Below are 927743 nucleotides of genomic sequence, written 5' to 3' on the forward strand. Positions count from 1 at the left end.
TATGGGGATGTGAAATGACAGGGGGACATTTTTTGTGCACCTGATCACTGCACAAATATTCTCTGTTCCAATGTGTCTGAATTTGATGCATAAGATGGCATCATAAAGAACTGACAAGGTAATGCAGCACTATTAGAATAATGGTCAAAGCTAAGTGAGTAAACTTTTCAGGGTTTACCTAGTATTTAGATATTTTAAAGAAATAAGATTGGATTACACTCTACTGCCATCTTCCAATATAGGGTGCCCCTTTTGGACTAAGTTGGTCTCCAGTCAGCTCAAAGGTGGTTGGCCTCCCTCATGCTCCTCTTCATTGTTTTTAGCTATGCCCTGATCCTTGATACAATCAGCTGTGACTAGGTTTCAATCAAGGCATATGACACAAACCATGGTAAAAAATGAAATGAAGATGTGCTTCCGGTCACCCGCAGGCACTCTGAAGTACGATAGCCTGACTAGCACACAGACCTATAGCTGTGTATTACTTTTTAATAAATGACCCATGGTAACAAATGACCACAAACCGTGGATTAGAACAACAGAAATTTATTCTCTTACAGGTCTGGAGGTCTGGAAGTCCAAAATCAAGGTGTCAACAGGGCCATGCTCTCTCCAGTGACTCTGAAGAAAGACTTTCTTGACTCTTCCTAGCTGCTGCTGTTTCTTCTCCTTCTCCTTCTCCTTCTTCTTCTTTAGAAACAAGGTCTCTTTCTGTCACCCAGGCTGGAGTGCACTTACGTGATCATAGCTCACTGCACCTTCTAACTCCTGGGCTCAAGTGATCCTCCCACCTCAATCTCCTGAGTAACTGGGACTACAGGCACACAAGCCACCACACCTAGCTAAGTTTTTAATTTTTTTTTTTTTGTAGAGACGAGGACTTACCTTCTTGCCCAGGCTGGTCTTGAGCCCCTGGGCTCAAACCATCCTCTTACCTCGGCCTCCCAAAGTGCTGGGATTAGGTGTGAGCCACCGTACCTGGCCTCTTCCTAGCTTCTGGGGGCTCATGGAGACCCTTGGCATTCGTTGGATTGTATAACTGCATCACACCAATCTCAGCCACCATCTTCCCGTAGCCCTCTTCTTAGTGACTATGTGTGTCCTCTCCTCCTCTTATAAGAACATGTCATTGGGTTTGGGACCCACCCTCATCCAGTATGATCTCATCTCAATCTTAAACCAATTACATCTGCAAATAACCTATTTACAAATAAGTTCAAATTTTGAGGTACAGAGTGGACATGAAATTTTAGAGGACACTACCTAACATGCTACAAGCTCTAAGGTAGATATTGTTCTTCCGACTGTATGTTCAGCCTTTGAAACAAGTGTGAATTTATTTTTAAAAGCCGAATGGTATACTTCAAAAGAAAAACTTAAACAAGCTCCTTTAAAATGCCAGGGAAGGAAGTCTTCACAGTCACTTATGTGAAACTGGAGAAGCTATGATTCATCTGGGCCTTAAGGATTAGATAAAATTTCCAAATGGAAATGTCAGTGGGACTTGATCATTTTGCAAAAAGGGATCAACATTAGCCAATGTGTAAGAGTAGATTTACTCATCCAAAAAATAGGAGATGAGCAAGAAAATTGTACTTAACAGTGGGCTTTTGGATAGGAGAAAAAGGAAGTTTTCTGGGGAGGGGTGTCATTATTTGTTAATACAGTAGGAAGTGCTCATTTTTCACTTATTATTTGTGCTTTCCTTTAGCTTAATTAAGAAATTTAATACCATAAAAGTATTGTTCTGCATTTTATTTTTAACATTTTGTTTTCCACACTTACTTTTTTTTTTTTTGGAGATGGAGTCTCACTCTGTCATCCAGGCTGGAGTGCAGTGGCACAATCTCGGCTCACTGCAACCTCCATCTCCCAGGTTCAAGCGATTCTCCTGCCTCAGCCTCCTGAGTAGCTGGAACTATAGGTGCACACTACCACGCCCAGCTAATTTTTGTATTTTTAGTAGAGATGGGGTTTCACCATTTTGGCCAGGTTGGTCTTGAACTCCTGACCTCAGGTGATCCGCCTGCCCCAGCCTCCCAAAGTGCTGGGGTTACAGGAATGAGACACCGTGCCCGGCCCATGGTCTTTAATGGACCTTATAATTGATTTTTTTAAAAAAATATGAGGTAGAGATCTCATTTATTAATTTGGAAAAATTGACATTGTAAACAGGAATATGGTGTGACTCTCCCTTTAATTTTCCTTCATCCTTTCTGGCTTATAAAACACTTTTCTAACAGTTTTGTCACTTATGGACAAGAAAATATACAAGAATATTCATTGCAATATATTTCATAATAGTAGATGAAACATCCCCCAATAATAAAACGAGTAAATAATTTTCATTATATTTATAAGGCAGTGAAAAAAACTGAACTGGACCACACATATAAAGGGAAACCTTAAAATTATAATGTTGAAAGAAAATTAAAAGTTCTAGAATGATATTCTTTGAATCTATCTAGTATAAACAACAGCAAAAAGTGAACAAGATAATTCCATATGCTTAATAGGTGGTAATAGCATAAAAATGTGCATAGGAATAAGAGACGCCAAACTCTGATGCAAGCTCTGGGTAACAAGAAAGGGAACAGAATCAAGAACAGGTACATGATGATGTCTCAGTTTTAATTCTATCTGTAATGTTTTAACTTAAAAACAAAACAAAAACCTGAGCAACAACAACAAAAAAACCAAAATTCATTTCTCCTGGATACAGCATGGTGTTACAGGACAGAGGGGTAACAAGCTGGGTGGAACTGGATGGTATAGAATTGAGTTTGGAATGCTCAGGTGTTTACTATGTATTGTCTGTGCATGACTAATAAAGAAGAAAAGAGAGAAGAATCAAACAGACACAATAAAAAAATGATAAAGGGGATATCACCACTGATCCCACAGAAATACAAACTACCATCAGAGAAAACTATAAACACCTCTACACAAATAAACTAGAAAATCTAGAAGAAATGAATAAATTCCTGGACAGATACACCCTCCCAAGACTAAACCAGGAAGAAGTTGAATCTCTGAATTGACCAATAACAGGTTCTGAAATTGAGGCAATAATTAATAGCTTACCAACCAAAAAAGTCCAGGACCAGACGGATTCACAGCCAAATTCTACCAGAGGTACAAAAAGGAGCTGGTACCATTCCTTCTGAAACTATTCCAATCAATATAAAAAGAGGGAATCCTCCCTAACTCATTTTATGAGGCCAACATCATCCTGATACCAACGCCTGGCAGAGACACAACAAACAATAAAAGAGAATTTTATACCAATATCCCCGATGAACATCGATGCAAAAATCCTTAATAAAATACTGGCAAACCAAATCCAGCAGCACATCAAAAAGCTTATCCACCACGATCAAGTTGGCTTCATCCCTGGGATGCAAGGCTGATTCAACAGACACAAATCAATAAACGTAATCCATCATATAAACAGAACCAAAGACAAAAACCACATGATTATCTCAACAGATGCAGAAAAGGCCTTTGACAAAATTCAACAGCCCTTCATGCTAAAAACTCTCAGTAAACTAGGTATTGATGGGACATATCTCAAAATAATAAGAGCTATTTATGACAAACCCACAGCCAATATCACACTGAATGGGCAAAAGCTGGAAGCATTCCCTTTGAAAACTGGCACAAGACAGGGATGCCCTGTCTCACCCCTCCTATTCAACATAGTGTTGGAAGTTGTGGCCAGGGCAATCAGGCAGGAGAAAGAAATAAAGGGTATTCAATTAGGAAAAGAGGAAGTCAAATTGTCTCTGTTTGCAGATGACATCATTGTGTATTTAGAAAGCCCCATCATCTCAGCCCAAAATCTCCTTAAGCTGATAAGCAGCTTCAGCAAAGTCTCAGGATACAAAATCAATGTGCAAAAATCACAAGCATTCCTATACACCAACAACAGACAGAGCGAAATCATGAATGAACTCCCATTCACAACTGCTTCAAAGAGAATAAAATACTTAGGAATCCAACTTACAAGGGATGTGAAGGACCTCTTCAAGGAGAACTACAAACCACTGCTCAACGAAATAAAACACAGACAAATGGAAGAACATTCCATGCTCATGAATAGGAAGAATCACTATTGTGAAAATGGCCATACTGCCCAAGGTAATTTATAGATTCAATGCTATCCCCCATCAAGCTAGCAATGACTTTCTTCACAGAATTGGAAAAGAAGTACTTTAAAGTTCACATGGAACCAAAAAAGAGCCCGCCTTGCCAAGACAATCCTAAGCCAAAAGAACAAAGCTGGAGGCATCACACTACCTGACTTCAGACTATACTGCAAGGCTACAGCAACCAAAACAGCATGGTACTGGTACCAAAACAGAGATATAGACCAACGGAACAGAATAGAGCCCTCGGAAATAATACCACACATCTACAACCATCTGATCTTTGACAAACCTGACAAAAACAATAAATGGGGAAAGGATTCCCTATTTAATAAATGGTGCTGGGAAAACTGGCTAGCCATGTGTAGCAAGCTGAAACTGGATCCCTTCCTTACACTTTATACAAAAATTAATTCAAGATGGATTAAAGACATAAATGTTAGACCTAAAACCATAAAAACCCTAGAAGAAAACTTAGGCAATACCATTTAGGCCATAGGCATGGGCAAGGACTTCATGACTAAAACACCCAAAGCAATGGCAACAAAAGCCAAAATGGACAAATGGCATCTAATTAAACTAAAGAGCTTCTGCACAGCAAAACAAACTACCATCAGAGTGAACAGGCAACCTACAGAATGGGAGAAAATTTTTACAATCTACCCATCTGACAAAGGGCTAATATCCAGAATCTACAATGAACTCAAACAAATTTACAAGAAAAAATCAAACAACCCCATCAAAAAGTGGGCAAAGGATACGAACAGACACTTCTCAAAAGAAGACATTTATGCAGCCAACAGACACATGAGAAAATGCTCATCATCACTGGCCATCAGAGAAATGCAAATCAAAACCACAGTGAGATACCATCTCACACCAGTTAGAATGGCGATCATTAAAAAGTCAGGAAACAACAGGTGCTGGAGAGGATGTGAAGAAATAGGAATGCTTTTACACTGTTGGTGGGAGAGTAAACTAGTTCAACCATTGTGGAAGACAGTGTGGTGATTCCTCAAGGGTCTAGAACTAGAAATCCCATTTGACCCAGCCATCCCATTATATACCCAAAGGATTATAAATCATGCTGCTATGAAGACACATGCACACGTATGTCTATTGCAGCACTATTCACAATAGCAAAGACTTGGAACCAACCCAAATGTCCATCAATGACAGACTGGATCAAGAAAATGTGACACATATACACCATGGAATACTATGCAGCCATAAAAAAGGATGAGTTCATATCCTTTGTAGGGACATGGATAACGCTAGAAACCATCATTCTGAGCAAACTATTGCAAGGACAGAAAACCAAACACCACATGCTCTCACTCATAGGTGGGAACTGAACAAAGAGAACACTTGGACACAGGGCGGGGAACATCACACACCGGGGCCTGTCATGGGGTTGGGGGAGGGGAGAGGGATAGCATTAGGAGATATACCTACTGTAAATGATGAGTTAATGGGTGCAGCACACCAACATGGCACATGTATACATATGTAACAAACCTGCACATTGTGCACATGTACCCTAGAACTTAAAGTATAATAATAAAAAAAATAAAAATTTTTTAAAAAAAATCATAGATGACACAAACGAATGGAAAAACAATCCATGCTCACGGATTAGAAGAATCAATATTCTTAAAATGGTCATACTGCATGAAGCAATATACAGATTCAACACTATTCCCATCAAACTACTATCATTTTTCACAGAACTAAAAATAACTGTTTTAAAATTAATATGGAACCCAAAAAGAGCCTATAAGGATCTTAGAAGAAACCTGGAAAACACCATTCTGGACATCAACCTTGGGAAATAATTTATGACTAAGTCCTCAAAAGCAATTGCAACAAAAATGAAAATTGACAAGTGGCATCTAATTAAACTAAAGATCTTCTGCATAACAAATGAAACTATCAAAAGAATAAACAGACAACCTACAGAATGGGAGAAAATACATGCAAACTATGCAGCTGACAGAGGTGTAATATCCAGAATCTAAAAGGAACTTAAGTAATTGAACAGGCAAAAACCAAATAACCCCATTTAAAAATGAACAAAAGACATGAACAGACACTTCTCAAAAGAAAACATAGAAGCAGCCAACAAGCATATGAAAAAAATGCTCCACCTCATTAATCATAAAGGGAAATGCAAATAATCAAAACCACAATGAGATACCGTCTCACACCTGTCAGAATGGCTATAATTGAAAAAGTCAAAAAATCACAGATGCTACTGAGGCTGTGGAGAAAAGGGAACACTTACACGCTGTTAGTGGTATTGTAAATTAGTCCAGCCACTGTGGACAGCAGTTTGAATATTTCTTCAAAGAACTTAAAACAGAACTACCATTCAACCCATCAACCTCATTACTGGGTATATATCCAAAGACACATCTTCCTACCAAAAAGACACATGAACTGGTATGTTGATTGTAGCACTATTCACAATAGCAAAAGCATGGAAGCAACCTACATGCCCATCTATGGTGGATTGGATAAAGAAAATGGGGTACATATACACCACGGAATACTATGCAGCATAAAAAAGAACAGAATCATGTCCTTTGCAGCAACGTGGATGCAGCTGGAGGGCATTATCTTAAGTGAATTAACACAGAAACAGAAAATCAAATATTGCATGTTCTTACTTGTAATTGGGAGCTAAATACTGGGTACACATGGACATAAAGATGTGAACAACAGGCACTGGAGACTATTGAGGGGAGGGGGGGAGGGAGACAAGGGCTGAAAAGTCAACCATTGGGTACTATGCTCAGCACCTAGGTAGTGGGATCATTCATACCCCAAACCTCAGCATCACGCGATATACCTAGGTAACAAACCTGCACATATACCCCCGAATTAAAATTAAATCTGAAAAAGACACCTGAGAACTGTAGGAGGCCAAGGACCATCAGCCTCCCTTAAATTGAACATAAATGAGGAGAAAGTCTGGATTTCCACGGGATGTCAAAGTGAGGGATCTAACACGATTTCCACTAGATCTCAAAGAGCAGCAATGCCCATGGATGAATACTGGGTGATAGCAACATCTCAATACATAAAACAGGCAAAAACTGGGCTCAGATGAAGTGGGCAGGAGTGGGTGAGGTGGGGTGGGGGCAGGGAGAACAGAATGAGGAGAGGTTGACTGGAGCCCTTGCTCTCAGCCTCCCTCCAAGGCTTTCCCCAGCAACTGAGGGACTTCCGTGAAAATGGTTGAGAAACAGTGTGCAACCCATTTTACAGATTTGGAAACAGGCCTAGAACAGCGAAGTTACCAGCCCAACGTGACAGTTAATAAAAATAAATCCGGCCTCCTGGCACCTGGCTCATACACTGACCCCCTGGCCGTGACCATGCACCACCCGTTGATGTGAATTGCTTCACGGCGTTCATTAAGTAGAACCGAGAAGATCAGAGCCTTGGGGGAATAAAACATGGTTCATTTCATTTGGGCATGAGTATGAGGAAGTCAGAAATTGGAAAGGGAGTCAGGAATAGGACATCTATGAGAAGGAACTGAATGGGGTTAGTGACAAGAAAAAAAGACAGGGGCCATAGGGCGGTAAGAATGTTCTTAAGAATTTGCATAGGGCTGAATGGCTGCAGAAAAAAGAATGATGGGACCCTGCCAAGCCCAGGCCCGCATGCTCCCATAAGGTTTGTGGACAAATTGCCTCCTCTCAGCCTCTCTGCGCCTCCTAATAAGCCCATGGGAAGGTTTATGGTTGCTAAAGGAACCGCTAAAACAGGTCAAAAGATATATTTGGTGTCAAGACACCAACAATTTGCCTTGCTTTAATTTCCACCTAGTGCCTTCCTGCCTATTTTTATCAGGGCACATGAAAAAGCCTTTCACTAAAGAGAGCAAAGCCAAGAGACAATTGCTTCTATGATCTTCTTTTGACTGCTTTTCTCCAGGTGACTGAAATGTGAGCAGGATGCAGAACTGACAGTCCCCAGTCAGCACACTCTTTATTCTGTTTATGTTGTTTTCATTTTTTCCCAAACTCTGGAACTTCTGAAGGTTAAAACAGACTTTGATTACCTTGGCTTAAAAAGCAGAGCTGGAAATACCAACAGGGAAATTGATCATAAGTTGATCATGAAGTTTTCAAAACAATGTTACTCCACTCTTCTTCAAGGAATATTATGCCTCCTGTTTACTGCTATAAGTAGTAAAAGGTTATAAAGACCACCTAAGTCAACATTTCCCTAAGAACAGCAGCCAAACGTTTACAGTCAAATTCACAGTGATGCAACAATACGGGGCATCTCTAGGTACCATTCCAATGTTTGTCCTCTTTACCCAGTCCACATGAGAACAACTTCTGCCTGTCCTAAGTGCATACAAGAGTGGCTTGTCAACCTAGCATCTTGACAGCCAGACCAAATCTGAGCAGCCCTGGATGATCTGGCAGTTGTCATTAGATTCTGCAATCCTCAGCTCTTGGAAACCATCAGAACACATCATACAGCTCCATTAGAATCAGCTAGGAGTGAAGGACTTCTCCATCCCTGAGCATTTTATTGAGAATGCTCCAAAAAATCACCCACTCCCGGTACCCCAGCTTTCATCCAGAAGGGTCCCGAGCAGGCAAAGAGGCCCATGGAAATACATTTTGAAAACATTGATTTCCTGCAGAACCTCCATATCCTCCTTGCTACTATTATCATTCTCAGTAGTTACCATTGGCACAGTAACACAGTGATGATGACTGTCATCCATTACATATCTTGGGGCAGGGAGGTGTGGTGAGAAGTTCATTGGCCCAGGTCTAGGAATCCTACTGTCCCTGCCCAGCAGCCATCTGCGCGACGACTGTGGACATAACACTCTATCTCCATGACTGACTCCATAACAGAGCATGGGATGATCTTGCCTGCCCCTCACAAGAGCGCATCAAGCAAAACAGAGCATGTGTGGGTTTCACAGCTCACTGCAATGCATAGGCATTGCCAGCTGTGTGCACAATTACAGAACTCCTCTTCTGACCAAAACTGAGGAGAATGTGAGAGGTGGCACCATTATTTAGACAGAGCATAGGGTTAGGCATGGTGGCTCACACCTGTAATTCCAGCACTCTGGGAAGTCAAGGTGGGAAGATGGAGCCCAGGAGTTCAAGACCAGCCTGAGCAAGATGGCAAGACCTTGTCTTTATTTATTTATTTATTTATTTATTTATTTATTTATTTATTTATTTATTTTAAAAAAGAGAGAGCAGAGATGACAGGAAAAGGCATTGGTTATGAGTACTGACTCCAAGGTCAGGTGCTTGGGCTCAAAGCCAACTCCAGGACTTGTTAACTGTGTGACTTTGAACAGGGATCCTCTTCTCCCAGTGCCTCAGTTTCTTTCCTCTGCTATAAATGGGGATAATAATAGTTACTGTGAGTATTAAATGAGATTATACCTGTAAGGTCTTTGGACTATCTCCTGACATTCAACAAGTGCTTCCTTTTACTGTTCTGCAGATTCAAACCTCAAGATTTAAAATGTATCATATGTATTTGTATGTTTCCACAATCCAAGACCTTTTCGCACTGAACATGGAATCAGAAAAAAGATCCAGTGTTCTGCCCTTAAGCAGCTCTGTGACCATAAGTCAGGCACTTACACCATCAGTTACGGTTCTCTCATTTTTTAAACTATACGTGATTATGAACATTCTTCCCTCTTTTTAAATTTTTGGTCATTTAAATTTCATTAATCAAAAGCATATAGCTTGCTTAGTTTTTTAATGCCCATCTTTTTATATTCTGGAGATATTTCATCAGAAACAACACAAATACTTTCACACTTTGGCATTTATAATGACAGTTCCATTATCGCCATGGTGTCTTCTAATGTGCAGAGGTTTCGGATATTTAAATTTTCTACAGTCAGTATTCCAGTAATCTACTGCCACATGACAAACCACCCCAAAACGGCAGCATGATATAAGCACTGCTTTAATGAGCACGGATTCTGGGGATTGGGAATTCAGACAGAGCCCACTTCTTGTCTCTATTCTGCTATGCCTGGGGCCCCATGTAATAAGTCACAAACAACTGGGGGTGACGTGAATGGCTGGGACTTTTTCACTTGTGTGTGGCACCTGGGCTAAGATAACTCATGGGTAGACACACTTCAGAGTAGTCAGATTTCTTATATGGTGACTCAGAGTTCCAAGGGTGAATATTTTAAGGAACAAGCTGAGAGCTACATGGTCATTTATGACTTAGCATCAGAAGTCACACTGCATCACTTCTGCCATAGTCTACTGGACAAAGCAGCCACACGTCTACCAAGATTTAAGAGTTCAGTGCATTGTCCTCACCTCTCAATGGGAGGAGTGCCAAAGAAGTTGCAATCATCTTAAATCTTGTTTTGAATTTTTGTGCTAATACCACTATTCTTAATTGGAGGCCACTCCTGGAAGGCGTTCAGAAATGGGTGACAGCCTTTTAAGCACCCACAATTACAGAGCAGGGAGGTGCTGACATTTAGTGGGCAGGAGTCAGGGATGCCAACTGTCCTGCAATAATGAAGACACTCCCACACAATGAAGGAGTGTCTTGCCAAAACGCCAGTGACAAGTCTGCCAGAAAACCTGCTCTAACATTCTCCACCTTTGACATCATGGATAACAAGGCATTCTTCGCTCCAAGATGAAATATCCATTTATACTGTGCTCCATTATGCTTACAACCTGATTACTTTAAATCCTAAATCTTTGATCCATCTGAAACACATTTAGGTGTATAAAGTATAAGGTATAGATGTGACGGTTAATTTTATGTGCCAACTTGACTGTGCCACAGTGCCCAAATATGTGGTCAAACATAACATTATTCAGGATGGTTCTGTGAGGGTGTTTTTGTATGAAATTAACATTTAAATTAGTAGACCAAGTAAAGCAGATTGCCTGGCTTTCCACAAATGTGCCCGATGTAGGTGGGCCTCATCTAATCAGTTGAAGGCTTGAATACAACACAAAATTGACCTGCCCTTAGTAAGAAAGAATTCTGCAGCAGACAGCCTTTGTGCTGGAACTGCAACATCGGCCCTTTCAAGGTCTCCAGCCTGCTGACCCATCCTGTAGATTTTGGATTTGCCAGCCTCCGTAATCACATAAGCCAATGCCTTAAAATAAGTCTCTCTCCTCTCTCCTTTCTCTCTCTCTCTCTCTCTCCATATGTACGTATACACACACACACACACACACACACACATCCTATTGGTTCCATTTCTCTGGAGAACTAATACAAAATACTTTTACTTACTTCCATTTGGTGAGTCATTTGTTTCAATAGTCTCTATTGTACAATCCAACCTTTCTCTAATATTTAAAGTTACCAACTTTATCATATGATAAAATATTTCATATATGCTTGGGCTTATTTCTGCATTTTTAAATTCTCTTTAATGTTTCTGTCTGCATACTTTTTTGGTAGAACCACGATGACAAATTATTGTCACTTTAAAATACATGTTAATAACTAATAGAGAAAGCTCTCCATCATTATCCCTTTCTACAAATTTTTTGTTTTCTCAGCAGTTTATTCAATCAAGTGAATTTTGTAATTGTGCAATAGTTTCCTAAAAACTTATCTTAGAGACTTCTGCTGGTGATGTGGTAAACATCTAAATTTATCTGGAGGACATTGACATATTTATAATCTTCCCCAACATTCATTAAGTGTCCCACCCAATTAATGAAAAATTATTTTCTATTCATCATTAAAGCTTTATAGTTTAAATAAATGCAGCATATTTCTTGTTAAATGTATTCCTAGTTATATTTTTTATTGTTTCTGTTTTGAATGAGGTTTCCTTTATATATTCTGGGTTACTGTCAGTCTCTAGGAAAGTTACTGATTGTTATATTTTTATTTTGAAATTAGTCCCCTTACTAAACTCTTATTTCAAATACATTTTTAGTTTATTCACTTGGGTTGTCCCAGTAGATTAAAAAATGTCATCTACAAATAAAAATTTTGTCTCTACCTCTTCAATATCTCTGTCTTCTGTTACATTGGTACTACCCTGGCAAAAATACTTATAATAATATTGAAAAACAGTGTTGATAGTAACATTTTTTAAAGTAGCATTTAAGAAATTTTACTATGGGTAGTATGTTTTAATTCTGCAAAGTAGTTTACATATCTTTTCCTTTTTATCCTTCAAAATAACCTTATGAGTTAAAAGAAGTTACTTAACCTTTCATATTCTCAGTTTCCCATCTACGAAGTGGGAATAATAACATACCTACACCATAGGGTTGCCATAGAAATTAAATTGCTGTAAAACACTTCTTTAATTCCCAACACAGCCAGCTTCTATTATGGCAGCAATTAACTCACTCAGTGACTGTCATTTTATCATTGTTTTACATTGTTTATTTACACTGTTTTACATGACTATTACTATCTTGTCATTATTTTGCAGGTGGAAAAATAAGATACTTTGGAGAAATCAAGGTCACACAGCTACTATGGATGGAATTGGGACTTGGGCTCTTATCTGTTAAACTCCTAAATTTATGTGCTTTCTCCAGTTTTTCTTTTCACTTTGATGGAAATTTTCTAGTGTTTCAATGTTATGCATGACAGGCAAGTTACTGTTCAACTCCTAGTTAAGAAGAAGCATTTGCAATGAATAGTTATCTAATTTTATCAATTGTATTTTAGGGTATTGAGATGATTACAGTTTTTTTTGAATTTTCTAATATACTAACAAAATTTATTTTATGGACAGATTTTATAATGTTAAACCATCCTTGCATTTCTGAAATATACTTTATTTAGAGAAGGTTGTTATTCTTTTTATATATGGTGGGATGCAATTTGTTAATTTACTCCCCTTGATTAATTTTCTCATGTAAGACAAGTCCTTATCCATTTTATTTTTAGATTTTTAAGTACTTTGTTTTAAATGTGTGTCTTTTAGAAACAGAGTTGAGCTGAATTCCTTTTTTTTTTTTTTTGGTTGATTTAAGAATATTATGGGTGATAGGTGCACCAAAATCCCAGAATTCACCACTAAATACTTCATCCACATAACAAAAAACCACTTATATCCCAAAAGCTATTGAAATTTTTAAAAATAAAATAAATAAAAAATGATGCACATCAAAAATATTTAAACATTACAACTGCTTATATTTAAGTTTTCTTTCAATATACTTATTATAGTGTAGTATATATTATGACCATGAAAATAGGAGAGATTAGTACACATAATAACTTTCATGATTTCTCACCCAACCTCTCCTGCTTCTAAATATTGTAACTGGGCTTTTCTTTTTTACCCAGCTTCTTTATGACGAGTTGTTTTTACTATATCATGACTCTTTTATTTGAAGAGTTACCTGCAGCATTTAAATTCTCTTTTGTAACCATATTTACAGCAATTATTTAGATTTCATTCATCCTTAAAATATTTTAGGGCTTTCTTGTGTTCCTTTTGTGCCATGACTTCTCCATGCTTGAGTTCTTTGTTTTGATTTATCCCATAGTTGCTTGGTATTTATCTTCAAGTAAAGTTTTTGGGAAGAATATGGGGGCAGTATATTTTCTAAGAGCTCGCAAAGCTGACAATGTCTTTCTTTGCTTCTACTCATAAACCATAAATTTGGCTGTGAATAGTATCTATGGGTCACAGCACTTTAAACACAAAAGCCTATCGATCTCACTTGGCTACTTTCTGTCATTAAATTACAGTCACCTCCCACTTTATTTACATCTTTGCTATAGCATTTCCTATATTACACAGCGATATATCTTGTTGTATGACACCCTGCTACTAGACAATGAGCTTTTGAGGACTGTGACCATATCTTATTGATCTTTGATTCCCCAAGACCAAGCATTAACCCAGCACATTACAAGTGCTCCACAAAGGTTACTTTTATTAGGGAATGTATGAATAAATGAGTTTCACAAATCATAATGTTCTACATGAATATAAGGGCAGGGCCATCATGAAAATCTCTTCAGTATATATAAAATCACATAAAATTATGTTTCAAAGCCTTTCTAGTGAAGTTAATATTATTATACCTTAATTGTGTTTATCGATGAATTGATTTTTGCAGAGAAGACAATGGATGAGGTTAAAAGTCGAGTCAAACAAAAAAATACTTGCTCCTAGGACTTTGTTGGTAAAGGTTGTGACTTCTCATTCGGAGACTTGATAACCAGGAGTGACCATTTAATGAAGGTTAAGTTAGATTTGAAAACAGCCCAAAAGAAAAGCAACCGTCAGAGAAAGCTGATATACTATTACAATAGTGTCAAAAACCAAGCAAACTTCATTCACACAATGTAAGGCTAGCACAGGACATGGAGAACATGTATCAGGAATAGCCAAACATCTTTTCTAAAATAGCATAAAAGAGTTCACAGACAAGTTTCAGAGTCTGAGAAACCTTGGCATAGATGCTGCCTATCTAGTATGGGATTGTAACATGTACCAGAAACTAACCTTCAATTTCCTATTAAAATGAATAAGATAAGGCATCGAAAGGACTTAGCACAATATCTGAAAAACTGTAAGTGCAAAATTAATCAGAATTCCATTTCCTTGCCATCCATGCACAGGTCTTAAATACAGGCACAAATTAATGGATAATTCAGGTTTAGGAGTTTGTCCAATAGTCATGAAGAACATTTTACATGGCCATTTATCACTAATACCCATTTAGTGAGTTGCAAATCATTTTTTGTTTAGGACTGGACAAGGTGCTATGAAATTACAGATATTTAGAATTTGATTTTTTAAATACCATCTTTATGATTTAGTTTATTTACCATAACAGAAAAATTTCATACATCAGAGTAGTGTTTTCAAACAAAGGCCCAGGAATCCAAAAGACATAGATGTGCTTTAAGTTTAATACAGGTGGTTTAAGAATTATCATTTCACTGTCCCCTTTTCCAGACTGGTTGTTATAAAAACTATACATATATACACATATATATGTATATATATATATGTATATATATATGTATATATATATACATATATATAGGGTAAAATATTCTTTGAGTACTAGAGAATGCAAAGGCAATGGGAAAAAAACTAAAATATATCAATAACATACATGTACCTTCCTAAAGAAAAACTAATTCTTAAAGAAATACCCAAGTAAACAAAGAAATACATAAAAATAAAAAATGCAAAAATGAGAAATATATTGTCTAAAAGCAAAAGTGATGAGCAAATAAGTCAGAAAATTTAGAGTTGATATCTAAATAATTATTAATATGATTATAAAACCTATGTAGGCCAGGCACGGTGTCTCAGCCTATAATCCCAGCACTTTGGGAGGCCGAGGCAGACGGATCACGAGGTCAGGAGATCGAGACCATCCTGGCTAACATGGTGAAATCCCTTCTCCACTAAAAATACAAAAAATTAGCCAGGCATGGTGGTGGGTGCCTGTAGTCTCAGCTACTCAGGAGGCTGAGGCAAGAGAATGGCATGAACCCAGGAGGCAGAGCTTGCAGTGAGCCGAGATTATGCCACTGCACTCCAGCCTGGGGGACAGAGCGAGACTCCATCTGAAACAAACAAACAAGCAAACAAAACCTATGTAAATTTCAAAGAGCATTCTTGGAAAAAAGATTCATGTATAAATTAACAATATTTGACTTATATTATTTAATTCCTTTTACTTAATATTAACCAACAAAAATATTGGTTAATATAAAGTCTTAGATATTCACATACATACCCACACAAAACATGAAAATAAAACATAAAAGATATGCAAAGGGTAAGGATGAAGTTAAAGCATGATAAATTTCTCCCAAGATGCTTGGCTATTCCTGATACACGTTCTCCATGTCCTGCCTCCATGAGGCAAATAAATGAAATATTTTTTATTTTTGCATTCAACAGAAATATATCTGATCTGATACGAACATATTTGTATCTCAAATCACTATAATTAGAAACCATATGTACATTTTCTAGAATACTAGAAGGAAAAAAGGTCAATAAAATTTGAACAAAAACTAGTGCAAGAGGGAAGGAAATCAATCAAAAAGAAAAAAATTAAAGAAGCAAAAATAGAAAGTACAAAATAATTAAAATCAGGCACATCCATTACCACAAGAAATATAAATGTATTAAACTCCTCAGTTAAAAAGGTAAAGTCTCTAATATTTAGTCAAATAATGAAATTCAGCTTTGCTCTTTGGGAGAGACATATCATATTTAAAATAACATACTTAATATTTAAAAAAGGAGAGAAGAGATATCCAGCAAAATAAAAAAGGTATCAATATTATTAACAGACTAAAAAATTCTGAGCAAACAACATTTTATAATGATAAAAATAAGTCAAAAATGAATGTATAACAATTAAGAAACATTGGCCAGGCACAGTGGCTCATGCCTGTGATCTCTGTACTTTAGGAGACGGAGGTAGAAGGATCACTTGAGGCCTAGAGTACAAGATCATCCTGGGCAATGTGCAAGACCCTGTCTCTACAAAAATTAAAAAAATTAGCCAGGAATGATAGCACATGTCTGTGGGTCCAGCCTCTCAGGAGGCTGAAGCAGGAGAATTGCTTGAGCCCAGGAGTTCAAGGCTGCAGCTAGCTGCTATGATTGCCACTGCACTCCAGCCTAGGTGACAAAACAAGGTCCTGTCTCTAAAAAAACAAAAAAGAAAAAGAAGAAAAATCCATTAAGAAACATATTTTATATAATTATCATGAAAAAATTTAAAGCCAATCTATTAGAATTTGAAGGAAAAGCGGACATAATCACAATCACAGTGAAAGAGCTTAATCAGCATGTCTTGTGTTTGAAAGATCAATTTGATCAAAATTATATGATGATATAGAATATTCTGATAATAAAATCAATAAAGATTTTTAATAGCTACAATTTTTTAACTTTGCAGTTCAAACACAGTTTACATATTATTCCCAATATTTCTAGAGAATTTATAAAAATTAATTTTAAATCAGAAATAGAACATGTGACATTCTTTTGTGACAATTCAAAACGAAGTTTTTGAGCAAAAGTTGGAAACAAAAATTTATTCAAAGAAATCCAAACACTTGGGAATTCAAAAATACTTTTTAAAACAACACACTAATATTAAAAAGGAAATAATGGTCCCTGTTCTGAGATGAACTTTTTTATAATTCACACAAAGTCACCCTATGTGCTGGTAGCAGCCAGGCTGTGGGCTGTGGTCATGCTGTTTGTGCATTCTTCCTGGGAAAGAGATGGTGGGTGCCCTCTCCCCCTAGCTTCCCATCTCTATCTGGAGTTTCTATTATTCCTCCCTGCCTGCCAAGGACTTAAGGTCCTGCAGTGGGAAGTCAAAGCACATGTTTTCTTCTCAACGCCTACTGAAATTCACTTTGACATTTTTATGCTCCCACAGTTTGAAGTCTATTTATTTTGGAAGATTGGCTCTTTATGTATTATTTCAAAACTCTTGTATGACCCCAACATAGCAGTAACCTTTTTATTTTCTATCTTTTTCTATGTGATCCCTTTCCTAAAGCTGCAGACTTTAAATGTTCTAGCCATGAATTGGCTGAATCTAAGAAGGGCAAGATAAGAAGAAATTTAAGAGAGTATTTCTATAAAATGATAATATAAAATCCAATTTTTATTCTGCAACATGAGAACAATCTTGATTTTTTAAAAATCCAACATATCACACACACATGAAAATTAGGCCAATCTCACCTAAAAATATAGACGTAAATATATTCATATATTGTATATTATATGAACATATATTAACATTATGTGACCACCTAAAAATATAGATGTAAATATATTCATATATTGTATATTATATTAACATATATTAACATATGTGACCACCTAAAAATATAAATGTAAATATATTAATATATTATATATTATATTAACATATATTAACATACATGATCACCTAAAATTGTAGATGTAAATATGTCAGTATATTGTATATTATATTAACATATATTAACATACGTGATCACCTAAAAATATATGTAAATATATTAATACATTGTATATTATATTAACATATAGTAACATATGTGACCACCTAAAAATATAGATGTAAATACATTAAATATTGTATATTATATTAACATATATTATCATACATGATCACCTAAAATATATATGTAAATATATCAATATATTGTATATTATATTAACATATATTAACATATGTGATCACCTAAAATATAGATGTAAATACATTAAAATATTGTTTATTACATTAACATATATTATCATACATAATCACCTAAAATATATATGTAAATATATCAATATATTGTACATTATATTAACATATATTCACATGTGATCACCTAAAAATATAGATGTAAATACATTAAAATATTGTATATTATATTAACATACATTATCATACACGATCACCTAAAATATATATGTAAATATATCAATATATTGTATATTAACATATATTAACATATGTGATCCAGAAAAAATATATTAACAAATATAATTCAGAGGTATACAAAAGGGAATAACAAGATATGCCACAAACTGGCAAAAATATTGATAATCATTGAAGCTGAATATAAGGTTCACTATGCTTTTTTCTCTACTTTTGCTTATTTTTGAAAATGTTCATAATAAAATCATTTTAAATATTCAGACCATGTTAAGGTAGTTTACTCCATTACATTATAAAATGGTTCAATATTAGGAAATCTTTTTTTATAGTTCATCACATGAAAGGGGAAAAAAAAGAAAAGATATTTGATATTGAACATTTATTCCTGAAAAAGCTCTTAGTCAACTAGGAAAATGCGGTATTTTGTTAAAATGATAAAAATATTTTAAGCTAGCAGACATCATATTTACAGATAGAGGCAAGCACTTATAGAGGACATATTGAATGTCCTCTATAAGTATTTTACACATGTACGTGTATTTAGTTTTCCCAAACAATCCATGAGTAACATACTGTTGCTATCACCTCTTTACAGGTGATGGAGTCAAGAACAGAGAAGTTATGTAACTTGCCCAAGTTCACACAGCTAATCAACAGAGGAGCTGGAATTAGGATGCAAGTACTTTGGCTCCAGAGTTTCTCTCTCAACCAGTGTGCCTTGGCACCTCCCTACACTGTGCTCACCTGTAGTACAACTCCAGAGAATTTATCATTGCCATCAGGACCACGTCGGAATGACCCATGATCATCACAGCTGTTCAGTATTTTTCTGAAAGCTCTAGCAATTAAATAGCACAAAAAAAGATGCAGAAATATTAGAAAGAACCTGACCAAATACCACTATTTGAAAGTAAGAAAATCATTTCCCTGGGAAATTCAGGATAATCAATTGGAAAATTATTAGAACAAATTAGCAAATATGAAATAAGTCGTTCACGAAAGAATGTTTCCTACATTCCAGAGATAATTAGTTAGAAAGCATAATGAAAAATAGTTTCCCTTAGGAATGGCAAGAGAAAAATATGAAATGCCTAGAAATAAAGATAACAGTACACATGCTGTTCATAAATGAAGGAAACCACAGATTTTTATTTAAAAATATAAAATATGACTGGAAAAATTATAACACATGCCACGTTCCTGGAGCCAAATTTTCCATATCACAAAGATCTCAATTTCTCAAAATTAATTTACAAAGATGACACAACTCCAGTTACAATTCCAGTGATATGGAGTAAATTGTGTCACCTCAAAATCCATATGTAAAAGCCTTAACCCTCAATGTGATTTATGAGGATGAGGCTCTAATCCAATAAGACTGTAGCCTTTTAAAACTGGGAAGAAAGATCTCTCTTTCTCCCTCTCGCTCTCATGTTCCCACAACACCCCCATCCCCACCATGTGAAGACAAAGTGAGAAAATGGCCATCTACAAGCCAAAAAGAGGGCCCTCACCTGAACCCAACCCTGTTGGCACCATGATCTCAGCTTTTCAGCCTGCAGAACTGTGAGAACATTGATTTCTGTTGTTTAAGCCACCCGGTCTATGGCATTTGATTGTGGCAGCCTGAGCTGAGCTGATTAATACACCCAATAAGGTTTTCTGTTTAAATATTTAACACAATTGTTCTTAAGTTCATCCAAAAGACTAAATTCTTCGGAGTTATATTCTAGAAAATTATCACTTGGCAACTCTCGTAGTAATAATTGATTCATGGAAGAATCATTAATGGATGCTAAAACTAGTGGTGAAATCTTGATGGGCAATAGAATATTTATAGAATTTCCAAGGATTTCCCCACATGATATTTATTAATTACAAAGGGAAACTAATAACTTAATAGTAAAAAAGCCTGGTATGAGGTGCCAAGGTACACTGGTTGAGAGATAAACTCTGGAGCCAAAGTACTTGCATCCTAATTCCAGCTCCTCTGTTGATTAGCTGTGTGAACTTGGGCAAGTTACATAACCTCTCTGTTCTCGACTCCATCACCTGTAAAGAGGTGATGGCAACAGTATGTTACTCACTGATTGTTTGGGAAAACTAAATACACGTACATGTGCAAAATGTTATCACTAAGCTATCACCTTCACTAGTAATATAACAAAAAGATTTGCTATGTCTCCTAATAAGATGCACTGAGAAGAACACAGCATCACTTCTGTGATATTCCTGCCCCAAACTGCACAACTGGAGTCTAAACATGAGGAAACATCTGACAAATCCAAATCCAAATCGACAAACATCCTCAAAATAACTGACCTGCACCTTTCAGAAAAAGTCAGATTTTTGAAAGACAAGGGAAGACTGAGGAATTCTTCAAAAAATAAAAAAGACCACAGAGATATGACACCTGAATGTAGTGTATGATCTGGGATTTTCTTTTGCTACAAAAGACATTATTGGAAAATTCAGCAAAATTGAACAAGGTGTGTAGATTGGCTAATAGTATTGTATCAGTGTTGCTTTTTTGTGGTTACATAAGAGATTGTTCTTGTTTTTAGAAAATATACCTTGAAGTACTCAGGGGCAAAGGGACTTCATTTCTGCAACTTACCTTCGGAAAGTTAAAAGGAAAAAAAATACACACACACACATATGACTTGAAATGTGAAATGTTACACACGTGTGTATACACACACACGTGTACGCACACACACGTGTGTATACACATATATACACACACACATATATGTTCCAAGAGGTGATATTTCCAGAAACATGGTATATGTCCTAATTATGTATGGTAGTAAGGCATGGTATATGTCTTAATTGTGTGTGTGTGTGTGTGTGTGTGTGTGTGTGAGAGAGAGAGAGAGAGAAAGTACATGTTGTAAAATGTTAAAACTTAGAAAATCTGCTGAAAAATACATGGAACTTTTTTGGTGCTCTTCTTGCAACTCTCTGTAAATCTGAAATTACATCAAAATACAAAGTTTAAAATAAGGGTTGCATCCCAAGGATAGCTTTAGCTCCAAGTTGTGATGGGGACACCTAACTGTTGTCCTCATTCTCAGATTGAAACTATTCTTAGAATCAAACACTTTTATAAATGCATATGTGCACACATACCTATAAATTTGGATATATGCAAACATGCATAAATCTAAATTATGAAAAAATGGACCTTATTTTTCCTAGAAATCATTATAACCATGTTATAATCCTTAATTTTATTCCTATATAAGAATTTGATATCAACATGTATCTCTGACAAAAAAAATATATCAAACAAAAACATAAGGAGACTAAGACTTTTAACTATTTTAAATTACAAAAGTAAACTCTCAGATCTAAAAACAGGCACCATTATATTATGCATGCATTGTCTAAACAGATTTCCTATACAGCACCATGTGGTGGGACAGTGTGGGCATTAGAATCACCCAGCTGTAATTCCAACCCTGGGCCTAAAACTCACCGCACTTGGACAAGTCACTGCCCTTCCATCTACCCTAAGTCAGATTACATCTTTCCAGAACTCTCCCCTGAACATGCCTTTCTCCATCCTGAACTCTTTCAACATTGATCAGGATGCACCTCTGATTTTTAGCATTTCATGGCTTTCAATGTTGTTCTATTATTTACAAGTTTCACGATGAAGTAACTCTTTTTCAAAAATAAAATAGAATTATAACAGTTTTGAAAAAAATCTTTAGCTTCAATGAAGTGAGAGGGTCAGATGGATAATGAAAACTAAATGTGTGTGTTTGTCTAAGAAGAAGCGGGTTTAGGAATTAAGATTTGATCTCTGGAATCATAAATCCTCAAGCCCTCAAGATTAGAAAGGACCTTAAAAGTGATTCTTTTCGGCTATGTTCCCACCCAGAAGTATTCAGATTATACCAGAATACGTGCAGTGATAGAAACTTATTACCACTACAGGTAATAAGAATAATTAAGCATTCATCATGCATCAAGCCCTGTGCTAAGCCTTTTGCACACATTATTTCATTTAACCCTCACAACAACCTCAAGAGGCAGACACTAGGATTCCCATTTTACAGAAATAGAAAGTAAGGCCAAAGTGGTTAAAAAACTTGTCCAAGATCACAGAGTTGGCCTTTGAAGGAGCATAGATTATAGAGCAACTTAAAGTTTGGGCAGAAGTCGAAGCTTGAGGCAGAAAAAAAAAAAGTGTCAGGGAACAAAAGGCCAGCGGGAAAGGAAGGGGGATGAGTGCCAATCTGGGATGTGAGTGTTCAACCAAGAGGCTACCTTCTAAGAAGGGTAAGGTTGGTGCCAAGGTAATAGCATCCGGGAATTCTGCAAACACAATTTGGGTTGCCCAAGTGCATGTGAAAAGTTCTTACATCTGTGCAGTGTGCCTAGGAATCAAAGGAAAAAGACCCCAGTTTTTCAGAGATTCAAGAATTAAGAGGAAAATTATAATAAACTGGAAGCATGCTATGGTGTGGGAAGCACAGGTGTTGGTGTTGGACGGACCCACTTACCACCTGTGTAAGCTGGGCAAATAATTTCACCTCTCAACCTCAGCTTCTTCAACAATAAAATGAGAATAACAGTAGTTACTTCAGAGCATTTTATAGGATTCAATAGTTAATATATGTAACATTTCTAGCATATAATAGTTACCTAGTAATAATAGTTCTTTTCCTTCATTCTTCCTCAGAAGAAAGAACCATTATCTCCAAGTGCCTCAATCAAGGAGGACATTAAGAGAGGCCTAGATATTTGAAGATGGTAGATATTAGTAGAAGGCTAGAGGAAGATAAGTAATTATTTAAACCCACACCAGCCGACAAGGGCAGCAATAAGCCTCCCAGCTGGGCTTGCTAAGATGTAGCCAGTCTTGAAGGGCAGAGGTGACAGAGGCTTGCCGAGCACACGGCCCAGCATCCAGGCCCTCCACTCCATGATGTGAATACCATGGGTCAACCAGTTCTCTTGTCTACCTGCCCACTCCTGACCACTTGCTCCTGGAGCTCTCCCACTTGCTGCCTTATTTGTTTGGCTTGTTCTGGTTTGTTTTTAATCGGATCTCACCTAGCCCAGAACCTTCAGCTACCAATGAGGTCTTAGCTGTGGACCGTGAATATGGCTATTAGAATCGTAGTGGCCTCATTACACAGAGAGGGAAAATCGGGCCCTGTAAGGGGCAAGAGCTAACCAGAGATCACAGAGACAATTATGATCATATCCATATCATATCCAGGAACGGAACACACACGTCTTGACTTCTAGAGTCTCCTCAGGACACCTTTTGAGTACTTTGAAAAACAAAGATCTGGCTGGGTGCAGTGGTTCACACCTGTATTCCCAGCACTTTGGGAGGCCAAGGCAGGCAGATCACTGGAGGTCAGGAGTCCAAGGCCAGCCTCGCCAACATGGTGAAACCCACCTCTACAAAAAATACAAAAATTAGCTGGGCGTGGTGGTGGGCACCTGTAATCCCAGCTACTCAGGAGGCTGAGGTAAGGGAATCCCTTGAACCTGGGAGGTGGAGGTTGCAGTGAGCCGAGATCACTTCACAGCACTCCGGCCTGGGCGACAGAGTGAGACTTAGTCTCAAAAAAAAAAAAAAAAAAAAGGGAAAAATAAAGATCTCTAGTTCTCATTGATGATAAGGATGAGGGCAGAAAACAGTTCCCAGGAAAATGACAGCAGGAACGCCTGTGGGCTGGCCTCTGATTAAAGGTTAACTGACCCACGCAGACAGGCAGATTCATGCATCACACATGTGTGTACATGCTCCAAGCTCTCCAGTACAGTAAGTCCATTGGGCAGGGGCACTGCTGTTCATCATTATTCTCTACAGCCAATGCAGCACTGAGTCCAATGCTGTCACGTGCTCAGAAAATAATGGTTGAGCTATATTAGGCTTCTGTTTCAGTTTTGGAGAATGTCCTCTGGCTCTTTCAAATTAACTTCCTCTTTCAAGAGAACAGAGAGAGACACCTACAAAAAGATGAACAGCAAAGCATAGAAAGGTAGAAAGTGGGCCAGATGTGGTGGCTCACGCCTGTAATCCCAAAACTTTGGGAAGCTGAGGCGGGCAGATCACGAGGTCAGGAGTTTGAGACTAGCCTGACCAACATGGTGAAACCCCATCTCTACCAAAACTACAAAAATTAGTCAGGCGTGGTGGCACATGCCTGTAGTCCCAGCTACTCAGGAGGCTGAGGCAGGAGAATTGCTTGAACCCGGGAGGCAGGCGAAGTTGCAGTGAGTCGAGATTGTGCCACTGCACTCCAGCCTGGGCAATAGAGCAAGATTCCATCTCAAAAAAAAAAAAGAAAAAAAAAAGAAACTGCTAAAACTACAAGGTCAACACTTTATTCATTATATATTCATCTAGCACTCTGCAGTGGAGCAGAGTTACTCAAGGTGTGGTCCACAGATCAGCAGCTTCAGCTTTTCTGGGAACTTTTTCAAAATGCCAATTCCAGGACCTCACTCCAGATGTCCTAAATCTCAGTCTCTCATAGTTAGGCCCAGGAATCTGTACTTTAAACAGTGCTCCAAGGGATTCTTATGCACACCAAAGTTTGAAGCCACTGCAGTGGAGGACAGAGGGAATGTGAATTGAGCTCCTCTGCCAAAAATCAACCAAAGAGAAGAAAGGGCCCGACCGAGACCAGCATGGCTGTGCAAAGGATTAGCTCATATCCTGATCACCATTTTCGTTCTGCATACTTAGTAGCCGAGGAGTGAGAATGGATATCCCCTCCCCTGCACCTCCACCCAAATACAAAGACAGTAATGGAAGAGTGCATATCATTGTCATGACTTGCAAGTTGCCTTTATGGTGGGCTTTTTTAATTTGGTAGATTATGTTTTGCTCATTCATTTTCATTTGAAATGAGATTGATCCAGCCATTTCTGTAAGCAGAATGTTAAATGCAACCAATGTGGATGTTCTGATACAACTGTGGTTAAGGCACCCTGCATAGTCATCACAGTTCCAAACTGCCCAGCAAATCTTCAGCAAATCGCTAATGCTAGAGACAAGCGAAGGAAGCAATGGACATGTCGATAAATCATGAAACCTGTTTGTACCAAGTGAGAAACCCAGTCAATACTAAATCTCTGAAATGCTCTTTAACTCTGCCAAAAAGAATAGGCATGGTTAATTGCATTTCCAATTTAGGCAATTGTTAGAATTTGCCAGTTACACGTCATCATTCTATAGGATGAAAATAGACATAAAAAAAGCTTCCAGATTTTAAAAAAAAAGGTTAGCTTTCTACGTGTGTGAACTGATGGGGTGACCACAAAAGTCAATTCAGAGACAAAACAAAATTCCATTAGCATGGAAGAAACAAGTAGAGGCAGCCTGAACTTGAACTCATCATGGATAACCAAGGCCCAGTGGTCACTCTCAATGTTGTGATTCTTTTGTTGTACTTTGCATTGAATCGGAATGGGGTTAAGAAATTTTTTAAAAACTTTGATGAAACCTCTACTACTCTGATGGTGTATAGCTGTTATGAAATTTCAGTTGTTGATCATTTTGCAGGAAGCTAATATTTTAGCATTTCAAGAACAAGTGGGGAAGGAAAGAGATTGGACCTGAAGTTATAGAATCTCATTATTTAAAATGGCCTCATTTCACCCAGCTCAACTCCTCACCTTATAAATAAGGTTACGGAGGTTCAGGAAGAGGCGGTGGCTCACCTAAGTTCCCACAGTGCAAAGTGATGGAGCTATGACTTCCATGCGCCCAGGTCTAGGCTCTCCCATTAATAACTTCATTGTGACAGGTTTTACCTTTAAGATTTTTAATTTCAGGGCCAGAGTACGCTGCTGCCTTATTTTTCCAGCATCACCAGCTGCCCCAAAGGCAATTTTCCAGATGAATGAATCTAACCCTTCTTAAGTACCAGATTTTGAAGCACTTTGGGGATGAAAATATTTCTAAAATAAATTGCTCTTGCCCCACCACATTCCTAAACCAAATATTAAAGGTAGTTTGCTAGGCAGAGCACTGGCCCCCAAAGGTGTCCACATTCTAACATGTTAATATGTTAGTTTACATGGCACAAGGGACTTTGCGGATGCAATTAAGTTTAGGATCTTGAGATGGGAAGATTATCCTAGATTATCTGGGTAGGCCTGATGTAATCACAAGGGTGCTTGTAAGAGGGAAGTCAGGGTCAGAGAAGGAGATGGGATGACCTGACAATGGAAGCAGAGGTCAGAGTGATGTGGGTCACAGTATCTCTAGAGGGAGTAATGTTTAAACTGAGACTTTAAAGAGGAACAGAAATTTACCAGGCAAAGAGGAAGTTTTAAGGAAAATCATTAAAGGCAGAGGAAACAGCATGTGCGAAAGCCCAGTTTTTGGCAAGTGTGGGACTAATTCAAGGAATTAAAAGCTGATGGCCAGCATGGCTGAACTAAAAACCACAAGGGATCTACCAAAAAAAGTGAGGGCTAGATCCTGAATGGCTTTGTAGACCATCTGAAGAATGACGAACGTTATTCCAAGGGCAATGGAAAGCCAGTGGAGGGTCTTATTAGAGTTACATTTTGAAGTGGTCAGTTTGACATCGTGGTAAAGAGTCGACTGAAGAAGGTGCAGCAGCAGAAGTAGGTAGCAATCCTGAAGAGGGACAATGCGATGTACTTAAGGAAGGGTGAAGGCAATGGGCATGGAAACAGAGGATAGACCTGAGTGGTCTTCAAACATCATAATCAACAGACCTGTATGACTATTAGGTATGGAGAGTAGGGGAGAAGGTGGAATCACGGATGTCTGCAAAGGGCTTCCAGTTTAAACAACTAAACAGAGAGTAATGCTATTTCAAACAGAGGGGACACTGGAAGAGAAGAAGGTTTGGTCATTTGGGAGAGGGAAGATGATAAGGACAGCCAGCTTTGGACACACTGCTTTTAAAATCTAAAGGTCTATTAGAATAGTAATAGATCAATAAACTATTATATATGTTTATTATGGGATATTCTGCAGAGTTTATATGAAAAGATGTGGAATATTCTCCAGCAAAACACAGTGTAGAGTGTGCCACAATTGGGTTTTGTAAACATGTGTGTCTGCACTTATTCCCATAAATAAGCATAGAAACAGAAATATAAAGAAACTTTTTTTTTTTTTTTTTTTGAGAAGGAGTCTCACTGTGTCACCCAGGCTAAAGTGCAATGGTGTGATCTCAGCTCACTGCAAGCTCCGCCTCCCAGGTTCACGCCATTCTCCAGCCTCAGCCTCCAGAGTAGCTGGGACTACAGGCGCCCGCCACCACGCCCGGCTAATTTTTTGTATTTTTTAGTAGAGACGGGGTTTCACCGTGTTAGCCAGGATGGTCTCGATCTCCTGACCTCGTGATCCGCCTGCCTCGGCCTCCCAAAGTGCTGGGATTACAGGCGTGAGCCTCACCCAGCCTAAAAGAAACTGTTAGTAGTAAAAGTGATTATCTCTAAGGGAGATATTGTAGGACTCAGGGAGAGGAGGACTTACTTTTCACTGTATAGTTGTGTGTTGTTTGAATGTTTCAACACGTGTATGCATTGCTCATTTATCTAAGTTGAATTTCAAATACATATACAAATAGACTTAAAATACGTATCTTCCTAAAAGAATAGAAAGCATGAGATAATGCCAAGCAGGAGAAAACAATAGAAAGAAGTGGATTTAAGAGATAAATTAGAATTCCTGACAAAAAACCTTCAACAGGCTAAAGTGGGTTATTTTGTGCTGAAGAAAGATACCATGCAGAATGAATTTAGAATGATCATAAACATTTATGTATTAAATGTCATAAAATCATATAGAATTTTAAAACTAGAAATATGAAGATAAATTGATAACTAAAATCAGAAAAAGAAACAAAATGTCTGCTTTTAACAACTGTAGAATAAAACAACAGGAAATAAACTGCATAATAAAGTCTTGTTTTAGTTATAGAAAATAATAAACTTCATAATTTACAGTCTATTCATCCTTTTCAAATAAATGTGGAACATTTATTTTAAGATTATGTTCTAGGGCAAAATGAAAATTAAATAAATTTCCCAAAGTTAAAACAATATTTACTCTTCTCCCAAAACGATGCAAAATTGGAGTTAATATTTAGAAAGCAATTGCTTGGAAAATTTTTTTTAATCTATGAGAGAAAATCTAAATTGCAATTGTATATTGTTTGGATAATAACAGCAGGGACACAGTTATTTTCCATATCATATATTCCATATCAAAACTAGTGACTAAAAGAATATGGAGATATATTCCATATCAAAACTAGTGACTAAAACTGTGCTTGTAATATCTATAGCCTTAAGTGTTGTTATTTACAGAAAGAAATAATTTAAACAATGACTAAACCTCCCTCAAGATCAAAAAGCTAAAAATGAAAGCAAGAAAATAAATCCAAGGCAGCATTTACCAAATTGTTTTTTATGAAATATGAGTCAAAGCTCCCGTGTTCACTAGCAACACACACTTTGAGAAGGAAGGGGGAGTTCCATCCTTACGCAGTTGGTAAAACTTTTAATAGTATAACCTCTCTTGGTTAATCACCAGTATAGGTTAGCATGTTACAACTCTGAAAATTTTTACATTTAACTTTATTTAATAGCACAATAACAGCATCATCTTACCTAAGAAGTAAAAATATAAATTGGGATAATTTTTGTTGAGATAAATTTGTCAATATGTATCTAAAGACTTACAATTTCATGATAATTTGACTCCTGGGAAAATACTCTAAAGACGTGTGCAAATACCTAGCCAAAAGGACTTTATAAGCATTATTTTAGTGGTAGAAATTGAAATACTCTAAATGTACAGAAATCAGAGATCAAGGACTGATTTATGGATCAGCTGTTCAGTAGCATCCTATGTATCCATTCACATTCCTTTTGATACATTTATAATTAGGTGGGAAAAGCAGCTTACAAACTCAACACACAAAGTCTCATTCTTGTAAAATGCCTTATTTAAAAAAAATTAAAACGTCATGAAAAAGATACAGAGATTTCCAAGTAAACCTGTCCTTGATATCAGGAGAATTAGTTCCTAGTTCTAACTATATTTAGCTGCATTATATGGGAAAAATAAAGTCCCTAGATCCAACCCCTTATCTGAGGGGATTGACTTAAACTATCCCTCCCAGATTTAATAAAATATTACAATTCTTGTATTCTATGAATTCAAAATGATAAAATCATTTTCGGTACATACTATAATAAATTCAGATCTCAGTATTTATATTTTGTGAATGACTGCTTTGTGCAAATCACTATGGTATAGACCAGATCAGGGGGGTGCCTACTTTTCAAAGATCTGATGCAATCCCCCAACTCAAAGGTATACTAACGGTCAACTTACAGTAAACCAACTTTTATCTTATGGCAAAGGAAGAAAGCAGAGTGTTAATCCATTCAACCATCTACACTTGAAGACAGTTGAAGAAATATTATTTTGCAGATAAAGCCAAGATGAAACATGAGTTCTGGTTATTTCACATCATAGTTTTAATAGCTCTGTTTGTTCCATTCCTCAACTTTCAGGTTAGTTTAATTCAGCCAAATCTAATTATTGCAGCTTTCCAAGGTACATGGTATATTTATTTAGCAATCTGTGTAACAATCTTCTCCCTTAAAAAATGATTTCTTATCTTTCTCTAAGAATAAGAATTTCGAGAGTTTTAATTAAAGCTTCTAAAATTTAAAAGATATCTGATTCTTTGTTCTCTTTCATTCTTTTTGTTTTTTTTTCTCATTTCCCTTATTTCTGAGCTCGAAATTCAATTTTCAGTTTCTAGTGTCTCAATGTTCTGCAGTGATCAGATAATTTTCCCTTGAATTTATAAGTGTGATGTAAATTACACTGTGTTTCAGGCAGTGGAGACGTTATTTTCTCTAGGCTGACTAACTCCTTGTGGGGAACTGGGAGTCAGGAGTCTTGACTTGAGTACCCGCCTTGCCACTGTGTACAAGTCACTTCCCATCCCAGGTTTCAATATTCATATCTGTTATTTAACACAAAAGGGAGGCAGAAAAGTAGGGAGCTTGTTCTAAGGATTGCAAACCGGAAGTGCCTTCAAGAACCGAACCAAACAGGTGACACAACGCAGTGGCCAGGTGAGGACTGGAACAAAATGGAAGAGTTCCTGCCCCATCATAAGGCAGTGGCTGTTATTTAGCATCCACCAAAAACCCAATGTTGCATCTGATTTTTTCCAGGGATACTAGACATATACGTTTTCATATGTAATAGCTCAGTTATTAAGCAACGACTACTAATTCTGTATTTTAACAAGGTGTAAGCCAGACAAAATATCTATAGCCCAAATTCAACCAGTAGGACAACAGTTGGCTGCTAATCTGTAAAACTATAAGGGCCATTCTAGTTTGAAGTTTCTATCTCTATGGACTTGTCTACAGTTTATTCATTCACAGGATGGTATGCCTTTCATCATACCCATAACAAACCTGCAGGACGCACCTACTGTACACAGAGCATATGCTTATCATTGGAGATGTGACACAAGCACATTTCTCCATCTGAACCCTAACGGACACAGATACCAAAGAACCTTCAGCTTTTTGGGGACAATCTGAGGGACAAGGGCATATCTCCTCCTTTTTGTAGACTTCCCTGACTCATCTCCCACGATGACCCAATACCAAGCAGAAGAAATTCCTCTCTCTTTTACCTTCTTGCAGCCAGCATCATGCTCAAAACTCTCTAAGTAATATATTACACATCATCCTTATTTCAGTGTCCATCATTCTCCACAGTCTGTGAGCGCACTGAGGGCAAGAACGTGCCTTTTTCTAGTTTGTACCCCTAACATTTAGTTTAGGGCCTGTTACACCATGTACATACAAATGAATTGGCCCAGTAGGAACACAGAACACACGCAGTCTGGGTTTGATGCCTGTTTTAAAATGTATGTTTTATTATCATTTGGGTCTGGTGAGGCCACCAGAGCAAGAGACAACAGGCATTGAAAAGACAGTTTATTCTCACAGAGCGCAAGAGGAGGGGGCATACTGTGTCACAGGGGGCACACAGAGAAGCACCAGGGGTGGTCAGGAGGCAGAAGGGGTGAGGGGAAATGTGGACCACAGCCTATTGTGGTTTCCATGGGAAGGAATGAATGAGGCAGGGTAAGCAGACTTAGGGTTGACTGGCTCGAATAATTTCATCAGGCCCTGGAGCATAGCGTCTGTCTCTAGTTGTCTGGTACCTGGTCTTTGAGTGATGAGGACAAGGAAATAGTGAAGGTACTGGGGTGCTTATGGCAGGGGAATACAGACCCTAGTATAAGAGTTCAATGAAGGAGGTGGTTGGGGTATGGGCTCCGGATTGGTCAGTTTGCTTATGAAAGGAGTGCTCATAGGCTTGTTGTTTGCTATTTCTAGGAATTAGCTACCCCTAGAAGGCATAGTTCCTCCAGGGTCAGCAAGGTCCCAAGATGAGAAAGCATCAAAGCTACAAAATAAAAAGACACGATCAATACCATGCCCAGTATGAGGAGCTTCCCTAGAGAAATGCAGAGTTCAGAGGTAGATCCTTTCCTCAAGCTGGAAGAGGAAAAGGGTGGCTTTGTGCAAGGGATGCGGTGAAACCCAGCATACATCTTTGAGACTACAAGAGTTTGTAAGCGAAGGGAGGAAAAGCTTTCCTCTCCTTGGCTCTGCACTCTCCAACCAGAGTTCAGAAGGACCAACATCATTTAGGTCTAACCAAGATGCAACCGGGGTCTCCTCTTCCCTCAAAAAATACCAAAATTGTTATGAAACCTCAAATTCTAAAGCTCATGTCAGCTCAGGAAGCTCGGAGTCTCAGGACCACCTCTGCCTCTGGGCTTCAGCCTATTTCCCACGTGCTTTCTATGGTTGTCACCATGTTGACCCAGATGTGACACTGGCTCCTCCTCTAGTTTTCACACATCCTGCAGGCGACAACAGCTGCCTCGCACAAGACACAAGTCAATGTGGCAAAGGACTGTGAGACAGACAGAAGAAGTCCTCACATGGCAACGACAGAAACAAACCACAAATCACGTTGCAAGTCTTTCTACTGTCACCTCCTCCGAAACCCTTTGTTATTCACCCGTCAAACCCACGTGAACACAAAAACCATGTATAACTCCAGCCATTTCCTTACCTCATAAGTAATTTTCCTGGGCCCCTCCCTCCCCGTTCTTTATGCTTCTTCCATCAGTCCATGCCAATCCACCCCTTCACCCAGAAACAGGGTCCAAAATTCAGTTCCTTCTTCTTGCCTTTGCCCTCTTCTGTGGCTTGGGTTATTGGCAGCTCCCAAGAGCTCAAAGTCTCTCTCCCTTATCCCAGTGCCTCATCATAGACTTCACTACACACAGGCAGCTTCCTCCTTAAGATGAATCTCCCATCTGCAGTGCTTCCCACCATATGACAGAGCCTATGGAAAATCTGACTAATGCCCCAGGACAGGCCCCACAAAGGCTATCGTCAACACGGTCCTCACTTTTTTTTTTTTTTTTGAGACAGAGTGTCACTCTGTCACCCAGGCTGGAGTGCAGTGGCGCATTCTTGGCTCACTTCAACCTCCGCCTCACGGGTACAAGCGATTCTCCTGCCCCAGCTTCCCGAGTAGCTGAGACTATAGGCACCAGCTACCACGCCCAGCTAATTTTTGTATTTTTAGTAGAGACAGGGTTTCACCATGTTGGTCAGGCTGGTCTTGAACTCCTGACCTCGTGATCCGCTTGCTTTGGCCTTCCAAAGTGCTGGGATTACAGGCGTGAGCCACAACACCCGGCCAGTCCTCACATTTCAAAGTTGAGGACCTCAAAAGGGAGCGAACTTACTAGGACTTGTCCTCACCCTGGGCACCTTGGTACAGGACACCAAAGGATCTTTTGCAGGACTGGGGATTTTTTCTCTCCATTTTTCAGAGATATTTGGTAGCATAGCTATGAGGCTATGAAATCACCTCTTTTCTACATTTCCTTAGTTTTCTTGAGACCGATTGGGAGAAGAGAAACTAGATTTCCTAAGACTGATCCAAAGAAGGGAAGATTTAAGGGAATTTGGAATAAATTTGGCTCTCCTTTTTGCTTTTCTGCGGGAATGAAAATAACATCTAAAAATCTCATCATTAGGCACTGGCTGATCAGGAAAGCATCTCTTCAGCTTCGGGCCCAAATGTGACCCCAGTGGCAGCCTCAGAGAGGTGAGGGCAGGGTGAGGGCAGGATGAGGAGTCTCACTATGAAGAATGGTTCACTTTGCACTTAACACTGAGCAGAGGCTCTTTGCTGTGGGGCCTCACACTTTAACATAAATGTCTGCATTCACTAGCCCAATTCAATTTTATTTTACTTCATTTTCTAAGCTAATGTAGTATTTTCAATATGATTCCACAGTGTCTTGGCATAGGAAAGACCATGATGTCATATTTGAACTATTCATTATGATTCTAATATGTGAGGGGAAGTGGCCAATTCTCTTCTGGCTCCGTGTGTGATGGCAGTATGAACATTCTCTATCCTTTTACGAGTAAATCAAGTCAGAAAAGACCTATAATTTCCCCCAAAGAGGGCTGAAGCAGACAGCCCACATAAATTCTGAGTTGCTTACTTGCAGGATATATAAACTTGGTAATTATTTTTAGGACTAGATAACTGTGATCAAATTAAAGTGCTCTATTGATAGAAAAGAGGGAAAGAGAGGGAATAAAACAAAGAAATAAGAAAATTGAATCAGTCTCAGGAATTTCATTCTCAGGAGGGAGAGAGGAAAGAGAAGAGATGCCAGAAAAATAGAGTTGCAGGGATAACTTCCATGCGGGTTCCTTCACAAATGGGCCCCTAGAGTCATAGTCCATTAGTCCTGGAAGAAACTGAGGCCCAGAGATAGGCGGTAACTTGGCCAAATCTCTTGAGGGAGTTATGCCAGAATGAGAATAAGGAAATAAGTCTTCTGCCCTCAAGTATAGTGGTCAACTGTTCACCTTTCACTTGAGCCCTCAGAGTTTCAGGAGCGTGTGTATGAGTGGGGTTCACCTGAGTCATTTTTGCTATTCCTTAACTTAGAGAACTGCCTTTCAGACACCAGCTTTTTGCCACTACCTAAAACAACCCCAAAAGGGCATTTTCCCTCAAGAGCAATGAGGGGGTGGGAAGAGGAGGATGCAGGACCAGAAGGTCAGGATCCTGTCTCAGGCCTTCCTGCCCTGTGTTCAATGAGTCTTGGTCTTCTTTTCAAGATAAATGAGCCCCTCACACCTGCCCAGCCTGTCTCACAGAGTTAAGTGAGAATCAAGGAAGGAGGGGGCAGGAGAAGTGTTCCATCAATTGCATAAAGTGTAAAACAAATGTTTGGGGTTGACAGTGTTGCTAGTGAGATTAAGAACATGATAGATGCCAGGCACAGCAGCTCATGTCCATAATCCCAGCACTTTGAGAGGCCAAAGCAGGTGGATCACTTGAGCCCAGGAGTTCAAGACTAGCCTGGGCAACATGGCAAAACCCCACCTCTACAAAAAATACAAAAAGTATTCAGGCATATGGGCATACCCCTGTAGTCTCAGATACTCAGGAGGCTGAGCTGGGAGGGTTGCTTGAGCCTGGGAGGCAGAGGTTGCAGTGAGCTGAGATTGCACCACTGCACTCCAGCCTGGGTGACAGAGTGAGACACTGTTTCAAAAAAAATAAGAAAGAACATGATAGAGAGGGTCTTCCAAAAAGAGTATAGGAGCCACGGCCTTAGGCTTTGGGGTCATTTGTGCATGCAGCTTGGCAGCTGGAAGAAGAGGGCCCAGAGACCAGATCCTTCCCCAAGAAAGGGAGCCAGAGGAGCCAGAGGCTCGGACGAATGGATAAGGCTGCTAGGACAATGTTCTCCAACAAGATGCTGGAACCTCCCTGAGGAGGGTGCTATATCCTGCATGCCTAGCTTCAGGTCATGCCCAGCCCCAGGTAAACCAGAGTTACAGCTCACTCAGTTCCAAAATTATCACAAAAGGTGAGACTCACAGAGCCAACTTTTCCTTTGAAAATCCCAACTCAATGAATCTAACACATCCTCTTTGTTTTGTATTGGATTGGAACAGATTGAGGTCTCCCTGGTTGGGCCGCTGAAGAAGTAATTTGGCCTATACTGTGCAAAAAGTATGCAAGTTTAAAGACTAGAATCATACTCAAAGGGCTGAGATGGTCCAAGTCTGGGAGGCTGTGGAGATTAGGTGGGCTGAGAAGGCAGACAAGTCATGTTCTCCAGCTATGCAAACTCAGGAGAATAAGCTCACTGAAGAGAACAACGGGCGAAGACCCCACTACCATTTTAATGTTCCCTTTCTCTCTCCTCTCCTTTCCACTTGGGTTTATAGCAGAGTTACTTATGTGAAAGATGCCTTCTATGAAAACGTGTTGGAGCCCTGACCCAGTCTCACTGGATCATTCCCCTCAACTTTGTAGCCTGTTGAGATCTCTCCAGCACCAAGATGTGTGTTATGAGCTGGCTCAGTCAGTGGGCTCAGGAATGGTCATGGGGAGCCCCTAACTGGGCTCTCTAGGGATCCTTTTCACCTTTATGGGTAGGTGTTCTAGACAGCCAGGTGGAAGCCTTCTGCCATCAGTCTTTCCATAAGTCCCAAGGCAGAACTTGTATCAGACCCCCAGCAAAGTACTCAGAGGGATGTGTTGAAAATTACTCTAGTTAAAGAACCCCCTATCTCTTTCCCTGGCTCTTCAGACAAGAGCTGTCTGAGCTGAACAAATCCCATCCCCTCCAGGGCTCTATAAATAAGAACAATTGGACTAGATGATCTCTAGCCATCTCCTGTCTCCCATCTGGACCAACAATGTGTTGATATAGGCTGGAACTAGACAATTTCAAAAAGAGGCAACAGGCTGGACACATCCATCTTCAGCTACACATGACTACAACCCTGAAATTTTTTAAGCATCAATTTGGAGCCCCAGATTGAAAAACATGGGAATAAGATGTGACTGAGATCCAAGGCCCTAAGTGAGGGGCTAGGAGTGCTGCTTTACTACTGAATACAAGTCCCTTGTTTATTGCATTTAACAAATATTTAGGTAGCACCTACTACTGCCAGACATTGTTCTGAGATTTACAAATATCAATTCACTTAGGCCTGGTTCCAACCCCATGAGGAAGGCACTATGATTATGTCCATTTTACTGATGAGAAAACTAAGGCACAAAGAAATTAAGGAACTTGCCTGAGATCATACTGTTAGTAAGTAAGGACTCATTAGCATATTTGCTCTGACATTAATATGACTAATGTTCACATCAAGGGGCTGGAGAGTGGGAAGCAAAATCCCCGGGGAGGAAAAAGGAAGAAAGCTGGGAAATCCACCCAGGCTCTTTGACCTGCAAGCCCATTCTTGAGCCACCTCCACTGCATTTCTTATCATTTGCTGTATTGGTCCGTTTTCACACTGTTAGTAAAGACATACCCAAGACTGGGTAATTTATAAAGAAAAAGTAGTTTAATGAACTCACAGTTCCATATGGCTGAGGTCTCACAATCATGGCAGAAGACGAAGGAAGAGCAAAGAGACGTCTTACATGGTGGCAGGCAACAGTGGAGTCATGCAGGGGAACTCTTCTTAATAAAACCATCAGATCTCGTGAGATGTATTCACTATCACAAGATCAGCACAGGAAAGACCCGCCCCCATGAGCCGATTACCTCCCACTGGATCCCTTCCACGACACATGGGAATTGTGGAAGCTACAATTCAAGATGAAATTTGGGTGGTGACACAGCCAAACCATATCATTTGCTTTTTCAAAAGATATGAATGGGCATTTTTCCAACTACGAAATGGAGGTCTGGATGGGGTTTCCATGAAATGTTGCAGGCAGCTGGCTATAAGGCTTCCCGGAGCCTTTACTCTGCTGCTCTGCATTATGATCTCCAAGGCAGCATGATGGAATGCAACTTCTCCCAAACATGTTTGCCAAAGGAGCCCCTCCCTTTTTTTTTTTCAAGGAATATCTCAAAAAACTAAAATTCTAACATACGCACTTTGGAAATATCAGCTTGATCAGTGGAAAGTTGATCGTGTTCATTACATCTGCCAAATGTAATAATCAGAACCCTATGTCCCATGGGCCTCCTCTGTCTTTCACAGGACTAACTTGCCACTTACTGCTACAGTTATGGGCATTCTTGTCTTACCTCCACTACAAATCAAATGGGGAACTTCTCATGGCAGAGCCTTGTCTGGTTTATCTCAGTAGTCTTCACAGTATTGAACACAGTTTCTTGCACACAGCAAGCACTCAGATGTTTGCTGAACAAATAAGTGAGCATGTGTAAACTATTTCCATATGAGAACCACAGAAACTGGTTTCCCAAGGAAGGAAAGAGAAAGCCATAAAATTAAAATTCAAGGCATCCATTTTTGGTTGGGTTTTTATGGTGATGATGGTGTGAAAAAAAGCAAAGATCATGAGAAAAATCTTATTCTCACATAAGAATTAGTTTGTTGGTAACAGAAAGGGTAGGGGAGCAGGGAAATAAGTTGCAGGATTACCGAACATTTAAAACTGCAGGGGACATTCCACCTCATACCCATTAGAATGGCACCTAGTTTTTAAAAGTACGAAAATAACAAGGATGTGGAAACATTGGGCCCCTGTGCACTGTTGGTGGGAATGTAAAATGGTGCAGCTGCTATGTAAACAACATAATGGTTCCTCAAAAAACAAAAAATAGAACTACCATATGATCCAGCAATTCTACTTCTGAGTATCTACCCAAAAGAATTGGAAGCAAGGTCTTGAAGAGATATTTGGACACTCATGTTCAGAGCAGCATTATTCACAATAGCCAAAAGGTGAAAGCAAGCCAAGTGCCCATGGACAGATGAATGAATACACAATATGTGGTATATACCTACAATGGAATATTATTCAGCCTTTAAAAAGAAGGAAATTCTGTCCCAGGCTACAACATGGATGAACTTTGAGGTCACTGTTCTAAGAAAAATAAGCCAGTCACAAAAAGATAACAAAATGTGTTATATACCTACAATGGAATATTATTCAGCCTTAAAAAGGAAGGAAATTCTGACCCAGGCTACAACATGGATGAACCTTGAGGTCATTGTTCTAAGTGAAATAAGCCAGTCACAAAAAGAGAAATACTGTATGTTTCCACCATATGAGGTATCTAGAATCTAAATTCACAGAAACAGCAAGCAGAATGGTGATTACCAAGGACTGTAGGGAGAGAGAAAATGGAAAGTTGTTTAAGGATATAGATTTTCAGTTTGTAAGATAAAAAGAGTTCTACAGATGGGTGGTGGTGTGGTTGCACAACAACGTGAATGTACTTAAAACGACTAAACTGTACACTTAAAAATGGTTATGCTCTAACCATTTTTATATATTGTGTAAATTTTATGTGTGTTTTACCACAATTAGAAAAAAAACTGAAGAAGACATTGAAGATACACCAACCAGAGCCTAACATTGATATGCGAGCAAACTGAGGCCCAGAGGTACATAATGACATCCTCTAAGCCAAAATATATCAATCTTCAGACTTTAATAATACTATCAAGGCTATAAATACAAGGGATCATTCACAGGTGACCTCCAGAAATTATTTTTAAGAAAATGTTATTATAAGTAAGCAGGAAAAAAATCAATCCCTTATTAGATTCTCCTCCAATTTGGAAAGAGCATAGGACAATCTGATTTGGAAGGGCCAAAGGGCAATATTGCCATCAGTTCTGAGCTCCCGAGCAAGCCCTCCCTCTTACATCACCCTGCTCCTATCCAGTTGCCTGGTCCAAGCTCAGATCCAGGCTGTCTAATGGGAGAGTGACCCGCAACTGCCAAGCCCGAGTTTCCATCCGTCTGTACCAAGCCCACAGAGTGACGAGGCTCACAGTAGAGAAACTGCAATTTCCATTGCTCGCCAATCAGCCAGCCTGCTTGGTGGATCATTTTTCAGCAATCTTGGTAAGAATTGAAGTAAAAATCATGTTTTTTACTCAGATCTAAACCAAATTGTCAGCAGCTGACTTCCTCAGCCTAGGCACAAAACTGCAGTCATGAAATGTGAGAAGGAACAAAGGCCATCGAGCCAGAATATTTTCTGGTTTCCTGTGAAATATCATGTTACCTTCCCATGTCCTGGGGTTCTCTCAGTGCTGATGGAAAGAAACCTCAGTCAGCTATGGGCAGGGGGCAAAGAGATGCCACTGAAATTCAGGGCCCGGGCTAAACCCTACACACGGGTGAGCTCAGGGGACAGTTGTCTTTAAGTTCTTCTGAGGTCAAGGATATTTGTTTGTGGATATGAATGTTTGCTGAGAACTGGCTGCAAGAAAGTGGGATGTTCCCACACACTGCTCTTTAGAAAAAGTCATGATTGATGCTGCACTAGCCCTGCTCAATTTAACCAGATATGCCAACAACACCTGTCTGAAAAATTTGGTCATGCTCTTCTTGCTTAATGGAGGACAGACTTACATATAGACATTTGGACCAAAATAGAGGGAAGGTACCAGAACACAAGACAAAAAAAACTATGTCTTTGTAAGCAAGAATAAACAGCAAGTCGAATTTCTAATGTCTTTCATACAGAAGGGGCAATGTTTACTTTTTTTTCCCTTTTCTTTTCTTTCTTTTTTTTTTTTTTTTTTTTTGGAGACAGAGTCTCACTTGGTTGCCCGAGTGCTGCTGGAGTGCAGTGGTATGGATCACAGCTCACTGCAGCCTTGACCTTCTGAGCTCAAGCAATCCTCCCACCTCAGCCTCCTGAGTAGCTGGGACTAGAGGCTCAAGCCACCACACCAGGCTAACTTTTTGTAATTTTTGTAGAGATGGGGTTTCACTACATTGCCCAGGCTGGTCTCGAATTCCTAGAGTGAAACTCCTGAGCTCAAGCGATCCTCCCACCTCGGCCTCCCAAAGTGCTGAGATTATGGGTGTGAGCCACCACACCCAGCCAATACTTATATTTTTTAAACACTTTTATTCATCTTATCTCATCTGACTCTCACAGTATGAATTGGTGCTAGTTGTAGTAGTAGCATTAGCAGTAGTTGCACCGTTGTACAAACACTGAGGCCCAGAGAGGTTAAAGAAACTGGCCAAGGTCATACAGGGGATGACAAAGTCAAGATTAGGAGAAGGTTGAACCCTCATTCTGTCCAATTCTCCCTATACTGGGAAGATTCAGTTGTACGTATATGACTTCCAGACAGTATTTATTAGATTCAATGGATCTTAAAGATGACATTCAAGTGCCTTGCTACAGAGAAAAAATTACCCAAAGCGTGATTTCAGTCAGTGAATCCATTCTAAAAGAAGTTCTTTATGGCTCCCCGGGCTCGCTGCCTGCAGGGTGAGAGGGCTGCCAGGTGCACGATGGTTCCTGGAGTACAACCCCATGACAGAAGCAGACAGGTGCTGGGGCACAGGTTTCCTGCAACACAGGAGTCCATTCAGGTTCATTGTAAACAACTTTTAATAGCAGAGTGTGGCTATTAATAGCTTCTATTGCCATGTCCAGAAATCAAGTAAAAATTTATAGAGTAAACCAGCAACATGCAGTTTGGCCATTTCCATATTAATTTTCAAAACCAGCATTTAATCTATCCCCAACCTTCTCTCACACTAAACTAGAAAACAGTCTTCCAGGGCAGAATCCTGTAACTGACAGGGCTGTGGCACACACACAGCTCTGGCTCTGACCGCAGGTGTTGGCTTCTGCCATCTCTTGCTCAGCTTCATTCCAGGTGTTAAAAGCCTTTGCCTACCACAGCCTCAGCACAGCACAGCTCCTGAGCTCATCTTGACCAGGCAAAAGGGTACGTTTGGGAGCCTTGGCTTCTCCTGTGAATGTGGTGTACAAAGAGTTTTGCTGCTACAGATCTGTGCACGCAAACGGGTATTCATGCATGTATGCACACACACACACACACACACAGAGCACACACTTCAAAGAAGAGGGGCCTGGAACGTATTAAGTATCAACTAAGACACAAAAATGAGAATCCATTTCCTTCCCCAGGATGAGGGTTGAACTTTGAATAGAAGGAATGAAGCAATTTTAAAACCTCTTAGACAGGGGCTGTTTTCCCAGCTAATTCCACTACGCTGGTAAACTTCGGGTTTGCTAAGCATATTGATTTAGACCTGCCCATGAGGTATTATCATAGTCACATTTCACTGAAGCTAAGAAACCACAACTTGCTAACAAATATAATTAGTTTTATATTTGTTTAAGAAAAAAAGAGTCACTTCCAATTAAACTATGGCAGGCTATCAGTGGTAAGAGGTCACTCAATTTAAGAAATGTTAAAATGTAGAAAAAGTGACTTAGAAATGATAAAATAGTGTATGTTCATTTTGGTCACACAACTAGCATGAATCTCAGATGTAAATCCAATTGTATCTGACTCCAAAGTCAAGATTCTTTCTACAAAACAACAGTATCACGTTCCAGCCTCCCAATCCAACCTTTCAGATGACAAGGCCTTCCAGAACCAACTAGATTCCCTAGAACATTATGTATTAAAGAGTTGATTCCAGGCTGGACATATTGGTTCACGCTTGTAATCCCAGCACTTTGGGAAGCCGAGGTGGAAGGATCACGAACCCAGGATTTCGAGACCAGCCTGGGCAGCATAAGGAGACCTGTCTCTACCAAAAAATATACATATACTTTTCAATTAGCCAGGCATGGTGGCACATGCCTGTGGTCCCAGGTACCTGGGAGGCTGAGGTGGGAGGATCTCTTGAGTCCAGAAAGTCAAGGCTGTAGTAAGTTGTGATCACACAACTGCACTTCAGCCTGGGAGACAGAGTGGGACTCTGTCTCAAAAATAATATCACTAATAATAATTCAATGAAGAGCTAATTCCCACCACAGGGAGCAGCAGCATAGCAAGGCAGCTCCCCCAGCCCAGGGCTGGGTTTGTCTCCTCCTGACTGCCCATTTCACCAAGGTCCTCTGTGCCTTATGCCTGGGCCTGCCCAACATGACAGCAGGTCTACAGGTCTGCGCTCTAATGCAGTGATGCCAAAGAGATGCTGGAGGCATTTTTTTTCTAGCACAGTAGACCAGGGTTCTTAATAGAATAGACCAGCGCTGTTGATATTGGGCTGGATAACTCTCTGTTGTAGGGGCTATCCCATGAACCTTAGAGCATCCCTGGCCTCTACCCAGTAGATATCTGTAGCACTCTCTGAGTTGTGACAACCAAAAATGTCCTGAGACACTGCCAAACCTCCCCTGGGATGGGGTAAGAAGCAAAATTGCCCCCAGTTGAGAACCACCAAAATAGACCATTTTGGGCCTCTTTTTTACTTAAAAAAAAAAAGTCAAGCCATTTCCTTAGCACCCCACCTTAGCCTCCAGAGTGCTGCCTTGCATCTATCTCCACCACAAATGGGAAAAGGAGAGGAAGCAGAACACAGATTCCAACTACGCTGCAGGTCCACAGTGATTACATTTGCCAATCAGGAAAAGTACAGTGTGAAAAGAAGGTTCCTCCCCCTTCCCATTAACTATTTTGTCAATGGCACATTATTTGTTAAATAGATCATATTCTAGTTGTAACCCACTTCTGAAGGATCAAGCTGCAATTTTACAGCTTGACACCAATAGTCTCTAAAGACAATCTGGCTTTTATTTCTTGAACATAATCTTCACAAATGCAATTAGTGAAGTAACATACAACCCAGTTGTTAGAATAACTGACAAAGAGTCTACAACTGGGTAACATTCCCACTTGTGTGGATTCAAGTTCAAATGTTTTCTCCTTTCCGTTTCCACCTTAGTAACTCATTTAATCTAAACAATGGCTGGATCTAAATTAGAAGCAGAGTCTAATGGCTTGATTTAGATTCTAGGGAGTTAATTCTCTTAGGATGGGATTTGAGATATCAGCTGAGTTCTCATTTACTCCCTTTCAAGCAAATCCCTGAAGCATGAATTTAGGAGTAAGTTTAAATAGTCTTTGTATAATTTTAATGGTTATTAGTTTGTATTATCTTTCTTGTCAACTGCCTAGAGGCACACAGTGTGTTGTTATAACGCTAAGGTAAGGCTAAACTAGCCCACTAGATACTAAGGATGAAGGTGCAGTCAGCAAAATAGAGCCTTATCCTGGTTTGCATATACTGTATTTTTTCTCCATGGCTATGCAAATTACCCCAGAAGGAAACTGCATCTGAGATCCAAGAAAACTAAGAAAATAAATATTTAGTCAGGGCGAAAGGGTTTCTATTAAACAGGAAAAAAAAATTTTGACCCATGTATTCCTTCATTCATCCATTTATTTCTTTTTCATTTTAAAAATATATATTAAGCCCCTACTCTGGGTCAGATGCTATGCTAGGAACAGGGGAGATAATAGAAGCAATTTAAACAAGCCCTCAGAAAGCCTATACTTGGAATCAGACAAATAAGTATTATTGAATGGGGTGATTATTGTGATGTGAAAAATATATGTAATATGGGCAATAAAAAGCATTAACTTAATCTAGGAGAGGTGGGGGAGAAGGGCGGGAAGATTTTCTGGAGGAAGTGATCTTTAGGTTGAAATTGGAAGAGAGAGTGACTCCTTCCATCACAGCTAAGGGATGGGGCAAAGGAAACGTGTTCTAGTCAGACAGAACCTTGAACTACAGATTGTTAGAGGTTGACAAGACCTGAGAAACTTCCTGATGCAATGTCTTTATTTTAAGTATAGGAAACTGAGGTTCTCTGGACACCACTAGCAGAGCTAGGACTAAACCAACTCTTCTGACTCATCCTCCACGGTTTACTCCATTACACCAGGCTTCCACGTGGCTAGAATGACTGGCCAGCTTATTTCTCCTGATTTGTGCATTCTTATTGCCATTTAAGTATGTATAGACAACCTCTATGTGCTCCTGATGATAAAAATGTGAGTTAGTCACACACTCTGCCTTCAAGAACCTTATAGTAAGTCACTGTGATAAAAGATAAAAATTGCTTAATGCAAAAGGAGAGGTTCTGGTGAGGATGTGAGGCACCCCTTAGTTCAAGCTGCTAGAAAAAATTACTGTAGACAGGGTGGCTGAAACAACAAATAGTTATTTCTCACCATTCTGGAGGCTGGGAAGTCCAAGATGCCAGCAGAGCTAGTGTCTGGTGACAGCCCTCTTCTTTGCAGATGGCTGTCTTCTTGCTGTTCCCTCACTTGGTAGAGACGAGAGAGAAAGCGGGAGAGAGAGGGGGCGGGAGAGAGAGGGGGCGGGAGAGAGAGGGGGCGGGAGAGAGAGGGGGCGGGGGAGAGAGAGCGAGCTCTCATGTTTTTTTAAAAGACACTATCCCATTCATTAGGGCTCCACATTCATGGCATTAATTACCTCCCAAAGGCCCCACCTCTTTTTTTTTTTTTTTTCCAATGGAGTCTCGCTCTGTCGCCCAGGCTGGAGTGCAGTGGCGCCATCTCGGCTCACTGCAAGCTCCGCCTCCCGGGTTTACGCCATTCTCCTACCTCAGCCTCCCGAGTAGCTGGGACTACAGGCGCCCGCCACCGCGTCCGGCTAATTTTTTGTATTTTTAGTAGAGACGGGGTTTCACCGTGTTAGCTAGGATGGTCTTGATCTCCTGACTTCGTGATCTGCCCGCCTCGGCCTCCCAAAGTGCTGGGATTACAGGCGTGAGCCACCGTGCCCAGCCCAGGCCCCATCTCTTAATATCATCAGGTTGGGGGTTTGGATTTCAACATATTACTTTGCGGGGGGACACAAACATTCAGTTTATAACAAACAGGAATTCTCATTCATTGCTGCTGGGAATGCAAAATGGTGTAGTGACTTTGGAAGACAATTTGACGTTTTTTTACTCTTACCATAAAATTCAGCAATCATATCTTTGGTATTTACCCAAAGGAGTTGAAAACTCTTGCCCACACAAAACCTGCACATGGATGTTTATAGCAGTGTTATTTATAATTCTCAAAACTTGGAAGCAGTCAAGATGCCCTTCAGTAGGTGAATGGATGAATAAACTATGGTACATCCAGACAATGGAATATTCGTCAGTGCTAAAAAGAAATGAATCATGAAAAGATATGGAGGAACCTCAAATGCATATTACTAAGTGAAAGAAGCCTGTCTGAAAAGGCTACATACTGTATGATTCCAACTATATGACATTCTGGAAAAGACAAAACTATGGAGACAGTAAAAGGGTCAGAGGTTGCCAGGGGTTGAAGAGAGGAGGGATTTTATGGGAGACTATTTCGTACAATACTATAATGGTAGATACAAGTCATTTACGTTTGTCCAAACCCATAGAATATAGAGCATCCAGAGTAAACTCTAATGTAAACTGTGGGTGACAATGTTGTGTCAGTGCAGGTTCATCAGTTGTAACAAATGTACCACTCTAGTGCAAGATTTTGATAGTGGGGGAAGCCATGCGTGTGTGACATATGTGAGGGGTGACAGTATATGGGAATTCTCTACTTTCCACTTGATTTTGCCATAAACCTAAAACTACTCTAAAATAGAGTTGATTGAAAATTGAAAAATAAAAGAGAGGTGCAGATATGAAGGCCGCAACATTTGATTGGTGTTGAAAGTATGTATTAATTAGAAGATAATATATTATTGGAATCAGGAGATCCCCAAATATCAGTAGCTTAAATAACAGTAAAGTTTAGTTCTCTGTCACATAACAGTTCAAGATGAGCACTTCAGGAAGCTCTGCTCCAATGGCCATGTATCCCAAGGATGTTGTCCTCATCCACTAAGTCCAAGGTATGTAGACCAATCCAGGGTCCAGCTGCAGAAAGGGAAAGAGGACTCCTTCTGCCTTAGTCTGTCCCTCCCGAAGTGAAATATAACCTCCACCCCCGTTCCATGGGAGAGAACAGAGCCAGATGGCCTCAAGGGATTCTGGGAAATGCATCCCTACCTAGACAGCCATGGGCCCAGCTGCACATCTATTACTATGGAAAAGGGAAAATGGACTTTTTAAGACAGCCTACGGTCTCCAGCACCAAAGGGACTTCAATTATGTAAAAAACAATAAGATAGCTCTCTATTCCCCAAGGATCTGAGAGTCTTAGATAACGCTAAATTCTAGCCCCAATGGGCCGGGCGCAGTGGCTCAGGGAGCCACTTTGGGAGGCCGAGACGGGCGGATCACGAGGTCAGGAGATCCAGACCATCCTGGCTAACACGGTGAAACCCCATCTCTACTAAAAATAGCAGGGTGTGGTGGTGGGCCCCTGTAGTCCCAGCTACTCGGGAGGCTGAGGCAGGATAATGGCGTGAACCCGGGAGGCGGAGCTTGCAGTGAGCCGAGATCGCGCCACTGCATTCCAGCCTGGGCGACCGAGCCAGACTCCATTTCAAAAACAAAAAAAAAAAATTCTAGCCCCAAAGTCTAGAAAAACCTGTCCCTGTAAGATTTCCCCAGGCATGCATCCACACGTGCACATCAACAGGAGAATGAAGGTGGTGCTCTAGCACACTGCTTTTCTGGGCTGTGTCCGCCCAGACCCTGCAAGGCAATTGTGTTGGGGAGAAGGTGGAACTAAAGAGATACAGCAGAAGGAAGCCTAGAGATCGTGGAGTCCATCAGCTCACCCCTTGAGAAAAGAACACTGACCTCTGGAGGACTTAAGTAGCTGGTCAAAGGCATATAAAGGTTTAGTGCAGAGCAGAGAGAGCTCCTTAGACTCCTAACTCTGAGTCTTTATTCTTTCTGCAGCGTTCTCACCATGGGACTCACTGTCTGAAACCCCTGGAGGAAGTTTGTGACTGATGATCACCAAAGCATGACCTGAGATTTTCGAGAGGCGGTACCCTCTAAGCCAGCAAGTGACAGATGCAAAAGGAACTGAAAAAGAGGCAGCAAAAATCCTACTTTCCAATGTAACGAACCAGGGTTCCTCTGAATATTATCATTCCCTTAGCATTTCAAGGACTTAGTAATAACCACAACCCTCCACTCTCATTATTTTTAAGTTTGCTTAATGTCTTTACTTAAATAAAATTGTTTTAAAAAGAAAGTTTATATCCCTGCCACAAACAGGAACCTGTATAATTTGTCTTAAATGGAAAGTAAAATATGAAAATAAGTAACCATTACAATAAAAAAGACATTCCTGTATGTACTACCTAAAATCTTCTTGCTTGTCATCAGGGGAGCGCACGAGGGAAACACTGTCCTAAACCATAAGGGTGACTTTGAGTTACAAAGAGCTTCACCCGGCATCCATGGGCATCCCAGGTTTCTCACTGAGAAGTTTCAAGCACAAGGATGAATGAAAACCAAGGACCAAAGCAAGCATTATGGTAAGTTCCGCTTGAAGAACATAACAAAGTGAAGTGGAGGCACGCATTCACCTTTGCCATCCTGGGAAGATGGCGGAGGCTGAGTGGCCATGTCACCCTGGGACACACACAACAGCACACAGCCTGAGAAGGTAATGGATGCCCATTCCGGGACATTCAGGGCTGGGTCAATGTCCTTTGCCAAGCATGACCTGGCAGCCTGAGTTTTAAGTTTAATACCAGAGACTCCAGGTTCCTAATGCAAGGCCGGGTCCTGAGAGTTCTTTAAACTGTTCAACTCTGTTGTGCTAAATGAATGGGAAGAAACAAGTGTAATGAAGTGAGGGGAAAAAAGTCTTATCAAAGTAACAGCTGGTTCTAGCATTTCTTTTGGGAAGGCAACTGTGTTCATTAAGGAAAATAACTTGATATGTATTTTGAGTTGAAGGTGATTGAGGGGCTTGAATGAGTCCCAAACTACCAAAGGAGAAATAGGTTTGATGATCCAGAGACAGGAGGAGAAAGGAAGAGAGAGACAGAGAGAGATAGAGAGACAGAGACTCAGAGAGAGAGAGAGAGAGAGAGAGAGACTCAGAAAGAGAGAGAGAGAGAGAGAAAGGAAGGTTTAGTAAAGCATGAAGAAACTGCTCCCCACTGTCCAGTGGACTGAATGCATGCAAACCAAAGTGACCCAGAGGCTAATGTGAACTTGTCGTCTGGTGTCCACAGTGCCTCTCAGTCCTCAGGCTCTTCTGGCCACCTCTTAGAATGGGGACAGACAAAGAGATTTTAGGGCATCTGTCCCTACCAGCAGGGTGACTGCCTAGAACACTCCCTTATGCACAGTAGAGAGATGGTGTCTGCCATGGTGCAGAGAGGGTGGTTGGCAAATATGCCACTTTCTTGTCATCCCTGTTCCAGCAGAATCATGCTCTATATTTCTTTTCAAGCCTTTGTCTATTGCTTAAATTCCATGCCTACATCAGCTTCTCATGTATAAAATGGAAGTGATAATAATAGTGCTTTCTTATGAGGTTGCTGTGAGGATGAAATGAATTTAATCTAAGAAAAGGTGCCTGGTTCAATGAGTCTCAATGGTAGCTAAAGTTAGTATTATCCTTATCTTTTCTATTATCCCATCTCTTCCCGTAATAGACAGGAAATGTTGACTGTCTAGTAAGAGCTCCTTTAATTTATTTCCCCTTGCCCCTCAAGTATCATATCTACTTCTCTCTTTATTTGCTGCCCTGTGTCTTACAAAAGAGTCCCTCCCCTGCTCAAGGCTAATGCTCTCACCTAGGCTCTGATGCCATCTCTTTCTCCTCCGGTTCTTCCTCCTCCTCTTCCTCTTTCTCTCCATCATCTCCATCAGCAGCAACCTCACTATCATCATCTCATTGCCATCATCCTACCTATCTTCCTCCCTTTACTCTTTCTTCGGGATGTCACCCCCATCAATACCCTCCTTCCTCTTTCCTGTCTCTTTGGCTGACTCTCTTATGGCTCCTTCTGTTCCCCATAAACATGCTCAATTGTATCCCACGCCTAGGAAACAGAGCACCTTCCTCCAACCTTCTCTCCTCCCTTTTCCAGAAACTACTGCTGTATTTCTCTTCAGGTCTTCACTATCAAAATTCTTTTTATTTTTGTTTTTTACTTTTGTAGAGACATGGTCTCACTATGTTGCCCAGCCTTGTCTCTACCTCCTGACCTCAAGTGATCTTCCTGCCTCAGTCTTCCAAAGTGCTGAGGTTATAGGTATGAACCACCATGCCTGGCCCAAATTATTAATATTATTGTTATTATTATTTTGGTAGAGACAGAGTCTCACTCTGTCACCCAGGCTGGAGTGCAGTGGTGCAATCTCGGCTCACTGCAACCTCCACTTCCCAGGTTCAAGCAGTTCTCCTGCCCCAGCCTCCCAAGTAGCTGGGACTACAGGCGTAAGCCACCATGCCCGGCTAATTTCTTTTGTATTTTAGTAGAGACCGGGTTTCACCGTTTTGCCCAGGCTGGTCTTGAACTCCTGAGCTCCGTCAACCCACCCACCTCGGCCTCCCAAAGTGCTAGGGTTACAGACATGAGCCACCCTGCCTGGCCTTTTTTTTTTTTTTTTTGAAACGGGGTTTCATTCTTGTTGCCCAGGCTGGAGTGCAATGGCATGATCTTGGCGTCGGCTTACTGCAACCTCCACCTCCCGGGTTCAAGCGATTATCCTGCCTCAGTCTCCTGAGTAGCTGGGATTACAGGCACACACCACCATGCCTGACTAATTTTTGTATTTTTAGTAGAGACGAGATTTCATCATGTTGGCCAGGCTGGTCTTGAACTCCTGACCTCAGGTGATCCACCTGCCTCGGCCTCCCGAAGTGCTGGGATTACAGGCATGAGCCACCATGCCTGACCTTACAATTCTTAAAAGAGTAGTGTACACATACTACAACCACTTCACCTCTCCTTCACAACTCAACTCTCTGCAATCTGGATTCAATCCTGACATTTCCTCATGTCTTATGGGCACGAATTTCACCTCTATGCAGCATTTAGCAATAAGTAACAACAGCTGGTAATTATTGAGTGTGCACATTCTGCCAGTCACTGTGTTAAGCACGTCACGTGCATTTTGGTTGATGCTTCCCAAGCTACAAATCAAACCCAATCTTTTTTCCAAGCTCTAGACTAGTATAGTGACAGGCACCACAAATCCATACAGATGAAAACAGAGCTCATTAGCAAAATCCCACTGCTGGATGTCTCCTGCTTGCCCTTCTAGTTCCACTTGCAACCCTTCCCCAACCTGCTCTGCACTCCGAGAGGCTGACCTTTGTGAATGGCCTCCCTGGACTCCCATGCCTCTAGCTTATGTTTGAAGAACCCAGTGGAGAGTCCCAGCAGAAAGCTGGAAGAAGACAGGAGAGTGAGGTAAGTGTATTGATTCCTCAGTCACCATCTGCTGTGGCCGTGTGGGCTGGCTGGGTCCACTTGGCTGTGTCCCTCTAGTGAAAGGCACAGCCGCTGTCATGCAGCCCTCATCGCATAGAGCCCCCCGGATTCCAGCAACTGCTCCCTTCTCTTTTCTCCTTCAGGAGTCACAGCCCCACTGCCAAAGCCACAGGGCCATGCACTGTCTCTGGGACATCACCCTACACCTGCCCGCACCTTTCAAGCAGCCTTTTTATTAAATGCTCCTCCTGTTACTTAATTGGAGTATGTCATCTTTTCTGACCAGAATGACGACTGACACATGCCCTCCCCATTCTCTATCTCTTTTTTTTAATTATTATTCTACTTTAAGTTCTAGGGTACATGTGCACAACGTGCAGGCTTGTTACATATGTATACATGTGCCATGTTGGTGTGCTGCACCCATTAACTTGTTATTTACATTAGGTGTATCTCCTAATGCTATCCCTCCCCCCTCCCCCCACCCTACAACAGGCCCAAGACGGTGTGTGATGTTCCCCACACACAGTGTGGCAATTCCTCAAGGATCTAGAAGTAGAAATACGATTTGACCCAGCGATCCCATTACTGGGTATATACCCGAAGGATTATAAATCATGCTGCTATAAAGACGCATGCACACATATGTTTATTGTGGCACTATTCTCTATTTCATTTAACGGAGTTGCTCCAACGTCATATTCCTAAAATGGAAACCAAGATGACCCTAGACTTCTTCACCCTCCCCTTTATACCCAGTAAGTCCTGCCCATTTTCCTTCAGGAACGCATTCCCCAAATCCACTCTCTCTTCTGAACCCCTGTTCTCATTTCGCTCACTGCGTCAGATTTCAGTTCTCCCTTCTCACTCCAGAAAGTTACAGTTCTAAAATGACAATCTGGGGAGAGGAGCCAAGATGGCCGAATAGGAACAGCTCCGGTCTACAGCTCCCAGTGTGAGCGACGCAGAAGACGGGTGATTTCTGCATTTCCATCTGAGGTACCGGGTTCATCTCACTAGGGAGTGCCAGACAGTGGGCGCAGGTCAGTGGGTGCGCGCACCGTGCGCGAGCCGAAGCAGGGCGAGGCATTGCCTCACTCGGGAAGCGCAAGGGGTCAGGGAGTTCCCATTCCGAGTCAAAGAAAGGGGTGACGGACTCACCTGGAAAATCGGGTCACTCCCACCCGAATATTGCGCTTTTCGGACCGGCGTAAAAAACGGCGCACCACGAGATTATGTCCCGCACCTGGCTCGGAGGGTCCTACGCCCACGGAGTCTCGCTGATTGCTAGCACAGCAGTCTGAGATCAAACTGCAAGGCGGCAGCGAGGCTGGGGGAGGGGCGCCCGCCATTGCCCAGGCTTGCTTAGGTAAACAAAGCAGCCTGGAAGCTCGAACTGGGTGGAGCCCACCACAGCTCAAGGAGGCCTGCCTGCCTCTGTAGGCTCCACCTCTGGGGGCAGGGCACAGACAAACAAAAAGACAGCAGTAACCTCTACAGACTTAAATGTCCCTGTCCGACAGCTTTGAAGAGAGCAGTGGTTCTCCCAGCACGCAGCTGGAGATCTGAGAACGGGCAGACTGCCTCCTCAAGTGGGTCCGTGACCCCTGACCCCCGAGCAGCCTAACTGGGAGGCACCACCCAGCAGGGGCACACTGACACCTCACACGGCAGGGTATTCCAACAGACCTGCAGCTGAGGGTCCTGTCTGTTAGAAGGAAAACTAACAAACAGAAAGGACATCCACACCAAAAACCCATCTGTACATCACCATCATCAAAGACCAAAAGTAGATAAAACCACAAAGATGGGGAAAAAACAGAACAGAAAAACGGGAAACTCTAAAACCCAGAGCGACTCTCCTCCTCCAAAGGAACGCAGTTCCTCACCAGCAACAGAACAAAGCTGGATGGAGAATGATTTTTACGAGCTGAGAGAAGAAGGCTTCAGACGATCAAATTACTCTGAGCTACGGGAGGACATTCAAACCAAAGGCAAAGAAGTTGAAAACTTTGAAAAAAATTTAGAAGAATGTATAACTAGAATAACCAATACAGAGAAGTGCTTAAAGGAGCTGATGGAGCTGAAAACCAAGGCTCGAGAACTACGTGAAGAATGCAGAAGCCTCAGGAGCCGATGCAATCAACTGGAAGAAAGGGTATCAGCGATGGAAGACGAAATGAATGAAATGAAGCGAGAAGGGAAGTTTAGAGAAAAAAGAATAAAAAGAAATGAGCAAAGCCTCCAAGAAATATGGGACCATGTGAAAAGACCAAATCTACGTCTGATTGGTGTACCTGAAAGTGATGGGGAGAATGGAACCAAGTTGGAAAACACTCTGCAGGATATTATCCAGGAGAACTTCCCCAATCTAGCAAGGCAGGCCAACGTTCACATTCAGGAAATACAGAGAACGCCACAGAGATACTCCTCGAGAAGAGCAACTCCAAGACACATAATTGTCAGATTCACCAAAGTTGAAATGAAGGAAAAAATGTTAAGGGCAGCCAGAGAGAAAGGTCGGGTTACCCTCAAAGGGAAGCCCATCAGACTAACAGCGGATCTCTCGGCAGAAACCCTACAAGCCAGAAGAGAGTGGGGGCCAATATTCAACATTCTTAAAGAAAAGAATTTTCAACCCAGAATTTCATATCCAGCCAAACTAAGCTTCATAAGTGAAGGAGAACTAAAATACTTTACAGACAAGCAAATGCTGCGAGATTTCGTCACGACCAGGCCTGCCCTAAAAGAGCCCCTGAAGGAAGCGCTAACCATGGAAAGGAACAACTGGTACCAGCCGCTGCAAAATCATGCCAAAATGTAAAGACCATCGAGACTAGGAAGAAACTGCATCAACTAACGAGCAAAATAACCAGCTAACATCATAATGACAGGATCAAATTCACACATAACAATATTAACTTTAAATGTAAATGGATTAAATGCTCCAATTAAAAGACACAGACTGGCAAATTGGATAAAGAGTCAAGACCCATCAGTGTGCTGTATTCAGGAAACCCATCTCACTTGCAGAGACACACATAGGCTCAAAATAAAAGGATGGAGGAAGATCTACCAAGCCAATGGAAAACAAAAAAAGGCAGGGGTTGCAATCCTAGTCTCTGATAAAACAGACTTTAAACCAACAAAGATCAAAAGAGACAAAGAAGGCCATTACATAATGGTAAAGGGATCAATTCAACAAGAAGAGCTAACTATCCTAAATATATATGCACCCAATACGGGAGGACCCAGATTCATAAAGCAAGTCCTGAGTGACCTACAAAGAGACTTAGACTCCCACACATTAATAATGGGAGACTTTAACACCCCACTGTCAACATTAGACAGATCGACGACACAGAAAGTCAACAAGGATACCCAGGAATTGAACTCAGCTCTGCACCAAGCGGACCTAACAGACATCTACAGAACTCTCCACCCCAAATCAACAGAATATACATTTTTTTCAGCACCACACCACACCTATTCCAAAATTGACCACCTACTGGGAAGTAAAGCTCTCCTCAGCAGATGTAAAAGAACAGAGATTATAACAAACTATCTCTCAGACCACAGTGCAATCAAACTAGAACTCAGAATTAAGAATCTCACTCAAAACCGCTCAACTACATGGAAACTGAACAACCTGCTCCTGAATGACTACTGGATACATAACGAAATGAAGGCAGAAATAAAGATGTTCTTTGAAACCAACAAGAACAAAGACACAACATACCAGAATCTCTGGGATGCATTCAAAGCAGTGTGTAGAGGGAAATTTATAGCACTAAATGCCCACAAGAGAAAGCAGGAAAGATCCAAAATTGACACCCTAACATCACAATTAAAAGAACTAGAAAAGCAAGAGCAAACACATTCAAAAGCTAGCAGAAGGCAAGAAATAACTAAAATCAGAGCAGAACTGAAGGAAATAGAGACACAGAAAACCCTTCAAAAAATTAATGAATCCAGGAGCTGGTTTTTTGAAAGGATCAACAAAATTGATAGACCGCTAGCAAGACTAATAAAGAAAAAAAGAGAGAAGAATCAAATAGACACAATAAAAAATGATAAAGGGGATATCACCACCGATCCCACAGAAATACAAACTACCATCAGAGAATACTACAAACACCTCTACACAAATAAACTAGAAAATCTAGAAGAAATGGATAAATTCCTCAACACATACACTCTCCCAAGACTAAACCAGGAAGAAGTTGAATCTCTGAATAGACCAATAACAGGAGCTGAAATTGTGGCAATAATCAATAGTTTACCAACCAAAAAGAGTCCAGGACCAGATGGATTCACAGCCGAATTCTACCAGAGGTACAAGGAGGAACTGGTACCATTCCTTCTGAAACTATTCCAATCAATAGAAAAAGAGGGAATCCTCCCTAACTCATTTTATGAGGCTAGCATCATTCTGATACCAAAGCCGGGCAGAGACACAACCAAAAAAGAGAATTTTAGACCAATATCCTTGATGAACATTGATGCAAAAATCCTCAATAAAATACTGGCAAAACGAATCCAGCAGCACATCAAAAAGCTTATCCACCATGATCAAGTGGGCTTCATCCCTGGGATGCAAGGCTGCTTCAATATATGCAAATCAATAAATGTAATCCAGCATATAAACAGAGCCAAAGACAAAAACCACATGATTATCTCAGTAGATGCAGAAAAGGCCTTTGACAAAATTCAACAACCCTTCATGCTAAAAACTCTCAATAAATTAGGTATTGATGGGACGTATTTCAAAATAATAAGAGCTATCTATGACAAACCCACAGCCAATATCATACTAAATGGGCAAAAACTGGAAGCATTCCCTTTGAAAACTGGCACAAGACAGTGATGCCCTCTCTCACCACTCCTATTCAACATAGTGTTGGAAGTTCTGGCCAGGGCAATTAGGCAGGAGAAGGAAATAAAGGGTATTCAATTAGGAAAAGAGGAAGTCAAATTGTCCCTGTTTGCAGACGACATGATTGTATATCTAGAAAACCCCATTGTCTCAGCCCAAAATCTCCTTAAGCTGATAAACAACTTCAGCAAAGTCTCAGGATACAAAATCAATGTACAAAAATCACAAGCATTCTTATACACTAACAACAGACAAACAGAGAGCCAAATCATGAGTGAACTCCCATTCACAATTGCTTCAAAGAGAATAAAATACCTAGGAATCCAACTTACAAGGGATGGGAAGGACCTCTTCAAGGAGAACTACAAACCACTGCTCAAGGAAATAAAAGAGGATACAAACAAATGGAAGAACATTCCATGCTCATGGGTAGGAAGAATCAATATCGTGAAAATGGCCATACTGCCCAAGGTAATTTACAGATTCAATGCCATCCCCATAAAGCTACCAATGACTTTCTTCACAGAATTGGAAAAAACTACTTTAAAGTTCATGTGGAACCAAAAAAGAGCCCACATCGCCAAGGCAATCCTAAGCCCAAAGAACAAAGCTGGAGGCATCACACTACCTGACTTCAAACTATACTACAAGGCTACAGTAACCAAAACAGCATGGTACTGGTACCAAAACAGAGATATAGATCAATGGAACAGAACAGAGCCCTCAGAAATAACGCCGCATATCTACAACTATCTGATCTTTGACAAACCTGAGAAAAACAAGCAATGGGGAAAGGATTCCCTATTTAATAAATGGTGCTGGGAAAACTGGCTAGCCATATGTAGAAAGCTGAAACTGGATCCCTTCCTTACACCTTATACAAAATTCAATTCAAGATGGATTAAAGACTTAAACGTTAGACCTAAAACCATAAAAACCCTAGAAGAAAACCTAGGCATTACCATTCAGGACATAGGCATGGGCAAGGACTTCACGTCCAAAACACCAAAAGCAATGGCAACAAAAGACAAAATTGACAAATGGGATCTAATTAAACTAAAGAGCTTCTGCACAGCAAAAGAAACTACCATCAGAGTGAACAGGCAACCTACAAAATGGGAGAAAATTTTCACAACCTACTCATCTGACAAAGGGTTAATATCCAGAATCTACAATGAACTCAAACAAATTTACAAGAAAAAAAACAAACAACCCCATCAAAAAGTGGGCGAAGGACATGAACAGACACTTCTCAAAAGAAGACATTTATGCAGCCAAAAAACACATGAAAAAATGCTCTCATCACAGGCCATCAGAGAAATGCAAATCAAAACCACAATGAGATACCATCTCACACCAGTTAGAATGGCAATCATTAAAAAGTCAGGAAACAACAGGTGCTGGAGAGGATGTGGAGAAATAGGAACACTTCTACACTGTTGGTGGGACTGTAAACTAGTTCAACCATTGTGGAAGTCAGTGTGGTGATTCCTCAGGGATCTAGAACTACAAATACCATTTGACCCAGCCATCCCATTACTGGGTATATACCCAAAGGACTATAAATCATGCTGCTATAAAGACACATGCACACGTATGTTTATTGCGGCATTATTCACAACAGCAAAGACTTGGAACCAACCCCAATGTCCAACAATGATAGACTGGATTAAGAAAATGTGGCACATATACACCATGGAATACTATGCAGCCATGAAAAATGATGAGTTCATGTCCTTTGTAGGGACATGGATGAAATTGGAAATCATCATTCTCAGTAAACTATCGCAAGAACAAAAAACCAAACACCGCATATTCTCACTCGTAGGTGGGAATTGAACAATGAGATCACATGGACACAGGAAGGGGAATATCACACTCTGGGGACTGTGGTGGGGTGGGGGGTGGGGGGAGGGATAGCATTGGGAGATGTACCTAACGCTAGATGACAAGTTAGTGGGTGCAGCGCACCAGCATGGCACATGTATACATATGTAACTAACCTGCGCAATGTGCACATGTACCCTAAAACTTAAAGTATAATAAAAAAAAAAGAAATAAAAATTCTAAGGAAACATGAAAAAAAATAAATAAATAAAATAAAATGACAATCTGACCGTTTCAATTGCTTATTACCTATCATCTCCATGGTCTGAAGAATGAAGAGAGAAGTTACAACTTACACAAGAGGTTGTATGAAGGCAAGTCTCTTTGAAAGCTATAAACTAAGGACCGCTGTGAAACAGAGAATTTCTACATAATTATGCATTTACCTTTACCTACATACCATTTTACCTATATCAAAGCAATACACATGTGATTATGTTTCATTAAATGTCCTGATAGCATTGAGGAGTTATTTCATGCTTTAGCATAAGGCCTGCGCAAATTTGATTTCTAATACCTCACCCAAATAATAACTACAACAGCAACGATATAGATTGTTTCATCTTTCCAGGTCTGTGAGAGAAAATAAATAACAAATCTCAAATCTGGGGAAAATATTTGCATCCTATCCAACAAATAAAAACACACCTGGCCGGGTGCAGTGGCTCATGCCTGTAATGCCAGCACTTTGGGAGGCTGAGGCGGGCGGATCACTTGAGGTTAGGAGTTTGAGACCAGCCTGGGCAACGTGGTGAAACCCCATCTCTACTAAAAATACAAAATTAGCCGGGTGTGGTGGTGGGTGCCTGTAGACCCAGCTACTCAGGAGGCTGAGGCAGGAAAATCTCTTGAACTTGGGAGGCAGAGGCTGCAGTGAGCTGAGATCACACCACTGCCCTTCAGCCTGGGCGACAAAGAGAGACGCCGCGGGGGGGTAAAAACACCTAATTCTCTCCAGCCAACAAGTGACAATTGTCATAAAGCAATGCAGCAAAGGGTCCAATAATTCTATTTAGTTTTTCTTTACGGGAAGGTTTTATTTTGTGATAATTTTTGTGCAATCCGCCTCCCCCCACACCACCGCCAGATGAATAATTGAAGCAGAAAAAAACTAACCCCTGAGCCGGACTTAGATGCCAGCCAGTCAGTGGGCCCTCCAGAGAGGGTGTGAGGCCATGCAGTGCAGCATCGCAGCAGGTCCAAACGACAGCAGCCAATTAGAGAGCAGACTTCTGAGCCACTTTGTTCTCCGCAGAGCAAACAGAGCCGAATGTTTTAATTCCCTGGGAGCGAAAATCTTTCACTGGAGAGACTCGCATAATTTCTTATTTAGGAAAGGTTTAAAGAGATTTGTGCTGGAGTATTTAATCCAAAACCTTGCAACTGTCCCAGCAGTGGGTATAGATTAGGGAACAGTTGACTTCACACATTGATATTCAAAATAGAAAGGCGTTTTTCATCAAACGTGGCAGGGAGATTGGGGAATGACAGCATCTAACACCAGCTGTGCGGGGGCATAGATCTTGCTCTCTCACAAACTTCAGGAGCTCCTGTATCTATTGGCAAGCCAGCTCCCGCTTAACAGAGGACTCCCCTGAGTCTTTGGAGGCACAGTACTTTGCAAAATTAACCCCACGGTCCTGATTGCTCTCAAGGAAATAGCTCTATCCTCTCTCTATCCTCTCTCTCTCTCTCTCTCTCTCTCTCTCTCTCTCTCTCCCCCTCTCTCCCCTCTCCTCTTCTCTCTCTCTCTCTCTCTCTCTCTCTCCCCCTCTCTCTCTCCCCTCTCCTCTTCTCTCTCTCTCTCTCTCACCTTTTCTATTCTATTTCACTGGGTTTTCATGCCACAGACTAGGAATGCTTGCACTTGGCAGTGAGCCCACAGTCATAAAATCCAAGAAGGATTGTTTATTTATAAGAATGCTCCATTTAGGGTAGGCTCAATAGAACATTTCAGTTTAAAATAAGCAAGAAACACTGGGCAATCCATCACCAAATTATATTTTCCATTGAGAGAACAGCATGTATCACTCTCTGCAAATAGCCACATCCTTACTCTCAGGGTTTGCCAAGTCAGATGCCCACCCAGTGAATGGTAGACAACCTTGAGAGAAAGTGAATGCATAAATCAGATCCCTGGATTTTATAGACAGCATGCAGAGAGCTACAGGAGAGGCCCACAGACCTTGGAAAGAAGGTGACCCCTGACATTCAGAGTTCTAAGAATTGACTCTTTTTTTTTTTTTTTTTTTTTTTTGAGACAGTCTCGCTCTGTCACCCAGGCTGGAGTGCAGTGGCGCGATCTCGACTCACTGCAAGCTCCGCCTCCCGGGTTCACGCCATTATCCTGCCTCAGCCTCCCGAGTAGCTGGGACTACAGGCGTCCGCCACCACACCCGGCTAATTTTTTGTATTTTGAGTAGAGATGGGGTTTCACCGTGTTAGCCAGGATGGTCTCTATCTCCTGACCTCATGATCCGCCTGCCTCAGCCTCCCAAAGTGCTGGGATTACAGGCGCGAGCCACAGCGCCCAGCCAGAATTGACTCTTAATGCTTACTGCTAGCCTTAAACAGAAGCAATTCACCCCAAGAGGCAGGGTGTAAGGTGTAGTTACAAGACTCAGGAAAACCCAAGTCCAGTCGGTGACATAGTGCCAAGGTGGTAGGTCTGGAGAGTGGGAGATGTCCAAAAAGGCTGGCAGTGTGCCCCAACAGAGAAATACCATATGAACAAAGAAGGGAACAGACAGCACAAACACGACAAAGGAGACCCAAAGAGCAACAAGGTGTGGGTTAGTCCCAGAGCCCAAGTCCTAGCTTCTGGGTTGGTAGACCAGTGAGTGAAAACCCAGTCACAGAAACTCCTCCAAAGTAAAGGACCCCATAAATTCCTGTTGGAGCAGCCAGGTAGCTCTGCCTCTTTCTTTCTTCTGTCTCTCATCTCTGTGACAAGTTGATGGCTTCCATCTCCTTGAATGCTTCTCTTTTTAACCCCCATCCACCCACCCAATCCCAATCTACCTATCATAAATCCACATTATGTCATTCTAAAGGTACAATGCACAAAGGGATGGATGATGGCCAAGTACTTGCAACAGAATAGAGGAGAAAGGCAGAGGCAAGGCCAAGGTCTAGACTCACCCTGGTGCTGGGGCAAAATGCACCACAATATTAACAGGAGTACACAGAGGAGTGGTTTCTGATGGTTTTCTATATATTCCAAATATTACGGTGATACTTAGGGGGAAAAATAACAAGAACTAGAAGTATTACAAGCAACAAGCTACTAAAACAAAAGTCCAAGAAACGGTTTAAAAAGGGATTGATGTTTGGAGATAGAGGAAGAAAAATTTTATGAGGAGACATAGGCAGAACCTAACAGAAAGGCATACCAATAGATATTCAGGCAAGTGCAAAATCCAAGTATTAACAGGCATTAGGCCTCTGCCAATGGACTTGGGGTTGGAGATAGCCATACCCCATGGAAAGAAAAATTAAAAAGGCAAAGCAAGAAGCTGGTTCTAATCAGACATGAGGATACAAAGTAGTTGTCCTTAACAGGAAACAGAAGATGTTGAGACAAAATCATAGTAATGAGAACTAAGATATTCCAGAGACACAGGGGAGAAGAGACTGAGGTTTCAAAATTGAGCACCAGGTCCTAGTAAGATGAGTTGCAAGTGATGGAAGGGGGATAGTTTGCCTCAGGTATTTTGGTTATTTTTGTGCTAAAAATAACAAAACAATCTCAGTGGCATAGGAAGGTCAGTATGTATTTAGCTCACTCATCTGTGGATTGGTGGAGGGCCCCCTTATGTAGGCTGGTCTCAGCTGGGGACTCTGTCAGTCTTGGTAAGCTCCCTCATGCAGCTGAAGTTCATCTGGGCTTTGATGGACGTAGGCTCAGCATGGCTGGGCTGTGGGGCTGGTGTCACACTGCTCCACACGCCTTCTATGCTCCTCCTGGGACCAGTGGGCTAGCCCAGTCATGTTCTTCTTATAGTGAAAGCAGAAGTGCCAAAAAGCAAGGCCAGTTGCCACCCTGCATTTTAAACTTTTGATAGAGCAAGCCACTAACATTCCACTGGTCAAAGAAAATGACAGCCAAGCCCAACGTCAAAGAGTAAAAGTGTACTCCACCCACGGAGGTGGCAGGAGGGTGGAAGGAATAAGTACTTCTGAACAACAATCCACTAGCCCTCTGGTTTTAAAACATAATAAACCTAAACGCTATGAGGAACAAAAGGAAGGATGCAGAAGGAAAGAACAAGGCTAAGTCTAATTCGATGGTCCTTTTTGTCAGACAAGCCACACATTCGCCAACCCCTCCTCAAAGGTAGCAGGAGACATAGTCCAGATGTTGATACTTGTAATTTTTCTTCCCACAGCTGAGACCCCATTACCTCCATTTGCATATTTAGCCTTGCCTAACAATCTTGCTGCAGTCAGGTAGCTTTTAAAAGCTAACCTCATTCTCACATCCTGAACGTCCATGGTCATCCTATGATGCATACCGTTCAGCTGTCGCCCTCTGAATAGTTGGCCCATTTCCCAGAAATGATTATTTTTTAAATGTGGAGTAGGGATACATTATTATTTAAAATCAATTAAAGGTCGAGTATGATTAGAAGCCAACATAAGGACTTGGGATCAAGATAACATAGTGATTGGTGCTAGAGAAATACTTCAAGACACTTGCTCAGCACTAAATACTTAATGGTGATGAAGTATTGAAATAGGAAAGTCAATGACTGCCCTACTAAAAATGAAACAAAAATCTCCATGGGCCAGAAGTGGAACAGAAGTCTAATTAATGAAGAGAAATGAAGTGGAGGACAGCTTTAAATCCAAAAGAAGGTAGCAGCGTCCAGGAGTTCAGCTTATGTGAGAGTAACGAGGGTGAATGTTTCCGTAAGAACTGGGGTAAGAGCCAGGCACACTACATGAAGTCAGGGACTGGACTGGGGCACCCCACCATGCTTTAAAGAAGGCTGAAAAAATATTGCTGGTGACATCCTCCTAAGGCTGCTATTTCATGGAAACTAGGTTTGGTGCTATGAATAGAGATAAATACTCCAGTGGCTCTGCAGTTGGATATGTGATATCCTCAGTAACACAACTGGCCTTGAAGCCATTACAAAATCTGATTCTACACCATGGGCCTAGGGGTGGAGGTGGGAATCATATAGGGCCTGTAGAAACACAGCTGGATTATTAGACAAATAGGAAAGCGTGAAAAAAAACGAAACCAAACTAAAGTTAAACCACCCACTCAAAATGAGCTTTCAAAACAAAGTTAAAGAGCTAAGAGGTTGTCTACAGAGAAGCAAAATCTGGTGCAAAATTTTGGATCCTGAGGAAGGAAGGGCGGGCACCCACAAGCAGAGGGGTCAGCCAAACACGATGTGTTGCAACATGGATAGGATGAAGAGACTTGCACACAAGGAACAGCAGCAAAAATAACACCTGTGTAGGGAATGGAGTGGTGATGGTGATAGGAGATTAGTTACATAAAAAGAGATTAATCAAGTAAGCAAATGTATTGAGGATAATGAGAACCAGCTTTCTCACTGTCAAAGAAGGAAGGAAATTATAAATGTGAAAAGAGAGAAATATGGAATTAACCCTGTAATGTTGAATTGGAATCGAAAGTATTGTTGTAAACTCGTGTATGTATATAAACTCATATATGTATATACATACAATTTGTATGTATGCCCAAATCTGGCACAATTTGAGCATCAAAATAAATAGTGGCATGACTAATTACAATCTATTGAATAAAATTAAAACCCACAAGTCCATACATACTGATAAAAATAGATCATTGAATAAATTGAACATTTGATGAAGAATGTGATATTTACATCCTTTGAAAGTACCACCCTTCAAAATACTTTTTAATTATAAATGTTGAAAGGATAACTTTTCCAGGAGAAACCACCTTAATTTACTAATTATAGTAAATATAATCGGTAATAGAACAAATATGAATTGGGTGCCACCTGATAAGATATGATGAAATAAACACAGTGTCACTTTTGTCATATTCCTGCCAAAAATGCACGACATGAGTCTGAGGGGGACATTTCCAATAAATTCAAAGTTGTCAAGAAGCTAAATGCAAGGCACGACTATAGAATGGAATATTTTGTTATAAGGAGCGTAACTGGGACAATTGATGAAACCATATGGGGTTTGATGATAAGATTGTCATAATGATTCAGTGTTAACTTCTTGATATTTGTAGTTCTTTGTGGTTATGTAGGAAAACGTCCTTGTTTGCAGGAAATACACACTGCAATATTCAAGGATGATCATGTCTGTAACTTACTCCCAAAAGATTCAGGAAAAAAATCTTTGTACTGCGCTTGCTTCTCTACTTTAAGCCTACAATTATTTCAAAAATTTTTAAATTAATAAAAAAACTAAGTAAATGAGAATTAGAGTTTACTCATGAAAAAGAAACACAATTACACAACACATGAAGAAATTTAATATTTAGAGAAAGCCAATAAAATACATCAAGATATAAATTCACTTCAGATGAAGCATATTTTAGAAGATTCTGATAAAAATATTTAAATAATCACGTTTAAGATAAGCGAGTTAGGATTTGTTATACAACAGTCTTTGCTAATACCTGGTTAACAGGAAAAAATAACTAAATAACTCTGGACATTAAACAAGTGAATAATTTAAATTATTTTTTAAATAGGATATGATCAAAGATTAAGTTCATGGTTTAAAAAGATGTTAAAGAATCCCTCCAGAACAGGCACAGAAAAAGAGATTTCTAAAAATTCAACAGCATTTAGGAGGCATAGAGGATGAAGAATCTCAGAAGAAGAGAATGAAAAGAATAGCAGAGAATCAATAATTAAAGACATAAGAGCTGAGAATTTTCCAAAATTGAAGAAAGCCATAATCCCTCAGAACAAAAGTGCATTCTGACTGCCAAGCAGGTGAATGCACATTATGATTGTTTATGGTGAAACTAAAAGGACATCAGTGATAAAGAGGAAATGTCATTGCTGATGGTAGGTGGGAAACTACCTATTAAGAAATTTAAACTCTGCTGAACTACTACCCAAAAATGAGGACAAAATAGGAAAACATTTTAAATATAAAAATTAAAATGTTGTATCACTTACAGAATTTACTTAAACAATTATTAAAGAAAATTCTGAACCTAATACTGTATAATACATAGAAATTAATATTTTAATTGGTAAATTGAACAAACCACTCAATGTAAAAAATGACAATAATACTTTTTGTATCAAAATAAAGAGGTTAACCTAGAACCCCAGGCAACAATAACAAGACAGTGGAGGAGGGTATTTAATGAGCAAAGTATGTTAAGATATCTGTTATGTTCAGAAACAGAATATTGTTCGAATAATTTATATTTAAGTACATAGATTAAAAATGTAAGAGTAGCCACTGAAGTTATAGTGATAAATTTTAAAACAAAGCAAAACAGAAAAGCAGCCTAGGCACATGAGAGTGACACTGCTGGAAACCAGAGACAAAGAGCCAGTCTTGAAAACATCCTCCCTTGAATTCAAACATGTTACCTTGAATGAAGCAGTAATAAGACTGATAGCGTTCTAAGGACCTTCTATTGTCATAAAAGTGGTGAAAGCACTAATTTCTATTATAGTTTAATAAGTCAGGATTTCATGCTGTATTCTCAAGAGTAACGACAAAAAGTCTAGTAAATGGACTAAATATTCCAATAAAAAGACACAGCTTTTCAGACTAGAGTTTTAAAATCCAATTATGTACTGCTTACAAGAAATGCATCTTAAAAACAAAGATACAAAAAGATTGAAAGGAAAAGATGGAAAAAGATTTACCATGAAAATACTAACCCCAAGAGCCTGGCATAATTATATTAATATCAGACAAAATAGACTTTAAGGTAGGAAATATGACTGGAGTTAAAGAAGGGAAAATAATGATAGAAGATTCAGTCCACCAGAAAGATTTTACATGTGTAAATTCAAATGCTCCAATAACAAAGGCTGAAAACATAGGAAGCAAAAACTAATCATAACTACCACAGTAATTTTTTAAACTACATCTTTCAAGCAGGTAGAGAAAAATCAAAGGAATTAACAGCAACAAAATCTGATCAATTAATTAAATGGAAAATTTTTTCAAACAACTCAGCTTTCCAAATTTGTTTTGCCCTTGGCAATTTCCTTTGTTATATTCCTGGCTTAGCAATCGTTAAAGTTATGTACGTGTGCTATCTTTAGTTGTATTTTAACAATAGGGGCTTTCAGGATATCTAGTTCACCATACTGCCAGAAGCAGAGGCCCCTTTCACAGCCCTTCTCACTGTTAAAATTTTACATTCTTATTGTGATTGTTGGGTTAATATCTGTGTTTTCCACGACACTATACATCATTAGATTTGAGGATTATGTCAGCTTTTACTCACTGGTATCCGTGCCTAGCACAGTCATCAGCAATTAATATGAAAAATCTGATCTTTGCTTTGAGAAGTTTAACAGAAAGGCAGTTATTATACAAATAATAATATGCAATCAAATAAATCTACGTGTGCTAAGTGGTAGGAAGATGTACAGTTTGCTAAGGAGTACATAACAGGAAAGCTGACCTAGCCTGGAAGGTCAAAATGAGATGGTGCCAAATGGAGGTTGTACCAAGTGCTCAACTCATGCATAAAGAGGCTGAATGCTCCTAAGGAGAATTCCTCAGCACAGGTCACCCTCACTGGATGAAGCTTCCATTATCCTGCCAAAATGGGCTCTCATTGCCTCAAGCCTAGTGACACCAAACGTCAGTACCGATAGGACTGACCCATTCCACAGATCATGTGTTCAGGGGTCAGCCATGACTAGATAAGACAGACCTAACTAGGTTAGCAGTCTACCCCTGGGAACACCTTTCCTACAAACATATTCTCATACCAATGGGGGTTTTCCATAAGTGGTAAAGGGCCTATTTCCATTTAAAGCATCATAGTTCTAAGAGAATTTGGCTACTTTATTCTGTCATCAGGAAGCACAGGTTTTGGAATCAGACCAGGTTTGAAACCCCACTAAACTATTTCCTATATACTTTTGGACAAATTGCTTATCCTCTCTAAGAACTGAGTTCCTCTCTGGCAAAACAGAAAAGCAGTGGCACATTGGCTTACGAGGACTACGTGAAATATGAGTCAAGTGCTTAGAGGGGATCATACCCATCTTGCTCAGCACTGTAAGACATTCAGTGCAATGCTTAGCACCTGGTAGATGTCAAATAAATGAAAAACTTTCTGCCCCAGAGGTCTCCAATAATGTATTCTGAGCCTCCATAGTCACTACTCCCCTATTAGACATAAAGGGGCCTCAAACTTATTTTGGAGTTATATTTTTCAATATTTATTTCTGTAAAATACAATGGGGATGGCAAAGTGTGATCTGTTCACCGCTCAGAGCTTGTTCCATGATGCCTTCTGTGTGAAGCAGAGAAAGGGAAGAGGGACCTGTGCACTGTGCATAACCCACTGTGTAAGTCCAGAGGGAAGATGTGAGCAAGTAGATCATTTTGCTTCATAAAGCTCACTTGGCAACATCATCAGTGGATTTCACAAATTGGATTCTCGGTTGGGTAGAAGAAAAACATAGAGAATGGGAATGTAATCTTAAATTACTATTTCAAGGTGGGCCATCAGTTATAGAAGGAAGGTAGAAAACGGATGGATGGATGGATGGATGGATGGATAGAGTGGATGGGTGGATGGGTGGATGGATGGATGGATGAATGCATGGGTGGATGGATGGATGCATGGGTGGATGGATGGATGGATTGAATAGATGAATGGGAGGAAAATGTTTACAGATAAAAGAAAAAAATTTCCACATGACACATGATCCAGTTAAGACTGTGTGAAGGGGAGGTTTGCAAGACATGTAATGTAAATTGAGGATTCGGGAGTTTAGAATCTAAGAATAAAAGGTTTGGCCAACAAGTTACACTACCATTGCTTGCCTGTGCTGCAGAACCATTTATAGTGAGCAGTTTATTGATTTGGTAATCATTTCTCCTAGCATGAAGGTAAAATGGTCTCTAGGAACCCTTCACTGACGTGTACAAGGACAACTGTGTTTCCTTTTATTTAGAGTGGACCAGGGAAAAATCAGAAGAATTTTCTTCAGATAGTCTTACAAAGTGAAAACCGGGGGATCAGGTAACGGATAGGAAGTGTGATTCATGACTTGTGTGCGTGTGAAGTGGAATTCAGTATGTGGCACCAGCCGTCTCTCTACATGATGAAATAGCACGAATACTTAGCTCCTTCTTATGTAGCAGAGACATTTTTCACATGTGCTGCAGCACAGGAATAGGGAGAAGTTATACCTCTAAAATCATTTGGGGATTGAGGGTACATCAGATGCCTGTGTGTGGACAGTACTTTAAAGTGTAAAGTTCAGCAATGGGATAAATCCATCGGAGCAAATTCAGTAACTACCATAGTCTATTTCCCCAAGCTCAAATTATTTTGACACCTTCATGAAATATTCTGGTACATATGAAAGTTACATAGGTAGACACAGGTCACAGGAGTTTGCTGCACAAAGTATTTCATCACCGAAGTATTAAGCCCAGTAACCAACGGTTATCTTTTCTGCTCTTCACCCTCCTCCCACTCCCTCCCTCAAGTAGAGCCCAGTTTCTGTTGTTTCCTTCTTTGTCTTCATAAGGTTCTTATCATTTAGCTCCCACTTAAAAGTGAGAACATGCAGTATTTGGTTTTCTGCTCCTGCATTAGTTGGCTAAGGATAATGGCCTCCAGTTCCATCCATGTTCCTCTAAAGACATAATCTCTTTCTTTTTTATGGCTGCATACTATTCAATGGTGTCTATGTACCACATTTTCTTTACCAAATCTGTCATTGATGGGCATTTAGGTTGATTCCATGTCTTTGCTATTGTGAATAGTGCTGCAGTGAACATTCATGTGCATGTGTCTTTATGGCAGAATGATTTATATTCCTCTGGGTATATAACCATAATGAGATTGCTGGAAAGAAATGTAGTCCATGGTTCTTTCCTCCTCCCACCCATCCTCCCTCACTAATGTAGGATGGTAACCCATAGAAAAGTCTACCCCCTACCCCCACAAACATTATAAATACATTTGCACACCCAGATATGCCCAATTAATTTTGGAAGAAACCAGGAGTGTTCTCACAAGTACATACCAAAAAATCCAATATGTTACCACGTGTCATCTGCAATTTTATTCTTCCTCTCCTATGACAGCCCTCTCTACTGACTATCCCTGGAACACATCCAGAACGTATGAAGAAGGGCCCTCTCTCCCTCAATATCCTCTGCATGCTCATATCTGCTCAAGGCCCCAATGTCTTGCAGACTGTTTACTGAGCCATCACTTTCAATATAGATGGCTCTCTACTTTCCACCATAGCACTCAGACATGAATCCAGTTGAGACTGGGCTGGCAGACAAATCCAAGTAAAAATACAGCAAGCTTGACTCAGAATGGCTCTTCCTCACTGATGACTCAGTTTTTGTTACTTGGCCAAGGTTGTTCTCTTTCTTTAAATCTGATTCTCTTCCATTAGGGTGAATTATATCCTAGGGGTGGGGGACTCCTCACTCCCTCAAACACATCATCTCCTGGCAGGTCCACCCCACAGTTCCCCAGGCACACCGAGGCAGGTCTGAACCCCAGGGATGGGCCCAGCTGAGGCTCCGTGTGGGATCCCTGCTATCATCATCAACAACAACCTTTGTTTTAAAATTAGGCCAAAAAAATATTTTAATGAATTGTTTAGGGTTGCAATCTGAATCCTGACAGTATTTAAAATACCTCTTGTGGGAAGAACAAATGTTTCTAAAACCTAAAATAGACAAATTGCACTGGCCTACTTTACAACAAGTCCTAACAAGTCATCAACAATAAAAACTTCCCATTTTCTTTTGGCCTTAACCAGACTAGGAAAGCACTGAGCTTTGGTTTGCAATTTTCCACTGGTCAAAAGAGAGCACTTTCTTGAATCACAGCCTACAGACATAGGCATTCTATGGCAGTTTCAAACTCTGGGGTTTTTCCCCCCAAAAGAAGGGCCACAAATAATCTTTCTGCTCATGGTTAATAAATTTATCATTTGAAAGAAATGTATCTTCATGGATAGGATCAATGACTTCTCTAATGAAAAGCACATTTCTATACATGTTCCTAACAAGATCTCATGGAGGGCCCATGAACGTTGAAGCAGCTGAAGCCTGCACAGCTTTCAAAACTAACTGCTTCCAGGTGCCCAATGAATACAACTTGAGCTCAGCTACAGCTATTTTCAACCTAGTGCCTAAGCGTCTTGTTCTTGCAAGTGTAAAGTTTCCCTCATTCTCCTTTTTATGGCCACAGGTTTCTGGGTTGCATAACACCCAATAAGAGAGCACCAAAGGGCTTAGTTTTATTGTTTTGTTGTGTTTTATTGACTAGATGTTTTATCCAGCTAATGTGTGCTGGAGAGGCAGGCAATAACAGCCCAATTATATCACTCATGCTCTTCCTCTCCTCCAAGTGCCCAGCGACCTAGCACACTTTTATTGCATCCACACGCAGATGTTAAAAAAAGAAGAAAGGAACGAAGGAGGACTGGTTAAAGTGTTAAAGCTGGAACCGCTCCTTTCCCAAGTGATCCTTGAAGGCCAAGAGCCTTCCAAAGAATGGCAGTTTGTTCCTGCTTGCGGTCATGGAGTCAGTCACCAGATCTCGTCTTGGGAAAAGAATGCTGTTGCTCTTTGGAGAAACGCCAGAGGAAACATTCTCCCCATTGGGAGGATTTGGGACTCCAGGATTGTGCCAGGAGTGCCTAACAATCCCTGAGTCTTTCTGCCAGCCTTGCAAATTCGATGGCATTTCAGTAAAGATAGAGGAGTTCACTCACACCCACTTAGATTTCTCAGTTATTAATTTTCATAATGTTTTAAAATAATTCATAGGAAACTGTGTAACCAAAGGTTTATTTTTTTGGAAGACAAAGTAAACAATTTTATGACTGAATAAGCGTTAAACCAGAATGCGATGTGCATCACAGGCAGTCCACTACAAAGACAGAATCTTACTCCCTTGTACAGCTGAGTGGCTTCAGCCCATCACATTAGTTAGGTTTTGCAATTTGGAGTCAGGTGACAAGTTAGGCCCTTGTCCTACCAGGAAACTGAAAGTGTGGGCCATATGTCCCTTGAGAATTACATTTCAAAGAGACAGCTCCCAGGAAACATTCCTGAGTTGAGATTGGTCATAGGTTTATTTACCCATTAAAAAAACTTGCATATATTTGAAAAGGAGGGAGAATAAAATTCTGAAAGAGAAAGAGAGTGGTATGGAGGGGACTCTTAATTTCCACAGGGAGAAAAAAGCCCAATATTTAATTTGTATTTGCCCTTCTACGTGCATCACCTTTCCCATGTGCTAGTCCCACAGGTAGGTTCCTGTCCATTCCCAAGGCCCTGCTTCCCTGTCTTCTTCAACCTGGTTCTTCCAAGGCTATGTGGCTGCACTAGGAAGACCCTGCATCCCCGCTGTACTCAGATATTTCCCCTCTTACCTGTACAGCCATCGTAGGGGAAGCCATCCGGGGCTCAGCACACTTCTCCCAGCTGGGCTGCCAGGGCTCTGTCCTGTTCCATGCCCTTTTAGCTGTGGGGCCCTGGAGAGATTACATAACTCCAGCCTTCAATCACTAAAGGGGTACCCAAGGGCAGTGGAGCAACTTCACTGAGTGGACACACAGAATCCTCATGATGCCTCCAACCCTCCCTGCCCCATCAACTTAATCAACGCTTTAGAATCAGAGAGGGTGGGATTCAAATCCCAGCTCTGTCACTTCCCAGTTCTCTGATCGTGAACAAATGGCCTAAGCTCTAAGCTTCAGTTTCCTCATCTATAAAATGGGAATCATGTAACTCGCCTCAGGGTTGCTGTGAATATTTAATAAGATACTTACACAGCACGTAGCATATCACCTGAATTCACACCACTTGGTAGTATATTATACTTTTTACATCTTTATAAACAGATGCATTCAATTTTTATTCTTTGCTTGTCATCTCTTGTTCCATTAAAAGTATACCTGTGATTTTACACCCTCTTGTTAACATTGTTTTCATTGCATCATCATGTTGTACTTTTAGCCATTTCATCATTGCTAAATATCTAAGATTTCACTAATATCCATGTAAACAATGCTATAAAATGCATGTTTGTGTGCAAAATTAATCAGCTTTAATTATTATACCCTTAAAATAGATTAACAGATGAGGACTTACAGGATCAAAAGTTATGAATATCTTTAAAATTCAACACATATCACAAAAATATTTTCCAAGAAGATTCTCCTTACATTTTACAACAATGCTAGCATCTCCTATCAGCCATCAGAAAAGGGAAGAAATAGCCCAAATTTGACTTCTTTCTTTTATGAAAGATTTGTGTTTGGACATTAGGTTCACATTCCTTTCTACATAGCAAGAAGAACAGAAAATAGTGGTAACTATGCAGCTAATAAAACTTATCCATAAGATTGAAAGAAAAGTAAAACCAAGCTGTCTGAATATTTTCTTAATTCTCTACATTACATTTCCAGACATAATCTCAATAGCACAGAATTATCATTTCTACATTTTAAGGTCCAAATGTTTTCATCCTAAAGTAAAAAGAGTTCCAAGCTAAGGCATCCAGCAACCTGATGGGGTCTTCAGTACTCAGCAGGTAGAAGAACATGGGTACCCAATAATGAATTTGAAGGTTGTGTAGGAAATGGGGTTTCCAATATGACCATTGATGTAAGGTTATTATCACAGTGGAATAGAGTTTACAAATGATCCATCTCAATATTTTTGTAAGTAAGTAAACTGAAACCAAGAGAATGCAAGGGATTTGCCCAGTTACAGGATTTGCCTAGTAAGTGACAGAATAAGGACCATCCCGCAAGCAGTGCTTGCCCAGACTGTCTTCCTCTACATGGCAGCATCTACACCACCCTAGGTGATGATCACCACCACTTTCTGATGATGATCACACATCCCTAGAGATGGCCTGGTTCTCAGATCTGCTATCCACCTAATGGAGATATCCTCATGGGAACTGAGAAATAAGCCCTGATGAGGAAAAGCAGTAAATCATTAACTGACATATCCATGTATTAGGATAATATACTATTGGAGCCTACTTTATCAATGGGAGGCAGACAAACCCCTATATGCTTGCCATTGTTTACTGCCTTGTTTAACTATATCAAATACAAGGCTATTTCTTATGTGAGTTGATGAATCAGTAAGCAGTAATTGTCCCAGGGGGTCTTATTTTCTTTCTTTTCTCTCCACTCGTCTTATCTTACAACAAAAATTATTTAGTTTGTCCATGAGCTCAATACCATACAGACACCTTTGAGTTTTCCAAAAATATGCATCCTTTGATACATTTGCCTTCCATATATTGTTTCAATTCAAAAGACAATGAGTCATTGTAGGTGATCTGGAAATAAATATAAACAAGCTTCATATCACTTTAAAATGAATTTTTATTTCAGATTCAATATTATGAGTAAAAATACCTTTCATCTGTTTAAGATTTTATAGGTTATAAAAAAGCGTATATGTAGTTGACCCTTGAACAAAGTGGGGATTGGAGGCACCAACTCCCTGCTCCCCATTCAGTCAAAAATCCACTTACAACTTTTGACTCCCCAGAAACTTAACTATTAATAGCCTACCTTTAAATGGAAGCCTTAACCAGTAACATAAACAGTCGATTAACACATATTTCATATGTTGTTTGTATTATATACTGTATTCTTACAGTAAAGTAAGCTAGAGAAAAGAAAATGTTATTAAGAAAATCATAAGGAAGAGAAAATACATTTACTATTTATTAAGTGGAAGTATCAGAGAAGACTGAGTAGAAGCCACAACTTTCATGACTACCAGCTGCTAATAAGCCCCCACCCCACACTGACCTGTGGGAGCTGGAACTCCCATCCTGCCCATTTACAGACAGGAAACCTCTCCCCCTCTTCAGGTATCAACAGAGCTGAGTGGGGAAACTTGACTTCTACCTCGCCTGGTAAAAATAATATATAATATATATATTATATATAATATATATGCATATATATTATATATAATATATATGCATATATATGTAAAAAGACTGATAAAATAGGCTTACATAAGATCCAGGGTCTTATAACTTAATATTAAAATGTCCAGAATTCAATCAAAATCACTTATCATGCCAAGAACCAGGAATATCTCAAAATGAATGAAAAAAAATCAACAGATGCCAACACCGAGATGAAAGAGATGTGAGCAATATCTGACAAAGATTTTAAAGCACAATAAAAATGCCTCAATGAGCACTTATAAACAGGTTATAAACATGCTTGAAACATGAAAAATAGAAAGCCTCAGCTAAGAAATAGAAAGTCTTGGCAAAACACATCTCATTGGCCAGAATTGGGTTAGTTCTGGTCAATGAGATGTGTTCTGCTAAGACGATTACTAACTCCAGGGGGTTAGTTCTCCCTTGGAGTTAGTAACCATCCGTGGCTACAAAGGAGTCTGAGAAAATGCCTTAGCTTCCTAGCTTCTTGAGTAGAGGAAAATGAGGCAAAACAAGGTTTGGGGATAATAAATCCATGCTGTCTTCCACAAACCTACTTGCAAAATATTTTTACAACCTGCTGTTTTATTTTAAATCAACAAACTAAAGTTAGCTTTTCTGTGTATCTTCTTCTCCGGTTCTTCTGGTGTTTGTTGTGTAAACTTGTGTATTTGGCCCCAGTCCTTTGTGGAAAATAATAAGAAAATGAATCATTACCTCGCAGTTGGGTGATGATTAATGATTATTGATCAATGGTCTCTGTGAGAAAATACTATAAAGACTGGAATCCTTTCACTTTCACATTGATATTTTAATGACTGATTTTAAACAAGCTATTAAAAGGTTAATATTTCAGAGGAAATATACAGATGTTTTTTGAAACTGTCATACCAAAGGCTGTGTGTTTGCTATGACAGCAGAGGCCATAACAAACCTTTTTTCTAAAGTGGCTATGTAACACATCCACTCAAACAAATTAATGTTCCCCCGACTGTCTCCTATTGCCAGAATGACATCACAAGTCAATTTGGATGGAGAGGCACTTTACCACTTTATAACAGATGAGCACAGGCACCTCATTAAAAAAATAAAAAGTGGGTCTGCATCACTAATATTTACCAAAGGGGTAGGGGATGAACGGAGAGTGGAAAAATACCTGGATATTTCTAAGAACAGAAGAAGCCCCCATGATTCCAAACTGAAGCCCTTGTTTCATGGTGTGGGGCTCAGAACAAGAAAGCTGCTAATTTTTTTTTTTTAGAAATTAATAAGAATAAAAAATGTAGTGAAAATATTTTGCTGATTACATATCTTATGAGGTTGTGTGTTAATGCACCTTCCAAAAGTTTAATTTGAGAAAAAATGTATTTATAATATATGGTGCTTCGAATACAAGTCGCAACAGAGTGAGGTGCTGTTGAGGGAGAGGTTAGTAATGATGGGAAATCAGGCAAGGGGTTTTGCCTGGAAAAAAATAAACTAGAAGAACAGGCAAGTGGAGAGAGACTTTTCTAGAAGGGGAAGTAACAGCCACTGGATAAGGGTGATTGTGCTCAGAATCACCCCCCACTGGCCTCTGAGGGCGTTTACCTTGCCAGATGGGTGAGAAAGGCCAGGGCTGTGAGAAAATGTGTCCTGCCCTTGGATGGTCTCCCTCAGGGCTAAGGAGAGCTGGAGGCCTGCTTCAGGTCTTCAGGTTATATCTCTTTGAGTGCAAGTTACAGAAACAGCCTCCAGCTACCAAAGCACTAAAAAGAATGGAGTTGCAAGGGCCTCATCTCAATAAATCAGCACCACACATCTTCCTTCAAGGTTTAAATGCCCGGGAGAGAGCACCTGATCAGTGTCCTGTGGGCCAGATGCCCACCAGCTGGCCAAGGACTTGATTAAGACTAGAAAAATTGTAGCAGTGACCATCGTCACTGCTCCGTCCAAAGATGGAGTCATTAATGCCCCATAGGCCAAAAAACCAAAGATGTCCAGTACGCTAGTACAAGTCTCAGAGGAGTAGGCTAATTATGAGAAGGTCAAATCAGAGAATTTGGAGTTTAAGATGAATTGGTCAAGTTATTTTCAGTCAATGGAGTTAAAAATGGAAATTAGAAGAAGCAGGCAATGAACACCACCAAGAAAGAGGAGAAAGTAGGTTGCCCATGGTCTTATTCTTAGCACATGTGCCAGGCACTGTGCCATGAATTTTATGGGCATTACCTCTTCCATCCTTACAACAACCCCGTCAAGGAAGTACTAATATTTATCCCTATTTTACAGATGAAGAAAGTAAGCTTCGAAGCTCTTAAGGGATTTTCTTAAAAATCTCATAATAAGGGCCAGGTGTGGTGGTTCACACCTGTGACCCCAGCACTTTGGGAAGCTGAGGCAGGAGGATTGCTTAAGCTCAGGAGTTCAAGACCAGCCTGGGCAACATGGTGAGACCCCCATCTCTATAAAAAAAAAATTTAAAAATTAGCCAGGCATGGTGGTGGCAGATGCCTGTAATCTCAGCCTCCCGGGAGGCTGAGGCAGGAGAATTGCTGGAACCTGGGAGTTGGAGGCTGCAGTGAGCCAAGATAACACCACTGCACTCCAGCCTGGGTGACAAAGTGAGGCTCCATCTCAAAAAAAAAAATTAGCCAGGCATGGTGGCATGCATCTGTGGTCCCACTACTCAGGAGGCTGAGGCAGAAGGATGGCTTCAGCCCAGGAGGTCAAGGCTGCAGTAAACCATGACCACATCACCGCACTCCAGCCTGAACAACAGAGCAAGACCCTATCTTAAAAAAAAAAAAAAAAATCACACAACAAGTAAAGAGATGAGGGAAGAAGCTGGGGGTCCGCGAGAGCTGACCCTCTTGTTAAGAGTCGCAGAGTTAACAAGTAACAAAGCAAATGCACAGACCCATGTAACTCCATCCCGCTCCCTTCCTTGGCTGTCTCTCACACGCCCAGCCCCGCCACTGGAGTTCTGTGTAAGATCTTTTTCTTGGAATACAGAATTGGCTCTGTTGCTAAATATACAACAAACAAACAAATATTTGTAAAACCTCTGATAGGTTTTAGACACTTCTAGATTCCAGCCCCTAAATGGATGGCAGGCATCATATAGGGATTCTATAATGTATTGCTGAAATGTATGGGCAGAAGCATTCTTTGACAAGAACTGCAGTAACAGAAAATGACTTTAGCAAGTATTTTATGCTACAGTGGCAGGGGGATGGAATCTGTATTTGGTTAAATGTCCATGTTAATTCCTTACAATTTGCCTGTTGCTACAGTATATGACTCACTGAGCATATTTTCGTTTTCAATCCTAAGCATAGTAACGTATTATATAGTTTAAAGTTGAAGTTTTTAAAGACAGAGTCAAAATTAAAACCATTTTCATAAAAGGCAGAAAATTATTACATGTCATCTTGATGCTTTAAACTATATATTTAATGTTTTATTTTTTATATCAATTATTGGTATGAAATGTTATCTATTTGGCACTTTTTTTCAACTCAATGCACTCAAACTATATTCTTTAGTACTCATATTAATTGGAAATATCCCACTATATCTGATTTTGTGTGCAGGAACTGTGCTCTTGTAACAATGACAGTATTCAATTTTTAAGTCTTTTCTATATTATTGTATAGGGTATAATTTGTGCCCAAAAGCTTTTGTTAGTATTTCTACAAACTGTGATTCTTTTATGTGGGTTTCATTACACCATTGATCTCCAAAAACTGAAATGCATGCCCATGTCTCCCCTGCCTTTACTAAACAGTTCAGCTTTCAAAATTCCTGTTTCTGAGTCCACTGCAACCAAAGGATTCCTGCCTCTGGCTGTGACACCAAGGAGCTCACATAAAGCCTTTGGAGGGAAAAGGATGCGGAACAATGGGTCTGTGACTCCTGCATTTTATTTCTGGAGTTTCTCTGATCATTTCTAAATGTGAGATGCAGTAGAAGAATCATAACTGAGGGTTGGAAATTCAGGTCTCCATGGCTAAACTCCCTGGGTCACAGTCTCTTCCTCTGTGAAATAGAAATAGCGAGTCTCGCCTCTCAGCTCTTTGGATCTCTGTTCTAGCAGAAGATCTACAATCTTTTGTGACTTTTTAAAAAAGAATGTGAGTTGTGAGGGGAACTAAAATGAAGTTGTGATACTACATGTTTAGCAAAACTATTAAAGAACATTTGCATGATGCTTCACAGGTGACAAAGCCAGGTCACATGCATGTTCGTATTTGAAGGATTCAATACTCCTGTCTGGCAGAGAGGAGAGGTAGCTAAGAACGTGGGTTATGCCCTGCCTCCACTGTCAATAGCATTTTGACTTTGAGCAGCTTACATAACTGCTTTGCACCTCAATTTTCACATCTCTAAAATGAAGATTGTAATAATGCAAACACCTTGTTGGGAGGATAAATTGAGTAAAGACACATACGCATAAAAAATGTCAAACAGCACACGGTGTTTGCTCAGTGTTTATATGGAAGCCAGCTGTCATCACTATCATCGTGACCATCATTATTATTATGCCGACTGTGCTTATAGGGAGTCTAAGGTTCTGAATGGTAGATACTGTGGATTGCCTCATGCAATTCCCATCCCAGCCTACTTCCAGTATGCCTCCCTGAAGTCACAGTCTGCAAAGCTAAAAACACTTCCCAGAATCCATTAGAATAGAGCCCTAAATGATTTCTGTTCCACCATTCAGATAAATTCAGGCAAGGCTCAAGGCGTTTACTTTAATAGAGGGGAGTCCAGCAGAGGAGTGTGATTCCGGAGCTGGCATGACCATATACAGGCAGAAGTTCCTTAGATGACTCAGTCCAGTGGCATGGCTTTTGGGGGTGCTCTCAGAAGCACAAGCTAAAGTTTGTTTCTTTTACACTCCCTATGATATTATGAGCTATGTATGTCTCTTAATCTATCTCATTTTCTTAGACCAGGTAGAGAGGATTCTGTTTGTCTGCTACTAAGAAGGCTGGTCATTCTGGGAGGTAAAACCACTTTAATTAAATCATAGGCATCAACTGTAAAGGATCAAACCAGGTTGATGACTCTTACGTTAGTGCTCATTTTACTACTTTAGCCAACTTTAATCCAAATTAATTCATTAAGTCTGAGACATGATTACATTCTTCCTCTAATCCAGGAACTGTGCTAGGTACTAGGAACGTCGCTGAGTTAATATGCAGCTAAGTTACTTGCCCTCAAAGAGCTTTTAATCAATAGAAGGGACAAAACTAAAGCAAATAATAAATATAATATGTACAGTAGGAACATAGAGAAAGTAAATATATCAGGAATTAGTAGGGTGGAATTCTCAGGTGAGGGGGACAGAAAGGATAGATGGGGAGGAAGTAATTATGGCCAAAGGGAACAGCCCGCACGCACAGAGGCTCAGAGGGCATAACCGTTCATGGCAAGGTTGTTTTAATATTCAAATAAAAATCAACATGATTTTATTTCAAGATTGGGTGCCTTTAAAATTGTACATCACAACTGTTTCAACCACCTTGGCTCCATTTATTACAGCACATTCAAGCAATCAACATAGAAGCCATAGGCTACTAATTAGTCAAATAAATGCACATGGCTATAAAGCTTTTTGGATTATTTAATCACATTAGCATAAGCTGTCGTTCTCTTTAGAGGAACACCAGAAGCCATTGTGAGTTATAATTGTAAAGATACTATATTCAATCCACAGGTATTCCCTTTTTTTTTTTTTTTTTTTTTTTGAGATGGAGTCTTGCTTTGTCACCCAGGCTGGAGTGCAAAGGTGCGGTTTCAGCTCACTCCAACCTCTGCCTCCCAGGTTCAAGAGAGTCTCTTGCCTCAGCCTCCCGAGTAGCTGGGACTACAGGTGCATGCCACCACACCCAGCTAATTTTTGTATTTTTAGCAGAGATGGCGTTTCACTATGTTGGCTAGGCTGGTCTCGACCTCCTGACCTCGTGATCCGCCCACCTTGGCCTCCCAAGTCCACAGGTATTCTTGAGTACTTGCAATGTGCCATGTGTTGCTCTAGACTAGGAATGCAACAAAATCCTTGCCCTGGAGAAAATGACATTAGCTTTTTGTTTTATTTTTCTTAAAAGATTCATGGCCAGGCATGGTGGCTCACGCCTGTAATCCCAGCACTTTGGGAGGCCGAGGTAGGGGGATCACTTGAGGTCAGGAGATCAAAACCAGCCTGGCCACTTTGGTGAAACCCCATCTCTACTAATAAAAAAAAAAAAAAAGTAGCCATTCCTGGTGGCGCACACCTGTGATTCCAGCTGCTTGGGAGGCCGAGGAAGGAGAATCACCGAAACCCAGGAACTGGAGGTTGCACTGAGCCGAGATCATGCCACTGTACTCCAGCATGAGAAACAGAGTGAGACTCAGTCTCAAAAAAAAAAAAAAAAAAAATTCACTGACCACTAGTAGGAAGAAGAAAATGTTATAACTTCTCCTCCCCATGCCTTTGCAGAACTTTGGACACATATTATTCTAAATAACCCTTATTTCATTCCTGACCCTGAGGTCAACATTCCAACTGCTAACAGGCTTTCCGTGCTTCCTTCTCTACTCTCTTCCTTGCCTAGCCCTAACACTTAAGCATCTCTCAAAACTTTCTTTTGATTGGTTCCTCTCCCCTACTTTCTTATACTGATTTCTTGCTTAAGATCTCAAGAAAAGTCTGTAGCATGTTGTGATGAAATTAAAAAAGAAATGGGAGTCAGGAATTCTAGGTTTCTACAGCTGTGAGACAGTTATATCCCTATTCTGGGACCCCAAGACTCTAATCGGAAAATGAACTCACTGAGATAGATGACCTCCCAAATTCCTTCCAGTACTGACAATTTGAGTGCTTGTGCCTCTGTGGACCAGGGGAGCTTCTTTCAGATGCAGTTATAATTGTGTTTGCAGAGTATAATTGAGATGGAACATGAGCCATAAAACATTTGTTGTTTAAATTTGTTTACAACCAGAGGAAACTGAACTAAGGATAGAGCTTCTCCACTTCTGATCTAAGGAATTCAGGGGGAAAAATCAGACCAATGCTGGAAATTCCCACTATAGAAGCATCTGGAGATCAACTGGATGGAATAAATTGTATGCACAACCCCTATAGAATAAATAACTAAAAAATTGATTGCTATTCCTAGTGAAACATAAACGTAATTTTATAATTTGGCCAGCTGGTTTTTAACAGGCTTCCGTCATCATCTTGATATAGAATATTTTTTTCAAATCTAAAGCAGAATAACACAAGCTGAAATTAAATTACAATGCAGCCTGGACATCATGACTTCCAGGGACTGATGAGGGCAGAGAAGTAGTCAGAAAACCTGGTTCTGCATCTGGTTCTGCATCCTTACTTGTTGTATAATTCTAAGTAAGCCACTCAAAACTCTGAATTCATGCCAACCCTAGTCACAGGGCTGTTGTGAAGTTCAGTAGAGACCACAAAAGTGAGATAGAATTTTGCAGGCTGTAAAACACTGTACCTCTTTGGGGAATTCTTATTGTCTAAGAATCCAGAACATTCCTGTTTTATCTTGTGCTTAAGAGGGACTTCAATGCATGGGTCTTCTGTTGTTCCAGATATTGAGCTAAGGGCTTAAAATACATTTTGATTCTCAAACAGTCCTCCTATCCCCATTTTATAGATGAGGAAACTGAGATTCAGAAAGATGAAGTAACTTGTCTAGGTTCACCCAGCTAGTTAGTAAAAGCAGAGTCAAGACTCAAACTCAGATCCGACTGGCTAGCACAAGTAGAAGTTTGTCTTGTTTACGAATGCATATCCTTTTCAAGGTAGAGTCTCTTTTTCAGAATAAGACTTGAGGATTCGTTATTGGATTTCCAAGTGATAAAGGAGGCAAGAGCTATTATTTGTCTATGAATGGTCCAACTCTGTCATTTTCCCAGGCTGCACGTTTCCAGGATCTTCTCAATTCCTATAGAAAAGCACTGTGACTTCCTCCCAGGTCTCACAGGTGCTGGCCTTTCCAGATATCACACGGAGATTGCAGTATCGTGGCCCCTTAGGAGTACCCTACACATTTCCATGACTGGTCAGCCATATTGGTCTGAAGATATTCAGCTCCCTGGGTTATCACCATATTAGATATTTCCCATGGGCATAGATTTAGAAGAGAAAGCCTCTTGGTAAGTGAAAGGGGGCCAGAACATGCCATGCCAAAATCTGACACTTTGGCATATTGATTATTTTGAGATGAAGGCACTTGAGAAACAGCAGATGCAGGAAAGGCTCCCTGACCTCCCCCTTTCTACCTAAAAGTAGTTCATAAAATTTCCCATGAGAAAGGTGTCCTCCCTGTACCAGGAAGAGAAGGATATTCTTATCACCAGAGACTGGGAGTCAATGGACCTGTACAAACAAACCTACTAAAATAACCCTTATCTCCCATTAGTTTCCCCCATATATTTCCTAGTCACTGTCCCACAGTTTACTGCCCTGAGTCCCAGCCCCTTTGTCTTGTCAGATCCTGCAATTTATCGTTCTTTGTGTAAAAAGGCATATGAGCTTTTGGGCTTCGTGGCTTCTTCGGGTCTTTATTTCCCTTTTGAAGACTCCTGTGTACACATAAAAATATCGCATAAAATGTGTATGCCTTTTCCCTGTTAATCGGTCTTATGTCCATTTAATTCTTAAGCCCAGACACAGAACCTAGGAAGACAGAAGGAAGTTTTCATTCCCCTAGATAAGCATATGGAGAGGGTTAAGAGTATTCCAGCTGAATGACGAGATGCTAAGGAAAGCTGGGGCCCACATGGGCCAGCTTCCCCAGGCTGCCATCACACATCCCGGGGAGGATGCAAGCTACACCTCGTACCAGCCTCTGCCCTGGAGGCATTTACACTCAAGTAGTAGAGATAAGACAGATGTGCAATTGCTCTTTAATGAATGCAGCAGATTTCTGGGCCTGTAATGCATCTCATTTCTATATAAGTGAAGCCTTGCTATTAAAGGTGTGGCAAAGAAACAGAACGAAAGAAGCATTTTTTAAATAAACTGATAAACAACTACTTGTCTAGTCAGGAAATTCGTCTGACATTCATATTTATGCATGGCTTAAAATCCATGGCAAGGATTGACAGCTGTTTGAAGAATTCAGAATGGTGAATGTCCAACACCACTTCCCATTTGTACCACAAAAAATAGGAGACTGTAGCCACAGGGAAATACATCATTTACAACATCCATTATTGTTCTCTTTCTCAGAATGCTAGGAGTCTTTATAAGAAAGAGGAGAAAGGAAAAGAAAAATATAAGAAATCCTGTTTCTAGAATCACAGCATCATTCTCTATTGGAATGTTTGTAAGTGATATTATAAAATGCCTTGTGGCAACTTTTCACTTGGCAAATGAGAAAACTGAGGCTCAGGGAGAAGAGATGGCTTCCAAAAATTCCACAGCTAAACAGCCAGGGCTAGAGCATCCGGCCTGTTTGAATTCACTTGGCTTATAAATTAGTTTCTGTCGATCTGAAGAGAGGAACACTGATGAAGTAAAAAGAAGGAAGGAAGAAGGAGGGAAGAAGGAAGGAAGGAAGGCAGGAAAGCAGGAAGGCAGGAAGGAAGGGAGAGAGGGAGGGAGGGAGGGAGGCTACCCTCTTCTAGAGAATTCTCCAGGTAGCCAGGACCACAAAATTCTCTGCCCAACTGTCCTTGAGCTCACACACCACCAGTGTGTGAATCACCATGCCCAAGAGGAGACCAAAGTGGGGATGTGACCAGCGTGGGCTTAGCTAGGAAGCAGAGGCTGGGAGGTCCAAACATAGACATGAAATAGGACAAACCCAGAGATATGGGGAGAGCAGGGTTGGCCACTCATCAGAGTCTGGGAAACAAATCTTCTTGACAGCCATGTACTGATGCCAAAATCCAGAAAGTCCAGATTTTAGTTCAAATCTAAATTCTAACTTAGTTTTTCAGGTCATCATGAATGAGGGCATATTTCTCATGGTAAAAATATAGGACATATTGATTTAATAATGTGTTAGCTTGACTGCTAATGTTTAAATGTTAGGACATCTCGTAAGTGGGCCTCCATTTGTACTCTTACCTTGGACCCAATAGATGAAGCTTCAAGTTGTCTTCTGCCTCAAAATGCTTTCCTTGCTGTGAAGAAAGCATTGACTTTATGCTAGTTCTGGTGTTTTACTACCAAACCTGAAACCAGCCACAGTGGAGAGGAGGGGACCTGGTTGTTTCTTCTTATTCTTGGTGTCATCTCTCATGAGGAGAAAGCTCTGTTACTCTAATACTCCTAGGCTGTCTATCCTTTCACTCGATCCTGCCCAGGAGAGATGGAGTGAGTTCTCCAATATACTTCTTCCCCTTTGCTATTGGGATGAAGTTTCTTAAGAGGAACAGGAATCCTCCTCTTTCTTCCATGCATACATCTGTTACCTGTGACTGGATAGGTAATTCTGTTCAATAAACTACAGGCTAATATCTAAAAAATATAAATACAAAAATTTAAACAAATTGAATTCAGATATCAAAGTATATTGTATAGCCACAGTAAGATTTATTCTAGAAATGAAAGGATGGTTTGTGAAATGTATCAGTTATATTAGTAGGTCAAAGGAGAAAAATCACATGATTAACTTGATAGATGTTCATTTGATAAAAATCAAGATGAATAATTGATGAAGCTCTTTGTAAACTAGAGATAGAATGATACATCCATAACATGACACAGAAAATATTAAACCAACTATACCCAAAACATAAAACACTAAACAAGGCTTCCCAAGATATTTTCAGCTAAGCAAGAGCTCTGTGAATGTGCTGTCCACTACCTTCCCTCTCCCCATCTTACCTTTCTTCCCCAGATTTGGGGAAGATGTTTGGAATCCATGATGAAAAGAATTTAGAATGCCAGCCGTGGTGGCTCACACCTGTAATCCAAGCACTTTGGGAGGCTGAGGCAGGTGGATCACCTGAGGTCAGGAGTTCAAGACCAGCCTGGCCAACGTGCTGAAACCCTGTCTCTACTAAAAATACAAAAAAACTAGCCTGGCGTGGTGGCGCACGCCAGCAATCCCAGCTACTCGGGAGGCTGAGGCAGGAGAATCACTTGAACCCAGGAGGCAGAGATTGCAGTAAGCCAAGATGGCGCCATTGCACTCCAGCCTGGGCGACAAGAGCAAAACTCTATCTAAGGAAAGGAAAGGAAAGGAAAGGAGAGGAGAGGAGAGGAGAGGGAATTTAGAAAAAAAATGCATACTACATCCTTATTTTTTTAGTAAAATAACCCATTCGGAATGATGAAATGCAGTATAAAAAGTTTTGAAAATGACTACAGTGAATAAAATTTAAATCTTTAACCATAAACACTTTGACCATGGAAGCTTTTATCATTAATGTCCCCAGGAATGGACTACTATAGAGCACATTTTGTAAACTAATGTGTAGCATGTCATAGGGTCAAAAAGAAAGCAACCAAGCACATTATCCTACGATTTTTTTTTTTTTTTTTGAGACAGTCTCACTCTGTCTCCCAGGCTGGAGTGCAGTGGTACAATCACAGCTCACTGCAACATCCACCTCCCGGGTTCAAGGGATTCTTGTGCCTCAGCCTCCCAAGTAGCTGGGATTAATAGGCATGTGCCACCATGCCCAGCTAATTTTTGTATTTTTAGTACAGATAGGGTTTCGCCATGTTGGCCAGGTTGGTCTTGTACTCCTGGCCTCAAGAGAGCCACCTGCCTTGGGCTGCCCAAAGTGCTGGGATTATAGGTGTGAGCCACCAAGCCCAGATAATCCTACTATTATTTATACATTTCTAAATGAAACAAGAAAGAATAATAGAAATAAGTACTGAACATTAAGAAACAAATTATTGCTATTTGGAGATGATGTAATTGTCTATCTGGAAAACCAGGGAAGTCAGCTAGAAAAACTAACACAACTAATTACAATTAATGAGACAGTTCAGTAATACAGCCAGTCACAGAACAATATACAATAATATATAGCACTCCTGTAAGCCAGAAACAATCAGTAGTAGCATAAAAAATTTTAAATCATTACAGCAACAAAAATATGTTAATATCTAAGAATAGCCAAAACAAAAATAAACCATATACATAAAAAGAAAAACTATAGACCTTTACTGAAAAAAAACACAGAACAAGAGTTGAAAAAATTAGAAGACACAGCAGATTCCTCTTTTTGGAGAATCAAAACAAAAACATCAGCTAAGCTCAAATTATCTAATGGATTTAAAATGATCTCAATACAAATTTCTAAAGGATTTTTAAAAATGTGTCTAAAAGTATTTCAACATTTATCTTGAATAATAAATAAGACCAAATGTGTTTTATTAATTAAATAAAAGAGGTACCCTGCTAGATATTAAAATCTAATATAACTGTAATAATTAAAACATTGTGATCTGGTATTGGGTTAAACAAAAAACAAAGACCAGAAATAGAGCAGTAAACACTAAAACCAACCCAATTATAATTAAGAATTTAGTACAATCTCCAACATTTTTTAAGGCCAAAAAAAAGAATTCAGCAGTAAACAACAAAAAAGAATATATTCAATATAGTTTTGGGGCAATTGAATAATCGAAAATAAGAAATGTAAATCCTTTCTCCCCACACCTTTAAAATAAATTTTAGACAAATACAATATTTTAATTTAGAAATTAAAATATTTTTATATAAACTTCAAGTAAAAATGATTTTAAAGCAGGATACCAAAAGTAGAAATAATAAAGGAAACGATAAGTGGAAGTAGATTTAAAATTCAATGTATACCTTATCAGACATCTATTAAACATCTACTGTGTATCAGGCATTGTATAAGACCCTGGCCTCACCACGTTTGTACTCTAGTATACTTACTCTGGTAGACTATATTTTTGGCTGCTTTATATCTGGATATAGCCATGTGACTGAGTTTGGGCAATAAAATATGGAAGGAAGAGATGCAAGCTACTTCCAGGACTGGCTCCACTTAAAAACAACAACAACACAAACTTCCTCTCTCTTCCCTGTTTGCGGTAACCTTGGTGGCCACATACTGGTGGTGGTATCACATTGGTGGAAGAAGCCTTAACCTAGAGAAGCACCATATGGAAAAGGACCAGCTGGGAGAGCCTCCTAACCATGAAAATAGCGATGGAACTTTGCATGAGCAAAGAAGACGTATTTATGACATTAAGCCTTTGAGATTTGAGGCCGTTTATTACAGCACTTTGCTTTTCCTGACTAGTACAAAAATCATTACTGAAAATGGGATTGGCTTAGGAGGGAGTAGTGGTAGCAGTGAGGAAACATAACAGGCTGGAGGCTGGATATCATGTTATTCAGAAGCAAAACATTTGGAAAACCTGACATCTGAAGTGACTTAATAGGTAGTCCATGTGTCTACGGACCCTAGAGGAGAGAGAAAAGGTTAGAAAACAAAACACTAGATGTGGATGCTGGTTGTTATTTGCTGAATTTGGCAAGGTATTATGAGAAAGAGCTGCACTGAGGAAAGAAGTGGCTGGCTTATATACAAAAATAAAAGAGAACAGAAAGATTTCAGATATTTGCAGCAATGAGGAGTGAAAAAGCCAACTGCTTCTAGACCCCAAATAGGACAAGTCAGAATTTTTAACGGCTTTGAGTCACAAAACCCAGTAAAACTTCACAGAGGAATCAAGAGACTCCAGGCTATGTTTATAGTAAGGATGTATCCTTCTTGATATGGGTTGGCTGTGTCCCCACCCAAATCTCATCTTGAATTCCCACATGATGTGGGAGGGTCCCACTGAGAGGTAATTGAATTATGAGGGCAGGTCTTTCTTGCAATGTTCTCACGATAGTGAATGAGTTGCATGAGACATGATGGTTTCATAAGGGGGAAACTCATTTGGCTTGGCTCTCCTTCTCTCTTTGCCTGCTGCCATTCGTGTAAGATGTCACTTGCTCCTCCTTGCCTTCCACCATGATTGAAAGGCTTCCCCAGCCAAGTGGAACTGTAAGTCCAATTAAACCTCTTTCTTTTGTAAGTTGCCCAGTCTCAGGTATGTCTTTATCAGCAGCGTGAAAATGATTTGTACACTTCTCAAAGGTTGTTCTAGATACATTCAGGTAGATGCCTTTATTAATAGTGTGGTTTAAAGTGGGGAAGCAAAGAAACTGATAAAGAAATGAGGGGAGGGAGTGGTTGCTTAGCACATAGTACTGAATGAAACCAAAGAAATCAGAAGTCTTCCAAGTTTTAAAGGGAATTATGAATTGCTAAAGAAGCTAACATTAAGCAAAAAAACTGTTCAAGATATAGAACTTTGGCTTCAAGTTGCAGGAGTAAGAAGAGAGCAGAAGCCAGATGCAGTGGTTCACATCTGTAATCCCAGCATTTTGAGAGGCTGAGGTGGGTGGATCACCTGAGGTCAGGAGTTCAAGACCAGCCTGGCCAACATAGTGAAACCTCATCTCTACTAAAAATTACAAAAATTAGCTGGGCATGGTGGTAGGTTTCTGTAATCTCAGCTACTCGGGAGGCTGAGGCAGGAGAATTGCTGGAACCCAGGAGGCGGAGGTTGCAGTGAGCCAAGATCGTGCCACTGCACTCCAGCCTGGGTGACAAGAATGAAACTCCTTTTCAAAAAAAAAAAAAAAGAGAGAGAGAGCAGAAAAAGCTGTGTAGCTCCCAAAGAGAACCATTGCCTCTATACCCACTTCTCATATGGTCAAGGAGGATAAGAGAAAAGGAAGTCTACCAGAGAGAGGACCAAGGACCACAGAGTGCAAGGCTAGAGTAGCCTTTTCCAACCAGGTTCCCTTCCAGGGGAGAATTAAGTCCAAAGCATATCTTGTAAGTAACCAAATTAACTTTTCTCCCTATCTGTCTAGGATGGTTCTAGCTATATACCAAGCTTGGGAGAATTGGAAATAGTCACTGGGATCATTTTCTGCTTTATTTTCTCATGGAACCCCCATTAATAAAGGATTCCAGAGAGTTTCTTCCAGAAAACCAAATCTGTTTCTAATTAGAAAATTCCTCCACTTCCAAGACAGGAGACTTCAGGATTTCAACCTTGACATGCACCAGGAACAGCTATGTGGAAAGTCAACACTTTTGAATTATACTGATGGCTTTGAAAATTAAGTCAACATTTTTTGGGATAATTCAAAAGGTCTTTCAAAATACGCATCTCTTTTAATCCTGCAGTTCCACTTTTAGGATTTCATCTCAACAAAATAAGTTTGTGTATTTGCAAAGAAATTCACTGAAATGTTAGTCATGGAGCAAGTTTCTTATGTGTAGATTTGGGTATGCAAGAAATATCAACATACTTTATAAGCTTAAATCAAACTAAATATAACAGCCTCCCCACACAATCCTACCAAGAAGGTGAGAAATCAGTCTTGGCCCTTTTTGAAACCTCCTCTCTCTTCCTGGGGTCTCTGGTGGGCACTGATGATTTCCTTGTCCAAGCTGGCATGGTCTCTTGGAGGCAATGCACCTTGCCTTCTCTGCCTTGCTTGGAGACAGGATTATTTGCCAACACCAAGAGGCTACTGCCCAAGGTCACCCCTCCGCAGCTGTTCCTGGTGAGGTCCTGCCACCCCCGGGGGCCCTGTCAGGCCCAGACTCACATCCTTCTACTCTCTCTGCTTCCTTTGATGACTCCAAAACTCCTCTTTCAGACAAAGCCCCTTTGTACTTGCTCTTTGCATGATCCCCTCAATAAACTGAGACTTACTCAAACAAAAGCCAGGAAGAATGTCTTCATGCCCCTGCAGCAAAGAAAGTGTTAAAAGGAGGGAAAGTCAAAATGGGGGAGAATGGAACTCAAAGACCTCTTTTCCTTTCATATCCTTCCACAGAGACAAAAATAAAATAGAAAATCATCTTTGTAAATTGTTCTGCACTTTTATGAGAGCGAAGCTATCAGCAATAAACTAAATTATTTGCAATGTAAGGGTTTTAAATTTATTACAAATTATCCAATGTAAGGCATACCATGCAGCTGTAGAGCATACAACTCTACATACACACACACACACACACACACACACACACACACAAAAGCATTTGCCAAGTGATGTGGAGGGGCAACACCCACCCTTTGCCCCTTATTGGAGACTTCTCTCTCTTCTTGGGGTCTCTGGTCCAAGGAATCCAAGAAGCTTACATTGAGGCCAATCTGATGGGCACTCATGGCTTCCTTTTCCAAGCCGGCATGGTCTTGGAAGCAATGAATCTTGCCTTCTTTGCCTTGCTTGGGGACAGGAATATTTGCCAACACTAAGAACCTACTCCCCAAGGTCAGCCCTCAGCAGCTATTCCCAGTGAGGTCAGGAACTAAACATAATGTAGACTATTTAATAACAGGAAAACAACAGAAAAAAGGTAGGAAAGGTAAGAAACAGATGACAAGAAGTATTTAAATATGTTGCCACTTTTATAAACCCAAAGTTTATAGAATAGAAGGGAAACTATAGTGTGCATATATACACATCTATAAGCCTATGCATGCATGTACAAGATATGCAAAGACACCCTGCATAGCACTACACCACATGGTGGAATTACATATTTTTTTCTTTTCACTTTCATCTACGTAATGAAATTTTATAATGACATATTTTACTTTCATGATCAGGTTTGTATACAGAACCCAGAACCCATTTCCCCCCGCTGCCACCCGCGCCCTGCCTCTGTCCTGCTTAGCTTAGGGCTCTGGCAGCTGCTAACTCAGACTTTGGAAAAGCAGAGCCCAAGTCATGTGAATTATAATTGAAAACATTCTTCAAGGGCTTTGAAAGCACTGTTGGTTGTTCATATTGTGCTGAGGATGGGCCTGAGTCTGGGCTTCACAGGGACCCAAGGGAAGGCAGGGAGGGAGCAAGGTTCCTGTCAGATCTAGAGGACCAGGGAAGGAAAGGAAGGGAAAAGACTGAGGAGCAGAGAGGAGGGGGAGGTGGGCAGCAGGATGAAGAAGGAGGGGCCAGGCACTTCCTGACTGTCTTTTTTAAAGAGGAAGCAAAATATTAGGTTGATGCAAAAGCAATTGCTGTTGCATCAACTTAATATATGGAAAAGGCACAGGCTTGGATCCTTGCCTGTTGAATGTAAATAATGCCTGATTCATGATGTGGTGCTGAGTATTTTACAAGAGTGTAATTTTGGAGTCTAGTATTTACCCTGCCCCAAAATTCATCTTACTGTGCATGAACCTGTGGTTACCAAAGTGGCATCAATGAATCCTTATGGCCAAACCAAATTAAAGGTTTCTGAAGTATGGTCTAAGAAAATGAATGCTACGAAGGAGCCCTGGGGCCAACATGGGCTTGCTGCTGACAAGCCCTGGGGCTTCGGGTAAGATTCAGCCTCCTGGCACCACTGTTCTTCCCTGAAATGAGAAGCCGAGGCCAGGCTGGCCCAGGGATTGTCAGGGCCAGCTGTAGGAACCCATGTTCCAAAACCTCCAGAGACCCCCACGGGACCTCGTGTGTGTGTGTGTGTGTGTGTGTGTGTGTGTGTGTGTGTGTGTGTGTCTACAGCTGAAATATGGTTTGCAAACTATGGCACTTGATGACTTTTGCATTCCCTTTCTCAACTGTCGTTTGGTGGTTTTTTAAATTGATATAGAAGCAAGGAGTGATTCAGTACCAACGCTGGAAGAACACCTAAAGCAAGACAGCAGCACAGCACAGGTTCCTGTCCCAGGTCAGCCTCAGCCGCTCCACTAATTATGTCTCCTTAGACAGATAATTTTAGGCGTTAAACATGGATTCATAAGAAGGAAGAGAGAAATAAACAAAGAGAAAGGGAGATTGAGAAGGACCGAGAAGAGAGCAGAAGGGAGGGAGAAGGGAGAGCGCCTGTGATCTTTGGCATTGACAGAACACGGGCTGGTGGTATTATGACTTCCACGGGCCCTGGGTGCTTTTAACTTCATGGGCTTCTTCCTCCATAAAGCAATATTAAATATTCTATTTTATAAGTGCACTGATATAAAGAAAAATATACTCCAGCTCTGATTATATTCATTTTCTTTCTGCTAATTTTAGAAGAAATTAAGGCATTTCCAGGGGCTCCTAAAAGTACAGAGAGCCCTGGGCATTGGGCCTGCTGTGCTTGGTGGGGAAGTCGGCCCTGAGTACCCCCTGTCTTGGCCCCTTATCCACCTTCAGCTCATTCTGGGATGGACTTGTCCCTATCCTGACCCCAAGCTTGAGGCAAATGTCTTAAAAGAGGGATCTAGTTTTAAAATGCCCAGAAGACAGAAAGTTCAACACAATGTTCTGTAGGAATTTCTGTGGATCTCTGGGAGAAAATGATCCTAAAAATGATAAATACATTCGAATTAACAAACTCTCTCCCTCCTCTTCCCCTCTAAATCCCTTCACAACTGTGAGGAAAAAAGTAGACAAATAAACAAATAACAGTTTGGAAGAAATTAACAGATCATTATGGTATGATTTTACTCGGTTTCTGCAAAGTGCAGTTGGCATTCTTTCTAGTGTAACAGGCAATTAAGTCCACAGTGGAGACAAGAGGCAGAGGCTCATTATAAAAATAAACCTGTGACCAGAGCACCAAAAGGGAAGAGGCAGGGCTGCATATCATCACAGTTGGGGCTTTTTTAAAATAACTTGAGCTCAGTCCAAGTGTTTAACACACAAAGTGAGCCAGAGGCCTCAGAAGGCCCCCATTTGAGGACAGGAGTTAACTATGGGAGATCAAAGTAAAAAGGAGAAATGCAGCAGGAGAAAGACAAAGAAAGAGAGGCAAAGGGGCTGTCGGGTTCCCTGCCATGCTGAATGTCAGGGTGAAATAGGGAACTCAGGCACCATATTTGCACAGTACCACCAAAGAAGAGAGTATGAACAATCTTTTGAAGACAGTTGGCACTGGGTGGGTGGGCAGCTTCCATGCTTGCATTTGGAAGGCAGAACACTGCCAAAGAGGTGAAGGGCATTGGCTTGGCAGGGCCCTTGGACAGGCAGGCTTTCAACATTATCACGAGGTTGCTGGGTGACCTGGGTTCACCTCTGCTCACTGAAACTCTGTTTCTTCGTCTGTAAAATGGGGATAATTCCGTTACCTGCCTCTCAGGGTTGTGAAGATTAAATGAGAGCACGCATATGCACTACCCGGTTTAGAATAGGAATTCACTAAGAGGTTGCCATCATTATCATCATTCATAATATTATTATCATCAGTATTTACAGACATAGCCAGCTCTAGCAGGGATACTATGGAGAAGTGGTATGGCAGAGACTTAACTTTTGGTGCTGAGGGCCCTCACTTACAAAGGCGTATTTAAGATTTGGGGGACTGGAGAATAGGACTGGGGAGGAGCCATTAAGATTTATTAATTGTGCTCTTGCTCTCTCTCTCTCTCTCTCACATACACACACACACACACACACACACACACACACACACACACTCTTAAACTACTTCACACAAGTTCCTCATTGCTTGTTGCAGTGAGGTCAGGAGATGAAGCCTCACGTATTAATAACATATTTCTGGATATCACCAGCAAGTGCCAGCTCTCTCTGTCCTCTAAACCTGTCAAACTCTAGCAGGATCCAACGCTTTCTGCACTGACAGCTTGCCACCCTCTGAATCCCACACCCTTCCCTCATTCCCTACAGTCTTCTAGCCACCTCTGAGCTCTCCAAGTGAGAGAGTCTATGACACCAAAGAGTAAACAAAGAAAACAAAGACCTGGCTCCGCTGAGGGGAGAGGCACAGGGCTGGGTAGGATAAGGGATGCTAGAAACAATTCCCAGGACCCCTGCTGACCCAGCCCAGGGCTGACCCAGCCCAGGGGCAGCCCATCCCCAAAAGGAAGCCCTGAAAAATAAGGTGCTGCTGGCCTCCCTCCTTCCTGACCTCCTTCTGTCCCAACTTTCTTTTTGTTGTTGTTGTTTTTTGTTTTTTGTTTGTTTGTTTTTTAGACAGAGTTTTGCTCTTTTGCCCAGGCCCAAGTGAAGTGGCATGATCTCGGCTCACAGAAACCTTCGCCCCTTGGGTTCCAGTGAGTCTCCTGCCTCAGTCTCCCAAGTAGCTGGGATTATAGGCACCCACCATCATGCCCAGCTAATTTTTGTATTTTTAGTAGAGACAGGGTTTCACCATGTTGGCCAGGCTGGTCTCGAACTCCACCCGCCTCGGCCTCCTAAAGTGGTAGGATTACAGGCGGGAGCCACCACGCCCAGCCTCTGTCCCAACTTTCACTGAGCCTCTGCCATCACATCAGACTTGTCTCCTAACTGCTGAGCTATGAGGGTTCATGAAAGTTTCTAACTGTATGTTTAACTTTTTCTGAGAAAAAAAAAAGAGCAAATTCTTATTTCCTTTTTCTAAAGTTAGCCAACTTTTTACTTTTCCCTTCATCACCTGTCCAGCTCTAGCCCTGAATCCTGCATTTCCACATGCTATTCATTGTGAGGCTCATGCTAAAATCAACAGCCAGAGCTGACTACATGCTTACTATGTGCTAGGCGACGTGCTATGCATTTTATATGCATTATCTTTATTATCTCATTTACATATGTTGGAAGCAAAGCTCAGAGAGGTTAAGTTACTTATGCGAAGCCACACGGAAGAAATTAAGCAGAACTCAAAGCTGTCTGACTCCAGCGTTCATGCTTGGAACACTAACTACCCTCTACTAGTTCATTAGAGGCAACTGGGTAAAAGTGGAACTAGGTGTGCCCGTGATAAAGCCTGTGATTAAGTAGTTAAAATGAGGATGGATTCCGGTAAGCCAAACGTACACATAAGGTTTACGGCACTACAGCCTCTGAGAACTAGACAAGTAACAGGCTAGAACTGACACCTGGTGAAGGTGGAAGAGGGTTGGCAGGCTTAACTCTGAGTTTAGCTTGATGAAGCAGGAACAGGATAAAGTCTTGAGTCTGAAAGTAAACAAATTCTCAGCTACATAAACTCTATGGCATTGAATAAAGGTCAGTGGGTTTGAATAAAACCCAAGATATGGATAAAACTTTGAGAATAATCAGAATAATCCAATAAACAGTTCTGGGGAGAGCATCTGAAGTGAGAAGTAGCCCGGATATACAGTAAGTCTGGGGTCCACATGAAGCCCAGAATGTGTCTGAAACCCAGAGACTGGTGAGAGTAAGTAAAACCTGAACACTAATGAAGTCTGGGGCTCGGGTGCTGGCTGAAGTGTATGCTCCACTAGGAATCTGCTCTTCTCTGTGAGGCACTGCTGAAGAGCATTCCTAAAGGACCATGGTCCCCACCAACCAGGAGCCTCCACTGTCCCTCTTTCCTTTCCTGTGGGTGGCACTGCCTTAGGCTAAATCCTCTTCTCTCCTAGAGGCACGAACAAACACTCAGTTCCTTTGACACTTTCCCAGAATGGGACAAGAGAACCCAGTCCATATGCTTGAGGCCACTCATCCTTCCACTTTCTCCCAAGATTCCCACCAGTCCCAAAGAAGTTTTTCTTTTATCTTCTTCTGGGACATAACTGGAAGGAGCCCTTGCCTCAGTGTCCCTGACTTTCAGCCTTTATATAGGAGGACAAAGCTGACCCCAGGTCTCCCAGCTCCATGAGCTTGCAGTTTCCTCCAGGGTCTTGACTCAAACCTCTAATGATGCAGCCTTCTGGAGGGAGGGCCTCCCTTTGCCCAGCATCTGAAAGTGATCAGACAGGGCTTCCCCTAGGTATCTCAGGACAGACAAGCAGCTCTCCTGGCCAGACTGGATTAATACAGTCCCTGAGTGGCTTCAGTCTTCTGGGCCCCACTGGAAGTCAGAGCCTGGGCTCTGGGCCCTGGCTCTGCCCCACAGGTCAGAATCTCACCCTCTGTCCTGTTTTCCATCTCCACCACCAGGGAGTTCCAGGAGATGAGCATGGCCCAAGCTGTTTCACAGACCGCCAGGGGCCCAGGGAGTTCCCAGGATCTCAGTGAGTTCTACTACTAACAGTTTTCTGTATTGGTTTTTACTGCCTGCAGTTTCATTCGAAGAAAGATCTCCACTGTGTTAAAGGGTTTGCGAACCACTGGGCCATATGGTCACTCAAATCCCTTCCAGCTGTGGCCTCCCATCATTCTATGACAAGTCCCTTCAATCAGTCATTCCCGGCACCAGATGTGGGGGGCCCTGCTGGAGCAGGCCAACTCATATTGATTTTCTTCTGGCCCCCAGCCAGGAACTGGCACGGCCTCTGCTCCATGGCACTCCAGGGACCAGCCCCAAGGGAGGCTCTGGTTAGCTCTCTGGCTGATGGACGACAGCTGGCCAAATGCTGGCAGCAATTTCACGGACCTAAAGACTCACTCTCTCCCCTCCTCCATCCAGTAAGATCCTAGTCCTGTCATTGGGCCATGAAGCTTCGGCCAGCTTCCTAATGGCCTTTGGAGCCTCAGGAAGGTTAAAGAAGACAGACACAGCCAGAGGCTGGGACGGCCAGAAATAGCCACTGTGCCCTTTGGAGGGAGAGGTGAGCCTGGGCCAGCAGGCAGCCTCATGAAGCAGGCACAGCTTCAGGAAACCCTGCCCTATGACCAGCTTCACTCTGCGTTGTCCAGCCAGTGTCAGGCTAGAAGCCTGGCTGAGGACAGGAACCCCTGCCAGTGGCCTCTTCCTTGTGTGGAAGCCAGGCCAACACTGAGAATCCCATTGAGCCTGCTCACCTGCTTGGCCTCAATCAGACCCGCATTTAGAATTTGAATCTTGGTTCTCCGACTTATTAGGTAGAAGAGCATGAAAAGTTGTTTTGCCTTTCTGAGCTTCAGTTCCCGCATCTATAAAATGGAGGTAATAACATCTATTTAGCTGGGTTGCTTGAGAAGCAAAACCTAATGCCTGCATATAGTACTGGTTTTTTTATTATTACAATTGTTTGATGAGATGTGTGCATTTTAGCCCATTTGGGCTGCTATAACAAACTCCCATAGACTGGGTGGCTTATTTCAGGGAAATTCAAGATTAAGATACTAGAAGATTTGGTGTCAGGTGAGAGGTCACTCTCTGCTTCATAGAAGGCATCTTTTTGCTGCGTCCTCACATAGATGAAGGGGCAAACAAGCTCCCCTGGGCCTCTTTTATAAGAGCCCTAATCTCATTCATGAAGGTGGAACCTTCCCAAAAGCCCCACCTGTTAACACCAGCATAGTGGGGAGTAGCTTTCAGCACATGAATTTTGGGAGATACTAACAGACCCCAGTAGTGTGCCTCTGATGCTCTTAAAACTGAAAAATCTCTTCCTAAGTGCATTCCTTGGAAGAATCTATAATATAAGCATTTATCACAGAGTTCAGATGACCTCCCCGCCAAGCCCGTCTCCAGTCCCACCTTTTCTACTTACAAGTTGAATGACCTTCACTGAGTCTCTAAAGTAAAGGGGCTCGACTAAGTCAGTAGTTCTCAAACATTAGCATGTGTCAGCTTCAAAACATCAATTTCTGGAGGTAGAGCCATTGGCAAATGATTAGGTCATGAGGGTGGAACCCTCATAAAGGAGGCCTAAGGGAACTCATTCATACCATCTGCCACGTGAGAACACAGCGAGAAGTGCCATCTATGAGCCAGAAAGTGAGTCCTCACCAGACACCAAATCTCCTAGCACTTTGATCTTGGACTTCCCAGCTTCCAGAACTGTAAGAAATAAATTTTTGTTGTATCTAAGCTGCCCAGTTTATGGTATTTTATTACAGTAGTCCAGACAGACGAAGTTTAGCATTTTGCAAGCTGGAGACTTAGGATGGGTGGTGATATGTTTCCAAGGCCTAGAAAGAAAGTCCCTGGTGTAGATTAGGTCTTCAGACCTGAGAACCAGGAGCTCTGAGAGCTGAAGAAGGTTAATGTCCTGCCTCAGTAGTCAGGCATGGAATAAATTCAACTTTTCTCTGCCTTTTTGTCCTATTCAGGCCCACAGCCAATTGAATTATATCTATTCACATAGAGGAGTCCCATCTGCTTTTTACTCAGTCCACCAATCCAAATGCTAATCTCTTCTGGAAACACCCTTGAGACACACCCAGGAATAATGTGCAATAAACTCTCTGGGCATCCCATAGACCAATCAAGTTGTCAGGTAAGATTAACCAACACTGTGACCTTGAGAAAAATGACTTATCCTCTCACCAGTTTTCTCATTTATAAAATGAGGTAATCACAATACCATACCTTATGTAATTTGATGTGGAAACTGGGGTTCACATCCTTAATCCCTCACAACAGAACATCCATTTTGTGCCCAGCCACAAGATGTGGATCATCACTAGCCAAAGCCAGTTACATTCCTCTTTTGTCAGAAACTGTTGCCGGGGTAGGGGGGTGAGTGTTGTGATATAAATTGGTTTCCATCCACAGTTCCTGGCTTTTAACTCCCATCACCCGAGATAGTTTTTTGTTATAATGTTGAATGTGTTCAGTCTCAGAAAATAGAATCTCCTGCCCTCCTTTCACCTTCCCCAAGGCAAAACTCTCATCTTTCCCCATCTTTCTGATTGTGAGTCTTAAGATCTTCCCCAGGGAGGTCCCCACTCCAAACCCTGGAGTAAGGAATGCTGACATCATGAAGCTTCCATAAAACCCAAAAGGTTTGGGTTCCTGGAGCTTCCGAATCCCATGGAGGTTCCAGGAGAATGGTGCATACAGGGAGGGCATGGGAGCTCCATGACACTTCCCCATAGCTCACCCTATGCATCTCTTCATCTGTAACCTTTGCAACATTCCTTATAATAATCCACTAGACATGTTTCCTTGAGTTCTGTGAGCCACTCCAGCAAATTAGTGGTACACAAATGACATGGTTTGGCTGTGTCCCCACCCAAATCTCATCTTGAATTGTAATCCAAATAATCTCCATGTGTCTTGGGAGGGACCTGGTGGGAGGTAATTGAATCATGGGAGCAGTTTCCCCCATGCTGTTCTTGTGATGTGAGTTCTCAGGAGATCTGATGGTTTTATAAGCATCTGGCATTTCCCCTGTTGGTACTCATTCTCTCTCCTGCTGCCTTGTGTAGAAGCGCCTTCCACCATGATTGTAAGTTTCCTGAGGCCTCCCCAGCCATGTGGAACTAAGAGTTAATTAAACCTCTTTTCTTTATAAATTACCCAGTCTTGGGTATGTCCTTATAGCAATGTGAGAACAGACTAATACCAAGGTAGTGGAGCACTGCCATAAAGACACCCAAAAATGTAGAAGTGACTTTGGAACTGTGTAACAGGCTGAGGTTGGAACAGTTTGGAGGGCTCAGAAGAAGGCAGAATGATATGGGAAAGTTTGGAACTTCCTAGAGACTTGTTGAACAGTTTTGACCAAAATGCTGATAGTGATATGAACAATGAAGTCCAGGCTGAGGTAGTCTCAGATGGAGATAAGGAACTTCTTGGGAAATGGAGCAAAGGTAACTCTTGCTATGCTTTAGCAAAGAGACTGGTGACATTTTGCCCCTGCCCTAAAGATCTGTGGAACTTTAAACTTGAGAGAGATGATTTAGGATTTCTGGCAGAAGAAATTTCTAAGCAGCAAAGTGTTCAGAGGAAGCAGAACATAAACGTTTGGGAAGTTTGGCTGGGCATGGTGGCTCATGCCTGTAATCCCAGGAGTTTGGGAGGCCAAGGCGGGTGGATCACCTGAGGTCAGGAGTTCAAGACCAGCCTGGCCAACATGGTGAAACCCCATCTCTACAAAAACACAAAAATTAGTCAGGCATGATGGTGCATGCCTATAACCCCAGCTACTTGGAAGGCTGAGGTGGGAGAATTGCTTAAACCCAAGAGGCAGAGGTTGCAGTGAACTGAGGTCATGCCATTGCACTCCAGCCTGGGTGACAGAGTGAGACTCCATCTCAAAAAAAAAAAAAAAATGTTTGGATAGTTTGCAGCCTAATGATGCAATAGAAAAGAAATACGCATTTTCTGGGGAGAAATTCAAGCCTGCTCCAGAAATTTGCATAAGTAACAAGGTGCCAAATGTTAATCACCAAGACAATAGGGAAAATGTCTCCAGGACATGTCAGAGACGTTCACAGCAGCCCCTCCCATCAGAGGACCAGAGGCCTAGAAGGGAAAAATGGTTTCTGGGCCCTGCATCTCAGTTGCTTTAGTCCCAGCCATGGCTAAAAGAAGCCAACCTATAGCTCAAGCTGTTGCTTCAGAGGGTACAAGCCCCAAGCCTTGGTAGCTTACATGTGGTGTTGGGCCTGCAGGTGCAAAGAAGTCAAGAATTGAGGTTTGGGAACCTCTGCCTAGATTTCAGAGGATGTATGGAAGTGCCTGGATGTCCAGGCAGAAGTTTTCTGCAGGGGTGGAGCCCTCATGGAGAACTTCAGCTAGGGCAGTGCAGAAGGGAAATGTGGGGTCAGAGCCCCTACACAGAGTCCCCAGTAGGGCACTGCCTAGCGGAGCTGAGAGAAGAGGGCCACCATCCTCCAGACCCCATAATGGTAGATCCACAGACAGCTTGCACTAGGCACCTGAAAAGGCTGCAGACACTCAATGCCAGCCCATGAAAGCAGCCAGGATGGGGGCTGTACCTTGCAAAGCCACAGAGGCAGAGCTGCCCAAGGCCGTGGGAGCCCACCTCTTGCATCAGCATGACCTGGATTTAAGACATGGAATCAAAGGAAGTCATTTTGGAACTTTAAGGTTTAATGACTGCCCTATTGCATTTTGGACTTGCATGGGGCCTGTACTCATTTGTTTTGGCCAATTTCTCCCATTGGAATGGGTGTATTTACCCAATGCCTATAGCCCTATTATGTCTAGGAAGTAACTGACTTACTTTCAATTTTACAGGCTCATAGGCAGAAGAGATTTGCCTTGTCTCAGATGAGACTTTGGACTTGGACTTTTGGGTTAATGCTGGAATGAATTAAGACTTTGGGGACTTATGGGGAGGCATGATTGCTTTTGAAATATGAGTACATGAGATTTAGGAGGGTCCAGGGGCAGAATATGATTAGGCTCTGTGTCCCCACCCAAATCTCATCTTGAATTGTAATCCCCATAATCCCCACGTGTCAAGGGTGGAACAGGTGGAGATAACTGAATTATGAGGACTGTTGCACCCATGCTGTTCTCATGATAGCGAGTGTGTTCTCATGAGCTCTGATGGTTTTATAAGAGGCTTCCCCCTTCACTTGGCACTCACTCTGTCCTGCCACCCTCTGAAGAAGGTAACTGCTTCTCCTTTGCCTTCTGCCATGATTGTAAATTTTCTGAGGCCTCCCCAGCCGTGCTGAACTGTGAGTCAATTAAACTTATTTCTTTTATAAATTACCCAGTCTGGGGCAGTTCTTTATAGCAGCATGAGAATGGACTAATACACAAAGAAAGGGTCTTGGGAACCCCAAGTTGAAGTTGATGGGTCAGAAGTTCTGGAGGCCTGGACTTGTGACTGGTGTCAGGTGGGCAGGGGACAGTCTTGGGGACTGAGCCCTCAAGCTCTGGGATCTGATGCTATGTCCAGGTAGATAGTGTTGGAATTGAATTGGAGGATACCCAGCTGGTGCCCGCTATTTGATGTGTGAAGGGAAAAACCCTGCACCTTTGGACACAGAAGTCCTCTTCTGTGTTGACAATTGTTGTGGTGGTGTGAGAGCAGAAAAAAAATATGGTTTGAGAGAGATTTTCCCTACACAAGTCCCTCCCCATTGTTTCAAGTCCCTTCCCATTGTTGCAAGTCCCTCCCCATGGTTGCAAGTCCCTCCCCATGGTTGCAAGTCCCTCTCTATTGTTTCAAGTCCCTCCACATTGTTGCAGGTCCCTCCCCATTTTTGCACTCCCTCCCCATTTTTTCAAGTCCTTCCTCATTGTTGCAAATCCCTCCCCCTCTTGCTGAAGTGACTTCCAGGGGGATTGAAAAGGTTGGTGCTTTTTTTTCCCCTTTATTTTCATCTTTTTCTACTTTGAGGAGCTAGACATTACAGACTAGGGCATTCAAAATCAGTTGCATAAACAGGAGAAGTTAGAAAATTACTGCACATGCCCAGGAAAAGGCATCAGCTCAGAAAAGACCTGAGAGGGTGTTACGTTTACACCTGAGGCTGATTCTTGGCACAGGGACAGCCTAAAACATTTTTAAGCAAAACAAAAGTAAAAAACAGCAAACCCTTGGGGAGGCAGAGAATCTGACTTCCAGAGTTACCACATTATTACATTCAAATTTTTCAACAACAACAAAATCACAAGGCATACAGAGAAACAGGAAAGTATGGCCTGCTAAAAGGAGAAAAACAAACCAACAGAAACTATGTCAACGAAGAAACAGATAACAGACCTGCTAGACAAAGACATTTAAACAACTGTCTTCAAGATGCTCAAAGAACTAAAAAAAAAAGTAGAAGTCCAAAAATGCTGTACAAACAAAACAGAACTATTAATAAAGAGATAGGAAATCCAAAAACAAATTATAGAACTATAAAGTACCATAATTGAAATAAAAAATTCACTAGAGGGAGTCAAAGACTGATCTGAGAAGGAAGAAGTAAAAATCGGTGAAATTGAAGATAGGACAACTGAAATTATTGAGTCTGAGAAAAAGAAAGAAAAAAGCATGAAGAAATGTGAACAGAGCCTAAAGGACCTGTAGAATGCAATAAAGCAGACCAACAAATGCATCATAGGAGTCCCAGGGAAAAAGAAAGAGGAAATGGGGCAGAGAGATTGTTCTCTCTATTGGAATAATGACTGAAAACCTCCCAGATTTAATGAAAGACATGCATATAAATATCCAAGAATCTCAACGAACTCCAAATAAGATGAACTCAAAAAGTCTGACACAAAGACACAGCATAATTAAACTGTCAAAAGTCAAAGGGATGATTTCTTCTCTCTCCTTTCTCTGTTTTGAAAGCAGAGAGAAGAAATGATCACATATGAGGGGTCCTCAGTAAGATTAACATCAGATCTTTCATCAGAAACTAGAAGGTAGTGGGCTGATATATTCAAAGCACACACACACACAACGCTGAGGGAGTTCATTACCACTAGACCTGCCCTGCAAGAAATGTTCAAGGAAGTCCTACAGGTTGAAACAAAAGAATACTCGTCAGTAACCTGAAGCCTTATGAAGAAATAAAGATCTCTGCAAAGGTAAATAACATGGGCAGTTAGAAAAGCTATTATTGTATAACAACAGTTTATAGCTCTACTTTTTGTTTTTAACATGATTTAAGGGACTAAAACATTTTTTAAAAAGTAATTATTAGTCTAAAAGCTAGTATTATTGTAACTTTGGTTTGTAACTCCACATTTGTTTTCTACATAATTTAAGAGATTAATGCAGAAAAACAATTATTAATTTATGTTTTTGGACACATAACATAAAGATGTAATTGTGTGACATTAATAAATGGAAAAGATGGGGTTGGAACTACAAAGAAGCAGATGTTTTGTCTGTTATTGAAGTTGGTATAAATTCAAATTAGAATGTTTTAATTTTAGGATATTAAATGTAATCCATGATAGCTACAAAGAACATAATTATAGAATATACACAAAAGGAAATTATAAGGAAATTAAAACATTTTACTACAAAAAGTCAACTAAGCACAAAAGGAGACATTAAAGCAAGAAATGAGGGACAGAAAAAGGTATCATGCATGTAGAAAACAAATAGCAAAATGACAGAAGTCCCTCCATATCAGTAATTACTTTAAATGTAAATGTATTAAACTCTCCAATCAAAAGACAGAGATTGCCAAAATAAATTTTTAAAACATAATCTAATTATATACTATTTACAAAAGATCCACTTTAAATAAAAAAACACAATAGTTTGAAAATGAAAGGATAGAAAATGATATTCCATGAAAATAATGACCAAAAGAGACCAGGGGTGGCTATACTAATGTCCAACAAAATAGACTTTAAATTTTAAAAAATTACAATAGGCAAAGAAGGACATTATACATTAACAAAAGTTTCAACACAACAGGACAATATAGTAACTATAAATAATTACACACCTAACAGACCATCAAGACATATGAAGCAAAAATTGACAGGATCAGTTGGGTGCAGTGGCTCATGCCAGCACTTTGGGGGGCCAAGGCAGCTGGATCACTTGAGGTCAGGAGTTTGAGACCAGCCTGGGCAACATGGTGAAACCCTGCCTCTACTAAAAATACAAAAATTAGCCAGGCATGGTGGTGCACCCCTGTGGTCCCAGCTACTCAGGAGTCTGAGACACAAGAATCACTTGAACCAGAAGGTGGAGGTTGCAGTGAGCCAAGATCATGCCACCACACTCTAGCGTGGGCTACAGAGCAAGACTCTGTCTAAAAAAATAAATAAATAAAAATGACAGGATTAAAAGGAGAAACAGACAATTTTACAATAATAATTGGACACTTCAACACCCCACTCTCAAAAATGGGTGGAACAACCTGACAGAAGATAAATAAGGAAATAGAGGACTTGGACAACACAATGAACAAACTGGATTTAACAGACATACACAAAAAATTCCACCCAACAACAACAGTATGTACATTCTTCTCAAATGCACATGGACATTCTCCAAGATAGACCATATGTTAGGCCACAAACTGAGTCTCAATAAAGCTAAAAATATATGTATTATACACAATATTTTATTATATCACAAGATAAAGTTAGAAATCAATAACAAAAGGAAAACTGGAAAATTCATAAATCTGTGGAAATTAATCAACATACCCTTAAGCAATCAATTGATCAAAAAAGAAATCACAAGAGAAACTAGAAGCAAAAAAAAATATGTAGGACAGATGTGGTGGCTCAGGCTTATAATCCTAGCACTTTGGGAGGCCAAGGCAGGAGGATCGCTTAAGCCCAGGAGCTCAAGACCAGCCTGGGCAACACAGAGAGACACTGTCACACAAAAAAAAAATTAAACTAAAAAAAAAAAATTATATATATAATTTCCATACGATTTGGCAATTCCACTTCTGGGTGTGTATCCAAAAGAATTGAAAGCAGAGTCCTTAAGAGTTATTTCTTTGATAGCAGTGTTATTTACAATAGAGAAAACATGGAAGAAACCCAACAAATGAACAGATAAGCAAAATATGGTATTTACATGCAGTGGAATATTTTTCGGTCTTAGGAAAAAAATTCTGACATGCTACAATATGAATGAACTTTGAGAACATGATGCTAAGTAAAATAAACCACTAACAAAAAAACAAATACTGTAGGATTCCACTTACATGAGGTACCCAGAAGAGTCAAATTCATAGAGACAGAAAGTAGAACGGTGGTTGCCAGGGGCAGAGAGGAGCAGGGAATGGGGTACTGTTTTTGAATGAGTATATAGTGTAAGTTTTGCAAAATGCAGAGTTTAAGACATGGATAGTGGTGATGGTTGCACAACAATGTGAATCTACTTAATTACACTGAATTGCATACTTTAAAATGGTTAAGATGGTCATTTTTTATGTTGTATGTGTTTACCACAATTTTTAAAAATTTCATTGGCTGTAAGCATTGCAGCTAGAGGACATTTCTCAGAGTCTGCCAAGGTCTGTTCTCTGTGGAATGTGTTGTTCAAGAGCTGTGGGGCTGTGCTACCTAGGTTTGATCCCAGCTCTGCAACTCACTAGCTGGGTGACCTTGGGTAATTTATTCAAATGCTCAGTGCCTTGGTTTTCCTATTTATAAATGAAGATAATAATAGTCCCTACCTAATAGAGTACTCGTAAGATAAAATGTTGAACTGTATATACAGACCTAATCAGAATTCCCAACCCATACTAGATCCTCAATCATTATTATTATCATCATTGCAGAAAAACAAGCATTTTAGAAGAAACCAGTCAGGCCCCAAAACTCATAATTCTACATTCTTCTTCTGTTTTCCACTGTTTTCATAGTCCTTTTAGTGGTCTCCCTTCCTCCAGTCTTGACTCCTTCCAATCTGATATTCACCTTTAGGCTAAGGAAAACTTTCATAATGGCAAATCTGATCATGCACCTTCTCTGTCTAAGACTGTTCAAGTGCTACTGCCATGATCTGGCCCCTGTCAGGTTCTTGAACCCTACCTCTTGCTGTTCTCCAAGACTTCACCCATGCTGCATTTGCACTGAACTGCTTGCGGTTCCCTGAGACTGCTTTTTTGCTTCTCACACCTCAGTGCTTTGTCCACACAGCTCCCCTCACGCCCCAGGGAAGTCCTTCCATGCTTGGTCTACCTGGCAAACACCACTGATCTTTGAAAGCACAGCTTTACGGTCACTTTTCCATGAAATGTTTTCTGGCTGCCTTGGCAGTTGATCACAGAAACTGTAATACTTGAGTGCATTACTTGTCTCGCTCTGGCAGGAGCTGATGCTTATTCCACTTCATGTGCCCAGTACTCAGCATGGGCCTGGCATATACTACATAAATAACACAGAATGAATGGACCTACTGTGCACCAACCAAGACAAGCAGACCTAAGTCATGGTGTCTGCTCTCAAGGAACCTAATATTGAATTAAGGTTAGAGAATAATCCCAATCAATAGTTCAGAAGGGATGCAGTTAAATGTCTCATGAGGGTGCAAAGAGAGTCTCACCTTCAAAATGATGGCATAATTTGGGGAGATTTTATAAACATTAAAACAGCGGCCAGTATGTATCAAGCACATTTATTATTTGTCAGGAACATGCTAATTATGTTAAAATTATTATGTAAATTAAATCTTTTTTTTTTTTTTTTTTTTTTTTGAGACAGAGTCTCACTCTGTCACCCAGGCCAGAGTGCAGTGGCGCGATCTTGGCTCACTGCAACCTCTGCCTCCTAGGTTCAAGCAATTCTCCCTGCCTCAGCCTCCTGAGTAGTGGCACCTGCCACTACACCCAGCTAATTTTTGTACTTTTTAGTAGAGATGGGGTTTTGCCACATTGGTCAGGCTGGTCTTGAACTCCTGACCTCAGGTCCGCCCCCTCAGCCTCCCAAAGTGCTGGAATTAAATCTTAATATATTAAAACATCAGTTTGAGCAGATAGAAATCAGACACTGACATTTTACATAATTGAACTTACATCAGGCAGTCCTTGGTTATTACATCCATTTTCTCTTCATGTGTATATGTGTTGATTTGTATTTATTAACCCTGTTATAGAAAGAATGCAAACAGAAAGAAAAGACTTAATGTAATCTTATATAATCTTGGATTCTACAGAGGAGCAATGGTTTTGAAAGCCAAACTTTAAAAAAATAAAACCAGAGGAAGGGTGACCTTACCTCCAAATACTTCTTGTTCACGTATCAGAGGCAATGCTGGCCAACTTGGAGGAGATAGTTGTACTGTAAACTGTGGATAGGGGGAACCCAGCTATGAAGTCAGGGAAGTTTCTGCCACGAGGAAAAGGGAAAGCCCATCCTTTCTGGCCCTCTGGAATGTGGGGAAAAGAGAGATGCAACAAGAGGTGAATCGAAGATTCCAGAGCACTCATCAGTTTCGCTTAGAGTGAAACCTAGAGGTAGAGGAGCAAAACCTTTATATGGCTATGGAAGAATTCAAAAATACTGTGTCCAGGTTTGCTTCCCTGGACACAGCTTGAGGAAAGCTGCAGATCTAGAGAAACTCCACATTCAGCCTGAAAACACATCTAAACTGTCATAGAAATAAGAAGGCAGCTCTGAGTGAAAGAGGTAGCAGATCTTTGATTTTTCCAACCGTGAAGGGGATCTGGAAGTTCCGTGTGTCCCAGAGGAGACCCCAGAGGGATTGGAAGGGCGTATAGATACATAGCTTTAGAGGTGGGTCAAAGGGACTGCAGAACATGGGCCTCAGGATCAAAGGAAAATGACCCAGACCACAGTTTTCAGCATTAGGTGCTAATGCAAGATCCCAAAGTACCACATGACTTAGTCACACCTAAGCGGACACTCTGCAAGGATCCAGGAACAGGGTAAGACCAGTCACCCAGCAGGGAAACCAGTAAGGACACAGAAGACACCATAAGATCCTATACTTGCACAGACTGAGATGGACCTCCTTTCTCCAGGGCCATCAGGTCTTAAAATCTCTTACTGTAGGCCCAAATCATCTGGGGACAAGCAAGGAAAGAGAAAGAAAATCTGAATGACTGAACATTTAATCAAAAGAGATTTATCTGGATGGGCATGGTGGCTCATGCCTGTAATCCCAGCACTTTGGGAGGCTGAGGAGGGTGGATCATTTGAGGTCAGGAGTTTGAGACCAGCCTGACCAACATGGTGAAACCATGTCTCTACTAAAAATACAAAAAAATTAACAGAGCGTAGTGGCACATGCCTGTAGGCCTGTAGACCTAGCTACTTGGGAGGCTGAGGCAGGAGAATCGCTTGAACCTGGGAGGCAGAGGTCGCAGTGAGCCGAGATCATGCCACTGCACTCCAGCCTGGGTGACGGAGCGAGACACTAGGAACCACAAAGACAAAGAACCTACATGCATAGATCTTGCATTCTGGTAGATAAGACACACACACATCATAAAAAAAAAAACAAAGAAAGTATGTCATATATCAGAGGGTGATGAGTACTAAGGAGGGGGTTGAGAAGTGCAGAAGGTTGCTATTTTATGTAGAATGGACAGGAAATCCTCAATGATAAGGTGGCATATGGGCAGAGATCCGAGAACGTGAGCAGGGAGCCACAAGGATGGCTGGGAGAAGAAAGTTATGGGTACAGGAAACAGCAGGTGCAATGTTCTTCTACTAAGAGTATGTTCTGGGTGTTCAGAGAAAATCAAGGAGGCCAATATATCTAGAACAGACAGACCAAGGGGAAGAGTTGTCAAAGAAAAGCAAGGGGCCAGATCATGTAGGTCATACGGGCTTCCATAAGAACTTTAGCTTTTGTTCTGAGAAAAATAAGAAACAAATGATGGATTTTGAACAGAAGAACGGCATGATCTGACTTATATCACAAAAGGATCACCTGTTGGCTAAGAAATAGTAATAGAGGCCGGGCGTGGGGGCTCATGCCTGCAATCCCAGCACTTTGGGAGGCTGAGGCGGGTGGATCACGAGGTCAGGAGATCGAGACCATCCTGGCTAATAAGGTGAAACCCCGTCTCTACTAAAAATACAAAAAATTAGCTGGGCGAGGTGGCGGGTGCCTGTAGTCCCAGCTACTCTGGAGGCTGAGGCAGGAGAATGGCGTGAACCCGGGAGGTGGAGCTTGCAGTGAGCGGAGATGGCGCCACTGCACTCCTACCTAGGCGACAGAGCAAGATTCTGTCTCAGAAAAAAAGAAAGAAAGAAACAGTAATAGAAGGAAAGAAATAAAAAGAAGCCAAAGAAAGACAGACACATAGTAAATTCATAATAAAGTGATATGATTACACATACGCATACATCAATAATCACAAACAATACAAATGGACTAAACTCTCTAGTTAGAAGACAAATACTGTCAATAAGGGTAAAAACATCAGCTGCATGTTGTTTATAAAACACGTTTTAAACATACAAACACAGAAAAATTTGAAAATAAAAGAAGAAACTGCTAACCAAAAGAAAATTGTCAAAATAGACTTTAAAACAGAACGCATCACTAAAGATAAATGAAGTCATAAGTGATTAAAGGTTCCCTTCATCAGTAAGATATAAGCATTCTGGTGGCCTCCATGCTTTGTAGATTAATGAAAACCTCTCTGGAGGAGAGCACATCCATGCTAAGCCTTAGGGAACTTCACAAACGATACTTCAAGGGAAATGGTGAACACGCAGTCGAAGATAACCAAAGATAAAGACCAAGATTATTGACGAAAACATTCAACTATCCACTTTTCATAGAAAACAGCTAAAACTAGGAAAATAGAAAGATTGAAACTAAAAAGATACCACTTACGAAGCAGCTAAAAATAAAAAGAATACAGAACATGAATAGAATCGAATATAGGAAGAAATCTAGCATAAGGTAGGTAAGGCTTGAGGGACAAATTGTAATACTTACTGAGAGGCACTTTAAAAGGGTAAGTGATTGGAGAAATGTACAATATTCCTGGATAGGAAGATTCAATATTGTACATATCGGTTCTTCCCAAACTATCTATAGATTCAGTGTAATTCAAAATTAAAATCCAAGAAGACATTTCATAACTGGACAGTTGATTCTAAAATTTATATGGAAAAGTTAAGGGCCAAAAAAGAGGCAAAACACTACTGACAAAAGACCAAGACAGAAGGCATATGTAAAGACATATGATTAAACTAAATAGCTACAGCAATGAGGAATCAATCAGAAAAGATAAATAGATAAATAGAAGGACTAGAGCGTCTAGAAACAAATCCATACCTATATGAAATTTTCTGTAGGAACAATTGCCAATCAGGAGAAAAAAGAGGTGAATTTTTAAATGAATGGCTCAGAGACTGTGATAATCCATATTTTAAAAATGAAATTGTATGTTTATATCATATCATACCAAAAATCAATTCCAAGATGTCACAAGACTTGAATGGAAAGGAAAATTATAAAACTTCAAAAGACAACATATATTAATATCTTTGTCATTTGGGAATAAAGAAGGGCTTCTTAAAACATAAAAATTATGAAACAGAAAGTAGAGTATTTAAAAGACAACTACATTCAAATTAAGAACTTCTATTTTTGCATGTGATTGAAATTTTCCATAAAAGAATCTTAAATGTAAAAACTCTGGCAATCCAAAAGCACAATAAAGATAGTACAAAGTAGGGGCCATAAATTAAATGACTTAATTTAATGCTATGAATTAAATTATAATGAATCAATATACAAAATATGTAAAGAATTTCAATGAATCAATCAAGAAAAAGACAAACAATCCAAAAGAAAATAGACTAAAGACATAAAGCAATGTCATAAAGACAAAATACAAATGGACCATAAGCATATGTTCAATTACATTAGTAATCAAAGAAATGCCTATTAAAACCAATGAGAAAACTTTTCAAGTCCACTCAGTTGGTAAAAATTGAACAGTTGGACAATACCAACCATTGGCTAGGATGTAGTACAACTGTGACCCGATGCCCACTGCTGAAAATACTTTGCAATCAGTTTGAAAAACAATTTGGCATTAACTAATAAAATTAAACATGTACATATCCTAAGGCCCAGATATTCCCCTAAGGCTATATCCTGAGTAACTCCTACACATATGCAGCAAAAGATGCACACAAGATTATTCATAACCACATGTTTTTAACAGGGGTCAGTACACTTCTTCTGTAAAGGGCTAAATGGTAAATATTTTATTCTTTGTGGATCATCGAGCAGCCAGTCGACTCTGCCATTGTAGAAAGAAAGCAACCTTAGACAATACATAAAGAGATAAACATGACTATGTTCCCATAAAACTTTTCTATGAACGTTGAACTTTGAATTTCATATATTCACATACCATGAAATATTCTTCTTCTTTTGATTTTTCCAACCATTTAAAAATATAAAACTATTATTATGTTGTGGGCTATACAGGATCAGGAGGATTTGGCCCATAGGACTTTTTTTTCCAGCCTCTGGTTTATAATGCAAAAGAAAAACGAAAAAGAAACAACTCAGTGTCCATCAACAGACAAAGAGCTCGATAAATTATGATATATAAACAATAGATATTATACAGTGGAGAAGAAGAATGAAATTCACACATTAGCATGAATGGAACACAAAAAGAAATAAGCCAAAAAAAGACTACTGTGTTAGTCTAAGTCTTCTAAGAAGCAGACACCAAGACAGAATTAAATGTGTAAGAGTTTTATTCCGGGGAAATACCTACGGTAAAGAAGGTGGAGCAGGAGCTGCAGAAAGTCTAGAAGAGCCATCAGACTGCAAGTCTGACCCCAGGTGAAAAGGAGGAAGAAAAGTCTGAACATGTCTTAGACAGCCATGCAGCCTAAGAAAGTTTATTCAGGGAGTCCTTGAGCCAAGCTGGTCCACAGCAGGCTTTTTACTTTATGTTTTTTTATTTTTTTATTTTTAGAAATAAACTCTCCCTCTGTCACCCAGTCTAGAGTGCAGTGGCATGATCATAGCTCATGGTAACCTCAAACTCCTGGCTCAAGCTGTCCTTCCACTTCAGCCTCCTGAGTAGCTGGGACTACAGGTGTGCACCACCATTTTTTTTGTAGAGACAGAGTCTCACTATGTTGTCCAGGCTGGTGTCAAACTCCCGGCCACATATGATTCTCGACCCCTGCCTCCTAAAGCGCTGGGATTACAGGCATGAGCCGCTGCACCCAACCAAGTCTACTTTAGCAGCCTCGCCGCAATGTCACTGCCAGTGAACTGCACGTGGGAGACAGGCACTGACACCCATGGATTTCAGAGTTCAGCAGCTAAGCTTTTGGTCACTTGATCCCTTGCAGAAGGAAGTCTCTGAGGTGCATTCCCATGGCCATTGTAGCCACATAGAGTATACAACCCACTCATATAAAGTTCTAAAACAGGCAAAACCAAACACTGTTTTGTTTGTTGATTTACACGTAGATACTGAAACACAAAGATAAGCAAAGGAATGATAAACGTAAACTCAGGATGGCGGTTTACTCTGTGGGGGAGGGTGGGGAAGTAATTGAGGAATTTCACACCATGGCTCATCATTAAGGCACTGGAAATATGTACTTAAGCTGGGTGGAGGGCACATAGGTATATATTGTTTTATTATTCACTAAGCTATACATAGAAATTTTATATGCTTTTTTGTATGCGTGATGTATTGTCTGATAATTTTTATTGTAAAATATCCTTTGCATATCTAAGGAGTAGGGTGTGTAAATATTCAGTCATGCTACGAGTATAATGGCTATGTGCTTGGATGTTGTAAACTTTCAAGATTAGGTATGTAAAGCAACCTAGTTGAAGCTCAACAAATCATAGCTCTTTTCCTCCTTTCCCTCCTGCCAAAGGCTTCAGTACTCTTCTGTATTTCTTCAGGTTCTTCTAGGAAATGGTTCTTCTGGTTTTACTGAGGAAATCAGTCGACGCAACCTAATGGTCGCCATCCAGTGGGATGTCAAAAAGCAGCCTCTCCATCTTTCTCCTTCCTTTCATCATGGTAGATGTGGGCAGAACAGCATGATTCTGCCACCTTCCTGATCACTACTCACAGGTGTAACTGAATTCATTAAGGACAGATAGTCCTCCATTGGTAAAATATGTGTGAATCTGACCTGCTCCAATATTAACTTCCTCTAAAATTCAGAAGCATAGTCTGTATTCTCACAGTGCTTTATATTCCCAACCAGCTCAACCCATTGTAATTCTAAGAGGCTCTGCATTGGACTAGTTGTTAAGACTCTTGTCCTGAGACAGAAATAAAGAGAAACTTGATACTGCTGAGGCAGAATTTCCCATTCCTAGTTCATTGTTGTTCATCAGTAATTGAATTTAAATTTTAACAGATTCCATTTTTGCTACTATTGAGATTTTCTTGATCTATGGATATATGTTATAGTAAAATATTTCTTTTTTTTTTTTTTTTTGAGACGGAGTCTCAGTCACCCAGGCTGGAGTGCAGTGGCGCGATCTCGGCTCACTGCCAGCTCTGTCTTTTTATTTTTTTTCTTTGAGACAGAGTCTCACTCTGTTTCCCAGGCTGGGGTACAGTGGCCCGATCTTGGCTCACTGCAACCTCCGCCTCCCCAGTTCAAGCGATTCTCCTGCCTCAGCCTCCTAAGTAGCTGGGATTACAGGCACGAGTCACCATGCCTGGCTAACTTTTGTATTTTTTAGTAGAGACGGGTTTTGCCGTGTTGGCCAGGCTGGTCTTGATCTCCTGGCCTCAAGTGATCCTCCCACCTTGGCCTCCCAAAGTGCTGGGATTATAGGCATGAGCCACCACACCCGGCCTTCTAGTAAAATATTTCTAACATCAAATCATTATTGCATTCCTTGAATGCCGTTAATTTAGTCATGAATGTATCTTCATTTACTAGAATGCTGTTCTCAATTTGCTAGTGTAATTTTTTACAATTTTTGTTTATTTTCATAATTCAAGTTGGATTATAATTTTTGTGTAAAGAGAGAGTAGCTGTGTCAATTCTGTTACTGAGGTTATTTGTATTATAAATGAATAAGGAAATTTTCCATGTATCTTCTTGCTGTTTCTTGTACATTTGAAAGAACCTAACCCATAAAACCGCCCATTCATGCCCTCATATCCTTTCCTAAATGTACCTTTTGACATCTCTAGAAATGGGTCCTTACTTATTCTACCTTTCTAGATTTTCCATATCTAATGTAAATTTCTGTAGCTACAGTTTCCTCAAAATCAGTTAATATATTGAGATGTTCAAACTTATTTTAATTATACAGAAAGATTTCTTTTTTTTTTTTTTTTTTAGACTGAGTCTCGCTCTATTGCCCAGGCTGGAGTGCAGTGGAATGATCTCGGCTCACTGCAATCATCGCCTCCCAGGTTCAAGCAATTCTTGTGCCTCATCTTCCCAAGTAGCTGGGATTACAGGTGCCCGCCACCACACCCTGCTAATTTTTTGTATTTTTAGGAGAGACAGGGTTTCACCATATTGGCCAGGCCGTCTCGAACTCCTGACCTCAAGTGATCCACCCGCCTTGGCCTCCCAAAGTGCTGGGATTACAGGCGTGAGCCACCGTGCCTGGCCCAGAAAGGTTTCTATGTTTTAATTTATCTCCTCATCAAAAAAAGTTTAAAGAAAAAATTGACTTCATGACAATTTCCATAGTTTATTGTCTTTTAATTGTTCATGTTTGGCTTAATATTATTCCTTCTTTTTGTTGTCATAAAATTTTATTTGCCTTTATTCTTCACACTCGGATTGAATCTTTGGTCAGTTTCATTCATTTCCCAATTCCTATTGTTTACTTTCATTTTTTAATTTGAAATCTATTTCTTTCATCACTGTTTTTATAGTACCTGTGAGTTTGATATGGAGAACTCTCATTTTCACTGTTTTCTAAGATAGATAGATGATAGATAGATAGATAGATAGATAGATAGAGAGATAGATAGATAGATAGATAGATAGATAGATAGATGTGTGTTTTTGTTTTGGGTTTTGTTTTTGTTTTTGTTTTGTAGAGACAGGGCCTCGTTTTGTTGCCAAGGCTGGTCCTGAACTCCTAGGCTCAAGCAATCCTTTCATCTTGGCTTCCCAAAATGCTGGGATTACAGGCATGAGCCACAGAGCCCAACCTATAATATCTCCAAGATATTTTAAACCACAAGTTTAAGTTGAGGGTTTTTTTTTTTTTTTAAGGGGATTTCGCTCTTTTCCCATGTGATTAAGGTTTAGGATAACAGAAAATGCACATATAATTTCTCCCATTGGAAATGTATTAAGGTTTTCTTTGTGATCTAATTACATCTCATAGTTGTTCAATGAACTCCTAACAAGGAGTATTCAACTATTTGTAAGATACAAATTTCAGACTGGGTGCCGTGGCTCACGCCTGTAATCCCAACATTTTGGGAGGCTGAGGAGGGTGGATCACGAGGTCAGGAGTTTGAGACCAGCCTGGACAAGATGGTGAAACCGTCTGTACTAAAAAAATTTTTAAAAATTAGCCAGAGGCTGAGGCAGGGGAATCGCTTGAACCCGGGAGGCGGAGCTTTCAGTGAGCCGAGATGGCGCCACTGCACTCCAGACTGGGCGACAGAGTGAGACTCCTTTCAAAAAAAAAAAAGACACAAATTTTAATTTAGTCTACTTAATTAAACTTAGTAATGTTATTATCCAGATTCACTACGTTCTTTTTTTTTTGAGACGGACTCTCGCTCTGTCGCCCAGGCTGGAGTGCAGTGATGCGATCTCCGCTCACTGCAAACTCCGCCTCCCAGGTTCACGCCATTCTCCTGCCTTAGCCTCTGGAGTAGCTGGCACTACAGGCTCCCGCCACCATGCCCAGCTAATTTTTTCGTATTTTGAGTAGAGACGGGGTTTCACCGTGTTAGCCAGGATGGTCTCGATCTCCTGACCTCGTGATCTGCCCTCCTCGGCCTCCCAAAGTTCTGGGATTACAGGTGTGAGCCACCGCACCTGGTCCAGATTCACTATGTTCTTAATTTTGGCTGCTTAATCTTTCAGAAATGTAGAAAACTATGCTTAAGTCTTTCTCTTCTGGGCTTTAAATTTTTTTCTTCTTGTGTACCTTATATAAAAATCTTTCACTGTATATGTCAATAACATGTTATGGATTGGATGAATATTCCTGATCATTATGTCTGTAATGTGCCTTGTACTTTTCACAGGAGTAAAATGACCCTTCCATCACTTTTAATGCTTTTATACTTTTAATTCTTAATGATATATTAATATAGGAGTCTTTTAGTCATGATTTTTGCTTTTTTGTTTGTTGTCTGCACATATTAATGAACCCAACATGTTGGTTTCAATCTTACTGGGTGTTTTATTCGTCTTTTCTTTCTTAATAGATGTATCCTTTACAAATAACACATAATAAGATTTTGTTTGCTGGGGTTTTTTTCCCTATACTAAGGGTAATTTTATTTTACTCCAATATCTTGACCTATTTATGTTTACTGTCATGAATATGTAAAATGTATAAAATGTTCAATATTATTTATGTTCATCTTATTTCATGCTTTTGGTTTTGGGAGAAATCTTTATTTTTTTTCGTGTTTTCTTATAGTTTCACATCATGTTCTATTTATTGTGTCTTCTGCAGTGATATGAAAATTGTCAATTTTAAAAATGTATACTGGTGATTACCCTTGAGTTTTACATTAAGACTTGAAACAGGCCGGGTGTAGCGGCTCATGCCTGTAGTCCCAGCACTTTGAGAGGCCAAGGTGGGTGGATCACTTGAGGTCAGGAGTTTGAGACCAGCCTGGCCAACATGGTGAAACCCGGCCTCTACTAAAAATACAAAAATTAGCCAGGTGTGGTGGCAGTCCTCTGTAATCCCAGCTACTTGGGAGGCTGAGGCAGGAGAATCGCTTGAACCCGGGAGGCAGAAGTTGCAAAGACTCGAAACGTCTTATAGTTAAGTATTATTTCCTAGTTGATACTTTCCTACTACAGCAACCCTATTTTTTACTTATTTTGGTTCATTTCTTGGCCATCTTCAGTCTTGTGGATAATATCCCAGAGAAAGGGTTCATGGGTGTTTTACATTCTGGGCCTTTTAGTGTCTCCTAACACCCCTACCCACCAAAGAAAAAAGAAAAAAGGTCTCATTGGTGCCTTCACTTATGAATAATTTTGCTAATACAAAATTTAGGGACTCAGATTTTTCTTTCAAAACAGTAAGTTCAAGAAGACTAGAGTTAGCCTGGATAGAAATAAGTAAACTGCTGTCGTGTTTTCCCTCCCGGATTGGATAACTATAGAGCGATCTATGGGTATGGATATGGACACATCTTTATGAAGGTACGACAACACCAGATGGCCTTCCTGTTTCCTTATCTTTTATTTTATTAATTGTATTTGGTACTTCTTGGGCTTCAGACAGGTTTTCTTCTAGTTCTTTGTCATTATTGCTTCTCTTTCCTTTGATCTCTTCTCCGGGATTTCTATTACTTTCAATACCACGCTGTGCTTCAACACTACGTAGCGCTTCAACACTACACTGTGCTCCATGTCATCTTCTCTTACCATTATCTTTTTTTTTTTTTTTTTTGAGACGGAGTCTCACTCTGTCACCCAGGCTGGAGTACAATGGCGTGATCTCGGTTCACTGCAACCTCTGCCTCCTGGGTTCAAGTGATTCTCCTGCCTCAGCCTTCCAAGTAGCTGGGATTACACACAGCCGCCACCACGTCCAGTTAATTTTTGTATTTTTAGTAGAGACGGGACTTCACCACGTTGGCCAGGCTGGTCTCAAACTCCTGACCTCAGGTGATCCACCTGCCTCAGCCTCCCAAAGTGCTGGGATTACAGGCATGAGCCACCATGCCCGGCCAACCACCATCGTTTTTTTTTGTTTGTTTGTTTGTTTTTGCACTTTTCTTCCAAACATTGGGAGCCTTTCTTAATTTGATTTAACATGAGGAGTTTTCTATTAGTTTTAGCCATAGAAACAATTTCCAACAAAATCTGATGCCCAAATTATACAGAATTATTTTTTTAAAAAAGATCAAAAATAAGCTGCTGTGGTTGTGGTTGAAGTGGGGCTAAGGAGCCCTTGGCCCCTCCCTAAAACCCCTTCACCCCCTACCCCAGCCTCTGAGACCCTACCAGGTGGCTCTAAGGTGCTCAGTTTGAAAACCACTGCATTTCTGATTAAATTTTCTGCAGGGTTAACTTGCTTTTTTACTACTTCTAATGCTGATTTTGTGTCTATGATTTCATTGTTAATACAAAATACTGTTCTGTGTATTAGACTCATTCTTCACTTCCTAAAGTTGTGTATCTAATTCCTGTATACACCTGTAACTTTAAAAAGCTTAGACTCTACATATAATTAACAACAGAACCAAATACTTCCAGAGAAGTAAGATTTATTAACATTTGGAGAAATTTTAATAGCACATTTGGCATTCATTGATGGTATGTCTCCTTGAAAAGCCAGAGTAGTAAAAAAGGAATCTATTTAACAATTTTCTATTCATGAAAAGAGGCTAAATGTACATTTTTAAAATAAATTTTGAACTACTAAAAACATCTGTCCAAAGGTGGGAGGATTACAGGATGTAGAATTAGCCCTGGTAACTACATAAATTAAAAAAGAATGCAATAGGCTAGGTATTTGTTGTTAAGTTTTTGCTTCCAGATCCGTTATCAACCATTTAAAAAGTCATTAAATTTTAGTTTCCTTAAAAGCTTTCCTTATCAAAATAATCTCCCTTTTCATCAAAGTCTATTGTGTTTTCATCTCCTCCTTGCCTTCCTGAAGTTTATTGAGCTCAAATTAGATGTTTTCTAAAATTTTCTGCTCTTTCCTATAATAAATTTTTTCCACGGAACACTATTTCTCTGCCTCTCCAGTTTTATGTTTTCTCTCTTCCACGTTCAATCCTTTGATCGGGGAGAGATCTGTTTTGATATTTGCTCATAAAAGCACGTGTGGTTTTGCTTTGGTCCCCATGCCTGTCTCTCTGCCTTCTGTTATAAACCAAATGTCTCTGCCCATTCCAAGACAACTTTCCCATGATTGCAACTTACTTAACCTACAGAAGGATCTCCAGGTCATCTCTCTGGTCTGAAGCAGTGTATATTTCCTTGTCAAAAACATTGAATGAAAAACTTAGTCTCCTATTTGTACTAACCCCTGTTTATTCAGTTGCCAAATTCTCATCTCTTCATTAGCATTATTGGGAATTGTAGCCCAGGAGTAGGTGAAAGAGAGAGATGGAAAGAGGGAGAAAGAAAGAGAGGAAGAGAGAGACTCTATAATGGAGAAAGAATTTCCTATGACCTCTTTTTCCCTACATGGCCTTACTTTGTTCCTTGAGGCTTCCTCTAAGTTCTGTAGAGTAGAAATTTCTCCTGGCTTCCAGTAAGTTATTAAGTAATACTTCTGGCTTCCAACTCTATTGGAAATTTGAATACCTTTCTATATTTTCATAATTATGTCAGTGGGAAGGTGGGAGGGGTAAATGGGAAGTCTCTAGTATCCTGCCATCATACCACAAACTAGTGTGGTAATTCAAATTCATCAGGCCACTGATCAAACCTGCGATCTTCCCTGAAATTTTGGAATGATTGGTAGTATTGAGTCTGAAATTTGTGAACATGTACAAAAGGGAAACGTTCAACCCTAGGCAACCCTTGAAAGTGAAGAAGGCAGTGGAGGACTTGTGTGTATGCATATGTGTGTGCCCGTGCATATGACGTGGACATGTCCATGTCCATTTATATACATGATGCGGAGATGGTAAAAAAGAAGGCAAGGGGTGAATAAGTAAGAAATTTAATAACATTTAAAATCGGTTTGTATACTAACTTCTGGAGTGTTCTTTGGGGAAACACTTGAAGGTCATTCATTTTCCTTTCCTCTGGACTCCAATCTACTTGGTGCATAGAATTGCGAGGTGCTTTGGTGGTGAGCCACTCAGCATCCACTCACCTCTCTCCCATCTTAACGGCACCCAATTTTTGTTCAAATCCTCCAGCTCCCTCACAGAGCCCTTGTGCTTTGAGGAACATTGACCTAACACTAGTGCCCCAGGTGAATCCTGATTGGTCTAATCCAATCAGGGTCATCCCATCTCCCTACCACAGGGGTTAACCAGGTAATTGGCCTAAGCCAATTAGTGCCAGGCTATCCCCAGCCTCAGCGACTGATCTTCATAACCTTGGCGTAGGCCAATGTTTCTTTTAAAACACACACACACACACACACACACAAACATAAAGGAAAAGATTGGCAAATTGAGCTTCATTAAATGAAGACTGTCTATTTATCAAGACACCATTAAGAGAGTGAAAGGCAAGCGACTGAGTGGGAGAAGAGGATTTTCATGCAGCACGTATAAAGAACTCCTACCTATCAATCTTTAAAATGAGAGACAACATGTTCAACCCTAGGCAACGGTCTTGAACAGGAACTTCACAAAAGAGCATATCCAAATGGCCAAAATCCATGAAAAGTTTCTCTACATTATTAGTCATCAGAGAAATACATGTTAAGAACACAATGAGACATCTCTATACATCTGCTAGATCATGTTTAAAAATTTCATGTAACAATACCACTTACAGACAAAGATGTTGGGCAAATGGAACTTTCATAGACACCTGGTAGAAGTAGAAAGTGATACAGCCACTTCAGAAAACTATGCCAGTATGTACTAAAGCTACAGGTATGCCTACCCTATGACCCATCAGTTCTATTCCTATACACATATCCAAAGAAATCGCATACATATATACACCAAAATACATTATAAGAATATTCCTAGTATCATTATTTTAATAGCCAAAATTGGGAATGATCCAAATGTCCATTAATAGTGGAAAAGGCATCTGGGGTGTTGGTAATATTTTATTTATTAATCTGGGTAGTGTTTATACAAGTACTTGCCCACATTGATCTAAAAAGTGGAAGGATTTCAAACTCAAGTATATCTGACTTCAAAGGCCTGTCAATTACAGTATTTTAATAAATGTGAGTATGTAGTGGTGATGAGGTCGACTTTAAAATGTGTATGAATTGAAACATGTTCCAATTACGTCTCCTTTTATCATCCTTTTGGTGACCAAAATTATACAACCATGACTAAGAAACTACTGCCACCTAGTGGCACCCTTCCCTAATTGCAGGATAAATTATTGTGAGCGTGACTCAACTTCAAGCGTGTACAGTCAACTTAAAATAGCATGATGACAACAAAAACTTTCGTTAGATTTCCCCACACCCACCCAATATTTGTTTCTACTTATGGAAAGCAATCACTTCTTACTCAGATAGCTTCATCTGAGTAATGTAAACATTTTGTCTTTATCCTATTCTTTTTATATATAAAAATAGTTAAAATGATTACCTGCCAATCATTGAGCAGTTACTACATGTCAGACATTGCATTAATACCTTTGCATGGATTATGTCATTTAGTTGTCATAACAATTCTCTAAGGAGTCTACTACTATTATACCCATTTTAGAGATGAATAGACATAGATATGTTGAAGTTTCCCAAGGTCAACATAGCTAAGTGATCAAGTTGGAATTTTAATCCAGATCTGCAGGATTTCAACCCTCTTGCTCTCCTATCTTCCAAGCATCCAAGTTGGATATTTTTTCTTCAAAGTAGGGAATCCAGAAATGTGAGTTCCAGTGCTGGAGGTGACAAGAACTCACTGTGGACCATAAGCAATTCACTTCACTTGTCAGAGACTCAATTTTCTTATCTGTAAATTAAAAATCTTGCCCAGGTGATCTCTGAGCCTCCTTCCCACACCATCACCTAATAGCTCCTGATCACAGAAGAAAGGCATTAATCTAAGCCACTGGCAATATGTTTTTGTGGTTTGGTGCAACTATTTTTAGACCATCACAGAATAAGAGCTCATTTCATGGAGCCAGTCACAAATTTCCCACAATCTTTGGGGGAAATCCAAGCCTGGGTGATTCTGGTGCTTAATGAGATGATGTAATGCAGGAAAATATATAGCTGGAAGAAAATTTTATTGGTGTGAGTAAATGTGCATTTTCAAGTGAATTACAAGACCTTAAGAAGTAAATGTATATGCCCCAGGGGAGAAATCACCTAAGACTTTAAAACAGAGCATGTAGTGTTCATTTGTAGGCATTCTAAGAACCTTTGCAGATGTGAAGGAAAAGGAAAAATTGTGCAGAACCTTTAACCCTAGAAAGAAAAACAAATGACCTCAGAAAAATATCTTCAACTAAGTAAATTGAGGATACCCCATGACAGGTGCAACTGTCAGATAAAGGGGCTTTATAATGCAACATGAGCTAACATATTCATTCAGGAGAGGTGCACTTATGTAAATCTGCTAATGGGAAATCTACAGGATTAGCAACTTTAAAGAATAATGCATGAAACTAGTCTGGCATTTAAATGATGAAGCATGCACTCTCTAACATGCCTATGTTTTTTTTAAAAAAAAAAGGCATGTTGTCTGACGCAAACACAAGAAGTAGCATTCTGAGTCATGTAAATTTCTTGAAGTTTTTCTAAACTGCCACATACCTATAATACATTTGGCATATACATCCTAGCAAATTCCAATCCTGTGATGTCCATTTCAGAGTGCACAATTTTGACAGACTGTTAGTGACTGGGAAGTTTGGGGTTTTTTTCCCTTTATTATTTCAATAGCTAACTTTAAGTAGATATAATAAATAAGGTAAAACATTGCACAATGAGAAAGATGGCCAGAGAGATGCCTTTTTGTCCTGTTTTGCCTGTTTTATCTCTGCAAAGGCACTCCTGGTATTTTTCAACCACAAAACAAGAATTTATCAGTGTATAAGCTAAGAATCAATTCAGACAAGTCCATCTTAGGAAATACCACTCACGGATGCTTTCAAAATCAATAGAGCATTGCAAGGAATCAAGGGCTGCACCATAAACTTGACAGGACTAAGGCAAATAACACATCTCCGCTCTGCAGTTACCACGCTAAAACAATCTGGCTCACAGCATGCAAATGGCCATTGTGTACACATTTACAGACTAGAACACTGAAGCACAGCAGGACAGCTAAACTGTGCCTGCCTCCAACAGACCCAACTGCTGACGCCTCCAAATGTGACCTGAGGGCTCCTCTGCAGAATGCTCCTCTGATCATTTCAGTCTTGCTGCTGCTGTTCACACCTAACCCAATGGCAAACACCATCTCCAGGTGTCATCTAGCTCCCCATACTGCTATGCCCCTCAATGCTTGCTCTAACTGTAGAGGGTTTATCTCTCCCTTGCTCAACAGGGATCATAAATCTATGGGAATGCTACAGTAAGGATAGACCTTCAGGATATCTAGCCGTCTCTCTTTACGTCAGTTCAAGTCTACAAACATGTATGCAACTAGCATAGTGCTTGACACAGAATAGAGTCTCAAAAATTATGTATTGGGTCTATGGATTTGCAAATTGTTTACATTTACAAGATGAGCAAGACCTATCTTCTGCTTTCAGTTAAGGGGATGGGACATGTTAAGAGTAACTATACTTGAAGAATAAGAAACCACAGCCATTCAGGGAGGCCCATGGAACGAGGTGGCATTTGAGGTAGACCCTACAGGATGGATGGCAAAGTATAACAGAGAGATAAGAAAATGCTTCCTCTTTCTTTAGAATCTTTCTCTTCTAGTTTCCTTGCATTCTTCTGAGAATTTCAGCCTCTTTGCTTAAGTTTTATCTCCACTCTCCAAATAGACAGGCTCATAAACAATCCCCACTGAGTGCTTGTGGGTTGGATAGATGAGTGGACAGATGGATGAAAAGTGCTCCCTGCTTAAGTTTTGCAATAGCTCCCTATTGTCTACCATATTGCATTTAAGCTAATCTTCATTGACCTAATTAACCAAACCCTAGTCACAGTTTCATCTTCACTGTGGTCTAGCAAATTTCCTAAACATCTTGCAGAAATCTTTGCTGTACCCCATCTTTTGATCTGCCTACTGAATTCTTCTGCTGTAAAATGGCCTATTTACTTTTTCAATCTCTTCATCCTCCAAAGTTAAGTTCAAGTTTTGCTTCTTCCAGGAAGTCGTTTTGGCCATAGTAATCCACAGGGAGTCCTCCTTTCTCTGAATTTCTGCAGGACTTGCAATGGGTGCCAATCTGTTCCTAAAGCATAATGCCCAGAATCTCCTCTGACTATTTCAAATGACGTCAGATTGTTCTGTAAGTTATTTCTCTCTTCATGCACAAGAAACATTTTGCGTTTATGATGTATCCTTTCCTAGACTTTGCATAGATCTTGACTTACAAACTGCTGAGCAAGGCACAGTGAGGAGGGAGGGAGAGAATGGATGGATTCTGAGCTAGTTTGAAGCCCAGATCCCTCACATACATGTCATTATTTTCTGAGACACTACTTCCTCATCTGAAAAAAAAAATGAGATCAAGGTCCTTCTATTGCAAACATGGTATGACAATCAAATGAGACAACCTATGTGAATGCACTTAATATGGCATTTAGCAAATTTGAGTCATTCAACAAATGACTGAGTCCCTCTTCTATTAGAACTCTAAGATGCGGAGGTGGGTTGCAGGTAAGGCAAAATAGCCTGCTTTCTCCAAGGGTTAATATTACCAAATTCTGAAACTAATTGTCTGGTATTTAAATAATTCTTTTGAAGACAACTGAAAAAGTCAAGCCTTAAACTTGAAACCTGTTTTGCAAGGTCAGCCCTCATTCTAGAAAAACAAAACAAAAACCCTGTAATCCAGGAGAGAACAGGATGGTGTTCTGTGCAGGCAATATAAATGTGCCACAACTCCACAGAGTCAAGGATTTATCAAAACAATGCAGTTCTCCTACCAGCCAAGTTCCTGACAGCTACATTGTAACTCTATAATTATCTATAAAATGCCTGCAGATCATAACGGTGCTTCATTCTTTTCTATGTCAATGGCAGCCTTTCCCTGACATTGGGGCCCTTCTCTTGCCGCAGACATGAGCAGCCACTCAAAACAATGTGCTCAACTTTGTGGTCCTCAGTCAGAAGAGAACCCACACACATAGTGGCATCTTTCACTGGCCCTGTTTACAAACCCCTGTGGCAGAAATCTAAACTTGCTTAAGCAAAATAATAATAAGGCCGGGCGCGGTGGCTCACACCTGTAATCCTAGAACTTTGGGAGGCTGGGAGGCCGAGGCGGGTGGGTTGCCCGAGCTCAAGAGTTCGAGACCAGCCTGGGCAACACGGTGAAACCCCTTCTCTAGTAAAATAAAAAAGAAATTAGCTGGGCGTGGTGGCACGCACCTGTAATCCCAGCTACTCGGGAGGCTGAGGAATGAGAATTGCTTAAACCCTGGGAGGCAGAGGTTGCAGTGAGCCGAGATCACACCACTGCACTCCAGCCTGGGCGACAGAGCAAGACTCCATCTCTACAAAAATAATAATAATAATAGGTGATGAGAGGGAATTGTTTTTATCCATGCAGTTAGGAAAGGCCAAGCGGAAAGTTTCCCTGCACTTAGTCCACACTTCCAGATTCTGTTTCTCTCTGTGCACTGATTTTTTTCTCCTTCTATACATGGGCTTCCTCCTAGGACTTCCTCCAGTTATCCTCTTATTTCTTTTTTTTCCTTTGTAGTCATATTTCTTGAAACCATAGTCTACACAAGACAGCTCCATGTACTCCTCTCTCACTCTCTCCTCAAACTATCCAGGGCTCCTTTCTGCCCTACTGCTTCATTCTGAATCTGCTCTCATGCCAGCTATCAATAATCTCCTAAGTGTCTGCTTTGGCCATACTTTGAATCCTACTAGGTTTTTCTTGTATTTCTTCTTATTGGCTCTCTCTCTCTTTTTTTAAATGTTTTTTGTTTGTTTGTTTGTTTGTTTTTTGACAGAGTCTTGCTCTGTCACCCAGGCTGGAGTGCAGTGGCACAATCTCAGCTCACTGCAACCTCTGCCTCCCGGGTTCAAGCAATTCTCCTGCCTCAGCCTCCCGAGTAACTGGGATTACAGGCACCCACCACCAAGCCTGGCCTTTTTTTTTTTTAATTTAGTAGAGACAGGGTTTTGCTTTGTTGGCCAGGCTGGTCTCAAACTCCTGACCTCAAGTGATTCGCCCGCCTCGGCCTCCCAAAGTGCTGGGATTACAGGCCTGAGCCACCGCTCCCAGCCTCTTTATTCACACTTATATTTTTCAAATTATCTGCAACTTACATGTATGACTTTTTAAATTTTATTTGTAATTGACAAATAGTACTTGTAAATATTTACAATGTTTCTGTGTATCATACTCTCTGGTCTCTTTCTGGCAGCCCCTTTTCAGGGTCGTTTACTAGCTCCCTTCCTCTACCCATCTCTTAAATGTTGTTATTCCCCAGGGTTCTGAGATAGGAGGTGGAACTCGACTCAGGGCCACTTGAACTCGAGTTGTTTCTAGTTGTCCTCAGAATAAAGTGTTAAGTTTTCTTATCTGCCCCATGCATGCCTCACCAGCCTCATCCTCCTCCCCTGCGGTCTCACGATCTGGCCTCACCAACTCTGTGGAGTTGCTCAAATGTGGATACCCCTCTCCCACCTCTGCACCTTGGCCTGGGCTGTTTCTCTTTATAAAGTGCTTTCCCCTTTGTTCACCTAGAGGAATCCTACTCATTCTTCCAGGCTCAATTTAGCCATTGTGTTAGTTTCCTGGGCTGCTGTAACAAAGTATCTCTCGTTGGGTGGCTTAAACAAGAGAAATGTATTGCCTCTTGCTCAGCTCTGGAGGCTAGAAGTCTGCAATCCAGGTGTCAGCAGGATGTTTTCTTCTGAGGGCTGTTGGGGGTTGTGGGGAGTGTTCCATGCTTCTCTCCCAGCTTCTGGTAGCCTCACGTGTTCCTTGACTTGTAGATGGTGTTCCCTTTGTGTATTCACAGCATCTTCACTCTATGTGCATCTCTCTCTGGGTCCAAAACCCCTGCTTTTTTTTTTTTTTTTTTTTTTGAGACGCAGTCTCCCTCTGTCCCCCAGGCTAGAGTGTAGTGGTGCGATCTCGGCTCACTGCAAGCTCTGCCTCCCGGGTTCACGCCATTCTCCTGCCTCAGCCTCCCGAGTAGCTGGGACTACAGGCGCCCGCCACCACAACCGGCTAACTTTTGTATTTTTAGTAGAGACGGAGTTTCACCGTGTTTTAGCCAGGATGGTCTTAATCTCCTGACCTCGTGATCCGCCCGCCTCGGCCTCCCAAAGTGCTGGGATTACAGGCGTGAGCCACCGCACCCGGCCAAATTCCCTTCATTTTTTAAGGCCACTAGTTATATTGAATCAGGACCCACTCTAATGACCTCATCTTAACATGATCATCATCTGCAAAGACCGTATTTCCATATAAGGTCGCATTCATAGGTACTCGTGGTTAGGACTTCGCTGTCTTTTAGGGGAGACACCATTCAAACCATAGCAGCTAATATCGTATCTTATCTAACGCTTTTTCTTCTTTTTATTTACAATGACATCCCACTTCTACACTTAGACGTAGGAAGTCTTCCTCCCATAATTAACAAGGCAAAACTAAGAAGACCAGAGCCCAGGGAGACAATCCAGCCCTGCTAGCCATTTGTTCTTGCAGGGAAACAACTATTCTTTTGATGGCTTCCCAGGCCAAGAACCAAGGGATAGAAGTAAAAGCCAAAGGTCACCTCAAAGTTAGGAGTCTGATAGAGCTCTTAACCCCACATTATGCCATGATAAAGAAAGTCCCTGGGGTGAGAGTGAGCCACAGGTAAACTGGACTCCCTGCCCCCAAACCAGCACTGCAGTTCAGTTGCTTTGGTGCCCAGCAGTGAAGGGAGGGAAGAAAAGTAAAGGGGTAAAATCTATTTCTAAAGGTAGTGAACTAACATCAGCCCTTAGGAGGCAGGAAAATAGGTCCGGAGGCAGGGAACCTAAGGCCATTTCATGCTGAATTCCTAGAACTAAGTTGACAGGAAAACCCTACCTTTCCACACCTAAGTAACAAAAGGACCAGAGACTACTCCCTTTGCAAAAGCCCACCTTTTCTGCAGGGCAGATGGGAAATTGAAAGTTCCTCTGATTGGTTGAATTTGCAACCAGTAAGACGTTTGCATAGGAGTGTAACTTTGTAACTTCATTTCAGCCTCTGATTGCAGGCCAAGCCTTCATTTGCATAGAAGCGCAACTTAATAACTTCAGTTTAGCCTCTGATTGGTTGCTTTCCACAACCAATCAGACGTTTGCATAGGATTGTGACCTTTGAAACTTCACCTTTGTAACTTCACTTAAAGTGCAGGCCACCACTTCATTTATAGTAGTTGAACACCAAGTGGCCAATGGGAAACCTCTAGGGGGTATTTGGACCTGAAAAGATTCTGTAACTGGGGCCCTTGCAGCACTGCTCAGGCCGCTCCCACACTGTGGAGTGTACTCCATTTTCAATAAATCTCTGCTTTTGTTGCTTCGTTCTTTCTTTGCTTTTTTTATGCGTTTTGTCCATTTCTTTGTTCAAACACCAAGAACCTGGACACCCTTCACCGGTAACACTAACACAGAATCATCGCCCAAATTCTCAACATCAGGGTAGTCTGAATGCCTCATTCGCTCTCTCTTCCTCTCATATTGAGCCATTGAAGCTTAATCTGAAAGTACCTATGCACCCAAGGAAAATACAGGGACAAAAATGAACGATGGAAAAAATATATGGCATCTTTAGAACAAAAATCAATTTAAATCAAAACCATGTAATATTAACACAGGGAAGAAAGGAGAGTGAGTAGAAAACTCTTTAGGTTTTTGGCTTGCTGCTTTTAAAATTCACATTCTAATAGTGTATTGTTTCAGTTATTAGAATGATATATAATAAAAATTCTCCATTCCTCTGATATCTGATTAAATTACTTCACTTCCTCCTTTTTTTTTTTTTTTTTTTTTTTTTTTTTTTTTTTTTTTTACTATTTGGGCTTTTGTTGGCAGGAGGTATTGTGACATTCTTGGTGAAAATTTTACTGCTTGGAATCCAGTGATTGTGAAAACATTAAGAAGCACCAATGTTTTCATAATGTCACAGTCAAAACAATTCTCAGGCGATGAGTTCTACCACCAAGCAGGCAGCCTCTGCATCCATGGCCTCAGGAAGCTGGAAACCTCCTTCAGGAAGTTTGAAATATCCTTCTTCACCTCCACTTTACAGAACAATGTCAGCCTCCCTGTTAGAAAGCAGGTGGTAAGTGAGATAACGGGATAGCTGTCAAATAAAGTGAGGCATTTTGGACCTTGAAGGGGCCTTAGAAATCAATTTTCTGTAAAAGCTTAAGCAAGTCCTTTTGTAGGACGCATGTGGTGGCTATTGAGCTGTTTCTGGCACAACAGAGGCCCAGGTAGATGAAGCCAAGGTGGACAGCTCATAGAACAGCTTAGAAAATAGAGGCACTGGCCAGGCATGGCAGCTCACGCCTGTAATCCCAGCACTTTGGGAGGCCAAGGCCGGTGGATCACCTGAGGTCAGGAGTTTGAGACCAGCCTGGCCAACGTGGCAAAACTCTGTCTTTACTAAAAAAATACAAAAATTAGCTGGGCACGGTGGCAGGCACCTGTAATCCCCGCTACTCAGGAGGCCGAGGCAGGAGAATCACTTGAACCTGGGGAGGCAGAGGTTGCAGTGAGCCACGATTGCGCCACTGCCCTCCAGCCTGGGAGACAGAGCGAGACTCCGTCTCAAAAAAAGAAAAAAAAGAAAAAAAAAAAAGGAAGTAGTGGCATTGCCTGAAGACTTTGGTCCAAGCCACGGACAAGTTTTCAGGTAGTTCTCAAGCTCCGGAATCCCCTTATCACTGTTGCTGCAAGTTGAAGCAGAGCCCTGTGCACCTAGCAGGAGGGACAATGATCAAGGAGATAAGCCTCCCCCAGGGAAGGCACAGCTAGGGCAAGTGGTTTGCATAGCAGTGGTTGAAGAAGCAGAAGAGCATCCCAAGATTCTTTAAAGTTCAGGTGTACACAGATCTAGAAGTAGCATATATGGAACAAAATAGATAACAGTTATATAGCTGGTAAGGGCTTGGTAAATGAAATGAAATTTGAACTATCTCAAATAAAAAGACCGAAAACTGGTTTTAGCATGCAGGTACAAGGGAGAGCCCATTCTCAAACAGGCCACTGTGGCACGTGGCAGTGGGTAATGTGTTAAAGAGAATGCACGAATGAATCGGAACCAGAATGATTCAAAAGGATGGGAAACCAAAAGGCCCAAGAGAGAGAGCCATTTCCCTTAGCCACACCTAGTTAAACTTGCCCACAGTTCCCTAGTGAAGTTCTTAGCTGGTAACATCAGACCCACCAGTGCAGGAAGTGAAACTTACTGAAGATAGGTCGGGCGCGGTGACTCACGCCTGTAATCCAAACACTTTGAGAGGCCGAGGCGGGCAGATCACCTGAGGTCAGGAGTTTGAGACCAGCCTGGCCAACATGGTGAAACCCTGTCTCTACTAAAAACACAAAAAAATTAGCCAGGCGTGGTGGCGTGCACCTGTAATCCCAGCTACTTGGGAAGCTGAAGCAGGAAACTCCCTTGAACCTGGGAGGTGGAGGTTGCAGTGAGCCGAGATAGCGCCACTGCACTCCAGCCTGAGTGACAGAGTGGGACTCCTTCTCAAAAAAAAAAAAGAAACTTATTGAAGATAATTATCCTCAGTTGACCTCTTAAGGAATGGTACAGAGTTCTCTTAGAATAAAATGGGTTCATATATGCTCTTCCTCTAGTTGTCCTTTGTTAAGGAGGCCCTAGGGTACTGTGAGAACCGTACCTCTTCTGAACTAGTAGAACCCAAATAACAGGCAGAGCCATTGCTGGCCAGTGGGGCAGACCAGTTAAGCACATCCTTCCCCAAACTATGCTTATTCTTTCCTGAGTGTCTACGCTGGGCACTTTCACCCCTCTGGGCTTCAGAGTCCTCATTTATGTAACAAATGGGTTGGGCAACATTATTATTTTAGTCCCTTTTAGCATCTTGATTATACTAGTTTTCTATTGCTTCTATAACAAATTCTCACAAATGTGGTGACTTAAAGCAACACAAATTTGTTCTCTTTCAGTTCTGTAGGTCAGAAATCTGAAATGGGTCTTGCTGTGCTCATATTAACTTGTGGGCAGGGCTGTGTTCCTTCTCTGGGGGAGAATAGGTTTCCTTGCCTTTTTCAGCAGAAGCTGGAAAATGAGAGGCTGCTCATTTCCTTGGCTCTTCTTCCTTCTTCCAGCAATGCCAGGGTAAGCCCTTCTCCCAGCAATGCCAGGGTGAGCCCTTCTCCCACTTGTCATCGCTCTGCTTCTCTCTCTCTCGAGGTTTTTTCCAATTCTGTGGACTCTTGCAATTCCACTGGGGCCACCCAAATAATCCATGAGAATTTCCCTATCGTAAAGTCCGCTGATTAGCAACCTTAATTCCATCTGCCACCTTAATTCCTCTTGCCATTTAACCTAACACATTAACAGATTCTGGAGATTAGTACACAGACATCTTTAGGGGGCCATCATTCTACTTGCCACATCAGTAACACCAACCTCTTTTTCTATAATAATCAGCTTTCACTCCTATCACTAACCTTAACTTCCCTAGGGCCCAAAGGGTGAGTGTCATTTAAATAAAGAAGGAACAAATTGGCTTATGAACCACCTGCTATTGAGAAGGCAAAAAAGAAGACACTGACATGTATTGAGCATCTAATATATATCAGCTACTGTGTTACATGCTTCATCTACAGAAACTACCTGTTACACACAGAACCCTGCAAGACAATCATTGGGACCACCATTTTTAGGAGAAAACTAAGATTCAGACAGTTTAATTAAAACGTCCAGGCCAGGCGTGGTGCCTCACGCCTGTAATCCCAGCACGTTGGGTGGCCGAGGTGGGTGGATCACTTGAGGTCAGGAGTTCGACACCAGCTTGGCCAACATGGTGAAACCCCATCTCTACTAAAAATGCAAAAATAAAAATAAAAATAAATAAATAAATAATAAAATGGCCAGTAAGTGGTAGAGTCAGAATTAAAATCATAAGCATCAGAACAGCTTCAGAGTTTACGGTCTTTTTAATACATTAGTCCTCTGACAGTCCCTTGGTCTATGTGTTCAGGATGGCTTTCCAAAATGCAAATATAAGAACAATGTAGCTGAATATACTCAATTCAAAAAGGTTGTCCTTTATTTGGAGTTTTTTTCCTTCCTAGTTTTTTTTGGTTTCAAAGCTATTTTTAGTTTAAGGAATGCTGGGGGTGGAAAAAGAAGATTGTTGGAGTCATACCGACCCAGACTTGAATATCAGCACTGCTGCTTCCTGCCTGTGTAACAGCAGAGGCTGGAGCCTCTGTTTGCTTATCTATAAAACGAGGATAATGAGGCCTATCTCATAAAGCTGTTTTGAAGATTGAGATAATGTGCAGTGCCTGACAGGTTGCCTAATCCACTGTTGATGTTCATTCTCTCACTCCACCGTCTTTGCAACGCCCACCAATCACTTGGCTCCGTCCATCGCTTGCATGTAAATGAATCCTGCATCCACATTGTCAGGCCTTTCCTCTTCCTGGTCCTGGCCTTCTAAGCACCTCCACCCCCATGCCTTGCCAGTGTCTCAGGCTCAGCATATCCAAAGCTGAACCCTCCCACCCCAAAACCTTCTTTCACTCCTGTTTCCTTTGTTTCTGTTGATGACACACCCATTGGCCCTGTCACCCAAGCCAGTAAACTTGAGAGTCGTTTTTGATTCCCTTTTCCTGTACAACTGATGGGCTAACATAGCCAACAGTCTCACCCTCCCAATTCTCACCGCCACTCTCCCACGCTGGTTCTTAGATCCCACACAGGGACCACACTCACTCCCAATGCCTTCACCTCCAGCCTCTCTGCCCTGGATTGCTTTTTGGGAGGTAACATCACATCCCTGTCCAGAAGGCTTTAGTCATTTCCAAAGGCCTCGAAGATCACATCCAGACTCCTTAGCCTAGTTCTCAAAACCCTCTGCAACCTCACACCACCGTTCCTGTTTTACCATCTTTCTCCTACCATCCTGTGATACACTCTAAACTCCAGCCAAATTATCAAAGACCCACTTTCTGCCTTCATCTCCCCCAACGAGGTCTAGCCCCATGCTTTTGCATATGCTCTTTTTTTTTCCACCAGATTTCCTGATGTCTATTTTTTAATGGGGTACATGTGATATTTCAGTACACATAAACGACGTGTAATGATCAAACCATGGTAACTGAGATATCTATCACATCAAATATTTATCACTTCTTTGTGTTGGGAACATTCAAAAATCCTCTCTTCTATCGATTTTGAAGTACACAATAAATTGCTGTTAACTGCAGCCCGCCCCACAGAGCGTGGGAATTTATTCCTCATATCTAACTGTAATTTTATACCCATTAACCAACCTCTCCCTGTCTCCCCTCCTCCATACTCTTCTCAGTCTCTGGCAACTACTATTCTACTCTCTATTTCTATAAGTTTAGCTTTTTTAGTGCCCACATATGAAAAATTGCCTAATATCTTGATGAGACATCCCCAGGAGGATCCCCTCCCGAAGCCCTAACACTCTCCAAGCAAATGCCAGCTTGTTAGAGCTCAAATGAGCCAAGATTCTGCTCTTTTTAGTAGTCATGTAGTCATGTCTATAGGTCTTAAATATAAAGCTGGCTAAGTATGATACATTACTTCAAATTTAGTCCTCAATGCTTTGTTTGAAATATAAGTAGGTAAGTTGGCTTTCAGTTATATATTCAGAAAGAACAGGTGCATCACTTATATCCTGGCAACCAAGCTTCACCATACCTGGCCCGTGTCAATAAGAGTTAGGACTGCACCCACTTACTCTGTAAATCAGGGGGCCCAGTGGTTCTCCCTCTGGGACAGCCTGAGGCTACAGCCTGAGGCACACCACTCCTCTGGCACCCACCAAGATCCAATAGGGAAGGTATCACCTCTCCTCTGACTGGATGAGAAAGAGCTGGTTTGCTAGGGGACAGGGGCTGTGGGAACACCCCAAAATCCTTTTTCTTCCCCATCAGACCTGGGGAGACAGAAGGCAGCATCAAGCTTTTCTTATATCCACACCTCCACCTTGTGAATCTGCATTCTCTCAAGGGACCCACTGGTGTACAGGGAAAAGAGCAACTCCTAGCTCTACTCCTGAACCTAGAAAGTGAGTCCTTAATGGAATCACTAATCCTTCCCTTTCTCCCATTTCCACATGCTCACGGGCTCCACCTCTATCACGTGCCAGTGCTAAAGCCACACAGTGCTGGAGGCCTCTCCAGTGCCATCTCTGAGCTGGCTCTCCTGCTGTGAATTTCCACTGCCCTCCATCAGGGTCGTTTCTAGTCGTGATGCTGCGTTAGAATGATCCATGGAGCTCTGCAAGTGCTGAAATTCCCACCCCTGCCAGGCCCAACCATAACCTCCAGGGGATTGGGCCAGGTGTCTGTACTCTGTATCATTGGAGCACCCTTATTTGTAGTTTGGCATGGAGAGAATGGGCCCACAACAGTGTCCTGAATTACAATATTAATGCCCACATGAGTGTAAAATTTAGTCACTCTCCCTTCGGAACGGCCCCTCCTCCAACACATACCACATGTCTGGGAATCCCCCGCATGCCCATCATTTCCAAAGCTTACCCTTTCCCAGAGCTGCCCCACGGGATGCACAAAGGCCCCTGGTGAGTGTGGTGGACAGTCAGCTCAGTGCCCTGCCAGCTTGAAGAAGCCCAACATCCTCTTCACGTGGCTCTCCCTGTATCCCTCATGGGAGGGGGCATCATTCACGGTTTTTATAATGCCTTCCACATTTGCAAATAAAATGAATTCCGCTCCACCTTAAGAACTAAGTCAAAAGAAAGAAATCAATTTTTGAAGCCAAATTCAATGAACTAAATTCGTAATTTAAAATAAAACCTTTTAGATTCTTTCACTATATTTCCCCCTCTAGTTACTTTTTATTACTACATTTCAAATTCCTACTTCTGACATCCCTTTTTCACTGAAGTTCAACCAGTTAATTTTTTTTTTTTTTGAGACGGAGTCTCACGCCCAGCCTGGAGTGCAGTGGCACCATCTCGGCTCACTGCAAGCCCCACCTCCCGGGTTCACACTATTCTCCTGCCTCAGCCTCCCGAGTAGCTGAGACTACAGGCGCCCACCACCATGCCTGGCTAATTTTTTGTATTTTTAGTAGAGACAGGGTTTCACCATGTTAGCCAAGATGGTCTCGATCTCCTGACCTCATGATCTGCCTGCCTCGGCCTCCCAAAGTGCTGGGATTACAGGCATGAGCCACCACACCTGGCCCATTTTTTAAAAATATATATACTTCTATTAAATGCCAAGAATGATGGATCCAAACCAACACCAAAGATAAATGCACGTTATCCTGTTCCTGGAGGAAATCGGCTACACACATTGTTTACTTCAAACCCCAGCACTTGATTCAGTTCAAGTGCCACTATTTTTGCTAATTTAAATTATCTTGCAAAAAATTAAAACATTCTGAGATCCTTTGCTACTTGCTTTAAATATTATTCATATATTGTCCAAAAAATTCTTGATTTTCTTTGTGTGCCTTTTCTGAATAAATAGTTTTCCCTCTTTCTACAAGGTGACTACATTTTGTCTTGAGATCAAAATATTTCCAAAGAAACATATGGCCAATGTCATGGAAAAGCCCTCCCCATATGTCAGCGTTTGATTTACATGCCACATATCTACCTTCGGGGGGTGGATATGTAGATGAGAAATAGTCACGGTGGCGGTTCCCCGGTTCATCTTTCCCTTGAAGCATCCTAAACTCTGGGGAAGAGAAAAACAAGTGTTTTAGAACTCTGGATAAGCATCAGCAGGACATTTCTGGGGACCCACTTTGTAGTTCAGGTGCAGAATGGTCAGGTTGGTATCGCCAAAACAGGGACAAGCTGCCCATAAACATCATGGCACTGTAAAAAGGCGGCCAGGCTGAACTGCAAAGTCATCTAGGAGAAAAAAGAACTAAAATCTTTCAAGCTCCTATGATGCTCTGGGCACAGTGTTCGTCCTACTTATCCCAGTAACATTAAGAGAGAAGCAGGAGACTTTGTTGTCGCCAAGGATATATTGTGAAAAATCTCTAAAAATACATTTCAAACTTGCAGCTTACCAAAAAATTGTTACCAAAGGCTGTGAGAAATGAAGACCCTTACCACTGCCCTACACCCATCATCAGCATTATTTCCTAAAGTGTGGCTGAGGCCGAGGGATGTGATGAAGTTCATTGAAGAAATGATGAGCAAACAGGAGTTAAAAAAAAAAATGGCAGGTAAAAGTGAGGGAAGGGCTGGAAGCTAGGGATGCACATTGGCTACCTATTGCTGAGTTTAAAATTACCCCCAAAACTTAGTGACTTAAAACAACAAACATGCATGGTTGTTGTCACAGGTTCTGTGGGTCAGGAATTAAGAAGTGGCTCTGGGCCGGGCACAGTGGCTCCCTCCTGTAATCCTAGCACTTTGGGAGGCCAAGGCAAGTGAATCACTTGAGGTCAGAAGTTCGAGACTAGCCTGGCCAGCGTGGCGAAACCCCATCTCTACTACAAATACAAAAAAATTAGCCGGACGTGGTGGCTCACGCCTGTAGTCCCAGCTACTCAGGAGGCTGAGGCAGGAGAATCATTTGAACCAGGGTGGCAGAGGTTGCAGTGAGCCGAGATTGTACCACTGGACTCCAGCCTGGGTGACACAGCGAGATTCTGTCTCAAAAAAAAAAAAAAAAAAGTGGGTCTGGCTCCCTTTTGAGGTTACAGCCAAGATGTCAGCAGGAGTTCAGGTATCTAAAGGCCTAACGGGGTTCTCAAACTCTCTGGCGCCTTGTTAGCAGGAGGCCTCAGTTATTCACTGGTCCTCGGACAGAGGCCTCTGCTCCCTGTCACACAGGCCTTCTCATAGGGCTTCTTGAGTGTCCTTATGACATAAAAGCTGACTACTCCCAGAGCAAGTGATTCAAAAGAAAAAGCACAAAAGAAGTCTTAATGCCTTTTATGACCTCGTCTAAGAAATTGCATGCCATTATTAGCACTTTTTTCTATCCATTAGAAATGAGTCACTAGGTCCAGCCCACATTCATAAGGAGGGGAATTAGACTCCACCCCTTGAAGGAAGAGTATCAAAGAAATTGTATGTATTTTAAAACCACCACAGAAAGGGTGAGGGAGCAGGAATAGTTTGGTAGCAGGGAATTTTGTTGTGTGCATAACTTGGCAATAAAAACACGACTTTTACATTCTAACACAGTTGCTTCCAAACAGCCAGTCAGACCCTTTAGACCCATTTATGATCACTTTCAACTCCAACAATCTATGACTCAGTATTCAAGCAGTCTTGCAACTCACTTTATGTTTGGGTGCTCAAAGCCAATAAGCAATTGTATCAACCTTATTAAGAAGGTCTTACAGGTCATGAGCCTGTAGGGAGGCCCAGACTAAGTTCACTGTCCTCAGACTGACCTCCCAGATTTCATTGACTGTTGCAGTTAAACAGAATGTGTTGAACAATTTGCACATTTGACCCATGTATTAAATTCATATAATTTTGTAGCAAGAGATGGCTTTGTCCCTGCAAAGGCTCTCTCACTCCATCTCAGATAAAAATAAGCAAAGCTGCTTTTAGAAGCTTTGTATACTTTTTCCCCTTCTGACAGCCTTCAAGTGGCAGCATATGATTTGGTCCCTGAGACATACAAAGTGTTTTAATTAAAGGTTGTCTAAAAATACAGAACGTTTCCACAACCACATCTGCCATTAACTCTTCTGGCATCCTGGTGGCATTAAGTCCTAGAAAATTCTTACATATTAAAAAGAACCCAAGTATGCCTCTGCTGTCTGTTTGCTCCGACAAAACCAAACAGCATGTTTGTCGTTGGTGACCACAATAATTACAGGCACTGTGGGGCCTGCTACAATTTGTTCTTACAACTTGAGAACCAAGCGTAGAGATTTTGTGGCATTTTGCTGAATGGCTTTATTTAAACATTCTGTGTGGAGGAGTAATGGCTTAAGTGTCCACTAGACCAATCCAGGGTACCAGCTTTCTGTGACTTTGGACAAGTCCATTAATTCTGGTGGGCCCCAGTTTTTGTTTTTAATCTATCATTGCCATTGAACAATGACAACATGCCAAGGGCCATGTAAAGTGCTTTACATCGATGATAGCACCTAATCCTGTCTCATCCTCATGAGACAGGTCCCACTATGCCCATTTTATAAGTGTTCTTCATCTTGATTGTTTATGCCTTACCTGATGTTGAAGAAAGGCTTTCCAGCAGGGTTCAGTGGCTCAAGCCTGTAATCCCAACAATTTGAGAGGCCGAGGCAGGAAGATCGCTTGAGCCCAGGTGTTCGAGACCAGCCTGGGCATCATAGTGAGACCTCATCTCTAGTTTTTTGTTTTTTTTTTTTTTTCTTTTGAGATGGAGTCTCACTCTATTACACTGGCTGGAGCGCAGTAGCACAATCTCAGCTCACTGCAACCTCCGCCTCCCGGGTTCAATCGATTCTCCTGCCTCAGCTTCCTGAGTAGCTGGGATTACAGGCATGCACCACCACATCTGGCTAATTTTTGTATTTTTAGTAGAGACGGGGTTTCACCGTGTTGGTCAGGCTGGGCTCGAACTCTTGACATCAGGTGATCTGCCCGCCTCAGCCTCCCAGAGTGCTGGGATTACAGGCATTAGCCACCACGCCCGGCCTAAAATTTTTTTAAAAAAGAAGGCTTTCCTTTGAAAAGCAATGGAGGGTAGTGTAAACAGCATATATATTGGAGAGAGAGCACCTAGGTTCAAATGCTGGCTCTGCAATTTACTATACAGCTGAGTGATCTTGAGCTAACTACTTAACATCTCTGTGCCTCAGTTTTTCCCATCAATAAAATTTGAGTCTCAAATTTAACAAGACTTATAGTCTTGTTAACATGAATTAAAAAAGTTGAAGAGCTTAGAACAGTGCTTGGTACATAATAGTTTGCCCCAAGAACAGTAAATCCGGAATGACCTTGAACCAGTCCTTCACTGCACCAAAGAGGTAGACTAGGGAATTCGATCCTTGATTAGTCAAGGGAGAGGAAAAATACGCTTTCAGGAATGACCTCTGTGCACAGCCACCTCTAGAGACACCAACCTGAGCCAGAAAGAGAAGAGCCTTAAGGCTTTCCTGCATGCCAGGTTATCTGGGAGATAAGGCGGAGCCTGCAGCAGTGTCTGTCTTCACTTGGCAACAGGGCCATGAATGGCAGCAAGGCCCTGTCAGATGCACCTCAACAAGGGCCACCTGCACTGTAGGACAGATGTCATGACATTTCATGCAGAATTCCAGCTGCTGGTGCCCATTAGGCCCATTATGAGACTCCCTTCCTCATTCCCTGTAATCTCTACAACAACCTTGTAATCGATCAACACCCAGAAGCCTGAATCCAACTTTGGCTACAGGCTTGCTTTGGCCCACAAATGCACAGCAGCAATACATGAATAAAATCTTTGTTCTTTCCTTCCTTCTTTACCCCAGATATTCTTCCCAACAAATGAGATGCTGCCATAAATATTCCCAAGACTGCTGTGGGTAGTATAGGAGACCTGGTCTTTAAGATAATAGGCTGAATGTTTCCCTAAACAGGAACCCACTTTATATATCTTTGCAAAGGTAACAAAAGATAAACATTTCATTCACTGGAACCTGAGGAGTGGAGTAAAAAATGTAAATTACTGAGAGAAGAGCACTTCAAATGGGAGAGAAAAACTACATTTCACAAGGGGCTTTTGGCAGCTGGAGGTCATGAATAGCACGTATATCTGCATTGAACAGAGGACTGTTCAGGGAAGTAAATGGGATGAGAGCAAGAGTAGAGATAGGATCTCAAGGAAAATCTCACTCCTATTGAGCTGAGCATTGTGTTATGGGAACAGCTGCAGTCCACATGAAGGACACTTAGAGAAGGAGACATGGAAAAGAGAATTTCTAAGAAGTGTTGCCATGCACTAAGAATCTCCCCCTCCTTCCTCCAAACCACCCCTTGGAGACTTTTCGAGAGACTAAGTAAAAACTGGAGGTGTTTTTAATTATCTTTTTCTGAGGGACTTTTAATTCTTTTTATTGATACTATACAAAGTTGGGGCCACATGGGGCCCCAGTTATAGTTAGGTTATATATACAAAACTCACTAACTCAATAGAATCTCAATCCTGGGATTCCATAGTTCTAAGAACACAATATCTGGGCGAATATTACCTAAGCAGTAGTGTTTGTGCCAAGCCCCCATAAGAAAATGTGCCTTTTCATCTTGTGGGGCCCTGCAACCTATGTGAGGGACAGCACAGAAGGCAGATCGCTAGGGGTAGAAGAATGGGACTTGCAAGACTCTCACGGAGACCTACACTTATCAGGAAGTTATGGGGTTCCAACAAATCCCTGTGGATTCAAAACCAGTGAGCTCTCTCTGGTTACCTTTGTTATAAATCTCCTATACTCCTAGGCCAGGAAAAGAGGACTACTCATTAGAATTCTTTAGCCATAACACAATGTCACTCATAAGACATAAGAGCACACCATTAGTGTAAAAATAACTGGAAGGAGCTGAGCCAGGGACCACGTATTCTTCTATCACAAGAATGAGCTATCTCTCTTCTCCATCAAAACAAACATTTTCTCCACTTTCTCCTCTTCCCTTTACTCTCAAATCCTAGAGATGTTTGTGAGCCCGTCATTCCGACACTGATGACTCATGTCAATAAACACCACAGACATTACCTTTTTTGATTTTTTAAATTTTTGTGGACAGGTTCTCACTCTGTCACCCAGGCTGGAGTGCAGTGGCACAATCACAGTTCACTACAGCCTCAGACTCCTGGGCTCAAGCTATCCTCCCACCCCAGCCTCCTGAGTAACTGGGACTACAGGCACATGCCACCACACCCAGCTAATTGTTTTATTTTTTGTAGAAAAGGGGTTTTACGATGTTGCCCAGGCTGGTCTCAAACTCCTGGGCTCAAGTGATCTTCCCATGTCAGCCTCCCAAAGTGCTGAGATTACAGGTGTGAACCACCGCCCCTGCCCTCACAGATATTATTGAGCCCTCATCAGACAAAGCTTCTCATCAGCCTTCAGTGCCAGTGACACCCCCTCATCTTAAACAGTCATCCCTCCCCCTTGGCTTCCATGGTGTGGCACTGCCTTAAGTAGTTGCCCTAATCCTAATCCTCTGGCTGGGCCTTTCCTACCACATTGCAGGCTCCCATTCCTCTACATACCCATTTTATTTTCCTTCAAGGACTCCATCCTAAGCTTTCATTTTATTACCCTGTGTCTCTTCCCTGGGCAGTCTCAATGCACACGGCTCCATTACCATCCAAAATGTCAGAGCACTTAGAACTCAAAAGTGCCCTAATTGTACACTTTAAATCTCCACTTGAGCATCTCCAAGAGGATTCATATTCAGTGTGTCTAAAACTGAACATGTTATCAACCCTTCAAACTTGGTTCTCTGCCAATATTCCTCCCCTCAGTAAATACCAAAAATAATAATAATGATAACAAATATACACTCTCTGTTTACCATATGCCAAGCACCTACACATATTACACGTGACTTCTATAAGTCTCTTACTTTGTGCAGAAACTCTGAGGGGTCGCACTTTATTCGCTTTATATTACAAATAAAGAAATGACAAGAGGTCAGGTGATTTTCCTGAGGCACTCTGTTAGTAAGCAGTGGGTTCACAGTCTGCATAGTTGTTGATATGGTTTGGCTGTGTCCCCATCCCAATCTCATCTTGAATTGTAGCTCCCATAATTCCTATGTGTTGTGGGAGGGATCCAGTTGGAGGTAATTGAATCATGGGGGCAGGCCTTTCCTGTGCTATTATCGTGATAATGAATAAGTCTCATGAGATCTGATGGTATAAAGGCGAGTTTCTGTGCACATGCTCTCTCTGGCCTGCCACCATGTAAGATGTCCCTTTGCTCTTCCTTCCTCTTCTGCCATGATTATGAGGCCTCCCCAGCCATGTGGAACTCTGAGTCCATTAAACCTCTTTTTCTTTACAAATTACCCAGTCTCAGGTATGTCTTTATTAGCAGCGTGAAGACAGACTAATACAGTTGTCAAGCCAGAAACCAGGGAGGCATCATTGACACTTGCCCTTGCTAACACCCTAATTCCTCACCAAGTTCTGTTTATTTTTGCTTCCAAATAGATGTTGATTCTCTCTGTTCTCTCAATCTGTGTGGCTACCTCCCTATTTCAGCTTCCAGTGCTTCTTGCTGAGATGCCTGCAATGGCCTATCCATCTTCCTATATTCCCTCTTGTCTATGTCTAACACATGGGAGGCACAATGACTCTTTCAAAATGTGAATCTGATCACTTATGCCCTTAATGTCTTCCCCCTTGCTTATTAAATAAAAACAAACTCCTAATGATAAGCCACACAGATTCTGAGGGTCTGCTGCCATCCCCCTCCAACTCTCCAGCATGACATGTAAACACTGTCTTTCTTTCTTGTTCTCTAGGCTGCAGCCACACTGTTCTTTCAGTTCCATGATTGAAATCTTCTTTGCTTCTTGCAATCCTTCTTCTTCTTCTACCCCTGCTCTTCCCTCTGCCTAGAATGTTCTTTACCAGCTCTCTACCTAGTTAACACCTACCTGTTCTTCAGACCTCAGACCAAATTCATTTTTTCAGCAAAGTTCCTTTGCCCCCAAATGGTGTGTGTGTTCTTTTCTTCATGGTGCTAATCTCATTTAATAATTTTACAAGCATCGTTTCACTATTGGATTGCTCTCTGTCTCCCTCACTGGTTAGAAGTGCCTTGAAGCCACCAACCATGTCTGTTTTGTTTACCACTGCATCCTCCTTTAACCAGCACGAGACCTGGAGAATAACTGGCACCCATTGATGTCTGTTGGATGGATAGATGGATGGATGGATAGATATGAAATGAAGAGGGACAGTGAGAAGCCCAGCCTACTGCCCATTTTTGTCCTCCACATTCATCTGAAAGATGATCTTTTTTCTTCTTTGCACACTTAGCCATGTCTTTAGTATGCAGTGTGGGTGTTAAGCACTGGAAGACAAGTGATTCCTATAAACCTAAAAAGAGGCTGGCTAACAGGCTCATGATAGCAATGAATAAAACTGGAGGAAAAAAAAAACCAGTTCTGATCACCGCAGGAGACAGTGTGAAGAGCACTAACACGATGTCTACAAATGTGTTTCCAGGTACAACTTTGTCATACATTAGCTGCGTGACCCTAGAGAAATCTCTTTGCTTACTTAGTTTCTCCAAATGGTATTTTTTCAAAAAGATGGAGATATAATGTTGCCTTTACCTTTAGAATTCCTGTTTGCTTATTAATGTTTCAGTTATTTCTATTATAGTATTTGAATTCATTACATAGAGCATTTCCCATAGGTTATAAAAGGGAGGTTTGAAATTAGAAAATGTATATAAAAAATAAGCATGGCTTTTAAAGTTCATTTGGCATTGTTTCCACACCAGGTACTACTAGTGTTTTGCTGCATTTTAAAATAGCAATTAAATGTTCCACCCCTTTTATTCACTGTAGCCATATAGTTGCCACTCTATAGACTTTAAACTAACATGGAAGAAGCCATGTTACTTAATTATCAAAATTATTAATTTGTCTTTATCATAAAATGTTGCTGAGTAGAATTGGTTTATATACTACTATTCAGGGCTGCAGCATATCATCTATCTTCAATCATCAAAACACATTTTCTTTTTTAAAAAAATCAATAAACTATAAGCACCACAAGTTGAGCTTCATCTTCTTGCTGAATTCTATTTGTACACTTTCCAGAAATTACCTCTGAAAGGGAAGAAAAGCAAACTTCAGATCTATGTTGAGTCTAATTAAGATAAGTACATTGGGTAACTTGGAATGAGACCCACACCACCAGGAAACTTCAGTTCATTTCCCAAGTGTAAATAAACACATCCACTTTGCTGTTAATAAAAGCAATGGCAGGGCAATAAAAAGCTTGGCTGACATGAATAAAGATGAAGTTGTGAATACTTAATGACAAAAAGCCCCAGTTAAGAGACACAGACCTGGAATAAGTTAGTTGGAATACATGTGAATTTCCACCAGTGAGGGGCAGGACCTGTAAGTTTCACAGTAATGCTGAGCTTCAAATGTGTGAGTTCCATAAATTCACTTTCAAATAAGACTTTGGGGTTTATTTTAGATCTGGCATTTAAAATGCAGGAGAGATGCAATGCTCATGGATGGCGTACTTGGTGTTTCTTTATCAGGTGGTGGGTGAACATGGGTTGACGAGGAGGCCAAGTTGGAGATTTATAGAAATTCAACCCCCTTTTATATAAAGGTTAATTCCAAATGTACCATTTTAGAAACCTGTTTAAAAGTGTTCATATCCAGAAAGCAAATGAGGGATTTTATCTAACAGGAAGGAAGAGAGATACAGGTGGTAACCATATTTTGTTTAGGGCTCGTACAAATTTGTAGATTGGCAAACAGGTTTGTAAGCATCAGCTTACAAACTGGTCTTTGGGCAAGTCCTTTCCCCACTATGGGACTCAGTTTTCCAAGCAATACACTTTTTATTTTAAAATGGATGTCTTCCAAAGTCCTTTCAGCTGTAATATTGTAGGATGCTATAAGATTATTTTAATGATTTCATGGAAGCATGAGTTGAATTATTTCTGCCTCTGAGTTTTCATTAATAAAGATTTGCCTTCTGATTTGCACATGAGTATCTTGTAAGTTTGGTGGGTGAAAGTCCTTCCAGACAACTTGATCTACTGTACGGCACCATTCAATCATTAATTCAACAAACACTTATTGAGTGCTAGGAACCACGTCTCCAACAAGTGTCAAGAGCTCCTCGACTGAAAACCAAGCTTAGAAATGAATGCTTTCATTTGAATGTGGTCACTAGGGAGGCCCTCTCCGTTCAGCAGATGATCCCCACAATCATCTTTATTTCAGTGTTTTCTAACTATATTGGTATTCCCAGTATTGATCTATATAACCAAAATAAAATTTACTTATGTCTAAATCTTTGTTACAGCACCAAACTGGACAGACTTTTAACAAATTTAAGGAGAATATTTGGAAGAGCCAACTGTATGACAGCCAACTGTATGATAGTACATGAAGAACCTGGAATTTACTTTGAGTGCCCTAAGAGTATACTGAGAGATAGGTGGCCCTCCTCAGAGGCAGCTAAAACTAAGGTTCAACACGATGTCCCGACACCTGCCAATTAAGAAATAGATACATTAGGATACTGTGAGATAGAAAACAAATACTCATTTCAAGTATTAGTCCCAAATTCCAAGAACTGATTTACAGTCAAGCTGTTTCTTGGCGAACAGCTCTATGTAGCATGATGAAGTGAAGTGACAGCAAAAGTTTACTTATTTAAAGATGATTAACAGTTCTCCCAAGTGGCCGGGCGCAGCGGCTCAGGCCTGTAATCCCAGCACTTTGGGAGGCCGAGGTGGGCAGATCACAAGGTCAGGAGTTCAAGACCAGCCTGACCAATATGGTGAAACCCTGTCTCTACTAAAAATACAAAAATTAGCTGGGCATGGTGGCACACACCTGTAGTCCCAGCTACTAGGGAGGCTGAGGCAAGAGAATCACTTGAACCCAGGAGGTGGAGGCTGCAGTGAGCCAAGGTTGCACTACCGCAGTCCAGCCTGGACGACAGAGTGAGATTCTGTCTAAACAAAAAAACAAAAACAAAAAAAAAAACAATTCTCCCAAGTAACACTGAAGGAGTCATCTACAAAAGTTACTTATTTACCTCCATAAGTAATCTGTATTTAAGTAAATATAAAACAAACATTTATTAGTAAGGGTACTATGTGGAAAGCAGAAGATTAGCGTGCATTAAATATGATCTCAACCCTCTAGCCTGTAAGTTAGAGAGAAAAGATAGTGACGTAAATAACTATTCTAGATATCCAATTTTTAATGGCAGAGTAATGATAGTCCTGCTCCTTTGATGTCTTTGAAATCACCCAAAAACAACAAAGAAAGAGTAAATATAAATGTGCAATCCAGAATTTGGACACACACAAACACACACACACATACATTACATTTGCAGGAAACAATTCATTGTTGAGGAATAACAACCTCCATTACAAGCAGCCTTATTTCTGCCAAGCTTTGTTTGAGAGGTGAAGCCAGCTGGACTTCTGGGTCGGGTAGGGACTTGGAGAACTTTTCTGTCTTACAAGAGGATTGTAAAATGCACCAATCAGTGCTCTGTAAAAATGCACCAATCAGCGCTCTGTGGCTAGCTAGAGGTTTGTAAAATGGACCAATCAGCACTCTGTAAAATGGACCAATCAGCACTCTGTAAAATGGACCAATCAACAGGACATGGGCGGGGACTAATAAGAGAATAAAAGCTGGCCAACCCAGCCGGCAGGGCAACCTGCTGGGGTCCCTTTCCATGCTACGGAAGCTTTGTTCTTTTGCTCTTCACAATAAATCTTGTTGCTGCTCACTCTTTTGGTGTGTGCCACCTTTAAGAGCTGTAACACTCACTGCGAAGGTCCGCGGCTTCATTCTTGAAGTCAGTGAGACCATGAACCCACCAGAAGGAACCAACTCTGGACACATGTTGAATAGGTAGTAGTTTGAATCCTAAAACAATTCACCCACGTGTACAAAACCCTGAGTAATGAGAAACCAGGGACAATTCCTGCTGGCCTGAAAGACAGTCCTGGACTGGGGGCGGTGGGTCACGCCTGTAATCCCAGCACTTTGGGAGGCTGAGGTGGGCAGATCACGAGTTCAGGAGATCGAGACCATACTGGCTAACATGGTGAAACCCTGTGACTACTAAAAACACAAAAAATTAGGTGGGCGTGGTGGCAAACGCCTATAGTCCCAGCTACTCGGGAGTCTGAGGCGGGAGAATGGTGTGAACCCAGGAGGAAGAGCTTGCAGTGAGCCAAGATTGTGCCACTGCACTCCAGCCTGGGCGACAGAGCAACACTCTGTCTCAAAAAAAAAAAAAAAACACACACACACAGTCCTAATATCCCCCACTGAAACTTCCTAAAAACAGCTAGTCCAGGAGAAACTTTTCATATTTGAAACTGAGTAGGAATTTTTTGTAAGAAAAGATTACACAAAAGTGTCATAAGAAAAAAAAATGGGTAAAGAATCTGGAAGAATAAATGACAAAGAACTCTCATTAGAAAACATGAAAGCAGATGAAAATTATAATCAACATACTGCCATGAATTTTTAAAACTGGAAACAATTACAACTAACAAACAAGAGCACAAGGCAAAAACAAAGAGCTAGAAAAGCTATGACATTATAAGGAAATGATATATTAACTGGTAGAACTCAGGAAAGAAGTAAAACGGATAAATCATTATTAAAAAGGGTTATATTGCGGTGGCTCACACCTGTAATCCCAGCACTTTGGGAGGCCGAGGCAGGTGGATCATGAGGTCAGGAGATCAAGACCACCCTGGCTAACACAGTGAAGCCCCATCTGTACTAAAAATACAAAAAATTAGCCAAGCATGGTGGTGGGCGCCTGTAGTCCCAGCTACTCCGGAGACTGAGCCAGGAGAATGGCGTGAACCCAGGAGGCGGAGCTTGCAGTGAGCCGAGATCATGCTACTGCACTCCAACCTGGGCGACAGAGCGAGACTCCATCTGAAAATAAATAAATAAATAAATAAAACAGATACAAAAATTAGCTGGGTGTGGTGGCAGTTGCCTGTAATCCCAGCTACTTGGGAGGCTGAGGCAGGAGCAGTGCTTGAACCCAGGAGGCGGAGATTGCAGTGAACTGAGATCGCACCACTGCACTCCAGCCTGGGCGACAGAGCAAGACTCCATCTCAAAAAAAAAAAAAAAATCAAGTGATTTCAGATTTGTCTGCTTCAACCTAAGAAGTGCCCCACTAGAAAAATGCCTACAAAGATTTTTGAGGAATAAAATATGACTCAAGAGTTTTAAACTCAGCCAAACTGTCATTCACATATAAAACCTATAGATAAATATATTTCCCATGAGACTTTTCTGAAGAAACTACAACAAGAGAAAACTCACTTAATCAATGATAAACGGAGAAACTACACTGAAATAACAGACACTGAACATTTAATCCACTTAACTGTTTGGCTACAACTAAAGTAAACATAGAGATAAAGACTACATAAACAAATGTAAATGGGAGTGGGAGTCCAGCACAGTGGCTCGCTCCTGTAATTCCAGCTGCTCTGGAAGCCGAGGCAGGAAGATCACTTGAGACCAGAGGTTCAAGATCAGCCTAGGCAATATAGCAAGACCCCTATCTCAAAAAGAAAAAAAATTTTTTTTAACTAGCCAGGTGTGGTTGTGCATACCTGTAGTCCCCATTACTTGGGATGATGAGGTCGGGGGATAACTTGACCCCAGGAGTTTCAGGCTGAAGTTAGGTGTAATCACACTACTGCATTCCATCCTGGGCAACAGACTAAGAACCTCCTCTCTTAAAAAAATAAGATAAAATAAAATAAATGGTATACACTCTCCTGACAACATAAAAAATGATTAAACAATAAGATTGAGAGACATAAAAAAGACAGGGAGTTACATAATATAGTAATTTTCTCATATTTATAAGCTAGAAAATTAAGAAATAGTGGTAATAAAGTTATAAGTAGATGTAAGGCTATAAAAGTGCATGTTAAAAATATATATAAGTAATCCAAAAACTAAATGGAAAGCAGAGGAAATACACTGATTTCAATATTGAGGAAAAATACAAACACAGAAGGAGAACAGTACAACAAAAATTTCACCCACAGAGATTACATGGAAAAAAAATTTTGGCCAGGCAAGGTGGCTCACGCCTGGAATCCCAGCACTTTGGGAGGCCGAGGTGGGCGGATCACGAGGTCAAGAGATCAAAACCATCCTGGCCCAAATGGTGAAACCCCGTCTCTACTAAAAATACAAAAATTAGCTGGGCATGGTGGCAGGTACCTGTAGTCCTAGCTACTCAGGAGGCTGAGGCAGGAGAATCGCTTGAATCCAGGAGGTGGAGCTTGCAGTGAGCCAAGATCGCACCATTGCACTCCAGCCTGGGCGACAGGGCCAGACTCCGTCTCAAAAAAAAAAAAAAAAAAAAAAAATTAAGCACTAAAAACAGAATTAACATAAAATATAGTGACAGAACAAAGTTGAAGTCTATCTGTATAGCAGCAAATGATTTGATGAAATACGTTTACTAAAAGAAAATGATCCAAGCAATGAAGCACCACATAGCAGTTTTTGAAAAATAACTATCAAAATCCCAGCTGCCTTTCTCGCTGAAATTGAAAAGCCAACCCTAAAATTCATCTGGACATGTGAAAAACCCACAATTGCCAAAAACAGTCTTAGAAAAAAGATGAACAATGTTAGAGGACTCATAGTTCCTGATGTTGATACTTACCACAGGGCCACAGTAATCAAGACAGTATGGTACTGGCTTAAAGACAGAAATATAAAACAGTGAAATTAAATTGAGAGTCCAGATATAATCCCCTACTTCATGATCAACTGATTTTTAACAAGGGTGCTAACACATTTCAGTAAGAAAAGAATAGTCTTTTTGACAAATGGTGCCAGTACAACTGACTATCCACATAAAAATAAATAAAGATGGATCTCTACTTTACAAAAAAAAATTAACTCTAAGTGGATCAAAGATGTAAATGTAAGGGCCAAAACTACAAAGCTTTTAGAGGAAAACGTAGGAGGAAATCTTTCTGATCTTGGATTAGGGAATTACTTATTAGATATAATACGAAAAGCATAAGAGACAAAAAAAGTTAAACTGACTTGAACAAAGTTAAAAAATTTTGTGCTTCATAAGGCATCACCACAAAAGTGAAAAGGTAACCCACAGAATGGGAGAAAATATTTGCAAACATTTGTAAATATCTGCTAAAGGACTTCTATCAAGAATATATAAAGAACTCTTACAACTAAACAATAAAAGGACAATTAGCCCAACTTTTAAAATGAGGAAATGATCTAAGATTTGAATAGCTACTTCTTTGAAAGAAGATACACAAATGTCCCATAAGCACATGAAAAAAAAAAAGTTCCACATCATTAGTCTTTAGGGGACTGCAAGCCAAAACCACAATGAGATACCACTTCTCACCTACTAGAATGGCTAAAATCAGAAGATGGACAATAACATCTGTTGGTGAGGATGTAGAGAAATTAGAACCCTCCTACACTGCTGGTGGACATTTTAAAATGGTGCAGCCACTTGCCCAACAGCTTGGTAAAACCTCAAAAACGCTAAATATAGAATTATAATTAGATCTAGCAATTTCGCTCTTAAGATATCTGTCTTAATTCTTTCAGGCTGCTATAATAAAATGTCTTAAACTGGGTAGCTTATAAATAACAGAAATTTATTTTCTCACACTGCTGGAGACTGGGGAGTTCAAGATCAAGGCTCTGGCAAATTTGGTGTCTAGTGAGGCCCCATTTTCTGCTTCATAGATGTTTGTCTTTGTGCCATAATCTTGCACAGTAGAAAGGACAAGGCAACTTTGTGGGACCTCTTTTATAAGGGTAGTAATCCCATTCATGAGGACTCTGTGCTCGAGACTTAATCATCTTTCAAAAGCCCCACCTCCAAATACCAACATTTGTGATTAGATTTCAACATACAAATTTTGGGGGAACAAAAACATTCAAACCATAGCAATATCCAAGAGAAATAAAAACATATGTCCTACCAAAACTTTGTACATAAATATTCACAGCAACATTATTCATGATAGCCAAAAAGTAGAAACAACCAAAATCTTCATCACATGATGAACTGATAAACAAAATGTTATATTCCTACCATGAAATATTACTCAGCCATAGAAAGAAATGAAGTACTGATACATGCTACAACATGAATGAACCTTCAAAATATTATGCTAGTGTTTTAAAGAAGCCAGAAACAAAAGGCCACAGATCATATGATCCCATTAATAAGAAATGCCCAGAACAGGCAAATGTATAGAAACAGAAAGTATTTTAATGGTTGCCAGAGACTGAGGGGAGGGATGACTGGGAGTGGTTTTTCATGGGTATGAGCCTTCTTTTGGGGGTGATGAAAATATTCTGGAATTAGATACTGGTGATCGTCTGCACACTCTGTAAATATATTTTTTAAAACCCTGAATTGATCACATTGAAAGGGTGAACTTTATGGCATGTGAATAACTTCTAAATAAAGCTGTTATTTTTTAAAATGAGAGAGAAGGAGGTGTTTTGACGTGATCATCAAAATATGTATAATAAAGGAAAAAAACAAGTTGATATAGTATGTGTAATATAGTACCATGTGTGTAAAAACTAGATAAATGGGCAGAGATACAGATTATGTATAGATAGGGAGAGAAAGAGAGATTTACCGATAGGTGTGGGAGGGCAACCAACATTTTATTCTATACCCTTTTATGCTTTTTGTTGTTTGAACTATGTCCAGGTGTTATATCTATTAAAATAGTATGAATTCAATGGCTTACTCTAAGGAAGACCATGATCACCAGCATATGAGAGGCAGACGAAACGCTATCCACAGCAAGATGAACACCTACACAGCAGGGAGAACATGGGAGGATTCAAGGTGGTAAGAAAATTTAATACAAGTCTAGGCCTGGTGTGGCGGCTCACGCCTGTAATCCCAGCACTTTGGGAGGCTGGGGCGGGTAGGTGACCTGAGGTCAGGAGCCAAGACCAGCCTGGCCAACATGATGAACCCTGTCTCTACTAAAAATACAAAAAAAGTAGCCGGACGTGGTGTTGCATAACTGTAGTCCCAGCTACTCGGGAGACTGAGGCAGGAGAACCGCTTGAACCCAGGCGGCAGAGGTTGCAGTGAGCCACGATCGCGCCATTGCACTCCAGCCTGGGTGACAGAGCCAGACTCCATCTCAATTAAAAAAAAAAAAAAAGAAAAATTAAAGAAAAGAAAAAAAGAAAATTTAATACAAGTTTAGAAAGATCTGGCCAGGCGCAATGGCTCATGCCTGTAATCCCAGCACTTTGGGAGGCCGAGGCGGGCAGATCACGAGGTCAGGAGATCAAGACCATCCTGGCTAACACGATGAAACACCGTCTCTACTAAAAATAAAAAATAAATAAATAATAAATAAATAAAAATTAGCCAGGCGTGGTGGCGGGCACCTGTAGTCCCAGCTACTTGGGAGACTGAGGTGGGAGAATGGCGTGAACCCGGGAGGGGGAGCTTGCAGTGAGCTGAGATCGCACCACTGCACTCCAGCCTGGGCGACAGAGCAAGACTCCATAAAATAATAATAATAATAATAACCCTCATTGGGGACAGTAAATGCCAAATTGATGTTGCAGAAAATTGAATTAGTAATGTGAAAAACAACTAGAAAATCATTCTCAGATTTAAAAGAAAGTGATCATTAGACTAGAACGATGAAACGATTTATAAAAGATCATGGAACAGTGTTCTGACATATACATGATTGAGATTCCTAAAAAGCATACCATAACAAAGAAGAAAATAATCATCTAAAACATAATAAAAGAAAGTTTCCTTTAGATCAGTAATTCTCAAAATGTAGTCTTCAAACGTTTGTGGGTCCCAGGACGCTTTCAGAGAGTACATAAAGTCAAAACTATTTTCATAATAATGTGATGACATTATTTGCCTTTTTTCACTGTTTTGGTAGTCACAGTCATAGCACAAAAGCCATAGTGGATAAAACTCTAGCACCTTAGCTCAAATCGAGGCAATAGCACCAAACTGTATTTGTAGCCATTATATTCTTTACCCCCATGCACTTATGTTTTTAAAAATGCCAGTTTCATTTAAGAATGTCCTCATTTAAACAGTGAAAGTATTAATTTTATCACATCTTAGCCTTTGCAAACAAGCATTTTATATTCTGAGTGATGAGTATAGTATGGTATTCAGCCTCCAAGCCAATACAGGGAATCTCTCCTCCTAGGATTCACACTCGTGTATAGGCTTCTCTCACACTGACCAGGGATGACCTATGTAACCAACAGAATATTGCAAAAATAATGGTGTGTGACTTCCAAGACTAAGTTATAAAAGATAACTTTTAACTTTTCTCTCTTAGTTTGCTTCCTCTGGAGAAGCCAGCTGCCAGGTTATAAAGACCCTTAAGCAGCCCCACGCAGAGGTTTCCATGAGAGGAGTTGAGGTCTATCACCAATAACCGGCATTAACTTGCCAGGTACATGAATGAGCCATCTTGGAAATGGATCTTCTAGCCCCAGTCAACGCTTATGATGAAACTGTGTGAGATAATAAACGTTTATTTTTGTGTTAAGTTGCTAAATTTGGGGGTAATTTGTTATACCCTAAAATCCTTTGCCACATGGCATAGTACAATGGTTGCTCCATTAGTGTGCAAGAAAGGTTAATTTCTTGCTCACACTACAGGCTTTTGATGACACAGCCATCCACTTTGGAAATTTGTAGTTATCATGGCAGAGGGGAAGGAGGGAAAGCATGATTTGGTTTCAGACTTTCATCTGGAAGTGACCCATGAGTCTCCTGTTTATAATGGGGTTATTTTTTAGGTGAATTAATTGCCAGTGGAATCAGCCAATTCCTTCATGAAATAGCATTTTTACTGACAAACTATGGGTATTCATATACGGGCATGTTGCAGACATTTTTCTCAAAAATGAACAAATGAATCTGTCACTTCAAGGGCAACTGACAGCATTTGGTGCAAATGATAAAACTTGGGCTTTTAAAGGAAAATTAAAATTTTGGAAAATGTATATCTGCCACCATGAATCTGACAGTTTTCCAATATATAAGGTTTTTCTGATAAAATAATGGCAATATTAAACAATGTGACTTTTCTAACATAGTATAATGAAATGTGGCAACTTTCAGAAGATCTATAAAGTTCGGTAAATCAATATTTTCCAAATGACCAATGCATCCATTCTAAATGCAAGATAGAGCAATGGATTTTAATGTAACACAGGACAAACAGATCATTAATGTGATTTTCACAGTTCACGTTGCAACTCACCCTTAAGAAACTACTACTTGCCAAGTTTTGGCGAAATATCAAAGAAAAATATCCATAATCATCCCAAAAGGCTTTTAAATTATCCCCCTCTCTTCTCTAATTACATAGCTGGGTGATGCTGGGTTTTCTTCATATGCTTCAGTCAAAACAATGTCATGCAGCAAAGTGGATGGAGAAGCAGACATAAGAATTTCACCATTTGTTATATAGTCCCTCTTAAAGAGATTTGCAATAATAAAAAACAATGCCACTCTTCTCATTTCATTTTATTTTGTTTGGGAATATATAGCCGGTTTTCATAATGGGCTAAGATACAATGGGTTTTTTTATGTGAATTAATAAATAAGTATTTTAAAATTCTCTGTTTTAATTTTTAATATGGCAAATACAGATAGATATATCACACACAAACAAAAGCTTGGAGAGGTACACCCTTTAAACTTGAGAACATAAAGTTTGAAAACAACTGCCTTGGCCAAAGAAAAAGACATGTATATGCCTAAAGGAAAAGTTTACCATATCTGTTACTCAGAATGGGCTTGGTTATGCTGTGGTAACAAATGCCTCCAAAATCACAATGTCTTACAGCAAGAAAGGTTTATTTATTGCTCAAACTATAGGCTCTTGAGGAAACAGTACCACTTGGGAAATTTGCAGTCATAATGGCAGAGGGGAAGGAAGGAAAAGCATGATTTGGTTTCAGACTTTCACCTGGAAGTGACACATGTGTCTCCTGTTCATATGTCATTGAAAAAGGTAAGTCACAAGGCCAAACTTGACTTTGCATGAAAGGGCACTAGATTAGATATGGTGAATTGTAATGGGGTCTATCATACCACATTCTAGGCAAAAGTCAATTTGAAGAACCCACATCATAGACACATCATAAAAAAAATTAATGACAGAAATAAAATAATACAAGTATACATGCAGAGGGAGAAAATATTGCAAGAAAGAAAGAGAAGGAAAGAATAAAAGAAAAAAGGAAGGGAAGAACAGAGGGAGGGAGGGAAGGAAGGAAACAAGGAGAAAGGAAGGGAAGGGGAGTGGAGGGTGGGGAGGGAAGGGAAAGGAAAGGGAAATGAAGGTGGGGAGGGGGAAGAAGAGGAAGAAAGACGGGGAAGGGGGTGAAAAGGAGGAGTAAGTTGGGGAGCTGGGTGGGGAAGGGAAAGAGAAGGGAAGGGAAGATCGAACTGTGCTCAGTCTTCTCTGCAACTTTAAATGCCAAACGACAATGGATAGCTACAGAGTTTTAAGGGTAAAATCATGTGACCCAAAAATTGTGTTGGTCAGATTTCAAAGCAGTAGAAAGCCATTTGAGATGTTTAAGGATTTAGAAATATACCACCCTTAAATACAACCTCAAAGGTATTTTCTAAATGACTGAAAAATTAACAACATTAAAAGCTGAGAAATGAGAAAGCTGTGTTATGAATAAAATGTCAGTGAGCCCTGAAACCAGATAAACTAAAATAATGCTAAATATTTATTTGTCATATATCTGAGCATAAAATGGAAGGCAAATAACAAAAATTATTTTTGCAAAGGTGTAATACTCTGTTCTCATGCTGCTAATAAAGATGTACCTGAGACTAGGTAATTCATAAAGGAAAAAGGTTTAATTGACTCACAGCTGGGGAAGCCTCAGGAAACTAACAATCATGGCTGAAAGGGAAATAAGCATGTTCTTCTTCACGTGGCAGCAGGAAGCAGAAGTGCCAAGCAAAAGGGGGAAAAACCCAACCATCAGATCTCATGAGAACTCACTCACTATCTCTAGAACAGCATGAGGGTAACCACCCCCATGATTCAATTACCTCCCACCAGGTCCCTCCCATGACAAATGGGGATTATGGGAACTAGAATTCAAAATGAGATTTGTGTGGGGAAACAGCCAAACCATATCAAAAGGAAATAGTATATAAAAAGTAACAGCTTAATAATAGCAGTTGGCAGGGCATGGTGGCTCACACCTTAATCCCAGCACTTTGGGAGGCCAAGGCGGATGGATCACAAGGTCAGGAGTTCAAGACCAACCTGGCCAATATGGTGAAACCCCATACTAAAAAATACAAAAATTAGCTGGGTGTGGTGGCGCCCACCTGTAGTCCCAGCTACTCAGGAGGCTGAAGCAGGAGAATCACTTGAACCCAGAAGGTGGAGGTTGCAGTGAGCTAAAATGGCGCCACTGCACTCCAACCTGGGTGACAGAATGAGACTCCATCTCAAAAAAAACAAAAATAAAACAATAATAATATTAAATAAATAAATAACAGCAATCAAGAAATTTCAGATATCTTTCAGATAAACAGACTATGAAGTGGGAATTGAATGAGACACAGTTTTAAAATTTCTATTTCTGAAATCAAATGATATTACTTCCCTCTTGAGTCTGATAATTGGGGAAACATAGGCTAAATCTTTAAAATTTTTCAATGTAGTTAATAATCAAAATAAAGATTACATATATATCTTTCAAATAATATAAAAGATTAAAACAATGAAACCCTTTAATAAAGATACAAGAAAAAAGCAATACAGAGAACAAAAAAAGTTAACTTTTCATAATGTTTGTGGAGAACAAATTTATTATCTGAATTTTAAGCCCTTTAAAACGACTTCTAAGATTTTTAATTTGGAAAAATCACAAAAGAAAAGAGATCAGACAGAGAATAAGAATTATCAAAATAGAAATAAAGGTTGAAAAAAATTGTTTAAGCAGAAATAAAAAACAACTTCAGGTAAATTGAAATATTATATTATACTTCAATTCATGCAACAAATTCTTTCCTTTTAACATAAAAGATTGAAAAAGCCGTCTAAATTTTTTTAAGTGACATCATAAAACATTGAAAGCAACTACACATATTTATGGAATCTTAAGGCAGAAAAGTCCTTTGAAAGCCTGATACCTAAGGGAAAGATTTGAACACAGAAATTCTAAGATTTCCTCATGTTAAGAAAAAAACTCACAAACAACATTAAAAGAGAACATAAAATATTCGCAAAGTATATGAAAAAGAACTAAAATGAACACCCAAAAGAAAATTAAGCAATGGGTATAAACAGATAATTAGCACACATAAAATATTGCTAAATTTTACTAGTGATCAAAGCAAACTCAAAAAAATCAGTTATTATTTCTTATTAGATTGGCAAAAATGAAAAAAGTGATAATGTTCATTACTGGTGAAGGAGTGAGAAAACACAAACAGACTCATACACAGCTAGTGGGAGTATCAGTTGTTACCACCTTTCTAACAGGCACTTTGATCTTTCAAATATACCTTAAAATCTCCAAAAATGTACTTAAATTTTGACCCAAGAATCCAATTTTTAGAACACTATTGTAAGAAAATAATAATCCAAGTGTACAGTGATACTTATACTTGAAGGTTTATCACAGAGGAACTTATAATTTTGAAAGGTTGAAAACTACTGGAATATTCAAAAGATGAGTTTTATAAATTAATTACACTATCATCTACACAATGAACTATTATTTAGGTGCTAAAATAAAGGTGAAGTCTGACATTTGTCTACCTCAAATTATGCTCTCTTACAAGTGGAAAAAGTTGAGTAAGGAGATTGAAACAGTAATTAACAATGTCCCATAAAACAAAAACCAGGACCTAATGGCTTCATAAGTGAATTCTATAAAATGTTTGAAAAAGAATGAATACCAATCCTTTTCAAATTGTTTCAAAATACTGAAGAAGGAGAAGCATTTTCAAACTTATTTTACAAGGCCAGCATTACCCTCATATCAAAGCCAGATAAGGATGTTACAGGAAAAGAAAATTACAGTCCAATATCACTGGTGAGCACAGAAGCAAAAATATTCAATAAAATACTAACAAACTGAATGCAACACCACATTAAAAGGACCATAAACCATGATCAAGTGGGTGGGATTTATCCCTGAATGCAAGCATGGTTCAACATAAACAAATCAATACATGTGATACACCATGTTAACAGAATGAAGGGTAAAAATCATACGACAGTGTCAATAGATGCAGACAAAGCATTTGACAAAATTCAACATTCTTTCATGATAAAATTAGAAATAGAAAGAACATACCTTAACATAATAAAGGCCATCTATGAAATGCTCACTGCTAACATCATACTCAACAATTAAAAGCTTAAAGCTTTTCCTGTAAGATCAGGAAAAAGAAAAGGGTGGTCACTCTTGCCAGTTTTATTCAATGTAGTACTGGAAGGCCTAGTCAGATAAAAGGCATCCAAATTGGACAAGAAGAAGTTACATTGTCTCTCTTTGAGGATGACATGATCTTATAATAGAAATCCATAAAGACTCAGCAAAAAAATAAAAACTGTTAGAACTAATAAATGAATTCAGTGAAGTTGAAGAAAATCAAATCAGTTGCAAAAATCAGTTGCATTTCTACATACTGACAACAAATTATCCAAAAATGAAATTAAGAAAGCAATCCCACTTAGAATAGCATCAAAAAAAATAAAATACATAGGATTAAATTTAATCAAAAAGGTGAAAGACCTATATACTAAAAACTATAAAACACTGATGAAAAAAATTGAAGAAGACATACATAAATGGAAAGCTATCCCATGTTCATGTATCAGAAGAATTAATAATGTCAAAATGTCCCTACTACCCAAAGCAATCTACAGATTCAACACAATCCCTGTCATTCCAATGGCATTTTTCACAGAAATGAAAAAACAATTTTAAAATTTATGTTGAAAAACAGGAGATCCTCAAATAGCTAAAGTGATATTGAACAGGAACAAAAAAGCCAGAAGGATCACACTTTCCGATTTCAACCTATATTTCAAAGCTGGGCATGGTGGTGTGCATTTGTAATTCCAGTGACTCAGGAGGCTGAGGTGGGAGGATCAATTGAGCCCAGGAGTTTAAGGCCAGCCTGGGGAACACAGAACCCCAAATCTTTTTTAAAAAACTATATTACAAAACTATAGTAATCAAAACAGTATGACATTGGCATAAAAACAGATACATAGACCAATGAAACAAAATAGAAATCCCAGATATAAACTCATGCACATAAGGTCAATCAAGCTTCAACAAAGGTGCCAAAAATACATGATGGGGAAAGAATAGTCTCTTCAATAAATGGTATTGGGAAAACTGGATATCTACAAGTATAAAAATGAAATTGGACCCTTATCTTACACTGTACAGAAAAATCAAATCAAAATGGATTGAAGACAACATAGGACCTGAAGCCATAAAACTCCCAGAAGAAAACATAAGAACTTGGTTCTATCCCTCTCCTCCTCTGTCTATTCTACCTTCTGGGTAATTGCAAGCAGTTCCTTTACTTCAATACCCTCTGAATGTCAATGACCACCTCAGTGAGCCTCAATATGCTTCAGACTCATAGATCCAAGCATATCCTTGGCATCTCACATTTGATATGGTCCAAAAAATTATTTCTTTAACCTCTCAGTGAATGATAAATCCATCAAACCAGTAATTTTAATCAAAAGTATAGGATTTGTCCTTGATTCCTCTATTTCCTATACATCTACAGAAAAAGTTATTTGAGGGCTCTACCTCCAAACTGCCTCTCCCTTAGTCCCCTTTCCTCCTTCTTCAGGGCTGTTGCCTGAGTCTTTATCCTGCCAAGTGAGCCCTGCATGGCAACTACCCTCTCCCTCCACCACTATGATCTAATATCAGGACTTTTCACTTGCTACTACTTCTGCCCAGAGCATTCTATACCTGACGCCTTAATTGCTGGCTTCTTTCTGTCATTTATGTCTAGGATGTATTACTGCCTCTTTTAAGACATCTTTCCTGAACTCATTCTCCTCTGTAGATATTCTCTATCCTATCACTGTTTTATTTTATTTATCTGAAAGCACTATATTTACTTACATTTTTATTTGCTTATTGTACGTCTTTCTCCTATTGAATGTAAGGTCCTTGACAACAGGAATCTTGTATTTCCTTTCACTATTATGGCACCTTGACACAGAGTAGGGAATGAATGAGTGAATGAATTATTTAATTAATGCCTCAAATTACATAAGTTAAGAAATTTGTGTTAGAACGTTTTGGATTTATAGAAAAACATTTTGGATTTACAGAGAGTTCCTATATAATATACTCCACACCCAGTTCCCCCATTATTAATATCTTAATTAGTATGGTACGGTTGTTAAAATTAATGAACCAATACTGGTATAGTGGTTTGTTTTGTTTTGTTTTGAGACTTAGTCTCCCTCTGCTGCCCAGGCTGGAGTGCAGTGGTGTGATCTCAGCTCACTGCAAGCTCCACCTTCCGGGTTCACGCCATTCTCCTGCCTCAGCCTCCCAAGTAGCTGGGATTTGTAATCCCGGCTAGATTTTTGTATTTTTAGTAGAGATGGGGTTTCACCGTGTTAGCCAGGATGGTCTCGATCTCCTGACCTCGTGACCCACCCGCCTCGACCTCCCAAAGTGCTGGGATTACAGGGGTGAGCCACCGCACCTGGCTGATATCGTATTATTAACTAAAGTCCACAGTTTATTGATACGTGCTTAGTCTTGACCTAGTATCTCATATATGGTTAGTCTGTGTCCCACCCAAATCTCATCTTGAATTGTAGATCCCATAATTCCCACGTGTTGTGGAGGACCTGGTGGGAGGTAATTGAATCATGGGGGCAGGTCTTTCCCCTGCTGTTCTCCTGGTAGTGAATAAGTCTCACTAGGTCTGATGGTTTTATAAAGGGGAGTTCCCCTGCACATGCTCTCTGACCTGCTGCCATGCAAGATGTGACTTTGCTCCTTCTTTGCCTTCCACCATGATTGTGAGGCCTCCCCAGCCATGTGGAACTGTGAGTCAATTAAACTTCTTTCCTTTATAAATTACCCAGTCTCTGGCATGTCTTTATTAGCAGCCTCTTTTTTGTTCTGGAATCCCATTCCGGATACCACATTTCATGTAGTTGTCGTGCCTCCTCGCCCCTTTTAGCTGTGATTGGTTCTCAGACTTCCCTTGTTTTTGATGACCTTGACAGTTAGAGGAGTACTTGTCAGGTATTTTGTAGAATGTCCCTTAATTTGCATTTGTCTGCTGTGATTCTCATGATTTGACTGTGATTGTGTGTTTTGGGAGGAAGATCATGGCAAAGTGCCATTCTCATCAAGGTATGATCTAACACCATCATGACTTATCACTGTTGATGCTTACTTGACCTCTTGGCTGAGGTAGTGTTCATCAGGTTTCTCCACTAAAAAATTACTTTTATTTCCTGTTTTCACACCATAATCTTGGGAAAGAAGTCACTGTGTGCAGACCACACTTAAAAAGGGGAATGTTACTCACTGCATACTTGACAGTGAAGAATCTACATAAATTATTTGGGATTATTCCACATGGGAGATTTGTCTGTTCTCCTCCATTTATTTATTTAGTCAAATCATTATTTATATTAGTGTGGATTCATGGATATTTATTTTATACTGTGGGTTATAATCCAATACTACTTTATTTAGTTTGCTGCTCAAACTGTTCCAGCTTTGGCCTTTGAGAGCTCTTTCCAGTTGGCGCCTGTGACTCTTTGACATACTCCGTTTCTTTGTTTTGTTTTGTTTTGTCCTTTTTTTTAAAGCATTTCTTTACTTTTTAGCCCTACAATGCTCCAGGCTTATCTTATATGTTTCCTCCCCCAGACCAACAATCAGCATTTCTCTAAGGAGCTCTGGTTCCATTGGTCAGAAAATGGTATTAGAAACCAAGATATGGGAACTGGATATTAAATTACCTTTTTAAAAATATGATTCGATGCTGACAGGATGTGTTAAAACTAGAATTTTTATCCATTACTGGTGAAGGAGTAAACGATACAATTTTTCTAGGAAAGCAATTTTTCAATGTGTACAGAGCCTTAAAAATTGTTATATAAATTTTGATATTATAGTCACACATCTGACACTCTAAAATGCAAAGATTTTTTCATATTACTTATAATAGCACAATATTAGAGAAGCCAAACAATATAGAAGGGGTTAAATTTAAAAATAAGAGTCTTGCTCAAAAAGTAAGTTTAAACCACCTTAAATTATTTGTTGTATAAGGTGGAGAAATAAATAGATACACAAATTTATGGATGCCATGGACACATCAGTTTTATGTGAAGGAGAAACAGTAATATTATATATACATACATATATTTGCTTGTGTGTGTGTCATATAATTTGTTTATTTTGTTTTTTAGTTTAGTTTTGTTTTGTTTTGAGACAGAGTCTCGCTCTGTTGCCCAGGCTGGAGTGCAGTGGCACAATCTCGGCTCACTGCAAGCTCCACCTCCCAGGTTCACGCCATTCTCCTGCCTCAGCCTCCCAAGTAGCTGGGAACACAGGCGCCCGCCACCACGCCCGGCTAATTTTTTCTATTTTTCAGTAGAGACAGGGTTTCACCGTGCTAGCCAGGATAGTCTCGATCTTCTGACCTCGTGACCCACCTGCCTCGGCCTCCCAAAGTGTTGGGATTACAGGCATGAGCCACCGGGCCTGGCCTGTTTATTTTGAAATATATGTATTATAATTTGTTTACATGGAAACATGTTTAAAAATGGAAGGAAAATTTCTAAAATATTCATAGTTATGCTCTCTAGATGACAGGATTATATTATGTTTATTCCATTTCTTTATATTTTTCTGTTTTCAAGTATTATTTTAAATATGGGTACTTAGAATCCTAAAAAAAATACAAAGTAATTTTATCATTTCGTATAGCTATGTAGCAGGAACATCTAAATAATTATTGCTGGCTATTCATAGTTTATAGACTGATTTACCCAATCGCTGAAGGGCACCATGATTTCTTGACAGTAAGCCCCTTGTCTGCAATAGAGGAGGGGGGCCTTAACCACGAGATGTTTCTCCCCAAATCACACAGCAAATTGGTGGCAGTAATCGAACTCTTTACAGCACGGGGCACTAGAACACACAGGATGAAAGGTTAGGCAGTCAGAACTCCTCTGGATTGATTAGTTTTGTCATTCTTCTCCCAGCCTTGCTAACGTCTCAGAAATGGATGCACTTTCCTGGGTCATAGGGAGGGCTGGGGAAAGGAGAAGATGAATCTCAAAGTATTGCGGGGAGTGAAGCATGTTGAAATTACAAAGTCAAACAAACTTGCCTTTCAGATGATGGCAAGGTGGGTAATTAATTCACATGGGACTTTGAGTTCTGGATTTGTTTTTCTCTTATGTGAATCTTGGTTTGTTTTGGTGAAGTAAGTAATAATTTTGTGTCGTTTTCCCCAGCTACAGAGCTAGGTCACATGACCCAAAGTTTTACCAAAAGCAGCACTTTTATTCTGTAAAGTTGCCAAGGCAACACCAGCTGCTTATGACATCATGTGACTGAGGGGACACAGACTGATTTTAGAAGCCTAAAATTATCACTCAATCTGCTCACCAAAATTCTGAAACAGCCAAGACGGCCCCAAGCCCAAGGAAAGGCTTCAACAACACTGTTCTGTGAAAATGATGATGGCAATGAATTATGCATTGTTCTCTAAAGTCTGGTACCACGGCCTCAAATCACATACTAAAAACATACTCAAGATCAACATAAGCTGGGCATGCAGGACACACCTGCTAATCTGTTTTCAATTAAAGTTTTCCCATCACCATGATGGATAAAGGTAATTTTTAGCTTTCGTTAAATGAACTTTAAGATTTAAAATCTATTTTTATGTACGTCAAAATTACATCTCAAATTATTCTAACTCAAGATACACCGAAGATAAAAATTAGGAAGAACATTTTGTTTTTCTATTATCATATATAATTATACAGTAATTAGAGATGTATTCGCATAATTGTTTCAATATTTTTATAATAATAAGCAACAGTCCGTGGACCATACTAAAAGTCTAAATTTTACGGGTTCCCAGAGAGGATTAACTACATAGACAGATTCAAGAGAACCATAATATAATTCAGAATTGATCATTTTTCAGGCATTTAGAAGCAGGGAAACTGGTCTCAACCTTATGTCATCCCCTCCCAAAAAAACAAATAAATTAGAATGGAAAGTAAAAATTGGACTAACTGGATTATGTTGCCCAGGGCTCACCCCTTTTTGCTCTCAAAAAACTCACTCTTAAATAAAGATGGTTGCATTGCAATTTATACTTCTACTGGCAAAATGAGTGATATTGTTCCTAAAGGAAAATATCCAGAATATAAATACTTCTTGTAAAAAGAAATACTTCCCTGATCTTTGTAGTTCATTTCGCAATCATTAACAGATGATCTCCTACTAAGTGCAGGCCAGTGTGCACTATACTAGGTTATATCGAAATAACGAGGTGGATTAAAAGTCATCCTTTCCTCCAAGGAGATAAAATAAAGACACACGTAACTAAACGAAGATATAAATAACTAAAACTAAAAGCAAAAGAGCCATGGGAACACAGAAGCAGCAAAGATCCCTTGTGGCTCGAAGGACCGGGGGACTTCACGGAAAAGTTGGCATTTTGAAATTGCACCTTGAAGGATGGGTAAGTCTTTAAGAAGTTGATTAGGGAAGGTCATGCTAAGAAGAAAACAGCTTAGGCAAAGATCAAAGGAGGTAAGGGGAGAGCTTGGTTGGGAGGCAAATATATTTAGGAAACTGATGGAGTATAAGAGTAAAACATAGATTGGGACCACATCCTAGCAGAAGCTGATACCATTCTGAGGAGACTGGACTTGACTCTGAGAACAGAAGGAAGTCACTGAAGATTTTAGGCAGAAGAATGACATGTACTGTAGGAAGATGTATTTGGGGACTGTCCATTGAATGAAGGGTGACATGGGAGCAGGTTGCATTGAAATTCTATCAGGGGCCCGTGGAAACAATGGTGGTAAGAGGCAATGCGGATGGGAGCTGGGCGAGGAGAATGAGCAAACAGATGGACGTAAGGCACACGTGAGGGCGTGATTGGCAAGACGGGGTAGCCAGCTGCATGTGCGTGGGCGGAAGGGAGTATTTAGAGACAGTCCCTTGAAATGTGTTCTCAGAAGTAGAATTGCTAATTTAAACGCAATTTGATCTAAATCAAAATGTCTTCACCTGATATATAAAATCAATCTCTCCCATTTCTAATTTTGGGATATCTGATAGGAAAGAACAAAGGATCATGAAAATTCATGCAGTGGCCTTCACCATTATATCATCCTCTCTTTTTCTGCTTTTCTCATGTGAAGTAATTAAGTGCTAAAAGCAGGAAGGTAAACTGAGGCTGGTGCCAAATGAACTGTTGTGCCAGAGAGCTGATTAGACACTAGAGGGAAGTGTATGAGGGGCACGTGTTTCCCCATCTTGTTTCTGAGCATGAGTCTCTGGTTTCTACACCCAGTTCTGACAGCACACGACACTGACAAAAATTCTTTCCTTGACCAAACTCCTGCCAGGCTCCTCGGAGCCCTCCTCTTGATGAGGCCTCAACCTCGGCCTATAAAGGGATTGAACATACACTAACACAGTTTCTAACCGCTCGAGGCTGTTAGGATGACCTAGACTGCCTTCTTGAGAAAACTCATGGCTGCCAAAGCAATGGACTGTTTGTTCCAGCCATCACCTGAAGATAGATACCCTGTCTCCTAGCCTCTGCGCAAGGGTAGGAGCCTGACTTCAATAAGCGCCAGTTAGCAAACCCAGAGGGGTTTCACATGGACTAACTCCAAAGCCCCTTCCTGCTTTTTGTAATTGTTCACTTCCCTGACTCTACTGAGGCCCCACACTGCCCTATCCATATGCCTTCATTTCTCCCTTTAAAATACCCAGTCACCTCCGAATAAACTAAAGCTGAGGTCAGTTCACATGGGACTCTTTTCCCAGTTGCAATAGTGGACCACAGGTTACAATCTGCCCTTGCCACTTCAACCCAGCATCCAGCTTTGGTTATCTTTGACAACATCTGTCTGAGGCTTTGCCTCGACCTCCCCTGTCTATAGTGCCTCAGGCCCATCCCCCAATGCCCCAGAGTCATGGGAAAAAGCCATAGCAATGAACTCCGATTCAACAAACTCAGACCTAGATGGTGCCATATCAATATGTGTCTCCAAAAAAACCAAAACAAAAAAGCACTCTAGTGCTTAAACAAAGTGAACAGGTTTTCTTGATTGAAGATTTTCTCAGAGCCTTTATAGTGCTATTATACTCTGTGAATTTCCAAAAGGGAGATACAGTATATACTACTTTCCAAACTTGTTTGACTATAAAACCCTTTTTCTCAGGACTTTTTGAAGGTCTATGGATTGATAGGAAAAATGTTAGGAACACTGTATCCCACATTACCGCTTCCTCCTCCCTTCTACCCAACACGTTCTCGTGTTCTATCAATCCCTCCAAAATGTTGAAGTTCACTCACCAGCAAAGCACTATGCTAGTATTTTTGAAACTAAATAAGCAGGTGGTCACTGCTCTCTGTCCCATTTATATCTCTTTTGTAAACCCAGATTAATGAATCTTTAGCCTTCAAGCCACTTTCCTAACAGAATCTTTATTCTGCAAATTGTTCTCTGGTAAACACATGCGTATTTAGAAAGATGTATACAGCATGTATCAAGAACAGCATATGTTGGCCGGGCACAGTGGCTCACGCCTGTAATCCCAGCACTTTGGGAGGCTGAAGCAGGAGATCACGAGGTCAGGAGATCAAGACCATCCTGGCTAATATGGTGAAACCCGTCTCTATTAAAAATACAAAAAAAAAGGTTGGGCATGGTGGCTCACGCCTGTAATCCCAGCACTTTGGGAGGCCGAGGTGGGCAGATCCCCAGGTCAGGAGATCGAGACCATCCTGACTAACATGTTGAAACCCTGTCTGTACTAAAAAAATACAAAAAATTAGCCGGGCATGGTGGCGGGTGCCTGTAGTCCCAGCTACTCGGGAGGCTGAGGCTGGAGAATGGCATGAACCTGGGAGGCAGAGCTTTCAGTGAGCCAAGATTGTGCCACTGCACTCCACACTCCAGCCTGGGTGACAGAGCAAGACTCTGTCTCAAAAAAAAAAAAAAAAAAAATTAGCCAGGCATGGTGGCGGGTGCCTGTAGTCCCAGCTACTTGGGAGGCTGAGGCAGGAGAATGGCGTGAACCCGGGAGGTGGAGGTTGCAGTGAGCCAAGATTGCGTCACCACACTCCAGCCTGGGCGACAGAGTGAGAATCCATCAAAAAAAAAAAAGAACAGCATATGTTTATATGTTTTACACTAAAGCTGAATCCACTTCAAGATCATCAGCCATTCATTATGAATAGGTAAGTAAAAAAGGTAAACCAAATATTAAATATCACTGGAAGCAAAAATATATAATAATCTGGGTTTAAGCAAACTGCAGACCTTATGGCTCACAATGTAGACATCTGAAAATGAGAACCTGAAAATGCAAAGCCATTTTAACACATTATTTAGTAAGTTAGTTTTCAGAAACTAAGATGTACACCTCCTTAGCAGTCAGTAAACATATTTTTTCCTTATGAAACCAGGCTATAAATGGCTAGTGTGGATAAAATGAAAGCATTTGGTGAAGTCTGTCTCTCTTGGGATTTCTGCTTAACTGAGGAATACATTATATTCAGATATTTCCTCAGACATAAATACCATCTTGATTAAGACATAAAGTTCCCTGGTTACACATCATGGAAATGGACTTTGGACTCAGACCATCACCAGTGATGGCCGATGTGTTTAGGGTAAAGCTTTGTTTGCAGAAAGAGCCATAACTTGAGCATAAATTATGCGTTGGAGTCACCACTCCAATTTGCCTATTTTTTGTTAGAAACTTTATGTGAAATTTGAGGTTGAGGGATAGGGGTTAGAATTGGCATCTTAGGCTGGTTTCCCGCAGTGCACCCACAACAAGGCTGCTGTGGACAAAGGCCTCAGAATCTGGCTTCCCGGAGTGTGGGTGGAGCTGAGCTACAAGTGCATGCCCAGTACCAAGTGGGGTCCACCAAGCTTCCATAACTAGAACCCTATGTAGACAAACCCCTCAGCTTCCAGAGACTAAATGCTAGAAAGCTTAAGCATTCCATGAAATGAAACCAGCAACCATAGCTTGGAAAGTAATACAGGCAAAAGCTCAAGAATAGAGATCATAATGTGTCCTAATGGGTCAACTCATAGCTCCAGCTCTTGGATTCTGTGGAACAGGATAGATTTCCAAGAGCTGGAAGGCACTGCTGAAAGGTAAAGATAGAGAAGGAATGGGAATGACCTGGAAAACGGAGAACCCAAGAGGGCTTGGATCCAGAAAAGGATTGCCCAGTAATCCAGGCCTTCCCAAGGAGATAGTTTGCTTCTCTCCTTTTCCAGAGTCCTTCATGACCAGAAGCTCTCCTGTTAGCTACCATGCCTTGCTCCTGTTTCTTATCATTGTCTGTGTCTCAGCACAACCATTGTTGGGTTTTTTTTTTTTTTTTTTTTTTGAGACGGAGTCTCGCTCTGTCACCCAGGCTGGAGTGCAGTGGCGCAATCTTGGCTCAGTGCAACCTCCGCCTCCCAGTATCAAGTGATTCTCCTGCCTCAGCCTCCCGAGTAGCTGGGATTACAGGCGCCCACGACCATACCCGGCTAATTTTTGTATTTTTTAGTAGAGACTGGGTTTCACCATGTTGGCCAGGCTGGTCTCGAACTCCTGATCTTGTGATCTGCCCTCTTCGGCCTCCCAAAGTGCTGGGATTACAGGCGTGAGCCACTACGCCCAGCCCACTGTTGGCTTTTGACTACCACGAATTCTGGCTAGGGAGTTTCTGAAGGTGTCAGAGGTTGTCACAGATCAGGCTTCCCTCCTTCTGATCATAGAGTGATGGTTCCACCATTCTCCCAGCTCATGACCTAGAACTCAATTCCAGAGTTTCCAACTCCTTCTCCAAATATAATTACCCGTAAAACTTTGAAACTCTCCTCATTGTCCTTCATACCCACAAGACATACCACTTCCTGTGCTCCCAACCTTTCTTGAAAATACTGCTTATCACACTAGACTCTGAGACTTGTGAGATCAAGCCCATGTCTAATTCATCTTTCTAATTCTGGCTCCTGGTACAGTGCCTGACTCATGGTTGACTTAGGGATGTTTGGTTGAAGAAGTATGATCCGGCCAACTTTTCTGTTACATGTGTTTCCTCCCTTGCTTTATATTCCTGCCAACACCTTCATCATCTTTCAGCTAGACACTCAATAATATAATGATTAACGTTCAGATAGAGAATGCTGTGAAGGAAATAATGTATAATAAGAAGACCGAAGCAAGAGGTGGAAGGGAGGTACCATTTTAGATGAAATAGTCAAAGATGTCTCTGAGGAGATGACATGTGAGCAGAGATACAAACAATGAAAAGAAGAGAGGCATGTGGTCATCTGGCTGGGGAGGCATTCCAGAGGGAAACAAGAGGAAAGTTAAGGTCCCTGAGGTAAGGATGAGTATGTCCTGTTTCAGAAAGAGCAGGAAGGCCAGCCTGGCTACAGTATGGTAAACTGGAGGAAGAGGAACAGATAAGGCTAAAAAAGTCGGCAGGGTCTAGATCCTGTCTTTGTAGGTATGTCAGGAAATTTGGATCTTAAGTGTAATGAGAAGCCATGGCATGTTTTAATTAGGGAAATTAGGTCATCTTAAGTTACTTACTTCAAAAAGTTACTCTAGATGCTGTCTGCAGAATGGATTAAAGGGGACAAGAATGGAGAAATACCTGTTAGGGAGTGTATGCAGAAATTTAGGAGAGGTGATTATGGATTGTTCTTGGGAAGAAAGAGTGGAAAGAGAAGTGGTTGGCTAAAAACTAAATTTCAAAAGAAATTTATTAAAAAAAAAATAAATTTTCCAAGACCAAAAAATGTGTTAGTAGATTGGATATGGGGGATGAGGAAACCAGAAGAACCAGGGAGGACTCCCATGCCTTAGGTCTTGGGTAAAAGGTGGGGCCATTAGGCCATTACCTGAGATGGAGAAGACTAGGGGAGGGGCATTCTTTACAAGGTGAATGGGGTAAGAAGCCAATGGAAGGAAAATCTATTTAGGATAAAGTGAAAGTGTCATGTGGGCAATTAGATAGCATGCATCTGGAGCTTAGAGAATAGCTTGGAGAAGTCCTCAGAATGTAAATTTTTGAGCCGATAGTGTATAGAAGGTATTGAAATCCATAGAGCTAGAAGAGTTCAATGCAACATGTTTTACAGTCATGATCTATTCTTTGGCCATGAGCCACTCAGGCCATAGTGCATTAATGGGATTATTTTTACACCTTAGAACAGTTTGTCTTTTACACCTACCTCATAATCCTTTTAAAAAATTATTAAACTTTAAGGAACACTTGGAGAAAATGGGATAAAAGCAAGAGGAGCAAGAACCTCAGGAATTCATATGGCCTTTATTGAGGCAACACCAGAATGCACTGTCTACTGCAAAAAGAAGCAAGCAAAGTTGTAGAAATTCTCTAACAGGTGTGGCTCAGGCCAAATTGTCTTGGCAGGAGCAACAACAGCAATGACCCAGGAAACAATGCCAGTAATTCAGAGCCAGGGACAAGCCAAGCAGATGCTCTAGAACCTCTGCGTCTACCAATCTCTTAGTCTAGGAATATCCAGTTTCCCTAGACCTTCTCCATCCAGACCCTTGGGAATTTTCAGCAGCAGAATTTATTCTCTTCAATCACAGCCAGGCCTGGGATGCCCCAGTTCAAGCATTCCACCAGGGGTTCTGGCACCCATGGACTTCATTTTAGAGTCTGAATGTTTCCTTGAGTCCAAAGTGCACCCTTTACTGCAGACCCCTTTAGTGACCCCCATATCTCTCCCTACTGTTTCCTGCCATAATACTTTGGCCCCAAGGTGGGACTGACTCTCTGGATGAGAAACATCAGAGCATGGAGACATTTCTGAATTTACAGAAGAGTCAGTCCTCTGAAATGTCCTGTGGATACCTTAGGGAAATCACAAAAAACACTATGACAACAGAATATGTTTCTGAGACTCATTCATGTTGTTGGCAAAAGCTATAATTCATTCATATTTATCTCTGTAGAAATAAAATTCTACAGCCAGAAACAGAGAGAAATTCTGTTCTTAATCTTTAAAGTCCATCAGAATTATCTGAAAGGCTTCTTAAAATGTAAGTTCTGAGTTCTGAGCCCCACTCTTATAGTTCTTATTCACTGGGTCCAAAGTGAGATTCAAGAACTTGCATTTCTAACAAGTTCCCAGGTGATGCTGATGTTTCTGGTCCATGGTCCATGCTTTAAGAACAACTTTTATAAAGTGTTTCATTATGTGACAATACAACAACTTATTCATTTTATTATGATGGACACCTTCGCTGTTTTCAATTGGGGGCTATTATAGTGTTTCCATGAATATCCTTGTATATGTCCTTTGGTTCACACATGTAACACATTTCTGTTGGGTCCTCAAGAATTGCTGGGTCGTATATGTTCAACTTTGATAGATACTACCAATGGGTTTTCCAAAATCGTTTAATTCATTTTCATTCCCACAGGCAATAAATATTTGAAAGTTTCTGAAACTCAGGATTCCTACCAACATTAGGCTTGTGAAGCTTTTACATTTTTGCCAGTCTGGTGACTGCATGTGTAATTTTCATTGTGGTTTTAATTTTTCATTTCCCTGACGACTAATGAGGTGGAGGCCTTTAATATGTTTATAGGACATTAGAATTTCTTTTTACATGCAGTGCCTCTTTACGTTTTTTAACCCATTTTTCTAACTGACTTGAATGGGTTCTTTATACATTTCAGATACTAGGTCTTTGTCAGTTATATGTGTTGCGAACATTTTCTTCCATTGTGTAGCTTGTCTTTTCACTCTTTACAGTATCTGTTTATGAATAGCATTTCTTAATTTTAATGGAGCCTATTTCAGTGTTTCTCAGACTCCCTGTGGTAAGGGACCTATTTTTTTTCCAAATCAATTGAGGACTGATATTTTTGAAAACACACAAAAAAATGCATAATGTAAACATGAAAAAAATTAAAGGTATTCAAAAACCTTAAGCATTTTATTTTCAAGTAATGTGTTCAAGAGACCTATCCCTAAGCCTCACCCAATTTTCTGACAATCCTGTGCTCGAGAATAAAACTCAGGCATCAGAGTGGAGACGTTGACATTTGTACTTAACAATTAAACAAAAGAACGACAAACTACCAAGTATTTTCATTGCAGGATAAAGGTCACAATAGACATCCTTACCTTGCTCCCCTACTCTTTAATTTTCTCCCACTCTGTTCTTGACCTTCGTTCTATTTCTGTCCCCATTCATAAGCCTCTATCTTCCTTGAAGAACATAGATGGTTAAAGTCATGATGTGGTAAATGTACCTGTACACATGATACTTAGTAATAAAAAAAAAAGAATTTAAGGTTTTAAAGTACTGTCAAAATTTCCTCACAATTTTTTTCTTAAATCTGAGACAAAATGTCATGTTGACTAGGTGAGTGTTATACTCACAGTACAGCTTGATTTTAGCAGAGCATTTAAAAACTCTTCAGTAAGATATAATTACAGATAAAATGGTGCAATAAGAGCAGGAAGACTGCACTGTTAGGTCATAGAAAAGGGAATATTTCAGCAATATTATTATATAAAAAGAAATTCAGATGTGATGGCTGACTTAATTGATGTTACCTTTACCTTCTCCTTTGTTAAAGGGACTTCAAAGAATGATTTTGTGGTTCATGGCTTCTGCATCTATCTCCCCCTGACTGTAAGCTTCTTGAGGACAGGAATTATTTCTTATTCACCTTTGCAGTAGATTTTTTTTATAGACAATCTTTAACAGATTATGACATTTTCTTCTATTTCTAATTTGTTAAAAGTTGGCCATGGGAGAGCAAAGCAGGATCGCAGAATAGGACTATCCAGTGATCGTCCCCACCAGAAACATCAATTTGAACAACTATCCACACATAAAAATACCTTTATAAGAACTAAGGAAGCCAGATGAGAAATCATAGCACCTGGTGATAGCATAATAATTTTAAAAGATGCATTAAAGATATAGGAAGAACAATTTTACAGTACCCACATCACCCCTCCTCCATATCTAGGCAGCACAGCAGAGAGAGACCTATCATTCACTTGGAGGAGAGGAAAGTAAACATAAAACTTTGCTTTGGACACCAAGACCAGCCCTGCCATGGTAAAACCCAGCACCAGGCAGTCCCTACGGCCCCTATCTCTAGGCCAGTGACAGAGCCTATAGATCCACTCCAACACAGGATAGGAACCTATAGCCACTGCAAGATGAACTCAAGTCCTGGCTTGCATCAACACTAGTCAACTACAGTGGCCCAGGGCTCTGAATAACCCACAGTAACAGACAGGACTCAGCAGCCAAGGACTACAGACATGCCCCAGTGTTGCACTAGTCTCAGTGGCTGTAGGCTTTGGGTGTGCTCAGTGTGTGCCAGCCTTGGCAGCCACTTGATTCTAGCCCAGCAGTGCACTTGGCATGGCAGTCCAGGTCTTAGGGCAACCCCCTAGCACAGCAACAGCTACAGCAGTTATGGGCTTAGGGACTACACCAGATAATCGGCCCAGAATCTCTGAAGAAGCTTACTGCTAAAGGACATTCCCAGATAAAGCCAGGCTGTGAAGACTGGAATAAATACCTACTTAAATGCACAGAAATCCGTACATAACCGCAAGGAACAACCAGGGAAATGTGACCTCACCAAATAGACAAAATAAGGTGCCAGTGACAGACCCTAAAGAGATGGAGATGTATTAATTGCCTGGCAAAGAATTTAAAATCGCTATTTTAAAGATGCTACTGAACATCAAAAAATACAGAGAAACAACTCAGTGAAATTAGGAAAGCAATAAGTGACTAGAATGAGAAACTTAATAAAGAGATTAAAATAATTTTAAAAAATCAAACAGAAATCCTGGAACTAAAAAATACAGTGAACAAGATGGAAAATGCAATTGCACCAACAGCAGAACTGATCAAGCAAAAGAAAGAATCTATAAACTTGAAAACAGGTTATTTGGAAATATATAGTCAGAAGAGAAAAAGAATGAAACAGAAGAAAGTTTATGGGATTTATGGGATAGCATCAAAAGAGCAAATATACAGTTCATTGTGTTCAACAGGGAGTAGGAAAGGATAAAGGAGTAGAAATCTTATTTAAAGAAATAATACCAGAAAACTTTTCAAATCTGGAGAAAGATATGAATATCCAGGGACATAAAGGCCAAACACCTCCCATCAGATTTAATCCAAATAAGACGATCTAAGACATATTATAACTAAAAGGTCAAAGATCAAAGAAAAAGAGAGGATCCTGAAAGTAACAACAGAAAATAAGCAAATAACATATAAGGGAGTTCCAATCCTCCTAGTAGCAGCAGAAACTGGACAGGCCAGGAGACAGTAGGATACTATATTTAAAGTGTTAAAGGAAAAAAACCTGCCAACCAAAAATACTGTAACTAGCCAAGCTATCCTTCAGAAATGAAGGAGAGATAAAGATGTTTCTAGACAAACAAAAGCTGAGGAAGTCCATCACTACCACACCTGTCTTAGAAGAAACCCTAATGGTAGTCTTCAGACTGAAATAAAAGGTTGCTGATGAGTAACATGGAAACATCTGAAAGTCTAGAACTCACTGGTAAAAGTAACTACACAAGCAAATTCAGAATACCCTAATATTGTAATGATGGTGTGTAAATCACTTAACTTTTTAGTATAAAGGTTAAAAGACAAAAATTATTAAAAAACAAAAATAATTACAATAATTTATTGAGAGATATGCCATATAAAAAGATGTAAACTGTGTCATCAAAAATTCAAATGGAGAGTGGGGTTAAAGTGTAGAAGATTTGTTTTTTGCAATCAGTTGTTATCAGCTTAAAATAACCTACTGTAAGACGTTTTTGTAAGCTTTGTTGTAATCACAAAGCAAAACCTGTAATAGATACACTAAAAGTAAAAAGCAAGGAATCAAACATACTACTAGAGAAAATCATTTAACCACAAAGGAAGACAGTAACAACAGAAGAAATCATTTACAAAATAACTAGAAAACAACTCAATGACAGTAGTAAGTCCTTACCTATCAATAAGTACCTTGAATATAAATGGATTAAATTCTCAAATCAAAAGACATAGAGTGGCGGAATGAATTTTTTTAAAAAGACCCATATATGTCTGCCTACAAAAGACTCACTTCACCTGTAAGTGGACACACACAGACTGAAAGTGAAGGAATGAAAAGATATTTGATGCAAATGGAAACCAAAAGAGCAAAAGAGTAGAAGGAGTTATACTTATATCAGATAAGTAGATTTAAAGTTATTTGTAAAAAGAGACAAAGAAGGTCAGTATATAATGATAAAGGAGTCAATTCAGCAAGAGGATATGACAATTGTAACTACTGCACCCAACATCAGAGCACCTAGATATATAAAGCAAACATTACTTTGAAGGGAGAGACAGACTGTAATACAATAATAGTAGGGGTCTTCAACACTCCCATTTTAGCAATGAAAAGATCATCTGACAGAAAATCAACAAAGAACTATCAGATTTAAACTGCACTCTAGACCAAATAGACCTAGCAGACATATACAGAACATTCCATTCAACAGCTGCAGAATACACATTCTTCACAACAGCACATGGAACATTCTCCAAGATAGATCATATGTTAGGATCACAAAACAAGTCTTAACAAATTTAAGAAGACTGAAATCAAATATCAGGTATTCTTTCTGACTACAATGGTATAAAACTAAAAATCAATAATAGAAGGAACTTTTAAAAATTAACGAATACATGGAAATTAAACAACATGCTCCTAGAAAAACAATAGGTCAATGAGGAAATTCAAAGGAACATTTTTAAATATCTTGAGACTAATGAAAATGGAAACACAATGTATCAAAACCTGTGGCATACAGCATAAGCAGCTCTATAAGGAAAGTTTATAGCAACAAATGCCAACATCAAAAAGGAAGATCTCATACAGCCTAACACTGCACCTCAAGGAACTAGAAAAATATGGGCAAACTAAACCCAAAATTAGTAGAAGGAAGAATATACTAAAAATCAGAGCAGAAGTAAATGAAATACAGAATAGAAAAAATAATACAAAAGATAAACGAAGACTTGGGTGTTTTTTTGAAGATTAACAAAATGAACAAACCTTCAGCTAGGCTGAGAATAAAAGAAGACTCAAATAAATAAGAGATGAAAAAAGAGACAATTGATACTACAGAAATACAACAGATTTTAAGAGACTATTATGAACAACTATATGCCAACAAAATGGGTAACTTAGAAAAAATGGAAAAATATTAGCCGCATACAACCTACTACAATTGAATTATGAAGATACAGATCTGAACAGAACAATAACAAGTAAGGAGATTGAATCAATAATAAAATGTCGGGGGGGGAGGAGCCAAGATGGCCGAATAGGAACAGCTCAGGTCTACAGCTCCCAGCGTGAGTGACGCAGAAGACGGGTGATTTCTGCATTTCCATCTGAGGTACCGGGTTCATCTCACTAGGGAGTGGCAGACAGTGGGCGCAGGTCAGTGGGTGCGCGCACCGTGCGCGAGCCGAAGCAGGGCGAGGCATTGCCTCACTTGGGAAGCGCAAGCGGTCAGGGAGTTCCCTTTCCGAGTCAAAGAAAGGGGTGACGGACTCACCTGGAAAATCCGGTCACTCCCACCCGAATATTGCGCTTTTCAGACCGGCTTAAAAACCGGCGCACCACGAGATTATATCCGGCACCTGGCTCGGAGGGTCCTACGCCCACGGAGTCTCGCTGATTGCTAGCACAGCAGTCTGAGATCAAACTGCAAGGCGGCAGCGAGGCTGGGGGAGGGGCGCCCGCCATTGCCCAGGCTTGATTAGGTAAACAAAGCAGCCGGGAAGCTCGAACTGGGTGGAGCCCACCACAGCTCAAGGAGGCCTGCCTGCCTCTGTAGGCTCCACCTCTGGGGGCAGGGCACAGACAAACAAAAAGACAGCAGTAACCTCTGCAGACTTAAATGTCCCTGTCTGACAGCTTTGAAGAGAGCAGTGGTTCTCCCAGCACGCAGTTGGAGATCTGAGAACGGGCAGACTGCCTCCTCAAGTGGGTCCGTGACCCCTGACCCCCGAGCAGCCTAACTGGGAGGCACCACCCAGCAGGGGCACACTGACACCTCACACGGCAAGGTATTCCAACAGACCTGCAGCTGAGGGTCCTGTCTGTTAGAAGGAAAACTAACAAACAGAAAGGACATCCACACCAAAAACCCATCTGTACATCACCATCATCAAAGACCAAAAGTAGATAAAACCACAAAGATGGGGAAAAAACAGAACAGAAAAACAGGAAACTCTAAAACCCAGAGCGCCTCTCCTCCTCCAAAGGAACGCAGTTCCTCACCAGCAACGGAACAAAGCTGGATGGAGAATGACTTTGACGAGCTGAGAGAAGAAGGCTTCAGACGATCAAATTACTCTGAGCTACGGGAGGACATTCAAAGCAAAGGCAAAGAAGTTGAAAACTTTGAAAAAAATTTAGAAGAATGTATAACTAGAATAACCAATACAGAGAAGTGCTTAAAGGAGCTGATGGAGCTGAAAACCAAGGCTCGAGAACTACGTGAAGAATGCAGAAGCCTCAGGAGCCGATGCGATCAACTGGAAGAAAGGGTATCAGCAATGGAAGATGAAATGAATGAAATGAAGCGAGAAGGGAAGTTTAGAGAAAAAAGAATAAAAAGAAATGAGCAAAGCCTCCAAGAAATATGGGACTATGTGAAAAGACCAAATCTACGTCTGATTGGTGTACCTGAAAGTGATGGGGAGAATGGAACCAAGTTGGAAAACACTCTGCAGGATATTATCCAGGAGAACTTCCCCAATCTAGCAAGGCAGGCCAACGTTCAGATTCAGGAAATACAGAGAACGCCACAAAGATACTCCTTGAGAAGAGCAACTCCAAGACACATAATTGTCAGATTCACCAAAGTTGAAATGAACGAAAAAATGTTAAGGGCAGCCAGAGAGAAAGGTCAGGTTACCCTCAAAGGGAAGCCCATCAGACTAACAGCGGATCTCTCGGCAGAAACTCTACAAGCCAGAAGGGAGTGGGGGCCAATATTCAACATTCTTAAAGAAAAGAATTTTCAACCCAGAATTTCATATCCAGCCAAACTAAGCTTCATAAGTGAAGGAGAAATAAAATACTTTACAGACAAGCAAATGCTGAGAGATTTCGTCACGACCAGGCCTGCCCTAAAAGAGCTCCTGAAGGAAGCGCTAAACATGGAAAGGAACAACCGGTACCAGCTGCTGCAAAATCATGCCAAAATGTAAAGACCATCGAGACCAGGAAGAAACTGCATCAACTAACAAGCAAAATAACCAGCTAACATCATAATGACAGGATCAAATTCACACATAACAATATTAACTTTAAATGTAAATGGACTAAATGCTCCAATTAAAAGACACAGACTGGCAAATTGGATAAAGAGTCAAGACCCATCAGTGTGCTGTATTCAGGAAACCCATCTCACTTGCAGAGACACACATAGGCTCAAAATAAAAGGATGGAGGAAGATCTACCAAGCCAATGGAAAACAAAAAAAGGCAGGGGTTGCAATCCTAGTCTCTGATAAAACAGACTTTAAACCAACAAAGATCAAAAGAGACAAAGAAGGCCATTACATAATGGTAAAGGGATCAATTCAACAAGAAGAGCTAACTATCCTAAATATATATGCACCCAATACAGGAGCACCAAGATTCATAAAGCAAGTCCTGAGTGACCTACAAAGAGACTTAGACTCCCACACATTAATAATGGGAGACTTTAACACCCCACTGTCAACATTAGACAGATCAACGAGACAGAAAGTCAACAAGGATACCCAGGAATTGAACTCAGCTCTGCACCAAGCGGACCTAACAGACATCTACAGAACTCTCCACCCCAAATCAACAGAATATACATTTTTTTCAGCACCACACCACACCTATTCCAAAATTGACCACATACTTGGAAGTAAAGCTCTCCTCAGCACATGTAAAAGAACAGAGATTATAACAAACTATCTCTCAGACCACAGTGCAATCAAACTAGAACTCAGAATTAAGAATCTCACTCAAAACCGCTCAACTACATGAAAACTGAACAACCTGCTCCTGAATGACTACTGGATACATAACGAAATGAAGGCAGAAATAAAGATGTTCTTTGAAACCAACGAGAACAAAGACACAACATACCAGAATCTCTGGGACGCATTCAAAGCAGTGTGTAGAGGGAAATTTGTAGCACTAAATGCCCACAAGAGAAAGCAGGAAAGATCCAAAATTGACACCCTAACATCACAATTAAAAGAACTAGAAAAGCAAGAGCAAACACGTTCAAAAGCTAGCAGAAGGCAAGAAATAACTAAAATCAGAGCATAACTGAAGGAAATAGAGACACAAAAAACCCTTCAAAAAATTATTGAATCCAGGAGCTGGTTTTTGAAAGGATCAACAAAATTGATAGACCGCTAGCAAGACTAATAAAGAAAAAAAGAGAGAAGAATCAAATAGACACAATAAAAAATGATAAAGGGGATATCACCACCGATCCCACAGAAATACAAACTACCATCAGAGAATATTACAAACACCTCTACGCAAATAAACTAGAAAATCTAGAAGAAATGGATAAATTCCTCGACACATACACTCTCCCAAGACTAAACCAGGAAGAAGTTGAATCTCTGAATAGACCAATAACAGGAGCTGAAATTGTGGCAATAATCAATAGTTTACCAACCAAAAAGAGTCCAGGACCAGATGGATTCACAGCCGAATTCTACCAGAGGTACAAGGAGGAACTGGTACCATTCCTTCTGAAACTATTCCAATCAATAGAAAAAGAGGGAATCCTCCCTAACTCATTTTATGAGGCTAGCATCATTCTGATACCAAAGCCGGGCAGAGACACAACCAAAAAAGGGAATTTCAGACCAATATCCTTGATGAACACTGATGCAAAAATCCTCAATCAAATACTGGCAAAACGAATCCAGCAGCACATCAAAAAGCTTATCCACCATGATCAAGTGGGCTTCATCCCTGGGATGCAAGGCTGGTTCAATATATGCAAATCAATAAATGTAATCCAGCATATAAACAGAGCCAAAGACAAAAACCACATGATTATCTCAATAGATGCAGAAAAGGCTTTTGACAAAATTCAACAACCCTTCATGCTAAAAACTCTCAATAAATTAGGTATTGATGGGACGTATTTCAAAATAATAGGAGCTATCTATGACAAACCCACAGCCAATATCATACTGAATGGGCAAAAACTGGAAGCATTCCCTTTGAAAACTGGCACAAGACAGGGATGCCCTCTCTCACCACTCCTATTCAACATAGTGTTGGAAGTTCTGGCCAGGGCAATTAGGCAGGAGAAGGAAATAAAGGGTATTCAATTAGGAAAAGAGGAAGTCAAATTGTCCCTGTTTGCAGACGACATGATTGTATATCTAGAAAACCCCATTGTCTCAGCCCAAAATCTCCTTAAGCTGATAAGCAACTTCAGCAAAGTCTCAGGATACAAAATCAATGTACAAAAATCACAAGCATTCTTATACACCAACAACAGACAAACAGAGAGCCAAATCATGAGAGAACTCCCATTCACAATTGCTTCAAAGAGAATAAAATACCTAGGAATCCAACTTACAAGGGATGTGAAGGACCTCTTCAAGGAGAACTACAAACCACTGCTCAAGGAAATAAAAGAGGATACAAACAAATGGAAGAACATTCCATGCTCATGGGTAGGAAGAATCAATATCGTGAAAATGGCCATACTGCCCAAGGTAATTTACAGATTCAATGCCATCCCCATCAAGCTACCAATGACTTTCTTCACAGAATTGGAAAAAACTACTTTAAAGTTCATATGGAACCAAAAAAGAGCCCGCATTGCCAAGGCAATCCTAAGCCAAAAGAACAAAGCTGGAGGCATCACACTACCTGACTTCAAACTATACTACAAGGCTACAGTAACCAAAACAGCATGGTACTGGTACCAAAACAGAGATATAGATCAATGGAACAGAACAGAGCCCTCAGAAATAACGCCGCATATCTACAACTATCTGATCTTTGACAAACCTGAGAAAAACAAGCAATAGGGAAAGGATTCCCTATTTAATAAATGGTGCTGGGAAAACTGGCTAGCCATATGTAGAAAGCTGAAACTGGATCCCTTCCTTACACCTTATACAAAAATCAATTCAAGATGGATTAAAGACTTAAACGTTAGACCTAAAACCATAAAAACCCTAGAAGAAAACCTAGGCATTACCATTCAGGACATAGGCATGGGCAAGGACTTCATGTCTAAAACACCAAAAGCAATGGCAACAAAAGGCAAAATTGACAAATGGGATCTAATTAAACTAAAGAGCTTCTGCACAGCAAAAGAAACTACCATCAGAGTGAACAGGCAACCTACAAAATGGGAGAAAATTTTCGCAACCTACTCATCTGACAAAGGGCTAATATCCAGAGTCTACAATGAACTCAAACAAATTTACAAGAAAAAAACAAACAACCCCATCAAAAAGTGGGCGAAGGACATGAACAGACACTTCTCAAAAGAAGACATTTATGCAGCCAAAAAACACATGAAAAAATGCTCATCATCACTGGCCGTCAGAGAAATGCAAATGAAAACCACAATGAGATACCATCTCACACCAGTTAGAATGGCAATCATTAAAAAGTCAGGAAACAACAGGTGCTGGAGAGGATGTGGAGAAATAGGAACACTTTTACACTGTTGGTGGGACTGTAAACTAGTTCAACCATTGTGGAAGTCAGTGTGGTGACTCCTCAGGGATCTAGAACTAGAAATACCATTTGACCCAGCCGTCCCATTACTGGGTATATACCCAAAGGACTATAAATCATGCTGCTATAAAGACACATGCACACGTATGTTTATTGCGGCATTATTCACAATAGCAAAGACTTGGAACCAACCCAAATGTCCAACAATGATAGACTGGATTAAGAAAATGTGGCACATATACACCATGGAATACTATGCAGCCATAAAAAATGATGAGTTCATGTCCTTTGTAGGGACATGGATGAAATTGGAAATCATCATTCTCAGTAAACTATCGCAAGAACAAAAAACCAAACACCACATATTCTCACTCATAGGTGGGAATTGAACAATGAGATCACATGGACACAGGAAGGGGAATATCACACTCTGGGGACTGTGGTGGGGTGGGGGCAGGGGGGAGGGATAGCATTGGGAGATATACCTAATGCTAGATGACGAGTTAGTGGGTGCAGCACACCAGCATGGCAGATGTATACATATGTAATCAACCTGCACAATGTGCACATGTACCCTAAAACTTAAAGTATAATAAAAAAAATAAATAATAATAAAATGTCTCCCATCAAAGAAAAGCCCAGAACCTGATTGTTTCAGTGATGAATTCTACCAAATATTTAAAGAAAAGCTAATATAAATTATTCTCAAACTCTTCCCAAAACCTGAAGAAGAGGCCCTTCTTCCAAAGTCATTTTTTTTTTTTTGAGACAGATTCTTGCTCCGTTGCCCAGGCTGGAGTGCAATGGCATGATATCGGCTCACTGCAAGCTCCACCTCCCGGGTTCAAGCGATTCTCCTGCCTCAGCCTCCCCAGTAGCTGGGATTACAGGCATGCGCCACTACACCCGGCTAATTTTGTATTTTTAGTAGAGACAGGTTTCTCCATGTTGATCAGGCTGGTCTCGAACTCCTGATCTCAGGTTATCCACCTGCCTTGGCCTCTGAAAGTGCTGGGATTACAGGCTTGAGCCACTGTACCTGGCCCCAAAGACATTTTATAAGGACAGCACCCTAACATCAAAACCAGACAAGGACACACACACACACACAAGAAAACTACAGGCCAATATCCCTGATGAACATAGAAGCAAAAATCCCCAGCAACATGTTAGAAAATCAAATTCAACAAGAAATTAAAAAGATCACTCATCATGGTTAAGTGTGATTTATCCCAGGGATATAAGGATGGTTCAATAAATGTAATACATCACATTAATAGAGTGAAGGACAAAAACTATAAGATCATTTCAATAGATGCAGAAAAAGCATGTGACAAAATTCAACCATCTCTTCACGACAAAAATTCTCAACAAGTTAGGTATAGGAATGTACCTCAATGCAATAAACGTCATGTATGACAAATCCACAGCTAACATAATACGGAATGGGGAAAATTTGAAACCTTTTTTTCTAAGAACTGGAACAACACAAGAATGCCCACTTTTCCCCACTTCTATTCAACATAGTACTGGAAATCCTAGCCAGAGCAATTAGGCAAGAGAAAGAATTAAAAAGGCATTCAAATTGGAAAACAGGAAATCAAATTGTTCCTCATTGCAGACAGCATGATCATATACCTAGAAAACCCTAAAGACTCTACCAAAAAAACTGTCAGAACTAATAAACAACTTCAATAAAGTTGCAGAATGCAAAATTAATACACAATAATTAGTAATGTTTCTATACACTAATAGTGGACTCTCTGAAAAAGAAATCAAGGAAACAATCCCACTTAAAATGGCTCCAAAAAAAGATACCTAGAAATAAACTTAACCAAGGAAATTGAAAGTTATCTACAATGAAAACTGTAAAACACTGATGAAAGAAATTGAAAAGGATACAAATAAATTTAACAATATTAATTGGAAGAATTAATATTGTTAAAATGTCCACACTACCCCCAAAGCAGTCTACAGATTCAGTGCAATTCTTGTCAAAATACCTATGGCATTCTTTAAAAAAAAAAAGAAAAAAAATTCTAAAATTCACAGGGAACCACAAAAGACCGCAAATACCCACAGCAATCTTGAATAAGAAGAACAAAGGTGGAGACATTGCACTCCTAACTTCAAAATATGCTGCAAGGCTATAGTAACCAAAACAGCATGGTACTGGCATAAAAACAGAGACAGAATAAAGAGCCCAGAAATAAATCCAAACTTTTACAGCCAACTGATTTTCACAAAGGTGCCAAGAACACACAATGGGGAAAGGACAATCCCTTTAATAAATAGCATTGGGAAAACTGGATATACATATGTAGAATAAAATTAGACCCTTATTTCTTAACATATACAAATACCAACTCTAAATTGGATTAAAGACTTAAATAGGCTGAACGCAGTGGTTGATGCCTGTAATCTCAGCACTTTGGGAGGCCAAGGCAGGCGGACCACCTGAGGTCAGGAGTTGGAGACCAGCCTGGCCAACATGGCAAAACCCTGTCTCTACTGAAAATGCAAAAATTAGCCGGGCGTGGTAATGCACTCCTGTAATCCCAGCTACTCAGGAGAGTGAGGCAGGAGAATTGCTTGAACCTGGGAGGAGGAAGCTTCAGTGAGTCGAGATTGTGCCACTGCACTCCAGCCTGGGTGACAAAGCGAAACTCCGTCTCAAAACAAACCAAAAAAAACTTAAATATAAGACCTGAAACTATAGAACTACTATAAGAAAACACGGGAAAACTCTATGAAATTGGTCTGGGCAATGATTTTTTTAATATGGCCTCAAAAACAGAGGCAACAAAACCAAAAATAGACAAATGGGATTGCATGAAACTAAAAACTACTGCACCGCAAAGAAAACAATCAACATAGTAAAGAGACAACCTACATAAGGAGAGAAAATATATGGAAACTACACATCTGATAAGGGGTTAATATCCAAAATATTTAAGGAACTCAGACAAGTCAATAGCAAGAATACAAATAACCTGATTTTAAAAATAGGCAAAAGACATGAATAGACGTTTTTCAAAAGAAGACATACAAATGGCCAACAGGCATATGAAAAAGTCTCAATATCACTAATCATCAGGAAAATGCAAATTAACCACAAGGAGCTATCACCTCACTCCTGTTTGAATGGCTGTTGTCGAGCTGGGTGCAGTGGCTCACGCCTGTAATCCCAGCACTTTGGGAGGTCGAGGCTGAGGTCAGGAGTTCAAGACCAGCCTGGCCAACATGGTGAAACCCTGTCTCTACTAAAAATAAAATAAAATAAAAAAAAAAATAGCCAGGTGTGGTGGTGGGTGCCTGTAATCCGAGCTACTCAGGAGGCTGAGGCATAATTGCTTGAACCCAGGAGGTGGAGGTTACATTTAGCCGAGAGCATGCCACTGCACTCCAGCTGTGCAACAGAGTGAGACTCCGTCTCAAACAAAGAAAAAAAAAAAGAATGGCTCTTGTTAAAAAGACAAAAGATAACAAGCTGGCAAGGATGTAGAGAAAAGGAAACTGTACACGCTATTGGTGGAGATTGAAATTTGTATAGCCATTATGGAAAACAGTATGGCAGTTCCTCAAAAAATTAAAAACAGAACTGTCAGTCTTATGACTTGCACTTTTTTATTATTACATATTGATCTTCTTTGTCTCTAATAATGTTTTTTACCTGAAAATCTATTTTGTGTGATATGGCTACACCTATACATGGTTTGTCTGATATAACTATACCTGCTTAATATTTACCTGGAATATCTTTTTCCATTCTTTTACTTTCAACTTTATATTTTAAGTGTGTCTCTTATAAGCAAAAAATGGCTAATCTTTTATTTTATATATATATGTGTGTGTATATATATATGTGTGTGTATATATATATATGTGTGTGTATATATATATATATATATATATATATATATATATATATATATATATAGTTGTGTTTTTGAGATAGGCTCTCACTCCGTCACCCAGGCTGGAGCGCAGTGGCACAATCACAGCTTACTGCAGCCTGGACCTCCAATCCTCCCACCTCAGCTTTCCAAGCATCTGGGACTACACGCATGCAGCACCACACCTGGCTAATTTTTTTGTTTTTTGTAGAGAGGAGGTCTCGCTATGTTGCCCAGATTGGTCTTAAACTCCTGAGTTCAAGGGATCCTCCCATCTTGGCCTCTCAAAGTGCTGGGATTGCAGGTGTGAGTCACCGTGCCTGGCCTAATCTGTCTTTAAAATTTCATGTGACAGTATTTACTTTTAACTGGATAATCGATTCCATTCACATATATTGGGATAAATGGTTAATTAATATTTATTTTATTTTGTAATTTCTATTATTTTTTGCATTTTCATTTTCTTTTGTTTAACTATTATTATCATTCCTTTCTTCCATTCTTGTGGATTAATTTTATTTTTTACTTTATTTTTTCCTTTACTAGTTTGAAAGCTTTGCACTCAATTTCTATTCTTTCGATGACTACTCTAGAAATCGTAACATACACATATAATTTAGTTAAATCTTATGATACTAAATACTCACCTCTTGAACAGATCAAGGACTTTAGTGTACTTTAACTCCGATTAATCCCATTGGTAGTTTAGCTTTATCTTGTCTTTATTTAAATTAGTTGTTATTTTTGTTAAATGGCTAATGTTTGTTTTGCCCTGACCAGTCTTAATTCCTGCATTTTCTTGCTTTGGGCATCTGAAGAGTACTCCTACTTTCTTGCTAATTTAGCACTTAAATAATTTTTAAATATAGCATATGAGATGTATTGCAGCAGAAGGCTTTTATGGATGTATCCAGGATACCAAACTACTTGGAATGGACATCTCCTATTCATCTTTGTAATCCTTTTGTCTCATTCACTGTCTGGTATGTAGTGAGTGCTTAATTAATCATCATAGAATGAAGAGAAAAAGAGTTTTAGCCTGTGGGCTTGAGAAACTAGCTACCACTGATGGAAACAGGGACGCTTAGTAGCAAAAATAAACTGGGCTTAAACCAGAAGATTCTAGATGTATTGAGTTTGAAGTTGACTGTGGGATTTGCAAGTAGCAATGTCCGACTGAAAGTTAAAGATATTATAAAATCTTACATTTGGAACCTAAATAGTCATAACATCCAAATAAGTACCCACCACAGGAATCCTAATGATAAAGATCATTACAGCCTATACCTTAACACTAAAAAAATAGTCTTCACCCATTAATGCTAGAGTTGGACATCTCTAACCTTAGAAAATTCTACATTAAGTACCAAAATCTGTCCTATTTAGGTTTAAACTCTTTTTTATCTGACTTCTAAATTAGTGCAGATTATGTCAACTCTCTTTTCCTGGTGATAGTTCTTCAATGTGAGTTCTCACTGACCTACTCCACTAGGGGCTCTCTTTATACCCTCCCATCTTTTCTAGAACCTTCCATTTGTACAAACTAATATTCACCAGCTGGTGATGTTAACATTGAAAGCAGGAGCAATTTCACTAATGGCGGCTTATATACATAAGTGGCTTATGTATATACCCTATATATGTGGGCTGACAGAGTCACTCATTTAATGCAGATCCTTTTACTAAAGCCTAGCAATTCAGGATTGAGGGAAGCCTTACCTTGTAGCTTGAAAGAGGTAGTTGAACCTGAGAGAATATTGACATAGCTTGAACCTATCTTGAAAAAGTCTTAGGGAAATTCCTGAACAGCATATCATTGACATATGCAAATCCCTCTATAATTTGCTAAAAGTTTTCGTGTGCATTACCTTACGAGGGAAGAATAATCATGATCCATGGTGTGCAGATGAAGAAAATGTCTTAGAGTGTAGATGACCCAAGGTCCCAAAGCATGAGGGAAAAGCCTAGAACTTGAATCCAAATCTTCTAGTTGTCCACCACATCATTACTCACCCAATTTAAGTTGTTAGAGTAGATAGAGTCATTCCAAGAAGATGGCTTTAGATCTTTGGGCCTCATTTCAAGGACAAGGATGACACCACTCTCACTCATACCTTGACCCCCTTAATGAAAGCCTTTTCTTTCTACCATCTGTGGTAAGCAGATAATGCTGCAAAGATGTCCGTGCCCTAAACCTGTGAATATATTACCTAACCTGGCAAAAGAGAATTAGGCTGCAGTTGCAATCAGAGTTGCTAATCAGAAGATTTTGAGATGAGGAGATTATTCTGGATTATCCAGATGGGCCCACTCTAATCACATGAGTTCCTAAAAGTGGAAGAAAAAGCTGAAGAGAAACCTGCAAAATGACAGCATGAAAAAGACTCAACCCACCCATGCTGGATTCAAACATGGAAGAAGGAAGCCACAAATCAAGGAATACAGGTGGCTTCTAGAAGCTGGAAAAAGCAAGGAAATGAATTCTGCCCCTAGAGCCTCCAGAAAGGAACACAGCCCTGGTGACACTTAGATTTTAGCCCAGTGTGGTCAAAAGCCCAGTGTCAGACTTCTGACCTACAGGACTGTAAGACAATCAATTTGTATCATTGTAAGCCACTGTTGTAATTAGAAAATAATATGCCACCTCTTAACGTTAGTCTTCCTAAAGATTATTTGACCTTCAAATTTTATAGCTACTTAGGAACACTTTTAAGATTTAAAAAATAACTACAAGCTGATGCCTCCAAAATCAACATCTTTAGCCCTGACATTCTCCCCAAGCTTCAAATGTCTACATCCAACTGCTTATGGGGTATTTCCGCTTCCATGCCCCATGTTTCCACAAACTCAGTGCATCTTGATGGAACTCACCTTCATTCTTTCCAATCCTACTCCTCCTTGTATAATATATCCCCTTATCTGAATTAGGGGCTGTCAATCTACACCAGAAACTCAGGAGTCCTCTTTCACGGACCCCTCAATTCTCCCTCTCTCCCACCAGTCAGTTGATCACTACGTGCTCTTTATTTTACCTCTGAAGTTATTTTTTCCTCTGCTGTCCATCCCAGCGATTTACCACCATCCTAGTTCTCACCCTCAGTATCTTTATTGTAACCTTCCTTTCTCTGATCTCTTTGCCTTTCAGCTGGTCCTTCGGAAATCCAACCTCCACAGAGTTGAAAGTGATACACCTAAAGTTTAAATCTGACCAAATCACTCTCCTATTTAAAAATGTTCAGGCTGGGTGCAGTGGCTCATGCCTATAATCCCAGCACTTCGGGAGGCTGAGATGGGAGGATCCCTTGAGCCCAGGAGCTGAACACCAGCCTAAGCAACATAAGAAGACTCTATCACTAAAATAAATAAATAAATAAATAAGCAAGCTGGGCATGGTGGTGGTAGTCCTAGATACTCGGGAGGCTGAGGTGGGAGGATTGCTTCAGCCCAGGAGGTCGAGGCTGCAGTGTGCCATGATCACAGCAATATACTCCAGCCTGGGTGACAGAGTGCTCAAAAGAATAAAAAATAAAGAAATAAAATTAAAATTAAAATGTCCAAAGGCCACACTTCTTCCCATGGCCTTTATGCAAGATGTCTCCTGGCCTGACCTCCCACTCTCACTCCCGGGGCCATCTCTTGCTATTCTCTGCTGTCCTTTCTCCCTGCCTTTAGCGTCTCTGCTGTGTGAAATGGCTATATAGCATGTTAGAGCTGTGAAAGTAATTTTGCAAATAGTATCTCATTTCTCAAAATAACTAACAAGAGAGGTAGAAAAAAAAACCTTGTATTCTCATTTTACAAATTAAAAGGCTGAAGTTCAAAAAAGCTAGCTGATTGCCGAGGGCATACAGCCAGGAGGAAGTGGAAGAAGACAAGAATCCCTTCCCTCCCCATACCTTTGGGCACATTGGCCAGTGCTTGTTCTAACTGTTTTAAATGACAGCATAAGAAAGCGGACTCTACCAATTAGAATATGAAGGCAGAGGCTGGCGCGGTGGCTCATGCCTGTAATCCCAGCACTTTGGGAGGCTAAGGCAGGTGGATCACTTGAGGCCAGGAGTTGGAGACCAGCCTAGCCAACACGGTGAAATCCCCTCTGTACTAAAAACACAAAATTAGTCAGGTGCAGTGGCGTGTGCGTGTAATCCCAATTACTCAGGAGGCTGAGGCAGGAGAATTGCTTGAACCCAGAAGGCCATGGTTGCAGTGAGCCAAGATCACGCCTCTGCACTCCAGCCTGGGCTACAGAGTGAGACTCTGTCTCAAAAAAAAAAAAAAAAAAAAAAAAAAGAATATGAAGGCAGAGAATGAGGGGAGCATGAGTGAAAACAAAACAGAGAATAGCACGTTGAAGGTCTGTTTGGTTTTTGTGTTTTTGAAACACTGTGATTATTCCTCACTGTCCAGTTCTAAATGTTTGTTCAAGCATCCAGACGTCTTAAAAGACAGATGCTACAGCCTGCTGAACTTTTAGTCCCTTGAAGATGAAAACTTCTGCTTCCTGAAACTGTCAATTATCAAAAATAATTGTGTGGTGCTGAATAAATCCTCACTGATGCAGTCAGCACATGGGCACGGCAGTGTATTAGATCTCATAGAATAAAAATGATTACACCAAACGTGCTACTACCAAGTCCTTTCTCAATAGCTTCCACTAGAAAATATACATCCTTATTTTCTACTCCTTATTTCAAGATAAAAAGTAGAGCACATTAATAAATGGTCTTATACAAAGTAATACTTATTACATGATCTAGCCAAATGTCCCTGTCAGTGTCCCCCAGACGACCTTTGTCTACCCCAGGAATTCCGGGCTCTTTTGTGTACCTTTAGCTGTCACAGAGTCCTCTTCAAGACTTTAACTCTTCCTCTCTCCTGACACACCAAGAGTCTTTAATTCTCATCCTAAAAGCAATGAATTTGGCATCAGATTGACAATTGTGCAATTCCAGAAACCCCATCCATCCCTTCGTCAGTGCAGCCATGCAGCTTTCGGGACACCTCACATCTCATCTATCAGAAAGAAGTCACTGTCCCCAACACCCCCAGGGCCTCCTACAGCCTCTGCCTCCGTGTCACAGCAGTGACTTAATCTTCTTCTTCCCGCCCTCTAAGCCAGAGTCATACCCAAAGGCCACACGTTCCTGTCCCACCCCTGAGGCCCAGGCAGTCTCCTCTCTCTTCCAGTTTCGTGGCTCTCCTGCTTTAACCACTGCTGGAATCTCATCTTCCAGGTTCAAATCTCAGAGGCAGTCAGGCAGCCCTAATAGGGCTGCTGAGGAAAGTTTAAGTGCGCACCATTATACGTCTACATCACACCCTGGAGCTCCTCCTCAGCAACGACTCCATCCATCCCCACTGCTCATGGAGGTTCCCAGGTCTGGAAAGACTGAGCTAGCAAGTAGAGACGTCATCGATGCAGCCTCTCCATGAGTAGGTGACAGGTGTACTCTCCTCTCTTCCCTATCCTCTTTTTATCCTCAGAGGACTGGATTCAGCCTTGGGTCCCTGTCCTCTGGGTTCCTTCACCTTAGTCACAATAAATGCTCTTGAATAGAGTAGGAAACAAATGGTGATCACCATCTCATATTTTTCTGCCAGGCAGAAAAACTTCATGACAATTTTATAGGATTCAAACACCCTTTCCCATGGGGTTAGAAATTTCTAAGTGTGCCCTTTTCATGGGCTTAGAAAATTCTTTTTTTTTTCAGTCTTTCATATGATTTTATTTTCTTCATTCAACCATAATAATATGATATCCAAAGTTTGTCTTAACTGGTGGGTCTGTAAACATAGGCTTATCTATCCCACTTATAGGCAAGGCAAATGCTGCTTCTTGAAATGGTCCCTCCATGGACCCTCTGGTCATCTAACCCAAGTCTCCCTCTTGCCTGGCTTTATCTTCACTATATTGTGTGGCCACTCCATTGAATCTCATTCCAGACTTTAACTTTTCCATGGCTTCCATGATTTTGCCATGTTTTTCACATAGAATGTGTGTGACCTTTACTTCATTGCCACCACCTTTGGGACCTTGAGCCTTCTTGTCAGTGCTGTCACTCCCAGAGGCTGCTCCCCCTTTTCCCCCTTTTCCAGAATCACTTTTTCCTTTGAGCGGCATCTTGGAAAGTTGCTGTTGTACCATCCAGGCTTAGAAATTTCTAACCCCATGGAAAGGGTGTTCTAATCCTGTGAAAATGTCACTGAATCTGAAACATAAAATTGTTATATTTTCCAGGCTCAGTAAAGATCTCATCACAATAAAGTCTTCCAGAATCTACCTCTGAATCCCCCTAACACATCTCTCCTCTCTTCTTTCACTTACTAGAACCAAGAGTAGCTTCAACCAGAACAGTATTAATTGTGGGAGCCTCCCGCTGAGACGGAGGCACAATTGGAAGAAAGAGAAAGTAAAAAAGAAATTGCTGGTTGCAGAGAAGTTGCTCCTGAAGGGGTTCTGTGGACTGCTTGACTGCCCCTACATATCACGCATTAGCATCTCATCCTCAGCTTCCATCCTTAACCCTGCCCTCTTCTCTCTGAGAACCTCATCTCGAGTTCCCTTTAGAATATTACCTCCTTCCAGGCAACTGCAAATTACGTTATTTCTGCATTCATCTTCATCTTTGCCCCAGTTTCATTCCTCCTGTCCAAGACTGTTACCCACACCTGTGCCTTGGGCATCCTCCCTGCCTCACCTCCTGAAGAGCTTTCTTCATCAGTCTTTACATCTCTGCCTTAGGCCTGAAATCTCTCCCTCCCTCCTGGCCCTTTCCCCTCAGTGAATAAACATGTCTGTATCTCCCATTTTTTAAAAAAATCCTACCTTAATCCTGTATGGTAGACAGAATATTGCACCCCTCACCAAAACATATCTACCTCCTACTCCCTGGAACCTATGAATGTTACCTTACATGGCAAAAGAGGCTTTGCAGATGTGATTAAGGTAAAGATCTTGAGATGGGGAGATGATCCTGGATTATCCAAGTAGGACCAATGTAATCCCAAGGGTCCTTACTTAAGGGAAAGAGGAGGGCCCGAGTCAGAGAAGGAGAAGGAGATGGGACAACAGAAACACAGATCAGAGTGATGCCATTGCTGGAAAAGGGGCCATGAGCCATGGAATACAGATGGTCTCCATAAGGTGGAAGAGGCAAGGAAGAGCTTCTCTTTTAGAGCCTTAAAAAAAAAAAAAAACAGCCTTGACGACACCTCAATTTTAACACTATAAAACCCATTTTTGAACTTCTGATATCCCACAATTGCAAGACAATAATGTTTTTGTTGTTGTTGTTGTTGTTTTGGAGACAGAGTCTTGCTCTGTCGCCCAGGCTGGAGTGCAGTGGCTCAATCTCGGCTCACTGAAACCTCCACCTCCCGGGTTCAAGTGATTCTCCTGCCTCAGCCTCCCAAGTAGCTGGGACTACAGGCGTGCGCCACCACGGATGGCTAATTTTTGTATTTTTAGTAGAGACGGGGCTTCACCATGTTGGCCAGGATGGTCTCTATCTCTTGACCTCGTGATCTGCCTGCCTTGGCCTCCCAAAGTGCCAGGATTACAGGCATGAGCCACCGCACCCGGACTGTTTTTGTTGCTTTAAGCCACTAAGTTTGTATAATTTGCTACGGCAGAAAGTGGAAACTAATACACCCCACATCCTTCTTTAGCTAATTTTCAAACACTGTCCTCTCTTTCTCATGCAAACTTCTTTATCAGCTCAATTTCTTTTCCCATTAATTCTCCAAATCACTGTAATCTCTCCCCAGACTGCACTCAGTGTATTTTCCTACCAATTCTCATCCTGGAATATTCCTATCACTAGAATTTCATCTCTCTGTATCCTCAAAGTATTAGCTATAGGCCAGGCGCGGTGGCTCACGCTTGTAATCCCAACACTTTGGGAGGCCAAGGCAGGCAGATGGCTCAAGCTCAGAAGTTCAAGACCAGCCTGAGCAACACAGTAAAACCCTGTCTCTATCAAAAATACAAAAAGTTAGCCGGGCGTGGTGGTGTGCACTTGTGGTCTCAGCTACTCAGCAGGTTGGGGTGGGATAATCACCTGAGCTCGGGAGACAGAGATTGCAGTGAGCTGAGATCAGATTGTGTCACTGCACTTTCTAGCCTGGGTGACAGAGTGAGACACCATTTAAAAAAAAAAAAGTACATAATAAACGTAAAATTTTCTCTGAAATCAAAAACTATTGCCTCTGGCCCTAGTTGCCCTGAGCCTTGTTTTTCATAAACAGCAGACCCTCCTCTGCTCTTGGGGGTTTTCTGCTTTCTATGGATGAAAATCTCTGTGCAAGTGGATTTCTTGGAAGAAGGGAGAACATGGAAACAACTGGCAAAAGTTATTTTACTCATTGCTCGTGTCCTTTCACATCCCCCTGTGCCCTCTGTCAGCCCTAGTGCCTCACCCTGCACAAAGCTCAGCCCACCATTCCTTCACCCAAACCAGAGTCCCTTATTTCTTAAAGCCCTCCTCCAGCCTCCCGTTGTCCATCAGAACCCCGCGCCTCTCAGCCACTCACAGTATGGCTCGTCCTTGACCTCCTGAGGATTTCAACATGTAAACAAGGCCCTGGCTCCTCTTCTTTCCCCAGGGTCAAGGTGTCCCTCTGAGCCTGTCCTGGTCTCTGAGATCGCTGTTCTGTCCCTTCCCGATGCACTGTCTCCTGGACCCCACACTGGTGGTGCCACCTGGGTAGATGAGGTAGATGGTGCATTGAAATGTCTTGAATGTCACTGAGTAGAGGCTGTTCCCATAGGTACCGAATCTCTCTCTTTATTATTTGCTACATCAGATTGAAGGGTCTGGGTGAGTCCTCTGTAGGCATCGGCACCTCCATTGAAGAAAAGCGACTGCCTCTTATCTCTGCAACTGTTGTGTCTGCTTGGCCCGCTTGCTTTTTACACATATCATTTTTGGCATCTAGTTTTCTCAGCTTGGCTGACACTTGATGTTACCACATCTCCAATTTTTTTTTTCTATTTGGACTCCAAGGTTCTGAGACAGAGAGTCTTGACTCTAACTCCTCCTTGAAGAAGACTCAGCAGCTGAAAATATCCTCCACCCCATGCAAGTGTGCTCTAGAATGGTCTCCTGGGGGACAGACAGCAGCTGGACATGCAGCAGAAGCCACACTCTGTGCCGACTAGCTTCTTCAGGGTCTCTTCTCTTTTCCCTGGTTAAGAACAAGCTCACGTTTTTCAGCCATTACCTCCTCCACCAAAGACCTGATGGGACTGACAAAAAGCAACAACCGATAAACAAGAGCAAGCTTTAGCATCTTAAAAATACGCTCGCCAGAGTTTATTTTACATTTTCAATTGAAGGGTGGCAAGATAAAAGTGAGAGACTCTTGTACGCGTATGCCTCAAGCTCAGAAGATCAAACAATTCAAATATAAATTCCAGAAAGATCTTTTAGAACAGGGAGAAACCTAGTCAAAAATGAAAGGAAATTTCCCCCAGCTACAGGGAAACACTGATTTTCAAATTAAAAGGCCCCATAAAGTGCTGGGGCAGGATGACTGAGAAATGACCCCACTCAGACGCATCATTGCAACATTTCAGAACACCAAAAATGAAGCAAACAAGTCTAAAACTTCTAGACTCTAGAGAAAGAAAAATAGGTTACTTAAAAAGAAAGAAGAGGTCGGGCGCAGTGGCTCACTTCCGTAATCTCAGCACTTTGGGAGGCTGAGATGGGTAGATCACCTGAGGTCAGGAGTTCAAGACCAGCCTGGCCAAGATGGCAAAACCCTGTCTCTATGAAAAATACAAAACTTAGCCGGGCATGGTGGCAGGCGCCTGTAGTTCCAGCTAATCAGGAGACTGAGGCATGAGAATCGCTGGAACCCAGGAGGTAGAGGATTTTTTTGTTTGTTTGTTTTTGTTTTTGTTTTTGAGACGGAGTCTCGCTCTGTCACCCAGGCTGGAGTGCAATGGCACGACCTCGGCTCACTGCAACCTCTGCCTCCCGGGTTCAAGTGAATGTCCTGCCTCAGCCTCCCTAGCAGCTGGGACTACAGGCACGTGCCACCATGGCCAGCTAATTTTTGTATTTTTAGTAGAGACGGGATTTCACCATGTTGACCAGGATGGTCTCGATCTCTTGACCTCGTGATCTGACCACCTCGGCCTCCCAAAGTGCTGGGATTACAGGCATGAGCCACCGCACCTGGCCCCCAGGAGGTAGAGGGGACTCCGCCTCCAAAAAAAAAAAAAAAAAGAAAGAAAGAAGAATTAAATATAAGATTCCCATCAGTGATACTTGTTGACAATAGAACACTCCGCTCCCCTGATGGAACAGTTTCTTTAAAAGTTTAGATAACTGATTAGTCAGAAGAAATGAGATCCAGGAAACAATAGCTCCAACCCAGCCCAGCCATAAAGGGATGTCCCATTATGACACTAATGCAACAGGCCTGGAGAAAAAAACACTGCAAATTGCAACAGACTGATTGAAGTAAATTTACATTATAAATTCAATGATCTCACCTTATGTCCACAAATATCTATTACACACCTATTATCCAGCCAGCAAGGCACAGAGGATATGGTGATGAGAGAGACAGACTGTCCCTGCTCTCATGAAGCTTACAGTCTAGCCCAGAGGACACTCTCTGTGGTCGGTCCCAGCTATGACCTTCCAGATACACAGTCTGGCTGTTCTCTGGCTCCGTCCCAGGACTGCAGTTCCTTGGCATCTTGGTGAAGCCATATGTGACTCAGCTGCTCTTAGCTGCTGGCCGTTCAGTGGGAATAAGGATTCCAGGGATGGCATTCCCCTTCTGACCTATGGCCCATCCTTCTGCCTTCCAAGCCAGGATAGTGTTTCCTCTCATCCTTCACCAGCCCACTGCTTCTTAGAAGGAAAGCCACCAGTTGGTGATCAGTGCCCTCCTTCAGGCTGGTCCCACTGTACTCAACTTGGCAGAAATTCCTCCAAAGTATGGCCCGTGGATGACCTCTTCCCTGAGGCAGATGCTCCCCGATTTTATGTTCTTTTTGATTTTCAATCAAAATGCAATGAAAGCAAAGTGAAATGGAGAAAGTAATTCGATGCATATGATAAAGCTGCCATTTTACCCGGAATCAGGATGAGCTGAGAGATTAAGGAGAGCAAGAAAGAAAATTGGAAGTTAACTGCTACTTAATAGCAGAATAAGGAACTGAGAATGGCTTGCTTTACTTATTATCAGTCCTCCCTGAATTACAAAATAAACAGGATAAAACTTAGTGTTTTCTCTATGCAGAATAAAGGGTGACATTAAGAGGCTCTGGTAATTAAATTTAATTGGAACCAGATTTATAAAACAGACTGTGAGCTGTTGAGGACAAGGACTCTGTCTTATTCACCTTTGTCTTCAAGTAAATGCTAGCTATTGTCACTGCTGTTGATGTTGTTATCTAATTATTATGTGTAACAGAATATAGAAATCAGTGCCTCAGAGGATGCACAGAAAAGGATTTTACTTTCATTGATAAATATTAGATTTTTCTATGCTAAATCGTGGCTGAATAAAAAGAACATGTACCGCTTTTCTTTGTTTTTTTGTTTTGTTTTGTTTTGTTTTGAGATGGAATCTCACTCTGTTGCCCAGGCTGGAATGCAGTGGTGCGATCTCAGCTCACTGCAACCTCCGCCTCCCAGGTTCAAGTGATTCTCCTGCCTCAGCTTCCCCAGCAGCTGGGACTACAGGCGTGTGACACCATGCCCGGATAATTTTTGTGTTTTTAGTAGAGACGGGGTTTCACCATATCGGCCAGGCTGGCCTCAAATTCCTGACCTTGTGATCCACCCGCCTTGGCCTCCCAAAGTGCTGGGATTACAGGCATGAGCCACCATGCCCAGCCCATGTACCGCTTTTCAAGGGATAGCTTTATATAGCAGTGTTTTTATTTAAGCACTAGGAATAATATTTGTGTGAAGGCTCTTATAAGAATTCATCATTTAAAAAACTCTTTCTCCTCCTTGATCACCTGAACATCACACTATTGATTCATGAAAAATAAAACTTCGTCTCTCTGAGCACATTCACCTGCTCCTATTGCAGATTGACCTTCTGCATCAAGGCAAATGAATGCTTTGTTGGGAAAACCAGAAGCAAGTCCACATCATCACAAGGAGGACGTCCATAGTGCAGAGGGTAAGAATGCCTCTGTGGCATGGCCTGGGCGGCAGGGAAGCACCAAGGAGGAGGAGCAAGGAAGAGGGAAGCCAGGAGGACAGAGTAAAGGGCCAAGGGAAAATGGGAACAACATAAGGCAAAGGAGAGAGAGCCTTGTGAAAGTAGAGGATGTAGCTTGGAAAAAGAGAAAAGGAAGCAAGAGTCAGAAACAGCAGAAAGCCAACCAAAAACCTGAGAGAGAAGACATGCCTGTGGCAAGGGATGCTGGTCAATATCGCATGGCTGTGTGTCCAGAGAGAAGAAGTGGGCTTGGTAAACAACCAGCAGTGTCTGCCACAAACCACCCCTCTGGGCACAGAATACCTTTTACTCCCTTCTCAGGACACAGAAAACAAGGGGATGTTTTCTGGGCCAAGGGGATGCTGAGGCAGGAGTCACCCTTTATGCCTGGGTCAGAGCACCAGGAGGATGGAAGAGAAGGCTTGTGGGGAGAGAAATGGACAGTAAGTTCTCTTCCTCCAGTTCCAAATTTTTCTTGAGGCAGGGACAGTGTTATATACATTTTCATCCACGTAAGCAGGCATAATAAATGCCTAACATAGGACAGAACAAAATAAGACTAATAATTCTAAAACTAGCATTTACTGAGCCACCATGATTGGCCATGCCTTCCACCAGGCATGATGCACAGATTATTTCATTGAATCCTCATAACTAGCCTGTGAAAGGGAGGTTTTTCTATTCCTCTGTTACAGATGGGAAAAATAATTCTGAAGGAGATTAAATATTTTTCTTCATGGTCAAACATTAAGTGATGTGTGTGTCTAAATACAACAAGACCTAAAGAATCACACAGTGCTTTCAAAGTCTGACAACAGCTTGATGAGTCTTATTACATTTGCTTTAAACATTTACCTAGTAAAATAGTCAGATTACTTATTAATACTCTCATTGGACAAATGAATAAAGAGGGGTGCAAGTCACGCAGCCAGGAGAAAGTGACAGAACTGTGGCTATGGCCAAATCTCCCAATTCCCTGATAAATTATTTTCCACACTTCTTCAAGTTGACAGGAAAGAGGGGAGATCGACTCATCCATGGAAGTGAGCATGGTTCTGAAAGGAGCAGAGAATCCCCAGCGAATGAGGGAAAGCAAACGTTGTTCCTTTACAGTTATGTGAGTTGAGGTCACTCTGCTGCTGAAACAGATAAACCCCCAAATCGCAGCAGAGTAACAACCAGGGGATTCTTTTTCATGTGAAGTGCAAAAGAGGTGCTCTCAGCCATCAGGTAGCTTTCTTCCAAGTGGCGATTCCGGGGCCCAGTCTCCTTCTATCCTGTGTCTCTGCCAACTTCAACACATGGCTCCCACGGTTGCCATGACTGGGAGAAGAGAGGATGGGTGGGAAGGTTTTATGGGCTGGGCCTGGGAGTAGACCTGTCACCTTCACCCATATTCCAGTGGCTTAAAACTCAGACATGCCTGTGGCAAGGGATGCTGGGCAATGTGGTGTGGCTGTGTGTCCAGGGAGAAGTGGGCTTTGTGAACAACCAGCAGTGTCTGCCACAGGCCACCCCTCTGGGCACGGAATATCTGTTTCTCCCTTCTCAGGATGCAGAAAACAGACTCATGCTCACGCCAGCCACAACAACCAGCTCACAGCCCAGGATCTCTGGGTCCAGATGAGGCTGTTTGTGGTGCAACAACCAAAGAGCCAGAGGACAGACTATCTCCTCTCCACATACATGCCAGTCAAACCATAGTGGAGTAGGAACCGGAAAACCACAATAAGTCCCAGCCAGATATGAGAAGAATGGGAGACCCACAGCGACACAGGTCCAAAGCAGTGATGCAATCCTGCCTGGCCCCTTCCCCTGGCCCTAGGGGAAGTTCCTTTTCTAACCCTGATTCTGCTTCAGGGAAATACTCTGTGTCCCTTGTTCTCATGGCCACTGGCTCAGCCTTCTGGGAGGGTTTTCCTCGCCCACTAACCCATTACCCTCCGGGGTCACTGTTGAAGTGGGTACGGGTGAGTATGAGGTCCTGCATTCGCAGCAGCCCACCTCCACTTGTGCAAGGCTTGCATAGTGGGGATTGTTTTAAGTCTCAGTCAAAACCTTTTTAAATGTAGGCTACCGGTTTCCTTGGCAATCCAGTGATCTCAAAAACTTGGCAGGTTTCTGATGTATTTTCTTCCAGGTAGTTCCATGTGCCAGGAATCATACCCCAAATTCTTTCTTAGATGTAATTTTCAAGTCTGATGTCTTTATTGCCTCTTCGCCTCCATTCCATCTCTCTACCTAACGCTGCTACCTTGAGACCATCGCAAACAATAGGTAATAAGGCCACACCTTTCCTCTGATCTTCACCACAGAACTCAATCACTGTGTTTCACTAATATCAGCCTTATTTTTTAATATGTATTGTCTAAAAGCATTGGCTTTTCTCTATATTCTTTTTCATTTATGCTTGCTAATTGGCCAAACATTTCCTGAGTGTGTTTGTATCTCATAGTAGAACACAAAAAGTAAAAAGTAAAAGCCAACACATTTTTTTCTAGAGCCACAGTTTTATTCAATATGTAGCCTGCCTTTAAAATGATCAAAGGTAATAGTTTTACTAAATGTTTTGGCACTGCATGACACAGAGCTCCATCTTTCCATCACCTGATAGCAATTTTCTCACTCCATGGCTAGAGGGTAAGCCAACACCACATATTTTGAGTTTTGTTACAGAAACACCTCGCTTCAAGGTACCAAGTACCAGTTTCTCAACTAGGTAACACTAGATGTAATGTAGCAGGTAAAGCACAAAATCTCAATGGCATCATATAATATTAGTTTATTTCTGGCTCATATGAATCCAAAATAGGTGTTTGTGATCAGCAAATAACTCCTCCAGTGGTGAGTCAGGGACCCACAATCCCTCCATCTTGTAGTTCTACCTTCTCCAAGGTTAACACAGAAGGTCAAGAATGTATGGGAGCCCAGAACATAAAGCAAATCCCTTCGCTCACATTCCACTGGCTAGAACTTGATCGCATGGCCCCATTCATTGCAAAGGTAGCTGGGAAGTGTCATCTAGCTGTATTCCCAGGAAGAAGAGAAAATGTATGCAGTAATTAGCTAGCTCTGCCATATACATCCAGTTCCCAAATTCTAATTTAGCATTCTCTTCTGGTTTCTAGATATAGAAAAAGCCAAAATAATTAAGGACTATTTAAAGCAATTTTGCTTCAAACATTTATTGAGCATATACTATAGGCAAATAAATGGGCAAGACAGGGTATGAAATCTGGAACAATGTATGTGCGTGGAAGATGCTCTGTAAGAACCCTTGTTTTATTACTGCCTTCTTTCCAAAAGCAGAAAGAAAAGATACACACTGTGTGCCCTGGGCCTTATTTTAGGATGGAAAATGAAAGCAACTGTTTTGACTGAAGCCCCCTTTTAGTGGGGGAAAAAAGGAATGGTCTGGCTAAATGGTCCTAAAATAATTCCCATTTCCAAGGGAGCACTGCCCACCCCAGAAACGTCATCTCCCTCTCTGAACTTCCGGGCATCAGGACTTTCCTTCCTGATTTTCAGGGATAGGCAGATATCTCCCTGCCTCTCCTCTTCTCTCTGTCATACCAAGAAGTTCAAACACGGCAGTCAGCAGATGACTGGCACTGACGTTTCCCTGCGCCCACTCCTCTCTCTCCATTAGAAACCCAATGCCTTCCAAGATGGCTTCCCTGAGCCACACTTCAGATTCTGTTCCCGAGGCTTGGGTCGTTAATACTAAAAGCTCTAGGGCTTCCTAGCGCATCTGGCAAATATAACCTGGGCATTTTTTGCCCACCCACTAGGCTGGAGCCAACTGAAAGGGACGCATGTCCCTATCCCTCCTTCTAGGATCCAAATGGTCTCTTTGCTCCAATATCCAACCAGCCTCCCTTCTCTCCTGTCCCTTCAGGCACAGCTTGTTTCATTCTAGACCTCACATCTCAGAACGAATCAAGCCATCCCAAATGAAAAAGGAAACCTCAGATATGATCACGTTCCTGTCCAAAGCCAGCCAAACCCATAAAATGTTCTAAGTCATTGATAAGCCTTCTCATCCCAGAAGCTCCTTGGGGATTCCAGGGAACACCAAGTCAAAGCAGTGCCCAGAGAGACTGATGATGTCATAAAGCCAATATCCATATGAAGAGATTCCTCCTTTGCTACTGCTCCACATGCTGTCCCTGAGCCTTTTCTGTGACAGGCTGAGCTCATCCAGGCACCCCTGGATTTTGTTTTGGCCTTTAAGCTCCTCCCCACTCTGAGCAATCTTTGTCTCAGTGACCAGACAGCAATCAGAATTGGAGTTGGAAGCAAAGGACCACCACATGGGCTTCCTCCTCCAGCCCCATGTTTCCCTGCAAGAGGCATCAGGCAGCCTCCAGAAGACAGTGGAGAGGGTGCTGACAGAGCCCAGCAGGCCTTCACTGTGCAAAGAAGCATTCACCCTTTAATTAATTAACTAATTCATCTGATCAATCCACAAACATATGCTGATGCTTTCTCTCTGCCAGTCCCTGTGCTGGGCAATGGAGACAGGATGACTCACACAGTTTCTCCTCCAACACCTCATCCCAGGGAATTTTCCTATCAGGAGTCTCTTGGTCCATGCTAGCACAATTCTTTTTCTGAAGTGTTCTGTAGGACCCCTTCACAGGACACCGGACATCAGTTAGAGATAAAAATTTTAATGGATTTTCCCCCCTGGGCGTATGGGTGAGAGACTTAAATAAAAACAATCCTCTTCAAGCCAAATAGCCTTGACTCTGTGAACCTGAATATTTTCCTGAATCATGGGCTCTCCTCAACTCCTTGCATGGTTCTCAGGAGACAGATTCTGCTCCCTGAATGGAGATTGCTGGGAAGAAATGGGAACTCGATGGAATTTGGATAAAGGGATATAGACCCATTTTTCCTACCCAGTAAGATATCCACATGGCTTGGTGACTGTTCTGGCTCTTTACAATGCAGAGAATTTGGTCAAAGATGAGTCCCCTACACAAACATAAACACCAGACACACACACACACACACACACACACACACACACACACACACACACACTGCTTATGTTCTGAGGGCCTCTACTATCCACTTGTTTCTCATCAAAATCTCCCTCACACAAGACAGTGAGGCTCATGCTCAGATGCTGAAGGCTTTGCCTTCCATAGGAGGCCCTGGTTCCACCAGTTCTCCTGGGCATAGGTGTCCCTTTAAAGTCAGCTCTTCCAAGCCTCCTCTGAGAACACCTGCGCCTGGGCTCAGTCTTGCCCTGCAATCCGGAGACTGGATGTGTGCTGGATTCAAGTTCCCTTGGTACAGATTTTTGAAAAAGAGGATGAAATGCCCCACTATTGAAATCTCTTTCAAAGCTGAAGAATCTTATCCTCAGTCCTTAGGCAATAGTTCTTCTCATCTTGAGAGCAGGGGATTCCTTTTCTTCATTCCAAGCCTCTGTTTTTTGTTGTTTCTTTTTTTCTTTTTTGCAGCCTGTCCAGCTGTTTTTCCAGCCTGAGCAGCTGCTGTCTCTGCTCACCCGACTGCTCTTGCAGGTCTCAACATGTTTCTTCCTTTCCCTCCTCTCCTATCTTGGCAGCAGGCCCAGTAAAAGAAGACACCAATAGTAACCAGCTACTCCAGCCAGGGTCACTGCCTGGGCTTTCCTCCTACTCCCCTTCAGGAACAAGCTCTGCTATTTCAGATTCTGTCTCATCTTCAGAGGTTCCATTAGAACTGACCAGGGGTCTTCTGTTAGTGTTGCCTGTTGGAGAACAAATGCTGCTGTCTCCTGAAAGCTGAAAGATTTGGTATGAGGGGAAGGGTTCCTCAATGAGCATAAATATGATCTCTGCTTCCCATTCAATCACCCCCACCTGCTTCTCTAATGCCCCACAGGTACAGCTTGTTGGCTTTGAGGGAGACCCCCCCACAGCTACCTACTGGGCTTTCCTGGGCCTGGTGGGATTCTTGGTTTGGAGGATCTAGAGGATCTAGCCAAGAATATCTTTCCTTTTCCACTAATGGAAATCCCCATGAGGTCTCTGGATCTCCTTCCTCGTTTATAATCTAAGGCAGATTCTGTACCATTGGCGATTTCCACCCACACCGCACCCCTCGGGAACATTTGGCAATGTCTGGAGACATTCTTAGTTGTTATATGTGGGAGGAGGGATGCTGCTGACATCTAGGAGGCAGAGGCCAAGCATGCTGCTAGGCATCACACAACACACAGGAAAGCCCCTGACAACAAAGAATAACTCTTCCCCAAATCTCAATAGTGGAGAGGTTGAGAAACCATGCCCTAAGGGTTTTCGTCTTAAGGAATCCATGAGGTTATGGCCAACCTGCCAGTCTATGAAATCCCATCAATTTCCTCCAACCCTGACCCCAGAGGCTTCCCCTCCCCTGATGATTTGAACTCCAGAGAAATATCCAATTACAGTGCTTGATTTCAAATAGACCAGTAATAGTAATAACCTAATGACAAAATTTGATTCACCTTAAAGAAAACAAACCTTGCTTATATGTAGGTTGCCATATTTTGTACATTTTCCATTTGTAGAGTACATGTGAGTTTAAATTTTTTAACATTTCAACTCATTTGTTGAATGTTGGATGAAGCCGTCCTTTGAGACTTGGGGAAAAAATTGTTTTACTAAAACTTCGTGATGCAGTTTTATCTCAATGCAGGAATATGTGATTTTCCTTAGTAATTTTGTAGTGAAGTAGAAGAAATACTGACCTCTTTGAAGGTAAGGTGTTTTACATCAGCAACAGTGTTTAAAGAATGAGAATGAATCTTATCTTTCTGTAAAGGCTTTTGACAAGATGTAGACGTGTTCTCCTTTCCCCTTGACAATGGTAGAAGAGGTTATCTATAGACTGAAAAGTAGTGAAATTGCCTTTCTCCAAACATTTCCTCTCAAGCCAAAGTTCTTGAATTCAGATTAGCCTCTAGAGTGACGTTGAATAACTGACATCTATTGTATCTGAAAACTTTGACGTCAGAAGCCAATTGCTCAGTCAAAAGCAAGGCCCAGAAAATGCAAAGGGAAGAAGAGTGTGTGAGAGTGGCATGCGTGATTGCAGTGGCCTTGAGCAGGTGCTCGGGTGTGTTAGGAGAACAGGGCCTCTGAAAGGAGAGAGGGTGTCTACCAGGAGAGGAAAAGAGGCGAAAGGAAGGCAGCAGGAAGAATGAAAGGGCCAGAGAATGGTGATGGTCAAAGAGGAGAGTTCCAGAAAAGATACGGGACAGAAGGACAAACAAACCAGGAGACGGAGCAAGGAAAGGGGATAGCAGAGGGTCACAGGGATGAGAGAACAGGAGAGACGCACAAGGAAAAAAACATGGCAGCATACTCAATGTGGAATTAGAAATTCCACATTCTCCAGTTAGGCAAAGCAGTTTTGTGTTTTCTTTGTTTGTTTGTTTGTTTGTTTGTTTGTTTTGAGATGCAGTTTTGTTCTTGTTGCCCAGGCTGGAGTGCAATGGCTCGATCTTGGCTCACTGCAACCTCCGCCTCATGGGTTCAAGCAATTCTCCTGCCTCAGCCTCCCCAGTAGCTGGGATCACAGATGCCTGCCACCACGCCCAGCTAATTTTTTGTATTTTTAGTAGTGATGGGGTTTCGCCATGTTGGCTAGGCTTGTCTTCAACTCCTGGCCTCAAGTGGTCTGCCCACCTTGGCCTCCCAAAGTGCTGGGATTACAAGCGTCAGCCACCACACCCAGCCGGGATTTTTTTTAATTGGAAAAAGATGAAGTTTTTCCTTGAGAGTTTCTTGATCCCTGAGTGCTGGATGGATGGGAGAGACAGAGAAGGGTAGGGAGACTGGGAGCCAAGGCTGAAGGGCCTTCCCAGCCACAGTCTTTGACCTGAGTCCATCCTTGCCTCTGCAGTGTTAGGACTCTTGTCTTCCAATTACAGCAACATTGGAGCTCTAGGTTTTGTTGAGATGCTGTGTGCTCTTGCCCCATCCTACTCCTTTGAACTTCGGTTTTCTCTGAGCTTCCCTACCTTCTTCCTCTCCTCTGCCTCTTAACTCCCATCCAACCAACAACCACTTCTCTAAGAGCTCAGCTCTGATCAGATTTCCCCATCTCACACTCCTTGGTTTCAGATATTTATCTTCCTTTCCCTTTCACCTATAATAGAAAGTCGATAATAAAAATGCAGGTTTTAGAATATTTAACCAGCATAGATTAATTGAGAGTCGTGGCAGGCAGTGGCCCCCTCCTGACAGTTATTGACATGCAACTTATCACTGTGCATAGGCTAACTAAATGACAATGGAGGAATTAATCTATGCTTAGTCTTACCTTAGACTCACAGCAAGATTCATAAGTAAGACATGCTGGAATGGATATATTATATGAGGCCAAAAGACCCACTAGAAGATTATGCTCCATGGGTAGGCTCAGTGAACCCATCATTCAACAAGGCCACCAGGAATGAGCTGGCAAGAGGTTCACAAAGAACACTAATCAATTCAGTGATACCTGTCCTCAGCAGGCTGGGTAGGGCTAACTGTAGATGAGACACTCACAAAGCTGGACTTATTAATGGTTATTTGCAGAATGGGGCCCCAAATAATGGAGCCCTGGTAGCAGTCCCTCACCACCAGAAGTGGGGGGCCACAATTACTACAAAGTCAGAAGGGTAGCCAAGGGGGCTTGACCCACAGGGAACTGTGGAGATGGTTTATAGAACATGGTGCACCGAAGGGCAAAATAGGCAGGAACCAACAAGGGTACTGTTTGACATCTATAATCAGAAGAAGTCAAGAATGAAAGAGTAGAAAGCTGATGGTGATCACCCCAATAAAAAAAGTCATGATCCTTCATTCAGTTCCCAGACCTGAAGATCTTCAATTTCAGATCCAAAACCCATTGACTGAGGAGTTGGCCAGGTGTCCTAGAGAAAGGACCCTGCAACACCACAGGAAGTATATACTGCAATGAATCTCTCAGTCCTTCATCAAAGGACCTACGAGCAATACCCTAGTGACTACACACTGGGGAAGGGGGAATGCCCAGGTGTTTCAGGTATTACTGGACAGAGGATTTAAGTTGACATTGACACCAAAAGACCCAAAGCTTCATCATGACCTCCTTGTCAGAGTGAGGGCTTACAAGTACCACGTAGTCAGTAGAGTCCTGGCTAACATCTAGCTTACAGTTGGTCCACTGGGTCAATTGATACAACTGGTGGTCATTTTCCCAGTTCTAGAGTGCATAGTTGGGGTTGATGCACTTGTCAGTTGGGGTAGCCCCTGTAATTGTTTCCTATTATGCTGTAACAAATCACCACAAACATAAGTAGTTTAAAATGACAAACATTTATTATCTTATGGTTCTGCAGGTTAGAAGTTCAAAATGAATTTTACTGGGCTAAAATCAAGGTGTTAGCAAGGCAGTGTTCCTTCTGGAGGGTCTAGGGAAGAATCTGTTGCAGGGTTGTTGTTTGTTTGTTTGTTTGCCTTTTTTTAGCTTCTAGAAGCCACCCACATTCCTTGGCTTAAGGTCTCTTCCTCTACCTTCAAAGCTAGCAATTGCATCACTCCAACCTCTGCCTCCATCATCCCATCTCCTTCTCCGACTCTCCTGCTTCCCTATTTCCCTTATATGAACCTTGTGATTACAGTGGGTCCACCAGACAATCCAGAATAATCTCCCGGTCTCGAGGTCCGTAATTTACATCTGCAACGTCCCTTTTGCTGTTGAAGTAGCATATTCACATGTTCTGGGAATTAGGACATGAGTATCTTCAAGGAGCCATCCTTCTGCCTGTCACAGCCCCACATGGGGTTCTTGGCCTGTGGAGTAACAGATATCATAGTAGAGAAGGCCAAGTGGAACCCTCTGAATTTGCAACCCCTCCCCTAGCCCTGGCCAAAATAGTTAATCAGAAACAATGTGCTATCTAGGGAGATGCCAGATATTAGTGCCATCTTTAAGGATTTCAAGGAGGCAGGGGTGATAGGCCATAACATATATCAGTTTCATTCACCAGTCTAGACCCTGCAGAGACCAGATGGATCCTGGAGAGTGACTATAGATTCCCACAAGATCAACTAAGTAGTCTTGATTACAGCTGCCCTGCAGAAGGCAGTATTATTGCTAAAATAGATTAATAAGGCCTCAGGTACAAGATATACCATCATTGGTTTGGCAAGCTCATTTCTATTCCACTCAGAAAAGAGCATCAGAAACAGCTTTCATTACCATAGATAAGACAATAGTATTCATTTCCAGTTTTGCCTCTAGGCTGTTAACTCTCTCAGTCTCTATCATAATATAGTCTAAAAAATCTAAGGCACTTGGACGTCCCATAGAACAGTACACTGATTCATTACACCAATGGCATCATGCTGATCAGACATGACCAGCAAGAGCTGGCTAGTACTCCAGAGCTCCAGAGGTCTTACAAGGTAAGACATTTGCAATCTAGAGGTGGGAGATAAACACTACAAAGATTCAGAAATCGGTCACTTTGATAATTTTTTAAGAGTCAAGAAGTCAGGCATGTTCTGGGATATTACCTCCGAAGTAAAAAACTAATTGATGTATCTTTTATTGCCTAACCTAAAGAAGAAAGGTGGGCCTCTTTGGGTTCTACATCTAGGAATACTGCTTGGGCCCACCTACCGGTCAACACAAAAGACTGACAGCTTGAAGTGGGGCCCAGGTCAGGAAAGAGCTCTGTGCAGCCCTGCCACATAGTCCAGTCTAGCAGACTGCATGATGTTGGAGGTATCCGGTGCATTAGAAGATGCCGTGGTGGAGTTTATTGCAAGGCCCATTGGAAAAATTGCAAGCAGGTCTCTGGGGTACTGGACCAATGCCACACTATCTACAGCAAAGATTTATACGCCTTTCAATAAACAGTTCCTGGTACATCATTGGACCCAGGTAGAAATGGAACACTTGATTTGGGGGCAAATGACCATGCATCCACCACAGTCCATCATGAGCTGAATTCTCCAAGTCCTGCATTGAAATAGGCTCAGCAGCAGTCTATCATAAGATGAAAATTATACCTCTAAGACTTGGTCTGAGCAGGACTGGGGCCATGAATAAACTTCATGAGCAGGTAGCCCAGAAGCTTAAGGCACTCTCAACAGTTTTTTCAACTCATCGAAGCCATATGGGTCCCATATGATCAACTGAAGGAGGAGAAAATGTCTAAGCTTGGTTACTGCTGTATCAGCTTGCTATGTAGGCATGAGCTGAAAATGGGCAGCAGCTGTATTACAGCCACTGAAAGACAGGCAAGAGGGACAAATCTTTCCCGCAGAAAAGCTGGATCCTCCTAATACACTTTGTGAGGAAGAAAAGTGGCTAAGAGGAAAACATACACAGATTCCTGAGCAGGGGCCAATGGCTGAACCAGCTGGTTAGGAACCAAAATGAAAGCATTGGAAGATTAGAGACAAGGAAGTCTGCAGTAGAGGCATGTAGATGAACATGAATATGAGAGTGGGCTCAACCTCTGGTGATATTTGAATTATAAGTTAATGCCCACCAGAAAACATCCATCATGGAAGAGAAAATAGAAAATAGACAACCAAGTAGACAAAATGATTTGGCCATTTGGCCAAAATCTAAATTTTTGTAGGGTTGATCTACCACCTCTAGATTGCAAATGTCTTACCTTGTAAGACCTCTGGAGTACTAGTCAGCTCTTGCTGGTCATGTCTGATCAGCATGATGTCATCGGTATAACGAATCAGTGTAAGGCTCTTTTTTTTTTTTTTTTTTGAGACCAAGTTTTGCTTTTGTTGCCCAGGCTGGAGTGCAGTGGCACAATCTCAGCTCACCGCAACCTCCGCCTCCTGAGTTCAAGCGATTCTCCTGCCTCAGCCTTCCTGAGTAGCTGGGATTACAGGCATGCACCACCACACCTGGTTAATTTTGTATTTTTAGTAGAGACGGGGTTTCTCCATGTTGGCCAGGCTGGTCTCAAACTCCTGACCTCAGATGATCCACCCGCCTTGTCCTCCCAAAGTGCTGGGATTACAGGCATAAGCCACTGCGCCCGGCTGTATCAGTGTAATGTTCTATGGGAGAGGAGGCAAGCCTGTCATTGGCCACCCCAGAAGTGGTATGATGGGCACATAAATGGAGAGATGGAAGCTATGCATAGGCCCAACAGCATGCATTCCCACTGACTGTGACCAGTGTAGCCACTGTCACCTCTGAATGTCCAGTCTACTAGCAACAGAGGTCAAAGCTAAGCCTTGGAAATGGCACTGTTCCTGGAGGAGACCACAGGGCCACAGAGTGACAAGTCTGCCTGTATTGGGCCCCTCCATCTTGTAAGAGACAGCTGTCCAACCTCTCTCTAGGTTTCAGGTCTCATTCCCTTCCCTAGACTGGCCCTTGCCCCACTCACAGATCCTATTAAACTACCTGGCTGGTGACTTCAGCCTTGACCCTTACTTTGGCAAATTCCCAGCCCTTCCAGTCTTAGCTTCGGAAGTATTACTGCTACTTATCCAATATTTATCCCTCTTTACCTTTTATCTTTACAGAAATAACACAGACTTTGTTCAGGATGACATTGCTTAACTATAAATGTTTGATTTTCCAACCATATGAACAGTTCTGGCCAATGAGAGATAGTCTCTGAATGAAAAGGCAGAAGCTCACCAGCAAAGTGCCTCTTTACTGGCCATCCTTGTCATTTCACTAAACTTTTCCCTCCTTCTTCATGCTTGGACTATAGACAAGAGGTCTGGGGTTGTGGCAGCCATCCTTTGACCCTGAGGCATTTAACAAATGACAGAGCAGAAAGATGTAAAGAGCTGTGGATCCTGGTTGTGTCTCTGAGAAACCAGACCAGCCCTGATCTGCTTACTTTGGGGCTGCCTGTGTGTAAGGCCAGTCAAACCCTGCTTCAGCCACTATAGGAGGTTTTCATTCATTTGATCTCTTCTATGGAGTGGAATTGCTTCGAATCTGGCTGGCACTTGGCCCTAAATAGTATTAATAGATACTGAGCTATTGAAATGAAACTTTTATGACAATAACACATTGATGTATGTGCTCCTGCAAAGGGATTTGAAATACTACTAATAATAAATGAATCTTAAACTGAAAAAAGATATGCTGGAGTCATAAACCCCAGTATCTCAGAATGCGATCTTATTTGAAGATAGGATCTTTTTACAAAGATAGTCCAGTTAAAATGAGGTCATGAGGGGTGGGTCCTAATTCGATAGGACTGATGTCCTTATAAGAAGTGGAAATCTGGGGATATACATACACAAAGAAGACAAAGTGAAGGCGGGAGAAGGCAGCCACATACAAGTCAGAGAGGCCTGGAACAGATCCTTCCCGCACAGCCCTCAGAGGAAACCAGCCCTGCTGACACCTTGATCTCAGACTTCTTGCCTCTAGAACTGAGAGACGATAAATTTCTGTTGTTTAAGCCACTCAGTTTGTGGTACTTGGCCCCCCTACCAAATGAATACAGGAGGGTGTTCTGTTCTTTGAAACTGGATATATCTCTGTATGATACAGCTAGGCAGTCTCCCAGCTCTGCCACCAATCCCACACCCACCCTAAATGTGACTTCAACAATCATCAGATATAATTCAACATTTGGAAAAATCTCAGTGACTAGACAACTGTCCAGTGGACTTGTAAGGACAGCCAGTAAATCTAAGCTTAATGAGCCATTAAGAACACTGAATAGCTGGAGAGATTCTCTGCACTTTGCCTCAGAGTTCTTAGCAAGGGGCAGGGGTTGAGTTCCTCCCTCTCGCACAGGGAGCCCATGCCTTCCTTAATTGCTTCAACTTGTGTACAGACTGCCTGTGGCCATAGAGTCCTAGCTAGGTCTTGACGCAGTAAGATAGCACCACACAATGATGTGGTTTTGCTTTTGTACTGTCCTGTGCTCTAAATCCTGCCTACTTTGCTGTTGTGAGAAGCTTCTGAGTTTAATTGATTCATTTTGGAGATTGGTCTGCATGCAAAAGTTTCAATGTTCTGATCATTAAGGAAGGATTAATTGAGTTGCCCTGGAAGGGACTTCATTGGACTAGTTTCCAAATTTAATATATGGCCTAGTTCCACCAAGAACCTGGATTATTCACTCTCTTATAGTGAGCTACTTGGCAGCCCCAACCTTACTAAGCAGAGGGCAAGATATTTAGGCAGTAAATTCAAAATTCCACTCCTTCCACCATTTACTCAGTCCCAAACTTCTCATAAATTTTCAAGTGAAATTCAAGAAAGTTTTTCTTCCTAAATGGGAAATATAGATTGGAGGTTTTCATTCATTTTGATTTCTTCTTTGGAGTGGAATTCCTAGAATCTGACTGGCACTTGGCCCTAAATGGTATTAATAGATACTGAGCTATGGAGATGAAACTTTTATGACAATAACATATTGATGTATGTGCTCATACAAAGGGATTTAAAATACTACTACTAATAAATGGATCTTAAAAGCATCCTAACAACTGTTGGTCTTTGATACTTACTTAATGCTGGCTGGATCCAGTGCAAGATACACTGCTAAGAAAATCCTAATAGTTATTTTTAAAATAATAATACATTTATTTATTCATTCTTACATGTCATTTAAATACGATTAGCAATCCTTTTTTATTCTCAGAGAAAACTCTTAGTGAGTCTGAGGATCAGATATGTCCCCAATATGTGTTCATACTGCTTAGCGTGGAATTGCATATGTTCTTTGCAGGTTTTGGCTGTGTGCAAATCGTGTGAGCGCTTTTTACAATAGAGAAAGCATTTTGGACAGATATTGAAATGAAGCTTCTCCATCATGCAGCTTTTAGAGTATTTGTCTCATGTGTTTTAACCCCTGTTCCCAATATCTTGTATTTCAGTGCTCACAGCTGAAGCACATGTCCTATTTTATGCCCTTCCTCATAACTACTGCTGATTATTTTGCATCTTGCACATCTAAATGTTCAGTTTTTCTTCCTAATTCCAATGATTCTCCTCATTTCTCAATGTCCTTTGTCCATCTTTGCTGCTCCATTTGCACTGCCTCCCAAAGGTCACTGTGGCTCCTTCTCTGACTTCCACAGTCAAGTTACACTTCATAAAAATTCTAAGCTCATTTTCAGAAGCCACAAATCTATCCTTCTTTAAAGTCTTCAAACTTTGATTGTGTAAATAAATACTCAGAAACAAGATTTCTAAAAAAAAAAACACTATTGGCCATCGTATGTTCAAAGGAGATAACAAATGTTTAACCTTATATGTTGTAGGCTTTCTAAACTTAATTTCAAAAAAAGACTAAATAAACAGTGTCAATATGTCTATAAACTCACAACGAAAATTTTCAGATCATCCAATTGTGTATTCATTGGCCGGAAACAATCATGTAAAAACCACAGCCCTGGAGCTGGGTAGCATAGAAACAAGAAGATTCAGCATTTCATGGTTGGTGACCTCAAATCTCTAAAGGGTTGTCAGGTTAAAAAAAAAAAAAAGAAAAGAAAAGAATAGAAATTTGACCTGATCTATAAAAATGAAAGTCGCTGGGCAAAGTTTTGGCTTTTCACTCCTGACAAAGATGAGCTCTCTCATAGGTAGACCAAGGCACACGAGTGATGACTTTCGTGGCCCCAAAATTCTTCAAGAAAATAGTAGATTGAGGAAGCGATCTGCGCATTGATAGAGGTGCTGTTTGAACTGGATGACATTTAAGCTTCCTTCTTTCTCCAAGATTCTGTGAGGCCATGAAGCATGCTATTTCATCCCCACTCCAATTGCTGTCTCCCTGGCCTGGTGCCCTTACCACCTCAATCTTGGGTCACTGATCTCTTTTGCAAGAAATCAGTCCTGCCTACCACCTGCAACTTCATCTTCCTAAAATGTCACTTTCCTTAAGGCCTGCTCTGTTCAAAGGCCAGTTCCCAGCCACACCAATGTAAATGCTTGTATTTATCGTTGATAAGCTCTTCCCACCCCATGAGATCATGAACTCTGCTCCAGGTAGACTGGCTTTTTTTGCTGTGTCCCCCACCCCGCCGCCCCCACATCTCACTAGTCCTCCACAGGGATCTTTACTTTTTTTTTAAATCAACACATTTCCTAGGCAGAGGAAATGTTTCAAGCAAAGGCACAAATATATAAAAACACTAGATGTATTCAGGAAATCGTAAGTAAAAGCATTTGCTCTATGACTCCCAGCTAGGTCTAACACTACATTTAGTTATCGCTTCTAACATCCTCATTCTTCTATTTTTAATAATAGTGCCCAACCCACCAAGGTTCTAAATCCGCAAATCTCCTTGTCCGTCTTCGCTCCCAGATATGGCCCCTGCCACCTAACATTGTCAATTTAATTGGGTTGAACCGTATGAAATTGCCATTACTGAAGGTAAAAATGGTCTGGTATCAGCAATTTCACATGATTCAACCTAATAGTTTTTCGAGGTCCTTAAAACTCTCTCCTCTTCTCTTCTGACCATCCCAGACACTCTTCTGCCTCTCGCCTCTCCAGCCACCTCCTGGATCAAGGCCTTCGCTCCTCACTGGCCTCCTGGCACTTTCCCAGCCCATCCAGCTCACAGGTACCAGAAAACAATATAAAACAGTGTTCTCCAATGCCTGCAAGACACACCCCAAAACTCTCAGTTGAGCCTCCCAGACTCTCTACAATCTGCCTCTGACTTGCTTTTCCAAACTTATTTTCTACTCTTCAGCTCACCCAAAATCTTCACTGGAAGAGACCCTAGAGCTCACCTAGTCTCATGGTTCCCAAACTCAGCTTCACAGCAGAATCCCCTGAGGAGCTTTTACTTTATCGGTCATTCTATCTAGCTCTCTAGCCATACATTTATTTATATATGGGTTTATCATGCCTAGCACTTAAAAATTTTTTTAATTAATAGACTTTCCTTTTTTTTTTTTTTTTTTTTTTTGAGACAGAGTCTCGCTTTGTTGCCCAGGCTGGATGCAGTGGCGCAATCTCGGCTCACCGCAACCTCTGCCTCCCTGCAACCTCTGCCTCCCAGGTTCAAGCGATTCTCCTGGCTCAGCCTCCCGAGTTGCTGAGACTACAGGCGCCCGCCACCACGCCCAGCTAATTTTCTGTATTTTTAGTAGAGATGGGATTTCACTGTGTTAGCCAGGATGATCCGCCCTCCTCGGCCTCCCAAAGTGCTGGGATTACAGGCACGAGCTACCGCGCCCGGCCAGCTTTACTTTTTAGAGCAGTTTTAGGCTTACAGCAAAATTAACCGGAAAGTACAGAGAGTTCTCACATTGCCCTACCCCATACACACAGGCAGCCTCTCTACCATCAACAACCCACATTAGGGTGCAGGCATTACAATCAATAACCAACATTGACACATCATTACCAACAAAAGAAAAATGTTTTTGAATAGGCAATACATACTTTAAAAAAAAAAAAGGATCCAAGCAGTATAAAAAGATATGCAGGGAAACGGAAGTCTCTCCAGCTCCTGATCCCTGAAGCCGCAGTCTCCCTCCCTGAGATATATTCTATGTATATGATTATACTTGTAGGTAGGTCTTCATCTACAATTTTAATACAAATGAAGCATGCCATACACCTGTAATGAACCTAAATTTTTTCCTATTTATTTATTTATTTATTTATTTATTTATTTATTTATTTTGAGACAGAGTCTCGCTCTGTCATCCAGGCTGGAGTGCAGTGGCACTCGGCTCACTGCAAGCTCCGCCTCCCAGGTTCATGCCATTCTCCTGCCTCAGCCTCCCGAGTAGCTGAGACTACAGGCACCCGCCGACACACCCGGCTAATTTTTTTTTTTTTTTTTAAGTAAAGACGGGGTTTCACCATGTTAGCCAGGATGGTCTCCATCTCTTGACCTCGTGATCTGCCCGTCTCAGCCTCCCAAAGTGCTGGGATTACAGGCGTGAGCCACCATGCCTGGCCAATTTTTTCTTTTTAATAATACATATTGTTGATCAGTGCAGGAATTAGGGGAAAATTTTTTAATGCATATTGAAGATTGTGCAATATCAATACAAATTACACTGCATCATTCTTTTTAACAGCATTTTGCCAAGTCATCTAAAGTATATATTTACGTCTTTAACTCATCATCCCCTATTGACAGATATAAGGAACTTTTTAAACTGTTGGTTTCCAGATCTCATCCCAAAATTATTGAATACGAATTTCAAGAGGTGAACCCAGAAATTTGTATTTCATACATCTTCTCTAGGTTACTCTCATGTAGGCATCTCACAAGACTAGTTTACAAAGCAATAAAATAGCTCATCCTTCTAATTTTCCAAATAAGAAAACTAGGTTTAAAAGATATAAAGCGATTTTCTCAAAGTCTCACAGCAGAGAAGTTAGAGGCAGAGTTAACTGTACAACAGGGCCCCCTGAATAGGAGGTGTGGAGGAATTAATTCATCTAGGATATACACCATAAAAATGTGACTAGGATAAGTAACCCCAAATACCCTAGTCCCGTTTATCAAGAGGTTTTAAGTGATAGTGTTCTTGCAGTACAGTCGCTGATGTTCATGATGAGGACCCTGAAGTGCCTTCTGAGTCATCAAAGGGCTAGTAAGGTAATGCCATCATGGATTTAATGAGAAGTGTGTTTTAAAGCCTACATCCATGGGTGGTAGGCTTGCATATTATCAATAAACAGCATATTAAACTTATTCATAACTCATTAAAATCACTTCTGGCTATTCCATAAAAGCAGAAGTTTTCTGTATATCTGCACAGGGAATGTTCTAGAAAGATCTTGGTTTCCAGAAATCTCTAGTCTCTACTTTAGCATTTAAGCTCAGTTTCTTCGGCTATAAAATTAGGATAATAGTACTATCCATATTATCCACTACCTCATGGGGTTGCTGTGAGACAATTTATATGAAAGGATTTTCAAAAGCATAATATCTCCTATACAAAATAAAATAATAGTATTTTATCACTTTTAAAGATATGCATCCAACAAAATGCTCTGATGGAGAAGATTTGGCCCAGGCCAAATTGACTAACACCATTCATGCATCTTGCTTTAAATTTTTAAAATTCTTTCTAACCTATGAATGTAATATAATCACAAGGTTAAAAAAAATCCAAAGGTCAAGAGAATATAAAATGAAAAGACAGTAATAATAGCATAGGTCTGGATTGAGAGACATAGACAGATAGCACTTATCACATGCCATGCATATGGTAAATGCTCCTCAGAAAAACTCTTTGAGGTAAGTTACTATTATTATCTGCATTTCATAGATGATCAAACTGAGGCACAGAGAAATTTAGTAACTTTCCCAAGTTACACAGTTAGTAAGTGTCAGAGCTGGTTTTCTGTCATCACCCCCCAAATACTAGTCTTATTCTCTAAAGATGACCACTGTTTCACAGTCAATTCCACATCTGTATGAGTTTTCTATTTCTGCACAACAAATTACCCTAAAATTTAGGGCTTAAAACAATAAGCATCTGGCCGGGTGTGGTGGCTCACGCCTGTAATCCCAGCACTTTAGGAGGCCGAGACGGGCGGATCACGAGGTCAGAAGATCAAGACCATCCTGGCTAACATGGTGAAACTCCACCTCTACTAAAAATACAAAAAATTAGCAGGGCGTGGTGGCAGGTGCCTGTACTCCCAGCTACTCGTGAGGCTGAGGCAGGAGAATGGCATGAACCCGGGAGGTGGAGCTTGCAGTGAGCCGAGATCACCCCACTGCACTCCAACCTGGGCAACAGAGTGAGACTCCGTCTGAAAAACAAACAAACAAACAACAACAACAAAAACAACAACATAAGCATCTATTAACTCACAGCTTTTATGGATCAGGAATCAGGGTGTGGCTTAGCCAGGTGCGTCTGACTTAAGATCTCTTATTAGGTTCAATCAAGATGTTGATAAGGGCGGCAGTCTCATCTGAAGATTCGTCTTGGGGAGGATCTGCTTTAGGTTCATTCCTGTGGTTGTTGGCAGGTCTCAGTTCCTCATGGTCTATTGGACTGAAAGCCTCAAGTACTCGTGGACAGAGGCAGGGGCCCTCTTCAGTTTCTCACCGCATAGATTTCTCCACACGACTGCCTCCATCCAGAGTCAGTGATGAGAGAGAAAGACAGAGGGAAAGAGAGAGATCACACCAAGACAGAAGCCACAGTATTTTTATAACCTAGTCTCAAAAGTGACATCCTCTCACTTCTGCCATATTCGGTCATTAGAAGCAAGTCACAAAGTCCAAACCATACTCAAGGGGAGAGGGTCACACAAGGAGGTAGGGATCATTGGGGGCCGTCTTAAAGATTGTGCACCATGACAGTCCTCTAGAACTTTTCTATACAAATAAAACTTTTTTTTACAGAAATTATATCCTTTGCATTTTGCCTTTACGGATATCAAAGTGATCCCCTCATTTACTAGTACAGCTAGAATTCCATGTGCAGAAGCTACATAATTTCACAAGCAAGTCCCCTATCGATGGGCATGTAGGTTATTTGAAGCAAAACACCCCTTTCACTGATTTGCTAAGTATGCACTGAACATCGCTGTGAACCAGGCTCTGTGTTGGATGGTGTTGGAGGCACAGAGATGGGGGATAAGACCCCTGCTCTGAATACATTCTCAGCCTAGAGGGAGAAAAGACAGTTAAGCAATTGTGAAAGGGCCTGGAAGATATCACTGTGGAAGGGGTATTAGGTATCAGGTAAGGGGCTGAACATGTCTGATAACTCCAGAAGTAAGGACACCATCTCACTTTGCACAGATGAGTAAACTGAGTCACAAATTTGCCATTTGTTTCACCCACACCTTCCATAAAAACATGAAAAACATGTGCTACAGTTGGAACCAGCGCTAAAGACTCATGGGGTGGGTAGCACCCATAATGCCATTTTTAGACCGTGCCCAGATCCTGCAATTCTAATACATGCCCTGAAAAATTAAGTCAATAAAATAAAATTAAAAAATCAGTCAAACAAAGACCTTGGCATTTGGGAGACCATACGATTGACTACGTTTCACTTTTCAGTCAGGGTTCTGGCATCTTTTAGTCACTGTCTAAATTACTTCATGTGACATTTTTATTGAGCTTTTTTTAAAACAGAGAATTCTGTATTCATTTTCTTCTCATCCAATGGTAATTTTTCTTTGTCCACCTGAAAAGAATACATTACAGAATAATATTTGATTGTTCACAAGACAGTCAAGGCTTTATTTAGAATTAATGTCAAAGAAATGCCCTGTGCCCATAAGGTGCTATTCATGTTCTCGGTTCTCCTCACGTGGCCTGGCCGCACCACGGCAACTCCGCCGGGCTCTATTTTTCAAGTCAGTTACACGTATTACTAAAAGGAACATCATTCTCTTAGTTGACTATTTTATGACAAATGAGTGCTTGCTTTTTCTCAAAATACCTCCTATAAAAGCCATTTTTTTCTGAAGTGGTAAAGATAGAAACATTGGATTTAGGTAGACCCAAGGTTGGAGTCCTAAGTCCAACACTTACTGACTGTGTGGCCTTAGGTAGGTAATTTAACTTCTACCTAAGTTTCCTTGTCTCTGAAATGGGTTTACTCAGACCTACCCCATAGGGTTGGACCAATGTAGAGTGCCTGGGTCAGAATGAGAGGCTCAGTAAACTATAGAAATTATCACTGACCTTCCCTGAGCCAATGTAAGTGATGCTTAACTCTTCCCACTCTCCCTTCCTGGAAAGCTGGTTGGTCTTAACACTTGGGGAAGAGATCCTTTAGCACTTTAAGCATCGCTTGTGGGCAAGGTCAGGTTTGACTAGGTCAGGGAAGGGAGGAAGCCAAAGGGGAGGCAGTGTTGAGTGTTAGAAGGGCCCTTGTTCCCTAGCCAGGGAGGGAATTACTCTTTTATGGCGAAAAAGAGTGAATGTGCCCAATGCAAATTCCCTTCCTTCCCGAGTTACCTTGCTCCAACAAAGCGTCTGGACTACTACTCCCAGCCATTGCATTGGCCAGCAGGCTCAAAACCCACTTGAGAGAAGACTTTGTTCATATTTTGTTTGTTTGTTTGAGACAGAGTCTTGCTCCGTCCCCCAGGCTGGAGTCCAGTGGCGCGATCCCGGCTCACTGCAAGCTCTGCCTCTCGAGTTCACGCCATTATCCTGCCTCAGCCTCCCGAGTAGCTGGGACTACAGGCGCCCGCCACCACGCCCAGTTAATTTTTTGTATTTTTAGTAGAGACGGGGTTTCACCGTGTTAGCCAGGATGGTCTCAATCTCCTGACCTCGTGATCCGCCCGCCTCGGCCTCCCAAAGTGCTGGGATTACAGGCGTGAGCCACCTCGCCCGGCCAAATTTGTTCATATTTCTTAGAAAGATAAGACTTAAGAGATAAGAGCTCTGCATCACTTAGTGACTGTAATTCACTGAAGATATCAGAACTTTTCCCAAGAGCCCATTTTGGTAGTATAAGGAGTACCCATGAAATAGGGAAAGGGGAAGAGATGCTAGCACAGACCCATTTGGAAATTTCTCCGTACATTTTATCTCATAGTTACAGGGAACCGAACAAAACAGAAAGAGGCCGGCTAGATCTGGAAACGGAGGTTTGATTCTGGGTAAGGGGGCTGGGACTGTGTTTTGAGTAATATTTGTTTTACTGCAAATAGGCACAGTAAAATCTCAGGGCTGCCTGCCTCATGGTTGCAGAAAGGCTCACAGGAGAGAATGGAAATGAGAGTGCTTTGAACATTCCATGTAATCATTATTATCATTCATTGGGTACAATCTACCACTCTGGTGAATAAAAAGAGTCCCTTTGTTGTGACCTCCTATGCTCAGACATCAGCCTTGACCTTGCCCACAATGTTCCTGATATAGAGCTACACTGGGTCGTGGGTAATCCTAGAACGCCTTTAGGCACGTAAATGCTGGAAGAAGTCCACCAACTTCAAGGCAATGAATGAAGGGAAGAGAAGATATATTTGCTTCGTCTACATCAGGGCTTCTCATCCCTGAGCTGGATAATTCCGTGTGTGGGGGCTGTCCTGTGCAATGTAGGATGTTTAGCGGTATCCCTAGCCTCTACCCACTAAATGTCAGTACAATTACACATTTTTGTCATAAGCAAAAATGTCTCCAGAGATTGCCAAAATGGAGGGGTGCAAAATCATCCCCTCCCCTACCTCCACTGAGAGCTATTCTACCTAAAGAAATAAAACATGGAACAGTAATTAGGGGAAAAGGTGTCCGTTAGCTGGTATTTTGTTGCTGCAGAAAGACACGTTTCAGAGGGGTGGAGAAGTAGAAAAGGAAGCTGCTCGTAGCTGGAGGACATGAATGCGGCACCGCTCATCTTTCTGGCCAGAGGACTGTCACCTCCACAGCCAGTGGTCATGTCCACGGAAGTCACCTGGGGAAGCTGGAGGATGGGACAAAAGGCTTAACTCAAACCAAAAGTGACTGCCATCTAATATTAGCATGTGCCCACATCCGCTGCTGGTAACAGAGACCTGGGCTTAGCACGGGAGACCCATGTTAGAGAGCAGACTCTCCTCTCAAGAAGCCTAATTTTATTAATAATATAGCCCCAAACTTTATGTCAACAAAGGGAACCTCTCACTATAAAGAAAAAAAAATACAGGCCATCCTAAAGTATGTTGGCAGCCTTAACATCTGATCTTTTTTCAGTTCCCAAAGTGGCACATGAACCACAAAAATATATGAATGAGTAAGGGCCCATTAGATATCAACCAATCAAGGCTTTTTTATTTTTTCCTTGCATTGTCTGTAATTATTCTGCTAAAGCAGAAAAGCAAAGTTACATGACTAAAGAAAGTTACATGCAAAAAGAATCTTGGTTCTGTTCTAGGCATTTCCAGACAGCTGAAGGAAAGGGGGACTTGGACATGGTGACATTTCCCCTTGCCAGGCCTCAGCTAACCTCCAGTCCTTGAGAGAGAAGCGAAGGGGGTAAACACTGCCTGGGAACTTTCCAGAGCTGAAGATGATGCCAGAAATTTTCCAAGCAGAGCCACTCCTTTTACTCCTCCCACCCCAAAGACCTGTCTACTGCCTTCACACACATCGTGTAAACCAACTGAATCAGGAGCTATGTAGGCAGTGACTAAATTATCAAACAGGTAAAAATTAACACAAAAGGAAGAAGGACTACCAAGATCAATTTATACTAATCTACTCTTCAGATTCACCTGCTGAGATGAAAATAAATGCCTGCCATACTCCAGTCAGATACTGTTCTCCAGGGGCAACTCAGCCAGGAAGTTTGCTGGAAATTCAGTGGCATGCTCTGGTCATTCCTAAATACTCTCTAGAAGACTGAGTTCAGGTTAAGTGACAGCACGTGGCTCCTCCCCTTGACAAAGCCCCACAGCCAGGGAGCAGGTGGAGCCTGCCAAAAGCAAACAAAAACTTCCCTCAAAGGACAACAAACACTTGACACCGGCAGCCTGTCAACACCAATTAGTCTGCCCTACAAGCAGAAGCCTATTAAGACCAGTGCTCAAATCCAGGAAGGTTCTCTGCAAGCAGAAACTGTCATCCCTTCTTCCTTCTTCGGCTTCCCCAAGGGAGTGACCTTCAGTGGAAACTCGCAACAGAGCTGAAACCAACTTCTCCCTGCCACAGAGCAGGCATAGGGCCTTAAGACCCACTATCCTCTCAGGGGCCCATGCCAGGTGGAATGATGACATTCCCTGGCCCTTTTTGCCTTCCTCACTAATAAAATCCATATTAATATTTATTTTTGATATCTTTAATTTCAATATTTTTCTTAATGTTTCAGGCAAAATGAAATGGTTTGTGGGGCTGAAAACTAAAACAGTTTTTGAATATGTTAATTTCCTTTTTTTCTAATTTTTAAAATAAATTAAACACTTTCCTGAACCCCTAAAAGTATCATGCGCCCTAGGCACTGTGACTTGTGTGTCTAATGGAGGCCCTAATTCAGTAGATACCTGCAATTTTTAGAAAAAATACCATTACCCAAGGCCACCCATCCAACCAGACACAACCCTGGCCTGTTTTGAAAATCCATTCTATTCATAATATACAAAATGTACCTGGGAATTCCATATTTCAACTTGTCAATTTAAAGTGATCCCTTACAGTTAAGATTCCAAGAGGCTTAAAAAAAAAGTCACCACACAAGATAAGATTTTCTTCAATATTTTATTTATATAGAAATACTTAAAAAATGAAGTAGCACCATTACTTAAGTTTTACCTTTATTATGTAGAACTTTAAATGTCAGAAAAATAAAACTCTTGATACAATTTCAAATCTTGTCTCAGCAAATATAATATTAGTATTTGACCATGAGGTTAAAGGCCCTTTATCATAAAATAAAATATACTTTGTTTTTTAAACTTTGCTCAGTAAAGTACATTTAAGCTCAAGTAACATCACCTACATATACATAAACAAGTGGTAAACAAATGTATTAAAATAGAAATACTAAAACTAGAGTGGTGCAACAGAATTTTTGTAACTTGCACTGAATTCTATTTATACAAATGTTAGAAAGCATCAACAGTTCTTTTTGACATGTTTATACATTTCCGTTTTTGTAATAATATAGAATAAAATATGCTTTATATCACTGAATAGAAAATATGCTGGGTGAAGCAGATCTAGAAGATTTGTCTGAACCTATAAAATCTCCATCCCAACAGAATACTGTTCAAAACATTACACATTTTATGGTTGTAATTCCGTCACAATTGTGTGATTATTAAAATAATACAGTGTTCTTTGCCATAAGGCCATACTAAAATAAAAAGATTTAACCCAGCTACAAAAAAGTTCACTGAACTTAAATTAAAATACTTGTAAACATCTTTGCAATATGAAATATAATTTTTCAAGTCAAAAAAGAATAAAATACTTCAATCTGTATTAATGCAATTTCTCTTTAAAACTTTTAAACGTTTTTAATATATAAGAGATATGTTACAGTTTCTTTAACTTTAATAAAGCTGCAGTATCCTGGTTTCACAGGAACTCCTGGCCCTTCCACGAACATTCAAAAAGGATCCACTGTGTTCTATAATAAGTATCATAGGAACCCACCCACAAAGGGGAACACACTAAACAGTCCACACATCCCATAGCACTACTATCATCTTCATCATAATTATTACTGTTCATTTTTTCCTACTTTAAGAAAATGGAAAACTTGTGGGGTTTTCTTCTTTTGGAAGCTTCCTATTAAGTACAGTGTAAAAACTATCATTACTAGAATGTCGCCGTTCCTATTATTTATAGAGCATGCATTTCAGGTGTTCAGGTTTCCCAGGCTACAGTACTCTTGATGCAGATATCCTGGCAAATTCCTTTACTTAAAAATTAAATTTTAAAAATGAGCGGATACTACAGCTTTCCAAGCTCCTCTCGGATCTCAGAGTGTTGGTGGGGCCGGGAAGGAGAAGGGAGAGGGGGGGCACCCAGGGAGGCAGGCGAGCGCTGGGGAAAGAGGGTGGGGAGGGGTTCCCCCTTCCCCCAGCACGGTGCGCACTAGCAGCGCCCGCTGCCTTTAAGAAAAGATGCGGATGGCCTGAGTGACCGCGGTGTGGCAGACCGGGCACTCGGGCTCGCTCTTCTCACAGATGCGATTGGCGCACTCCATGCAGAAGAGGTTGTGGCCACAGGGCACCAGCGCGGCAATCACTTCGCTCTCGAAGCACACGGAGCAGTCGCGGCTGCCTTTACGCCGAAGCCCGGAGGAAGAGGATGAAGAGCTGGAGGAGGAGCTGGACGAAGAGGAGGAGCCCGACGTGTCCGACGGCTGCAAGCCAGGCAGCTGTGCCCCCAGCCCGTTGGCATAAGCGGCGTAGGCCAGGCCTCCTCCACCCGGGTCGCTGCGCACCCGGCGAGCCAGGTGGTGCTCTCCCGCCCCCGGGGCCATGTGCAAGGGTGGAGACAGGCGCGGGCAGCTGGTGCCAGGGTGCAGCCGGCGGTGCACCAATAGCCCCAGGTTGGCGTTGGAGGGCGCACTGGCGCCACCCCCGGGGAAGACCACGGAGGAGGAAGAAGCAGACGAAGATGCAGAAGAAGAGCAGGAAGAAGATACCGGAGCTGCAGGTCCGCCTCCCGGGGACCGCTCGAACTGGGCCCAGATAAGTGGTGCCCCAGGTGGGGGAGCGGGAGCCGGGTCAAAAGTGGGCTGCAGCTCGGGGCAGCCGTCGGGGGATGGCACTGAGGCTTCTCCCCCCGCTGTGTAGGTGTACCCATTGCCGTTATTGTTATTGTTTCCGTTGTGCGCAAAGCTCAGGGCGGGGCTAGGGGGGCTGTAGTCCGCCAGGCGCTGGGTAGCCGCTGCGCTGCTGCTGGTCCCGCCGCCGAAATAAGAGTCTGTGGAAGCACTGCCAAGCGAGCTGGAGCTGTCGTTGCGGTAGCTAGAGAAAGGCTTGCGGCCGGGGGTGGGCGTGATGCTGGGGGTGGGCTTGCTCCAGAGGCTGCCTGGGCCGGACCCGCCGGACCCATGATGCAGATCGAAGCCCACATCGGTGCCGTTGGCGTGGAAGTCGTTCTCGTCTGTGAGCTCAATGATGCCGCCGGTACGCAGAGCAATGTGCGCCTCAATCTCCTCTCGAGCGCGATCCACGTTCTCTGGCATGCCGGTCACCTCGAACACCGGCTCCTTATCCCGGCTGGGCGTCACGATGTACGTGTGCGTCTGCTGCTGGATGCGCTTGATTGTGGCGCCTTTGGGCCCCACCACGAGCCCCACCACGCGGTAGGGTACCCGCACTTGGATGGTGGTCTGCCCGGGCAGGTTGGGCGGCCCAGGCACCGCGCCGTTGAGTGCCGTGTTCTTATTCCGGGAGGCGCGGATCATGGAGAAGTGCTCGGCAGCAGAGATGATCTCCCTCCGAGCCATGGCCACATCCTCCTTCCTGCCCGTCACAACAAAGACAGGCTCCTCCCCGCGAACTGGGGTCTTGATGTAAGTATTGGTCTTCGCCCGCAGCGCTTTGATTTTACAACCTACGAACCAGGGTGCGGAGGAGGGAGTGGGAGAGAGAGACAGACACGCCCATTATCCTGGGGTAACCGCGGGGACCGGGGACAGCCCGCGTCCAGGACAGCGAGACGGCAGGACAAGAGATGGGCGGAAAGGGGGCGTCTCCCTCACTGACCTCGGGCCGCGCCACGGGCTGGGCAGCGGATCCCACCCGCGAGGCGCTCGAGGAACAGCCCATTGGCTGCCTGGCCCTCCCCCAGTGACTGCAGTCGTCCCGAACCAAACCCGAGAATCCCAGAAAAGTCATCTGGGGAGATGCCGCTGGGATCCAGCTGGGCGCGCCGTCAGCTCTGAAGACACGGGGAAGGGGCTCGGGGAAGGCAGCTGAAGTCGCGATGCCTCAGCGCTGGTCGACTGGGGGTAGGGGGTGGGGTGTGAGTCCCGGGACCCATTGTTCCTCCTCTGGGCTCCATTCCGCTTTGCAGAAATCCAGAATCCTCCTCCCATCCTATGCTCACTCCTCCTCCTTCCTCCTCCCAAAGGACTGATCAAAGGCCCCCTCCCCCAAGCATCTTACATTTAAATTGTCTTTCTGGAGGTGGGCTGGTTGGGGGGCGTTAGGGGAGAAGGCAGTGATTTTAGCAGAAGAAAGTGCATCCCGCCAGGGCAGCGGCGCGGCTCCGGGAGACAGCCTGCCTGCACTTTCTTTGTCTGGGGCGCCGGCCCATCGCGCGGCTCTTCCTCTCTCCCCAAGGCACCCCACGCCGCGGATCCCGATACTGAACACGCCTTCCCCTCGAGGCAGTGGCCTGAGACCCTACACCACCCCCACCCACCTCCCCATCCCTCCTCGACCTACCTTGCCGCCCCACGATCTCGGCGACATGCTCAGAACTGGGTACTGGCACGCACTCGGTCATGTTCACGCTCTTCTTGCGCGGCTCGCTGTCGTACAGAGAGGCGCCCTCGTCACTGTCCAGCCCCAGCAGGGAGAGCTGGTCGAGCGCGAGCTGCAGGGCTCTTTGGTCATCCAGGGTCTCTCCCCCTCCGCTGCTGCCGCCGCCGCCGCCGCCGCTGCCGTTGCGCTCCAGGTCTGCGAACAGCGAGCTGGGCATCGCTCGGCCGTGCGCGCCGCGCCCCCGCCGGCCCTCGGCTCGGCGGCGAGAAGCTGCGGCCACAAAGGCAGCCGGGAAGCGGGTGGTCAGGGGCGGGGAGGCCGGTCGCCTGCTGAGGGCTCCGTTGCTTCTTCCTCGGTGCTGGGAGGAGTGGGTCGCTCCGTGCGGTCCGCACCGGGCAGTGGCTGCAGGAGCCCCCACCTGGGTCCCCACCCCAGACCTGCTGGCGGGTGGGGTGGGGGCAGAGCTCTAGCGGTGGCCGCGCGTGCCCCCCGAGTGCCCGGCTGGCTGGCCGCAATGCCGAGCGAAAAGCGAGCAGGCGAGCGACAGAAGCGTTTCTTTAAGGAGCCCCTCCCCGGCTCCTCCACTCCCTCCCTCCCGCCCGCCCGCCCGCCCTCACTCAGCGCTTTTTCCTCCTCTCCTCCCCGCCTCTTGACTGAGCCTCTGCAGCCAGACGACTCCGGAGGGGGACGAGGGAGGCGCAACGTCACAGGCGGGAGCTGACACCACAATGCTACTGACACTATCGCTGGGGGAGGCGATTGGCGCGCGCCAGGCCGGGGGCGGGAGGAGGCCGCGGGTTGAGCGAGCGGAGAGAGAGCGCCACCCCCCACCCCCGCGCTCGCCGCAGCCCGCCCCGTCCTCCTCCCGGCCGCGCCCCTCCCCCGCCGCCGCTAACGCCTCTCTTTGTTGTCTAATGCGGGACTGGCAGGCTCGGGACACTTGGATGTACCTATCAGCCGAGGACAATCATTGTCCCTAAGTCTCCTCCCTCGCCTGACTGAGAAAAGAAAACGCGCCCAACTCTGATGCCTGGAGCCGGGCTCTAAAAGAGCGGTCCTCAGGAAGTCCCGTTAGTGGCTCCAAATAAACCATCCGTGGAGCCAAAGCTTCCTCTGTGAGAAGAGTCTGTAGTCCGCCCAAAAGGGCGACCCGAGCCCTCCGACACGGAAAACGGGACTCCAGGTCTTGGGGCGCACGGGCAGAGTGACTCCCGGCGCGGGTTGTCCACCTGCGCGGGAGCGCACGAGACACAAAAGCACACGCCCGCCCACACTGGCAACCGCGCGCGCGCGCGCCCGCGCCTGCATTTCTGTCTCCTTGGGCAGCACTTCGCCCAACTGGCCCTGAAACTGAGGATGGGAAAGCTAAAAGCTGGCTGCCGCGCGAGCTCGGCCCGCCCGGCCGCTGGCGACCTCTGGAATGCATGGCACCAGTGTCCAGCACACGCCCGGCGCCCGGGCCGAGACCCTGCGGGTTCTGACACGCGCACGAGCGCCGCGCCGCCACCGCGGGGACGCAGGCCACAGCGCCAGCGGGCGGCGCGGGCGTGCGCGCCCGCTGTTCCCATCCCTCCCCTCCGTGCCCCGCGGCCGAGCATGCGCAGTGCGCGCGAGGAGCGGGCGGGCCCTTTAAGGCGGGCGCTGCGGAGCGCGCGCCGGCCCCGCCCGCGGCCCCGCCCCGACGGGAGGTGAGCGCTCCCTGCCCGGCCGCTCTTTGTGCGCTTCTCGGGGTGGGGGTGGCGGCAGAGGGAGGTTGCGACGGCACTTGCCGGCGAGGACGGCGAGCTGCGCCCCCTCCCGGATCTCCCAGGGACCGTCTCCGAGTGCGAGAGAGAAGGAAGGAGGATTTGAGGGGCGGGCCGGGGCGGTGCGCGCTGGTCCTCTCCGCGCGCATCCCCCTCCGCCGCCCACTAGGGCGGACGCCCCTTCGGGCCCCGCGCGCTCTGCTGTCCTTTGTTCCGGGAGCCGCCGGGCTCGCCGCGCCCTTTGCGTCCCGCTGCGGATCGTTCCGCAGAGCGGCTGGGCCCGCGGTTCATAGAGTCGCCCAAGATCCTCACAGAGGGACGTCTTCCCAAAACAATGAGGCCATGCGGCCGCAGCCGCACACGGGCTGACTGGGGAGATCTCGTGGTGCCGCGGGGCGGTCCCGGGGCTCGAAGGCAGAGGCTCCCCTAGGTGTGCCCTGCCTGACCCCGGCTACAGGAACGAGCGCTGTGGGCCTCGGTTTCTCACCCGTAAAATGAAGAAAATAATCCCCGCCTTTACCACCTCGTGGGTCGTTCGGAAGATTAAATGCGACAGTGGATGGGCGCGCGCTTACAAATCAGTAGACAGTTCCGCAAGCGCCTTTACTTTTGAGAACGCGGTGGTGCAGCTCCCTTCACCGCTTGCTTACCTGGAGCTGTCTTGGGAAAGAGGTGCTGATTATTTCCTTGGGGAAATGGGTTTAGAAGCCACTTACAGTGGTTATTTCCTCAGGATGTTTACGTCAGCTTCCCGGAGCCTGGTGTGTGTTTTTCTTAAAAAGGAATGTTCGATGGGAGGAGGCAGGTGGGAGGATGGTGCCGAGTCCTCCGTGAAAACCACCACTTAGAGCTCCAGTAGGAAATTACTGTATTCTTTTGACCCGGTTTATGGACTTGGAATCCAACTAACTTGGGAATGAGGGTTCTTGCCGAGATGGAGGGTTTTGAGTAAGGGGTCCTGGCTGGGGAGAGCCAGAGATGAGGCCCAGCCTCCCGCGCTCACGCAAGGCCTGTAAACAGAAAGCAGACTGGAAAGGCGCTTGGAGCATTTCCATCTTTTTAACACAAAGGGCTAGTTTCTCGCCTCTTAGCTCTGTTTCTTTGAAATTTCATAGCCTTCGGATTGGGCCTGCTGAGGTTTCTTTTTTTTTTCCAAGTAGAAAATATGGTGACAGTAAAGTTGTTCCTCCGCTGATAAGGAGCTGTGCACGGATAATGGGGTGTAGGGAGAGGTTGCTTCTGCTAGGGAGCTTGGCCGCTAATAGTTTCAGACCTGCCATAACTCCTTCTCCTTGCATCTACAGCGATAAGAATTCAGATGGATTAATTCTGAAACGTGTTTAAACTTAGAGGATTGGATATTTCAGAGGAGTCCCTGGGTGGCTGGGTCATTACCCGGAAGGTGAATGCAACATTTCTCCAAGGTGACATGTTTAATGTCATTCTTCCCTGCTGGATCCTGAAGGCAGGACTTGTACTTGGCTGTAACTGCCAATGTTCAATGAAATCATACATCTTCACCCACATGAAGGATAAGCTGAACCCCTTACCATAGGAATTCATGGAAAGCTGCCGATCCTGAGGTGCCCATGTTCATGTAGCCCAGGTCACCCTCCACAGAGAGGAACACTTGAGTAAAACCTATACAGAGATCCGCATGCTTTTCTGAAGACACCCACAAAAGCGAAGGCACTCTCAAGAGCATGGGAGGGTGGTGAGAGTGATAGAAGCAGTTACTATGTCTGACAGATCTAGTTTCCAGCCCCAGCTGTTCTTCAGTGTTGGCTGTCAAAAGAGGACGGCATCCAGCTTCCCACCTACCTCATAGGGTTGCTTTAGCGAGACGGATAATGATAGCAAAAGCTAACTCGTAAATTCCCAGGTACTCAGCAAATGTAGTTGGCGCTTTACTCACAGCTACTCCTTGCCTTCTCTATTTGTATACCTTACTGACTGGTCAGGATATTTTCCGACACTTGACTGCTGTTGTAAAAGTAACAATCCAGAAATTTTAATTCTCAGTTAGTGGCTTTAATAAGCCAAGATATTGTAAAACTTGCAAAGTCCGGTTCTGTTTTTCAATAGATAATACATCCTAACCCCATAGTTTCTGGATAGACTTTCCCAGGCTCCTTTAGGACCCCAGAGCTTAATTACTTTTCCTGATGCAGAACACATTCCCTAAGGACTTCTCGATGTGGCCATAATATTTTTTATTAGCACAGGAGAGAAGCTTGCAGAATGAGGTCTGGCAGTATAATAGAGAATTTCAGTTGTCATAAAATGAGAAAAAGTAAAGTTATCACACAAAAACAAGATTAATGATGAGGCAACCTTGTTTTGTTTCCAGATGTCTCAAAACTATTTTGTGCACATCTTGCTTACTTTTGCAAATTAAATAGCTTGCAAAAGAAACGGAAATCTTCCTGTGAAAACAAACACATGCTCAGTCAACTCATTTAAGATTATTGAGCACCTCCATACTGTATTATAGGCACAGAGAGAAGTATCGATTATACTGAACTGAAATGAACAAAGGTGGCAGAGGGGCAGGATAATGTCTTTTCCTTGAATACTAGTGATGTCCAAACCCAGTCACACAGAGAGATAAGTGCCCAGATAGTAGTGAGTCGGCTTAGGGTCCTAGAAGGGCTTCCCAGAGGAGGGGATACCTGAGTTGTGCTTCCAGTGAATGTGGTGTGAGAATGAATTGAGACTGGAGCCTAGCACAGTGCATAGCATCTAGCAGGAACTCCTAAATGCTTATTAAATGAGTGAGTGAGCCAAGCTGCAGCATCTTGAAGGTGTAACTTTAGGTATGTACAGGAATCGCTCAGTCTCTGGGAAGCAGCTCAAATGACACCAGCCACAATGACATGATTTTGAATAAAATTAGTAATCACAGGTGACCCTTATTAAGCACTTATTATGTGCCAATGTGCCAGGAAGTTTACAAAATGCTTTACAATACAGTATCTTGTTTAATCTTTCTAACTACTCAGAGGCAAGCACTTTTATTATCCCCACTTTACAGATGAAAATAAGTCACTTACCCAAATAAAGGCAGATTTGCCTCCAAGCAGATGAAATGAAGCTACAGGGCTCCTCACTTAACACAGACCCTTCCAAGGCCCTGGAAGAGGTCCTAGCAATATACTTACAAGATCACATGAAATCACTAAAATTTTCACAGGTAAATGTTTTATTATTTTCTTTAAGGAGAACCCCTAAAATGATACAGGCTTCGCGCCCCACAAATCTTAGATCCATTATTGTGCCCAGGGTCACACAGCTGGTATGTGGTACCCCGAGCCTGTGATCTTAACCAACGTTAAGTTCCTTCCTGTCTCTGAGCTATGCATTTTCAGCTGGAAGTTGGAAATATTTCCAGTCCTGCTTCTCACACAGGATTATAAGGATCACATGTGTGAGGGGACGTGAAAGCATCTTGATTTTTGATGTTCTCCTGTGTCTTTGTGTGGTTAAAAGTGTGTGTGACATATAACACATGTAACACACACACATTTTTAAAAATATTTTAATAATATAGGAAATGCTATCCTTATGTTGAGTGAAGAAGGAGACAATGTGTGTGTGTGCAGTGTGTATGTATGTGTTACTAAACACTTAGTAAGCATTAGAAACAGTGAATGAGTAGGCTACAAGGAATTGCATCAAAATTTTAACAATGCTTGTTTTCTTTTCCTTGTGATGGAGTCTTGCTCTGTCGCCCAGGCTGGAGTGCAGTGGCGCAATCTCTGCTCACTGCAACCTCGGCCTCCCGGGTTTAAGCAATTCTCCTGGCTCAGCCTCCCAAGTAGCTGGGATTGCAGGCACACGCCACCATGCCCAGCTAATTTTTTTTGTATTTTAGTAGAGATGAGGTTGCACCACGTTGGCCAGGCTGGTCTTGAACTCCTGACCTCAAGTGATGCGCCCGCCTTGGCCTCCCAAAGTGCTGAGATTACAGGCGTGAGCCACCGCACATGGCCAACAATGGTTATTCTTTAAGTAATGAGATCACAATTTTATTTGTATTTTACTTTTCTGTGTGGTTCAAGTTATGAACATACATCTTTATTCGATTAATTTTTAAAGTAATACGTCCTGAGTTTTAAAAATTAAATCATGCTAAAAAGCTTAATAAAATAAAACCACTCCCCAGTCCTGTCCTTGCTGTAAATAGAAGCAGAAAACAAATCTAAAGCTAATCCTAGCACACATTTATATGGGCCCTTACAAGTAGCTTGACTTCTAAAATTAAACATCACTTAGTTAATAATTGGTAATAACCATTTTGCAATATCAGAACAGAGTAAGAAAAATAGAAAGTAATTTTAAAATCTCTCAGAAATCAAGGAGACCGGAAACACAAACTTCAGGAAGAAGGTGCCATTTTTTCTTCCTGAGCAGAGATAAAATAGATCAGTGGAATTCAAATGTTTTTTACAGTTGAATCCTTTGTTTCCCAAAGTCGTAGGCTGAACTCATATCTATAAAACTGATGAAATCCATAGAAGGTTAGAATCGCAGGATGCTAGAGAGTGTGTGGTCCAACACACTCAGCTGACCGCAAGCTGAAGGCCAGAGTAGGAAATGGCTCCCCCCAACGTCAATTGCCCGTTGATATGGAGCCGGGCAGGAAGCCAGAGTGAGACATCCAGTGTGATGTGCTCTGTTGCTTTGTGATTTAAGGAAATCTGGTATTGTCCCTAGTGAACACCTTCCATGTTTCATGCTTTGGCTTTGGGGTAGTATCATGAGTCAGTATTGCTGATATCAAACCTGAGAGGTTGCTAAGAGAATCACTCCCCAAATGTAGATAGTAGACAATAAGGAAGGGGGCAGTAGTTCAGGATATTTAAAGACGGTCTCACTCACCATTCCTCTCCACTTTCCTTTCCCTGAGCTGAGGAATGCCTTTTGGTGAAGGGAATGTCTCAACGAACTATATAACCCTGCTTGGGGGAGACAGAGGAGGGACCAGCAGCCAAAGTTGTTCCACTGGGCGAATATCCTTTTTTTTTTTTTTTTTTTTGAGACAGTCTCCCTCTGTCGCCCAGGCTGGAGTGCAGTGGCGCGATCTCGTCTCACTGCAAGCTCCGCCTCCCGGGTTCACGCCATTCTCCTGCCTCAGCCTCCCGAGTAGCTGGGACTACAGGTGCCCGCCACCATGCCCAGCTAAGTTTTTGTAATTTTTTTTTTTTAGTAGAGATGGGGTTTCACTGTGTTAGCCAGGATGGTCTCCATCTCCTGACCTCGTGATCCGCCTGCCTCGGCCTCCCAAAGTGCTGGGATTACAGGCGTGAGCCACCGCGCCCAGCTACAGTGGGCGAATATTCTTAAAAGGACGTCCATACCATGGAAATAAAATAAAATGAGCAGTATGCATTAGCACATGATACCAGTCAGGCACAATGCTAAATACATGGACAACTTCTCATTTAACTCTCACACCATACCTGTAAGATATGTATTATCATTTCTGTTATATAAATTAACGTTTCTAAGATCACGTTTCTAGGAAGAATTGGAGCTAGCATTGGAATTCAGTGATTCCAGAATCCAGATTCCTGCTGACTTTCTCAAATAGAAATGTGCTCATAAAAAGACAGCCAGGACTACAAAAGGACTCAAAATCATCATATAAAATAAATAATTAACGGAACTATGACTTAGAGCTGCCTGCAGGCGGGGTGGCCCACCTCACTGCGCGCGCACGCGCGCGCGCGCGCACACACACACACACACAAACACACACACACTCCACTTAATTAGGAGACATCTGCCAAGGATGTGTGCACTGGCTGGATAGACAGGTGAATTTGGTGAGTGGTGACATTTTGAGTTTTCTTCAATTGGTCTGCTGACATTCAACTAGTCACTTAGCCTCTGAGCTTTGGTTTTCTCATCTGTAAAACAGGAATAATAGTTCCTACTTAGGTAAGTAACTCATATGGGCCCTTCTTTCCTGCCAGTGAGATGTAGATATGATCTAGTGAAATGAGGGTTTTCTTGTCAGCCTTCTTATAAAGCAGTAGAATATAGAGTGGAAAATATTTAAAATTGTTTCATCTTTACTAATACTTTATGTGATCACACCTGTTGTCATAACATTTTTTTAAAACAGCAAGAATTGCCTTTACGACCTAAAGAATTGTTGTGTCTCTATTAAACATCACCTTAAAAGTCAAGATGCTAATGCAATACAGCCACGATATTCTCACAAATAACTTTGAACTATCATCCTCTTTATTCTTATGATAAAATTATTTCTTTTCCATGCAATTTAATTAAAACAATAAAAATTATGTCAACAGTGCTGCTGAAATTTTAGCTAATAATAGAATCATTTTTATGTTCGTAAACTATATCTTATACAACTTTATTAAAATTATCCAGTTATCATTGTACTAAAATGTGTATGCAGCCATATAAAGAGTCACTGACCTTGAAAACCAAAGAAATAGCAGTTAAAGAATGCTTTCGGGTAAGCACAATTATTAGTAAACCTAGCCAAAGAGTTTAAAATATGAACCATGGTAAGTTCCACATCTCAGAAAAAAAGAAAGAAAATAGTCTGTAACCAGAAAACTTTAAGAAGCATTATAAATAGAAAGTATATAACGAAACACAGGGAAACATATGAAATCATTAAACAACCAAATAAATAAAACAAATACTAAGAAGTCAGTAATAATAGATATGAGGAGAAAATGCTCCGACTTGAAGGAGATTGATTCTCAGGTTGGATCTGCCCCACTTTGCAGAGGTTATGATCGTGGTCCCTGCAGCTAGACTGCCTGTGTTTCACTGTTCCTGGACCTGCCTTGTTTTTGTGACCTTGAGCAAGTGTCTCTTCTTTCTGTGCTCAGTTTCCTCATCTGTAAAAGAAGGGTGCTTATGGTACCTCCCTCGTTGCCGATACAGGAGACATTTGCAGATTCTAGTGGTGATGCTCACATAATTGATCAACTTTGAAAAAGAAGAAAAATGGCCAGGCACAGTGGCTCATGTTTGTAATTCTAGCACTCTGGGAGGCTGAGGTGGGTTTGAGCCCAGGAGTTCGAGACCAGCCTAGGCAACAAAGCAAGACCACTGTCTTTACAAAAAAAAAAAAAAAAAATTAGCTGGTCATGGTGGCGCACCCCTGTAATCACAGCTACTCAGGAGGCTGAGGTGGGAAGATGGCTTGAGCCCAAGAGGTTGAGGCTGTGGTGAGCTGTGATCACGCTGCTGCACTCCAGCCTGGGCAACAGAGCAAGACCTTGTTCCCTTCCCCAACCCACCCAAAATAAAAGGGAAAAACAAGAAAACTAAGCAGCCCTTGCGCTCTGCTGTATTAACTGTTATGCACCTGCAAGAATTAAAACGGTATATACTGGCATCAAAAGTTAACTAGATCATTAAAATTGACTTACAGGTTTAGAAAGAAACCCAAATTGAAAAAAAGTATTAACTATGTGACAAAGGTAGAAATGTAAATGAATGATGAGGGGAAAGATTATTCCAAAAATGATGCCGAGACAACTGGCTTTTTAGAAACATTATATTAGATTGATTTTTTTTTTTCTTAACCTCACAACAACACCGCAATAAATTCCAGGTGGGTTAAGGAATTAAGTTTCAAAAATGAAATCATAGAGAAGAATCAAATGGAATGTATGTGACTGCTTCTGTAATTGTGGAGTAGGGGAAGGGCTTTTTGAATATGGTCCTAATAGAGGAAATCATTTTGTGAAATACCTATATAAGGCCAGGCATGGTGGCTCACGTCTGTAATCCCAGCACTTTGGGAGGCCAAGGCGGGTGGATCATGAGGTCAAGAGATCGAGACCATCCTGGCCAACATGGTGAAACCCCATCTCTACTACAGATACAAAAATTAGCTGGGCGTGGTGGCACGTGTCTGTAGTCCCAGCTACTCGGGAGGCTGAGGCAGGAGAATCGCTTGAACCCGGGAGGCAGAGGTTGCAGTGAGCCAAGATAGCGCCACTGCACTCCAGCAACAGAATGAGAATCTGAAAAAACAAAACAACAACAAAAAAACACCTGGGAAACCACTGGTATCAATACACATAAACTTGGTGTGTATGTTTTAAAAGGAAATCAACTTGAACTAAAATAGTAAATGAATAATATTATAGTTAGTTCTCAGATTGAATAAGAAATATACATAATGGCCGAGTATGGTGGCTCACACTCCTAATCCCAGCACTTTGGGAGGCCGAGGCAGAAGGATCACTTGAGCCCAGGAGTTCGAGACCAGCCTGGGCGACATAGTGAGAGCTCATCTCTACAAATAAATGCAAAAATTAGCCAGGCATGGTGGTGCACATCTGTAGTCCCAGCTACTCAGGAGGCTGAAGTGGGAGAATTGCTTGAGCACAGGAGTTCGAGGCTACAGTGAGCTAGGATCACACCACTGCACTCTAGCCTGGGCAACAGAACAAGACTTTGTTGATAGATGATAGATAGATAGATAGATAGATAGATAGATAGATAGATAGATATAATGCAAGTATTTATGAGTGAGTGAATATGTCTTCATGCATGAAGTGAAAGGAGCAGGAAACAATTGTTAGTTTATAATATGCATGGAGCACTTATATTCTAGGAGTATGTTAGTTGCTCTCTTTTAATAATGTCAATAATCCAACTAAATAGGTACTATTGTTGTCTCTATTTTTGCCCTAAGGAAACAGTTTAGCTGGTAAGTGGCAGGCAGATCCATGCTGTCCAAAGTCAGGGTCCTCCCTCACTTTTCATCATCAAGGTACACTAACAGGTGAACTATAGAATTATATATGTACACACACGTGCACACACATGCCCACACATATAAATGCACAAATATACATATATATGTGTGTGTGTTCCTATTTGCCCACGTGGAATACATCTAAATATTCAAAAGTTATAAACCAAGCTATCAGCTGCTGAATAGGACTATTGCAGGAGGTTTGAACCTCTTACCCTGACAAATAGACCTTCATCATGACCTGAAAGGCCAGGTTAGAAGCTACAACTTCCAGCCTCCTGAGGTTCTGCCCTGAACCCTGGCCACACAGAGAGAGGCGGGCCTGGGTCAAGAGCCATGATTCACACCTCCCTTCATTCCCCCTACTGAACTGCAGGCTCCATCCCACAATGGGAGAGGGTCTTAGGCACATGTGTGCAGACACCACAGTTCCATCCATGGCTCATCCCCTACAAATAGTCACTCCTTGGACACCCCTTGGGCCTAGGGCATGCACACTTGTGGTGGAGACCTGCGTGAACTGTCGGGGAGAAGTCCCCACAGATGCGGAGGAAGGGGAAGGGGAGCATAGGCTTAAAGTCCCACCGGGACTTCATACTCTAGGAAGGGGCACAGCCTGAGGACAGCGACAGTGAGATCCTACAAAGCATGGGCCCAGAGCAGGGGCCTACAAATGACTTTTAACTATTTGAGTTAGAAAATAACGTAAAATAACTATTGAGACAAGGACTATTATCTCCATCTTATGTATGAGAAAAAGATCACAGGCAAACCTATATACTGTTGGGCAGGATGATTGTAAAAAAAAAAAAAAATCCTTCCACCTGGAACATTTCTTTTTTTCCGTTTTCCTTTCTCCCTTCTGTTCCTTCCTCCCTTCCTTTTCTCCATTTCTTCCTTCTTTCCACAGATATTTACAGCATGAGCTATGTGCCAGGTACTGTGTGGGCACTGGAGTTCAGGGTAATTAAGACAGAAAAGCTCTCAGGGAGTTTAGAATCCAGTGAGGAGACTAGCATTGATCACACACAAATAAATGTATAATTACAAACCAGGGCCAATGTGCTGACAGATAATCATGTTTGATTTGTTGGTTGCCTTTGATTGAAGACTCCCTGCTGAGACAGGGAGGAATGTAAATCTGTTTTTCTCCTGAAGCCGGGAGCCTTGCATATTTTCACAAACCTCCAAAATGGTTGCATTTCATACAGCTAACTGGAATTGGGTATGCTTCCTACAAGCATAGAAGCTAATTTTATTCAAACAACTCTACCACTTTATTGCTTCTGTAGAGCTTCCCTAGAAACTTCAGAGGCACGAATTCCTGCCGTGATACAAAGCCAATTGTCCAATTGTAGAAGCTGGGGGGTTTACCAGAAGACTCTGATGCCAAATGCTTATGGAAATGCAGGAGGTGGAGTGGGGGAGGATCTCCAAGCACTTACAGGAGACTCATTTTCCCCTCAGCATCCCTGCACCACAAAATAGAAGAGGCAGGGATATGATGAATGGCACTTGGTATTCCATTACTTTTCTTCCAGTTACCCTACACTAGAAGATGTCTAGTAAAACAATGCTCAAGGTGTGGGGGATGGGCAGCAGTCACTTCAGAATGAGGGCAAAAACCCAGCCGGATACTTCGGTCAGCAAAAAGCAGTGGGTTGGCACCAGCTCCTTTCAGCTGTGGCCAGTTTAATGAAGTTTGTACGCAGCTATTAGTGCTCCCCACGTGGGTTTAGGCAGGGAAGACCTAGAGGCATTTTATTTCAAAATAGGTTTGTATTGAGAATCCTAGAAGGAAAATTCACCTGTGCCCTTAACACTGGCAGTGTGCATTTTTGATTGCCTGTTGATCTTACATCTTTTCACTAATGCTTTTCCTTGTTTTCGGTAAGGAAGCAACTCCCACACAACTTTCCTTTGGAAAAGAACAATTCTACCTTTACCAGTTGGGCAAACATTCCCCAAGCGGCAAAAACAGCTACTTTCTCCCACCTCTTCTCCCCACTGCAGAGAATATCCAGCAGAGGAAACCCTTAATCGTTCATTTATATTTTAGCACACACACGTGCATGCGCACACACACGCTTTTCTGCACCTTCCCTGTTCAGGTTTGGCACAGGTGTCCCAGGCTGGAAGGCGCCCGTGGGACCTGGCACGCCCTGAGCTGAGTTTCCAGCGCCTCATGAGAGTGTCCTCTGCTGCGGGACAGACGCCCGAGGCTGCCCTAGGGATCCTGGCCACTGTGAATGAGCTGCGCTTGCCCTCTGAGGGGTTGGTTGTATGGTTGTATCCCACTCCATCCCTGCACCCTGCCGGGTAAGGAACCACCTGAATGCATTTCCTTTAAATAACCTACAAACTGCACAGTGAGTAGAGGGATTTTCTTCTTTCTTTGCCGAGTTGTGGGAAGACATCAAACACCAGAATCAGAGCCGAGAAAGGAGTGAGGAAGTGACTGAGGAAGATGCACTGTCTTGTCTCCAGAGCATCTTTTATCCAAACAGCCTACGCCTTTTTATAAACTTTTCAAGTGCTCCCAAGCAAGGAGTGAATACTAATGCTATCTGCCTGCTTGGTCAAGGCTAAGGTAGAGTAGGATAGAAACCACGCTCCCTAGAGAAGCCTCTGATGCCTCCAGGACTAACCCCTAACCCCACTCCACCCTCTCCTCCCCCTCCTACCTCTTCTCCCATCCTCCCTCTTCTCCTCCTCCCCCTGCCTATTTTCATTCCTCCTCCTCCCTCTCCTCTCCCTTCTCCCCTTCCTCCTCCCCAACTCCTCCCTCCTCTTCTCCCCTCTTCTCGTTTCCTCCTCTTCCCTCTCCTCCCTCCTCTTCCCTCTCCTCCCTCCTCTTCCTTTCTCTACTCTCCCTTCCCCCTTCTCCTTCCTCTCCTCTCTCTTCCTCTCCCTCCTCATTCCTCCACCTCCCCCTCCTCATCCTCTCCCTCTTCCCCTTCTCCTTTCCCTCCTTGTCCCCCACTCCTCCTCCTACCTCCCTCCTTCTCCTCCTCCCCCTCCTCCCTCTTGTTTTCTCCCCCTTCCCCCTTCTCCTCCCCCTCCTTCTCCTCTCCCTTCTTCTCATCCTCCTCCCCCCTTGCCCCTCCTTCTTCTTCCCCTTCTCCTTCCACTCTTCCTCCTGCTGCTTCTTCCTCCTCCCCCTCCCCTCCTCTCCTTCTCCTTTTCCTCTCCTCCTCCCCACTCCTCTTCCTCTTCCTCTTCCCCTCTCCCTCCTCCTCCCCCTCCTTTTTCCTATTATTACCATCATTTCACTATTATCATGAAGCACTTTCTAAGCTTGTGGGCTTTGTTACCACACTAGATGCATGTAACCTTCCATGGATGCCTCCATTTACCCTAAAATGAGGATGCTAATAGGGCTCACTTAAGAAAACTCCTGTTTCAATGAGTTGATTTATCTAAAGCGCCTCTCACAGTTCCTAGCATATAGAAAAACTCAATAAATGACAGTTGTTATGATCTCAACTCCTATTTTGTTTTTTTACCATGTTTTCTCGACTCCATTGGAAAGCTCTTTATGATTTTCCTTTCAAAATTCTTATCATCCTGTTAGTCTCCACGCAAATGCCACCTCCCCAATAAAGCCTCCTACCCCAGAATCAAAAGTGGCCACACTCCTTTTCACTTCCCAGCCAAGATCTTGGGTCTCTCTTGGCACCTCTTTCCTCCAACCTGATCCAATGTTCCTCGTGGATCTTCTTACCCCTCCTGCCAGGCTGCAAGTTTGTTTAGGAAATCTCTGCTACATATTTTTTCTATGTTACCTCAGAAACCACTTAACCTCTGTGTCACAGTTTTCTACTTTTGGAAAATGGGGGGCACATTAACTGCACCATGTTCAATCAAGTCAGCCTGAAAGCTAAAAATAAGATGCTGTGTGTACGCACATGACACAGTCCCTAGCAAAAAGGATGCAATCCCAAGTAGAAGATGCTCAGAAAATGCTTGTGGGGTGACTGTAACAGCAAAATGACATTCTAGTACTTCGAAATTGACATTCTAACGCTGAGTTGCATGCACTGCGTCCGGGAGGTCTAGAATTGGCCATGCACAGTGTTGCCCTGGTGAATGGGACCAGCAGATGCAAGGCCACAGATAGCCTCGACTGTTCCCACTCACAGTGGGCGAGTTTGCAGTCACACAGATGCTACTGTCCACACAGCACTGTGAGCCAGAGGGGGCCCCTTCCAACTGCAGGCCCCACTGTTCCTGAGGGAGTTGCATCTGTGGCTGGAGTCGTGCCACCATATGTCCCTCTGTCCTAGCACGTGGCCAGGGGCTTCTCCAAGCACAGGCACCACTGTCCTTCCCGCGGCACATCTGCAAGGAAACCCAATTGCCTCTCAGAGAACTGGGCCAGCTGAACTGTAAACATATTCAAGACACATCAATAGGTAAAGAAAACCAGCCATTGCAAGTCAGCCTGAAAGAAACCTCATGCCACTGTCAGACACTGACCGGCCCTGCCAGCTCTTGCTCACTGTATTTCAAAGAAACACTCTCATTACACCTTCCTCTCAGGGATGTTCATTTCTTCCAAGGTCGTTTGGACATAATTTCAAACTTGCAGAAAATTTGCAAAAATAAGAATAATATGAAGAATACGCATCCATTCTTTGTTCGTTTTGTTTTTGAGGTGGAGTCTTTCTCTGTTGCCCAGGCTGGAGTGCAGTGGAGCGACCTCGGCTCACTGCAACCTCCACTTCCTGGGTTCAAGTGATTCTCCTGCCTCAGCCTCCCAAGTAGCTGGGACTACAGGCGCATGTCACCACACCCAGCCTTTTTTTTTTTTTTTTAGTAGAGACAGGGTTTCACTGTGTTGGCCAGGCTGGTCCCAAACGCCTGACCTCAAGTGATCCGCCTGCCTCAACCTCCCAAAGTGCTGGGATTACAGGTGTGAGCTACTGTGCCCAGCCAGAATATGCATTTATTTTTCACACAGATTCATCTATTGTTAACATTAGTCCCTTTCACTTCCTCATACACAGACGTACATACAAACCACACACATGCACACACACTTATTTTCTGAGACATCCGAGTCAGTTGTGTGCATTATAGCCCTTTACCCCTAAATTCTTCAGTGTGCATTTTCTGAGAATGGAGATATTCTCTTCCAAAACTGTACTACAGTGATGAACTTTAGTAAATTCAACATTGATACAGTATTTTAACCCAGTCTGCTACTGTCCTACGCCAATGTTGTTAATAAAGTCATCATTTCTTAAATTCTCTTCCAAATTAAAAAAAAATGACAATCTCAACTAAATGGAATAAAGTCATATTTATTTTAATATCCTCAGTTTTTGAAGTAAATGAAAACACACACATAACTGACAGTGCTATAAGCAGCCCACGTAGGTTTACCTTATATCTTTTTATGTCTTTATTGTCATTAAAAAAAAAATCACCTCAGAGCCCTGTGCGTATGTGTAGGCTGGTGTCACAGGTGTTTTAACCAGGGAACACCAGCAGGTAATTAATGCCCCCAGGGAATGATTTACCTGGAGTGAGGTCTGCCAAAGCCGGTAGCAGTGATGTTATCCATTCTTTTGGCAATGGATAACTGCTAAATAATTATCCATCATTATCCACTGAGCATCTCCTGTAGGCTGGGCATTGAAGATACAAATTCGAAAAGACAGTCTCTCTCAGGCAGGGTGCGGTGGCTCACGCCTGTAATTCCAGCACTTTGGGAGGCCAAGGTGGATCATTTGAGGTCAAGAGTTCGAGACCAGCCTGGCCAACATGGTGAAACCCCACCTCTACTAAAAATACAAAAATTAGCTGGGTGTGGTGGTGGGCGCCTGTAGTCCCAGCTACTCGGGAGGCTGAGGCAGGAGAATCGTTTGAACCTGGGAGGTGGAGGTGCAGTGAGCAGAGATTGTGCCATTGCACTCCAGCCTGGGCAACAGAGCAACTCTGTCACAAAAAAAAAAAAAAAAAAAGAAAAGAAAAAAGAAAAAACACTTTCTGATTGAAGTTTGCTCACATGGCAGTTAAGAGCACAAACTCAGAAGCAAGATGAACCTGGATTGTATCACACGTAAACCATCTACTTGTAGTGAGAGCTGGGCAGGCTACTATGTTTGAGCCTCAGTTTCTTCCACTGGGAAATGGGAGTCACAGTAAAAGGTACCCTGTAGGATTGCTGCAGTGATCAAATGATGACATCTACCAAGTGCGTGTTGACTATATGAATGGTGGGGAGACAGGCACAAAAGCACACCATCGTAATACACTCAATGAGTTGCTATAATGACAGTCTAGAGTGCCTGGTCGAGGGATCCCAGGAGATAGATGGAGCCCCCGAGTCTTGCAAGTGGAGAGATGGTCTCAGAGGAGGCTTTTGAACTGAGATTTGAAAGGTGACTTATAAGCTTGCTGGCAGGAGTCTGGAAGCTGAAGGGAAGGAAGAGGAGGGAAGGGGAGGTATTTCATATTCCATAGAGAGGAAACTGCATGTGCAAAGCATGGATGACTGAGAGACTACAAATTAGTTCATTGTGACTGGACTCAGAGCTAGAGGTACAGTTCAGTAAGAGATGAGGCTGGAAAAATACTATGGCCACGATGGCACAAGTGATTTCTAGGTAAAATGCCTGCGAACAATTGCACACTAATAGAATCAACCACACCATCTTTCAGTCATGCACTACCAGGCACCGTCTACCAGCTAAGGCAAAACCACAGCAAGCTAAGCTGCCGTGTGCAGGTCTGCTCATCCTCCCTTTTCATAGCTCAAAATAGCTATTTTTCACACACACACAAATTCTGATTGTCAAATTAGTAACGCTCATTATAGATTATTTTGAAAATATAAAACAAATCTCTCTTCCCCCTTTCAATTAAGAAACTCTCACTTAGTAATAGCTTTGTTATCTGGCATGTCAAGTTAATTAAAAGGCTGGTTAGCTGCATATTAAGTCATATAACTCCCTGCAGTCGACTTTCCCTCCTAGGACGTGAGGAGAAACTGCTGCCCTATTGTCCCAGCGCCGTTTCTCAGGGGTTGCTTATTTCATTTCCGGGGAGAGAGTCCCATCCTGGCATGCAACATTGCTGGTTTTTCTAAAGGCGGTCCATTTTAAAAGCAACAGATTTTGCTGAGTAAAAACCTGAGCTTTTAAATAAGGCTCATTAGCCTTCGTGCTTAACCGGAAGCTTGAAGCGGAATCACCTGGAGAGCTTTTCCAGCTCACACAGGCAGGATCCCTTCCCCTCTCAGTAAGGCTGGTGGGTGGGGCTGGGCGTGTGTACTGGGCTACAGCTCCCCAGGTGATGCTGCTGCACACCGTGGTTAAGGACCTCTCCATCGGGGTGTTTGTTTATTTGCTTCACGCTCAGCCAAAAGGGGCCCAAGAAGAACTAGGATAGTCAAAGCCCCCAAGCTGGAGTCCGTCATTAGAGCGCCACTCACCCCATTGTTCTTTTAAATAGACCAGTCCCCCGGTGCTTTTAAAATGGCACACGTATACATATGTAACTAACCTGCACGTTGTGCACATGTACCCTAAAACTTAAAGTATAATAAAAAATAAAATACAGTTTACTCTCAAAAAGTAAGTGCTCGCTCCTTGTCTTCCAGCAACAGATTTGCTAAGGTGGCTGAAGCACAGCTTTATAATCAGGCCGCAACTCGGCTCTGTCAGCAATTAGTGAAAGCAGAACAAAGCAGAAATTTGATTCATCCAGCTTATTTGTCTTGTCAACTTTGCCTTTTTTAAAAAAAGCTTTTTTCTGATTTTTAAAATATTGCCTTATATAAATGCTGATTAACAGGTTGTGTTTCACTTTTCTAGAAGAGAGATTTTAACGGAAGCGTGTAGGTTCTCTCCAAGCACTGAAAATCGGGCTCCGTTTATAAACACTGGTTTGACGTGAAATTCTTTGAGAATGTAGCTTATGCATTGAGATAGCCGCAGCTGCTACAGATATGGCGTGGATGTCCAAAACTCTCCACATTGGTGCTAGCACAGTCCACCTCTTGGCAAAAGCGGTGTTGGGGTAGGGGGTACAGAGTAATGAGCATTTCCCTGCATATCTCTGCCCAGAGGGTCTCCGTCCCCATCAGAGCTGCAGGGATGCAGAGCTTCTTGCTCCAGACCTTGAACTCAGCCGCCTTGTCGTTCCACGTGCACGCTTCCCTATCCCTTCTCTGGATGTTTGTGAAAAACTAAGATAAAAATCACAACAGTCTTGAGAAACACCTGACTCAATTCTTACATGTTAGAAGAAAAAACAGCATTTCCCCACCTTTATGTTTTTATTGTGTTTTGTTTTATTTGTGGTTTGTGGAACAGCAAACTGTTAAATCCAGCTGTAACACACACACACACACACACACACACACACGCGCGCGAAAACATGTTGGAGGGACCCAGGAGTCTCTACCAAGGGCAGGAAATACAGCTGAGCCTTGCAAGGCACTGGAGCCACTGGCTGGAGGGAAGGAGTCATAGCTCTTGGTCTATCTGGGGCTGCCTGGTCTCTGGTGTTCTTTGCATTTCCGCTTTATTCTCTCACAGACCACCTTTCTCTGCTTATCTCCATGTAGATCCTCAGTCCAAGTGTCTGACAGAACTTGCAGTCTCTGAGTCACAATGTCTAAGTTGACTGTAGTGAACATCTGCTTTGGAGCCAAGGAGAGGGTAGGGTGGGTACCCCTGACCCACAGCTCGCTCAGTGTGGCTGCGTTGAGGGGGCAGGATTGGCTTCTCTAGCACAATTTTCCACCGCACCATTTCATCGCTGTCTTTCATAAATATTTGTATGTTTCTGTTTCCTTTGTCCTCATAGTTCATGTGGTAAGCATTGCTGGTGAAACATCTGTTGATTTTGCCTACATAGCATCCTTCTTCCAGCATCAGAACCCCTCTTTTCCTGTTGGAAATACCCTTTGCCCCACACTGCCCTGTGGTTCAGGCGAGTCCGCCGTCTTCCACTCCCCCAGCTTCCTGGCAGTTGAGTCACAGTGATTTGTTTAGAGGATGAGCATGTAACCCAGCCAGGGCCAATGAGAGGCTTAGTTAGGATTTTTGCTGAACCTATTAGGAAAGGAATGTTCTCTTTTGCTGAAGTTGCCAAATTCAAGCTTGGAGGTGCTTGTGGCCATCTTGGCTTGCCCCAAAATGAAGCCAATAGAGAAAAAAAGCTGAGTCAAGAAATAGGGGCCGGGCATGGTGGCTCACGCCTGTAATCACAGCACTTTGGGAGGCTGAGGTGGGTGGATCCCTTGAGGTTAGGAGTTCAAGACCAGCCTAGCCAACATGGTGAAACCCTATCTCTACTGAAGATACAAAAATTAGCTGGGCTTGGTGGTGCATGCCTGTAGTCCCAGCTACTCAGGAGGAGGCTGAGGCAGGAGAATTGCTTGAACCCTGGAGGCAGAGGTTGCTCTGAGCCGAGATCCTGCCACTGCACTCCAGCCTGGGTGACAGAGCAAGACTCCATCTCAAAAAACGAAAACAGAAGAAGAAATAGGAATAAATTATGGACAACATGGTGTTTGAGTAACTAAATATGAACATGTCTGAAGCAAGTGAACAGAAAGAATCTCTCTTTTGCTTAAGGTGATTTGAGTTAGATTGTTGTCCCTTGCACTGAAAAGAATCCCACCTAAAGCAGCCATGGAAAGAAGTTGCCTACATTTTTCTTCATCAGTTTCAGCCTCATCAGCCAACATTCAAAGAAAGAAAGAGCTGGACCGGCCAGTAGCCCTCAAGGAGCCCAAGGCTTCCTGGTACAGAGGAGCTCCAAGCCTCAGAGGTGAAGAGATTTGCTTAAGGCAGCTCAGCCCCTAACATTTTCACTCAGAACAAGATCACAAGTGGGAGACCCACCTACTCCATGTCTAAATATTTAAACATTACCAATCAAACTAACAAACCTTTTTTTTTTTTTTTGAAATGGAGTCTTGCTCTATCACCCAGGCTGGAGTGCAGTGACGTGATCTCAGCTCACTGCAACCTCTGCCTCCCGGGCTCAAGAGATTCTCCTGCCTCAGCCTCCCAAGTAGCTGGAATTACAGGTGCCCGTCACCACACCCAGCTAATTATTTTGTATTTTTTTTTAGTAGAGATGGGGTTTTACCATTTTGGCCAGGCTGGTCTCGAACTCCTGACCTCAGGTAATCTGCCCACCTTGGCCTCCCGAAGTGCTGGAATTACAGGCGTGAGCCACCATGCCTGGCTGAAACTAACAAAACTTTTAAAGATAACATATCCTTCTACCTTGATATATATGCACACCTTCATTTATGACCTAGAAGACTAGATCCAAGTTAAGAGTTCTCAGGCTCCTTGGAATTTTTTCCCGGAACACGTTGGCATGGGGAGAGCCAGCTGCCAGCACATGATACCACCTCCTTTCCCATCCCACTCCCTCCAGCTCCATCTTGCACTGAGAAAGTCCTCACATGCACCTGGGTGCACATCTCGGCCCACAGGTCCAAGTTCTGCTGGCCGTCTCCCCACAAAAAAGCTGCCCCTTCTTTAGCCTAAGGCTTCAGTATAGTCTGCCCTCAGGAGGATGGACCAAGCAAAGAACCTGGGCAGGTCCTAGAAATAGGCCCAGAACATTTGAGCGGGGAATCCTGGGTATCCAGAGAATGTTCTAAAATAGGGAGGCCCAGGCCTTGAGGGATACATTCCTTAGCCCGGCATTTCCCCCTAAGAAAGGAGCCACACCTGCAGGAGAGCAGATCCTTGAAAGCATGGGGCCAGAGGAGGGCCCTTGTTGCCAGAATTAAGGGCAGTTCTAGGCTGAGGTTGTTAAAACAAACTAAACGTGGCCTGAGAAGGACTGAAGGACACAAGGACTGAAATACAGAAGTACAGAGTCCTGGTTTCTACCCCACTATTGCTATTTTTGTTTGACTACAGTTTCCATATTCTACATTTATATAGAACATTTAGGATCTGGCTTACTGTTTGATTATGCAGGGGGCTACTGGGTTGCCAGGAACTTATTCTGTCAGGGAAAGGTGTTTGCACAATACTTCTGATTGCATCTCTTATGACAAGGTGAGATTCTGTGGTCCCATTGGCTGAAGACATGTTTGTATTACAAATTCATTTTGATAGGAATGGTCCTGAATAGGCACAAGGTACACACCACACACTGTAAGACAGTCCTAAGGGCCAAGTCACTTGCAGAATTGCAACTCGATTTACTTCCTAATTTCTCAAAGCACTCTGAATGATGAATATGTAAACAAAAGTCTCTTTTATCGGCTCTGCTGGGAAAATATAGGCATCTGCAGCTATTTTCAAGATATTCATGCTTCAGGATTATTACAGATATATTACTGGGGGGAATAAGAGTTTACAATGATGATAGACCTGTGGGATTCAACAAATAAAACTTGGAAGTTCATAAACCGTTTGGATGGTCTGAGTTGGAAGGTGTGACTTTTGTTTTTGCCATTGGGCAAACACTCTTGAGTCTTATTAACGTAGAATGTTCTGGGCTGCAGTGGCCCTTGGAGATGGCCAAGTGCATCTTCCCTGTTACATCTATGGCAGGCCTGGGGCCAAGGTCATCCAGTCAGCTCCCTACAGATCAAGACCAGCAGGTCTCAGGATCTCAACTACCTAGCCCACACCAAACCTGCCTTCCTAAAAAAATTCCAATGGACAGTGCTCAGAATGAGTAAATAAATAGGAAACTAGACAGCTGCTGTTTCTAAGTCCCCAGCTCTGTTACCTCCTGTAATCTGTGTAATCTGATCCTGCAGATATGCTTCCTGGTAGGACATATCCCAGGAGAGGTTCTCCCTCACTCAGCGACATCTTTTTTTTTTTTTTTTTTTTTTTTTTTGCTCTGTTGCCCAGGCTGGAGTGCAGTGGCGTGATATCGGCTCACTGCAAGCTCCGCCTCCTGGGTTCACGCCATTCTCCTGTCTCAGCCTCCGGAGTAGCTGGGACTACAGGCACCCGCCACCATGCCCGACCAATTTTTTTGTATTTTTTTTTAGTAGAGACGGGGTTTCACCATGGTCTCAATCTCCTGACCCCGTGATCCGCCCGCCTCGGCCTCCCAAAGTGCATCTCTTCTTAACAGAACCCTAATGTCCTGTTTAACACGGTAAGTTGAAAAGGACCGCATTAGCACCAAAGATAAACTACACAGAAATGCCTCTAAGGAAATAAGCACCAGCCCCTTTTCTACAGGGTTTGAGAGTACTGGGCAGCATTCTTACCCTGGAATAGCCTCTCAGAGTCAGGGCAGGCTTAAACCACTTCCAGCGTTTGAGGATTCTAATATAGTTACTTGTTTGTTTTTTGAGACGGAGTTTCGCTCTTTTTGCCCAGGCTGGAGTGCAATGACATGATCTCCGCTCACTGCAACCTCCGCCTCCCAGGTTCAAGCGATTCTCCTGCTTCAGCCTCCCGTGTAGCTGGGATTACAGGTATACGCGACCATGCCTGGCTAATTTTGTACTTTTAGTGGAGTCGGGGTTTCACCATGTTGGCCAGGCTTGTCTTGAACTCCTGACCTTAGGTGATCCGCCCACCTCAGGCTCCCAAAGTGCTGGGATTACAGGCACAAGCCACTGCAACTGGCCTTAGTATAGTTTTTGATACAAGGAAGAAATGCCAACCCAGAATTATAAAAACTATCATATCCAGGATATTAAATATTTACTTCAACCAACTATAATGCAACATATTTTTTTGGTTCCCAGATAAGCGTATGATTTATTTTTAAAATATTCAGACTGCATCAGAGTCAATACAGCTCAGTCATAACACACAAGTGTAAAAGTCCTGGTTAATTTTTTTTTTTTTCGATCTTACGGGTGGCTCTCTGTGACAGTATTCATAATCTCATTTGGAGATAACTCCAAGCCTAAACTTGAGGCTGTTTCTGAATGGCAGGTCAATTCACACAGCCCTCTATCCCCACCCCGGGCTTTTGCCCCAGTCCTAGACTCATACTGATCCCAGATCCCAGATTTGGGGTGGGTGATCTGAACTCTGACCTGTGGTATTAGCTTCTGGAGACCAACATGGTCCCTCCAGACCAGGGCTGCTGTTCTGCCAGTGGGTTTTCAGCACGTCTGTCTACAGGTACCCAGAAGTCTACTTAAAGAAAATCTTTTCTGCCCCACCATACAGAATTCAGAAACAGCCCTGGTCATTTATTAACTCACTTTCTTTCTGCTCCTACTCTTCTTACTTTTTTCTTTTATTATTTTTATTTTTTCTAGATGGAGTCTCACTCTGTCGCCCAGGCTGGAATGCAGTGGTGCAATCTCTGCTCACTGCAACCTTCACCTCCCAGGTTCAAGCAATTCTCCCGCCTCAGCCTCCCAAGTAGCTGGGACTACAGGCGTGTGCCACCATGCCTGGCTAATTTTTGTATTTTTAGAAGAGACGGGGTTTCACCATGTTGGTTAGGCTGGTCTCAAACTGCTGACCTCGTGATCTGCCCGCCTCGGCCTCCCAAAGTGCTGGGATTACAGGCATGAGCCACCGTGCCCAGCCACTCTTTTTACTCTTTTACCAAATCCATGCACCACACTCTTTCCTTCCAACCACAGTTCTTTCCTAAGCTGCTACAGAGTTGCAAGCACTTGCTAAGTAATGGAGCTAGAATCCCACCAAAAGCAGTTGGTTCTGCAGCAGCTCTCCGCCCATGGAAGGAGACAATGTGTTTGTAAAGAGATCATGGCCATGCAGTTAGGTAAGTATGGAATTTTGTGTGTGTGTGTGTGTGTGTGTGTGTGTGTGTTTTCTTAACTTTACTCTTTATCTTCCCATTAGACTCGAAGCTCCATGAGGATAAATGGCAGCTGTTTTGTTCTCTTCTGTCTCCCCACGACCTGGCTGGCCCTTAGTAGGTGCTCAGTAAATATTTATTTGTTGAATAGACCAATACTTCACAGACTTTTATATTCTGCTATTTCATTTGACATTCTAGGAACTCAAAATGTCATTAAGTATTTTTCCATAGAATTATATGATCTTTGCAGCCAGGCATGGTTGCTCACGCCTGTAATCCCAGCACTTTGGGAGGCCAAGGCGGGCGGATCACCTGAGGTCAGGAGTTCGACACCAGCCTGGCCAACATGGTGAAACCCTGTCTCTACTTAAAATACAAAAAGTAGCCTGGCATGGCAGCGGGCACCTGTAATCCCAGCTACTGGGAAGGCTGAGGCAGGAAAATTGCTTGAACCCGGAAGGTGGAAGTTGCAGTGAGCAGAGATCGTGCCATTGCACTCCAGCCTGGGGGACAACAGTGAGACTTTGTCTGAAAAAAAAAAAAAAAAAAAAAAGAATTATACGATCTTTGCACACATTAGCTTTAATGACCTCATGATGGCATTTCATTATATTTCCTCTATCAGTATTTTCCAAATGTGTCTGAAGATAAGAATAGCCTAAAGTGCCTTTTTAAAATATAGATTCCTGGGCACCATCCCAGAGGTACAGAATCAGAATTTCCCAGGGAGAGGAACTTGCATACATGGTAAGTACTTTGGGTGATTCCCATTGTCAGGAAAATCTGAGATATTCCAAAATCTAGTGATTTATCAAGGCTTACTTAATCTACTTCTGTATAGATGCTTCTTAAAAGTTTGCTTTTTAGCTTATGGAATGATTTCTTTAGGATTTATGCCACAAGTATAATTACTGGGTCAAATGCAGCAAAATGCTTTCCAACAGGACTATACGAGTTTGCGGGCTATGGGAGAGCACCTGTTTCACTCGCTTCAACAACAACAGCATTCACAACCTCTCAACCTTTGTTCTTCTTATATAACTATGTATCTACTTGCTTTCATTTGCATTGATATAAGTTCTAAGACTGGACGTTTTCTATGCTTGTATACTAAATGTATCTTCTCTTCTGAGAACTTTCTGACCCTGCTTCTTGCCTGTTTTATTCTTGGAGCCTTAATGTGTTTGTTTTCTAATATTATGAACATTTTATGTATAAGGTAGCAATTCTTTGTTTTTCATGTTTGCTGCAATATGTCCACCCTTGTTGTTGGCCTCTTCGTCTGTATTCTTTTTTGGACATGCAGAACCTACAGAGACACAGACAAACAGACACAGAAACGTGCAGAAACACACAAACGCATCTTTTCCTTTGTCACTCCTGTCACTTCCTTTGTTCCTGTATCCCTCCGTGGACAGTCTCTAAGTGTCAGGCCAGACATCAGGGCTGGAATTATGAACATGGGAGTAGAAATGGCAACACTCAGTGGCATTAAAGGCTAGAGACTGAAAGATCTCATAGGAAGAAAACCCTAAAAGAGAAGGAGTAAAAAAAAATTGAGACCCAAAAGGACTCCAACATATAGGGATTGGGGCTCAGAAACAGGGGGAGCCGGCCAAGAAGACTGAGAAAGACTGGCCAGAGAGGTAGGAGAAAAACCAGCAGCCTAGGGTATCATGGAAGTCAAGAGGGGACAGTGTGAGGAAGACGGATGTTCCAGAAAGAGTGTGTCTAGGGATAGACAAGCCTTCACTTTCTCTTCTATTTGTTCCACAGGGTTCAGTATTTAATTGTCTGATCCATCTGTAGTTTTTCTGGAGAGACCCTGTTTCTACTAAAAAATTAAAAATGAAAATAAATTAGCCAGACGTGATGGTGCATGTGTGTAGTCCCAGCTACTTGAGAGACTGAGGTAAGGGGATTGCTTGAACCCGGGAGGTCGAGGCTGCAGTGAGCTATGATTTGTGCCACTGCCCTTCACCCTGGGCAACAGAGCAAGACCCTGCCTCAAAAAAAAATTGTTGTTTCCCTAATTGTGAAAGGATGCGGTTTCCTGAACAGACACAGCTCTCTCTGCCTTTCTCTCCCATTCTCATCAGATGCTTGATCCTCACTTGAGTGCTTGAAATTAAAGTAGAACTGAGGAGAAAAAAATATTGACCATACTCATTTTTTTTACAATAAACCATTTTGGTTTTGTTTTTTGAGATAAGGTCTTACTCTGCCACCCAGGCTGGAGTGCAGTGGTGCAATCTCAGCTCACTGCAGCCTCAACCTCCCTGGGCTCAAGTGATCCTCCCACCTCAGTCCCTGTAGCTGGGACTGCAGGCACACGCCACCACATCCAGCTAATTTTTGTTTTTGTGGTAAAGATGGGGTTTCACCGTGTTACCAAGGCTGGTCTCAAACTCCTGGGCTCAAGTGATCTCATCAATCTCAGCGATCTTAGATTCTTATAAGGAACACACAACCTAGATCCCTTAGACGCACAGTTCACAATAGGGCTTGTGCTCCTATGACAATCTCATGCCACCGCTGATCTAACGGGAGGTGGCGTTCCGATGAATGTTACAGGATCCTTGGGGTGTTGTTTTCCTAGCCAGAAACCTCTGTGGCCAGTGATGTTTTTACCCAAGTTTTGCTCAGGCCTGCTGGGCCTGGCAGGCTGTACTCAGTTCACACTGCTGGCCTGGGTCCCACGCCTGCCAAGGGTGAGTCGGGTGTGGAACAGTGAGGGGTGTGTGAGCGAGCATGGGGTCCGGCCACTGCTCAGTCAGACATACTGGTGGCTGCTGTGGGGCAGGCAGCTACAGGTGCCAGCAGCGCTCTCTGCAAGGTTGTGGCTGGACCAGGTGCACTGCAAGCCACTTCCCTGGCTGGCACTGGGGAATGCAGTGGCACCCAGAAGCTTGCAGATGCCAGGAACCACAGAACCCCAAAGAGGGAGTCACGGCTCTGGCTCAGGGAGCTCCCAGGTCTGGGATCCCTGAAGGGCTGCAGCTCTTCTCTCCTTCTCTTCACCCACAATGTGGCAAGCAAGGGGCATGTTTCAGCCCTGTTTGTGTTACAGCAGCTCTTTTAGCCTCACCATTCAGTGGGTCCCGAGTTCTTGTCCTGCAACATGGAAGAATAAGGTATGTGGACAAGTGGAGGGTGAGCAAGATGAAGAGGAGCTTTACTGAGCAATAGAACAGCTCAAAGAAGACTTGCAGTGGGCAGCTCCTCTGTAGCTAGGGTGTCCTGACAAGTGTTTAGCTCCTAGCAGAGAGGGTAGCTCCTCTCTGCAGGCTGGTTGTCCTGTCCTCTGTAGTTCCCTGATGAGAGGTTATCTTCTCTCTGCAGCTGGCTATCCCAGTGTCTCTCCGTCCTTTCCTCTGCTCTGGCTGAGCCCAGGGCTTTTATGGGCCTCAGAGGGGAGGAAGTATGTACTGATTGGTCCAATGAGTGGCCATGGATGAGCCCAAAAAAGGCAGCACAAGTCCCCACTCTGGTTCACCAGACTGGCAGCTGGGCCCACAGACTTCAGACCCTCCCTGGCCTGAAGGTGGGGCCTCACCAGGACCCACCTCCTTCTGCCCAGGAACTTGTCTGCCTGCTATGCCTGGGAGGGCGGGGCTCCCATCTGCAAGAGGCCTGGGTCTGCAGCTGCCATTTGGGCAGCTGAAGTGGCACCCAGGGAGCTCCAGCCCCAACTCGGAAGAGGTGGAGCTCCCACTTGTCCCTGGTTCCCGCTGGCTTCATGGAGCACACAGCCCCACTTGCGCATTCCTGCTGCAGCCAGTATGATGGCAGCAGACACTCCAGATGACCTGCCATTACCATCAGTAATGCTTGCTTACCTGCCACTCACCTCCTGTTCGTAACAGGCCACAGACCTGTACTGGTGCATGGCCTGGGGGCTGGGGAGCCCAGCTTTAAGGAACATCTCTGATCATGACATGGGCTTAGGGAGACACAGACCTGAGGTGAGGGAGAAGGTCTGACAGGCATTTGATTCAGGTGGCCCCATGGCTTTTTGAGTAGATATGTTCTGCTTTCTTAAATGAGAGACTTCTCTAGGGACGGCTTCTCTCTTGGTGGAAAGAACAGGACTCTATCGCCACGCCAGGTGGCTGTCACAATGTGAGACTCTTCTTCTGTGCCCTGAGCTCAGACTTAGCAAGGCCAACAGATTTTGGTCAGTTTTGGGGTTTAATCACCCAACAAATGAAGCAAGTATATACCTAGGGACACCAAAAAATTCTCATAAAATAGTCGGATACTATTTTAGAAAAACATGTAGTTATCATGGAGGGAATTAGAACTCTGTTGGACTTGCTTTCACTCAGTTTTGAGTTCAACAATGTTTAATATTTTGGATTATACAGAGGGGTGGCTGGGGAAGGTACACTGTAATGTTTTCAGTATTCAGGACCTCTAAATATATTTTCCCTGCCTTGGTTAGAGCTCATGTTTCTGAAGAGGTCTTGCTCTGCTCCTCTGCCATGGTATGGAAGTAAGAATTTGAGACCAGGCACTGTAATCCCAGTGCTTCGGGAGGCCAAGGCAGGAGGATCACATGAGCCCAGGAATTTGAGGCTGCAGTGAGCTATGATCATGCCACTGACTCCAGCCTGGGCAACAGAGCTCGAGACCCTGTCTCTAAAAAAAAAATTTTAATTAAATTAAATTAAATTTAAAAAGTAAGAATTTGAATTTAAGGCTTCAGCTAATATCCTAGCTTTGCTCAGGGGATCGATAATATGTACTTTGTAGGATTTGAAGTAATCTAGGTAAGTAAAGCTTAACAATCGACATGCAGAAGCTACTCAAACAATGAAAGCTGGGTTCAATTATCACTAAATAACTAGGCCTGTAGTCTTCTTCCATTTCAGGGGTCAGCAAAGTCTTTCTGTAAAAGACCAGATAGTAAAATTTTTCAGCTTTTCAGGCCATATGATCTCCCTGTTACAACTCCTCAACTCTGCTGGTATAGTGCAGAAGCTGCCGTAGACAATACATATGCACAACTGAATGTGGCTGTGTTCCAATAAAACTTTATTTATAGATCTGGAGACTGGAATTTCATGTAAGTTTCACATTTCCCCCCACCAACCATTTAAAAATGTAAAACCCATTATTTAGATCATGGGACATATAAAAACAAGCAGTGGAATAGATTTGGCTTGAAGGCTGTTGTTTGCCACCCTCTGTTCCATGCTAAAATCAGCTCTTCCTTACCAAAGGCAATTATCAAATTTTTTTTTTTTTTTTTTTTTTTTTGAGACAGAATCTCACTGTTTCCCAGGCTGAAGTACAGTGGTGCTATCTTGGCGCACTGCAGTCTCGACCTCCCAGGCTCAAGTGATCCTCCCACCTCAGTCTCTGAGTAGCTGGAACTATAGGCATGCACCACCACACCCGGCTAATTTTTTTGTAGAGTTTTGCCATATTGCCCAGGCTGGTCTTGAACTCTTGAGTTCAAGCAATCCTCCCACCTTGGCCTTCCAAAATGATGGGATTAAAGGTGTGAGCTACTGTGCCTGGCCTTTTTCACTCTTATAAAATATAAATTAAATACCAGAGTCTTTTCATTTTTAGAACCGTGGGGACAGTCGAGTGCCCAGAAGTGCAATTGTTAATTTATTTGTGCTACCACTATCCCACATCTATGGAATATTGTTTTGATTGAGTTCCTCTGGCCCCATGGGACACTAGAAGCAGTTTGTGGGGAGAAAGGGAACACTGCCTTTTGATTTCCCAGTGTACGTGCCCAAATGGAAGCACAGAGTTTCAAAGGCTGGCTTCTCTGCTTGCCAACTGCGTGGTGCTGGACCAGCATCTCAGTGTCCAAGTCAGCCATGCTGAGGCTCCCATCTCACCAGGTTGTTGCGAGGACTCAGTGTGACATGGCCCGTTCCATACCCAGCCCATGGCAGAGCTTCACACGCGCAGCAGAGACTATCCTGGGCATCCAGAGCAAACACTGCACGCGTGGTTTCTGGGTGTGCTGGCCCCTGGAGAAGGGCTCAGGGCTGGGAGGACTCAAGGATATCTTCAGCCCACGCAGAGAGGGAGTGTGATTAGCTAAAGTGCTTTTCTGGCTTCCATGCAGCAGGTAGCAGGTTCTTATCTCCAACTCCTGAGTAGAGTTGCACAAAAAACTCCAGTCTAACCAGCCAGCTCTTACCCATTAGTTCCTGAAAAGTCCCTGCTTCTCCCCAGCCACAGGAAAGAGACAATTTTGGGAGGAAAATCTTTCAGCTGCCTGAAAGAGTTCAACCCTCTTTGAGGCAGCTGTTCTCATGTCTGCAGGTTGACTTCCGCATCTCACCTAGGGCGCACAGATGTTTGCACAGTTGCCAGAGTTCATTTACTATTATATCTACACATAAACATTATCCCATGTTATGACATGGTTGTCACATGTGCCAGTGTTGGTGGTAGCATACTACTTCTCTGAATAGCTTTATCATTGTTGTCTTAACATTTCCCTACTGTTGAACATTAGATTGGGTTTTTTTAGTGTCAAATGCAACACAGTGATACTATCTTTGTGCCCGTAGCCTTTTTATTCTGCTGAACTATTTCTTTCCTTTGGATGGACTCTAAGGAGTACTGCAGTGAGATCAGGCAGGGGGTGTCCCCCTGGCCCTCCTTGGGCTGCGTCCCTCCCACCTGGTGAGGAGTCTGCAGGCCAAGGGAACATGCCCATTGCAAATCCACGTCCTCCCTTTTAGACCATTCTCCAGGTGCCTAGGACTCCCAGAAGTCCCTGCCCACTGGCCCCATGCTCATCTCCAGGGCCTGCCCAGCCCTGGTCCCTGAGTCTCTCCTCCTGAGATCCAATCACACCACCAGTAGACACACCCGGATCTGAGGAGTGGCCACAGGCAGGGGGTAGTGAACAGAGTTTGGACGCATGGGCTAGGCTGTCCACTCACATTCACATGAGGCCCCCTCAGTGCTGGACAGACTTAGGAATTGGAAAGACAGTGGGTCTGGGGGCTAGCAACTGGCTCTCCCCATGCCGTCATGTTCCAACACAGGATGCAGAGGCATCTGAGAATTTTTAACTTGAGCCCTTCCAGGTGGTGGTGACAGTATATTTGCCAAGGCAGGAGGCTAGAACATATTTTCATTTAACAGTTTGTAACCTGATTTCTAACTTTAAACTACTTATACATATGGTATGTGAGGCTCCATTTATACCCTTGCCTGGAACCCTGCAAATCATTAAGAGGAGGTCTGGGCGAAAGGTTGTGACCATTTCTGCAGTCTCTTGCTGTGTCTATATTGCTACGTTGCTTTTCCAAATAGCTGTACTGGTTTACAGTTTATGAATGTACCGGTTTCAGCACACTCTGTCAGGCACTGGGGATCACAGTTGTTGCCGATTCAGTAGGTGTGAAATCATTTGCCAACATTGTTTGACTCTGCATTTCTTTGATCACCTGCAAGAATAATAAAAGCTACTTTTATTGAGCTCTTACTATGTATCAGGCAATCAGGCACTATGATAAGGCACTTTGCCAGTATTTTCTCATTTACTCTTCCCAGGAACCCCTTGAAGTATATATAATTAGGATTCCTATTTTAGAGATTGGAACACAGAGCTTGAAGGAATAAAGAAATTTGCCCAACATTGCAGTTAGCAATTGGGGCAGCCAGGATGAGAAACCAGGTACGTCCGACTCCAAAATCTGTGATTTTCAGTTATGTTACACATGTCTTGCATGTATCTATGTCCTAAATGTACTTACTTTTTGGTGATTGACTTTTTAAAAATTATTTTAAACTTTTAATTTTGGAATAATTTTAGATTTACAGAAGAGTTACAAAGATGGCATATATGATTCTTGTATACCCTTTATCCAGCATTGCCTACTAGTAACATCTTACACAATCATGGTACATTTGTCAAAACTAAGAAATTGTTATTGATATAATACGCCTGGGTGTGGTGGCACATGGCTGTAATCTCAGCACTTTGGGAGGCCGAGGTGGGCAGATCACAAGGTCAGGAGTTCCAGACCAGCCTGGCCATCATGGTGAAACACCGTCTCTGCTAAAAATCCAAAAATTGCCTGGGCGTGGTGGCAGGCGCCTGTAGTCCCAGCTACTCAGCAGGCTGAGGCAGGAGAATCGCTTGAACCTGGGAGGCGGAGGTTGCGGTAAGCCGAGATCACACCACTGACTCTAGCCTGGGCGACAGAGCAAGACTCCATCTCAAAAAAAAAAAAAAAAAAAAAAAAGCCTCAGACCATTTTAAACAAAACAAAGAGGGTCTCAAAATTCTCACCAACTAAAGTCACCCAGTCCCATTAGTATTCAGATCTAGCTCCAAAGTCATCCCAGCTGATCAGCACTCAGAGCCTCACTAGCTATAAATTCATTCACAACATTGACCACGTGAAATTGGTTCGCAAATTTTCATCTCAGAAACTGCATTGCACTCCTGAGTGACAGTCGCAAAGTTCCACTTCTCCAGCAGGAGACCCTCAACAACGCTCTACCGCCTTGAACCTGTGAGGGAAACTGTCTTCCCACACTATTCCCCTGAGCAAGCACAGAAAACAGAAAGCCAGGGAAGAAAGGGAAGAACCAGTCTAGGAGCATCTGGGCATCTGGATGGAAAGGGAACCCGAAGCCCCAAGAGAGCAAAGGAACTCCTCTGAAGTGAAAAGACTACACAAGGACCCATCTTCTATCTGGTCATCAAATACACGTCCACCTTCAGTGTCCAGCAGGAACGACAGACCGAACCCTTACTTCCCTTACCTGATGTCATGCTCACCTCCCTGTGCCTGAGCTCTTAGAAATTTGAAATGTGGCTGGGCGTGGTGGGTCACACCTGTAATCCCAGCACTTTGGGAGGCCGAGGTGGGCAGATCACAAGGCCAGGAGTTCCAGACCAGCCTGGCCAACATAGTGAAACACCGTCTCTGCTAAAAATACCAAAAGTAGCCGAGCGTGGTGGCATGCGCCTGTAATCCTAGCTACTGGGGAGGCTGAGGCAGGAGAATCGCTTGAACCCGGGAGGCGGAGGTTGCAGGGAGCCAAGACCGTGCCACTGCACCCCAGCCTGGGTGACAGAGCAAGAATCTGAATCTGTCTCAAAAAAAAAAAAAAAGGAAATTTGAGATGTAGTGTTCAGAATTCTCACCTGTTTAGAGCTAGCTATGCAGCTGTTTAAGATGTGGCCAAAGCTGCAAGTGAGTAAAAAGGTTTCTGAGCAGCCAAGATATTAATAAATGATATATAATTCATCCACTGAAGCTTAATACCCATATTCAAAGGCGAGCCTCCCAACCTCTCTCCCAGAGCCCATGCACTTTTGCATAACAGGCCCAGGCTGGAGTGCAGTAACGTTATCATGGCTCACTGCAGCCTCAACCTCCTGGGCTCAAGCAATCCTCCCACCTCAGCCTCCTGAGTAGCTGGGAACACAGGCACACACCACTCCCAGCTAATTTTTTTTTTTTTTTTTTTTTTTAGAGACAGGGTTTCACCGTGTTGCCCAGGCTGATCTCAAACTCCCGAGCTCAGCAGTCCACCTGCCTTGGCCTCCCAAAGTGCTGGGATTATAGGTCTGAGCCACTGCTCCCAGCCCCTTTTTAATTTTTTAATTATTATGGGCATATAATAGGTGTATATATTTATGGGGTACATTTGATTGTTTCCTTTGCTGTTCAGAAGCTTTAGAAACCTATCTTTTTGCTTCACCATTCTTATAGCATGTGGCTTTCATCTTCAAAGTCAACTCATAATCACAAAATGGCTGCTGAAATACAAGTCATCACATGTAAATTCCAGTCAGCAGGCAGGAGGAAAGGGAAACAGCAAAAAGGCATTCTTCTCAATCCCTTTCAAACAGCTCTAACAGCGCTTTAATCAATTTTGCTTACATCTCATTTGCCATCTCTCTGTGCAAGAAGAATGGGAAATGTAGCTTATTACTTCAAACCCCAACAATACAGAGGTTCTGTTGGTAAAGAAGAAAAGAAGAGGTATTGGGAAGGCAACTACTACAACCAGGCGCCATGGATGATGTAGAGTTATGTAAGACACAGCTCTGCCTTCAAGGAGCTCAGGCTTTAGGGAGAATACTTTCCTCCCAGATGGTTAAAATAACAATGATGTCTCAAGACACGCACTTTCATCTAAATGAAGAGACTCGGTAATTTAGTGCAGCTCTTTCCCAGAAGGTTCATGACTGCTGAGACTTTTGCTGAGTTTGCTTTGTTTGTTTGTTTTATTTCCATCAGAATCACATTTCTGTCTATGGAATCTGCCCAGGCGCTGCTCCCATCCAGCAGCACGTACACTCCTCATAACTCTGGGGTAGGAAATGGGAGAGTGTCTTGCTGATAGCAAGTATCTACAGCAGTTCTCAGCCAGATTTCCCTGAAAGACAAATGGCATGCAGAGGCAGAAGGCATTGTATTCCTGTCTGTCTGCCCCACCGCCCCGCCCCATAGGCTTATCCTAATCTTAGTTAGGTTGTGAGCATCCATGGCTGTGTCTCTTCTTTTGTGGCAACTTTATAAGGAGAAGAATCCTCCATGAGGGGTGTAAACCCTCTGAATGTGCATTATGTGGCTCCAACTCCACACACACAAGAGACGCATTTTTCTCTCTCTGCCATTTTGAGTAAATTTGAGGTTTCCTTAGATAAGGTGAATGTGTTACACTTTGATGGTTTTCTGTCTCAGAGGAAAGGGATGGATTTTAAGCTGGTTTCTCCTATTTCTGTCTTGGCCAGGGGTAGGAATTTCCCTTGAGTAAGACAGGAATAGAGGAAACCAGCTTAGACTCCAACCCAAACCACCTGAACAGGGGGTGAACACCTCACTTCTGGCACATTGTACCCCTGCCATCCACCTGTGCCACCTGCCCCTGATTCATCAGGGCCATCCTGTAGGTTCAGTGATAGGTGGCCCTGGAGAAAGAGTAGAGCACCACAGACTGCCTGGGGCGCATCAGTGAGAAGTGGGACCTGGGGACACAGGAGGAACATGAGCAGAGTCCAACCAGACACCCACACAACTTTGAGAATGAATCACACATCATTGCAGGTGCATCTGACCCATTTTTCATTCATTCATCTTTTACTGAGAGCGTTCCTGCTGGGCAGCAGATCAGGCATTAGACAATCAAAGTCCCTGCCTTTGTGGAGAGAGGAAGAAGTTACAAGGAGAGCGTGGTGCCCAGCTCAGTCCCTCATGCCTGTAACCCCAGTACTAGGGGAGGCCAAGGCGGGAGGATCGCTTGAGCCCAGGAGTTTAAGACCAGCCTGGACAACATAGCAAGACCCCTTCTCTGAAAAAAAAAATTTTTAATTAGCCAGGCGTGATGATGCATGCCTGTGGTCCCAACTGCTTGGGAGGCTGAGGTGGAAAGATCACTTCAGCCCAGGAGATCAAGGCTGCAGTGAGCTATGATCGCACCACTGGACTCCAGCCTGAGTGACAGAGCACAATCCTGTGTGGAAAAAAGAAAAAAAAAAGAGAGAGAGCTTGGTGGGAGCTCAAGGAGAAGCCCCACACTCAGACTGATGGTCACAGAAGCCTTTCTGGAAGAGATCTCCCAAACTGGGTTCTGAAGAATGGATGAGTCAAGCAGAGAAGGGAGAGAGGCAGAGGTTTTGTGGGTCAGTTAGATTGGAGTCACGCCTCCAACCAGCTGAGAATATATGGATCTGGTCAGGAGAGAGTTGGGGAAATGTACCAAATCCTACCTTCCTTTGCTGCACCCCATAGCTCTGCGGACAAAATGTGGTTGTCCCTGCAGTAAATACACATAAGTTTCCACTCATGAGCAGAAAGTGCCATAAGAAAGAATGAGAAGCCTTAAAAAGACAGGGGGGCATTATCTTTGGAGGTTTTCTTATCACTTACAGCAGGGAAACAAATCATTTTCATAGGTACCTCTTCAGGAAACCCTGATAGGTACTACCTGTATTTGACTCATAATAAATCAGAGGACAGGAGAGGGAAAGTGACTTTCTCAAGGTGACCCAGCCAAGTACTGACGAAGATGGGGCCAGGTTCTGGTTTTCCAATTCATGGGTCAGGCCCAACAAGGGAGTTTAACCTAGTGGTTAGTTAGTACATGGACTACGGAGTCAAGCGAATCCAGGCTTGAATCTCAGCTCTACTACTTACTGATCTCTCTGAGCCTCAGTCTTGTCTGCAAATTTGGGATAATGATTCCACCTTCACGCAGGGATGCTGTGAGGCTTGAGTGAGATAATACAAGTCTATAACACACTTCAGACTGTGCCTGGCATTTCAAACTATTCCATTATTGTTGTTGTTATTCAGTAACACACCTGGAGGGGGCCCTGTTGAACAGCTAATCTTAGGAACACAGCATGAGGACTGGGAGTTCGAGGGAGGGCCAGTCAATGGAGTGCAGACTGTGGACTGGCTTGTTTTTTTTTAACCCCGAGCATCAGAAAAGCTGAGTTCATCCTCCCTCCAAAACTGAATGCAAACCAAGTCCTGGTCCACAACTGGGGGTTGAGGGAGAATTTAAACCACCCTCTGGTGGGCCTGACTGGTACTTGTGCCAGCGTAAGACACCCATGGTGGATACAAGCCGGGCTGCTGGGTTTCGGACCCTCTGGGCTCAGTGACTCGGGACACACTTCCCAGCCCTGCTCTTCCTCCTCCCTTTCAGCACAATCCAGCCCCTCCAGGGATCAGACTCTGTGGCCCAGGAGTGGGGCAGCTTTTGGCAGGAGATCAGAGCCGTGGCCTCAGGCAGGGACGTGGACAGGAGCAGGCAGGAGGGGTCCCAGCCATGGGCGAGTGAGGTGGGAGGGAGGGTGAGAGACATCTCTCTGGGCTCTGCAGAGCCAGTGCCCAGGCAGGCCGAAGGTCTGACTCAGCCTGGCTCCTTCTTCTGGGCCCTCATCACATGTTTGTGGTCTGGACCACAGGCCCCAGCGACGACAGTGTTTGACCATGAACTACACAGCAGACAAGTCGTCCATTCCATTTCTGGTAGAGTCCTGTAGGATTTCTTGAAATCTTGTTCATGTGGTTGCTATGGACCAGACACTCTTTCAGTTCTAAAATTCAAAAGTAGCTTTTTCTTTAGAAAAAAAAAAACCGCCACAATTCAAAGTGAAATTTGTTTCTATAAAAAGGAAAAACAAATAGTGCCTTTTTAAAAAACCATAGCCCAAACTGGAACACTGAAATATGAGACTGATATGTAAATATGCATACCCTCTCATAAAAATAGGGTGGTTTTGGTTTATTTACTTTTCCCCCTTCATTTGTTGAATGTCATTGAAAATCCACCAAGAGCCATCCTGTAATGAGGAGAGTGAACGCAACACTATTCACACCTCTCCCTGTTTACAGCAGATAATTTTTTGTTTTTTTTTTTTTGAGATGAAGTCTCGCGTTGTTGCTCGGGCTGGAGTGTAGTAGCGTGATCTTGGCTCACTGCAACCTCCGCCTCTGAGGTTCAAGCGATTCTCCTGCCTCAGCCTCCCAAGTAGCTGGGATTACAGGTGCCTGCCACCACGCCTGGCTAATTTTTTTGTATTTTTAGTAGAGATGGGGTTTCACTATGTTGGCCAGGCTGGTCCCGAACTCCTGACCTCATAATCCACTTACCTCAGCCTCCTAAAGTGTTGGGATTATAGGCGTGAGCCACCATGCCTGGCCAGCAGACAATTTTTAATCCAGGGAATGGATATCGAGCTGCTTACAGGGGCATGGTTTGTTGTTGCAAAAATTATCCAGTTACCCATTCTTTATTCTCTGGTAGGGAGGTGAATTTCCAAAGTCCCAAACAGCTGAAGTGGCCTGAGGGAGACAGTGCTCCAGGATCTACCAGAGGGTTTTGAACGAGGCGCACATGGGGAAGACTTGGAGGTCTGTATCCTCCTCAAAGAGGCCCTGTGATCGTTCTTGCCCCAGGTGGAGACTGGGAACTGCCCCCTCAAAGGCGAGGCAACTGCATTGCATGGGGTTCAGGTGCTGTTCCCTGCTTCTTCTCTGTGTGGTTCTGACCTGGTTATTTAACATTTCTGAGTCTCTGTCAAATGAGAATATTGCTATCCACTCAAAGGTGTGCTGCAAGGAATAAATGAAAACATGCTTTTGCAGCCAAGGAGGAATGTGGACACTCACTGGGTTACCCATGGAGAGGAGTCAATATTCTTGGCCCTCTGGTAGTTGGGACATTCACGTTTTTTAAATCTCAAACAGATTTGAAAACAGGAGCAAGAATAACCAAGAGCAGGGGTGAAATGAAGAAAAGGGAGTATCTTGTCATGCTACCAAGAAAGAAAGTGACCACACACAGAGAGAGAGAGAGAGAGAGAGAGAGAAACAGAGATATGGGGGTATGCAAAGGTGCAATGGAGCCCATTGAAAGAACCACCCAGGGTCAAAGCAGGAACAATTTGAACAAATAAATCAACAAAGTTGCAATGGATTATAACCCAAAGCATACAATAAATACCCGTGAGTCCATACCATATAAATACCTGACTGAATAAATTAACACATTTATTAACAATTTAATAAATTTAAGAATGTGCAAGAGACAAATTCCCCATGCAGACGAATTCTACAGAACCTCTGTGGATACTCCATTCTCTAAGAGGTAGAGCATGATTCCCCACCTCGCAAGTGTGAGCTGTGTATGGGGGCTTCCTCCCAATGCATACCGCCTGGAAAGAGGGGCTAAAAGGAGTGACTTGACAGAGGAGGAACCTGACACACATTCCCTCAGCCAGACGCTCCAGGCCAGCATCCACAGTGATCAATCATGCTAATAGCATGCAGCTTCATTGCAACAGGATGAAAATGACACTTTACCTCTGCCATCTTCCTCGAAAAAACCCATAACCCCAGTACAAGCAGGAGTAAAACATCAAATACATTCCACCAGAGGGGTGGCCTACGAAATACCTGACCAGCAATCCTCAAAACTGTCAAAGTCTTCAAAAACAAGGCAAGTCTGAGAAGCTGTCACTGCCACAAGTCACCCAAGGACACCAGACGACCCAGTGTAATGTGGGATCCTGGATGGGATCCTGGAACATGAAAAGGACGTTAGGTAAAAACAAAGGAAATCTGAATAAACGGTGTGCTTCAGTTAATAATGATGTATCAATAGAACTGCATTAATTCTAACAAATGTACCATACTGGTATGTAAGATGTTAACAAGAGAAATTTGGTGAGAACACAAAGCAAGGTATATAGGAGTTGTCTTATCTGCTCAATTTTTCTGGAAATTTAAAACTGTTCTAAAAAACAACATCCATTAATTAAAAGAAGAAGGAGGAGGCGAAGGAGGGTTCATTCTTTCTTTTGACATGTCTCAATAAAGGGCTGGCCTGAGGGAGGCCGTGGACAACATGCCAGGTGAGGTGGGCTCAGACGAGGGAAGATGGGGTATCGTTATACACCTTATACACACCAAAGTTGTGGAAAGGTGGGCAGACCTCTGAGGGGAGCCAGGGAAAGGAGGCTGTGTCAGTGACCCAAGTCCACAGACTGTTTGTTTGCCTCATGTTCAACATCAACATACAAGGCGAAGCGTTTGGGGGCCGTTAAACGTAATTCAGCAAAGGAGGAAAATGTCTATGCCATTAATAACCATAATGCTCTTCTAAGGAAGGGACATCCTGTCCTATAAAGATCCTTTTGTTCAGCCAAGCACCTCCATGGATTCAGATATGCCTGGAGCCAAATTTGGAAGATAACAGGAGAGATTGGAAGAGAAGAGAGAGGAAAAATCTTGCAAAGTGGCAGAAGGCTGGGGGCTCCACAGATCAAAGGCAGTGAGAAGCCCTCCTGGGAGACTGGCTGAAAGGGTTTCTGCAACAGGACTCAAAGTGGTGGCTTTAAGTCGTTTGTGCTCAGTTCCATCACGTGAACTTACTTGGTGGCCCACAACTCATCAGTACACATTCTGCTGACATGACAGCCCAGGGCATCCCCATTTGCTGGGTTGGGAAGGGAAACAAGGCAAAGAGTTTATTTTGGTGCCTACTGGGGTAGAGATAAAGAAGCAACTGCAGGACACAGAGCAGGAAACAATAATTCAGTAGGTGAATTCACAGAAACTGGCTATTTGGTGAACGGAGATCCCCTGGGGGCCCTCTGGTACATCTTCGGAGAGAGTTGAGCCTTCCGTGTATCCTTCCTGGGAGGGTTTGCGTCGATCGAATAGAGAGCAGAGGCCAGGAGATACCAGCTGATCTGGGCTGGAGGACTCCAACTCAGTGCAAGGGGGACTGGGTCCATGTGGTCAGCATGGCTGGGTATTCTATGTTCATATGGGCCTGTGGCTTCTCTGGAGAAGATAGGAGCCTGGAACTTGCAAACACACAGCTCTCAGAACAGGCCAGGTGTGTTGGCTCACACCTGCAATCCCAGCAGTCTGGGAGGCCGAGGCAGGCAGATCACCTGAGATCAGGAGTTCAAGACCAGCCTGGCAAACATGGTGAAACCCTATCTCTACAAAAAATTAGCCACATGTGGTGGCGTGCACCTATAATCCCAGCTACTCTGGAGGCTGAGGTGGGAGAATCGCTTGAACTTGGGAGGCAGAGGTTGCAGTGAGCCGAGATCCCTCTACTGCAGTCCGGGCTGGCCGACAGAGTGAGACTCAGTCTCAAAAAAAAAAAAAAAAAAAAAAAACAACGAAAAGAACAGGCCCTGCACCTAGTAGGTCTTCAGCACACCCTAGTTCCTCTCCCACCATAACTCTGCCTAAAGAATGCACCAGCCTGGATGGGCCCAGAGAACACGGTGCCGTGCTGTTCCTGTATCTGGGTGCCTGTTTGCTGTTGCTGACAATCAGCTCTCGTGGGTAACAACTGAACACACTATTCACTAATTAACACCCCCTAGAAAACATCTGTTTTTCTTCTTTCTGGCTGATTTTTGAAAATGGAAATCACTAAGTAGCTAAACTGATCGTGTGTGTTGTGTGTGTGTTGTGTGTGTGTTGGCGGGGTGGGGAGTAGGAGAGGAGGGAGGTACCCAAGAACGACTCAATTTAAAATCCCCACCACCACCTGCACCACACTGATAACGGGCACAGGTTAGGCTTTCAGTAACTGGTGGCTATTGTTGCTGTTGTTAGGAGCCACTGGAGGGTTGGGATGGGAGATGGCAGGGGACAAACGCCAATGCTTCCATGTCGAAAGGTTTATCAGATGGGCAGCAAGAAGGACGGCAGAGAGCTCTGGGAAAGAAGGGGCCCTAGAGAATCAACAGTGGTTCAGAGGGGGTGGCGACAAGTCAAGGAGGTGGAGGAGGATCCAGGGCAGATAGGAGTGAAGATGAGATGGAAATGAGAGAGAGCCATGATTAGCGGACAGGGTCTCCAGGCAGCTGAGAAAGGGAGCATTTGTGCTGTTTGGTGCCAACCACAAAGCACAGGTGTGGTCTTACCAGCACCCAAAACAGCCCCTCGGGTCAGCACTTGGGTCACACTTCCTGAGGTTCAAAGCCCTTTTCATAGACTCTTCCCCTCCATGTACCTCTCTGTGCCTAATGACTTTTTACACATGTGGCTGCTAAGCCAGCCCCTGTCCTGGCCTGGATGCGGTTGTCAGCCTCATGGCAGCGCTCAGGCCCACCAAGGTATTTTCTAGATCCTAGCTCTGTCTTTCTGTATCTCATCCATCCAGCCCTCAGGGAATCTGTGAACTCTGTCCGCTGACAGTCAAAGAGCACCTCGTTCTCTGCAATGAGTTATTTTAAAAGATCCCCCAACTTTCAACTCCCAAGCAAAGAGGAGCCTGCCCTCCCAGGCTCATGTTGCTACTGTTCCCGAGACTGTGTGTTGCTGGGGTCAACTGCTGGTACCTGTCAGCTTGGTCCCCCTGCTCTGGGCCCGCCTCACTCAGTAAAGCTGGCTCCGGCAATCTTTTTCCATAGGGGCTGCAGCTGAGTGCTCTCCACCAACCCAGCAATCAACATCCTCACGACTCTTTCCAGGCCTTTCTTCCCTTTTCCATCCCAAAAATGAAAAGCCCTAATGGATCTTCTGGAAATTTTTTGGCTAGAGAGCTCTGCTTCCCACTTGTCCCCTGCAGAAGAAAAAAAAAAAAGCAACCCCATTAACCTTTGGGGTCAAATTGTCAGTAAGGAAAGCTCAGGCATTAGAAATACAGTGCTAGTCTCCTCCTGGCTGCAATATGTGATATCTAATATGTATCACATAGGCCGGGCACGGTGGCCACACCTGTAATCCCAGCACTTTAGGAGGCTGAGGCGGGAGGATCACTTGGGATCAGGAGTTCAAGATCAGCCCGGGCAAAATGGTGAAACCCTGTCTTACTAAAAATACAAAAAAAAATTAGCCAGGTGTGGTGGCAGGTGCCTGTAATCCCAGCTAATGGGGAGGCTGACACAGGAGAATTGCTTGAACCTGGGAGGTGGAGGCTGCAGTGTGCCGAGATGGCACCACTGCACTCCAGCCCAGGCTACAGAGCAAGACTCTGTCTCAGAAAAAAAAAAAAAAAAAAAAATATATATATATATATATGTGTGTGTGTGTGTGTGTTTGTGTGTGTGTGTGTGTGATGGATATGTAGTAATATCCGATATAATATGTAGCATATGATGTATAATACGTAACATATAATATGTAACTGTGTGTGTGTGTGTGTGCATCCGAGGAACTGGCATATACTAGGTTCTCAACAAATGTAACAAGAGTTATTTTTTAATTCAATCGAATATACTATACCACTTTTCTTTACAATAAAATTTTTCTACAACAAGAGAAATTCCAGCTCCCTGGCAGATCTATTATTATGCACTTTACTCATTGTGAGGAGTTCTTAAGTTCTAATGAGGTAAGGAAGTTCTACTTTAGTGAAAGAATGAAACTTCCTTACTGTTCACTAACCTACGTCTCAATTACCTCCCAACATGTTTGCAGCAAGTACCCTGTCGATGGTAGGCAAGAGGAAGGTGTGACCCACAAAGATCAAGGAATCTAAGCCGGCCAAGGTTTGCTTTTTTATAGCTCAACCTTCCCAACATTTAAAAGGAAGGCAAGTGGGGTCTAACCCATAGCCCACGCTGTTGGTCCTGCTCTTTGTTAGAGAATCAGTCTCACGTCCTCAATACCCTCTGTACTTTTCCAAAACCACCACCACCTGAATATATTTTTTTAGAACTTTTCTAACATTGAGCAATGGGGACACTGGGTATTGTCAGTTTTCTTAGATTTCAAAGGAAACTTTCAAGACATTCTCACAAGCGAAAAAGGGGAGGACGTGGAGGAGGTCAATGTGATTTCAATCCCATGGTTAGAAAAATTACGAAAGAGATAAGAACATAAAGGATACAGTTCTGACCATGGAGTGTCCTTCAGTCCTAATGATGGCGATGGAGGGTGGCATGGGAGTGGAATTGTCCATGGAAACACAGAGATTCTCAAGAGCATGGAGTAAGGGGCGGTGCCAGGACATCCAATCCAAGTTGCAATCTATAAGCCCGAAGCCTCGAGTCCCCTTTCCTTCAGTACCCAGATGTTCACAGGGATGTAATAGGAATGGTTCCATAATCCATGCTGGGAATACTAGGGGAAAATGCCCCAACTTCTTTGAAAACCCAAGGAGTGTCAGTCAGCAGGAACGGGTGCCAAAGAGTTGAAGAGAAAGATCCCCTACCCACCTGCCATTCTTCACTTTGGAAGGCCGATCCTGCCAGGAAGGAAGGGAAAGGACCCAGCCGAGTCCTTCTCCTGATCTTGACTCAAAAAATAAATGGAGGTTGGGCACAGAGGCTCACGCCTGTAATCCCAGCACTTTGGGAGGCTGAGGCAGGCAGATCACCTGAGGTCAGGAATTCGAGACCAGCCTGGCTGTCTCTACTAAAAATACAAAAATTAGCCGGGTGTGATGGTACAAGTCAAAAAAAAAAAAAAAAAAGAAATGGGATCCTGGAATCCTGAGTGGGGAGCAAATCTTAAACTCATGTTGCCTCCAATTGGTGCTTTGTAATCTGCTTTTGTAGCACGCATCATTGAGAACATCTCCCTATGTCCATAAATGTACGTCTACAACATGATTTTTAATTGTATGAATGTGCCATATTTTATTTAATCATTCCGCTAATACCAGACACAGATTTCCTCCTAATTTTTCACTATAATATATAGTGCTGCCAAAAGTCTGACAAAAATATCTTTGCCCATTTGTCTGATTAATTCCTTAAAAAAAACTACAAATGGAATTACTAGATAGGCACATTGATAAGACTACATTTAAAGGACCGTATTGCTAAATTTCCCTCCAGAAAAGGCGTAGCATCTTACAATTGCATCAGTGACATAGGAGAATGCCTGTTCTCCTCACATTCACTGAATGGGACTTGCCACTTAAGATAAAAATGCTTGCCCAAGTTTTTCAAAGTGTATATGCATATGTCCTTTGATATACGAACTGCTCTTTTAGGAGAGTACCCTAAGGAAACATTCATATGAGTTTACAAAGATATATGAACAAAGGCATGTAATGCAACAATGTGGTGAATAACTAGCCAGTTTCTGCTATAGAGTCCCTTTGGCTGCTGGCTAAGAGATATCCCATCTAAATCCTGTTACCTTGTCTTTATCAAGGATAGCACTAGTTTTCCCACTTCTTCATATTAGTATCGTTAGTGTCATTATTATTAGTATGTAGGTCTTAATTCTTTTCCTCACCCTCCATATTCAGATACCAAATAGCAATGTTTTCATTGAAATACCATTGGTATGCTTTGCACAGCCCTGCATTCCTGGGGCGGCCACCCTCACAGCCTTTGACCCCAGGCTCCCTTATTCAATCAATCAGACATATCACTGGCAAATCAATCTTTCTTTTTTTTTTTTTTTTTTTTTTCAGACGGAGTCTCGCTCTTTCGCCCAGGCTGGACTGCAGTGACGCTATCTCGGCTCACTGCAAGCTCCGCCCCCCGGGTTCACGCCATTCTCCTGCCTCAGCCTCCCAAGTAGCTGGGACTACAGGTGCCCGCCACTGCACCCGGCTAATTTTTTTTTTTTTTTTGTATTTTTAGTAAAGACGGGGTTTCACTGTGTTAGCCAGGATGGTCTCCATCTCCTGACCTCGTGATCTGCCTGCCTCGGCCTCCCAAAGTGCTGGGATTACAGGCGTGAGCTACCGCACCCGGCCGCAAATCAATCTTTCTTAAAAGCTGCTTGTAACACATCACATCTTGGCTCAAAAACTTTTAGAGATTCCCTATTTTTCACCATATGAAGTCACTGACCTGGTTCTCCATTAACATTACTCGGCTCTCTCTCCCTAACCCTTCCCCAGCCCTCCTTCCTCAGGCCCCAAGATTAGCATCTAAGAAGCCAGCATCCAATCTGTTAGCAAACAAACCACACCTGTGAACAACCTTGGCTCTCCCTCTCTCCCCGTCTCGTTTCCTCCCACCTCCACTCCTGGCCCTAGCCATTCTGGAAAGACCTGGAATACTTAGAGCATCTGAAGATCTGAAATGCAGGAAGGGAAGGCACTATGAAAAGCAGACATCCAATTCTGGGTGAGGCTTGACCTCCCTATCCTTGGTGCCCAAAGTTATCTTCATCCACTCAGCGTAGTTTCAGATTTCATTTCCTCACTCTGATAGTCCACCCAATTAGAAATTCATGTAGATGGGTCACAAATGTTCTTTTACATGTAAATACTTTCCAGAGGGTTAAGGTATGAAGAACTGAGAATGAAGCTCTTAGCTCAATCAGAGCTGACTTCAAACTCTAAGCAGCTATCCTGTGGACTTGGGGACTGGTGAGGGTACGCTGGGGTGCATGGTGGGCGAACAGTAAGGTTGCCTTTGCACAGCATGGAAGACCTAAGGGATATGATAGGGTGGGGGAGAGGAAGGGGCCCCCCAAAAGGGGTGGGGGAGGGGAAGGAGCCCCCCAAAAGAAAGCATAGAAAGCAAAGCAAAAGGATGCCAAAACTTATTTTGCTTACATCAAAATTTCACTTTACAGGTTAAGCATGAATCGAGGAAAGGAAACAGAAATCCTCTTCCTAGTCCTCTTTCCTCTGTTTTCTCCTCTGGGTACCAGAATTGCGACAGAGTGGGACAGCTCAGGCAGCTGCAGGTCTTGGCCAGTGCTCTTCCTCACCCAGGCCATGCAGCATCAACACAGTCACCGTAGAACTCCTCTTAAGACAAGCAAAGGAACTTTCCAACCCAGTTGAGTGCACTTTTCCCAAGTGTGTGGTAAAAAGTTAAATGACACTTTGTGAAAGGGATCCTTAAGCTACAAAAACATTTTCCCCCATCACACTAAGCACTTGGTTTTGTCCTTGTAGTTGCAAAAGGGGCTGGAGTCATTTGATGAATTCTGAATGTTGTAAGGCTGCTTTTCTGGAAGGGTAAACAGGGAACCTTTTAGATGCCAAGACCTTTTAGAATAACGACCCTTCAGAGGAAACTGAAGTGCAAAGGATTGAAGTAACCTTCCAGAAGGTACACAGCTGGTGAGACAAAGCCTGTACTGGGTCCCAAGCCTGCCTGACTCCGGACTCCCACACCCCACAGTGATACCAGAATCACCCTGAAAATGGGAAACATGCTGCAGCTGCTGTCCTGATTCCAGCCTCTGACCAGGAGAGCTGGATTGACCAGGAAGCCAATGAAGCTAAGTTTCAGGGCCCCCTGTCTGCCTAAGGCCTCTCCCAAGGCCCTGCACCAAAGTTTCTATTTGTGACTTTGTTTTCTTAGAAAAAACTCCTCAATTATGTGAATTCACCTCTGCTGACAAGTAACTCCTTAGAGGACGTGAGTTTTAGAAGGACAAGCTCCAAAAGCATCTCTAGATAGCCTCCAGAACCCTGCTGGTGTGACTCTTTTTGGAACTAGGTACAGAAAACCCCAGGCAGATGGACTGGCCTTTGGGGATTAAGGGAGATGTTCCAGAGCAGCTCAAATGATCTCTGGTGCCTGACTTTTGAACATCCAGTTTATAAACAAATCCAAAGTGGTTTCTTTCCTGTCTTCATTTGGGACCTTCTGTAGACTCCAAATCCCATTTGCATGACCCAGGCCCATCGATAACCTCCTCCCATTCAGTCCATTCTCTTGTGGGACTAGAAGCCTAAGGGGCATCTCCAGGTCAAGGAAAGGGGGCCGGGGAACGTGTAGAGGGAGGGACAGCAGGAGGAGAGAAAGATGTGTCTAAAGATCTGGAGTCAGAGATCATCATGTGTTGTGGACATTGGAACAAATTTGGTGTGAAGGAAGCTGAGACTGAGACTGGAGGGGCTGTCTTAGCCCATTTGGGCTGCAATAGCAAAAATGCCATAAACTGGATGGTTAATAAGCAACAGAAATTTCCTTTTTTTTTTTTGAGACGGAGTATCGCTCTGTTGCCCAGGCTGGAGTGCAGTGGCACCATCTCAGCTCACTTCAAGCTCTGCCTCCCAGGCTCAAGCCATTCTCCTGCCTCAGCCTCCCGAGTAGCTGGGACTACAGGTGCCCATCACCACGCCCAGCTAATATTTTTGTATTTTTAGTAGAGACGGGGTTTCACTGTGTTAGCCAGGATGGTCTCGATCTCCTGACCTCGTGATCCACCCACCTCGGCCTCCCAAAGTACTGGGATTGCAGGCGTAAGCCACCATGCCCAGCCCAGAAATTTATTTCTTACAGTTCTAAAGGCTGGAAAGTCCAAGACCAAGACACCAGCAGATTCAGTGTCTGGTGAGAGCCCACTCTCTGATTCACAGAAGGCTTCTTACTGTGTTGAAAAGGCAAGTGAGCTTTCTTGGGCCTTTTTGATAAGGGCACTAATCCTATTTGTGAGGGTGGAGTCCTCATGACCTAATTATTTCCCAAAGGCCCTACCTCTTAATACCATCACGTTGGGGTTTAGGATGTCAGCATATGAAATTTTGGGATGTGGGGCGGGGGGGTGGGGGATCCCCAGACAGCAGTCTGGCAGAGGGTAGAATATGAAGGGACTTTTACACCACGTTCAGGGGGGGTGTCAACTTTATCCCCCAAAATGAGGAGCAGCTTAAGCAAGGGAATGATATAAAGTAGTCCTCCCTTATCTGTGGTTTCAGTTACCCATGGTTCAGTGAGGTCCAACAATATTCAGTGAAAAATTCCATAAATAAACAACTGATACGTTTTGAATTGCATGCCGTTCTTAGTAGTGTGATGAAATCTCGCGCCACCCAGCTCCATCCTGCCCGGGATGTGAATCATCCTTTTGTCCATCGTATTCCTGCTGTAGACATGACTCAACCCACCCATCACTTAGCAGCCGTCTGGGTTATCAGATTGACTGTCATAGCGGCACAGTGCTTGTGTTCAAGCAACCCTTATTTTACTTCCCGATGGCCCCAAAGTGCAAGAGTAGCGACGCTGGTGATTCCGACATGCCAGAAAGAGGCTGCAAAGTGCTTCCTGTAAGCGAAAAGCTGAAAGTTCTCAATGTAATAAGGAAAGAAAAAGAAATCATATGCTGAGGTTGCTAAGATCTATGGTAAGAATGAATCTTCTGTTTGTGAAATCGTGGACAGTGTATTGTGTTACTTGTTCTGTTTTGGTGTTAGTTGTTGTTGTTACTCTCTTACTGTGCCTAATTTATAAATTAAACTTTATCCTAGGTAGGTTTGTATGTATAGGAAAAAACATGGTGTACGTAGGGTTCAGGACATCCACTGGGGGGTCTTGGAATGTATCCTCTGTGGATAAGGGAAGACTATTGTACTATTTTATTTCTCATTTGAGAAGACCACTCTGGCTACAGAATGGAGACTGTGGTTCAGTAAAGAACGTGGCCATGCCCTGCACCATGATAATGCTGGCCTACATCCAGGCAGAGGCAAGGTGATGGGAAAAGTGGATGGATTGGAGCACACTCTCACCACCGTGACCCCTGGAGTTTTTTGTGTTGAGAGGGATTCCAGGAACCAGTGTGTGGCTGGAGGGTGGCCAGTGGGGGAATTTCCACCTGCCGTCTCTACCTTCCCCTTCTCCCTTTAACCCGGGTGGCTCTACTTTGATATGTTCTGTGTGTTAGGGTACCACGCAAGTTTCTGTTTGAGAAGGAAAAGCCTATTTCTAAAAATAAGTTTGGAAAAACTATTGGTCTGGGGGAATATTCAGGAGATAGACTAGAAAGGACTTGGTGATTGTGCATGAGCAAGGGAGGGGAGGTGGGAAGAATGATAGGGGAGGAAGGGGTGCCATTCATTGAGTGGGGAAATGCTACAAGAGGATCCAGAATGGTGGGGTCGGGAGGGTGATGTGGAGTCAGTTCCAGACTTTTGCCCTGCGGGACCTCCAGAGTACACTGCCTGCTGGGCAAGGGGACCAGAGTGGGGAGAGGCCGTGGGGGGTGCTGGGGCAGGAGGATCTTGCGTGCCAGGGGGATGTGTAGTGGTAAGCTCCCTCCAGGGCCTCCTGAAGAACTCACATTTGGCCCCCAGGAGGAGTGGCCCTTGGACTCTGGCTACCAGAGGCATCCCAGCCAACTGGGAAACTTCAACAGCTTCAGGTGGATGAGAGAATGTAGTCTCCTTTCCTCTACTACCTCTACCCTCTGTCCTGACCTTGACCACTCAGAGGCAGAGGTGAGCAGAGGAGGGTAAAAGCAGAACATGCCATCTCCTTCCCCTCCCACCTCCTTCCAGCCTAGGCCAGGCAAAGACCAGGGCAAGGAGATGAGCTCTCCGTTAGATTGGAAATAAACACTGAAATCTAGACCAGATGTTTTCATACTAACAGGTACTCAGGGAGTTTTGAGATTTTCCAAGATGCCATCGAGGAACTGAAAAGTGCTGCCCAGCTGCAGTGAGGGCTTTTTAAAGGCAGTTTCATGTCTACACCCCACTGAGTTCAGACTGTCCAATGAAGCACTGACATTGTTACACATGCGTGTTGTGGACAACTTGAGAAAACACTTGTCTGCAGGAAGATGAAATTAAAATCAAGTGTGATCCTACCACCGAAAGATAAGTGTTACTGATATTTTTTGTTAATAACATTCCAGTTTTTTATGTAGTTTTGGGGTAGCTTATTATTTTCATGTGATTTCAAACTTGGAGAAAGTTTCCAAGATGAGTCCAAGGAGCTCTCATATGTTCCTCACCCAGATCCACCAACTGGCCACATTTTGTTCCATTTGCTTTATTATTCCTTCTACCTCTCTCTCTCTAAAGTATTATTATATGTTAAATATATCTTAATATAATTATAGTTATGTTAAATATATCTTAATATAGTTACAAATAATTATGTTAAATATATCTTAATATAATTATGTTAAATGATGTTATGAATATTAAAAATTATAATTTAAATAATATTCTAATATAGGCAGACATTTAGTTTCTGAACCATTTGGGACCATGCTGAAAACATCATTTTCCTTTACACCATTTTCCTTCAGTGCCAGAGGGGAACAGAGCAGTGAGAGGTTGTGGGGGGATCCTGGGCCAGGAGCATCCCCATTTCCTGGAATAAGATAGTTCTCTTAAATAACTACAGTACCAACATAGAAATCAGGAAATTTAGCATTGACACTATTAACTAATGCACAGCCCATAAACAAATCATATCAATTGTTCCAATAATTTGTGTTTGTTTGTTTGTTTTGTTTTTTTAGACGGAGTTTCACTCTTGCTGCCCAGGCTGGAGTGCAATGACTCAATCTCAGCTCACTGCAACTTCCACCTCCCAGGTTCAAGCGATTCTCCTGCCTCAGCCTCCCGAGTAGCTGGGATTACAGGCATATGCCACCACACCTGGCTAATCTTGTATTTTTAGTAGAAACAGGGTTTCTCCATGTTGGTCAGGCTGGTCTCAACCTCCTGACCTCAGGTGATCCGCCCTCCTCGGCCTCCCAAAGTGCTGGGATTACAAGCGTAAGCCACCGCGCCAGGCCCCAATAATGTTCTTTATAGCAATTTTATTTCCTGGCTGAGCATCCAGGCCAGCATCCCCCATTGCATTGACTTTTCAGGTCTCTTTAGTCTCCCTTAATCTGGAATTGTTCCTCAGTCTTTATCTTCCATGACCTTAGCATTTTTAGAGAATATAGTCCAGTTATTTTACAAGATGCCCCTCAACTGGGGGTTGTCTGACATTTCCTCATTATTAGATCCAGGTGTTGCATTTCGGGAATACAAAATCCCCAGAAGTGATGTTGTTTTCTCAGCATGTCATAGCAGGATGCAGATGAAGCGGGCCTGCCCCACCATGGGTGGTGTTAATGTTCACCACTTGGTTAAGGACAGAATTTTTTTTTTTTTTTTTTTTTTTTTTTTAGACAGGGTCTCGTTCTGTCGCCCAAGCTGGAGTGAAGTGGTGCAATCATGGCTCACTGCAGCCTCAAACTCCTGGGCTCAAGCAATCCTCCTGCCTCAGCCTCTTGAGTAGCTGGGACCACAGGCATGTGCCACCACACCTGGCTAATTTTTTGTGTGTGTGTAAAGACGGGGTTTCCCTGTATTGCCCAGGCTGGTCTTGAACTCCTGGGCTCAAGTGATCCTCCCACCTAAGCCTCCCGAAGTGCTGGGATTACCAGCATAAGCCACTGTACTCGGCTGAAGGACAGATATTTTTTAAGAAAATTCAGATCACACTGAATATGCTGTTTTATTAACTCCTTTTTCACTTACACTATTATAAAAATTTGGCTGGTTCTAAATATTCTTCTAAAGCATCATTTTTTTCTTCTTTTTTGAGACAGAGTGTCTCCCAGGCTAGAGTGAAGATTTCAGCTCAATGCAGCCTGGACCTCCTGGGCTCAAGCGAACCTTCTGGCCTCAGGCCCCCTGAGTAGCTGGGACTACAGACGTATGCCACCATGCCCTGCTAATTTTTTGTATAGACAGGGTTTCACCATGTTACTCAGGCTGTAGAAACATTTTAATAGCTGCATAATTTCCATGATGCACACCGTGTTTACTAATTATAACTCCTATGGTTTTGTCAAATTTCAACATTTTGTCAAGTTTTGCTACCATTAACAATGTCGCACAGAACATTTTTATAGATAATTCTTTATGTCCATCAGAGATTATTTCCTAAGGGTAAATTCCTAGAACTGGAATTGGCAGTTAAAGGTTACGCTTTTTTTTTTTTTTTTTTTTTTTTTTTTTTTGAGATGAGTCTCGCCCTGTTGCCCAGGCTGGAGTGCAGTGGCACGATCTCAGCTTACTGCAGCCTCCACCTCATTGGTTCAAGCAATTCTTCTGCCTCAGCCTCCCGAGTAGCTGGGACTACAGGTGCCTGCCACCATGCCCAGTTAATTTTTGTATTTTTAGTAGAGATGGGGTTTCACCATATTGGCCAGGTTGGTCTCAAACTCCTGACTTCATGATCCGCCCACCTGGGCCTCCCAAAGTGCTGGGATTACAGGTGTGAGCCACAGCCCCTGGCCCTGGTTATGCATATTTTTAAGGCTAAAAAGTGCCACTAGTAGGGCCCTGCCTCAAAAGCATTTTTCAAATTTCCGCTCCCCATCTTAGTGTGTGCAAGGGCCCATTTTGCCATCTGCCTCCCTCCAACATAGGGTTTGGTCATTTTCCAAAATCTTTTGTTGCTTTAATTTGTGTTTCTTTAATTAGAAAATTTGACTTTTTTTCCATATATTTTGAGCCATTTATGTAACTCCTTTTCTTGAGTTTCCTATTTATATCCTTCGCTTATCTTTCTGTTGAGTTTTCCTCTTTTGTTAAAACATATGTAGATTTCATGGTTACTACTGTATGAAAACTTTGTAAATTCAGCCGTGAGTTCTTTGCTGACTGAAGAGTTCTGTGCTTTTTGTTTTATTTTGTTTTAATTTCCAAATAGCATTTCCTTTATTGGATTTGTAATTAATTTTTCAAGTTATGTCTTCTAGAAAAAGAGCAGGACCTGGAAGCAGGAGAGTTGAAAGGTCAAGAGCACATGCTTTGGGGTCAGGCAGACCTGCTTCTGAGTCCTGGCTCTGCTAGGGGACTTTGGTAGGGGCGGGGGGCCCACGTCACTGGGTGTCCGTTTTCTCATCTGTAAAGTAGGAGATAATAGTAGGGTCCTGGTGAAGACTAAATGAGACACTGTGTGTAAAGGGCCTGCTGCATGGCCCTTAGTCAGCGTTGCTTGCGACGACGGTTGTTTCGTTATTGTCACTCAGTCGCCTGAGGGGAACATTCAGAGAGACTTATCGGCAGGACGTGTACAAAGAGGACAGAAGAGCAGATGCAGCCTCCAAGAATGAGCTGCTGAGGACGAGAGGTGGGTTTCTCAGGGAAGCTTGAGGGTGGGTCAGGTCCGTGGCTTGTTGTGCGGTGTCTAACATTGGCATGCTGCAATGATCCTTCTAGACGGTTAGTCACAGGACTGACACTGCTCTCAACCCTGCTAGGCTTGAAGTTAGGGTGTCTGAGTGGATACACAGTTGTCATTTTGATGGGTTCACTTTCTATGCTGCACAGATGACATTTTCCTTTGGCGACATTCAACAGCTTCTTAAGGTTCCTAGACGTAGATCTGCAGCTGTGGACTTGGAGTTTTAACCTAAGTCAATGAGCACTTATGGGCCTCTAAGTGGGGAATGAACTTGGAAAACACTGAACCTAGTGTGCAGCACATAGTAGGTACTCATCTGCAAGCTACCTCCCTTTCTCCCTCCCTCTCTCCCTCCTCACCCTCTTCCTCAGGGATGCAGCCAATGACCTGAAAGAGCGTGAGCCAACGTCTGTCCAAGCTCTGGTCCTGCTTCGTGCCTGCCCTGTGATACTGGGCAAGTTGCTCATCCCTGGACTTCTTTCTCCTCCATAAAACACGGCTTTGGGAGCAACTTGCTCTCCAAGGGCCATTCCAACTCTAACATTATAATTTTATCATATGGGATTTGGCATAATTGGTTATCTCTGAACACTTACACTTTTTTTTTTTTTTTGAGATGGATTCTTGCTCTGTTGCCCAGGCTGGAGTGCAGTGGTGCAATCTCAGCTCACTGCAAGCCCCACCTCCCGGGTTCACGCCATTCTCCTGCCTCAGCTTCCCGAGTAGCTGGGACTACAGGCGCCCTCCACCAGGCCCAGCTAATTTTTTTTTGTATTTTTAGTAGAGACAGGGTTTCACCATGTTAGCCAGGATGGTCTTGATCTCCTGACCTCGTGATCCGCCCACCTCGGCCTCCCAAAGTGCTGGAACACTTATACTTTTAAGGTATTTGTACACATACACGAAGCAAAACAAGAGGCAGGAGGTGCAAACAGCCCCACGAACAAATGGTCCAGGGTGTTTAGGAGAAACCCCGCACCTTGAACCTCTCTTCTCACCCAACCTGCTTTCCAGACCTTCCTTCCCTCCTGGCTAAATGCCCTGTAGAAGCACTAATGTGTCTATGTGCCTCTGGAAGCCAGGCTTTCCCTGGAAGCACAGCTGTAGTAGCTGACTACTCATAAGACCCTAACTATGCTGATGTTGATGGAAAGGGCTGAATTCTTTGAAGCCTCATGGTGGAAATTTAAAGAAAATAATGTGAGAGCGTCACAGACAACTGCACATTCACCACCACAAATGGTGCCATCCCAGAGACAAATATGTAATAGTTCAGAACTTGGGAAAATGGCCCAGGATCGAGCCATGCTAAGAATGGGAGCAATTTGGCTGATACATGGCTGCCCTGTGCTCCAGCAGGGGAAAAAAAAGGTTCTAATTACCCAGCCGCAATCCTGTATTTAGATGTAAAAGGGAGGAAATAGCTGAGCTCTGTTCTAGTCACAGATATGCCAAACGGGTCAAGAGAAAAGCCTTCTGCCCAGACCACTGCTGAGCCCACGGCTGGCCTGGGCCCAGGCTACTCAGCCGATGAGCTTCAGATGGACCTCCAGAAGGCCACAGCGGCCCCACTTTATCCTCTGCCTATTTTGCCAGGACATCAGCCTCAGACAATTTCCTCCTCAAAGTTTCTTCACTCTCTTTGGTGTTCTGTTTCATGCAAATCTGTTGGGGATGGGAGGAATTAAGGACAGCGAGATCAAATGACAACCCCTGCCTCCTCAGTGATTAAAAAAAATCAGAGCTCACCCATATGGCAGCGGCATTTCTGACCTGGTCCAGCATTCCTCCCTCACCCTGTGCTTTCTGAAACTCTCATGCATCTTCCGAATGTCACCTGCTGCCATGAGGTCAGCATGGACGAGGGTCAGCGTGGATCTCCAGTTCTACTAGGCTGCCAAAGTAGCAGAGACAAGCTTCAATCCGAAGATATTTACGACCTGACAAATACCCCATCTCAAGAACTTACAGAAACCTCAGCATGGACAGCCTGGAGTGAAAGGATGCTTACTTCCTAGGAAGGGCATTTCTGCTTGGGAAATGCTCAGCTGTGCCTCAGTTTCCCTTAGTCTTCCTCTGAGCTGCAGGTAATTGAGACTGAGAGGCTTTCCACACTTCCCAGAAGGGGCAGACTTGATGGTGCTTCCTATCTCCACGCAAGAGCAACTATTGTGGATCCTCACCTCCGACAGTGCTGATGGAAACACCCACAACTGCTCGCAGCGGGTCTGGGCTTTCCTAGTCAATCATTTTACTTTCAGGGCGTAGAGGTAGGAGAATGAAACAGATTGCACAGCACTGGTGAAAAGAAAAGGAGAAATTCAGGGAGGAGGAATGAGGGATCCTCTTTCTTGTGTGTGGGTGTTAGCTTGCCTCCCAACCACACTGACACTTGCTGTGCCATTGATTTGACTTTTCTCCTATCTTAACAATAACAAATCATTAAAAAATCAGTTTATCAAAATATAAAATGGAAATACATGTGCTTGTGGTATTTTCCCCTTCCCACAGCCTAGCAAAGCAAATCCCATCTCTGGTCACTGTCCCCCTGCCCTTCCTTCGTTGGGAGCTCCTGGGTCTGCCATCTTGGTTCCTGAGCTTCTTCTCTTCTGACAAAACATGATTCTGCTCGGGTTCATGTTATTCTCCTGCCTCAGCCTCCCGAGTAGCTGGGACTACAGGCGCCCGCCACCAGGCCTGGCTAATTTTTTGTATTTTTAGTAGAGACGGGATTTCACCGTGTTAGCCAGGATGGTCTCGATCTCCTGACCTCGTGATCTGCCCGCCTGGGCCTCCCAAAGTGCTGAGATTACAGGCATGAGCCACCAGGCCCGGCAAAGCTGATTTATTAAATACTTAATTGCATTTAGAAAGGAGCAGGAAAATTGTTTATAGGGGAAAAAGAAGAGATTGAGAGTGGGAGTGGGAAGAGAAGGGAGGGAGTGACAGGCCAACCGGAGTTGGGTTCAGAGAGAGTTTCTCTTTTGTGCTGAGGTGAGAAATTGAGAACGAAAGAGAGGCACTGTTTTTTTTTTTAGACGGAGTCTCGCTCTGTCACCCAGGCTGGAGGAAAGAGAGGCACTTTAAGGTGGCTTTGGGATGTGAGAGTCGTGAAGAGCCACCGTAGTAGGAAAACAGGATGTATGGGTTGTGAACCTCTCCTTCAACAGTCTGTGAGGGTTCTCAGTAAAGATGTGGAAAGAAAACTCAACCTCTGACCAATAACGCTCATCAAAAGCCACCTCCAGAAAAATCTTTAAAATGATTTCCTGGCAACCTCCCATGTCTCTGAATTCCCAGTAGGTTAAGTCCCATCTCAGTCCCTAGAGTATAATAATCTCTTCAAAAGTGACCCACGGCCTTGTGGCATTGGGCTGGGGCTGGGTTGAGCAAGGAGGCCTGCTGCCTGCATGCTCCACCAGTTCCTCATGGCCTGGGTAACACATCCAGGAGAGCTGAGCCTCCAGAAAGTGTGTCCTCAGTGAGCTTTGGAACCACTGTTAGGCAGATCAGGAATAAGAGCAACAACAGTAATAATAAAGGGCGCTTATGATGTGCTAGGCATTGGGCTAAAGGCTTTACTCTCAGATCTCAGTCCTTACAAAAGCCTGGAGGCAGGGATATTATCTCCTCTTACAATGAGGAAATTAGGGCTCAGAGATGTTGAGTGGCTTGTCCAAGTTCACCCAGCTTGTAGATGGTGACATCAGGATTCAGACATTGAACTCTCTGACTCTAGTTTCCAATTCCTTATTCATTTTGACACAGGAGCACACCCATCCCATATCTGTTTCTTGGTGTGACAGAGGAGGAGGCCCAGGCACACGCAGATTAAATCACAGTCCCACGGTTACACAATCAATGATTGGTGGAGATTGGACTAGAACCCCTGCTTCTTGGCAGTTGCAGGAATAGCCTGCGGTCTGAGGGCCCTGAGCACCCGAAGAGAGTGGCCTCCTTTGTAATCCCAGCACTTGGGGAGGCCAAGGAGGGCAGATCACGAGGTCAAGAGATTGAGACCATCCTGGCCAACATGGTGAAACCCTGTCTCTACTAAAAATACAAGAATTAGCTGGGCGCAGTGGCATGCCCCTGTAGTCCCAGCTACTTGGGAGGCTGAGGCAGGAGAATTGTTTGAACCCGGGAGGTGGAGGTTGCAGTGAGCCGAGCTCACACCACTGCCCTCCAGCCTGGTGACAGAGGGAGACTCTGTCTCAAAAAAAAAAAAAAAAAAAAAAGTGACCTCCCTGAGGGGAGAGGAGGCAGGGACCATTCTCCAAAAGGGGCATCTGTTCTATGACTGCTCTTTATGACCAAGTGGAGATTGTTAGGAGAGCACAGAAAAGAGGCTAGAGGAAGTGAGGAACTCAGAGACAGTAGAGAAAGCAGGCAGAGGATGGAAGCTGTCCTAAGTGATCAGATCCCAACCCAGCCACGCCTGGCCCCTGACTGTTTCAGGACCTGCTGTGAGAGCTCCTGAAGCTGCTGTCCTCAGGAAGTGTCACCTGAACAAATTGGCCACCAGGGAACATTACTGAAAGAGCTTGCCCAAACAGATCAATACTTAATTTCTAATGAGCAATTTTCAATTAGATCCTTGATTTGACTGATGTCTGATCATTCGCCTGTAACCACTGCAGGTCTTTTGCTCCCCTCGGTGGCCAAAATGCAGCAGATGATACAGCCATGATAACCTGAGTGTTCTATCCCATAGTCTCAGCCAAATCGAAAGGCTTAGGGCAGTGGTTCTAAACGCGGGTGAGTTTGCCCTCAAGGGGATGTTGCACAGTGTCTGGGGATATTTTTGTTTGGCACAGCCAAGGGGTGTTACTGGCACACAGCGAGTAGAGTTCAGGGATGCCACCAAACATCCTACAATGCACAGGACAGCCCCACAACAAAGAATTATCACCCCGAAATGTCCACAGTGCTGAGGTTGAGAGGCACCGCCTTAGGGCCTCCTCTGTTTGTCGATCACAGTTACCTCGGTGATCGTCTCCCTGATCGTCTCCAACCAAACGCACTCTTAGAAGCATCCCCGCTCAGGCCACACCCACACTCACATGCTCACATGCACACACACCCCTTCACAGCATTCATCACCTACAATAATGCAGACCGAACCCTGCAACTGTTTTTGTTTTGCTTTGTTTGTTTTTGAGACGGAGTCTCGCTCTGTCTGTCGCCCAGGCTGGAGTGCAGTGGCGTGATCTCGGCTCCCTGCAAGCTCCGCCTTTCCGATTGACGCCATTCTCCTGCCTCAGCCTCCCGAGTAGCTGGGACTACAGGTGCCCACCACCACGCCCAAGCTAATTATTAGCCCAGGCTAAAAAAATTAACCAGGCTAATTTTTTTGTATTTTTAGTAAAGACGGGGTTTCACCGTGTTAGCTAGGATGGTCTGTATCTCCTGACCTCGTGATCCACTCAGCTTGGCCTCCCGAAGTGCTGGGATTACAGGCATGAGCCACGGTGTCCAGCCAAACCCTGCAGCTGTTTAAGGCCCTACAACCCCTGGGCCCACATGCTTTCCAACATTTTCCCCCATTTCACTCCACTCTCTGAACTGCTGTCCCTACCCTGGTGACTCTCAAACTGGAGCATGCAAGAGAACCACCAGGAGGATTTGCGAAAAAGGCAGGTTGCTGGGCTCCATCCCCAGAGTTTTTTGATTCAGCCCAATTTGCATTTCTTCAGACGATGCTGAGGCCACTGGTCTGGGGACCAGACTTTCAGAATGGCCATCCCACAATAACTTGCCCTCTTCACCTCTGATCTTGGCCCCCAGCTGCTGCTCCTGCCTAGAGTACCTTTGTGCTCACATCTGAGTTCCATCTTTGGGGTCTGATTCTAGTGCCACCTCCTCCACTAGGTTGTCTCTGATGCCCAAGTGGAAGAAATATCTCAGCCGCTGCCCTCTCTCAGCACTGCTCACCCCTCTGTAGCCATTCTTTTCTTCTTTCATTGACAATGTATTATTATTATTATTATTATTATTATTATTATTATTATTTTGAGACAGAGTCTCACTCTGTTTCCCAGGCTGGAGTGCAATGGTGCAAGCTCGTCTCACTGCAACCTCTGCCTCCCAGGCTCAAGCCATTCTCTCACCTCAGCCTCCCAAGGAGTTGGGATTACGGGCACGTGCCACCGTGGTGGCTAATTTTTGTATTTTTAGTAGAGACAGGGTTTTACCATGTTGGCCAGGCTGATCTTGAACTCCTGACCTCAAGTGATCTGCCCTCCTTGGCCTCCCAAAGTGCTGGGATTACAGGCATGAGCCACAGCCCTCAGCCTCACTGACAATTATTTTAAATCATGCTTTACCAATCAGGCACACACACGAGGAGGATCTGGAGAGGGTTTAATGACAGGGACTATTTACAAAGGTGTGGGCAGAATTAAGGGACATTAACCAGGATGACGAAGCACCCCAGAGCTGTTAGAAGTCAAAGCTACCCTGAGGACTAGGGACAAGAAGGAGCAGGCACTAGAACCAGGAGAGGGTCACCTGACTGGAGCTGTGGCCTTGGGAAAAGAAACACAGAGGTTGCCAGGTGACAGCCTTGCAGGTAGGGAGCTGGGGGAATAACCACCCTGGCCTCGCTCTCCTCCTGCCCTCTGATGTACTGTGGGTGCCTCCCACTGGCTGAGCCCAAGAAAACAGAGGGTAGAGAAACCTCATGATGCTGCCCACACAGGCCAGCCTCCTGGGGCTCAGAGCAGGTAGAGAAGGGCACAGAGAGATCTTGTGGGGCAAACAAGGTGTCCCCAGCGCCCCACCTTCCTCCCGACTACCCAATCCTAGAGCACAGAACCTATGTCAGAATTGCCCCCGAATCCATGACAAGCCCAGGACCTTGTATCATATAACAGATTATTAATAAATATTTGAGGAATGAATCATTTATCATTAGCTGGTGTGCATGTCTGCTGATGAATTTTCAGACATTTTGTGGAATTCGGTCACTCAGAATATTCTAAGAATGTTCCCAGCACTACAGGAAAACCTGCCAGCCAAGGCCCCATGACATGGCTGGGAAAACCAGCTTGTCATATTTCCCAACTCCAAACACCAATTTCTCACTTATCTATCACTTTGTCGTTCAAAACAAACAATAGAAAGTAAGGAACAGTGATTTTCTCAGCTTTCAAGCAATCAAAGAAAACACCAAGGAAAGGAATCAACAACAGGAGTATCAATTTTTTATAAGTGAAATATAACCAAACTGAAATGAAAGGGGGAACAGTGAAACTGAAGTACTGGGAAGTTAAGCAAATTGCGCAGGTTCTTCTATCCAGAATTTAAATCCAGATCTGCTTAGTCAAATCCAATTCTCACTAGAAAATAGATAGTTAGGCCGGGCGCGGTGGCTCACGCCTGTAATCCCAGCACTTTGGGAGGCCGAGGCGGGCGGATCACGAGGTCAGGAGATCGAGACCATCCTGGCTAACACGGTGAAACCCCGTCTCTACTAAAAATACAAAAAATTAGCCGGGCGTGGTAGCGGGCGCCTGTAGTCCCAGCTACTCGGGAGGCTGAGGCAGGAGAATGGCGTGAACCCGTGAGGCGGAGCTTGCAGTGAGCCGAGATCGCGCCACTGCATTCCAGCCTGGGCGACAGAGCGAGACTCCGTCTCAAAAAAAAAAAAAAAAATAGTTAAGAGTCAAAACACGAATCACCGTAAAAACTCAGATTCAATGACTGTACAAGTGCCATTTTAACCTACAAAATGAGCAAAGCACTTTTTAATAAGTATTATGAGGAACTTCCACTGCTGAGGAGGCACTGGTGAAAGGTGTACTCCCATAGCTGGCGCCATGAAGGATGCTTTCATATACATGACTCAGAAGCACCTAGGAGTGGCTTCCTCCAAAGGATTGGAGTGAGGGTGGGGTACAGCATCCATCAGCTGACTGGGTTTATCAGAGACGGGATACAGTTCTGTTGAAGACTTGGGACTGTGTGCCTCAGGGTCTAGAGCCCAGACAGAGGGCACTGCTGCATTCAGAGCTGTTTCCTTTCCCAGAAGTCTCGCTTCATCTGCTCCCAAGCCAGGCTTTCACTGACCTGGCCATGGCTGGTCCCAGGAGTGACAGACATTGAGCAGGTGGAGTGAGGTAGCAGGGGTGGAGGAGCCACCTTGAGAGCATTACACCCCACCACAGGCTGGAGAAGTTCCCTGCCAGGAATGCCAGGCACTGCAAGGGGTCTCTAACCTTCCCCATCTGGACTTCTGGAAGCAACACAGGGGCTGAGTACATTCACTCCCTCTCTGTTATCTCCCTGCTTGATGCTGCCTCTTTTTCTTTCTTTCTTTTCTTTCTTTCTTTCTTTCTTTCTTTCTTTCTTTCTTTCTTTCTTTCTTTCTTTCTTTCTTTTCTTTCTTTTCTTTCTTTTCTTTCTTTCTTTCTTTTCTTTCTTTTTTCTTCTTTCTTTCTTTTCTTTCTTTCTTTCTTTTTCTTTCTTTCTCTTTCTTTCCTTCCTTCCTTCCTTCCTTCCTTCCTTCCTTCCTTCCTTTCCTTCCTTTCCTCCCTCCCTCCCTCCCTCCCTCCCTTCCTCCCTTCCTTCCTTCGTTCCTTCCTTCCTTCCTTTCCTTCTTGCTTTCTTGCTTTTTTGAGATGGAGTCTTGCTCGGTCACCCAGGCTGGAGTGCAGTGGCGCGATCTCAGTTCACTGCAACTTCCCCCTCCCAGGTTCAAGCAATTCTCGTGCCTCAGCCTCCCCAGCAGCTGAGACCATAGGCACGCACCATCACACCCAGCTAATTTTTGTATTTTTTAGTAGAGAAGGGGTTTCACCATGTTGGCCAGGCTGGTCTCGAACTCCTGACCTCAAATGATCTGCCCGCCTCAGCCTCCCAAAGTGCTGGAATTACAGGCGTGAGCTACCATGCCAGGCCTGTGTCACCCCTTTATTCAGCAGACTACAGTCCTGTGTTTCAATCCCACCTCTGCCACTTTCACTCTATTTGGTCTCAGGCAGGTCACTTAAACTCTCATCTCCCTCCTCTGCAAACATGAGTACCTGCCTCACAGTTCTTTTTTTTTTTTTTTTTTTTTTGAGGTGGAGTCTCGCTATGTCGCCCAGGCTGGAGTGCATGGTACGATCTCAGCTAACTACAACATCCATCTCCCGGGTTTAAGTGATTCTCCTCCCTCAGCCTCCCGAGTAGCTGGGACTACAGGCATGTGCCACCATGCCCGGCTAATTTTTGTATTTTTAGGAGAGACGGGGTTTCACCATGTTGGCCAGGCTGGTCTCAAACTCCTGACCTCAGGTGATCCACCCGCCTTGGCCTCCCAAAGTGCTGGGATTACAGGTGTGAGCCACCGCACCTGGCCCTGCCTCACAGTTCTATCATGAAACAACATACATGAAGTGTATAGCAAGGGCCTAACACATTACAGGGACTTCATAAGTATGAGTTTCCTCTCCCACCCCGTCCTTATTTTTATCCTGTCAACAAATTAGGGCGAAAGCACCTCTGTAGGTCTTCATTTTACGTGATAAGGCCCACCTTTTTGGGTCTTTAACTTCCCTCACATTTTTCTGATAGGGCCAAGTGGCTGTTGCTGGCAGCTGCTTCCAGCTCATGAAGTCAGCCAGGGGCCAGGCAGGGCAGTACGGCAGGGCTCCACCAGAGGGGAGCAGAGAGCTGGGGCTGGGGCTGGGGCTGCGCAGGTGAACCTCAGCGGCAGAAAGGAGGCAGATGTGGCACATGGGCTGGGGGAGATCTCCGGGCTCTATCATTAGAGGCTGAAGGTTTGGGGGTGTGGACTGGTGTCACTCAACTGAGGACCCCAGAGGCAAAGTCTTACATGAGGGTGAGTCTTGAGTTAAACAGGAAGTATTCCAGAGAGTCTAGGAGAAACCTTCTTTAGACAAGGGAATGATCACAATAGCTGCTATTGATTGAACGCTTTGCTCTAGTAAGGATACGATCTTGGGGGATCTTAAGTCAGTATATTTTTATCCAGGGTGATGGCTAGTGCCAAGCCGAGTAGGCCCCAGCCCTAAAGTTCTTCTAGAATGTAGAGAAGACACCCTAGCAGTCAAGGGGATTGCAGCCTAGGGAAGGGAAGGGAAGGGCATTGAGTAAGAGGAGATTCTCCCAGACGGGAAGGAGAAGTAGAAATCCTGCTATTTCCCTTTGATGGACCATGGAAGGGAGAGGGACAGAGGAGGAGAAGCAATGGCTGAGACACAGGCATCGTGGCTTCCTCAGCCAAAGTCCCAGGATGTGGTGGGGTGGGGTGAGGATGTCTTTTTTTTTTTTTTTAAAGACGGAGTCTCGCTCTGTCGCCCAGGCTGGAGTGCAGTGGTGCAATCTCCGATCATTGCAAGCTCCGCCTCCTGGGCTCACGCCATTCTCCTGCCTCAGCCTCCCCAGTAGCTGGGTCTACAGGTGCCCGCCACCAAGCCCGGCTAATTTTTTCGTCTTTTTAATAGAGACAGGGTTTCACCATGTTAGCCAGGATGGTCTCGATCTCCTGACCTCGTGATCCGCCCGCCTCGGCCTCCCAAAGGGTTACGATTACAGGCGTGAGCCACCGCGCCCGGCCTAGGATGTCTTGAGGTGACGCCACCAGTGGAGGGGCTTGTGCATGTCATCTGGGCTGGGACTCTGGGTACAGACCCCCTTGTATGGAGCTGCCATGTTTACACGGAGCAGCCAGAATCAAATGGAGACCCGACCCAGTGGGGTGGAGAGGTCTGGGTTAGAGCTCCACAGCTTTCCCTTGGCATGGAAAGGGCCAGAAGAGCCAGTGGAAGGGACCTGCCATGCTAAGGGGCGAGGTGACCCCATGATGAAGGCCACAGAGTGTTTAACTTAGTAAGGGTCAGGTGGAGGGTGCATCTGAAGCTCAGAAGGCCGAGCAGAGCAGTGAGGAGCTGGGATGGGGCAAGTCGGCAAGGGAAGAAGACAAATTTCAGGTTCATCTCCATACTCCGGGAGAGAAAAGCCAGAAGTAGCCCATGGACCAGGCGTCTCTGCCTCTACCTCCTGCACCTTCTCCAGTTCCAGCCACTCCCGTTCCCCCTTCACTGCAGCCACACCAGACTCCAGCCCTCAGTGCTGCCTTGCTGCCTTTGGCCACAGGCCTCCGCACCTCCCTTCTCTCCTCCTGTCACACTCAGCTTCCTAGATCTTCTTGGCTTGGTCATTTTCCTCTCTCTCATACTCTCTTTTATAATGCTACTCATTTTCTTTGGTTGTAACTTCTGCATTTATCTTTGCAGTTCTTTAACACCTGCTTCCTTGATAAGATTTTAAGCTCCACAGGGGCAGGGGCTGTGCCTGTTTTCTCTTATCATTGTGTGCCCAGCCCCCAGCACAGACACTGGCAAGCTGTAGATCCTCAATCAGTATTTGTTGAATGACTGGATAAATAAGTAGCGGAATAAATGAATGGATGAATGATCTGTGACAGTTTCTTTGCAGGGCAACGAATTCTCCATTCATTTTCAGATATGCGTCTAGCACCGAAGGTTGGGGAGGCCGGAACAGTAATGGTGCAGGCTCCAGCCCTCACAGAAGAGAGCTGGTCTTTCCCCATGTCATGCTTGTTCTGCCTTTACCTCAAAGTTAGGGCAGCATTTACTTTTTCAGATAAAGAAACAGGATTTCCAGGGTCTTTGAGTTTTGTTTTTACTTTTCATTATGAACATTTTCAGCATACAGGAAAAGTAAGGAGAACCGTATAATATCCTTTGGAGAGGATGTATTTTAAAATAAATTATCGGCTTGGTGAGGTGGCTTCCGCCTGTAATCCCAGCACTTTTGAGGCTGAGGTGGGTAGATTACTTGAGGTCAGAAGTTCGAGACCAGCTTGGCCAACATGGTGAAGTCCCATCTCTACAAAATTACAAAAAAATTAGCCGGGCTTGGTGGTGCACGCCTGTAATCCCAGCTACTTGGGAGGCTGAGACAGGAGAATTGCTTGCACCTGGGAGGCAGAGGCTGCAGTGAGCCAAGATCACGCCACCGCACTCCAGCCTGGGCAACAGAGCAGGACTCCAACTCAAAATAAATAAATAAATAAATAAAGTAAATTATCATTATCATGACAATTTACCCCCAAATACTTCAATTTGTACCTCTAAAAAATAAGCATACTTCCCTACTCCACTAAAATACTGTTATCACTCCTAACAAAATTAACTGCAATTTTCTTTTTTTTTCTTTTTTTTCTTTTTTTTTTGTGACAGAGTCTCACTCTGTCACCCAGGCTGAAGTGCAGTGGTGCGATCTCGTCTCACTGCAACCTCTGCCTCCTGGGTTCAAGCAATTCTCCTGTCTCAGCCTCCTGAGAAGCCAGGACTACAGGCACGTGCCACCACGTCCAGCTAATTTTTTTTATTTTTAGTAGAGACGGGGTTTCTACTAAACCGTTGTTCCAGGCTGGTCTGGAACTTCTGACCTCAGGTGACCCGCCTGCCTCAGCCTCCCAAAGTGCTGGGGTTACAGGCGTGAGCCACCGCGCCCAGTCAATTTTCTTAATATTATCTATCTTGGCTTGTTTGTGCTGCTATAACAAAATACCTGAGACTAGGTAATTTATGAAGAACAAACATTTATTTTCTCATAGCTCTGGAGGCTGGGAAGTCCAAGATCAAGGTGCCAGCAGGTTTGTGTCTGGTGAGGGCTGCTGTCTGCTTCCAAGTCCTCTGGAGTGGTGGAACGCTGCATCCTAACACAGCAGAAGGCTGAAGGGCAAAAGGGATAAACTCTCTCCATCAGACTCCTTTATAGGGGCACCTACTCCCATTCATGACTCAACCATCTCCTAAAGGCCACATCTCTTACTACTGTTGCATTGGGGATTATGTTTCAACATCAATTTTAGGGGAGACAAAAACATTCAAACCATAGTATCATCTAATACTCAGGCCCTATTCACATTTCCCCAGTGGTGTCTAAAATGTCTTCTCCAGTTGGTTTCCTGGATGCAGGATCCAATCAACATTCTCACCCAGAGCAGCGCATTTTAAAAACCATCTCAAATGTCTTAATTCAGACCATATGTTTCCCAATGTAGAACACAGAGAGAACCAGACGTCTCCCATTTACATTTCAGCAGCCTCAGTCCTTTTTCAAAACTGCCTTGTGCGGTGCGGTGAGCAGGTCCAGGAATGAACGGCCACAAAGCCTAGATATGCAGTGACGCACGGCTCTGCAGACCCTCCAGGCGCCCAAGGCAGCCACACAGAGCAGGCGACATGCAGCCACACTGCAGAGGAGCAGAGAGATGAGCCACAAAGAAAGTATTTTCTCCTTCTACATTTCCGTCCGGGAGACCTCACCACTATTCTAGATGGCGCTGCCCTCAAGCAGGGCCCAAGAGGCAACAGTGTGAGTCCAACCCTTGGAAAGCCATCCACTTGAGGGATAAAGTCCCTTCTCCATCCAGCTTTTAGTCTTCAGGCAGCTCTGCAGGCTCAGCCCTGCCCGGCCTTCTTGCTGGAGGCCTGGGGCCAGGCAGAGAGGGCTGCAGACACAGGCAGGTGCCACCATAATGTTCTGGTGTCGGGGTTGGAGCTGTTCATGACTAGCTGTGCCAGGAAAGTTTTTTGTTTTTTAACTTGATGGAAATGTTGTGGTTTTCACATTGTCTTGGGACAAACAGGAGCTTGGTTTACAGTCCCGAAGTATGTATCTGCTGAATTGTCCTTTAGTTGATTCTCTCGGGTTTCCAAGTTATGCCTTTTCCCCTTGGGCAGCCGAGGGAGCACAGCTTCTCCACTCAGCCCCTCTTTGGTTTGCTTGCCTCCACTGTCAGGAAATTCCACCTTAAGTACCCTAACCCTCTCCCTGTGATGATGGGGTTTGGACAGACTGATGGGCATAGGACTCTTCCCAGTCGCTCCCTGTGCTCCAGAAAAGCTGAAGGCAGACTGGAAACATATTAAATACCTGCAGGAGCCCCACTCACCAGGTGAGCACAGAGGCGGCCATTCACAAGGCCACGATTCCACTTCTGCCTTGGGCCGTGGTTACCATTAGGCACAGCCCCCCAGCACCTCCATGCCCTTCAGGACAGAGCACCAGGAAGCCTGTGGGAATCAAACAGGATGGGAAAGCCTCTCTGCCCCCTCCTCCCACCCCATTTAGATCCAGATACTTCCTCGTCACAGGGGGCCTGTCCTGTGCATTGCAGGATGTTTAGTAGCTCCTCAGACTGTACCCACTGGATGCCAGTGTATTTCCAGACATTGCCAAATGTCCCTGGGGGACAAAATCATCACCAGCTGAGTGCTCCTGTTCTGAGTCTTAAACAAAGGACCCATTTGTAAAGCCAGGAAAGTTCCAGGACCACTCACACCAGCTGAGTGGAGCAGTGTGGGGAGAACCTCAAGCCAGGCATTCTCAGTGTCTTGTTCTGAGGAAGGGAAATGCAGAGCAGCTGCCAGGCCAGGTCTGTCTTTAGCCCTCTGCTTCCCTCTATTCACATAGGGGAAGCTGTACCAGAGCCCTGGCTTATGATCTGAAGGAAACAATACTGTCACTGAGATAGGATTGATGGGGCATTTTCCTCCTGGAAGTGCTGATCCATGAATCATTTCCAAGCAAACCACCCATGGCATCCCCATTCCCTCTACTCTCTCCTCCTCCCTTCTTTCTTATATCCTACCACCCCCAGCTGACATCTAGCCTAGGCCTCTAACTCTGTCCACCCCTGGGCTTGACCCCACACTGGACAGCTTCTCTGGCCACAGCTAGAATAGCCATGAGTTGCACCTGCGGGCCCTCCCACCACACTTACTGCTCTGTCACCTCCTTCTCATTTCCCCAGAGGGGCTGCAGTGGGGTGAGAGCCCTGCATTAGAAAGCCAAAGGGCCTGGGTCTGAATCTGAACTTTACCAATCACCGGGCAGGAAATTCAAGTCATGCATGTAAACCCCTTAGCACAGTGCCCGGCACACAGAGCAGTTCTTACGTGTCAGAATGGGTTTCTCTCCCTCCTCCTTCCCTCTTCATCTATCTGGGATAGTGAGGCAGCCCCTTCCTTAAGGGGCACAGGAAGTACCCGCAGGATTGTGAACCTGGTTATGTCTGCAAATGCCACCCCAAGGCCACTTTCCTCCTCTCCCCAACCATTGCAGGATCCACAGCAGGCTGCATTAGGGGTTCCAGATGCAGCCAAGGACGGAGAGCCTACTCAGGAGGAGGAAGGAGTGAGAATAAAAGGACGTGGGTCTGAGGGGACCAGGGAAAAGACACAGAAGTCAAGAGAAGCGGTTCTTCTGATCAACCCGCTGGAGGAGAAGGGAGATGGTGCTGGTGGCCTTGAGAATCAAGGGCTGAGAACCCAGGCTTGGTAAGTGTGAGCACCTGAGGAGGAGAAGCCCCTGGAATAGGGGGAGGGGCCACAACACTCCAAGCCTCCCCCATGGACTCCATATCAGGGGTTAGACTGGATGACTCAAAATGGACCATTTTATACACTCTTCCCATCTTCTGTGGGTACAAGAATGGCCTTGGAGGAAGCCCTGTTGGGGCTTAGACCATATTCCCTATCCCTTCCAGCATGATGCTGGTGGGTAATACCCTGGGTATCAGAAATGGGGAGCAGTTGATTATTATTCTCACTGAGGTGAAAGTGCAGGATCTCCCAGAGGAGGTCAACATTCTCCAAAGATTAGCCCTCCTTTTGTGCCTTCTTCTTGCCTCTCCCAGTCCCTCCTGCCACCAAACCTGCTTTCCACCTCACTGAGAACATCCCGCCTTCTTGGTTCTCTGGCTTCTCCGGCCCCTCATGGCCTTATGCCTTCCTCGCTACCTGGGCCTCAACAAGCAGCCTAGACTCACTTGCCACCTCCCGCCCCACACCCTGGCTTCTATGACCACCCTGTCATCTCTGGCCTCACCCTCAGCTCCACCTGCCAAGTGCAACTTATTTAACCTCTCTGTATCTAGTTTCCTCAAATGTAAGGTGAGCACCCACGTCAGACAATTGTCAAGAGGCATTAGAATGATTGGCATATAGTAAATTATTAATTATTTTGGAGTATTGTTAAATGCTTGGTAGAGTGCCTAACGCCTAAGGGCTCAATGCATGGCAGCTGCTATTATTGTGTGAGTTCTCTCATTTGCCAAGAGCTAGAGCAGCCAGGTCTTTTGGAGCCAGCCTTCTGTGTGGACACGCAACCCATGGGGAAGACTCTCCTAAGATGACCCGAGAGAATTACAGACTTCTTGTGTTACAGCAAGTAATGCGTTTTCTGGTGTCTTCAACCCCTTCACCTGGCTGCCTCGACCATGGGTGCAGCCAAAATCTTAGAGAACCAAATTAAAAACAGAGTGAATTAAAGGAGGAATAATTACTTTCTACCCCAATTTTAAAAGTTCAACTTTATAGATAAAGATAAGGAGAGAAAAACCAATAGTCAAATAATCAATAATGCTTGCCCCTCTGTGTCTGTGTGTTTTCCAGGTGAGAACAATAATTTGTAATTATAGAAAGATTTGATCAAACATTTTCCTATTTGGTGAAAGATGGCAGCCCCAACATCATAACCTATGGGGAGGCAAAGTCTGAGGCCAAGCTGCATATGGCTGAGGCCTCACCTGGACCACTCTGGATTCCAGCATCCATGCCACCTGCCATGGTTCATGACATCCATTCCTTGGAACATTGGGGAGTAGATTCCAATTGACCAGTGTTAGGATCGGGCAACTGAGAGGCTCACAAGGGCCCTCTTTGATACGAGAACAGAAATGATGAGACATCCCAGGTCTCTCTGATGCTAGCTGTGTGAGCAAGTTTATAAACCAATCTGTGCTTTGGTTTTCCCAGCTATCAGAAGAGGTTATCTGGGAGTTACGGTGACATTTAACAGAGGCAAGCCATGTAAAAAATAAAGTGCCTAGAATGGTATAAGGGCACAGGGTAGGAGCTCAAAAACAATATTTATTATCAGTGTTACTAGTCTTATCATAAAAGAGCTGAATCGTAATGTGGCAGAGTAAATACACTTTGTGTGAGACAGGCACATATCTCAGAAAGACTCTATAATATTAGGTAACATCAGCGTGCTCTTTTCATCTCTATCCCCGCCAAAACTGTGTGAGGGTATCGGCTCTCTAAGATCTATATTTCTTGTACATGAGTAATATTAAAATCCAGAGGGAAGGTAACCAAGGGTCACTACGTTTTATTTTTATTTTTTAGATTTTTTTGAGATGGAGTTTAACTCTTGTTGCCCAGGCCCAAGTGCAATGGTGCAATCTCAGCTCACTGCAACCTCTGCCTCCTGGGTTCAAGCGATTCTCCTGCCTCAGCCTCCCGAGTAGCTGGGATTACAGGCACCCACCACTACGCCCGGCTAATTTTCTATTTCCAAGATGGGGTTTTACCATGTTGGCCAGGCTGGTCTCGAACTCCTGACCTCAAGTGATCTGCCTGCCTCCGCCTCCCAAAGTGTTGGGATTACAGGTGTGAGCCACCGTGCCTGGCTGGGTCTCTACATTTAATAAGAGTGTGTGTGTGTGTGTGTGTGTGTGTGTGTGTGTGTGTATACATATTTTCCCAAAAGTGGTAAGATTTGGAAAGTGTACCATTTGTGTAAGTTGAACTTTGCCAGGCCACACTGTCATGGGGAAACAGAAGGAATCCCATCCCTTTGCCTCCTACCCATCTGCTATTGCATGACCTTTAGTTCTTGGAAAGGGGGCCATGATTTTTGCTCAGTTCTCTCACAGTATCTTAGAGGTGAGTCCCTCAAGGTATAAAAATGGAGCTGTGTTCTCTAGAGCACACGGTGTGTTGAGACCAAGCTGTGCTCTGGGCAGGCATGGAAGAGGTGGCCTCTACTCTCTCTTGGGCTGCCCTTTGTATTAGAGGAAGGAAACTTCACTGTCTCATCTCCCAGGGGCTCAGAGATTTCATAAGACAGCTTTCCAGTGTGTGCTTGCAGCCTGCAACGAGTTCATGGAAGGTTGGGCCAGGAGACAGATCTGAAAGGCAAATCCCAGGTGAGCTCATGAGAATCAGCAAGAGAGATGGCCGGCCTGTCCCATTTCTGACTTGTTAGGTCTGAGGTGGGGCTGAGACTATGCCTTTCGGACCAACTGTCAGGTTATGCTGAGGCTGCTGATCAGGAGACTCCAGCATCTTTGGAGAACCCCTGGCCTAGGACTTTATTATTGCATCAAAGTGTCTGCCTAAGTTCTCTTTCTAGAGAAGACCTTGGGATCTGGGGCACATGTATGCAAGTCACCTTAATTACCCTCATTCTTGCAGATGCAGAGAGCTTGGTGAGGAGTCAGCAGCCAACTAAACTGGCTGCTTGAATCCTACAGCTGGTGACAGTGGAACTGGATATGGTGTGCATGTATGTGATTCTCAGAAACCAGCAAAGGAGACGGTGCATTCCAGGGAGACGCTGAGGGTGTCACCCAATAGGGATCTACAGCTGTTGATTTTCAGATGTGCTCCACAGACCCCCTGGGGGTTCCATGGACGCCACCAGGAGCAGTCGACTACTTTTGGGCCCAGGTTTGAGGGTCGTGAAACAGGGCAATTCCACTTTGACAACTTTTACACTGGAACATCCATGTTAGGTTTCTTCTGGAGAAAGCACTTTGGCTAAATCAGTCAGAATGGCCCGGAACTAGGTAGCCTCCATGTGTGCCTATTTCAGGAAAGAGCAGACATCACTCAGCTTTCCATATGGAAGGGGGTCGAGATGGCTTAAGCTGACACAGGGAAACGAGGAGGACAGGATCTTGTCTGTGCAGCCAGGCCTCCCGGGAACCTAGGGGAAGAAGAGTCACCAGGCGCCAGTGTTGGGAGTGCAGCATGGCCAAGTTGCTGGGAGGCGAAAGTGAAACGTGTTTAGGGTTAAAGGAGGCCAGAGGACTCAGCAGCAGAAGCTGAGCACACGGCTTCAGTCTAGTGACTTCACAACTCTCTCCACCTCCGCCTCCCCCGGGGGTGCTTCTCTTTTCTCCCCCTTTCTCTCTTCCAACTGGCTAATTATCACTAGACTTCCCCATTCAAATTCCTGGGAAACATGGCCAGGGCCTGTCATCAGCTTTCCTTGGTCTTTTTACTTGTGGCACAATCCTGTGGCTCAGAATGCAACCAATCCCGTGCCAGGAGAACCCTGGGGCTCCCAACCCCAGCAGAGGCTGTAGAGGTGCCACAGATTCCCTTGGAAGGGCAGCAGGTGATATAAGCAACTGGGATGTCCTGTCTGTGAGGCTTCCCAGGCATCGTGACTGACCTGCCTGAAGGCCTGGCTGGCATTGTGCTGGCCTACCTAGGACATTCAACTGTTTGCTTGCCAGGCTCTCAAGGCCTTCTTCCTCTTGATGCAGTTCCAACAATGTCCCTACCTACCACAGCCTATTTCACATGCAGATGCTGGTGCACACACCCCCTCAGCCGCTGGTTGGTAGGATCCATAAGTGATGGTGCGGGACTACATTATTATTTTATCTTATATAATCATGCACCCCATAATGACATTTTGGTCAACAATGAAGTATATACACAATGGTAGTCCCATGAGATCATAATGGAGCTAAAAAATCCCTATCATCTAGTGATGCCATAGCCATTATAACATCGCAGTCCAACACATTACCTTGTCTATGTTTGGATTCACAAATACTTGCCTTTGTGTTATAATTGCCTACAGTATTCAGTACAGTAACATGTTGTACAGGTTTGTGTCTAGGAGCAATGGGCCTATATAGCAATAGGACCATATAGCCTAGGGGTACAGCAGGCTATACCATCAAGGTTTGTCTAAGTACGTGCTATGATGTTTGTACAATGATGAAATTGCCTAAGGACGCATTTCTCGGAATGTATCCCCATTATTTAATTTTATTTAATTTAATTTAATTTTAGAGATGGAGTCTTGCTCTGTTGCCCAGGCTGGAGTGCAGTGGCGCGATCTCAGCTCACTGCAAGCTCCGCCTCCCGGGTTCGAGCCATTCTCCTGCCTCAGCCTCCTGAGTAGGTGGGACTACAGGTGCCCGCCACAATGCCCGGCTAATTTTTTGTATTTTTAGTAGAGACGGGGTTTCACTGTATTAGCCAGGATGGTCTCGATCTCCTGACCTCGTGATCCACCCGCCTCAGCCTCCCAAAGTGCTGGGATAACAGGTGTGAGCCACCGTGCCTGGCCGTATCCCCATTGTTAAGTGATGCATGACTATATGATTCTGATTACCAAAGTAATATATGTTGGATGTGCAAAAGTAAAACTGTATAGAAAAAAATTATGTAGAAAGAAAAAGTGCTCCCTAATTAAACCCATAGTCGATAAATTCAACAGGTTTGTGAATGTATCTTCAGAGTTTTTCTAGACATTTACTTACTTATTATTTTTCAGAGGTGGGGTCTCACTATGTTGCCCAGGCTAGAGTGCTGTGGCTATTCACAGGTGTGATCATAGGCACACAACCAGCCTCGAACTCCAGGCCTCAGGTGATCCTCCTACCGCAGTCTCCTGAGTAGCTGGGACTGTAGGCATGCACCACTGCACCCAGCTTCTAGGCATTTAACAATGTGTGCATATATTATAAATACATAATAAAAATGAATTCAAACAAAATATAGTTTGTAACTTGGCTTTTTACATTTCAATATATCTTTAAATTCTGTATCATTAAGTAGAGATCTTCCATCTTTCTAATGGCTATTAGTGATCCACTGTTCAAATGTATCATAGTTTAAGCAATTCTCCACTGAGAGAATTCTTCCATTTGGGAGCTATCATACAAAGCCTGGTTTGGATATATCTGTGTTGTGTACATGGTTTTGTAGGAGAGACTGCTAAAAAGATGGCTAGGTTAAAGCATATGACTATCTTACATTTTAACACATATTACTGAATTGGGCAGGGCCTCTTCCCAACGCTGCTTGTCAGAGTCAGAGAATACAGTTGCCCACAATGTCCAGCTCCTCTCTAGCTCCCTTGATATCATGTCCAGCTGTTAATCCTCACCCTGCTGCCACCTATGGATGAACTCGATGGACATCCATGTAGCCAATGCTACCACCGTATTATAAAATATAATGACAGTTGTGGGGGGTCTCCTTAGAAGGAGCTACACATATAGCAAGGAGCCAAATTAAGCTGTTCAGAACTGATGCCAAAACTCCTATCTTATATTTGCTTTGGAAATTGAGATTCCTTTTAATGGTTAAAGTTGCAGGTCTGAAAATATTTTGATCATTAAAAGTGAATCAGACTAAACTTTTCAGGGCACTGCATAGAGCAAATATGAAACCAAGAGCATGATCCCAAATACACTTTCTACAAGCTATTTTAAAATGTTAATTTGTCTCACTAAATCCTAATAACTGATTTTGAAGAGCCTGGACAGAGTCAGATCTGAGTTAGCAACCGGGCTCAGTGGGGCAAAGACTGCTGGTTAGCTAATAACCATGCTGCCCTTCTCCCCACTAATGAACTCTAAAATGGACATGTTTCCCAACTTACCTTGCCCACCGTAACCTGGGCAGCTAATGGAATGTCAATTAAAGTTGTTGGTGGGGCTTCTGGAAGACTTTACAGAGGGTTGTCTCAGCTGAAGACCTTTTTGCCCTTCCTACCCAAAATATCGAAGTAAAGTTGAGGGCTCCAGTCACCACCACAAATCACGAGCAAACTTGAGGATGGAAGCCGTCTGTAGGGCAGTGCATCAGAAAGACAGAAAGAACCTGGGTCCCTGATGACTCTGTAGTCAGTCACCCTACCAGTTTTGAACAGCCTCGCCAGATTTCTCTTATGTGAGAGGAACAAACATCTTGCTGAAGACTCGTACTTAGGTTTTTGTCCCATACAGTCGAACAGAGTTCTAAGTGATATATTTCTCTACTTACTAGGCTGTGTGACCCTAGGAAAGGTAACTCCATCTCTTTGGGCTTCAATTTCTGGAGACTGGGTAATAAACAGCGGCCACTTAGTGGGATGGCTGTGATAAATGAGAGGACATGTACTTAGGGCAGTGGTTCTCCAAGTTGGTCCCACATTAGAGTCACCTGTGGAGCTCTTAATCTCTTGATGCCCAGGCCATACCCAAAAACTCATTAAATCAGAAATTCTGGCAGTAAAATCCAGGCATCAGTGATTTTTAAAGCTCCACAGGTCATTCAAATCTGCAGCCAAATTTGAGCCACACGGGTTTAGGAGACCTCAGGTTGTTTATTGCCGAGGTGCAGGCTTGCTTGGGCTTGCCTGATGGATGGTGGGACAGGACCTAAAAAAGTCTATTTGTTGGGGATTCTGAGGGACCTTCTGGGAGAAACAGATACAATGAGAAGGTGGCAAACAATTGGCTGAGTAACAGAAGGGAGCAATAATTTTGAGTATAGCTGATACTATTTGAATCTGTCCCAAGTTGGGCTGTAAGGACACCTCTCTGGATTCTAATAGAGAGCAAGTACCAAGATGCCAATTCACTCAAAACTCCATAAATCCTTGCAACACAGAGCCCACTGCTTTGAGACTTCACCAATACAATGCAAAGGGGAAAAGACAAAAAAAAAAAAAAAAAGTCCATTTCCACAGCTCTGGCAGCAGCATGGGATAGCAAAAGCTGGTAGGGACTGGGGTGCAGTGAGAAATAGTGAAGAAGCCACAGGTTGGGGAGGGGTAGGAGCAGTGGTGCCCCTTTAGAACAGTGCCCAGAGAAAGCAGATTTGATCACGAGCCTATGTGGGACACCCTCGGGAGCCCCCTGAAATATTTGGGAGTGGGAGGAAGGGGCGGGAGGTCCTACATTAACAGGGCCATTAGGCCAGTGATCTTGTCAGACTGGCAAATTCAGGTTACATTTGAGTAGGGCTCCTTGCACATTACTTAGGAAATCTTAACCTTTTCAGAGGAGGAAATTAGCTCTCAAAGAGACAAGCCCAGAGACCAGGAGGTCTCAGACTTGACAGTACTTCTGCCTTTTTCAGAGAAAGAGTTGACCAGTGATCACCACTTTTTCTGTATCAAACTCCATTCCAAATGCTAAATCCTATTAATTTGGAACAACTGGGGGTGGGGTTGGCAATTAAAAAAATACTTCAAAGCCTCTGAAAACAGCCAAATGAATTCACCTGTAATTGACATTCTCAAAAGTGAAGTTATTTGAATAAAAGAAAATGCCTTTGAAAGAAAAAGTATATGAAATGAAGTGTATTTTCAATGATCTCACATGAAACACGTGACAGAAAAATTCCCCAGCACTGATTTTTCTAGATATTTTCTTAAAAAAAAAAAAAGATAAAAGAAGGGAGGGGGGTATAAAAACTCACAACTAGACAGCTCATAAGGTCACTTTTTTTTTGAATTAGGGCGAATAAAAAAGGAAACATCTAAATCTGATGTTCAAACAACCTTTTCCGTTTGATTCAATCCTTTCTCCTTAAAAGTACTTTTATAAGTGCCCCAGATCTCTGAGCTGGTAAAGACACTCCGTTCCTCCCTTTCTGGTCCCTACTGGGTTTGAAAGGCAAACAGCTCCTTCCTCTGTCCATCAACATTCTGCCCAGAATGAACACTATATGGATGCTCTTTAAAAAATTAAATAGACTTTTTTTTTGTGAGTTCTCTCACCTTTAGTTTGAGAATCCCAATCCTAAAATAACCGTGTATACATTCAAAAAGACTTAAGAATTTCTGTATCTACTGTGAAGTGGAAGAAAATTAATTACCCAAATGACGCCTTGCAAATTTTACTTAACATGAGACTCAAGATGAATAGTGTGCATTTTTATCTGTAAATCATGAAGTAGTTAAACATTTCAAAAAGGAAATATATTATGTAAATGTCAACTGAAATCTCAGCACTGGTTCTCAGACTGGAGCATGTGTCAGAGTTACTTGGAAGGCTTGTTAAAACACAGCTTGCTGGGCCCACACCCAGAATTTGATCTGGGAGGTCTGAGGTGAAGGCTGAGAATCTGCATGACTCACAGGCTCCCAGATGATGCCGATGTTGCTGGTCAGGGGATTGCACTTTGAGAATCCTGCTTTATAACTTGTCCAGACTACTCAGACTTTTCCCTCAGTAAGCGTGACATACTGGGAGAAGCACTGGAATGGGAGCCAGGAGACCTGTGTTTTTGATGTACTTTTACCTGACTACATGTATATTCGTAGCCTAGTCACTACACGTCTACTAGGGTTTGCTGAGCAAGGCACAGAATGGTAGGAAAATCTTTACACTCAAGGGGCTTTCAAATAAGTAGATGGGGTAAGATCCATACACAAATCACTACTACACTTATCAGAACATGTTGGATACCATAAAATAGATAAAAATAATATGGGCTTCAGATAAAGATAAGCTCAAGTTTGGTTAGCCACAGGGAAGGTGACATCCTAATGAAGATGGCACTAGAGACAGATTTTGAAAGATGAAGAGGAGACAGGACAAGGGTGTGGGGACAATGGGGAACCACCAAACATTTTTGGGCAGGCGGGTGGCATGATCAAAGGTGTTATATTGGTCAAGAATCTTCATTACTTGTGATGGACACTCATCTCAAATTGATTTAAACAAACAAAAGGGGAACTTATTGTCTCATGAAACTAAAAGTCCAGGGGTAAGGTACAGAATTCAGATGCTCAAAACAATGCTATCAGAAATTGGTCCCTCCTCATCTCTCAGCTCTACTTTCCTATGCTAGCTTCCTTCTCTAGTAGGATCATGTCATGTGACAAAGATGGCTGCCAGCAGCCCAGGTGTTTTTACTGACATAGCAGTTTTAATAAAAAACTGTGGTATGGCCAGGTGCAGTGGCTCATGCCTGTAATCCCAGCACTTTGGGAGGCCTAGGCGGGGAGTTCATCTGAGGTCAGGAGTTTGAGACCACCCTGGCCAACATGGTGAAACCCCCTCTTTACTAAAAATACAAAAATGAGCTGGGTGTGGTGGTGGGCGCCTGTAGTCCCAGCTGCTTGGGAGGCTGAGGCAGGAGAATCACTTGAACCCAGGAGGCGGAGTTTGCAATGAGCTGAGATTGCACCATTGCACTCCAGCCTGGGTGACAGAGTGAGACTCCTTCTCAAACAAAACAAAAACAAAAACAAAACAAAAACAAAAAACCAAAACTGTGGTGCTTCTTTCCCACAAGCCCTGAGGCTGACACTCACTGGACCATCTTGGGTCACATGTCCATTCCATTGATACCAAGGGACTTGAGTGACTGTCCAAGCCTGGATCACATGCAGGTGTGGTACTGTCAAACCCACGCAAACCTCATGGACTGAGTAGAGATGATAAGACTTCCCGAAAGCAAAGCAGGGTGCTGTTTCCAAAGGGTCTCCCCTCCTGCCTACTGCAAAGGAGAAAACTTAGAGTTACTGTAGATATGAATAACTCAAACCTAGGATCCAACAGGTATCGAGGGGCCCCAATTTAACAAAATGTCCCTCCCACCTCTCAAGTCCTTTGCCAATGGACTTTGTACAACTTGGCATCGGTCCCTTGGAGTCTGGTCTAGGGCAGCTCCCTGGCCCTTGTCCCCCTCTTACAGCCTCTCTTCTCTATAGCAGCAGACGTCCTGCAGGGGGAACTGTTCAGCTTGGGGGTGGGGTGGGCATGTGCGGAGGTGAGCTCCTCTAGACTAGGCTTTGAAAGCCATTACTGATATATCGGTTGCCTCCAAATGTCCAATCAGGCCAGGGCAGGGGCTGTTCATCCACTGTAGAGATTTACCCCCTCAGCCTTGAAGCCCACTGTCACCTTCCTAGAAGGCTCTGGTCCTTTCCTGTCCCTGCGGGTGCTGCTCATCAGGTTCCTCCTGCTGGGCTCAATTCACTGGGCACCAGGCTGCCTGTGCTGCCCCACGTGGTGGGTGCCCTGGGGGCTGTTCCTGAATGACTACAGCACCCACACATACTACCTTTCTATGAACTGCTTCCTCTATGGCTTCCTGGCCCTCCTGCTCTTTGAAAGGAGGGAGGGGCCACGGTGGCAGAGGTACTGAAGAGGTGGCAGGGGACTGAAAGTAAACTTTGGCTCTGGCAATGAAGGCAACAGGTGCCTCCAAGAAAGTCAGTGTGGGGAGATGGCTGTGTTGAGTGGCGTGGCTGGATGGGGAAGATGAAGATCAGTGTGTTGGTGAGCCTTTGGACAGACTGGTATTGGGGTCCAGGCTGAATGAAGAGCAAAGAAAATGAAGCCAAAAGGGGATAAAAAGGTGAGAGAAATGGTGGGCTGGCAGTTGTGGGAAGACAGGTGAGAATGAAGCACAGCAGAGTTTAAAGTTTCTAGGTCTGAGGCAAGGTAGCCGTGGGTACCTTGAGTACCAGAGTAGCGTTGGGTGCCGCTGCCAAAGCAGAGGGGAGAGAGGGAGTTGGGGGCAGGGTTGTTTCAGGAACTGGGAATGCCAGGGAGGGCCATGCAGACAAGAAATTGTTTCTTGTTCAACACTTGCTAGGTCAAGCCCACATGGTGCTGCTAAGCACTTCCCAGTAGCTCCTCTTTCAGCTGTCACCAGTAACTGCTGGGGATTCACAAGGAATGAATGAATGAAGGGCAGCCGGCAGCCCTGTGCGTATGTGGACTGGCATGGGGTGGGTGGGCTTATTTGCTTTGTTTTGAGTAGCAGGGCCACTGTCCAAAAGTCAACTGCCTTGGGGTCCTCAGGTAGCCAGTCCCACTTGCTATGCCTTGGGGACAGACAGCTCCTAACCTGACAAGGGCATTGACTACAGTGTAAAATCTGACCTCTAGGAAACGCAATGGAATAGAGTGTAGGCCATCCTCCTTCCCAGGCCTAGACTGTTCAAGACCAGCTGGACAGGAAGGCATAAAGAAAAATAGAGTAAATATACGGTTTGAATTTTTGCCACACTAGATTAACTGATTCTTTAATTGGTCTGAATTCATATACCTTCTTAGTGCATTTGCACTGCCTAATAATTGTAATAAACACAGCAACAACAATTAAATATATTGGGCACCATATACCAGGTACTGTGTCCTAACACAGATTATTTCAGTTACTCCTCCCCACAACCCCTTACATATGGGGAATTATCCCCCACCTTACATATGAGGTTATGTCAGGTTTAAAGAGATTGAGTTGCCCTGGGTTGGCTAGAAGTGACAGAACCCAGGACTCTCTGGCGTCTCAACTCTTGCTTCCTTGTACCTGATCCCATCGCTATACAGTACAACATCAGGGCTTTGTGGCTCAGCTGGAATGTTTTCCTCAAAAAGACAACAGAAATAATTCTTTGGAAAAAATTCTACAATTTGAAAATAGTGGAATTTGTAAATTAATAAATAAAAATTCAAGATCATTGATTCTGCAAAAATGTAGAAGCTGCAGCTGAGGTAAAAAGGCATTTAAAACTGCACATTAAAGGTTGATTCTTTCGATGAGATCACAGTGAAATCTGGGACAGGAGAATTAGAGCTGTTATGCCTTTTTGCCATGAACTTGAATCATACAAAATAATCTTAGGCATAGGCAGATCCAAAGACCTGGCAGAGATGTGTAAAACCCACAGGCTAAATGTAATTCCCCAAGCCAAACAATCCCAGCCCTTGAGGGTGGTGAGGGTGAGGTAGACCAAGGGAGGACCTGTGGGGCTGAATCCAATGGCTTGGCTCTCTGGAATTTCCTCAGTAAGGCCAGAAGGCCCAGAGGACCTGTGGCTGGTAAGAAATCCTATCCCCATTATTCACGATCAAGTCTCTGCGCCTCACCTCTGGCCCAGGGATGTCCAAGTTGGTAGGGCCAGGCCCTTTCTAGTGTTTCTGGGGAACCTATATTTCTGTTCCTCCCCCTCACTCCTTCTCGCCCCTCTTCTCTGGTAGGAGCTACCTTGGCTCCCTAAAGGCTACTGCAAATGGCTCTGCTTGTGACCTGAAAGACAGATGTGCTGCAGAGTGGAAAACCTTCCCACTGTTTATTCCTAAAACTAGAAGATGCCCTCTGGGTTGCAGGTTCTGTATACATAAAACAGGATCAAAAGAAGGTCTTAGTGCTTCCATGGTCTGTTTCATGCGTTCAGGCTGACATTCATAATCTTGTTTTTAAAACCTGATCTAAATTACTGTCTTTGGCCAGGTGTGGTGGCTCATGCCCGTAATCTCAGCACTTTGGGAAGCTGAGGTGGGCGGATCACTTGAGCTCAGGCATTTGAGACCAGCCTGGGAAACATGGCAAAACCCTGTCTCTGCAAGTAATATAAAAGTTAGCCGGGCATGGTGGCATACGCCTGTAGTCCCAGCTACTAGGGAGGCTGAGATGAGAGGATCACTTGAGCCTGGGAGGTCGAGGCTGCAGTAAGCTGTGATGGCACCACTGCCCTCTAGCCTGGGCGACAGAGTGAGACCTTGTCTCAATAAACAAACAAACAAACAAACAAATTCTTGTCTTTATTTTAATGAATTTTTTTTCTAGCTCAGCAAGTGTATAATGTTCTTTGCCTTAATAAGCCTGGGCAACAGAGACCTTGTCTCAATAAATAAATAAATAAATAAATAAATTCTTGTTTTTATTTTAATGAATTTTTTTCTAGCTCAGAAAGTGTATAATGTTCTTTGCCTTAATAAGAAAGGAAGAGTTTGACTACTTGACAACAGAAGACCTTCTAATTCCCAGATTTGATAATCTGTTCACCTGAAGGGCTTTGACTCCTGGGACAAGCTCACCATAGCTCTGAGCCTTATTTGGCTGTTCTAAGGTAGAATAAAAGAGATCTTTTACATCTAGGTCCCTATTCTCAGCTCCAAGTACAAAGGTTAACCTAATTTCTGAATTCCATTATTTTTCTAAACTTACTGGTCAATAAAACTGAGTCAGTCCAGATAATGATTTTGTACCTTGGACACTGGTAGCTTTACCTAAGTTCAAGGCAGAATAGAAATAAAGATGCCCCCAAGTCCTCCTCTACCATAGTGAATATTCAGCATCTACTGATAACTTCTCTGATCCTAACATGTATCAGGCAATAATCATGGGAATCCTTGTGTGATGCACTACAGCAGAGCTTGCCAAGAGGTATGACGGAATGAAAAATGGGACCGTGGGCTGTAAACTTAACTTTCGCCAGGCTCTAATGAATTTCCTTGCCCATTTCATACAACAAGTGTGAGGATCAAATACATATAAAAAGTCCCTCACCTGGAGTTCGAGACCAGCCTGGACAGCATGGTAAAACCTTGTCTCTACTAAAAAGACAAAAAATTAGCTGGGCATGGTGGCGCGCACCTATAATCCCAGCTACTCAGGAGGCTGAGGCAGAAGAACTGCCCTCTCCGGTGCCAGGCATTCTTCACAAAAGTCCCAATAGAAGGGAATTTCCCTTCCAGTCTGTGGAAAATCTGATACAGGAAAACAGGCTCTTCACAGCCTCCCAATCAGAGGGCAATGGTGATGGTCTCCATGCTACTTGCAGCTCATCCTCCAGTGGGGGCTGGAGCCCAGGCCCTTCCCAGCCTCTCCTCCCCTCACCCACCGACTCCAGGATGTCTGGGAAAAGGCATTATGTTGGTGTTGCCTATGCCTGTCCCCTGAGCAGAAGGATAGCTGCCTCTGGACCTCAATACAAATAATTCTCCAGGAGTGAGAGCCGTGGTTTTGTGGCTTCCTCAACCTAGCCTTCCTCACTGTCTCTGAAGCCTATCTATAAATGAGTGTACAAAGCCAGCCCCTCTGTAAGAACAGGAACACTCTCACTTCTACTTGTGGACTGACAACATTTTGCTTGGCTTCTACTGAATTCAACAAACAGAGGCTAGGGTTTGGACATGGCATTGGGCACAGTACAAACGTAGTCTTACTATGCTGTCACAGAAGGGGACAGGGTTTCAATGACTGAGGTCTCGTCATGAATTACACAATAAGGTAGATTATTTAGATGGTAGATTGGCTCTATCCCTTGGTCTGCCTCTTTGTGGCCACTTTCCTGCTCATTATTACCTCTCTCAAACATGGAGAAGGAAGACAGACAATCTATCAACTCGACATGTCACTTCCCCCACACTGGCACATCTGTCAGGGCCCAACAGACTGCAGAAAGTGCAACTTTTTCTCCAACTTTTTCTGGGTTATGCCTCTTTTCTCTATTAAATGCAAAATGTGCTGATCTAAGTATACATTTTATAGCACATCTGGCAGTTTGAATGATGTTATTTACAAATGCTATAAATCGAAGTGCTAGTTTTTCCTATGTTATCAAAGTTTTCAAATAAACCAATAGATGATATAACTCTCCTAAACTAACTCATATATTATTATCTGTTGAAATTAAACAGACAGTGAATTATCCAGTCACATTTTCCCCAAAGTCTAGGCCAATTAGATTTGACCAGCTATGCCAGGGCCCTGAAGATTTAGAGATAAAATGTCTACAACTAGTATTAAAAATGACCTAGTTTATTAAGAAAACCCATTAAAGTATTTCAAAAACAAAGTCTGGTCTGATAATTTTATGCTATGAAAAGGAATCCTTCTTTTAAGTGGCTATAAAAATTATTATGCAACATCAAAAAATATAAAATCTATTTTTGTCTGAACTGCATTTGCTCCTTAAATGAAGATCACCCTGAAGGAGGCAACTGAGATTTAGAAAAAATATTTACAATAAAGCCATAACCTCATGCACATTAGCTAAGTAAGGCTAAAAGGAAATAGCAAATAAAATTATAGAAATTTACCTTTTTTTAAAAAAAAAGAAAAAGGTACAGGGATAACACCCATTAACACTGATTTAAATAGGAATGATAAAATTTATGAGTGGGTGTAAAAGCAGAAGATTTACAGGCTAACTATTGAACATGATACTGTTTTGCTAGACAACACCATAAGATGGATGAGCTGTAACAGTGACTTGGTTTAACTAAAAAGCAGCTGCTCTCTCAAGTATGCGGTCTCTCCAAACAATGTTAAATGCTCTGATTCACTGATTAAATATGAAATGTTTCCACTCCGAAATTCACACATGATGTTTATGTGGAGGATGTACTCAGAATTATGACACTGTGATGACAGGCAGAGACAGTGTGAGCCCCGGAGTGGCCGCTCAGTGCAGAGGAGACTGCCCACTGTGGGTCTGCACATCACCTCCCCACCACCAAGAGGGTAGCCCTGACCACACGTCTTACTGCTGGGGGTTATACACAGGGCAGTCATAAATCATCACTGCAATATTTATAACTTCTTGCCTTGAACCAGAACCAATTAAAAACACACTTGGAAAACATGTTCTCTAACATCCTCTTTAAAATATTTATATGGATCAACTTTATTGAAAGTGAATAAACAGAGATAATGTGGCAAAAAGAAATTTTCCCAATATTAAACCCTTGATGATACTTTTAAATTCACTATAAGGAAAAGAATCCACCAGTAGTAGGTAGCTACTTATTTTTGCTGAGTGTCCTCTGCTTTTCTGCATGCTCCACAATCTTTTCTTCCACATAAAGCCCCTTCCGCTTTCGTACTGCGTTCATGTACTTCCGGGCTTGGTTCTCAGAGTCAGCCTTCTCCCCAAAGTGCAAGTATTCCTCCTCAGTAGTTGGCACCCAGAAGGGGTCACTGGGAATGATCTTGTAAAAGAAGATGACAGAATGTGCAAGGTTAGGCATTTTTAATTTCAAACCTTATTCACTGAGCTCCCCAATTTATATAGTCTTAGCTAATGAAAAAAAGTTAGGCAATGAACAGCTAAGCTTGCTAGGAATGGTAATAAGTATGAAGAATCGGCAGGGTGTGGTGGCTCACGCCTATAGTCCTAGCACTTTGGGAGCCAAGGCAGGTGGATTGCCTGAGCTCAGAAGTTCGAGACCGGCCTGGACAACATGGTGAAACCCCGTCTCTACTAAAATACAACAACAACAACAACAACAAAAATTAGCTGGGTGGGGCGGCATGTGCCTGTAGTCCCTGCTACTAGGGAGGCTGAGGCAGAAGAATCACTTGAACTCGGGAGGCAGAAGTTGCAGTGAGCTGAGATCATGCCACTGCACTCCAGCCTGGGCGACAGAGTGAGGCTCCAACTTAAAAAGAAAAAAAAAAGTATGAAGAATCATGGGAGGTGTGAACAAATGGAAGTAGATTCAACAAAACTTGTAACATACATTATTATTCTTTGCTCCTAGCGCCAGTTCATAACACTAAGGAAGAAAGAAAACTATTAATTTTTCATAATATAATTTTTAAAAGCTTTCATTTTTGCTAGGATATATCTGAATGTTAATGTCTTTGCCATCAATATTTTGCCTTTGTCCTCAACCTCAACAAAGATCAACACATGTAACTACACTCTTATTATTATTACATATATTTTTTTATTTAAGAGACAGAGTTCTGCTCTGTTGCCCAGGCTGGAGGGCAGTGGTGCAATCATACTCACTGTAGCCTCAATCTCCTGGGCTCAAGTGATCCTCCTCCCTTGACCTCCCAAGCAGCTAGGATTACAGGTGCATGCCACCATGCCCAGCTAATTTTTAATTTTTTTTCTGGAGGTGGTGGGTGCATGACATTGTGAATGGGAAAAATGCAGCAAAATGTTTATTTAAAATGTTCAAGTTTGGGGGAGGCTGAGGCAGGTGGATCATCTGAGGTCAGGAGTTTGAGACCAGCCTGACCAACATGGAGAAACCCTGTCTCTACTAAAAATACAAAAAATTAGCCAGGCTTGATGGCGCATGCCTGTAATCCCAGCTACTTGGGAGGCTGAGGCAGGAGAATCTCTTGAACCCAGGAGGTGGAGGTTGTGGTGAGCCAAGATCACACCATTGCACTCCAGCCTGGGCAACAAGAGTGAAACTCTGTCTCAAAAGAAAAAAAAAAGTTCAATTTTATGTTGTATGAATTTCACCTCAGTACATTATTTTTAAAAAGAGAGACTTAAAGAAATTTCCCTGAATACAGAATACGGCACAGAGAGATGGAGATTAAAAAAAAAGTCTCAAAGGAAAGTCAAGAGCCATCAAGTATGTATAGGGTATATCTAACAGGAGTTCTAAAACCAAAAAACAGAGAACAGGATGAGAGTCTTCAGATGGAAAAACCTCACTGAGTCTGGACCAAGATAATAAAATAATCCACCCCTTGTGACAGTGTTGAAATGCTGGAAATCTGTGGGCACCTGCATCTCCTGAGGCTCGATTCTGACCCACTAGACACTATAGAATGGGAGGTGTGAGCCACAACTGTGCTTCTTGCTCTTGAACAAAGGTTGGAAACAAAGCAGCTGCCTGTGTCCTGGTGCTGAGGCAGGTACAGAGAAAATCAGAGAGAAAAGCCAGATCTAGAGAAGAACATGAATCAGACCAACGAGACGCTTCGCATCAGCAACAGCAGTTGCTGGGACACAATGAAGTCCTTCAGAGTGCTAAGGAGCCTCAGTGTGAGCCTACACGTCTTTATCTAGTTAAATAAACCATTATCAGCGAACCAAAAAAAGCCTCTGTTGGACAGACTTTAAAACATATTACCTCTCATGGACACTCAACAAAAGAACTAGAAATATCCTTTCAAAAAAGAGTCCCCGGAAGGAAAAGGCAGACAGTAGAAGTGAGAGCAGCCAGGGGGCACAGAGGCATTATCAGCACTAGAGTAATAACTCTGGTGGGTGACAGCAAGTCTAAGGAGCGTCTCGAAGTGGGAGCCCAGTTAGAGGTTGGGCAACAAGGGGCAGAAAAGGAGACAAGGTCCAGGAATTGGGGGGGGGGGGGGGTAGGCAGAGTGGCAGACAAGGGCGAATGGATGGAATTTAGACGAGAAACGGCAGTTAAGAAGGAGGAGTGGGGAGGAAGCTCAGTCCTGTGGACTTGGTCATCTGAGGGGGTTCTTCTGGGTCAGAGGGTTTGTGCTATAATTTTGTGGGCACAACAGTCCCAGAGACTCAATTCTGATTCACCAGCCACTGGGCCTAGGATAGAAAGGCTCATTCCAGATCATTCACCAGCAAACAATGTCAACACGATACCAGTAGGGCTGAGTCAGTATGGGCTCAGGGCCTGGGCAGGAGGAAGGGAGGGAAAGTGGTTGCCACTCAAAACAGCCTGACTGGTCAAAAGCCACCCACCCAGGGTGAGGGTAGGTGTAGCTATGTAGGGGGAGCATGAGGGAGCCTGTGGTGATGGAACAATTCTGTATCTTGATTACATAAAGCTACATATGTAATACACTTTTATAGCACTAAAGACACACAAACTCCCATGAATATACAGAGCAGAAGAAAGGGAGCCTGCATCTTTGATGGTGTCCCTGAGCCATGGTACCAGCCCTACTTGCTTAAACAATTACTATTCTGGCATTATGGTTCTTGCGGCTGAAAACACTCATAATCTATCAACTGATACAGGGTTGTTGTGAAGACTGAAGAAGATATTATATGAAAGTCATATGGTAAAGCACCTGGCATATCCTAGATTTGTCTGGCTCCAAAGCCTGCCCTTTGCCATGTTTGCAGACTGCCATGAAGACTGAGTTTATCCAAACATAAATTGCACAATGGTACTAGCTAAGTCAAGTGCATTTATTATAACTGGTGAAACCTGAACAAGTGCTATGGGTGTATCAATGTCAATGTACTGTAAGAGATGTTAACATTGGGGAAGGAGGGGTGAATGGCACATAGGACCTCCTTGTACATATTTTTTGGTAACTTCCTATGGAAAAAAACTATTGTAATTTTTTTAACAAATTCTTTTTAAGACACCCGGCCACAAGTTATAATTCTCTTTTGTCTGGAGGTAAAATTCTCAACATTCATAAGAAACACAAACTGTTTTCAGAATTGGTTATTCTGCTTTGCTGGTGGGAGGACAGGGTGAGAGGGGTGGTGTCTGTTTCCTCATATGCGAGGAAACAGGCAGAGAGACTGCAATGAGCGAGAAGAACCAAGTGAGTCTGTGTGGAATCAAACCCAGAGAGTGAGGAGTCGGGGGTTGGCACTTCACTGAATCAGGAGCAGGCACTGAGGCCAGAGTGAACGTGGTGTGAGGGTCAACTGCACTGGCTCTGGAGCCAGGCAGTCTCCCTTCAATGCCAGTTCCCTACTTGCTTAGCTGTGCGATCTTGGGCAGCTTATTTCGAACCATTTATACCTGGGTTCTTCTATTTGTAAGGATGGAATGTTAAAAGTCCCAATATCATATGACTGTATGAAGACATCTTCACTACTCCTGCATCTGTGTGGACAGCCTGAAGCCACTTGCCTCAACATACCCAACAAACTCTGAGAACAGGGGAGATGGAGTAACACTCGAGTGCTCGAGGCTGGTTTTGAATTTCCTTAGTGGAGCAAAGACAAGGCTACCCTTTTATGGTTGTCCAGCTTGTGCTCTACAGAAAGGACCCTCCAGGCCACAGAGAGGGGCTTGATATCAAACTGAAGAAAAAGGTGCTTTTTTTTTTTCCCTCACTGCCTCACCCAGAATTCATCGGCCTAGAGTGAGAATGTATTTTTGCAATTCAACAGCCTGAAGGGGATGCCATTTTCTAATCATAAGAAGGCACCCAAGTGCAAACTGTTACCCTAGGCATTAAGGGAAAAGAAAGCCTAGAAGGAAAAAGCTCTGGGTGCTCCATTTCAATTTTCTGCCCAGTTTTCACGATGATTACTGCTGGCAGGTGGAAAATACCATGTCCAAAATAAGCTTGTTTGGTGCTATTGTAATCACTTCACCCGGTATGAACTTTAGCCCACCCCTCAGGGTAATCTCAGTAATAAGCGATGAATCTTGAGGTTATGCTGACATACATGTACAACAGCACTGGTTGGTAATATTTTTTCTTTCTGTGTCTGTTATTAGCTCCTTTTCTTCCTTTTTCATAGAAGGGTAAAACATAGAAAGAGAAATTATGAGATTGCTGACTTCAAAGGTTTCCTCATGGAAAAATGCCTGTAATTTTATTTTCTCTATTTTTTGAAGCACTTTCTCTCAAAAGCTCTTGATTGTAAATTATATGGTGTGGTAGAATACAAATGAAAAGAAGTGCCTTGGAGTGAGAAGCCATATCTCAACAACTGTGTTATTTCTAAACCTAACTATGGGGGAAAAACCAAGACAGCCAAAATATATCAGATCAATGACATTTAATTATAATGTAGTTTTTAAGATTTCAAAGATTTGAAGCTTTTGGGAACAGGACCACGACAGGTGGCAAGGACATGGCAGAAGGATGGTACAAAACTGGGGCAAAACTTTTCTTGAGAATATTTTTCTCTCAAGTTATTTATTTAAGAGACTTATTTTTAATAACGAGATGTAGCTAAGCCAGAAAGTAATATTTTTTAAAAAAAGTATTACATGTATAAGATCAATTTTAAGATTTTCTTTTTAAATTTCTGAAGGATAAAGGAGACGGACAACCATCAAGGCTTTCAGGTAACAAAAACTGCCTATTTGGTAAAATCTTGCTGTTTTTATACTAGTTGTCCCTAAATATCCGTTCTCTACCTTTCTTTGGTAATAGATATTTCAGGTAGGCATATAGCCACCTAGAGTCCGAAGGTGGGGGCATACTTTTCCTATAAAGAGCCAGACAGTAAATATCTTAGACTTTGCAGGCCATATATTATTTCTATCATAGCTACTTTACTCTGCTTAAAAGCAGCCATAGAAAATACATACATGATTGGGTACAGCTGTATTCCAACAAATTTTATTTATCAAAACAGACAATAGGCCATAGATCTAAAGACTACATTTCCCAGCCTCCTTCTTAGGTGGGGCCTTGTTAGATGTGGTCAGATGACTGGTTTTGGGCATTGGCATGAGGGTGAAGTGATGTGTGCAAGATTCAGTTTGTGTCCTTAAAGGGAAGGAGTATATCTTATTCTTCCTCATCCCTATTCTTATTGGCCGGAATGCAGATGTGATGCGGGAGGTAGAACGGCCACTTTGGACAATCAGTGGGAGCTAAGTGTTGAGAAAGGCAGCAAGCCAGAATGGGCCTGGGCTCCTACCACAGTGAGTCACATGTCAGCCCTAGTCTGCCTCCTTAGACTCAAAAGAGAAATAATCTCTGCCTTATTTGAGCCACTATATTTTGGGATCCCTTTATTAGAGCAGTCTTACCTGCTTCCTAACTAATATATCTGACAACTAAGAAATGAAGGGAACTTTATACATTTTTCTAAAAAAAAAAGCTTTATAAAAATCACTTTTGAGGATAAGACTGTCAAATGATGAGATTTTAAAACAAAAAATTGAATATACGAATTCAAATGAATCATTCTTCCAATAATGATGCCATTACAACAGCTCTGAATGCCTATTTGGGATCTGCATTTACAGACAATCCCAGTGATTACTTAACCTACATCCTCTTTGTTCTGATCAAACATACTATAACCCAGTTTTATGCACAAGTGTTAATCAAGGCCATCTTCATGAGATGGATGACTTCTCATCTCTAAGATATTCAGAAGCATGACTTGTGAATTCTGAAGGCAGTTTGCAGCAACAGTAACGCCAATGAAGAAAGCATTCTTCGTCTCAAGGTCATTAGGTTGAAGTGGACTGAATCTCTCTGGTTCTAAATATCATTTAGCTGTATTGCTCTGTAATCACACATCTGGTCACTAAAACCTGTGGTAGAGGATGCTGTAATGATTTTTTCATTAGAACCATCAGTAATACATTTGCACTACAGACATAGTTCTATTTTTCAGGCACTGCCTTTTAAAACCCATCCCTTATATTTCTTACTTGGTTTGTGTTCTTATGTAAAAGTTGAATGCCAAAAACCAAAACCAAAACTAAAAAGCTAGAATTTTGGATAAATGAGAAATTACTACCCACAAGCACAGGAATTAAAAAATAAATGTTTGGGGGGTACTGTTTTCTACATAATGAAATTCAGCAATATCGCATCAGATATAAGCCAGCAAAGCCATCAAAACACCATTAAGTTTTCAGAGAAATATGCAAAAGTCAAGAAAAGATTCATAGTAAATTACTGTTAAAACCTAGAGTTTGTACTGACCAAAAAAACGTAACCTAAATCATAGCATTAACCTTGGTTCTGTCAAGCATTAAGAATGTGATTTTTTTTTTTTTTTAAAGGAAAAGCAGACACAATGGTGTGCTCTGGGCTAGCAACTTCACTTGCATCAATTTAGATGATATGAACTTGCTGAATTAAAATCAAATTTGCCCTGTCCAAAGTCAATTTTTCTGAAGTGCCACCCTTCTTTACTTCACTGATTCACTTGATTATAAATTTCATTTTAAAAAGAAAATTCTCCCTCAATTATTCTCATTTTCCATTCTCTTCTAAATTTAAACTCTTCTTAAAGTGTTCTGGAAAAATGGACCCATTAGGCTAAAGAAAGTGAGAAAGATAACAGCTTAGCATTGAAGCTAAATCATGAGTTCTGCTGAAATAGAGTTTAAGAAAAAAAAACCATGGATTATCTGTGTGAAGCCCTGTGCAATGAATGCCACACCGCTGAGAGCAAGCCAAAATGAATGTGGTGTAGACTCAGAGAACGAACCACAAGGAAACAATCTTCGCATCAGCAAGGGCTGGTCAGCCACAATGTCAGGAACTAGGTTAGATATTTGACCTAGGGGTGAAGAAAACTCAGGGAGGGTCCATGATTTGTCCAAATAAATAGAAGAATATTTGAAACCAGGACTCTCTGACTCCAAAGTCAATGGTTCTTCCATTACCTTACAAGCCTCCATGGTAAAAGGGAATAATGTGAAGTTATTTCAATTCCCTGTAAACAATAACAACAAAAACTGCTTTCTTAAAACAATCTTTCTACTTATATCCTTGAGTTTACAATTTGATTCCTGACCTTAGGCTTTTTCTTGAAAAGTAAATTGTTTTTTGCACATGCCCTGCAGTTTGTTTTTACCAGCCTTTTCTCATGCGGCACCTTCTGATTGAGTGTCCTTCTTCTTAGCTGGTTAATGTCTACTTTTCCTTTACAGATATGTTCAGGACAGCTGGTCTGACCTTATCTTTGCCACTTGTTATTCTTTTTTCTCTAACTTAACAATGTGTTCACAATCTTTCCTTCTCTCCTCCCTCAGCAATGTGGATCTGTTAAGTTTTCCTTTCTGATTACAGATAAGGTTTGCCTTTTCACCTACCTTTACCTACACTGACAATGAAGGGTTCTGAGTAGCCATTTCGTTCCATTCTCATTCCACAACACCTGAAAGCCACAGAAACCTTGAATCTCCATAATGGGGACTGAAGAATATACAGTACATAATAATTTAAAGCTACCCCTTGCAAGAAGTGTAACTGTTCCCCTCTAATTACTGGAGATATTTTTTTTTCCCCTAGAAGAAAATATTCTTAAAATTTCACATTCAAAAGGTCTGTGATTTTCTTTTAAAAATCTAAAATATATATTTGGATGAAAAAAGGATTAAATTTTCAGCATCTTAAATTTTATATTGAATAAAAAGGACAAATGAGAGAGAGAGAGAGAGAGTGTATGTGTGTGTGTGTGTGTGTGTGTGTGTGTTTATTATAAACCACAGATGATCTCAGGCTCATTCAATCTGGATGAAAAAGCCATTTGCTTTCTCCTGTCCATTTGACTGAGTTGAGCCATAGGAAGGCCAAATGGCATGATCTGTGTTGTTTGCTACTCTTGGCCTCCTCTGTAGGGAATGTATCCATAGATGAGAAGGAAGGAATGAATGGGAACTTGGATTTTTACCTCCCAATGGCTGAATACTAGTTGTGGGCTGGCCAGGCCACTTGTCCTCTTCCTGATTTCATCAGCAAAACCAAAGCTTTCAGCAACAGGCAGCACAGCCTTGATGATGAACATGTCTGTCCCTTCTTTCATTTCTTCTTGAAGTACCCGACCTTCTCTCTTTGACAAGACAGCATAGACTCGACCTGTAAAACCATAAATCTTTTAAAATCATGGATCAATCATATGGCTTGAGCCACACCAAGACATGATTACCCATATACTCTGTAACAATCCATAAATGATTAAATTTGTTCTCAATAATGTTGATTTACAAAAGCAAGGAACACTTTTTAAGTGTTTATTTAAAAAGCATGAGATTTATAGAAAAATTGGAAACAAAAAATAACAAAAAGTTAAATCACCCCAAACTACACTGCTCATAGACAAACTCCACAAAACAGCATGAGAAGAAGATTTGTAAAAGGACCTTTCAATGCAGTTTCACCTATAAGCTATCTTTGGGTCTGAAATCCAATGAGATGAGTGACTGGGCTTCATAAATATTAAAATATTTGAATAATTTTGAGACCTTATTGACATGGCAATGATAATTAAGATGGCATAGGCTATTTGGGCTTAGTAGGCAAGCAACTGGCATTTTTATACCAAAAATTAAAACCACACACATATATATTTGTTCATAGTTTTCTTAAACTGGTAATATTTAAGTGGTATGAGTATTAAGTGTTTTATTCCCCTGAAAACTGATAGGTTTGGAATCTTTAAGGTCTGGTAACAATTTCTAGTGCCACAGCACAAGAATTCCACTAGCAAATTCTCTTGGATGACTCTTTCAATTCATCTTTAGGCACAATTCTGCCTCACACTCAGGAGGGAAACATCTTCCCCTCTGACTGGTGTTCTGTATGAGTGTCTCTGGGTATGCAATGTATCCTTTCAACTAGTAAGGAGAACAGACCCTGCAAAGAATAGAGATACATTGAAAATCACAGACAATCATGAAGGACTTGCTGTAACCAGCAGATACTCTCTTTAAAGCCTTCTCTTTCACCTGCTGCCTAAAAAATAATTTTAGTTACATAAGTGATCTATTGCATATATTATCCTTAAACATTTACAACACTGCTGCTAAGCAGGGCTAAAGTATCCTTTGACCACCATTGAGTCCTGGACCCTTCTCTCCTAACTGCCAAGGTGATGAGTCTGGAGTGTCTGCTACCCACTTACCTTTATTTATTTATTTTTTAAACTAGAAACTGACGACACAAAGCCAAAATGTCTGACTTCCAAACTTTTCTCTCTGATTCAGATTTCCCCCTAGTGGCGGTTATTAGGAACGGAAATAGGAAACAAATGGCAGAAAATCTATTGTGTCACAACGCCTCAAGGAAAAAACCTAAACTAAAATCTCTGATGAGCCTTCACCATGTTTAGGTTTAGCTTAAAAACAAATTAACACTCCATTCGTAATGAAAGGCACCCCCTTTCCTCTTGTCTACTTCCCCAGCTAGCTACTACATTCTCTCCTTCCTTGCTTCCTCACATCTTAAACAGGTAGCTTCTCATTTCTTCACTATGTGCTCTTTCTTTAACATCTAGCTCTCCTGGTTGCTTCAGGAAACTGCTTCCTTGAAATTTCACAATAATTTTCATGTTCCTAACCTAAATGCTTTTTTCCCCCAATTTTCATTCTCTGTGATTTCTCTGTGGTATTTGAAGCTACTGATTAATGTCTACTCTGCCTACTGTCTCCAATCTTAGTATTATTCTCCTTACACTCCTGGCCTTCTGACCATCATTCTCTTTATTTCAGTATCTCCTGAACTTCTTCTTATGAGTATTCTTTGAGGCTTCATACTCTTTGAACAAACTCTCCACTCAGCGAGACAACTAATTTATAATTTGTGTGGTTTAAATTAACTAATTTTATGCTTGGGACTCCTAAGGCCATCTCTAAGCCAGGCCTCTCCTTGGATCTCCAATACCACTTTACAATGGATGCCAGGGCATCTCTGCTGTGGAAGCCAACTTCCTTTCAAATTTAACATGTCTAAGAATATATTATCTACTTCAAAAGGCAATTCCATTCTCCCCATTCCAACTATTTCCCCCGTCATTCATACCAGAAACCTCATAGTTACAGAATCACACAACAGTGGGGTAAAAGGAAACTTGAGGGTCAAGAAGTTCTACTAAAGTAGCTGTTTAAGCTCTCCTTGTATACTCTAAAACTCATTTTCTCCCAGGGTAGCCCATTCCATCTTTGGATAACTGTAACAGCTGACAATTCTTGAGTCCCAAATATGTTCCCCTGAAGTTTCTGACCATCAGTCCTAGTTTTTATCACATGGGACAAGTTTAATCCCTCTCCCACAAATTACCCTGTAAGCTACTCAAAGACAGCTGTCTCATGTTCACTTTTCCAGGCCAATCTTGCTGTGACTAGACCTGTATTTCCTGTTTTATCGTGGCCACTCTCCTACTTGAACTACTATGATTTATTTACATCCCTCTTGGTATTTGGTACCCGGAAATGAAAAACAATACTTCAAGTATAGTCTGAAAAGGTCCCAAAACAGCAGAATGATTATTATTTTCATTAGTGATCCCTTTTAGTTATATATTATTTGTCTGAGATATATAGAAAAGAAATCTTACCATAACACCTAACATGTGTGAACTAGTAATCTTTACTCCCCTATCTCATTCGCAGAAATGTTTTAAGGGCCAGGAGAGCGGTGGCTCACGCCTATAATCCCAGCACTCTGGGAGGCCAAGGCAGGCAGATCACTTGAGGTCAAGAGTTCAAGACCAGCCTGGCCAATATGGTCTCCACATCGCCACTAACACTACAAAAATTAGTTGGGCATGGTGCTGTGTGCCTATAATCCCAGCTACTCCAGAGGCTGAGGCAGGAGAATCGCTTGGAGGAGAACTTGGGAGGTGGAGATTGCAGTGAGCTGAGATCGTGCCACTGCACTCCAACCTGGGCAATAGAGTGAGACTCGGTCTCCAAAAAAAAAAACCAAAAAAAAAAAAACAAAAAAGAAACGTTTGAAGGTAGTTTATGGAAGTAAATACAAAACAATAAAACAATAGGGGCAAAAAAGAATGAGGAAAGTGGGGCAAACAGACCACGAATAAGGGGCCAGTGGGGACAAGCTGCCTGACTGCTGCTGCATGGGTCATGCCAGCAGGCTTAGATCAATAATTGTAATTGAAACTGAATATAGTTAACATGTAATTTTGATCCATTCAATTTTAATTCCATGAAAACTATATGTTGATACTGGGGCATAGTTATGGATCACCAAGCATAGGAAAATACTATTATAAAACCTTCCAAACACACTTGGTTCTCATGATAGGTGTGTTCAATGCTTGGATGCATTCAAAGACCCTAAATGTGCCATTGTCATCACTGAGAAATTAACACAGCCATATCAATAAGAATTTCTGATCATGTGGCTCTTGACTGCAAATACTTTCATACCCTTTCCACTGGATATCTGTTCCATCATGATCACTTGTTTGTTCAGTCACTTAAATAAAGATCAGAGTTGGTTGAGTACAGCGGCTCATCACTGTAATACTAGCACTTTGGGAGGCAGAGGTGGGAGGAACGCTTGAGACCAGCCTAGGTAACAAAACAAGACCCTGTCTCTAAAAAAATTTAAAAATTAGCCAGGTGTAGTGGTGTGCAACTGCAGTCCTAGCTACTTGGGGGACTAAGGCAGGAGGATCATCTGAGCTCAGGAGTTGGAGGCTGCAGTGGACTATGATTGTGCCACTGTACTCCAGCCTGGGTGACTGGGCAGGACCCTGTGGGAGGGAGGGATGGAGGCAGGAAGGAATTGACAGAAGGAGGTACCAGAGTACCCTACTGTATGAAAGGAACCAGGGAAGAGGAATTCATCAAGGAAAAAACCAGCAACAAAAAGATTAATCAATTAAAACAGTATTGATCAGTGCTCAACTGTTAATGACTACACTATAAATATCTCAGCCTGTATTCAAGGCAGTAACCCACCCCTTCAGCTTCTCTAACTGCCAGATTCTGGAGTACACAGGGCACAGCCTCTCCAAGCCAAGGTATATCACTCACTGTCCACAGGCAAAACCATTTGAGGTTTTGCCAACTCTAAGCTCACAGTTTCTTTAACCTAGAATACTCTTAGTCCAACCCTATATTCAAATCCTTTTCATCATTCAAGGCCCATTCAAAAATTACTTGTTCCATGAAGTCTTCTCTAATACCCAAGCTCAAAAAAGTCTCTTTACCATTTGGGTGAACATTATCTGTTCTTTTATGGCCCTATGGATTCTCATATATACATTTTCTTCTTCCATAATATTAAGATTAACCTGTACATTCTACAGTCTTGAAAGCTAGAAGTTTGGTGATTAAAGGTATGTTGTTTTTTTCAGAATTTAGGAAAGGGAATAGTTGTCCACAGCAATGTTTTCTTTAACAGTAAACAATCAGGAAACAATGCAAATTTCCAATTTCAGAATAATAAGTAAACTGTATCATATCCTATTGATAAGATTACACGCAGAGGTTAAAATGAAAATTATGAATTCTAAGTAGCCAAATGAAAGCATGCCTATAAAATAAATAATAAACCTAAAAAGCAAAATATTACATTATTTCTATCATAAGGTTACAGTTATGCAAAATGTACTATTATGGACAAGGGTTGTAAAAGAAAATGGGAAATAAAGTTGGATTCCAAGGAGAAAGAGCATTCTTTCACCTTGTGATTTGTTATTGTTGGTAACACTTATGCACTAACTTTAATTAAAAACACACATACAAATAAATTGGTAGGTACTTATTCTTATACACCAGGTCACACTAACCTCTTCCTTTTGTCACAGAGCTATAAGACTGCTGAATCAGGCCAACGTGGTTGACAGGATACAGATGGGCTTCAATCAAATAGGAGATAAAGCATGCTGCAGACACAGTGGGGAACGTAGGCTGGTTGCTACTATATAGATAGATCAGCTACAAGTTTATAGATAATTGATGTTAACAGGTCAAACCCACTGTGGAAAGTTGTCCTTAGTGAGTCTGCTAGCACCTCTTACTATTATAATCAGTGACTTAAAAAAGAAGGCACAATGATCAAATCCAAAGTTGACATGAAGTTGGCTGGAAACAAACACTGTGACACAGTCAAGATAACTGGGCAAGGACCCCAGTTTTTTTTATTTTTTAGATAGAGGGTCTTGTTATGTTCCCACAGCTAGATTTGAATTCCTGGGCTCAAGCGATCTCCTGCCTCAGCCATGCAGCTGGGACTATAGGCATACGCTCGCACGCCTGGCTAGGACTTGAAATGCAAATTGTGTTAAACCAACCAAGTGTCCAGGATTTGAGAGGTCAAGCTGTTGGAGACCAACCTGGGCAACATGGTGAGACTCCGTCTCCACAAACATTAAAAAGTTAGCAGGGAATGGTGGCATGCCTGTGCTTCCTGGAGGCTGAGGTGGGAGGAGCGCTTTGAGCCTAGGAGGTTGAGGCTGTGGCAGTGAGTCATGTTTGCGCCACTGTACTCCAGCCTGGGTGACAGAGTGAGACCCTGTCTCCAAAACAAAAAAAAAAAAGGAAGGTCATGCTGAACAGCAGTTCCTATAAAACCAACTAGAAATGAGTTTACTTTAGGCTTAATAGTAGTCTTCAATGTGCTATGGTACAAAGAAAGCCAACTTAATACTAAGTTGCTGAATACAAAATTATTCCATCAATCAAAGCCCATTTCAAAGTACCATGACTTTCAAGAGACCTACTGTTTCAAATTTTGCTAATCCCAATTTCTCATAAAGCTTCCCTAGAAAACCATGTTTGTGCACTAAATAATATTGTATTTTACTTTCTAATTACTTTATATAATTAAGCTTTGTCACCTTAAGTTATGTCTCAAAGCAGGAATCACGTTTAACACAGTATTGGCACATGCAGCTCATTAAATCTTTGTTGAATTGAATTACAAAATGCTGAGGAAATGTAAAAAGAACCCTAAGTATAGAATAAGAAAAGGTTTAAAGGCTAGGCGGGTGGCTCATGCCTGTAATCACAGCACTTTGGGAGGCCAAGGAGGGAGGATCATGAGGTCAGGAGATGGAGACCATCCTGGCCAACAGGGTGAAACCCTGTCTCTACTAAAAATACAAAAATTAGCTGGGCGTGGTGGTGCGCACCTGTAGTCCCAGCTACTCTGGAAGTTAAGGCAGGAGAATTGCTTGAACCTGGGAAGCAGAGGTTGCAGTGAGCCAGGATCGTGCCACTGTACTCCAGCTGGGCAACAGAGCAAGACTCCAACTCAAAAAAGAAAAAAAAAAAAGGAAACAGCGAGGCCAGGCACGGTGGCTCACGTCTGTAATACCAGCACTTTGGGAGGCCGAGGCGGGTTGATAACTTGAGGTCGGGAGTTTGAAACCAGCCTGACCAACATGGAGAAACCCCATCTCTACTAAAAATATAAAATTAGCCGGGCGTGGTGGCACATGCCTGTAATCCCAGCTACTAGGAAGGGTGAGGCAGGAGAATAGCTTGAACCGGGAAGGTGGAGGTTGTGGTGAGCTGAGATTGCACCGTTGCACTCCAGCCTGGGCAACAAGAGCGAAACTCTGTCTCAAAAAAAAAAAAAAAAAAGTAAACAGGGACACTTATAAAGAATGTTTCTGATACGTTAAAGTACATGTGTTCCAACAATATTGGCATTTATTCCTATGTGTAAAAATAAAAGATTAAAACTATCTCATATACTCCATAAATATACCTACTACATACCTATAAAAATTAAAATTATTTTAAAATAAAAATTTAATAAATAAAAGGAAGAACTACAATAATCACAGCTGTAATTAAAACTCTTAACGAGGCTGGGCACGGTGGCTCATGCCTGTAATCCCAGCACTTTGGGAGGCCGAGCTGGGTGGATTACCTGAGGTCAGGAGTTCAAGACCAGCCTGGCCAACAAGGTGAAACCCCCATCTCTACTAAAAATACAAAAAAATAGCCGGGAGTGGTGGCGGGTTCCTGTAATCCCAGCTACTTGGGAGGCTGAGCCAGGAGAATTGCTTGAACCCCAGGGGAGCGGAGGTTGCAGTGAGCCAAGATCGTGCCATTGCTCTCCAGCCTGGGCAACGAGAGCGAAACTCCATCTCAAAAAACCAAAAAAAAAAAAAATACCCCAAAAAACTCTTAACTAGTACTGTCTAACAAAAAGAAATATTTTTAAAATGTGGTTATTACCAAAGATTTTTTAAAAATGAAGAGCAAAAAAAAAAGATTAACAGATTAGAAGGAAAAAATACAAAAAGAATTCAATGACAAGCAGGTAAAACCTCAGCAATAATCAAGCTCATTAGAGGGAAATTTCATGAGTAAAAAATGATAATAAACCACATCTTTAGAAAAGTGGATTTTAAAAGTATAGAAAGACATTTTCCTGAAATTATTTCCCCAGATAAAATGATTTTGAGATTATTTTCCTACAAAATTTCCCATTTTGACCATATGCAAGTCTATCCATTTATAGGATTTCTTGTTTTAATAATCTATGTAGAAAAAACTAACTTTTAAAAAAAGACTAAGGAAATTCATTTTGCTAAATAAAAAAGACCTGAAATCAACTTGTGCCGATTCTTGGAGAATCAAAACAACAGTCAGCAAAGTCTGAAGTCTTCTCAGAAGATCTCTAAATATCCAGACAGGAAGCAAAAGGCCTTAGGAACACAGAAGTTCTTTTCATTTCTTTCCAATTGAAGGTGTTGATTTAGAAAGAAAAAGGAAAACACAAGTGAACAGCTGACTGCATTGATAGACCCTGGACACTAGAAATTGGTTATCAATATAAAAGAGTCCCTCAAAAGCAAAGAGAAAACAGGCTTCAGAGGACATTCTCCAGTCTAAGCAAGAGGACTTCAAATCAATTCGAGAAAAAAAAAAAAAAAAAGCCAGACTGACTCTAAATGTAACTTCTTTTAAGGCAGTGGATGTGGTAGTTGGTTGGTCTCAGGGGCAAAGTATTAAGAAAGTTGACCAGTGACAATGGTAGAGACTGCATACCAACCCACATACACACAGTTGCCGCACGCAGGGTAAATAAATGGGGCTTCATAGAAGGCAGTGAGGCCCAATACAGTGACATTTGTACCTGGGTGAGGAAAGTCAAAATGATCCTTTGCTCCAGAGAGAGGTGACAAAGAACCCTGAGGGTTAAAATATATATTTCTTCCTGGAAAGTGGCAGAACTGACTGATGGCCAAGTGGGGAGTGCCAGGATAAAAATATAAGGATAGGATGACAAATGATATTTTGAGGTATTATCCTAGGGTGGCCTGGTCACATGCCGTGTCCAGGTGGTGATTTTCTAATAGAAATGAGAAAATGAACACAGAGGGGTGACTCAACAGGGGTGACTCAACACTATGCTAGGAATTCAGTCTGATAAACACCAACAGCTGATTCTGGCTTCACGTGTTGTGCTGAAAATTCATCTTCCCAGAAAACAAAGGACAAATGCCACTCCAAATGAATAATGTAGAAGAGATGGCAATCTGGGGAGAAAACAGGTGCTCCCATTATTTTGGGAGGAAATACATGTTCCCATTATCTTGAGAGCACGGATAGGCACAGACCTATGCGGGCCCTGGACTTCAGAAAGGATCATTTTGGCCAGATGTGGTGACTCACGCCTGTAATCCCAGCATTTTGGGAGGCCGAGGCGGGCGGATCACTTGAGGCCAGGAGTTTGAGAGCAGCCTTGCTAAAATAGCAAAACCCCATCTCTACTAAAAATAACAACAACAAAAAAAAAATTAGCTGGGCGTGGTGGTGCACGTGTGTAATCCCAGCTACTTGGGAGGCTGAGTCAGGAGAATTGTTTGAACCTGGGAGAAGAAGGCTGCAGTGAGCTGAGATTGTGCCACTGCAGTCCAGCTGGGGCAATAGTGAAAAAAAAAAAAAAAAAAGGAAAGATATCGTTTCAAACACATAGAGGGACAGGAAAAAAAATACAACTAACACACACCATAGGTTCTAGGATAACAGACCCTAAAATAAAATTCCTTTGCAGAGTAATGAGAGTCTAAAAGAAATCAATCATGAATGATCTCAATGACAGAAGAAGGAAGAAAGCCCCTCCTCAACCCCTATTTTAAGAGGACATGCACAGTAGAAGGAAGAAGAGGATACCAACTCAGGTGGATCAGTAGCATGTCCAAGATGCTCAAAATCAAAACAAGCTGAGTGTATGTACCAAAGTAAAAGAGCTAAAGACAGTGCAAAGAGCTTTTTCCAATACTGGTTGAATATCTCTTCTCCAAAATGAGTGGGACCAGAAGTGTTTTACATTTTTTATTTTTTTAGATTTTGGCATATTTGTATTATATACTGTTTGAGCATCCCAAATTAAAAAATAAAGGCTGGGCAGGGTGGGATTACGCCTGTAATCCCAGCACTTTGGGAGGCTGAGGCGGATGGATCATGAGGTCAGGGGTTCGAGACCAACCTGGCCAACATAGTGAAATGCCGTCTCTACTAAAAATATAAAAATTAGCCAGGTGTGGTGGCATGCGCCTGTAGTCCCAGCTATTCGGAAGGCTGAGGTGGGAGAATTGCTTGAACCCAGGAGGTGGAGGTTGCAGTGAGCTGAGACCATGCCATTGCACTCCAGCCTAGGTGACAGAGTGAGAATCCATCTCAAAAAAAAAAAAAAAAAAGTTTCAAATTTTAGATGATTTGGGATTTTGGATTTTCAGATTTGGGATACTCAACCTATACTTTCAAAATAAGGAGACATGTCTTGTCTACAACTTATAGAAACTAGTATCATGTTACAGAGGATAGCAAGAAAATAGGGGTTCGCAATACCTATGTTACCTATCTTTCTCTTCAGTGAGGAGAATGGTGAACAAACTATAGCAAGTGGAACAAGTTGAAGTGGGAGAACACTGAAGTTCACGGTAGCTCAGCAGTTGATGACTAAGTGCTTGGCCTTCTTAAATGAGTTCAAGTCTCCAGGACCAGAATTATATCTCACCATAATAAGAGAATTTGCCCTTTTGAGAAATTATGAATAGTAAGGTAGGTGCCAGACTATAGGAAAAAGGTAAATAATGACTAAACTTTTTGAGGATATAAACACTGCGTTCCATAAATTGCAGACTAGAAAGCCATATGCTAATTTTCTGTAGAATTTTAAGGAAACACTATAGACATTTGTACATGTTTATACAAGTATGAGGTAAATCTTGGGAGACAACATGGACTTTCTAATACAAAATACTAACCTAAGCTTTTTTTTTTTCTAACATGATTGGTAAGCTGATAATTGGGGGACTGTTATAGATGTAAAGGACCGTAACTTCATCGAAACATTTGATTTTCTACCTGTTGAGTTTTATTTCTCATCAGACAAGGACACATGAAAAAAATGAATAAGAAATCAATGTGTTAAGATGGTGGTGATGTGACTTCTTTTTCTTGCCATTAAAATTTTTCTCCTGTTTACTGTTGTAATGCTAATTATGTTATATAACTTAAGAAAAAAATTAAGTGTATAGACTCAGTACTCATAAGAAAAAAATTAAGTGTATAGACTCAGTACTCATACACAAATAAATATAGGAGTTCATACAACTACATGATTTCTACAGTCTAGTCAATTACCAAAAATTTGGATTCTGCTTTTTGGGGAACAGAGTGGGAAAACATAACTTTGTTTTGAAAAAAAAGAAATAGGGTTGATCTTGACTTCTCATATGAATTAATGAGAAGACGTAATTGTTAAATTTCATTAAAAGAAGAATGTTGTATTTCATGTAGGAGGTAACAGTGTAGACACAGACATGTTCTCTACTGGTTGGAGGGTATGTGAGGTGCTGTGTTCAAATATAGTTGCTTTAAGAGGGATGCTGACCAAATAAATTATGTCCAAAAGACAGCAACTGAAATGGTGAAAGGATACAGAAATCCTAACAGAAAAACAGGTGAAGGATTTGGAGTTTTTCTCCTGGATATAAAACTAGAAAACTAATGATTTATTTCAAATACATAAAAGAGTTGTTGCATGGAAGAGAGATGAATGGTGGTACAGATGATTGGAAACTAGCAGGTGACAGACATTTTGCTCAATATAGAAAAAAACACCATTAAATCACGAAGCTGGCTGTGCACTGGCCATCAATAGAAGTATTCAAATAGTGGTGGTATAAGCATTTGTCGGGGTAGGAGAGGCTGGAGAAAAGCTCTTAGGTCTTCTTCAAAGATTTGAGGGATTAAGATTTGATTTTAACTCTTACTTCCGCCTTAAGAAAGTTCTCAATGAAAATGAAAAATAGCATCTGAGAATAGTCTAGATTGGTGTTTCCCAAACAAATCTACAAATTCCATGGCTGTTAATAGGCATGCTATATTCAAATAAGGTTGAAAAGCACTGTATATGACATGCTGTATTTGGAGATTTGATTCACAATGCATACTGGCCTTAACCCAGCTATTTTTCAAATGCTGCTAATGACGCTCAGTCTCACAAAAACCTTAATGTGATGGAAGCCTAAATTTCTTTTGGGAAAAAAAACAAACAAACTTAGATTTCTGCTTTCAGGAATTAATCAGCAAAAGAACCTTCCTAAAAAGAATGTAATTAACCACATATTGACTCAAAGGGCCTCAGGGTTAGAGGAAACTTAATAATTTGGCCGATTCTCTCATCCAGGGCTCAATCCTCCTTTATATTCTCTTCACTACTGAAACAGTTCCATGATCTTGAGAGAATAAGAGAACTACTGTGTGCCAGGTGCTGTTCTGGGCACTGTATTTAAAAAAATTGTGTTATTTTAATCTTCACAATCTGTATGAATTATTATCCCCTTTCTTTACCTATGTAAAGAAACTAAGTCTCAGTGAACTAATACCAGTGAAAAGTCCAAAGAGCTACTAAGTGCCAGGGCTTCATGTCTCCTGGGATCTTAAAGGTTGCTTCTCCCAAAGAGAGAAAAATCAGGAATAGGATTTGATATAATGGTTAGCAGTGAATAAAGCCCCAAATAATTTTCTTTCTCAGAAAGAACCCAGAATTCACAAAAGCCCTTTTGTGTTATGAGTACAAGAATGTTGCCTTATTCTTTGATCATTTTCAGAACAACTTTGGTTACCCAGACTGATATGGTTATTTGCTTGAGATAAAATATGGCACAGGTTTGGATGGTAACACATATGAGCAGTTTAAACCTCATTTAGCAGACCTCTCATTACGGAAAGGATTCTATTTGTTGCAAAAGAAAAGATCTTTAGTAGTCATGTTTTTCCCCTCTCAAGATTTTAATACTTAAGATATCTGGCTTTCAAAGATCTTAGTTTGTTAGTAAATCAGAAGATGGTACAGCTTCTGCAAAACATACTAAACGAGTTTAAGATTTTTGGGTCTGCCAGGTGCAGTGGCTCACGCCTGTAATCCCAGAACTTTGGGAGGCCAAAGTGGGTGGATCACTTGAACTCAGGAGTTCGAGACCAACCTGGGCAACGTTGCGAAACTCAGTCTCTACAAAAAACACAAAAAAACTTAGCTGCACATGGTGGTGTGTGCCTGTAGTCACAACTACTTGAGAGGCTGAGGTGAGAGGATTGCTTGAGCCTGGTAGGCAGAGGTTGCAGTGAGCCGAGATTGTGCCACTGCACTCCAGCTGGGGCGACAGAATGAGACCCTGTCTCAAAAACAAGATTTTGAGTCTAGGAGACTTCACTGTTATTCAGGGCATTTCTCACTATCTTTACCTTTTCTTCCTTACCGAGAACATCACCAGTGGCCATGATGTCACATGTGTACATAGCTGCCATCAGGCGCTGAGGTTTCACTTGCAGTGCATAGCGACATGCTTCTTTCATGGTGGCAATTAGCTGTCCTGAGAAAGGTCCATAGCAGTCAGTGAGTGGAGATTCTCCTTTCTGTGATGTCCTCTTCTCAAAGGCCTCAGAGCAGCCATCTTGTAGCTCTTGGTTTTCATTTCCACCAGAACAGGTTTCATTTTCCTCCTGTCCCTCTTTTGCCAGATCACTTGCTCCTTGTTCCTCAAATTTACTTAGGTCCCATTTTTCCAGAACAAAACAGACACCCATGAGAGGCTCCTCACACATGGGGCCAGAGAGGGTTGCTAGTTGGAAGCCACTCACAATGCTATTGCCCAAATCTCGGTATCTACTGGCTTCTTTTGAAGCTTTGTCAGCTGGACCTGTCCATACTGAGTTCTGAAAATCTTCACTTTTATTGACTAGTATGTTGGGCCCACATTTTCTTGGGCCAAATGACCAGATTTGGTCAACAATGTTCCTCCATCTTCTCCCTGTTAGGTGTTGCTCCAGTTTTCCTTTGAATTCCCAAATTTTCTCTTGGGTCTTCTGATGAATCATGTGAGTATTTTCACCCTCATTCAAAGAGGATGTCAACTGCTCCATAGAACGAATCAAATCACTATTTTCTTCCAGAATCTGGGTGACTTCTTCTGGAAGGGGCATGGCTCGAACACTGAGCGTGGCAAGTTTATTGGGAGTTGTTATGGTGATTAGCCCGTCAGAGTCAACTTGGATTCCTTCAGGGATTTTGCTTTGATCTTCTTTCATTTGGTGTATGACTGCAACTTTTTGCTGTTTGCCTATTTCTTCATTGACCATGTCAACTTTTGGGGGTTTTGTGATTGTTTCTCTGAATGGAATAATAGGTTCAGATACACTGATATGAATCTTTGCAAACCTACAGACAAATTCAAGAGAAATAACAGAAGGTTAAAATCAAAATAGCATCAAAGCTCCTGTGTAGAAATTACTACACAGTGGAGATTCTGTAAAAACATAGGAACATAAAAATTATCTTACTATGAAAGATCTGCAATTTACATTATATAACATTCAAAAACTGCTTTCTTTCTGATTGAAAAGACTACTTCTAATGGGAATATACCTCCAGGGAAATCCTTGCATGTACTGGAATTTCACTTTTTTTTTTTTCATTTTCAAGATATATAAACCACCCATTTAGATAAGAATGTTTTGAGCAGAAAATAAATGTTTTAATATATGAAATATGAATGCTTTAAAACAGTATTTGCCCATCTAAGAGTGTGGAGAAGAAAAGCTCAATGATTAAAACTCTAAATAGACATAGAATCACAGAACCTCAGGATAGCTAGTCAAATCTTCACAATGTATTTGGCTTTGATAATGAGGCTTATAGCAAGGCTAGCATGATCCATGAGTTTGTCTAGAGCAGCACTTTCCAAAAGAACTTTCTGCAATGGTGGAAATGTTCTATATGTTTATTGTGATTGCTGAGCCCTTGAAATGTGGCTAGTACAGCTGAATAAATTTTTAATTTTATTTAAATTTAAATAGACACATATAGCTACTAAGCATTTGAAATGCGGCTAGTATGACTGAGGAACTAAATTTTTAATTGTATTTGATTTTAAACAGCTGCATGTGGGTAGAAGCTACTCTTCTGGACATCATAGGTCTTGAGCCCCAGTCTGCCACCAAGTTCAGAAAGCCCCTTTTCCCACATAATATCAAATTTGATATTGTTGTATATTGTATATTTACAATCTTTTTGTATATTCACAGGATATACAACAAGATGGACCCGACATTGTATGTTTTTAAAACTACTTTGATATTCAAACCTGACAAAGACAGTATATATACACAAAACTGCAGTTCAATCTTACCTAAGAATTCAGATATAAAATCTAAGATAAAATAACAAAAACTATGGATATGCAGGTGTGTGCATTAAAAAAAAACTTATTATGTATGAGGCACTGTGTTAAGTGTTTTACATGTAGTATTTCTTTAGTAGGCACTAGTACTATCTAATTTTGTAGAAGAGAAAACCAGATAAGAAAGATTAAGTAATTTCTCCAAATAGTCTGTAAGTGAAGAAGCTAGGATTCAAATTTAGGTCTGACTTCAGAATTCACACTCTCAGTCATTATGCTATACTGAAAAATGAAGTTACTCAGTACATTAAAGGAATAATTTACTACAACACTACGAAGTTTGTATTATAGGTTATATGAAAATTAATTTGTATTAGATCTGTTAATACCACATTAAAAATATCAAATAATCTATGTAGCCACTTTTAAATATGCTAAATTGGCATTCAATAAGATTCAATACCTATTCTTGATTTTAAGAAAAAAGCCACTTAAAAATCTTAGGAATAGGAAAATATTTCTAAAATTATCATTACATAGAGAAAAATATGCTCATATACTTAGAACACTCAAGAAAACCAACGGCAAAGCTTCTGAAACTACGAGAGAGAACACATCTACAACACTGCCCTCTTATTCCTGTAACATAGTCAAAAGAGCTATGAGCCACTTTAGTCCTTCTAATTCCTGAGGCTCCCAAGAAGTCTCCTGTAGTAATCATTTATATGATTAATTAAAACCACTCCAAGCTGTGGAAGGAAGTGTGTGATGGTTGCCACACTCACAAAGCACCTCAGGACCAAAGGTTCTTTAAGTCCTAGCAATGCAGAGCCTGTGATGACACTAAAAAAAGTGCGGTAGGCTCAGGCTACATCATGGCAATTTCCTGTGGCTTCCTGCTCTGATTATTACTACCTTGAGATCTGGATGCTAAGAATTCTGACAGTTTCTCTGGCCTGGAGACAATATAGTCTCCTTGTCTCCCATTCCTGGACATAATCCATTCCTGAAGATGTGTGTAGAAGTTGAAAAAGATTATATACTACCAAAAGGTAGGCTCTGTCCTATGAGAACTAAACAAATTCTATAACATTATACACATTCTTAATGTAAGCATAATTGTGAAATGTAATAGTCATATAGAACAGTGCACAAAACAAAAATCTACTGATCTATGATAACTTACCTCAAAGTGAACACCCATGTAAACTACATGGTATAGTCAAGAAACAGAACAGTCTTAGCCCTCAGAGGGCCCCAATGCCATTAAGTATGAAGGTAACTGCTATCCTGATTTTTATTGTAATAGCCTCCATTTTTTTTAAATCACCTAACCATGTAACCCCTTATACTCCACAGTTCAGTTTGGACTGCACTTCTTTTTGTTCTTTTTTAAAAACAGGGTCTTGCTCTGTCACCCAGCCTGAAGTGCAGTGGTGTGATTACAGTTCACTGCAGCCTCGAGCTCCTGGGCTCAAGCAACCCTCTTGCCTCAGCTTCCTGAGTATCTGGTATTACAGGCATGCACCACCTGCCCGATTAATTTATTTTTATTTTTTTAGAGATGAGGTCTTGCTATGTTACCCAACCTGGTGCACTATGTTTTGAACTTCATATAAATACAAACAAACACTTTTTGGGGGAAGTGAAGTGGCTTCTTCTGTTCAACATTATATTGTGAGATTCACCTATGTTTTATATAGCTGTAGTTTTGTTCACTGAGATCATTCTATAGAATTCCATTGTATGAATACGCCATTATTTATTTATTTATTTATCCATTTAAATGTTTGAGTTGTTTCCAACTTTTGGCTACTAAAATTTTGTTGCCATGAGGCCAGGTATGGTGGCTCACGTCTGTAATCCCAGCACTTTGGGAGGCCGAGGAGGTTGGATCACTTGAGGTCAAGAGTTTGAGAACAGCCTGGCCAAGATGGTGAAACACCATCTCTACTAAAAATATAAAAGTTAGCTGGGCGTGGTGGCGTGCACCTGTAGTCCCAGCTACTCAGGAGGCCGAGGCAGGAGAATTGCCTGAGCCCAGGAAGCGGAGGTTGTAGTAAGCTGAGAGTGGACCACTGCATTCCAGCCTGAGCAATGGGAGTGCCTTTTCTCAAAAAAATAAAAATAAATAAATAAATAAACTGTTGCTATGCGTATTCTTGATGCACATTTGCCTAGCTTTGTGTTGTGTATATACAGGTACAAATGGGAGTAGATTTGCCAAGCCACAGGAAGTGCCTATCTCCCATCTTAGCAGATCATACCAAATCATATTCCAAAATAGTTGTACCAATTGATATCCCCACTAGTTGTGTGGGTGAATTCTTGTTGTTCCACATCTTTGCCACCACTTGATAATATCACTTAAAAATATTTAACCACTCTAGTGGGTATGCAGAAGTATCTCACTTTGATTTTAATTTGCATTCCATCAATTAGTAATAAGTTGAATAGTCTTTCATGTTTATTGGCCTTTGGAAGCCTCTTTTATGAAGTACCTCTTCAAGTCTTTGTACAGTTTTTCTATTGGATTGCTGCTCTTCTCATTTATTTGTAGGAATTCCTTCCATATTGGGGATATAAGTCTGTTGTCTGTTACAAGTGGTATAAAGGTCTTCTCTAACCCTGCGGTCAGCCTCCTTATTATCTTAATAGTGTCTTTTGATGATCAAGGTTTTCCTTTGTCATTAGTGCTCTTAACATGCTATTAAGAAGCTTTTTGCCACCCTGAGGTCTTGAAGATATTCTCTTATACTATCTTCTAAACACTTCATGGTTTTGCCTTTTACATTTTAACCAACAACTCACCTGAAATAAATTTCTGAATACATCATGAGGTAGCGGTCTAGTTTCTGGAATCTGGTAGAAGCTTCTACAAAATCCCACATAAATGCAGCAGCAGTTATTCTATTTTTTTTGAGACAGAGTCTTGCTCTGTTGCCAGGCTACAGTGCAGTGGTGTGATCTCAGCTCACCACAGTCTCTGCCTCCTGGGTCAAGCAATTCTCCTGCCTCAGCCTCCTGAGTAGCTGGATTACAGGTGCACGCCACCACATCCAGCTAATTTTTGTATTTTTAGTAGAGAGGGAGTTTCACCATGTTGGCCAGGATGGTCTCGATCTCCTGACCTCGTGATCTGCCCGCCCTGGCCTCCCAAAGTGCTGGGATTAGAGGCGTGAGCCACCGTGCCTGGCCAGCAGCAGTTATTCTTATTCTATTATTAGTACCAGGTGTTGTTGTATAGTTACTACTACCACCGATTTTACTGTGGTATAAAGATTGAGATAAATAGTGCTTAACACAGTGACTGTTATTTAATATATGACTATATCAATCATTTATAATTATTATTTTTGTTATGATTATGATTATAGTCCCAGAAATTTTAAAAACAAAAAGAAGGAAGGCCATTACAGGGCAGTTTATAATTTTTTCTACTAGTAAGCACAGAAATGTATATTAACCATGAATATCTTTCATTTGTCTTCAAGATTGGTGAAATTTTTAGAAAATGATAAACTATGCAAAGTTGGCAAAAGTTTGAGAAGAGGCAAGTTCAAATATTTATTGCTAGTTATAATGTAAATTAGAACAGTCTTTCTTGAGGAAAATATGGATCATAATCCTTAAAAATATGCATACTTTTTGAGCTAGCTATAATACTTCCAGAAGTTTATCTTAACCAAATAATCAGAACTGTGTATATAGATATTTGTGTATATTTGAATATGCATAGAACAGTGCAGATTTATGAATCTGAATGTAATGGTGGTTATTTCTGCATGATAACTGAATGATTCTTTTTCTTCTTCTGCATTTTCCTAATTTCTGCAATAAACATACATTATCTTTGGAACAAAGAAGAAAAATGCCCGTTATAAAAATTTGGGATGCCCATTTTATAATACATATCATCTTTATAGAAAAACATAAAGATTTCCAGAAGGTTTACATTGTAAAGACCACATCAATAAGAGAAGAAGTCTATCCTAATTACATAGCCAACATTTACAAAATAATATCTTGTTTTGTTGTCCTGGTATTTTGTGTGTTTTGTGTACATGCTTAAAGTAAAATACATACACAGAAAAACATTTTATGACTTAAGCTAAAAATGCAAAATTATTCAAGTGTAGGCAGTGAATGCCATTTTTCAGTTATTAAAAAATAAGTCTACAATCGAATAACTGTTCATGTCTGAATTGAGGGCATTTCATTTTTCTCCAAAAATAAGCCGCAGTCTAAGTTCAACTGGTTTAGGAAACACTAAAACATCCCATTGATTGAGAGCTATCATTTCTCCATCGCTATCATTTTCACCTAACCTTTCTTTTAAGTCATCCAGGCATCGCTGAAGGTGGACTTCTCCTGCTGTGACTAAAACGTGCTCTCCCGTTTCCTGAATTAAAATCTGGACACAGGGATCAGCCTGGTTTAACAGTTTCATTCCTTTTACGAGCTGAGGCATTTCACCTAGGTTAACAAAACGAAATAGATTAAATATGATATAAGAACTAACACAATTCAAAGACAATGGCTCTGGCTACTGAAGGGAAAATTACATTGAAATAAACTCTTAAAACAACAATTTATTTTTCTTCCAGATAGTGTAGTGATGTGAAGAAAACTACCTTCTAGTAATTTTTTTGTACAGATAGCAAACATGACACATCCGCAAGCTTACCATCAAGACTCCCAAAGCTGATCTATATTACTTCTTCAAATACTCTGCAGATACAAGCTACCATCTTTTTACTTGTGAATTCACCTAAATCTTATAACGAATGTATACATTATATACCTAGAAATGAAACAGAGCATTTCCTCAAACATCGCCTATAAAATCAACAAATAAGCAAAAGAAACATTTAATGTGATATTCAAGAAACTGTACCAGAGCCTCATATTAAAAATAATTATTTGTGAAACTGCTTGCTAGAACTTGGGTTTTAGAATACCCTAACTAGCTACTTTATCTGGTGAGCTAAAGGCATCTTCTGCATTGTGTTCTGCATGTATTTTTCATATATAATTGCTTTTTCCTGGGAGTTGAGAGTAGGGATAGGGACTGTGACCTACATCTTGGGTTTAGCTGCTTTTTCACCCCCTTTCCACATACTCAACTGCTACTGCTCCCTCAAGGCAGGTCCAAGGAAGTCTCTTGCAGCTGCCTTAGCAGAAACCTTGGTCTTAAAGACGTTTTTATGCAGTCTTGTTTCAATTCTACATTTGAAGAAAAGACTTAGCAATTCCTCAATGCTTGGTTTTCAGCATGTCAAACAAACAAAATCACAGGAACTTTCTGCAATGCAATGATTTTCAACATGCCTTATAAAAGTCGATTAACTGGGAGCAGGAATATTAGAACTTCTATACCTATTTATTTTTGAAATAAAGTTCTAATAATAACTAACATTTCATAGCACTAACAATGTGCCAGACAAGCACTTTACATATATGAGCTCATTAACGATGAGGCGGTATGATGATTGTTCTCATTTTATAGATGAGGAAACAGGTATAGAGAAACTAATAAACTTGTGTTCAAGGTCCCAGACTAACTAAGTGGCAGAACCTGGTTTAGAAGCTGGGCAGCCAGCCAGAGAGCCCATGCTCTGCGGATGGATGTCAGCACACTTGTAGGTCAGGTGATCAAAAGCCACATATGGAATGCAAAGAATCCCAAGGGAAGACGGAAAGTGGGATTTCACTGTGTCCAGGGTTGACAGAGGCACCTTCATTTGTTCCTTTTTGGCATACTGTAATTTTTTTTTTGTCTAATTAAGTGGATTTTCAGATATTATCTAGTGTTAACTAAGCCTTCACAGAATTTTAAACCTGGCTTAAAAGGATTCCTGCAAAGATATCACTGATAATACTATAATACTAATAACATAAGCACATGGGAATAATAAAAAAAGAAATGGCAAAGCTTTTTGTCAGCTCTCCATCAAACAAATTATAAAGTAAAAACAATGGTTATCACCAAGATGAGATCCCAACAAATATTTCTGAAAAAATATATACACACTTAAATCTGTCTCTTCAAGGTAAAATAAAGGTAACAGTTTAACAATAAGAAAAGTTTTTTTTTTTTTTTCAAAAGAAATTTGAAACATGGAGACAACATTTTGAAATTAGGTGTTTGAAAATGTTGCCGCTGACAGCTATTTGGTTGCCAAAGATAACATAAATACTTCATGTATAATGTATAAAAACCTCTTACAATTTGGAAGGTGATTTTCTTAACCTGTTCTTAAAATCACCAAATGGATAGTTCAATAAAGATATAAGAATTAACAAACCTTCTAATTAGTGTAAGAAAAATGGACTGCCATCAGGAAAACTAGATGTTCACTATATACATTTTACCAAAACCTTTTAATAATTGGGAAAATGGAATACTAAAATGGATAACGTGACTTAGTAAAGGAAGCCAACGAATCATTCTTCCCTTTGGACTATGCAATTTTGTGAGGTGCCTTTTCCAGTGATAATGGTCATTAAAATCAAGTGTTTTAACAAATGGAACCTAGAAGCCGACCTTGGAATGGCTATATCACAAAGTGTTCAGGCAAGACCTTCAAAAAGAAGGAAGCATTATTGTGGTAGCCAGCCTCCAAGATGGCTCCAATCATCCTTGCCTCCTGATATTCACATTCCTGTGCAGCTCTCTCCAACAGTGAGTCATGGCTGGCCTGTGTGACCAACAGAACACTGTGGAAAGGATGATGTGTGATTCCCAAGGCTAGTTCACAAAAGGCATTATAGCTTCTGCCTTAGTGTTTTGGAATGCTGGCTGCAGCCAATCACCATGCAGGACACTCAAACAGTCATGTAGAGAGGAACTGAGATTCCCCAGCCAGCACCAACTTGTGAGCCCATGTTTGGAAGTACAGTTAAACCTTCAGATGGCTACCGCCCAAGGTGATGTATGACTACCACTACTTGAGAGACACGATGCTGAACGCTTCCAAATTCCAGACCAAGGGAACTATGAAAAATAAGTGTTGTTTCAAGCCACTAAATTTTGAAGCAATATGTTACATAGTATTAGGTAACTAAAATAATTATAAGCCACAATCACAAATCAATATTATCTATAATTATATGTACATACTGTATGTATCTTCATCAAATACAAATAAAATTAGGTATTTGATTTTCATCTTAATTTTTAAATAACTTCTATTTTGTGCTTCATAATGTATATAAAACAGCACAAAAATTCATATATCTATATAAGCATAGGTATCAAAAATTTTTTTTAACTAATATGGATAAAGGATAAAACAATTCTAGAAACAAATTACTCTGCTCAGATAAACAGGATTTCTTGGATTCCCACAAGTGAAGATCCAGCATTGTCTCTGAGGCAGTGATCTGAATTCTGACCTCACTGCTTCCTAACTGTATGGCCTTGGGCAAATTAATTAACTTCTCTAAGCTTCAGTTTCCCTCATGTGAAGATGAGAATAAAAAGAGTATCCTAATAAACAGGGCTTTTGGGAGGATTAAATGAGATAATCAATGTAAAATCCTTAGTACAGTGTGTGGCATACAGCAAGGTTCAATTATAATGAAGAAAATAATAATTGCTTTGGAACATTTGTAGTTCTCTGTGTTGAGTTTGTAGTTGACCTGTGGGCATGAAGTAGAGGGTGGCTGCCATGAGATTTTGACCCCCACTTGGGAAATTAGAGAAAGAAAAGTGGAAGAACAAATGCTCACGATTTGCTTCTCCCTGAAAGAAAAGAAGCAAACTGTTGTCTTCTGGATTAATCTAGTTGTCACAATAAAAAAAAAAGAGAGGACATGGGGATACGTGGTCTATTCAAGAAAAACAATGAATGTGTCCAGTGCCTCTCAGAGGCAGTATTACTGCAAAGTCTTTTAAGAGAGTGAAATATCCCAATAGTCGTCAGACATGTAATCTACGAATAAGGGGGTCACTGCCCCAAAATAAGGATGAGCATAAGTTACTAGGGCAAAGAGTAAACAGAAAATAAATATCCTCTGAAAGCTCATAGGAACAAGGAAGGGAAGTTTCCCCAGACATTCTGAATGTAAAATAACATGTGGACAATGTAAAAACACCAAGAAGGCAAAACAAAGAGTACAAAATTCAGACACTGAAAAATCAAATGGGGTGCTTCAGTAACACAGTCAATAAATGCAAGGTAAATCCAGTAAAAACAATATACTTAAAGGGAAGAAAATAGCAATACTCCTTTTAAAATTATGAAGAAAATTATGTGCCCCTTCTAACCATTTTAGTTTACTTTTTACAAAGTTCAGATAAATTTAATGTAAACACATGAGGAAGTACACTTTGGCCTACAAATTGATAATCCTGAATAATTCCATTTATTAGACTATCTCATTTATGGAAAGGAAAGGAACTTAATCTTACTATGAATCAGCTATAGTACAGGAAATACACTAGGTACTAGAATCCTTCATCTCATGTAGCCAGTCCTTCAAAGAAGCTGGTTCTTTAGGGTTGGGCTTTTACTTAGCTTCCATAACAGAGACCACAGACTAGCACATAACCATAACAGAGCCTTTTAAAAATTATAAATTTCTATTATTAAAATATCACATCTTAGGCCAGGCACAGTGGCTCACACCTGTAATCCCAGCACTCTAAGAGGCTGAGGTGAGAGGACTGCTTAAGCTCAGGAGTTTAGGACCAGTCTGGGTGACATGGGGAGAACCCATCTACAAATAATGAAAAAAATTAGCTGGGTATGGTGACATATGTCTGTGGTCCCAGCTACTTGGGAGGCTGAGGCAGGAGGATCTCGTGAGCCCAGGAGGTCAAGGCTGCAGTGAATCGTGATTGTGACTGAGCCACTGCACTCCGGCCTGGGTGACAGTGAGATCTTGTCTCAAACCAAATAAATAAACAAGTAAAATTATGGCTTAAATTATTTTTTCCTATTTTTAAAATGTATGTGCAAATGCAATAAACTAAGTAAGAAAGAGGATACAAATAAATAGTAGAAACATCTACGAATAAGCTATGGTTGCCAGACTCAAATATCACAACTTAAATAAAACTGAGCTTTCTTGTATGTATTTCTTAGGATTGAACACGGTAGACAGGGGTTAGAGCCAGCCTAGTGAGTAGAATAAAAGAACAAAATCACGAAAGGCCAGGATCTGAACAAGCCTAAAAGAGGAAGCATGTTTTACACAGAATGGGATAAATCCGTGTAGCAACCAAGGCACTGTGTCAGTCCACAGTGACAGCCCACAAAAAATTCCTATCTCGAGGCTGAAGGCAGATGGCTATTTACTAGGGCTGGCCCCAAAGGTCAGAGGTCCAGTCCTCCAAGTATCTGCTCTGGGGATCCAGGGATCCTTAATGGCTAGGGGTATGTCTTAGAACTTGAGACAGCAATGAGTTCAGAAGGCTTAGCTCCAGGGAGAGGAGGGATACATATGTTCAGGAGCAATGAGGCCATTGTACACCTCAACAGAAAACTACCATTTTACCATTTGTCCTTTGGTTTCCCTAAGGCATGGTCTGGAGATTCTTCACTGACAATCACTAGCACTGGAATAGCAAAGTCACAGTGATTCAGGATTAGCAATAGTCATGGGACGTGAAATACAAAAGTAAAAAAGGATTGACTAGGCAAATACCATAAGCCAAAGACTAAGGAGTTGTTATTATATGGTCAGGTATATGTGAATGTCAGGTGGCCAGCAGGAAAGGTGCAGAAAGTGGTTTCTAAACAGACGGGAAATTCTCAGTGTGCAGATAATCTGTCAAACCTAGAGGGAAGAGGCAAATGATGAATTCTGAACTAAGGAGCTTGAGATAAGATTCCAACTAAGAAGAAGTCACATAAAACATGAAATTTGGCCGGGCACTTTAGTTCACGCCTGTAATCCTAGCAGTTTGGGAGCCCGAGGCAGGCAGATGACCTGCGGTCAGGAGTTCAAGACCAGCCTGGCCAACTGGCGAAACCCCGTATCTACTAAAAATACAAAAATTAGCCAGGTGTGGTGGTGGATGCCTGCAATCCCAGCTATTCAGGAGGCTGAGGCAGGAGAATCGCTTGAACCCAGGCAGCAGAGGTTGAGTCAAGATCACACCAGTGTACTCTAGCCTGCGCAACAGAGTGAGACTCCGCCTCAAAAAAATAAATAAATAGATAAATAAACATAAGCTTTGCTAAGCTACAATCCTATGCCAGGGTTGTGGGGGATGTAGAGATGACCTTGTCTTTGCCATCAAGAAGATGCAGTCTCCCTGGACAGCAAAGGTACCTGTAACCATGGCATGTTCCTAAGACAGAAGTTAGATGCCCTTTGAAGAGTTGCTTCTACTATAGACCTCAATGAAAATTCATTATATACTGCTGAAACAAGTCATGAGGAATCAAATACTAAATACATGCATATGCTTTAAAAGTATAATAAACATATGCTTTTAAAAATAAGGTCATCTTACTTGGATGTTTTGGTTCAACAGCAACTCTCACAATAGGAGTGGCTTCGAAGTTGAGTGGTATAAATGGTGGGCAGGATGGCAGGCTACACAGTGTTGCAGATTTCAGCACAAAATCTTGAAGGCCTCCTATTCCTGTAGGAAGAAAAGATCCATACGGTCAATAAGGGATGATAAATTCTGAATTTATGTCAGAAAAACAGCAGCATCAACCCAGTATATGTATCACAGAGCCAAATGCTTCCAAAATGTTGCAAGAAATGAGGCGGACCTGCACTGTTTTTTTTTTTGTACACCTGGATACCATTTGATTGCTGTCAAAATACAGAAATTCTGCCTTTTGTTTCCCACATGTACAAATCCTATTATATCAGATTGGGCTAATGCATAGCTACTTTGACCACAGAAATGATCACTTCCAGATATATTTGTCTGAAAACACTGATTATTTCTAACACTTAGTTGGTTTTTAAAAATATATTAATTTGATGAAGATGGGTCTCTACTGAAATAATCTTCTGCCAAATCCATCTGCATATGAGTAAAGGGAATTTAGAAACTTAAAATGTGATGTTGCTATGTAGTATGTTACCCTAAGCTACCCTCCATACTCCCCCTGTTTTAGAAGAGAATCCTAGTCAACCCCTTCCCCCTGCCATACACTCACTTCAGACTTTTGGCTGATGATTGCATGAGACTCTGAAGGTTGCATATTTGTCTTTGAGCAGATGGAAGCAAAAAGAATGTCTTAGAAAGAGTGATAAGGGGCCAGGTGCAGTGGCTCACGCCTGCAATCTCAGCACTTTGGGAGGCCGAGGCCGGCGGATCACAAGGTCAGGAGATCGAGACTATCCTGGCTAACACGGTGAAACCCCGTCTCTACTAAAAATACAAAAAATTAGCCGGGCGTGGTGGTGGGCGCCTGTAGTCCCAGCTACTTGGGAGGCTGAGGCAGGTGAATTGCTTGAACCTGGGAGGCGGGGGATGCAGTGAGCCAAGATCGTGCCACTGCACTCCAGTGTGGGCGACAGAGCGAGATTCCACCTCAAAAAAAAAAAAAAAAGAGTGATAAAGAGGCATATTGAATCTCACACCCAGACTATGAGTAGACAACATTTTAGAACAAATTAAGAAACACATACAAAGGGCCAGTGCAGTGGCTCATGCCTGTAATCCCAGCACTTTGGGAAGTCAAGGAGGATCACTTGAGGTCAGGAGTTCAAGACCAGCCTGGGTAACAGAGTGAGACTTCTTGCTACAAAAAATTCAGCCAGGCATGGTGGTGCACACCTGTCTATAGTCCCAGGTACTTGAGAGGTTGAGGTGGGAGGATCGCTTAAGCACAGGAGTTCAAGACTGGGTGACAGACTGAGACCCCGTCAAAAAGGACAGGAAAGGATAGGACAGGAGAGAGAAAAAGAGAGAGAGTGAAAGAGAGAGAGCGAGAGAAACACACACACACGGGCCATTTTTGTGCTTTTGGGTTGAAGAAAGGAAACAAAGAAAATCACTTTGCTGTCCTTAGTTGACCAATTGATGTAAAGGTACAGGGTGATGGGAGGCCACCGAATCACACATCCAGACTGGTGGAGAGGAACTGAAGCAGAGGCTTCAGGTACACAAACTTGGAGGATAATTTAGAGGTTTCTTGTTGTCCGACTACACAGTATGGAAACCTCCATCTAACATCCACCTGAATATCTACGGTCTGACAGCCACTAGAATTTATCACCTCGCTACATTAACAGATAGCTCCAACTTTAAGAAAATCTTCCTTGCAGTATTCTAAAATCTGTCTTTCCCCATCTCCACACATCGTTCTTAGTGTGTGGAACCTCCAAAGGTTCACAGAAAATGTGCTTCTTTCACTTTCACCAACTACCTTTTGGATTTTGAAAGCATTTGTCAGATCCTTTTAACTCTGTTCTGCCTCACATTAGGTATCATTAGCTCCTTTAACTAATCAGCACAGGACATGATTTACAGACCTTTTGTGTGCATGGGATCCTCTTCAGACTAAAGTTTCTAGGATGTTAAATTCCTCCTGTGCCTCCAGTGTACTTCTTTGGTCAAAGTCTAAATTTCTTATTATTGTACCTCTTAGCTCAGCACACACAGTAATACCTGGCTATAGCTTCTTGTTTACATCTCCCATTGGTACTATGATGTAACAGATCTAGGTCTAAGTTTCCACTAAGTCTACTAGAAATAACATCTCCCTAGAGGCTAAGGGTTTAGGAAAACCCCATAGTAAATATTCCCTTTCAAACCTCATCCATCCTGCTTCTGACCTCTGACCAGCATGCATTTCCTTCCTACACACACAGCACATGGTTTCAATGAAAAGATAAATGCTGGTCTTTCCTCTGTATTACCAGGGATGCAGACTGCAGATGGTCAGTATATTTTAAACACTGTCTCTTTGAACTTCTGGTTTACATTTTGCTGTTCCAATTACCGAATCTACTCTTGCTATTTAGATATGCCCAGATTTGCTAACATGATTATAATTCTCCCAGAAACAAAAAGTCAAGAGACCACAATGTTCATAGCTAAGATTAGAATTTATGGAAAAAGCAATGCTCCAAAGATAGTAAAAACTTCACTACCTGTACTACATGTCAACATTTTTACTTATTTTTAAATATAATTTTAAAATCTAGGAAAGGGAGGACCATTAAGATGATCTAGATGAATCACTATAAAGTGACTTTAAAATTCCTTTTCAGAATTTCTTGATTTGCTATCAATTATTAAATGCACAACTTGTTCTTTACACAAAATACAGTCTGAAGCAACTTTTTGTTTTTAAAAATAACATCAGCAAGTACCATCTTGAAAAAGGACATTATACCCACAATCCCATCATTCTAATATTGCCACTATTTTCATTTTTATATTTCTCTTTTTTCTTCTCTATTGTCACACATAATTTACACTGTTGTAATAACCATAAACTTCTTGTCCTTCTTTTTTCTAATTAAATCATGTGATTTTCATTTCAGTCACTTTAGTGAAAATTATAACAATTAGGGACAAAGAATTTCTTCACAGAAAGCACATTTGCTAAAGCATTTTTCAACTGGAATTGGGGGATGAGAAGTATGTTCCCTCCGGGTAATCATTTCAGAATTCCCAGGGTAGGAAGAGTGATAGCACGGGGGAATAAAATTCAAAATTAGCGTGCCATTGATTTGATTTTAGTCACTATATTTATTTTCACATTTCATGGATTATAGAGGGCACCAGTATTTTTTTATGTTTATCAAAAAAGTACATGTGATTTACAAGAAATAAAAGAGAAAGCAGGTTGAGGAACATGGAGCTAAAGCAATTTACTAGATGCCAAGAATTCTAGTTTTTATAGAAACACCAGTACTTTTGTCTGATTGAAGATAAGTGATCAAACCCAAGCCCTTTATGATCCTGATTTTTCTCTATACAACAAATAAAATTAAATAAATTGGCATGTGAACTCTATGTTCACACAGACTGGAATGACAACTGGGTACATAGGTCCTTGCTAGACTGTATACTACACCCTTCAAATTCCTCATAATCAAAAACCAGTATTTTGTAAAGACTGTTGAGCCAAATTTTTTTTTCTAGGCTGTCCCAAATGTTTCCCTTTAAGAAGAATTTCAGAAAGAAATATTAAGGAGAGTATCTTTTATGATATGAGACTGAAAAAAATTGTGTGAGGCTTGAGAGATGAATTCACCTTCTGTTGAAAACTTTTTTACTATTCTTAACAACTCCCTGTTGCACAGGTTTAATCAATCTAGGATGAGGTTACACTGGCAAGCAGGAAGATGGTAAAACCATTAGTGAATACTAACACTGCTTTCTGGGGGCGAGCCTGTTAGCTGTCTGGATAGGGAACAGAATTACCATCTTCAGGCAAATTTGGATTTGTAAAGTGCTCTTTCATTGTACTGTTACAATTTAATTCTAACATTATTAGAATTTTAAAAATTTGTGGGAAAAAACGTTAGAATATGGTCTCTTAATCACCAAAGTTTTATTTCAAACTGACTTTAACATTCTTCACCCAAGAACCATCAACCTGTTCCTGTTAACCTGTTTAAGCTGAATTAATGGATCTCTTTACACCTTTGCAGTAAATGCAAGTCATATGTCATGAACATCCATACAGCCTCATGCCTGTGAGAGAACATCACTTTGGAAGAGAGATGAGGATTTTTTTTAAGTACAAGCTCCCCAGGTAGTGGGAATCTAGAGAACCCTTAGTTTTGAAAGACCATCTTCTGCTTTAGGCCCCCTTGCATTTGGATACCAAAGCAGCTCATATCCTCTGTTTCCAATTTTATGCCTTGGTTTTGTATCTTTCATCAAAACTCAAGATTCTGCACTCTTTGACTCAACTACAAAGAATAACAGGGAATCCACACGCTTTATAACTCTTGTCACCCTTTTCCAAGCCTGCTTGGCCAGCATCTCCAAAGTGGATCAGTATTGCTTAGCTAAGGTTTTCAGAAGATGGGTCAAGTCTGTCCATCATGCTAAACAAGTCCATTAAATCAACTGCCCTTTAACTTCTTGGTGTTATAGTAGGCCTTAGGGAAAAATCTTGCAACAATGACATCACTATGTCATAAATTTTTTTCTTCTCATAGGAACAGACTGAGCTAATAACAGTTTTCTGTCTGTTTGTTTTTGAGACGGAATCTCGCCCTGTTGCCCAGACTGGAGTGCTTGTGGCGCGAGGTCAGCTCACTGCAACCTCCGGCTCCTGGGGTTCCAGCGATTCTCCCATCTCAGCCTCCCAAGTAGTTGGGATTACAGGCACTTGCCACCACGCCCGGCTAATTTTTTGTATTTTCAGTAGAGATGGGGTTTCACCATGTTGGCCAGACTGGTCTTGAACTCCTGACTTCAAGTGATCCGCCCTCCTTGGCCTCCCAAAGTGCTGGGATTACAGATGTAATAATAGTTCTTACACATATTACTTCAAGATCTGTGGGCCCTTTTCTCAGAAGAGAAACTACCCAGTAAAATGAGAAGAAAAAGTAACACCTAAAGAATGAAAACTCTTTTTTCCTGGAAATATGCTGGCTTACTATCTTTGTATTTGAGAAGAGGTAGAAACTTGTCCCTCAGTGTCCTGAACAAGTTGAGTTTTATTATGTGTCACTGTAAGGTCCCAATTTATGCCCCAAGAAAGGATCCTGAGACAGCCAGACTACCATCATTCAATTAAGAACAGACTGACCCAATGGAGCTTGGTTCTCATCAAGGGAATAACGCGGTTCTCAGTGTGGGGGTCTAGGATTAAAACAGTGGAAGAAATTCCATCTGGGGCTTGGAAACAGAGTAGAATGCCTGAGTGGGGCATAGTATTTTATCATGTCTTGGTGTGTCCTAACAGGACAAAAAGAATCTACAGAGGATCTACCCAAAAAGGATCTACCCACACTCACAACTGTATCATTTTCCTGGTGAGAATGAAGCTCCATTTGGGTCAGTCTGTTCCTAATAGAATGGTGGTGGTCTGGCTTTCTTATGATCCTTTCTTGGAGCATAAATTGGGATCTTACAGAGAAATTAGAGAGAACTGAGGTAGAGCTGCTAAGTCTTGGTGGTTTTTTAGGAGCTGGGAAGAAGGGACAAGAAGGAAACAAGAATAAAATCCAGATTCCTGACATGGACAACTAGGCAGATAAGTTACTAGTTCAAAGCAGTTGTCTATTCTTCTTTTAGGTTTATAACTTTTATCATTCATATTAGTTCTTTATGTAATAAACATTTGAACTCTTTCATATTTTTTTTTCTCCAGACTATAGTTTCTCTTTTCATTTTGCTTCTATTTTTTTCTCTACAGTAACTTTTTGAGCTTTTTCCATTTGGCGTCTAAGTTTCAAAGCTCAGGAAGCTGTGCTTTCAAATAATTGATAAACAGTTATTCAACTTTCTGTTAGTCTTTCAATGAGTTCAGTTTTAACGGCAAGGACCAAAATAGGCACTTCATAGATTCCTCAATGAATGAGTGCACATAAGCACAGTTGCGGTCTTCACAGAGTTTAAAATCTGGTGAGGGACAAAGGCAAATACACAGTTAATTACGATACAATGTGACACATCTTATAATAGGAAAAGTATACTTTTTGTTCATGTGAAGACAGAAACCGAAAAGGTTATGGGCCTCCTGGAGAAAATGGCATTCAGGAGTATGGAAATAACCACACAGAGGACATGGGAAGGAGTGATGAGGTGTGGAAATGGCACCACTGGATGTCTTTTTTTTTTTTTTTTTTTTTTTTTTGAGACGGAGTCTCGCTCTGTCGCCCAGGCTGGAGTGCAGTGGCGGGATCTCGGCTCACTGCAAGCTCCGCCTCCCGGGTTCATGCCATTCTCCTGCCTCAGCCTCCCAAGTAGCTGGGACTACAGGCGCCCGCCACTACGCCCGGCTAATTTTTTGTATTTTTAGTAGAGACGGGGTTTCACCGTTTTAGCCAGGATGGTCTCGATCTCCTGACCTCGTGATCCGCCCGCCTCGGCCTCCCAAAGTGCTGGGATTACAGGCGTGAGCCACCGCGCCCGGCCCCACTGGATGTCTAAGTGAGAAACCAAGGTCATTATTGACAGCTGCAGGGTGGAGCACAAGGCACAAGTGAAAAGACTTTTCCATCCCATTCTTTTTCTTTTCTTTAGTCAACATGCATTCTTGTTATGTTCAATTTGGAATCCAAGGAACTTGAATGTTATAAAGTTCTAACCTTATGCAATAAGTGGAAGTAGTGGCAGTGGTGGTTCTAACAGTCAGAGTAGCAGTGGTTTTATTCATAGATTTGTTAATCAAATTTAAGAGCTATTTTGGAGTATGACATAAATTGCATATTTAATTTTTTTGTATATATTGTTAACTACAAGGAAAGCTGTAATAACTTCTTTATGAGGCATAAATTCATATTCAGGATCAGATCCATTTATGAGTTTTGTATCCTGTCCCATTTACCTAAATTTATATTTTATATAGTAACACATGGTTTTAAGTGATACTCCTTTAACATGTGCTGCATTCCAATTCAAATGACTTAAATAAATGGGGGAAACACACAAGATTCAGTAAGTCAGAAGCACAAAATGCTTAGTATAGTTGAAAACAATGCTGGAAATTTGTTTTAAGACAAAAAGAAAGGGGAAGAGATACGGCTTTACACAACCAGGAAATCATAACTGAATTCCTTCTACCTTTAAACCCTAAATATTTCCAATTAAAATCAGGAAACAGAGTCACTTCTGGATGAAATGGCAACTTCAGCACAGGTATACAAATGGTCCTGATTGAAATGATCAAAGAAACAGAAAACTAAAGAAAAGCTGAATGAGTAGGTGAAAACTAGAGGAGGGCACCTTGAACTGTGAGCTATTTCTGTTAGTCGTGGATCAGATTAAAGGAAAATATTAAGGGTCAGTTCATAACTCTCTTCTTGAGCAAGTGGCACAACCTCAGGGGATAAAAATAAATAGGCAGTGTAGTGACAGCGGTCTGTTAGACAACAGATCAATGGGAAAAAATGAAGAGCCCAGAAAAAGACCAACACGTGTGGGAATGTGGAAATGACGAAGGGGCAACAGTGGCAGACAGGCAGGCCTATTCGGTAAACAGCATTGAAACAATTAGCCAATGAAATGTGAAAAATGATATAATTGCATCTGCGTCATACCATCTAGAAAAAGAAATTTCATGTAGATCAAAGGCCTAAATGTGAAACATAAAACCTGAAAGCACAAATCATATGATACCATAAGACTGAAGATTTGTAAGACTCACTACATTATTTTAAAAACTTCAAAACAAAAGATACCAAACAAATATGGGAACAACAGACGCTGTGGACTACTAGAGAGTGGGGAGGGAGGTTGGATAAAAAACTACCTATCAGGTACTAAGCTTACTACCAAAGTGATAGAATCCATACTCCAAACCTCAGCATCATGCAATACTCTCATGTAACAAATCTGCACACATACCTCCTGTACTGAAAATAAAAGTTAAAATTTATATATACACACACACACACACACCCTGTAAAGATAAAAGCTACAAAGAGATGCTTTCAATGTCGAAAGGGGACAAAAAATTTTAAGTATATGTAAACAACTAGTACAGATCAATGAAAAAAGGCAACCCAATAGGAATCTAGACAAAGAATATAAATAGTCCAAGAAAAGACATTAAAAGAAAAGAAAGCCTCAGTCAAAAAACATTAAAAAAAAAAAGAATCTCATTGATAATAAGGTAAATGCAAATTAAAACCAGATACTATTTCACACCAATACAACTGGTATAAGTCTGAAGAAACCACGTGCTGGCAGTTATGTGCAGAAAAAGTAGGTCTTATGTACTGTAGACAAGAACAAAAATTGTTACAACTATGAGCGAGAATAAGCTGCATTATTCATTAAAGTATGATTAGACTGCGCAACTCACCAATGTGATTTCTAGTTGTATATCCCAGAGCAGTGTTGAGAACAGGCACAATTGTGTACCAACAGCACATCACCCACAGCCATACAACCCCTCTCTAGGTGATTTAGTGAGTGACTGGTGGGAGCGTTTCTGATTGGGGCCTACTACTGGCAGTTAGTGAGCAGGGGCCAGTGCTTTGCATGTGTGAAAATATCTTCCCGTACAAGAATTACCCTCTTTGTACAGCTTTTGAATATTCTGCTGGACAAACCTGTTCATAATAATCTGAGTTTAAATCTAATTCCATTTTAATAACAAAGACTTTTTTGTAGTTTAATATACACCGAATTTTCAGAAATGGAATTACCACGTAAATCAAAGGAAGAATGAACTTGTTCTGAAAACAAGCTGTTCAACATTTTATCGACAGTCACTCATGGCGTATGAGTCATCAATACCATATATCTGTATCAAGCTTCATCTGTGACTGTCACAGAAACATGGTGACTACAAATATCTGACTTAACTCATGTAGTCAAACTGGAACATTTATATACTAAAATGCATGTTATTTTATTGTAAATCACTTCACTTTTATTTATCCCTTACATTAAAGTATTATACTGATATTTTTGAAATTATGCAGGCAGGCAGATTATTTTATCTTTGAATTTCATTCCTGGGTAGTAAAAGTGATGTCAGAATATTTGTTATGAAAAGAAGGTAGAGTTTGACAGGGTTAAGAAGTACCCCCTAGAAAAACTCATCTATGTGCACAAGGAAAAAAATGTTCAAAAGTATTCACGGTAATGTGTTTGTCACAGCAAAAAATCGAAAGCACCCTTCAATATCCACCAACAGGAGATTGAAAAAATAAATTATAATGAATTCATACAATGGAATCAACATAGAAAAAAAATCTGTAAAACATAAAACAGTACAATAATAGCATGTTACAGAAGGTCATGAACAATATGATACTATTATGCAAAGTTTAAAAATTAAAAAAAATATATTGCTGACACCTACTGAAATTACAAACAAGTTTTAAAGCATTGGAAGACAAACTTACACAGCAAGTTTCAAGAAGTGGTACTGCTGAGGAATATGGGAGTTATTGATGGGATAAGGGACTTAGATAGCTAACATTTCACCAGGTATAAAGAAAGTTGTACAATTAAAGAAAAACATGAAAATTAGTTGAGTCTGGATGGCAGGTACATGAACGTTCATTATATTATCTATTGTCTGAAATACTTTAAAGTTTTAAAAAGTGAATGATTGTTTCAGTCAGCTCCTGGTTTTTATCTTTTTATTTCTGTAATTTGCAAATATTCTATAATTAACTTGTTTGTAAAAAAGTATATCTTTCCTCTCTTAAAATGTGTGTACTTTAAAATTACAACTTTAAATGCATAAATAAAATATATAAGAAAACATATATATGCACAGAAAAAAAGAGCTGGAGGATATATTCCAAAATGTCAATAGTGGCTACGTCTGGATAGTGGGGTTAAAGGTCATTTTCATTTTATTTTTTCTATATTTAAACAAATGGTCTCACCAAATGTACTATTTTTATGATGATAAAACAATCTTTTTTTCTTTTTAAAAAATACATTTGGGCCAGGCGCGGTGGCTCACACCTGTAATCCCAGCACTTTGGGAGGCCGAAGCAGGCGGATCACGAGGTCAGGAGATGGAGACCATCCTGGCTAACATGGTGAAACCCTGCCTCTACTAAAAATACAAAAAATTAGCCGGAGGTGGTGGCGGAAGCCTATAGTCCCAGCTACTTGGGAGGCTGAAGCAGGAGAATGGCGTGAACCCGGGAGGCGGAGTTTGCAGTGAGCCGAGTTGGTGCCACTGCACTCCAGCCTGGGTGACAGAGCGAGACTCCTCTCAAAAAAGGAAAAAAAAAACCATTTATGTCAGGGGAGAAGGGGAGAGCACGAACACAGTTCTCTCTACCACAAAGTATGCAGTAGAGCTTCCCACATTTGGGGAAATCGCAGGGGTCAGCACACCTGGAGTGTACTGAATAAGCCTCGCCCTGGGAAACCAACTTTGTGATCTTGGTATCTCCCCTACCAAGTAAGTACCTATGATGATTAAAAAAAAATGTTTAAAAATAACTAGAAGTTAAAAAAAGCCTTTTTGTTATTTCTGTGCCTTGAATGCTCACATTGTTTGAATTACCACAGGGCAATGAACCTGGGATTATACTGTAAATGGATTACATTTGCATTAATCAATTTAGACCCTAGAAACTGAAACTGTGGTCTCACCTCTGGATTGCCAGACTTGGATTTCATGGTGCCTGGTGTCCACAGAGGGAGTCTTGGATTCCTATCTGATAGGGAACTGGAATGTTTCTTGAGGTTAACCAAGGTTCTGAGAGTGAGGAGTCTTAGCCTTCAGTTTAAGAAGGCTGTGTTGAACCTTAGTCCCACTGCCAAACCCTAATCTCCAGATCTACTCACAGGCCACCGTGGAATTATATGTGGGCCTGCATCACCCGATGCCACTCCTGTGTCCTTTACCATTTGCAATGATCACTTTTCCAAAGGTTAATATTTTCTACGAAGTCAATTCAGGAATTATGGAATTTGGAGGGTCCTGTAGAATCTTACACTCTAGTACACTATGATTTCCTTGAGCGCAGGCTCTGAACAGTTGCTGAAAGAATATGTCATATGTCTTCTGTGCTTTTTAGATTTATTTCATTAAGTGTCTAGTAATGACTAATACTTATAAACTTATGCTGTGCACCACAGGGGAGACAGAGATGAAGACAGAAATCCCACATTCTATTTTCTCACATTTTCTTATTGTAAGTGCTCCTGAAGCATTTTTACAGTGCAGTCACATTATTACTGAGTATTTATTCCAATCCCAAGCTTCAAAAGCTTGGGATTTTTGAGACTATTGCCCTACGTCTGCATCTTGATGTGGCACAGGTACTGACTATGACACTGATACAGCTTACTTGAAGTAACAATATTAGGCAAAAGTAACAATATTAGAATGTTAACTAATTTTTAAGCAAATACAGATCATTTCAAGTCAAGCCAGTTATCTTTTCCAGGGCACGCATTACTTCCTGGTGAGAAGCAGCACAAGAACAGAAGCAGTTCTGTTATTGTGGACTGAAAAAATACAACCTTCACATTTTCTTTCTTACTTAGTAGATCAATGAAATAACCAGAACTACAGGTTGAATTTTTGGTATTAATACCATTTTCAATATGAATGGGGTTTTATACTACAGTAGTTATGGGTTTTAATTTTATGTTATAAAAACACAGTATTGGCCGGGTGCAGTGGCTCACGCATGTAATCCCAGCACTTTGGGAGTCATGAGTTAAAAGACCAGCCTGGCCAACATGGCAAAACCCCGTCTCTACTAAAAATACAAAAATTAGCCGGCAAGGTGGCAGGCACCTGTAATCCCAGCTACTCGGAAGGCTGAGGTGGGAGAATTGCTTGAACCCAGGAGGTTCAAGACCTGGGCAACAGAGCAAGACTACATCTTAAAAACTGAATTTTGAAGATTACTTAGAAATAAAGTAGAATATGTAATTCAATGTAAATAGGATGATATAAAAATAGAATAATAATAACTAAAATACAAACTGTAGGAATGCTAGTATTGAGATTACAAGTAATCTTTTAAAACCAAAAAATTATAATTTTTACCAGGAAAAGTTATTAGACACAAGCTACTATAATTTTTGAATTAAAGAGCTGCCATTATTGAAGATGTAAACTACACAAACTGATATTTGGCAATGGTGACACTGCAGTACAGTGGGGATGTGATAATGGTTCTAAGTCAACCAGATACCTGATTGAAAAAAATAATTGACATTGACTCCCACCTGACCTCTGTTACAAAAACCAATGTCAGACGGATTGCAGATCTAAATACAATAAGTAAAACAAAAAAAAGCTTATGGAATAACAACATAGAATATCACCATGACTTTGGAATAAGCAGATTTCTTAAACAAGACACAAAAAGCGTTAGTCGTAAAAGAAAAAATTGAAAAATATTAGATTATATTAAAACTAAGAACTTCCGTTTATCAAGAGACATCATTAGATGGCAGAAAGATAACTCGCAAAGGAGAAAATATTTGCAATACATATACCCATCCAGGGACTTTTATGCAGAATATATAAAGAATGCCTATAAATCAATACAAAAAAGGCAGAGAATCTATAAGTGGGTAAAGACTTAACAGGCATCCCACAAATCAGTAAACAACAATGGTCAATATATAAATGAAAAGGACCTTTCACTTCTCTAGTCACCAGCAAAATCTACGTAATATACTACCCCATACACACAAAAATGACTCGAATGAAAGCAAAAACAAGTATGGACAAAGATACAGAGCAACTGGAACTTTCAGATACCCCTGGTGGAAGCATAAAGTGGTACATTGACTAAGCTTGAGCATATGCCTACTCTATGACCCAATAATTTCTCTTCCATCAGAAAGCAGACACATTAACCAAAAGACATGTATAAGAATATTCAAAGTGACAATATTCATAATAGTCAAATACTGGAAATTACTTAAATATCCACCAACAGAAGAGTGGATAAATAAACTGGTAGTCACACAACACAGTAACATGAATGAGCAAATCACAACCATGTGCCATGACATGGATGAACCTCATAAACAGAATGCTAAATGAAAAATGCCCAATGCAAGAGCACATTCTATATATAAAGCTTAAAATCAGGTAAATCTAATAGGGTGAAGGGGTGCGGTGGCAGTAATTCGAAAGGAGCTTGGCTTCTGGGATGTTTGTAAGGTTCTGTTTCTGGGTCTGGGTACTAGTTACACTGGCATATGTTCAGTTTATGAAAATTCATCAAGCTGTGCATTTAAGATTTGCATACTTTTCTATGTGCATCTTATGCATCAATAAGTATACTTAAAATGTTATTTGACACAAATTACATGGGTATTTTAAGTGTTTCTGAGTCTTTTAGAGATGCTAATAACTGCAACTAATAAAAATAAACCATTTCAGAACCTTTAAAAAAGAACTGGCAGCAAAGGGGAGAGCACATGGTTCATCTCCTTGTATCTTTTTTCTCCACATCCTCTAATGACTAATAAAATGTGGCTTTCATTGCGAAGTCTTTACACTGATTCTCCTGGCCAGGTCTGTCCTCAACCAAATCACTTCCTTATTCAAGTGCGTGTAAACAGCCTCCTCCTGGCTGCATACTTCTGTCTACCCTCTGGCTCCTGACATTGTGGTTCACATGAAGTTTTTGGTCTTTTAAATACCCATTGGAAGACGCTCAAAAAGGCTCAGAAAACTGTTCCTTGATTTTGGTCTGCTTCATTTTTTGGGAAAGCAAAACAAGTCCCAGCACCACATGCTTCTCTACTGCTGCCTTTATTTATTTATTAAAAAACATCCAACACACTACCCAAAGAATTTTCAAGTGTCTCCTTCCACTTTTACCATCTACCACTGCCAAAATCTAACCACTAGCAGAGTAAAATAATCTCAGCTCACATCATGGGAAATATTTCTTTGGCTCTGAGAAAACCAGAGAGAAAGTGCTGCAAAATGTAGGTTAGGAAAATAATGTGAAAGTTATTTCAAGTTGATGATTTCCATAGTATGGAATGTGATGGTCTTGCATATGTGACTCTCTGAATAAAGACCCCAAAAATACTGTGAGGTAAGATTGTCATTTTTAATTGGCCCCAAATAGAAGAGTCATAAGGGATTTTCAGGGGAAGCCCCTTTACTCTATCAGGGATACTCAGGTGTCTTTTCTCAATAAGCATTCTTTAGATTTATCAGCAACAAACTAAAGAATTCCACTGTAATACAAAGCTAACATGCTGACAGAGCATCTTTGAAGAAGCTTTCACAAGACAGACTAATGTAAACAATTTTTTCAAGGCTTCCCAGCCTATGACTACCAGTGAAGTCTGATTAATAATAACCACCAAATCACACTGGCTCTCTGTCCACACCAGTTCATACGGGGCCTTATTTGGAATGTGTCTATCAACTAATCTGGGCATCCTAGTGGAAATTCCTCATGGGCCCACGAGCTCACACTTGCCATAGATACATGAACACTAGGGTTGTCAGGGTGCCCAAACTCTGCAGTAGTTTCTGGAGTAGTGGAAATGCTCCTTCCTTGTGCTTCACTCTCTTAGAGGGAAAAAGGCATTGTGGTGACCCAATGTCTTACAGAGGTCAGTTCTTCAGGTTTTACTCTTGCCTTCCAAAGGTCTCAATCAGCGGAGCAATAGGGCTGGGCCAAAAGGCAAATCAAGTGACAGGCAGCACATCATTCCTCCCTCTTGAGACTAAGGCTTGACTACTGGATTACCCTGTCATGCCTGGTTTCTTCTCCCTTAGGAGGAATTTCATTCCAGGAGGTATCCCAATCACTTTCAAGAGCTCATTCTACCAATTCTCTGGACATGCCCCTCCTCTGAACCCTAGAAAATAACACAGTCTATACTGAAGCTAATCCTTGGTACTTAACTGTTTGCATTACTATTCTCCATAAAGAAAATGGGCTTAGCATGGTGGCTCACACCTATAATCCCAGAATTTTGGGAGGCTGAGGAAGGAGGCCCAGGAGTTCAAGACCAGCCTGGGAAACATAGCAAGACTCTGTCTCAAAACAAATAAAAAATAAAAAAATAAAAATTACCCAGGCATGGTGGCACACGCCTGTAGTCCCAGCTACTTAGGAGACTGAGGCAGGAGGATTACTTGAGCCCAGAAGTTCGAGGTTACAGTAAACTATGATCGTGCCACCGCAATCTAGCCAGGGCAACAGAGTGAGACCCTCTCTCTAACAAATTAAATAAATAAAAAAAAGAATGGCTCATTGGATTTGGCTTAGGTAGCAGAAGAGGTGGCAATACTTCCTAGTATACTCAGGTAATGAGAAAAGCCTTCAGGGAGATATGGAAGCAGTCAGGTCTCCAGACCCAGTACCTCATCAGGTAAACAAAATCATCTCTAAAATGGTCTGTTTTAGTTAACATGAATTTTTTTTTAAAGCTTTGCAAGCAAGTTTTATAGTTTGCTTGTAAAACAGCACTGTCTCTGATTGATTTTAAAGACAGAATGACAAAAAAGTAAACCCCAACTTAGATTGCACCTACTTTACTAATGAGGAATCTGAGGGTAGCATGGGGAAAGGCTCATCCCAGACAATCCCTGGCAGTTCTGGAGAGAGCCCAGTTTTCCTGACTTCTAGACCACAGCTTTTTTTCCTCTGTACCATGTTTCCTCAGTATCTCCCAGATAAGAAGGCTATATTTTCTAAGGCTAAGTCATAATATATACTCTCCTTTCCACAATCATTGAAATCTCCTTCACAGTGGCCCTCCCTCCCTCCACTGAAAGAAAAGTAAAAATGCCAAATGTGGCTGGTAGAGAAGGAAAAGGGAGTTGGACTAACTGGTGGGGACAAAGAGGCAGGGGTCCACCCTCACTTCTATATGGCTGGGTATGCACAGAAACGGGGCGGGGGGCGGGGACATCAAGGTGGAGAGGGTGAAACAATAATTCCAAAGAGACCAGTATCTAAACCCTGAATCATCCTTACAGAAGAGCAAAAGTGCTGGGCAAATAAATACTAGGTCCCTGGTCTACAAATATCTCCCTACAGGTAAAACTGGTTTAAAACTAACATTGACTGGAACTAAGTGAGGGACTAAGTACCTTGACAATCTAAATAGAATCAGGCAAGGAAACTGTGAGAGAGTACTAACTCTATTCTATCCCAGCTTCCACACCTCTACTGATCACACTTAGGAAGACCTCAGGTGTTGCTTCAGCACCTCCAGCTATGCTATCTTCTTTTCTCTAATCTCTTAACTCTTCCCCGTCCCCACTCCCCAACTCCTACTCACTATGGCCTTACTGTCTCTCTACTCAGATACTCACCAGAATTGCTATGCTTGGCATCTAGCAGATCCTCCACAGATATTTGTTGAATGAGTGAACCCAATTTGTGTTACATATTGGTTAAAATGAAGCAGTAACTGCGATTAAACTGGCAAAAAAAAAAAAACAAAAAAAAAACAAACAAAAAAAACCAGCCAACCACCACCACAATAAAATATAGTGATTATCACTGAAACACTGCCTCAAACAGGAAAAACAATGACCATGGCAATAGACTAATTATCCATTAAAAGGGACTAGTTTTAGAAAAACATAAAATTTATTCAGCCATGAGAAATCATATGGTCAATCTGAATGTGACAACAAATTCTATGATCCAGTAGCAAAAAAACACTAAGATATATTTTGATTTTTATAAAAAGTAAAGTAGAATAAAATAACATTAATCATATAAGATCCTTCCCTCTCCCCTTTTAACATAAAAAGGTATACTTCTTGGTATACTTGGTAAGAAGATACACATGGTATACGGGTAATTTTTCTTTCTTTTTTTTTTTTAAGACAGGCTGGAGTACAGTGGTTCAATCATGGCTTACTGCAGCCCCTACCTTCCCAGGCTCAGGGGGGCCCTCTCACCTCAGCCTCCTCAGTAGCTGGCACTACAAGCTCAGGCTACTATCCTGGTTAATTTTTGTATTTTTTGTAAAGAAGGGATTTCACCATGTTATCCAGGCTGGTCTCGAACTTCTGGGCTCAAGCAATCCGTCTGCCTCGGCCTCCTGAAGTGCTGGGATTACAGGTGTGAGCCACCGCTCCTGGCCTAAATTTTTTTTTTAATTGACCAATTATCAAGAATATCAGCTAGATTCTTAAAAAGTCTTTCATAAAAAATATAGAATGGATAAAATGGTATCCCAAGTTACTTTAAGCTCTAAATACCTAGGGTCTTATGAGTCTATTAGCAAATTTCCCTTTCATTTATATATGGTACCTTCTGTAACTCAATATATGGTTTTTCCTAAATATAACTGACTGTGACAAAATGCTCTCCAGATGACCAATAAGATTGAAGTTAATTTATATTTCTGCATTTTGCATATCCAGGAAAATAATATTTAAAGCTTCTGAAAATCATTTCAAACTTTGTGACTATACTTGACATGGGATGGACAGAAAAATATCTGTTACCTGATATACATTCACTATCCTCAGTAACAACAGAGAAAAACACAACCATGTAAACACAGAGCTCTAGAAGTGGAAGGAGCTTGACAGTTTACTTGCTTTAAAACAACTTGCCTGCAATGTGGAATCTCTTTCATAATATCCCCAAGAGAAGATGGTCACTCTTCATCGGGAAAGTATGGCAGCATATTTTCCTGATGAAAAGCATGAATTCTAATTTATGTGTGTGCATGTGTGTGTGTGTGTGTGTGTGTATATATATATATGAATTCACTTATTCATCATGAACATCTCCTGCATAACAAGTTCTCTGGTAGGCCAATGAACGTGACACTGTGCCTCCATCCCTCAGGCTCTTCCCAGTTTTCCTGTGTTACATTCAAATCACGTTCCTTATTATAACACCACTGCTTCTAGTTTTACTTTCTGGCATAACACAAGCCTTTAAATTCTTGAAAGCTGGCTATCACATCTTCCCAAATACTTCTTTTTTCATAACCTCCCGCCCTCTAAAAACTTCCAGTTCCCTCCGTGCTCCATGTACAAAATTAATGAAGCATTGCATTTAGTTCAAAAAATCAGCTGTGGCTGGGCACGGTGGCTCACGCCTGTAATCCCAGCACTTACGGAGGCTGAGGCAGGCAGATCATGAGGTCAGGAGTTTGAGGCCAGCCTGGTCAACATAGCAAAACCCCATTTTTACTAAAAATACAAAAATTAGCCAGCTGTGGTGGCACACACCTGCAGTCCCAGCTGTCAGGAGGCTGAGGCACAAGAATCGCTTGAACCCAGGAGGCAGAGGTTGTAGCGAGCTGAGATCATGCCACTGCACTCTCCAGCCTAGGCGAAAGAGCAAGATTCTGTCTCAAAGAATAAACAAACAACCAACCAATTGCACAAACAGATATATTTTTAGGCAGCTATTTGTGTGGGAAAAGGTCTTCAGTTTGTGATTGACAATAGGTTTGGTGTGAGCTAATAGTCTGAAGTAGCTGCTAACTCAATCTTAGGTTTTCCTTCATGAAGCACAGGGACAGTTTATAAAGTAACAGGTTCCTTTAATGGTCACCTATATCTGAAGTATTATTCTGTTAGAAACGACAGGTTGGGCCAAAGAGGATGGCAAGATGCCTGTAAATCATATCTTACAGGCTGGGCGCGGTGGCTCATGCCTGTAATCCCAGCACTTTGGGAGGCCGAGGCGGGTGGATCACGAGATCAGGAGATCGAGACCATCCTGGCTAACACGGTGAAACCCCATCTCTACTAAAAAATACAAAAAAATTAGCCGGGCGTGGTGGTGGGCGCCTGTAGTCCCAGCTACTCGGGAGTCTGAGGCAGGAGAATGGCATGAACCTGGGAGGCAGAGCTTGCAGTGAACCGAGATCGCGCCACTGTACTCCAGCCTGGGCGACAGAGCCAGACTCCGTCTCAAAAAAAAAAAAGAATCATATTTTACAGGTATGAAGGACATGGAGCCAAAATGTGGTATGAAGTCAGAACAGTCAGCCAGTGAAGGCACCAGCGTACGAACAATCGTGAGGAAAATTAGGCATCCAACCTTATGCCAGCATTGGAGCTGCTCTGGTACTGGGGCATTTTTAGAGGGTCTGAGGTGGAAAGACAACAAGGAAGTCTGCAGGTGAAAAAGGCCAGCAAGGAGGAAGGGGAACTGGGAGGTGACAGCCCACCTGATACCGAGGTTTGCTGAGGAGATGGCAAAACCAGGGATTTGTCCAGAGAATTTTACCACAGAAGCCCTCTGGCTATATACTCAGCGGCAAAAAGTACCAATGTCTCAAATGTAGGGAGAAAGAAAAGTTGATAATCATATAATAATTTTGTCCTTAAAGTAAACTTTGTGTTCTTGAGTAACTCAAACAAAGCATTGCATATTTCAGGGTACATCTGCTTAATCTTCAAACACATGAGATAAAAATAAACTTGGCAGCAAAGTTTGTTTTTTAGCAGGCAGCTTTCTCACTCCCTCCTTTGGGATGTTAATCTCCTTATTTTGGGGGGAAATCCTTGCCTCCTCCAGATCTGGTTTCATGACACCACTTAAGGGCATCTTTCAGAATTAATAATCACTGGCCCAATTGTCCTTGCTCTGCTGAATATGTCACACTACTGCTCCACAGACAGCAACAGGGGCCAGCTGAGAACAGGTTTGGTGATAACTTGCACCACCCTCCCTAAATCTGATGGAAGGAGCTGGGAGAAATGTAATAATAAAGGTTCTAAAGATGGTCTAGCAAAATGTATTCTGTAGCTCTGAGGCACTGAATATTTAGCCATTTTGAATATTATCACTGGATTTACAATAGGCCCTTGTGTTCTCTGTTTGTGAATAGGGTCAGTTGGCAGCTAGTTAAGTTTCTTAGGGAGTTATTGAAGCCAGCATTAAAATAAAACCAAGCACAGGATTCCCTAAAAACTGCAAAGCACTGGGAAGTCTGCCTAGAACAATATCAGGTCATCTTACAAGTCCAAGAGCAGAATACTTGAGCAGTATGTATTAGTAATAGAGGGCTCACCTTTCAACAGTGGCTAGAACTGGTCATGCCTTCATGCCTGTGTCCATGGTTTTGGTTTACTTTCTACGGGGCTTCAGAACTCTGGGACCTCAGAGGTGGGTAAAGATGTGAATCAGGCTAGATAGTGGCTAAGAAAAGTGACCTAGTCTTACTAGCTGTCACTATAATCAGTGGTTAATAATTATTTTTAGCCAAAATATTTCATCATCTTTGCATCTGTTAGAAAAGTCATTATAAATGTCTATCTTTGAAAGGTCCAACTGCTATATTACTGTGCAAAAGATCTGTAGTTGAGATACACAAGATTCTGGACAGTAAACAATAGTCCTGGTACCCACAGGAAAACTGCAGAAGCATGAGGTAAGTAATAAAGCAAGTTCAAACCATGACCGGTAGCACACATTTACAGCAACCTCAGAGAGTGATTTAGAAGCATTAATTACCTCCAGGAAAGGTATTATAACAATGGAAAAGACAAAATCCTGCAATCAGGTTGACCTGTGAACCATAAGCTCAGTTGCCTGGTGGAAGTAAGCATTAATTACCACAGTGAGTCCTCTCCCTGAGGAGAAGGAACCTGTTCCTTCTACTACCGCATAAGTCACATTTCACATTAAAGCAGCACCCACCTGTACCTTCCCAGCAGGACCAACCACAAAAGTAAACTAAAAGCATAGTCTAAAATGAGATGAAGAGCAAACTGCCCAAGTTAGCATAGATATTTGCCCTACTAAATGGTTTTCTCTGGCCTTTCATGTTCATGTTATTTTGGGAATTTTCCCCCCACATTTGGAAAAGAAGTGGAAGCTAAGTAAACTGTAAGGAAGAAGATGAAACTTCCAACTCCCAAATTCCTCACAATTTGACAGATAAGGGATTATTGGATGAAATAGAGTGAAACAATCTACTATATGGTGAAAACATGTGCAATCATAAAAACAAAGAAATGTAGAGTTTCATTATTTGAGGATTTAGAGACAAGAACAACTTAGAGTAGTGTGAATAGTAAGTCCATTGTTTAGCTAATAAATAGGAGACCTTCATTTCCCCAGACTGTGCTAACATGAAGCAAATGTTTTAGTGAAGGAAAAGGAAAGAAATCTATTTTTATATCCCCTGCTACAATGGATTTTGTCTGTTAGAGACAAAGTTAAGTTTTGACTATTTACAAATGAACTCACACATACATATTACCCCAACTCAGAAGACATACAAATCCTTAGGAATGTTTCATGTGTGGCTGTGTGTGTGTGTGTGTGTGTGTGTGTGTGTGTGTGTGTGTGTGTGCGTTCCTCAATTCACGGAGTGAAAACACTGGGTCACCTACTTTCAAAACTAACAAATTAAAGTTAAAATTGTATCTCTACTCCATACCATAAACCAAGATAAAAATCTAGATGGATTAAAAAGTGACACATATGTGTGACTATTAAATAAAATTAAAATGCATATCTTCATAAATGAAAAAGTAAAAAAGAAAAAAGCCAAAAACCCAAAAACAAAAAATCCAACTTGTAAATACTTTAAAGACATTCAGAAAAAAATTTTAAAAAATTAGAACTTTTCCCATAAATTTTTACTTTTATGGCAAAAAATCAAATAAACAAAGTTAAAAAGCAAGTCAAAAATGGAAGAGAATTATCAGAACACAGATGAATAGCTTCCTATAAAAAGCTTTTACCAATAAATCAGAAAATGAATACCACAATTTAAAAACACAGCCAAAGAATACAGACAATTAAAAAAAATACAAGTGGCCAACTTACATATAAGGTAGTGTTCAACCTCTTTAATAGTAAAAGCAAATTTAAACTAAAACTCGATACCTTTAGTTACTGACATATTCAGGACTCTACTGTTGAAACAGTTTTGTAACATTTTTTCCCTAGAAAATCAAGGGGCGTATTTGCATATGGAAATTAATTAGCCTTGAAAAGTATACAGTATTTTCTTAAAATTTAAAATCTCTATGTTTATTACTTCATTCCCACTCATTCCTAACTTGCTTGTTTTCCCCTTTCCTCAGTGAGACATTTAACTATTGTACTCATCTTTTTAAATACATCTGCTATTTACTTATCAATTCTAGGGAATTTTGTTGTATAAAATTTAATTTTTGCTTTTTTCTTTACTAGTATCTTCTTTTTTTTTGTAAGGGGGGACTTGTCATTCTTTCTCTGATTACCTCAGTGGAATGAATAGTTGCTTGTTTTTTTCTTACCAAATAATAAAAGCAAAGGCTAGCTTTTTATACTCAGAGTTTTGGAATCACATCTAAAGGCTTTGATATGTTGAATTCTGACTTTTGTCAGTGTTTAAATCCATATAGGCACGCTCCTTTCCATCTTTAATTAATATCTATAATATGCAAGGGGTAAGGTCAAAAAGCAATAAGGGGGAAAGGCCATTAACATAACACAAAAATCTTCTAGCCTAAAGTACTATATTGTCTGGCTCTTTAGTAAAGCCCAACCTAAAAAGCACATCTCTTAACCATAGAAAACGGCAAAAGAATGGATGCTCTGGCAGTTAAACACTCTCTCACAAACTGAATCATTTCCAAATACCAGGTGTTCCAGTTTCACTGTGTTTTGATATTGTCAGAAAGGCTAGCCACTTTTTTTTGCTCCATTTAAGCATTCATTGCCTTTATTTTTAACATAATTAACTCGATTATAAATTTATGTGATTTAATCTTTAATAATGGCCAAGTTTAACAACTGGTTAACAAATTTCCTGAAAATTTAGCAATCTGCTCTTATGAGCCGACAGTTTTCCTTTTCCATTTCCAGACCTGAGTGTTCTATTCCACCCTTTTGGAGGTTCTAGTCCCACATGACTCAGTGTTGGTCTTGTTCCTGTATCTGTTTCTAGTCTAGAACCTTCACAGTACTTGAGTCCTCTTTGATGATCGAGGCTTGTTTTGCTCTAAATTGCAGGTCCCCTGGAACTGACATCTCAGCGCCTCAATAATTCAGGCGCTTCTTAGGTAGCCTTTTGAGCACTCCCTCACTGGAACCTCAGCCTGTAGTGATTTTAGACTAATTTCTAGAGGTATGTTGTTTGTCATTTCCTTGAACTCTGAGTAGACATTACCATGCCCTTTGGATATTTTGTTATACCTTCTTACAGAAGCTATTTTTATCCATTTTAAAGAGTAATTGAAAAAATGTTCTTTATTATACATCATCTTACAAAGGAAGTTTGCAGGGGATGATAAGCACTAGTGCTACTGTAGTGCTTTCCTACAGAGGCGGCACTTGTCAATGAGCAAAGAGGCCAACATTGTGACATATGCCTGGAGCTTCAGTTTCACTTCTTTCTAATAGCGAAAACAAATATTGTAAAATAGGCGTAATTTATCCTTAAGCTGTTTGGTTAAAGTGAAATGCAAATGTTTTAAACCAAAGGATTGCTCTACTCTGTAACTGCAAATTTAATTTCTACTTTGCTCTAAGAGTGACTTAGGAGATTGTATTTTAATATCTAGCTGATTAGAATTATTTTGAACAATTTTTTATTATTAACTTTGAGTTTTAGTTTATTTTGGTCAGAAAATAATAGCTTGTGCACATTATATTTTGGAGATTTTATTAAAACTTTTCTTGTGACCTAGTAAATTCAATTTTTAAATTTAATTTCTACTTAGAGTACAAAATTTTATATCTACCTATTAAACGAAGCTTATTGTTTGTATTATTTAAATATTCTATTTCCATATTTATCCTCTACCTAATTTACATGTCAAATTCTGGAAGGCATGTCCAAGTCTTCTAATACAATTTCTATTCTGTAAATTCTAATTTTTATTTTAATGTTTTGCTTTATATGCACAGTATCTAAAATGTCTAGAGGAGGGAATATTTGTTAAATTTTTATATTTTACTCTTTTTTACCTACTTAATCTACTTTGACTTAATCTCAGTCATATTATTCTATCATTATTCTTTGGAGCAATATACACTGAGATTTTGTCCTATATTTCACGGTAATAACTATAACAGTGAAAAAAACAGCCCTGTGTTTCCAGACTTTTAGGATACTCTGTATTTCAGTGCTACCTTACTTGGGACATAAAGACTTATGACCATTATAATTTTAGTTCCAATTGAATTTTTCTTTAATAAAATATAACTCTTTGTCCTGTTGAATGCTTTTCCTCTTGAAATTTCCTCTACCTAACACTAAATTTGTATCTTTATCTTTACAAAATTGTTTACTTTAAACAATTGTTGTCTTTATCTTTTATTTTCAAACTTTGAACTGCTTTATTTCACATGGTTCCTGCAAACAGCATGATTCTCTTGAGTTTTTTGGAGTGCCCAATATAAGCGTCATTGTCTTTTAATTAAGTTGTTAAGTTCCTTCACATTTACTGTGGTAATATATTTGGTCTTGGGTCTAGCCTACTTCCATTTTCTTATCTTTTTTCCTCTTAGTTTTTTTGTTATGTTTTGTTTTACCAAATGAAGTTTTCTTCATTCCTTTCTAGAAATCTTCACTTAATTGGAAATTACATATCTTATTTCTCTCTCTGACTAGTGAGTGCCTTAAAGAAAATCTAAATCTATCTGTCTCTACCTGTATCAAGAACAATGTTATAACCGTTGCTTCCTCGTGGGGAAAAGTTAAAAATTCAATGTGTTTTAAGTTAACTTTTCTTTTACCTTACAACCCTACTCTATCTACTTTCCAGGTCTTGTTAAAACAAAGATTCTACATTCAGATTTTTTAAAACAATGTGCCTCTTCCCTTTCAACAATTATTTTTAAAAAGACCTAAGCTTGAGAAACTATATAAACACTTAGTTGGCTTAACCTGTTCACATTAATAGTTTTGTTGTTCTCTATTCTTTCCTCTATGTTGTTTCACATTATAATTCATTTCTTGGTTAGCTGCAGTACTATTTTAAGCAGTTCTTTGTTAAAAGGAAAGGTATATCAATGGTAAAGTTTGTGAGATTTTGCAATGTTAGAGAATGTGTTTATGCTTTTTTTTTTTTTTTTGCTCATGCATCCAATCATTCTACAAATACAGTCATGCATCGCTTAACAACAGGAACACATTCTGAGAAATGCAACCTTAAGCAATTTAATCACTCTGTGAACACAGAGTATACTTACACACAAATTTAGATGGTACAGCCTACTACACACCTAGGCCAATATGGTGTGTAATGCTCCTAGACTACAAACCTATACGCCGTGTTACTGTACCGAGTACTATACACAATTTTAAGACAATGGTAAGTATTTCTGTATCTAAACACAGAAAAGTTTCAGTAAAAATAGGGTATGATAATCTTATGGGACCACCATCATATACGTAATCCTTCACTGAATGAAACACTGTTATGCAATGCATGACTGTATTTACTGAGCAAGTATCATATGCTAAATGTTTTTCTAGATACAAGAGGTACAGTAGGGAACAGCAGATAAAAATCCCTACCCATATGGAGCTTACATTCTAAGAGTCTAGAAGATTAGACAATTCATGAATCACATGTTTTTTCCTCTCAAATTCTGCAGCCAAGAAGAGATGCTTGATGTTGACTTCATTTTCTTTTCTTTAACTATTATTTTTTAAACTGGGCATCCTGCTTCAAACCATCTGGATGTTCTAGAATATTTTCTTTAGTCTTCAAATTCATATTTTTCTCTGGATTATTTCAAGGTCTAGGTTAAGGGTCTTCTTTCTCCCAATGTCTCCCCTGTACTCCAACTATGCCTGTTAGTAAGGGTGTTCTTTCAATGAGAGCCCAAGTCCTTAAAAATTCTCTCTTATTATTCTTCCCAGTATAAACACACACACACACATATACATTAGTATATACATTTATTTATATTGAATTATCTGTATCTATTTTTCATGTTTCCAGTCTTTTCACTTAAAATTTTCACTGGGCTGAGCACAGTGGCTCACGCCTGTAATCCCAGCACTTTGGTAGGCTGAGGTGGGCAGATCACCTGTGGTCAGGAGTTTGAGACCAGCCTGGCCAACATGGTGAAACCCCGTCTCTACTAAAAATACAAACATTAGGCGGAGGGGGATGGTGCGTGCCTGTAGTCCCAGCTACTTGGGAGGCTGAGGTAGGAGAACCACTTGAACCCGGGAGGCGGAGGTTGCAGTGAGCCAAGATCACGCACTCCAGCCTGGGCAACAGAGTGAGACTCTGTCTTAAAAAAAAAAAAAAAAAAATTCATGTTACTTTCCTTTGAGTTCTATCAGAATTTCTTTAGCTTTCTTCTCACTCGCTAATTCAGGTTTCTTCAGTATTGAATCTGTTCCTCACTGCGTTGTTTTAAAATTCTGTAACCATGTTTTTAATTTCCACTAACTTTTTCTGTTCTCAGTTCATTTGTTTTTCTTATCTGCTCTGATTTTAATCAATGCAATGCCCTCTTAATTTTACTTTGAGTAATAACTCATTTTTCTCAGTTTTCTCCTATTTTGTACAAGAAGTCTGTTTCAGACAGAAATATCACTTTTGTCGGTCAAATTGGTCTTTACTTTTGAATGCTACATCTTTCTATATATCCATGGATTCTTCTATGTTCATTCCAAGAGAGGGAAGTATCCATGTTTGTTTTGTGAGTCATAAAGAGTTGTGCCAGATAGTGTGTAAGTGTTCAAATCGGTGGTCTCCATAAAAAAAGGAGGATAGATTTTAGTTTTATTATAAATTTATTTGCCATGTTAGTGATCCAATAATTTGTATAAAATAGTAAGTGGCTGGCAAGTAGAATCACAATAAGGGATTTTACTTTTGTTCCAAATATATATTCCAGGTCTTGAGTAAACTAAGTGATAATACTGATTAATAGGAGCATCTATTATACATGTGTTATGTATGTGTATTATCCATAGATATATAATACATGTATATCTGGATTTATTATATGTGTATATATACAGATACATACGTATGTATGCAAATTAACTTTAATATCTACAAAACACTTAAAAATGGATATTAGATCACAAGTACAGCCTCAACAATGCCACCAAAATATATATACTGTGCAGGTATTATTTTATTCTCCAACTTTCCTTGATTTTTGTTTTTCCATCTTATTGGTATCCCTACTGTAATAAAAAAAAAAGGGGGGGGAGTTTATTTTGTCAAGTAATTGCTTAAAATTCCTTTCCATCTCCTCAGATATTTAAAGAAAACTCACAGTTTTCTTTGTCCCATCTTTTCTCCTTGGCTACTTCCCTACTTTTCCCTACAAATACTATGCATTATTCACATTGCAGTAAGTTACACCCATTCACTGTAAAAAAGAACAATACAACACACCCTGAAATCTTTGGGGCTACTAATTTCTAAAAAGGTTACTTCAAGCGTAAAGTTTTCTTTTATAAAAAAGAAAGTTTAAAGTTTCATCACTCAAATGTAGCCTATCTAAAACACCTGGAAATGATTTCAAAGTTTCAAAGTCACTATTCTGATAGGTATTACTTCCAACCTAACCATTACTGGCCTTTGAAATATAGAAGCTAAAAGCAGACTGCACGGATCAAATACTATAGATAAAAGCATTTTGAAAAGCATACGGTACTATGAAAACATAAGGTGGTAGTATTAAAAATGGATTTCGACATGAAATCCCAAACTCATTCATTTCAGTGATTCCTTAGTGCTTGGATGAGGGCAAGCACTCATCCAGTGAGTGCTTTCATCCAGATCCAGTTCAGCATCTTACTGGGATCATTTCAGGCCAGTCAGCTTTAATCAAATTACACTCTATCCATACATGATTAGAAACAAACTGAGGTTTTGGTCAAGTGCCACAGTTTTTCACTCAGGGCCATCATGCTCACTTTCTTGGAAGACACTTGGAAATTATGTGATCAAATCTGAAAGTAACTTTTCAAGAGGTGTGTGTGGTCTTTCTGACAAAGAAGAGCTTTATATTTGCGACTGAGTTAAAATCTCTGGCTGTAACTAATTAGCGATAAAATAACAACAATGAACATGGAATACAAGCTAGAAGAAATCTTAGACTCTAAAACACATGTTAACAGAGTGAAATTTATAATATCTGCTATTATATCTCGTCTATCAAATATAGCCAAGAATATGGAAGAAAAAAATTGTTAAAGATAACACCTAGTAGGAATTTTTAAAAAACATCTGCTGAGACAAAGAAGGCTGGGCATATTGTATGTAAAAGTAAAATTACAGGCCAGGCACGGTGGCTCATGCCTGTAATCCCAGCACTTTGGAGGCCGAGGTGGGCAGATCATTTGAGGTCAGGAGTTCAAGACAAGCCTGGCCAACATGGCAAAACCTCATCTCTACTAAAAATACAAAAATTAGCCAGATGTGGTGATGGGTGCTTGTAATCCCAGCTACTCGGGAGGCTGAGGCAAGAGAATTGCTTGAACCCGGGAGGCAGAGGTTGCAGTGAGCCGAGATCGCCCCACTTGCACTCCAGCCTGGGTGACAAGAGTGAAATTCCGTCTCAAAAAAAAAAAAAAAAGAGTAAAAATACAGTAAGTAAAATGAGGTGTTTTGAAAACGTATGGAACCTACCGAAATAATTAAAATATAAGCAGAGGGAGCAGATTTAGCAGTGACAAAAATTAGAATTATTCATGGATAACCAATTCTTAGTAATCATGCAGTCATAGCTCACTGCTTTATGCTTAACCAAGAGCTTTAATAAACATTACATTATTTGGGTTTCACAACACCATGAGGTGGAAAGCCCTTGTGAACTTATAAAGAGAATAGCAACAGTAATGAATTTGAAATACAACAAAAGAGAATCTGAGAAATTGCCCAGGGACAGAGATTATACACACTCATAGCACAGTGGCTCTTGACACCACGTAAGCAAGAGCTCAATACATATCTGTTGAACTGCACCAAACTGATAATACATTCAATACCACTTTTATTAAAAAAAGAAAGAAAGAAAGAAAGAAAGAGGTAGGAAAAAAAGTACAAAAGCACCTGTGAGAGGGGAGCACTACAGGAAAAACTATGGAAGGCTATAAGGTGATTTGTGATCAACGGTTATGTCAGAGAAGTGGTGGCAAAGATGAGGAGACTGTTATTTTGACACTTCTTTATTGTCTGGATTTTCACAATAAGCATATATAACTTTTGAAATTCAAATGAGTGAAACCAAAATAAAAATGTGCCAGCTAAATTTGTTAACAAAGAATAGGTATTGCTTTTAAAACAAAAAAATTCAAATTTTGTATTTTTTAAAAATGAAAGCTAAAACACCCTAGGATTTTGCTATAGTTTGTGACTACTGGATCCTGAAAATGGAACAGTTAACTTAATGATCAAATATACTTGACAGAGATCTTGGTGGAGAAAGAAATTTAGATTCCATTAATACATATTGAGCACCACCATCAGATATTAGACACTGTATTAAGCAGCTATGCAGTAACTTAGGACTTAGAAAGTACCTCAACTCAATTCATGCACATCCTTCCTTATCTATAACCAATTATATCCCCTTCCAGCTTTATAGATAAGCAACCCCTATACTTTGAACACAAAGTCAAAGATAACTATTTTCTAGTTATCAAAGGCTTCTATTCATGAGAGTCCATGGCATTATTACATTTAAGAACAGTTAACTTGTCTTTATTTTGCCTAAGCTTGGAGGCACTTAGCTAGAGTAAAATTTGGCAAAACAAAAAGATGACTCATTTTGTCAGGCACTGTAAACTGCCTATCAGAGGACAAGGTGTATTTTGCAACTTAAATTCTGAAAAAGGTCATTCTTCCCTCCTCTGGCTCGTAAGTGATTGACTGTTAGGGACTACACCTAGCTTTCTATTATATGTCTCCTTTAAATTAAGAGGACAAATCTATTATTTGGAAATACACATGGCTCAATCAATTGAATGTGCTTACAAAAATCTTCAACCTCTTTCAAGAACTCTTTACATGCCGTGCAAACTATTGTTGCATTTGGGCTCTCCCACCCAACTCGCCGCCTTCACTCTCCTCATTCTGGAAAACAGTGCTGTCGCTAACACGGTGAGCAGCCACAGTGGCTGAACCAGGCTACTCTCTGTCTGTCTTTGCTTGGCACTGGAAAATTCCTTTGTCTTTATACTTAGCAGTAGTGTAATCTTAGAGAAAGAACTTTAATTGAAGAAGACTTTACTGAAGACTCACTTGGGAGTCCCTAGGTGAGTTTAAAACAGATCATTGAAATCTTTTCCACAGCTGGGTTTGGTCAGTAGTGCCATTGGGCGGACTGGATCTTCAGCCCAAGCACAATCCCAGTTCCTTTATCGGGAGGTATCTATACCATTCTAGACTAGACCAAATTTCGCTCTTCATTTTGATAAAACCAAACTGCTTCCTAAGATTCATTCCATAAATATTTCTTGAGTATTTTGTGCAAAGCAGATTACTAAATACTGCCAGAGACACAAAAATGAATCCGGCGCCATTCTCAAAGAACTTGTAATGTCTAAGTCTTAAATTGCTAGGACACAAAGGAGAACATTTCAGTACTGACTTACATTTAAAGAATGATCTGAAAAACACAAAAAGCAGCTACTAATAGAAATAAAATAGGATATACCTTCCAAAACATGAGAATTTAAAAATGCAGAAAAGTATAGTCAAAAATGCACTTACAGAATTATTAAAATCAAAGCATAAAATAATCAAGGACAGAATATATCAGTGATAATAAGGGTGACCACATAGAACTTATCATCCGAGCTACGATTTTAAACGGTGAAAGGCGACACTATTAATAACTTCTCCAAGATGACAGGCATAAACAGGATGTCCTCAGCAACCCACGTTGTAAGGCCTCCCTAGTTATGAAAATAAATAGCTTGCTTTACTCAAAAAGATAGATGAAGTTAGTGGGTTCAAATGCTCAGCTTCTCTACTTTTCCACAAAATCTAGTAGTCAATGTTTTCGGAATCTTGTAATCAATGAGGCAAAGAAAACAAAATAGGATACACAGAAAGATTCTATGATGAATACAAAGAACAAAACTATGGATCTGCTATATTTTAAAATAAACTTAAACTTGGTAATGACTTGTGACCTTGGGAAATAATGTATTTTTATATCACGTAGCGTTCAATATCAATACATTCAAATTATTGTTATAATTTTACTAATAAACTGTCACTTTCTACCTGTTTGGGCTTTTCTTAAAGACAATTTTATATTTTAGCATAGGTTTAATGAACTTGGTTTCGGTTATAAACTTGTCTAACCTCATAAGGGGAAATTTTTCAAATGTATTATCCAAAAAACTCTGGATGTATCTGAATTATGTAGAAATCAGACTTTAATGAGCCAAACTCAAATCCAGAAAACACTCAAAGTTACTCTGAGGAGTGAAGATATTTAGAAAGACCTAAGTAAGACTAATGTTCTGTTACCCACAAACTCTTAGAGCTGTGTTTTCAGGCTGTAAACCGTGCTAGTGTATCTCATGTCTGGGCAGATTAATATATCTACTAATGAAAAACACACACCCAACCTCGTTGCCTACTCTAAACTGATGTAGGCCCTTGGGAGAAATTAATTCTTGGGGAACACAGTGAACATGAGAATCAACGAAGATGTACACAAGCTGGTGGCCACATCCTAGAAACTCAAGTTTCCTAATAAGCTGGACCTCCAGTCTCTCTTTGTGATTTGCTGTCCCTCAAGTTTCCCATATGTAACCTAGAAGCTAAACGCCAACAAACTAATGAGTAACTGTAAGAATATCTCCTAGAACTTCCACAGACTCCATTTTCCTCCTGCTCAAACTTCTATTCCATTTCTGTGCTCAGAAGCAGCACCTGGGAGGGGAGCACACAGTCATTCATTTATTCATTCCCACCCACACTTGAACATGCATCCTAGTAAAGTGCACCCAGGCTCAACATCAGAGATATGCCTAAAGAATGAGGACCCTTGCCCCAGGAGCTCCGAGACACTAACTGAAAACACAAACAATGTAAAGGAATCAATGTTCTAAGGGAGATCTATTAAAAGAAGTACAGGAACTCAAAGAAAGGAAAGAGCCAGATGTATCTGTCTGACGCAGTTGGGGAAGGCTTCCAAGAGGCGGTGACATTTAGCTGGCAATGAAGGGAGAAAGAACACTTGAGGAGAAGAGACAGCGTGTACCGAGACACAGAGGCATGAAAATCGTGGTATATTCAGGAGTGCTGAGAACTGAAGCATAGGGAGGTCAGAAGAAGCAGACAGTGAAGGGTCTCTTTCCAAACTGAGCAGAACTGACGAATCCTCACTGTCAGCTTCTCTCTTCCTTTTGAGGAGCCCAGCTATTTCTCTGCCTGTCCTTTCCAGTGGTTTTGCCCCTTACAAAGGGAAAGACCCGGGTTCTAGATCAACTCTCAAACTATCAGCTGCCCAAGCTTGGAGGAGACCCAGCCTCTCTGTGAGTCTCAGATTATTTATAGGAGAAAGGGCCTACAGAACCTATGAAACTCAAGGGTTCTATATGCAGAGTATCAAAAATCATTAGAGCATATTTTCATTTTTAATAATCATAGTAAGTGAGAAGAATCAGTAACAGTGTTTCAAATAATCTCAGCTATACAACTACACAGAAAATAAAATTATAGCTAATAAGCAATGGCTGGGATAGTGTAATTTGCTGAGCAAGTCAAAATCCTTTCAGTTTTTTAATATGCAAAATGAAGAGAAATTTACCACTAAAGTTTGTTTCAAGGCTTAAGTAAGAAAACAAACAAAACTGACTCAGTGAACACCTGGCATGCAGTTGGTACTAAATAAACGTTGGTTAAATCTAATTTGATATATCTTTCAAGTGCATTAATAATTGTGGCTTCGGCCGGGAGCGGTGGCTCTCGCCTGTAATCCCAGCACTTTGGGAGGCCAAGGCGGGCGGATCACGAGGTCAGGAGTTCGAGACCAGCCTGGCCAACATAGTGAAACCCTGTCTCTACTAAAAATACAAAAATTAGCCGGGCATGGTGGTGGGTGCCTATAATCCCAGCTACTCAGAAGGCTGAGGCAGGAGAATCGTTTCAACCCAGGAGTCAGAGATTGCAGTGAGCCGAGATTGCACCATTGCACTCCAGCTTGGGCGACAGAGCAAAACTCCAACTTAAAAAAAAAAAAAAAAAATTGTGGCATCATTGTTAGTATCAGTTAACAAAATATATGCAAATATAGTGAAACTGATTATGTAAACTGTTTAGAAAGTGAAAATTTACTATTGTCATTTTAGAAAATTGAAGGCTTGTGGTTTTGAAGAAAAACAACTATTATACAATAAATCTACTAATTGCTCATTTTGTTTAGAGCTAAAAAAAATGTTCCTCTTTCCTTTCCACCCCTATTCCCAGGGGACAGAAAATTTACCTTTGATTTCCAAGCATATCTGATTTCTTCCAGTCATTATAGAGTCAAATAATAAAACAAATTCAGATACAACAGTGAAGGAATAACAACTTTTACTTCAATTCTACACTTGAATCAATAGACTCAAATCCTTAGAAATATGATCATCAATGCAATTATGTGCTGAACTGCTAAATTAACAGTCATCTGGGAAACATAAAACAAAACTAGTGACAATGTGCTTCTAATTGCATGGGGGTTCAGGATATTAGTGATATTTTATATTCTGCTTCATTGCTCACTAAACAGCATATATTTTCATAATAATGCTTTTTTCCAACTAGAAACAACCAAAGGTGTCATAACTCAATTTCCAAGATGAAGAGAAAACAAAAATAGAGAAAATATATACAGTTGAAACAATGCCTTTAGTAGTTGGAAGAGGGGTAGGAGGGGCAAGAGAATGAAAAAAAGGGCCAAAATAAATTTAAATGCCTGCTTTGAAGTCATTCTTCAGGTTGAAACAGCAGGCTAAATCAATTTCAACTCCTCTATATTAATGATTCAGTCATCTCTAAGCCTCCAGTAATAAAAAGTGCCTGCCTGCCTGCCTACCTGCTGCCTGCCCTGCCTGCCAACCTGCCTGCCTGCCATGTGTAAGACTCTGGGCTAGGCAGGGGGATATAGTCTATAACCTACAATGAGAAGTCCTGGGTTGTGTTAACGAAACTGTAGCACAGTAAAGCACAAAATCTACTGAGCATTCATATGCCGTTAACCCTAAGGCCCTTTATAAACAGTTACAGGCTACACGTTTTACACATGGGCACTGGTGTGGACAGAGCACAGGCTCATGCATGCGCTGACATTGAAATTGCACTCTGTTTCTCTGTGATTTGATGAAAATCTGTGGGAAAGGCTGCCCCCTTGTGTTCATCTCAGTGCAGTTGTGACCCTGCTAGAGCTGGAACATTGCAGATGCCTTTTACCATCATCCCATGATGGCTTCAGAGAGGGGACTTCGGCCTGCTCAGTCTCTACCCAAAATCAAGGCCAGTGTAAACGAGAAAGTGCCAATGCTTCTGAGCTCGTTCAAGTCCAAGAAAGCCATTCTGGACCTCTCCCGAGGCACAGCCAAGTGAGCTAGTCCTCATGGATCCAATCAGGATAACTATTTTGTTTTGTTTAAAAAACAAAAAACTCCTGCTTATGAGAAGAGATCTTTGGAAGGATGGAATTCCTCTATGTCAAATGGCCTCTGGACCTCTGGCTGTCTGAATGTCACTTAAAGCAACCCACAGATAGAGAAGAGGGCACAGAGGGTACTGAAAACAGCAACGTAACTAAGAAATACAGGAAAACCCAAGACATGGACAGTGGAAAAGGTGAGGAAGGGTCCTGGAAAACCAACCAGGAGAGAAAGGAAGGCCATAGAGATTCATCTACCTCAACTTCCTTCTATGCAGATGCAGTTTCAGGTCTGGAAATTCCCACAAAGTGGCCAACTTGCCAGAGGTCCCACTGGTAAAATCCAGTGCTGTTTCTCCAACCAGAGGATGCCTTATTTACTAGTTTGCGATCAAAACTGTGAAGCACCTACAAATAATTTGGAAGACTAAGCACCCAGTATGAGAAACCTAACCTAGTGATCAATATAGAACCAAACATATAGTAAGCACAAAATAAATGTGAGTAAATGATTAGGATATAAAATTAAGCCAATAAAGATTTCACTTTTCAGAGGAAAAAATAGTTCACTGCATTAAAAAAAAACAAAACCTGCTTTTTTTCTTTTTAAAAATCTTTGGATCCTGAGAAAGGAAGGCTTATGAAAGACACCTTATATTCCTTCCTCCCTCTCTCACATCCTTCCACCTCCAAATCCCAAGTCCAAAAACAGATAAAATTAGGGAGAGGCTATGTCAATGCAGGAAAAGGTCTTATCCAAAAGCCAAAAACTTTGAAAAATGGAACTAGATTAAAGGCCACCCAGGTATATTAGAATTAACTTATGACACTAAGATAGCAGTTGGTTGCTCCAGAAGTTGAGAAAGAGAGAGAGAGAAAGAGAGAGAGATCCTGGGCTTCACAAATATCCGAGAGTAAGAAGGCCAAGGGCATAAGTCTTTGTCTCAGGGAAGACCCTCAGGCAAAAGTAGTTCTGGCTGCTGCCTTCTGGCTCAATTGGAGACAGCTAGGACTGCGGCCCGCAAAATAAGACCTTGTATGAAAATGGAAAAGGCTACTCCCTCAAAAGAAACTAGTGCTGGGATAATTTTAACTGTTTCAAATCATTTATTTGGTAATAATAAAGAAACCAGAACAACATAATGCTGGGTTTAAGCTGCAGTCCCAGCTTTAGCTCCCTAGTGAACTTATTTAAATTCACACACATGAATTTATTTCTTACTATGTATGCATGTATTATGCATAGATAGAAGTCTGGAAGAATACACCGATAACACCTGTAGGAATCAGCCCTAGGAAGGCAACTTGCTTAGCTTTTTCTATATAATTACCTTTACAGTAAAAGAGTGGTCATAATTTACTTCTGTAAATAAGATGTCTTAACATAGACATTTAATGTATCGCAGGAGATAAAATCATTTCAAGTTTATATAGAATAAATGTTTAAAAATAGCCCCCAATTATTAAAGCTAAAAGTGACAGAACCAGATTCAAAAATGAATTATTGATACCCTCAAAATCAAACAATACAGGCTTGCAAATACAGCAGAATAGAAAACAGCATCCAGAAACAAACTACAGTTGTATGGGAAACGTGGTAGTGAAACAGCGGGGAAGGAAGCAGGGGCAGGGGCAAGTTTATTTGATATACTGTGCTGGCACAACACCTATGCATCGGGAAAAAAACAAACCTGAATACCCAAGCTTATGCATTACCTGGGTCATGCCCTAGAAAGGCTTAGCCAGGCACATGAGAGTTATAGAACGTAAAACATTCAAAGAAAAACACAAGGAAGAGTACAAATGCCAAAATAAATGGTAGAAAATAAGAGAATTTTTTTAAAAAAGAGGGAAAGCAGTAGTGGAGCTTAAGTCTATACAGCACACCTATGAGAATACTATACAAAATAACAACTTTAGGCAGAGGCAATTGAGTCTTGCCTTCCCTTGGCAGCAACCTTAGCTCAGGAGACTGGAAACCGGCTCCAAGCAGCTTCTGGGGGGTAATCTTGGCTTTACAAAAGCCTGGGACAATGTTCTCCCCTCCTGTTGACTGGACCATGGCACAGAGAAAAGAACAGAAAGATACTCAGAATATTTCTGCTTCTCTTAACATCAAATGGCCTCACCTTTTTCAGTCCAGGACATACCTGGGAGCCTCCCAGAACACAGTGAGGGCAGGAAGAACCAGTTAGTTTCAGTGTACTATCTGAGCTAAACAAAAAATCCCCAGTGATAACATCATCTTGGCTCTGGGAGTTGAATAATCCGAACACATTAAAACATCACTACTCTGATATTCTTTAATAAGAAATGTTCAGACCAAGAAAGTATTTTGCTTTCACCTAAAATTCCAGTAGATTTATACTGAAAAGCCAATGTATTCACTTCTAAAGAAATATTTCTATACTTTCTATCTCCCTTATGTACTTGAGAATTTTTTTTTTAAGACAGTGTTCCACTCTGTCACCCAGGCCAGGGTGCAGTGGCACGATCACAGCTCACTGTAGCTCCAACCTCTTGGGCTCAAGCAATCTTCCACCTGGGTAGCTGAGACTACATGCAAGTGCCACCATGCCTGTTTTTTTATTTTTCTATTGTTTGTAGAAACGGGGTCCCACTATGTTGCCAAGGCTGCCTGAGAATATTTTAAACTTTGAAGAAAATAAATGATGAACACTAAATAGCTTCTGGCTGCTCATGTATTCCCTCGCCTAAGCGTATTAAGTGATTAATTGATTCATGCATTCAACCAATATACATTGAACACTCAAGAGATCTTCACCAGGAATAATTAAGTGTGAAGATTTGGGAGGCCCAGTCCTTAGGGAATTTGCAGTTAGTCCTCTCTAAATCAGCAGGTCTGGGTGTTAGGAAGGTAAAAGCTCTGTGCTCATCTACAAAGGAGAGGGGGACTTTCTTCCCTAAGCAAAGATAACTAACTCTCCTCACTCTATGTATAAAACCAGAAAAAGGCCAAGTGTTTTTTAAAAGACCATAATATATTGTGTTCCAGGGAAGAATCTACGTGCTTGCAACCCCTACTGCTCTTAACATAATTCTGGAGGTTCAGTTGAGGATTTTCCTTGTAAACGATATCTTAAAAGAATAAATATATCCTTTTATTTTAATAAAACAAATTATACTGCAATTGTGTGGGCTGCTTTGTATTTGTGAACCATTATTTTGTCAGAATATCATTTTAGAAGAACATATGCCCATTTTTATAGTTAATAACTTCTTGCAAAAAAAAAAAAAAAAAAAAAGAACTCAAACTTTCACTCTGAATCTACCCCACACAGCTAATGGCTTTGTTGAACAGGCATATGGCTTGTCAGAGAAGAATCTGGGACAATATGGTTACTACTGTTTCCTTCTCCACTTTGTCTGTAAGCTTGTATTAATACATATGCCTCCCAGTAGAAAACTCTCTCCCTCCTCCTACTTTAAGCCACAGGTTCTGCATCAGCCACTCCTCCTTCTCCAAAATGTCTACTTGCGGAGTCACACTCCAACCCGAATCTGGAGTGGGGCTCCAACATCAATGTTGACAATTCAGGAGTTTTAAGGATTCACTCCTTTTGCCTTGGTTCTCAGAAAAACTAATTCCCTCTATCACCTCTGCTATTTCAAACTTCCTCTTAAAAGCTATCAAAAAGTTTTGAATCTTTGCAACACTGAATAAGAATGGAGAGGGAAAGTCAGAGTTTCAGCAACAGACAGTGAATCTGATTTCTTTTCTACATATATTGCTGGACGACGTCTTTCAGATCAACTTCACTAGAACAAAAGAGTACTTTTCCCCCAGAAAAGTACTCTTTTCCTATTTTTTTTAGTAGCCTACTTAAATTCTTTGGATTAAAAAAAATTGCATTTAAATAAATGACATTTTTTAAAAGGGGAAAGCATTCTTTAATCTTCATAATTAAGTGCTTCACTTATCATTTTCTTTCTTTATGTGTGACTTTGGAGGTCTATTTGTTAATTATAATATTTCCCAAGGAAATCAGTGATAACAATTATGTTGCTTAATTGACATTTTGCTTTTTGATATTTTTTTGAAATGAAATAATGTGCATCATCCCACAGGATCTTCGGAGCTGCCTTCCATGATCCTCAGCTCACAAATAAGAAACCAAGGATCGGTGAGGCAGAAGAGAGGATCAGAGAGGTTGAAGAGAAGATCAGAGAGGCCTGTTGCCCAGGGCTACAAGGCTTAAAAGTTAGCTGAACTAGAATTTTAACCCAAAATATTCTATTTCCAAATTAAACACTTTTTACCTCTCTACTCAATTATATGGGATAAATTCTACAAGACACCACCAGCAAACTCAAGGAAAGATATTAATAGTGTTCCCTAATTTTTTTTTTTTTTTGAGACGGAGTCTTGCTCTGTCGTCCAGGCTGAAGTACAATGGTGCGATCTCAGTTCACTGTAACCTCCGCCTCCCGGTTTCAAGTGATTCTCCCGCCTCAGCCTCCCGAGTAGCTGGGGTTACAGGCATGTTCCACCACACCTGGCTAATTTTTGCATTTTTAGTAGAAATGAGGTTTCACCATGTTGGCCAGGCTGGTCTCTTAACTCCTGACCTTGTGATCCACCCACCTCAGTCTCCCATAATGCTGGGATTACAGGCGTGACCCACCACGCCCAGACTGTTCCCTAACTTTTTGAAGAAAAAACTCGTTAATATTTAAGATATAAAAACAGGTAAAAGAAAACTAAAACAGACAATATAGGTCCACTACTCATCTTAAGAAACAGACCTTAACTAATACTTGTGTATTTCTCCTCAGTCATGTCCTCTCTCAAGACAACCATTAACTTGTACTTACTGTTTATTTCTCTGTGCATTTATTTATTTTTTATTGCATATATATCTGTTCTTAAACAATATATGGCATGTACATGTTTTGTTTTTTGGGTTTTTTTGAGACGGAGTCTCGCTCTGTCGCCCAAGCTGGAGTGCAGTGGCGTGTGGCGCAATCTTGGCTCACTGCAACCTCTGCCTTCCGGGTTCAAGCAATTCTCTGCCTCAGCCTCCGGAGTAGGTGGGATTATAGGTGCCCACCACCACGCCCGGCAAATTTTTGTATTTTTAGTAGAGACAGGGTTTCATCATGTTGGCCAGGCTGGTCTTGAACTCCCAACCTCGTGATCCACTCACTCCCCCTTGGCCTCCCAAAGTGTTGGGATTACAGGCGTGAGCCACCGCGCCTGGCCACATGTTTTTAACCTTTATATAAGTGGTCTGCAACTTGCTTGTTTTTAAAATTAATTCTATTTGTGAGACTGACTGAAGTTGATACATATAATGTACTTCATTCATCTTCACGAATGTATAATATTCCATTGTGCACCATAATCTACTTATCTATTCTTCTGCCAATGGATATTTAGGGTGTGTCCCTTTTTCTGCTTTCATAAACAGTGCTACTATAAATATCCTTGTACTTGTCTCTTTAAGAGTGTACTTAAAGCTCCTCTAAGATACACACCTAGAAGTGGGATTGCTACATCCTGTTGTCAAGTATTTTTTCAAGTGGTTGTATCAATTTACAACAACAGTTTACAAATGTTTGAACTGCTCCATATCTGTAACACAGAACACTGTCAGATTTTAACATTTTTGTCATTTTAATGGTTATGAAAGGACATTTCACCGAGATTTTAAAATGCATTTCCTTGATTACTTCACATCTAATGTCTGCCACATGTCATGTTTCAGGTCATACTAGAAACATGTTTCTCTATCCAGTATCACCTTTCTCCTAATCATATACTTTACATTTTCTGGAAAGACCGAAAGACCTGCCAAGTCTTTATAATAACTGCCACTACTCAAAATTCATACTTACTGTTATAACTGAAAATCACCTTTCCCCCAAGCTATCTTCATAGTCTTTAAAAAATACCTTTCCTTTTGGAAATCAAAAAAAAAAAATCTACTTAACCAATTTACCCCTGTCTTACAACTTGCACTCCAATCAGACTATATCAATTTATGGGCGTAAGAGAGTATATTTCCACCTTCTTCAAAGCCCTTTTGACAATCACTTGCTTTTCTGTTGGAAAAAATCAAATCTGAACTTATCAACCAAAAGACTATTGTGTGAACCATCAAGGATATCTTCCTAACCTGCATGAAACCATATAAATGTCAAATTATTTCTCCATTCTGTCATGTGCCAAAAATACTAAGAATAGAGGTCAAATGTCTCACTATCTGTTCCTTGAGCATGACCTTTGCTTGGCTCATTACCGCCCACCTACTCTTTCCTCCTTCCTATATCTGACATTTGACCTGCTAGTGTCTTATTAGTTTAGCTAAATTCCAGGCTCTGGCCTCTCTGGCCTGCCCAGTGTTGGCATGACAACTATGCTGATAAATACTCAACTCACGAAGTATGTTTCCAGCATATCTTTGGAAGAGAATATGATCTGCAGTCTATTCATTATTATGTGCAAGTTCTAAATACAATTGTTCACTTTTTCAACTACTGTACCTGAAATAGGATTAGTAGGGCCAAAACCACAGATGGAAATGAAGAAAACTGCAACAAGCCTATCAGCTGAGTTTGCAGGAGGTGGCTCTATGGCAGGGGAGACTGTCCCCTCTTTCCCAACAGGAAGCAAGAGGACCTAATGCTTGAGAGAAGATGGTCTCACGAGCATTTCCTCCAAGCTTGTAACTAGGGAAGCCCCAAATCATGAATAGCCTATAGTCCCTCTGGCACTTTACTCAAGACAGTCTTATATTTCAATGTCTATGCAATGCTCACTGGACTACCCATCTCCACTTCTTCCCAGAACCTCATTACCGTCCAATTTAGTCAAGGTATAATCTAATGATTTGCTAGCAAATGCTCGTTGTGGCTTTTCCATGCATCTACCAGTTTTCAGAATCTTATTCTGTCCAAAACCTTCCTTCTTAACAGATGGCTATGTTTTCTACATTGTTGAGTTGGAAGAGACTATAAACCTTGTATTATTGACCATTTAAGTTTTTCATTGCATCTTTTATCTTTCCTCTTTTCCTACCTATTTTCCACTGATACAACAAGTATAATCAAACTCCAGTAAATACACACACACACACACACACAAACACACTCCTTTGACTCAACTATTCCTTCAAACTGTTAACCCATTTTGCTCCTTTCTTTAACTGACAAATTTCAACAAAAACTGTTCCAATTATCTCTCATTTCATCTTCCCTAATTATCTGGCCTCTACATTGTTAAATGTCATTTAAGAGTAAAAGAGGAATATACTCTTTGAAGATGGAGGGGAAGAGAATTCCCATCAAATAATCCTTTGTTCTTATACAATATCTATGGCAGCAATGGGCTTATTAGTAGATAAACAGTTATTAGATTATGAAGCTGTATTAATCTATGTGTTCAAAAGAACTTATATAGTCATTGCCAGTTACTTCAGACAGTGAAAATGAGAATTAACAGACACATCTTAAGTTGTAAAATAAGCATTTTATCAACCTGTATGCTAACAATCTGATCTGGGTGATAGACAAGGGGACTCCCACCTTCCCATAACCTGCTCAGCAGCTTCAAGAGCTAAAGAAATCAGTGGCTTGTCACATCTGTAAAAGGCAACTGTAATCCACTAGTCGCAAAGCATTGAATTAGAGTACACATAAAAATATGATAAAGAGAATATAGCATATCAAATAAAAGAAATTCATTCCAAATTATACTAAGATTCAGACCATAAATGATTTCCTTTGAGAAAAAAACAAACCAAATCTCAATTAGAAAATTAAAATATAAAGTCATCTATGATAAGCAGGAACCAAGACTTAAAGATGATACATAATATATTAGAAGAATTGTAGTATATAAAGAATGGGTTATTTAAGGGCAGAAGGAAAGATACAATGTAACAAGTCATCAATAAGACATCAAGAGAAAAGGAAAAAAACTCAAGTAATATGGAAACATATTAAATAACTACAGATACAGAAGTAAATATCCCATCTTAATAAATATTATTATGGGATCAAGGAAAGTTACTTAATCTTTGTGTCAATTTTCCCATCTGTGAAATGTATGTATCTCATTTGGCAGGGAATAAAGAAGATAATCACTTCCGAATATTTAGTATAATTTCTAGCACATAGTAAGCTCTAACTGATGTTAATTATTGTCATGAATATAATCAGTATTAACACTGGTCTCCATTACAAATAAACTGGATAGTCAATCTGATTACCTATGAGCATAAAGTACCAAAACTGACATAAGAAACAGTAAAAAGAACCTGAAAGGGACAATAACAATTAACAACTAACCAAATATAGCTGACTTCATGGGTGCTAATATCCAAAATTTTAGGGACCAGAAAATTGCTATGCCATTTAAACAGACTAGAGAACAATAAAAACCATCCCCTAATTTGTGATTTGTTTCATGCACCTAATATAATGCTGATATCAAAACTCCACAAATACAAATATACACAAAAAACTACAGACCAAACTTACAAATATAAACGTTTTACTAAACTACTGACAAACTGAGTTCACTGCTCAATAATATACTTGAAATACACTCACCTAATACTGTATTCCAGAAATAAAAACTGGCTTAATATTAGGAAATGTGTTAATATGATTCATGGCATAAGAGGATCCAAAATAAAACCCTCGTATGTGTCACCTGAAAGATGTAGAAAAGACCATTTGATAAATCTCATTATCTACCCACATTTTAAAAATTAACCTAGTAAACAGAAAAAGGAGGATACTTCCTTTTCATTATAAAAAACTAACCCTAATCTCAAGGTAACATATATATATATTTATGTGTGTGTATATATATATATATATATATACACACACACATATAACATATATAGATAACATGTATATATAAATTCCTCTAACTTAACAAATGAAACAAAGATTCTTATTGCACCACTATTTAACACTGTTCTGAAAGTTGCAGCAAATGCATTTAAACGAAGGCAGGGAAAGCTATATTCAAAGAAGGGATTGTCTCCAAGAGAAAAATATACAGGTTAAAAAACAGTATAGGAAGTATGATTTTTAAATTAAAAAATGCTACTGAACTGTGTACTTTTTAAAATAGTTCAGATGGTAAATTTTATGTTGTGTTTTCTTACCACAATTTTAAAAAATATGCATATATATGGACAGAAAAAGACTGATGGTTACCCCTATAGTAAGCAATAACTCTTATTTAGCTTATCTGCATTTTCAAAGTTGAGAATAATTGATTGATTGATTTTTTTTTTTTTTTTGAGAAGGAGTTTCGCTCTTGTCACCCAGGCTGGAGTGCAATGGTGCGGGCTCGGCTCACTGCAACCTCTGCCTCCCCCGGGTTCAAGGGATTCTCCTGCCTCAGCCTCCTGAGGAGCTGGGATTACAGGCACCCGCCACACACCCAGCTAATTTTCTATTTCCAGTAGAGATGGGGTTTCACCATGTTGGCCAGGCTGGTTTTGAACTCCTGACCTCAGGTGATCTGCCTGCCTCGGCCTCCCAAAGTGCTGGGATTACAGGCGTGAGCCATGGCACACAGCCTTATCTGCATTTTCAAACGGACCAGTATGATGGTTTACACTATACTGAAAGTCATCTTTTAAAAAGAACTTTAAAACATTAACTATATATAAAACTATATTAAAATAAAAAGACAAATTTCATAATAAAGAAATCGAACAAGAAAACACAAATATACAGAACTGAAAATGAGAAAGATAAAGTTTACCAGATGGAAAGAATCAAGTATTTTATGCACCAAGCCCAGTTAGTTTTGCAAGTGAACTATTTCAAAACTTTTGAAGAAAAGGTAATTCTTACGTCATATACACATTTCTCAAGAGCAGCACTATACAATACGGCAACCGCTAGCCATACATAGTTATTAAGCACTTGAAATATGGCTAGTGCAACTGATGGGTAAACTTTTAATGTTATTTGAATTCAATCTATTTAAATTTAAGTAAGTGAATGTACCTAGTGGCTACCAAATGGAGAGTGCAGCTGTAGAGGGTAAAAAAACGAAAGCTTCCCATTTTAGTATTATGATACCAAGAAACTAATGGCCATTTTAACTTATAATGCAAGAAAAGTCTGGATAAAATGCTAGTATGTTGAACCTAATAGGGGTTGAAAAGAATATGCAATGATCGAGTGCTGTTTTTTTTAACGCAGGAATTCAAGGACGCCTTAATAATCAGGAAATTAAATATAATTCATGACATCAATTACAGCAAGGAGAAAAACTCTATAACTTTGTCTTCAGATGCTAAGAATGCATCAATAAAATTCAATATCCATTCCCGATTATTAAAAAAAAAATACTTTCCCGGCACAATAAATAAGAGACACCATGAATCGACAGGCATCAGCAAACCTGAAACTAAAACACCAGAAGTATTCCCATTAAAGTCTGGAAGGAACTAGACAAAATAGCAACTGTAATTATTATTATGTACCATATTCTTATAAGCAATATGAAAATAAAAAGAAATATGACACATAACTACTAGGAAAAAAGAGAATAAAATCATTACTATCTGTAAAAGAAAAGCCATTAAAATCAGTTGAAACTCTTAAAACTAAGAAATGACTATTAGGTTTTCACTCATTAAAATAGATTATCTTCAAATGGAAATGCTGATAATAAAGTACATTTAAAAGAAATTCACTAGTAAGTGAATTTAAAACATTATAAAAGTATCACAAAGTCTTAAGAACCAAATTCTACTGAGCTTTCCCTTGAAATAAATTAAATCAAATTTGCTAGTAAAACCCTTCAAAGGTTTCTGACGCCTAGGTTACCCCACATGACTAAGGATTCACACACAGACACAGACACACACACACACACACACACACACACACACACACAGATTATCAACACTGACTTCCTATTGACCCAGCAACCAACCATGGCAGACCTAAAACCAGTTCAGAAAAAGGCTAATTAATATTTATTTTCCTCATGCTGTGAAAAGAAGAATATCATGTTTCCTCTCAGAATATGTCCTTGAACTTTTAAAGATTTAACCATATGGAAGAGATCTAAAGGAGTATATGAAAAGGCTAAAGATTTGGAATCCTAATTCAATTTCCCCTCACATTTTAATAGGAGCCTGCAGCAAATATTTATTTTTAGAGATATTCTCAGTAGGGAAAAGAACAAAACGCTATTGTGTGCTAAACATGGTGAGGTCTCTCTGGTCCCATCTATACCAACTTTATAAACATCAGGTTAGAATTAAATAACTTTAAACTTTAAATCAACTATTTCCAGACCACAAAATCTATTCTACACTTATCGGCACACATAAGTTCTCTAAGTGACTTATAGCTGAGTTCAAATGTGAAATCTGGATTTTTCAAGTGCCAATAAAAGAACTTTCCTTCGGACTTTGACTGAATAATGCTGAATTGTCCAAGAATGCCATGTAATGTTTTCATTTCCTTTTCCAACAAAAATTTTCATCTGCACTTGATAAATTTACTGACTCCGTATCATTTATGATGAAAAGCATATGGGTACCGATCATATTGGTCTCCACTATTTTCTTATTAAATAGGAATTACAACTTTTTCTCAAAGTTTAACAAAAGTAAAAAAAGATGAAGTTTACAGGTGTGCCCTGATCACTATGAACATCTCTTTATATGTGTCCTGTCATGAGTCTGTTAAAATGCAAAAGGAAACAAGAAATTATCTACGATTAGCAATGTGGTCATTTTAAAACATAGCCACAAATACTTTGACATGCCTCCCATCAAAAGGCAGAGTCAGTTCCCTCCCTTTGAACATGGGCCAGCTGCAGTGACTCACTTCTAATAAACAGAATGTGGCAGAAGTGGGGCTGAAGGCTTTGAAGGCTAGGTCATAAAAGGTGATATACCTTCCTCCTGGCTCTCCCTGTTGGGTTGCTTACCCATAAAACTTTGCCACCATGCTGTAAGGAAGCCAAGCAGCCATATGGAAAGGCCTTAGTTCTACTCCCAAACAAGGTTCCAGACAACAACTGGCATCAGCCCCGAGACATGTGCTTGAAATAGCCTCCATATGACTTTAGCCCCCAGGCTTTGGGCCATCTCAATAGACACCACGTGGGGCCAGGTGCAGTGGCTCATGCCTGTAATCCCAGCACTTTGAGGGGCAGAAGCAGGCAAATCACCTGAGGTCAGGAGTTCAAGAGCAGCCTGGCCAACATGGTGAAACCCCATCTCTACTAAAAATACAAAAATTAGCCTGGCGTGATGGTGGTTGCTTGTAATCGCAGCTACTCGTGAGGCTGAACCTGGAGAATCGTTTGAACCCAGGAGACAGAGGTTTCAGTGAGCTAAGATTGCACCATTGCACTCCAGCCTGGGCGACAAGAGGGAAACTCCATTACAAAAAAAAAAAAAAAAATAGACACCACGTGGAAGAGACAAGCTATTCCCACCAAACCATGCAAGAATGGCAGATGCTTGAAAAAATAAGAACCATCTTTATTTTAAGCCACTAGGCTTTGAGTGTTAATTATTATGCAACAACAGGTAACTGGAACACATAGATTATTTCAGCCCAATGCAGCCATCTTATTCTTTCCATTTCAAAACTACCTGAGAAGACAAATCTGTTTCAAAGAAAAAAAAAAAAATGTTGACATTCCTGGTCTCAGTCAACTCACCCTAGAAAGCCAAAAGCTGGAATCCCAGCATTTATTACCTGTGGCTGCCAGCTAGCCTTCTCTTGGGCAGTTTTCTTCTCACTCCTTAATATACCAGACTCTCGGCTGGGCGCGGTAGCTCATGTCTGTAATCCCAGCACGTTGGGAGGCCGAGGCAGGCAGATCATGAGGTCAGGAGTTCAAGACCAGCCTGGCCAACCTGGTGAAACCCCATCTCTACTAAAAATACAAAAAATTAGGTGGGCATGGTGGCACATGCCTGTAGTCTCAGCTACTCAGGAGGCTTAGGCAGAAGAATCGCTTGAACCTGGGAGGCGGAGGTTACAGTGAGCCGAGATTGTGCCAATGTACTCCAGCCAGGGTGACAGAGTGAGACTCTGTCTCAAAGAAAAAAAAAAAAATCTATATACACACACACACACACACACACACACACACACTAGACACATACTAGACACACACACACACACACACACACTAGACTCTCTGGCCTCTTCTGTCCTGTCTTAAACTTACTCCTAGCTTTGAAAAGTTGCTTTTATTAAACACCCTGGCTTATGAGACTGCTGCTACTGCTAACATACGCTACACATTTTTAATCAAGGAACAAGTAAAATTTGCCTAAAAAAGTAATTCTATGACTTTGAGGCAGGTAACCAGTTCAAGATGTTTTAATGAAGCCATTAAAATGGGTTATCAATCAACCCAAATAATCATATCAAAACATTTACTCTTCCTCCTAATAAACACTAGGGAGGGAAATATCCTAATTACTCAAATAAGGTTTTTCTTAAAGAAACACAGCCTAAATGTTAAAAGCTAGAAGCAATCGTGAAGATAATCTAGTTTAGAACTTTTTTTAAGCCACTGGGAAACTGACAAAATCCAGGGAAGATCTTCATGACTTAAGTAAAAAATGTCTACCTCACTCCATCTCCACCTAGGATGTCAACCTGCCATCATATAATGACAATTTGAAACTTCAATTCTGTTTGTATTTTACCAAAAAAATTACAAATACAATTTTGTTAGTATTTTATAGCTACAGCAATAAAATGTACTCCATGCAATGTTATTTAATGTTTTATCTTTAAAGTTTAGGATTATGACAAATCCCAGTTAGGATAAACAAAAGTATCCCTGGGAATCCATAGTCTTCTTATAAAAAATTAAAAGTGGCTGTTCTATTTCTATCATAAGAAGTATTAGTAATCATTGCCCTAGTCCAAATCATTTGGGAAAACAAGCCCAGCAAGGTTACATAACTGGCCTGAGGCCATAAAACTAGTTAGTGGCAATACTATGGCCAGAATTTTGGTATACTCATGCTTCCTAGTCATGCAGGGGACTCAACCAGATTTCAATTAATAAAAGAAAAACAATTACTATATGTTTCAATTCAAAAAGCCCCATCAAAGTGGCTGGCTGCATTTCAGTTCCTTCAATGTTACACTCAAAATCCTTCTGGTAGACTATCTTTCTCTTTAATGTAAAGAAAACAGAACCTTAATGGAGGCACCTCAGGCATCACCAGGTGAATGGAAGGCGAATGCAGCCAAGAGTGTGGACTGGCTATTCAAAAGCCATTCACAACCCCAATATCTTTTGCCTTAACTACAGAGGCTGGAAGAGTAAAACACTCAATCCCAGGGCTCCCTGGCAGCTAGAGAGGATATATGACAAAATTACAAAAATGAGCATATATACAGAAGTCACTAGAGAGGCATTTCTTTCCAAATAAAAACATTAATCCTGTTAGAAGGTCTTGACCCTTGTGCTCTCTTCCTGCGAGGAATGTGGGTATGATTCTCAGAGATATAAGGCCATCTTGCTTCTACGGGGACAAAAGCCACATGCTGAGCCACTGGCTCCCTGATGACACAGAAGAGTCATGACACCAGCCCTGGACTGTCCACCCTTGGGCTTTCTACTGAGTGAAGTTTAAGACTATGCAGTTGGTTTTCTGGTTACTTGCAGCTAAATACAATCTTAACTCTTATAGGAAATAAATCTGGCTTTTCCTCTTCAATCCATTTTTTCCCGAAGTGGTTGGTTGTCCATCAGGCTTAGTCTTATATAAGTAAATTTGGTAAACAAAGATTTAGTCACCTTCATCCTTACCCCATGTTGTGCTACCATCTCACTTTTTTAAAAGGTCAGTAAAAGACATCAAGGTATATCTCTTCTCCAAGAATAAATGAAAAATTTTAGCTTATAGTAGGTTTGTCTCCCCGTACCATATGGCAGAGCCAAGGCTGCCTTGGGAAGCAGAAGAGAGAGAAATGGTATCTCTCCTTATACACCACTTAACCTCAATCCTGGAAGGCATCTAGAAATTCAGCAACAGAAAGAAAACCAGAAACTAATGCATGCCACAGTCTCATCCTCTACTAGGGAAAGAACACAAGCACCAGGCCTTAATTAGAGAAGATCGTATAAAAACCATTCACTCAGCAGAATGCCTTTTCTTTCCCTTGAGCATCATGCTGGAGATCTTATACCTCATGTTCCATTTAATTTGAGCAATACAGTAATCTCAAGGAAGGCTTATGAACAAAAGTAGGGTGTTTTCCATTCTTCCAATGTCCTTTCTGATAAAGCTGGCTGTGGCAGCTTAATAAGATGTATCAATTGTTAAGGTTAAATGGCATTTTCCAAAGGGATGGAAGAAAATAGGTAACACCGATGAGAAGCTAAGCATTCTACAAATTTCATGCCAAAAAATTAAATAAAGAAAAGAATATATCTCTGTAGGTGAATAGCAAAATGCTTTGGCAAATTTTTGGGATTCAAGTTTATAAAATCCAGACAAACCATTAGCTATTCTGGACCAACAGACTAGGCCTTTTTTAAAAAAGTTAAACCTTTTTCTAAAAAGCGGAGAATTCCCAAACCAAGCAATCACTCAATAAATAGCTCTATAGCTGACAATGACCCTAAGGGTTCAGAATCTAACAGTACAATGGGATACAGTATTCTACAATACACTCTGGATGCAAGAGAAATTTCTTAATCTGAGTCTTTAGGGTTGCACTAGAAAACTCAAAAAGTGAATTCTGCACATGGGGGACAGAAGTCAAACAAGTGATAACATTAAGGAGATGAAGAGTAATATTTACAGATATAAACGACGATCAACTAATCTTAGCAAAGCAATATTCAAAGGATAAAAGCATGCGAAAAAAGCAATGAGTTTAAATAGACCTTTACATCAGAATAGTTTCTGACAATTTAGAACCTAATCTGTAGAACCAGAAATGCCTTAGTCATCTAGATTGACTTTATGTGAACAGGAATTTCCCCTCTCGCTCTGAAATAAATGGAACTCCAGCTTAGGCTAGAGCATTTACTAATTACTTAAGCAATACATTTTTAAAACAGAGCGACTATAATTTACAGCAAGAAACTGATCTCCATGTGAGTTACTCCAATGTACTAAGTTAAAGATACCAGAAAAAAAAATTATCAAACTAAAGAATAAAGTTATTCCCTTCAAAAATTTCACTAAATTTTCAGTGACATGTTAGATAATCTCCTAGAATGGAGTAAGGATAAAATAAACAGCATCACCCTACCTAGCACATTTCCTGGAGGTACCTCCTCTAGATATTCCAGTTCCCTTCCCATCAGAAGATACAGGTTTTCCAGAGCACAGTATGCCATGTGGGGGACTTGGGGGAGGCCATCTGGTGGAGCTGAGAAGCCTAATGGTACCTGGGCAAAGAAAAATGATGGAAGACAAGTTAGGAGGCATTTGGAAGCATTAATTGGTATTTGTAAAGTTACTTCTATTCATCAGTAAGATATGGTATAGCAACATTTCATGTAAACCTGAAATATGAACATTTGAAATGGTGTGATAAAATATGCCTCACTTTATGAATAAAATCTGAAATACTCAAACTTCTCAAATACTAAAAAATTGTCTAGATTCCCATTTAATCATAAGCTTTATGGCTAAGTAACATAAATTCTGTTGTGACCTGGTATTGTCACTTTAGCTGATCCTCACAGTCCCTTGTTATTTATGTGAACCACATCATACACCAGTTCTGGTGACTACTGTGCTATCATTTGAACACTCATTATTACTATTATCCTTTCAAGTTGTTTTATTTATAATGTTCTTCAAGTATTCAACAAGGGCTGGTGCTAGTGCCAAGTAACATATAAAAATAACTTTGGAAGGGTAGTTAGATGTGATAAAAATGCCAAAAAAAAAGGCCTAACTGCTATTATATGCTATATTGTTCATATGGAAGAGCATGCTGTGATATATTAGGAACACTAATGAGAGGACAGAGTACATTTACAGCAAAAATATACAAGTACAAGTACATTAGATTTATTAGCTCCCCATACATCATATTTATTCTTATGGAACTATTGTCTCAAATGATTCAAATTTTGCATTGTGTGAAGTCTTCAGAAATATACCCACCATATAAATGCAAGTATCCAGAAGGCATTTCAATTAACCAACCAACCAATCTTTGGTGCTCATAGGCCTGGGGTGCTGCCCTAATGCTATGAAGGGAAAAAAATGGCTGAGATACAACATAAACAAAGAGATTAACATCACAAGCATAGGGTGACCAACAAAAAGGTAGTATAGGCAAGTAAATTCATAAAGGTTCAGAGGAAGGAGAGGCCCCTGTGCTAGGGTAGACTCTAGAAATTTCATGAAAATGATGACCTTTCAGGCACATGTTACATCTAAATGTATGTGTTCTGCTAAAATGACAACTCTCAAAGTAGCTCTAAAGATGGGCTGGAGAGATAGAAAAATTATAAGAACTGAATAGAAAGAAATGGAATTATCTACACAATATGACTGTCCACTTAAAACAAGCTACGGATAAATTATAATTAGTGAGACAGCTTAGCAAGGTGGCAAAAATGCAAGATCAATATACAAAAGTTAATTATACTTCTATAATTAGGAATAGAAAATGCATAAATAGAATAGCAATAAATAGAAAATATGTGTATTTAAAATGATTTTTAGAATAGCAACAAAATCTAACAAGTGATCAAAACTCTTTATAAATAAAACTATAAAACTTCATGAAAAACATTTAAAATGACCTAAATAAATAGATAAATAAACCTAATACATTCATGGATGGAAAGATGCTGTATTATAAAATGCTGATTCATGCCAAATAGGTGTATGGACATAAAGTAATTCCAATCGAAGCCTCAACAGGGCTTTTCATAGAAGCTGACAAGCTGACCATAAACTTGATATATAGGAGCAAATAGGAACAAACAAGACACTAACAAAGAAAAACACGGTAAAGGGATTTGGTCTTTTTGATGTCAAAACATTTAAAAATGAAGACAGCACTGAATAGAGATAGTTAGAGACAACCAGAAAAAAATAAAATTAGTCCAGAAACAGACCTATGTACATAGGTAATAATCTGATTTCTGACAGAGTGGACAAAGCTAATCAGTGGATAAAGATGGACTATTCAATAATGTTGGAACAGCTGGACATTTAAATGAGGAAAAAATGAACCTGGATGCCTTCTTTGCAAACAATGAATTAAATATTTAAACATGAAAAGTAAAATATTAAAATTTAGAAGAAAACATAAGAGAGTTTTGTGACTTCAACATAGACTTAATTTCAATTTTCTTAGGATACAAAAAGCAAAACCCATAAAATAATGATAATTCGAGTACATTTACATTAATAACTTCTGCCTATTAAAAGGTACCAAATGGAAAGTAAAAACAAGTTCTACACTGGAGAAGAAATTTGCAAAATTCAAAACTGACAAGGAATTAGTATCCAGAATATACAAAGGACATCTGAAAAGCAGTATTTAAAACAATAAAGTACCATAATAGAAAAACAGGGAAATGACTCCAAGAACTATTAATATCTTCACACGAGAACACAAGATTGACCAATAAACACATTAAAAGAGTTATAAAGAAAATGTAAACTAAAACTGCAAAATACCGTAATATACCCATCAGACTGGCACAAATCAAAAGCCTAACAAAACCAAATTTTGGTGAGCATGTGGAACAACTGTAACTGTTAAACACTCCTATTGGGAGTGTAAATCAGAACTACTTTGGACAATAAATTGGAATTATCTTGTTAAGCAAGAGATTACCAAGGCAACTCCACTATAGGTATATTCCCTAGAATTTCTTGTAAAAGTGCATAAGGAGATATATACAAAAATAATCAAGGTAGCATTGATTAGATTTGAAAAAAAAAAAAAAAAAAAAAACGAAAACAGCAAATATATAGTGACCAAAACACTGTATAAATAAAATGTACATTTAAGTAAAGGAATCCTATGCCACACTGAACAATAAACGAGCTACGGGAATAGGCATTAACATAGATTAATCTCACAAAGTTAAAAAAAAAAAGGCAGGTTGTAGAATAACTACAATGAAATTCCATTTATACAAAGTTTCAAAAGCATGCAAATGTGACAATATTCTTTAGAAATACGTACACAGGTTGTAAAACTATAAAGAAAAGCAAGAGAAGGATGTGGCAGACAGACTAAAAGTGCCCCTCCCATGATGCCTGCTTCCCAGTGTTCACACCTTTGTTTAGAAATCTCCTTCTCGAGTGTGAGTGGGACCTGTGACTTGCTTCTTCTAACAAACGGAATATGGCAAAAGTGATGAGATGTCACACTGTGATTCTATACCATCATACAGGACTCTGTCTTGCTAGGAGATTCCTTCTACTCTCTTATATGGCTTGATGAAGAGGGCCTCCAAGTTGGGAAGGTCCATATGACAAGAAACTGTAGGTGGCCTCTAGGAGCTGAGGGCAGCCAAAGGCCAGAAAAAATCTGGGACTCTTAGTACTGCAGGTGCAAATATATGAATTCTATCAACAACCTTTAGTGAGCTTGGAAGCAGGTTCTTCATCAGTCAGTCCTCCAGATGAGAATGCACCCTGGCCAACATTCTGATTGTGGCTTTGTGAGACCCTAAGGAGAAGATGTGGCTAAGCCATGTCTGGTTTTCCAACCCACAGAAACTGTGGATGACAAAATGTGTAATGTTTCAAGCTGCTACATTTGTTGTAATCTGTAATATGCAGTAGCAGAAAACTAACACAAAGGATGAACACAAATTCTGGGTAGGGGTTACTTTGAAGGTAGGTCTGAAATATTTCAGGTTTTTTTTTAAGCAGTTGGAATTAGGTTTTATGGTGCTCTGGTTACTGAAATAAGAGGCCATTTGAGCTGTCAATGTATTGTATCATTCCTGCTTAAGACATGAGACACATAAGCAACTGATTTCAACCTGTAGCAAAGACACATTATGCAGAGATAAAGTGGATTGTTCATGGAATTTGTAATGCCAAATAAATCAATGTTTCACTAAATAACAATTTCTTGCTCACTTACCTTCACAAAAAAGGAAAAAATTAACTGATACTTGACCCTTACTGATAAATAGCAAACTATCAAGCCAAGATAATCACAGATTACGTAGATGTATAAAAAATCATAGATGAGTTTTTATACATATCACTTTCAGACTCCCATAAAACATAACCCTATACACACCAAGTGCTGCAATCTTTCTTGCTAAATTAGAACATGCCATAGCTCAACAAGGACTGCTTCACTGCCACGCAGCTCTGCACTCTCCAAGGATTAAACTGCTAAAACTCATGGAATAAGCATTCAAGGCAAAGAAAAACTGATGGCAGAGACTTACTTCAACTGCTACCTCCTTCTCTCTCACTTGTAGCCAAGTACCACAGCTTCCCTGGTTTATCTACAGACAGGCTGCTTCCTGCACAGAGAGGAGCATGGGTTTTTGTGCTCATGATGCTCCACGGTGCCAGCTGACAATTTCCTAGCTTACTGCTTTGTGCTGATCCAGACTGGCTGCTTGGACCTCTGGCACTGTCTTCATCCTATGACCTCTATTATTTAATTATGATATAATTATAATGTATATATCTTGCTTACTTCCAAAAATGTTCTGAGACATCTCTAGCCTGTGATCCCTGTTTCGCCCCTTGGCTCAGGCATTTTTAGATGCTGCCTGTTCACCTACTTACAGACCCTCCTGTCCAGACTCAGGGTCTGTGTGCCATGCAACTCCTGCCTATCCCCTGCTCACTGCCCACACCTTTGGCCTAAGCCAGCTAGTTTTTGGATCTTCCTATTTCTCAAAGACCGGCCATTGCCCTGGCTCCAGCATGACATCTGCTCTTATCAGTTCTTTTCTCTAACCACAAGGTGACTCTTGCCTAGAAGAGAAAAGCCTTATAATTAAACAAGGCCTGAAAATTTGGTCCACATATTGGTTTCCTAAATGCTACTAATTGAGACATATATGACAAATGTTATCAAAGCAACACAAAAGGATACACAGTCACTCAAGTGTGCCTTTCCAGAGACAAACTAAATCTACCAACAAGATAATCACCAGTCCCAACAAAATGTGAAAAGATATCAGACCCTCGAGAAACAATATATAAATATTTTACTTTCAATTCTTACCCTTCGTAAAAACTCAAGAGGACTGTATTTGGGCCCCAAGACAAAAATTTTCTTTCCTCTTCGAGCCACACCACTGAACACCCGAGCAAATGCAATAAAAGACTCTTGGTTGTTTTCTTCCTGGAGCACAGGTTTAGGGGTCATACTTTCCACCTGTTGCTCGTCACCTGACAGAAACAAAAAGATAATTAGTGCCAAGAATGCCCTCTTAATTCAAGAACTGTCTGAAATATAGAAGGAGGAGTGAATATGATATCTTTCGTCAAGTTTCAGGAAAAAAAAGAAAACAAAACAAAACAAGAATGGAAAGAATATTGATAAAAACTACGATTAAAGCTTAAAAATCTCAAGAACTAAAGGATGAGTGTCCCAAGTTAAGCAAAAAGGCAAATACTTTGCAACAGAGCCTACTTAGGAAAGCTATACCTCTTGGCTCCTCTCCTTTTGGACATGTTTCAATGGCACTCCCATCTTGGGTGGGCTCCAAGGGTGCCTGTCCCTGTGCTGCTGCAAGCTTCTCTGCATGCCTTTGTCTTGCACGCTCACGTCTCTGAGCAATTTCTTCTTGAGTGAGAGGCCTACAGGATATCACAAATATGCTGTCATCTCTCAGTTCATCCAAGTAGGGAAACAGCAAGCATTGACATGGCTGGGTAAGATGAAGATTGGTCCCAGCTCCATTCCAGGCAATTTTGTCCAAGTCCTCTCCCTGTCTGTAGCAATAAGAGAGGGCCTATCAGCCTCTCTCTAATAATGCTGTGTCCCAACTATTCTGAGCTTATGAACTGACATGCAAGAGCCCAAGTCCCCATCTGGAGCAATGTACAATAGTATGGAACCTTTCTCAGATACCTATATTCCTTCTGGAAAAGGCAAAGAACAGGAAGAAGGAAGGGAAACAGTGACAGATACTAGGGTTTGGAACGACTCTGGCAGGGAAACAAGCATAAGGCCTCAATAACTGGGGTTCAAGAGGAAGGGTTCAAGGTCAGGATGAGTACTGGCAATTCATCAGGACTAGAAGGTCAAACTGAAATATCAGCCACTGTGTTAGACCTAAGAAGTACCATCACAGAAAAGGCAGTGTGTGGGTGTGTATGTGTGGTTTTCCATGGGGGTGAGAATGAGAAGGGGTGGGGGAGGTAATTAAGCTCTTTTTCCTAAAGAACTACCCTCATGTCTGTCAGGACGCAGAGAAGGTATTTAGAGTTTTAATACTAAAAAGGTGTTGACAAAAGGGGAATACTAAGTTGAATACAAATTCTGTTTGGGAGTTTGGGTTTGGAAGGTAGAAACCAGGCCGGTAGACTGTTTCCTAGGACTTGGCTCCCTTCCCACGTAGAGGTCCTTATGAACCTACCTGCATGCTCAACCCCAACACATGAACAAGACCAAACCCTGTCCTAAGGCTGATAGATTAACAGCATCTTCTGCCCTATACTCTGGGAAGTGAACATCAAAGCACTCAGGCTAGTCCTCTGGTCCTAACTTTATGCTCCAGCTCTGGAAGCTGGACAACTCTTCATGGTCCCAACACTTTGTGCCTCTCTCCCGTGTTGTCCATCACCTTTGATATTATGATTCCTGCTTTATTTGCCAATCTCAGACTTCACACCTAACTGATAACCTTCATCCCCACTTTGCCATGCCATATTCCCCTCCTCTCTCCGTAAGCACTGGAAGCCATGCAGGTAACCATTCTCCCTACTTGTCTTCCAAATGGCCACAGACCCTTAGGGCTCCTGATGCAAAGTGGCCTAACTCCTTCTACCTTTCTATTTCACGTAAGCTAACCTGCAAGGTGACTGCTTAAATCATTGACTGTCCACTGCTATACTCTTCAGATATCCGCCTGCTGGACAAGACTTCTCTAGTCCTAGTATCCAGGACTAGACACTACTTCTGCCTTCCTTAGCACCTGTCCCTCAAAATCAATGAGTTTAGTTCCAAGAGTAGGCCCTTCCACTCACACCCACTCTGCTGCAGGTCACTGGGCTGTGCAATAGAATACAAAAATATGAGAAACAATCCTTGAGCCTGGCTTGGTCAGGTGTCTTGTTAGGCAATCAAAACTGCTGGCACTAGGGGGCCACACTACCACTGCAAGAGACAAGCTCCTCATTATAGGAAGCTCTAAATGTCAGAACTTTCAAATACAGAATGAACTCTGCTTCCTCACAATTTCTAGCCATGGCCGCAGTTCTCTCCTCCGGAGCAACATCTAACAAACCTACTTCCCTCTCCTTTCCTTTGAATCACCAGCATTCATGCCTTCCCCACCTTCCTTCTCTTCCCCAGGCTGACCATTCTAGCCGTTCCTTCAACCAATCCTTTGACAACTTTCCTTGTTTCTAGACTTTTGCTAAAAACTCATAAGAATATCTGAAAAGTGTGAATTAAAATATAAATGCAGAACACATTTTTATTATTAGAGTAGGAAGGAAAAAATACCAGAGGTACCTGCTAGCATCTAAAGAGAAATGGTCTCTTCCAACAGGTTTATCACTATGATCCAGAGACTGTTAATCACTTTACATATATTATAGCACATAATTTATCACAACAATTAAATGAAGTAGATATCGTATTCCTATTCTACATATAAGAAAAGGGAGACTGGAAACTTAAGTAACTCGACCCAAAGTCACACAGATATTAAATGGAGGAGCCATAATTCAAATCCAGATCTGTATGGCTCTGAAGTCTATGCTCATTATCACCAGGTTATGTCTTTCCTTCAAGAGGAATTAAAGATAAAATTGTCATCTTATGTAAATGTGATTTCACTTTAGTTTTAGTGAAAAAAGAAGTGTATTTGTTCACTTGCAGATTAAATCCTCATCTGTCTAAGTTCATGAAGTGATCTGGAATAATCAGCATGTACAGTCATTAAGTAAGCATCAACTGTATAGATGCCTGCTGTCTATCTATGTATCTATCCATCCATCCAGTTAACAACTACTGTGTGCCACACACTGCTGGGCACTGGGAATGATGGTAGCGGGGAACAAAGCAGATAGTAATCAGCAAGGATGTGTAAAAAGTACCCACTGTGTATCCAGCATTTGTTGAGAACAAAGAAATTTAATTACAAGAAAATGGGGCCCTACTAGTGAGGAAACAGTTGTGAGTGTTAAGTTATTTAGGCTATAGTTAAACTAACCATGGATGTTACTTCTTGAAGGGGCAATAGTTACTAATACTGAGATGAAGGAGACCAGAGGTGAGAATGTTGACCGAAGATTCAAATGTCAGGTTGGAAGGTGAATTTGAAGAAGCAAAGAAAAGAGGCAAGAACACAAGAACAGAGGAGAAAGTCCTGTAACAGTCCCACACTTCATTTACAACCACAGTGGCACTGTTGAGCAGTGAGTAAAGGTCAGTGTCTTCACTAAGTTAGGGAAAAAATTTTTTAGGCTTTGTGGGCGCCGAATCCTGTTTCCTGCCTTACTTTTCTCCCTGGCACATATCACTAATACATTGTACTCTATACTAAAGGAAAATAATACTCTGCTATTCCTGGCTTGTATGTCTAATACAATGGAGATGAAAATGCTATCAAACCAACTTCCAATGGTACATTTTCCCAAATTTAAAAAATAAAACTTAAATGAAAAAAAAAAATCAGCTAGAAGATGGAAAAGAACAAAGTAATGGTGATGACCTTGCCCAGGTATACCTGAAAACACTATATTATTATGTAACAATTGTTGAACCTGATATACTGGTTAAAAAACAATGACAAAAATAAAATCAGTAAAAAAACTTCATGGAATAGAATGGATTGCACTATCAGAAATATACTAAAATCAGAAAAGCATATGATGAATTATTAGGAAAAACATTCACAGAAAATGTAATTAACAGTAGAGGCATAATAATACTATTATTCATCAGCAAGAAATGAAGGATGGGTAGAGCTAGGAATTTTAAATGCTATAAATACATGTATTTCAAATCTTAACAGCAAGTTTTCCAATTCTCTGATATTCCCTATGATTCTACCAGAATCTCTCAGATACTCCCAATGGCCAAAAAACATCCAATATCCTACATTTGTTACTACAAGAAATTGTTACTACATGTAGCACTGAAATATTATCTGGGAGTAGCCTAGATACATAATTAGACATTCATTCATTCCATTATTCACTCACTTACTTACTCAGTTAGCCACTCATTCACCCATTCACTGACCTGTTATTCCCCCATTTGGATATTCACTCATTCATTCTTCATTTACTCACCCATCTATTCCTTTACTTATCCCCAGGACAAAAATTATTGAATACACTTAATGTCCAAATCACTAGGGAAGTACTAAAAAACAAAGCATAACCTTTCCCCTGAAGGACAAACAGAATTTTATCAGAGGAAAAGAAGCCTTCTCAGATGGAGGAACAGCACAAGTACAGATAGGACATTTGTTCAGACACTAGTATATTAGAGAAACAGAAATAAAAATCTAGTCGAAACATGGTTTGGGGTCAGGTCATGGTGGGTCAGAAATGCCACTAAGACAGGTCAAGTTTATTTCACGGGCTGATGATCTGACCTTCAGTCACTCACATATCATTTTCATGATTTCTGCTATATCTGCATATTATTATTTAATACTTATTTAAATGCACAAACATTTTTAACTCAATAAAACTTTAAAATCTCATCATGGTAAAGGCTTTATCACTTGACATACACAGGCAATACACACAAATACACATTAAAATAAATATGACAACTAATTATATTAAAACTTGTTTCCCTAAGTACCACTGAAATCATCGCCAACACTTTACACTTGAATCAAAACTGCTCAAGACAGTGAGGATCATTAAGGGTTTTTGAGCAAGAGACATATCTTCATAGCTGAGTCTTATAAAGATCACTCTAAAGAAAGAATGGCAAGTGGATCAGTGGAACTAAAGATGGGGCAGGAGAACCAGCTAGGAGGTTGCTGCAACAATATCCACAAGAGATGATCAGAATCTAAACTAGTGGGGAAAGCAGCAGAGACAGAAGGAGGGGAACACACATAAAAAACAGGAAATGTAGAAGACACAGATTCCCCAAGACTCTGGAACTTGAGGAATATCCCTCTCCTACACCTATCACACCTGTGCACACATAATACACACAGGGAAGCAGAGATCCTCATACATTCATAATCTCTACTGAGGTAGGCAGAATTAGATGAGACAAGGCAGACTTAGATTAGAACTTGCCTGACATGTTTAATAAAAGTTAATTGTTGCTACTACTGCTAACATACTCTTCAAACTTACATCACTTCAATTCAATATTCCAGAGCTGATTTCAACAACTTTCTCCTACAGAGGTATCACAAAAGGATATACTACTGTATAAATTGTATGTTACCCTGGGGGTTGGCTTGATATGAATTCTGGGTTGAGGAGGAAAAGCATTATCCGTGCCCCCCCTACCCACAGCCCAACTGCATCCCACCAAACATACACCATATTCCTAGCCCAGCCCAACTTTCCCCTTTCCCTTACCTTGGCTTATTCTGAGGCAAGGCCTTAGCATCAACTGCAAACATTTTGGAAACAAATATAATAACTGGAGCAGTGTCCTCACTTCCACATTTCATAAAAGCTAAACAAATAGGAAGTAAAAATGTCACTATTTTTCCCATTATTAAAAAAAAAAAACAGATTTTTCTGGAAAACAATTAAAATGTTTAGAACATGGATGGCATCATCAAAATACACCAGAAGTCCATAACTTTTTCCAACTATGATAAAAATTTTAATTAGAAAAGGGTAAGATTGCTAGGAAAGAATAGCAGAGCAAGAGCAAACAGTTGGCAGAAATAAGAAAAGAAAAGCAAGCAAATTTGACAGGGTGAGGGATCTCATATGAAAGCTAAAGCTATGCAATGAGGTTAACCACCTACCATAAGCACTAATACATTTTTCACTGTATCAAGTATAGAAAATAGAATTGAGGAATGTTACCAAAGGCCAACAATCAACAAGGTAGCTTGTTAATAAGATACATAAAAATCAATAGCTTTCCCAATCCCCCACAATAACAAGTTAGAAAATAAAATGGACAAAAATACTGTATTATGATATTAACAAATTCTTAGAAATAAATTAAGATTCAATACTATTAAGATACCAATTCTCCCTAAATACACAAATTTTAATGCAATTTCATATTAACATATGAACATTTTCCTTAACCTATACTGGAGGTAAAAAAACATTGATTAATGAATTTTTTTAAAACAATTCCATCACCTCACGTTAAAATAATTTATATATAAAGAATTCAACAGTAAAATACAAACAAGAAAAAAGAAAACCACAGGAAGTAAGAATCAAACATGTATCAGAAGTCTTGCCAGTGGAAGCTTTGAATGAGGAACAGAATGACATGCCCTGATTTATATCTTAAGAGGATCACTCTGTTTTGTCTGCAATAGTTGAGAAAACACTAACAGGAATCAAGAGCAGAAGCAGGGATACTAGTTGTTTCATTGTTGTTGTTGTTGTTTGTTTGTTTGTTTTTTCAGATGGAGTCTTGTTCCGTCGCCCAGGCTGGAGTGCAGTGGCGTTATCTCGGCTCACTGCAACCTCCGCCTCCCAGGTTCAAGCGATCCTCCTGCCTCAGCCTCCCGAGTAGCAGGGACTACAAGCGTGTACCACCACGCCCAGTTAGTTTTTGTATTTTTAGTAGAGACGGAGTTTCACCATGTTGGCCAGGAAGTGAAAACATTGGGAAATAGTTGAATTCTGTATTTCAAAGGAAGAATAAACAGGATTTGCTGATGGACTGGATGTTGGAGTGTGAGATAAATATAAGGGCCATAGATGACTCCAAGGTTTTTGGACTGAGTAAATGAAAAGATTGAGGTCTCCCTAACTGAGATGGGAATGACTAGGTGAGCAGGCTTGGGGATAAGATAAAAAGTCCAGTTGGGGATATGTTCAGTTGAGATGCTTCTTAGACAACACAGTGTAGAGGGAGTTCTAGATATCAGTCCAGAGTCCAGAAAACAGACATGCTCTGAAGACACATAATCGTGGGAATTATGAGTATGTAGCTGTCATTTAAAGTCTTGAGATTGGGTACAATTATCAAAAGAGGGACTACAGATAAAACAGATGAGGATCAAAGACTTGAACCTTGCTTGAGGCACCCCAAAGTTAAAAAGCCAGGGAGATGGGGAGGAATCACAAAAAGAGATATTAAGGATAAGCAGCCAGGGAGACACGAAGAAAAGCAGAAGCAAGGGAATGAAAGCAATGGAAGCCTAAAAGTCAAGGGACGAAAGTGTTTCAAGGAGGAGTGATCAATTGCGTCAAATGCTAGTGACAGATCTAGTCCTGTGAAGACTGAAAACTGGCCATTAGATTTAATGAACCGAAAGTCAATAGTGATGCCAAGAATAACAGTGTAGTGGTTTGGGGGCAGGGTTACAAAACCAATAGAACTGGAGGAAAAGAATTAGAGATAAGAAAATACGTGGAGACAAATTTCATGGAACCTACAAAGCCCAGAATGGGAGCTTCTTTTCTCACGAGGAGCATGTGTACAAGTCGCTGGTCTCACCCTACTGCCTGAGCAAAATGGCTGTAACAAGAAAACCTTTGGGGTGAGGGTGGGAGGCAAAACTGGTGAAATGGTCATTTGTGAAACTGTTCATCTGTGGAAGTGGACATTTGGCAAATTGGCCATTTAGCAAACTAGCGTTCAGCAAACTGGTCTAGAGCAGCCTGGATGGAGGACAGTCAATGACATGGTATATTCCAACAGGTCCATCTTTCCTCACCTGCTTTCAGTGCTTGAGTTTCTGGTGGAAAAGAGTCAAAAGTTTGTGATCCTGTGCACATCAGTCTCTCCACTCTCTCAGCTGTAATATCAAGGGGACTAGGAAGTTTCTGACACACCATAGCTGAAGTCTATTGTTAAGGACTGAAAACCTTGAGCCAGTGCCTCCCACCAAGGCGAAGATTCACTGTATGCACTAAATATTGAGGTAACAAAGTCTGTCCATACAGAAAATGCCTGTGCTACAAGGCAACACTGCTTTATGCATCACATCTCAAAACATGCATACAATTTCAGGGAGTTCACAAACTCCTTAAAGCTCAGAAAGGATCCTCATGACAGATACTTTAACACTGAGGCCCATGAAACAAATGAGAACAGAGCTTAGCAGGTTGGCTACAGGTGACCTTGAAATGAAACAGTTATCTAACACAAACATCTAAATCATCTACTTATATTTGAATCTTAGTGTAAACATTTTTATTTTTATAGATTACTAAACAAACACAAAAAGAATAGTCTTCCTAAAGAAGTTCACTATTAGTAATGTTAACACAAATTAGTATTAGTGTATTAATTATCAAAGTATTTAATACAGTTTCATGGTAGAACACTAAATAAGCAGAGAAGACTTATTTTGGATTGAATGTTATTTCCAGAGAATTTCTTGGTTACCATAACGCATTGTTTTTTCTAGCTTTATCAAAACTATTTCATTAAAAACCATTAGAATAAAGGATACCAAGAACAGCATGGGATATGGGTAGCCACTGACTGCAAATGGCGTTGATCTGAACTTTAGGGTCTGAATGTCGTGCCTCCCGGGCTCCAATTTTTAATCCTAAAGAAGTCACTATTTTATCAATTTTGTCTTTGTCCCTGTGGTAAACACAAGATTGGAGAGGGGAAATGTCATATGCAGATATAAACAGGCAGTGGAACCCAACATTATTTGGCATATTTTTACCCTAATGTGTTACTTTTTCAAAAAAAGCTAAAAATGATTGAAGGGAATCCTGCCGCCACACAAGGGGCCTCCCCAACCTCTACTCTTACACTTTCAAGTGAATCCTTCTTTAAGATTTCCCAGGAAGTACTTCTCCACCATCTCCTCAAGCAAGCTATACCAAGTGGTAAAGCAGTCTTACAAATAAGTGCTAACAAGTCATTATTCCATCTCAGGAATAACTTAGAAAGCAAATTTACTAAAGCAAACTTATACCAGAAAAGTTATTTCTCAACTTCCCCATTAATGATCCTAGCTATCAAGCACCTTTTCTACTTTAATAACTATTTTTTAAAAGTGGGTTTGCATAAACAAAGACCCAATGTTTCTTTCTATCCTTTCATCTCTTCTCCTCAGCACTCTATAAAATATTGCTATCCTGTCCCTCCAACATCACCCTTTAGCTGGGTTACATAGGCTTCTTTAAATTGCTTCCAAGCCCTGTAATCAACTCATCTGTAGAAGCTCTGTTCATTTTCTCAGAAAATCTCAGCTTTCTGAAATATGACTCATCAAACTGGAAAGTGAGACAAATTATACTGCCTAAAGATGCCTAAAGGTAAACAATAAGAGTCTTACTTTTTCAAAACAGCATCATACAAACTCCATATATTTTCCAGGATCAACTGTACAAATAAAGGTTTCTTTCCTTTGGCCTGTACAAAAGAACATACGGGCTTAAGTTCCTGAACATTTAATAGGCATTTATATATTCCTTCTTGACATGCTTTTATTATCAATATGTTTCATTTCTACTTGAAAATATTTATTCAAAAATAAAGTAGATGAAAGTAGTTATAAGAATGCACTAAACAGTCAATAATCCACAATCAATAATAATCCACTGTTCTTTCCTCTGGGAACCATAGACTTTACAAGTGATATGACCATTTGTGGGTCATATTACCATGGCTGCCATCAAACAAATACACACAGCACACAAGCCAAGAGCTAAAACTTCACTCTGCACATGCGGGCTCTTTCCATGGACTTCAGTCTAAAATTATGTTACAAGAAACATAAAGCATTCTTAAACATATTTCTAAAGGTTCACAAGGATAGGAAAATTTTGAAAACCCAAAAAACCCCATCATTACTCTTAACAAACTATGCAAAAAGTTAATAGCAAGAGCACCTTGAGGGGTATACTCTTCCATACACGAGATGGGATATATTAATAAATTGATACCTCCTTTCTGAAGAACTACTGGCAACAGTATTAAGAAATTAAAAGTCATTGGCTTAGAATGCTCAGTTTTAAAAAAAAGCATCATGAAGACATAAAACTTATGCACAAAGATGTCTATCATAACTCTACAATATCAAAACATTTGAAAAAACTATGTCCAATCTTAAGAGAATGATTCATAAATGATAGTGCTCTCACAAAATAAAATAACAGGGTGCTTACTGAATTATTTCATAGAATCATAACTATCCTATGAGATAAGTGCTATTATCTCAATTTTACAGATGAAATAACTGAGATAAAAGTCATAGAGCCAATAAGTGGTGGAGCCAAAATTCAAACACAGAGTCAACTCTCAAGGCATGCTCTTTCCCACTTAGCTATATTCACTCCCTTTAAAATATATTGTTTATAAAAAAGCTTTTAATGGCAAGGGAAGATGTTCATGATATGACAAAAGCAAAAGGGCAGCTACGTTGTATAAACAGCATATCTCAACTGAGGGATGTATATATCTATGTAAAAAGGATGAAAGAAATTATAAACATCTACTAGCAGTGCTGGCTTTGATTTTTTTGTTTACTGTGGCTTTATACTTGTGAATATTTTCTCAAAGCAATGTATATGATTTTCAATGAGAATAAATTTATGAAATCCTGGTTTTAACATTAAAAACACAAAGCTCCAAGAAAAGTATCCTTTGAGGGTATATGACAGCATTCCTACACCACCTCTATCTATAGAAGGGGTTTCAGGGAGCACCCACCTCTCCCGATCTACACTGCACGATGACCAGCATGCAGTGAGATAAGGCCTCAGCTGACACTAGAAAGACAGTGTGAACCATACAGGGATGTCTAGAAGAGACATCTCTTTATGGTGACAGGGACAAACAAATGCACAGCACAAAATGTGTGTCTTCAGGTGCCCAAGATCTAAGATTTTTGGTCTTCTGAAAAAAAAAGAAAAGAAAGAAAAGAAAAGGCAGTTCTTTGCTCACTATACTTAAAAGGACTAAGAATTCTGTATGAATAATACCTGTATATGGACTTGTAAGCCTTTCCCAATTATATACAGTAAAAAATCCCTCATGAACTCACCTGCATAAATTAAAGCTGAATTACATTTATTAAAGATATTACAGTATAGGTTTTCATAGGGCAAGAATATGACCAACAACCAAAAGGGACATATACCACATTACCTGATCACCCTTCATGATCTTTTTAGCCTTCATATTTATATAGTAATCTCCCCACAAGGTTTTCATAAGAACTTCCTTTTTGATGCCAATTTTTTGACTGTAGATTCTGGCGAAGTGCTCAATTCTGAAAGAAGACCAAATGTTCATGTTATTAATAACAACGATTATTGATTTCTGTGACAGGTACTGTTCAAACTTCTTTACACGTGTATTACTAAACTTAATCCAGTATCCTACAAAATTTCCTCATTTTACAGAAAAGGGTAATGAAGCAGAGATATCACACAGGGAACAAGTGAGGTGGGGATTTAAATCCAAGCGGTCTGGCTCCAAAGCCCATGTTCAGGTCTACACCAATATGAATTGTACTACATGCTATAGCTTTCTTTCTTAATTTTGCAGGTGTAAAACAAGATAAAATTAGGGACAAGAAAATGCAAGCTCCAGCTGCCTGTCACAACTATGCCAACAATAAAATTTTATTTCAGCTACTCACTGCTGTTAAGTGACAGCTGCTCACAAATGAAAGAAATTCTTGAGCCACAACCTGCCAAAACAAGATTTTTATTATCCTAGATTAATGGTAAACATACACACACTGACTTAACTCGCATCAACCCACAGAGAAAAACCACTTACCACCGTGGTCTCCAGTCACAGGAAGACAGTCAATCAACAACTAAGGGTCCTATATACAGCATCTGCATTGTCTGGATAAAGGACCTAAGAAATACCTTTTCTTTAGAGAACAATCTAGTTTAAGGTTTGAGATTAGAATTTTCAAAGTACCAGCATCTTAAAAGATGCCTGCTCAGGAAAAAAAAAAAGGATATCCCCAGTTTTTTCCACACCATACTGAAAGCCCAACCTAATGCAATCGCACAAGAAAAGGAAATAAAGGGTATACTGATTAGAAAAGAAGAAATAAAACTATCTTTGTTCACACGTGACTCTTTAATCACTCTTCCACAAATGAAGACAAGGTGAAAGGCTGAAATCCACTGGTAGAGTTCCTATGCCTCAAAAAGAAAGCAGGCTCTGCCTTGCTGCCTACTCTGTGGATCCCTAAAAAGATTCAGGCCTCCTCCTGGCTTCCGGTGTTTCAGCACACCCAGAACGGCACACAGAGCCTTACTTCCAGATGTTAAGTCAGGATACCCTTATCTCTGTGGCTTTTCATTTATAAATACCCAGTTTTGCTAGGCAGGCTGCAACCTGCCATGCAGATTTGCAAATCCAATTCAGGACCTACAGGCAGGTCCAAGGTCCACATATGGAAAGAAACAATAGGAGGCAACCACTGTGGACTGACTTCCCAGGCACTCTCCAACCTAACCTTAGAAGGGAGCCCTATTTGTTAGTAGTGATGCTCCCTGGGGCCTCAATAATACAGCTGAAGCTTTGCTCTCCATATTGGCGACTTGGGTCTATTCTTAGATGGTTAAAACCAGAGATAATGACTGAGCGATGAATACATGAAACCTGTGACATTTTCTTTCTTTTAAATTTGAATTATTTTTTCACCTGATATAGGACCAATTTTTGTATATCCTTCACTGACACTTAAATTCTGACTTTAATTATTCTATTCATATGGTTCATGTTCCTGTCTACTAACCTGTGAAAATCGCCCCCAAACCATGTGCCTACAGAGTTCTACTTATAGTTCTATTTTTGCCTCATGCACTTTGTTGTTATGATAATTGATAGTTAATCTCTTCACTAGTAAATGTGTCAATTATCTATATGAAAATGATCCTTATGCCATAATTCATTTACCATAAATCCTATTTTATTGTTAATATTGCCAAACCTCTCTTTTCATTCACATTTGGTTGACATAATCTGAGCTAAAGCTTTGGTATTTAGCCTCTGTCCATTATGCTTTAAGTTTATCTCTTTTATGTAGCAAACTTATGGATTTATTTTTTTAATAAAATTTCCTTTCTAAAAAATATCTCCTTAGTAGGGGATTTCATACATTTATTGGTATAATCATTTATTGGTACAACTGTTTTGATCAGTTAGATTTCTGGTGTGGTTTCTATTCTTCCAGGATTTTTTTTTAAATGTTGATTTGTGTTACCCAGACTGTATTATACATTATTTTATCTTTTATAATATGTCAGATAAATATCCTGCTCTTAATTCTGAAAGTGGTAAACTTAAAGATTTTTATAAATAAACACTCTAAAACCTCTATCAAAATCATAAATTATAGTAAGACATTTGCCCATTTGCTTAGGCTAGGCTCTTCTAGTCCACCATATTAAATATTCACACATGTGTACACATACGGGTACACAAATCTTTCAAAAATCTTGTTGCTTATCCTTTTCATTCTTTTTTATCCCGTAGTTACTACAAAATTTGCTTAACATCAACCCATTCGACATTACTGCTAGTGTTTTTATTTATTTTTGTCATTAGTTACAATTTTTAAACACTGACAATTTCTAGCACTTCCCCATTCTTGAATTCTATTTTAATTCATTTCCTCTACAGAGTAACTGCAAGCAAGATTCTAAGAGACCTGCAGAAAGATTTATATTCCAAGACTACTGATCTATTCATTGCCTATCTTCCTGAATGACAACTCAGTCAAGTATGAAATTACTGAGCCACACACACCCTTTTGCCCTCCAAGCTACCCAGTAGATTAATGTTAATTACAGAATTCTAATACTCAGTTACACAAAGACAAGTAAATCTATTACAAAGGGCTTTTCATTTCTCTTCTCTCCTGTCCCTCTTCTATAAGGTTGAGGACTCAGTTCTATGTATCTAAAACAAGAACTTAGATTCTTGATGCTACCCATCCAAGTCAATATGCTTCTGCTTTTCAGAGCAGACTCTCCCAGATTAACATCAATTAACAGGATAGATTTCGGGAGAAGACCTAGGTTCAGCCTCTAGTCACACTTCTTAATCCTTTCCCACTGCAGAGTTTATAGAACCATCTTGCAAATTCTGGAATGTGCTCATTTTCCACCTTTTGTGACACATGCAGCTGTCAACTTGGCCTATTCACTGACATTTTAGAGGAAAAGGGGAAGGAAAAAGTCTCTGGTGCTTTCATTTCCACCACTACTTTCCCATAAATTCACATATCAACTTGTTGAGAACAGACAGTAGCCAATCTCTAAATCTGACCTTGTCTAATACAGGGGAACATTCATTTATTGGCTGATAGTATCTAAAAATGTCAAAAGTAAGGGCTATGTAAATTACCCTTATTCTATCCATTCAACTTTCTCCCTATTCCCTGTCCTTCCACAATAAACTTCCCCCAATTTGTGTGATTTAGACTAAAATTAGCATAAAACATTGAATTACTTATGAAAATCAATGTAAGAAAGGGACAAGCCTCCCATCTTGTGGCTTATTAGCAGAATGCTCACAAATCAGGAAATCAACAAGTACGACCGTATTATATGACTGAATGAATCACTGTGAATGAATCTAAAGAAAGTCTTGAAATCATCTTAGCCCAATATTCTTGTTTTTTCAGATAAGTAAACTGAGGCCTAGAAAGGTGATAATGACAACCCATCAACCATATATGAAAAGTACAAATTCTCAGCAGGTTCACAATTTCTATTTTCATCATATATGCATTACTTCAATTTATTTAGCTCTAGTATCATCTTTCGGGCATCAAATGGACTAAGATATCTATAATTTATTACAAACAGAAAATTATGATATTATATTACACTGCCCTGCCCAAGACAAAATCTGGTCAAAGGGAAATTGGAGAACAAGTTCCTGTAAAAAGGAAAATACATTTTAAAAAACGGAGCCAGAGATTTGTTAGGCTACACCCAAGCCTTGCATTCTAGTCAGCTCCTGATCCTTTCTTTCTTTCCAATTCTAAGTCATACTGATATAAATTTCATGAAGAGACTCTGTTTTCTCCTAGTGCATCATTTCTAGTTCTATGATCCCTGCAAATTACATGCAATATCAAGCCCACAACTAAAGTTAACTACAGTTATGGTCCCACTACTATTTATCCAAACCACAGACATTTTTCTCAAAGTAATAATCTTTTAACTACATTTGGATTTTTTGATTCCACAAGTCAGAAACTGTTGCAGTTTAAAAAATGTGATCAATTACCTACTCCATTCTGAAATCCAATGTCACTGTTAACATGGCCTCAGCATGTGCAAATTCGGGAGAGGCAATAAGAAGAAATAAGGATCCTTATACCCCATAGGGAAGACACCAAGAGAAGAACCATGTCAAGAAAACACAGGCTTCAGACTCAGGCAGACTTTAATCTTAATATCAACTCTGCCTCTTAGCAGCTGAGTGATGCTGAACAAAAGTTACTTAATGTTCTTGAGACTTAGATAATAGATAGTAATATCTGTTTCAAAGGAGTGTTGTCAGAATTTGGTGAAATAATTTAAATAAAGTGAGTAACTCAATATTTAGCATATGTACATCCTCAATAAAGCTAGACTAACTTTTGCTACTGTTGGTATCAAAGTTGATATAAATATATTTGTTCATCTATGTACAAATAACTTTAAGAAGATAAACAAAAAACTGACATGAAATAAACTGAGCTAAGGAATAAGGTGGGATCCCTTTGTGGTATACATTTGAATTTACTCAAGAATAAAGTTAAAGTTAAAAATCAATTGTATATAAAATCTATAAAGAAATGCAAGACTGGCTCAATATTAAAAAACATCAATCAATGTAATATACCATATTAACAAGCTAAAGAAGAAAAATCATACAAATATATTAATTAATACAGAAAAGGTATGTGACAAAACTTGACACATTCATAATAATGACATTCAGAAAAATAAGAATATTAGGGGACTTCCTCAACTTGATAAAGGACATCTAAAAACAGCCTGCAGTCCTAACATTATTTCTAACGGTGAAAGGCTTAATGCTTTCCTCCTAAGACCAAGAACAAGGCAAGGATGCCCACTCCCATCAATGTCAGTCATATAGTGCTGGAAATTCTAGCCAGTGCAATCAGCAAAAGAGAAAACAGCATGCAGATAGAAAAGGAAAAAAATACAACAACCCCTATTTGCAGACATGATAGTCTCATAGCAAATTCCAAAATATCTACAAAGAACTGCAAGTGAGTTCAGCAAGGTGACAGTATACAAGATCAACATACAAAAATTAATTGTATTTCTATATACTAGATGAATGTGCTAACACCAAAATTAAAAATATCATTTATAATCATTCAGAAAAATGAAAAATTAAGTGTAAATCTAACTCAACATGTACAGCACTTGGATGCTGAAAACTACAAAATGCTCATAAAAGAATTTTTAAAAATTTTAAATAAAAGGAGAGGCATAGTGTTCATGGAATAGAAAAAATTCAACATAGCAAAGATGTCAAAATTCTCCCCAAATTAACAGGTTTACCAATCAATTTCCATCAAAATCCTAGCAAAATGTTTTTGCAGATATAGGTAAGATTACTATAAAATTTACATGGAAAGGCAAAGGCCTTGAACAGCAAAAGAAATTTTGAAAATTAAAAATAATGTGGACAGAAATAATCTACCTGATTTCAAGACTTATTATGCAGCTACACTAATCAAAATTATGTGGTACTGTTGGAAAGACAGACACATAGATTAAAGGAACAGAACAAAACACTCAGAAACAGACCCACACAAGTATGTCCAAGTGATTTTGACAAAGGCACAAAAGCAATTCTATGGAGAATAGATAACCTTTTCAACAAAGCGTTCTAGACTAAATGGAAATCCAAAGGCCCTCTCCTCCCACCAAAAGAAAACCTTAACCCAAGCCTCACACTTTATACAAAAATTAACTCAAAATGGGTCATGGATTAAATGTAAAAAGTAAAACCAAAACTTATAGAAAAAAATGAGAGACAATCTTTAGGATCTAGAGCTAGGCAAAGAGTTCTTCAACTTGACTCTAAAATCAAGATCCATAAAAAGAAAAAATGATAAACGAAACTTCAGCCAAATTAAAAACTTTGCGGACTTTGATGGCTGGGAGCAGTGGCTCATGCCTGTAATCCCAGCACTGTGGGAGGCCGAGGCGGATCACTTGAGGTCAGGAGTTTGAGACCAGCCTGGACAACATGGTGAAACCTGGTCTCTACTAAAAGAAACACAAAAATTAGCTGGCAGTGGTGGTGCACACCTGTAGTCCCAGCTACTCAGGAGGCTGAGGCAGGAGAATCGCTTGAACCTGGGAGGCGGAGGTTGCAGTGAGCCAAGATTGCGTCACTGCACTCCAGCCTGGGCAACAGGGCAAGACTCTGTCTCAAAAAACAAAACAAAACAAACAAAACAAAAAACAAAAAATAAACGTTGCTCATTTTGAAAGACACTGTTAGAGGATATGAAGTCAAACTACAGACTGGGAGAAAATATTTGCAAAGCACATATGAGACAAAGGACTACTGTTTAGAATAGAAAAAACTCTCAAAATTCAGGAGTACGAAGAAAACACATTAAGAAAATGGGAAAGGATGTGAAAAGACTTTTCACCCAAGAGGACCTACAGATGACAAATCAGCACATGAAAAGATGTTCAAGGTAAACCAGCTGTTAGGAAAACGCAAATTAAAACCACAATATCATATTAGTACACACCCAACAGAATTGCTAAAATGAAAACGGTGACAACACCAAACGTGAACATTTGGAGAAACTGGATCACTCACGCATGCACTGCTGGTGAGAATATAAAATGGTACAGTCCGTCTGGAAACAGTTTGGTAGTTTCTTTAAAAACTAAACATACAACTATCATATGACCCAGCAACTGCACTCCTAGGCATTTATTCCAGAGAAATGAAACTTATGTTCACACAAAAACCTACACATGAATGTTTATAGCAGCTTTACTCATAATGGCCCAAAAAGGAAAAAAAAAAAAAACACCAGATGTCCTTTAATGGGTGAATAAACTGGGGTACATCCACACCATGGAATACTACTGAGCAACAGAAAGGAACCAACTACAGTATTAATGCATGCAATAACTTGGATAAGTCTCTAGAGAATCATGCTAAGTGAAAAAAATCAATTTAAAAAATATTACATATTTTTTGGTTCCATTTCTATAACACCCTTGAAATGAGAAATTTGGAGATAAATGGTTGTCAAGGGTTAAAAAGGGTTTGAGGGTGGGAAGGAAGTAGCTGTGGCAATATAAGGGCAACGTGAAGGAGCCTTGTGGTGATAGAAATGTTTTGTATATTGACGGCAAATGGCAAAGTCCTGCTTGGTTATTGTACTACAGTTCTACAAGATGTTATCATGGATAGGAGGCAGTTACTGGGTAAAGGGCACCAGAGAACTCTCTGCATTATCTCTTACAACTATAGGTGAATCTATAATTATCTCAAAATAAAAGTTTCACTAAAAACAATCAACTGCATATAAAATCTGCAAAGAGATTTAATCAGATGCAAACAGACTTACCCAAAGCCCCACCCATCTATTGCACTGGTAAACACCACATTTCCCTGTTCTGGAGAGAAGTAAAGGTGAGAATCATCTGTGTCCTCCAAGCCAGTGCTCCAGTCATATACTTGCTCTCCTTGTTCAGAATTTGGATTCACTTGGGATTCAGTCTCCCTCTCTGCTCTTTCTTCTAGGACTTTAGAAGTAAAAAGAGTCCCTGTGAGCGCATTAATCTAGGAGAGATGGTGAAATGGCAGAGCGTCATTCAGATGCTCAGCATGCTCACGGCAGGAGAAACACTGTTTAACCTGTGTTAGGGCTAGAATCATTAGTCAGTTTGGGCTCATTAAGCATACATGAATGGAGGTGACATTCATAATCAGTGAATAACTTAGATGTATCCATTCTTCCTAAACTCAGCATAACTAAATTATAAGGTTTTTGGAAGGTTATTTTGTGATTATTATTATTAGTTTAATGTAAATGTTAATGTGTCATATCCTTAATTTGTTTCTCAGTGCTGAGGCCTAGTATCACAAAGTACTCATGATTTCCAACCCCACAATCCTAGTTTGTAACCTTAGTCCACTGCCTTGCCCATCTCTCACATCGGCTGTCTGAAATGTGCACTACCCTCTTCAGGCCCTCTTCCCAACTCCTAATCCTCAACTCTACTTTCACTCCCAAATAGGCAGTAATCTTATGTCCTACCTCAGAGAGAAAATGGAACCTATTACTCAGATTTCCTTCAAGTGCCCCACATCCCAATCTACAAGCTCACTTATGTCTGCAAATACCACTGACCTTTCTCCTGCCAATGCAGGGCAGGAGTTATTTTACCTGTTCCTAATTTTTTTCTTTTTTCTGAGGTGGAGTCTCGCTCTGTTGCCCAGGCTGGAGTGCAGTGGCGTGATCTTGGCTCACCACACGCTCTGCCTCCCGGGTTCACACCATTCTCCTGCTTCAGCCTCCCTAGTAGCTGGGACTACAGGGGCCTGCTACCACGCCCGGCTAATTTTTTGTATTTTTAGTAGAGACAGGGTTTCACCTTGTTCGACAGGATGGTCTCAATCTCCTGACCTCGTGATCCACCCGCCTCGGCCTCCCAAAGCGCTGGGATTACAGGTGTAAGCCAGCTCGCCCGGCCTACCTCTTCCTATTTCTACAACGAATGATATCCATCCATCATTCTTTTTCACTGTTCTACTTTTATTGTTTCCTGCCTTTAACAAATAAATATACTCAAGTTGCTCTCATCAACAGCTTTCCACTGTGTTGAGGAAGACATTTCAAACTCTCACGCACGGCATATCAGGTTCACTGACATCTAAATCCTATATCCTTTTTCCCATCTCTTGTAACTGTTGCAAACGATCTAATTCTTCAGCTAAAAAACAATTTGCAGTTCCTTAAATGAAACACTGTACTGTGCTTTTTCTTGCCTTTATGACTTTGCCCATCGTATTCCTTCTCTTTTGAATGTCCTTTTCCTGTCTACCTGGCAAACACCTACTTTACTTCCATCTCAAGGCTTCCATTTTAAGACTTCTAACTCATTCTTCCCTCTTGACCCAGACTGGGTTAGATGGCCCTTATCTATGCTGTTATATCACACCCAGGACTTATCTCATTGTTCTCCAAATATCTCTTTGTCTCCCCTACTATACTGTGAGCTCCTTGAAAATAGGGATTCTGACCTGTTCATCTTATATTCACAATCCCTAGTGCACAATGGACATTTGATAATTCATTTATTCAACATATATCTATGAAATATTTGCTGAATAAATAAATGAATGAATGCTTGGGTAAAATTTCCTGTAACGACAGGTAATAAAATACTACAGACAGGTAATAAAATCCTAATATGGCTTCACTTTGGAACCAAGATACAGTTTTAAACAAGAGAGCCTATTGTCCAAGCTTTATATGATGGGTGATTCCAAGAGATGGAAAAGACTACTGAGAACATGCTTTTTCTATTGCCTCTCTTGTAGAATAACAGCAACACGTATGAATCTGAAGTGGAAAAGTTCCCTTTTCTGTAGCAACGGCTCATACCCAGCTCAGTAACTTCCTTACAACTCTTCTTCGTGGCTAAATTTTTTAAATACTAAAAATTAAAATACCTGTTCTAAAATATTCTTGAGGTGAGAATAGGCCTCTTGTGGGGTGAATTTCAGTTCCACTATCAAGCGATCAATCTTATTAATCACTAAAACCGGACGGATGTTTTCAAGCCAAGCTTGTCGCAGAACTGCCTGTGTCTGATAAAAACAGAAAGAAAAATGTAAAACTCATGATTTGAAATAATTAGAGCACATTAGAAAATCGTGATTAATAACCACTCTAGACTATGCCAGTCAGACAAAGGTATTCATTAGGCATTCACAAACTATGTATACAGCGGAGTAGCAAAGAACTACACATAAGAAATCATTGTTGCCTTTATGCAACTGACAGTTAAGAAGGATAAATAAGGCCGGGCATGGTGGGTCACACCTGTATCTCAGCACTCTGGGAGGCTGAGGCAGGTGGACTGCTTGAGGCCAGGAATTCAAGACTAGCCTGGCCAACATGGCAAAATCCCGTCTGTATTAAAAGTACAGAAATTAGCCAGGCATGGTGGCACATGCCTGTAATCCCAGTTACTCTGGAGGTTGAAGCATGAAAATCACTTGAACCCAGGAGGCGGAGGTTGCAGTAAGCCAAGATCATGCCACTGCACTAAAGCCTGGGTGACAGAGCAAGACTCTGTCTCAAAACAAACAAAAACAAAAACAAAGTATGTTAAATTAAAGTCATCATCTCTAAGATCCCTTCAGAACTCTGGTGATTTAACTCCTTCACAGACTGGAACGTTACCAAATGTGAAATATAAAACCAATGTTGTGATTGTCAGTGAAATGCCTAAAGTCAGTCAGTTCCCCCTCTTTCCTCACCCTTAACCATTTAAGTATTTTCTCATCACAATCCATTACCTGTGGACAGACTCCTTCCACAGCATCTACCACAATGATGCATCCATCACAAATGCGAACAGCGGTTGATACTTCTGAGGAAAAGTCCACGTGTCCTGGAGAGTCTATCAGATTGATCAGGTACTCCTCATTACCTAAAATACAATTTGTAAACACACATTTTCAGTTGTCCAGGTACACAATGTTCTTCCTCAGGCGTTCTAGAATAAGAAAGCTGAAAGCTTCTAAGAAAAAACTGAACAAAGCTAAAGGAGTTGAAAGCTCAATCCAGAGCTACCATTCCAACTTTTCCCACTGATGGGACTACTGATTCCAAATAGCATCTATATAAAATGTTAAAGGACTTTATTATTCTAATAGTTACCACTTAAGAGCTTATTGGGAGCCAGCCACTATGATACTCACTTTTAATGTGCTAATCACATATTATTGAATCCTTACAATATCCCTATGAGATACATATTACTATTCTCCTTTTACAGGTTAGGAAATTGAAACTGAAAGAAATCAATGCCTAAGGGCCTGACAGTAAGAGCTGTTCAAAGGGCCAACAAAGCAGTTGGCCAAGTTCTTCCCTACAGTTTGTCAAAGAGCAGTGTATGAATCTGCTCAATCAAGATTTAGACTCAATTCTACAAAAACTTAAGGAGCAGTTACTATGTGCCAAGCAGTGTGCTATGTGCTCTCCCATTAATATCTCCTTCAATAGTCTCAACAGACAAATGTATTAAACTTATAGTAGGGTGATGACACATCCTGAGTTGTCTGGTTTTAGCACGGAAATTCCCACATCCTATCAAAGCCCTTAGTCCCAGGCAAACAAGAAAAAAAAAGATCATCTTAGGTTATAGAGAGTTATCACTAAACATAACTTAGTATACCATGCAGAAAATTAGTTAATACTTTAGAATTCTGTACTCATTCCCCATTATTGATAAATTTGATATAATTCTCTTTTAAAGGCAGAATAACTATTAGAATGCTCAAACATATACTTTACTTTTGCTCCTCCCCTTAACTCAGTGTTTATCAACTTGAATGCACTCAAGAATGACTACAGGGTTGAGTATCCTTTATCTGAAATCCAAAATGCTCCAATGAGCATTTCCTTTTTGTGCCATGTTGGTATTTGAAGAGTTTTGAATTTTGGAGCATTTCAGATTTTGGATTTTCAGATTTGGGATGCTCAACCTGCAATTTATGGGCCATTTAAAGGATTTTCCCCCAATATAATTTTAATGACTTCGCTTGTGCCCTAGGTGATACTGATGATAAACACCACCACAACAATAACCACAACCAGCGCTTAACATCTGTGGACTGCCTATTCATGGCTGGCATTGTTCTAAGCATAATACAGAAATTATCTGATGTTTACTTACAACAATCCCCTGTAGTAGTTACAACTATTAGCCCAATTTTATATAGCAGGTAACTAAGGCACAGAAAAGTTAAGTATTTTTCTCAAGGACATCCAGCTAGAATCCAATTCTGAGGTTGACTAAGATCACACAATTCAAAATGATAGAGCATAAGTTCAAATCCACTTAACTCCAAAGACCATACCTCTAACCACTACACTCAGAAGGCAGTAACTTTCACCTCACATGCCAAGATTCCACTGCTAATGAATTCCTAAAACACTGGGTGAAGCATTCCCAAGTGTACTGAGGCTCAGTGGGAAAGACTGCCATCAGTTAGCAACAGACTGCCTTCTTCAGTACCACTCCTCCCCGCTGCCTCCTGGTCTTTTCATGCAAACTGCTTTATGAGGAACCATTGCTCTGCTGAAACCACCAGAGAAGGCTCCAACCAGAGAAGACCATGGAGATATCCAGTGAAAATCCAAGAAGTCAAATAACCAGAGCCCTGGAGCAATGGCCCACTGGACCTCAATCGAGCCTTTCACTGTCAGATCTCACACCAGTTCTCCTAGTCAACATTTTCGATAAGTATCGTGATCTCAACCAAGTACACCAGAGAAAAAGGAGCATGTCTAGTAGTGGTCTAGGGTCCTATCATACAAAATTAAAGCTGTGAGATTCTTAGAATCACTCAGCATTTTCTCAGCCTAAGCCTTTATTCCATAGAAAAACATGCTAACGCCCTCAAAAGGTAAGAGACTGACCCAAGGTCCCAAAAGAAGCAAGCCAGAAATACACCCAGGGCTATCGAACCATCTTAGTCACTTCTCGGGTCTTAGATTCCTTCATACTTTGCAACTGGGGAAACAACACTTGCCTATTCATCTGGCTAAACTCCAGACTTTAGAGTGGGAGAACTTCAAGCACTTTTCCATCCTTTGTGATACGACCGGGACCTGATACTGAAGTTTCAGAGACTGGGTCTCCAGTCAAGTTCTTTACAGAGTCTAAAAATGCACTCGTACAGACATTTCAGGCTTCCTATACAACAGTGCTCTTACCTTTTATTGGAGTTACAGACCTTTTAGGGAATAGTCAGAAAAACGAATACCTATCTACTTATCTATGCTCCCCTAAGTACGCGTCCATTTCCAGATTCTTTGAAATTCATTCAGGAAGGGCAGGTTCAGATCTAGAGAGGAACTGAAAGCTAGAGATACACCAAGTGTTTCCACCCGACAATCTACATCCTAAAAAATAAGTGTCTGATCAAATAATATAGCTGAGAAATAAACAGCCAGCCTTGGAGCTCACATCACACATACATATTAAAGGTTCAGAGAAGCCCTGTAAAAGAAGTTTGTCCAATTCTGTTTAACCTGGAGTTTCTCAAATATATTTAATGGTGAGAAGGAGGAAATGCCATGGTCAGTTACACAGCTGACAAAGGCTTGGCTCAGCTCTGAGCCAGGCCTCCCAATTCCTCCTTCAATGCCTTTTTCATCTTAACCCTTTCCAAACAACGTTAACCTAAATTTCAAAGGTTGGGGACAGAAGTCCCATATCCATTAGAGAAAAAACGTCCCCAAGCACAGCTCTTCTGCTGTGACTTCAGCCACATTATGTCTCTTTAAAAAATGCCACTTACCACTTTTGCGTGTGTGTGATCAAATTAAAAAATACATAAACGCAGTTATAGGGGTTTACCATGGTAGATATTATTGTTATTGCCAGTATTAATTATTTAAAAAGTAGAGAATGCATAACACTTTTCAAGAGACAAAATTTTTTAAGCATGCTAAATGATCTTTCCGATTTGTAACAAAGTCCTGAAGCTATATGTTGAATTAATCCCTGCAATAGCATTCAGGGACAGAAACTTCTGCTGCTTTACTTCCCAGGCATTCCAAACTAAACGGCTTCATTTCAAGGCACAGATCTAATCAGTCAAGCAACAATCCAATCTTTTTATGTTCCAGGGGGCTGAAAAAAAAGTTGGAAGAACTGAAGTTAATTATGGGAGATATCTTCCAGACAATTTCTGCTGCTAATAGGGAGTTATGGGAAAAGAATTCCTCCCTTGCCCATGGTTTTAAAGTGCCATGGATAATTGTCTCACAGAAGGTGCACATTTGTCACTAGGACCTGCCAAAACATCTCTGTATTCAGTAAAACTTCATGTAAGGAGTTTAGTGTTCAACTTCCAAAACACTGGAAATGCTCACTAAAGCATACATAGAAAGCTGATGAGAGAAAACTTTCCATAAAATAAAAAAGAAAAACTGAAGTTATGGAAGAAGATCTGAACCTCCTGAAAGTGTCCTTTATGTGTCAGTGTATTGGTAGAGTATTTTGCCTGACAACAAAAATAACAGAAATATAGGCAGAACCTGAGTTATCTGAAGACATGTTCCTACATTCCTTATGTATGAACTTCTAACAATTATATACAAAAATTGTACCCCAACTATATATAAAGTAACCACAAGTCTCCCTCCACAGGAAATACTACTTTTTTTTGTTTTTTGTTTTTTTTAGAGACAGGGTCTCACTGAAACATTCAGGCTGGATGCAGTGGCACAATCATAGCTCACTGCAGCCTCAAATTCCTGGGCTCAAGCGATCCTCCTGCCTCAGCCTCCCAAGTAGCAGGGACTGCAGGCACACAAGGGTAACTTTTATTTTTTGTAGAGATGGGGTTTCACTGTGTTGCCGTGGCAGGTCTCAAACTCCTGTCCCTAAGTGATCCTTCTGCCTCAGTCTCCCAAAGTGCTGGGATTACAGATGTGAGCCACTGCACCTGGTTTCCTTTTATATCTTAAATCACTATTATCCTTTTATATTTTAAATCAATGTATAACATTATAAGTTATAAATCAACTAATACGACTTATTATTTGACAGAACTGTAAAGCACAATTGTAAAGCTGACACAGGTAACAGGGTAACTATCTTTATGAGAAGCCTGCCACAAGGAGAGGTGAAGGGTGGTTGACTCTGATAGTATGTGTCAAAACTGAGATGGGGTCAGGCACAGTGGCTCATACCTATAATCCAAATGCTTTGGAAGGCCAAAACAGGAAGATCACTTGAGCCAAGACCAGCCTGGACAACATGGTAAGACCATCATCTCTACAAAAAAATTTAAAAAATTAGCCAGGCATGGTGGCACATGCCTGCAGTATTAGCTACTCGGGAGGCTGAGGCAGGAGGACTGCTTGAGCCTAGGAGTTCTGGGCTGCAGTGAGCTATGATCACCACTGCACTCCAGCCTGGGTGATAGAATGAGACTCTTGTCTTAAAAAAAAAAAAAAAGTGACAGGGGTTAGGAAAATGAGAGGAAAAATGATCTAGAAACAACTATGAATAGCAAACTGATTAAGTTTTCTTTTGCTGCACAAACCCGACCCGAAGACCTCTCCAGACCTTCCTCCAACATGAAACTAGACCACGTACAGACCACTTCTGATTACATTTGGCCTCACCCGCTTTTGGTTTTTCTCAGTATGATGCCAGTCCACATCTGCCACCCAGTACTGTGGCCACACCCTGAACTCTGACATCACTGAGAACTTCTCCACCTTTCAAGGCCTGCTGCGTAGATAGTAAATCTAATAATTACACATCCACATTGTCTTGATTCCTTTGATCATTGGCAGTTTTGCTTGGAAGGGTGTAAGAACCAGAATAAGAAACCCTGGAGTAAAAAAAAGGTTGATGTTTACTTCTTATAATCTCTCTATGCTTAGCATCACCCTGGAGAGAAGGTCATAGATCAAGGACCAATTTCACACTGCTAATGCATGTCATTACTGTAAGGTGCTAGTCTCATTATCGGAGTAATTGAGAGAGTAATTGTAGGATAACTTTGACTAAGAAGGGGGAAGAGGGAAAATGCAGAGGAATGTGGGGCTGAAAGAAGGATTTATGTATTTTTTTAAGACAAGAAAGACAAGAAAGACTTGAGCATGCTTAAAAGCTGATGGATACAAGCCAGTACAGAGGGAGAGGTGGAAGATACTGAAGAAAAGATCATTAAGTCCAGAGCACAGGTTTTTGCCAGTGACAGGAGGCAAGCAAAAAATGCCCATACCATTACGTTTTGAGATACAGTGGCAAGCAGGTGAGAATTCTTCTCTTTTCTGTGAAATAGAAGGTAAGAATGTCTGCTGAGATTGTGGAGGAGGGGATGACAGGTAGGCTGAAAGAGACCAGAAGGTTTAAAATAGGTATTGGGAAGAATGAGCAAGACCTAACAGTGAGAGATGGGAAATCTGCCAGCAGTCTGGAGGACCACTTGAGAACCTAGCCCAAATGCAAGGATGAAGACGTGTAGAGAATTAGCTTTATCAAGGGTTAAAGTTTTGTTGGGAAAAATATGACAGAAGGTCAAGAACCAAAGAGACTGAAGACGCTGGCAAGACTGTCAGTGAAATGACAAATCTGGGCTGTATGAAGCAGGAAATGAATGAAGAAAGAGGCTGTGGGGAGTCAAAAAAACTAGAGAACATTATGAAGTCAAAGAATGGGTACCTCATTAATCAGGTGAAAGAAAGAGCTGGGAGAATCAAAGATTGTAGAGAAGGAAGTATTTAAGTTTGAAAGGTCGAAGATGGATAGCTCAAGGTGATGCTAAAATCCAGAAAGTATTCATGACAACAGGTAGGTGAAACGCAGAATCAATGTTGTTGAGAGGATAAGCTGTTGAAGAAGTCATTCTCAGGGATGGTGAAAAGCCACCTTAGAAGATTCAGGTAAAAAGAACAATTATGAGTCCGGGTGCCAAATTCACTAATGAACAGGAACCATCACCAGGAGCTGACAATGACTGGAAAGGTGAATAATTGGATGGTCTGAGTCTTGAAAGAAGAAGTTTGAAAACAAGGGTAGAAGAATTAACTTTTGTAATCAGATCTGGGAACAAAAAGAATGGCAATCCCATATGCTAACCCAGAGATACGTGGAACATGAATGAATGAGTAGCATTCACTTGGAAAAGGTACAAGGCAGGCAATGTCATCAGAAGACAGCCAGGCAGAAGGGGGAAACGTCAATAAAAAGACATTGAGGATGTAGCGATGTTTGTTTCTCTTGGAATGTTTTCACAGTAAGTTTTGGTAAGGAAGGGAATAATGGGAAATTGAAAGAGGGTGTCAGAATCACAGAGAAACATGGGGAAGAGACTATAAGAGAGGCCAGATCATGTGGCTTGCATCGTGGGCAGTGACTGAAGACCACAGGGACGTAGGTAGTGTTGGCCACAAGACGTGCATAACAATCCCTAGTGGAAAGGAGATAACTCAAGCCTCAGGAGGAATTAGTTGTGGCCTGACTTCCAAGAGACTAATGGTCCAAGTGAATATGCTGGAAATGTGGGTTCTAGGACTACTACCACATGCTAGAAATTACTCTGTCCTTGGGAAAGTGTCTTCACCTCTCTGAACTCCATTTTTGCACATGTGTAAAATCAGAGTAATACCCATCACAGAGTTGCTGTGAAGATTAAACAAAATCAGGCATATGAGACACCTAGCTCAGAAGTGAACTATCGTGTACCTAGTTTCTTAGGCCTGGCATCAACTGAATACTTCACAAAGTAAAGCATTCATTGTCTGACGAGAACAAAATCTACCCTTCAGTCAAATGAGGGGTAATGGAACTCTTCCCTCCCAGCCTCATTCTGGAAAGAATAAGGCAAGTTAGGACCATGGGTAAACGTTCACACAGCCAGAGGAAAAGGGAAGCTACTGCCTCTGAATAAGAGATGACTTTCTGCTACATGCTGGCCTTGTCTGTAATTAGATGGCATGAGTCAGTGTCTCCATGGCCTAGTCTTCGGAGTATAAAACCAGAGAGCCACAGAGCTGAAATCAACACATGCGTAAATCCTCCTTCTGCCCACAACCACTAACCCTATCCTAACAGAGGTATTTACAAAGTGATCAACTTGCATATGGACCTCTTTGCAGAAGACTGCTATATCCTTGGTCTCCCTGTTTGGAGGACAACCTCACTGCATATGGCTGACTCTTGGGTGAATCCCAAGTGTACCACTGAACCAGGCTATTAGCTAGACTATATGCCTAAGGTTACTAACTAAAAGCTCATAAGCTAAAGCCCACTGCAGTGTTTTCCATATGGTGTTTTACAATTTTTAAATAAGTTGGCAGCATTTTGATACTTGGAAGATTTTACCGAAAATCCTGATGCCAACTTTTCTTGAAAAAAAAAAAAAATCACTCAAACTGCCTCACTTATGCAGAGGTGTCAACACCATGTCAGGAACTAATAATATTGTACTTAATAATCACATCTGACAGGTGTTAGAATAAGTAAGCTATTTGGGGGGAGAAATAAAGTTAGATAGTTACCTCACAGTGTGTGCATACACATACAACTTGCATTAAATATAAAAATTGAAAATATAAAATAACTGGTGATGAACTGAGAGTGATTTTTATTTCATTTTTGTGTTTTACTGTATATTCTATAACACACACTAAATTTTCTATAGTAAATATAAACTTGGGCCAGGTGTGGTGGCTCACAACTGTAATACCAAAACTTTAGGAAATAGGTAGAAGGCTTGCATCCACGAGGTTGAGACCAGTCTGGGCAACATAGCAACATCCCATCGCTACAAAACATTTGAAATATATATATAAATAAATATATACATTGAAATATACATACATATATACTATATATGCAATATACCTAATATGTATGTATGCATATAAACTTGTAAATTTATTTAAAATATTTTAAAAGATGAATTAGATAAAAACTTCAAAAGTTCAGCAACAGCAATATTTGCTCAGATATAAAAAATGGCTATACAGTAGAAACGACTGCAGTATTCCTTTTGATGAATTTCAAATTATTTAACCCATGTGAATCTATTTCTCTCTTCTGTATCTGGATTCTAGGCTAAAGGATTCAAAGGCATTACATCCCCTTAGGATATTTTACAGAACGTATATTGTTAGGAATACTTCCTAACTCTTGAGATGACAAGATAAATGTATGGTATCCTTGTGGGTGGGACACAAAGAGAGGTAAGAAACAGGCAAATAACAAGATTTAATAATATGATCCCAATATTTGTAGCAAATTTTGGTCACAAACGTAAAGATAATAGAGGTTCCATTTTCTCAAAGAAAAATTAGGTTCCTGGAAAATGCTGAGATAGTGTATGACCTTGATGGTTTTCAACACCACTTCTATAATGTGCAGGATTTATCTGTTTACTTTAAACTAGAATAAGACCCTATATTTCAACCCAAATAAATATTTGAAAATACTTTTGAAAGCTCGGTAAATTAAGAGTCAGAACCACAGAAAGGGCTTAACTTGCATTTAGTACACAGATTCTCAAATAAGAGGGCATTCGAAGTGGGTGAGAAGGAGGGGAAGGCATGGTATAAATAAAAGTCACCTGTGGAGTTTCTTCAATCATCAGGTTTCCCTCTTTTTCTCCCATCTAGGTTCCCCTTCAGACGTCCCACCTTCAGAACAGGAAATACCCCATTCTGGAGAATCAGTACTAAGATACAGATAAAAACATATCTCATCTCTCAAGTGCTCTGAGAGGATATGTCCCAGTCAACATTCCTAACTTCTATCCCCATAAGGCTCTGCACTGTCAAGTGTGATGACTGCTCGGCCCAAATTCCCTTCTAGGCAGTAATCCCATGCTCACAAGAAACATGTTTGACACTTTGTGACTCCACTCCGATCACCACTGATTGGATTAGGAGGTGACTAACCAACCCAAGCGCAGCCAATCCATAGGTGCAACCTCTGTGATGGGCTGGCATGAAAAGATAAGCAGAGCCGCATCCTGCTCTTGAGCCTGTGTGCTCAGAAACACAAGAGATTGAAGCAGTAGGCAACAGAAATAAGGTGAAAACAGACAGGATAATAGGGTAAGAAGTCAGGGCAAGGTGAATGTACAAAGATGAAGACATGACAGTAGGCAAAAGCTATGAGACAGAGAAAAGACATACAGGATAATAGTGGAAATACAAACAGACACCCAAATCCAAGGACAACAGTGGAGTTCCAGAGGAAGGATCCATAAACTTTTACTGATACGGTCTCTAGAGCTATCTTGGATCCAGAATAAAAATCTGGCTCCAATTTTTATGAGACATCACTCCAATAAGACTCCTGTTTTTCCGTTTTCATGAATATTATTTCCAATATCATTTCACACATATGCTTTCAATAATCTATCCCACCCCAACCCAAGCTAGCTTAAGTCTCTGGTCTATGCAATCAAGAAAGCATACCTGGCTGGGCGCGGTGGCTCCCGACTGTAATCCCAGCACTTTGGGACACCGAGGCGGGCGGATCACCTGCGGTCAGGAGTTCAAGACCAGCCTGGCCAACATGGTGAAACCCCGCCTCTACTAAAAATACAAAAATTAGCCGGGCACGGTGGCATGCATCTGCAATCCCAGCTTCCCAGGAGGCTGAGGCAGGAGAATCGCTGGAATCCGGGAGGCAGAGGCTGCAGTGAGCTGAGATCATGCCACTGCACTCCAGCCTGGGCGACAGAGCAAGACTCCGTCTCAAAAAATAAAAAAGAAAGCGTACCTAAAACAATCTGATCTGTGAGCAGCCAAGGTCAAGGTCACAGAGCTCGATAAAATAGAGTTCAGACCATTCAGTTCCCAGGGTCCTATAGCAAATTCTCCTACAATACTACACCAGAAAGATAAATGTGAATTGGAACAGGTGAATTTTATGGTATATAAATTAAACCTTAATAAAGTGGTTAAAGGACTCAAGGGAGGGGGACTAGAGACAAAGTATAGAGCAGAACAACTAAAACTGACACCAGAGGAATCTTCAAATAAAAACAGACTAATAATCTGAGTAAGGAAGAAGGCAGCCTTCAAATCTCTTGAAGTCTATAAAACGAGATAAGAAATCAATAGACCCTTAACCTCATTCTCTGGATCACAGGATGAGAATATAACCTTTAAAATGTGAGAAGTGGTTTAAAAAAAAATGAAGCGTTAAACATTAAACATCGAGAAATCATGTGCCTAAGAGCTTCAAAACTGGTTTGGTACAACAGCCATGCCCCACACAGTACATCTTTTGGTGGCAGTGTCAAAGATATGACACTTGTGAAGGATGAACCACATGTAAGTCCATTAGGGAAATAAAATTTATCTTTATTATTTTCTTCTAATTACAAAAATATACATTTTGTGTAAAATTTTCACATACTACAAAAATAAATATTTTGAAAAGTGCAAGTTTCTCCATAATCTAGCCCCTGCAGAGAGCTACTGTTAAGGGTTTGGTATGTATCCTTCCAGACACCTTTATCTGCATATATAATATATTTTTATTACCTAAACACATTCATATCTTACAAAAATACTCTGCAATTTGTTTTCTGTCTCTGAACATACCATTTTCCCCTGTACAATAACATATATATTAAACATTTGTTTTAACAGCTGCACAGTATTTCACTGCTTGGATATATCAGTTTATTGAACCATTCTCCTATTGACATTCAGGTTGTTGTTATTTTTTTCACGAATACAAACTTTTTAGTGAATATCAGTGACATGTATCTCATATACTTACATGACTATTTCTGTCAGATAAATTCCTAGAAGTGTTACTATCAATGTAGCATCCTCATTTGAGGACAGCAAGCTGGTACTGATCACGGCAGTCTACCTTTAATCTACTCCAAATCTAACATGCAGGCCAGGCCATGAGGCAGAATAGTAAGGCTGAACCAGCTAAAGTCCTAGGGCTCCTGACTTTCCTTGTGAAGGAATCCATATAATCACCTGGTGGAGGGGGCAGGTGTGAATTGCCAGTTCTTCTGCCCTCAAACCAGTCAGAGGTTTCCATCTGCATCCAAGCCTGGACAGCCTGACTCTGACAACAGATCATGTGGAGAGGCCAGAATAAAATACGTGGAATATAAGCAAAGAAACTGAGGCATGCAATTAATTCAGAAAGACAGAAGAGGACATGAAAGATGCAAAGCTGTGTTTCGTTAAAACACAGACTGATTTACCTGTTGCATAATGTAGGGAAATGGCACTGGATTTCATAGTGATCCCTCGGATCTGTTCATCTTCTCTGCTGTCCATGTACCTTAACTGGAAAAATGCAACATATGCATCTTCACTTCCCAAAGAATTAAAATGTAACATTAAAATTTGCTAATTTAGATTTTTGTTTTAAATACTTATATTTAATTTGTTATTTTTATTTATTTTTGTAGAGACAGGGTCTTGCTATGTTGCCCACACTAGTCTTGAACTTCTAGCCTCAAGTGATCCTCCCACCGTGGCCTCCCAAAGTGCTGAGATTACAGGTGTGAACCATCATGCCCAGCCAATACTTAAATTTTAACCTATATAGAGCCTTTTTTTTTTTTGAGACAGAGTCTTATTCTGTTGCCCAGGCTGGAATGCAATGGTACAATCTCGGCTCACTGCAAACTCTACTTCCCAGGTTCAAGTGATTCTCTTGCCTCAGGCCTCCCAAACAGCTGAGATTACAGGCATGTGCTAACACACCTGGCTAATTTTTGTATTTTTAGTAGAGACAGGGTTTCGCCATGCTGGCCAGGCTGGTCTTGAGCTCCTGACCTGAGGTGATCCACCCACCTCAGTCTCCCAAAGTGCTGGCATTACGGGCATGAGCTACCGCGCCTAGCCCTCTCTCTTTTTTTTTTTTTTAAGATGATGGGGGTCTGGAGAAGTGAAGTTGATTGAGGGGAAGGGAACATGAAAAATTGAAAAACATAACCACTAGGAACCATAAATGTATTGAAATACTGCATACCCTCCCCAGAGTGTTGCTCATCCAAATATCAGCCGTGAATGATGGGGCAGGTCAAGAACAACTTACGGACAGTAGCATTTGAGGGAATTCTTTCTAAACATCAATAACATAGCCATTCTTTTCCTATTTATAAGCTGTTTGACAAATTCTGAGCAGAGACTGAAACAGAAGTCTCTAGAAGCAAGAGAAGTCTTTATTCCTTTCCCAAATTAATAGATTTTGAATACATCTTTTTTAAAAAAAGAATACAGTAGAAAATATTTGTAATATGACCATTTAGTTGATGACTTTCATAACACTGTAATACCCACCAATGAGTGTCTACATCTCATTTTCTAGGCCTTGCAGTGCATCAGTACTGACAGTGGTGTCGTTTAAATAAAGATCCCATCCCTTTCCAACTCCTTAGCCCTAAGCACCAGACTAACCTTCTCCTCCTTTCTCCAGAATGATTTTCCCTTACCCTTCCTCCATTCTCTCCACTGTCAAACTTTTGAAAAATTCTTAACCTGTCTATTTTCTCCTTTCTTTCATTCAAAAGCACCAAGAATTATCTGTTGATATGAACTGCCACATTTATTCATCCATATTAATTCTGAAATTTTCAGAAAAGCTTCCATTTCCACAGCTCTGGCAAAATCAAAGTCCTAAAAGCTATCAATGACCTCTGGCGAAACGCAATAATCATTCTCAATCCTCATTTTTCTTGATTCCAGTGCAGCATGACAGTTACCCTTTGTGTGCATGTGTGTTACGTGCATATGTGAAATTCTTCCAAGAGTCTGAAACCTCTTAATTTACCTCCATCTCTCCTTAGATCCCACTGCTGGTTTCCCTTCACCTCTCCAACCTCTCAGTCAGTCCTTCCTTCAGAAAGTCTCAGTCCCTTGTCAGTTTTCTATAATGTATGTTTTTAAGCACTGAATTGGTATGAAACGTGTAATACATAAATAACAACACAATGAACCCCTGTGTATGCACCATCCCATTTCAAAAGGAAAAAAAAAAATGTTTGTTACTTTTGAAGTACCCTGTGCCCCTGGCTTACAGGTAACCACTATCTTGAATTTTATCTTGATCATTTCCTTATTTTCTTTATAATTTTTAAAAATGAGTGTGTCACTAAGCAATATATCATTTAGAGTGGCAAGTTTTAAGCCTTCTATAAGAATCATACTTAATATATTATACTGTCACTTTTTCTCTGCTCAATATTGTTTTCCTGAGATTCAGCCACATTGACGTAATTTATTCATTTTTATTACTGTAGGACTCCACCTCACAAATCTACCAGACCCATTCGTCCATTGTAGAGAATGAAGGAAGGGTAAGGGAAAATCATTCTGGAGAAAGGAGGAGGAGGTTAGTCTGGTGCTTAGGGCTAAGGAGTTGGAAAAGGATGGGATCTTTATTTAAATGAAACCACTGTCAGTACTGATGTACTTCAAGGTCTAGAGAATGAGATGTAGACCTTCAACTGGTGGGTACTGATGGACATGGAGACTGATTCCAGTTTTTTGTAACTATTACTGAGTTGATATGAACAGTTGTGGGTCTCTTGTACACTCCCTACCAGTAGAATTTCTGAGTTATTAAATCTGCACATCCTCAACCTAACTTGATATTTCCAAATTATTTTCCAAATTGTTGGACTGATCCACAGTGGAATAGTGCGTTTCTTGATCCATAACCTCCACAGCTGATATTGCTGGACTTTATTTTCTAAGTAAGATGGGTGATAAATAGCATCTCATGGTTTTAAATTTACATTTATCCTATTATTAATGGGATTAAGTATCCTTTTGTAAGTTTTTTACTGGCCATTTAACATTCCTTTTCTGTGAATTGCCTATACAAGGCTTTTGTCCACCTTCCTACTGGTTGCAATACAGATTTATTTTGTTTTGGATAGGAGTTATTTATAGTCTCTGAATATTAGTCCTTTGTCAATTATATGTGTGTTATTAATATTTTTCACAGTTACCAGGCTTGTTTTTTCCATTTCTTTCTGGCATCTTTGATGAATATGTACTTAATTTTAAGTAGTTTATTAACCTTTTATAAAATTGTTTGCACATTTTTGTCTTAAGAAATCTTCCTTTAAGGTCATAAAAATATTAGCCCATATTATTTTCTAAAAGCTTTAGTTTTTAAATAAAAAAGCTTTTAAATAAAAATGTCTTAACTGTGCAATTTGTGTGTGGTGTTAACTAGAGGTCCAATTTTTTTTTCCACAGGGATAACCAGTTGCCCAAGAACCACTTGAAAGGTTCATCTTTTTCCCACAGATCTGAAATGCCAGCCTACTATTCTGAGCCGTCAGTCAATTTCATGCCTCAGCCGATTCCAGGCCACAGGTTACAACACATCAACACATTGATAAGTCTTGCCAGTGGGTAAGATGTATTTCCATATCTTACTCTTCTTCAGTCCCGGCTATTAATTGGTTTATTTGCTCTTCTGTATATATTTTTAAATCAGCATATCAAGTTGAAATTTTTAAAAATCTGTTGGAATTTTTACTGGAATTGCTGAATCTACAGATCAATATTTTTTAAATGTCATTTAAAAAATAGACAGCCAATACGTAAATATGGTATATCCTTCCATTTAAGTTTTCTCCAATATCTCATAGGTTTTGTTGTTATTGTTGTTGTTTTTGAAGAGATGGCGTCTTGTGCTATCCACCAGGCCGGAGTGCAGTTGCTGTCACAGCTCTTTGCAGCCTCAAACTCCTGGGTTTATGCAACTGTCCTGCCTAGCTTCCCAAGTAGCTGGGATTACAGGCATGAGCCACCATGCCCGGCACAGGTACATTTATTATGCTATTTAAATGGTTTACGTTTTTAAATTACTGTATATTACCTATTTATTGCTCACGTATACTTCTTTTCAACAGTTTTCGTATCCTGAAACCTGCCAAATTGTTACTAATATCCTAGCAATTTATCTACATTTTTGTTTTCTTCCTTTCCAAAATTCACACTTTTTATTTTTCTTTCCAGCTTTATCACTGCAACTAGAACCTCCAGTACAATCTAAAGTAGAAGTTATAACACAATGAGCAGAAGGGTGTGACAGCCATTCTTGCCTTATTCCTGGCTATGAATAGAGAAGTTTTAACACTTCATCATTAAGTTCAATCTTCATTTTAGGTTTTTTATAAATATCCCACATCAGATTACAGAAGTTCTCTTCTGTAACTACATTGCAAAGAGGTTTTATCACAATAGATGTTGAATTTTACTACATGTCTTTATATCTGTTGAAATGATCATGATTTTCTTCCTTTAATCCATTAATATAGTGAAATTACATGTTAAACCAATCTTGAATTCCTTGGGATAAACTCGATTTGGATATGAATAATCATCTTTTTATACTATGCTGAATTGTTTGTTAATGAGGATGATAATTTTTGCATCCATAATCATAAGGTTGGTATATAATTCTCCTATATTGTACTATCCTTAACAGACTTTTGGTATCAAAGTTATGCTATCTTCATATGATTTGGAGAATACTGCCGATTGTTGGGTTTTTCTCTGCTATATTTTGAAATGGTTTAAGTAGGACTGAAATTATTCTTTGAATGTTTGGCAGAACTAGAGAGTTAAACCATCTGGGTCTTTACTTTATGGAAAGATTTTTGCCAGCCAATTCAATTTCTTAAATGACTATAGAATAATTCAAGTTTCCTATTTCTTCTTGACTCCATTTTAGCAAGTTATGTTTTCCAGACATTTTTCCATTTTAGCACTTTTAAGTTTACTGGCACAGAGTTGTTCATTATATCCTATTATTACCTTATTAACTTCTGCAGCATTTTTCTTTCTGGGTATCACATATTTCTGCCTCCTCTCTTTTCTTCTTGATCATCTTGCTGGTGTTTTGTCAGTTGTGTTACTCTTCTTTAAAGTCATTCATTCAAAAATATTTATTTATATATACTATGCTTTCTATATGTCCAAAGTACAGTGAGCCACATTAGGAACATTACCAGGTCAAAAGTGTCAAATGTTCCTCAACAATGTCAATGAAAAACAAAACAAAAAAGTTTCCTAGTCAAGAGAATCAAAAATTGTCTATATTGCTAGTAATTGTTTAAATTAATAACTTTATATTTTTAGAGCACCTTTAAGTTTACAGAAAAATTGACTGAAGGTTCCCACATACTCTCTCCTCCCACCCACACAGTTTCCCCTATTATATCTATCTTGTATTAGCATATGGTGTGATACCTTTGTTACAACTGATGAACCAATATTGATGCATTATGATTAATTAAAGTCCATAGTTTACATTAGGGTTCACTCTTTGTATTTGTTAGCTGGGTTAATCTTTTCCAAAAACAAACTTCTGGCTTCACTGATCCTTTCTATAAAATGTCTGTTTACTATTTCATTAATTTATGCTTTACTATTTCCTTTCATCTACTTACTTCAGTTTTGTACTTTCTCTAAATTCTCAAGTGGGGAAAATATAAGCATTTCATTATTTCACTCAACCTAGTTTTCTTCAGCCTCCTCTAGATAGTATCTTGGGCCAGCTTCCCTCCCAACCCACACATCAATTCCCAAATCGATCTTCAAGTCTATTGGGTCTACCCTGTGGATTCAATTTTGCTTCTCCGTCTCCTCTTCTCTCTATTCTCTGTCACCTGATAAACCCTATTGATCATATCCTAAATTCATTATGGAAACGAATATATCTTTATTTTTCTACTGCCAAGTAAATTATTCCAAGCCCTTTCAACTCATAGCTACAAATAAAGATCTCTTTAATTTTATTTCCTCAAACGCTATTTTCAGGCTAGGTGTGGTGACTCACACCTGTAATTCCAGCACTTTGGGAAGTCAAGGCAGGAGGATTGCTTGAGCCCAGGAGTTCAAGATCAGCCTAGGGAACATGGCAAAACCCTGTCTCTACAAAAAATTAGCCAGGTGTGGTGGTGTGCACCTGTAGTCCCAGGTACCCAAGAGGCTGAGGTGGGAGGATCACCTGAGCCCAACAGGGCGAGGTTGCAGTGAGCCGTGCATGATCACACCACTGCACTCTAGCCTGGGCAACAGAGTGAGATCCTGTCTCAAAAACAAAAACCAAAAAACCCACTATTTTCATCACAATCCTCAGGCACAAGCAGCTTTCCTTTGATACTTAGGTTAACTTTTAAGGTCTTCTATAATCTTATTCTCCCTGCCAGTATGTTTTCTCTGTCACTAGTCTCTAGGCAAACACTCCACTCAAATAGAGCACAACACACAAATTAGCCTTTATCCGTCTTATTTCCCACTACCTGGTAGCTTTTCTGTCTTCTCCTCAAACCACTCAACTCATTCACCTACAAAGAATCTCTTGCGCTGTGAAATCTTCCACAATGGTGTATCATTTGCTTGCTGCAAAAACTCACTTTTGCACTTAGGATAAAGCAATACAAAGCAATACAGAAGTAACTATTTTTCTCCTCAGCATTTTTATCTTGCAAAATGGATTGGCAGCTTTTAGACGCAAGAATTATGTTTTATACCCTTTTGGATGGCTGAAGAACACAGAAAATGGTTCATCACATTGTTGATAGCTAATACTGAAATGCAACAAGTATTTATAAAATAATAACATACCTTGCCTGCTAGGCGGCTGGAGATGATTCCATTGCTAGATATAAGACAGTCAGCCAGAGTAGTTTTTCCTGTTAAAATAGCAACATCAATTCAAATCTATATCTTTTTTAAAAGGGGTCATGGATCATACCTATAGATTTAAAATCTGGTCATAAGAATTGGTTTAGTAAAGATTTTCTATTTACCTATGCTAGGTGACAAAAGAGATTTATTAGACTTTTGAACAGAATATCATCTGGAAGGACACAGAGGCTAGCACTCTATAATGCTGTAATCTTATCTCCAACCCTGTGGATCTACTCAACCTCATCTGAAAAGTTGTCAAGTAACTTTAGAGAACATACTCTTTTGCCATATTTCCCCATGCATGGCCTCAGCTGGAATTTGCTAAACTGTCTTAAGAAAATACTTACTTATCAAAGAAATTCAGGAACATTATCCATATCTCTTACTGTTTGTAATATAGCATGTGGAGGGCATAAACATACTGTAACAACCAATGAAACCTAGTATCCAAATCTAAACCTAGGAATCTACTTTAAAGCAAAAGAATCTTCGAATATATTTATAGTTACTTTTATTAAGCAGACTACATACAACTAAAGTCTATGAGATTTTATGTGATATAAACAGGTGATTCTGTGTAAAGAATGTCAGGGGTATGCATAATTACTACAACTGGGTTGGAGTAAGCAAAGGAGGGTTTTTTTCCTTCAAGACAAGTCTTTATTGCACTTTAGGAACTTCAGCAAAGCTATGGAATCTCTGTATTGTTCAAACCAGAGACCAATGAGTAGGAGAACTGAAGATATTTAACACTGCTATCTGTCTGCAATGTAAATATGTATTAGCATATAATCCTAGAGCATCACTTTCCTGCTACCCAGTAAAGCTGAATTTATTCTAAGTACACCAAGTATATACCTCCCTAGAAAATAATTATCAAGCAAGCAGGAACTTTGCTTTATTCACAGCAGTATCCCTAGGACCAGAACAACGCTTGTCATATAGAAGACCTTCAGAAAATACTTGTTGAATGGATGAATCCCAGGTTTTTTAGGATAGTAGCAGCTTAACATAATTTTAAACAATACATTTAAAGTAATTTGTTACACCCCACTAACTTTCCACTTGAATAAATTCATAAAGAAAAAAAAAACCCTTTTATCAGCCTTCACATTCTCAAAATGTGAGCAGTAAAATTATAAAAACTCATGGAGGCAGGGGTTACTCACTGGATTTGTACTAAAACTCATTCACAGCTGGCTTCACTTGTAAGTGATCCACTATCTGTCTTTCTGTCAGTTTCCATACTCACATTACTTCAGCTCTTCTATCAATGACAACAGCCACCTAATCTCTGACTTTGGATCCATCCTAAGCATGTCTACCAATCTAATCTTTCTCATGTTTTATTTGATTACATCATTCCTGCTCCATGTTTTCCCCCAAAGGCTCCCTACTGCCTAATAGTAGACATTAATGATCGTTTTCATGGTGAAGCGTTTACCTTCCCTCTCATTATTATCACATTTAATCCTATAGCCTATAAAGCAGGTATAGTTTTCATCCTGTTTTACAGATGCTGTATATTGAAGCTCAAAAAGGCAAGGTATGTAACTTGAAAATGGAGATCTGAACTTAGGTTGTCTAACTCCAGAGCTGGAGCACTCAACTCTTATCCCAGTTCCTAGCTGGCATGAGCAGCTCTATGAGATATGACTCAGCCTGCTTCTTCACCTCGCCAACTGGTCCTTCATCTTCAGGATGGTAAATATGTTTTATTTCATATGCCCATCCCAATCACTTTGCTGTGGTTACCTAAACTACCAAGAGGTTTGAAATCAAGAGGAGGCTTAGCATGAAGGAGCGCTATGGAGTTACAGCAGTATCTGTCAGAAGAACATACCATGGGTTAGCTATCTCTGCCTTTCCCATATACTGGGCTTTGACCACATATATTTCCCTCTCCCCTTGATGACACATTCCCACCTGTAATGATTATCTCCATTTGTCATCTTGAGCCCCCTTCAAGTGTCATCTCTAATACTAATTATGTTGTGAGGTCTTTTCCTAACCCCTCACTTCCTAATCCTCTAGTTCTCCCAACCTTAGAGTCTACTTTTTTCTCTTGTTTGTCTCATTTTGCTCTGCTCCCCGTTAAAACCTCCCCTGGGCTAGTGCCCTACTCATAAATCTCCACCTTCAGACATACTAAGCAAAATATCTTGAACTTAACAGACGTTTGATAAATATCTGATGAATTAAATAGGATCACATACCACAGACTCTAAGGACATTATGTCAAGACTACAGACATTTTATATGTAAAGCCATTTCAAAAACAAAAAATTCAAGTTCTGCTTTAAAAAACAACATGACATAATATATAGAAGAATGCTACTCACTAGGTAACCGTGTTCATTTCAAATGCTTTATAGCAAAGCAGGCTTCCCTAACATCACACAAAACTTTTAAAGAAAGAAGACTTGCTTCTTAGCAAACATCACTCTCAGCTGTCCACAGCTTCACTCCACTGAGACATACAGAGACACATCTCCCTTATTTATCAAAATAAGCCATTTAAAAAGTATTCTTACCATGGTCAACATGAGCCAAAACACAAATATTCCTGATGTTGGCAGTGTTTTTCTGGAGTTGAATCATCTTATCCAAACTGTTGAGCACCATGATTACTTATTTCCTGTGACTAAAAATTAAATATGTATTACAAATGGCCCAGAGGCTAAAGGTCGGGGCAAAAGAAAAAAATAATAATAAACGCTGGGAGGTGGCAAGCTTCTCAAACCCCTTAAACCAAGAACCCAGTGAATGTTTATTGATGAGATAGACCACCAAGGCCTAAGTCCAGTTCGAGCACTAAAGTCAGTATCCTACCACGATTACACTTAAGGAGTTTGCTCATCCTTCCGGATCCAAAGGCTGCGATGAATCACGCAGCTCGAGGGGACTGGGTGCACAGTGACACCAGTAACCCTGCCGGTGGAGGAGTACTCCAGTAAACATCTCCAGGCCAATGACCACGTACAGGAAGGGTTGCATCCAGGAGGGAGAGAAAATGCTGAAGAAGATGCTCCCTTTCTCTCTTCAGTCTTCCCCCAAGTCCCTCATTCTGACATTCTCGCTCGTCCTCGCGCGAGGTCAAATACCCAGCTTTATTCCTGCCCATGGAGCCCGAACAAAGTTTTGGGTCACGTGCTTATTATCCAAGCAGGTGCACTGCCGGTCTTTCATTCCTTTCTAAATAAAAAGGAAAAACCTCTACACTACATGCCCTTCATTTCTGCAGGGTCCCAGATTCGTTCTCTTTGAGGATCCTGGGTCCACACAGACAGGCGACCGCCCCGGCCCCAGACGGGAAGCGGCACTCCGGGGACCGAAGCTCCCAGCCCGCGCTCGGCCCCAGCCCCTGTTCCCGCCTCAGAGCCGCAGCGAGCGGGTTCCTCCGGCACCGCCCAAAGGCTGGCCTAGGAGGTTCCAGCCCCCAGCGCCAGCCCACACTCACCGGCTGCAGCAGCCCCACCAGCCCCGCTCCTTCTCTCGGGTCGCACCCACACCGAGAGCTTCCGAAAGTCCGAGAGCTCTGCGGGTCCGACACGCCCGCGCGCCAGGGGGCGGGGCCGGCTGTCGCTCGACCTTTCACCCGCACGTCTCTGACGCCGCCGGAAGCCGGCGCCGAGTCTGTCACCGGGCATCCCTCTGTTGCCTTGACTACGGCGGGCGCTGTGGGAGTGGAGAAGCTGCAAGTGCTGAGGCGCGGTGGAGGAAAGCATGGGAGCCAAGAGTATGAGGAGCTGGTGTCTGTGTCAGATTTGTAGCTGCGGGTAAGAAACGGCTGGTGTAGCGGCGGGCCCGGGCTTGGGAGCCGACCTAGGGCCTAGGTGCACGGAGCCGGCTCCTCGGGAACCCTGAGAGTGGCCGTCCCCCGGAGATGAAGGGACGAGGGCGCAGCGACATCCCCACTTATCCCGCTCCGCGAATACTCGCTCCTCACCCGCCTGCTACCCGGGGGTAAAACGTTTGTTCGTAGCCCCTGAGACTCCCAATCAAGGATGCAAAGTAAAATGCCACCCGGGCCAGGTAAGTAATATATGTGAAGCCGCGACGGGATATAACGCTGGTGAGTAGTGGGATGTGATCCGACTGGGAGAGTGCATTTCCACCCCATAATCCCCCACCACGAAGATGAGAAAGAACAGTGCTCAAGGCCCTGAGTCTGCAACCCATATCACATTTTCTTTCATCTGTAGCTTTCTGTCCTCCCAGCCAGACCATATTCCCATTCCCGTCCAGGCAGCAGTTCTTTGGGATCCGCCTGACTGAAAAGTCAGTAAGTAGTCCCTACCCTGAAATCTAGAATCCAACTGTGAGTCCTGCCTAACAACCTTCCATCACCTGTAAACACAGTCCTCTCCTTCCTCAGCTTCACTATTGACCCAGGGATTAGATCATTATTTGCTAAGTAAATATGAACGTTGTCAATCCCTGGTGTATTTGTAATCCCATTCAAAGAAAACACCTACATGTTGATGGAAAGCAGTTTTTTTAATAGTCTCATAATAAACACAGTTCATAATTATATATAGATTAAAATATCAACAAATTAACTTTGGGTGTATGAATCCTCAGACTGGTGTGCAGGAGAAAATTTTTACTTTTCTCCTAATTTATATTCAACGCAAGTTCCTTTCTCATTCAACTGTAAGGAAATTCAGTCTTCATTATGTTGAGGGCCACCATTGGAATGGCGTGATTTTACTTCTTGTTTGTTTGTTTTGGGCTGTGGTTGTTAGTTTTGTCTTTTTAAGGGTTTATTTTTATTTTTTGACAATGCAATAAATACACAAGAAGTATCATAAAAATCTAAGCAAAAATATCTATAATATTGTAAAACGCCTTCATAATTCTATCTTCCACAGATAACAAATGTTCTTTAAGACTTGTTTTACATATGCATTGATTTTTTTTTTTTTTTTTTTTTGAGACAGAGTCTGGCTCTCTTGCCAGGCTGGAGTGCAGTGGCGCAATCTCGGCTCACTGCAATCTCCGCCTCCCGGGTTCAAGCAATTCTCCTGCCTCAGCCTCTCTGAGTAGCTGGGATTACAGGCTCGTGCGACCACACCCAGCTAATTTTTGTATTTTTAGTAGAGACGGGGTTTCACCATGTTGGCCTCCATCTCCTGACCTCATGATCTGCCTGCCTCGGCTTCCCAAAGTGCTGGGATTACAGGCGTGAGCCACTGCGCCTGGCCTGCATTGATTTTTTTTTTTTTTTAACAAAAAAAGAGAATATTCTGAGCATACTATTCTACAATCCGGTTTTTTACTATTTACAATCTCACCAACTTCCAATGATCATGCATAAAGACCACCCTCATTCTCTTAAATAACTGTATACTATTAGCTTATATGATATATTGGTCAAGGTTCTTAGTTGTGGATAACGTAATCTCCTCTGGTTAGTCTAGGCAAAAAGGAATTTATTAAGGAGTATATATATAGTTCACTTGGAAGAACTTAAGAAATCATTTTCAAAATAAGCTTCCACAAAAATTTTACCACAGACCAGGACTGACAAGGGAGCCACTGCCTCTGCCATAATCAGAAAATTGCAACAGAGCTGTAGACTCCAGAATCACTCGTCTCTTCCAAGGTCAAGAAGCTGCCAAGTTAGGAAACCAGCTTGCAAATCAAGATGCCGCCTAACAACTTCTAGCTCCAATCTCTTGTTGCCTCTATTATGTTCCATGCAAGCAAAATAAATGTTGTGCCTTGACTCTCTCCTTATGTAGCTCTCTTCTGAATCAAAGTATCATGTGAATACACATAGTAGGTGAAACCTAAATTGTATGTGGAACCTTTCTGCAAGAGCATGGGAAATTCCCTATTAGCTTTTCAGCTTCTATAGTGTAAGAAGACACTAAATTGTTATGAGACACTTAATTGCTGTGCTTCCACCACATAGGGATAGACCATTATTTATTGATTGTTTTTGTAAACACCATTACAGAGGAAACAGTTTTTGGGGGTTTTTTTGTTTTTAGTTTTTTGAGACAGAGCCTTGTTCTGTCACCCAGGCTGGAGTGCAGTGGCAGGATCTTGGCTCACTGCAAGCTCCGCCTCCCAGGTTCACGCCATTTCCCTGCCTCAGCCTCCTGAGTAGCTGGGACTACAGGGTACCCGCCACCACGCCTGGCTAATTTTTTTGTATTTTTAGTAGAGACGGGGTTTCACCGTGTTAGTCAGGATGGTCTCGATCTCCTGACTTTGGGATCCGCCTGCCTTGGCCTCCCAAAGTGCTGAGATTACAGGCGTGAGCCACTGTGCCCGGCCCAGTTTTTGGTTTTTTAGTAAAGCTCTAGAATTTAGAAATTGTGAGTTTATTAGAGGTCTCTGATTAAAACGCAGTTATAACACAAAATTTTTTTAAGGTTAATCTTTCAGTTTATTTTTTGCACAGGCGACATCATTGTCCACGTGGAACCACAAGGATTTATGAAAATTCTGGGGTGTTTTGCCCTACAACTGAATATTTGGAAAAATATCCTATGTATGACAATGTTCTTCCACCTCAGAGTCTTAAAGCCAAGCAAGAAATTCGAGCATGCCATGGTAAAATGGAAGGAATAACTACATTTAAGTAAATATTTAGTAACTATTTGCTTTACTTATTTTTCTCTCAACTCTTCTGGTGTCAATAAAGTTTTCTAGCTATTTAAATTGAACTGTTCAGTTGATTTAAGTTGAACCAATCTAATAGTCAAGAGACTAGTTAAGTCACAACTTGAAAAAAAAAAACAGAAAAATGAGAATTAAGTTAGGTTGACAAAGTGTGAGAAGAAAAAAGGGATATAAAAAGTTCTATTTTTTTTTAACTTCTTAAAATATCTCATATTTATCTACTTTCCACTGTCACCACCACCTAGAGTAGGGTGTCTAATCTTTTGGCTTCCCTGGGCCACATTGGAAGAAGAATTGTCTTGGGCCACACATAAAATACAATAACACCAACCATAGCTGATGAGCTAAACAACAACAAAAAAAAAATCACAAAAAAATCTCATAATGTTTTAAGAAAGTTTACGAATTTGCATTGGGCCTCATTCGAAGCTGTCCTGGGCTGCATGCAGCCCATAGGCCGCAGGTTGGACAAGCCTGACCTAGAGGAATGCAGTCACTTTCTAAGTATAATATCTGAATCTACTCTAGTTTTTGCAGTTTGATCTGTTTTCAATACTTCAGCCTGCCCAAATAATTTTAAAATGCAAACCAAACCCTATCACTTCTCTGCTTAAGATACTCTTAAACTTTCCCATTATCTTTAATATAAACCAGAATCCTTACCAAAATCATGTAGAGGCATGGTTTGCTCACTATTTACTTCTCTAATTCATTTTCACTGTAGTGTCCTTTTCACTCTTTTATGCTCCATTCCATGGGCCATTTTTCATTTCCTTGAAAGTGCCAGGTTTCCCTTGTCTCAGAGTCTTCCAAGATACTGTTTTCCCTACCTGTAGTTTTCCTTCCCTCTCCTAGCTAATGCTCATTCAATCTATAGATCTCAACTAAATTATCACTTGAAAAAGCCTTCTCTGAGACTTTTCAGATTAGGTAAAATTCTTCTATGTAAGCTCCCAAAGCACCTTCCTGTTATTTATCATTAGATTAGTTTCAGTGTTTCATGAAAGCAGGAACTAAGTCTATTGTTATCTCAGCATTCTATTTTTAGAAAACGAATACAATGCCTACTAGCACATACTAGGTACCCAATATTTGTTCAGTGAGTGATGAACAAAAATCCTCTTAAGTCTATACTTTTCATTTGGACTTACCTTTTTTGATCTCTGTATTTTTGTCAGGTGGATTAAGTATTACATTTACTCATTATTTTATTTAAACTGTTAATGTATGTGCTGTATTCAAGGTACAATCTTAGTGTTAAGTATAAAAATGTCAAGTTTGTGAACCCCAAATATCTGAGATAGGTGTCAGTTAATTTAGAAAGTTTATTTTGCCAAGGTTGAGGGTGCATGCCAGTGACACAGCCTCAGGAGGTCCCAATAATATGTGCCCAAGGTGGTCAGAGCACAGTTTGGTTTTATACATTTTAGGGACACACACATCAGTCAACATATATGTAAGATGAATATTGGTTCTTCCGGAAAGGCGGGACAACTGGAAGCAGGGAGGGAGCTTGCAGGTCATATGTAGATAAGAGACAAATAGTTGCATTCTTTTGAGTTTCTGATGAGCCTCTCCAAAGGAAGCAATCAGATATGCATTTATCTCAGTGAGCAGAGTGGTGACTTTGAATAGAATGGGAGACAGCTTTGCCCTAAGCATTTCCCAGCTTCACTTTTCCCCTTAGCTTAATGATTTTGGGACTCCAAGATTTATCTTCCTTTCACAAGTTGAAGTTCCTGCTTTCAGGGAACTCAGACATCATATTTCTATAATTTAGGGTTTTAAAAATGCTCTGTAATAGCTTTAGATTTTGGTGTTAGTTATTTTCATTTCAGATGCAGCTCATTCTTATATAGCAAAGGTGGAGACTTTCCAACTTTTAGTCTAATATTTATATTTTTAACATTTCAGGCATTCCTTGCAGTAATAATATTTTGGTGACTCTAGTTACTAGTGTAGGGGTATGGCTCTTCCATAGATGGAAGATTTTACTTAGTCCTCAGATTTTGGTATGCAGTAGTGCCATCTAGAAGTGTTAAAATTGCAGACTCCAGAGCTCTATCTAAAAGAGCCAGTAGATAATAGAGTGGGTCTCAGGAAACTGCATTTTTAACCAGCATTGGTGGTGATTCTGTTGCCACTGATTGAGTGCAGCAGGTCAGGCACTGGACTGCTTAATGAGGATGACATGGAACATAAAACAGAGAAGGTCTTTGCTTTACTGTTGTTTATAGTCTGTGGGAAAGTCCAGAAATAAAAATATCAGCTAAATAACTAAGATAATTATGGATTATGATAAATGAGATGAAGAAATTGAATAACTGGTTGAGATTGATTAAATGGGAATGGTTGTTCTTTTTTCTTCACTTTAATTTATTAATATTTTTTTCTTGATGCCTTAATGGTTCATATTAGAGATTTGAAATAAATTTTACAATATTTGTGTTTATTGAACAAAGATTTTGCTTTTAACCAGTTCTAAATGTAGAAATTGAGAAAATTTAACCTGCCATATCTTTCTTTTAAAAGGCTTTCCAATTCTGGATTTCCCCTGTTGACTTATTCAAGTAAGCCTTAATAATTTAAAAAACAAAACAAAACAAGAAATGTCCCAAAGGTCCATATATGCCAGTAAAACTAAAATATTTGTTTATTAAAGTGTCATCTCTTCACTTAGTAAGACATCGGATCTTTTCTTTATATTTTCACTGGGAAACTAGCAGTATTTCTAAGAGTCATAATCTAGGAGCTTGAAACTCTTGCTTGACTCTCTCATGTTGGCTGTGTTGACTAGGCAGTAGAAAGTGGATTTATCTGTACAAACAAAGAAGCATTCTGTACCTTTGTATAGTACAGGAAGTGACTGTGTAAAGAGGTGTCTGAACTTGTACAAGATTTTGGATCCTTTATAGCAGTACAGTTGTAGCTCACTTAGATGACTGCCAGAGTTGGCAGGAAGCCTGCCCTGAACGAGTAGGATTCTAGACACATCAAATGTTTCAGGATATATCAGATGAATAAGACTGCATTCACCCTCTACTACTACTCCATAGAAAGCTGCTTTGGGTTTGGAGGCATACTTTCTGACACTTAAATAGTCTAACCAGAGAAACTGGGACTTCTGAGCTTACTCTTTGCTTTTCCCTTCCTGATTCTCTCACTTCCTGACTGCATTTTAGCCTATTCCCCTCTAGTTCGTATTTGGGAAGAGCAAAGAACAACTCAGATGTCTTGACAAGCAGAGGTATGTGATTTCTACTACTCTTCATCCATTAAATAAAAAATTATTAAGCATTTATTAAGCATGAAGCACTATACTAGTCACCTGGTATACAGTGGTGAACAAAAGCAGTCATGATCTCTGTGCTGACAGATATTACAATCTATTAGAAATGGCAATCAAAACATTACTCAAAATAACTCTAAAACTGCAACAGTGATAAAATCTATGAAGGACAGGCACAGGTACCTTGACAACCAGACCAAGAGTTTGACTTTATCAGGGGAATGAGAAAAATGAGTCAAAACCTGAAGGATGTCAAATTAACTGGATTAAGAGGGGGAAGGAAATGCATTCCAAGTAGAGAGAGAGAGTAGCTTGTAGCAGGAAGGAGCATGGAAAGGAGAAAATTGTCAAAGAAAGCCAGGTGGAGCAGAGAAAGCAAGAGGAAACAACGGTGAGAGTTGAGGCTAGTGAAGAAGACCAGGCAGAGCCTTTAAACCATGTTCAGTGTTGTCTATGTCCTACAGTAATAAGAAGCCATGAAGGTTTTTCTGTTTTGTTTTTTTGGTGGAGGGTGGAGGGTGGACTTGGGGAGGAAGAAAGGTAAGGAAGAGGCTAGGGAGATGAGGGCAGGAATGACTTGATCAGATTTACATGAGAAAGAATTACTTCAGGTGCCATGTGGAGAAAAGATTGGAGGGAGAACTAAAGTGGATGTGGGTAAATGAGTTTCGAAAGTTATTAAAGTGATTCAAATGAGCTGTTGCAAAAACTTTGCATATTATGGTGGTGGCAGATGTGGAGAAAAGTGGTTAGATTTGAGGGATATTTATGAGGCAAAATTGACAGTAGTTGATGATGGACTAGATAGGGGAGAGAATTGAGGTATAAAGGGTGAGTCCTAGATTTCTGACTATGCGTCTGAAAGGATGGTGATAGTGTTCACTTAAATAGAGAAAAAGCAAAAAGGACCACATTTATTGAGGGGAAATAGCGAGTTGATTTGGGACGTATTAAGTGTTGAGTTGCCATCGAATCCAATGGCATTGAATCCAAGAGACCATCATAGATACTGGTATGAAGCTCACAGAAGAGGTCCAAGCTGAGATGTAAATTTGAGGGTTATTTCGATCTAGGTAGTGATCTAAGTTGTGGGAGTAGAAGAGTTATCCTCAGGAGTGAACAGTGGATGAGAAGAAGAATGTGTAGGTAGGTCCAAGTCTTGAGGAACGCTAACATGTATTTAATGATGGAGTAGAGGTAGATGAAGCTACATAGGAAACTGGAAAGAAATAATCAGGAAGTCGGGAAGAGAAAGTTTCCTAGAAACAGACAGTGTGCACAATAATGTCAATTACTGTTGGAGAGGTCAGGTAAGATGAGGACTAAAAATGTTCGATGAATTTAATCACATGGAAGACATTGTGAACTTTAGAGCTGTATTAGGGAAGTGGCAGTGCTGGAAACCAGACTGAAATGGATTGAAGTGGGTGAGAAAACAGTTAATTAGTCTAAGAAGTTATGTTGTGAATAGAAGAATTCAGTGAGGGTTTTGGGTTTCTTTGGGGAACTTACAGACATACGCAGCAAATATTGGTTAATACAAGATAGTTTAATCACAAAATGAGTCACGTGTCAATAGAGTCCAGAAGAAAAAAGCAATCCCTGAAGTCTTGGGGTAGTAATAGTGGTGGCTACCATATTGATCTTACTATGTACGAAGCAGTCTTCAAAGCATGTGTGTATATCCTTAAAACAACTCTGTGAGATAGAAGATATTATTGTTCCATTTTATATATAAAGAAACTGGGGCATAAACAGGTTAATGAAGTTATCCAAGGTCCTGCAGCTAGTAAATGACAGAACCAGGATTTGGACCTAGGTGGCCTGATCAGTCTAAGTTTGTGGTCTTCTCCATTCCTCAGTTTTTACCTCAGTGTCTGCAGTACTACCTCTGTCACATAATGTTACATAGTACCCAGGTTGGCTGCGTTACCATCTGGCATCCATCCATGACAAGGACTTCTGGGAGATCCAAAGATTAGGAACACTCAAATCTATAATCTGAATGTGATTTATGTCTAAAGACCAGAGTTACTAATCATTTAACAATAAGCGAGAAAACAGCATGAATTCAAAAAGAAGAAAGTATGCCAAAATAGTTTGCTGGAGACTGTAAGTAAGATGAATAAGGACTTTGACAAAGTGGACTCAGGGGTAATATATTTTTTAAACTTTTCAGGTTTAGTAAATTTTACCTGAAATTTCCTTCCAGGTTAGAAAAAAAATCAATTACTTGAGGATATTATTTACTGAAGATCCGATTAACTGAGATCTATTGTAATGATGTTTTAAAAACTAGGATTTTTGATATATTTACTTTTCTCAAGATATTTAGTCACTGGATAGGACCTTATAAGAAATTCAGTTACCTCTTTCAAGTAGTTTATCAACTATTACCATTTTAATATCTTCTCAGACTTTTCCAGTAAAAAAGAAAAAAAAGCCTTGACATTTTCCATACTTCATTGAAATAATTAGGAATAAAAGAACTTGTGAGGCTATGTTTCAAATTTATATATTTCAGGTCGGATTATTGTCCTTATGAAATAGTTAAACAGCCTCGCCATGTGCCAGAAGAATATAAACCAAAACAAGGGAAGATTGATCTTGGTACTACCTACAAACGGGATTTGAATTCGTATAAAGTGCAGCCTGTGGCAATAGTCCGGCCTTTGGAGAGACAAGTTAAAAAAGGAAAATTGGACACTGTCCCAACCTATAAAGGTAACTTGCTGTTTCATACATGAAGGAGCCAAAAAACTAAAACTCACTTCCAGCTTTAACATCTAATATCAAATTATAACTTTGGTGTGCTGCCAAACTTAGCCTCCATGGCTTAGGAAAGAACATTTCTCTCTTTGGCAAAATAGTATTGTATAGTAACAAAAGAAAATAGGCCATTTGTCTGATTGAGTGGTAAAAGACCCACAATCCCATCCAAATTCATCTACTTTGTTAGTTTTCTGTCTCAAAACATGAAAAACAAAGGATGCCATTAAAGAAGCATTATGTCACATTTGTCACTTTGTGTCACATTTAGTTGGCATTGTTCTTTTCTTCCCATCCTAGAAAAAGTTGAAACTCTACCGAGAGTATTGGGATCTTTGAGGTCAAATAAATAGCAATGCTTTTCTCCATTCAAGTCCTGAACCAACCTATAAAGCAAAAGAGTTGCCAGATGGAGAAGCAAAATACTGCTTTTACACTGATAAAGGACAAAGTAGAGAATGAACTTTTCATCTGTAAGCAGACGCTTCCTGATACTGAACCTCAGAATTAGATAGGCTTATCTACCCCATGATAGACAGTGCTAGACTACCACATAGGGGTCCTGCTCCTCTAAGAATTCTGGGATGGTGGAAGGGTGAGAATACTTTCTCTTTGCAGGCAACTGACTTAGAGGAGTACAAGTTGGGCCATGTATGCTTTTCTTTCCAAAAACCTGTTTTTTTGTTGTTGTTGTTGTTTTTGGGTTTTTTTTGTGACAGAGTCTCGTTCTGTCACCCAGGCTGGAGTGCAGTGGCACGATCTTGGCCCACTGCAACCTCCACCTCCTGGGTTAAAGCAATTCTCCCACCTCAGCCTCCAAAGTAGCTGGGATTACAGGTGCACACCACCACGCCCAGCTAATTTTTTGTATTTTTAGTAGAGATGGGGTTTCACCATGTTGGCCAGGCTGGTCACGAACTCCTGACCTCAAGTGATCCACACACCTCAGCCTCCCAAAGTGCTAAGATCAAAGGCGTGAGCCACCACGCGTGGCCCAAAAACCTGATTTTAAAATACTCTAGTACTTTTGAGGAATGGGGTCTTTGTTTTTTAAACACAGGCTGTTTTTTTTTTTCAAGATGGAGTCCCACTCTGTTGCCCAGGCTGGAGTATAGTGGCGCAATCTTGGCTCACTGCAACCTCTGTCTCCTGGGTTCAAGCAAGTCTCCTGTCTCAGCCTCCTGAGTAGCTGGGATTACAGGCACCCGCCACCATGCCTAGCTAATTTTTGTACTTTTAGTAGAGATGGGGTTTCACCATGTTGGCCAGGCTGGTCTCAAACTCCTGACCTCAAGTGATGCACCCACTTCGGCCTCCCAAACTGCTGGGATTACAGATGTGAGCCCCTGCACCTGGCCTAAAAATAGGCTATTTTAGGCCTATTTTGATTTTGATTTATGATAGTAGATATTACTTTTATATCTTTTTATTAATAATGTAATTACATATATAGGATTACATTTTTCCATTGGTTATGTAAAATAGCTGAATGGATATGTCCTAATATAAAACACTTTTGTAAGAGTGATACCATCAATAATCAAAGTAATGATTCATACTTTATTTAGGTAATAGTTAAATGCCTATTTTATCTTTAAATTTCACGCCTACCCATTCAACGAGTAAGTAAAGTGCAGGATATCAATATGCTTTCATCTATCAGCCTACCTATTAGGGAGGTCAAGAAAATGTTTTTTCTGTTTTTTAAATCTTTGAGCACATAACATACTACACAAAGAACAAATTGTGAAGACTATGTGAATGGTGAAGAAGTATATTATAATTAAATGTAGCATAGAGTAATTGCTGATAAATAGATTGATATGCGTAGGAGAAAATGTACTGTGCCAAATTTGGCATAAATAATAATTGATGAAAATGAATTTGTTCTTTTTTTGTTTGTTTTTTGAGATTGAGTCTTGCTCTGTCACCCAGACTAGAGTGTAGTGGCATGATCTCAGCTCACTGCAACCTCCGCCTCCCGGGTTCAAGTAATTCTCCTGCCTCAGCCTCCTGAGTAGCTAGGATTACAGGTGTGCGCCACCACGCCTGGCTAATTTTTGTATTTTTGGTAGAGACAGAGTTTCACCATGTTGGTCAGGCTGGTCTCAAACTCCTGACCTTGTGATTCGCCCGCCTTGTCCTCCCAAAGTGCTGGGATTACAGGCATGAGCCACTATATTTGGTCTCTTATACAATCACAGTAAGATTTTCTTTTTTTCTACAAGATCCATAAGAAAAATACCAGTAATACTGTTGTCCCCGATGCTGGGAACATGTACACACAATACACGCACACACTTATACCAACACTACTAGCTTTCCATGACCTGGGTTTCCTGTAGATTCTGATACTTCCACTCCTATGGTTGTAGTTCAAGGATAAAGAATTTTGAGTTCCTCTGGCATTCTCACTACTGAACTTTCTTAGTCAACAAAGGTGATATTTTGTATTTCAGATTTTCAGGCATGAGACAACAAAAACACTAAGAGCCAAGGTTGTACTTCCACACTCTGTATGAATGTGCTGCAGGTTTTGTAGATAACCTATTTAAAAACAATTCTACAGCTGAAGAGAAGCCACAATGGGAAGATACTCTCACTGTCCTCCTTTGGGAGGCCAAGGCGGGTGAATCACAAGGTCAGGAGTTTGAGACCAGCCTGGCCAACATGGCGAAACCCCATCTCTACTAAAAATACAAAACATTAGCTAGGCATGATGATGGGTGCCTGTAATCCCAGCTACTCAGGAGGCTGAGGCAGGAGAATATCTTGAACCCGGGAGGTGGAGTTGCAGTGAGCCAAGATTGCACCACTGCACTCCAGCCTGGGCAACAGTGCGTGACTCTGTCTCAAAAAAAAAAAAAAAAAGTATTTGAAATAAATAAAAATAGAGACACAACATACCAAAACTTCTGGGATGTGGCAAAAGCAGGGTTAAGAGGAAAGTTTATAATGCTAAATGCCTACATCAAAAAGATAGAAATATCTCAAATTAACAACCTAACATTGCAACCAAAAGTACTAGCAAAATAAGAACAAACTAAACCCAAAGCTAGCAGAAGAAATAATTAAAGTCAGAGCAGAACTGAATGAAATTGAGACCCTCAAAACCATGCAAAGGATCAATGAAGCAAAAAGTTCATTTTTTGAAAAGATAAGATTGATAGACCACTAGCTAGATTAACAAAAAAAGACATCCAAATAAGCACAATCAAAAATCACAAAAGTGACATCACAATTGATCCCACAGAAATACAGAAGATCCTCAGAGAATATTATGAACTTCTCTAGGTACACAAATTAGAAAGTCTAGAGGAAATGGATAAATTCGGAAACACAAATTCCCAAGATTGAACTAGGAAGAAACAGAAATCCTGAACAGATCAATAACGAGTAAGGAAATTGAATCAGTAGTAAGAAACCTATCAACCAAAAAAAAAAAAAAAAAAAAAAAAATGCCCCAGACCAAATGGGTTCACAGCTGAATTCTACCAGACATAGAAAGAACAGCTGGTACCAATCCTAGTGAAAGTATTCCAAAAATTGAGGAAGAAGGACTCCTCCCTGACTCATTCTGTGAAACTAGTATGATCCTGATAACCAAAATCTGACAAAAACACAAAAAGAAAAAGAAAACTACAGACCATGGTCCCTGAACACAGATGCAAAAATCCTCAAAAAATACTAGCACACTAAATCCAGCAGCACATCAAAAAGTTAATTCACCACAGTCAAGTGGGTTTTATTCCTGGTATGCAAGGATGGTCCAACATATGCAAATCAATAAATGTGATTCACCACATAAACAGAGTTAAAGACAAAAATCATATGATCATCTCAGTAGATGCAGAAAAAGCATTTAATAAAATCCAACATCACTTCATGATAAAAACTCTCAACAAACTAGGCATTGAAGGAACATAACTCAAAATAGTAAGAGCCATCTATGACAAACCCACAGCCAACATCATACTGAATGGACAAAAAACCGGAAGCATTCCCTTTGAGAACTGGAACAAGACAAGGATGCCCACTGTTATCACTCATATTTAACATAATCAAGCAAGAGAAAGAAAAGGCATCCAAATAGGAAAAAAGGAAGTCGAATTATGTCTCTTCGCTGACAATGTAATTTATACATGGGAAACCCTAAAGATTCTGCCAAAAGACTCCTGGACCTAATAAATGACTTCAGCAAAGTCTCAGCATACAAAATCAATGCACAAAAATCAGTAGCATTTCTATACACCAATAATCTTCAAGCTGAGAATCAAATCAAGAACATAATCCCATTTATAATAGCCATACACACTCACAGTACCTGGGCATACATCTAATGAAGGAGGTGAAAGATCTCTACATGGAGAAGGAAACCATAGACTACACAAATGAAAAAGCATTCTATGATCATGGATAGGAAGATTCAATATCATTAAAATGTCATACTACACAAAGCAATCTGCACATTACCAATATCATTTTTTTGCAGAATTAGAGAAAAACTATTCTAAAATTTATATAGAACCCAAAAAGAGCCTGAATAGCCAAGGCAATCCTAAACAAAAAGAATAAAACCAGAGGCATTACATCTCCTGACTTCAAACTATACTACAAAGTTACAGTAACCAAAACAGCATGGTACTGGTACAAAAATAGACACATAGACCAATGGAACAGAATGGAGACCCCTGAAATTAAGCCAGACACCTAGAACCACCTGATTGTCCACAAAATTGGCAAAAATAAACAGTGGGGAAATTGTTTATCCCTATTCCATAAATGATGCTGGAAAAACTGGCTAACCATATGCAGAAGGATGAAACCATATGCAGAAGGTGCAAGAAGGATCTAGAATTTTAAAGCCAGCAAATCTGAAAACTGTGTATCTAGTAAAAATAGCCTTTAAAAATTAAAGCAAATTAACAATGTTTTCAGACAAAAAAAGAAAAAGCTGAGATACCTTCTACAAAAAGCATTAAAGGAAATTCTTCAGTTAAAAGGAAACTTATTCCAGATAGAAGCATGAAATGCAGGAAGGGATGAAGCACACAGAAAGGGTACATATGTGGGTAAATATGAAAGAATATTGACAAAGTCAAAATTACTATATTATGTTTTTACACAAATATAAAAGTAAATTATGTTAGAACAGTAGTACAAAAGGCAAGAGGATTTAAATAGAATTAAATTGCTTACAGGTTCTTCCATGCTAGAAGTGGTAAAAATATCCATTTAAGTTGGAGCCAGAAAAATCTCATAATAAGTCAAAAATTCATTTTTATTTTTAAAATATAGAAAGTTAAAATAGTAAAGTGGAATAATACAAATGCCATTTATTAATACAAAAGAAGGCAAGAAATAAGGGGTATGGGAACAAAGAAGGGAAAAGTCAAAAGCAAATAGCAATACAATCAACTTAAGCCCAGCTAGATCATTGCATTAAGTGTAAATGAACAAAATATTGTGATTAAAATTCAAAGATTGATTTTTCACACATTAAAAAGATATTATTTTAAAAAATATGCCAATAATTTACAACTTACATAAAATGGATAAATTTTTTGAAAAATACAATTTACCAAAAGTAACCCAAGAAGAAATAAAAAGTCAAAATAGCCCTATATCTATAAAGGAAATTGAATTTGTAGAATTGAAGGTGTAATTTTAAACCTCACCATAAAGAAATCCAGAATATTCAGATTCTGTGTAGGATGCAGAAGGCTAGAAAGATTATGTTGCCAACATAACAATAAGAAAAAGCCAGATAATCTACAAAATCATAAATGTTTATGAATCCTTTAGAAAGCTGAGATCACAGGTTAACCAATTAGCCTGACATCTGAGGAGAAACAACTTCCACCCAGTTGAGACAGGAGGCAAGCACTGTTTCACCCAAAGCAGGGCATGGAATGAAGACTAGCTGTTACACAAGTGAATAAAATAATTCATTACATCTTTAATTGCTAAAGACTTGAGTATGAGCTACTGCGAGAGTATAGAAGCTCTGAGAACTTCAGACACTAAAGGGAGAGTTCAAAACCACTCATAGACTCTTCCCTATGGATGTTCACTGTGTGATCATGAGAAAGATTGGGAGAAAGGCTGGAGACCACAGAAAGTTTCCTTCATAGTGCGGGCATGGAGAGAAAAATGGTTGTTTTTGCAAAAGAAAAAAAAAAGCAGGAAGCTCCATTTGAATGCCTCTAACCTACAGAGCAAAAGCATTAATCCACTGCAGGAAAGGCACCACTCTGACAACCCCAAGGAATAGGTGAAGATGTATTGCAACTTGATGAAAGACAAAGGAAAAACAAGAAGAAGAAGCAAAATAAAACCAAACCTTGAACATGAAGAAAGAACAGGAAACTGTCTTGGGACCAACAATTAGAGACCTACTACATCAAGTGAAAGGGCAGGTGCTCTGAGAGAGCCCTGCTTCTGAGACCCAGGGGCACAGGGCCTGCCTAAGATTGAAGCTGGACTGGGACAACAGAGAAACCACCACACACCCGCTTTCCATTTCTCAAACACAAGATCCTAAGCTTCAAATATACAAAGCAGCAAGAATTTATAGTACTAACATAAGAAATGTGAAAATATGCATTTGTAGTTGGAGACTTCAACACTGTCTCTAAGTAATCTATAGAACGTAGACAGGAAATGAATATGGATATAAAGACCTGAACGACACTATCAACAATGTTGTCCAAATTGACATTTGTAAAGCACTTCTGTCAACAATAACAGAATATACATTCTTTTCAAGTGCACTTGAAAGCTTCATCCAGATAAACTATATTCAGAGTCATAAAAAAAACCTTAACAAATATAAAAGACTTGCAGTCGTGCAATGTGTGTTTTTGATCATAACAGAATTAAATTAGACATCAATAATAGAAAAAAATGTGGAAAATCTCCAAATATTTGGAAATTAAACAGCAAAATCCTAAATAACTAATGGCTTTAAGCAAAAGTAACAAAAGAAATTAGAAAATATTTTGAATTTAATGAAAATGAAAATATAGTACATCAAAATCTGAGAGATGCATCTAAAGCAATGCTTTTCAGAAAATTTATAGCATTTAAGGTTCATATTAGAAAAGAAAGTCTTAAATCAATAGTCTAAACCTTCATTGCATGAAACTAGAAAAATAAGAGCAAATTAAATCCAAAGCAAAGCAGAAGGAAATAAATGAGGATAACAGCAGCAATCAATAAATTTGAAAACAGAAAAATAATAGAGAAAAACAATGAAACCAAAAATTGGTTCTATTAAAAGATAATGAAGTTAATAAATGAAAAGAGAGAAGACACCAATTACAAATATCAAGAATGAAAGAGAATAGACCTTATAGACGTTTATTTTACATTGTGGCCTCTTCTTTTTTCTTTTTCTTATTTTTGACAATTTTATCAGGTTGCCATTCATTCCATATTTGCTTCAAGAAGGAAGACATTAATATTTAGAAGGTAATATCAACAGTATTTGAAAACCACTTGAAAAGGAGAGAAGGAAATGAGGGAGAGAAAGTCAATTAAACAGAACCTTAGCCTGAGATGCCAAATTCATAATAGAAACTTTGTTGATGTGTTATTTTCTGGGGAATGTGAGTCTGAGTGAGATAATTAATTGGGGCATGCTAAGTTTTCATTTATCTGAGGGACATCCAAATAAAGATGTCTAGTAGGTGGATAAATATGTGGGTTGGTGTTTGAAGGGAGGTCTGAAGTAGGGATTCAAGTTTGGGAGTCACCACCTTACAGGTAGTATTAAAACCATGGGAGTAGATTGGTGATATGTAGATTGAAAAAGCTGAGGCCGAGGATGATGTCCCCTTACTTTCTAAAAGTAGTTTCCAATTCCTCGGTACCACAAGACACCACAGGGAGCAGTCCCAAGTACCAGGAAAAAGAACTAGCATAAGCAACTCAAGACTTTTGTCCTCAAAGAAGAACCTAGAACAGCTCACTATATTAAAATGGGGTTGGAGCTGTGTATACAAATAGTGGGCAAGTGCATGCAGGCACTTCTTGGACTTAAACCTGTTCAGAAGAGAATAAACTTTCTAACCAGATTTTAGTGGCTAGACATAAAAAGTGAGCTGAGGAAACATCTAACAAGGGCGATAGTGGAGCTGCCACATAACCAAACTGTATTGTTAGACATGGACAGCATTGTTTTCTTGTTTTTCCATAAGTATCATAAAACACTAAAAACAGATGATAATGATTATGATGTTTTAAAGATACTGCTAGAATGTTATCAAATATTCCATAACAGATAATAAATATTCCAGGCATATGAGCATAGGCATATTTATAGGGAGAAAATCAATTTTCTGCAATTATGTAGAACTTACATTCATACTATTGTATGCTATCACATCCATCTCTCAGTGTCCAAATTCTTGCTTCCATTTTGAAAACCAAAGCTGGTTTGGTGAGGGAGAAATATTCTCTTCTGTTTACTCTCTTATAATGAAAATCTTTTTTCTCTTGTGTGGTAGCAAGAATTCTCCCTATATGATTGTGTGGAACTATAAACCTTCAATAACATCTATGATTCCTTTTAGCTAGTGAAAAATAGTGTTATACTTTTATACTGTAGTTTGCAAAGAAGAGAGATTCCCTCATGGTACCTCAAGAAAAAAAAAAGACTCTGGTAAAGCTTCATGTGAACTGAAAATGGAAAGCTATCAGGTGCCCAGGGAGCTTGAAGGAAGAGCTTTTCCCTTCATCTCTGCAATAAGCTACATGATTTCTCTCACAGCATCTTCACTTCCCTTCACTCATCTGCTCTGATTGCCACTTTACTAACTGGCCACCTCTGCCTAGTTATCATTTCTGTTTCTTTACAGGTCTATTTTGAATGTAACTTCAGCTTTCCATAGCTCTTAGCTTTACCTCCTGGCATCCTTTTCAATTCTCCCATTTCTATCTCACTCATTATTTTCAATTTTAGGTTTACAAGAATAACAATGCTTGATCTAGCTCATCTTTTCTGTCAGTTTGTCTTAAAGGTCTCTGCTGGCCTAAAGGTCACCTATTCTTGAGTCAGGTACACGCTCTCATCCAGACATCAGTAACTTAATCATTTAGTCCAATACTTGGCCATTTTGGCAGAAATGGATACGCATTTTTTCTCTTCAAAGAAGATATCCACATAATAAGTTTTCAAAGTTTGACCTTTCCTGTAAATATTGCATAGACTTTAGTCCAGATTTTAGTACATTATCCTGTGTAATAAATTTCTATCTTTTATAAATTAACTTTTGGTATTTAGAAATACATATTTTGGGGTGAAGTCAATTCTATGGTATTTCCTAGCTTACTATCTTCCTCATGGAGAAATAGAAAACACAAATAATCCTTAGTTGAAATATAAACATTTCAGTTTTAGTGAAGTGTACTATCACCAACTTGTAATGGTGTTACAAGTCATCATTCTGCATACACCAGAGTGACCCAAAATGCTCCACAGTCTAGGTAAACTGCAGGAGTAAGCTTAAGGTTATTTAACTTCCAAACCCCAGATCTCTGCTCTGATGGTCACTTGAAATTCTACAATTTCAAACACCTCTGAAGACATTCAGTTAAGGCCTCTGGCCTCTAGATGGCCCTCTATCTTTTGGGAATGCCTTAAAGTCCATTTCATGAGGGAAAGTTGAAGCCAGTGATCTTTCTGGGATAGCACAAGTTACCCTGTATCTTTGCTCAAGGAATTCTTTCTGTAGGCTTCCTAGAGTATACCAGAATTAAATTTTTCTCCCCTTTGATGAGTCTCTCCAAAGCAAGGAGTAATACCTGTATTACTTTTGCCCACCCATGAAGGGCACTTGATTTTATTTCAAGCCCTGGCTTTTAGACGTACCTTAGCATTTTGTGAGTTGTAATTAAAATCCCAACCTCTTCCTAGGAATACAACCATAATCTCCTAAACTCTGTCCTCACCTCCAACACAGTCCTTTTGGCTTTCAAGAACTATCCACAATCAGGCTCAGATGTGCTTTTCCTTTGTTATGTAATCAGATGAATCTGAAAGTGGAAAGTTACATGTATTAAAGTGAGGAGATGGGTAGAGGAAGGTGGAAATGAAGAAAAAGAACGAATCTGAAAGGAATCAGAGAAACTGTATTCTGATACTATTGTTTAGATTTCTAAAGGAAATGGAAAGATGTTTGGCAATGAGAGAAGTCAGTTATGATTTTTAGAAGATGGTTGTTTTCTTCAGCATTTAAAAATGTTTTTGCTTTGTTTTAATTTTCAAGACGATTATAGAGCTTGGGACCTTCATAAAAGTGAACTTTATAAGCCAGAACAAACTTACCACCCGCCTACTGTGAAATTTGGAAATTCAACTACATTTCAGGATGATTTTGTTCCTCAGGAGATAAAGCCTAGGCAAAGCTTTAAACCCTCCTCTGTGGTCAAACGTTCTACAGCCCCTTTTAATGGTATTACAAGTCATCGCCTTGATTATATACCTCATCAGCTTGAACTCAAGTTTGAAAGGCCAAAAGAAGTTTACAAACCAACTGACCAACGCTTTGAGGATCTCACAACTCACCGGTGTGACTTTCAGGGTCTCATTGGTGAAACTGCAAAACTCTGCAGACCTGTACACACCAGAGTGACCCAGAATGCTCTGTTTGAAGGAAGCACTGAATTCCGTGAAAGTTTTCAACCATGGGAAATCCCACCACCTGAGGTCAAGAAAGTACCAGAGTATGTGCCTCCTACAGGTAGCATGCTGTTAAACAGCACAAGCCATCTTGACTATGTTCCATATCAGGCCAACCATGTTGTTCCCATCAGGCCAGTTTCTCAAAAAAGAAGTAACAATTTTCCTTTCCAAGGAAAAAGCATCATGAAAGAAGATTTTCCAGCATGGGAAAGTTGTCGTCAAGGACTTATTAAGAAGCAGCAGCAGATTCCCAACCCATCTGGAAAATTTGATGGTTTGAGCACTTTCAGATCTCACTATGTGCCACATGAATTGATCCCAACAGAGAGTTGCAAACCTTTAAATATTGCTTTTAAGAGTTCTGTTCCATTTGATGATGTAACCATGTACTCTGTAGAGTACACACCGAAAAGACAGGAAATTTGCCCAGCCAGCTATCCCTCTCCTCCAGGTTATATTTTCGACAATACAAATTCCCAAGGTCATAAATTCTTCCGCAAGATTATTCCTGCAGTGAAGGCCTTCTAATAACCAAAATGTGCTTAAAAGGAAGGTACTAGCAAGTTGTTGTTTTTCCAAGAGAAAACTCAATTTTTATAGTTAAAAAATTTATGATATAATAAATCATTTTTTATATTTTTAAACAAGAAAATTGGAAAATATATTATAAGAAATCAGAATCTTAAAACCATTTTTTATTGATATTTTAATCAAGATTGTTCTTTAATGTGCATTTCAGAAGGTTGAATAATATGCATTCCCATGAGAACTATTTTAGTATTCAACATACTGCTTAGTAGCTTGTCCCCAGTCTATTATCATTTGTAATTCTGTTTATAATTATGGCAATTGTATGGTTATTCACATACCATTTGTCATTTATCAAGCACATCAGGATTATCTAGAACAACATTGAAAATGATACATGGATTCCTCTTCCAAGGCAACAGGATTCATTATACTCAGACTTCACGGCATCTACATAGCATCCACTGAATCAAGTTTTGGTTGGTGGTATACAGACTGCTGCACTGCTCCTCACCATGTTCAAGTTAGCAAGAGGCACTGTGGTGTGGCAAGGAAAGGCTCTGTGTGCTGGGAATCGAAGGACTTGAGTTCAAGTTCTGACTAATAATTATTATTATTTTTAGAGACAGGGTCTCACTGTCACCCGTGCTGGAGTCCAGTGGCATAATCACAGCTTACTGCAGCCTCAGCCTCCTGAGCTCAAGTGATCCTCCTGCCTCAGCCTCCCAAATAGCTGGGACTACAAGGGTGTGCCACCACACCTGGCTATTTTTTTTAAACATACTTTGTAGAGACAGGTTCTTGCTGTATTAGTCAGGCTGTTCAATCTATTGGCCAGGCTGCTATTGAATCCCACCTTGGCTTCCCAAAGCACTGGGATTACAGGCATGAGCCACTATACCCAACCTGAGTTTAAGTTCTAATAATATAGATTTCTATTTGTACTACCTTAGGCAGTGACTCATATCTCTGAGCCTCAGTGTCTTTATTTGTAAAATGATGTCTGTTCTCAAAAAGAGTTTGTTTTGAGCATCAGACTGTATGGTACATTTTAATCCTTAAAGTACAAATGTGGAGGATTTTTTTTTAAAATTGCTCAATCTCTTTTTGTACTTGTTTTCTCCTTTTCAAATTAGGATAATTACTTACTCAATGCTCATTTTCTGGCCTGTAGCAAGGATTGTAAAATAACCTAATTTGCTTTGAGCTTATGAGTAGTATATACTTCTGAGAGGAGTCTTGTCCTTTAAAACTTCATGAGCACCTGAGAAATTCTTAACAGAGAATGGAAAGCTTGGAATGGGGTAAATACAGTGGTTTGAATAACAGTATTTGCAGAAAGGAAAAAGTATTATTTGCTAGGGTAGTTTTAGGAAGACTGACAGCTCTGAAGAAATCTTTAGGGTAAATGTAGGTAATTTTGCACCTAATTGCCAGGCCAAGTCACTGTTTAGAGGAAGAACCAGCCCCAGCAGGGGGCATAATCACCTGGTTCACCTCTTCCGGTGTGAAGATAAGTGATAAGGTAAAGAATGATGCCAGTAAGTATAGTAGAAACACTCTATTGCATTTATAAATGCTAAAAATTTCCGAATGAATTAAACTCTTATTGGGTGGTTTCTTTTTTTAAAAAAATTAAATAATTGCATTATGGGAGAATATGATTTATTTTAGCATAAAGTGAATTTTAGTCTTTTATGGCTTCAGAATTATTTCAAAATATACTTTATTGAAAATCAATATTTGGTTATTTTAATTGTTCAAAAGTAATTTGTTCTTTACATTTATTAGTAAAAGTATGGTGTGTGAAACTATATTTCCATGCAACATAATAAAATCAATAAAAGGAATGGATTTTCAAGAAATCATTTCTTTACCTAATTTTTTTTAAGAGAGCATTTTAATAAAGTCCTGTCTAGGTTAACCTATACATAAGTAGATGTTCTTACTTTTTAAATACAAAACAATGTAATCAGAATTAAAAAGAAGGGAATACTACAGCACTCTGTCATCCCGTCCCATATTCCAATGCTGGATATTCAAATCACTCTGTAATTTAATAGGGGTGGTCTCCTCCCTGGACAAAGGTCACCCTTAATAAGACATCTACTAGAGTTTCCAGAGGCAATTTGCCATGGGATAAGGATTGAAGATGAATAATGGCGTTTCCCCATAATCTAACACTCAGTATAACAGGTGTGAAAATAGAGATTGAAACAGAGAACAATGTAAGACATTCAGCCTAGGAGTTCAGGAAAGTCTGCCTTAGGGAGAGGATGGACAGGTGAGCTGAATCTTGGAAGATAAGTAGGAAATTGCCAGATCAAGAAAAATGGGAAGGTGGGAACAGCATAAAAATAGGTACAGAGGGACCCTCTATCTCTGTGAAAGAGTTAAAGGGACTTCCAAGCTACGTTGGTGGAAAGCTAGCAATCCCTGAGTCATTCTCCTGTTAGGCCTCCTTGAAATACTATGTGGAAACACACACAAAAAACATTTTAACAGGGCTGGAAACTAGTAATATTACTTAGCAATCTGCCAGATTCTAGAAGGAATTTCCACTATGCTAAACTTGGATAAATCTAATGAAGAAAGGAGGAAAAATTCAGAGAGAAAAGTCAGTAGGTTTCTACCCCAGTCCCATCCCATTTCCACCCTATCTCTCTGGAAACCCTTGTTGTGTAAAATAAGACCACGGACTGAAATGAGAAATAAAGGCTTTATGATTTATAAAAACTGCACAGACAATGTAAGGAGTGAACCCTAACCTACACTATGGACTTTGAGTGATAATGTGTCCATGTAAGTTCCTCAACTATAACAAATGTACCACTCTGGCTGGGTGTGTTGATAGTGGGGGAGGCTGTGCATGTGTGTGGGAGGAGGGGCGTATGGGAACTCTATATTTTCCACTCAGTTTTGCTGTGAACCTAAAACTGCTCTAAAAAAATAAAGTCTAGGCCGGGTGCAGTGGCTCACGCCTGTAATCCCAGCACTTTGGGAGGCTGAGGCGGGCGGATCATGAGGTCAGGAGATCGAGGCCATCCTGGCCAACATGGCAAAACCCCGTCCTCTACTAAAAATACAAAAAAAATTAGCCGAGTGTGGTGGCAGGCACCTGTAGTCCCAGCTACTCGGGAGGCTGAGGCAGAATGGCATGAACCCGGGAGGCGGAGCTTGCAGTGAGCCGAGATCACACCACTGCACTCCAGGCTGGGCCACAGAGCAAGACTCCGTCTCAAGAAAAATAAAAATAAAATAAAATAAAGTCTATTTTGAAAGTTTTCTTAAAAGCCCTTCAAGGCAGGAGGGAGGTGTTCACTCAGAGGCTGGGAAACCCACATCCCAGCTTCTGAATATCTCACGTTTGCAGGCTTGCCTTTATACAAAACTATAATCTAAGGCCTTCTCTGAGAATCGCTGTGTGAGAAGATCCTCATGATACTCAGGAAGCAGAGGGGAGACCTCTGAAAGTTCAACAGAGTTGAGGAAGTGAACCTTGCAATCATGAGTGAGTAACTTCAAAAACGCTGTTTAAAAACATGCTGATAACATGCTTTTGAAAGTGTTGCGGTGTCCAGTGAAACATCAGGACTCTTTCATTTTGTTAAGGCTTTCGCTTTTTTCCCCTGTCATTCAATGCTCTTTTGCATGCAAGTGCAGATTTTCACCCTGTATCACAGACACAGGACTTTCATCAATACTATCCCTCCCCAGCCTTCTCATAAACACAGCACACAGCTTGATAGATGCTCTCTAGGGTGGCCAGGGGTACTTCCCCATCCCATCCAATATCTGTGTTAAGACTTCTTTTTCTTTTCTTTTTTTTTGTTTCTTTGTTTTTTTTTGTTTGAGACGGAGTCTCGCTGTGTCACCCAGGCTGGAGTGCAGTGGTGCGATCTCAGCTCACTGCAACCTCTGCCTCTTGGGTTCAAGCAATTCTCCTGCCTCAGCCCCCCAAGTACCTGGGACTACAGGTGCATGCCACCACGCCTCACTAATTTTTGTACTGTTAGTAGAGATGGGGTTTTGCCATGTTGGCCAGGCTGGTCTAGAACTCCTGGCCTCAAGCAGTCCACCTGCCTCGGCCTCCCAAAGTGCTGGGATTACAGGCGCGAGCTACCACACCTGGCCAAGACTTCTTTAATTGTACCCATCAAGGAACTATAATGACTAAGAAGGAAATGTGGCTGGGAGGTGCTTACAGACAGTAAGCAAGCAATAGGAAAACCACACCAAACCACAAAAACATAGGTAAAAGTTCTAAACAGATACTTCACCAAAAAAGATACACAGATAGTGCATTAATTTGCTAAGAGTACTATGAAAAGTACACAAACAGGGTGGCTTAAACAATAGAAATGTATTATCTCTCAGTTCCAGAGACCACAGATCCCAAGATCAAGGTGTTGGCAGGGCTGGTTGTTCTTTGGCTTGTAGAGCTCTGCCTTTATCTTCACACAGCGTCCTCCCTGTGTGCATGCAAATTCCCCTTTTCAAATTTCCCCTTTTTATAAGGACATCAGTCACATTGTATGAAGGCCCATGCAGATAACCTCACCTTAACTTGATCTTTTGCAACGACTCCATTTTCCAATAAGATTCTAGTCATAGACACAATTCAACCCAGAAAAGATGGCGAAGAAGCACATGAAAAGATGCTTAACATCAAGTTATTATGGAAGTTCAAATTAAAAACTGAACTAAGATACCACTACATACCTACTAAAAAGGCTTAAAAAAAAATACCACCACACACACAAACCTGATAATACCACTTACTAGCAAAGGTCTGGGACAACTGGAACACTCACACATTGTTCATTAGAATGCAAAACGGTATGGCTACTTTGGAAATCAGTTTGACAGTTTCTTATAAACATGCATATATCATATAACCCAGAAAACTCACCTCTAGGTGTTCATCAAAGAGAAGTAAAAATGTAGGTTTATGCAAAAATGTGTATATGAATGTTTATAGAACTTTATCTATAGTCACCCCAAACAGGAAACAACCCAGATGTCTTTCCACTGGTAAATGAGTGAACATCTATCCATATATAAAGCCAGTTCAAGGAACAAACAACATTTTGTTGTTTCAACATTTGTTGATTCACCCAACAGCATGCATAAAACTTAAATGTATTTTAGTAAGTGAAAAAAGCTAGACCCAAAAGACTACATGTTCTATGATTCAAGTTATATAAATTTCTGGAAAAGGCAAAACTATAGGGACAGAAAATAGTAAATGATTGCTAGGGGTGGGGGTAGGAGCAATTGACTACAAAGAAGCAGGACAAAAGAATTTGGGGTGGAGTGGAACTAAGATATTGGTTGTTGAATGGAATACTATGCAGCCATAAAAAATGATGAGTTCATGTCCTTTGTAGGGACATGGATGAAGCTGGAAACCATCATTCTCAGCAAACTATTGCAAGGACAAAAAAACAAACAACCAAACACCGCATGTTCTCACTCACAGGTGGGAATTGAACAATGAGAACACATGGACACAGGAAGGGGAACAACACACACCGGGGCCTGTTGTGGGGTGGGGGGAGGGGGAAGGGATAGCATTAGGAGATATACCTAATGTTAAATGACGAGTTAATGGGTGCAGCACACCAACATGGCACATGTATACATATGTAACAAACCTGCACGTTGTGCACATGTACCCTAAAACTTAAAGTATAATAATAAAAAAGTAAATAAATAAAGTAACAAAAAAAAGAAATTGGTGGTTGATACACAACTCTGTATTTGTCAAAACCATTAGAATCCACTGAGTTAATTTCACAGTATGTAAATTATAAAAACTGTCTCCCAGGATGTGGCATTGAGAAGAAAGGAGATTACCTAAGTAACTTCGGACAAGTGTTCAGATTGGATACTATAAAGCTAAAGACAAAAATGATTGTATATAAACACTGTACTCCAGTTTGTAATTTTTTTTCTCTGACAGAGGTATGTGTTATCAATTCTAAACTATGAGTATAATAAGGTTGAACTGAAAAAATATAGTGTAAATAATGACAGCCAGGCTTCTATCAGAGAAATAAGTTACAAATAAGAAAAAGATGCAGATAGCACTATTCACAATAGCAAAGATATGGAATCAACCCAAATGCCCATCGATGATAGACTGGATAAAGAAAATGTCATACATATATACCAAGGAATACTACACAGCCATAAAAAGGAATGAGATCATGTTCTTTTCAGGGACATGGATGGAGCTGGAAGCCATTATCCTCAGCAAACTAATGCAGGAACATAAACTAAATACTACATGTTCTTACTCATAAGTGGGAGCTGAAAGATGAAAACACATGGACACAGGGAGGGGAACAACACTTACTGGGGCCTGTCAGGGGAGCGTGGTCGGGGAGAGCATTAGGGAAAAGAGCTAACGCATGCTGGGCTTAATAATTAGGTGATGAGTCGATAGGTGCAGCAAACCACCATGGCACACGTTTACTTATGTAACAAACCTGCACATTCTGCACATGTACCCTGGAACTTAAAATAAAAAGTTGCGGATTATAATGAACCCTGTGGTGCTGAAATAGTGTCCAGGGTTTCAGTATGAATTCACAGATACACAAAAAAATAGATGTGTGTGTGTGTGCATTCACAGGTTAGTATATATGCTCTGTATATATGGGCAGTTTAATCGGAGATGGAAATTGTAAGAAAGAACCAAAAAGAAATGCTATAGATTAAAAACACTGTAACAAAAATGAAGAATGCCTTTGACAGGCTTATTAGCAAACTGGATTCTGCTGAGGAAAGACATCTCTGAGCCTGAGACTATCTCATGGAAATCACCAAAACTGAAAAGGGGAAAAGAGTGAAAAAAAATACAGAGTATGCAAGAACTGTGAGACAACTGCAAAAGATGTAACATACATGTGATGGGAATTCCAGAAGCAGAAGAGAAAGAAACAGGAGAAATATTTGAAACAATAATGACTGAGAATTTCTCTCAATGTGAGACACCAAACCACAGATCCAGGAAGCTCAGAAAACATCAAGCAGGATAAATGCCCACAGAAAAACTGCATCTAGCCACCTAAGTTACAAACTATGAAAAAAAAAAATCAAAAGATGAAGAGAAAATTCTGGAGGAACCTAGAGGGAAAAGAAAACACACCTTACCTACAGAGAAGTCAAGATAAGAATTACATCCAACTTCTCAGAAATTGTATAAGCAAGAGACTGGAGTGAAATATTTAAAGTGTTGAGAGAGGGGGAAAAAAACCCCACCACCAACCTAGAATTCTATATTCTGTGAAATTACTCTTCATAAGTGAAGGAGAAATAAACACTTTCTCATACAAAAATTGAGGGAATTAGTTGCCAGTAAACATGCCTTGAAAGAAATGTTAAAGAAAAGTTCCTTGGGAAAAAGGAAAATGATACATGTCAGTAACTTGGATGTATATCAAGAAAGGAAGAGCACTGGAATAAGTTAATATAAAATGAAAATTTTATTCTTCTTATTCTTAATTTATCTAATAGATCAATTCAGATCAAACTGATCAATAGATCAAACATCATTTGTTCAAAATAATAATTAGCAATAATATATTTGATTATGTATATATTTTTTGTATATAAATGATGTGTATGTTTGTATATAAGTGAAATGAATGATAATGATACAAGGGACAGGAAGGAAGAATTAGGACAATTTTGTTATTATAAGATACTCACACTACCTGTGAAGCAGTAGAGTGTTATTTAAAAGTGCACTTAAACTAGTTGTAAACGTATTGCAAATCCTAGGGAAAACAGTACAAAAAGAAGTATAACTGATGGATATGCTAAGAAGGGAAAGAAAATGGAATCATGAAATGCTCAATTAAAGCCACAAAAGATGGAAACAGAGTGGAAGTCAAAAATAGAAACAAAAACAAGGACAACAAATAGAACACAGTAACAAATATGGTAGATATTAATCTTACTATATTGATATAATAATCACTTTGAATGTCAATGGTCAATCACCAATTAAAAGAGAGAAATTGTCAGAGTGGATCAAAAACAAAACCCAACTATACACTATATGTTGCCTACAATAAACTCACTTTAAATATAAAGATACATATAGATTAAAAGTAAATAAATAGAGGAAAAACATACCATGCTAACACTAATCAAAAGAAAGCAGGAATAGCTATATGAATTTCAGACAGAGCAGCTTCAAAGCAAGGAAATTTAGCAAGGATAAAGAAGGGCATTACAGAATGACAATGGGAATCCATTCTCCAAGAAGACATAACAATCATTAATGTGTATGTGCTAACAACAGAGAATCAAACACCCTGAGGTAAAAACTGATAGAAGTGTAGGAAACATAGATGGATCCACTATCATAGCAGGAGACTTCAACACGTCTCTATCAGAAATGGACAGATTCAGCAGGCAGAACATCAACAAGGACTTAACAAGGCCATTAATTAACTGGATATAATTGATGTCTATAGACAACTTCATCCCACAATAGCAGATTACAATTCTTCTCAAGCTTACATGGAACATTCATCAAGATAGACCACATTCTGGGCCATAAAACACACTTTAACACATTTAAAATCATAGAAATCATACAATGTCTGCTTTTATGCCACAGTGGAATTAAATTATAAATCAATAACAGAAAGGTAACAGGAAAATCCCAAAATATGTGGAAATTAAACAACTTTCTTTCTTTCTTTCCTTCCTTCCTTCATCCCTTCTTTCCTTCCTTCCCCTTCCCCTTCCTTCCTTCCTTCCTTCTTCCATCCTTCCTTCTCTCTCTCTCTTTCTCTCTCTCTTTCTTTCTCTCTCTTTCTTGTGGGATACAGTAAAAACAGTGCTATGGGGAAATGTAAGGCATTGAATACATATATTAGAAAAGAAGACAGATCTTAAATCAGGATTCTAAGTTTACACCTGAAGAAAATAGAAAAGAAGGGCAAATTAAATCCAAAGTAGGTCAGGTGCTGTGGCTCACACTTGTAATCCCAGCACTTTGGGAGGCCGAGGTAGGTGGATCACGTGAGGTCAGGAGTTCAAGAGAAGCCTGGCCAACATGGGGAAACCCAGTCTCTACTAAAAATACAAAAATTAGTTGGGCGTGGTGGCTCGCACCTGTAATCCCAGCTACTTGGGAGGCTGAGGCAGAATTGCTTGAACCCAGCAGCCAGAGGTTGCAGTGAGCCAAGATCGCGCCATTGCATTCCAGCCTGGGTGACAAGAATGAAACTCTCTCTCAAAACAAAAACAAAAACAAACAAACAAACAAAAACAAAAACAAGTCTTGGAGTTGTAGCTTCCGTGAACTGTGATCCTTGAGAAAGTTAGGAAATCCCCCACTGGGAGTGAACCTAGGAAGTAGTTCTTCCCTATCTCTGTTATTTTCATCTCCTTGACCTGGGCTCCCCTCCTTATGTTTTCTGGCCTGGATTCTCAGATGAGGAAACTGAAACTCACAAATATGCAGTGACTCAGATTATACAACTATTAAACGGCCCACTTGGGCCTGCCCTGGGTCTTGTTACTTTCAAAGCCCACGCTCTTGACAGTGCATTATTTTGTCCATCCATTGTCTCCCATTTTACAAAACACATGCCTGGGCCAAGATTAAACTTCTTGTTGCCCATTCTTACTTTTGGCTTTTCCCCACTTCTCTGAGGGTTTACCACACAGTGCCCCTACCACCAAGAGGCCCTCCTTGTCTTCACTGTTGAATTAACATATGTTAAGGGACATCTCAAATGCATCCTCCTTGATGAAACTTTTCTTCATTCCAACGCATTCATAAGGTGCCATCCCTTCCCCTTGCTTGGACCTTGTCAGCACTGTGCCAGAGTGGGGGTCTTGGGTCTACCACACCCATTTTTCTGCTTTGTTTTCTGTTTTTTTGTGGGGGTCAGAGTCTCGCTCTGTCATCCAGGCTGGAGTACAGTGGCACAGTCTCTGCTCACTGCAACCTCCACCTCCTAGGCTCAAGTGATCCTCCCACTTCAGCCTCCAGAGTAGCTGAAACTACAGGCATACACCACCACGCCTGGCTAATTTTTGTATTTTTTGTAGAGATGGGATTTCACCGTGTTGCCCAGGCTGGTCTGGAACTCCTGAGCTCAAGCAATCTGCCCTCCTCGGTCTTCCAAAGTGCTGCGATTACAGGTGTGAGCCACTGCGTCCGGCCATTTCTCCATTTGAAGGCAAGGATGGTGTCTTATCCACTGTCCTGGACTTTGGAGCACCTAGTGCCCCCTCACAGTTAGTAGCCAAGGGTCACATACCAAATGCCATGGACTAGGCAGGTAACATAAATGAGCAAACGAGGTGGGTAGGGAGACAGATTTTTCCTGAAACATGGGGCTTCTTGGCCCATCTCTTGTTTTCCCACTTTTGTTAGAGACTCAGTTCTTTACTGAGTGAAAGGAAACACAAGCATGATGGGAAAGGGAGCCTACTTGCAGCCACAGTGCTGGGAATGAATAGGGAGTGGTGGGGACTGAGGACCGGGGAGCATAGGCCCTTCCTAAAGGGAACTCACTGCTCCACCCCAGCCACTTCTGCCAGGGAGCAATTTAAGCCTGACATGGATGGATGATAAGACTTTTCAAGAAAAGCTGAAAATTGAGATTTTTGTACAAGATCATGTGATTCCTAAACATTGGCAATTGACTAAAACATTTTTCAATATTTGTGTCAGCCAAAACAAACCAAAAAATCAATAACTGATCAACACAAGCAAATCTGCACGCTGTGGTTGAGGAGTTGTAGTCCCATATGTCCTTATTAGGATGTCAGAGCAAGAAGTCACCTTAAATCATCCAGTCCGGTGGTTTCTGAATGCCAGCCTCTGAACTGGCTAGATCAGAATCCCTGGGAAGGTCTAGAAAAACACAGAAAATACACATTCTAGGGCCCCCAGAGCCCTGGATCTGTGGAACTAGAATCTCTGGGCTGGGTCCTGGGCATCTGCAGTTTTTCAGAGCTCTCCACGTACTGCTGATGACCAGCCAGGTTCACTCCCAGTGGGGGATTTCCTAACTTTCCTGAGGATCACAGCTCCCGGAGGTTCTTGGTAAAAACAGCTTCCTAGTCCCTAGTCCTAGTTTCCTGGAAATGCTGGTATAGTGAGTCTGGGATGGGGCCTGGGAATTTGTTTTTAAGAAACTCATCTGTGAGATCTGGAAAATCCTTGCACTAGTGGCCCGTTGAGGCTCAGTGATGAGGAAGACTTGCTCAGAGCCACATAGCACGTTGCCCCAGCCCATCCAACCTCCTGACTCTCAGAGAAAGCTCTTTGAGGCCGGCACTGCTGGGGCAGTTGTGAGCAGTGGGAGATGCTCTCAGCAGGGGCACAGCACTGACGTGTGCAGGGCACTCTACATGCAGTTTGGCAGGGGACAGACTGGAGGGCGGGTTTGGTTTCCGCAGCCTGCTGGGATGGAGCTTTGGGCTGGGCAGCAGCAGAAGGAATCCTGGTGGGATGTCAGCAGGGCACTCAGGCATTCATGTGAGCCCGTGGAGTCTATTGTCGTGAACAGCCAGGATCCTGGGAGCTGGGTATAAACCCAATCGAGAAACTCCAGATTGCCAAGTTCCCTAACTGTGCTCTTTAGAGCCTGGGAACTGCAGAGAGGGAAAAGAGTGGGAAAAGCATGGATGCCAGGGCTCCCCCACCCCCGGCACATGAGATTTCTTTTGAGACTAGACCTGGTGGCCAAAGAGATTTGAGAAACGTGATCTAATTCAACTCTTTCACATTAACGATGGGGAAACTGAGGCCCAGTAAGGGATGGACTGTTGAGAATATAAAGCAATGTTACTGAAGAGACTGAAACCATTTGGGGGACTTGAGTCCCAGTCTCAGCACTGCCACTCTCACTGTCACTGTGTGGCTCTAGGCCAATCTCTCCACCTCTCTGAGCCTCCCTTTGCTCTCTCACCTAGGAAGCAGTCTGGACACCCTACTGCAGGTGTCCTAACCTGGGGTCCACAGCCTAAGGGACCGTGAACTGAGGGGATCCATGAGCTTGAATGGGAAAATATTACATATTTACTTTTTGTAACCTCTCAATGAAATTTAGTATTTCCCTCAATTATGAATATTATTAGCAAATCCCAACAGCACCTGTGATTTTGTTACCAATAGAACAAACCAAATATTTTTCTATCTCATTACAGTTGTTGCATGTATCTTGAAATAAGGTTTACGTTCATCACTACTTCAAAATTTCCGTAGTTGCTGGGCATAGTGGCTCACGCCTATAATCCCAGCACTTTTGGAGGCTGAGGTGAGTGGATCACTTGAGGCCAGGAGTTCAAGACCAGCCTTTCCAACATGGCAAAACCCCATCTCTACTAAAAATACAAAAACTTGCTGGGTGTGGTGGTACGTGCCTGTAATCCCAGCTACTTGCGAGGCTAAGGGACAAGAATTGCTTGAACCTGGGAGGCAGGGGTTGCGGTGAGCCAAGATTGAGCTACTGTACTCCAGCCTGGGTGACAGAGAGAGACTCTGTCTCAAAAAAAAAAAAAAAAAAACCATAGTTGTTTAATTTGCCAGAAAATCTTGTTTAAAGTATAATTCCACACCCTACTTTTTAAATTATTTTTTGTTTTGTTATGTTTTGTTTTTGAGATAATGTCTCACTCTATCACCTAGGCTGGAGTGCAGTGGCATCATCATGGCTCACTGCAGCCTCGACCTCCTGGGCTCAAGAGAGCCTCCCATCTCAACATTCCAAGTAGTTGGGACTACAGGTGTGCACCATCATGCCTGGCTAATTTTGTATGTGTGTGTGTGTGTGTGTGTGTCTGTGTAGCGACAAGGTCCCATTATGTTGCCCAGTTGGTCTTGAACTCCTAGGCTCAAGTGATCCTCCCCCCTTGTTCTCCCAAAGTTCTGGGATTACAAGTATGAACAACCTTGCCTGGTCTTAAATTATTTTGATAACTGTATTTCAATATAATCAATTTCCTTGGTACTCCTGTGCATTTATTTTATTTATTTTATTTATTTTTTATGGCAGGGTCTCCCTCTGTCACCCAGGCTGGAGTGCAGTGATGCGATCTCGGCTCACTACAACCTCCACCTCCCAGGTTCAAGCGATTCTCCTGCCTCGGTCTCCTGAGTAGCTGGGATTACAGGCATGTGCCACCACGCCTGGCTAATTTTTGTGTTTTTAGTAGAGACAGGGTTTCACCATGTTGGCCAAGCTGGTCTCAAACTCCTGACCTCAAGTGATTTGCCTGCCTCGGCCTCCCAAAGTGCTAAGATTACAGGCGTGAGCCACCGGGCCCAACCACTCCTATGTATTTTATTTTCTGCATTTCAAAATATTGTTCTGAGAAGGAGTTTGTGGCAAAAAAGGATAAGAATCCAGGCCTTATTGGGAAATCCTAGAGGACAGAGCAACAGAGAGGGGTTTTTAAACTGCAAGGGCCTGAGCAGAGGTCTGCCAATTTTTTCCATCCCTGGAACCTTTCTTTAAATGAATTCTTCCATGTAAAAGAAAGAAACCAGAGCCACTCTGTTGAAGTGGCAGTTAGGGGCCAGGCAGCCCCACTGGGGTGGTCTTTCTCTGTCTCCCCATTCCAGGAGGCCTGGAGACACTTGCAGAATGCTCACGCACCTGAGAGCACATTTTTAAATCCATCAGGCTAATAATAATCATAACAATCATAATTGCCATCATATTCAACCAGTGGTTCAGGCACTGCTAAATGTGGAGTAGCTCACCTGGTTTAATCCTCACAGCAGCATCAAGAGTGTAAGTGCTGTGGTTATCCACATTCTACAGAGTCATTCAACAAATACCAAAAAAGGACTAAGTTCTGGACACTTCCTCTGACACTTAAATCTTCAACAAAGAATATAAAGGGCCAAGTGTCGTGGCTCACACATGTAATCCCAGCACTTTAGGAGGCTGAGGTGGGAGGATTGCTTGAGGCCAGGAGTTCAAGACCAGCCTGGGCAACATAGCAAGACTCCCATCTCCACACACACACAAAAAAATTATCCAGGACCAGCTGCAGTGGCTCACACCTGTAATCCCAGCACTTTGGGAGGCCGAGGTAGAAGGATCACTTGAGCCCAGGAGTTTGTTTGAGACCAGCCTGGGCAACATAGTGAGACCCCATCTCTATTTTAAAAAAACTAAAAATAAAAACATATTAGCCAAGTGTGGTGGCACCCACCTGTAGTCCCAGTCCCTCCCTACTTGGGAGGCTGAGATGGGAGGATGGCTTGAGCTCAGGAGTTGGAGGCTGCAGAGACCTATGATTGCACACCTGCACTCCTGTCTGGGCGACAGACCAAGACCCTGTTTCCAAAAAAGCTGGGGGCAAAGAATATAAAGATTTTTGCCTTCCTAGACTACATTGGGAGGGGAGGGAGAAAACAAATAAATAGAAAAAATAATGAAAATGCTAAGTGATATGGTATGTCAGAAGTGCTATGGGGAAAAATAAAGCAAGGAAGAGGGATACGGAGAGCCAGGGAGTTGCAATTTTAAAATAAAGTCATTATAGGAGGCCTCATTGAGAAGGAGACATTTGAGCAAGAACTCAAAAGTGAGTGGTTTAGCCACGTGGAAAACAGAGGGAAGAGTGTTGCAGGTGTAGGGAACAGCAATGCAAAATCCTGAAGCAGCAGCATGTCTGGCCTGTGGAGGAACTGCAAGGAGGCCAGTGGGCGGAGTGGAGGGAACTAAGAAGGTGTAGCTGGAAATGAGATTGGACAGGTCACCTTGCCTAGCGTCTCATACAGGCCAGAACTTTGTCTTTTGCTCGAGTGAGATGGGCACCATTGCAGGATTTTGAGCAGAGAAGGACCATGATCAGGCTGGTTTTGAATGACTCTGGCTGCTATATTGAAAACATGAGGGGAGGGGCACCTGGGGTAGGCAATAGTGGAAACAGAGAGACCTGTTAAGAAGTTACCGCAGCAATCCAGGCCGGGCAGCAGTGGCTCACGCCTGTAATTCCAGCACTTTGGGAGGCTGAGGCCAGCATATCCCCTGAGCTCAGGAATCTGAGACCAGCCTGGCTAACATGGTGAAATCCTGTGTCCACTAAAAATACAAAAATTAGCTGGGCGTGGTGGTGCGTGCTTCTAGTCCCAGCTACTCCTGAGGTGGGAGAATCGCTCAAACCCAGGAGGCGGAGGTTCCAGTGGGCCGAGATCGCGCCACGCACTCTAGCCTGGGCGACAGAGCGAGACTATCTCAAAACAACCAACCAAAAACCCAAAATACAAACAACAACAACAAAAGGAGTTACTGCAACAATCCAGATGGAGAAACTGAGGCACGGAAAGATGAAATAGCAGAGTTAGTAGATAGCCCAGCGAGGATTTGAATCCAGATACTCTGACTCCAGCAGCCCCCTCTTGGCCGCTCCCCTCTGGTCCCTGGCCACCAGCAAGGACCCCGGTCTGCCCTGGGCCTAAGGCCTTTGTGGTTCCCTCCCTGCAGGAAGTGTAACCGAGGGCCGGGCGGCACCGGATATCGTGCACCAGGTTCGCGTGGACGCTGGGGGGTCCTTCCTGTCCTGTGAGCTGCGGCCCCGCGCACTGCGCAAGCGGGATGTATCTGTGCGCCGAGACGCGCCCGCCTTCTACCCGCTGCAATACCGCAGGCGCGAGCTGCGCTTCAACCTGACCGCCAATCAGCACCTGCTGGCGCCCGGCTTTGTGAGCGAGATGCCGCGGCGCGGCGCCCTGGGTCGCGCGCACATCCGGGCCCACACCCCCGCCTGCCACCTGCTTGGCGAGGTGCAGGACTCCGAGCTCGAGGGTGGCCTGGCGGCCATCAGCGCCTGCGACGGCCTGGTGAGTGAGCTGGGACATGTATACTTGGGGCAGTCTCGGGTGGTGGGATGTGGAGATTGGCTCTAGCCTTGCCACGCACTTGTCTGGTGGCTTTGCCCAGTGCACTTTTTCTCTGCCAGCCTCGGTATTCACGCCTGTAAAGTGGGAGTGACAACGCAGGCCTCGTTCATCTCTAGGACAACAGTTCTCAAAGTTTAATGTGAAAGCCGGGTGGTGGTGCACCTGTAGTCCCAGCTATTTGGGAGGCTGAGGCGAAAGGATCACTTGAGCCCAGGAGTTAAAGGATGTAGGACGTAGGGTGTGATCATGGCGCTTAGCTGGAGACACAGCGAGACCCCAGGCACTAAAAAAAAAAAAAAAAAAGAAAGAAAGAAAGAGAAAAGAAAAGAAAAGTTTAATATGAGCTCAAATCACCTGCAGGCCCTGTTTAAACAGAATTTTTGCAGGGTAGGTCTGGAATGGCGCCCAAACACTTGGATTTCTGAAAACGTCTCAGGTAATATTGAAGATGCAGGTCCAGAGATCCCATTTTGAGAACCTCTGTTTGACTGGACTAAGTAACTGAAAAAGCAGTTGACTTCTCTTCCTTGGGGCATCAGTTATGACTGTTCCTTCACAGGTCCCTTTAGGCTGCTTTTCTCCAGGAAAGCCACCCCTCACCCTGTAGCCATTCTGCAGGGTGTGGTGAGGAACCCCTTTCAGCCCCTCTGCTCGGATCAGAGCTCCGGGAAAAGCAGGCCTCAGCTTCCTGGTTTCGACTGGCTGAAGGGTGGTGCTGGCTACTGCAGCCCTAATTGCTCCCTGATTGGGTGCTGATTAGAGCAGCTTCCACTCCAGGCAGAGTAGGGCCCCTTTCTGTTCGTGTTCAGGTGACCAGCCCCACTCTCCCAGCTCTGGAGGGTGGGGGTTTGGGAGGAGTAGGGGATGTGTGCACACTCTCAGCGTCCACTGTTCCCAGGAGGCCCTCAGCTTAGATTGCTCAGGCAAAAACCATGGGCTGTGGCCGCACAGGGCCTAATGACAGGGCAGCCCACAACGCAAGCTGCACAACGTCTGGACCTTTGAAGGCCCATCTGCCCTGCACAGTATTCCCATTTATGGAGCCTGTGCCTGTCCCTTAATGTACAATTGATCTTGTTGAGCCTGTGCCACAGCTGTGCACATGGGGCATCATTCCCATTTCACAGATGAGGAAACAGGCTCAGAGGGGAACTTGCCCAGGCTCACCTAGTCATTCAGTGAGTGGTGGGCGGGAGGGGGGGACTTCGCATTCATACCCAGGTCTCCAGACCCAAGAGCTGATGCACTCTCCAGCCCTCCCTCCAGGCCCCCTGGTCCTGTGTGACTCAAGGGGCAGAATTGGTGCCTATGAGGGGAAGTCCGAGGGATGTAAAACCTTCTTTCCTGTTGGAGCCCTGAGCTTCCTCAGGAGGTAGTGGGCATCATAGATGCTTCCTGGGGCCCCTCCCCTCCCTGGACTCTGAATGTTGGCGGACATGTCCAAGACACTCCTGCCAGCTTCCCTTCTCTGGGCAGCCCTGGGCCCAGAGAACAGGGTGTCCTGGTGGCCGTGGGCATCTCCGCCACTCGGGTGTGGGTGTGGATGCTTTTGGAGTGATTCATTACCTTAGGGAGATAGAGGGAAGGTCAGAAGCCCTGGCCAGCTGGGAGGGAGCACAGTGCTGGAAATGGCTGGCCTGCAGAGAAGACGCAGAATAGCCTGGAGGCCTGGGCACAAGCTGCCCTGCTCAGGACAGCTGTCTGGGACTTTGGAAGACACCATTTTGTCAGATTTGGGTGCAGACCCGTTTTCCTCTCCTAATAGGGTGGGTGTGTGGGGCAGCATCCCCAGGGGCGGAGGCTTCTGAGCTCCGCTTTGAAGGTTTGGCTGTGTGTGAAATGGCAGAGAAGGGCTTTCCAGATGGAGGCTACAGAGTGAGCAAAGGCCCAGCAGGCGGAAAGTGCAGGGTGTCTGTGGGCAGTCACAGATGATGTGGGCAGTGGGGGCTCAGCTGAGCAGGATGGGCCTCTGGGACGTGCAGGAAGAGCAGCTGAGGGCCAGCCCTCCCTGTGTGACCCTGGTGCTTCTTCCCTAGAAAGGTGTGTTCCTGCTCTCCAACAAGGACTACTTCATTCAGCCCCTGGACGGTGCCCCAGCCTGGCCCAGCCATGCCCAGCCCCATGTGGTGTACAAGCATCCGGCCCCGGAGAGGCTGGCACAGCGGGGTGATTCCAGTGCTCCAAGTACCTGTGGGGTGCAAGGTATGCTCTTCTACTCCCAGTTCTCAGGCAGGTGCTAGGCCTGGGGACATGAAGGGGCCTTTCTAGAAGCCCCTCGTAACATGCCCATGCTCGGTGTCCCTTAGACCAGAGGATACAGACAGACAGACGGATACATCACTATAGCGTGTGCCCTTAATTGTGCCACAAGACTGTGTCCTCTGCCTTTCAGGCCTGTCCCAGTCAGTCCCCTAGACTGACCTCCCTCTCTCCATCTCACCTACTTCTCCCACCTTGGGGCTCAACCTCCCTCTTGCTCCCTCCCCACCAAGCCTATGGCACCTGGCTCTGCCAGCCATTCTCCCTCCAGTGTCCAGACCAGGTGAGCCATGCCCAGCTCCAACAGGGCCATTAGCCAGGAACCTCCCTCCCCATGCCACCCTGCTCCCACCCTAGAATAACTAACCTCTATTATTGGGACCTGGAGTGTGGTACCCAGTGCCTCCTCTGCAGAGCAGCAGTAGTGCCGGCCAGTCCAGGTGAAGAGCTGCCTGCTAAGGGTTGCTGGGATTTGGGGAATGCTTGGCTGGCATGCCAATCTCAGGCTGCCCACAGCTCTGGTACTCCATTTGCTGGAGCACATATCCACAGAGGCATGCTTCTTGGCCTCATTTTCCCCAGCTTCATAGATGTGCTTCCTCTTCTGATCTGGAGCAGCCTGGGTCAGGGGAGCAGGCTCAGTAGGGCAAGCTGGGCTGGGTCTTGGCCAGCCTCCCCAGGCTGGGGTTTAGAGGGTGGGGTCAGGGGTCAGTGTTGAGATGCACTAAGCCCCCAGGGTGGGAGGAAGTGACACGGGGAGATAGGGGCCCAGTAGCCAGCTTTGTCAAGCCCAGGAGTTCCCCTCCCATGGACACAGTACTTTACTGCGTTTATATCCACCATTTCATTTACCCTTTGAGGTCCCCCCATGAGGCAGATCAACTTATTCCTATTTTTAGTCAGGGAATCTCAAGATCAAAGAAAGAAAGTGGTCAGGCAGAGCCACACAGCACAGGTTTGGGGCAGAGCCAGGAGGGGAATTCAGGCCCCTCGCCTCTGATCCCTGTGTGGTTCCCAGTGCCCCAGAGAACTCGCTGAGGAGAAGCCCTGGAGACGTGTGCCCTGGGCCAGGATGGGCCAGAAGGATGGGGAACAGATGTTCCCTCAGGATCAGATGTTTATTTAAGACTGACTTGTTGAGAGCCATCGCTCTACCTGGGATAAGGTGATGGATGTGGAAGAGCATGATTCTGCATGTGGGGACTCTGTCTCATTGTAGCATTTCCCAAGGAATATTTCAGGGAGTGTGTTCCAAAGAATGCCAGTAGTGCACTGTGAAAAAAAAAGATGCTGCTGTTGAATAAGTTTGGCCACACAGGGTTAAAAAAAGTAAAACGGGCCAGGCATGGTGGTGCACACCTGTAGTCCCAGCTACTTGAGGGGCTGAGGTGGGAGGATTGCTTGAGCCCAGGAGGTCGAGGCTGCAGCGGCTGCAGTGAGCTGAGATCATGCAACTGCACTCCATATGGATGACAAAGTGAGACACTGTCTCGAAAAAAAAAAAAAAAAAAAAAAGGTAAAACAGACTTCGTTACTACAGGACTTCTCAGAGCCCTCAAAGTAAATATTCATTGAGAATCCCCAACAGAATAGGCAGGCAGCATTCCCCAAATTTAGGAAATAAGCAGGGGCTTTGAAGCAGTGAAACCTGGGTTCTGAGCCCAGCTTCACCCTCTCTTTGAGCTTCAGTTACTTCATTTGTAAAATGAGGATAATTGTGCCTACCTCAGAAGTAAGATTAAATGAGATAATGCATGCTAAGCCCCCAGCACAGGGACTGTACATGTTAGGCTCGATCAAGGTTGGCTGTGGCTATTTTTTTGGCTGCTGCAGTATCTGACCCACAGCCACCTTCAGGACAGCCTCATCTTTCTTTACCAACGCCACCTACAGACCCCAATTTATCAGTGTTCTCCCTGTGCTAGACTCAGATCTGAGTCCTAGAGCTTGGGTGGGTTTGTCCCAAGGATAGCAAGACAGGTCCCTTTTCACCCTATTTTCTTTTTTTTTTTTTTTTTTTTTGAGATGGAGTCTCACTCTGTCCCCCAGGTCGGAGTGCAGTGGCGTGATCTCAGCTCACTGCAACCTCCGCCTTCTGGTTCAAGCGATTTTCCTGCCTCAGCCTCCTGAGCAGCTGGGACTACAGGCGCATGCCACCACACTCAGCTAATTTTTTTGTATTTTTAGTAGAGATGGGGTTTCTCCATGTTAACCAGGCTGGTCTCGAGCTCCTGACCTCGTGATTTGCCCACCTCAGCCTCCCAAAGTGCCGAGATTACAGGTATGAGCCACCGTGCTCAGCCAGTTTCACCCCATTTTCACCCCCAATTCTGTTCTTACTCTCTGAGGCCACAAGCCCTTTTCGAGGGGCTCTTGTCACACTTTCAGCTCACCAGGAGCCTGTGGTTATCTGTAACCTCCAGATCTTACCTTCACAAACACTGCACACCTCTGGCATGCTCTCCAGACCTGCAGCAGAACAGGGCTGGGCTTCCCTGGATATCATTTATCCAGTTGAAACACCCCACATTGACCTTGGGCCATTAACCAATGTTACTTGGTTGAGTTGATCAGCCAATTAAGACCCTGCCTCCCTCCAACATCTCCCAATGCCTGTATTACCCCCATAGCTCCTGGGAGACAGTGAGGTTATATATGCTGAGGGAAGGCCTTTGTGGTGGCACTAAGCTGCCCCTAGCCCTGACTCAGAATATAGCTTGGGTCAGTCCTCAGGCAGGCAGAGCAGACCCTCAGGGGCTTCTGGTCCTCTGGAGCCACTTTGCTGGGGACTGATACCAAGCTTACCTGTCTGTGGTCTAGGAAAGATTTGTGGTCTGGGAAGGGGCGTCGGAGGCCTCTTGTCCTCTGTAGGTTCTGCTGCTGCCACATTGGGGCAGTGCGTGTGAGGTGTGGGGACACTCATGCATTGGTGCATGTGCATTGCCTATCCGCTGTGCAGCCTGTGTGCACCCGTGTGAGCGTCCCTGTGTGTGAGCACAGGTGTGCATTGCCCTGGGTGGGTGGGTGGCTTGGGGTGGGCATTGGCTGCTTGTATCCTTCATCCTGGTGACAGCCTGACCCCCTCATCTCTTGGGCAGGTGGCTGGCCTGTTTCACGACCCCAGCATTGGGAACCCCATCCACATGACCATTGTGCTCCTGGTCCTTCTGGAAGATGAGGAGGTGAGCGGTCATGTGGTCCCACGCTGCCTGGCAATGGCTTCGGCTGCCAGAGCCCTCCTGCCCCATGACCTGTGCTGCTCTGTATGGAAGGGCACAGTGAAGGCCTCCTTGGACTGGACTGTGTCCCCTGCCACTCCCTGGTTCCTGACTGACCCTCTCTCAGGTCCCAGGTCTCCTGCAGGAGGTTCCTACAGGAGGGGTGGTCAGGCCGGAAGCTGGACTGGTGCCTGCGGGCCTCCCACTGCCCTGCTGGGCCTCTGTCTCCTGCCTTTGTATGGGGGAGAATTGGGCCTGACCTTCTTGGAACTCAGGGGAGGCATGAGCAGTCACTCTCTCTGCCCCCAGGAGGACCTAAAGATCATGCACCATGCAGACAACACCCTGAAGAGCTTCTGCAAGTGGCAGAAAAGCATCAACATGAAGGGAGACGCCCACCCCCTGCAGCATGACACTGCCATCCTGCTCATCAGGTACTGCAGCTGCAGGAGGGTGGGAGCCTGCATCTCAGGGAGGTGCTTCCCAGCCCTAGGGAAGAAGCCCTGGTGGAGGAGGGGGCCGTGCTGTCAGGGAGCCCCATTTTGAGGAGAGTTTGCGCACCTTTGGCCCAAGGCTGGATTCTGTCCGCACTTAGGGAGGTCTTTTTATTTTGAAATAATTGTGGATTCTCACACTCTTGTCAAAAATAATAGAGAGAGGGCCTGTATAGCCTTCATCCATTTCCCCCGGTGGTAACATCTTGCATGACTACAGCACAGTATCCCAATCAGGAAACTGACACTGATACCATCCACAGACTTACTCAGGTCTCATCGGTTCCACATGTACTTCCCTGTGTGTGTGTGTGTGTGTGTGTGTGTGTGTGTGTGTATTCAGTTCTGTGCAGTTTCATCACTGTGGGTTCACCTACCCACCCCCACAGTCTAGATACAGATCTGTCCCATCAGAAGGATGTCTCGTGCTACCCGTTTATAGTCACAGCCACCTTCCTCCCTCCTCCCCTAACCTCCGGCAACTGCTGATCTGTCCAGAGGCAGTTATTTTCCCTCTGCTGGACTCTGGCAGCTTCTGTCAGTGCCCCTGCTGGATAGTAACCAAAATTATTCTGTGCAGGTCTGTGTTCCTGAGGGCCAAAGAGATGCCCAGTGGCTTGTGTGTGAATGAGAATACCTCCTTCCCAAGTGGCCACTGTGCTGGCCTCATGTCACAGAATGGTGGGAAGGACATCCTTTTCACTTGGGATCAACTGGGGGTGACCCTTCCCTGGCCTTAACTCAGGTGGGCCTGGCACTCGCTAGGTTAGCCTGAAGGCCGCTTCTCTGCCTGTGCAGGAAGGACCTGTGTGCAGCCATGAACTGGCCCTGTGAGACCCTGGGCTTGTCCCATGTGGTGGGCATGTGCCAGCTGCACCGTAGCTGCAACATCAAGGAGGACATGGGCCTGCCGCTGACCTTCACTGTGATGGCCCCTGCAAGCTCACTGGCCTCAAGAACAGTCTTGAGCACAGGTACCGTGCCTGCCCCTATTGCTACACTGAGAGTCGAGATTCACCCTCCCAGCCTGAGAGCACTGGGTATCCAGCCTGTGGGTCACAAAGTCCAGGGGAAAGGAAGCTCTCTGGAGAAGAAGCCCCGACTGTCTGGCCATGTGCTGCCCCTGCACTGTGCCCTCCCCACAACCAGGCTTCCCTGTTAAACAGGAGAGAGTCCTGCCTGGGCATCTCTGGGACTGGCCTGGAGGGAGTCTTATTTAAAGGGGAGTTGTGATGGGCTGGAAAGTCATTGTAGGTCTTTGGCTGTCCCTCCCCATTGCCCTCAGTGCTGTATTTTTTACTCTCGATCCCTGTCCCTGTTCCTGTTTGCTCTGTGGCCTGGGCCAGTGCCTGCCCTCTCTGGGCCTCTGTGTGCTTCCCATAGATTGAGGGGTTTGGATTCAGTGATGTCCAAGGCTCCCTCTATCTGACACCGCTGCCTAAGGCTCCTGTCTTCACAGGCCTCCAGCCACCTGTGCCCTGGCTGTTGAGCTGGCGAATATGGCAGCATCTTAGATTGTCTAGAAAGCCATCAAAGGCAGGCTCCCAGAGGGTTCTGTGGGTCAAAGCTGTTGGGGTCATCCATTCAGATGTCCGGGTTTTGTGGGTGATGGCCGTGCCTGCAGGACCTTGAAGCTGCTTATGGCTGCAGAAAGAACAGCCTGCCGCAGTACTACAATTTCCTGGCTGTGTTACCCTGGCTAGTTCCTTAGACTCTCTGAGCCTTCCTGAGGGTAATAATGAGAACTGAGTGAGACTGTGTTTCTGAAAGTGCTTAGCATGGCCCCGGCACATAGTAGATGCTCAGGAAATAATTTTTCTCATGTCCTTCCCAAGGATGGTCTCTGGAGACCTTTCTGTGATACAGCAGCTCAGATGCCTTAACTCAAGTGCACAGCCTTGGGACAAGGACCTGTGAGTGGGAACCGCTGTCAGACTGTTCTTGAGGCCAGTGAGCTTGCAGGGGCCATCACGGGCCCACATCTGTGCCACCTGATTTGCCATTGCTGGCCAGTCCCCGGGCTGGAGCAGGGCTGCTCTGGGTCCCTGGCCCTCATTTCAGGCTCAGGCCGGAGTAGGAGCCCTTGGGATACTAGCTGTCATACCCTCATTTTACATTAAAGAAACTGAGGCTCAGCGAGAGAATGTGACTTTCTCAAGGCTGTGGCCATTGAGTGGCACAACCAGCCCTGGGAACTAGGACTATGCACCTTGTGGTTCTCCAGGGTAGGGCAGGCTAGAAGCCTCCCGCCGGCTTACCCGCCCTTGGGGCCTGTGCTCTCACACAGTTTTGGCATTCAGCATGATGGAAGCAGCAATGACTGTGAACCCATTGGAAACAGCCTTTCATCATGTTTCCACAGCTCCCGTACGACGCCGCTCCCCTCACCTGGTCCTGCTGCAGCTGCCAGTACATCACCAGGTTCCTTGAGTAAGTCCCTCCCCCAGCCCTGAGCCCCTACGCCTTGATCCATGAGATCAAGGTCTAATGGGGGAGATGCAGACAGTCACACTGCAGGGTCGGGGTAGAGGGAAGCAGAGGGGCAAGGTCTCGATCCATGAGGTCAAGGTCTACTAGGAAAGATGCAGACAGTCATACTGCAGGGCCGTGGTAGAGGGAAGCAGAAGGGCAAGGTCTTGATCTGTGAGGTCAAGGTCTAATGGGGGAGATGCAGACAGTCATACTGCAGGGCCAGGGTAGAAGGAAGCAGAGGGGCATCTGGCAAAAATGTGCTGGCATCCCAAATGTCCTCCTGGAAGGGACACTTGAGCTTGAACTTGGAGAAGGAGTGAGAATTCACACATGTGCAGAAGGGAGAAGAATGGCGTTCCTGGTAGAGGAAGCCTGAGAAAGGCCTGCAGCGGTAAAGGAGTGGGAGAGCTTTCAGGGAACGGCAGAACCGTAAAGGAGTGGGAGAGCTTTCAGGGAACGGCAGAACCCTGAGCGAGGCTATGGGAGCCAAGGCTGCGTAGGAAATAAGGCTGGAGGAGGCGAGGGCCAGCCACAGTGTCCAGTGAGAGGCAGGAAGAAGGGGCCACTAAGGGAACTGAAATACAAAGCTTTCTCCTTTTTTTCATGTTCTCTTCACTTGTTCTGATGTTCTTGTTGTTGTTGTTTGTTTGTTTTTTGAGACAGAGTCTCACTCTATTGCCCAGGCTGGAGTGCCATGGTGCAATCTCGGCTCACTGCAACCTCTGCCTCCCAGGTTCAAGCGATTCTCCTGCCTCAGACTCCTGAGTAGCTGGAACTACAGGCATGTGCCACAATGCCTGGTTAATTTTTATATTTTTAGTAGAGACGGGGTTTTGTCATGTTGGCCAGACTGGTCTTGAACTCCTGACCTCAGGTGATCTGCCCACCTCGGCCTCCCAGAGTGCTGGAATTACAGGCGTGAGCCACCATGCCCAGCCTGTTCTGCTGGTTTTGTTTTGCTTTGTTTTGCTTTTTAATTTGCTATTTAATGTTGTTCTAAGTAAGAAAAAGTTTTACATTTAAATTATTAGCATAAATTTTACCATTCATCTTTATTTTGTGCAGTGCCAGTTTTAAATGCAAATGTAAGAGTACAGTTGACCCAGAACAACTTGGGGGTCAGGGGTGCTGACCTCTGTGCAACTGAAAATCCATGTATAACTTTGACTCGCCCAAAACTACTAATAGCCTACTGTTGACTGGAAGCCTTACTGATAACATAAACAGTTAATACATATTTTGTATGTTATATATAATATATACTATATTCTTACAATAAAGTAAGCTAGAGAAAAGCAAATGTTATTGAAATCATAAGGAAGAGGAAATACGTTCACTGTTAATTAAGTGGAAGTGGATCATCATAAAGATCTCCATCCTCATCCTCTTCATGTTGAGTACGCTGAGGAGGGAGGAGAAAGGCAGGGGGTGATCTTCTTGTCTTGGGGTGGCAGAGGTGGAAAAAAATCCACACATAAGTGGACCCCGTTGTTCAAAAGTCAGCTGTATTAACTTGTATGCAGGGTAACCAAAATTACACAATTCGTCTTTTGTAGCTGATATTTACTAGATGATGAGATAGAATAAAACTATCTCAATTGGTTTGATCTCACTCCTTGATATGTGCACATTCTACCCAGGCTCTCTACCTTTTCTTACCGATGAAGATGGAAAGACTGAAAGGAGAAGGAACTATGGGGTTCTCTTTCCTCCCATGTCTTCATTTTCTGCATAGCAGTTGGCTAATACAGGGGTGTTAACATGGGAGAGAAAGGATGATGGGGCTTCTTGGTCATTGTCTTCTTTCTGCATTTGAAGTAATGGTTCAAATGGAAAATGCAGCCTCTGGGCCTGTCAGTGCCCCCTGTCCCTTACTCAGTTGTTGACATAACATGTTTATCTTCTAATTGCTTTGAGTCTCACCGAACTCCTACACATTATAGATTCTGACATGGACCAAAGTAAATGTTAGATGCAAGTGGGGCAGCAAGGAATGGTGGACACAGACACTGCCTGTGTCTCCTCTGTTCAGACACAGGCTTCTTTGTCCCATCAGACCTTGCTTACTGGCCAGGCGCAGTGGCTCACGCCTGTAATCCCAGCACTTTGTGAGGCCGAGGTGGGTGGATCACCTGAGGTCAGGAGTTTTAGACCAGCCTGGCCAACATGGTGAAACCCCCTCTCTACTAAAAATATAAAAAATTAGCTGGGTGTGGTGGCGGATGCCTGTAATCCCAGCTACTCAGGAGCCTGAGGCAGGAGAATTGCTTGAACCCGGGAGGTGGAGGCTGCAGTGAGCCAAGATTGAGCTGCTGCACTCCAGCCTGGGCAACAAGAGCAAAAAAACTCTGTCTCAAAAAAAAAAAAAAAGAATAGAAGATGGCAACAGCAGAGCATTGCATACCTGCCCCACTTCTCCCCACCCTCCATTGCTTTTTGCTAGGCAAACACCTTCAAACTTAACACTTTTAGCTCTTTCTTGTGTTTACTTTCCTATTTCCGAAAAGCACTGCTAGACTCTCATTTATTGATTTTCCAGTTTAGATATTATCTAGAAGGTTGGGATTTAGCACCCTTGCATCACTTCCTATACGTACATTTGTCCCCTCACCTTTCATCCCAATTTAGTGTTAACATACTTGGATTAAGTCCATATTCTGCATTTTCATTATTATGGCTGTAAATCTTGATGGCTGAACTAAGTGTTGTAATAAGATGGCATTTCTTTTTTTTAATTTATTTTTTATTTTGAGAGTGTCTCATTCTGTTGCCCTGGCTGGAGTACAGTGGTGCAATCTCGGCTCATACTGCAGCCTCCACCTCCCAGGTTCAAGCTATTCTCATGCCTCAGCCTCCCAAGTAGCTGGGATTACAGGCACCTGCCACCACGCCCAGCATATGTTTGTATTTTTAGTAGAGGCGGGATTTCTGTGTTGGCCAGGTTGGTCTCAAACTCCTGACCTCAAGTGATTCGCCACCTTAGCCTCCCAAAGTGCTAGGATTACAGGCGTGAGCCACTGTGCCCCATCTAGACGGCATTTCTTTGTAAGAACAAGCTTTTATTTGCTTGGTTTTCATTGCTTCTCCAGGCCTTCCAGATCCTTTAACAGTTTTATAAGATGTCTCTTAATCCAGTTTTCCCAAAGGTAATCTCTACCAGATAATCCAGCCGTTCCCTTCTTTCCTGGACCCTCCTCCCAACTTCCCTCTGTCCTCCAGTTTAGACTGGATGCTTTCTATGCCTGCCCCAAAATATTCATGGAGGGTCCTGTTTCTCGGATCCCATGCTACTTTTTTTTATGGGCAGGTACCTTTTTTTTTTTAATTTGTTTTGGTGGAGCACATCCTCAAGTAGCTTTCTGAGAAAGAGCGCATGGAGGTAAATGGTTTGCCTGTCTCAAAGTGTCTTTATTCTTCCCTCACATCTGATTGATATTTTGATTTGATATCAACTTCTGGGTTGGAAGTGACTCTTCCTCAGAATGTTGAAGGCATTTTTCTGTTGTCTTCTAGTTTCCAACATTGCTCTGAAGAGGTCCCATACCATTTGGATTTGAATGTGACCTTTTAAAAAATCTGGAAGCTTTTAGGACTCTTTCTCTTTCTCTCTCTCTTTTTGGTGATTTTAAATTTTAAATATATGCCTTGGTCTATTTTAATTTGAGGGAGCACTCATTGGACTGTTTTAATCTAGAAACTTGTGCCCTTCAGTGATTGAACTGTTGGTGTATTATTGATTTGATAACTTTCTTACATTTTCTCTTTCTGGAACCCTTAATATTCAGCTATTCTCTCACTTTCTTATTTTTAAACATTTTACACTTCTTCATCTCTTTCTCTTTTCTTTTCTATCCTCCCTCTCTCCCTTCTCTCTCTTTCACTCCCTTCCTCTCTCCCTCCCTCCCTCCCTCCTTCCCTCCTCCCTCCCTCCCTCCCTCCCTCCCTCCCTTCCTTCCTTCCTTCCGTCCTTCCTTCCCTCCTTCCTTCCTTCCTTCCTTCCTTTTGAGTCTCGCTTTGTTGCCCAGGCTGGAGTGCAGTGCCACAATCATGGCTCACTGCAGCCTCGAGCTCCCAGGCACAAATGATCCTCCTGCCTCAGCATCCCAAGTAGCTGGGACTACAGGTGTATGCCACCACACTCAGCTAATTTTTTAATTTTTCTGTAGAGATGGGGTTTTGCCATGCTGCTTAGGCTGGACTTGAACTCCTGGAATCCTCTCTCAGTCTCCCATAGTTCTGGGATTACAAGCGTTAGCCACCGTGCCTAGCCATCTCTATTTTCTAGGAGGTATCTGACTCTACTTTACAATCCCTCTATTAAATTTTTGATTTTTTTCATTGTACTTTTAATTTCTTGAACTTTCTCACTCACTAAATACACATTGCGTGTCTCATATCTGAAATACTTGGGACCAGAAGTGTTTTAGATTTTGGATTTTTTTTTTTTATTATTTTGGAGTATTTCCATTATACTTACCAGTTCAGAATCCCCAGTCTGAAAGTCCAAAATCTGAAGTGCTCCAAAGAGAATTTCCTCTGAGCATCATGTTAGTGCCCAAAAGTTTTGGATTTTGGAGCATTTGGATTTTGGGATTGGAGATACTCAACCTGTGCACCTTTTGATCCTATTCCTGTTTTGTGGGTACAGTGTGTTCTCTTATCTCTGTGAGGTTATTACTTACACGGATTTGACTTTTTTCTTCTGTTCCCTGAAATGTTTTTATTTCCTTTGGGTTATTTAAAAAAATATATTTGTTTCATGTTAACAGTTTTCTTGGCCAGGCATGGTGGCTCACGCCTGTAATCCCAGCACTTTGGGAGGCCGAGGCAGGCAGATCTCTTGAGGTCAGGAGTTCGAGACCAGCCTGACCAACATGGTGAAATCCTGTCTCTACTAAAAAAAATACAAAAAATTAGCTGGGCATGGTGGCTCATGCCTGTAATTGCAGCTACTCAGGAGGCTGAGGCAGGAGAATCGCTTGAACCCGGGAGGGAAAGGCTGCAGTGAACCAAGATTCTGCCACTGTACTCCAGCCTGGGCAAAAGAGAGAGACTCTGTCTCAAAGAAAAGTTTTCTTAAAATGCATTGGCTGTATTTCATATATAGCAAGGAGATGCAGAGACACTAATTGGGCAGTTTGTGGACTTGGGCAGGACTTTTCCAAGTCACTGCTGAAGGACTGGTTCAGATGGGGCTATTTTGGGGAGATCCTCTAATGTCACTATCTGAGGTCATTTTTCTGAGTGATTCAGTTTCCTGAGAGGAATCCTCTCGACTTTTCCTGGGAGAGTGTATGTCTGGCTGCAGCATTCCAGCATCCAAGTGGGAAAGGGGCTTGGCGTGTTTCTTACCCTTCAATGTGTAGACTTTTGCTTGTCCCCTTTTCTCTGTAGGTCCTTCTGCCTTGGGCCTTCATGTGTGTCCACCGTTCCTGGGCCAGAGCCTCCTGGTTCACCCTCTCCAGGAAGTGATCCCTGGCCCTCTGCTGGGTGGCAGGTGGCCGTCACTTGGCTACTCAGGGTTGGGGAGGGGATCTAGGGTCTGATCGGTTCTTACAGACTTTCAGCCCTACTGTCTTCAGCCCTCCTGGCCGTAAGGCCCTGAGGAGTCCCTGCAAACTCAGTTCCTGAGCCTTTTCGGGCTTCTGCTTCTGGGTGGTTCCCCCCTGCAGGAATCTGACTCTCAGCTTTCATCACTCTAGCAAGTCAGCTACTGCCTGGCCATCTGCTTCCCAGCTTCCAGAATCTTGTTGACATCCTTCATTACTCATCATCACCCCTTATGGATTTATGCCTTGTTTATTTCCTCTACTGTCATTATAGTGGAGTCTTGGAAGGAAGCAGCGATAAATCTGTCTGCTCAATGTGCCATGTTTTTCTAGAAGTCCACTCACTGTGGGGCTTAAGCAGGGATGTGACCAGGTCCATTAGGGATGTAAGAGCAAGGATACTGGCCTCCAGTGGAAGAGGGATTACTGGGGTGGGGGGTGGGATTGGAAGCAGAGAAGAGTTTTGTTTGGTGGTTAAGAACCTAGACTGGCCTGTCCAAGAGGGTTGACCTGAAGAACTCTAAGAACCTTTCTGGGCTGACAGGTGCTTTATGGGACCTTGGGGAGAGGTCACAGCATTTCGCCAGTGTCAACTTGGACCTGGGTGGGGAGGAGGGGAGGCCCTGGTCCCTGGTTTCCTCAAAGCCAGCATTTCTACAGGGAGAGAGGCAGGCTAGGTAACATGTGGGGTCCTTCACTTCACCCCATGGACACCCCATGCAGTGACTCCATGACCAGATCCCAGGGGTGGCCAGGGGAGCGGGCCCACATGTCTCTCCTGTCAGTGGTGGGCAGCTCTTTGCAGTCTTGAGGTGAGAGTGAAGCTTCTGACTGGAGTCACCTACTGTCTGCTTTGACCTCTTGTGGGACTGCCCAGCCCTGCTATAGTTAGCTTAAGGAGGGGCGTGGAGGGGAAGGGCTGATGGTTTGGGGGATCCGGGTGTGTCGGCAGTGCAGAGAACCTGGCAGTCAGCCTGCCAGAGGAAGGAAGGGCTGGCTGACGGCCACCTTGAGTTTCTGACTCCCAAGACAGCACCTGGGCCTGATTCTGGCAGTGGATTCTGTGAGGGTCACCTTATGCTCCCAACTTCTCCCAACATCCAGGGTGGGCTGAGAGGTTGTTGCGGCTTCAGCTGCCCAGCAGCAGGCCTGCAGGAGCCACATGTGCAGCGAGTCAGCACTGGGGCAGCCAGGAAACAAAAGGGCTCGGCTGCAGCCCAGGGACTGTTGGTGCCGGGATGAGGCGCATTGGACCCCTCAGCCCCTGGGTCAGAGGACCCCCTGGCTGGGATGGGTGAGCCCCCAGTCTACCTCCTCGAGCCACGGAATGATGGCGGGAAGGAGGGAGCCCAGGGCCAGCTGACCCCACCACCCCCGGCTGACACTCTGCCCCGGGTGCAGGCCCAGGGAGGCTCAGGGAGCCCCAAGCCGCAGGAGAACTTGGGACACTCCTTTCTCCCTGCCAGGCCTCGCTGCCATGGTTTTGAACTTGTATGTGGGGTGAAGTATTTGAGGCCAGGCTCGCAGTTGAATGGGAGGAGCCCTGCACTGGGGGTAGCCCAGTGAGTAGACACAGCCTGGTGCAGGCAGCCTGGGCCTGGCTCCAGGTCCTGGCCATCACGTCCCTCTTGCGCGACCCGGGACAAGTGACGTATGGGCCCTGAGTGCATGAGGGAAGATGATGGTAGAGTCTGCCCAGGATGTTGTGAGGAGCAAATGAGAGGGTATGCCCCCAGCACCCTGGACCAGTCTGGCACGTGGTCATCTTGGGCACTAGGACTGCATCCAGCAGCTGCTCATCTGCCAACGCCCATGTTAGAGGATCTGTTTCCAGCCATGATGGGCAGTCTGAGTGATTCCAGGAGGATTCCAGGGTTCTCAGTAGAAGTCTGGTCACCTTGGCTTTCTTCTCTGCAGCTCTGGGCAGAGTCAGGGGCCTGTCACTGGCCAGGGGACTTAGGAGACCACACAGACCACCCACCCCACCCTGGGTCTCCCAGCTGCCAGGCCCCCTCCTCTGAAATCTGGGCTTCGGGATTCCATGGTCTGATCCACCCTCCTAGCCTCTCTCCACACCTGTCTTCAGCACTCTTGGCCCTGTTTCCTGACCCTTTCGTGTTCTCCCAGCCTCTCCACATCTCGGAGTGTCTCTTTCTCTCCCTGCTGGACTCCAGGATCCATCACCTTTGCCCTTCTTCCCTGTGCGACCCCCTGCCTGTCCCAATCAGGACTGTATGCTCATCCCAGCCATCTGGCCTGGCACCACCTACCCTGAGTCCACCCAGACTGGAGAACTGGAGGGATTTTGCCTCCCCATCTCCCCTGCCTGGCTAGAGGCCCCAGGTCCCATGGGTCCTGCCTCCTTCCATGCTTCTGCCCAAGTCGTGGCTGCCTGGGTCATCCCCAGCCCCGCATGTCTGCATGGCTCAATTCTCCCCAGCCACTGCTGCCCCGCAGAGGGCCCCAAACCTTCCTCCAGGACAGCAATGAGCTGTGGGTGGGCTGGTCAGCATGCCAGGGCACTCCTGCTGCTAAGCCGTTGTAGTGGCCGCCTAAGGTCCAGCAGGTACAGCAGGCTGGTCACTGGTCCCAGAAGCAGTAGCATGCCTGAGGGCTGTACAGAGTGAGGCAGGGGCAGAAGCAGGTGCCAGCTGGGCCTGGGCCGCCCTCCCCAGGGCCCCGGACTCCACGCTCGCTGCCTCGTGGTGGTCTGGGCAGCCTTGTCTTCGCCACACCGCAGCAGCAGGAGCGTGTGGTGGACACAGATGGCACCTGCTCGTGTCTGCCAGTTTCCCCGCCACCGCTGCCAGGGAATGCCAGCTGGAGGAAGGCAGGAGTAGATAGGGTATGACAGAGGCTGGAGGCCAGCCCTGTTGGGGAGTGGGGGAAACAGGGGACAGGCACGGATGCCCTAGGCTCTCTCCCAGGGGAGGGGCTGCTTTCCAGACCTTGCCCTTCCACAGATGACCCGAGGTCTCTGCCTGGGTGGGGCCGTCGGAGGCTCTGTTGTGTCAACTGTGATGTGATATTCTCCGGATCCTTGTCGGGCCTGGCTCCAGGGTCTGGGCTCAGACACGGAGGCTGCAGGGTCGGAGAGCAGGGCCACATGAAGGTTTGGCGGTCCAGGAGGCCTTCTGAGGGAAGGGCCCTGGCAGCGTGTGCAGAGGCCTGGGATTGGGGTTGGGGTTGTTTAGCCAGCTGGAGTGCCCAGGAGGTGAGATGAGATTGGCTGGGAGGGCCTGTGCTACTGGCTGCAGGTGGAGGATCGGCTGAGCCGAGCGGGGAGGCTGGAGTTTCCTACAGTTGTAGGGCTCTGTGCCCCCTCCCACCTCTCCTCCTCTCCTGGCCCCACCGAGGCTTCTCCGATGGGTCTCACAGGCTGCGCCCCCCTCCATCCTCCCGTCCCATCTCTAGCCATGGGTGGAGCCTGTGCCTGGATGACCCGCCTGCCAAGGACATCATTGACTTCCCATCAGTGCTGCCTGGGGTCCTCTATGATGTGAGCCACCAGTGCCACCTCCAGTATGGGGCCTACTCTGCCTTCTGCGAGGACATGGATGTGAGTGGGGCCGGTGTGGGTGTGGGGGTGTGGGGACCCGACAGGAGGGCTTAGGGGACAGCTTTCACCAGCCTGTGGATGCCAGCTTGGGAGCAACCTCGCCTGGGCTGGGCTACGCCCCTGAGTGACACTGTGAGACGTCAAGTGGCCTGTGGGAGAGGCCAGGGATGGGCGGCCACAGACCCAGCTCTGAATTCTGGGTCAACCATGGACCGACTGTGACCCCTCGGGCAAGTCCCTTCGCCTCTCTGGAGCTGGCTCATAAGAGGGAAAAGGAACCCCTGTGGGGAGGGTCTATTTATCCTGGCGAAGATCGCCTGAAGTGATCTTCTAACAGGAGTGTTTCCAGAGGAGGCGCTGGGCCGGGAGAGGTGTGGACAGCTGAGGACCACTCTGAGCAGTGCAGCCCCGGGCGCCCCACACCACCACGTGGTCTGGGGAGGAAGGTGGGAGCAGACACACAAGAAGGGACCTCTGGGGGTCTGTGGGCCCCTGCCATGTGGAGGGGTGCCCAGGGACCCTTGGGGACAGGGAGGGGGGCAGGGTGGGTGGCGGCACTGGGGAGGGGGTGAGGCTATGGCCCATGCCCTCCTCCTCGCAGAATGTCTGCCACACACTCTGGTGCTCTGTGGGGACCACCTGTCACTCCAAGCTGGATGCAGCCGTGGACGGCATCCGGTGTGGGGAGAATAAGGTAGGCGATGTTCCCAGTCCCGGCAGTGGATGTGTGAGAGGCCAGACCTCCTGCTGTGACCGGGCCCTGGAGTCAGCCCCGGCTCACAGAGAGCCCCATGCCCTCTGCAGCCCAAGCCCCCGTCTGCAAAGTGGAGGCATTGGGGCCAGGGCTTGATTCCATGATTCTCCAGGGTGTCTTCAGCTGAGTCAGCACGTGGGCTGTTTTACTCCCTGCTCAGCGCCTCCATGTGGCCTGGGTCACAGATGATTGTGATGATTGCGAGGGGGCCTCTCTCACCTTCCATCCTTCCCCTCTGTGCCTTTTGCAGCATTCTCACACACCTTGTTCTCACTAGGGTGAGGATGACTGATAGGCTTGGGGGTGGGGTGGCTCTACCTCCGTCTGTCTCGGTAGTGGTGTCTCAATGGGGAGTGCATACCTGTGGGCTTCCAGCCCGAGGCCATGGATGGTGGCTGGTCTGGCTGGAGCGCCTGGTCCATCTGCTCACGGAGCTGTGGCGTGGGCATACAGAGAGCCAAGCAGCAGTGCATGCAGCCTATGTGAGTGTGGGGCCCAGGGTGCCCTGGGCAATGGGACAGAGGGACCCAGGCAGTCAGCCGATTGCAGGAGCTTGGCTCTGTGCCAGCCCCTGGCTCTTAGAAGTGTCCTCATAATGGTCAGTCTGAGTGTCCAGGCCACCTTGAGTCACTTTCAAGGAGTGTTCTGAGGGCTGACAGGGTCCCCACTGCTGACCCCTTTGCAGAAAGGGGGACACTGAGGCCCAGAGACTGGAGAGACTCAGCAGAGGCCACGTGGCAAAGCAGCTGCTGGCTGGAAGGAGGCAGGAGAGGGCAGTGGGGAAGAGCATGGGCCCTGGACCTTAGATGGCTCAGGGTTCGAATCCCCTCTTCACCCCTTCTCTGGGCCTCCGTTTCCCCACCTGTATAATAGCAGTGCCCATCCAGTAAAGTTGTAGTCAGGGGCAAATGCAGTTTATGCAGGCCAGCCCCTCAGCCCTGCAGCTCATCTGTAGTGGGCACTCAGCAGGAGGGGCTTGGTGGCCTCAGAGGCACAACAAGGGCCTGAGATGAGATGGAGCAGCTGGGAGGATGGGACAGCACTGAAGGGGTGGCCTGAGGTGAGTGACTTCACCTCTCTGGATCTCTGTTTCCCCATCTAAATGGGGGGGCGCAGGGGGTGTGAAGATCTGGTGAGAAGCAGAGGCCAGTGGTACTGTAGACCGAGGCACTACCCGGCTGATCTTCACTTCAGGAGGCCACCCGGGGCAGGCATGGGGTTCACAGTCGGCCCCACCCAGGGCCCTGCGCTTACCCAAGACTGGCCTGTGCCCCTCCCTGCCTCCTGGCCTCCAGGTCTGAGCTGAGTGGAGGCCAGCGACCCTGGCCTAAATGTGGAGGATTTCAGGAGCTGTGCTCCATCATACCTTTCAGCTGGCTGGGGCCCTGGGCGCTTCCTTTAGACCCAGGCTGGGGGTACTGCCACCAGGAGGAAGGCTGAGGACTCAAGGGCTCGTTAGGATGCTGGTGTCATGGGCTGGAGACTCGGATTAGTCCCTCCAGCCAGTGCCAGTCATGCCTGCAGCTTGTCCCAGCTTCTCAACAGCCCTCTGCAGGGGCAGCCCCAACCCCACTTTATACATGAGGAAACTGAGGCCCAGAGGGTGGCCGAAGACTTGTCCACGATCACACAGCAGGTTGGGGGCAGAGCTCAGGCTTCCTGCTGCCACCTCCCCACAGGTCCCTACAGACAGGGAGGGTGTGTCTGGGCCACAGGGTGGGCAACCCAAGGGAGGGAAGCAGCGTGCACAAAGCTGGGCAGCAGGGATCTTGGGGTGTGGGTGCAGGAGGAAGCTGCTTGCTCTGGGCTGTGGCCATGCAGTAGCACTCACTGGGCCCTCACTGGGGTCCACCCCGGTTCTCCCCACAGGCCCAGATACAAAGGCAGATACTGTGTGGGTAAGCGGAAGCGCTTCCGCCTCTGCAACCTGCAGGCCTGCCCCGCTGGCCGCCCCTCCTTCCGCCACGTCCAGTGCAGCCACTTTGACGCTATGCTCTACGAGGGCCAGCTGCACACATGGGTGCCCATGGTCAATGACGGTGAGTGCTGCCTCCCATGGAAACATTGAGACTCAGAGGGCGGCGAGCGGGGTGTGGGTCCAAGGTTACCCTGTGATGCAAGCAGGAGACCCAGTCTCCACCCCAAGCCTGGGCCACTCCCACTGTCCCCTGGGGCTGCTGCTCGCCCCTAGCTCCCCAGTCTGCAGCCTTGCAGATAGCTACCAGCCCAGCCGGAGCCTCCAGCATGTTTGTGCTGCTTGGGAGCCTCCAGCCTGCCATGGATGTGTGTCACGGAGGGGTCTTCCTGGTGGCCTCCATACTCCCGCTCCAGCTGTTGCTGATGACTCTTCTACTTGGGCCCCCAGTGAACCCCTGTGAGCTGCACTGCCGGCCCGCGAATGAGTACTTTGCCAAGAAGCTGCGGGACGCCGTGGTTGATGGCACCCCCTGCTACCAGGTCCGAGCCAGCCGGGACCTCTGCATCAATGGCATCTGTAAGGTGTGCCTGGTTAGGAAGAGGCTCTCCCAGCACTGCCTGCCCCCAGCCCCACTGGCGGGCCCCAGGTTCTCTCCTGGTCCTCCTCGGGCCACCCTCCCCATGCTCTACCATTGGGCTTCCCAGCCCCTACCCTCTATGACCTCTAAGGCAAAGCCCCTACCACGCCTCCTGGCACTGGGGACCCCCCCCAGTCAGGCCTCGCCCCACTGCGTCTCCTTGGATGCCTGCACCAGCACCGCCCCAGCCAGGAAACCGGAGCCCAGGCAGTGGCTTGACCTCTTGCTGGCTGGCTGACCCCAGGCAGTGGCTTGACCTCTTGCTGGCTGGCTGACCCCAGGCAGTGGTTTGCTCCCTGATAGAGGGGTTAAATGAGGTGGCACAGGTGACATGAAGGGCTCTGAGCCCCGAAGAGTAGGCCTCAGTGTTTGGTAACAATTTATATTCTTATTTTTAATAACAACGATGGCCTCTCCTCTTTACCCATGTCTCCAGCCACCTACTTGTCCTTGCTTCTTGCCCTCTAAACCACTGGGGTATCAAGGCCTGGGCTCCGAGGAGGACCAGGAGGGAGGTGCCAACCCCCAGTGCCTTTGACGTTGAAATTCCCTGCACGCGCTGCTCAGGAGCCCGTGGCGTGTCAGATCCCCTGCCTGCCCGCAGGCTTTGCAGAACTCTTCCCTTCTCTTGTCTCTTGTGATGCTCATGACATGCCTTTAAGGGAGGGGTGGGTCTCCCTGTCTCACATCTGAGGAAACTGAGGCTCAGGGAGGTAGAGAAGTTCACCTGGGTCAGAGGCACAGCTGGGGTGGGGCAGGGCCAGAGAGAGGCCTCCCGACCCCCACTCCCAGCTTTCTTCTCCTGACCCTGGCTGGCCCCCGGGGCTGGGGCCACAGAGGGCTGGCCGCCAGCACCAGGGGCCTCCCCTCCTCGTGTGTTGCAGAACGTGGGGCTGTGACTTTGAGATTGACTCTGGCACTATGGAGGACCGCTGTGGCGTGTGCCACGGCAACGGCTCCACCTGCCACACCGTGAGTGGGACCTTCGAGGAGGCCGAGGGCCTGGGTATGGGGTGGGACCACTGTGGGGAGGGGTGTGCTCTTCACCTGGTGGCCCCTTCCCCATCTCCCCCGGGCCCCTGTCCTTGGCCTCGTGGCCCCCACCCAGCCTAGAGATGGCTAAGCAGGGAGGGCTTGCTGGGGTGGATTCTTGCAGGAGTCAGGGGACCCCTGGCCCACACGCAGAGACCTGTCCCCATGGGGAGTCTTCCTGTCCCAGAGACCCCAGGCAGGGCCACCCCGACTTGTGTGTGGCCCCTGGGCCTTTCAAAGAATGGTCGTCTCCTCCTGAATCTTCTGAGACCCCCAGCTCCATGCCCTCACCTCTGGTCTGTTTTGCACATGTTGCTGAAGTACTGACTGTGTGCTAGGTGATGAGGACATGCAGGTGAAGCGCTCAGTCCTGAAGGGGGACAGAACCTTCTGGTGTGATCAGTGCAGTGGAGGGAGGCCCAGAGGGCTGTGGGAGCACTGAGGAAGAAGGTCCTGGCCTGGGGAAGTCAGGGAAGGTTTCCTGCAGGAGGCGGAAGTTGAGCTGAATCATAAAACTCAGAAGAGATGGAAGGGGCATTCCAAATGGAGGAAAGAGCTTGCGCCAGAGCCCTGGAGGCAAGAAGGGAAGGCAGGGCCAGCTATGGGGCCTTGAGTGCCAGGCTGAGAAGCTTAGATTTCATCCCAGAGATGCAGTGCAGTGTGGTGGATAAAGCACTGGCCCTGGAGGCTGCTTATATTGCAGCAGGACGCTCATGCACGTTACTCTCCCTGTCTGCCTCACTTTGCTCATCTGTAAAATGGGGTTAACAATAGTACCATGCTATAGGGCCATTACCCATGAGCTTACACATGTGAAGTGCTGAGAGTAGTGCCCGGCACGTGATGGGTGTGATGGAAGTGAATGAATAAAAGCAGGCTGCGTGGGGATGAGGAGGGTGTCCCAGGAGAAAGGCCTGGGCACTTTGGTTTTTTTTAGAAAGAGAATGCCAGCCGGCCCTTAGAGTAGGGGATGGATCCAGCCTTATGATGAGACCAGTTTAGGTCCCCAAGAGAGGAGTGACGGGGCATGGCCACGGGGTCAGGATTTGTGGCACCTCCGCAAGGTTTTGGTGACCCATGACAGATCCGAGCAATTTGGGGAGCTCAGACTTTAAAGCTAATGGCGAAATCTTTGGCATCAGCAGGCGGAGGCAAGTGGGGAGAGATGTGAGGGGAGCAGGTGGGGATAAGCAAGCTTCTCACCCCAGGCACAACCCTTGCCTGACAGGGTATGTGGACGTGGGGCTGATCCCAGCCAGCACACGTGAGGTCCGCATCCAGGAGGTGGCTGAGGCTGCCAACTTCCTGGCACTGCAGAGCGAGGACCCGGAGAAGTACTTCCTCAATGGTGGCTGGACCATCCAGTAGAACGGGGACTACCAGGTGGCAGGGACCACCGTCACATACGCACGCAGGGGCAACTGGGAGAACCTCACGTCCCCGGGTCCCACCAAGGAGCCTGTCTGGATCCAGGTGCCTGCCTCCCGAGGCCCAGGCGTGGGGAGCAGAGGTGGAGTCCCCAGGCCCAGCACCTCCCATGGTAGGTCTCGTCCTGGAGGAGTGAGCCCTGGGTTAGTCACAGAGCCTGGCTCTGAGCCAGACCCTCCTGCTGAGGCCTCTACCTCGGTTTCCCCATCTTTAAGATGGCCCAACTGTGTAGCTGCAGTTCACAGAGGTGGCTGGGGTCAGCTCCTTTAAGACTGGGTGGATGGAGAAGACACCTCGTGCTCACGGGCCCCCGCCTGCCCACCCAGCTGCTGTTCCAGGAGAGCAACCCTGGGGTGCACTACGAGTACACCATCCACAGGGAGGCAGGTGGCCATGGCGAGGTCCCGCCGCCCGAGTTCTCCTGGCACTGTGGGCCCTGGACCAAGTGTACAGTCACCTGTGGCAGAGGTGAGAAGTGGGGCAGGCACAGCCCCGCCAGCAGGGGCTTCATCTCTGGACAGGGACACCGGCTTCAGCTCCCAGCTCACTGCTGGGCCACCATGGGTTTAGAAGTTTGCTTCTCTGAGCCTCAGTTCCCCATCTGTGAGATGAGGCTAGCAACCGCCCCATGTCCCAGGCCCACTGGGAGGGTAAATGGATGAGGCAGGTGGGTGCTGGCTCGCGGCGTGTGCTCAGTGTGCTGCAGCTCTTGGCGTTCTCCCTCCAGTGGACACAGCTCCCCCTTGATTTTGTCCTTGCTCAGCTCCGGCAGGTTTTGTGCCTGCATTTCTGCTGCGTCCCGGAGACCAGCCCAGGCCCCTCACCACATGACTTATTTCCCTGAACTATTTATGAAAAGTAGGGCAATTTCATTAACTCCGACTCTTCCTCCCCATATTTCCCTCAGTCTCCCCCCATGCTCCTCAGTCTCCCCTCTCTGTCTCTTTGTCTCCTCCCCACTGCTCCTCAGTCTCCCCTCTGCCCCTCCGTCTCCTCCCATACTCCTCAGTCTCCCCCCATGCCTCTCAGTCTCCCCCCATACCCCTCGGTCTGCCCCCATACCCCTCGGTCTCCCCCCAATATCCCTCAGTTTCCCTCCGGCCCTCCAGTACCCCCGCCACGCCCCTCAGTCTTCCTCCCCCGGCTCGGTCTCCCCCGCCATTCCTTGGTCTCCCCCCAGCCCCCCAGTCCCCCCCGATGCCCCTTGGTCTTCCTCCCCCTGCTCGGTCTGCCCTGCTGTTCCTCGATCTCCCCACACCTCAGTCTCCCCCTTTGTCTCTTAGTCCTCCCCTTTCCCCCTCAGTCTTCCCATCGTTGACACTCAGTATCCTCAGGGTCTCAGAATCGGGAATCTGATATACAGACGTTTGAGCATTCCTTCAAATGCTATTATGATGACAAAGTGAAAATGGAGAACTGGGCAGTTACCTTCCAAAGCTAGGAAACCCATTTTATCTAATACAGCTGTCTTTATTTTATTTTATTTTGTTTTATTTTATTTTATTTGAGATGGAGTCTCACTCTGTCGCCCAGGCTGGAGTGCAGTGGCGCGATCTTGGCTCACTGCAGCCTCCGCCTCCCAGGTTCCAGCAATTCTCCTTCCTCAGCCTCCCGAGTAGCTGGGATTTACAGGCACGCACCACCATGCCTGGCTAATTTTTTATTAGTGGTAGAGATGGGGTTTCACCATGTTGGCCAGGCTGGTCTTGAACTGCTGACCTCAGGTGATTCGCCCGCCTTGGCCTCCCATAGTGCTGGGATTACAGGCGTGAGCCACTGTGCCTGGCCTAATACAGGTGTCTTTAATTGGACAAACGTGAAAACCAACAAATACATTTGCAGCACTAGACATTTGGGGAATTGCCTTTCAGCAAATTGGCTGCTTCGCAGGTGGACCACTTAGGAGCGTCTGCAGAGGCAAGTGCCCTGTGGTGGCTGGAAGAGACAGGGGTTCTTTGTCTCAGGCAGGAAGTCCCAGGTGCACAGTCCAAGCTGGCGGGACCTGGAGCTGACTGGCCCTCAGCCACACCATCCTTGCCATAGCAGCCTCCCCTCCACTCCTGCTTGCCACAGATGGTGTCCTCCCTTCCAGGGCTCTTGCAGTGTTCTAGGCAAGAAGGAGAGAGGAAAGGGCTGACTCCCAGCGAGGGACTTGTGCCTTTTTCTCCTGAGCCAGGACTGTGTCCCAGACCCCCCTAGTTGCAAGGGAGCGGCAGTGGGGTGTGTTTTCAGCAGGTCCCACTGCTGCCTTGAACAAAATCAGACTCTGTTGGTGAGGAAAGAGGGGGATGGATGTGGGACTGGCAGCTCAGGGGAGGGACAACTTACTCTCGGGACCACGGGGCAGGGGGTGGAGCAGAGAAGGCAGAGCCACCAGCAGACGGGGTCCTGCAGCTGGGCCTCAACAGGCAGTATGGAAGTGAGTGTCCAAGGTGAGGAACGTGGCTGTGCAAAGTCCCCAGGTTGGACAGTGGCAGAGAATGTAAAGGACTGGAGCAGTGCCAAGGCTGGTGTGGGGATGGAGAGCAGGGGCTGTCCATTGATGCCCCATTTCTTGTCCAGACATTCTCTGATCCATTGGGAAGGGTGTGGATGGTGGGACCGTGTGTCAGTGGTCCCTGGACACACTGGGCCCTGAAGGCTCAGGCAGCGGCTCCTCTAGCCATGAGCTCTTCAGTGAGGCTGACTTCATCCTGCGCCACCTGGCCCCATGCCCTTCACCCGCCTCATCACCCAAGCCAATCCCAGGAAGGAGCAGAGGGAGCTGGTCTTTCATTCTCTTCCCAAGGCTGAAGCCCCAGACCCCGGTCACCCCTCACTCCAGCCTGGGCCACCCTGGACACTTATGGTCCTCCTCTTTGGGTCCCTGGATGTGGAAATAGGCCTCAGGTCACATTCAGTTTCCCTGAGGGGAAGGTGGCAGGAGCCACGGCTGGGTTTGCATGCTAGCAGCAGCTGGCATGGATCGAGCTCCTAGGATGTGCCGGGCACGGGCCGAGCCTGCACATGCAAGAACACATGCAGTCCTCCCTCCAGGACATGGAGGAGGCAGGATTGTTGCTCCCACTTCACAGAGGAGGACGCTGAGGTTCAGAGAGGCCAAATGAGCTGCCCAGGCATCTCAGCTAGGATGCAGAGGGTCTGGGCACCCAACCCACTAAACCTCCACACTCTGCCACCCCTCCAGGGGCAGTCAGAGGGGAAGCTACATAGGAGAGGGGGTGGGTGAGAACCAGGAGGACAGCAAGGAGGCGACGGTGGAGGTCTGCCTTCATCCTGACATGGGCAGTAAGGCATCCTGACATGGGCAGTAAGGCGCTGTTCTGGGAGGGTTCTGGCAGAGAGGGTGTCTTTGGGTCTTGGGCGGTGGGCACCTGGGTGCCAGTCCCAGGCTGAACGCCATGGCCCCTAGGTGTGCAGAGGCAGAGTGTGTACTGCTCGGAGCGGCAGGCAGGGCCCGTGGACGAGGAGCACTGTGACCCCCTGGGCCGGCCCGATGACTGCCAGAGGAAGTGCAGCCAGCAGCCCTGCCCTGCCAGGTGAGCCCGCCCCCATCCCCTACCAACTCCCCACCCCCAGGCATCCTGGGTCTGCCACAGGCCCCTACATCTGGGTCCCCAGAGGCCCCAGGGAGGAGCAGAGGGAGCTGGGCTTTCATTCTCTTCCCAAGGCTGAAGCCCCAACCCCCGGTCACCTCTCACCCCAGCCTGGGCCAGCCTGGACACCTATGGTCCTCCTCTTTGGGTCCCTGGATGTGGAAATAGGCCTCAGGTCATGCTCAGTTTCCCTGAGGGGAAGGTGGCAGGAGTGGAGGGGCTGTGCCTTGTCACCAGACTTTGAGGGCAGGACACTTACCTGAGCTTGGAGCTCTGGAGAATCATCCACTGGCTTCTGGCACTGCCCAAACCCCGAGGGCCTGGAAACCCAGCCTGGCCCTCCCTGCTGGTGAGCCTGTCAATGCCACCTGTCTGATGCCATACTGATGACACCTGTGTGCCCTCAGCAGGTGGTGGGCAGGTGAGTGGCAGCTGTGCTCCAGCTCCTGCGGGCCTGGGGGCCTCTCCTGCCAGGCTGTGCTCTGCATCCGCAGCGTGGGGCTGGATGAGCAGAGCGCCCTGAAGCCACCCGCCTGTGAACACCTTCCCCGGCCCCCTACTGAAACCCCTTGCAACCACCATGTGCCCTGTCCGGCCACGTAGGCTGTGGGGAACTGGTCTCAGGTGAGTGTGGGATGGGAAGGTGCCCGCCTCCAGCCCCACCCTTGGTCTTCAGCTACAGGGAGGCAGACAGCCTTCCTGGAGACCTTGTGGGTGGGAGGGAACCTGGGCATTCCAGGGTCCAGCCCCTGACTCTAAAGCCTCAGGGATCAGGAAGCCCCTGGCAAGCATGGCCACAGTCATGGCCTTGAGCTGGGAAGGGCCAGAGAGGGCTGGCTGGGGTCTCTGCCACTCTGACATCAGGCAGTGGACAGGTTACCCAGCCTTGCCCCAGCGTCCCCTGGCAGCCTGCCTCCCAGGCTAAGCCCCTCACCCTGGCTTCCCCTGCAGTGCTCAGTGACATATGAGGAAGGGACTCAGCACCGAAATGTCCTCTGCATCAGTGACACCGGTGTCCCCTGTGACGAGGCCCAGCAGCCAGCCAGCGAAGTCACCTGCTCTCTGCCACCCTGTTGGTGGCCCCTGGACACACTGGGCCCTGAAGGCTCAGGCAGCGGCTCCTCCAGCCACGAGCTCTTCAACGAGGCTGACTTCATCCCGCGCCACCTGGCCCCACGCCCTTCACCCGCCTCATCACCCAAGCCAGGCACCATGGGCAACGCCATTGAGGAGGAGGCTCCAAAGCTGGACCTGCCGGGGCCCGTGTTTGTGGACGACTTCTACTACGACTACAATTTCATCAGCTTCCACGAGGATCTGTCCTTACGGGCCCTCTGAGGAGCCCGATCTAGACCTGGCGGGGACAGGGGATCGGACGCCCCCACCACACAGCCGTCCTGCTGCGCCCTCCACGGGTAGCCCTGTGCCTGCCACAGAGCCTCCTGCAGCCAAGGAGGAAGGGGCAACGGGACCTTGGTCCCCGAGCCCTTGGCCTAGCCAGGCTGGCCGCTCCCCACCCCCACCCTCAGAGCAGACCCCTGGGAACCCTTTGATCAATTTCCTGCCTGAGGAAGACACCCCCATAGGGGCCCCAGATCTTGGGCTCCCCAGCCTGCCCTGGCCCAGGGTTTCCACTGATGGCCTGCAGACGCCTGCCGCCCCTGAGAGCCAAAATGATTTCCCAGTTGGCAAGGACAGCCAGAGCCAGCTGCCCTCTCCATGGCAGGACAGGACCAACGAGGTTTTCAAATGATGAGGGACCCAAGGGCTGCGGAGCACCCCACCTGCCCCCGAGACCCAGCCCCACGCTGCCCACTTTGTACCCGGTCAGCAGCACCCACTCCTCTCCTAGTCCTGACGTGGCGGAGCTGTGGACAGGAGGGACAGTAGCCTGGGAGTCAGCTCTGGAGGGTGGCCTGGGGCCTGTGGATAGTGAACTGTGGCCCACTGTTAGGGTGGCTTCTCTCCCTCCTCCTCCCATAGCCCCTTTGCCAGAGATGAAGGGCAAGGACAGTCCCCTGCAGCCGGGGACTCCCACCTTCCCAACCCCAGGACCAGGCTTATGGGACCTTCAGACTGTGGCAGTGTGGGGGACCTTCCTCCCCACAACCCTGACTGACCTCGGGCACACGCCTGAGCCTGCCCTGAACCCAGGACCCAAGGGTCAGCCTGAGTCCCTCAGCCCTGAGGTGCCCCTGAGCTCTAGGCTGCTGTCCATGCCAGCTTGGGACAGCCCCGCCAACAGCCACAGAGCCCCTGAGACCCAGCCACTGCCTCCCAGCCTGGCTGAAGCGGGGCCCCCCACGGACCCGTTGGTTGTCAGGAACGCCGGCTGACAAGTGGGAAACTGGAGCGAGGCAAGTGGTGTGGGCTGGGTGGGCAGGGAGTTTGCGCAGGACCTTGGTGACTATTTCCTCATCTGAAAATGAGCAGAGTGGGACGCAGGCGCCGTCTGTCTCGCCTTCCTTGGGGCGGGGGTTCCCAGGATTAGGGGAATGAGGGGACCTGGGGCCCATTCCTGGGCAGCACAGGGGGCCTCAGGGAAGGCAGGGGCAGGCACACTCTGGCAGCACAGCATGCCCCAGGATGGAGCTGGCTCAGACAGCTGTGCAGTGGGGAGGGTCCCTGTGTGGCCACCAGGCCCAGTCCTGCCCAGCAGGCAGCAGCTTCCCTGAGGCTCTGTCTGGCTCCTCCAGGCTGGACTCAGCCCACTGCTACCTGGCTCTGCCCTCAGTGGCTCCACCCTCCTTTGGCAGTGACCTGCAGACGTCTGAGCTGCATGAAAGAAGCTGGCTAGTGCCCCCTCCCTGGGTCCCCAGATGGTCACTGCAGGAGAAGCAAGCTTCTGTTCAGATTCCTAATTTTGGGGTGGGAAGGGGCAGGCTGAGGCCCACAGGGCTTGTTTTGCGCGGGGATAGGCAGCGATTTGGCTGCTGGTACCAGGACCCAGCCTTCCTTCCCTGGTGCCTCTGGGAAGCGACGAGGCTGGTCAGGATAGCTGGTCAGGGGTGCCCACAGGGTCTCCTCCCCCGAACCTCTGCACCAATGACACTGGCACACAGGCCCTTTGTCCCATGTGAGCAGGGACGGCTGGTTGCTGGGGGGATTTGACTTTTCATTCTCATGGTCTTCCTGGGAGGTGGGTGAAGGAGCCTATTTTGCAAATAAGGAAACTGAGGCCCAGAAGAGGGCCCCTGTCTTGCTGAGGTCTTGCTAGCCTAGGTGGGTAGTTTCCTGGCTGTGGAGGCCTGGCGAGGATGGGCTCTGCCTGGCTTTCACGGGTCTGTGCCCCGCAGTGCTCCACCACCTGTGGCCTGGGTGCCCTCTGGAGGCCGGTGTGCTGTAGCTCCAGCCGGGATGAGGACTGCGACCCCGCTGGCCGGCCCCAGCCTGCCCGCCGCTGCCACCTGTGGCCCTGTGCCACCTGGCACTCAGGCAACTGGAGTAAGGTGCATGAGGATGGAGCCAGGACAGGCATCCCCAGGGCATGGGATGGAGCCCTGGTTCCCCACGGCCTGTGTTCCGAGAGCGGCAGGGAAGGGGAGGGCTCCAGGCTGCATGTCTATGTGCCTGATCGCACCGGATTCCGAATCTCTTGGGAGTCATCTCATCTTTGTCTGGCTTGGCCTGTCTCCTTTCCTCTGTATCTTTGACCCCATCTGGACTTGTTCCTCCCTTTCTCTGTCTGTCCCAGCCCATGGCAGCCCCTGGCCATGCCACCTTTTGCCTGGGGCCTGCCAGCCTTGGCCTCTCGCTGGGGCTCTTCAGGGATTTGCCCCCGGCTGGGGCGTGGGTCTGATGCCTTTCCTGCCACACGCCTCACGGGGTCACGCCTGTGGGCCTGCACGTGGGGATGTGTCCACACAAGTCTCTCGGTCCCCAGTGCTCCCACAGCTGTGGCAGAGGTTCCTCAGTGTGGGACATGCAGCATGTGGACACATGGGACCTCTGGCCACTGTGGCCCTTCCATTGTCAGCCTGGACCTGCCAAGCTGCCTGTGCACTGGCCCTGCGGGGCCCAGCCCTGCCTCAGCTGGTACATGTCTTCCTGGAGGGAGGTGAGGCCTGGGCGTTGAGTTGGGGGGAGGGGACACCCTCAGACCCTGGCTGTGCCCTGACTCCTTCCCTGCCCACCCAGTGCTCCAAGGCCTGTGGCGGTGGTGAGCAGCAGCGTCTGGTGACCTGCCCAGAGCCAGACCTCTGCGAGGAGGCACTGAGACCCAACACCACCCGGCCCTGCAACACCCACCCCTGCACACAGTGGGTGGTGGGGCCCTGGGGCCAGGTGAGCCAGGCTGCGGGGGGGAGCAGGGAGCAAGTGCTTGGTAGCGCCTGGTCAGTCCTGGGTTGGGTGAAGGAGCTGTGGAGTGTGTGCTGTGAGCCAGGCTGTCTGTGGCCCCTGCACATGCAGCAGTCACTGGACAAAGCCCTGCCATGCTGGTGCTCACACCTGACAGGGAGAAACAGACAAGGAAAGGGCATGTGTGCTGTGATGTCAGGGAAGGCCTTCCGAGGAGGGGTCTGGGGTTGAGACCCGAGGGAGGAGTCAGTGATGCCAAGGACAGGGATCGAGGGGGGACAGCAGGTGTGAAGTCTGAGGCAGGAATGATGAGCTTGGGGAGATCAGGGAGCCCAGCAAAGGCCAGCGGCAGAAGGGGGCAGAAGAGGGGCCTCGTATGGGCAGGACACCTTCTGCTGGGCCTGTTTGGAACTGAGGGGTTCAGAAATCTCAGATTTGGGCCCTGAGCTGGGTCCGGGAGTCAGCTGGGCCAGCGTTTGAGTCTGTCCGACTGGCTGCTGAGTGACTCTGGGCAGGTTGCTTTGCTTTGCTGGGTCAGTTTTCTCATCTGTAAAATTGGGACGCTTTGGGAGAGGAGGGTCAGGAGGATTAAATGGAGGAACGCAACAAAGCACAGGGCCGGGCACAGCACGACACTGGCACAGACTCAGCACATGTTTAGGGCTTTCAGACCTGCACCTGTTAACAACAAAGCCTGGCGGGCTGGGCCCCGGCTGTGAAATTGTCTCCACCCCTCCTGCCCATGGGCTGCGGCAGGTCCTCTGCCCTGTCCCTCGGGCACAGCGGTGTCTCGCCCACATCTCTGCCCACTGCTGCATCAGGGCTCCATCCCGGGGCCCCTGCCCAGGCCTCTCAGTCATGTCCCGTGTGAGGGGCTCACTGCCCTGCCGCCCCAAGGGCTGTCCCATGGTTCTCATGCCCCTTCCCTCTGCAGCAGCCGATCCCACAAGTGAGAGTGGGGTTCCAGCACCAAGTGGGCTCTAGGAATGGGAACAGGTCCTCCAGGAGGCACTGAGAGGGCGGCTGGGAGCAAGGGCAGGCCAGTCAGGCACAGGGCGCAGGGACGGCTTCCCAGAGGAGGTGTCCCTGCCCCCACTGCTAGGGCTGGCCCTGGAGACACTCATTCCTCCCCTGCTCCCCCCAGTGCTCAGGCCCCTGTGGTGGTGGCATCCAGTGGTCACACACTGGTCAAGTGTGTCAACACCCAGACGGGGCTACCCGAGGAAGACAGTGACCAGTGTGGCCACGAGGCCTGGCCTTGTGAGCTCCCGGCTGTGTGGCACCGAGGATTGTGAGCCCGTCGAGCCTCCCCGTGAGTCCCCCGACCCCAAGCTCTCTGCTGAAGTGAGGTGGGGCGGGAAGGGTGATGGGGAAATTGGGTCTTCAAACCATTGCACCCACGGCACCGGCTGGCTCCATCTGTAGTCTGGGCTCAGGAGCCACTGAAAATCCTGATGCCACAGGATCCCATGCTGGAGGCTTGGCTGTGCTGGGAGTCAGTCAAGAGAAGTCCCAGCTACACAACATCCTGCAGGCAGCTTTCTGACCTCCAGTGAGTAGAGAGAGTGGCCTTGGCCCCTGATTTGCTGTGTGAACCTGGGTAAGCTCTTTCCCCTCTGGGTCTCAGTCTTCCCATAGTGAGACCAGGGATGTCCCTGAAGCTGTGTGAAAACTGGGCCTGGGTGAGTCCCTGTCCCCTCCCCAGCCCTAGCCTGTCCATTCCCTGGCCAGAGGACTGCCTAGAGTGAGCAATGGAACCACAGGAAGGGCCTCCCTTCCAGGGTCCTGCTAATCCCAGTGGTGGGGGGTTTCCTGGCCAGCTGGGTCCTGGTGGAAGGGCCTGAGCTAGAGGTGGTTCTGGATATCCCAACCCCCCACCTCCAACACACACACACACACACTCACACACTTCCTGCAGCCCCAGCTGCTCTCAGCAGTGCTGAGGGCAGGAAATGGGGTGGCCCTGGAGTGTCACCTGGGCTCCCCTCACCAGCTGTGTGGCCTTGGGCTCCATTTCCCTCTCAGGGCCTTCATGTGCTGAATAAAGGGGCTGCCAAGCCCCATCCTTGCATAAGTGAGGTCTGGGCATGAAGGGCACAGCACTGCGTGGGGATCCAGGTGGTGCTCAGGGAAGGCGGCTTTTTCCCCTCCCGCAAAGCCACTGTCATCCCCCATTGCAAGGTCAGGGAGAGGGCCTGGGGCTGACCCTGCCAGTCTAAGGAATCCAGGAGCTGTGGCCTGAAGAGCTGCGGCCCCTGTGCTATTGGCTGTCTGCCCCCTGACCCTAGGACAGAGTCCTCAGCCACGGCCCTCAAACTGGCATTCGGGGCCCCCTGCAGTCTCCCCAGTCTGCCTTCTCCCCTTATCCAATGCGCCTTCTCTACCTGCGCTGGCTCCTGGGCAGCCCTCATTTGGGCTCAGAGTGGCCCCTGCCATGCCTCGCTGCCATGCCTTGCTACCCTGCCTCTGGCAGGGGTGGCCTTCCTGCCACAAACCCCATTACCTCAAGGCCAAGTGGCAGTGCCCCCACCCTGTCCTGCCTGCCCTCAGCACGCACCCAGCCAGCATCTCAGAGCACTCCTGTGTGCTGCCTGAGCTGGGTGCTGGCATCACATCTCTCGCCTTCATGGCTAGAGCTGGCCACAGGGAGTGGGGTGGTTATGATCCCAGGGGATGAGGACCAGATGGAGCAGAGAACAGGAACTGAGGCCCCTGGGGGCCTAGAACCAAGGACAGATGGCCCAGGAGGCTCTGGGCTTGTAAGGTCTCCCAGGGGCGGGTATGAGTGGGCTGCAGGGAGTGGGCTATGGGGGCTGGTTAGGTGGCTGAACTAGAAGCTGTCCTAAGTGAGGAGTTTTCTGCCACCAGTGAACAGTGGAGGGGCAGCTGGGAAGGTGTCTTGGACTTTGAGACCTGGAATTCCCAGGATGTTTTGCTGGTCTGTGGGACAGTTGGCGGGACGGGGGAAAGCCAGGAAACTCCAGAGTGTGCGGTCGCTGCAGTGACACAGCATGGCCACATCCATTTGCTGTGGAGGTGGGGTTGACAGAGGAGGGAACCAAGGCCCAAGAGGTGAAGCAGCTTGTCTGAGGTCACCCCGGGCGACCAGGATGCAGGCCTGCAGATGTGCACTTTGGAGCTCTGCCTGGAGCTGGGGTGGAGGAGCCTGCCTGCTGCCTCGTGCCCTCTGCCGGGCCTGAGGGATGTCCCTGGCACAGGGCTGGCTGCTGTCCTCCTGCTCTTCCTCCCCAGGGAGGTCTGCTGGAGTAAGCAGGGCCCAGGCGGCAGGTGGGGGCTGTCAGCAGTGGCAGTGGCATCAGGAGCAAGGCCAGGAGGCTGGAAACAAGCCACTTCCCAAAATAGCTCTGATAACCACGGGGCAGGAGGGCCCAGCCAAGCCTCAGCCCTGACAACCACAGCCTGCAGCCGGCCTCCCTCCCCACTGGGCCTGGGCTTAGTCCCTGGTTTCCGCTGACAGCCTGTAGGGCCCACTCTCTCTAGGCTTCGTGGCCCACCTGGGAAATGGGAGGCTGGCCTGGGAGATGCGACCTGTGACTCAGAACCCGAGGCTGAGTACAGCCCCTGTGGCTGGAGGTGGTCACGGAGGCCTGGCAGGACAGATGCACTGGGGCAGGGGGCGGTGGCGGGAGTCGGGGGCAGAGGCCACTGCAGGCTGGCAGGAGGCCCCGGGACCGCAGTTCTGTGCCAGGATCTGTCGGGGAACACCAGGGGTGAGCAAGGATGGAGATGGGGTGGCAAGGCGTCGCCCTGGGCAGGCTCTTTAACAGGCATGTGAGGGGGTCAGGGTGCGGTCTCAGGACCTTTCCTCCAGAAACCTCAGCCCAGCAGCGCCCGTTCTCGAGTCCTGGGGTCGGCCGTGAGTAGGTGGGACAGAGACACCAACAGTTGGAGACCTGCAAGTCCAGTTTGGGAGCCGCTCCAGAAACTGGGGCTCTCTGCTTGGTGGGGAGCTGCTGGAGCCTCCTTGAGGTGGTTGGGGTGGGGAGCCAGGTTCTGGGTACCCCAAACCACTGGTTCTGATGCCTCTCTGCCCCCCCACTCCAGGCTGTGAGCGGGACCGCCTGTCCTTCGGGTTCTGTGAGACACTGCGCCTACTGGGCCGCTGCCAGCTGCCCACCGTCTGCACCCAGTGCTGCCGCTCGTGCTCTCCGCCCAGCCACGGCTCCCCCTCCCGAGGCCATCAGCGGGTCACCCGCCACTGACGGTGCCAGGATGCACAGACCGACCGACAGACCTCAGTGCCCACCACGGGCTGTGGCGGAGCTCCCGCCCCCTACGCCCTAATGGTGCTAACCCCCTCTCACTACCCAGCGGCAGGCTGGGGAGCTCCTCCCCCTCGAAAAAGGTATTTTTTTATTCTAACAGTTTGTGTAACATTTATTATGATTTTACATAAATGAGCATCTACCATACTAAAGCACAGTGTGACTTCATCTTGGATTTGGGGAATCTTAAAAGTGAGAAACTCTTCCCCCGACCCCTCTGCCCAAAACTCCACCGCTGCAGCACCTCGGCAGGCGCGGCTTTTCACCTGCTCCTCTGGGGCAGATCTGCAGGGGGCAGCGTAGCAAACGAGTCCCTGAGAGCATGGCATCTGGTGAGGCACGGAAGGCCTCGGAAGCCAGAGGGCTGCTGCCCAGGGAGGCCTGTCTGCAGAGGGTGGGGTTCTGGGGGCAGGAAGGTCTTCTGGGCAGGGGCACAGCTTGGCCCTTACTTGCTGCCTGCCTTCAGCTCAGGCTCCCAGCCTTCCCTGGGGCCCCACTCTGTGGTCCTCAGAGACCTGTTCCACAGGGATTGAGCCCACCTTGTCACTTGCAGGGACTGCCCCCTGGAGTGGTGGGGACTGGGGCCCCCATGGGCACCTCCCTGGCTCTGTCTGTTCTATCTGTTGACTCTTCTGCAAAAAGCGGGCAGAGAGGGGAAGAGCAGGCTGGCCAATTTTGCCCTACTGTGTCCCCACGTGTCCCTTCATCTCTGTGCCCAGAGATAGGGCTGGGCTAATTGCCACTGCCTTGGGTTGGCCCCTTTCCCACCACCAGCCCAAGCAACAGGTTCCTACCATGCTGATCTATGGTCCAGCACCTGGCACCTGCCTACCCACAGCCCCTTCCCCTCCCATAAAATCTAGTCCCATGGAGCCAGACAGTAGTGCCCACAGCAGGGAACAGATGGGCATGAAGGTGCTTTGAAGAGGGTCCTGGCCTGACCAGGGGCGGGAGGCTGGAGAAGGGGCGGACACTGTCCTCCCAGGCCCAGGCCCAGCCCTGGATCCGACCCTGGCCTCTGGCTGTGAGCCTTAGACTCAGCCGTTGACAATTTCCTCCTCAGCCCTCCCCCTGGAAGGTGTTACGCCCCTTCTACAGGTGGGGGACACTAAGGTTCAGAGAGGCCACCCTGCAGCCTACAGGGGTCACCTCTCACATTCTACTCTCCAGCGTATGACAACCCTGGACGAAAGGCAAATGTAGCCCTGGAGCCTGCATGTGGCAGCCGCGGCCACTCAGGGCTGGGTGTATGCTGGGGATGGAGAGGACACCACTGAAAATCACTCCTGGCTGGGCGCGGTGGCTCACACCTGTAATCCCAGCACTTTGGGAGGCTGAGGTGGGCGGATCACCTAAGGTCAGGAGTTTGAAACCAGCCTGGCCAATGTGGTGAAACCCCATCTCTACTAAAAATACAAAAATTAGCCGGGTGCAGTGGTGGGCACCTGTAATCCCAGCTACTTGGGAGGCTGAGGAAGAAGAATCGCTTGAACCTGGGAGGCAGAGGTTGCAGTGAACTGAGATCACGCCTTTGCACTCCAGCCTAGGCGACAGAGGGAGGAGACTGTGTCTCAAAGAAAAGAAAAGAAAAGAAAAAAAATTACTCCTTAGGGACTGAGACCAAGAAAGAGCATCAGAGGCTGAACCCCTTGGTGAAGAGCGTCTGTCCCAGGACTTGGAAGGGAGGGAGGGGAATGTGGCCAGGGGGGCTGCCTGCAGGTGTCTGTCCTGCTGCTCCTCAAATCAACATGCTCACCTCATTTCACACCAACACGCCCCATTCTCAGAGGAGGAGCCCAAGGCCCTAAGAGGAAGTAACTGGCCCAAGGACACATGCCCTAGTGACACAGGCCCATCCTAGGCGCCGACTGCCCACCTCCAAGTTCCAGGCCACTCTGAGCAGGTGAAAGAGGGAGAGGGCCCCAAGCAGGCCCCAGCTATGGCTTTGCACAGAGAGGGCAGCCTGCCAGAGTTCACGCAGGAAAGCAAGTTGCTGGGAAGGCTAGCGTGAGTCCCAGCCCCGCTGTGCTGACCGAGGGTGGAGGAGCGTCAGACGTGCTTCCTGTCTGTCTGCAGCAGCCAGGCTGGCCCAGCAAGACCTGGGGACCCACGCTCTGAGTCATGGGTTCCCAGGCCTTAGTCAGAACTGCCCCTGGTGGCAGTCCCTTCCAAGGGGTAAGGAGCAGGGCCTGTCGACTTGCTCCTGACCCACACACTGAACCAGTCCCTAGGAACATCATCCTGGGCATGCCATACCTGTCGTGCAGTCTCAGTCATGCTGCCAGGGCAGGTATCCAGCTCCCAGCCTGGGAGTGCTGAGAGCCAAATCCACTGCAAAGCAGGGCTGATAGTCAGGGCCCCACCTCATCTATCTGTCGGCAATCCAGTGGTATCTAGGTGAGAGTCCCATACACACGGTCATCCCACAACACACTCCACACTCCACAGGCCAGGCGGGGACACACAGCCCCCTTCCCTCCCTCCCAGGTACCACCATAGCTGCTAGTGTGTGACCGAAGGCAGGGTCCCTGGCCCCCGCTGAATCACTATCGCCGACCAGCAGGCTCACACACCTTGGCCTGTTGCTCCTAGGGGTCGCCTGTGCTATTCAGCCAAGGGGACCACAGTGCCTGCTGGCCCAGCTGAGCTCCGCCTAGCGAGCCCACCTGCCTCTCCTGCCATGGACTCTCCCTCTTCTGCTTTTCCCAGCAGGAAGGGCCCAGCCTCACCTATGCAACCTGCAGCCCCACGCCCGCCAACCAGTTGAGGCTCCCCTCTTAGACTTATAAGTCTATGGCCAGTGGCATCCAGCTACCTGCCCTCCCTGCCTTCCCCAGGGTCCCTTCAGAGGACCCTGGGATTTTGGACCACCCAGAGGGGCCTCTGGCACTCACTCCAGTCATCCATCCCTTATAGCTTCACCATTTTTGGTTCAAGCAGTGTTCCCTTTCTATCAGGCCTGGTGGCTGTTGGGTGGGGCTCCCCAAGCAAGAGGTGGCCCTGGGCCGTGAGTTGGAAGACAGGGTGACCAGAGAAGAGAGAAGCCCGAGGGGGCTGAGCATTCATCTGAACTATGGGTGGACTGCCTGGGTGCCATGAAAGAGGCCAGCGTGTGTGGGGTGGGGAGGGCCGCCGCAGTCCCCAGGCACTACCTATGAAGCTCCGGCTTCTCCCTCCATCTTCCTCCCCTTTCTCTTCCAGCCCCTCTTTTCCAGGAACCTTGCCATGCCCACACCTACGCCCTCCCCTCCCCGGCCCTCCACAGCTGCTGCAGCGCACCCATACTCTGCACTTGCCTCACCAGCTCTGGCTTTTCTCTAACCCGTTTTCTCTCTGCTTTCTCTCCAACTGCCAGCTGATTGGGTCAGGCAAGTCCATCCCATCCGGGGAGCCCCAGGCCCCACTTCGACCTCTAAACAGATTCCTCCTCTTCTCAGAGACCTCCCTTTCCAAGCCTGCCTGGGTGGGTGTCCTGTGACTTGACAGTGGCTCCCCCAGCCCCAAAGCCAGCCCCCTTCTTCTGTGACTTAGTCTGTTGTAGTGGTGAGCTGACACATCCAGGTGTGACCGTTGCTGAAAACTTGTGCCCCCTCTGTGGTATGCCCCTGCCCTGTTCTATAAATAGCTATAAATTATCATATATATACACATACACAAACTCACACACACACACACATATATATATATACACATATACATGTGGTCGACTGCCTCGCCTCTAGCACTGGGAATCAGTCCCCGTGCTGTGCTTGTGGAGTCTTGTAGCCCAGCAAGAGGAAGCTGTCTCCTGACATCGCCCCTCCAAAGTGCACCACCTCCAGTGAGCTTCCGGGACATGCGCGGCCTATGGACAGCCAGCCCCCGCCATCCCTCCCGCCCTTCTGGCCAAGCATGGCGGTGCTGTGCAGGCAGCTGTGTGGCCTGACAGTCTCTACCAGTCCTGCTGTCCCTCGGCTGAGAAACCCATTTCTGAATGACAGAGAATGTGTCCTCTGCTGGCTGTGTTCTCTATGGAGCTCAGGGGAGGGAAGAGGCCAAGCCATTTTTAGGGTGCTGTTGGCAGCAGTGAAAAGGTCACACCCTTTTCAAGGGACACTTTTCCTGGAAAGTCCCTGGAGCTTAGCTGGCTCTTATTCTGTGAAGCCGGCTCTGGCCAGTAGGGCACAGGGCCCTGAACTCAGCCTGGAAGGAGCCTGTGGGGCAGCCGGCACTCTGGAGGGACAGACAGGCCACCCGGTGCAGACAGGAGAGGGAGGCAGGGGGACGGAATGGAAGATACGTGGGGTGGATGGAAGTCAGTGCCCTTGGGCACTGGTATCTGTCTTCCTGACCACAGCTAGATCAGGCTTCTCAACCTGTTGGCTCTCAGGGCCGGACTATACTCCAGAGGCGCCATGGCAGTCCTCGTGAAATCCACCAGGTATCACCAGGCAGCATACAGGTAACAGGCCTGGAAGATTCCCCACAGCCCAGCTGGACATGCTGAGACACTCTGGGGCTCCTCATTGAGTGGGAAAAACTGCAGGACCCAGTGAGGGAAACAGGAACATGCCAGGCCGAGCAGTATGGCTAAATCCATTTATTCCAAAATCAAAAGCGAACCAAAACAAAAACAAAAAAACAAAACAAAACAAAAAAGGGGTCCCATCACCAGGGAGCCATGACGCCATCCCCACCCCCATCATCGCTCCTATGCTAACAACGAATAAGTTTCCCAGCCGTGAATAATTATAAGAACCTCTTCCTCATATGCCAGCTGCAACCTCCGCTAGGTACAATACAGAATGTTACACAGCTACAGTATGTACACGGGGGAAGGGGGGCCACCCCCAGCAGCCTGTGCCCTGGCCTGGTCTACAGTTAACTCCACTGTCCCGCCTCAGCTGCCTCTCTGAGTAAGAAGATGGGAGCCCCCTTGAGGGAAAAGTTGCTTTGGTGAGAGTAAGAAGGCCGTCAGACCTCCTCCAAACAAACCAACTCCACCAACCTCTGGCTCTTAAATAACATCATCATCCAGAAATGTAAGGACTCAGCCTTGGTCAAGGTGGTAAAGGGTCTGTTTGTCTCCCTCCATTAGACAAGGGTCTTGTCTTGCTACCCTAATGGTAAAGGGCTGACTGGGGAGGGGTTGTAGGGACATGGTGGGGGTGAAGACTCCAGACCCACTTCTCCAGGCTTATGCTGACAGGGGCCTGCTTTTATTTATTTTTATTTTTATCCCATGATGTTTTTTTAAATCCCGTAACTTCTTTTTCAGAACTTTTTAAAAAAACTTTTCATAAAACTTTTTTTTTTTACTTTTTTCCCACATCTTTTTTTGCCACAACTTTTCCACAGTATTTTTTATCCCGTAACTTTTTCATCCCACAACTTTAATTCCTGTAATTTTTTAGTTTGTGTTCTTTTAATAAACACACTTACATGGTTACAATTTTGTAAGAATAAAAACCGATTATCTCATGCCAAGCATGCCCAGCATTTGCACAGTCTCAATACCTTTAATACTATAGTTTTCAAGACACACAAAATTTTTAGGCAAAACAGCACCTTGAAACAATCTAATAATTTATTACATTACAGTAGCATCACAGAAGCAGTCAATAATGCCACTTTAGACAAAAATCAGTATTTCCATCATGCATTCTGTGTATAAGAATTCATAAATCGGTAAAAGTCGTTCTAAGAAAACTTGGCAAATACAGCTTTGGACTGGAATTGGCATTTCTTTCTCTACTTTTCCTTCCCCTAGATTCTTTGTTTTAAGCTACAGTATTCGTATTTTAAAATGTTTTAAATTATTTTAAGACATTAATTTAACAGTTACATTTTTGAATAGTTATTTGAAAGTGACTGTAAGATAAAGTTTTAGAGAATCTATTTTGGATAGGGTTGATTTACATTTTCACATTTTCTAAAAATCAGCTTTGGTTTTAGAACTGATTGTTTTTCATTTCAGGAAAACCTATCAGGTTTAATCTATTACTTTAAAAATAATTATCATATATTGCAGTCTTTAAATAGGTATTTTGATTCTTTACTTCCTACAGAAATTCAAATTTATTCAGTCAAACTCACATTTTAAAATTCTCTCTTTCTGCTGAACTCTAACCTTCTAATATTGCCTTCTAAGCAAATTGAAAGCTGCCTTATACTGAATGAGGAAGAGAACAAATACTTGGCTGAATGAGGTACTGCAAGAGACTGCATGCACTTTGAAGAAAGACTTGAGTTATTGTCATAGGATTTCCATTCTCTTTAGCTTTTTCTTAAACATATGACAAAATACCTACACAGAGAGTGGTATTTGAGTTAATATAGTACATTTATTTTTCAGACTGACATTCAGCTTAAATATGCCAGTATGTGATTTAATCCACAGGTACCTGATGAACACATTATTGTCAGATTGGTTACAGTTGCTAAACGCTATCTGAAGGTCATTCCTAGTCATTTATACGTGTCAGGGTAAAAGTGAAGCGATTTGAACTATAAAAATACCTTTGAAATAATTTATCAATGTATTAGATAAGCTCAGTTTCAGAATGATAAACAAAAACTGTTAGACCAAATAACGTGGCTAATTAACAGTGGTACGATTTCTAGCCCGAGGGTTTAAAATGGAGTTAAAGTAAGTGTCTTTAAACTGAACTCAAAGAATGCAAAAGCGGCAAGTTCAGACAAGGCAAGAACAGGACCTTTAGTCCATTTTAAGCCATAAATATTACACAAAATATGCCTCTAACTGAAACTGAGAGGTATAAAAACATATTTCACTCTTCGTAAAGAACTTTGTGAGGAAATATAACTCTGTGATTGTATAGACACTTTCCTCATGACACTTTGACAGTCACAAACAGTAGATTGCGCTGCAGTTTGTAAACATTTTACGTTGCATAAACTGCTCCTTGATTTTCAAATGTAGTATAATACTGTCTACTAAAACTCCTTTTTGTTTCAACTAAGTACTCTCACATATATTAGTTTATAATAATGTTTGTTATTATTTTTAAAGTGTTCTCCATTCAAGGAAAAGAAGTAAATTCCTATGTCAGATGGTTGAAGACTAGCTATTAGCCAGAGAGGTCTAGATGGTAAAATCCATCTTCTAGCCTCAGATAAGCTCCATGAACACAGAGGAATGCCAGGTGTCACACAGCTTTCCTTCACTCGAATTCATTCTTGACTAGAGCCTGTATATGCCTGTTCCAGGGGCATTTAAACTCTTAAAGGATTTCTTCTGATCTTTACTAAATACATTAAGGAGAACGCCAACCAGTGCCCTTTTGTGTACTGGGACATGTAGTCATGTGATTAAAACAGGGAACATGAACTCTGACTTTAAAATGTATTGTAGATATAAATGCTCTCAGCTAGAAAAGGTTTTCCACATCCACAGTCATGATGGGAGCCTTTCATTCCTCAGAAATAATCCCTTTTCAGGTCATCAAAAAAGAGTACAACTGCCACAGCTCATGAGGCAGTATCTTCATGAGCCCAGAGCACATACAAATCCTAAGGGAACTACCGTAGTACAGCGCTCATTCTTGGCACCGGAACAAATGAAACATATTCTATCCTGCACACACCTGCCAAAGCAGGCCACTTTCCTCTTCTGGGAGATTTAAAAACCTCCCCAAAATGTTATTACTCCCATCCCCAATACACAGAAAAAGGGGGAAAGGCTGTTTCCAGTGCTCCACCTTTAAACAACTGTAAATGTCAGTACTCACAGTGGCATATTACAAAGTAATAGACCGCGCACTTGAGGGCAAACCACATATTGAGCTAATGAAGAGCTCACTGTGATTAGGATTCGATCAAACATAACAGCAGAACATAAGGAAATTTTATCTGAATTCCGTAATGAATATACAGGCTGTACTAACATTAAAAAAGCATGGCAGCCTATCCCAAACCAGCAAGAACAGTTGTGTGCATACAGTGGGTCTTTGTGTGTTTGAACTCCCACCACATAAGGGCAAACTCGATATGCATGCTAACGTCCTATAATTATCAAATTAAAAAAATGCTAAAAGATGCCAGAGTGAACATGAGAGAAAGACCCACTCTCATTTAACTTTTTACAAATAAATTTAAATTATAAATTAGAAACACAAATAAATTTAAACTATAAATTAGAAACACAAATAAATTTAAATTATAAATTAGAAACACAAATAAATTTAAACTATAAATTAGAAACACAAATAAACATAAGTGGCTCTAACATTCAAATGAAGTAAATGAATTGTGTAGGATATTAACCCCTTAAATGTTTTGTTTTTTTTTTTTTCAATTTCTTGACCCGCTCTTAGATGATGGTGATGTTTAGCTCCCTGTTCTCCGCAGCCCGAAAAGAATGGCATGCAGCCTCTTCTGCTCCTCCTGCCGCCTCTCCTGTACCAACAGCTTCTCCACTCAAGCCTGGGTGCTCCTGGGGAGTCCTGCATTAGAGGAAGCAGCTGCTGGATCTGCTGTGCAGTGGGGTTGTCATGGGGGAGAACCCTCCCTGTCCTCTCCCGGTGCAGCCTCCATGCTATCAGTGAGGCTCAGCTCACTAAGATCTTCAGAGAGAGGGAGGGGGTGGGAATCTGGGCACAGTGCGAGCCTCCCCTGCTCCTGCCTGCCCACCCCGCCTGAGGGCTCTACTCACCACCCTGCTTGTCCGCACATCCAAGCTCCTTGTGGGACTGGGGCTCCAGGTACTGGTCTGGCTGCTGCTGCAGACTCGGAGCCTCTTGGCTCTTCAGCTCCACCTGCCGGAAGACCCTGGGCATGAGGACATGTGGTGGCTGGCTTCCAGATTCCTGGCCCATTAATAGGGTAGCGAGGGCACTGTGGGGCTCTGTGGCCTGCCCAGGCCCCTGGCCCCTTGCTCCAGGCCTAAGAGACTGTCTCCCTTGCCTAGAACCCCATGCCTCCTTCCCTAGCATCAAATCTCACGTCCTTTTTCCCAGCATGTAAACTGTAGGCCACAGACTGGTGGAAAAGCAGGCGGAGCCAACCACCATCTGCTAAGTGTGCTACATGCCTAATGTTTCCACGTATTATCTCATTTAATCCTCAGCACCTCTGCAAGGAAAAGGCTAACTTCCTTTTGAAGTTAAAGAAACAGAGACTTAGAGATGCAAAGTAGTTGAATTATGACCAGTGGAACCGAGGCCGGAATCCAGTTTGAATCTAAGGAGTCTTTTTTGTTTTTCTGTTTTGTTTTGTTTTGAGAGAGTGTCACTCTGTGTCCCAGGCTGCAGTGCAGTGGTGCAATCTCAGCTCACTGCAACCTTCATCTCCCGGGCTCAAGTGATTCTCGTGTCTCAGCCTCCTGAGTAGCTGGGATTACAGGCATGCACCACCAGGCCCGGCTAATTATTATTATTATTTTTAATTTTAGCAGAGATGAGCTTTCACCATGTTGGCCATGTTGGTCTCAAACTCCTGACCTCAAGTGATTGTCCTGCCTCAGCCTCCCAAAGTGCTGGGATTGCAGGCGTGAGCCACCACACCCGACATAAGGAGCCTCTTATACCACTGTCTCTTCCTCTGTGATTGGGGGGCTCCATGCCTCTAGCTGGGATGATGATGATGTCCAGACCTGGGAGGGCCCCAGGGCTACCCACCTCTAAAAGTCAGAGGGCAGGAAGCAAGAAACAGTCATAGGACTGCCCCGGAGGGTGCTGGGGTCACCTGTCCCCAGGCTGCAGCTGCCTGTGGCCTGGCACCTCCCCTCCCCAGAGGCTGGTGCCCGCCTCCCACATCTTCTTGGATGGGTCGGAGGTTACAGTCTCTTTCAGCTCACCCGACTTCTCCAGCTCCTTTACTTGCTGCTCCAACTGCAGTGTGCTCTTGTTCTCGTTGTTCTGGACAGAGAGAAGCAATCAGTGGCCACCCACTAAAACTGGAGACCCCAGAACTTAGTGTCTGCCTCCCATGGCACCGGGAAGGGTGGAGGCAGGTTAGAAAAATATCCCCTCTCTCCCACAGCCATCAGAGCAGGGCTCTGGCTCACAGATGCCTTTAGAAGTACCATTTCATGTGAAGGCTACAATGCCCCATTTTACAGGTGGGGAAACAAAGGCCTTGAGGGCTAGGGAAGAGGGCAGCCTCCCCAGGTGGGGCAACGTACCAGCTCCTCGAAGCCGCTGCGTGGCTCGGCCCGCTGCTCGTACAGGGCTTCCCACCCCAGCTCCAGCATCCTCTCCAGCTCCCGCAGCCTCTCCAGCTCCCGCAGCCTCTCCAGCTCCCGCAGAGTCTCCTGCTGCCACAGCCTCTCATCCTGTTGCCGAAGCCTCTCCTGCTCCAGGAGCTCCTCCACCTCGTCCAGCAGCCTCTCCCTCTCCAGCAGCCTCTCCTGCTCCTCCTGCCGCCTCTCCTGTTCTAACAGCTTCTCCACCTCTTCCAGCAGCCTCTCCTGCCCTGGCAGCTTCTCCTGTTCACACAGCCTCTCCTCCTGTTCACATAGCCTCTCCTCCTGTTCACATAGCCTCTCCTCCTGTTCACGTAGCCTCTCCTCCTGTTCACACAGCCTCTCCTCCTGTTCACATAGCCTCTCCTCCTGTTCACGTAGCCTCTCCTCCTGTTCACGTAGCCTCTCCTCCTGTTCACACAGCCTCTCCTCCTGTTCACGTAGCCTCTCCTCCTGTTCACACAGCCTCTCCTCCTGTTCACGTAGCCTCTCCTCCTGTTCACACAGCCTCTCCTCCTGTTCACGTAGCCTCTCCTCCTGTTCACACAGCCTCTCCTCCTGTTCATGTAGCCTCTCCTCCTGTTCATGTAGCCTCTCCTCCTGTTCACGTAGCCTCTCCTCCTGTCTCCTGTTCAGGAGACTCAACATCTGATTGTTTTCCACCTCAGCCTGGAGCTGTCTTCCCACACTCTCTAGCTCCTTCCTTAGGTGGTTGGTCTCATCTTGTAGCTGCTCCACCTTAGATGGCCCTGCTGGGGGCTCTGGGGCCAGGGGTTCAGCTGAGAAAGCAAGCAGAGAATAAGGGCCTCTGGATTCTCAAAAAAAAAAAAAAAATCCTCCCTTTGGTGCACAGCTCCTCCTCTCAGGCTTCCCAAACTTGGCCTCACTGCTAATGACTCCTCACACCCGGATGGTAGACAATCTTCCAAGTCACTTTCAGATAGAGAGCACTGTGGGTGGCTGACAATGGGCACTCCTCCCTCTTTACTGATGGGGACACTGAGGCTCATGGAGATGACAAGACTTGTCCTCCCCTGGCACAGACCTCTTTCCCTCTGCCTCAAAGCCCTTCCATCCACCCACCTCCCTGGGGCATTCTAAGTCACCCCCACAGCCCTCTAATGCCAGTCCAGCTGCCAGGTCATGCCAGCCCCATCTTACCCGTCTGGTTTTTGAGTTTGAACAAGCTCCTCCCAAGCTTCTGTACCAGATGTATCTCATGCTTCTTCTCCTCCTTAGATGTGCGAACCTGCCCAAAGCAAAGGGGGAAAAGGGCCCTGGAGGGAGGGGCTGGTGAACGTCCAGAGACAGAGTTTGAGAAAGGCCCACCCCCCTTCTGCCAGTTTGTGATTTAGAAACGTGCATTCATTCAACAAACATTTACTGAGCATCTACAGGCCAGGTACAGTTCTTCATAGCAGAGATATAAAACAGCAAAGGACAGACAGGAGCCCTTGGCCCTGAGGTTTCCATTCTAGGGGCCTTTAAATCTCTGACTTTCAGAGCTAACCAAGACCTTTGATACTCTCTACCTCCTCCAGAAACACGAGCATAAAGAGGAGAGATGGCTTGTCCAGACTCAAAAAGCAAATTAGGGACTGAGGCAGGGCAGAAATATGGACCCCTGACAACCAGTCAGGCTAGTGCTTCCCAGAGAGGTGACAACCCCAGGGCATGTGTGGCAAGGACTAGAGCAGGGGTGTCTGGAGAAGAGAGAGTCAGCAAAGAGGGCAGTGCAGAAGACCCATGCTGCATGTTCTGTGCTCTGGGGTCCCTCCAGGTGAGACCTGGGTGCCCAGCTCCCCATTTGCCCTTGGCATCAGGGGCCCCTAGCCCCTTTCTTCAGGGCCCCAAGAGGAAACTGGAGTCCAGGATTGACCAGCTGTAATCAGGGGACCCCACTGGACTCTTACCAGTGAATTGATGTTTTCAGTGAGTTGACTGATTATTGCGGAGCTTGAATCCAGGGCCACTGCTAGTTCTTGGTACTGGCTCTGAGGTGCATGCAGAGAGAAGGAGTTGGAGGAAGATTGTGGCGAGGGGTAGAGAGAATAATCATTAGGGCTGGTGGGGGTGTGTGGGCTGCCTCAGCTGGCAGAGGGGCAACAAGCCCCTGCTGTGGGAGGAGGTTGGAGGGCTGGCCTGCAGGGTCACTGCACCTCGGCCCAGGGCCTCTTACCTCCAGATCCTGCAGGGTAGTAGAGGATGCACGGCCCTCCCCGTAGATACCTGTTGCTGACTGCAAGAGATGAGAGTGCACATGGAGATGTTCTGTCCCCCCCTCACTGTCTAAGCCCTCTGACTTCCTTTCTTCCCCCATCAACTGGCAAAAGCTTCTTTTCTGCCTATCTTGGACCCTTTTCCCCATAACTCCTTTGTGCCAACTTCTCTCGTGGTTCTTATCTCCCCACCATCCCACCCTGGGGCCCTTTCAGTGACTCCTAAAGGGACAGCCTGATGGCAAGTGGCTCTTCTCATTGGCCTGGCTTCCCCTTGAGACTGGGGATGAGGAAAATCAAACAGCAACGACCATTTCCTCAGTGTCCTGGGTGTTTGCAGCAGGCCATGTACTAAGGATTCACATAAAAGCAACAATAACGAATCTCATTTAAACTTCACAAATGGAAGTCAAAAAATACCACCTCTATTATACAGATGTGAAAAGAGAGGCCCAAAGACCTCAAGCAACTTGCCCTAAATCATATGCTAATCAATCCCTAATCAATTCTTAGCAGACGGAGAGGCAGGATTCAAATCCAGAATTCTTAACCAGTACCCAACAGTCCATCTACAATCTTAACAATTACCCTCTACTGCCCCTTGGGCCCCCTGTCCCCAGGAGCCTGGCCCGCCGAGACTCACATCCCCAGGTGAGTGGTAACCACCAGAAGTGGCTGTGTCAGGGCTACTGCCATTGACTTTCTTTTTCCTGTTAGCTCCTGCTGGAATGCCAGGGCTCTTCCTCTGCCAATATGCTTTTAACTGTGGGAAAGAAGAGCAGTAACACTCATGAGAATGATCAGCCCCTACAGCCACATCCTCCTTTACAGTTTTGACAAAATACCCTTATATACCATCTGATGTAATGCCACCAACAACCGTACAAGGTGTTGTCACAATCAGTGACTGAGAGGGATTCATATCATGGATAGAAAAAAAAAAAAAGAAAGATCAAAAAAGGCAATACTGGAACTTAAACTCAGTCCTCTGACTCCACGCTCTGGGGTTTTGCCATGAATCAGCAGCTTCCAGGGACCAAAACCAGGGGCAGAGGTAGAAAAGCACACATTAAGCAGGCAGGAACTGTAGGCCGTGTGGTTTAGAGTCATACATCCTCACAGGTCTGCTAGCGTGAAGAAGCGTACCAGTACCTCTCACACTTTCATATCAATGTGTCCTCATGGCAGAAGGCAGCTTTTCTATTAAATCTGGGAATTTATCAGAAAGAGGACAACCCAAGCCTCATTTCAGAGCAAAGTCTGGTATACGCTTGGAAACCTATGTGTCTGTCATCCCCAAGTACATTAATGCATTTTCTCAAGAGAATCAAGGGAAAATGATGCTTCAGAAAGATGTCCCGCATTTATCCTGTGGCACTCAAAGTACCCCAGGTTGAGACGATATGAGGAAGATTCAAGCTGTCAAGTTCAGTTTCCCAAGATCTATTCCACAGAAGATGAGCAAATCTCACTTCAGAGGCCACTGACTGAAGGGCAGTCTGGTCCCAGAACCGTGGAGAACTCAGAAAAAAATGTTAAAGTCTCTCTGGAAAGTAGAAGCCTGGGAAAAAACCAAACCAAACCCATTCTCCCATTGCCACCCAGAGATACTGTGAACATTTTGAGCTCACAGGGGAAGTGTAGGCTTTTCCCACTGTCAATGTCTATGTTAAGGGAGTAAGGCAGCCTGAAACCTCTTGCTCCTAGGTCCCATAGTCTCCACTCCCCTTCCAGCTGGAAATTTGTGCTGCAACCAGAGGAACCAGAAATGGGGTGAGAAAACTTAGGGGACTGGGTTGTAAGATCAAAGGCTGGTCTTGCAGCAGTAATGACAGTTCCTAGGGGCACTGTGACATCATTGCATTCCACTCCTCCCAGGGGAGGGGACCACATCAGCGCGATGCCCGAGTCGCTGCTCCACGATGGGGGAGGGAAACACACGGTTTCGACCCAGGTCCTCAGAGACGCCAGCCCAAGAAGCCTAGGGAGGTCGAGCTTGGGGCAGCAGGAGGGGAGGGCAGAGTCTGCAGTAGGGAGCCCCGGGAGTCACCAGCCCAAAGCCACCCAGGGATGACTGGTGAGGGCAGGGCCTGGGGCTGGGGGACCCAGGTCCTGGGAGACGCAAGCCCAAAGAGCCCAGGGAGGTTGGGCTTGGGGTGGCAGGAGGTGAGGGCTGATTATGGAGCAGGGAGCCCCAGGAGTCACCTGCCCAAAGTCACCCTGGGGTGATTGGCAAGGGCAGGGACTGGGCTGCTTGCTGAAGGGGTGGGGCTGACTGACTAGGCTTTGGTTGGGGGAGCCCAGAGGGGCTGGGGTTGGGGGGCCCCATCTGGTATGCCTCAGGAGTGGTATGGACTCTGGCACAGGTCTTGTCATCGGAGGGGATCTGTGGCTGGGTTGGGGGCCATGACCTGGTGTGTTTTACCTTTTTCTTGGCTGCGGCCAATTTCCCCTGTTGTGTTTTTTCTGACATCGCGGGGTGGGGAGGGAGGCGGGGTTGGGGCCACATCAGCGAAATACCAGTGAGCACTGCTCAATGCCTCCAGTCACCTACCAGGCAGCTGTGCAACTGAGCCACAGGTGGCGTAACCAGGGCACCAATGGAACGCAGAATAGGGGCGTGGCCTTAATGCTCCAAGCCCATTGGTCAGTGAGAAAGATGAAAGGGAAAGGAGGCGTGGCCAGGCGCAGCATGTCCAGAGGGACCTGTGGCATCATAAGGAAAGCTGCCCATGCAACCGCTGTCCCCGCCCACTCAGAGAAAGGGGAGGGGCCGCCCACTCTGGGAGAGGGGAAGGGCTGGGTTTTGCTTTAAAACTTTTAAAACTGTAAAAAATAAACTTTAAAAAATATATGTGTATATACTTTATATATATGTGTGTCTGTGTGTGTGTATCTATGTGTTCCTCCAGAGCTGTCTTCATTATGCAGCTTCTGTGCAAAGTCTGTGATTTTGGCCTATATTTTTCATCTTCAAATGGAGTACAAGAATTACCAGTATTACCTTAACTGAGATATAGATCCTATAAAAATGGAAAATCCATAGCATGCTTGATGATTAATGAAGCCGACTATAGTATCCGACATTCCAATAAGACAAAATAATCACAACAATTTCTCTTTTTTGGAAAAATGTTTGTCTTATTCTCCTACATTATTGTTAAGATTTCTTTTAAAAACAAGAAACATGTCTAATATCTTTAAAAACACAAAGCTTTTGGGCCGGGTGCGGTGGCTCACGCCTGTAATGCCATCACTTTGGGAGGCCGAGGTGGGTGGATTGCCTGAGGTCAGGAGTTCGAGACCAGCCTGGCCAACATGATGAAACCCTGTCTCTACTAAAAATACAAAAACTAGCCAGGCGTGGTTGCGGGTGCCTGTAATCCCAGCTATTTGGGAGGCTGAGGCAGGAGAATCACTGGAACCCAGGAGATGGAGGTTGCAGTGAGCCAAGCTCACGCCACTGCACTCCAGCCTGGGCGACAGAGCAAGACTCCATCTCAAAAGAAATAAAATAAAATACAAAATAAGTAAGAACACAAAGCTTTCAATTTAATAACCACTTAAAGCTCTTTACTGGTTTAAGAGAATTACAAGGCCCATTTTTCTAGAATCACCTGGCCTCTCTAAGCCTTGCAAATGAAGCTGAATTTCTCACTTGATACTTGGCTATCACTTGCAGTCATGAAAACCAAGAATTTGTTATGTCACTGTGTATTGCTTGTTACCTGAAATCCACACTAGGCTGGGATCAAGGGTTGAATCTTTCATGATTTTCTCCATAACCTGTGTGCTTCTTATCCCACACCAAACTAAGCTTTTTTTCTAGAGCTCTGCAACTTACAGTTAGTATATGAGAGCAGTTCTCAAAAATGTAGTCTCTGGACTAGCAGCTCCAGCAGCACCTGGGAACTTCTTATAAATACACATCCTCCGGCCCCACCCTGGACCTGATGAATCAGAAACTCTGGAGTAGGGCTCAGCAATCTGTGCTGCAGTAATCCCTCCAGGTGTTCAAGAACCTCTGGCATACAGCAGGTAGAAAAATGTGTTTCCTTCTGTAGGTCCAAAACCAGGGATACTATATGTTCTGTCTCTATATGAAACAATGACGTGCAATTAAAAGACATAAATCTCCTTCCTGCTCCCACCTTCCAGCCAATGAGTTTTATTTTTATGAGTTAAATAAGAAAACAATCAGAGATTTCGTCTAAATCGCATATTTACAGGTATCAGTTCTCATCCAGCCTGATCTTATCCAATATCATTTATATTCTCTTACATGTGAAGTTTTAGAGAAGGATCTTCACAATGTAAGACTCAGGCACACTAGGAGTTCTGTAATAAAACACCAAGTAGATCAGAATGTCCAAACTTACTGGAGAAGAAAAGTGGAATCATTGGCTATATTTTCAAATGGCAATAAACAGGAAATTAAAGTTTTGAATTTTTTTTCACCTTCATCCTTCCACGTTAATAGAATTAAGCCAAAATACTTGTCTTCCAAAGCCTCTAGCCAGGCAAAATTTTACTATATTACTTCTTGCTTTTCAATGGCTATAAAGCAGACTCCTGGTAGGCACATTTGGTATACCTGCAAAGATGAAGAACTAAACAGTTCCATCTGTTCAATACTGAAACAAAAGTCCTGCCAACCTCGGATGGTGAGTGTAATACTTCAGCACTAGCACCAAAGCCTCAAATATGAAAAGATACCAAGAACACCACTAGCAAACAAAACTAAACTCTCGGCTGGGAGCTCTAGTTCATGCCGTAATCCCAGCACTTTGGCAAGCAAAGGTGGGAGGATTACTTGAAGCCAGGAATTCAAGACCAGCCTTGGCAGCATAGTGAATTCACACCTCTACAGAAAGTTTTTAAAATTAGCTGGGTGTGGCAGCACACTTCCCGGGGCTGCTGTGCCATTGCTGGAAACTTCTCTATGGAGAGTACCAAGTACTTCTACCTGTAGCATTTTCCCTGGCTGGAATCCTGCAATTATCACAGTAGCCTGAGATCCAAGAAGGCAGGGCAGGAGCATCCTGTCCCCTTCCCAGCAGGTGCAAGGGAGGCTGGGGGGTGAGGCACAAGCCAGTGGGAGGGTGAGGAGCAGGAGGGATGCATGGTGAGCCTCTGTTGACTGCTTGCTGCCTCAGCTGGAAGGTCAGGACCCAATGTCTATTACAGGTTAAATTACAGAAGTATTTCAGATTTTGGATTTTTTTCAGATTTTGGAATTCGAAAATCTGAAATCCAAAATGCTCCAATGAGCATTTCCTTTGAATCTGGCCTTCGAACATCATGTCGGCACTCAAACAGTTTTGGATTTTGAAGCATTTCAGATTTTGGATTTTCAGATGAGGGATGCTGTATTATCTTCTGAATGAGGCCACTCATTCAGGAAAGCCCAGAGCTTGGGGACGTGGAGCTGCAGACCAAAGAGGTGATTTCTGTAGTGGCTTTCAGTGCGGAAGGGCCCACAAAGCGGTTTAAAGCAAGCCACAAAATAGGAAACCCAATATTTAGCTAATGGAACTCTGATAAAACCTGCTCAAGATGTCTGTCTCTACTAATTCAGATGGAGCCAAGCCAAAGCATCATTATTATTTTAAAAAGGCACCAATCCCTCTGCAAAAGCACTGAATTATATCATGATACAATCATCAATTGTACCATGAATCACCATCAGCGGTGGTCTTTTAGGGATATGAAGAAGGGGTTTTCACAATACATCGCATGACACACCATCTTCCAAATCTCTAAACATTTCTCTCCACAGCCCAGTCCTCTCCATAGTTGTCCAAATCCCTCCCTCTTTTCTCTTGTTGTCTCCAAAACTCAAAACCATGCTCTGACTTTCTATATCCTGCCCTCCCCTTCTAGGACCACGTGGGAAGTCCCCTGCTTCCCCAGGGTGTCCCCTCCTCCCCTTCTGGGATCAGTCATCTTTCCTCAAATGGACCAGTTCGGCCTCTCTTAGTTTCTCCAACTCTGCATCTCAACCTTTCTCCCTTCACTACACAATAATGTCCAGGAGGCAAAGAGCCCACAAACCTGGGAACCTCCCTTTCCAGAAGGGAGGAGAGAGGTGACTACAAATATTTGGTTATGATTTTCTTCCCTGCCACGCCTGTTTTCATGGGCAGTGCTGAGCCCCAGTCCTGGCAGAGCTCAGAACCAGGCTCTCATGAGCTGGGGCAAGTGGGGCCTAGGGAACCTCTGGGTTGAGGACCTTGCACCCCACTCTGCAGCTGCCCTGCTGATTTGGCTCATGCAACCTCTCCTCCTGGGCTCAAGCGATCCTTCTACATCGGTCTCCCAAGTAGCTGGGATTTGGGCTACCACGTTTGGCTAATTTTTGTATCTTTTAGTACAGATGGGGTTTCACCTGTAGCCCAGGCTGGTCTCGAACTCCTGGGCTCTAGTGATCTACCCTCCTCAGCCTCCCAAAGTGCTGGGATTACAGGTGTGAGCCACTGCGCCCGGCCTTGTGCCAGCTTTTAAATATCAACAAGGACAGATTAGAGAACAGTGGAAGAGGGTGAGCAGCATGATGAGGTGATACAGAAATAATTTCACATGAAGAACTGGGCATGCTTGGCCTTTTTTTTTTTTTTTTTTTTTTTAAGCCATTCTGGGTTGGGTGCTGAGGCTCACACCTGTAAGCCTGTAATCCCAGCACTTTGGGAGGCCGAGGTGGGTGGATCACCTGAAGTCAGGAGTTCGAGACCAGCCTGGCCAACATAGTGAAACCCTGTCTCTACTAAAAATACAAAAAATTAGCTGGAATTGGTGGCATGTGCCTGTAATTCCAGCTACTCGGGCAGCTGAGGCAGGAGAATCGCTTGAACCTGGGAGGCGGAGGTTGCAGTGAGCTGATATCGTGCCATTGCACTCCAGCCTGGGCAACAAGAGTGAAACTCTGCCTCAAAAAAAAAAAAAAAAAAGGAAAGAAAGAAAAGAAAATATATCTATGCACCAGAGCTCAACACGAGGTTAGGAGCATTTCTGAGATTTGGAGCTATTCAACCATGGAAGTTCCTGGCACATACATCAGGTATTCACAATACCCTTTCTCAGGTGTTTGGTCACTGCTAGTGAGCCTGCCTGGATCAGTGTTTCCCAAATGGCAGTCATTTGCATCTTTGCATTTTTTTTGGGGGGTGGGGGGGTTGTGGGGGTATATTCCATACCAGATTTTTAAAAAATTGACATTAAAAATACATGTATAAAATGTGTAAAGTGCACTAATCTAAAGTGCACTGGATGTATTTTTTATTGATGTACATACTTTTGTTATCCATCACCCAGGTCAAAATACAGAATCAGCACCACAGAGGGTTCCCTCCTCCTCCTTCCCAGCCAATAATCTTCTCCTCCTACCTAACCAACTGTTCTTACTTCAAGCACTGTCAACTAGTATTTTACATTCTTGAACTGCATATAAAGTGTCTCAAGTTTCACTTAACACTTTTCTTGAAATACACTTGTTTTTTGCCACTTTTTATTTGACCTAAGAAGTAACATTAATGAAACAATGATTTGACGTGATAGGCATTTCCCTCCTAATGAGCACTAAAACACTTAACTATTTGAAAAAAGAAGTTTCTCCGTGTACCAACTAATATATTCTCCTCGGCCGCCGTTGGTACACGGACCACATTTTGTTTCTCAAAGCAATCCGATGATTTCTGAGGTCCTTTGCAGCTTGAACACGGAACGACTGTGGTGATCGAGTAGCCAAAAGTTCACGGAATGCACTGTCACAATTGTGATTCCGCCATAGCGCCGTGCATCCATCCAACACTTGTTTAATACCTATATTTAATACCTAATACCTTAGACTGTCCTAGGCTGTGGACACACAAGACTAAACCCCACTTCCTGAGTTGAAGTGGGGGAAATAGAGGAGTAAATCATTTCACGATGTGTGGTTAAATGCTACAGCTCAGGTAACCACGAGCACACAGAGAAAGGGCAGTTTCTAGAAACAGGGCGGAGAGGAGACCGTGAGTGGGCATTTCCCAGAGCAGTCTCTGCCAGCCACCCTGCTGTGATCACTTTGCCACAGAGCAGCCCCGGCGGTCAACCTCAGCCTCCCTTAGCAACCTGAGCGCCCCGCCCAGGTGCCTTACTATTGGTCTCGTGGAGCGGGATGGGCAGCTCTGCCGTGCAATCCCAGCTCGCAGCCCTTGCTCCGCGTGTACTCACGGGAGGACTCGCAGACGTTACTGCCCTCTTGCGTGCCCCGGCCACCCCCGGGCGGCTTGTAGCCGGTGCGCGGGGTGGCTGGGGCTACGTGCAGAGCTGTCGCGGAGCCGGAGCAGCAGCGGTGAAGGCCCTCGGCTCGGCCGAGACCGCCGTGCCCATTGCTCGCCTCGGTTGCCGCCGCTTTAGCCGCAGCCGCTGCTGCCGCCGCCGGGGGAGAGGCAGCCTATTGTCTTTCTCCGCGGCGAAGGTGAGGAGCTGTCTCGGCTCGGCCCGCGGGGGAGCCCCGGGAGCCGCACGGTGAGAGCGCAACTTAGTTGGCGGAGTTGGGGGAAGTTTTGTGATTTGAGGAGGGGTCGGGGTGCGGAGCGCGGCCCGTCCCCTGCGGCCGCTCGGTGGGGCGGGCCCCAGAGGAGGGTCGGGGGCTGCGCGGGGCTTCAGGGGCGGGCGGCACGGATGGGTAGCCGGGCGGCGCGGGGACCTCAGCTTTGCGGACCCCTCCTCCCTGCGCATCACCCTTCTCCCGCATTGTCTGCTTGGGGCTCGGCGCGCCTCCCACTCCGCAGCCCAACTTGGGGGCCGTCGCCGCTTTCCGGATGGGGGGCGCGCCCGGCGGCGGATGGCCCCGAACCCTTGCCCCGGGTCCCCGGGTTGGCGCCGCTGGGGCGGACTCACTCCTCCCCTGGGGCGGGCGGCCGCGGTGTGGAGTCCGCGCCGCGAACAAGTGCTGCGGGCGCGAGGGAGCGGTTCCCCGGGGCCGACGCGGACGGTAAACCTGTCCGGCGGCGCCCGCCTGCTGGGGCCTCTCCGCTGTTTCTCGCGGGCGCGGCCCGGCTGAAACTGCGACCGTCGGAGGCGAGCGGCCCTCTGGGACCCGTGCAGCCGGTCCACCTTGCAGCTATACTTTGAGACTAAACAATTTTTTTTTTTTTGCAAAGGCAAACCGGTATGTGAAGTTGAAAAAATCAAAAACCCTCAAATTTTCCTTCTTTTTTTTTTTTTTTTTTTAAATCAAGAAAGGGGGTAGATAGGTTTGTTTTGTTTTGGAAATAGTTTTTATAGCAGAGTGATACCGTCACATTTAATGATCCTACTGTGAATTCAAGAATTCACGATGAAAGTTGGATTGAGCGGTATTTTGGTGTTCATTCTTTGCTGATACTCATTAATGAAGTTAGTTGGAGAATTTATTGCTTCAGTACAGTAAAAACCAGTGTGCCTTTTTTTTTGTTACTACTCCCCCCTCCCCGCATTGTTTTATTTTTCGAAGAAGCACTTTATTCAGTTTTTCTAAGCCACGGGATTGCCCAGATGAGGACCAACGGTGCAGTTCTTGAAAGGTCATTATTGGCAAGTTTGTGAGGGAGCTAAGATGAGTTGAGATAAACCAGTGTTACTGTTCTTGTATTCTGTCGTGGACTCTTGGGGATTTGCAGGCTGCATTAAGTACAAGTCTGGTCCAGTTTTGGGTGCACGTATTCCACTGAATTTGGTTCGTCTGGCTTATTATATGAACATGATTCTGTTTCACTTCCCCAGATGGAACTAGCTTAAATGTCTATCATTTATAGTGACAAATGATCAAAATGGCTAGAGTGTCATTTATTAACTTCAGTTGTAGTCCTTTACCTTACCTTCTGCTAAATGAAAAAGAAAAATTTGACAAATACTGTGTGCGTCATTTTGCTCTGAGTGATTTCTCGTGCTAAGTGAGTCCTGTGGAGAAGCGTTCCTGGGCTTTTCTGGTTTGGTGGGCCTTGTGTTATAAAACCAATTTTCTTCACCTGATGAAGCTAAAGACAAATTTTCTTCAGGCACAGGCATTGCCCTTTTAAACTACAGAGCCACTTGTAGGATTCACAATACTCACTCAATGGCTTCCCTTCCTGGCAGTGTGGTTTTGTGTGTGTGTGTGATTGTGGGGAAGGAGGCTGACAGAGGTTGGAAGGGATTGTCAGGGAGGGACATCATGTAAGCAAGTACTAACAACATAACGTGACGAGGGCACCAGTTGCTTTCCTTCTGTGGGCGGTGATGGCATGTTATACTGTAGGTACTATTGTTGTAGGATTTCTCACAGTTCGTTTGCCTTGACTAAATGGTAACTGCACACATACTATACTATAAATGGACTCCTCCTCTAGTCCTTTAACTCCTTGAGGGCTGTGATAGACCTTATTTAACTTTGTATCCTCTTTGCCAGTGGTCTTAACATAGTGCAGGCACGGTATGTGTTTGAATTGGGTAAATTACTTTTACTGCCTAGTGGTAGCTGGTGTACACAGGAGAGGGCCACCAACTCTGGGGACTTGTCCAAAATGACAGTTCACTTGCAGATCTCTGATGAAATTTACTTTAAAAGGATTTCTAACCTTTTTTTTAATCTGTCGGTTATTTTTTGAAAAGAAGTGGGGCTTAACTAGTGCTCTAAGGATTTTAACAAGAGATTCCGATTTAGAAATCTGTCCCCCCTTTTGGTGAAATTCTTATTTTTTTTAGAGTCAGAATCTTCACTGTTGCCCAGTTGTCTCCCCGGGACCCAAGCCGTCTTCCCACCTCAGCCTCCCACAGTACTGGAATTACAGGCGTGAGCCACCCCACCCAGCTGGTGAAATTATTAAAATTGTAGTGAAAACTCTGCCTCCATTGTGAAATTGGAAAAAAATTAGAAATTTTAGAAAAAAGTACGCCCTTTGGAGCTAGGTAGAGTTCAGATCCCCACATTTCCATTGAGTAGTTGCATAGCCTCTCAGAGCTTCAGCTTCCTACTCCTTAAGGGTTAGTAACATGCTTTGCAGTGTTGTTAGGAATCAGTGAAACTGTGTGAGATACTTAACTGCAGTATCTAACATGGAGTAGGTAGCTATTTCCTGGTAGCTGTAATGATAATAATTTTGATACGTTTTTACATGACTTAAGCATTCTGAAAAGTCTGATGCTTCTGAGTATGGAGGCTTAGCTATTTCTTTCATAAAGAAGGGGCCCTGAGACTTGTGAGTCTTATCCAAATGCATTTCTTCAAAGGTGTCAGATGAACTGAAGGATAATGGAAACAATAGCAAATTTATCTTCTCAGTCACCTGTGAGTCTTCCTTTGAGAGTGGGACTTGCAGAGTACTTGGTAGGGTAGAGCTCTTTGTGACTATGCTATTTAGGAAATGGTGAGAGATGGATTGTTTTCAGTACATCAGTCATAAGAGGATATGAGTGAGTTCCAACTTTCCTTATTTTACCTTAGTCTTGACAAATAACAAGTATGGATTATGTCTGTATTTCTCCGACTTGTTTAAGGTAGAACTGGACTGGGTGTTAACAGTGTTAGTTCAGTAGAGACATGAGCAAATCACTCACTTCCCCTTCAAGATAACACTTTAAAGGTGCCACCATTTGCAGAAGAAAGCAGTGATTTAAAGCAGCTATACTAGCACAGTTTAGAATACTTACACTAGCTGATGGAGTAGATACATTCTAGAAATATTTACCTGTAGTGGGAGTTGAACAGTGAGAACACACGGACACAGGGAGGGGGGAACATCACACACTGGGGCCTGTTGGGGGTTGGGGGGCTAGGGGAGGGATAGCATTAGGAGAAATACCTAGTGTAGATGACGAGTTGATGGGTGCAGCAAACCACCATGGCACGTGTGTACCTATGCAACAAACCTGCACGTTCTGCACATATACCCCAGAACTTAAAGTATAATAATAAGAAAGAAAAATAAATATTTACCTGTTAAGGACATTTCTGTGTATTTTATTCCATCTTTCCAATAGTTTTCTTATGAAGAGATTATAGTAAACCTTTGAACTTAACAGATTGAGGGTAAACCTTTAAAAAATATATTTGGTCACACTTACAGACTGAGGGTAAAAACATTCCTGACAAAGCTAGGCGAAGACACTTGGACTTTTTTTTTTTTTTGAGACGGAGTCTCGCTCTGTCACCCAGGCTGGAGTGCAGTAGCACGATCTTGGCTCACTGCAACCTCTGCTTCCCCGGTTGAAGCGAATCTTCTGCCTCTCCCGAGTAGCTGGGACTACAGGCACACGCCACCATGCGTGACTAATTTTTTATTTTTAGTAGAGATGGGGTTTCACCATATTGACCAGGCTGGTCTTGAACTCCTGACCTTGTGATCCACCCGCCTCAGCCTCCTAAAGTGCTGGGATTACAGGCATGAGCCACTGCACCCGGCTGAAACTTGGACTTTTGATGTTTCCTTCTTTTAAAGTTAACATCTAGCACTTGAATAGACTTGGTTATTACTGATGGGGACAGGCATCCATTTGGAAGTAGCTTCCCTCTCTCTCTCTTTCCCAGGTTAGGCTGTCTTACTGCTGTAAATGGGGAGAGAAGAGAAAGCCGTGGGTGGAAGAAAGTGTTTCATGGCCTGGTGCGGTGGCTCATGCCTGTAATCCCAGCACTTTGGGAGGCCGAGGCGGGTGGATCACTTGAGTTCAGGAGTTCAAGACCAGCCTGGCCAACATGGTGAAACCCCGTTTCTACTAAAAACAGAAAAATTAGCTGGGCATGGTGGCGGGCACCTGTAATCCCAGCTACTTGGGAGGCTGAGGCAGGAGAATCACTTGAACCCAGGAGATGGAGGTTGCAGTGAGCCGAGATTGCACCACTTCACTCCAGCCTGGTCGACAGAGCGAGACCTTGTCTCAAAAAAAAAAAAAAAAAAAAAAGTGTCCCACTCAGTTGCCCAGGCTGAAACGCAGTGGCAGGATCACTGCTCACTGCAGCCTTGAACCAAGCGATTATCCCACCTCAGCCTCCCAAGTAGCTGGGATCACATGCATGCACCGCCATGCCTGGCTAATTTTTTTATTTTTGTAGAGACAGGGTCTCTCTATGTTGCCCAGCCTGGTCTCAAACTCCCGGGATGAAGCAATCCTCCCACCATGGTCTCCCAAAGTGTAGGGCTTACAGGCGTGAGAGCCTGCTGGGGTTTTTGATTGACATTGCATTGAAACTGGAAATCAGTTAGGAGGCAACTGACATTTTAATAATGAGCCATGAACATGGTATATCTATTTATTTAGACCTTCTTAGATTTTTCGTCAGTGTTTTGTAGTTTTTAGCAGTTGGATCTTGCTTGTATTTTGAAATCTTACACATTTATTTCATGTTTGTGGTACTGTTGTGAATGATACTTCTCAATTTCCAGTTGGTGATTGCTAGTATATAGGAAGGTGATTTTATGTTATATGCTGACCTTGGATTCTACAACCTTGCTAAACTCATTTTTAGTACTAGAAGCTTTTTTGTAGATTTTTGGAATTTTGTGCATAGACAGTAATGTCACTGGCAAATAAGGGCAGTTTAATTTCTTTGTTTTCACTTTGTATACTTTTATTTCCTTTTTTTTTTTTGAGATGGAGTTTCTCTCTTGTTGCCCAGGCTGGAGTGCAATGGCGTGATCTAGGCTCGCTGCAACCTCTGCCTCCTGGGTTCAAGCGATTCTCGTGCTTCAGCCTCCCCAGTAGTTGGCATTACAGGCGCCCGCCACCACGCCTGGCTAATTTTTGTATTTTTAGTAGAAATAGGGTTTCACCATGTTGGCCAGGATGGTCTCAAACTCCTGACCTCAGGTGATCTCCCCGCCTCGGCCTCCCAAAATGCTGGGATTATAGGTGTGAGCCACCGCTTCCGGCCTAAGAGGACACAGTTTCTTTGGCTTATTAAGAGGTATTTGGTTAGTGTTAGACCGGGGGTTGGTACATTATAGCTTGCTGACTGGATGTACCATGCTGCCTCTTTTTATAAATGAAGTTTTATTGGAACACAGCCACACCCATTCATTTACATATTGTTTAACAGAGACCATATGACCTACAGACCCTAAAATATTTACCACTTTGCGCTTCGCAGGCATTTTGCTGGCTACTGCTGTGGACACCAATTTTAATTTAGGTAGATAAACTTTTTTGTAGCTTCTGAGGTTTTGCATTAATTTGCTCAGGCATATAGGTTGGTGGAAGTGCTTTCTGTTCCTTCTCCCAAACCAATCACACAGCCATATAACTTCATGCCTGAGTTTCTGTGTGGTCCTCTATAGTGAGTGAGTTTTTACATACTTCTTTGCAGCAGCATGAATTTCAAAAATCTCAACGCTTTTGCTCTTGCTAATCTTTGTAAACTTTGTACACCCAGTGCTGGTACATTCTGATGATAGTGCCCACACTGCACTCTATGAAGAAAAGACTGATGATTGTTTATATTAAAATGCAGGAAGAGAATTGTAGCGGCAACTTTTGCTTCTCTAATCAGCAGCATCATAAGAGACTTACTATGTGTGGGCAATGGGGGAGAACGTTAATTTATACATTGAGATAGTTGTATTAAAATTGAGTGACTCTTACTGTGACATAAAGTGAATGTGTCTCTTATACAGCAGAAAACTATTAAATTTGTTTTTTCTCAGCAGTATAAAATAAAGTGGAAAATGTGGGAAGAACACAAATCCTTAACTTCTGTGCTTCTGCTTATTTCACACCCCTCAAATTTCTGATTCCTTTCAACTGTAGCTGGCTTTACTACTGAGTGGTGAAATTGCTGAACATACTTAAAACTACATCATTTAAGACTTTGAATTTTGACATCTCCTCCTCTTCACAGTCTTTCAAATACTAGGCAACCTGTAGGGTTCCACTGTGTCTGTCATGTGTTGTCCCTGTGTTACATGAAAGCAGCCCCAGTGAACTTGTGAATTTGCTCAGTCATTTCACTGGCTACTGGGTGAGGAAGAAGTAGGATTTTCTCTCTTAAAATTCCTTGGTGAAATCATTGGATGGGCACGGTGTGTTTCTTTAATTTTCCTTTTGGTCAAAAATCTGACAAAGCAAAGACTTTCAGTTCTTGGTCTTTCAATAGGTTTAGTTTTTAAGTGTGTCTACTCTGACCAAAAATTGCCTTCCTGTAATATGCTCCTTCCTTTAGAACACAGTTCTTAAGTAGAGTTTGTTTGTTTAAATGTATAAAAATAAGTTAATGCATTCTATGCAGCGAGGTTTTGCATCAGAACCCTGAGTTCTCAATGTGGCAGGTTTAAGTGTCTAGAACACCTTTTACCTGTTTTTTCTATTACTTGCTTTTTTATTTTTGGGGTAAATGATATCTTTCTCAGGGAGGCCTTCCCTCAGCACCATGTTTAAGAGGGCATCTCCCTCATTTGCTATTCCTTCTTCTGTTTTATTTTGCTATATGGAATTTGCTACTATGTGAAAACTATTTTAATGTTTTATTTACCTGTGTTACCCCTAGAATAATATCTATGAAGGTAGGGATTTTTATCTGTTCCTTCTGTGCCTACAGAGTGTTGAGGAGTATGGTGTCTGGCACGTTGTAGGTGCACAGTGACAGCTGAATTAATAACGTCAGGGAGAGTTTGTAGGATGGGGCTCAAGGTGTAGGGCAAGTCAGTTTTTAGATTTGAGGTTATTAGCAGGAGACGATGTGGGGGGAAAACACATGTTTTAATGTCAGACTGGGTTTGAATCTGGTCTCTCCAACTTACCCTTTGACCTTGGTGTTAAATAATTTAACCTTTGAAAGATCAACTTTTTCACTAGTGAAACGGGAAATAGTATCTTTTTAATGGGGATTAAATGTAATATCAAATATAATGCTCTGTAAATGTTAGTTTTGTCTTTCCCCTTGTGTGCCAGCATTGTGGAAGTCTGAAAGCAACCTGAATTTACCAGTCTGTTTCTGGAGCCTTCTGGGGTCATTACTTTGATTACTTTTGACAGATACATTCTTTTCAGCAGCCTGCATTGCCAGCATAACAATGACCTGTCCCTTTGACCAGTGTGGGGGACAGACACTTTGTCATCCCTCTTTTAATCCGTGTATCAGAACAACTCCTACAAGTTCTGGCTTTGAAACATGTTTAGAGGAGTTTATAATTCCGAACAGTTCAGATGACATCAGCCCTTTCTTAGAGTCCTCTGAGTTTGCTCAGCTTCCTCATTCCAGTGTGGCGGGAACCATTCAGTTAAATTGATGTTTGTGGTCTTTACACATAGTCATCCTAAGTTTCTTGCAAATCATGAGCTATCAGAGGGCTACTAAGTCACTAGTTTGTCTCTGTAGATTTCTCTAATCCAAGCTTGTCCAACCGCGGCCTGCAGGCTGCATGCAGCCTGTGAAGGCTTTGAATGTGGCCCAATACAAATTCGTAAACGTTCTTAAAACATTGGCCGGGCACGGTGGCTCACACCTGTAATCCCAGCACTTTGGGAGGCCGAGGTGGGTGGATCACCTGAGGTCAGGAGTTTGAGACCAGCCTGGCCAACATGGTGAAACCCCGTCTCTACTAAAAATACGAAAATTAGCTGGGCATGGTGGCACACGCCTATCATCCCAGCTACTCGGGAGGCTGAGGCAGGAGAATGGCTTGAACCCAGGAGGCAGAGGTTGCAGTGAGCCAAGATGGTGCCACTGCACTCCGGCCTGGGTGACAGAGTGAGGCTCCACATCACAACAAACAAAAAATTATGAGATTTTCCTTTTTTGCAATTTTTTTAAAGCTTAGCAGCTATTATTAGTGTTCGTGTATTTTATGTGTGGCACAAGACAATTCTTCTTCCAGCGTGGCCCAGGGAAGCCAGAAGATTGGATCCCGCTTCTTTAAGTTTTATGGATTAACAAGGGGTTAATTCCTGTATCAGTTTCACTGATGTTTCTTCTGCTTGATGCAGGAACACTTGACAAGTTAGTTAAGGTAGATTGGTCCATAAATTTATAGGTTCTTTCATTCCCATGTCCTAGGCAAGTCTGAGCAGGACCTGGAAAGCTGATTAAAAGGCCAGTGAGCACAGTGAGCTTAATTGTAAATTAAATGGATATTTAATACATTAAGAAGGCACTCAAGCCTTTCAATCTTTCATTTTCATCCATGCTTGCTATTTGAATCTGATGGGCTTGATATTGACCTTGTTCTTCTTGTAAAAATGTTGGTTATTGCTGCCTTTCTCAAGCTTGGTTTTCAGTGTGGATTTCTGCAGATAATTTTTGCACCTAAAAGTACAAAGTCATTAAGTGAAGGCAGTCAGGAAGGAAAGAGTGCCCTGAGCCAGGAGGTCTGTTACAGCACATGGGGTGGGCAAGAAAATGAATGGACATGGGCATGGAGGTGGTTCAGTCAGTGTGGGAAGGCCACCTGCTTGTCAGCTTTCTACTGCGTTGTCCAGCAGAACACGTTGAAGCTTGGGGCCTGCAACTCGTGTAGAGATGATTGCATTTAGGAGGCTGAGGTAGATTTTTTCCCTCTTAAGTGTGTGCTCACTGCTTTTTGGCGAAGTCTTGACCCGAGACATACACAGCTTGATCTGTGAGGATTTTAACATCGAGATGGTTCTGTTATTTGAGTTAGGCATGGCTAGGCTACCAAGGCATTGCTTTTCAGTCCAAACATTTGGTCATTTCAATTTATTGTTAGTGAGGTTTTTGCGATTTGTTAGAACACAGAGTTTGGGATTTTGTCTGTTTTTTGCATGTGTGAACGACACTTGATATTGTTGTTTATATTGCTGGTTAGTATGTGCCTTCATTTACCTATTGTGAGTAAGAAACTTCCTCAGATCAAATTATAGTGAAGTCGCTTGGTTCTGTTTCTCTGACTCTTAAGAGGATGAGATCACTTTATACACAAACTCAAGCTGTTTGGTAAAGGACCTACCATTCTGAGCATTCATAGCCTAGATGAAGTCCTGGTCCAATCACCAAGTTAAACTTTTAAAAAACATGCTGTTCTTAATGTTCAGGAATTCAACCCTGGAAGCCTTCTCTAAATCTTAATGAGAGTTTTATGAGAATTCATTTAGTGAAAATATCTATCAGGGAATCCGGCTATTAACTTTGAGGAGGGTCATGCCTTTTAGTGGTTAGAGAGGCAAGCTGTAGCCTCCCTTCTCAGAGAAGGGGAATTGAGGAAGAGGGTTCTAGTGGTCCCTTGCAATCCTCCCCTCACTTTCCAGGTTCCCTAGTAAGACCGGAAGAAGTCCCTGAGTAAACAGCATTTTGTGAGTTTGAGGGACTATGTAAAAATGTAAGTGAACATACAATGGTTTTGCTTTGATAACTGTTTTAAATATCCTGTTGGTTGTTGAAACTTCTGTGACGGTGAAGCCTTTTTTGTCTTTATTTTTCAATCGGAAGATCTTTCTTCCCCACTTGAAAAGATTGAGTCTGGGGTCAATCCCTGACCCCGCTTCCTTCCTAAATCTCTTAGTGTATAGCATACAGCTGGGCATATGGTAATCTCAGGCACGGGATTGTACTCATAGAGCTATGCTTGACACCTAGGTCTTTAGATGGCTTCTATATTTTTGATGACAACTTTTAATTTTATTCTCATTTATTCCATTTCTGTTTCAGTGTCCTGGGTCATGAAACTTAATCCACAACAAGCTCCCTTATATGCGAGTAAATCATACGATTTCTTTTCATTTTGTATTTATTTGTTCTGTTTACTTGTTATAATAAGCCACACTCTCACATGATAGATCCTCAAGGAAAATTTTAACCATATGTGCATGAATATATTGGTGTAAGACACTTCAGAAATTGAGTTTGATTTAGTAAGTACTAAATGGCTAATCTGTGCATGGAACTGAAAACAAATAATACCTGTAAGACTTGAGAGTTAATTTAGTCAGGGCGATAGTATGCACGTATGAAACAAATTGTCCTGCCAAACAGTACTGTAGCTTCTTATTTTTTACCTGCAGTGCATTCCTGTAAAAGTAGTGTGGAGATCCTCCTACTGCCACTGTGATTTACGTTATGTTGCCACTAGGTGGCACTATGTCATTGGCAAGAGTGCTGTGTTCTTTAGGACTCTGGGTGAAAGCTGATATATCATCTCCCTGAAGTGAGGGACTTTGAAGATAAAATTGATAAATGATTGAATCAAGGCTGGAAAAGGTAGGCTGTAGGCGACTATTCTTCATTATTGTAAGAGTGAATTAATTGAATTTGGGTGGTGAAAAGTACCCGTTTGATGAGAAGCCAGCTTAGGGTTGTGGATGGTTAGAGCTGTGAGAGGCCAGTAGATGCTGGGTTGCTATGCTCTGGAGAGGGTGAGAAAATATATTTGTAATAGGACTTGATTCCAGCCTTCAAGAATATGGATCATTTATTTGGACAAAACGTCCCCAGAATTAGTTGAAGACAAAAGGCAAATGGTCAGGAATGGGAGGCAGTGAACATAGTGTTGGATGAATAGTGGGGGGATGGTCAGTGGAAACTCTGGCCCACCCAAGTTTGTGTCAGGTAATAATGGGAGATAAGCCTGAAAAGGTGGATAAAGCTCAATTGTGAAGGAAGACAAAGGTGTGAGGATTTGGTTTTGTGACCACCGAGGAGCCATTGATGGTGTTTAATTTAAGGATGCTTTTCCTTTTATGCGTTTGTACATAAAAACATAAATGTACTTAACCATTCTGTATTAATAATAGTCATTTACCTTTCCAACATAAAATGTTCATGTAACTTCTGCATAGCTGATTTTTACGTTAAATGTAACATGTAAAGAAATATATGTGTGTTTTTAGAAGACGTCTTATGTGCTCATTTTCTTTCTAGATTACTTGGAGATAATTTATGTTTACCAGTGGTTTTGCATGTGAACTGGGTACCTTGGGTTATTTATTATTATTATTATTATTATTTAGAAAACGGGTCTCGCACTGTCATCCTTGTTGGAGTGCAGTGGAGCGATCATAGCTCGCTGCAGCCTTGAAGTCCTGGGCTCTAAGCAGTCCTGCTTCAGCCTCCCGAGTAACTGGGAGTACAGGCGCATGCCACCATGCCGAGCTAAATCCTCCCTTTTAAAGTGTGTGATTCTTTGGTTTTTCGTGTGTATACAGTTTTGTAATTGCCATTGTCTGACCAGAACATTTTCATCACCCCCCAAAAAAAGTGCCATATCCATTAGCAGTCACTCACCATTCCCTGCTCCTCTCAGGCTGTGGCAACCACTTGTATACTTCCTGTCTTTATTGATATACCTATTCTGGAAAGTTCATATATATGTATGATATATATGATGTATATATGATGTATATATGATGTATGTGGTATATATATGATAGATATCATATGATATCATATATATCATGATATATATATCATATGATATCATATATATCATGATATATATATCATATGATATCATATATATCATATGATATATATCATATGATATCATATATAATATATCTATCATATCTATCATATATATCTACCATATGATATCATATATCTCATGATATCATATATCTCATGATATATATCATATATATCTCATATATCATATGATATATGATATATAATTTTTGTAAATATATATGATATATCATATATATTTGATATATATGATATATATGAAAAATATATATCATATATGATATATAATTTTATATATTTATATATAGAAATTTATATATATAAAGTTATATATAATATATAATTATATATATATAAAAGTTCATGTATATATAAAATCATGCAATACACGGCCTTTTGTGACTGGCTTCTTTAATTTAGCATAGTGTTTTCAAGATTCACTCATGTTAGAACATGAATCAGTACCTTGTTCTTTTTATTAATGAATGACAGTCCAATGACTGGTTACATCACATTTTACTTATCCATTCACCAGTTGATGGGCAGTTGAGTTGTTTCCACTTTTGGTCTATTATGCATAATGCTGCTGTGAACAGCAAGTTCTGGTGAAGACATATGTTTTCATTTCTCTTGGGTATATACCTAAGAGTAGAATTGCTTGGGTGTATGATAACTGTGTTTAACATTTTGAGAAATTGGAAAACTGTTTTCCACAGTGGCTGCACCGTTTTACATTCCTACCAGCAGTGTATAAGGACTTCAGTGTTTCCATGTGCTTGCCAACACATGTTATCTGACTTTCTGATCTATAGCCACCCTAATGGGCGTGAAGTGATACCTCATTGTGGTTTTGATTGCATTTCCCAAATGGCAAATGATTTTGAGCATCTTTTTATGTGCTTATTGGCTGTTTTTCCGTATCTTTGGAGAAATGCCTATTCACATCCTTTGCCTGTTTTTAAATTGGGTTGTCTTATTGAACTGTAAGGGTTCTTTGCATATTCTGACTACAGGTCCCTTATCAGATACATGATTTGCAAAAATTATCTCTCATTCTGTGGGTTGTCATTTCACTTCCTTGATGCTATCCTTTCAAGCAAAATTTTCAGTTTTGATAATGTTCTGTTGTTGATTTTTTTTTGGCATCATATCTAAGAACAATTCTTTGCCTAACCCAGAGTCACAGAGATTTACTCCTATGTTTTCTTCTAGAAATTTTATAGGTTTAGCTCTTACATTTAGGTATGTAATGTGAGAGTTCATTTTTGTGTGTTTTGTAAGGGAAGAGTCCAACTTTTTTCTTTTGCATGTGGATCTCTAGATGTTCCAGAAGCATTTGTTGAAAAGACTATTCTTTCCCCAATTGAATTGTCTTGGGCATCGTTGTTGAAATTGATCATAAATGTGAGGAATTTTTTCTGGATGCTGAATTTGATTCCTTTCATTTAGGTTGTCTTTGATTTCTTTCAACAGTGTTTTGTAGTGTTCATTGTATAAACTTGGTACTTTCTTGAAATTTGTTGCTTATGATTTTATTCATTTTGATGCGATTGTTAATTTTGTTATCTTAATTGTTCAGTTTTTGATTGTTCATTGATTATATATAGAAATACTATTGATTTTTGCATACCGGTCTCTGAAACTGTAGCCTTGTTTCAGAGGTCAATTATAGACTATAATCTGGCTTGTTTGTTTGGCAACAGCTCTTAAGTGGATGCCTTAGGATTTTCTATGTACAGGATGAAGTAGTTGGAGATCGTTTTCTTCCTTTCCAATCTGGATGCCTTTTATTTCTTTTTCTTGCCTAATCGCCCTGAGAAGCATCTCTGGTACAACATTGAATGGAAGTGGTGAGCACAAACATCCTTGTCTTGCTACTGATCTTAAAGAGAAAGCATCCAAGCTTTCCCCATTAAGTATGATGTTGTTAGGTGTGGGTTTTTCACAGGTACCTTTTGTTAGATGAGGACGTTCCCTTCTATTCCTACTTTGACCATTTTTATGATGAAAACGTGTTGGATTTTGTCAGGTGATTGAAGATGCTACACTGCTGGCTTAGAACATGGAGGAAGGAGCCTATGAGCCACAGAATGCAGCTCTAGAAGCTGGAAATAGCAAAAGAACACTTTCTCCACATAGAGACTCTAGAAGGAACACAGCCCTGCTGGCACTTTGATTTTTAAACAAGTGAAAGTCATTTTGGACTTTTGACTTCCAGAAATGATAACATGATAATAAATTTGTGTTGTCTTAAGCCACTGAGTTTGTGATAATTTGTTGTTAACAGCAATAGGAAACTAATAGAGTAGTAGTTTGGGGAAATTAGTGATAAAGGATAATTGGGTAGGAGAGGATAAATGTAGTTAGGTCAGTTTGAGTTCTCTGTGTGTTTCACTGTGTGTGTTTTGTAACATTTTAGTTTTTCCTAAAACCAAAGGATTAATTGACCTTCAAAAGGCAGCTACTTTTTGATTTTAGTCCGTAACCTTTTATCAAATCAGTATTTTCCCCAAATAGGGTTGACAAGAAGCATTCTAAATTATCTCCTAATAAGTTGTTTTGACTTCAGATATTGAAATTGCAGGCCCGTCTCCCACCCGTCTCTGTTTTCTCACCTTTTTTGTACGTTTTATAATAAGCCTTACATTGAAGTGTATGTGTCTGTCTGTCTCTCCCTCCTTCCCCCACCCCCTCCCTCTCCTTCCCCACTCTGTGTGTGTGTGTGTGTGTGTGTGTGTGTGTGTGTGTAATTACAAAGAAGTTGTAAAGGCCTTTTAAAGTAGTTATGATGTGATTTCCCCTCCTTTTAAAAAATAAAATATGTTAAGCATAAGTATTAACATCTTAGAGGGCAGGTAGGTGGAGACTTTGACTTTCTACTTTATCTTTGAATCGCTTAAGTGTTTACAGTGAGCGTGTTATTTTTATGGTACATAGTAATTTTTGATGAAAACATTTTGAAGGCTGAAAAGACTGTCCTGTCTTTTGAAAATAAACCCATCTTTTTGTGCTAATTAACACCGGAGGCCAGCTAAAGCTTTATAATAAAATATTGCATTCAAAATACCTATGAAAGTGGCTAGTTGAAGACTATAATTTGCTTTGAAACGTAGCTTGAAATGGAAATACATTTCTAATAATGAAAGGTGTTGCTTTAGTAATAAATGAAAATAAAATATCCCATTATTATCCCTTCATAGAAAACAAATACAACCCTAAATGACATTTTAATTAACCAGTGATTTTCCTCTAAAGCTGAGATTTGTTTTTTTAATATGTAGGTAGGATTGGCAAATAGTGTACAGAAATCTGGACATCCTTTGAAGATAATTGTTGGGGTGGAATGGGGGCATAGAGTACTGTTTTATTGTGTTCATTTTTATTAATGAAACTGAATTTAGACCAAGCAGTGATTTCAAAGTGGAGGATGGAACAGGATGTTTAGTAGGTTTTGTAGACTGTTTTTGTAAAAGGCTTTGGTGCAGAACCTTTCATAACATGAAATATTTTTTCAGCATGTCTGTTATTTACTTTTAGAATTCAGAGCAAGGGTTCTTGTTTGAAGAACTACAAACCTTTATTGACTCCAGATTTGACTCAGCTCTTTTATATTTTCTTTCTCACTGATAAGGGAAGGTACTTTATAAAGTAGATTTGTCATTAAAAAAGAAAAAAAGACTACATTTACCTGGTCAGAAGTTCTTTTGGGTTTAAAGAAAAAGATTGCAGCCCAGGTTGCAACAAATGGTCTGACAGTTATAATATGTTCCACCTTTCTTTTTTTTTTTTTTTTTTTGTTTTGAAATAGAGTCTCACTCTTTTGTCCAGGCTGAAGTGCAGTGGCACAATCACAGCTTAGTGCAGCCTTGACCTCCCAGGCTCAAGTGATCCTTCTACCTCAGCCTCACAAGTAGCACTCACCATCATGGTGGCTAATTTTTTTTTTTTTTTTTTTTTTGGAGAGACGGTGTCTCCCTATGTTTCCCAGGCTGGTCTCGAACTCCTGGGCTAAGTGATCCTTCTGCCTCCACAAAGTGTTGGGATTACAGGTGTGAGCCACCACGCCTAGCCTCAACAAAAATTGAACTATGTACTGTAGCCACCCTCAACAGTGATAAACTTTTGGCAAATCTTATTTCATTTATACTCCACTTTGGATTATTTTGAAGCAGATTCCAGACAGATCACTTCATCTGTAAATATTTCTGTTTGTATCTCTTGAAAGTAAAGACTCTTTTAACCATGGATGAGTGTTTTGATCAAATCAACATGGCTTGTTCATGTCGATACCATTTGCTCAGAGGGGAAAGATTAAGGGAAAAATGGGGTTGGATTTCAAATGCCAGGACCTGTCTACTGGGTTTGTGATTTGTTATTCTCTAAAGTTGTAGCTCTTAAAACAAAGAAAGGAGTGAGTTTGGCCTATTCATTAACTTTTCCTCTTTAGACAGTTCAAATGTTTATTGAGTTCTTCTACAAGCCAGGCACTGCCTTCTTCTTGCTTACCAAGAAGCATTTTTATGCGGTTTCTCTAATGTTTGGGTGAATGGGACCTCATTAAGTTGTTTTTCACACAGGTGCGTGCTCGTTCCTGAAGAGCCCTGTCCAGGTGCTCTGCCTGCTTTTCCTTTCAGGCTTCTGTATCAGCTGCTGTTTCCCTATAGAATGTGCCCTGAACTCCACCCCTTAACCCTACCCAATTTGTCTTTACATGTCTGACCATCCATGAAGGCTCTTCTGGGTCATATTCAGTTCATGTTGATATTTCCCCTTCCTCCCCTCTTTAGTCCTTACTATTTTTGCTTTGGTCATGTTGTCTTGTGCTATATTCTGTAAGCCTGTTCAATTTCTTTATGGTGGCAGGGGAAAATATTTTATAATTATGCTTTGTGCTTTTTATCTTCCACTCAATAAATGCTTGGTAAATATTTGTTTCATTGAGTATATGACACTAGTCTAGCTATATTGTGCTTGAACAAAAATCTTTTTTTTTTTTTTCCAAATCAATAGGTCTTTTATTGCATCATTTAAATATCACAAGTAGGTCTTAAGTGTCATCTGGCATCTTCTTTCTGTAGCCAGGTAACTCTTAGATCTTATTCATCAGCCTGCTGAACAGTTCCTTTTTCAGAGACATAGATACCATCCAAAAATTTCCTGATATCCTTGTTTTTAACTGTTGTGGCTTGCTGAATCAAAGCCGCTGAATTTGAAACAAGCTCAATGTCATTTCCTTCAAGGATTAATTCATCTTTCTGGGCTTGAGATACTGAACAAGCAACACCTGGTCTCATCCGAACCCTGCGGATGTATTTTTCACCCAAGAAATTTCGGATTTCAACAAGAGACCCATTCTCCTGGATAACAACGTTGATGGGGAAGTGAGCATACACAGACCTCATCTTGTAACGGAAGCCCAGTGTAACACCCTTGATCATGTTCTGTACATGACTACAAATAGTCCGAACGGTAGCCAGTTCCTTTCTGTTACCCCACCATTTGTCAACCCGGAGCCTCTTTTTTTTCTTTCCAAGAAGGCTGAGTTCTACATTGATGTGATTGAAGTCCCTCCGCAGGGTTCCTCTGGGGCCCTTCACGATAACTGTGCGTCCCTTCAGAGTAATGTCGACATTTTCTGGAATGTCGACAGTCTGATTGCTGAGAATAGTCTTCATTCTCGCAGTAGACGCAGCAAAGAAAGCGAACAAAAATCTTAACTGCCTTGTAAGTTAACTGCTAAGAATTTGTCAAAAGTGCAGAGATAACATCAAGAGCTTGTCATGGATAGTACAAAAAGGTCTCTAAGGGCTTGATGGAAGTCTGTAAATTGACTTCCTATGAAAGAGAGTGTAAGAAGTGAAAAAAAGCAAAACAGAGTAGATGTTTTACTCTGTTTGCCAAGGGATTTGTGCTATTTTTTTTTCCTGTTTTATAAATTTGTCCTAATCTTAAATAATGAAGGGAAAAGAGCACTCTTTTTCAACCTCAAGGAATCCTTTTTATACTTCTTTTCTATGAAGCCATGTTATGAAAGATTGTTATACCAACTTAAGTATAGTTTTTCCATCTTCAGTAACAGACGTGATTGCCATCTAGTTACTGGTTCTGATCACCCCAAAATGCAAAGCAGCTTGTTCTAATAACTTATGCAGGCCTATTGGGAGCTAGTATATGGCTTTGAGTCCTTTTGAAGTATTTAACATAATTTGGCAATTCCATTACTCCTTTTATGGACTTCTTGGCATCTGTGAACTCTTGGTAGGGAATCACTGTTTTAGAATGAAAAATATCTCCCAGGAAGTAAATTAGCCAGTAAACAAATGAAACTTCATTTTTTATATGACTTGTAGAGCCTAAATTATTACTCTTTCTGCATAAGTGGCTGCTTTCTAGGCTGCTTTTAGCGAGATTGTTAGAAACAAATGATCGGTGCTGTGAGGAAGAAGCAGCACTCAGGCAAAAAAGTTTTCTCAGCAAGACAATTTGCTTCTGCAAGTATGCTGCTTGCATTAGTCATGATTGCAAGAGCACACCAAACGGGGTGGAGCAGGGGTTCTTATCCCTAACACAGCCCCTGCCTCTGTGTCATTCCAACATGGGCTGGGGTAGGACTGCACAATCTTAGCTGACTCAGTTGGATATTGTGAATATTTTCTCTAATAAGAAAGGGAGGGGGAATGTGAGTTACAGGTTGGGACTGGTAGGAAGAGTTGCTTACAAGGCAGGTTACTAAGCAGGTAACTAAGCTGGTAAGTAGGTTCGAGAAGGTACAGGGAAATTGTTCTTAGGAACAAAGAACAAGGAAGTTGAACAAGTTAAACCTTTGAAGAGGAACTTACTGTACCTAACAATTCCCCCCTCTTAATTTTTGTAATTCTTCCTCTTCAAACTTTTTTAGCATGTCTTTGCTTTGCTGTTCTGCTTGGTTTTCTAGAAGGAAAAGCTTATCTGAATAGGGTGGAGGAGAGTTAGGAGAGGTTTTGGTAAGTTCTGTGTCTATGAGTCTTTGCAGTAGTCCACGAATGTATGGTATGATACAGCATCCAACAAGAATAAGCACACTTATAACGATTGCAAGAGAAGTAAATATTGAGGACGTTAAGTCTTTCCATTTTCCAGACCATTTCTCCATTAAACTTGTAAAGGGATCATTTATTCCAGAATTGCTTGCTAACTCATTGGATAAGGAGGTTAGGCCCTGCAAAGCTTTTGTTACTGTTCCGTCAGGGGCTGTGTTATTAGGAATAAAAGTACATCATTGGACTCCAATCATGACACAGACACCACCTTTTTCTGCTAGCATCGTATCTAGGGCTATCCTGTTTTCCCAGACTATTTGGTTAGTGGGACCTAATTGGTCGGCTGTTCCCTTAATAGCATGTCTTGTGTAGTTAACAAACCTTTGTTGGTTGTAATAAATGTAGTTTATCCACTCTACATTTTTATTTACAGTTGACCACCAAAACAGCACAGATTCAAATCCTGCAGCTGTTTGATTTCGGGCCTTAAATTTATCTGCTACTCCTCGTGGAACTCCAATAGCCCCTATATAAATGTGGGAGTCAAAGGACCCATGAAGGGCACTTCTTCTCTTATGATTTTCTCTTCTATTATGTTAATGGAATGCTAGGGTGAAAGGGATGGCCAGTTGGACTAGAGCAAAAGTACTACTACAGTTACTTGGTGGAGTGTCCAGTAAGGGTCCACCACAATACCACCATACGTATGCTCGAGGATGAACAAGGGCAGACTGACTGGTAAGCTCTTGGGAACGTTTAAGTTCACCACATCCCTTTAGGTCTCCATGAAATGCCAAGTTTTCCCCTTGTTGTGAGAGACCCGAGGTAAAAATTGGTGTCAGTAGACGGAGGCTGGATGGCTCTCAGGGGCTGACCTGCAGGGTGTTGGACTTCAGGGAATAGCAGAGAGAGAACTTGGCAGGATTCATTACCCCAGGCTGTGGGGTCTTGGAGAAGAGCTACCATACAGCTCATGCCCAGTTGGCTGGAAGACCATCCGAGTGGAAAGGGGACAACCTGGGCCTCTGGCTTACTGTGCACACAAGTCTAACAATTGCTTTTGTTTAGAGTGCGGACAGAATATTTAATCCATTCTAACCAAGCATTTGCATCTTGGTACCCTGTCTCAATTGCTATGGTTGGTTTCAAATTTTTAACTTCTACAATGGCTACCTTGATTTTATCCTTGGTTGAAGGAAGAACAGTGGTTTCGTTTGGAGAGAGTGTAGAAGGAGGTGGAGGAGGTGAGAAAGTAATGAAACACATTTCAAAGGATTCTATAAGATGTGTCCCTGCTATTTTGGCTCCCATGCCGTATAAGCGACTTAAAGTAGGTTTAGGGTTGGCAGAAGTGGGGATAAGAATAGAAATTTGCACTGGATTACATTGGTTATACTGGCAGTTGGGGGGCGGGGGATGTTTCCTTTAACAAAGCAAACATGGTTTTAGGGACTTACTGTTGACAAGGTCCAGCCCTGATGTTCAGTTGTCCACATAATATCATTCCAGCTATGGCAGGCCTGTTTCCCTAAATTTCTTAAGGAACAAGAGTCGTAACGGGGGAGTCTTTTGTCTGAAAGGGGCAGAGATACTTCTCTGAGGCTGAGAGTTGCTTTTGACTTTGGAGATCTCCACAGGGTATAACAAGGCAAGCATCAAAGGTAATAGTTTGGGGTGAGCTCGACCTAGTTACATTAATAACGAGAGGACTAGCAATAGAAGGGGAAAAGAAATACAGCATAAGAGGATCAAGCCCGTTTTAGCTTTAACTTGGTTGGAGTTGGCCCTGAAATAGCTGTCCATGATTCTGGAGTGGGTGGTGCTCTTTTGACTCAGGTATGGTGAGTCCATTCTTTTTTGGTGGTGTGGAAGACTGTCTCAGTCATTAGAAACACTGGATAAGGATAAAGTCCCTCCCAGGTGGGCTTGAGCTTCCCTTCTTTCTAACCTTTGATGAGAATGTGGTCTCTGTCCGGGCTGGTGGTGGTGAACTGGAAATTCAAGGGGTGGTGTATGTGCCAAGAGGCCTTTAGTCCTAAGGAAAGAGAAAGTGGAGGATAGACCAAGTATATAGTTCTTGAGAAACAGATCTTTTGTTTCGAACGAGGAATGTCAGCAGTGGAGTGTAGATAAGGCAACTCATAGAGCATTTCATAAGGAGGTAAGCCGACATCTTTCCTAGGGGCAGTTTGGAATCTTCACAAGGCCATGGGGAGGCATTTAGTCCATGGCAACCGAGTCTCTAGGACTAATTTGGTTAGGTGGTTTTTCAGAGTCTGATTCATTCTTTCTACTCTTCCTGATGAAGGTGGGTGCCAGGGGTTATGGTAGTCCCATGTTATATCTAGTACTTGGGCTAGTTTCTTAAGAACATGTGCAGTGAAATGAGTCCCATTGTCTGAATCAACATTTTCTATTAATCCAAACCTGGGTATAATATTTTCAACTAATGCCTTGAGTACATTACTAGCAGTTGCACTTGAAAAGGGAATAGTTTATACCCAATGAGTAAGGTGATCTATCACTAATAAATATTTTAAGTGACCAATTGGGGGCATTTCGGTGTAATCAATTTGGACACTTTGGAACAGCCTTAATCCTGGATTTCTCCCTCCAACAGGTGGTTTTCTGAGGATCTGCTTATTAGTCTTCTTACATACTAGGCAACTATCTGTAACTTGTCTTGCCAAAATATAAATTCCTATATATCTGTAGACCCCGAGGACTGCATCACACGTAGCTTGAGGTCCCTAATGAGTCCCGTGATGCAGATGAGAGAGAATTTCCCTCATGAGGGGTTTGGATAACATTTCTCTTTGGTCTGGTGACACCCATTTCCCTTCTGAATTTTCTTTGGCTCCTATTTTTGTTAATTTTTCCTTTTCAGCGGGAGAAAAGATGGGGACTGCAGTCGAGGGAGGAAGGCAAGGGGCTAAGTGAAAAACAGGCATTTTCAGAGGAAACGGCAGTGTGTTTGGCTATTTGATCTGCTAGGTTATTCCTTCCGCTTTGAAAAGAAAGACCTTTCTGATGTCCTGGAACATGGACAATAGCTATTCTGGCAGCTGCAGGTTATCTAATTCTTGGATGATTAATTCTTTGTGGCGCAGGTCTTGGCCTTTGCTATTAATAAGACCTCGTTCAGTCCAAATTTTTCCAAAGGTGTGAGCTACCCCAAAGGCGTACTTGGAATTAGTATAAATAGTCCCTTCTTGGTTTTGCAAGTGCTTTAAGGCTTGATTTAATGCAAACAATTCACATGTTTGGGCAGACCAATTATTTGGCAGTCTTCTGGACTCTGCTTCTTCAAGTGCCTCCCCATCTACGACTGAGTACCTATTATGCCTTTTTCCTTCAATTACTTGGGAAGAGCCATCTATAAGTCCTGCCCCGTTTTGTAAAGGGTCTCTCTTAAATCAGGCCTAACTTGTGTATGATAATTAAATCTAAACACTTATGCTCAGGTCTCTTTAGATTTGGATCTCCAGTCAGGAAACCTCTGGGTTAAGTGAATTATCATTAGTGTTAAATCATCTCTTTCTAACAGGATAGCTTCATACTTTAAAATTCTCAAGTCAGTAAGCCACCTTCTTGGCTTTTAATTTAAGATGGTTCTAACCTGTTGGGGCATGCTTACAGCTAACTTTCCCCCAAAGGTTAGTTTTCTGCTTTCTTTAGTTAAGAAGGTGATAGCTGCAATGAATTGAAACATTCAGGCCATCCACAGGTTACTGGATCTAAAACTTTTGATAGGAGATCCATGGGTTGCTGGTGACCTCTGTGTTCTTGGGTAAGGACACCTAAAGCTACCCCCTTATTTATGTTAACAGAAAGGTGAAATGGCTTTTCTAGGGAAGGCAAAGCTAAAACAGAGGCAGTTATAAGCAGATGTTTTAGCTCCTCAACCTGGTGGAGTTCTTCAGAAGTCCACAGGAGAGGGTTAGGCTTTTCTTGGGTGAGTTTTAGGTAGAGAGGCTTTGTGACTAGGGCATATTAGTCAGTCTATAAGTGGCAATATCCGGCTATCCCTAGGAATTTTCTGAGTTCTTGTTTAGTCTTAGGCAAAGGTATGGATACAATCCCTTCAACCCTCTCAGGCCCTATCCTTCGTTTGCCGTTACTTATAAAGTGTCCTAGGTATTTAACTTCAGGCTCTATGAATTGAAGCTTTCTCTTTGAAACCCATAGTCCCTCTCCTTACAAATGGTTAAGGATATGGATGGAGAGAGCAGATACCTTTTCTATAGCTTAACCGGATATTAATAAGTCATCTACGTACTGGAGCAGACATATACATTTTGGGGTATAAACTTGTTCTAACACTTGTTCTAGAATTTGACCAAAGAGATTAGGGGAATCTGTGAAGCCTTGGGGTAGAACTGTCTATCGATACTGTTGCTGTCATCCATAGTGGGGATCTTCCCATTCAAAAGCAAAAATGTCTCAGCTGTCCTCATCCAAGGAACATGCTCAAAAGGCATCTTTTAAACCTATTACTGTAAACCATTGATGTTCATATGGAATTTTACTGAGAATGGTTTAAGGATTAGGGACAACAGGATGGGTAGTCTAGACTGTCTGGTTGATGGCCCAGAGGTCTTACGCTAGTCAATATGACCTATCTGGTTTCTTCACAGGCAGTATTGGGGTGTTATAAGGAGACATAGAGGGTTCAAGGAGCCCATCCTTGATGAGGCTTTCAATTATAGGTTTCAGGCTTATTCTGCCTTCTAAAGGAATAGGGTATTGCTTTCTTCTTACTATTTCTCCATGGGTTTTTAACTTTATATGTATAGGGGGCATTTGGAGTTTTCCCCAATTTCCTTCCCTTGCCCAAACATCAGGATGAATGTATGTTTTCTTCTGCAGTGGTGAGCAGGTTTAATGAAGTGTAGAATCCTTCTGAGCCAATACGTAAACCTATACCTAATTTTAACATTAAGTCTCTTCCTAATAGATTAGTTCCTGGAATTAACAAAAATTCAACATTAGCTGAGCAGTTTTTACATCTAATTTCTGTTTCTTCTAAAATTTTTAGTTTGATTCCCTCTCCTTTTACCCCTGAGACTACAAGCTCCTCTGAGGACCAGGTTATACTGTGGGGAAGGTAACAAACAGGAGCAGGCTGCTCCTGAGTCTACTAAAAAGGTCGTAAGCTCAGATTTGGGTCCCACTTGTAAATTTATCAAGGGCTCTTGGTGGGTGGGATTCAAGGTAAAAGAGAGAGAGCCCCTAACCCCCTATTCCTCCTCAAAGGTCGTAAGTGGGACGACTTCTCTTTCTGATTTTAATTCGGGACAATACCTCTTGAAGTGGCCTACTTTCTCACAATTGAAGCATTGATTCTGTCTCATTTATTTTTGGGTTTCTCGGCTTTGCCTCCTTACGTTCTTTATATGGCTTAGGAAGTGGGGGCCTAGGATCTTTATAGGTTTTGGCTCTCGGGAGGCTTTGTTTGGGAGTGTGTGGGTCTCCGGGTAACAGAGAGTAATACTGGTGTGTTTTATCCTTTGGGGCCCCCTGTTGGAAGGTGGATAACATAGTTTTCATTTTTTCTTTTTGCTTCTCCTCATCCCTCCTTACACACACTTTTTGAGCTTCTCTAAGAAGTTCATTCATGGGACGGTCGTTCCAATTTTCTATCTTTTGTAATTTCCTTGTGATATCTGGCTGTTAGTAACAAAATGAAGCTTTAACATTCACTGCCTAAGAGGATCTTCTAAATCTAGAACAGCATATTTTCTCATTTGTTCTTTCAAGCTGTCTAAAAGTTTGATAGGCCCTTCATCTTTCCTTTGTTGTATGTCGAATGCTCGAGTAAGATTTTGGGTTTGGAGTACTGACTCCTGAATCCCTTTTATTATCATTTCCCTAAGTTCCTGCATATCCTCTTCAGTGGGCTGTGTTATTATTGTCCCACCGGGGGTCTTGGTTGGGGAATTTTTGATCTGCTGCATGAATGTGTTTTGGCCAGGAGGGTGTTCATGTTCCCAGGCTACCATAGCAGCTCTACAGATGATGCTTCTTTCTTCCCCTGAGAAAAGGATGCCTAGGATGGACATTAACTCAGCCCAAGTATATATAACTGTGGTCCTAGAAATTGGTTAATTTGATCTGCTGTTCCACAGGAGTTGTCTAATAGTGCGGCTTGAACTCTGTTTTTAGGTTTTGGACCTCCCAGCTGGTTAAAGGAGCATTTACAAAGCGAATACTTCCTCCTCCTAGGGACACCTGTCTTAAGGGGAAGAGAGGTGGAGCTAATTCTCCCGAGGTAGAGGGGAAGGGGAAGTTCTGAATATCCCTTTTACATTGCTCTATCTCACATTGAAATCCTTTCAGGGAAGAGTACTTAGGGTGGTAGTGAGCAGGCTCTTGGGACGATTCCCAGGAGGCAGGGTTATACAGAGGGGGAACAATGTGGGTAGGAAAAGGGTCTGGGACAACTGCCTCTGCTTGAGGGGGAGGGAGGTTAGGTTTAGGGGTATTGGACGGAGGAAGGTGGTGGAGGAGGTTCCATGTGTTGGTGAGCTGTCTAGGAACAGGGACCTTATCTTTCTCAGAGGAGTTAATTTCTGACTTGCTTTTCAGGATTGATTCCTGAGTCCAAATGAAACAACAATATTTTATCATTTGCTGCTTTTTCTTGTATTGAGTCCTTTCATTCTCTTTCCAATATTTTAGCATAAGCCGTAGGGGACTATCAGGAGGAATGTTATTGTCAACTTGTACAAAGGAAAGAAACAAACCTTGATTCAGGAGCCTAGGACTTTTTCTTTGGTTTGCCCTCCTGGGACAGATTACCGTTCCAAATTGAATTTGTGGAGGAGCGTTGGGAAATATCAGAACTGTCATATTAAGCACCTCAGTGGTACTTTTAATAGAGGAGTTATTCAGAAATTATATTAGGCAGATAGAGAGGGTAAGGAGGCCTCAGTAAGGCTTTCCCTTTTAATAGAAACAACTCCAGAAACATTTCTTTTTCTTTTCTTTTTATCTTTTTTTTGGAGACGGAGTCTCGCTCTGTCGCCCAGGCTGAAGTGCAGTGGTGCGATCTCAGCTCACTGCAGCCTCTGCCTCCCAGGTTCAAGTGAATCTCCTGCCTCAGCCTCCTGAGTAGCTGGGACTACAGGCTGCCAAGCTTTGATATGCAAATGCCAGCGCTTAGAAACTGTGTCCATTCAACATGGAGATTCCCACCCTCTTCTTCTAGTCACCACCTCAAGGTGACACCTCCAGATGACCCCACGTGTGCAGGACAACATGGTGACCTACATTTGCATATTAAAAGGCTAGGGTGGGAGGGCCACGTTTTTCTCGGGCTGCATGAATGACCTGCCTGGTCAAACCAATACCCTGGTCCCTGTGCAAATCAGACACCACCTCCTCCAGCCTCCCAATATAACCGAGTACTGTTCTGCCACACACGGGGCTTTTTCTCTGTTCGGAGCCCCCCTTTTTCTGTACCGCAGGGAGCCTTTCTTCTTTCTTGCCTATTAAACTTTCTGTTCCTTAAAACCACTCCTGTGTGTCCATATCGTTTAACTGACGTGACACAAAGGACCCCGATGTTTCTCCAGTCATCAGAGCCATATCACTTTGAGTCCAGAGGAATTATTGTTTTCATTTATCTGAATTTATAATATAGAGTCAAATTCCTAGTGGTTATCCTCTCTCATCCCCATTTTTATAGCCTTCCTTGAAAGGAACAGGTATATGAAGAGGAGACAGGTTTCCCTTTTGTGAATAGTATATCCCTTAGTATCTTGATTTTTTTTGGTGGGAGTCGGGGGAGTTAAACTTACTTAGACCTGGTAAAGGGCAGTATTTGATAAATGTCAGCTAGTTTAGGGTTAGGGAATTGAGTTGAATGGAGATAGTCACTGCCAAATGTAAAGCATGACTGGAGAGCCAGAGTGATGAAGCCAGGGTCCCTTTCTCCAGATCCTTTGTAACAGTGTTATGTGATCTCTTCTAGAAGATCGTGCTGAAAGATAATGCCAACTCAGAACCTAGGAAACCATCCAGTGGGTTTCTGCAGCTTAGGTGTTTCAAATCCTCATCAGCAGGTTCGTTTTCTCTGCCTCAGTTTGCTTACAATGATGTTCTCAGTAGCTGTAATTGCTGTCTGTCTTTGAATACTTAAGCATTTTATTTTAGCTCACAGGGGTATGTATGCATTTTTCTTTTACCAAGTGTTAGAACTTTGACTCTGCTTTTGTGGGCTCTGGGTTAGCAACTTGGTTGTTTAGTTGTAAAATGATTAGCAGGGAAAACCGTGTGTGTGTGTGTGTGTGTGTGTGTGTGTGTGTGTGTGTGTGTGTGTATTTTAAGTTTCTTTTGTTGTCAGAGCACTTCGAATTTTATGTGGAAATTCTGTCAGTTTACTTGATTCTCCACCCCACAGTTATTGAACAGGAAAGTGTGAAGGTAACGCGTCCCATAACCAGCCTTCAGAAGAATTACAGCTGCTGTATCTCTGAACTTTCAAGAAGTTTGTGCATCAATTTTCAAAAAATTATGAAATCCCTGAAGATAGCTGTGTTCTACATTTGGAAAGATACAAAAACTGAACCTTCTAGCAGGCCGTTTTGCTTGCTGGTGCTTGAGATAGAGCCACACACTGGTCTCAGTGGATTTGTGGAGAAAAGTAGGTACAGAAAGTTATTTCTAAATAAGACCAAAAAATCCTTTTCTTAAGCAGTGACAGGTAAAGAGGTTGTCTTGGCTAACCTTGAATTGTGTTGCCCTTGATAGAGACAGTTTTATGATGGGGATGGTAGTGATGATAAACTTGTTGGAAATTTGTCCACTTATGGTAACCTTTGTGGTAGCTGTCACAGACAACTTCATCCTCACAGGCCCTAAAATTACTATAAAACTAATAGAATGGAGGAGAAACAAAGGACCTGAATAATTAGATGCTTGGATAATTGTTCTGTGTTTTCATAACAAGTGAAAAAGAGCAGTGTTAGAAGTACTTAAACATTCCATGTAAGGAACACTGCCTGAATTTATATTGTGATTTTAGAGCATCATTCACTGTTTAAAAACAGGCATATTCTAGGTAATATTTTAAAGACAAATAGAAAACTTACCTTTTCAAGATGGATATAAAGCTTAACCTTATCAAAATTACAAAATGTAAAGCATACGATTGAAAAATATTAATGCATAGGTTTAAATATTGGTCATCATTTTAGATGTCTTTCAAAGTAGGTTGTCTCTTAAATATTAAACTGAACAAACATTGAACTTGTTGTAGAGTTTGTGCTCAAGGTTAAGTTTCCTGGGGTGATGGATATTTGATAATATGGATAACAAAAAGTTCTTATTTTAAGAAATTTAGAAAATTTTTAGGCAAAGCTAGAAAATAATACCAATAATTCTACCACTCAGAATGTACCACTATCAGAATTTTGTATCTTTCAGTCATCTGCTCATCTCTTTTCTCCTTTGCTTGTATGTGTTCCCTCTCCCTTAAAAAAATCAGATTTTTTATTATAATCTGCATTTTCACTCAACAATATTGTAGATCTGTGTCATAAGTTATTCCTCTACAGTGCCTTCAGTTATTGTGTGCTTTGTGTTGGATAACTATACCATCTAGTCTTTCATGTTTCCTGGTACTGACTACATAAGGGTGAGAGAGAGAGAGAGAGAGAGAGAGAGAGAGAGTGTGTGTGTGTGTGTGTGTGTGTATTTTTTTTCTACCTTAACTAATGCTTTGGACATCAACAGGTAGAGCTAAATCCTTGAAACCTTCCAAGTGGTGGCTTTCAGTTATTGCTGAATTGGTTTTTAGAGATGGAACAAATTATATTGTATGGAAACTTTTTTTTTTTTTTTTTGAGACAAAGTCTCACCTTGTCGCCCAGGCTGGAGAGCAATGGCATGATCTTGGCTCACTGCAATCTCTGCCTCCCAGGTTCAAGTGATTCTCTTGCCTCAGCCTCCCGAGTAGTTGGGATTACAGGTGCTTGCCACCATGCCCGGCTAATTTTTGTCTTTTTACTAGAGATGGGGTTTCATCATGTTGGCCAGGCTTGTCTCGAACTCCTGACCTCAGGTGATCCACTCACCTTGGCCTCCTAAACTACTGGGATTACAGGCATAAGCCACCATACCCAGCCTTTTTTTCTTCTAGGTACCAGCTTTTATTTATCAGATTGGTATAAATGTTAGAAAGCGTGCAATGAAATGGGCATTTTCACAGTCGTGGCAGAAAGTATAATTATCTTTGACTTTCTAGAAAGCAGTCTGGCATTCTAGAAACTTGCCTAACCTCTTCCCATTTAGGCAAGATGAATTCTCACTACCCGTAGGTGGCCAACCTTGTCCTTGTGATTCCGTATCTTCCAGAAAGAGAGGTCTAGTCTCAGGGAAAACCCAGATTTTCTTGGCTTAGCCCACCTGACAGCTAATCACTGGAAATGAGGTGGGCCGGTAGAGTCCTTTGGTCAGGTTTTGTGTCAAGAGAGGAATGTGGAAAGATGGGAGGGAGGTAGCAAAACTGGCCTCAATGGAACTATGTAAGTTAACATAGAATGACAAAGGAATGTTTCTTCCAGGGAAGAAATTCTAGGGAAGGAAGAAAGTGGAGGGGAAGGCAGCAGTTCTCAAAGTTTTGGGGTCAGGATTCCTTTACACTCTTAAAAGTATATTGAGGGCCCAAGGAGCTTTTCTGTATATAGGTTATATCTATTGGTATTTATCACTAAAAATTAAATCAGAAATACTTAAAATATTCCTTAAAAGCTCACCAAATTTTGTTATAAATGCTTTTATGAAAAGAAAATTTCTAAACCCAAAGTAGTACAATCTTACACCTTTTGCAAATTTCGTTGATGTTTGATATGTCATTTGCACCTGCATTCAATTTATTGTGTGATATTTGCTTGAAAAAATGTGAACAAAGAACAATCTCATACAGATAGGCATTTTAGATCCTTATGGATATTTTTTATTTTTTATTTTTTTTTATTTTTGAGATGGGGTCTTTCTCTGTCTCCCAGGCTGGAATGCAGTGCTATGATCACGGCTCACTGGAGCCTCATTCTCTGGGGACTCAGGTGCTCCTCCCACCTCAGCCTCCAGAGTAGCTGGGACTACAGGTGTGTACTACTCCACCTAGCTAATTTTTTGTATTTTTTGTAGATACAGGGTTTTGCCATAGGTATTCAAATAGAAAGTTTTGTTTTTGTTTTAGTATATAAAGAAATATAACTTTCCATGTTGAAAAAATTTTAAAAACCTTTTTTTAAATTATAAAACTCATAAGCAACCATTGTTGAGAAAATTAGTAAAGTACAGAAAAAAGAAAAAAATTAAAGTCTCCCATAATTTCTTTACCTAATATAACCACTATTGACAGTTGACATGATGGCCATTTTCTACCAGTATATGTTTTTTCTTTGCTGGTAAAATACATAACCCTTACATATATGTTTAAATAGTTGAGGTCGTATTCTCCATAGGTTTATATTCTTTTTTTTTTTTTTTTTTTGACGCGGAGTCTCACTTTGTCGCCCAGGCTGGAATGCAGTGGCGTGATCTCAGCTCACTGGAAGCTCCACCTCCTGGGTTCACACCATTCTCCTGCCTCAGCCTCCCCAGTAGCTGGGACTACAGGCGCCCGCCACCATTCCCGGCTAATTTTTTGTATTTTTTAGTAGAGATGGGGTTTCACCATGTTAGCCAGGATGGTCTGGATCTCCTGACCGCGTGATCTGCCCACCTTGGCCTCCCAAAGTGCTGGGATTACAGGCGTGAGCCACTGTGCCCAGCCCTTTTATATTCTTTTAAAAAGTATTTACTGTATTTTCCCATGATGTCATAGTCTTTATAGAAAAATAACAATCATTATTTTCAGTTGACATGATTGTTTACCTAAAAATATCCAAAGGAACCAACTGAAAAAAAACAATTTTTAAGATTACTGGTTAAAAGTTCTTTTATATAAAAATCAATAGCCTTCCCCAATGTTAGCTATAATCACATAGAACATATAGTGATGAAGTATTTTTTCAGGTATTTCAGCAAAAATTAAATACCTAGGAATAAACTTAGATGTGCAGGGCTTTTATCAAGGACATGACAAAATTTTGCTGAGAGGAATGAAAGATTTGCATTCTATGTTCCTGAATGAGCAGATTTCATGTTATAAATATGTTATCACCATGTCTTCATATTAATTTATAAATGTAATTTCTGCTGGGCACAGTGGCTCATACCTGTAATCTGAACAGTTTGGGAAGCTGAAGTGGGTAGATGACAATTAGCTGGGTGTCTGTGGCACACACTTGTTCCAACTACTTCTGAGGCCGAGGTGGGAGGATCACTTGAGCCTGGGAGGCAGAGGTTGCAGTGAGCCGAGATCTGCCTCTGAACTCCAGCCTAGGTGACAGAATAAGACCCTGTCTCAAAAAAAAAAAAAAAAACACACAGGAAAAAAAAGGGTGTATATATATACACATTTTATATTTCATATATATATTTATATATAAATTTTGTATATATATGTATATATACAAATTTCAGTAGAAATTCCAGCAGATTTATTTTTGGCATTTGACAAAATGACTCTAAAATTTGTTTAGAAGAGTAAATAATAAAAATTAATAAAGTATAGACTCTTTCAACCAGATATTAAATAAAATATTGTGGACTAGCCCTGGGCCAGACAGATAAAGGCAATGAAAGTTTAGAACCAGAGTCATGCAAATGAGAATTTAGTGTAAGGAAAAGGTGGTGCTTTAACTTAGTAGTGAAAAGACAGATTATTCTGTAAATAGTTTTAGGAGAACTGGCCATTTGAGGAAGTTTGAGTCTTAACTCCAATTTTTGTCAAAATAAGTTGTAGTTGGTTTAAACACATCTATTCTTAAAAATTAGAACAGAAGAACATCGATTTGAAGATATTTTAAGAGTTAAGGCTGAGGCTGGGCACAGTGGTTCACGCCTGTAATCCCAGCACTTTCAAGGCCAAGTTGGGAGGATTGCTTGAGCCCAGGAGTTTGAGATCAGCCTGGGCAACATAGCAAGACTCTCTCTCTCTAGATATAGATATACATATAAATATACATATAGAGATACAAAAAAAGAGTTAAGTTTTGTATGGAGAGCCATGAAGATAAGAGGTGAAAATTAAAGGCTTGATGGACACATGTTTACATCTCCAGCAAGGGGGTTGATGGGAAAGACTGATAGACATAGCTCCATTACTGCTACCTCCTTTTAGGAAGTTGCTTCTGAATATCTAAAGATAACAGTTTTATAATAGCAGAAATGAGGTTTTTTTCAGTGTCTAAAACATTACATGAAATACATACATACATAAACATGTTCAAAAGTTAAATGAAGTAGGATATAAAATTGGGCCTAGTGTTTAAAACAATAAATATATTTACATGAAGGAGAAAACAACTCACTTCCCACTCTTACAGCCTCTGCCAGTTTATCATAGCCTAGTTTCTTGAGAGAATAAGCTACATGTCTTCACCTTTTTTCACTGAACTCATTATAATCTGGATTCTGCCTTCATCTTTGCGCTAAAATTTATCTCCTCGTTTCCAAATCCAGTGGCTCCCCTCTTAGTCCACAAATTGACTCCTCTGCAGTATTTTGTTAATGTTGATTGTTCCTTTGTTGAAACATTCCTCCGTTCTTAATGTCCACCAGCAAAGAGTTGGTTAAATAAAAATTATAGTGTACAGTTTTATAATAGAATATTCTGTTATAGACCAAAAAAAATGCAGCCAGTCTTTCCATAAAAGCATGTGCAAACTTCTAAGATGTATTAAGTAAAAAAGTAAGGCATAAAATATTGTGTATAATCTGACCTCTTTAGTATACAGTGTAAAAAAATCTATGTCTGTGCTAGTTTATACTTACTTTTTTCTCCCCTGGTGGATACAGGAAATTGTGAGTAGTAGAACACAATTAAAAAAGACTGTGTGGCTTCTGTGCCAGGACCTGTGATAGTTGATAGTTGGGTATAAAAGACAAAAAAGGCATGTCCCTGTCCTCTGGGAAGGGACATGATAGTCGAATGGGACTTTTATCAGATTGTTTTCTCCTGTTTTGATCTTATCACCCTGCCTTGGTCTCCTCCGATCTCTTCTTCCTTGTCCTACTTCTTTCTTCTCTTCTCATTCTGTGCTTTCTCTGAGTAATCTTTGACTCCCATTACTTAAGTCATGACCTGTGTTCCAGGGACTCCTAAATTTGTATTCATCTCCGGAGTTTCAAACCCATATATCTGTCTGTATATCATATATGTTAGGGAATCTCACTTGGAGTGACATGGGTGTTCAAAATGATGGTATTTAAATTTTCATGTATTCACCTCCTAGCACTCTATCAGCCCCATCATGTGTCCCATCAGTAATTGTCCTTGTCATTGTGAGTGGGACAAAATGAAATAATCAAACTAGTCACCCATGCCTCAACCTGGGAACTGTCTTAGCGTTCTTTTATATGCTACTGTTCTCTGACCTCCCCCCCAAAGTACGTTTCTAAGACCTGTCCTTCTAAATGTCTCTTACTATTTTCCCTGTGATCTCAGTTTCTTCTTCCCATCCCTCAAATGCTTTTTGTGTGTGTGTGGTGGGGGAAGAGAGTAAAATTGAAATTCGTGGAAAATGTACTACCCTGTCTTTCTTCCTTTCTTTCTTTCTCTCTTTCTCTCTCTCTCTCTTTCTTTCTTTCAATGAAGTCTCGCTCTTGTCGCCCAGGCTGGAGTACAATGGCACAATCTCGGCTCACTGCAACCTCCATCTCCTGGGTTCAAGTGATTCTCCTGCCTCAACCTCCTGAGTAGCTGGGATTACAGGCACCTGCCACCATGCCCAGCTAATTTTTGTATTTTTAGTAGAGATGAGGTTTCATCATGTTCACCAGGCTGGTCTCGAACTCCTGGCCACTACCCTGTCTTTCTTGTTGCTTGGTATGACTCCACTACCCTGCTCCCTCTCTCCCCCTGCAGCGGGATAATTTAGGAATCAGAGAGACTGAAGGGTTGAGGAGGATATATATTATTATTATTTAGGTGCACCGGCCCAGTCAAATTTAACATCTAAAGGACTGAGCCCTGAACAAAGAGTCAGGTTACCTTTTAAACATTTTATCGGGTCGGGGGAGATCTGTGCAGGGGGAGGCATATTACAGAAGCAAGAAACAAAGACAGTTATTCAGTTGAGACATGCATTACATTATTTCTTACTTTTCAAGGAAAAACCTGTTTTTCGACTGAGTTTATCTGTCTAGTGACCTTGCAGCTGCACAGCTAGAGAATCAGGGTCTTCACAATGCCTGGGAGACGAGGAGAGATAAGGTTCACTAGCCTCAGAAAAACAGACAGTTAATTTTTAAAGGACTCCACCTCTTTTTCTTTCTTAGGGGGAATTGGGTTTTTTTTTTTTTTTATAACTGAGTTTTTGCTTACACATTCTTTTTATTATTATTATTATACTTTAAGTTCTAGGGTACATTTGCATAACGTTCAGGTTTGTTACATATGTATACATGTGCCATGTTGGTGTCCTGCACCCATTAACTCATCATTTACATTAGGTATACCTCCCCCCTCCCCCCCACCCCACAACAGGTCCCCGTGTGTGATGTTCCCCATCCTGTGTCCAAGTGTTTTCATTGTTCAATTCTGACCTATGAGTGAGAACATGCAGTGTTTGGTTTTCTGTCCTTGAGATAGTTTGCTCAGAATGATGGTTTCCAGCTTCACCCATGTCCCTACAAAGGACATGAATTCATCCTTATGGCTGCATGGTATTCCATGGTGTATATGTGCCACATTTTCTTAATCCAGTCTATCATTGATGGACATTTGGGTTGGTTCCAAGTCTTTGCTTTTGTGAATGGTGCCGCGATAAACATACGTGTGCATATGTGTTTATAGCAGCATGATTTATAATCCTTTGGGTATATACCCAGTAATGGGATGGCTGGGTCAAACGGTATTTCTAGTTCTAGATCCTCGAGGAATCACCACACTGTCTTCCACGATGGCTGAACTAGTTTACAGCCCCACCAACAGTGTAAAAGTGTTCCTATTTCTCCACATCCTCTCCAGCACCTGTTGTTTCCTGACTTTTTAATGGTTGCCATTCTAACTGGTCTGAGATGGTGTCTCATTGTAGTTTTGATTTGCATTTCTCTGATGGCCAGTGATGATGAGTGTTTTTTCATGTGTCTGTTGGCTGCATAAATGTCTTCTTTTGAGAAGTGTCTGTTCATATCCTTCACCCACTTGTTGATGGGGTTGCTTGATTTTTTTCTTGTAAATTTGTTTTAAGTTCTTTGTAGATTCTGGATATTAGCCTTTTGTCAGAGGGGTAGATTGCAAAAATTTTCTCCCATTCTGTAGGTTGCCTGTTCACTCTGATGGTAGTTTCACATTCTTTAATTTCTTTTAATTCCTGTTTCACCCCAGCACTCCTGTAGCCCCTTCTGTGCCAGAGGTCAGAGTGTCCAGGTCTGTGTCCAGATCACCCTGCCTCATCTTCATTATATACTTAGCACAAAACAGAGCACATTGGGTGCATAATGAATCCACACTAGGCCTTGGCTTCCTTTTAAGCATGAGGATTTTTGGTGTATCCTAATTTACGGTTCAACCTTCCTGTTTCCACTTGCTTCATTGTTCACTTTGGGAAGGCTTATTCTTTGCTTCGTTAACCCATTCTAATCCTGTGTCTTCTTACTTTGTCCTTTGTAAACCTGCTTCTTTCTCTTCATCTCTTTTCTTGGTCAGAGACACCCAGAAAATTGTTCCTGACCAAGTGAAGTGAGTTGCCTTATTAGATCCCATTTGAGTCACCTTATACATTAAAAAACATTTTAAACAATGAAAACCACATTTGTGCACATAGTTTACCTTGTTTATTTCCTTAAACATGCTTACAACACAATTTGGACGTAAACAGGGAAATTTACAGTTATTCTTTGCAGTTTCCTAGTGAATGATTATTTTTTAGACAGACACTTAAGAGCCTACTAAGTATCAAGTGTTTCACAGGTTTCATTTAATCTTTACTATTCTGGGAAAGTTTTCATTTCTTTGTTTTACAGATGAGTAGACTCAAACTCAAGGAATTAGATATGATATCCAAGGTCATCTAGATTTCCAGGCTCTGTCTGCTGGATCACATTTGCTTTTGTACTTTTAACTATGACTGGAATATATAATTTTATAATCCATGTGTAACAACACTGCCTGTGTGTGGTTTTTTTTCTTTTTTTTTTTTGGGTGGCCTCATTAATGCAGTAATGTTCTCTTGTTTGAAGTTGTAAGTTTCTAAGAAAACAAGGTAGCAGTGCGAAATTGGACAATGTCTGGAACTTCCTTCCTCTGCCTTTATTCTTGTCGTTCCATTAGGTATCAGTTGTAGTGATTATAGCCCAAGCCATAGTAACTTTCTTAAACTAGAGGCTCCTGAAAATATTTCAAAGAGTTTTTTTAAAAATCTGTAAGCTGCAGTTGAGCAGTTACAAACTTTTTTATTTCCTACTAGATTGATTGCAGTAGTCATAACATTATTGCTGTCTTCTAAGGGCTCTTTAACATAATGCTTATTTACTGAAATGTGTTTTGTAGCTTCATCAGCAATTGAAGTGGTTGATATGTGGACTCTGCAGGTTATATAACCTTCCTAAGCACCTGGATGTTGAGATGCCAGATCAACCACTACCCATGGGTCAGCTAAAGTAAAAATTCTCTAGTGTTCAAGAGCTAAAATAAATTGTCTCAAACAAAAGTCAAACTAGGATGATTTTTTAAAAATTATTCAACTTATTTAGAAGTTAGTTTTTCTGTACCTGTTAAATTGTTTGTTCTGTTTTAGATACTAAAAATAACCTTTTCATTCTTTGGAGCTGCTGGTATTTAGTATGGCAGGCAAACAATTGCCCTTTTCCCTAACAGCAGCTTTTTGTTGTGAATATTCCTGGTGTCCATAAATGTTCTTGCTTTTTTCATTGCTTGTCTTTGCTCATTGACTTGCCTTTACCTAGAAATGCCGTCTCCTTAAGTCTGTCTATGCTTCTTAAGGACTTGCCCAAATGTTATCTCCTGCAAGCAACAGAAATCTCCACTAGCTCACCACTACCCCTAACTTCTTCCTGGATTTACCTATTTAGGCATCAGCTATTGACTTTTTAGTATAATATGTGAGAATTTAGCTCTTATACCACCCACTTTCCCTTCCTCTTTAGTCATATAAGTAATCACTAATTATCATTAGGACTTTGTAAAGCCAAGTTTTGTAGAATATTTAGGATAGGATATTTCTTTCCTTGGTGTTGCTTTTTGTTTTGCAGTGTCTTCCTCATAACAGTAATTTTTAATTTAAAAAATTCTGTTGTAGCCCTTTCTGTGAGATCTCCTTCTCTTCCAAAGCCTTTGGCTCCTCTGTGCCCATTTTGGCAGGTTGTTCTTCGGGTTGGCTGTGCACATGTCATCTTGAGGTTTTTCTCATCTGCTCGCCTAGAGTACATCCATTGTTTCCTGGATCCCATGTCATCTTCTTTGGCTTTCCCTTTGTCATTTTACCTGACTATGTCCTCAAGTAAAACCCTAAGAAAGCATGGAGTGGTATATTTTCTGATCTCTAGCTTCTGAAAAAATACAATCCAGTGTTTGGGTTTTGGAGCCAGTCTGAGATAGGTTTGAATCTTGGTTCTACTACTTATTAGCTGTATGCCCTTGGGCAGATTCCCTAATTGCTCTATGCATCAATTTCCATTTGCAAAATGGGGGAACCAGTAATAGTATTAGTACCTATGTTTCTAGGGAGCTGTGAGGATTAAATGAGTTGGTACATGTAAACCATTTAGAACAGTGCCTGGTGCTTAGCCCATCCCCATCACTATTCACTTTTGTCATAGTCTACCCTCACACTTGATTGATAGTTTGGTTGATTATGTATTTCTAGGTTGAGGATAATTTTACCTTAGAATTTCAAAGTCTGTGCTGTTGTCTTCTAACCAGTCATGGTGGTGAGGCCTCATGTCACCCTGAGTTTCACTCATTCATGCATGACTTTCTCTCTGGAAGCTTTTAGGAGTTTGTCTTTTCCTTGGTGAGCTGAAATAGCACAACATTGTACTTAGTGTGTGTCTTTTTTCATTCACTGTGCTGGGTACACCAAATGGATAGGCCTATGGATCGTCTCTTTCAAAGTTGGAATCTTGAATCTTGTCATATTTTTGTTAACTTTCTCCTTTCCATTTTATTTGTTCATTTTGAAGTGTCTGTTAATTGGATTTTAGTCCTCTTGTTTGAGTCTTGTATCTCACGTCATTTCTAATTTTTTTTAAATTTTAAGTTCTGGAATATTTTTCTTATTTTTTGACTTTTAGGAAATTTTATTTGGACAGTCATAACTTTAAGTTTTGTTTTGGTTATTTATTGTTGCTTAACCAATTTTCCCAAAACTTAATGGCATAAAACTACACATTTGTCTATCTGTCACTACTGTATGGGCTAACTGGGGGTAGCTGGACAGTTTTTCTGCTGGTCTCATTTGGCATCTCTCACTGTGCGGTTAGACGGTGTCAGAGACTGGTCATCTGGATGCTCAGCTGCAGTGGAATGTCTGAGACGGCTGCTTCACCCACAGGTCTGCTGCCTTGGTGTTTCTTCTTGTGGCCTTCTCCTCTGCATAGCGTCTCATCCTCTCAGGCCTCTTTGTGTGGTTTCTCTTTCTCCAAGAGGATAGTCAGTACTTATTTTGGCTACTAGAAGCACAGAAGTGGAGCTGCCAGGTGTTCTTAAGGCTTAGACCTGGAACAGGTCCAGTGTCATTTCTACCAAATTCTATAGGTTAAAGTGAGTCTTGAGGCCAACCCAGATTCACTGTGGGATGGGCCTGTCCAGGGACATGATAACAGGAGGTTAGGCTCATTGGGGACCAACTCCCAAGATGAACCCTGAGTTCTAAGAACTTTTTCTTCTCTGATTATTCCATATTCATATTCTAATTTTGTTTTATTCATGTAATATATTCACAAGTGTCCTTATGAAGTGATTTTGATGCTCTTTTGTCTTCTCCCTAGCATCTCTTTGTTCTTTAATAAATTTTTTTCTTAGTTTATTTTGGTCTTATTTTTCTTTTTAAAACCTTTCCTTAAATATCTATTCTATGTTGCTTATCATTTGTAGTCTTTTTTTTTTTTTTTGAGACGGAGTTTCGCTCTTGTTGCCCAGGATGGAGTGCGATGGCGTGATCTTGGCTCACCGCAACCTTTGCCTCCTGGGGTCAAGCGATTCTCCTGCCTCAGCCTCCTGAGTAGCTGGGATTACAGGCATGTGCCACCACACCTGGCTAATTTTTGTATTTTTAGTACAGAAGGGGTTTCTCCATGTTGGTCAGGCTGGTTTCGAATTCCTGACCTCAGGTGATCCACCCACCTCGGCCTCCCAAAGTGCTGGGATTAAAGGCGTGAGCCACTGTGCCTGGCCTGTATTCTTTTTTTTTTTTAAATTCCCTTTTTTGTTCATTCATATTTGAGAGAGGTACTGAAAGACTGGGAGGCTGGGTGTGGTGGCTCACACCTACAATCTCAGTGCTTTCGGAGATTGACGTGGGAGGATCACTTGAGCCCAGGAGCTCAAGAGTAGTTTGGGCAATATTATGAGACCCCATCTTTACAAAAAATAAATTAAAAAAAAAAAAGCCAGGTGTGGTGACACCCACCTGTAGTCCCAGCTACTTGGGAGGCTGAGGCAGGAGGATCGCTTGAGCCCAGGATGTTGAGGCTAAAGTGAGTTGTGATCATGCTGCTGCATTCCTGCATTCCAGCCTGGGTGAAAGAGCAAGATCCTTTCTCAAATAAATAAATAAATAAAATAAATAAATACAAATAAAAAAATAAAGAATTGATTGGGAGTTCTGCATGGCGAAGACTTGGCAACTGATAGCTTTTAGGGGGGAATGTATGCTGATTCCTAATTGTTATCCTCTACCCCTCTATCTTATCTCCCAGTGCAATCATAAATGATGGCTGGAACTACTCCATTCCTCTGGAGGTGAAATCTACATTCTCTTGTCTGAGGTAGATATGTTTGCTTGGGTTCTGCTTAAGGAGATGGAGGAGAGCAGTGTGTTTCAGGGCCTGGAAAAGGTGTTCTCTATATAGGCTTTTGGTTAATCTCTGTTTTCAGTCTTGCCTGTCAGTCCCACTCTCGGGGGTACCTGGTGTCTGAGTCTAGAACCTTTCCAGGTTGCTGTGGGACAAATTAGCTTCCTTGTTTTTGGTATCCCCCAACCTCCACTTTTGTTTGCTTGCTCCATTAATTAACCATTTTCCATTTACTGTCATTTTCTAATGGAGGTGAATTCTCTTCTGTGGGTAACCCCATTTCTTTTTTTTGTAATTGTTTGTTTATATATTGTTTATTCTTCACTGTATTTCTAGTGGAGCCTCAGGACAAAGAGCAGATGGTGGAAATATGTGTTCAGTGTTCAGTTTTTTTCTGTAAGACATCTGCAACTTGTGTTTTTCACTGAATATCACGTGGACTTAATGCATATAGAGCTACCTTGTTTTTCTTGATTGTGCCTACAATTCTATGGAGAAATATAATTTGTGAATTACCTGATGAAATTTTCCTAATTTTGAATCATCCTTGCATTCCTATAATAAACACTGTTAGAATGGCTATGGTAATATTTTATTTTTGCATTTTTACTTCTTTATAAAATAAGATTATAGTTTTGTTTGTTTCTTTTAAGGCTCTTATTTCAGTATCAAGGGTATGCAGGGCTAACTCGGGAAGCTTTACATCTTTTTTCTAAGACCTAGGATGTAGATCTAGTTTACACAGTAATTTTCAACTGCAGGAATATTTTGCCTCCCATGGGACATTTGGAAATATCTGGAGACATTTTTGTGGTCACAACTGGTCACGGTCGGGAGGTCTTATTGGCATTCCGTGGGTAGAGGGGATGTTACTAAATGTCCCACAACACACCAGGAGAACCCTCACAAAGAATTGTCTGGCCCAAGATATCAATATTGCTGAGGCTGACAAACCCTGGTTTAAATAAATGTCCAATTTGGAGGATGAGTCTGTCTTTTTCCTTCTTCTGCGTATTGGTCTCCAGATTTTCCATTTCTTCAGTTAGTTTTCGTAACTGTAGATTCTTAAAAGAAATGAACACTTCTCCCATACTTCTAAGGTGTTGTAAAGATGTGTAAAGTTTTCACTTTTTGCATCATATTCACATGTGGCTATATGCCCTTTTGTCTTCAAAGTTTTCTTTATCTTGATCACTTATCAGAGGCGTGACTGTTTTATTATCTTAGTCTTTTGAAAGAATCCTCCCTTAGTTTTATTTTTTAAATTTAGTGGGTTGTTTTCACATTTTCCTTGTGTCTTAATTATTTCCCCTTTTTGTTTATTTTGCTTTTTCTAGTTTAGTGGATCAATGTAATTTAAACTGCTTTTTAAACAAACCTGTAATGGTATACATTTTCTTTGGGTGCTGTTTGACTTTATTGCACAAGTTTTAAAATCTATTTTCTAAATAGTTTGTATTTTCCAAGTCATTTTATTGCATCCTCTGTTCACATTGCTCTTACTATTAAAACTTTTTATTTGCCCGGCATGGTGGCTTATGCCTGTAATCCCAGCACTTTGGGAGGCCAAGGCAGGTGAATGACCTGAGATTGGGAGTTCGAGACCAGCCTGATCAACATGGAGAGAGCCCGTCTCTACTAAAAGTACAAAAATTAGCTGGGCATGGTGGTGCATGCCTGTAATCCCAGCTACTTGGGAGGCTGAGGCAGGAGAATCGCTTGAACCCAGGAGACAGAGGTTGCAGTGAGCTGAGATCACGCCACTGCACTCCAGCCTGGGCAACAAGAGTGAAATTCCACCTCAAAAAAAAAAAAAAAAAAAAAAAGACATGTATTGAAATTATGTAAAACATAAGCTTAGTGTAACATATAGTTAGAGCGAGTACTTGGGAACTAATACCTAGCCAGCACCAAGGTGAAGAGAAGGCACATTGCTTGCACTACAGAAACCTTCTGCAGGCTGCTTCCTGATCACCATGCCTCTGTACGCTCATCTTGCCTTATATTTCTCTAGTGTTATCACTCATATATGCATCCTTCAACAATACGGTGTAGTGTTGCCTATTGTTTGAACTTTTGAAAATCATACTATATGTATTTTTTCATATCTTTGTTGTGCTCAACATTGTGTGTGAAATTTGTTCCCATTGTGTGTAGTTATAGTTCTTTTGCATTGCTGTATTTACTCCATTGTTTGAATATACCATACCATTTATCCCCTTGACTAGATACAGACATGTGGGTTGTTTCCAGTGTTATTAGGAACAGTGATTGCTGCTGTGGTCATTCTTGTCTGTATTTCATGGTATCCTTGTGCCAGCATTTCTCTGGGGCACATACTTAGGAGTTGGATGACTGAGGCATGAGGATCAATTTCTTCTTTTACCCAAGAGTTATCTAGAAAAAAAAAGCATTTTCAGGTGGCTTTTGAGGTGTTTTTAGTGCATCAGTGTGGTCAGAGAATATGGCCTGTGACCTTTCAGCGAGATTATCAGCAATCATTTAGACTTCACTATTGGTGTTACTGTTGCCTTTGCTTATTGCTACTTCTTGTATCATGTCTCCTGCTCCCTGCCCCTCGAGTATATCCCTGAATAATATCCTGGGTTTTTGTTTTTTTTTTTTTCCTAGAAAGGGTTTGTGGGGATGTGTATGGAGTGTGTTCCATGAACTTGCTGTCTGTTATCATTTGTTCAACAAATATTTGACTCTGTATAAAGTACTCCATCCATATCAGTGTGGAGAATCCAGAGGCAAACATACACAGATACGCTTCCTGTCTTGACGGAGCTAGATATAGAATTCTGAGGTCATAATTGAGTTTCTTTCCAGGTCTTTATACTTTTATGTTCTGATATTTATTGTTGTAGATGAAAAGTCTGATGCCTATCTGATTCTTAGTTCTTTCTGATAGTTAGTATGATTTTCTGTGTAACTGTAAAGTGTGGGGGTTTTACTTCTTTTTTTTTTTTTGAGACAAGAATCTCGCTCTGTCAGCCAGGCTGGAGTGCAGTGGTGCGATCTTGGATCACTGCAACCTCCACCTCTCAGGTTCAAATGATACTCCCGCCTCAGCCTCCTGAGTAGCTGGGATTACAGGCATGTACCACCATGCCCAACTAAATTTTGTATTATTAGTAGAGATAGGGTTTCACCATGTTAGCCAGGATGGTCTCGATCTGCTGACCTCGTGATCCACCCGCCTTGATCTCTCAAAGTGCTGGAATTACAGATGTGAGCCACCTTAATGTTTTGCTGAGTCACGTCATTGTGTCCTGGCCCTTCTGCAACTGGTGTGTTGTTTTGTTTTTTTTTTTTTTTTTTTGGTTTAGAGGTCTTATTTTTACCTCCTAGAATTGTCTTTTGCATAGTAATCTGTTTTGTATTTTGTGGATACAGTATCTTCTCAATTACTGCTAAAGATTCCAATTAGGTTTTAAAATTCTGCTTGTTTCCTTCATTAGCAGTGCTTCAGGTCATTCGTGCTTCTTTGACTTGGCACCTTCCTTTCAGGTTGCTAATTTTCTTCAACTCTCTGATAATACATGGTTATCTGTTCATTTATAGATGAGGTATACCTTTGATCAGTATGAGTTGTTATGAGTGTCTTCAGAATTGTTACTCTTTTCTGCTGTGGCCTCCCCCTCCTGGTTTGCAGACCTGTGCTCTTCCTGTGGCATGAGGGTGGGGAGGTGCTGGCCAGTGAGCTTTCCAGATTTTGAGCTAAAAGGAAGAGGCAGAGTCTGTTATAAGATTTTGCTGCTGCATTGAGTTATATTAAAAAAACATTCTGTCTTTTCTCTCTGGTTTTGTCACTGATAGTGAGAGACCATCAAGACAGGCTTCCTATTACCAGAGTGATCCTTACCAACTATAGTTGGGACAAGTACAGTGAGGAATGATCCTTCAAACAAAAGTGGTCCCTCCATTATTTGGATTGGGTTTGTGGCTTTCTCGAGCCCAGCAGTCTGATTCCATCTGCTTTGTATCTTCTAGCATGTCCTTATAGTTTTGGTTCACTAAGGGTATTCTTTTTGTATTTGTTGTTTTGCTGCTGCTGCAGCCGACTTACTCTCTTTTATAAAATTCTGTCATTTCAGTGGGGTTTTAGAAAGAGGACCAGGTCACATCTTGAAATGAAATTAATCTTAGGATTTCACAGCCCTAACTCACTTTTTGTTTTGATTAAATTACTTCCCCTTTTTGACGGGATAGGGGCTCAGCTTTCTCATGTGTAAAATGAAGGCTAGTAACTGGGCTAGTGGTGACAGACCCAGATGCATGTGAGAATCACCTCAGAGAGATTTTGCAAAAGAGATTCTTTGGGTAGGCTTTGAAATTAGCATTTCAAAAATGCTCTTTCAACCATTGATGCAACCAAATTTTTTGGGACTTTGAGGCTAGGTATATATTCTTTAGATACCCAGAATAATTGGCTTTGGAATATAAGAATTTAGGGAAATGAAGAAGGGGTGAATTACATTTTGGAAGCTTCTGCTTAGATACTGCTGAGACCTTTGTTGGTCTTGATTTCTGGATCCTAGTTTCTAGATCTTTTACATATTCTGAGTTCTAATCTGAACTGGCCTTTATGGTTAAAGCTGCATATATATACTGTGTCCTGGCCAGGAAGCTTGTCTTTTGACCTTTGCCCGAACTGGGTACGAAAGCCCCTCCTAAAAATTCATTAGATTCATTTCTGAACTTGATAATTGTAATTTGTGTTAATTGGTAAATTGTGTCTTGTAGAGAGATATTCGATAGTAAATTACATGTTTTTAAAAAGACAATTTGCTTTATAGTGAGGTGGTAATCAATTCATAACTCTTAGTTTTGGGGAGCGTCTATTGTAAGTAACACATCTGACCTCTTAAAATGTAAGGAAATTGAATTTATGTAATGATTCAGGCTTTTCAAAGTTAAAAAGGTAGCTGTTTTGAGGAACTGATAGTTTGGAATATTTATTTTAAACAAAATAAGCCTTTGATCTTATGCACATAGCCGTACAAGTAAAATGTTTTCTTATTTTAAATTAGATTATGTTTTAGAATTTTTTTCAGTTTTGCTTTATATTTGACTGATTGCTTTTCTTTATTCCTAAGGCATCCATTAAGTTGAATTGTTCAAAATTGTTTCATTTTTAAAAGCTGAGAACTGTTGTTTGTCAAATCAAAGTTGGATTTAAAAATGCATATTTTAATTTTAATAAGCTCTTTGGTAGTGGGACTGCAGTGACAGATGGTTGGGAGTTTGTCCCTAAAGCTGTGACACCAATCTTCTAATGTGCATATTTGTTCTGTGTAGTTCTGGCAGATTCTTTCTCTATTTCAGAATGGGACAACAGAAGAAGTGACTTCAAAAGAAGACGAAGAGGAAGAGATGGATGAAGTGGGTATTTTATATAAGAATAACATTATGGCCAGGCGAGGTGACTCATGCCTGTAACCCCAGCACTATGGGAGGCCATGGTGGGTGGATCACCTGAGGACAGGAGTTTGAGACCAGCCTGGCCAACATGGCGAAACTCTGTCTCTATTAAAAGTACAAAAATTAGCCGGGCATGGTGGTAGGCACATGTAATCTCAGCTACTCCGGAGGCTGAGGCAGGAGAATTGCTTGAATCCAGGAGGTGGAGGTTGCAGTGAGCCAAGATCGTGCCACTGCACTCCTGCCTGAGTGACGAGCAAGACTCTTGTCTCAAAAAAAAAACCAAAAAAAATCATAAAATATCTTCAGTTTTGGACATTTGAGTAATTCTCTAATCTCCTTTATAAATAACTATTAATATGGAATAATTGAAAGCACGTCGTATTTGGAATGGAATGTAATTTATAAATTCTGGCTTTACCTCTAACTCATGATATGCCTTCGGGCAAATTGTTTTATCTGAATTCTTGGATTTGATTTTCTGGAAAACAAAAGCTCTTAACTTTTAGCACTAAAATTATATTTAATACTAATCAGTACTTAACCTGTATTTGGTTATTTTTTGGAAGAGAAACTACTGAGTTTAAAAAATTTTATGTTTGCATAAAAGGAGAATTTCAGAATATTTTAGAGACTACTTGCCAGAAGTAGTGAAACTGTCTCTTGCTGAAAAATCATTCAAAGAAATTTGTCTTAGTCTGTTTTATAGTATTGTAACAGAATAACAGAGAGTGAGTAATTTATGAAGAACAGTCATTTATTTTCTGACAGTTCTGGAGTCTGGGAAATCCAAGATGAAAATATCAACATTTGGTGTCTCAGGACCTTCTTGTTTCATCCTCACATGGTAGCAGGCAGAAGGGCAGGAGAGCAAGCTAGTCCAATGTGTGAAGCCTCATTCATAAGGGCCTTAATCCCATGAAGGAGAAAGGAGCCCTCTTGGCCTAATCATCTCTTAAAAGTCCTACCTCTTAATATCATCACATTGGCAACACTTGAATTTTGGAGGGAATACATTCAAACAGTAGCAAATTTAGTAGAGCAAATTCCAAAGACATTGAGCCTAGGCCAGCTGTCAGTCATGGGTATAATTTTAGATGTTTTCAGGCTCTGAAGCTTTGCACTTAAATTTGAACTTCAGAACAAAGATCTGTGTCTCTGCATTGACCAAATAGAATGTATGTGAATTCCATGGTGTTGATTGTTTTAAAAGATTTTTTTCTGTTTGGGGTCTTATAATTAATTTAGGCTTTCATTTTCTTGGTTTGGAAATTATTAATCTAAAATGTACTTTAGAGTGCTTCGGAACTAAAAAGGTAGTGTTGTAGGCTTGTTTTTGTTTGTTTTTTGAGACAGGGTTTCACTGTCACCCAGGCTGGAGTGCAGTAGCGCCGGCATGGCTCACTGTAACCTTGAACTCCTGGGTTCAAGCGATCCTCCTGAGTAGCTGGGACTACAGGCCGGTGCCCCACGTCCAGCTAATTTTTTTTTATTTTTTTGTAGAGTTTGAGTCTCACTCTGTTGCCCAGGCTGGTCTTGAACTCCTGGCCTCAAGTGATCCACCACCTCGGCCTCCCAAAGTGCTGGGATTACAGGTGTGTGCCACTGTGCCTGGCTGTAGGCTTGTTTTATGAGTCTGGGAGTAAAATACTTCTTAAAATTGTCCAATTAGGATGAGAGTCTGTTTTAATGTTTTTATGCAGTTTAGCTTAGGTGGAATAAACTGCATGAAAACATTAAACCTTTTCCATGGGTCAGGCAGCCATTGTACTAAAGTTCATGAACCCTTTCATTTTCCCTTGACAAGATAATAAACAAGGGACCGCAACTTTGAGGGAAATCTAGAAAGGTAGGAGACTGGACTTTGGAGTTGTCAGATTAGGACAGGTGAAAAGCAGATATTCTAGGCTCCTAAAATAATGTGGGAACAGGCCCAGAGCAACTTTGGACATGGTGTGTTTGGGTGCATTGGATGCTTTTCTTTTGAGAAGGAAGGTTGATGTGTTGAAGTCATGGAAAGCAAGATTGTCCAGAAAAGACAGATGGACAGAAGTCTTGAATTTGAGACAGGCATGTTTCTATTTGGTATGTTTGTTGATAAGAAGGCCTTAAGCAGGGAATCGTGTGCTGAGAATATTGTTTTAGAAAGATATGTTGAATTCTGTTTGGGATGTGCTGATTAATACTTAGGTGGAGAAGTTTTGTGGATGGGAACATGACTGAGGTTGAAGGTACAGGTGGAAATACAGGCCAAAGGCATTTGTGAGCATTGTGGGAAAACAAGTGTGGGTGGAAGATCAGGGCTGAAAGGTGCACACAGGGAGAAGGGAGCTCCATGAAGTACATGGGCAGAGTTTGAGTGAAGGTAGTCAGTAATCTGGTCTAGAAATTGGTGAATTAAGCGGCTTGGGAAAAAAGTCGAGATAAATATAAACTACCCCTTTAGAGATTTTGGCAATTGAAGTAGAAATATAAGGTAATTGAAAAAAGTTAGGATTTAAACAATTCTGCATATATTTGCGTATGTGTAAGAACAGATAGTATGGGAAGGGAGGGAGCAGAATGATGTGAATAAAGATGTTGTTCTGCAGGGTATTATTCAAATTCTTTTGAAATTATTATTAGTTTTTGAGATAGGGTCGCTGTCACCCAGGGTGGAGTGCAGTGGCATGATCATAGCTTACTGCAGCCTCGAACTCCCGGGACCAAACAGTGCTTCTATTTCAGCCTCCTGAGCACCTGAGATCAAATTCTTTTTCTAACTTATTTTTAAGTTATTAACATCAATAGGTGCTTACTACATAAAACCATAAACTTGGAAATCAGGGGAAAGCACCAAATGTCTCCAGAGATAACAACTAAAATTAATTGAAATTAACATTTCAATGTAAGTTGTTCTGGTCTTTTTCTGTGCTTATTTCAGCATAATTGAAATTCTCTCTATTCCTTTGTGTAATCCATTTTTCATTTCAAAGTTTTTCGATACAGGAGAAATTATGCCGTGTTGATATTTCAGTGGCTGCTTAATAGTTCATGGAATTGAGTTAACTGTTTTGCTATTTTTGCACATGCAGATTTTGTGTTTGTTTTTGTGGTTGCAAGGTTGAAATAGGTATTCTTATGCCTAAATTTGTGTTTACCTCTTAGACTAGTTTCTTGTAATACAATTCTAGAAGTCGAGTTTCTGGAACAAACTATGAACAGTTAAGGTTCTTGACACCTGCTGCTAAACTGTTTCAAAGGTTCCTCTTAGGAGATTTAAAAGATGGCTTGGCCAGGCGTGGTGTCTCACGCCGGTAATCCCAGCACTTTGGGAGGCTGAGGTGGGCAGATCACTTGACGTCATAAGTTTGAGACCAGCCTGGCCAACATGTTGAAACCCTGTCTCTACTAAAAATACAAAGAAATTAGCTGGGCGTGGTGGTGTACGTCTGTAATCCCAGCTACTCAGGAGACTGAGGCATGAGAATCACTTGAACCTGGGAGGCAGAGGTTGCAGTGAGCAGAGATCGCGCCACTATACTCCTGCCTGAGTGACAGAGTGAGACTCTATCTTACAAAAATAAAATAAAATAAATAAAGAAGTAAATAAATAAATGATGGCTTATTTCATAATAGTTGTGACTTTGTAAAGCTTTTAAATCTGCTTTCCCCAGAGTCTAGCTTTTAAATAAAATACAGGATATAAAAGGTGGGAGCCTCTTGAATGGAATGTGGGGGCTTTTTCTTTCTCCCCATAGGATAGATATATTCTGTTTCCTGTCCCCCACCAAGTCAAGAATAATTTAAGTTTTGGCATAAGAAACTGCTGAAGGAAAGTGGGTTGAATCGGCTAATATTTTTCTTCTTTTTGCAGGATATAGAAGACTTAGATCACTATGAGATGAAAGAAGAGCCTATTAGTGAGAAGAAGTTGGAGGATGAAGGAACTGAAAAAGAAAATTGGGCAATATTAGAGAAAATTAGGAAGACTGAAAGGCAAGGCCATTTAAATGTGTAAGTGTGTATAAATATCTGGACTTTTTGGTTAAGTAATTATAGTTAATACCAGGCAATTCATGAACATGCCGATGTCAGCTGCTCTCCTCCTCCATTCCTGCCTTAGTGGTGGATTCAGTCATGTGTTTATTGGTTTTGAGACAGGGTCTTGCTCTGTCGCCTGGGCTAGAGAGCAGTAGCACAATCATAGTTCACTGTAGCCTTTATCTCCCAGGCTGCAGTGGTCCTCCTACCTCAGCCTCCCAAGTGTCTCAGATTATAGTCATGTGCCACCACACCAGGCTAATTTTTTTGATTTTTAGTAAAGATGAGGTCTCACTGTGTTGACCATGCTGGTCTTGAACACCTGAGTTCAAGCAGTCCTGCTACCTTGGCCTGCCCAAGTGCTGGGATTACAGACATGAGCCACCATGCCTAGCCATGCTCATATGCTTTGTTGCCGAAGGTTATCTTTCTCATCTATGAATAGCCACGTTTTACCCTGTTCATCTGCTCTTCACATCCTGGAACCACCTGCTGATCCCTGTATATGCCCCTTTCCAGCTTGTCTATGCTGTGTTCTCTGCTTACCTTCTTTCTGTGGCATCTGTAAATTCAAGTTCATTCTTTCCTACAAAACACAACTCAAATTATTTCTCCTTCATGAAGCTGACTTTGACCCATCCTGCTCTGACCAAACCAAAAGTAATGTTTCTCTTTTGACTTAACATCTCTTTTATGTGAAGCGGCAGGATGGGAAAGGAACACTGAGTTTGGTGACAGACACACCTTTTATGGTTTCACTTTGCTCAACCCTAAAATATGGAGAGACAGTACATATCTTTTGGATGGTTGCTATGAAAAATAAATTAAAATGATGCATGTATATACATAAAATGCTTAGACAGAGTAGGGAAACATCAAATGATTGTCTGAACAGTTACTGCTTCCTGCCTTGTATTAGAGCTATTTACCAACTCCACAACATCCGAGGACCAGTTACTTTGTCTTGGGCACAGGTTCTCCAAAACAGGGAATGAATTGTTAGGCAAGCAAATGCCAGATGTTGAAATCAGATAACTCTCCCTCCTTCAATCTTATTTGTATATTAATTTAATTGGTAATTTTTCATACAGCAAAGAAATTTAGTTAATCTCCATATCTTGATTATTTAAAAAACTAAGATTGTAGCATTTGAATTAATGTTACTGTACTTCCTGTGTCTTGTGATCAATTCCAGTTTGAGTTATCTTCAAAACAAGTAAAAATTATAATTTTGCATGACCGATACTATACTAAATACTTTATACTAATAAAGATCTTTTCATTTAGTCATCATAGCCACTGTGTGAAATAGGTGCTGTTTATACTTTAGAGATATGAAAAACTTTTCATATTTTATAGATATGAAATGAGTTCAGGTTTACATAGCTAGGAGGTAATATTTTTATAAACTTGATTTTTTTCCCCCTTCAAAGTCTAGTGCAGTCTTTAAAACCTCTAGTTTCACATGACCAAAAAGTAGTTCCATTTCTGTTTAGTCTTAGGATAAGATATGGATGTGTTTTCATCTTTAGAGAAGTCCCTGCACTGAAAAACTGAAACCAGTTGCATGTAGGCACACGTGGTTCTCAGTGTCTTAATGTGTGAACTAGACCATCTGTGTAATATTCTTGCTTGTAGTCTTATGAATGGAAGCCTATTTTACTTAATATTGTGTCACCTTGAGTATTTTCAAAAATTGCTGGGGTTTGGAATAGACTCATACTGAATTCTATGCTATCGTGGAGTCCATGGTTATCTGAACATGTTGGCTAGAGTTTTTTAGGTGATAAGAAAAAGGAAATGAACCAGACTTGTGTCTAGTTTTATATTCTCTTGAAACTTCATAATGCTTCATTTAATTGTCTTTTTTTTTTTTTTTTTTTTTTTACTTCTTAAATTGTTGAGTGGTGATCCATTTTTATTGTAATCTTTCTCTTTTTTCTTTTTTTTTTCTTTTGAGATGGAGTCTTGCTCTGTGGCCCAGGCCAGAGTTCAGTGGCACCATCTCAGCTCACTACTACCTCCACCTCCCAGGTTCAAGTGATTATCTTGCCTCAACTTCCCGAGTAGCTGGGACTACAGGCACATGCAACCATGCCCGGCCAACTTTTGTATTTTTTAAATCAGAGATGGGGTTTCATGCTGATGACCAGGCTGGTTTCAAACTCTTGGCCTCAAGTGATCCACCTGCCTCGGCCTCCCAAAGTGCTGGGATTATAGGTGTGAACCACTGTGCCTGGCTACTGTAATCTTTTAGAGCAGGTTGAAATACCTTAAATCTTTAAATTAGTTGGCTCAGTAGACCCTGGTAAACAGCGGCTTTTGTGTTTCCGGCTGAAGTGTCTGGGTCAGTGCAAGCTTGCAAGCTTCAGATAGACTTATACATATACAGGGCTCAGGGACATATACAGATCACAGAGTTATAAGACAGGTAAGGATCTCTAAATCCCTTCTCTTATTGTTCTTTTGTTCTTTTCTGTTGTCAGATTATAAATGTCATTTCTTAAAGCTGGACAGAAATGGAAATGTTTACTAGCTTTATTTTGTGAAACTCAAATGCAATCAAGTTCCAAAAGATGTAGGGGGTAAGATAGGATGAGTTTGCTTGTTTTTGGATTTAAAGAAATTGTTTTTATAGGTCCGTTGGAATTTTTTTGGTCATCCTCCTGATAGAGTGAACATTTACATGATTTTTATCTTCTGGCAAAAAGCTTGAGCAATATTGCTTGATAAGTAAATAAGAGTAATACATTTCATTATACAGAGAATGATTGCCAAGTTGATTTTTGTGATTTTTCCCCCCAGTTTTGAAAGCAACATAATCAACTCTTATTGTGGAGGTAGTTATGTTATTACTTTAAAAATATATAGGTGGAGTACACCTGTTGTCCTAGCTACTAGAGGTGGTGGGAAGCTGAGGCAGGAAGATCTTTTGAGCTTGGGGAAGTCAAGGCTGCAGTGAGCTGTGATTGCACCATTATATTCCAGCCTGGGTGACAGAGTGAGACACCCTGTATCATAAAACAAAAACAAGGGGGAGTGGAGGGTGGGATACATATTGTATATGTATATATAGGACAGTTGTAGAAAAATACCGATTTTTTAGTGATTTAACTTTTGACGGTTCCGTCCATGGCAAATTTTTCTCCTTGAACACCTTGGCTAATAATACAAGTTTAGGAAAGCATATTAAACTGTGTTTGAATTCTTGAGAAAATTATATACATATGACTGTTTTCCTTTAGAATGACTCCAAACTCTGAACCCCCTTATTAGATTAGATTTAGGGTATTGTGATCCCTTTGGGACATTTATTCTAAAGGAGCTGGAAACTATAGTGGCCTCTATTTTTCCTGGGGATATAGAGCAGCTTAAGATCTCCTCTTTCTGGAACTTATCCTAGGTGCTCTATTTTAGCTTTCAGATTGGTTCATTTTTGAGTTAGTTAAAATAATAATAATAATAATAATCTTTTTGTTTGAATTGTTTTTTGTTTTGGAATTCTCAAGGTTGACCCTGATAGTCCTTTGCACAGTGATCTTTAGATCTTAAAAAGAAGCGATAGGAGACATTTTGCTTATCTTTCAAGGTAAGAAAATGGTTATGAGACTCTATATCCTTCTAATGGGGGTGTGTATTTGTACAAGTGTTTTGGAAAACGGTTTGGGAAAGTGGAAGATACTCACACCCTATGGTTCAGGAATCTCGTGGATATATACTCCACAAGAAATGAGTACATAGGTGCCAGGAGACACAGGAATGTTCAGAGCAGCATCGTTTATAATAGCCCCAAACAGAAAATAACCCAAATGTTCATTCCAATAAAATGGAGAATTGTGGTATTCATAAAATGGCTTACAGTCATGTGGGACAAGATGAGCGAATCTTGAACACTATGTTAAGCAAAAGAGACCAGACCCCCAAAACCTATTTTGTACAATTTCCTCTATATAGAGTTCAAAAATAGGCAAAACTAATGTTGGTTAGGGCATACATTCTTAGCGGAGGCAATATCGCCTGCAGTGGAGTGAAAATTGGTCCTTAGAGTGAAAGAAAATCTGACCTATTATACTGGTCTGCTGCCCTCCAAACGGCCATAGAACATAAATGAAAAGAAAACTGAGAAACACTTCTTTATGGGTTCATACTTGGGCAGTAAAACTATCAAGAAAAAAGAGGTGATTAGACACAGGGTAGAGTAAGGAGTCCATCTAGGTGGGAGGTAGGGAGGTGTGAACTGAAAGGTACATCTGTGGGCTTCTTGGATACTGGCTGTAATATATTTCTGGACCAGGTTGGTGGTTACATGGGCAAATAATTTAAAATAACTTGTTAAGGTCTACCTTAAGGTATCTTTTGTGTACTTTTCTGAATGTGTTATATTTAATAAAGTACTTTTAAGATACCAAAAATAAAGGTTACAAAAGAATAACAATGGAATCTAGAAAAAATGTTAATGATCTAATATGGAATCTAGACAAGATGTAATGGCTTAAAATCTATGGCTATATGAAGTATTTTGATGAAAAAAACAAAGACATAAAGGAATACTTTGTTGTACTTACTCTAAGGATGGTAGTAGTTTTCTAAAAGCTTACTTAGCTTTTTCATGTGTATATTTTTCCTTGGGGATATATCTTATGATTGAACTTTCTTGAAATGACCCTAATGTTAGTATTTTCTCTCAATTTTGTTATCATAGAAACTGTTGTGGTTGTCAACTGGGTTGTCTTCCTAAAGTATGAATCCAGTATAGGCTGAAGTTGCTAATGGCTACTTCTTTACGGATTCATATGGGTGAACGAATGAAGCACTCAGGCCTACAACAAAAAACACACACACACACAAAAAACAGGAAGATACCATTTTTAAAAAAAAACATTAAATCATATGAACATATGCACAACACCAAACTTTAAAGAAATAGAACCTTTGGCTGGGCATGGTGGCTCACGCCTGTAATCCCAGCACTTGGGAGGCCAAGGCAGGTGGATCACCTGAGGACAGGAGTTTGAGACCAGCCCAGCCAAGATGGTGAAACCCCATCTCTACTAAAAATACAAAAATTAGCCAGGCGTGGTGGCAGGTGCCTGTAATCCCAGCTACTTGGGAGGCTGAGGTGGGAGAATCACTTGAACCTAGGAGGCAGAGGTTGCAGTGAGCCAAGATTGCACCATTGCACTCAACAGCCTGGGTGACTAGAGTGAAACTCCATCTCAAAAAATAAAAATAAAAAAGAAATAGAACCTTATCAGTACCTGTAGCACCCTCTGTGCCCCTCCCTTGTCATGTCCTCTTTGGGAGGTATCTTGAAGGGAATGTGACATCTTGGCCAGGAAACTGGAGGATTTGTGACTGCAGGTGGTGTTTTCATTATTTTTTCCTGCTGTAGTTAGAACTTCAGGGAGGGGATGATCTGGGAGGTAAATGGCTGAAATGCTATTGGATTTGTGTTTGTGGCCCATGGCTCCTGATACCAGAAAGAAGGGCCTTTTCTGGGGTTGGAGTATTTCTTAAGACGCCTGGGAAGAATGTGATTGCCTTGAGCTAACTGACCTTCTGAAGAGGACCTTAAACTGAATTGCCAAGTTATTAGTATTGGGATTCACAGACTTTGGAGAATAGCAGGTATGACTCAGAAAGATTTACAGGAAAGAGCCAGAACAATATGTTTATGGCCTCTGATGTCCGCAGTGACAACTTGAGAGTCGTGAATAATAAGCAAAATTGAACTTGAGATAAAGTATAACACAAAGATGGGAGTGACTGCAGGAGGGAATGCGCCCTGGTCAGCAACTTGGTAAATCCAACTTGCTGTACTTTTAAGGAAGTCGTTTTCAGATGTTACAGGCAACATCAGAGTTACTGAATTGAATTCTGAGGTAGTACTTTAAGAAAGGTCTACTTAGATAAGGTTAGGTTCATTTAGAGAATAATAGCCAGGATTGGGAAGAGATTCTTTTCCATGTCCTAGGATAGCTGGTGAAATTATGGATTTGGAGAGGAAAACATGGGGGTTCTGGTTCATGATAGATTGTCTTCAACTATTTGAAGGAGTATGTATATGGAAGCATTAGTTTTTATTTGTTTTTGGTGAAGACAGGGCATAAAACTAGAACTAATAAGTCAAATTACAAAGAGGTGATTTTCAACTCAATGTAAGGAAGTGACTTGTAACTATTTAGACCCATCTGGTGATGTAGTCTTTGAAAACTAGAATGTTCTTCATCTTTAAGAATAACTTAGAAGGCTGAGATGTTAAATGGGAAGTCAGATAACTTCATGAGATCCTTGTAGAGCCTGAGAGTCTCGTTCTGAGTTAAAATATACTAAGGTAACTCAAACTTAATTTTACCAGTCACCCTCAACCTTTATTTTCCCCTCCCTGAAGAACTCTTTTTATTTCTGTAAAATCTTGATTCCTGAGTTCCAGGGTACAGAGCTTATGGAATAGAGTCCCCAGGTTTTGATGTAGGATCCTCTTTCTCCTGTCTGAAAATATCCTTTAGTATTTCCCTTAGTGTGAGTCTGCAGATAGAAAAAATCCTTATTTTTTATTTCATTATTAAAGAGTATCTTCATTGAGCGTAAGTCTCTAGATTGGCAGTTTCCATCTTTCAGCACCTTGCAGATATCATTCTGTTATGCTAGCTTCCATTGTTTCTCCTGAAGTGTTTATGGTGGTTAAATCTTGTGAAGTCTTTGATCAGTTCTGGAAAATTCTCCACAACCATATCTTCAGCTCTTGCTTCTGTCCCATTCTTTTTTTTCTTACAGGGCTCTACATATATGATAAACTTTTCAATATATTGTCTTATTTTCTCAATTTTCTACCTTTTTGTCTTTCTGACCTTTTTCCGGTTTACTGAATCTGTCTTCTGCTAGGTTACTGCTGTGGTTAAGCTTATCCATTATGTTATTAATTTCAGTTTTGGTAGTTCTAAATTGCAGAATTTCATATGGTTCATTTTATAATTTGCATTTCTCTGCCAGGTTTTCAGTCTTGTCCTGTCTTTCCTTGTCTTTCAGCAGAGTTATTTTGAAGTGTGTCTGCTAACTCTGTTATCTCAATCCCTTGTGGTTTTGTGTCTGTTGTTTGCTTCTCTTGTTTTCTGTTATGTCATCTTTAAGTCTCATGTGGCTTTTTATTTTTAGTGATAGACATTATATATGAAAAATTGCAGAGCTAATTTGAAGCCTTGGATGATATTCTTCTCCAGAGAGGATTTACATTTCCCCTGCTAGGGTCTTGGAAATTCACAATCAGGGATTGAGACGATTAAAGCTGGCCATCATTCCCTGTTGGGGCATTTTGCAGTTTGTTCTTCAGATTCCCAACCTAAGGAGTGGGAGACTTAGCAGGGCCTCTCCTCAGTGGATGCTGAGCTCCAATGTTTAACTCCCTGTGAGCTCTGTGAGGCTGTGAGTTCTAGCTCAGCTTGTTAACCTCTTCTTCTCTGCTGTCATTGGAAGAAAACCCAAGGGGGAGAAAAGAAGACCCTGTTCTCTGCTATTCCCTTTTCTCAGCCCTGTAATCATTACATTTTGTCCATCTTTCTAGTTCTCAGTGAGAGGATTGATCTAAGTTACCTACTCTATCATTATTGGAATGGTTCCTTTATATAGTTCTAGTGAAGTGAAACCCCTTCATATGTTTCATAAGTTTACCATAACACTGTTCTGTTTGGGCCTCATTTTAACTTCATTTTTATTTGCTTTGGTTTTCATTTCATTTTTTCTGTACTAATTTTACTTTTATGACTCTCACCCATTATCTGATAATAAATGTACATATTCTTTTATAGACTTTTAAAATCTTCTAAATGGTATATAGTATTAACGATGTTCTTAAAATTAATTAAACTTGCTTATTTGCTTTTTAGGATAACTTTCCATTTGAGCCTCCATTTGTTTGAGTGGTATTACCTGTTCTCTCAGGAGCATAAGTTTAAGTGATTACTTTAAATGTTTTTTTTTTTTTTTTTTTTTTTTTAGTTTAAAAAAATTTTTTGTAGAGATGAGGTCTCACTATGTTGCTCTGGCTGTTCTTGAACTCCTGGGCTCAAGTGATCCTCCCACCTTGCCCTCCCAAGGTGCTGGGATGACAGGCATGAGCTGCTGTGCCTGGGCTACGTTTTTTTTTTTAATATAGCGTGCACCAGAATCATTTGGAGAGCTAGTCCCAGGGTTTCTGATTAAGTAGGCCTGTGGTGTTGCCTGAGCATTTACGTTTTTAAGAAGTTCCCAGGTGAAACTGATACTGTTGTTCTGGGGCCTACATCTGGAACCACTGGTTATAAAGCATTATGTTGTTGATAGGTAGAGATTTTAGTGTTATATATATGCATATATACACATATATACACACACACACATATTTATACATACACACACACATATATATATTCATACATACTTTTTTATCATAAAAACCAAAGGTTTTTCAAATGTAAATTGTGATTGAAGGTTTAGAGAATGTTATGATTACAGAGTGGTCCCCCCACATACCTGTAATCCTAATTAGTACTTCTAGGAATAATCATGGGAAATCCCATGGACCTATGGAGCTGGCTAATTACTTCTAGAGGTGATAGTTGCAGTGTAGTAGAATCAAATGGTAATTGTCATGCAGTTTTACTGAAATTTGTATTGCTTCTTTTTTGTGATTGGAAGTCTTACAGAAGTGGGGAAAAGATCACAGTTTGCTAGGTTAGTTATGAAATGTTCTGTAGACCCTCAAAGTATGAGCAATTTAAAGTAACTTGAGGATTTTCAAACACTCAGCTGACTAATTCCATTATGTGACATAATCCACATTATGGTGATTAAAATCTAAATATCTCCAGCCCTTACTTTGATCATTTCTATGGTTGAGATAGTAATAGTTGCATTTAGGGTAAAAATATGAGTGACTACTTCACACTTCAGAACTTTCTCCAGAAGAGCTTTGTTGCTACAGTTATTTTTAGTTGTATTTGCTTTACATACTTATGTATGTGTTTTGGGGGCTAAGATCCTGTTAAGAATCATTCTGCATAATCAGAATACATATTAACTGTGGTGCTGATACTACGGAATAGTTGTCTGGACATGATATCCATGTGTAAAAGTTCAGAGAAACAAGAAGTGTGGGTTTAAAAAAAAAAAAACCTTAGTATTACATGTGGATGTGCTGAGCTCATTTTGAGTTTCCCCACACAGTAAAGGAATATTGGTTTTATTATTTAATTACTTAATTTTATTGAGACAGGGTCTTTGTCTGTTGCCCCAGGCTGGAGTGAGTGGTGCAATCACAGCTCACTGCAACCTCTGCCTCCCGGGCTCAAGCCATCCTGCCACCTCAGCCTCCTGAGAAGCTGGGACTGCAGGCATATGCCAGCACACCAAGCTAATTTTTGTATTTTTGATAGAGACAGGGTTTCACCATGTTGCTCATGTTGGTCTCGAACTCCCAGGCTAAAGCGATCCACCCCACTGAGACTGACAAAGTATTAGGATTATGGGTCTGAGCCACTTTGCCCAGCCCAATGTTGTTTGTTAAAATTTTTTATTTATTTACTTATCTTTTGCTTTTCTGTTTTAATTTTTAAATTTCTATTTTTTCAATATTGTGTTTTAAGAGTCTACTTACCCGACGCCTGCAGCCTAATCTTTGCCATATCTTCCCAAATGTTCTGTGAGTGCTAATATAGTGGTATGGTAATAGATATTTGTTTTGTGGGGATTGCAAGGTTTTGGGGAACCAGGTTCAAAATGTCTTTTACCAAAGGACTTCTTGGAGCCTTAATGCCATTTTCTGTTTTTCCCAAATTTGTTTATTAGTGTTCCTGACAGCATCTCAGAGGATGGTGTCCTCTGGCTTACTCTCTGGGAAATGCTGCTCTGTTGGAAATCCGGAGTTCTGAGTGATCCCCATGCGTTTTCTGCTGCAGAGCAGGACATGCTGAAGTGATTCCTTCGTGAGCAGATGTTAGAGGTCTCCCTTTGACAGCTTGTTACAAAGTTGATCACGAATATACTATTACGGTGAGTGGAAGTCCCAGGTTGGGTGTGAAGCAGAGTTGTTTAGAATTGTGTACTATTTTGTTACCTTTAAAGCTTCTCTAGGCTGTTTTGGTTTTGGCAGTAAAATTGCTATAAAAAGTACTTCTCTTGGCATACAACCTAATGGTCAGTTTTGGAAGTTCAGTGTTAAGTAACCCAGCCAAATACTTACGTATACAAAATAAACACAAGACTGAAAAATAGTAAATGTTTAACCTTTGCTCACTACAGCAGGCTTTTTACTAGCCACCAAGCCATAGTTCTTTTGTTTTTCATAGTTGAATGTTAAAATGTCTTTTTAATGAAGCCCTTACTGATTGGGGAGAAAGGACATAAGTATTGTGCTTTAGTTTTATGTGCTGGTTTATAAAATTGTGTATGTTGACTCAATATCCCCATAAGCATAGGGAAAGGAAAACGGGTCATGTTTTGTTCAGAATCTTATTTGAGAAAAAAAAAGATCAAAGAAAAGATTTGGATAAAAATCTGCAAATTCAGGATAAATGTATGAAAACATTTTAAAATGTGATTATGAAATAGACCAGTATAGCTTTTCAACATTTTGTTGTAAGAATCCCAAGAATGTAAGTTTATGATCTTAGTATACCACCTAGAATCGAGACAAATACATGAAGTTATGAATCATGCCATTTTCAGTTTTAAAATCTGTTACATAGTTTCTTCATTGATTCTTTTTTGCCACAGTGTGTTATGGTCCTCATTATTTGGATGAATAATTTGAATAATAAGTCAGCTTGTGACTTAGCCAAATAAATCTTCTGATTCCTAGTAAAGTGTTTTTCATTATACGAAATGCCAGCTATGTAAGAGGAGATTAAAAGTACTAAGAACTGTAAGTACTCCATTGATTATCATATGCTAACCATGGGCCAGGCACGGTGGCACACACCTATAATCCCAGCACTTTGGGAGGCTGAGGCGGGTGGATCACTTGAGGTCAGGAGTTCAAGACCAGCCTGGCCAAGATGGTGAAACCCCTGTCTCTACCAAAAATACAAAAAATTTGCCAGATGTGGTGGTGCATACTGGTAATCCCAGCTACTCAGGAGGCTGAGTCAGGAGAATCGCTTGAACTCGGGAGGCAGAGGTTGCAGTGAGCTGAGATCGTGCCACTGCGCTCCAGCCTGGGTGACAAAGATAAACTCCATCTGAACAAAAAAGAAAAAGAAAAGCTAAGCATGGACTTAATTTCTCTGAGATTTAAAGCTGCAAAGAGTTGCTCTTCATGAAGTAGATGGGATCTCAGCTGGGCAGTGAAATGTGAGTGGGGTTTGGTCAGCTGGTGGAGGTTGCAGGAAAATTATTTACATAGGTGAAGAGTAAGCGCAATCAGGTATCTAGGAAAGAATGAGGGGTTCAGAGTATACGAAACCAATTTGAGCTATAACACAAGGAGGGTAGGATTCATGTAGAAGAGTTGTAGGAAATATTGCTGATGTAATATTTTGTACTCAAACAGTTCTGTGGATTGGTGACAGATTTTTTTTTTCAGGTAAGTAAACTATTACCCCTGGATATTCATCTTTCTGTGTAGCTGGTTGAGAAACAGGGGAGTAACAGTAAAGAAACTGTTTTAGAATAAATCTGGTGACAGCAGAAGAGAATATGAGACACATTGTGCTCACAGAGCCTAGAAGAGTGTGACAGTAGTTGAGGGCACCGCTGTTGTCTTAGAGTGAAGTGAGGAGAACCTACATTGGTGTGGTAGTCATGGGAGTGGAAGGAGGAATGAAATGTGAAAGCCCATTGGAGGCAGAATCAAAATGCCTTGGTCTTAATAGTCAACTATTAAGGAGAAATTATTGGCTGACTTAGGAAGAAGTGAAAAATGTGAAATACCAATAAAACACCAGGCTTGTGATTTTAGTCAGGGTAAAGCTTAAGCATTGTGTGATTCTAGATAGATTACTGAGGAGTTTTGTTCCATTTATTTTATGTCCATATCTTTGAGCTATGATTCTATCCTTTATTTCTTGACATACCCAAACATTTTTTAAACTATTGTGATACAGCTTTTATATGATAAGTCTCACTCTTTGAAGTGTACAGTTTGGTGGTTTTTAGTATATTCAGAGTTATGCAGCCATTACCACTACCTAATTTCAGAACCTTTTCTTCTCCCCAGAAAGAAACCCCATGCCCATTAGCAGTCACTCTGTATACTCGTCTCCCCCACCGTTGATCCTGGCGACCTCTGATCTAATTTCTGTCTCTGTAGATTTGCCTATCCTGGACATTTCATATAAATAGAATCATACAAAATGTGGCATTTTGTAATTGACTTTTCTTTGAAGTGATTATAAAGCAAATGCCTGAAGAGGCCAAGCTTAGGATAGTGTTTGCTGTACAGCTTTGACAACTGAATTTTTTTTAAGTTGAAAATATTACTGTGTCTGTATATGTGGCATATTATCCTTAGATGACCGTTACTTCAATTATTAGAATTTTTTTCCCTAGTATTCTTGAACTGTCTCAATATTCAGTAGGAACCCTTTGGAGACAAAGAGCAGTAAGAATTTGGAACACATATTGACGAAATGAATGTCATTTAATACAGTAGTAGAGTCGACCACTTTTAGGTGTCAGTGCTGCTGGAAGTGTATATTAAGGAAAAGTTTACTTATCTTACTTATGTAGTGAAGGTACTAGAACTACTTCTGTCTTCTGTTTAGATTTCAACAAACATTTGCATAGGTATTATGCAGTTGTACAAATGTACTGTCTTTTGACCTGAAAATGCAAAAACTTTCTTCCTACTTTCTGAGACTCTGCAACCTTAAAGGAAGAGTGGGGTACTTTAAAGGAAAGGTGGTGTTGGTTGGATAATGGGTGACAATGTCTGCCATATACTTCCTTTTCCCAAAACAAGTTCCTGTCTACCATCAGCATCTCCAAAATTTGAAGATCAAGTGTGGTGTTAACTCATTAACTAAATGACTAGACTTTGAGCAGTTGTGGAACCAAAATCTGAGTGAGTGCCTGGATGTTCTAATTCTGTTAAATCAATGAGTGCACATTATATACAATACTCTCTTAGCCCAGTGGCAGATTTAAGGAGTGAGAGAGAGATTTCAAATGTTTCAGAAATCAAATACACAAAGAATAAAAATTTGTAATCCCATGATTCTTTACCTGAGTTTAATTTTTCGGAGAGTTTTTCTTTTAGATTTTCTTTTCCTTCCATTAAACTTTCACTTTGAAAGCTCCCAGGGTTTGGGCAAAGCAAGTGGGAAAGACACTTGCTTGGATTCTCCAGGGCAAGGGAGTTAAAGAGGGCTTCTTTCCCTCATTTTATTATTGAATAATGTCATGAAAACAATTATTAAGGTGAATGGTCTACAGTAGAAGTTTTTAGATGCCTTCTCTGCAAAATAATTTGGTTTAGTCAATGCAAGGATGCCTTTGGTTAGCTGGAATGGAAGATGCGCAGGCTAGAGTGGTCTTGGCAAGTCTTCTGGGGGGAAATACAGCATTTGGAAGGGTAGGAAGCAGAAGGAATCTCAAGCAAGGGAAAGGTGTGGGCAGAGCCCCGGAGGACAGAACCGTTTGTGGTGGACTTGGTGTCCACATAGATCTAATCAGTGGTCTTAGCTTTTGTGCTTTCAAAATTACCACAGTTTTTGTTCTAAAACTATCATTCCCTTGATTTTACTTTAGGCATGCTATCTGTGTATTTTGAAATTTAAAATAACATTAAAGGAGAAATGAAATTATTTTGTTTGAGAAAGAATTAAAAGGTTAAAACATCTTGATCTAAATAATTTTCTAATGGGAGATTTGGTACATCCCCAGAAGTTGTCTTTGGTTCAGAGAACAGTCTTCAGACCTAGAAAGGACTTGAGGAGTCCCAGAGAGGAGCCACATGGTGTGAACCATTCGATTCTCACAACAGAATGGATAAGAACAATTTCAACCATGAAACCGTGCAGATGTTCATATTTTGAATAGGGTAAGATCGGTGCCATTGTCAGAGGAAAAACTCCTGGCCATCACAGGTTGGGAGAGAAAGTTTCCATTGTAAAGAACACTCAAATGCCATTTAAGGAAATGGGTTCTTCTGCCCTGATTCTTTGGAATATTTAGGGCCACGTTTTTAGTTTTTGACATCATAAAAATTTCAAAGTATTCTGTTCTGATTGCCATTTCAAACAATTGACTGGAATTTCAGAGCAATTTCATAAGAGTAATACCATTAGAATTTTTAAATTACCTATAATCCTATATGCCTAACAAGTATGTTCATGCTTACGTGTTCTCTTCTTGTCTTTACTGTGTGCATACTTTCTTAATAATGCCACATGGAAATTGTTTAAGCAGGAATACTTCTCAAGATAATTTTGTATGTTTCCTTTTTTCTTTTTAAGGTATGTATTGGGTGGAGGAGCATTATGTATGGAACCTCTGGTGATTATTTTATTATTATACTCAATTTTCACCCTCAATAGAGTGTTTTGATTATGTAAGTTAGATCGTAAGTAGACGGTTCTCTTAAAGACATTTTAGTGTTTTTTTTTTTTTTCGTAGCTCCTACTTTCAAGAATGAAAAAGGTATCCCAGCAGTTTGGGAGGCTGAGGCAGGCGGATCACGAGGTCAAGAGATCGAGACCATCCTGGCTAACACGGTGAAACCCCGTCTCTACTAAAAAATACAAAAAAAATAGCCGGGCGTGATGGCGGGTGACTGTAGTCCCAGCTACCCGGGAGGCTGAGGCAGGAGAATTGTGTGAACCCGGGAGGCAGAGCTTGCAGTGAGCTGAGATGGTGCCACCGCACTCCAGCCTGGGTGACAGAGCAAGACTCCATCTCAAAAAAACAAAACAAAACAAAACAAAAAAAACAGAATGAAAAAGGCAAACCAGTAAAATAACATTGTGCTTGGTGCTGAATTTATGCTAGGATAGGCGTTAACAGTGACCTTTATTTAAGGTTTTAATTTGTTCATGTTGGGCACTTAGAACATTGGTTTGTTGTTTTTTTGTGAGATTCTGGAAACGTTCCAATTTTACCTTTTCCCCTTGACTCCAGACTTTTTAACACTGGTCTGCTACTGTTAAGTTATATGCCATTTGGTTAGGCCTTCTCAAGTGGGAACCAGGAACGCTGCTGTGTTCTAGAGATGTTTTGTTCTTCCTGTAGGGCTGAAGCAGTGCCTACTCGATAGAATCAGTCATCATGCAAATAAAAGCCACCTGAGTCAAAGGCAAAGCCAGAGTGCAGCTTGGAGCAAAGAAGGTAATTTTATTAAGAATTTTACATAAACCATAAGATATATTTTATGCTACTTTGTGAGCCTTCTTCCTATCTTAATTCTTTTTGAGAGAATTCATTTCATTTTCATTTGGTTTGTTTTCTTTTTGTTACAAAGATGATCTATAGAACATATAGAAGTATAAGAAAATTAAAGTTACTAACTGATAATCACTTAATGATTTAGTATCTGATTGTTTAGTCTTTGTTATATTTACTGTAGAGAAACATGTCTACAGTTGTAAATTTATTATTGTTATGTATACCATAGTAAAAGTTATATGTACTTTGAAGTTTTGCAAAATTGAGTTCATGTTATAAAATTAATTCCTGATGAACTTTTATGTGCTAGGCACTAGTCTTTTTATTTACTTATTTTTACTTTTTTTGTTTCCCTCTGTGCCTATGCTTACCAAGTCTTTTTATTTTTTACTTTTTATTAGCTCTTTCAGTCCTCTTAATAACTTTAAAAGAGGGTATTATTAATATCTGCATTTTATGGATGAGGCAACTGAAGGTAGGTAACTTGTCCAAAGTCACAGGTGGCAGAGCAAGGATTGGAACCAGACAGTCTGACTGCCCTAGGCCCAACCAAGAGGAGCTGAGAGCAAGCCACGGGGCAGAAGGATGTTGGAGGCTGGTTTTCTGTTCAGTTAACATGAAATGCAGGCTGTAACCGTAATTCCAGGACATTACTGAGAAAGCCTTCCAAAGCCAGAGGGGTTTTTTTTGTTTTGTTTTGTTTTGTTTTCCATGACCATGACTTTTGAGCAAAAATTTGGTTTTGTTTAAAGGCAATATGGTGCTCTAAGAAACTTCCACTCACACTTATGGAGGGAATGGTAGTTGAGCTAAATAGTGAAATGCTGTAGCACACAGCCTTTAGGGCAGCTTCTGACCTATTTCTATGGTCAGGAAAGACACCTATCTTTGCCTGCTGCCCACAGCCTCTAGTTATTCACCTTCAGAATTTCCTAGTCTGTGATCACATTCAGATGAGAGATCCGTTTTGTTTTTTCCAGGGTAGCAGGAAGTGAGTCACCACCTATGCTAAGCAGTCTAGTCTTCTGTGTATAAATGAGCAAGGGTGGGGAGCCAGATCTGAGAACCTTGTGTAATGCTGAGATGCTCCAAGAGAATCCAAGAGGATGTCAGGATTATGCATGGTGGTAAAGTGGTCTCATGTTAGTTGTACCCACAGCTCTCATCAGAAGCAGACACAGATACTTTTTGTAGGAAAACATCTCTAACTTAAGCCTGTAGGATTCCCAAAGATTAAAAGCAGGCAAATATGAATTCAGTCAAATCATAGCATTCAAGTAGTCTCAACCCAACATATTTGAGAATTGTTAGAAACAATGAATATGTTTCCCAAAGACTAGGTTTTGGAATTATCAGATACAGAACACAGACTTCAAATATTAGAATTGTGAGAAAATAGTTACATGTCAAACCTAATATAAAAGAAAGATGGACTCATTAAATTGAGCAACAGAAAGGCCACCAGGAATGAGGAGGAGGACCTGAAAAGAAAATGGATGAACTAGAACTTACAGAAATAAAATATATAGCTGGGTCTGGTGGCTCACACCTGTAATCCCAGCACTGTTTGGGAGGCCGAGGTGGGAGGATGGTATGAGCCCAGGAGTTGGGGAGACAAGCCTGGGCAACATGGTGAGAACTCGTTTCTGTAAAAAATACCCCAACACCACCAAAAAAAAAAAAAAAAAAAAAGTAGCTGGGTATGGGGCACGTGTCTGTAGTCACAGCTAGTCAGGAGGCTGAGGAGGGAGGATCACTTGAGCTCAGGAGGCAAGGGCTGCACGTGCATGCCACTGCAGTCCAGCCTGGGTGACAGAGTGAGACTCCGTCTCAGAATAAAATGAAATAAAGAAATAAAAAATGTAATTGTTGAAATAAAAAACTCAGTGGATGGATTAGACATCAGAAGAAAGAATTAGTTGGTTAGACAATTATCTCCCAAAAGTGAGTCAGTATGTTACACAGAGAGACATGAGGATAGATGATAGGGCAGAAGTTGGTGGGGTTGTAGGGGGAGGGAGATCAGAATGAGGTCTAAAATATGTCTTAGTGGAATCCCAGGAGGAGATATTAAAATTATATTAGAAAGTGAGAGAAATAGAAGTTCTAAAGGCAATAGAAGGAAGTCCACATAAATCAGTCACAACAAATGTAAATGGACTAAAGTTACCAGTTAGGTGGAACTAATAAAAGAATATCCAGCTGTTTTAATCCATCATATTTAAAATATAAGGATATGAGAAGATTGAAAGTTTTTATAAAGGAGAGAGAGTAATGAAGATATGGCAGTATACATTAACCAAAAACAAGTGATGGAGCTTCAGTATCAAAAAAGGATTTTGGAACAGAAAGCATTAGTAAGAAACTTGATGCTGACTGTTAATTAGGAGGATGTAGCAATTTTCATATTTTATGTACCTGTCAAAATAGCCTCAAAATGCAGGAGAAAAACTGATAAAACCACAGGGAGAAATTGACAAGTCTGCCAGCATATTTGGAGATTTCACCATACCCTGCTTACCATAAGTAAGTTACACAGAATGCCCATATGTAGATTTGAATAACCAGTGAATGGACATGGTGTAATGGACAAATATAGGCCTTTGTACCCAATAATTAGATATTCTATATTCTTCTCAAGCATATGTGGACTGTGGGAGAAACATTAATTATATATTAATTCGTAAAGCAAGTCAGAAGATTTAAAAACAATTGGTACCATCCACACCATATAATTTATAATTTAAATATGAAGCAATTAAGGTTAGAAGGCAATAATGAAGAGATTAACAAAAAGCTACATGAATTTGGAAATTAAACACCCTTGTAATTCATGGTATAAAAAACTCAATACAATTTTAGAATGCTTAGAATTGAACCATAGTTAAAATATGAAACTTCTCTCTGTTCCTGTCTCTCTCCCTCTCCCTCTCTCTTCCTATCTGGAACATTCAAGAAGCTAATCTTTTTCAATGAAGAACACCCCAAATACTGAAAAGTAGGAAAAAGACAGATGGCATTTCATGGTAATCCCTTCCCCCAAGAGTGTAGAATGTTTCTTTAGCTTCTTTGATAGTTTGTTTACTTATTTATTAAGTACTTACTATAAACCAGACTCTGCTTTAATTTGTGATGAACAACCTAGAGATTAAGTCCTGCCCTATGGATTTTATATTAGAGTGAGAAAAACAGATAGCTAAGTCTGGAGCTCAGGGGTGAGGCCCAGGTTGGAATTATAGATTCACTTGACCAAGGTGAAACCTGGTGTGCCCCCTCCTACTTCACATCCCCAGACATACTTCTGGAACATTTCTGTTCTATTCTTGTGTATAAACTCTTCCTTTTGAGCCTCTCTCCATTAATGCATGTCAACCTCTACTTGTCTTTTGTTGATTTTGAGGCCACTTGCCCATATAACTTGGAGGATATTGAAGAAGAATCATACCGACCTGGTTCTGCTACCTACCAGCTGAGTTACTTTGGTCAAGCTCTTGGACTTCTGAGGCTGTTTCCTAATTTCAAAAGTGGGTATATGATGTGTTAGGCCCTGGTGGGTTGCAAGGAAGAGGTACACACATACCACCTTTGATGATGAGGGCCGAATGTTAACTTGGATGGAAAGTCATCCAAACAGCGATATTGTCTCTGGCCCTAGTAATTTCAAAACCTCACAGAATATTAATTTAGCAGTATTTAGGATAGGGTTTGAGCTCTGAAGACCTACAGTATGGTTATTTGTTCATATGGCTGTTTTCCATACTAGACCATGAACTCCATGAGGGCAGGGTCTACAGTTTCATCTTTCTCTCCTAGGCACTCAGTTCAGTGCCTGATACATAATAATAGAGGCACAAATGTTTTAAGAGTTGAGGAATTTTCAACTCTTTCTGAAAGAATAGGAAGATATAAAGGCTTCTCAGAGACGGTATTATTTAAGCTGATTTTGTTTTTGTTTTTGAGATGAAGTCTTGCTCTCTCGCCCAAGATGGAGTGCAATGGCGTGATCTCAGCTCACTGCAACCTCTGCTTACCAGGTTCAAGTGATTCTTCTGCCTCAGTCTCCCGAGTAGCTGGGATTACAGGCATCCACCACCACACCCAGCTATTTTTTGTATTTTTAGTAAAGACGAGGTTTCACCATGTTGGCCAGGCTAGTCTCAAACTACTGATCTGAGGTGATCCGCCCACCTTGGCCTCCCAGAGTGCTGGGATTATAGGCATGAGCCACCATGCCCGGCTTATTTAAGCTGATTCTTTAAGGGTAAGTAGAAATTTTTTCCAGGTGAATAAAACCTTGAGCTATTATTCCAAGCAGAGACCAGTAGGTGCAAAGACACAGGGATATAGAGATGTTGAAGTTTACCAAACACTGCTAGATTAAAAAAACAAAAAGGAAACTATCAAAATCAAAAATTAAAATTAAAAATCACCTATAATACAAGCTATGAATGGGCTTGGCCAGAGGTCAGATCGCAACTGAGTTAACTATGACCGTAGACACTCAGTAATCGATGGAAGTTTTAGGGAAAACACATAACATTCTCAGGTTGTTGGCAGAGTATCTGGAACAATTTACAAATACGGGCATTGAATTCTGGGAATAATTACACTGTAGTGATATCATTTCCTTCTCTGCGTATGAAGCATGTATGTATTGCACACTGTTCAAGGTGCTGAAAATCAGACTCTTCTCGAGCAATCAAGGGAGATGGATGGGTGAGCAACTGATTATCATGTGACAAGTGAGGTAACAGAGATATGACTAAGATGGTATCTAAACAAGAAGAAAGGAATTATTCATAATATATGGAGTTCTGGGGAAATATTTCTCAAATGAAGCCGGCCGGGCCGGATGGCTCCCACTTGTAATACCGGCACTTTGGGAGGTGGAAGTGGGAGGATCCAGGAGGATCTAGGAGTTCAAGACCAGCCTGGTCAACAGAGCAAAGCCCTGCCTGTTTCTATATTTGAAAAAAAATAAGTAAATTTTTTTAATGAAATGATATTTGAGCACTCTGGAGCACCATACAAATATAGGACAGACTGAAGGAATGTACCTGGCTTGAGTTAACATTTATTGAAATTTTATATTGCAAAAATAGTACATATTCACTGTTTTGAAACTAGAAAGAATTGATAGGCAAGGAGGGCTGTCTACAAAGCACTCCATAGATCCACCATACTGAGACAATGCTTAATGCTTTGATGGATTTATTGTATACTATCTATGCATATGCATGTATTATATACATACATGTGCATGGTTAAATAGAAATATTTCTCCTTGGTGTTAATCCATTTATTGTTATGCAGTAAATCCCCAAAGAGCACATTTGCTTTGCCCAAGGGAGTCTTTTGCTACATACTGCTGTACATAATGAAAACTAAAAAATTGGCTAACTTTTCAGCCTTGTGACCTTGTGGTGATTCAAATAGAGGCTTCATCAAAGGCAGATTCAGAAATGAACTTGGTATGTGGGTGGTTATGCTTGGCATTATTGTTTGTAATAGTATGATAGGGATGACTTCAGTGTCCACCAACAGGGAACTGGTTAAGTAAACTGTGGTACATCCAAACGATGAATACTGTGCGGTTGTAAAGAAGAATGACAAAGACCTCTGTACTCATGTAGAAGAACTCACATATATTGTGTGTGTTTTAAGAGGAACAAGGAATGGTATAGTATGTATGGTATGCTACTTTTTGTGTTGAGAGAGAAGAGTAGAATAAGAATATACGTGTGTATTTGCAAACATAAATTCTGAAATGATATATAAGAAACCAATTAAAAGTGTTTGGCTGTAGAAGGAGAATAAGACTGTGAATGGGATTTGGCCACATACTTTTATAGGTAGTTATATTTAAAAATTTTCTGAACCATGTGTTTGTACACATGACCTTTTTAAAAATAAGTGAATGAAGGAATGAAGTAGGATTATGAGAAAGAGATAAGAACAAATGATCTAAGGGGCTGCCCATCTTTTTAGTACCCAGTGAATATTAATATATAACAATAGCAGCAAAAATTGGAAGAGTAGCCCCAGGAGGGTAGGGAGTCAGCCTTTCCTTTGTCTTTTCCTCAATTTCATATATTAAACAAAATAATCTGAGAACGATAAAACAATTTGAAATAAAAAATGTCTCCAGATCTCTTAAAAGGAAGCTGGGGCAGCTTTCTGTAGCGCACTTCCCAAAAATGGGCTGATTTACCTCAAGAGGCAGGGATTCTAGCCTACATGGGATACATACAGGAGAAAACAAAATCAGAAAAAGAAAAGATATTTAAATATAAATAAATGAAAATAACAATTCTCCCTCATTATAAAGGAAATCATTCTTTTTGTAATAATTTGGATGACAAATATTAAGAAAAATCTTTAATTTGCCACTCAAAACATTGTGGTTTGTTGCTTTTTATACGTTTTTATGCACATAAACCTTTTAAAAAGTAGAATCGTAGTATGTAGTCTTTTGTCACTTACTATATTTTGGGCATATTTCTGTGGCAGTAAATATATCCTGGCATCATCATTTTTAATAGCTGGATGTATATTAAGTTAATCACTGCCACCCCAGAGGTGAATTTTCTTATACACACATTTTAATGGGCTCGAGCAAACATTTTTGGACTGAATTCATAGAAGTAGAATTTCTGGAGGAAAATAATTTTTAGGGTTTTTAATAGAAATTTTCAAATCATTCTCCAGGAAAAGTGACTCAGGTTATACTCCCACCAACAAGGACAGAGCTCCAGGTTCCCCTTTCCATTTGTCATCTTTCCTGCCTTTATACAGAAAATCTCATTGTTTTCATGACATTTCTTTGATTTCTTGTGCTTTTGAATCTTTGTATATGCCACTGGCCATTTTTATTCTTGTGAGAAGTGCCAGTTTCTCCATTGCCCATTTTCGGTTGAAAATCATTTGTTTTTTTTTCTCAGTAATTTTAAAGATTTCTTTATAGTCTAAGGATACAAGCCTTTTATCTGTCATTGAGGTGACAAAACTTTCTCCCAGTAAGTAATTTGTCATTTCATTTTTTCTTCTTTTCTTTTTCCTTTCCTTTCCCTTTCTTTCTTTTCCTTGTTTCTTTCTTTCTTCTTCTTCCTTCCTTGCTTTCCTTTTCTTTCTTGCTTTCCATTCTTACTTTCTTTTCTTTTCCCTCCCTCCCTCCCTCTCTTTCTTTCCTCTTTCTTTTTCTTTCTCTCTTTTTCTTTCTTCTTTCCCTCTCTCTCTTTCTTCCTTTCCTTTCTTTCTCTTTATTCCCTCCCTCCCTCCTTCTTCCCTTTTTTTTCTTTCTTTCTTTCACTAGCCAAGCTCCAAAGTCACATTTCACTTAATTTTTATCCTGCCAAATTTGAAAGCCTTTTAACTTCGTGATTTTAGTGTAAACAGGAGCAGGAGAAAATGTAATTATCTAAGTCTCGCTGTGTCACCCAGACTGGAGTGCAGTGCCATAATCATAGCTACTGCAGCCTTGAACTCCTCGCCTCAAGCAATTTTCCCACCTCAGCCTGCCAAGTAGCTAGGACTACAGCTGTGTGCCACCACACCCAGCTAATGTTCAAAAATTTTTGTGGAGATGTGAATTCTTTATGCTGCCCAGGCTAGTCTTGAACTCCTGACTTCAAGTAATCCTCCCACCTCGGCTTGCCAAAGTGCTGGGATTACAGGTGTCAGCTCCTGCTCCTGACTGAGAGTTTAGTTTTGTTTGCTAGTGGTGTTCTTGGTATCTTTTCATATTTGAGGTTTTGGGCTAGTGCTGAAGTATTACACTCACCATTCGAGGTCTACAGGACTTTTGGTTTAATATTGAACAGATGGAACTGTTTAGTTCTGCATCTTTGCAGGTATACAGAATGTGCCTACCAGGAATCTGCTTTATATCCATTGAAAGCAAGAAATAATACAGTAAAACTTTGCCTGGCTAGAGGCTTTGAAAGAATGGCGTATTCTGGTTTAATTCTATTACTTTGGAAGTATAAAGGTGAAAAAAATTCAAAACTTAAATTTCCTGTTGAATGCAATTTGAAAATATAGCCAATGATTCCACTTTTCTTCTCTAGTAAGGTTGGACATTCTGATCTACTTGGTGTTTTATTATAGAACTGCTAGTGTGCGTGAGTCTTACATTGTGAAGATACTTTTTTAAAACTTGAGATGTAAGAGGATGTAAACGGTTTTGTAGGAGATCAGGCTGGATGAGAACGGACACTTGTAAACATACTTTTTAGACTAAATCTCTGATTGCCGCTTGTTTTTCTTATGGAACTCATACAAATAAAACACATTGGATGGAGGGTGCGAGTAGGAAGGAGATTCTTGTCTTTTAATTGCATGTCATTGTTTCATAACAAGGCAGAACATATGGTAACCCTGGCTTTGGACCTACAGAAGGAAACACATTTTTCTACCTGCTGTATGCCAGAGGTTCTTGAACACTTGGAGGGATTACTGCAGCACAGATTGCTGAACCCTACTCCAGAGTTTCTGATTCACCAGGTCCAGGGTGGGGCCTGAGAATTTGCACTTATAAAAAGGTCTCAGGTGCTGCTGGTGCTGCTAGTCCATAGACTACATTTTGAGAACCACTCTTGTCTATTAAGTGTAAATTGTAGAACTCTAGAAAAAAGCTTAGTTCAGTCTGGGATAAGAAGCACACAGGTTATGGAGAAAAATCATGAAAGATTCAACCCTTGATCCCAGCCTAGTGTGGATTTCAGGTAACAAGCAGTACACAGTGACATAACACAATTCTTGGTTTTCATGATTGCAAGTCATAGCCAGGTATCAAGTGAGAAATTCAGTTTCATTTGCAAGGCCTAGAGTGGCCTGGTGATTCTAGAAAAATGGGCCTTGTATTTGTTTTAAACCAGTAAAGAGCTTTAAGTGCTTATTAAATTGTAAGTTTTGTGTTCCTACTTATTTTGTATCTTATTTTATTTTATTTTATTTCTTTTGAGATGGAGTCTTGCTCTGTCACCCAGGCTGGAGTGCAGTGGCATGAGCTTGGCTCACTGCAACCTCCATCTCCTGGGTTCAAGTGATTCTCCTGCCTCAGCCTCCCAAATAGCTGGGATTACAAGCACCCACCACCACACCTGGTTAGTTTTTGTATTTTTAGTAGAGACAGGGTTTCTTCATGTTGGCCAGGCTGGTCTCGAACTCCTGACCTCAGGTCATCCACCCACCTCGGCCTCCCAAAGTGATGGCATTACAGGGGTGAGCCACCGCACCTGGCCCAAAAGCTTTGTGTTTTTAAAGATATTAGACATGTTTCTTGTTTTTAAAAGAAATCTTAACAATAATGTAGGAGAATAAGACAAACATTTTTCCAAAAAAGAGAAATTGTTGTGATTATTCTCTGTTATTGGAATGTCGGATACTATAGTCAGCTTCATTAATCATCAAGAATGCTATGGATTTTCCATTTTTATAGGGTCTATATCTCAGTTAAGGTAATACTTGTAATTCTTGTGCTCCATTTGAAGATGAAAAATATAGGCCAAAATCATAGACTTTGCATAGAAGCTGCATAATGAAGACAGCTCTGGAGGAACACATAGATACACACAGACACACATATATAAAGTATATACACATATATTTTTTAAAGTTTATTTTTAACAGTTTTAAAGCTTTTAAAGCAAAAGCCAGCCCCTCCCCTCTCCCAGAGTGGGCGGCCTCTCCCCTCTCTCTGAGTGGGCGGGGACAGCGGTTGCATGGGCAGCTTTCCTTATGATGCTACAGGTCCCTCTGGACATGCTGCGCCTGGCCACGCCTCCTTTCCCTTTCATCTTTCTCACTGACCAATGGGCTTGGAACATTAAGGCCACGCCCCTATTCTGCGTTCCATTGGTGCCCTGGTTACGCCACCTGTGGCTCAGTTGCACAGCTGCCTGGTAGGTGACTGGAGGCATTGAGCAGTGCTCACTGGTATTTCGCTGATGTGGCCCCAACCCCGCCTCCCTCCCCACCCCGCGATGTCAGAAAAAACACAACAGGGGAAATTGGCCGCAGCCAAGAAAAAGGTAAAACACACCAGGTCATGGCCCCCAACCCAGCCACAGATCCCCTCCGATGACAAGACCGGTGCCAGAGTCCATACCACTCCTGAGGCATACCAGATGGGGCCCCCCAACCCCAGCCCCTCTGGGCTCCCCCAACCAAAGCCTAGTCAGTCAGCCCCACCCCTTCAGCAAGCAGCCCAGTCCCTGCCCTTGCCAATCACCCCAGGGTGACTTTGGGCAGGTGACTCCTGGGGCTCCCTGCTCCATAATCAGCCCTCACCTCCTGCCACCCCAAGCCCAACCTCCCTGGGCTCTTTGGGCTTGCGTCTCCCAGGACCTGGGTCCCCCAGCCCCAGGCCCTGCCCTCACCAGTCATCCCTGGGTGGCTTTGGGCTGGTGACTCCCGGGGCTCCCTACTGCAGACTCTGCCCTCCCCTCCTGCTGCCCCAAGCTCGACCTCCCTAGGCTTCTTGGGCTGGCGTCTCTGAGGACCTGGGTCGAAACCGTGTGTTTCCCTCCCCCATCGTGGAGCAGCGACTCGGGCATCGCGCTGATGTGGTCCCCTCCCCTGGGAGGAGTGGAATGCAATGATGTCACAGTGCCCCTAGGAACTGTCATTACTGCTGCAAGACCGGCCTTTGATCTTACAACCCAGTCCCCTAAGTTTTCTCACCCCATTTCTGGTTCCTCTGGTTGCAGCACAAATTTCCAGCTGGAAGGGGAGTGGAGACTATGGGACCTAGGAGCAAGAGGTTTCAGGCTGCCTTACTCCCTTAACATAGACATTGACAGTGGGAAAAGCCTACACTTCCCCTGTGAGCTCAAAATGTTCACAGTATCTCTGGGTGGCAATGGGAGAATGGGTTTGGTTTGGTTTTTTCCCAGGCTTCTACTTTCCAGAGAGACTTTAACATTTTTTTCTGAGTTCTCCACGGTTCTGGGACCAGACTGCCCTTCAGTCAGTGGCCTCTGAAGTGAGATTTGCTCATCTTCTGTGGAATAGATCTTGGGAAACTGAACTTGACAGCTTGAATCTTCCTCATATCGTCTCAACCTGGGGTACTTTGAGTGCCACAGGATAAATGCGGGACATCTTTCTGAAGCATCATTTTCCCTTGATTCTCTTGAGAAAATGCATTAATGTACTTAGGGATGACAGACACATAGGTTTCCAAGCGTATACCAGACTTCGCTCTGAAATGAGGCTTGGGTTGTCCTCTTTCTGATAAATTCCCAGATTTAATAGAAAAGCTGCCTTCTGCCATGAGGACACATTGATATGAAAGTGTGAGAGGTACTGGTACGCTTCTTCACGCTAGCAGACCTGTGAGGATGTATGACTCTAAACCACACGGCCTACAGTTCCTGCCTGCTTAATGTGTGCTTTTCTACCTCTGCCCCTGGTTTTGGTCCCTGGAAGCTGCTGATTCATGGCAAAACCCCAGAGCTTGGAGTCAGAGGACTGAGTTTAAGTTCCAGTATTGCCTTTTTTGATCTTTCTTTTTTTTTTTTTCTATCCATGATATCAATCCCTCTCAGTCACTAAGTGATTGTGACAACACCTTGTACAGTTGTTGGTGGCATTACATCAGATGGTATATAAGGGTATTTTGTCAAAACTGTAAAGGAGGATGTGGCTGTAGGGGCTGATCATTCTCATGAGTGTTACTGCTCTTCTTTCCCACAGTTAAAAGCATATTGGCAGAGGAAGAGCCCTGGCATTCCAGCAGGAGCTAACAGGAAAAAGAAAATCAATGGCAGTAGCCCTGACACATTCACTTCTGGTGGTTACCACTCACCTGGGGATGTGAGTCTCGGCGGGCCAGGCTCCTGGGGACAGGGAGCCCAAGGGGCAGTAGAGGGTAATTGTTAAGATTGTAGATGGACTGTTGGGTACTGGTTAAGAATTCTGGATTTGAATCCTGCCTCTCCGTCTGCTAAGAATTGATTAGGGATTGATTAGCATATGATTTAGGGCAAGTTGCTTGAGGTCTTTGGGCCTCTCTTTTCACATCTGTATAATAGAGGTGGTATTTTTTGACTTCCATTTGTGAAGTTTAAATGAGATTCGTTATTGTTGCTTTTATGTGAATCCTTAGTACATGGCCTGCTGCAAACACCCAGGACACCGAGGAAATGGTCGTTGCTGTTTGATTTTCCTCATCCCCAGTCTCAAGGGGAAGCCAGGCCAATGAGAAGAGCCACTTGCCATCAGGCTGTCCCTTTAGGAGTCACTGAAAGGGCCCCAGGGTGGGATGGTGGGGAGATAAGAACCACGAGAGAAGTTGGCACAAAGGAGTTATGGGAAAAAGGTTCCAAGATAGGCAGAAAAGAAGCTTTTGCCAGTTGATGGGGGAAGAAAGGAAGTCAGAGGGCTTAGACAGTGAGGGGGGACAGAACATCTCCATGTGCACTCTCATCTCTTGGAGTCAGCAACAGGTATCTACGGGGAGGGCCGTGCATCCTCTACTACCCTGCAGGATCTGGAGGTAAGAGGCCCTGGGCCGAGGTGCAGTGACCCTGCAGGCCAGCCCTCCAACCTCCTCCCACAGCAGGGGCTTGTTGCCCCTCTGCCAGCTGAGGCAGCCCACACACCCCCACCAGCCCTAATGATTATTCTCTCTACCCCTCCCCACAATCTTTCTCCAACTCCTTCTCTCTGCATGCACCTCAGAGCCAGTACCAAGAACTAGCAGTAGCCCTGGATTCAAGCTCCGCAATAATCAGTCAACTCACTGAAAACATCAATTCACTGGTAAGAGTCCAGTGGGGTCCCCTGATTACAGCTGGTCAATCCTGGACTCCAGTTTCCTCTTGGGGCCCTGAAGAAAGGGGCTAGGGGCCCCTGATGCCAAGGGCAAATGGGGAGCTGGGCACCCAGGTCTCACCTGGAGGGACCCCAGAGCACAGAACATGCAGCATGGCTCTTCTGCACTGCCCTCTTTGCTGACTCTCTCTTCTCCAGACACCCCTGCTCTAGTCCTTGCCACACATGCCCTGGGGTTGTCACCTCTCTGGGAAGCACTAGCCTGACTGGTTGTCAGAGGTCCATATTCCTGCCCTGCCTCAGTCCCTAATTTGCTTTTTGAGTCTGGACAAGCCATCTCTCCTCTTTATGCTCGTGTTTCTGGAGGAGGTAGAGAGTATCAAAGGTCTCGGTTAGCTCTGAAAGTCAGAGATTTAAAGGCCCCTAGAATGGAAAGCTCAGGGCGAAGGGCTCCTGTCTGTCCTTTGCTGTTTTATATCTCTGCTATGAAGAACTGTACCTGGCCTGTACATGCTCAGTAAATGTTTGTTGAATGAATGCACGTTTCTAAATCACAAACTGGCAGAAGGGGGGTGGGCCTTTCTCAAACTCTGTCTCTGGACGTTCACCAGCCCCTCCCTCCAGTACCCTTTTCCCCCTTTGCTTTGGGCAGGTTCGCACATCTAAGGAGGAGAAGAAGCATGAGATACATCTGGTACAGAAGCTTGGGAGGAGCTTGTTCAAACTCAAAAACCAGACGGGTAAGATGGGGCTGGCATGACCTGGCAGCTGGACTGGCATTAGAGGGCTGTGGGGGTGACTTAGAATGCCCCAGGGAGGTGGGTGGATGGAAGGGCTTTGAGGCAGAGGGAAAGAGGTCTGTGCCAGGGGAGGACAAGTCTTGTCATCTCCATGAGCCTCAGTGTCCCCATCAGTAAAGAGGGAGGAGTGCCCATTGTCAGCCACCCACAGTGCTCTCTATCTGAAAGTGACTTGGAAGATTGTCTACCATCCGGGTGTGAGGAGTCATTAGCAGTGAGGCCAAGTTTGGGAAGCCTGAGAGGAGGAGCTGTGCACCAAAGGGAGGATTTTTTTTTTTTTTTTTTGAGAATCCAGAGGCCCTTATTCTCTGCTTGCTTTCTCAGCTGAACCCCTGGCCCCACAGCCCCCAGCAGGGCCATCTAAGATGGAGCAGCTACAAGATGAGACCAACCACCTAAGGAAGGAGCTAGAGAGTGTGGGAAGACAGCTCCAGGCTGAGGTGGAAAACAATCAGATGTTGAGTCTCCTGAACAGGAGACAGGAGGAGAGGCTACGTGAACAGGAGGAGAGGCTACGTGAACAGGAGGAGAGGCTGTGTGAACAGGAGGAGAGGCTGTGTGAACAGGAGGAGAGGCTACGTGAACAGGAGGAGAGGCTGTGTGAACAGGAGAAGCTGCCAGGGCAGGAGAGGCTGCTGGAAGAGGTGGAGAAGCTGTTAGAACAGGAGAGGCGGCAGGAGGAGCAGGAGAGGCTGCTGGAGAGGGAGAGGCTGCTGGACGAGGTGGAGGAGCTCCTGGAGCAGGAGAGGCTTCGGCAACAGGATGAGAGGCTGTGGCAGCAGGAGACTCTGCGGGAGCTGGAGAGGCTGCGGGAGCTGGAGAGGATGCTGGAGCTGGGGTGGGAAGCCCTGTACGAGCAGCGGGCCGAGCCACGCAGCGGCTTCGAGGAGCTGGTGCGTTGCCCCACCTGGGGAGGCTGCCCTCTTCCCTAGCCCTCAAGGCCTTTGTTTCCCCACCTGTAAAATGGGGCATTGTAGCCTTCACATGAAATGGTACTTCTAAAGGCATCTGTGAGCCAGAGCCCTGCTCTGATGGCTGTGGGAGAGAGGGGATATTTTTCTAACCTGCCTCCACCCTTCCCGGTGCCATGGGAGGCAGACACTAAGTTCTGGGGTCTCCAGTTTTAGTGGGTGGCCACTGATTGCTTCTTTCTGTCCAGAACAACGAGAACAAGAGCACACTGCAGTTGGAGCAGCAAGTAAAGGAGCTGGAGAAGTCGGGTGAGCTGAAAGAGACTGTAACCTCCGACCCATCCAAGAAGATGTGGGAGGCGGGCACCAGCCTCTGGGGAGGGGAGGTGCCAGGCCACAGGCAGCTGCAGCCTGGGGACAGGTGACCCCAGCACCCTCCGGGGCAGTCCTATGACTGTTTCTTGCTTCCTGCCCTCTGACTTTTAGAGGTGGGTAGCCCTGGGGTCCTCCCAGGTCTGGACATCATCATCCCAGCTAGAGGCATGGAGCCCCCCAATCACAGAGGAAGAGACAGTGGTATAAGAGGCTCCTTATGTCGGGTGTGGTGGCTCATGCCTGCAATCCCAGCACTTTGGGAGGCTGAGGCAGGACAATCACTTGAGGTCAGGAGTTTGAGACCAACATGGCCAACATGGTGAAAGCTCATCTCTACTAAAATTAAAAATAATAATAATAATTAGCCAGGCCTGGTGGTGCATGCCTGTAATCCCAGCTACTCAGGAGGCTGAGACACGAGAATCACTTGAGCCCGGGAGATGAAGGTTGCAGTGAGCTGAGATTGCACCACTGCACTGCAGCCTGGGACACAGAGTGACACTCTCTCAAAACAAAACAAAACAGAAAAACAAAAAAGCCTCCTTAGATTCAAACTGGATTCCGGCCTCGGTTCCACTGGTCATAATTCAACTACTTTGCATCTCTAAGTCTCTGTTTCTTTAACTTCAAAAGGAAGTTAGCCTTTTCCTTGCAGAGGTGCTGAGGATTAAATGAGGTAATACGTGGAAACATTAGGCATGTAGCACACTTAGCAGATGGTGGTTGGCTCCGCCTGCTTTTCCACCAGTCTGTGGCCTACAGTTTACATGCTGGGAAAAAGGACGTGAGATTTGATGCTAGGGAAGGAGGCATGGGGTTCTAAGCAAGGGAGACAGTCTCTTAGGCCTGGAGCAAGGGGCCAGGGGCCTGGGCAGGCCACAGAGCCCCACAGTGCCCTCGCTACCCTATTAATGGGCCAGGAATCTGGAAGCCAGCCACCACATGTCCTCATGCCCAGGGTCTTCCGGCAGGTGGAGCTGAAGAGCCAAGAGGCTCCGAGTCTGCAGCAGCAGCCAGACCAGTAGCTGGAGCCCCAGTCCCACAAGGAGCTTGGATGTGCGGACAAGCAGGGTGGTGAGTAGAGCCCTCAGGCGGGGTGGGCAGGCAGGAGCAGGGGAGGCTCGCACTGTGCCCAGATTCCCACCCCCTCCCTCTCTCTGAAGATCTTAGTGAGCTGAGCCTCACTGATAGCATGGAGGCTGCACCGGGAGAGGACAGGGAGGGTTCTCCCCCATGACAACCCCACTGCACAGCAGATCCAGCAGCTGCTTCCTCTAATGCAGGACTCCCCAGGAGCACCCAGGCTTGAGTGGAGAAGCTGTTGGTACAGGAGAGGCGGCAGGAGGAGCAGGAGAGGCTGCATGCCATTCTTTTCGGGCTGCCGAGAACAGGGAGCTAAACATCACCATCATCTAAGAGCGGGTCAAGAAATTGAAAAAAAAAAACAAAACATTTAAGGGGTTAATATCCTACACAATTCATTTACTTCATTTGAATGTTAGAGCCACTTATGTTTGTGTTTCTAATTTATAGTTTAAATTTATTTGTGTTTCTAATTTATAGTTTAAATTTATTTGTTTCTAATTTATAGTTTAAATTTATTTGTGTTTCTAATTTATAGTTTAAATTTATTTTTGTTTCTAATTTATAATTTAAATTTATTTGTAAAAAGTTAAATGAGAGTGGGTCTTTCTCTCATGTTCACTCTGGCATCTTTTAGCATTTCTTTAATTTGATAATTATAGGACGTTAGCATGCATATCGAGTTTGCCCTTATGTGGTGGGAGTTCAAACACACAAAGACCCACTGTATGCACACAACTGTTCTTGCTGGTTTGGGATAGGCTGCCATGCTTTTTTAATGTTAGTACAGCCTGTATATTCATTACGGAATTCAGATAAAATTTCCTTATGTTCTGCTGTTATGTTTGATCGAATCCTAATCACAGTGAGCTCTTCATTAGCTCAATATGTGGTTTGCCCTCTGGAAACAGCCTTTCCCCCTTTTTCTGTGTATTGGGGATGGGAGTAATAACATTTTGGGGAGGTTTTTAAATCTCCCAGAAGAGGAAAGTGGCCTGCTTTGGCAGGTGTGTGCAGGATAGAATATGTTTCATTTGTTCCGGTGCCAAGAATGAGCGCTGTACTACGGTAGTTCCCTTAGGATTTGTATGTGCTCTAGGCTCATGAAGATACTGCCTCATGAGCTGTGGCAGTTGTACTCTTTTTTGATGACCTGAAAAGGGATTATTTCTGAGGAATGAAAGGCTCCCATCATGACTGTGGATGTGGAAAACCTTTTCTAGCTGAGAGCATTTATATCTACAATACATTTTAAAGTCAGAGTTCATGTTCCCTGTTTTAATCACATGACTACATGTCCCAGTACACAAAAGGGCACTGGTTGGCGTTCTCCTTAATGTATTTAGTAAAGATCAGAAGAAATCCTTTAAGAGTTTAAATGCCCCTGGAACAGGCATATACAGGCTCTAGTCAAGAATGAATTCGAGTGAAGGAAAGCTGTGTGACACCTGGCATTCCTCTGTGTTCATGGAGCTTATTTGAGGCTAGAAGATGGATTTTACCATCTAGACCTCTCTGGCTAATAGCTAGTCTTCAACCATCTGACATAGGAATTTACTTCTTTTCCTTGAATGGAGAACACTTTAAAAATAATAACAAACATTATTATAAACTAATATATGTGAGAGTACTTAGTTGAAACAAAAAGGAGTTTTAGTAGACAGTATTATACTACATTTGAAAATCAAGGAGCAGTTTATGCAACGTAAAACGTTTACAAACTGCAGCACAATCTACTGTTCGTGAATGTCAAAGTGTCATGAGGAAAGTGTCTATACAATCACAGAGTTATATTTCCTCACAAAGTTCTTTACAAAGAGTGAAATATGTTTTTATACCTCTCAGTTTCAGTTAGAGGCATATTTTGTGTAATATTTATGGCTTAAAATGGACTAAAGGTCCTGTTCTTGCCTTGTCTGAACTTGCCGCTTTTGCATTCTTTGAGTTCAGTTTAAAGACAGTTACTTTAAGCCCATTTTAAACCCTCAGGCTAGAAATCGTACCACTGTTAATTAGCCACATTATTTGGTCTAACAGTTTATCATTCTGAAACTGAGCTTACCTAATACATTGATAAATTATTTCAAAGGTATTTTTATAGTTCAAATCGCTTCACTTTTACCCTGACACGTATAAATGACTAGGAATGACCTTCAGATAGCATTTAGCAACTGTAACCAATCTGACAATAATGTGTTCATCAGGTACCTGTGGATTAAATCACATACTGGCATATTTAAGCTGAATGTCAGTCTGAAAAATAAATGTACTATATTAACTCAAATACCACTCTCTGTGTAGGTATTTTGTCATATGTTTAAGAAAAAGCTAAAGAGAATGGAAATCCTATGACAATAACTATGACAATAACTATGACAAGTCTTTCTTCAAAGTGCATGCAGTCTTTTGCAGTACCTCATTCAGCCAAGTATTTGTTCTCTACCTCATTCAGTATAAGGCAGCCTTTAATTTGCTTAGAAGGCAACATTAGAAGGTTAGAGTTCAGCAGGAACATAGAATTTTAAAATGTGACTTCAACTGAATAAATTTGAATTTCTGTAGGGAGTAAAGAATCAAAACACCTATTTAAAGACTGCAAAATATGATAATTATTTTTAAAGTAATTGATTAAACCTGGTAGGTTTTCCCAAAATGAAAAACAATCAGTTCTAAAACCAAAGCTGATTTTTAGAAAATGTGAAAATGTAAATCAACCCTATCCATAATAGATTCTCTAAAACTTTATCTTACAGTCACTTTCAAATAACTATTCAAAAATGTAACTGCTATATTAACGTCTTAAAATAATTTAAAACATTTTAAAATATGAATACTGTAGTTTAAAACAAAGAATCTAGGGGAAGGAAAAGTAGACAAAGAAATGCCAATTCCAGTCCAAAGCTGTATTTGCCAAGTTTTCTTAGAATGACTTTTACCGATTTATGAATTCTTATACACAGAATGCATAATGGAAATACTGATTTTTGTCTAAAGTGGCATTATTGACTGCTGCTGTGATGCTACTATAATGTAATACATTATTAAATTGTTTCAAGGTGCTGTTTTGCCTAAAAATTTTGTGTGTCTTGAAAACTATAGTACTGGGTATTGAGACTCTGCAAATTCTCGGCATGCTTGGCATGAGGTAATCGGTTTTTATTCTTACAAAATTGTAACTATGTAAGTGTGTTTATTAAAAGAACACAAACTAAAAAAGTTAACAGGAATTAAAGTTGTGGGATGAAAAAGTTACAGGATAAAAAAATACTGTGGAAAAGTGGCAAAAAAAAGTTGTGGAAAAAAAGTAAAAAAAAAGTTTTATGAAAAGTTATTTTAAAAAGTTATGAAAAATTAGTTACAGGATTTAAAAAAAGTCATGGGATAAAAATAAAAATAAATAAAAGCAGGCCCCTGTCAGCATAAGCCTGGAGAAGTGGGTCTGGAGTCTTCACCCCCACCATGTCCCTACAGCCCCTCCCCAGTCAGCCCTTTACCATTAGGGTAGCAAGACAAGACCCTTGTCTAATGGAGGGAGACAAACAGACCCTTTACCACCTTGACCAAGGCTGAGTCCTTACATTTCTGGATGATGATGTTTGTTATTTAAGAGCCAGAGGTTGGTGGAGTTGGTTTGTTTGGAGGAGGTCTGATGGCCTTCTTACTCTCACCAAAGCAACTTTTCCCTCAGGGGGGCTCCCATCTTCTTACTCAGAGAGGCAGCTGAGGCGGGACAGTGGAGTTAACTGTAGACCAGGCCAGGGCACAGGCTGCTGGGGGTGGCCCCCCTTCCCCCGTGTACATACTGTAGCTGTGTAACATTCTGTATTGTACCTAGCGGAGGTTGCAGCTGGCATATGAGGAAGAGGTTCTTATAATTATTCGCGGCTGGGAAACTTATTTATTGCTAGCATAGGAGCGAGGAAGGAGGCGGGGATGGGGTCATGGCTCCCTGGTGATGGGACTCCTGTTTTTTTTTTTTTTTTTGCTTTTGATTTTGGAATAAATGGATTTAGCCATACTGCTCGGCCTGGTATGTTCCCATTTCCCTCACTGGGTCCTGCAGTTTGTCCCACTGAATGAGGAGCCCCAGAGTGTCTCAGCATGTCCAGCTGGGCTGTTGGGGACCTTCCAGGCCTGTTACCTGTATGCTGCCTGGTGACACCTGGTGGATTTCATGGGGACTGCCATGGCGCCTACGGAGTACACTCTGGCCCTGACAGCCAACTGGTTGAGAAGCCTGATCTAGCTGTGGCAGGGAAGACAGATACCAGTGCCCAAGGGCACTGACTTCCATCCACCCCAGGTGTCTTCCGTTCTGTCCCCCTGCCTCCCTCTCCTGTCTGCACCGGGTGGCCTGTCTGTCCCTCCAGAGTGCCGGCTGCCCCGCAGGTTCCCTCCAGGCTGAGTTCAGGGCCCTGTCCCCTAGTGGCCAGAGCCGGCTTCACAGGGTAAGAGCCAGCTAAGCTCCAGGGACTTTCCAGGAAAAGTGTCCCTTGAAAAGGGTGTGACCTTTTCACTGCTCCCAACAGCACCCTAAAAATGGCTTGGCCTTTTCCCTCCCCTGAGCTCCATAGAGAACACAGCCAGCAGAGGACACATTCTCTGTCATCCAGAAATGGGTTTCTCAGCCGAGGGACAGCAGGACTGGTAGAGACTGTCAGGCCACACAGCTGCCTGCACAGCACCGCCATGCTTGGCCAGAAGGGCGGGAGGGATGGCGGGGGCTGGCTGTCCACAGGCCGCGCATGTCCCGGAAGCTCACTGGAGGTGGTGCACTTTGGAGGGGCGATGTCAGGAGACAGCTTCCTCTTGCTGGGCTACAAGACTCCACAAACACAGCACGGGGACTGATTCCCAGTGCTAGAGGCGAGGCAGTTGGCCACGTATATATATGTATATATGTGTGTGTGTGTGTGTGTGTGAGAGAGAGAATTTATAGCTATTTATAGAACAGGGCAGGGGCATACCACAGAGGGGGCACAAGTTTCAGCAACGGTCAAACCTGGACGTGTCAGCTCACCACTACAACAGACTAAGTCACAGAAGAAGGGGGCTGGCTTTGGGGCTGGGGGAGCCACTGTCAAGTCACAGGACACCCACCCAGGCAGGCTTGGAAAGGGAGGTCTCTGAGAAGAGGAGGAATCTGTTTAGAGGTCGAAGTGGGGCCTGGGGCTCCCCGGATGGGATGGACTTGCCTGACCCAATCAGCTGGCAGTTGGAGAGAAAGCAGAGAGAAAACGGGTTAGAGAAAAGCCAGAGCTGGTGAGGCAAGTGCAGAGTATGGGTGCGCTGCAGCAGCTGTGGAGGGCCGGGGAGGGGAGGGCGTAGGTGTGGGCATGGCAAGGTTCCTGGAAAAGAGGGGCTGGAAGAGAAAGGGGAGGAAGATGGAGGGAGAAGCCGGAGCTTCATAGGTAGTGCCTGGGGACTGCGGCGGCCCTCCCCACCCCACACACGCTGGCCTCTTTCATGGCACCCAGGCAGTCCACCCATAGTTCAGATGAATGCTCAGCCCCCTCGGGCTTCTCTCTTCTCTGGTCACCCTGTCTTCCAACTCACGGCCCAGGGCCACCTCTTGCTTGGAGAGCCCCATCCAACAGCCACCAGACCTGATAGAGAAGGAACACTGATTGAACCAAAATGGTGGAGCTATAAGGGATGGCTGGCTGGAGTGAATGCCAGAGGCCCCTCTGGGCCATCAGAAAGCCCAGGGTCCTCTGAGGGACCCTGGGGAAGGCAGGGAGGGCAGGTAGCCAGATGCCATTGGCCATAGACTTCTAAGTCTAACAGGGCAGCCTCAACTGGTTGGCGGGGGGCTGCAGGTTACATAGGTGAGGCTGGGCCCTTCCTGCTGGGAAAAGCAGAAGAGGGAGACTCCACGGCAGGAAAGGGAAGTGAGCTCTCTAGGTGGAGCTCAGCTGGGCCAGCAGCACTATTGGCTGAATAGCACAGGCGACCCCTAGAAGCAACAGGCCAAGGTGCGTGAGCCTGCTGGCCAGCAGTAGTGCTTCAGCAGGGGCCAGGGACCCTGCCTTCAGTCGCACGCTAGCAGCTATCATGGTACCTGGGAGGGAGGGAAGGGGGCTGTGTGTCCTTCCATGGCCTATGAAGTGTGTTGTGGGATGACCGCGTGTATAGGACTCTCAGGCTTTTATCCTAGATCACCACTGGATTGCTGACAGATAGAGGACGTGGGACCGTGACTATCACCCCTAATCTGCAGTGGATTTGGCTCTTGGCACTCCCAGGCTGGGAGCTGGATACCTGCCCTGGCAGCATGACTCAGACTGCATGACAGGTACGGCGTGCCCAGGATGATGTGCCCAGGCCTCTGGCCGCCTGAGTCCAGCCCCCCACACAACCCCCTCCAAGCTCCCAGCCCCTACACCATAAACCATGAGCTCTGTGCCCTCTCTGATGGTTCCACATCTGCCACCTTCGGCATGGAGCCTGTTGTAAGAGCCCCCAGGCTCAGCCATGGAGACCTTGAGCAGTGGCACTGAGTCCCGTGGCTCACAGGGAGCAAAGTGAGACAGCCAGCAGCACAAGGACAGAAAGAGGAAAGAGCAAGTCTGCAGCTCCAGAAGGGAGGGGCAGGGAGCCTGGCTCTGAGGCTCCAGGTATGCCCCCTGTGTGGAGCTGGGGCAGCGGGGCAGGCAGACCATTCATGCAGCAGGCAGTGAGGCATGTACCTACCATGGCTGACGCTCCTCAGGGGCCACTGATAGTGATTCTGAAAGACAGCTTCAAATCACATGGCAGGTCACATGCATGGGTGGGGCAGGCCTGGGGGTGGGGGACACACGCACACGCCAGATTGTGCACACACATGCTGTGAGGCCCCACGGCCCACATGCACACGCTAACACACATGCCCACAAACAACACGCATACGTCGCCCTCCCCGCCACCTCCCAATGCCCAGCACCCTCACCGGCCGGCACGTGCCACATGGATCTGGGGCGTGCAGCCACACGGCACGCTGAAGCACATGCGTGGGCAGAGTCACAACACAGATGCTCACCCGCACACAGAGGCATTTGCACCAGCTCCCTGCACACTCGTGCCTGGCGTGCTCAGAGGACCACCCATGCTGCTCACGGAGACAGGGCTTGCTCACTAATGTCCGGCTGTCATTTCTCCACCTCAGAGCCTTCCATGGCTCCCTACTGCCTACAGCGTTGAATCCCAACAAGTCATACTCTTTGGACTTTGAAGGTTCTCCACCCTGTGCCCCACCCTCCCCACAGAGCTCTTCCTCATTCTGTCTCTGTTCCCTGCTTTGGCCAGTGGCTATCCGCGATGTGACCCACACTACACCTCTGCCCACACTGCAGCTCTTTACCCAGTTACCCTCCAGTTCCTCACCATGTATGCCTACCTCAGTCATGCCCCAGACTGCATTGAAGCCAGGCTGCCTTGAAGAAGCTCTCCCAGACTGCCCTTTTCCCCAAGGCAGGGTCATGATTTACCAAAGGTTTCGTGTGTGTTAGCAAGACTGGAGTCGGAGCAGGCATCAAACTTTACATCCCATATGTCACACCTCACCATAGATCTGGGTGCCAAATAGCCTGAAGAGTCTGAACTCACGCTGGAAGTTAGCAAAGTGCTCCTACAGCCGCATCTGCAGTTAACATAGTATCCCTATGGCCACTGTCTCCCTTGATCCCCACAGCCATCCTAGGAGAAAGGCAGAACGTCATTTGCTAGAAGGGATGCTGAGGCTCTGGGAGGGAAAGGGACTTGCCTAAAGCCCCAGGGTGAAGCAGCATCTCTGGACTCTCATAGACAGCCTAGAGCTGCCAGCATTCCCTTAGGATCTGTGCCCTCGGGCCTGGCTTAATTTTTTCCTCTGCAAAGAGCCATCTGTAGGGCCAGAGGCTGGCAAAGCCTGACTCATTACTGGACGCCAGTTCCTTTGCCTGACTTTCAGTGATTTCTACCTTACCCTGGGGTTTTATGTTGCTTGTCTCAACACTGTCACTTCTCATTCCTCCACAAGTTGAATTGCTCACTCCAGCCACTTGAAGCATGCTCTTCTTAACACAGTTAGCTCTAGGCACATGGTTGGTGCTAAAAAGGAAAAAAAAAAGAAGAGCATTATGTCAATTTCATTGATTAACAAAAGCGATGGCTCCACTGCAAAGCAAAGTTGATACTCCTGGGCCTCTGAGTTCAAGAGCCTTTTAGACAAATGGCTCTGAGCTAAAACATGATCATGCATGCATATGCATCTGTCTTGGTCTGATGAGATAATCTGGATACTTGCTTGTTATCCTTGAGCATTTTCCTGCCTCATTAATGTATGTGTAGCCACCACAATAATAATCATAGCTAATAATGGCTACAGCTGAGGGCTTTCCTGAACCAGGCAGTGGTTTTAAAAACTTTAACCCCTAAAGCTGAGGACTTTCCTAAGCTAGATAGTGGCTTTGAAAACTTTAAAGTTTTCACATAGACTGTCATTGAATAATTTCTGTTTTTCAGATCAAGAAACTGAGACTTACTATCATATTTGGGATTAAGCTAAAAAAAAAAAAGAAAAGAAAAGAAACAGAGGCTGAACGCTGTCAAGTATTTCACAGCCAGCAGGAAATCGGAACTTGAACCCAGGCAGTCTAGCCCTGGGATCCTTTCCCCTTACCCATTATCCAGTGTTGGCTACACAAAACTAATGAGTACATATTTTCAACTATAGTTTAAGTGGGTGACATATTTTTCACTATATTTTATGTAGGTGACTTTCAGTTTGGGGGTATTCTACTTACACAATCTATTGAGCTGGATATTAACTGAGAGCAAACAGAAACTAATGAACTCTGAAAAACATAAAACATGAGCAACATGACGTCACTGCAAGAGACAAAACAGCACATAGCCTTCTTGTGACTGTATTTTGCTGACAGTCCATGAGCTGATAGCCTGAACTCAGCAGTGCTGTTCCCTTGGGAGACACACACACACACACACACACACACACACACACACACACACACACACGAGTTGGTGGTTTTCTGCCCCCCACCCCCACCCCAACACACACACGAGTTGGTGGTTGTGCTGCCCGGAGCCTCCAGTCCGCGAGTGTGAAGAACGGACCAGATGGGTCCAGCAGTGCTGGGTCAAGGCGAGGAGGGGGCAGCCGGAAGCGCGCGCATGCTCTGGACTCCTGCAGCCGCCGAAACGGGTGCGCAGGGGGCGCGCGGGTTGAGGGGTGAGGGGCGACGGGTGTGAGGGGCGAGAGGGACGGGAGCGGGGTAGGGGCAGCCCTTTCCCAGGCGGTAGCGGGGACTGTGGTGCTGTTGCCCTTTTAAGCTGCGGCTTGACAGGAGCAGCGTCTCCTGTCGGTGGAGTCTGTTACAAGGGGAGCAGCCGCCCAGGCCGCCACACAGCTCCCCGCAGAGGCCTCGGTGCCCCTTGCCATTTTCCAGCCCTACTCCGAATAGAGTTGAGGCAGCAGGGAGAGGCGGAGCTGGGAGAGCGCCGCCGAGAGGTCCCGCGGGTGGTTGCGGCCGTGACAGCGGCTCCCGACGGGCTCACCTTCCGCGCCCCTCCCGCCAGAGGTGAGAGTAAAATGTCCGTGTGAGGGTTCAAGGCCAAGCTGAGGTTGTTGGCCTCTATCTTCCACAAGAACCAGGAGCCCCCGCCGCAGCTCACGCTCCACTGCAACATCACGGTGAGGCGCCCAGTGGCGGCCTCACGGGGCAGGGCGAGGGCGGAGAGGAGGCGCCCAGAGTCCCGGGACAAAGGGGAGCCTGCCCGGGAGAGGCCCCGGTTCCCCAGGCGGGGCGAGCGCGCCCCTTTCTCCCGCGTCTGGCCCGCCCCGCTGTGTGAGGCTTGCGTGGGAGGAGGGGGAGGGCGCGTCTCTCTGGCTCCTTGCCGCGGGGCTGGCTTGGGGGCTGCCGGCACCTCTCGCCCCAGTCGCTGCGCCCTGAGGTGGGAGCCCGCGTCGCCCGCAGACCTTTTGGGGCCCATGATCGCCCTCAGTCAGCTAGCCTGCTCCCCTGGACCGCGACGGGGCGTGGCAGGGCGGCTCCCGCTGTTGTTTGAGCCCAGTGAGGGAAGGGGAAAGGCCTTTAAGATTTTCGGTTTTTTGGCCGGGCGCAGTGCTCATTCCTGTAATCCCAGCACTATGGGAGACTGAGGCAGCTGGATCTCCTGAGGTCAGGAGTTCTAGACCAGCCTGGCCAACATGGTAAAACCCTGTCTCTACTAAAAATACAAAAATTAGCCGGGCATGGTGGCAGGCGCTTCTTGAGATGGAGTCTCACTCTGTCGCCCAGGCTGGAGTGCAGTGGAGCGATCTCGGCATACTGCAGCCTCCATCTCTTGACAGTCTGTGGGTTCAAGCGATTCTCCTGCCTCAGCCTCCCGAGTAGCTGGGATTACGGGCGCCCGCCACCACGCCTGGCTAAGTTTTGTGTTGTTTAGTAGAGATGGGGTTTCATCATGTTGGCCAGGCTGGTCTCGAACTCCTGACCTCAAATGACCCATCTCTGTCTCCCAGAGTTCTGGGATTACAGGCCTGAGCCACCGCGCCCAGATCCAAGGCCCTTAAGCTTAAATGCCTCGTTCTTCAGTCAGGTTTTCCTTGTTCCCGCATGTTCAGCCAATCGTGTTTAAGGAGAAACTAACAATGAAAACGGACTCGTTGATGGAGGAAAAGTTGGAATGCAGCCTCTGGTGCTGTTTGAGCGATCCCTCTACCCCGGGTCGCTGCTGTGTTCTGGAAAGGCGCATTGTACCCTGGATGCAGCAGGTAAGAGTCCTGTCCAGGTGCTCTGCCCGCTTTTCCTTTCAGGCTTCTGTATCAGCTGTTTTTCCCCTGTAGAATGTGCCCCTGACAGCCACCCCCTAACCCTACCCAATTTGTCTTTACGTGTCTGACCATCAAGGCTCTTCTGGGTCATATTTAATTCATGCTGATATTTCCCCTTCCTCCCCTCTTTAGTCCTATTTTTGCTTTGGTTATGTTATGCTATATTCTGTAAGGCTTTAAAAAAATTTTTATGGTGGCAGGGGAGAATGTTTTATAATTATGCTTTGTGCTTTTTATCTTCCACTCAATAAATGCTTGGTAAATATTTGTTTTATTGAATGTATGACCCTATTCTAGCTATATTGTGCTTGAACAAAAACCTTAACTGCCTAGTAAGTTAACTGCTAAGAATTTGTCAGAAGTGCAGACATAACATCAAGAACTTGTCATGGATAGTACAAAAACGTCTCTTAAGGGCTTGGTGGAAGCCTGTAAATTGACTTCCTATGAAAGAGAGTGTAAGAAGTGAAAATGTAAAGCATGACTGGAGAGCCAGAGTGATGAAGCCAGGGTCCCTTTCTCCAGATCCTTTGTAACAGTGTTATGTGATCTCTTCTAGAAGATCGTTCTGAAAGATAATGCCAACTCGGAACCTAGGAAACCATCCAGTGGGTTTCTGCAGCTTAGGTGTTTCAAATCCTCATCAGCACGTTTGTTTTCTCTGCCTCAGTTTGCTTACAATGATGTTCTCAGTAGCTACAATTGCTGTCCTTGAATACGTAAGCATTTTTTTTTAGGTGACAGGGATATATGTGCATTTTTATTTTACCAAGTGTTAGAATTTTGACTCTGCTTTTGTGGGCTCTGGGTTAGCTACTTGGTTGTTGTAAAATGATTAGCAGGGAAAGCTGTGTGTGTGTGTGTGTGTGTGTGTGTGTGTAAGTTTTTGTTGTCAGAGGACTTAGAATTTTATTTTATATGGTAATTCTGTCAATTTACTTTATTCTCCACCCCACATTTATTGAACAGCAAATTATGAAAGTAATGTGTCCCATAAGCAGCCTTCAGAAGAATTACAACTGCTGTATATCTGAAATTCTTTTTTTTATTTTTTATTTTGAGATGGAGTCTCACTCTATCACCCAAGCTGGAGTACAGTGGTGCAATCTTGGCTCACTGGAACCTCTGCTGCCCAGGTTCAAGCAATTCTCCTGCCTCAGCCTCCTGAGTAGCTGGGATTACAGGCACCTGCCACCGCACCTGGCTAATTTTTGTAGCTTTAGTAGAGACAGGTTTCACCATGTTGGCCAGGCTGGTCTTGAATTCCTGACCTCGTGATCTGCCTGCCTCAGCCTCCCAAAGTGCTGGGATTACAGGTGTGAGCTACCGCACCTGGCTGAACTTTCAAGAAGAAGTTTGTGCATCAGTTTTCAAAAAATTATGATATCAAAAGATAGCTGTGCCCTACATTTGGAAAGATACAAAAACTGAACATACTGGCAGGCAGTTTTGCTTGCTGGTGCTTGAGATAGAGGCACACATTGGTCTCAGTGGAATTATGGAGAAAAATAGATAAAGTTATTTCTAAATAAGACCAAAAAATCCTTTTCTTAAGCAGTGACAGGTAAAGAGGTTGTCTTGACTAACCTTGAATTGTGTTGCCCTTGATTGAGACAGTTTTATGGTGGGATGGTAGTGGTGATAAACTTGCTGGAAATTTGTCTGCTTATAGTAACCTTTGTGGTAGCTGTCACAGACAACTTCATCCTCACAGGCCTTGAAATTAGTATAAAACTAACAGAATGGAGGAGAAACAAAGGACCTGAATAATTAGATGCTTAGATAATTGTTCCGTGTTTTCATAACTGGTGAAAAAGAGCAGTATTAGAAGCACTTACACATTCTATAGAAGGAACACTGCCTGAATTTATATTGCGATTTTTGAGCACCATTAACTGTATAAAAACAGGCATATTGTAGGTAATATTTTAAAGACAAACAGAAAATTTATCTTTTCAAGATGGATCTAAAACTTATCAAAATTACAAAATTTAAAACGTGATTGAAAAATATTAATGCATAGGTTTAAATATTGGTCATTTTAAATGTCTTTCAAAATAGATTGTCTCTTAAATATTCAACTGAACAAACTTTGAACATGTTGTAGAGTTTGTGCCAAAGGTTAAATTTCCTGGGGTGATGGATATTTTGTAATATGGAAAACAAAACCTTCTTATTTTAAGAAATTTAGAAAACTTTTAGGCAAAACTAGAAAATATTACCTATGTAATTCTACCACTCAGAAGGTGCCACTGTCAGAAATTTGTATCTTTCCAGTCATCTGCTCACCTCTTTTCTCCTGTGCTTGTATATGTTTCCTCTCCCTTAAAAATCAGATATTTGTTTGTAATCTGCTTTTTCACTCAACAGTATTGTAGATCCATGTTATAACTTACTCCTCTACATTGCCTTCAGTTATTGTGTGCTTTCTGTTGGATGACTTTACCATGTAGTCAGTCATGTTTTCTGGTACTGAATACATACGGGTATGTGTGTGTGTGCGTGCGCGTGTGTGCGTATTTTTTTGTAACTTAACTAATGCTTTAGACATCAGTAGGTAGACGTAAATCCTTGAAACCTTCCACGTGGTGACTTTCAGTTCTCATTGCTGAATTTGTTTCCAGAGATGGAAGAAATTATATTGTATGGGAACTTTTTTTTTCTTTTTTTTTTTTTTTTTTTTTGAGATGAAGTCTTGTTCTTGTCACCCAGGCTGGAGTGCAATGGCGTGATCTCACTGCAACCTCCACCTCCTGGGTTCAAGCAATTCTCCTGCCTCAGCCTCCCGAGTAGCTGAGATTACAGGCGCATGCCACCATGCCTGGCTAATTTTTGTATTTTTAGTAGAAACGGAGTTTCACCATGTTGGCCAGGCTGGTCTTGAACTCCTGACCTCAGGTGATTTGCCCACTTCAGCCTCCCAAAGTGTTGGGAATACAGGTGTGAGCCACTGTGCCCAGCCTTTTTTTCATCTCAGTACCAGCTTTTATTTATCAGATTGGTAAAAATGTTAGAAAGTGTGCAATGAAATGGGCATTCTTACAGTCATGGCAAAAAATATAATTATCTTTGACTTTCTAGAAAGTAGTTTGGCTTTCTAGAAACTTGTTTGAATTCTCCCTGTTTAGGCAGGATGAATTCTCACTACCCCAAGGTGGCCAACCTTGTCCCTGTGATTCCATCTCTCCCAGAAAGAGAGGTCTAGTCTCAGGGAAAACCCAGATTTGTTTGGCTTAGCCCATCTGACAGCTAATCACTGGAAATGGGGTGGGCTGGTAGAATGCTTTGGTCAGGTTTTGTGTTGAGAGAGAGGTGGAAAGATGGGAGGGAGGTAGCAAAACTTGCCTCAGTGGAACTATGTAAGTTAATATAGAATGGCAAAGGGATGTTTCTTCCAAGGAAGAAATTCTAGAGAAGGAAGAAAGTGGAGGGGAAGGCAGCAGTTCTCCAAGTTTTGGGGTCAGGATTCCTTTACACTCTTAAAAATACATTGAGGTCCCAAGGAGCTTTGGTTTATGTAGGGTATATCTATTGGTATTTATCACTAGAAATTAAATCAGAAATATTTAAAATATTGTTTAAAAGCTCACCACATATTGTTATAAATGCTTTTATGAAAAGAAAATTTCTAAACCCAAAGTAGTACAGTCTTACATCTTTTGCAAATTATTTTGATGTTTGATATGTCATTTGCATGATGTTTGATATGTCATTAGCAAATTGATATGTCAGTTTGCTTCTGCATTCAATTTATTGTGTGATATTTTCTTGAAAAAATGTGAACAAAGGCCAATCTCATACAGATAACCATTTTAGATCATTGTGGATATATATATTTTTTTGAGATGAGGTCTTGCCCTGTTGCCCAGGCTGGAAGGTAGTGGTGTGATCACAGCTCACTGCAGCCTCAGTCTCCAGGGACTAAGGTGATCCTCCCACCTCAGCCTCCAGAGTAGCTGGGACTACAGGTGTGTACCACCATACTTGGCTAACTTTTTGTATTTTTTGTAGAGACAGGGTTTTGCCATGTTGCCTAGGCTTCTTTTTTGATACTCCATCAAATCTTGGTTTTTCTTGAACTTTGGATCTTCCACCCTTGCATGATATTACAACATCGTGCATTGGTCACTTATAAAACAGTGGTTCACTAAGATCTTCTACATGTTGATACATTTGTACAGTATCAAAATACATTCATCAGTACCACCATCAATCTCATCAGAATACTTTTGGAAAGCGATGGTGGGCATAAGTTTTCTAAAATTCTAATTTTTTGTTCAAAAGCTTGAATTTTATTAGTAATTTTGTTATTGAATTTTATTATAGCCTGTCTGTTGTTTTCCTTGAAATGACAGAATCTCATGTTTTGAGAAAATATCTGCCAGAAATGCGAGTTAAAATAACATTTTTTGTCAGTCAGCCTTTCAAGTAAAAATGGTATTCCATTAAAGTGGTTAATTCACTTCATGACTTAGTCACTCAAGGGTTTTTCCTCAGGCAGCCTGTAGGAATGCTCATGTATACTTCCCATTTCATCACTTGAAATATTAAAAAGATATATTCAATGATTTAGATATAGTAAAATATTCACTGCTTCATCATAGACATTCTTTTTTTTTTTTTTTAATTTTCGAGACAGGGCCTTGTTCTGTCACCCAGGCTGGAGTGCAGTAGCGTGATCACAGCTCACTGCAGCCTCAACTTTCTGGGTTCAGTCAATCCTCCTGCCTCAGCCTTCCAAGACGCTGGGACTACAGGCATGCAGCCACTGTGTTCAGCTAATTTTTGTATTTTTTGTAAAGATGAGGTTTCACCAGGTTGCCCAGGCAGGTCTTGAACTCCCGGGCTCAAGGGATCCCCCTGCCTGGGCCTTCCAAAGTGCTGGAATTACAGACATGAGCCAAAATTCCCAAACTTATCATAGACATTCTTAAATGAAACTGACCTTTTGTTGCCCTTCCTTTTTATTTTTATTTTTGGAGATGGAGTTTTGCTCTGTTGCCCAGTCTGGAGTTACATAGGTGCAATTTCAGCTCAAGGCAACCTCTGCCTCCCAGGTTCAAGTGATTCTCCTGCCTCAGCCTCCTAAGTATTTGGTAATACAGGCATGCACCACCACACCGAGCTAATTTTTGTATTTTTAGTAGAGATGGGGTTTCACCATGTTGGCCAAGCTCGTCTCAAACTCCTGACCTTAAGTGATCCATCTACCTCAGCCTCCCGAAGCACTGGGATTACTGGTGTAGGCCACCATGTCCCACCCACCCTTCCTTTTTAAACCTTTCCTGTGCATAATGAAGAATACCATGACTACTAGTAGTTTGGTGTTACTGCTTTTGTTTGTGCTAAAGTACCAGCATTTTTACCCACCATTGTATTTGCACACTTACAGCAAATGTCACCATGTTAGTATTCCTGTCAAAATAGTTTGGACTTGGGGGTCTGAGGGCCGCACTTTGGGAACCATTGAAATAGGTACTTAGACGTACTAGATATCATATCTTTTCATCTACAAGGTTTTTAAAAACTTGATTTCAGTTAATTTTTTTTTGTAATTTTTAAAATATGGTTTTGAGGGGTTTCAGTCCAGAGCAACAACACGTATTTTATTTTGCTTATGCTGAAGTTTACTAGAAAATACTAACCTAACAGAATGAAGTCCTAAATCTAATTGAAATTTCCTTAGCCAAAAGTAAAAAAAAACGAAAATTAAAAGTGTAAAAATAGTCCATATGGTGTATTCTCAGTGTATGCTGAAGAATTTATAGAAGAAAATGCAATACTGAGGAACTGGTGTTCTTTAAGAATAGGGTTGGCTGGGCGCAGTGGCTCATGCCTGTAATCCCAACACTTTGGGAGGCCGAGGTGGGTGGATCATCTGAGATTAGGGGTTCGAGACCAGCCTGACCAACATAGAGAAACCCCGTCTCTACTAAAAATACAAAATTAGTGGGGCATGATGGCACATGCCTGTAATCCCAGCTACTCAGGAAGGCTGAGGCAGGAGAATTGCTTGAACCTGGGAGGTGGAGGTTGTGATGAGCTGAGATCGTGCCACTGCGCTCCAGCCTGGGCAACAAGAGCGAAACTCGGTCTCAAAAAAGAAAAAAAAGAATAGGAGTAATTCTGAAGAGTTTCTTTTAGCCTGTAAAGAGATTTGGAACACAGTAAGAGAGGAATGAGAAGAATGAGAATAGTAAAATAAACCATTATTGAAGAGATATACTGTTAATGATGTCCTCCATCAATACAACTTGTTTTTCTTTTTGTTTGTTTGTTTTTTGAGATGGAGTCTTGCTCTATCGCCAGCCTGGAGTGCAGTGGACATCTCGGCCCACTGAAACCTCTGCCTCCTGGGTTCAAGTGATTCCCCTGCCTCAGCCTCCTGAGTAGCTGGGACTACAGGCACCCGCCAGCGCGCCCAGCTAATTTTTTTGTATTTTTTTAGTAGAGATGGGGTTTCTCCGTGTTAGCCAGGACGGTCTCGATCTCCTGACCTCGTGATCCGCCCACCTCGGCCTCCCAAAGTGCTGAGATTAGAGGCGCGAGCCACCGTGCCCGGCCCATCTTGCTTTTCTTAAAAAGGAACCTTCAGTAAATATTTGGTTTCTGTGGCTTCAGCTTTAACTCAGATTACAGTTTTCAAAGCAGTGTTGCCTAAAGTTGTTTGTGCAAAATTGTTTTCTGTGACTTGAACCTAGTTATTCTGAAACTAATATATAATAATAATGGTTTTTCCCCAATTTATAATAGAGAACAGTACAAAGTAACAGCGGGAACGTCTGTTAGTGGGTGAAAGCACATAATGCATAGTTCATTAGCTTTTTTAAAAAATCACATGTAATTGTGTTACAAAAATATATGTATAGTAATGGCATTTACTTGGTATTACTTGGTTTGTGTGATAGAATAAAATATTAGAATTTTATGGTGTTTGAGTTAGTTATCTATTGCTCTGTAACAAATTGAGCAGCTTAAAATAACAAACATTATCTCAGTTTCTGTGGGTCAGGATTCTGTCCAGTTTACCTTGGGTTCACTGGCTTGGCCTCTCACCAGGCAGTGAAGGTGTTGGTGGTGGCTGTGATCATCCCAAGGCAGGATAGGGAGAGAATCTGTCTCCAAGCTCAGGTTGGCAGGATTCATCTCAGAGGCTGCTGGACTGGGCCTCCGTTTCTAGATGGCTATTGGTCAGAGGCTTTTTACAATACCTTGTCACGTGGGCCTCTCCATAGGGCACCTCATCACATGGCAACTGGCTTCCATCAGAGGGAGCAATGGAAAGAGCAGGAGAAGGGTGACTAAGGCAGGCATCGTAGTCTCCTTGTAGCCTCACCTCAGAAGCGATGTTACTTTTGCTGTATTCTCTTTGTTAGAAGTGAGTCACTAGGTCCAGGGGTGGAATTTTACAAGGGTGTGAATGGCAGGAGGTGAGGGTGATCAGGGCCATTTAAAGGCTGCCTACCAGTGTTGAAGAAAGTTGTTGACTTCTATGAGCTGTAGCAGCAGACAGTGCTATGCAAGGAGAATGGCTGTCTCAGAAGTCCAGCTCCTCACATGGGTTTAAACGTGTTGCCTTTTCCCCCATACATTTTGTTTAAATCCATGGTCATCTTGCCATTTAGTGGTGTGGTTTAATTGCATATTTGGGTTAGTCTGTATGTAAACATTTAACATAGGTGTCTCTGGGTTAAACAGGAATCCTATTCATCTTCTTCACCGATATGGTCTGTGGACTCTGATGAGCCAAATCTGACATCAGTTCTGGAACGTCTAGAAGATACTAAGGACAACAGTTCGGTAAGGAAAGAAACCAAGCTATTTTCTCTTTTCCTCATGAACATTATATTTAGAAATTAAATGTTAAATGATAATATTATATAAAAACATGATTAATAACTATAATCTTAGAGGAATTAAAGTCTGGGTATTTTAAGTCCTCCAAATCTTATTTACTACCTGGTTTCTCTTTATTATTTCCCACATGTATAATCTTAGTTTAGATTAGCAATTCGGGATCTCTTTTTCCCTGAATTCTAACCATTAAGCCAAGCAAGCATTTTGGGTGGAGACCACTAGCCAAGGTGGGAAGTAGAAAGAAGACCAAGGTGGAAGTGAAGGGAGAGATGGGGAGAATGACACCAGAACTAGTGGGAGGGAATTGCCTTTTCTTTCAAGGGTCTGTAAGTCTGCAGTAAAAGTCAAAGGTATTCAAATAGGAAGTTTTGTTTTTGTCTTTAGTATATAAAGAAGCATAACTTTCCATTTTGCAAAAACTTTAGAAATCTTTTTTCTTGATTATAAAACTTATAAGCAACCATTATTGAGAAGATTAGTAAAATATAAAAAAATAAAAATCTCACATAATTTCTCTACCTAATATAAGTACTGTTGACATGATAGCTAGTTTCTATCAGTATGTATTGCTTCTTTGTTATCAAAGTACTTATACCCTTACAGATATGTTTAAATAGTTGAGGTCATATTCTATAAATATCTATAAATAGCTGGGTGCTGTGGCTCACACCTGTAATCCCAGCACTTTGGGAGGCCGAGGCAGGCAGATCACAAGGTCAGGAGTTTGAGACCAGCCTGGCCAATATGGTGAAACCTCATCTCTACTAAAAATACAAAAATTAGCCCGGTGTGGTGGCAGGTGACTGTAGTCCCAGCTACTCGGCAGGCTGAGGCAGGAGAATTGCTTGAACCCAGGAGGCAGAGGTTTCAGTGAGTCGAGATCGCACCACTGAGGTCCAGCCTGGGTGGCAGAGCAAGACTCCATCTAAATAAATAAATTATGTATACACACACATACACACACCCTCATATATATATACACACATATGTGTGTGTATATACACACACACACACACACACACATACACCTACACATGACCGATTGCCTCGCCTCTAGCATTGGGAATCAGTCACCGTGCTGTCCTTGTGGAGTCTTGTGGCCCAACAAGAGGAAGCTCTCCCCTGACATTGCCCCTCCAAAGTGCGCCACTTCCAGTGCGCCCCACTGTCATGCCCGGCCTGTGGACAGCCAGACCCTGCCATCCCTCCCACCCCCGACCAAGCATGGGGGTGCTCTGTAGGTAGCTGTGTGGCCTGACAGTCTCTACCAGTCCTGCTGTCCCTCAGCTGAGAATCAAACCCATTTCTGGATGACAGGGAATGTGTCTTCTGCTGGCTGTGTTCTCTGTGGAGCTCAGGGGAGGGAAAAGGCCAAGCTATTTCTAGGGTGCTGTCAGGACCGATGAAAAGGTCACACCCTTTCCAAGAGACACTTTTCCTGGAAAGCCCCTGGAGCTTAGCTGGCTCTTATCCTGTGATAAGCCAGAGGCTCTGGGGGGTGAGGGAGCAGAAACCCTCCTCACCCCAGCCAACGGGGACCTGTATACCTCTGCCAGTCTCTCACTTGGCCTTGCTGCTGTCCTCTGAGACTGCCTGTTCCTCCCTCTCTGTGACTCTACACCACCATCACCTCCTCCAGGAAGTCCTCTGGATTGACTCCTAGCTTATTACATCTTTATTGTGCAGACCCTCTCCATTCAAAGCCCCTCTTCAACTGCCCCCCGCCCACTACCTCCAAGACAGAGATTCTGGGTTCTTGCAACTGCAGCCCCTCAGAGAGTGTAAGAGGGGCAGAAAAAGGAGATCAGGAGGTGAGGGAAGCAGCGCTGTCAGAGTTTCCAAAGCCCCGGCCAGCAAGGCCTCAGAGGCCTCTGTTGGAGTGGGGGCCTCCCTGGCTATGCGCTCCAGCTGCACAAGGCAGCCTCTGTGAGCCTCTCCCACTCAGCCCTACAGGAAGCAGCAGGGCCCAGCCTCAATGGACCCATTCAGACCCCAGCGCTCCGGAAAGTACCTCTGCTTCCTGCCACCATTCCACTCTGGCCAAACAGGCTCTACTCTCTTCTGATGGGAGGAGGCCGCAGGCAGGTGGTTCAGTGGTTAGGGCCAACCATCTACTTCAGTTCCTGTCTGGCCCAGATCTCTGACCTTGACCATGCCCTAGTGGGTGTATGTATACCTTTAGTGCAAGGGTGGTGTGACAGTTAATACTGAGTGTCAACTTGATTGGGTTGAAGGCTGCAAAGTATTGACCTACTGGAAGTGTCTGTGAGGGCATTGTAAAAGGAGATAAACATTTGAGTCAGTGGGCTGGGGAAGGCAGACCCACCTTTAATACTGGTGGGTACCATCTTTCTAATCAGCTGCTAGCGAATATAAAGCAGGCAGAAAAACATGAAAAGGTAAGATTGGCCTAGCTTCCCAGCCTACATCTTTCTCCCATGCTGGACACTTCCTGCCCTCTAACATCGGACTCCAGGTTCTTCAGTTTTGAGACTCGGATTGGCTCTCCTTGCTCCTCAAACTTGCAGACAGCCTATTGTGGGACCTTGTGATTGTGTAAGTTAATACTTCATAAACTCCCCTTTATATATCTATCTATATCTATATCTATTATCTATATCTATATCTATATCTATTATCTATATCTATATCTATATCTATATCTATATCTATATCTATATCTATATCTGTCTATATCTCCTATTAGTTCTGTCCCTCTAGGGAACCCTGATTAACACAGGTGGGTAGGCACAGGGAGATGTGCCCCCTTCCCCGTGGGTGCTGGGTAGGTAAATGTTTCGCAAAGGGCTTTGTTGGGGAGAGGGAACCCTGATTTTCAGTATTTGCCTCTTTTCCTGGTATAAATATTCCCACTGTGGGCAGTATCACCTGCCTCTCAAAATTCCTGAAAATTCAACAGTTGGCTCCTGGCAGCTGCTGTGAGCCGTTCCAGCCGGTGACTGTGGTGGCTCCATTCTGCAGGGCCATGTGCCCCCACCCCTTGTGCTATGGCCTCCCTCACTTTAGTGTGCTGTGTTTTGCTCTTAGGAATCAATGTCTTTGCAGATAAGGCACCCCAGTAGCTGGCCGCCACCTGCAGTTCCCTGGTCTGTCTCTTGCTGGCACCAAGCTGTGCTGTGCCTGCTGAGACTGCTGGGCCACCCCCGTGCAGATGGTCTGCGGGGCTTGCTTGATTCCCTTAGCTTCCCAGCCAAGGTGCTGGTGTTGCCAGCAGTGCTGGCAGGAGGAGGGGATAACTAGAGGGGATTTAACTCAACCCGAGGGGCTCTTACGGGATCTTTCCTGGATATCCCTCCAGGTGGGACTGGCTGCCCTGAGGGTATACAAACCTCCAACTCCTCCAATGGCTGAAGCTACTTCCTCGAGCAGATGGCAGCTGGCTCAGGCTGGCTAGGGACCAGTGCATGTGAGGTCGGTGCTGGATCACCCCATCAAGGCCATCAGCCTGTGCTTGTTCTTGGGGTTTGAGGGAAACCCAACAGGGATGAATCACAGTTTTTAACCTGTGTTTGTCTGCCCCCCAGCCCTGGACATCTGCAGGCAAAGTTAAAGTTATATTTGGCTCTTATCACCGCAAAAGGCATAGACCAGAAATTATGGCATCGGGTTGGAAGTCAGGGAGGCTAATTTGGGGAAACTGCCTGGAGGAAGCAGCAACTCAAAAGAGGAGGAGTCCCAGTGTGGGACAGAACAGGCCCTGCATAAGAACCACTAATCCCAGGCAAGCCCAGACATGGCCTTCTGCCTGGGGAGGCCCTCTTTGGCCTGCTCAGCAGACCCTCAGCCCCTTCTAGGCCCTGTCTTCAGCCTCAGACTGAGTGGTGGCCTGGGGAGGTTGGGAGCTGAGCTGTTCTCATCCCTGGTTCCTTGGCCACGGTGGAAACAATGGGGCCGGATCTGACTGCTCAGCGGGGACTGTGAATAGCTCTCTAGCAGGAAGCAACAGCAGGGGTAGTGGAGGAAGTGTGGGCCCACTTTGGTTTGACACTGCATATGGTCCCCATCTGGCCTGAGAGCCTTTACTCCTTGGCAAACTCAGGCCAATAAGCTCCTGCCCCCACCCTCAATGGCAGCTGGAAGAATGGCCTGAGGGAGAAGCAGGGATAGGTGGGCTGCACTGACATCACCCCCAGATCCCAGCCGTGGCCCCAGCCAACCCATGGAGGTGGGGCATGGCACGGCAGGTGCTGCACAGGAGCCCAAGCACAAGGGCACTTAGGAGAAGGAATCTGAGCAGGGATCAATCTGGCCTGGTGGTGATTCTCCAGAAACTCCATTCCTCAGGGCTGTGACCACCAAGCCAGGTGATCAGGCCAGTGATGTTTCCCTTTGGGCCAGGTCGGGGAGCCAGACCTGGGAGGGAGACTCCTCTGGGGCCCAGGGGAGGTGAGTCAGAGCTGGCAGAGGCCTCTGGCTCCAGGAACCTCCAAGGAGGAGACCTGAGTTGCTGGGAATTTCTGGGTCTGACCTCCTGCCAAGTCAAGGTCTGGGCTGGACACAAGGTGAGGCTGTGCCTTCTGGTGCCAGGACCAAGGAAATGCTGGGATCTGGGCAGTGCTCAGAGGCAGCACCGTATGGCAGAACCATGAGGGTGCACCAGCACGGACCCCTTTCTGCAACCCACCCATCCCTCCCTGCAGCACCTCGCCTCCTCCAGGCAAGAATCTGAGCCTTGACCACAGCTCCCTCTCTCACACAGCTTCCTTCTTTGGTTAGAACCACCCGGAGGTGACTGTGGCCATGGCTCTGACTGACATAGACCTGCAGCTGCAGTTCTCCATGTCCCAACCCGAAGCCCTCCTTCTCCTGGCAGCAGGCCCAGCTGACCACCTCCTGCTGCAGCTCTACTCTGGACACCTGCAGGTGAGTGACGTCCCCCTGGGATTGGGGCGAGATTCCTTGTCTAGCTTTGAGTGAACCCCAGCTGGCTGTTGACCTTGTGTAAGTCACTTTTCTTGGGGTCTCAAGTTCTCCACTGTGGGATGGGCAGCAGCAGCTCAGAAATGGTAAATCCTTCATGAACTGGCTCTGCCCACCGGCTCCTTCCAACCATGTTTCCCACCACAAGCCCTCACTGGCCCTTTGTGCTCTGACTGCACTGAACTGCTTTCAGTTCCTGGCCATCTTATGGTCACTTGCTGCCAGGCCTTTGGTCATCACACTCCTCCTGCCAGGTGTGTGACCCACCCATTCCCTGTACCTGCCGAACTCTAGTCTCTCCTTGAAGTTTCAGTGTGGGCATCCCCTCCTCCTCGGCGAGACCCCCTCCTGGGCCCCCATGACCCCTGCGCATCCTGGTGGCACTGCACCAATTTATCTGCAGCACCACTGTCTGTCCATGAGAGTAACAGCACCAGTACTGCCTCAGCTTCATTTTTCCATTTCATCCTTCAAGACACCACAAGCTTTATTATCAAGGAGTCTTGTGGCTCCTACTTGAGTCTTACCCCATACCAGGAAGAGTTTAAGAACCCAGGGTCTTAGTCCAAATTTGGGGCAGGCTGGGTGCAGTGGCTTATGCCTATAATCCCACCACTTTGGGAGACCAAGGTGGAAAGATCACTTGAGCCTAGGAGTTCAAGACTGGCCTGAGCCACACAATGAGACCCCATCTCTATTTTAGAAGGAAAAAAAAAACAAATTAACAAATTTGGGGCAGCCATCTCTTTCCACACCCCAGTGGGAAGAGGACTAGGGCTTGGTCAGTCTGCTGCTGTCATTGCTGCTCATTGCCACAAGGTGTCACTGTTGAACACCTATGTGGTGCAGTCTGGTGCTGATGGCTGTTGAGCTCTGCAGGTAGTGATGCCACATCCCTACAGAGATGCACCATACCAGGACTCCAAGATCATGGTTCTTAGTGTTCTGCCTCTGCAGTTCCCATACTCTGCCATCACCTATTCTAGCATCTGGGAGCACCATACCAGAGCCATTTCTTGTGTCAATGTCATGGTGACAGAACTATGTCCTTCATCTCTCCTTGAGATATTCCTCCACCACAGGTCAGGCAGCTTTTTTTTTTTTTTTTTTCCCCAGAACACAGAGCATCTGCCTGGGCTCCCTGTCCCTGAACAGTTAGCCTGGCTTCCTTCAGTGACCTTGAGAAACTTTGCCAAACTTAGGGGGACTGATCAACGGATTCTCAGTTACCCATTATTCCAGGGGTGAAATCTAGATTCCAAGACAATATTTCTGGTGCTTTTCACTCAAGGAAAGAGGAGGAGAATTTAAAAATACAGGTTGGGTTTCTAGAAGAGCATCTTGCTATATGTCAGTTCCTTGTGGGCAAGGACCACATCTGATTCACACCAGGGTCCCCAGAGCCCATCCAGGCCTGGCCCAGAGTTTCCTTTGGTGAGTGTTTGGAGGATGAATAAAGAGATGGCAGGAAGGCAAGAGGAGTGGCACCAGAGGCCCTTGTCCTAGGTTTTCTGCTCTGGGGCCCCCTGTGGGGAACCCACTGTGCTTTTATAAGGGAAATGATGGATTCAAAGTGCTGCCCCCCATCTCCCATTCCCCGTCTCTCCTCAGGTCAGGCTTGTCCTGGGCCAGGAGGAGCTGAGGCTGCAGACCCCAGCAGAAATTCTACTGAGTGGCTCCGTCCCCCACACCACAGTTCTGACTGTCTCAGAGGACTGGCCCACATTGTCAGTCAATGGGTTTCTGAATGCCTCCTCCGTAGTCCTGGGAGCCCCCCTAGAAGTCCCCTATGGGCTCTTTGTTGGGAGCACTGGGAGACTTGGCCTGCCCTACCTGAGGGGAACCAGCCATCCCCTGAGGGGTTGCCTCCATGCAGCCGCTCTCAATGGCTGCAGACTCCTCCAGCCTCTGACCCCCAATAAGCATGAGGGCTGTGCTGAAGAGTTTTCTGCCAATGATGATGTGGCCCTGGGCTTCTCTGGGTCCCACTCTCTGGCTGCCTTGCCTGCCTGGGGCACTCAGGATGAAGGAACCCTGGAGTTTACACTCACCACACAGAGCTGGCAGGCACCCTTGGCCTTCCAGGCAGCAGGCTGGCATGGGGACTTCATCCATGTGGACATATTTGAGGGCCACCTGTGGTCCATGGTTGAGAAGGGCCAGGGTACTGTATTGCTCCTCAACAGTGTGCCTGTGACTGACGCACAGCCCCACAAGGTCAGCATCCACATCAACATTCACCAGCTAGAAATCTCCATGGACCAGTACCCCACACGAACTGAGGAGTCCTCAGCTACCTGGAGCCACGTGACAGTCTCCTTCTTGGGGAGCTGGTTGCAGAGGCCTCTCATCACCTCCAGGAACACCGCTCAGGCCTGACACCAGGGGCTGCCAATGCCTCCCTGCTGGGCTGGCTGCATGGAAGACCTCAGTGTCAATGGCTAGAGGCAGGGGCTGTGGGAAGCCTTGCTGACGCACAACATGGTGGCTGGCTGCAGACTGGAGGAGGTAGACAATGCCTATGGCCATTATGAAGCTTTCTCCACCCTGGCTCCCAAGGCTTGGCTGTCCGTGGAGCTAGCTGAGCCATGCGTGCCTGAGCCAGGGCTACCTCCTGTCTTTGCCAATTTCATCCAGCTGCTATCAGCGCAGTGGTGGTGACCGAGGGTGGCACAGCCTGGCTTGAGTGGTGGCATGTGCAGCCCATGCTGGCACTGATGGAGGCTGAACTGCGTAAATCCCAGGTGCTGTTCAGCGTGACCTGAGGGGCACACTACAGCGAGCTCGAGCTGGATGTCCTGGGTGCCCAGGCATGAAAAATGTTCACCCTCCTGGACGTGGTGAACTGCAAGGCCCGCTTCATCCACGATGGCCCTGAGGACACCTCTGACCAGCTGGTGCTGGAGGTGTCAGTGATGGCTTGGTTGCCCATGCCCTCATGCCTGTGGAGGGGCCAAACAGACCTCCTGCCCATCCAGGTCAACCCTGTCAATGACCCACCCCACATCATCTTCCCACATGGCAGCCTTATGGTGATCCTGGAACACACACAGAAGCCTCTGGGGCCTGAGGTTCTCCAGGCCTATGACCTGGACTCTGCCTGTGAGGGCCTCGCCTTCCAGCTCCTTGGCACCCCCTCTGGCCTCCCCGTGGAGCACCGAGACCAGCCTGGGGAGCCGGTGACTGAGTTCTCCTGCTGGGAGTTGGAGGCCGGCAGCCTAGTCTATGTCCACTGTGGTGGCCCTACACAGGACTTGACATTCCGGGTCAGCAATGGACTGCAGGCCAGCCCCCCGGCCATGCTGAAGGTGGTGGCTGTCCAGCTGGCCATACAAATCCACCGCAGCACAGGGCTGCATCTGGCCCAGGGCTCTGCCATGCCCATCTTGCCTACCAACCTGTTGGTGGAGACCAGCGCCGTGGGGCAGGATGTGACCGTGCTGTTCCGTGTCACCGGAGGCCTGCCGTTCAGGGAGCTGCAGAAGCAGGGGGCTGGTGGGGTGGAGGATGCTGAGTGGTGGGTCACACAGGCGTTCCACCAGCAGGATGTGGAGCAGGGCCACGTGAGGTACCTGAGCACTGACCCACAGCACTACACCGAGGACACCGTGGAGAACCTGGATCTGCAGGTGCAGGTGAGCTGGGAAATCCTGAGCAATCTGTCCTTCCTAGTGACCATCCAGAGAGCCACTGTGTGGATGCTGCAGCTGGAGCCACTGCACACTCAGAACACCCAGCAGGAGGCCCTCACCACAGCCCACCTGGAGGCCACCCTGGAGGAGGCAGGCCCAAGCCCCCCAACCTTCCACTGTGAGGTGGTTCAGGCTCCCAGGAAAGGCAACTTTCAACTACAGGGCACGATGCTGTCAGACGGTCAGGGCTTCACCCAGGATGACGTACAGGCTGCAGAGGTGACCTATGGGGCCATGGCACGTGCCTCAGTGGCAGTGGAGGACACCTTCTGTTTCCATGTCACAGCTCCACCATATTTCTCCCCACTCTGTACCTTCTCCATCCATATTGGCGGTGACCCAGACATGCCTGTCCTCGTGGTGCCCGAGGGTGGTGGGTGTGTCCTCTCTGCTGACCAGCTCTTCATCAAGAGTCTCAACAGTGCCAGGTACCTCTATGAGGTCATGGAGCAGCCCCGCCATGGGAGGTTGACTTGGCGTGGGACACAGGACAAGATCACTATGGTGACATCCTTCACCAATGGAGACCTGATGCATGGCCAGCTGGTCTAGCAGCATGATGACTCCGAGATCACAGAAGATGATATCCCATTTCCTGCTGCCATCAGGACCAGAGCAGTGGTGACGTGGCCTGGGAGGAGGTATGGGGTGTCTTCTGAGTGGCCATCCAGCCTGTGAATGACCACGCCCCTATGCAGACCATCAGCTGCGTCTTCCACGTGGCCTGGGGTAGGTGGCGGCTGCTGACTACAGACAACATGGCCTTCAGCAATGCTGATTCGGGCTTTGCTGAGGCCCAGCTGGTGCTGACCCACCAGGACCTCCTCTCTGGCAGTATCATGGCCACGGATGAGCCCATGCAGCCCATCTGCCGCTTCATCCAGGAGGGGCCTCAGGAAGAGGCGAGTCCTGTTCACACACTCAGGCTGACCACGGCTGGATCCCGCTGCAGGTGTCCGATGGGCAGCACCAGGCCATCACGGTGCTGGAGGTGCAGGCCTTGGAGCCTTACCTCTGTGTGGCCAATGGCTCCGGCCTCATGGTTCCTCAAGGAGGCCAGGGTACCATCAACATGGCCGAGCTCCACCTGGGCACCAACCTCAACATCTGCAGTAGGGATGAGGCCCACTACCACGTCACAGACAGCCCTCACTGGGGACAGTTGCTCCAAGCCACTCAGCCAGCCACAGCCTTCTCTCAGCAGGACCTGCTGGTTGGGGCTGTTTTCTATGGCCACAATGGCAGCCTCAGCTCCCGCAACACCCTGGCCTTCTCAATGGATGTGGGACCAGTGCACACAGATGCCACCCTACAAGTGACCATTGCCCTAGAGGGCCCAGTAGCCCCACTGAAGCTGGCCCAGCACAAGGAGATCTACATCTTCCAGGGAGAGGCAGCTGAGATCAGAAGGGACCAGCTGGAGGTGAGGAGCTGGAGGTGGTGAGCGGGGTGTGGACCAGGTAGAGGGCCTTCCTCCCAGCCTCCATGCCGGGAACACATGTGACTTGGGCTGTACCTGTGGTGGTCCCAGCTTGCGTGTGTGCACGTGCCTCAGATGTGCTCCCATATATGTTGTGTTCCCAAGAGTTTCTGGGGAGCTTGCTGTACACCCATCCTCCTGGGAGTGGTGTGTGCCTCTAGAGCTGGTGTCCACTCATGTCCATGGCATGGCTGAGCATGCAGATTCCTGGACGCCACCCAGCCCTACAGAATCTCTGAAGTGGAGCCCGAGAATCTGCATTGCAGTCAGTTCCCTGGGAGGGCATCACGGGTCCTGAACTTTTGGGATTGCTGGCCGTGGAGACAGGCCGCTGCCTCTCAGACCCCTGTGTACCCCGCTCTCTTCTCAGAGCCCAGACCAGGACCAGGAGGGTCTGTCAAGGGCTTCTGCTCACCCAGGAACCCCACAGAGCAGCCACGGGCCTTCCAGAGATCTGACATGCCCTGTGACCTCAGGCCAGTCCTTGCCCGCTCTCAGCCTTACTCTTCCACACTGCTTATTTCGGAGACCCTTCTGGTCTGCATCTGGAGCTTGGGGCCCATGGTGAGCCAGCAGATCTGGCATCAGGAAGGCCTCATGGGAGGAGGCAGTGTTTGGGCCGGGCTCTGAAGAGTACAGGCCATTAGGAGCAGAGAATGGGGAGTGGTATTCCACGCAAAAGGAACATTCCGGCCGAAGGCACAAAACAGGAATGTGAGTTTGGAGGCAGTTTAGCCTCTTGTGGATGGCCCATCAGGTGAGGGAGCCCATGTGGCCTTTGGGGTGTGAGCTCTGTAGGGCCTGTGCTGGGGGTGCCTGTGCCTCTAGGAGGGGTGGGGTGGGGTGGGGCAGGGCACCCTCTGATGGTCCTGGGTGGTAATAGCAGGGGTTGGGGAGGATGCTGCCAGCAAACCAGCCACAGGCCTGAACAGATCCTGAGCAGGGGGCCTGTGTGCGTGTGCACACACGCATGTGTACCTGTACCTGTGTGACTGCGTCAGCATCTGATGAACTCATATGTCTGTGTCACTGAGTCTGGGGACATGTGATTATGCACCTCCCTGAGGGAGTGCATCTCAAGCTGTTGACCGACACCCCGTAACCATGTGTGGGGTGGGTATTAACATGTGACCAGCTGGGGCAACCCAGTGAAACCCCATCTCTACACAAAACATTTAAAAATTAGCCAGGCATGGTGGCACATGACTGTGGTCCCAGCTACTTGGGAGGCTGAGCCCTTGAGCCTAGGACGTTGAGGCTGCAGGGAGCTGTGATCACACCACAGCACTCCAGCCTGGGTGACAGAGTGAGACCCTGTCTCAAAAAAACAAAAAATGTGACCAGCTGCATGTCTGGCTGCTGTGTGTGTGAACCCACATGTGTGTGTGTCACTAAATGAGCAGTGGTATCTGGGGAAATAAGTGGAGCAAGATCAAGGCTGTTCTGGCTGCTTAGGGCCACAGTGGGCCCCTCTGAGACCCCTCTGCATTCCCTTGTGAGTCCTCATGACCTCTGTTAACCAGGTAGCCCAGGAGGCAGTGCCGCCAGCAGACATCGTTTTCTCAGTGAAGAGCCCACCGAGTGCCGGCTACCTGGTGATGGTGCTGCGTGGCATCTTGGCAGATGAGCCACCCAGCCTGGACCCCGTGCAGAGCTTCTCCCAAGAGGCAGTGGACACAGGCAGGATCCTCTACCTGCACTCCCGCCCTGAGGCCCGGAGCCATGCCTTCTCGCTGGATGTGGCCTCGGCCTGGGTGCTCCCCTTGAGGACGTCACGTGGAGCTGGAGGTGCTGCCTGCTGTCATCCCCACTGGGGGCACAAAACTTCAGCAGTAGAGGGGGCACAGTCGCAGCTGCACCCTGGCCCCTCCACTGCTCCGCGTTGCCAGGTCCTACTTCCCCACTCTCCCGGGCCTTGGCCTGCAGGTGCTGGAGCCACCCCGGCATGGGGCCCTGCAGAAGGAGGATGGGCCTCAAGCCAGGACCCTCAGCACCTTCTGCTGGAGAGAGGTACGGCTGTGAGAGAGGCCCAGGGGCTGCAGCCCAGCTCTGGGGGCAGAGTGGAGGGAGCCCCGGGGACTCCCAGTCCAGGGGTTATACAGAGAGGAGACAGGGAGTCACATTTCAGAAAGACCTATGCTTTAGATGCTGTATCTCGGGCTGGGCGCTGTGGCTCATGCCTGTAATTCCAGGACTTTGGGAGGCCGAGGTGGGCAGATCAGGAGGTCAGGAGATCAAGACCATCCTGGCTAACACGGTGAAACCCTGTTTCTACTAAAAATACAAAAAATTAGCCGGGTGTGGTGGCCCGCACCTGTAGTCCCAGCTACTCAGGAGGCTGAGGCAGGAGAATCGCTTGAATCTGGGAGGCAGAGGTTGCAGTGAGCCGAGATCACACCACTGCACTCCAGCCTGGGCAACAGAGCGAGAGACTCTGTCTCAAAATAAAATAAAATATCCCCTTTCTTCCTCACAACTCCTCTGGGAACCAGAACTTATGGTCCCCATTTTCCACCAATGGAAGCTGAGGCCCTAAAAGGGTCAGTCTCTTCCTGCACCCAAAGGCAGAACATGAAGGGTACTGCTGGGGCCTGACTGCCAGCCCTGGGCCTGCCCCTAGGTGGAAGAGCATCTGATCCAGTACCTGCACGATGGGAGCAAGACACTGACGGTTTTGTCCTGATGGCTAATGCCTCTGAGATGGACCGCCAGAGCCATCCTGTGGCCTTCACTGTCACCATCCTGCCTGTCAATGGCCAACCCCCGACCTCATACAAACTCAGGCCTGCAGGTGAGCATATTCCTGGGACCACCCCCCATGTCTGCTTTGAGAAAGAGGCCAATGTCCCCTACTTCCCGGCACAGATCTCCCCCCCTCTGAGCCTCAGTTTCCTCCTCTGCAAAATGAGGACACTACTGTGTGCCTCACGCAGTTGTTGGAAGGAGAGATGTGAGATTGTGCTGAAATAGAACACAGGTGGGAGGTTTTGTTATTGGACATTTGCAAGTACGGTAGGCAGACTTCTGAGCAGCCATGGGTGGCTCTGCTGTTCCTTCTCCTGTGGCTTAGGACCAGAACACCTGAAAGAATCACTTACAAGCCCTTAAGGGCTGGCGTCAGGGTGGGACCGTTAAGCTTCCCACCTTCACCCCAGCAAGTGGAGGCCTCAGCTTGGCTTCCCAAACTCCTGCCCCTTGTCCACAGCAGAGCAGGGCCCCCATTTGGCAAAGGTGGAAGTTGAGGCCCAGAGATGGGATGGAACTTCTCCATGATTGCAAAAGTAGTTCTGGTGGAACAGAAAGGGCATGGCTTTACTAAGCCCACGTGGCAGGGCTTTGAACCCCAGCTTCTGGGGCGCGTCCTCCCCAGTCAGCAGAAGCCACTGAAGGTTCCGCAAGAGGGCTGACTTGGGCTGTCTCTGACATGGGGCACCGGGGGGCTTTGGTGGTCTAGGATGTGCCTGTAGGGGGTGGCCTCATGGTGCGGACGCCACAGAAGAGTGGGACACAGCACCCTGGAACCACAGGCTGGGATGGCTGTGTGGCAGTGCGGCCACCAGGTGGTGCCATCTACCCGTGTTTGTTCCGGGAGCCCAGTGATGGGGCCCTGCCTCCCACAGTATGGCCCCTCTTGCCAAGGCTCGGCCTGAGGGCTCCCTGCGGCCAGGGGAGGAAGCCCAGGAATGCCAGAGGGCTGTTTTCTGGGCATGTGAGTCCCACTGCAGCACTGCCCACAAGTAATTGACCCAGCAAGAGTGGTACCAGGACCTCAGGAACGGGTGCCTGTTCTGCTTGCTAGTGGGAGGCCTGAAAAGGGGCCCCCTTTGCCCAACACGAGGAGGGCCCGTAACTGCTCTGGAAGCACCTGGGCCCATCCCAGCACTGCTTCTGTGCTGCAGGACAGTGCCAACCATCAGGCTTCAGCTCTCTGCGCCTCCCACCCCTCCCTTAGCTGGAAGGAGTGCTCGTTTCTAAAATCACTGTTCCCACCTGTGCCCAGCCCCTGCCAGGCACACATGGAGGGTCTGAAAGGAGACTGCTGCCCCACCAGTGAGCTAGATTAAGGAGCACTGTTGGTCAGCGCTGGGGGTTTCTGGGGGTGAGAACTTGGTGACGGTAAGAGCTAGGGCCTTCCTGGGTTGGGTACACAAGCTGGTCTTGAGGGACACACAGGACTAGGACAGATGAAGAGCAGGGATGCTGGGCCTGGAGGGTGGCCTTCCCTGGGGTGACAGGGAAGGTGAATGCAGGGAGGCCATTTGTGCAGGGGAGCCACAGCAGCGCCAGCCTTGATGCCACCTGAGGGCCTGAGCCTCAGTGGGGTTGGAGCCCTGGTGGCAGCCCAGGGCCGGGGAGGAAGGGGTGGGTAAGTGTGGCAGGGCAGAACCTTCACAGGCCTGTGTCCCCAGATGTGGGAGGGGGCCACCGTGCCCATCCCTACAGAGGCTCTGAGGAGCACGGATGGTTACTCTGGGCCCAAGGACCTGGTGTACACCATTAAGCAGCCCAGCAATGGGTGGGTAGTGCAGTGGGCGGTGCCGGGCACTGAGGTGCGCAGCTTCATGCAGACCCAGCTGGATGGTGGGCTCGTGCTGTTCTCACACAGAGGTGGGTGCTGAGGGCCGAGCCCCAGGTTTCTGCTGCCCACGGGGGCACCCTGAGGTGGGGAGCCAGTTCAGGCCAGCTGGACCCAACACCCTTGTCCCCAGGGGCCCTGGACGGAGGCATCCACTTTGGCCTCTCTGACAGTGAACATACTTCCTCCAGACACTTAGCTTCTGAGTGACGGCCCAGAAGCAAGTGCTTCACTCGCTGGAGGGCAGCCGGACACTGACTGCCCAGGTGGGTGTGCTGATTGTGGGCGTTCCTGGGTGCGGGGGGCTGGGGCAGAGCTGAGGGTGGCATGCCAGGGTCACACTGCCTCTCTGCAGCCACAGGCCTCGGCCTGGATCACAAAGGCTGATGGCCCCTTTTGCCTCTGGCAGAGTCCGTCCAGCCACTCAGCAGCCAGAGCCTCAGAGCCAGCAGGCACCGACCCCCAGCTCCTGCTCTACCATGTGGTGCGGGGCCTCCAGCTAGGCCGGCTCTTCCACGCCCAGCATGACAGCACAGGGGAGGACCTGGTGAACTTCACTCAGGCAGAGGTAAGGGCCCCACTCTGCAGCCACCACTCAGATGCGCCCAGCCTCAGGTGGCCACTGTGCCATGGACATCATGTGGACATGGGCACCAGCTCCAGCATCACCGGCAGCAGACACTCCCAGGCCTGCCATGGTCCAGGACCTGGTGTCCTGCCCTCTAGGAGTCATCAGGCTGGCAGGGCAAGTTCATGTTCCCAGAAGGAGGGAGAAGAATGCAGGAAGTCGGGGATACAGGGCCCCAGAGCAGGGCTGGGGTCTTGGGGTGTGGCTTCCCGAAGGAAGCTAGAGCTGGACCCAAGGGTCTGGAGAGGGAGAACCATGTAGGGGCACTAGTGGCACCCCAGCAGCTGGTGAGGGGCAGTGCTTGGTGGGGGATGGAGTCGGAGGTGAAGCAGCTGCTGGGGCCTGTGGGCAGAGGTGTGAGCCTCGGGCTCAGATCAGGTGCCAGCCAGAGGAAGAGTGGATCCTAGGAGCAGATGAGCTGATGAAAGGCAGCTGAGTCGGCCAAAAGGGGGAAGCCACTGTTCATCTGTCCTGGTGGCTTCAGAGAAGAACTAGAGCTCTCAGCCATGGGTAGTGGCAGACTCTCTGTGGTAACTGTGCCATGGGGGCCAGCCCACTCATGGTTTAAATGAACACCTCTCCCCAAAGGCAGAATGGGAGTTGTTCCATAGCAGAGCAGGGCAGGGCAGGGCAGACTCTTGTGGGCCGCCCTGGGCAGGCAGCACACCTGATGCTCCCATCAGGAGGCTGCGTGAGCATCTGGACCCAGCACATGATCACAGTGAGTTCTCGGCAGGGAGCGGTCTTGTGGGGCGCAGAGCTGACTCTGTCACTCAGGAGCCACGGCACGCAGCACTGCCCCAAGTACCTCCAGAGGGGATCCCTGTCAGCCCTTGAAAATGGCAGAGCCCACCCCAGCCCCCTTTTCAAGCTCCCTTGCTTCGGCAAGGACCTCCTGAGCCTGGCGCTCTCCCTCCTGAGAGGTGCAGATGGTACTCAGCAAGTGCAAAGCCGAGGTTTCTTGGGCCTCTCACATCAGCACCTCCCAGACCTCGGTTCTGTATTTCCCTGGAGCTCCACTCCTGCTATGGTGCCCTTCCCACAATGAGATATTCATCAGGCTGGTGTCTACAGCTGCTGCGTACCCTCAGTTGCTGGGAGCCTTTGTCAAGAATGCCCAGGAATGAGGAGGGCACAGGACCCAGACCATCAGCAACCCTCTTGCACTCTATAGTCCCATGTTACTCAGAGCTTCCCCATGCTCCAGCAAGATGAAGGACTAGATTGAATGGGCACCAGGCTGGCAGTGCCACCCAGGAAAGCTGGGAAGAGGCTACATGGGCTACCTGGCCCACTCAGGGAGGAGGGCAGGACTGGGTATTGTCTTGACAGCAACCCTGTCCCACAACACTGAACTGGGCAGGGAAGGGGTCAGGTGTCCTCATTTTTCAGATAAGAAAACTGAAGCTCCCAGAGGGCAGGTAAATGTATTCAGAGCACATGGCGAGTAAGAGGCAAATCTTCTGCCAGCAAGTCCAGGATTTTTTTCACCAGAGGACATTGCTTGGTCCCCAGAGCTCAGGACCCTGTGTTTTGTCTCACTCCCACCCACAGAGCTCCTGTATCCAGGCATCAACTCCAACTCCCACTCCTGGAGGCCGAGGCAGGAGGATCACTTGAGCCCAGGAGTTCGAGACCAGCCTGGGCCACATAGTGAGACCTTGTCTCCACACAAAAATTTTAAAAATAGCTGGGCTTGGTGGTGGCATGTGCCTGTAGTCCTAGCTCCTCGAGAGGCTGACGTTGGAGGATCACTTTGAGCCCAGGAGGTGGAGGCTGCAGTGAGCAGTCATCACTGTACTCCAGCCTGGTGACAGAGCGAGACCCTATCACCGCCCCCCGCCCCACCAAAAAAAAACTGAGTAGACAGGTGTCCTCTTGGCATGATAAGTCTTAAGTCCCCTCCCAGATCTGTGACATTTGACAGGTGTCTTTTCCTCTGGACCTCGGTGTCCCCATCTGAGTGAGAAAAGGCAGTGGGGAGGTGGATCTTCCAGTCGAAGCGGTATAGAAGCCCGTGTGAAAAGCCATACTCCAAGGGGCTCCAAGTCCAGCGCACAGTCCCAGAAGGGCCCAGCAAGGCAGCCAGGGCGGCACAGGCACCAGGTCCCAACCTTCTTCCCTGTTTGCCCACTCTCAGACCCCGGAGTTCATCATCTCGGAGCTGCTGGCCAATATGTACTCATGTGGGAACCAGAACACACTGATGGAGGAGTTGGCAGAGCAGGCACAGCAGCACGACGAGATGCTGCACATGCACCACGCGCTGAAGGAGGCGCTCAGCATCATCGGTGACATCAACAGGACCACTGTCACCATGCCCATGCCCCCGCCCGTGGACGACACCTGGTTGTCAGAGCATCCCTGACGAACACAGGTACCAAAGACTGCCCCCCACGGCCCCAAAATCCCCCACCCGGGATGCCCAGAGGAGTGCCCTGGGGGCAAGTGGCACACCCCCTCACCGGGGTGGCTCCCACCTGGAGTGACGGGGGGAGCTTGACAAGGAGCACTGGCTGCGGGGGGGGGGGGGGTGTGGAGCTGGGATGTTCTCGCTGCTGGGGGCGGGGCTTAAGCTCTGGCAACTGCCTTGGGGTGTGGCCGGCACTGCGCTGGGGCGGGGTCGCCCATCTCTCCCCTCCCTGTGCCTCCCAGGTCGCCCAAGTCCAGCGTCAGGATGCCCAGGCCCTGCCATGTCCCTAGCCCGGCCTGGGTGGCAGGGCCCAGCTCCTGGGCGGCAGGACCCAGCTCCTGGGCTTCCTCCTGCCGGGTCCGCCCTTGGGGAAGCGTGCCCCATACCCTCCAGGCCAGAGGCTTCCCCTGATCCCTTTGGGCCCTACCCCCCTGGTGCTCTCGTGCCCCAGCCGGGGTCCCCAGGTAAGTAGGGGCTGAATGCGGCTGAAGAGGCCGCTGGACAGGCGTGGCCAGGAAGGAAATGGGACTGGATTCCAGAGCACCACATCTGGCCGCCAGAACTGGCCGTCTCCATCCAAGGCACTGGGACCATGGGTGCCGGAGCCACGTGTGGCCGAGGGCTGGCAGAGCCTGCCCCCCAGGGATCACTGAGTCCTGGAGGTGGTCGTTTTTGAGGAGGGGGCTGTGGGGCTCGTCCCACCTGCCGCCTTCTGTCCAGCACTTGCATGACACTTCCCTCTATTTTCACTCTTGGCGGCTGCCCACACTTTGCATTTCTCTTCCTTTCTTCTCGCTGTCCTCCATCCTCCATTCCGTCCAACTCCTAGCCCAGTCCCGGGGGCGCCTACTTCAGGTCTGAGAGTCTGAACTCCGAGATGCTCTGGGTGTGTGGATTTCCTTCAGCTACCCTGATGTCCCCACTTCCAAGTCCTGACTCCTTTGAGCCATCCCAGGGGGTGTCCGGCCACTGGACCACAGGAGCAGAGGCGAGTCTGTGACTGTGTGACCAGCAAGGTGTGTGATGTGTGCGTGAGCGAGCACACGAGTGTAAAGAATGGCACCCAGACCTGAGCTAGGACAGAGGGAGCCTGGGGGCCACAGGCAAGCTCATTTCTTCTCCACACCCCTCCCCGCCCGACCCTGTCTAAACTAATGGGGTAGTGGTAGCCGCGAGGGCAGGGATGGGAGTGGCTGAAGCCTACTTCACTCCCAAAGATTTCTAAGGAAAATGGTTCTACTGCATCCTTTGGCTGGGCCTTGTTGACCCGTGACCCTCTTTCAAGAACATTCACTCTGATTTCCAGTGTGCCGTCTCCACTGGCCACGTTCTCTAAGGAAGAACAATAGCATCTGTTTTTGTTTCCAAATGGCTGGAGAGTGGGGCTGTGGGACCAGCGCCCATATATAAAAATGAAGCAGGGATTGGGGCTTGCCCTGTGATGTGCTGTTGACCAAGTTAGAGGGGTATAGGCAAGCAGCAAAGTATTGGGCAAGATCACTGGACTGGGAGTCCAGAGATGCTGCTTCACCCTGGGGCTTTAGGCAAGTCCCTTTCCCTCCCAGAGCCTCAGCATCCCTTTTAGCAAATTATGACATTCTGCCTTTCTCCTAGGATGGCTGTGGGGATCAAGGGAGACAGTGGCCATAGGGATGCTATGTTAACCGCAGATGCGGCTGTAGGAGCACTTTGCTAACTGCCAACGTGAGTTCAGACTCTTCAGGCTATTTGGCACCCAGGTCTATGGTGAGGTGTGACATATGGGATGTAAAGTTTGATGCCTGCTCTGACTCCAGTCTTGCTAACACACACACGAAACCTTTGGCAAATCATGACCCTGCCTTGGGGAAAAGGGCAGTCTGGGAGAGCTTCTTCAAGGCAGCCTGGCTTCAATGCAGTCCGGGGCATGACTGAGATAGGCATACGTTGTGAGGAACTGGAGGGTAACTGGGTAAAGAGCTGCAGTGTGGGCAGAGGTGTAGTGTGGGTCACATTGAGGATAGCCACTGGCCAAAGCAGGGAACAGAGACAGAATGAGGAAGAGCTCTGTGGGGAGGGTGGGGCACAGGGTGGAGAACCTTCAAAGTCCAAAGAGTATGACTTGTTGGGATTCAACGCTGTAGGCAGTAGGGAGCCATGGAAGGCTCTTAGGTGGAGAAATGACAGCCGGACATTAGTGAGCAAGCCCTGTCTCCCTGAGCAGGATGGGTGGTCCTCTGAGCACGCCAGGCACGAGTGTGCAGGGAGCTGGTGCAAATGCCTCTGTGTGCAGGTGAGCATCTGTGTTGTGACTCTGCCCACGCATGTGCTTCAGTGTGCCGAGTGGCTGCACGCCCCAGATCCATGCGGCACGTGCCGGCTGGTGAGGGTGTTGGGCACCGGGAGGTGGCGGAGAGGGCGACGTATGCGTGTTGTTTGTGGGCATGTGTTAGAGTGTGCATGCGGGCCGTGGGGCCTCACAGCATGTGTGTGCACAATCTGGCGTGTGCGTGTGTCCGCCACCCCCAGGCCTGCCCCACCCATGCATGGGACCTGCCATGTGATTTGATGCTGTCTTTCAGAATCACTATCAGTGGCCCCTGAGGAGCATCAGCCATGGTAGGTACATGCCTCACTGCCTGCTGCATGAATGGTCTGCCCGCCCCGCTGCCCCAGCTCCACACAGGGGGCATACCTGGAGCCTCAGAGCCAGGCTGCCTGCCCCTCCCTTCTAGAGCTGCAGACTTGCTCTTTCCTCTTTCTGTCCTTGTGCTGCTGGCTGTCTCACTTCCCTCCCTGCCAGCCACAGGACTCAGTGCCACTGCTCAAGGTCTCCATGGCTGAGCCTGGGGGCTCTTACAACAGGCTCCATGCCGAAGGTGGCAGATGTGGAACCATCAGAGAGGGCACAGAGCTCATGGTTTATGGTGTAGGGGCTGGGAGCTTGGAGGGGGTTGTGTGGGGGGCTGGACTCAGGCGGCCAGAGGCCTGGGCACATCATCCTGGGCACGCCGTACCTGTCATGCAGTCTGAGTCATGCTGCCAGGGCAGGTATCCAGCTCCCAGCCTGGGAGTGCCGAGAGCCAAATCCACTGCAGATTAGGGGTGATAGTCACGGTCCCACGTCCTCTATCTGTCAGCAATCCAGTGGTGATCTAGGATAAAAGCCTGAGAGTCCTATACACACGGTTATCCCACAACACACTTCATAGGCCATGCAAGGACACACAGCCCCCTTCCCTCCCTCCCAGGTACCATCACAGCTGCTAGCATGTGACTGAAGGCTGGGTCCCTGGCCAGCACTACTGAAGCACTACTGCCAGCCAGCAGGCTCACGGACCTTGGCCTGTTGCTCCTAGGGGTCACCTGTGCTATTCAGCCAAGGAGACCACAGTGCTTGCTGGCCCAGCTGAGCTCCGCCTAGCGAGCCCACCTGCCTTTCCTGCCACGGAGTCTCCCTCTTCTGCTTTTCCCAGCAGGAAGGGCCCAGCCTCACCTATGCAACCTGCAGCCCCCCGCCAACCAGTTGAGGTTCCCCTCTTAGACTTATAAGTCTATGGGCAGTGGCATCTAGCTACCTGCCCTCCCTGCCTTCCCCAGGGTCCCTTCAGTGGACCCTGGGCTTTCTGACTGCCCAGAGAGGGGCCTCTGGCGCTCACTCCAGCCAGCCATCCCTTACAGCTTCACCATTTTGGTTCAAGCAGTGTTCCTTCTGTCAGGCTTGGTGGCTGTTGGGTGGGGCTCCCCAAGCAAGAGGTGGCCCTGGGCCAGTGGGTTGGAAGATGGGGTGACCACAGAAGAGGGAAGCCGGGGGAGTTGAGCATTGGTCTGAACTGTGGGTGGACTGCCTGGGTGCCATGAGAGAGGCCAGTGTGTGTGGGGTGGGGAGGACTGCCACAGCCCCCAGGCACTACCTATGAAGCTCCGGCTTCTCCCTCCATCTTCCTCCCCTTTCCCTTCCAGCCCCTCTTTTCCAGGAACCTTGCCACGCCCACACCTACGCCTTCCCCTTCCCGGCTCTCAGATGATGGTGGTGTTTATCTCCCTGTTCTTGGGAGCCCAAAAAGAATGGCATGCAGGGGTTGCTGCCCATGCCTGGGTGCTCCTGGGGAGTCCTGCATTACAGGAAGCAGCTGCTGGATCTGCTGTGCAGTGGGGTTGTCGTGGGGAGAACCCTCCCTGTCCTCTCCTGGTGCAGCCTCCACGCTATCAGTGAGGCTCACCTCACAAAGATCTTCAGAGAGAGGGAGGGGGGGTGGGAATCTGAGCACAGTGTGAGCCTCCCCTGCTCCTGCCTGCCCACCCCGCCTGAGGGCTCTACTCACCACCCTGCTCGTCAGCACACCCAAGCTCCTGGGCTATTGGGGCTCCTAGAGTGGGCTCATCAGCAGGGTTCTGGGCAATGGTCAGAATTTGCCATGCCCCTCCTTGTGGTCTCCCACAAGCTGCAACACCTGCCCCGCAGCTCCTGCAGGTTCACCTGGAGGAAGGGGTGTTAGCTGCCATGCCGGTGCCAGCACGCACGTTCACACCCACCCCCACCCTCCCCCACCGAGATGTTGCACACCCTACCTTCATCTCCTCCTGGTCCTGGGCCAGCCTGACGATGTCCTCCTCTCCCAGTGCTGCGTCTCTGACACTGCCCCCTGGCTGATGTACTTTCCTGCAGGAGGACATGGCTCAGATGCTGGGGCCCCTCGGACGGCCTGGCAGCTCCCCCCAGCGGTGCCCTAGCCTCTCACTCCCTATGGTGTCTGTCTGTCCTGAGAGGTGGATGAATTGAAGCTCTAGTTTCTCTACCCGCTCCTTCAGGTCCACCTTCTCCTTCCATAAAGTCGCTGTGGAGCCAAAATAATGGGGTCACATGTCAGGAGTCACCTGCCTTGTCCTGCCCCCCCGCCCCCCTTGTTGGCCCATGCCAGGACCTACTCACCTGCAGCTTCTCCATGGCCCCCTGCAGGGCCCGGTGGGTCTCCCCAAACACAGACTCACCCCCACTCTCTGGGGCTGGGGCCGCTACCTCTGGCTTTTTCTGGGACGAGGCCACTGGGTGAGCCAGGGGCTGGCAGCACACCCTTTGTTCCTCCTGGGCATTGGCTCCAGCGGAGTTGAAAAATGCCACCTGAAGACAAGAGGTGAGTATTCTTGTAGGGGTATACACATAACAACTGGGGCAGGCAGATGGAGCATAGCCCCTTCCTTTCGGGCCTCACAGAGTGCACCTGTTGGTCACAGGTGAAATGGTGTCTGACCACTGGCTCCCAGAAGCAGAGAAAGTCCACAGAAGTCAGAAGGCGGGGAAACCAAGAACATAAGGGGGTTTCGGAGGGACCACAGAGGAAGGTGGCAAAGTAGGGGCAGGGAAAGTCAGGCTCACCATGGCCTCCCGGCTCTCCAGGTCCCCTGGGATGTTCGGCATGGGCCGAAGCGCCTCCTGCTCACTGTCCAGATGTCCTCCTCCATCTCCTGTGGGGGGTGGCCAGAGGGGTCCTCAGACAACCCAACAAGGGAGGTACAGTGGGCCCGCCTCTGCCCCCACACTCACTGTGTAACCTTGAGCCAGCCCCTCCCCAGAGGGGAATGAGCTGTTCTTTATTTTGAATTTTAAGAACCAAGATCTTGCTATATTGCCCAGGCACAGTCCCACTACCGATTGGTGCAGGAATTCTGACCTGCTCCCTTTCTGACCTGAGCCAGTTCTCCCATCCTTAGGCAAGCCGATGACCTGTTCCCAGGAGGTCACCATACTGATACTGAACTTAGTGCGGACACCTTGTCGGCATAATGACCGACACAAAATGCTTAAAAGGTAACCTGACTCTTTGTTCAGGGCTCAGTCCTTTAGATGTTAATCTGACTGGGCCGGTGCACCTAAATAATATATATCCTCCTCAGTCTCTCTGATTCCTAAATTATGCTGCTGTACGGGGAGAGAGGCAGCAGGGTAGTGGAGTCATACCAAGCAACAAGACAGGGTAGTGGCCAGGCATGGTGGCTCACACCTGTAATCCCAGCAATTTGGGAGGCCAAGGCGGGTGGATCACCTGAGGTCAGGAGTTCGAGACCAGCCTGGCCAACATGATGAAACCCCATCTCTACTAAAAACACAAAAATTAGCTGGGCATGGTGGCAGGTGCCTGTAATCCCAGCTACTCAGGAGGCTGAGGCAGGAGAATTGCTTGAACCCAGGAGATGGAAGTTGCAGTAAGCCAAGATTGTGCCATTGCACTCCAGCCAGGGGGACAAGAGGGAGACTTCACCTCGAAAGACAGACAGACAGGCTAGTACGTTTTCCACAAATTTCAATTTTACTCTCTTCCCCCACCACACACACACACACAAAGCATTTGAGGGATGGGAGGAAGAAACTGAGATCACAGGGAAAATTGTAAGAGACATTCAGAAGGACAGGTCTTAGAAATTTACTAGTTTGGGGGGGAGGTCAGAACAGGTGTATATAAAAGAATATTAAGACAGTTCCCAGGTTTAGGCATATGTGACTAGATAGAGTGCTAGGAGATGGATACGTGAAAATTTAAATATCATCATTTTGAACACCCATGTCACTCCAAGTGAGATTCCCTAAATATATGATATACAGACAGATATATGGGTTTGAAACTCTGGAGATGAATACAAATTTAGGAGTCCCTGGAACACAGGTCATGACTTAAGTAATGGGAGTCAAAGATTACTCAGAGAAAGCACAGAATGAGAAGAGAAGAAGTAGGACAAGGAAGAAGAGATCGGAGGAGACCAAGAAAGGGTGATAAGATCAAAACAGGAGAAAAGAATCCGACAGAAGTCTCATTTGATTATCATGTCCCTTCCCAGAGGACAGGGACATGTCTTTTTTGTCTTTTATACCCAATTATCACAGGTCCTGGTGCAGCAGACACACAGTTTTTTTTTTTTTTAATTGTGTTGTACTATTCACAGTTTCCTGTATTCACCAGGGGAGAAAAAAGTAAGTATAAAGAAGCACAGACACAGATGTTTTTACACTGTGTACTAAAGGGGTCAGATTATACACAATATTTTATGCCTTACTTTTTTACTTAATATATCTTAGAAGTTTGCACGTGCTCTTATGGAAAGACTGGCTGCATTTTTTGGTCCACAACAGAACAACAGAATATTATAAAACGGTACACTATAATTTTTATTTAACCAACTCTTTATTGGTGGACATTAAGAATGGAGGAATGTTTCAACAAAGGAACAATCAACAGTATCAAAATACTGCAGAGGGGTCAATTTGGGGACTAAGAGGGGAGCCACTGGATTTGACAACTAGGAGATAAATTTTAGTGCAACGATGAAGGCAGAATCCAGAGTATAATGAGCTCAGTGAAAAAAGGTGAAGACATGTAGCTTATTCTCTCAAGAAACTAGGCTATGATAAACTGGCAGAGGCTCTAAGAGTGGGAGGTGAGTTGTTTTCTCCTTCATGTAAATATATTTACCTTTTAAACACTAGGCCCAATTTTATATCCTATTTCATTTAACTTTATGAACATATTTATGTATGTATGCATGTATGTATGTATCTCATGTGGTGTTTTAGACACTGAAAAATAACTCATTTCTATTATAAAACTGATATCTTTAGATGTTCAGAAGCAACTTCCTAAAAGGAGGTAGCAGTAATGGAGCTATGTCTATCATTCTTTCCCATCAACCCCCTTGATGGAGATGTAAACATGTGTCCATCAAGCCTTTAATTTTTACCTCTTATCTTCATGGCTCTCCATATAAAACTTAACTCTTTTTTTTTTCTATTTGTATATGTATATTTATATGTATATCTATATCGAGAGAGAGAGAGAGAGAAAGAGTCTTGCTATGTTGCCCAGGCTGATCTCAAACTCCTGGGCTCAAGCAATCCTCCCACCTTGGCCTCGCAAAGTGCTGGGATTACAGGCGTGAACCACTGTGCCCAGCCTCAGCCTTAACTCTTAAAATATCTTCAAACCAATATTCTTCTGTTCTAATTTTTAAGAATAGATGTGTTTAAACCAACTAACTTATTTTGACAAAAATTGGAGTTAAGACTCAGACTTCCTCAAATAGTTCTCCTAAAACCATTTACAGAATAATCTATCTTTTCAGTATTAAGTTAAAATACCACCTTTTCCTTATACTAAATTCTCGTTTGCATGACTCTGGTTCTAAACTTCCATTGCCTTTATCTGTCTGGCCCAGGGATAGTCCACAATATTTTATTTACTATCTGGTTGAAAGAGTCTATACTTTATTAATTTTTATTACTTATTCTTCTAAACAAATTTTAGAGTCGTTTTGTCAAGTGTCAAAAATAAATCTGCCAGAATTTGTACTGAAATTTGTGTGTGTGTGTGTATATATATAATACACACACACTATATATAAAATATAAAATGTATATATACAATTTATATATATAAATATTTATAAAATATGAAATATATATATATACACACACACTTTTCTAGTTTTTTTTTTTTTTTTTTTTTTTTTTTTGAGACAGGGTCTCACTCTGTCACCTAGGCTGGAGTTCAGAGGCATGATCTCGGCTCACTGCAACCTCTGCCTCCCAGGCTCAAGTGCTCCTCCCACCTCAGCCTCAGAAGTAGTTGGAAATACAAGTGTGTGCCACAGACACCCAGCTAATTGTCATCTACCCGCCTCAGCTTCCCAAACTGTTTGGATTACAGGTATGAGCCACTGTGCCCAGCAGAAATTACATTTACAAATTAATATGAAGACATGGTGATAACTAACATATTTATAACATGAAATCTGCTCATCCAGGAACATAGAATGCAAATCTTTCATTCCACTCAGCAAAATTTTGTCCTGTCCTTGATAAAAGTCCTGCACATCTAAGTTTATTCCTAGGTATTTAATTTTTGCTGAAATACCTGAAAAAATACTTCATCACTATATCTTCTATGTGATTATAGCTAACATTGGGGAAGGCTATTGATTTTTATATAAAAGAACTTTTAACCAGTAATCTTAAAAATTGTTTTTTCTCAGTTGGTTCCTTTGGATATTTTTAGGTAAACAATCATGTCAACTGAAAATAATGATTATTTTTCTATAAAGACTATGACATCACAGGAAAATACAGTAAATACTTTTTAAAAGAATATAAAAGGGCCAGGCACAGTGGCTCACGCCTGTAATCCCAGCACTTTGGGAGGCCAAGGTGGGCAGACCATGAGGTCAGGAGATCGAGACCATCCTGGCTAACACGGTGGAACCCCATCTCTACTAAAAAATACAAAAAATTAGCCGGGAATGGTGGCGGGCGCCTGTAGTCCCAGCTACTGGGGAGGCTGAGGCAGGAGAATGGTGGGAACCCAGGAGGTGGAGCTTGCAGTGAGCCGAGACCACGGCACTGCACTCCAGCCTGGGTGACAGAGCAAGACTCTGTCTCAAAAAAAAAAAAAAAAAAAAAAAAAAAAATATATATATATATATATATAAAAAACTATAGAGAATATGACCTCAACTATTAAGCATATGTGTAAGGGTTATGTATTTTAATAGCAAAGAAAAAATATATACTGGTAGAAAATGACCATCATGTCAACAGTCAATAGTGGTTATATTAGATAGAGAAATTATGGGAGACTTTAATTTTTTTCTTTTATCTTTTCTGTACTTTACCAATTTTCTCAACAATGGTTGCTTATGAGTTTTAAAATTAAAAAAAGGTTTTAAAAATTTTTCCAACATGGAAAGTTATATTTCTTTATATACTAAAACAAAAACAAAACTTTCTATTTGAATACCTATGGCAAAACCCTATCTCTACAAAAAATACAAAAAATTAGCAAGGTGGGGTAGTACACACCTGTAGTCCCAGCTACTCTAGAGGCTGAGGTGGGAGGATCACCTGAGTCCCCAGAGAATGAGGCTCCAGTGAGCCGTGATCATAGCACTGCATTCCAGCCTGGGAGACAGAGAAAGACCCCATCTCAAAAAAAAAAAAAAAAGAAAGAAAGAAAAAAGAAATATCCACAATGATCTGAAATGCCTATCTGTATGAGACTGTCCTTTGTTCACATTTTTTCAAGCAAATATCACACAATAAATTGAATGCAGGTACAAATGACATATCAAACATCAAAGAAATTTGCAAAAGATGTAAGACTGTACTACCTTGGGTTTAGAAATTTTCTTATCATAAAAGCATTTATAACAATATTTTGTGAGCTTTTAAGGAATATTTTAAGTATTTCTGATTTAATTTCTAGTGATAAATACCAATAGATATAACCCACATACACAAAAGCTCCTTGGGCCCTCAATATACTTTTAAGAGTGTAAAGGAATCCTGACCCCAAAACTTTGAGAACTGCTGCCTTCCCCTCTACTTTATTCCTTCCCTAGAATTTCTTCCTTGGAAGAAACATTCCTTTGCCATTCTATGTTAACTTACATAGTTCCATTGAGGCCAGTTTTGCTACCTCTCTCCCATCTTTCCACATCCCTCTCTTGACACAAAACCTGACCAAAGGACTCTACCGGCCCGCCCCATTTCCAGTGATTAGCTGTCAGGTGGGCTAAGCCAAGAAAATCTGGGTTTTCCCTGAGACTAGACCTCTCTTTCTGGGAGATACGGAATCACAGGGACAAGGCTGGCCCTGTCAGAATTCATCTTGTCTAAATGGGAAGAGGTTAGGCAAGTTTCTAGAATGCCAGACTGCTTTCTAGAAAGTCAAAGATAATTATACTTTCTGCCACGACTGTGAAAATGCCCATTTCATTGCACGCTTTCTAACATTTATACCAATCTGATAAATAAAAGCTGGTACCTAGAAGAAAAAAAGGCTGGGTATGGTGGCTCATGCCTGTAATCCCAGTACTTTGGGAGACCAAGGTGAGTGGATCACCTGAGGTCAGGAGTTCGAGACAAGCCTGGCCAACATGATGAAACCCCATCTCTAGTAAAAACACAAACATTAGCCGGGCATGGTGGCAGGCCCCTGTAATCCCAACTACTCGGGAGGCTGAGGCAAGAGGATCACTTGAACCTGGGAGGTGGAGGTTTTAGTGAGCCAAGATCATGCCATTGCCCTCCAGCCTGGGTGACAAGCTGAGACTTTGTCTCAAAAAAAAAAAAAAAAAAAAAGTTTCCATACAATATAATTTGTTCCATCTCTAAAAACCAATTCAGCAATAACTGAAAGCCACCACTTGGAAGGTTTCAAGGATTTAGCTCTACCTGTTGATGATGTCCAAAGCATTAGTTAAGGTAGAAAAAAAATACACACACACACACACACACACACACACACACACACACTCACCCCTATGTAGTCAGTACCAGGAAACACGAAAGACTAGATGGTACAGTCATCCAACACAAAGCACACAATAACTGAAGGCACTGTAGAGGAGTAACTTATGACACAGATCTACAATATTGAGTGAAAATGCAGATTACAAAAAAAAAATCTGATTTTTTAAGGGAGAGGGAACACATACAAGCAAAGGAGAAAAGAGATGAGCAGATGACTGAAAGATACAAAATTCTGATAGTGGTACATTCTGAGTGGTAGAATTATCAGTATTATTTTCTAGTTTTGCCTAAAAATTTTCTAAATTTCTTAAGAACTTTTTGTTATCCATATTATCAAATATCCATCACCCCAGGAAACTTAACCTTGAGCACAAACTCTACAACAAGTTCAATGTTTGTTCAGTTTAATATTTAAGAGACAACCTATTTTGAAAGACATCTAAAATGATGACCAATATTTAAACCTATGCATTAATATTTTTCAATCATATCCTTCACATTTTGTAATTTTGATAAGGTTAAGCTTTAGATCCATCTTGAAAAGATAAGCTTTCTGTTTGTCTTTAAAATATGACCCACAATATGCCTGTTTTTAAACAGTGAATGATGCTCTAAAATCACAATATAAATTCAGGCAGTGCTCCTTACATGGAAAGTTTAAGTACTTCTAACACTGCTCTTTTTCACTTGTTATGAAAACACAGAACAATTATCTAAGCATCTAATTATTCAGGTCCTTTGTTTCTCCTCCAATCTATTAGTTTTATAGTAATTTTAGGGCCTGTGAGGATGAAGCTGTCTGTGACAGCTACCACAAAGGTTACTATAGGTGGACAAATTTCAAACAAGTTTATCACCACTACCATCCCCACCATAAAACTGTCTCAATCAAGGGCAACACAATTCAATATTAGCCAAGACAACCTCTTTACCTGTCACTGCTTAAGAAAAGGATTTTTGGTCTTATTTAGAAATAACTTTCCGTACCTATTTTTCTCCATAAATCCACTGAGACCAATGTGTGGCTCTATCGCAAGCACCAGCAAGCAAAACTGCCTGCTAGAAGGTTCAGTTTTTGTATCTTTCCAAATGTAGAACACAGCTATCTTCAAGGATTTCATAATTTTTTGAAAATTGATGCACAAACTTCTTGAAAGTTCAGAGACACAGCAGCTGTAATTATTCTGAAGGCTGGTTACGGGACACATTACCTTCATACTTTGCTGTTTAAGAAATGTGGGGTGGAGAATCAAGTAAACTGATAGAATTTCCATATAAAATTCTAAGTGCTCTGAGAACAAAAGAAACTTAAAATACACACACACACACACACACACACACACACACACACGGTTTTCCCTACTAATCATTTTACAACTAAACAACCAAGTTGCTAAACCAGAGCCCACAAAAGCAGAGTCAAAGTTCTAACACTTGGTAAAAGAAAAATGCACACATACCCCTGTGAGCTAAAAAAAAAAATGCTTAAGTATTCAAAGACAGCAATTACAGCTACTGAGAACATCACTGTAAGCAAACTGAGGCAGAGAAAACAAACGTGCTGATGAGGATTTGAACCACCTAAGCTGCAGAAACCCACTGGATGGTTTCCTAGGTTCCGAGTTGGCATTATCTTTCAGAACAATCTTCTAGAAGAGATCACATAACACTGTTACAAAGGATCTGGAGAAAGGGACCCTGGCTTCATCACTGTGGCTCTCCAGTCATGCTTTACATTTGGCAGTGACTATCTCCATTCAACTCAATTCCCTAACCCTAAACTAGCTGACATTTATCAAATACTGCCCTTTACCAGGTCTAAGTAAGTTTAACTCCCCCCACCCCCACCAAAAAAAAATCAAGATACTAAGGGATATACTATTCACAAAAGGGAAACCTGTCTCCTCTTCATATACCTGTTCCTTTCAAGGAAGGGTATAAAAATGGGGATGAGGGAGGATAACCACTAGGAATTTGACCCTATATTATAAATTGGTCAGATAAATGAAAATAATTCCTCTGGACTCAAAGTGATATGGCTCTGAAAATGGGAGAAACATCGGGGTCCTTTGTCTCACGCCAGTTAAACGACATGGACACACAGGAGTGGTTTTAAGGAACAGAAAGTTTAATAGGCAAGAAAGAAGAAAGGCTCCCTGCGGTACAGAAAAAGGGGGGTCTGAACAGAGAAAAAGCCCCGTGTGTGGCAGAACAGTACTCGGTTATATTGGGAGGCTGGAGGAGGTGGTGTCTGATTTGCACAGGGCCCAGGGCATTGGTTTGACCAGGCAGGTCATTCATGTAGCCCGAGAAAAACGTGGCCCTCCCACCCTAGCCTTTTAATATGCAAATGTAGGTCACCATGTTGTCCTGCACACATGGGGTCATCTGGAGGTGTCACCTTGAGGTGGTGACTAGAAGAAGAGGGTGGGAATCTCCATGTTGAATGGACACAGTTTCTAAGCGCTGGCATTTGCATATCAAAGCTTGGCAGCCTGTAGTCCCAGCTACTCAGGAGGCTGAGGCAGGAGATTCACTTGAACCTGGGAGGCAGAGGCTGCAGTGAGCTGAGATCACACCACTGCACTCCAGCCTGGGTGACAGAGCGAGATTCCGTCTCCAAAAAAAAGATAAAAAGAAAAGAAAAAGAAATGTTTCTGGAGTTGTTTCTATTAAAAGGGAAAGCCTTACTGAGGCCTCCTTACCCTCTCTATCTGCCTAGTATAATTTCTGAATAACTCCTCTATTAAAAGTACCACTGAGGTGCTTAATATGACATTTCTGATATTTCCCAATGCTCCTCCACAAATTCAATTTGGAAAGGTAATCTGTTCCAGGAGGGCAAACCAAAGAAAAAGTCCTAGGCTCCTGAGTCAAGGCTTGTTTCTTTCCTTTGTACAAGCTGACTACTTTTTAATCATAGTAAAAATGAGAAAAATGCAAGATGAAGTTAACAGCATTGCTTTATTTCCCATGAAAAGCTGTTATAAAGCATTCTCAAAATAAACTGTTATTCAGCCACAAATGACACCATCACTTTTTTATTCATAGGGCACAGTATCGCTGCCAAAGAGCTTTCCTCTATATGCTCTCTTGCAGGGCAAAAAATATTATCTATGTTATACAGAAACACAGTAAAAAAAGTGATTTACTTAAGGTCCTAACTACTAAATAAAAGCTAAACTACTCACTTCCTCCTAGATTCAGAGAGAGCTCCAACATTTTCTAAAATGTGGTATCTTGTTGTTGGGGTAGGCACTTTTTGGCAATAATGAATAGACATTTAATTAGCCAATCAAAAAAACTTATTAGGTACAGTAAGTTCCTCTTCAAAGGTTTAACCTGTTCAACTTCCTTGTTCTTTGTTCCTAAGAACAATTTCCCTGTACCTTCTCACCCCTATTTACCTGCTTAGTTATCTGCTCAGTTACCTGCCTTGTAAACAACTCTTCCCGTCAGTCCCAACCTGTAACTCACATTCCCTCTCCCTTCCTTATTAGGGAGAATATTCGCGATAGCAAATCAAGTCTGCTTAGATTGTGTAGTCCGACTCCAGCCCATGTGGAAATGATAGAGAGGTAGGGACTGCGTTAGGGATATAAACTCCTGCTCTATCCTGCTCGGTGTGCTCTTGCATTCGTGACTAATGCAAACAGCAGTCTTTTGCAGAAGTAAGTTGTCTTGCTGAGAAAACTTTTTTTCCTGAGTGCTGGTTCTTCCTTGCAGCACTGATCATTTGTTTCTTTTTTCTTTCTTTTTTTTTTTTTTTTTTTTTTTTGAGACAGAGTTTCGCTCTGTTGCCCAGGGTGGAGCACAGTGGCTTGATCTCAGCTCACTGCAAGCTCCACCTCCCAGGTTCACGCCATTCTCCTGCCTCAGCCTCCTGAGTAGCTGGGACTACAGGCACCCACCATTGCGCCCAGCTAATTTTTTTGTGTTTTTTTTTTTTTTTAGTAGAGACGGCATTTCACCATGTTAGCCAGGATGGTCTCGATCTCCTGACTTCATGATCCGCCCACCTCGGCCTCCCAAAGTGCTGGGATTACAGGGGCGAGCCACTGTGCCCAGCCTGATCATTTGTTTCTAACAATCTGGGGGCTCGTCTGGAATTCCCATTCTCCTCTGAGAAAAGGGTCTCCAGTCACCAATAGTGAGGAGAAGCATCCCACTGCCTCACTGAGGTGGCCTCATGGTGAGGGATCAGGACCCACCCAGTGTGATGAATAAACCCGGACTCTCAGCAGTCTGGAAAGGAACAGACCAACAACTTAAGAGAAAAGGATCCTCACATACCATGGTGACCAGGTAACTATGTGCACAGACCAACGTAAGAAACATCACAAGAGCGACAAAGTATTTTCTTGGTGGTTGGGATATCTTGGAGATTGAAAGTGTGTGTTGAGACTCACAATTGAGTGCAAAGCAAGTGTTCAGTCCAGATCTGCAGTTCTGTGGTCACCTTATACAGCTTAAGGTAGCCCTTCTGTAAAGGAGTCTGGGTCAGGGGTTTCTACTGAAACAGCCATTGCTAAGAGGAAACCAACGTTCCCATGAGGGAAGCAGCCAGAGAAGGATGAAGCGAAAGGAGAAAAGTGCAAGAAACCTCCAGCAGGGGGGTTGAGCCTCGGAAAGGAAAGGGAAAGGAAAGGGAAAGGGAAAGGGAAAGGAAAGGAAAGGGAAAGGAAAGGAAAGGAAAGGGAAAGGAAAGGAAAGGGAAAGGAAAGGAAAGGGAAAGGGAAGGGAAAGGGAAGGGAAAGAGAAGGGAAAGGAAAGGGAAGGGAAGGGAAGGGAAGGGAAGGGAAGGAAAGGAAAGGTGAGAAATCTCCAGTAGGAGAGGTTGAGCCTTATACAAACCTCTCGTAACTGGGAAGAAATTTCTAGTAGGGGAAATTGAGCCTCACCCCAATCCCTTTTCAAGATGGGAAATACCTCAAGTAATGCAGGGGAGAAAAAGGATAAAGCTAGCAACAATAACATTCCTCCTGATAGTCCCCTAGGGCTTATGCTAAAATATTGAAAAGAGAGTGAAAGGACTAAATACAAGAAAAAGCAGCAAATGATAAAATATTGTTGTTTCATTTGGACTCAGGAATCAATCCTGAAAAGCAAGTCAGAAATTAACTCCTCTGAGAAAGATAAGGTCCCTGTTCCTAGACAGCTCACCAACACATGGAACTTCCTCCACCACCTTCCCCCGTCCAATATCCCTAACCTCCTTCTCCCTCAAGCAGAAGCAGTTGTCCCAGACCCTTCTCCTACCCACATTGTTCCCCCTCTTTATAACCCTGCCTCTTGGGAATTGTCCCAACAGCCTGCTCACTATCACCCTAAGTACTCTTCCCTGAAAGGACTTCAGTGTGAGATAGAGCAATGTAAAAGGGATATTCAGAACTTCCCCTTCCCCTCTACCTCGGGAGAATTAGCTCCACCTCTCTTCCCCTGAAGAGAGGTGTCCCTACGAGGAGGAGGTATTCACTTTGTAAATGCTCCTTTAACCAGCTCGGAGGTCCAAAACCTAAAAACAGAGTTCAAGCCACACTATTAGACAACTCCAGTGGAATAGCAGATCGAATTAACCAATTTCTAGGACCACAGTTATATATACTTGGGCTGAGTTAATGTCCATCCTAGGCATCCTTTTCTCAGGGGAAGAAAGAAGCATCATCTGTAGAGCTGCTATGGTACCCTGGGAACATGAACACCCTCCTGGCCAAAACATTCATGCAGCGGATCAAAAATTCCCCAACCAAGACCCCTGCTGGGACAATAATAACGCAGCCCACTGAAGAGGATACGCAAGAACTTAGGGAAATGATAATAAAAGGGATTCGGGAGTCAGTACTCCGAACCCAAAATCTTACTCGAGCATTCGACATACAACAAAGGAAAGATGAAGGGCCTATCGAACTTTTAGACAGGTTGAAAGAACAAATGAGAAAATATGCTGGCCTAGATTTAGAAGATCCTCTTAGGCAGTGAATGTTAAAGCTTCATTTTGTTACTAACAGCCAGATATCACAAGGAAATTACAAAAGATAGGAAATTGGAAGGACCATCCCACGAACGAGCTTCTTAGAGAAGCTCAGAAAGTGTGTGTAAGGAGGGATGAGGAGAAGCAAAAAGAAAAAATGAAAATTATGTTATCCACCTTCCAACAGGGGGCCCCAAAGGATAAAACACACCAGTATTACTCTCTGTTACCCAGAGACCCACACACTCCCAAACAAAGCCTCCCGAGAGCCAAAACCTATAAAGATCCTAGGCCCCCACTTCCTAAGCCATATAAAGAACATAAGGAGACAAAGCCGAGAAACCCAAAAATAGAGAGAAGAGACAGAATCAATGCTTCAATTGTGAGAAAGTAGGCCACTTCAAGAGGTATTGTCCCAAATTAAAATCAGAAAGAGAAGTCGTCCCACTTACGACCTTTGAGGAGGAATAGGGGGGTTAGGGGCTCTGTCTCTTTTACCTTGAATCCCACCAAGAGCCCTTGATAAATTTAGAAGTGGAACCCAAATCCGAGCTTATGACCTTTTTAGTAGACTCAGGAGCAGCCTGCTCCTCTGTTTGTTACCTTCCCCCACAATATAACCTGGTCCTCAGAGGAGCTTGTAGTCTCAGGGGTAAAAGGAGAGGGAATCAAACTAAAAATTTTAAAAGAAACAGAAATTAGATGTAAAAACTGCTCAGCTAATGTTGAATTTTTGTTAATTTCAGAGGCAGGAACTAATCTATTAGGAAGAAACTTAATGTTAAAATTAGGTATAGGTTTACGTATTGGCTCAGAAGGATTCTACACTTCATTAAACCTGCTCACCACTGCAGAAGAAACATACATTCATCCTGATGTTTGGGCAAGGGAAGGAAATTGGGGAAAACTCCAAATTCCCCCTATACATATAAAGTTAAAAACCCCTGGAGAAATAGTAAGAAGAAAGCAATATCCTATTCCTTTAGAAGGCAGAATAGGCCTGAAACCTGTAATTGAAAGCCTCATCAAGGATGGGCTCCTTGAACCCTGTATGTCCCCTTATAACACCCCAATACTGCCTGTGAAGAAACCAGATAGGTCATGTCGACTAGCATAAGACCTCTGGGCCATCAACCAGACAGTCTAGACTACCCATCCTGTTGTCCCTAATCCTTAAACCATTCTCAGTAAAATTCCATATGAACATCAATGGTTTACAGTAATAGGTTTAAAAGATGCCTTTTGAGCATGCTCCTTGGATGAGGACAGCTGAGACATTTTTGCTTTCGAATGGGAAGATCCCCATTCTGGATGACAGCAACAGTATCGATAGACAGTTCTACCCCAGGGCTTCACAGATTCCCCTAATCTCTTTGGTCAAATTCTAGAACAAGTGTTAGAACAAGTTTATACCCCAAAATGTATATGTCTGCTCCAGTACGTAGATGACTTATTAATATCCGGTTAGGCTATAGAAAAGGTATCTGCTTTCTCCGTCCATATCCTTAACCATTTGTAAGGAGAGGGGCTATGGGTTTCAAAGAGAAAGCTTCAATTCATAGAGCCTGAAGTTAAATACCTAGGACACTTAATAAGTAACGGCAAACGAAGGATAGGGCCTGAGAGGGTTGAAAGGATTGTATCCATACCTTTGCTTAAGACTAAACAAGAACTCAGAAAATTCCTAGGGATAGCTGGATATTGCCGCTTATGGATTGACTCATATGCCCTTGTCATAAAGCCTCTCTACCTAAAAATCACCCAAGAAAAGCCTGACCCTCTCCTCTGGACTTCTGAAGAACTCCACCAGGTTGAGGAGCTAAAACATCTGCTTATAACTGCCTCTGTTTTAGCTTTGCCTTCCCTAGAAAAGCCATTTCACCTTTCTGTTAACATAAATAAGGGGGTAGCTTTAGGGGTCCTTACCCAAGAACACGGAGGTCACCAGCAACCCATGGATCTCCTATCAAAAGTTTTAGATCCAGTAACCTGTGGATGGCCTGAATGTTTCAATCCATTGCAGCTACCGCCTTGTTAACTAAAGAAAGCAGAAAACTAACCTTTGGGGGAAAGTTAGTTGTAAACATGCCCCATCAGGTTAGAGCCATCTTAAATTAAAAGGCAGGAAGGTGGCTTACTGACTTGAGAATTTTAAAGTATGAAGCTATCCTGTTAGAAAGAGATGATTTAACACTAACCACTGATAATTCACTTAACCCAGAGGTTTCCTGACTGGAGATCCAAATCTAAAGAGACCTGAGCATGAGTGTTTAGATTTAATGATCATACAAAAGTTAGGCCTGATTTAAGAGAGACCCCTTACAAAACGGGGCAGGGCTTCTTTATAGATGGCTCTTCCCAAGTAATTGAAGGAAAAAGGCATAATAGGTACTCAGTAGTAGATGGGGAGGCACTTGAAGAAGTAGAGTCAGGAAGCCTGCCAAATAATTGGTCTGCCCAAACATGTGAATGAATTGTTTGCATTAAATCAAGCCTTAAAGCACTTGCAAAACCAAGAACGGACTATTTATACTGATTCCAAGTATGCCTTTGGGGTAGCTCACACCTTTGGAAAAATTTGGACTGAACGAGATCTTATTAATAGCAAAGGCCAAGACCTGGGCCACAAAGAATTAATCACCCAAGTATTAGATAACCTGCAGCTGCCAGAATAGCTATTGTCCATGTTCCAGGACATCAGAAAAGTCTTTCTTTTCAAAGCGGAAGGAATAACCTAGCAGATCAAATAGCCAAACACACTGCCGTTTCCTCTGAAAATGTCTGTTTTTCACTTAGCCCCTTGCCTTCCTCCCTCGACTGCAGTCCCCATCTTTTCTCCCGCTGAAAAGGAAAAATTAATAAAAATAGGAGCCAAAGAAAATTCAGAAGGGAAATGGGTGTCACCAGACCAAAGAGAAATGTTATCCAAACCCCTCATGAGGGAAATTCTCTCCCATCTGCATCAAGGGACTCATTAGGGACCTCAAGCTAAGTGTGATGCAGTCCTCGGGGTCTACAGATGTATAGGAATTTATATTTTGGCAAGACAAGTTACAGATAGTTGCCTAGTATGTAAGAAGACTAATAAGCAGATCCTCAGAAAACCACCTGTTGGAGGGAGAAATCCAGGATTAAGGCTGTTCCAAAGTGTCCAAATTGATTATGCCGAAATGCCCCCAATTGGTCACTTAAAATATTTATTAGTGATAGATCACCTTACTCATTGGGTAGAAGCTATTCCCTTTTCAAGTGCAACTGCTAGTAATGTACTCAAGGCATTAGTTGAAAATATTATACCCAGGTTTGGATTAATAGAAAATGCTGATTCAGACAATAGGACTCATTTCACTGCACATGTTCTTAAGAAACTAGCCCAAGTACTAGATATAACATGGGACTACCATAACCCCTGGCACCCACCTTCATCAGGAAGAGTAGAAAGAATGAATCAGACTCTGAAAAACCACCTAACCAAATTAGTCCTAGAGACTCGGTTGCCATGGACTAAATGCCTCCCCATGGTCTTGTGAAGATTCCAAACTGCCCCTAGGAAAGATGTCGGCTCACCTCCTTATGAAATGCTGTATGAGTTGCCTTATCTACACTCCACTGCTGACATTCCTCGTTCGAAACAAAAGATCTGTTTCTCAAGAACTATATACTTGGTCTATCCTCCACTTTCTCTTTCCTTAGGACTAAAGGCCTCTTGGCACATACACCACCCCTTGAATTTCCAGTTCACCACCACCAGCCCGGACAGTGACCACATTCTCATCAAAGGTCAGAAAGAAAGGAAGCTCAAGCCCACCTGGGAGGGACATTATCTAGTGTTTCTAATGACTGAGACAGCCGTCCACACCACTGAAAAAGAATGGACTCACCATACCTGAGTCAAAAGAGCACCACCCACTCCAGAATCATGGACAGCTATTTCAGGGCCAATTCCAACCAAGTTAAAGCTAAAACGGGTTTGATCCTCTTATGCTATATTTCTTTTCCCCTTCTATTGCTAGTCCTCTCGTTATTAATGTAACTAGGTCGAGCTCACCCCAAACTATTACCTTTGATGCTTGCCTTGTTATATCCTGTGGAGATCTCCAAAGTCAAAAGCAACTCTCAGCCTCAGAGAAGTATCTCCGTCCCTTTCAGACAAAAGCCTCCCCCATTACGACTCTTGTTCCTTAAGAAATGTAGGGAAACAGGCCTGCCACAGCTGGAATGATATTATGTGGACAACTGAACATCAGGGCTTTGTCAACAGGCAGTTGTAAGTCTCTAAAACCATGTTTGCTTTGTTAAAGGAAACATTCCCCACCCCCTGACTGCCAGTATAACCAATGTAATCCAGTGCAAATTTCTATTCTTATCCCCACTTCTGCCAACCCTAAACCTACTTTAAGTCGCTTATACGGCATAGGAGCCAAAATAGCAGGGACACATCTTATAGAATCCTTTGAAATGCATTTCATTACTTTCTCACCTCCTCCACCTCCTTCTACACTCTCTCTCAACGAAACCGCTGTTCTTCCTTCAACCAAGGATAAAATCAAGGTAAGCCATTGTAGAAGTTAAAAATTTGAAACAAACCATAGCAACTGAGACAGGGTACCAAGATGCAAATGCTTGGTTAGAATGGATTAAATATTCTGTCCGCACTCTAAACAAAAGCAACTGTTACACTTGTGCGCACAGTAGGCCAGAGGCCCAGGTTGTCCCCTTTCCACTCGGATGGTCTTCCAGCCAACTGGGCATGAGCTGTATGGTAGCTCTTCTCCAAGACCCCACAGCCTGGGGTAATGAATCTTGCCAAGCTCTCTCTCTGCTATTCCCTAAAGTCCAACACCCTGCAGGTCAGTCCCTGAGGGCCATCCAGCCTCCATCTATTGACACCAATTTTTACCTCGGGTCTCTCACAACAAGGGGAAAACTTGGCATTTCATGAAGACCTAAAGGGATGCGGTGAACTTAAACTCTCCCAAGAGCTTACCAGTCAGTCTGCCCTTGTTCATCCTCGAGCATACGTATGGTGGTATTGTGGTGGACCCTTACTGGACACTCTGCCAAGCAACTGGAGTGGTACTTGTGCTCTAGTCCAACTGGCCATCCCTTTCACCCTAGCATTCCATTAACATAATAGAAGAGAAAATCAGAAGAGAAGAAGTGACCTTCATGGGTCCTTTGACTCCCACGTTTATAAAGATGCTACTGGAGTTCCACGAGGGGTACCAGATAAATTTAAGGCCCGAAATCAAACAGCTTCAGGATTTGAATCTGTGCTGTTTTGGTGGTCAACTGTAAATAAAAATGTAGATCGGATAAACTACATTTATTACAACCAACAAAGGTTTGTTAACTACACAAGACATGCCATTAAGGGAACAGCCTCCCAATTAGGTCCCATTAACTAAATAGTCTGGGAAAACAGGATAGCCCTAGATACGATGCTAGCAGAAAAAGGTGGTGTCTGTGTCATGATTGGAGTCCAATGATGTACTTTTATTCCTAATAACACAGCCCCTGACGGAACAGTAACAAAAGCTTTGCAGGACCTAACCTCCTTATCCAATGAGTTAGCAAGCAATTCTGGAATAAATGATCCCTTTACAAGTTTAATGGAGAAATGGTCTGGAAAATGGAAAGGCTTAATGTCCTCAATATTTACTTCTCTTGCAATCGTTATAGGTGTGCTTATTCTTGTTGGATGCTGTATCATACCATACATTTGTGGACTACTGCAAAGACTCATAGACACAGAACTTACCAAAACCTCTCTTAGCTCTCCTCCACCCTATTCAGATAAGCTTTTCCTTCTAGAAAACCAAGCAGAACAGCAAAGCAAAGACATGCTAAAAAAGTTTGAAGAGGAAGAATTACAAAAATTAAGAGGGGGGAATTGTTAGGTACAGTAAGTTCCTCTTCAAAGGTTTAACTTGTTCAACTTCCTTGTTCTCTGTTCCTAAGAACAATTTCCCTGTACCTTCTCGACCCTACTTACCAGCTTAGTTACCTGCTTAGTAACCTGCCTTGTAAACAACTCTTCCTACCAGCCCCAATCTGTAACTCACATTCCCCCTCCCTTTCTTATTAGAGAAAATATTCACAATATCCAGCTGAGTCAGCTAAGATTGTGCAGTCCTACCCCAGCCCATGTTGGAATGACACAGAGGTAGGGAGTGCATTAGGGATAAGAACCCCTGCTCCACCCCGTTTGGTGTGCTCTTGCAATCATGACTAATGCAAGCAGCATACTTGCAGAAGCAAATTGTCTTGCTGAGAAAACTTTTTTGCCTGAGTGCTGCTTCTTCCTCACAGCACCGATCATTTGTTTCTAACAATCTCGCTAAAAGCAGCCTAGAAAGCAGCCACTTATGCAGAAAGAGTAATAATTTATGCTCTACAAGTCATATAAAAAATGAAGTTTCATTTGTTTACCGGCTAATTTACTTCCTGGGAGACATTTTTCATTCTAAAACAGTGATTCCCTACCAAGAGTTCATAGATGCCAAGAAGTCCATAAAAGGCGTAATGGAATTGCCAAATTATGTTAAATACTTCAAAAGGACTCAAAGCCATATACTAGTTCCCAATAGGCCTGCACAAGTTATTAGAACAAGCTGCTTTGCATTCTTGTGTGATCAGAACCAGTAACTAGATGGCAATCAGGTCTGTTACTGAAGATGGAAAAACTATACTTAAGTTTGTATAACAATCTTTCATAACATGGCTTCACAGAAAAGAAGTATAAAAAGGATTCCTTGGTTGAAAAAGAGTGCTCTTTTCCCTTCATTATTTAAGATTAGGACAAATTTATAAAACAGGAAAAAAATAGCACAAATCCCTTGGCAAACAGAGTAAAACATCTACTCTGTTTTGCTTTTTTTCACTTCTTACACTCTCTTTCATAGGAAGTCAATTTACAGACTTCCATCAAGCCCTTAGAGACCTTTTTGTACTATCCATGACAAGCTCTTGATGTTATCTCTGCACTTTTGACAAATTCTTAGCAGTTAACTTACAAGGCAGTTAAGATTTTTGTTCAAGCACAATATAGCTAGAATAGGCTCATACATTCAATAAAACAAATATTTACCAAGCATTTATTGAGTGGAAGATAAAAAGCACAAAGCATAATTATAAAATATTTTCCCCTGCCACCATAAAAAAATTAAACAGGCTTACAGAATACAGTGTAAGAAAACATGACCAAAGCAAAAATAGTAAGGACTAAAGAAGGGAGGAAGGGGAAATATCAACATGGACTGAATATGACCCAAAAGAGCCTTGATGGATGGTCAGACATGTAAAGGCAAATTGGTTAGGGTTAAGGGGTGGAGGTCAGGGCACGTTCTATAGGGAAACGGCAGCTGATACAGAAGCCTGAAAGGAAAAGCGGGCAGAGCACCTGGACAGGCCTCTTCAGGAACGAGCACGCACGTGCGTGAAAAACAACTTAGTGAGGTACCGTTCACCCAAACATTAGAGAAACCGCGTAAAAATGCTTCTTGGTAAGCATGAAGAAGGCAGGGCTCGCCCTGTAGAAGAACTCAATAAACATTTGAACTGTCTAAAGAGTAAAAGTTAATGAATAGGCCAAACTCACTCCTTTCTTTGTTTTAAGAGCTACAACTTTAGAGAATAACAAATCACAAACCCAGTAGACAGGTCCTGGCATTTCAAATCCAACCCCATTTTTCCCTTAATCTTTCCCCTCTGAGCAAATGGTATCGACATGAACAAGCCATGTTGATTTGATCAAGACACTCATCCATGGTTAAAAGAGTCTTTACCTTCAAGAGATACAAACAGAAATATTGACAGATGAAGTGATCTGTCTGGAATCTGCTTCAAAATAATCCAAAGTGGAGTATAAATGAAATAAGATTAGCCAAAAGTTTATCATTGTTGAGGGTGGCTACAGTACATAGTTCAACTTTTGTTGAGGCCAGGCATGGTGGCTCACACCTGTAATCCCAACACTTTGTGAAGTGGAGGCAGAAGGATCACTTAGCCCAGGAGTTCGAGACCAGCCCGGGAAACACAGGGAGACACCGTCTCTCCAAAAAAAAAAAAAAAAAAAAAAAATTAGCCACCATGATGGTGAGTGCTACTTGTGAGGCTGAGGTAGAAGGATCACTTGAGCCTGGGAGGTCAAGGCTGCACTAAGCTGTGATTGTGCCACTGCACTTCAGCCTGGACAAAAGAGTGAGACTCTGTCTCAAAACAAAAAACAAAAAAAAAAAAAAAAGAAAGATGGAACATATTATAACTGTCAGACCATTTGTTGCAACCTGGGCTGCAATCTTTTTCTTTAAACCCAAAAGAACTTCTGACCAGGTAAATGTAGTCTTTTTTTCTTTTTTAATGACAAATCTACTTTATAAAGTACCTTCCCTTATCAGTGAGAAAGAAAATATAAAAGAGCTGAGTCAAATCTGGAGTCAATAAAGGTTTGTAGTTCTTCAAACAAGAACCCTTGCTCTGAATTCTAAAAGTAAATAACAGACATGCTGAAAAAATATTTCATTTTATGAAAGGTTCTGCACCAAAGCCTTTTACAAAAACAGTCTACAAAACCTACTAAACATCCTGTTCCATCTTCCACTTTGAAATCACTGCTTGGTCTAAATTCAGTTTCATTAATAAAAATGAACACAATAAAACAGTACTCTATGCCCCCATTCCACCCCAACAATTATCTTCAAAGGATGTCCAGATTTCTGTACGCTATTTGCCAATCCTACCTACATATTAAAAAAACAAATCTCAGCTTTAGAGGAAAATCACTGGTTAATTAAAATGTCATTTAGGGTTGTATTTGTTTTCTATGAAGGGATAATAATGGGATATTTTATTTTCATTTATTACTAAAGCAACACCTTTCATTATTAGAAATGTATTTCCATTTCAAGCTACGTTTCAAAGCAAATTATATTCTTCAACTAGCCACTTTCATAGGTATTTTGAATGCATTATTTTATTATAAAGCCTTGGCTGGCCTCCAGTGTTAATTAGCACAAAAAGATGGGTTTATTTTCAAAAGACAGGACATTCTTTTCAGCCTTCAAAATGTTTTCATCAAAAATTACTATGTACCATAAAAATAACACGCTCACTGTAAACATTTAAGCGATTCAAAGATAAAGTAGAAAGTCAAAGTCTCCACCTACCTGCCCTCTAAGATGTTAATACTTATGCTTAACATATTTTATTTTTTAAAAGGAGGGGAAATCACATCATAACTACTTTAAAAGGCCTTTACAACTTCTTTGTAATTACACACACACACACACACACACACACACACACACACACACACAGAGTGGGGAAGGAGAGGGAGGGGGTGGGGGAAGGAGGGAGGGACAGACAGACACATACACTTCAATGTAAGGCTTATTATAAAACGTACAAAAAAGGTGAGAAAACAGAGATGGGTGGGAGACGGGCCTGCAATTTCAATATCTGAAGTCAAAACAACTTATTAGGAGATAATTTAGAATGCTTCCTGTCAACCCTATTTGGGGAAAATATTGATTTGATAAAAGGTTACGGACTGAAATCAAAAAGTAGCTGCCTTTTGAAGGTCAATTAATCCTTTGGTTTTAGGAAAAACTAAAATGTTACAAAACACACACAGTGAAACACACAGAGAACTCAAACTGACCTAACTACATTTATCCTCTCCTTCCCAATTATCCTTTATCACTAATTTCCCCAAACTACTACTCTATTAGTTTCCTATTGCTGTTAACAACAAATTATCACAAACTCAGTGGCTTAAGACAACACAAATTTATTATCATGTTATCATTTCTGGAAGTCAAAAGTCCAAAATGACTTTCACTTGTTTAAAAATCAAAGTGCCAGCAGGGCTGTGTTCCTTCTAGAGTCTCTATGTGGAGAAAGTGTTCTTTTGCTATTTCCAGCTTCTAGAGCTGCATTCTGTGGCTCATGGGCTCCTTCCTCCATGTTCTAAGCCAGCAGTGTAGCATCTTCAATCACCTGACAAAATCCAACACGTTTTCATCATAAAAATGGTCAAAGTAGGAATAGAAGGGAACGTCCTCATCTAACAAAAGGTACCTGTGAAAAACCCACACCTAACAACATCATACTTAATGGGGAAAGCTTGGATGCTTTCTCTTTCAGATCAGTAGCAAGACAAGGATGTTTGTGCTCACCACTTCTATTCAATGTTGTACCAGAGATGCTTCTCAGGGCGATTAGGCAAGAAAAAGAAATAAAAGGCATCCAGATTGGAAAGGAAGAAAACGATCTCCAACTACTTCATCCTGTACATAGAAAATCCTAAGGCATCCACTTAAGAGCTGTTGCCAAACAAACAAGCCAGATTATAGTCTATAATTGACCTCTGAAACAAGGCTACAGTTTCAGAGACCGGTATGCAAAAATCAATAGTATTTCTATATATAATCAATGAACAATCAAAAACTGAACAATTAAGATAACAAAATTAACAATCGCATCAAAATGAATAAAATCATAAGCAACAAATTTCAAGAAAGTACCAAGTTTATACAATGAACACTACAAAACACTGTTGAAAGAAATCAAAGACAACCTAAATGAAAGGAATCAAATTCAGCATCCAGAAAAAATTCCTCACATTTATGATCAATTTCAACAACGATGCCCAAGACAATTCAATTGGGGAAAGAACAGTCTTTTCAACAAATGCTTCTGGAACATCTAGAGATCCACATGCAAAAGAAAAAAGTTGGACTCTTCCCTTACAAAACACACAAAAATGAACTCTCACATTACATACCTAAATGTAAGAGCTAAACCTATAAAATTTCTAGAAGAAAACATAGGAGTAAATCTCTGTGACTCTGGGTTAGGCAAAGAATTGTTCTTAGATATGATGCCAAAAAAAAATCAACAACAGAACATTATCAAAACTGAAAATTTTGCTTGAAAGGATAGCATCAAGGAAGTGAAATGACAACCCACAGAATGAGAGATAATTTTTGCAAATCATGTATCTGATAAGGGACCTGTAGTCAGAATATGCAAAGAACCCTTACAATTCAATAAGACAACCCAATTTAAAAACAGGCAAAGGATGTGAATAGGCATTTCTCCAAAGATACGGAAAAACGGCCAATAAGCACATAAAAAGATGCTCAAAATCATTTGCCATTTGGGAAATGCAATCAAAACCACAATGAGGTATCACTTCACGCCCATTAGGGTGGCTATAGATCAGAAAGTCAGATAACATGTGTTGGCAAGCACGTGGAAACACTGAAGTCCTTACACACTGCTGGTAGGAATGTAAAATGGTGCAGCCACTGTGGAAAACAGTTTTCCAATTTCTCAAAATGTTAAACACAGTTATCATACACCCAAGCAATTCTACTCTTAGGTATATACCCAAGAGAAATGAAAACATATGTCTTCACCAGAACTTGCTGTTCACAGCAGCATTATGCATAATAGACCAAAAGTGGAAACAACTCAACTGCCCATCAACTGGTGAATGGATAAGTAAAATGTGATGTAACCAGTCATTGGACTGTCATTCATTAATAAAAAGAACAAGGTACTGATTCATGTTCTAACATGAGTGAATCTTGAAAACACTATGCTAAATTAAAGAAGCCAGTCACAAAAGGCCGTGTATTGCATGATTTTATATATACATGAACTTTTATATATATATAATTATATATATTATATATAATTTTATATATATAAATTTCTATATATAAATATATAAAATCATATATCATATATGATATATATTTTTTCATATACATCATATATATTTACAAAAATTATATATCATATATCATATGATATATGATATATATCATGATATATATGATATATGATATATATCATATGAGATATATGATATCATGAGATATATGATATCATATGATATATATGATATAGATATCATATGATATATATATAATATGATATATATGATAGATATATTATATATGATATATATGATAGATATCATATTATATATGATAGATATGATAGATATCATATTATATATGATAGATATGATAGATATCATATTATATATGATAGATATGATAGATATCATATTATATATGATAGATATGATAGATATCATATTATATATGATATCATATATATACCACATACATCATATATACATCATATATACATCATATATATCATACATATATATGAACTTTCCAGAATAGGTATATCAATAAAGACAGGAAGTATACAAGTGGTTGCCACAGCCTGAGAGGAGCAGGGAATGGTGAGTGACTGCTAATGGATATGGCACTTTTTTTGGGGGGTGATGAAAATGTTCTGGTCAGACAATGGCAATTACAAAACTGTATACACACGAAAAACCAAAGAATCACACACTTTAAAAGGGAGGATTTAGCTCGGCATGGTGGCATGCGCCTGTACTCCCAGTTACTCGGGAGGCTGAAGCAGGACTGCTTAGAGCCCAGGACTTCAAGGCTGCAGCGAGCTATGATCGCTCCACTGCACTCCAACAAGGATGACAGTGCGAGACCCGTTTTCTAAATAATAATAATAATAATAATAAATAACCCAAGGTACCCAGTTCACATGCAAAACCACTGGTAAACATAAATTATCTCCAAGTAATCTAGAAAGAAAATGAGCACATAAGACGTCTTCTAAAAACACACATATATTTCTTTACATGTTACATTTAACGTAAAAATCAGCTATGCAGAAGTTACATGAACATTTTATGTTGGAAAGGTAAATGACTATTATTAATACAGAATGGTTAAGTACATTTATGTTTTTATGTACAAACGCATAAAAGGAAAAGCATCCTTAAAATAAACACCATCAATGGCTCCTCGGTGGTCACAAAACAAAATCCTCACACCTTTGTCTTCCTTCACAATTGAGCTTTATCCACCTTTTCAGGCTTATCTCCCATTATTACCTGACACAAACTTGGGTGGGCCAGAGTTTCCACTGACCATCCCCCGACTATTCATCCAACACTATGTTCACTGCCTCCCATTCCTGACCATTTGCCTTTTGTCTTCAACTAATTCTGGGGACGTTTTGTCCAAATAAATGATCCATATTCTTGAAGGCTGGAATCAAGTCCTATTACAAATATATTTTCTCACCCTCTCCAGAGCATAGCAACCCAGCATCTACTGGCCTCTCACAGCTCTAACCATCCACAACCCTAAGCTGGCTTCTCATCAAACGGGTACTTTTCACCACCCAAATTCAATTAATTCACTCTTACAATAATGAAGAATAGTCGCCTACAGCCTACCTTTTCCAGCCTTGATTCAATCATTTATCAATTTTATCTTCAAAGTCCCTCACTTCAGGGAGATGATATATCAGCTTTCACCCAGAGTCCTAAAGAAAACAGCACTCTTGCCAATGACATAGTGCCACCTAGTGGCAACATAACGTAAATCACAGTGGCAGTAGGAGGATCTCCACACTACTTTTACAGGAATGCACTGCAGGTAAAAAATAAGAAGCTACAGTACTGTTTGGCAGGACAATTTGTTTCATACGTGCATACTATCGCCCTGACTAAATTAACTCTCAAGTCTTACAGGTATTATTTGTTTTCAGTTCCATGCACAGATTAGCCATTTAGTACTTACTAAATCAAACTCAATTTCTGAAGTGTCTTACACCAATATATTCATGCACATATGGTTAAAATTTTCCTTGAGGATCTATCATGTGAGAGTGTGGCTTATTATAACAAGTAAACAGAACAAATAAATACAAAATGAAAAGAAATCGTATGATTTACTCGCATATAAGGGAGCTTGTTGTGGATTAAGTTTCATGACCCAGGACACTGAAACAGAAATGGAATAAATGAGAATAAAATTAAAAGTTGTCATCAAAAATATAGAAGCCATCTAAAGACCTAGGTGTCAAGCATAGCTCTATGAGTACAATCCCGTGCCTGAGATTACCATATGCCCAGCTGTATGCTATACACTAAGAGATTTAGGAAGGAAGCGGGGTCAGGGATTGACCCCAGACTCCATCTTTTCAAGTGGGGAAGAAAGATCTTCCGATTGAAAAATAAAGGCAAAAAAGGCTTCACCGTCACAGAAGTTTCAACAACCAACAGGATATTTAAAACAGTTATCAAAGCAAAACCATTGTATGTTCACTTACATTTTTACATAGTCCCTCAAACTCACAAAATGCTGTTTACTCAGGGACTTCTTCCGGTCTTACTAGGGAGCCTGGAAAGTGAGGGGAGGATTGCAAGGGACCACTAGAACCCTCTTCCTCAATTCCCCTTCTCTGAGAAGGGAGGCTACAGCTTGCCTCTCTAACCACTAAAAGGCATGACCCTCCTCAAAGTTAATAGCCGGATTCCCTGATAGATATTTTCACTAAATGAATTCTCATAAAACTCTCACTAAGATTTAGAGAAGGCTTCCAGGGTTGAATTCCTGAACATTAAGAACAGCATGTTTTTTAAAAGTTTAACTTGGTGATTGGACCAGGACTTCATCTAGGCTATGAATGCTCAGAATGGTAGGTCCTTTACCAAACAGCTTGAGTTTGTGTATAAAGTGATCTCATCCTCTTAAGAGTCAGAGAAACAGAACCAAGCGACTTCACTATAATTTGATCTGAGGAAGTTTCTTACTCACAATAGGTAAATGAAGGCACATACTAACCAGCAATATAAACAACAATATCAAGTGTCGTTCACACATGCAAAAAACAGACAAAATCCCAAACTCTGTGTTCTAACAAATCGCAAAAACCTCACTAACAATAAATTGAAATGACCAAATGTTTGGACTGAAAAGCAATGCCTTGGTAGCCTAGCCATGCCTAACTCAAATAACAGAACCATCTCGATGTTAAAATCCTCACAGATCAAGCTGTGTATGTCTCGGGTCAAGACTTCGCCAAAAAGCAGTGAGCACACACTTAAGAGGGAAAAAATCTACCTCAGCCTCCTAAATGCAATCATCTCTACACGAGTTGCAGGCCCCAAGCTTCAACGTGTTCTGCTGGACAACGCAGTAGAAAGCTGACAAGCAGGTGGCCTTCCCACACTGACTGAACCACCTCCATGCCCATGTCCATTCATTTTCTTGCCCACCCCATGTGCTATAACAGACCTCCTGGCTCAGGGCACTCTTTCCTTCCTGACTGCCTTCACTTAATGACTTTGTACTTTTAGGTGCAAAAATTATCTGCAGAAATCCACACTGAAAACCAAGCTTGAGAAAGGCAGCAATAACCAACATTTTTACAAGAAGAACAAGGTCAATATCAAGCCCATCAGATTCAAATAGCAAGCATGGATGAAAATGAAAGATTGAAAGGCTTGAGTGCCTTCTTAATGTATTAAATATCCATTTAATTTACAATTAAGCTCACTGTGCTCACTGGCCTTTTAATCAGCTTTCCAGGTCCTGCTCAGACTTGCCTAGGACATGGGAATGAAAGAACCTATACATTTATGGACCAATCTACCTTAACTAACTTGTCAAGTGTTCCTGCATCAAGCAGAAGAAACATCAGTGAAACTGATACAGGAATTAACCCCTTGTTAATCCATAAAACTTAAAGGAGCGGGATCCAATCTTCTGGCTTCCCTGGGCCACGCTGGAAGAAGAATTGTCTTGCGCCACACATAAAATACACGAACACTAATAATAGCTGCTAAGCTTTAAAAAAATTGCAAAAAAGGAAAATCTCATAATTTTTTGTTTGTTGTGAGGTGGAGCCTCACTCTGTCACCCAGGCCGGAGTGCAGTGGCACCATCTTGGCTCACTGCAACCTCTGCCTCCTGGGTTCAAGCCATTCTCCTGCCTCAGCCTCCCGAGTAGCTGGGATGATAGGCGTGTGCCACCATGCCCAGCTAATTTTCGTATTTTTAGTAGAGACGGGGTTTCACCATGTTGGCCAGGCTGGTCTCAAACTCCTGACCTCAGGTGATCCACCCACCTCGGCCTCCCAAAGTGCTGGGATTACAGGTGTGAGCCACCGTGCCCGGCCAATGTTTTAAGAACGTTTACGAATTTGTATTGGGCCACATTCAAAGCCTTCACAGGCTGCATGCAGCCTGCAGGCCGCGGTTGGACAAGCTTGGATTAGAGAAATCTACAGAGACAAACTAGTGACTTAGTAGCCCTCTGATAGCTCATGATTTGCAAGAAACTTAGGATGACTATGTGTAAAGACCACAAACATCAATTTAACTGAATGGTTCCCGCCACACTGGAATGAGGAAGCTGAGCAAACTCAGAGGACTCTAAGAAAGGGCTGATGTCATCTGAACTGTTCGGAATTATAAACTCCTCTAAACATGTTTCAAAGCCAGAACTTGTAGGAGTTGTTCTGATACACGGATTAAAAGAGGGATGACAAAGTGTCTGTCCCCCACACTGGTCAAAGGGACAGGTCATTGTTATGCTGGCAATGCAGGCTGCTGAAAAGAATGTATCTGTCAAAAGTAATCAAAGTAATGACCCCAGAAGGCTCCAGAAACAGACTGGTAAATTCAGGTTGCTTTCAGACTTCCACAATGCTGGCACACAAGGGGAAAGACAAAACTAACATTTACAGAGCATTATATTTGATATTACATTTAATCCCCATTAAAAAGATACTATTTCCCGTTTCACTAGTGAAAAAGTTGATCTTTCAAAGGTTAAATTATTTAACACCAAGGTCAAAGGGTAAGTTGGAGAGACCAGATTCAAACCCAGTCTGACATTAAAACATGTGTTTTCCCCCCACATCGTCTCCTGCTAATAACCTCAAATCTAAAAACTGACTTGCCCTACACCTTGAGCCCCATCCTACAAACTCTCCCTGACGTTATTAATTCAGCTGTCACTGTGCACCTACAACGTGCCAGACACCATACTCCTCAACACTCTGTAGGCACAGAAGGAACAGATAAAAATCCCTACCTTCATAGATATTATTCTAGGGGTAACACAGGTAAATAAAACATTAAAATAGTTTTCACATAGTAGCAAATTCCATATAGCAAAATAAAACAGAAGAAGGAATAGCAAATGAGGGAGATGCCCTCTTAAACATGGTGCTGAGGGAAGGCCTCCCTGAGAAAGATATCATTTACCCCAAATATAAAAAAGCAAGTAATAGAAAAAACAGGTAAAAGGTGTTCTAGACACTTAAACCTGCCACATTGAGAACTCAGGGTTCTGATGCAAAACCTCGCTGCATAGAATGCATTAACTTATTTTTATACATTTAAACAAACAAACTCTACTTAAGAACTGTGTTCTAAAGGAAGGAGCATATTACAGGAAGGCAATTTTTGGTCAGAGTAGACACACTTAAAAACTAAACCTATTGAAAGACCAAGAACAACTGAAAGTCTTTGCTTTGTCAGATTTTTGACCAAAAGGAAAATTAAAGAAACACACCGTGCCCATCCAATGATTTCACCAAGGAATTTTAAGAGAGAAAATCCTACTTCTTCCTCACCCAGTAGCCAGTGAAATGACTGAGCAAATTCACAAGTTCACTGGGGCTGCTTTCATGTAACACAGGGACAACACATGACAGACACAGTGGAACCCTACAGGTTGCCTAGTATTTGAAAGACTGTGAAGAGGAGGAGATGTCAAAATTCAAAGTCTTAAATGATGTAGTTTTAAGTATGTTCAGCAATTTCACCACTCAGTAGTAAAGCCAGCTACAGTTGAAAGGAATCAGAAATTTGAGGGGTGTGAAATAAGCAGAAGCACAGAAGTTAAGGATTTGTATTCTTCCCACATTTTCCACTTTATTTTATACTGCTGAGAAAAAACAAATTTAATAGTTTTCTGCTGTATAAGAGAGACACATTCACTTTATGTCACAGTAAGAGTCACTCAATTTTAATACAACTATCTCAATGTATAAATTAACATTCTCCCCCCTGCCCACACATAGTAAGTCTCTTATGATGTTGCTGATTAGAGAAGCAAAAGTTGCCGCTACAATTCTCTTCCTGCATTTTAATATAAACAATCATCAGTCTTTTCTTCATAGAGTGCAGTGTGGGCACTATCATCAGAATGTACCAGCACTGGGTGTGCAAAGTTTACAAAGATTAGCAAGAGCAAAAGTGTTGAGATTTTTGAAATTCATGCTGCTGCAAAGAAGTATGTAAAAACTCACTCACCATAGAGGACCACACAGAAACTCAGGCATGAAGTTATATGGCTGTGTGAGTGGTTTGGGAGAAGGAACGGAAAGCACTTCCACCAACCTATATGCCTGAGCAAATTAATGCAAAACCTCAGAAGCTACAAAAAAGTTTATCTACCTAAATTAAAATTGGTGTCCACAGCAGTAGCCAGCAAAATGCCTGCGAAGCGCAAAGTGGTAAATATTTTAGGGTCTGTAGGTCATATGGTCTCTGTTAAACAATATGTAAATGAATGGGTGTGGCTGTGTTCCAATAAAACTTCATTTATAAAAAGAGGCAGCATGGTACATCCAGTCAGCAAGCTATAATGTACCAACCCCCGGTCTAACACTAACCAAATACCTCTTAATAAGCCAAAGAAACTGTGTCCTCTTAGGCCGGAAGCGGTGGCTCACACCTATAATCCCAGCATTTTGGGAGGCCGAGGCGGGGAGATCACCTGAGGTCAGGAGTTTGAGACCATCCTGGCCAACATGGTGAAACCCTATTTCTACTAAAAATACAAAAATTAGCCAGGCGTGCTGGCGGGCGCCTGTAATGCCAACTACTGGGGAGGCTGAAGCACGAGAATCGCTTGAACCCAGGAGGCAGAGGTTGCAGCGAGCCTAGATCACGCCATTGCACTCCAGCCTGGGCAACAAGAGAGAAACTCCGTCTCAAAAAAAAAAAAGGAAATAAAAGTATACAAAGTGAAAACAAAGAAATTAAACTGCCCTTATTTGCCAGTGACATTACTGTCTATGCACAAAATTCCAAAAATCTACAAAAAAGCTTCTAGTACTAAAAATGAGTTTAGCAAGGTTGTAGAATCCAAGGTCAGCATATAACATAAAATCACCTTCCTATATACTAGCAATCACCAACTGGAAATTGAGAAGTATCATTCACAACAGTACCACAAACATGAAATAAATGTGTAAGATTTCAAAATACAAGCAAGATCCAACTGCTAAAAACTACAAAACACTGACGAAAAATCTAAGAAGGTCTAAATAAATAGATATACCATGTTCATGGCTCATTATTAAAATGTCAGTTGCCTCCTAACTGATTTCCAGTTTCAATGCAATGTCAATCAAAAACCCCAGCAGGCTCTCACGCCTGTAAGCCCTACACTTTGGGAGACCATGGTGGGAGGATTGCTTCATCCCGGGAGTTTGAGACCAGGCTGGGCAACATAGAGAGACCCTGTCTCTACAAAAATAAAAAAATTAGCCAGGCATGGCGGTGCATGCATGTGATCCCAGCTACTTGGGAGGCTGAGGTGGGATAATCGCTTGGTTCAAGGCTGCAGTGAGCAGTGATCCTGCCACTGCGTTTCAGCCTGGGCAACTGAGTGGGACACTTTTTTTTTTTTTTTTTTTTTTTGAGACAAGGTCTCGCTCTGTCGACCAGGCTGGAGTGAAGTGGTGCAATCTCGGCTCACTGCAACCTCCATCTCCTGGGTTCAAGTGATTCTCCTGCCTCAGCCTCCCAAGTAGCTGGGATTACAGGTGCCCGCCACCATGCCCAGCTAATTTTTCTGTTTTTAGTAGAAACGGGGTTTCACCATGTTGGCCAGGCTGGTCTTGAACTCCTGAACTCAAGTGATCCACCCGCCTCGGCCTCCCAAAGTGCTGGGATTACAGGCATGAGCCACCGCACCAGGCCATGAAACACTTTCTTCCACCCACGGCTTTCTCTTCTCTCCCCATTTACAGCAGTAAGACAGCCTAACCTGGGAAAGAGAGAGAGAGGGAAGCTACTTCCAAATGGATGCCTGTCCCCATCAGTAATAACCAAGTCTATTCAAGTGCTAGATGTTAACTTTAAAAGAAGGAAACATCAAAAGTCCAAGTTTCAGCCGGGTGCAGTGGCTCATGCCTGTAATCCCAGCACTTTAGGAGGCTGAGGCGGGTGGATCACAAGGTCAGGAGTTCAAGACCAGCCTGGTCAATATGGTGAAACCCCGTCTCTACTAAAAATAAAAAATTAGTCAGGCATGGTGGCGTGTGCCTGTAGTCCCAGCTACTCGGGAGAGGCAGAAGATTCGCTTCAACCGGGGAAGCAGAGGTTGCAGTGAGCCAAGATCGTACTACTGCACTCCAGCCTGGGTGACAGAGCGAGACTCCGTCTCAAAAAAAAAAAAAAGTCCAAGTGTCTTCGCCTAGCTTTGTCAGGAATGTTTTTACCCTCAGTCTGTAAGTGTGACCAAATATATTTTTTAAAGGTTTACCCTCAATCTGTTAAGTTCAAAGGTTTACTATAATCTCTTCATAAGAAAACTATTGGAAAGATGGAATAAAATACACAGAAATGTCCTTAACAGGTAAATATTTATTTTTCTTTCTTATTATTATACTTTAAGTTCTGGGGTATATGTGCAGAACGTGCAGGTTTGTTGCATAGGTACACACGTGCCATGGTGGTTTGCTGCACCCATCAACTCGTCATCTACACTAGGTATTTCTCCTAATGCTATCCCTCCCCTAGCCCCCCAACCCCCAACAGGCCCCAGTGTGTGATGTTCCCCCCTCCCTGTGTCCGTGTGTTCTCACTGTTCAACTCCCACTACAGGTAAATATTTCTAGAATGTATCTACTCCATCAGCTAGTGTAAGTATTCTAAACTGTGCTAGTATAGCTGCTTTAAATCCTGCTTTCTTCTGCAAATGGTGGCACCTTTAAAGTGTTATCTTGAAGGGGAAGTGAGTGATTTGCTCATGTCTCTACTGAACTAACACTGTTAACACCCAGTCCAGTTCTACCTTAAACAAGTCGGAGAAATACAGACATAATCCATACTTGTTATTTGTCAAGACTAAGGTAAAATAAGGAAAGTTGGAACTCACTCATATCCTCTTATGACTGATGTACTGAAAACAATCCATCTCTCACCATTTCCTAAATAGCATAGTCACAAAGAGCTCTACCCTACCAAGTACTCTGCAAGTCCCACTCTCAAAGGAAGACTCACAGGTGACTGAGAAGATAAATTTGCTATTGTTTCCATTATCCTTCAGTTCATCTGACACCTTTGAAGAAATGCATTTGGATAAGACTCACAAGTCTCAGGGCCCCTTCTTTATGAAAGAAATAGCTAAGCCTCCATACTCAGAAGCATCAGACTTTTCAGAATGCTTAAGTCATGTAAAAACGTATCAAAATTATTATCATTACAGCTACCAGGAAATAGCTACCTACTCCATGTTAGATACTGCAGTTAAGTATCTCACACAGTTTCACTGATTTCTAACAACACTGCAAAGCATGTTACTAACCCTTAAGGAGTAGGAAGCTGAAGCTCTGAGAGGCTATGCAACTACTCAATGGAAATGTGGGGATGTGAACTCTACCTAGCTCCAAAGGGCGTACTTTTTTCTAAAATTTCTAATTTTTTTCCAATTTCACAATGGAGGCAGAGTTTTCACTACAATTTTAATAATTTCACCAGCTGGGTGGGGTGGCTCACGCCTGTAATTCCAGTACTGTGGGAGGCTGAGGTGGGAAGACGGCTTGGGTCCCGGGGAGACAACTGGGCAACAGTGAAGATTCTGACTCTAAAAAAAATAAGAATTTCACCAAAAGGGGGGACAGATTTCTAAATCGGAATCTCTTGTTAAAATCCTTAGAGCACTAGTTAAGCCCCACTTCTTTTCAAAAAATAACCGACAGATTAAAAAAAAGGTTAGAAATCCTTTTAAAGTAAATTTCATCAGAGATCTGCAAGTGAATTGTCATTTTGGACAAGTCCCCAGAGTTGGTGGCCCTCTCCTGTGTACACCAGCTACCACTAGGCAGTAAAAGTAATTTACCCAATTCAAACACATACCGTGCCTGCACTATGTTAAGACCACTGGCAAAGAGGGTACAAAGTTAAATAAGGTCTATCACAGCCCTCAAGGAGTTAAAGGACTAGAGGAGGAGTCCATTTATAGTATAGTATGTGTGCAGTTACCATTTAGTCAAGGCAAACGAACTGTGAGAAATCCTACAACAATAGTACCTACAGTATAACATGCCATCACCGCCCACAGAAGGAAAGCAACTGGTGCCCTCGTCACGTTATGTTGTTAGTACTTGCTTACATGATGTCCCTCCCTGACAATCCCTTCCAACCTCTGTCAGCCTCCTTCCCCACAATCACACACACACACAAAACCACACTGCCAGGAAGGGAAGCCATTGAGTGAGTATTGTGAATCCTACAAGTGGCTCTGTAGTTTAAAAGGGCAATGCCTGTGCCTGAAGAAAATTTGTCTTTAGCTTCATCAGGTGAAGAAAATTGGTTTTATAACACAAGGCCCACCAAACCAGAAAAGCCCAGGAACGCTTCTCCACAGGACTCACTTAGCACGAGAAATCACTCAGAGCAAAATGACGCACACAGTATTTGTCAAATTTTTCTTTTTCATTTAGCAGAAGGTAAGGTAAAAGACTACAACTGAAGTTAATAAATGACACTCTAGCCATTTTGATCATTTGTCACTATAAATGATAGACATTTAAGCTAGTTCCATCTGGGGAAGTGAAACAGAATCATGTTCATATAATAAGCCAGACGAACCAAATTCAGTGGAATACGTGCACCCAAAACTGGACCAGACTTGTACTTAATGCAGCCTGCAAATCCCCAAGAGTCCACGACAGAATACAAGAACAGTAACACTGGTTTATCTCAACTCATCTTAGCTCCCTCACAAACTTGCCAATAATGACCTTTCAAGAACTGCACCGTTGGTCCTCATCTGGGCAATCCCGTGGCTTAGAAAAACTGAATAAAGTGCTTCTTCGAAAAATAAAACAATGCGGGGAGGGGGGAGTAGTAACAAAAAAAAAGGCACACTGGTTTTTACTGTACTGAAGCAATAAATTCTCCAACGAACTTCATTAATGAGTATCAGCAAAGAATGAACACCAAAATACCGCTCAATCCAACTTTCATCGTGAATTCTTGAATTCACAGTAGGATCATTAAATGTGACGGTATCACTCTGCTATAAAAACTATTTCCAAAACAAAACAAACCTATCTACCCCCTTTCTTGATTTAAAAAAAAAAAAAAGAAAAAAGAAGGAAAATTTGAGGGTTTTTGCTTTTTTCAACTTCACACACCGGTTTGCCTTTGCAAAAAAAAAAAAAAAAAAATGTTTAGTCTCAAAGTATAGCTGCAAGGTGGACCGGCTGCACGGGTCCCAGAGGGCCGCTCGCCTCCGACGGTCGCAGTTTCAGCCGGGCCGCGCCCGCGAGAAACAGCGGAGAGGCCCCAGCAGGCGGGCGCCGCCGGACAGGTTTACCGTCCGCGTCGGCCCCGGGGAACCGCTCCCTCGCGCCCGCAGCACTTGTTCGCGGCGCGGACTCCACACCGCGGCCGCCCGCCCCAGGGGAGGAGTGAGTCCGCCCCAGCGGCGCCAACCCGGGGACCCGGGGCAAGGGTTCGGGGCCATCCGCCGCCGGGCGCGCCCCCCATCCGGAAAGCGGCGACGGCCCCCAAGTTGGGCTGCGGAGTGGGAGGCGCGCCGAGCCCCAAGCAGACAATGCGGGAGAAGGGTGATGCGCAGGGAGGAGGGGTCCGCAAAGCTGAGGTCCCCGCGCCGCCCGGCTACCCATCCGTGCCGCCCGCCCCTGAAGCCCCGCGCAGCCCCCGACCCTCCTCTGGGGCCCGCCCCACCGAGCGGCCGCAGGGGACGGGCCGCGCTCCGCACCCCGACCCCTCCTCAAATCACAAAACTTCCCCCAACTCCGCCAACTAAGTTGCGCTCTCACCGTGCGGCTCCCGGGGCTCCCCCGCGGGCCGAGCCGAGACAGCTCCTCACCTTCGCCGCGGAGAAAGACAATAGGCTGCCTCTCCCCCGGCGGCGGCAGCAGCGGCTGCGGCTAAAGCGGCGGCAACCGAGGCGAGCAGTGGGCACGGCGGTCTCGGCCGAGCCGAGGGGCTTCACCGCTGCTGTTCCGGCTCCGCGACAGCTCTGCACGTAGCCCCAGCCACCCCGCGCACCGGCTACAAGCCGCCCGGGGGTGGCCGGGGCACGCAAGAGGGCAGTAACGTCTGCGAGTCCTCCCGTGAGTACACGCGGAGCAAGGGCTGCGAGCTGGGATTGCACGGCAGAGCTGCCCATCCCGCTCCACGAGACCAATAGTAAGGCACCTGGGCGGGGCGCTCAGGTTGCTAAGGGAGGCTGAGGTTGACCGCCGGGGCTGCTCTGTGGCAAAGTGATCACAGCAGGGTGGCTGGCAGAGACTGCTCTGGGAAATGCCCACTCACGGTCTCCTCTCCGCCCTGTTTCTAGAAACTGCCCTTTCTCTGTGTGCTCGTGGTTACCTGAGCTGTAGCATTTAACCACACATCGTGAAATGATTTACTCCTCTATTTCCCCCACTTCAACTCAGGAAGTGGGGTTTAGTCTTCTGTGTCCACAGCCTAGGACAGTCTAAGGTATTAGGTATTAAATATAGGTATTAAACAAGTGTTGGATGGATGCACGGCGCTATGGCGGAATCACAATTGTGACAGTGCATTCCGTGAACTTTTGGCTACTCGATCACCACAGTCGTTCCGTGTTCAAGCTGCAAAGGACCTCAGAAATCATCGGATTGCTTTGAGAAACAAAATGTGGTCCGTGTACCAACGGCGGCCGAGGAGAATATATTAGCTGGTACACGGAGAAACTTCTTTTTTCAAATAGTTAAGTGTTTTAGTGCTCATTAGGAGGGAAATGCCTATCACGTCAAATCATTGTTTCATTAATGTTACTTCTTAGGTCAAATAAAAAGTGGCAAAAAACAAGTGTATTTCAAGAAAAGTGTTAAGTGAAACTTGAGACACTTTATATGCAGTTCAAGAATGTAAAATAGTAGTTGACAGTGATTGAAGTAAGAACAGTTGGTTAGGTAGGAGGAGAAGATTATTGGCTGGGAAGGAGGAGGAGGGAACCCTCTGTGGTGCTGATTCTGTATTTTGACCTGGGTGATGGATAACAAAAGTATGTACATCAATAAAAAATACATCCAGTGCACTTTAGATTAGTGCACTTTACACATTTTATACATGTATTTTTAATGTCAATTTTTAAAAAATCTGGTATGGTATATACCCCCACAACCCCCCCCCCCCAAAAAAAATGCAAAGATGCAAATGACTGCCATTTGGGAAACACTGATCCAGGCAGGCTCACTAGCAGTGACCAAACACCTGAGAAAGGGTATTGTGAATACCTGATGTATGTGCCAGGAACTTCCATGGTTGAATAGCTCCAAATCTCAGAAATGCTCCTAACCTAGTGTTGAGCTCTGGTGCATAGATATATTTTCTTTTCTTTCTTTCTTTTTTTTTTTTTTTTTTTGAGGCAGAGTTTCACTCTTGTTGCCCAGGCTGGAGTGCAATGGCACGATATCAGCTCACTGCAACCTCCGCCTCCCAGGTTCAAGCGATTCTCCTGCCTCAGCTGCCCGAGTAGCTGGAATTACAGGCACATGCCACCAATTCCAGCTAATTTTTTGTATTTTTAGTAGAGACAGGGTTTCACCATGTTGGCCAGGCTGGTCTCAAACTCCTGACTTCAGGTGATCCACCCACCTCGGCCTCCCAAAGTGCTGGGATTACAGGCTTACAGGTGTGAGCCTCAGCATCCAACCCAGAATAGCTTAAAAAAAAAAAAAAGCCAGGCATGCCCAGTTCTTCATGTGAAATTATTTCTGTATCACCTCATCATGCTGCTCACCCTCTTCCACTGTTCTCTAATTTGTCCTTGTTGATATTTAAAAGCTGGCACAAGGCCGGGCGCAGTGGCTCACACCTGTAATCCCAGCACTTTGGGAGGCTGAGGAGGGTAGATCACTAGAGCCCAGGAGTTCGAGACCAGCCTGGGCTACAGGTGAAACCCCATCTGTACTAAAAGATACAAAAATTAGCCAAACGTGGTAGCCCAAATCCCAGCTACTTGGGAGACCGATGTAGAAGGATCGCTTGAGCCCAGGAGGAGAGGTTGCATGAGCCAAATCAGCAGGGCAGCTGCAGAGTGGGGTGCAAGGTCCTCAACCCAGAGGTTCCCTAGGCCCCACTTGCCCCAGCTCATGAGAGCCTGGTTCTGAGCTCTGCCAGGACCGGGGCTCAGCACTGCCCATGAAAACAGGCGTGGCAGGGAAGAAAATCATAACCAAATATTTGTAGTCATTCCAGAACCTCCCTTCTGGAAAGGGAGGTTCCCAGGTTTGTGGGCTCTTTGCCTCCTGGACATTATTGTGTAGTGAAGGGAGAAAGGTTGAGATGCAGAGTTGGAGAAACTAAGAGAGGCCGAACTGGTCCATTTGAGGAAAGATGACTGATCCCAGAAGGGGAGGAGGGGACACCCTGGGGAAGCAGGGGGCTTCCCAGGTGGTCCAAGAAGGGGAGGGCGGGATATAGAAAGTCAGAGCATGGTTTTGAGTTTTGGAGACAACAAGAGAAAAGAGGGAGGGATTTGGACAACTATGGAGAGGACTGGGCTGTGGAGAGAAATGTTTAGAGATTTGGAAGATGGTGTGTCATGCGATGTATTGTGAAAACCCCTTCTTCATATCCCTAAAAGACCACCGCTGATGGTGATTCATGGTACAATTGATGATTGTATCATGATATAATTCAGTGCTTTTGCAGAGGGATTGGTGCCTTTTTAAAATAATAATGATGCTTTGGCTTGGCTCCATCTGAATTAGTAGAGACAGACATCTTGAGCAGGTTTTATCAGAGTTCCATTAGCTAAATATTGGGTTTCCTATTTTGTGGCTTGCTTTAAACCACTTTGTAGGCCCTTCCGCACTGAAAGCCACTACAGAAATCACCTCTTTGGTCTGCAGCTCCACGTCCCCAAGCTCTGGGCTTTCCTGAATGAGTGGCCTCATTCAGAAGATAATACAGCATCCCTCATCCGAAAATCCAAAATCTGAAATGCTTCAAAATCCAAAACTGTTTGAGTGCCGACATGATGTTCGAAGGCCAGATTCAAAGGAAATGCTCATTGGAGCATTTTGGATTTCAGATTTTCGAATTCCAAAATCTGAAAAAAATCCAAAATCTGAAATACTTCTGTAATTTAACCTGTAATAGACATTTGGTCCTGACCTTCCAGCTGAGGCAGCAAGCAGTCAACAGAGGCTCACCATGCATCCCTCCTGCTCCTCACCCTCCCACGGGCTTGTGCCTCACCCCCCAGCCTCCCTTGCACCTGCTGGGGAGGGGACAGGATGCTCCTGCTCTGCCTTCTTGGATCTCGGGCTACTGTGATAATTGCAGGATTCCAGCCAGGGAAAATGCTACAGGTAGAAGTACTTGGTACTCTCCATAGAGAAGTTTCCAGCAATGGCACATCTGCCCCAGGAAGTGTGCTGCCACACCCAGCTAATTTTAAAAACTTTCTGTAGAGGTGTGAATTCACTATGCTGCCAAGGCTGGTCTTGAATTCCTGACTTCAAGTAATCCTCCCACCTTTGCTTGCCAAAGTGCTGGGATTACGGCATGAACTAGAGCTCCCAGCCGAGAGTTTAGTTTTGTTTGCTAGTGGTGTTCTTGGTATCTTTTCATATTTGAGGCTTTGGTGCTAGTGCTGAAGTATTACACTCACCATCCGAGGTTTGCAGGACTTTTGTTTCAGTATTGAACAGATGGAACTGTTTAGTTCTTCATCTTTGCAGGTATACCAAATGTGCCTACCAGGAGTCTGCTTTATAGCCATTGAAAAGCAAGAAGTAATATAGTAAAATTTTGCCTGGCTAGAGGCTTTGGAAGACAAGTATTTTGGCTTAATTCTATTAACGTGGAAGGATGAAGGTGAAAAAAATTCAAAACTTTAATATCCTGTTTATTGCAATTTGAAAATATAGCCAATGATTCCACTTTTCTTCTCCAGTAAGTTTGGACATTCTGATCTACTTGGTGTTTTATTACAGAACTGCTAGTGTGCCTGAGTCTTACATTGTGAAGATCCTTCTCTAAAACTTCACATGTAAGAGAATATAAATGATATTGGATAAGATCAGGCTGGATGAGAACTGATACCTGTAAATATGCGATTTAGACGAAATCTCTGATTGTTTTCTTATTTAACTCATAAAAATAAAACACATTGGCTGGAAGGTGGGAGCAGGAAGGAGATTTATGTCTTTTAATTGCACGTCATTGTTTCATATAGAGAAAACATATAGTATCCCTGGTTTTGGACCTACAGAAGGAAACACATTTTTCTACCTGCTGTATGCCAGAGGTTCTTGAACACCTGGAGGGATTACTGCAGCACAGATTGCTGAGCCCTACTCCAGAGTTTCTGATTCATCAGGTCCAGGGTGGGGCCGGAGGATGTGTATTTATAAGAAGTTCCCAGGTGCTGCTGGAGCTGCTAGTCCAGAGACTACATTTTTGAGAACTGCTCTCATATACTAACTGTAAGTTGCAGAGCTCTAGAAAAAAAGCTTAGTTTGGTGTGGGATAAGAAGCACACAGGTTATGGAGAAAATCATGAAAGATTCAACCCTTGATCCCAGCCTAGTGTGGATTTCAGGTAACAAGCAATACACAGTGACATAACAAATTCTTGGTTTTCATGACTGCAAGTGATAGCCAAGTATCAAGTGAGAAATTCAGCTTCATTTGCAAGGCTTAGAGAGGCCAGGTGATTCTAGAAAAATGGGCCTTGTATTTCTCTTAAACCAGTAAAGAGCTTTAAGTGGTTATTAAATTGAAAGCTTTGTGTTCTTACTTATTTTGTATTTTATTTTATTTCTTTTGAGATGGAGTCTTGCTCTGTCGCCCAGGCTGGAGTGCAGTGGCGTGAGCTTGGCTCACTGCAACCTCCATCTCCTGGGTTCCAGTGATTCTCCTGCCTCAGCCTCCCAAATAGCTGGGATTACAGGCACCCGCAACCACGCCTGGCTAGTTTTTGTATTTTTAGTAGAGACAGGGTTTCTTCATGTTGGCCAGGCTGGTCTCGAACTCCTGACCTCAGGCAATCCACCCACCTCGGCCTCCCAAAGTGATGGCATTACAGGCGTGAGCCACCGCACCCGGCCCAAAAGCTTTGTGTTTTTAAAGATATTAGACATGTTTCTTGTTTTTAAAAGAAATCTTAACAATAATGTAGGAGAATAAGACAAACATTTTTCCAAAAAAGAGAAATTGTTGTGATTATTTTGTCTTATTGGAATGTTGGATACTATAGTCGGCTTCATTAATCATCAAGCATGCTATGGATTTTCCATTTTTATAGGATCTATATCTCAGTTAAGGTAATACTGGTAATTCTTGTACTCCATTTGAAGATGAAAAATATAGGCCAAAATCACAGACTTTGCACAGAAGCTGCATAATGAAGACAGCTCTGGAGGAACACATAGATACACACACACAGACACACATATATATAAAGTATATACACATATATTTTTTAAAGTTTATTTTTTACAGTTTTAAAAGTTTTAAAGCAAAACCCAGCCCTTCCCCTCTCCCAGAGTGGGCGGCCCCTCCCCTTTCTCTGAGTGGGCGGGGACAGCGGTTGCATGGGCAGCTTTCCTTATGATGCCACAGGTCCCTCTGGACATGCTGCTGCCTGGCCACGCCTCCTTTCCCTTTCATCTTTCTCACTGACCAATGGGCTTGGAGCATTAAGGCCACGCCCCTATTCTGCGTTCCATTGGTGCCCTGGTTACGCCACCTGTGGCTCAGTTGCACAGCTGCCTGGTAGGTGACTGGAGGCATTGAGCAGTGTGCTCACTGGTATTTCGCTGATGTGGCCCCAACCCCGCCTCCCTCCCCACCCCGCGATGTCAGAAAAAACACAACAGGGGAAATTGGCCGCAGCCAAGAAAAAGGTAAAACACACCAGGTCATGGCCCCCAACCCAGCCACAGATCCCCTCCGATGACAAGACCGGTGCCAGAGTCCATACCACTCCTGAGGCATACCAGATGGGGCCCCCCAACCCCAGCCCCTCTGGGCTCCCCCAACCAAAGCCTAGTCAGTCAGCCCCACCCCTTCAGCAAGCAGCCCAGTCCCTGCCCTTGCCAATCACCCCAGGGTGACTTTGGGCAGGTGACTCCTGGGGCTCCCTGCTCCATAATCAGCCCTCACCTCCTGCCACCCCAAGCCCAACCTCCCTGGGCTCTTTGGGCTTGCGTCTCCCAGGACCTGGGTCCCCCAGCCCCAGGCCCTGCCCTCACCAGTCATCCCTGGGTGGCTTTGGGCTGGTGACTCCCGGGGCTCCCTACTGCAGACTCTGCCCTCCCCTCCTGCTGCCCCAAGCTCGACCTCCCTAGGCTTCTTGGGCTGGCGTCTCTGAGGACCTGGGTCGAAACCGTGTGTTTCCCTCCCCCATCGTGGAGCAGCGACTCGGACATCGCGCTGATGTGGTCCCCTCCCCTGGGAGGAGTGGAATGCAATGATGTCACAGTGCCCCTAGGAACTGTCATTACTGCTGCAAGACCGGCCTTTGATCTTACAACCCAGTCCCCTAAGTTTTCTCACCCCATTTCTGGTTCCTCTGGTTGCAGCACAAATTTCCAGCTGGAAGGGGAGTGGAGACTATGGGACCTAGGAGCAAGAGGTTTCAGGCTGCCTTACTCCCTCAACATAGACATTGACAGTGGGAAAAATCCTACACTTCCCCTGTGAGCTCAAAATGTTCACAGTATCTCTGGGTGGCAATGGGAGAATGGGTTTGGTTTGGTTTTTTCCCAGGCTTCTACTTTCCAGAGAGACTTTAACATTTTTTTCTGAGTTCTCCACGGTTCTGGGACCAGACTGCCCTTCAGTCAGTGGCCTCTGAAGTGAGATTTGCTCATCTTCTGTGGAATAGATCTTGGGAAACTGAACTTGACAGCTTGAATCTTCCTCATATCGTCTCAACCTGGGGTACTTTGAGTGCCACAGGATAAATGTGGGACATCTTTCTGAAGCATCATTTTCCCTTGATTCTCTTGAGAAAATGCATTAATGTACTTAGGGATGACAGACACATAGGTTTCCAAGCGTACACCAGACTTCGCTCTGAAATGAGGCTTGGGTTGTCCTCTTTCTGATAAATTCCCAGATTTAATAGAAAAGCTGCCTTCTGCCATGAGGACACATTGATATGAAAGTGTGAGAGGTACTGGTACGCTTCTTCACGCTAGCAGACCTGTGAGGATGTATGACTCTAAACCACACGGCCTACAGTTCCTGCCTGCTTAATGTTTACTTTTCTACCTCTGCCCCTGGTTTTGGTCCCTGGAAGCTGCTGATTCATGGCAAAACCCCAGAGCTTGGAGTCAGAGGACTGAGTTTAAGTTCCAGTATTGCCTTTTTTGATCTTTCTTTTTTTTTTTTCTATCCATGATATCAATCCCTCTCAGTCACTAAGTGATTGTGACAACACCTTGTACAGTTGTTGGTGGCATTACATCAGATGGTATATAAGGGTATTTTGTCAAAACTGTAAAGGAGGATGTGGCTGTAGGGGCTGATCATTCTCATGAGTGTTACCGCTCTTCTTTCCCACAGTTAAAAGCATATTGGCAGAGGAAGAGCCCTGGCATTCCAGCAGGAGCTAACAGGAAAAAGAAAATCAATGGCAGTAGCCCTGACACAGCCACTTCTGGTGGTTACCACTCACCTGGGGATGTGAGTCTCGGCGGGCCAGGGTCCTGGCGACAGGGGGCCCAAGGGGCAGTAGAGGGTAATTGTTAAGATTGTAGATGGACTGTTGGGTACTGGTTAAGAATTCTGGATTTGAATCCTGCCTCTCCATCTGCTAAGAATTGATTAGGGATTGATTAGCATATGATTTAGGGCAAGTTGCTTGAGGTCTTTGGGCCTCTCTTTTCACATCTGTATAATAGAGGTGGTATTTTTTGACTTCCATTTGTGAAGTTTAAATGAGATTCGTTATTGTTGCTTTTATGTGAATCCTTAGTACATGGCCTGCTGCAAACACCCAGGACACCGAGGAAATGGTCGTTGCTGTTTGATTTTCCTCATCCCCAGTCTCAAGGGGAAGCCAGGCCAATGAGAAGAGCCACTTGCCATCAGGCTGTCCCTTTAGGAGTCACTGAAAGGGCCCCAGGGTGGGATGGTGGGGAGATAAGAACCACGAGAGAAGTTGGCACAAAGGAGTTATGGGAAAAAGGGTCCAAGATAGGCAGAAAAGAAGCTTTTGCCAGTTGATGGGGGAAGAAAGAAGTCAGAGGGCTTAGACAGTGAGGGGGGACAGAACATCTCCATGTGCACTCTCATCTCTTGCAGTCAGCAACAGGTATCTACGGGGAAGGCCGTGCATCCTCTACTACCCTGGAGGATCTGGAGGTAAGAGGCCCTGGGCCGAGGTGCAGTGACCCTGCAGGCCAGCCCTCCAACCTCCTCCCACAGCAGGGGCTTGTTGCCCCTCTGCCAGCTGAGGCAGCCCACACACCCCCACCAGCCCTAATGATTATTCTCTCTACCCCTCCCCACAATCTTCCTCCAACTCCTTCTCTCTGCATGCACCTCAGAGCCAGTACCAAGAACTAGCAGTGGCCCTGGATTCAAGCTCCGCAATAATCAGTCAACTCACTGAAAACATCAATTCACTGGTAAGAGTCCAGTGGGGTCCCCTGATTACAGCTGGTCAATCCTGGACTCCAGTTTCCTCTTGGGGCCCTGAAGAAAGGGGCTAGGGGCCCCTGATGCCAAGGGCAAATGGGGAGCTGGGCACCCAGGTCTCACCTGGAGGGACCCCAGAGCACAGAACATGCAGCATGGGTCTTCTGCACTGCCCTCTTTGCTGACTCTCTCTTCTCCAGACACCCCTGCTCTAGTCCTTGCCACACATGCCCTGGGGTTGTCACCTCTCTGGGAAGCACTAGCCTGACTGGTTGTCAGGGGTCCATATTTCTGCCCTGCCTCAGTCCCTAATTTGCTTTTTGAGTCTGGACAAGCCATCTCTCCTCTTTATGCTCGTGTTTCTGGAGGAGGTAGAGAGTATCAAAGGTCTTGGTTAGCTCTGAAAGTCAGAGATTTAAAGGCCCCTAGAATGGAAACCTCAGGGCCAAGGGCTCCTGTCTGTCCTTTCCTGTTTTATATCTCTGCTATGAAGAACTGTACCTGGCCTGTACATGCTCAGTAAATGTTTGTTGAATGAATGCACGTTTCTAAATCACAAACTGGCAGAAGGGGGGTGGGCCCTTCTCAAACTCTGTCTCTAGAGGTTCACCAGCCCCTCCCTCCAGGGCCCTTTTCCCCCTTTGCTTTGGGCAGGTTCGCACATCTAAGGAGGAGAAGAAGCATGAGATACATCTGGTACAGAAGCTTGGGAGGAGCTTGTTCAAACTCAAAAACCAGACGGGTAAGATGGGGCTGCCATGACCTGGCAGCTGGACTGGCATTAGAGGGCTGTGGGGGTGACTTAGAATGCCCCAGGGAGGTGGGTGGATGGAAGGGCTTTGAGGCAGAGGGAAAGAGGTCTGTGCCAGGGGAGGACAAGTCTTGTCATCTCCATGAGCCTCAGTGTCCCCATCAGTAAAGAGGGAGGAGTGCCCATTGTCAGCCACCCACAGTGCTCTCTATCTGAAAGTGACTTGGAAGACTGGCTACCATCCGGGTGTGAGGAGTCATTAGCAGTGAGGCCAAGTTTGGGAAGCCTGAGAGGAGGAGCTGTGCACCGAAGGGAGGATTTTTTTTTTTTTTTTGAGAATCCAGAGGCCCTTATTGTCTGCTTCCTTTCTCAGCTGAACCCCTGGCCCCAGAGCCCCCAGCAGGGCCATCTAAGGTAGAGCAGCTACAAGATGAGACCAACCACCTAAGGAAGGAGCTAGAGAGTGTGGGAAGACAGCTCCAGGCTGAGGTGGAAAACAATCAGATGTTGAGTCTCCTGAACAGGAGACAGGAGGAGAGGCTACGTGAACAGGAGGAGAGGCTACGTGAACAGGAGGAGAGGCTACGTGAACAGGAGGAGAGGCTACATGAACAGGAGGAGAGGCTACGTGAACAGGAGGAGAGGCTGTGTGAACAGGAGGAGAGGCTACGTGAACATGAGGAGAGGCTGTGTGAACAGGAGGAGAGGCTATGTGAACAGGAGGAGAGGCTACGTGAACAGGAGGAGAGGCTGTGTGAACAGGAGGAGAGGCTGTGTGAACAGGAGGAGAGGCTACGTGAACAGGAGGAGAGGCTGTGTGAACAGGAGGAGAGGCTACGTGAACAGGAGGAGAGGCTGTGTGAACAGGAGGAGAGGCTACGTGAACAGGAGGAGAGGCTGTGTGAACAGGAGAAGCTGCCAGGGCAGGAGAGGCTGCTGGAAGAGGTGGAGAAGCTGTTAGAACAGGAGAGGCGGCAGGAGGAGCAGGAGAGGCTGCTGGAGAGGGAGAGGCTGCTGGAAGAGGTGGAGAAGCTGTTAGAACAGGAGAGGCGGCAGGAGGAGCAGGAGAGGCTGCTGGAGAGGGAGAGGCTGCTGGAAGAGGTGGAGAAGCTGTTAGAACAGGAGAGGCGGCAGGAGGAGCAGGAGAGGCTGCTGGAGAGGGAGAGGCTGCTGGACGAGGTGGAGGAGCTCCTGGACGAGGTGGAGGAGCTCCTGGAGCAGGAGAGGCTTCGGTAACAGGATGAGAGGCTGTGGCAGCAGGAGACTCTGCGGGAGCTGGAGAGGCTGCGGGAGCTGGAGAGGCTGCTGGAGCTGGAGAGGATGCTGGAGCTGGGGTGGGAAGCCCTGTACGAGCAGCGGGCCGAGCCACGCAGCGGCTTCGAGGAGCTGGTGCGTTGCCCCACCTGGGGAGGCTGCCCTCTTCCCTAGCCCTCAAGGCCTTTGTTTCCCCACCTGTAAAATGGGGCATTGTAGCCTTCACATGAAATGGTACTTCTAAAGGCATCTGTGAGCCAGAGCCCCGCTCTGATGGCTGTGGGAGAGAGGGGATATTTTTCTAACCTGCCTCCACCCTTCCCGGTGCCATGGGAGGCGACACTAAGTTCTGGGGTCTCCAGTTTTAGTGGGTGGCCACTGATTGCTTCTCTCTGTCCAGAACAACGAGAACAAGAGCACACTGCAGTTGGAGCAGCAAGTAAAGGAGCTGGAGAAGTCGGGTGAGCTGAAAGAGACTGTAACCTCCGACCCATCCAAGAAGATGTGGGAGGCGGGCACCAGCCTCTGGGGAGGGGAGGTGCCAGGCCACAGGCAGCTGCAGCCTGGGGACAGGTGACCCCAGCACCCTCCGGGGCAGTCCTATGACTGTTTCTTGCTTCCTGCCCTCTGACTTTTAGAGGTGGGTAGCCCTGGGGTCCTCCCAGGTCTGGACATCATCATCCCAGCTAGAGGCATGGAGCCCCCCAATCACAGAGGAAGAGACAGTGGTATAAGAGGCTCCTTATGTCGGGTGTGGTGGCTCACGCCTGCAATCCCAGCACTTTGGGAGGCTGAGGCAGGACAATCACTTGAGGTCAGGAGTTTGAGACCAACATGGCCAACATGGTGAAAGCTCATCTCTACTAAAATTAAAAAAAATAATAATAATTAGCCGGGCCTGGTGGTGCATGCCTGTAATCCCAGCTACTCAGGAGGCTGAGACACGAGAATCACTTGCGCCCGGGAGGTGAAGGTTGCAGTGAGCTGAGATTGCACCACTGCACTGCAGCCTGGGACACAGAGTGACACTCTCTCAAAACAAAACAAAACAGAAAAACAAAAAAGACTCCTTAGATTCAAACTGGATTCCGGCCTCGGTTCCACTGGTCATAATTCAACTACTTTGCATCTCTAAGTCTCTGTTTCTTTAACTTCAAAAGGAAGTTAGCCTTTTCCTTGCAGAGGTGCTGAGGATTAAATGAGATAATACGTGGAAACATTAGGCATGTAGCACACTTAGCAGATGGTGGTTGGCTCCGCCTGCTTTTCCACCAGTCTGTGGCCTACAGTTTACATGCTGGGAAAAAGGACGTGAGATTTGATGCTAGGGAAGGAGGCATGGGGTTCTAAGCAAGGGAGACAGTCTCTTAGGCCTGGAGCAAGGGGCCAGGGGCCTGGGCAGGCCACAGAGCCCCACAGTGCCCTCGCTACCCTATTAATGGGCCAGGAATCTGGAAGCCAGCCACCACATGTCCTCATGCCCAGGGTCTTCCGGCAGGTGGAGCTGAAGAGCCAAGAGGCTCCGAGTCTGCAGCAGCAGCCAGACCAGTAGCTGGAGCCCCAGTCCCACAAGGAGCTTGGATGTGCGGACAAGCAGGGTGGTGAGTAGAGCCCTCAGGCGGGGTGGGCAGGCAGGAGCAGGGGAGGCTCGCACTGTGCCCAGATTCCCACCCCCCTCCCTCTCTCTGAAGATCTTAGTGAGCTGAGCCTCACTGATAGCATGGAGGCTGCACCGGGAGAGGACAGGGAGGGTTCTCCCCCATGACAACCCCACTGCACAGCAGATCCAGCAGCTGCTTCCTCTAATGCAGGACTCCCCAGGAGCACCCAGGCTTGGGTGGAGAAGCTGTTGGTACAGGAGAGGCGGCAGGAGGAGCAGGAGAGGCTGCATGCCATTCTTTTCGGGCTGCCGAGAACAGGGAGCTAAACATCACCATCATCTAAGAGCGGGTCAAGGAATTAAAAAAAAACAACAAAACGTTTAAGGGGTTAATATCCTACACAATTCATTTACTTCATTTGAATGTTAGAGCCACTTGTGTTTATTTGTGTTTCTAATTTATAGTTTAAATTTATTTGTGTTTCTAATTTATAGTTTAAATTTATTTGTTTCTAATTTATAGTTTAAATTTATTTGTAAAAAGTTAAATGAGAGTGGGTCTTTCTCTCATGTTCACTCTGGCATCCTTTAGCATTTTTTAAATTTGATAATTATAGGACGTTAGCATGCATATCGAGTTTGCCCTTATGTGGTGGGAGTTCAAACACACAAAGACCCACTGTATGCACACAACTGTTCTTGCTGGTTTGGGATAGGCTGCCATGCTTTTTAAATGTTAGTACAGCATGTATATTCATTACGGAATTCAGATAAAATTTCCTTATGTTCTGCTGTTATGTTTGATCGAATCCTAATCACAGTGAGCTCTTCATTAGCTCAATATGTGGTTTGCCCTCAAGTGCGCGGTCTATTACTTTGTAATATGCCACTGTGAGTACTGACATTTACAGTTGTTTAAAGGTGGAGCACTGGAAACAGCCTTTTCCCCTTTTTCTGTGTATTGGGGATGGGAGTAATAACATTTTGGGGAGCTTTTTAAATCTCCCAGAAGAGGAAAGTGGCCTGCTCTGGCAGGTGTGTGCAGGATAGAATATGTTTCATTTGTTCTGGTGCCAAGAATGAGCGCTGTACTATGGTAGTTCCCTTAGGATTTGCATGTGCTCTGGGCTCATGAAGACATTGCATCATGAGCTGTGGCAGTTGTACTTTTTTTTGATGACCTAAAAGGGGATTATTTCTGAGGAATGAAAGGCTCCCATCATGACTGTGGATGTGGAAAACCTTTTCTAGCTGAGAGCATTTATATCTACAATACATTTTAAAGTCAGAGTTCATGTTCCCTGTTTTAATCACATGACTACATGTCCCAGTACACAAAAGGGCACTGGTTGGCATTCTCCTTAATGTATTCAGTAAAGATCAGAAGAAATCCTTTAAGAGTTTAAATGTCCCTGAAACAGGCATATACAGGCTCTAGTCAAGAATGAATTCGAGTGAAGGAAAGCTGTGTTACACCTGGCATTCCTCTGTGTTCATGGAGCTTATTTGAGGCTAGAAGATGGATTTTACCATCTAGACCTCTCTGGCTAATAGCTAGTCTTCAACCATCTGACAGAGGAATTCTTTTTCTTGAATGGAAAAGACTTTAAAAATAATAACAAACATTATTATAAACAAATATATGTGAGAGTACTTAGTTGAAACAAAAAGGAATTTTAGTAGACAGTATTATACTACATTTGAAAATCAAGGAGCAGTTTATGCAACTTAAAATGTTTACAAACTGCAGCGCAATCTACTGTTTGTGAATGTCAAAGTGTCATGAGGAAAGTGTCTATACAATCACGGAGTTATATTTCCTCACAAAGTTCTTTACGAAGAGTGAAATATGTTTTTATACCTTTTGGTTTCAGTTAGAGGCATATTTTGTGTAATATTTATGTTAATGTGCATGATCAATGAATTATTTCAGTCATATGTTGCCTATATCATAACTGGAGGATGCTTGGGGAACAATCAACAGCTAAAACTTCATGAAGTTCTAATGTCTGTGTTCCAAAATACATCATATCATTAGGATGTAGGGAGAGATGTATCTGCACTCCCTGGGGTGGGCATTTCTAGTTACTAGACCATCTCCACTTTTAGCATTGGGCATCCTCATGATACTTTTATAAATATGACATTAATAGGAGATCAATAATACGATTTTACAGATTGAATAAGAGAATTGCCTGCATTCACTTAAAGATTGCAAATATTGAGCCCTTGTGACTTCAACTGACTCTTCCAAATTGTATGAATTTATCAATGTATTAGAGAAACTCAGTTTCAGAATGATAAAGAAAAACTGTTAGACCAAGCAATGTGGCTAATTAACAGTGGTAGGATTTCCAGCCCAAGGGTTTAAAATGGACTTAAGGTCCTGTTCTTGCCTTTTATTTTCTGAACTTGCTGCTTTTGCATTCTTTGAGTTCGGTTTAAAGACAGTTCCTTTAAGTCCATTTTAAACCCTCAGGCTAGAAGTCATACCACTGTTAATTAGCCACATTATTTGATCTAACAGTTTTTCTTTATCATTCTGAAACTGGGTTTACCGAATACATTGATAAATTATTTCAAAGGTATTTTTATAGTTCAAATCACTTCACTTTTACCCTGACACGTATAAATGACTAGGAATGACCTTCGGATAGCGTTTAGCATCTGTAACCAATCTGACAATAATGTGTTCATCAGGTACCTATGGATTAAATCACATACGGGCATATTTAAGCTGAACGTCAGTCTGAAAAATAAATGTACTATATTAACTGAAATACCACTCTTCATGTAGGTATTTTGTCATATGTTTAAGAAAAAGCTAAAAAGAATGGAAATCATGTGACAATAACTTAAGTCTTCCTTCAAAGTGCATGCAGTCTTTTGCAGTACCTCATTCAGCCAAGTATTTGTTCTCTTCCTCATTCAGTATAAGGCAGCTTTCAATTTGCTTAGAAGGCAACATTAGAAGGTTAGAGTTCATCAGAAACAGAATTTTAAAATATGAGTTCAACTGAATAAATGTGAATTTCTGTAGGAAGTAAAGAATCAAAATACCTATCTAAAGATGGCAATATATAATAATTATTTTTAAAGTATTTGATTAAACCAGATAGGTTTTCTCGAAATGAAAAAAATCAGTTCTAAAACCAAAGATGATTTTTTGAAAATGTGAAAATGTAAATCAGCCCTATCCATAATATAATTTCTCTAAAACTGTATCTGTCATTTTAAAATAATATAACTATTAAAAAATGTAACTGCTATCTTATTGTTTTGAAATAAGTTAAAACATTTTAAATATGAATACTGCAGTTTAAAAGAAAGAAACCAGGGGAAGGAAAAGTAGAGAAAGAAATGCCAATTCCAGTCCAAAGCTTTATTTGCCAAGTTTTCTTAGAATGACTTTTACCTATTTATGAATTCTTACAAACAGAATGTATAATGGAAATACTGACTTTTGCCTAAAGTGGCATTGTTGACTGCTGTGATGTTACTGTAATGTAATAAATTATTAAATTGTTGCAAAGTGCTGTTTTTGCCTTAAAATTTCGTGTGTCTTGAAAACTACAGTATTAAATACTATAGCATGCAAATAATGGGCATGCTTGGCATGAGATAATCTGTTTTTATTGTTACAAAATTGTAACTATGTAAGTGTGTTTATTAAAAGAACAAACAAAGTTATGGGATGAAAGAGTTACGGGATAAAAAATGTGGAAAAGTGTGTCAAAAAAAGTAGAAAAAATTGTATGAAAAGTTATTTAAAAAGTTATGGAAAAGAAGTTATGGGATTAAAAAAAGTCACGGGATATAAATAAAAATAAATAAAAGCAGGCCCCTTCCAGCATAAGCCTGGAGAAGTGGGTCTGGACTCTCCGCCCCCACCATGTCCCTACCACCCCTTCCCAGTCACCTCTTTACCTTTAGGGTAGCAAGACCCCTGTCTAATGGGGGGAGACAGACCCTTTGCCACCTTGACCAGGGCTGAGTCCTTAAATTTCTGGACGATGATGCTTGTTATTTAAGAGCCAGAGGCTGGTGGAGTTGGTTTGTTTGGAGTAGGCCTGATGGCCTCTCTACTCTTGCCAAAGCAACTTTTCCCTCAGGGGAGCTCCCATCTTCTTATTCAGAGAGGCAGCTGAGGCAGGACAGTGGGGCTAACAGTAGACCAGGCAAGGGCATGGGCTGCTGGGGTGACCCCCCCTTCCCCAGTGTATATATTGTATCTGCGTAACATTTTGTATATTCTGGGGAGTGGGGCTGCCCCTGTATCGTACCTAGTGGAGGTTGGAGCTGGCATATAGGGAGGAGGATCTAATAATTATTTGCATCTGGGAAACGTATTTATTGCTAGCATAGGACATAGGAAGGAGGCGGGGATGGGGTCGTGGCTCCCTTGGTGATGCGACTCCTGTTTATTTTGCTTTTCATTTTGGAATAAATGGATTTAGCCATACTGCTCAGCCTGGTGTGTTCCCGTTTCCTTCACTGGGTCCTGGAGTTTGTCCCACTGAATGAGGAGCCCCAGAGTGTCTGAGCATGTCCAGCTGGGCTGTTGGGGACCTTCCAGGCCTGTTACCTGTATGCTGCCTGGTGACACCTGGTGGATTTCATGGGGACTGCCATAGCACCTATGGAGCACAGTACGGCCCTGACAGCCAACAGGCTCAGAAGCCTGATCTAGCAGTGGCCGGGAAGTCAGATACCAGCACCCAAGGGCACTGACTTCCATCCACCCCAGGCATCTTCCCTTCCGTCCCCTTGCCTCCTTCTCCTGTCTGCACTGGGTGGCCTGTTCTGTCTGTCCCTCCAGAATGCCGGCTGCCCCTCAGTCTCCCTCCAGGCTGAGATCATGACCCTGACCCCTAGTGGCCGGAGCTGGCTTCACAGGATAAAAGCCAGCTAAGCTCCAGGGACTTTCCAGGAAAAGTGTCCCTTGGAAAGGATGTGGTCTTTTCACTTGCTCCCAACAGCACCTAAACATGGCTTGGCCTTTCCCCTCCCCTGAGCTCCACAGAGAACACAGCCAGCAGAGGACACATTCTCCGTCATCCGGAAATGGGTTTGATTCTCAGCCGAGGGACAGCAGGACTGGTAGAGACTGTCAGGCCACATGGCTGCCTGCACAGCACCCCCATGCTTGGTGGAGGGTGGGAGGGATGGCGGGGGCTGGCTGTCCACAGGCTGGGCATGACAGGGAGTCTCACTGGAGGTGGCACACTTTGGAGGGGCGATGTCAGGGGACAGCTTTCTCTTGCTGGACCACAAGACTCCAAAAGGACAGCACAGGGACTTATTCTTAGTGCTAGAGGCGAGGCGGTCGGCCATGTGTAACTGCATATATATATATAGCTATTTATAGAACAGGGCAGGGGCATACCACAGAGGGGGCACAAGTTTTCAGCAACGGTCACACCTGGATGTGTCAGCTCACCACTACAACAGACTAAGTCACAGATGAAGAGGGCTGGCTTTGGGGCTGGAGAGCCACTGTCAAGTCATAGTACACCTGCTCAGGCAGGCTTGGAAAGGGAAGTCTCCAAGTAGAGGAGGGATCTGTTTAGAGGTCAAAGTGGGGCCTGGGGCTCTCAGGACGGGATGGACTTGCCTGACCCGATCAGCTGGCAAGTGGAGAGAAAGCAGAGAGAAAACAGGAGAGAGAAAAGCAAGCGGATTGCTGGTGAGGCAAGTGCAGAGCATGGGAGTGACACAGCAGCTGTGGGAGGGCTGGGGACGGGAGGGCACAGGTGCGGGTGTGTAGTAAGGTTCCTGGAAAAGGGGCTGGAAGGGAAAGGGGAGGAGGATGGAGGGGGAAGCCGGAGCTTCACAGGTAGTGCCTGGGGGCTGCAGCGGCCCTCCCCACCCCACACACGCCTCTCCCATGGCATCCAGGCAGTGCACCCACAGTTCAGACCAATGCTCAGCCCCGTCAGGCTTCCCTTTTCTCTGGTCACCCTGTCTTCCAACCCACTGGCCCAGGGCCACCCCTCGCCTTGGGGAGCCCCAAGCAACAGCCACCAGGCCTGATAGGGAAGGAACACTGCTTGAACCAGGATGATGAAGCTAAAAGGGATGGATGGTTGGAGTGAGCACTGGAGGCCCCTTTGGGCCATCAGAAAGCCCAGAACCCTCTGAGAGGACCCTGGGGGAGGCAGGGAGGGCAGGCAGCCAGATGCCACTGGCCATAGACTTATAAGTCTAAGAGGGGAGCCTCAGCTTGTTGGGGGACTGCAGGTCACATAGGTGAGGCTGGGCCCTTCCTGCAGGGAAAAGCAGAAGAGGGAGAGTCTGTGGCAGGAGAGGCGGGCAGGCTCACTGGACAGAGCTCAGCTGGGCCAGCAGGCACTGTGGTCCCCTTGGTTGAATAGCATAGGTGACCTCTAGGAGCAACAGGCCAAGGTGCATGAGCCAACTGGCTGGCAGTAGTGCTTCAGCGGGGGCCAGGGACCCTGCCTTCGGTCACACACTAGCAGCTGTGATGGTATCTGGGAGGGAGAGATGGGGTCTGTGTGTCCCTGCCTGGCCTGTGAAGTGTGTTGTGGGATGACCGTGTGTATAGGACTCTCAGGCTTTTATCCTAGATCACCACTGGATTGCTGACAGATAGAGGAAGTGGGACCCTGACTATCACCCCTAATCTGGAGTGGATTTGGCTCTCGGCACTCCCAGGCTGGGAGCTGGATACCTGCCCTGCAGCATGACTCAGACTGCACGACAGGTACGGCGTGCCCAGGATGATGTTCCCAGGCCTCTGGCTGCCTCAGAATCCAGCCCAACACACACCCCCCTCCAAGCTCCCAGCCCCCACACCATAAACCACAAGCTCTCTGCCCTCTCTGATGGCTCCAGAGAGCACCCACATCTGCCAGCTTGGGCATGGAGCCCGTTCCAAGACTCCCCAGGCTCAGTCATGGAGGCTGGGGGACTTTGGGACCGTGGGGGCCGGCCCTGGTACCTGCGTCCAGCCAGGATGCTCTGCACCTGCAGCCAAGAGTCATCCACGGGCCCCCATGGGCATGCTGATGGTGATCATGTTGATGTCGCTGATGCTGCTGAGCACCTCTGTCAGCATATGGTGCATGCACAGCATCTCATCGCCCCGCTGTACCTGCTCTGCAGACTCCTCCATCAGCGTGTTCTGGTCCCCATGCGAGTACAGGTTGGATAGCAGCTCCAAGAAGATGAATTCCTTGGTCTGAGAGTGGGCAAAGAGGCAAGGAGGGTGCAACCTGATGCCTGTGCTGCCCTGGCTGCCCTGCCGGGCCCTGCTAGGACTGTGCGCTGGGCTTGGAGCCCCAAGTACGGCTTTTCAGGCGCAGCTTCTACACCACTTAAGACTCGAAGATCTGCCTCCCCACCGCCTTTTCTCACTCAGATGGGGACACTGAGGTCCAGAGGAAAAGTCACCTGTCCAAGGTTACAGATCTGGAAGGGGACCCAGGACCTATCATGCCACCAGGACACCTGTCTACTTGGTTTTTAAAAATTTTTTGGAGATAGGATCTCACTCTGTCGCCAGGCTGGAGTACAGTGGGTGAGATCACTGCTTATTGCAGCCTCAACCTCCTGGGCTCAAAGTGATCCTCCAACATCAGCCTGTTGAGTAGCTAGGACTACAGGCATGTGCCACCACCAAGTCCAGCATTTTTAAAATTTTTATGTACAGACCAGGTCTCACTATGTTGCCCAGGCTGGTCTCAAACTCCTGTGCTCAAGCGATCCTCCTGCCTTGGCCTCCCAAAGTGCTGGGATTACAGGGATGGGCCACTGTGCCCAGTCCCATGTTATATTTCTATGGGACAGCTCTGGTCTTGACCATGCCTCCCTCCCTGGACCTGGTCCCATAGGGCTGGTCGGCATCTCTCCCAGGCCAGCATGGCCACCTCCATCCCCAGTGCCACAGTCGCCCCCTGCCCCCATGGGGCAGTGCATGAACATTGTTGATCATGAGGTGCATGATGGTCCTGGGCAGGAGACCAACCATGAGGTCCCACACTGTCTTGTTGACAATGGCTGTATAGGAGTCTACCAGGTTCTGGGTGGTCTCCTTTAAGATCTATTTGCTTAGAATAGTGTTTACTAGAGGTGAGGAAGGGGGAGGAGGTAGCCAAAGGTTGGCTAACAGATTAACAGATATAAGAGTACATGGCTGAATGTGGTGGCTCACACACTAGTGTAATCCTAGCTCTCTGGGAGGCTGAGCGGGGAGGATCACTTGAGGCCAGGAGTGCACGGCCAGCCTGGGTAACACAGGAGGTATTATGTCTACAAAAAATTTAAAAATTAGCTAGGCATGGTGGTCCATACCTGTGGTCCCGGCTACTAAAACCCAAATTGAAAGACAAAATAAATCAACCATGACTTTTCACATTTTGTGAATGTGACCAAAATGTGACCAAGGACTGACTGAATTACATAGTATTACATCAGTTACATTTCCTGATTTTGATCATTGTATTGTGGTTATATAAAATAATGTTCTTGTTCTGGAAGTAACACTGAAATATTTGGGAGTAAATGGGCACATCTCCAACTTAACTTCAAGTGGAGCAGAAAAAAAGTTGTGTGTGTCCATGGAATACTATGCAGCCATAAAAAAGGATGAGTTCATGTCCTTTGTATGGACATGGATGAAGCTAGAAACCATCATTCTGAGCAAACTGTCACAAGGACAGAAAACCAAACACCGCATGTTCTCACTCATAGGTGGGAACTGAACAATGAGAACACTTGGGACACAGGATGGGGAACATCGCACACCGGGGCCTGTCATGGGGTTGCAGGAGGGATAGCATTAGGAGATAGACCTAATATAAATGATAAGTTAACAGGTGGAGCACACCAACATGGCACATGTATACATATGTAACAAACCTGCACGTTGTGCACATGTACCCTAGAACTTAAAGTATAACAATAATTAAAAAAAAATAAATCGTTAAAATAAAGAATAAATGTAATAGACTTTCTTGAATATAAAAAGTTGTGTGTGTGTGTATATATATATATATATATATAAAGAATATATGGCCTGGTGCAGTGGCTCACACCTATAATCCCAGCACTTTGGGAGGCTGATGCAGGTGGATCACCTGAGGTCGGGAGTTCAAGACCAGCCTGACCAACATGGAGAAACCCTCTCTACTAATAATACAAAATTAGCCAGGCGTGGTGGTGCATGCCTGTAATCCCAGCTACTTGGGAGGCTGAGACAGGAGAATCACCTGAACCTGGAAGGTGGAGGTTGCAGTGAGCCAAGATCCTGCCATTGCACTCCAGCCTGGGCCACAAGAGCGAAACTCTGTCTCAAAAAAGAAAAAAAAAATTAGCTTTGTGTGGCGGTGAGCGTCTGTAATCCCAGCTACTCAGGAGGCTGAGGCAGGACAATCACTTGAACTTGGGAGATGGAGGTTGCAGTGAGCCAAGATTGTGCCACTGCACTCCAGCCTGGGTGACAGAGTGAGACTTCATCTCCCCCCCCGCAAAAAAATAAAGCCATTGAGGCAAAATGTGAACTGGTAAACCTGGGTGTTCTTTGTACTATTCTTGCAACTTCTCTGTAAGTTTGAAATTATACAAAAATTAAGTTACAAAACACATTAAAAATGTCTGCTGTATTTATCTGCTTGACAGAAATAGATATGTAAGAATCACTTTAAGGCTAGAGCTTTCCCACTTGCTGGCTGCTTTTTTTTTGGAGACAGGGTCACACTTCGTCGCCTAGATTGTAGTGCAGTGGCATGATCTCGGCTCATCGCAACCTCCACCTCCAAGGCTTAGGCAGCCCTCTGACCGCCTAAGCATGTGTAGCTGGACTACACATGCACATCACCATGCCCAGCTTATTTTCTACCTTTTTAGTAGAGAGGAGGTCTTGGTATTGCCCAGGCTGGTCTCCAACCCTCAGGCTCAAGCAATCCCTCCCACCTCAGTCTCCTGAAGTACTGGGATTACAGGTGTGAGCCACCATGCCTGCCTGTTCTCCTGGACATGCAGCCAGCTAAGCTTGGCTCTGCAACAGCTCCTTGTCCCACTGGAGAAAAAGAGCCCACAGCTTTCCTCATATGCAAGGGCATGAACCAACCAAGTGCAGCCCAGCTCCTGTGAGACACACACACACGTGGTTAACTGACAGCGACAGAGAGCCTAAATAAAGCTCAGAGTCCAGGGTAGTCTACCCAGGTTGCAGCTGGTGAGCTCTGCCTCCGGTTAGGCTGAAGCATCCCAGTATCAATCCTCCCATACACATTTATTCACATTTGTTGAGATCTCCTATGTTCTAGGCATTGGGCTCAACATTGGACACAAAGACACCATTCATCCTAACTCCCACTGAAAGAAAGTCAACCTCTGATACACGATAATCCTGTTGCTACCTTCTGAACATGGGCAAGTTGGCCCAAATTGTATGTACCCAGCAGGGGCTGAAGACCCAGGGAAGCAGGGTGGAGCTGCCAAAGCAGCTTTCCAGGCTCATACTGCAGACCACTCTCAACACGTTCAGGCTTGCCCTTGCTCCTTTACTAAACTCTGGTGAACCCACTCCCCATAAACCAGATGCAGCAGCACCTGAATCCCAGACAAGTGCCAGCTGATCTGTTGCCTCGAGAGCTCCTGCCTTTCCTCTACCCACACACAACTGCAAAGATGACACAGGCAAGGCTGTTGTCCCAGATTTATTGAAAATAATACAGCACTACAGAAAAAATTCAAACAGGTCCCCGAGGCGTTTTGAAATTCATCCCAACTGTAGGCTGAGTGACCTGAAGGTTGGACAGACTGCCGAAGTCCTGGAACGAGAAAATGGATTCAGTGAGCAGTTACTGGTGAGATCTGTGAGTGGACCCCAGAAGAAAACACAGGCCCCTAGAGCCACAGCACTCTCAAGGGGGTCCAGAGGCGACCTGAAGGACCCTTTAAGAGCCAACAGGGTTCTCAATGCCTCCCACTTTTCCAGAGTGATCTTCCTTCAACACACACCTGACCATGTGGTATCCCCATTTACAACTCTATGACTTTTACCCAATGTACCATGCCATTTGTATCTGTTTTCACAACCCCTTCCTATCAATCACTCTAAAACACCGTTTCTCAATCTTGGCAACGTAGACATCCTGGGCTGGACATTCTTTGTTATAGGCAGCTGTACTGTGTATTGCAGAAAGTTTAGCAACATCCTTGGCCTCTACCCCTTAGAAGTTAGCAGGTATCCCCTGGCTATGAGAACGAAAAATGTGTCTGGACATTGCCAAATGTCCTCTAAAGCAAAACTCTGTCCCTTTGAGAATACACAGTGCCACTTGCTTTCCAGGACCAGCCCTGGGTAAGAGCTATTACTAATCTAATCAACATTTGTGAAGGGCCCAAGTACACAAGGCATCAAGCAGAAGGGAGGGAGGCAAGAGCAGACCCTGCCCTCAAACAAGTTCAGGCTGGTAGGCAGGGCAAGAAGCCAAGGGCCCAACTTATACCTGGAACTCCATGTCCTATTTGGTCCTCAGAAACCCATTTTAGTTTCAACAAAAATGCTGCATTCAGCGCAGTGGTTATTTCAGGAAGAAAAGACCCACAGCGGGGCTGTAGCTGTACTGGTGATGTTTTTCTGAAGCTGGGAAAGTACATGTGAGTTCATTTTGCTACTACCTTTTTGAGTGTCTTAAACATTTAATGACCATAAAAATAGGAAAAATGAAGTTGTTCAAAATCACCAACCGCCCATGAAGCCCATGCTTTCACCCAAGTATGCAAAAGGACTAAGATAAGCCATAGAAAAAACATCAAAGTGCAATGAAGATACTCGTGAACTACCTAAGTAGTGCCTTGTATGTACCTGGAAATGGACCAAAGCTCATTTCTGAGTGGTTAGCATGGAGACACCAAAGGAATGCCTTCACAGAAGAAAAGCAGGCAGATTCAGCCAGGGCTGACACAAAGGGGGCAACGTAAGCCAGCTATAAAACCAAGAACAGAAGCAGCCAAGAGAGAAAAGGTGTCCTGGAAGCCACTAGATTTGGGAATCATGATCTTGTGGCGAACTAACTCAATGCACACAACTTCCGCTACACCCCTTATGAAAGCAGTCCAGTTTAGTGGCTACAAGTTTAGATGGGATTCCCAACTCTGCCACTTACTAGCTGGGTGACCTTGGATAATAAGACCTACTGATGGTTTTTGACCAGGAAAATACCACTTTAGGAATCCAGCAAACACTTACCAAAAGCTTCAGCATTTCCTTAGTGTCAGGATCTACTTCAATAATCTCCTGATCCAAGGCTGAGACCTACAAGGAAACGAGGTAGGGTCAAAATACCAATCAATGAGATTATCACTCACCTCTCCTCCTCCTCTCCCCAGGTTCTTAAATATGGGGAAGAGGAGCTGCACAAGGATAGCATTCCTCTCACAAGGTGAGCAGTCTCTTACAGTATTACAGACCCCGATGACCTGTTCTTCTGGCCTTACCTTCCCATGCCCTCATTCAGTATTCAGAACACTTGAAGTCTGTGTTTACACCAAAGAATACTATATTAGGGGCAAACAATCGAGCCACGACAGCAGTCATCAAATCAACATTAAGGGCTCTCATGAAATATGGAATAGACTTAACTGGTTCCAGAAGAGCAGAATGGAGGCTAAGAAACTGGTAGGGGGCCTATGGGCACCCACAGCTGGTTATGGAATGTATGGATTAAAGGTCTCAGATTCAGCTGAGGTCCCTTTGGAAGCCAAGAACCCATAGCTTTATCATTTGAGGATTAGCCAGAAGCCCAAATATCCAGAAAGTTTACCTCAGGAACATAATTGTCTCTCCTTTCTCTCTCCTCCTCCTGCAGCTTGATGGAGATACCTCTTACTGGGCCTCTCTGAATTCGCTTCATCAGATGCGTGACATAACTACAAAGCACACACAGCCAAAGAGAACAGTGAGAAGACAAATCAACTCCCACCTGGTACTGAGCACATGTGCATATATAAATACCCGCTTTAGTTCTTTTCCACAGTGAGAAGGAAGAGGACTCACTATCCTGGGACCTCCTACACATAGAACCTCCACTGGCCTGAGCATTCCTTCCCCTTGGTTTCTCACTCTCTATTCAAACTCTCCTTCATGATGATCAAGCGCCCCACCCCCAACTCGCCCCGCCCCGCCCCGCAGTTTCACGACCCTTCACAGCCTTCATTTTCTTCCAATTTCAAATTCACATAACTTGGCAATTAATACGTTGACTTTGGCACTATTCTTCCAGGCCATATGCCTATAAATCTCTCGAACAGTAACTGCAACTGTGAAGTAAGCATTAGAAGTTGACATCCAGCCGGGCGAGGTGGCTCACGCCTGTAATCCCAGCAATTTGGGAGGCCGAGGCGGGCGGATCGCTTGAGGTCAGGTGTTCGAGACCAGCCTGGTCAACATTGTGAAACCCTGTTGTCTACTAAAAATACAAAAATTAGCCGAGTGTGGTAGCACGTGCCTCTAATCCCAGCTACTGGGAAGGCTGAGGCATGACAATCGCTTGAACCCGGGAGACGGAGGTTGCAGTGAGCCGAGATGGCGCCACTGCACTCTAGCCTGGGCGCCAGGGCAAGATTCCGTCTCAAAAAAAAAAGAAAAAAAAGAAAGAAAAAAGTTGACAACTAAAAGCAACGTAGCTTCAAAGCAAGAGGTCTGACGGTGGCTACCTTCGACCCAGGGTCACCGCGGCCAGTCATGACACAGGCCTAAGTTCACAACAGAAATCCTGCACACGCAGAGCTCTAGCCCTTCTCCGGGACACCAGGGAGTCTCAGGCTAACGAAACCACCAAGGCACCGTCTCTTCCCGAGTCGGAGGGCGGCAGAGCACACAAACAGATCGCGGAGCCCCGGAGGCCGAGGAAGGCCCGACTCACCCTGCTATCTTGTTGCGGAGCTTTTTGCTGGGGATAATGGCGATCTCCTCGCACACGCGCTTGTTCGTGTGGAAGTCGTTGCCCAGGCGCGTGTAGTACTTTTCTATGATGACCCGGGCCGCCTTCTTCACGGTTTTGGTGCGAACGCGGCCCTGCGGGTGGAGAGGACAGGATCACTCACGAGCCAGCGCAACCTTCTGGGAAGAGTGCGGCGCCGAGCCCCGGCCGGTGTGGTTGGGGACCGCCGGCTGCGCTGAGCCGGAGAGGGCCCGGCTAAACAGTGCCGGGCGCCGGGCTTAATGCGGAAGCCGCCGGCCCGTTGCGCTCCAGCCTGACAGGGCTCTGCGCCTTCCCGGCCCAGGGCCTCTCTGTGGGCTGAGGACCGCGGGAAGCTGCAGATGGGGGACGATTGTGGAGGATGGCGGCCTCGAGCCAAAACACCTACCATGTTGGCGGGTCCTTGGTAAAAGAGGAAACAGGAAGCACAGGCGAAGCCTGTTAAAGCTTAGGCCAGAAAGCCGCTTCCGCCCGGCCACGGTCGCTCTGAGCCTACTCGGGAGCCACACAGCGCCCCCTGGCGGAGTGGAGCGGGGGCGGCGGTGGCGCGCCCCTCCGGTGGGCAGGGTGTCTGTCCCGCCCCCGACGGCTCCTCCCTTTCCGCTCCCCGCTCCCCTCGGTTGACTTGGGCTCGCTTCTCTCCCCCATCTGATTTTTAATGGGACCGCCCGTGCGATGTGCTCTAGCGTAGCGTCCATCTCTTCCACACACGCCAGGGAGAGGAGAAGCATCCGGTCCTCGGGAGGACCGAGAAAAGAAGGCGATCCAGGGCCGTGGAACAATGAGGAAGTGGGGGATGGCGGCCGCCCAGGTCCCCCACTCAGTCCGCGGGCCGGAGACTTGTCAGGTAGAGACAGGGTGCGACTGGGCGAGACGTATCTCATTTCTTCCGGGCCTTTGCTCAAATGTCGCCTTATCAGAGGGCTTTCCCTTCAAACTTAGGTAAAATAACTCCCTCACTATCCCTGCTTATATTTCCTAGCACTTGCCGTGTGATTCGGCTTATTTTTCTCAACTAGGGGTGAGCTCCATGACAGTAATGGTCATTTTGTTTAGCTAATTCCCAGTGCTTGAACAGCGCCTAGCACGTAACAACCTCTAACATTGACGTGAAGGGCCCAGCTCACCAGCAGAGCTCCCAACACCTCAGGTACCTTCTCCATCCACTATCTTCAGGCTGTTCCTGCCGCACCCATCCTCAAACCAGGGCCTTCCGAAGCCACCAGCGCAGGCTGCCCCGATGGGCCGCAGCCTAGGTAGGGCCCTGCCCCCTTCTTCCAACTCTGCTCCCTGGGCTGACAGCAATCCTAGGCTCCCACCTGACAGGGGAAGGCTGAGCTGGCCAGGCTGGATGAGTTAAGCCCAGGGCTGTGCCTCATTCCTCAACGCACCTTGGGTACTCCAGTCGGACTCTCAACTGATTGGGGATGGAAACCTGAAGGACAGGAAACCCTGGCAGCAAAAAGTACCAATGGGACAAAAGAAAAGGCCAGAATCTCAGAACTGCGGGAGCAAACTTCCAGTCAAGCTGCTGTCAGGCCCGAAGTGAAAGATCAGGGTTTTTGTTTTTGTTTTTGTTTTTGAGACGGAGTCTTGCTGTCGCCCAGGCTGGAGTGCAGTGGCGCGATCTCGGCTCACTGCAACCTCTGCCTCCCAAGTTCAAGCGATTCTCCTGCCTCAGCCTCCCAAGTAGCTGGGATTACAGGCGTGCGCCACCACGCCCTGCTAATTTTTATATATATTTTTTTTTAGTAGAGATGGGGTTTTGCCATTTTGGCCAGGCTGGTCTCCAACTTCTGACCTCAGGTGATCCACCCGCCTTGTCCTCCCAAAGTGCTGGGATTACAGGAGTGAGCCATTGCACCCGGCCAGCCTTTTTTTTTTGAGATAGAGTCTTGCTCAGTTGTCCAGGCTTCAGTGAAGTGACATGGTAACAGCTCACTGCAGCCTCGATTTCCTGGGCTCACATGATCCTGCTGCCTCAGTCTCCCTAGTAGCTGGAACCACAGGCACACACCACCATGCCTTTTTTTTTTTTTGGTAGAAATGGGGTCTCCCATGTTGCTCAGGCTGGTCTCAAACCCCTGGGGCTCAAGCAATCCTCTTGCCTCAGCCTCCCACAGTGCTGATTGTAAGCGTGAGCCACTGTGCCCAGTCTGGCCTCTCCTTTATTTATTTATTTATTTAGAGACAGTCTCACTCTGTTGCCCAGGCTGGAGTGCAGTGGCATGGTCTTGGCTCACCGCAACCTCCACCTCCCGGGTTCAAGAGATTCTCCTGCCTGAGCCTCTTGGGTAGCTGGGATTAGAGGTGCCTGCAACTACCACCTGGCTAATTTTTTGTATTTTCAGTAGAGAAGGGGTTTCACTATGTTGGCCAGGCTGGTCTCAAAATCCTGACCTCGTGATCCGCCCACCTTGGCCTCCCAATGTGCTGGGATTACAGGCGTGAGCCACCGCGCCCGGCCAGGCCTCTCCTTTTGTGAGGAGACTCCCCCACCTTGCCCAATAGTTCTTGCACCTCTCTCAGAAGAGACAGCTTCAGTATGCAGGGTTCCCTCCACCTCAGACTAAATTGGAGGTTCCCAAAGAATCGGTCCAACAGCTGGGCCCAGGCCAACTCGACTGAAAAAAAAAAAAAAAAATCAGCAGACCTTGCCAGAAATCCTGTGAGCTCTGAGAAAGTTCCGTTGATAGGGCTCTCTGAACAGCAAAAACCCAATCACTCCCTCTCAGAAAGGAACTGCATCATCATAGGTGGGTCCAAGAGGATGAGCAGCCTCCGAAGAAGTAATAGGCCAAGACTTCCAGGAGAAGCTGAGAACAAGTGGCTTCTGCTGGCACGTGAGCAGCTGTGCCTCCAGCATTCTCTAAGCTGGGCCTGGAGGCTGTGAGGACCCCCGAGAAGCTAAGATATGAGGACTTTTTATATTTGGGCTAGAAGCACCCATCCACTGGAGAAGCATCTCCAAAGTATATTTGACGATGGAAGGGACCAAGAAGTACTCACAGGGCAGGTCTCCCACATGGTCCCACCATTATCCTGGGCCAGGATCTCCATCACAGAAATCCAAGGAAACAAGCTGTGGCTGTGCCATTACCCCCTTACTCCCTCCCGTTAGCCCCTTGCTCCCAGACCTCAAACACAGAGACAAAACCAGAACTCTGCTGCAACGTGTTTATTATGTGCCAAAAAAACTACACCACAGCTTACTCCACACATCTGTAGGAGAGTGCAGTCTTGCCTGCATATACTACAATGAGGTAGAGACTTCACACACAGCTTCACAAAACCCACAGAGTAGCTGGGATATGCAACAATGCAACGTCAGCTCAGCAGGAGGGAGGGGTTATGACACTGGTTCTTTGGCACACAGCTTCCCTAGGAGGGGCAAGTAGTTTTTGTGGGTTTTTTGTTTCTTTTTAAAAAAAAAAAAAAAAAAAAAAAGGAAAGAAAAAAAAGTCAAGTTTTCAAATTCCAGTGGCATTTCAGTCAACTGCAACTGTTATCTCATACATTCCTCAAATTAAAGATATAAGGGAAGGGTACTTGCCCCCTCTAAGAGAAAGGGCTCCTGTGAGCCTTCATCTGCCCCCACCGAAAAGCAGCCCTTTTTAGCTCAGTTACAAAAGAAAAAAGTCCTGTGACTTTGTGATTAAAAACTTCTATCAACCCCACCCCCCCACATAAGTGCAACTTAAGGAGGTGCAATAAACCATTTAAAACTATATACAGCAGCCGCTCAAACACCGTTTATCCGGTCCAGTTTCAAATAAAACAAAAAATTTTTTTTTTCTTGGTTGCAAATGCCTTGATTTGCAACTGTGAGAAACAGTGACCAGCAGTCCCCCAGACACAAATTTGCTATAATGTTAAAAGCTGCCAGGAAAGAAAAAATATCTTGTTCCAAACGACTTAAAAACTGTTTTAAGGAGTGTAAAAAGGAACCGGTAAAAACCCTCGAGCGTAAAATATGAAATATGATTTTGGTTTAAATGAAGAGCAAAGTCTCCTTATTGTTTACAGTAAAAAACACCAGCTGAACACTCAGTTTATGCCGTTCAGGTGGGGGTTAAATAAATGGAAAGGCACTGTATGGCAACTGCAAGAATGAAACCAATGAGACCTGCGCATCATCACCATCAGTATTGCAAGGAATGTAAAAAAGCGCTTTTAATAAATAAACCTAGGTGTAGGCATCCGTGTCAATACCTCAATACCTTCTGGACACGTAGTTTTTTTTTTTTTTTTTTTTTTCCCCGCTTTTCATCTGCAAAATGAGGAACTAAAATCTGGGAAAACTACAGAGTCGCTTGGAGGGTAAGCCAGAGGGTCCTTGCCCTTGGTACACCCCCTGAAAACAAAACCTGACAAAACTCAATGTGCATTAATTAGTGCAGAAACAAAGACAGATTCAGCAAGTGCAAAGGTGACTACAATTTTCCCTTGTCCTTGGGAAGCCAGCTCCCTGGTCGCCAGTGGCAGGGTGGTGCAGGCTGCTTGCCTGACCTGCCAGCTTTGGGCGCCACAGGCCACTGGGCAAGGCCAGCTCCTCTAGCTGGAATCTCGGTTCTTCTGGTTCCGCATCAGGGGGCTGTGGTGGCGCAGGCCCTCCATGCTGTGCCGCCAGTGCCAGCAGCTCCGGCAGAAGTATTTGAAGCAGACCTGGGTTGGGGGAACAAAAAGGAGGATGCCATGCCTGTGTCAGCACCAGACACAGGAGCTGTTGCACGAGCTGCTTGTTCTGTTTGGAGAAGGGTGGGAGACTCCCGATGGCCTCTGTGGGTTAGAAGAAATGGTCCCTAGGAATGCTCTCACCCCAACACAGAAGCCTGATTAACTATGGCAAACCCACCATCCTTGTTACAGGTCCCCTTACTTAAACATGTTGGGCTCGTAGTGTGTGCAGAGACCATGCTAGTTTCTCTTATCCCCTCTAACCATGACAGCTGCTCTCCTATTCCCCTGCCCTTCTCACCTCCTACAGAGTAGTTGTATCACATGGCTGCTAACGTGGAGAATGTATAAGGATACTGACTAAAAATTCTAATGCTAGGCAACATCCTGCTTTCTTCCCATTAAGTGAGGAGAGGTGACTGGGTTTCTCAGTCTAGTCCCATCTCTTGGTTGCTGTGTAACGTCAGGCAAGCCACTAATCTCTGAGCAATTATCTGACTATGGAGATTATCTGTGAAAGATCCAGATCCATAAAAGCCTCGTAGATGAGGCTGATCAGAGAGATACTTGGTCTCAGGCTTTAACTAACAATTCAAACTTAACTTCAAACTCTCACTTGAGAGCCTCAGTTTAACCATATTCAGAGACTCCAAATCTGATCAATGGCATCACTGCAACAAATTTTTAAACAAAATTTAAAAAGCACCCACTAAGCATGGAAGGACTGCTGCTGGTGTCCTAAGAGGTCCCAAACTTCCCCTAACACCTGTCAAAGGATGATACTGACTAGCAGCATTGACACCACTTGGATACTTGTTGGACACATGGAATCTCAGGGTCCGCCCCAAACCCACTGAATCAGAATCTAAGATCCTCAGGTGATGTGTCTGTAATTAAGGTTTGAGAAGCACTGCCAAACACATCCAGATCCACATTCCATCACCCAGGAACATTCAATAGAAAGCCACCTCGCTGCTTTCTGCCTGTCGCTGACACCTGTGGGTACAGCCCAGATGCAAATATCAAAGTCGTCCAGAAGTTCAGATGTAAAGGAGGACGAGGCATCCTCCTTTACAGAAAAATCAGCTTAGAAGGCTTCAGGGTTAGGCAGCTGAGCCTGGCTCCCACGTGCTGCTGACCACACCCAGCCAGGCTTCCATCATCTACAAAACCACCTCTCAGCAATAGTGGCATACTGCATAGCAATATCCCAGGCAAGAAAAAGACCAAAGTATAAAGACTCAATTCAACATATTTTCTTAAGAGTTCTGGATCAAGCTATCTAAAGTATGTCTGTCCCGGTCTGACCTTCAGCAAACATTACTGCTGCCTCCTCTATGCTCTCAGACACCACAGGGTACCTCAGAACTCCAACATTCAATGTCATGAACTTGGCATAACAATTTTTTTTTTTTGACACGGAGTCTCGCTCTGTCCCAGGCTGAAGTGCAGTGGCGTGATCTCGACTCACTGCAACCTCCGCCTCCTGGGTTCAAGCTATTCGCCTGCCTCAGCCTCCCAAGTAGCTGGGATTACAGGCGCCTGCCACCACGCCAGGCTAATTGTTGTATTTTTAATAGAGACGGGGTTTCACCATGTTGGCCAGGCTGGTCCTCCTGATCCGCCCACCTTGGCATCCCAAAGTGCTGGGATTACAGGTGTGAACCACCGCGCCCAGCCAACAATTTTTAATAGAGGGCAGGGACTTCATAGACATCGGACCCACCTGATCTCGACAGAAGAAAGGACCAGGCTGAGAACTGCAGATATGACACAGAGAATCTTCTAGGTAGGGGTCAATCTGAACCTGCACAAAGGCAAAATAAGATGATGAAGTGGCTCTTCTTACCAGGAGGCTCGATAGGCGATAGAAGAAGGGCACATTATTGGCCACACACAGGAATGCGGGATATTGGAATGCAGGATATTTGCCTGTTTTAAAGGAGGCTTGGAGAGAATTATGGGCCTGAAGTACAGAAAGGAGTTCTAGAGGACAGACTCATACACCATGCACAGTCAGGCTGGATGCCTCTGGGATTCAGGCAACCACACACCTTAATGCCTGGTCTTCTAGGCAAACTGTACCTCAGCCCTCTATCAATTAGCAGTATAGGCAAGTGTTCGGAGGATTCCCAAAAGGTTGGAAAATAGGAAGTCAGGCTACTGAGCAATGCCAAAGAAATACCACAGTGAGGGAAGGCACCCTACACACTGAAGAGGCTCAACAGTCCCAGTTCCCTTCCTCCTGGGCGTACAAAGACCAAGCCCACTCCCAAACCCTAACCTCAATGTTAATTCTCAGGAATTTGGCTCACTTCCCTAAACACACCCAGCACAAACAGCTTCAGGTCTCAGGCCTGCCCTGGGTAGTAACTGCCCAAACCCCTCTCATATACCCCAGAGTAAGGGCATAAACCAGCCAACTCACCTTCTTTGTGAACTTGGTGGTTTTGATCTCCACAAAAGCAGCGCTGACTGCTTTCAGGTAACTCCGTTGGTTATTGAAAGTCACACGACCAGAACCTAGGACAACAGACACAAGCTTCCCTTCTAACCAAATTCTCCCAAATGCTACTTTTTTTTTTTTTTTTTTTTTTTTTGAGATGGAGTCTCGCTCTTTCGCCCAGGCTGGTGTGCAGTGGCGCAATCTCTGCTCACTGCAAGCTCTGCCTCCCGGTTTCACGCCATTCTCCTGCCTCAGCCTCCCGAGTAGCTGGGACTACAGGCATCTGCCACCACACCCAGCTAATTTTTTGTATTTTTAGTAGAGATCGGGTTTCACCATTAGCCAGCATGGTCTTGATCTCCTGACCTTGTGACCCGCCCGCCTCAGCCTCCCAAAGTGCTGGGATTACAGGCGTGAGCCACCGAGCCTGCCCTAATGCTACTCTTTTAAAATGCAGGAAACCCTTTACGATACTAGTGCTGTCCGACAGAAATATAATGTGAGCTACTATGTAACTTTATTTATTTTTTGAGACAGGGTCTCCCTCTGTCACTCAGGCTGGAGTGTAATGGCGTGATCTCAGCTCACTGCAACCTCTGCATCCCAGGCTCAAACAATCTCCTGCCTCAGCCTCCCAAGTAGCTGGGACTACAAGCATGAGCCACCATGCCTGGCTAATTTTTGTATTTTTTTGTAGAGACAGGGTTTCACCATATTGTCCAGGCTGGTCTTGAACTCCTGGACTCAAACGATCTGCCCCACCTCGGCCTCCCAAAGTGCCAGGATTATAGGTATAAGCCATCATGGTCAGCCCTTATGTAACTTTAAATTTTCTAGTAGTCACACTGAAATTTTAAAACAGTGGTGACATTAATTTTAATAATATATTTTATTGGCCGGGCACGGTGGCTCACACCTGTAAACCCAGTGCTTTGGGAGGCCAAGGTGGGCGGATCATGAGGTCAAGAGATGGAGACCATCCTGGCTAACATGGTGAAACCCCGTCTCTACTAAAAATACAAAAATTAGCTGAGCGTGGTGGCGCACACCTGTAGTCCCAGCTACTCAGGAGGCTGAGGCAGGAGAATCACTTGAACCCAGGAGGCAGAGGTTGCAGTGAGCTGAGATAGCACCACTGCACTCCAGCACGGCAACAGAGTGAGACTCCATCTCAAAAAAAAAATTTTATTTAACCCTATATGTTAATAATATTATTTCCAAATGTGACAACAGCTGTGTTTCCAAAACTCAATGGGGCCACATTTAGCTGGTAGCTACCATATTCGTACCATATTTGACAGTGGAGATCATGTTAGCGTGAACCATTCAGGAATGGGGGAAGAATTTGCAGATCAAGATGGGAAGGAAAGATAAGGGACTCCTTCAGTGCAGGTAGAGCATAGGTTAAGGTTAAAGGATTCAGAGTGGAAGCCAAGATGCAGATAGAACACTTGTCTGAAGGGTAAGCCCAGCAGTTGAACTGAACCTCTCCTAGCCCTTAGGCACTCTGGAGACCTATTAAGAGAGCTGGAAGAAGCCCCATCCTGCCAAGTTCCTCCTCCGCTCCTGGGGCTTCTGAAGTCCCTGTTCTCAATCTGCTGCACAGTATTGGTGAGTACATGGTGCTCCTTCCTGACCAGATTCAGTGTGGGTGTGAAGACTAAGCATTTGGGGAGGTGGGTTAGCCACATGTTAATCACAGAGGTCAGGCTCTGCTCCACCTCCATACCTCATCATTGACATTTTGCCAGGACTGGCGAATTGACCTCCTTTCTCAGAGGAGCTGATCAAAACCTAGTGGTTAGGCCCACAGACTTCTGAGTTAGGAAAGCACAGGCCACACTCTGTTGCCTGACTCACTCAGAAAGTCCTCCTCCAGCCTGACCTGGTCTCTGACCTTAGACAATGCCAGAGCTTTTCAAGAACTTTTAATAAAAAACTCCAGGCAAGTTCAGAGAATTGCAGCCTTTTCATGAAATAGTACCTGTTGTCTGTTCCAAACTGGTTTCGCTGTGAACTCTGAGCTTCCAACAAAGTTCCTACCTCACTCTCACTTCTTATCACCTCCTGTAGTCTCCAATAGCTTTTTCTCCCACTGCGTGGGAGATGGTGGGTAGAGGGCTAGATACAGAAGGGCCAGTACTCGTGACTTGTCTAGAAAAAGATATTATGGTGCTGGTATATGCTGATCTGCAGACCTGGGTCAGGCCTCTCTCCTCACTCCCATGGGGAAGTATCACAATCTTGGTCTACTCCCAGGGGCCAACCAAGCTTTCGCACACAGAAGTGGGACACTTACCAATGGGATACTTGTGCTTATCTGTGTCAATCCCGGCATACACCACTCCACCAAATAGGTCGTTCAAGATGGCTGCCAGGGCCTCAGCATTTAGCATTCCATGCAGAGCACCGACAAACACCGTCCTGCTGGGGTCAAGCCTCTGAGATGGGCTCCGGACAAAGTTACTGTCGGCTAATACCCAGGGGATCACCTGCACCTGAAAACCACCCAAAGGTGTATCAGCCCTGGCAGAGAGCCACAGAGAGAGAGGTGCTTGCACGGCAAGGTACGTGCTCTGGAGATACTGAAGCTAAGCTAACGCCCTTACAGGGGTGAAAAGGTGCTGTTGCCCAATCTCAGGCACACAGGCGTCCAATAAACCACCCTGACTCCACCCCAACTGGAGTTGAATTTTACTGAGTCCATGTGTCCAGAATGGTAGAAGTGGACACAGTACTCACTCATGCTGGAGAGTAAGCAAAAAAGTACCACATGGCCAAACCCAGGAGCCCAGCATTCTATTTCAACCTCCAACTGTGTAGTTCCAACAAAGGGCTGTGGACACTGATGAAAAGGGCATAATCTGAAGTCCTCAAGAAAGGAAGGACTCACAGAGAAATTAAAGGCTAGGATCCTGAAGGACAGAGGGGTGGGAGTGCTTACGATATTTGTATGAGATGGTTACTGGCCCAACCTAGCCTTCAGAGGGTTTGTGCCAGAGCAGTGGAAATGACTGGCGAGAGGTTGGGTAGAAAGTCACATACAAGATCCCTGGAGTCTTAAAGGGCTGGGGCTGACCATGTCCTTTGCCTCTGAATCTCCTGAACCTGGAACAAAACCTTGTAGAGCAGGTGGAGGAGTCCAGAATGAAGTGAAGATCTAAAAATATGTCTTGAAGCAGGAAGAGATCTGAGGCAGAAACCAGCAAGGAGGCAAAAACAGTAGTTTCAAAGGACAGGTGATTAAGACTTGGACAAGGCTGGTGGCAACGAGCAGAGAACAGGCCAAGACCAAAGAGATTCTTCAACAGAAGAGTCTGCAGTACTCAGACAGCATAAGCAGGATGGGCAAGCAAGGAAGAATCAGGCCTGGTAGGTGCTGGGCCTACACGGTCTTGGGATGAGAGGACCTGGCAGAAGTTACAAGAGGGGAGCCAATTTCACTGGAAGATGAAAAAGCCAATTTTGCCCACAAAAGAGTTTGGGATTACAGGACATCCCGAAGAAGGATCCCACAGGAAGGTGAGGCTCAGGTAGGACATGAGGCTAGAAAGGTGAATCTGGGTCTAAAGGTGAGAGAAGCCACAAAGTGAGTCATTTATCTGAACTAGAAAAGAAGAAGGGAGTCAAAGATTGGCTATATTGGCTATGTTGGTGCTGGCGGGGAGAGGAACACAAAGGAAAAAGAAAAGTAGAGAGGAAGGAGAACTGCATCAGCCTATAGCCAGTGAATCAAAGAAAGATTAAATCCCTGTAAGGTGATGGGAGGGAATGGGAGACAGGATGGTGTCTACAGGGGCACTGAGGAGGAAGGGGAAGGGCTCTGTGATATGCATATGGCCATCTCTGGTTGTGAAAGCAGGAGGGGAGGAAAAAGGAGCATGTTAATTAAGTCCTAGAACATACTAAGGTGGGAAGACTACACAAGCTCCAGAGAATAAAGAAGCAGAGAAGGTAGGGAAGCTGTGGGTCACTGTGGGCAGCCAGAGGATGAGCCTGCCCTCTCTCTAACACAGAACAAGAGCCAGCTTTGTTACATGGATTTATTTTAAATCTAATGTGACCATCCCAATAAAATAGGCATTTCTCCTCTTACCCTATAGATTTTTTTAGAGAAGCTTTAAGGTTTACAGTAAATCTGAGCAGAAAGTACAGGGATTCTCCAAATACTCTCTGCCCCCACACTTGCGTGACTTCCCCACTATCAGGATCCCGCATGAGAGTGGAACATTTTTTTATACTGACCCATCATCCCCACCGAAAGTCCATGGTTTGCATCAGAGTTCACTCCTGGTGTTTCTTTTACCTTCTATGGGTTTGGACCAAAGTATAATGACATGTATCCACCATATACAGAATAGTTTCACTGCCCTAAAAATCCTCTGTGCTATGTCTCTTCATCCCTTCCTGCTAAACCCCTGGCAACCACTGATCTTTTTTACTAAAATAGGCATTTTAGTTTCCCATCTTATAGAAGAGAAGAGGAAACAAAGTTTCAGAGATATTAAATATCTAGTCCAATGTCACAAAAGTTGTGTGCTCTCAAATCCGATTTTACCACCGCACTGATTCCTGAGCTCAAAACTTGCTTTGACAAGTGGTTCTCAAACACTACCCACTAGAACCACCTGGGGATCTTTATTCAGTTGGAGATTCCTAAATTCCACCCAGAGTGATTCAGTAAGTCTGGGATAAGGCCCAAGAATGTGCAATGAGATCCCCAGGTGAGATAAACTCGTTAGAGACCCATGCTGCCAAGGATACATAAGGCTGATATTAGAAAAAGCGTAGGAAGAGAGAATCTTATGGGGAAAACCCACAAAACTAAATAAAGCCCTGAATAAGAATGAAGAAGTGACCCACAGGTGGGTGTGGGCTAAAGAGGAATTCACCCCCACAGACTGGGAGGTCACAAGGCACAGGAAGGGCAGGACCAGGGAAAAACAGCTGTAGGTTTATCAGTTAAGTCCAAGTAGAGAAGTTTGCTGTTCTCAATTTCATTTCTAAGACAAGAGGTTTGAAACCAAAGTGTTGGCTACAAGAAAGAAGAGCAGAATAAAGACGGGCAGACAGTTTGATTACCATGGGCAGGCATGCGCATGTGTGCATGCACACACCCCATTAAGTCCCAAAGGTTGCTTTTTTTTTTTTTTAATGTAATTGAGAGGATACTGCTATTTTATTGTGGGACAAGAAGAGCCTTCTTGCCTCAGCAGGAATACTCCTTGCCTGCAGCCTGCCTATCCACCTACCACAAGAAAATCCAGTGCCTCAATATTCCAAGACCCTCGATCCAGAAAGGACATCACGCTAACTCACCTCCTTGCAGCGCATCCTTCGGCTGGACATCTTGAAATAATATTCACTCAGGCCATCTGGGCTCAGCGGGTCATGAGAGCAAGCCTGAAGCAAGGATCGGACAGACTTCTCTAGTTCGAAGACCAGATACACATACCCTATTCCCAATGAGAGGAAAAATCGCATTAATATCCCTTAGGTGGCCACTCCTCAGCCTTGGCTTTGCAGCAGGGCGTTTCTTCCAAGAAAGAAGGTCTTGTGTATAAGATACATTTTTGTTTTACTCCTGAAAAGTCGTGTTGAGTGGAAGCATTTGCTATGCAGATGCCCTGGGTTGTGGGCCTCCCTCCCACCCTGGTGAAGGAAAGGACTGGCAAGCTGAGACAGAGGATCCCACCATTACCACAGCTCTCTATGCAAGAACACAGAGCATGTTCAGGTCAGCAGAGCCAGGCTTTCCTGGTGGCAGGAAAGATGGCAGGTATTGCTTTAAACACCTACTTAAACCATTAGTTCAGTTCAATGAAGATGGGGCAGGGTGAAAATAGCACCTGCTCCTTTCTACAGGGAAGGGATCTCATTTCAGACCAGTGAGGAATCAGATGCTTGGTCCTCATTCCTGCCAACTCCAAAGGGACTTCAGAATTAGGTCAGGCAACAACGTAACTGGGCAGGACAGGCAGGCAAGGGAAAGCTTTTCAAACGCCTTATTTTGAGAGGAAAGGTGCTGCTTGGGTTCAGGTTTAGAGAGAAGTGTACAAGGAAGGGGTTTCAGAGGCAACTCCCACTGCTGTGTAAGTCTGGACAGATGGAACATTAGCTCAGAAGAAACAGAGGGACATGTTAGGTTGAAGAGAAAGTGCTGACAGATGGCAGGTCTGTGCCCTGGAGTGCCCACCATGTTACCAACATGCAGCTGTGACATCCCAGCACCCCTAGGTGCAGTTATGTACTAGGGAAGGGAAAAAAAAGCTCCTACCATGTCTTTATTACCTTTAGGCATATTACCTTTGGGAGGACACCGGGGATGCTTGCCATCCTTACCAGGCCACTCCACACTCAAAGAGCCAAAAACACGGAAGGTGTTAACTAATCCAGCTGCAAAGAGACAGAAAAGAATGGCAGAAGCTGAGGAACCATCTTTCCCAGTAAAGACACAAACACAGAATCACCAGCATTCTCCTCCCTGGCTCATCCCCACTGACAAACAACTCAGAAACGAATGCTGATCTCCGGTGTAAGCTCCCGACATAAGGAGCACTATGGGGGTCTATGAAATGCACCTCTCCCCTCAGACACTCATGTAATACCCTGAGCTCAGGCAGGGCATTCAGCCCCTGGCCTCAATTCCAAGTTTCATGCTCCTGAAAGACATGCCCCACCCTTCAACTCTTAAAGCAGGTCTTAGAGACAGCTCACCTTCTGTAATATCCCAAGGAACACCTCCTAGAAACACCTTGCAAGAGTAGATGGGGTTCTTATAGTTCCGGGGAGGAAGCTGGCCACTCCAGGTACAGGTGGCTTCATTCACAGCTTTGGTAGATGGCAAAGAGATAAACAGGGGAGGTTAGAGAATCAACAAAGCCACACTCTTCCCTGGGGTGAACTTGTCCAGTAAGAACCTGACTGGCCACAATCCTTGCCCAGATGCCTGAGAGAATATCCATGATTATTCTGAAAAGCAAGAAATCTATGTCTCACCAATCCACTCAGTCAAGTATGATAATCCTACTTTGCTAATTCTGTCCCCACTAAAATTGAAAGGAATACCAAACCAGATGTGTAGGGTAAAAATTTACACCCCATGTTATTTTCAAACATTCAACTAATATGCTAACCACAAAGCAGTTTTATCCTGTTATTGCTTACAGTACTAATTCATAATTACTTGAAAATAAACATAGCAATACAACATCTTGCAGGCTTACTGGTACAAATGGGCCTTCTCCCCAATGTTCAAATGAGAAACATTCTATTCTGTTTCCTTGTCTTGGCTCTGAACTCATGAATCACAGAAGTTAGGACACTGCCAATAAAAACCAGCACTGGCAACCCAGTAAGACAAGAATGTCACAACTGTTCCAAGCCAGACTCATCTTTATAGCACCCAAATAGACAATGGGCCTTCCTTGATGCCAGCATGGTAACGTAATGAATCAGTCTTCAATCCTGTCCCCACTGTTTGTACCTTTCCAAATCAGAGACTGACCTTAGTGAGGACTAGCTAGTTCTTGCCCATTTATTTCACCCTCCTCTTTCAGCAAAGAGGCAGACAGCCAATGAAAGGAACTATCATTTTCATTCAGGACAAAGATGTGGAAGGATATTTCCTAAAAGGAATAGGCCCAACGTGTTGCTACAGCAAGAAACTGGGCAATGTCAGCAATCTTTTACGACAAAAACAGAATATAATGGTCTCATCCAAAAGCATGGTAATGTCATTTCACAGGAAAACAATGGCACCAGAGAAAGTACAAAGATGGGTTGCCAAAATCATTAGGTGAACAGGGCACAGCACTATCAGAGGAGAATGAGATCCAGCCCAACTCTGTGAGCAAACAGACACACTGAAGCCTATGGAAACAAATGGAATGCAGAAACTAACACTAACTTAGTCATCAAATTCAGGACCTCTGAAGAGCCAGTGGTTAATGAATATCTCCCTGAAGCAGTACTAGACAAAGATGAAAAACACATTTAATACATATTTAGGATAATTTATTTTTTAAACCTTTTAAAATATATAGAGATGGGGTCTTGCTATGTTTCCCAGGCTGGGCAACTCCTCGGCTCAAGCCATCCTGCTGCCTCTGCTTAAGTGCTGAGCCACCCAGGCCAGCCTAAGATTAAATTTAAATGTCAGAACCTTAAGGATTCCTAAGAGACCAGGACATCTGGTGACACTCCTCACTTTAGAGGTTGACAAATGGACCCCTCCTTCCCCAGTGCATCCCTGACTATACCAATCAGAAAGCCTCAGGGAAGAAAGCTCCAGCATGAGTTGTGTCTGATGGTCTTTGAATTAGAATGTGGAGAGGGTAGACAAAATTCTGGATATCCCTTCCAGAGTTTCTCTTGAGGACATCCACCCGTGGAAAAAGTAAAAGCAAGAGCAGCACACAGCCAGTCTCCACGGAACGGCACAAGTGAGAGATGGAGCCAGCTCCTTGTGCTGTGGCACATGCATGTGCCAGATAACCTGCCTCTTTCCTCTCCACTCAGCCTCAAGAAGTTCCTGAGTCTGTTCCCATTAGTATTTACTCCACAGAAAGATAATTCTTTGCAGATCTGGAGACTTCACCATGCAACCAAGCCTCCTCTAGACAGTTCACAAGTGTGTGAACTAAGGTCACTTCCTCTCTGCTCCCAAAATGAGGCCTCAGGCCTCACACATGCTCAAGGCACACTCACCTGCAGCTTGTCGGTGCAGCCTGGCCTCTCTCTCTATGCTGAAGGGGTCTTTGGGAGCTTCGAGGAGGTCCCAGGATGGCCACACAGAAGCTCCTGGCCATCTCTTTGAAGCACTGGTTGGGGAGGGAGTGACTGCAGCAAGAGCAGCTTGCTCTTGGTCCATCCGAGACCCTACCCCCATCTTTAAAGGGTCTCTGGGACCACCCCCTGACAGAGACAGGAAGGGCAGAGGTGGAGAAATGCGAAGGCTTGACTAGGGGAGGAAAAAGGAAGACAGGGTTTTAAAGGCTAGTTTTGTTATAAAGTAATAATCACATTATAGAAATTATTAAAAACATCCAATAGACATTTAGCATTTGATATATATTCTTTTAGACTTTCTTCCTGAGCAATTTTGATTAGTTCTAGTTATACTATAATTTAAACAAATGCTCCTTCTCTCCTCATTCAACTTTTCCATATTGCCAGTCTTTATAACCATTTAAAATGCATTTATCATATTCTATTTAGGGAACAAGGTACATCTCACTGACCCATACTCTTCCTGTTATATATATACTTTCCAAGTTTTCAGAACCATAAATAAAAATTAAGATGTAGCTTCTTCATATTTTGTGTTTTCTTTGGTCAGATTCCTAGAAAGCCGAATGCCAAAAATGCTATCTATGAGAGCTCTGCATTGTATCATAAATGTATCAGAACACCATAAGCTGTGTCAAACCTTTAAATTCTAATTTACGTGTGTGAAATGATACATTATCAAAATAACTCGTTGACAGAATATTTTAAAATCCCCAAATATTAATCAGTCATGAGATAAATTTCCAAGACTGAGTCCAATCTAAGTAATATAGACAGAACTACCAGCACTGTATCTGACCCCATTTTACAGAAGAGGTAACTGCAGCCCAGAGAAGCAAAGAGACCCGCATGTGACTGCCCTTTTAGAAATGCAGCCTTAACAGATAAAACCAATGGTCAGTGAGAACACCATCGCCAACTTCCATATTCTAGGACAGGCTGACAGGCGATCACAACCAAAGTTGCCAGTCCTGGGTATGGGGAAGAGAAGAAGGTGGTAAAATAAGTAATTCTATTCACTGCACATTCAGCTCGGGAGATTTGGCAACAAAAATGCTTATAAGGCATCTGAAACTGTATTCTTATTTTGGGGTAATTTCTCACTGCCAATCCCACCTGTATTTACTTCTACTATCCCCTATCTATATTATCTGTACTAATCTATCTATAATATCCCCTACCTATTCTAATTCATTTGCCAACTCCACTTAGCATGAAGACCACACGCATCATACATGGCTGTAGATAAGGAACGTGAAATGCAAAAATTAACTGAGGCAATGTTTCATAGATTCATCATGGCATGAATTGAAAGCTGACACGGGTCAGTGGAAAAAATACAGGAGCTACAGTCAGATCTGGATTAAAATCCTATCTCTGCTAATTACTACTTAAAAATTTTTTACGTTATTACTTAATTGTGAGATATCATACATCAAAGTACATAAATGACACTGTTTAAGGGCTAAAGAAAGCACCCCGTGTAGGTAAAGAAACAGAACACTGCCAGGGCCCTCACGTTTACTTTTGAAATTAAGTGTTTTCCAGTACTCTTGGAGTAGCTAGTAAAATGAGAGTCCTGAGCTCAGGTCCTGCAATGTATTGCTCAATGGGTCTTCAAAGCATCCTCTATCCTGTTAAGGATGAGAACTCTACAAATGTCCACAATAATCTCCACTCCTCCCCTCATCCCATCTCCCAGCCTGCATTCCAGGGGACAGGCATCCCATAGATATTGTACCCTCCTTCCCCTTGGACACACACAGGCAACTCCACCCACAACTCCCCTTTCCCAAATGAGTTACATACAATCAAATCTGAGAGATGATCTGATCCAGAGCTGAAGCCACTGGTGTCTGAGTCAGAGGGGCTGCTAGATCGAGAGTCCAGGATGGGCCGGGTGTCCAGGCGTGATCCTCTAACTGAGGGTGCTGGAAACTTGTCCACCAAGTCAGACCCAAGGGGATCCAGAGGCAGGAAGCTCAAGGGGGGTTTTCCTAGGACATTTCCCAGTGGGTTATGGAGCATGCTCAGTACTAGGAGGACAAAAAAGGAAACCTCATGACCTCTTAGTTTTCTTTGCAGCCAACAGCCTCTTTCTTCTCCTACAGCCACCCAACAAGAGATACCAAAGGCAAGACAACTAAAAGCATGCCAGCAAAACACAATATAATGAACAGATATATATCCAGCTCTGAGACCTGGCCGCAAGGGCCTTGTTAGAGGAAGTTACAAGCTGACTGAAGACCAGAGTTCCTGCTGTTACAATAGCAGCAAAACTGCTGGGTTATACTACCCAGGCTTAAAAGGTCAATGCCAGTACTTGGGAAACTGTCACTGGGGTCCCTGGTCACAGCTGCTATTAATGCCTGGATACACCTACAGCACAGTTAGAAATCCCAAACCATACTTCATCTTTACTGCCTGACGATTTGTTTATTAGAAGAATTCTCACCTTTCTAATGCTATAATATAGAATTTCAGGCCACACCCCAGAAATCTGGTATAGCATAAGCATACCACCTCATGTGAGAGGTTCACTTATGCAAACTTCTAGCATATACAGATTCTCTTCAATGTACCCCTGAACTTGAAATGTTTAGGATGGAAGCAGAATGACATGGTTAAGCCCATTCTTTGACTTAAACTTAGGATTAAACCCTGTGTCTGACACCTCTTGTATATGTCTGTGAGCTCTGGGAAGCTCACTTAGCTTCTCTGACCCTCTGTTTTCTCACTGGCATTTAGGGTGGAGTATCAACTATTTCATGACATTGTTAGGACAGCTCAATAATTAGATACCAGATGGAAAGAGCTCAGCACAGTAGCACCCAGCACACAATAAATATTTAAATATGAAACAAAAAAAGAGCAACGTTTTCCACACTTGGCCTTGGGGAACCTAAGCAAAGCACACCCTCTATCTATGAGAATAAGGAATAAGAGGGCTTTGCCATGGAGCTATGGGTGTGCTAAATCTAGGAAAGAAGCCTTAATTTGAAGTTTTTTTTTTTTTTCATCTGAAGAATGAGAACATTCACCTCAAAATGGCTGAGGTAAAACCAAAATCATATGTGTAAGTGCTGAATAACTGGCTGTGATTGGCCCCACTTCCGCCCTGACTAGCAATGAAATGAAACACAGGTCACCCAGAGCTGGTTTCCTCCCAGGCCTCTAAGTCAGTTTGAATGCTTGTCTGGAGCTGGAGTCCCAAGAAGCAGGAATAAACCTCTCAAGACTGAAATCAAAATCAATGCATGCTTTCAGGGTACGAGACACACATGCCATTGATGGAACATATACACAAGATCCCAAACATCTGTTAATATGGGACCAGACCAGCCCACGCTCCTTTAGGTATATGACCTCCCCTTTTGGATAAGACATGGTAGGTGTATCCTTAACATTTAACACAGGGGAAACTGTAGATATATCTATTTATCTAGTTATTATTTTGTAGTAAAAATAGCTTTAATTTTTAAAGAGACTGTCATAATACTGTTTTCCAAGTAGATGGAACTATATACCATTTTACATTCCCACCGGCAGTGATGAGAGTTTCAGTCCCTCTACAACCTGGCCAACACCTGGTTTGGTCAATCTTTTTATATCTAGCCAGTCTAATATGTATGTATGTTGTGGGATGTGGGTGGGGTGGAGCCACAGCACATCCAGCAAGGAGTTAGTTTAGCATTTTGTTTTTCAAGGAAACATTCCTAACTTTGAAATTGCCTTTTGAAGCAGTTTTCAAAGCTCTAAAATTTAACTGTATGCTAAAACTAAGTGTCTCAAAATGCTTGGATTGATAACCATCAGAAATAATCCCTGACAAACTTCTCAAATAATCCTTTGGTCGGGTGTGGTGGCTCACGCCTGTAATCCCAGCACTTTGGGAGGTTGAGACAGGTAGATCACCTGAGGTCAGGAGTTTGAAACCAGCCTGCCTAACATGGCGAAACCCCGTCTCTACTGAAAATACAAAAATTAGCCAGGCGTGAAAGTGCACGCCTGTAATCCCAGCTACTCGGGAAGCTGAGGCACAAGAATTGCTTGAACCCAGGAGGCAGAGGTTGCAGTGAGCCGAGATTGCGCCACTACACTCCAGCCTGGGTGATAGAGCAAGACTCTGAAAAAAAAAAGTTCCTTGACAAACTCCTGCCTGATAGAAATCCAAAATCAAAGCCTGTAGAGTCCATGCCCTGAGAAGGCAGAATATGTGAAGATTTTATTCAAGGTTCCACCCTAATGCTGCAAAGCCTGGCAAAGAGGCACTGTGAAAAATCAACAGATCACATGCACTGGTCTTAAAAGTGGTACCAATGCCCTGGAGGGCCTCATCCTTTTCCACATTTCACAAAAACAAGTTAGGGTGATGAACAGTGAGGTAACAATTCAAATCACAAAGAACTCTGACCACTAGGTTAAATAGTTTTTATCTTATTGTCATTTGTTTTTTTTTTTTTTTTTGAGACAGGGCCTAGTTCTGTTGCCCAGGCTGGAGTGCAGTGGCTCACTTCAACCTCAATCTTCCTGGGCTCAAGCGATCTTCCCACCTCAGCCTCTAGAACAGCTGGGACTACAGGCATGTGATATCTACCACATCTGGCTGATTTAAAAAAAATTTTTAGTAGAGGTAGCATCTATGTTGCCCAGGCTGGTCTCGAACTCCTGAGCTCAAGCAATCCTCTTACCTCAGCCTCACAAACTCCTAGGATTACAGGCATGAGCCACTGCACCCAGCTTGATTTTATCTTAAGGGTAACTGAGAGACACGGAAAAGGAGATCTGCAGAGCTGTTGTGTGGATAGCAAAGAAGGCTGACCAGGGAAACTAAGGAAAAGCACCAGTAGGAACCAGTGTCCAGCAAAGAGGAAAACTAAGTTGGACTTAAAGGATTTTCTCCAGCAGAGCTCAGATACCTGGATGGACACTGAAGCCATACAGAGCTATGATTTTGTTCCCCCAAGGGGGTATGAAGGAATAAATGTGACAACAGAATTGATGATAACAGCAACAAAGGAAATGAAGAATGGGTCGTGCATTATAGGCTAAAGACAGAACAAAGTCAATAGATTAGGAGCAAATAAATGGAAAACCAGTGATTTCAATAGGCTGATAGCTATAAGAGGAATGAGGGTGGCAGACAATATAAACACGAAGAGGTGGGACATTGAAGATTAAGAGCTCTGAGGATGGCAAGGTCCAGAGTATGGTAGAGGTGGCTGACTTAGAATGTGAGAAGTCTGAAATATTAGATAAGTCATTCATGTGGACACTAAAAAGACCGATGGTGATAACTGGGCCTGGAGTTAAACAATGAGATTTTCAGAGACCTGGGACAATGAGTAGGCTCTACTTGGCATAGCAGCATCTTAAAGGAAAAGTCTTCAGCTAAAGCAGAAAATGGGGGGAGCATTCACCAGTAAAAAAAAGAAAGCCAGTTTGTTAACCCTGGAAAAGGGGAGTTTCAAGTGGCACAGCAGAGAGCTCTGAGAGTTGTCAAGGGAGAAACAGCATAAAGCAGAACGCCAGAAAAAATACTCAAGAGGGGATGCTGCCCCAAAGGCTTGTATCTGAAAACACCAAAGATGGCAAGTATGGGCTCTGGTAACTGTCCTCACCCAAGGTTTTTTTTAAAAGGTATTTTGGAAAGAGTCAAAAAAGCAACATGGTAAGCACTACAGACCCCTTTCCTCATTCACATCATTTGTATTCACTATTGTGTTGGTACACCTGTTTTACCAGCCACAAACCCATCTACCTCTGCTAACTTGAAAGTTCTCTACTGTGCCTACAAAGGTATCTTGAGGCTTTGTCAAATTCCTGTACAAAGCTAGGAATTATCTCTGTAGTGATCCTCTAATCTGGCAATAAACCTAAGTAGAAAATGGCATGAAAACCCACGCTGGTCACTAACGAACTCTACTTCGTTAAGTGCTCACAGTTCATGGTCATTCATCTGTTCCGCAATCTGGACCAGGTTCAGTTAAGCTTCTAACAACTTACTGAACGTCTAGCACATGTCAAACACTGTGTTAGAAGCACTTTAGGTAAACAGTCTTCACCAAATCCTAAGAAGTGGCTGTTACTACTGCATCTTAACAAAAGGAAACCAAGACTTGGGGCAGTCAGTTTGTAAAAGTAACAGCTAATGAGTGACAGAGACTGGATGCTTTCCCACTCCAAGTACCATTCACTAGCTACTTTTTTTTTTTTTTTTAATCTTTAGGACTTCACATCTGTTTGTCTTCACATTCCTCAGCACTTTTCCTTTGTCTGAATCCTGTAAGACCATCAACTACAGACTACTGATCTTCCCTACCAGAAGTCCCTGCTTTAGGACCTAGAGTATTTGGGTCTTAAATCTATCTAGGGCCTTGCCACTACAGGAACTCATTAAAAATGCATTTTGGGTCCCACCCCAGACCTGAATCAGAATCTGCATTTTTAAAAGATCCCCAGGAGATGTGTATACACATTAAGTTTTAGAAGCACTGATCCATACAAACCCGAGGCTTGCTACTTCAAATTCCTAATCAATTGCCTTATCATACCCAAACATCTTTCATATATAATTATTTCCTCTGACTTAAAGACTGGAGGTTATGGCCAAGTGCAGTGGTTCACGCCTGTAATACCAGTACCTTGGGGGACTGAGGCAGGAGGACTGCTTGAGACCAGGAGTTCAAGACCACCCTGGACAACATAGTAAGGCCTGTCTCTAAAAAAAATAAATCAGCCAGGCATTATGGCATGCACTGATAGTCCCAGTTACTCAGGAGGCTGAGGCAGGAGGATCACTTGAGCCTAAGAGGTTGAGGCTGCAGTGGGCCATGATCGTGCCACTGCACTCCAGACTGGGCAACAGGGCAAAATCCTGTCTCAAAAAAAAAAAAAAGACTGGAGGTTATAATTTAAATACAGTTCTCACACTAAAATGGTAAATACTTAAGAGAAAAAAAAGGCATCAGATAAAGAAATCAACAAGGCTATATAGGACATTTACTTAAGAGTTCCTTCTCTCTGAAAACACTGGGTGGGAGTGGAGGACAACACAGAGAGGCAAGACAGACACAGTAACCATGAACAAATAAGAATATAAAAAAAGAATGGTAAGGATTATCATAGTTTCAGGAAAAGTGATGGCTAGAACAAGCTGATCACTGTGAAAAACATTCAAGACAACCCAAGGGACTTTGTAAGCTCACACGGAGCAAAACCAAAAGGAGCAAGGGCCTACTTAGAGCAGAAAGAGAAAAATGTTATTAAGGATTTAAGGACATTACTGGGTCACTTGACAAAACTGGAATATGAATGACAGTTTAATCAAAGTAGTGTTATCAACTTTAAATTGACTAAAGTTAACTGTTTTGTTACATATGAATGTATGTAAGATCATCTCTATTCTTTTTTTTTTTTTTTTTTTTTTTTGAGCAAGGGTCTCCCTCTGTAACCCAGGCTAGAGCGCAGGTGCACAATTACAGCTCACTGCAGTCTCAACCTCCCACTTCAGCCTCCAAAGTAGCTAGCGGCATGCCACCATGTCTGACTAATTTTTTTTTTTTTTTTTTGGTAGAGGCAGGATCTCACTCTGTTGCCCAGGCTGGTCTTGAACTCCTGGGCTCAAGCAATCCTCCTGCCTCAGCCTCCCAAAGTACTCAGGTCACAGGTGTGAGCCTCCGTGCCTGGGCCAATTATCTCTCCTCTTAATGATTCAGAAAACAATTATGTATTGATACATGGAGAGAGAATGTGCAAATGATAAAGCAAATGGGGTAAAATGAACACGAACAATAGGAGGTTCTGGATAAAAAGGATTACAAATATTCTTTGTATAATTTTATTTGTATAACTTCTATAAATTTGAAATTATTTCCATTTTTTTTTAATGACAGGAAGAAAAACAAGTCAATTCCCATTTGGCTTTCTTTGCCTCTTTCAAGGTAACTTATCTAATCAGCAGAGGGAAATCAAGCACAAGTAATAGGAACTAGGATCCCAGAGGATAAGACAGTAATTGAGTACTTTTGGAGTCTCTATTAGAAGAAATAATCTTTTAAACATGCTTTTTAAAGTCTCAAAAAAATCTGCATAGATATTTGCAGGCCCACATGTGTAAAAAGTTGTGCCTTCTCAACCAAGCATACCAAGACCAATCTTTACCATCCTACTCCAATAGCAATTAGCTCAACATCTGGCAAAAAGCAGGTGAACAATGACTGCTGAATTCTACTGAAAGACAGAGAGTACGTATTCCATAGAGCCAGTACGCTAAGGCCCTACCCTTTTCTATCAAGGATATTCAATTTAAGGACACAATGGTTTTTTTTGTTTTTTTGTTTTGTTTTTTTTTGAGACGGAGTCTCGCTCTGTTGCCCAGGCTGGAGTGCGGTGGCGTGATCTCAGCTCACTGCAAGCTCTGCCTCCCGGGTTCACGCCATTCTCCTGCCTCAGCCTCCCGAGTAGCTGGGACTACAGGCACCTGCCACCACACCCGGCTAATTTTGTGTGTGTGTGTGTTTTTAGCAGAGATGGGGTTTCACCGTGTTAGCCAGGATGGTCTTGATCTCCTGACCTTGTGATCCACCCGCCTCAGCCTCCCAAAGGGCTGGAATTACAGGCGTGAGCCACTGCGCCCAGCCTAAGGACACAATGTTGACTTAGAGTGTAATACAGATTTAGGGGAATAAACCTTAACTCATCCCTACCCAGCCCATCGCCAAAACAGAGGTTTAAAAACCAGTGACTCACCGCATCACATCTGCGACAATACTTCTTCCCTGAGTCTCAATTTCTTCAAAGAGAAAAAGGTTGAAGAAAGCTCCTCTGCTTGAGGAGGGGCAGGGTGGAAATCACTCTGTCCTAATCAACCCTCCCCAGACTCTACTGGGATCTTCAGGGCCACTGCAATACACTCCTACATTCAAGTACAGGAGCAAGAAAGAGTGTCTCACTGAATTATATACCAACCACATAGAAAAACGGGGAAAGGACTTGGATTGATGGCTCAGAAAGGGGCAATGCCATCCTAGAGAATAGGATCAGGGTGCCCCAGAATTAACACGTGGGATGTCAGCATCTCCATGCATCAGTTTCCTGCAAATATTAAATCAGAAGGGATATACTGTAAATTTGACTAGAAGATACCAAGAAGACAAGAGGCCTAGAACTTGCCAGCTGGTTTGATATTTCCTTCAACCCACAGAACAAGTGAATTTTGTGGAAACTGCCACCCATGGTCAGATGCCCTAGAGTGACCTAATTGTACCTCTATAGGGTCTGGCCAGGCAGTTCTCTGAGTGTCTACAGATCAAAGGAAGGAAAGCAGCAAAGACAATGGAAAGAAAGCAGCAAAGCAGCAAAGACAAAGGGAAGTGGGGGGACCTCATTTCAAGAAAGAAAACCTGTCTTGCTCCCAGCTCATGAGACCATACCTGCCCTATGTAAGGTTGCTGAGTACGCAGCACCGATTTCCACCAGCTGGGAATCAGAAGGAAAGGAGCAAAATAGCTAGCGTTAGACTGTTCCCATTTATATTCAAAGCCACGAGCATACCTAACTGGAAAGGCATTCTCTTTAAGCCACACAAACTAAAATCCAGTGGAAATGACAGGTCCCTTATAATGCAGGCCAGTGTCTCATCTCAAAGTCCACTCCCCATCATGGGGCACACAACTTCATAATTCCAAATGTCAAGTATTAACCTAGATGGATTAGAGGAGGGGGAGGGGTGGTGAGAAGTCCTAGAGTCAATCTCCAATAACGGCCAAGGCCCTGACCTCTTTGCTCTGTTCTTTCCTGGCCTCCAGAACACAAGGGATCATGGAAAGTCTGAGGTTTACCAAGTGCCTCCAGCTCTGGTGTCCAAGTGTCCAGCAAATTCCTATCTTCTAAAAATGGGTAAGACATTGTGCTCTTCCTAGAACAGACGTACCCATCCCCATTCACATGCTGGCAGGAAATCAGCTACAGACATCTCTCAGGGAAGTCATGGGGAGGAGAGGACCTGGCAGAGGGTTCCAGTTCATTAATGCTACCTCAGAGGGTATAAGAGACCAAATCAGCAGTGATATTTTTAGACTGATTGTTAATTTTCTCTACTTTCACCCTTCTATGCCAGCTCCTGTCGGTTTTACAGCTGAGTCACTGTTCAAATTTTCGGAAGCCTTCCCCAAGAGTACAAAGGCACCTGGAGTGTGATGGCAGCATTAGCAATGGCAACAAGAGCCTGGCACTGAATGCCTGCATTATAAGACCATCTGAGCTTGAGCTTAGCTGAAGGAGAGACTAGCCCCAAGACATGATGGTCAGATATTTGTTATCTAATGGGAATAGTCTAATGGGGGAAAAAATCTAACGGGGAAAATCCAGACCAGGAGCCATTATTTCTAGCCTGTGATATAAGGCCGTATACCTGGAACCCTTCTTCCCTATCACCATCCTTGGTTCTAGGTTGCTTACTCAGGATCTCTCTGAAGGAATAGGAAGGGGGGAGAGTAGCATTCATTCCATGTATGAAAACAGACCACTCTGCCTGTGACCCCAAATCTGCAACTCTATACCATATCTCTACTGTGGCGGTAAACAGAGTGTGGACTTCCCCCCGACTGTGGATCCCACAAGTTCAAGTTAGTGACAAACACAGCCCTTCTCCCCAGTATAACTCCCAGTCTTGATCATCAGGCAAGTTCCATTACCTGTAGAAAAGACATATTCATGTCCCTTGTAAGGTCAGCACACATCCTGCCCCTGTCACTAACCACCTCAACTTCTTTCTCACCTAGGAGGCCTCCCTGGCCACACTGCTTCCCAGGTTCTCCCTCCTCTCTGCACTGAAAGCTTTCCCAAATAGACTACTTGACTCCACAATACAGCTCATGCTCCACTGTATGATGAAAACTTTGTATAATTACATCACCGTCCCCTAGAAGCTACAGGGCCCAAGATACTGATCTTTGAAGAATCTGTCCATCCAGCTAAATCAACACAAGCAGGAGGCAGAAGAATGGGAGAGACCTTGTCTGAACTCTGCAGTTAAAAAACAACCAGGATAAACACAGTGGCTCAGCACTCATCATTCATTCAAAAAATATGTATTAGACAGCCATTAGCCAAGCACTGTTGTACTGCTGGGAATATAGTATTGGAGAACTGGGAGTTGAGGAAGATTTACAAGAGACCTGGTTGGGCCGAGGAAGTCCATGTTCCACATAAGAGAGACCTAATCCCGTTCTGAATGTCGCCTCAGAATGGTTGTTTGGAAGAAGCTTCAGATGAAAATTGCTTAAGACTCCCCACTCATCTTAGGCTGATGTAGCCTGCAGATCAATGGGGAGCCTGCAAGTGACACAGCACAGGGAACATTCCATTCACTGATTAGCAGTTAGGGTAGAAAACCAGAGTGTGGGCCAGGCACGGTGGCTCACATCTGTAATCCCAGCATTTTGGGAGTCCGAGGCGGGTGGATCACAAGGTCAGGAGTTCAAGACCCACCTGGCCAAGATGGTGAAACCCCGTCTCTACTTTAAAAAAAAAAATTAGCTCGGTGTGGTGGTGGGCACCTCTAATCCCAGCTACTCAGGAGGCTGAGGCAGAGGATTGCTTGAACCCGGGAGGCAGAGGTTGCAGTGAGCCAAGATCGCACCACTGTACTCCAGCTTGGTCGACAGAGTGAGACTCCATCTCAAAAAAAAAAAGAAAAGAAAAGAAAACCAGAGTGTGAACAGGTTAGTCCTCAAGAGACTTCTAAAGGGGAGTGGCAAAAAACAGACATGTCCTCTGGCAACCTTAGACTGCACATCTGGTCTGCCCACTGGGCTTCTGTACAAGGCATCATTAAGAGAGTCCTTGTTTCCAGGTCCCCCACAGTAGTCTCAGTCACCTCACTCTTCTGCTGCATAATGCTGCACACAAAAGAGTCGCAAGGGGGAAGGCAGGAAGACAAATCCAGCGGGTGGTACAGCTGATAAGCTGAGACTCAGGGATCAAGATGGGGCTGGAACTGTCTACCATATGCCCTCACCTTCAGAGATCTCATCAAGGGAGCACATCACCTCTAGCTGAATAGCCCCTATAGTAGTATATGGTTACTTTAAGTTTTCTCACCCAATATGTTAGAGTTCTGCTAACAGGACCACAGGTGTAACAGGAAGCATATGAATTTTGTAACCAGAGACCTGGGTTAGAATTCTGAGCCTTCCAGGAGTTGTGTCACTTTGGGCACTTTGTAACCTCCATGAGCCTATTTCCTCATCTGTACAAGCATTAAAATCATGTGATGTACTTAGCACAAAAATTAGTCGATAAATGGTGGTTATTAGTCACTCCATGCCCCATTCCAGGATACTGAGGACAGTTTCCACAGCCCTTCTGTTCCACTACAGATCTTAAGACATTGCAAGCAGGACAAGGGTAGCCCTGGACATGAGAAAGGGTAGCACTGGGGTATGAGAAAAACGCACTTATAACACTCATCTTGCCCCCAAAGTCTTCCTCCCCATCAAGGGATAGTGCCTCAGGGTAGGCACAGTCTAGAAGAGAAGGACCCCACAAAGTGTTACATCCAAGCCCATGCAGGCCTTGCAGGTACAATTCTCAAAAACAGACTCTATCCCAGGGTCTTCTTGCAGGACTCTGAGGCCAAGGAAATCTAGATAGCAGAAGTACTCTGGCCCCTGGAGAATGGTATCCATGTACCAGCCTAAAGCTAAGAATCCAATGAAAGGTTGTTACAATGAAGAAAATCCTTAGGGGAAAAAATGAAAGCCCCTATCATAGCAGATGCAGCACTCGGTATACCTCCTCATTTGTTTTCCTTTGATAGCCACGGAGATTCTTAAAGGTAACAATTTTATCTTAATCAATGTTGTACTTCCAGTGCTGCACACAACGAATGCTCGACGTTTGCCAGATGAATTTAGCCAACAGCCCTACTATCTCCAACCTTGCTCATTACTTAAGAGTGGTAGAAGATGGTCAGATGTGATGCCATAGCTGCCTTGGGCAATATATCACCAAGCAGAGCTCAAGGAATAAGCTTGCATCTTGGTCTCTACACAGAGACAACAGTGTAACAGGGTATCTGCAAGGATAACTCCGAAAATGCCCAGAGCTGTTGAAAGCCTCCTCCCTCACTGAAGCAACTGAGCTAGCTGGTTTTCAGACGGAAAGGCAGTGTAGGCACTGGAATGTGGGCTGCATGTTCCCGCATTGCTGGTGAGGGTGCACGATCTGGCACTGCAGCTGGCTGGTGGGAGGGCTGCATCCTACTCCAGGAGGTAGTACCCTCATGTGGGCTTTCCAAGAAGGCCCAGAGCCCAGGGAAAGAAGAGCAATGGCTGTCACCACAGCTCCAAAACCAAAGGCAACATGACGATTAGGGATGGGTGTGTCCTCAACCCTCAGAAAGGAAAACATACCCACACTAACCTGCCTACACAGCCAGATCATACTGCTGGGGCAACTCTGGTTCTGGTCCTTATGAATTCTGAGGCTCAGGCTGCAGTCCCTCCCTGGTCGACAAAATCATGTAATATTTATCACTAAAGTGCTTGGGATGGAAAGTGGAAAAGAAAAACCATTTCTATTTCAGAGACAAACAGCTACAAGCACAGGCCTTTCAGGTGGTGGAGAAGCTGTGGATATTATGACTAGATCCAAGCTACTTTTAATAGCTCAATTTCATAGTAACTTTCAGACCAAGCTCTCCAAGCCCCCAGTGGGGCACACCTGCATTTCTATGGGCCCAATGTTATAATGTATTTCAGAAAGAGCATTGTAGCTTAGAGAATGAGAGCCAAAGAAGGGCTATACTTCAACCTGATGCCAATGAAAGACAGTGCCTTGGTCAAACACTGATCACCCACAGACAGGTGCCCATCTCCTGTGTGAGTTCTTCTATCTTTTGCTCAGATACGGTGGAAGTGAGGACAGGGGAGGCTGGCTTCATAGGCCCCCAAGGTTGGCGTCAAGAACACACAAAACAAAGTACCGTGGTCTCCAGGCATAGAATACCAAACAGTGATACCATACTTCCTTGCCCAGGGGAACAGGGTAGTTGCTGACCTTTCTGGAAAAACCTGAGTCAGCAGAAGGCCAGTACTTCAAGAAACCCTATCTTAACCCAGAGATAGTTACTTAAGGTAAAGCTCTCCCCATCCACATCCACATAAAACAATTTCAATACCCCTCTCCTAAATGGGGTTTTACCAAAACAACTGGGCATTAAAATGCCTAACAGACACAACGGGCCCAGGCTCTGCAAAGCATTCTAAAAAAAGACCTGCGCCAAACAGGGTGGAGGCCACAGAAATCAACAAGACAGTACCTTGCTGCCATGGCTGCCGGTTCCTGGACCAGGGAGGGAAGGGAAGGACAGCAGACTTGGTGTTTCCCACTGTCAGTACCAACAGCGAATGGCTGTACCACCCCCTCCCCCCCGCCCCTTACCACCTTTTCATTTTCCTAGAGTATCTGCTGCCAATACCTCTTTATTATAATTTACATAAAGCAAAATATGTAGCTTGTAAGTATACCTGTAGTGTTTAAGTTCACATTTCTTCCTGAATACTCCAAGACTTGTATTTAGGCAACCCTCCTCCTTGTACCACAAGAGGGAAATAAACAGGTAACAGAAGGTATAAGCAGAAGCAATTTAAGGGGGGGCTGCCAAGAAGTCCCTTTAGTTTGTCCCCACTGAACCCTACCAAGAAGACAAGGGATCCTAAAGGGGAGTGGCTCTTCTTTTATCCAGCTGGTCACTCTCAACACAAAGGGAAAAAAAAAAAAGATTCTATAGCTGGGAGTTACCCCACCCCACTCACCCTGCCTACCCCTTTCCAGGATCAATGCTCTGAACCCTATGTTAAGTCAATTCCAAATATCTCAGTGCATTATCCAGCCTCATCTGAGGTTAAAATCCTTCCCTTGCCATGATTCAGAGACCACTCACTCTTCATATAACTCCCTGGTTTTTAAAACCACTGAGTAATTCTGGTCATCCAGTAATCAACCCCTTAACTCCCCTCCCCCACCTAAAAGTGTTTTGCTTCATCATCTCCAAGACAGGCCTGGGCACCAGGGGGTTAGCTGGATCTTTTCTGCACAAGGCCACCACGCCTTGGGGACCCTCCTCAGGGCCACTCCAGGTGCAGACTAACAACTCCAGGGAATTTATCAGGGTAAGTGGAAGAGCCATGCCTGCCTTTACGTGGAGCCATCTGTCCTGCCACACTCACAGCTTGCATTTCCATCTCTTGCAAAACAGCTCCATGTTGTATGTGTGTATGGTGGGGAGTGATGCAAAGGGGAACAGAACAACTGTTGCTGTGGATATCTTCGTTCACCACCCCCATGCATCCCCTTACCCCAGCCAACTCATTCTCTGGCACTCACCCGAGTGTGTGCTGCTCTGGGCTGAGGAATCTGAGTCCTGGGTGCTCCAGGGTCGGTCCCAGCCTGTCAGACTGAGGGACTGCAGGCCAAGGCACAAGTCATTTGCATCTGGGAGGCCACGGGAAGATTCTTGCGCAGAGGTTGGGAAAAGCATCCTGCTTGTAACTGTTTCTTCAGAGTCCTGGAAGTCTGTTTTGGAAAGGAGCACAGCAGAAACCTCAGAGTTAAGGGCTGTTTTCCCCAATATTATCAACAGTAAATATTATTAATAATAGTTTCCCCAGGCTCACAGGCCAGACATCCAAGCTGGCTGGATGCTGCAGCCGCTGCCTCTGCACTTTTGGGGACGCTGGGGCAAGAGCAGTTGCCATACAGGCCCCCTCCCCTCACACACACACCCCTATCCCGTCTGCATTACAGACTGGGCCAGCATGTGATCAGGCTGCTGATGCTTCCCGCTGCCAGTGACATCAGCCGGCTGAGCCGTGCAATAGAGAGCGGCATCATCCCTCACAGAACGGGGGAGGAGCAGGAGGGGACGACAGGGAGGAGACTTGCCTCCCAGGGAAAGACAGCACAACAGCTACTTGGAATAGTCCCGGTGCAGTGCCGTTAAGTCTGGGTTGCAAGGCAGCGCCCTCCGGTCTCCAGCAATGGTGGCCAAGCAGCCCTCACGCACGACTGAAGTCCTCTCCGCCGACAGCAGAGCCAAAGCAGCCGACTGCCTGCTCGTGTGGCTCTGCCCTCCTGCCCCTCCCTTTCCCTCCCCCTGCTCTCCACCCCCAAACCCAAAAACACTCTAGTCCTGGACTCTCTCCAGCTGCTGGCTCAAGCCCTGGCTTTGCAGCCCAATGCAAAGCTTCACAGTCCTGCTAGCAAAAATCTGTGCTCCAAGTGGCCCCTGAGCAGCACCCTGACACAGCAGTGTTTACCACTGAGGAACAAGATAACCTTCAGAAAAATACTGTACACTTGGACCCTGGGGAACAACACCTGGTGTTCCAGGCTTGTCTAGAGCAGCTTATCACAGAGAAAGGGGGTAAGCGTTGGCAGAGTGGGGGAGAGTCACTGGGCTGTTCCAGGTACACCTCAAAGGACATGGCCCACAACCCACATGCCAGAGTGAGACCTGCCCTGACTAGGATAATCCCTGTGCCCAGGTTCCCTCATCCCAACAAGATGGGTATTAGTCATGAACAGATACAGCGGCTCAGCTCCTCCCCTCCCTCCTGCAACTGTAGGCACAGACTGAGGAAACACTCTCGAAGCAGCATCTGACAAACCAAGAGAAACAGTCTCTGAAGTATCGTTACGCCCTATTAGAAACACCAAACTCTGAAACCTAATCACCTAGCTCTGTCAATATTGCTTCTCTTGCCCTTCCAGGAGCCCTGAGCATGATACAGGGCAGCCGTGAGGGCCACTGATGCCTCTAACATCCAGGCCCTCTCTCAGAGGTGCTGCACAAGACCAATGCTTATTTCTGTGGCCACTCACAGCTCCAGCAACAAAGACTAAGAAAATTCAGCTTCTGGAGCTTCCGCCATTTCCTCTTTGCCATCTCCTCCCACATCGGTCCTTTTCCAACATGAGCCCAGGGTCACTGGGCTTCTTCCTCATAAAGGAGGGTAGGGCAACAGGCCCAGACTCACCAGGCAGGCTGCTCAAACCTGGACTCAGCTGGTAGCACTCCACCTGCTTGTTCTCCCCTGTTGCAAGGAGAAGCAAGCAGATACGGGAAGCATGCCCACCTGGGACCTCCCATGGCAGGGTCGAGAGAATAATGCTGCCACAGAAATAGCTGTTCAGAACTTCCTGCAGTACACCCTGTGTCCACAGGCACTCAGGCATAGCCTAGAAGGGAAAATTATCAGTCTCCTTCCTTTGGAGATTTTTTTTTTTTTTTAAAGCTTTGCTGCTGTGTCATCCATCCACGTTATTCCTCCTGGCTGTAGATATTCTGCTTGCTCCCTATCTGTGTTTGTCAAAGCCTTGTTCATCATGGCAAAGGCCTAGCAAAAATCACCCATACTGGTGCTGCCCCTACCCCTGACTACTCCCCTCCTGCTTCTCTATGTTCACCCTTCCCTCAAGCTAAGGATATACTTTAGACTTCACCCATACATATTAGTTACCAAAACACAATGCTTCCTTCAAAAACATCCATATTTAAGTATCTATTCTCCCCTACACCAAATATCTATATAATCCCCATACCCCAATCTGAGGGCATCTATGTCTAGAAGCAGCCATTTTCTACCCATTAAAATCAGGGTGACTGTGCATATGATTACCCCCATCCCTCACGAGGAGAGAATCAACTATGCTCTTGCTACTCAAAATACAGTGTGGCAGACCAGCAATATGAGCATCACCAGGAGCTTGTTATAAATACTGAGTCTCAGGCCCCACCCAAGACCGACAGAATTGAGATCTGCATTTTAACAAGATCCCCAGTTAATATATATGTATGCAAAAAAAGTTTGAGCAGTCGGGTGTGGTGGCTCATGCCTATAATCCCAGAACTTTGGGAAGATTGCTTGAGCCCAGGAGTTCAAGGCAGCAGTGAAAGCCATGACTGCACCACTGTACTCCAGCCTGGGCGACAAAGTAGTTCCCATCTCAAAAGTTTGAACAGTACTGATGTGTACAACTAACACAATCTTCCCACCCCAAGCTGAAAGACCCCAGGCCTGAGCAACAGGTCTGTTAAACCCATTTAAGACCAAATGGCTACATGCATCCAGGAGCTTGGAGTTCTACACACAGTATAATTCTACCCTCACCCCTACAACCCCCACCACAGACCTCACCTTCCTCCTTATCCAGACATTCCTCAATCTGTTGTTTCTTCTAGATAAAGATTTTCACTACCATTGTAGGATTTCTTCACTAGCTCCAACTCAATGCAGGCCATACCTGTTAAAACCATTAGTGTGGCAGGCTGGAAAAATCAACAGCTTTAGATGACTGACAGACCTTGCTCTGCTCACCAGGTCTGCCACTGTGTCTTTCTGAGAATCTTTTCTTCTTTAAAGATGCAACAGTAGCCATCTTTTAGGTGTTTTGTGAGGATTAAAGAAAATATTTGAGGCCAGGTGCAGTGGCTCAAGTCTGTAATCCCAGCACTTTGGGAGGCTGAGGCAGGCAGATCGCTTGAGGTCAGGAGCTCAAGACCAGTCTGGCCAACGTGGTGAAAACCTGTCTCTACTAAAAATACAAAAAACATTAGCCAGGCACAGTGGCACACGCCTGCAGTCCCAGCTACTTAGGAGGCTGAGGCAGGAGAATTGCTTGAGCCCAGGAAGGGGAGAGGTTGCAGTGAGCCAAGATCGTGCCACTGCACTCCAGCCTGGGCAACAGAGCTAGACTCGGTCTCAAAAAAAAAAAAAAAAAAAAAAAAAAAAATCATAAACCATGTTCATGTACTGGAAGACTCAACAGCGCTAAAAAGTGATACCCACAAAATTAATATACAGATGTTCCTCAACTACAGTGGGGTTATGGTCTGATAAACCCATTGTAAGTTGAAAATATTATAAACGGAAAATGCATTTAAATACATCTAATTTACTGCACATTATAGCTTAGCCTAGCATACCTTAACTGTGCTCAGAAAACTGACACTAGCCTACAGTAGGGCAAAATAATTTAACACAAAACTTGTTTTATAATAAAGTGATGAACACCTCATGTAATTTATTGAATACTGTAATGAAAATAAAAACAGAAAGGTCGTATGGATACTCAAAGTACAATTTCAACTGAATGCGTATCATTTTCACACCATCATCATGTCAAAAACCAAAGTTGAACCAACCTAAGTCTGGGGCCATCTGCACATCTGTGTAATCCCAATATACCAGACTTAAAGCAATTCATTGGGGAAAAACTTTTTAACAAATGGCACTGGAACACCATATGGGGAGGAGGGAATAAACTCTGACCTATATACAAACATTAATTTAGTAGATATCAGAGACGTAAAAGTGAAAGCTAAGTATAAACTACAAAGCCTCTCTAAGAACCTATCTTTGTAACTTGGTAGGGGAGGGGGAGTACATAGAAGCAAGGGTTTCTTTATGTAGAGTACAGAAAGCAATGATCATGGAGAAAGTTGATAAGCTGACCTTATCACAACGAAAAACTTCTGCTCATCAAGATACCACTAAGAAAATAATTACGCAAGCCACAATATGTGAGAAAATACCCACAACCATATCTGACAAATCAGTAAAAGAAATCTTAACTGAAAAGTAACGAAATCTCAATTGTTAAAAGGCACAAAATCTGAAAAGCACTTCACAAGGATTATATAAATGGCCAATAAGAACTTCAAAAAGTGCTCAAAATCATTAGTCAAAGAAATCCAAGTTAAAACCACAGTGAGACACTACTGCACACCTACTAGATGGCTAAAATTTAAAAGACTGTACCACATCTTGCCAACATTTGATGTTGTCAATCAAAGCTTCATTACCGTAAATGGTACATCCACCTTGTACTTATGAAAACGCTTATATATTTTCTTCCTTTTCAATGGGAGAAAAGGTACATCCACTTTGAAAAATGGTCTGCCCATTTCTTACACAACTAACACATATTATCTTATGACCCAGAAATTCTACTCCTAGGAATTCAACTAAGAGGAGTAAAAGTGTATGTCTAATAAAACACCTGTGCAAGAATAGTCATAGCAGCTTTATTCATAATCACCCAAACGTGGATTCAGTCCATGTGAGAATCAACAGAACAAAATGTAGTACATGCATATACCATACTATTATTCAGCAATAAAAAGGAATAATACAGGCAACAATAAGATAATTATGGTGAGTGGAAAAAGCCGTACATAAGTTACATATGTATATAATTCCACTTATTTGAATTTTTAGAGCAGACAAAACTAATAAATGGTGAAAAAAATCAGGTGGTTGCCTCTGGCAGGAAGTAGGCAGGTAGATTAGGAAGGGGTACAAGGAAAGTAGCTGAGGTGATGCTAACAGTGTGTATATTTTGATGAGAGTGAGGATACATCAGTCAGAATGGATCTAATGACACATTTAGAATTTGTGCTCTTCACTGCATATAAATTTTACCTCAAAAAAGTTATAAACAAATATAGTATTGAATACTAGTTAATGATATGTATGGTGAAGGATTTTGGGGTAAACTGTAGCAATGTCTACAATTTAAAGATATGTGATAAGGCAAATATGACAAGATGTTCACTGTTCAATCTAGGTGGTATTACAGGTGTTCACTTTGTAATTCTTTTAGCTTTTATGTATGCTTGAAAATGTTACTAAAATGTTGAGAAAAAAATAAAGTCAGACTTTTTCTGAAAAAATGAAAGTCTGACTGAACTAATTGATTTGACAATAAAAACTGACTCCAGGCTGGGTGTGGTGGCTCATACGTGTAGTCCCAGCACTTTGTGAGGCCAACGCAGGTGGATAGCTTGAGCCAATGAGTTTGAGACCAGCCTGGGCAACATGGCAAAACCCCGTCTGTAATAAAAATACAAAAAATCAGCCGGGCATGGTGGGTGCACACTTGTAGTCACAGCTACTTGGGTGGCTGAGGTGGAAGGATCGCTTGAGCCTAGGAGGCAGAGGATGCAGTGAGCTGAGACCACGCCACTGCACTCCAGCCTGGGTGACAGAGTGAGACCCCGTCTCCAAAAACAGGACTCCATTAAATGAGGCATTATAGTAGAAATTTTTTTCTGTAAATAAAGTTAAATCTATAGGCCCATGGCTTTGACAAAACATACTTAAAGCAAATGGTAAGATTAAATCATTTTTAAATAGCATGTTGGCAAAGGTGTGTTTTGTTTTGTTTTTGCAGCTGAGGCTATAGGCACACCACTATGTCCAACTATTTTTATTGTTTTGTAGAGACAGAGTCTCACTATGTTGGCCAGGCTGGTCTCGAACTCCTGGGCTCAAGGGATCCTCCCACCCCAGGCTCTCAAAGTGCTGGGATTACATGTGTGAGCCACTGTGCCCGACTGCAAAGGTGTATTTTTAAACTAACTTAAAAAATTTTTTTTTAATTTCCTACAAATGTTGCACAAAAACTATTTTAAGTTTTCTCTATCTTTTAAGTATACTGAATTAAGGTGTGTCTAAGTGAAGGACAGACATAGTAGTAATCTCAAATCTGTTTTTATTTTTTGAGATGGATTTTTAGAAACAGAATCTTGCTCTGTCAGGCGGGAATGCAGTGGCATAAACACAATTCACTGCAGACTAGACTTCCAGGTTTAAGAGATTTTCCTACCTCAGCCTCCCAAGTAGCTGGGACTACAGGTGCATGCCACCATACCTGGCTAATTTTTTTGGGAAGTATATTTTTGTAAAGACAGGGTCTTGCTATGTTGCCCAAGCTGTTCTCAGACTCTTGAGCTCAAGTGATCTGCCTGCCCCAGCCTCACAAAGTGCTGGGATTACAGGTGTGAGCCACTGCATTCAGCCTCATCTGAAAAATATAGCATTGATAAAGCTATATTGGGCCAGGCACGGTGGCTCACGCCTGTAATCCCAGCACTTTGGGAGGCCGAGGCAGGTGGATCACGAGGTCAGGAGATCGAGACCATCCTGGCTAACACGGTGAAACCCCGTCTCTAATAAAAATACAAAAAATTAGCCGGGCATGGTGGCAGGTGCCTGCAGTCCCAGCTAATCGGGAGGCTGAGGCAGAAGAATGGCGTGAACCCAGGAGGCGGAGTTTGCAGTGAGCCGAGATCGTGCCACTGCACTCCAGCCTGGGCAACAGAGCGAGACTCCGTCTCAAAAAAAAATAAAAAATAAAAAAGCTACATTGATAAAGCATTATTGGTATAGTTAGGAAACTGAGTAATTCCATGTCTGGTATGACTAGGTAAAACGTCTTTTCACAAATTAGCTGGTTTTCCGTTCTTTCTTTTCAACCAATATGAAGGAGGAATGAACGCAACTATCAGCCAGTAGATGACTAAAAATAATAATACATGACTAATTTTTTGCACAGAACTAAATCAAAGAATTGTATGAACTAGTTCATTCCCCATCTACTTATTTTATGTGAACAAGTTTACTCAGGGCACAAACCTATGGAAACAAAATGTATATATACAGTGTTGAAAATTCCAAGTTGGTGGGCACAGTGGTTCACACCTGTAATCCCAGCACTTTGGGAAGCCGAGGCAGGTGGATCACTGGAGTTCAGGAGCTCGAGACCAGACATGGCGAAACCCCATCTCAACTAAAAAATACAAAAATTAGCCGGGTGTGGTGGCGTGCACCTGTAGTCCCAGCTACTCAGGAGGCTGAGGCAGGAGAATCACTTGAACCCAAGAGGCGGAGGTTGCAGTGAGCCAAGATCATGCCACTGCACTCCAGCCTGGGCAACAAAGCAAGATTCTGTCTCAAAAAAACAAACAAACAAAAAAAACCCCAAGTCATTCCAGCAATAAGTCAGTCATACAAAATTACATGTTTTTTTGTTTTGTTTTGTTTTTTGAGAGAGTCTCACTCTGTCGTCCTGACTGCAATGGCAAAATCTTGGCTTACTACAACCTCCACGTCCTAGGCTCAGAAAATTCTCCTGCTCCAGCCTCCCGAGTAGCTGGGATTATACACATGCACCACCACGCCCAGCTAATTTTTGAACTTTAGTAGAGACAGGGTTTCACCATGTTGGCCAGGCTGGTCTTGAACTCCTGACCTCATGTGATCTACCCACCTCGGCCTCCCAAAGTGCTAGGATCACAGGCATGAACCACCATGCCCAGCCTTAAAATTACATGAGATTTTAAAAGACCTCAATTTATGTCATTAAAAACTATTTCCAGGCTAGGTGTGGTGGCTCACATCTGTAATCCCAACACTTTAGGGGGCTAAAGCAGGAAGATCACTTGAGCCCAGGAGTTCAAGACTGCCTGGGCAACACAGGGAGACCCCGTTTCTACAAAAAGTAAGACAAATAGCTGGACATGGTGGTGTTTGTCTGTGGTCCCAGCTACTGAGGAGGTTGAGGCTACGATGAACCATGATTGCGCCACTGCACTCTGGCTTAGGCGACAGGTACCTTGTCTCAAACAAAAAACAAAACAAGCATTTCCAATAAACAATTATTAAAGAATAAAACTTTATCAAGATTTATAACATTTAGATTGCCTTAATTGCCCTAACAATCATCATTATCACCTTTGAGACACAGGAAATAATTTAAAATTTCAGTTTATGTACTTTTGTTGTTACAGAGAAGGATGACATGTGATCAACAAAAGACTCTCAAGCACGGCCGGGCGCGGTGGCTCACGCCTGTAATCCCAGCACTTTGGGAGGCCGAGACGGGTGGATCATGAGGTCAGGAGATCGAGACCATCCTGGCTAACAAGGTGAAACCCCGTCTCTACTAAAAATACAAAAAATTAGCCGGGCGCAGTGGCGGGTGCCTGTAGTCCCAGCTACTCGGGAGGCTGAGGCAGGAGAATGGCGTGAACCCGGGAAGCGGAGCTTGCAGTGAGCCGACATTGCGCCACTGCAGTCTGCAGTCCGGCCTGGGCGACAGAGTGAGACTCCGTCTCAAAAAAAAAAAAAAAAAAAAAAAAAAAAAAAAAAAAAAAGACTCTCAAGCACAAAATATTACATTAAGATAAAACTCAGCGGGAGAAGTGGACTACAAATACTAGGAGAAAAGAAATAATGGGCCAGGCGCGGTGGCTCACACCTGTAATCCCAGCACATTGGGAGGCCAAGGCAGGCGGATAATGAGGTCAAGAGATCGAGACCATCCTGGCCAACATGGTGAAACCCCTTCTCTACTAAAAATACTAAAAATTAGCTGGGCATGGTGCCACGTGCCTGTAGTCCCAGTTGCTCGAGAGGCTGAGGCAGAAGAATCGCTTGAAACTGGGAGGCGGAGGTTGCAGTGAGCTGAGATCATGCCACTGCACTCCAGCCTGGAGACAGAGCAAGACTCTGTCTTAAAAAAAAAAAAAAAGAAGAAGAAGAAAAAAGAAATAATGAAAAGTTTCCCCCTGTTAAAGAACTGGTTTAAATATTTTAAAATAGATAATAGGTCTCAAATCTCTCTACTATTGTAAATCTACAGTTTCACTTATAATAAAAATGTAGATACCAAGTTAAATATGCAAGGGGTACCCTGTACTAAAAATTTTATTGTGGTAAAATATACATGAAATTTACCACTCTAACCATTTTTGAGCATACAATTCAGAGGCATTAGTACATTCATATTTTTGTGCAAGCATCACTACTCTTCACCTCTAGAGCTTTTTTTACGCTAAGCTAAAATTTTGTACCATTAGACACTAATTCCCCACTACCCTCTCCTCCTAGCCCCTGGTTACCATTATTTTACTTTGTCTCTATGAATTTGACTATTGTAGGGACCTTGTAAGTGGAATTATACAATATTTTTCCTTTGTATCAGGCTTATTTTACTTAGCATAATGTCTTCAAGGTTCCTCCATGTTGCAGTACGTCCCCAATTTCTTTTTTTTTTTTCTTTTTTTGAGACAGGGTCTCCTTCTGTCACCCAGGTTGGGATGCAATGACGCAATAATGGCTCACTACAGCCTCAGCCTCCCAGGATCAAGCAGTCCTCCCACCTCAGCCTCTAAAGTAGATGGGACCACAGGTGCATGTCACCAGCCTGGCTAAATTTTTAGAGATGGAAGTCTCCCCATGTTGCCCAGGCTGTTGCTGAACCTCTGGGCTCAAGTGATCCACCCACCTAGGCCTCCCAAAGTGCTGGAATTACAGGCATGAGCCAATGCCTGGCATGCATGCATTCATTCATTCACTGATAGGATTTTGCTATGTTGTCCAGGCTGGCCCCAAACTCCTGGGCTCAAATGATCCTTCCTTGCCTCACCCTCTCGAGTAGCTGGGACTACAGGTGTGCACTACTGTGCTAGGTTTCCTTTTTAAAGCTCCTAATTTTGCATCGTACACAACATTTTGTTCATCCATCCAATTCATCCACTGATGGACACCTGGGTTGTTTCCTGTTTCTACCTTTTGACTATTGTAAATAGTACTGTTATGAACACTAGCATACAAATATGTGTTCAAGTCCTCGCTTTCAATTCTTTTGTGTGTATACCTAGAAGGAGAATTGCTGGATCATATGGTAACACTATGTTTAATTTTTTTTGGAAGCACCACACTCTTTTCCCCAGCAGCAGTACCATTTTACATTCCCACCAGCAATGCACAAATGTTCTAATTTCTCCATATCCTTGCCGACAATTTACATTTTAATAATGGCCATCCTAACAAGTGTAAACTGGTATCTCATTGCGGTGTACATTTTTTTTAAAAATTAGGTTGTACCCAAATGTTTGAAGATTGCTGTTGCCTAATTCATGAATCCCCAATGTTTTTAAAAATCTCCCCGACACCAGGTTTTTGTTGAATTGCTTTTGTTGAATTGCCATCCAAGTGGTCCTAAAGACAATGGCATCTTCTTGCAGCATTCTACCTCACTGGTTACAGTGATGGTCCCATAGGTAAGTATCTGACTCAAGCTGGGCAAGAATTACCCATTCCCATGACTACAGAGACCAGTCCAGGTATGGGTATGACTTAAGCCAAGCTAGCTGGGTATCTTTCCTTGAGATTTTTCTAACTGTATATAATGGAAAAAGAACTATTTCCTGATTGTCCATGATGCCAAAGGATGTGAGCATATACCCTTTCTCATAACTGGCAACTCTGCAAAAGGAGATAATGAAACTCACACTGGGAAATGAGCAGAGGAAAGACAGAAATAGACAAAATTGGAGGCCACAGATTCAGTATCCCTAGCTTTCCAGTGATTCCTTCCTATTCTATGAGCTTTGTATCAACAGCGTTCCAACATACCCCACATTTTACTAAAGTAAGTTCTAATTTGGTGTTTGATTTTTTACAAACGGGAGTGTTCTGCGTAATTCAGGCCCTTTAGCAAGGATAGACCAAACAAGTAACTACTGCATGCAGGATAAAAATCTCTGGGACAAAAGCCCTTAATATCCTGGCACCAGCTAAGAAAGTCAGCCACAAAAGAAAGCAGGAAAGAAGCTTAAAGACCACCTTGTCAAATTCCTCGCCATCCCGTCTTTTTTTACTAGAAAGCACACAAGGCTCAGAGATGGCCATAAGCGACAAAGCTACTAAAAGGCAGAAGATCCAAATCTCGATTTGTTGGTCTCAAATACAGGGACTAACTGATCCCCTGACCTCTCTCCCACAATGGGACACTTTCTAGACCCAGGTCTACACTCATACATAATAACCCTACTCAGACCTGTTTTATCATTAAGTTAGCAAAGGATCCCTTTTCTGCACTCAGGTCCCCATACTGTGTACTAAACCTATCCCATCATACTAGGAGTTCTTTTTTTTTTTTTTTTTTTTTTGAGACACAGTCTCACTCTGTTGCCCCGGCTGGAGTGCAGTGGCGTGATCTGGACTCACCGCAAGCTCCGCCTCCCGGGTTCACGCCATTCTCCTGCCTCAGCCTCCCTGAGTAGCTCGGACAACAGACACTGGCCACCACGACAGCTAATTTTTTGTATTTTTAGTAGAGATGGGGTTTCATCATGTTAACCAGGATGGTCTTGATCTCCTGACCTTGTGATCCGCCCGCCTCAGCCTCCCAAAGTGCTGTAGGAGTTTAATTCTTAACACTAACTCCCTCACCCTCCCCACTACTCTCTCCACAATCTGCTACTTATTCAGCAGAAAGTCAATTTCACATTCGGGTGTTTCTAAGATTTCGCTGCTATGTGCATATATTATTTTCAAAGGCGATAATTTTACTTCTTACCCATGGAGAGCAAAAAAGACGACTGCTGATTCAAGGCTAGCATCATCCAATCTACTGCTTATGGTATGGGGGAGTTCTGAAGCACGCCATCCTGAAGACTCTGGTTCAGAGTCCTTGAATACAACATGCCATCTAGGTTGTAGGTAACAACTAGTTTTAGTAAAACTAGTATAACCAAAACACAATGAAACATTACTTTACCTGACACTACACTGTTCAAATTGGGGTCTGCAGAAGTTCCTTAAACAGTACATCAAATTGGAGACCCTTTACAGTGCCAATCACGACTGCATCTACATAATATAAAAGCCAGTTATTTAAAACAGGAAGGCAGGGTATTTCCATATAGAGGGTAAATTGGTACAACATTCTGGAGAGCAATCTGACAAAAACATTGAAAGCTTCAAAAGATTTATTCTTTGATAAAGAAATACTACTTTTAGAAATTTATCCTATGTCCAAATAATCACAGATGCAGGCAAAAGCTTTAACTTCAGGTACTTCTTATAAGTGTATAAAATAGGCACCTATTTAAACAAACTCCAAAATACGAAAACTGAATGCCAGAGGTTAACCTTTTTTGTATCATGAACCATTTGGCAGTCTGCTAAAACCAATAAACCTTCTAAGAAAAATGTTTCAAAACATATAAAATAGTAATAATATTGAAATAGTAAATAAATGTCAAGGTATGTACAATGCCTGTAAAGGAATCAATATGAATTGTCTGATCATCCTATTGATACCAAATTATTAGGTCCTGCTAATATTGTGACTTGTTGCCTAAACTTACAGTTAAAAGAAATGCAGCTGGGCTTGGTGGCTCACACCTGTAATCCCAGCACTTTGGGAGGTCGAGGCAGGTGGATCACAAGGTCAGGAGACAGAAACCATCCTGGCTAACAATGTGAAACCCAGTCTCTATTAAAAATACAAAAAATTAGCCAGGCATGGCGGTGGGCGCCTGCAGTCCCAGCTACTCAGGAAGCTGAGGCAGGAGAATGGCATGAACCCGGCAGGCAGAGCTTGCAGTGAGTGGAGATCGCACCACTGCACTCCAGCCTGGGTGACACAGCGAGACTCCGTCTCAAAAAAAAAAAAAAAAAAAAAAAAAGCTACGTTTCAGTTAAACATCACTGAACGTGAAGATACAAGTTTTTACCTGTCTAAATTATTGGACCCCCTGAATTCTATCCATGTACCCAGGTTAAGAATCCCATAATGCAGGCTGGGTGCGGTGGCTCACACCTGTAATCCCAGCACTTTGGGAGGCAAAGGTAGGTGGATCACTTGAGGTCAGGAGTTCAAGACCAGCCTGGCCAACATGGTGAAACCCCATCTCTACTAAAAATACAAAAATTAGCCAGGCGTGGTGGTGGGCACCTGTAATCTCAGCTACTCTAGAGGCTGAGGCAGGAGAATCGCTTGAACCTGGGAGGAGGAGGTTACAGTGAGCCAAGATCACGCCACTGCACTCCAGCCTGGGCAAGACAGAGCGAGACTCCATCAAAAAAAAAAAAAAAAAAATCCCATAATGCATCTATCTACACAGTAAAATGCTATGTAGCCTTGAAAAGGGATATAAAAAATTAACACAAAGATAAAAGAGGCAAATAGTGTGTTCAAAATATTTAATATACACGTTTGAAAAAAAAAACTGGAGAGATACACCAAAATGTTAACAATAGTTATTTCTCAGTAGTAAGATGACATAATTTTTTTTTCCTAATTTGCTTTTTTTTTTTTTTTTTTTACAGTGAACACATTGTAACAAGAAAAAAAATGCAAGCTATTAAACTGGGTAAGGTGACAACATCCCCTAAATAAACTTGAGTAGTTTTTGCAGATAAAAGCCCATATTAGATTTCAAATTTGACATCAGGAGTTCAATGACAAAATGATATTAGGATCATAAATTTAAATAAGCCACAAAACATTAAAAATAAGAGTGACTTTGGAGGGCATTTAGCGGAAGCCCTTTATTTCACAGTAGGAAGACCCTCCCCCCAGTACTAATTCCAGAAGCCTTAAGTGCTGATCTCTGCATAGTTCCCTCTACCCCCATAAATGTACTCATTTATTCTCCAGACAAAATGATGCAACATATCTACGTTTGGAAACTAGACCACATTCTCCAAAGTGGAAGTAATACAGACTGTGATCAAGACACAACCAACAGTTAAGCTTTCAGCGGCAAAGTCTGGACATTCCAGCAGATGGGGGTGGTACCATGCAGAATAAGACTTTCAAAATTTAAATGAAACATCACATTCTCACTTTTCAAGGGAGAAAAAGAGCAGAAAACTTATTTTTGAAGTCCAGGAAGAACTAGGCAACTTACAACTATCACCACATTCCTCAAAACAACCCCATGGAGAAGACAGGCATTATATCCCTTTTACAAGCATTAAAGCCATGGCACAAAACAGGTGAAGCAATTTGACCAAGCTAAGCACTCATCTCATTCAAAACCCGAGCCCTTCCCCCACCATGCCCTTTATACAATTATATTGTAAAATTCCATTTTGTTTTTTAAAATAGCATGCAAGTAATAAGTAAAAGATGATCACTTTCACATCTCGGCAGCGTTCCTTGTCCTCAATCCTACTCTCTTCTCTGAATGAACAGTTTGAGATATTCCTTTTGTACCATTTCCTATGCATTTGTGAACACTGTTACCAACACTGGTACTATTCAACTTTAAGTTCTGCCAATATGATAGGTTAAAAAATACACTACTTAATAAATGAGAATCTTGAGTGTCAGGCACTAGCTAGGCAACCAGGATATAAGTGAAGAAAAAAAAAAAAGTTACAGCTCTTGTCTTTTTGGGTTTACTATTGTAGTGGTAGAGAAAAACCTGATAATGGTGTAAGTGATAAAGTATAATTGTGAGCAAGGTGCTAGGAAGGAAACAGACATCAGGATACAAAAGTATGTAAGGTGGTTTCTGGCCTAATAGGGGAACAGTAGTTAGAATTTCCTTGGGTAAGTATGCCTTTCAGATATTTGTTAACCTCATTTGGAATGTTAATCTAATTTGATTGGAAGGTTGAAGCATTTTTTTCAGATACAAAAAAAAAAAAAGCCACTAGCTATCAATTTTCAGTTTATATCCTTTGCCCTCTTTAAGAATGAGTTCTTATACTGTGGCTTTTCCTTTACATCAATAAGCCAGTACTTATTGTCCTCTAGAAAGAGAAATACCCTAAAAGAAAGAATACTCTAAAAATAATTTTGTTATACTTTTCTAAGCACTATGTTAAAAGTGCTTTAAACTCTAGACTATTTACAGAGGCCTCTAGTTTTAAATGTTATTCCCCTTTAAAAAAAATTACATAAAATAAATTTGATCTCTCCTTCTCTGCGTTTTTGGTCAGAACCAAAAGTTACCTAAGCTACATTTTTGTCCAGGTCAGCCAGATTGCTGGTAAAAACTAACTTCAATCAATCTGCATGAAAATGAGTAGACCACCTACAGTTAGTTTGTATTTCTGTGTTCATCGGGAAAGAATCTAAAGAAGTTGTAGGTTCAGGCTGGTTTCACAGCTATTCTAAATTTAGATTCACACATACAGTGCACATACACTCCCCTCTATACTTAGCGACATGGAATTGCACAGGTGTGAATTCAAGACGATTACTATTCCTAGCCTTTGTTAACATTTTAAAGAGTTAAAAGTTGCTAGTAAGGATGTCTGCTGCCCTAAGCCTGACTTATAGCATTTTCCCCAAGGGATTTTATTCATTAGGAACTAGATGACAATGAATTAACACACTACATACAACTTTGCAACAGAGAAGGAATTGCAATTGTCTTTAAGACAGTTTCAATAGTTGCCACCCCCTAGTTGTAAAAAAGATTATCAGGAAATTCAACATAGGAAAAGATTTAAAAGACTAACAGAAAAAATAACTGTTCTACTTATAAAGAAAATGGGAATTAAAATGAGAATTCTGCTTACCAAAACTGAAAAATTACAGTTACAATATTCAATGGTGATGAGCCATTTAGGTAATTTTTTCTTCTCTATGTATATGGTGAGACAGGACTCTCCAACTGCTGAGACAATCACAGAAGGACAGTATCTCCATCGAGAATTTAACCATCAAGAATTTTTAAAGTATCAAAACTCTTTAACTTGGTAACTGTATTATAAGAATCTCTCTAAATACTCATAAATGCTAAGAAAGATTTACCTACAAAGATGCCTGTCACAATGCAATCAATTGCGAAAACTGAAAATAACTATTCTGTCAAAATGGACTACGAACTTAGCCATTAAAATACATACCTCAGCATATGACAAAGGAGAACACTTAAGTGGCTGGGGAAAGAGAGTAAGTTGTATACAAGACGACAGCTGCATGAAGATATTCAGAAATACGGAGAGAACTCAAAGTCATCAAAAACAACTGAAGTAGACTACAGGTAGTAGCACGTATGAATCTTTACTGAAATTTTCAAATTGTTTATAGCAAATGTAAACTACTCAAAAAAATTCAGATAATTTTAAGAAATTAAAATCTAGGTATGGCTCTCTGACAGAGAAATTCACAATATATATTTAAAATAGTATATTTAAAGAAAGATGAGCTGTCCTAAGAAAATAATTCAGTAAAAAACCTTTCTGGGATGCTATCTGGTCATATGTTTTAAGAGTATGTTTATACCTAAGTACAAACATTGAGAAGTAGTTCAGTACTTCTAAGATTCTACTATGAGGATAACGGCCAAATTTTGTTTTGTTTTGTTTTTGTTTTTGTTTTGAGACAGGCTCTGGCTCTGTCACACAGGCTGGAATGCAGTGGTGTGATCTCATCTCACTGCACCCTCTGCCTCCCAGGCTCAAGCGATCCTCCCACCTCAGCCCCTGGAGCAGCCAGGACTACAGGCACATGCCACCACATCCAACTAGGTTTTTTTTTGTTTGTTTTTTGTTTTTGTATTTTTTTTTTGTAGAAACAGGGTTTCGTCATATTGCCCAGGCTGGTCTCGAACTCCTGGGCTCAAGAGATCCACCTGCCTTGGCCTCCCAAAGTGTGGGATTACAGGTGTGAGTGACCGCATCCAGCCCAAAGGTTTTCTTAATGTGGAAGTTCATCCCCACATTAAGAGTTAATAAAATAATAGCATGTACAACTTCAAACAAGGAGGATATGAAGAATTATCTCCACCTAATTCCCTACCCCAGAGATACCTTTCAAAGATTTTTATGTATACAAGCATGTATACACATAGCTTTTAAAAAATATATGCACAAATGGTCAAATATACCATTTCACATCTTTTTTCAAGTATTTTAAGAGTTCTTTCCATATCTGTATAAAGAAATCAGCTTCATTATTTTATGGCAGCATGGCAGTCCATTCCATGAACATGATGTATCTAACCATTTCTCTACTGATGAGCATTCAGGCTGCTTCTAGTAGTTTTTATTTCTTCTACAAATAAGGCAATGAACATCCCTCAACATTGATCTTGACTTACTTGGGCAAGCATACTTGTTAAATGCATACACCTTACAATCCAGTACATTTAAAATTGATAGCTGTTGGTCAAAATTGACCCAAGAACCACACCCATTTAAATTCCCAACGATATGAGAACTATTTCTTTGTACCCTTACCAAATTTTACTTTTTATGAACCTGACAGGTAAACAATAGAACCCATTGTTTAAATCAATGATGGGATTCTGAGCTGAAGGACAAGGAGTCTACCATATGTTCTTAAGATTGAGTATCTTTCATGTTAATTGTCCCTCTTTTCCCCATCATGTTCCCCATCTTAGAAAACAGATCCACATTAGTGTGCAAGACAAAATGACTCCTCTCTCCCCCATTCCCCGCAATCGTCTTGTTGAACCTAACCTTGAAATTTACACAAAATCTGTCCACTTATTTTGTCTCTATTATTACCATACTAGTCCAAGCCAACACACTTCTCACCTGAACTACTGCAATAGCCTCCCCTATGTTATCTGTGCTTTACCATTCAACACTTCCCACCCCCTGGAAAGCCCTGTACCTCTTAAACATCCCAAGTTCAGGCCCACGCCAAGGCCCTGCTGTTTGTTCTGCTTAATACTCCTGCTCTGGCCTTAAACCAGTTTCTCTACATGGCTGACTACTTGTTATTCAGTCTTCAGCTTAAATGCTACTTTCTGAGAGAGAGACCTCAATTGTATGTGGGGCGGCAATTTAATCACTAACCCCTGCCCCCATCCTAATCATTCCTTATCACATCCCATTGCTCAGTCTTCATATTGCTGAGTATAATTTGAAATTGTGGCCAGGCATGGTAGCTACTGCCTGTAATCCTAGCACTTTGGGAGGCAGAGGCGGGTGGATCACTTGAAGTCAGGAGTTTAGGACCAGCCCGGCCAACATGGTGAAACCCTGTCTCTACCAAAAATACAAAAATTAACCAGACATAGTGGCACATGCCCATAGTCCCAGCTACTCGGGAGGCTGAGGCAGGAGAGGTTGCAGTGAGCCGAGATTGCACCACTGTACTCCAGCCTGGGCAACAGAGCAAGACTCCAACTCCAAAAAAAAAAAAAATTGTATTACAGTCGGCACTCCCTACCTGTGGGTTCCACATCTTTGGATTCAACCAACCGCAGATCAAAAGTATTTTTTAAAATGTGTCCATATTAAACATGTACAGATTTGTCAGTATTCCCGAAACAATACAGTATAACTATTTACACTGCATTAGGTATAAGTAATCTAGAGATAAAGTATATATAAAGGAGGACATGCATGGGTTAGATGCAAATACTGTACCATTTTACATCAGGGACTTCGGCATTTGTGGATTTGGGTTATGCACAGGAGGTCCTGGATTCCCTAAAGATAACTAGGGACAACTTTTGCTTCTACTCCACCGTATTTCTTCATAGCTTTTCTACAGGAGAGCAGACACAGTATCTGCACTTTTCACATCTGTATTCACAACATCTAGAAGAGTTTATTAGTGTTGACTAAAAGAAGTGCAGAATAGTCTTTTCCTATGTGTCCCCTCATCCCTTTGACAAAAAAAAAAAAAAAAAAAAAAAAAAAAAAACAGTTGTTAGTCTCATTAATTCCTAAGAAAACTCTGTAATTCAAGAAAGTTAACCTTCTGTTACCCATTACACATATTTTTTCCTCCTTGGTCACATATTTAAATTATATAATTCAATGGTTTTTAATACATCTAGAATTCTGCAATTGTTACAATTTTAGAGCATTCCATCATCCCCAAAAGAAACCTGTATCCTTTCAGACAAGATCAGGCACACTCAGGGTGGTATGGCTATAGACAGAAACCTGTATCCTTTCAGCAGTCACTCTCTGGGGATTTTTTTTTAAGTTCAGCGATGTGCAGGTTTGTTATATGAGTAAACTCGTGAATTTGTTGTACAGATTATTTTATCACCCAGGTGTCAAGTCCAGTACCCAATGCTTGTTTTTTCTGATCCTCTCCCTTCTCCCACCCAACATCCTCAAATGGGCACCCAACACCCTCAAATGGGCACCAGTGTCTATTGTTCCCTTCTTTGTGTCCATATGTCCTTATCATTTAGCTCCCAGTTGTGAGAACATGTGGTATTTGATTTTGTGATCCTGTGTTAGTTTGCTAAGGATTATGGCCTCCAGCTCCACCCATGTTCCTGCAAAGGACATGATCTCCTTCTTCACGGCTGTGTGTAGTATTCCATGGTGTATACATACTACATTTTCTTTATCCAGCCTATCATTGACAGGCATTTAGGTTGATTCCATGTTTTTGCTATTGTGAATAGCACTGCAATGAACATATGTGTGCATGTGTTTTTATGGTAAAACGATTTATATTCCTTTTGGTACATACTCAGCAATGGGATTGCTGGGTTGAATGGAAGTTGTGTTTTTAGCTCTTTGAAGAATCACTACACTATTTTCCACAATGGCTGAACTAATTTACATTCCCACCAACAGTGTGTAAGCGTTCCCTTTTCCCCCCCGCCACAATCTTACCAGCATCTATTATTTAACTTTTTAATTGTAGCCATCCTGACTGGTGTGAGGTAGTAACTTACTGTGGTTTTGATTTTCATTTGTTTTTTGTTTTGTTGTGTTGTGACACGAAGTCTTGCTCTGTCACCCAGACTTGAGTGCAGTGGCACAATCTCGGCTCACCGCAACCTCTGCCTCCCAGGTTCAAATGATTCTCATGCCTCAGCCTCCCGAGTAGCTGAAATTACTACGGGCGCCTGCCACCATGCCCAGCTAATTTTTGTAATTTTTAGTAGAGACAGGGCTTCACTATGTTTGGCCAGGCTGGTCTCAAACTCCTGACCTCAGGTGATCCGCCCACCTCGGCCTCCCAAAGTGCTGGGATTGTAGGCATGAGTCACTGTGCCCAGCTTGATTTTCTCTCTCCAATGATCAGTTATAAAGCTTTTTTCATATGCTTGTTGTCCACATGTATGTCTTCTTTTGAAAAGTGTCTATTCATGTCCTTTTCAGGACACTATCATTTCCCTCTAACCTCTCCCACCCCTAAGCAACCATGAATCTATTTTCTGTCTCTACAGATTTACCTATTCTGGATATTGCACATAAATTAGATCATACAATATTTAAAAATTTTTTCACTTAGCATGTTTTTAAGATTCATCATTGTTTTAGTTTGTATCAGAACTTTTTTTTTTTTTTTTTTAAGACAGGGTCTTAATCTGTCACCCAGGCTGGAGTGCAAGTGGCACTATCTTGGCTCACTGCAACCTCCACTTCCCAGGTTCAAGCCATCCTCCCACCTCACCCTTCTAATTAGCTGAAGCTACAGGCGTGTGCCACCACATCCAGCTAATTTTTGTATTTTTTGTAGAGATAGGGTTTTGCCATATTTCCCAGGCTGGTCTCGAACTCTGGCTCAATTGATCCGCCCGCCTCAGCCTCCCAAAGTGCTTGGATTACAAGCAGGAGCCACCACGCCCAGCCAGAACTTCAGTTATTTTTATTGCCAAATAACATTTTATTGAATGGATATATATATGGGTATACCCTGGAGACACTGCAGGTTCAGTTGCAGACCACCTCAAAGTGAATACTACAATAGAGTCACAACCTTTTTGGTTTCCCAGTGCACATGGAAGTTGTTTTTAGGCCAGGCATGGTGGCTCACGCCTGTATTCCTAGCACTTTGGGAGGCAGAGATGGGCGGATCACTTGAGCTCATGAGTTTGAGACCAGCCTAGGCTACATGGTGAAACCCCATCTCTACCAAAAATACAGGGACTGGTACGGCATGCCTGTAATCCCAGCTACCTAGGAGCTTGAGGTGGAAGGATGGCTTGAGCCTGGGAGGCAGAGGTTGCAGTGAGCCAAGATTACACTACTGCACTCCAGCCTGGATGACAGAGCCAGATATTGTCTCAAAAAAAAAAAAAAAAAGTTAATTTTTGTATTATAGTCTATTAAATGTGTAATAGCATTGATGTCTTTTTAAGAAGTACATATCATAATTTTAAAACACTTCATTGCTAAAGAATCCTAACAATTGGGCCGGGCGCGGTGGTTCACGCCTGTAATCCGAGCACTTTGGAAGGTGGCCAAAGTGCCGAGGTGGGCAGATTACAAGGTCAGGAGATCGAGACCATCCGGGCTAACATGGTGAAACCCTGTCTCTACTAAAAATACAAAAAAATTAGCCGGGCATGGTGGCACATGCCTGTGGTCCCAGCTACTCGGGAGGCTGAGGCAGGAGAATCACCTGAACCTGGGAGGCGGAGGTTGCAGTGAGCCAAGATTGCGCTGCTACACTCCATCCTGGACAACAGAGCGATACTCCGTCTCAAAAAAAGAAAAAAGAAACTTAATAATTATCAGAGACTTCAGTGAGTCATAATCTTATTGCTGGTGGAGGGGTCTTGCCTCAATGTGCATGGCTGCTGACATAAGGGTGGTGGTTGCTGAAGGCTGGGTTAACTGCGGCAATTTCTTAAGACAACCATGATGTTTGCCGCATAGTTCGATTCTTCCTTTCATGAAAGATTTCTCTGTATCATGTGATGCTGTTTGATAACATTTTACCTACCATAGGAGAACTTTCAAAATTGGAGTCAATCCTCTCAAACTCTGCCTCTGCTTTATCAACTAACTTTATGTGGAAATTCTAAATCCTTTGTTGTCTTCAACAAAAATGTTCACAGCATCTGCACCAGGAGTAGATTCTATCAATAAACCATTCATCTGTAAGAAGCAATTCATCCCAAGTTTTATCATGAGATTGCAGCAAATTCAGTCACATCTTCAGGCTCCACTTTTAATCCTACTTCTCTTGCTATTTCCACCACGTGTGTAGTTACTTCCTCCACTGAAGCAGTGAGAACCCCTCAAAGTCATCTATGAAGTTTGGAATCAACTTCTTCCAAATTCCTATTCATGTTAATATTTTTACCTCCTCCCATGCATCACAAATGTTCTTAACAGTATCTAGAATAATGAATCCTTTCCAGAAGGTTTTCCCAGATCCATCAAAGGAATAACTATCAATGGCAGCTCTAGCCTTATGAAATGTATTTCTTAAATAATAAGACTTGAAAGTAAAAATTACTCCTTGATCCATAGGCTGCAAAACTGATCTTGTGTCAGCAGGCATGAAATCATTAATCTCCTTGTACATCTCCATCAAAGCTCGAGTGACCAAGTGCATTGTTAATGAGCAGTAATATTATGAAAGGAATCCCTTCTTGTCTGTACAGTAAGTCTCAACAGTGGGCTTTAAACATTCAGTTAGCCATAGTGCAAACAGATGTGCTGTCATGACTTTATTGTTCCATTTATAGAGCACAGGCAGAGTAGATTTAGCATGTTTCTTAAGGGCCCTAGAATCTTCAGAATGGTCGGTAAGCACTGGCCTCAACTTTAAAGTTACCAGTTTCATTAGCCTGTAACAAGAGAATCAGCCTGTTCTTCAAAGCTTTGAAGCCAGAAACTGACTTTTCCTCTCTAGCTAGGAAAGTCCTAGATGGCATCTTCTTCCAAGAGAAGGCTGTTTTCATCTACATTGAGAATCTGTTGTTGAGTGTAGCCATCTTACCAATGATCTTAGCTAGATCTTCTGGGTAACTTGCTGCAGCTTCTCCATCAGCACTTGCTGCTTCATCTTGCACATTTATGTTACGGAGACAGCTTCTTCCCTTAAACCTCATGAACCAAAAAAAAAGAAAAGAAAAGAAAAGAAAAAGAAAAACCTCATGAACCAACCTCTGCTAGCTTCCAAATTTTCTTGTGCAGCTTCCTCACCTCTCTCAGCCTTCTCAGAAGAGTGTTAGGGCCTTCCTCTGGATTAAGTTTTGGCATAAGGGAATGTTGTGGCTGATCTGATCTTCTATCTCGACTACTCAAACTTTCCCATATCAGCAAAAAGCCTGTCTTGCTTTCTTATCATTCATGTGCTTACCTGAGTAGCCCTTTTAGTTTACTGCAGGAACTTGTGCCTTGCATTCACAGCTTGACTATTTGGAACAAGAGGCCTAACTTTCGGCCTACCACAGCTTTCGACATGTCTTCCTCACTAAGCTTCATCATTTCTAGTTTTTGATGTAAACTGAGACACATGTGACTCTTCCCTTCACTTGAACACTTAGAGGCCATTGTAGGGTTATTAATTTTCCTAATTTCAATTTTGTTGTGTGTCAGGAAAGAGGGAGGCCCAAGAAAGTGGGAGAGAGACAGGAGAACGGCCGACTGGTGGAGCAGTCACAGCATACACAAAGTTTATCAATTAAGTTCACCATCTTACATGGGAATGGTTTGTGGCATGCCAAAACAATTACAATAGCAGCAAAGCAACAGTAAAATAAGTTGGAAATATTGGAAGAATTACCAGAATGTGGCACAGAAACATGAAGTAAGCACATACTTTTTGAAAAATGGCACCAACAGACTTGTTCAACACAGGATTACCACAAACCTTCAATTTGTATAAAACGCTGTATCTGTGAGGTGTGATAAAATAAAGCACAATAATATGAGGTATGCCTGTACTACATTCTGTTCATCCATTCATCACCAGTTAATAGACATTTGGATTGTTTCCACATTTGGGATATTATGAACGACACTGTTACAAATGCCCACCTATAAGTTTTTGTATGAACATTCGTTTTCATTTCTCTTAAGGAGTGAATTTCTGGGTCACATGGTGATTAACCTTGAGTAACCGCCAAATTGTTTTCCAAAACAGCTGCAACATTTCACATTAGCAATGTATAAGAGTTTCACTTTTTCTACATCCTGATCAACAATTGTTACTGCCTTTTTGCTACAGGCATCCTACCAGGTGTAAAGAGGCTCCACTGTTCAAAGATTGGACCATCTAAACAAAAAAGGGTAACTGCAATGGATCAAGACACATCAAACACATTAAATCTATGAGTTCACAATGATACTAAAAAACAACTTACTGGTCAACTTTGGAGAATGCTAGACAATCAGCTCAATATTATGAAAGAAAGTAAAGTAAAATAAGCATTTAATTGTGCTTGATTATTTGAAGAAACGTTCTCTTCTGGTTTACCAAATAGTTCATGAAATTAAGTTTATTTTTTAAAAAGCATATCAACTAATAAACGAAAAACAGAGAATTAGAAAACTGCTATTTGGCAACCTCTAATGTATCTAGGTAGTGACCATCAATGCCTGATGATATCACTAGAAAAGAAGTACTCAGTATCACCTACTAAGTATTCTTGCTAAGAAAGTCAAACCTAAGTCTGCTCAAGTCTCTAGCTATAATCACCAATTAACAGAAACTAGAGGGGGCCGAGGGACATGTGAAGTACTGCCATGGGAATGCAGTCAGTAAAATCTGTACTGCAGATAATTCCATAGAACACATGACCTACTTTTCTCAAAAAATTTATAGCAGAGGGCAGATGAAGAAAGCAATCCTAGCCTAAAAGCAACTTGAGACATAATCACAATCCTAACAATCACAGAATCACAATGCTATTCCTAAAGGATTCAAAACACAATTAGGTCTAATTTTTACTAAAGCTCACGAAAAATAAAGCAGTTAAGACAAGCATGTGGTGAAACTTGAACTGATTTATTCTCTTGATGGCATAATATTCTGACCGAATTCACTTGCAAATAAACTTCTGACATGAGAAGATTTAACTTGCAAATGCAAGTATTAATAAGCTTTCCATCTGAGAAAAAAAAGCCCAATTTGGAAAACATATGTACTAAAAAGTTCATTAAAATGTTCATTACAGGACAGGCGCTGCAGCTCACACATGTAATCCCAGCACTTTGGGAGACTGAGGCAGGCAGATCACTTGAGGCCAGGAGTTGAAACTCCAACATGGCAAAACCCCGTCTCTACTAAAATACAAAAAATTAGCTGGGCATGGTGGCTCACACCTGTAATCCCAGCTACTCGGGAGGCTGAGGCATGAGAATCACTTGAACCCCGGAGGCAGAGGTTACAGTGAGCAGAGATTATGCCACTGCACTCCAACCTGGGCAACAGAGGGAGACTCTGTCTCAAAAAAAAAAAAAAAAAAAAAGTTCATTACAGTATTATTTATAGCAAGAAGATACCCAAGAAGCATGTAGTTTTGTTTACATGGCAAGAAGAGGATATGAACTGTTAAGTAGTTTTGATACATCCTCTTGACATATTTAAGTCATTAATATGGAAGACAATCTAGCAACAAGCAAAAATACTCATGACAGGCTTAAGATACCAGGATGAATACATGCTATAGCTTCCCCTTCATCCTCCAATGCTGAAATGCCAATTTTAAAGAATCTGTAACCATATTAGAAAACAAAAAAGGATATCCTTGGTGTGCCAAAATCACAAAGAATCCTAAAAACAAGAAATATAGGCTGGGCACGTTGGCTCACGCCTGTAATCCCAGTGCTTTTGGAGGCTGAGGCAGGTGGGATCGCTTGAGCCCAGGAGTTCAAGCTCAGACTGGGCAACACAGGGAGACCCTATCTCTACAAAAAAATGAAAAAGTTAAGAGGGTGTAGTGGCACATGCTTGTAGTCCCAGCTACTTGGGACACTAAAGTGGGAGGATCAATTGGGCCTGGAAGGTCGAGGCTGCAATGAGCAGTGATCAAAATGTAGCAGGATTTCTTAAGGAATCAGAGAGACTGATGGGGTTTAGGAGTATATTTATTAATTAGGTGCACCGGCCCAGTTGGATTTACATCCAAAGGACTGAGCCCTGAACAAAGAGTTAAGTTACCTTTTAAGCATTTCGTGGGGCAGGGGAGATCTGTGCAGGGGGAAGCATATTACAGAAGCGAGAAACAAAGACAGTTATTTAATTAATTGAGACATGCATTAAATCATTTCTTACTTTCCAAGGAAAAACATGTTTTACAGCTTGAGTTTATCTGTCTAGTGAACTTTCAGCTGCACAGATAGAGAAACAGGGTCTTCACAATGCTTGGGAAAGGAGGAGAGACAAGGCTCACTAGCCACAGAAAAACAGGCAGTTAATTTTTAAAGAACTCCAGCTCTTTCTCTTTTTCAGGGGGAATTGGGTTTTCTTACATACAACTGAGTTTCTGCTTAACATTTTTTAATTTCTTTTAATTCCTGTTCCAACACCACTCGACTCCAGCCTGCATGACAAGAATGAGACCCTGTCTCAAAAAACAAAAACCAGCAAGACAGATGGATTCAAAGTGGAAGGAGGAGATGTTGAAAGAAGACTTAACAAAATAGGAGAGCTGCTCCAGATATTACAAAGCTTGAGAGGTGTATAAAAGGAGTTACCTATAGGACTATTGACAATGACTGAGTTGGAGGAGCCCAGTAGAAGCAGACAGGCTGGTTCTACTACTTCACCTGTGAACCAGGAACCTGATGACATCCAGGTGGCATGATGAGACTACATATCCAGAAGTTTAGCTACTATTACATCTCTCCCTTGTAATTTCCCATCCTGAGAGCAGGCTAGCATAAACCTACACAGCATTTGCACACAAGATTTCTCAGGCATTTCAAAAACAAATGTCATTTAGGCTAGGTGCGGTGGCTCACGCCTGTAATCCTAGTACTTTGGGAGGCTGAGGTGGGTGGATCACCTGAGGTGGGTGGATCACCTGAGGTCAGGAATTCAAAACTAGCCTGGCCAACATGGTGAAACCTCATCTCTACTAAAAATACAAAAATTACCCGGGCATGGTGGCGCACACCTGTAATCCCAGCTACTAGGGAGGCTGAAGCAGGAGAATCGCTTGAACGTGGGACGCAGAGGTTGCAGTGAGCTGAGATTGCACCACTCCAGCCTGAGTGACAGAGCAAAACTCTGTCTCAAAAAAACAAAACAGGCTGGGCGCAGTGGTTCACGCCTATAATCTCAGTATTTTGGGAGGCGGAGGTGGGTGGATCGCCTGAGGTCAGGAGTTTGAGACCAGCCTGACCAACATGGTGAAACCCTGTCTCTACTAAAAACACAAAAATTAGCTGGGCGTGGTGGTGGGTGCCCGTAATCCCAACTACTTGGGAGGCTGAGGCAGGAGAATCTTTTGAACCCAGGAGGTGGAGGTTACAGTGACCCAAGATCATGCCACTGCACTCCAGTCTGGGTGACAGAGCGAGACTCCATCTGAAAAACAAAAACAAACAAAAAAACCAAAGGCCATTTAAAAATACAAATTACAACCAATATTGACCAAATATTTTCAGAAAACCAAGAGATTCAATGTGGCAGCAACCTTAACATAAAACCTATACCTTTCCCATAAATATATACACCTACTGTGTACCCATAAAAATTAAAAGTAAAAAAATTTTAACTCTTATATCTGAGGAAATGAAGGATAATAAAGCCAAGAGAACAAAGTTTTAAAATAAATAATAATTCCCCCAAAGATACCAGACGATCCATTGGAGACCTTGGAAGTTAAAATTTGATTAAATAAAGCTGACAAATGGTCTGATTGGTAGAATGTTCACAAATGAAAAACTTAATAATGAGGTGGAAAGAAAAAGCAGTTCTCTTAAAATATTATGCAGGAGAATAAAAACGTTGAAAAATACAAGAAGATTGGAAACACTCCTCACTACTACTCAACTGGACACGTTCCTAGGCTCTTCACTCATACCATCACACTAATCTTTACAGCAACCCTTCACGATAGGTACTAGTACTAGAGGATAATTAAAATACTGAAATATTGAAATACAACAGAATTTTAAACTATTTGAGTTCCACCTCCAATAAAGGCTGGCAAAGTTATTCAAACTAACCTTCTTCCTGAAAAAAAATGCTAACAATAAAGAGGGACATCATCTTAAAAGCATCTGAAATCTTACAGGATAGAACTACTAGTCCAAATTCTTTAAAACAAAAACAAACAACAACAAGCGGAAACCAGGAAACCCTCTCCCCACCTCAAAAAAGCAAAATACCAGAACACAAAAGTCATTTTTAGTCTATGATGGAATCTCTTTGCCCATCTCAGCAAAGATGGTTCTATGGCCCCAAGAAGCAAAGGAAAAGAAGTCAATGTTCAAAACATACCCAAGAAGGGAAATGAATAGGATAGTCTATCCACATTAAGCTGGGACCCCCCAGAGTACCTACAACCAGAATAAAACCAGGGCCCAAAATCTCCTGCTGTGATCTCTAAAATTTAAAACCTCAAAGATGGAGTTTAACAGCCAAATGAGGTACAATAGGGGAAAAGCAGTGAACTAGAATATAGAACCAAAATGTATACAATACATAAGGGAGACACAAAAAAGTAGAAAATATCAAAGACACAAAAGATAGAATGAGAAAGTAGAATAAATATTTAATTACAGAGTCCCAAAAGAAGAGAAAGAAAAATGAGGCACAGGAAATATATGAGGAGATAATGGTTGTAAATTGAGTAATGAAAGATACCAGTCTATACATACAAGAAACCCAAGAACTCCCAAGGAAGAAAAAAGATAACCATATTTAAACTAAGAGTGAAACATCAGAAAGCAAAGGGATAATTAAAACAAACAAGGAACAAAAGAGAGAAAAAGGTTTCAAAGGAGAGTGACCGACTTTTGAAAACCATTGAAGCCTGAACATGTTCAGTATATGGAGAGTGAAATGATAAATGCCAATCAAGAATTGTGTAACCACCAAATACATCCTAAGAAATGAACGTGAGAAAGAGATTTTCAAGGAAGATAAAGATCATTCACTGCCAGCAGACTCACAATAAAAATATTCATCTTTAACATTAAATATGCTCCTTGAGCAGAAGGAAAGTGAACCCACATGGAAGAGAAATTCAGAGAAAAAAAAAACAATGAAAAGAGGACACATCTAAGTCTAAGTAAACAATGACTATATAAGATACTTTCTTCTGGGGTTCAAATATACACACAATTGAAATGTATAGCAGCAACAGCACAAAAGAAGTGGGGACAGGATAACAAGTTCTGTAAGGTCCTTGCATTTTCTAGGACGTGATGAAAGCACTAATTTCTTAGACGCTAGTAAGTCAATGATAACATGTTGTAATCCCTAGGTGTAGCCACAAAAAGATCAGTAAATATATGTTTGCCCAAGAGGCCATGGAAGAAAGAAAAAGGAATAGAACGTGAAGAACAAAGAAGACTCAGTAAAGATGATAGGTTTAAGCATAACAAAACGACATGGGTTTGGACAGGGGGAGGTTGGGTGGGTTCTTCATCCTCTCTCATCATAAACTACTTTTTTAAAGAACCCAGAACTTGTCTTTTTTTTTTTTTTTTTTTTTTTTGGAGACAAAGTTTTGCTCTATTGCCCAGGCTAGAGTGCAGTGGCGCAACCTCCGCTCACTGCAACCTCCACCTCCCGAGTTCAAGCAATTCTCCACCCTCAGCCTCCCGAGTAGCTGGGATTACAGGTGCGTGCCACCACACCGAGCTAATTTTTGTATTTTTTAGTAGAGACAGGGTTTCGTCACGTTGGTCAGGCTGGTCTCGAACTCCTGGCCTCAGGTGATCCGCCCCCACCTCGACCTCCCAAAGTGCTGGGTTTACAGGCATGAGTCACCGTGCTTGGGGGTACAACTTGTCACTTCTAATGTGGTTTTCTTAAAAAAAAAAAGATTTTTACACTGGGCACGGTGGCTCACGCCTGTAATCCCAGCACTTTGGGAGGCCAAGGCGGGTGGATCACCTGAGGTCAGGAGTCCAAGACCAGCCAGGCCAACATGACTAAACCCCGTTTCTACTAAAAATACAAAAATTAGCCAGGCATGGTGGCAGGCGCCTGTAATCCCAGCTACTCAGGAGTCTGAGACAGGACAATCGCTTGAAACCAGGAGGCGGAGGTTGCAGTGACCTGAGATCACGCCACTGCACTCCAGCCTGGGCAACAGAGTGACACCCTGTCCCCTCCACCCAACAAAAAAATTTTTTTTCTATTTCAGAACTATAAATAAAGATTTGCAGAATGGATTAAAAACCAATATCCCAACTATATGCTGCTTTCCAGGGTCATGTCTTACAATATAAGGTCACTGATTGACAGGTTGAAAAACATGAGAAAAGATATGCCATTCAAGCACCAAAAATGCTGTTGTAACCAAATAGGTATCAAAGTAAACTTTAAGGCAAAAACATGAGAAAGAAATGCATTTCATAAGTATCGAGAGATCAATCTACAAAGAAGATATAATTCTAAAACTTAATAAAAGCATACAAAAATCAATAAAGCCAAACAACAACCCTAAAAGGAGAGATAATTGAGATAACGAAAGCTAGAGATTTTAACACATTTCTCTTAGTAATTGATAGAATAAGCATATATTCCCCCTGCAAAAAAGAATATAGAAAATCTGAAACATCAAATTAGTAAATTTGACCTAACAGACATAAACAGAACACTGCATCCAACATCTGCTCAGTACACTGTCTTTATAAGTATATCTAGAACATTTAACAAAGTAGAGCATATGTTAGACTATAAAGCAAGCCTCAACAAATTTGAAGACTAAAATTATGTTAGAGGATGTTCTATGACCATAGTGGAATTAAGATAAAAATTCATAACAAAAAGACAACTAGAAAGTCCCAAATACCTGAAAGCTGTACTACAGACTTCCTCAGGGACCAACAAGACATCCAATGGAAATTAGAAAATAGTCAACTAAATGATAATTAAAAAGACTTCACAACTCATAAAATGCACTTAAATCCATGCTGAGCGGGAAATTTATAGTCTTTGGTAATGTATTAAAAAGATTAAAAACCATGGGCCAAGAATGGTGACTCATGCCTGTTATACAAGTGCTTTGGGAGGCTCAGATGGGAGGATCACTTGAGCCCAGGAGTTTGAGGTTACAGTAAGGTATGATTGTGCCACTACCTTAGTGACAGGGCAAGATCCTGCATCCAGAAATATATGTATATAAAATCGGCCGGGCGCGGTGGCTCACACCTCTAATCCCAGCACTTTGGGAGGCCGAGGCGAATGGATCACTTGAGGTCAGGAGTTTGAGACCAGCCTGGCCAACATGGTGAAAACCCGTCTCTACTAAAAACACAAAAATTAGCTGGGCATGGTGGCAAGTGCCTGTAATCCCAGCTACTCAGGAGGCTGAGACAGAAGAATCGCTTGAACCCGGGAGGCGGAGGTTACAGTGAGCCGAGATCATGCATGGCACTCCAGCCTGGGCGACAGAGCAACCCTTCATCTCAAAAACTAAATAAATAAAAATAAATAAAATAAAATCAATGATCAGGGTAATATTAGTGAAATGGCGAATAAGGACCTCTGACAATTCTTCCTACATAAAAACCAATGAGAACACTAGCAAAAAATTGTCACAATAAACTTTGTCAGAACTCTGGAAATTAAACCAAAAGCTTGCAGAAATCTGGGGAGTATTTGTTTAAAAAATAAAAACAAGATAGCTGAATCTTGGTAAGAACAACATTCTTTGTGGCCTTTTAATTTGTATTATTTTCATACCTTCCTCTCTAGCTCTACTACAACCCTGAAAACCAGCAACCTGCATCACAGCAAAAATTAGCAGCCTGGAAGCCACTGAAAGGACAAAACAGTTGGAGCTCAAGCCCCATCCTCAATGAATTGTCATTACTTGACCTTTTACATGGTTACACACAAGGTCCCACTTATGTGGTTGTATTTGACCTACCTCCGAGCTCACCAAGTACAGCCAGCCATTTCCCATTTCCCAGGGAAAGTTTATTTAAAAAAAAAAAATCAGAGGCAATTATTAAATATCCCAGGTGCCTGAGGCATTAGGCAACAGTTTAGGAACTCAACAGGCTAACCAAAAAAGCTTAAAAGGCTGGGGAATGAAATATGAGGCTTTATAAAAAACTCAATATATTCCTGGGAATCTAGGCTAACCTGCATGCTTGAAAGAAAGCATTAGAAGGCCCTAAGCTCTCTCTCCTGGTTAACCTTGAGGCTCTGTACAAACAGCAAGTGAAGAATACAAGAATACTGCAGAGTTGTAAACTGTCTGGCTCAGTGTGGAGGGCATACTGGGCCCCTTGTCAAAGACTGGGAAACTTACTGGTTCTAAGCATGTAAGGCAGTTTCTGTCCATCATTAGCCGACTACTAAGATAACCAAGCAGAGACTTCAGTGGCCACATATTTAAAAAATGCGAAGTTTACAGAACTAGCTGAGAAGAGCCACTAAATGAACAACAACAAACAAGAACCCTTCAGCCTGTGGAGGACGGATAACCCGATTTCCAGACTTGCTACATTATTTCCAATGTCCAATTTTCAAGACAAAATTTATAAGACATTCAAAGAAACAAGTATGGCCCATTCATGGGGGAAAAAATCACTAAAAATGGTCCCTGACAAAGGGCAGACATTACATGTATTAGACAAAGACTCTAGCTATTTTCAATATGTATGAAGAGCTAAAGGATACCATATCTGGCTGTGGACAATGGCTCTGTAATCCCAGCACTTTGAGAGGCCCAGAACGAAGGATCACTTGAGGCCAGGAGTTCAAGCCAAGCCTGGGCAACATAGCAAGGCTCCATTGCTACAAAAAACAAAACAACGGGCCAGGTGCAGTGGCTCACACCTGTAATCCCAGCACTTTGGGAGGCCGAGGCAGGCGGATCACAAGGTCAGGAGATTGAGAGCATCCTGGCTAACAGGGTGAAACCCTGTCTCTACTAAAATACAAAAAATTAGCTGGGCATGGTAGTGGGCACCTGTAGTCCCAGCTACTCAGGAGGCTGATGCAGGAGAATGGTGAGAACCCAGGAGGCGGAGCTTGCAGTGAGCCGAGATTGATCGCGCCACTACACTCCAGCCTGGGTGACAGAGCAAGACTCCATCTCAAAAAAAAAAAAAAAGACAGAAACAAGAAACCATATCCAAGGAACTAAAGTATGAGAATAATGTCTCACCAAATAGAGAATATTACTAAAGAGACAGAAATTACATATAAAAAAGAACCAATTAGAAATTCTAGAGCTGAAAGGTATAATAACTGCAATGAAAAATTCACTACAGGGGCTCAACAGCAGATTTAAAAAGAAAAACAATCAGCAAGGCTGAAGATACAGACATGGAGATTATCCAGTCTGAGGACAAGAAACTACAGAGCCACAGAGACATCTGGGATACAGTCAAGTATACCAAGATACACATATTAGAAGTCCCAAAGCAGATGAGGGAAAGAGACAGAATATGTGAAGAAATAATGGCAGAAAACGTTGATGAAAAACATTAATCTACATATTCAAAAAATCCAATGAACTGCAAGTAGGATAAGCTCAAAGAGACCTACACCAAGACACATTAAATGGTCAAAAGCCGGAGACATAGAAAGGGCAAAACTGCAAGAGAGAAGCAATCATCATATATGACATACAAGGGATTTTCAATAACATTAATAGCTGATTTCTTACCAGAAATTGTGGAGCCAGAAGGCAGTAGGATGACATACTGAGGGAGTTAAAAGAAGAAACTCAACCAAGAATTTTTTATCACCAACACGATCCTTCAAGAATGGAGAAATTAAGACATTCCTAGACAAAAAGGGAGTTTGTCACTAGCAGACCTCCCCTACAACAAATACTAAAGAGCATCTTTCCCAGTGAAGTGAAAGAATGCTAGACAGTTACTTTAATCCACATGAAGTAATAAAGAAGACCAAAAAAGATAACTACATAGGTAAATATAATAGAGAGTATATTTTTGTCTTTTTTTTCTCCTATCAGATTTAAAAGATAACCAAATGGGGGCGGGATAAGAAGGTATTGGTAAAAGGGTACAAAGTTTTGACCAGGATAAAAAAGTTCTGAAGAGCCATTGTATAGAATGACGGTAACTATAGTTGTATAGTTGTATACAACTATACAATGTATTCTATAGTTGTACTTGCTGAGATTTTAGATGTTCTCACCACAAAAATATAAGTATGTGAGGTAATGAATATATTAGCTTTAATCATTTCACAGCGTATACATATATCAGAACATCACACTGTACACCATAAAGTTCTCATTTGTCAATTATATCTTAAAGCTAGGAAGAAGACAAAAGATAGCTAAAGTTAATTATAAATCTGTATTGATAGGCACACCATGTATAAACACCTATTTGTGGCCGGGCACAGTGGCTCATGCCTGTAATCCTAGCACTTTGGGAGGCTGAGGTGGGCGGATCACCTGAGGTCGGGAGTTCGAGACCAGCCTGACCAACATGAAGAATCCCTGTCTCTACTAAAAATACAAAATTAGCCAGGTGTGATGCCGCATGTCTGTAATCCCCGTTACCCGGGAGGCTGGGAGAGGAGAATCGCTTGAACCCAGGAGGCAGAGGTTGTGGTGAGGCGAGATCGCGCCATTGTACTCCAGCCTGGGCAACAACAGCAAAACTCCACCTCAAAAAAAAAGACATATTTGTAATACATTAACAGCACAAGAGGAGGAGAAAATAAAGCGATACTGGTGCAAAGTTTCTGTATACTACTGAAAATAAAATTGGTTATTATTTGACCTAGATTGTTAATATAAATTAAGATGCTAGTTCCAGCTGGGCATGGTGGCTCACGCCTGTAATCCCAGCACTTTGGGAGGCCGAGGCAGGCGGATCACTTGAGTTCAGGGGTTTGAGACCAGCCTGGCCAACATGGCGAAACCTTGTCTCTAACTAAAAATACCAAAAAAATTAGCCGGGCATGGTGATGGGTACCTGGTATCCCAGCTACTCAGGAGGCTGAGGGAGAACTGCTTGAACCCAGGAGCTGAGGGGTTACAGTGACCCGAGATGGCACCACTGCACTCCAACCTGGGTGACACAGGGATACTCCGTCTCAAAAAAAAAAAAAAAAAGCTAGTTCTCAGCACATGCGCTAAGAAAATAACTTAAAAATACATAGTAAGGCCGGGCGCGGTGGCTCACGCCTGTAATCCCAGCACTTTGGGAGGCCGAGGCGGGCGGATCACGAGGTCAGGAGATCGAGACCATCCCGGCTAAAATGGTGAAACCCCGTCTCTACTAAAAATACAAAAAATTAGCCGGGCGTAGTGGCGGGCGCCTGTAGTCCCAGCTACTTGGGAGGCTGAGGCAGGAGAATGGCGTGAACCCGGGAGGCGGAGCTTGCAGTGAGCCGAGATCCCGCCACTGCACTCCAGCCTGGGCGACAGAGCGAGACTCCGTCTCAAAAAAAAAAAAAAAAAAATACATAGTAAAAGAGGCCAGGCATAGTAGCTCATGCCTGCAATCCCAGCACTTTGGGAAGCCAAGGTGGGAAGATCACTTAAGGCCAGGAGTTTGACACCAGCCTGGGTGACAGAGCAAGACTTTGTCTCTTTAAAAAAAACAAGAAACATATATATAAGAATGACAAGGAAATTAAAGAGACAAGGAAATTAAAGAAACAAGGAAATTAAAATGTCATAGGATTTTATACTAGAAAATATCTTAACACAAAAGAAAGCAGTAATGGAAGAATAGGGGGAAAAGACACAAGACATATGGAAAACAAACAGAAAAATGGCAGGTGTATATCTTATCAGTAATTATATTAAATGTAGATGGATCAAACTCTTGAATAAATGACAGACTGACAGAATGGACTTTTTAAAAGCATGATCCAAATATATACTGCACAACAGGAGATACACTTTAAGACTCAAAGACACAAATAGGGCTGGGCACGGTGGCTCACGCCTGTAATCCCAGCATTTTGGGAGGCTGAGGCAGGTGGATCACCTGAGGTCAGGAGTTCGAGACCAGCCTGGCCAACATGGTGAAACCCCGTCTCTACTAAAAATACAAAAATTACCCAGGTGTGGTGGTGTGTGCCTGTAGTCTCAGCTACTCGGGAGGCTGAGACAGGAGAATTGCTTGAACTGGGAAGCAGAAGTTGCAGTGAGCCAAGATCACACCACTGCACTCCAGCCTGGATGACAGAGCGAGACTCAAGTCTCAAGGAAAAAAACAAAGACACAAAAGACACAAATAGGTTGAAAGGATGGAAAAAAGTATACCCTGCAAATAATAACCAAATGAGAGGTAGAATAACTGTGCCTATTACCAGACAAAACAGACATTAAGACAAAAATTGTTACTAGAGATAAAGGAGGACATTTTATAATAAAAGGGTTAATCTATCAAAAAAAATTTAACAATTATAAACACCAATGAACCTAACACAGACCACCAAAATATATGCAACAAAAACTGACAGAAATGATAGGAGAAACAGATACTTCAACAGTAACACTATTGCTGGAAACATCAATAGCTCACTTTCAGCAATGATGGACAGAAACTGCCTTACATGCTTAGAACCAGTAAGTTTCCCAGTCTTTGACAAGGGGCCCAGTATGCCCTCCACACTGAGCCAGACAGTTTACAACTCTGCAGTATTCTTCACTTCTTGTTTGTACAGAGCCTCAAGGTTAACCAGGAGAGAGAGCTTAGGGCCTTCTAATCTAATGCTTTCTTTCAAGCATGCAGGTTAGCCTAGATTCCCAGGAATATATTGAGTTTTTTATAAAGCCTCATATTTCATTCCCCAGCCTTTTAAGCTTTTTTGGTTAGCCTGTTGAGTTCCTAAACTGTTGCCTAATGCCTCAGGCACCTGGGATATTTAATAATTGCCTCTGATTTTTTTTTTTAAACAAACTTTCCCTGGGAAATGGGAAATGGCTGGCTGTACTTGGTGAGCTCGGAGGTAGGTCAAATACAACCACATAAGTGGGGCCTTGTGTGTAACCATGTAAAAGGTCAAGTAATGACAATTCGTTGAGGATGGGGCTTGAGCTCCAACTGTTTTGTCCTTTCAGTGGCTTCCAGGCTGCTAATTTTTGCTGTGATGCAGGTTGCTGGTTTTCAGGGTTGTAGTAGAGCTAGGGAGGAAGGTATGAAAATAATACAAATTAAAAGGCCACAAAGAATGTTGTTCTTACCAAGATTCAGCTATCTTGTTTTTAGTTTTTAAACAAATACTCCCCAGATTTCTGCAAGCTTTTGGTTTAATTTCCAGAGTTCTGACAAAGTTTATTGTGACAATTTTTTGCTAGTGTTCTCATTGGTTTTTATGTAGGAAGAATTTCAGAGGTCCTTATTCTGCCATTTCACTAATATTACCCTGATCATTGATTTTATTTTCATTTATTTATTTAATGTATAGAACAAGATGACAGTATCAGGAAGGAAACTGTATACTTGAACACTATAAAACAACTAGAACAGACACAAGATATTTCAATCTACAAAAGAAGAATACACAATCTTAAGTGTATATGAAATATTCTCCAGGACAGACCATATGTTAGTTAGGCCATGAAGTCTCAATAAATGTGAAATGGCTGAAATCATACAAAGTACATTCTGCAACCACAAAAGAACAGAATTAGAAGTCAGTAACAGAAGGAAAACTGGAAAATTCTCAAAACGTGGAAATTAAACAACATACTCTTCATCAATGGATCGAAGAAGAAATCACAGGGCAATGAGAAAATACTTTGAGATAAAGAAACACACCATACTAAAACTTACGGCATGCAATGAAAATAATACTTGGAAAGTTGTAAAATCCTATGTTAAAGATTATGCTGAATGTCGTAGCTCACACCTGTAATCCCAGAACTTTAGGAGGCTGAGGTAGGAGGATCACTTGAGCCCAGGAGTTTGAGACAGCCCAGGCAACATAGTGAGAGACCCTGCCTCTACAAAAAAAATATAAATTAGCTAGGCATGGTGGTGCACAACTGTAGTCCCAGCTGCTCAAGAGGCTGAGGTGGGAGGATTGTTTGAGCCTGGGAGGTCGCGGCTGCAGTGAGCTGTGATCACGCCACTGCACTCCAGCCTGGGCAACAGAGCGAGAGCCTGTCTCAGAAAAAAAAAAATAATAACAATAGTAATTAAATATCAATAACCTAACATTCTACCTAAAGAAACTAGAAAAAATAAACACAAAGCAAGTAGAGGAAGCAACAAAGATTAAAGTCGAAATAATGTCTAGAAAAACTATAAAAAAAAAAAACAGAAGTTGGTTCTTTGAAAAACATCTGCAAAACTGATAAACCTTGAGCTAGATTAACCAAGAAGAAATGAAAGTGGGTACAATACTACCAACCTTACAGAAAGTAAAAAAGAATATAAATTACTATGGGCTGGCTGCAATGGCTCATGCCTGTAATCCCAGCACTTTGGGAGGCTGAAGTGGGTGGATCACCTGAGGTTGGGAGTTTGAGATCAGCCCAATCAACATAGAAAAACTCCGTCTCTACTAAAAATACAAAATTAGCCAGGCATGGTGGCGCATGCCTGTAATATCAGCTACTTGGGAGGCTGAGGCGGGAGAATCGCTTGAACCTGGGAGGTGGAGGTTGCGGTGAGCCGAGATCACCCCACTGCACTCCAGCCTAGGCAACAAGAGCAAACCTCCGTGGCAAAAAAAAAAAAAAAAAATTACTATGAATAATTATATGCCTGCAAATTAGAAAACATAGGTGAAATAAATTCTACAGCCAGAAATTACCAAAACTAACTCAAAGAAACAGACAATCTGCATACGCTTTTAATGAACAAAAAGCCTGTATTAGTCATCAACAAACTTCCCAGAGAATAGTCCAAGACAAGAAAGCTTCGCTGGTGAATTCTACCAAAAACCTAAAAAAGAATAAATACCAATTATTCACATGTACTTTTCCAAAAAGCAGACGAGGAGGGAACACTTTACAACTCAGTCATGAAGCAAGTATTTCCCTGATACCAAAATCAGGCAGAGACCACAAGAAAACAAAATCATAGACCTATCTGTTTATTAATCTAAATGCAGTGGCATCTAAGATGGATTACACACTATGACCAAATGGGGTTTATCCTAAGAAGACAAGGTTGGTTCATTATAAGAAAAAAAATCAATAAAATATAATATTAATAGAACAAAAGTAAAAAAAAATCACATGATCATCTCAATGGACACAGACAAGTATTTGATGAAAATCCAATACCCTTTCATGATAAAAATATTCAATAAACTAGGAATAGAAAAAAACATCCTCAGGCCGGGCCCGGTCACTCACGCCTGTAATCCCAGCACTTTGGGAGGCCAAGGCCGGTGGATCACCTGAGGTCAGGAGTTGGAGTCCAGGCTGACCAACATCATGAAATCCCATCTCTACTAAAAATACAAAAATTAGCCTGGCATGGTGGCGCACACCTGTAATCCCAGCTACTCTGGAGGCTGAGGCAGGAGAATTGCTTGAACCCGGGAGGCAGAGGTTGTAGTGAGCCAAGATCACGCCACTGCACTTCAGCCTTGGGGACAGAGTGAGACTCCAGTCTCAAAAAAAAAAAAAAAAAAAAAAAAAAAAAAGAAAAAAAGAAAAAAAAATCCTCAACTTGATAAAGGGCTCCTACAAAAACACCCACATCTAACATCATATTTAATGGTGAATGAAGTCTGCTCTCTTCACTTCTATTCAAAACTGTACTGAAGATTTTAGCCAGCACAATTAGGAAGGAAAATGAAACAAAAGGCATCTAGATGGAAAAAAAAGTAAAACTATCTTTATAGATGATACACCCAGAAGGCATGATCTTAGATGTAAAAAATCCTAAGAAATCACACACACAAAAATCCATGTACAAAAACCAGCTCTATTTCTATACACTAGCAATGAACAATCTGAAAATAAAATTAACAGTTTGACTTACAATAGCATGAAAAATAAATATACTTATGAATAAATTGCAAGACTTGGACACTGAAAACTGTAAGAAATCACTGAAATAAATTAAAACAAAAAAAATCCCCAATTCATGCATTAGAAGACTTAATATTGTTAAGATGGCAATAGTAGGCCAGGCACAGTGGCTCATGCTTATAATCTCAACGCTTTGGGAGGCTGAGGCAGGAGGACCCTTTGAGACCAGGAGTTCAAGACCAGCCTGGCCAACATAGCAAGACCCCATCTCTACAAAAAAATAAAAATAAAAATTAGCCAGCAGCCACGGTGGCACACACCTGCAGTCCCTGATACTCAAGAGGCTGAGGCAGGAAGATCACTTGAGCCCAAGAAATCACGTCTCAAAAAAAAGAAAACCCCAAAAAACAAAAACACGATGATCTAATAATTTTCATCTCAATAAGTTTAAAAAAAACACACAGTAAATCAAACCCAAAGAAAACAATAGGAAAAAAAATAAATGACACATAAAAGAAATGTATAACAGAATCGGGGGAGGGAGGGATCAAAGCCAAAAGTTTATTTTAAAAAAAAGATTAGTAACACAGACAAAAAAAAGCAAACGTAATGTTAAGAAATACTGGAAATTTTGTAATCCCAGCACTTTGGGAAGCCGAGGTGGGCAGATCATGAGGTCAGGAGATCGAGACCATCCTGGCTAACACGGTGAAACCCTGTCTCCACTAAAAAAAAATACAAAAAAATAAGATAAAATAAAAACTGGAAATTCTAAAACATCAGAAGAAGCTTTTACATAAACATTTATGCCAATGAATTTGAAAATTTAAATGAAACAGAGAAATTCCTAGAAAAACACAACTTAGCAAAACTTAGAAGACGGAATAGAAATTTGAGCCAGGTGCGGTGGCTCATGCCTATAATCCCAGCACTTTGGAAAGCTGAGGCGGGTGGATTGCCTGAGGTCAGGAGTTCGAGACCAGCCTGCCTAACATGGTGAAACCCCATCTCTACTAAAAATACAAAAATTAGCCAGCCATGGTGGAGCACCCCTGTAGTCCCAGCTACTTGGGAGGCTGAGGCAGGAGAATCGCTTGAGCCCGGGAGGCAGAGGTTGTAGTGAGCTGAGATCACACTATTGCATTCCAGCCTGGGTAACAGAGCGAGAGTCTGTCCAAAAAAAAAAAAACAAAAAAAAAAACACAGAAATTTGAATAATTGTATTTTAAAAACTGGGTCAGGCAAGGTGGCTCACACCTGTAATCCCAGCACTTTGGGAGTCCAAGGCGGGTGGGTCATGAGGTCAGAAGTTCAAGATCAGCCTGGCCAAGATGGTGAAACCCCATCTCTATTAAAAATACAAAAATTAGCTGGGCAGGTGGCAGGCGCCTGTAATCCCAGCTACTCAGGAGGCTGAGGCAGGAGAATCGCTTGAACCTGGGGGGCGGAGGTTGCAGTAAGCCAAGACTGCACCACTGCACTCCAGCCTGGGCAACATAGTGAGACTCTGTCTCAAAAAAAAGAACAAACAAACAAACAAACAAACAAAACAAACAAACAAAAAACTGAATCCACATTTTAAAAACTGTTCCTCAAAAAAACAAAAACAAACAAAAACACACTCCAGGCCCAAGTGGCTTCAGCAATGAATTATATCAAAATTTAAGGAAGACTATTATAAATTTCACACAAGCTCTTCTCAAGAACAGCGAGGAAAAAAAAAAACTTTTCAAGAAGCTAATGATTTGCTTCAAGAAGCTAACGACTCTGACACCAGGGATATTTTAAGGAAAGAAAATTACAAGCTTATCTCTTATGTGCATGAATACAAAAATCCTGAAGACAACATTTACAAATGAAATCCAAACAATATACTAAATAAAATATATTATGAACAACTTGAGTTAATTCCAGGAATGCGAAGTTGGCTTTACTTTGGTATTCTTTCCTGAATGTTATTCCTACATCTATAGAATAAAGGAGAAAGGTTAAATGAATAGATGCAGAAAAGCTGATATAATTTAATAACATTCATGATTTTATGTTTGTTTTCTTGGGGGTTTTTTTGTTTTGTTTTGTTTTTTTGGAGACAGTGTCTGGCTGTGTCACCCAGGCTGGAGTGCAGCGGCACGATCTTGGCTCACTGCAATCTCCACCTCCTGAGCTCAAGCGATCCTCCCACCTCAGCCCCAAGTAACTGGGACTACAGGTACGTGCCACCACACCCGGCTTTTCATACTTTTGTACAGATGGGGTTTCACTACATTGCCCAGGCTGGTCTCTAACCACCTCAACCTCCCCAAGTGCTGGGATTATAGACATGAGCCACTGCATCCTGCAGATTTTCTTTTTTTAAAAGCCTCTTGGCAAAGTCTGAAAAGAACTTTCTTAATCAGATAAAAAACATTCACAACTTCAGCATATTTAAAGGAGAAATGCTAAGAAGTTCACTCACAACCCCTCCCCTAAGACTGGAAACAAGCTCCCCCCGGGGAGAGAGACACTCACCCTGGATGGGAGCCTGGAACTCTACCACCCCGCCCCGCTCCCCCCTCAATGCCCCCCTGGGACAGCCCGGGAGGCTGCCAGGAAGGGACTGGCCTCCTTGGGAGGCTCCCAGGATCCTCTTCAGCCTCGCTGCTTCTGAGTCCCTGCCGGCAAGCCTCCGCCAAGCAGTGGCCTTGCTGATGCCTGGGGAAGCCCACCGGGAGAGAGACACACACCCTGGGTGGGACCCTGGGGCTCTAAGACTCCCTACCCTGGGACGGCCCCAGGGGCTGCTGGAAAGGGACTGGCCTCCTCGGGAGGCTCCCAGCGTCCTCTTCGTCACTCCTAACCACATAAAAATATGGGTCTTGCTCCCAGGCTGGAGTGCAGCAGCATTATCACAGCTCACTGAAGCCTCGAACTCCTGGGCTCAAGTGACCCTCTCACCTTAACCTCCCAAAGTGCTGGGATTACAGGCACGAGCCACTGCACCCAGCTGTAATATTCTATTTCTTGACCTGGGTAGTGGTTATGTGGGTGTCTGCTGTATAACTGATTAAAATATACAGGTGTTTTATGCAAGTTTCCATATATTCTATGTTTAACAATTTGGAAAAGTCCATCAAACTAGTCCAAGAATTAAACAAAACACAATGATAATCTAAGTAATCACTAAAAATTACTGAAGTCTAAATAAATACTGATTGTGAACACATACATACACACAAAACTGCAAGTAAATTCCTAGATATTATCAGTACCAAATGTGGGGGGGAGTACAATTTGAACACAAAATGAGGGCCTTTTTCAGCTTAGGCACCCAGTTTGAGAGAATGTATTCATTAAGCAATTGTATAATGTTACCTAACATGCACCAGGCCCAATACTGAGGATTAGAAATCCAAGGATTTCAAAAGATCTTTAAAAAAAAGAAAGAAAGAAACGAAACGAAACCCAAGGATATTTAAGACCTAGTCCTTACACATTCTTCAAGAGACTTACAGTATAAACAGAAAACCTAGTTCAACTCTTTAAAATATAAGTGTGTGTGTGTGTGTGTGTGTGTGTGTGTGTATATATATATATGACCTCAGCCAACGCTCTCACAACTGCATCTTTATATACCCACACTATCACAATCACTATCACCATTTAGTAAGTGCAGTTATGTGCATCATTGTAGATAGTATTCAATACAAATCTTATTTAAGCTTCACAAAACCCCTACAAATGGGTACTATTTCTACCTATGTGTCTAAAGAGGAAATTTAAACTCAGAGTGTAAGCCAAGGTCACAGCAAGTAAGTAGCACGACCAGAATTTGTTCTCAGGTCATCTGCATTCAGAGCCTGTACCCTATCTTTGTTTGGGTTTATTATGAAACGGACAATGTTTTTTCAAAACTGTACCCTATCCTCCCATTTTAAGAATGTATATGTTTACACCACCACATGATGGATCCACAAATAAACACGAAGAGCCAAGAAGGACCTTGCTTCATCTCACAGATTGACAGACTACAGAACATTGGAGGCAGGACAGTGTTATAAAGTTTCTGAAGTGACAACCAAGCCAACTTTGAATAAAATAATTTTTTCTAGGAAGACAGTCAATTTAGTTGTCAACTATGTAGCAGAAGAGCATTCATTGCACAACTTCATCTGTCAGTGATTTTAATTATATAATATGCATGGAATGTCAAGAAACAGCAGACAGAATGGCATAAAGGGAAAGAACCCTGGGACACAATTCTAGAAACTTACTCTGGGTTGATGCCAGATCATATATGCTACACGTATTATTTTAACTTCAGAAAATATTTTATAATATAAAGAAAACAAAATCAAGTTGGATTTACAGCTATATCAACTGGAATTTTGAAGTATGACAACATCTAGAGTCTACATGGAATGTGACTGAAAACTCATGAAATCCTAGCAGGATTATAAACTGGTAAATGCACTTTGAAAAAGTACCCAGCAACTTGAAGTGTGAAGACAATATACCAAACTCTGCAATTAACTTCTAGGTACATACTCAAGGAAGCTCTTGTGATGTGGGCACAGGAGACTTAAACAAGGATGTTCACCAAAATACTGTTTATAATAGCAAAAAATATATATTTACCTAAATACAGCAAAAAATATACACCTAAACATTTACCAAGAGGAATATTGTATATATTTATGTAAAATATTACTACAAAGCAATTAAAATGTATTGATTTTACTTACAAATAACTATCAATATGTACACATTATAAATATGACACATGGAGAAAAGCAAATGCCAGGAAGATAATGTCATATTCTTTGCATAAAGATTTAAAACATATGACAATCAGGAGGCGGCATGAGGGGTCTTCTTAGTTGCTTATATCATTCTATTTCTTGATTTGAGCTTGAGAGCATGAGTGTATTTGTTTTGTGACAATTTACCCAGTTATATACTTTAAACTGTGCATTTTCCTCAGTGTATGTTTTATTTACATAAAAATGTAAAACGATGTTTATGGACATACACAGAGAAGTATAAAAACACGGATGGGAAGGAAATATACCAACTTCAGGAGAGTTATCTCTAGGAAAATGAGGAAAAGAGTACACTTAAGTGCAAAACTTTTATTTGATGTTTATATTGTCTGAATAAAGGTCTGAATCAAACATATCAAAATCTTAACATTTGTTAAAGATCGGTGGTAAATACATTATTTTACATTCCTCTTTTTAAATTTTTTTTTTTTTTTTTTTGAGACGGAGTTTCGTTCTTGTCATCGCCCAGACTGGAGTGCAGTGGCATGATCTCAGCTCACTGCAGCCTCCACCTCCCGGGTTCAAGTGATTATCCTGCCTCAGCCTCCCAAGTAGCTGGGATTACAGGTGCATGGCACCACGCCTGGCTAATTTTTGTATTTTTAGTAGAGACAGGGTTTCACCATGTTGGCCAGGCTGGTTAAAATTTTTAAAAGCAAAAAACCCTATAAAAGCAAATATATGCATTTAAATCCTACCATTCAGAGATAACTATGTTTACAAAGGTTAACAGCTTTGAGACATAACTGACATATAAACTGCATGTATTCAAAGTGTAGAATTTGATATGTTTCAACCTATGTATACATACCCACGAAACCATCACCAAAAGTCAAGGTAATAAACATATCCATCTTCCCCAAAAGTTTATTTATTTCATTATTTGACCACTTATCGTCAAGTTCTGCCCCAAAAGTTTAATACCCTTTTGAAATCCTTTCCTACCTACCTCTGAGTCCTCTTGCCCAGGCAACCACCGATCTCCCTGCTGTCACTGGAGGTTAGTTGGCATTTGATAGAATTCTGTGCCAACAGAATTATGTGGTATATACTCTTTTGTCTGGCTTCTTTCACTGAACATAATTATCCTGAAATTCATCCATGTTGTAGTAGCAACAATAGTTTATTCCTCTTTACTGCTGAGCAGTACTCCTTTGCATTTGTTTATCCATTCATCTATTGATGGACATCTGGGTTGTTTCCAGGTTTTGGCTATTATATATAAAGAGGCTATGAACATTTGTGTTAAGTTTGTATACGGTAAATGGTTTCATTTCTCTTGAGTGTGACCAACACTACTCAAAACTGTCAACATAATCGAAAATAAGGGAAGTCTGAGAAACTGCCACAGTCTGGAGGAGCCCACATGATGAATAATGTGATATCCTGGGTGGGATCCTGGTACAGAAAAAGCACATTAGGTAAAAACTAAGAAAATCCAAATAAAATACAGACTACAGTATCAATATTGCTTCACTAGGTGTGACAAATGCACAATAATAATGTAAGTTGTTAGCAAAATAGGGGAAATTAGGTACAGGATATACAGGAATTCTCTATGCTAGCTTTGTAACTTTTCTATTAATTGTTATTAATTCTATTAAAGTTTTTTTTTTTTTTTTTTTTTTTTTTTGAGACGGAGTCTCGCTCTGTCGCCCAGGCTGGAGTGCAGTGGCGGGATCTCGGCTCACTGCAAGCTCCGCCTCTCGGGTTCACGCCATTCTCCTGCCTCAGCCTCCCAAGTAGCTGGGACTACAGGCGCCCGCCACTACGCCCGGCTAATTTTTTGTATTTTTAGTAGAGACGGGGTTTCACCGTTTTAGCCGGGATGGTCTCGATCTCCTGACCTCGTGATCCGCCCGCCTCGGCCTCCCAAAGTGCTGGGATTACAGGTAAAGTTTTTAATTTTATTAACTTTTGTAACTTCTTTGTAACTTTTCTATTAATTGAAAGCTATTCTAAAATGTAAGCTTATTAAAAAAAAAAAGAGTGGAACCACTGGGTCTTATGGTAGGTAAACATTTAACCTTTTAGGAACCTGCCAAACTGTTTTCCAAATAGTTGTACCATTTTGCATTCCTACCAGCAGTTTGACAGTTTCAGTTATTCAACATCCCTGCCAATTCTTGGTAAGGTCAGTCTTCTCAATTTTAGACATTCTAAGAGGCAAAAACACTTTTTGTGTATATTTTGTCAACATATATATTGAAAACACACATAAATACACATATGTATATTCTCTCTCATATACACTTTGACAAATGCACAATACGTATGTATGTATATATGAGACAGAATATGTATATTCTTCAAACAAGATCAGCAAAATCAGACTTCCTGGTTCCTATAGCAAACTGGCAGTTGCCTAGATCCAAATCTCTCCATATATCCTCTAAAACTCACAGATGAACAAAAGCAATAAAACTCACATCTCAAAACTATAGACTATTTGGGAGACAGGTTACCTCAAACAATTTGCACATAAGAAGGACTCAAATGTCCAAAACCTGAAATATCTACTTCTGGAGCCAACACTAGATAGGGCTGTCACAGCAGCAAACAAACAGAAAATGGCACTAAAAAACAAACAAACAAAAAACTCCTTTACAATAGCATTAAATACCATCAAAACCTAGAGATAAACTTAAAGAATCTGCAAGACATCTACAAACACTAAGAAAATTTTTAAAGACCAGATAAGCAAAGGGATATATCAACTTCTTGAATTGGAAGACTTGTCAACATATCCATTATCCAGAACTTGATTCATAGGTTCAACGCAATCCCAATCAAAATCCCAGTAGAACTTTGTGTATGTGGGGCAGGGGGTGGAGCTTGGACTGATGAGCTGAATCTATAATTTATATAGAAATGTGAAGATCCAAGAAAAGCCAAGAATCCAAAAAGACAAAGTTGAAGGACTTCACTACCAACTATCAAAGCCTATTATAAAGCTACAATAATTAAGACACAAGGACAGATAAATAGATCAATGGAAGAGAAGAGAGTATCCAGAAACGGATCTGTACATATACTATGGATGCCTGATTTATGAGAAAGGCAACATGGCAATACAATTTAAAAGAATTTTCTTTCACCAAAATGATGCTGAGTCAACTGGCTATCCACACAGAACAAAATTAATCTTCCCCTTCTTATACCATGTACAAAACAAAATTCCAGATGGGTTGCAAATCTAAGTGTGAAAGGTAAAACAACTTTAGAAAAGAAACATATACTACCTTCATGACCTTGGAATAGGCAAATATTTCTTAAACAGGCCACAAGCATTAAACACAATGGAATAAAGTCAGTAAATTATACTTCATTACAATTTAAGTTTTCTGTTATTCAAAAGACGCCAATTAAGAGTACAAAGACAAATCACAGACTCAAAGAAAATAATTTTAATACATATTTCAGACAAAGAACTCATATGTGGCCTATATAAAGAACTGCTACAAGTAAACAAGAAAAAGGTAGATAACCCTAAGAAAAATGAGTATAAGGCCTGAAGAGACACTTCAAGAAAAAGGATATCCAAAGGCCAGTAAACATGAAAATGTGCTCAACTTCATCAGTCACTAAGGACATGAACATTAAAACCACAACAGATACTGCTACATACACCCCAAAATGGCTAAAATGAAAGACAATACAATTATTGATGAGGATATGAAACAACCCAAACCATCGTACACCACTGGAAGTGTAAACTGGTATAACCACTGAGAAAAACTGGCAGCATCTCAAAGATAAACATACGTATACCCTATGACCCAACAATCCCTCTCCTAGGAAGATAACCAAGGGAAATTAATTCACCAAAAGATAATAGCAGCACTATTCGCAATGGCCCCAAACTGGAAACAACTCAAATGCCTATTAACAGTATAATGAATAAGCACTGGTACATTCATACAATGGAATACTGTAAAGCAACAGGAATCAATGACCCACAACCAGTTGCAACATGGATGAAACTCACAGCTAAAGAGTACATATCTGGGCCGGGTGTGGTTGCTCACCCCTATAATCTCAGCACTTTGGGAAGCCAAGGCAGGCGGATCACGAGGTCAGGAGTTTGAGACCAGCCTTGCCAATATGGTGAATATGGCCAGTATGTCTCTACTATGTCTCTACTAAAAATACAAAAATTAGCCGGGTGTGGTGGCATGTGCCTGTAGTCCCAGCTACTTGGGAGGCTGAGGGAGAAGAATCCCTTGAACCTGGGAGGCGGAGGATGCAGGGAGCCAAGATCACACCACTGCACTGTAGTCTGGGCGACAGAGCAAGACTCTGTCTCAAAAAGAAAAAAAAAGTGTACATATCTGTGATTCCATTTATGTAAATTCAAAATCAGGTACAATTTATCTATGCAATTAAAAGTCAGCATGAACTGGGTGTGGTGGCTCATGCCTATAATCCCAACACTTTCGGAAGCCAAGGCAAGGAATTTGCTTAAGCCCAAGAGTCCAAGACCAGCCTGGTCAACACAGCAAGATTCTGTCTCTACAAAAACTTAAAAAAAAAAATTAGTTGGGCATGGTGGCGCATGATTGCAGTCCCATCTACTCAGAAGGCTGAGGCAAGAGGATCACTTGAGCCCAGGAGTTCAAGGCTGCAGTGAGCTATGATCATACAACTGTGCTGCAGCCTGGGTGACAGTGATACCCCATCTCAGAAAAATAAAAATTTAGCATAACAAGTGCCCTTTGTAAACTAGAGACTGAAAGGACTGCAAGGGGAATTTTGGTGTATTCTTAATTTTTGCCTCTACATGTGACTAGTTATACAAGATGTGTTCAGTATATAAAAATTCAGTGAATAGTACACTCATACTTTTCTGTAAGTTAACTTCAACAACACAAGTTAAATCGTTGCCACTTAACTGTTAAAGCCACACAGTAAGGTTCCATAAAAGTTTATTTTGTGGGAAACAAGACTTCATGAGAGTAATTTCAATCATTTCCTGCAAGATGGGACTGAATGTATTAAACTTTGTTTTGGAATAGCTTTTCAGACAATTTAGTGACGATACGGTTTATGATCCAGTACAATAAGAAGTGAAACCATCTCAGTCAAAAATTCAACATTAGTCATGCCAGTAATCCCAGCAACTTGGGAGGCTGAGGCAGGAGGATGGCTTGAGGCCAGGAGTCTGAGACCAGCCTGGGCAACACAGTGACACCATGTCTCTTAAAAAAAAAAAAAAAATCCAGGCCAGGTGCAGTGGCTCACGCCTGTAATCCCAGCACTTTGGGAGGCCGAGGCAGGCGGATCACCTGAGGCCAGGAGTTCAAGACCAGCCTGACCAATATGGAGAAACCCCGTCTCTACTAAAAATACAAAATTAGCCAGGGGTGGTGGCACATGCCTGTAATACCAGCTACTCAGGAGGCTGAGGCAGGAGACTCACTTGAACCCGGGCAGAGGTTGCGGTGAGCCAAGATCCCGCCATTGCACTCCAGCCTGGGAAACAAGAGTGAAACTCCATCTCAGAAAAAAAAAAAAAAAATCTAACATCAGGCTACAACTATACAATTCTTTGGTCCTACATTAAAAGTCAGCAGTCTATTTAGGTCTGAGAGCTGGTTACATGGTTGTGTTCAGTTTGGGAAAGTTGGAGCTCTTCGCCTATGATACAGCATGTACTTTCCTGTATGTGTATTATATTTCAGTTTTTAAAAACTGTTAAATAAACATATCAGTGCTAAACCTTACTTAGGACTGCTTTGGCTAGTCAATTCCTTTCTAAACCTCCAAGCTATTTTAACTGATTATTGAGAAATGGCATCTCAGTGAATTAATATGAAACTGCTCCTCCAATCATTGCCTCCATCCTAAATATTAAGTCTCCCTACCCATATAGCAGTTAAGACATCCCTTAATGATGTTTCACCACTTTTCACATCTTTACAGACACCGTTACTAACAACTCAACACATTAATGCTTAAATCACATGTCCATTTGCAGCCCATTTTCTCCATTCCTCACAGATTCCAAAAGGTCTATGGCTTAAAGGACTAGGGAATGTGGAGAGGGCCCTCTAGGTGGCAGACATCCCTGTCATCTCCACTAGACAGTTGTTGGGGTAGGAAATCCAGCTCTGGCCTGACCTTCCAGCCCCACCCTAGCTCCTACCACCCATCATGCAACAAGGGCCTTCTTGGTGGGGTACTAGCCCAAAAGCTCAGGCCTTTGCAAAACCCTCTTAAACCACAGCAAGTCATAACTTTCTTGTATATAAACGGGGAATTCAGATGCTCCAGCTACTCTTTCCCTGCCCCGCCACATCTCTCTCCAGAGTCGCACTCTATCACCCAGGCTGGAATACAGAGTGCAACCTCGGCTCACTGCAACCTCCGACTCCCCGGTTCAAGCAATTCTCCTGCCTCAGCCTCCCGGACTACAGGCACGCACCATCATGCCCGGTTAATTTTTCTATTTTTAATAGAGACAAGGTTTCGCCATGTTGGTCAGGCTGGTCTCAAACTCCTGACCTCAAGTGATCTGCCCACCTCGGCCTCCCAAAGTGCTGAGATTACTACAGGCATGAGTCACTGCACCCAGCCCACATCTCTTCTTCATTAATTTCTATTCAGTCAGGGATAGACAGCAAGTCAGCTGTCTAACCAGGGGTTCAACCTTGTCTTCTTTCTTGGAAGCATTCTCCATCTATACAAATACTTCTCTTGGAAGACCCTCTTGCTTGGCTTAAATGACAAAGCCACATCCTACCCCACCCTCCTCCACGGACGGGGACGGAATCACTTCAAATGCTACCCCCCTCCTTATGTGATCCTCTTTATAAGCCAGGGAAGGGTTGAGCTAATGTTTGTGGTAGGAGGGACAGCTCTGTGACCTTTTGGTAAGCCCTGGCGGGAGGTATCTGGTCCCACCTCTTAGGGATTCTCATTACACCACAGGTCATTTAACAGCTCTTTAGTCTCAGCTTTGGGCCCTAATGGCCAATTCTGGAGCAACAGAAAAAAAATAATCTACTCAACATCCAGTTAAGACTAAAGTAATTTTAATTCTCTTCAAAGCCTATTTCAAATGCTGCTTTAACCAGAAGTGTTTCCTAGTTCTCAAACCAAACCAACCTCTTCCTGACCCTATCACAGCACTTTTCCAATGATGCTTTATCAACTGGGTTATGCATGCAACTAGCAATGTGAAACACTGTGTTAGGAAACACACCATTTGAAAATTTATTACAAAATGTTTGTTTTAGAAGAACTAGTGGGGAAAAGCATACAGAAAAAAATTACCCAGCCAGGTGCGGTGGCTCACGCCTGTAATCCCAGCAGTTTGGGAGGCCAAGGCAGGTGGATCACTTGAGGTCAGGAGTTCAAGACCAGCCTGGCCAATGTGGTGAAACCCCCATCTCTACTAATACAAAAATTAGCCAGGCGTGGTGGGGCATACCCGTAATCCCAGTTACTCAGGAGACTGAGGCAGGAGACTCACTTGGACCCGGGAGTTGGAGGTTGCAGTGAGCCGAGATCACGCCACTGCACTCCAGCCTGGACAACAGAGCGGGACTCCGTCTCAGGAAAAAAAAATTACCCATAATTTTTTTCTGCTATTACCTACCTTCACTGTCACATTTATATCATTCCAGTGTTTTTCTATGCATATATATTTAAGGCCATTCTTTTTACACTTTTTTTTACACCTGTTTTACACTTCGCTTTTTTTCATTTCAGACACTGTAGTTATCTTTCTTTGCCATTAAGTAGTCTTCTATAAACATTATATTTTATGGTACATGATATTCCATGGTATAGCTCTCCTATCATTTACTTAACATTCTGTTGCCAAATTGTCCCTAGTTATAATGCTGTCCATAAACAATCTTAGGTTTTCATAATTCTGATTATTTCCTTCAAGGAACAAAATTACTTTTGATCAGAAGCTACAAGTTTGGGTTATTTCTTAAGGTTCTTCATAGAAAAATATATATCCTAGTTTACTTTCTCATTAATCACAAGGTTGGTATTTTTGCTGGTGACCACAGAAAAAATGCTCTCTGCTGTAGGCCAGGCATCCTTGTTTCACCATTCGAGAATACAGGCCCACAGCCCTGAGCTGAATCACAAGTGGAAAGCAGAGAGAGTTCACCACACATGGGAGGGGCTGGGTATACGTGAAAGGCTCAAGAACATCAGCTACCTTTGACAGAAACCTTTCCTAGAATTCCTTGAGTTCCCTTAAATCTGCAGTATTGTCTTAACATCTGAGCCCCATAAGAAACCTGTGAGGCAGGTTGAGCAGGTACCATTCTGTCCTGCAGCTGAGAAAACTGACCTCTTTATCTCACTGCCCAGGGTCAAGCTTAGAACCCAGGTTTCCCAATTTCCTCAAGATCTTCCTCCTGCTTCTCTTAGAATGTTCTAAGAGGCTGAGAAGGAGCTGAAGAGCCCGAGAAGTCTTTAACTTGTACTTCGGCTACTGACCCTGGGCAGAGTATAATGGTAACAACATCGTCACCAGACCCTGGCATCTTACCAGTGAAGTCACTGGGCTCCCTGGACAGCTGCAAACATACACTCTGGAAAGCTCCTCTCCCATCAATCATGGGTCCTTTCCCTGAAGTCCAACACCTAGTATTAGCTGAAAAATATTTTCCTGTAAACTAGAAAAGTTTCCAGCATCTCTGAAACAACCCAGTGAGGTTTAAGTCATTGTTGAATTGTTGAGTGTCATACTTTTTTTTTTTTTGGCAGAGGTGGGCAGGGGTCCTGCTCTGTCACCCAGGCTGTAGTACAGTGCCACAACCACAGTTCACCGCAGTCTCGACCTCCCAGGCTCAAGTGATCCTCCCACTTCACCCTCCAAGTAGCTGCAACTAGGTGCACACCCCACATCTGGCTAATTTTTCTATTTTTTTGTAAACGGGGTTTCACCATGTTGCCCAGGCTGGTCTCAAACTCCTGGCTTCAAGTGATCCACCTGCTCCAGCCTTAATTACAGGCTTAAGTCACCATGCCTGGCCTGTCATTCTTACTGGGACATAATACATGCAATTTTCTCAAAGGAGAAAAACAGAACATGTATTAGAACTAAGAAAGATGACTCCCTGAACTTTTAACTCAGCGTAAACTAAAAGAGAATTGGGCTAGCTCATGACTTACATTTTTCTTTTGTACAAGTCAGAAGAGACAAAAACCACCCCCACCCCCAAGTATGCCCTTCTCTCATTTGCCTTCCTGTACGACAGAAGCAAATGCCACAAGTTAGTCACTCCCTTAATATGCCTCTCCCTCAAACATTACGCTATTTACTGCTCACATACTCCTGCATTTTTGTGGGAATTATTTCTAACGCCAAGTTAAAAAAATAAATAAAAGAATTTACAACTAAAAACAGTAGTTGTCCTTTGGTATATGTAGGGAATTGGTTCCAGGACCCCCAGAGTATACCAAAATCCGCACATACTCAAGTCTTGCAGTTGGTCCTGAGGAACCCACCTATACCAGAAAAGTCAGCCCTCCATACGTGTGGGTTTTACATCCCTTGAATACCACATTTTCCAGCTTTGGTTGAAAAACATCTGCATGTAAGTGGACCTGCACAGTCCAACGTAGTGTTGCTCAAGGGTTGACTGTAATTATCAGTCCTTGTTTTGAGAATCCCCATTGTGGCTAATTGTTTTCAAGGACCATTTTTAAAAATTAAACATATATTCTTTCATCTAAAACAACTGAAACAGGCCAGGCACAGTGGCTCGTGCCTGTAATCCCAGCACTTTGGGAGGCCGAGGTGGGTGGATCACCTGACGTCAGGAGTTTGAGACCAGCCTGGCCAACATGGCGAAACCCCATCTCTACTAAAAATACAAAAAATTAGCCAGGTGTGGTGGCGGGTGCCTGTAATCCCAGCTACTTGGGAGACTGAGGCAGGAGAATTGCTTGAACCCAGGAGGCAGAGGTTACAGTGAGCTGAGATCGCACCACTGCATTCCAACCTGGGCGAAAGAGCTAGACTCTGTCTCAAAAAAAAGAAAGAAAAACAAAATATAAAATAAAGGCCGGGTGCAGTGGCTCACACCTATAATCCCAGCACTTTGGGAGGCCAAGGCACGCAGATCACAAGGTCAGGACATCGAGACCATCCTGGCCAACATGGTGAAACCCCATCTCTACTAAAAATACAAAAATTAGCTGGGTGTGGTGGCGCGTGCCTGTAATCCCAGCTACTAGGGAGGCTGAGGCAGGATAACCGCTTGAACCAGGGAGTTGGAGGTTGCAGTGAGCCGAGATCACACCACTGCACTCCAACCTGGCAACAGAGTGAGACTCCGTCCCAAAAAACAAAAAGAAAGAAAGAAAAAGAAAATATAAAATAAAATAAATAACTCAAACCCAGAACACTTCAACATTCTTATAATGGGTTGCAACTCCCACAAAATTAAACACCATTAGGACATCCACACCTCTTGGAAAGAGTCAACTTCAGGGGATGCTGCCCTCTATCTCCACTATTCCTTGGAGTATCCAATAGATACAGAAACTAAATGCGTGCTGACTCATGTTTAAAAGCTGTTAAAACATTCGAGAGCTACACTGTCCAGTGCAGTAGCCACTAAACACCTGAAATGTCCATGTTGAGATATGCTTGTAAAATCCACACTGGATTTTGAAGTCGTAGTACTAATAAAAAAAATCTCATTAATAGTTTTCATATTAAATGTTGTCATATTATAATATATTGGGTTAAATAAAATATTAATTTCATCTGTATCTTAATTTTAACATGGCTACCAGAAAATCTGTAACATATGTGATCCACATTATATCTCTTTATATAAATACTTGTGTAATCTGTGACCTTTTCTTTTTTCCCCAACCTTTCTGTGTATCATAAAGTAGGTTTACACATCCTAATCAAAGGCAGTCTTCACCCAGAGAGGGATTCAATCCATAAACTAAACCACAAAAAGGCAAGTATTGCCAGCAACTCAACATTGTTCTTCACAAGCTTTCCAAGGAAGACCTCTTACATGCACTACTTAGAAGCAGATCTGTACAGATGCCTACCACGTTCAAGTTTTCAAACCTAAATCACCTGGCAAATGATCATGAATTCCTCGGTTTATAGGTGTAGTGCAGACTCTACTGAAATCCAGAGAATTATCCAATATGGCATTTATCCTTCGAAAGATATTGGCATTACTACACGTGGAGAGAGCAGGTGCTTCCTGGTTGTCCCAGCAATCTTTTATCCTTCCTGCTTCTTCTTCCTAGACACAGAAAAAAAAAGATATTTAGGTTTTCTACACTCCTTTATGACCCCCTTTCTCTCCACATTACGAATTAGATAAAGTAGGAAGGACTTAAGTATCTTCTTTATACATTAAAACACTTAATGAGTGTTTACTATGAGCTAAGTACTCGGAACTGTAAGAAAAAAATACCAAAATATTCTTGGCCAATTTGTGGAAAAATTTCCACAAAGGATACTATTAAGGAAGAGAATCAAGCACCAGGATTTAAGGCAAAAAGGGGTAGGCTAACTCTACTAGTTTTCTACAAATATAGTCAGGTTTATGATTAGGATTGCCTTTATCTATAAAGCTGCTAACCTCTGGGCCTTAAGGGAAAAGGTAAACACCAGCTGCCAGTCTTTTGGTTGTACAACAAGAAGGTCTGGACAAGAACTCTTTTTCAGAATTGGTTCAATTGATATTTTGTTCCTGGAGTCAGAAAGTACCTTGCCAGTAAAGGACTTTTTTTAATATATTAAAACACTTAATGAGTGTTTATGATGAACAAGGTACTCAGAAGTTCTTTTAATACTGGACAATGCCCCTGGCCACCCAGAATGCCATGAATTCAACAACAAAGAGGTATACATGCCCCCAAATACAACATCTCTAAGTCAGCCTCCAGATCAAGGGGTCATAAAGACCTTTAAGGCTCATTACACATGCTACTCTACAGAAAGGATTGTTAATGCTGTGGAAGAGAACCCCAATAGAGAGAAGGTCATGAAAGTCTAGAAGAATTACACCAGTGACAATGCCATCATTGTTACAGAAAAATCCATGAAAGCCATCATGCCCAAAATAATAAATTCCTGCTTAAAAAAACTGTTTCCAGATGTTGTACATGACTTCACAGATTTACCACAGAGCCAATACAGGAAATCATGAAAGAAACTGTAGATATGACAAAAAAAGGTTGGGAGTGAAGATTTCCAAGACATGGACCTTGGAGAAATCCAAGAGTTAACATACCAGAGGAATTAGCAGAAGACAATCTGATAGAGATGAGTGCTCCAAACCAGTGCCAGACATGGAAGACGATGTTGAAGTAGCAATGCCAGAAAACATATTGACATTAGATGATCTGGCAAAAGGGTTCCGATTATTCAAGGCTGCTTTTGACTTCTTTTACAATACAGACCCTTCTATTACACAGGCACTGAAACTAACGCAAATGGTGGAATTAGGATTGGTACCACATAGAAACATTTTTACAGAAATGAAAAAGCAAAAAGTCAGACAGAAATTATTTCTGTAAAGTTACACTGACTGTGCCTGCTTCTCCTTACATCCGCTCCACATCCTTCCACCTTTGCCACCCCTGAGAGAGCAAGACCAATCAATCCTTCCTCTTCCTCGGCCTGCTCAATGTGAAAACAGTAAATATGAAGATCTTTATGATTCACTTCCACTTAATGAACAGTAAATATATTTTCTCTTATGATTTTCTAGTAACATTTTTTCTCTAGCCTACTTTATCGTAAGAATACGGTATAAAATACATGTAACATACAAAACATGTGATCAACTGTTTATGTTATCGGTAAGGCTTCCGGTCAACAGCAGGCTATTAGTCAAGTTTTGGGGGAGTCAAAGTTATACATAGATATTTGACTGTGGGGGTTGGTCCTCCTAACTCCCACACTGTCCAAGAGTCAACTGGACTAAAAACCAATGAACTGTACATTAAAGGTGAACTTTAGGGTATGTAGATTTTATGTCAATACAGCTGTTTAAAAATTTTCATTCTGCCATTTATTGGCTGTGTGATATCACAGTTACTTAACCTCTATCCCTCAGTTTCCCCATTTGTGAAATGGAAAAAGGATACCAACTTTTTGATGACATATGTAAAGCATTTTGCATGGCATACAGTAGCTGCTAATTTGTATCTGCAAACACTAATTATTGAATACAAGAGAGGTAAGTACCAACAGTGGTAAAACCACCCAAACTGATTAAGTTATACAACTCTATGTGGTCATTATTAGTACATACAACTTTATTAACTGGCATGAGAAGATGGGTAAGACATTACCGAATGAAAAAAGAACTCCTATATATATATATAAAAAATCATGAACCCTTACACAAAAACTATTCTTTTGGTATTCCCTATCTCGGTAAATAACACCACCATCCACCAGATGCCCAAAGCAGAAATGTAGGTACCATTCTTCACTCCGGTCTCCCTCACTCTCCACAGCCAATGCCCAACATAAGAAGCAATGAAATATTGGTTGACAGATTGAGTTTTTTAAGGGGAGCCTGCCTCATCAGTTCTATTATCCTCAATTATCTTGCGGAAAACAAAAACAGACCAAGTAATGAAACTGGCACTTAATATCTCATAAGCTGGTCACATCAAAACAAAACAAGAAGAGGCCCAATGTCATTTTGTTTGGCCTACTAAAATCCAAGTGAGCATGAGAATGACCAAGAGCATTTACAGTTTTACCAACTCTGCAGGATGACCTTAAAGGGACAAACTTGAGCCTCACGTCAGCCTCAAGTTCTTGAAGATTGGTACCCTCTGCAAACTGTGAAGACGACCAAAATACACAATCCTACAAGGTTGTTTTCCCAAGCTCTCTAGAGTGGTGCCATTGAGAACTGTTAAATCCAGTGACACACAAGGCCCTTTTCACAACTGTAGATTTCTAAGCTGATTCTCAATTTCAGGAAGGCAACTTCATGAAGGCTAAGATGCAAAGATTTATAACCTGCAGAGAGGAGGTCTCGCTGTGTTGCCCAGGCTGAACTTGAAACTCCTGGGCTCAAGTGCTCCTCCCACCTTGGCCTCCTGAGTAGCTGAGACTACAGGCACGTGCCATTGCCTAGCACAATCTGCATTATCTTAAGGCTACATGCTTCATTCTTCACTGCCTAATAAACATTAGCCGACTGCCTGCTCTCTATAGTGAGCACCCCAAGGGGCAGCAGATTAGACACAGACTAAACCAAAATAAAGTTTTGAAGTCTGGAAAAGAACTTTTGGCAGGCAGGAGCTCAAAACCAGCCTGGGCAACATGGCGAAACCCTGTTTCTACAAAAAATACAAAACATTAGACAGGTATGGTGGTACATGCCTGTAGTCCCAGCTACTCAGGAAGCTGAGGTAGGAGGAATGCTTGAACCCAGGAGGCAGAGGTTGCAGTGAGCAGAGATTGTGCCACCACACTCCAGCATGGGTGACAGAGCAAGACCCTGTCTCAAAAAAAAAAAGAAAGAAAAAGAACTAAGACCCGATCCTGTAAACATCCACAACACAGACTACAACGTGCTGTAAATGTACATTGTCCTCCAAGCCAAGGTGGCCTGGAGGGACAGAATGTGCCTGGAAATGGGGGTAAAGAGGAAGTTCTAAAGAACACAAGAGAGTAGAGAGGCATTATCAAAAGTGGTCCAGTGTGGTACAGCATTAGGTATAGGAGAGAAAATTGGAAAAGCCTCATATGCCAAATTAAGGAGTCAGCATTGTCTTTCAATACACAAAATTGTGTCTTTTCAATACACAAAAATTAACCTAGCTTTTAATTACTGTAATAAAAGTACTATATATATATGGACTACATGGATTCCAGATCCTGGCCACATCTAAAGGCAAGTAAATAACAAAGTGAGTCTTAGAAGGAGACCACCAGCAACTACATGACAGATAAGTGGCAGAAGGATTAGTGAGAAAGTACCACAGTAGTCTAGGGAACAGATGCAGACTTGGGAGTCTGGGAGAAAGGTATTCCTTAGGAGAGGAAGGAAATCTTACTATTTCAAGGAGTCTGAAAAAAAAATCTAATTTAGGAATGTGTCTGGTCACCCTGCCCCACTCCTAATCCTGTTAGGAACATACACACCTTCCCAAATCAAGGCAAATGATATCTGACATGCCTCCCTCCCCTTCTCTCACATACATCAAGCCAGAGCTCTAGCTTAAGATGACATTATAATAAAAGTGAATGAGGTGTTCAATGTATATTCCAAACTGTTTCATCTTATAATTACCAATGTTTGCCTTAACCAATTTGGAAGGAAAAAAAAAAAATCAAAGCCAGGACTGTCAGATGGCGAACAGATCTACTACTCTCCTTTGTGTACAATAGGGATAAAAGTAATACTATCTCATAAGGCTTTTTGTGAATTAATGCACATAAAGTACTTAGCATAGGGCCTGACATGTAATTATGTGCTGAACCAACGAATACTGTCTATCAGTCGTATCATTATTATTATTCAGAGGCCACCACAGGGATCCTTGAGGAAGGATCTATTGGCTCATTAAGTGAACCAAAGACCTATGGCAACTATTTCTCTGAAGACTCCAGGCCCTTCTATTCCTGGTACCCCCTAACTCTTCCTCTTAATCATTTGACTTAAAATGCTTAATTAAAAGGCAAGAGATATGATTCAAATAGACCTAAGGGCTGAATCCACTACAGGTTCAGTATCTCTCATCAGAAATGCTGAGATGACCAAGAAGTGTTTCAGATTTGGATTTTTTTTTTTTTGGAAGCTGGAACATTTGCATATACATAATGACCTATCTTAGGGATAGGGCCCAAGTCTAAACACAGAATTCATTTATTTTTTTCTCTTTTTTTTTTTTTTTTTGAGACGGAGTCTCGTTCTGTCGCCCAGGCTGGAGTGCAATGGTGTGATCTCGGCTCACTGCAAGCTCCGCCTCCCGGGTTCACAGGATTCTCTCGCCTCAGCCTCTGGAGTAGCTGGGACTACATACGCCCGCCACCACGCCCGGCTCATTTTTTTGTATTTTTAGTAGAGATGGGGTTTCACCACATTAGTCAGGATGGTCTTGATCTCCTGACCTCATGATCCGCCCACCTTGGCCTCCCAAAGTGCTGGGATTACAGGCGTGAGCCACTGCGCCCAGCCAAATTCATTTATTTTTTATATATACTTCATACACATAGCCTGAAGTTAATTTTATACAATATTTTTAGTAATTCTGTACATGAAATTAAATTTTGACTGTGTTTTAACTGTCACCCATCATGAATTCAGGTGTCTAATTTCTACTTGTGACATACTGGTGTTCCAAAAGTTTCAGATTTTGGAGCATTTCAGATTAGGGCTGCTCGACATGTGTACTGTGTATATTCACACACACACACACACATTTTTTAAGAGATGGGGTCTTGTTCTGTCCCCTAGGTTGGAGCACAGTGCTGCAATCACAGCTCACTGCAGCCTTGATCTCCTGGGCTCAAGCAATCTTCCTGCCTCAGCGTCCCAAGTAGCTGGACTACAGACAGGCGCCACCATGCCCAGCTAATTTTTTTTTTTAACTTTTTTTTTTCCCCTCAGAGAAAAGGTCTCGCTATGTTGTCCAGGCTGGTCTTGAATTCCCGGGCTCAAGCGCTGCTCCTGCCTCAGCCTCTCAAAGTGCTGGGATTACAGGCATGAGCTACCACATCTAGCCAATACTGATCCTTTTAAACCGTCCAGTTATATGAATTCATAGTTCCTCATTTTCAAAACAGAAACCTACTATCCACCCCATACTCACAGACCCATTTACTTTGTGTAGTCCATCTGAACTTTCATCAATGTATAGATCTGCATTCAGACCAATGTTTTACCATGATAAAAAATGTTTTTCTCTTGGTTATTCTACTATTGCCTGACAGTTCCTGCCCTTATTTTCAGCATATTTTGCCATAAAGTGAGGTCACTTGTAGCTTTTTTTTGACCTTTAGTTGGTCTTCTACTGTCAACGGGAAAGAAGGCTTTAAGATAAATCAGAGACTTAATAGAGTGCAAACCTTAATACTACCGAAAATCAGGAGTCAACAGGAAGAATTACTTGGCAATGCTGTAAAACAAAAACAATTCTTTAATTAAAAAATTAATTTAAAAACAATTGTTTAATGCTAATGATATAGACACAAATACCCTCAAGATAAAACTAGTTCTACCTATCTACCTATTGTTAGAAAGAATGGCTTTTGAGGAAACTCACCTAATACAAGTTATTTTATTTGAGACAGAGTTTTGCTCTTGTCGCCCACGCTGGAGCGCAATGGCTCAATCTCCGCTCTCTGTAACCTCTGCCTCCCGGGTTCAAGTGATTCTCCTGCCTCAGCCTCCCGAGTAGCTGGGATTACAGGCATGTGCCACCACGCCTGGCTAATTTTTGTACTTTTGGTAGAGACAGGGTTTCACCATGTTGGCCAGGCTGGTCTCAAACTCCTGACCTCAGGTGATCTGCCTGCCTCAGCCTCCCAAAGCGCTGGGATTATAGGCATGAGCCACAGTGCCTGGCCCTAATCCAAGTTATTTTAGATCAGGCCTCAATTTTCTCCTCTCCAATAGATAAGAGCTGACACTCCTATCATGAAACTGTTTTCCTATAGCCATGATCATCAACTAGGACAACAAAGGTGAGGGAAATGGTCTGAAGAAAAGCATTTCCCTCCTCCACAAAGGAAAATCCTCCTCCTCCTCCTTAAAAGTGGGAATCATTGTTTTGAAAAGCAGAAAGAACACAGGCTTTGCAATACAAACACCAGGTCTACCACTTAGGTATCACTCTGAGCCTTGGTTACCTAAAGGTATAAAAAAAAAAAAAAGAGGGTAGCACCTACTTTGCAGACTTCGTAGTAGTCAGAAATACATAAAGTACATGGATATGCTCAATAAATACTTTTAGTGGCAGATGTCCAATTACACACCAGTTATTAAATTATATCACTGTTACTCAGAGGTATGGTTTCAACTTATTCATCCTAGCCAAGTTCATCAAGAAGCTTATTTACTTGTTTTAGCATATAACTGGTTTTTTTTTTTTTCCATCTATGGTTCAGAAGTATCACTCATAACTTTTTCTTTAAAAATCTGAACCACACTTTGTAGATATGTTTGCTAAAGATCCCCAAATTTTATATTTATTTGTATAGAAGAAATGAACAATTGTCTAATTTGGAAACCTTGGCCCTGCCTTTAAATATCATACTCCCCAGACCCAGCATTGTGATAGGATGGCCATTCTGGCAGCTCAAAATCTTTACTTGGGGATACTCACCTGTCGTAAATGAATGCCAACTATCATCTCTGGGTTGATTTTTATTCAGTTTGCCTTTAATGGACAACATAATACCAATGCTGAAGACCCTTCAAGACTATTACTATTAATCATGTACAATGGATTAATAGCCAGTTGAGAAATTTATAGAAGACTGTTTGAAGGGCCCAAGGTTTACTCAGTCCTCCAGAGAGAGTTCTAAAACTGGGGTCCCATGGATTGGAATGTAGTAATCCTCCTGACAAAAATGTGTTCACACTAAAAATTTTTCTGAAGTATTTTTCCTCCATTTAATCAGATGGTTTTTAAATGCATTGGTCTTGAACATTTAGACTTTTTTAATTAAGCCAGAGTAGCAGAAAGTAATATACTTAGATGTCCCAAATAACTGGTTCTGCTGAGACGTACTCTGGCAATTTGCCTTTATTTTTCTATTTTTATTTTTGAAACAGAGTCTCGCTCTGTCGCCCAGGAGTGCAGTGGTACAATTTCGGCTCACCACAACCTCCACCTCCTGGGTTCAAGCAATTCTGGTGCCTATGCCTCCTGAGTAGCTGGGACTACAGGCATGTGTCACCACACCCAGCTAATTTTTTATATTTTTAGTAGAGATGGGGTTTCGCCATGTTGGCCAGGCTGGTCTCAAACTCCTGACCTCAGGTGATCCGCCCGCCTCAGCCTCCCAAAGTGCTGGGATTACAGGCATGAGCCACATGCCTGGCCTGCCTTTAGTTTTATACCAATAATAAAGCTAAACAAAATTTCTATAGCACGGATACTCAGGATTTTAGGCATATTCTATTACGATTTTGAAGAGCCCTTATATGAACACTCATTTAGAGAAATGTCATTCAGACCACAGATCAGGAAATGCTACAGATTCCCATGAAGAATACATTTTCCTTATGGAAGAATGTAAGTCTTCTAGCCAAATTTCTCTATTTGCTTTAGTCACCAGCTCACTCAAAGCCAGATTTTGGCTCTACTTTAATGACTCTATAGTTTGCTGAGAGATGCTTCTCTGTGTTTAAATTTCTCCTTGGTCCTACCTCAAGTCTTCTATGCAACAATGTCAGGAATAAAAATTTATCAGGTTGGTCCATATGAAATTGTCAGTATTTTACCTTTTTCAACCAACAAAATGGCAATTTCACATAGTTCAACCTAATATTATTTCGTAAATGCTGACAACCCACTAGGTTAGATGTTGAGATTACAGATATGTATATATAAAACATACTCCTTGCCCTCAGGAGAATTATTCAGGTAGGAAAAAGAAACAAATCTAGTTAGCTAAGTGGAGATCAAGCATAAAATGCTATAGAAGAGAGGAATAAAGTAGGGTATCTAAAATGGTTTCACAACTCAGATGTTTTGGCTAGAGAATAATGAAAATGCAGAATTTCAATAAGCAGGCATGAGAAAAAGCATTAACACACAGAGAACAAGCACAGAGAGGATACAGAACACAGTAAATTCAAGAAAACAAAGTAGTCCAACAGGGCTGGACAGGAAGGCTCACCAGGAATAAACGAGATAAAGCTACAGGTCCTAACCTCCTTCCTGTGTCGGAAAGATAAATCCATCAACAGATACAAGATCTCCTCTCCCTGCATCACCTGACTTTCCTCTCTTCTCCACTGGCTCCCCTTCAGTTTGTCAGTATGTTCAAGACTCTTTCACCTTAAAAAACCACCACACCTTCCTTGATTTAAAATATCCTCCCAATTCATTGCCAATTTCTTCTGCTATACTATCAACCTTCTTGAAAATATATGATCTTTATTTAACTTCCTGTTCATCCTCTCAATCCACAATGTCCTGCCAGCACTGATCTCTCCCCTTCCCCAAAAAGACACTAAACAACTGCTCCCAAATTAATGCCTTCATAGCTGCCAAATCCAACTGATACTTCAAGTCTATCTTACCCTGCATCTTTGTAGGATCTGACCCTTCAGCTATTCTCCACTCAAGTCAGGAATCACTTTCTCCTGGCTCTCCCTTTCCATCTCTGGTTATTCTTCATTTTTCATAGGGTACATCTATTGTCCAATGTTCTTTTTGCTCTCTTAACTCAGTGTGGAAGAGGAAATACTACAATTTCCAGGACAGGTTTATGAGAACATTAGAGAATATTTCATACCAAAACACCTCAAGAATATTGAAAGCACATGGTCACTATAATTTTAACTCTCATCACTTACCTGTCACACTGCTAACTGTATGGACTGTAAGCTCACCAATCTGATAAACTATAAAGGTCCCTCACAACCTGTATCTCAGCACTGCCCCAGAATAGTATCTGCTGCATTTGCAGGCACTCAATACAGATACCACATGAAAGGCAGACCCGTATCACACTCCTGTCATAGGTATTTTTACCACCTCACTCATAACCTTCATAAATGGTAGTGACTCCTTTCTTAAGATTTTAGATACATCAAGAGAAATATTCATCAATTCTACCTCTTCTCCCTGTCAAAATTCTCAGCCACTAAAGTCATTTTGGGATTTGGGGTTTTAGGTTTGGACCACAGACCATTCTTCATCAATAAAAAAACAAAGGCTCCAGAGTTGTCTCAGAGCTGTTCTTGGACCTGGTCTCCATCACCTCTCCATATAATGCTTCTCTGGCTGCCTTGATGCAGAAGAGGGAACTTGGAGTCTGGGATTCTGATTTAAGCCCCAGTGCTCCATTAACTAGGGAACTTTGACCAAGATTTTCAATTTCTCTAAGCAGGTCTTTTTATTTGTAATGTGAGAATGACAGAGTCTCATAAATTCTCCTGAGGAATAAAAGAAACTAAAGGCTCTGGACAGTTGGTCTACATGACCCTACTCTTGCCCTCACCAATTTGACACAGCTTCCATTACTATCCTTTTTCTGCACTTACTGACAAGGTATCCTTCTTCCTATTTAAAAAGCAATTTTGGAGTCCATTTTTTCTCATACCCACAGGGCCTCTTGGTTATACCTGCCACAGCTCTCACACCTTTGTAAACATCATCAGGTCTCTCCCATGTTTAGAACTTTTCTTAACCCTGCTCTTCCCTCTAGTAGCCAGCCTGTCTTTCCCTAGCATCCCCATCAGCCCTCCGTACGGAGTACCCCATCTCTACGGCCTTTACTCATCTCTTTAACCCTCGAAGGCAAGCATCAGATGCTTCTCTCCCTTTCCACACATGCTATTCTGAAACACTTTTTTTCAAACCAAGTTCACTGTGCCTTATCAAATCCTATGGACATTTCCTGAGCCTTTTAAGACGTCTTCATTCCTGCCTGGATATTCTTACAGGATCTCTGGAAAGTACAAATCTAATCACCTACTCCAGAGGGCAGTGGTCCACAAACTTTTTGGTCTGAGGACTCCTTTATACTCTTAAAAATTACTGAGGTAATTTTAAGTACTTTTAATTACTCAAGAGCTTTTTGTGTAAGTAGGTCATATGAATATTCACCCATTAGAAATTAAAAAGGGGTAGATTTATTAACCATTAAAAAAACCTATTACATATTAACACAATGATTTTCCAAGACAAAAAAAATTTATGGAGTGGCATTGACATTTTTGCAGATCTCTTTAGTATCTGGTTTAATATAAGATAGCGGGATTTTCTGGTCTGTTTCTGTATTTAATGTGTTGTCATGTGTTATTCTGGTTGAAGTATATGAAGAAAATCCAGCCTCACACAGATACATAGTTGGAAAAAGGAGTATTTTAATATCATTGTCAGACAACTGTGGCTATTAATACTACACCAAAATTCCCAACAAATGGTAACTTCTTAAAGATTAGTTACAATATGGAATCTGAAACCATATGTACTCTTCATATGCTGTTACATTAAAACACATGGGTCAATCTTGCATTTTGGATGGATCTTTTACTCCTATCTGTTAGTCATTTGACAAATATTGGCTTGAATTATGCAAATATAACAAACGTTGACACACTAGTTAATAGTAAATAGTACCACCAATCTCACCAGGGGACTTCAAGTATTGGGGCAAGTGTCAAGCTCATGTGGTGGCAGATAAAGGTCTTCCAAAATTCTTATTTTTTTCTTCAGTGCTCAAATTGTATCACTGGCAACAAATAAAGTGAGCTATTTCTTATGAAGTGACTGACTTACTTGGTTGATTTTCAAGAAAATGTCTGCCAAATACCCAAAGTTGAATAACCATAGTTTGTTAGTTGTTCTTCTGGTAAAGAAAAAAAAGGTTTTCAAAGGAAAAAAAGAGGCTTATTCTTGAAACTCAGTCACATTTCCTTGAGACAATCATCATACTTGGATATGAAGCAAAAGTACTTTATACTGACTTCTCATTTGTCACACAGAATATTAAAGGCATATATTCAAGGGCTGAGATGTAATGAAATTAATTTTACTGCTTCCTCAAGGACATTTGTAAGTGACACTGGCTTTTCTGGGAATGTGTACCATGAAGAATACAATGACTGCTACTACAGTTTAATGGCATTGCCCTGATTCCTGCTAAGTAAGTGCCAGCTGTTTTACTCACCCCCATTGCTTTTGCACTATCGGTACAAATGTCAACACAGTGGGGTGGGGGAGCAGAAATCAACCACGTCTTAGAATTATAAAAATACTTCTGACTTTATAGCCTCTTAAAGGGTTTTGGTGACCACTAGGCAGGCATGGACCTAGCTTGGAGAACTGCTGCCACAGAGTAAAGGCCAAGTTCCTTATCAATAGCATATAAAACCCTTCATGGTCCGCCTTCAGCTTAGTGGCCAAGTTAAGTCCCTCCTGGTCTATTCCTACTTTATTCTGTTGTGTGTTCCCTCTCAATAAAAGGACAATAGTTATAAGTGTGTATCTTGATCAACATTCACTTATCTGTACATACCGGAGCAACCACCACACACAGCAAGACACAGAACATTTCCAACACTCTATAAGGTTCCCCTGTGCCCTTTCCCACACTATCCCCCAAAGAGTTTACTATTCAGGCTTCTGTTGTTACCAGTTAGTTTTGCCCATTTTTGAACCTCTTATAAATGCAATCATGTGGGTATTCTTTTGGGTCTGGCTTTTTTTTTTTCCCCACTTAACTTAGTATCTGACATGTCTACACATTAAAGTATAGAACAGTGGTTTTTATCACTGTGCTACATATTAATAGATGTGGATATATGTATTTATCCATATTCCTGCTCAAGGGTGTACAGAAAAGATTTAAAGTAACAGGTCTGACTGGTGTCTTTTAGCTACCATCTGGGAACCTAAATTTTGAGTTCCCACCATTCCCAGAACTGAGTGACTTACTATACCCAAAGGAACAAACAATATGGTTTATGCTGAACATCGGCTTTCCTCCTGGAGTCTGAAATTTTGGTACATTTCAGGCAGAGGCTACCTATTCAACCAGTCCTCAGACACACACGCGCAAACACTCTCTCTCTCTCTCTCTCTCTGGGTGCCCAGATTCTAACAAGCTATTCTGGCTGGCAACATTTTACATATGTTGTCAGTTGTAGGGGAATTAAACTATGTCCTGTTTAACTCTCCCGGGAAAAGAACATTGGAAGCTTGTACCAGATTTCACCCCACGTGCCTTTTCCCTTTGATGGTTTTTCTCCATATCCTTTAGCTGTAAGCTTAGCTATGAGAACCACTATATGCTGACTCCTGTGAATCTTCCTAGTCAATCATCTAATTTAGGCACTGTCTTGGGGGACCAGACATAACAGGCGTTTGTTGTTTTGTCCTATTTTTAGGGACAGGGTCTGGATATGTGGTCCAGACCAGAATTGAACTCCTAGGCTCAAGGGATTCTCCTGCCTCAGCCTCCCCGGTAGCTGGTACTACAGGTGCCACAACTAGCTTGCTTTTTCTTCAGATTTTGAATATTATGAATAAAACTGCTGTGAATATTCTTGTGCATGCCTTTTTATACTCATATGTGCTCATTTCTCTTGCACATAGGAACACAAGTGGACTACCAGGTCATAAGCTAGTACCCCTTGCGCTTAAAATTCTAGCAATACTGTACTTCTAGTTGCCTAAAAACAGCCCTGTTTCATATCTCCTTGTCCTTATACATGTTGTTCCTTTTGCCTAGAATGTCCTTCCCACTCCCTACACTATGCCTGTTTTGGCAATAACCTTTAAATCTTTTACCTGCCTACTTCTGATGTTATTTCTGATGAGGAAAAGGAAGAAATTGGTTCTGTTTTTATATCTGCTGGGTTTAACATACCTCAGATAGATACACGCATTCGGTAGTCCAATCAGAAGTATAAGTCTTCAGAACAACCAAGGCTAAAGAGCTCAATCTAAAACTTGGGCACACAACAGTCAACTGGTGCTTCTATAGGAACACATGGGTCTCCTGTATATATAAGGAGACAGGAATGATCCAACAGGGTTGAACTGTGAAGAATGCGGCATTTGGGGAGAAAAGGAAGCCTGCAAGTACCAAGACAAGACAAGATTGATCAGATAAGGAAAAAAAAAAAAAAGGAAGCCATAGTCTTACAAACCAAATGGACATTTCAAGTACAATAAGAGACCAACACAGCAGAGGTAAGAGTGTATGAATTTTACAAATAGTACTAGTCTAGAAATGAGAAAACGTGGGTTCAAGTTCTGTCTCTATTCCCTGCTCACAGTATAAAATTAGGGTAATCACTTTCCATTCTAAACTTAATTCTCCTAGTCCATGAAAAGAGGATGTCAGAGATTATATCTGGCTTTGGTGTCAACTCCAAGTTATATGTAGGAGACAGGTCTCTAACACCTTTTGAGCTTCACAACAATTCCAAGATTACAGCTTTAAAAAAAAACAAAAACAAAAACAAAAAGCCTCAGGAGAAAGGGCAGACACATGGGAGACAGACAGATGGTGTCAGGGCCAGAACCCAGGAGCACAAAGCCAGAATGCAGAGAGCACAGGTGTTAAGTAGTAAGAGATTAAGTGTTCTGTAAAAAGACACAAAAAAACCAACCTGCCCTTCACAGTAACTGTTCTCTTCCAACAGAGGAGAGCTACTCCCACACTTTTATCAAAGGGGATTGTAGGAAGTGGGGCTAAATCTGTCAGGATGGTACATAAAGCAGCATATTATGCTGGCCAAGAATAAAGAAACAAGTAACACTCTTAGTCAAGTTACTCCTAAAATCAATAGCTACTTGCAACCAAGACCCGTTTTTAGCATACAAACCAACCTTTAGACCTGCCCTCTGGGGATTCTCCTGTTACCTCAGGGGAACTCATCACGAATGCCTTAAATAAATCAAAACAAAGAGTGTTAACTCACTATAATTTAAAAGGACTGTTCCACCATTCAAGAATACAAAAAAAAAAAAAAAGAATTCAAAGGTTATCCATGCCTAAGTGTTCTCCTGAACTACTGAAAGTAAAGCTCAACCCCAGTCAGTCAGGAATCCTCCCAGGTCCAAGTTAATCAAAACCACATTATATATTAGGGTGGCAAAATAATCCCTAACATTGGGCTTTAAAATGACACCTAATAAAATTCATTGGAAATTACATCTACAATGTGAATTTAGCACTCTGAAATTTGGATACTAACTTTTTACAGCAAGTCAGATAATTTTCCTATGAAAATATGAAATATTACATCATACATGTTTTAGTTCAATCTTTTTCAGCTAGTTTACTATAATTGAGAAATGCACTGTTGGGGCAGGTCCTATCTTCAACATAAAAACTTTCTACGGAATCTGTGCTCACAGAAGATGAGACGCTCTAAAGCAGGCTGCAACAACGGCAGGAAAAAACTAAGGGCATTTCCAAAACTGCAATGTTGGGTGCAAAGGAAGCAAAGTTCATGGTGACCAAAAAGCTTTAAGAGCCTGCATGGTGGCTCATACCTGTAATCCCAATACTCTGGGAGGCTGAGGCAGGAGGATGGCTTGAGCCGAGGATAAGCCTGGCCAACATAGTGAAACCCCATCTCAAAGAAAAAATTTTTTAAAAAGTAGCCAAACATGTTGAATGGCTGTAGTCCTAGCTACTTCGGAGGCTGAGGCTGAAGGATCCCTTAAGCCAGGGAGCTTTGAGGCTGCAGTAAGCTGTGATTGCACCACTGCCCGCCAGCCTGGGTGACACAGTGAGACCTTGTCTCAAAAAAAACCTTAATAATAAAATCTTAAAAGGCTTAAGAAACGGTAAAGGGTGCAATCAGTGCTTCTGGGTCTTAATTCAAACAAGAGAAGCAAAATTCTTACATAACCCCCTCTACCATAACTTCTAGGTGCAAACCACGTCCTACCCTTTAGCCTCAGGGGCTTTCTGGCAAATTCTCCCCAGAGTCAGTACAGTTTATATACCGCCTAGGAAAAGCACATTTGCAGAACAGGATGAGATTAGCACAACTTCTCCATAGCAGAGAAAATAATTTGTTATTTGATCCCATGATTCTTTTACTGCCTCCAATACTAGCTACTAAAAACAGTGTAAACATTAATATTTAGGTTTGGTGTGCATTTCTGTCTCAAACTGTAAGCCAAAAGTACTAATACTCTAATTTTCCCTTAAAATAAACATAACTTTAGAAAATAATCATTTAGCTAAGGGACCTGAAACCAATGAATGAGAAAGCCTGCACAGACAACACCTAACGTTATAAATGCAAAAATAACACCAGCAGAGAGCTACTTTAGTCACCTCACCCTTCCCCTCCCCAGCACACTCCACACCCCCAAATCCACAAACACTGAACTCATAGCTGAGTGCCTTGCTGGTAAAGGTTGCTAAGAAGCAGCTAGAGGCAGGTAACATTTTAAAGTTTTCATCTTTCCAAAAACTTTCCAGGATACAGGTAAGAAAGCTATCTAGCTTGTGTCTGAGTTTACATTCTCACAGAAAAAAATTCTTTGGCAAAAGCTCTGAATATGCTTTTTACTCCTTTAAATCCTTGGGAATGAGGCTGGGCACGGTGGCTCACACCTGTAATCCCAGCACTGTGGGAGGCTGAGGCGGACAGATCACGAGGTCAGGAGTTCGAGACCAGCCTGGCCAATATGGTGAAACCCCATCTTAGTAAAAATACAAAAATTAGCCGGGCGTGGTGGCGCGTGCCTATAGTCCCCACTACTTGGGAGGCTGAGGCAGAAGAATTGCTTGAACCCCAGAGGCGGAGGTTGCAGTGAGCCGAGATTGTGCCACTGCACTCCAGCTTGGGCAACAGAGTCTCCATCTCAAAAAAAAAAAATCCTTGAAAATGAAATATAGGAAAAAAAAAATGTACATACCCCTTTACATCCGTAAGTGTGGCTGTGTACAATGCTGGGATTCTAAGTTTTATCCAGAATTGAAACCCCAGCCCCTCATTTCTGGGGCAGGGCTATTTTATGCCCCGGGAGCTTATCTCAGATTTTACCACAGACTGCTTTAAAAAAATTTTTTTTAACCTTTATTAATTCTTCCTGGAAATCTAAGAGACAGCATTATGGGAATCTTAGCTAAGACAGACAAGGTGAGATTTAGTAAGCTCCATGTTACTTTTACAGGTCTTAAAACAATTATATAATTTCAAATTTGCCTTGCCTCAGACAGAAAAAGTTAGTACTGAAATTTTAACTGTCCTGAAAAAAAGGAGCCTTTTGTGCAGAGGGTTGGGAGGGTCACCCCCACAGTGGGAGGAGCCTGCCTTCCCCAGACCTCCGGCTCTCAGGATCAGCTAACTGCTCTGACATACATTGTGGAATGATAGACACAGCACATTCCTCCTAACATCAGCACTGCTGTACTAACACTCAGAAGACCCACACTGACTTCTACAGCAACTGGGATTCCTGCCAATGCAGTTAAGGTTCACTTTGCCTATAAATGTGACCAGCTCCCAGACCACCACCTTTTTTCTAGAATGTACGCCACCAATAACCCCTTGATCCTTTGACATAACAGAACACACATAATAGGCTGGGCTACGGCACCAGAAGGACCTAGGTTCACACAATTCCATCACTTAACAGCCTTGTGACTTGATTTCTAAAGCCTGTTTCCTTTTCTGCAAAACAGCGGGGAAATCCAAAACGGATGTTTTAAGACAGATTCCAAACTAGCCTTCAGGTTGAATCCAACATTAAAGACATGTTACATTTGGTCTATAGTGTTTAAAATTTTTTTAATGCTACATTTAAAAGTCAGGAGATCCATCAAAATAGAGATAGCCAGTTTAGAAGCAAGTCAAAGATCCACCGACTCTGGGCCCACATTTTTGCTGAGCAACAATCAGCTAGTGGCTGCTCCTTTCAAAGAGGCACATACTCTGTAGTTCAGAAGCCATTACCTTTCTTTCCTCCTCCTTTGCTCATTTATGTTACCTCTGGCCCCTATAGGGTTTGAGTTTGCAACCCATTTTAAAGACTAAGAATAAAACTAATGGTTGTGCTCAGTGAAAATGCTTATTAAGGCAGCTATTATCATTTGGTCACTAGTTAAGTTTGGTGCTGAGCCTGGAGTCTTACTACTTTATCTTCCTCCTCCACTTTTTACTTCATGGGCACTGGTTTGTGCACTACAGCGAAAGAAAAGCACATAGAACCATTCCTGTATCAAACGCCTATGGCCTAACCCAAACTGCAAACGGTTCCATGATTATTCACCACAGGCATCAGCTCTCCAACCTCTGATGTGCTGCACAGGCTGGCACAACCTCCCTCCCACACATGGGAGCCTAGACCAGGGAGTTGTTTACAAGACAAACGGTTCGGAGGGGGGAAACCAAGTTTTGTTTTGTTTTTTGAGACGAAGTCTCGCTCTGTCGTTCAGGCTGGAGTGCAGTGGCTGATCTCGGCTCACTGCAACTTCCACTTCCTGGGTTTAAGCGATTCTCCTGCCTCAGCCTCCCAAGTAGCTTCGATTATAGGCGCCCACCACCATGCCCGGCTAATTTTTGTATTTTTAGGAGAGACGGGAATTCACCTTGTTGGCCAGGCTGGTCTTGAACTTCTGACCTCAGGTGATCTGCCCGCCTGGGCCTCCCAAAGTGCTGGGATTAAAGGCGTGAGTCATGGGGCCGGGCCGTACTTTTTTATTACAAAGGTTGACTTACACACAGAGTAGTCAACTTCCAAATCCTACTTCTATAAACTGAGCAGGCACTACCAGGCCACCCAAAGTTTAAATCGCCGTGACAAAAAATTTAAAAAGCGAAACTCAGCCAGGCAAGGGGGCTCACGCCTGTAATTCCAGCCCTTTGGGAGGCCGAGGTGGGCGGATCACGAGGTCAGGAGTTCGAGACCATCCTGGCTAACATGCTGAAACCCCATCTCTACTAAAAATACAAAAATCAGCCGCGCGTGGTGGCACGAGCTTGTAATCCTAGCTACACAGGAGGCTGAGGCAGGAGAATCGCTTGAACCCGGGAGGCGGAGGCTGCAGTGAGCCAAGATCGCGAGACTGCATTCCAGCCTGGGTGACAGGGCAAGACTCCCTCTCAAAATAAATAAATAAATAAATAAATATTAAAAAATAAAAAGCCAAACTCCTACAGCAACGTGCTCTGGGAATACAGTTCAGCTCCAAGCCAGCTCAATGGGGACAAATAAAAGACCAGTGATGAGTCCCCAAAACACCGTCCCCAGGGTTTTCCGACAGCCAGCAGCCCCATTGAGCTCCACAAGCTTTTCTAACTATGCAAAAAACCAACCAGGAAAACAATCACCAACTTGAGGTTTCCAAGGTTGGGTCCTGTTTGAATTTATTTTTATTTTTTAACCCAGCATGTGTCCCTAGACTCAAAGGGAACATGAGCCTCAGGGTGCAAACTGTCCTTAGCAGACACTCTTCCCGCTAGCAAGGGACCGCACCGTCACCTGAGGGGCAGCCAAGAGGCGGGCGGTGCACCTGTGCCTTCCAGAATAGGAACCCCACCCACTTGCCCCTCTTCCCCACCAACGACACAGCCCAGTAGTTGACTCAGGTGCCAGGAGAGAGCGCGGGGAGGCTGGGCGGTAGCCAGGGAGACCAAGGGAAGCGGTTGCCAGAGAAATGCGGCGTCAGTCAGGGCCGGGGCTGCAGGCGCGGGGCGGGGGAGGAGAGACGCGGCCTCCTCCCAGGCGGGCCTGGCGGGAGGCACCCCGGCTTCTAAGAGCGAATTCGGCTCCCGACTCTCTTCCCCCAGCTGAGAGCACGGTGCAAGGGGCCAGGGCTGCAGGGAGCAAAGTGCCCCCGAAAAATAAGCGCGCGCCCACGAAAGCGCCCAAGAGCCCAGGCGTCTGCCTGGCTTTTCTCGGTCACGGGGTCAACGCGGGGCCGCTCACAGAGCCTTCTGGTCTCCCTGGGTCCTCTAGGAATGAGGCAGCAAAGCCTCGGTCGACTCGACCGCTGAGGAACCCATGACATGAAAAAGCCTCGGGGAATGACGCCGGGTGGGACACCCCAAGGTGAGGACCCCTTTGTGGGTGAGTCCCCCCACACTCAGGTGACTCCAGGCGGGCACAGGCCCGCCCAACCGCTCGTCATCACGGGGGGCGACTCGTCCAGGGCCCCAGCCGCTGCTCCGCCAAACCTGAGGCCGCCCCTGAGTCTGGGCACCTGGCCTCGTCCGGCACTGAGGAGAATGACCAGAACGCCAGGCCACATGCACCCACTCGCCAGGCTGAGGGTCCGAACAGCACAGCCCAGAGTGGGCTCGGGTCGCTCCCCGCCTACGCCACCTCCGCGGCCTGCAAGCCTAACCCTCTCCCGCCCATGACCAGGACCCACCTCAATGCCGCCAGCCCGGCGGGTCTCCCGGGCACGAAGCCCCGCCAGTCTTCCGCCCTCGCGCCACACTACCTGGCCAGCCCCGCCCCCGAGACTCCCTCTCCGGCGCCAAGCGAAGGTGTGAAGCCACGTGACCTGCCCAGGATTGGGAAGCCGCACGAGGGGCTTGAGCCCTCCACCTTAAAGGTGCCGCGACCGCCGCCGTCGTGGGGCTCTCCACAGAGCACGGGGTCTACGCCGTCAGCAGCCCCGCCCCGTCCCGCCCGGGCGCCCCCACCGCGCGCCGGGTGCTAAAGAGACCCGCAGGGGGCGTGAGCTTCCAGCGCCAGCGGCTTCGGGTCTCCCGTGCGACGGCAGTGTGAGAAAGAAACGTTCCGGGCGCCGGTGCTCCTTTATGTCCGGTCAGCTCCCGTCTGGACAGACGCTCGAGGCCGCCTGGAGGCCGCAGTGCGGCTCGGAGGCCCCACCGGCCGCCCCCGCAGGGCTGCGGCGCCTTTAAGCCCAAAGGCCCTGAGTCACGAGGAGGCTCCCTGCCCCCCTCGCCCTCCACCCCTCCACGAGGCCCCACGCCCGCGGGCACGTGACCGCGCCCCGCCCGGGACTCGCCCGCACGGGGCGGGGGATGGGGGTACCGCGGCGCCGGACCCGGCTGCGCGCGGACCGTTAGCTACTGCGGCCGGGACGCGGCCCCGCCCAGGCGAGCGGCGGGTGGCTCTTACCAGCGGGAACGCCATGGGGCCGGTGTGGCCCTGCGGGGCTGACGGGCTGACCGGCCAGCCGGCGGGCGAGAGACGCGCACGCACGTGGGCACTATTTTTGCAGCGGGCCGCGCGCAGCCCCGCACCCCGGCAGCTTATGAAGCTCCTACGAGCCGCTCCTCGGAGCCGCCCCCCGGCCGGATGCGGAGCACCTGTGTCGGCCCCGCCCGGGCCCTCGCCTCCGCCCCCTCGCGCCCCGCCCCTCCTAGCAGGCCGAGCCGAGGAGGGCTCCGCCGCCCACCCGGAACCCGGCGGGGACTGCCGCCGCTGCTAGCCACAGCTGCCCCCTGGGGGGCCAGAGACCTAAGCCTGAGCGCGCCATCACCTAAGTGACCCTTGCCGAGTCACTGTCTGCCCTGGGCCTCAGTTTCCCTCTTAACGAAAGAGGGCACGATTTACAAGCCCCTGCGAGCGGCGGCGATCGCTTCGTCAGTAGAGCCTCGTGTCCGCGCTCCTTCTCTTCCAGTGATCTCTCCAGGGCGAGAGCCTGCCCTGGCATCCTTGGTCGGAACTGTAGCCCCTGGGCTCCAGGAGGCGCACTCACTTTAGACCCTCTGCTCCGTGCGCTGCAGAGGGGGCCGCGAGAGTCAGGAAGTTCCAGAAAGTTCCAAAGACATCACTGGTCCTCTTTGGACCGGAGTTCTCCGGAGAAACCGCTTCCGGCGCTCCTGACACACTGAGATAGAAAGTTTCACAGAAATAGGGCAAGGGATAGGGCGAGGGCTCCAGGGCAGGCGTCCTAGGGCACCTGGCGCAGGGGCGGACCGGAAACCCCAGGCAAACGCAGAGTCGGAGATGGCATTCCAGGCGGAAGATCAAGCAAAGGCAGAGAGGGAGGACGGCACCGAGCGGCTCCCTCTGACCAGGACTGAGGATGATGCGACCTGATACCGCCGGAGGGAAGCCTGGGCCCGGTTTGTAAGGGGCCTTTATTCTGCAGACAGCAGGAAAACTATTAGAGAATTGTAAAAGGGGTTGGCAGTTGTCGGGTCTGTTTTAAGGTGTTGCTGGAGACATAGAAGAGGTTGGACAGAAAAGGGGGAAAACAAGGGACTGGAGTGGGGAGGAAAGGGACCAGAGTTTATTGAACATTGCTAAGTGTTTTACATGTGTCATGTTATCATGATACTATTTAATAAGCACTAACTATGCTCCGGTCCTCTCCTGGCACTTAGGAAGGATGGTGCTGCCGTCTTCCTGGGCTTGATCTAATGGCTAAGGGGAGAGGGACAGGTAACTGTCAGTTTCTGCCTGAGGTGATGGAGAAAGAGGAAGCTGATATTATAGTCTAGTGTTTCAGAAGGATTAAGGGGGGAAGGGTGGTGAGCATAAGAGTAGAAGTCCACGAGGGGGTGAGTGACAGTGGGAGTTGGCCAGTCTCCATCCACTTGGTCTACTTACAGGAGCTTCTTTGGGTTGCTGAGGTCATGGGCAGAAAGGGTGATGACTACAGGGACAAGGCAGGAGCAACTTCGCTGGGACCCCTACCTCTTGAGCCATGCTTTCTCCAGGAGTAGCCTACTTGAGTCTTGTCCTGGCCCACAAGCAGCGTAGGATGGCTGCTTCTGATAGGGTGGCACACCCAGATGCCTACAGCACAGGAGCCAAGTGAGGGTGGGCGACAGCACTGAAGGCCCAAGGCACACCCAAAAGGGCTGTTAGCTGGTGGGCACCATGTAGAAACGAGGTCCCAGCCCAGTCATCTTTCAAGAAAAGCTGGAAGTACTTTTTTAAGTGAAATCTTGAATGTGAATTTTAATGTTGGTTATTAATTCAAATGAAAAGAGCCAAGCCCAGCATGTCCAGGGGCCCCATGCAGCTCACCGGCTGCCAGTTTGTGATCCCTGACATCGTTTCCTCCTCTCTGACCCAAAAGCTGAGCAAGATAAGAACCTGAAACCCAGAATAGTGCCCAAGGGAGCGGGTGTCTGGAGGCCCTGTCATATTTCAAAACTGTCAACCATAAGAAAATGAAGGCATCTTTCAAGAGACTTGGAACAGAAACTTCTGCTGCCTAAAATCTCTCTCCCTAAACTTTCTGTTGCAGGTAATAATAATAGCTCGTCTTCACTGACCACTTACTGTGCGCGTGGGAAAGTTTTGAGTGCTTTACCTATGTTATCTCATTTTGCAGATGAGACTGAAGCTCAAAGAAGTTAAGTAACTTGCCAAAAGACTCCCAGCTAAAAGTGTGAGAGCAAAGACTCAAACCAAGGCAGTCTTCTGGTTTCAGAGCCTGAAGTCTTAACCAGGTGAGAATAAAACTTCCAGCATGCTTATGTGTGTGCTTATCTGTGAATGACCCCAGAGCTGACTGCAGATGTTGAGAGAAGAGGTAACTTTGACCAAATGCAGTCATGACCTCAGGTGTGGGCAAGTCCTTGTTCCCTACCTGGACTTGGCTAGGCCTGCAGGTCATACAGGAAGAACAGTCCCTCTGAAGGTGACCATAATCCACAGGGCAGGGTGTGGAAAGTGACAGAGGTGAATTTATTAAATGACTTGGTCAAGTCCCCACAGCTGGTCACTGGCAGAAGCAGCAGAAACAAATAGGCAGCATTATCTATTCTCCCAGTCAACAAACAGCCTTTGAGCCCAGCTATGCCTGGCACTGTCTCTGCAGTCAAGCCCCAGACTTACAATACTGATTTTAAGTCCAACTATATAATTAGCTGGACTACATTTTAAATATGTGTACTAGGGAAACAGGAGGGACCCTATAGTCTTTTATATGCTCAAGTGTTCAGTGCTTCTGCAGGAGGCAGAGAGCTAAAAGAAGAGAGAAGTTTGATGGGAGAAAATAATTTCCTGGTTGCAAAAGATAAGAAAAGGAATTCACTCAGGAACTCAAGACCACAAGGTAGACACACACAGTCTCTGCTCAAGTTTTGCCAAGCTCTGTACAGAAGAAACCATGTTCTTTGTTTTTTCAAGTTCCTTTTAAGTGGGATAAAAAAGTGGATTGGGGCCAGGCGCGGTGGCTCATGCCTGTAATCCCAGCACTTTGGGAGGCCTAGGCAGGCAGATCATGAGGTCAGGAGATCGAGACCATCCTGGCTAACATGGTGAAACCCCGTCTCTACTAAAAATACACACAAAAAATTAGCTGGGCATGGTGGTGGGCGCCTGTGGTCCCAGCTACTTGGGAGGCTGAGGCAGGAGAATGGCATGAACCCAGGAGGCGGAGCTTGCAGTGATCCGAGATCTCACCACTGCACTACATCCTGGGTGACAGAGCGAGACTCCATCTCAAAAAAAAAAAAAAAAGAAAGAGTGGATTGGCCCCACCTTTCATCGTACACAAAAGTAAGTTAAAAATACAATTCTGAAAAGCTTTACTTAGAATTTTTTCAGAAGAAAATATAGGAGAATTTTTTTTTACCTCAGCCCGTGGATGAATTTTGTAAACTTGGAAAAATAAGATTGGAACAATAAGCACAGGATATAAAGGAAGACAATACATTTGACCACACTGGAATTAAAAACTTTGGTTTACTAAAAGAGTTTGTTTGTTTGTTTTGAGGTGGAGTCTTGCTCTGTCGCCCAGGCTGGAGTGCAGTGGCACGATCTCGGCTCACTGCAATCTCAGCCTCCCGGGTTCAAGCAATTCTTCTGCCTCAGCCTCCAGAGTAGCTGGGATTACAGACACCTGCCACCGCACCCGGCTAATTTTTGTATTTTTAGTGGAGACGGGGTTTCACCATGTTGCCCAGGCTGGTCTCGAACTCCTGACCTCGTGATCCGCCCGCCTCGGCCTCCCAAAGTGTTGGGATTAGGCGTGAGCCACCGCCCAGCTAAAGATATTGTTTAAAGCTTGAAAAGACAAGCCATAGACTGGAAGAAGGTATCTCCAATCCATGTATTTACAAAGAACTAGTTTCCAGACTATGTAAGAAGTTCTGTAATCAATGAGGAAAAAACACAACTCCACAGAAAAATGGGCAAAAGATGAGAATGGGCAGTTGACACAAGTGAAAATCCAAATGGCCAAGAAACATCAGTAGATGCCCACCCTCATCAGTAACCAGGGAAATGCAAATGAAACCACAATCAGATGCCGTGCCACACTTTTCAAATGGAAAAAAATGATCAACTTTCACTGTCCCAGTAGCAGGATCACTGCTAGTGAGGGCGTAAACTGATTCAGCTACTTTGGTGTGTGCTTTTATGTTTCATATCTTTTAATGGAGAGAAGGCAATGCATAGAGTGCACAAATCTTTTTTATTTATTTATTTATTTATTTATTTATTTTGAGATGGAGTCTCGCTCTGTCGCCCAGGCTGGAGTGCAGTGGCGAGATCTCGGCTCATTGAAAGCTCTGCCTCCTGGGTTCATGCCATTCTCCTGCCTCAGCCTCCTGAGTAGCTGGGACTACAGGCGCCCGCCACCACGCCCGGCTAATTTTTTGTATTTTTAGTAGAGACGGGGTTTCACCCTGTTAGCCAGGATGGTCTGGATCTCTTGACCTTGTGATCCACCTGTCTTGGCCTCCCAAAGTGCTGGGATTACAGGCGTGAGCCACCACGCCCGGCCACAGTACACAAATCTTAAGTGTATACCGAGGTAACCACCACCCGCATGGAGGCATAGAATCTCTCCAGAACCCCCACTGGGTTCCTTCCTGCCCCTTCCCACTTTATACCTCCCTCCTCAAGGTACCGTTACCTTACTGCTTTTCATTACAGATTCATTTAACCTGTTCTAGACTTCATATAATTTTTGGTTTCTTTCATTCAACATACCTGTTAGATCCATCCATGTTGTTGGCATGTAGGAGTAGTTTGTTCCTTTGTATTGCTAAGTAGTATTCCATTGTGTAGATACACCATAATTTATTTCTGCATTCTCCTATTGATTGGAATTTGAATTCTTTCCACTTCGGGGACTATTATGAATAAAGCTGCTAGAAATATTATTGATGTGAAGTATAGCAACTCTGGTGAGCAATTTGGATTCTCTAGTTAACTTGAAAAAGTGTATACTCTATGACCCAGCAATTCCATTCCTAGGAAAATATGTTAGAGAAACTTTCATACGTGTTAAGAAACATGAGTAAAAATGTCTGTAGCTGTTTTGTTAATAGTTACAAAAACAAAACAAAATAAAATAATCTTAAATGCCCACCAACAGGAGAGTGGATCAATAAATTATGGTATAGTCATACAATGGAATTCTATATATAAGTAAAAGTAAATGAAATACAGCAGATCACATCAACATGACTTACAAACAATATTGAGTGAAAAAGCAGGATGTAGGAGAAAACATACTCTCAGATGCCATTTATATAAAATTTGAAAACGTGTAGTACGCACCACCATCACAAAGTATGGTACTATATATTGTTTAGGAACACGTCTATCTATAGTAAAAGTACAAAAAAAAGGATGTTATTGATAAACAGAAAATTCAGAATGATTTGCTTCAGGTGGGAAAGGAAGCAGTCATGAAATGAGGGGTGTGGGGGACATTGGATTGATGAGCACTGAACTGATGAGTGCTTCAGTTCTCAAGTTGGATGATTAGTATACAGGTGGTTATGATAGTCTCTAAACTTGAAATACATAATAATATTTTAAAGAGACAGAGATGGGGATAATTAAGGGCCGTGATGTGCTGGTAAATGTTTGACAATTGGCTGGGGGAGGGAAGTGATTTGTAGCATTTGTCTCTTTCCATGGCATAAAAACTCCCACCACGGCTGATTTCAAATTGTCAGTGTGACATCATCTGGCTCACAAAATTCCTGAATGTGTAATAACAGTCAGCCCTCATGAGCCAGGAGAAGCCAACTCAGGCACACCACTCAGACACTGAATGTGGGAGCAGAGTGCTCTGAAGGCCAGACTCAGGGATCCAGGCTCCCTGAGGGCTTTCCCAACAACCTAGGAGATGGGTGGAAGGCTGGATTGTATTATTTATTTATTGCTATTAAGTTACCCCTAAAGCTAAGCAGCTTAAAACAACAAATATTTATTATCTTGCACAATTTCTGGGAGTCAGGAATCAGAGAATGGCTTAGCTGGCTGGTTCTGGCTCAGAATCTCTCATGAGTTTGTAGTCATGATGTCAGCCAGAACTGCAGTCACTTGAAGCTCTGCCTTGGGCTGGAAGATCAGCTTCCAAGCTCACTCAAGTGGGTGCCGGCAAAAGCCTCAGTTCCTTGTCACATGGACCTCTCCATATTGCTGCTCAAGACATGGTAGCTGGCTTGAGAGGGAGGAAGAGAACAACCAAGATGGAGGTTCAAAGAATTTTATAACCTAATCTGAGAAATGACATACCATCATTTGTATCCTATTATTCACATAACACCAACATTGATAATATGTGGGAGGGAATGACACAAGGATACAGATATCAGGTAGCAAAGATCATTGGGGAGTATCTTGGAGGTTGAAGGTGAGTGCTGGTTGTCCTGAGATGCTTGTAATGGGTTAGTGGATGCCCAGAGACATGGGAATCAGAGAGGCCATCCCCTTTGTTTTGCAGCTGGGGAAATTGAGACATTCAGAGATTTACTCGAGAGTATGCAGCTTTTCTTGGTGAGGGTCAGGAGTCCAGGGTCTTGGTCTTGCCTTGGTACCCATGAGAAACACCAACCCCACCTCTCCCTCCCTGACTTCCCTCTGAAGGTACAGATGCTGAGGTCTTAGCACATCCAAGGTCAAAGTCACCTTGCCCAAGCTCTCAAGAATTCCTCTTCCTCCATAGGTGTTTCCTTACATTCTTCACAGCCAAAACAAGACAACCCTCCTATTTCCACATACCCTGCCCCTCCCACAGAGGCTGTTGTTAACACATCCCTAATAGCCCCAAAGAGAAGCATCTGCCACTGTGTTGGCATTGCTGGACACAAATCCATGTTGGCCTTCTGAAATCCCACTGCCACTTGGAGCCTGGTGTCAAACTGTTTCAGGACTCTGTAATCTCTCAGCAAAATGAAACACTGCCCCAAACTGGAAGCAGACATGAGGAAGTTGTGCTGCCACGCTTTTTCTTGCTGGATGCTGTTTACATGGGTTATTCAGTCTATGAAAACGCATCAAGTTGAGCACTTGTGATCTGTACAATTTTATGTAGGAATACTATACTTAAATATTCATAAATTTATAAATTATATGTTTACAGATTCATAAATTTAAATACTGAAACTTTAGATTTTTAAAAAAATATATTTCCAAAGCCAGGGGCGTAATGTATTTGGGGCCTGGATAGAGAGAAGCATTCTTTCTGTTCTCCAGATGCCATAGGGAAGCGAAGCCTCAGTGACACCATAGCATCTTCTGCAGCAAGGGGGCAGTTGGTAATGGGAAAATAATGGGGGTTCCCAAAGGTCAGGATCAAAAAGTTCAGCCCTAAGTGCTTTCTTCTAGACAGGTCAGTGGGATTGGGGATGCAGGGAGAGAGACTGGGGTCAAACCAGAGCCATCAAGTCAAAGACCCAAAAAGGTATATACTGCTTCTTTTCCTTGAGGATACGCCACTTTTAATCCTTATTCTCCATATCCCAACCTGGGCTCCACCCTCCCAGGGACCAATTCACCATCCTTCTCTTGACTCTGGGAGCCAAAAGACCAGGTGGTGACAGAAGGAAGACTCAGGCTGAGGTCCTCGGGTGGGTCAGAATTTTCCAGTTTTCCCTTTCCTTTCCAAGCCAGGACAGGGAAAGTCCTCCCACTTTGAGTTCCACCCTCAACACCCATCCTTTTGATGTGGAAGATACACTATTGGGAGGTGACTGTCAAGATGCCAAGCAGAATAGGCTGAACTAGTGCAGGGGTTTGCCTTAGTCACCAGACAGATGGGAGTTCAAGCATGGGCACAGCTAATGTCGCAACTCCAGGGTCCTTGTAGTGGCTTCCTTGGTATCTCTAAATGGATCTATTCCCCCGGGTCACCAGCCACTGCAGCTAGCCAGGTGATGCAGCCTGGCTGGAAACGAGCTGTCTCTCTTGCCCATTTGCCTGGGCATTGTTTTGAAGCCATCCTGGACTAGACTCCAGTTCCCAGCCCCTCTCTGAGCTCATTGTCCTCTGACCCATCAAGGCCTGTGGTCAGGCTCAGACCTAGATCCCCACTGATGCACTACCCCATCCTTGTCACTGCCTCTGTGCCAGTCCCTGTGCTTCTATCCACTTCCAGGCCACTTTCGGCCCTTCCTTTGCACCAGCAGAGTCCTAAGAGTGCTTCCCAGTCCGTCCTGTGGTCCTGGGCCCCACCTGAATCCCACAGCCCTGGGCTAGTTCCCTGGTTGTCCCATCAAAACTATTCATGACTGGCCAGCCATGGTGGTTCATGCCTATAATCCTAGCACTTGGGAGGCCGAGGCAGGTGTTTTGCCTGAGCTCAGGAGTTTCAGACAAGCCTGGCCAACATGGCAAAACCCCATCTCTACTAAAAATACAAAAAATTAGGCTGAGTGCAGTGTCTCACGCCTATAATCCCAGCACTTTGGGAGGCCAAGGCAGGCAGATCACGAGTCAGGAGTTCGAGACCAGCCTGACCAACATGGCGAAACCCCGTCTCTACTAAAAATATAAAAATTAGCCAAACGTGGTGGCACACGCCTGTAATCCCTAATCCCAGCTACTCAGGAGGCTGAGGCACGAGAATTGCTTGAACCCAGGAGGCGGAGGTTGCAGTGAGCGGAGATTGTGCCACCGCACTCCAACCTGGGCAACAGAGCAAGACTCTGTCTCCCAAAAAAAAAGAAAAAAAAAAAAAGGCTGTTCATGGGAAGCATTTTCCCTGCCAACTGAGATCCAGACACTCTGTGACCAGGCCCCTAATAACCTGGGGACAAAGTGTCACCACAGTGGCAAAGACTTGGGCCAGTGATAAAATACAGAATACGATATGGGTTGGGGAAAATGCCCCCGGGGGATGTGGGGGCCCCCAGCCCCTGCAGGTCTGACCTGCTTCCACCTGTGTGTGCTGGGCAGGCCCCCATCTTATCCCTGCACACTCGCTCAGGTATGCTCATGTGGTAGGGTTGTGGGAGGTATGGCCTTGGAAGAGATGGGCTGGGCTGGAACGAGAGCTGGGGCAACCACTCCCCCTTCCTCTGTGACTGAGATTCTCTCACTCCAGACCGTTCACTCAGCACAGAACAGGCCCCATGCTCCTCCTGGGTGGGAAATTGCTGCCCCACCAATCTCCCAGCCCAGCCTTCACCAGCAGCACACCACTCCCCGCTGGGCTCCTTCTGCAGTCATACTCTCCCCTGCCCACACCTTGCTCTCCTGCTTCCTGCCTCTCTCTTTGGTCAAACACCAGAACCATTTCCTTATGAAGAGTTGCTACTGCTAATGCCAAAGCCTGGGACACATTCCAGAGACACCAACACAGAGCCGTGAAGGTTCCAACTCTCTGGACTCTCAGGGTTGGAAATCCCAGTGCCCTTTCCAAGAGGTTCTGGGAACCTGGACTGTACTTGAGGAATGTTGTGGGACTTGCCTTTTGCACTTCTGGTTCCTACAGAATCCCATTTTTTTAAAAGGGGATTTTTTTTTAGAGGTAGGGTCTTGCTAGGTTGTCCAGGATAGAGTGCTATTCACAGGTGTAATAATAGTGCAATACAGCCCTGAACTCCTGGCCTCAAGCAGTTCTCCAGTCTCAGCCTTCTGAGTAGCTGGGACTACAGACACATGCCCAGCTCTACTCTGGGGCTTTTGATATAGAATAAAGGTGGGTAAGGGATTCTCTGATGGTCCTTGTTCAAATTTCTTAGAAAATCACCCTCACCCTCTCTCAGTGCTGTGGGTAGTGCTGATTCAGAGGCAAAAGTAAGACTGAATCTTACTTTTGACTGGAGGACCATCTCAGAATCTGCAGTGACAAAAACAGTGATCCCAGGGAGACTTTGGGGCCCCAGGCTCTCAGGGAAGCAGCAGCTCCAGCAGCTCTCTGGTGTCACAGTGCCCAGCAAGTCCCTGGAGCCAGAGGCAGGGCTGTCCCCTGGCACTGCCTTTGTTCTCCTTCTGTGAGAGGACAGCCACACCTGCTTCACCCCATCTTACCCATGAACAGACATGCTCAGGGATGCCTAAGTGGCAGGGCTGAGGGACAGTATGGCCAAGGGCCTAAAGTCTTGGTCACAGAGGATCAGAGGCTGAGGTTCAACATCTCAAACTAACTGGAGTGTGTTCCTTGTAACCCAGTCAATCAAGATGTTGTGAGGAAAGTGTTCCAAAATCAAAACCAAGTTTGAGTAACACTGCAGGCTGAGAGGTGGTCACAGTGTACATTAGCATAGTAAAAGTTCTGAGAAGACCTGTAGGAAATGAACTTATTTCACTTAAATCCAAGATTCCTAAACTTATTTGATCATAGACTTTGCAGGGGGCGGGAGGGTACAGAACACATCCTAATGGAACACCTTTTATACGTTTTAGAACCACTGCTCACTCAGCCTCTTTCTTCACCAGAAAAGGTGTCAGGGAGAGCCCTGACCCCCACTGCACCCACCAGGTTTGTTCCAGGTGTGAGCAGATGCTGGTGTCTTGTTACAAATACAGAATCTGCTGCTCTGCCTATGGAGTCGCCATTCTGTTGTTTCTTAATAAATTTGCTTTCACATTATTATTATTATTGTTATTATTATCTTGAGACAGAGTCTCACCCTGTCGTCCAGGCTAGAGTGTAATGGCACGATCTCAGCTCACTGCAACCTCTGCCTCCTGGGTTCAAGCGATTCTCCTGCCTCAGCCTCCCAAGTAGCTGGGATTACAGGTGCGCACCACCATGCCCAGCTAATTTTTTGTATCTTTAGTACAGATGGGATTTCGCCATGTTGGCCATGTTGGTCTTGACCTCGTGATTGGCCCACCTCAGCCTCCCAAAGTGCTGGGATTACAGGTGTGAGCCACCACGCCCGGCTGCTTTCACTTAAAAAAAAAATGCAGAATTTCAGACCCCACCCTAGACCTACTAATAGAATCTGCATGTGATGGGATCCCCAGGTGACTTGCCACAAAGTGGTTTGAGAAGTACAGTTATGCATCTTCTATTCTTCCACTAAGATGACCAGTGGGTCAGTACCCCAGCCAGGTGGGGCCTCCAGGCCCCCTAACTGGAGTAGTTGACATATGTTGAACTGAGCACCTGTGTTTGGGGAAGTCCCCATGTTATGAGTCCTTCCTTCCCAAGGGACCGTAAGAAGAACTAAGGGGGTCTGCCAGCCATTGAAGAGGACTTGTTTTTGCAGAGGCTATAAAAAGGACCAAGGTGCTCTTCCAGCTCTGCCTTGCCACCCCAGCCCAGATGTCTCTTCCACAGAGATGCCTGCAGACTCCTAGGCATCCTGACCCAGAGATGGTTACCTTGGGGATTCAACAAGAGTTGTTCCTGACAAACCCCTAGAAGGAAAGGTGAGCCAGCAGCTAGAGAGAAGACATTTTATTGAGCCTGCTACATAAATAGCTACAGAAATCTGGGAGGACTGAAGGGAGTGGCTGCCATCTCTCTCTGCACAGATCACTAAGGAATCCATGGGGAGGGCATTAGGGGAGGGCTTGGTCCTCCAGAGGGAGAGAGGACACCCTGAATGCTATCTGGCATGAGGAGGATGATGAGAGAGAGAGAGAAAGATGAGAGAGACTGACAGCCTAGGTGTCATGGGGAGGTATAGATGGGAGCCAAACAGGTCACAGCATTTGGAAGTCACTGGGTCAGAGCCTGTATCACATCCTTTACCAGCATGGTGCCAATCACCATTTTCTCGCTGTTGACAGTCAGCTGGGCAGCTCCAGCTGGCCGGGCATCCAGGGTCAGCAGAACGAGGCTTCCACCAGTCAGTGTCCTCCCTGCAAACCTGAGGTGGGAATAGAAGGGGTGAGGAAGAGCTGCTAAGGGTGACTGTGTTTGGAAGGGGATCAGCAGCTGGGGCTCCTCCTTCAAACCAGGGCCCCCATGCTCATCATTTCCCCTCTACTGGTGGCCTAGTACCTGTACTCATCAGATGTCCCACAAGGAACACGACCCAGGTTGGCAGTGGCAGTCACTTTCTGCACCACAATGTGGTCACTCCGACAGGTGTCTGGCAGCATGAGTTTCTCTGTGATCTCATTCATGCCCATCAGCTTTCCTGGGGGTAGAGGTCGTGATGAGGGCAGAGGCCATGGTGGGTACAGAGGCCAGCACCTGGGTCTGCTTACTGAGCAACAAGTTCTCCCAGGCTGGGAAGGTATCATGCAAAGGGCAGGTCAGAATTTAAATCATCAGTCTTGGGGAGAAGGTACTTCCCTCTCAGACTGGGCCCTCCCTCAGGAAGCCTTTGTCAGCCTCTCTACCCCTCCCACCCAGGCCTTTATCCATGTTGTTACCAAAGACTGATTTGGCGCTTCCTCCATCAGACATCTGGGCTACCAGCCCCTTGAGAGTGGCCAGTCAGTTCTTAAGAGGTTCGCCCATCCTGAACCTCACACCCTTTGATCTTTCCTGGGGGGCCCTCCAACCCACATTCAACTCCCACTCAGCTCCTGGAAGCTAAGCCCTCACAAAAAGATCACAGGTGGCTGCTGTGATCTCTCAGCCAGAATCCAGTAGTCACATGCAGCATTCACAGGTACATTTTTAATTGTACCTCTGCAGTAGCAGCTCCAGACCTAGCCAGGGCTCCTGAAGCCTCCAAACCTTCACAGCACCCCCAGAACTCCTCATTCTGCAAGGCTGACTTCTCTCCACTCACATGATCCAGGCCCCCCATGGGAGCTCCTCCGTCTGCTCTCCTGCACACCAGCAGTCTTCTCTTCAGCCTCTTTCCTCCCTCCACTGCTTCCCCTATTCTTCACCTCCTTTTAGAAACTGACATCCCTCTCCTGTTTCTTCTATCCCCTTCATTCATGACTAATAACATTTTCTTGTTTTTGTTCCTTCAATCTGTTCATGTTCAAGTGTCCCCGTCTCCAAAAAATCCTTTCCAGAAGTGAGATCCTTCATCGTGCCAATGCCCTGTCTCCCTCCTCATTCATGGCTAAAGTCCTCCAAAGAGGACTGCATGTACTTGAGCCGTGGTCTCCCTCAACCCACTGCAGTTGGCCTCTGTCCCTCCTTTAGCAATGACCCTCTCTCCCTCAGGTTGGCAGTAGCCTTTTATATGCTGACTCTGAAGGTCTTAGGTAACTGTGGTTTGCAGACACCTTCTGCCTTGTTGTCTCTCCTGGTTCTCCTCCCACCTCTCCCTGTGCTCCTTCTCTTATCCCTCCCCTCCTCTTTCTTCTGCAGAATTCAGGTTTTCCCCCAAGGTTCTGTCCTTGGCCTTCCTATTTTCTCCCACCTCCCAGAGTGATCTCATTCATATTCACAGCTTCCATTACCACCTCTATGTTCATGACTCCAGCTTCAAAGTGTTTCCTGGGCATAGACCCATATTTTCAGTTGCATACTAAATAGCTCCTCCTGAATTTCCCAAATGCATTTCAAAATCAGCTTATCCAAAACTAACCATGATCTTCCCTCCTCCCTTGCCCAAGCCACTCTTCTTTCTTCTAGGCCAGAGGTTTTGCAAATTACAGCCTCCAGACCAAATCCAGCCCACCACCTATATGGCCCACAATGTTTTTAATATTTTTTAAGTGTTGGGGGAGCAATCAAAAGATTAATATTTCATGACACATGAAAATTACATGAAATTTAAACTTCAGTATCTATAAATATAAATGGAAATTTCTTGGAACACAGCCATACTCGTTCATTTACATACTGTCTGTGGATGTTTCTATGTTTCAACAGCCACAGTCGTGTTGTAACTGCAACAGAGACCACATGATTCTCAAAGCCTAAAACATTTATCTTTGGCCCGTTACAGAAAGTTTGCTGACCCCTGGTCTAGATGAAGGACACCACCATTCTCCCTACCATCCAAGCTGGACATTCTGGAGTCAGCTTCTATACTTCCCTCTCTGCCCACTCCCAGGGAGCACTCACCCTGTTCCTTCTTAAACTCATTTTCACTCATGAACACAGGGGCCATCAGCTCCCCAACAGGTGGCTGAATGGAGACGTAGAACTGTCGGGTCTGGGTGCTGGGAGGGGTGGGAGGAAACGGAGAAGAATTAAGGCTGTCATCTCTCCCCTCACTTCCCACCCTGTGTAGAGGCACAGCTTGGAGGCAGTGAAAGAGTGAGGTCAGGAATGAGGGCCTGAGATGGCTTCCAGACCCACCCAATCATGATGTATCCCCACTAAGCACCACCTCCATTTCCAGTTCATTGTTACCCTGTCCCTTTCCAGCCCATCCTCTCACCCCCACCTCGAGTTGGGCACATACCACAGCTGGAAGTTGGCTGCCTGGGTTGAGTCACAGAAATTAATGCCCATTACAGCAGTGGCAGATTCTCCAGGTGCCAGGGACTCTGAAGTGGTATAAGGCAGTGAAGGGGAGAGGGAGGGCCACCATCACCTGATAGGTCTAGAACCCAGCCTAGCCCTACTCTCCTCTCCACTGTCACAGCTGACCAGCCCTCTACAGAATCTTGGCTTTCTTGGCTGCTGGAGACTGTTCCCGGTTTCCTCCTGAACTCTAAGCACCCTTTCCCCCACTCACCCTCACCACATTTAAGTTAGTCCTGAAACAACCAAGGCCCAAATCTGCTGCTGCAAGCACCTCCCGCCCTGATGTGAACTTGCTTATTTCATCATCTGTCTTGTCCACCAGAGTGTTGATCATGTTAGATGCTATCTCTGTGCCCCTATAGCTTGGCCCCTGGCCTGGCACAAGGAGGGTATCAGCAACCACAGAAAGACTGACTCTGCCCAGGAGCCTCCTCCTCCACCCCATCCAAAGCCCTTCGCACCAATTTCGGGAAATTCTTGGATGCTGATGCCAGCAGGCAGTTTGGGAGTGCCCACATGCAGGCCCTTGATGGGGGTATCAGAGCTGTTGGAGAAGTGGATGTGCACGGACACCATGTGGGGATCCCCGGAGAAAGGTTGGCGGCTGAAGGTGTAGTCCACAGCCAGCCCCTCGCCAGCTACCCGGTGCAGCAGCTCCTGCCGCCCAACACCCGATACTGGACTCAGAAGCTAGAGTGGAGGGGTAGGGAAGGACAGAACTGAGCAAGATGGAGAGAGCCTGTCCCAGCATTGTCCCCTAGGGCCATCCAGCAGCTGGGACTCAAAGCTATCACATCCTCCATCACACCCACCCCCCACACACATCCACACCATAGGATGCAGCACAGGGATGTGTCCCTGCCCCAGCCCGGTCCCCTCCTCCATCCCACTCACCGACGGTACCAGGGTGGAGTCTGTGAGTGTCAGGCCCTCCAGGTCAGCAGCCAGACTGGTAGACACAATTGCTGGGGGAGACACAGGCTGGACACTGGGAGGGGTGACTGTGGGAGTAGATAAGACTATGAGGAGGCAAAGTGGAGGTGGCTTGGGTTGAGCAGGGAGCCTAGGGATCAAGGAGCACGCATTTCAGCACCATGGACAGCGGGGCACATGGCTGCCTGGAGGCTCTCGCAAAATACCCATTCCTAGACCTCAACCCCAGACCTGGGGAGGTCAGCCCTGCTGCCCTCTCAGGCCTGAAGATATGTTCTGTCTGCTCCCCTGCTCCCACAAGACCTGAGGAACCCGATCCAGAGTCCCTATGGGCTGTTCTAATTCATGCTCCCCAGGCCTCCTTTCCCCTGTGACTTTTACCACCCAAACTCACAATCCTCTAGATCAAGCAGGGAGATCTCCTTGGTTGCAGGAGCACTTTTGCTGCTGGGAGGCTGAAAGAGAAAAATGGGATGTGGGTGTGGGGAAGGGGAGCACCTTGGCATGTTCTGGGTTGGGTAGAAGATGTCATGTTCTGTTCTGGATGGTAGGGAGATAGATGTCTGGGCCTGGCCCAGAGGTTGGGGAGGGCCCTGGCCCATGAGCACACCCTGACTCTGCCCCAAGGCTCTCACTGTTTTCCTGCTCCAGGAGGCAGGTTCTAACTGCTCCTCCTCGGACTCCGATGTCATCTCGGACTCTGATGAGCTACTGCTGGAATCGCTGCCCTCATCAGAGGATGACGCTTCTCCTTTTCTCTCTGGCACCTTCTTCTTTGTCTTCCTCTTACCATCCTCCTCACTCTGTTCACTGAAGGAGTGGGAAAGGTTGGCTCAGGCCTGGCCTGGACACTCCCTCCTTGCTTCACAGAAGCAGGAGAAATGCTGAAAAGCTGGAGTGGTGTGGGGAGCCTGAGCCAGGAGGGTTCACACCTGAGGTCCTATAGCAGGGACCCCGTGAGAGCTTGAAGCCAGCTTGTGCCAGCTCAGGCTCTAGGACTCTGGTTGCTTCTCCACACCAGCCCATGAGGCCTCAGAGATCTCCTGCAGCCAGCGAAAGTAGGCGTCATGTGAGCTGACAGCCCCACCCAGCTCACGAGGGGCTCAGGGGCTCTTAGGAGACTGGCTAAAGCTCAATGCTAGCCCTCTTTCCAGGAAAGCCCCCTGAACCCCACCAGCCATCTGGCTAGCTCCCTTCTCACCTCTCACTGCCTCTCCCTTTCTCCTCATCCTCATCCTGGTCTTCATTGTCGGACTCACTGCTGGACTCCCCAGAGCCGCTCTCACTGCTGCTCTTACTGTCCGATTCACTCTCAGACTCAGGGTCTGTGGAGGAACAATATGAGGCCTCCTCCCTCATATGCAGGCCTCCTTGGGTCTGGAGCAGACACCTGGGTTCCACCTTCACATTCAGTACTGAACCCTCAAACCTCTCTGACCTGCCCCCAGCCCTACATGCCAGCTGGAACTGACAGAAACACAGATGGACTCCATGGATAGAAACCTGCACAAGCACACACACCTGGAACATGAATCCCTCAGGTGCACAAACAATTCACAAGCAGGTGCACACCCCTAGACACACAACCATATACATATACCCCTCATATAGTCAGTCACACAGATGCATGGGCAGAGCACAGAGGACCCCAGCTCTGCCATCTGCTCACCACTGTCTGCGGACTCCGTGGGGCCTGACTCCCCCTCAGAGTCCGAGTAGAAGGGTTTTTCCTTCTCCTTTCTCTTCTCCCGATTTGAGCACTTGGTCCATTCAGGTACCTGGAGATGGGGGTAGGGTGCAGGGTCATTTCATCATGGTTGGGGAGAAGGCAGGCAGGCACAAGCCCTTACCCTTTATTCCACCTCTTTGTGAGGCCCTACCTGGTCTGTCCCACAAAGGGAATAACAGAGGAGGAAGAAAGGGGCACTGTCCATGGAGGGGAGGGAATGCTGCTCACAGAGGAGCACTGCCAAACCAAGGTGGAAACAGAGTATGGGAAGGCCCAGGAGCACAACACACAGGGGAAGAAGAGGGACACAGACAGGGCAGGGGAGAGAGCACACGTCACACGAAGGTGGGACCTCAGTGTATTCGCCCAACAGGCCCACGTGAGTCTCAATAAGGGAGAGATCTTCTTCCTGTGTGTGTGGGGGAGGGTGTTAGGAGGGCTGGGCCGGCACTGCCAGGGCTCCCTACTGTCTGCCCCCACCAACACACACACACACACACACACACACACACACACACACACACACACACACACACACACTTCAACCCTCCACCCCGCTGACCTCCACGTTGCGCACAGATGGGTCTGGGGCTTCCTCCGGCCAGTCTGGGAGCTCCTGGTAGCCTGTGGCCTTGGCATTAAGCAGGTGGGACAGTGAGCCCAGCTGGAAGTGGTCCCGGTCTAGGGATAGGTTTAGAGGTCAGGCAGGTAGCAGCAGTGAGGGAAAGCTCTGGGAGCTGTTTTCCAGGTGGGGCTGGGTGGTGATTCTGGTTGGGACTTCCCAGGTGGGTAGGGGAAGGAGATGGATGTGTGCCCTAATGGCTCTTCCACCCTGACTGCACCTTTAGGCCCACATGCTGGAAGAAAAGGCTGTCTGGCCAGGCCAGAGCAGGGACTGAGGGCCAGGGAAAGGCAGCCTACAGAGGTGGGCAGGAGGAGACTCTGGGCCCACAGATGCTGCCGACCTGTCTGCTCAGCATGCACGTCTAGTCAGGCTCTGGACTCAGCAGGGAGGGATGAACAGTCAGAGCATGAGTGTGTAGAAGTCTGGATCAGAGTTGAGGCACTGCTGGAGGAGGGCAGCACAGGCCTGTGAGTGAGGATGGTGTCGGGGAGAAAGGGACTGTTGCCTTCTTCCTGGGAGAATTTCAAAGCTGTGCCCACCCTCAGAATCTCCCCATTCGTGAGGTCCAGGGAAGAGAAAAAGAACGAAAAGATACCCAGAAGAACTGAGCTTTGTGAAGGAGGCTCTCTTCTGTGTAGGTTCCTGGCTTCCACTCCTGGGGCCCGGAGAAGCAGCGGGAGGACCCTTCCCTCCCAGGCCCATCTCAAGGCCGTTGTCTTGGGAAAAGAGGCCTTAAGGGCCAAGCCCAGGAACAGAGGCAAGGCTGAAGCCCTGGGGCCTGGGATTTGGACTGACTGTAGTGACTAAGCTCACAGAATGCAGGCAACTGCTTTCTCAGGACCTTTATAAAAATATACACCTCTCCTTTGTGTGTTGTTTTGCTTTCTGCCTTCCTGGGTCCTTGGTATTTAAGATCTTGGTATGTATTCCAAAGCCTAGTGTCTGCTCAGGGAGGGAGATGGAAAAGGGAGCCTGAGAGGAGAGGAGGCACAAGTCCATCCTGGCCAGGAAGGCAGACCCTCAGGTGAGATGATGCTGGCAGTGGTTATGGGAGGGTGAAAGAGTAATTCCTGGTGCCACAGGAGGGACAAAAGGAGTGAGCCAGGGAGCAGGACTGTCCACAGAAGCCTGGTGCCTGGCTAGGGGCCTCAGGAAGGTCTGGGGCAGAGACTCTGGCCAGTTCCTTTCCATTCCCCTAGGAAGGTTACCCTTGATTTCAGCTCCCACCTTTGAAGGATGACTCCAAGACTGGAGCTGGTTTGGGTGCCAGGAAGAGCTTCTTGGCATGGCGGCTGAGGGCCCCACCCTGCTCGGAAGGGACGATGAGCTGCCGGGTGAAGCGCGCCCGGTCGCGAATATCATAGTTCTGGTCATATTTGGCCAGACTCAGCACATACTGGGTCAGCAGCTTGGTCTGGAGGAACAGGAAGAGGTGGGTCAGCTGACGGGGGGATGGGGACACAGGAGGCTCAGAAACAGATTCTTTAAGCCGACACTTTCAGGCAGAACGTCTCCTCTCCCTGCTTAGGACCGGCGCTTCCACCCAGCTGTCCCTCCCCACCTGCCCTTGTTCTGGGCTCAGAATTTTCTCTCATCTCTCTGGACATGCCTCCTGATGATCCCAACTTTGACAACTGCCTTGGGCCAACAAAAGAGGTTTTCCTTTTGGACTTTCCCCACTCCTGGCTCTGGACTCCATTCTTCCCTAGATTTGTGGTCCCTACCACTCCAGGCCTGTCCAGCCTCTTTACTCTAGGGCAGCAGGGTATGTGGAAGTATGGAATGCTCTGCTGGACCTCACAGTTTCCAGGCTCCACCACCCAGGGGGAATTAGACAACAAAAAGACAGGGCAGATAAACAGGGGTCCCTTTGGCAGGGGCCACCCTCATGCCCTATCCACCCATTTAGTAGATTCTGAGCAGCCCAGGGGTCTCAGAGGTCTTTATCCTTCCCTGGAAGCTTCTAATGACATCAGGGCAAACTGCAGCTGCCCATGCATTTGCCAAGGTCATGTAGGGTTCACAGTCTGCAGTCAGGGAAGCTACAACTGCAGACCTAAAATATCTCCATTTCTGCCATGATCTTGGCCTAATCTAACCTGCCTTAACATGGCAACAGCGGTAGCAGCCATCACTTATCAAGTGCCTTCTGGCACCAACTCTGTGCTAGGTGCTCCACACTAGCTCATCTAATCTCCCCAAGCCTTCTGAGAAGTAGGCATTATTGCCCCCATTTTACAGAAAAGAAGCAGGATCATTAAGGGGCTTTTCCCAGGCCAAGGAGCCCATCAGTACTGCACCTAGGCCTGCATCTGCTGGAGCTGCACCCCATCTGCTTCCCTTCACTGCCTACCTGCTGACATAAGGAGCCTGCCCTGGCCCAGGTCTCCATGTTTCCATCACTTGTGACCAAGATCAAAACCACCAAGTGGTCAACAAGCAGAATGCCCAAGGGCATCAGGGGCCGGCAGGAGGGAGCCTGGAACTGACTCTGTTCTTCCTGAGGTTTATGGTGACATACTGTTACGTGTAGCCTTGGACATGGTTAACCCAGCTAATCTGGCAGGGACATCAAGCAGATGTCCATAAGGGGCAAAGCCCCTCAGATGCTGACCCAGAGTCTGAGCAGCTGCTTTGGCAGAATTGCCCCACACCACTCTAGAGAGCCACTATGATTCCACATTCCTACCTCCAATCTGGCCCACAGGCCCTCTTCAGCTCAGTCCCTTCCAGCAAAGCAGCACCTGCGATACTGTTATAGTCACAGATAAGCAATCCCAATCCCATGCACCGCTAATAGAATAGACTTAAAAATATGAAAATAAGATGCCATCACAACAGATTTCATCACCAACCTGCCCCTCTCTTGGCCAGACACCATCTAAATGGCCAGGGCTAGTGGATGCCCTTACCAACATAGTCAATTATCAAGAGGCTGCTGATCCCTCTTTTGGTTTGGACAATGTCTTCCTCCACAGATTTCCCAGCTGGCTGATCACAGACTCCCTCCTTCAAGTCCTTGCCTAGTTCTAGAAAGAACTGTTTGGTATTTGGATCCATCTGTCCACAGCCTTAACTGCATGTTAACAACCAACACAGGAAGGGGCTGGCCCACCACCTCAACACTGCAGGATTTGCCTATAATAATTCATTACCCTTCTCCACCCCAAGGGGCCATTCCCTGTGGATTGTGGCATCCTGTGTGCACCACCAAGACCCCCACCTCATCTAGCCAGGATGTGCAGGAATTACAGGCTGTTCAAGAAGGCCTCTGAGATACACTCCAGTGTGCCAAGAACAGAACAAGGCTCCCCCTCACCAACAGGCTCCAGTTGTCAGAGAGGAATTTTAAGCAGGAAACACTGACTTCCTTTCCATAACCTATGCCAACATACATGCTACCTTGCAGATGCCTGCTAATCATGCTTAGAAAACTGGCTGTTAAAAAAAATTGAAATATATCCTCAATTCACACATTACACATGAGTAAGTTTAAGCTCTAGATGGATGTGGCAGACAGATTCTAAGGTCTTCCCCACCAGTAGCTGCCTCCTGGTGTTCATGCCTTTGTGCAATCCCTCACCTTGGGTATGGGCAAAACCTGAGACTTGCTTCTAACCAACAGGATATGGCAAAGGTGGTATATGACTATATATGATCCTATGATTATGTTTTATTAAGAAGACTCTGTATTGGAAGTTCTATCTAGAGCAATCAGACAGGAGAAAGAAATAAAGGGTATCCAAATTGGAAAAGAATTCAAATTATCCTTGTTTGCAGATGATATGATCTTATATTTAAAAAATCTTAAGGATTCCACCAAAAAACTATTAGAACTAATAAATTCAGTAAAGTCGCAGGATACAAAATCCACATAAAAATCAGTAGCATTGGCCAGGTGCGGTGGCTGATGCCTGTAATCCCAGCACTTTGGGAGGCCGAGGCAGGCAGATCGTGAGATCAAGAGATTGAGACCATCGTGGCCAACATGATGAAATCCTGTCTCTACTAAAAATACAAAAATTAGCTGGATGTGGTGATGCACACCTGTAGTCCGAGCTACTCAGGAGGCTGAGGCAGGAGAACCGCTTGAACCCGGGAGGTGAAGGTTGCAGTGAGCCAAGATGGCGCCACTGCACTCCAGCCTGGTGACAGAGCAAGACTCCGTTTCAAAAAAAAAAAAAATCAGTAGCATTGTCCAGGCACAGTGGCTCACACCTGTAATCCTAGCAAGCACTTTGGGAGGCCGAGGCAGGCAGAATACCTGAGGTCAGGAGTTCGAGACCAGTCTGACCAACATGGAGAAACCCTGTCTCTACTAAAAATACAAAATTAGCTGGGCATGGTGGTGCATGCCTGTAATCCCAGCTACTCGGGAGGCTGAGGCAGGAGAATTGCTTGAACCCGGGAGGCAGAGGTTGTGGTGAGTGGAGATCGCGTCACTGCAGTCCAGAGCCTGGGCAACAGAGTGAGAACTCCATCTCAAAAAAAAAAAAAAAAAAAAACCCATTGCACTCCAGCCTGGGCAACAAGAGCAAAACTCCGTCTCCAAAAAAAAAAAAAAAAAAAAAAATCAGTGGCTTTTTTTTTTTTGGCGGGGGGGGACGAAGATGAAGTCTCGCTCTTGTCCCCTAGGCTGGAGTGCAGTGGCGCGATCTTGGCTCACTGCAACCTCCGCCTCCCGGGTTCAAGCAATTCTCCTGCCTCAGCCTCCCAAGTAGCTGGGATTACAGGCACCCGCCACCACGCTCAGCTAATTTTTGTATTTTTAGTAGAGACAGGGTTTCGCCATGCTGGCCAGGCTGCTCTTGAACTCCTGACTTCAGGTGATCCACCAGCCTCGGCCTCCCAAGATGCTGGGATTACAGGCATGAGCCACCACGCCTGGCCGTGAATTCATTTTTGACAAAGGTATCAAGAACATACATTAGGGAAAGGAGAGTCTCTTCAATAAATGGCGCTGGGAAAACGGGATATCCACATGCAGAACAATAAAACCAGACCCCTATCTCTCACCATATGCAAAAATCAAATCATAGTGGATTAAAAACTTAAATCTAACACTTCAAACTATGAAACTAATAAAAGAAAACATTAGAGAAATTCTCCAGGACATTGTACTGGGCAAAGATTTCTTGAGTGATACCCCACAAGCACGGGCAACCAAAGCAAAAGTAGACAAATGGGATCACATCAAGTTACAAAGGTTCTGCACAGCAAAGGAATCAACAAAGAGACAAGCCACAGAATAGGAGGAAAAAATTTGCAAACTACCCATCTGACAAGGGATTAATAACCAGAATACGTAAGGAGATCAAATAACTCAATAGGAAAAAAAAATTCAATAATCCAATTTAAAAATGGGCAAAAGAGCTGAATAGACATTTCTCAAAAGAAGACATACAGATAGCAAACACGTATATGAAAAGGTGATCAACATCATTGAGCATCAGAGAAATGCAAATCAAAACTACAATGAAAGGCCAGGCACGGGTGGCTCATGCCTGTAATCCCAGTACTTTGGGAGGCTGAGGCAGGCGGATCACCTGAGATCAGGAGTTGAGACCAGCCTGACCAACACAGCGAAACCCCATCTTTACTAAAAGTACAGAAATTAACGGGGCGTGGTGACGCACGCCTGTAGTCCCAGCTACTCAGGAGGCTGAGGCAGGAGAATCACTTGAACCACAGAGGCAGAGGTTGCAGTGAGCCAAGATCGCACCACTGCACACTCCAGCCTGGGTGACAGAGCAAGACTCCGTCTCAAAAAACAAAACAAAACAAAAAAAGATATATCATCTCACCCCAAGTAGGCTTATATCCAAAAGATAGGCAATAACAAATGCTGACAAGAACATGGAGAAAAGGCAACCCTTGTACACTGTTAGTGGAAATGTCTGGAGAACAGTTTGGAGGTTCCTTAAAAAACTAAACATAGGCCGGGCACGGTGGCTCACACCTGTAATCCCAGCACTTTGGGAGGCCGAGGTGGGTGGATCGCGAGGTCAAGAGATCAAGACCATCCTGGCCAACATGGTGAAACCCTGTCTCTACTAAAAATACAAAAAATTAGCTAGGCGTGGTGGCAGGCACCTGTAATCTCAGCTACTTGGGAGGCTGAGGCAGAAGAAGAATCACTTGCACCCAGGAGGCAGAGGTTGCAGTGAGGCAAGATCACGCCATTGCACTCCAGCCTGGGAAAAAAGAGTGAAACACCATCTCAAAAAAAAACACTACAAATAGGCCAGGTGCAGTGGCTCACGCCTGTAATCCCAGCACTTTGGGAGGCCGAGTCGGGCAGATCACTTGCGGCCAGGAGTTCAAGACCAGCCTGGCCAACATGGTGAAACCCCATCTCTACTAAAAATATGAAAATTAGCCAGACTTGGTGGCGGGCGCCTGTAATCCCAGCTACTCAGGAGGCTGAGGCAGGAGAATCGTTTGAACCTGGGAGGCGGAGGTTGCAGTGAGCTGAGATCATGCCATTGCACTCCAGCCTGGGTGACAGTGCAAGACTCCATCTCAAACAAACAAACAAAAACTAAAAATAGTGCTACCATATGATCCAGCAATCCCAATGCTATGTATATACCCAAAAGTAAGGAAATCAACATATTGAAGTTATATCTGCACACCTACGTTTATTGCAGCACTGTTCACCATAGCCAAGATTTGAAAGCAACTTAAGTGTCTATCAACAGACAAATAGATAAAGAAAATACGGTACATATGCACAATGCAGTACTATAAAAAAAGAATAAAAAAGAATGAGATCCTGTCATTTGCAACAACATGGATAGAACTAGAGGTCATTATTTTAAGTGAAATAAGCCAAGCACAGAAAAACAAACTTCACATGTTCTCACTTATTTGTGAGGGCTAAAAATTAAAAGAATTGAGCTCATGGAGTTGGAGAGTAGAATAATGGTTACCAGAGGCTGAGAAGGGTAGTGGGTGGGGGAAGTGGGGATAGTTAATGGGTACAAAATTATAGTTAGATAGAATGTGTAAGATCTAGTATTTGACAGCACAACAGGGTGACTACAGTCAACAATAATTTATTATACATTTATAAATAACTAAGAGAGTGTAATTTGATTGTTTGTAACACAAAAGATAAATGCTTGAGAGGATGGATACCCCATTCCCTGATGTGATTGTTATGCATTATATGCCTGTATCAAAATATCTCACATACCCCATAAATATATACACCTACTATGTACCCATAAAAATTAAAAAATAAAAAGAAGACGGTCTTGCTAGCAGACTGGCTCTAGAGACTTTCTCCCTTGTGGCTTTGGAGAAATTAAGCATCCGTGTTGGGAGGCCCCTATGGCAATGAGCTAAGGACGGCCTCTAGAAGGCAAGGGCAGCCCCCAGCTGACAGCCAGCAAGAAGCCAGGGCCACAATCCTACAACTGCAAGGAAGTGGATCGTGGCACCATGTGACTTGGAAGTGGACCTTTCCCCAGTACAGCCTCCAGATAAAAACTCAGCCTTGGCTGACACCTCAGTTGTAGCCTTGCATAAGATCCAACTAAGCCATACCTGAATTCTCGACCCATAGACACTGAGAAAATAAACGTGTGTTGTTTGAAGCCACCAAATTTATAGTAATTTATTATGTAGCAGAAAACTAATACAATTGATTTAAAAATGTGAAAGTAGAAAAAAATTTGGAGGAAATTCTTTTTAATTTTTATTTATTTTTGAGATGGATCTTGCTCTGTGGCCCAGGCTGGAGTGTGGTGGTACCATCTCAGCTCACTGTAACCTCCACCTCCTGGGTTCAAGCAATTCTCCTGCCACAGCCTCCCAAGTAGCTGAGATTTCAGCGCACCACCACACCCAGCTAATTTTTTTGTACTTTTAGTAGAGACAGGGTTTTGCCATGTTGGTCAGGCTGGTCTTGAATTCATGACCTCAAATGACCCACCCACCTTGGGCTCCCAAAGTGCTGGGATTACAGGTGTGAGCCACTGAACCCAGCCTGGAGAAAATTCTAAGTGAAAAGTTTAATTGAAATGTGAATGGGGAAAAAAAAGTATTAAATATGAAAGCATTGAAAAGAAGCAGAAAAGTTTAAAATATTGGACAATAGACAAAAGTACAACTTCTGAATGACTATATATAGGAATAAAAAATAAGGAAATATATAATTAATGGTGGTCTTCTAAATGGTGGACTTATTAATAGTTTAAACTTATAATTTTCTGAGTTTTCCAAATGTTCTATGATAAGCATGTATTACCTTTAGCATATTAAAAAAAGTTTACGTTTTTAAAAGCAATTCTGCAAAATTTGTCAGAATCTTCTATTCACTGTAAAGGCGGTCACATGGGAGGGTTGTAGATCCCACTGTGCCCCTGGCAGACCCTCCTGCCACACATCTCACCTGACACATAAAAGCAAACTAACCTGCTAGGCAGTTTCCCCAGGGTCTATATCCAGGTGGATGTAATAGCCACTTTGATTACCAACCCCCCCATCCCCCGCCACCTGCATGTTATGCCTTTGTGGCCTCTGGTCTAGTATCTGATTATCTGCTGATCAATAGCAGGGCAGAGGCCTCATCTTGGTCATTTCCTTGGCCTCATCCTGGGCCAGGATCTGGCATGCCGTGGGCCCATGTCCAAATTGGAGAGAATGACTGAGATTACTGTGGCCTTTTAGCTGGGCAGATTGCCACTCATGGTCCCAGGATGGGAAGCATCACTACTGTTTTGCAAGCATGGTCATGTGCGCATCCAAACCACCTCCCTCCTAGTACCCCAAGGACTCCCCCTTCTTTACCACTCCCAGAAGAGGCTGGGAAGAAAGGAGAAAGAAAGGGAGGACAAAAATCTTTATTGAATCAAATAACCATTCTAAGGGGCCTGCAAAAACTCACTTGCAGGTGAAGGGCGCCCTGGAGGTGAGTGTCCATTTGCCTGAACAGCCTACTCTGGGTTCCCTGACAGGGGTCATTCCTAGGGGAGGGTTCAGCTGTATATACCCACAGCTCGCTGTGCCAACCCTGATGACAGCTGTTACTGCTGTGTTTAAAATGTTTATTTTTGTCCTGTTTCTCCTACTTGGCTGTGAGTATCTGGAGACCTGTAAATGTGTCTCACTCATTGTCATATCCTCAGGACGCAGCACAGTACCAGGCAAATAGTAGGCCTACATGTTAAATAAATGAACAAATGCACATGTAGCTCACAGTAACAACTTGGGGGAAATGACATGTGGACAGGCCCAGGCTTATGAAAACATGCCAACCTCACCATCCTGGGGTTTAGGACTCTGGCTCAGTGCTGAGCATGTCAGACTCCCACCTACATATATGTTAAATAAATGAACAAATGCACATGTAGCTCACAGTGACAACTTGGGGGAAATGACATGTGGACAGGCCCAGGCTTATGAAAACATGCCAACCTCACCATCCTGGGGTTTAGGACTCTGGCTCATTGCTGAGCATGTCAAGACTCCCACCTACCTGGGTGGCTCCCCACCCAGGCTGCTTCATCTTTTCAAACATTCCTCCCACTTGCTCCTTCCTCCCACCTGAACAAAGGAAGTATACAAATATTTTTTCAACGATTGAACGCTTCCCCATGGTGCTCTTTCTCCCTCTAACTTCTCTCTCTCCCCCTCTAACTTCTCTCTCTCCAATCTGCTTTGCCCACAACACTGATAACAAGCTCAGGGTCACATGGTCCAGTGTCTCTCCTCCTTCCACCTGAAGACCTAAGGTTTGGAAGTTACTTTTGATAAGGCTAGCATATTTAATTATACAGACTCAGTTGCCTCCACATGTTGCTGCTGTCCTTTGACTCCTGATTACAGTCACAGCACTTGGTGGCCCTGCCTACCTCACCTTGAGCCTCTGGGGCTCACTCTGGCCACAATGGATCAAAGAAGCCACTGAAAAAGATAAGTGCCACCATCCAAAGACTCCCACGCACAGTGGACATGGCAGGGATGCTACAGTCTCCAGGGGATATCCCTGCTATAAATCTGTAGACCCCAGCCACCTAGCCAGAGGTTTTGCTTCAAGGATTGGCAGAGTCTTTTTATAAAAGGGCCAGAGAATAACTATTCTAGGCTTTGTGGGCAATACAGTCTGTTGCAACTAGTTAACCCTGCTGTTGTAGCACAAAAGCAGCCATAGGTAATTTGTAAATGAATGAGCAGGGCTGTGTTCCAACAAAACTTTATTACAAAAACAGGAATAGGCCAAATTCAGCCTATGGGCAGTAGTTTGCCAATCCCTGTCCTGCTTAACTGAGTGGGAGAGTGTGGAAATCGTCATGGTGTTTGATGTCCCTGACACCTTGAAAAGCTCAGCACATTATGCTTCATTTTAGGAGAATCTCCTGGAACCATCTCAGGAGATGCCAGACAGCTAGGAGGCTCTGAACACCCTGATACTACAACTTAGTTGAGCCTCATCCTTGGCTGTGTATCTCTTATAACCTTTCACCTTGGGAATGACAGTGGCCACCAGCACCACCCAAGCCCAAGCAGAGACTCACCCCCTTATCTTTGGCACAGACTGGCCAAGCATTGTCAAGCTTTGGAAAGAAGCACAGACCACATCTGGGATGCATGTTCTCCCATCAGTACCTGCCACTGTTGGGCCCTTCCCTTATCCCAATCAACTGTGGTTCTTCACAGCCCCAGAGTTCCAAGGTGGCAGACAGGACTCTTGTACTAGCAGACTGGAGGTCACAGCTTCATAGGAGAGTCTCTTCAACAGTGACCACCAGCACTACAAGGTCTTTGTGGGCACTGGGGTAGCATTGGTTATGTGGGCAGACCAGCCACCTTCCCTGATTCTTCTTTTCCAAAATAGGAGCTAGAGTTCAGCCCTGCCTAGGGAGGGCCAAAAGAATACTGTCTAGGGAGTTTCTGGGGACCAGAGTATCTGGGGGGTCATCTCTTAATCTTTACCTGTTTAGAGTTGGTCAGGTAGAGCTTGGCTGCCAGGTTGATGACCTGCAGCTTGACAATATCCTCCTCTGCTGTGAATGACTTGGCCATTTTTCTTAAGACATCAGGTGCAATCCTGGGGACATGCTCACAGTACTCTCCGATGAGCCACAGGATGCTGGCTCGGGCCATGGGCACCTGTGGTTGTGGGAGAGGAGTGAAGATGGGTAAATACGGGAAAGTGGGTGGGTAGGATTGTGGACTTCCAGGGAAACAGCACTCCTCATCTGTGCTGGCCTGTTGTATTATGGGTTCTCTGGAAATGGGAGTTGGGGGTGGTGAGATAGAGAGAGGTTAAAAGGTAGACATTTCCTAGACAGCATTTCCCCTCTTCCCTAGGGCTTCATTAGCATAGAGCTTTCAAGACCCTAAGTCAGTCATGATGTAAAAGATTGATTTTCTGGATTCATTGTACCCTCAGTACTTTATTTCCATGTTACTCTCCAGAATCTTTGGGAATGCCTTGTTTAGATGTTTCAGCTTAGCAGTGCGATAGAAAAACACAAGATTTGTCACTCAACCATGGTTGGCTAGAGCTTTAGAGAGAAAACAAGAGTAGTAGTAAAGTCCATCGTGCTCATTGAGGGTCTCCAAAGGGAAAGCAAATCAGGGGTAACAAGGTCAGGGTCACATGGTCCAGTGTCTCTGCTCCTTCCACCTGAAGACCTAAGGTTTGGAAGTTACTTTTGATAAGGCTAGCATATGTAATTATACAGTCTTGAAATCATGGGGAGGACCTTGAAGTGGGGAGTGAAAATATGGCTTCTCCCTCACCTGGATGTTGTCTGTAAGCTTTGCCAAGTGTTTGATGATCTCTCCATGTTGTGCTGGCTGCATCTGTAGCAATTTCTTAATGACGACCACTGACTCTGCAACCACAAGCTCTACAGAACAAAAATGAGTGTGTGGACCCCAAGACAGTCAGATGGCCACACTCAGGTGGACAGACACACCTGCAGTGCCCCAGGCCCTTGGCTCTTTCTCTCAACCCCCTTCAGTTCTCTAGCAGCCCTCAGAGGTGTAGGAACACTTGGGCCCTGATCAAGACAGACAGACCAATGGATACACATTGTGTCTAGGCAGACTGGTGGATATCCAGTGGCCAGCAGAGTCAGACCTGCAGGCAGACACCCTCTGATCATCACGGTTAGACACTCAGGGAAACACTGACCATCACGGTTGGACAGCAGCTGCACCAGGCCATTGAGGCAGGTGTCACGGACTCGGCCGATGTTAGTTGCACAGCGTCCAATGGCCTGGATTGTGGCTGCCACAAAGTCCTTGTCCATGCTGCGAATATAGGTCTGTGGGATATGACAAAGAAATCCCTCAGTGACTCTGCAGGCTTGAGGGTGACCTTCAAGAAGGCTGTGGCCTTTCATTTTATGGCTTATCATGCCGGTGACTAAGACTTGGGAAAGGGGGTGACAACTCCACCCCCAATCCAGTGATTCCTTGGCCCAAAGCCAGCCAAACACATTGGAACGGGAATGTAAGATAATAGTTTCTCCAGCCTTGGGCTCATAAGAGGAGGTTTACCCACCAGGGCACAAGGATCTGATGGGCCCCTCTCCCAGGCCCTTCTGGCTGGGAGCTGGCCTGTACCTGGAATTCCCGTAGGACAGTAGGAATGTTGGTCTCATTGGCCAGGTTGGTCAGCACTTCCAGCTGCAGGGAGGGTTGGAGAGGCAGAAAATGGGTGGGTTGGCCAGTGGACTTTCTGTGCTTTCATTCCAAATACACTTCATAGACCAGAAAACAATCCTCATGACAGCCCTGCATCATCCTCACACTGATGAGGGAATTGACAGGTTATGAAACTTGTCTAAAAAGCAAGAGGACCAGTTTGCCTCTTAAGTGGATTCCCTACACAGTATGCTTACAGTATGACCATGTCACCTCCCTACTGCATTGAAAACTTAAAGCTTCCTATTGCTTTCAGGATGGAGACCATCGTATTCACCATGGTCTGTAAGTCCCTGAATGATCTGCTTGCTGTCTACCTCCCATCTCCCATCACTGTCCCCCTTGTCTTCCAGGCCCCAATCCCACTCCACTTCCTAACCCAGGGTCTTCGCAGATGCTGTTTCCTCTGCGTGGAGCAGTTCTTCCCATTTCTGTCCCTGCATAATTCATGTTCATCTCTCAGGCTTCAGCTCAAGTCTCATATCCTCCGGGAAAACTTCCCTGGCACCAGACTAGATGAGGTCTCCCTATTTTATGCCCTTATAGCTCTCCACACTTTCTTCCATATTTTGTAAGTGGACTTTTACATTTGCCTTGTGATTAACTGCTTAATGTCTCCTCCTCCCCACATCTGTAAGCTCCACAAAGGCAGGGTCCCTGATTAGTTTGCTCATCATGTACCCCTAGAACATAGTGGATGTTCACAAGGGTTAGGAAGATTAACTGTTGCTGAAGGAAATCACTCAATAATGAGGCAGCAGAGCAGGAATCAAATGGAGGTATGGGCTCCCGCCACTTTCCTTGTCCGTGAATGTTTGCAGGAGAGCCTGAGGGGGCAGGTGTGTGGGGGCCATAACACTGTGGGTGGGAGAGAAAAGTGTGAACCTTGGAGTCAGCAGAATTATGTGACCTGGGGCAGTTACCTCCCAGAGTCTTTTTTTCTTTTTCTTAGATTGAGATGGAGTTTCGCTCTTGTCACCCAGGCTGGAGTGCAATGGCACAATCTCAGCTCACTGCAACCTCTGTCTCCCAGGTTCAGGCAATTCTCTAGCCTCAGCCTCTCGAGTAGCTGGGATTACAGGCACCTGCCACCACGCCTGGCTAATTTTTGTATTTTTCGTTGAGACGAGGTTTTGCTATGTTGGCCAGGCTGGTCTTGAACTCCTGACCTCAGGCGATCTGCCTGTCTCGGCCTCCCAAAGTGCTGGGATTAGGCGTGAGCCACTGTGCCTGGCCAGAGTCTATATTTTTATAAAAGGAATATAATGTACACATCCTGGGATTATTATGAGGTGATATCAGGTTACTTCATTTATGAAGAGTAGCAGGTGTATACCAGGTACTAGGCAAAGAGCAGTTCCCTTCTCCCCCTGACCCTCCTTAGCCCAGCTCCCTGAACAAACAGCTCCAGCTGGGGCAGTCATGGGCTCCTGGGCTCAGCCCCAGGAATAGGCAGGCACCAGGGGGGCCACTGTGAGTTATTTGAGTGGGTACATGGGGTGGGGAGGGCTGGGAAGCACATGCACTTCTGTCCCTCACTCACCTTCAGGATCTTAATCTGGGTGGGGTCGGTGGACCTGATGTAGAAGCTCTTCAGGTAGGGCTCAAACATACCCTGGCACAAGAGAGGCAGCTAGGGAGCTCCACCGAAGCCCCAGGCCTGCCTCGCTGCCCAGAGACACCCCTCCTATCCTGACCCAGCGCCCAGGATCCTTGCCTCCTCACCACTGCCCTCCACTCCTCAAGTCTTCCCTCGTCCATCTCAGATCTGACTAGCTCTTTTTCCACTGGACATCCCCTCAGCGGCCCCTCAGGATCCAGGCCCTGCTCCCTATCTGTATTTGGAGCCTCCCCTGCCCCATCCTCTGCACAGCCAGGGTATTCCTCCATCTTCCCTTTCCCCGGCCCCGGTCCCAGCCCCGACAACGCCTCCAGTGCCCGCAGAAGCGGCCCTCGGACAGCGAGGACAGCCCGCCGTCGCAGGCTCACCCGGCGCTTGATGGACATGGTGGCCACGTTCTGGAGCACAACGTACTGCACCTCACTGCGGAGAGGACGGGTCAGAGCACCCCGGGCCCCTCGGTTGGGGCAAGGGTCAGCGGATGAGGGGAAAAGGTGGGGCAAGTCGTTGCGGGGAGAGGACCAGTGCGGAGGGCAGGACTACGGTCAGTGTGGAGCGGGTGGGCAGAGGTGGAAGCGGCTGGTGGGCGTGAGGGGGCGGAGCCGGGCAGCCCGTGGGGCGGGGCAGGAGGCGAGGGAGGGGGCGGGGCTGGGGGCGGAGCGCACCTGTGGCTGCGCAGCAGGCGCACCAGCGCCTTGGCGATGACGCCCACTTCCGCCTTGGGCGCCAGGTGGAAGTAGAGCTGCGCCACCGCCATCACCACCGCGGCGCTGCGGCTCTGCAGCAGGGGTTTGGTGTTGCGCAGCAGCAGCCGGTGGTCGGGGTCCATGACATAGGGCTTTCGGGAGGGGGCGGCCGCGGCGGCCGTCTCCTCAGACCCCGCGCCCTTGGCCTCGTCCTCCTCTGAGCCGTAGAAGGCTTTTTCCGCGTTCTCCTCTAGTAGGGATTCCTGGACGGGGAGACCGACGGGTCTGTGGGCGCCTCCCCGGGACACACTTCGGCCCGCTCTGCCTGGGCTGGGCCCACTTACGTTCTGGGTGGGGCTCAGGAACTGCGTGCGGGCGTAGCGGGTGAGCATGCTGATGATGACCACCTGGCCCCACTCCTCCACGTCGATCAGCAGGTTACAGAGTTTCCGGTAGTTTTTGTGAATCAGGTCGATGCGCTCCGGGCAGACCTCCTCAAAGGCCATCACCACACTGCCCGCCACCAGCTGGGGAAAGAACAAAGACGAGAGGGTGAACGCGAAGGGTGGAAGGCCGGCTGCCGGTCACCACCCCTCCCGGAGCGCCCCTATACACGCACCGTGGTCTTGTCAGCCAGAAGCTTCTCAATGACTTCTATCAGCTGATCCTTCTGGTCAGAGTCCAAACTGAGGGAGAAATCGGTGAGGGGAATTTGCCACTCTCAGCCCCAGCCTTCCCAATATCTGTCCAAGCCATGCTCACCTCCTGCACCCCAGCCTTATTGTTCTCCTCCATCTCTGTCAGTCCCCCAAACTACCCTCCTCAAACCCTCTGAGAAGCAGCAGGCAAGACTTAGGAAAGGCCAGGGGTGGGTTGAGAACTTAGGAACCAGCCTCCTGGGGAGCGTGGGACAGGGCTGGGGCATACCTGTAGAGTTTAGGGATGGCGTGGGCAGCTGTTTTCCGCACATAGGGTGACATGTCCGAGGCGGCTTCCTTGATAGCTAGCATCATGATGGGCACTATGATGGGCACACGGATGCTAGAGAGGACACGGAGGGCACTGGCACGAATCAGCTGGTTGGGATCCTAAAGGCAGAGGTGGAGGCAGAGCTATGAAAGGGCACCAGGTGCCCTGATGGGGGGAGGCCACACCTTTGGAAGTCACTGTCCCCAGCGACCACTAGCTCTTGCTTCCCTGCCGCTTGACTGGAGCCTGGATGGTGTGCCAGTGATGGGTATCTGGGGGACACTTAATTTTGGCTCTGGTTGCAGAAATCTGACACCTGAACAGGTGTTGCAATGGGTAGCTTCACTTCCAGAAACACTGAAAAACTTTCAGAACACCTAAAATTGCTGAAACACCTGAAACACTTCCTGTTCCTTGTAAGGGTTTTTTTGGAGGTGCCTGTTTTAATGCCTGAGGTGACCGCCCAGCAGATGCAAGCTGGTCTCCCTTCCGGAGTTCAACCTTACACTCCTTTCTCCCAGAAATCATTGCAAAAGCTGCTGTTCTTCCACAGTGTTTAAAACAAAATAGGGGTGTAGGCCCTTCCTTTTTTTTTTTTTTTTTTTTTTTGAGATGGAGTCTCGCTCTGTCGCCAGGCTGGAGTGCGGTGGTGCAATCTCGGCTCACTGCAACCTCCACCTCCTGGGTTCAAGCGATTCTCCTGCCTCAGCCTCCCAAGTAGCTGGGACTACAGGCGCGCACCACCACACCCAGCTAATTTTTTGTATTTTTAGTAGAGATTAGGTTTCGCCGTGTTGGCCAGGCTGGTCTCGAACTCCTGGCCGCAAGTGATCCGCCCACCTCGGCCTCCCAAAGTACTGGGATTACAGACGTGAGCCACCACGCCCGGCCCCAAGCCCTTCTTCTTTATTCCTACTGCATCCTATACAGAACGTATAAAAGCATTCCTTACACTGTATTGTGATCATGGGGCTTAGGACTGTCTTCCCACTATCAGCAGCAGCAGCTATATATTACAGGCATACCTCGGAGATATTGTGGGTTTGATTCTAGACCTCAACAATAAAGCAAATATCGCACTAAAACGAGTCACATAAATTTTTTGTTTCCTGGTGCATACAAGTTATGCTTATAGTTACAGCTGCTTGGGAAGCTGAAGTGGGAGAATCACTTGAGCCCAGGGAGTTGGAGGCTGAAGTGAGCTACATATGTTCATGCCACTGCACTCCAGACTGAGCAACAGAGTGAGATCCTATCTCCAAAAAAAAAAAAAAAGTTATGTTTACAATATACTGTAGTCTACTAAGCATGCAATAGCATTATGTCTTTAAAAAAACAATGTAGGCTGGGCGTGATGGCTTGTGCCTGTAATCCCAACACTTTGGGAGGCTGAGGTAGGAGGATTGCTTGAGCCTAGGAGTTCAAGACCAGCCTGGGCAACATAGGGAGACCCCAGTCTCTACAAAAAAAAAAAAAATTGAAGTCAGTCCTCTTAAACTCTGCCTCTGCTTTATCAACTAAGTTTATGTAATATTCTAAATCCTTTGTTGTCATTTCAACAATGTTCACAGCATCTGCACCAGGAGTTTTTTTTTTTTTTTTTTTTTTTTTTTTTGTAACGGAGTCTCGCTCTGTCGCCCAGGCTGGAATGCAGTGGCGAGATCTCGGGTCACTGCAAGCTCCACCTCCCAGGTTCACGCCATTCTCCTGCCTCAGCCTCCCGAGTAGCTGGGACTACAGGTGCCCGCCACCATGCCTGGCTAATTTTTCTGTTTTTAGTAGAGACGGGGTTTCACTGTGTTAGCCAGGATGGTCTCGATCTCCTGACCTCGTGATCCACCCACCTCGGCCACCCAAAATGCTGGGATTACAGGCGTGAGCCACTGCACCCGGCAGATTCCATTTTAAGAAAGGACTTTCTTTGTTCACTCATAAGAAGCAAGTCCTCATCCATTCAAGTTTTATCATGAGATTGCAGCAATTCAGTCACATCTTCAGGCTCCACTTTTAATTCTACTTCTACTTCTAGGTAGAATTCCACCACATATGTAGTTACTTCCTCCACTGAAGTAGTGAACCCCTCAAAGTCATCCATGGAGTTTAGAATCAACTTCTTCCAAACTCCTGTTAATGTTAATATTTTGACCTCCTCCCATGAATCATGAATGTTCCTAATGGCATCTATAATGGTAAACCTTTCCAGAAGGTTTCTATAAACCTTTCCAGAAGGTTTTCAATTTACTTTGTCCAGATCCATGAGAGGAATCACTATCTATGGCAGCTCTAGCCTTACGAGATGTATTTCTTAAATAATAAGACTTAAAAGTCAAAATTACTCATTGATCCATAGGCTGCAGAACTGATTTTGTGTTAGCAGGCATGAAATCATTAATCTCCTTGTACCTCTCCATCAGAGCTCTTGAGTGAACAAATGCATTGTCAATGAGCAGTAATATTATGAAAGGAATCTTTAAGCGGTAGGTATCAACAGTGGGCTTAAAAAATTCAGTAAACCATAACTGCAAACAGATGTGCTGTCATGGCACTGTTGTTCCATTTATAGAGCACAGGCAGAGGAGATCTGCCATAATTCTTAAGGACCCCAGGATTTTCAGAATGGTCATTGAGCACTGGCCTCAACTTAAAGTCACTAGCTGCATTGGCCCCTAACAAGAGCCAGCCTGTTTTTTAAAGCCAGGCATTGACTTCTCTCTAGGTAGGAAAGTGCTAGATGGCATCTTCTTCCAGTAAGAGGCTGTTTCATTTACATTGAGCATCTCTTGTTGAACATAGTCACATCTATCAATGATCTTAGCTAGATCTTCTGGACAACTTGCTGCAGCTTCTCCATCAGCACTTTTGCTTCACCTTGCATTTTTTTGTTATGGAGATGGCTTCTGTACTTAAACTTCATGAACCAACCTCCACTAGCTTCCGTCTTTTCTTCTGTAGCTTCCTCACCTCTCTCAGCCATCATAGAATTGGAGAGATTTAAGACCTGCCTATGAATTAGGCTTTGGCTTAAGGGAATGTGGTAGCTGGTTTGATCGTCTATCCAGACCACTTAAATTTTCCTATATCAGCAATAATCCTGTCTTGCTTTCTTTATCATTCATGTGTTTACTGGAGAAGCACCTCAAACTTCTGGGTTCAAGTGATCCTCCCACCTCAGCCTCCCAAGTAGCTAAGACTACAGGTGCGTACCACCACATCAGGCTAACTTAAAAAAATTTTTTATAGAGACGGTCTTGAACCCCTGGTCTCAAGTGATCCTCCTGCCTCGGCCTCCCAAAGTGCTGGGATTACAGGTGTGAGCCACCACGCCCAGCCTGGAGTAGCACTTTTAATTTCCTTCAAGAACTTTTACTTTGCATTCACAACTTGGCTAAATGTTTGGAGCAAGTGGCCTAGCTTTCAGCCTATCACAGCTTTTAACATACCTTCCTCACTAAGCCTAACCATTTCTAGCTTTTGATTTAAAGTGAGAGATGTGTGGTTCCTCCTTTCACTTGAACACTTAGAGGCCATTGTAGGGTTATTAATTGATCTAATTTCAATATTGTTGTGTCTCAGGGAATGAAGAGGCCCAAGGTGAAGGAGATGGGGGAACAGTCAGAACACACACAACATTTATTGATTAATTTCACTTTCATGTCTGAGCATGGTTTGTGGCACCCCAAAACAATTACAATAGTAACATCAAAGATCACTGATCACCATAACATATAATAATCATTAAAAAGTTTGGAATATTGTGAGAATTACCAGAATGTGACAGAGGCACAATGTGAGCACATACTGTTGGAAAAATGGCACTGATAGACTTGATTGATGTAGGGTTGCCACAAACCCTCAATTTGTAAAAAGTGCAATATCTGGCAATATCTGCAAAGTGCAATACAATGAGGTGTGCCTGTACTATTACTCTTAGAGAATGACGGGAATAGAACACTAAAGAAGGGTAGATATTACCCTGACTTTCTGAAATGGAAAAAGACAAGACAAGATCCTCACAATTGCAGGTAAAATTGATGCTAATTCCTGACAAAATTCTGGAATTGACTTTTAAACAGATGGGTTAGAAACATTTATTGAAAAGGAAGGAGTCTCTGTTTTCTTAGAGACAAATAGTCACATCATCTGCTTAAACCTGTTTTCCTTTTTTGTGTGTGAGCATTTTATTTGGGAAATGATTATAGATTCACAGAAAGTTATCAAAAAAAATGTGTTTTCCTTTTTGATGGGGTAACTAGGCCGGTGGATATTAGTATCTTGATTTCAGTGATATGTTTGTGGAAGTCTCATAGCATTTCCTGCATTGCTATTTTTTAGGTAGGCCTTTTGTTTCACCTAATAGCCAAGCATTTTTAAGAGCAGAATTCACATCTGTTTTATCTCTGTGTCACCCACAACCCTTTGCACATGAAAGGTGTTATTTATTTATTTATTTATTGCTATTGAATAAGATCCTTCCTAACAAGATAGAAAAATGCCAGCTGTCTGTACAGTCAGGTGGGTCTACAACGTGGTGAAATATACTTGGAGAAGGTTTATTAACAGATCAGTGTCAACCTGGAAACATGCTATGCCTCAGTCTTTTGCCCTGGTCCAAATAGCTTATCAGTATCTTGAAAGAAGACACAAAATCAGGAGGGACATAATTAAGATTCAGAATCACCCTGGTTTGGACCCTGTGCTAAACTGATAAAATGAAATAGAGTAGGGTTTCATAGGGGGTTCAAGGGACCAACTGTACAAAGACAGGATGTAGGGAGACCTGGATTATCTGCTTGCCAGTCAGAGGTTTGATTCCATGAGGGATCTCCTAAGAAAGTGAACACGGCCCTAGCCTGGGCTAGGATTGAAAGAAGGGAGAAGGCTGGATTGAAATGATTGGTTCCAACATGCAGGAGAGACCAAAAGCCAGTGACAACAAAAAAGAAAACAAGTTTTAAAGGAATACATATGTAGTACGATGACACCATTTACAAAACATTTTATATTGCTTAACAATATGCAAATTACTAGCACAGGAATAAATACATACCTATGAATGATAAACAAGAGAAGATATATAGGAGGCTTTGGCTATTTGAGAAATGTGTCATTTCTTATGGATATTCATTATATTATTCTTTATGCCTTTTGTGAACCTGTAGTAAATTTTATTTTATTTTTTAGATACAGGGTCTCCCTATGTTGCCCAGGCTGGAGTACAGTGGCTATTCACAGGTGCAGTCATAATGCAGTACAGCCTGAAATCAATTTTTTTTTTTTTTGAGATGGATCTCACACTGTCGCCTGGGCTGGACTGCAGTGGCACGTTCTCGGCTCATTGCAACCTCTGCCTCCCGGGTTCAAGCCATTCTCCTGCGTCAGCCTCCTGAGTAGCTGGGATTATGGGCACCCGCCACCATGCCAAGCTAATTTTTTGTATTTTTAGTAGAGATGGAGTTTCACCATGTTGGCCAGGCTGGTCTTGAACTCCTGACCTTGTGATTTGCCTGCTTCGGCCTCCCAAAGTGCTGGGATTACAGGCATGAGCCACCACACCCAGCCTGAAATCAATTTTTAAAAATTATAGTTGTGGAGGTTTCAACAAAAGAGAATGGTTTAAAAAACACCCCAAATAGTGGTAGTTGTCTTGAGATGGAGCAAGTTGCCTTATGAAGGAGTGAGGTCCCTATCAGAAAAGATGACCTGTTAGACATGTTCTAGAGCAAAGGCTGGCATGCTACAGCCCTTGGATAAAATCTGTCTATTGCCTGTTTTTTATATAGATTTATTGGAACACGGCCACGCCCACTTGTCAATGGCTGCATTTGCACCATAAGGGCAAAATTGAGTAGTTGCATAGTTGAGACTATAAGGCCTACAAAACCTAAAATACTATTTGGCACTTTGCAGAAAGAAATTATCACATTGAGTTGAACTAAATGAGCTCTGGTTTTCTAAAAGGGGGACAGGGTCAGTTGGTAGAGACTATAGGTGAAAATCTGTACAACAATTTCAGATTAGTTTTTATACTTAACCCTTACTCAAACCAAAAGATTACTTGCCAATCTAAGACGGATTCCATGGTTTTGACTTATAAAAAGAAATCTAGCACAATGTGTGGCATAGAGACACCCAAGTATTTACTAAATGAATGAATTGTATATTCAAGTGACCATGCTTTCTACTCTCACCCCAAAGAAGCCGACTGTCAACCCCTCTTGCTGGCCATAGCAGATTGGACAAGGGGTGGGCCCTGGATTTGAGCAGCAATCCTGTCTACCCAGCAACCTACAGAACTTCTGGATATGAAAAGATGAGCTGGACCTTTCACAATCTCTCTCACAGAAATTTGAACTAAAAGTATCCAGGCTAGGAGTATTAGCTCATCCCTGTAATCCCAGCACTTTGGGAAGCTGAGGCCACTTGAGCCCAGGAGTCCAAGACCAGCATAGGCAACAGGGTGAAACCCCATCTCTACAAAAACTACAAAAAAATTAGCCGAGCATGGTGATGCAGGCTGAGTAGTCGCAGCTACTCAGGAGACAGAGGTGGGAGAATCACCTGAGCTCAGGGAAGTCGAGGCTCCAGTGAGCCATGATTGCACCACTGCACTCCAGCCTGGGCAACACAGTGAGAACCTGTCTCATAAATAAATAAATAAATAAAGGTATGCAAAAATAGAGGAGTTAATGGTTGTAATCAGAGCTGAAAAATCCAATATGGAGAGAATGGCCTTGAAATGGCTGTCTTTACCCTCAAGATGTCTTAGACTAACCAGAAAAGCCCTTAGGGGGGAGACTTATACATGCACCTAACATATGTAAATCCAACTAGAGGCCTTGGGCAAAATGAAACAAAAGGTGAGAATGGTGTGGGGGATTCAGGCCACTGCTAAAGGTTGAAATCTACCTGGCTGTGGACCACAATTCACACCTTTACACAAAGGGGGGTGAGGGTTGAGGGGTTCTCCATTGCTAGAGACTCTCCACTCTCCGGGGGCTCAAGTGGTTCATACTAGAAGCAGCCATTACCACAGGCTCCTGGGAAGAGAGACAGGGGCCCTGGGTACCCACTTCATCTCTTACGCCCCTTCTGAGCCCAGCTTCCACTCTCTGAGGGTCTGGCTGGCCTCTTCTGACTGTGACCCTCCCAATTTTAGGCAGGTAGGAAGGGGTCTGCAGAGCCCGCTCCCATGCTCATGGCCTCTCCCCAGGCCTACTCCTCCGATACAGCGCCAACGAGGCCCAGGCCCTGGGAGGCAAACTGAGACCCCTGACCTTTAGGCCACGTTGGAAGGTGGAGATGGACAGCAGGGCCAGGTCTTGCTGCTCCTCAGCGTAGCGTACCAGGTACACATAGACAAGCTTCTTCACCTTGGGGAGAGCACGTTTCTCAGCAGAACGCTTCTCAGCAGGCACCTGTGCCCACCCCCCTACCCCTGGGATGTCATCTCCCCAGCCAGCTGCGGTCCATGGGGACAAACTCTCCCAGTGGGGGAGAGCACCCCTGAGTGTATCCGGGTCCTTTACCTTGATCCACATCCAGTTCAGGGACATGGAGACAGTGTCTTCTCCTGGCTCAGAGACATTTCTCAGCAGGTCGGGCCCCCAGGGGCTAAATCATTTCCTTCCTCACCCCAAGCTTGAGTGTGGTCCTGGGGGAGGTGGGGACAAGCAATCCCTCACCAGGTAGTGCTCACCTCTATGTTCTTACAGGCCACGTTCTTCACCACCGCGGGAAACAGGTCTGAAGCATTCTTTCCTCGGGCAATCATCTGGGTGGTGGGGTCAAGGTAGGGGAAGAGGGACAAAGCGAGAGGCACAGCACTAACTAGAGGGAAGGTCTACAAGGAGCTAAGGAGAGCTGCTCTTGGCCACCCAGGCCCCGCCCGGAGGGAGGCCTCCTCCTTCCCCTCTTACCGCCACAATCCTCTTCATGGCCTCCAGCTTGAGAGAATCCTTGTTGGTGTCCAGCATCTCCTTCAGGTCATCATGCCTGGTGGGAGGTACAAGAAGTCAGCTGAGGGCACAAGGGTGGGGATGGGGTATTAATCAGGAGGGTCCAGGCACAAAGAAGGGACATGGCCAGGGGAGGCTCAGGCAGGACCTGACCCGAGGAGGGACCAGAGCCAGGGGGAACAAGTAAAGTACAGATCAGGGGAAACATGTGGCCAGCTAATATTGTGGGTTGAACTGTGTCCTTCCTAAAAAGGATATATTTAAGTCTTAACCCCTAGTACCTCAGAATGTAACCTTATTTGGAAATAGAGTTGTTGCAGATGTAATTAGTTAAATGCAATCCTACTCTAATAGAGTGGGTCTCTAATCCCATGTCTGGTTTCCCATAAGAAGACAGCCATGTGGGCTGGGTGTGGCGGCTCACGCCTGTAATCCCAGCACTTTGGGAAGCTGAGACGGGAGGATCACTTGAGCCCTGGAGTTCGAGACCAGCCTGGCAACATGGTGAAACAATGTGTCTACAAAAAATAGATTAAATTGAAATTAAAAAAACACAAAAAACAAAAGACAGCCACTTAAAGAGACAGACACAGGGAGACTACCATGTGAAGGCAGACGATTGGAAAGATGCGTCTACAAGCCAGGGAATGCCAGAGACTGCCAGCAAACAACCAGAAGCTAGAAGGGGCAAAGAAGGATTTCCCTATGGGTTTCAGAGGGAGCATGGTCCTGCCGACACCTTGAGTTCAGACTTTTGGCCTCCAGAGCTGTGAGACAATTCATTTCTGCTGTTCCAACCAACCCAATTGTTGTACTTTTTTTTTTCAATTACTAAACTTTTTTTTTTTAATTATACTTTTAAGTTCTAGGGTACATGTGCACAACGTGCAGCTTTGTTACATATGTATACATGTGCCATGTTGGTGTGCTGCACCCATTAATTCGTCATTTACATTAGGTATTCCTCCTAATGCTATCCCTCCCTCCTCCCCCAACGCCACAACAGGCCCCAGTGTGTGATGTTCCCCACCCCGTGTTCAAGTGTTCTCATTGTTCAATTCCCACCTATGAGTGAGAACCTGCAGTGTTTGGTTTTCTGTCCTTGCAGTAGTTTGCTCAGAATGATGGTTTCCAGCTTCATCCATGTCCCTACAAAGGACACGAACTCATCCTTTTTTATGGTTGCATAGTATTCCATGGTGTATATGTGCCACATTTTCTTCTTCTTTTTTTTTTTTTTTTTTTTTTTTTTTGTGAGATGGAGTCTCGCTCTGTCGCCCAGGCTGGAGTGCAGTGGCGCAATCTCGGCTCACTGCAAGCTCCACCTCCTGGGTTCATGCCATTCTCCTGCCTCAGCCTACCGAGTAGCTGGGACTACAGGTACCCGCCACCACCACGCCCAGCTAATTGTTTGTATTTTTAGTAGAGACGGGGTTTCACCGTGTTAGCCAGGATGGTCTCGATCTCCTGACCTCGTGATCTACCCGTCTTGGCCTCCCAAAGTGCTGGGATTACAGGCATGAGCCACGCTGGGATTACAGGCATGAGCCACCGCACCCAGCCATGCCACATGTTCTTAATCCAGTCTATCACTGATGGACATTTGGGTTGGTTCCAAGTCTTTGCTATTGTGAACAGTGCTGCAATAAACATACGTGTGCATGTGTCTTTATAGTAGAATGATTTACAATCCTTTGGGTATATACCCAATAACGGGATCACTGGGTCAAATGGTATTTCTAGTTCTAGATCCTTGAGGAATCGCCACACTGTCTTCCACAATGGGTGAACTAGTTTACACTCCCACCAACAGTGTAAAAATGTTTCTATTTCTCCACATCCTCTCCAGCACCTGTTGTTTCCTGACTTTTAATGATTGCCATTCTAACTGGTGTGAGATGGTACCTCATTGTGGTTTTGATTTGCATTTCTCTGATGGCCAGTGATGATGAGCATTTTTCTTAAACGTTTAAAACATATTTTTAAGCAGAATGGGCCAACTCAGTCACAGTAACTGTTGATCTCCATAGCAGAGCAACCCACAAAGACGGAACTGATTTTTTACCCATATTCAGGAGTGAAAAATATACAACTTGTTTCTGAACCAAAACCACAATTTCTGCAGTTTAAAATGTTTCACTGCTAATATGGCCCTGGTAGAAAGTATGTAGTTTTTTTTTCTTCTTTAAAAAAAAAAAATTAAAATAATTTCCTAAGACGCTAAATCCTCAATCTGGAATGCAGATTCTGAGCACAAAGCAGCTCAGTTAACCTAAAAAATAAAGAAAAAATTCCCATCACCTGTCTCAGTAGGGCCTGAAAGGAGAGAAGTGGTGTGGGGAACCCCGGCTTTAGTATGGAGAGTCACGGCCCCTTGACCCAAACCGAGACTGTGAGTAGCCATAGCTGGTGCTTCTCTCAGGATAAACTCAGATGTAGGAAGTTTCACTATCATGAGAGTGGAATTTAGTGTCATCCAATTTATGCAGGGCATATTCCATGTCTTCTTTTCTGAGATACTCAACCATCCCCACACCGTCCTTCTGCACATCGGCATAACAGACATCCCCAACTTCTCGCATGTGATCCTTCAGGTCCTGCCAGCTGCCTGAGGAAGTCCTGAAACAAGAACTCGGAAATCAGATCTTCTTGCAGAAGGCCCATTCCTCCCACCACGGGGCCACCCACCCCGACTTCGTAAGTCCTGGAGAACTCCACACGAAGCCGACACTGGCCATAATCATAACTATTTCTTCCATAAATAGCATCCTCTGCATCTCGGGGGTCCTCAAAGCGCACCAAGGCGAAGGGCACAAGGCAGTGCCCATTCTTAAGCTTGATCTTGCGGATCCGGCCGTACTTGTAGAAAAGGTCTTCCACGTCCTTCTCGCGCACGTTGGAAGGCTCACCACGCAGATGCGCTCATCCGCCCAGCCCAACATCGGCACCTCCCAACGCCCCCTCCCCGCAATCCCCCCGCAGCGTCCCCGCGGGCTCTGAGGCGCTCAGCCGCACTGCACTGTGGGAACGAGAAGCAATTGTGGTACTTTTGATACAGGAGTGTAGGAAATGAATGTAGCCAGAAACAGAGAGCCAGGAAACAAGAGGAAGGGTTTGGGGTGGGAAAGTATGGACCTGGCTCAGGGAAAAGGACTAGTTGGATGGATAAGAAGGACCAGCGGAAAAGAGGTAGATGCCAAAACAAGAGCAGGGTGCCCTTGCCCTGCCTCCAGTATGTTTCCAAGTCCTGACCTCTCAGACCAAACTGATTCCAGGGACTGGAAGGGTCCCAGAGACTCCATAGATGGCCTCACAACAAAAGCCAGACCTGTCACTGAACATTGAACAGCCATTCAAGGAAGTCATTAAACTCTAGTGGGATGAATAAAGATTTGAGTAAGTGATCCCTTGCACTTGGCTGAGAGGAATAAGGGTAATGCTGAGCCAATACACAGGTTTCTTTTTTTTTTTAGATCTCATACTTCATTTCAAAAATTTGAAATTTCAAAGGGAACATTTTGTCAAACTTAAGTGACAGCAAAATTCATCTGGAAAAAAAAAATCAGTAGGTAAGAACTCCAAAGAATATTTTTGGGAAAAGAAGGAAACAATCATAGACAACTCACCCTATTGGACTTCAAAACATAAACACCACGAGACGATGATAAAAGCTGTTTGGTACCAGGTTAAAAACAGAAGGTCAAAGGTCATGGGGGGAATTTCATAAAAGGTCTAACTTGATAAATTACGAACCAATAAGAATCTCCCCCCGCCCCCACCCCCCCGCCCCCGCCCCACTTAAATAAATGCTATTGGGACAACTGCTTTGCAGCACTTTTTTTTTTTTTAGATGGAATTTTGCTCTCATTGCCCAGGCTGGAGTGCAATGGCACGATCTCGGGTCACTGAAACCTCTGCCTCCTGGGTTCAAGTGATTCTCCTGCCTCAGCCTCCCAAGTAGCTGGGATTACAGGCATGCACCACCACGCTCGGGTAATTTTTGTATTTTTAGTAGAGACAGGGTTTCACCATGTTGGTCAGGCTGGTCTCAAACTCCTGACCTCAAGTGATCTTCCCGCCTCATCCTCCCAAAGCGCTGAGATTACAGGTGTGAGCCACCACACCTGGCCAGCAGCAAATAATTTAACTTGTATACATATTTCACCCCAAAATAAATCCCGCATTTGCTTAACAGTTAATTATTTTTAAATACAAAAGAAGGAAGGGAAGATTTTATTAAGGTCATAAAATTATTAGCAGCAACAATATGGCTAGGTTTAATTGGTACGTTTTTGTTTTTTGAGACAGAGTTTCGTTCTTGTTGCCCAGGCTGGAGTGCAATGGTGCCATCTCAGCTCACTGCAACCTCCACCTCCTGGGTTCAAGCAATTCTCCTGCCTCAGCCTCCAGAATAGCTGGGATTACAGGCATGCGCCACCATGCCCAGCTAATTTTTGTATTTTTAGTAGAGATGAGGTTTCTCCATGTTGGTCAGGCTGGTCTCAAACTCCCGACCTCAGTTGATCCGCCCACCTCAGCCTCCCAAAGTGCTGGGATTACAGGTGTGAGCCACTGCGCCCAGGCCTTTTTTTCGTTTTTCTGTTTGAGACGAAGTCTCGCTCTGTTGCCCAGGCTGGAGTGCAGTGGCGCAATCTCGGCTCACTGCAGCCTCAACCTCCTGGGTTCAAGTGATTCTCATGCCTCAGCCTCCTAAATAGCTGAGATTACAGGTGTGCACCACCATGCCTGGCAAATTTTTTGTATTTTTAGTAGAGTTGGGGTTTCGCCATGTTGACCAGGCTGGTCTCAAACTCCTGGACTCAAGTGATTTGCCTCCTTCGGCCTCCCAAAGTGCTGGGATTACAAGTGTGAGCCACTGTGCCAGGCCTAGGTTTAATTTTTAAACTTTGGTATCTAAAAACTAAATTTATGAGAAAAATAAGGCAACTATACTAGCTTCCTAGAACCACCATAACAAAGAACCACAGGCCAGGCATGGTGGCTCACACTTGTAATCCCAGCACTTTGGGAGACTGAGGCAGAAGGATTGCTTGAGCTCAGGAGTTGGGACCAGCCTGGACAACATAGTCAGATCCTGTTTCTACAAAAATAAAAAAAATTAGCCAGGCATGGTGGCACATGCCTGTAGTCACAGCTACTCAGGAGGCTGAAGTGGGAGGATCGCTTGCACCAAGATGTTGGAGGCTGCAGTGAGCTATGATTGTGCTACTGCACTCCAGCCTAGGCAACAGAGCAAGAACCTGTCTCTAAAAAAAAAAAAAAACAAGAAGTACTACAGATGGTGGCTTAAACAACATAAATTTATTTGCTCACAGTTCTGGAGGCTGGAAGGCTGAGATTAAAGTGTCAGCAGGGTTGGTTTCTTCTATAGCCTCTTTCTTTGGCTTGTAGATGATTCTTGTGATATTGTAAAGAAATATATATTTGGTCTCTATACCCCATTTCTGAGACAGAGCTCCTAAAACTCTTGACAATAGGGATGCTAGGAGAACTTCTGTTCTAATATTTGGTCTTCCACCCAGTTCCTCACGCAGAGATCCTAAGACCTTTATAACTTCCTGAGTGAGAGGAACAACTGACATGGAAATCCCTTGGAATTTCCTGGGTGATAGAAGCATCTTTTGTTATCAGATGGTTGGAACTTTTTTTCTTTCTTTCTTTTTTTTTTTTTTTTTTTGACACTGAGTCTTGCTCTGTCGCCCAGGCTGGAGTGGTGCAGTGAGGCAATCTCGGCTCACTGCAGCCTCCACCTTCTGGGTTGAAGCAATTCTCCTGCCTCAGCCTTCCAAATAGCTGGGACTACAGTTGCCCACCACCACACCTGGCAAATTTTTGTATTTTTAATAGAGATGGGTTTCATCATGTTGGTCAGGCTGGTCTCGAACTCCTGACCTCAAGTGATCCACCCGCCTTGGCCTCCAAAAGTGCTGGGATTATAGGCGTGAGCTGCTGTGCCCAGCTGAGGGTTGAAACTTTCAATCCCACTATTTGACCTCTGGGGAATGGGGAGTGGGGCTGATGGTTGAGTTGATCACATGGCCAAAGATGCGATCAATCATGAAGCCTTCATAAAAACCCAAGAGGATAGGGTTTCGAGAGCTTCCAGACTGTGGAACATGTGAAGGTGCCTGGAGGGTGTGGTGCCTGGAGAGGGCATGGGAGCTCTGCACCCCTCCTTCCATACCTCTCCCTATGCATCTCTTCATCTGGTGTTTGTCTCTACCCTTTATAATAAATGGGTAAATATAACTAAAGTTTCCCTGAGTTCTGTGAGCCACTCACAGAGTTGAACCCAAGGAGGGTGGCATGGGAACCCCTGATTTATAGCCAGTTGGTCAGAAGTATAGCTGACAACTTACCACTTGGAATTGGCATCTGAAGCAGAGAGCAGTCTTGTGGCACTGAGCCCTTAACCTAAAAAATCTAACACTAGATTGACTTGAATTAGAGAACACCCAGTTAGTGTCTGCTGGAGAACAGGTTGTTGGTGGGGAGAAATCTCCACCCATTTTTGTGGCCAGAGGTGAAGCACTCTCTGGTGAGCGGTGTGTATGAGAGTAGGAGAAACACACTTTGGGTTTTTCTGTCTCTTACAACCATCTTCTCTGTCTTCACATGGTCTTCCTTCTGCGTGCCTATATCCAAATTTCCTCTTCTTATAAAGAAATCAGTCATATTGGATTAGGGCCCCCCTTAATAACCTCATTTTAACTTAATCACCTCAAAGGTAACATTCTGAGGTACTGGGGGCTAGAACTTCAACATATGCATTTTGGAGGGACACAATTCAGCCCATAATAGCAACAAAAGGAAAAATATTTGGGATATGGTAAATTAAAGTTTAATATTCGAAATAGAGGCCAGGTGTGGTGGCTCACGCTTGTAATTCCAGCACTTTTGGAGGCCAAGGTGGGCAGATCACTTAAGGTCAGGAGTTCGAGATTAGCCTGGCCAACATGGTGAAACCCCATCCCTACTAAAATTACAAAAATTAGCCGGGCATGGTGGCACACACCTGTAATCCCAGCTACTCAGGAGGCTGAGGAACGAGAATCGCTTGAACCCAGGAGGCGGAGATTGCAGTGAGCCGAGATCGCGCCACTGCACTCCAGCCTGGGTGACAGAGTGAGACTCCATCTCAAAAAAATTTAAAAAAGGAACTGATATACATGTATAAGGTCTCTTTGCAGCATTCACTGTCAGGGCTGCTACAAGCCCATTTTCAATCTGCATGCCCCTACAGATAGACACAGCCCTGAGCTGTTGCTCCCCATTCTGTGTGTGGAGCATGGGCTGGTATTCCTTGGCCAGATGCCCTTGTGCAGTGAACAATGTGGCTAACCATACTCAGAGGATGCAGAACTGGTGATCACGAAGTGATCAGAGAATTGTTAATAAACCCATGAAAAAAATGTGTCTATATATAGCTGATAGAATTGTGTGAAACTGATGCACTCATATGTTGCCAAGACAATTCCAAAATGTGGTGAGCAGCTGTGTGTGGGGACTCACACACACTAATTTCCCAGATGACACTCTGATAACCCACAGCTTTGACCCAGGCACAAGAACCCAGCTTGAGAAATATCACAGTGATAAAAATTAAAAATCAGGCCGGGCACGGTGGCTCACGCCTGTAATCCCAGCACTTTGGGAGGCCAAGGCAGGCGGATCACAAGGCCAGGAGATCGAGACCATCCTGGCTAACATGGTGAAACCCCGTCTCTACTAAAAAATTTAAAAAAAATTAGCCGGGTGTGGTGGCGGGCGTCTGTAGTCCTAGCTACTCAGTAGGCTGAGGCAGGAGAATGGCGTGAACCCAGGAGGTGGAGCTTGCAGTGAGCCAAGATCGCGCCACTGCACTCCAGCCTGGGCAACAGAACGAGACTCCATCTCAAAAATAAAAAATAAAAAAAAAATCAATGTGTGCAAAGTTAGTCACAGACATGCAACATTTAGAAATGACAGAAAATCAGAAATTGGGGATAGCACTGTTAGGAGAGGAAAGAGCATGATAACAATCATAAAGTGGCAAATGACTGCTGCTAATGCTGAGAAACAAGTGATGAATGCTGAGAGGAAGAGAAGAACCAGACAGAACACGCAACTTAGTCACAGGGCTGCAGAAATGCGTGAGTACCTGACGTCAGACAAGAAGAGGGGCACTAAGAAGTCACTATCCCAAGAATGTTAGAAACTGTCTTTCCCAAAGAGATTTTTGATGGAAAGCAAAATAGAAAGATGATGCCTTCCAGCATTATCTGAGGCCCTCGCTATCTGTCATGTGAGGACAGAAGAAAATATCCAGCCCCATCATGTTATCTGAAACTCCCTCACCTGGGGGGATGCCCCCCAAATCAGAGGACACCTTCTACTCTTCCAGGGTCAGGCCAGGGCCAGAAGACAATCACCCTCTTACCCTGCCAAACACAGACCAGACTGTTGAGTTTCTTAGTGGGTAGGAGGCTGAGCTCAGGACACCAGGGGCATGGTCATAGGTACAGACCATTGAGCTGGGTAGGCGTGGGCAGCACCGAGGGCCTAGGAAAAATGACAGAGCTGGGCACCAGCTTCCCTGAGATATGAATGCACAACACTCCACGTCAGGATCCTTCATACGCACACCCCACAGACAACTACACATTGATACCACCCACATATACCTCAGACACTCCCATGTCCCCCGACATACCTACACCTCACGGACAGCTCATACAAACATACCTACAGGTCCCGCAGACACTAGTAGAATCCATACATAAACCCACGCACACCCACAAAATCCTGCCTACACAACGCCCAGAGAAACACACTCCCCCACATACAGACACCTCCCACAGAAAAACTCTACACACATAAACCACCCACACAACTCACCTACACACCTACAAACCCCCCAGACATATACCACCAGGAGACCTCTCCCCACTCTCCCACACCCTCTTATAGACACACATATCCCATACATGTCCCCTACAGACATATATCACAAGACCTCTCCCCGCTCCCCCACACCCTCATAGAGACACACACACCCCACACACGTCCCCCTACACACACACACACATGCCGCATCACATCTAATACACAGATAACTTGGACCAAACTTGGCCTCTCCAGTCTCATTCACCAAAATGGTCAGTGGACTCCTAGTTGAGATTTTTGATGATAAATGTAGGCTTCTAAGATCAAATATATCCAGCCCCAAGGGTCCTCTGATCTTCTGAGGAGTCACCCTGGGATGGCTTTTCCCTGGGCTTCCGTGGAAGGAGGGCCAAGTTTGCCCAATCTCCTTTAACTCTGGGTATTCCCTTCCTCACCACACCCACAAATGCCACATGCGCCTGTCAAATGCACACACCCCAGGGCATCCTCCCCACCCAGCCTAGTGAGTACATTCCAGGCCCCTGCAGGAGAAGGGGAATGAAAGGGGGCAGGACCACTGGGCCTAAAGCAGCCAGCACAGGTAAGATTGACTGTCGAATATGCACTGACACAGAATATGCACTGACACAGACCGCAGCCACCACCTGAGGTGAGACCGCCCTGGGCCTCTCGTCCTCACTCCCACCAACTTCTGTTCCCAAGAGGCAGAGGCAGGGACTAAGGCACAACACCCTAAGGCCATGAAACATTATCTCCCATAGTCAGATCCCCTTACGCTGCTGCACTCACTCTGACCTGACCCCTAGTCTGACCTAGCCTAAGGGACTCTTCTGGGGGTGGCTGGAGCCAGCCAGGGGGCCTGGCATGGCACTGGGGGTCAGTCATGCTCACCTCCCTTGATATACACCTCGCTGTCACCTCTTACCACCTAAGTTCCAGTCCACTGGCAGGCAGTGGCTGGCCAAACCCTGTCTGTGCTGTATCCTGTCCCCAAACCTCGTCCAGAGCCCACTCCAGTGGGGGCCTGTGGGGAGAAAGAGGTCAAGGTGGGACCTCAACCCTCAAATATTTTACTATCCTCCTCCCCTCAGAGCCTCCAGGGAGTTAAGCCCCTCATCTCTCCTCACTCATACCCTCAGCCCCCATACGGTGCCCCTGACCACCTTCTCCGCCCAGCCTGGACCCTAAATGCCAGCCTAAGCCTCCATCAGAGGAGGTGGGACCGGAAGAGGTCTGGGCTGAGAGTGCAACTGCCCATCCCTGGCCTTCCTGGCTGTGTGGGTAGGGGGTTCCTGTGGGTTCCTCTATACCGTAGTGGCTGGCTCTGGCTCTGGCTGGCCTCTGGGCAAGGTCCTTCCAGAGATGCTTCTGGGGTCGTGTCTTCCTCCTGGGCCTGCAGCCACCGAAGCTCCTCAGGCTCCAAGGCCTGGTACCGGAGTGGGGGCCCACCTTCGGGAGCCAGCACAGGGCTAGCAGCCTCTTGATCAGCTCCGCAGGCCCCTCTGACCCCAGGCCTCACCACGGCCCCCGGGAGCTGCAGGAATCGCTGCATCAGGTTCTTCTCCAGGAATGGACTGAGCTGGCCAGGGCGCTGGGGCTCCTGTCACAGTCACCAGATGGCCCGCCCCCAAAACTTGGTAACCGGACACTGGCAGGGAGGGATGCTCCGGTTTCCTCTTCACTGCTCAGAGACAAGGCCTCTAGAGGGAAAGAAGGGCAGGGACAGGAGACCAAGCCTACCCCTAGTCTCTGGGCAAGGGACTAGATGGTCAGTGGAGTTGATAGAGAGGTGAGAGATGCCCTCTTCAGCTCCAATCCCACTGCCACAATTAGACTGCAGCCTCCTGAGAAATCTCATATACCCTCTTCTCACTGACCCTAGGCATCTTAATCCTCACCTGCCTTTCCAGAGCCAATACTTGATTTATTCCTTCCCATCAACCTTCTCTTATCTCTACTTCCTCCTAGCACCCTCCCCCGCAACCCCTGTGTCTATCCCTCCAACTGCTCTCACATCCTTGGCCCTCTTGTCCCACTGGTCTCCAATGCCACTGGCCTGCCAGTGGTGGGTGGCTTTTTTTTTTTTTTTTTTCAGATGGAGTTTCACTCTTATTGCCCAGGCTGGAGTGTAATGGCGTGATCTCGGCTCACTGCAACCTCCGTCTCCTGGGTTCAAGCAATTCTCCTGCCTCAGCCTCCCAAGTAGCTGGGATTACAGGCATACACCACCACACCTGGCTAATTTTTGTATTTTTAGTAGAGACGGGGTTTCTCCATGTTGGTCAGGCTGGTCTCAAACTCCCAACCTTAGGTGATATGCCTGCCTCAGCCTCCCAAAGTGCTAGGATTACAGGCGTGAGCCACCGCGCCTGGCCTGGTTGGCTTTCTTCATTGTATTTGAAACCCCTTTGACCCTCAAGTCCCCATTCCCAGCCTTGCCCTTATGGCTTCACCACCTGGTTCCCGAAAAAGGGAAAGTCTTTAGATGAAATCCCCTGCAGCCCCCTGCCCCAGACTCCCATCCATCTGCATTTATTTACTTATTTATTTATTTAGAGATGGAGTCTCACTCCGTTGCCCAGGCTGGAGTGCAGTGGTGCCATCTCGGCTCACTGTAATCTCCACCTCCCGGGTTCATGTGATTCTCCTGCCTCAGCCTCCTGAGTAGCTGGGATTATAGACATGCGTTACCACAACTGGCTAATTTTTGTATTTTTAGTAGAGACGGGGTTTTGACATGTTGGCCAGGTTAGTCTTGAACTCTTGATTTCAAGTGACCTGCCCGCCTCAGCCTCCCAAAGTGCTGGGATTACAGGCATGAGCCACTGTACCCAGTCTCCATCTGCATTTATACTCTCCTCTCCTCCTGCCCTCTTCCCTCTGGGCAGAGTTGGTCCTCCCTGCTCCCAGGCTAGTCCTCCCACCCAGCTCAGTAAGCCTCCCCTCCCATCACTCAGTGTTCTGTACTTCCTTTCTTCCCTTCAGCCTCTCTCCCACCAATCGCTCCTTCCCATCAGCAGTTAAACTTGCTCTAGGCTCTCCCGCCTAATATTAATAATAAACAAAAATATGGAGTCATACATTTTAAGAAACAAAAAAAAAAACCCAAAATAACAAAATAGACAAACTTCCTTGAACTGAGTGAGGTTCTCCTCCAGCAGCTTTCTCTTTTACAGTCAAATTTCTTGAAAGCAAAATTTCCATTCACTGTTTTATCTACTTACCACCTGTGTGCTCCTTTATTCATTTTAATCTGGCTTTAGATGTCGACTTAGAATGTGGGGTTGAAGGGTCATGATCTCTGCAACTTAACATGGTTCAACCAAAAAAAGTATACGAATAGATGGTTAGATAAAGCAAATAAGGTACGATGTCAATGACAGTTGAATCTAGATGGATGATATACATGTGTTCATTGTATTATTCATTTCATTTTTCTGTATGTTTTAAATCATCCACAACAGAATGCTGGGAAAGAAATAATCTAGCTCCTGTTCTCCTTACTTTGCCAGAATTTATCTCCCAGGGCAGGAGGTGGGGAATAGAGTAGAAAGGAATTGAGCTCTTCTTTGTCAACCAATGGTCATGATTTTTTTCCTTGTTTGATTTGACCTTAATGGGCATTGAAACTACTGACCACTCCCTCCTTCTTGAAATTACATTGTTTTCTTTCAGCCTTTAGTTCACCTCTTGGGTACCTTGAAACACTTTCCACTGTTCTCTGGTCACTTCTAATGTTGGTGTCTTCAGGGTTCAGACTTGTGCAGTGTCTGAACTCATTTTATACCTCCTCCCTGAGTTATCTTCACTTCTGTGGCTTTAATTAACATACATATGTTAATAATTCCCTAATCTCTCTCCTGGAACCCAAATCGTAATATCCAGCTACCTAATAGGGTAATATGTCCCTCAGAGTTTACAATCTCAATATGTCCAAAGCTGGGCTCAACATTAATTTTCCACAAATTTGCTTGTAACATCTTTATTTCCAATTACACTGAATAACACCATCATCCATCCAGTTGCAGGAACTAGTAACCTGAGTAACATCCTTGTCAGGCCTCTGAGCCCAAGCTAAACCATCATATCCCCTGTGACCTGCACGTATATATCCAGATGGCCTGAAGTAATTGAAGAATCACAAAAGAAGTGAAAATGGCCTGTTCCTGCCTTAACTGATGACATTACCTTGTGAAATTCCTTCTCCTGGCTCATCCTGGCTCAAAAGCTCCCCCACTGAGCACCTTGTGTCCCCCGCCCCTGCCCACCAAGGAACACCCCCCTTTGACTGTAATTGTCCACTACCTACCCAAATCCTATAAAATGGCCCCACCCCTATCTCCTTTCGTTGACTCTTTTTTCAGACTCAGCCGGCCTGCAACCAGGTGATTAAAAAGCTTTATTGCTCACACAAAGCCTGTTGGGTGGTCTCTTCACATGGACGTGCGTGAAATTTGGTGCCATGACTCGGATCGGGGGACCACCCTTGGAAGATCAATCCCCTGTCCTCCTGCTCTTTGCTTCATGATAAAGATCCACCTAATGACCTCGGGTCCTCAGACCAACCAGCCTGAGGAACATCTCACCAATTTTAAATCAGGTAAGCGGCCTCTTTTTACTCTCTTCTCCAACCTCTCTCACTATCCCTCAACCTCTTTCTCCTTTCAATCTTGGTGCCATCTTTCAATCTCTCCCTTCTCTTAATTTCGGTTCCTTTCCTTTTCTGGTAGAGACAGGAAATGCATTTTATCTGTGAACCCAAAACTCCGGCGCCGATCACGGACTCAGGAAGACAGTCTTCCCTTGGTGTTTAATCACTGCGGGGACGCCTGCTTGATTATTCACCCACGTTTCAGAGTTGTCTGATCACCGCGAGGATGCCTGCCTTGATCTTTCACCCTTAGTGGCAAACACCACTTTTTGGGGGGCAAGTACCCCCCACCCCTTCTCTCCATGTTTCTACCCTCTCTTTTCTCTCCACGTTCCTGGGGGACAAGCACCCCCGACTCCTTCTCTCTGTGTCTCTACCCTCTCTTTTCTCTCCACTTTCCTGGGGGGCAAAGCACCCCCCACCCCTTCTCTCCGTGTCTCTACCCTCTCTTTTCTCTGGGCTTGCCTCCTTCACTGTGGGCAACATTCCACCCTCCATTCCTCCTTCTTCTCTCTTAGCCTGTGTTCTCAAGAACTTAAAACCTCTTCAACTCACACCTGACCTAAAACCTAAATGCCTTATTTTCTTTGCAATGCCGCTTAACCCCAATACAAACTCAACAATGGTTCCAAATAGCCAGAAAACGGCACTTTCGATTTTTCCATCCTACAAGATCTAGATAATTCTTGTTGTAAAATGGGCAAACAGTCTGAGGTGCCTGATGTCCAGGCATTCTTTTACACATCGGTCCCTCCCTAGTCTCTGTTCCCAATGCGACTCATCCCAAATCCTCCTTCTTTCCCTCCCGCCTGTCCCCTCAGTCCCAACCCCAAGCGTCGCTGCGTCTTTTCAATCTTCCAATCTTCCTTTTCTACCGACCCATCTGACCTCTCACCTAATCCCCAGAATGCTCCTCAGGTCACTCCCCACCAGGCTGAATCAGACTCCAATTCTTTCTCAGCTTCTGCTCCTCCACCCTATAATCCTTCTATCACCTCCTCTCCCCACACCCAGTCCGGCTTACAGTTTTGTTCTGCGACTAGCCCTCCCCAACCTGCCCAACAATTTCCTCTTAAAGAGGTGGCTGGAGCTAAAGGCATAGTCAAGGTTAACGCTCCTTTTCCTTTATCCGACCTCTGCCAAATCAGTTAGTATTTAGGCTCTTTTTCATCAAATATAAAAACCCAGCCCAGTTCATGGCTCGTTGGGCAGCAACCCTGAGACGCTTTACAGCCCTAGACCCTAAAAGGTCAAAAGGCAGTCTTATTCTCAATATACATTTTATTACCCAATCCACTCCCAACATTAAATAAAACTCCAAAAATTAAATTCCGGCCCTCAAACCCCATAACAGGACTTAATTAACCTCGCCTTCAAGGTGTACAATAATAGAGTAAAGGCAGCCAAGTAGCAATGTATTTCTGAGTTGTAGTTCCTTGCCTCCACTGTGAGAGAAACCCCAGCCACATCTCCAGTACACAAGAACTTCAAAATGCCTAAGCTGCAGCAGTCAAGCATTCCTACAGGACCTTCTCCATCAGGATCTTGCTTCAAGTGCCAGAAATCTGGCCACTGGGCCAAGGAATGCCCACAGCCCAGGATTCTTCCTAAGCCTTGTCCCATCTGTGTGGAACCCCACTGGAAATCGGACTGTCCAACTCACCTGGCAGCCACTCCCAGAGCCCCTGGAACTCTGGCCCAAGGCTGCCTGACTGACTCCTTCCCAAATCTTCTCGGCTTAGCAGCTGAAGACTGACACTGCCCAATCGCCTTGGAAGCTTCCTGGACCATCACAGATGCTTTGGGTAACTCTTACAGTGGAGGGTAAGTCCGTCCCCTTCTTAATCAATACGGAGGCTACCAACTCCACATTACCTTCTTTTCAAAGGCCTGTTTCCTTTGCCTCCATAACTGTTGTGGGTATTGATGGCCAGGCTTCTAAACCTCTCAAAACTCCCCAACTCTGAGGCCAACTTGGACAATACTCTTTTATGCACTCCTTTTCAGTTATCCCCACCTGCGCAGTTCCCTTATTAGGCCGAGACACTTTAAATTATCTGCTTCCCTGACTATTCCTAGGCTACAGCCACACCTCATTGCCACCTTTTCCCCCAGTTCAAAGCCTCCTTCACATCCTCCCCTTGTATCTCCCCACCTTAATCCTCAAGTATAGGACACCTCTATTCCCTCCTTGGCGACTGATCATGCACCCCTTACCATCCCATTAAAACCTAATCACCCTTACCGTGCTCAATGTCAATATCCCATCCCCCAGCAGGCTTTAAAAGGATTAAAGCCTGTTATCACTCGCCTGTTACAGCATGGCCTTTTAAAGCCTATAAACTCTCCTTACAATTCCCCCATTTTACCTGTTCAAAAACCAGACAAGTCTTACAATTAGTTCAGGATCTGTGCCTTGTCAGCCAAATTGTTTTGCCTATCCACCCCGTGGTGCCAAACTCATATACTCTCCTCCTCAATACCTCCCTCCACAACCCCTCCACAACCCATCATTCTCTTCTGGATTTCAAACATGCTTTCTTTACTATTCATTTGCACCCTTCATCTCAGCCTCTCTTCGCTTTCACTTGGACTGTCCCTGACACCCATCAGGCTCAGCAAACTACCTAGGCTGTACTGCCGCAAGGCTTCACGGACAGCCCCCATTACTTCAGTCAAGCCCAAATTTCTTCCTCATCCATTACCTATCTTGGCATAGTTCTCATGAAAACACACGTGCTCTCCCTGCTGATCATGTCCGGCTAATCTCCCGAACCCCAATCCCTTCTACAAAGCAACAACTCCTTTCCTTTCAAGGGATGGTTAGGTACTTCCACCTTTGGATACCTAGTTTTACCATCCTGACTAAACCATTATATAAACTCACAAAAGCAAACCTAGCTGACCCCACAGATCCTAAATCCTTTTGCCACTCCTTTCCATTCCTTAAAAACAGCCGTAGAAGCTGCTCTCACACTAGGTCTCCCTAATTCATCCCAACCCTTTTTCATCACACACAGCCAAAGTGCAGGGCTGTGCGGTTGGAATTCTTACACAAGAGCTGGGACCACGCCCTGTAGCCTTTCTGTCCGAACAACTTGACCTTACTGTTTTGGCCTAGCCCTCATGTCTGCGTGCAGCGGCTGCCGCTGCTTTAATACTTTCAGAGGCCCTCAAAATCACAAACTATGCTCAACTCACTCTCTACAGTTCTCATAACTTCCAAAATCTATTTTCTTCCTCACACCTGACGCATATACTTTCTGCCCCCCTCCACTACCTCTCAGAAAGCTTAACTCATTGCCTTAACTCGAGCCCTCAGTCTTGCAAAAGGACTATGTGTCAATATTTATACTGACTCTAAATATGCCTTCCATATCCTGTACCTCCATGCTGTTATATGGGCAAAAAGCTTTCCTCATTACACAAGGGTCCTCCATCATTAATTCCTCTTTAATAAAAACTCTTCTCAAGGCCGCTTTACTTCCAAAGGAAGCTGGAGTCATTCACTGCAAGGGCCATCAAAAGGCATCAGATCCCATCGCTCAGGGCAACACTTATGCTGATAAGGTAGCTAAAAAAGCAGCTAGCATTCCAACTTCTGTCCCTCATGGCCAGTTTTTCTCCTTCTCATCAGTCACTCCTACCTACTCCCCCAATGAAACTTACACCTATGAATCTCTTCCCACACAAGGCAAATGGTTCTCAGACCAAGGAAAATATCTCCTTCTAGCCTCACAGGCCCATTCTATTCTTTCGTCATTTCATAACCTCTTCCATGTAGGTTACAAGCCGCTAGCCTGCCTCTTAGAACCTCTCATTTCCTTTCCATTGTGGAAATCTATCCTCAAGGAAATCACTTCTCAGTGTTCCATCTGCTATTCTACTACTCCTCAGGGATTGTTCAGGCCCCCTCCCTTCCCTACACATCAAGCCTGGGGATTTGCCTCTGCCCAGGACTGGCAAATTGACTTTACTCACATGCCCCGAGTCAGGAAACTAAAATACGTCTTGGTCTGGGTAGATACTTTCACTGGATGGGTAGAGGCCTTTCCCACAGGGTCTGAGAAGGCCACTGCGGTCATTTCTTCCCTTCTGTCAGACATAATTCCTCAGTTTGGCCTTCCCGCCTCTATATAGTCCAATAACAGACCAGCCTTTACTGGTCAAATCACCCAAGCAGTTTCTCAGGCTCCTGGTATTCAGTGAAACCTTCATACCCCTTACCATCCTCAATCTTCAGAAAAGGTAGAACGGACTAATGGTCTTTTAAAAACACACCTCACCAAGCTCAGCCACCAACTTAAAAAGGACTGACAATACTTTTACCACTTGCCCTTCTCAGAATTTGGGCCTGTCCTCGGAATGCTGCAGGGTACAGCCCATTCAAGCTCCTGTATAGATGCTCCTTTTTATTAGGCCCCAGTCTCATTCCAGACACCAGACCAACTTGGACTGTGCCCCAGAAAACTTGTCATCCCTACTATCTTCTGACTAGTCATACTCCTATTCACCATACTCAACTACTCATACATGCCCTGCTCTTGTTTACACTGCCGGTTTACACTGTTTCTCCAAACCATTACAGCTGATATCTCCTGGTGCTATCCCCAAACTGCCAGTCTTAACTCCCTCTTAAAGTAAATAAATAATCTTTGCTGGCAGGGCTATGCTGAACCTCCTTGGGCACTCTCTAATTGGATGTCCTGGGTCCTCCCAATTCTTAGTCCTTTAATACCTGTTTTTCTCCTTCTCTTATTCCATTTAGTTTTTCAATTCATACAAAACCGTATCCAGGCCATCACCAATAATCCTATACAACAAATGTTTCTTCTAACAACCCCACAATATCATCCCTTACCACAGAATCTGCCTTCAGCTTAATCTCTCCCACTCTAGGTTCCCACGCCACCCCAATCCCGCTCGAAGCAGCCCTTCAAGGCTATGGAGAAGCAGTATCTCTCCATACCACCCCCCGCCAAAATGTTTGCTGCCCCAACACTTCAACACTATTTTATGTTATTTTTCTTATTAATAAAAGAAGACAGGAATGTCAGGCCTCTGAGCCCAAGCTAAGCCATGATATCCCCTGTGACCTGCACGTATACATCCAGATGGCCTGAAGTAACTGAAGAGTGAAAATGGCCTGTGCCTGCCTTAACTGATGACATTATCTTGTGAAATTCCTTCTCCTGGCTCATCCTGGCTCAAAAGCTCCCCCACTGAGCACCTTGTGTCCCCCCACCGCCAGAGAACAACCCCCTTTGACTGTAATTTTCCACTACCTACCCAAATCCTGTAAAACGGTCCCACCCCATTTCCCTTCGCTGACTCTTTTTTCGGACTCAGCTGGCCTGCACCCAAGTGATTAAAAAGCTTTATTGTTCAAAGCCTGTTTGGTGGTCTCTTCACATGGACGTGCGTGAAAATCCTCATCTTCTCCCCCTGTCCCTCTAAACCCCCACCCAATATCCAATTAATCATCAGGTCTGAGGCTTCCACCTCTTCCACAGCCTCAAATCTTCTGCCTCTCCCCTGGTCTAGGCCACAATCATGCCAGGCCTGTGAACTTCAAGACCCACCTCCCTTGTCTCTTGTTCAATCTGGCCCACCTCCAATCTCTTCTCCACAATGCAGCAGCCTGACGTCCTTCTAAAATATAAATCTGATTATGTCGCCTGCTTAGAATCCTTCAGGAGTCCTCCCCACCCTCTTTTCTGGTCAGTCCAGTGGCTCACACAGATTGTGGCCTGGCTCTCAACCTTCCTGAAAGCCCTTTCCTCTGCCTGGAACATACCTCACGCTCCTGTCTTCCTTCTCTCCGGCGCCAGAGACTAGGTCCTCTCCCTGCTCCCACTGCCCCCATTACACTCGACTGTCCCTGACTGCTTCTTCATCTGTGCTCCCCTCTAGAGCATCGTGAGGACAAGAAGGGTCTCATGTTCACAGTTGTATTCCGTGACTAGTTCAGGACTCGACACAGTTGGCTTTTCATAAATGCTTGTTGCAGAATTTACGAATAAACAAATGAAGAAACAAACGAACGAATCAAAGGTGGGGGAGGGTGTGAAGGTGGAGCTGAACTACAGGGGCAATGCCAGGAGCAGGGATGTGAGGGTCAGATGGAGATGGGGACCAGAGGGAGGGGAAATGAATTTGCAGCAGGGCCAAGCTGGGAGGCTGTGCAAGTACATCCAGGGCCCGCCTTCCTGAAGAGGCCCCAGGCTCAAGCTCAAGTTCGCTGACTCAGACCCCTCCCCCACATTTTTGGGAAGCCAACCCGCCTAGCACGAAAAAGGAAGGGAACCCCTAACGCAACGCCGCAAACCGGAGAAACACCTGGAACCGGAGGGTTTCTCCTCTCGAAACTGAGCTGGCCCATCCCCCGCCAGCCCCTATCTGCCCCCCTCCGCGTCCTAGGCCGGCCCCTGGAGCCGGGGTGCCAGCGCTGCCCGCGCTGGGCCGGGGCTCCAGGCCGCAGGAGGGGGCCGGGCGGGCTTCCGGTCGGCGCGGCCGGGGCGGGGCCGGCGCTGGGGCCGGGCGCTGTCCATGGTGCCCGCGCGCCTCGCCCGGTCCCCGGCCCCAACCCTCCCGCGAGCTTCCTGGCGGGCTCCCTCACCGCTTGTAGTCGGAGGAGAAGATGCCGCCGCTCGCGGGGTCGTGGCCGTACTCGGGCTCCCCGGGGCCAGCGGAGCCGCCCTTGTCTTCGCTGTAGGCGGGGGCGGCCGACATGGGGCGGCCAGGGAGACTTCGCCGAGGAGGAGGTTGCGGGGCCGGAGGCCGGCTGGAGCGGAGGAAGGGAAGGCGGGCCGGTCCGGTCCGGGCTGGCGAAGGCGGCGGCGCGGCAGGGGTTCAGCAGAGGCTGCAGTGTGCAGCGGCGGAGGCTGCGCGCGGATTTCTCAATCAGGGCCGCGCGCTGAGGTCTTAAAGGCACCGGCGCCAGCCGAGCGGAGGGCGTGTCCGCGAGGAGGCGACAGGGGCGGTGCGTCAGGGCCTGGCCCCGCCCATCCCTAGGAAATGCCCTCTTCAGGGCGTCTTCTGCCCTTTAAAGCGACTTGGCTCGTCTCCAGATCTAAAGGTGGGCGAGTCTGCTGGACGGACGCTGGGACCGTCTTGCAGGGGATGTGGAATAGCTGCCCCCACCCCCGACCACCTGGCCTCGGCGGGACGGGCCTCTGGGGCTCCGCTCTCCCCAGACGCACGCGCGGATGCTCACCCACGCCGTGGAGGGAAAGCGGGAACTGGAAAGAAGGCTGTGCCCGCAGGCTGGGGGTTCTAGAGCGGGAAGGGGTCACCGCACCCGAGGACCGGCCTCAGATACCTAAGGACGCTCCCTTTCCCGCCCCACCTTTCCTACAAAATCTGGCTTGGCAGCAGGAAGCCGAGGAGCTTCCTGGAGGTGGCGGAATTTAAGGAATTAAGGTCAGGGAGCTCCGAGGAGCCCTTGGGGGCTTAGAGAGATGGGAAACAGGATACAGAGGACGGTGAACATCTAATTAAGCTTTGGAAAGTAGTTTAATGAATCTTTCTGAAGCCTCCACGTCCACCCAGGAGGGCCAAGGTCATGCTTAATCCGGGGACACGTCCACGTCCATTGACACCTGAAAAGGAAGAGAAGGGTCTGGTGTGACCACCAGGGCTCCTGAGTCATGTGAGCCCTCCAGTTCAGCTCCCGAGCCCGAGTGACCCCTAGGCCCAAGGAAGGAAGGCTTGGATCCGATGGAAAGTAGTGAATTGGGCTGGGGGAAGAGGTAGGATCCAGTTGGGCATCAGTTGAGGTGGCTGGAGTCTTTTAGCTGGGCATGGGGACTGGAGGAGTTCCTAAGGCCTGAGTCTTGGTCTGTAACTAGCATCCCGAAGTCTCCATGGGCAGAATTGGCGGGCCTACCTGGGAAGGAGTGGGGCCCAGAAAGGTGGAGCTTGGCTCAGTAGAAAAGTTCTATTGGGGGTAATTCTACTGGGGTAAGGTTCTATTGGGGTAATGAGAAGGTTCTGTTGGGATAACCTAGACAAGTGGGTGGGTCCGCTTGGTTCCGGTGGCTTTGTGCCTGCCAGAGAAAAGTGGATCTTGAATTTGGAGAAAACTGGCCTGGGTGGGGAGTGGGAAGAGAAGGGCCTGGATTTTGCAGTTGCGCGTTTATAAGGCGCTTTGGCTAGTCTGCTCAGGAGGTGGGATGGGTCCTGTGCAGGTAGCTGGGCCACGCTCACCGACCTGCTGGAGCTCCCGTCTATTTGCCGGGGGTCCAGGCTGGGACCTGGGACGAGCAGACACAGTGCAAAGTGCACACAGTTGCTGCGCATGGAGTGATAGGATGGTGGGTCCGCGTCCGTCGCTTCGCTCACTCTGCGCAGCACGCGCCAGCAGGAGCGCAGCAGCGGGCGCTGCCCCTGTTTGGATACGATGCCTTTCCAGGAGCCCAGAAACTTCCCAGGAGCCCACAGCCTCCTGAGTTCTTGCCTGCGGGGATCGCCAGAGGGGTGCGGATCAGAGCCAGGCTTAGGTCCTATGCCCTGTGATCCCGCACCCCCATTTCCTGAGACCTCAGGGACCCTGAGTGCCCAAACCCCATTTTCAGAGAAACGTACCCCCAGCCTGGGACTTCAGTCTTTATCCCCGAGTAGCCAGCTCACTGGTGGGGCGTGGCTTGGCTGGGCAGCCTCTCCGCAGACTTGGGCCTGTGTTTCTGCTGGAGGCACTCACCCTCAAAGTGGATGATCTCTCCATGGCCACAGTATATGCCAACGTGGGCCCCGCACCAGCGTCAGGTGGGGGGAATCAGCCTGAACAGGAAGACGTCTCCTGGCTCAGGCTCCCTGCCCTCCAACTACACAGCCTCGAAGTGTTGACCCAGGAAAGCCTCAGAGAGGAAGAACTTAATGGTGCTGACTGCCCCAGTCAGGGCCTGCATGGAGAAAGGGACCTGCCTTCCTGGCGTTTACACAGGCCTGGGATAGGGAGGAGGTGGGTCCTTCCAATGACCATAGGTCGGATGGTCTGCCCAGGGCTCAGGGAGACCTGTCTTGGGCTTGGGCCCAAGGCAGAATGTCTTCACTGCCACACACTTGCCTCCTTGTGCTTAAGGGACTCCAGAGGTCCAGATATCACAGATACATCCTGCCTCGAGCCCCTACTGAGAACCCTTCAGTTCCAGCAAATGGTGCCTCCTCCCCATCCAACTGTCTTCTCATCTCAAAGTCCAGCCATTCCATTCTCTCCTCCTCCCCCCTGCGCTAGGATCCCCTTCCCCAACCAGCTCCCATCTTGCCACTGCTCCTGAAGGCAACACCAGGGACTGGGTGGGTGTCAGCTGGTACCTGAGTTGAGCAGAAGACCTGAAAAAATCGGGAAACCTGGATGAGATTTGGACCTAGGACAAGCATCTCCTCCCAAGTCTGTGTGGAGAAGGACCTCTCCAGAAACCTCTGTTGAGCAGCTGCTCATTTGATCCTTAATACAATCACAAGATAGGAACAATGTCCCCATTTTCAGGATAAGGAAACAGGTTTACAGAGGCTATGTATCACTGGAGTGCACGCAGCTAATGTATTCCTGCATGTTTCTGTGCCCTGTGCCCTTTGTACTAAAATCAGTCACCTCTCTTAGCTCTTCTTCCTCCATAAGGAAGTGAGAAACCTGCTTAGTTCAGGCTTCTCCCATCTCTACTGGAAACAGAAGGCTTTTGGGACTTGGGAGGATGGCCCCATTGCCTGCACTGTGCCTGATGTTTGATCTAAGAGCCTGGGAAAGTGGGTGAAGGTAAGACCTGTGGGCATGGAGCTCTCCAGGGGTGTTAGAGGAGCTGGGAGCAGGAAGTAACACACTACCGCCAGGTGTCTGGGCATCTTTGTTGGAAGGAAGCAGAATTGGCTCCAGCAGATTTGACTGGGGTGGGAAAGACCCATATGCAAATGAAGAGCCAGGCTGCCCAGGCCCACCATGCAGAATGCCAGCTACTGTGTGGCTCACTGTGTCTCTCCCATCCCTGATCCTTCCTTTTTCTCCTGGCCCATTCCATAGTATCTTCTGCATTTTTTTTTTTAAGATGGAGCCTTGCTCTGTCTTCAGGCTGGAGTGCAGTGGCACGATCTCGGCTCACTGCAACCTCCGCTTCCCGGGTTCAAGTGATTTTCCTGCCTCAGCCTCCCGAGTAGCTGGGACTACAGGCACCCACCACCACGCCCGGCTAATTTTTATATCTTTAGTAGAGATGGGGTTTCACCATCTTGGCCAGGCTGGTCTCAAACTCCTGACCTTGTGATCTGCCTGTCTCGGCCTCCCAAAGTGCTGGGATTACAGGCATGAGCCACCTCACCCAGCCAAATCTTCTGCTTATTACTGGGTGAGTCTCATTTTCTCAGACTGGGAGCTATGGAAGACCCAGGTGACCAACTCATCCCAGTCTGCCTACAACTTCCCATGTCTTAAAATTGGAAATCTTGCATCTCAGGAACCCAGGAAAACCTGAATATTGGGTTCCCCTAGGATCCGGTCTCCCCCTTTCCATCTCCTGCAATCTCAGAAGGCCACAGGGAGAACCCAGTCATGTAAACAGCTCTTTGGCTTTTGGTTATGCTCTCCTACCATCTACTAGGTAGCGAGGGCACCTTGAGCCCTACTCCCCTCTACCCTCACTCCTGCTGGGCCAAGCAGAGGTTTACAGCTATGGAAGAGGGCAGACTGTTCTGGCCCCTGTTGAAGCAGTGGGCACCCCACCTGTGGAGAGGACAAGACAAGCTGAAGACTTCTCCAGTTACCTGAGATGTGAAGCTCATCTAGGGAGAAAAAAATAAAAAACCCAGCCGTCACCACATGGCCACTGAGGAGGTGAGGACAGAGGCTGTCCAGGCTCTCTCCTCTCCCCTCTGGTTGTGCACTCCTCCTGTGGAGCTGCTTGTCTGTCATTGCATGGTTGTGCATTTGATGTGCATGTGAGTCTGCACTAAAATGCTGGACACGACACGGGACTGGGATACCCAGCCCTGGCTGTGCCACCTCTCTATATGGGACATCAAACCAGCCCCTTCCTCTCTCTGGGCCTCAACTTCCTGTGAACTAGGGACAATAAGCTCCAAGGGCTGGACATCACAGGGCCATTGTGAGGCAGTAAGAGCTCTCTGTGAGCTGGGTAAGGCTAGCTGGCAAGGTTTGTTTATCTAAAGTCTGCCCCTAAGCATGCAGATGTGGTTGTGGAGAGGAAGGGTGGGGAGAATACATCTTTCCCAGCTCAGAGAAGAAGAACAATGGGCCCTCAGAGGCTGGCGGCCTCCCTGTGACCCCTGCCCCAGAGCTCTCAGGGAATCACCTAGATGGAAAGGCCCTGGGGAGCAGGGCCCCACCCCGACTCTCCCTCTGAAAGTACCCCAGTGCTGGTGGGGGTGGGGAGGCACTTCAGCCACCATCAGCTAGGCGCTAGACTTTGAGTCAAGGTCTGATGAGGACATGCTCCTTCAGATAGGGGATGTAGGTCCACACATGGTGCTCCATCCATAATGATTGATTGCCAAAAGCTGTGCTAAAGCATCATTTAGCCCTAACAATAATGACTTGAAGTAGATGATGTTATACTTCCCATTTTACAGATGGGGAAACTGAGGCTTGGAGAGGTTACAAGCTGGTAAGCGGCACAACCAGTATTCAGGCCAAGTGGTCTGGCTCCAGTGCCCGTGTCCTTCACCACTGTACAGTATCATCTTTCTCACGCTGCTGGCATGTGAGGTCCCCCTTCCCCAGACTCAACTGCCAGGAAGTGCTGACCCCCGTATCCTTCCTGACCTGGAGAAACAGCTACCCTTCTTAGTTTTTGCTGAGTCAAGCCACCGTTTTCTTTGTAAGAAAGAAAAGGGGGCAAGGCCCTGGAGCTGTAAGAGCCCAGGGAACAGAGACTCCCACTCCTGGGGCACCTGGCCTGATCATGCCACCCACCCCATGGGGACTTCTTGCTGGGGGCCTGAGCTCTTCCTCCCCTCACCCTGACTAAGGCTTTCAACAGAGCAAAGTAATGAGGGTGGTCCTGCAGCTGGGTGTGAGGGTGACAGGCAGTCTTTCTGAAGCCCAGGGCCTTTCCCCAGAACCGGGCCCCTGCAGGACCCCAACCAGTGGGGTCAACCCAATTTAGTGACAAACCTAAATTATCAGCTCCTCTCCTCACCCTTCAGTTTAACCTTGGACAAAGTGTGCCTCTGTGGAAGGCAGGGCTTTGGGATCACTGCTCCTAGCCGCCCACCTTCAGCGGGAACAAGCATCAGGGAGTAGGCAGTTCCATAGCACAGCTTGCTTCAGCCCGTCTTCCTTCCCATACAGAGCCTTTGGTTATCCCTTCCCTCTTGGCACAGAGCAATCCCACTTGAATCTGAGCCCCCAGCCCAATTAGCTCACCTTGCAGTGGCCACACTCACACCTTGCTAGATGTTCTTCTTCTGTGGCTAGAGAAGGAAGGACAAGCTGTCCATCCTTCAGGCAGATAAAGGGACCAAGAGGGAAGCCCTGGGGCCCTGTTCATCATCATTGCCCAGGCCAGTCTGACAGCAGCACTCCTTCCTCCTAGCAGCTCTGAGGCTGGGGTCCAGGTGGGTAATTGGTGCCCCCACCACCCCCTCCTCAATCCTCCTGGTGTTCAGTCCTACCCAGACCTGCTTGTGCCTCCTCTCTGACCTGGCTCTTCTCCTTCCACTGACCTCCAATGTGCTCAGATGCCTGCCACATCCCCAGACTGTGGTCAGAGAACAGTGAATGATTTAAATCCCTTTAAATTTACTGAGGCTTGCTTTATGGAGTAACATATGGTCTACTCTCGTGAACATACCATATGTAATTGAAAATGTTTATTTTGCAGAGTAGGGTATACTATAAATATCAATTAGGTCACGGTAGTTGATAATGTTCAGATCATCTATGACTTCACTGATTTTTTGCACAGTTTCTCTGTCAGTTGTTAAAAGAGGGATGGTGGCCGTGTGCCATGGCTCACGCCTGTAATCTCAGCACTTTGGGAGGCCGAGGCAGGTGGATCACAAGGTCAGGAGTTCAAGACCAGCCTGGCCAAGATGGTGAAACCCTGTCTCTACTAAAAATACGAAAATTAGCTGGGCATGGTGGTGGGTGCCTGTAATCCCAGCTACTCAGGAAGCTGAGGCAGAGAATTGCTTGAACCCAGGAGGCAGAGGTTGCAGTGAGCTGAGATTGTGCCACCACTGCACTCCAGCCTGGGCAACAGAGCGAGACTCCTTTGTTGTGGGAAGTCAGGGACCCGAACTGAGGGACAGGCTGAAGCCATGGCAGAAGAACATGGATTGTGAAGATTTCATGGACATTTATTAGTTCCCCAAATTAATACTTTTATAATTTCTTATGCCTGTCTTTACTGCAATCTCTAAACATAAATTGTGAAGATTTCATGGACACTTATCACTTCCCCAATCAATACCCTTGTGATTTCCTATGCCTGTCTTTAATCTCTTAATCCTGTCGTCTCTTAAGCTGAGGAGGATGTATGTCACCTCAGGACCCTGTGATGATTGCATTAACTGCACAAATTGTAGAGCATGTGTGTTTGAACAATATGAAATCTGGGCACCTTGAAAAAAGAACAGGATAACAGCAATGTTCAGGGAACAAGAGAGATAACCTTAAACTCTGACCGCCGGTGAGCCAGGTGGAACAGAGCCATATTTCTCTTCTTTCAAAAGCAAATGGGAGAAATATCACTGAATTCTTTTTCTCAGCAAGGAACATCCCTGAGAAAGAAAATGCGTCCCTGAGGGTAGGCCTCTGAAATGGCCACTTCGGGGGGCGGCCATCTTTTATGGTTGAGCTGTAGGGATGAAATAAGCCCCAGTCTCCCCTAGCACTCCCAGGCTTATTAGGACGAGGAAATTCCCACCTAATAAATTTTTGGTCAGACTGGTGGTCTGCTCTCAAACCCTGTCTCCTGATAAGATGTTATCAATGACAATGTGTGCCTGAAACTTCATTAGCAATTTTAATTTCACCCCGGTCCTGTAGTCCTGTGATCTCACCCTGCCTCCATTTGCCTTGTGATATTCTATTACCTTGTGAAGCATGTGATCTCTGTGACCCACACCCTATTCGTACACTCCCTCCCCTTTTGAAAATCACTAACAAAAACTTGCTCAGGGGGGCATCACGGAACCTGCCAACATGTGATGTCTCTCCCAGACATCCAGCTTTAAAATTTCTCTCTTTTGTACCTTGTCCCTTTATTTCTCAGACTGGCCGACACTTAGGGAACACAGAAAAGAACCTACGTGAAATATCAGGGGTGAATTTCACCCAATATCTGGCTGAATATCCCCCGATACTCCTTCTCAAAAATAAAATAAAATAAAAAACACAAAAATACAAAAATTAGCCGGGCGTGGTGGCGGGTGACTGTAATCACAGCTATTCAGGAGGCTGAAGCAGAGAACTGCTTGAACTCGGGAGACGGAGGTTGCAGTGAGCTGAGATCATGCCACTGCACCCCAGCCTAGGCAACAGAGCAAGACTCCATCTTAAAAAAAAAAAAAAAAGAGAGGGATGTTAAGACTTTCAAATATGATTGTGGCATCATCTATTTCTCCCATTAATTCTGTCAAATTTTGCTCTGTGGATTTTGAGATTAAATTGTTATGTTAATTTTTTTTTTTTTTTTTTTTTGAGATGGAGTCTTCGCTCTGTCACCCAGGCTGGAGTGCAGTGGCCCAATCTCGGCTCACTGCAAGCTCTGCCTCCCAGGTTCATGCCATTCTCCTGCCTCAGCCTCCTGAGTAGCTGGGACTACAGGAGCTCACCACCACGCCCAGCTAATTTTTCTGTATTTTCAGTAGAGATGGAGTTTCACCGTGTTAGGATGGTCTCGATCTCCTGACCTTGTGATCTGCCTGCCTCGGTCTCCCAAAGTGCTAGGATTACAGGCGTGAGCCACCGCGCCCGGCCTTAAATATTTTATGATTGTTGTCTTTTATCATTATGAATGTTCCTCTGTATCTCTGCTAACACTTTTTGCTTTGAAGTCTATTTTATCTGATATTATGCTCACTATTTGCATCTATATCTTTTACCATCCATTTACTGTCAATCTATTTATGTCTTTATGTTTAAAATGTATCTCTTGCTTTTTTCATTTTGTTAATCTCTGTGTTTTGTTTGTTTGTTTGTTTTTGTTTTTTTAACAGAGAGTTTTTTGCTCTGTCACCCAGACTAGTGTGTGCAGTGGCATGATCATAATGCACTGCAGCCTCAAATTCCTGGGCTCAACTGATCCTGCCACCTCAGCCTCCCAAGCAGCTGGGACTACAGGCAAATGCCACCATGCCCAGCTAATTTTTTCATTTTTTTATTTTTAGTAGAGATGGGGTCTTGCTATGCTACCCAGGCTAGACTTGAACTCCTGGGCTAAAGCAATCCTCCTGCCTTGGCCTCCCAAAGTGCTGGGATTATATGCATGAGCCACTGCACCCTGCCAATCTCTGCCTTTTAATTGGGCTGTGTAGTCCATAGATATTTAATGTAATAATTGATATGGTTGAATTTAGGTCTATCATTATTTATTTGTTTTCAGCTTTTGCCTTCTGATATTTGTTTCTTGGTTCTTCCTTTCTTGTCTTCTTTTGGCATATTTGAATTTTTTTTAAAATAATTCTGGCTGGGTATGGTGGTTCATGCTTATAATCCCAGGACTTTGGGAAGTGGGGCAGGGAGGATCACTTGAGCTCAGGAGTTGGAGACCAGCCTGGGCAACATGGTGAGACCCCACCTTGACAAAAAATTTCAAAAATTAGCCAAGTGTGGTGGCACACACCTATCATCTCAGCTACTTGGGAGGTTGAGGTGAGAGGATCACTTGAGCCCAGGATGTTGAGGCTGCAGTGAGCCACGTCAGGTTCCTGCCACTACACTCCAGCCTGGGCAACTGAGAGAGATCCTGTCTCAAAAAAAAAAAAAAAAAGAATTCCATTTTAATTATCTATTGACATTTAGCTCTACCTCTTTGTCTTATATTAGTGGTTTCTCTAGAGATTGTGATGTAACTACCTAACTTTTCACAGTCTACTTAGAGATATTATTGTATGACTTCACATAAAACATAAAAGCCTTGCAACTGTATAGGTCCACTTACTACCATCTCCTGCCCCATCTTTTATGCTGTATTTGTCATATGTGTTATAACTACATATATTATAAACCCCAGAAATGTTACACTTTTTGCTTTAAGCTGTCCTGTGCATTTTAAAGAGAGTGAGAATAAAAAAGTATTTTGCTTTTCCTCATGTATTTACCATTTCTGATCCCCTTCATTCATTCTCGAATCTAAGATTTCATTCATTCTTGAAGGTCTAAGATTTTCTCTGATAGCATTTCTCCTTAGCCTGAAAAATTTCCTTCAGCACTTCTTGTGGTGTAGATCTGCTGGCAATGAATTTTCTTAGTTTTACCCGAAAATACCTTTATTTTATATTTATCATCCTATTGGACATAGAACTCTGTATTAACTGTCCTTTTTCTTTCAGCACTTTTAAAGATTTTTCTCCAGTATATCTGTACTTCATAGTTTCAGGTGAGAAGTCAATGATCCTTCAAGTTGTTGTTCTCCAAATTGTCATGTGTTATCTTTGGCTGCTTTCAAAATTTTCTCTTTATCTTTGTTTTCAGTAGTTTCATTATGATGTGAATAGGAGTGGTTTCCTTCATATTTATCTGTGGTTCCCTGAGATTTTTGAATCCGTAAATTTATCTCTTACCAAATTTGAGTATTTGGGGCCATTATTTCATTAAAGTTTTTTTCTGCCCCATTTTCTTTCCCATCTTCTTCTAGAACTCCAATAAATACCACTACTTTAGTATTGTTCGATAGGTCAATTTTTTTCAGAGAAAGATGTGTCTCAATATTTCTTTGATTTCACTGACCCATTCTTCTGACACCCCCAATTTGCTTGTTAAGCTCGCACATTGAATATATTATTTTATTTATTTTTAGGTCTAGAATTTCTATTTTTTCAAATTTTCTTTTCTCTGCTAAAACTCTCTATCCATGTGTTCATTATCACTATCTTCTTTAAAGTCTTTTGTAAATATCCATATCTGCCTCAAAGTTTTTTTCCCCAACATTTGGGTGATCTTGGTATCTATTTCCATTGACATTTTTATTGTTGAATTACATTTTCTTTCTTTTTTCTTTTTCTTTTATTTTGAGACAGAGTCTCCCTCTGTCAACCAGGCTGGAGTGCAATGGTGTGATCTCGGCTCACTGCAACCTTGGCCTCCCGGGCTCAAGTGATTCTCGTGCCTCAGCCTCCCAAGTAGCTGGGATTACAGGTATGAGCCACCACGCCCAGCTAATTTTTGTATTTTTAGTAGAGATGGGGTTTTGCCATGTTGGCCTGGCTGGTCTCGAACTCATGGCTTCAAGTGATCCGCCCACCTTGGCCTCCCAACGTACTGGGATTACAGTTGTGAGCCACTGCACCCAGCCTACATTTTCTTTCTTTCTGTTTTTATCTTTTCTTCCTCTTCCTCTTCCTCCCCTCCCCCTCCCCCTCCCCTCCCCCTGCCCCTCTTCTTCCTCTTCCTCTTCCTCTTCTTCTTCTTCTTCTTCTTCTTCTTCTTCTTCTTCTTCTTCTTCTTCTCCTTCTTCTTCTTCTCCTTCTTCTTCTTCTTCTTCTTCTTCTTCTCCTTCTCCTTTCTTCTTGCCTAGGATTTAAAAAAATTGTGGCTAGGCGAGGTGGCTCTCGCCTGTAATCCTAGCACTTTGGGAGGCCGAGGCAGGTGGATCTCAAGGTCAGCAGTTTGAGACCAGCATGGCCAGCATGGTGAAACCCCGTCCATACTAAAAATATAAAAGTTTGCTAGGCATGGTGGCACACGCATGTAATCCTAGTTATTCGGGAGGCAGATGTAGGAGAATCGTTTGACCCCGGGAGGTGGAGGCTGCAGTGAGCCAAGAGCACGCCACTGGACTCCAGCCCCCCATCCCCCACCAAAAAATAGTATAATGAACATTGAGTATGATACAGTGTAGAGATTCTGGATTCTTTTAGCTTCCCCTGAAGAATGTTTATTTTTGTACTAGCAAGCCTCAAACTTGTGGAATCCTAATTTAACTCTTTTTTATGATGATTCTATTAAAAGTTTTACCCCCATTATTATGATGAATTCCTTCATCCTGGGATATAGTCTTTTAAGGTGTGACTTCTATGGGATTTCAGTAGACAGTCCAAGGCATTTGCCAAGCCCCTTTAAATTTCTGAAAATTGAACCACAAATTCTGCCTCCCTTGGAGTATGCAGCAACTGAAATATCTGCCCTTTTCCTTCTGCCTTTCAACTACTGCTTTCTACTGAGCTCCTTGGAGTTTCACTTCATGGACGTGTAGTAAGGGGTTATCCAAGAATTTGAAGACATTTCATGCATTGATCTTGGGAATCTTGTCTCTGAAGATTCCTCCTTTCAGGGATATCCTCCATCAATTTGCAGTTGCTCTAGAAACCCTGAACTTTCTCGACCAATATCTTTTTTTTTTTTTTTTGAGATGGAGTCTCACTCTGTCACCCAGGCTGGAGTGCAGTGGCGCGGTCTCGGTTCACTGCAAGCTCCGCCTCCCAGGTTCACGCCATTCTCCTGCCTAAGCCTCCCGAGCAGCTGGGACTACAGGCGCCTGCCTCCACGCCTGGCTAGTTTTTTGTATTTTTAGTAGAGAAGGGGTTTCACCGTGTTAGCCAGGATGGTCTCCATCTCCTGACCTCGTGATCCACCCGCCTGGGACTCCCAAAGTGCTGGGATTACAGGTGTGAGCCACCGCACCCAGCCATATATATATATGTTTTTGTTTTTGTTTTTGTTTGACGGAGTCTCGCTCTGTAGCCAGGCTGGAGTGCAGCGGCATGATCTTGGCTCACTGCAACCTCCGCCTCCCAGGTTCAAGCAATTCTCTTGCCTCAGCCTCCCGAGTAGCTGGGACTACAGGCATGTGCCACCATGCCCGGCTAATTTTTGTATTTTTAGTAGAGACGAGATTTCACCATGTTGGCCAGGATAGTCTCAATCTCTTGACCTCGTGATCCACCCACCTCAGCCTTCCAAAGTGCTGAGATTACAAGCATGAGCCACCGTGCCTGGCCTCTCCACCAATATCTTAAGCTGAGAAGTCTATAGCTTTGTGCATGAGTTCTAGCATCTCACAGTGTGTAAACTGGGGTGTCCCTAAGAAGGAAACTTTGGCCGGGCGTGGTGGCTCATACCTGTAATCCCAGCACTTTGGGAGGCTGAGGTGGGTGGATCATGAGGTCAGGAGATCCAGACCATCCTGGCTAACATGGTGAAACCCCGTCTGTACTAAAAATACAAAAAATTAGCTGGGTGTGGTGGCGGGCGCCTGTAGTCCCAGCTACTTTGAGGCAGGAGAATCGCTTGAACCCAGGAGGCAGAGCTTGCGGTGAGCCGAGGTTGGGCCACTGCACTCCAGCCTGGGCGACAGAGCAAGACTCCATCTCAATAAATAAAAAAAAAAAAAGAAGAAGAAGAAGAAGAAAACTTTGGAAACATGGATCTCATTCAGTGCACTTCTCTTTTTTCTGGGGTCAAATCTCCAGGTTCTACGGGCTCTTGAATTCTGTCTAGTTCCTCCATGTTGTTTTTTAAATTTTATTTTTTTAATTGACATTCAGTAAATGTCAATTGTACATTTCTATGAATTTTAACATATGTATAGATGCATCACAAGATACAGAATAGTTCTACCATCCCCCAAAACTAACTCTTTTCAACATCTTATACTAGTATGGTCCACATGTCTCAATTGGTGAACCAATGTTAGTACATTATTATTAACTAAGGTCCATACATTATTCAGCTTCCCTTAAGTTTTTGGCTATAGTCCTTTTCTTGTTCCAGGATTCCATCCCAGCACTATATTACATTTAGTCATCATGTCTCTTTGGGTTCCTCTTGTCACCATGGTTTTAATTTGCATTTCCCTAATTAATGTTAAACATATTTTATGTGCTTATCTGCCATCTATATAATCTCTTTGGTGAAGTATCTCTTCAAATCTTTTGCTATTTGTATTGAAATGTAGTTTACATGCCATAAAATTCATCATTTTATTTATATATTTATTTAATTTTTTTTTTTTTTGAGACAGAGTCTCTCTCTGTAGCCCAGGCTGGAGTGCAGTGGCGCAATCTTGGCTCACTGCAACATCCGCCTCCCAGATTCAAGTGATTCTCTTGCCTCAGCCTCCCGAGTAGCTGGGACTACAGGCATGCACCACCACCGGCTAATTTTTGTATTTTTAGTAGACAGGGTTTCACCATGTTGGCCAGGCTGGTCTCAAACTCCTGACTTCAAGTGATCCACCCACCTTGGCCTCCCAAAGTGCTGGGATTATAGGTGTGAGCCACCGTGCCTGGCCAAATTCACCATTTAAAAATGTACAATTCATTTGGAGTTTTAAAAAGTATGTTTACAAGGTTGTATAACCATCACTACTATCTTTGGTGTGTTTTTTTTTTTTTTTTTGAGACAGAGTCTCACTTTGTTGCCCAGGCTGAAGTGCAGTGGTGCAATCTCGGCTCACTTCAACCTCTACCTCCTGGGTTCAAGTGATTCTCTTTCCTCAGTCTCCCAAGTAGCTGGGATTACAGGTGTGCACCACTGCGCCCAGCTAATTTTTGTATTTTTAATAGGGACTGAGTTTCACCATGTTGGCCAGGCTGGTCTTGAACTCCTGACCTCAGGTTGTCCACCTACCTTGGCCTCCTAAAGTGCTGGGATTACAGGCATGAGCCACCTCACCTGGCCCCATCACTACTATCTAATTCCAGAACATTTTCATCACCCTCCAAAAATATCTCATATTCATTAGGCAGTCACTCCCCTATTCTCTCCTCTCCTAATAACCACAAATCTGCTTTTTGTCTCTATGAATTTATCTATTATGGACACTTTGTATAAATGGAATTATATAATGTATGGCCTTTTGTGACTGGTTTCTTTCATTGAGCATGTTTTCAAGATTCATCCATGTTGTACCATGTACCAGTACTTCATTCCTTTTTTTTCTTTTTTGAGACAGGGTCTTGCTGTTGCCCAGGCTGGAGTACAGTGGCATGATCACATCTCACTGCAGCCTTGACATCCCAGGCTCACACAATCCTCCCACCTCAGCCTCCCAAGTAGCTAGGATCACAGGCACATGCCACCATACCCAGCTATTTTTTTTTTTTTTTAATAGAGACAGGGTCTCACTGTGTTAGCCAGGCTGGTCTCAAAACTCCTGGCTCAAACAGTCCTCTCACCTCACCCTCCCAAAATACTGGGATTACAGGCATGAACCACTGCGCCTTGCCTTCATTCCTTTTAATGAACATATAATATTCCATTTTATGTATATACATTTTGTTTATCCATTCATCAGTTGATAGGCATTTGGATTGTTTCCACTGTTTGAATATTATAAATAATGGTACTATGACAATTCATGTACAAGTTTTTGTTTGAACATATGTTTTCACTTCTCTTGAGTATATGCCTAGGAGTGCAGTTGCTGGGTCATATGAAAATTCTGCTTAACTTTTTAAAGAAACTTGCCAAAGCAACTGCACCATTTTACATTTCCATGAGCAATGTTTCAGTTTCTCTACATCCTCACCAATTCTTGTTTTTATCTGTATTTTTTATTATGGCCATTCTAGCAACTGTGAAGTAATATTTCATTGTGGTTTGGGTTTGCATTTCCCTGATGAGTAATGATGTCGAGTATCTTTTCATGTGCCTATTGGCCATTTGTAGATCTTTCTTTTTTTTTTTTTTAGACGAAATCTCACTCTGTCTCCCAGGCTGGAGTGCAGTGGTGCAATCTCGGCTCACTGCAACCTCCACTTCCCAGTTCAAGCGATTCTTGTGTCTCAGCCTCCTGAGTAGCTGAGACTATGACCACCACGCCCAACTAATTTTTGTATTTTTAATAGAGACAGGGTTTCACCATGTTGGCCAGGCTGGTCTCAAACTCCTGACTTTAAGTGATTCACCTGCTTTGGCCTCCCAAAATGCTGGGATTACAGGGGTGAGCCACCACGCCCTGCCAATGCTTTGCTTTTGATGTTATATTTGAGAAACTTGCCTACTTTAAAGTCACAAAGATGTATACCTACGTTTTCTCCTAAGAGCTTCTAGTTTTAGTTCTTACTTTTAGGCCTTTGATCTACTTCGAGTTAATTTTTTATGTGGTGTGAGGTAGGCATCCAACTTCATTCTTTTGCATGTAGATATCCAGTTGTCCCAGCATCATTTATAGAAATGGTCTTTTCCCCCACTGAATTATCTTGGGATTGTGGTTAAAAATAGATTAGCCACAGAAAAAAAAAAAGAAAACCAAAATTTGTTGTCATCTCTTAAAGAATTAAGAATTGTACATAAAAACCTTACATCAATTAAAACAATGAATACATTTACAGTGTAAATGCAAACTTCTTCCAGCTCAAGGCAAGTAACAGCCTACCGGTGTCCTGGCAGGAAAACATCAGGAAAGAAAGGAAACTGGGTCCTAAGGTTTGGACTTTTCCAACCCTGACAGACGGGCAAGACAGAAATGACAACTGGTGGAGGAGCTCCTGCCGGTCTCTAGACGAATTCTGGAACCCTGAGCTCCGACACATTAGTACCCTGCACAGATGGAGAGACTGCAGGTCAGGCAGAATCACCAAGCCACGGACTTCTCTTCCACAAGCATGTTCTCACCTCTGCCATGAAGTGACTAAGCCACATGTACTAAGGGTTTAAATCAAAGATAAGTACAAGGTATTAAATACCAAGGGAACATTTAACTTCAGTACAAGGTCAAAATCAGCAACAAATCCTACAATCCAGTGCTGACATCAGATACAAGCTTCAAGGACAAATTTCTTTTCTTTTTTTTTTTTTTTTTTTTGAGACGGAGTTTCACTCTTGTTGCCCAGGCTGGAGTGCAATGACGCGATCTCAGCTCACCTCTGCCTCCCAGGTTTAAGCGATTCTCCTGCCTCAGCCTCCCGAGTAGCTGGGATTACAGGCATGTGCCACTATGCTCGGCTAATTTTGTATTTTTAGTAGAGACGGGGTTTCTCCATGTTGGTCAGGCTGGTCTCAAACTCCCGACCTCAGGTGATCCGCCCGCCTGGGCCTCCAAAAGTGCTGGGATTACAGGCATGAGCCACTGCACCCAGCCTGACAAATTTCTTTTCAAAGGCTTATTCCAGTTTCCTAAGGCTAGCATGAGATGTATACATTTTCCAGGGACAAATTTGTACTTCTGAATTGACTCAGGCAGCACAGGCTACGTATCTCATCACAGTCCATTTAGAAGCATTTGCGGTGAACAGTGGAGGGGCCTGACTGGTGGCACTCCCGCTTGCTGATCCACATTGGCTGGAAGGTGGACAGTGAGGCCAGGATGGAGCTGCTGATCCACATGGAATACTTGTGCTCAGAGACAGCCATGATCTTGATCTTCATGGTCCTGGGTGCTGGGGCAGTGATCTCCTTCTACATCCTGTGTGTGATACTTGGGTGCATGGCAATGCTGCCAGACAGCACCACATTGGTGTACAGGTCCTTGCAGATATCCACATCACACTTCATGATGGAGGTCAAGATGGTCTCCTGGATGCAGCAAGATTCCATGCCCAGGAAGGAGGGCTGGGACAGCGCCTCTGGACACCAGAACCACTCATTGCTGATGGTGACCACCAGGCTGTGGGAGAGCTTGTAGCTCTTCTCCAGGAAGGAAGAGGACACGGCAGTGGCCATCTCCTGCTGCAAGTCCAAGGCAACACAGCATAGCTTTTCCTGGATGTCACGCACAATCCCCCACTTCACTGTGGTGATGAAGCTGTAGCGGGCCCCTCGAGGATCTTCACCACGTAGTCGGCCAGGTCCCGGCCAGCCAGGGCCAAACACAGGATGACTGGGAGAGGGTGGCTGTATCCTTGGAGATGGGCAAGTGTGGGTGACCCCATCGCCTGAGTCCCCCATGGTGCCAATGGCACTGACAGAGGCATGCAGGGACAGGGTGACCTGAATGGCCCTGTACTTGACTGGGGTGTTGAAGGCCCCAAACATGATCTGAATCATCTTCTCTCTGTTGGCCTTGGGGCTCGGGGGCCTCGGTCAGCAGCACCAGTTGCTCCTTAGGGGCCACGTGCAGCCCATTGCGGAAGGTATGGTGCTAGATCTTCCCCATGTGGTCCCAGTTGGTGATGAGGCCTGCTCCATGGGGTGCTTCAGGATCAGGATGCTGCTTGCTCTGGGCCTCATCGCCCACATAGGAGTCCTAGCCCCTGCCCACCATCATGCCCTGGTGCCAGGGGTGCCTGACAATGGAGAGGAACATGACTTGAGGGCATTGTCCCCAGCAAAGGCAGACTTGCACATGGCAAAGCTATTGTCAACAATGAGCAAGGTGATTTCTGCTTCCATTGTGATCTGTCGGGGAAATGATGAGACAATGTCGAGTGTGGTCTGGCACCAGCCAGGGAGAAATTTAAATAATTTTTACCTAAAATTGTAATACATTATTCTATTTTGGTATAAATAAAATGGTTAAATAACATTGTGAGTTTTAATACACTTTTCAGTTTTTCTGTATTTTTCAACCACTTCCGCGTTCTGAAAAAAGCAACAATTTAAGAATATATTACAAAGTGTATGGTGCACACATTTTTTTATTTGCCTCAGGAGCCAATATGTTGAGACATGGCATTGTTGATTCAGCTGTGTGGGGCTTAACTATTGGAAAAGAGATTTTTATTTTTACTCTATGAGTTTGAGTATAGTGTGGAAAATCATCTGCTAAAAGTATCCCCATTTTACAGATGAAGACCCTATTAAGAAAGGCTAAGCAACCGCCCAAGGTCCCCAGCTCTGCTAGGTAGTTACCCTAGAGCTTGTGTTATTGGCCTCCATTCATGATATTTATAGACTTGATTAGCTAATAATCAGGTATTGTTTCTTGTATGTGGCTTTGTCTCTATTGATTGCATCCATTATATGTTAATATTTGCTTCTTACAGAATATTTAATAAGGTTGAAATATGAGTGGAAGGGACTTTATATACCACGGAGATAACTTAATCCATCCTGCAGTTCCCTAAGGAGCCAATAAAGGTGTCTAAGCCATAGAAATTGTGTAATTATATATATATATATAGTTTTTTTTTTTTTGAGATGGAGTCTCAACTCTTGTCACCCAGGCTGGAGTGCAATGGCACGATCTCGGCTCACTGCAACCTCCGGCTCCCAGGTTCAAGCGATCCTCCTGCCTCAGCCTCCCGAGTAGCTGGGATTACAGGCACCCACCATCATGGCCAGCTAATTTTTTTGTATTTCTGTAGAGACCACGTTGGCCAGGCTGGTCTCGAACTCCTAACCTCATGTGATCCGCCCACCTTGGCCTCCCAAAGTGCTGGTATTACAGGCGTGAGCCACTGCGCCTGGCCTAGATATGTTTGAAAGAATAACGAGGGGCCAGTATAAAAGATAAACTGGAAACAGAGAAAGCAAGTTTTTTTAGGGTTGCTGGATGAGGGCAAATGCATAATTAAATGACGAATGTGTTCATTAAGGCAGTGGTGGGAAGAACAAAAAGAAGAGGACATAAAAGAGTGATTGAGGTGATTGACAAAAGAAGGGACATAAAAGAGTGATTGACACTTGAGTATCCTTTGAGTTGGGTTGTTCCTAGCCATCCTTTCCGATCTTCCTTCCTAACTTAAGTAGGTTAAGGATTAAGGTTTCTTCCACTCTAGTTCTTGATTCATGTTCACTGGTAAATAACACCACTTCAGACTCTTTCAAAGTGCTATAATATTGATTTATTTGATCCTCTCAAAAGAAGAGTACAGACAACCATTTTAGAATGACTGTTAAGGGTCTTAACTTTAAGGTTCAAAGGACACACAACTCAGCTGTTCTGCAGTTGAACCCTGTGGGTAACAACACAGACGAACTTCAGTCTGTTTGGCTGATGGGGCTGTGGAGAGAGCAGGACACACGTCTTCATGAAGTTTCAGTCCTGACAGTTTCTCATAAGGTATCATTTCTTACCTCTCTTTAGGACCATTCTGAGAGAATACATGTAGAGATCTTCAAATCAGGAAGGTCATCACCACTATCTTTCTTGCCATTATCATATCAATCTTCCCCAATAGTAACACAGGACTTCTCTTATAGCATCCAGCTAAACTGGTTTTTCACTTACTGATGCTTCCTAGAGCCTAGGAAAAGCATAGAGGACCTACCTGTCTATCCCTCTGTTCTGGACTGTTGATTCCATAGTTGATTCCTACCTCCAGGGGAATGCTACAGATGCCTCCCTTCCCAACCAAGCAACAGGGACTAAGCAATTAAGAACAAATTTTCCTCTAAAGTTGTGTCATATCACAGATTATTACCATTATCTGGCCTCTTCAAAAGAGAATGCATTTTCCTCTATATGTAACCATGAATGTATATATGTCCAAATGGATTTGTTCATCTGTGTTGAACTTGGGAGAACCTTTAGTGATCTTCTATGGAATTCCCACATGTGCTTTTATTTGTGGGTCTGAGGTCCCAACGGGAAAAATAGAGAACTGATCACTATCCTGGATCTTCTCACACAAGTATGGGAACATCTGAACACTCATATTTAGAATGTTTGGGGATTTGAGTGGAAAAGGTATTGTTACTGGATAGAGTTGTTGAGGTTCTTGGTGTGTTGAACAAAGAATTGAACAAGGCCAGGCACAGTGACTCACACCTGTAATCCCAGCACTTTGGGAGGCCGAGGTGGGTGGATCATCTGAGGTCAGGAGTTTGAGACCAGCCTGGCCAACACGACGAAACCCCATCTCTACTAAAAATACAAAAATTAGCCAGGGGTGGTGGCGTGTGCCTGTCATCCCAGCTACCCAGGAGGCTGAGGCAGGAGAATCGCTGGAACCTGGGGGGGCAGAGGCTGCAGTGAGCCAAGATCGTGTCACTGCACTCCAGCCCGGGTGACAGAGCAAGACTCCGTCTCAAAAAAAAAATTAAAAAAAAAAAAGAATTGGACAAAGTAACAAAAGAACGGAGCAAGGAAAGAGCGAAAGCACAGGTTTATTAAAGACAATTCGCAGAGTAGGAGTGGGCTCCTGCAAGCAGCTCAAGAGCCTTCTCAATTACGGTTTTTATTAAGCTAAAGGAACCTAGCAACACCCCTTGATGCCCTGTAGAGGCCTCCAATTGGCTACACCGTGAAGGATTGGCTGAAACCGAGACCCGACCAGCAGTCAATCAGGGGCTGAAGTGGCTTGTTATCATGGGAGTGAGGATGTGGCCTATATGCTGCACCTGCTGCTCTCCTGCCAAATGATAACAACCCTATGTTTAAAAACAGCTGGCCGGGTGCGGTGGCTCACACCTGTAATCCCAACACTTTGGGAGGCCAAGGCAGGTGGATCATGAGGTCAGGAGTTCAAGATCAATCTGGCCAACATAGTGAAAGCCTGTCACTACTAAAAATACAAAAATTAGCCGGGTGTGGTGACGGGCACCTGCAAAGCTACTCAGGAGGCTAAGGCAGGAGAACTGCTTGAACCCGGGAGGCATCAGCAACCGTGCCTGGCCAGGAGCTTGATAGATTCTAACATGCAAATAAAAGAGCAAAGGGCCAAGAGTGGCCAAGACACTCTTGAAGAGTAAGGTGGGAGGATTTATTCTATCAACTATCTAGTCTTATTGAAACAGCCTCGTTTTCTGGAGTAACACTCAAGGTTCGTTGTCCCACGGCCATGGAGAACAAGAACAAGGACACACAAATAATGAGGTTAAGAGTGGAAGTTTAATAGGCGAAAGAAAGAGAAGAGCTCTCTGCTGCAGAGAGGGGTCCTGGTAAAATAGGTTCCAGTTCTGCGGTGAAATGCAGGGGGTTTTATAGATGAGCTGGTGAATAGGCGGTGTCTGATTTACCTAGGGTGCAAAAAACTGGTTATATCAGGTGTGCCATTTGCATAGGGCACGAATTTCTGGTAGCCCCCACCCTAATCTTCTATTATGCTGGCTGGTTCTCTGCCTGAGCTGTGCCATGTTGCCCATTTATCTATTACTGTACACATGGTAACAAAAAAAGGGAAGATGAAACCTCCAGGGTGGACATGCCTGGTCCCCAGGTAGCCCTTTTCTATTGGCACAGCTGTCGGCATTCCCCCAGCAAGCCTCTAGCTTCCTTATTTATGTTTGCAGCTTGATTTGTCAGGCTGCTCTTTGTTAGGAAAAAAATGATTCTTGGCTGGGTGCGGTGGCTCACGCCTGTAATCCCAGCACTTTGGGAGGCCAAGGCAGGCGGATCACAAGGTCAGGAGATCGAGACCATCCTGGCTAACAAGGAGAAACCCCGTCTCTACTAAAAATACAAAAATTAGTCAGGCGTGGTGGTGGGCGCCTGTAGTCCCAGCTACTCGGGAGGCTGAGGCAGGAGAATGGCGTGAACCCGGCAGGCGGAGCTTGCAGTGAGCCAAGATTGAGCCACTGCACTCCAGCCTGGGCGACAGAGCGAGACTCCGTCTCAAAAAAAAAAAAAAAAAAGATTCTTGGGCTTTTTGTTAGACTGGAAGCTCTGCTGAAGACTCTGCTGACCTCACTATCTGCCTAAGTAATTTCTTTCTACCTCCTGTATCATTATGACAAAGCTATAGTAATTACGATACTCTGGTATTGGTTCAAAATTAAACAAAATGATTGATAGAACAAATTAGAGGTCCTAGAAGCAGACCCACACATATGCAAGCTTGATATGACAGAGGGGGCATTGGAGATCAGAGGGGAAAGGAATAGTCATTTAATGACTAGATCTGGGACTACTGATTATCAAATCAAAGTGAAAAATAAAACTGGGTCCCTATCTCACACCACATAAAGGTCCCTATCTCACATCACACAAAATTCTATAGATAATTAAAACTAAATTTAAAAAAATAATATCTCCTAGAGAAGTTTTGTTTTTTTGTTTTTTGTTTTTTTTGTTTTTTTTTTTTGTTTTTTTTTTGATTAGAGGTGCCTGCCACCACGCCCGGCTAATTTTTGTATTTTTAGTAGAGACGGTGTTTCACCATCTTGGCCAGGCTGGTCTCGAACTCCTGACCTTAAGTGATCTACCTACCTTGGCCTCCCAAAGTGCTGGGATTACAGGTGTGAGCCACCGCACCTGGCCTAATTTTTGTATGTGGACTATCATGTTCTTATAAAACTATGCTTTCCTTGGTGTTTTTATTAACCTCTTTATTTGAGAAAATGAAACATACTCTGTTACCTTTTTTGGTGATGATCATCTAGCTTCTTAATCTTAACTATTTGTTAACTGGAATCTACTTTTTGTTTCAATGCATTTGCTGACCCTCTGGAATCCTGCTCAAATGAGGATCCATTATTTCCTAGGCTTTCTGCAAAGATAACATCCTGGAATTTCTTTTCATTGCATTCCTAGGTTGGGTCCTTTTTACTAGCTCACATGTTTCATTCTCTCCAATGTATATCCTTAAATTTTTTTTCAGAAAAATATGGAAGCGAAATAAATGTGAGTTCTTGCATCTCTGAAATATCTATTTTACTCTTTCATGTATTTGTCTGGTATAGAATTATAGATTCAAACAACTTTCTGTTCCGACTTTGAAGGTACTGCTTCAATATCTTCTTGTGTACCTTTTTGCTGATGACAAAACAGATGCCAATCCAATTCTCATTCTTGTTTAGGTAACCTCTGTTTTCCTTCTCTGGAAACTTTTAGGCTCTTCCTTTAATCTTTATTATTCCAAAATCTTGAAGGATTTGTCATAGGCATTTGAACCAGAGCAACTCCATCTTGAATAGGTGCTGAGACCTACTGGGCTGCACTTCCAGGAGGTTATGCATTGTAAATCACAGGATGAGATAGGAGGTCAGCAAAGATACTGGTCATAAAGACCTTGCTGATAAAACAGGTTGCAGGAAAGAAGCTGACTGAAACCCACCAAAACCAAGATGGTGACAAGTCACCTCTGGTCGTCCTCACGGTTCATTACACACTAATAATACATTAGCACGCTTGGAGACACTCCCACCAGCACCATGACAGTTTACAAATATCATGCCAATGTCAGGGAGACCCTATATGGTCTAAAAGGGGGAGGAACGCTTAGTTCCGGGAAACTAACTTTCTAAAGTTAGTTTTAGTACTTTCTAAAGTACTAAATTCCTTTCCTGGAAAACTTGTGAATAATCTACCCCTTGTTTAGCATATAATGAAGATGTAACTATAAGTATCCTTAGTGGGGCAGCCCAAGCTGCTGCTCTGCCTCTGGAGTAGCCAACTTTTATTCCTCTGCCTCTTAAAAAACTCACTTTCACTTTACTCTATGGACTGGTCCCGAATTCTTTCTTGTGCAAGATCCAAGAACCCATTCTTGGGGTCTGGATCGGGACTGCTTTCCGGTAACAGGTTTCTGTGTATGTATGTGTGTGTGTGTGTTTAAATTTGCTGTGTGTACAGATATGTGTGTATATATATGTGTTTAAAATTTACTGTGCTTGGTACATTTTCAATATAAAAACATGTATCTCTAAGTTACCTGACTATTTGTTCTCCTAGTATTTCTTTGCTTCAATTTTTTTCCTGATTTTTTTTCTTAACTTCTATTAGGTAGTTAGTAGATATCCTAGGCTAACATAATTTTTTCCAATTATCTTTTGGGGAAGGATGTTTTTGTTTGTTATCCCAATACTATTAAATTTTTATTTTGACAATCGTTTTTAATTTCTAAGAGTTCTCTTATTTGCATTGTTCCTTTTCCATAGCAGCCTATTCTTGACTTATGATGCAATATCCTCAAATCTCTTCACAGATACTAATTTTTTTAGTATACATAGATACATAAATTTTTTTCCAAAGTTTTCTCTGTTTCTTGTATAAATTGTAATCCATGGGAACAGCTCTTTTTTCAATAACGCCCTTTTCTTACTTGCTGTTAGTTTTCTTCAAATGTCTAGTAAATCTGGGTTGAACATTTAAGAAGATTTGCATAAAAACAAAGGACTAGGGCCAGGCGCAATGGCTCATGCCTGTAATCTTAACACTTTGAGAAACCCAGTCAGGAGGACTGCTTGAGGCCAGGAGTTTGAGACCAGCCTGGCCAACATAGTGAGACCTCGTCTCAACAAATAAATTAGCTGGGGCCAGGCACAGTGGCTCATGCCTGTAATCCCAACACTTTGGGAGGCTGAGGTGGGTGGATGACCTGAGGTCAGGAGTTTGAGACCAGCTTGGCCAACATGGTGAAACCCTGTCTCTACTAAAAAAAAAATACAAAAATCAGCTGGGTGTGATGGCATGTGCCTGCAATCCCAGCTACTCAGGAGACTGAGACAGGAGAATCGCTTGAACCCGGGAGGCAGAGGTTGCAGTGAGCCAAGACTGTGCCACTGCACTCCAGCCTGGGTGACAGAGGGAGTCTTTGTCTTTAAAAAAAAAAAAAAAAAAAAAGGCCGGGCGCGGTGGCTCACGCCTGTAATCCCAGCACTTTGGGAGGCTGAGGCGGGCGGATCACGAGGTTAGGAGATCGAGACCATCCTGGCTAACGCGGTGAAACCCCGTCTCTACTAAAAATACAAAAAATTAGCCGGGCGCGGTGGTGGGCGCCTGTAGTCCCAGCTACTCAGGAGGCTGAGGCAGGAGAATGGCGTGAACCTGGGAGGAGGAGCTTGCAGTGAGCCGAGATCGCGCCACTGCACTGCAGCCCGGGCGACAGAGTGAGACTCCGTCTCAAAAATAAAAAAAAAAAAAAAATTAAAAAAAAAAATTAGCTGGGCATGGTGGTACGCACCTGTAGTCCCAGCTACTCAGCAGGCTGAGGCAGGAGGATTGCTCGAGCCCAGGAGTTTGAGGCTGCAGTGAGCTATGATCATGCTACTGCGTTCTAGCCTGGGTGACAGAACGAAACCCTGTCCCTAAAAATAAATAAATAAATGACTAGGTAGCTGCTGGAGTTTCATCTGCTGCTGTGGGTTCAATTTTCATAGCTGACTTCTCTCTGGAATAGGAGGGATAATGTGAACTTTGTACATATATGGTGGATGTGTCAACTGGGAGGCTTCTTTTTAGGGTACACAGGCAGAAGGCAGAAAGAAGGGCCCTTCCGACTGCCAAAATGAGAAGAGCTTACCTACACTGGAAACTGGATTGTTCCAGAGGCAGATCATTTTCTTTAGGGAAGAGTGACTCCTTCAATTTTGGTTTTTAGTTTAGTTTTCCTTTAGTGACTGCTGCAGCTAGCCACTTTATATATAAGATTGGAGTAGGGAGAGTCACAGCATCAACTGGCACAAAGTGGTTTGTTTGATAGACTGTCTTTCAATTACCCCTTTGATATCAGTCCTATTTCCACTCTCCTTCTGCTCTTAGTCTGGAGCCTCTTAAAGGCATTCTTGGGAAAGAAGATTTCACATTTGCTAAATTCTCATTTGCACACGTTCCAGGCGATAGTTTTCTTTAGTCTATCTGCTAATAAGTTCCCACCCCATTGCTACTGTGGGAAAAACAATCAGCCCAGGATCCAGTTAAGAATCCCAGTGCAGGCCGGATGCGGTGGCTTATGCCTGTAATCCCAGCACTTTGGGAGGCCAAGGTGGGCAGATAACTTGAGGCCAGGAGTTCAAGACCAGCCTGGCCAACATGGCGAAACCCCATCTCTACTAAAAATACAAAAAATTAGTCAGGGATGGTGGTGCACACCTGTAGTCCCAGACACTCAGGAGGCTGAGGCAGGAGAATCGCTTGAACCCAGGAGGCAGAGGTTGCAGTGAGGTGAGATCGCACCACTGCACTCCAGCCTGGGTGACAAAGACTCCTGTCTCAAAAAAAAAAAAAAATACCAATGTAGGCCAGGTGTGGTGGCTCATGCCTGTAATCCCAGTACTTTGGGAGGCTGAGGTAGGAGGATTGCTTGAGCCCAGGAGTTTGAGACCAGTCTCGACAACATAGTGAGACCTACCCCCGCATCTCCACAAAAAACATAAAAAATAAAATCAGCCTGGTGTGGTGGTGCACATCTGTGGTCCTAGCTGCTCAGGAGGCTGAGGTGGGAGGGTCACTTGAACCAGAGAGGTTGAGGCTGCAGTGTACTATGATCATGCCACTGCACTCCAGCCTGGGTGACAGAGACCCTATCTCAATACAAAAGAATCCCAGGGCACATCTCAGACAGCAGAGGGATAGGGTACCTCCAGAAATAACTCTGATCAATAGTCTTCATAACAGGTTAATCTGTATGTTAAAGTTACTGATGGTCTGTGTTAAAAATGATTTAACTCCTTCCCTGTGTTATAAATGAATGGTCATCTAGTTACCCAAAGTTCCAAGTAGATTATCCTTCCAGAGGAAAATGAATCCATTAAGATGTTCAAATACTAGGCTGGAGGCAGTGGCTCACGCCTGTAATCCCAGCACTTTGGGAGGCTGAGGCGGGCAGATCACGAGGTCAGGAGATTGAGACCATCCTGGCTAACAGGGTGAAACCCTGTCTCTACTAAAAATACAAAAAAATTAGCCAGGCGTGGTGGCGGGCGCCTGTAGTCCCAGCTACTTGGGAGACTGAGGCAGGAGAATGGCATGAACCCGGGAGGCAGAGTTTGCAGTGAGCCGAGATCACGCCACTGCCCTCCAGCCTGGGTGAAAGAACGAGACCCTGTCTCAAAAAAAAAAAAAAAAGTTCAAATACTAACATTTGTCAACTAAAAATTAAATTTAAAAAAGATGTTCATATATTCCAAATCTCTCCCTTCTAGTTATATTTATTGATAACTTATTTCATTTGTATTCTAGAAGTTTCATGCCTTTCTTGTCAAATTGGTTAATTTAAATCAACGTATCAAAATAAAATATCTAAATACTACAAATCTTGAGCTTCTTAACCTAAAAATGCTGAAGGCTGGACCTCATCTTTTGGGAGATAAACTACCTGCTCTGTTGGGCACTGGTTTGAGAGGTCTGCCTGGCATTCACTAGCCAAACATGTTATGTCAGAGATATGATGTGTGCGCTTATTATGTGCCTGTCAGAGACAGTGGGGTTCTATGGAATATTACATGACTATTACAAGTGAATAGCAATATTAAAATAAGTTTTAAAAATAATGTTGAATGAATAAACAAGTGAATAAAATTGTTCACGTATAAAATGAACAGATGAACCTTAAAGTAGTTGGTGTTAATGGTGTTGTGGGTAGAAAATTTTATAATACTTTAATTCTGATTTAGTAACAAAGGAGTATTTTTACACAAAAGGAAAACCCTACAAACCAGCAAGTCTTCTTGGAAAGATAAGAAAAACTTATGCCAGGTGTGGTGGTTCACGCCTGTAATCCCAGCACTTTGGGAGGCTGAGACGGGTGGATCACTTGACATCAGGAGTTCAAGACCAGCCTGACCAACACAGAGAAACTCCGTCTCTACTAAAAATGCAAAATTAGCTGGGTGTGGTGGTGCGCACCTGTAATCCCAGGACTCAGGAAGACTGAGGCAGAAGAATCGCTTGAACTCGGGAGGCCGAGGTTGCAGTGAGCCAAGATCGTGCCATGCACTCCAGCCTGGGCAACAAGAGCGAAACTCCATCTCAAAAAATAAAAAGAAAAAGAAAAGAAAAACTTACATTATAATGATTATAATGAAGATAAAAAACTTCCTCAGAATTCCAATAGAAAAAATGAATCATTTAGAATTCAACTTTTACTAAATACATACAGATTCCAGCTTTCTCATCCATTAAGTGAATCCCTACAAAGTAAATACCATCTAGAAGGAAAGCCACAGAATACATAGTTCAGGACCGGCTGGGCGCGGTGGCTCACGCCTGTAATCCCAGCACTTTGGGAGGCTGAGGCGGGCGGCTCACGTGATCAGGAGATTGAGGCCATCCTGGCTAAGACGGTGAAACCCCGTCTCTACTAAAAATACAAAAACAAAATTAGCCGGGCGTGGTGGCAGGTGCCTGTAGTCCCAGCTACTTAGGAGGCTGAGGCAGGAGAATGGTGTGAACCCAGGAGGCAGATCTTGCAGTGATCTGAGATCATGCCACTGCTTTCCAGCCTGGGAGACAGAGCAAGACTCCGCCTCAAAAAAAAAAAAAAAGAATACATACTCCAGGACCTCCATTTTACAGTCAGGATGACTCAGCCTCATATAGAAACCTCACTCCATAATCTTCTGCAAAATTAGCACCAAATTCAGGCAGACCAGGTTTTTGTTGCTAGGGAGAACAGTTGCCAGAGAAACACACTAGAGGGTAAACACCAATAGATATATAAAAAGTATCAACGTCAATCACTCTGTATTTATTACTTTCACCTGCATTTCTAACCCATCTGTCATGGTCTATTATTATTACCCCCCTTTTATTTCTCATAAGACTCTCAGGCCCCACGAAGAATGCTAATAACAAAATTGTACATCTTAGTTAGCTTAGACTGCTATAACAAAGTACCATGTACTGGGTGTCTTAAACGACAGACATTTATTTCTCACCGTTCTGGAGGCTGAGAAGTTCAAGATCAAGGTGCTGGCAGATGTGGTTCCTGGTGAGGGTCCTCTTCCCAGTTTGCTGATGGCCTCCTTCTTGCTGTGTGCTTGCATGGCAGGGAGAGAGAGAGAGAAGCAAGTTCTCTGGTGTCTCTTAAGGGCACTAAAACTATTATGAGACCCCACCTTTATGATCTCATCTAAACATAATGACCTCCCAAAGGTTTCATCTTCATATACCATCATATTGGGGGTTAGGGCTTCGACACATGAATTTGGGGGGTCACAATTCATTGCATAGCATTGTACCTATTCAGCAGTATCCCTTTGAGAGTTATGTCCCAGCCCTGTGTCATGTTTTTATATGCAGAGGTTGACTTAGTCCTCATTATATAGCTGAGGGAACTGGGTCTAGTTCATTAACTACACTAAGGTTATAATCAGTAAGTTGTCACAGAGCTAGGATTTGAGCCCAGGCAGTCTGACTGTAAATCCCCAAATCCTAATTCCCTCCCTATATTGTCTCAACCACAGGAAAAATCACTTTGAAACCTGATTAACTGAGTTCAGGAGTTGTCACACTTTTATGGACTGGGTATAGAAGTACTCCAAACATTAATTAAACTGATTCTTTTGATAACTGCTTATAAGAAGATAAACCAGACAGACAATAAACGTTCACAATAGAAAGAGCTAAAAACAAAACTTTGGAGAATATGGACAGCCAGTTTGAAAGGAGGAATTTCTTGAATGCTGATCACATGAGACATGACTCGTCAGAAGCAACCACAGGTGTTAACTGATCAAACTGGCTAAGGATTTAAAAAGTTCCAGTGAGGGCCTAGGGAAGTGGCATTGTCCAACATGCTGGTAAATATGTATTTGCACTTCTTCTGAAGAGGAAATTTGAAAATAGGTATGTAAAGTTTCAAAAAAATTTATTCTTTTAACTAAATAAGTTAAACCTGGGTACTAATTCTAAGGAAGTCAAGATGTATGCAAAATTGTATGTACAAGGCTAGTCATTATATTACTTCAAAAATAGATTTATATATATTCTGATTATTAAAAACATGCTACTTATAAAAGAGTCAAGAAGACACAGCGATGTCCATAGAAATAAAAACAAAGACCTTAGGATTTTATCTCTTAGAACTTGCCATTGTTACAACTGGACCCCCCTACCCCTTAGTCATGTATATATATCTAATTTGAATTTTTATAACTCATTGGTTTTAAAAATGCACTTCTCTTACCTAGTTATTGATGCTCAAAATACAAATACATGCTTCCATCTTTTTTATTTTTGAGATGGAGTCTCACTCTTGTTGCCCAGGCTGGAGTGCAATGGTGTGATCTCAGCTCACCGCAACCTCTGCCTCCTGGGTTCAAGCAATTTTCCTGCCTCAGCCTCCCAAGTAGCTGGGATTACAGGCGTGCGCCACCATGCCTGGCTAATTTTCTGTATTTTTACTAGGGATGGGGTTTCTCCATGTTGGCCAGGCTGGTCTCAAACTCCCGACCTCAAGTGATCTGCCCACCTTGGCCTCCCAAAGTGCTGGGATTACAGGTGTGAGCCACCGTGCGTGGCCTTTTTTTTTTTTTTTTTTGAGAGGGAGTCTTGCTCTGTCACCCAGGCTGGAGTGCAATGGCGTGATCTCGGCTCACTGCAACCTCTGCCTCCCGGGTTCAAGCGAGTCTCCTGTCTCAGCCTCCTAAGTAGCTAGGATTACAGATGCACAACGCCACACCCGGCTAATTTTTTGTATTTTTAATAGAGACCGGGTTTCACCATGTTCCCTAGGGTGGTCTCGAACTTCTGAGCTCAGGCAATCCACCTGCCTTGGCCTCCCAAAGTGCTAGGATTACAGGTGTGAGCCACTGTGCCCAGCTGCTTGCATCATTTTATTTATTTTATTTATTTTTTTGAGACAGAGTTTCACTTTTGTTGCCCAGGCTGGAGTGCAATGGCACAATCTCGGCTCACCGCAACCTCTGCCTCTTGGGTTCAAGCAATTCTCCTGCCTCAGCCTCCCGAGTAGCTGGGATTACAGGCATGCGTCACCACCCCTGGCTAATTTTGTATTTTTAATAGAGATGGCGTTTCTCCATGTTGGTCAGGCTGGTCTCGAACTCCTGACCTCTGGTGATCCACCTGCCTCGGCCTCCCAAAGTGCTGGGATTACAGGTGTAAGCCTCCGCGCCCAGCCTGCTTGCATCATTTTAAATGAATGTCTAGTATTCTACTGTATGAATAGACCATAATTTAATCAGTGAACTCTTTTCTTTTTTTTTTTTTTTTTTGAGACAGTCTCACTCTGACACCCAGGCTGGAGCGCAGTGGTGCGATCTAGGCTCACTGCAACCTCCACCTCCCGGGTTCAAGCATTCTCCCTGCCTCAGCCTCCCGAGTAGCTGGGATTACAGGCGCCCAACACCACACCTGGCTAATTTTTGTATTTTTAGTAGAGATGGGGTTTCACCATCTTGGCCAGGCTGGTCTTGAACTCCTGAGCTCAGGCAATCTGCCCTACCTCAGCCTCCCAAAGTGCTGGGATTACAGGCGTGAGCCACCACGCCTGGCTAATTTTTGTATTTTTAGTAGAGATGGGGTTTCACCATGTTGGCCAGGCTAGTCTTGAACTACTGAGCTCAGGCAATCTGCCCTACCTCGGCCTCCCAAAGTGCTGAGATTACAGGTGTGAGCCACAGCGCCCAACCAGTGAATGCTTGATGAGCTTGTTTTTGCCTTGTTAAAATTGAAAACATGATTTATCATCTCACCCTCCTAAGTTTCATTAAAATCATACTTAAGAAATAAAAAGAGACATAAAGATATAAATAAGAGAATGGGAAAAGAAACATAAAGATCTAAACAAGAGAATGGGGAAAAGATCATTAGTAGATCAGAGATTTCAAAGAAATTTTGGAAGATAGCTGATGAAGGAATGATACTGATGCGGGGGGGAAGCAGAAGAAACTGCAGAGGGTGGAAGATATACCCCAGGAAAAAAACAATTCACACTACGGAATGCTAGAAGGGTCCAGAACCAGGAAATATCAGAGACAACTGAGTACAGGAATGAGATATAAGGCCAAGATTCCACATATGAAACAGTTTTCCTTCCCTTCCACCTCTGCATGCAGAATGCCTTACAGCCAAGAATCTACCCCCAGGGTGAAGGTGTGATAGGAGGAACACAGACCATCCAGAATTTCCCATACATTCACACATCACGCTGAAACGTTATTCTGGAAATAAATCTAAGGGCTCCGTAGAAAATCCCCTGCATTCTACCCATTACAGTAAAATGTCAGCATTCCTGTCCCATCATCTTGGCCATCAGAAAAGTTCCACACAAGAGAGCTCGTAATCCACTTATTACTTCATTAAAAAATATAAACAGTCAAGACCCCCCCACTCCAGACATTTGAGGAATACTTCCAATGTGAAATAAAGATGGGTGAGATCACGCCACTGCACTCCACCCTGGGCAACAGAGCAACACTTTGTCTCAGAAAAAAAAAAAAGAAAGAAAAGCTTAACGAACTGACATAATTTTTCTTAAATCCAGAAGAAAAGTGAGGTCACAGGGCAAACCACTATCCCCAAAATTGGAGAGGCAGACAGGTATGTACAAAAGTCACAAGCTACCCAGAGCAGAAATCTCCACAAAGGAACCAATGCCAGGGCAGAAAAACATGAACTGTAATTGAATTGCCAGAGGCAAGTGTAGACAAGTCTGAGAGTCAAAAATTCCAGAAGAAACCAGAAACAGGGGAGGGAGAACCCAAGCTTCTGTGAGTTTTACCTCCAAGAGTTTGACCAGGTTCTCACAATAAATATTAGAGAAAAATCTTGTCATGCTTCTAGCAGGAGAAGAAGAAAAAGAACCATTTCGAAACATGCCAGAGCATGCTGTTCTTAACAAAGTCTGCCCTCGGGAGAAATATTTAATCAGAGCCTAAATGGCTGGAGTTTTATCAGAGCCTAACTGGCCTGGGAGAAGGGAAAAATGCCCAACGCCAGCCCACTCTGGCCATCTTGTCCCACCTAAGGGGGAAGAAAAAAACTGAGAAGCACTTGTAAAGTTCACATTCCAGAAGCACATGCTCACTAAAAGACTGAGACCTAATCATAGGGTTCATAGAGGAATACTTTCCCTCTCCCCACACCTTACCCCCACATTACTAAAGGCCTATTTGCAGCAGTTCCTTTTCCCTGGTACATCCTGTCCAGCTATGAAGAAAAAATTACAAGGCAAACTAAAAGGCAAAACACACATTTTGAAGAGACAGAGCAAGCATCAGAACCAGACATGGCAGGAATGTTGGAATTATTAGACAAGAAATTTTAAACAACTTTGATTAATATACTAACAGCTTTAATGGGTAAAGTAGACAGCATGCAAGAACAGATGGTCAGTGTAAACAGAGAGATGGAAATCCTAAGAAAGAACCAAAAAGACGCTGGGAGCAGTGGCTTACACCTATAATCCTAACACTTTGGGAGGCCGAAGTGGGGCAGATTGCCTGAGCTCAGGAGTTCGAGACCAGCCTGGGCAACATGGCGAAACCCTGTCTCTACTAAAAATACAAAAAAATTAGCAGGGGGTGGTGGTGCGTGCCTGTAGTCCCAGCTTCTTGTGAGGCTGAGGCACAAGAATCTCTTGAACCCAGACCCAGGAAACAGAGGTTGCAGTGAGCCGAGATCATGCCACTGCATTCCAGCCTGGGTAACAGTGAGGCTCTATCTCCAAAATAAATAAATAAACAAAATAAAATAAAAACAAAAAAGAACCAAAAAAAATGCAAGAGATAAAAAACACTGTGAATAGAAAATGAAGAATGTCTTTGATGGGCTAATAGACTGGACATGGTGAGGAAAGATATGATATATGATGATATATCAACAGAAACCTTTTTTTTCTTTTTTTTTTTTTTTTTTGAGATGGAGTCTCACTTCATTGCCTGGGCTGGAGTGAAGTGGCGTGATCTCAGCTCACTGCAACCTCCACCTCCCAGGTTCAAGCAATTCTCCTGCTTCAGCTTCCCAAGTAGCTGGGACTACAGGCGCATGATGCCACGCCCGGCTAATTTTTTGTATTTTTAGTAGAGATGGGGTTTCACCATGTTGCCCAGGCTGGGACTACAGGCATACACCACCACACCCGGTTAATTTTTTGTATTTTAGTAGAGACGGGATTTCACCGTGTTGCCCAGGCTGGTCTTGAACTCCTGAGCTCAGGCAATCCACCTGCCTTGGCCTCTCAAAGTGTTGGGATTACAGGTATAAACCACCATGTCCAGCCAATAGGAAGCTTTCAAACTGGCAATAAAAGAGAACAAAGACAAAAAAAAAACAAACAAACAGAAGAGACTATCCAAAAACTATGGAACAACTACAGAAGATATAACATATGCATATTATGAATACCAGAAGGAGAGAAAAGAAAGGAATAGAATAAATTATTCATATTGTTTGAAAGAATAATGACTTGAGAGTTTCTCCAAATTAATGTCAGACACCAAACTACAGATCCAGGAAGCTCAGAGAACACTAAGCAGATAAATATAAAAAACAAAAACAGAAAACTGCAACCAGGCATATAATTTTCAAACTACAGAAAATCAAAGATAAAGAAAAAAATCCCGAAAGAAACTAGAGGGGGCCAGGTGCAGTAGCTCACACCTGTAATCTTAGCACTTTGGGAGGCCAAGGCGGGTGGATCATCTGAGGTCAGGAGTTCAAGACCAGCCTGGCCAACATGTTGAAACCCCGTCTCTATTAAAAATACAAAAAATGAGCCAGGCATGGTGGCAGGCACCTGTAATCCAAACTACCTAGGAGGCTGAGGCAGGAGAATCGCTTGAACCTGGGAGGTGGAGGTTGCAGTGAGCCAAGACTGCGCCACCGCCCTCTAGCCTGGGCGACAGAGTAAGACTCCATCTCAAAAAAAAAAAAAAAAAAAAAAAAGGCCGGGCACAGTGGCTCACACCTGTAATCCCAGCACTTTGGGAGGCCGAGACGGGCGGATCACGAGGTCAGGAGATCAAGACCATCCTATCCCAGCTAACATGGTGAAACCCTGCCTCTACTGAAAATACAAAAAAAAAAGTAGCCAGGCGTGGTGGTGGGCACCTGTAGTCCCAACTACTCCGGAGGCTGAGGCAGGAGAATGGCGTGAACCCGGGAGGCGGAACTTGCAGTAAGCTGAGATCGTGCCACTGCACTCCAGCCTGCGCGACAGAGAGAGACTCTGTCTCAAAAAAAAAAAAAAAAAAGAATTCTTTAGAGGTTGGGCATGGTGGCTCACGCCTGTAATCCCAACACTTTGGGAGGCCAACTTGGGCAGATCACCATAGGTCAAGAATTCAAGACCGGCCTGGCCAACATGGTGAAACCCCGTCTCTACTAAAAATACAAAAAAAATTAGCCAGGTGTTGTGGCACATGCCTGTAATCCCAGCTACTCAGGAGGCTGAGGCAGGAGAATTGCTTGAACCTTGGAGGTGGAGGTTCCAGTATGCTGAAATCGTGCCACTGCACTACAGCCTGGGTGACAGAGAGAGACTCCATCTCAAAAAAAAAAAAATTATTTAGAGAGAAGGAAAATAACACAGGTCAGAAACTAGGATCCACATAAAGAAAGAGCACCAAAGAAGTAGTAAGTGAAAGTAAAATAAAAAGTTTTTCTTATTTTTAATTGATCTAACAGATAATAGTTTGTGCAAAATAATATTAACAAATATATTTGCTTATGTGTGCTTATATATGTATGGTTATGTATGCTTACATATTGTAAGTGATATAAATGACAGCAATGATACAAGGATGGGAAGGAAGAATTAGGATTATTTCATTATTATAAGGAACACTGTTCAAGAAATGGTATAGTGTTATTTGAAATTGGGCTTGGATTAGCTGTAAATGTACATTGCAAACTCTAGGGCGACTCCTTTAAAAAGTAAAAAAAGTCACGCCTGTAATCCCAGCACTTTGGGAGGCCGAGGTGGGCGGCTCACGAGGTCAGGAGATTGAGACTATCCTGGCTAACATGGTGAAACCCCATCTCTACTAAAAATACAAAAAATTAGCCAGGTGTGGTGGTGGGCACCTGCAGTCCCAGCTACTCAGGAGGCTGAGGCAGGAGAATGGCATGAACCCGGTAGACGGAGCTTGCAGTGAGCTGAGATCGCGCCGCTGAACTCCAGCCTGGGTGACAGAGCGAGACTCCGTCTCAAAAAAAAAAAAAAAAGGTAAAAAAAGAAGTATAAGTGACATGGTAACAAGTGAATAAAAATGGGATTCCATACAAGGCTCAGTTAAAGCCACAAAAGGGGCCGGGCATGGTGGTTCACGCCCATAATCCCAGCACTTTGGGAGGCCAAGGCAGGTGGATCATCTGAGGTCAGGAGTTTGAGACTAATCTGGCCAACATGATGAAACCCTGTCTCCACTAAACAATACAAAAATTAGCCGGGTGTTATGGTGTGTGCCTGTAGTCCCAGCTACTTGGGAGGCTGAGGCAGGAGAATCACTTGAACCTGGGAGGTGGAGATTGCGGTGAGCCAAGATTGGGCCACTGCACTCCAGCCTGGGTGACAGAGCAAGACTCTGTCTCAAAAAAAAAAAAAAAAAAAAAAAAAAAAAGCCACGAAAGGCAGAAAAAAAGTAGAAGACAAAAATAGTTATAAAGAACAAGGGCAGCCAGGCATGGTGGCTCACACCTATAATCCCAGCACTTTGGGAGGCCGAGGCGGGTGGATCACCTGAGGTCAGGAGTTTGAGACCAGCTTGGACAACATGGCGAAACCCCATCTCTACTAAAAATACAAAAATTAGCCAGGCGTGGTGGTGCGTGCCTGTAATCCCAGCTATTCAGGAGGCTGAGACAGGAGAATTGCTTGAACCCAGGAGGTGGCGGTTGCAGTGAGCCAAGATCATGTCACTGCCTGCAGTCTGGGCGTCAGAGCTAGACTCCATCTCAAAAAAAAAAAAAAGAACAAGGGCAACAAATAGAAAACAGTAACAAATATGATAGATATTAATTCAACTATATCACTGTGAGGCCGGACATGGTGGCTCATGCCTGTAATCTCAGCACTTTGGGAGGCTAAGGCAAGTGTATCACTTGAGCCCAGGAGTTTGAGACCAGCCTGGACCACATGGCAAAACCCTGTCTCTACTAAATAAATACAAAAAATTAGTGGGGCTTA

At 43.4% G+C, this 927743-nt stretch overlaps 8 protein-coding genes, 8 long non-coding RNA genes and 15 pseudogenes across 90 annotated transcripts, besides 48 other annotated features; 12 read left to right on the top strand and 19 right to left on the bottom strand.

Annotated features, from left to right (window-relative positions):
- Positions 1–40763: 40763 nt before the first annotated feature.
- LINC01418 (long intergenic non-protein coding RNA 1418) lies at positions 40764–148211 on the bottom strand. 6 transcript variants are annotated; one of them, XR_001751639.2, is made up of 7 exons: positions 148085–148199; positions 135406–135486; positions 134320–134524; positions 106892–107042; positions 106690–106760; positions 96364–96474; positions 40764–40998 (listed from the first exon to the last, which is right to left on the bottom strand). It is a non-coding gene; the product is annotated as a long intergenic non-protein coding RNA 1418 (long non-coding RNA). The 6 variants fall into 6 exon arrangements; XR_932528.3 differs by lacking the exon at positions 40764–40998 and adding an exon at positions 111025–111142 and having other exon boundaries at positions 86428–96474; XR_001751640.2 differs by lacking the exon at positions 96364–96474 and having other exon boundaries at positions 148085–148211.
- Positions 47030–47139: an enhancer, noted in NCBI's record as "active region_9957". NCBI's record gives its function as "activates an Ori minimal core promoter by ATAC-STARR-seq in GM12878 lymphoblastoid cells {active_cell/tissue: GM12878}" and the evidence as "EXISTENCE:reporter gene assay evidence [ECO:0000049][PMID:35858748]".
- Positions 47190–47269: an enhancer, noted in NCBI's record as "active region_9958". NCBI's record gives its function as "activates an Ori minimal core promoter by ATAC-STARR-seq in GM12878 lymphoblastoid cells {active_cell/tissue: GM12878}" and the evidence as "EXISTENCE:reporter gene assay evidence [ECO:0000049][PMID:35858748]".
- Positions 51528–52129: an enhancer, noted in NCBI's record as "OCT4-NANOG-H3K27ac-H3K4me1 hESC enhancer chr15:82162852-82163453 (GRCh37/hg19 assembly coordinates)". NCBI's record gives its function as "activates a minimal SCP1, AML or CMV promoter by ChIP-STARR-seq in naive and primed H9 embryonic stem cells {active_cell/tissue: H9 hESC(naive and primed)}" and the evidence as "EXISTENCE:reporter gene assay evidence [ECO:0000049][PMID:30033119]".
- Positions 52130–52730: an enhancer, noted in NCBI's record as "OCT4-NANOG-H3K27ac-H3K4me1 hESC enhancer chr15:82163454-82164054 (GRCh37/hg19 assembly coordinates)". NCBI's record gives its function as "activates a minimal SCP1, AML or CMV promoter by ChIP-STARR-seq in primed H9 embryonic stem cells {active_cell/tissue: H9 hESC(primed)}" and the evidence as "EXISTENCE:reporter gene assay evidence [ECO:0000049][PMID:30033119]".
- Positions 61425–61624: an enhancer, noted in NCBI's record as "active region_9959". NCBI's record gives its function as "activates an Ori minimal core promoter by ATAC-STARR-seq in GM12878 lymphoblastoid cells {active_cell/tissue: GM12878}" and the evidence as "EXISTENCE:reporter gene assay evidence [ECO:0000049][PMID:35858748]".
- Positions 125938–126399: a transcriptional cis regulatory region, noted in NCBI's record as "candidate enhancer chr15.2841 targeted for multiplex CRISPR interference". NCBI's record gives its function as "positively regulates MEX3B gene expression with high confidence in K562 cells {active_cell/tissue: K562}" and the evidence as "EXISTENCE:mutant phenotype evidence [ECO:0000015][PMID:30612741]".
- Positions 149771–149971: a silencer, noted in NCBI's record as "peak2399 fragment used in MPRA reporter construct". NCBI's record gives its function as "represses an SCP1 promoter by STARR-seq MPRAs in K562 erythroleukemia cells {active_cell/tissue: K562}" and the evidence as "EXISTENCE:reporter gene assay evidence [ECO:0000049][PMID:32103011]".
- LOC105370922 (uncharacterized) lies at positions 158951–194750 on the bottom strand. Its single transcript, XR_932529.2, has 4 exons — positions 194036–194750; positions 190331–190408; positions 171977–172118; positions 158951–159755 (listed from the first exon to the last, which is right to left on the bottom strand). It is a non-coding gene; the product is annotated as an uncharacterized LOC105370922 (long non-coding RNA).
- Positions 176539–177197: an enhancer, noted in NCBI's record as "OCT4-NANOG-H3K27ac-H3K4me1 hESC enhancer chr15:82287863-82288521 (GRCh37/hg19 assembly coordinates)". NCBI's record gives its function as "activates a minimal SCP1, AML or CMV promoter by ChIP-STARR-seq in primed H9 embryonic stem cells {active_cell/tissue: H9 hESC(primed)}" and the evidence as "EXISTENCE:reporter gene assay evidence [ECO:0000049][PMID:30033119]".
- On the bottom strand, positions 191207–191645 carry LOC100288241 (protein (peptidylprolyl cis/trans isomerase) NIMA-interacting, 4 (parvulin) pseudogene; annotated as a pseudogene).
- Positions 194751–207133: 12383 nt separating the features above from the next.
- Positions 207134–213636, bottom strand: LOC105370923 (uncharacterized). The gene is made up of 3 exons (XR_932531.2): positions 210954–213636; positions 210338–210450; positions 207134–207501 (listed from the first exon to the last, which is right to left on the bottom strand). It is a non-coding gene; the product is annotated as an uncharacterized LOC105370923 (long non-coding RNA).
- Positions 213637–222794: 9158 nt separating this feature from the next.
- MEX3B (mex-3 RNA binding family member B) lies at positions 222795–227035 on the bottom strand. Its single transcript, NM_032246.6, has 2 exons — positions 226467–227035; positions 222795–225630 (listed from the first exon to the last, which is right to left on the bottom strand). Exons 1-2 carry the CDS (start codon positions 226720–226722, stop codon positions 224177–224179), a joined length of 1710 nt encoding a protein of 569 aa, NP_115622.2. The 5' UTR covers positions 226723–227035; the 3' UTR covers positions 222795–224176.
- Positions 226815–227114: a silencer, noted in NCBI's record as "silent region_6744". NCBI's record gives its function as "represses an Ori minimal core promoter by ATAC-STARR-seq in GM12878 lymphoblastoid cells {active_cell/tissue: GM12878}" and the evidence as "EXISTENCE:reporter gene assay evidence [ECO:0000049][PMID:35858748]".
- Positions 227338–228284: an enhancer, noted in NCBI's record as "H3K27ac hESC enhancer chr15:82338662-82339608 (GRCh37/hg19 assembly coordinates)". NCBI's record gives its function as "activates a minimal SCP1, AML or CMV promoter by ChIP-STARR-seq in primed H9 embryonic stem cells {active_cell/tissue: H9 hESC(primed)}" and the evidence as "EXISTENCE:reporter gene assay evidence [ECO:0000049][PMID:30033119]".
- Positions 227965–228284: a silencer, noted in NCBI's record as "silent region_6745". NCBI's record gives its function as "represses an Ori minimal core promoter by ATAC-STARR-seq in GM12878 lymphoblastoid cells {active_cell/tissue: GM12878}" and the evidence as "EXISTENCE:reporter gene assay evidence [ECO:0000049][PMID:35858748]".
- Positions 238708–239208: an enhancer, noted in NCBI's record as "H3K4me1 hESC enhancer chr15:82350032-82350532 (GRCh37/hg19 assembly coordinates)". NCBI's record gives its function as "activates a minimal SCP1, AML or CMV promoter by ChIP-STARR-seq in naive H9 embryonic stem cells {active_cell/tissue: H9 hESC(naive)}" and the evidence as "EXISTENCE:reporter gene assay evidence [ECO:0000049][PMID:30033119]".
- Positions 239209–239709: an enhancer, noted in NCBI's record as "H3K4me1 hESC enhancer chr15:82350533-82351033 (GRCh37/hg19 assembly coordinates)". NCBI's record gives its function as "activates a minimal SCP1, AML or CMV promoter by ChIP-STARR-seq in naive H9 embryonic stem cells {active_cell/tissue: H9 hESC(naive)}" and the evidence as "EXISTENCE:reporter gene assay evidence [ECO:0000049][PMID:30033119]".
- Positions 263663–263722: a silencer, noted in NCBI's record as "silent region_6746". NCBI's record gives its function as "represses an Ori minimal core promoter by ATAC-STARR-seq in GM12878 lymphoblastoid cells {active_cell/tissue: GM12878}" and the evidence as "EXISTENCE:reporter gene assay evidence [ECO:0000049][PMID:35858748]".
- Positions 264225–264327: a silencer, noted in NCBI's record as "fragment chr15:82375549-82375651 (GRCh37/hg19 assembly coordinates)". NCBI's record gives its function as "represses an EF-1alpha promoter that drives an FKBP-Casp9 reporter gene in an ReSE screen in phorbol 12-myristate 13-acetate-treated (for megakaryocytic differentiation) K562 erythroleukemia cells {active_cell/tissue: K562(+PMA)}" and the evidence as "EXISTENCE:reporter gene assay evidence [ECO:0000049][PMID:32094911]".
- Positions 269611–278711, top strand: LINC01583 (long intergenic non-protein coding RNA 1583). The gene is made up of 6 exons (NR_120367.1): positions 269611–269745; positions 272744–273621; positions 274411–274511; positions 275000–275251; positions 276499–277453; positions 278465–278711. It is a non-coding gene; the product is annotated as a long intergenic non-protein coding RNA 1583 (long non-coding RNA).
- On the top strand, positions 277599–280689 carry LOC105370924 (uncharacterized). The gene is made up of 3 exons (XR_932532.1): positions 277599–277637; positions 279896–279996; positions 280422–280689. It is a non-coding gene; the product is annotated as an uncharacterized LOC105370924 (long non-coding RNA).
- Positions 281469–281981: an enhancer, noted in NCBI's record as "NANOG-H3K4me1 hESC enhancer chr15:82392793-82393305 (GRCh37/hg19 assembly coordinates)". NCBI's record gives its function as "activates a minimal SCP1, AML or CMV promoter by ChIP-STARR-seq in naive H9 embryonic stem cells {active_cell/tissue: H9 hESC(naive)}" and the evidence as "EXISTENCE:reporter gene assay evidence [ECO:0000049][PMID:30033119]".
- Positions 289692–289771: a silencer, noted in NCBI's record as "silent region_6747". NCBI's record gives its function as "represses an Ori minimal core promoter by ATAC-STARR-seq in GM12878 lymphoblastoid cells {active_cell/tissue: GM12878}" and the evidence as "EXISTENCE:reporter gene assay evidence [ECO:0000049][PMID:35858748]".
- On the bottom strand, positions 311250–443751 carry EFL1 (elongation factor like GTPase 1). Of its 6 annotated transcripts, none has more exons than NR_136410.2 (20): positions 443631–443751; positions 442705–442814; positions 440105–440172; positions 433708–433792; positions 422287–422420; positions 421435–421572; positions 419324–419538; positions 411865–411988; positions 410051–410127; positions 409208–409344; positions 408467–408589; positions 406182–406281; positions 401095–401246; positions 400669–400835; positions 395734–395872; positions 344870–345001; positions 338730–338877; positions 332468–333440; positions 319675–319859; positions 311250–311578 (listed from the first exon to the last, which is right to left on the bottom strand). NR_136410.2 is itself a non-coding variant. In NM_024580.6 (20 exons), exons 2-20 carry the CDS (start codon positions 442793–442795, stop codon positions 311390–311392), a joined length of 3363 nt encoding a protein of 1120 aa, NP_078856.4. In that variant the 5' UTR covers positions 442796–442814; positions 443631–443751; the 3' UTR covers positions 311250–311389. The 6 variants fall into 6 exon arrangements, 5 of the variants coding, with proteins under 5 accessions (NP_078856.4, NP_001309774.1, NP_001309773.1 ...); NM_024580.6 differs by having other exon boundaries at positions 332482–333440; NM_001322845.2 differs by lacking the exon at positions 443631–443751 and adding an exon at positions 443154–443545 and having other exon boundaries at positions 332482–333440.
- On the bottom strand, positions 355242–355401 carry RNU1-77P (RNA, U1 small nuclear 77, pseudogene; annotated as a pseudogene).
- Positions 379277–379336: an enhancer, noted in NCBI's record as "active region_9960". NCBI's record gives its function as "activates an Ori minimal core promoter by ATAC-STARR-seq in GM12878 lymphoblastoid cells {active_cell/tissue: GM12878}" and the evidence as "EXISTENCE:reporter gene assay evidence [ECO:0000049][PMID:35858748]".
- Positions 409892–410092: a silencer, noted in NCBI's record as "peak2402 fragment used in MPRA reporter construct". NCBI's record gives its function as "represses an SCP1 promoter by STARR-seq MPRAs in K562 erythroleukemia cells {active_cell/tissue: K562}" and the evidence as "EXISTENCE:reporter gene assay evidence [ECO:0000049][PMID:32103011]".
- Positions 441681–441867: a silencer, noted in NCBI's record as "fragment chr15:82553005-82553191 (GRCh37/hg19 assembly coordinates)". NCBI's record gives its function as "represses an EF-1alpha promoter that drives an FKBP-Casp9 reporter gene in an ReSE screen in K562 erythroleukemia cells {active_cell/tissue: K562}" and the evidence as "EXISTENCE:reporter gene assay evidence [ECO:0000049][PMID:32094911]".
- Positions 443835–465944, top strand: SAXO2 (stabilizer of axonemal microtubules 2). Of its 13 annotated transcripts, XM_047432398.1 has the most exons (6): positions 443835–443949; positions 444156–444205; positions 446586–446737; positions 449339–449376; positions 452620–452819; positions 463136–465944. In XM_047432398.1, the coding sequence occupies exons 2-6, from the start codon at positions 444178–444180 to the stop codon at positions 464077–464079; spliced, it is 1362 nt and encodes a 453-aa protein (XP_047288354.1). In that variant the 5' UTR covers positions 443835–443949; positions 444156–444177; the 3' UTR covers positions 464080–465944. The 13 variants fall into 13 exon arrangements, 11 of the variants coding, with proteins under 11 accessions (XP_047288354.1, XP_024305670.1, NP_001335630.1 ...); XM_024449902.2 differs by having other exon boundaries at positions 443835–444205; NM_001348701.2 differs by lacking the exon at positions 449339–449376 and having other exon boundaries at positions 446586–446765.
- Positions 443876–443965: an enhancer, noted in NCBI's record as "active region_9961". NCBI's record gives its function as "activates an Ori minimal core promoter by ATAC-STARR-seq in GM12878 lymphoblastoid cells {active_cell/tissue: GM12878}" and the evidence as "EXISTENCE:reporter gene assay evidence [ECO:0000049][PMID:35858748]".
- Positions 443986–444055: an enhancer, noted in NCBI's record as "active region_9962". NCBI's record gives its function as "activates an Ori minimal core promoter by ATAC-STARR-seq in GM12878 lymphoblastoid cells {active_cell/tissue: GM12878}" and the evidence as "EXISTENCE:reporter gene assay evidence [ECO:0000049][PMID:35858748]".
- Positions 448103–448663: an enhancer, noted in NCBI's record as "OCT4-NANOG hESC enhancer chr15:82559427-82559987 (GRCh37/hg19 assembly coordinates)". NCBI's record gives its function as "activates a minimal SCP1, AML or CMV promoter by ChIP-STARR-seq in primed H9 embryonic stem cells {active_cell/tissue: H9 hESC(primed)}" and the evidence as "EXISTENCE:reporter gene assay evidence [ECO:0000049][PMID:30033119]".
- Positions 467346–467445: an enhancer, noted in NCBI's record as "active region_9963". NCBI's record gives its function as "activates an Ori minimal core promoter by ATAC-STARR-seq in GM12878 lymphoblastoid cells {active_cell/tissue: GM12878}" and the evidence as "EXISTENCE:reporter gene assay evidence [ECO:0000049][PMID:35858748]".
- On the top strand, positions 474300–515578 carry ADAMTS7P1 (ADAMTS7 pseudogene 1; annotated as a pseudogene). The gene is made up of 24 exons (NR_045529.3): positions 474300–474351; positions 479565–479920; positions 482017–482182; positions 482473–482522; positions 485338–485421; positions 485767–485891; positions 486750–486925; positions 488314–488381; positions 497387–497531; positions 498133–498225; positions 498622–498767; positions 500155–500324; positions 500651–500786; positions 501725–501846; positions 503101–503345; positions 503627–503768; positions 506713–506839; positions 507307–507520; positions 507848–509253; positions 510193–510345; positions 510780–510953; positions 511034–511180; positions 512340–512507; positions 515261–515578. The product of NR_045529.3 is annotated as an ADAMTS7 pseudogene 1 (transcript).
- Positions 499813–500313: an enhancer, noted in NCBI's record as "H3K4me1 hESC enhancer chr15:82611132-82611632 (GRCh37/hg19 assembly coordinates)". NCBI's record gives its function as "activates a minimal SCP1, AML or CMV promoter by ChIP-STARR-seq in primed H9 embryonic stem cells {active_cell/tissue: H9 hESC(primed)}" and the evidence as "EXISTENCE:reporter gene assay evidence [ECO:0000049][PMID:30033119]".
- Positions 500314–500814: an enhancer, noted in NCBI's record as "H3K4me1 hESC enhancer chr15:82611633-82612133 (GRCh37/hg19 assembly coordinates)". NCBI's record gives its function as "activates a minimal SCP1, AML or CMV promoter by ChIP-STARR-seq in primed H9 embryonic stem cells {active_cell/tissue: H9 hESC(primed)}" and the evidence as "EXISTENCE:reporter gene assay evidence [ECO:0000049][PMID:30033119]".
- Positions 510443–510943: an enhancer, noted in NCBI's record as "H3K4me1 hESC enhancer chr15:82621782-82622282 (GRCh37/hg19 assembly coordinates)". NCBI's record gives its function as "activates a minimal SCP1, AML or CMV promoter by ChIP-STARR-seq in primed H9 embryonic stem cells {active_cell/tissue: H9 hESC(primed)}" and the evidence as "EXISTENCE:reporter gene assay evidence [ECO:0000049][PMID:30033119]".
- Positions 510944–511444: an enhancer, noted in NCBI's record as "H3K4me1 hESC enhancer chr15:82622283-82622783 (GRCh37/hg19 assembly coordinates)". NCBI's record gives its function as "activates a minimal SCP1, AML or CMV promoter by ChIP-STARR-seq in primed H9 embryonic stem cells {active_cell/tissue: H9 hESC(primed)}" and the evidence as "EXISTENCE:reporter gene assay evidence [ECO:0000049][PMID:30033119]".
- Positions 515579–518195: 2617 nt separating the features above from the next.
- DNM1P43 (dynamin 1 pseudogene 43) lies at positions 518196–519465 on the top strand (annotated as a pseudogene).
- Positions 521010–530492, bottom strand: GOLGA6L10 (golgin A6 family like 10). The gene is made up of 9 exons (NM_001164465.3): positions 530309–530492; positions 528527–528646; positions 527844–527903; positions 527578–527658; positions 526826–526913; positions 525605–526443; positions 525278–525338; positions 524135–524237; positions 521010–523925 (listed from the first exon to the last, which is right to left on the bottom strand). The coding sequence occupies exons 1-9, from the start codon at positions 530390–530392 to the stop codon at positions 523793–523795; spliced, it is 1569 nt and encodes a 522-aa protein (NP_001157937.2). The 5' UTR covers positions 530393–530492; the 3' UTR covers positions 521010–523792.
- Positions 535712–536213: an enhancer, noted in NCBI's record as "NANOG hESC enhancer chr15:82798244-82798745 (GRCh37/hg19 assembly coordinates)". NCBI's record gives its function as "activates a minimal SCP1, AML or CMV promoter by ChIP-STARR-seq in primed H9 embryonic stem cells {active_cell/tissue: H9 hESC(primed)}" and the evidence as "EXISTENCE:reporter gene assay evidence [ECO:0000049][PMID:30033119]".
- UBE2Q2P2 (UBE2Q2 pseudogene 2) lies at positions 536153–596628 on the top strand (annotated as a pseudogene). The gene is made up of 5 exons (NR_004847.3): positions 536153–536391; positions 581677–581733; positions 585629–585768; positions 589305–589384; positions 595618–596628. The product of NR_004847.3 is annotated as a UBE2Q2 pseudogene 2 (transcript).
- On the bottom strand, positions 553228–553931 carry RPL9P8 (ribosomal protein L9 pseudogene 8; annotated as a pseudogene).
- A 311-nt stretch (positions 596629–596939) lies between the features above and the next one.
- On the top strand, positions 596940–620170 carry GOLGA6L9 (golgin A6 family like 9). Of its 5 annotated transcripts, none has more exons than XM_047432539.1 (9): positions 596940–599809; positions 600385–600482; positions 600997–601092; positions 612847–613914; positions 614579–614666; positions 615051–615619; positions 615886–615946; positions 616984–617086; positions 617296–620170. In XM_047432539.1, the coding sequence occupies exons 6-9, from the start codon at positions 615092–615094 to the stop codon at positions 617426–617428; spliced, it is 825 nt and encodes a 274-aa protein (XP_047288495.1). In that variant the 5' UTR covers positions 596940–599809; positions 600385–600482; positions 600997–601092; positions 612847–613914; positions 614579–614666; positions 615051–615091; the 3' UTR covers positions 617429–620170. The 5 variants fall into 5 exon arrangements, with proteins under 5 accessions (XP_047288495.1, NP_937824.3, XP_011519903.1 ...); NM_198181.4 differs by lacking the exons at positions 596940–599809; positions 600385–600482; positions 600997–601092 and adding an exon at positions 610833–611180 and having other exon boundaries at positions 612847–612966; positions 613589–613648; positions 613834–613914; XM_011521601.3 differs by lacking the exons at positions 596940–599809; positions 600385–600482; positions 600997–601092 and adding an exon at positions 610833–611180 and having other exon boundaries at positions 612847–612966; positions 613834–613914.
- Positions 621021–622012: an enhancer, noted in NCBI's record as "H3K4me1 hESC enhancer chr15:83006785-83007776 (GRCh37/hg19 assembly coordinates)". NCBI's record gives its function as "activates a minimal SCP1, AML or CMV promoter by ChIP-STARR-seq in primed H9 embryonic stem cells {active_cell/tissue: H9 hESC(primed)}" and the evidence as "EXISTENCE:reporter gene assay evidence [ECO:0000049][PMID:30033119]".
- Positions 621290–621792: an enhancer, noted in NCBI's record as "H3K4me1 hESC enhancer chr15:83109001-83109502 (GRCh37/hg19 assembly coordinates)". NCBI's record gives its function as "activates a minimal SCP1, AML or CMV promoter by ChIP-STARR-seq in primed H9 embryonic stem cells {active_cell/tissue: H9 hESC(primed)}" and the evidence as "EXISTENCE:reporter gene assay evidence [ECO:0000049][PMID:30033119]".
- Positions 621694–622750, bottom strand: DNM1P36 (dynamin 1 pseudogene 36; annotated as a pseudogene).
- Positions 622751–624348: 1598 nt separating this feature from the next.
- Positions 624349–625886, bottom strand: LOC102724034 (uncharacterized). Its single transcript, NR_120378.1, has 3 exons — positions 625861–625886; positions 625041–625165; positions 624349–624772 (listed from the first exon to the last, which is right to left on the bottom strand). It is a non-coding gene; the product is annotated as an uncharacterized LOC102724034 (long non-coding RNA).
- Positions 626999–627503: an enhancer, noted in NCBI's record as "H3K4me1 hESC enhancer chr15:83114659-83115163 (GRCh37/hg19 assembly coordinates)". NCBI's record gives its function as "activates a minimal SCP1, AML or CMV promoter by ChIP-STARR-seq in primed H9 embryonic stem cells {active_cell/tissue: H9 hESC(primed)}" and the evidence as "EXISTENCE:reporter gene assay evidence [ECO:0000049][PMID:30033119]".
- On the top strand, positions 627729–635719 carry UBE2Q2P6 (UBE2Q2 pseudogene 6; annotated as a pseudogene).
- Positions 639402–640261: an enhancer, noted in NCBI's record as "H3K27ac-H3K4me1 hESC enhancer chr15:83127113-83127972 (GRCh37/hg19 assembly coordinates)". NCBI's record gives its function as "activates a minimal SCP1, AML or CMV promoter by ChIP-STARR-seq in primed H9 embryonic stem cells {active_cell/tissue: H9 hESC(primed)}" and the evidence as "EXISTENCE:reporter gene assay evidence [ECO:0000049][PMID:30033119]".
- Positions 639402–640407: a biological region, named in NCBI's record as "hESC enhancers GRCh37_chr15:82988342-82989330 and GRCh37_chr15:83127113-83127972".
- Positions 639419–640407: an enhancer, noted in NCBI's record as "H3K4me1 hESC enhancer chr15:82988342-82989330 (GRCh37/hg19 assembly coordinates)". NCBI's record gives its function as "activates a minimal SCP1, AML or CMV promoter by ChIP-STARR-seq in naive and primed H9 embryonic stem cells {active_cell/tissue: H9 hESC(naive and primed)}" and the evidence as "EXISTENCE:reporter gene assay evidence [ECO:0000049][PMID:30033119]".
- CSPG4P10 (chondroitin sulfate proteoglycan 4 pseudogene 10) lies at positions 640484–651027 on the top strand (annotated as a pseudogene).
- Positions 649584–650084: an enhancer, noted in NCBI's record as "H3K4me1 hESC enhancer chr15:83137289-83137789 (GRCh37/hg19 assembly coordinates)". NCBI's record gives its function as "activates a minimal SCP1, AML or CMV promoter by ChIP-STARR-seq in naive H9 embryonic stem cells {active_cell/tissue: H9 hESC(naive)}" and the evidence as "EXISTENCE:reporter gene assay evidence [ECO:0000049][PMID:30033119]".
- GOLGA2P10 (GOLGA2 pseudogene 10) lies at positions 652494–695016 on the bottom strand (annotated as a pseudogene). Of its 3 annotated transcripts, NR_026811.3 has the most exons (8): positions 694683–695016; positions 658855–658943; positions 658411–658599; positions 658220–658315; positions 658050–658140; positions 657803–657957; positions 656495–656632; positions 652494–654498 (listed from the first exon to the last, which is right to left on the bottom strand). The product of NR_026811.3 is annotated as a GOLGA2 pseudogene 10, transcript variant 1 (transcript). The 3 variants fall into 3 exon arrangements; NR_103496.2 differs by lacking the exon at positions 658855–658943 and having other exon boundaries at positions 694733–695016; NR_033936.3 differs by lacking the exon at positions 658855–658943 and having other exon boundaries at positions 652494–654830.
- On the top strand, positions 668770–674723 carry LOC105370926 (uncharacterized). Its single transcript, XR_932534.3, has 2 exons — positions 668770–669078; positions 674438–674723. It is a non-coding gene; the product is annotated as an uncharacterized LOC105370926 (long non-coding RNA).
- Positions 695017–700606: 5590 nt separating the features above from the next.
- GOLGA6L17P (golgin A6 family like 17, pseudogene) lies at positions 700607–707501 on the top strand (annotated as a pseudogene). Its single transcript, NR_111962.1, has 9 exons — positions 700607–700754; positions 702421–702540; positions 703162–703221; positions 703407–703487; positions 704152–704239; positions 704622–705637; positions 705903–705963; positions 707001–707103; positions 707314–707501. The product of NR_111962.1 is annotated as a golgin A6 family like 17, pseudogene (transcript).
- On the bottom strand, positions 712150–713369 carry DNM1P38 (dynamin 1 pseudogene 38; annotated as a pseudogene).
- RPS17 (ribosomal protein S17) lies at positions 717767–721474 on the bottom strand. Of its 3 annotated transcripts, NR_111944.3 has the most exons (6): positions 721443–721474; positions 720998–721149; positions 719897–720002; positions 719323–719388; positions 718939–719059; positions 717767–717898 (listed from the first exon to the last, which is right to left on the bottom strand). NR_111944.3 is itself a non-coding variant. In NM_001021.6 (5 exons), the coding sequence occupies exons 1-5, from the start codon at positions 721443–721445 to the stop codon at positions 717818–717820; spliced, it is 408 nt and encodes a 135-aa protein (NP_001012.1). In that variant the 5' UTR covers positions 721446–721474; the 3' UTR covers positions 717767–717817. The 3 variants fall into 3 exon arrangements, 1 of the variants encoding a protein (NP_001012.1); NM_001021.6 differs by lacking the exon at positions 718939–719059; NR_111943.2 differs by lacking the exon at positions 718939–719059 and having other exon boundaries at positions 720998–721474.
- Positions 721481–721600: a silencer, noted in NCBI's record as "silent region_6748". NCBI's record gives its function as "represses an Ori minimal core promoter by ATAC-STARR-seq in GM12878 lymphoblastoid cells {active_cell/tissue: GM12878}" and the evidence as "EXISTENCE:reporter gene assay evidence [ECO:0000049][PMID:35858748]".
- Positions 721611–721710: a silencer, noted in NCBI's record as "silent region_6749". NCBI's record gives its function as "represses an Ori minimal core promoter by ATAC-STARR-seq in GM12878 lymphoblastoid cells {active_cell/tissue: GM12878}" and the evidence as "EXISTENCE:reporter gene assay evidence [ECO:0000049][PMID:35858748]".
- Positions 721830–722331: an enhancer, noted in NCBI's record as "H3K4me1 hESC enhancer chr15:82825221-82825722 (GRCh37/hg19 assembly coordinates)". NCBI's record gives its function as "activates a minimal SCP1, AML or CMV promoter by ChIP-STARR-seq in primed H9 embryonic stem cells {active_cell/tissue: H9 hESC(primed)}" and the evidence as "EXISTENCE:reporter gene assay evidence [ECO:0000049][PMID:30033119]".
- On the bottom strand, positions 724218–829812 carry CPEB1 (cytoplasmic polyadenylation element binding protein 1). Of its 35 annotated transcripts, none has more exons than NM_001387073.1 (15): positions 828154–828380; positions 821674–821882; positions 819582–819651; positions 814189–814238; positions 808210–808384; positions 752361–752549; positions 738777–739003; positions 736887–737139; positions 734895–735008; positions 734484–734573; positions 733497–733633; positions 730477–730675; positions 728160–728254; positions 727458–727538; positions 724218–725719 (listed from the first exon to the last, which is right to left on the bottom strand). In NM_001387073.1, the coding sequence occupies exons 6-15, from the start codon at positions 752512–752514 to the stop codon at positions 725609–725611; spliced, it is 1461 nt and encodes a 486-aa protein (NP_001374002.1). In that variant the 5' UTR covers positions 752515–752549; positions 808210–808384; positions 814189–814238; positions 819582–819651; positions 821674–821882; positions 828154–828380; the 3' UTR covers positions 724218–725608. The 35 variants fall into 35 exon arrangements, with proteins under 35 accessions (NP_001374002.1, NP_001373993.1, NP_001373990.1 ...); NM_001387064.1 differs by lacking the exons at positions 819582–819651; positions 821674–821882 and adding exons at positions 809381–809573; positions 822642–822699; NM_001387061.1 differs by lacking the exons at positions 819582–819651; positions 821674–821882 and adding exons at positions 809381–809573; positions 822642–822699 and having other exon boundaries at positions 734469–734573.
- Positions 828600–829169: a silencer, noted in NCBI's record as "silent region_6750". NCBI's record gives its function as "represses an Ori minimal core promoter by ATAC-STARR-seq in GM12878 lymphoblastoid cells {active_cell/tissue: GM12878}" and the evidence as "EXISTENCE:reporter gene assay evidence [ECO:0000049][PMID:35858748]".
- On the top strand, positions 828787–873837 carry CPEB1-AS1 (CPEB1 antisense RNA 1). The gene is made up of 4 exons (NR_046096.1): positions 828787–829825; positions 830788–830958; positions 831046–831163; positions 873028–873837. It is a non-coding gene; the product is annotated as a CPEB1 antisense RNA 1 (long non-coding RNA).
- AP3B2 (adaptor related protein complex 3 subunit beta 2) lies at positions 840298–890892 on the bottom strand. Of its 5 annotated transcripts, NM_001278512.2 has the most exons (27): positions 890611–890892; positions 870395–870470; positions 870175–870249; positions 869753–869848; positions 862437–862597; positions 862129–862195; positions 861854–862036; positions 861489–861772; positions 861192–861246; positions 860746–860817; positions 859122–859184; positions 858688–858820; positions 858291–858400; positions 857478–857654; positions 847764–847950; positions 846474–846592; positions 846264–846320; positions 845852–845960; positions 845384–845507; positions 844818–844992; positions 844577–844637; positions 844144–844250; positions 843711–843939; positions 843185–843269; positions 842842–842939; positions 840862–841000; positions 840298–840727 (listed from the first exon to the last, which is right to left on the bottom strand). In NM_001278512.2, exons 1-27 carry the CDS (start codon positions 890721–890723, stop codon positions 840577–840579), a joined length of 3306 nt encoding a protein of 1101 aa, NP_001265441.1. In that variant the 5' UTR covers positions 890724–890892; the 3' UTR covers positions 840298–840576. The 5 variants fall into 5 exon arrangements, with proteins under 5 accessions (NP_001265441.1, NP_004635.2, NP_001265440.1 ...); NM_004644.5 differs by lacking the exon at positions 846264–846320; NM_001278511.2 differs by lacking the exons at positions 846264–846320; positions 869753–869848.
- Positions 844194–844488: a silencer, noted in NCBI's record as "tiled region #5793; HepG2 Repressive non-DNase unmatched - State 10:DNaseD, and K562 Repressive DNase matched - State 20:ReprD". NCBI's record gives its function as "represses a minimal TATA promoter and a strong SV40 promoter by Sharpr-MPRA in HepG2 and K562 cells {active_cell/tissue: HepG2 | K562}" and the evidence as "EXISTENCE:reporter gene assay evidence [ECO:0000049][PMID:27701403]".
- Positions 844231–844431: a silencer, noted in NCBI's record as "peak2403 fragment used in MPRA reporter construct". NCBI's record gives its function as "represses an SCP1 promoter by STARR-seq MPRAs in K562 erythroleukemia cells {active_cell/tissue: K562}" and the evidence as "EXISTENCE:reporter gene assay evidence [ECO:0000049][PMID:32103011]".
- Positions 861329–861478: a silencer, noted in NCBI's record as "silent region_6751". NCBI's record gives its function as "represses an Ori minimal core promoter by ATAC-STARR-seq in GM12878 lymphoblastoid cells {active_cell/tissue: GM12878}" and the evidence as "EXISTENCE:reporter gene assay evidence [ECO:0000049][PMID:35858748]".
- LOC100421235 (serine and arginine rich splicing factor 9 pseudogene) lies at positions 872543–873469 on the bottom strand (annotated as a pseudogene).
- Positions 874776–874926: a silencer, noted in NCBI's record as "fragment chr15:83362511-83362661 (GRCh37/hg19 assembly coordinates)". NCBI's record gives its function as "represses an EF-1alpha promoter that drives an FKBP-Casp9 reporter gene in an ReSE screen in phorbol 12-myristate 13-acetate-treated (for megakaryocytic differentiation) K562 erythroleukemia cells {active_cell/tissue: K562(+PMA)}" and the evidence as "EXISTENCE:reporter gene assay evidence [ECO:0000049][PMID:32094911]".
- Positions 879697–880489: an enhancer, noted in NCBI's record as "H3K27ac-H3K4me1 hESC enhancer chr15:83367432-83368224 (GRCh37/hg19 assembly coordinates)". NCBI's record gives its function as "activates a minimal SCP1, AML or CMV promoter by ChIP-STARR-seq in naive H9 embryonic stem cells {active_cell/tissue: H9 hESC(naive)}" and the evidence as "EXISTENCE:reporter gene assay evidence [ECO:0000049][PMID:30033119]".
- Positions 880490–881280: an enhancer, noted in NCBI's record as "H3K27ac-H3K4me1 hESC enhancer chr15:83368225-83369015 (GRCh37/hg19 assembly coordinates)". NCBI's record gives its function as "activates a minimal SCP1, AML or CMV promoter by ChIP-STARR-seq in naive H9 embryonic stem cells {active_cell/tissue: H9 hESC(naive)}" and the evidence as "EXISTENCE:reporter gene assay evidence [ECO:0000049][PMID:30033119]".
- Positions 890416–890675: a silencer, noted in NCBI's record as "silent region_6752". NCBI's record gives its function as "represses an Ori minimal core promoter by ATAC-STARR-seq in GM12878 lymphoblastoid cells {active_cell/tissue: GM12878}" and the evidence as "EXISTENCE:reporter gene assay evidence [ECO:0000049][PMID:35858748]".
- Positions 890896–890945: a silencer, noted in NCBI's record as "silent region_6753". NCBI's record gives its function as "represses an Ori minimal core promoter by ATAC-STARR-seq in GM12878 lymphoblastoid cells {active_cell/tissue: GM12878}" and the evidence as "EXISTENCE:reporter gene assay evidence [ECO:0000049][PMID:35858748]".
- On the bottom strand, positions 891488–895010 carry LOC338963 (epididymal protein pseudogene; annotated as a pseudogene). Its single transcript, NR_034139.1, has 4 exons — positions 894747–895010; positions 892578–893324; positions 892204–892449; positions 891488–891592 (listed from the first exon to the last, which is right to left on the bottom strand). The product of NR_034139.1 is annotated as an epididymal protein pseudogene (transcript).
- Positions 906897–920797, bottom strand: ACTG1P17 (actin gamma 1 pseudogene 17; annotated as a pseudogene). Its single transcript, NR_036446.1, has 3 exons — positions 920781–920797; positions 919531–919631; positions 906897–908448 (listed from the first exon to the last, which is right to left on the bottom strand). The product of NR_036446.1 is annotated as an actin gamma 1 pseudogene 17 (transcript).
- Between the last annotated feature and the right edge of the window lie 6946 nt (positions 920798–927743).

This window comes from Homo sapiens, chromosome 15, assembly GCF_000001405.40.
Source record: "Homo sapiens chromosome 15, GRCh38.p14 Primary Assembly".
NCBI lineage: Eukaryota > Metazoa > Chordata > Mammalia > Primates > Hominidae > Homo > Homo sapiens.

Coding starts and splice junctions, on each gene's coding strand:
- MEX3B (NM_032246.6), bottom strand. CDS start 226,722: ATGCCCAGCTCGCTGTTCGCAGACCTGGAGCGCAACGGCAGCGGCGGC. Junction 225,631..226,466: donor CGAGATCGTGGGGCGGCAAG/GTAGGTCGAGGA, acceptor CCTGGTTCGTAG/GTTGTAAAATCAAAGCGCTG.
- EFL1 (NM_024580.6), bottom strand. CDS start 442,795: ATGGTGCTCAACAGTTTGGATAAGATGATTCAACTCCAGAAAAACACT. Junction 401,247..406,181: donor TTGCCTCAGAATAAGCCAAG/GTAAGGGAAAGG, acceptor GATATCCTGTAG/GCCTCTCACTCAAGAAGAAA. Junction 338,878..344,869: donor TGTTGAACCAAAACATCCAA/GTAAGATGACCT, acceptor TTGTTAACCTAG/GTGAAATGCCTCAGCTCGTA.
- SAXO2 (NM_001348699.2), top strand. CDS start 443,897: ATGGGAGCCAAGAGTATGAGGAGCTGGTGTCTGTGTCAGATTTGTAGC. Junction 443,950..446,585: donor TGTCAGATTTGTAGCTGCGG/GTAAGAAACGGC, acceptor TTTTTTGCACAG/GCGACATCATTGTCCACGTG. Junction 446,766..452,619: donor GAAGGAATAACTACATTTAA/GTAAATATTTAG, acceptor TATATATTTCAG/GTCGGATTATTGTCCTTATG.
- GOLGA6L10 (NM_001164465.3), bottom strand. CDS start 530,392: ATGTGGCCCCAACCCCGCCTCCCTCCCCACCCCGCGATGTCAGAAAAA. Junction 527,659..527,843: donor CTACCCTGCAGGATCTGGAG/GTAAGAGGCCCT, acceptor CATGCACCTCAG/AGCCAGTACCAAGAACTAGC. Junction 526,914..527,577: donor CTGAAAACATCAATTCACTG/GTAAGAGTCCAG, acceptor TGCTTTGGGCAG/GTTCGCACATCTAAGGAGGA.
- GOLGA6L9 (NM_198181.4), top strand. CDS start 611,097: ATGTGGCCCCAACCCCGCCTCCCTCCCCACCCCGCGATGTCAGAAAAA. Junction 614,667..615,050: donor CAAACTCAAAAACCAGACGG/GTAAGATGGGGC, acceptor TTGCTTTCTCAG/CTGAACCCCTGGCCCCACAG. Junction 615,947..616,983: donor AAAGGAGCTGGAGAAGTCGG/GTGAGCTGAAAG, acceptor GTCTTCCGGCAG/GTGGAGCTGAAGAGCCAAGA.
- RPS17 (NM_001021.6), bottom strand. Junction 720,003..720,997: donor CTCCGCAACAAGATAGCAGG/GTGAGTCGGGCC, acceptor TGTGCTTTGTAG/TTATGTCACGCATCTGATGA. Junction 717,899..719,322: donor AGGAAATGCTGAAGCTTTTG/GTAAGTGTTTGC, acceptor TTCTCGTTCCAG/GACTTCGGCAGTCTGTCCAA.
- CPEB1 (NM_001387061.1), bottom strand. CDS start 809,476: ATGTTTTCTGGCATTGCTACTTCAACATCGTCTTCCATGTCTGGCACT. Junction 733,634..734,468: donor CAAAGGTAATATGCCTAAAG/GTAATAAAGACA, acceptor CATTGGGAATAG/GGTATGTGTATCTGGTCTTC. Junction 728,255..730,476: donor TAAGCACAAGTATCCCATTG/GTAAGTGTCCCA, acceptor CTGTTGTCCTAG/GTTCTGGTCGTGTGACTTTC.
- AP3B2 (NM_001278512.2), bottom strand. CDS start 890,723: ATGTCGGCCGCCCCCGCCTACAGCGAAGACAAGGGCGGCTCCGCTGGC. Junction 861,773..861,853: donor TCCTGAGCCCCACCCAGAAC/GTAAGTGGGCCC, acceptor CTCCCCGTCCAG/GAATCCCTACTAGAGGAGAA. Junction 840,728..840,861: donor GGGACATCTGATGAGTACAG/GTACTAGGCCAC, acceptor TTCCCACCTCAG/GTTTGCAGGGAGGACACTGA.